The sequence below is a fragment of the Neofelis nebulosa genome, chromosome 14, assembly GCF_028018385.1.
Source record: "Neofelis nebulosa isolate mNeoNeb1 chromosome 14, mNeoNeb1.pri, whole genome shotgun sequence".
Classification (NCBI taxonomy): Eukaryota; Metazoa; Chordata; class Mammalia; order Carnivora; family Felidae; genus Neofelis; species Neofelis nebulosa.
This window is the reverse complement of record NC_080795.1, coordinates 43,083,708-44,216,641: the sequence shown is the minus strand read 5'-3', so window position 1 is coordinate 44,216,641 and position 1,132,934 is coordinate 43,083,708. Positions and strand designations below refer to the sequence as shown.

Below are 1,132,934 nucleotides of genomic sequence, written 5' to 3'. Positions count from 1 at the left end.
ACTCTTTTTTTGATACCTTGGCAAAGACACTGCTCTCTCCCCTCCAGAACATTAGAGACTGTCTACATGACCAGCAGCCATATTATTTAATGATATTTAAGTCCGTTTCCAGACAGGCTGCAAAAACTCACAGCTTTTTTTTTTTTTTTAAAAGGGAAATGTTTTCACAGTCTCATTAGTTTTCCTTTATCACAAAAGCTCAGTTTGCACAGCAGGATTTTTCCCCCCCTTGAATGATGAATATTTCAAAAACGACACATCCCTCTACAGGGACAACAACTTTAATGGTTACAGTCCATAAAGATGGTCTATTGAGATCATTACTAAGAAGTATTGCTGATTAACAAACTGAGAGTGAAGAGGAAAGACAAATGAAATGAGGTGTGGTTTGGGTGAGCAGTCAAACTAAAAATACTTAGGGCCAGAAAGACGAGTAATTAAAAAAGAAAAAATGGGTGGGGCAAAAAGGATGGGAGGGGTAAAGTTTCTTGCATTCTCAGGAGATAATAAGACAGGGTGGAGGGCAGGGACAAGGACACCAGATTTGGGGAGGAGATGCTGCGTACGATGTTTGTGTTGGAAGAAGGGACAGGAAGGGGTGGGCAAGTCTGTTGGGTCTTAAAACTCTTCCATATGGCTGGGCATTCTGGAAATCTGACCAGCTTGTTCAATGAAAGCTCAGTTTGTAGGGCTGACAGACCACATCTAAGCTGAAAGGTATTAAGCGCCCCATTCCCTCTAGCCCAGAAAACGGACTCAAAACTCTCTACATGGGCTGCCTCTTGGTGGGTCCATTTGCGCACTTGGTGCTGAGCTGAACATTCAAGACCTGGGAATAAAGATCCGGGGAGGGTGGTCGAGATGAAAAAGACGGAGGCGCTCTCATCAGTTTAGTGACTAAGAGGCGTACAGGCATGGGAACCACGGAGGTAATGACTGCAGACAGCAAAACAGAGGAGAAAGGGGGCAGATATTAACGCTGGATCTTTTTTTAATTTTTTTAAATGTTTATTTTTGAGAGTGAGAAAGCAAGGGGCAGAGAGAGGGAGAGAGAGAATCCTAGCCCGACGCAGGGCCCAAACTTATGAACCATGAGATCATGACCTGAGCCCAAGTCAGATGCTCAACCGACTGAGCCACCCAGGGACCCCAAAAGTTGGATTTAAAATACATTTAAGAAAGGTATTTAACTAGATTGGCGATAAGATAAAGACACAGTGAATTGCTGGGTCACGGAATCTGCTCTTTAGAGCCATTTTATTTTTATTTTTCCAAGTTTATTTTGAGAGAGAGAGAGAGTGCAGGGTAGGGGCAGAGAGAGGGAGACGGAGAATCCCAAACAGGCTCCAAGCTGTCAGTGCACAGCCCGACGCAGGGTTCAGTCTCACGAACCGTGAGATCATGACCTGAGCCAAAACCCATGAGTCAAATGCTTAACTGACTGAGCCACCCAGGCGCCCCTCTGTGGGGTCCAAACATCACAACCTCCCCACAGCGGAGTTGGGAGGACGATTCCTTACCCTGCAGAGGTATGGAGGCAGCTTTCGCACAGCCTGGGTGATGCTGTGAGGCAGCAAAGGCCGCATGGCCAGCCCCATCGTGGATGCTCAGAGCGAAGAGATACTCTATGGTGTGGACTGAGGGTCACGTGAACAAGATCCACTCTGAGGCTCCTACACAGACTCTCAAAATCAGCACTTCTCTCTGCCTGCCCATGTGTGCCATATTTCATACCACCACCATTAGACAAAGAGCTGGAAAATCACAGGGAGGAACACGCAAACCACCGTGACATGCCACGTGCCTTCGACGATCAGTGAAACTGCCAAGAGGCCTTTTTCCATTCCTAACACCTCTTAATATGATTAACTTAGTGTGAGTCTTCTGGGCACAAAGCTTCCAGGAACAGCATTTCTCAGGGTGAGTTTATAAAGAACACTCATGAGATAATACCAAGAGAAATCACCGAGGCTGATTCTCAGGGATAAAAATCTCCCCTCCCACCTCTCTCATTTAATCTCCCTTGGTATGGAGTAAAATCTGAACTGCTTATTAAAAGTACACCATGGACCTAAACAACCATACGCAAAACAGCCGAGCACGCGGAGCTCGGCAGAGGTGGGGTTTAGGAACGTTAGAAGCTCGGGTCAGTTTGGCTCCATTTCTCTTGGCCTAAGATACTCTGATTTTATCAGCACCGAAATATTAAAAAATACATATGTGTGAAACAAGCTGTAAAGCTGCCTCCTCAGGCCAAACTACGTGTGTCGGCATGGCCATATGTGGGTGGGAAGGGTCCCTAGGTACGATGACCACAGAGTCAAAAGGTTATTTTCTCAGATGTGGGCAAATGTCACTTTAATTGCAAAGCCTTCATTTACAGCACACTCAACAATGAACAAACAGGAGAACTGTGACTTCTGAATATATGAAATGTATAAAAGTCCCTTGAACTTCAGATAGTCAAGATACGAGCATTCCACAAGAAAAGCACCCTTCCTCATTTTTCTGAAGACCGTCTTATGTTTCAAAGATGACAAGGCATACTCAGAATCTCAAAACAGTAGGATGTTCCTTGCAGGGAGAGAAGAAGAAAACCTTGTTTCATACTATTAGGCAAATACTTAACGAGAAGGGTCCTGGGTAGGGATGGGAAGCCAGGAGGAAGGAAGCACCAGATACCATGTGAAACTAAACAAATCAGTTCCACCTCTGTAACACAGATGGGACATGCCACTCCACGACCCCCAACACGGGGTGTGCAAGAACAGCCATCGGAGAGCGGCTGCCGTCACTGGCTGGGATTGCTGAAGGGTGTCAATTTAGCCCATGGACAAAATCCTTGAACAGCAGATACAAACTGTCACTGACTTTAAGTCAAAAAGAATCTTAAGGAAATTCTTGTTTTATTTATATAGATATGGACTCCTATTTATCTAATTAGAGCAATGATTACACAGTTGACATTCCTGTTCCATAAGGGTTTGTTCAAACACTGGAATGGCTTAAGAAAAGCATCGTCTAATTTCGATTTTATTTTACACTTTGAAAAGAGACAGAGGGAAGACAGAGAAAAAGGATGACTAATTCCCCCCGACTCTGGGGCCCAGCAGGTACAGACTTCTCTGACTCCAGGTTCATCCACACTGCTGGGAAGTTTCAATGTCTAGGGAAAACCAGGGAAGACTAGGTAAGCCCGCTGCGCCCCACCCCTACACAAAGAATTCTACAGTGAGTCTATCACAGTGCTCTAGCTGAAGCGTGTCTTTAAAACTAAAGAGGGATTCAACTGAACATCTAAATTTTAAAACTGTAGCGTTTCAGCAACAAATAAGCTCAGAGAACTCAACCCAGAAGTGAAATGAAAGAACTATTGCTCTGACGTCTGAAAATCAAGCCGCTGCGCTCAGCTCTGCCCCACTTTCAGGTTTAGGCAGACACATAAGGGGGTGGTGGCTCCTTGGACGCGCCATTCACAGTGGCATCATCGTAAGGGGGTAACAGCACCTGAGAAGAAACAGAGAAGACGAGGGTTAGTGTGTAAAAGTGCACATACATTCCCCTGAGCTTTAAAGGAACTTCCATGCAATTAAACGTTTACCATAGCCGGTACCAAAGATCAACTTGCCAGCAAGTGGCTACCCTTCGATGAGAGACTTTTTCTTAAGGAAGAAAATGGGAAGAGACTTTTGGCCCTTCTGTAGGTTCTCCTAACCCTGTTCACATGTGCCTGGAGGGACACAGGACTGTCGCTAGGACTAGGAAGCAGGCGACTGTGGCTCTCCAGAGCACGAAAGGCTTCTGCGTGAGTTCCACATGTGCACACAATTGGGGCAGGCACCTAACTGACCACAGGAGCCACGCTCATGGTTGAGATCAGCCACAGTTTACCAGCACAGCCGTGGTAAGTTACTTAACCTACATTTCTGCAGCCATAACAGGCTAACATAATAGGCTAACCTAACACTGCTTGATGCACCCCTGAGAAGGTCGATATTATCTGTCAATGGGTGAAGAGAAATAAATAAGAATAAACACTCATGTTGATGGACAACCTTTCTGTTCACATTTCAGGTACAAAATCAAGCACTTCTAATTGTTCATGAGCTGTCAACATAAGAAAACACTGACTGATTTGGGGAGTAAAAAACAAACCAGGGAATAGCAACCCAATATAATTAGCCTTGATTCAATCAACTAACATTTATTATGCACCTACTGAATGACAGGCATTGTGGGTACAAGATAATTAAAATAAAAGACAGTCTGTGCCCTTAGGAATTGAGAGATGAGATGAACGAAAACCTTACCCACCTCAAGTGCTTTGTGGAAAGAGGAAGAATATTCATTCACAAATGGAACAGAACAAAACAAAATTATGGACATCACTTAAACTGAAAGTAGTAAATAAATGTAAAAGTCAATTTCCTGCCTTTTCATTTATTTATCCCTTTAGCTTCCATAGGGACATTAAAATTTTCTTTTTAAGTTTTTGTCACACCCCATTCCCCCAGTACCACATACAGGCACACTCTTCCCTCTCTTAACACACCTGATTGCTGATTTTTCTCTTCTTCCGGTCTGGGAGCTCCTCTTGAGGTGCAGCCCTGTCTCACTTAGCCCCAGAGATGGCCCCAGTCCCTATTCGCTAGTAGGAACTCAGATGTTTGTAGAATAAATGATGGAGGCATCCCCTGGGCAGGCCCTGGGAGAGTCTGTATGGTACATCAGAGGGAGAAGTGCAGCCGGGCATTCTAGGCAGAGGACATCTACGCTGGCTAGAGGCCAATTAGGAGACTGGAAACCACCCAGTCATTTGAACAGAGAAAATTTCATAAAGAGTCATTAACAGAGGACTGGAGGTGAAACAGGTAAAATCAGGAACGATCAATGCATGGGTGTGAACAGGATGTTAAAGAACGCACATGGAAAACTCCTTTAGGCCTCTCGGGAGGATACGTGGCATCAGGCCCAGAGCAAAGAGGAGGTGCTGCAGGTAGACAGGTAAGAGCACCGGCAAAGGGAGGAAACCTGAACATAGAGCACCTTCTGGGACCGGAAGGAAAGACGGACAAGGGTCAGAGCATGACCGGAGCCCTGTCTTTCACGAGCAGGCACTTTACCCGGTAACTGGCAGGAGCATCTTGACGAGGGATCCTAAAGGTCTCGGCCTGACGTGGGAGAAAAGTGTACTCTCTACAACAAAGACACAGCTCCGCTCCCTGTGTCTGCACATAGGTGTATAGGTGTGTGCGTGTGTGCGTGTGTGCACATTCGATGTGGCTACTTAGAACCGGTGGCAACAGCTGGGATCGACACTAAAAACATTTACATTTTCCACGACTGAGCTTCAGCATGATGCTCCTCGGCCTCATTAAATAACGAACTGGTTCCTATCTATCATTATCCTTGGAGAAATTATTCTAAAACACAGCAGGGCTACTAAAAAAGGACTGAAATCAAGCCATTGTATCCAATTTATTTTCTTTCCTGAGGAAAACACAACACTCAGATTCTCCAAAAATGTACACCAAAGATTAAACATGAAATTAAAAAAAATTTTTTAATGTTTATTTAATTTTGAGAGAGAGAGAGAGAGAGAGAGAGAGAGATAGCAGGAGACAGAGGGAGACACAGAATCTGAAGCAGGCTCCAGGTTCTGAGTAGTCAGCACCGAGCCCAATGCGGGGCTCGAACCCACGAACTACGAGATCATGACCTGAGTCAAAGTCACCACTTAACCAGTTGAGCCACCAGGGGGCCCCTGAAATTTTTTTAAAAAAAGAAAAAAGTACTGTAGCTTTGTAATTTTGTTTGTCAAAATATACCTACTTTCACATTAAGTTTGGCACTTTGTCACTATTTCTTGTGATTTGTCTTCAAACTTGTATTATTATTATATTTTTAAGTTTATTTATTTATTTTGAAAGGGACATAGAGAGTGCGAGTGGGGGGAGGGGCAGAGACAGAGGGAGAATCCCAAGCAGGCTCTGCAGGCTGTCAGTGTGCAGAACCTGATGCAGGGCTCGAACTCATGAACCGTGAGATCATGACCTGAGCCGAAATCAAGAATCTGACATTCGACCAACTGAGCCACCTGGGTGCCCCTTCAACCTTGTTTTACAGTTTCATTTTACAACAGTTATCTTCACATCCCAATATTGGCCTTTTGTCTCAAATATTCCTATTGCCTTGGACCCTTCATCCAAAGTCAAGAGGCCTGGTGACAAGTTTGCCCTTTCAGCGGGGCTCGTGACAGTCTCACCTATCCTCATGTCCCCACACAGTACCTCACGCTCTTTTCACTGAAAGTCATCCAAATGGAATCAGTTTTACATTCGGAAGGGATAGCGTCATTTTTTTTAATCGAAATGACGTTAATATCATTGACAATTTCAAGGAAGGGTTGGTGACATGGGACTGCCATACTGTTTCTATTACAGTCTGACAACGCTGACTAAAAACACCTCCTGTTGTCCTTTTCTTCTAAAGATCAATAAAGTACTTAGAAATCTGAAAAAACAACTGTAGATTAAGATGGAACATGCCAATTAAGATGCCACATAACAAAACTGGTTGAAATCCAATTACTTTGACATGTTTAGAAGTTGGCTTTTAGTTAAACTCAGTCTTTCATTTTTACAAATTTAGTCATTCACAATGAATGACTACAAAAATAATCTCTGAGGACTAAGAATATAGGTCATGTCCTACTTCAAACTAAAGGCACTGCCTGGAAAACGGCAGCTGCTCGACAAGTAGACAAACACAGAGACGTTCCAAATCTCAACCACAGAGGACTTTACTTCAAGCAATATTCAATCTAATGAAATTCTAATCCAAGTACAGTCCCTTGGAGTTTGTCTTAATAGGAGCTCAACCACAGGGTGACTGTGTGATCGTGTCACTTTCTTCCATGCAGAGGGGAAAATCCCTCTTGCCAGTGACCCCAGAAGGCAGCTGTTCACTAGGAAGATTAGAGTCTGTGTGTCCGTAGTGTCTCCTTCGTTGGGAGTTACCTTGCTAAGTGACACTGTGCTTGTGGGAAAGCAGCTCCCTGGTCATTGCAGTTCAACACAGCAAACACATCAATACATAAAACAGTTGGAGGGAGAAATAAATTAACACAAAAGGTCAAAAAATGTAACACGGAAGTGATTTCATAGAAGGATTCCATAAATCCACAAGTCATTAAAATTTGGGAAACGAACTCATTCCATCAAATACTAAGAGATGATAAAATGGTCGAGAGAAAAGAACTATTTATTGGTAAAAACAGGAGATGTTTGGGTACTATGGTTAGAATTGGACTTCAACCATAATAGTAGAGCTTAGGCATTAAAAGCTTACATGGAACTCTACAGTTGTCAGCTTTACACACCCCCCCCCACAAAGTATTATATGTAAGTTACATACATGTCTACAGACATTCACAAAATTACATGTCCAATTTTGTGTTTTGGGAAGAGTGTTCAGAGCTTTCATCATGTTCTCAGAGAATCTTCCCCGGAGATCTGGGGGTCAAGACCAGAGGTCAATATGAGGCACAAGGTAAAGTGCACCAGAAGGCTGCTTGCTGGCCCCTGCATCCTACCAAGGCAACGTAAATTAAACTGAAACCAGTGACCAGGACGATGGCTGTGTGGCACCTTGTCCACGCTGGGGCAGGGGGAGGAGAAACCCTAGGAAAAAAAGAGAACTGACAGATGACCTTACACAGTCAAAATACTTGGAAAATAGTATTAGTAGGTGGTTAACAGATCTAATAGCCACACAGAAAGGATGGGGGCTTAGGTAACAGGAAAAAAACATGGCAGCTGAAAAAACAAGGCAAATGTTTACTGGGAAAAAACAAAAACTATACAAGAAAATGTATACCACAGAGCTCTGCACTGAACAATATTCACGTATGTGCATCATCCGAAGTAAACACTGACTGATGGCAGCACCAGAAAAATCTGATATGACTGTACGAGGAGGACAAGGGAAGCAAGGAACATGAGGAGGAGAGTGAGAGTTAAATCCTATCCAACAACAATAAGTCAAAAGAGATCTTGAGCAGATGACCAAACAGCAAGGTAGACGCTATTTTAAAATACAGAGGTAAACACTAGAAGAAACAAGAAAAAGAGTCTGCAGCACTTACTGCTGGGGTAACAGGCAAGAGCTGGGCAGGATAAGTAAGAAAGCAATCTTTCTGTGCAGGATCTTCAGCTATGTATATGTAATACTATGTTAACAACACAAATAACATTTAAAAAATGAAAGAGTAATCATGGCAGCGTTGAAGTCGAAGTCCGTCATCAAGGGGCAACTTTCAACCTGAGGGTGGTGGGCAGGCTAAGGGCTGCGTCATTCCTGCTGGCTGGAGGCAAGTTGTGGATTTGACAGGAGCTTCTGCAGGGGGCCTGGAAGATGAGCCTGACTGGCCAGATCTGCAACTCTCAGAGCAGGGAAGGGTGGGAGGGCTTGGACCCCAGCAGTACAGACACTTAACAAAGCAACTGGGGAGCACTGTGCTGGCTGAAGTTATTACCTCAGGTGCAACATGCTCCCACAGAGAGGGTGATCAGGACCAGCCTCCACACCCACCTGAGACCCCCCTCCAGTCCTGTGAGTCCCAACCTCCACACCGGAACATAGTGCAGAGCACCCCACACTCCAAAGAAAACTAGAGAACTATGGTGCCCTGAGGTACCCCCAAGGAAACAAATGTGTGCAACAGGAAAACGAACAATTCCCTCATTTACCGTGTTCTTCCCGCTACTCATGCCCAGGTCAACAGCAGCCCCGTATCTGACCCCACCCTACCCTACCCCATCCCATCTATTCCCAGGATTCCTGGCATAGTGCACTCATTACCGATCTGACTCCTTCTTCTCGTGATTTTTCTCTCCTGGAACGCTCCTTTCCTGTCACTCCATACAAACCCAAACAACCCCAGGCTCATGTTAAATTCACTTCTAATATGGAGATCTGAAATGTTCCAGCCTTGGTTACACTCCTCTCCACTTAATTATGCTGTACAATCACAGTACAGTAAGTTCTTGAGATAAAAACACCACAATGATAGATTTTCATACTCTTTATAGATGATATGAAGTCGTAAGAACAACACTGGAAATGGCAGTAATTATAATACGACCCTCTGAACTCAAACCACAAAATCACTTTCCTGAAGCACTTATGTAAGTTATCAATTGTATATTATCTTGTACTATTAATAGTCTCATATACACTTACCTTTCTCCTCTCCAAAGAGTTCCTAAAAAGCAGGAGTCTCACACTTCTGTATCCCTCTCTCAGAGCTTGTTCTTAGACAAAGGGGTATTCAAATGTGAGTTCTATCACTTAGTTGATGTGTGGCCATGACCATATTCTAGAGGCAATATGGCGGTGGATAGCCATCAGGATCTGATATCAGACCCAGGTTCAAATTCTAGCTCTGTGATTTATGATCCTTGGGTTATGAAATCTACCTGAACTTCAGTCTGCAGATCTATACAACGAAGACCACGACAAGTTCCCTTTGAAAGGGTGTTATAAGGATTTAAGGCAGTTAACATAATGCTAATGTGCAGGACAGGATCAGTATTTGGATGCTCAATGAATGGCAGCGATTTTCCAACTACAGCCAGACAATTGAAACAGTATTATTTTATCTTAAACTAGCTCACCTACGCAGCACGCTCTCCTCAGGAAAGTGACACCAGTAAGCCCTCTACTCACATCGTTATTTCCTTGGGTTAGAAAAGGAGTTCTCTCTTCCTGCCCCAGCTCTGGTGGTTGCAGAGAGTGTTAGAGGCTAAAATTGAAGCTGCTCTGGGCCCTGCTTGTTGAGGCAAACAGATGACTGGATAAATACCCATGAGGGAAGGTCACTGAACCAATAACCTATCTGACATGGACCCTCTCTCAAGAATCCTGAAGATATTCCTGTTCTTGAATATGGAAGGATAGTGCTAAGGTTGTGCCGAGAAACTCCTTTGGAAACAAGCCAGCTCATGATTCCTTTTACCTCAAAAGCTAGGAGCAGACAGTATACTCATCTCCCCCTACTATAGGATTTGCCGTCCCCACACCTCCCACGTCCTCCTTTACCGAATCTAAACAAAAGTAACTGAATGATGAGAAAAGACACTATTTGTCCATGAAAAGTGGATGCCATTTTTACTGTAAGAGATGTGGGCATATAGTTATAATTCTAAAATCCACAGCAAGGTTTGGTTGGAAACACCATAGCCAGCACTCACGCCTTACCCACGTACATGGGGGCACCTATCAGAGGGCAGCTGGGCTGAAGGCAGAGATGATGATGGGCTGAAATGTGGAACAGGATGGCCTATGTCAACAGCAGGGGTCATCCCGGGAGGGGGGAAAAGTACACGCAAACTGCATGTCATAAAAGACCAAGGCACACCCAGGAAGGTTTAGGTAGTTTGCTGCCTGGAGACCTGGGTGTGTGAGGTGGGATTACAACGGATGAGTCTGGAGCCTCAGGCGGGACCCCAGCTGGTCTTGGAAGCAACGGCAGGGAAGTGGCACCTTCTTTCATAGAAACCAGCAGTCCTCGCCATATTGGGGAGGGGGGGTGGATACGGGTCTTTGGTAACTGAGGAGGCACAGATTGTTTTTACAAAATCAACCGCCCTCCTCTCCCCACAAAACATGAAAAAGCCAAGAAAATACCACTGTGAATTTAGACTTTTCTTGTTTTGGCTCCTCGGGGGAGGGAGGGGGTGGTTTTCGTGAAGGGGCCTGGTATTTGTGAAAGCACGACAGCTCACGAGAGCGAGAGCAGCCGCTGTTGACAACACATCAGTAACAGTCCCTCAAAGCTGCTTCACAAATAAGATGGAGTTGGCAGGACGAAGTTAGGATTCCGCTCCCTCCTCTAGTTTCAAGGAAATACTAGAATGCGTGCAGCTGAGACTGAGGTTATTGTAGGGGTAAATCCTGTATCTGTTCCTATTTATTAAGAGGGAAACAATACCAAACCACCCCACAAGTCACAAACAGCCATCACACAGCAAAGTGGAGTAACCCACAGTGGAGAAATGTTGCAGTAATAATAAGTGGCACAGAACCCCCTGAAGACTTAAAAAATTTTTTTTAATGTTTATTTTTGCGCACGCACGCGAGAGAGAGAGAGAGTGTGAGCAGAAGAGGAGCAGAGAGAGAGGGAGACACAGAATCCAAAGCAGGCTCCAGGCTCTGAGCTGTCAGCACAGAGCCCGATGCGGGGCTGGAACTCATGAACCAGGAGATCATGACCTGAACTGAAGGTGGACGTTCAACTGACAGAACCACCCAGGAGCCCCTGAAGACTTTTTTAATTTTTTGTTTTTGCTTTTAGAGAGAGTGTGTGAATGTGTGAGTAGGGGAGAAGGAGGGGGGGGAGGAGGAAGGGGAATAGAGAGGGAGAGAGGGAGAGAGAGAGGGGGAGAGAGAGAGGGAGGGAGAGAGGAAGAGAGGGAGAGAGGGGGGGAGAGAGAGAGAGAGAGAGAGAGAGAGAGAGAGAGAGAATATCTTAAGCAGACTCCATGTTCAGTGTGGAGACTGGTGCAAGGCTTGATTCCACGACCCTGGGTTCACAACCTGAGCTGAAACCAAGAGTCAGACACTCGTCCGACTGAGCCACTCAGGTGCCCCCTATGAAGACTTTTAAATAAAGGGTTGACAAATCAGTTTTATGATTTACATCAGTATGGCAGCAACAGAGAGAAGAAAACTGAAAAGTAGAGCTGAAAAGACTAAAGGACTAATTGTAACAAGTTTAAAGATGACTGGCCAAGGTGACAAGGTAGACATTGCTACCATTCACTGGAATGGAAGAAAAGCAGCAGATACGGAAGAAATAGTGTGAGCTCCGTAGTGTGCTCTTTTGTGGATGACAACTGGACGGTCGGGGGTATAGGCACGGAGCTGGTCTGGTTCACATCACCTAAGTGATTTCCACCAAATGAATAAAAAAGAGAGCAAGACAAATGATTTATTAAATGTTTTCCATTCATTTCATCAGTGAGTGTTGGTGCTGCTGTGTGCCAGGTACTGAGGATACCGCACTAACTGAACCATACAAGGCCTGAACCAGCAGACAGCTCATCTGCTAGCCGAGGGGGGCTGATGAACAGAATTTATTTTCCATGGGGAAGAGCTTCTCAACCAGTATCCATTCACAAGAGTGTGCCATACAAACACTGTTTCTTCCTGTTTGCCACCGTGTCGAGAAGCCTGAGGCCCACTGGGGTAGTGGCTAAGAGCATGGGCTGTGGGGCAGACCATCTGGGTCTACCAGTCCCAGCTCCGAGGCCTCGGGCCGGCCACGTACCTCTTAAAGCCCTACTTTTCTCCATCTATAAACAGGGGCCATAACAGATTTTCTCTCACAAGGTTAGTGAAATAAATAAACCTCAGCAATGTGCTTATTAGTACATGGAATGTACTAAGGCTCAACAAATCACTTTATCCCACACAGTTTTGAAAGGATGTTGTGGCTTGCAGTATTGGTCATACTGCAAAATAAGACAAACGAGTGTTGAAATGACCTAGAAATAAGACAAAATGGAAATTAATTGGGTCAAGAAGTTTTTTTTCCATATATGAATGGATAGATAGATAGATACAGAAAGAAAGGAAAAGAGAGGGAGGGAGAGAGAGGAAGGTGTGTTACTTTTTTCTCTTTTTTAAAAAATGTTTAATGTTTACTCTTTTTGAGAAGGAGAGAGAGAGTGTGAGCGTGTGCAAGCAGGGGAGGGCCAGAGAGAGAGGGGGACAGAGGATCCCAAGCAGGCTCTGCATTGACAGCAGAGAGCTCGACGTGGAGCTTGAACTCACAAACCATGAGATCACCACCCAAGCCGAAATTAAAGTCAGACGCTTAACCGACTCAGCCACCCGGGAGCCCCTACTTTTTTGTGATAGTAAACTACAACAAGACTTTATGGAGCCTGGGTGGCTCAGTTGGTTAAGCATCCAACTTCGGCTAAGATCATGATCTTGTGGTTCGTGAATTCGAGCCCCCATCAGGTTCTCTGGTGTTGGCACGGAGCCCTCTTCAGATCCTCTTTGGATCCTCTGTCTCCCTCCCTCTCTGCCTGCCTCTCTCTCTCTCTCTCAAAAATGAATAAACATTAAAAAAAAAAAAAAAGACTTTAGGGGCACCTGGGTGGCTCAGTCAGTTAAGTGTCCAACTTCGGCTTGGGTTGTGATCTCACAGTTCGTGGGTTCAAGCCCCGCGTTGGGCTCTGTGTGGAGTGTGGAGCCTGGAGCCTGCGTTGAGTTCTGTGTCTCCTCCTTTTGCTTCTCCCCAACCCCTGCTCACTCTCTCTTGCAAAAATAAACATTAAAAAAATTTTTTTAAAAACCTTATGGAATAAATCTTTATATAAAAGACAGTGGGTAATATATACTAACACATAATAGCTTTAGCTACTATTTTTCAAGGCTTTGTGACTATTTTGCAAGCAAATTATTCTTTTATTGATTTTCTACTAGAGTTTGTAGAAAATGTAAGCTTGATTTAACCTAAAGGCAAAACAACAAATAGGTGAGAATTAAAACTTTCTCAGGAAAAAGCTGTCCTTTACAAACGCCAAAGGGTTAGGTGCTGTTTGTGAACCCGCCTGCAGGAGAAAAAGCTCAACTCTGAGATCTACCAAGGCCAAAAGTTGGGATTCTTAAACTCCCCAGGATGGTTCCAACAGTTGTCCTACAAATGCCTAGAGAACTTGGCTTAAACTTCCACTAAAGCAGAGGTCTGTGAACTACGTGGGCCAAATCTGGCCTGCCACCTGTTTTTTGTGTGGCCTATAACCTATGAATGGTTTTTACATTTTTTAACGGTTTAAAAGAAAGAAATGCTTTGTGATCTGATCTGTGAGCATTACATAAAATTCAAATTTCAGCACCCATAAATGAGGTTTTATGGGAACACAGCCATACTTACTCATCTATGTATTATCTACAGCTGGCTTCACACTACGACAGCAGGGCTGAATAGTTATGACAGAGACCATCTGGCTCACAAAGCCTAAAGTATTTACTCTCTGGCTCTTTATAGAAAGTTTGCCTTTGCCCATACTCAGGAAAAGCATTACCCTGATTTCTGCCCTTGGAAGACAGAATAATGTCAGATATGAAATTACACGGCCTCAAAACAATCTCAGAATTTCGAGGCACTTAGGTCTTCCAAAGGTCCTTTTAAATTAATTCCAAGAAGTCAACATATTTTCTCTTCTTCACCATTTCTTACATCCCACATAGTCCACAATGTATCTACAGTTACAGTGTACCTTGTTTAAAACAGGCGGCGTGTCTCACATTGGCCACACCATATTGGCCTGTTTAGACAAGCTTTTCCTTACTCATGCCAAACAGGAAAGGGGAGACAGCTGGCTTATGAATCTTCACGATTAACAGAAATAACCATTTGGGCATTTGGGATAGGGTCACCACGGACATAAAGTCTGGGCTATCTTTAAGGAACCTAGATTAGCTATTTCCAAACTTTTTTAATATCCTCCCGTATGATATAAATAAGTAAACATACACATAATCACATTTTTTACCTCTAAGATACACATTTTCGTACATTTTAACCCCTGAATGGAGGCTTCACCTTGTAATCGACAGCACCTTACAATAAGCAGTACCTGAAATAATGGTGCAATTTACAACTGATGGCATCTTGTTTCCAACATGCCAGGAGGCGGAGAGAACACAAACAGACTTTTTGGGAGGTTCTTGTAAGAAATCCCCACTGAGCCCTGTCTGCCTACATAATAAGGAATCATTTCCAAAGGCAAGTAAAACAGAAGATGATTTTATCCTCAATTCACTGCAAAACTACTATAAGCTGCAATTACTTGATATTATAGGAGAAAGTCATTATTTCTCTTAATTCTCAATAGAGAAGCTACTCAGACTCTTTTACAGATTATATCCAGAATATAGAAAGAACTCATAATTCAAATATTTCAAATTGGGTCAAAAATTCTCACCAGTGAGTTATTTGGTCTGGAAATACCAAATTAACATAGCTACCCGAACTGAAAGTTAAAATGGTTTTGAGCACTTAAATATCTAATATTTAAATAACGCTATCTAAATGAATACACCTTTAAAAACCTGTACTTTTGTCTAAAATAAAAACACCTCATTTAACTACAGAGGAAGTGGAAGGGATGGCCGCCCTGCTATCATGCTGTCTATGAAAGGCATCCCAGCTACTTCCTCTCTGCGACCCCAGCCTGATGTGCTACGCCACCTACTGTGCCTCCTCCTTAATGATTCTACACCGCTCCTCCCAGAGGCGGCCAAGGCGGCAGGAAGAACGCTCAGTACCTCAGATCTCAGCTTCCCATTTTACCCAGCTCCCCCTTCCCTGTACACCTCCCTCCCTCCCTCGCGTCAGTGGAAAGGGAGAAATGTCTCCTGCTTTCATTTCCAGCATCCAATGAAGCAATGTTTAATTTTCTATTACAGTCTAATTTGTGCCTACAAGTGTCATTTTTTCATAGCTATAAGTGCACTACTAACTTCCATATTCTGCTTTTTAAAGCATCACAAGCCTTTCGTCTGTTGTTATGCTGTTCGTAATAATTTTCATGACAATAATGATATTTTGTCAAGTGGATATATCCTTATTTAACCAAACCAGTCTCTAATTATTAGAAAATGAGCTTAGGGGCGCCTGGGTGGCTCAGTCAGTTAGGTGTCCGACTTCGGCTCAGGTCATGATCTCACAATTCGTGGGTTCGAGCCCCCACATTAGGGTCTCTGCTGTCAGTGCAGAGCTTGCTTTGGATCCTCTCTCCCTCCCTTCTCTCTGTGCTCTCTCTCTCCCAAAAAATAAACAAATGTTAAAAAAAACATGAGCTTGGGGTACTTTTGCTGTTAAAAACAATGCTGCACAAACATACATTTTTTAAAATTGCTTCCTTAAAATACATACCCAGAAACTTTTCTTAAAATATGTTAAAAAATAAAATCCAAGGTCTCATTTGTTCCTAGAGCAAAAATCAATACACACTCTTTTTTGGACAAGGGTGATAACGTAAGTCCATTTCTGTGTTGTTTTAAAGTAAACTGCAATGAAAATTGAGGGTAACTTAATCCTCTGTTCACTGCAAAACTACTATTAATTGTTCTCACTTGCTATTATTACAGGAGGATTACAATTAAGCAATTGATTAATAGCCTCTTATCCAGGGTCACAAGGAAACTGGGTTTATTTGAAATGTTCTTCCAGAACTTTTAGGTTTCAAATATTTGTATGTTGACTGGACTGCTCCATGTCCTCATTGGATGAAATAACTGAAAAATTATACGGGTCAGAGATAATTTCTAGCAGACCAGGAGATTTTTTTTTTTAATGCTGTATTTTACAATGGAAGGAAAGAAACATGAACTGAGTTAACATCACACCCGGTCAGCTTGAACTGTAGAACATACATGAGAGCAGGTGAAAAGCTTTCAGGAGGAAATCTCGGGGGCAGCCAGTGCAATCTCATGCACAACCAGCCGTGTGAATGTGGGAGCAATCGGGAAGCTGTGTGGGGCTGAGTTACAGGAAGTAGGGCTGCTTAGCACAACTCTGAAGAAGGCAGCTGCCCTGCCGTTACAAAGCTTCCTTTTAACCTTTGCTTTTCTTCCCACTCTAAGTCACCTTCCCATCCCTTCCACTGTGCTAAAAAGCAAAAATAAGCAAGCAAAATAAAAAAAGTCCCACGGCTTCTTTTTTTAAATTAATTTTTAAAAAGACTTTATTTTTAAGTAATTTCTACACCCAACATGGGGTTCGAACCTACAACCCCGAGTCGTAAACTCCACCAACTGAGCCAGCCAGGTGCACTCCCCCCGCAAAGTACCGCTGCTTCTGAGGTTTGTAACTTGACTTGAGAAGAATCAGCTCAATGAACTGTGTAGCTGCTTCACTCCTCACCCCGCTCAGGCAGGTGCCAGGCACGGGAGGTGAGAACACATGGTCCTGGCTGCAGTCTGTCGACAGTCTAGGAGGAAGCTGATGCATAAGAACAGCACACCAAAAGGTAGTTGGACCAGGTACCTTCCAAGGTACTGTCCTACCCTCAGGCTAAGTGGTTTTATGTTTTATGTACAGTCACACACAAGAGATATCCCTGAGACTCAGCTTACTCCGTATCCCCTCGACTATCAACTTGCATTTCTACCACCTACAGCTCTCTCAAATCCTTCTCCTCTTCCTCTTTCCCTCCACCGTGGCCTTGGATCAGACCTTTATCGTCTCCATCGTCATAGTCACCTTGACTCTGGAGATAGTCTCCTAACTGCTCTCTCTGCTTATTGGAGAGTTTACCAAATCTCTATCAACCTCTCACATCTGCCTTGGCTTTTTAAAATTACAAGGGGAAAAAAAAGAAGCTTAGGGAGATCATATAAACTATTAAATTGCAAGGCCAAAGGACACCTACGATTGAGATGTTACAAGTAAGATCCCCCTTTTGTATTCCAGCAGGTAGCAGGCCAGAAGCTTCAGGGTCTAAAGTCGCAGGCTACAGTTTTAAACTCTCTAGCAGTCGTGTTCTTAGAGCACCTTTCTCTCCCCCCCACCCCTCACTGCTTCTGGACCCTCTGGTTCCTACAGGCAAATGACAGTGATGAAAGATGTGCGCTGTTTGTAAAGTATGTTTAATGAATCCGAGATGCCCAGGACTGGAAGAGATCTTGAGAGCCAGCCTAGTAACTTAGTTTTCTGGGGAAGCCCCCCTTACACCGTCTCAGAAAGTGATGAGTTTTCTCAAGAATCTGCAAGATGAGAACTGTACGTTCACCTGGCATCAGTCTAGCTTCTCAAGTATGAAGGACCTTCTTCTGAAGTATAACCAAAAATCTCTCTTTGGGGGCCTGGTGGGGGAGATAAAAGGACTCATGTTACTTAGTCGGGAACTTGTTTCTAACCATACCTAACCTATTCCTAGGAAGGAATGAACATCTGATTTTTAAAAGCAACAGGAGGAAAAAATAAGAAAGAAATAAAAGCAACAACAGGGGGGAAAAACAGGGGTATTTTTTATGCACAAATTTTAAAAGTCATTGAGACCACTACTAAATCCCACTCCACTCCACCCCCAGCAACCCCACCCCACCCCCCGCCCCAGCCAACGAAGAATTTGTTTTGGGGCTTTTCTGACAGTCCAAGGTCAGCCTTTCTTAATCTCAGGTCCCTCAGAGGGAAAGAGCTGCTGGGGAGATAATCTGGCTTTCATCAGGTCCCTGACTTTTTCTTAACTGTGTTTTTCAAGCAGTCAGACTCAAAACAGGGCCTCACACGGCAAAATACTTTCTGAAGTCAACACAGTAAGCCTGTATATAATGTTAATCTGGATTAGCACCCACAATGTGACATGGCATAGCAGGCTCTATGTTATGATGTTTAAAATTTTCCTGTTTATCCATAAATGGTTAGGAATTTTCCTACATTACTCAAAGTCTATGATTTTTTTATCTGGAATCAGAACTTCAGACATCATTTTGGCTAAATATTAATCTCACTGCTTTTAAAGTGCTCCAATTCCAAAGGAATCAGGTTCCCTACTCTGGGATTTAACTAAATACTGGGTATTACCATGACTCAAATCTTCACTGGTGTTAGCAAGACAAGACTGCATAGATTAAAATAGTTTTTAAAATCTCAATTTGCATACATTTTAATGTGAAGGAAATCTGTTTCTATAATCTCCATGTTTAGTATTTGACACATTTTTCTTCTTAAGGCCAAATTTTGATGGCAGTAGGGGAGAAAATGTGATATTATATAATATGTATCTGGAAAGTGATTTCTACAACAATGTCCTCAAAGGAACAGTGTGTCTCCTCAGGGAACCCAACAGCGTGACACAGGGACTCAGAGGGGACACTGTGGGATTTTTTTAAATTTCAAGGAAAACACAGCAACAACTGTTAGGTATTATACTCATTTCTTTTTCTTTTTTTCCAAGTTTATTTATTTATTTTGAGAGAGAGAGAGAGAGAGAGTGAGCAAGGGAGGGGCAGAGCTCAACATGGGGCTCTATCTCACAAACCACAAGATCATGACCTGAGCCGGGATGCCTGGGTGGCTCAGTCAGTTAAGTACCTGATTCCTGATTTCAGCTCAGGTCATGATCTTATCACTTATAAGTCCAAGCTCCGTGTTGGGCTATAAGCTGACAATGTGGAGCCTGCTTGGAATTCTCTCTCTCCCTCTCTCTTTGCCCCTTCCCCACTTGTGCTCCCTCTCTCTCAAAATAAACTTTAAACAAACAAAAAGATCATGACCTAAGTTGAAATCTAGAATCAACCCCTTAATTAAATAAGCCACCCAGACGCCCCTATTATCCTCACTTCTACTCTTAGATTCTCTGGACCTGACTACTTAATGCAATGGACAGTTAGGTATTCCTTTTGGCTTATGGGCACCATGAAAAAAAAAAATACCAAGACCCTAGAGCATTATGAACTAACAGTTTGTGACCACTCTGTCTTAATCATTTCTTTTAAAGGTTTTGCTGTAGTTTGGTTGGGAAACTGGAGGTTAGATTAACTCAGGGAATGAGTTCCAGTACCTGACAACTCCTCTGTCCTCCACCTAAGCAGTATTCGAAAGAGTACATATATGACTAATAATATGTGTACTATTTTAGAGAAGAAAAAAAATTTAAAAAGAGAACACATTTATTTTCTACCAACGAGAGCCCCCAGATGATGCTTCCACAGAGGTCACCCTGAGACTATTCAGCCTGGGAGAAAAGCCATCTGGTCTAATACTTGATAGGAAGTGAAAGGCAACATGCTATTATGTCAGTGTGGATTCCCAATAAAGACAGGGACAAAAGAGAAACGCATTATTACATGCTACGAGGATCTTAATATAGCTATGGAGTCCAGGGAAAATGACAGAACTAGATCACTCCAACCCCCACTCAGGTCTCAGAGTGAGGCTTCGGCATGTTGGGATTTTTAAAGTTGGAATGCTAACATTAACTCCTTTCGTTCTAGTCAAAACCATTCTTAAACATGCGGAGCCCTGCTTAAAGAGAAATATGTTGTCTTGGGGCGCGTGGGTGGCTCAGTCAGTTAAGCAACTGACTTCGACTCAGGTCATGATCTCACTGTTTGTGAGTTCGAGCCCCGCATCGAGCTCTGCATCTGTGCTGGCAGCTCGGAGCCTGGAGCCTGCTTCAGATTCTGTCTCCCTCTCTCTGCCCCTCCCCCCACTCATGCTCTGTCTCTCTCAAAAATAAATAAATGTTAAAGAAATTTTTTAAAAGAAATATGTTGTCCAAACCTAGAAATCCAGATTATGGTCTCCACCTAAAGAAAGCAGTGCTCCTTGGAGAAATGGCTGATTCTGAGTCTGGGACAGAAAACGGACGAGAGGAGCCTGGAGCATCTTGTCAACCAGACAGCAAGGAAGCCACACTTCTGTCAAAAGATCTGGGTGCCAACCTGAAGAGGCTCCAATTGGCCAAAAATGGCACAATTTGAACATTAATACAGATATAAACTATATAATATACGAGCTTTTTAGAGAAAGCTTTTATATATTTCCCTTAGAAAGTTCCAAAAAGGCATGGAATAACAGGTTAAAGTTTTATTTAGGTTTACTGACAAAATTTATCAAGACACTTTACTTTTCAACTGGACACCCCCAGACTCTTCTCATAACAGGCCTTTTTTTCCTGAGTTCATTTGTTCCATAAAAAACAAAATAAAACAAAACAAACAAAACCTTCACTGGTCACCACTAGAGAATGACAGACCAATGTATCATTTTGAAAACTGATAAATAACAAAAAGAAGTATATTTATCCAGGTCACAAGTACCTCTGGGTAACCCAATCGAACATGAGGGAAAGTTTCTCTTTACAGAAATATTCCAGCTAGTAGTGAACAAGGACTGACAGCCTGTCACCATCCTGCAACCCCTCATCAATCACCAAATCCAGGCATTAGGTATCACTGGTTGCTGACGTTCCAAAAAGGCAGAATCAGTCAGACATTATCTGCCTCTTGACGGAAGAACAAATGATCAATTATAAAGTCATGTTGCAAAAAAAAAGGTGGGGGTAATGAATATGGAAAATCCCTAGATCCAAGTACTAATCTACTGGGAATACAGAGGACTACATTACAGGCATACGGTCAGACAAATCTAGTCTGTAGGACAAACTAGTTTCTTTAACAACAAAATTAGAGTCTTAAAATACAGAGTGACCCATTGTTCCTGTTTCAACCCACTAGAAAAATTATGACATTTATGAGGCACTGGAAATCTGAGCACTTACTAGGTATTGTATGATATTAAAGCATTATTAATTTAGTATAGTAAGGACTCTTTTAAAAATAAGCACAATACCATTATCTTTTTTTAACAATGTGGGGTTTTTTTTTATTTTTAAAAAATATTTGAGAGAGAGAGACAGACAGAGCATAAGCAGGGGAGGGGCAGAGAGAGAAATGGAGACACAGAATCCAAAGCAAGCTCTAGGCTCTGAGCTGTCAGCACAAAGCCTGGTGTGAGGCTCGAACTCATGAACAATGAAATCATGACCTGAGCTGAAGTCGGATGCTTAACCGACTGAGCCACCCAGGCGAAGTCGGATGCTTAACCGACTGAGCCACCCAGGCGCCCCTAAAAAAATCTTTAAAAATATGGTCAGAAAGCTGAGACTCAGGTGATGATCTAACACTGTATTTTGGACTAGACTATCAATGCAATCCAGTTATGAGAAATGATAAATCTCCCTTCCCCAGAAATACTCTTCTTTAAACACACACAGAAAAAGAAAAGGTTCACTGGGAACTCTGAGAAAGTAGAAACATTATCAGCAACTCAGTGTCCCGTCTTAAAAACAGCAAGTCAGTACAGCACAGTCAAGAAGATAATGACCAATAACCACTACCAAGCAATCCCCCAACACCTTTGTCAAAACATCAGGAAACCATCGCAGTTGGCAGTTGTCCAAGGTCCCAAATCCTAGTTACTCCAAACCACTGCCAAGCTGGAAGCTTTTCTGAGGAAAGAGGTCTATTATTAGAGGAGCTGAAGATGTCCAGTTGAAAAGTACAACTATTTTCAGTTTATTTTCGCCTAAATAAAACCTACCTGCTATCCCATGTCTAATTCTGAATCTTTCAAAGGGAGAGAAAATAAAAGCTTTCTCTAAAAAAGCAAGTTGGCTGCATTTTAGGGACTTACTCATGGCTCTTAAATTCTCTAAGCATCCCAGTTTCTACAAATATCAGAATATCCTTGGATTTGAAGGTATATCTATACAACGTGCACCCTTTTAGTCCTTCCACCTTGCTTCTATTAAGAATACATACCACTCTTTGAAAGCACTGAAAAAACAACCAGCACTGACAGTGTATCGACACAAACACGTGCAGTACGGGCATTATCTTCTCTGAGATACTTCTCAAAGTTCTGTAAGTCCCATACATCATGATATTTAAGGATGAGGTTGCTTGTTTAGCAACTTTATTGGTTCTTCAAACTCAATAATCTCAAACTTTGTTTAGATTTTTCATTAGATCAGCAGGACAATAAACGTACTCTGGGATTTCTTCTTGAAGAAAGGGCAGGAAAAAAGAAACTTACAGGTAACTAAGAACTCAAAAACTCAGAGAAGGAAAAAATTCTTTAAGCCAGTCATTTTATCAAAATTATGATAATTACGAACAGCGATTTCTTTAAAGAGACTACTGACCCAAGAGGAATTCTTTAAAGGGTTGAGCAGAACATGTGTTTACTGTAATCAGGGCATAGGATTCTGCAGGACCCATCCCCACCTCACCCCCCACAAAAGGGCCTCTCAGCATCTGGTATGTTGGGCTTCGTGCACCTGACCATGGCCTCTTGTTAAACCACTGCTCACACACACGTGCGTCAACTCAACAAATGTTTGGTGAGCACTTAGGAAAACGATTCGTGTACAGCATGCTTTCTCTCAGAAATCCCACATAGTTCTCAGTGTATCAGCTTGTACCTATATATTTAATATAAAGCACGATACTGTTTTATTCCCATCTTATACACAGGGAGGTCGAGTCAGGGACAGGTTAAATCACTTCAGTAAGGTCACAAGGTGAGTAAGTCACCACAATTTAAAAACCAAAACAAAATATAAAACTCTGTTCTGGTTTAGACCTAACACGCCATTTGTATTTACCCTTCCATGTGTCCTGTCCATTCTGTCCCCTCCAATCCCATCTGTTACAAGCCATCCCACACATTCATGTCATCCATCACCAACCTTTGCATCAACTGCTCCTTGAGCACGCACTTGTCCCGAGCACTGCGTCAGGCACTGTGCCGAGTACAAATTCGATGGAGACATAGGCAGGTTCCTATCTAGAGGGCTTACACTTTTCCTATGAGCCAGGCAGTTTAAGATAATTTCCATAAAGTACAAAAGATTTTGAGGACTCTTCCAGTAAAATCATGTTTTCCACAATCCTATTAAATAGGTTTAAAAATTTTAAGTATGAACAACCAGAAGCAAAACAAGAGTTAAAAACATAGGACCCTCTGCCACCCTCATTTCTCTCTCTGTACAGTCATGTTTCTCTAGGTTTCAACTCACATTCTCAATTCTCTCTCAAGTGAGAGCACACAGTCATAGTAGGCAGAACTGATACCTAGAACTTTATACCATGGTTTAATAATTCAAGTTTAAGATACATAAATATGGGGAAGGCACATATATTATCCATCTGTAATATTTTTAAAAATAAGCCAGAAGTTGAGCCACCTAGGTTTTTTAATATCCTATAAGGAAAACAAAACACATTTCATTCAACTATGAATCTTTTGATGACTAAGCAGCTCATGAGTATGTGTCAACAACAGTAAGATCACAGCAAACACTAGAAACATCTAGCAGCTGTCACATAATATGGCAATCTCCACATTAAATGACTTTGCACCTACCGTAGTGTCATTGCTGGTAACATAAACCAGGACATCAGAGGAGTTCCTGCCATTGATGTATCGGTAGCAGTTCCAAACACAGCTAATCAAGTAACCCTGTAAGTGAGTAATAACTATTAGATCTTTCATTTTAACTTCAGACGATTTTAAATACCGCCCCCCCACCGGCTACAAAACTTTTATTTACATAACTAGTATGTGCACATAGTAACTCTACTAAACCAAAAAGTCTCTAAAATTACAAGTGTTGGGCAATTTTCTGCCAAAGGGTGCTGCTATAGCTTATTCTATCACACCACCCCGGAAGGCAGTGGGGGGCTGGGGAGGGGGGGGATAGGGAAGAGCGAGAGAATCTGTGAGAAAAGGTAGTTGGAAAGATCAATGGCCACAAACATTTACTGCCCCCAGTGTCACAGGTCAATTTATTAACCCATTTCTCATCACATTTTAATTCTCTGTCTTTGGGATCTTTATTTTACTTTTATTATACGTGATTAAACAAGTCATACACAAGTTAATTTTTTCAAAAACGTTCACAGCACATAAATTTGCTTCATGGTCAATAAAATTCACTAAAACATTTCCCATTTTCATAATGAAATATCCAAAGAAGATAATTAGAATTAATGTCTCGAATAAAGATATGAATAAATAATGTCAGGAGCCAGGAATAAAGCGTGAGCTCGTGGGAGGTGTTCTATGTAGACTATGAGCCGCTTGCATTCCGCTCCAATCACCTGGAACTGGATTAAAGGACTTCAAAATCCCTTTCTAGCTGTACAATTCTTTGATCAAAAAATGTAATGATGTGGAAAGACTGGAACCCTCATATGCTGCCGATGGGAATGTAAAATGGTCCAGCCGCTTTCGACAACAGTCTGGTGGTCCCCAAAAGGTTAAAGAAGGTACCATATGATCCAGCACTTTCACTCGTAGGTACATCCTTAAGAGAAATGAAAACATGTGTCTGCACAAAATCTTGTGCACAAATGTTCACAGCGGCATTATTTGTAATAGCCAGAAAGTGGAAACAACCCAAATATCCATCAACCGTCGAGGAGGTAGATGAAATGTGGTACATGCATATGATGGAACAGTGTTCAGCCATAGAAAGGAAAGGAATTCTGACATATGCTGCAACCCGAATGAACCTTGGAAAATATTACGCTGAGTCAAAAACGGTCAGTCACAGAGGACCACATGCTGTATGATTCTATTTACATGAAATGTCTAGAACAGGCAAATCTACAGAGACAGAAAGTAGGTTAGTAGTTGCCAGGGGGAGGGGGTGGTGAGTGATAAAAATGTTCTAAAGTTATGCTGCTTAACCACAGAGCTGTGTTCACACAACTCCATGAATATACTAAGATCCACCGAATTGTACCCTTTTGATAGGAGACTTTTACGACACATGAATTACACTGCAACAAAGTTGTTTGTTATAAAACAAAGTTGTTTGTATAAAACAAAGTTGTTTGTTATAAAAGAAGACATTTAAGGACGAAAGGGGTGCTTGTCAACATTTCTCGGAAGAGTGAGATAAAACACTCTGTCGTATACTCAGAATGCTGTCTTAAGCTGCATTCATACTTAATGGTGATTACTTCTTATATTTAAGTATCCTGTGAGGATGTTAGGATGAAAATGTATAATGCTGTTTTACAACATGTTCCTGGACAGCAATAATCTGAAACCAGATATCAACAATGAGAAAGAGAGGAAGGGCAGATTTCTTGAACAATGTACACAGTATGTTCAATTTACTCAAAGCTTCAGTTTACTCAGTAATGCCATTGTTTCTTTAGTGGGAAAAAAAAAAAAAAAGCCTTAGACTTTTTGGGAATTCCAATACAAATGAAGAAGAATGTTTGGACATATCAGTTACATGTTATGTAAGAAGACTACTCATCCATTTTTTTAGCAGTGAACTGTAGCTATTCTTTAAGACAACGTGAGGCCCCTGCAAAGACAAATCTGTAACAGAAAGGCTGAACAGCAGAGGGGAAGTGCCCGGGGACTGGGACTTCACAAGCTCAGGCGGCATTCTCGAGGGCCCCCTGCAACACCACGTGCATTCACTTACTCAACACTCCAACAGGGGGGAAAACCTCTGGCCTATTGTCACTAAAAACCCAATAACTGACTTCAGCGATCTTATTTCTTTCTTGACATTTCTGTAAGCTTATTCAACTTCAGGAGAATTAAATATCTAATATGTTTCCCAAATAACCTTGCATTGACAAATCATGTCCATCATGTATTTGCAGAGCTAGGTGGTAAGCACTGCTCCCTTTGTGGCCTTGGAACAGACTGAAACGGACTACGTGTCCTGGTTTGGGCTCCTAGGGAACCAGTGTGGTGATTAATCTTATTAAACAGTAACAGTGAAATCAGGTCGTGAGAGCCACTGATCAGGTAAACTGATATGTGAAGTCACAACATGTAGACTCATATTTATTTAATCATTACTGAGTCTCTACGTGCAAGGCATCAGCTTAGTGCTAAGCGGAATATAAACATGAAGGCATAGTCTACATTCCCAAGGAAATGCAGTCTAGTTAATAGATATGTATGTAACGAAATATTAGGAGAAGTACACATTTCCCACAGGTTGGAGGCAGATTTGTATTGTGCCTTTTATTAGATCATAATGATAACTAAGTGTTTTGCAATTTATAAAAGCACCCTCGGGCAGAAATTGTTCTTATTCACGACCAAATCCCAGTACCTAGAACACAGCCTGGCACACGGAATACCCTTAATAAATATTTATGGAGAAAATGAATGAATGACACATCTTCCCATCCATTAGGGCACTTAAACCTCACAGTCACTGTACAGAATGTTTTCTTCACCATTATTGCTAGTTATTAAATGAGGAAACCATGGCTCTGGCCACTCGGCGAGAAGCAGCAGTGACAGAAGCTAAATCAGACTCAACAACTCCAAGCATTTCCAATACAAATGAAAATGCCTACTAAGTAAAAATGCCTTCAAGAGCACTCGGAGGTCCCAGCCTCTGAGCTCCTGGTAATGGCAGAAAGCGGCTTGGTCAGACTAACCTTCCTTCAGGCAAAAATGATAAAATCTGGAGTAAGACATGTGCACAACTTGAAAGCATGGAGGGTAGGTGGGGGGACCGAGAGCAGGCAGAAACTAAAGAGTCCACCTGTGAAAGACAAACTGCCAGGAGTAGAGGATTCATAGTTGGTGACCTTTTGCCAGAGAGTGCTGCCAACTCTGCATGTGACAGGGGTGACCTGGGGTGGCAAAGGACAACGGGGCTAACTGCGCAGCCGGAAGGCTGGGATGAGAGGAGCAGAACCACACGGAGGGGTAAAGCCTCCAAATCCGTGTATAAAATTGGCCCAAACCTGAAGCACTGAACTACACGGGCAACATCAACATATTCAGAGTTTCGTGGGGAAAATGTAGACACAAATAATCCCCTACTCCTCTTCATCATATTACCTGCTTGAAGTGACTTTTCTCCCTAAATGAGGCTTCTTCAAGCTTACTCATGCTTGATTATTTAAAAAAAATTTTTTTTTAAGTTTATTTATTTATTTTGAGAGCAAGAGTGCACAAGTGGGAAAGGGGCAGAGAGAAGGAGTGACAGAATCCCAAGCAGGCTCCACACCGTCAACACAGAGCCCGAAGCGGGGCTCAAACTCCTCAACTGTGAGATCACGACCTGAGCGGAGACCCAGAATTGGACGCTCAGATGTTTAGCCGACTGTGCCACCCAAATGCCCCAAGGCTTGCTTTTTTAAGAACTGGGTAAATTTACACCAAAATAAACACAATGAGAGACGTTAAGGATTAAAAGTTCAAAGTCTAGTAACAATTTAGAAATTTTTACTTATTGGTAGCACACAAGCACAAATTATAGTGATGTTTTTATCATCAGGTTCACAGAAATGAAAAAGGAGAGCTGGTACTCAACTGTTGAGGTGGGGGAAACAGTGCTGACAGGGTGTCAGTCACCCAGTTTGGGGGGAGATCAATTTGACAACCTATCAAAAGCCCTCCAACTACGCATACCCTCTAAGTTTAAGAAATGTATCTTGAGGAAATAAATATATTGAAGATGAAGTAAAAATATTCATTGCAGGAGCGCCTGGGTGGCTCAGTCGATTAAGCATCCAGCTTCAGCTCAGGTCATGATCTCATGGTTTGTGAGTTCAAGCCCTGCATCAGGCCGTCTGCTGTCAGCACAGAGCCAGCTTCAGGTCCTCTGTCTCCCTCTCTCTGCCCCTCCTCCACTTGCTCTCTCTCTCTCTCTCTTGAAAATAAACATTTAAAAAAATATATTCACTGCAGCACTATTAACAAGTGAAAAAGTAGAAACTGTCTTGATGCCCAACAAAAAGTAATTTATTAAATAATGATAAATTCATACACCAGATGGTTAGAGAACACTGTTCAAAATATATTACATTTTAAAAACAAATTACAAAAGAAAGTGCACACAGACATTGTAATGGCTGTTGCAGTATATAATACATACAACCTAATGTATAACATTAATGTATTCCCATCCAAATGGATTTTGGAATAACCCTTGGTTGGCCTGTGGAAGTGTGGTTACTGTTACTCTCATATAAATAAGAGAAAGAACAGAATTGTTAGGAAATAAAACAGTTCAGAAATCTAAAGCAAGAAAAAAAACTGACATGTTTGCTTAATTCTTCAACATTCATGAATACATTTAATAATATTTAAGCCGTAAGTAAGATATTCACACTTACCTTAAAAGTCAAGATAATGCTGATAAGCAGAAGAATAATAAGGACCAAGCAGGTAGGATTCACGGACATGATATCATCTCTGTAGGGAAAATTAGGAGGCTGCAAATAAAAAGTGCCTCATTAGCAAATCTCATTAATTATTCAGGATTATACTCTTTAGGCATTCACCAGCTATGCTTATTAAAAAGCAATTAGTTAAAGCAGACAGTTATTATGTAAGACCCCTACAAACTTTCTAGCCTACCTCTACTAATTAAAGAGTAACAAACGGTTTGTGGGGAGAGGTCAGTGTACTCATAATTCAGGCAATAACTCGTGAAAAGAAAAATCAGAGGAAGGTTCATTAAATGAGACCTGAAAATGTAACACTGCCTCCTATGATCCAAAAAGTTAGAAGTCAGTAGTCTATATATACCTCTGACATTTAGATTTTATGCAAATTCTGGACCACTCTAAAGGGCTTGCACAGGGCAAGGAGGAAAAACTATTAAAATCCTCTTTTATTTATACAGAGTATTTTTGCTAATGCTGCTTCTCTTCAAAGAGCAAATCACTAGTAGGTATTTACAGCATTAAAAACCAAAGAGCAAGCCCTACCACCTGACCATACGGATGAAGTATCAGGTCAAAGAAGTCCCTTCAGGAGGACCCAAACCTGCCCCTATGATTGGGGGTGATGGGGCCCCACCATGAAGCCCCTGCTCCGCCTGGGGGGGAAGCCCTCCTCTAACCGGCCTGGGTCAGTGTGCGTGGAAGGCAGCTTGGGAAACCACGTCTCCTTTCCTCTCTTCTTCATCACCTAAGACCACAACTGTTTGGATTCCACATGAGCAGTATTCTGAGACATAACAAAGAGGTTCCAAATGTGAAGAAAGAATACAAAGAAAACCCATGACTCATGTGCCCGACTCCTCCTCCTCCCACCAGGAAACATCACCAACTGGTTTTCAGTCTCCTTTCGCTTTGGGCAAAATACCCAAGAAATAAAACCTGAATCATTCTTTGTGATCAGCTCATGAAACTGGTCCCTACCCTTGGAGACTGGAAGGGTTTTTGTAGTACTAATCTTAAAGGTAAGAATAAAACAACTTGGTGCTGGTTCACAAGAACAACATGAAATCATATTGTTTCTGTGTCTAATAAAAAAAAAAAAAAAAGGATTAAAGTGGAAGTTTGTGACTCCTTCCACAAACATCTCTACACTCTTTCCTCCAGAAAAGCGAGCGTGGTTTCCACGTCCAGTTAAGGCCTATAGGGCACAGCCACAACTTGTTTTAGCTGCACTTTACAAGACTCCACATGAACAGAACAGGCATTAGAATTAAGTGGGTGCCTTCCGCCAGCTTTCTCAGATAACGGTCCCCGCAGACTCCTGTATCTCAGCTTGTCAGCGGGGCCTTGCTGTCACTGGAGCTTTAACATCATCCTTAAGCATCGTGATAATCCATAAGCCTCACCACTTCAACTCAGACTGATCTTGAAGTAGAACAGACTGAAGACACTTGTATTATTTGGTTTGTAATTACAAATAAAAGTAGACGGTGATTTTTTTTTGCTGATACTATGATTACTGTCAGCAGTATCCCCGATATTATCATTTTACCACTGGCAGCTCTAAGGCTAGGTGACTGAACAATGTGGGGTAGAACAAAGTCAAGGTAGTATTCTGAGTGTTCTAAACGCCTGCCTGCACCTTATACACTTCTGCAATATATAGGACGGAGCACACAGGACACTCTTCAAGCAGTCACAGGGCTGCCACAGGGCTTGTCTGATAGTGTCTCCTAACTCAGCACCACCCCCTTTACCAGCCCCTCAAGGTGACAGGCTATGCTGAAATCATGCTTCCTGCACACTTCCAAGGTTGACTTTAGGAACCCAGCACTAGGTCCTCATTACAGAGTAAAAACACAAGTCCTTAAAGAAAAAGGTAATTCTACAACCTGCTCGTTATATAGAAACCCTCTCATGCAGAAATACTCAAGCTGTACCACAAGAGATAACGTATAATTAGGAAATACACGTGGAAAATACACAAAAAAACACATGTGGCAAATACACAAAATTTTTCTTGACACTACAGGCTACCGAAACATGGACATGCTGGGTTTTTTTTTAATTTTTTAAAAATGTTTTTATTTATTTTTGAGAAAGAGAGAGAGAGAGAGAGAGAGGGGGGCAGAGAGAGAGGGGGACAAAGAATCTAAAGCAGGCTCCAGGCTCTGAGCTGTCAGCACAGAGCCCGATGCGGGGCTCAAACTTATGAACTGCAAGATCATGGCCTGAGCCAAAGTCAGACACTTAACCAACTGAGCCACCTAGGAGCCCCTGGACCTGTTATCTAAACCAAGGATAAGTTATTACTAAAAAGAATGACAACCATAACAGTGACAACCTAATGCTTTTAAGGAGCAAAACGCTGGAGGCTTTTCATGCGAGGTCTGCTAAGTATTAGTTACGTGATCTGGGCACGACTGCCTTAAGATTGGAAACTTCTGAGGCCACATTTCCTTCCCTCCCTTCCTCCCCCTGCTCCATCTCTCTCTTTTCCACTGAACTTCCTCTTGGCCTCCCCTGTCACCTGAAATCCTCAGCTTTGTATCTCCCATCCCAGAAAAACCCTGCTCCTTCCCCAGAGCTCATAGAAAATGCAAACTTCCAAAGAGTGAACATTCTCCCCCTTTAAAACATTCTAAGATTTTGAAGAAATTAAATTTTAAGGCACATTCACAATTTTAAAAATGAAGGCTAAAAATGTAAAGGCACAGAAGTATTCTAATCTCACACCTTCCACAAGCTTCTGAACACCCAGCGACCCACCACATTTGCTCAGATGATCACAAAGGACATTTAACAGAAAACCAGTCCCAAAAAGATACTTGAGGAAGATAGGGGTTCTATGGTCAAATCAGTTTGGGAACCAGCATATAGTATAGTTCCACTTTTCCCATACAACAGCAGAGGCAAAATGCTATCCTTCGCTAATAACTGAGCAAACTACATCTTATAAAAATAATAATTAGTAACTAGCTTATTGATTTATGTAGGTGCATCTCATAGAGTCACTACAGCCCCTACTTACCTACCTCCAGAGGTTATGTTGTCCTGACAAGCATTCTAAGAAACCAAAAATCTCATCTTTAAGACAACACTCAAAAATTTCTAATCAGTAACTCAGAAGCAAGTGAAAGACACACAAAATCACAAGTGTGTGTATGCTGATGTCTTGATCCCTGACTTGCGGGTTTCCCTCATGAAGGAACCGTGGTGGGACGGCCACATACCAGCTGTCGTATGTATTCCTGAATGGAGTTCGGATACACAAGCACAGTGATGGCAACCAAGGTGTTGAGGGCGAAATCAAAGATCTGGTAACAGAAGAACGGGATGATCCAGGCAGCGCGTTGCTAAATAGGACAGAAAATACAATGTCAATGTGTTCCACGTGAGAAAATATGGTTTCTTCCCAATTCAGACAAAACCTTTCTTGATCTGAAGGGAAATGGAGGACAAGAAATTCAATAAACCAGGTCATGACAACTGACAAGCCAGACAGCGGTAGTCAAAAACAAGCCTCTGGACATTTCTGAGACTACAGCACTGGTTTTCCATCCACATCATATTAATGTGAGATTAACACTTCCAAAGATTCTTACAGGAAACTGAGACTCATCACTTCTTCCTTCTTACAAGTAGCTGCACAGGTTACAAGTGTAAGGAATCAAGGAAAAAGCCCAGCCCCTTATTTCAAGGCTGCCTACCTTGTATGCTCCGTAAGTAGCCATTGCACAAATCAGGATCATGAGAAGAGAAATTGCAATCGCAATGCACATGTCTGCCAAAAGAAAAAAAGAAAATCAGTACTAGATCCACTGTTTTAACATTTTTTTTATATTATTTATTTTGAGAGAGAAGGTGTAAGCAGGGGAGAGCCAGAGAGAGAAGGAGAGAGAGAATCCCAGGCAGGCTCCACACTGTCAGCACAGAGCCCAATGTAGGACTTGAACTCATAAGCCATGAGATCATAACCTGAGCCGAAATCAAGACTCAGACGCTTAACTGACTGAGCCACCCAGGCACCCCGTGTTTTAACATTTTTTTCATCTCTCGTCAAAGGCATTTTGTTTATAAACCAATTATAAGTGAGAACTTTATGCGAAGTAAACCACTTGGAGCTCTTTAGGAATTTGAGAAGATGTTAGTTAATGGACATAACGTGTCCAAAGAAGTTCTCCCTGAATCATAAAAATGTCTACAGATAACATACTGACTTACGCGTAAGTTTATTTTGAAAATGGGAAAGCGATCTTCGTTACAGATATTTTTTTTTTAAAAATTTGGTCATCTGGTCCACTGAATTAGATATACAATAAATTAGGCATTTTTTTAAGCATGAGTGCCTAACATGTATTTTATAAACTCATGTGTGTCTTATGCCCCCATTAAAACCCTCCACTGGCTTCTCATTTAAAATAAAATCTCAGTTTATCATAGCCTTTATGTCTGTAATTTCTTCTAGAGCATGCCTAATCTCTCTCTAATCTCCTCACACTTTCTCACGTACTACAATCCAGCCACACCACTCGGTTCATTAAGTACAGAGAGAACACCCCACTGTAGGGCCCTGGCACCTGTAGATCCCACTGACTGGGGCACCTTCACTCCCAGTACCATAGGACTAGCTCTGCCTTTGTATCATTCGCACCTCAGCTCAAACATCAACACCTCCAACAGCTCTTCCCTGAGTATTCATCCTACTTCCCGTTCCTCCCACACCAATGTCGTGTTTTCTTTACAGCACGTATCACTATGATCTTGTTTATACCTGTTGTGTATTATCAGTCTCTCTTTGCTAGAGGACTCTTCCTGAGGGCAAGAACTTTCTGTATCTTCTTTACTACTGCAACCCCAACATATAGAAGGGGACAGATGCCCTCCACAGGAGCCACTAGCCACATGTGGGCCCCGAGCACCTGTGACGTGCTCAGTCTGAAGTGAGATGTGCTGTAAGATTAAACTATACTCCAGAATTCAAGAACCTACCACCAAAAAAAAAAAAATAAAAAAGTAAAATATCTTGGGGTGCCTGGGTGCCTTAGTCAGTTGAGTGTCTGACTCTTAATTATGACTCAGATCACGATCTCACGGCTCATGAGATCAAGCCCCAGGTCAGACTCTGCACTGACAGCGTAGAGCCTGCTTGGGATTCTCTCTCCCTCTCCTCTCTCAAACCCTCCCCTGTTCGTACTCTCTCTCTCTCTCTCTCAAAATAAATAAACTTGAAAAAAAAAACAAGAATGTAAAATATCTCAATCATTTTTATACTGATTACATGCTAAAATATTCTGGATATACTGAGTTAAATAAGACAAACCAGTCGGTTGAGCATCCAACTTTAGCTCAGGTCATGATCTCATGGCTCATAAGTTCGAGCCCCGCATTGGGCTCTGTGCTGACAGCTCAGAGCCTGGACCCTGCTTCGGATTCTGTGTCTCCCTCTCTCTGCCCCTCCCCCACCCACAATCTGTCTCCGTTTCTTTCTCTTTCTTGTAAATATTAAAAAATTACAAAAATAAAGATTAAAAAAATAAACAAAAAGTAGTACAGTTAATTTCACCTGGGTCTACGTTTTTAAGTATGGCCTCCAGAAAATTTTAACTTACATATGTGCTTGCACTCTCTTTCTATTGAACAGTGCTGATCTAGAACACTGCCTATATCACAGCAGGGACTAAATGAACATTTATTCAAGAGGTCATGTTATTATGTCTTTAGATTCAGATTAATTTTTTTTTAATGTTTATTTATTTTTGAGAGAGAGAGAGAGAGAGAGAGAGAGAGAGAGAGAGAGAGAGACAGAAGAGCAGGGGAGGGGCAGAGAGACAGGAAGACACAGAATCTGAAACAGGCTCCAGGCTCTGAGCTGTCAGCACAGAGCCTGATGCAGGGTTCAAACCCACGAACTGTCAGATCATGACCTGAGTCAAAGTCGACGTTTAACTGAGTCACTGAGGAGTCCCACACCCCTAGAGATTCAGATTAGTACATATGACTGGGTTTCTTTCTTTCTTTCTTTCTTTCTTTCTTTCTTTCTTTCTTTCTTTCTTTCTTTCTTTCTTTCTTTCTTTCTTTCTTTCTTTCTTTCTTTCTTTCTTTCTTTCTTTTTTAAATTTTTTTTAATGTTTATTTTTGAGAGAGACAGAGACAGAATGCGAGTGGGTTAGGGGCAGAGAGAGGGAGACGCAGAATCTGAAGCGGGCTCCAGGCTCCGAGCTGTCAGCACAGAGCCCGACGCAGGGTTTGAACTCAAGAGCTGTGAGATCATGACCTGAGCCGAAGTCAGATGCTCAACCGACTGAGCCACCCAGGTGCCCCCCCCATATGACTGGGTTTCTAAAGCAGTTCTACTGTGGGATTCTCACTAGCTAAGACGGTGCAAAAACCCATGCAGTAAAGTATCTGTATGGTGCTGGCAGTTTCTGAGGCATTTCATGCATACCTCATTTAGTCCTCTTAACTCTGAGACGACATTGCTCCCACCAAGCAGACTGCAAAACGAGGCTTAGAAGTTATGAAACTCGCTGAGACAGTATTTGCACCAAAAGGCTGAACTGTGACTAGTCCTGCTCTTGGATTTCAAATCTCTGGTTCTGCTAAGACTGCTGCTTCCTCTTCAGCTTTCAATACTGACCAATGAACCAATGTGGCCGATTGCTTCCTACAGGTGATCCTCCAAAGGAAAACACCCCACTTCTAGAACCATCCTCTCCGCATCCTCAGCTTCAGAGAGGAGAGGACATTTTAGGCAGGAGGTTTACAAACAGAAGAATTGGATAAAAGTACATTCTAGGACAGCAACGCAGGTATATCAACAAAGACCATCTGCCATATTTAAAATTTTTTAAATGAAGGTTCCTGAGATTAATCTGTATGGATGTAGTGGAATAAATTCAACATTTCATTCTCAAAAAAGAAAAAAGATACGGTTATGAAAGCCTCAGAGGATGACCAGTACTAGCCAGTACTTAAAAATTTCTTTAAAGTATGCATACAGATTTTGTAGTTTATAATTTTAATGTTAAATTGGCTTACCTTTTCCCTCTTATGAGGGAAGAGATACCTACAAGGGAAGTTCATGTATGCCCTACGGTATTCTTGTAGGATCGTGAGGGGAATAAACTTGAATGCATTTTATATGCAAAACAAAAGCTGAGAGACTTAACTCCTTAACAGCAAAGGGAAAGTCTCTCACACACACACATATGTAAGTTCACGTGGATGCATTCTAGCATGCCATTTGCATATGAAGCATGAGGGTTATCAGGCTCTCCGTTCCTACATAAAGGTATGACCACCGTGCAACGTCCCTTGTCTGCTTTTACGGTCCCCACTTATACGTGTGCTTTCTTTCCGCAGTGAAGTAGGCGCTGTGTTATTATGTTAATCCTCAGGACAACCCTAAAAGGTTAGTACTATTAATAATTGCATTTTAGAAAAAGATGACTAGAAGAAGGCAAGTCACTTGCCCGAGGGTGCCCAGCTAGTAAGCGGTGGATGGGATATTCTCCCCAAGAAAGAGGAGTCTATACTCTTCGCTGGGATGTTACCCAGCTGGGGAGGAAAACCATGCAGCCTCCCTAAAAGGAGTTGGACGTCGGTATGTACTTGCTATGTGCAAAACCTATGAGAATTTATAGCAATCTCTGAAACCGGAACTCAGGCAGAAGTTTATTATTTTCTTCTTTGTCTACTGAGATGGTTTCCAAATTCTGTACAAGCATATTTTATAATGAGAAAAAAAATTAATGGAAGCCAGCCCATTTATAGGGTATTCTTTACTTCACAGATCTTAAAAGAGACTCTAGGTATACAAACTCAAGGTTGTATTCAAACATTTTAAATATTAATATAACCTAAAAAAAACTAATATAGCCTGCATATCCTATTCTGAAGTAAAAAGAAACTCCAGAACTAAATCTCATATAATTATAAAAAATGTTTAAATTTACCTCTTTCTCCAAGAAGAGAAATTAGGGGCACAGGGGCGCCTGGTGGCTCAGTCGGTTAAGTGCCCAACTCTTTATTTCAGTTCAGGTCATGATCTCACGGTTCGTGGGATCGAGACCTATGTAGGGCTCTGCACTGCCTGCTTGGGATTCTCTCTCCCTCTCTCTCTCTCTCTCTCTCTCTCTCTCTCTCTCTCTCTCAAAATAAATAAATAAAACCTTGTTAAAAAGATAGAGAAATTTAAAAAGCACAAAAGTAAGAGAAAAGTCATAGAATATCCTTTTACCATTCATAGTGAGATACTACTTACCATAAAAAAAAAAAAGGTAATTTGAGATGAGGAAATTTTCAAAATTCTGTTCGTACAAATGATTATACCAACCACACCGACCGGACTGAATATATGACAAGCATGTGAAATAGCTTAGGTAGAATCAAAGTGTAAATCAAATAAAAACACAGAGCAGAGAAGACAAAGCAGGCTAATATGCCTTCTATCTCCTAGCAATCTGGAGCACATGCTGGCTCCTCTGACAGAGTGTGTAGTGAGTGCACCCTGGTGGACGTGAGTAACTCTGAGGGATTAAAATTCATTCCTTTTAATGACGTCAGAAATAAGAGGAAACAGTTCCAACAACAACGTACAGATTTTCAAAATCAGTAACAGTACTGGTCGGTGACAGGGATGGATGCCCTTTACTTATTATTTTTTTTAAATATTTATTTTTGAAAGAGACAGAGAGAGAGAGAGAGAGAGAGAGAGCGTGCGTGAGCAAGTGAGGGGCAGAGAGTGAGACACAGAATCCAAAACAGGCTCCAGGCTCTGAGCTGCTAGCACAGAGCCCGACACGGGGCTCGAACTCACAAACCGTGAGATCAAGACCTGCACCCAAGTGGGATGCTCAATCAACTGAGCCACCGAGGTGCCCCACCCTTTACTTATTCTTGGCACATTATTTCCTAGTAGCAACCCAGTCAGACACACTGTCCTCACACTGTTCCCTAAATTAACATCCTGCCTCAATAATGCAGCTCTAATTTGAAAAGGATCCTAAGAAAAGCTATACCACAGGCCACAAATGGCATAATTAGATAATGTTTTCTGATAGTCAATCACTGAAATAAAAAAGGCATATAACGGAGTTCTATGAAATGCGTCTTGGGGCGCCTGGGTGGCTTGGTTGGTTAATCGTCCGGCTTCGGCTCAGGTCATGATCTTGCAGTCCGTGAGTTCGAGCCCCGCATCGGGCTCTGTGCTGACAGCTCAGAGCCTGGAGCCTGTTTCAGATTCTGTGTCTCCCTCTCTCTGTGACCCTCTCCCGTTCATGCTCTGTCTCTCTCTGTCTCAAAAATAAATAAACGTTAAAAAAAAAAATTAAAAAAAAAAAAGAAATGCGTCTCTATTTTTTTCTAATTATCTTTCTATTATTGGTGAGACTAATATTTTTCTTAATCACCCAAACCTCTTGCTTTTTTCCTATTTGAGTTGGTTTCAATCTCTTGTAACTGAAAGTGTTCTGCCTGACACAATTTGCAATATATTAAGAATATTACCTTTTTGTCTATCACAAATGTTGCAAACAACTTCCCCAATTTATTTCTCTTTCAACATTATTATGCTAGCCTATGATACAAAAAAGGTGTATGTAGGTGTGCGTGTATATGTGTGTTTTCATATAATGATTCAAATCATTTCTTTCATTTTTTTTTTAGTGGCCTTGATTTCATGAAATGTCTGTGTTTAAATATTCAATTTCTATGGGGCGCCTGGGTGGCTCATCAGTTAAGCATCCGACTTCGGCTCAGGTCATGATCTCATGGTTGGTGGGTTCGAGCCCGGCGTCAGGCTCTGTGCTGACAGCTTGGAGCCTGGAGCCTGCTTCGGACTCTGTCTCCCTCTCTCGGCCCCCTGCCCTGCTCATGCTCTGTGTCTCTCTCAAAAATAAACAAACATTATAAAAATATATTTTTAAATAAATATTCTAATTCCACTTTCCCTTATATTTCTTGGGTTTCTTTCCTTCCCATAAAACATGGAGCTAGCTAGATAACTACTTCATTCATGTACCCATCTTACTTCTTTAGTCATAAGTCACTGCCACGTCTCAAGTTTCTGTCATTTTGGCCACATTCCTGGCACCGCAATTTATGAAAACAGACACTCTGTGGAGTATATTCTCACCCCTTAGGTCTAGAGGAGAACTATTTTCAGATGGATTCACAGCAACAATATGACCTACTGAAAGCAAAATATAAAGCCCTAACCACCCAGGTTCAAGTCCCTACTATGGGGTCCCATGCTCTGAGGTTGAAAGTTTGGGGAAGAAGAAACAATAAGGCACTAGTTTTATTTCATTAAAACAGAAGGAAGGTTCTAACACACTTTTTATATAAATGTGTGACAACTGTTTGCAACTTTTTATTGAAGTACATTCAGACAGAAGAGTTTTTTGGCAACATGCTAATTTACAGCTTTATTCTTAAACTCAAAATTTATTTCATAAACACTCAATAGGTGTGTAATATGGGATAAACACTGTGAGGACACCATCAGGACATAACCTCTGTTCTGATGTTGAGCATCAGAACTGGGAAGGGAAGGAACAATCCAAGAGGAGTTCGTTGATGAAGAGCTAAGGGAGGTCAGAGGGGCAGGATTACTTTTAGACAAGGGGAAAAAAGAATTTTTTGGAGGAAATGGTTATTTGGGCTGGGTTGTTTTCATATATATGTGTGTGTGTGTGTGTGTGTGTGTGTGTGTGTGTGTATATATATATATTTTTTTTTTTTTTTTTAACTGAGCTATAATTCATAGAGCACTAGGGTGGCTCAGTCGGTTAAGCTTCTAACTCTTGATTTTCAGCTCAGGTCATGATCTCACAGTTTGTTAGTTCGAGCCCCGCGTTGGGCTCTGTGCTGACAGCGAGAAGCCTGCTTGGGATTCCCTCTCCCCCTCCCCTGTGCTCATGAGCTCTCCTCTCTCAAAGGAAATAAATACACTTTAAGATAATAATAATAAAATGAGCCATAAAAAAGTTAGGAAGGACTAATTAATTCAGTAAACTTACTTAAAATGTCAAGTTCACAGAATCTAAGATAAGGAAATTAGTTCCTGCCAGCTACATGCTTATATTGAGATGTATACTGATATAGTTAAGTCTCTATATTAAAACAGAAAAAGCAATAAACAGCATTTACATTTTTTTGTGTGATTAGTGATTATGTTCACTGGAGAACCAAGATGTCATGACTAGACTGTGAGAAGGAAATAAAAGAAATTTAATTAAAAACATGAATGATCTATAGATTTAATGCAATCCCTATCAAAATACCAACAGCATTTTTCACAGACCTAGAATGAATAATCCTAACATTTGTATGAAATTCTTATAAAATAAAGAAGTTTCTACACAGTGAAGGAAACAACAAAACTAAAAGGCAACCTACTGAATTGAAGATATTTGCAAATGACATATCCAATAAAGGATTAGTACCCAAAATACATAAGGAATTTATAAAACTCAACATCCAGGGGAGCTTGGGTGCCTCAGCTGGTTAAGCGTCTGACTCTTAATTTCGGCTCAGGTCATGATCTCACGGTTTGTGGGTTCAAGCCCCACATCAGGCCCCGCGCTGAAAAGTGCAAAGCCTGCTTGGGATTCTCCCTCTCCCCCTCTCTCTCTGCCCTACCCCACTCACTCTATCTCTCAAAATAAATGAATCAAGTTAAAAATTTTTATATATAAAAAAAAACCTTGGGGCACCTGGGTGACTCAGTTGGTTAAGCGTCCAACTCTTGGTGTTGGCTTGGGTCATGATCTCACACTTTGTGGGTTCAAGCCCCATACTGGGCTCTGTGCTGACAGTGTGGAGCCTGCTTGGGATTTTCTCTCTCTCCCTCTCTCTCTGCCCCTCCCCCACTCACTCTGTCTCTCTCAAAAATAAATAAGTAAACTTAAAAAAATTTTTTTAAAAACCCTCAACACCCAAAAAATGAATAATCCAATGTAAAAATGGGCAGAAGACATGAAAAGATGTCTCCAAACAAGACATACAAATGGCCAACAGACACATGAAAAGATGCTCTATATCACTCATCAGGGAAATGCAAATCAAAACTATGGTGAGATATCACCTCGCACCTGTCAGAATGGCTAAAATCAACAACACAAGAAACAAGTGTTGGTGAGGATGTGGAGAAAACGGAACCCTCGTATAGTGCTGGTGAGAGTGCAAACTGGTGCAGCCACTCTGGAAAACAGTATGAAGGTTCCTCAAAAAGTTAAAAATAGAACTACCCTATGATCCAGTAAGTACACTACAGGATATTTACCCCAAAAGTACAAAAACTAATTCAAAACCCTTATGTTTACTGGAGCGTTCAACACTCAAATTATGGAAGCAGCCCAACTGTCCATCAATAGATGAATGTATAATGAAGATGTGGTGTGTGTGTGTGTGTATACATATACATAAACTATTATTTGGCCATGAAAAAGAATAAGATTTGCAACAATATGGATGGAGTCAAAAGGCATAATGCGAAGCGAAATAAATCAGAGAAAGACAAATACCATACGATTTCACTCATATGTGGAAGCTAAGAAAACAAGCAAAGGAGATAAAAAAGACACAGAAACCAAGAAACAGACTCTTAACTCTAGAGAATAAGCTGATGGATACGGGGGAGTGGGGGTGGGGGGCGGGGGGGGTGGAGAGATGGGCGAAACAGGTGATAGGGATTAAGGAGTATGCTTGGGATGAGCACTGGGTGTTGTATGGAAGTGATGAATCACTATATTGTACCCCTGAAACTAATATAACACTGTATGTTAACTATACTGGAATTAAAAATTTTTAATAAAAAATAAAAACATGTATGATCTATATGGAAGATTTTTGGAAATATTACTGATGGATGCTGAAGAAGCTGTGTATTAACTGGAAAGTTGTAAGCCGTAATCAGACATTTAACAGACATTGCACACATCTCTGTAAATTCAAAAATCATTGACTTGTACATTTAAAATCGGTAAGTTTATGGTATATAAATTATACCTCAATAAAGCCATTTTTTAAACAGTTGTAACTAGACAAAATACAACATATAAGGTATCACTTCCCCCTAAACTAATCTGTAAGTTTAACATTTGTAATTAACAAATTCGCAACAGGATTGCTTGAGAACTGGACAACTGATGCGAAAAAATAAATAAGCAAAAATGGTCAGAAGATTTCTGAAAAAGAAGGACTGGGTCAGGTTCACCATATACTGAAGCATGTTTGCTGAGGACATGGGGAATTGGCACTGAGCGTTCATTCCCACCTAGTGTGTCTGCCTATTCTACAGAGGCTAGAAAGCTAAAAACCTGAATTTCCCAGACTCTCTTGCAACTGGGTGCTGCTAGCAGAAAGGTCTCCCCAGGTACATGTAGACACATAACAACGACTCTCTCCTCCAACCAAACACCTTGGGTCCTGCCCATGGCCCATTTAGTCTGGTTTTGGCAAGAATCCTACTGAGTCAGCTTACTAAAAACCCCTCTCCTCAGTATCTGATCACCCTGATAATCTGATCAAATTTCCTTATCCCCCAGCCTCTGTAATTTGCCATGCTGGTCTGCTTTCAGCAAGAATCCTGTTGAGTTGTCTAGAGTTGTCTAGCAAGAATCTCCCCAGCTTTGATGTTTCCTCTCAGTAATTTTCCATCCACTGACCCCCCACCTGCTCCTTGGTGACAATGCTCCACCTGTCCTTGCTGGAGAGGTAGTTGAGTCTGACCTCTTGCCTACTGCAAAACTCCTCTTGGGTAAAGTCTTCCTTACCATCTTTAACAAGTGTCCGAATACCTTTCTCATCAGCACAGTAAAACTGAAAAAACAAGTCTCAGAAGTAGGCATACTGCATGAATCTATTCTATAAAGCTTATTAGCATGAAAATTAAACAACAGATCAATTAGTGACACAAATCTATGTGGACATCTATAAAGAAACACAAAGGAATGATCAACCATTCAGCAGAAAGGCTAGTTCTGAGATCAGAGGAAAGAACATGCCATCAGGATGGGACACATAGTGCTCTTTCGAAAGTAAGCTAAAATTCAGTGTCTTAAATCGAGTGATGAGTACATAAGTACTTGTACCATTGTTTGGTATTTTGTAAATACTGTTTTATACCTATTCGCTATTTAGTAAGAGATAATTCTATAAAGAATGAAAAACTCCAAATTATTATTAAGAAAAAGGCAAGATGGGGCACCTGGGTGGCTCAGTGGGTCTGACTCTTGGTTTTGGCTCACGTCATGATCTCATGGTTTGTGGGTTCGAGCCCCACACTGGGCTCTGTGCTAACAGTGTGGAGCCTGCTTAGGATTCTCTCTCTCTCTCTCTCTGCCCCTCCTTCTCTCTCTTAAAATAAATAAACTTAAATAAAAAAAAGAAAAAGCAAGATGGATCTTCACTGTCCATAAAACTTCTCTGAAAGGTTTGAATTTTTTCAAAATAAAGATTTGGAGAAAAAACAAGATCTTCACACTAAATCCATGCTGCATGGTAAATCACATCCTGATTTCAAACACATTAAAATGCAAACAACAGCCAACAACAAAATGCGTCATCAGAGAAGTTACAGGTAAGAAAAGAACACAAAAGGAAGAACACTGGATGCTTGAGCTAACTTAGTTCCTACTCAGCCTCTGGCCAAGCTGGGACCTGAAATGAATCCAGGGAACCTATAGGCTTCACGTATCCAATTTTAAAAAAACACCTGGCAAAGTTCTTTATTATTGTAGGCAAAGGGGAGAAATGCGCACCCAGCAAAGTAGTTTGGTTAAGAGGAACATCCAGGTACGCAGGTGAATGACTCTACCAGAAGTCTTCCACTCGCCTTTCACCATCCAGTCCGTTCTCTGCCCCAGAAGGCAGACGTGCATGGTTCATCAACAGCCTTCCTTACCCTCTGGCTTTTGTGGAGTTCAGTCAACGAGAAGCCTAGACAGGAGATCAGAGGGAAGGTGACGTTGCCTTGGGTTGGCCGTGGGCCTAGACCTGAGGTCACTGTTCCTAATGAGGAGGTTAACCCTGTAGGAGTCTCTCATTCCCAACTCCAGTAACCACAGCCTCCTACCTACCCCTCCTTCAGGTTTAGGGATAACAATAGCTGGCCTTGATTTTCCACGTCCCTTCATTATCCCTAGTGGTCTTCTTACAACTACATCATTACAAAAGGTCTTCTTGAAAATATTCGTTGGAAGTAGCCTTAAAAAAAAAAAAAGCAAAAAAAAGCAAAAAAAAGCAAGGGGCGGACTCAATTGGTTAAGCGTCCAACTCTCGATTTTGGCTCAGGTTGTGATCTCATAGTTCGTGGGATCAAGCCCCATGTCCCCATGCTTGGGATTCTTTCTCCCTCTCTCTCTGCCCCTCCCCCACTCACGCAGGCTCTCCCTCTCTCAAAAACAAATAATAAACACTAAAAAAATAAGCGAGATATAGTCAAAGCATAGAATATGCAACCCTTTGAGTCATGTGATGTAAAAGATAAATACATAGATAAGAGACTGGGAAGGTGGATGGATGAAAATAAAGGGCTAGGATGGTTCCTATGGGCCGGCTTCCCCTGCTGTTGCACATGCAGGTCTATTTCCTCAAGACTGTTGGGATCTTTATGCACAAGTGGACAAGCTGTGTAGACTGACTGCCAAGCCTGTATTGGGGTATGTGAATAGACAGCAGGTAGGCAGCCTGGGGCCCTTTCCAAATGACAGGGCAAGGAGAGCTCTACACTGTGGTGCCAAGAGCCATATGGAAAGCCCTAGTTGATTGTTCTTTTTTTTTTTCCATTTCTTAGTTTTTTTTAATCAAAACTTTCAAACACCCAGAAAAGTATAGTGAATCCCCATCACTCCTTTTGCTTGTATTGTTTCATCTCTGATCACTCCGTTTCTGTCCATTCTACCATTGGCGGGAATCTGGACTGTTTCCAATTTTTGGCTATTATAAATAAAGCCACTATGACCATTTTTATAAATGGCTTATGATGGACACAAGCATTATTTTCTGCAAGGTACAGATCTAAGAATGGAACTATAGGGTCACAGAGTAGATAGATGTATGTTCAGCTTTAGTTTTCCCCAAGTGGTTGTATGATTTACACTCCCAGAAACATCCTGGGAGCTCCAATAGTCCCACATCCTGATGGACAGGTGGTATTATCAGTTCTGTTAATGTTGGCCATTTTGGAGGGGTGCAGTGATTCACTGCTGTGCTTGTAACTGGCATTTCCTTTACAACTGATAAAGCAGAGAGTATTTTCATATGCTTATTGGTCATATGGATATCTTCTTTCGTGAAGTACCCGTTTTCCCCTGATTGATTACACTCAGGACATTTATCAAAACGCTCATCCTTTCTCCAGTAAGTGCAGCGGTGTCTTTATCCTAAATCAGATGGCCATATGTGGTAACCATCCATTCTTGATTAGTTTTATGGCCATTTCCTTCCTTAGGCCAGGTGTGTCCATTTGGTAAATAAAACTAAGTTTCACTAGAAAGACCAATCTGCTGCAAAATTAATCAGAAATTAATTTGAATGATCTGTTGTTTGACACTCTGCACAGTCCTGACACTTCCAGTCACAGTTCTTTGCCAATCCACTAAAATTTCAGAAATAAAATGAAATGCTACAAAGCCTACTTCTACCCAAAATAAGTTATGAGTGTCTAATATAGTGTGCTACACATACATGCTTTTCAATCATTATCCTTCAGTCCTCTAAATCAATAGATTATAATCATTCTGAAATCATTTCAGACTTATAGGAAAGTTACAAGAACGGTAGAAAGTTCAGGGCTCCTGGGTGGCTTAGTCAGTTAAGCATCCGACTTTGACTCAGGTCATCATCTCACAATCTGTGGGTTCAAGGCCCGCACTGGCTTCTGTGCTAATGGCTCAGAGCCTGGAGCCTGCTTTGGATTCTGTGTCTCCCTCTTTCTCTGCCCCTCCTCTGCTCTCTCTCTCAAAAATAAACAAACTTTAAGAAAAAAAAAATTTTTTTTAAAACAAAACAGTAGAGTTCAAATATATCCTTCATCTTGCTTCCCCTAATAGTAACCATTTATCATCAAAAACAGAGTAATGATCAAAACCAGGAAATTGACACTCCTATAATGCTATAATAAACTACAAAACTTATGTGAATTTCACTTGTTTCCCCTATTACTGTCCTTTTTCTGTTCCAGAATCCCATACTACATTTAGCCGTATCTCCTTTGTTTCCTCTGATCAATGACAGTTCCTTACTCATTCTTAGTAGAGACAATTGAGGGGATGGGCGTGTCACATAAGAAATATACATTCATAAATTATAAATATGTATTATCACTAATACTTTTACATTATATAAAATATATATAAAAATACAAATGTTAAAGGGCCAGATTTTTTTTTTTAAGAGAAATCCTCATGTTTTCTTTCTTTATCCCAGTGGATTCTCCCATATGCCTCATTTTGATTTAAATAATACATCTTCTACCAGATCATTTTAGGAAAATATCATAAGGAAAAGTGAAACATTATTCCTGCTTTGTCCTTCTGGATAAAATCTTCAGATGGCCACCACCATTTCAAAAAGGTATCAACTTAAAATTGCTATATTCCATAATTTTGAAGCACAATTTAAAGCAATTGATTGTACCCATTTCCAGGACTATTTGTGAGTTAAATATACAAAGGCTTGTCAAACGCAGTGAACTTTTACTTACAAACTTATTTTCAAAAGGAGATCAAAACATGTGAAAAGGAAATGTAAGAGGAAAGAAGTTAAAAAAAGATTCACTCAAGTGAATATCCACTCTTCTCTACCTTTTTTATAACCATGAGATTTAAATGACTGATAGTCCTAAACGTAATTACAAACTCTTCATTCATTTTTTTCAAATATATGAAATATGAGCGAGACCTCAAATGCACTGGAACTAATATCCAGGACATTAGAGAACAATTACTATTTTAAAGTCTTAAGTACCAGCAAGCCTTTGAAGACAGCTAAATTAAGCCTATACGGTCAGAAACTCATTACCCAGCTTAGTCTCGAGCAATTAGAACAAGGCATATACTGTTACTGTTTAATTCAGAGAGAACAATAGCCATATCATTTAACACTTCTTTTTCTAACCTCAATTACCTTAGAAAAGGAAATCCCGCTACTGGCAATGGTAAAAGATCATTTGTTTTTAAATGTCAATCAAACATTGTATTTATAGCTTACATAGTCTTTTAGCTCAGGGGAAGGAAGGCAGAGATATTAATTTAATATTAATGGAACTCATTAGCCTTTCTGGGAGAATCCATAAGAGTAACAGGGTTATTCAAAATAGAGAGAAGGAGCAGGTCTCAGTCTGAGAAGGTTCCAAACCCCAGGAGAATATAATGTTCTGACATTTACTGTTGGGGCTCCTACAGGGCTCAATCCAGGACCACTTTACTTTTCTCTTTACTATGTCCTTAACATAAATACCATTTTTAGGCTGATGTCCTCAAATTTGTATCAGCCCAGACATCTGAGTTCTGGGTTATAGGGTCACATAACCAACCACCTTTTTAATCTCTGCACTTTAAGACAGCTCGTGTCTCAACTGTAATATACCTAAATAAGAATGGCTAGTAAAGCAGCAAAATATACTGAGCACTTATTATGGGCCAGACCCCATTCTAAGCATTTTTCATGCACTAATTGATTTAATCACTGCAATGATCCCGTGAGGCAACTATGATCACCACTTTTTCAGAAGGAGGAATGGAAGACACAGAAAGGTAGTAACTAGCCCATGATAACATTTAATACACGGCACGGTCAGCCTTCTGCTTCAGAGCCTAGACTCTTAATGACCCTGGTGAGTCACTTAAAGCAAAGTCAAGTCCCCTCCCCCAGGTGAGTCACTTAAAGCAAAGTCAAGTCCTCTCCCCCCAGGTGTGTTCTTATCTCCTGACCCCAGACTCTCTCTCACCCCAGTGAAGATCAGCTCTTTTACTCAAGGTGAAAAGCAGGGATCATCTTTGATTCCTCACTTTCCTTCTTCATTCATACCAGCAAGTTCTCTCAATCCTACCTCCAAACCCACCCTCTTCCTCATCCTCAGTACAGTCTGGATCACAGGGAACCCCCCCCACTCCCCTCGCCCCACTGCAAACCAATCTCCTAAATGCACCCTCCACTCAGTGACAAAAGGGATCTCCGTAAAACACACATCAGCACATAACTGCTGAATTACTAAAAACCACTGAAAAGCATTTTTATCACTCTGAGAACAGAACCCACAAGCCTCAACGTCTTCCGAATGTTCCTGGTCTATCCCTAAAACTGCATCTTGAGTCACTGTCTCCCCACCTTACTCATTGTGCCCCAGCATTTTTTTTTAATGCATTTAAAGTTCTCCAAAGCCAAAGAGAACTAAATTTGCATGATCTTTTGTTTGGGATTATGCACAGCACTGCCCCTTTCAGTTAGTGTGGACACAGTGTGACTGTAATTATAAAAGATGCCCATGAGCTTAGAACTGGGGTGCCTAGCCTCCTTCTGGCCTATCCCACACCCACATCCCTGTGTATGTTTCTATTTATTGGAGAAAGGCCTAAGTCCACTAAATAATGAGCAACACAGTTTCTGGAATGGAAAATGATCATCTCGAAGACAGGGAAATACAGAAAGTAATAGAAGATACAGTGAGGTACGCATGACCCTTTTGACCTTGTTTCCTGCCATTTACTCCCCATCCTCTAAAAAAGGCCAAAAGGCCCAGGGTAGAAAGACCAGGACAAAGCATTAATTTAAAAAACGAGAAAGTTAATGTAAAGAAGAAAAAAAAGAAAAAAACAAGAGACCTTATTTAGACTCTTACACCTAGAACAGAGGCAGAGCACATGTAGCACATAAATATTTGTTGATCTGATTTGTAACGATGGAAAGAAAGTGAAGTATCAGTTCAAATGGCCCACGAATCAATATTTGTAATTTAACAGGAAGAACTGGAAGCAGGATTCCCTGCCCTTGAAAGTACCAAAACATCTACAACTGCTATCTGATGTACTTACTGGCATCATCCATGAACTCAAAGTCACCTCCTAGCTCAGAACTTGAAAAGTGATACTGGTCTGGGTCAGCCAGGGCGCTCAACAGAATCAGCAGTACCACAGCGTTGATAATCTGCAATAAGAAAGAAAAAAATTTAAGTGCCCCAAGGATATGGTCCTTATAATAAGAACTTAAACTGACCATATGGAATTCAACTTCAACAGAGGCTCACAATATTGAAACAAACAATAGGTAGCCCCCCTGCGGGAGCAGGCTAACATTCCCAAGCCAGAAGCACCACCAGTCCATAGCCAAGGGCTCATGGCTTGGGCGTAGCAAACAGCCAGATTTCACCCCTTGCCCACCTTGGGGCTGGCATCCTAGAACAGTGAGCAACACACACAATCATACACAGCAGCCCTGATGCCCAGGGTTGGAAAAACACAAACTCTCCAGTTAGCCAAGTACACCGTGATAAGCAACCACAGGTCTTTCTAGGTGATCAAACATTTTCACAGGGTCAGACGATCTGAGCTTTGAGACCATGTAGGGAACAGAGAGAATGAATGCAAAGTCACAGTGGGAGAGGCATGATGGTTCCTCCTGTTGTAGCTCAGGTGAGCCCCTTTCCACCCCAGGCCCATATCTCTGCCTTCTGGATGCTGCAGAATACATAGCCCTCAGGTACTCCAAACTTAGCTTGTCTAAATGGAAATCACCATCTCCCATCTCTGCTCCTCTTTTTATGTTCTCTATCTTTAAAAACAGCATCACCATTAATAATTAAAGGGGAAAACATTCAGGCACTTTGCTAACTTCTTTATGTGGAGTCTCTCTCTTAAGCTGTCCAATAACCCTAGTGAAATAGGCGCTAAATTATCCCCATGTTATCGATGAGAAAACCGAGGCCTGTGAGTTAAGAACATTACTGAAGATCAGGCAGCTAACAACCTGCAGAAATGAGACCTGAATCCAGGAATTTTAATTCCAAAATGGAATCTCTTAGCCTCCTGTTTATATTTGAAACCTGATTATCTTTGAGCTTACCATCTACCTTACCCCCACATCTGACCAACTGGGAAATTCTGACCATTCTACTTGTACATCTGCACTTCCTTTATTCTTCCTGGCCATCCTTGCTGCATGCGACACATGTGTACCAACTGTGGTGGGGCTAGAGGGGCAGGTGTGCTAAGAGCTTGGGTGAGGCTTGAGATGAGACTGGGTTGTTATCTCCTTTTTGTGTGTATTACTCTTGTCCAAATGGGGAGGGAAAAAAATGAACAACCATGAAGATTACATAAAGGAAATTCTTTTACTAACAACAGTAAATAAAAGCATATCCTACTATAAAAGTCGTATTTGGAATACCTATTTACAGAAGAGGTTCAAAGGGAGGGTTAGGTTGTCTGCTCTATAAAACATCCACTCCAGAATCCATTTTTCTTTCTTTTTCTTTCTTTCTTTCTTTCTTTCTTTCTTTCTTTCTTTCTTTCTTTCTTTCTTTCTTTCTTTCTTTCTTTCTTTCTTTCTCTTTCTTTCTTTCCTTACTTATTTTTATTTATTTATGAGAGACAGAGTATGAGCAAGGGAGGGGCTGAGAGAGAGGGAGACTGAATCCACGAAGCAGGCTCCAGTCTCTAAGCTGCCAGCACAGAGCCCGACACGGGGCTCAAACCTGTGAACCATGAGATCATGACCTGAGCCGAAGTTGAATACTTAACCTACTGAGCCACCCAGGTGCCCCCAGAATTCATTTTTCAATGGCAATCCCAAGGTGGTTGTTTTAGGATTATTGTAGGATTTGGAATAATTCTTTTTCTTCCTCTTTGTTCCAAATCATCTCATATGGTCTGATTGTTTTTTGACAAGCACATGGTTAAAAAATTTTTAAGGCACAAAAGGGTATATAGTGAAAAGTCACTCTCAGTCCTATTGCTATCCAATTATCCTCCCCACAGTGGTTATTAGAACCACTTATTTCTCTTCAAAGATCCAAGAAACTTCTCAGCACATTTTAAGGAGAGTGTGTTTAGCCAAACTCTATTTGAACAAAGCTTTTCAGAACACATCTAAAGCTTAAAGGAAGGTATGAGTTTGTCCCACAACTGGCATGTGATGTTTGGCAAGGATGTTCCTTGATAAACTGTCAAGTTTTGCTGGCATTTCGTTCCCTCTATACTCTTGTCTTTGAAAAAGGCAGCCCAAAGATTATGGGCTGAAGTAAGATCAGATGAAACAACCTAAGAATGTAGTTTGAAAAAGCAAAGCACCACACGAAGACAGCATAGTCACTGTTACCGCAATGGGTCGGTTTTAAGGTTGAAAAGGGAACTCTGAGATTCATGGGCAAAGCTTTAACCTAATGGTAGAGTAGGGAGGGTAAGAGCAGACGATGGCAGAGTGAGAGGCAGTGCAGTGTCTGGTTAAGGTAATGCAGGCCACGTTCAGAGATTCCATGGGGCTTGTGTTAACAGAGTTTGGATTTTATTCTAAGCATAACAAGAAGCCCATGAAGAATATTAAGAAAGGGAAGACAGTGACCTGGCTGGGGTTCAAATAAGTAAATCATGTAAAACATCTAGAAGGGTGACTGGCATACAATGGCCACTCATGTTAGTTCACTTACCTCTTCGCACCTCCATGGGACCCACATAAAAGCTCCTGGCTAGCATGGAATATTGCCTGGCTGCCAGATCTGAACCAGTGCTACACCGTGGCTTCCCTGTCCTTATAGTTCCGACGCATCTGTCAATTCTCTGGGGTTTTTTTTTCTGATTTCAGATTTTATTACAAAATTCATACTAATCAAAACAGTGCAGCACTGGCATAAAACAGACACATGGACCAATGGAACAGAATTGAGAGCCCAGAAAAGACTCATGCATATATGGTCAACTGATGCTTGCCAAGGGAGCTAAGAATACTCAGTGGAGAAAACAACTGTCAGCTCTTAATCAGCTTGTTATTATCCCCATGCCTAGTTTACTTATCACAATACATTTACTAACTGCAGCAACAGGTAGGCACTGTGCTAAGTGCTTAGCAAGGATTCTCCAGGACTCCGAATACAGGGCTAAGTAAGTCATGTGCCCAAATAACACAAAGCATACAGCAGTAAGCATGCCAAGAGTTCAGAGAAAGACTAATGGAAGTTTGGAGAAAGGTATTACTGAAACTTGAGGCTGAGACTGAGGTCATGGGGAGGTACAGCAGAGATGGGAACACTTGGACAGGGGCTGGAAAGATGGGAAGATTTTGGAAACTGAGCGGTGTGGAAAAGAACACGTTCAAGTCTGAGTAGGGCCACTGGGATGGGGCCTGTACTGAATATAGCAAGTAGTTAGATGTGAATGAACACAGCACACGAAGGGTAAATATAAGGGAATGAGAAGAGAAATGCAGGTTGGGGCCGGATGGTGAAGAGTCCTCAGGGGCAGGACAGGAAGCTGGGGCTTCAAGCTAATAGCTAATGAATAGCTCATAAGCTGGGATGAGACATGATTAGAGCCATGTCATTAGGAAGATCAAGCTGGAAGAGGCAGGGAGGCTAGGCAGGAGGCAGGCTCCGGATCTGGACAGCAGTGCAAAGGTCTGCTGAGGGGAAACCAAGGTTTTCTCCACTTCCCTCTAATTCTCAAGACAGCGCTGAGACTCTGGTCTTACACGTTACTTTCAGAGGTTATGGGACCTTTCCTCAGGTCCTAGAGTGGAAGAGCCATGGTTGGAACCACAAGGCCTTGCCACGTGGAGGCAGCATCATCACTAGAGACAGGAAGTGACTAAATGCAAAGACAAAGGGACACAAACCAGATCGGAGATTTCAAGGCTGGGTGACGGGATGTATCTTGTTATTATCAGAAATAAGAGGGGAGATCACAGAGGGACTAAGATGAGGCTGATTTTAGAGACGTTGAACTGGAAAGAATTTCCAGGATGTCCAAAGAATCACGTTGTTAGCTTGTCCATCTGCCCCTCTCTTTTTATTCTACCTTTGGTGTTCAGGCCTGCCCTCAGTTTTGTTCTGACCGCCTGATGCCTAGTCTTACTGGTGCTCCTGCTCGCTCCGGCTCACGTCATTCCTGACAGCTGAGTTCTGGCTCCTGGTTCGGTGTTCTTCTTGCTCCACAGCAGGCCCTGGGTCCGATTCCTGGCTGTGCCTGCGGCTCCCTGCACACTGTCATCGTCTCCTCTGTACCGCCAGCCCTGTGGCTCTTCTCTCTGTTCCCCAGCCACAGACCACAGTCCTGGGGCCGAATGCCCTGCCAGCTGCCCTAGTTCTTCACGAGACAGTCCAGGGAGAAGGGACACAGATAAAACAAAAATGTGATGGGAAGGTCATTATGACCAGTCACCGTTGTGTTCTTTTCATCACATGGTGAAATTTTCATAACAAAAACGTGTGATGACACATATTTACTGTGTCCTAAAACCTCAACTGCCGACAGGAATGTGGCATGCCGTGGGTGGTATATATAGTGAATAGAGTAGGGTGACAGGGTGATCCGTGAGGACCGAGGTCTGTGCAAAGGGGCCGGGGAAGGACTAGCCATGATAGTTACTACACAGAATCAGCTGGAAAAGGCCGAATTAAGTCAAAGCCCTAAGAACACCTGATAAGAAGGACTTCCTCTAAGAGAGAAAATGGAAGTTATCCAATCGTCAGTTCTGACCAAGAATGAAATGTCACCAGAAATGAGAACCAAGAAGATGATAGGACTTTCCAGGAGCAGATGACGCAATGACCACAGCTGAGCTAAATGTAAAAGAAAGAGTGGGCATATTTGTGATCTTGTTCAGCTAATGCTCACCTCCTTTGGACTTCGTCTGTTTTGGTAGGTCATGTACAAACTGTTCCCATTCTATTGACAAAGTGTTCCTGGGGTATCACACATTTTTTCCTTGTTCTTGACAATGATGACTTCCATATGTTAATAAACTCAACTTCTGTCCAATTACTTAAGTAGTCAGGCCCTTGTATATTCTCCAGGGATCCAAAGTGCTTCTACCCTTAAATCATTTTTCAGATCCTAAGTGAACAGTGATAACTGTAGTTTGAATCACTGAAAATGTTAAATGTAATTATCAGCTCATTTTTTAAAAGCATCGATAAAAGCACCTTAATAACACGCCAGCCCACTGAGGTAATAATAATTACACAACCGCCAAAAATTTGCACAAAAAGGGGCGCTTGGGTGGTTCCGTCAGTTGAGCGACCGACTTCGGCTCAGGTCATGATCTCACAGCTCATGGGTTCGAGCCCCGCGTCAGGCTCTGTGCTGACAGCTCGGAGCCTGGAGCCTGCTTCGGATTCTGTGTCTCCCTCTCTCTCTGCCCCTCCCCTACTTGTGCTCTATCTCTCTCTCTCTGTCTCTCAAAAATAAATAAATGTAAAAAAATTTAAAAAAAAATTTGCACAAAAGTGGTGTCCAAAAATGACTGTTGTGCAGATTTATCTATAATGAAAACTTGAAACAGAAGTAGGAGAAGGGCGGGGCACCTGGGTGGCTCCGTGGGTCAAGCGTCCAACTTCAGCTCAGGTCACGATCTCATGATTCATGAGGTCAAGCCCTGCGTCGGGCTCCATGCTGACAGCTCGGGGCCTGGAGCCTGCTTCGGATTCTGTGCCTCCCTCTCTCTGCTCCTCCCCTGCTTGCACTCTGTCTCTGTCTCTTTCTCTGTCTCTCAAAAATAAAGAAACATTAAAAAAATAAAAAAATTTAAAAAAGAAATAGGAGAAGGGCTTAATAATATTACTACAAAATAACAGAATCCTAAGGATAAAAACCCGTATTTTGAAAAAAGTTAACAATAAGAAATGTTCATAGTATGTTAAATGAAAACTACAGTATAAAAATGTTATATGATTCCAATTCTATTATTTATATGTGTGATATGTTCACAAGTATAAATCACAGACCAAGAACGCAAAAGTGTACAATGTAACTTACACACAAACCAGGTAGTAGGTTTGTAGATGACGTGTACCTTTAATTTTCATTCTACTTTTTTTTATATTTTCCAGAGTGTCTAACATCAGCATATACTGCTTTTAGAGTTAGAGACAATTATTTAAAACTTCAAAAATATTTTTAATATAAACTATGTTACAAAATATTATTATTGAACTTGCTTCTCTAAAAAACAGTTAACGAAAGAAACTGACCAAAGACAAGTAAATCTGGCTGGGCATTCAAGTCAAATCTTGGAAATAGGTATTTTGGAGGAGAAATGTCATAGTGAAATAACAATAAATAAGGAATCTGCCACTTCCAATAATGGTGAACCAGGTAATACAAACCAATGTCCCTCTGAGGACAACTAGGAGGAAATCTGAACAAAATACCCACGTATGTGAGAAGGCGTGGCAGCTAATAAGGCAATGAGAATTACTGGCCCAAAATCCAGGAAAAGGCAGAAATACCCCAGGGGCATTTGTCGATTCTGGAAAAGACGGATAAGAGCTAAGAGCTGAAGCAGCACCCCTGACAGCCTTGCTGCACCAGGGCATCAAGAGGCTGCCGGGTGGGGGTGGGGGTGGGGGCAGATTCCCCAGGGCTTTGCCCTAAGACCCTGCAGGGTCACCACTGGAGGAAGGTACACCTGAAGAAGACGAGCCTTTAGAGGGACACAGCCCAGCTTTGCAGCATCTGAGTCTTGAAACTGGATAAAGGCAATCCCCAGTTGCTAGACCCCTAATAAAAGCTATTAAAATCCTGGAGGAGAAAGAGATCATCCTATGCCTTGAATTATTTTTTTAATTTTTCAAATGCAATGTCCAGAATACAGCAAACAGGAAAGACAAAACTCTCAGAATAGAAACCAGAAAATCCAATAAAATACCCACTTGTTTTACTAAAACAAACAACAGACAACAGAAACATAAGTACTCTTGATATAGAAGTTAATGAGCATGTGCTTTAAAGTGAACTATGATGAGACACCTGGTTGGTTCAGTCGGTTAAGCATCTGACCTCAGCTCAGGTCATGATCTCAGTTTGTGGGTTTGAGCCCCGCATGGGGCTCTGTGCTGACAGCTCAGAGCCTGGAGCCCGCTTCAGATTCTGTCTCTCTCTCCCTCTGCCCCTCCCCTGCTTGCACTCTGTGTGTCTGTCTCTCAAAAATAAATAAACATTTAAAAAAATTTGTTTTAAATAAAAAGAACTATGCTGGGGTGCCTGGGTGGCTCAGTCGGTTAAGTGTCCAACTGACTCAGGCTCAAGTCATGATCTCATGGTTCATGAGTTCAAGCCCTGCATCGGGCGCTGCACTCACTGTGCAGAGCCTGCTTGGGGTTCTCTCTCTCTCCCTCTCTTTCTGCCCCTCCCCAGCTCGTGCTCACTTTGTCTTTCAAAATAAATAAACTTTTTAAAAAAAAAATCAAAAAAATAAAAGTATCTTTTTAATAAATAAATAAATAAAGTGACTATGCTTATGAAAATCAAGGAGATAAAGAAACACAAGGAGAATTTTGGCAGAGAACTAGCATAAAAAGAAGCATATGACAGAGTTGAAAAGAATACAGGGGCTCTAGAGTGAGAAACTACAGTAGCCAAATCAAGAACACAGTGGATGAGTTTCATCCATTAGACAAAGTGCAAGAAAATTAATGAGTTGCTAAGACAGAAGAAAACGTTCAGATGGTTGGCTTTAATTTAAAAAAAAAAAAAAGAAGAAGAAGCCAGAAGACAATAGAGTTCCAACTTCAAAATGCTGGGGAGGAAATGCCAACCTACAGTTTTATATCAAGAAAAAAAATCCTTCAAGAATAAAAATGAAACAAAGAGACTCTTGGACAAAACGGAGGGAATTTGTCACCAGCAGCTCAGCAGTAAAGAAGCACTGAAGGGTATTCTTTGGGCAAAAGAAAACTGATGCCAGGTAAAAGGCTGAAGAGGTACAAAGAAACAAGAATAACAGAAATGATAATTATGTTGGCAACTGTGAATATCGATAACATAACAATAATGACTGCAAAATATAAATAGATTCAAAATAGACAATACCATGTAAGTCAAGAGCAGATCATTGGATCTTAAATCCTTGCATTGCCCAGGAAAAGAATGAAAGTACCAGTTAATGGGAGATTTTAAAGAGTCCAGGATGTTATGTTGTAATCTGTAGGGTAACCTTTAAGAGAATAGTCAGACTCGAGTGGTAGGTAGACACATGACTGCTTGTTCGGTAATAACCAAGCTGTTTATATTTTGTGCATTTCCCATATGTGTGCAATATTCACAGTAAAAATGGTTAAAAATAATTTAAAAAATAAATATAAATTATAATCAGATATGTGGTTTTCACATGGTTGGCTAATTTTTTTCAACTTTTTTTTTTTTTTTTAAGCAATCTCTATGCCCAATGCGGGGCTCAAACTCAGGACTCCAAGATCAAGCATCACATGCTCTACCAACTGAGCCAACTAGGTGCCTTTAGATGGCTAACTTTTATATTCCCACATTTGAAAAAAAAAAAAAATTAAGCTAATAATGGCAGCTGTGCCTTTCACTTGGGTCCAACATCAATGGGCAAATCAAAATGAAATGAAAGTTTAAACTTTTTACTTGAAATATTTTTAAATCAAATTTTAGAACTCTGATCCAAATGTGCTTCCTTATTCAATTCAAATAAGCCCCTGTCTAGAAGGTCCTGTTCTGATATTGAAATACGTTTCTGACATTTGCTATTTCAATTCAAACAATTGTGGTAAATATATTTTGGGAAAAAAACTGGATTTGTTGTAAAATCCTATTTGCCTAAGAAATTTTGTAAATGAGTTCACCTATTATGTTCCCAACATTCTTCTTTAAACTAGGTTATACAACGACAAATAACACACGGTCCTAGCCCCGAAGATTAGTATTTCAGTGGGGCAAACACGTCAACAGCCAAGTAAAATGCAGAATGCTAGAACATTCACTAAGCAATTCATTCAATTGTTCAGAAGTTCAGAAATTACCTATGAGGCAACAAACATATGCCAAGCACTATGCTAAGCATCACATCCATATTACAGCAAACACCACAAGGTAGCTTATTATCTAGTGGGGAAGACAGTCAAACAAACCGGATGTTCGTTCAGAGTGAAAAAGAATTCTGCCGTACTAGTGGTTCAGGGAGAAGCTGAAAGACTTTGCAGGGAGATGACACTGTTAACACCACAGAGAGTAACAGACTTCTGGAAATCTTGAGAGACAAAAGATTACAGCACAAATAATTTTAGGGTATCAGACTCAATGACTAAGAATTAAGTATTAACAGACAGTCCCAGGAAACAAACACATAAAAATGAGCCACTCTTCTCGGCCCTTTGTGTTGAATTAATATTCTAGGCTAATGTTTTAAACTCCCGAAGCTATAAACCAAGGGACTACGTCCAGGTTACACACAGTGAGGGAAAAAGGCTCAGCAGTGAAATCAAAGTTGTACCTTTCATGAGTGCCACGTTTCAATAGGCAAATTTTTTATTTTTTATTTTTAAAAATTTTTTTAACGTTTATTTATTTTTGAGACAGAGAGAGACAGAGCATGAACAGGGGAGGAGCAGAGAGAGAGGGAGACACAGAATCTGAAACAGGCTCCAGGCTCTGAGCTGTCAGCACAGAGCCCGACGCGGGGCTCGAACTCACGGACCGTGAGAGCATGACCCGAGCTGAAGTCGGACGCTTAACCGACCGAGCCACCCAGGCACCCCTAGGCAAATTTTTTTTAATGTAGAAATGTTTTCCCCAAATTCAGTGAGACCCTCCTGATTCACCTTGTAGCCCACAGTGCCGTCACGTTAACCTGTCCTCCTCAAGAAACCACCACCACCGGTCCCATTTTATACCACTGGAGCAGTCTTGCCTCCCCTGTGAAGAGTGACTATTATTGCATACTGCAAATGAGCACACTCAGACTGCCCAGGAAACCCCACACAAGGTCACGTAGTGCTCAGCTGAGACTCAATCACTGATCCTTTGATCACAAATGTCATATATGCTCTTTTTGGGGCGCCTGGGTGGCTCAGTTGGTTGAGCATCTGACTCCTGGTTTCAGCTCAGGTCATGATCCCATGGAACTGAGCCCCACATCAGGCTCTGCATTGACAGCGTGGAGCCTGCTTGGGATGGATTCTCTCCCTCTCTCTCTCTCTCTCTCTCTCTGCCCCTCCCCACGCACTTTCTCTCTCAAAATAAATAAATAAACATTTTTTTTAAATGCCACACATGCTCTTTCTAGTAAACAGGTTCCTCTCAAGAAGCCACCACACCCAGTTCACAGATCCCACGAACTCTGCTAACCAATCCCCTAGCACTTGTTCGGAATTCTTTTCAAGGGAGTGTTCCAGATAGCCACTCTCACTGTGACTGGAGCAAGCAAAATGAAGCTGATCTGCCACCCCAGCAGAAGCATTCCCATTTCTCCCAACGGACTTGGCTGGGTTCTGATTTTCACCCTCAGGCTGAAGCACCATTATATGCTCTCACAAATATAGAGCCCATGTAATTAATGAGAAAGCTGTCTGGACAGTGGCAGAGGATGGTCGCCTATAAGAAGCCAGCTAGGGGAATGCTGTCCAAAGAGCCTCTGGGAGAGTTGAGAGTGAGGGGTGTGGATGGGGAGGACAAGCATGTTCCCTTTTATGTCTTAAAGAATATTCTGGGTCTCTGAACATGAAAAGACAGGCCTAGCCTGCAGCCTAGTTTAGAATGGGCTATGGAGATCTAAACTCCATGCATAAGAAAAGTATCACATGCTACAGGGTTTGAAGACTGGCGTTTGGAAAAGACCAGAGAAAATATAAAGTGCAAAAATGGCTAAATTAACATTTTTATACAGCAAGCATGGTCTTTTTGTGTTCTGATACGCTGCTCTCTTCGTTAGGTCTATTAGTCCCTACCTATAGCCATCCTATTCCAACAAGGAGGATTACCATAAGATATGCTTTGAAAGACAGTTTGAAGTGATTATATTATTTTACTCTGTTTAGTTTTAATATATATAAGAACACTTTGTTCCTGTAGCTATTCGTCACGCAGAAGTGAAACTGATGAAACAGAATATCTTTACTAATGAAAGAGTCAATAACATATTTAACCACTAGAATACAAATTTTGTATCCAGTTCAAGAACAGTGTTGTTATATTTTCCTTTATCGTTAAAATTTTCTAACAAAATAGCAATACATTCAAAACATCCCCAAACAAAACCAAGTATCAGAAATTAAAGACAAGGGCACCTGGGTGGCTCAGTCGGTTAAGTGTCTGACTTCAGCTCAGGTCATGATCTTACAGTTTGTGAGTTCAAGCCCTGCATCGGACTCTGTGCTGACAGCTCAGAGCTTGGAGCCTGCTTCAGATTCTGTGTCTCCCTCTCTCTCTGCCCCTCCCCCACTCATGCTTTGTCACTTGCTCTCTCTCTCTCAAAAATAAACAAATTAAAAAAAAATTTTTTAAAGAAATTAAAGACAAAAGACATATACCTTCACAATTGAAACACAGCTTGGAAATCTAGAACAGGAGATGCGAAAGTATAACCTGAAAGCTAATTTTTAAACAGTCTTGTCAAATTAAAATCAAATGCAATGACATAACCTAACTATCTCTTAGATAATAAATGTTTTCTTGGGGCACCTGGGTGGCTCAGTCAGCTGAAGCATCTGACTTTGGCTCATGTCATGATCTTGTGGTTCATGAGTTTGAGTCCCGTGTCAGGCTCTGTGCTGACAGCTCAGAGCCTGAAGCCTGCTTCAGATTCTTTGTCTCCCTCTCTCTCTGCCCCTCGCCTGCTCACACTCTATCTCTCTCTCTCTCAAAAATAAATAAACCTTAAAAAAATTTTTTTTTAAAGAAATGTTTTCTTCTCTGAGTAAGGTAAGAAATAATGCTGAATTGTTTATATATGGAAAGGAGAAAGATTATAGTGTATGTCATAAATATTCATTACTATGAATCTAGGCAAGAGAACATTCTTGAAGGTGATGTCAATATCTGATAGTTACTTTTAGTTATAAAAGAGTATCAGATTACTTTGAAAGTAGATAGCCTCTGAAGATCATAATCCCTACCTATATTCTCAAAGTGAACAAATGAAAAGATTATCTAGTAAATTATTAACTACCTGTACTAACGTAAATACATAAATATCTTTAAGATTCCATTCTTATTTACATACTTTAGAATATGTACTAAGATTATCTGAGAAATTCCCATTTAATTTCTAAACTGCTAGTAAGGAAAAAAAACAGGCAAAGAAATATGCTCAGGTAAAAATAACAAAAGAATCTAAGAAAGTCTCTATTGTGATTTACTAACTTATTTTTTAATTAAAAAAATTTTTTGTTAACGTTTATTCATTATTGAGAGACAGAGACAGAGCATGAGCAGAGGACAGGCAGAGAGAGGGGGAGACACAGAATCCGAAGCAGGCTCCAGGCTCCGAGCTGTCAGCGCAGAGCCCGATGCGGGGCTCGAACTCACAAACCGTGAGATCATGACCTGAGCTGAAGTCAGATGCTCAACCAACTGAGCCACCCAGGCACCCTGAAAGGAAATTTTAAAATATACTCAGAAGAGTGAACCCACACAACAGGTCTGAGGTGTGGAAGCAAATGATCATGTACCATCTACAGTTTGGGTATTAAATATCCATTTTTAAAATAAAAACTATAGTGATTGCAGAAAAAAAGGAGAATAATGCACAAAGAGAGACACAGATATATAGGTAATTCTAAGCAAACACTTACAGATCAATGTTTAGGAGCTTTTAAAAAAGACATTAATGGGACACCTGGGTGGCTCACTCAGTGAAGCGTCCAACTCTTGATTTCAGCTCAGGTCATGATCTCACTGTTCATGGGTTCGAGCCCAGCACGGGCTTTGTGCTGACAGTGGGATTCTCAGTCTCCCTTCCTCCCTGCACCCAGCCTCGATCACGCACGTGCTCTCTCTCAAAAATAAACGAACATTAAAAAAAAGACACTAAAATTTTTTTTAAATGACTGGAGTTCAAGGACTTGTTCAAAAGAAAGGCAACGATATTATTAACTCTAAATTTTGATGAGTATACATGGTTACATTTCTTGAGTGAACAACCAGAATAACAGAAATGGAGTAAAACTTCCAGAATAGCAGACACAGGGGAAAACAGCGGAATAGAGGAAAAGAGGTAAGCAGCAACACAGTCCGCGTGAAAGGTGGCAGCAAAGGAGAAGGAAACAGAAACAGCGACCGGAATAAATCCAGATATGTTAACATTGTTAATGTCAGTGGACTAAGTTCCGCAGTTAAAGACCAAGACGGTCAGGCTCTCCAACGCTGCTGCTCCCATCCACAAGCCCTCGTCTATGCCTCACCACAGCGCCACACGATTGCGCAATTACGTACCAATATTTCTTTGTGTGATCATTAATTAACTTATATTAATTCTGATTAATATTTATTGCCTCTACTAGACCACAATTCGATGTTGGCAAGGACTGGGTCTATGTTGAATCACCACTGTATCCCCAGCACCCGGCACACTTCCTAACACACAGTTCTCAAAAAAACAAAAACTCTGTTAAAGGACGAGGGATGAGGAAAGGAGGGAGGGAAGACAGCATCACGGTACCTTCTAGGCTTCAATTTTCTACAACTATTTTCTTTGGAGATGGGAAGTCCTTAAACCATAAGCGCAGTGAACAGTTTTCTGATCCCTAAGTTAGCGGCATTTTATCTTATATAGATGATCGTATGTTTTCATGCTGAAAGTGCTATGCGTGTGGCTTTCATTTTATCCTTTTAAAATTTCTTAAGCAGCCAATAAAAACTCCACTAATGCAGGACACCTTGGGAAAAATGCATTCACATTGTATACCACTTATTTTTCAACGTTTTTTATTTATTTTTGGGACAGAGAGAGACAAAGCATGAACGGGGGAGGGGCAGAGAGAGAGGGAGACACAGAATCGGAAACAGGCTCCAGGCTCCAAGCCATCAGCCCAGCGCCTGACGCGGGGCTCGAACTCAAGGACCACGAGATCGTGACCTGGCTGAAGTCGGACGCTTAACCGACTGCGCCACCCAGGCGCCCCATACCACTTATTTTTATCCACAGTCATAACTATTTTTATGACTCATAATCATTATTTACAATTATTCATTTTTTGAATCATTAACTCCAATCTGGAAAGAGAAAATGAAGTCTTGAGAATCACCCAGTACTGCTTTGTAGACTAGAAATTAAAGCCTTCCACAGGTAGTACAGGTTGCCCGCTGGGCAACAGGATCTTAAAAATTGGGCCGCCTTTTGGGGACATGTCAGACTAGCAGATGTCCCCCAAATCTTCTCTCCCCTTCTTTCACAGTCATGGACTTATCTGGATACATAAATGCCCAGCGACAGATAACATCTCCCAGTGTCCCATGCAATTGGGTCACAGGTCTTATTTGGGGCTACTGATATATAAATGAAAGCAATGCGTGCAATTTCCATGTCACAACCTTAAAACACAAAGTTGCTTGTCCTCCATTTGTCCTTTTTCCCTTCCAGCAGGGATACTTGGGATAGCACAGCTGCTCCAGCAGAATAGGTTCCTGGGGGACCTCATAGAACAGTCTGCTACCCACCCGGGAGTGTTCTGAGACAGAAGGAAACCTTTATCTTGCATAAGTCCTGCAATTTGCACCTGTTATAAGACTTTACTTACACCGAAACAAATACAGAGGTTAAAGCTCATCTTAACACAAAAGAGAAAAGAACAGAAAACAGAGAATCCAACGCTACCTTTTTTTTAAAAAGGAAGAAGAGAAAAAGACCCCTAGACCAGAGGCACTAGATGGAAGTTGGGGTAATCAAAACAGACCTCAACAGGACCATCGAAAAGCAAACCCCTCTCTTTAAGCATAGTCAGAAGACCTCCAGACCCAGCCTAGAGACTTGATGTTTCTAGCCCTGAATGTACCTCTTCTGTGAAGCTGGACTCACCAGGTTGTCTTCATGAAAAGCAAGTCAATACTCAAATCATTCGATAATCATAATTTAGTGTCCTCTACAGAAAAAGGATACAAAGGCCTAGGGATAGGAGCATTCATGTCATCAACGATTCTATTATGAATATTAGCAAATTGGCATTCTGGTTTTATATGTCAATCTACTATCAGCTGGTGTGAATCAGTCATTCAACTTTAGGGTGTTGACGAGATCCAATCTCTGGTCCAGGGAGGTTGAGGGCTCACAAAGAATGGACATCCCACCTGGCCTTGCCTAGGTGACCTCCTAAGTGCTTCTTTCTTTCCAACTTGTAACACCTTCGTGTTTGCAACCCTCGAGCCCTCTGCTGTTAGCATGTACGTCAGTACCTGCTATCGTACCAAGTGTCACTGCTTCACCATCTTTGCACCATGGAATCAACTAGCCGTGTAATTTTAGCAGCTCAAGGTGAATGAATGAATGAATGAATGAATGAAATAAAGAGCTCAACCTTACTTTTACGAACAATTTGAAATTATATTTCTTTTAAGCATTTTTTGGTGTTAGTATTTTTCCCTGAGAAATAATTTTCCCTTGGAAGCTGCATCTGCAAAGATGCAACTCTAAACCTTTAAAAGTTTGTTAAAGGGGCACCTGGGTGGCTCAGTCCGTTGAGCTTATGACTTTGCTCAGGTCACGATATCCCGGTTCATGGGTTCAAGCGCCAAGTCGGGCTCTGTGCTGATAGCTCGCAGCCTGGAGCCTGCTTCTGATTCTGTGTCTCCCTCTCTCTCTGCCCCTCTCCCACTTGTGTGCTCTCTCTCTCTCTCTCTCTCTCAAAAATAAACATTAAAAAAAGGTTTTTTTAAATATTCATTTAATTCATTTTCTTAATTTACATCGAAGTTAGTTAGCATATAGTGCAACGATGATTCCAAGAGTAGATTCCTTAGTGCCCCTTACCCATTTAGCCCATCCCCCCTCCCATCCCCCCTCCAGCAACCCTGTTTGTTCTCCATATTTGAGTCTCTTATGTTTTTGTCCCCCTCCCTGTTTTTTATTATTTTTGCTTCCCTTCCCTTATGTTCATCTGTTTTGTATCTTAAAGTCCTCATATGAGTGAAGTCATATGATATTTGTCTTTCTTTAATTTCGCTTCGCATAATACCCTCTAGTTCCATCCACGTAGTTGCAAATGGCAAGATTTCATTCTTTTTTGATCTTCTTTTGAAATGAAGATAAAATCAATGAAAAAAAGACTTCATTCTTTTTTTCATCTTCATTATCCATTCATCCATCGATGGACATTTGGGCTCTTTCCATACTTTGGCTATTGTTGATAGTGCTGCTATAAACATGGGGGTGCATGTGCCCCTTTGAAACACCACACCTGGGGGCGCCTGGGTGGCTCAGTCGGTTAAGTGGCCGACTTCGGCTCAGGTCATGATCTCGCGGTCCGTGGGTTTGAGCCCCGCATCGGGCTCTGTGCTGACAGCTCAGAGCCTGGAGCCTGCTTCAGATTCTGTGTCTCCCTCTCTCAGACCCTCCCCCGTTCATGCTCTGTCTCTCTCTGTCTCAAAAATAAATAAACGTTAAAAAAAAAAAAAAAAAAAAAGAAACACCACACCTGTAGCCCTAGGATAAATAACCTAGTAGTGCAATTGTTGGGTCGTAGAGTAGTTCTATTTTTAATTTTTTGAGGAACCTCCATACTGTTCTCCAGAGTGGCTGCACCAGCTTGCATTCCCACCAGCAGTGCAAGAGATCCTCTTTCTCTGCATCCTCACCAATATCGGTTGTTGCCTGAATTGTTAATGTTAGCCATTCTGACAGGTGTGAGGTGGTATCTCATTTTGGTGTTGCTTTGTATTTCCCTGATGATGAGTGATGTTGAGCATTTTTTTTCATGTGTCTGTTGGCCATCTGAATGTCTTGTTTGGAGAAGTGTCTATTCATTTCTTTTGCCTGTTTCTTCACTGGATTATTTGTGTTTTGGGTGTTGACTTTGATAAGTTCTTTATAGACTTTGCATATTAACCCTTCATCTGATATGTTGTTTGCAAGTATCTTCTCCCATTTAGTCAGTTGCCTTTTAGTTTTGCTGATTGTTTCTTTTGCTGTGCAAAAGCTTTTTATTTTGATGAGGTCCCAATAGTTCGTTTTTGCTTTTGTTTCCCTTGCCTCCAGAGACGTGTTGAGTAAGAAGTTGCTGCAGCCAAGGTCACAGAGGTTTTTACCTGCTTTCCCTTCAAGGATTTTGATGGCTTCCTGTCTTACATTCAGGTCTTTCACCCATTTTGAGTTTATTTTTGTGTATGGGGTAAGAAAGTGGTCCAGGTTCATTTCTCTGCATGTCGCTGTCCAGTTTTCCCAGCACCACTTGCTGAAGAGAGACTGTCTTTATTCCACTGAATGTTCCTTCCTGCTTTGTCAAAGATTAGTTGGCCATACGTTTGTGGGTCCATTTCTGGATTCTCTAATCTGTTCCACTGATCTAAGTGTCTGTTCTTGTGCCGGTACCATGCTGTCTTGATAATTACAGCTTTGTAATACAGCTTGAAGTCCGAAAAAAAAATTTTTTTTAAGTTTGTTAAAACACTTGAAGAAGTGTGATCTTTACTTAAGTTTTCTTTTTCTTCAAGTAAAATGGGTTAACCAGTTTATAGCTCAAGAACTCTTAAGGCTCCAGAAACTCTACTAAGAGACAAGGGAGTTGGGAGAGAAGTAGAAAGTAGTAAATTATGCTGTTAGGGCTCACGTATTATTTCTGTTGGCATCCTTTCACGGTCAGTAAAGGATCTAACCCAAAGGGGAAGGAAAGGGAAAACTGAAGCCTCTTCCTTTATGGCAAAGATTCAAAGTAAGTTGACAAAATAAATATATTCTACATTTAAACATAATACACATCATAGTGTAAAACTCGTGTTGACTGCTTTAATACCTGACATTTTGTTAGTTAAGTTAAATATATTTAAAGTGAGTCCCAGAGAAGTTGATATTAATAAAACAGGTTTGATGCCAATCTTTATTTCACGGCCAGCCTATCTTTAAACGTCCTGATGAATGTCTATCATAATAGGCCACAAGCTAAAAGACATATTAAATATCACTGAATACAGAGAACTGACAGTTGCCATAGGGGAGGTAGGTGGGGGCACCCAAGGGAATTATCTTGATGAGAACTGAGAAATGTATAGAATTTCTGAATCATTACACTGTACACTTGAAACTAATATAACACTGTATGTTAATCGTATTTCAATTTTTAAAAATAAATAAATATCACTGAAATTTACCAGTCAAAATTTTATAGAGCTACCTTTGATCCTTTATATTAGGTTGGGGCAGAGGGTACCTGTGCTTTTTGAAAAGGGCTCAATGGAAGTGCCTAGGTGGCTCAGTCGGCTGAACATCCAATTCTTTTGATTTGGGCTCAGGTCATAATACCAGGGTTGTGGTATCGAGCTCCACATCTGATTCCATGCTGAGCGTGGAACCTGCCTGAGGTTCTCTCTCCCTCTGCCCTTCTCCCCTTCTCTCTCTCTAATAGAAAAAAAAATTTTTTAAGTAAAAAAAATTCAAAAGGGCTCAGTGGAGATCTCTCAAAAATAAGTATCCCTCACTACCCAAATCTATTTGATTTCTGAATTCAGATGGGGAAAGTCTAGATGTCAAGACAGACTTATATCACTAACTGCTAAAAATTCCCATCCGTATTATCCGCAGCCTTAGCCAATGAGAGACTGGTGCTAGAAAGAACCAGTATCTTCTATACCTCATATCTGGAGGACTGTAACACATCCTTTCTAGTTTTCCAGCTACCTAAAATGGCCTGCTATTTTAATATTCCTTAAAAACTGAATATTAAAAGCAACTAAAGGAAAGCACTTGGTTACATTCAAGGGAACCCCCCACAAGACTTTCAGCTTTTTCAGCAGAAACCTTGCAGGACAAAACGAGTGGCATAATATATTCAGAGTGCTGAAAGAAAAAACTTCCAACCAAGAACACTAGCAAAGAGTTCACTCAGAAGTGAAGGAGAGGTAAAGGGCTTTCCAGACAAGCAAAAACATAAAGAGTTCCTCACCACTACACCAGCCTTACAAGAAAGGTTAAAGGGAAAAGAAAGGGCACTACTTAGTAACAAGAAAACATGTGAAACAATAAACCTCACTGGAAAGATAAATATATAGTAAAGGTAACAGCTTAATTATTTATAAAGCTAGTAAAAATACCTTTGATTACAATAATAAGTTGAGGAGTATATGTGTCAAATGTGACATCAAAAAAAAAATAACATGGCAAAGAGGGTAAAAATGTTGAGCTTTAGAATGGGATCAAACTTAAGTTGTTATCAACTTAAAATAGACGGTTATATATAAAAGCTGTTATACGTAGGCCTTGTGGTAACCACAGAACAAGAACCTATAGTGAATACACATAGATAAAGGGAAAGGAATATATGTATACCACTAAAGAAAGAGAAAAAAGAAACAAAGGGAAACTACAAAAACAGTGAACAATTAAAAAAATGGCAATAAATACATACCTATCAATAATTACTTTAAATGCAAGTGGACTCAATTCTCTAATCAAGACAGAGGGGCTGAATGAGCCCCATCTATATGCTGCCTATAAGAAACTCACTTTATTTTTTTTAAGTTTATTTATTTTGAGAGAGTGAGAGAGAGAGAGAGAGAGAGAGAGAGAGCGAGCGAGCAGGGGAGGGGCAGAGATAAAGGGGGAGAGAGAATTCCAAGCATGCTTTGCATTGTCAGCACAGAGCCCAACTTGAGGCTCAATTCCCATGAACCATAAGATCATGACCTGAGCCGAGATCAAGAGTCAGATGCTTAAACAACTGAGCCACCCAGGTGCCCCAAGCAACTCACTTTAGATGGTAAAGGCACACACAGACTGAGAGTGAAGGGATGGAAAAAGAAACTCCATACAAATAATAAGTAAAGAAAGCTGGAGTAGCTATATTTACATCAGATAAAATAGACTTTGAAATAAAAACTGTAGTAAAAGACAAGGTTGCTACATGATAAAGTGGTAAATCCAACAAGAAAATATAATATTTGTAAGTATTTATGCATTTAACACAGGAATACCTAATATATAAAGCAAATATTTATAGATCTGAAGAGAAAAACAGACACCAATACAATAAGGGTAAGGGATTTTAATACCCTACTTTCATCAATGGATAGATCATCCAGACAGAAAATCAATAGGAAATACTGGCCTTAACACATTAGACCAGATGGACTAACAGATAATCACAGAACATTCCATCCAAAAGCAACAGAATACAAATTCTTCTCAAATGCACATGGAACATTTTCCAGGACAGATCATACATCAGGCCACAAAATAAGTCTTAACAAATTTAAAAGGATTAAAGTCATTATCAGGAATCTTTTCTGACCATCGAAGTATGAAACTAGAAATTGATTATATGAAAAAACCTGGAAAATTCACAAACACGTGGAGATCAAACAACATGCTACTGACCAACTAAATAGTCAAAGAGGAAATTAAAAAAAAATTTTTTTATCTTAAAATGAACACAAATGGAACTATAACACCAAAATTTGTGAGATGCAGCAAAAGCCTTCTAAGGGGAAAGTTCACAGTGATAAATGCCTACATCAAGAAAGAAGTCTCAAATAACCTAACTTTACACCTCAAAGAACTAGAAAAGGAACAAAGCCCAAAGCTAGTAAAAAGAAGAAAATAATATAGGGCAGAAATAAATAAAATAGACACTAAAAAGACAACAAAGATGATCAATGAAACTAAGATCTGGTTCTTTGAAAAGATAAACAAAAGTGATAAGACTTTAGCTAGACTCACGGGGGCCGGGGGGGGGGGGGGGGGGGGGTCGGGGGGGGGGGTGGTACTCCAAATCAGAAATGAAAGAAGAAATGTTAAAACTGATGCCGCATAAATACAAAGGATCACAGGAGGCTGCTATGAACAATTATTTGCCAACAAATTGGACAACTTACCAAAAAATGAATAAATTCCTAGAAACCTACAACCTACCAAGACTGAATCATGATGAAACAGAAAATCTGAACAGGCCGATCGCTAGTGAGGAGATTGAATCCTTAACCAAAAACCTCCCAACAAAGAAAAGGCCACGATCAGATGGTTTCACTGATAAATTCTATCCAACATTCAAGGAATTAATACCAATCCTTCCTAAACTCTTCCAAAAAATAGAAGAGCAAGAACTCCTACAAACTCATTTTATGAGGCCAGCAGTGCCCTGATACCAAAGCCAGACAAGTATACCACGAGAAAAGCAAATTACAGACCGATATTCCTGATGAACATAGATGCAAAAATCCTCAAGAAAATGTTAGCAAACCAAATTCAACAATATATTAAAAAGAATCATATAGCAAAATGAAGTGAGATTTTTTATCCCAGGGATGTTAAGGAGGGTTCAACATCCACAAATCAATGTGCTACTTTATATTAAAAAATGAAGGATAGGGGCGCCTGGGTGGCGCAGTCGGTTAAGCGTCCGACTTCAGCCAGGTCACGATCTCGCGGTCCGTGAGTTCGAGCCCCGCGTCGGGCTCTGGGCTGATGGCTCGGAGCCTGGAGCCTGTTTCCGATTCTGTGTCTCCCTCTCTCTCTGCCCCTCCCCGTTCATGCTCTGTCTCTCTCTGTCCCAAAAATAAATAAAAAACGTTGAAAAAAAAATTAAAAAAAAAAAAAAAAAAATGAAGGATAGACAGATACCATATGGTTGCACTCTTATGTGGATCCTGAGAAACGTAACAGAAATCCATGGGGGAGGGGAAGGGAAAAAAAAAAAAAAAAAAAGAGGTTAGAGTGGGAGAGAGCCAAAGCATAAAGCATAAGAGACTGTTAAAAACTGAGAACAAACTGAGGGTTGATGGGGGGTGGGAGGGAGGGCAGGGTGGGTGATGGGTATTGAGGAGGGCACCTTTTGGGATGAGCACTGGGTGTTGTATGGAAACCAATTTGACAGTAAATTTCATATATTAAAAAATAAATAAAAAAATAAATAAATAAAAATAAAAAAAAAATAAAAAATGAAGGATAAAAAATCATATGATCATCTCAATATATGAAGCAAAAGTAATTGACAAAATTCGACATCCATTGATGATAAAAACTCTCAACAGAATGGTTATAGAAGGAATATACCTCAACATAAAAAAGGCCACATATGACAAGCCCACAGCTAACATACTCAACAGTCAAAAACTAAAAGCACTGATCAGGAACAAAGCAAGGACATCTCAGTCTCACCACTTTTATTTAAGACAGTATTGGAAGTCCTAGCCACAACAATCAGGCAGGAAAAATAAATAAAAAGTAAAACTGTCACTATTTGCAGATGACATATATAAAAAACCCTAAAGACTCCATCAAAAAACTATTAGAATAAAGGAATTCAGTGAAGTTGGAGAATATAAAATCAATACTCAAAAATATGTTGCATTTTGGGGTACCTGGGTGGTTCAGTCAGCTGGGCGTCTGACTTCAGCTCAGGTCATGATCTCCTTGCTCATGAGTTTGAGCCCCACATCAGGCTCTCTGCTGTCAGCACAGCTGCTTCAGTTCCTGTCTCCCTCTCTCTCTGCCCCTCCCCCAGCTCATGCTTTCTCTGTCTCAAAAATAAATAAAAAACATAAAAAAAATTTAAAAAATATGTTGCATTTTTATTCACCAATCATGAGCCATCAGAGATAGAAATAAAAAACAATCCTATTTATAACTGCACCGAAAGGAATATAAAAACTAGGAATAAGTTTAACCACAGCGATAAAAGACCTGTATATTTAAAATTATTAAGGGACATTTGGGTGGCTCAGTCAGTTAAGTGTCCAACTTTGGCTTAGGTCATGATCTCACGGTTCGTGGGTTTGAGCCCCATACTGGGCTCTGTGCTGAGAGGTCAGAGCCTGGAGCCTGCCTCTGATTCTGTGTCTCCCTCTCTTCTCTCTGTCCCTCCCCTACTTATGATCTCTCTCTCTGCCTGTCAAAAATAAATAAACGTTAAAAAAATAATTAAAAAACTGAAAGAAAATAAATAAATAAAATTATTAAGACATTAATGAAAGAAATTGAAGACATAAATAAATGGAAAGATATTCTGCGCTCATGGATTAGAAAAATCAATACTGTAAAAATGTCCACACTACCCAAAGCAAGCTATAGATTCAATGCAATCTCTATCAAAATTCCAAATGTCATTTTTCAAAGAAATAGAATAATCCTAAAATTTGTATGGATCTCCAAAAAAACCTCAAATATTCAAAGCAATCTTGAATAAGACCAAAGCTGAAGGCATGACACTCCCTGATTTCAAACTGTATTATATAGCTACAGTAATTAAAACAATACGGTATTGGCATAAAAACAGACACGTATATCAATGGAACATAACAGAAACCCATGTATACATGGTTAATTAATTTACAACAAAGGAGCCAACAATACAGAGTAAGGAACAAAGTTTCTTCAACGAATGGTGTTCAGAAAACTGAAGAGCTAAGTGCAAAAGAATGAAATTTGACCACAATCTTATACCACACACAAAAATTAACTCAAAATGGAGTAATGACTTGAATGTAAACCATAAAACTCCTAGAGAAAAACACAGGCAGTAAACTCCTTCACAAGGTCTTAGTGATGATTTCTTAATCTGACACCAAAGAGAACAACAAAAAGTGGGACTACATCATACTAAATAGCTTCTGCACAGTAAAGAAAAACCTCAACAAAATGAAAAGGCAACATACTGAATAGGAGAAAATATTTGCAAATCATATATGTGATAAGGGACTAATAGCCAACATACATAAAGAACTCTTACAAGTTAATGGCAAAAATCAATCCAATTTAAAACTGGGAAGATCTGAATAGACATTTTTCCAAAGAAGACATATAGATAGTCAGCAGGTACACGAAAAGTTGCTCAACATCACTCGTCATCAGGGAAATGCAAGTCAAAACCACAATGAGATGCCATCTCACACCTGTTAGAATGGCTATTATCAAAAAGAAAAGAAATAACAAGTATTGATGAGCATATAGGGAAAAGGGAACACTTGTACATTGGTGGTGGGAATGTACTATGGAAAGCAGCCTGAAGGTTCCTCAAAAAGTTAAAAATAGAACTACCATATGATCTAACAATTCCACTTCTGAGTATTTATCTTAAAAAAAACAAAAACAAAAACACTGACTTGAAAAGATATCTGCACTCCCATGTTCACTGCAGCATTATTTACAATAGCCAAGCTACGGAAACAACCAAAGTGTCCATCAACAGATGAATGGATAAAGAAATGGCATGATATATATATTGAGGCTACACACACACACACACACACTGAATCATGAATGGACCTCAAGGGCATCACCCTAAGTGAAAGAAGTCAGATTGAGAAAGACAACACCACAGGATCTCTCTTACATGTAGAATCTAAAGAACAAACAAAAACAAGCTCAGAGAACAAGTGGTGGTTGCCAGAGGCAGGGGGTATGAGTTTAGAGAAATGGGTAAGGGGTGTCAAGGATAAAAAGAAAAAAATAAATACAGTGCATTACAGAGCAAAAAAAAAAGAGAGTCTTAACACAGGGCGGGTGGCTGCTTTCATTCTAACACCCTTGTTCGTAATTCTTTAATGCCTCCCCACTGCCTACAGAATAAAATCCAAGCTCTGTAACCTAGTATTTCAGTCTTTTACACTCTAGTATATAGGGAAAACACTAGGCAATGAGGATTATATAAGTTCTGGGTATCAGCCCAAATTTTGCCCTAGACTTATAGACTAAGTCATAGCATCTGACACCTAAAAAGAAACTATCAATCTTAAATGAGCATATCACCACCTATCCTATCTGACCCCAGGGCTGTTTCATGATCTAAATAAGAGTAAATGTGAAAGCCCACTAAAAACTATCCATCATTCTACAAACACAAGCTGTCGATTTTACTACCCAGTATTACCAACCAGACAAAAAAAAAATCAATATTTATCACACCAGAATTTCTTGGGCTACAAAAAGAACCCATCAGGCTTGAGTCCACAAGCATCCTGGGACTTTCAAAGTGAACTGGTTGGTCATTTGAAAGGTCAGGTCGTAAAGCTAATGAAATCAGTTTCTCTGACCTCTTTAATCCTTTATAATCTGATATACGGCCAACTACCCCATGAATGGGGTACAAAGAGGCATTCAGTATGTATTTGCTGAATGACTAAGTTCCTAAAATACACTTGGATGATGATGAAAAGGATGACACATACAAAGCGTTACTCCTCCCAGGTGTCAAGTTCAGATGCTTCCAACTACCAGTACCACCTTTCAAAACACTCTAAGAAAATCACATGGTAAAACAATGAAAGAAATTACAAAGGAAAAAGTATTGTTTAAGTATGTCAAGAGGAATTCAGGTTCTGATGGTAAAACATATTCTATACGAAATGGGGGCTGTAGCCTAAGGAGGGGAGCAAGTATTGTTACTGTCCTCTTTCTCCCAGTAACAGTCTCGGTTTCTCTGGGAAATTACTCATCCCTCTGTTCTCAAACGGGAGAGGGTTTTGAGCAACGTTAATCCTACTCCTGGCTCACATCCCTCTAATCAATAGTTCAAGAGCAGGAGAATATCCCAGAACTACATTTATCCGGATATTCTAGTCACAAAAACCTGGTCTGCTTGGTTTAGGGGTGGACAGGTAACTTACATTTATCAAATCAGAATGAATCTCAGGATTTAGGGCTTAAGCAATGGCTTGCAAAGGAGGGTAACCGGAAAAGGAAGGGGTGGGAAACAGGGGAAAGACGTGGCAGAAACCACTGTGCTGTTTAAGCCAACTGAAGTTGGCTTGCAACACACAGGTCATAAAATTCACAGACTTCCCTAGAATAGAGGACCAAAGTTCTTAGAAGTAGGCTAACAAGTTCATATTTATGTTTGAGAAAAATACTTCAGGGAACTGCATCTATAATAGACTGAAAAAAAATGGATTGTTGATGGCAAGGCTAGAAGCAAGGAGACCAGTTATTAGACTGTTATAATAGCCAGGTGATTGCTTACGAGAGCCTAAATGAGGAAAATGTTAGAAAGAAGAGAGACCAGAATAAGGAGGTAATCACAAAATCAATAGGACATGGCAACAGAATAAAGGAAGAAATTAAGGAAGGTGGCAGGAGAAAGGCATCTAGCCGAGGAGTCTAAATGGACGGTGAGAGACAGACTAGAGTATGGGCGAACGTGGGGAGGCAGTTAATGGATTCAGGTTTAGAACAGGAAGTTTTGATGAAGAAAGAATGGAAACCCCAGAAGACTACATAGCAATCAGCCTGCTTCAAGTACTCCTTTTAAATTACGAACCCTCTGGAAACCAGGACAAGTCAGCCTTCATTCTCTGTGAAGATGGATAATCATCTTATTTGTCTCTCTGAAAATGTCTGTAGTTATTAAAGGTTATGTAAAAATTCAACTTTTTTTCAGGGCAAGAGATGAAACTGCCTTTCAAAAGAAACAAATACAAACCTCCACCTCACACTGTAACACAAAAATTAATTAGAGGTGGATCACAGATGTAAATATAATAGCTAAGCCACAAAGTGTTGGAAGAAAATAGAAGAGAGTATCTTTACAATTTGGGAGTAGGCAACGATTTCTTAGAATACAGACAGTACTAACCATAAAAGAATAAACTGACAAATTGAACTTAAAATTTAAAACTTCTATTCACCAAAATATATCACTAAGAAAATGGGTAGATAGCCACACACTGGGAGAAAACAGTCACAAAATGCAGAATCCAAAATATAGAAAGCTATCTTACAAATCATTAAGAAAAAAAACAAAACCCTGGGGCACCTGGGTGGCTTAGTTGGTTAAGCGTCCAACTCTTGGTTTCAGCTTGGGTCATGATCTCACGGTTGGTAGGTTGGAGCCCCACATCAGGCTATGCGGAGCCTGCTTGGGATTCTCTCTCCCTTTCTCCGCTCCTCCCCTGCTCATGCTCCCTTGCTCTTGCTCTCTCACTCACAATAAATCAACTTAAAAAAAAAAGTCTTAAAAAAAAAAAAGACAAAACTCAAACAATGGGGTGCCTGGGTGGCTCAGTCGGTTGAGCGTCCGACGTTGGCTCAGGTCATGATCTTGCGGTTTGTGAGTTCAAGCCCCTCGTCGGGCTCTGTGCTAACAGCTCAGAGCCTGGAGTGTGCTTCAGATTCTGTGTCCCCCCACCCCTGCTTGTGCTCTGTCTCTTTCAAAAATGAATAAACATAAAAAAAATTTTGTTAATGGGCAATAAATACCACTTCACAAAAGATGATATATGAGTGCCAAATAAACAAAGATAAACTGTTCCACATCATTAGTCACAAGGGAAATGCAAATTAAAGCTACCATAAGCTGCAACTACATACCCACCAAAATGGCTACAGTTAAAGACTGACCACCCTAAATGTTGACAAGGACATGGAACAACTGGAACTCCATACATTGCTGGCAGAACCGCTTTGGAAAACTGCTCAGCAGTTTCTTATAAAGTTAAATATATTTCTACTCCATGACCAGCAATTCCACTGCTAGGCATTTATTCTAGAGAAATAACAACATATGTCTGCAAAAAGTCTTGTGCAAGAATGTCCAGATCAGCTTTATCTATAATGGCCCCAACCTGGAAACAACCCAAATGTCCATCATCTGGCAAATGGATAAATTGCTATTTATTCAGACAATAAAATAATACTCAGCAATACAAAGCAACAAACTATTGATATACTCCAATTAACATGAATGAATTTAAAAGATGTTGATGCTGGGGCGCCTGGGTGGCGCAGTCGGTTAAGCGTCCGACTTCAGCCAGGTCACGATCTCGCACTCCGTGAGTTCGAGCCCCGCGTCAGGCTCTGGGCTGATGGCTCGGAGCCTGGAGCCTGTTTCCGATTCTGTGTCTCCCTCTCTCTCTGCCCCTCCCCCGTTCATGCTCTGTCTCTCTCTGTCCCAAAAATAAATTAAAAAAAAAAAGATGTTGATGCTAAGTGAAAGAAACCAGATACAAAAGAATACATACAGTATAATTCCATTTACATGAATAGGTAAAACTCTAGGGTGGGGATGAGGCAGTGGGAGGGATTAACTGGGAAGAGGCACAAGGGAACTTTCTGGGGTTTTGGAAATGTTTTCTAGGTGTGTGGGTAACACAAGGTGTATGCATCTGTCAACTCAATGAACTGTACACTTCTGTGGATCTCACCCTATGTAAATTATGCCTTCATCAAAAGGAAAAAATAAAACAAAAAAATGATCTCTAATAGAAATACCTGAAATCAACATGCTTTATTACTGGACTGAAGGAAATCTTTGTTATTCCAAGGCAAAAACAAAACACACACCAACTTTAAAAAATTTTTTTAACGTTTATTTATTTTCGAGAGACAGAGCGTGAGCAGGGGAGGGGCAGAGAGAAAGGGACACACGGAATCCGAAGCAGGCTCCAGGCTCTGAGCTGTCAGCACAGCATCAGACACGGAGCCCGAACCCACAGAACGGTGAGATCATGACTTGAGCCAAAGTCGTTCACTTACCTGATTGAGCCACCCAGGTGCCCCAGAAAACACACACACAACTTTTAAAAGGTAAAAACAGGGGCACCTAGGTGGCTCGCCGGTTGAGCCGACGCACTTGATTTTGGCTCAGATCATGATCTCACCGTCTGTGGGCTGAGCCCAGTGACAGGCTGGCTCTGCCTCTGCGCTGAGAGTAGGGAGCCTGCTTGGGATTCTCTGTGTGCCTCTCTTTGCCCCTCCCCCAAGCACTCTCTCTCTCAAAAATAAATATAAAAAAACAAATAAAAGATAAAAACAAGTGGAAACAGGCAGACTAAAATATCACTCAGACCACAAACCAACCATGGAATTTTATGTAAATGACCTATGCTCTCTTGGCCTCTATTTTCTCATCTATAAAATGGGAGTAAGAAAATCTACCACACCAGGAATATGTAGACATCAAGATTATGCAAAGCATCTAGTATGTACCTGGCACACAAAGCCTTAGTAAGTGGTAGTGGTAGGAGCAGCAATTAGAAAATGCGTTAAAATGACCCACTTTACCCATCTGGTGTGAGAGTTCCACTGAACTCTTATTTGAATATCTATGCACAGCCCTATGCTTCTTTCATGACAACTCTTCTCCCGTCTGATAACTGACCCTATTCCACCCAGATGACAGGTGGGGTGAGAAGGGTAGGGGAAGGAGCGTGAGATGCCTTGCTCTTCAGTGACCCTGTTCCCTCATCTTAAAAAAATGTTCATGTAAGTCAAAGTTATGGAAACCAAATTATATTTAAAGGTATGAGAGAAACTCACTATTAAAAAAAAAGGTCTAAAACTGTTTCATGAAATGCAAGACTTTTTATGAAGATTACCAGTACTATAAAGTCAGGTTTCTCATTTATTAGGTTTACCTAATGTAGCACTCTTACATCTGCTAGAAAGCTTTCTAATTATTGTTCAAAAGGCCATGCCGTTTCCAAATGCTAACACATGCACAGCAATAGCTACTTTCCACAAAGAGCATGTTCAAACAGTACACAAAGCATGCAGAGTACTGTCCTTTTATCACACCAGTACTGTCTAGTTGGATTACAGCCAACAACAGGGCTCAAGTAGATTTATCTTTCCTGCAGATCATGTAGTACATTTGCCTAATGCAGTGCCCTAGATTTTACAAATTACATTTACTGATGTACTTGCAAGTCTGCAGACTTGAACATTTTCAAGGAGGACGCAAGACATTTATATAAAATAGTATGTCTTGATCATCAGTAAAAGCACTGTTTTGAGGCCACCTACTATCCTTTTGCTGGAATTTAAAATTTCCGTAAAGCATTTCTTGGCTTTTAGCAAAGTCAGGGTTGAGCCAAGACGCCGATGTTCTCTCTGCATTCAACTGCACAAAAAGAATCCACACATACCAAAGATCTGTTCGAAAGCTTTTAAGGCCAAAAATGTCTATTGTGTGGCCTGTGATAGGCACTGACTAAAGGAAACTTGAAACTATAAATAGGACACAGAACACCATATGCCTGGGGGAAAATATTTTGCTTAAAATGGCACAACGACACAATTCGACACGATGTTCATATTATGTCAAAAAAAGTGAGTATGAACGAACAAAAAAAACCCTCTGACGATTAAGAATTTATTCTCACGAAAAAGTTCAGTATGCCATCTTAATACCATTTTTAAGGGATTTCCTCATGATGCAGTGGTATTCACTGCAAAGTGGCTCGGGTCTAACTCTCCAACATGATGTCACAAAACCCGAAATGCAATGGAATCCGATTCAGTGTTGGCGCAGTCCGGGGGTGCCAACAATCAACCTGGAGGAGGCATACAGGGCCAGAAAGACTCCATCAGGTTTCCTCAGTGCCCCCTGATAATCAGTGCTCCCCATACAAACAAGTTCTTAAAAGCTCCAAATAAATAAATAAATAAATAAATAAATAAATAAATAAATAAATAAATAAATAAATAAGATTTGCCTGCAGCGTCTGCTAAGAAAGGTTCAGGGATCACCTGTCAATGGGCAGGAAAGTAAGTGGGTGTAAAATGGCTTCCCCGGGCACACTGAAACTGAAACGCAGTAAATCCCAGCAAATCCCTTCCTAGAGTAAGGGCTTCACACCAAACGTGTGGAGGGACGCATTCACGGAGCGTGCCAAGAACCCCCAACCATTCCTCCTCGGGACCCGAACGCGAGCTGAAGACCGGACAGCAACCCCGAGGCCGGGATGCGAGCTGGGAGAATGGGCAAGCCGGGGCTGCAAGCGCGACCACAGGGGTGGCAGAACGCGCCCCGTCACCCCACGACCCAGTCGCGGCGCGGCTAAACACAAAGCCCAACGGGTGGTGAGGAGAAAGAAAGGAATGGAAAACACGTGGTCCGCAGATCCGATCAGGGCTCTCCCGGCCACCAAGTGCACTTTTACCGGAAGCGAGGGAACCCACCGCAGCCCGCACGGCCCCGGACTCTGGGCCATGGCTGGACCCCCGCCACAGGTTGGCTGAGCCGAAGATCGCGGACAGGCTCGCGCACAGAATTAAGTTTCTAATAATACAACTTTAAGCGGATTAGCGCCGGCGTAGCCCAACGCCGAGGCCGCACTCGGGGGCGTGCAGAGTGCAGCGGGCGCGTGGGCCGGGGTCCCGGGGTCCCGGCGTCCCGGCGTCCCGGCGTCCCGTCCCGGGGGTGGGGGCTCGCGGCGCCGGCGCCTCCGCCCCGGCAGGTGCGCCCCCCTCGCGTCGCCTCGCTCACCAGGTACCAGACGCCCAGCAGGATGGTGCCGGTGCGGACATGGCAGCACAGGCAGCAGCTGTTGGAGTAGAACCGCGTCCAGGGCGCGACCATCTTCATCGCTCGGGCCGCGGGCGCCGTGGCGCGAGCGCGCGCCCAAGTTTGCAGGAGCGTCGGCCGCGTTGCTCGGGGCCCGCCGGGGGGCTGCTGCCGGCTCCCCCGCCGCTGCCGCTGCCGCTGCCTGCCCCGCTCCCCCGCTTGCCCGTGGCCCGAGCTCTGCGCTTCTGCCGAGAGCTCCGAGCGGCTGCGGCGGCCGGACCCTGCGCTCCGAAGGCTGCGGGAGGAGGAGGAGCGGGAGGAGGAGGAGCAGCGGGAGGAGGAGGAGCGGGAGGGGGCGGGGCGGGCCACGTGACTCGCGCTTGGGCTCGTGATGTCACCGCCGGCTCCAGCCAGCTGCGGGCGCCCCGGGCCGGGGGTAAATAAATCAATCATCCTGCGCCCTGGGCCGGTCCCGGAGTGGGCCCGCGGTGGAGTTGCGGGCCTCTCCTCTCTCCTGTGGTCATTTGTGTAACTCTGTCACGGGTTTGAGATTCTTTTACAGTCTAGCTGGTTGTGGTTTCTCCCCTTCCACTTCTATTTGGCAGATAATCTGTAGATGCAAATGCTATCACTGTTATCTGGCGAACTGGAAAGAGGGAAAACTGCAGGGTGTGATTCCGGTCAACTGCAGTACTTTGAACCGCTGCTGGAGTCGCCAGGAGCAATTTGTCTCCTCTTCCCAGCTCAATTACTGTGGTAGTAGTAACCTTTTCCCAGAAAATAGGATGTGTGTCAAGGACATCCTCGCTGTGCTTCGAGTAGCATTTTTAATCATGACTGCAGCTCTAAAGAAACAATCATAAAGCCAATTACTGCCACAAGGGCTCTGAAGGACACAACATAGAGCGTTAAGAGGTACTGAAAGAAAGGACTCCAGTTTGGAGTTATTTCTTCCCATCTGTTGTTTTTTCTCAAAGCGCCCTTGTCCTAGGTTAGCCTCTAATCACCGTCTAAGCCAAGCATCTCAGATGAGTTAGATCATTAGCGCATGTCAAAGTTTCATTTCATACTTGGAGCAAGAGAAAAATTGGTTGGATTTAAATTTCTTAAGGACAGGTTATATAGGAAGGAAGGAAGGAAGGAAGGAAGGGAGGGAGGGAGGGAGGGAGGGAGGAAGGAAGGAAGGAAGGAAGGAAGGAAGGAAGGAAGGAAGGAAGGAAGGAAGGTGTTAGATGAGGCTGTTTAAGTGCAGGACTAGTTAGTTTTACAAGGCTGTAAAGCTGTTACATTCTTAGTGTGTAGCTTAAACCTGGATCCAGAGGGACCAGAGAGGCATCACCAGAGATGTCAGGTGTGGGCCCTTAACTGGAAATTATAAGTAACATCATTGTGGGAGATAGTCAGAAATAAGGAAGAAGAAAGATCAGCTTTTGTTTTGTTTTCTCACTAAGAAGTTCTGTTTTCTCTCACACAAGAGAGAATTTTCTCTCTGGGGTCTTCCATTTAATGTGTAATTATAAGGGCATCTGGGTGGCTCAGTCAGTTAAGCATCTGACTTTGGCTCAGGTCATGATCTTAAGGTTCCTGAGTCTAATCCCCTGGATGGGCTCTGTGCTGACAGCTTGGAGCCTGAAGCTTGCCTTGGATTCTGTGTCTCCCTCTTTTTCCATCCCCCATTTGCATTCCATCTCTCTTTCTCTCTCTCAAAAATAAATAAAGATTTTAAAAAAATTTCAATGTGTAATTATAGCCATAACCATTTTTAAATTTTATATTTATTTATTTAGTTATTTATTTACTTATTTATTTTACTTTAGAGAGAGAGCATGAGCAGGGGAGAGGAAGAGAGGGAGAGAGAGAATTCTAAGCAGGCTCCACACTCAGCATGGAGACTAACGCAGGGCTCTATCCCATGGAATCAAGAGTCAGACACTCAACCGACTGAACCACCGAGGTCCCCCCAATTATACCCATAGCCTCTCTTAAACTTCTGTGGGACAAGCAGGAAGTGCACTGACCAGGAAAGGAAATCGTGAATCAGGATGGGGAGTGCTACTTTCCAAATTCAAACTGCCAGCATGTTCCTAGAGTTACCTCCAGCTTTGCCCTCCCCACCAGGATTTCAGATTCGTTAGGTAAATGATTCATTGACTAAAGGGAATTTCATATTTCACAGAGCTTGCTATTCAAGAGCTGAGTTTACAGACAGTTGCCAAAATGCTCTAGATAAGAAGAGAGACAGAGAGTAGAAAAAAACCTGGCTGGAGCAAGGAGATAAGGAGAGAAACAATACATCTGCAAGCAAAGTTTATGAAATAAAACTTGGAGTTATATTTATTTGGATGCAAGAGGATTGGGGAGATTGGCAAAAACAAACAAACAAAACCAAAGAAAAAAAAACAGAGGCTTCCCACAGAACTTAGTCACAGCTGGGTTACATCCTCAAACAGCAGCATATGGAAACTGGAATACGGATTGCAGGGGTACAGTTATGTAGACAGGTCACCTTGTTTTCATTCCCTAGGCACCTCAGCATCTGGGGTCACACTTGCTCTGTTTTCTGTAAGAGCAAAGAGCGACAGCCTGCGTGACCTTGGTCAGTCACTCACCCCTCCTCTCCCATTCTTCTGTCTCCACGGTACCTTCGTCACTGAGACAGGGAAACTGAAAGGTCTCCATTTTAGAAAGGCTCTATGCCGGATATTTCTCTGCTAGGCTCCATTTTCTCATACTCCATACTTCACCTTGCACCTGAGTGAATCAAAAAGGCTATGTTCCCACTCCACAGGGCGAAGCAAGAAAGTTAATCATTCTATGAGTTTCATCCTAGGCCCCTAAACACCTAATAACATCTCAAAAGAACCGAATCCCAAACATATTCCAGGACATTAGCTTCCAACAAACCTCCATCAACAGCATTGGCATCAATCCCCCCACCTTCAGTGATTTATGGAATAACATCGTTCATTTGCCTGACACTTGCCTTTGATGGGACCAAACCCTGGGTCCCTGGAGGAACACGTACCCTGGACCCCTTTCCAATATAAACTCCTAACCCCAAGTGACGGGGAGGCCCAAATCTCCTTTTCTGAGTCTCCCAGACGCACCACCAGCTATACTCTATCACTTACACTACTCAATAAACTCTGCTCTCGCTTCCTTCTGGCTCACGTTTGATTTCCATCCTTGGTGATGCCAAGGACCCTTTGGAGTGGTCCTACAGGGACCCTCTGGGTCCTCAGACTGGGCCTGCCTACAACATGACCAAATTTTATATATTTACTTTTTTAAGTTTATTTATTTATTTGGAGAGAGACAGAGACAGTGTGACCGGGGTGGGAAGGCAAAGAGAGAGGGAGAGAGAGAGAATCCCAAGCAGGCCTCGCACTGTCAGTGCAGAGCCTGATGCAGGGCTTCAACCCAGAAACAGTGAGATCATGGCCTGAGCAGAAACCAAGGGTTGAGCGCTCAACTGACTGAGCCACCCCGACGCCCCCATCATTACCAAATTAAAACCTTACCATTAGGACTTGAGGCCTTGCAACTTCTCTGTCACCCAGGTCCCTTCCCTTGCCTTCTTGTACTTCCCATTTTTCTCTCCCTGTATCCTCCCCGGGCCCCCTTCTTCCAAGGGCGGGTATTTTCCAATGAACTGACAGAAACTTTTTCTTTCCATCAGATAAAGCCACTCTTGTTCCTTTTTCAAATCTCTTTTTCTCTGGAACGAATTGTATTTCAGACTATCGGCTAGTGACCCAAAATGCCCAGGGTTAATTTGAGTGATGACTATTTGTAAGAAGTAAAGACACAAAGGCTGGAAGATGAGAACACTCTGCTCCTGATCCCAAAATTGACTGTGTAGTCTACAGCACAGGTCACCATGGCATTAGTCAGAATGTGTGCTGAGTATCCCTACAGATTACAACAATGCAGTGGGAAAGCCTAGAGCCATCAATTACATTAAAACGGGGGGAGTTAGCATTTCAATTGGGCCTTGTAGGGGTGAATAGAATGTAGACCAGGAGCACAGATATAGGGGATGGAAGAAACACTTGATCTTGATCCAGGACTTGCACAGGGCCAGACACTCTTTGGAAGTAGGAAAGGTCTCGCTGGAGCTTCCTCTATGACCTGGGCTAGGGTCTGTCCCAGGAGAGACCTCAGGAACCCCCTCAAAGGCTGAGAAATTCAAAGAGCTGCTACTATGTAGCTCTCCTGAAAAGGAGAAAGGGAGGCAGCGCCTTCCCTGGAGGAGTTGGAAAAGGAATCCACGTGCCTATGACAGAGGGTGTTCTTGAACGTCCTCTTCAATGATGTAAGTACTGCTCAGTCCTTGGTGGTTCAAAAGGAAACCTTATAGGTCTCCTCATGCACTCTCCAAATAAACCAGGGATCTGTTCATTCATGCAGTCATGAATCTGGTGAATGGAAACTTAGCAACTACCTCCTTGGAGCTGAGTGTGGCTTTCAGCTCAGAGAACATGAGACACTTTCTACCTAAAGGGAACTCACAACTTACAGAGGGAAATGGAGAAATAAACGGAAAATAACATGAAAGCAAGATGCCACTATATGTTTAGCACAGGGTGCTAGGAGAGCCCCATATCTCAGTTTTGGGGAGATCAGGGAAGGGACATCTAGGTTCACACCTGTGAAGTAAGTTGGTGTTGGCCGGGAGAGAGACAGACGGCAGCCCCAGACAGGATGGGAGCAGGATATGCAAATGTCCAGCATCTGGCGAGCTCACAAGTTTAGAAGCAGCAAGTACTATGGTAGCTGGGAGTTTACATTTGAAGGGAAGGAGGTCAGAGTAGAGGAGATGGGGCTAAGGAAGTTTTAGGGCTGTCAGTATGGGGGGGGGGCGGCTTTTCGTACCATGCTGCACTGAGAGGTCTGGAGCAAATCTCCTAAGGAAAGTGGGGAGCTTCTGAACTACTGAGAGTTTCATAAATATTAAACCCATATGCCTCTAAGCTCAATTAATGTCACAAGGTACATACAAACGAGACAGGGAGGACTGGCCAAATTATTTTTGGGGTCCAGTGCAACACTGGGAATGGGGGGCCTCTTGTTTACAAATATTAAGCATCTCAAGATGGCGACATTAAACCACGCGTGGGCTGTTCTAAGCAGGGGACCCTGTGCTATTGGCCCGGGTCACACGCCCATGAAGCTGGCCCTGAAGATAGGCCCCGTGTCTCTCTCTCAGATTAAAAACAAGACTCGACAACGACGAGAAAAGTGAAAGCCATCAGATAACAAAGAACTGTTTCATGGAAGCTGTGATAAACGCCAATTTTATAGGAGTGTGCGTAAGAAAATAAGTAGTATGTCGGATGATTCATCGAAGAGTCTGGATCTTGTCCCAGTCGGGGGTCAGGACTGTGAAGGTCAGAATGTGGAGCTGGCTCCGGGCCTGAACTGCAGCCAAGGTGGAAGTAAAAAAATAATGATTGATGTGCTCTCAGAGACCCACGTAATTAATCATATATTTATTAAAGCACACATTTGGGTTTGATTGGGTTCTGGTCTGGGGTTGTGAGAAGCAGGGCATAAGACACAATCCCTGCTTCTAAGAAACTCCTAAAATAGTGAGAGGGACAAAGATGGGCAGAGGGATTCATTAGAGGGAGATAGTGTGGCTAACGATAAAGCAACAGCATTCTGGTCCGCGGTGATACTAAGATGTTACTCTAGTTGTTTATCAGTGTGTAAAGATTTGGAATGCACTGGAATACATCGTATCAGTCAGAGTCCAGGCGGGGAAAACAGGGATCCTTCTAGATACTTCACACCGAGGGAAGGTAATACAGGGAATTGGTTGCTGCAATAAAGTATTTTCCGAGTGCCAATTTTGTAGCTACAGCTCAAAGCGATCAACTCCCCTTTGCGACAGTTTGCTGAGCCCCCACCCCAACTACTTCCCTTATCAGGCCCTAACACCCCTAGGTTACAACACACACTTACCCAAGGCCAGAGGCCCCAAATACCTAACCTCAGTGGCCCTTTCTTCCTCGGGTCTGCAGAGTTATTCAAAAGACCCAATCCCCAGTGAGCCCTCAAAACCTGGCTAACCTCACTGTGCTTGCCATACATAAGCCATCTCTTGCCGTTCCAACTTGCTGTTACCCTGTTCCCGGCACAACCCCCCAGGCCCCCCACCCCTGCCCCCCGCCTGGCTGTCTTCTTTCATTTGGAGCCATAAGTAACAAAGAATTCTGCCTTTCGTCTATCCTCACGTGTTACCGTATTGTGTCCCACCATCAAAAGAAAACTTAAATTTTATGGCAGAGTTGCACACAGATGAGAAAACAGAGGAGAGACAAAGAGGCAGTCGAGACACTGGCAAGAGGAGAAAGGAAGCCATGGCCTCCTGCGTGGCCGGGCAGAGACAACAGAAAGGACCACCAGCAGAGGTGGCTGAGCAGCCATCAGGGCCACTGTTGGGAACACCTCCCAAAACGGAGAGAAAGAGGAGGATGCTTTGGCCTCTCCCCTGCTCCTAACCTCCGGTCTTTCACCAGTACTTCCTGTTGGCTGAACTCCCAGACACCAGTTGATGAGGGGCCTGGGACACATACTTTCCCGTTTTATAAAACCAGCAGGGGGCACACCCACGTTCTGAGCAGCATTATTCACAAAAGACCGACGTCAACACAGGTGTCCGTCGGCAGAGGAACGGATAAGCAAACTGCAGCATATACATACGGTGGAATATTATTCAGCCTTAACAGAGGAGGGAATCATGTCACATGCTACCACAGGCATAAACCTTAAAGACATTATGCTAAGTGAAATAAGCTAGTCACAGAAAGACAAATACCGCCTGATCCATTCATCTCAGGGATCTAGCCTAGTCAAATTCGGAGAAAGTAGAATAGCGCTTGTCAGGGGCAGGGAAGGGGTAGGAAGGGAGGAGGAAATGGGAAGTTGTTGTTTCAATGGGTATAGAGTTTCAGATTTGCAAGATGAAAAAGTTCTGGACACCTGTTTCACAGCAATGTGAATATACTTAACACTATTGAAATGGACACTTAAAAATGGTTAAGATAGTAGATTTTATGTTACATGCAGTTTTTTTTTTACCATAATAAAACTTCTATTATTTTTTTTAATGTTTATATTTATTTTCGAGAGAGAGAGAGAGTGCAAGCAGAGGAGAGGCAGAGAGACAGGGAGACACAGAATCTGAAGCAGGCTCCAGGCTCTGAGCCGTCAGCACAGAGCCCAATGCAGGGCTCAAACCATGAACTGTGAGATCATGACCTGAGCCAAAGTTGGAGGATTAACAGACTGAGCCACCCAGGTGCCCCAGAAGATATTTGCAAACAATATATCTGATAAAGGGTTAGTATCCAAAATCTATAAAGAACCTATCAAATTCTACAGCCAAAAAACAAATAATCCAGTGGAGAAATGGGCAGAAGACATGAATAGACACTTCTCCAAGGAAGATATCCAGATGGCCAACAGACCCGTGAAAAGATGCTCAATATCACTCATCATCAGAGAAATACAAATCAAAAGCACAATGAGATACCATTTCACACCTGTCAGAATGACTAAAATTAACAACACAAGAAACACCAGGTATTGGTGAGGATGCAGAGAAAGGGGAACCCTCTTGCACTGTTGGTGGGAATGTAAACTGCAACGGTCACTCTGGAGAACAGTATGGCGGTTCCTCAAGAAACTGTAAACAGAACTCCCTATTATCCAGCAGTTGCATTATTAGGTACTTACCCAAAGGATACAAAAATATGTATTCAAAGGGGCACATGCACTCCAGTATTTATAGCAACATTATCAACAATACCCAAACTATGGAGAGAGCTCAAATGTCCATCAACTGATGAATGGATAAAGAAGTACACACACACACACACACACACACACACACACACACACGATGGAATATTACCCAGCCATCAAAAAGAATGAAATCTTGCCCTTTGCAATGACATGGACGGAGCTAGAATGTATTATGCTAAGTGAAATAAGTCAATCAGAGAAAGACAAATACCATATGATTTCACTCATATGTGGAATTTAAGAAACAAAACAGATGAACATATGGGAATGGTGGGAAGAGAAGAGGGAAACAAACCATAAGAGACTCTTAATGATAGAGAACAAGCTATGGGTTGATTGAGGGAGGTGAGTGAGAGACGGACTAGATGGGTGATGGGAACTAAGGAGGGCGCTTGTTGCGATGAGCACGTGAGAAAACAAAGCACACGTATAAAGCACTAAATAAAAGTGATGAATCACTGAATTCTACCCCGAAACCAATATTGCACTGTATGTTAAGTAAAATTTAAATTAAAAAAAAAAAGTGCCATCAGGGAGTGATGTCACCAAGATTACAACATAGTAATGATAAAATGCATACATGATGAAATGAAGTGAGGTGAATGAAGCATTGTGACGTGGCATTGGGCTACTATTGACCTTCTGAGTATAAGTCAGAAGCAGGATCCTCTGCTTCTCCACCGCAGTTGGCTGGGGGTAACTGAAATCATGGAAAATGAAACTGGCAATAGGCACAGGGAGGGCTACTATACAGGAAAGTTGTTAAGACAGTAAATCCTATGAGTTCTCAACAAGAACATTTTTCCTTTTTATCTTTCTTCTTCTTATTGTATCTATATGAGAAGATGGCTGTTAGCTGAACCTATTGGGGTAATCACTTTACAATACATGTAAACCACACCAACCCCCTGTACACCTTAAATTTATATAATGATGTATGTCAATTATTTTTCAATAAAACTGGAAAAAAATCGAATCGTGCTTAAAATGAAAACACTGTAGACTTTCTGTAAAAAAATGGGACTGCTAATGGTACTTTTATGGGTGTTGGGAGGTTATTACAGAGCAAACAAAGCATGTTAAATGCTTTGCACATAGAAAATGTAGTAAATGGCAGATTTAGGCAAAATTAACATTATGCAGCACCTCCTAGTGTTTTACGTTTGTTAGGTAAGGCTCACAACAAACCTGGGAGCTAGGTATTAAGCTTCCCATTTTTCCCAAGTTTCCCATTTTTCTCAGATGAGAAAACTGAGGCTCAAAGACTTTAAGTGTCTTGCTACGAGGCAGTGTGAGGACTAGGATTTGGATCCGGAATAGTCTCACAGAACTTAAGTGCATGCTGTTCTCCATGCTGCCACTTAGATCCTATCCTCAGAGATTTAGAATCTGAGAAAACGAAACACACGTATAAAGCACTAAATAAAAACATCACCCAGTACAGATTGCCCCTATACAATGTGTTCCCGAAAATACATATATGGAACAAGATTGTCCAAAATTTGGTGATATTCTTTTTGTTCCTAGAGAGTTAAAAATATTTCTGTTTCTACCCCAACTTTTTAAACAAGCTTTGGTGCCCTTGGTGGCTCAGGCGGTTAAGCATCTGACTTCAGCTCAGGTCATGATCTCACGGTTCATGAGTTCAAGCCCTGTATCGGGCTCTGTGCTGACAGATCAGAGCCTGGAGCCTGCTTCGGATTCTGTGTCTCCCTCTCTCTCTCTGACCCTCCCCTGCTCGCGCTCTGTCTCTCTCTCTCAAAAATAAACATTAAAAAAAATTTTAATAAAATAAAATAAAAACAAGCTTCAATGATATTGCTCTAGCTTTTTACAAGTTTCTTAATTTGTTTCCTTCACAAACGAGGAGGGTCAATTAGCTGAGATGGTGCGAGAGACCTCTGATTGGGGTATTCTCAGCTTCTGGCACACCTAAGGGGTCCTCTCGAGTGTTTTTAGTTTATGAGACCTAGGTTTCTTATGACTCATATCAGCACTTTAATTTTCCATTTTCCATCCACGGTTATAAATTAATAAGGGCTAAGATGCAATAAAATATTTAAATGCTCGTACAAAGAGTTCCTTAAGAGAGCAACACTACTGAAATTGGCAGCATCAGCAGGTGAGATCACAGGATGGGTTGTTTGTCAGCTGAGAGATGAAAGTCCAGAGTCCAAATCCAGCACAAGAAACGTTTCCTAAGAGAGTGTGTTAGATTGTGTCACTATCTATTCACCAAATCATCAGATTCCCTGTCCTTGGTACCCTTCCCACCAGGAAGATTAGACATCCCTGCCCTACTGAATTCAAGAGTCCCCATGTGACTTGATTTGTCCAACAACATGGTTAGAAGCCAGGTGGGCAGAAGTTCTAAGAATCAGACGTGGGTTACCAGGCTTTTCCTCCTCTACCTGGAAACAGTAAGTGTGACAGGTAAGACTACGTCATCCGCAGTCCCAGAGTGGAGACAGTGACATGGATCAGAGCCACAGCTAACCCATTTTGGGCAGAGAGTATGAGCAAGAGATGACTTTTGGGGTTGTTTGTTAGCGCAAGGTGACCTTGCCCCTCCTGATGATACTGGGTATGGGTGTGTGTGCAGGTAAATGTGGGTTGTTGCACCAGCTGAGTGTTAAATAAGGAGGGGATTGAGTGCCCCAAAGTGGCACCGATAGCAACGGCACCAGAGAAGTTGGCTGAAATTTTTTCATAGGAGATTGAGGCAAACAGAAAGGCTTCACAGAGGAGCTGGAACCTAGTGTGAACTATGAAGAACAAGGCCTTGGACAAGGGGTGCTACCTCTTCCCTATCCTATTTCAATGTCTGGCTATGCATTTCCAAATACCAGATAACTGAAAGGTCAACAAAAGGAAAGATAAGGATATAAGATGTTAAGGTTTTTTTTTTTAATTTTTATTTATTTTTTGAGAGAGAGACACACACACACATAGAGTGCAAGCAGGGGAGGGGCAGAGAAAGAGGGAGACACAGAACTGGAAACATGCTCCAGGCTCCACCCTGTCAGCACAGAGCCGGACGCAGGGCTCAAACCCATGAACAGTGAGATCATGACCTGAGCCAAAGATGGACGCTTAACCAACTGAGCCACCCAGTGCCTCTGTTAAGCTTTCATTCTTAGGAAAATGACTTGAGTAAAGTGAAAAATATTCACAAGAATATAACAAACCCTTGTTATAACCATCACTGAGATTTCATCACATCCTCAAATTTTGCCAACTTTGCTTCCTGTTTTTTCTAAAGAAATAAAATATTACAGACACAATAAGTTCAAGCTTTCTGCATACCCCTCCCTGATTTTATTCCTCTCCTTTAAAGAGTCCACATTTACAAAGTAGTCATTGAAAAAGGCTAGAAACCATCAAAATAAAAACCCCACTTTGAAAAAAATACATTTTTTGAAGGCAAAATTGAAAAGCATACTTCTTTTTCTAATGAAGTACAATTTATTAGATCCAGGTGTAAACACCACACAATCATCAGTCAGAGGAAGGAAATGAGAAAAAGATAAGACAATTTTTAATGACCACATTATTGTTTTCCAGTTATTCTCACATAGAATTGGGAAACAGTATTATTCTAGGTCTTAAGGGTTTAACAGGATCATAACATCTCAGAGTTGGAAAGCATTTGGAATCAACTTGAATCAGTGTCTTTATTTCACACTTGAGAAACTGAGGCCCAGAGAGACAAAGCAATTTGTCCAAGGTCACACAGGCAATTTGTGTCATAGTAGAGCTTTGTCCCCACTCAGCATTACCTTCCAAAACTGATAAGAGACTGAGAGGGGAAGGCCAGCTATCCGTCTGTGTGAAGTATGGGCAGCTGTAGGAGGTGCAAGGAGAAAATTCCCTAGGTGCTGAAGGTAATGAGTAAGGGTAAAGGGAGCAGGGCGCCTTTGTGGAGAAGACTGGTCTCCTTCCAGTGGAGCACGGGCACCTTAGCAAGTCAGGAAGTGCCCAGTGACTGTACCCCAAGACCATGGCCTGTAGTGGTTTTCTGAAGGCGAATGCTGCCTGTTGGGGTCCCCTGACAACAAGGAGCCTCCCTGGAAGCTCCCATGAACTGGCCTTAGGACTTGGTAAGACCTGGAGTGAAACGGAATTCTTGGGGCCTCAGGATCCTGAAGACTTCAGGCCGTGATGTCCCAGCCTCTCCTCCCTTTCTCTCTGACCAGATCATCCCTGGGCATGGCTGTCGGTGTGTTTTAGTTTTGTTTTTGTAGTCTGAGGGAGGTTTTCTGGCTTTTCCCCCCCCCTAATTGATGTGTTTCTTTTTGCCGTGGTTTAAATAATACTCAGAAACAAAGCATGCATTTCAATGTTGTTTCCTTCCTGAAATGGGGGATTTAGATTAAGCAAATACCCGGGAAGTTTTCACAAGGGTATTTTAATTCAGTGAGTCAACCATTTTAGATTACACGGAGCAATCCCTCTTTCCCTGTGCCAAGTCCCTTGCTGCAGAGAGGATTGAACGCATTCCGGGAGGAGTGCCGGAGAAAAGGCTGAGGGCGTTTTGTTTATGCAAATGTTTGGCAGCCTTTCCTTTTCTCCCCAAGGGGAAAAATTTGCATTTTGAAAAATGAACTGTGCTAATACCCCTGAGTCCATACTGAAGTAAATAAATGATTGAATAAATAAATAAGTGGGGAAGAAGAGATAAATCCCCTGGTGGAGGAAAATTCCAAATAATTTATGTAGCTACTTTGCCTGCAAGGAAAAGGAGCACCATTTCTCACTCCTTCGGTGTGGGCTGTGCATAGTGACTTTCTTCCAAAGAGCACCATACGGAGAGTGGGGCAAAGGGTGACTTGGAGAAACCTGACAAACACGACCTTGGCCAGGTGATCAAGGTCAACAGCAGCAGTGATTAAGTCCTGTTGATGGCAGTACCCTTGATAGGGTGTAATGAGAACTTTATCTCTCTGATCTTCTTCCCCAAGACCCATTACCCGGGTCTCATCATGAGAAAAATATTAACAAATCCCACTTGAGGGACATGCTACATATCTGAGAAGTACTCAATATTGCCAACGTCATCAAAAATGAGGAAAATGAGAAACTGTCACAGCCAAGAGGAGCCTAAGGAAATAGAAGTAAATGTGGTATCCTGGATAGGATCTTGGAAGAGAAAAAGGTCATTAGAGGAAAACTAACAACAGCTGAATAAAGTCTGTACTTTAGTTAATAAGAATGAAAAATAATAATAATAATAATAATAATAATAATAAAGAATGGGGTGCCTGGGTGGCTCAGTTGGTTTAGGTGTCCTACTTCAGCTAAGGTCATGATCTCACGGTTTATGAGTTCAAGCCCCACACGGGGCTCTGTGCTGACAGCTCAGAGCCTGGAGCCTGCTTAAGATTCTGTGTCTCCCCCCCTCTCTCTCTGCCCCTCCCCTGCTAGTGCTGTTTCTCTCTATCTCTCAAAAACCAATAAACACATTAAAAAAAAAAGAATGCATTAATATTGGTTCATTGTGACAAATGTACCACGCTAATGTTAAGGTGTTAATAATGGGGGAAAGTGAGTGTGGGGTATCTGGGAACTTCGGTATTCTAGTCGTCATTTTTCTGTGTATTTAAACTGTTCTAAAAAGTAAAGTTCATTTTAAAAAGATAGAAAAGTGAGGTGTGCAGTAATGAGGAGAGGGGGAAATTATTTTAAAATTGTGTTAGGGTGCCTGGCTGGCTCAATCAGCAGAGCGTGGGACTCTTGATCTCAGGGTGGTGAATGCAAGCCCCAAGCTGGGTGTAGAGATGACTAAAAACATAAAAATTAAAGAAAACAGTTTTAGACAAAATTTTTAAAGGCTCAGATAATTATGAAAACAGAAGTTTTTTTGCAAACTTTAAATTTGCTATGGCATCACTTATGCCAAGTAATTCAGCCTCAACTTGTTCCCTGTAGAGGGAGAAAACGATGTTTTGTGATTTAATGAAAATATGACAAACATTTAAATAAATTAAGTGAATCTATGATTTCCTCAAACTGCTTTTTGCTCATTGCTGTATACATGCCCCTTTTGGGATCCCTGGTAAATTTTAGTTAAAATTGTTTTTATTGGTTAAAGGATTTAAAGCAAAGGAATATGCCATTTTTGACTTAAAACGTTCATAAAGATTTAACTCATTTGACTCATTTAACTTTTCATTAAGCCTTTATTATTCTAATAAATATGGCCATTGTGTGACAGTTTTATTTTACAGTTCACCTAATTTTACAGTTTCATAAGAAAACCACATCAAGTTTGAAGCAGCTGGTAGCAATCTTTGTTGTTATTTGTTAGATGAGTAATGGAGAACACTTCATGTTCTTTTTAGGTCCAGTGACCACAGTGAAAGGAAGGGGGAAATTTCTCCCCCAGTATATAAAGATTAGGCGAAGACTTAATTTTTTTTAATTTTTAAAAAATGTTTATTTATATTTGAGAGAGAGAGAGAATGAGGGAGGGGCAGAGAGAGGGAGACACAGAATTGGAAGCAGGCTCCAGGCTCTGAGCTGTCAGCACACAGCCCGATGTGGGGCTCGAACTCACGAGCTGCAAGATCATGACCTGAGCTGAAGTTGGATGCCTAACTGACTGAGCCACCCAGGCACCCCAGGAAATTACTTCATTGAAAAAGTGGAGAGGCCCCTCAGCTCTAATGTGAAAAATGCCAATATGGCACCTTGGTTGGACAGCATGGCCTGGGGGGATGAAGCTGGCATTCAAAGTGTAACACTTGTCTGGGGACCTTCAACAAACACTGAGAATTTAGCACGTGCCAGGCACTCTTCTGGATGCAGATTGAATAAGAATTCATCAAACCCACTTCTCTTCCCTCTGCACGCATGTGTAGACCATATTTCCCAGGTTTCCTTGCAGTTAAGTGAGGCCATATGTCTGAGTTTGGGGCATGCAAAAGGGATCAAAGTGATGTGCCTTTTCCAGGATGTGCCCATAAATATCCCCTATACAAAGCCTCCACTTTCTCTCTTCTCTGACGCCCCCCCCCCAAAATTTAAGTTTTAAAATTCTTGCTGATGGAGCATAGTAGTCGGTTTTAGACAGATACTTAGTGGGTGATCTGTGTGTGTGTGATTCTATGATCTCAAAATGCTAACACCTGCAAGAAATCTATTGGGTAGCTGTTGCTGGGTTACTAAAACTGCATTAGCACTTTTCATACTTAATTCCCTCAAAAACACATGCATACAGTTTGGCCAACTGAGTGATGATTGAAGTAAAATTCCTAAATATCATTTATCTCCTATTAAGTCAACTGTCCCTTCCATTATCTGTTCCATTTCGAGCAACACAATTCCAATGCAGTTTATCTTGAAGTCTTAGCCCAATCTTGTTTCAAACATTTCTTCTGCACTATGAGTAATATGCTTAGTGAATTGATAATAAACCATTGTTATTCTTGTAAAACATTTTGTTGTGTAGCAAAACCTCTTAGATTCTGTGGCCTGCTGCCATTTTTTTCCCTGTGCTGTGATTCTCAGATCACTTATCGCTGTTATTTTTCTTTTAGATTTCAGGAAATGTATAAAACTTGCAATAAAAATAATAACAAGAACTGTTCATCTTGATACAGCTTTCCTCAAGAAGTCCAGACAACTCCAGAGAATGGTTGTAAGATATGAAACAAGAGCCAGACAAACAGCAGCTGAAGCCAGACAGAATTCTTAGGTGTTTGGAAGCAAGCTATCCACATCTGTCTTATTAAAAAGATGGCCCATCATTGCGGTATTAGATAGAACAAGAGGTCAGAATTCTCCTGTGCTTCATTCAGCACTCAGTGTCTCAGCCATGAACAGGTCAAATGAGGTCAATTGTCAAACAAGGATAATTGTAGCAAGAAGAATAATGGAGGCTTACAATGAGATTGTTTGCATCCAAAGCATAATGTTATTTTTAAAAAATTTTTAATGTTTATTTATTTTTGAAGGAGAGAGAGACAGAGCATGAGCGGGGGAGGGGCAGAGAGAGAGGGAGACAGAATCCAAAATGGGTCCCAGGCTCTGGGCTGTCAGCACAGAGCCCAACGCAGGGCTCAAACTCACAAACCGCGAGATCACGACCTGAGCTGAAGTCAATCACTTAACCGACTGAGCCACCCAGACGCCCCTGTTATTTTTTTGAAAAAAGAAATTTATGAGACCTTGTCTGTCATGATTTATCCCTCTCCTTGAATTCAGTGGCCCTGTAGTTCTGGCCAGCAGCCCTCTGCTCACAAAAGTTCCCCTGGTGTGATTTCTGAGTGAGGGAGCTCTGTCCAAGCAGAACAGACAAGTGGCGTTTGTATCACTGTAAAGTACCCTGGAGCCTTCTCTGCATCCTGTGTTCCCACCACCATCGCTCTCACCTGGAGTCCTGCGGCAGCCTTAGGATGACAGGGACTCGGGGTTGGAGCATAATGAAGCAGAACTTCCAGTGCTAACTAAGCTTGGCAGTCTTGGGCAAACTGGGGCGAGTCTGTCACCCCGAGCAGCCTATTACCTGTAGTCCTTGCCGTACCTCTTGTTTCTTCCTCGGATCCATTGCCCGCAGAACAGAACTTAAGACAAATCTGGTCATGTCACTCCCATGCCAGAATGTCTCTGATGGACTTCTTTTTTTTAATTTTTTTTTTTAACGTTTATTTATTTTTGAGACAGAGAGAGACAGAGCATGAACGGGGGAGGGTCAGAGAGAGGGAGACACAGAATCTGAAACAGGCTCCAGGCTCTGAGCTGTCAGCACAGAGCTCGACGCGGGGCTTGAACTCACTGACCGTGAGATCATGACCTGAGCCGAAGTCGGCCGCTTAACCGACTGAGCCACCCAGGCGCCCTTCTGATGGACTTCTAACATCTTTAAAGCTAAGCCACTTTTCAGGGCACACAAGGTCTTTATAATTTAGCCCCTACTGCCCCCCTGGCTTCATCACTCATTGACATCTTCCTCTTCGTACCTTCTGGACCCTTCCAGTGAGCGGCAGTGTGCACATGCTTTCTTTGGCCTGTGCATGAGGAGACCTTCTCGTCCTCAGGCCTTCTTCACTCACACTGGTCTCTCTGACCAAATATGCTCTCCACTTCTGTGATTTGTCTGCCCGGGTCTCCCCTTGCTGTTGCCTCCTCAGGCCAGTCTTCTCTGACTTACTAACTGTTTGAGTTAGGTGCCTGTATCCATTGGCATGATTTTGGCTCCCCATAACAGAAACACCATTACTGTGGCTTAACAGGGTAGAAATTCAATTTCTCCTCCATGTGGAATGGATGTGGAGATGGATGGCCCAGGGCAGTTTGGAAACTTTGCAGCCACTGGGAACCCAGGCTCCTTTCCTTCTGCACCCCAGTCCTAGCTTGGATCACCTCGTGGTCCAGGCTGACTCTTTCAGCCATCGTGTCAACCTCTCAGGCAGTGTTTTCGATTCTATACTTGTCTAATTGGTAGCTATTAATCCTAAGACTTTGGCCTCAAGGTTGTTTGCATCTCCCTGTGATCCAGGGCCCATTCTCTGAACCACCTCCCTTACATGACTCACACACCAGGCCGGCATTTTCCCTGCTCTAAATTGCCCCAGGGCCAGAGACCAGACAACTAGAGACAGCCCTTATGCCCCAAAGCCTGCTGGGATTATTCAAACGAGCCAATGCCAAGCTTGCCTCTCCCTCAGAAGGCGCAATCAAGGCCTATGCCGCCGTTTGCACCTGCTCCAGCATCCTGACCGAAACTGGTGCCTCCCCACGCGCCCCTTTTTCTTATTGCAAGTCCTAAATTCTTCTTCCCAAGACATCAGCCTCTCCATGCCATCACTCAGTCTCCTTTATGAATGAGGACCCAGACACAGATCACAAAGTGACTCCCATCCTTTCAGGAAGGCTTCCTTGGCCCACGGCACACACAGCGTTTGGCCCCGACCGGTGTCCTCCCATGACTTGCTCCCGAGGAGGCTGGGAGGGTGCAGTGTTGTCCCAAATACATCAGGGTTCTGTCGTGATGATCTTACTGTTTGCTCTCCTGGCACTGGATGCTTCTCTACATGCATTTATCCTCTTGTCCGCAATTACCTGCTCACTCGTTTGTCATCTAAGTTGGTAAGACAAGGAATGGATTTGTTATGTCGCCTTGATGACTGTTGTGTCTCTGCCCCTAACGCAGTGCCTTGAACACTGGAGGTGCTCAGTATTACGTAAGAAAAGCACAGCTTGGGGCGCCTGGGTGGCTCAGTCGGTTGGGCGGCCGACTTCGGCTCAGGTCATGATCTCGCGGTCCATGAGTTCGAGCCCCACGTCGGGCTCTGTGCTGACAGCTCAGAGCCTGGAGCCTGTTTCAGATTCTGTGTCTCCCTCTCTCTGACCCTCCCCCATTCATGCTCTGTCTCTCTGTCTCAAAAATAAATAAACGTTAAAAAAAAAATTAAAAAAAAAAAAGAAAGAAAGAAAAGCACAGCTTGTTGACTGTTAACCTAGGAACACGGGTGACGTGTCTGCATTGCTCGGTTAAGCATACCTTCTTTATAAAACGGGTAACGCATCTGACATCGATTCATCTATTCACGTGGTCATTGAACAAATATTTGTTTTGAGCAGCGAACTGGGGCTTGTTGTAGTTCTAGGTGCCAAATGAGCTAAACGGATTGTCTCTTATTCAGGACTGTGTTTAGAGCAAATTCCTGCCAGCGGATCTAAGCCTTGTTGGGCTCATCTTCCTCTTTCCTTCAGACACATTTAATTCTATGCTTTTCACAGTAAGTAGTCAATAAATCTCAACTGAGCTGCCGGTTGAAATAAGAAGGACAGAGTGAGAGATTTTAAATGTCCTCATTATCATCCCAATTTCCTCTTTAAAAATGTTACTTGGCCATTCTTCCCTTTTAAGTTTTATAGTCCTAAAGAAATGAACAATTGGATAATAAGGGCTGGATATAAATTCTAATTCCCTTTCCTGGAATGTGTCTTTGTAACACTCTGTACTGGTTTCCTTTGAACTTCAATATTGTAGAAATTTATGCAGAATAGGTTTTTGGAGGGAGCTGAGCCACACAGTGTCACATGATGTTATCTTCCCTAGTGCCAGGCTCTTAGACTTAAAGTCTGATGTGGCATGAAAGCCCCCAGCTACCATCAGCTCTCTGTACAGATTCTCTCTCTCTCTCTTTTTTTTTTTTTAATGTTTTTATTTATTTTTAAGAGAGGGAGAGACAGAGCACGAGCAGGAGAGGGGGGGCAGAGAGAGAGGGAGACACAGAAGCAGAAACAGGCGCCAGGCTCTGAGCTGTCAGCACAGAGCCCGACGCGGGGCTCGAACCCACGAACCGAACCATGAGATCATGACCTGAGCCAAAGTCAGACACTTAACCGACTGAGCCACCCAGGCGCCCCTGTATAGATTCTTAAAGATGTTTTTCCTAAGTCTGATATCTGAGAAAATAAGTTCACTTCCCATTAGTTATTCAAGCAACAATGATATTTTTCTGTTTAAAAAAAAATTTTTTTTAACATTTATTTTTGAGAGACAGAGAGAGACAGAGTGTGAGTGGGGGAGGGGCAGAGAGCAAAGGAGTCACAGATTCCAAAGCAGGCTGTAGGCTCTGAGCTGTCAGCATAGAGCCCAATGCGGACATTGAACTCACAAACCATGAGAACATGACCTGAACTAAAGTCGGATGCTTAACCGACAGAGTCACCCAGGCGCCCCTGTATTTTTCTATTTTTGATCATATATATGTGTGTGTGTATATATATATATATATATATGTATATATGTATGTGTGTGTATACATATATACATATATATATGAAACTTTTTCTCTGCTCACCTTTCTTATAGCAATGGTGATAGAAATGAATTAAAGAACTGTGTCCTAACTTGGCGGGGCGGGGGGGGGGGGGTCTGTCAAACAATAGATCACTAGTTTATTAGTGTCTGTGCAATGGGGCATATAACATGAAATGGGGTCTCCCAAACAAGATAATACCATTTTTTTTTAAGTTTATTTATTTATTTTGAGAGACAGAGTCAGAGAGAGAACTAGCTGGGGAGGGACAGAGAGAGAGGGAGAGAGAGAATCCCAAGCAGGCTCCACTCTGTCAGCTCAGAGCCCAATGCAGGGCTCAAACCCACAAACTGTGTGATCATGACCTGAGCCGAGATCAAGAGTCAGATGTCTAACCAACTGAGCCACCCGGGTGCCACGATAACACTATTTTAATTAATTAATGTTAGTGCAGTGGGGTCCAAACACAAAGTGGTTTCTTTTGTTTCATCCATGCCTTTTGTCATCCATTTTCTATTGAGTCCTCCTTTCCTGTCCTGTAGAGACATCCAGAAGATTCCATCCTTTCCCAGTTGTTTCTTATAATTAATGCTTAGTCTCCATATAGCTCATGTTTAAACTTCATCCCCTGTCCTCTTCCCCCTTCCTGCACTCAGCAGACAATAATGGCATAGGGATTTGGAGGTGAATGGAGCAAGTCTCTGCTTTCATTTCTTTCCCAATCTTGCCTGGGGCTTGTGATTGAGCCTGGGGCCTTCCCCCACCCCACCCCACCCCACACACCAATTTCTCCAATGTGTTAGGGTGGCCAGCTGGGAGAGAGACAAGGTCTGAGCCTTTTTCGACTGCTGACCTTCTTTTAGGGGTTGTGATGGTTAATTAAAATTAACCAGGTCCCCTCGTCTTGGCTATGGTGCCCAGTTGTTTGGTCAGACACAAGTCTAGATGTTGCTGTGAAGGTATTTTTTAGACATGATTAACATTTATATCAGTAGAGTTTGAGGAAAGGAGATTATTCTCCACAATGTGGATGGGCCTCATCTCATCAGTTGAAGGCCTCATGTGAGAAAAGCCCATATCCCCACAAGAGAAGGGCTTGTGCTTCTTAACTACCTTTGGACTCAAGACTGCAACATCAATTCCCGCTGGAATTTCCAGACGCTGGCTCGCCACGCAGATTTCAGACTTGCCACCTCCCACCATTGAACATTGCATGAGTCAGTTCCTAAAAATCAGTCTCTCTCTCTCTCTCTCTCTCTCTCTCTCTCTTTCTCTCCTCCTCTCTTAGAAATGAGCTATCAAGCCAGGAAATGATAAATGATGTGGAGGAACTTAAATGCACATTACGAAGTGCAAGAAACCAGTCCGAAAAGGCTACATACTGTAGGATTCCAACTACATGACATTCTGGAAAAGGCAAACCTATGGAGAGGGTAGAAGGATTGGTGGTTGCCAGGATTGGGGGTGAAGGGAGGGATGAATAGGTGGAGCACAGAGGATTTTTAGGGCTGTGAAAATAATCTGTATGACACCACAATGATAGACACATGTCATTATACATGTGTCCAAACACATACAAGGTACAACACCGGGGTGAACCCTAAGGTAAACTATGGACTTTGGGTGATAATCATGTGTCCCTTGTCCTCCCCCAGCAAAAGTACCTCTCTGGTAGGAGATGTTGATAATGGTGGAGTCTGGGCCTGTGTGGGGGCACAAGTATATGGGAAATTTCTGTAGCTTCTGCTCAATTTTGCTGTGAACCAAAAACTTCTCTAAAAATAAAGTCTTAATTTAAAAATCATTTTAAAATCTCATATATATGTACGTATTTCCTCATTGGATTAGGCCCACCCATGTTGAGTGTGTGTGTGTGCACGCATGTGTTTTAGTGGTTCCGTTTCCTGGGAGAACCCTTAGGGTTTTTCTCTGCGTCGCTGCCATCCCTGACTGGTCTGTGTCTATGGCCTCCATTGCAGGGCAGGTACCCAGATCTTCAGAAGCGCTTCTCTTGGAGAATGTCTTCACCTGCCCTGCCCGGGATGGTGGTGAAGAACACCTCCTCCTTTCACCTCACAGAGAGGGGAGGGAAAGCCACAGAACGCTGCCCTAAGCCAACAACACTCTACTCTCCTCACTCTCTTCCCTTCTCCCCTCCCCCGTATTTTTGGGTGGGCATTAAGTGATTACGGGGAGCAGAATGGTGCCCCAGCGATGGCAGTTGTCTTTAGGACATGGGGTTCTTTGTGCTCCTTAGTCCTCAGCTGTAGACCTTAGTGGTCAGTTCCAAGGCAGTGGGAAAACTTCAATAACTCCCAAAAGTGTTTCACAGAACACTGGATTCGGAAATACCCAGTAAGCGAGGCAGCTGAGACCTTGGCTCCCTCTTGCTCCTTCCCAACTGCACAGCCTCTCTGGGATTTGGGACTAATTACTTAACTTCCTGAGCTTTTGTGAGCATCTGAGGATAACATACACAAGGCACCTGCTACAGAATCAATGTTCCATGAATAATAACTATTACTGTGAATAAGATCTGACGTTCATGGGTATGGAATCAACTCATGACCCACCCTGCCATCAGTAAGTATATGTCACCACTGGCTGTTCTGTTGTAAGAACAATCAAATGTGTGATGTACTCTTAAGGTGCCTAAATTCTGAGCTGTGTTTTAAAAACGTTTCTTCTGTGAGGGCACCTGGTTGTCTCAGTCGGTTAAGCATCCAACTCTTGATTTCAGCTCAGGTCATGATCTCACGGTTTGTGGGTTCCAACCCCTTGTCAGGCTCCATGCTGACAGTGCAGAGCCTGCCTGGGATTCTCTCTTCCCCTCTCTCTGACCCTCCCCAGCTTGCACACAAAAGCGCATTCTCTCTCTCTCTCACAAAAATAAATAAATAAACAAAAACCCATTTGTGTTGTCATCACACTTTATTTTTCCCTGTTTTGAAATTGGTACATGGAAGAAATCTGATGCATTCTTCCTAAGAATGTCCAAGAAGGTCTGGACAGTTTGTATACTGGTCAAGTTAACATGAAAGAGATCACTGAAGTCACAGACAGTGGGTTAAATATTAGAAAACTCAATTTACTATTAGAAACATGGAATGAGGAAACACAATTTCCTACAACAAACAAACAAGTAAAACTGACATGATATGCCCTGAGATAAGAGGGATTGGGCTATAATTGGATTGTTTCTATCCTCTGCCCAGCCCCCCTTCTTTCAGGGAGGTTGAGAAGGAACTGCCTTGTGATGATCATTCAAAACTTCAGCCCAGGGTTTGGACAGATGTGATAAAGTCCCTTTTTCTTTACTTATGTGCTTTATGAGACAGTATAGATCGGCTGAAAACTAATGTTTTTGTTATTTTGTAAGAATACTACCACTTTGGGGCACCTGGGTGGCTCAGTCAGTTAAGCGTCCAACTTCAGCTCAGGTCACAATCTTGTGGTTTGTGAGTTCGAGCCCTGCATTGGGCTCTGCACTGAGAGCGTGGAGCCTGGAGCCTACTTCCGATTCTGTGTCTCCCTCTACTCTGTCCCTCCCCCACTCATGCTCTGCCCCCCCATATCAAAAATAAATAAACGTAAAAACAAAAGAAAAGAATACCACCACCTTATATTTTATGTGATTTACATGATTAAATATTTTGGAGTCCATACTTCCATTATGACTGTATTATACAGCATCGAAGTTAAAAGCTATATGATGTTTAGTCATTAAAGTTCTCAGAAAGAGAGATTCTTGTAAATAAAATATTTAATTTTTTTTTAAATTTTTTTTAACGTTTATTTATTTTTGAGACAGAGAGAGACAGAGCATGAACGGGGGAGGGTCAGAGAGAGAGGGAGACACAGAATCTGAAACAGGCTCCAGGCTCTGAGCATTCAGCACAGAGCCCGACGCGGGGCTCGAACTCACAGACCGCGAGATCATGACCTGAGCCAAAGTCGGACGCTTAACCGACTGAGCCACCCAGGCGCCCCAAATATTTAATTTTTTTAATGTTTATTCATTTTTTGAGAGAGAGAGACAGAGCGCAAGCAGGAGAGGGACAGAGAGAGGGAGTCATGGAATCCCAAGCAGGCTCCAGGCTCTGGTCTGTCAGCACAGAGCCCAACACAGGGCTCAAACTCAAGAACCAGGAGATCATGACCTGAGCCAAAGTCAGACACTCAACTGACTGAGCCACCCAGGTGCCCCCAAAATATTTAAATTTATGGTGACAATATACAGAGTACATATACATTTTCCATGAAGGACTCTTACCCCAAACTGACCGCTGTTCATATTGTTGATGTCTTCAAAGTATCTGACTTGTAATATCCTCCAGCCCCTTCTCCTCACCTGTATAAAAAAAGGCAAAAATTTAAAAAAAAAAAAAAAAAAAAAAAGGCGACAACCGGGGCAGTGCTTTCTCTTCCCCCAGTTTAACATCAGAGGTCAAAGACTCTCGATCTCTCAAGAATATTGCTGTCAGAATCTTGTGTCCTTGATTTTCATCAAAGCCGTCTTAAAAATGTATTTGTTATTATGGTAAGGACACATGAGATCTGCCCTGTTGACAAGACTTTTGTAAACATTTTATTTTTAAGTCATCTCTATGCCCAACGTGGGGCTTGAGCTCACCGCCCCACGACCAAGGGTCACATGCTTTACCTACTGAGCCAGCCAGGCACCCCTATTCTCTTACCAAATTTTTAAGTGCACAGTGGGTTGTTGTGGATTATAGACACAATGTTGTACAGCAAATCTCTAGAACTTATTTATGTTGCATAACTAAAACCTTGTACTCATTGAAGAACCATTTCTCCCTTCTCCCAGCCCCCCGCAACCACCTTTCTGCTCTCTGTTTCTATGAGTTTGACCCTTCTATATATTTTACGTAAGTGGGATCATGCAGTATTTGTCCTTCTGTGGTGGGCAGCATTAAATTCGACAGTACTTAACGTTTCACCCTGAAACCTATCTTTGTTATTTTTCTAATATATCTCCAATGACCAGCCCAGAACTCACTGGCCTTACCACATTTTTTATCAGCTACCCATAGGGTGTGTGAGGAGATGACTGTTCAGAACCTCACATTCACTTCAGTTATTCTGACATGATTGAGCTTGAGGTGATAACAAACCAAACCAACCGTCCTCTAGGGGATTTTACGGTCTGTTACGCAGCAGCAGAATCTAATGTGGAGACCAGAGCATACATTGGTCAAAAGCTTTATGTTGGTCTAATGTACTTTAATGAAACACCTGATTTTCAATAGATTTTAGAGTTATTTTCAAATTGGCCTTTATTTTGAAAGCTTGGCTTTTTGGAAATGTAAAATGGGTACATCCACTTTGGAAAGAATTTAGCCGTTTCTTAATAAAACTAAATTCCCAGGGGCACCTGGGTGGCTCAGTCGGGTAAGTGTCCGACTTCAGCTCAGGTCCAGATCTCACAGGTTCTTGAGTTTGAGTCCTGCATCACGTTCTGTCTTGGCAGCTCAGAGCCTGGAGCCTGCTTCAGATTCTGTCTCCTTCTCTCTTCGCCCTTCCTTCTCCTCTCTCTCTCTCTCTCAAAAATAAATAAACATTTAAAAAATATTTTTTAAACCACACCATGTAGCAATTTCCATCCCGGGTGTTTATCATCGATGAATGAAAACCTGTGTTCACTCAAAAACACGGACACAAATGTTCATTGAAGCTTTATTCATGATAGCCAGAATCTAGAAACAATCCAACTGTCCTTCAGTGGATGAACGGTTAAACAACCTTGGTACATATGTACCATAGAATGCTGGCAGCAACGATAGTGACAAGAAATGAACTGTTCTGTTTTTGTTGTTTTTTAAATGTTTATTTACATTTGAGAGACACACGAGAGAGACAGAGTGTGAGCAGGCGAGGGGCAGAGAGAGAGGGAGACACAGAATCCGAAGCAGGCTCCGGGTTCCGAGCTGTCAGCACAGAGCCCGACATGGGGCTTGAACTCACGAACCGCGAGATCATGACCTGAGCCAAGTCAGACGCTTAACCAACTAAGCCACCCAGGTGCCCCATAATGAACTGTTTTTGATACAATAATTCGGATTGCTCTCAAGGGAATAATGCCGAGCGAAAGAGGCCACTCCCCATAAGTACATACCATATGATTCCATTTAAACAGCGTTTTTGAAATGACAACATGATCAAGAACAGAGCACATGTTGCCGTGGTTTAGGGACAGGGGTGGTGCTGGGGAGAGCGTGGGTGGTTGTAAAAGGGCAGTGCAGGGGAGCCCTGTGGTTAAGGGCTGCTCTGGACCTTGACAGGCACCGACCACATGAATCTACGTGTGATAAAGTTGCGCAGTATTAAATTAAAAACACCCAGAGAAGGGCACCTAAAACTGAAGGAATCTGAATAAGATGATAGATGGTATCAATATCCGTACCAATATTGGGACGGATATGGTACAAATATGGCACCAATTTCCTGCTTGAAATATTGGACTATAGATTTGCAAGAAATTACCTCGGAGGGCAACTAGGTAAAGGATTCTGTCTTATTCCTTACAAGAGCACGTGAATCGACAATTATCTCCAAATAAAAAAGTTTAATTGAAAGAAAGGCTTTGCTTGTAGTTGAAGATATTGCAGGGAAAGCAATCCTTTACATCTGATAGACCATTACGGAGCAAAGGGAAGTTTTCATTAGTTTCTCCTGAGGAATAGCCTGCCTTGCAAAATAGAACTGTGGGCCTCAGGAAAGTTATAAATCACTTCTGTTACCGAGAAAGCAATTTGGTATCTTCTAGAAGTCAAGGCAAGGAGAAGAACAGCATGAGATGAGAGTAACCTCAAGAAATACTCAATGACTTCCAAAGATGAACTTTTTAATGGCCTTTCTTATTCTTCAAGCTCAGAGTTGGACTCTACTTATGCAGGTCCAGACCGCAAATATGCATATAGGCCAGTCTCTATGTTTGGACATTAACCATTATTCTTGTCACTTAAAAACATTCTATACAACAGGGGTGCCTGGGTGGCTCAGTCAGTTAAGTGTCTGACTTCAGCCCAGGTCATGACCTCAAGGTCTGTGAGTAGGAGCCCCACCTCGGGCTCTGGGCTGACAGCTTGGAGCCTGGAGCCTGCTTGGGATTCTGTGTCTCCCTCTCTCTCTGCCCCTCCCCAGCTCATGCTCTATCTCTCAATAATAAATAAGTGCTAAAAAAAATAAAAAATAATTCTATGCAACAAAGGGCTCTTCTATTCCTACTGTGTGGAAGGCACTGTGGGGTGCAGAAAGATGATACACAAGAAAATCTCCAAGAATTTACAGGAGTCCACTGAGGAAGACAGGGCAGCAGTAACACGGAGTGTAATGAGTACGCCTTTGGACAGGTGCAGACGCAGGCCAGGGCTGTGCAGAGGGGGAAGAGACCATGTGCGTGCGTGCGTGTGTGTGTGTGTGTGTGTGCGCGTACAGAGGGTTGGAGATGAGGACTAAGGAGAGAAGAGAAGGATTACAGGAGATGGTATCTGAACTGATCTTGAAGTGATCGCCTCTGTGGCTCTTTAAATTTAAATACAATACAATACAATACAATACAATACAATACAATACAACTGAATTAGAAATTTCGTTCCTCAGTTGTGGTGGCCACATTTTAATTGCTCAATAGTCCCATGTGGCTCAGTGGCTTCTGTGTGTGATACACACAGAATACGGATACAGGGCATTTCTATCACTGAGAAAGTTCTGTAGGGCTATGCTTGCCTAGCATTCGGCTGTGTGCAGGTGGGGAAGGGAACTCTAGGTAAGGGGGCAGCAGGAACAGTCAGGGGGGTGTGAGTACAAGGGAGCAGTGGGGAGATAAAGTGAAAGGTAAATTGGAATAGGTTTCTGAAGGACCTGACAGGAGGTTTAGGGATACCAAGGGCGGCACCTTTCTTTTCTCGTGTAACAAATAAATCCTGGTGATCATGAGATATCAGCAGATAGAGATTTTCCTTCTTCCTTTCTACAGCTGCATAGAACTCCATCATTGAACGGAACGTAATTTATTCGATGAGCACCTCTTGATGGGTATCTGGGCTGTTTCCAGTCTCTCACCGTTACAAGCAAATGCTTACGGTATAGGACACTTCCATTTTTGGCAACGTCCCCTTGAACTCAGTGCTTCTAGTGGTGGCCTTCTGGGGGCCACCCCAGAACCCACTTCTCTAGCTCTTCCTCTTTTGGAAAATAGCAGTCAGGGGATGGAGGGAGGGCTGAGAATGCCCTGTGTTCAAATCGCTGTCTCATGGTGGTTTCAGATTCCTCTGGAAGGAGGAATTCCTCGAGGTGAGCAGTGGTAGACAACCAGGGCTGGAGGGCTGGAGCTCAGTCTCAAGCACCTTCAGCAAAATTGCTTGGAGTCAAATGTGCCCTCAGGACCGGTCAGTGCCACGGTCTTCTTGCGCTGTTACATGGACTGTCATGTAACACCTGCCACTTAAGGTCTTAAAAAGACTGCACGGCTCTGGGTTTGCACTGAAGCCAGGCAAAAGGAGTGGGGTGGCCTATACTGGAGCTTAGAGTCCTGGCCAAGGTGAGTGAATCTTGGGCTTTCCTTTCTTCAGGTACCCTCAGTTTGATTGCCCTTTGCCTCCTGCCTCAAAAGGACACGTAAGAGGCCCCCCTTCTTCTAACAAGGTGAGGTGACTTTGTCTTGGTCCTATCTTGCAGTTCTCAGAACACTTTTTATACTTCATACCCCCCAAATCACACTTTTAGGTACTTTGAGTTGATGGATTTGCTCACGTGACGTTATCTGCAATTTACTTTAAAAGGCTTTAGGGTGGAGTGCATGATATAAATATGTGCGTCAGTTTGAGCTACACACGGGGGACGGGGGATGCTGGTTACTGTCATCCCGTGATCAGGGGGCACTGTATCAGAGAAGGGCCTGCTCCGGAGGGGGTTGCCGGACATCCTCCTGTTCTTCCCATCTTTGATCAGCCCTGGATGAGGCATTCGTCTTTCGACACTGCTTTAGAGCGCCTTTTGTGTTTTCCATGTCAATGTTTTTATTTTTATCTAGTTGAGTTTGAGCAACCTTTCTTCACTGCACCTGGATTTTGAGTCATAGTTAGAAAGCCTTTCCCTACATCCACATTATATAGGAAATCGTCCATGTTTTCTTTAGTACTTGAATAGCTTGGTTTCTTATAGTTGGATTGCTGATCCCCTGGAGTTTATTCTTAGGCACGGGGCGAGCAGTAGTTTGGCTTGTTCATTTGTGTGCCAGTACCACACTTAACGACAGGGTTTTAGCGTTTGTTACAGTACGGGGGTGGGGTGGGGTGGGGGGGCGACTTTCTCTTCCCACTCTTCTTTCTCAGTATTTTCTTAGTTATTCCCACATGTTTCTTTTTGCATGAAATTTAGAGTCCATTTGTCTAGCTTGTTATGGTTACTTTTAATTTTTAATTTTAAAAATAGCACCGGATTGCTCTCCCAAAGGGCTGTGACAATTTATGCTGCCACTCGCAGTGAATAACACTATTTTCTCTGTATCCCCATTAGCAGTTGGAGTTATGGCTCTTTTTGATTCTTGGCAGTCTGATAGTTATAAAGTGAGACGGTCATTCTTTAAATTTTCTTGGTGTGCCACTAAGTTTAAGCATTTTTGGAGATGTTTGATTACAATTTTGTATTTGCTTACTCGTGAATTACACACTTATTCCTCCCCTTTGGTTGTTTTCTCTTTTTTTTCTCCTTTGTCAATTATCTTTATGTATTATAGGTTTTAGCTTATTAATTTGTAAACTGTATTGCATATTTTTTTTAAAACTCTGACTACTCACTTTGTTATATGCTATCTTTTTGCTACACAAAAGTTGTAAATTTGTACATGGTTACCCACGGAAGTACAGCCATTAAGCTTTAATAAAGGTACAAAAGCAATTCAGTGGAAGGATAGTTTTTTCATTAAGTACTGCTGTAGCAATTGGAAATCCATAGACCAAAAAAAAAAAAAAAAAAAAAAAAAAAAAAAAGCACTGAGTAAATATATTAAGTGTTGAATCACTTCTTTTTACACCTGAAACTAATATAACATATTGACACTGGAATAAAAAAAAAAAATTCACACATTATACGATAATTAACTCAAAGTGGAAGTGGATTATAGATTTAAATGCAAAACATAGCACTATAAAATGTTTCCAAGAAAACAGAAGAAAGGCTAGATGAGGAGTTCTTAGACATGACCCCAGAGACATGCATGGCCCATAAAGAAAAAAATCAATAAATTGGACTAAATCAAAATTTAAAACTCTTGCTCTGTAAAAGACCCTGTTAGGAAAATGAAATGACAAGCTATAGATTGAGAAAGAATATTTGAGAACCACATATCTGACAAAGGATTTTTTTCTGGAAAATATGAGGGACTCTCGAAATCCAGTAGTCAAAAAACACCCTAATGAAGTTTTGGGGTGTGGTGGGGTTCAGAGCTGACGGCCAAGAAAGAATTCTTGAAGACGTCTTTGGTGCAAAAAGGTGATTTTATCAGAGCACGGGGACAGGACCCGTGGGCAGGAAGAGCTGCACTGGGGTTGTGGAGAGTGACACTTGTATACTATGGAGTTGGGGGAGGTAAAGTCAAAAGGGAGGCCTCCAGGAGGACTTTGATGTGAAGAGGATTCCTAAGATAACTGAGGCCTTGCTGTTGTCCAGCTCAGGCTGTTTTCCCCTAGTGAGGCATTAACATTAGGACTCTAGGGGGTTCCTGGAGAAACGTTATAGTCTGTATTTGCCTCAAGTATTTGCCAATGGGCTGCAGGTTATAAGGAAATTTAATTTCACCTGCCATTTCCTTCTCGCCTTTGTTCCCCACATCACTATGGAGGTGAGGGTGATGTTGGGGTTCCAGGAAACTGAGTCTATAGGTTTCTGGAGATTAGGCTATTGATAAGATTGTCTTTTTTTTTTTTTTTTTTTGTAATTTACTAAGATATTTGTAAACTGACGGATTCTCCTGTCCTGCAAGACTGTGATCGCTATCAGTTAACCACTTGTTTTCTTTCCTTTCCTTTGTTCTTGGGCAGCCAGGAGTGTCCAGAGAATATCACACACTTCCCACTTGGGTGAGGGGGTGTGGGTATGTGTACTTTGCCCTCAGCTTGCCTTATGCTCCCTTATCAAGACCAGTGGAGGCGCCTGGGTGGCTCAGTTGGTCAAACGTCTGACTCCAGCTCTGGTCATGATCTCATGGTTTGTCAATTGGAGCCCCACATCGGGCTCTGTGCTGACAGCTCAGAGCTTGGGGCCTGCTTTGGATTCTGTGCCTCCATCTCTCTCTGCCCTTCCCCTGCTCACGTTCTGTCTCTGTCTAAATGTTAAAAAATATCTTTAAAAAAAATCACCTTTTTGTGTCAAAGACATCTTTAAGAGTTCTTTCTTGGCTGTTGGCTCCAGACCCCACACATCCCACTATCACCCCCCAAACCTCATCACCATGAGTCTATAATTGTTTTAAAATAAAACATTTAAAATGTTTGAAAAAATTGTATACACTTAAATATGTACATCTTTTATAGTGTGTAGGCTTCCAGCCTTGGTTAAGAATATCATCTTCATATACAGTCAATTATTTCTCAGTAAAACTGGTAAATACCCCACTTTTCCTTCATTAAAAGGTAAGGGTATCTCTCCCACCTCTATGTTGTATATGTAGTTTTCTGTATTGTCTAAGATTTTTTTTTTAAGGTCTCATTCTTTAATCTATTTGGGATTTATTTTCCTGTAAGGTATGATGGGGTCCAGCTCTAACTTCTTCCAGTTAGAGAAGTTGCCCCCAAACCATCTAGTAAGTAAATCATCCCTTTACAAAGAACTAAAACATGACCTACACCGTATTCAAAATTCTCATGTATATAGGAATATATTTCTGGTTTCCCACTCTGTTCTCCCGACCTGTTGGACAATCCTTGTGTTGATAACAGATGACACTGGCGTGGACATTAATCAGGGTTTGGTTGCTTGACATTGACATTTTGAACATCCTTTATGTTTGGGGTTCTCTACATAGTCAAAATTCATTCTCCAGGTTCCCTTGCTGCTTGACAGACACAGATATGACCTCGAGTCTGCCAACCACTGACTAGGAAAGGGGTGAGGTGGGAAGAGGCTCGAGCAGAACCCAGTTGTGGACCCCCAGGGGGCGCCAAGAGGCTGCAGGGTGAAGGTCCGGGCACTCAGTCCTGAGCATCCTCACAGGAGCTGGTGAATGGATAATTTTTTGCTTGGGCAGCCTCTGAATGAGCATGTGGCAAGCTGTTATTCCTGGTGGGGTCAGGGCCTGGATCTCCGGTGCTCCCGGATTGCTTTTCACTTTAAACTCGCTGGAGGAATCCCGGGTTTTATAGTGAAGAACACTGATGGACACAAGCTTTTCTGTATTTTATCTGACATTGGTTACTGATAACGCTAGTCCCCTGCCCTGCCCCAACAGCTGCCTACTACTTTTTCTGACTTTTGTCTTTTTCAAATTAGTTGTTTCCACAATCTTTGAGGAACTTAAAAAAATCTGTTGTATTCTAATTAGAACTGAACTTAATTTATATATTAATTTTGGAAAGAGTGGCATTTTTGTTTTCCAAGTAATGATACAGCTTTCCATTTGTTATATTATTTTCTGTCCTTCTTGAAGACTTTTTTCATTTGGTCTTTTTCTTGAAAAATTTATTTCTTAATATGATAGTTCTGGGGGCCCCTGGGTGGCTCAGTTGGTTGGGCGACCGACCTTGACTCAGGTCGTGATCTCGCAGTTTGTGAGTTCCAGCCCCGCATCGGGCTCTGTGCTGACAGCTCAGAGCCTGGAGCCTGCTTCGGATTCTGTGTTTCCCCCTCTCTTTACCCCTCCCCTGCTCTAGCTCTGTGTCTCTCTGTCTCTCAATAACAAATAAATGTTAAAAAAAGAAAAATGACAGTTCTGGTTGCCATACTTGGATTTTTCCCATTTGCTTTTCTAGATGCTTATTCTAATACAGAAAATTCTAGACAATTTTGTGTATCTGCCATTTGAGTGTATTCTCTTCCTAGTGGTCACAGCTTGTTATTAAAACCTCTTGAGCTTTGTAGGTATATATATAATCAGGAAAAAATAATTTCACTTTTGATGTTATGCCAATTTTAAACTTTTATTATCTGTTAATGCTTCTCCAAGACAATCTGGGCTAACAGATAACCCTGTTTTGCTGATTTCAACTGAGGTGACGTTAGTATTTCCCCTATTTTAAGTTTTTAAAAAATCTACATTGGGCATGGCTATTGGATTTTGTAAAATACTTCTAAGTGTCATGCTTATAGGCTTTTTCTGCTTTAATTTTGTGATGAAATGAAATGTTAATACATTTCCTGTTATCAGCACACACTTGCATCTTTGATCAGTGTTTTATTCTGTTAATAAATTACTGGATGTTGTTTGCTGATAATAGAAATGTACCTAAGGCAGGTTTTCTTCCATCTCTCATTATTGTGATCATTTCAATATTGCTGAGAAATGGGAATACTTGCAACTTTTCTAGGTAATCCTGTATTTTAAAATTATGATAGTTTCAAGGAGAAAGAAATCATTCATAATTACACTATCTTAAATTACTCACAGCTTCTGCTGTTTTGCCATAAACCCCCTTGTGGTATTTGTCAGAAAGTCTGCAGCCCCTCAACAAATTTCACAAGGAATCTACACCCTCGACAACCCCCCCCCTTTTTTAAAGTTTTTAATTAATTAAATTTATTTATTTATTTAAAGAGAATCCCAAGCAGGCTCTGCACTGCCAGCACAGAGCCTGACACAGAGCTCGAACTCACGAACCTGAGCTGAAATCAAGAGTTGGATGCGTGGATGCCTGGGTGGCTCAGTCAGTTGGGCCTCTGACTTCAGCTCAGGTCATGATCTCACAGCTTGTGAGTTCAAGCCCCCCGTCAGGCTGTGTGCTGACAGCTCGAGACTGGATCCCGCTTCAGATTCTGTGTCTCCCTCTCTCTCTGCCCCCGCCCCCCACTCTGTCTCTCTCTCAACAATAAACAACAAAGAAGAGTTGGACGCTTAACCAACTGAACCACCCGGGGGCCCGAGGAATCTGCACCCTAAACAGGGGCACGTGCTGCCCTTCTGAATCCCCATATGGAGGATGGGGTAGTTCTTATACAGCCTTGTTACCCTCCTCCCTCAGGGAAAGGCTGTCATGTTCACTATACAACCTGGGGGGCACTATTCACATTCAGTCATTGTGCCTATTCGTAGTTGTTACAACTTCCCAACAGATGTCAGTGGAATACCTTGGCGAAGGGGCATCAGTGAGCCATGACTCCCTTCCAAGACCGGCTGAAGTTACTTGGGATCCTCAGCTAGTGTTGGCACGAAAAAGGACCTGTGCCATGTCGGGGTATTTGAGAGCAGCTATTTTCATCCGTGCCTTTGCCCCTTGATCCTGTTGCCAAACGACAAACGTCAAGCTCACTCCCAATATCCCCTCTACTGGTAAGGTTCTATTTCTTAAGCAGAATGGTGGTTTCAGAGGTGTTCGTTTTATTATTAATTTATGTACATGTTACATATATTCATTTTGAATGCTTTGATACAATAAATAAAAAAGGAAAGCATACATATACAAATAAGAATGCCATTACCATGGGGAAGACCTTGAATCTGCTTAAGTTTTTCTTCAATTAGCCTATTCGTAAATCTCAGTACTGTTAACTATTATTAGTTCGCAAACATGTCACAATGAACCTCCAGCCTTGATGCTCGGGTTATAAAGCATTCTTCCGTTAAAGCATTTAGAAAGAATAGTAATGCTTTATTTTTTTTAAAGATCGCTTTAGACACTAGGGCAATTTTTCTATTGAAACTTGCCACAATTTGTACTTGCGGGACAGGCGTGATGGCAGACTATTTCTTCAGCCTGTCTCTAGAATCTAAAACAGCCACTGGTTGGCAGGAGTTTCTTTCAGAAAGCTAGTACATAGACACTCGAACATAACTAGCTGCTCTTGGCGGTATCCAAGAGACTTCAAAATCTCCACTTAGTTGGAAAACTTAAAACCCGACCTTAAAAATGACGTTTGGGTGCAGGATCTCCTTGAGGTGTCAACCCCGTGACAGGGACTGCTGGCTGTGCTTGTGGTCGTCCCCCACGGCTTCCTCAGCAGCGAGTCCTGAATTGGCCTGTGGCAGCCAGAATAAAGCCTATTGTTTCCTATTCTCTTCGTGGCTAGTAGGATCAAGTGTCTTAAGTTTGCATTGATAAGCCTACGTGATGTAACTTTGTGAGAAGCATTGCTAAAGGAAGCGGGCAGAAATGCTGACAGAAGGTTTCTAGCGAGCAGCAGACAGGTTTCTAGCGAGCAGCTGTCTGCGACCAGGACGTGGAAGCCACATGTTGAGAACAGGGAGGACCAACGTAGAAGGGACCTGGATTCCGGACCCTGTAGTGTCACAGCAGCCCTGCATGGCCTTCCGGACTTTTACATGCACAAGAAAATAAACATCTCTCTTGTTTAAGTCACTATTGTTTCAGGACACAGCCACACTAATATATAATGCCAAATCTGAGTCTAACGTCCTTAACCTAAGAAGTGGACGCAGTGGCAAGTGACATCTACTGCTAAGATGACGGACGGTGGAAGCTGTTTCCTCACAGAGAACATCGTGTGTCACAAGCGGATATTTTACGAGGTGCTTAACTCCATAAATATTTGACTTCCTGACAGTAAAGCCTGCAAGTGCACCTATGGCTTTGGAAAGAAGCATCAAGAACATCAAAAAGTAACTGCCTTTAGACCAGCTTAGGATGCAAAATGACTGAAGTCCCTTCCCATAAGCGAACTATAACGAGCAATTTAAACAAAACAAAAATGGTATGTTTTATTTACAATACTCAATGCATTTTACAAAGAACATATTTGCATTCCCTAAGTCTTTTGGAAAGTAATTCCAGTTTGTGCAATGAGTTTACAGTAAAGTCTTAAGACATCTCTTAGACATCTTAAACCTAAATTCTCAATTTTGAGAGATATTTCACACTACGTTAATAGAGGACTGCTTTTAATTAAGAAAAACTAAACTCTGTAGTTAAATATTGCCCTTCAATTATTTTTAACCCAAATACAAACTGGACTAGCCTATGAAATAATACCATTAGATTTGGATAAATTATTTTCACTGTTCCCCTCCCCTCCCCAAATGCATGCACAAAGTAAACATGGTAAATTACATTAACAACATTTTATTTCAACACTTTTTTTGGACTCTCTCAACTATTGTTTTGCTCAAGGTGGGGTCGGATAGGTAGAATTCCAGTCTGGGGAAAATCCTAAACCCTGCTCCAGAACAGGAAAGGATTTGCAGTAAGTATGCGGACTCCAGCCAGGATTACAGAGATTTTTTGAGTAGGTTCTTTTGCTAATCAGAACAAGGTTCCACTTCAGGCCTGACAAAGCCTAAAGAGATCACTTATTTCCCTATTAACAGTTTGGGGAGCATCTAATCCAAGCCTCCAAAGGACAATAGGCTCCTCTCTCTCCTCTTCTCCCTGAATCACTACCTTCATTTTAGTGCCTTCTGAGGTTGATGATGGAGAACAGAGAACAGTTCCTATGTTCAGATTCCAGAAACTAACTGGATGCCATATAAAGATCTTCTGGAACAGGTAAAAAGCACTGAATGACACTGTAATTGTGCAAGAATTTTCATCTCATGCATATGGAAGAAAAGAAACGTATTAATTTATCACTCATAGCTGCCATCTCTTAAAACAGAAAATCCATGTACTGGCTCTTGAGCTAGAGAGAAGAGACAGAGGCATCTCCACGCTGGCCCCACCTGCTTAGCAATGTACTACAACTCTCCTCAAAAGTCAGGGTCTCAAACACCCACCGTGGGGGGTCATACAGAAGATACTAAGCTGGAGAAATAAAGTCCAACATTGGACATGGCTGACAAAATTCTAAGACAAAGAAATGGTGAGGTAGAGTTGAGAGAGTTCAACTGAGTTTTCTGAGCACAGATCTTTTGGCACATTCTAAAATTGTACAGACCCCTTCTCAAATTCTCTCTTGTGACACCTTTACAAAGTGCTGGCAACTTAGGAGTCCTTGGATCTATTGAGGAAACTTCTATGTAAAGCTAACAGAATAAAGTCATTTGAAGAAACGAACTCCTGGCAGTTTAGCTTACTTACCCCAGTGTTGAAGCAAATAAAAACAATGCTATCCATTTGCTGAATTTATTTAAACAAATCAATTTAGAAATATCATAGAATTAAACAAAACTTCTGACATGTAAACATACTGCCATATTCCTGAAACAGATGTTAACACCTGATAAAAGTTAATAACCGCTTGTTAGGAAAGCTGTCCATTAATAAGGCCAGTCTTCAGCAAAACTAAAACCATTTTGTTTCTTTAGCTTTCCCAGTATGACAATGCAATACTATCAAAGCACAATCAGATATAATAAAGACAAGATTGGATGGACAGATCGGTACCATTGGTTACGCTGTTAAACAGTTTCGTTCTTGGCGCCACATAAAAACGAGCCAATCACATCAAATAAATCATGGCTTTTTTTTTTTCTTTATCACAACTCACTAAGTGATGTTAATTATGGTCCTTGTCAAACACGTTTGGTAAAGGCTATTTACAGTGTACATGGCTGAGCATGCACTATTTATAGGTACAAAGATGCCTGCCAGTTTATTACAAGAGAATTACACAGTGCCTGAAAATGGTGAAGCATCTCACACGTCATTTAAATCAATAGTTTCAAGCAGAAAACGTTCCTTGTTTGACCACAATTGCAATAATTACATGAAAATTCTTATAAAAACACGAATCTCCCTCAAGAAATTGATGCATATTCTACGCACTATAGGTTAAGGCAGTAAAAAAATGTATTCCTGATAACTGGAGGTCTTGACAATGTCAATTAAAGCTGTCTGACTCTAGTTTTTCATTCTCCATCATATACTGAAAGTTCTGTCTGTATAACTAATTCGTGAAAGATTTCACTTCTAAAGTCGGAAATGGATTAGCAATGAAGAAGATCTGACGTTGGGAAAAAGTAACTGCTAAGGAAAGGGGAAAACGTTAAGTCGGACTTTGCCTAGAAGTTTTCAAATCCTAAACAAGAGCATTATTTGTGAGTCTGAGCCTTAAAAGTATAAAACAAATACATATAGTTTACCTTTCTTAATTTAAAATATACTGAACTTTGAACAATTCAAGTAATAATGTAAGACTATCAAAAATAACTTCATAAGCCATACAAGCATCAACTGCATGTTCAATGTTTTAATTAAGAACTTTTTAAAAATTGTAAACTAAACCATGAGTTTAGTTAACAAATGATAAATGACCTTTTATTTGCACTTGTGATTCCTTTAATACAAATTGCTACCAACATATATGTAAAGATATGGCAGATTATGCATTTGATCAAAGCACTTTGATTTAAGCATAAAACAGATTCAAATGGTTTTAAGTTCCGTGCATAAGATCCAAGAGGCCGCCTACCAATTTGTAGGCAACCCTCTTTCTAATCAGAATCCTTTATTCCTCAGCTGCAGATGAGACAGGGCACAATCTGTTGTAAACAGGGCACTGCTGTAAAACCAGGGTAATATTCTTAAATTAAGATCGTTCTTGTTCAATTGAAAAGACTTTCCCCAAGTGTCTTCCAGCACTGTAGTATATTCTGCTGACCTCTTAATTTCATAAATTAACTTTCCTTTGATTCCATTTTTATGGTGGTTGTTTTCACAGTTTTGTTTTAAAAATTGGTTTAAATTTATATAAAACTCTGTACATGTTCACAAATTATTGCATAAACAGCATAATCTTCCAGACAGTGTTTACAAACACATGTCCAATGCAGGAAAAATATATTCACGTTTCCCGTCTGGCTTTTTTCTTCTTTTTTATTTGTTTGGGAGATTCCCAGCTAGTTTCAGACTTGGCTAAGAGGAAAAAAAGGAAGAAAAAACAGGAGAAAATACTGTTATGTCTCAAAAATATCAAAGTACCATCAATGAAAACATGCTATGAAATCCACTAATGACTCTTCCACCTTTATGTGTAACTTCTCAAGTCCCAGTCACATGTTTTTAGGTTATTCTATGGCTACCTTCCCCTTTTCCTTTGAATGCCAATGTATTATTTTGTTTAATCACATGAAAAGTACTTCACCGGTTTTGATCTAGAAAACCCATCATTTAACATGGCATTACCCATCTACGTAATGAAAGTGAAAATGGGCAAAATGGATACTGAAGGTAGCTAAAGGGAGGAAAAGGGGACAGAAGGCACAGGACAATTCACAGCAGTCCCAAGAACATGTGCACAGAAAAAGGGAGGGACCAGATGGACAAGGGCATGTCTCAAGCCCTCCGCTGTCTATGTCCCTGGACACCCAGTCTCTCCTGGGGTGATTTCAGCCTCTTGACCCTCATAACTGACTGAGGTCCACAAGATGCCAAGGAATCTAGCCTGTGCAAAGGAAGGAAGGGCTGCTCTATTAATCTCTATCAGACTTCCAAGATTAGAAATCTAAATATTTCAGACTTCTAAGACATTAACTTTTATATAAACAGTACAGAAAACATACAAAAGAACTAAAAAGGAGAATTACTTACTCTGTGAAGGAGGCACACTATTTTGCTTAGTATTTGACTTGGATTTATCTGTTTCTTGTAGCATCGGTGGCACTTGGGAAGAGCTTTTGTCAGAATCACTTTTTGATAAAATAACAGATGGCTCGGTAGAAACAGCAGGTGGAAGAGTCTTGATAGGCTATTTTGGAATAAAATTACCTTAAATTCCTCTGTAAAAAGTTTCATATAAAATTAAATATCAAAGTAATACCAAGAGGCTGCTGAGGAGCAAGTAAATACTAAAATGATTTCCAAAGAATTTACTAGCAGAAGGGCTACAACTCGTGCGTGCCCTCTAGTGGCATAACCAAATAAACGTTTACCTACAACATCCATGAATAGAGGTGGAGATAAAAAGGGATGAAAAGCACAGAATTACCAGATGTTTACTGAATCTCAAGTAGGAGCGAATAATTCCATTTTCATGAACTTTTATATTTTCCTGTTCATTAGAAATAGGACGATTTGATGTTTCAGTGATTCAATGGTTTGTCCACTTCTCACCAACTCTCAACTCCTTGAAACTTTTTCATGTGAAAAACAAAGAAAACAGCTCCCTTCTGAACTCCCAGTAGGTGATACCACCCCCTTCTCTGCTTCTGGAGATGTAAGGGTTACTCAAACAGAGCAGCAACAGCTTGCTTCCCATGCAAGGGCAAAGACAGCCCATGCGGTCTATGCTAGCCTACAACACTAGCAGACTAGGACTACTAGTCCTTCTCCATGAAAGTAAGTAGTAAAACTCATGTTCAAATCTTCAGAGTTTTATCCATTCTGGCAGTGAAATCATAATGTTGAGGGCCTAGACTCTTACCGCCTTGCTTCTCCTCTCCAGCCTGGAAGCAGAAAGGAGGCAAATTAACTGATTTGCCTCAGTGAGGCCTAACTGTTAATGGACGGTCAGGAGAGGCAGTATTTGGAGCGCCTGGAGGCTGGAACAGACGAGCAGGAGGTCAAGTCACCCTTTAGTTTTGCTTACAAATCCTGATTCTGAATATCGGAACAAGGGTAAGAAACATCACTATGTTTCTCTCGCCTCTCATTCTTCCAGGCTCTCTGGGTGTAAGAAAGCTCAATGGAAAAGGAAACAAGAGGAAGCTGTGTGCATCCCAGAAATTACTAGGATCCCTTTCTTCTATTTTAGGTATCTGAAGCTGCATTTGTCTTGGTTGGTTCAGCTTTCTTAATGTTCTATTTACTTCATACCCAAAAGTTTTAGTACTTATTTCCAGTATTCTCCCCTCTATTCTCTCACTTAATCTATGTTAAGTCACAGAGGGACTCAAATAGTCTTTACAAGATGGCTTCTGAAAATGACTTTCTAACAACTACAACATCAAAATGTCAAATGACCTTCTGCAACCCTATTATTAAACCTACGCTGTACTGAGATTGCAGCCTTTCATCTCAAAAGGGAATTTTCCTCTTAGGGAATTAAAATCCAAACAGGAAGTATGGTTAAGATTTTATTTTAGTACAAGACTGTTACAAATTTCTTTTAGTGGTAACACAGGTTTTTTTTTTTTTTTTTTTTTTAAAGATTTTATGCTTAAGTAATCTCTATACCTACAACCTTGACATCAAGAGTCACATGCTCTACCAACTGAGCCAGCCAGGCATTCCTGTAACTCAGGTTGTCTAAAGCTGTTTCATTAAATATGTATGTTCCACAAAGGCTGAGATTGTTTTTTTGTTTTTTTTAAAAGTAGGCTCCATGCCCAATGTGGGGCTTGAACTCACGACCCTGAGAACAAGAGTTGGATGTTCTACTGACTGAGTCACCCAGGTGCCACAAAGGCAGAGATTTTTATGTTTTGTTCTTTGATATATCCTTTGAAATAGCGTGTGGCCCATAGTAGGTTCTCAACAAGTTTTTTGAATGTGTATATAAATGAACCGTGAAACTCTAGTATACGATTTCATATATTTGTATATAACTTACCTTATGAGAAATCAGATTAAAATTTTTCTTAAATGTTTGTTTAGTTTTGAGAGAGAGACAGAGCATGCATGAGCAGGGGAGGGGCAGAGGGAGACACAGAATCCAAAGCAGGCTCCAGGCTCCGAGCTGTCAGCCCAGAGCCCGATGTGGGGCTCGAACCCATGAACTGCAAGATCATGACCTGAACCGAAGTCGGACACTCAACCGACTAAGCCACCCAGGCACCCAGAGAAACAAGATTTTAAAAAGCTATAATCTTTATGTCACTGGCTTAGACCTTTTATAAAATGGTCCTTTCTGATACCTCAACATTTTCTACCAATAGCACATATTTCAAGAATCTGTCCCCAAAATGTACATAAATGTCCCATTTTGAGAGGTTGGATCACAGTCCTATTATATATTATGCACTGGCTTTTATGGAAATGCAACCAGCTGCATTTTCTCTAGCAATCTATCCCTTGTATGTCTAGATACTTAACAGGAGAAAATACAGTCCAGTGGTTCTGGTCTCACCACTGGTAGTTCTGCAACTTGGGACAAGTTATTTAACTTCTCCAACCTCATTTATATAATAGATCTCAGCTTTCTGGGAGGTTGTTTTAAGGGCTAAATTAGTGTCTTTAAAATGCTTAGCACTTTAAAATAGTGATTAGTAATGCTTAGCACTCAGTACTTCGATAAAATATGAGTTATGGCACAATTTTCAAGTCATCAAAATTTTACTCCTTAAATATTAAAAAACTTACCTGGCTATTTTTGATGAGTGCTTCAGCTGGATCACTAGTGCTTATGGTCTTCAAAGAAAAAGCTTTTTCCTGTTTTGGACGGACTTTAGAGGTATTCACTGGAAGCTCTTCTCTAATCTCTTTTTCTAATTCTTCCGTGTCCTACAGAGAAGAGTAGTCATTAGATGATATGAATCACTTTTTTACTAATTAAAAATCTACTTGGTTGGTGCTATTAATGTCCAAAAGATATTCCAAGAAAATAATTTCACATCAGTAACTGTCCAAATGGCTTAATAGAGCATATAAAAACAATCGTTCGGGGCGCTTGGGTGGCTCAGTCAGTTAAGCATCCCACTCCAGCTCAGATCATGACATCACGGTTCACAGGTTCGAGCCCTGAGTCGGGCTCTGTGCCGAGAGCTTGGAGCCTGGAGCCTGCTTTGGATTCTGTGTCTCCCTCTCTCAAAAATAAATAAACATTAAAACAATTTTTAAAACAATCATTCAAAGATTTAAAATACACAGGTACATTTGGAACAGTCATCATCCCTGCTTTCTCCAGGGACTTAAATCAACTGTGAATTAAAAAACAATACACTCCCATCTTCAAATGCAAACCATTCTAATTTACTAAACGAATTCAAACAAAATAAACTAGAAATTTTTTCTTTTAAAAAAGCACAGTTAATCAGGTGATACTTGAACTAAGTATACTTTAGAAATAACATTTCACTTAATGACTTCTTCAAGGAACAAAATATTTGTACCTCAGTGCATTCTGTAGGTAAGTTAGGCTTACCTAGTAGAAAGGACAGTTCAGTTCTGGCCTGCTGCAGTCTGCCTGCGCAGTGTCAAGGACAAATCATTTAGTTTCCCTTTAGCTTCCTCAACTATAAAATGAAATGTGCCTAGATAATTTCTAAGGTCCTACCTAAGCTTTAACATTTCTATTCTTAGGCCTTTGGACTTTAAAAAAGTTTCAAAAAATACTTCTACAGCACATTACATGCTTAGATATGTGAAATAAATATGAACTAGAATATGTTAAATAGGACCATCGTCGTTAATTGTATCGTTCTTTAGCAAACACATACATATAAACACCTGGCTAGGATGATCTTGAAAGTCTTCTTCCAATACTGATTATTTTATAAAACTTGTTCAGGATGGTAGTTGAGTTTAGACAATAATTCAAAATTTTACTGTGAATTTAAATTGAATGAGTAGCTTTGGGTATGTGTGTAAGATTTGCAATCTGTGCAAAATTAACGTGAAGACATCTCAGTTACTTCCATCCTAAGCTGCACTATAACTAACGGTAAAGAAGCCCGCCAACCACATACCCACAATTAAAAAGAACAAATTCCAAAATGTATTACGGATAGGATGCTATACACTATGTACCTGACACAGAATTTTATGGATAGCTCATTTAATTCTCAAAGCAGCTATGCAGTTAAGTCACGTGTGCAAAGTCAAACAAACAAAAACAAGCAGTAAGGCAAAACTGAAATGTGAGTACAGATCTGACTCAAAAGCCCGTATACTTACTTCTCACTGTATTTGAAAACAGATCAAACATTTGAAAAAGGAGTATCAGAATACCAAAATAATGTTCACAAGTTCATGACCTTTAACCAGTAAACTGAAATTTACAGATTACATCTATCCCACAAAACTTCTTTTAAAAGGAACTCACCTAATCCACAAAAGAGAAAATAACAGGCTAAGTAAAGGCTATCCTAGAAATCACAGAAATCTAAGAAAAGTTTGGCTAAATAGATTTCAGACAATATCACTAACAAAAGGTAACTGTCAATAACATTTCTCATCAACTAGCTCAGCTAAGAGAAGCACTCCTATTAGTTTTTCATATCCACTGATCTCAGTCACGTTAACTTTACTAGTGAGAAAAAACGAATACTGAAAACAGATTGGGGTCATTTATAACAGGTCACGTTTCCCTCAACAAAAATTACCAAACCCGTAATTGCTTAAAAACCCATGCAGCAACTTTTCCCAAAGAGAACAATAAACAGGAAAATTCTTTGTAGGCTATCTTCCAGAAACTCTGGCTATCTCCTACATTTAAAGGAATAAAAACAATTAGTCACATGGTTGTAAGTAAGGAACAAGATTTTCTAAGTTGTAAGGTAATGGTGATGGAACTTTTTCAAAGAGAAACCCATGCAGACTTCTAGTAACCTAGTGTGTTTGAAATTATAAGAACTTTGTTTTCATCTATATTATAATCTAAACATTTTACCCAAATAGGAAAGACCAATGAAGAAGGAAAATGTAGGGGTGACATAAATAGAAAGTTTCTGTTAGAAGCCAGACGAAAAGGGACTAAGTGAAACTGGGTGCAAACGCAGGGTAAGGTTCTGCCCAACTGTTCTAACTGTGCTAAAATTCCTTTTTAAAAAATTGTATATGCTTTTTTTTAAAAAAAGTTTACTTATTTCAAGAGAGAGAGAGAGAGCAGAAGCAGGGGAGAGGCAGAGAGAACGGGAGAGAGAATCCAAGCAGGCTCCGTGCTGTCAGTGCAGAGCCCGACACGGGGCTCGAACTCACAGACTTTGAGATCATGACCTGAGCGAAACCAAAAGCTGGATGCTCAACCAACCAAGCCACCCAGGCGCCCCATAACTGTGTTAAAATTCTAATTTGCTAAATCCCAGTTACTCAAAAGAAGTTTCTGTCTGTGAACAATACTGCATCTCCTTTTCCATTCCACCCTAATATAAACCAAAATGCATCTAATTTAATTTATTTACCTTGGGGTTTACACCTTTGGTATGATTTTTCCCCCCTTCAGTACGATTTTTTCAGAGCAATACAGTTTTATTACGGTAGGATATGTAAGATCTTTAAAAGATTCTGTGACTTTTCGAATACTTTTCGAAAAGCTCATATTGTGCCTTTTATCTCTACATATACCTTGGATCTGCATGTTCTTTTCACATTTCGGCAGTAGGTGCTTTATGAGTCACATCTGTTGTTTTGATGCCCTACCTGTGCAGGAGAGTTCTCGTCACCTTGCTTCTTCTTTTTCTTTTTTTTCTTTTTAGATTTCCCAGTTGGAAGAGCTCCCTCTCCCTTTTCCTTGTCATCATCTGAAACCTGATGTTAAAAGCAAAAGTATTAAAGTGAACCAATTGGTTAAGTTTTCATTATTCAGAAATTATGGCATAATCTCATTCATTAGGCTCAGTCTTTATCTCGTAAATTCTAAGCAAGAATTAGTAAGGAGTAATAAAATGGATCTAAAATTATGTATTAGAAAAGAACAAAGTAAAGAGAACTTCATTCTCCTATTGTCTACGATAGACCACTTTTTTTTTTTTTTTTTTTTTTTTTTTTTACATCTTTCATCACTCACTGCAAGACAAATTAGAGGGCTGTGCAAACCTTGGTTTTTAAAACTCACTGGATAGGTAATTCTGTTTTGTTTCAGAGTTTAAATGCAGCACTATGTGCAATAAAAATGAATTTGACTCTGCTAAGAGAAAGACAAGCTCCAGAGTAGGAGAAAATATTTGCAAACCACATATCCAACAAAGGATTTGTACCTAAGACTATATAAAGAAAATTCAATAGTAAATACTCCAATTAGAAAATGTGCAAAAAATATGAACAGACATTTCATGAAAGAGGACATACAGATGGCAAAGAAGCACATGGAAAGATGTTCAACATCATCAGCTATTAGGGAAATGCAAATTAAAGCCAAAATGAGTTCACTACATTCCTATCAGAATAGCTAAAATAAAAAACAGTGATGGCAGCAACCGCTGGCAAGGATGGAGAGAAATATGATCACGCATTCATTGTAGGCGGGAACGTAAAGTGATACAGGCACTCTGGAAAATAGTTCGGCAATCTCTTAATATATTAAATATGCAACTACCATACAACCCAGGATTATACTCCTGGAAATTTATCCTAGAAAAAGGAACACTTATGTTCACACAAAAGCCTGTACACGAATGCATAATAGCCGCTTTATTCACAACAGTGACAAGCGAAGAACAATCCTAATGTCCTTCAACAGGAAAACAGTTAAACAACCTGGGGCATATCCAGACTATGACTACTAAGAAGTAAAAGAACCAAGTAATGATATGTAACAATCTGGATGAGTCTTTAGAGAATTATGCTCGGTGAAAAAAACCCCAACAGTACAAAAAGGCTGCATGCTATATTATTCTATTCCTAGAACATTCTTGAAATGACAAAATTATAGAGATGGAAACAGATTACTGGTTGCCAGGGGTTACAAGGGGGTGGTGACAGGAAAACAGAAAGGGTGCCTATAAAAAAAGGGAAACATGAGGGATCCTTACAGAATGGAAATGTTCTGTATCTTAATTGCATTAATGCCAATATCCTAGTTGTGATACTGTATTATAGTTTTCCAAGATGTTATCACTGGGGGACACTGGGTAAAGAGTACAGAGGATTTCTCTGTATCATTTCTCACAAGTGCTTGTCACTCTACAGTTACCTCAAAATTAAAGGTTTAATTTAAAAAATTGATTTTGAGTGGTGCCTGGGTGGCTCAGTCAGTTACGTGTCAGACTTTGGCTCAGGTCATGATCTCCAGATTTGTGAGTTTGAGCCCTACGATGGGCTTTGCACTGATAGCGTGAAGCCTACTTTGGATTCTCTGCCGTCTTCTCTCTCTGCCCTTCCCCCACCAGCGTTCTCTCTCAAAAATGAACATTTACAAAAATTGAATCTGAGATGGAATGTCACTGAAAACAACATTCTGCATGATTAAAATAGTGAATTAGAACTGTTAAACTGGTATCCATAAGATCCTTTCAAACATACCACGAAGTTGACTTTTCTATGAAAAAGTGCTTTTTGTGTCTTCTGCACAGATGAAAGCCAAGATTCCTAGCCTACCCTTACAGGACGAGATGATGGGGTGACTACTATTTGTCTGCTCAGCAGCACAGTCATTAGGATGATTATGGAGGTCTCATGAACCACCAAATAGTTCACAGAAATTACTAGCAAATGGAAAAACAAAACCCTATACAAACTTAGCTAAGAGATTTTCAGTCCAAGTTGGTTGCCAGCTGCGGAGAAACCTCCACAGAAGTTTTCACCACAAGCTCACAGTGATTAAAACACCACGTGCAAAAATGCACCCTCTGAAGGATATTCAGGTCCCAAGGACTCTGGGCAGTCTGCTTCTTAGCCAATTAAAATCCAACCATAAAGGAAATATAGTTCCTCATGCCTAAACACTATTTTTGTTTATGGGGGAAAGGCTGAAACCAACTCCATACCATTTTTAACTCCTATGAAAGAACTTTTGACAAATTTATTTTAGACTAACTGAAAGTAAAAGAATTACTGATAAACTTAAAATTCCTTTACACGCCCTCTCCCGATCCCATTCCCACACTACCTCCCCTAGGGGTAAACCATTTACCATGAACTTCTCTCATGTCCATTCCATCAAGTTTTTTATAAATTCAGGTGTGTTTACACACATGCAAAATTTACACAAACGGTATCATATTGTATCTTTCTGTAAACCTGTCCTCCATCATTCAGCATGTTTTTTGAGATTTTATTCATGTTGACATTAATGTACCTTATTTCACTGATTTTTAACATCTAATATGCAACTGTACAGACCTATCACATTTTAGTTCTCCATTCCTCAACTGATGGGCATGTAGACGGTGTCCCATTTTTACCAAGAAATATGAAAGATGATCTCTGAATACACTCAAAAAAAGAACTGCTATGATATATGATAGTCTTCATTCCATTCAGTGGTTCTACTCTGTAATTCTGATGATAAGGCACAAGGAAGTTTCAGTTAGAGAAATATATATATATATTTTTTAATTTTTTTTTTAATGTTTATTTATTTTTGAGAGTGAGACAGAGTGTGAGTGGGGGAGGAGCAAAGAGAGGGAAACACAGAATCTGAAGCAGGCTCCAGGCTCTGAGCTGTCAGCACAGAGCCCGATGCAGGGCTCGAACTCACGAAACGTGAGATCATGACCTGAGCTGAAGTCAGACGCTTATTGACTGAGCCACCCAGGCGCCCCGAGAAATATATATATATATTTTATATATATATATATATATATATATTTTTTTTTTTAAACATTTATTTATTTTTGAGACAGAGAGAGACAGAGCATGAACGGGGGAGGGGCAGAGAGAGAGGGAGACACAGAATCGGAAGCAGGCTCCAGGCTCTGAGCCATCAGCCCAGAGCCTGACGTGGGGCTTGAACTCAGGGACCATGAGATCGACCGTGAAGTCGGACGCTTAACCGACTGAGCCACCCGGGCGCCCCCCGAGAAATATATTTTTGATTGTACATTCACTAAACATTCAACAAATATCAGAATGGTTACTATGTGTTAAGGTACTATTACCAGGAAGCTTTTTTCCCTAATAGACTTTATTTTTTACAGCAAGTTTAGGTTCACAGCAAAACTGAAGATAGAGATTTCCATATACTCCCCCACCTCACATGCACAGCCCCCCACTATCAATACTCCCCCTCCTCCCCACCCTCCAGAGTGGTACATCTGTTACAATAGAGGAGCCTACACTGCCTTATCATTATCACTCAAAGCCCCTACAGGTTACTTTCGGGTTCACTCTTGGTGTTACACATTCTACTGGTTTGGAAAAAATGTATTATGACATGAATTCACCATTACAGTGTCATACGGAGTAGTTTTACTGCCCTAAAAACCCTCTGTGCTCTGCCCATTCATCCCTTTCTCCCTCTAACCCCCTCAACTTTCATATTACCTGTTAACTGTCGCCCTCTACATTTATTTACACACTTAGTAATAAATCCCATTACTACCTCTTCCTTTCTCTGGTCTCTAAAGATCAGAGGTACTACCATCCTATCAGAGGCCAACCCACAATCCACTCATGCCTAAGGTTCCCCCACCTCTACTGCCAGGATCTTACTCTATTAGCCAAATCTCTCATTTATGTGTAACTTTTACTTTGTTCTAGACCCTTTCTCTTTGCATCTACAGTAAAGCAAGGGCTGACAAACCACAAATCTAGCCCAATGCCAGTTTTTGTAAATAAAGTTCATTTCCAAATTGTCTATGGTTGCTTCTGCACTGCTGTATGAACCTTTAATAAAAAGTTTACCAACCCCTGCACTAAAATCTCTCTTATCATGAAAACACAAACAACCTCCAACAAAACCCTTCCTGGTACTAGAGTTTCACTGTCATCCACTACCTCTCCTCCATTCCTATCCTTACTTACTTTTTAAAAAAACACATTAGGGGTGCCTGGGTGGCTCAGTCGGTTAAGCGTCCGACTTCGGCTCAGGTCACGATCTCGCGGTATGTGAGTTCGAGCCCTGCGTCGGGCTCTGTGCTGACTGCTCAGAGCCTGGAGCCTGTTTCAGATTCTGTGTCTCCCTCTCTCTCTGACCCTCCCCCGTTCATGCTCTGTCTCTCTCTGTCTCAAAAATAAATAAACGTTAAAAAGAAAAATTAAAAAAAAAACCCACACATTAAAAAAGCATACTGTTTTCCAACCCTCATTTACTCAACTTACTGCAATATGGTTACTATTCTAAGATTTCTAATGAAACTGGTCTTTTATTTTTAATGTTTATTTTTGACAGAGAGAGACACACACAGAGTGTGAGCTGGGGAGGGGGAGAGAGAGACAGAATCTGAAGCAGGCTCCAGGCTCTGAGCTGTCAGCATAGAGACTGGTGCGGGGCTTGAACCCACGAACTCTGTGATCGTGACATGAGCTGAAGTTGGATGCTCAACCAACTGAGGCCACCCAGGCGCTCCTCTAATGAAACTGCTCTTAATTACCAGACAGCAAATGCTTCAGCCTCTTGTGACCCAGAACTCTCTTCTCTCAGTCTCTTTCATGCGCTTTTGTTTCTTCTTAGAAGTTGGAGGAGTTTCCGTTTCCCAGATTCCTATTCATTCCACTGCGCTTTTCAGGTCTACAGATTTTTCCTAGATATTTCATGCACCCTCAAAATGTTTAACAACCATATGCTTATAGCTTCCAAACACAGACCTTCTCCCTAAGCTTTAACCTGGTATAAAACCAACTTCTCTTAGGCATTTCTACAAAACACTTCGTATTTAACATAGTCCAAATGGAACCAACCATCTTTTCCCCCAGTCAACTAGCTTTTGCTCCCATATCTTCTCTGTTGGGAACACTACTTCCACCTTCCTTCCCAGTTACCCAACCCCAAATCCTGGAAGTCTTTCGATGACTCTTTCTCCATTCAATTCTAATCACATGTCCTGTGGATTTTATTTCAATCAATCAGTTTATTTCTTTATTAAGTAGGCTCCATGCTCAGCGTGGAGCCCAATGTAGGGCTTGAACTCACAACCCTGAGATCATGACTTGAGCTGAGATCAAGAGTTAGATGCTTTTACTGACTGAACCACCCAGGCACCCCTATTTCAATTTATTATTTTAAGTCTGCCCTGTATTCTGTATGCCATTCTTTTTTTAAAGATTTTATTTTTTTAAGTAATCTCTATACCCAACATGGGGTCTGAACCTACAACCCCGAGATCAAGAGTCACAAGCTCCATTGACTGAGCCAATGGGACCCCTCTGTGTACCATTCTTACCATTACTGTCCCGGACTAACTAACCAACCTCTAACCTGGCCTTCCTACCTTTATTCACATATGCCTCTGCTCCTTTTTTTCTACATGGGCTGCCAGTAGAATCCTTCCATCTTAAAATCCCTCCATTATTTATAGCTTAAAATCTAAGTTTTTAAATGACGTTCAAGAACTTTTAGCATCTGGTCCATGCCTCTCTTCTCCAGTTTAATTTCTGACCACTCTTTGTTTCACATTCTGCTTTCACCTCTAGGATGCTTTTGCTACAACTTCCAAGTGCTTCTGTAATACCTGACACAAACTGTAACATTACGTTCACCAGCTGATATGCCTGTCTTCTTCCTCTCCTCCCTAACTAGACTGTAGGCTCTTTGAAGGCAGTAACTGTGTCTTATTTATCTTGTTCCTCCACTAGCACAATACCTGACTCGTGGCAGATGTTCAATTAGTAATTTGTTGAATGACCCTATTACCCTTCAGAGCCTCTGGACTTTCCAGCCTTATTCCTACAACCAACCAGTTGCAAAGTTTGATCAGTAGCTTTAGGACTTGTAAATTACTTCCATTTATTTTTCAAAGCTCTCAGTTTAGTTAATTATCTCCTACCCAATTCATGTAATTGCCTCTTTAACACTTACCCCAGAACAGTACAAAATAGCTTCCCAAGCTGCTTCTCTTTCTCCTGTATCCAGCCTAAGTTTCCTAACCCTAGTGATGGTTAGGTTATCCCTAGTTTAAAAGCTGTCAGTAGGTTCTAATCACTTACAGAATTTCATAAAAATGTGGCAAGGTATGTATCATTCATTTATTTACTGAGTGCCAAGCATGTTGCTAGAGCTACAAAAATAAAAACTTCACGGTTCCTTTCTTTAAGGAATATGGCCTACAAGGGGAAGATCCTGTCGTTAATGGATTCCACACACGTGTAATGTTTACCTCTCCACTAAACTGTTCACCTATCTTCCCTCCTTGACACCTTTTTCGTGGTGTTCTCGTCATGAGCCTCCCTTACTCTTTCACTGGCAACCGTTCTGTTCTTCTCTAAACACACTTAGTTGCTGTTATAATATATCAACTATTATAGTAATTCTGATAAGAGAAAAGAACTGTGTTTTCTTATCAGTGCCTAATAGTGCTTTCCACATATTAGAATCCTCAATAATTTGTGGAAAGAAAAAACAGTGATATAGAGAAGGCATGCAGGCACAATGATTAAAGCAAGTATGATCAGAATGGCTCAGAAGCAATTCTACCACTGGATGTGTTTATGATACAGAATGTACCCTCCAGTAATTCTAACATAGTTGGGTGCACAGAGAAATAGACATACCCGCCAATGCCTTTACTCACTTTTTGATCATCAGGAATTGGTTCCTGGGACTTTAGAAGTGAAGCTCTTTCTTCATCTACCCAATTTCCCCACTCTTCTGCTGGAGCATTCCAATCAGAGCTGGGATCAGCAGAAGACAGACCATCTAAAATTTAACAGTGCGAATTAGGTATCTATCATTTCTGCCAAAAACTAAAATGCAAAAACTAAAGTTCCTTATGTTGAACTAAGTTGTAACTATAAACTATTGTTCTTCCTTCTCCCAAGCATATTTTAAGAGCTAGAAGAGAACCCAGTAACATGATGGTAAAAACCTTTGTCAAACTCCTGCTAGGCACATCATATGGCTAATTAAATGGAATTTCTAAAAAATCCCAGAAAACTTAAGAATTACCTGTTTAATTTCACTCCCCCTAATTCCTTTGTTACCTATCTCCTAATTTTGCTCTCTTTTCACTGTTTAGGTCTAACTTGGTTTGGGACTTGGTCATTACAGTTTTGTAACTGATTTATTTTCTAGGGTACAGAAGTAACCAATCTTTAACAGCAGTGCCAAAATTATACTCCCACCTGTCCTTTTACATCATGTCTCCTGCCCTTTAGCAGCTTTTCAAGACTACATTCCTCTTGAAATTCACCAAGTCATGACAGAATAATGTCTTCTTTCCTCTTTTTTTAAAAAAAATAATTACTTCATTACTTTTAATGGCTACAACCTCTTCCTCCTTTAATACTTAATAACTTGTACCTTCTTACATTTTCCAGATCATTCAATGCTACTTTTATTATTTCAAAATAGGCCAAGTCACTTTCAGGGTTTCTATCGTCTATTCTTAAGAATAAATTTTTATTCTAGACTCCTAGATTCCTTTCTTTCACTCCAGAGAATTTTACTTCCTTGCTTATTCTAAAAAGGGAAAAACAATCTTTGGCTTTATCCTGGTTAAGTAGCTCTCAAAGTCAATTCTTGCCCCCTCCCTGGATTTCATAAACGCTTCCACATCTACTTCTGCAATGATTACTTATAGCCAGGTTTCATTCCCAGTGGTTTAAGATGATAGATATTAAGCTTTATTTCTAAATGGTTAACAAGTCATTCTATAATTGCTCCAATGAAAAATCCAATCTTTTCCCATTAATGTCAAATGCTACTTTTATTAACTAGTAAGTTTTTTCATACACTTCAGTCTGTTTCTAGAATTTCTACCCTATTTCACTGATATATTCCTGGAATGGTGCCATATATAATTCTGTAATACCTGTTAGTAACTAGAATGACAAATCTGCCTGCATCCTTATTTTCTCTGCTATTCTTATTTTTTCATGTGAACTCCATTATTTTTGTTTAAAGGGGAGGTATTATGATACCACATGAAGGCTTTAAAACCAATGTTTTAGAAGAATATAATAATCTGGGAAAATGCTCAAAGTAAAAAAAAAAAAAGACAAAACTGTAAGACAGGATACCAAATTTATATGAAGAAGAGATTAAAGAAAATAATACATTAACAACAGATATATCTTGTCACTGGAATTACAGGAATTTCACCTTATTAAGCACTTACTATGTACTAGAACTTGAGCTGGGCAGGTACTAGAGATAGAAAAATGAGAACAATATACTTCCTCCCCACATGGAGTTCCTGGTCTTATCTATTTAGAGGTGAAGATAGGTAAGTACAAGAGACAATTAAGTACAGAGAGAAAGATTCTATCATGGGGGTGTGGAGAGGGAGAAGAGGGCTCAAACAGTAGAGGATGGAGACTGAAAACATAGGAATTTATAGTCTAGCGGAAGAAAAACACGGAACAGTTGATTACAAGTGTGAAGTATATTACAATAAAGGAAGATCCTTCTTAAATTTACTACCAGGAGCAGGTATCCGGAGGCATTATTACATAGTAGTAACATAGGGGTTAAGAGCATGGACCTTAGAATCAAACAGATTCACATCTGAATATTGGTCTGCCCCTACCACTTAACAACTATGTGATTTGGGTCAGATTTCATAATCTTAATGGGCTATATACTAACTTCATAGGAGTGCTGAGAAGATTATAGTAGATACATTTAAAGTAGTACACAGCAATGCAGTAAATGCTCAATAAATGGTAGGTGTAGTGTTTATGTATCACTGATGACATAACAATAGAAAGTCAGTTTCTAAGCTATCGGGCATAGACAACTAAAAATGTATTTCTTACAATCCTGATAAATCTCTCAATAAGATACACTGGTATGTCTTAATGTGGAAATCATTTTTATAAATACAGATGTCGAACCAATTGCTCATCTTACATTAAGCATTCATTAGCAACACCGTTAAGAGATTTGAATGTCACAGATTTTGCTTAAACCTCACAAATAAGAAATGCAGATCTGGAAAATTTCTCTTCATAAGCTAGTCTCTAAGGCCTCTTGTCAGAAAGGAAACTTTATTTTCTTTTAAAAGAAAAAAAGTCTAGACACGTGAGTGGGCAACATACTAACATATAAACAAACTATTTTCTTAATAAATACGGTGGTGGGAGGAGATAAGGGGTAAAAATCTCGTAAAGTATTTAGTAACATTATTTTTTTAAAGGCTTATATAACCAGAAAGTCTGGGGAATGAATGTAGCCTATGATTTAACTTCTTAAAGAACATTAACAGCAGCACAAATCTCTACTGGCTTTATAAAGCTTTCTGTTGATTGTTCCAAGTTTACTGATTTTAGGTTAGTTTCTTTTTTGAATATTAACTGGAATAAATAAAACTACTTTATAAAACAACAGATAACCTAAACATAAAAGCTGTCACCAGAAGACTTCTCAACACATAATTCTTTTTTATTTTTTAATGTTAATTTATATTTGAGAGAGAGAGAGAGAGAGCATGAGCAGGGGAGGGGCAGAGAGAGCGAGTGGGAGACACAGAATCTTAAGCATGCTCCAGGCTCTGAGCTATAAGCACAGAGCACGACATGGGGCTCGAACTCACAAGCTGTGAGATCATGACCTGAGCTGACGCTGGACGCTCAACTGACTGAGCCACCCAGGCGCCCTCTCAACACATAATTCTTAAGAGTCATGAGCCCTAATATGCTAATAAAATTTCTTTCCCTTAAGGAAACGATGTAGTATGGTTTCATCCATTGTATAGTTTTTTCCATTTATAATAGAGTAACTTCTCATTTCTCAAAAGTCTCCCACAGTTTGCCAGTATCTTTTCAAAGGGCCATATTAGTGTCCTTTCAAAATGGTAAAGAATTTATCTATTTAATTTGTGTGAAAAATGTTTTAAGTTTAAGCATCTCATAACTAATCTCTATTTTACCTCAGTAAAAAAACAGCTGTCAGCTGTTTCTGACCAGAACTTACTTTAGTACTGACTTTAATAAAACAACTATGCTAGAAAGACGTTTTCTAGTGTTCAGACAATACTAACTAGCCCCACTGCATAGACTAATTTTGCCCCAAGAAGAGTATCAGCAGCACCATAGCACTTACTATTTACTGAATATTCAGGCAGTGTTCTCAATGCTATATATGTACTTTATCATTTAATTCTCTCAACTGTGGGAGAAGAGCTACTCTTTACAGATGAGGAAACCGAAGCACAGAATGACTATGCACCTGCATAAGAGCAAACCCAGGTAGTCTGTCCTTGAAGCTCATGCTCTTAACCCCTTTATATGCTGCAGCAAATTCATTCATACTCTGCTGTGAATTCATAATCTGACTTTTTACAGGGGTTATGATGATGGCTGTTCCTTTACGATCAATTACAAGACTATCAGTCTTTAAAAAAATGTTACCTTCTGTACTATAGCATCTTAACTTTATACTCAAGTGTTGCCTTCTTGTCAGATAATGAGGTCAATGCCTCAAACAAGAAGGTCAACATATTAATCACATCACATTGTTAAATGGAGAGCTAGTGTGTGTGTATACAAACACATATACACATACTTTGTGGATTAGTAATCTCAAATACTAAATCATGCATTTTATAAATTTAGAAGGAATACTTCAGTTCACTGAATACCAAAATCAGACACATTAAAGATAACAAAAAATAGAATTCAGAGAAAATGAGGTTGGTTAAACTCAAGTAACTCGGACTTAAAAGACTGATGGGGCGCCTGGGTGGCTCAGTCGGTTCAGGGCCCGACTTCGGCTCACGTCATGATCTCGCGGTCCGTGAGTTCGAGCCCCGTGTCAGGCTCTGTGCTGACAGCTCAGAGCCTGGAGCCTGTTTCAGATTCTGTGTCTCCCTCTCTCTCTGACCCTCCCCTGTTCATGCTCTGTCTCTGTCTCAAAAATAAATAAACGTTAGAAAAAAAAAAAAGAAATTAAAAAAAAAAAAAAAAAAAGACTGCCAACAGCCTAACAAATGAGACAGTGTGGAAAGATGGACGGTGTTGATACTTTTTACTTTCAACAGAGTTCCGTGGATACACACTTTTTTTCAGTCTTTTATTTTAGCAGTCTATGGTGTTTTTCACATTACAAGAATTCTAAAACAGATAAAAGTGGAGTCATTCTGTCCAAGTAGGGAAGCCCAGAACCCGGAAGGCTCAGTTTTCCTCAGCTTCAGCCCAGAGCTGCCCAGATTCTTCACTACTACTCTCTTACAATCATTCCTATAAACACTCTTCACTTCTATTCTGTACATAGCTGAGCATTCTTCTCCATAATTTACAAAAAGCTTTCACATGCATTTATTACCACATTAAAACCTCACAACAATCTACAGAAGTAGTATGCCACATTATTTGTTCCATTTTACAGTTCAATTAATCTAGATTCCAAGGTAAGTCTGAGCCACAGGAAGTATTACATTTTAAAGTGAGGACCAGAACTAGGAAATACCTTCTAAACTAGTATGCCAACCCCACATCCCTAGTCTTTAGCCAGGAGCTCAAGACTTTTCACTGCCTAACCTACCTTTCCAAACTCACTTCCCTTGATCTGTAAGAACTGTGCTTCAGCTCATCTACAAAGACTAAGTAATCCAGGGGCTAATTTTTGTATTGTGTTGCAAGTTTTTTAATTAAAATAAAAATTTTTTTTTAATGTTTATTTATTCTTTATTCTTGAAAGAGAGACATAGTGTGAGTGGGAGAGAGGCAGAGAGAAACAGAATCGGAAGCAGGCTCCGGGCTCTGGAGCTGTCAGCACAGAGCCTGCCGTGGGCTCGAACTCCTGAACCGGGATCATGACCTGAGCTGAAGTTGGATGCTTAACTGACAGAGCCACCCAAGCGTCCCACTATGTTGCAAATTTTACCTTAGAGATTACAACCATCCCTAAGGCTGTACCATATGGTGGGTAAGAGCTTGAACTCTGGAGCCAGACTACCACCTCCTGCACTTAATTGTGTGACCTAGGTTAGATAACTTTTCTTTGCCTCAGTTTCTTCATCTGGAAAGTGTGGGGGAAAAAAAGACCTACTTGGTAGAACTGTTATAAGCATTCAACAGAACATACAAAACTTACACGAGGGCCTGGCACATGGTCAAGGGTTTGCATTTCTTATCATCACTACTACTGAACACCTGCATGTAAAGCACTGCACTAAGTACTGAGGATGGAAGAGTAATTGAGAGTTCCCATTTCTAGTGGGTTTGTTTCATTTCATTCCTTCAACTCAAAGAAACCATAATGTCAAAAAAAATTTTTTCTTCTCACACTGGCCACATGGTGGAAAAGTCCACAAAGTAACATAAAAGTGCTAAATAAACAGTAGAAAAGGATGTGCTGTAAAATTTTTGAGAAAGAAGTACATTCTGAGGTTTGAGGTGCTGGGGGGAAAAAATCTCGGATTTTTTAAAAAGAAGGTGCTATAAGTTTTCTGAACATAAAAACTGTATTTTTTTCCCCTTCCTCTCTTTTTTTTTTTTTTCCCAGAACTCTTGCCTTTAACCTTCCACTGGGAATCAGGCTAAGAAAACAGTTTTCTAATATAAAATTTGCATACCTCACAAACTAAAAGCCATTCCTGCATATTATATTCACTCTATTATGCTAAAACTAAGAAATAGAACATTCATTTAAAACAAAAAATAGAAAAAACAGAAAAACTATAAAGCAACTATAAGAAAGTCATGTTTAAATACTGCCTCAATTACAGAAAGTGAATTTAAATTCTACAGTTATTGAGTAATTAGCTTATAAGTAGTACACATTTGGTATTATATTACTATGACCTAAGGGGTGAAAATTAGGATTAAAATTAAAACCTAAAAGCATGAATTTAGGGTGCTAGGAAGAAAATTCTAAAAAACAAAAACAAAAGCAAAAGCATAATTTTTAAAAGGACATACTTAACCCAGACCATTCATCATCGATATAGGGTTGATTACGGCTAGCATCCCACTGATAATCAGAAGTGGTAGAATGAGAAACTGGCTCAGCAGTAGACCCTTAAATGAAAACGAATGCAATAAAATTAAAAATGGAATTTTCTAGCGATGTTTCATAACAATAGTTCTATACTTTGCACACGGAGACTAAATTATTTTTTACTTCCCCTAAAAGGAAAAATTCAGACATTAGAAAGAGTTAAGATAAGGAAAAGTAGAATTGAGGGTAATTTCAGATTAAGCATGATAATCACTTGATCTAATTCACGGATTAGAACTACATTTTGTCCCTAGTTTTTGTCTTTATGATACGTATTTTGTCTTTTATAATACGTATTTCAAACTGAGTATCTACAAATTTCAAAAAAATCCAAAAAAAGTTCTTTTATTTTTGTTCTCAATGAAAAATAATAAAGCACAAAAGAAATCCTGAATGTTTCAAGGGTACACCTATATCCTGAGAGCCCCGAAGGAGAGAACTAGAAAATGTCTGGGTTCGCTAGAACCTTATGCCTAAGGAAAAGTTAAAGACCTAGATGATTACCTAGAGAGGTGAGGCAGAGAGAAGTCAGAGGCAGGAGAGTTGTGCTGATGGTCGAGAGACCATGGTAAGTTCAGGTGTGTTTAAAGAGAAGCGTCTACCTTCGTCTGAATTTCTTCTGTTTTCATTTTTTTGGGAGGAAGGAGAAAATGGGGTCACAGAGTCCTTACAATCTGATGAAAGCTCTGATGGACTACTGCCCGGAACATAACACAAAATTTTGCATATAATTTTGGGGGCTCAGAAACTCATGGATGCCAGGTGAAAAGCCCTTGTTCTATAGCCATAAATTCATTATCTATCAGGGATATCTATACCTCAGACTTTCTCAATCAGAATTTCCATATGTCCTGGAAAGCTTGGGAGACTCTGATACTCCCTTAGGACTCAGAGCCACTGACAGAAAGAAATGCGTAAGAAAACCTGTTAGTATAAAAGACTTACATACAACCATGTCCTCTTGTGAAAGTCCTTCCTAACTTACACATTTCACTTGGTTATAGATTATCTTAGCAGCCTTCCTCTAACTTACCAGCTCGTAACTCTTAATATAATGGCTTGATATATAGTCAAAGTTACATACTTTTTAATATAAATTTTGACAAGTAGAATAGCCCTATAAATCCATATATAATTAGCATATTAACTGCTTACTAAAGTAAGCACTAAATAACACTATTGCTATTTTTTTAGCCGCCAATGCTGCTTTCTCTGAATATATGAAGAGAATAGCATCTGCATTGCACCAAGTCATCAAATGAAAGAGGCAATTAATTTGTATCTGTAGAACTGAAATGCAGTCTATGAGACCAGGGGTTGGTAAACTATGACCCATGGGCCAAAGGTAAACTCACTTTTTTGTGTGGCCCATGAGCCAAAACCAGTTTTTATATTTACAAATGGTTGGGAAAAAAAATCAAAATAATAATATTTCAAAATCAGACAGTCATCTGTTTATGCATCCTCTCCGGCTGCCTTCCTGCTACAATGTCGAATTAAGTAGTTCCACAGAGACAGTATGGCCCACAAAGCCTAAAATATTATTGTGCCCTTTATGGAAAAAAATCTACGAACGGCTATTCTAGTGACTCCAGACACTGTGGAGCTACATAATTAGTACACTGGGTCCATGAAGTCTGACATGAACCAAATGTTACAAACTAAACACCTCCCATATTTATGTAGTATTTGTTAAGTACATATGACTTCTACATGATTAATAACAGGCATATTCACTTAAGTACTGCTGAATTGATAATAGTTTATTAGTAATACTGTATTTTCTACATCAACAGATACTCTAAGTAGAGTTCTTATGTGAGGTTCTACATAACCTGAAAGGCTCAGCTATAAACTCATGATGAACAAAATAGATAAAAGGGCAAACAGAAATAAAAGGCAAACTGCAAGTAGAAGCATGGCAGAAATACGCTAGTAACAGCAAAGTATCGTGACCCTAAAGGGAAGGAAGGCCTTCTATTTGCGTTCCTGTCCGTGTGCCAAGGCACTTTCAGTTATGTTAGGTCACAGAATCTTCCCATCTCCACTACAGAAAGGAACCACTTGCAGATAAAAATTTAGGTCTTTCTTTCTCCCCCTTTTGTTAAGGCCTCTGCTATTTTCTACATCTATTACTTATGTTGATAGCAGCACTTGACTCTGGGTTATTTTCCAAATAGCAAGAGCTAAAATGAATTTAAACAGAAATTTTTTTGTTAACTAAATGAAAGACTGTTTTCACATACCAGAAACAGCAGAGTTAAGTGTGAGAGATGCAAAAGAAGCAGAATTCTGTTCAGAGGTATTCATTCCCCTATCCACACTAGACCAAGCAGCTGTTAAAATAAAGAACGTCACTTGGAACCTTCAATTTGCAAAAGAGAAGTTGAAAGATATGTACAGATTTAAACTACGATAACAATCTTAAAGATAACCTTAGTAATTAGGACCACAATATAGCAATAGCTACCATTTACTAAATGTCTATTATATTTGCCAAACTTCGTATCAACCACTTCTAATCCTTAGGGTAACCCTGCTAGGCAAAATTTCAGAGTAGTTAAGTGGCTTGCTGATAGCCAGAAAACAGCTGAGCCATAAATGAAACTTAAGCTGATTTCCAAAGCCTATGTATGCCTTTCTCCACTTTAGCCAGCTACCTTATTATTTAACTTTGGGTCAGGCACTGAACTTGGTACTTGACATTCATTATAGCCAATCCTCACAACTACTTAAATATGAGATTCATACAAGTTAAAGAACTAACCTAATTTCCATAAAAATCAGTATGTGGGAGAATGGGATTCACACCAAATAGGTCTGTCTGAACTAGTCCACACTCATTCCACTATACTGTACTATTTCCTTAACATTTTCAAGATATTTCTTACCTATAAATGAGTATTTTAAGGCACATACACTTCCTTGAGGCCAGTCACACCAGTCTCTTCTCAGTAACTCACTACAAACCCAATTTAATATAGTTCCCTCTCAATTTCAACAAAGGTCCCAATCCATCTAGGTGGGAACTCTAATCTGCTGCTTAATTTTATCTGTAGCAACATTAAGTACCATCAAATTTATGTCCTAATTATGAAAATGCTACATAGCTTTTATAAGTAAATTGCAAATATCTGGTAAGGCCATAGTTTTTAACATTACTCAATAAAACTACCATCTTTTGCTAAATATGAAAGGATGCTTTACAGCATAGACATTTATGCTTTCTTCATTGTTGAAATGAGGCTGGGAATTTAGGGAATGACTTCTTCCAAACAAATTTTGATATTTCTACACAATTCCTGGACATCGTACAGGAGAAAGGAAGAATGAGCTTGAGAAAAATTATCAGTAAACGATCTAAAGTTTGTTTCTTGGGGACATTAGTCAACCGGAGTCTTTCTAGACTGATGGAAACTGATGGAAAAATAATATAGGAAGAAACACGTCTTTTTTCCTACTTAAACACTAAAAACTCTAGTGTCTACTGCTCTCCCAAATATAAGAAATAAAACTAACAAAAGTATCTGCAACAAGCACAACAGAAAAGAGTATGTTTAATGCACAAGGAATTACAACTTGATAAAAAACAAGAAACAAAAAACAATAAGAGGCCATTAGACAAATGGGCAAAGAACACAGACAATTCATAAAAGAAGTAGAAATGATCAAGAAAGTTGTAAAAAATATGCAACCTCATTAGTGATCTTAAAAAGTTAACCGAACAATTGATGTATTTTTTGTTTATCAAGTTAGAAAATATTTTTAAAAATAAGAATACCCAATCTTGGTCAGCACATAATAAATGGCACTCTTACCAACGCTGACAGTATAAACCAAAGCTACCCTCTTAGAAAATACTTTGATAATATGTCATAGAGCACTGTACACATACTCCCTTTAACCCAATAACATCACTCCCAAGAATCTATCCTAAAGAAATAACCCAAAAACAAATATATTCAATGCAATGTCATTTACATGGTTAAAAAAGGGAAAAACTTCTCTTGATAATATGGGAATAGAAAAATGATTTATATGCTATGCTTACATAATGTATTATAGGGACTTTAAATAAAAATGCTTACAAATAGGAAAATGTTTATATTACAATATTAAGTGTGTTTGTGGGGACATAAAAATGAATATCCAATTTGGATTATGTAAAATATTGTACACAGGAAAAAAAAAAGATCATTAAAGAAATATAAAAAAACAGTGGTTGCCATTGTGCGGTGTGGTAACAGTGGGTTTTTCCTTTTCTTTTTGCAGTTTTCCATATAAAACATGGATTTCTTTTCCATAACACACACACACACACACACACACACACACACACACACACACACACAGACACATTGGAATTACGCTGCTTTATATTTGATGACTTTCAACAAGAATAAGCTTCTCAACTACTAGTCTTTATCTTTAAAATCAAGGGGAAAAATTATAAATAGGCATTCTGCAGACTGTAAAATAGTATAAAAATGAATACTGTAAACTACTTCTATTTATCATTTTCATTTACACTCAATAGCAGAACTGTTGAAATTAATCAAAAAGTCTGCTCACACATCACACTTATCACTAAACATATATAATTACAGCCCTTAGCTACGCTGGCAATCAAATGTGATGAAAGCACATGAGAACACAAGGGAGAGAGCAAAAAATACATTTGCTATTAGTTACTTTTTAGTTCCCACTTTGCTCCATGTAAAAAGGATATGAGATGTGTTAATTATTACTATTGTTTCTGTATGGCTTTACAAATTTTTCTACTCATGGAATTTTTTTTTCCATTCCTGGAAAATTCAAAATGTACCAGAAATAAGCAATTTTAAATAAACTTAAAATGTTCTCACACTTCTTACCAATGCCAGAAAATATTGAACGGTCACTCCAACTCCTTCCCCAGTCTTTTCCATTTGCATTAGCATCTCCAGTGTCTTGACCCCACGCAGATGGCTCATTTTTCCTCTTGCCTGCAGAAGCAGGTGAAACAGAGTTCCACTTCTCCTCACCTGCACTGATCTGTGAGGAGAGTTTTACAGACTTCTCATTCCAGCCTCCTCCATTTACAGTGAGGTTTTCGTTCATTCCTGAAGAAACTTAAAGAAAAGAAAAGAAGATTAAAAACTGATATGTGACTCCTTATTAAAACTGGGATATTATTAAATTTCTGTGATTGCTTGGTTTATATTTATCACTCATTTTCTCCCCTACTGTCTTCTAAATAGCTTGAGCTTCAAAGATAAAAATGAAGACTTTTAAAGGGGACATGACCACCACGGATGACTTTTAGTTTAAAAACTAAGAGGAGGCTTGAACTTTATATATTAATAATGTTTTCAACAGCAGAATGACTTGCTCAAAGAAAGTATAAAAGAGCAAACGGGGAAACAACACATATTCTGGTATACTCAGTATACTCACCCACTAAACATATGAAGATTTCTCCTTAGTTATTATGTTCTTTCTTTAAATATTTACACACACACACACACACACACACACACACACACACACACACACACAATGTATAAGGCAGTGATTCTAAAACCTGGCTGCACATTAAAATCAATTGAAAATTTTCTTAAAAGTAGACAACGGAGCCTCAACCCAGACTAATTAAAATCAGAATCTCGAGGGGTGCGTGCCTGGTTGGCTCAGGTCAGTGAAAAATGTGACTCTTAATCTTGAGGTTGTAAGTTTGAGCCCCACATTTGGCATAGATTACTTAAGAAAATAAAAAAAATCAGGGGCGCCTGGGTGACTCAGTCAGTTGGGCATCCGACTTCGGCTCAGATCATGATCTCCTGGTTTGTGGGTTCGAGCCCTGCGTCAGGCTCTGTGCTGACAGCTCAGAGCCTGGAGCCTGCTTCGGGTTCTGTGTCTCCCTCTCTCTCTGCCCCTCCCTCACTCATGCTCTCACTCTCTCTCTCTCAATAATATAGTAAACATTAAAAAAAAATTTTTTTTAAAAAGAAAAAAAATAAAATCAAATCAGAAGCTCTATGGGTGAAGCCCAGGCATCAGTATGTATGTGTGTATATATGTACGCACGCACATGTTGTGCGTGTTTTTCTAAGCTTCCTAAATGACTGTAACGTGTAGCCAGGATTGAGAATCATGGGAATGAAGGAAGCTGACAGAGTTAAAACAAGCCTGAAATAAGGTGCTTTTTCATTTCTGAATTTATAGTATACTACAACACTTTTAGTTTTTAGGTAAGATATACTACTCTACTTAATTCAATCTTTATCACAAATGAGTACATAAAATATATTTTCTAATTGTGGAGCACTGGGTAACTTCAGACTGTAGTCCATTTGTTGTAAAATATTTAATATTGTTAAAGAAGCAGTTTAAACGATGATAGGTATTAAGGTTTTTTCCTTAATAAACAGGGGTAAAGTCTTTTATCCCATATATTAAAACCAAGTCCTCCCCCCCCCACTCAAAATCCTTCTTTTCTCTATTGACTTAGACAATGCAAACAAGAATAAAAACTGCATATAAGCTATTACTAAAAGATTGCTTTTACATATGGGGGAGAGGGAGAAACAACTAGAACATACCAAAGCCTGTTAGAAGTGGGAATGATTTTTCTTTTTATCCATTTTCCAAAATGTCTGGATTGTGATTATATTACTTTAGTAATTATAAATCATTTCTAAGCCTTTTTTTTCCTTCTGTATCATTCATGTGAGGAAAGAGACATGTATATAAGTTTCTATTTTGATGGGCCTTCAATTTAAGTTACATGTAATTTCTCTCACCCTGAAGTGTAGAATCTCCTTTTCCAGACTTAAAGTTGCTAACTTGAACATTTAGATGAGAATCACCTGGTTGAAATAGAAATAAAATTTATTTAATACTAAACAGGCCACTATGCACATTAAATTAGGAGTTAACACACAATTTAATTTTCACTTATTTTTAATAAATTGCTTCAAGTACTAAATTCTTACACTGGAAAAGAGTCAGTTTTACCCACAACATACATGACATGTCCTTAGGGAACTGAGTTCTTTAGTTAACATATTCTTAGTCAACTAAAATGGCAATATAGGACCTGGAAAATTGCTCAAATATATGGAAAGTCTGCTGTTCAATAATGGTTATCAAGATTCTTTTCAGCAGAACTGGAGAACTGGGCTCTGTAATTGGATTCAACTTTGCCACCTCTCAACAATACCAGCTGCCTTTTCAATAATCCTGGAAGCAAACACATCCAACTTAAAAACACTGCCAGTATTTGGGACCAGGACTTAGGAAATATGGCAAGAGGGGCGAATACATGTTACAACAAAGATACTATTTCTCGAACACTAAAAAGCAGAATGATCACAATGTATTAAAAAACTAGCATGACACAGGATTGTGCAGCAAGGAAGGCATGCACAAGACAGCGAAAAGGGGTCACCAACAGAAGTGCTAAAGCATGGCTAATATGGGATAGTGAAAATGCATAAATAGACATTGTTGCTACACCAAAGCGATAAATTCCAGCAGGTCATCAAGCAAAAAAGTAAAAGGCTGAGAAAGTGGTCTAGGGACAAATGTGGGGTAGGGAGGCAATTAATAAAAAGGTGAAGGAAGAAAAGTCAATGCCCAAGTTGAACAGTATCACTCTGCAGACTGATGTTTCCAGGGTAAAATGATGGCAATGTAAAGAGCTACTAAGAAGCCATCAATATTGGATAGTCTGAGCATTTGAAATACTTGGGAAGACCATTAGCTCCACAACCTCTGAAGTTCCAGTCCAGCTTTATCAAACACCAAAGCATTCTCAAAAAGTTGGGGTGATAAGAAGTCCAAGACAGAGCCTGCACTATCCAGAACATGCTAGTTTCATCTTGGAATGCAAGCATCCAACATGCAGAATGGTGACAAACAATTCCACTTAAATGTCTTGTCCACTATAAAAATGGAGATGTAAGAGAGCTGGGGCAAAGCATTGCACACAAGGAAAAAGGCAACATCATTTTCTCATGTGACTCAAGGCAGAAAGGCAATTTTAATTTAAAAAGCCATTCATTAGGCGGTATGTAATGAGTAACACTGCTGGTTATCAGGTAAACCGATACATGGTCCACAATGCTCTCACGAAGAAGGGTATATCAGCACAATGATGTAAGCTGTTCAAAATAGTCAAATTTTTGACGTAATGATATTTTGTACATCTGATTAAAAGGAGCTGGATTTGATGTATGACTCTTATGTTCCACTAATATACCTTTATTCTTCTTGGAACCAACAGGAAATGATGCGGTTGTAAGTTGCTCGGTGGTAACTGTGATGGTATTTTCTATCCCAGGGATAGTTGAATCCAATGAACCAGAATCAGTCTGCACCTTATCACGTTTACGCTGCTGTCGTTTCTCTCTGTGACTAATTTTAGTTTCCCAGGCTCCTGACATAGCCCCAGAGAAAAAAGTGTTATTCAGTAAAGGGGAAGAAAAAAGTTGCAGGTTTTTTTTTTTTTTTGGGGGGGGGGGGAGGGCACACAAAATATCATGATAGTAAACTAAAAACCAAGTGTACTGATGATATTAACTTATCCTAAGAATTTACTCTAATCTCAGTATGTTGTTTCAGGCAGCTAACTGCCATTATTATTTATTCTGCTAATTTTTATCAACTCTGTCCTCTATGATTTATAAAAAAATGATAAATATATGTTATCTTATATATATTTTTTATCCTGCCAGACAGAATGGATAGGAGAGTATTATAAATAAGTACTAATAAATGGATTTATTTGGTGATGACAATAAAGGGCTTACTCAAGAATTTTGTACACAACCTTTTAGGGATAGTGTATTTAAGAATAGGGAAAAAATTAAAACCATAGTTCTAAGAAACAAAGACAAAACAATCGCTCAACATATTGAGCTAGACCCTCAATTTGAAGATGGTTCCCTTCAGGAAACGCACTTAAATAAAAAAAAAAAGTGTTTTGTAACAATGTCACAAATCTGTACATAAAAATCTGTAGTTACTAAAAAGAAAAGCTAGATACAAGATTAAGCAACACAAATGCAGCTTTTATATAATCCACCTTGGTAAAAAAGGATTAAAAATGTTTCTATAGTCCTTTCACTTGCTCAAGTACCTTCATCAACTTCCTTTCCATCATGGCGTGAACTGTTTTGCACTGCTTTAGCATCTGACTTTGATTTCTTCTTATTTTTCTTTGACTGAAAGCAAAATAGAATGTTACTTAATATTTCATTGTTTTTGAAAAGGTAGGAGTCAGTAAAATACATAATGAAATGTATGATGCTGACAACCAAAAAAATTTAATGTTTGATAAAAGAAATTAACATTAAATGGCAATAATAATAGGAGGGTACAATTTATTGAGTGGTTACTACATGCTAAGTACTTTGCACTGATTTTCTTCTTTATTCCCTAAAAAAACTCATTAGGGAAGGTATTATTCCCATTTTAGAGATGAGGAAACGCAGACTTAGAGATGTTAAATATGAAATTGGCTATCTAGGGTCACATTAAGTTAGTAAGTGGTAGAGTCAAATTAGGAAACAGGTCTATCTGGCTTCAAAGTCTGTGCCCTTAAAAACATGCTATCCGGGGGGCGCCTGGGTGGCGCAGTCGGTTAAGCGTCCGACTTCAGCCAGGTCACGATCTCGCGGTCCGTGAGTTCGAGCCCCGCGTCAGGCTCTGGGCTGATGGCTCGGAGCCTGGAGCCTGTTTCCGATTCTGTGTCTCCCTCTCTCTCTGCCCCTCCCCTGTTCATGCTCTGTCTCTCTCTGTCCCAAAAATAAAATAAAAAACGTTGAAAAAAAAAAAATTAAAAAAAAACAAAAAAAAAAAAACATGCTATCCGGGGCGCCTGGGTGGCTCAGTCGGTTAAGCGTCCGACTTCAGCCAGGTCATGATCTCGCGGTCCGTGAGTTCGAGCCCCGCGTCAGGCTCTGGGTTGATGGCTCGGAGCCTGGAGCCTGTTTCCGATTCTCTCTCTCTCTCTCTCTCTCTCTCTCTCTCTGCCCCTCCCCCGTTCATGCTCTGTCTCTCTCTGTCTCAAAAATAAATAAAACGTTAAAAAAAAAAAAATTAAAAAAAAAAAAAAAAAGAAAGGCAGTGACATTTCTAAAAAAAAAAAAAAAACATGCTATCCTAACTTCCATCACAAATAAGGCAGTGTAATATGGTGTTTTCAGAGCAATAAAATTAAAAAAATATTGCTAGCGTTGAGAAAGAAAATGATGCACTGATTAGTGGCTTTTGGATTTTATAAAGCAGATTGCTGGAATACCCTGCTGTATAACAAATTAGAGAGTCAACCAGACAAAGCAGTTAATATTTTGTCAGTTTCAAAGCAATGCGAAAATACCTAGGATTTGCATATGGTAGGTATTTAGTAATTCATTAAAAAAAAAATACCTACACACATACAAGATGTGGGTTATTTTGAAACAGCCTTCCAATTCCATTCTGTTAATATTATTTTCTCCTCTCAGAAGCTGCTCATTAAAACTTGGTAAAGCCACGATTTCTATATTTAGATTAGTGCTTCCAAGAAAGTACTAATATTCATCAAATATTGATTTTACTTATAATCTATATTCACTCTTTTAACTGAGATTGGCTATGTATATCTTATTATCTTCAAGTTAAGTTTACCACCAGAAAAAAGATTATATCTTGATACTAAGTTTTTTTTTCTTTATGGGTAAAGCAGTAAATGATAGTTTGAGTAAGCAATAAATGACAGCTCTTAAGAGTGATTAAAAATTCTTTGACAACAAGAGTATATAAGCAACTATTCATAACAAACTTTTTATGTTCCCTGTAGTTGATCTGTACTTGTTTTTTTCCATGTTCTCATTAACATGTATCATGTTTCATGTACTGCTTTATGACATCTACCAAACCAGGTCATATCTACTTCACAAAAATTGAGGTATCATCTACATACCATAATATTTATCCTCTTTAAAGTGTACAGTTCGGTGGATTTTAGTAGATTCAAGGTCGTACAACTGTCACCATTTTCTAATTCCAGAACACTCTCATCATCCCAAAGAAGAAACGTGGTACCAATGACCAGTGTCCCTACCACCTTTTTCCCACTAGCATCTACTACCAATCTACTTTCTATCGACTGTCTGTCTCTCACACCCACTCAAGATAACACATTGAGCATTTTTCAGTTATAGCCTAAAGTAGAGGTCAGCTAACTTTTTCTATAAGGTATCAAGTAATAACTATTTTAGGCTTTCCAGGGCACATATAGTTCTATACATAGTGATCTTACAACCCTGCTGCTGTAGCATGAAAGTAGCCATATACAATATGTAACTGAATGGCTGTGACTGTGTTTCCACACGATTTTATTTACCAAAATAGGCCTCTGGCTGATCTGGGGAACCAGAGTTTGCCCATCCCTGGTCTACAGCAGCACTGTACAATAGAATATAATACAAGCCATGTTTGTAATTTAAAGTTTTCTAGCATACAGATGTCAAAAAGATGAAAGAAAGAGGTCACATTAATTTTAATATACGTTAACTCAACATACATCAAATACATTTCAAAAGGTAATGAATATAAAAAGTTATTAATAGTATGAGAAGGAACGCTAAGTAGCCATCAAGTAGCTACCACATTGGACCGTACAGACCTACAGGAACTAACTAAAGTTAAGTACCTCCATTTTACAGATAAGAAAACTGAGGCCATAAGAGATTATATAAATTGCTTAAGACAATAGGGTTATTAAGTGGTAAATCCAGAACTAAAATTCAGTTCTGACTCTAGATCCTGCCCTCACAAATACTCTGCTATCCTGTCACTCTACATTGAACTCTAAATACAAATTTAATTATGTATTACTTATGTGATTTTGGGCTAAGTGCCTCTAAATCCCTTTCCCCAACTGCCATTTGGGACAAAAATTCCTAACCTCATATGAGGTTCCTTTTTTTTTTTTAAATGTTTATTTATTTATTTTTGAAGGAGAGAGAGACAGAGCATGAGCACGTGAGGGGCAGAGAGAGAAGGAGACACAGAATCTGAAGCAGGCTCCAGGCTCTGAGATGTCAGCACAGAGCCCGATGCGGGGCGCAAACCCGATGCAGGGCGCAAACCCACGCACGTGCAGTAAGATCGTGACCTGAGCCAAAGTCAGCCGCCCAAACGAGAGCCACCCAGGTGCCCCCACATAAGGTTCTTTTAAAGATTAAAGAAGATGTGAAAGCAGACTAACTACAAAATAGTATACATAAGCATATATAAGACTTTAAAGGAGAGAAAGTATGAAAAAAGAAGAGAAGTTATATTCACACTGAAATATATGTGATTCGTCACTAAAATGAAATCTGCAGAAAAATAAGACAGACTACCTTGATTTAGGCTTAGGTCTTGTTTGATTTTAGTTAAGTAACTAACCAAAGAATAATGCTTACCCAGACAAGACTTAATAACGTATTTATAAAAAGCTTTAACACAAATATGCATTCATGCTACTATTTGCCTTAGCCGTCCTACTGACGTAAACATCTTGTGGGCAGCTCCACTACAGTGAACACTTTTGAAGGAAAATGCAAATACAAAGTGCCAGCTCCTCTGTTACCAAGTTCTTCCCTCCTATTCTTTGTCAGCCTCTACCATGGAGCTAGTTAACCTCTCCTAACGGCTGTCATGCAATCAAGATTTATTAAATCCCTACGATATGCTAGACATACACTCCCAAGATTGTTTCTTTGTAAATTTTATACACACCCTCCTGACAGTGTATATACATTTGTAAAACAACTATTTTTTAGTGACAGCAATATGACTGAACATGCTTCATTATTTTTGAATAAGCTTCTAAATTCATGTATTTTGATACTTTAATACTTTTAATAACTATCATACTTGACAAAAGTATAGAGATTCACTTAAACGAAGGCCATGCTTGTCAAAACATGACACTAATTTTTCAACCTCATCCTCTAAGTATGCAAAGGTTTTTGTGGAAATCTAACTAGTAAAAGTTAATCTTCCTCAACACCAGCGGTTCCTGCAATCGAATCTGATGGTTTTTTACTTTGGTATTTTTAACAAATGGATCCACTAAAAAGACTTTTAAAAAGTTTTTGTTTTAACTGGTTATATCACTATCACTTATATAGATCTTCCTAATTAACCCAGTCAGGTTTCAAAATAATTCTATGAGGCAGATGTTATTACTTCCACTTTACAGATGAGAAAAGAAGGCACAGAATGATTAACTAACCAACCCCAAGATCACCTAATTATTAAGTGTCAGAGCTGGGATTTGATAAGCATGCTCCAAAATCTGGGCTGCTATGCTTCTGTTAGGAAACTGCTCCCAAGCTGTTAAATTGTGCAGATATGAGAATTTTCACAAGTAACAGACAAATTATTTTATTTTAGAAACAGAGAGAGCATGAGCGAGGGAGAGGGGCACAGAGACAGGGAGAGTCTCAAGCAGGCTCCAGGCTCAGTGTGGAGCTCAACGTGGGGCTTCATCCCACAACCCTGGGATCTAACCTAAAGGTTGGAAATGGATGCTATGATACTTTTAGTCTGCAGGTAAGTGGCTAGTGTGTAAGATTTCCCCCTAACTCATGGCAGTGACTATTCTGTTTTCTGAGACTTTTGTTCTATTTCCATTGGGTCAAAATTTTTCTTTTTTGTGATGGTGACAGTGATTTTAAAAATGTACATACCCGACAAAATTAAAAGCGGTCAGTGAAGTTCATCATTTTGAAAACTAAGCAACTGCCGCTTGTAAAGTCTGAAAACTACTGCTTTAGGATCAATTTCATCCACCTTTTGCCTAAACAAATATGGTAAGTCCCTATTTTATACTGCTCCACATTCAGCACTATTTATTTTTCTCACTTGTCTCAAACATATAGATGAACAAGGCATAAATGGCAAAGGATGGATGATCCAAAGAACATATTATTTACATTTCTCTGAACTATCTATACCAACAGTTCTTAATCTTGGTAACTTGGTGACACGATGTAAGGATGAGATTAATTACAAAAAGTGTCACAAACCTTTTTAAAAGTAGGGAGAGTTCCAGCAGATTTTCCTGCTTTTCGGGGTGGTGGTGGTGGTATAATTTAAACTACAGCCAAGATTTTTCCACCCACTACTAGTCTGATACATTTCCCTGAATGCAAGGAAGGAGTAGGATTGTAGATGAAGGGAAGTACCCACAACCTGTACTTTACCTTTCTCCTTACCCTGGTTAGTTAGATTTTCTTTCACTGCACTTACCACCACCTACCATTAGAGAATATATTTGCTTTATTTTAGTCATCCCTTTTCCCATTTTATCCTGTTTTATCAATCGTTAATATTCCTAGTGCCTAGAATAATACACCTTGCAGACAGCAGTTATTTGGTTAATCAGTAAAAGAGCCTAAAAATAAATTGCATTATATATGGCCCTGTCTGCCCAACTCTCATTGCCCCCAAAATAAAACCTCTGAGCTACTCTATTTGTATACTTGAACACTCATGCGAGCCATTAAATTATTTAAATACACTTGGTGTGAGCTCACGAATTATGGTACACCACACAAGCGGCATGACAACCAACCCAGAATCTTAAAAAAAATTTACAAGAAACCTTTCTTAAGAACTTTATCTAGCCCCAAACTCTTTCCCAGACATGGTTCTCAAATTTCCAACAGCTTAATAAATTAATTCCACTTGGAGACTCCATTTATTACCTCAATCTTAGCATGTTTAAAACCAAATTCATTTTCTCACTCTATTTCAATCTCCTCTTGCCACTCCCACTTGCCTCATTCAACTACAGCATCATGGGAAAATGATGGGCTAGAGGAGAAGTCCTGGTTCTGGTCTCCTTTCTGCTATTTGTCAGGAGTTTAGATAGAAAAGTCTAGGGGGCAAAAATGAGGTTTCTCTCGTAAGATATTCCCTCTTTGATGGAAACTACTGTGTTTACCTTCAAAGGGGGCACTGAAACTACTAATTCTTGGATGGAACCCAAGAATCATGAAGCTATAGATTCTATGGCACAAGGAGCCCAAAAGGTCAAGAGTCCAAGACCTACACAATCAGATTCAAAGCATTCCAGATAATGAAATATTTTAATGAATCCAAAAGATTGTATTACAAGTTTAAAAGAGGGGTTCAGCAAAAAAAAAAAAAAAAAAAAGAGCCAGACAATAAATATTTTATGCTTTGCAGACTATAAGGTCTCTATTGCAACCACTCAACTTTGCTGTTGTAATATAAATGCAGCCACAGACAATAAATAAGTGTGGCTGCATTCCAATAAACTTTCAAAAAATAGGCAGAGAGCTAGATATGGCCAATGGTCATGGTTTGCCAATCCCCGATTTTAGACTATTGTTTCTAAGACGTTATTATGGAAGGTAAAACACAAATGCATGTAAATTCACTGGGCACGCAGTGTTCTCTGTTTTGCTAAGAGCTACTATACCTTACAGTTGTTTAAAATCTATGATGCCTTGGAATAAGTTTGTCTATGGTCTTCTAAACACTGATCACTCCTACTCCACAAACTTCTTGGTGATAGGATACTCTTAAAACAGACCAAAGATATCAAAAAGCCTTTGTTTACATGGGTTGTATCTACTGGTATCTAACATACTATAAATTTAAACTAAGATATTATTTAATATATTAATTTATTTCAAAATAATAGACTAATTACATACTGTATAATTATACCTATAGAAATAACTGTATTTTCCAAAACAAACAAATAAACATTTTAGTGAGCAGCATGGTTGGTATGTTCTACAGTTTGCAAATATCCTTAATATCTGGCTTCATAAAAGATAGCTGGATTCGCATACCTCCTTTTGCATTTAATTTTACTGTGATACGTTATTTAAAGCATGTGAAGAAAATCTGACTACATACACATAGATGTATAATTGGAAAAAGGATTTTTAAGACTTTTTAAGAATATTTACTAATTGTGGGAGAGTGCAAATGGGGAAGGAGCAGAGAGAGGGGACAGAGGATCTGAAGCCAGCTCCTCGCTGACAGGCTGACAGCAGTGAGCCTGATGTGGGGGTTCGAACTCACGAACCATGAGACCATGACCTGAGCTGAAGTTGGACACTCGAACCAACTGAGCCACCCAGGTGCCCTGGATTTTTTTTTTTTTTTTTTTTTTGAGAGACAGAGTGTGCATGAGAGCGGGGAGAGTGGCAGAGGGGTAGGTGGGGGGTGGGGGGGATGGGAAGGAGAGAGGGAGAGGGAGAGAGAGGGAGGAAGAGGAAGAGAGAGAGAGAATGAATCTCAAGCAGGCTCCACACCCAGCATGGATACCACGACCCTGGGATCATAACCTGAGCCGAAATCAAGAGTTGGATGATCAACTGACTCAGCCACCAAGGTGCCCCAGGTAAAAGGATTGATTTTTATTTTTTTAATGTTTATTTATTTTTGAGAGAGAGAGAGAGAGACAGAGCGAGACAGAGAGAGAGCGGGGGAGGGTCAGAGAGAGAGGGAGACACAGAATCTGAAACAGGCTCCAGGCTCTGAGCTTCCAGCACAGAGACCAACGCAGGGCTCGAACTCACAAACTGCGAGATCATGACCTGAGCCAAAGTCGGACACTTAACCGACTGAGCCAACTAGGCGCCCTTAAAAGGATCGTTTTAATAGTTTTGTTGTTGTTGTTTTTTGCTTTTTCAGCTAATTGTGATATCCTTTGACATTACACCAAAGGTTAGTGGTTGACAGGGGCTGGGACTAAGAAGAAACGGAGAAAATGGGGAGTTACTGGTAGTGGGCAGAGGAAAATGTTCAAAAACTAGACTATGGCGAGAGCCGTACAACTCTGCAATACAACTAAAATCATACACTTATATGAAATAAATTTTGTGGTATATCTCAAAATAAAGCTGCTTTACAAAAAAGAAAGAAAACCAATGAGTGTAGACTTAAAGAGGGTGAGGGGTAGGAACAGAGACCTGAATCACAGGCAGGACCTTTAGGTTATGTTCAAGGTTGTAGAGTAAGAGCAATGGGAAGTCACAAGGGACTTTAGGTAGAGGCAGGGGAAAGTATTATGCTAAAACTTGTCAAGTGGTAGTTTCTTAAAAATTGTTGCAACATGGAATCTGAAAGTGCATCAATGAACTTTCCACACTCTATTGGTCTACCCTGCGCATTTAATGAAACTTTCACAGTTGTCTGATTTTGTAACATGCAAGTACTGGTCACTTGGAAAATACTGGTTCAGTGAGTTACACACATCTTCTAAAATGTTAAAACATTCCATTGTATACAGTATTTATAATAATCCCATTTGTTAATATCACAACTGATCTCATCAGAAATTCTTTAAGCACAGGGATGCTGTCAAGCTAATGGTGGCAGATACAAATTTTCCAGATTTCTAATTTTCACTCAGAAACAAATCATTATATCATTTGCAACAAATACTAAGTATTCTTTTCCTTGAAGTGACAGGATCATTTTAATTATTTTTGAGAAAATGTCTGCAAATACCCAGGTCTAAATAACCACTGGTATCTATCAGCTGTTCTTTCACGTAAAAACAGTAACTAGTCTAGGTTGCAACTCAATTACACAAATGTTTTTCCTCGAGACAACCACTGTTCTTCAGTACACAGCATACTGTAGGTATACTTCCTATTTCATCATGCAAAATAATTAAAAAGCATGTGTTCAGAGGTCAAGATTTAATAAAATTAATAATGATCATTTTTATAGCTTCATTAAGAATACTCTTAAGTGAAACTAGCATTTTTTTTTTTTTTTTTTTTAACTATGAGTGGATTGCATAAAGAATACAGTTACTAGTAGTTTGGTGTCACTGTCACAATTTGTGCTCGGAAGCCAGCAGTTTTACTTGCTATTGCTTCTGCACCATTAGTGCAACTATCAACACGGTGAAGAAGGCAAATGTCCTAATTATTATAAAACAGTTTCATCTCCCAGGGCCCAACAAAAGGGTCCCTGGGACCCCATCCCAAGGGTCCACAAACTACACTTGGAGAACAGCTGCCTCCGTGAAATTGAGGGAGCATTATTTACTAGATATGTGATGCTGGGCAATCCACTAAACTCTTTTTAATGAGCTGTATTTAAAAAAAAAATGATAGTACCCCTCTCCTTCCTCAACCAAGACTTAGTCAACAGGGTCAAAAGAGGTGAAAATATTTTGTATTATGTGGCAACATAAAAATGTAAGAGCTTATTAATACTAAAAATGAATGATATTTCAGTAGGACACCATTGACTTCATTCTGAACATAAACATAAATTTGATTGTGACCAAATTTTATACATTTTGGTTTTTGTTGTTTCTCTAACAATCTTTACACTTCTATCTTAATTCAGATCCTCATAATCACTGATACAAGCCTGACCTGTTAATCATAAACGTTGCTGCCAGCTAAACATATCTATTTTTATCATACCCCACCCCCACCTTGACCAAACTTATCGAGAGCTTTCCATTAAGAATATCTTCTTTTGTTTCAGCTGAATAATGTCTGATTGTGTCCATTTGTTTCTCTCTCACTTGCCAAACCTGGCCTCCCCACTTCTACTTACTAAAATACCATCCCTAGCATTAAGAGTCCAATTGTCAATTCTTTCTGGCCACCCAAATTGGATAATCTTACTCCTCTGAATATCTGGCACTCAAAGTCTTGTTACCTGGTATCTTCTCCTGTGCTTGCCTTTCCTTAACTAGACTGCAGTCTTTCTGAGTAAGTACTTCTTCCATTCTTATTCTCTTCAGCATCCAATAGCACAATGCATTCAGCCAGCTAATGGCCCTAGGTCTACTCTACTAGAGACCAGTATCAATGAAGTATTGACCTTCACAGCCAAATAAAGACCTAGAAAACTATGGTAGTTTAACTTGCTTATAGACCCAAGATCTATAACTCTTGTCATACGTGGTTTTTAGACAATGTTTCACTTCTAAAGCTTATTACTCAAGTGACAGGGCAAGGTATTCAATATCACAGCTTAGAGTGCTTAGATGTGGCTCTGAGAGAAAAACAAACATACAATGATGCATATTAAGGTACATAAGTAGATCTAAGAGAAGCCTCTTTATTTATTTTTTTTTTTTTAATTTTTTTTTTTTTCAACGTTTTTTTATTTATTTTTGGGACAGAGAGAGACAGAGCATGAACAGGGGAGGGGCAGAGAGAGAGGGAGACACAGAATTGGAAACAGGCTCCAGGCTCCGAGCTGTCAGCACAGAGCCCGACGCGGGGCTCGAACTCACGGACCGCAAGATCGTGACCTGGCTGAAGTCGGCCGCTTAACCGACTGCGCCACCCAGGCGCCCCGAGAAGCCTCTTTAGAAAGAAAGTAATAAAAAGCCTTAAAACACATATTTACAACATGTAAAAACAGTGCAATAGCACAAAAAATGAACTGAAATAAAGTCTTTTGGGCTAAACCAAGTTAAAAAGCATAAATTCAAGATGCAGACAGCAAAAAGAAACACTAGCCATGAGCTGTAGCATTTACTATTATGCAAAAAGCCTAACCAAGTAGACAGCAAACCAAAGGCAGAAGTTTTGTTCTGAAAAAGCAACAGCAACTGAAAGGAGGCAGTACTGTCAAGTGATTGAAAAACGCATAGGCTTTGGCACCGGAATGAGCTGGATTCAAATCCTAGCTCAGAAACTGTGCACTGAGTAAAACTGCAAAATCCCTCCATGCTGACAGTCCTTATTTGTACAATGGGGCTGTTACTACCTGCCTGCTAGAGTTTATGAAAGGATCAGAAATAATACACAGCAGTAAAAAGCACAGACTTTGAAGTCAGATGGGTCTGGGTTAGAACTGACTACATCTAATAGCTTAGATAACTTATGCCTCAGGTTTCTTATTTGTAAGATAGGTATAATACCACCTCCTCTGTGCTCTTATGAGGATAAATAAAATAACATGGATAAATATTCTATAAAGTCTTAAAAGTACACCCGATACGTACTTTGTCCCTACAAGATATATGTACATACATTCATACATTATACACACACCCCACCTTGCATAGTGCCTGCCATTTTATAGATATTTAACAAATATCAATTATTGTAATTACTTCTTAACATAAGAAATTTCAGAATGATTATAAACTCTAAACTGTGGTTTTTTCATCTTCCTACACCCGATCTATATATGATTAACCAATCAGAGATGAATGGCAGTTCATCAATTATTCCAACTACAAATATTTCAGGATAATTCAGGGAGTGGAAAAAGGAACAAGCATAAAATGCTCACTAGTAGGAAGAAAATCCAGAAACAAGGAAATATTATAGGGAAGGAGTACAAATCCGTATCAGACATATAAACTATTCACACTTTAAATTTACAATCCTGAAACTGTATGCTTACTTGTTAATACAAGTTATTTCCTATTTATTTTTCTGCCAAAGGCAAAATCAGGCATAAATTTAACTTTTGCCCACAACTATCCTTCATTTTACGCCATCCTACCTGCAGCCATCTTGGCCCTAGACCAATTTTACTGGGTTACGGAGGAGAACTGATCTTGCCAATTCTTCAAAGACACTTTAAAAATTGTAAGCGTTAAGAAAGTGTAGCAACCATTTCATACTATTATTCTGTAGGACTGGAATTGTTGCATTCTGGTTTCTAGAAACCACTTATCTACCTTTCGTTATTTTTTGGTTTGTCTTTCTTTGTTAAAAAGGAGTTATGCATGCACAGGGTTTTAAAAAGGAAGTGGAAGAGCACAAGTATTAAATGTATCGAAAGGACTTAAATGAGAAGTTTCTCTCCCACAGCAGGACAACCCACTGTTAACAATTCCTTTTTACATTCTGCCTAAGTCAAATAAAAAATGGGTCAGTTCTAACACTGAAAACTGAATAAAACCCCAGGAATGTACCATTTATGGGGTATGACAGATTGTCTTATTTGAAAACTTAAGAGTGCACAGAATATTCTCTTTTGTTCAACAAACTCAAAATGTCTAATAAGTAGACAATTATGTCTCCATCAGAACAGAAATCTCTTTCAACACTTAATACCATCGAACAAGTTGGTAAGCTTTTTATGTCAGAAGTGTACTATTAACAAAGATAATACAATCCTGTTTTCAAATAAGAGGGTGTTACATACCTGCAACCTTACTCCTATAAAAGATACTCAAGTTATAAATAAAACTGTTTTGGTAAAGTGAATATTTAATACTGCCACAGCATGTTTAAAAATATTTGGTGATACATCCTTCCTTTTAAAAGTAAAAAAACAAAACAACTTACTTAAGCCTTTACCACCCATCTGCTATGATAAATTCATATTTTCAGTTGTCCTTAAATGGGGAAGTATACATACAATTTTGTGAAACAGAAAAACATCATTTTTATATGTCACTCTCTTTATTAAGAGACTTGCATGTAATTTCATATGTTCCCAAACTTACCTTTTCATTTTTTTTATCTGCCTCTAAGGGCTGCTTTGCTGTTATACTTCGAGGAGTTCGGACAACTTCCTCGTCAGCCACTTCAACCGTCCGTCCATTCGGCTGCACAGGTAACAAAAAGAATCTTGTTGTCAAACTGCTTGGAGGGTCAAATCAAAGATTTATACTCAAGAAACAGCATATACTACAATCAAATGCTACCCCCTGACCCAACTTTAATAGGTTTCTGTACAGCCATGTTGTAAGACTTGATGTGCTACTATCTCTAATAACTGTGTTTTGTAATATGATAATGAACCTATAAACAAAAGCCTGTACCACAAATAAATTTTCTGATCTCACCCAGGGTATCAGTTCCTCCAACAAAAACTCATGGAATGAAAGCAGGAATATGGGGAACTAAACTGTATTTGCACGCTCACCACCAATTAGTAGTGTAATCTCAAAACGTTTCACTCATTATCTTTTGAGTCTTATTTCCACATATATAAAATTATAGATCTGGTCTATTTAAAAGTCAGTAAACTTTTTCGATAAAGGGACAGGAAATATTCTAGGCTTTGTGGGCCATATCATCTCTGCTGCAACTACAAAACAGTGCAATTTTGTACAAAAGCAGCCACAGATGAATAAATTGAGTGTGGCTGTATTCCAATGAAACTTTATTTGCAAAACACTAGTAGAGGGCCAGATTTGGTCCCTGGTCCATAATCTGTTGGCCTCTATATTAGATTATCTCTAATGCCTCTCGTAATTCTATTATCTAATGGCTCTATTGTTCTGGGATTAAGAAATTTACCAAGCCAGTGCTACAGCTTAAAAAGGTGACCTCAGCTTCAACACTCCGAAAATAAAAAGATATGAGTAAAATTAAGTTTGTGAATTCCAAGTCTGGGTTTTAATTAGAATCACTAGTTTTGGGGGTTAATCCTCCCCCCTTCCCCCCCAAAAAAAACCACATTTCTATGTTCTATCACCAGAAATATATTTAGATTCAAGAGTTTGAAGAATGGAGTCCAGGTATCTGGTATTCTAACCTCTTCTCTCTGGGTCTTACTATTTCTTTTCACTTGCTTATTCTCATACTCCAATAATTCAATGAGTTAGTAAATCAATATACTAGTTTCAGTTGCCTTATTTCCAGTTCTTGCAGAACAGACTTCCACCAGATTACTCATTATAAGCAGAACCATACTCCAGAAAACAATAGGATGCTCAAGTTTCTATAATGTGACTTTGCCAGAGTTTGTTCGAAATTATCAGGGATATACAGTTAGAGAAACAGACCATTAATATTCTAAAACCCGATTTGTAGGCTTTTCAAAGATTTATGGCAGAAAAGCCAAAACAAAAGCTGTCTTTTAGCTGACGAAAATCCTAATTAACCCCAATTTAATCTGCTGGCTCTTAAGCAATCTGTTAAACTCAGATGCCAAAACCAGGCCTCCTTGCTCTTGATTTGGTTTTCTTTCTCCTGTGCTGTTGTGTCACTTTCATGCTGCTTCCTCTCACCAGCTTCCCTGTGTATGTACATGTTGGGGGGGGGGGGGGGGCGGGTGGTACACAAAGAAGGGTAAGAAAACCCTGAAAGGAATCTGGACTTAGAGCAATAACCACATCAGGAATATAAAACCGTTTAATTCTACTTCCAAGATCAGCATCTCAATTGTCAGTTCTCGTATGTTAGTTCTTATTATCCTCTTCAGCCAAACCTTTTCTGATTTCCTGTGGTCTGCTTCAGCTTCACCCTCTCTATACAAGCCTTATGCCCCCTGAATGATCTTGCAGCTTCAATTTCAGTTTTCAGTCTCTAACTGGAAGCTCACAGGCTTACATTTCTGAAACTTCACTTAACTAATCCCTTCAGGAAACTTTCCATCACAGTCACTACTATAGCACTTCCATTTTATTCATGTAAATGACTACATGGAGTCATCTTAATTTATTAACTGCTAAAAGGTGAGGAATTAATTGGTCAAAAACTACAAAAAATTCAATGCAATTCCTTTGAGGCCAAACGCAAACACTGGTGATACAGCCTCCCAAATGAAAGATGAAACAATCTCCTTTTGAACAAATATAAACTCTGAAGTCCTCAATCCCGTGAGCTACAGCAGGAACACTGTTTCCATTTCACAGACTCTGAAATGACCGGCAAGCCAGAGGTGGTCCCACACTCCAACCTGTGCCATTTTTACTTCCTTCTTCGTAAGATGAATTTATGCAATTACTGTAACTGTAGCTGTTCCTTCGGTCTATGCAGATTTCTCAATGTTCCACTAACATTTGGGAGTCAGCAACAACCCTTCCTCAAAATGCCAGATAACATGAAACAATACGCCTCCTATCCCAACAGAACTCTTGGGCCCAATGAATAAAGGATACACAATGGCAGCTGTGCCTTTCCTACCCACCAGCAACACTCATCTGTCCTGCCACTAGCTGGTCAAGAAGGCCTTGTCCTGGAAAATCATTAACCACATTTAAATCAGCAAATCCAGAAATGGAGGCATATTACGTAAATCTGCTCACATGAAAGTAACTAAATGTAAGTAAGTAAGTTAATTAATTAAATAAAGAGGTGCCTAAGTGGCTCAGTCGCTTGAGCCTCCGACTCTCGATTTCAGCTCAGGTCATGATCCCAGGGTTGTGAGACTGAGCCCCAAGTTGGGCTCCACGCTGAGCATGGAGCCTGCTTGGGACTGTCTCTCTCCTTCTCTCTCTCCCCGCTCCACCTCTCCCCAACTTGTGCTTCCACTGTCTAAAAAAAAAGGAAAAAGAGAAAAAGAGGAAGAGAAAAAGAAAAAGCAACTAACTGCAAACCAACACTTCAAATTCAACCTGACTGCCAACAGGGTTTTATCTTTTGTATCTTATACAAAAGGTATTATCTTTTCTCATCATGAAGCCTTAATATATACGTTTCCATAGATTAGCAATTATGTGGGCCTCTCATTGTAACCTAGTATAAAATTTTCTGGAAAACTTTGAGGTGTTTCCTTCCAGGGCCAACCAAAGTTAATTTCACATATAGAATATAAGCTATATTTTAAATTAGACAAGAACATCCTCCGAATTTGGTGAAAATCAACCAGAAACAGAAAAATGACATAATCATTTCTTAGATGGATGAACTCCTTATAGGCAATGCTATGTCTGCTTTATTATTATACATTCCCCAACTCCTACGCCACATCCTTTTAAAAACGTATTCATGGAAGAACATTGTGAGTGTGTGAGTGTGTGTGTGTGCGTGTGTGTGTGTGTGTGCGTGCGTGTGTGTGTTGGGAGGGGTGGTGATAAACCAAAATGAAGATACCTAGCTGACAATCAAGAAAATAAAATGCAAAAAGGAGACAAACAGCAGGGGAGCAGGGTCTCTTATTGAATAATACCTGATTTTCAGGAGCATCTGGGTGGCTCAGTCAGTTGAGCTTCTGACTCTTGGTTTCAGTTCAGGGCGTGATCACATTGTCCCTGGGTTCGAGACCCGCATCAAGCTCCACACTGCCAGTGTGGAGCCTGTTTAGGATTCTCTCCCTCTCTGACTCACCTCTCTCTCTCAAAATGAACAAACAAACTTTAAAAAATGCCTGATTTAAAGGAAATATAATTTTCATGTTAGTCAACCCTTAAATTATTAATTTCATAAATGTTGATTAAGTACTTCAGGCACTGGGCTAGGGACCTCAGGAACAAGGACAAATGAAAGGAATTTGCCCTTGAGGAGTTTTGAGGTTCAGAATAAGCAGATATGCTTAATAACGGACATCTACTCCAAAGGAATCTACGTCTAAGATAACCATATGTAAAGTTTAACATTTGACTTCTAAAACGAAACCATTTAGAATCCCATTTTCACTTAGTTATGTGAATTTTATTTCTAGATGGAAAATATAAAAACCATGACTTCAAATTACTTGGAAACACCTTAAGAAACTAGAAGGGCAGCCTACCAACTACCAAAAAAATGGAAGATGAAGAGACCATGGACACTGGAACTGGACAAACCTGGGATTAAGACTCGACTTCTATATTTAATCACTGTGATTATAAGCATTTTCCTTGACTTAACCCTTTATTTCATCATTTGTAAATATAAAGAAAATATGTACTCATACATGTTTCTTGTTAAAACGACAATAAATGAGAGAACATGGCTATAATGGCTCAAATCCTCATCTCCTTGTCCAGCTTTCAGGTCACAACTAGCAAGCCTACAACCAGCGTTAAGTCCTGGTGGTCAAGAGGGTCAACAGACACTACATGCATCCATCAGGCCCAGTGCTCCAGACACAAATTCTTTTGGGGAGTTAACAGAATACAAATGGTAAGTAAACACAGTCTCTCAGAGGCTAGAAATAGTCCAGGCTTGCTGTCAAAGACAGCAATGTAGTATCTTTCTTTTTTAAAAAACTGCTTATAGTTTCACCATTTTCTAAGAAAAGAAAATTACATCATACTCACTTATGTTCATTCACTTACTATCCAGTAAGTGAACATAAGAGTAATACGTAAAACCCTTAAAACCTTGAGACAAAAACAAGTGAGACACAATCCCTGCCTTCAAGAAGCTCAGAACCTAGCAAAGGAAGAAGACACATATACAACAGCATACGTTAAAATACACGACAAAAGGTATACTCTGCCCCTGTCTCCTAACCCCTCCAACCCTACTCGTAAAGGAAAAGAGTATGGGTTTTAAAGGCAAGCTGAAACCAGGGTTGAATTCCCCAATGTGTGTAATCCCGGGGAAGTTACTATTTCACCAGAGTTTCAATTTTCTTAGCTTAAAGTTATTCTGAACATACAGGAGGCATAAGTAGACATATTACACCCATCATAAAAAAAAATCAAGGGCAAAATGTTATGGAAATTCAAGGTGCATCATCTTTAGCTGACAAAGTGAAGACGGCCTGACACATAATTCCCAAGTATCTGCTGTGGGCCAAGCACCTTGCTAGATGCTTTACATGCATCATCTTATTTAGTGAACAAGACCTTGCCTTGGTCAGTATATTTTTAGTTTGAAGAGTTCTGATATAAATTCAAGATAGAACAATTTCTTGCCATTTATTTGAAAGTGTCTTTTTTCTGCCAAATGTGAATATGTCAAATATAAATATACTACAGCTTTAATTATAGTAATTTACTAACTTATTTTTAAATCCAACCCCAATTTTAAACTCTTAATAACTGAGAGTACAATCTTACAAATATGGCCTATGATTCAAATTTGCAAAATCATGCTATATATATCCTGAGCTATTTCCTTTAGTGTAAAGATCCTGTGCCTTCCAAGCAGCTAGCCAAAGGCTCAACTCTCTTCAGGGATTCCGAACTATCAACTTGTTAACTGCACCAGGAATCCTCATGCTGTCAGCATGGAGCCCACTTCGGATGCTCTGTGCCCCTCCCCCACTCACATGCTCACTCTCAGAAATAAACATTAAAAAAAATTAAAAAATAAAATTAAAAAAATACTCTCAAAGCTTTCATAACCTTGAGAAGTAGTACATTAACCAATAATGTCAAAGTGCAAAAGAAACCTCAAGTGTTAAGAGGGTTTACTGCTGCTCTTAATATCTAAGATAAGCATAATTATTAAAGGTCTTCTCTGTTAGGACTTTGGCAGAATACAACAACAAGATGAAAAAGTCCTGTCATTTAACCAAACAGAGCCAAATTTCTGGAGCTTTGGTAAGAGTCACTACAATTTTCAGCACAACCTTTTGATTCTATTTTTTTTAATGATTATTTACTTATTTTTGAGAGAGACAGGGAGACAGTGAGCAAGTGAGCGGGGGGGGGGGGGGGGGGGGGAGAATTCCAAGCAGGCTCCATGCTCCGCGCAGAGCCCAATGTGGGGCTTGAGCTCACAAACCGTGAGATCATGACCTGAGCCGAAATCAAGAGATGGACGCTCAACCGAATGAGCCACTTGGGTGCCCCCAAACTTTTGATTCTAAAAGTAAATTTTGAAAGAAATAAAGAGAGGGGCGCCTGGGTGGCTCAGTGGGTTAAGTGCCCATCAGCTAGTTCACGATCTCCTGGTTTGTGAGTTCGAGCCCCACGTGGGGCCCTGTGCTGACAGCTCAGAACCTGGAGCCTGCGTTGGATTGTGTGTCTCCCTCTCTCTCTGTCCCTCTCCTGCTCGTGCTCTCTTTCTCTCTCTCAAAAATAAATAAACCTTAAAGCAAATTAAAAAAAAAAAAGAGAGAGCTGTAACTTACTGGGAAAATTGGAATTGTTCTCTGAATGCAATGTAATAGCCTTGAACATGCTATGAAAACCAGAGAGGTACACGGACATAACAGCAGAATTCGTAGACTACAAATTATCATACCATTTAGCCTTTGAAACTCCTTTGCTCTATGACCTCAAATAAGTTATTATAATCTATAAATCTCAAGATTCCATTTCTGTAAAATCAGCAATGTTTATCTAGAACTCAGGAGTTTTTAATCAAATGATTTTTCTTTTTATACTTATAACATGGGGAATAGTGATTTAAAGGTAAAAAGAAAATCCTGTTTGTAGGTAGCAAGCGATATAATTTACCTTTACTAATACCTGGGATAATACAGCAAAATTACTACTTAGAATAAAAGACATACTTCTTTTTTAATTTTTTTTTTTTAACGCTTATTTATTTTTGAGACAGAGAGAGACAGAGCATGAATGGGGGAGGGTCGGAGAAAGAGGGAGACACAGAATCTGAAACAGGCTCCAGGCTCTGCACTGTCAGCATAGAGCCCGACGCGGGGCTCGAACTCACAGACGTGAGATCATGACCTGAGCCAAAGTCGGACGCTTAACCAACTGAGCCACCCAGGCACCCCTAAAAGACATACTTCTATTGGAATATCTTAACAGCTAAATTTACTTAGCCAAATAAATTATCCAATTAAACTATAAGGTATCATTATACTTTGTTCAGAACTGAGTTCGACAAATAATCATCAAAGGCACTTTACATGCCAGGCACTGTTTGCCATTGTATATATATCAAGACATACAACCTAGGGGCGCCTGGGTGGCTCAGTTGGTCAAGTGTCTGACTTCTGCTCAGGTCATGATCTGATGATTCATCAGTTCCAGCCCCATGATGGGCTTTGTGCTGAGAGCTCAGAGCCTGGAGCCTGCTTCGGATTCCGTGTCTCCCTCTCTCTCTGCCCCTCCCCTGCTCGCTAGTGCACATGTGCTCACACTCTCTTGCTCTCTCAAAAATAAACATAAAAAAAAAAAAAAGACAACCTAGTGGAGGGAAAAGGCCTCTGAAAAATAAATGGGTAAGTAATTTACAAACTGTGATAATTATAATAAATACATACAAAAAGTTGACGCAGAAGACAGAAGGGGATGCCTATTTCAACTAGGGTGATCAGTAAATAGTTTTCTAGGAAGATGAGGTTTTTTTTTTTTTTTTAATGTTTATTTATTTTTGACAGAGAGAGACAGACAGACAGAGCATGAGTGGGGAAGGGGCAGAGAGCGAGGGAGACAAAGAATCCAAAGCAGGCTCCAGGCTCTGACTGTCAGCACATAGCCTCGTGTGGGGCTCAAATTCATGAACACTAAGATCATGACGTGAGCCAAAGTGGGATGCTTAATTGATTGAGCCACCCAGGCATCCCTAGGAAGGTGAGTTTTAAGGTAAGACCTACAGGCTGATTTGAACAGTAGGCAAAAGATTATCCCAGAAGTGCTAATAATAGTTCATGCAAAGGAACTGGGTTGTAAAAGAGTGAAGAACTGAAAAGAGACCACTATAGTTGGAAGTAATAAAGAGAGGAAATGAACTCAAAATCAGCCTAGAAAGAAAAGCAGGTGCTGGGCCACACAGGAAAGAGTTTAGATTTTAAATGCAAAAGCTACTGAAGTGTTGGTTTTAGACAAGTGTTGGCTTTAGGACTGGGGGGCAACGTGCAGAGGTTACTATTCTGTAAGTGAGCTAAGGGGCCAGATAGACATTAGAGAGTAGTCAGACTGAATACACATCTTGGAGATAAAATTGATGGTACCTGCTGACGGATTAGATATGAGGTACGGAAGATACAAGGGGATGAGGAAAAAGGGAAGAATCAAGAAAGACTCAGATTTTTGGACTGAATAACCGAATGGGTGGCAGTCATTTACCATTTACAGAAATGGGGAAGACCAGGAGAGAAAAGGGAATCATGAATTGTTTTGGAGATGTTAAAATTTGAGACAAGTGTCAGATTTCCAATAGAAGAAATCAAGTATATACCTAGACATGAGGTTCTGGAGATGAGAGGAATGGTCCAGTTACAGTTACAGACTAATATGAAGTTGATCCCCATTATTCAGGGATTCCATATTGGCAAGTTCACCTGCTCACTAAAATTAATTTCTAATCCCAAAATTAATACCTGAGGTACTCTCCTCATCACTCACAGACATGCACAGGGCTGGGGAAAAAATCTGAATTGCCCTTCAGGTACCTTCCCAGGCAATGTTCAGTTTTGTTTCAGGTATCATAAAAAATATAAAATAAAAATATAAAAGAGAGAGACTAACCCTAGCTGCAGAACTAGGGAAGGCTTCAGAATAGAGACAGCACCATAGCTGGGCCTTGAAGGATAAGTAGAAATCATAGAGAGAAAGAAATAAAGGGCTTTTAATAGAACAAAATAGTTTGAATAAGAGACACTAAAGTCTAGCCAATGGTAATGTGTTTGGGATAATAGTTAAGAGATAAATCTAAGATGGGGGTTACATTATAAAGAGGTTTGAGTGCCATGTTGTAGACTGGGTTTTATTCAACATGTGATGAGAAAACTACTGACAAGACGCAAACATGAAAGTCATGGTCAGAGCTGGGCTTTAAAAGATTTAACTGGCATGAGTGGGTAGAAAGGATTGGCAACAAAGAGACTGGAAGCAGGAAAACCAGTTAGGATGGTATTAGTACAGTCTAAGCAAAAGGTAATAAAGTCCAAAAGTAGGGCAGTGGCAATGAAACTGGAACAGAAATTATGACTACGAAAAACGCTGCATACTATTAGAATGATTTATTGGCTATAGAATGACGGACCTTATATAATTTTAGCCAGAAGAGGCAAACACAGCCATCTTCCACTGTAAAAATAAAAAGGTGGCTCACATGGCTGTTTACCAGGCATGAAGAATGGGAATGAGTGGTATAAATACTTTGGTAGGGCATCTTACTACTTTATGCATTCAGTAATTTTTTACTGAATACTAAGCACTATGCAAGGTTATACAAGAGCAAACAAGACAAAAACACTACTTATTCAGTGAGCTTATAGATATCAACAATTGCATTATGGCAAATCTTTATGAGAAGTCCTACACTAATATAAAAATAACCTTTTCACTAATACAAATTTTCACTGAAGTTGACCCTGGTTATAGGTAGGCTTCTAGTTGAAATTCAAGGCAACAACTGTTAAACACCAGTTAGTTATATGATATCTCACATCCATCTAAATTATGGCTCAGATTAAGTCAAGTTAAAAAATATTTACTGAGTTCCTTTTTAATACTTACATTGTACTAGCTGTCATGGGAAAATACATGATTTCCAAAAATGCCAAGAAATAAGCCCATTGAAAAGTGCCACCCCCTTCACTTTTAGTAGGAAAACAAACTGCAATTCATACCCTGAAAGACCTTTGCCAAGAGTATTAGGGGATAAAAATCAAAATGATATAAAGATTTTAAAAAGTGCTAATGTGTTGGTTTAAAAAAGCTAAATAGCACCTACTCTATAGATAGAAATAAACTACTAGAAACAAATTTTAAAAATCTGAGTTGCAAAATTTGCAATGATTTAAGAGAGAACTAAAAATAATGGGATAAAAAGATGAAAACAAAACATTTAATATGTAATATCCCTTCACAAAACTAGTTAGTTGGATCAGAGTAAGTATATACTAAAATGTGTATCAGAATGATATAGTAATGAAGAGATAGATTGTAAGATTAAACATGACACCCCTTAGAAATCTCTCCTTTACTATGGATCTTATGGCTCTATGCCAGTGAGTGATTTTTAAACTAATAGCAAGGATTTACCAAGGGAGCTTGTTAAAAATGCAGATTTCCTGGACTCAGTTCCAGAGATTTTTGAATTCTGAATTTATAAGATCTGTGCTGGTGTTCAGGAATCTATAAATTTTAATAAGCATTCAAAGCAACTCCATTGCAAATAGTCAGAGATAACATTTTGAGGAATCCTCCAATGTTTTAACTCAACTAAAATCTTCAATTTATAAACAAGATAAGCTAAACAGAGCAAGGTTAAATGCCTTATTCAAGTTTAGTTCCTGCCAGGCTGACAGAGTTAAGTCTTCCTCCCCTGGGCCTTTCCTGTTTCTTCAGCCTTTTCCACTATCTTGCTCCTACCGACTTTCAAAGCCAGATTCCGTGATAAGGTCTTTCACAGCCTCCTGGGCCCACAATGGGTTTGCACTGTTAATTTTTTTTGGCGTATCCTTTTCCACAACTGGAATAAAATCTCCCTGGGGAGCAACTGAGCTTCTACTTTTGTATCCCCTTCACAATGAGACATATGAATACTGTATTCCTTTTTACTGCCTTCAAATTGCAAGCTGTATGCTGCCTTTCTCCAAGTAAATACTTAGCACAGTGCAAAGCACAGGAGTACTACATAAATGGGTGCTTCTATTTCTCAGTCTCATAAAGCAGTGTTTTTCTGTGGGTCATGCCTCCCAGTGAAATGTGAAACCAATTTGATGGGTCACAACTATCATTAAAGAAAAACAAACCGTATGGTTTGATATGTGTGTGTTCTCGATAAGGGGGTGGAAGTTGGGAGGTACTGTAATGGAAAATGTGTTTTTTTATTGTAAGTTGCAGTCAAAAAGCTAGAATGCCACAATTTTGTTAATGTAGATAAACTTCTCCAACACCTGTATACCATGAGGTAGGCAAAGATATTTTCTCACCCAATCAACACTGAACAATTTGATTAGTCATCCCATTCTTTACTCCCCAAAGCTTAATACTAAGATTTATTTACTCATTCACTGCCCCATTCCTCAACTAAGATGAAAAAGAAGAGTAAGTCCTAAGTCTGATGAGTATTTTTCACAGGAACCTGTTCCTTCTTCAGATAGGTCGTCTGAGTGTTATGATGCATTTCGGATGGACTCCTAGAGCACCTGTCTCTCGACTCAAGTCTATCTGAAATTCTAGATGTCCCAGACAGGGCTTTGAAATGTTCACAACCTGCTTCATCCACACAGGGTTTAGGGTTATTAATGTGCGTGGTTTTTTCAAGATCACTTCTTCGCTTATTTTGGAGCCAGTTTCTCTATATCCACCGTAACATTACTTTCCGGTAACCTCTGCTCAAAAAATGTAATTATATATATTCGAAATCAGTTCTATTTCCTCTTCTAACTTAAGGTAGAATTCATACTGACAAAGTCCTATCCTTTTCTAAGTTTTGTATGTTATCTTAATCAGCAGACTAAATGTGAACACTTACCTAGGCCTAATTATGCACCAACTGTGACCTGTCACTTCTCTAATACTGACTTATTCCAACAATACTCTCATTGCTTTAGTTTGAACTCAAATCCCACTTCCTCCAGGAACTTTCCTAAATTCCTTCAATGGAATTAGTCTCCCACCCACCAAGCCTCACCTGTCTGTGCTCTATTAGCATAATTGATGAATCTGTCTCCTACATTAGTCTCCATGACTGATTCTCACTCCTGTGTGTATACCTCCCACCGGGCAACACACATCAGAGTGCATTTCACATGCTACAACTGGGTTACATTTACTTTGTTGCACTGAAAGGTAAGGAGCTTAATTCAGTGTATATAAAAATAGCCTAGCTGTTTCTAATTCTACACACCCTCCACTTGTAAAGTATTATAAAAAAACTCTAAAAGATATAATGGGAGATCCACTGGTAATAAAGAATGTACAAATAAAACGGGAAAGCATGATAAAATGGATGTGATGCTCTCTGCATTTCCACACGTGGTCCGGTAAAACGGTGCCTAAATCTCTTTCAGACAGCACCATTCTGCTCTGTCATTCCCTTTCACTATTTCAAAACCTCGCACACCGCTTGACTTAGCTCTCCCTCAAGGAGCCATGTACCCCGAAGTATATTAGGCAACGACTCCCTCTTGCCTTGCTCCTGTTCAGGCCTCCATTGGCTGCATTCACAAGAGTAAGAGTGGGCAACCATTTCCTTTAAAGAGTTTAACTAAAATGGAAGCGCGTCTAGACCTGGGTACCTTTAATCCTCCGTAAACCCCAGATTTTTTAGGTCATCGTATTTCCTCCACCGGCTACCGTCTCAATGTAACTTGAAGTAGACATCTGCCTTCCAGGCGCAGTCTTTCCACAACTTCCCAGCACCACCGTAAGGTCCCATCACTCTCCACACACGCAGCCTACCCGGTAGGCCTCAAGAAGGGTTGGCATGTTATTCCGGCGGTCAAGGTTCCCGAAAATGGCCTGACCTCCCGGCGCTTTTATTTAAACGTACCCCACGCCGCCGTCTAACTTCCTTCCTCGAAACTAGTCTTCCCCACTCGTCCTACACTTCCCGAGTTTCCACGATTCCCCAAGTAACGTGTCCACCGATCACCTCCTCCACCTGGGGAGAGCTCAGTCCCAGCTCTCGACTAACCTCACTCTTTTCCCCTTCCATTCCCCGCTGGGCGGACTGGGACTCGGCCTTCCGCTCGCTCGAGGGTTTCCACGCCGGGCCCTGGCCCCTATTCTACCGCCGCTCCACCCCTACTCACTTTGGGCTTCTCGGGCAATTTCTTCCGGTTCTTCTTCTTCTGCTCCTCGCTCCTGAGATTCTTCAACAGGGCTACATCGTCGGTGGCCGGGGCCGGCAGGGCCGCCGCCTCCTCCCGCTTGCGGGGCGGGCTCCTCCGCTTTTTTCGGGCGCCGGCACAAGCCGCGGCCCAGCCGTAGCAGAGCAGGAGGAGCAGCAGCACTCCCAGCGCGCCGGTGCCCACCAGGATCACCCAGCCCGGGTACCGCTTCGGCTCCAGCCCCAGGTCGAGGCCCAGCTCGGTGCGCAGAAAGCCTAGGCCAACCGACAGCATTTCCCGCAGCCGAGCCGAGCCCTCCTCGGCCTGCTGGGCCAGGTCGTCCTGCCAGCTCTGTGCAGCCATCTTCCCTCCGTCAAAGAGACTCTCAGGGTGACGCTGGGGCGCACAAACGCCGTAGAAGAGTCAAGGGAGGCGAGGAAGGGACGGGCCGGACTGCCTCAAGCCGAGCGCATCGCGGCCGCCCCTCGCGCCGGAGCCGGGGATCGGCAGCTGCCGCCGCCAGGAGAGGGGGCTCCCAGTTCCCCCTAGTCAGCCTCACTCCGCCGCCGCCAGGAGGAGGGGGGCGGCGGGAGGGAGTGTCTCCAGTGGCGGCCGCTAAGCGGCGTCTCGGCGCCAGGGCCAGGCCCCGCTGTCGTCCCTTGGCGGAACAATGGCGGCTGCGGCCGCGATCCACGCCGCGCGCGCGGCGGGGGGGGGGGGGGGGGGGGGGGCGGGGGAGATGGCCGCGGATCACGTGGGCAACCTGGGCGGGACGTGGGTGTCACGTGGGCAGGGCGGGGCGGGGCGGGAGCCGTTGGGTCGAGGGCGTGGCTCTCGCGGTAGGTGGTGACCAGTCCTGGCCTAGTGGAGGCTCCGAGCCTGGGGATCGCTGACCTTGGACGGGAGTCTGGGAGGGGTTAACTGCAGGAAGCCTCCGCCGGGTGGCTGGTGCCCCGGAGCTAGGAGACGTGGCGCTTTGAATGGGTCTGGGGGAGGGGCTCTCGAGGAAGTCGGGGATGGGGTGGGGGTAGGGAGGAGTGAGTGAAGAGTGTGGAAGCGGGTAAGGGGGTCTAGGTCAAAGTCGCTCAAGTAGGGTGTAGGTTTTCTACATTCTTTTCCTGGGAGTGGTGTTGGGGTGGAACAAGCATTTTCTCCCTGGGTCACACGGCTAGATGCTTCCAGAGTAGGCTTAACTGAGTATGAAGCCGGCACTCCTCTTGCAAGGCCTAGGTTTCATTCACAAACTGGCTATTTCTCTTCAGGGCCAACTAACATACTGCGTGCCTATCATTCGCTAGCGTGGCTCATTCACTGTTGATCTGGGTGTTCCCCAGAAATCAAAACTTGGAAAGCCCGTGGGCGGCACTATTTTCCTAGTAATTTGTAGCTTTAATAAGAAATAACAAGAGAAGCACATTGAACTGTGTTTACGCGTAGAGGTAGCTCCCCCCCTTGTGTTTTATTTTAAGCTTTTATACAAGACCACAAAAGGAGTTTGAAAAAATTCTGTGTTTATAATCTGTGTTGACCATCTCTGGGTAGAGTTAGGAAGAAATGAATTGCCTTTTCAGATTTTAATTACAAAGATAATGTTTGCTGGATGCCTTCAGTTTTTTCCTTTTTGCTATATGGAAACTTTAATCATTAAATGATAGCAAACATTTAAGCAGGTGTCTTGACTGGACTAATTACAGTTGACCCTTGAACAACTCGGGGGTTAAGGGCACTGACTCCTGGGCAGTGGAGTATAACTTTTGCCTCCCCCAAAACTTGTAATAGCCTCCTGTTGACTGGAAGCCTTACCAGGAACAGGAACAGTCACCTAACGCATATTTTGTATGTTATATGTATTACATACTATCGTCTTAAATAAGTCTTAAAGTAAACTACAGAAAAAAAATGTTAAGAAAATCTTAAGGAAAATACATTTACAGTACTGTGCTGTTTATTTGTTGAAAGAAATGCATGTATAAGTAGACCCAAGCAGTTCAACTTCGTGTTTTTCAAGGGTCAACTGTGCAGACTTTCTCAAAGAATATAAATGGGATAAGATTAATAAGCACCTAATGCCAAAACTGTATTAAGGAGTATTTTGACCTACTTTGCAACAGTATTGTAAATGCATGTTGTGATTAATGGGTGGAAGGGAGTTTTGTAAATAATAATAAAAATAAACCACTCTTGCTAAGCTTTTATAGACTTATAATTAAAGACAGTGTAAATTATAAGGCCTAAAACTTTGAAGATATCATTGGGATCTGCTTTAACTCTACAAGGTTCCAAATTCCATTTATGTTTATGAAGTTAGATTTATAATCCCATTCTTAACATTTTGTTTCCAGAGACGGGAAATGTGATGAATTTCCTAAGAGGTTCCACTGCCCATTCTAGGTTAACACCTGTGGATTTAGGAATTGGGCAGATTATACAATAAGAGTAGCAGGATTTCCCTGTTCCTTGGGCAGCCTAGCAAGTATTGATTACGTAAAATCATTTCACCTTTCTTTTTTCTGTGACTGTCCCTAAAAATACCTTTAAAAAAAAAAACTTTAAAATAAATTTAAAATTTTACTTTGTTTAGTAATACAGATAACATCATTTTCATATATAACTTTATAGTCATTTTTCCAGGTTTTGTAATATATGTATATGTTACCTATGTATATATATGTATATATTATATATATATGTTTTACACATTTATTTTAAAGTTTATTTATTTGTTTTTGAGAAAGAAAGACAACATAAGTGGGGAAGGGGCAGAGAAAGAGAGGGGACAGAATCTGAAGCAGGCTCCAGGCTCTGAGCTGTCAGCACAAGATGTGGGGCTCGAACCCAAGAACAGTGAGATCAGGACCTGAGCTGAAGTCGGACGCTTAACCACCTGAGCCGCCCAGGTACCCTTCAAGTATTTATATTTTAAAAACATAAATAAGGTTGTACACTATTTACTGTTTTGCACTTAATGTGGTCATGAACATTCAGGTCAGTGGATAAAGCCTATCTAAAACCAGAAATACACCTGTAGTTCCACAAAGTTGGGCTTATTGTAGCAGAATGAAGTTTAGGTAAAGTTTAAATGAAGCAATGCTTTGAAAGACTCAAAGCAAAACTGGTTGTGTATAAAGGAGTTATCAGGCCTGACCCAAGTAGACTCAGAATCCTAATTCCTTGGAAATGGCAAAATTAAGATAAATGTGAAATGTTTCTGAAGCCTGAAACGTGGGTTGGAATTAAAACACTGCTTTATCCTTTTTTTTTTTTTTTTAAGTTTATTTTTGAAAGAGAGAGAGAGCGAGCTGGGAGGGGGAGAAAGAGGGAGAGAGAAAGAGAATCCCAACCAGGCCCAATGTCACCAGCGTGGAACCTGATGTGGGGCCCTGAGATCACGACCTGAACCAAAATCTAGAGTCAGTCGCTTAACTGACTGAGCCACCCAGGCACCGCCCCCCCCCCAAAAAAAAAAAACCCTGCATTTTCTAAGTGTCAAAGTGACTCATACAGTGGAATACCACTTGGGAGTAAAAAGGAATGAATTACAAATACGTGCAACGACATGGATGAATCTCCACATAATTATGCTGAGTGAAAGAAGCCAGGCAAAAAGAGTACATAGAACATGATTCCATTTATATAAAACTAGGAAATGCAAAGTATAGAGACAGAAAGCAGATAAAATAGTTACTTGCAGGGAGAGGTGGGAGCAAGAAGTAGGAGGGAGCGATTACAAAGGGGTACCAGAGGGGCGCCTGGGTGGCGCAGTCGGTTAAGCGTCCGACTTCAGCCAGGTCACGATCTCGCGGTCCGTGAGTTCGAGCCCCGCGTCAGGCTCTGGGCCGATGGCTCGGAGCCTGGAGCCTGTTTCCGCTTCTGTGTCTCCCTCTCTCTCTGCCCCTCCCCCGTTCATGCTCTGTCTCTCTCTGTCCCAAAAATAAATAAAAAATTAAAAAAACAAAAAAAACAAAAAAAACAAAGGGGTACCAGAAAACCAGGGAGTCATGGATATGTTCATTATCTTTATTGTTGTGATGGTTCTATGATGTTTACATACATACAGGTCAAAACTTATCAAGTTGTATACTTTAAATATTAGAGTTTATGTTGCTACACCTCAAAAAAAAAAAAACAAAAAAAAACAGTTCAAGGAAATTTTTAGAACGTGAACTGCATGGCTCAGGTCCTTACAACAGTGCGATGTCGTTCCAGTCTCACTGAGGGGATTTCTAACAAAATTTTTGCCAATCTACGACTTTAAAAAACAAGGCTTCTCAATACTATATCCTTGATGTTTCTTAACAAAAGCAGTTTTTATAGGCTTACACAATAAATATTCACTTATTCTACTGTCTGGCTCTACTGTAATTTAACGTACTTTATTGTTGGATAGTTAGATTACAGGGGTTTTTGTTTTTGTTTCTTGCCATTGAATGCAGTTCTGGCATGAACTAAATCTTTGTGACTGTCCATAATTACTTCTTAAAGATAGAATCCTAGCAGTGTAATTGCCTGAGTCATAGCCCACAAATGTAATCTAACCCTTTTAATTAGGAAGTTTTAAGGGACCTGAAGAAGTTCTACTTAAAGCCTCTCATTTCACTGAAGAAAAAAAAAGAGCTTCAAAGTGTCGTCATACCCTAGAGTCAGAGTAGAAGCCAGCCTTCTCCTTGCCTTTGACCCCTTGGCTGCTCCTCTTTTTCAGTATCCTGTGTGATCAGTTCTTGGGAATAGAGTGTGTATCTGTATGTTCAGGCTGCCATAATAAAATTCCCTAGACGGGGTAGCTAAAACAAAAGATTTATTTTCTCGTGGTTCTGGAAGCTGGAAATCCAGGATCAAGGTGTCAGTATGGTCAGTTTCTGGTAAGGGCTCTCTTCCTGGCTTGTAGATGGCCGTTTTCCTACTGTGTTCTCACAAGGTAGATAGAAGGCCAGTGAACTCTGGTGTCACATAAGGATACTAATCCTTTTTTTTATATATGTAAGTATCATTTTTTAAATTTTTAAATTTTAATTATTTATTATTTTTTAATATAATTTATTGTTGAATTGGTTTACATACAACACCCAGTGCTCATCCCAACAAGTGCCCTCCTCAATGCCCATCACCCACTTTCCCCTTTCCCTCATCCCCCCATCAATCCTCAGTTTGTTCCCTGTATTTAAGAGTCTCTTATGGTTTGCCTCCCTCCCTCTCTGTTACTATCTTTTTTTCCCCCTTTCCTTCCCACATGGTCTTCTGTTAAGTTTCTCAAGATCCACACAGGTGAGTGAAACCATATGATATCTGTCTTTCTCTGACTGACTTATTTCACTTAGCACGATACCCTCCAGTTCCATCCACGTTGCTGCAAATGGCATGATTTCATTCTTTCTCATTGAGAAGTAGTATGCCATTGTATATATAAACCACATCTTCCTTATCCATTCACCAGTTGATAGACATTTAGGCTGTTTCCATAATTTGGCTCTTATTGAAAGCACTACTATAAACATAGGGGTGCGAGTACCCCTATGCACCAGCACTCCTGTATTAAAGATACTGGTCCTTTCAGATCAAAGCCCTACCCTATGACTTCATTTAACCTTAATTATTTCCTTAAAGGCCCTATCTCCAAATACAGTCACACTGGGGGTTAGGGCTTGAACAGATGAATTTGGGGGGCAGGGGAACACAAACCTTCAGTCCATAACTGTGCAGGAAGCTTCCACTCAAGTAGCTTATCTCTGAGGGCTCATGGAAGGAAAATGTTGACTTGGGTCTTCAAAATGTAGTCTGCTGCCGTTGTAAACTCCTGGGCCACAGGATTATGCACCAAGAGAGTGATTTTACAGTAAAGCAGGAAACTACAGTTTGAGTGTGCCAAGACTTTGGAACTATGGTCAGGAAAGGGTTATCCTCAGAATAAATTAGTAAGAATTAATAAATAATGAAATTATCTGCAGAAATATCCTAAGCTGAAAGATAATTTATCTTTGCTGAAAGGGCCAGGATATTTCCCATTCTCTTTAAAAGATCAGAAGATATGCTAAGAAGCTGCATGGAAGTAAAAACTGGTTGGGGCATGAAGGTAGGGGCCAAGGGAAGAAGAGAAGACTGAATGTGATAATAAAAGCAAAAGTTACTGCAAATTCATTTGGTGGAATGCCATGCCACAATAAACCTAGCAAAGGAGATGTACATTCTGATATCATGTGTATAAAGTTTAAAAGACAGATTTATAAATAAAAATGCAAAACCATGCACGGGAATAATGAACACCAGATTGAGGATAGTGGTTATTTCTAGGGAGAGTGAGACAGAAATGAGACTGGAGTGAGTCCACAGGGGACTGCAAATGTATCTGTCATGTTTTATCTCAAACTGGGTTGTGGGTACAAGCGCCTTCTTATATTATCTCTACTTTTTATATGCCAGAAATACTTTATAATTAAAAATAAGCAACAAAAAGTAAACGACAAAAGCAATAGTTTGTACAGAGGCTAAACAAAATAATGGAGGCCCTCCTTGACTACTCAACTATTGTGTCACTATTATCTTGCGGTGGGGAAAAGGGTATCAGACCATCTTGGCTCAACAGGTGACTGCTAAGGTCATTTAACCCCCTTTGCACTGATTTCATGCTCAGCACACCACACCCATGTGGCATCTCATATAGACTCTACCACATAACAGAGAATGGGTTGAAGAGTTGGCTTAAGTACTCTGATTCTCTTAACAGTTACATTTATTGGCATAAATCATGCGTTCTTGATGAACCAATGTTGCTCCCATGGGGGTACAAATAACTGGTTCTTGGGGCAAAAAATACTTTAAGAAACGTATAACACACAAATAAAATATACTAGATGCAAAGATATGCAATATATCTGTGGCATTACTAGTTCACAGGGGGTAATTAGGGAAAAAATAACTAAAAAGGCACTTAGCGGGGTGATAATGAAAATATGGTTGAAAAATACTGGTGTAAAGGAAGAAATTGACATTTGGTTTCATCAATTAGGCTCCCATGTTTTTGGTTAATTAGTATCCTTGGGTCATTTAGTCATTTCTTCACTGTACTGTTATTAAATTGCAACTCTGATTTAAATGCATATTGTCCTCAGAAATCTCAGGACCTAGTGAGTATAATGGACCCTTTTAAAAATAGCCTTAATGCAAGATAGTATTGCTATAGTAAGTTGATTTGAACATGGGGATTATAGTGGATGCTGTGATGTGCTTCCCAGATGCCCCTTCAGTAATGAGGAACTTATCCCCAACTCTGGGAGTATTACTAGAAGGCATCCCTGAGGTAGGTGTCAGACTTTTGGGAAGATTACTGAGGAAAACCTCCTCAGCCAAAGTCATGTCTCCTTCCAGGAATAGCCCACATCGAGTCACCCAATAGCCTGGGAGTATAAAATCTTGGCCGCCTTGTCCTAACTTGGGACTTATTTTATTTTACTTCTTAAAGTTTTTTTTAAGTTTTAATTTTTATTTTGAGAGAAAGAGCATGTGCTCAGGGGAGGACCAGAGAGAGAGGGGGAGAGAGAATCCCAAGCAGGCTCTGTGCTGATGGCATGGAGCCTGACACAGGGCTCGATCTCACAAACTATGAGATCTTGAACTGAGCCCAAATGAAGAGTTGGACACTTAACTGACTGAGCCACCTAGGCGACCTTATCTTATTTTATTTGAGAAAGAAAGAGAGAGAGAGAGTACAAGCAGGGAAAAGGAACAGAGGGAGAGAGAGAGAGAATCCCAAGCAAACTCCACGCTCAGCCCAGAACACAACACAAGGTTCGATCCCATGACCCTCGGATCATTACCTGAGACAAAATCAAAAGTCTGAGGCTCAACTGTCTGAGCCACCCAGGCACCCCCCTAACACCCCCATAACCCCCCTGGGACAATTTTAAAAGACCATCCCAGCCCCAGAGCACTCCATGGGCTTGGCTGAGGATTGTTAGCACTGTATGATAGCTCAGTTTTCCCTCTGCCCAGTCCTACTTCCTTCCCTCCCTTCTACAGGCACTGTTTCTGAGAGCACTTCCTAATATGCTGATCTATCTCGAAGTCTGCTTCCCAGAGAACACAACCTGTAACAGGGATGATAAGATATATACAAAATATTTGGCATCACTAAGGTGGGAGAGATTATTTCCAGAATTCAGTGATTCATCACTTATATACAACTTCCAGTGCTTATCACAATAAGTGCCCTCCTTAGTTACCCATCACCTATCTATCCCATCTCCCACCCACCTCCCTCCATCAGCCCATAGTTTGTTCTCTATCATTAAGAGTCTCTTGTGGTTTGTTTCCCTCTCTTCTCTCCCCCACCTTCCCATATGTACATTTGTCTTGTTTCTTAAATTATACATATGAGTGAAATCATATGTTTTTTTTCTTTCTCTGATTGACTTATTTTGCTGAGTATAATATATTCTAGCTCCATCCATGTCATTATGAATACTTCATGCTTTTTGATGGCTGAGTAATATTCCATTATATATATATATATATATATATATATATATATATATATATATATAGGTATTAGGTATACCTATTATATATATAGGTATATATTAGGTATGTATTTTATATAATATATATACCACGTCTTCTTTAACCATTTATCAGTTGATGGACATTTGGGCTCTCTCCATAGTTTGGCCATTGTTGATAATGCTGCTATAAACATTGGGGTGCATGTACCCCTTCAAATCTGTATTTTTGTATCCTTTGGGTAAATACCTCATAGTGCAATTCTTGGATTGTAGGGTAGTTCTATTTGCATTTTATTGAGGAACCTCCATACTGTTCTTCAGAGTGGCTGCACCAGTTTGCATTCCCATCAACAGTGCAAGAGAGTTCCCGTTTCTCCTCATCCTCGCCAACACCTGTTGTTTCTTATGTTGTTAATTTTAGTCATTCTGACAGATGTGAGGTGGTATCTCACTGTGGTTTTGATTTGTAGTTCCCTGATGGTGAGTGATGTTGAGAATATTTTCATGTGTCTGTTGGCCATCTGGACATCTTCTTTGGAAAAGTGTCTATTCGTGCCTACTGCCCATTTCTTAACTGGGTTATTTGTTTTTTGGTGTTGAGTTTGATAAGTTCTTTATAAATGTTGGACACTAACCCTTTATCAGATATGTCATTTGCAAATATCTTCTCCCATTCTCTAGTCTGCCTTTAATTTTGTTGATTTTTTCCTTCTGTTTAGGTTAAGTCTTGAAGGATGAGTAGGATGTTGCCAAGAAGAGAAGGAAGGGGGTGGAGATTAATTCTAAGCATGGAGACCAGCAAAAGTAAAGGCGTGGGACATGAGAAAATTTGGTGTATCTGGATTGTGGTGAGCATTTCTGTAACTGGTGATAAAGTCCTTAAGATTTTGGCAAGGGATTGAGGACGATGAAATTTTCTTTTTTTTTTTTTTAAATTTTTTTTTAACATTTATTTATTTTTGAGACAGAGAGAGACAGAGCATGAACGGGGGAGGGTCAGAGAGAGGGAGACACAGAATCTGAAGCAGGCTCCAGGCTCTGAGCCGTCAGCACAGAGCCTGACGCGGGGCTCGAACCCACGGACCGCGAGATCGTGACCTGAGCCAAAGTCGGCCGCTTAACCGACTGAGCCACCCAGGCGCCCCTAGGACGATGAAATTTTCAAGAATGATTCCTATGCTTCTCACTTCCAGTTGCACAGATGGTGGTGCCATTCACTGAGATAGGGAATATTGGGAAAGAACTAAGTTTGGCAAGCCAAGATTAGTGGTATGGTTTTATATGCATTGATTTTGAGGAGTACAAAATATCCAGATGAAGATAGGCAGGTGAATACACAGGTGTAGACTCCAAAGCACAGATGAGAATCTGGAGGTGACTCTTGGTTTCTTTGCTCTAATCACATTTTTCATTCCTCAATCACTCAATGATTTCTGCTCTTATAAGCCCCTTGTATTTCTCTTCCTTGGGCTTTCCCTGGTTAATTCCTACTCATTCTTCATATCTCAAGTGAAACATCCTCCCACAGGCTGTGCTCAACCACCAGATCCAGTCACTTCCTCATATTACATATTTTCATAGCACCACAAATTTTCATAGTATTTGTCAAAATTGTAATTTCACATTTATTCACAGAATTATTTTTTCTCTCTCTCTGACTATAATTTCCATGAGAACAAGACCTGTGTATGGCTTTGTTCATCATTATACCCTGTACCTAACATAATGCCTAGCACATGTAAATGTTCAGGACATATTTAAAAGAATGGTTGATGTTCATGGGAATGTTAATGGGAATAAAAACCCAATGGCCATTTACACATGAAGATAGGTCCCTAACTGAAGGCACCAGTATTTTGTGGATGAAAGACTCTTAAGATGCCGCCCAGTTATCCTGACTCCTGGTATTCACATCCTTGTGTAATTTCCTCCCCTAGAGCATGGGAGAAACCCATGACTTATTTCTAACCATAGAATATGGCAAAGGGTGATTACATTACATAAGACTCTAGCTGCCGTCTTGCTGGAAAATCCTATTTTCTCGTCTCTTGCTTGTTTGGTAAAGTGAGCTTCCCTGAGGAGAGGCACATGGGGCAAGAAATTTGAGGGTGGCCTCCTACCAGCAGCCAGCAAGAAAGCAAGATGCTCAGTTGGATGATCCAGAAAGAACTAAATCCTGCCAACAACCACATGAATTTGGAAACGGAATCTTCCCTGATAAGACTCCAGTGCTGGCTAACGTCCTTCTGAGGGGCACCAAAGCAGAGCAGCCAGTTAAGCTGTATCCATATTCATGATTCACAGAAACTGTGAGATAATAAATAGGTACTGTTTTTCAGTTGGTAAATTTGTGGGAATATTGTTTTGTAGCAACAGATGACTAATTGTGGGATTTTGGTGCCTAATAGGGGGTGCTGTAATAAATACCTGAAAATGAGGGAGTGGGTTTGAAACCAAACAGTGGTCGTAGGCTGGAAAAATTTTGAGGAGCACAAAAAGGAAAGCCAAATTGTCTTGAACGGTTTGTGAGAAGAAATAATGGACTTTAAATACAGTGCCCAGGAGGCTTAAAAGGACATGAGGAACGTGTTTTTGAATATTTTTAATGTTTATTTGTATTTGAGAGAGAGAGAGAGAGAGACAGAGCACAAGTGGCTGAGGGACAGAGAGAGAGAGGGAGGCACAGAATCAGAAGCAGGCTCCAGGCTCCTAGCTGTTAGCAGAGAGCCACAGGCGGGGCTCGAACTCACGAACTGTGAGATCATGACCTGAGCTGAAGTCGGACGCTTAACCGAGTCACCAGGTGCCCCAGGAACATTTTTTTTTTTTTTGTAATAGCAGAAAATTTAGCCAGGTGTTTTCTGCAATTATGTGGAAAGCAAGACCTCTAAGTGATGAACGTAGACATGCAATCATGAAAATTTTCAAGCAAAAGTGTTGAAGGTGCCACTGGGTTTCTTCTTGATATTTATAGTAAAATGTAAGAGGAGAGAAATAAGAGAATAACTATTAAGGAAAAGAAGCCAGGACTTGATAATTCTGGAATTTTTTAGCCTCTTCAGATGGGAAAAGATGCTAAAATGGAGGACTGGCTTTTTTTTTTTTTTTTAATGTTTATTTATTTTTGAGAGAGAGGCAGACTGCAAGTGGGGGAGGGGCAGAGAGAGAGGGAGAGACAGAATCGGAAGCAGGCTCCCAGTTGTCAGCGCAGAGCCCAATGTGGGGCATGAACCCATAACAGTGAGATCATGGCCCAAGCCAAAGTCAGAAGCTTAACTGCCTGAGCAAGCCAGGCCCCCCCGGGGGACTGGCTTCTAAGCACTGACTGAGAAAGTAGCATGGAGAAAAAGCTGAGAGTGTGACTTAAGAACCTTTTGTTAAAACCTCAGAAAGATCGAAGGATCATACTATTCAGTCACATGAAGGATCTTGAGAGAGTTTAAGGGTATGCTTCAAGGAACCTCTCAATTAACCCATAGATCTTCTAGGAAGTTTAGGAGCGTTTTTTGTTTTTTTTTTTCTTAGCAAAATCAAGAGGGGCCCACAGTAGAGAAGGTCTTACCCAGAAGAGATTTTGGATTGGCTTTTGTGCAGTAGAGTGAACCCCAGTGAAATTCATAGTTGACCCACAAAGTTTATGAGAAAATTGCATCACCAAAACACTGCCACTTTGGACTGAATGGGACACAGACAGTACAAAAATGAAAAGAAGGTGTTGGGCTTCCCAAATTCTACTGGCAGGAGTCAGGCTGAGAAAACCACGTACACTGCCAACTTCTGCTACTCTCACGAAAAGGAACAGAGATTCAGAATATGGGACCAAGATTCTAGGGGGTGGAGTCAAGGACCACAGAGAACTATACGTAGACCTTGAAGGCTAACCAAAGAATGTCCAACATTTGCTGAGGAGTATTTCTGAGTTGCTCTGGATCACTGATGCTTTTGTATCTACCATTTTCCCCAATGTGATTGGCAATGACTTAGCTGTTTTCCTTTGCCTGTCACACCACTGTCTATTAGGTGTCTAGGAGGAAGAAAATCTATCTCTTTAGTTTCACAGTCCCCCTAAATTGAAAAGAACTGTGCTCCGGGAGATATACCTACCAAAACTACACCTAAGTAGCTTCCTTTGTAGCAGGACCTGATTTAGATGATGAGATTCTGAACTTTGAGCAGATGCTATAATGGGATGAAACCCCTGAGGGCCTTAGGAGAGGATGATGTGTTTTGCGTGTGGAAGTGATGTGAATCATTGAGGACCAGAGGGGGGATTTTGGGAGGCATTTTCCAACATGGACCCTAATGATCTCTTCTTCTGGTGTTTATGGCTTTGTATCATCCCATCTCCTTAAATAACTTGCTTCTAAGAAACAATAGACTACTTCAACATTGAGGGAATGTCATTTCTATGATTAGATTGCAAAAGATTCTGAGTTCCATCTGGCCAGCAGACTTACTTCCTTGATGGTTTTGATGAAGCAAGTTGCCGTGTTGGAGAGGCACACGTGGCAGGGAACTGAGGGACAGCCTCTGGCCAGTAGCCAGCTGCAAACTGAAGCCCTCAATCCAACAACCCAAAAGAAACTAAATCCTGCCAACAGCCATGTAAGTCAGCTTAGAAGCAAATCCTCCCTTAATTAAACCTTCAGATAAGTCCCAGGCCCCGGCTTATGGTTTGATTGCAGTGAAAATTTTGAGAGAATTTAGAGGGACCCAGTTCAACTGTGCCTGAATGCCTGATTCTCAGACCCCGTGAGATAATTAAATATGGTTTCAGTTGCTAAGTTTGTGGTAATTTGTTACACAGAAATAGAACTGATACACCTATTATATTGCCAAAGTTGGAAAAGATGGACAAACCTCAGTGTTTGCAAGGCTGCAGGGGAACAGACATTCTCATGTAGTTTTGGTGAGAGTACAAAATTTCTGAAGGCAATTTGGCAATATAAATTTAAGAAAATTCAGGAGCACCTGGGTAGCTCAGCCAGTTGACCGTCCAACTCTTGATTTCTGCTCAGGTTATGATCTCAGGGTTTGTGAGTTCAAGCCCCGTGTAGGGCTCTGTTCTGACATTGTGGAATCTGCTTGGGATTCTCTCTCTCGCCCTGTCTCTCTGCCACTCCCCCCACTTGCGCTGTATCTGTCTCTCTCTCAAAATAAAAATAAGAACTTTGGAAAAACAAAAGAAAATTCAAAAGCTCAAAGGTGGATATTTTTGATCCAGCAAAGTTCATTGCTAGGAAATTGTTCAAAAGAAATAATTGGACAAATGTACAAAAGTAAAATCACATAGTCATTACACTGTAGTTTATTCTCTCAAAAAATTATATGCAATCCAAAGTGGTGATTCTTTGAATACATTGTGACACATGCAGGGATAGGATATTATGCAGCCATTAAAGAATATGATGTGTATTTAGGTATGTCAGTTATTCACTGACCTGGAAAGCCACACTGCTAAGTGAAAAAACTTAGTTACAAAATAACATGTTTAGTAGTAACTCATTAATATTTTAGAATGTATTTTTATATATCCATGAATAGACATCTGGAAAGATATTCCCCCAAATCTATTTTTTTAAGTTTTCATTTATTTATTTTGAGAGCATGAACAGGGCAGGGGCAAGAGAGAAGGAGAGAGAGAATCCCAAGCAGGCTCCGTGCTGTCAGCACAGAGTCCAACAAGAGGCTTGAACTCATGAACCATGAGATCATGACCTGAGCCGAAATCAAGAGTCAGATGCCTAACCGACTGGGCCACCCAGGAGCCCCCCTCAAATCTTTATAATAATGTATAGCAGCCATATGTAGGAACTAGAGTTTTTCAATGGTTTTTATTGTTTCTATACAACTTTAGAACTGTTTGAATATTTTATATGAACATGTATTATCCTTTTAATCAGAATAAAATAAGGGTTCTTTTTGCCTTGCTGAAGCTTAACCTACAGAATAATTGTACACCACATCATATAAACAACCTTAAAAATCATAGAAAGAGAATGGCACAGCTATGTCTATATGCTCAGAGAAGCCATTGAGTTTTGGTGACATTTAAAATTTGAACAGTGGGGCGCCTGGGTGGCTCAGTTGGTTAAGCGTCTGACTTCGGCTCAGGTCATGATCTCGCGGTCCATGAGTTCGAGCCCCGCGTCGGGCTCTGTGCTGACGGCTCAGAGCCTGGAGCCTGTTTCGGATTCTGTGTCTCCCTCTCTCTCTGCCCCTCCCCTGTTCATGCTCTGTCTCTCTCTGTCTCAAAAATAAATAAACATTAAAAAAAAAAGATTTTAATAAAAAAAAATTTGAACAGTGACTAAGAAGAAAACAAACTCTGAATCATACAAAAATCATTCATTGTCTACCAGGTACAGCTAAAGCAGTGGGCACTGTTTTGTATGGTATGTGTTTCGGCCTCACACGTGAGCCGGGTCATGGAAGGAATCTGTTCAGAGAGGCTAACCTCTGTCTTCTGAACCATTCTTTTCTTCCTTCTTCCTAAAAGAATTTTTCATTCACCATTTAAAAATTGGAAAGAAGCTTATTATTGACCCATAGAAAAATTTCTCCCAAGAGGACCAAGAGGATAATCATTTTCTGGGTAATATATATTAGTTAGTATAATTTAGATTAAAATGCCTTCTTGGGAAATGCTTCCTAAGAGTTATAATATTTATTTAAGTATTGTGTTTCATTGAGGTTCACTTTGCTGAATCATGCCAGTACTAAATTTTGAGATATGCCAACCCATGTCATTTATTAATATAACCAGTGGCTTCTAAAGTTCCAGTTAAATTTTAAGATTTATTTCTTTGCCTGTGAAATGTTTATTTCCTCAAGGAAAACTTCTTTAGAAGGTGATAAGTAGCCTCTGCTGAAAGAGAGGGGAAAAAAATAATACCTCAAGCCTCATTGAGACCTCATGTCCATAAAGATGAGTAGCTCTTCTGGTGGCTGAGTAGAAAGGAAAGACACAGGTGCACTTGCTGGGAAAGACCAAAGTTTATGAAAATTAGTAACCTCAGATACTGAAAGAGAACCAATATTGTAATCTAAAAAAATAAACTAGGCAGTTAGTGAGTTTATTACTCCAATGTGGCCTTACTACATCTAATAAGTTCTAAATTTGATGAATTACTTGAAGTCAATTTGTGTGTGTGTGTGTGTGTGTGTGTGTGTGTGTGTTGTTAAAGCTTAGAGTATGGTACAAGTGAATTGCAAATATGAACTATGGTTGCTATTTGGAGAAATTCCTTTATCCATGCTGTGACCCTTAATCTTGATGAACCATGTTGTGAAGCTACGTGACAGCTTTAACCACGTCAGTACAAATTCGTTGTCTTCACCTTTCAAAAAGGAATATTTTTGATAAATAACATCTTTTTCAGATAAGTGTGTTACGACATTATTTTCTTGGAAAAATGGAAACAAAAAGTTGCAATGTGGAATACCTTATTACTTTAAAATACTGTTTGATAGTTGCATCTGGTTTGGCTGAGACGATTATCTTGGCCTGCGAGCATCTTCTTACTCTTCTGTGAGTGTCACATAAAATCTGTTTGTGAAAGGGATGTATACCCAAGCAGGCAATTACTTTGTGATTCTTGCCCTTAAGAGGTTCTTTAGTTCCCTACGTGCACTTTGTCTGCAATTAGAGTAAGAAAAACCCCATTAGTGCTTTAGTTATAGCCTCCTCTTCCAAATAGACTTCCATCACTGGCAGGAAGAACAAAGAGAGAGATTAACAAACTTTGCCCAAATTATACCTTAAGAAATAATGACGTTTCTCATTAAAACAGTGGGGTAGAGTGATGACGAGGAGTTACATGGACAAAGGTTTGGAATAGAGAGCTGGTGTGTCTTTGGAGAATTTCACTTAACTGGAGCTGCGGACTGGCATTTGAGAATAGTGCCTGTGTGGTGGTAACAAGAGTAGCAGGATGTCTTCGTCAGCTCAGGCTGCCATAAAGGAATATCACAGACTAATCCACAGACTGGGTAGATTAAACAAAAGACATTAATTTCCTTACAGTTCTGGTGACTGGAGGTCTATGATTAAGGTGCCATAATATTGAGGCCTTTCTCCTTGTCTTGAGGCCTTTCTCCTTGGCTTATAGATGGCTGCCTTCTTGTGTCTCCACATGACCTTTTGTTTGTGTGCGAGTGGAGGGAGAGAGAGCTCTGGTGTCTCTTCCTCTTTTTCTTTCTTCCTTCCTCCCTCCCTTTCTTTCTTTCTTCCTTCCTTCCTTCCTTCCTTCCTTCCTTCCTTCCTTCCTTCCTTCCTTTCTCCCTTTCTTTCTTTCTTTCTTTCTTTCTTTCTTTCTTTCTTTCTTTCTTTCTTTCTTTCTTTCTTTCTTTCTTTCTTTCCTGTAAGCTGTATGCCCAGTGTAGGGCTTGAGATCAAGGGTTGCATGCTCTACCGAGACAGCCAGGCACCCCTCTTCCTTTTATTAAAAGGACACCAGTTCTACAGGATTGTGGTCACCCTTATGATAGCATTTAACCTTGGTTACCTCCATAAAGGCCCTGTCTCCAAAGGCAGTCACACTGGGGGTTAGGGTTTCGATATGAATTTGGAGTTGGAAGGGTGGGGACACCAACATTCAGTTCATAACACAAGAGATCTGGGATTGTTCTATAGAGTCTTTGAGGACAAGATACCATAAAATTGACTTGCTATCATCCCTTGCTAGACCGTAAGTCCCTAGGGGACAGGAAGAGTGTCTGACTTGTGTACTATGGTACCCCTAGCACTTACTGCAGTGCGTGTTAGTACAAATATTTGTTCCACTGATGAATTAATGAATGTGGTGACTGGAGAGTAGGGTGGAAGGAAGGATGTTTTAGTGATCTGATAAGTGAAGTACCAAGTGCCTGAACTTAGTGGTGGTGGAAATAAAGTGAAAAGGTGACAATGAGTAAAAATAAGAAGATGGGATAAAAGGGAGTGGAGGGAAGAATCATAGATGTGATTAAGTGACATGATGATCACTATCCTATCAGATAGAGACATTGAGAGATTTTATTACGGTGAATCCTCATGTTGAAATGAGATGCCTCTTAGGACTTGCTCCACAGTTTGTGAAACTGAAAGTTCTCATAGCTTCTCCCAGATGTCCCCTAAGGTTTCCCTGAAGGCCGTGTGATTCCTTTCTCTTCAAGCAACATTTACGGCTTCTCTTTTCTGACTTAGCACTCTCACCCAATTTTGGTGTAGCCCAAAGAGAATCAGGAACACTGGAGACACACATTTCTCCTCCTCTTTTAATAATACTACTTCTAGCTTTACTGCCTTTTATTTATGGTAACCACCATAGAAATAGAAATTATAGTCATACTGGGCATCACAGTGAAATAAAATTTCTAATCATGAGTATTCTTTATTTTAAGATGGTTCCTCTTTTCCTGACTGCTTCCTTGTCTTCATAATTCTAAGAGCAATGACTCATAACTTTCTTTCTCACTTTGTTCTCTAGCTGAGTAATTTGTGAGTGGAAATTTGCATTGAATAGTAATCTACTTTCTGAAATTGCTGGTAGTTACAACAGCCTCAGCTTGTACCAGAAGCTTTTTGAACATCTCCATTACCTCTTCCGAACAAACTATTCTTAGCCAACTTTAAAACTGAAACTCAACAGGTTGTTAAATATAGAATTAAACTAATTTGTTTACATCTGCTAAGAGGATTTAGCAACAGGAAGTTAATTGTTTATCTCGAATAATTGAAACTCATTCTTCTAGCTTTTGCTCTAATTGCACCAAAAGTAAAATGTTTCCGTGTACTCCCTTAAAAGTTTATGTTCATTTTCTTTATGAGTCAACGGCATTGTGCATAACTTTTAGAATAGAGTTTGTTCACTGGATGTGGACTTTTATAATTAGCCAATAAAATGACCACTTTGTATATGTGCTGCCGAAGCGAGCACTAAAATGACCACTTTGAACTACTAGATGATGCAATGCCCATCAATTTTAGTGACCTTATCATCCTCTTTGTATAGACACTTGTACAATTCTTTGAACGTTTTATTGCTCCTTGACTTAAATACTCTGCAACATCTAGTGAACATGAAATAGCAATGAGTCACCAAAAGCAAACATGCGAAGTGTAATGAAACTGAGGAGCACCTGGGTGGCTCAGTTGGTTGAGCGTCCAACTTCGGCTCAGGTCATGATCTCGCAGTCTACTGTCTGTGGATTTGAGCCCCGCAACGGGCTCTGTGTTGACAGCTTGGAGACTGGAGCCTGCTTCGGATTCTTTGTCTCCCTCTTTCTGCCCCTCCCCCATTGGTGCTCACTCTCTCTGTCTCTCTCTCAAAGTAATAAACATTAAAAAAATTTAAAAAAATAAACATAATAAAATTGAAATTGTAAGGTGTTTCAATTAGGATCAAGATTAATCTGCTTTAACAAAGACAGAGGTTTAAACAATATATAATTTTATTTCTCACTTAACAGTCTGATTTATTTCTCACATAATGTTGAGACGTTGGCTCCTTCCATCCTGCAGTACCACACCATGTCCCTTAAATATTAGCCCTGTCTGCTCGTTCTTAGGTGGCTTGCCACCATGTCCAAGTTCTAGGGACCAGGATGGCAAAAGAAGAGATACATTTTCCATTCAAGGAGCACAACTCAGACATTGTCACTTCTGCTCACATTCTGTTGGTCAGAAATTAGTCATATAGCCACACGTAGACACAATGGAGGGTGGGACATATGCCCAGCTGGAACTTGGGATTCTATCCCTTAAGGGAATATAGAAAATGGATATGATATGCCAAAAGTTGTGACTCTTCAGTCTCTGATGAATGGTCATTGGATTAAGCCAGTTGGCTGTGGATTCAACCGTGAAGGAAAAAAACAGAGGCAAGAGCATGCACCATTAGCAAAGTGTTGAAAGTGTGTTGTCAAAAACCAAGTCTAAAAGATATAGTATAATTAACTATTTTACAAAACTTATGGGTCCCAGTAACTGAAGCTCTCCTTGTAACTTGCAAGTTTATGGTTTGATTTTCAAATATCTGGCCTTTGAATTTATTTAGAGTAACACGCTTTGTGTGAAAACAATGAACAACATATCTGCATGAAAATTTCTGGCTTGTCTTTTGTTTTGAAATTTTATGGCAGAATCAGTGTTACAGAGAAAGCTAGATGGTTTGAGTAGCCAAGTTTTCAGTGAAGAATATAATGTGGTGGGTGTCAGTACTTTCTAGACAAAGCTTCTCTACTGAACCTTAGAACATGCTTTTGAGTTTGTGTACAAGGAAGACTTGGTCATCAGTCATCATCAGTGTCCACTTTAACCAGAGCTGCTCTTGAGGGAAGCAGCATTTTCTAATATCCTGCTCTTGTGTGGCACTGTCAGTCTGCCTGGAGAAGGGAACAAGAGCACAGCCTGAGAGCAAGTGAAGTGTTAGGAAGCATGGAGTGCCAAAGCCCAGCCTGGGTTCCGGTAGACTGGAGAACAAGATGAGTGGATAAGTCCGAGATCTCACTTTAGAAGGGGGACGAGTCATGTGGTACTCTTCTGCTCTGGTCCATTTGAGCGCCTCAGAACCTCAGCAGCTGGTGAGGGAATGACTGGGGTGGCCATCTTGTTCAACACCAGAGCCACTATGGCTTGAAGTGTTTAATACCAGACCAGAACTAAATAGCCACATGCTTGGGGTTCTTTGAGGAGACCCCCCCAATTCTCCCCCCCCAGCCATTTTATATTTCATCTATTAGCCTACTACAGCCCTTAGGGACTCTAACAAATATGAGATGCAATAGCTTCCTTTGGCTCTAGTGGCATGAATTTTCTACCACTGAAAGCAGTCTTTCAGGTTAAGTAATAAAAGTGAAGACATTGTCTCTGAAAGCCACAGTCTGGCTTTGGGAGGGCAAGGGAGTGGGATGTTGTATCTCTAGTTTTCTTTAGCTCATAATCATTTATAACTGACATATTTATTTGATCAACTGTTTGCCACATTGGGAGTCAGAGAAGTGTGAATAAGTATGCCAGCAACTATACAGTCCGACTGAGCAGGGGCTGTTTTGCAGGGGATAAGCTAAGGAGGGCAGGGCCTGGGAATTACATTGTACAGAGGCAAGTTGTGAGTGTGGAGCAGAAAAGTAGGAGTGGCACATAAGCGTCATCCAGTGAAACATATTCTCCAAGGCTCCTCCTGCTCTGACTTCTTCTAGGCTTAGAACGTCTGGGTTGGAAGCAACGTTATTGTGATTGTCCAATTCACTGTGGTTCGGTAAATGGAATATTTTTTCATCTTAATTTTTTTCATAATATATTCATAATTTTTTTGCTACTCATACCACTGCATTTTCTTTTTTTTTCTTTTTTTTTTTTTTTAATTTTTTTTTCAACGTTTTTTATTTATTTTTGGGACAGAGAGAGACAGAGCATGAACGGGGGAGGGGCAGAGAGAGAGGGAGACACAGAATCGGAAACAGGCTCCAGGCTCCGAGCCATCAGCCCAGAGCCTGACGCGGGGCTCGAACTCACGGACCGCGAGATCGTGACCTGGCTGAAGTCGGACGCTTAACCGACTGCGCCACCCAGGCGCCCCAACCACTGCATTTTCAATACTTTGATCTTTAAATAGTTATATTATGATGAATTATGAATTTGGGTTAGAGCTTTTTTACTATAGCCTTTGATGAGATTAGCGTGTCTCTGTGAGAGGCCTGTATCTTATGAATAGTACAGATCTTTAATGATACGTCTCTTTATCTAACCCAAACAAGTTTGAAAAAATAACGACATTTCTTTATGTATAAATATTTTTATAAGTCTTTATGGGATTAAAGATAGTTCCTTTAATAATGGATGAGAAACTATCGATCAATGGAAAATGCACTGCACCTAGATTCAGAGGACCTAGGTTGTTGTCATGGGTCCTGCTGAAATGATTTTGTTGTATTTTTAATCAACTGGATACCTGGTTAAAAACTTACAATGAGAAATACACCTTCCCCATGATCAGAACAGTCATATCTATTGACTATGGGTCTAATCCCAGTATTAGGGTATTGGGAAATAGGTATAGTATTACTTCTGATGTAATTTCTCATGATCTTAATTCATATTTTATAATATTAGAGGTTTGGATAAGATAGCCTTTAAAGTTCCTTTCAATTCTAAAAATTCGTATTGCATGGTCTGCATCATGGGAAAGGGAAGCCCCGCACAGAACTTGGAATGTAGATGGGTTCAGTGCCAGGCACTGTGGTAAACTCTCACTGTGCATTATTTGTTTAATCTTCACAATTCATGAGGTAGGTATTGTTATCATCCCATTTTTACAGGTGAAGAAACTGAGAATTAAAGGTGTTAAGGAACTTGCTCAATATCCTACAGCTAGTGAGAGGTAGAGTTGAGATTTTGAACATATGTATGTGGGACTCCAGAGTTTTGGGGATGAAGACTGTGCTTTATTTTATTTTAATTTGTTTTAATGTTTATTTATTTTTGAGTGAGAGAGAGACAAAGCACGAGCAGGGAGAGGAGCAGAGAGAGAGGGGGAGACACAGAATCCGAACCAGGCTCCAGGCTCTGAGCTGTCAGCACAGAGCCTGACGCGGGGCTCGAACTCACAAGCTGTGAGATCATGACCTGAGCCAAAGTCGGACGCCTAACCTACTGAGCTACCCAGGGACCCCAGAAGACTACGCTTCTTAACTATTATTTAGTAGCAGTTTTGAGGAATGTTTAACTACCCAAGAGCAATAAACAGTCTGATCAACAAGTTTTTACTCTATAACAAGTGATGTAGCAGCAATATTTCTCTAGATATTTTCTATATGCCTATTATTATAAGTTTATAAGATTTGAAAACTGAAAGGGCAAAGTGACCTCTGATACAAATAGCAAAATAAAGTCGGATTAGATCATCTTCCTTCAAATCTAATGAAATGAACAGAAGTGGTGAAAAAAACAAGGCAACAATTCATGAACGAACAAAGGAGAACACCTTTACAGCATGAACTTCAGTGTAAACTTCAGAGTGACGGCTAAGGCAAGTGACGAGTTGTGCTGTGGCTCCTTTCTTCATACCCACTCACCAGGAGCAGTACTGAGAACTCTGAGCATTTTTATTAATGTCATCCACTGTGGACGGAAGCAGCCTGAGGGAGTAAGTAGGTAGCCCTGGATAAGTAAAGGGAAATGTCTCAAGTGTAGTTGACCCAACTTCTCTCGATGGGGCCTTGAGGTGGGTGGGGTGGGTGAGGTGGAGGGGGGCAAGAAGGGCCTCCATAGCTTCTGATCCTTCAGGCCCCCGAGGGTGGGTAGGATGAATGAGAGGCTTATCTCCACAGCTGGGTGGGGTGGGCACTGGTGCAAGATGTTTAACTGGCCTCCAAAGGAGAAATTAGAGGCTCCCCCCTACCTAGTATGGGTTTGACCTCACTCACATGCCTCTCCACATGCCCTCGGCTAAAGATAAGTGTATTGAAAGCAATTCCAATACAATGAATTAGCTTCCTATGGGGCAGACAGACTGGTCCTAAATAAAGTGGAAGCATTATATCAGACCAAATAAAAGTCACAACAGAGCTAGCTAATGAAAATGAAAAACCAAAAATGGCATGGCGATAAGTAAACACCTTAGAACAAGAAGATGAAAGAGAAGGAAAAGAAAAATGAGAAAAAAAAGGAAGAACATGGTACAAAAAGACATGCTTTAAGGGGGAGAATGGATTTTAACATAATAAAAGTACAGCTTTTTCAAATAAGATTCCCTCGAGAGAGCTTTAAGGTACAGAATTGCTTTATGACCCTATTATTCTATAAAACTAAGGCCTTAAAATAAGATAATAAAATAGCAGAATGAACTCAACAGGGACATTTCAGAGCTAAGAAAACTAGTTGCAACTCCAAAGAGCACCATGATAGATCTAAAAAATTATTTAGGAAGAGCGAGGAACAAGAGAGACAGTGGTTGAAAATAAAATTAGTGGAATGGAAGAAATGCATGACATAATCAGTGAATGCAGAGAAAAGGGACAAAGAAATTAAAATATGTAGAAGGCAGTCAGTATGGAGGACAGAGACCAGCCAATAGAGACACCAAAATGGAATAGGAAAGGTAGTTAGATATGTAATAAAAGAAACTTTCCCTGAAATTAACAAATGAAATCTTAAGCTAGAAGGTCACTCTGTATGCTAGAAAAAATTGATACAGCACAATAAACATGCAGACACCCTTTGGTTAAGTTACTGAAATTAAAGGATAAGAAAAGAAGTGTTTAGCTATTCAGAAAGAAAAAGTAAGTCACCTATAAGGAGGAAAATGAGGATTGCCTTAGACTTCTCAGCAATATTCAAAGCCAGAACATGATGCAATAATATTTACAAACTTCTGAGGACAAGAAAGTGGGACCCGGTCAAAAACTGTTTGGTTATAAAGTCAGCAAGCAGGCTGTCTCAAACATGGAAAAATACACAGAAAGTAGTGTTTAGAATCTGGTATGAAAGATACAGAATTTGAGAGACTTTCTTGGGAAAACAAAACAAAACAAAACAAAACAAAACACAATACATTTGACATTGAAATTCTGCCAAAGGAATGAAGATCAAGAATTTAGGACTGGTAAAAGAATCAGAAATGGACACTGGACCCATTTTTAAAAAGAACGAAGACAAAATAATGAGGAGTATTGCAGTTACAGCACACAATGTGATGGTTTATAACCTGGCCAAGTAAAAATATAAGCAATGAACAATAGAACAGGGAAAAATGTAGGTGGGAGGACTAACCAAAGTGTATCACTTCATCTTTCAGAGCACAGTCAATTCATGCTGTCTCAAATTAAACCACATAGTTTAAAAACAAACAAACAACGAAACAGCAGCAGCATTTCCAAAACTTTGATTTTTATAATCTCTGTGCTTAACCTAAGAGCCAGCAAGGCAAGGCAGCCTATGTGTGCCAGATTCACCTGCAGCTATGTTTTGGTTTTGTAAGGTCAGTTCAGCGTTTTTAACTATTTTAAAATATGAATGTTTTTAGGTGGGGGGTGAACTTGCCAGTTAACCCCAATTTCCATCGTATTTCACCCTTTTAGGGATCTGCCTGGCTTTGCCTGTGGGGGACTCTTTAGGAACTAAAATCTCTTGTGAAGAATTATGTATCTGAACTTCAATCATTCCTAGTGTAAGATGAAATAGTAATTGATCAATAGATATATTCCTCTCATTTGTTTTGTAAAACAAGGTATTTTTCTCTGGCACGACAAATGACATTTTCCCATATGTTAGAATGACATAAATCTGTCTCTTGGCAAATCACTGTTTCCTTAACTTGGCTGCCACCAGGCCTTGACTCCAGTGGCAATCAGAAGTGATACAGAGTAACTTTCCTGAAAGATTCCTTTTACCACATAGGAACACTCCTGGGAAGCTTCTCCTTAGGTGGTGTCTTTCTTACGCTATTTAAAGCCTTAGGGCTTAGCTGTTGTCACCTGCCAGCTATTTCTTTGTGTCAGTTTTAACTTTCAGCCCTTTAAATAGAGTACGGATTGGGACTGAAAAGGAGCCAGAAGGAACAGCTGATTGGCTGTGAAGGCCCCGTGGGGAGGATCTGACACCCGCCTTAGAGGCTGAGCTGGTCATTCTAAGAAAAACTACGTGGGTGGCCCCAGGGGCTACTCTGATGGCTTTAGAACTGGCATCTGATGGGCACTGGAAGGACTAGTCCTCCAGCAGGAGACTAGCGAGTGGGCACTGCAAAAAGAACTGCACAATTCTTAAGTTCTTTTCTTTTTTTTATGTTTATTTATTTTTGAGAAAGAGATAGAGTGCAAGCAGGGGAGGGGCAGAGAGCGAGGGAGACACACAATCCAAAGTAGGCTCCAGGCCAGAAACTGTCAGCACAGAGCCTGACGCGGGGTTCAAACTCACGAACTGAGTGATCATGACCTGAGCCGAAGTCGGACACTCCACGACTGAGCCACCCAGGCGCCCCTTAAGGTAGTATTTCCACATCCAGGTACTTCATCAGATCTTCAGCCATTTGCGATGGCAAAAGACACTACCTTAGAAAGGCGAAACTAGCCTTTTATTTAAATTAAATCCTGCACTAATCAAGAGAGAGATGCCTCTCACTCTTAGGTTTCTAATTTATAAATATTTCCATATTTGGAAGGTGTTCCGTAGGAAAGAATAAAGGCTGGACCGTTTAATGGTAGCAGTGAGAATGGGAGGGGGGGTTTCATACTGACCTGCTCCCCCACCCTATTCTCATGGCTGCCATCACACAGGCCACAGGAAAGGAAGACTCAGAGTTTGTTTTCTGACTGGATGTGGGAACAGAGAAGGAATCAAGCTTCGTAACTTGAACAACAGGTAACATGAACCATGGACAGGTTGAGGGTTTTATACACTTAACACAAAGCATTCTCACTTGCACACGTACTGCTTTGGTAGGGAATACCGTTGCTGGCAGAGCATCTCCTTTAGTGAGAAGACGTTTCTCTGTCTTAGCAGTGCTTACAATGACAATTCTCTTAGGATAACCTCTGAAAGCCCCGGACAGATTACCAAGTACAGACAGACCCCTTGTACATCGCATTTTTCTCATGGAAAAAGGTTCGTGAATGTGTGTAAAGCTGGTCACCATTAACCTATTGGTTGACTTCAAAGCTCAGCACTGAGAAAGGTAAATTGCTTGCTACTAAAATATTCAGGTATATAGAGCTGTCACCCTTTCACCAGACAGTGAATTTGTTGGTGACTTGATCTTGGACTTTCCAGTCTCCAGAACTGTGAGAAATACATTTCTGGGGGTGTCTGGGTGGCTCAGTCAGTTCAGCGTCTGACTCTTGATTTCAGCTCAGGTCATGATCTCGTGGTTTGTGGGACGGAGTCCCAAGTTGGTCTCTGTGCTTGGGGTTCTCTCTCTTCCTCTCTCTCTCCGCCCCTCCCCCACTCTCTTTCTTTGTCTCTCAAAATAAATAAATAAATAAATAAATAAATAAATAAATAAATAAATAAACAAACATTAAAAAAGTACGTTTCTGCTGTTTATAAGCTATCCAGTATATGATATTTTTGTGTCAGCAGCCTGAATGCACTAAGACAATACAGATTTCTTTTTTTGAAACATTTTTTTTTAACACTTACTCATTTTTGAGAGACAGAAAAAGATGGAGCATGAGTGGAGGAGGGGTAGAGAGAGGAGACATAAAATCTGAAGCAGGCTCCAGGCTCCAAACTGTCAGCACAGAACCTGATGCAGGGCTCGAACTCACTAACTGGGAGATCATGACCTGAGCTGAAATCAGATGCTTAACTGACTGAGCCACCCAGGTATCCCAGACAATACAGATTTCTTTTTTTTTTTTTTTTTTTCAACGTTTTTTATTTATTTTTGGGACAGAGAGAGACATAGCATGAACGGGGGAGGGGCAGAGAGAGAGGGAGACACAGAACCGGAAACAGGCTCCAGGCTCCGAGCCATCAGCCCAGAGCCTGACGCGGGGCTCGAACTCACGGACCGCGAGATCGTGACCTGGCTGAAGTCGGACGCTTAACCGACTGCGCCACCCAGGCGCCCCCAGATTTCTAAGTGTAGTATATCTTAAGTCTTTAAATACTCTTTATAAATGTAATTAAATTCAGTTACACATTCTAAAATAAGGGGAAACAGTGAAAATTTCAATAAATAATAGGGTTAATATCCAATTTCTATAATATGCCAGATTGTCTTCAACATTTTCAAACACCTTAAATTCAAACACACAAAGATTTTCTTGATATTTGTAAAGCTTACTCCCAAACTTAACACAAAAGAATGAATAATGGACTTGGTTACCTTACCATCCTTGTTCTTATTTCACTGTCTTCTTAGTGTTATAGAGTCATTTGTCCAATGAACAGATTTACCAACTCAGTTGGGTTGGGGTTACCGGTTCTTAACCCCCACCCTGCAACTGGGTTATGAATTAGATCAGTGGTTCTCAAACTTTTTGGTATCAGGATCCTTTTATACTTCTAAAAATTATTGAGAACCACAGAAAGCTTTTGCTTATGTGGTTATAACTGTTAATATTTACTATAACAGAAGTTAAACCTAAGAAATTTAAACAATATTTTTATTGATTCATTTAAAAAACCAATATTAGGGGCGCCTGGGTGGCTCAGTTGGTTAAGCTGCCGACTCCAGCTCAGGTCACGATCTCGCAGTCCGTGAGTTCGAGCCCCACGTCGGGCTCTGTGCTGACTGCTCAGAGCCTGGAGCCTACTTCAGATTCTGTGTCTCCCCCTTTCTCTATCCCTCCCCTGCTCACGCTCTGTGTCTCTCTGTCTCTCAATAATAAACAGTAAAAAAAAAAAAAATTAAAAATAAATAAATAAATAAAAAACCAATATTAAACACGTTACATTTTAACATAAACAATACATTAAAAAAATTTTTTTTGTTAATGTTTATTTATTTTTGAGACAGAGAGAGACAGAGCATGAACAGGGGAGGGTCAGAGAGAGAGGGAGACACAGAATCTGAAACAGGCTCCAGGCTCTGAGCAGTCAGCACAGAGCCCGACGTGGGGCTCGAACTCACGGACTGCGAGATCGTGACCTGAGCTGGAGTCGGCAGCTTAACCAACTGAGCCACCCAGGCGCCCCTAAACAATACATTTTTATGGGAAAAGACCCTGTTTTTTTCCAAAGCAAAAGAAATTAAAAGAAAATTAAAGTGGCATTACTTTACAATGTTGCAAATCTTTTCCTGGCAAATTCCACTGTATACTAGTGAGAGAATGAGAGAGAAAAAGGCCAATAATTTGTTAGTATTATTACGAAAATAAGTTGACCTACTGGAGCTGCTTGAAAGGGTCACTCTCAGGAGTCTCTGAACCACACTTTGAGAACCGTTATGTTAGATAATAATGAGTTAGATGACTCAGCCAGGACCTGAGTGTTACACACCAGGATAATTTCACCCAAAGCCACGGGTTAACTTGCTGAGGTTTCTCTCACAGTTGACTTGCCCTCTGTGTCAGTGGGGGGTGAGGGGCAAGTCTATGCCTTTCATCACGTGTCCCCTAGGCAACTTTTAGATTTCATCCTTACTTAATTTTTTTCAACTTTCAATCACCTGATCTAGGAAGATGGAAAGCTTTTTACTGAATGATTGGGACTTACTGAACTCTGCACTATTTCACCTAGATCTTAATAATCCCCTTTGTTTTCTAGTTAGACTGTACATTATTTTTTATATTTTTTTTTTCTGCCAGTTGACCGCAATTCTTTAGGCAATTGGTTACTAGGGCCCTGAGCCCAGTTTTCTTGCATGTAAATAGTCAAGCATCTGGACACCACTTAACGTTGTTTGTTTTCACAGAAGCTGGATGACCCCTTGTTGGAGAAATTGTCGAAGTGGCTCCTTCACTAGGCGGGAAATTGGGCTAGATCAATGATCTCAAAGTTCTTTCCATTTGAAGATTCTATGCTACTTTTGCTTTCTCCTTGCAACCCTGAAAAACGCGGGCTGCTCTGAGGAACACTGGAGGTCATGACCTCTGCTTGCTTTTTTCATGTTCAGTCTCTTCTTTGTCCTTCCTTGAAGAGACTCAGTTGTGTTAGAGCATTCCTGTGTCCAGTTAAAAAGACATAATTCTCTGGATTCTTTGCAACCAGGGATGGTCTTGTGACCTAGTTCAGGCCACTCCTAGTTGCAAATGATCCAAAGACTCCAGAATGGAATATACAAAATGAGATTTAAGCAAAAGGCGACATGATGGTGGTTCTCAGAGAGTGATTATTCCCCTTATAAAAAAGAAGCACACTTAGGAAATAAGTGTCTTTTTACTTCTGCCTGTCTGGAACATAGATGTAATACCTGGAGGTAGTGTTGGGGCAGAGGCTCTCTTATGCCCATAAAGAAGAAAACCACATGCTGAAGACTGATGAGCAGGAAGCCAAAGGAAGCTGAGGCCTTGAGAACTTTCTCGAGAAAATGTGTGAAGCCTGGTCTGCCTCCTTCTCGACTTCTTGATACAGGAGTAAAAGAATCCTTTTATAAGGCACTGTAATCGAGTTCCTGTTACATTTAACCTGCTACATTTAACCTCAGTTGTCCAATACATTCACTAGTTGTGGCAGCTAGTGCCTTAGTCTGTCATCTGACCACTTGAGCATTCTTGACAAGGTTAATACCATGGCACAGTGTAAAACAACAACAACAACAACAAAAAAAAAAACCCTGGCTTTGTATCACTAGCTATGTGACCTCGGGCAAGTTCCTTAATCTCTTTGAGCCTTAGTTTTCTCATCCATTGAATCGAGACTATGATTTAATATCTCCCGGTTATTGTGAGGATTAAAAGAGGTAACAGACAGGGACATGTGGGTGGCTCAGTCAGTTAAGTGTCCAATTCTTGATTTTGGCTCAGGTCATGATCTCAGGGTCGTGAGACAGAACCTTGCATAGGGCTCCATGCTGGGCATGGAGCCTGCTTAAGATTCTCTCTCTCTCTCTCTCTCTCTCTCTCTCTCTCTCTTTCTCTCAAAAAAAAAAAAAAAAAAGAAAAAAGAAAAAAGAAAAAAAAGAAAGAGGTAACAGACAAACCCCCTAGCACAATGCCATGTGGGTCAAAATATGTATTCAACAAATGCAGGCTCCATTTCCCTTTTCCTGTTACAGAAGAAAATTAGTTCTATTTGTTCTCAATGGCAAATATTCGAGACGTATCTCTCACTAGTTTGAAGCTGAAAATGAAAATGTAACAGGATTTTGGTAAGCTAATGCCTAGGCAGATATTTGTACAATAAGCCAGGTAGGGTAGGATTGCCGGTGACAACTGGCAGTCTGCACAGATGGGAAAGGTGGGATACTGATCATCTACAGAAGCACCGAATGGTGACCACTTTGAAGGGTAGGATAGTAATAAAGATGATGATGATGATAGAAGGTAGTGTTTCTTTTTTTTTAAACAGTTTTTAACATTTATTCATTTTTGAAAGAGAGAGACAGAGCATGAGCAGAGGAGGGGCAGAGAGAGGGGGAGACTCAGAATCTTAAGCAGGCTCCAGGCTCCCAGCTGTCAGCACAGAGCCTGATGCAGGGCTCGAACCCGTGAACAATGAGTTCATGACCTGAGCCAAGTTTGGACACAAACTACCATGCCACCCAGGCACCCCAGAACCTAATATTTCTTTTTTATTAAAAAAAATTTTTTTTAATGTTTTTCAATTTATTTTTTGAGACAGAGCATGAGCAGGGGAAGGGCATAGAGAGAAGGAGACACAGAATCTGAAGCAGGCTCCAGGCTCTGAGCTGTCAGCACAGAGCCTGACACGGGGCTTGAACTCATGGACTGTGAGATCATGAGCTGAGCTGAAGTTGGACACTTAACTGACTGAGCCACCCGGGAGCCCCTAGAACCTAATATTTCTTAAGTACCTACTATGTGCTAGTTGCTATGGTGAAGGCATTGCTTCATTTCCAACATTCAAGAACTGTAAAGTAGCTACTATTATCTCCAGTTTATGGATAAAGAAATGGAAGCTTAAAGAAATTAAATAAGTTGTCCAAAGTCACCCAGTGCTAGAGTTGGGGCTAGATTCCAACTCTGTCCAACTCCAAGGTCGTGCTGATGACGATAGCCTATTGATAAGATGTAAACTAATGGTAAACTGATTGTGAGAGCCTATTACATGCATCTCTTCTCAACTCTGAGCTCAGTGAAGTCACATAGGTAGCTTGAAATCAGCCCCAGTAGGAGTATTTACACCACAGAAATTGGCAATTGCTACACGTCACATCTGTCCCTCCATTTCCTGCTCTGAGAACTGGTTGTTAAACATTTACCAGCACACCACTAGATGGAATATAGCTGCTTTTGAAAGGCTATGGATCAGGAAACAGTGAATCTGGTGGATAGCAGATATTAAAGTATTGAGTAAATGAGGACAGGAAAGCTTCTTGAACATTTCTCTTGAGTCGTTTGCCAGGCGAGATGGATTCCTACGAACAAGAGAATAGAAAGATCCTTGGGGCTACAGAAAGGGGCATCAAGCCTGAGTGAGGGTCTGAGAAAGATACAATGTACATTTCCCTATTATCCCAAGGTTCTTCTTTCAAATGCCTTCTCTGTGTGGGTACTTCTACGTGTCACATAGAGAAACAAAATAGAATCTCTTGGTGACACACACACACATATACAAATAATTACAATGTAATGTGAGAAAAAGTAATAACAATCTGTGCACATACGTTTTTGGTGAAGTGGTGATTTGTCATAACTACTGTGAATAACCCGTTTGGTGCTTCACAGATCTTCTGAGGGGAAAACTCTTTTATTAGGATGGATTATGTTCATAAATCAAGGCTCATGTTGCACAACATTGTCATTGTGCTATCTCAAGCCGTGGTGTAAATGTGCACAGCTATGGAGACCAAGAGCACCCTAACAACATCTCTTTTTCCGGGTAGGTTGGTAAAGAAGGCCAGCGTTAGCTCTTTGAAGTTGACTTTCTGTCCCTCTTCAGTAGCCTTCATGTTCCTAAGTGTTCTCTGCAGGCCATCAAAGGAGAAAGGATCCAGTATGTCACTTAATGTTTATCACCATGCTGCGTGCTTATCCCTACTGTGGACTGTTTCCATCACTGTGTTACCTGAACACATTTTCAGTCTTTTCTTTTATGAGGTATAATTGACATAACATTATATTAGTTTCAGGTGACCACATAATGATTCCGTATTTGTATGTATTATGAAATGATCACCATAGTAAGTCTCCTTAACATCTGTCACCATACAGAGTCGTGATTTTTTTTCTTGTGATAAGAACTATTAAGATTTACTCTATTAGAAACTTTCAGGAGCATCTGGGTGGCTCAGTTGGTTAAGCATCCGACTTTGGCTCTGGCTCAGGTCATGATCTCACAGTTTGTGGGTCTGAGCCCCGCATTGGGTTCTGTGCTGATAGCTCAGAGCCTGGAGCCTCCTTCAGATTCTGTGTCTCCCTCTCTCTCTGCCCCTCCCCCACTCATGCTCTGTCTCTCTCCCTCTCTCAAAAATAAATAATAAACAACAAAAAAAGAAACTTTAAAATGTGCAATACAGTATTGTTAATTATAGTCTCCATTCTGTGTATTATATACCATGACTCATTCCTAAAAATGTTTTATTTATTTTAGAGAGAGAGAGGGAGAGAGAGAGAGAGGGAGCAAGCAGGGGAGGGGCAGAGAGAGGGAGACACAGAACCCAAAGCAGACTCTAGGCTCTGAGCTGTCAGCACAGAGCTTGACGCAGGGCTCAAACCCACGAACTGTGAGATCATGACCTGAGCTGGAGTCAGATGCTTAACCGACTGAGTCACTCAGGCACCCCAATGACTTATTCCTTTTATAAGTGGGTTTGTACCTTTTGACCCTCTTCGCCCATTTTGCTCAACAACACTGCCCACCTCTGACAACCACCAATCTGTTCTCTGTATCTATGAGTTTGGTTTTTTCCTTGAGCACTTCAACATCTATTATTCCTCTGATTGTGTACAAAATATTGACACATTTTCTTTAATGGAAAAAAAATGATTAAAATAGAAAATCTACTGCAATACTTTTTGATTTACTAATTTACTTATATTTATATTACTACATATTTTTTCAATTTCTCAACAATTTCATTATTCTTTCTTTTTATAATTCCCCTGAGCATCCATGTGGGTTTTTCCCCCTAAGGTTTTTTATTGTTTATGAGAGCATTTGCATTAAACAGTGATAGATACTGAATTTTCTGTACTCTCTCTCTCTCTCTCTTTTTTTAACCTCTTATTACCATGTGACGGGCTTGGAATTCGGTAACACTGTGATAAAACAACTCTGGTTGTTTATCTTTCAAGATGGGGAAAGGGCTATTGAAAATCTATTCCACACTCACTTCCCCCGTGAATCTGGTAAGATTTAAAACCCATCTTTTTTTATGATCAAGTATTTTATCTCTAGTGTCTGAAGGATCCTTGTGAATATTGTATCTTTGTTTCTCAGAAAAGAGTGAAGAATTAGGCTGGTCTCTTGCTGTATAAAAAGCGATTTCCTCCCAGAACAGAATGTTTAGGGGAGATAATGGTTTTCAACCTCAAAGCTATATATTCACGTCAGGGACTTAATGTCTGGGTTGTTAGATACAAGCAGAATGATAAAGATAGCTTCCCTGAGTTACATTCAGAGGAAAAGAGGATACTGGCCTTAAATTAGACCAGGGATGCTCTCCAGGCGAATTTTTAAAAACTTGGTAATAGGTCATTCTAAGTTTGACTCATTCCGTTGCTGGAAAGTCCCCTTTACTATCTCGATGAGACACTTTAATTTCTTTGAAGCTGTGGATGATTTTGGAGTTGCTATCACTCTTGTATAACTACCCCTCGTGGTTCCACAGGTACTGTAGAAATGAACAAACAAGCCAACGCTGGGGTCAGCCTGACCAGCGTGTGGCCAGCACTTCCCCGCCTTCCAGATGGTCTTACAGGTGGGCCAGCTGGCCACTTCTGGCATCTTCTGATGGCTACTGGAAATGGACCAAACTTCATCCATCAGGGGATCTAAGAAGCAGACTGATTTCCATTGTTTAAATTTTTACATTCAAATTCATATTCCCTTAAGGACCATTTGTCTTTTTGCCGGTTTATAAGTGTTATGCTGGCCTTTTCATTCCTTGAAAAGCTCAGTAAATACTTTTTTGGGGGGGTGGGGGGTGGGGAATAATGAGTTGGCTTAAATAGGCTTTTATTATGAATAGAAGAAGAGATGCATTTTTCCCTGGCATGGCTTGGACAAGCTGTTGTTATCCCTAATAATTTTTGTTATATATTTTGGAGATTTAACATTTTTTAAATGACTGAACCCCAGATGTCAACTGTCCCCCAGGACATCTTCTGTTTTCACTTCATGTAAACCTATACAGGGGATTCAGCACCATTATGAAGTCTTCACAAAACCCACTTGAAGGATGGTGGTTAATATAATGAATTTGAATCTTTGTTCTGGATGTGGAATCTTTACAATCTTCATTAACCTCTCTGCCTCAATTTCCTTATCTCTAAAATGGACATGATAAAATAATACCTACCTCACAGAGTTGTTGTCTGGGTCAAATAGAAAAATTCATATTAAGCGTTCAATAAATTGCAACTGTTATTAGTGGGCCATATAGATTTAAAAACTTTTTATTTTTTAGTTTTTTTTTAATGTTGTTATTTATTTTTGAGACAGAGAGAGACAGAGCATGAGCAGGGGAGGGGCAGAGAGAGAGGGAGACACAGAATCTGAAGCAGGCTCCAGGCTCTGAGCTGTCAGCTCAGAGCCTGACGTGGGGCTCGAACTCACAGACTTGAGATCATGACCTGAGCTGAAGTCAGACGCTTAACCGACTGAACCACCCGGGAGCCCCTTAAAAAACTTTTTATTAAGGAATATTTCAAACACGTGTAAAAGTAGAGAGGAAAGTACAATGAAACCCCCTGTACTCATTTCCTAGCTTCAGTGATGATAGCTTTATGGCCAGTCTGATTCATCTTATTTCTTACTCTTCTCCCCAAGATTCATTTGAAACAAATCTCAGATTTTGTGTCTTTTTACCTGTAAATATTTAAGTATAGATTTCTAAAAGATTAAGAAAAGCATCCTTTTTAAAAAATAACCATAATACCATTATCACGCATTAAACCTAAGAAAAATTCTTTAATATCAACTATCAAACCACTGTTTAATTTCCTAACTTTCTCATAAAGATAATAATTAAGAAAAAATCCGTTTACTTGTTTGAATCTGGATCCAATTAAGGTCCATACACTGCGATTCTCAATATGTCTTGAATCCTGTTTAATCCATAGTTTTTCTTACCCTACCTTTGTTTTTTCCCAATTGCAATTATGGAAAAAACCGGTCATCTGAATTTTGCTAATTGCTCACCTATAGTGTGTAGCTTTTTTCCTTTGTCTCCTATGGTTCTTGTGAACTGGTAGTTAGATCTCCAGGCTTTGTCAGATTCAGCTTTGAGTTTTCAGCAGGACCAGTTTTCATGGGTCATGTGATCCTTCCATCTGGCCGTGTCTCCTTGTAATGCCAGCAGCCATTGATGGTTCGTGCCCAGATCCTTTCATTCATTTGGGATTGCAGAATGGTGATGTTCTAATTCTGTTATTTATTCTTCATTTCTTAGCTGGAATACTATTTGGTTACACAGTGTATAGTTTATATAGGAAAGGCAGGATAAATGCTTGGTTATTTCCTTTTATCAGTTTTCGAAAAAATAAGCTGTCTCACTAGTATCCAACAGTGACCAATAGGTTTTAATTTGCTTTATTCTGTTTATAAACTAATGAAATAAATGTCTTTGATGTATTTAAATCCTTTGCTGTTAGAATTCATACTGATGCTCAGTGGTCTCACCTTTGGTCAGTGGGAGCCCCTTTTAAATTGTCTCCAGAGCCCTTTAGGCAGGACTCTGTAGTCTCTGACATTCTCCGTTGTCTGGAATGACTAGATGTTCCAAGCTCACCTTGCATTCCTCTGCCCCTAGAATTAGTTCTTTATAAGAAGCCCTCATTCCTTTTAGTGGAAAGAGTATTTCAAGGTCACAATTTGGGTACGAGGGTGCTCATTGCTACGTTTTTGGCCATTCCTTCCAGAACTTTTCAACAGACAAAGAGAAAATGCATCATTTTCAAATTCATGACTATAGGATTTTTACTCAACCTCTTTTATTAAATTTATTTTCTTCTTTTCATACCAAGAATCTCATTTCTCAATAATGTTGGAAATAAGAGAGTTGGGACATCACATAATAACTCATTTGCTTTATCCCAGGTTATATACATACAATCGCAGATACAAACAGTATAAACTTCAACACCTCCTTATTAATGTTTTTGTTTGTTTGTTTTACATAGCTCCTCTCATCCTTGGGCTATATCTCACAGAGGATGCCACTCAAATCACTTTGTTTTAAAATCACTTAGAATGGCTTCTTTCTGATGGTTATATCACCAACTAGATACACATTTGTTTCCTTTCACTTTTTGATTTTAAGGATTGCTTTTCCTTACGAATTATTTAAACATCTACATGATCCCCAAGTTAAATCTCTCAAACAAGACCCATCTTAAGAAGTCTAATTTCTGTTTGTTTCTTCTCTACCTTATTTCCTCTCTACTTTCCCAGATAGGTATTGTTGTTTTTACTTTATGGTTGTCTTTTGTTGTTTAAAAAATACAATCAGGGGCGCCTGGGTGGCGCAGTCGGTTAAGCGTCCGACTTCAGCCAGGTCACGATCTCGCGGTCCGTGAGTTCGAGCCCCGCGTCAGGCTCTGGGCTGATGGCTCGGAGCCTGGAGCCTGTCCGATTCTGTGTCTCCCTCTCTCTCTGCCCCTCCCCCGTTCATGCTCTGTCTCTCTCTGTCCCAAAAATAAATTAAAAACGTTGAAAAAAAAATTAAAAAAAAAATAAATAAAAAAAAAATAAAAAATATAATCATATATATTTACTAAATATAAGCGAATATATTTGTATGCTATGTTCTCATATGAGCTGTAGCATAGTATACAAATTACCTAAATCTTGCTTTCTTCACTTAACTATATATTCTGCAGCTTTTAATAGATTTTTATTAATGAGTTGATAGATGCAGGAAATGTAGACTTAAAGGCAGGCAGACAAGAGATTATTTCCCCAGTATTTCTCTTCTCCCTGGCCTTTTTCCCTACACCAAGTACACTGTAGCCTCCAGGCTCCCGACTTTCTAGCTTACTCTTTTTATTATGCAGATCTCTAGGACTCACCTCTTCCTGTTCCCTCCCCTGCCAACCCACACCCAGCAAAAACTCCAGGTACCAGGATCCTACTGTTGGAAGCCACTGGGATCATTTTGAAAAAAAAAACAAAAACAAAACAAAAACAAAAAAACCCACAACAGGCCCACAATGGAGTCATATATGTAAGCTCCATGTTACCAAACAGAGACTTAACTACAGTTTCGGCTCTCCCAGAAATGGAATCTTCAACCAGTCAATCAGGAATGGCTTCATCAGCACTAGTCAGGTAATCTGTCCGATGGATAAATCTCTGCCATCCCCTAAAGGAAAGTCATCTTGCAAGAACCAACTTCTCACCTGGTATAACTTCCTTATTTTTCTTCTTTCTAGCCATATAAGTCTTTTGTATAGCATTTCAGAGGTCCTTTCTATCTGCTAGATTTCATGCTGCCTGATTCATCAATCACTGATCTTTAAAATTTACTCAGTTGAATTTAGTTTTAACAGACTATATATAATACATATATATGTATATATGTGTGTATATATGTGTATATTTATATATATACATGTATTATATATATTAGCAGAAAAAGTTTTCAAGATGGACAAGAGAACTGAAAACTATTGGTGTGAGTGGATCCATTCTTAACTGGAAATGTTAACAAATTCTTAAAAATGTTAAGACATTTTTGATCTTTGGGATGTGTAACTGCAAAACACAATTTGGAATATCCATGTAAAAGAAGAGGTCTTATCGGTTGGGAAGTAGGAATATTGTTGTTTAAATGAATTCCGTAGACAGAAACCCACTGGATCCACTCACATCGGTGGTTTTCAGTTCTCTTGTCCATCTTGAAAATCTTTTTTCTGCCAAGCTCATCTGGTTTCCATCCTAAGCAGGAATTACTTGCTCATCTCTATTTCAGTGCCATGAACACGCACTTCCTACATTTGGAATGTCTTCTGTTTCTATCCACTGCTTCTGTCAGCAGTTGGCTAAAAACTCAGATTCTGTAGGAAGCTTATCTGACCAACTCCACTCTCTTAGGATCCTTTCTCTAGTCTACTTGCCTCAAGTTCAGTGTTGCCAGATTTAGCAAGCAATAATACAGGATGCCCAGTTACTTTGAATTTCAGATAAATAACAAATACCCGGTTCTCTTCTTTTTAGCACGAGACATGCTTATACTAAAAATTATTTGTTGTTTATGAAATTCAAATATTACTGGGGGTCTTGTATTTTATCTGGTGACTCAGGTTGTTACTGTCCAAACTTGTTACACTTTATTATGTTGCTTTCACATTTTTCCATGAGTTATTTTATGTGTATATTTTGCTTTCTAAGTAGATTATAAACTCCTCGAAAGTGGAAACTGTCTTTTGTTTTTGTAGCCTCCTCCTCCCCACCGTGCTCCCCACACAATGCTGATCATCAGTTTTGAGCTCATGTTTGATGAATGAATACATCCAGGGAGCTTTGTTTTGGGTTAAAGAGAAAACAACCTGCATCCTTGAGAGAAATCTTTTTTTTTTTTTTTTTTTTTTTAATTTTTTTTTTCAACATTTTTTATTTATTTTTGGGACAGAGAGAGACAGAGCATGAACGGGGGAGGGGCAGAGAGAGAGGGAGACACAGAATCGGAAACAGGCTCCAGGCTCCGAGCCATCGGCCCAGAGCCTGACGCGGGGCTCGAACTCACGGACCGCGAGATCGTGACCTGGCTGAAGTCGGACGCTTAACCGACTGCGCCACCCAGGCGCCCCGAGAAATCTTTGACTGAAACATAAAATACTGTAAAGCTGATGTAAAAATTATTTTTAGAACCAATCTAAATTTCTAAGGCTGATTAGAGTACAGTCAGAAGTTATTACCGTATTTTCTTCTCACAAAATTATACCATTATCTCATCTGTGATACACATTTTTATTACATTTTGTAGCTGCTTCTTGCTTCACTTAAAAAAAAATTGTAGCAGCAGTTGCTTTCCATGGCTTTAATCACTAAGCCACCGCAAACGACTGCCTTATACCAGATTCACTATCTGCCACGTCATAATCTGTGTTGGTAAAACCTGGGCCCTTTCGAATCAGCAGAGGGAGCCAACTTCAGTTTTGACTTCTCCCTGCGGTTTAAGAATTAGCTGACTTCTAAAAGTTCAAATGTAGAGGCGACTATTTGAAGGCCATTTATTCGTTTTTAGGATTGACAATGTGGGCCTAGAGGTAAGACGCTAACGAATTCAATAACCAGTATCAGGTTTTACGTTAACAATGGAGTGGGGCGCGATTAAAGCTAGTACCACGGATTGCGGTTATGAAAGCAGTTTAATTTGCTGTTAATTCTCTGCACAAAATGTTCTGGTGTACGTCAGGGTTTTGACATTTTAATCTTGGGTTTTGAAAGAACTGACAAGGTTGCAAAGAAAAAACAGAAGGAAGGGGCAATGGCTGAGGAGTGTTTCGTCCCTGGGACAGTCGCGAGAGGCAAACAGACAAAAAAAACCAAAAAAACAAAAAAAGGAAGGTGGTTTGAAGCGTGGGGTGGGCACAGGAGGAGGAGGAGGAGGAGGAGAAGGAGAAGGAGCTGTTCTTTTTATCTAAAAGGAACAAAAAGGGAAGTAGTGGTAAAAAGGGGGAGAAATGGTGTGTCTGGTGAACCTAATCAGAGGAATTCTCAAGCAAAGAGTAGTTTGGGGCCTGTGGTAGGAAGAAAGGAAGTAGGAACAGAGTAAGAGGAGCTCTTTTTAGCCCACTTGGAAGGCTGGAAGGGGCCCTGGAAGAGAAAGCAGCGGTAGCTGCTGCTTCTGAAGTCATTGTGAGCTAGAAAGGAGGGCCCTGACCAGGACAAGCTGGAATTAAGGGTGGGTATAAAGAAAACTGTCGAAAAAAGCTCTGGTAAGAGGAGAGATGGACTCAATTTGAAAAAAGAGAAAAAAGGGAAATTATTTTATTTAAAAATTTTTTTAAATGTTTATTCATTTTTTGAGAGAGAGAGAGAGTGAGAGAGAGAGCTAGTGAGCATGAGTGGGGGAGGGTCCGAGAGAGAGACACTGAATCTGAAGCAGGCTCCAGGCTCTGAGCTGTCAGCACAGAGCCTCATGTGGGGCTTGAACTCACAAACTGTGAGATCATGACCTGGCGGAAGTGGGATGCTTAACCAGCTGAGCCACCCAGGCGCCCCAAAAGGGAAATTATTAGAGAGTTACATTGTAGAATCTATTTTAATTTAATTTAATTTAATTTATTTCAGGGAGGAACATTTTTAATTACCATTTCAAATTCTTTAATGGTTGTTAATTTGTATTTTCTTCAGCCTATTTTGGCATTATATATGTATATATATATTTAATATTATTTTTAATTTAATTTTTTTTAATTTACATCCAAATTAGTTAGCATATAGTGAAACAATGATTTCAGGAGTAGATTCCTTAATGCCCCTTACCCATTTAGCCCATCCCCCCTCCCACAACCCCTCCAGCAACCCTCTGTTTGTTTTCCATATTTATGAGTCTCTTCTGTTTTGTCCCGCTCCCTGTTTTTATATTATTTTTGTTTCCCTTCCCTTATGTTCATGTGTTTTGTCTCTTAAAGTCCTCATATGAGTGAAGTCAGATGATTTTTGTCTTTCTCTGACTAATTTCACTTAGCATAATACCCTCCAGTTCCATCCATGTAGTTGCAAATGGCAAGATTTCACTCGTTTTGATTGCCGTGTAATACTCCATTGTATATATATGCCACATTTTCTTTATCCAATCATCCATCGATGGACATTTGGGCTCTTTCCATCTTTTGGCTATTGTTGGTTGATAGTGCTGCTCTAAACATGGGGGTGCATGTGTCCCTTTGAAACAGCACACCTGTATCCCGTGGATAAATGCCTAGTGGTGCAACGGCTGGGTCCTAGGGTAGTTCTATTTTTAGTTTTTTGAGGAACCTCCATACTGTTTTCCAGAGTGGCCGCACCAGCTTGCGTTGTAGAATCTATTTTAAGACAATTATTTTTTTGTTACTAAATTTAAAAATTTAAAAATCTTTTAGGTTTTTTAGAAATCTGTTATGGAAGGCTGTCATCTGAGGTCTCTTCTATTTGGGCGTATAGGGCCACCATCAAAAATTTTCCCCCAAGCGATAAAGAGCTTTAATTAAAATATCGCCTGTAAGTTCACCACCCAGATATAAGTAACATTTTGATACTTACCCTTCTGGAAAATGCATGTGTCCACCTACAGATAGAATGGATATGTAATCAGGCGGTGGGATCACACTGTATGTAATCATGGTAGCAAGCACTTGCCAGGAGCTTAGGATATGCTGGGCCCTGTTCTCAGGGCTTTCCCTGTAATACTGCATTGAATCCTCACAAAACCCCAGTAAGGTAGTACTTTCATTCCCACTTTAGAAATGAAGCCCAGAGAGGTTAAGAAACTTGCTCAAGATCACACAGCTAATAGTTGGGGTGTGATTCCAGACCATTTGATTCTGGATGTGTTTCTAACCCTTATAACCATCTTTCATGTTAGTGCTCTGCAGTCTGCTTTCTTTTCACTTAAAAATAATGTATAAGGGACATCTTTTCATGTCAATATAGATCTTCACCATTAATATCACATGTATGTACGCAATCCTCTTCTGATGGGCATGCGGGTTGTTTCACGTTTTTTTGCTACTGTGTACATACATCTTTGTTCATTTACTTTTTGAAATAATATACTTCTAAAAACGGGATTTTTTTTTTGTGGGGGAGGGCATTGTGAACTCATTGTGAACTCATTTTGAGAAAGATTCTCAATGAGCATTCTACCAGCAGCGGGCTCTGAAGGCTTGACAGCTAATCTTGGAGTTGGACTCCCAAGCCAGAGGTTCCCTAGTGCCACCTAGTGGTACTATCTCTAAATTGTAGTAGCAGCATTTTGAGATCATTCAAGAATGAACACTCCAGGAAGGATTTTGAGCAAAATGTTGTTCAGTTTTCACTATTGTAAATAATACTGTAATTATCCAAGTTACTCATATTTGAGATCACTGTTTTAGTGAATAGAGTCATTAACAATTATTTACATTGTCACAAGGTATAAACATATTTTTTTTTTGTCTATCATAGAATTTCACTTATATCTTGAATCAAAAAAAAAAAAAAAAACCAAACCCAAACAGAACAAAACAAAAACCCAGACTTACAGATACAGGGAATAGTGATTGCCAGAGAGTAGGGGAGTTTGGGGGGGTGCAAAATGGGTGAAGGGTATCAAGAAATATGAACTTCCGGTTTTAAAATAAGTCATGGGGGGGGTGCCTGGGTGGCTCAGTCAGTTAAGCGTCTGACTCTTGATTTCAGCTCGGGTCATGATCTCATGGTCATGGGATTGAGCTCCGAGTTGGGCTCTGTGTTGAGCCATTGAACTGAGCTTGGAGCCTGGTTCAGATTTTCTCTCTCTCCCTTTGTTTCTCTCTGGCTTGTGCTCTGTCTCTCTCAAAATAAATAAATAAGCATTAAAAAAAAAAAAAAAGAAAACTTACTGTAAGAGAGGAGAGAAGTAATCAGGCAGGTGATTCAGTGGGGCGAGCCAGGGGCTCCTGGCCAGAAAAACAAGGTTCAATCAATATATCCCTATGGTCATCCCCTAGCCAACCCTTTGGTTTCCTCGTGTAGAAAATATCAGGAGTGTCTCTAGGGGCTTTTGCAGCTCCAATCACCTGGGAGTTTGGAATCCTGATATCTCTATGGGGCAGGGCCAGGGTAAGTGTCATCTCGAACCACGAACCACGGAGAGGCAGATGTGTGAGAAAGGAGACACCAGCAGAGAAAGGGAGAGGCGGGGCTGGCTGAAGGGGACCCGTGAAGTGACAGGTGGCCCCAATGCACGCAGAAGGGCCAGAGCTTTGGTTAGTGTTCTGTTTTCACCGTCCTGAACATTTTCAATAAGCTTTGAACAAGGGTTCTCACATTTTCACTTTGCACTGGGTCCCACAAATTATTAGGTGGTCCTGGGTAGGGAACAGAATGGAGGTGGGAGGACAGCAGAGATGTGGCACGGATGGAAGAAAGTGCAGGGTATGCAGAGAAGGGGGCCCGGTCCCTCTCCTGCCCCATGCTGTTGGGCCCCCCAAGCCCACACCAAATGCTCCCCCCATTACCTGAATCCTGGGGTCCCCGTCAGCTTCCTTCGCATAGCCCACAGCCCCCAAGTAGACAAACTTTCTGGTGTTTACTGTTCACAGACAAGTATTGTGTCAGGAACCCTCTTTTAATTTTTTTTTTAATGTTTACTTATTTTTGAGAGAGAGAGAGAGAGAGACAGAGTGCGAGCAGGGGAGGGGCAGAGAGAGAGGGAGACACAGAATCTGAAGCAGGCTCCAGGCTCTGAGCTGTCAGCACACAGTCCGACACGGGGCTCGAATCCACGAGTCGTGAGATCATGACCTGAGCCGAAGTCAGATGCCCACCCGACTGAGCCACCCAGGTGCCCCAGGAGCCCTCTTTTAGACTAGTTTTTTTTTTCCCTGTGAATTTGGCAGAACTTTCACCTTAATACACAGTATTTTCAAGCGCTGGCTCGTGTTTGCAGAGGCCTGCAGAATAACAGGGTTAGAGAACATCTGTCCAGTGTGTGCACCGTGGGTGAGGGCCGTGAGTGGCCACCCTCACCCTGCTCAGGCATTCCTTTGTCTTCACAGGCACAAAACAGGCACAAAACAGCCACGAGAATCTAAAGACATTCTTTGAAGAGTTTGTGGCAGCTCATCCTTTGCAGAGGCCGCAGAGGTCAGGCAACAGGAGTCTAGAAGTGAAAGTTGGCCTAGAAAGAAATCCAACATAATCACTAAGTGTAAGCAGTTGTCTTTAACAGAATCCTGGACGATGAACTCACACAGCTGAGTTGACAGATTACCTGTTGGCATTAGACAGAATCGAGGGCTAAGTTACCAGGAGGGAATTTAATACATATTTATCCATCTTAAACAACATGCCAGGCGCTGTGATAGGCGCTTTAAATATATTATTTCATCTAATGTTCACAACACCCCAGGGTGGTTAAGCCCAGTTATTGGTCTCAGTTTGCAGACGAGGAAACTCAAATACATAGAATAAAAATACGTCTTAGGTCTCTGTAGTGGAATCAATAGGCAGAGAGGTTTGTGAGGGTGGTGAAGGCGGTCCTTAAGGGAATATGGGGATGACTGATGTCCCATGTAGTCATTCCTAGATGTAAACAAAATGACTTATTTGAGTCTTCAAGGTCCTCCTCTGTCCACTGAGTTTCCTCCAACACTAAATGTCTGGAGTTGGGGGCTTGGGGCTTAGACTTCTCAGTCTTCTTATCTTAGATTTCTTAGATTCCCCCCTTGCCCCCATCTTAGACTTCTCATCTCTAAAGGACCAGTCAGAGCGACATGGTCTATAACAGCAGAGTTGTTTATTACACCTTTGTTGTCACTAACCTCTAACTGAAATGTAGTATTTCCTTCAATTATGAACATAGGCAGTGAACCACAGTTTGCAGGATCCTTGTTTGCAGGATCTGAGACTTCCTTCTTTTTTTTTTTTTTTTAATGTTGTTATTTATTTTTGAGAGAGAGAGAGCGAGAAAAAAGAAAGAAAGAAAGAAACAGAAAAAGAGAGAGAGAATGAGCAGAAGAGGGGGAGAAAGAGAGGGAGATACAGAATCTGAAGCAGGCTCCAGGCTCTGAGCTGTCAGCACAGAGCCCAACGTGGGGCCCGAACTCACAGACCACAAGATCATGACCTGAACGGAAGTTGGATGCTTAACCGACTGAGCCACCCAGGCGCCCCAGGATCTGCGACTTTCTTGTCAGCAGAAATCACATATATTTTCATTTTACATTATGGGAGTTGTAGAGATTTCTGAATATCACTTACTCCCTTCACTGCTTTGAAATTATAGTAGTTATGAGACCCATGGCTAGATCTTGTTACTGAATGCATAGTACTACATCACAAACTTCTGAGCATTTTATTCTTGTGGTAAAGATAAATAGCACAGAAGTTGCCATTTGAACCATTTTGAAGTGTACAATTCAGTGGCATTAATTACATTGATGGTTGTACAACCATCCCCAGGTTTGAACTATATTTTGATAGCTGTATTTTAATGTAATGGGTTTCCCCTTGTTTATATTATATTAAAAGCATTAGTCTCAGAACGGGTTATATGCTTCATCAGACTTCTAAAGGGCTCTGGGACCCATAAAGATTAAGAAGTCCTTATTTATAAAGTCTTTCCAGTTTTAACATTCTGTGATTACATGATTCTAAACCAATCAAGCTTTCTTTTAACAAATGGGGATTATAATATTTCTCTGCTCGAGACCTAACCTTGCAGATGGCCACTTGACAAGCTTTGGGTTCAGTGTTGTGGAATACGGAAGGCAGGCGCTGAGTGTCCTTCAGCGCGGCATTGACGTTCTTGGCAAGACTTTGGCATGTCGAAGGCTCCCTGGAGACCCAGGACCTGGGATCACGCAGCACAGGCCCTCTCTCTGAGAGCCGCCTGTGAATGCCACGGTCAGGAAGGGGACAGTGCTTCACTCCTGGGGCTCAGAATCAGGCCAGGGACCCAGAGACCAGGAGGAGGTCTGCTCCCCCCCGGGGGCACGCTCAGGATGGACCCCCGTTAGCTGGCTGGTAGGACTCATCTACCAAGCGGTATCAGACATTTGGTATAGCTGGGAAAGTATCCATTCATTCGCTTTATTCATTTGTTTAGCCATGTAATACATTTTTACTGAGTGCCTACTCATGTGTCAGGATTACTTCAATGAAAAAAAAGGACAGAAGTTTTGCCCTCGTGGAGCTCACATTCTAAAGGAGGGAAGGCACAGGCAATAACCAACATTTAAAAGTGCATCAGGGGCAACTGGGTGGCTCAGTCGGTTGAACGTCCGACTTCGGCTCACATCAAGACCTCGCGGTTCATGAGTTTGAGCCCCCTTTCGGCTCGCTGCTGTCAGCCTGTCAGCACAGCATGGAGCCCGCTTTGGATCCTCTGCCCCCCTCTCCCTGCCCCTCCCCTGCTTGTGCTCTCCCCAAAATAAATAAACATAAAGAAATAAAATAGCATATAGTAATGATACATTTTGGGAAATGATACAGGGCTCTGGGAGGTGGGCTGTGTTGTAATAGCTGCTACGGTGTCCAGGGAGGGTGTTACTGAGAAGGTGACATTTGATTAAAGGCTTGAATGAGGTTGGGAGAGTGAGAGCGCAGACATTTGAGGCCAGATATACCAGGCAAAGGGAGCAGTGCAAAGGTCCTGAGGCAGGAGCACACAAGACATGTTTAAGAAACACCAAGGAGGCCAGTGTGGCTGGAGCTGAGACATGAGGTAGAGACGACAGACTGGTTATAGGAGTCAGCTCTAGAGGGTCCTTCAGAGCACTGGGTTTTTATCTTAGGAAAGATCAGAAGCTGTTGGAGGGTTTCGAGTAGCTAAGGAAAATATCTGCTTTCAGTTTTTGCAGGATCAGCAGGAGGACAAGGTCTGAAAGTGCAGAGACCAGTAGAAGGCTGTTGCACTCATTCAGGAGAGGTGATGGTAGCTCAGACCGGGATGGTGATGGTGGCAGGGGCAAGAAATGGTCAGATTCTGCATATGTTTGAAGGTCAAGCGGACGGGATTTGCTAATAGATGGGATGTGAGGTGTGCTAGGAAGACAGGAACCGAGGATGATGTCAAGGTTTTTGACTTGAGCAACGTGAAAGATGGGGGCAGTTATTTTGTGGGTGTCTACTTTATGGCCGGCCAGAGTTAAACCTCAGGGAGACAACAGTGAGTGGAGCACAGTCCCTGCCTTCAAGCAGCTGATAGTCCAGAGGGTGGGGTGAGGAAGGCGGAAAAACAGGCAGCCATCGTACACCTTCATAAGCTTTGTACCATCTCAACGGCTTCCAGGGTGTCCTTACGACTCTTGTCCTCATCTGTCTAAGTAGATAGTAATAGTCCTTATAATGGGTTTCTATACTGAATAAATAAAATAAAGCATGCAAAGCACTTAGCACAGCGCCTGGGACATAATAAATGCTAGCCAACATTCAGCACCATCACACATTAGCAATCTCTGGCATAGATTTTATTTGGTGCCTAAAGGGCAACTATATTTCCTAATTATAATTTTTTGGTTGGCATTTTATCGGTTGAACAGTTAAACCTCTTGCCCGTCGATGGATGTCTATATGGTAAAACAGGAGCAGCTTCTGAAATGAGAACTGATTTATGTTTGCATTGGGATTCAAGTAAATGTGTATGGAAGGGCAGTGGAAAAAACATGCAATTCATATTATCAGTTGAAAATGAATGCATGCCACACAGTATTCCTTTCATCTGTTGTGCTTTGAGCTTTCTGCTGGTATTATTTCGAAGGGTTCAAATTTCTGGATTTGATAGCTTAGGGAATTATCTGTTGATCTCTTTGGCAAAGAGGTGTGGGAGTTTATAAATATTAGTTTAGATAAATATAGCTTATGATGGACATTCGATTGTTCTATTACCATCTTTGAAAGACATAGTTGTGTACAGCCAGATACGATCTCCCCACAGCCTGGCTACTCTTCACAGGGCTAACGAGGAAATAAGGGAGGGGAAAGAGGAAGAATTTTTTTTTGCCAGAGGCCCAGAGCTGCAAAGCTCCTCATTTCTTACTTCTATAAACCAAAATATCAGCCAACAAATACAGCACCTGGCACGTTTTGTTTGCACATAGTCTGCACTTACTTACATGAGTGACTGAGTGAGTCTGAGGGCTGAGTCAGGCAGGGGCAGTTAGAAATACGCTCTACAGAAAAATAATGGCACTTATCGTTCAGCGCAGGATGCTTTTTTCCCCAAGTTCTATCACTGACATTACACCCTGCCATCCTGACACCTATGTAGTGAGCGGCCAGATGGGTGTCCTCAACTGCATTTTACAGAAGACACAGCTGAAACCCAATCACCTGCCCAAGGTCAAACTCTGAGAAGGTGGTGAGTTCCCGAATCCTCGTGGGATGTGCTGCCACCAGCATGAGCTGCTTTATGAAATCGACATACCGACACGCAGATTCTGAGGTTCCAACTCAAATGAGATGGGCTCACAAAGCACAAGATGGCCTCCCATATGAGATCAGGTGTGGCCCAAATCTCTTCCCACTAGAAGCCTCTGGTCCCTCTCACTCCAGGCGCAGGGTCTCAGCCTTTCTGCCTCGCCTAAGACCAGATGCCACTCTGGGAAGTAGGGATGAGGGCTCTCAGGGTCTGAGTTCCCGGCCTCATCATCAAGTCGCCGTGCTGTCGGCACTGCCCTCACCCTGGTGGCCCCATGTTTGAGGGCAGGTTTCTGTCCTAGGTAACCCAGTCTTGGGACATTGCGTTTTAGCAACTGGGTTCATCTCTCGTTAGTTACTCACCTTCTTTGTGGCTGGTCCGTGTTCCCGGTAGATCGATCTGTCTGGATTTCGGGGTTTTCTGTTTCTCAGGTCCTTGCCTTCACTGCAGCTGCTCAGAATCCCTTCTCCAGCATCTATGCATGCCTCACACCTGCTCCACAAAGGTAAAATGCCCTTGGTACTAACCATCATTCTGCCACCGCGCTGGACTTTGTGTCTCAGCCCCCTTCTTAGCACAGAGTTCCCATGGTCTTGGGAAATCCTCCCTGCCTGTCCTGGAGCAGGCCTGTTCTGTCTGGCCCTCCGATCACTCCTAGCACAGAGCAACCTGGGCTCAAGTAAGTGCAGCCGAGGTCAGTCTCCAGCTCCCTGCTGAGCCACATAAGGAGAAATGTGGGCCCCCATGTACACTTAGCCAATGACCTCCCATATTTTGAATAGTCCCCTAACATGGCTGTATATGAAGTCTTGTGTCATTCGATGGCCTGCCATTGTCAACTCTCATAAACTTGTCCCGTGGGAGACTTGACAGGGAGGGCCTGGGAACAGTGGGCTGATTGGAAATGACGATCATTATTGTACAACATGGAGCCATAAAACAGTCTGTCTTCATTAAAAAATTTGCTATTTTGCCCACCATGGATTTTTGACATTAATTTTGATTTTTAAAATTTTGCATTAAAGTTTTATTTATGTCGGTTAATGAGGGTTTTTTGGCACCCGTCTAAACTTTGTGTTTTAGGCAGGTGCCTGAGTTTCTTCGTCCTCCCCCCAGCCCTGTCCATCACTTGCAGCCGGTCCTCTCTTCCCTGTGGTCCTTTATCACCATAAAAGCCAAATGCACCTCCTCCCCTCCCTTCACACCTCTGCTGTCTTGTTTTCTCTGTCTTGCTCTGCACCTGCTCACCTCTGGGTCCTCCCACATTCGTCCTCCTTCCCGGTACACACACCACAGCATTTATTTCATCGTTTGCAAACTCCTCAACATCTCACATGTGTTCAGACTCACTTTTTTCAGTCCTGGTCCTCATGAGAATCTGACTCAATGCCCTGAGACGCCACGTCTGCAATCCTCACAGCCTCCCACCCCAGGAGCACTGCTGGAGGAGGGGCAGGAAGACTGCTGGCTTCTTTCCGGATCCCCTCTGCCATTCCTTGGTTGCCCATTCCCTGTTCTCACGTAAGAGGACATTTGCCGTCGAGGCTCACTCAGGTATCCACGAGGACCTCCCTCTCCTTCTCGGAGTCTCCCGCTGGTAAGCTGGAGCCTGCCCACCTCCCTCACTAAAGACTGAAGTGGAGCTGACTCTCCCCACTAAAGAAGAATCCTACCACAATCTAGGATATTCTGTTGTCTTGTAGCTTTCTTGTCCCAACCTTGGCCTTGCTCTTGAACTTCCCCTTGACTTTCACTTCTAGTCCTTTATAGTTACCTGCTTCATGGGCCACATCTTCAATTGTTTGTCACTGGAAACAACTAGCAGATGTAGCCTTAATTTGCGACCGGTTCACCCCAAACATTGGTCATTTTCTCTTTCCCACAGACTTTTTCTTGGACTCCTCCACCTCCTCTCCGCTTCTCTGATCCTGCTCACCTTCTTCCAGCCTTTCAACCCTTTAGGCTCTTCATCCCCTATTGGCCATTTCGTGCCTCTTCACCTGAACTGCTCTATCAACTCCTCTGCCCACAGACCCCTCCATCTCTCGGCCATATAATTCAAACCCTAACCTGATCTGTCTCCTGTCTTCCTAAAGACTTCTTGTTGGAAATTGTTGGAGAAAGACACAAAATGGTACCGCCTCTTGATCCAGCATCAGCTTGCTCCTCTGCTGGGACCCCCTCCCCATAGTATAATAATGGCCCCCTGTTGCAAGGGGGGGAGTATTCAAGTAGACTCAGAGGGTTGGTACATTGTACCTTTGCCACCATTTGCAAGCCTCATCCTCAGTGGTTCCAGTGGTGACTTTCTTTTCCTCTGGGTTCTCTATATTCTATGGTAACTAGCATCTAGAAAATTCCTCAGATGGATCTTGGGACCAAAACATCACTTTGAACCTCATAAATCTTAAGTCCAAGAAACCAAAAATTTCATAAATCTTAAGCCTCTCAGCTGGGAGTATACCTATGTAGACACCAATTAAAAAGGAGACTAGAGGGGCTCCTGGGTGGTTCAGTCAATTAAGTGTCTGACTTCAGCTCAAGTCACAATCTTACGGTTGTTCATGGGTTTGAGCCCTATATTGGGCTCTGTGCTGACAGCTCAGAGCCTGGATGGAGCCTGCTTTGGGTTCTGTGTCTACCTCTCTCTCTGCTCTTGCCCCACTCATGCTCTGTCTCTCTCTCTCTCTCTCTCTCTCAAAAATAAAATAAACATTAAATTTTTTTTTCAAGGAGACGAGAACACATCTTGGGCTAAAAGGGAATGTTAGACATCATTAAGGAGTGAATTACACCACAAAGCTACCATCCAAAGGAAAAACCAGGCCAACTTTGAAATAACTACTGATTGAGACCCATGTCCCCTGATCTGAGGGTCTGGTGTAAGTCCTACTATTTCCCACCAGGGTAGCCCCACCTTCACATTGTCTGCTAACCAGATAGCTAGGAGAGTTGCCCTAGGACCCCCCACAGCAAGAGGCCAGGGGACTCTCAGTCTTGGCTTGAGAAGCGTTTGGAAGATGGGGCAGAAACTCGGGAGATCTACAGGTGTTGGTTTGCAATCTCAGGAGCTTCTCAGGGGTAATCTGGAACCAACCCCTCTATGTGGAGTTCAGGGAGAGACTGAAGAAAGAGGCAGACCACACCAGATTGGTAGGTGGCAGATTTAATAAGCAAAAGAACTTATATACAAGGCTTGTCTCAGATGCCATACGGTGAGCACATCTGTGTATCTGCCTGCCAGAATCTTAAAGATTTATATAGAGGACTTAAATGGGTTCAGTCACATATACTGTACAGACGGTCTGAACAACAAGTCATTATCTCAAGGCTATGTCTTTAGGGCAGCTTCTAGGAGTGGAAGGGCAAGTGGAATGCACATTCCAAGGACAGGGGGAGGGGTGGGGAGCTCTGATCGCCAGGGTCCAGATCCTGGGTAAACTGGTGGTCACATCCTCTTGAAGACCTCCCCCAACAACAGGTGCCAGTGAAGGCAGAGGTGAGTCTGAAGCAGCCAGGGAGTCTCAGCCAGCTCTGACAGAGCAGAGAGCCAGCCTAGGGGTGAGTCTATTTGCAGAAGTAGGAATTAGCAATATGCTGGTAAACTAGTTCTCAGGAGGGAAAGAAAAAGCCCAATTCATAGTGTTTGCTGATTTCTGTGCTGTAAATACTCCTACTCTGGTTGATTGCAAGCTATCAACATGATGTTACTGAACATAGAGCTGAGAAAAGACATATATGGGGTGCCTGGGGTGGCTCAGTCGGTTGGGTGCCCGACTTTGGCTCAGGTCATGATCTTGTAGTTCATGGCTCTGAACTACAGCATTGGGCTCTGTGCTGACAGCTCAGAGCCTGGAGCCTGCTTTGGATTCTGTGTCTCCCTCTCTCCCTCTCTCTCTGCCCGCCACCCCCCCCCAGCTCATGCTCTGTCTCCCTCTCAAAAATGAATAAACACTAAAAAAATTTTTTTTAAACACTAAAAAAAAAAAAAAAAAAAAAAAGAAAAGCTACATATGCTCGGTTCTCGATAGCCATTATGAGCTGGCTCTAGAACACTGTTATCATTAGTGGAAGCAGTGACAAGAGGGACAAGGGACCATGACCCTGATCACCACAAAGGCTAGAGAGAATCCAGAACCAAGAAAAAGGATCCGGATGCTGTTTTCACACCCTCTTTCCCTGTCTCTGAAGTAACATTCTCCATAGAAGGCCTACATTTCTCTGCATATCTGAGTTAAACTAATAGTAGGTTTGGGGCCATCCAACATATGGCATAAAACCTAAGCTCACGTATGTGACATTTGGGGCTAACTGATCTGCTCCTGCCTGTTTCCAGACTCGTTTCTTATTTTTTGCTATATGTGCTTCTTCTTCTTTTTTTTTTTTTTTTTGTCTGTCTAACTTCTATGTATTTTTAAAGACTTAACTCAGACGTCAAAAAGCCTTCTCTGAATTCTTTAGAATTCAGTGCTGTCTAGTAGAATGTTGTACAACAGTGGAAGTATTCTGGATTTGCACTGTCTCACATGGTAGCCATTTGCCGCATATGGCTTTTGCCACTAAGGAACTGAATTTTAAATTTTAGTTAACTTTAATGAATTTAAATTTGAGTAGCCACATGTGGTTTAATGGCTACCATATTGGGTAGCACAGCTCTATATTGACGTGGGTGCCTCTTTTCATGTTCATAAAATACATTTTGTGTTGCTCTCACTTTGCATTTACCTTATTATGTCACATTTGTTGTTTTTCTTTGCTTGTCTCTCCTCACCAGATGTTGCCCTCATTGAGGGAAAGGAATGTGCTTACAACGCAGCAGACCCTCAATGTCGTTGAACGTGTGAATACTGCTGGATTTTTCCGACACCGGTATCTGCCTCTTAGACTTTTCCCTGTAGGCTCGGCTGCCTGAATGGACCTTTATCTGCAGGCCACCAACTAGACTTGACGTTCTTCTAGACTTACTTCATTCCACTTGAATTTCCACCCCTGTAATTGGCTTTCCTGGAAGAGCAGCTCACTTTTCACTTCTGTACTCTACCTAGATTAGCATCTAAGGCTTTACCTGGACCATGACTTAAGGTAGCCGTCTTTCCATCTCTGGACTGATATGTTGGTTTCCTTTTCTTCTGATTCATGCTTTTATATGCTGGCCCTTATAGTTATATCCCCTGACTTTATGTACATATAGCCATATTTTAACCTATATCAAAAGTGTACCTACATTTGGCCTGAGGCTTGCCCTCTCTCAATCATTTCCAGCCTGCCACTTCTGAAGAATTGGGTTTGCTTCACTGGTTTATGAGACATACACATTTTCTTTTATGATCATCATTACTCTCTCTATATATGCCCTTCCAAGAGGTTCCTCCAGGCCCTTTAAAACTTGATCCTATAATTACCGTAAGCCTCTCTTGTACCCTGGCCTATTTAAAATAGGCCAGGTAATTAGCTGAGTGGAAATTAATATGTATTGTTCACTCTTTGTTTTAAAAAAGTAAAAATGTCTAATAAATATCCAAACTGAATATTAAATAACATTTTATGTAAGTGGTCATATAATTTTCTTCTTTATCCTGTTCATGGGATGAATTACACTGATTTTCAAGTATAAATCAGTATTATATTCTTGGAATAAACCCAGCTTGGACATGATGGATCATCCTCTTATAGCTAAACTTGGTTGATAATATTTTGTTTTGGATTTTGGTATTTGTGTTCATAAGAGAGATTGGTCTGCACCTTTCCCTTCTGCTACTATCGTTGTGTATTTTTGGTGTTATGGTCATGAAGGTCTGATGAAGTACAATTGGAGTATAAATACTCCAGCTCTCTTGCAATTTGGGTGATAGACAGGAGGTATTGCAGATTTCCCCTGTGGACTCAGGCTTTGGATAATCCCAGTGGCAAAAAAAACCCCCACAAAAAACAAAAAATAAAAAACAAAAAAAACCACACACAACCAAAAACCAGCTCTTTTTTGTCTGCCTTCCCTTCCTTGTCTCACTTCCCCACTACCCTACCAATGTTTCCTCTAATCATCCCTTACACTCAAATCATTCTCTTGGAATCTGCTTCTGAGAGGAACATAAACTAAGGATTGTGGGCTCTCAATTCCCGACTGTTTTGGTAGCTTCTGAATGCCTTCAAAAAGATGTGTGGTGAATTCTATCCAACTTTTCTAGTTGTTCTTGGTGACAGAGTTGGTTGAGTATAATCTAGTCCATCGTGGCTGAAAACAGAAACACTTAATGATATTGTATTTACACATCATATATCTGTCATAAAAAAGAAAATGCCCTATGGGCATTTTGGTAACTTTCCTAATAGTAGAGTTCAGTCTTTGATATCTATGAGTTCTGATTTAAAGTAACCCTGGTAACATAGACACTTTTTTTTTTAAGTTTATTTATTTATTTTGAGAGAGAGAGAGAGAGAGAGAGAGAGAGAGAGAGAGAGAGAGAACGCACATGAGGGAGGGGCAGAGAGAGAGAGAGAGGGAAAAAGAATCCCAAGCTGGTTTGAGTCTCAATCTCATGAACTGTGAGATCATGACCTGAGCCGAAATCAAGAGTCAGATGTTTAACTGACTGAGCCGCCCAGGCGCCCCAACATAGCCACCCTTAATGTTTATTATTTACTCTGAAGGCTTATCTTGGAGTCAGATCCCTCCTGAGGAAGGTTCACGCTTCTGGGACTCAGGCCAGTTTGGGGTTCCTCTACTTCTCCATCACCTGTGTTCTCCTCTGTATGTGGCATTACCCTGGTAATTAAAGGTAAGCCTCAGTTTATCCTTCTAGCTTCCTTATTGCCTTGGAAATTCGCTGTGCCTCCTGATTCCCCTACATCTCTTCAAAGCAGAAAAAGACACAGTAGACAATGAACCTCATGTTCACTATGACAACAACATTTTGTTCTCCTGAACAACAAGAATTCAATTTCCACTTTACTTTCAAAGAGGGAAACATTTCTGTTCTCAGCCACTACTGCATCTTGAGCTTCTTACATACTGCTAAATTTCAGTATGAGAGCATTTCACTCATTGTTTGAGTTGTCCCCCCTAATCTACAACTTCTATAGGTAGCACTTCTTAAGAGGGACACATACCTTTTCCCAGAATACGTTTCTAAACAACTTTGAAACAATGTTTAGCATTTAAGAAGCAGAACGTTCTCCTATTGTTTTTCCTCATCTGTTTCCCATTCTTTTCCCTGTAGCTCAAAAGCCATTAGGTGGGGTTGAGCAGCTCAGTGATCTTGTTGGGAGCGGGGAGATGTCAGTGACCCAAGGCCGGGCGGGGGGTCAGAGCCCAAACAAGTTCAGGTGGATGCGCCTGCAGGGAGACAGGCCAGCTTGATTCACTTTTTTCCTCACAATTCGCAGTCAATCCAGTAGCGTTCTCACCTTCCCCTCTAAAATAGATTCTAAATCTGACCACCTTTCATGCTCTCCAATGTTGCAACCTTGGTCCAAGACCCCTAGACTATTGTAACAGCCTCTCCACTCCTTTTCTGGCCTTCACTCTTTGTCTACATAGCAGCCAGAACATAAGTTAGAAAATATCACTCATCTACTTCCCATCACAACCAGAACAAAACCTGTGCTCTGTTATGACCTACAAGGGCCCACAAAATTGGGCCCTTAACATGCTCTTGGGCCACACCTCTTCATTCCCTCTTGTTCACGTGGCCTATATTAGTGTTCTATTGCTGCCGTAACAAATTACCACAAGCTTTCGCGGCCCAAACCATACACATCTATTTTCCTACGGGTTTGGAGGTCAGAAGTCTTAAAGTCATGGTGTGGGCGGGGCTGTGTTCTTGGTGGAAGCTCCAGAAGAACAGTGTAGGTTAGAAATAGCAGTAGGAGGAACAGAAGATGGAGCCGTCTGTAGACATTGACTCTTGTGTCTGGCCCAGTGCTTTGCACATAGTAGGTGTTCAGTAAGATAAATTGGATCAAGGAATAGACACGTTAGAAAGACTCTTGGGTGACACTGAAGTGTCCGTTGAGGTTAAGATATTGAGTTAGATGGTGTTACGGGCAGGGAACAGTATCCTATCTGGTGACTGCTTATAGCTGCTAAATGCATGGTGTTTAGCCTACTTGCTGAGAGATGGCAGGGTAGTTTATCCTGAGGCACAGGCAGGGCAGAAGCTCCAATCATCTGGATGAGAACTTCTAGTCCATACTACAACCTGAATGCTCCTCTTTGACCACTATGGATGCCAAGAAGTTGAAGCCTGGCCACACCCGAACTCTAAGCATATTATAGAGCAAACAAGAATTGTTTAAGTCATGATATGATCTGAGAATAAATTCAACAATATGACCTCATTCCAAACAGGATCAGTTTTTATTTTTCATGTATTTATAGAATCAAGGTTCGGACTTCCAAGGGAATGTGAGAAAGGGATCGAGGTCAATAAAGGGGGTGAGAAAATAGCTCAAAATGAGCCCTGGGACATTCCATTTAAAAAGAAATGTGTTTGTGGCCAGCCAGAAAGTGATCATAATGGTTGTAAATAGGCAATAGTCATAAGAGAAAGATTTAAGTAACTTTTCATTACTTGGCAGTGTTTTAAATTTGGCTGTATCTGACACTAACAGGGGAGGGAGAAAAGCCAGCCCATCATCCTAAAACTAAATTAAAACTGCTCTTGAGGCATCTGTAGATTTCTATCTTGGTGAATAATTGGTTTTTGTTTCAGTTCATGCAAGTCAGCAGGCAGGGTGAGAAAAGCACTGACCTGCAACAAAGCATTAGCCTTCCAAGCAGCGGGCCTTGGTTTCAATAAGTGCAGTTTAGAAAAAAACCCTACAAACCTTCTGCATGTAAACTGAACGGTGTTTTACAACTTCGACGTACAGGAAACTCCACCCGTATACATTTGGCAGGTGTCCAAGGATACTGGCAGCTCAGGGTCTTGACTTACAGCGAAGGACAGCGTGATACTACCTCCTAAGAGAGCGATCTATAGGACACTAGTGCCTGTTATTTTCTTTAACTCTCATCTAATTTATCTCAATGTTTTTGGGCTCTGCCACTTATTTCAACATTAAATTATAGGTTTTTAAAACTAGACCATTATGCCTGGCCATCCAGCAGTTTCCTATTACTCACCTGCCACTGCTCGGGCAAGTCGTCTGAGGAAATGTAACAAGATCACCGGGGTGACCCCTTTCCAAGGCTAATTATTCCAGCACACTCTGTATCGCATTGTTATTTTTAACTTACTAACATTAGCTTTTGTCTTCCTAAGGAGACGAGTCCACTCGATTTCCTTAACTGTCAAAAACGCAGGTTGCAGTTGTATTTTTTTCTGATTTCCTGGGAAACTGTAACCCTCATGTCCAGCTCCATCTTCCCGCTTCTCTTTGATTTTCTCACGGAGCAGGGGTTAAATCTGATCACTGTAAGGTGGCATTGCAAGAGCAGGCTGGACACATTTTTAAGTGAAGGCTGTTGGGAAGAGGGGCTCGCATCCGGGAGGGCAGCAGCTCTTAACACGGCTGTTTTGCCCTGACCCCTCTCCAATCTGTTCTCAATCCAGTGGCCAGGCGATTCTGTTAAGACCTCAGTGGGTCACATCAGTCCTCCATCCCAAACCCTACCAGATCTATTTTCTCTTCCGGGAATGCTCTTTCCCCAGATATCCTTATCATTTGCTCTCTCACGTCCTTCATGTCTGTACTCGGTGAGGCCACCCTTAACCGTCCTATTTTAAATCACAAGCTCCTCCTCCAGTCCCCAACCGGAACTCCCTCTTCCCTGTTCCTGTGCTACTTTTCTCCATAGCACGCATCACCCTCTATCTTACTATGCGCATTTCTTGTTCATTTTTTCACGTCTGTTTTTCCCTACTAAACCTAAACTCCAAGATGGTAAGACACGTTGTGCATTTTGTTTATGGCTGTATTTGTACTACTTAGAAGAGTGCCTTGAATCAATTAGTAAGCATGTTGTCTAACTAGGGGCTCATTTCACGAAGCCTATTGATGTTTTCTTTTTTCTTTTCCTATTGATGTTTTCTAACGTCATCCCTTAATATTGCTTCCAGTCTCCCTTGTCCAATGGTGTGCTGGTGAAATCCTTCGGCAAATAGAAACCATAAATACCCATAACCACCGCAGAAAAGAAACACAGAAAGATGCAATGGGTTCCTAATGTATATTTCCATTTTCAAACATTTGAAAAATAGGTCATTCATGGTTCTTTCCCATATAATTAAGAACTCCATTAGCACCATTAGCAAGTTATTAGCAGTGAATTGGCATTAAGTATGTGTGTCATAATCTTTCCCTAAATAAAGAAAATAACTTTCATAGTTGTGAAAGATGTCTCGGATGGAATTGGCTCAACTTCATTTTATTTTTTGCAGAAGTGATTTCTCTGCACTGCAGAGCAAGTTTTTGACTTGTTCAATATTTGTTAAGCACCCTTTATATTCCAAGAAACCATAGCATGCACTGTGCTGTAGTTATTTCATTTATTAACTTCTATTAGCGGTCTTGAATTGGGGTGCTTGGTTTCCGCTGAGCAAGGCCATTTGGTAAACATGTTAATTGTGTTCCCTTTTAAGAATCCCCAGGAGGGTACACCACAGTTCAGTTTCCTGAGGGAACATCTGGTTCTTTGGTAAGTTCCAAACTTGGTCTCAAAAGTCTGTCTCACTTCCATCAAATTCCCAAAGCAAGCAGCAGCCAGGATTCCCAGAGCAGCTTTTGCTGTTCTATGCGAATCTCGGTTTTTGTGGGGAATTAACATATGGAGTGACAATACTCTTTCGTAGCAGTATATTCATTACTCTTTCAGGGACCGGTGGGTTCTGGTTGTGGTTTGCACTTCCTCCTTAAACATAATCAACATGTATCTTCTGATTTAACTTTCATTCATTCATTCATTCTTGTATAGTGGTTACGCCTGTGGATCTTGGTGTGCCGGATAAAAAGTTCAGTACATTAAAAACATAACTCTCATATAGAATGAACATGTGTCACACATTTAATTAACCCATGAATGAGGGAACTAGCAGGATGGTAAACCCGATTCAAAGGATTACAGTTGAGACTGAAGTATTCATAGTCACTGAAAGAAAGGATGCCAGAATAAGATTGCTGCTTTAGCTGGGAACTGGCTAAATGCCTAGACGACAATGGAGCTGTCACCTTTGGAGTTACCTTTTCTGCTAGAGAGAAACTCCCTCGCATTGCTGCAGGTCAAGGATCATTTGAGTCACTCTCAGCTTTGTACAAGTTAGCATACACCCTCACAAAGTTGTGGAAGAGCCTATTCAATAGTGAAGAGTGAGTCATTAAGGTAAACCCCCTGGAGGACAAGATAATTCTGGAGTGAGTCTGTATCGTTCCAGTATGACACTGGAAAGGCGGCCAGCCGTCTTTTCATCTGCTTCCAAGCTTTGGATATTTTTGTCTTAACACTTGTTAGGTTGCCTGGAGTCAAACTCTGTTTCCCGCACTTGCTAGCTGTGACCTTGGCCAAGGTATTTAACTTCTCCAAGCCTCGGTTTCCTCATCTGTAAGGTAGAGATAACAATAGTTTCCACCACATTGGATTATTATGAGGTGTCAAGGAGCTGACCTGTGTGAGGAGAATAGAATGGAATAGAATCTCCTGGCATACAGTAAGTGCTCCACAAGGCTTGGCGACTTTTATTTATGCTGGCATTAGGCTGAATGGTGGGTGATCAGGGGAAAGGCCGGTGTCCTCCATGTTCTGGCCCTGCCAGGGAGAGTGCTGAGACTCGAAGGCTACCACAGGTTGGGTTGTAGTGGTTAGAGAGAGCTCATGTCATTGAGGAGTCGTGGCAAGCTCTCACATCCAGCCTGTGGTCAGAGTAGCTATTGGCAATCCAGAGCAGAGCCTGGGTGGAGGCAGAGATGGGGACCCAGGTGCAAGAAACAGGGTGGAACAGAGAACGGGAAGGGAGAGCTGAGGGTCTGGTGTCACTCGCAGGTGGGGCTGCTGAGCCAGTAGACATTTGAGTCTTGCTTTCCCTCTTTCCTTTCTTCCTTTCTTTCCCCAACTGTTGGAGTCTGCATACAAGTACCAGGTACTCTTCTCGTATTTCTCTACTCTTCAAAGTTGAATATGATATAGTCCCTACACTTAGGGAGTTCACAGACTGGTGGAGGAACCAAGTGTGACCAATCAGTTTGGAGTGTGTACAAAGTGCGGTGTATCAGAGGAGAGATATGTCTGCAGAAGGAAGGCTTTTTGCTCCCTCAAGGTTTGTGCCGGCAGCTAACTGGTATGAGATGGACCACAGAAGGGTGACACTGGAGCTTATGAGCACATTAGGAGAGCAATAGTGACTAGTTATGGGTTGAATTGTGTAACCCGATATATATATATATATTGAAGTTCTAACCCTCAGAACCTCAGAATGACCTTATTTGGAAATAGGGTCATTGCAGATGTAATTAGTTAAGATGAGCTCATGCTGGAGTAGGGTGAGCCGGTGTCCTTATAAGAAGAGGGGAATTTGGACACGGACATGCATTCAGGGAAGCTGATGTGAAGACACACAGGAAGACGGGCATGTGAAGATGGAGGCAGAGATAGGAGTTATGGTGTCACAGGCCAATGAGTGCCAGGGGCTGCCAGAAGCTGGAGGAAGTGGGGAGGGATCATCCCCTGGAGGCTTTGGTGGGAACGTGGCCCTGCTGACACTTTGATTTCTAACTTCTAACCTCCAGAACTGTGAGAGAATACATTTCTGTTATTCTAGGCCAACCAGATTGTGGTACTTTGTGACATCAGCCCTAGGCAACTAGATAGCTTTTTTAGGAGGTGATGTTATTTATAGTTGTCTTACAATTTTGCATTAAAAAAATCATAGAAGAGGAAAACGTTGGTATAAGACTTATAAAGTACAGCTGACATGGCTCATTTCTGGAATGCTCTGGCCAAGAAGATGGTCCATCAGTCCAAAATGATGAAGAACATGGGGGTAACATTCACTGAAGGCTTGTGGTCACCCTTTGAACACCTTCTGTGAATTAGGTATTATTATTATCTCCATGTTACAGAGGGGGAAGCTGAGATATGGCCCAAAATCACAGTGAGTACTTTAGCAGGACTGGTATTGACAACAAGGAAGTCTGGCTCCAGAGCTTGTGTTCTTAACTGTGACAGTGCTGGAGTCCTCCCCTTGGACCTCAGGGGAGGGGAAGGGACATACAATGGCCAGCAGTTCCTCTCCTTTCTGCTGCCCTCATGCTCTCTTTTCTCAGCTACTGCCCTCAAACAATCACCCTGCAAATTGCTCCCTAGTGCTACCTTTTCTTTTCTGTTTTTAAAAACTGATGTAAAAAAAAGTTGGGATGAAATTCACAAAACATGAAATTAACCACTTTATTTTGTTTTTATCTTTTATTTGAGAGACAGAGAGAGAGAGAGAATTTTAAGCAGTCTCCATGCTCAGCATAGGGCCCAACTTGGGGATTGATCCCAAGACTCTGGGATTATGACCTGAGTCGAAATCAAGAATCTGATGCTCAACTGACTGAGCTACCCAGGTGCCCCCAAATTAACCATTTTAAAGTGAACAACTCAGTGGCACTTAATAAATTCATAATATTATGCAGCCACTACTTCTAGTTCCAAAACATATCGTTCTCCCAAAATAAAACTCTGCAGTCACCCCCTCTCCTCTCCCTCGACCCCAGGCAGCCACCAGTTGGCCACCAACTGGCAGCCACCAGTTGACCTACTCTGACATTTCACATCAATGGCATCCTACAATATGAGGCCTTTTGTGTCTGGTTTCTTTCAACGATAATGCTGTTTTCAAGGCTCATCCAGCATGTATCAGTTCTTTACGCCTTTCGATGGCTGAATAATATTCCATTGTATGTATATACTGTAATTTGTTTATCCATTTATCTGCTGATGGACTTTTTTTTTAAAACCTCTGGCTAATGTGAATAGAGCTGCTGTGAACACGAATGCACAAGTGCTCATTTGAGTATCTCTTTTCAGTTTTTTTGGGTATTCCTAGGTGTGGAATTTCTGGGTCATATATTACTTCTTTTTTCTTTCTGTCTTTTTTTTGGGGGAGGGGTCATATATTATTTCTGTGTTTAACTTTTTGACCTGGTGTCTCTTCTTTTTTTTTTTTATTTTATTTTTTATTTTTTAAAATTTACATCCAAATTATCATATAGTGCAACAATGATTTCAGGAGTAGATTCCTTAGTGCCCCTTACCCATTTAACCCATCCCCCCCCCCCCCACAACCCCTCCAGTAACCCTCAGTTTGTTCTCCATATTTATGAGTCTCTTCTGTTTTGTCCTGCTCCCTGTTTTTATATTATTTTTGTTTCCCTTCCCTTATGTTCATGTGTTTTGTCTCTTAAAGTCTTCATATGAGTGAGGTCAGATGATATTTGTCTTTCTCTGACTGACTAATTTCACTTAGCATAATACCCTCCAGTTCCATCTACGTAGTTGCAAATGGCAAGATTTCATTCTTTTTGATTGCCAAGTAATACTCCGTTGTGTGTGTGTGTGTGTGTGTGTGTGTGTGTGTATGTATGTATATATATATACCACATTTTCTTTATCCATTCGTCCATCGATGGACATTTGGGCTCTTTCCATCCTTTGGCTATTGTTGATAGTGCTGCTAGAAACGGGGGTGCGTGTGTCCCTTTGAAACAGCACATCTGTATCCCTTGGGTAAATGCCTAGTAGTGCAATTGGTGGGTCGTAGGGTAGTTCTAGTTTTAGTTTTTTGAGGAACCTCCATACTGTTTTCCAGAGTGGCTGCCCCAGCTTGCATTCCCATTCTGGTTACTGGAGGGGTTGTGGGAGGGGGGATGGGCTAAGTGGGTAAGGGGCATTAAGGAATCTACTCCTGAAATCATTGTTGCACTGTATGCTAACTAATTTGGATGTAAATTAAAAAAAAAATAAAAGAAAATAAAAGAAAAATAAAAGAATTGAAAAAGAAAAAAAAGAGAAAAAAGAAAATTGAATAGATGGAACTGCTAACAGATTGAAATGGGACTGAAATTACTTCGTTTTCTCCTAGATGTTAGACTATGAAATGCTTTATAGTCCATAAACTAAGTAGGTGGTGAGACTTACGTTCTTGAAGAGCGAGGTTGGCCCAGTTGGGCGGGGCTAAGTGTAACGGCTCCATTCTCCACTAGATGGCGCTGCTAGCCTACTGGGGTGGAGGGTTTGGCGTTTGTAGGTGCATATGCGCATGCACGGGGTTGGTGAAAATGGCGCCAAGCAACTACCCAGTGTGTTCTCCCCGGTCAGCAATCGCGCACCTGTCCTCTGTCTTCAGCTCTCGTCCACTCCCCGCTTTTTCACTCTCCGTGACCAGGCCCCAGGCAGTACCTCTCTCCCAGGTTTTGTCTCAGATGCGGCTGTTTTCCCCGGCCCCTTACTTCCAAAAGACTGCGGCTTTGACCCGTTCCACCCCTTTGCGGGAGGGTCTCACTGAGCAATGGCTGAATGCCGGCTGCACCCAGGAACGCTTGCTGGACCCTGCTGCTGCCGGTGCCCTGAGACTGCGGCCAGGTGCCAGCTGCGCCAGAAAAAGTTCACAAGATAGTGTAGCAGCAGCTTTTCAGGGATTATGGAAAATCACAACACACATCTGGCACCAGGCTTCACCCTTAAGGACCTTGCCCCAGCACCAGCAAATGTGGCCGCCTTCTGGGGTCTGCTGGGACCAGATGGATTCAACAGTTTCTACCAAACGTCCTTCCAGCAGTGGAACCGCTTTTCCCCGTGTGGCCCTAGAACCTCCCGGACCCCACTCTGCTCCTGGGGATTCGCCCTTCCTACCAGAGCACTGCCAGGTATGGAGCTGCAGAGTTGCAGACTTAGCGCTCCCCTTGTTTACAGTCTTAATGGAATTTAAACCCTCTCCTTTCTCCTTTCTCCCTTTTTAGTTTAGTCCCTGTGGCTGTTTCCAATATTCCACTTTCTCTCCAGCTGCTTTTGGAGAGGGGTGCTTTTCCCATATTCCCCCCCCCCGCTCCTCCATCCTCTGTCCACCTGCAAAAGCACCTCCATTCCCTGGGCTTCTTGCTCCCCAAGTTCACCTCTCCGCGTACCTAAGGAATTCTGTGGTTCAGGTTGTGCAGATTGTTGTGTTAATCCTCCAATCAATTTTCTAGGCATGTAGGATGGTTTAGTGTTGGTCTGGCTGTATTTCATGGATGTGAGACACACAAAAAACTTCCATGCTGTTCCGCCATCTGGGCTCCTCCCAACCTGGTGTCTCTTCTTGATTCTCATTCTTCAATGTTGATTCCTCTTCACCAAGCCCTGCTTGGGGTGTGGGGAAGCTGAAAAGTCTGAAATAGGCCAAGGAGTAGGGTCAGAATCAAGGAAAGCCTGGGACCATGCCCACTTTAATTATCATTTACTCTGTCACACTTACTATGTGGGACTATTCTCAAGTTTGGGAAAAAGAGATTAAAATTTGCTCCTTACCATTGAATTGTAGAACTTTCAAGATGGAAGAGACCATAGAGATTTTCCAATTTGGTGAATTCTCAAACTTTCCTTGGCTGACTTCTGTCGGGCCTTATAAGGAAGGCCTTGGGGTCCTCCCATGTCCTATCCATCCTTTAGTCATGTTGGCTCTAATTTTTATCTGTTTTACATTTTTGTGTTTTGGGGAAATATTTCACAGGAAGAGCAGAGGAATGATATTTTAAAATCTAACTTGTTTCATTTCTGGCATTTCCTTGCCTCCCTGGGTCCTTGACCCATTCAGTGAGCATGGGTTTCTGTGTCCATTACCTTAGGAGAAAGATGACTCAGAGAAGACAGAGGGACAAAAAAGAAAAGACATTCTTGGGCTGTAAATTTCAAAAACCTGGGTTTCTGCAAGGGCAGGTTTCTGTGTGTAGGACAGAGATTTGGGAAGTGAGGAAAGGCAAAGACTTCTGCCTTAGGAAAGACTCTCAGAGATGGGAGACAGGGAAAGATGGGGGGAAGTGAATAGGAAGGGAGGTCGGTGGGGTCTGAGTGGGGGACCAGATTCCAATATGTGCAGAGTCGGCATCTAGAGCCTGGCAGGCTCCCAAGCATCTAAGCCATCAATGAAAGGCTTACCTGTGTTGGATGTCAAAGAAAGCCAAGTTTCCGTTGGAGTGAGCACTGCATCCCCCACAAGGAGGAGCTTTGGCAATGGATTTCTTGGTGTCTGGTGAGGACTCCCTCTTAGAAAGCCATCTGCATATCATCTAATGACTAGCACGAGGACCTCCATCTGTGTCCCAATACTTTCTCATTCCTGTGGCATCTACAGCTAGTAGCCTACTCGATTTCCTCTCACTTGTTTCCCCTTACTATTATATCTCCAATTTGGTTCAGGGTGGCAACGTGTTCATCAAAAAATTCCTAGGTTTCCTTCAAGGTCATGTGGTCATGTGGACAGCTTCTAGGAAATTTATTGCTTTGCTAAAAGAAATGGAGGGACTCAGCTGGCATGAAACTTTGCCCTCTCCTTTCCCTTCCTTTTCTGCCTAAAATGGAGACATGATGCCTAGAGATGCCCCAGACACTTTGTGACCATTTGCTAAGGATGGAGGAGTTAGGGATGTAGGAGCCCCTGTCCTTGGGCAGCCACATTAAGGCTGGCTTACCTGGTACTCAGTTTCCTTGTTAAATGAAAGAAATAAATCCCTCACTTAATCTACTATTTAGCTTCTGAAACATGTAACCGAGCACACTTGGGATAGGTCCCGTGACTCCTACTCCATGTGGACAACTTGAATTGGAATGTTTGTCCCACGTGCAGGAGTCCCATCCCCATGATTGATGGGGGACCTGGAGAGGTGGTGCAGTGAGGAAGGGGAAACCTCCAACATTTGTGTGAGGCCAAATGGAATCCATTTACCATCTCTCTAGAGCCAGGACGTTGATAGACTATTCTTCCATTACAGAAGAATGGGTTCACTTAAAAATAAGTTTCTACTTACTTATTTTTGAGAGAGAAAGAGTGCAAACAGGGGAGGGGCAGAGAGAGAAGGGGACAGGGGGTTTGGAGCAGGCTCCAGGCTCTGAGCTGTCAGCACAGAGCTCAACACAGGGCTCAAACACAGGAACTGTGAGATCATGACCAGAGCCGAAGGCAGATGCTTAACTGACTGAGCCACCCAAGTGCTCTGAATTCGCTTAAAAATAAAAAGTTAAATCCTCTGTTGCAGTCCAGCCTCTGTCACTTTACAAAGGAAGGGAATGAAATTGAGGGACAGGAAGTTACTTGCCCAGGGTCCTGCAGGTAATGGGTGGCTGATGTGGACTGAAAGGGTAGGTCTCTTCCATCCTCCATGCTGTTTCCACCAACTTAGTGGTTCCAGTGCTAAGTTCTATCATATTTTGTTCTGTTTTCTGCTAAGGCAATAAGCTGAATATCTGGTGTGCTAAATTAGTGAAATTTGAGGGCTGTTAAGTGAAAGTAAACAAGGCTTAAACAAACCAGATAATTTAAAAGAAATCCAGATGGTAGTTAAAAGGATTAATCCTGGTGTTTCTAAATGACAAACCGTTCTCTTAATCTTAATTATTAATTGCTAAGTTAAATGTTACAGCCTCATATGTTCTCATATTGTTATGATTTATTCATCACCAGTGTACTTAAGAAAAGTGGAAACCATAAATTAAGCATATGTAAATTTCCATAGTCACAAGCAGATGCAAGAATAGGACCGCTCCCACTACTGCAGAAGGATTATAGCTGACATAGAACTCCAGTCTAAGGCAACACTGATCCTACGTGACTCTGCCTCTAGGAAATGGGGTACTGATCTCGAAATCTGGAGCTGAAGATACAGTACTTTTCCATGGAGCGCAGTTTATGGAGGATTGGTTGGGAAAACAGCCATGAGCGCTTTGTGACTTCAAAATCTGAGTGCTCCTCAGGGAGCTCATTGAGGTAGTTCCTCGGGATTTTGGTGGAGCACCGTCTGGTGGCTCAAAATTTTTCCTGCAGGTTTTTCTGCAAGAATATGGAACCTTACCTCTAGGAATGGAGTAATTTGGGAACCACTGTTTTTTGTGGTGATTTTGCACCTCCTTTAGGAAAGCATTCTCCTGCTTCACATATTTTATGTTCAACAAAATTTTACTAAGTCCCAACCTGCCTTGCCTTTGATGCTGCTTAAATTCTTGTTTTTTTCTTCAGCAGGTAGTGATGCTTCTCCTACCAACTGAAATACATACTTTCAAATCCCGCATTTAAAAACTAATATTTAGTGGGCCACTGAGAAGGAAGGAGCCAGCTTCTCCTAATTTCGTTCAGTGTAAAAGGGAAACTTGCTACCGCACCTGTGGTCATTTTGGGGATTAATTTCATTTTAAAATTATTTTGTAATATATGTGAGAGATTTGGAAAATTTTTAAGCCTAAGTATTATCTGCATCTCTGTCTATCTCAAGAGAATAGGAAACAGTCACCAAGCTCAGTTATAAAGGCAGAGAATCCTCAGCTAGAAGGTTGGAAGATCATTCTTTCATTCCCTCATCAAACATTTATTAAGCACCTGCAGCCAGCAAATACATAGAAGTTCTTAAAGAGCAGATAGTCTAGTGGGGGAGAGAAAAACAAATAGTTACAGTGTCTGAGCAAGTTTATAAGACTTCAATTCCATTTATATTCACAACAACACAAAACCACTTTAACCCATGGAATTTGAACATACTATCTAAAGACATCATTTGGTAGGAATTACACATTTTTTAAAATTTATTTTTGAGAGACAGGAGAGACAGAGCATGACCAGGGGAGGGGCAGAGAGAGAGAGGGAGACAAAGAATCCGAAGCAGGCTCCAGGTTCTGAGCTGTCAGCACAGACCCTGACATGGGGCTTGAACCCGTGAGCCATGAAATCATGGCCTGAGCTGAAGTCTGATGCTTAACAGACTGAGCCACCCAGGGGCCCCAAGAATTACACATTTATATCATGTAATAGAAAATAAACTCACTTCTATTAATCACGCAATAATTCACTGGCTTAGATGATACCTTAAAAGTTTCCTTCTATCCCACTGGTTTCTGAAACAAAAAAGTGCTGACATGTTAAAAAAAAAAAAAAAAAAAGCAAAGCAAAGGAAACCAGAAAGTTTTTGTGGCAAGCACAGTGTCTGGCACACAGTAGAGGCTCAGCAAATATTTGCGATATGAACAGATACATGAATAGCAAAAGAGGGAAGGGATTTTTCTATTTCTTATCCAAGCATTGTTTACAATGTCCATTTTGGAACTCAGTACTAGGCTCTTGCACCCTAGCTATGAACATGTTAGCATCTATATAACTTTCTATGATTTTGGTTTTGAAAAGAAGCTGGGTCTAATCTAAAGCAGTGGTTTCCTGCACAGGGCGATTTTGTTCCCTCTCTTTGCAGGAGGTTTGGGGGGCTTCTCAATGTCTGGAGATAATTTGGTTGTCACAACTTCCCGGGGGATGCTACTGGCATCTAGTGGGCAGAGGTGAGGGATGGTGCTAAGCATCCTGTAACCAAGAATTAAACAGTCTTGGGGCGCCCAGGTGGCTCAGTTGGTTGGTTAAATGTCTGACTTCGGCTTGTGAGTCCGAACCCCACATCAGGCTCTCCGATGTAAGCACAGAGCCGGCTTCAGATCCTCTCTCTCTCCTTCAAAAATAAACATAAGGGGGCGCCTGGGTGGCTCAGTCGGTTAAGCGTCCGACTTCAGCTCAGGTCACAATCTCGCAGTCCGTGAGTTCGAGCCCCGCGTCGGGCTCTGGGCTGATGGCTCGGAGCCTGTAGCCTGTTTCCGATTCTGTGTCTCCCTCTCTCTCTGCCCCTCCCCCATTCATGCTCTGTCTCTCTCTGTCTCAAAAATAAATAAACGTTAAAAAATTAAAAAAAAATAAACATAAGAAGAAAAGAATTAGAGAGTCTTGAAAGTTAATAGGGCTGAGGTTGAGAGTCTGTGGTTTGAAGTTATCACTCAGTTCAGCCAAATTCAGAAAAAACTGTTAGCAGCAGCCCTCTTGAGTTAGGAAACACCTCTGATTCTGTCAGGGCCTGTCACTTTGTGCACACCCCTTGCCCACCTGCTGGCACTTCACGGGGACTGCTCCCATCCGCTGCTCCCCATTCCCTGCAAACTGGACCAAACTGCCTTCCTGCCAACTAACTGGTTCCTCTGACTCGGGGACAAGGGGCTTTGGAGTCCGCCTGAGGTCAGGCTTAGCTACTGGCTCCAAAGGGGAGGTGAACAAGTAGATTTTTGTCTCTGATGAGGAAGCATGCTTAAATCAATTGAAAACCTGGCCAAGGCAGCAAGGTAAATGCCTCTGAGATATGAATGATGATTTTTACATATCTTCTCTCTCTCTCTCTCTCTCTCTTTAATTTGAGGTCATTTAACTTTTTTAAATTTTTTAAAATTTGAGGTCATTTTATTTATTTTATTTTTAGAAAGAGAGAGCGCATGAGCATGGGAGAGGGACGGGGGGTCGGGGAGAGAGAGTGAGAGAGAGAGAGAGAGAGAAACTTGAGCAGGCTCTACACTCGGGGCAGAGACTGTCAGGAGCCTGGATCTCACCACCCTAAAATCATGACCTGAGCCAAAATCAAGAGTTGGTGCTCATCCCTGAGCCACCCAGGTGCCCCTACATAGCTTGTCCCTTTATCACTTTGTCTTACAAAGAGGAGATAGGAAAACTCTTACCTTTGGTAACTTTTGAATCACCAGCAGAGGGCAGACATTGCTTACCTAAAGGAAAAACCCGAGTACAGCCTGCCAAACCTGTATCTGCAGAAACCGCCTGGTTGATCGACCACCTCTCCTGTCATTCTCTTCCTCCATGTCACAGCTGCATGATTGAAGTCATCTGGGTCAATTATAATGTTGTATCTGGAAATACTTGATTTCTTTTTTTTTTCTGTTGATGACTATTCAGGGTGATTTGAAAATCTTTCTTGAAAAAATATCTATTTTTTCCTAATTAAAAATAATGCATGAGCATTGAAGAAAATGAGAGAAATACAGAAAAGCAGAAAGGAAATTTTTGCCTCCCAGAGATGATCACTGGTAGTTAGCTCTTTGGTGCCTTTCCTTCTGATCTCTGTTCCATTAAAATTTCTGAATGTGCATGTAGCAATGACATGGGAGGGATCCTTGACACACAGGGAAATGTATATACAGCATGTGTTTTCTTGTCCCTGTCTTTGCTCACCCAACTCAACTGGAAATTCTTTTTCTAATCTTTGAAAATCCAAGTCCTAGATATTTTTCAAGGTCAAGCTCTTATGTCTTGCTTGATTCTCCCCAGGAGGAATTGATCTATTTTCTCTGTATTTTTTTTTTTAATTTTTTTTTAACGTTTATTTATTTTTGAGACAGAGAGAGACAGAGCATGAATGGGGGAGGGTCAGAGAGAGGGAGACACAGAATTGAAACAGGCTCCGGGCTCTGAGCTGTCAGCACAGGGGCCCGATGCGGGGCTCGAACTCACGGACCGCGAGATCGTGACCTGAGCCGAAGTTGGCGCTCAACCGACTGAGCCACCCAGGCACCCCTGTTTTCTCTGTATTTTTGTGTCACTGTGTCTATGACTTTGTTATGGCTATTACCACCTTCTGCCTTACATTACAATTTTTATGTACAGTTGAATCTTTCTGCATTCCAAATCTTCCAAATTTTTTGAATGTGGGGACCTCACTTTATCATTCTGTCTTCCATAGGACCAACATTGGGTTATCACATAATAAGTACTCATAAGTATTTATGAATAGTGAGGAAGGGAAGAGACAAAGGAAAGAAAGAGGAAGGAGAGAGGGAAGGGGACAAAAAAGGAAGGAGTGAAGGAAATAAGGGGGAAAGAAAGAAGAAAATTATTTCATTATAACTTACAGCAAGCTTTTCGAGGAAGGCAGGAATTATTCCAGTTTCACAGGGGAGGCCCAGCGAGTCTAAGTGCTGGCTCATGTTTATAATGCCACTTGGAGGAATTTTCTCAGATTAGAAGATTCAGTGTGTGCGTGTGTGTGTGTGTGTGTGTGTGTGTGTGTGTGTATGTGTTCTCTAAAATGATGTATTGAAGTCCTACCCCTGGTACCTGTGAATGTGACCTTATTTAGAAATAGGGTCTTTGCAGATGTAATCAAGTTAAGGTGAAGTCACATACTGGATTAGAATGGGTCCTAAATCTAATGACTGGTCCTTACAAGAAGAAGGAGGTTGGGACACAGAGATACACAGAGGGAGGATGACCATGTGAAGACCAGGCAGAAACTGGAGCGATGCAGCTACAAGCCAAGGAAAGCCAAGGATGGCTGACTACCACCAGCATCTAGAGAAGAAAGGAAGGATTCTTCCCTAGAGGCTTCAAAGAGAACTTGGCCCTACTGACACCTTCATTTTATACTCTAGTCTTTAAGACTTGAGAAAATAAATTTCTACTATTTTAATCCACCCAGTTTGGAGTAATTTATTACAATAGCCCAAGGGAAACAATGCTTCAGGTTGACAACTTTCTAGTGACAACAGGCCCACCTGGGTCATGAAAGGAAGTCCTATGGATACTTGGAAGGAAGTCAAGATGCGAAGGAGATATAGGGAGTCCTTGGTGAGGATCATACAGAAGGGAGTTGTTGGCTGGGTTCAGAGATAGCTTTCAGTTGTTTCTTTGCCAAAATTTTAGCACAAGCAAATCCTTCTTTTCCTTCATTTATCTTTCAAGGTATTAGGCCTTACCAAAGGTCTTTGGAAGATGTTGCAAAAGGTAACCATCTAATTTTTCTGGTGTCATCAACAGGCTATTTCTAAATGCATGGAACAGTGGTTGGCATCTTGTTAACTCCTAAGTAGTTTCTGTTGTATAATATAGTGATAAATTTGGAAAGATGATGTGAAAAGCTAAAAAATGGTAGCCACCCAGATCAAGTTTTGAGAATAAAAATGAGGATTTAATGCACTGCAGCCATTCATTTTTCCATTACCATCCTAAGGTTCTTATAGGATTCTGAGAATTAAATTGTAACTGGGAAAATATTGCCAAAGTAGGGGAATGGGGTTTCCTCTGCAAAATAAGCCCAAATGTCCCCCACTCTGACCCCTATGACTCAGGTAACTTAGGTACTGTGGCCCCAAAATAGAAAGATCAATTCTTTTTAATGTTTTTTTTTTTTTAATTTTTGAGAGAGATACAGAGTGTGACATACACAGAATCTGAAGCAGGCTCCAGGCTCCGAGCTGTCAGCACAGAGCCCGACATGGGGCTTGAACTCACAAGTGGTGAGATCATGACCTGAGCCGAAGTCAGATGCTCAATGGACTGAGCCACCCAGGAGCCCCAAAAGATGAATTTTTAGAATGAAACAACTTGCAGTGAGGTGTAGGTGAGACTGCTTAATAGATGTCATCATCTCTCCCTGTGGTGGGAAAAATAAGTCAGCAGACATAGAGGTGACTTTTCTTAGGTTCCCATGGTGGCCTTCTCCATCAATGTCTCCAACATTGCATGAATAATGATGAAGATGATGGAGATAGGGATAACAATAACCATTATCACTGGAACAAAAACAACAGCAAACACTATTCCAGAGAGGATTTTAGCTTAGCAGTGTCTTGCACATAGTATCCCCTCAGTGAAAGTTTTCTGAGGGAATAGAATACACAATTAAGTGAATGAATGACCTAGGGGAATTGGATCCTAGCAGTGCCCTTTATTGCTTTGTAACTGAGTTTCTTTCTGTAATTTCCCTGCAGGATGTCTAGGAATGAGAGAAGCTCTTTAAACTGACAATATATGGCCAAAGTCATGAATTTCAAGTAGTAGTGAGTTTTGGTTTTCCTATATCACCTTCTGTCTTTTCAGGGTTACTGGTTTCTGAGTGTATCAGTAGGCTGGGACTGGATACTAGACAACGATTTCAGGGATGCCTGATGCATTGTCTTCAAAACCAAAGGCAACTACATTGAGTGTAGCAATGGCCATGACATTTCTGCTTTCAGTTTATGCTAAGTCCCTGGATTAAGTTCCTATTTGGCTAAAAATGATATTGCCATTTGAGTATTTCTTGACCTTAGGATTCAAGCCTTACTGATTTATTAAACAAAGATTAAACATCTGGTATGTTCCAGCTTCTTCTTCTTTTTTTAAATTTTATTTAAATCCAAGTTAGTTAATATATAGTGTAGTAATGGTTTAAGGAGTAGGATTTAGTAATTCATCACCTACATATAACGCTCAGAGCTTATGACAACAAGTTCCCTCTTTAACACCTGCAACCCATTTAACCCATCCCCCCACCCAACACCCACCAGCAACCCTCAGTTTATTCTCTGTATTTAAGAGTCTCTTATGGTTTGCCTCCTTCTCTGCTTTTATCTTATTTTTCCTTCCCTTCCCCTCTGTTCATCCATTTTGTTTCTTAAATTCCATACATGCGTGAAATCATATGGTATTTATCTTTATTTGACTGACTTGTTTCACTTGGCATAATGCATTTCAGTTCCATCCACATTGTTGCAAATGGCAAGATTTCATTATTTTTGATTGCTGAGTAATATTCCATTGTGTGTGTGTGTGTGTGTGTGTGTGTGTGTGTGTGTGTATACACTACATTCTCTTTATCTATTTGTCAGTTGATGGGCATTTGGGCTTTTTCCATACTTTGGCTATTGTTGATACTACTGCTATAAACATTGGGGTACATTTTCCCATCTGAATCAGCATTTTTGTATCCTTTGGATAAATATCTAGTTGTGTAATTATTGGGTCAGAGTATAGTTCTATTTTAATTTTTTGAGGAACCTCCATATTATTTTTCAGAGTGGCTGCACCAATTTGCATTCCTACCAGCAGTACACAAGTGTTCCCCTTTGTCCACATCCTTGCCAACATCTGTTGTTTCCTGATTTGTTCATTTTAGCCATTCTGACAGGTGTGAGATGGTATCTCATTGTGGTTTTGATTTGCATTTCCCTCATGATGAGTGATGGTGAGTGTCTTTTCATGTGTCTGTTAGCCATCTGGATGTCTTCTTTGGAAAAGTGTCTGTTCATGCCTTTTGCCCATTTTTTTTTTTTTATTATTTTTTTTTAACGTTTATTTATTTTTGAGACAGAGAGAGAGCATGAACAGGGGAGGGGCAGAGAGAGAGACACACACAGAATATGAAACAGGCTCCAGGCTCTGAGCTGTCAGCACAGAGCCCGACATGGGGCTTGAACTCACGGACCGCGAGATCATGACCTGAGCCGAAGTCGGACGCTTAACCGACCAAGCCACCCAGGCGCCCCGCCTTTTGCCCATTTCTTAACTGGATTACTTGTTTTTTGGATGTTGGGTTTGCTAAGTTCTTTATAGATTTTAGATACTAACTCTTTATCTGATATGTCATTTGCAAATATCTTCTCCCATTCAATTGGTTGCCTTTTAGTTTTGTTGATGTTTGTGCCAGCTTCTTTTATTGAAGATTTTTAGTAAACAAAATGCATCCAAAGGCTTAAATCCCAGGGGGGAAAGAGTGACAATACACAAATAAAAGTGTGAAACAGTGTAAAGCATTGATCATGCTATGAATCAGAACAGCAGAATAAGGAGATGGAGAATGTTGGGGAGGCAGGGGTCTCTCTTACAGATAATGTGGCTTCTCTGAAGAGGTAATTTTTCAACAGAGACTCAAGTGAATGAAGGAGTGAATTGTGTGAAAACTTCTGGGAAAAATTCATTCCAAGATAAAAGTCTAAGACCTTTACCTCATGCCTCCAACAGGCAAAACAATTGTCCTTCACGAAAGTGTCTAGGAGTAGTGTACTTTAGAATAAGAGCACTGGCTAGAAGCTCACAGCCTGGTATCTGGTTCTTTCCATCTTTGTTTAGCCATCCTCAGCATTGGTCATACCTTCAGGCTGTCAGCAAAATGACTGCAACACAACCTTCTAAAAACAATAATCAGCAGAGTCTTTCATTGGCCCTTTGTTAAGAATTGCAGTTGACTAACTTCAATTAAGATAAAAAACAAAACAAAAGAGAATAGAGAGTGACCCTAGCTGACTTCTTGCATCTCATTAACTGTCACTGGCCAGTCACTCCAAAGGAGTGTCAGTGCCCTTAGCGGGAGTCACGTTCCCTGAGGCACTTGGCTGTGTTATATCTGAGCAAAATTGTGGTTCTAGTAGAGAAAAGAAGGGAGAATGGGTGTTTGGTAGGCAACCAACAGTGCCTGCTACACAAGACCAGCACAATTCAATGTGGTACAGATGATAGGTAGTTACTTTGGTGAAGTGTGGTAACACAAAGAATCACTAGTGTTAGTTACTGGATTGCCAGGATCGTTAAGGAAGCCACAGGGAGCAGGAAAGCACTATATATGCACTGAAGTTTCACAGTCAAGAACGCAGTTATATATAGGATTGCCATGTTGTTGTTCTGCTGATGAAGTCAGGCTTCCGCAGGGAAAACAGATGTTTAGAGCAAAGAGTTGGAAGGGAGAAGAAATGAATCCAAGTTCTGCTGCATAATATTCAGGTGTTTCATCAACTTAGCTGCTTGAGTCCCTGGAGACAAGGCAAGATACTCTGAGTCAGATGTTTACACGTAAGTAGTAGGTCAGAAATAAAATAGCCTTTTGCTACATCAGGCAGCCCGTGGTGGTGTTTAGTCACATCAGATTTCTTATTTATTCACGTTAACGGTAGCAACTAACAGGATGAGTATAATAGGTAGGACTGGATCCAGACCGTGTTCTCCTTCGGGAATAGTGGGAAGTTCTGCTGCAAATTCTTGATTATTCGCAGCAATGGATGGGAGCAAGAGCACAGCTAATCTAAATTGGCAGTCAAAAGGGTTTCTTTTTCACCAACTGTGACTTGCATACGAATATGACTGTTATCTGCTATTTTGTTACTGAAAAGCCTGTCTCCAGAATTAGAAATTTCTCCATTTCCCCACTTCTGTCCTCCTGCTGCTCTTTGGCCTTCTATTTCACTCATATGGAGTCAACTCCATGCCTTTGTACATGTTATTGCTTCTTAGAATGCCCTTTTCCTGCCTTGTTGCCCTGGCAGATTTGTGCTCTCTTTTCTAAACTCAAATCAAGGCTCTAGAAATTCTCCCTCAACTAATAACTCCACTAATAACTGCCACTGGAGTGATTGAAATGTTCTGTTGTCTTCAGAATGTTCCCAGCCTAAAGGGAAGTTCTTATTAGAAGGATGACAAATTGTCCCAGTTTGCCTGGGACTGGGTTGCAGGAAAAGAGTGTCAAGGGATGTGGGATCTTCGATGCTAAAACACAGAAGTCAAGGCAAAACTGGGGATGAGTTTTTTAAGAATAAGGAGGAAAGAGAGCCAATAGGGCTTGGGAGGCAAGACGCAGGAAGTGGAAAGTGAAACATTTATGGAATATTACTCAGCGATGAGAAAGAATGAAATCTTGCCATTTGCAACAATGTGGATGGAACTAGAGGGTATTATGCTAAATGAAATAAGTCAGTCAAAAAAGACAGATATATGATTTCACTCATGTGTGGAATTTGTGAAACACAACAGATGAACATAGGGAAAGAGGAGGAAAAATAAGATAGGACAGAGAGGGAGACAAACCATTAGAGACTCTTACAGAGAACAAACTGAGGGTTGCTGGAGTGAGGATGGGTTAAATGGGTGACGGGCATTAAGGAGGGCACTTGTTTGGATGAGCACTGGGTGTCATATGTAGAGATGAATCACTGGGTTGTACTCCTGAAGCCAAGACGACACTGTAAGGTAACTAACTTGAATTAAAAAAAAGAAGTAGAAAGTGAGGGACAGGGTGAAATGACAAAAGAGCTGTCATGGATCCCTCCCCCCTCACACTTTTCAAGCTCATCACACACTCCAGGGTATGAAAAACAATAAATGAGAATGGAGACAATTTACTTTTGGTCTTTTCCCTTTGAAGTTGGTCTTTTCTCTTTAAAATGTGTATATTAAAAGTATCACTCTTAAAATGGAAGCAATGACTATTGAGTTGTTATGATCATTTAGGCACTTATTGAGAGCTCCATCTCAAAAACTGCCCTTGCAACTTATTCCTCATTCATTCATTCATTCATTCATTCAACAGATATTCACCAAGTGGCCAGGCGCCATGTGGGTGCCATTAGCCTGGAAGGGTCCTGGTGAGGACCTTGTCTCTCCTAGGAGTTGTATATCAACTCCTCCCTGCATATCCTTTTGTTTGTGGCTGAGGGATTTACTGTGCAGGACATCTTGGTAGACTTCCAGAGCAGCCTTTGGAATAAAATGGCCAGTAGAATGTTGGCAAATTTGAATAGAGCTTGGGACACAAGTAGTCTGACGTATCCAGGAATGAAAATAGCCAACTACAATTCATCCTCAGCTTAAATGCAACTGTGAGATGGGGAAAGCAAGGCATGCTTCAGCTAATGAACCCCACAGCTTCATTTCTTTTGTCGTTCCATCCACCTACCCTGGTGAACTATTTGTGGCTCCTTGAACTTGCCTGCTTCTCTTTGACCTCTAGGGCCTCCCCGAGCTTGTTAAGTCTGCTTGCACCGTCCTTCCCAGTACAGCTCCTGCTCCTACCCCTGTTAAGTTGTCTTATGTAGACTTGCTCCCAGACCTTATCTTTGCCATCACCTCCTCCTATAGACCTGCCCAAGCCCTTTCCTCTGATTTTGCACAGCCCACTGTACCTGCCCCACTTCAGCATTTACTACCTGGTATTGAAATGATTTATTTAGTTATGTGTCTTCTGTCACTAGATTGTGAGCTTGCTGGGGGCAGGACTGTGCCTTGCTCAGCACAGAGCAGGTGCTTAATAAATATATATGTATTGAATAATTGAATAAATAATTGAATAAATAAATAAATATATATTGAATAATTGAAAACGAGATTACAGACATTTCACTGAAGCTATGGCAAAGGTAGGTTTCATGATTTTTGCAGTCAGCTGACACATTAGTTTGGTTCAAGAATACGATATTCAAAATATTTACTACTCTTGAACTAGATCATCAGTGGGAATGGGCCAAACCCAGTGGTGCTGAATGAAGGTGGTATGTTAGATGTTACCCCTTTAGTTGCTGGACCCTGGGGAGGTGTGGGGTCCCTAAGGAGGAGCCCAATGTCTGGGTGGGGTCCCTAAGGAGGAGCCCCACCTCTGGGTGGGGCACGGTGGAAACTTGGTTATTTACCAATTGATTGTTACCGAAGTATTTCAGTATTTTAACAACAACTGCTATGGTCATCCATGTGCATTCGGACCACATCCCAGCCCTGGTCAGTTCATCGTCTCATTAAAATGGATGCTTAGGGTTTGTAGCAGGAAGAGAAAGGCTGCATTTTAAATTGCCCCAGTTTCCCCTGGTGGGATGATCTGTGTAATCTTATCAGATATGTTTATGCATGGGGGAGACTCGTTATGCGGTTCCCATCACAGAGCAGAGAAATATCGATTTCATCTAGAACTCCCTTCCCTGAATGCCGGGCTGAGGGGGTTCACTGGGGTCCACCGTGGCTCGCTGTCTCTGATGTTGCATTTGGTGAGCCCGTGCTTTGACAGAAGGCAGGATGTGATGGGGAGGCTGTGGTGGGGAATGCTGGCAGCCATGTGGTACTGGGGGCTGCTATGCCCCTGGGAGCTGCCTGAAGGATGCTGGCCCTTAAATCAGAGTTTCATAGCAGATAAACAACCCCCAAACTGATTTTTTTCAGAGCCCGAGAGTGCCAAAATAAAATGTGAATCATTAAGACATGAAGACGCTAGGATATATTTGAAACCCTGGATATATTTGAAAGCTCTTTGTGTTTCCAAAGACTTTAAAATTTGGCTTCATTTAATTTAGCCATAGGGAGATGGCTGGTATAGGTCTGTGGGCCTGTTTTGCGCAAGCACTGAATATAGAAAGGTGTTTAACTACAACTTGGATGCTAATGAGTGCAAATTTCAGCAACTCTGCCACGTTCCCCAGTGAAACTCTGATCTAAAAGAATTGTACAAAGCCATACTTCCTCTCTAAGCATAAGGGATTTCCCATGGAAAGAGATAAAGTTCAGAAAGTACAGGTTTGTGTGATAAAGGCTGTTTTCTACCTATTTTAATATATGCTTTGAAAATGCAGGGGTATTAGAAGAAGAGGAGAATGTAAGATCCAAGTTATGTACTGAAAGATCCCGGGGAATAGCTTGCAAGGTATAATAGGATGTAAGATGTTGAGAGATTGCATCAGCTACCCGAGAGCACTGTTTCTGATTAAGAGCTCAAATCTAATGGCCAGGACACCTGAAACAGCTGAATGAAAATAGAATCCCCAGAAGAATCTTTGAAAATAAAATAGGACAGAAGCCCAGAGGCATATCCAGAAATTGCTAAAGGCACCAAGTAAAGAAAGGTCGCAAAGAATAAAAGAACATGGAATCGCTAAAGGAAGGGGGAGAACAAGAAGGGGTATCTTATTAAAATTTAGTGTGAAAAACCATACTATTGCTACTCCTTGTTACATATCTAGAGGAAATAAGCTGCTGTGCAGGCCATGATTTATGCTCGGAGATGTTCATCACAATGTTATTTATGATAACTCAACAGTGGAAACCATCTTAAAGGTCAACAGTAGAAGAACGATGAAGCCAAATACAGCGTGCCTGTGTAACACACGATTGTATGCAGCCATGAAAATAATGGTCTTTGGAAGGTTTTACTGAAATGAAAATACTTGTACCATACATACAGTTTAATCTCATCCCTGTAAACAACAACAAACATTTCTTTCTTTCTTTTTTTTTAATATGAAATTTATTGTCAAATTGGTTTCCATACAACACCCACTGCTCATCCCAACAGGTGCCCTCCTCAATACCCATCACCCACCCTCCCCTCCCTCCCACCCCCATCAACCCTCAGTTTGTTCTCAGTTTTTAAGCAACAAACATTTTCTTGTTGCAGGTTAATTTGTTGAAATAGTAATTCATGTTTTTCTTTCTATGTTTTTTTTTCTCCCCATTAAAAAAATGTTTATTTGTTTTTTTGAAAATTTTTTTTAATGTTTACTTATTTTTGAGAGAGACAGAGACAGAATGCGAGTGGGTTAGGGGCAGAGAGAGAGGGAGACACAGAATTGGAAGCAGGCTCCAGGTTCTGAGCTGTCAGTACACAGCCTGACGCGGGGCTTGAACTCATGCACGGTGAGATCATGACCTGAGCCGAAGTTGGACGCTCAACTGACTGAGCCACCCAGGCGCCCCTATTTATTTGTTTTGAGAGAGTGTGAACAGGGGAGGGGCAGAGAGAGAGGGAGAAAGAGAATCCCAAGCAGGCTCCGCACTGTCAGCGGAGAGCCATGATGCAGGACTGGAACACATGACCTGAGCTGAAATCAAGCGTCAGAAGCTCACCCAACTGAACCACCCAGGTGCCCCTTTTCTCCCCGTTTTTAAGCAGAAGGCAGGTTTTTGTCACTTTCTGTCTCAGAGATCTGATCAGTGAGCAGAGGCAGTCTGAAGTCAGCTACCTTTTGAAATATTACTTTTCTAATCAGAAAATGACAAAAAATGGCTTTTTAAAAAATGCTATTAAAACTCCCACTTTAAAGATCATGGAAAAAAAATCTTCCAACGCCATTTGGCAAAATGGTGCTGCCTACTCCAAAGTAGCAATGTCTGCTGTTGCCACTGAGTGTCCCGGCTCATCTGCTACGTTTACAGAGGACAGGAAGGCTGGCTGCGGCTTCTGGACCCAGGAGAAATTGTAAGGCTTCCTTGTCCTTCCAGACTGGTCTCTAGGCAGCACCTCAGGTTCCATTAAGAGCAATTGTGAGGGTTGGTTATGTGTACATATCATGTATTGGGAAAGCCAAGAATGGCAAGGGCCATTATCATCATTCCATTAACCAGAGGTTTTACTGACCACCACTTCCATAAGATCTTGCAGTACTTTCCAAATCACCCAAAGTGACTCAGTACAGGTAGTCTGAATCACAAGTTATTAACCAGAACAGTGGTGTTTAAACTTTCTTTTCAACAGAGCGACAGCCTGTTCTTCAAACCCCAGCTTGTATGAAGTTTAATGGGTCACCGAGATAAAAGGTGATTTGCTCTGGTAAGTGGTGGTAGAGAGCCTCCAGGACCCAGCTCAGCCCTACTTTTTTCCTGCAGGTTACCTTCTCCTCACCCTCAGGGGGACCCTCAGGCCCCCCCACCCCCCAGCGCTCTGTGAGCACAAATAAAAAACTGGAACTCCGGGGCGCCTGGGTGGCTCAGTCGGTTGAGCGTTGACTGCTGATTTCAGCTCAGGTCGTGATCTCACGGTTCATGGGATCGAGCCCCGTGTTGGGAGGACACAGAGGATCCTGCTTGGGATCCTCTCTCCCTCTCTCTCTGCCCCTCCCCCGCTCTCTCTCTCTCAAAATAAATACACATTAAAAAAATCAAAGTTTAAAAACATAAGAAAATAAACATTAAAAAAATGCAGAACCTCAACATTTTCAAGAGAACAAGTTTTGACCAAACAGAGAAAAAGAGCAGATGGTCTGAGCACATTGCACATTACATCTTGCTGTGGTTGGTGGGGAGGTAGAGGAGAGAGTAAAAGGGCGACAGGTTTGGAAAGCGACAGGTTTGAAAAGCGAGACAGGTTTGGAGATCCTCAGCCCCTCTCCCTTCTTGAAACATCATCATCAATACTTGTCTTTAGACTGGGAAAACTGGGAGTGAGATAAGGCTGCCCTGTGAAATTCCGTACAAAATTAAGTTAACCCCCTAATTTTAATATATTCCAGGGTCAACTGTATGTTTGGAATGTGAGGAAGAAACATGTTATAACAGTTTTCTGTTATAACAGAAAGCCTTTGAGTTTTCAGATCCATCTGGCATGAAGAATTTCTTCACCTTCTCTTTTTTTCCCAATTAAAATTGGAGTTTTCAGCATTCCTCCTGGCTCACTTATCAACTACTCGGTGGCTTCAGGGGAGGGTGAGATAGGGTCCGGGAGGACACTGCCCTTGGGTCTGCAGCTGAACAGAGCTGAGTCTAAATCTTGCCCCATTATTCAGTGACTGTGTCAGGGAGTGTGACAGGCAAGCTCCAGTGGCCTTCATTTCCTCTCTGCAAAGGGGGGTAGGGTAGTAAAAGTGCTTACATCACAGGGTGGTTGTGAGGAGTGAATGAGATGATACGTTTAAATACCTATCACAATGCCTGGTACGTTGTATCTATTTATTTTTATTATGAGTTTAGTTTGTGAGCCTCTACAACAGTGATTAGAAAAAAATCATGGCTACCAATTAGAATCACCAGGAGTGCTTTAAAAACTATAAATAGCTGATGGCACACACCAATTAAATCAAAGCTTTTGGGCCGGGGTGGGGGGGGGGGTTGCGGGCATTTGTAATTTAAAAAGCTACCTCAGTGATTCTAATGTGCAGCCAGGGTGATGGCTGTGGGACTGAATATGAAGCAGAGGGGTGGTGAGAATGTCCCACAGTGTGGGTGAGGGGTATGGCAGGTAGTCGGTCATCTTGTAGCTCATCTTGTTGGGGACGCTCAGAAGTGCTTGCGTCCCCTGTCATGGCCTCGTGGGGCTGGCTGCCAGGCAAGTGGAAGAGCAAAAACAGCGTCAGGGAGGAGGGGGGGTGGAGTGGGAAGGGGTTTCAGAGAGATGCCTGGAGGTGAAGGAATCAGTAACTGGACCTTGATTGTGCATGGCCCCATCCCATTTCCAAAGTGTTTCCCATAATTAACCAGTTCAGCCTTCTCAATAACCCCGTGAAATACAAGAGGCACACGTTATACCAAAGCAGAGAAGGGAGAATCGAGTCACGAACTCAAGTCATCTGCTTACCATCAGTCAGTATCTGGTGGGCAGGGTCATGACAAAACCCACATCTGCTGAGCCCACTTGTCTTTCTGGGATACCATCTATGTCTCTTGCTTAGCTCCTCTGCCTGGTGGCTGTTCCACACCCACTCTCAACCAGCAAGGGGAAGTTCTAGAGAACCTCCTGGTTTTGAATGCATGGACCCGGGAGTGTCTTTTTGCCTCTTCCACAAAAGACGGGAACAAAGTAAGAGAAGGTTCTAGTGGAGACAAACATTGTAATGTGACTCTCAGTTTTGCATTAGCTAGTGTCCCTCTCCAAGCTCTGAAGTACAGGCAAGCTGGCACAGCGGGAGGAATTCAGTTCTCAACGTTGTGTCAACAACACGCCTTAGTGCTGCTTTTGTGCTGAGCTCCCGGAAGTCGAATAATGTTTGTGAACATGATGGATTTCAAGCTACTTGTGTTGAATATTCCAGGAAAAGCTAACCTGAGAATACATGATGTCCTCAGTGTCCCACATAACTTCTTAGAAGAACCTGTTCCAAAGTAAACTGTCGTCTGGGTAACAGCGAAGTGCTTACACATAAGTGCCCACCCACCATCCCCAGGACAATGACCAAGAATTGGCTTTAGCTCTTAGGTACTCTGTGGCCCATGATTTCTTTGACACTCTAGCACTGTTCTGTTAGTTCGTGTAAACTATCTGGTTTCCCTATCCCTGGGGATCTGTTGTGACTTTAAATGTTGTAAGCAGATGATGGGTTTACGGGAATTGCCTAGCCAGCATTGCATCTTGATTTGTGGTCTCACAATTGGTTATGGAGTTGATCTGGATTCAAAGGAGCAAATGACCACAGCGTCAGGATGTGGGTTGGTCTTAAAAACAAGGGTGGATGTTCGTGTAGCTACAGCTGTCTGGGAACTAGCTAGTTTGTACCATGAAAGAGACTATCAAGGTGTTTTTCTTTCTTTCTTTTCTTTCTTTTTTTTTTAACTGAGGCTTGGGTTAGTAATTTATTCTGAGACTTCACACTACATCTGAAATCCCCTAGGACCTGAAGGAGTGAAGGGAAAGCTATTTTAATCATGTTTCAGTCATAGCTATGAAGAGAAATATTGTCCAGAAAACCCATGTTCCAACCTTAGGGATTTTTTCCCACGAGGAACTCAGAAACATAGAGAAACATCAGGTTCACATCTTGCTCTCTAGATTCTGATCAAGGTAATCATCACAATTCTGATAAGCTATCATCAGCACACAAGTGTAAGCCAAGAAGAAGTGAGACTATGGGATAATCAGTCACCCTGCCTTCTTGCTCTTCTTCCAGTATGCTACCCTCCTTCTGCCACAGGACCTTTGATCAGCCTTTCTCTCTGCCTCACTTGTCTTCTCCTAGTTAGCTCGTAACCATCTGCTATGCGTGAATTGTGTTCTCCAAAAAGGTATGTTGAGGTCCTGACCTCCAATACCTCAGAAAGTGATCTTATTTGGAAATAGGGTCATTGTAGATGTAATTAGTTGAGGTGAAGACATATTGAAATAGTGTGAGCCCTTAATCCAATATGACTGCTGTCCATATAAGAAGGCCATGAGAGACACACAGGGAGAATACCAGGTGACAGTTGAGGCAGATATTGGGGTGATGCAGCTGCAAGTCGAGGGATACTAGGGACTTATGGCCACCTAGAAGCCAGGAAGATGCAAGGAAGGGTTCTAGTCAGAGTCTCAGAGGGAACATGGCTCTGTTGGCACTTTAATTTTGGACTTGCGCCTTGCAGAACTGTGGGAGAATTGATTGCTGTCGTTTCAAGCTGCCCAATGTGTGGAGTTTTGTTATGGCAGCCCCTGGAAAAGAATACACCATGCTTCTTCTTTTTTTTTTTTTTAAATTTTTTTTTTCAACGTTTTTTATTTATTTTTGGGACAGAGAGAGACAGAGCATGAACGGGGGAGGGGCAGAGAGAGAGGGAGACACAGAATCGGAAACAGGCTCCAGGCTCCGAGCCATCAGCCCAGAGCCTGACGCGGGGCTCAAACTCACGGACCGCGAGATCGTGACCTGGCTGAAGTCGGACGCTTAACCGACTGCGCCACCCAGGCGCCCCACACCATGCTTCTGATCTGAACTGAAATGTCACATTTTGGGGAAGTCTTTCAGATCTTTCTGCAGCCCAGAGTACATCTTCCTACCATGCTGTCCCCTACCACCTCATCTTTTCCTTCATGACCCTCATCATGTTTAGCAATTATCACTCAGTTTGTCTTTTCTATTAGACTGCAAAGTCTCCGAGGGCAGAGATGACGTTTCCAGGACTCATCCCTGAGTTCCCAGCAACCAGGGTTGTAGCTGCCATTAGCATCCATTCTCTAGATGTTTGTTGAATGAATGAAAAAGGAGGAAATTCTATTTAAAAATGTTATTTCTAGCTTTTCAGAATCATCTGGAGGTTAGCACTTTATGAATGGAAATTTGCTCATTAAAACTCACTTTAGGGGCGCCTGGGTGGCTCAGTCGGTTAAGCGGCCGACTTCAGCCCAGGTCATGATCTCGCGGTCCGTGAGTTCGAGCCCCGCGTCGGGCTCTGTGCTGACGGCTCAGAGCCTGGAGCCTGTTTCGGATTCTGTGTCTCCCTCTCTCTCTGCTCCTCCCCTGTTCATGCTCTGTCTCTCTCTGTCTCAAAAATAAATAAACGTTAAAAAAAAATTAAAAAAAAAACTCACTTTATCTGAAAGAAGGGATTGTTTTTTGGGAGCTTGAAATCCAGCCTTTTTATATTTAGTCACAATATTTCTCTTCAAAGTACAAAAAAAAATATTTAGGCTTTCTTTTATATAAATAGTTTTCAAGATGAAAACAGTGTGAAAAAACCCTGCTTGAAGTGTTTGAAATCTCCCTCTCCTCCCTCCTCCATAAACTGTAATTTAGAATATATTTTGTATATCCTTTTCTTGATGGATTCACCACTTAAGGCAGTAACAGTGCCATTCACTGAATATGAAATGAGTCAACAAGTTGTTCAAAGTATTTTCCTTGCATTTTCCTCAATGCCCTCCACCTTTCTTTGAAGCTGCTGGTGTAGATTGTAAAGTATCTTTCTAAAGCTTTGTATTCCCTTTTGGCCATGTGTGATAGTTACAGGGAACACTATGGAAGAATGAAAATAGGAAGCTCGACTCTAAAGTAATACATGGATGCTAAGTATTTCCTCACCTTCGAGTATTTAATCCAAAATTGTTAAAAACATCATTCTGACTTTTATTCTGGAAGAGCTTCTAAAGTTTGCAAGAAGACCAGGCTTATTACTGTGTTGTCATGTCTGGTTTTGGAGGGAAAGAAAGTAAATCTTTATTTCCTTGGGTTATCTCCATATGATTCTTGGCCATTTGTCCGTGATGGAGAAGTTTGAAGGATGGGCCCTGAGAGAGGACAATAGAGTGTCAGCGTGGTGCTGAGGGAGGTGCTATGGGTGTGGGGTGGGCATGGCTGAGTTTGAGCTCCCATTGGTGATGTCAAGCTAGTCCTTAACTTTCTTGAGTCTTAGCTTCCTCACTTGTAAAATGAAAATAATATTTGTAATGTTGCAAAGAAGATGACTTTGGACAATACGTGTAAAGATGCTTGACCACATATTAAGTGCCGTGGATATGAATTGAGGGTGGAATGATTTAGATACAGTTATACTTTACACTCTCATAACACTTTACCACTTAACAAAATGCTTTGGGATGCATTCTATTGCTTGAGATTTAAAATAATCTGTTGAGTGAAATGGGCTAGGCAGTAAGCTACATAGATGAACAGGATATAGTTTCTGGTGGCAAGGAATTTATGGTCTAGGGGAAGAGACAGACAAAAACTAGATAATTTCAATAGTAAGTGCAGTGTACCTACTTTGCATTGTACTTTATATGTGCTATCCCATGAATCCTTATGACCAACTTATGAGGCCATAATAATTATCTAGGGGACTTGCCCACAATCACACAGCTGGTAAAGGACAAAGTTGGGACTGAAATCTTAGCATATCTCCAGAGTATAAAGCTTGACTACTGCACTTGGCAGAGATTTCATAGGTGTTCCAGTTTTACTGCTGCATATCATATCACCCCAATCTTAGTGGCATTAAACAACAGCCATTTTACTATGCTCATGGATTTTTGTGGGTCATGAATCCATAAAAGGGCACAGAAGCAACAGCTTATCTCTGTTCCATGGTCTGGGCCTCAGCTGGACAGACTGAAAGGCTGGGGTGACTCAGAAGTTGGGGTCTGGAAGGATAACTTAACCACATACCCTGTGGTTGATTCTGGCTTTTGTCTGGGACCTCAGCTGGGGCGTTTAGCCAAATACCTATATGTGGCTTCTCCATGTGACTACTTGAATTCCCTCACAGCATGGAGTCTGGGTTTCAAGAGCAAGCTACCCAAAGAGAACCAGCCTGCAGCTGCATAGCCTTTTATACCCTAGCTTTGGAAGTCACACAGTGTCATTTACAAGCCCTACTCCACTACAGGTTCGAGGAGAGAGAACATAAACCCCATTTTCAATGGGAGGAGTGTTACTGTCATATTGCAGAAACATGTGGGATTGGAAAATCCAATCTGCCACAGTCTACAATAATTCATATTCCTCCCATATGAATTACACTCATGCCCTCCAAGTCTCATCCCCATATGGCATCAGTTTGAAGTCCAAGATCTCATCATTAAATCTGATTCAGTGTGTATGCAGCTCCTTTTATGTGGTTCCTCTGAAGACCAGTGAATTAGAGGCAAGTTATCCATCTCCCTTCTTCTCCTTCCAATATGGATGTTTGTGGGACAAACATTAGATAACTGTGATAAAACTTTTATTTGAAAAGGAGAAAATGAGTAGCACACAGCAGTTACTGGTCCATAACAATTTTGAAATTGGTCTGGGCACATTTTATTTGTTCCTTGGTTAAGGCCCAGTCCTACTGCTTGGGAGTTGTTTTCTTGGCTCTTAGTTCCAACCTCTAAGCTATCCTCCTTTTCTATAAGAAACCACAGGTGTTTGCCACTGAGTGATTTTCTCAGCTGATTTCCTGCCCATAGAAATTCAAAGGTCAAAGGTCTCCTGTCTATGTCCTTTTAAGTCATGTGTGATCTAATTCTTTAGAAAACTATGGATGTTCTGTGTATCTATTAACTGCATTGGATAAAAGTCACACACTTGGAACCCTTTGAGATAAGCTCTCTCTCGGGCTTCCTTTGAGACTCTGGGGTAATGTCCTTATAGTTCTTAGAAGATCTATCCTTTAATAGAGATCTGTGAAGCATGCCCTTAAGTTCCTTAGTAGGCCTGTTGTCTATTTGAAAGATTCTATGAGATTTTAACAAAGGATCTTAGGACCCCACCTTGGATTTGATCTTTAGCTTGAGGTCCTTCATAATTTAAGAATTATTGCTGGCTGAAAACACTGGGAATGAGAAGCAGTTTTGTATTTGAACCTAGTAAGTTATGGCTCCTTTATATTTAACATTTCATTCATTAATTTCTTTCTACATTTTGTTTATTGGAAGCAAAAAGAATCCAGGTGCCATTTTCAATATTAGGACTAGAAATCTACGAACCCAGATCATTGAATTCATTAGGTATATTCCTATTTTCCATGTTACTGTGACAGTGTTGCTAAATTCTCTGCCCATAAATAATGGGTATCTCCTTTCTTTCAGCTTCCAATAACATTTTAAAATAAGGCTCCTTTAACTTCTAACCAACAGGCTCCCCAAAGCCTTATTGGTTTCCACCAACCAGTCCCGAAGTCAATGCTGTAATTTTTGGGTTTTATTATGACAGCACCCTACTTCCAGGTATCAAAATCTATTTCGGATACTATGGTTGCTCTACAAACCACCCCAAACTTAGTGGCATAAAACAGCAAACATTTTATTATGTGGGCCAGGAATTCTGAACAGGTATAAGTGTCTTGTTTCAATCATCATGTCTGGCTCTGACCAATGAGTATCAGTTGGGAAGACTTGAAGATTGTAGGTGAATTGATGGTTGAGGGCTAAAATCATCTGAAGGCTTCCTCAGTTACTTGTGTGGTAGTGGGTGCTGACTAATTAATGTCTGAGACCTTAGCTGGGATTGTTGACCAGACCACCTACACATGGCCTTTCCCTGTGGCTGCTTGGGCTTCACAGCTGGGCTCTAAGAGTGACTTCTAAAAAGAGTCAGGAAGAAACTGCAATTTTTAAGATATAGCTCTGCAAGTCAATAACATCTCTTCTGCTCTTAGTCATCAGCCTGCTCAGATTCAGGGAGAGGGAATATAGAGCCTCTCTTAATGGAAGAAATGTCAAAGTTATTGAATATGATGGGAGACGTGCGTGGGAGATGCTGTTGCAACCATCTTTGGAAAATATAATCTGCCACGATTAGAAACTATGGGATTACAGGGAATGAACACTTGAGGATTCCAAAAAGTCTGTCAGAGGGAGATCATCCCTGATTTGAGTCTTAAAGATGAGCTTGGCAAGAGTATCATCATTTTCCTGACTTCATGGCAAAGGAAACAAAGTTCTGAGTATAATCTCCTAAATGGTTATGGGTATAATCTCCTGAATTACTACTTTGAGATATATATCTATATATCTACTGTTTTGTATATCATATATATGTGATAAGGTATATATATGATATATATATAAAATATATGCACTGTGTTGTATATCATATATACAATGTATATATACTGTGTCATATATCATATATATGTATATATATACATACATATACATGTATATATATACTATGTTAGAAATGTTCACTTTATTTTATAGCCAAACTCAACACTGAAGAAACGTTTAATGATGATCTATAAATGGCAAAAAAAGTCACCACTTCAAGAGATATAATTCAAATGAATTGGTAACAAGGAGCTATAAATAGGCAGAAACTGATAATCATAGTTCAATGAAGAAAATTCAGGCAGGGGCACCTAGCAAAAAGAATTCTGTAGGAGGAAGAAAAAGAACTGAGAATCTGCCACAGCACAAGGCGAAGGGATTCAAGGCAGCAAATGAAATGGCTATACAATTTGGGGCTAAATATAGCCAGAACCAGTCAACATCTGCTAGTACAGAGGGATGACATCAATTTTCCCCTTAATAACTCTAGGCCACTGTCCCCGGAGCAGTGTTCTGGATGAGGTTGTCTATGCAATGCCTTTCCTTGTTCAAATAATAGTCTGGCAGTGAATGGAGGGCCATTTGGATCTCTATATGCCCCCTCCAAATTGCTGCCCTTGTAATGGAGCTTTGTAGATGGTTACACAAAACTCCTCAAAGTTTTATCTCACCTTTCTGTCTCATTTACAGCAATAGGGGCCTGGCCTAATATTTATTTCTTTATCTCTAAATTTAATGTTATGAACAGCTCTAACTTCACATCATTCAAAACACCAGAAGGTATCAATAGACAAGGCATGACATTCTCTCTGCCAGCTTTGTCTCCATTCCACTTTCTCATAGGTAGCCGCTGTCCTTAGCTTCCTGTGTGTTGTTCTAGAAGTTTTTCATGTATAGATAAAAAAATACCAACACGGATTTTTATTGTCTTCCTACCTTCACCTCTTGCCTATTTTTAAACTTCAAAGACAGTGTATTTTTTAAAGTTCTTACTGATTTATTTTGAGAGAGAGAGAGACAGTGTGAGCTGGGGAGGGGCAGAGAGAGAGGGACAGAGAGAATCCCAAGCAGGCTCTGCACCATCAGCATGGAGCCCCATGAGGGGCTCAAGCCTGAGCTGAAACCGGGAGTTGGTTGCTTACCCGACTGAGCCGCTCATATACCCCTCAAAGACAGTGTAATTATGTAATGTGTTTTGCAACTTGCTTTGTTCACTTACTACATTTCTTGGAAATTATTCCCCTCACTTCATTACATGGTGAATTTGTATGTATGTATGTATTACAGGTCTACGGCCATACCACCCTGAATGCTCCCGATCTCATCTGTGCGTATTACAGTCAGTAAGAGAATTCTCAAACCTCATCTCATGGGAGGTAGTGGATATAATACAGATATTGGGATTAGAGCCAAGATGAGTTTGAAATTCATCTTTTCCATTTAAAAACCATGCACGGCACCTAGGTGGCTCAGTCAGTTGAGGGTGTGACTTCAGCTCAGGTCATGATATCTCGCTTTGTGAGTTCAAGTCCCACATCAAGCTCGCTACTGTCAGCCTGTCAGTGCAGAACCCACTTTGGATCCTCTGTCCCCCTCTTACTGTCCCTCCATCACTTGCACTCTCCAAAAAATAAATAAATATTTTTAAAAAACCCATGTAATATTGGGCAATTTCCTTAATCTTTTAGAGCCAATGTCTTCCTATGAAAGTGGTAATAATGATACCTTGAAGGTTTATAATGAGGCCATCAATAAAAGACTACATATAAATGCCTAGAACATAGAAGATGCTCAACAAAAAATGCCTATCATTATTATTTCATCATCTGAGTTTGGAATGACACTGATTGCTCTTCAGGTGCCCCAATAATCATCCTGATATGGTTCTGGATCTAAGGCTTTCACCCTAAATAGTCTCCCTCTCCATTCTGCTAGCACTTCATAAATCAAGTTCTATTGAACTTGAAGCCCTTGCAATCTCTGGTGAACATTGCAGTGCTGCTAAAAATATCAGTTATGTCGATATTTTGTGGTACTTAAGGGAACAATAAGAAGTACGAGATCTTAGACTGAAGCTTGTGTGTTGGCTCAGATGCATTGGCCACTGTGGCAGACTGCATTTTAGTCTCGATTCGCCACCCTTTCCTGGATCCATGCCATTTGCCATGTGACTTGGTAGTTCCCCTGCTGAAAGGATCGAGTATATTTCCTGTCCCTTGGCTTTAGTCTGGGCCATGTAATTTGCTTTAGTCAGTAGAAAGAGGGGGAAGTGATAGTGTGTCAGTTCCCCATTTTTAAGAGGCCTTGTGGGTTTCTACTTCCTTTTTTCTGTTCTGCCATTGCTGTGAGGAGAACATGTCTGAGTTAGGCCTCTGATCCTAGGAGGAGGACAAGACATGTGGAGCAGAGCCATTCCAGCTGAACTATCCTAGTCCAACCATCCTTGCAGGGCCCGCCTTGATCAGCCGACTCCCAGACAACCCACAGATGTTCAAGCTAAATAATGGTTGCTGTTAGACACTAAGATATTATGGTTATTTGTTACACAGAATAGCAAGCCAACACAACTCACACCTTCCCAAATGGTTAAAAACTGTTGAAAAATAACAAGAAATTTCAGAAAGAACCACAACTACTTGCATACTGATTCATCATGTATATACATGGGCAGGATAGGTGACAGGGAGAGTAAGAGATGAAATGGTTAGGTATGTTTACAATGCAACCAAACAGGGATGAGGAGGGAATATATAAACTGTCCACAAGTATTTAAAGTACAACTATCCGGGGAGGGGGGGGCAGGTAAAGAGTTTATTGAGCTCTAAGAGGAAACATCTAGGAAAAAATGCATCATTGGTGAGCCAACAAAAATTTCTTAAATTGGAGGGGCGCCTGGGTGGCTCAGTCGGTTGAGCGTCCTACTTCAGCTCAAGTCATGATCTCGCGGTCTGTGAGTTTGAGCCCCGCGTCGGGCTCTGTGCTGACAGCTCACAGCCTGGAGCCTGTTTCAGATTCTGTGTCTCCCTCTCTCTCTGCCCCTCCCCTGCTCATGCTCTGTCTCTCTCTCTCTCTCTGTCAAAAATAAATAAACAAAAAATTAAAAAAAAATTTCTTAAATTGGAGCAAGAAAAAGTCTTCCTGATCAGATCTGCATCACTCTTGCTCCTGAGAAGCATTAGGGCCTCCTTGCTCTGATAGTTTTACATTTAACGAATAAGAGAATAGAAACATATTGTGGAAATAACCTCTGGCCAACTGGATGGGGGCTAGAATCAATAATCCAGCAAAGCTGAGCATCCAAATCTCATTAGACAGATGGGCATCTATCCTGTCCCCAGTGATCTTCCTGCTGTCTACAGCTGTTTGTGAATTTTAGACAATTTAAAAGAGGAAATATTGAAAATAATCTCTTGACCCAGAAAACTGTCTTTTAAAATTAGACATACGGCACAAACAGACCTGATAGAAAGTCTAGGTTAATGAGCTTCGGGTCAGAAAGGAATTGCAATAAAGTCAGGTTGGTCTTTATAAAGATGTTGCACAGCCTGAGACTATTGTAGAATCAGCGATGGCCAATCCAGGCAGAGGTCTCATTCCTGTCATTGCTAAATACTTGGGTAGGCTAGTAAGTACTGGGCTGAGAGTCTTTCTTCTTCTTTTCTTTTTTTAAAAAATATAACAGCAAGCCTGAACATTTTAGGGGAAAGTAATTCCAAGAGAAGTTCCTGTTCCTTTGGATAAACACAGGCTTTCAATGCTCCAAATGGCCATTCCAATTTCTTCTTCAGGAAACACATTTTATTCTAAAAGACTCATTTCAAAGTCTTTCTTGCAATTTGGAGAGTCGAATAGTCTGTTGGTTATACAGGAATGGGTTTTATGGGAGTGTTTCGGGGTTCTCTTGATGGGAAGGAATTCACAAGGGGACAGGGCAGCACAATGTACCTTCTTGCCATTAGCTAAGAAGGAAATGTTCTATCTTTGGTTTTTTTTTTATAAATTTTTTTTTTTTAACGTTTATTTATTTTTGAGACAGAGAGACAGAGCATGAACGGGGGAGGGGCAGAGAGAGGGAGACACAGAATCGGAAACAGGCTCCAGGCTCTGAGCCATCAGCCCAGAGCCCGACGCGGGGCTCGAACTCACGGACAGTGAGATCGTGACCTGAGCTGAAGTCAGACGCTTAACCGACTGAGCCACCCAGGCGCCCCATGTTCTATCTTTGGTTTTAACAGGGGCTGGGGTTGCGTGAATAACTTCTCCTGGTATTAGTAATAATAAACCTCAGAATGCTTTAAATATAATTTGGATTGGCTTTTGTTGGTTTCTCACAAATGAATTCCTTTCAGCATCTGGAAATCGATACTTGGGAGACTTGCCATAGTTGTCTTCCTAAGGTTGATTGAATTAAAACCATTGCTTTCTCCTTTTTTTTTTTTGGATCTTATTCTGCATTAATTATCTTGACTTTCATGGGTTAATACAAAGAATAGAAACTTGAAAAAGTGGGTAGAGAACTGTCATTCCTAGGCATTAAATATTTTAGTGACAGCAGGGTAAGACTCGATTCGAGGCCAAACTAGTCATGTTTCAGGCCAGTAGATTCACATATGTGTGAAAGCCTTTTCTATGTGCATGACAGAACACTCTCCTATATTTTTACATATAGGAAATACTTAAATCTTCCATTCTCATTTTCAATAAACAAATGGAGACATTCTCAACATCTTAAAAATGACTAATTCAAAGTCACATAGTAGGTGAAGGAAAAAAAATTCTTATCACAAATGGGATATGTTTTATGATAGAAATTTTAGAATCAGGTGACCAAAAAGAAGAAAACTTCCGTCATGTAGAATCTCCCTGACTGCAAGTAACAAAAGGTTCTAGGAGTCCATATGTGGCAGGTAAGCACTCCCCTCCCTGTGGTCTCCACCTCCATTGGCATGAGGGAGGTAGACTCCTCAGGACTCTGCAAACACCCCTTCCTTCCCTCCCCTGCAGCTCCCATGGCTTTCTCACCTCTCCCTGCCTTGAGATGGCAGGATGAACTATCCCAGAGCTACTTATCTCACTTGGTCTGGTCCTCCCTCTTGCCCCAAGGCTTGAATGCCCTAAAGGCTCTTGTGCCCAATGTCCCTGACCCTAACCCCCAAATTGTCAAGTCTTTTATATCTTATATATCTTATCAACCTTGAGCCTCCAGCCTTTTCTAAATCTTCTCTTCACCTTCTTGCTGTATCCCTCTCACACAGTGGCTGCTTTCTTTTCCACACCCTCCATACCACAGGGCACAGACAGGGGTTGGATGTCCTTCTTATTCTTCATTGCCACTTCCAGATCCTTCTGCTTGTCTTCTCCCTGAAAACCCTAGCTTTGAATCTCAGTCAGACTGGAAACCCTCTTTTTCCTATTGCAGACATCTTCCTACCCTACTTCCCCCCATTCCTCATTCTTTGAAGCATGTTCTACGTCATACTTTCCATAAGGACTATAACCATTCTTGCTATAAATCTTAGAGGTTTTCAGTATTTACATAAATAATGATTCTAGTTCACTCCCCTCTCATCTCCTTGACTTCCTCCCCTCCAGTGATATTGTTCTCTACTCTAGCTCACCCTTCTCTTCCTGGTCATGCGCCAGACCTCACCATTACCAATAACCATGGCATGTCCACATATTGGTTTGAAGCATACCCCTCTGATGTTCTCTGTTTGCAATTCACTCCCTCTAGTATCCCAATGACAAAATTTTTCCAGCATCACTGGCATGCATGGTCCACAGATCCTTCTTCTTTTCAAAGTCTTTGAACCCCCTCATGTTCTCACCTCCTTCTTTACCATACTTAGATCCTATGGTCCAAATTATATCACTCCCTTGCACATATTGTTAATTTCTTTTCTTTTTCTCCCTTTATCATATTCTCTTGGCAAAACCCTGCTTAAATCCAACTCTCTGCTGATTCTGTGTTTGTTTAACTGACCATGGCTAGAGAAAAGCTCATGATCATGCTGACTGGAGCCCCTTTCAATTCATGGCCATGAACCTCAAGTGGGCCTTTCTTGTCACCAAGGAATCTCATTACATTTTCCAAGCTCATTTATGCTCCTGCTCCTCAAGGGAACTATTTCACATATTTTTCTCTCTTTTCTAGTCTCTTCCACTATTCTTACTCTCAGCTTGCTGCCTATCACTAAGAAAATAGAGACAATTAGAAGAGGACACTTCCAGATGTTTCCATCACCATATCTACCCACCTAATTGCATCTCGTTTAATAAGCTCTGCCTGGTCTCCTCGGTGGATGAGTCACCTCTGCTCCATCTACAAATAATGCCTCCACTTTAGCACAAGTTCCCATGCTTTCACCTACTCAGGAAAGTTACAAAAAATTTTTTTTAGGGAGCCTCTGTCTATATAAAAAATTTTTAAGTTTATTTATTTATTTTGAGAGAGAGCGAGAGAGAGAGAGTGTGAGCACAAACAGGGGAAGGGCAGAGAGAGAGAGAGGGAGAGAGAATCCCAAGCAGGCTCCATGTTGTAGGTGCAGAGCCTGAATCAGGGCTCAATCTCCCGAACCATGAGATCATGACCTGTGCCCAAATCAAGAGTCAGACATTCAACTAACTGAGCCACCCAGGCACCCCTCTATAAAATTTTTGATTAAAAGATGTATTAGAAAATTCATGGGCCCATGTGAGGTATAGTGATTTGTTGATGAAGATTGAGGATAATGGGTAGAGAAGTTCTTTTTTTTTTTTTAATTTTTAACGTTTATTTATTTTTGAGACAGAGAGAGACAGAGCTTGAACAGGGGAGGGGCAGAGAGAGAGGGAGACACAGAATCTGAAACAGGCTCTGGGCTCTGAGCTGTCAGCACAGAGCCCGATACGAGGCTCGAACTCACGGACCGCGAGATCATGACCTGAGCTGAAGTTGGACACTTAACTGACTGAGCCACCCAGGTGCCCCGAGAAGTTCTGATGTATTTATTTTCCCAGCAGCAGAAGTGAAGAGTCTGCATAGTGCTCGGGCACCATTTGTCTTTCCATTCAGATCGAGGGACCATCCCTTTTGTTTCTGATTGTCAGTGTGATGCTTCTGGCTCCTTTCACATCTCCCATCTTAAGAAAAGGGAACAAGGCTGTAATTACTTTGTCATGGCTCTTCAGAACCATTTGTATCAAGGTAATATCGATCTTCTTGCCCCTGCATTTCCCTAATACCATTTATTTAATGCTGGTTATCTTATTACTCATAAAGCTGCATCATCCATTATGCGGCCTGTGAATGCTCACTTCCAAGGGCTCTCGTGAAGGTTGGTTCTGTGCTTCACTGTTGACCACCACAAATGCAAGTCTTACCCAGAGCATGGAGGGAAATCTGAACAATACTTTATGTTAAATTTACCACTCAGAAGTTTACTGAATGAATGTAGAACGTAGTCTTCTCTTAGCCTAACACGTTAGGCTGGACTCACTGCATTCCTAGGGTGTGCTCACTTTCATTGCTGACCCCACTCCTGCCTCGCACACACTGCCCCCCGGGAAGAAGAATAAGAGGGGCCCATGAGCAGAATGAGAAGAGTGGCTTCATTCACTCCAGACCTTTGTTCATTCCTCTGAACCAACGTGACTTACCATCAACTTGGGAGAGCATGACATTGCCACATTGATTGGAGACTAGAAAGGACGTCATGTGGAAGTGCCCCCTGGTGCTGTAGAGAGAGCAGCTGTCTCATAAAGCCCTTAGGAAAGATAGGCATGTCGCCTCTGAAGACTGCCTGGCACGGAGACTGCAGAGGGACAGGATGACTGACGTGGGTGTCAGTGGCAGGAGCATACAGAATAAAGGATGCCTGCCATCACTTCCCTGCTGTGAACTGGAGGTGGGGCCTGCGGTCGGAACACAGACTGATGTGTCACCCAGGCCTGTACATACCCAACAGTTGGTGGCAGACCTCTGAAGTCATCTTGTGTCCTATGTGAGTCATCCAAAATCAGCACATCAGCCCCATTCTAGTGCCCTAATCTTGCACAGTCTTGCAAAAGAAATAATGCTTTGGTGAGTGGGAGGAATCCATAGAACTGAGGCTGGATCCCCAGAATTCCACCATAGACATAGGCCCTGGAGCCCTTCGGGGCAGCTGATTGATTCCAAGGATGCCTGAAGGGTAATGGAGATATTAGAGATATCCCTGGATAATGGAGAATGTCCTGAAGGGAAAACACAGTCTATGCTCGCCCCTGTCCAGGCTTGGGGCTTTCCATCCAGATGGCAGTGCTGGCCCCGGCCAATGTACCAGGCATTGAAGGGAGACAGAGCACGTCAAGGAAGGCACTCCTGGTGGTTACTAGGGTTCGAAGGTCAGGTCTGGGGACACCCTGCCCAGATGGCCCTAGTGGTCCCTCACCAACTTGGCATCACAAATCAACTGTCATCATATCAGTGAAACTTAACCTGAACACTCTTCTTGAAACATCAAATGTCTCCCTCCAACAACTGATACTCCCGATCCCTTTCTTCCCTTGCTTATATTAGAGATAGCACTTATTTCCATCAGATATATATTTCCTTTTAAATTTCACTTATTGCCTGTATCCACCCACTAGAAGGTAAACTCAATGAGGGCAGTGATTTTTGTTTGTTTTGTTCACTTTTCTGTTTCTAGACCTGGCACAAGGTAGGTGCTGTATCTATTGAACGAATGACTAAACCACTTACTGTTGACTTTTTGTTCTTTCTCTTAGCACCACCTGGATTTACGTTTATAGTATTATTTAAAATTTTTTTTTATTGTTTATTTATTTTTGAGAGAGAGACAGTGAGAGCAGGGAGAGAGGGAGAAACAGAATCCGAAGCAGGATCTAGGCTCTGAGCTGTCAGCACAGAGCCCAACCTGGGGCTCGAACTCACCAACCGTGAGATCATGACCTGAGTTGAAGTCAGACGCTCAACCGACTGAGCCACCCAGGCACCCCCCATATATAGTATTATTTAAAAGTCAAGACTATGTTGCACATATTATTTACTAACTGGCTTTAACACTATTTCATGAATATTATGTTTCCATTCTTTAGTCTTCTGTAACATTTTAGTGACCGCATGTTTCAAAGTTTATTTATTTATTTTGAGAGAGAGAGAGAGAGAGAGAGAGAGAGAGAGAGAGAGAGACAGCATGAGTAGGGGAGGGGCAGAGAGAAGGAGAGGGGGAATCCCAAGCAGGCTCCATGCTATCAGTACAGAGCCTGACACGGGGCTTGATCTCACGAACCATGAGATCACGAGCTGAGGAGAAATTAAGAGTTGGACGCTTAAGTGACTGAGCCACCCAGGTGACCCATGACTGCATATTTCATTGTATAGATAAATCACATCTTATTTACCTAGTGCTCTAGTGATAGAAAGTTGCATTTTTCCAAGGACTAACAATTATACTGCAGTGATGATTTAGCCATTCCTGTGATTAATTCTTTAATAACAGTAATTATCATAATTTATTAGGTACTTCCTTTGTGGTAGGCTCTGGGCTCAGAACTTTATTTTTTATTTTTATTAAAAAATTTTTAATGTTTATTTATTTTTGAGAGAGACAGCACGAGTAGGGGAAGGGCAGAGAGAGAGGAAGACCCAGAATCCGAAGCAGGCTCCAGGCTCTAAGCTGTCGGCACAGAGCCTGACTTGGGGGTCAAACTCACAAGCCATGAGACCATGACCTGAGCCAAGGTCAGATGCTTAACCAACTGAACCAACCAGGCACCCCTGTGCTCGGAACTTTACATGCACTATCTTAATTAATCCTCTTAACAGGCCTATGAGGAAGTTATTTGAGGCAGGAATTAGTAGAAACTGAGGTTAAGTCACTTGCTCAGGGTCATGTAGGTAGAATTGGCAGAGCTAGGTTTTTTTTTTTTTTTTTTTAACGTTTATTTATTTTTGAGACAGAGAGAGACAGAGCATGAACAGGGGAGGGGCAGAGAGAGAGGGAGACACAGAATCTGAAACAGGCTCCAGGCTCTGAGCAGTCAGCACAGAGCCCGATGCGGGGCTCGAACTCACGGACCGCGAGATCATGACCTGAGCCGAAGTTGGCCGCTTAACCGACCGAGCCACCCAGGCGCCCCGGCAGAGCTAGGTTTTAAACCCAGGTATGACTCCACTGGCCACATGCCAAATTGAGATGCTCTGCCAATTTTGCAGGGTAATTTTCTAGAAATGGAATTTTTGCTTGATGCCCAATTCTTAAAAAGTCAGGTGTTTTGGAGAGATTTAATTCATTTATTGTTAGTTTAGGAGAAAGTGCTAGTTATAGCATTTCTTGTCATAGGGCCACAGAAAGAAGAAAACTTAAACATTTTTTTAATATTATTCATACTCTGAAAATAGTACACACATATGATAAAAATTCAAGTCATATCATGGTGTTTAGTGAAAAATGAATCTGCTTTCTACCTTACATTTTTCAATCCTACCAACTTAGAGGTGTCACCATTAATAGTAATTCATATCCTTCCAGAAATTAGAGAACTTAAAAAAAAATTAATTGTTTTTAGAGAGAGAGTGAGCACATGAGCAAGGGAGAGGGGCAGAAGAGAGAGAGAGAGAATCTTAGGTAGGCTCTATGCTTAGCATGGAGCCCAGTGTGGGGCTTGATCTCATGACCCTGGGATCATGACCTGAGCTGAATCAAGAGTCAGATGCTCAACCTACTGAGACACCCAGAATCCCCTAAAGGTTACTTAAAGAAAATTAAAAATTGGAAAGAGCTTTGGGAATCCCAAAAATAAAAATTAAGAGTTTTAAGGAGATAAGCAAGCATTATAATGAAGAAAGAGCAAGCAACCACCCAATTTTTCTCCTTTCCCTTCAGACCCTCATGTTGCTCAAGGTAGATGATGATTCTTGACAATTTTTTTCTTTTTAAAAGCTATTTTCATATTAATGAGGGCAGGAATCTTGTCTGCTTTATCAGATACAATTTTTAATTAAATTTTTCTTGTCTCTCCAATGCCTGGCACACACTCAGAACTCAATAAATTTCTAGTTGAATACATGAAATTATGCTAAGAACAATATTGCTTACTTGGCTTTTGGATGCTCCATTCTGAGGGAAATAAGAAGCCACTCTCAGCCCCACAGAGAACCATGGAGACACCTTGACCATCCTCTATGAAGCCAGTGAAGACGGTTTCCCTGGCCTTGACCGTGCAGGTGTCAGAAGAGAGGAGTCTAGACCTGGAGGCGGGGTTGGGGCAGAGGGAGGGTGGTCAAGAGAGGAGAGATATCTGGGAATCCAGTCAAAATGGATCTCATAGGGCCCCCCAAAATGTGACTCAATAGGAATAGTCAAGATGTGTGTTTTCTCATCCTCTAACTTCTAGGTGTGTATGTCCATGATTCCTATCAGTTTTGAAAAGTCCTCAGTGAGCCAGCTTTCGCAACACTGCCAGGAACTCTTGAAGGTGAATGTGCCACAGTTTGTTTATCCATTCACTAGTTGAAGGACATTATGTTTGCTTTCAATTTGGAGTTATTATGAATAAGGTCATTATAAATACTTGCAAATAGGTTTTTATGTAAACTTCAATTTTTCTTTGGTAAATACCTAGGAGTGGGATCCCTAAGTTTTATGGTAGGTATATACTTAACTTTATAAGACACTGCCTCTGTTTCCAAAATGATTACCATTTTGTATTCCCACCAGCAATGCATGAAAGGTCCAGTTTTCCCACATCCTCACTAGCACTTGGTATTGTTAGTTTTTTGATTTTAGCTATCCTAATAGGCGTGTATCTTATTGAGGTTTTAATTTACATTTCCTTAATGATTAATAATGTTGAACATCTTTTCATGAGTTTACTTTAGTGAGTGTTAAATATTTTACCCATAGTTTTCATTGGATTCTGTTTTTTCCCAGATAGCTTTATTATTTTTTTTAATATGAAATTTATTGTCAAATTGGTTTCCATACAACATCCAGTGCTTATCCCAACAGGTGCCCTCCTCAATGCCCATCACCCATTTTCCCCTCCCTCCCACCCCCCATCAACCCTCAGTTTACTCTCAGTTTTTAAGAGTCTCTTATGGTTTGGCTCCCTCCCTCTCTAACTTTTTGGATTCTGTTTTTAAAAAAACTTCTTATTTCGAAGATCTTATTAGATCCTATTAGAATTCTACCTTTTTTGGGGGCACCTGGGTGGCTCAGTCGGTTGAGCCTCCGACCTCAGCTCAGGTCATGGTCTCGCGGCTCGTGAGTTTGAGCCCCGTGTTGGGCTCTGTGCTGACAGCTCAGAGCCTGGAGCCTGCTTCTGCTTCTGTGTCTCCCTCTCTCTCTGCCCCTAACCCACTCGCGTTCTCTGTCTCTCTCAAAAATAAATAAACATTAAAAGAATTCCACTACCTTTTCTACTAATGCCTGTTTTCTGGTACAGGATTCTAGTTAGAATCCCACTTTGCATTTCGTGGGGGTGATTTTTTCTTCATCTGTTCTAAGCCATGACAGCTCCTCAGACTGTCCTTGTATTTCACAACCTTGACTCCTGGTCAGTTATTTTGTAGGGTGCTCCTTTGTTTGGCTTGCCTGATGATTTCTCACAATTAGAATGAGATTGTACATTCTTGTCAAAAGTACCGCAAAATGATACATTGTCCCCTGGGCTTCGTATTAAAGGGTTCGTGATGTCAATGAATCCTGCTACTGGTGATGCTAACCTTGACCACTTTAAGGTGGTGTCTGATGAGCTTTTTAACTCTAAAATGGTCTTTCCCTTTGCAGTTAATAAATGTCTTGGGTAGATATTTTGAGACTATGAAAATATCCCTGTTTCCTTCACATTTCACCCAGGAATTTTAGCATTTGTAAATGGATCATGGATGCATCAGTTTTTACTGTGTTTTTTTCTTACACCGAGTAGGAATGTTTTTCATTTCTCTCTTTTTGACTTTTACAGAATTCTATTTTATAGGGGAAGAAGGGTCCCTACTTCCCATTTATTTATTTATTTGATTATTTATATCAGCATGCACACACGGATATTTATTTTATTCTACTGATTAAAGTTTAACACTGTCATTGGTTGTTCAAACTATTCCATCTTTAGCTATTAGGGGCTCCTTTAGGCTACCTCTTGTGTTCTTTTGGCAAATCCCATGCTTTTCCGAGCAATTCCCATTTTTCTGCCACAAGATCTTATGTACTTTTCCTGACCAAGGCCTAGTATCACTTACTTATTGTTCTTTTTTTAAATTTTTTTAAGCTTTATTTATTTTTGAGGTAGAGAGAGAGAGAGAGAGAGACAGAGAGACAGGGTGTAAGTGGGGGAGGAGCAGAGAGAGGGAGACACAGAATCTGAAGCAGCTCCAGGCTCTGAGCTGTCAGCACAGAGCCCGACACGGGGCTCAAACTCGTGAACTGCGAGATCATGACCTGAGCCGAAGTCAGACGCCCAACCCACTGAGCCACCCACATGCCTCCACTTACTTATTCTTAACCAAGGAACCCTGGTTCCTTTGATTAGAAAATGGTAATTAGAAATAAAAATATGGGCACTAGGTGTGCTCCTTACTACTGAGCATCATTGCTTCTCGGCCCGCCCAGCAGACAGAGCTAGAAAATGCATGTCTGGATTGTAGCACACTCGTCCCCACACAGTTCTATTTCTGTCGCCATCCATATAGACATTAAAAACAGTGAGTTTATTCTGATACTTCTGATTCCAATCCAACACCAAAGTGTTCATTTTAGCCTTTCTCTTTGTAACTTCTTTCTCTCACAGCAAGAAATCTAGCTTTCTTGACCTATAGTTTATTTATTGTTCACTTCTAGTACGCGCATAAAGTGGCTCAGAACAGCTAACGCATACCTTTGTGAGAAATACACATAGCCAGATCACAGCATTTTGGTACCCGTGTTCTTCTCTTTGCCTTATGGCATCCAGTCAAGATGCTGTTTTCCAAAGTTACTTAGGTTAGTTCTCTTCTTCCCCGCCCCTTGCCGTGTGGTTATTTATTTGTAATATAGTGACATCCATTTTTCACTTTTCGTATTCTCTCTTGGATGTCCCCCCACATCTTACTTCATTTTAATTATTTCTTTAATTTGGCAAGGGGGCGGGTGGGAAATTTGTGAAATGTATGTGAAACCTTACTGCAGTTTGAACAGTCAGAGCTATAGGAAAGGTATGTTTGGAGAACAGTCAAGGCTAGTTTCATTTCTCTTCCTACTTCCTTACCTCCCTCCTCTGCCACTTGGTGGAGATCTGCAGAGAGGAGTCTGCCGGTGAGTGTGAACTTCTGTGGCTGCAGCTTCCAGGGAGTCTAGAGTCAGAGAAGCCCACATTTGGCCGTTAGCAACTTATTAAAGATTTTGCCACAATAAGTTCACCTCCATCGCCTCATATAGTTCCAAAAAAAACGTTTTTTCCCCTAGTGATGAGAACTTTTAGCGTCTACTCTCTTAGCAACTTACAGATATTTACATATATTGTAGTATATAGTCATTACGATATATACCTTAAACTTGTACAGTGAGGGTGGCAATTAGATCTCAACAAAACTGAAAGGAGGCAAAAACGACGTTAGCTGAATTCTTACCCATTTGTATGGAGCCTGGCATCTGCCATGCCGTGTGCTCCAGGAGAGCCTGCGCTCACATGCGGTCTTTTTGGATAGGCTCACTTCCTTCAGATTTCACGCTGTTGAGTTGCTCTGAGACCTCAGCTCTCTGATGGGTTCAAAAAAATACTATGTTTTTTCAGTTTATCCAGATGTTTTGTGTTGCTGGAGTAAGACTGATGCTCTGTCCAGCTTTTTATGTTTCAGGCACAGTGTAAACACGTGAGGGGCACTCCTGTGCATGCTGCTGTTTAAGGCATCTTATGTGAATGCTTGGTTGTTCCAAAGACTTTTTTCTCCCTTAGCTTATCAACTTGTGAACCTCTTCCATGTCTATCTAAGTGGGTCATAGGCCCACTGAGGGTCACAGAAGGAGAACTTGATTTTTCTTATTTCTCCTAAAGCGCTCAGTGCAGCGGGCTCCTTATGCTATTGGCTAAAAAGTTTCAATCATTCACACTCCAGTTTAAACCTATTTCTTTTCCTATCTTTAATTGGCAGAGCTGGGGAAAGCACCACTTTGCCCCTGTACTGGGTTGAATAATATCCTTCAAAAGTTCATGTCTGCCCAGAACTTGCGAATGTGACCTTATTTGGAAATGGGGTCTTTATAGATATAATCAATTTAAGATGAGGTCATACTGGAGTAGGGTCGGCCGTAAATCCAACATGACTGATGTCCTTATAAGAGGGAAATTGGACACAGAGACATAGGCACTCAGGGAAGAAGGCCACGTGGAGAGGGAGGCAGAGATTGGAGGGATGCTGCCAGAAGCCGAGGAACGCCAAGGATTTTCAGCAACGACTGGAAGCTAAGAAGAGTTGAGGAAGAATTCAACGTAGCGTCTCAGAGGGAGCATGGCCCTGCTGACATCTCGGTTTCAGACTTCTAGACTCCCCCACTCTTCAGGACTGTGGGATAATAAGTTTCTGTTGTTTGAAGCCCCAGGTCTGTGGTATTTTGTTATGGAGGTCACTGGAAGGAAACACACACCCAGTTTGTTACATCATGCGGTTCGCTTCTGCCTCTACGATACAGGTGCAAAACTCTTTAGGTTTTCCGGGCAATTCCTTCATCCTTTCTTCATAGTCTTTTTTTCATACTTGTTCAGCCTACGTATGAGCATACATTTTCTCTAGTCAAAAGGGCTCTTGAAGAAAAGCTTTAAGGGAAAGCATTCGATATACAATATGGGAGAGCTGTGGCCTGCACATGGAGAAATGTCTTAGGATTTCAGAACAGCAGCCCATTCAGAGTCAGTGGTGGATGTGGTTTCCAACAGAATTAATGTGATGCTAAGCTATGCTTGATTTTCACCCACCAGAGAGATCCCTAAGATCCATGCAAACAGCTTTGGTCTCTACAAAGTTTCCCCATGAAGAGCCATTTCAGTTTAATGTGGTCTGGCCCATTGGTCTTCAGGATGCATTTTTGTGGTGATAGAATAGTCACTGGGTTTCCTTAGAAGAGAGACGGAAATGGCTCCCTAGAAGCCTCCAAGTATTTCCCATCTACCCAGTTGATCAGACAGCCTTACCCTTTAAATCTCTACCTGCTGGGACTGGAATAAGGATGGCCTTTTAAAGTGGTCTGCCAAATAGGCAATGGTTTTTGTACTCTAAAGGATGAGCAGGAAACGCATTGGAGATTTGTCTCACTCCTTTCCCTGGTTTCATATCCCAACATATTTTTCCCCCTCACAAAAAATAAGTTTTACCACTGGCTAATTTCTCTTTCTTTTTCTGAATTCTTCCTTTTGACTTATTTCTTTACTTCCCTGCTCTTTGATTTCCTTTCTTTCTTCTTGCATTGCTTTCTGAATTTCTTAGGCCCTACATCCACAGAAGCTGCTGGATTGACTTGCCCCCACACATCTGTATTTGATCTTATGGGCTTGCTCTGGATAAGGAGGGTGTTTCTGGTGGGGACTATAATTCTCTCACCACCAACTGCAGAGATCTCAGCTCTGGATTTCACTTCCTCTTTGAGCGGCCTTGGATCAGAGGGGCCTTGTACGTGTTGGGGGAGCTGCTGAGTTGATCAAGAACTTTCAGGTTGGATCAGACCCCGATGTTCTGGACTTTCTGGCAGGAAGTAGCCTGGACTACACTTTCAGGCTTCTCGACCAAGAAATCTGAAGGATTCCAGGGGATGAAAAAATGAGCTTAAACTGACAAGATGACATTTAGCAGGGGTATATGTGAAGGGGATCAGAATATTCCATTCCAGGATATGCCACTTAGGCATAAAGATGATTTTGAGCTGAAAGCAATTAAGAAACATCAGACTCAAGAGGAACTCTCTGCCCTCCCCGTTTGTGTCTAAAAGCAGGGCATAAATTTCCTTTTTATAAAGGTAACATAAAATTACATTTGTAAAGATGTCCACCACTTCTGTACTAGGAAGAAGAGAATGATTCTTAATTATTCTAGAAAATTTTCAGCAAAGAAGGCACCAACTCAAGTCTGCATAACAAACCTTACTAAAAAACCTTTATCTATCGCTAGTTTCCCCATATATTTATTTACTTTTTCACAATTTACCACCCCTAGGAGCCCTTTATCTAGTCAAATTTCTGCAATTTATCACCCTTTGTTAAAATTTATGTGAGCTGAGCTTCTGAGTCTAATTGCTTTTGTGGGCTTTCACTTTTTTTCTATGAACACCTCCCCCCCCGCCTATGCGTGTAAAATAAAAAATATCAATGGTAAAAAGTAGGTATTCCTTTTCTTCTACTAATCTGACTTTTGTCAGTTTAATTTGCACCCCCCAGTTACTGAATCTAAGAGGATAGAGGAAAAAAGTTTGTTTTTCCTTCCCTATATGCAAGTATCTGAACTAAGAGTCAAAAAATCTGCTACATGAGTTCAGGTGGTTTAGCAGCTCTAGGAGCAAGGGAAAAAGAAACTAGTCAATAGTAACATCAGTGTTAGTCAAAACTTTTCCTTATGGCTTCCTTTGCATATTAATGTGCATCTTAGTGTAGACTAATAGAAATAGCATAGCACTAAGCAAGAGCCATATGAGCCACAGCTTATCGTAAAGACCAGGATAGAAAATTGCCCATGTGGTAGATTAGTTACAAAAATGTTCCCAATATCTTTCAACCTCCTCCCTGTTTCCACACATTTTGCAATTTGACCATGCAACTCCTCCCATCTAGAAGGGAAGTCTATTTCTCCATGCCTTGAATCAAGCCTTGTGATTTGCTTTGGCCTGTATAGAATGTTGCAGAAATGATGGTGAAACTTTTCTGAGCCTAAACTTTGTGAGCCCTTGGGCGTTTTCACACTTTTTTCTGGAACCATGCTTCTGTCATGTGAACAAACTCAGGCTAGTCTGCTGAATGCTGAGAAACCCATGGCCTAGTCATGTCTGTCATCCCACTTAAGACACAGCCAACCGCCACACCTGAGAGGAGACTATCAGACCAGTCAGCTCCCAGCTTACCGACACTTGGCTGCAAATATGTACATGAGCTCAGCTGAGATCGGCTAAGCCTAGCCCAGATAAGCACAGTGACCCAGCTGACCTGTGGTCTTGTGAGCTATAGTGAATGGCTGTTTCTTCAACCATTAACATTTGGTCTGTTACACAGCAATAGCTTACTGATACAGCTTTGAAAGCACATCTTATAACAGTTGCTATAAGCCTCCATTGTTAAAGCAATGGATGATATTGCCTTTGTAGAAGGGAAGACGGGGTGGCGTGGCAGCTCTGGAGACTGTGGGGTTCAGAGGTTGGTGCCGGACCCACAGAGTAAAACCTGAAGGCCAGCTGATCTGATGACAGAGCAAACAAAAGCAGCAACCCAGGGAGTGGCCTGCACTATCAGTTTGTGGGGGCAAAGGGCTTGTATTTCCAATGGATCCAGTATAGACCACAGCCTGGAGAGATTTTAGAGAGACTCTGCTTAAGAGGGTAGTCTGGAGGGGAGTCAGGATTCTAAATGACAGGCTCTTTGGAGTTGCCTGCCGAAGGGACTTAAGGGTTGTAATAAGTGGCTGGCTGGAGGGAGTATGGGATGCATTAAGGAGACTGAGAGATGACCAGGGAGGTCGCTGGTCACCCACGAATACACCATGTACACAAGAGTCCAAAACACACACTATATCTATTAGAATACTGGCCCTGACACATAACCACTTGTGTGACCTTGGGCGAATTTCCTAATTACTCTGAGCAAGTGTAAATCTGCCTTGTAGGGTTATTGTGAAGATTAAATGAACTATTCTGTGCAAAGTCCCTGGGGCGCTAGAGTATGCCCGCAGTTAAGTGGCAACTCTTGGAAACAGCTTTCACTACTGTTGGGTCAGTGGGTTTACGTTACCCCCAACTCAGCCAAGGTAGAGAGCAACGGAAAAGAATGATAGAAGAGGATAAAGGGAGGCAGAGGGCTGAGGGGAAGGGAGGGATGGAGAAAGGGAAAATGGAAGCAAAACAATGATAAAGGGAAAGGTTTTTTTTTTTTTTTTTGTTTTTTTGTTTTTTTTTAGTAGGAGAGGAATAGAGAAAAAGAAGAACATTGAGCTGGGGTCAAAATGTAAACACTATGACTCAGATACAGTCTCCTCTCCCCCAAAGAAGTTGATCTCCCATTGCTGGAAACAACTTCAGTTGACGTGGAAAAAACACTTTAAGTGTTTTCATGCTTTCTAGCATGAAATAATCCTTTGTGAGTAAATACACAGTTGACTTAAAGTACAAGCTTCACAGAGGGTTTCTTTCAGCTTTGCAAGGTGTTTCCTCTTCCTTTCTCTTCTAAGCTCTAATGTTCAGTAGGTTAGCTGTATTAAATGCATTTTTGACTTACAGTATTTTCTTTTTTTTAAAAGTTATTTATTTATGTATTTTTTAAAGTTATGTATTTTCTTTTTTAAAGTTATGTATGTATGTATGTATGTATAAATAAAGAGAGAGAGAGAGAGAACGAGCAGGAGAGGGACAGAGAGAGGGAGACAGAGGATCTGAAGCAGGTTCTGTACTGACGGCAGAGAGCCAGGCGTGTGGCTCAAACTCAAAAACAGTGAGATCATGACCTGAGCCAAAGTCAGATGCTTAACCCAACTGGGCCACCCAGGTGCCCCTTGACTTATAATATTTTCAGCTTACAATAGGCTTATTGGGGCGTAACTGTATTGCAAGTTGAGGAAGATCTGTATCTAGTTATTTTTACTGTATTAGAAATTAAAATAGAAATTTAAAATTTTTATTAATCCATTTAAAAATAAAAAGAAAGTAAATAGCTATTATAGACTAATATAAATAACATTTAAAAGTGGAAGATAACTAGATTTCTAAAAAAATTAGTAGGAAAGCTGGTTTTACATTTTTTTTTCAAATTCCTTCAATATCTGGCTTCATAGAAGATGCATGTATTTAAGCCTATATCTAATAGAAGATATATACTTTGGCATTCAAACTATTGTGGTAACATGCTGTGTAGACTCTGGAAAACTCCACTGTACCTTCTTGATAGGGTGAGAATGAAAAAGACAAACAATGTCTTAGCAGGAGCATGAAAATAGCTTTGATCTCATGGACCCCCTGGCAGGATCTTGGAAGGACCCACAGGAAGATCTGGATCATTTTGAGAATTGCTGCTCAAGAACTTTCTCCGTTCACTTCCAGAAAAGCTTTCCACATCCCTTTCCTGTCTGATGGGAATCCCTCCTGTGTCACACCTTCCTTCCACCCTGCTGGCATCCTCCTTTACCTTCCCTGGGCCAAGGACAGTATCTGGGCTGTAAGGAAAGATGTTGAATTTTCCAGGAAGGAAAACACCTACAGGGTTATTTCAAATATGTTATCCCCACCACTAAGAGGAAAGTAACTTGAAAGGAGAGGATGGTTCCCACCAACAGTGCAAGAGGGTTCCCGTTTCTCCACATTGTCGCCAGCATCTGTTGTTTCCTGATTTGTTACTTTTAGCCACTCTGACCGGTGTGAGGTGGTATCTCAGTGTGGTTTTGATTCGTGCTTCCCTGATGATAAGTGACGTTGAGCATCTTTTACTGTTGGTGGGAATACAAACTGGTGCAGCTGCTCTGGAAAATAGTGTGGAGGTTCCTCAAAATATTAAAAATAGAACTACCCTATGACCCACCAACAGCACTACTAGGAATTTATCCAAAGGATACAGGAGTGCTGATGCATAGGGGCACTTGTACCCCAATGTTTATAGCAGCACTTTCAACAATAGCCAAACTATGGAAAGAGCCTAAATGTCCATCAACTGATGAATGGATAAAGAAAATGTGGCTTATATGTACAATGGAATACTACTTGGCAGTGAGAAAGAATGAAATCATGCCATTTGCAGCAACGTGGATGGAACTGGAGGGTATTCTGCTGAGTGAAATCAGTCACAGAAAGACAGATATCATATGTTTTCACTCATACGTGGATCTTGAGAAACTTAACAGAAGACCATGGAAGAAGGGAAGGGGAAAAATAGTTACAAACAGAGAGGGAAGGAGGCAAACCACAAGAGACTCTTAAATCCACAGAACAATCTGAGCGTTGATGGTGGGGGGAGAGGGGAAAATGGGTGATGGGCATTGAGGAGGGCACTTGTTGGGATGAGCACTGGGTGTTGTATGCAAGTGATGAACCACGGGAATCCACCCCCAAAACCAAAAGCATACTTGACACACTGTATGTTGGCCAATTTGACAATAAATTATATTTTAAAAAAAGAAAGGAGAGGATGGTTGAAAGTGAAATGTGTTAGGGACAGGGAGTAGCAGAACTGTGCCCTCAGTGCCTGCTGGGTGGGGCATCGGAACGCTCTGCCTAGCCTGCCTAGCAAATGTTATGTTCTTTCAGCTGCATTTATCACCTGCCTCTTCAATTAATGAGACCAGCTCCCTTCTCTGATGGTCAATTCACTAGTTTCTTTCTTCCCCATTTTGCTTTGGGGACCAGAGTAGGAAAACATCTGCGTTTCCTTTTGCATAGGGATAGACAGATATCATATACTATTAGTGTCTCATAACCAAGATCTATAAACTCAGCCCAGGGTGATAAAGCTGGGTGATTTTTCCCCCCACTGTCTTTCATGTCAATCCTCCTTCACAACATCATCAATCAATCAAATTGCTCTTGGAGTTCCTTGTGTTACCATGGCAACGCCTCCCCGCAGAGTTAAAAATAAAACTTCTGTATTCCTACTGAAATTTGGAGAGAACAAGAACCTAATTGCCTGGCGGTCCTCATCATGGGAACACCGCTCCTTCGGCAAAGGCCACCCAGCCGCTTTGTCCTGGAGAGTGAAGATGCACTGTAAACCCCGAGTTCTGTGTCTGTCTCCCCAAGGGCAGCACCCGTGGGAAAGTGAGGCTGCCCCTTGCAGAGCTGGTTGGTGCTTTTCATCACAGACCCACTGGAGTCTTCCCTGTTTTTAGGCTGGGGGTCCTTTATAGATTCCTTCTCTGTGGTTTGGCAAATCCGCGGGGAAGAAGGAAAAGAAATCAATGCAGAAAGCGGGGTTGGAAGCTTTAATCACTCTCTTGGACACTTTAGATCGCTTAATAAGGAAAAGATTTTTGCAGAGATGTTGCTTCTTTTAGGTTCCCCCAGAGACAGACCTGAGACAAGGACTCAAGGGCAAGCAGTCGATTTGGGAGACACAGGGAACATCAGTGGGAACGGAGAGGGGAGGTGCCAAGGTAATACTGAGTAGAAAAGATAGCCAGTAAAGATGTTAGAAGCTCAGCCACCACTGTGGGCCATTGGGGCTTAATTCTGTAGGGAAACTCTGAGATGTGGGGGTAAACACTTGACTTTGAGTTATCCTATCCTATCTAAGTCATTTACACAATGACTCTCAAGGGTCTTTGGTTGAAGGCTGCTCCAAGAGTGTTTCTTCCTGGCATTTCTGCTCTGCCATGTGGAGCAGGGCAGTGCTTTGGCTCCATAGAATGCCTGCTGGCACAAAGATTTCGATACCTGCAGTCAGAAGTCTGTGGATAAGGGATTAGGATGGGTCATTGAAAGTGTCAGCTAGGAATGCTCGGACGGGGCCTTTATTTGGGAAGTTAAAGAAGTTCTATCTGAAGCAAGCTTACAGGAAACTAGACCCAGGAGTAGTCAGTATGAAAATAATAAAAAGTGCAGAAGGGTTTAAAAGTGGTTTTGTTATTGTTCTAGTTTGTATTTTTGAAGTAGGTATTTTCCTACAGTATGCCAGATATTTGAACGGACATTTGAATATTCACCAGCATAAAATGGCTTTTCATCCTCACCAACCTCTCAGAACTTTAGTTCTTCAAAACCATGCATTTAATCCACAAATACCCTCGTGTCAAAATGTCAATATCATCTGCCTTCCCTAAGTGTGCTTTGCCTTTTCATTCTGCTCCTTTGATGTTTCCCAAAGATGACTCCTGAGGGTCTGAGCATGAAGTGACCAGAATATCAGAAACAAGGCTCCCAGAGGAGGGATGGTGACATCTATGGAGCGTCCATGTGCCAGGCAGCGTGCTACGTGATCTCCGTGGATCATTTCATTTAAAACTCACAACCACTCCGTGAGGGAGATACTCTAATCACCCCGCTTTACAAATGAACAAGCAAAGGCACAGTGACTTGAAAGTTCCACATCTAACACATTTGGGAGCCAGGGTTCAAATCCGGGCTGTCTGTTCCCAGAAAATGTCTTTCATCGCTTTCATTGCCTTTATCTTTTTTTTTTTTTTGACTTCTGTTAGTTCTTCCAAATCAAAATTGCTGTTTTGTGTTGACAATTTTCCATATTCAGGTGGACTCTACCACAAAATGTCTAGGACCAACCCCTCTGTAGCTAACCATCCTCGCTGGCCCTGGCCTGGGACCAATGTTGCGTAAAGTCAGATGTGTATTCAAGGCAAGTGTGTTAGCATCCTCCTCCTCACCTCCCAACGAAGAACCCCGCTGACACTTGCTTTTAAAATATTTCTCTCAGGCCAAAGTTGTTTATTTTGTACTTCACGGTAAGAGCTCAAAGGCGTCAGTTGATTTCAGTTTGTCCAGATCCCCAGGAAGATGTTGCTTGAGGACAAGTTGCCTCTGGCTCAGTGAACTTCTCCTATGGACCTGCTGCATAGGCCTACATTTCTTTCCGTAGATGAAGCAACGTACTTTCATTTATCCTCTTGGGTGCAGACAGAGTGACTTAGAATATTACCTCCACTAGGGGCGCCTGGGTGGTGGTTCAGTCGGTTAAGTGGCCGGCTTTGGCTCAGGTCATGATCTTGGCGGTCTGTGAGTTCAAGCCCTGCATCAGGCTCTGTGCTGACAGCTCAGAGCCTGGAGCCTGGAGCCTGCTTCTGTTTCTGTGTCTCCCTCTCTCTCTGTCCCTCCCCCATTCGTGCTCTGTCTCTCTCTGCCTTTCAAAAATGAATAAATATTTTAAAAATTTGAAAAAAAAAAGAATATTACCTCCACTAATTCGCCATTTATTTTAAGGCTGCATGCATACAGGAAACCAAGAAAAACTGAAGAACTGGATGGAAAAGACAGAATCCATTGACCAGAGATAGGTGAGATGGTCTGAATGCTACAGTTTTGATATCGATGTGCCTCAGCCCCCACTGCAGATTTGCTTCTTGAACCTCTGTTCAGTTTTCTCATCTTTACCTCCATATGCAGTAAAATCTTGGTTTGTGAGCATAATTGGTGTTGGAAACATGCTCGTAATCCAAAACCCTTGTATATCAAAGTGAGTATCCCCATAAGAAATAATGGAAACTCAGATGATTCGTTCTACAACCCAAAAATATTCATATAAGAAATGATTACAATATTGTAATAGAATACAAAAGAATAAAGAAAATACAAAATAGAAGGGAAAATAAACAAATTAGCCTGAACTTACCTTTGAAAACCTTCGTGTCTGGGGGCGCCTGGGTGGCTCAGTCGGTTAAGTGGCCGACTTCGGCTCAGGTCATGATCTCGAGGTCAGTGAGTTCAAGCCCCTTGTCGGGTCTGTGCTGACAGCTCAGAGCCTGGAGCCTGTTTCAGATTCTGTGTCTCCCTCTCTCTGACCCTTCCCCGTTCATGCTCTGTCTCTCTCTGTCTCAAAAATAAATAAACGTTAAAAAAAAAAAATTAAAAAAAAAAAAAAAGAAAACCTTCGTGGCTGGTGTGAGGGAGACAGAGAGAGGAGGGTTATTGTGTAGGACGACTTTCATTATCACCAGTGGAATCACTGCTCTCTATTGGCTTAGTGGAATCTTTTTCTTTCTGTGCAAGTTTAACAAGGAACCTGTCCAGTGACACTTGCTTTTGCCTCTTTTTGAGGATTTCACGGAAATGTGACATTGCATTGTCCTTAAACAGATTCATCGCTTGCACTGCTACAGCCTTATTCAGGTGGTGCTTTTCTACAAAAATTTGCACTGTCTCCCGCATTAAAATTTTTTTTAAAAAGTGTTTATTTTTGAGAGAGAGAGAGTGAGCATGAGCAGGGGAGGGGCAGAGAGAGAGGGAGACAGAATCCCAAGCAGGCTCTAGGCTCTCAGCTGTCAGCACAGAGCCACCAGACTCAGGGCTTAAACTCATCAACCATGAAATCATGACCTGCACCGAAGTCAGTTGCTTAACCAACTGAGCTACCCAGACACCCTGCCCTGTTTCCCACATTTTACGCATCTCCCTAATCTCATTTGAAGTGAGGGATTCCTCCACCTTTTCTCCTCCTTTGCAGAGGAAGATGTAGACTTCTCATAAAATCTTACAATTTCAGCCACTTGCATACCTTGTTCATACTTCTCAATGATTTCCTTCTTGACTTCCACTGTAATCATCTCCCCCTTCTTACCACCCTTCTTTTCAACCTTTTTCTGCATGGGGGCCATTGTATACACTCGCAGGATGTTAACTACAGTACAGTATTAATAAACTCTTGACATATATTGTATCTGTGTAACTGGCAATAAGGCAGCAGAGGAAAGGGTCTATAACTGCACGCAGCCTGACCCAGAATGAAGCAAAGCATTTTTAAGCTTACTCTGGTATGGAAAAGCAAAGGACTGTCCATAGGTGCTTTGAAGTGACAAAAAATACACTAGAGCCAGTTATGGGCACCTTCTAGCATTTGAAAAATCACTGATTTCTGCCAAACACCACAGCCTGAGACCAAGCATCCAAGCATGGGAGATGATCACCCACAATCCCGCAGCAAGAGGGAGGGAAAGAGAGAGAGAGAAAACCATTGGCTCAGTTGTGATCATGTAACATTCAGCATCACGTACTACTCATAAGACATCGCTCATTTACCAAGTTAAAATTTATTAGAGACGTTTGCTTGTCTTGTGGAACACTCACAGAACAAGTTACTTATAACCAGGTTTTACTGTACTTGTACTTCTTTTCCTCATATCTACTGCTTCTCTTAGATTTCTCTTTTTTCTCCTTGTTTTACCCACAGAGCCAACATGAATCCTGGCTTCTATTTATATTATGTTCATTAAACTAGTGTTTCCACAGTTAACTACCCTAATGTCAGAATTTCTTGGCTTAAATGCTGAAGGGTGAGAATCAGAATGGACAAGTTCATCTGTCTGAGCCAAGCCATGTCATAAGCCTGTGCCTTCTTGGCCTTTAAGTCAAGTGACTGCCCCTGGTCCAGTTACCTTTGGCCAGGTACATGTGGTATCACCCCTTCAGCAAAGGTGCCTATGGGGGCTGTGGGCAGGGCCGGTACCGTGATAGAGATCCACTGTGCTGCTCTTTGAATTTCATAACCAAGTGGCATCTTGCTCCCTGCACTTCTGTTACTAGAAGCATATGGGTCTGATTTCTGGCATCAATAGAACTAGAGACACACTCAGGAGAGCTCAGTCTTGAATTGCCTCTCAAAAGCACAGCCATGGTATTTTATATTTGATGAAGGTAACCTAACAGAATTTCTAATCATCTAATGTTCTAGATTTTCCAGGCTTTATCTCCACATGAAATTACAGCATCACAAAATCACATACATGGACTATATTAGTTTACTTATTTGGAAACATGCCTGCGTAAAATTATGGTTTAATATGATACCCCTGAGGTTAAATATAAGAAATGTTCACATGAAGAATGTATTTGCATCTTTAAAATTGCTTGAAAAGTCGCTAATTATTATAGGTTCTTTATATAAGGATTCATGTAATAATTTTCTCTTAGATTTTAGTGCCAAGGAAAAAACTTTATTTCTGTTTTAATGAGTGAGAATTATATAATTCACCAAATTTCCTATTGGCCACTAGAAAATTCTGAAGCAAAATTTAGGACTCAATTGAAGTATCTCTCCCTAGCCTGGGTTTCTGGTAAACAACCTTTCTCCTATCAAGTATATGCTTTTGATATTTTTATTTGATTATCCTTATTTTAACAATTGAAAAGTATATGTGTCTGTTGTCTAAACCGCTTCAAATACTTTTGGAGGTAGCTAGAATGCAAGTGATAAATATGATTCGATACATATTACTAATATTACTGCTTAGTAGAGTATATGCTAATGAATTCAGGGAAATTTTTGGTGCTTTAGGGGGTCTCCAGGCTAGTGACTTTCTACGCTCAAACGTATTGTAAATGAGAGGTTAGTTCCCACTGTGCTTCTGATACTAAGAAAATGTCTGTGGGGCCCCTGGAGCAATCTCATGATGTATTTATGTTGTAGAAAATTTGAATTTAAGAGAGTTCACACAAAGATTTTTATTAAAAGGGGAAAGGCTGAGGTTGGAAGCAACTGGCAAAGAATTATTCATTTTCCGTAAAGGAATCAAAACTTGATTGGCCTTTTATAATCGATGTTTGAGGATGCTGGAGGCTTTTGTGAGTTCCTTTAAACTATTGTCCTGTTTCACATTTCTTATGTATTTTTTGGAGCGGTGACTTCATTCCAGATGTTTCAACAGTTGAAAATTTAGTGAATCCACAGTTTGAATACACATTATCAGTAATAGACTGATGAATTTCCCCCCCAACTAACACGATTAAACAGGCCCGTTGTTTTTAGCATTGGTAGGCACAACTTCAATTTTAGATAAGTACACACTTTCCAGAAAGGAAGCCTCTTTGGAAGGCAGCTAGCCATGTGGTTTACCAGGGTTACAAACCTGTTTTCCACTAAGTGTTTTCTGGGCTTTGCATTAAAAAAAAGAGAGAGAGAGATTTAGCAGTCACACAAACAAAACTTGCACCTCTGTGGAGTGGTATCTTCCAGGTCATTGGGCATTCTCTACTATTGGATTGAGTAGCATGTCATTGAATTTTTATTTTGGAAATGGCCAAGTCTTAAAATCTGCAGACGCTTTAGCCCCCATCCAGCACTCTAGTGAGCTTGGTTGGTGCTTGGTCAAACTCTGCTTCGTAGCAAGTTTGATTTGTTACTTTGGACCATTTTTCTATGGTTCTTTATTCTTTTGCTCTCACGTTGGAGGAGCCAAAGCAGTTGCTTTTGGCACCTGAATTTGTAACTTTTCCCGAACTTCTCCTTCACAGCCTCTTGTCAGAGACCCAAATCCCAAAGGCACATGCTAACGCAGCCCAGATGCCAGGAAGATCCATCCCCAGCTGGGCCATATGACCCTAATGAGCAAGCAGCCATATGTACAGTTAATTAAAACTCAAGTCAAAATAATAAAATGAGGTTTCTGGGTACACTCAGCAATGGCAAGGTTTCCTTTTGTAAAATCTGGAAACCACTTGTACAGCCACCAGGAAAAAGGAGCAAGCCACTCGCGTGAATTCCCTTTGCTTCAAAATCTCAGTGAATAGCTATAACGTATATGTATGTCACACACTGAGACGTCCATCGGAAGACATTACAAGACAGATACAGAAAAAAGAAAGCAGTCTGTGCTTATGGTCTAGTGGGGCATTGACACATTAAATTCTCTCCTTCAGTGGCTGAAGTTCATGATTTTTCTCTTCTGTTTCCCTTGACCCTCTGCAGGTAGAATCTGTCTCTTACTTTCGTGGTTCTGTGTTTCCGTTGCGCTCTGTGACCGCCTGTGCATGCTGATGGTTGACTTGTTGCCTCCCCTGCTCACCTGTGAGGTCGAGCGGTTGTGCTGGAGCCTGCTAGTTTCAACTGGGGAGAGCATACTGTTACAGAGTCAGTAGTGTTGAGGGCCACTTGTTCACCGTGGGTAGCTGGATATCGACTATAGAGACAATATTTGTATATATCATGGAACTTGCCAAATCAGGGCTATGGATTTTTGGAGTGTGGATTTACCAGCGCATGAAGTCCTTAAAGTCAGGATTGTGGCTTTCTTTTTGGATCTCCAGAGCCTGGCCTCTCCTGGATACTCAACACATATTTGGTGAATGAACGAAGGGATGCAAGTAGAATAAAACCAACCAACCGGTCTTGTATAAAATGAAGCAAGCAATCGCAACAATGCAGTGATTTGAGAGGCTGGTTGAAGGGTCCTCACCTCCCCACCAATAGGTATCCCCTTGCTGTTTTGCTGCAGCGCATGATCCACATATTGGTATTATTTTCAAAGTTAAGGCCACATTTTGGTTGGCTTTAGGGAGAAGTTTGCTGGGCGGAGCAAGAGAAGGGGAAGCAGATAGCAAGCAAGACGGTAGGAGCAAGCATATCAGCCACAAAACACAATGAAACGAGAGCTAGTTTATCCAGTTGTGATTCCACTACGGTCCATCACCACCAGAGCTGAGTAGGACTCTGAAATGGTGAGATTTATTCCTAATCCCTTCTAACTTTCTCTGTAAGCCACAGCCTTCGTATCACCCCTTGTTTGCCCAAGAAACATCTCTATTCCTTTTCTTTCTCTTTTAGTGTATTTATTTATTTTTGAGAGAAGGGGGGTGGGAGGGGCAGAGAGAGAGGGAGACACAGAATCTGAAACAGGCTCCAGGTTCTGAGCTGTCAGCACAGAGCCCGACGCGGGGCTCGAACTCACGGACCGTGAGATCATGACCTGAGCCGAGGTCGGACGCTTAACCGACCAAGCCACCCAGGCCCCCCTAGGTGGTATGCTTTAAATCACTCCATGTAAGTAATTGCCTCTACTGCCTTAGTGTAAGCTAGGGTCTGACGGATTTTCAACAAAAGAGAGCAGAGGCCTGTTGAGGTAGGAGTTGGCAGGGGTAAGTTTTGATAAAGGGAGGGAAGAGGCACAGGTCTAGGATCAGGGAGATGTTTCCTACCGTGCATCCTGGGCATTTGGAAGGGGTCAGGAATATGGAGTGTGGGCGTATGCTGGAGGCTGGAGTGTGATGCGGAAGCTTCTAGAAGGTATTGGCGGTAGGATGGCAGAAGAAGTCTCAGAGGCAAACATGGCCTGGAGCCAGCCTTGACTGCCATCTGTGTTTGGTGTTTTTCTACTCAAAGTTTACTAGCTTTGTAACTGCTGAACACTTGTAGTGAGGCAAACTTCTCAGATGAGATTTGAGGTTCTGTGCTGATGGCCTGTGTTTATTGGATTCACTTTTCTTGGAGAATGACCCCTCCTGTTCCCTGCTCCTCCAAGACTTCATGGAGAACTCAGGTCCACACTGCAAGGGAAGCTCAAAAAATCCTTGCTTACAGCCTATTAGAGGATTCTGGGAAATAATGTTGTTTATTTCAAAATGCAAGGGGCAACATCTTTTTCTGAAAATTTTTTTCATTTACTTAAGTGTGTGTCTTTATTCTTTAGACAAGCTGCGAGGAGCTGGCAGGTGGGGATAATCCAAATCCTCAAAAATGTTTTGCAGTATGTCTAAGGTTTAAATAAAGATTTCATCAAGACTTCAGAAAATTGTATCTGCCCCCTTGATGACAGCTCTCTGTCTGGGGAAGAGCATGAGCTAAAGTACAGTTGGAGAAAGTGACTTTACATTTCCCCCCACTGGGACTGGGACTAGTAAGTAGTGTCTTTTGAAGCAGTGTGACTAGGGGGTTGGTTCCACTGTGTGAGCGTCTTGCACCAAGGTTCTTGTGCCAGTGTGCTGGTTGTAACACATTGTCCAATGCTCACACGGAAGCTGCTTTCTCTTTAAAGGTGTCAGATGACAATAATAATAAAAGTAAATGCACACAAACGCATTGAGTACTCACTGTGTGTTGGGTCCTGTGAACTAAGTGCTTCCCAGGATTATCCCACTTAGTCTTGTAAGAACCCTCTGAGGCAGCCACTGTTATAATTATCCCCAGTTTATAGGTGAGGAAGCTGAGAGAGCAGTTAAACAACTTGCCAGTGGTCAGCAGCAGAGATGGGATTATGTATCCAGGCCTTAGCTGTGCTGCTAACCACTACACTACCTCGTCTCCTGGCAGTAGAAGGCAGGGCACAAACCGCAACAGCAGCATTTAACAAGCACCTACTATATGCCAGGAACTGCACTAAGTCTCTTCCATGCCTTATTCACTTTTTTTCTTAACCGCACTACGAGGTGGGTACTTTCTCTTCACGTTTTACAGAAAAGGAAACCGAGGCATAGGTCACAGTTAGGGTAATGGAGCCGGGATAGTGGTGGTGATGAAGCATCAGCTGGGCTTGGCTACTACGGGTGGCCGTCAGAGTGACTGAAAACACTAGCAAGGGGCATAGACCCGTTTTCATAAAGGCTAATCTAGGGTCTCACATAACTGGTTCTGAGCATGTTGACACCACGTGAAAATGTGCGATTTCTCCCACTCACTGAGGCTGTGATCTGCCTCCCACCACAGCCACTTTCCACGCCACACCTGTCTCTTGCTCACTGCCTGAAGCCAGAGCCCTCTGGTGCTATGAATGGAAAGGCTTTGGGTGCTGCCTGTGGGTAAAGGGGTGTGGACAGACAGTGTCTTCGGTTTGCCTGATTGTTGTAATAAGTAAACAAGAAATAGAAGGAGGGAATCTCAGGTTCTTCTACATCCCTCGGTTCCAGTTACCAATACCAGTCTCCATCTTTTTCAGGCAAGTAAAGTGGATAAGCAACTGAGGGAATGTAAAAGTTGCTAAAGGCAGCATTTCGAGACAATGGAGATGCTCACACCTTGGACCTGTTTGTCTAGGTTCAGGGACAGAAGTTTATTGAATGTGTCTTTAGCTTAGCAAGATAGAACAAGGGCTGATTTCTATCGTTTACCCCTTATTGGACTTCACTTGAACTTACAGCGCTCCCCAGTGATGCTACAGATATTAAACTGATGGTTCCTGCTTCCTTCCTCTGATTTCTTTTATCCCCACACAATACTTAATTTTTATGGGGATTGGCCATCTTAGCGGCTTATGAAATGAGAGATGGCTTTGACCAGAAGGTGTAAACAAGGCTTACTGTTTGAAGCTTCGCTATTTGTATTTGAGTTATTTTCCTGGTCACAGACACAGACTTGCAGTGATTCATCATTCATTCATTGCCCTGAGCCCCCAGCCCCTCGAAGGAATGTAATCCAAATTTCCTCAAGCTGCTGACTTTCCACAGATAGGGGGACTCAAGTGCCCCTGCTCAGGCCACTAGCTGTGTAATGAATGACTTCCATTTTCGCTCAGACTTCCACCAAGCTATTGCTAGGAGCCTCTGGGGCTGCCGTATGAGATCATGAGCGCTGTTTCCACTTTGGACTGTCTTGTCAGCACCTGGGATTTGAGGGCAGACCTCACTGCTTCCATTATATAGCGTCCGATGCACCCCAGATCATAAACCCTGTGGTGCCTGTGGCCCCTGGCCCATCTGCATTTCTTTCTGCACCTAAACCTAAACCACCCATGATCTACACAGAGGTGAAGCTATGCGTGATGTGATGGCACAGGCCCTTCTCCCCCGCAGGGGTCTCTGAGCCTCCCGGGGTCCCTGCTGCATACAGCATCTTGACTCTTATCTGCAGCCTTCTCCCGATGCCTCAGATATGAACCCACAGGGTTGGCTGTGGTCAGCATCAGACGTGGACTCTCCAGCAGCCCATACGACATGCCCAGACCATCGTGAATCCCGTGAGTGGGTGCAAGTTAGTGCGAAATTGGGACCCCAGCCTCTCATGTAATTTTCAGATGATTTTCAGACAGATCCAGCTCAAGGCTTAAAGTGAAGTGATGTTTACATTCAGTGGAACGCACTGCTTTTGGCTCTCTATTCTGGCTACCAGAAGGGCTGTCCCTGACCCAAAGCGTCTGTGCCTCTGGGAGCTTGTTAGAAATGCCCAGTCTCAGGCTCCAGCCCAGACATACTAAATGCAAACCTAAATTTTAACCAGATCCCCAGGTGATTTACATGCACACTGAAGTCTGAGAAGCACTGCTGTATATCATAACTGACAGATCAGACCGTACTTAGGAAATGGTGCTAAAGTGATTTTCCAGATCTGGGAAGCCCCGCAGCATAGAACGTTGCAAGTAAATCCAGTGATTGCTTGCTATTAAATACCTATAGAGCGTTTTTTCTGTCTTTACCTACTCTTTCATTTGAATGCAGATTTTATTTTGGGATTTTTGATATTCATGTTAGTCAATAATGGAGTTTGATATTGTGTATTAACTTGAATTCTCCCTCCCTTCCATTCTTCTTGGGTTAAGAACTCTGATAATAGAAGGGAACTATAGACCTGACATTCAAGGAAAATCCAGAAATGAATTCTTTTTTATCTTCAGGCAGAGCAGCTCCAATGAATAGAGAAGTGTAATAAAGCCTTTTTATATGCCTGTCATAGAAAGACAAACCTTTTCCAAAGGAAATGGATTTGAGTATTTGCGAGGTATGATAAACAGCCTGACAAAAACGAGCCTGAATTTCCCTTTTAAATGTTCAGCAGGGGGAGGTTTTAACTTCTCCTGTCAGGTAAAAAAAGAATTCATTATGAAAGCCATTCTAGCTGAAACTCAAAAATGAAAACGAGGCCCGATCAGAGTGGAAAGCAATGATTTAGAAATGTGTTAAAGGGAGTAGTTTAATGAATAAAGTGTCAACTTTCCATAGGAGCAAAAATAAATCACGCAAAGGCTTAACCAGTTTTGTCGCTGTGAATTAGCTGGGCGTAGTTGGGACCAGCACACCCTGTAAGGAAACATTAAAATCTAATTCTCGCTGAGATTTGTGTACGTGCATTGTTGATAATGATGTTAATAACGGCATTGTATGCTTTTTACGACTTCTCTTTCCAGTGATTGCCAACAGCCGGAAGAAAATGAGGCGCAGTTGAACGAAAATGGCCCCAATTCTCAGTTTTTCCACTCAGCGGAAAGCCTTGAGGCCTTGAATCCATCTGCCCATGAATGACCTGATGTCCCGCTGCAGAATAGTCTAGACACTCGGTGTTGCTGTCCTTGGTCTTGGTTCCCAGGTATCTTCCTTTCCTAGGGCTGCCCTGCCAGAGTACCGCAGACCAGGTGCCTTCAGCAGAACTTCATCGTCTCACGGTTCCGGAAGCTGGAAGTCCGCGTCAAAGTGTGGGCAGGGTGGTTTCCTGCGGGGGTCTGGGTGGGAGAACAGATGCCAGCTTCTGGTGGTTTGCTGCCAACCCTTGGCTTTAGATGGACCTCCTTGATCTCTGTTTTCATCTTCATGTGATGTTCTCCCTGTGTACAGGTCTGTATCCAAATTCTCACTCCCCCCACTTTTTAAAGTTTATTTATTTACTTGAGAGAGAGAAAGAGAGGGAGAGAGAGAGAGCATGAGCTTGGAAGGGACAGAGAGAGGGGGAGAGAGAATCCCAGCAGGCTCAGTGCAGCTCCATTCCACTAATGGTGAGGTCATGACCTGAGCCAAAATCAAGAGTCAGACGCTTAACCGATTGAGCCACCCAGGTGCCCCCTAAATTCCCCCTTTGTTAGTCAAACTAAATTAGGGCCCACTGGATGATCTTCTCTTAACGAATTACATTTTCAAAGATTCTGTTTCTAAATAAAGTCACCTTCTGAGTTACTGGGGATTAAAACTCCAGTGTATCTTTTTCTGAGACACACAATTCATGCAACTCACCAGGTGGGACTGCTTTGTAACAAAGTTGTTTGATTTGTTAATAACTAAACTCGCAAGTTTGTAGCACAATCCCTGGGCGAGTGATCAGAGTGCAGCAAATCACCATGGAATAAATAAAGGAATTCCTAACCTAGGCATACATACTTACGAAGCACCGTTAGGTATCTTTGAGGCATGGGTTGTGTAATACTTATTTTACTAGTAACGAAATGGATGCAATAAGAGGTTAACAGAGTATGCTTCTCACATTCTATAGTTATCTGGTTTATTTTCTTATTATTCTTTGTCGAACTAAAAATGAGGGCAAGGACCTTGGTTAGTTGCTTAATACAATGTTGACCAACTGAGCTTGGTACTTGTGAGATGGTCAGATTCACGTAATTAGTGCTGCCTCTTAAGTACAGTGTGAAGCAACAGCACAAACAGAGTGAAAGTACAAATTTGTGAGAACGAGAAGACTGGAGCTTTAATGGAGAACTCATCGGATCTAAGGTATCACGAGAAATCGTTCAACTTAATGCTCACACACATTGGTGGGTCTCCTCAGCAGACAGCGAGGGAAGACGATCATCATATGCAAGTACTCCTTGCATGCCAAGGACAGAGGAGCAGATTGTGCACGTGTAAAGCAATGCTTACATTTCCTTCCTCCTTCTCCTTTTCCTCTTGGATGTGTCGAGTCCCCACTGGTACCCACTAACATGCTGTTGCTTGAGATTTGCTCTTTACTAAGTAAGGAAAACCAAATGATTGCATTTTAGCTCGTTTTCTTTTTTTCCTGCTGTTCATCGAATGGCAACCTTACAATAACAGGTAAGGGAAGCAGGAACAGAAAGGAAGGGGAAAAAGCAGAGCCCTGCATAATTTGTGCATGGAGGTTCTTTTACAAAATCGTTTAGAAATGACTAGAGATTTATATAAAGTTTTCTCTTGTAAGACGGTAATTTTCTTGGGGTAAATTCATTTTTCCATCTTCACCATTGGATGGAAGTATTGCAGAGTGGGAAGGGGCCTTAAAATCTGTTAAGTTCAATTCTCATTTTATAGGAGGACATTGAAGCCCAGAGATGATAAGGTACTTGTCCAGGGTCACAGAAATTAGTTTTTACCAGAGCCTGTACTGGTTACTATGCTTTCTTCGTGCCCAAGTCTATTTTTTCTTTTCTTTTCTTTTTTTTTTTTAGTATACTATATATTCCTTCTCAGAACTGAGAGGGTTTTTTTTCCCCTCCCCTCCCTCCCACCTCTTTCCTTTTCTTCTTTCTTTTCCCTTCCTTTGCTTTTACATGCTGCTGACAGCTGTGTTCCCTGCGGGAGAAATTGCTTACCTGGATGCCTCACTCTGGACACTGGAGTCTCCACTGTGTGAGTCTAGTGGGCACATCCTGGTGAGGTATCGGTTTCTAGGAGTCCCTGGAGGGGCATTTTGCTGTACCAGACTAGGTAAGGGTCATGCACGGGATAGGTAGGCAATGACTGTGGGGTCAGATCACATGTAGATTTCTCTAGGGGTAACCTACACTCCATCCTATGAAACAATCATGAATACCACCCAGTGGCATTGTGAGATTCATTTCCACTCCCTCCTGGGGAAACCCTTAGCAAAGTGTGAGCAGGAACCGTCCCATCTTTCCTTACACATTCTGCCCTTTCTCAGCTGGCCTGTGCTGTTCTGGTCTTAACCACTCCATGGGACTGCTTGATTGCTTCTATTTGGCCCTTGTTAGGGAACTCTGTTCCCTTCTGCCCTTGCTCCAAGTTCATTTGCAGCTTGGGTCTACCTTAATGGTATTTAAAGGAGGCAGATGTCCCTCAGAATGCTCAGCAAAAACATCATCTTCCTGTTGACCACGCCTGCAGAGAGTCTCTCTTTCCCAGACTCTGGGACCTGTCCTCTTCTCTGTTCTGAGCAGCTAGGCTCTGCTCCACTGCCTCTGAGTCCTACTACTGTGTTTTCTGCTACACTGTGACATGGGGAAAGGGCTTTCCCCTTGGCTTGATTTGGTAAAAAGAATAACTTCTGCACTGGAGCCAAGCGGAAGATGAATTTTCCTTGGCTTTAACCACAGAGACCATTATCTTTCTCAGCTGTGGGGCTCCACCAAGCTTTTTTCTTGGCTGCTAAGTTTCTCCATTTTACTTTTCACATTTTCGTATCTTCACTCTCAGTGTGGGCTAGGCAGGTGGACTGGAGGCACCTACTATCCCCCCGAAACAATGCTGGTGGCTTGGTGGGGAGAGGAAATGGTCATATATAGCCCTACAATATGATCTGGAGGGGAGAATGACCCCAGCGTTTGTATCTTCTGAATGTTGCCTTTAGAAATGGTGACTTGAGCAGTGAGGTTCTGCTTTTGGAGAACCACAAAAGCAAAGCCAAAACCCAAAACAAAACTCTGGTCCCAAGAGGGAGGCAGGGAGTCCAGGATGGAGAAGAAGATGACAGGGGGTGGAGCTTGTATTCCCAGGTGAGCAGTGGCACCAAATGTAGCTGGAGGGCTGCATGACATCGACCTTTGAACTGTCACGGTTCTACTGTTGTCTCTTTCCTTCTAACCCTCAGCTTGTTTGTCTTTTTCTCCTACTTCTACGTAACCCCTCTTATATCCCCACCACCCTACTGAGACAGTCAAGCTAACCACCAACAATGTGTCCCCTCTCCTCCCGGATGTGGGAATGTTGCAGGGAGGAAGCAAGCTGGGTAGGCCTTGCATTTCCCAGCCCTCCTTGCCTACACATGTGGCAGTGCAGCAAGTTTGCAGGGATGGAACATGGGCAGAGGAATGTCTGTCATTTCAGGCTGCACTTTGGAGAGAGAGTGTGCCTTCACCACCACCTCGTTACCCTTCCACCAGCTCACCATGGAGGATTCCGGAGCCCTGAAAACACGGTGAAGTGTTTTCAACCTTGTCGTTCGTTGGAACCATCTGGAAAGCTTTAAAAACTCTCGCTGCCCAAACCCCTACCCCAGAGATGCTAATTAAATTGGTCTGAGGTGTGGCGGGAGCAGCAGGAGTTTTAAAAGGTGTTCTAGAGGCTAACCAAGGCAGAGAACTGGTGCTCTGGAGGGGTGTGGAGCCCCAAGAAGGAAATTGTCATGGAGAAGAAAGCTAGCTACCCACTCGCCAGGAACACCCACGTTGGAATGTTACTTAAAAGAGAAAGAAACCTTTATTCCGTTAAGTCCCTGGGAATTTGAGGTTTATTTCTTAGATCAGCTCAGTTGTCCCAATTAATGCATCTTTTTTAACGAACACAGAGAATGCCTCCTCAGCATGCCAAGATTTTCTCCCGACATCTTTCGGTTGCTGGGTTCTATTGGATTCAACTGTCCCATAAGTGGGCGACAGGGGTGCTGGTGGGGTGCAGAGCCACCCCACTGCTCCGGCATTTGAGGTGCTACTCCTGCAACTGTGAGAACTTTCAATCTGGTACAGTGTCCCTGTCAGAGATAAGCCCACACAGAGGTAATCATTGTTTTATTTGAAAGATGGTGATTTCCTCAGGTTTGCATTTATCCTGTGATTCTATTAGTCTGTGTGATTCTGCTTACTGATATTCGGTGCTCAGGATGTTGTCTTCTACTCTGTGGTTGGTGATAGGATACCATATTTAATTTTTCCAAGTTTTCTGATACCACTCAGTGAGAAAAATAATGGTTAGTGTTCAATTGCGGAATGTTTCTCAAGTAATTGTCTCAAAACCGCAGGGCATGTATTTGATTTCTTTGATTGATCTGTTTTGTGTATATATTTTTCCAACATCTTGAATAATTTAGGAGCAATCTTGGTTTGTGGCTAATTTGGTGTCCAACAATTATGCATCCTTCTGAAGCTGCTATTCACTCAAGTGTCTGAAAGCAGGAGAGAACAGCCTTATAACAAGACTCATTGTTATGTGAACTTGGGCATAGCATGTGGCCACTCAGGTTCCTGGAAACCTGGTGCTTATTCAGGTCAAGGTGTGTTCTAAAAGGTGGGCGTTGGTCCTGTCTCCTCACATCAGCGTTGATGGGTGGATAAGCTTTCTGTTTGCTTTAAGCTTTTTCCCTTGCATTAGTTGAAAGCAACAGTGAAAGGGAAAATAATGCCTGCTGGAGGTCCTGAACCGACCTTGCAAACTTAACCCTAGGGAGGAAGTAGGGCCACTTCTAGAGTGAAAGTGGGCTGTGGTGGGGGAGTAAGCGTAGTAATATGGATGCTCTAGAATTGTTCTGGGACATGTAGAGAGCTTTCCAGCTGGGTGGTAATGCACCCTCAAACAGACAAAGGGACTCATCTATACCAAAATGTGCACCTTGCTCTCTGATGCACTTGTAGCTGAACAAGTTGGGCTGGTTATTGTAATGAGGGAGGCACACGCTGTGGGGAACTGTGGGGAGACTCAGTCAAAGGAAGAACCTCTTGGAGGATTTGAGCTTGTGTCTGATGGTTTTTAGGAGGGTTTAAGAAACTGGGATTGGATACTTTTAGGAAGTGGGGGTCATCCTACGGTTGGGTATCTTAACTAGCTTCTCCAAAAGGTGGGATGAATGAATCGAAGCAGGAATTTTAACTGGTAAAGAGTTACACTCATTTGCAGGATAGGGGGATATTGGGTGATTTTTGTGCTTTGGACAGCGTTCATATTTTTTGTGTGTACTCAGATGTGATTATGGGCTGGTCTTGTTTTTGCTCTGATCCCTCACATGCATGGTGGCCTTGTCTGATTATCGGTGTTCTGTGAAATTGTTTATGTTCAGTAAGGCCTTGCTCTGGGTGCTAGTGCCAGCCGCTAGCAGCAGCAAGGCCTGGCTGATTGAACGAGGCCAGTTCCCAGAGCTCAAGCTGGTATACTCTCATATAGCCATATTGGTTATTAAAAGATTGAAATAGTTCTCAATTGCTAATGAAATAGTCATTAACCATTGCTGTGAGTCTTCTTCTTCTTCTTTTTTTTTTTTGAATCTTATTTATTTTTGAGAGAGAGAGGATGCATGAGCTCTAGCTGGGGAGGGGCAGAGAGAGATGGAGCGAGAGAATCCCAAGCAGGTTCCACGCTGTCATCGCAGAGCCCGACCTGGGGCTCTGCCTCACAAACTGTGAGATCGTGACCCGAGCCAAAATCAAGCGTCCCAACACTTAACCAGCTGAGCCACCAACACGCCCCACCATGAGTCTTCTGAGAAGTATCTCAGGACAGTTCCCCGTTGTCTTCTTCCCCACAACCCACTGGTTAGTAGCAAAGTAGGGAACCCTCTGGATTGTGCCCCAGGTAGCAGGAAAGGGTGAAAAGACATTAAGAAAATGAAGCAGAAATGAGGTCCAAACAGTGACCTTAACAAAGGCTAAAAAAACTGGAAAAAGCTGAGATGGAGGGAGGAACAGAGGAAGGGAATAGAGAACAAGAGGAAAATTCAGGCCAAGGCGCCCACCCTCAGGGTCTTTTGTCATACTGCCGTTCAGTTATATTGAATATGTCTCCAAATGAGTTTGCCGTCGGCTGGAGCTCAGAAAACAATCGTTTCGTTACAAAGAAGTTTGGGTTGGAATTGGATCAGATCTGGCAGGGTTCAACCTGTAAAGAAAAGAAGGAAATGGAGCTCTCCGGCTTCATGGCCACTTGTGGCACAGCGTTAGGGAAGCTGGTTATAATTCGCGGCTTGGCGCCTTCGCTGATGCTCCTTTGAATCACAACTTGCACAGGGTCCTGTGCAGGTACGAAAAACCTCACTGTCTTTGAGTTAGAATGAAAACCAGCATGCGTTTCCCTGCCAAGTCTCCGCGAGAAGGTAGCGCGAACAGATGGTGGAGGAAGCTGCACAGAAAACCTTGATTAACACCCAGTGATGTGTGTGGGGCACCACTCTGGAAGGCCTTTCCTCTCCCACTTGTAAAGAACTTCTACAAACAGCCAGTGGGAACACAGGAGGGGGGTGGGGGCACCTGCAATCTCATTCTTCTGAAGTCCTACTTCTTTGAATTGGCAGCATAAGCACTGTTCCAGGGAACACACAGGGACTTTTGAAAGAATCAATGAAAAGGAAAGAGAAGGTAAGCGTGAAAAAGAGGAAACAGCGCCTTGGCAGATGGAGGCTGGGTCCTGGGAGCTGGGAGGGGCCTGGAAGTTCACTCCATCCTGAGTTATCTCCGCAGCTCTGTGTGTCATCGGACTCTGGGGCATCTCTGGCAGCCAGACTCTTTCTGGTCACTCCAGTGCCTGGCTCTGTGAAGTAGAAGCAGGCAATTGTGAAACTCAGACCAGGGCTAAAGTAGGTAAGATACTCACAAGGATGACTTTTCTATTAGATCTCTCTTCAGAGATTGTTTTCCTTAGAGAAATGAGTGTCCCATTTCACAAACACATTCAGAAAAGCCCCTACCAGCTCTGGGTCTGTGTGTGTGTGTGTGTGTGTGTGTGTGTGTGTGTGTGTGTGTTGTGTTGTGTTCGGTCTTAGGGAAATAATTATTGGAGAAGTTGTTCTTTACAGGGGCTTCCTTTGTCTGGGCACTGGAATATATAATTTGTCTACATTTCTTTATTTTACTTTTTGGCTGGGTGACTATTCCTGGAAAGTTGGATTTCCTTTCTGGTCATGGAAGGATAGGTCATTTTTACTGCAGAAAGTTCCCTTGAGTCTCAAATATTTTAGATCTACCTTCATTGTTGACAAGTGTTTATTGGATGAAGCTACACTTTATGCAGCATTCTCAAACCTGATCATGTCCTTTTTTTTCTAATCTCTTAAAGGGAGCTCCATAATCTCAGGATGAGAACCCCAGTTCCTTGCTATGGTTGGCCCTGAGTATCTGGTCCTCTCTCACTTCTCCTGCCTCACGTCTCACCTACATCCCTTCCCATGAGAATCCTGGAAGTCTTTCTGGATAAGTTGTGCTCATTCTAGCCTTTCTGCCGATCCATGGGCTGGTCCATGAGAAAGCACTTGGGGAACGTGCCATCCAGCTGACCAGAAAGCACATGTCTCTATGATGTTGGACTCGTTCTGGTTGCAAGGAAGAGACGTGCTCAGAACGTTCTGGGATTTATTTCAAGGACACTCAGGGAATGGAGAAAAGCAGAAAACTGTCTTAATCCCTGCACTGCTGGACTCACAAAAACCGGGCACGATATTTGGGATGTAGATCGTGGTTCGGGATATAACATGGTTTATCTCATTGTTGCCTACCTTGGCTGGTGTTTCTTGTTACGGCGTTTCATCTATTTCTGCCTAAGCTTTCGCTGTCTGGTGTTGCTGACTCACTCTGCTCTCTACCTCGTAGGTTTGGTTTATTCATGGCTGCTCTGTATTGCTTTTTTCAAAGTGAGTTTTTCTGTTTCCTTTGCCTCTGTTTTCCTCTCTGTGTGTTTGGCATTTGGACTTGCTAAGAGAAGGACTGCAGGCAGTCAGCAAACTGGATGGGATGGCGCCACCAAACTTTGGTTCTGGGCCCTGCCCTGAGGCATTGGTCAATGAAGAGGTAATCGCCTTTAGGACAGATGCTAAGCCTTGGTCCAATCAGCTGTAGCCAAGGTGGCAAGGTTGCTTGGCAGAAAATGTATCAACCTAGGATAAGAAGCATCAAACAGGGGTGGGTCAGCATGGTAAATGAGAAAAATGTCTGAGAAGCATTTCTTCTCAGAAATGCTTATGTGGGCTGCTTGGTACTTGGAGATAATATAAGACAGCAAATAAGTGTTGTATTAGTGAAATATGCAATCAGTGTGCTAGACCCAGGTGAGAAGGGGCTGAGATCATTATGGTCTGGGGTGGGCACGCCTCTGCTTACAATCTTGAGAATAAACTTCTCAGGATGGCATAAGGTCTTTATGATATGAAGCTTCTGCTTACCTTTCCAGCTGCATTTCCAGCTCACAGGATCTCCCTGCGGTCGCTGGATGATTGTATCATATTTATTGAGATGCCGCAAGGAAGAACTGCTATACTTCTTTAACTTTGAGATGAAGCATTGTCTTTGCCAAAACCTTGACGTATACCCAATACCTAATACCTTTCCCGTAGCCCTCTGGACCTGCCTCTTTTCTGGCGGTCAGAGCTCACGATTGTGAATCCTGGCTGACATATCCACCTTGCTCACTGGACTGTGAGGAAAGGCGCTGACTGTGATTTATTCATTTCTGTATCCCAGCAACAAACCCAGGGCTTGGTACCTATTAATACTGTCAGGGCTCCTGTTTATTGAGTTATTACTCTGTTCCATGTACTGTTCCAAGTGTTTTATATGTATTAACTAATTTAATTCTCTCAATCATCTTCTAAATAGGAGCCATTAAGATCCTCATTCTATGTTTTGGGAAGCTGAAGCAGAGACAAGTTGAGAAACTCGCCCAAGGTCACATAAGCTAATAATTGGTGGAGTCAGGATTCAAGTCAGGTAACTTGTTCCAGTCTGTGCTTTGTCCACTGAGCTATACTGCCTCTTGGCAATGAATCTTCTAGAGGAAGTAGTAGGTATTCAATTAGTGTCGAGGAAATAAAGGAATCAATGCAGGTATTTTAAGGGAGAGGAAAAGGCAGGGGCAGGCACTGTAGGAGAGGGAAATCAGCCATGCCAAAACATATCCACAGAACAGCCAAGTATCAGCCTTGGGGGACAAGGCTGGATATGTTGGTTGGACCAGATGGTGGACACAGTCAAATGACAAGGGGTCGGGCTTTTGAGGAGGGGAGTGATATGATTCAAAGCAAGTTTTAAGATTAATCTGGCTTCAGAGTACAGGATGATTTGAAATGGAAAGAGAACAGGCACAGAGGGTCCAAGTAGGAAGCCACTGAAATAGTCTTGGGAAGCAGTGTAATGAGAAGATCAGAGGACCTGGAGTTGGACAAATGTGGAGTTTGAGTCTTGAGTCTGTTGCTTGCTAGCTGTGTGACCTCTCTCAATCTTTGAGCCCCTAATCCTTCGTATATATGACAGGCATTATTACTCACCTCACAGTTTGTTATAAGGATTCAATGCAAATGCATGTGTGCCAAGGGCTTAGCACAGAACCTGATCCTGTTCTTCTTTTGTTTTGGGTCAGGTGATTAGGGCTTGTGCCCGTGATATAGCACTGGCAAGGGAAAGAACAGGAAAATGAGACTCAGTAGAATTTGCTGATTGACAGGTGCTGGGAAGTCGGGGCAAGAAAGGGTCAGTGAATGGTCAATGTGGGTAGTAACGTCAAGAAGCCTAGGTTCCGGGTCTCGTTTTGTCACTAACTACTTTGGACATATCACTCATCCACATGGCTAGATCTCTGTTCCTTCCCTGGAATGTAAAAATGTTGGACAATTGCTCATTTTTCTTCCAGCTCTGAATGCTACAGCACTTTAGCCAGGAGGTTTGGATTCTGGACAACGGGGAGAATATAAACAATGGCCAAGCTTTGCCTTCCCCTTCAAAGAGATTTTCCCACCCCCTCTAGTTTTATAATCCCACCCTTTCTTCTCCCTCTGAAATGCCAAGATCTTTGTATTCTTTTGTTTTGGGCAAACAATCCCAAAATCTAGGCCACTGATGGAGGGTTTTACGACCAGAACAGAAGGTGAATCAGAGATGACTTTTTTGCTGGAGTCCGCTGGTTGCCCTATCTGACCTGAGCCTCCCCATTTCTCTGAGAGGCAGAAGCAGGTGGCTTCTCAAACAATTTAGTGTTTTTTCTACTCCCTGCAGGCACGGCCCGTGTTCTCCTTGGTCAGTCGTCACAGCTGGTTTGTGGTGATGCTCCTCAGATGTCTTCCTCCCTGGGCTCTCCAGCTGGGCGTCCTCAGAGAGAAAGACAGCGGAGCCCATACCTGGCAAGATGCATGTGCAGTCCCCTGCTAATAAGTGTTTTTATATTGTGAATACTGCTTTGCCTGGATTCTATTGTGCTGTGGGTAAAAGGAAATGTCTGAGCAGTTGCTGAAGCCTCCAGTGGTTGGGTTTCCATGGCAGCTCTCAGAGGGTTGAATCCCTCCCCAGAAAAGAGTAGTTGAGTTTTCATCTACAAAGGACAAAAAGGTCTTTACTGTGATTTTGCTTTGGAAACTTCAGATAAATCTCCCTAGCCTTCCAGGTGCCACATGGAGCTGGGAGGAGGGTCGTTGACTTCTGTAACAGTACAACACCCTAGACACAGGATGGTGGTGATATGCAGCAACAAAAGAATGCTGGCTCTTAATCAAAAAGGGAAAAATTATCAAATTGACCTACTAGGCATTCATCAAGCACCTACTGATAATTCCACCTGCCAGAGATGGCAAATTTCCACTCTTTCAGGGTTCTGGGTTGAATGTCAAGACTGCTTGTCTACTTAATAGGAAAATGAACAGCGGCATTCTTTGAGCTGCTAAGCAAAGATATGGGTCCAATCAACCACCACGTTAAACATTTCAAGAATCACAGCTTCTATAAGGAAATAGAGGTAATGATTATCCAACATGCTTTGTAAGAACAGCCCAACCCGTGGAAAGTTACCATAATGCAACTGAAAGAATGGGAAACAATTTTGCCCTAAAATCTTGGAAAATATGATTCCACTTGACCCAGAAAGATGTCCAAAATTTCTTTCCGTTCACTAATTTTTTCTTCTGATGTGTCCAATATGCAGTCAAATACAACGATTGAGTTATTATATTTTTCATTCTTGTGTTTCTTTTATTTTGGGAGTTCCTTTCTTTTTTCCAAATGTGCATATCACTTTGGATGGTGCCGTATTCCATGCACATATTTTCATGTTTGACATTTGTTAAAAACAAGTTTGGGTCCGATAATTCCATTACCTGAAATCTGTATGGGTCTGTTTCTATGGTGATTTTTTTATGGTTCCTATTTATGTTGAGGTTGTCTTGTTTTCTTGTATGTCTGGTAATCCTTGACTGTTTGGTGGTCACTGGTCTTATAAAATTATTCGTGAGTGTTCTCTGAGGCCTAGTAGATGTGCCTCCTCCTGAGATGAGCTATTAGTCAAAACACCTCAGAACAAGTTCAAGTTTTGAGAGCCACTTGGTCACAATCCAGACTCCATAGAATGAGATACACATTTGTAAGATGTCTGGCAAGGGCCAGACCACAAATACCCAAGAATAGATGCTTTTCCTCTTTTTTTCCTTTTTTCTCTCCTTTTGTTTATCACCAAAACAGGCTTTTGTGGTATTTCCAGAGGTTCTGGGGAGAGGGGCAGGATGAGATCTGATTGCTCTTCACATTGAGAGTATGGCCCTTTTAGGCCTTAGCTCCATGTGGGAAATGTCTCCTAAGACCTGCCCCCTGCCCCGCCCCACCCCTCAGTGGGCCTGAGCCCGACTGCTATCTCTCTAGGTCTGCTGCTGGTGACCTGAGTATAGACACTCATCTACACATTTTACTGACAAATGCTCTCAAATCATAAGTGGTTTTGTTAGTCTCATTTTTGACTTAGCCTTCTGGTTGCAGGATTTCATGCAGAAATTAGCCAGGAAGTTCCTCATGTCTTTTCAGGTCTTGGGTGCTTTTAAGTTTTTATTTTTACAATTTTGTCCATCATTTTTCTTTGATTTTAGCTGGAAGGTTGATCTGAGTAAGCCAGACTGCTTTTTCTAGATACTGGAAGATGGTCTTTCAAAATGCAAGTCTATGTGCGTTCTTCTTATGACCTATTATGGACATTCTCAAAATACCTTACTTGTTAAAAGTTATTCACTTCTAGTTGGGCCCTCAGCTGCACTTTGGGAAACTTTCAGGATAAAGTTCAAGCTGCTTAGCATGGAGTACAAAGCTGCTCCCTACCTCCCCAGACCTACTACCTTATACTCCCCTCTTCACACTCCCACATTGTGCTCCAACGAGATGAACATGCCAAGGTGTATCTGAACGCACTGTACCTTTTCACACCATTGCGCCTTTGCACGTGCACTTCCTGTGGAATGGCGTACCCTTTTCTCTCTGTCCCCGAGGCAGCTGCTTATCCGTCTTTCAAAAGCCAGCTTAGAGGTCTCCTCCTTTATGAAATATTCTTGGACTGCCCTCTCCCCACAGGTTATAATTGATCTTCCCTTTTATGGTATACATTGTACACGAGTTCATGAATCATTATCATACAATTATAATTTCCTTTTATACTAGATTTCAGGCTCCTGGAAGGCAGGGATTATAATAAATTCATCTATGTTTTACTCAGCCCCCAGTTCAGTGCCTGGCACATAGTTGATGCTCAAGCTATTTTTGTTAATTGGGTCAATGAATGCAGCATATAATCAGGTAACTCAGATTCCAGCCCAAGCAGGAAGAGTACCTACTGTGACTTCTGATACTAACTTCCCCCAGATCTCAACTTTATAGGTTAAAGTCCCAGTCCTCCATTTTGGGTACCAGCTGCAAGTCTGGGGGTCCCTACACCACCCTCACTTCTGATCAACTGGGGTTCACACTATCTCCCTAGGTTTGAAAATTTACTAGAGCTACTTAGAGAACTCAAGAAATGCTACACTTATGACCATGGTTTTATTATGGCAAATTAGAACAAGTCAAAAGAAGAGACACTAGAACACAATCTGGGAGGGTTCCAAACACAAAGCTTCCATGCCCTCTCCCCGTGGAGTCAGAATGCATCGCCCTCCCAGAACGTCAGTGTGTGAAATACATAGTAGAGCATTGTCCACCAGGGAAGCTCACCTGAGATTTGGTGTCTGGAGTTTTTGCCAGGGTTTCATCATGTAGGCATAATTGATCGAATCATTGGCCATATGATTGAAACCAATTTTCTGCTCCCCTCCTTTTCCAGAGGCCAGGCTGATATCACGTAGCTCAAAGCATCAAACCTCTAATCACACTGTTGGTCTTTCTGGCATGGCTAGTTCCAGTCCAGAGTCACCCTGTTAGCACAAGTATTCGGTGGCCCGCCGAGTCACTTCGCTAACATAAACTGTTAAAGCTTACCATGAATAACAAAGACACTCCTATCACTTGGGAAGTTTTAAGGATTTAGAGGCTAACTTCCAGGCCATTCCTATTCTTTGTTGCACAAGAAATGCTTTCAGCTCTAATTTGGATGTGGTTGGTGCCTAGGAATTCAATCTGGTGAGCAGGGGCCATAGCAGGAAGTCCAAATGGGAACTTGATACCTGAGACACAGGTGAATGGCATATAATCACTGGCATTTTGCAATAACTGCCCTTAAATTATAGGTGAGAATCACCCAATGCGTGACACATAGTGGGTATTTAATAAATACTTGTTAACTAGTGAAATGAAGTGAGCGTGAATTGGACCTTGGCGTATGGGGAAGCCTGGACAGATGAAGAAGAGGTTAAGAGGGCATTCCAAGTACAACCCTGTCAAGGGCACAGAGCAGGGATGCATGTGTCAAGTTCAGGGGAGGGTTTGTAGGCTCATGTAGGGCTAGAGGGGGAAATAGGATGACTATGAGTAGAATTCATAGATCCTTATGTGCCAGTATTGGCATATTGGTTCGGCCACTTTAACAGAAACCAAGGTAGAAGATTTAGTTCTAAATCATGTAAATGTGTGAGCTGGTGGTTGGCCCAGAGAAGTGATTGGCTCTACTCCCTGTTGTCTGCTGGGTTGAATCTAGTTCACCTCCCACCACATCTCCGTTCTTGTGCAAGGGAAGGAAGAAAGAAGAGGTAAAAGGGCAAGCAGTTTTCTTTGAAGGAGGTGATCCAGATGTTGTCCGCATTGTACTTCCTCATCTCCTACCGGCCAGGGAGTAGCCATATGGGCAGTTGGGAAATAGATTCTTTAGCTGAGCAGTCTTTTACCCAGTTAAAATTTGGTGAAGGGTTAGGAGGGTGAGGGTTGTATAAGAAAAGTATGAAGGAGAAAATGAATATTGGGAAAAATAGCAGATTATGTCATACCAGCCTGAAGTGTTTAGACTTCATCTCCCAGGACATTGAGGCCTGGTGAGAGTTTGGGGAAGAAATGACCAAGCTCAGTTCTGAATGCCTTCTAGTGCCTCCTGAGTGGTTTCTGAGATTGATGATACACTCTTTCTTGATTTATGATAATAATGAGGTGGTATGAAAGGAGCACTAGTCTTACCACAGGAGGAGGCAACTGTCCCAAAACTTCCACAAACATCTCCTCCACCGATGCTTAAAATTCTGCCTTTACTGTCATTCTTTTGGGAGGGAGATTCGTAGTCAACCTTGCTGAGCCTCTTCCTGCAGGGGCACCGTGGGCGGGAACACATATTCTCCACTCTTGATAGTTCCTTCTGTGTGGAGGGTCCTTCCTTACAGGAACACCCTGCTCCCTCCACTCTTCTGTCACTCTTCCCCGGAAGAGAAGGAGGGTCATACATGATTGATAAGCCTTTAAATAGGGATGGTGTCTCATTTGTTCTTGGTTATAAGGAAGGTCCTGCAGGGCTGGTCTCCCACGAGGAGTCTGTCACTTTCCAGCTGCACCTGTCACTGGTAGATGACAGTGCCACCAGACCTAAGCCATACCCTCCAACAGAACTTTTCATGTTATTGAAGGTGATATTTCCATCCTCATCTGCTGGATTCCTGTGCTTACCTCTGAGCTATTTCCGAACTCCAGCGGGGGGCAGGATGCTATTTATCAGCCCCTCGAAAGCCAACAGGTGTGCATGAGGCTGCTCCTAGTAGCCGAAGGAGTCCTGCTCACCGCCCCCTGCCACTGAGCAGCAGAGAGTCTGACACAACAGGAGAGAATGAGATTGGCTCATCAGCAAACGCTTCAGTAACACATCAGGTGCATAAACCAAGGCTCTCCCAAAAAACTGAAACCAATGCAAGTGAGCAGGAAGGAAGGAAGAAAGCAAGAGAAAATGAGGGCTCAGAAAGAGGGGAGTTGGATTAGTGAATCAGTTTATTGGGATCACTGAGTGTATGGCACAGGCTCGACATTATTTTTCTTTAACGATTTTTCCTTGCCTGACAAAGCCCAATTTTATGTATTCCCTGTCCTGTGAGCACAGAATTTTCCACAACATACCAGTCAATTTCATAAACTTTTTAAAAAGGGATAACCTCTGAGTATAATTTTCCATTCTGCTTTCCAGTGCACTTGGCTCCCTTAGGAGGGGTGGCTGGCTATGGAGGTCTCCAGCTGCTGGGACTCCCTCGTCTCTGATGGCCAGGGATGACTCACTTCCCTCTGCCTGCCTTGCGGGGCTGCTGAATCCACTCCTGGGTCAGGCTCCTGCCCCATAGCCCTTCTCTCTGAATTCTGAAAGGAAGAAATTCTCTGCTGTTGACCCAGAATTCAATCCCAGCTGTTAGGTGGAGAGCCCCTACATTTCCGATCCTGCAGGAGTGGGAGACTTTCTGGGTAGTCATCCAGCTCCGAAGACTTGAAGGAGGGATGGGAACAAAGCTATGAGTGAAAGAGGCAGGGATGTGCAGGCAGGGCAAGGACCCCAGGGGCTGTGTTCATTACACTGAGAACATCAGGACTTGGGATAAGGAATGCTCAAAAGTCAAGACTGAATCAGTTTTCTGTGGCCCTCAGACAAGACTGATTATAATTTGAGAGACAAAATAGGATGGTTCCTAATCCTGGATGCATATAGTAGAGATCTCCGCTTGGGTGTCTTTTAGGTACCCCCCAATTAAAACATTCAAAATAGAACTTCCGATCTTACCTCCTCCCACCAAACTTGCTCTTTGCCACCTCCCCTCTTGATTTAGTGACACCACCGTTTACTATGCATGCAGCCTCAGTTATCATCTTCTGAACACACCATGTCCATGAACTACGTTTCATCAAGCCTGGGATTCTCCCAATTCTACCCCCGCTTACCATCTCCATGGTTTCTACTGGGACAATTTACCTCCATCCATCATCTGATCTATCGTGATATCTCCTCACTCAGCTTCCTGTTTCTACTCCTGCACCATTAAGGATGAATCATGCCAAATATAACCTCTTATTGCAAGACTCACTTCCGCTGGCTTAATTGCAGTCAGAATAAAACTCCAAACTTCTTAAGGTGGCTTGTAAGACCCTAAATACACTAGTCCTCCAGCCATACCCCCCTTCTCTCTATTTCTTAAAATTCCAAACTCATTCCCACCTTGGGAATGAGGTCGTCTCTGCTTGGAAGTCTCCCCTAGATATTTGCATGGCCAGCTCACTAGCATCATTCTGGAGTCAGCAAAAATGTCACTTCCTTAGAGAGACCTTCCTTGAGCAGCATCCTTCCAACCGTCCAGTATTCTCTGTCCCATTTAATTTATTCTAGTTTCTTAATTGCTCTATTTGAAATTGTGTTCTTTGTTTCTGTGCTTATTTTATACCTCCTCTTGCTATAATGAAGGGAAAATATTTTGTTTCTCATTTTTACTACACGGTGCCTAGAACAGTGGACCTGGGCATAGTAGATGCTCATTAAATTGTTATTGCACGGATGACTAAATATCAGCTGCTGTTTAACAAGCACCTATTGTGTATCTAGCATTGAACTAGGAGTGCATCTTGTTTGTTCTCTCATCCTTGGCCAAGGATTTGGGGATCCAGACCCATCTAATGGTCTCCCCAGCAAATGGGTCCCCTGTGTGAACAAGATGTTTGAATTCAGCACGAGGCGAGTATCCATTTGGAAGCACTTTGGGGAAAAAAAATTCTAATTTCTAAAATTGTAACACAGCTTCCTCAGCTGTTGATGACACCCTATTATTGATAGAACAAAAGTACACTCCTCCCCTACGTGTTGACATCACTCTGCAGACCGGCCATGGTCTCACCTTTAATCACTCCTTCCATGCCTCTACCCACCGTCCAGCCACACTGGACTCCCCTTGGCTCCACTCATGCTGTTCCCCTGGCCTCAATTTCCCGTCTCCATTCTGTACCTCATGAGGCCATATTCATCCTTTAAGAGCTAGCTCAAATGCTACTTCCTTTAGAGAGCCTCTCTTGCTTTCTTCCCTCCCTAATCGGAATTCATTACTTCCTATTCTGTGCTACTCCGCCATTTTGTTCATCCTGCTATTATGACATTGTATTATAACCAATTGTGTGTATATGTGTGTATACACACACACACACACACACACACACACACACACACACACACACACATTTTGCATCTCTTCTTTTAGATCTCCTAAAGTGCCTAGCAGAGAACTTAGCACAGGAGGATTGTATTTGTTTGCTAGGGCTGCAGTAACAAAGTATCACCAACTGGAAATTCCTATCTTACCGTTCTGGAGGTTCGAAGTCTGAGATCAAGGTGTTGGTGGGGCTGGCTCCTTCTGGGGGCCTAATGGGAGAATCTGTTCCATGCCTCTCTTTCACCTTCTAGTGGTTTGCTGCTTTGACATTCCTTGGCTTTTAGAAGTATCACCCTGATCCCTGTCTTCATTTTCATATGGTACTTTCCCTGTGTATCTTTCTCTGTGTCCAAATTTCTCCTTTTTTAAAAAAAATTTTTTTTAGTGTTTATTCATTTTTTGAGAGAGACAGAGCGTGAGTGCGGGAGGGGCAGAGAGAGTGGGAGACACAGAATCCGAAGCAGGCTCCAGGCTCTGAGCTGTCAGCACAGAGCCGGACGCGGGGCTCAAACTCACAAACCGTGAGATCATGACCTGAGCCGAAGTCGGACGCCCAACCGACTGAGCCACCCACGTGCCCCACATTTCTCCTTTTTCATAAGGACACCAATCGTATTGGATTAGGGCTCACCCTAATGACTTCATTTTAACTTGGTTCTATCTTATTATATATCCTATATCCGAATAAGGTCATATTCTGAGGTACTGGGGGTTAGGCCTCCAACATATCTTTTATTTTATTTTTTTGTGGGGGGGACATGATTCAACCTGTAACAACTATTTACTCATTAATGATTGGACTTGAACTGGAGTCCTCTTCTGGAAAAAAGGAAAAAGCACCCATCTACCGTCCATCTTCTTTCCTAGGTTGAGTTTCTTGAGGGCCAGGCCTGTGTCAGATTTATTTTTCTATCCCCAGTACGGAGCTCTGGGTGTGGCACATGGTAGTTGCTCAATAAGTGAATGATTAACTGTAAATACTTATTCAGATACCACTTTCTTCAAAGAAACCTGGCATATCAGGAAGCTCCAAAGGCTCTAAAGGGATGGAATCGCACAGAATGGTTAGTGGGTTCGTGCAAATCAGCCTAACATTTAGTGTGGCATTTTTCAGTCTAGCAACAATGAGATACATGATGTTTTGTACCCCATACAATACCTACCTACATGAGTCAGGTATGGGGACCAGGCGAAGATAGTATAAGTCACTTACATTCTCTCATTTACCACTCGCAGTGGTGTTCTGAGGTAGGTACAGGTATTGGTCCCATTTTGCAGAAGAAGAAGCAAGACAGATGTCAGGTGGTCCGGGGTCATGCAGCTGGTCGATGGCAGAGCCAGAATTCCACCCCAGTTCTGAGACCAAAACCAGTGTTGTGAGCCACCGCGAAACTCTGCTTCTCTGCTTGTCTTTTAGGCTATGTTTGTGAGACACAGCTTCATGAGTTGGAAGGGGCTTTGAAGATCATTTTAATCAACACCACCCTCAGTGCAGGGGCCCACACTCCAACCTCCAAGAACCAGTGGTATGTTTGTAGTATTTCCAGGCTTAAAGTTTGTTTTCCGTAAAATGAGAAAGTTGGGCTCTGTAGTCCCTACCAACTCAATGATTCTGGGATCATTTGAACATACCCAGAGAATGCTTTATTCTGAGGGGTGTGACTGGAGGCTGAAACTAAAAAAGAAAGTCCATAATGAGTCGATGGCTAACCCCTGCGGCTCTCCCTTCTTTGTCTTGTTTGGCCTCTCTGAAGCAACAGAAAAATAATCTATTCCTTTTTTCACATGGTAGCTCCTTATAGATAGCTTTTCTTCGTTGACACCACCTTCAAGGACTTTACCACGTTGGTTTTCCCCTTCCTGGTGAGTGCCATGTTGTCAGAGAAATCTATCTTAAAATGCATGAATCGGAAGGAAGGAAGGTCTGAGGAAATTGAGTAGCTTAGTGGCTGCTATGTGCAAAACTTTCTTCAAAGCACTGACTCAACTCTGTTGCCCTTTTGGATGCCATTGTTTCTGCAGAGCACCTCAGCAGGAAATGAGGCTGGCCAGTTCCTCTGGGGTCTCGTTAAGACTATGAGGCAGCCACAGCCCCGGGGCCTGCTGGAACCCACCAGAACTCTTCAAACACACCCACCTCTTAACTCTTCCACTTCCTGCATTGATTCGGGCTGTTCTTAGGTCCGTCTTTATCTTGTCCGTAGTCTAGTCAAGTCTCAATTATTGTATTTTTTTGGAATATCTCCTGGGGGCGATATTTACCTTCTCTTCCTATTGCCTCTTCCCTTGGCCAGACCCTGAGACACTGGTGCCTGGCTTCCCACCATAGGCTCCCTCCATTCCTGCTCTCACCTATCCCATTTACTGTTGTCAGAGTAACTCTCCTACAACTCAGCCTCATCCCAGAACTCCTTAACCCCCTGCCACACCCCTTCTCTGCCCGCCAGTCTGTGGCCAGTGCCCCCTATGTAACTGACCCACCTTCCCATCATCCTCCAGATGTGCAGGTCTCACAGCAGTGTCTGTCAGGGTGAGAATGAGGCCTCTTTCTTAGTTTTCATCCAGAGAACAGAGTGCACAGTATGTAGTCCGCAAAACAAAACAAAACAAAACAAAAAAAACCCAAAAAACAACAACAAAAAACCTTGTTAATAAATTGATCTGAACTGGAGTGCTTTGTGAAGAACAGACACCCATCTGTTTTCTGAAAATGAAGAAAAGACTTATTTATGTTCTTCTCAGGGCGACAAAAGGACCAAGTCTGGCTGAAGCACTTTGATTTTGCACACAATTCCCTTGTTTATTACAAATTCTGAGATGTTGGGTCTATAATTAAGGAAAACAGCTCTCCCCACATTAGTTTTAGTCCCCCCAAATGCATCCAATTTTACCAACTCAGAGGAAGGTATTAAGGATCCTAATATTTCTCAGGTGCCAAATCCAGGTGGTGAGGATGGAAGTTATTTTCAAAAGCCCGATCACGAAGTGCACGAGTGGAGGACACGGTGGCTTTGGGTTTCTGTCCGCGTCCTCTCCAGGAGGGTAAGGATCGGCTCGATTTGCAGAGCAGTGTGAGGCACCCCCAGGAACGGCCCCGAAGGTTCCCACTTATCTGCAGGTCAGTTCCAGGAGAAAGATGTTAGGTTCACTTCTCTTTCCAACAGCAGATGCTTTTTTAAATCTTTGGGATCTGTTCCTTCTCTCCTCACTGACAGCCCAGTCCCACATTGATATCCAGGTCTCCCAGGAGTTCTGGAAATCAGAACGCCCTACAGCAAACTCCCTGCATTACTTCCGGCCACCCGAAGCCATTCCCAAGACGCAGGCTCTGGGCCTCTCTCTCCGGGCCCAGCTTAGGAGAGTGCGGGCTTACAGCTGGGGACCATGGACAACTCAGTCCACAAAGTCGAGGGAAGTGAGAGTGTAGGTTTGTTCTTCTCAGCACATCATTTGGCACGGTCTCTGCTTTCCTTCCATGTGTGACACACATTCCCATGTCTTGCAAAAACTCTGGCAAGCCCTTGGGGGAGGAGGGGAGATTAGCGCGGATGGATGACATATGGAAGCTGCTACAGGAAGTACACGCTATCTAATCTGGATGGTATTTGGGGCTTGAACAAAGTAGAATTGTTAGGACTTGTAATTACCGAAACAAATTCTTAAATATAGATGCTGAGTAAGTGAGATCATAGCATCATGCAAGGGCTATTACAGTATGTGATTTCATTGGGCCATTTTACTTTTTTAAATTTAAGTTCAAGTTAGATAGCATACAATGTAGTCTGGTTTCAGGAGTAGAACCCAGGGATTCATTTGTTACATATGACACCCATTGCTCGCCCCGAAAAGTGCCCTCCTTAATGCCCATCACCTATTTAGCCCATCCCCACTAGCAGCAACCCTCAGTTTGTTCTCCCTATTTCAAAGTCTCTTATGGTTTGCCTCCCTCTCTGTTTTAATCTTATTTTTCCTTCCCTTCCCCTATGCTCATCTGTTGAGTTTCTCAAATTCCATATATGAGTGAAATCATATGATATCTGTCTTTCTCTGACTCAGTGAAATTTATAACTCATTGATTTATTTGATAAACATTTATTAAGACTTGTTTGTGCCAGGCATGTAGCTAACTGCTGGAAATATATCTAGCAAGTGGGAGGAATTACTGAATTGTGCACATGCACGTGCACACACACACACACACACACACACACCATTCACATTCACATAATCTCCTTTTGACACCTGGGACTGTTGGCCTCAAGCACCAGCTGTGGTTGCTTGTTTTTGCTTCGGCTACCTGATTTCCTTATTTACTTTTTCCCCCTGATTTAATTTGATGTCGCCACTATGTAAGAGAGGCTTTAGCTGTTGTGAGAGAGGTGGAAAGAGAAATGTGTATTTAGTGTAAGACATTTGTGTGCACATCTGAGCTGTTGATTTAATGAGATGACATCCAGGTCTGCAAACTGAATGAAAAGGAAGAGAGAAGGGATTTACAAGCTGGTTGGATAATTACAGATTTGTTTAACTGTTACTAAGATCCCATCTCACGGTTTTGTTTTTATAATTAAAGTTATTTCAGCACTGGGTTAAAACCTTATATCTTAAATGTCACCCAGAAGCATATTTTTTGTGATTGAGTTGTTCTAGAAAGCCTTTGAAACACAAGGTTTACCAAGGAAATAATAAAATACAGGCATAATAAATACAGAGGGGCAAAGTCAAGGTGGTTGATTAACGTGTAAAGATTATTGAAGTGTGCAGTGAAATATGGGGTAATCTAGTGGACATGGTTTATTGGTGGAAATTTTAAAACACAGGGTGTTTTAAAATAAATAAGGCTCAACTTTGATTAGTGTGTGTACTTTCAGTAACAGAATACATAATCTTGAAAAAATATTGGAGTCCCCTTTGAGGTACAAGGGTTTAGCACAGATTTTTCATTTGGAATTAGTGTTTACTCTCAGCCAGAGAAAAATCCCAGATGTTTTTTCCATTAGGCTGTGTATTTAACTAGAAGCCATAATTACAGAGCACTTTGTAATGTGTGATGTGCTACCTCATGCTCATACATGAAGCTTGTACTAATATTAATAACTGCCATTCATTAAGGGTTTGTCTTGGGCTTCGCCCTGTATTCAGCACTCCACAAACTCGTTTAATCCTGAGGAAAACTCTGTGGGTATTTTTGTGTGCATTTTTACAAATTAGGAGGCTGCTACCAAGTGAAGTTAAGAAGTACCCTGCCCAAAGTCATGGAGAGGCAGAGCTGGATCCTGGTCCCATCTGCCCGACTCCAGAGCCTGTGCCCTCAATCACTGCACCTAGCCCAGGTCCTGAGTGGGCAGGCGTTTGTACGGGGATCCATCAGCCTTGCCTTCCACGCTAGTAAGATGTGGTGTGGTGGGAAAAAACATGTGGTCACTCCTCCTCACTAGCAACCGGCACCTTGGTTTCATGCTCTGTAAAATGGGAATTATAATTCCTATTACTCACAGAGTTCTTGTGAATCTGGAGTGAGACAATGCATAAGAAAAGTTTAGGAACCATAAAGAGGCATACAACTGTAAATATCAATTGTATTAATTTCATTATGATAATACTATTAATCTATCAGTCCTCACAAACTTGTGTACGTGGTTAATATTCCCATTTCCCAAGGAGGCAGAATGTTTGGCTGGCTCTTTAATATTTAAAGAACAGGAATGTGTTTAGCGGTAAGATCCTTTGCCTACTCTCCCTTCCTTTCCCTGCAGCTCAAATCAGAAGGACCACAGCTCCCTGGAGGTGCAGAGTTCTGTTTCACTGGAAAACAACTTGGCGTCTCGAAAGCATTGTTTCTTATGCCATAACCATTTTAAAAGCTCTGCTGTCATTGAAAGAACTTTCTTTCAGTGTCTACCACTGAACCCCAACTGCCCCCCTTCTTTTTCTTTTTTCCCCAAGAAACCTAAAGTTTTTAGAAAGGGACTTTAGCACTTTTTTCCCCCTAAAAGGGATATTTGCTTAGTTCTGAAATGTCAAATGACTCACTGTGGCTGGAAGAGGGCCATTTGAGATACTAGACTGCTATTTAAATACATAAATAATAGGTAGCATGGCTAGAGTGATTTTTCTGATCATGTTGATGCCTAAGAAGAGCCTCCACTCAAAGAGTCTGAGCGAGTTGTGAAGGCTCTGATGGCTTAGAGAAGCAGGAGATACAGTGTAAAGTATTTTCTCGTGGGGCCAACACACTGAATGAAAGCACCATCTGGAGAAGCTTCTGGGAATTCATATCTATTCAATAAGTATTTGCTGAGGACCAATCACCGGTGAAGCACCATGTTAGAGACTAAAAAGATGCAGAGACAGAGTAAGACACTGGGCTTGTCTGCAAGATGCCTTGATGCTATTGGGAGGATGAGACTGGTCTATAAGTATAAAATAAGGTAGGACACAACATGTGTTGTAGCAAAGATACAGTGTGTGGGATTAAGGGGCGCCTGGGTGGCTTGGTCGGTTAAGCGTCCGACTTCGGCTCAGGTCACGATCTCACGGTCCGTGAGTTCGAGCCCCACGTCGGGCTCTGTGCTGACAGCTCAGAGCCTGGAGCCTGTTTCAGATTCTGTGTCTCCCTCTCTCTCTGCCCCTCCCCTGTTCATGCTCTGTCTCTCTCTGTCTCAAAAATAAATAAACGTTAAAAAAAATTAAAAAAAAAAAACCAATGTGTGGGATTAAGAGGAGACTTAAATCCCATTCCATTGGGGGAAATGAAGAAGTTGGGACACTGGGAACAAAATGGTCCAGCTTGGCTAGAAGGTTGAGTTGCTGCAGGGAAGGAATAAGAAACAAGATGGAAAGGTCAACAGCTCAGGTGACATTTTAGAGGGTGGTCAACAATATTGTGCCCAAGAGGAAGACTGACAGGGGACCTGGTCCTTGGACCTGGTCTCATTTTCCACATCTGTTTCAGGTCCTCAGGTAGAGTTATATTAAACCAACATCTTTTGTGGGGTGCTTTGAGTGGATTCCTGTATGCAAAGACCATGACCAAAGCTAGCCTTTTGTTATTTCCCCCCCCTCTGTTTAATGTATCTACCCTCTCCCCAGGGCTCAACATCAGAGCTGTGGTCGTGGGATAATTGGCTACAACTGTAGAAGCAGAGGCACTCCTCGCTCAGCCCATTTGAAGTCACTTAATCTTGGTTGCACAATCCCGCAATGAATGGAACAGATCTGGGCTCACTTCAAAACACAGGGAGGGGGTTCCTTAGATTATTGGTTCTCAAGCCCGACTACACATTAGAGTCACTCAGGGCAGCTTAAAACTTTCCCATCCTTTGGCCCTACCTCAAGATAACTGAATTAGAATCCCTGGATTTGGCACTAAACATTGGGACTTTAGAAATTTCCTCTGGTGATTCCAATGTACAGTGAGAGTTAGGAATCACTGCTTTAGATCATTTCTGGCAGGAAACACAAATCCAGCAGTCAAGAAACCCAATATTTCCCCTTTTGATACTTTTTGCCCCTGACTTCAGGGTGAAATTCAAAAATGTAATCCCTCAAAGTCCCATCCCAGTATTCTCTAGAAGTAACAGCCAGCTGCCTTACCACAGGGAATGACAGAGCACATTTGCCCAGCAGAGGGACCTTGGCAGGCTAATATCAGGATTGTGACTTTTGACAAATTGACCACTGCCTTTTGTTCCTAGATGTTCTGTTACCACACAGTGTCTTCAGGATCCTCAACGTTAACCTGTGCTTCCTTCTCCTGACACATAATGTCACCCCGGCAATTAGGGGAGCTGCACCCAGCTACTTGAAATAGATGTCTCTACCCAAAGAAAGACTTTTACTTAGCATTTCTCAACATATCAGACTCCTCACATAGAGACGGTCCTTGTAGTTCAAGGCCCCCAATGCAAGAAGTCTTGTTTCCTAGAACTTGATGTATTTTTTTTCCCTTGAATTATCTGGGTAATTACTTTGTGCACTCCATTCTGTATACAGACTTTTGTTTGGACCAAGAAATCCAGATCTAGAAATATGGGGCATCAAATTTATGCCCATCCTTGGAGTTATAGAATGAGAGGAGTAACTGTTCCTAAACACCAGCCTATGGGAAGGATCTTCCTAAACACCAGCCTAATTTAAAGTCATAAACTGTTTTGGATTCATAGTTGTCATGTGGGAAGTTATGTTGATGTAATGATAGCCTTCAAGTACATCATCAGGTGAGCGATCCCAGATGAAAGCCCAGAAGACTACTTGTCAGACTCCCTTGCAGCCAGGTGTAGCCACATCGCTAGGTTCTGGCCTATGAGAGATCAGCCAAAGTGATACATAACATTTCCAGGTCATAAACCTCGGAAGGAAGGAGTGTCCTCTCTCCCTCTTTCTGCCAGCTGCAATGAGGACTTCGTGTAGTCACTGGGAACAGTGCTTGAGAACAACTTCCGTGTGAGAGAGGAATATATTTCTATCTTGTTTATTATTATTAGTTTTTAGTGTTTATTTATTTTTGAGCTGGAGAGAAGCAGAGAGTGAGCAGGGGAGGGGCAGAGAGAGAGGGAGACACAGAATCTGAAACAGGCTCCAGGCTCTGAGCTTTCAGCACAGATCCTGATGCAGGGCTCAAACCCACAAACTGTGAGATCATGACCTGAGCTGAAGTCAAACGCTTAACCGACTGAGCCACCCAGGTGCCCCGATTTCTGTCTTGTTTAAACCAGCGTATTTCTGGGTCTCTACCACACACAGCTAAACTCATATCCTGATACATAGTTCCCCAGAATCTTAAGCACCACCGCAAAAATCTTTCATAGGTACTTGGCTCCAGGAAGGGGGACTGGGCAGAAAACTTGACTTGCAACATAATGATTTAAGTTAACTTCTGTGTTAAAAGTAGTCTGATTTGAGTTGCTACATACTAAGAAATGGAACACAAGGAAACCGAATGGTACAGAGGGGTCACTGTATCATAGGTGCACTATGTGAGCCCCACCCTTGGTCATGCTGGGAACCTCAACTAGGTGTGAGACACAAATGCATCGGAAACAAACTCTGTCCTACTGGGAATGAAATGACAGTCACACTCTACATAATGCAGGATTCTAAAATGGAGATAGTCCCCATGCTTCATGCATAATTCACTGGGAATAATTTATTCAAAATAAGACATTAGTTATATCTACATGTTCAGTGTGTCTCTCAGAAAAAAAAAAATGTTGGATTTCTGAATTACGGGCATCAGTTGCTTTACTAATGTCATAAATTCAACAGAAAGAGAGAAATGTGGAAGGTGTTGAAATCCAGGGAGCACTTCTAGCCCAAACAGTGAGTCCCAGACCATTTCTTCCTGAGTCTGGCCACCATTTGTCTCTGTATGAGCTCCCTGAGCAATGATCCTTTGGAATATCTCTGGAGAGGAGTGGCTCAACTCTGTATTTCATACGGTTCGCTTTATTTTTCCTTGGCTCCAGAGAAGGCAGTCTAGCACTTTGCATGTTTAGGAGAGAAAGTAATGAGCTGTCAGGAAGGGCAGATTAGAAGCAATTTACTGACTAGTCAGGATCCTCAGCCATGTTCTTGTCAGGTAGGTGAGCTTTCATGCCTCTCAGTTCCTCCTAGGAATTGTGTGTCAATTCCTAGGAATTGGTGACCCAAACGGCCGAGCTGCTTGCATCATCCACTGCACTCACACTGGCTCTGGTTTACGAGACATGTATGAACCGAAGATGTATCTGATGTACGTACATAGTTCTTCCTCCTGAGCCATGTTTCTTGCCTCAATTCCAGTGCAAACTCAGACATTTCAAGAGCACGAGGTTTAACAAAACATACGATACCAAGTTACATGAAATGTGGTGTTTAATTCCACCCAGGACTCTATTTGGTGATACAGTGTGAAGTTTTAAAATAATATTTTAGCACAAAGTAATGTATCTGTTCCTGCAAATGTCACATCTTTCCCAAGTGCTTTGGGTGATTCATTGTTTAAATGAAAAGCCTTAATTATATTTCTGCTACTCATTAACAGCTACAGTGTGGGGATATTCACTCTCAGAACTTTCTGAGTGCTGATTTGATAAGATCGCTCACAGATAGCAGGGGAAAAACATGTCCCACAAGGAGATGGGGTGATGGACTTTCTGACTTATTTGGCTCTAAAACCAATCTTCAGGGAAGGATGTGGAACTTCTTAGGAAACGAATTGCCAACCTCAAAGTGTTCCATTTTTACAGGTCACTGAAGTGCTCTCAAATCTACCAGGACTTCTCGCAGGGTCCTGACACCAGCCTCTCCCCAGACTGCCAACCTTCATCCAGGATGTACCGTTATGGTTCTCTCCTCTGCAGCCCCCTAAAGAAAGAGTGAGGTGCAGCTTCTGAGAGACAAGATGGGGACAAGTTGGCTGTTGAAGGCAAGGAGGACAGGGTCTGGAGTGGGGGACAAAGGAAGAATGAATCAAGAGAAAAGAAAATTTAACATGTGGGACACAATAGGCTGGGGTCTGATAGAGATTTATAGCTCAACAGCTAGGCAAACCACTCCAAGCCAATTGTGGATACCAGGATCTACCAGAAGAGGGTCCTACTGGGCAGGGGCAGAAAAACTGAGTTTTATCCATTTAGCTAATTGAGTCCTCTTGGGATGGCCCACTTAGAGTGGATAGAGAGAAGTGGCCCAAAAAGCTAATATAGATTGCGTTTATACTGATTACTCTGATGGCTATATATGCCTTGCCTCATTCAATCCTCACAAAGTTTTTCAAGGTAGTGATGATTATCTCTACTTTTCCAAGGGAAACTGGGTAGTTAAGTATCTTGATTGAAGTTAGTCAGGAAGCGATAGATGTAGGTTAATTTGTTGATTCATTTCATTCACTCATACATTTATTCATTCATTCATCCTGTAGCTGGGGTCTACAATTTTATGTAATTACTTATACGTACAGAGAAACATATAGGTTCTTTCCTTGGGATGTGAGACTTCTCACTGATGTTCTGTGCACAGGAGTGAGTTGTAGGGGGTGCGTGGATGTTGAAACTGTCCACACTCAGGGCAGCAGGACAGGATGGGAGCCCACTGGCCAGTCGCCCTGTTTGCTTTTCTCAATGTTCCACACCAGCGTCATCATTTTCTGTGTGCCTGGAGGTGAAAAAGATTGGGAGGCCCTGCTGTAAACTGACCTTGCTCTTGAGACCATGCTGCCTGGTGAAAGGGGCGAGAGTGTGGGTAAGGAGTACTTATGCCTCCCAATTTATGGTGTAATCATATCTCAGTCTCTTCCAGTGTAACCTGCCTCTTTCAAGCCAGCTCAATGCCTTCCATGTGTCTTCTTTTCGACCCAAATGCTTGGGTATTCAGCATTTTCCTCTTTCCCCCTTCACTCCAAAATGGCTCGCAGCATATGGGTGTGTGGTTTGGTGGCTCACGTTTTCCAAATCTTTGCTGGCTTTGGTTGAAGAACCGTGGCCTGATTGTCTCTGTTATCAGCTTCTGTCCTCACTGAACCCCCTACTGGTGTCACTGCTCCTGCCTGTTTTGGGGTCACATACTGGTATCAGTGGCCAGCTTCTGCCTCCAGTCTCAAGGTCCCTGCCCTTGGGAGTCTTACCAGTCCTTCTGACTTCTCTTCACCTCTCTGCCCAACAACCAGGACACATGGGAACTTCTGGAATGCCTGCAAATTATGCAGCAGCCATGGAAAACCACCAGTTCTTTCTCAGGTCATCTATCCAGACTTCTTCTGGTGTTGTCCTGAGGCCCATCTCAGGGAGGGTAATGTTCTGGCTGCACTCCTTCCCACCAGCAAGGAATCCATGGATCCAGGAGGATGTACTCTGTCTAGTATCTGCTTTGAGTACCCAAGACACTGAAATTCCTTGTGCAAATTCCTGGGGTTCCTTCTAGGTCCTTGCATGGCCTGGGTCCTGGCCTTTTCCCAGGTGCCCAGTGTGTACATACCTGGGCCCAAGGATGGCCTCAAAAATTTGCTTTTGATAGGTAAAGGAAGTTGTATGGAATCTTACTTTCTCCAAAATATCACACCAAACAGTGCTACTTTAGCAATTTGACATTGCTACACTATCTAAGTGTATGATCAGTGCATTTGTTTCATAGACTGTACACTAGAATAGACTAGTTTGGTTGTCCTCAAGTTCATGTGTTATGTTGCCTGCAGATACTCATCATATGGACCATGTATGGATATGGAATGATAAAAAAAAGTACAATAAACAAAACAAAAACCACTGGTCCTTTGCCAGAGATTGAGAAACACTGATCTAAAGGTCCAACACTTGGAGTCAAAAAGCTTCTCAAAGACTCCCGTTTTCTAGGTGATCTCTACCATCCCCCTGGAGGGGTAGATGCACTGCTGTCCCAAGGCCACTGAGTTCATAGGATGCAAAAGTATTTTCATGTATCAAGCAACTCAACAACCATTGCAGTACACCAGCTGTGTTCCAATTACTTCTGGGTACTTGAACTTGGATCTGTGTTATTCTGAAGACCACATTCATTTCCCTCAACTATGTCACCTCTGCATGGGGGTTGCTGCAATGCCCACCTTTCTCTTACAACTTCATGCTGTAAAGTGATCTCCTTCTAGTCACCTCTTTTTCTAATACATTCCTTCATGGATTGCCTTATCCGTCCTTGATATGACTACTGGTTTGTTCTCAGGTTTGGCCATAGCTTTTAGGGCCCAGGGGTCCCTGGATCTAAGAAGACCTGTTACACCCAGGAGTTGTCTGCAAGTCCCATCATAGCACAACCAGCATTGGACTTTGACCTTTCTTAAAGGCCAGTAAACCATGTGTTCACATATTTCAAGTGATTCTGATAATCAGTGACTCCTAAGCCTACAATTCTAGCCCAGATCATTCACCTGAGCACCAGACTCAGAGGCCAAATCCCTCCCCACCCTTTAGGACCTTGTGCAAGTGATAGCCTCTAGGAAATATTCCTTAGTCTCTGGCTAATTTCAGTGCGCTTATCTGTGCCCCCATGGTGCTCGGTGGGGTTGTAGCAGTGTAGAAATATCCGAAGTACAAACTATCTGCTCCAGTGGCATTCTGTGCCTGCCCATACCACAGTAGAGAGGTGGCTGTGACTGTGGTTTTTAGACCAACATCGTCACCACCATGTAGAAGCTGGTTGGAAATGCAAATTCTCAGTCCCCAGGCTTGTTGAATACTAAAAGATAAGGTTGGGCTAGCAATCTGTGTTTTTAATTAATTAATTAATTACTTTTTTCAGGTTTATTTATTTATTTTGAGAGAGAGAGGGAAAGTGGGGGAAGGGCAGAGAGACAGGGAGAGAGAGAGAGTCCCAGGCAGGTTCCATGCTGTCAGCACAGAGACGGAGATGGGACTCCATTCCATGCACTGTGAGATCATGACCTGAGCCCAAATCAAGAGTCTGACGCTTAACCAACTGAGCCACCCAGGCACCCCAGCAATCCATGTGTTAACAAGCACTCCAGGGGATTCTGATTCTTGCTAAAGTTAGAGAACCACCCTGTAGAGAAATAATGTTACCTGTTAGACTATAAGCTCCTCAAAGGCAGAGATAAGCCTCTTTCATCTTTGTGCCCCCAGAGTCAAGAAGAGTTCCCAGGTGCCTGGCCTGTGGTGGACAAAGCTGTGGGTTTGCTGCTTTTTTGATGATTTTGTGACCCAGACCCAGGAATGCCTGACTCGGGCCTCCAATAGCAGCCCCTGCCCTGGGCGCCCAAGGAGTTTCAGAGAGAACAACAGATAAATGAGGAAAAAGAACTGCTTTAGTAATAAGTATGCCAGCTGAAACCCAGGAGGAAGCTTGGCAAGGTCTGGGTGAGATCCTGCTGTTTGGACTTGGGGCCTCTGTGCTATTTCGTATTTACACCCACATTCAGACCTTGGTGGCCGCATGGAGCAGGGCATTTAGGGGAGAGAGGGGCCACGGGTGGCCGGAGCTCTGGCCCTGGTTTCCCTGTCATCAGCGGCGTGAGGGTGAGAGGGAGAGGGGGGGAAGGCAGCTCTTAGGAGCCCTGAGCCATCTTTCCTACCCAGCCATGCGAGGCAAAGAGGATCGTGAACGCTCCCAGGGCCCACAGGAGCTAACATTTATGGAATACTCACTGTGTGCCAGGCACTGTTCCAAATAAGGTGGAGACAATGGTTCAACTGCCAGTTTTGCAGAGAGGAAACCGAGGCACGCAGGGAATGTATTGCCAAGGTCGTGAAAGTGGTATATGGCAGAGCCAGGCAGTCTGGGTCTAAACCCAATGTTGTAAATATTCTGCTAAACTGTTTCCCCACAGACAGAAAGTTGCTGTTTGGGGGCAAGTAGCAGGGAGTTTGTTAGGGGTAGAGGAGAAGGGGAGCATGGGGCACATCCATGTACACACACACGCATACACACACAATGAGAGAGTGATTCCAGGGTCTCCTTATCTACCCAGGCTCCTGGCCTAGAAGAGAGGGAAGATGGCTCATGTGCTCCGAGAGGCCAGCCTGTGCCCAGGTCCGTGGGCACACAGAGGCCAGAAGGGGGGCCTATGGGAGAGGGAACGAACAAGGGTGAGGGATCTTGCCTATAAGGCACAGCAAAAGTTCCCCACCTTCTGGTCCCCAACGAGTACACACGGCCCAGTGGATGTCTTCTGGTCAGACTACCTAGGTGGGAAATTCTCCTCACAGCCTTGGGCCCAAGGAGGGCAGGTGGGTGGGAGGCAGGCAGAGGCAGGCTTGGCCTGATGGGGTCATGCAGTCTGTCCTTCCTTAAGCACAGAGGGGTGGAGGTGTGGGCGGGGCTCTCTAGAGGAGGGGCGACCGGCAGCAGGGTGTGGTGGGCAGCGAGGCCAATGCCTGAGTAAAGTGGGAAGAAGGCGAAACAGGTGGAGAAGTGGTTCTTTACCCGACTCACATTTGGGTAGTGTCGAACTTCCCTTAATGAGGGAGATGACAGTGGGTAGAGATTTTAAGTGAATACACAAGAAAGCTGATGCCTTTGTGGCTGTTTTCCTGCAAAGGTGTTTTGATATCGTGAAAATATTTTTTCTTCTTTTCAGTAGAACTGCCAGCTTCGGTATTTCTCTTTACATTAAAGGTGCATTAGTTTTCCTCAGAGTGGTTAGTTTGAAAGAGACTTAATTTAGCTCACTTAGTGGGGCCCTGCAGGAAATGTGGTGGGTTACAGAAAACAGAGTTGGCTTATGACATGTATCTTCTCCCCAAGTGTCTCAAAGCACAGGTTCGGGACCAAGATTTTTCTCCCCGCATTACAAATGAGGACACCGAACCAAGGAGGTTCAAGCGGGTGATCAGTCTGCTGTCAGAGGCAGGGGTTGGTTTCAATTCTCTTCTGGTTCTGGCCAGTGGGTCTGCTCTTGGGGATTCATGCAGCACCGTCTTTGTTTCTGAGGCAAGTGACCTATTTCTGAGAAGACTCATCACAGAGAGGCCCTTACTGGATTTACCTCACTTTTAAAGGGAGGAGCTCGTTTCTTCTCCTCCCAAGATACACATATGATGGATGAGATTATTCTCCCATCACCTGCATTCTCTGTCTTTTCACATTGGAGTGGGGGGTTTTAGCTGCACCTGCTTCTTTGGAAAAGATTCATCACAGTGGCGGAGACCTCCCGCTGTGCCCTGGAGGGGGTGTGGTGGAGCCATCGAGTGGCCTTCGGTAGGGGCCACTTTCCATTTCTTGTAGCTCTGGGACCCCAGGCTGTCCATCCATAGAAATACCACATAGGTACGGGCAACTGCATTGGTTCAGGGAGCTAGGTTTTCTTCACCTCCTTCCTCACAACCTGTAGGAAGCACAGAGAAGACCGTTTGGGATTTCAGACTGAATGATGGTCAAGACAAGGTAATTCCAGATTAATTAGCATTCATCTGAGGGGAGAGAAAGTGCGGGAAGAACTTCTACTTACTAGTGAAGGGAATGATGAGAAATTGGTAGCAGTCCTCGTGTTACATGAACAGAACTTGGCCTGGAGGCAGAACTGGAGTTAGGAGTTATTGGCTGGGAAGCTACCCAGGTGCCGATCTATAAATGAGAACATCCTGGCAACACAGTGAAGGGTAACTCGGGTTTCCATGTGACGCCTTCCATAACTGGCCACAGTAAATTGATTCTGCTGCCACAAAATAGGCAGGCTCTAAAACAGAAATTGAAGACCCATGCCTCACTGCCATCTTGGGTATCTTTGCAACATGCACGTGCAAGTTGTGTCTGCACCGTCAACCTTGAGGCTAGCTCCTGTGGACAGTTGTGGGACATTCGTAGTGACTGGATATTTTCAAACTGAGTGATACATGATATGGTGCTGTTTATTGGAAAGAAGTAATTTATTTTACAGTGATTCTATATATTGTCTACAGCTTTATATGGTTCAGTTTGCTTGGGAGGAGTTTTCTTGTTCTGAGGGTCACAATGGCTAATCTCTCATTTTTGAACACAGAAAAGTATACAACTTTTAGCAATGGAAAATTAGTTTCTTTTTACTCCTATTAAACAAATGTTCAATAAATATTTAAAGAGTATTGGCTTGAGGGATCATCAAATTATTGACTGCTCAGGCCTCTCACATGTCCAGGTAGGTATAGGTCTGCCTACCTTCTCAACTGGAGGTAGGATTGAATTTGGAAGCAAGGACAGATTTTTGTTAATGTCACAGAGAAAGAAGGGACAAAAGTTAGTGACAGATAAAACTGAGGGGGGACCATGCAAAGTCCTACGACACTGATTTGCATTTGGTTGAACTGAACTGAACTGCCTGAGAGATGTGGCCTTTTAGGGTAAGTGGGAAAACTGACACTTAGAGATCTCTTTGCTCTCAGGACCCTAAGAGGGTCAGAATCAGACCCAACAATGGAGTCTCTGGATTGTTGGCAGTTTCAAAGTGAGTGTCTGAATTCAGCCAAAGATTATTCTGGAGTTTTCTCTGAGAGTAATGAGAACCAGTACCTATCTGTTACATGAAAGAAAGAAGCAATTTGGAGAAAAGCTAGTAAAGAAATGTCATCTTTGCCATATTTGGCTGAAACTGGGACCTAACAGGAGATGTGAGAAAAATAGGAAAAGAGAAGAGCGAGTGAAGAGTCAGGGGGTGGGGATGTGTAAGCAGACAGAGAAATCTCCCTTCCTCCTGTGTTTGTTCAAGATCTAACTTAGAGAGGGACTATGTATTCAAACGCAATTCTGTCCATTGGTGTAGAAGCATGCGGCCTCCTTGGGGGAAAGAATCTAGATAAACACAAAGCCTAATGATTACCGATACGTCATTATTTCCCCATGTTGAACATGGGAATTATTATTTGTAGTAGATTTCAGCATTTTTCTTTTGCCCTTTACAGATCATTAGATGCATTTTCAAATCAAGAAAACTCTCGAAGGCCTTCACGAGCTAGACCGTTTATAGAGCAAAAACTCAGCTCCCAACAAATATTTACAACTTAATGATACGTTTGTATAAAGCCCAGAATTTTTGTATAAAACAGGTGTCAGTTCAGTATGTGTTGCCCTGCTCCGTTAAACATCCAGCTTTCCCTTGAAATTACTCCCCATCTTATATGGTGCAAATACATTGAACTGGTCATTTATTTTAAATTAACTCAGTGCGGGGCTGAAAAACACAGTTCCCCGATGATGGCAAAATTATTCCAACGAGGTTGCCTTTGGGACTGTGCACCATAAAGTGATCTTTATAGGTCAGTGTTTTTCATTCCAATGTGCTGTTGAAAGGTAAATGTCTGGCACCAGGCAAAGGGGTTGTTTGACCAACGGGGCTTTATGGCCTGTACTTCTTAAAATTCCATTTTCTTTTTTCTTTTCGCCTTTACTCACTGTTGGGACATGTGGAAAACAGACGCTTTGAGCAGAGAAGACATTCAAAGGTCTCCCTGTTCTCGCGGCAAAATATAAACAAACATGCTGGTCATCAGTTTCCAGATTTTTCCCATTTATTGCTTTCATTGCAGCTGCCTGTCCTCACTACAAGAATCGGCTTTCTCTCCCATTTGGAGACTCTCTTTAGCAGAGGAAAGGAGTGGATGGTTAGAATCCTCTCTGTCTTTAAGGATTTCTGACCCTATTGGATCCAAATATTGCCTTTTTCTGGAGCTTAGTCCCCAAGTGCTATAACCCAGCGCCTTGGCTTCCTGCCAGAATGTCCCAAAAAAGAGTGGAAGGGGGTTGCCCCTCTGAACTGCAGTGTGGCTTTTGTGGCTTTTAGCTCATTATTGCTGGCTTTGTTTATCAGCCTTTCTCCCAGTGTTCCCTACCTCCTGGTTCCTAACTCTGAGTTTGGCCAAAGAGTGGGCACGGATAGCCAAGGACAAGGGGATAAAGAGCATGTCCTCATTCGCAACCTGCAAGATGGATGATGTTTCCCGAGAGTCTGGTGCTTGACATTGGGTGCACCTAGAGCCACTCACTCACTGGTGGAGGCTTTAAAACTCCTGCCCAGGCTGCCCTCAAGACCAATTACATCAGAACCTCTGGTGTGGGACCTAAGCATCAATATTTTGTAAAGCTTCTCAGGTAATTCTTAAGTGCAGCCAAAGTGGAGAACCACTGTCTTAAGTGTATTTGAGTGATTTTGACACTTTCTTGGTGTACCCTAGTGGGGCGGTATTGACTGTTTCTGTTTTTATTGCCTTAAAATAAATCAAACCTGAAAAAGACTGGGTCTGACGTTACCACCTGAGGTGTCCCTGAAACTCAGACGTTAGCATTTCTGCTTTCAACTTCTGCCATAGAAGGGCTTCAGACTTTTAAAGTGAGAAAGTCAACAGTTTTTCGTCACTCAATTAAGAACTGAAAGCCATAGTTATAAGTTATGGGGCATTATGGGGTATGGCTTAGAAATTGCTTCAGAAAGTACCATTAATTTTATTTTTTTAAGTTTATTTATTTTGAGAGAGTGCAAGCAGAGGAGGAGCAGAGAGAGAGGGAGAGAGAAGATGCCAAGTAGGCTCCACTCTGTCAGCACAGAGCCCACCATGGGGCTCGAACTCATGAACTGTGAGATCATGACCTGAGCTGAAATCAAGGGTTGGATGCTTAACCGACTGAGCCACTTAGCTGCCCTAGAAAGTACCACTTATTAATTAATTCGCATGTATGAAATTATATTGTTTATTAGAATTTGTTGTTATGGGCATACTTTCTTCATATTTATACCATGGGAACAATGAAAGACAACGTATCATGCCGAAACAGAAGGTAAAACCTTTTCTTTATTCATGTGCTTAGCTACAAAATCATTTACACTCCATACCCCTCCTCTCCAAAAACAAAATAAACAAAGCAAAAAATTAAGAAATGATGTTTCAAGCTTAGAAAGTTCAAATATACTTAGATGCAATCCTGTTGTTAATGATCAGTTTTCTATTGTGATTAGATTAGATTTTCTGCCATTTTGATAGCCAATTTCTGTATTAATCACCTCCAAGAGGCTTATACTGGAGTTGGTTTATTAAGACGATCACAGTGAATGTTCGAGCCCCCAGTTCCAGAAGATGGAACACAATTTATTGTCCAAGTGTCTGGATAAGCACAGGCTGGTTACCCTAATGTGAGTTAAGTCATCAGTATTATCACTACAACCTGTGTGGGCATCAGCCAGGAAATGAGAAGAAATAGCTCCAGGTCATGTCAAATAGTTCATAAGTTAACTTGTGAACTCCATGGTCATTTTTCACATCTCAGTCCTAGAGGAAGTCTCCGAGTTAGAGAATTTTAGAGATGGGACCTAAGACTTACCTGATGCCAGATGGCAGAAAGATCTCATCCCTTGTGCCAACTTTGAACTATTGGTCGTGGTTGTGTGGGATGTTGCACTGATAGACTGAGACAACATCTGGGCTCAGCAGGAGCAGCGCTGTCAGCAATGATGTCTGTGAAGGGTGTACGAGAGGAGGGCAGTGGCAGAAGATGGTTGGTATTTGTTGTGCCTTCTTTCGTCCAACCCTTTCCTCCTGTGACAACACCTGGTTGTTGTTTCCTCCTGGTTCTCAACATCACTGCATCCTGCAAACGTTTCAGGGGACTACAAAACATCCCAGTATCTATGACATACCCAGACCAATTAAATCGGAACATCCGGCTATAGGACCGTGGTGATTCCCATATGCCTCTCATGTTGAGAGTCACTTTCTTGTGGACACAGGACATAAGGGCCTTGAGTGATAATGTGACTTGCCCAATGCCATATAGATGTAGGTAGGACCTCTTTACCAGGTCTATAATTCTACCCACTCTTCTCTTCACCATACCCTATTGTCTTCATCAAAAATATTTAGAGAGGGGAGCCTGGGTGGCTCAGTCAGTTTAGCACCCAATTTTGGGTCAGGTCATGATCTCGTAGTTTGTGAGTTCCAGCCCCGCGTCGGGCTCTGTGCTGACAGCTCAGAGCCTGGAACCTGCTTTGGATTCTGTGTTTCCCTGTCTCTCTGCCCCTCCCTGCCCCTCCCTACTCATGCTCGCTCACTCTCTCTCTTACTCTCTCTCTCTCTCTCAAAGATAAATAAACATTAAGAAAATCTTTAAGGAAACACATGAATAACAGCACATGGATTATTTTGTCTGCTCACTTTTAGAACAGTGGTTCTCAACTTATGAGTAACAAGCACAGACTTTCTAGACTAAATGGATTATAAGCAGTCATAGTTTAAAATTACTGCTTTGAAAAATATATGAATAATTCATTTTATCGAGTAAAATACAAATATATTTAGAAGCATCGCTGAGTTTAGGGTAGCTTTTGGACCTTTCATGTTTTCTCAGTATATAATACCCTCTCGGTTACCACCACGCTAGGGTTGGGCACCACTGACCCAGACCTGAGAGGTTCATGAAACAGTGCAGCTATGAAGAGCCCAGAGTTTCACCTGGACTAATTACAGGCTCCATGATTACCTGCAGACTAACTCTGACATCAGTGTTGCTGGCCTGTCGACTACTGTTGATGTACATGAGAATGAGAAGGTCTTTTCAGGACACATGTGGCTCAAAATATTCTGACTCTTGGGTACCTGAAAATGACATCCTTGAGACTGAGTCAGGGAGGATGCCCGTGATGCTTCAGCCTGGAGGCATTTAGAGGCTCTTTCAGATCAGCAGCTGCTATCCAATTGCAGAATGTGATGGAGTTCATGATCATGTGGTTTGCCGTCGTGTTTCTTGTGTTTGTATGAATATTCATGTACACAACTTCATTTCATTCTAGCTGGAAAACCTTGTGTAAATCACTTTTCCTCCCTAGGATCCAATTTTCTAATCTCGCAGAAAGAAGGATTAGTCCCTTCCATTTTAAGAAACTGTTTCCTATGGACCCATAGCCGAAAGGTTATTATTCTACAGATGAGGATCTTGGGGCCTAGAGGTGTACAAAGCAACTTTCCTAAGACCATACTTCATTATTAGAAAATACTGGACTCAAAATGAGATCCCTTAACTCAAAAATCTATTTTCTTTCTACTAACAAGGCTAAATAAAGATGTTGGGCTATACCAAAATTTTTAAGGCATCCTTGTAATTTACCACACCTTCTTCATTCTCTGTTCCAGCACTTCTGGAGGGTTCTCTGAGCCCAGAAGCCTACACATGTTTGGCAATCCCAGATGCACATTTTTCCTGTCACCTGTGAACTGGGTAAGAGGCCCACCTAAAAGATGGAATCGTTTCTTCCTTAGGGCCAGCTCTGGAACAGGAGCTGGGAAATGAGACATTTAATTCTGTAAAATATATGTTTCTTGAACTCTGACTTATTTACTGGGAGCATTGGAGACATGCTCCAATGAGTGAGAAGGGGTTTCTGCCTTTGCCTTGTTTGAGAGGGAGACTGACACATGAATAAACAGTGACCAATAAGACAGATTGATAAGTTAGCTGGTTGTAGCAGATGTGACCGATTGGCCAATTTTACACCCATTTCCAGACCCCTTGCCTGTACCCCCACAGAAAAAGCTAAATAGTTGCTTTTCTAGCTCCTGTGAAGAAAGGTAGTTATATGAATAGTCTTGCCAATATTCTCAATGACACACGCCTTATAAGATGACAACTAAGATAGGTCCTGTGAAGGAGAGAGGCATGATCTTGGGGTGGGGGTGGGGGGGCAGGAAAGCATTTCCTGAGGACATGATGCTCCAGCAGAGAGTTGAGGGATGACAGGAGTTAACTGGGCCACGAGGGCCACAAAGAACATTCCAGCAGGAGAACACCATGTTCAAAGGGCCTGTGGTGAGGGGGGCGGGAGAGAGGTGTGTGTCAGGACCTGAAAGGAGATAAGCTGGCTGGGGTGGGGAAGTGAGCGAGGGCTGTGTGAAGCAGGCTCTTACTCACCTCTCCTGATGGTTCCTGCCACGTGGACGGAACTTCATTCGTTGTGGCCTTCTGGGCCTGCTTCTACCCCTCACTCAGTTACCTTCCTTGGGGTGGAGTGGGAATGACCTCTGGAGCGGGCAGGGGCAGCTCAAGAGTCTTCCTTTGTTCTAGGGAGGGAGCTGCCTGCAGTGAGCCTGAGGGTCCTCTGGTCCTCCAGGGAGAGACTCTGCCCATGGGTGGCCTGCGATCAGTACTGCCTCCTCCAGGGCAGGGAAGTCTGCCTACTTTGGGGGCTCAGGGTGTGGAAGCATACCCACACACAGGTTCTGGCCACAGCCTCCAAACTGCTTTTATCATGAACGTGGTTGCTGTCGTGGCCCCTAGCAACTTACACCTTTGTCCTCTCTGTTGTCCGGAACTTAGGTGGGAAAAAGGATTTCTATTTACGGCGCCCTCAAAAACCCCAAGAGGCATGGTTGCAAATACAGAGACGATCGGGCTTCAAACCACACAGAGCTTCATGGTCTTCGTCGAAAGGTTTAGATTCCATCCAGTACGCAGTCAAGGTCTTTGCAGAGGTTTATTAGCAGGAGAGGGACCTGATCAGATTGGCATTTTGAGAAGTTCCTTCTGGCTGCTTCACAGAGAATGGAATGGGAAATTCTTAAGCGTGGATGGACGTCTTCCTCTGGGTCCCGACAGAGTGGTGGGGGGCAGGGGAGAGTCAGAAACAGCTCTTTGTCCCCCAGCCTCAGCTCTGGCTGAAGGGGGCAGGTGTGGCTCTCTCTGACCCATCCTCACAACCTCCATGGTAGGCTAGATATAGACTGAGAAATGCAGGGCTTGCTTTGAACGGTAGTGATGGATGACCCAATTTTGTTGTTTTCCAGTTGTTTGGGCTAAAGAAGAAAAGTTAAAACGCACTCTCAGGTTAAAAGAAATGCTGTTTGAGTGATGGAAGATGGATTGACAATGCTTCTTTTCATATCCAGATGGTGTCTATCTCTGGGTCCATGGGTGAGATAGAAGGAGCTGTGGCATGCAGGGGGAAAGCTGCAGCTCAGCTGCGTGGGCGTCGGGAGGAGGCAGCGTGCGCTGGTGGTCAGTTGTGATCAGAGCTTGGAGGAGACACAGGGGACTAGGAAGGAATAACGAGGAGGATGTACTGTAAATAAGGGGCCAGGGAAGCCTCTCTGAGGGAGTGATTTATAAGCAGAAACCTGAAGGGTGAGAAGATGTGAGCCCTAGGGCAGGGTGGTGAGGAGTGGGGAGCAGGAGGTGAGGGATTATTAGGTCAGGATGAGGCGGGGGGTGGGGGGGTGGAGGTGGGGGTGGGGGTGGGAAGATCCGGACCAGTGCAGCATGAGTTGGAGACACAGAGGGGCCCATTATCCCATTATACCAAGTCACAAAGTCTCGTGGGAAGGAGGAAGCAACTGAGCCAAGGAATGAGAGGCTGACCTAGGAGGGCTTCTTAGAGGAGGTGGCATTTGAACTGGGTTTTGAAGCCTGAATAGGAATTTTCAGGCAGAAAAGGCCAAGAAGCACATTTTAGGGGGCAAAATAGCTTGGTGAAGGCAGAGAGACATGAAAAGACATGATCTGGGAGACCCATTTTTTTTTTTTTTTTAATTCTTCAGAAAAAAAAAGCTGATTAATACGATGGCCTCTGGCTCCAGTTATGTTTCCCCATTTCGTGTTTTCTTTCCCATGTGTTTGTGTACTGCCGAGGGGCATCTGGGTGTTTTCACTGAAAATAAATCTCAGGTATTTTATTTACTGTTCATGCTATGAAAAGCCCTTAGTGTTGGGCAAGGTTAGGCAGAATGCAACCACAACTGTCCCCAGTATGTTTGTTTCCACAGCCTGCTTATTCAAGGCGGATTGGAGGAGGTGTGTTTCATTGCAGAGATGAACTCAAGTTTGAATGTTGATCTGAGAAGCTGAACGCTCAGAGGCTCACAGTGGCTTTACTAGGCCAGGGAGTCAGGACCCTGTCGGCAAAGAGAAATTGAGAATAAAGAAACCTCCTGAATAATTCAAGTCAGAAATGGAAAACTTTGGTTTCAACTGTGCTTCTGGAGAGATCCTTACTTCGTTCTCTCAATGCTCCCCAGCTCAGCACTCAGAGGCCAGCTCCTAAAGAGGCAGCAATTAGAGATCACTGTCCGTTAGGACTTGCTTATCGCGCCTTCCCCACAGCACGGCCCCTTTACCTTGGAAGCCACGAGAAGCTAAGCATTCTGCCTCCCTCTTCCTCTGGTCTCCTTTACAGGCCCTCATCTGAATCTAGCTTGGGCCCTCCCCAGCCCTCCAGATCCTTCCACTACGCCTTCCTGTCTCATGGTCTGTCATCAGCAAAATCCCCAGACCCTCCCATTATTTTCTGGACATTTGCCGCCACTTCCTGCAGCCCCAGATGAAATCCCCGTAGCCCTGTCAGAAGATGTTTTCTTTCTTTTTTCTCTCCTGCCTTCTCATACCCTGGGCATGGAGGCTGGCGAGATCTCCCCTGCTGCTTCCAGTCTGCTGTTCTTCCCGCTGTCTAAAGTATCCAGGGCGTCTGAGACACCCCCCTGGGGCTCTACGTGGTCCTGCCCCCCTTTTGTGTCATCTGCCTTCCTCCTCCTCTCACCCCCTCATTTACTGACAATTCAGTAAATGTTCAGCCTGTTCCCTCACCACAGGCCTCAACTGCATTCAGTGCTCCCCGACCACCACCTGCTTCCCTTCCAGCCCGTTTCCCCAGCAGCCCAACTCAGGGGCTTCTGTGGCCTCCCTCAGACCTCTGATCCGTCCTATTCCTTTGGTGTGCTATCTCTTCCCTCCTCAGTCAGCTGAGATCTCACGGGCCATCTTGCACACATTTTCTTGCACGCCGCTCAACTCCTTTGTTTGTCTCCCCCTGCTTCGCACTTGCCGGTGACCCTCCAAGCCCGGTTAAATCCTGCTCTCTTGACTGTCACGCGTCTGCACCAAGCAGCTGAGTATGGCTTGCAAAGAGCACAGAACCTTGCGATGGGCTATATTTTACTTTACTTTACTTTACTTTACTTTATTTTTAACTTAATTTAATTTATTTCAAATTCAAGTTAGTTAACATACAGCGTAGTCTTGGTTTCAGGAGTAGAACCCGGTGACGACGGGCTGTATTTTAAACTCAGGGCTATGGACCCAAGAAGCCTCTCCGCCCTGCCTGGCGGTGCTGCTGCTTCGTGTATCTCGTGTATCTCGTCAACTCCTTCCCCCTCCTCCCAGAGGAGTGTTTCACTCCTCTCCTCTCTGGCCTCAGACCACCAAGGCTCTCCTCCCGCCACTCAGGGCCTCGCTTCTTCGCTGAGAAAATGAATGCAATTGAAAGAGGACTCTGATGGGCTCTGACCCCCCGAACTCTGGTTCCAAGTGCTTCGGTGCCACGGGCTCTCCCTTCCTCTGTCACCCGAGCATGAGTCGTCACTCCTGCCTAAGGCTGGCTCTCACCTGCACTCTGGACCCCATCCCTGCACTGGCAGGACACTGGTCCTGCCATTGCCTGGCCCCTTCTGCATCGTCCATCGTTCTGTTGGAGCATTTAAACATAATGCAGTACCTCATAGCCTAACCCGCATCCTGTTCGGGCTGCAGCTTCATTTTGTGCTCCCCCTTTTTATATTTTATTTTATTTTATTTATTTTATTTTATTTCATTTTATTTTATTTATTTCGTGTCATGTCGTGTCGTGTCGTGTCATGTCATGTCATGTCATTTCATTTTTTAGAGAGAAAGAGAGAGAGAACACGAGTGGGGGAGAGGAGCAAAGCCTTAAGCAAAGGCTTAAGTAGGCTCCACACTCAGTGCAGAGCCTGACGTGGGGCTCGATCCTATCCTGGGGTCGTGACCTGAGCTAAAATCAAGAGTTGGGCGCTCAACCGACTGAGCCACCAGGCCCCCCTTATGCACCCCTTTATACCAAAACTCCTTCAAAGAGCTGTCTATTTGCTGTCTCCATTTCTTCACTTGTTCTCTCTTTAATCTACTCCCGTCGGGTTTTGTTCCTCATTGCTCCACCACACTCTGTGTCTACACCGACCGATCCAGTGGAGAATTCACACTCCTCAATTCAGGAGCATCATTTGACATGCCACTTCCTCCTTCACGAGGCACCCTTCACTTGACTTCTAAGTACTGCAACGTCCTGGTTTCCCTCCTACACCACTGCTCATCCCTTCCCACTTTCACTTGCTGGATCCTTCTCTTCTGGACCTCCAGGAATTGGACCACATCAGGACTCTGCCTTGAACTTCTTCTCTTCTTTAGCCACACACTCACTTCCTGGTCATCTCTTCCAGGCCCTTGGCTTTCAAAGCCATCTGTAGGCTGATGACTCTCACACTGATAGCTCTTGCTTGGAGCTCTCCCTGATCTTATTTCCTGCCCAGGAGCACACTTGCAGTTGTGCAAATTAGGCTTCACACAACTCCAGGAAGTAGCATTGGTATGGGTAATAATCACAGATTTGGGTATTTATTAAATGAGTTTTCTGGCATTTGGTAATAAAGTGACAGGGGAGTGTTTTCTTGGTTTGGACCAAGTCATCTTGTGGACTAGTGGGCAGGGCTGTTACAGCTTTACCCTCCACTGGGCTGAGCAACAACCATCCTCCCTCGTGACTCTTCTTTAGGCAAGCCAAGCATACACCTGCCTGTGCCAGAGCACTGCTCTCCCCTGGCCTCGATCCTGCCATCCAGGTCGAGGCTTCCCTGCCTGCTCACGTCATTCCAGGCATTCCTTAAATATTACCGCCCTAGATCAAGTAACAGCCCTCACTTCTCTCCTACTTGACTGTTTTTTACATATTTTTACTAGTTATTTTTTAAATGAAGTTTTTAGAAGTTTTAATTCCAGTGTAGTTAACATACAATGTTATATGGGTTTCCGGTACACAATATAGTGATTCAACAATTCCATACATTACTCAGTGCTCATCAGACAAAGTGTACTCTTTAATCCTCACCCCTGCTTTACTATTTTTAATAGTACTTATCTCTCTTTTGTATTGTATTGTAAATACAGTTTCTTACCTGTTTTTTTGTCATCTCCACCACGCTTTGAAACCCAGGAGGGCAGGGGCTTTGTTTTGTTCGTTGTTGAATTCCCAGAACCTAGAACAGTGTCTGTCATGGGACAGGTGCTCAATAAAAACTACTTGCTGAGTAGGGGAATGAATGAGTGGGTAGCATGGCTATACTTCCTCATGTCACTAGCTTATGTCCTCGTACCCCATACGTAGTCGGTATTATGGACTGAATGTTCGTGTTCCCCCCCAAATTCATATGTCGAAGCCCTAAGCTCCATTGTGATGGTATTTGTTGGTATTTGAGGAAGTAATCAGGTTTAGATGAGGTCATAAGGATAAGGCCCCGTGATGGGATTAGTGCCCTTATGAGAAGACGTGCCAGACAGGTTGCTTCCTCTCTCTTTCCACCATGTGGAGCCACAGCAAGAAGGAGGCAGGCTCCAAGCCAGGAAGAGAATGTTCACCAAGAACCAAATCTGTTGGCACCTTGACCTTGGATTTCCCAGACTCCAGATTGTGATAAATAAATGTCTGTTGTTTAAGCCGCCCAGTCTATGGAATTCTGTTATAACAGGCTGAGCTCACTAAGACTGGGTGCTCATTAAATGGGAATGATAATAATGCTAAACTCCTGGGGATGTTGCAAGTCTTAAACCACATAAGGCATGTACATGTGAGCTGTATACAGACTCTTACTGTTGCTTTTATTGCTAAGAAATTAACTGGTAGGGACAGGAATTCGAATTTCATTTATCCATTTATTGCACAATTATTTCTGAGTCCCTCATATGTGCTACATTCAGGATTCAAGGTTCTGGGGATACAATGGTGAATAAACAAAATCTTTGTCTTCCTGGAGCTCAAGAACTTTCAGATTAGATTTCTTTCTTTCTTTCTTTCTTTTTTAGGCTTTGCCCCAATTTCACTTGGGTGTGGTCTTAGCGCAAGGTGCAATCTGTAACGCAGAGGAAGGGTGAGTGAGCATGGAAGTCAGGGAGGGCAGTGATATTTTCAGATGCCAGCTGTTGTCAGTAAAGCTGCATGGATGGGAAAGTTACTCTGTCTCTGTAAACCTCATTTGTCTCTTCAGTAAAACTCAGGAACTAATGAAATCTACCTTGCTGGGCTGTTGTGAGGGTAATTTATGTAACGAATGTGGCATCCGGTGAGAGTTAAGTGCGCCAGGAGTGTGACTTGTGGAGCCATTTTTAGGGGAGGTCAAGGAGGGAACAGCTCCCAAGGGAGAAACTTTCAGATCTCAGCAGAAGAAGGAAGATTTCTCACAGTGGTCCTGGCTGTAGGCAAATTCGTTTATAAGGGATTGACGATTACAAAAAGACATTATAGCAGGGCCTGGTGGGGAGGGAGAGAGGGAAGCAAGGCTGGGACGAGAAAGATGAGCCAAGCAGACCTGAGAAATAATGAAAAGTGGTCTCAGGAAGATTTGTTGGAGGAGATCATTTCCGAATCCCAGGGATGAAGGAAGGTGGGATGGGCTAATGGGTTTGGAGCCTGAGAATGTAAAGGAGAGAGATCCGCTAGAGGAAAGTAGGCCTATGTTTACTTAGCTGAGAACCTGAGTGGCTTTGGATTCTCTAGTGGGGTGGGAAGTTGCTGAGGAGAGCTGGAGAGGGCCTTTACTGGAGTGAAATGCATTTGGAGTCTCTGGGTGCCCTTGGGGAGGTCGGTGGGGGAGATGGTGAGGGAAGGGATGGCAAAGGGAGGAGAGGAACAGCACAGAGCAGGAGACTGTGGTGGCTAGAATGACTTAAGAACAAGCATGATTAAGTTGCAATTTCAAGCTGATAGCTGCATGTTGTGGCCACGTGACCTTTCCCCATGCTAAGCAGAGCCCCAGCCTTTTTTGACGTTGGCAACATTCTTGTTTTGGTGGATGGTTTCCAGTAGGGTTGAGGGGATTGACTAAAGTAACCTTTCTGGTAGGCATTTTCATTCAACCCAGTACTTCACACGCATGTATGTGCATGCATGTGCACACGTACACACACACACACACACACACACACACACACATAGTGACATACATTATTCCACGAAATAAGACTTATCCTTACTTTGTGTGATAAAGTAACAGCATAAAGTTAAACGTCACATGTGGTATTATTAACTCTTAAAGGCAACATAGAAATGATTTTAAATAATAGAACATATTTATAATTTCAAATAAAGATGATATGATGAGATAGTTGTGTTTGCCCAGGGTCATAAATTCATCCCAAGACGCACGGGGACAAGACTCCAATCGTATCTTGTGGGCTGCTGATTGCAAGTGTTCTGCTTTGAAATGCGGTCAAGGGTGAAAATTTAGTTCACCCGGCTGGGTTACTGTGAATGATAATATCTGCAATATGCTTTTAATAATTAAGGCATTCTTATTCAATCTGAATCCAAAATGATGAACGTAAACACTAAGTCTGCTCATCATTCTTCAGGGTGAATGAGTAAGTTGTAATAATTTATTCTCTGGACAACGCCAAGTTAAGCTCAATTATCGAGTTGGGGCTTGGGAAAGAAAATGGATTTGTAATCCAAGTATTTTTCTTTAATGTTCCAATTTCCCTTTTGGGAATTTGAAAATGAAAAGTTTGGGGCAGAAGGGAGTGGTGACAATATCTCCACTTCTATTTCATTTGGGCTGATTTCATGAGTAATGTTCTCCTTGCTGTGTCATAACAACAGTGGGAATATTTAGTAGATAGGGCCATTACTTATGTCTTGCTTCCTAGGCAAATAAGATCTTTTGAAACCCCCAGGTATGTGGAGTACCTTGTTGATTTTCCTCTATGGTTTCAAATTTAGTTTGTGAAGAATACTGAAAATATCAGTGAAATATGCGAATTTTATTAACAAACATCATCTTTGATAAAATTGCCAAATGAAACTGCTTCTCAATTAGAACACTGAATCTCATTCCAGAGTTCACATACCCCGCTTAACACTTTCCTCTGTAACACTTAGGATGACTCAGTAAGTGGATATGATTAGCTCTAATCCCCGAAAAACCCAAAAGTCAGCCATTTAGTGAGGTTCCTTCAATAAAATTAACAATTTAGCCTACATTTTCCAACTCGTCCATGAGATTTGGCATAATATCTGTGAGATGTCCAGACCTCAAGACACATAAGCCAGATTTCAAACAGCACTGTTCTTAGTAGCTAATAACTTAGTAGCTAATAACGTTTTCTAATAACTGGACTGTGTTTTCTAGCTTTGTTTACTGTCCTGTGCCTTTTAAGCTCTTGATAATGCTTTTGTTTAATTCACATTGATCAACAATGTCTATTTCGAGATTCAGTTGAAACCATATAACAAATTCTCCAGGAATTGTGTCCCTACACCTGCTGACACACATGAAGCAGATTGCTTCTCTTACAATATCAGTGCCTCCTCTCATTGGGTCTCAGAATCTTTACTAGTAATTGTGTTCCGTACAACGATAGTGTGTTTTCATTAAGAGAAAGAGCTTTCATTTTATCTGCTGATTTCTTATTAAACGTTACATACACTGTATCCACGTGTGCTGAAAGAATAATATTTTTAAGAGCTTCATTTTCCATTTCTCTTTTGCCACTTAAGATGCCATTATATATGAGATTAGGTTTTTCTTGTTAACTGTTGCAGAATGACTAAGAATACCAAAAGCACACACTTACATAGGACTCCCTGTGGGCAGACTCTTTTCTGTGGGCCTTTACATGGGTTATCTTTATAATAGCACCATAGACTAAGAACTGTTATAATTTTTATTTTGCAGTTGAAGAAATGAGGCACAGAGGGGGCAAAGTAACTTGCCCAAGGTATTACAACCAGTAAGAGGAGGATCTGGAATTCAAACCCAGCAACTCACTCCAGAATTTGGTTCATAATCAATACATTGAGCTACCTCTCGAATTGGAAATTGTGTCAATAATGTATATCCTTCCCCTCCCCATACTTGAAAAGACGTGAGAGATTTATTGAAAATATATAATGACCAAAAAAAATACATTGGGTTCTCTCATTTTCAAAGGATTCTGCGTGTTAGATAAAGCCTGAATTTTAAGTAATCTTCATTGTAAAATCTCACAGTTGCTCTTAACCTTTTAGAATGAAGTTCAAATTAAGTCCCAGTGTATTGACTAGAGTCAGCATTTTGCTCAATATTGTTAGTCTTTAATTTCCAAACTCAGGACTTGAACTTGCACACATGCCTCTAGATTTTTTTACCTCATCATTCCTTGATCTTCATCCATTTTAAGGACCATTTATTATATTTCAACAAAAAGGTGATAATTGTTGAGAAACTAAAAAAATATCTGGTAGCATCCTTTCTGAAAAAGAACTTCTAAATTTGTAACCTGTTGGGACTTTGTGAATTAAGCCTTACTAAGCAGAGCCCCAGGGTGTTTGATGGTGAGCCATAGTTTAGTTTAACAAAAGACCACAAGGAAATTGAAATAGAGCAGTTGATTGCTCCCAAGTCCTGGAGGAGGGTGGAGAGAAATGACCCTGCTGGGAGGTCAAGGCGGGATGCAGGCAGGGAGAATGGAAGGACCTGGGGTGCAAGCTTCCGATAGGGTTCATGGGTGTCATGATTTAGGGTTTCTGGGCTAAGGTCTAGATTGGCCAATTCAAATAAAAAAGAGCAGGGTTTTGATAGGCTCTTTAAGGATTTTATCTAAGGGGCACACAGGGGGAAGGCCCTGGGAGGCAGGGCAGACTGTTGCTCAAAAGGGCTGCTGGGGAGATCAGAGGAGGAACTTCCATTTCCCTGTGACTCTGTGGACTGCTATCTAGGGCATGCGCTCATTGGAGGAACTGGTTTCAGTTTAAGGCCTCTGCAGGCCACTTGGCCACACAGAATGACCGCTGAGGCAGCAATATTATCGAGTAATTTAGCTAATCTCTCAACAAACCAGCACTCAGTTGAATGGCTACTATTTTGCTGACAAGGGAAATACAAATTGTCATAATATAAAATAAAAGGATACCAAATTAACCCTCCCATTATGGTAATGGTCAAATTGACCATCATAAGCTGAGAAATAGAATGAGACGTCAACGAGAGAAGGAGCAAATGACCCATTCCCAGCCACCATGTGCATTCATCATGTGCCCACCACGAAGTCTCTCCAGCGGTGGGAGCAGCTGAGCACGGTATTAGCTGCAGTGTTTACACTGCCAGGATTCCTCCTACAAACTCTGATATTTTCCAGTTAATTAAAAAGATGCAGGTTGTAACCTACCACAGTAATTTGACGATCCTCCGGTGAAAGAGACCTACAATTTGAAAACCCTCAGTGAAAGAGAGGGAGTTTCCCCATTGCTTCTATGTCAAGGTGGAGAGAAATGAATGTCCACAAGATGTGGAGTCAAGAATGGGAATTATGGCAAGTTTAGTGGAGCAATAATACAGTTAGTCCCAGAAGTGACCATGAGAGCTTCGAACCTTTGTGAAGTCTCAGGAACTTGGGAAGGGCATTGGGATTTCCCTGGGGTATAGATGGAAGTGTGAGCCAGTCGTAAGGTGGCCCCCGATGCCATTTGTTTGACCACAGTAGCAGTGGAATGACGTGGTCAAGTGTCATAGGCTTTGGGGCATGGCTGCTGAGTCTGAATCCTGGTTCTGCTACTTAGCAAGCAGCTGTATGCAGGTTACTTAACCTATACTGTGGCTCAGTTTTCTCATTTGTAAAATGGGGATAGTAATAGTATTAAATTTAGAGGATTATGATGAAGATTAAATGAGTTACTATATACCATGCATGAAAAATATTTAGAACAGTGTTTGGAATGTGATATGAATCCACTGAAAGTTAGCTTTTTTTTTTTTTTTAAGTTTATTTATTTACCTTGAGAGAGTGTGCACAAGAGTGAGAACATGGGGGAAAGGCAGAGAAAGAGAGGCAGAGAGAGAGAGAATCCCAAGCAGGCTCTGCACCAGCAGCGTGAGCCCGATGCACGGCTTGAACACATGAACCATGAAATCATGACCTGAGCTGAAATCAAGAGTGGGACGCTTAACCGACTGAGCCACCCAGGTACGCCTCCATCCTTTTTTTTTTTTAATTATCAAGGGGACTCGTGTTCAGGCAAACTATAGGAATTGAAGGAGTTTTCAGCGTTGCTGTAAACCACCATCTGAAGGTGGCCTCTCTGGGTGAATGGCTTTTCCTGACATTAGGTGACTTTGAAACACTGTAATCCCCCATCAGACCCACCCAAGAGTCTGTCCCCTGCTGTAGGACTCTGTGTTCAGAGACTTCACATCCATGTCCAGTAGCTGGAAATGGGTCAAACAAGACAATGTCAATCGACACTTGTCCATGAGAAGCATGACAGAGTTTAAGATGTAGGAGGAGAGGCAGCTATGGTCTGGGGCAGGGTGTGCTCACGGAGTGGACGTGTAAAATGGAGCAGAGGTGGAGGCAGTTGATATTGAGGTAATTCAGAAATGTGATGTATGGAAGTTGGATATATCATTGCAGGTAGCTTAGACCACTGAGAAAGAGGACAGGCTGTGGACAGAGAGTAGACTGTAAATCAGAGGTCAGAGCAAGTAAGTGTGGGGTCACGGAAAGGGCAAGAGTGGCAGGGGGGACAGAGAGTGCTGTGAGATTCAAGAAGACAGTTTTCTGCAGTGGGGTAGGGGGGTGGAATCAAAGACATCTAGAGGCAACATAGGGATACTGATGCTGCCTCCTGGCCTGGAGTGTCCTGGGTCGGGGAGGGGAGAGCAGTCCAATTTGAGAGGTCAGATAGAGAAATGCTGTCCTTTGGAGTGTGGGCATGGCTGAGGGCATTCTGAAGGGATCAGACTGTTAGGGTAGAAAGCAGGTTCTAAAGAAGGGGAAGAGCAGATGGAGGGACGTGGTGGAAAGCCACATGGGATGGTGAAATGTAGTGCCCGGTGATGACAAGGGCCATAACCTAGGGGGTGCCAAGAATACAGAAACTGGGGACGTGAGCTGATGTGACCTGAGGAAGGCAGCTCTGGGAGGGGCAGGCCTGCCACAGCTTCCCCTGCTGTGTAGGCTTTAAATAAGCCTTCTTCCCTCCTTCCTTCTCTCCTTCCCTTTCACCCAGCCTCATTCCTACACCACAAACTGACAAAAGAGACTGATTTTTGTACATTACTCATAAACGTGGAAATGGGCCCACACCTTTCAAGATCCCTCATTTGTGATCTCCTGGAGATGGACCCCACAGGATCTTTAATTCTAGGCATTGGAACCTGTTGAAGTATGTGGTTGGAGGTGGTGCTCCCCACTGGCTTTACCACCCGGCCCAGGTGCTGGGCTTTTGCTTACGTACCACTGTGGCTCCTCCAGGGCTAAGCCCACCTTCTGTTTTAGGGACATTAGAGCATTTAGGGGACTGGATAAGGGAGGGACTATATGGGGCAGTTCTGATGGGGACTCAGCAATTCTGGTAGTTCAGGCTGCCAGATGAGCCAGGGGACGGGCTGTCGAAGGAAGACCCTGGTCTCACAGTGATGGGTAGGCATGGCCTCAACATGGCAGCTGCTCCCTTGAAGGATTGGGATGGTCTACAGATACTCGGTTGTCTCGTTATCGGCTCTGATGCCTCTGAACACAGTAGACCTCCCTCTCTGGGAGTAATTCCTGTACCCCACACCAGTTCTTTCGTCTCTGGCCACAGAGCCCCCCAGGGTCATGGCCCCACCATGCGAGTCCTCTCTCCCAGTCCTGATGACCTTCACCTTGTCTCCTGCGGAGGGAAGTTTGCCCCTTCCTCCATGCATTGTTTTCTAGTCTTTATTATAACATAAACTCGTGTCCATGTTCTCTTCCATGCAAGGATTTCTTTTTTGATTTTCAAGAGTTTGGCTTATAAGTAAAAGAGTCTGAATAGTAACTGTCTTCTTTTCTGTGTCCCTGTAGCTCAAGGACCTTTAGATGCCTGTGCCGCACTGGCGGATGGGGCTCTCTAATCTTTGTTACAGTACAGATTTGAAGTTCTGTTTCTCCCCGGGCCTTCTGTTCCCTTCAAGGTCAGCAAGTGAAGGAAGAAAGAAAAAGCCCAAAGATTAATATTGCAGGATCTTATCTCAGCACACGCACTATTGTTCAGGAACAGACCTCAAAGGGCTGCTCCCGGATAGGCTCTCTGTCATGGGCACTGCATGTGAAGGGATCTGCCTAGCAAGCTGCTATCTTAATCAGGATTCTTCCGGAGGCGACTGTCAAAAGCTTCTTGGAAAATATTTTGTAAATGGATACCCAAGTATCTCTCTGTACTCAGAGGCAGGGGAGTAGCTGCTCAGATAGTGCCTGGTCCACACAACTGGAAGATTCTTCTTATTGTGTGTCCTTCTTTGTTTATGTAGTCTGATTTTTATTTCCTCTGATCACTTGGTAGAATATGGCCACCCAAGGCTCTCAAGCTTATGTGATATGGGTTGGCCATTTGGATGCTGCCTGCAACTGTCCTTCCTCAAGCTCAGAATCCCAGGATGGGGCATCTGATGTCTTTGCTCAGATCAGGCATTTGTTCCTGTTATGGTCATCTGGTGTAGGGGTAGGTAGGGGTAGCAAGGGCCATGAGAGGGCTCAGACCATAGAGAATGGTTACAGATGGACACACAGAGCACCAGCTGAGGCAGCTCCTCCCTTGCCCCTGAATACAGACAGACACCCTGGTACCCTTTTACAAGGTATTTCCCAGGAAGCTTTGACACTTGTTACCAGAAGAGTCTGGATTAAGATAGCAGCTGGCCGGCAGGTCCCTTCACAAACAGGGCCTGTGACAGAGAGCCTGTCCCACACAGACCTGTGAGGTCTGCTCCTGAATAGTAGTGTGAGTGCTGTCTCTGAGAGTAGAGAGGTAGGGGCAGACCATTCTCAAAAGGTGAGGGAATTGGGGTGCCTGGGTGGCTCAGTTGGTTAAGTGTCCGATTCTGGCTCAAGTCGTGATCTCACGGTTCACGAGTTCAAGCCCTGCATCAGTGCAGAGCTCGCTTCAGATCCTCTGTCACCCTCTCTCTCTGCCCCTCCCCAGGTCGTTCTCTGTCTCTGTCTCTCTATCTCTCTGTCTCTCCCCCCCTCCCAAAGTAAATACACTTTAAAAAAAAAGGTGAGGGAATCAGTGTGTGCAGGGCACGTCTACTGTACCTTGTTCGGCTGCACTTCTGGTGCTTGGGGCATCCATGACCACACTCTGCCATGTGGTGACCCAGCCTGTGAGAACCCCTCCAACGAGGGGGAGTCCCCGTCCCTCCCACTTTTATCAGAGCTGACGGACTACTGAGCTGGAGGCTGTCTCCCTGTAACGTCCACCTTCTAGTGTTAAATCCGACCCCTGAGTCGTGGGAAATAAATCCGAGTTCTCTTTCCACTAACAAGACCTTCTGGTATTTGAAAAAGTATCTTCTTCAGGAAACTGTGGCCAACTCCTTTAACTTTTCCTCATGGGGTGTTTCAGGCTCCTTTGCCATTCTGACTACTTGCCTCTGAATGAACTCCTGACTTGATCGTCTTTACTTAAAAATTTATTTATTTATTTATTTATTTATTTATTTTTGAGAGAGAGAGAGAGAGAGAGAGAGCGCGAGGGAGGGGCAGAGAGAGAGAGGGAGACACAGAATTCAAAGCAGGCTCCAGGCTCCGAGCTGTCAGCACAGAGCCCGACGTGGCTCAAACTCACCTACTGCAAGATTATGACCTGAGCTGAACCGACTGAGCCACCCGGGTGCCCCCTAGATCATCTTTACTTTTATTAAACCATGGTCTCCTAGACTGGATTCATTAATACTCTGTGTGTGGCCTGGTGTGGGATGCACTTCCCTCATTCTAGAAACTACAGTGGACATAGTCTACAGTTGTACCAGGTTATTTCATGATCTCCTGTAAAGTTTAGAGGATGCTAGAGCAGAATTTAAAATCAGGTAGCATGGGTTCTGATCCTAGCTCCACCACTTACTGGTGAGGGGATTGTGGGAAATCAGTGCAAGACCTTTTGGAGCCTCAGTTTCTCCTGTAAGCTGGGAATACTAATGGCCCTACCCTGATAAAATTTATATGTTTGTTTTATATGGGGGTTAAATTAGCTAATATAAGAAAGCACAGTGCTGGTATTTGGTACATATTTTAAAAATTTTTTTAATGTCTATTCATTTTAGAAAGAGAGGGACAGAGCATATGCAGAGATGGGTCAGAGAGAGAGGGGGGACACAGAATCCGAAGCAGGCTCCAGGTTCTGAGCTGTCAGCACAGAGCCCGACACGGGGCTCAACCTCATGAACTGTGAGATCATGACCTGAGCTGAAGTTGGACGCTTAACCGGCTGAGCCACCCAGGTACCCCAATCTAGCACATACATATATTTTTAAAGTTAGCTAATAGTACCATAATTATTTGTATTGTTTCAAGTGCCAGTGTTGACATTGGTGTTTCTCACATGATGTTCTTCTGGTTGCCTGGATTCACCCGCGTAGTGTTTCGTACTCCTATGGAGGGCTCTGTTCTTGGGAAATCCCATCGTGTTAGATTCTGCCCATCTTCTAACCCTATCCTGCTAATTTTGCTCTCTGGCTCAGTAAGTCAGTCTATTCTATGTCTCTCCCAAATTTCTGCCTTGGTCAAAATGTAAGGAACCTCAATACCAATAGGAGGTTAGCTTTTGTTTTCCCTCTACCTCTCTTGAGGGTTAAGGAATGGAGTAGGGATGTGAATAAACATGGAACTCATTGAACTCAGAAGGATAGAGCGGCGGCTACAAGCTTCAGGACTAGAATCGGCACCCCTGGGCTCCAGCCCCTACTTGCTGGTGACACAATATTCCACTGGCTAATGGAATGTGCTAAGCCTCAGTTTCCTCATCTCTAGCATGTGAATACTATGGGACCTACCTCCTAGGGTTGTGGTGAGGACTCCGGGAGCAATCCATGCTGGGCACACATGTAGTAGGTACTCAGTGATGCAAGGTGTTTTATTTACATCGCCGTGGCAGTTCTCTGTGGTTCTGGAAGAGGCACTCGTGTCTGGGGTAACACCAAAGCCGTCCCTGGGAGGAAAGAGAAGGTTATCCCCTTCTTGCCTCCCACGTGGGAGCCCGAGGATCTGATGGCCAGGGGAACGAGCTAACAGTAACAGCAGCAAACATGCAGTTCTACTAATATAAGCCACCTTTTGTTCGGCCCTCTGCTGGCATCTTCTCCAACACTGAGGCTATTATAACTCAGGCCTCCTGAACAGCACACACCATCCTCACTGCCAAGGTTGGGTGTCTGGGGCCGACCTTCCCCAGCTGTGGTCTGGCCACCGCCCAGCTCATGTGGGTTGGGTGCTCAGCAGAGGGAGGGTTAGAGGCCCAGGCTTTGGGGAATTAGGGAGGTTGGATCTTGGTATGGCAGCCAAAGAAATGTGAAAAAGGCACTTGTTTTTAAAGGCTCCCGCCTTAAAGTTTGGAGTCAGGGTCCCCAGAGAGTGTGGTAATAAAACGATGGTGGTAAATTACAAAGGTAGGGGCCACGTGGGCTTCTGAAAAGCATTTTTGCTTCATGGAAATGAATAGCTTTTATGCATATTGAAAATTAATCAAATGATTCAGATCTTTATGTAATTAAAGTCCTTTGTAGGATCAAAGAAGCTTCTTCTGGGGAGGCTTTGAAGACACGGAGCAGAGGCTCTTGGCATACACATTCTGGAGATCCTGGAGATAACTAAATGAGGTTCATTTTGTCCAGACTTAACAACAATGAAGTTAAAGAAAAAGCAGAACGAATCAGACCAGGTTGTTCGTGTCTGTCTGGTGCCAGCGTATCCCAGTGTGGCCGGATGGCGTGTGGCTGGGTACCTCCAGGGAGAACTTCCCTCAGCCCTCCGGTTTGCTCTGATGTGGCTCTGGAGGGACGGGTGGTGAGCCCGCAAGTCCCCAACCGTGCCTCAGGTTTATTCTGCTGCTTCAGGGCTGGTCCAGGTGCTCTGCCCAGAGAGCAGGAGTCTGCCAGCCCAACTGAGGCCTCCGGGATGGATGGGAAGCCTTATTCCCAGGACACAGCACCAGAGGTCCTCTGGGTAATAAAGAAAAAATGAAAAGTAGGTCACTTGGGTTGTTGTGCTGCTGGGCTCCAGGACCACTTTGTAACTTCCCTGAGGTTTCACTTTGCTCTCTGGTGACGTCTCTTTTCCAGCCTGTTCCAGAAACCAGGTTTCTTCATGGCTGCTGGTTCCTGGCACTGCCTCTCTTGTTCCTGGGTGGTCAGGCTGCACCTGGACAGGGTTTCCATTAGTCTGGTCTTTTATAAAATCCTTCAATGTATATATCTTTTCCTTTTTTTTTAAGCTTTATTCATATTTTTTTTCTGAGCATTTCCTGTCACTTTTCCCCCTCAATATTTTATTTGCTGCTATAGTGAATGAAATCCCCTCCTTGGGAAATTTTTGAATTGATTAATTCTGGAAAAGGATTGATTTGTGTGCTGGGTAGCACTTGGCATTAAATTCATCCGAGCCTATTGTTATTTTCAGGATAAAACTTTGACAATGAAAAAAATTATTGGGGCGCCTGGGTGGCTCAGTCAGTTAAGTGTCCACCTTTGGCTCAGGTCATGATCTCATGGTTCGTGGGTTCGAGCCCCATGTCGGGCTCTGTGCTGACAGCTCAGAGCCTGGAGCCTGCTTTGGATTCTGTGTCTCCCTCAAATTCAAGTTAGTTAACATACAGTGTAGTATTGGTTTCAGGAGCAGAACCCAGTGATTCATCACTTACATATGACACCCAGTTCTCATCCCAACAAGTCCCCTCCTTAATGCCCATCCCCCATTTAGCCCATTCCCCCCCCTCCCCTCCAGCAACCCTCCGTTTGTTCTTTGTAGTTAAGAGTCTGTTACGGTTTGCCTCCCTCTCTGTTTTCATCTTATTCTTACTTCCCTTCCCTTATGTTCATTTGTTTTGTTTTTTAAATTCCACACATAGTGACATCATGTGATATTTGTCTTGTTCAGATTTGCCAAAGTTTATTTTATTAATCTTTCCAAAGAACAAACTTTTAGCTTTAGAGTTTAAGTCTGTTATTTTTTATTTTGTATCCTAATGCATTAATGTTTATCTTTTGGTTATTAGTTATTTCTCTTTATTTAGGTTTATTCTTCTGTTTTTTATCTGGATTTTAGAATTGAACACTAAATTTGCTTTTAATTTTTTTCTAATGAATACCTATGAGGTTATTCATTTTTCTTTTTACTTCTGTAGTCAAATCTCTTAGCCTCCAATATGTAATATACTCATTCCTTTCTAGTTTGTAATTATTCTTTTAATTAAATACTTATTTTGAATACATTTAAATTTCCAAGTAAATTTGTGTGTGTGTGTGTGTGTGTGTGTGTGTGTGTGTGTGTGTGTAGAGAGAGAGAGAGAGATAGAGAGGTGGCTTTAGTTTCCTATTGATGCTGTAATGAATTATCACAAACTTAGTGACTTAAAACAATACATTTTTTTTCTCCTACATTTCTGGAGGTCAGAAGTATGGAATCTATTTCACTGGGCTGAAGTCAAAGTGTTGACATGGCTGTTTCCTTCTGGAGGCTCTGAGGGGAGAATCTTTTTCTTCCTTCCTTCCTTCCTTCCTTCCTTCCTTCCTTCCTTCCTTCCTTCCTTCCTTCCTTCTCTCCTTCCCTCCCTCCCTGCTTTTCTTTCTTTCTTTCTTTCTTTCTTTCTTTCTTTCTTTCTTTCTTTCTTTCTTTCTTTCACCCTCTAGTGCAGCTTATATTCTTTGGTTTATATTCCTTTATCTTCAAAGCACATCACTCTAGTCTGCTTTTGTCATCAGATTACCTTCTCTTTCATAGTGGCATTTGCCTGTTTCCTTCTTCTTCTTATTTTTTTTAATATATGAAATTTATTGTCAAATTGGTTTCCATACAACACCCAGTGCTCATCCCAAAAGGTGCCCTCCTCAATACCCATCACCCACCCTCCCCTCCCTCCCACCCCCCATCAACCCTCAGTTTGTTCTCAGTTTTTAACAGTCTCTTATGCTTTGGCTCTCTCCCACTCTAACCTCTTTTTTTTTTTTTTTTTTCCTTTCCCTCCCCCATGGGTTTCTGTTACGTTTCTCAGGATCCACATAAGAGTGAAACCATATGGTATCTGTCTTTCTCTGTATGGCTTATTTCACTTAGCATCACACTCTCCAGTTCCATCCACGTTGCTACAAAAGGCCATATTTCATTCTTTCTCATTGCCACGTAGTATTCCATTGTGTATATAAACCACAATTTCTTTATCCATTCATCAGTTGATGGACATTTAGGCTCTTTCCATAATTTGGCTATTGTTGAGAGTGCTGCTATAAACATTGGGGTACAAGTGCCCCTATGCATCAGTACTCCTGTATCCCTTGGGTAAATTCCTAGCAGTGCTATTGCTGGGTCATAGGGTAGGTCTATTTTTAATTTTCTGAGGAACCTCCACACTGCTTTCCAGAGTGGCTGCACCAATTTGCATTCCCACCAACAGTGCAAGAGGGTTCCCGTTTTTCCACATCCTCTCCAGCATCTATAGTCTCCTGATTTGTTCATTTTGGCTACTCTGACTGGCGTGAGGTGATATCTGAGTGTGGTTTTGATTTGTATTTCCCTGATAAGGAGCGACGTTGAACATCTTTTCATGTGCCTGTTGGCCATCCGGATGTCTTCTTTAGAGAAGTGTCTATTCATGTTTTCTGCCCATTTCTTCACTGGGTTATTTGTTTTTCGGGTGTGGAGTTTGGTGAGCTCTTTATAGATTTTGGATACTAGCCCTTTGTCCGATGTGTCATTTGCAAATATCTTTTCCCGTTCCATTGGTTGCCTTTTAGTTTTGTTGGTTGTTTCCTTTGCTGTGCAGAAGCTTTTTATCTTCATAAGGTCCCAGTAATTCACTTTTGCTTTTAATTCCCTTGCCTTTGGGGATGTGTTGAGTAAGAGATTGCTACGGCTGAGGTCAGAGAGGTCTTTTCCCGCTTTCTCTTCTAGGGTTTTGATGGTTTCCCGTCTCACATTCAGGTCCTTTATCCATTTTGAGTTTAGTTTTGTGAATGGTGTGAGAAAGTGGTCTAGTTTCAACCTTCTGCATGTTGCTGTCCAGTTCTCCCAGCACCATTTGTTAAAGAGACTGTCTTGGGGCACCTGGGTGGCGCAGTCGGTTAAGCGTCCGACTTCAGCCAGGTCACGATCTCGCGGTCCGTGAGTTTGAGCCCCGCGTCAGGCTCTGGGCTGATGGCTCGGAGCCTGGAGCCTGTTTCCGATTCTGTGTCTCCCTCTCTCTCTCTGCCCCTCCCCCGTTCATGCTCTGTCTCTCTCTGTCCCAAAAATAAATAAAAAAAAAAAAAACGTTGAAAAAAAAAGAAAAAAAAATTTATAAAAGAGACTGTCTTTTTTCCATTGGATGTTCTTTCCTGCTTTGTCAAAGATGAGTTGGCCATACGTTTGTGGGTCTAGTCCTGGGGTTTCTAGTCTATTCCATTGGTCTATATGTCTGTTTTTGTGCCAATACCATGCTGTCTTGATGATTACAGCTTTGTAGTAGAGGCTAAAGTCTGGGATTGTGATGCCTCCTGCTTTAGTCTTCTTCTTCAAAATTACTTTGGCTATTCGGGGCCTTTTGTGGTTCCATATGAATTTTAGGATTGCTTGTTCTAGTTTCGAGAAGAATGCTGGTGCAATTTTGATTGGGATTGCATTGAATGTGTAGATAGCTTTGGGTAGTATTGACATTTTGACAATATTTATTCTTCCAATCCATGAGCAGGGAATGTCTTTCCATTTCTTTATATCTTCTTCAATTTCCTTCATAAGCTTTCTATAGTTTTCAGCATACAGATCTTTTACATCTTTGGTTAGATTTATTCCTAGGTATTTTATGCTTCTTGGTGCAATTGTGAATGGTATCAGTTTCTTTATTTGTCTTTCTGTTGCTTCATTGTTAGTGTATAAGAATGCAACTGATTTTGCCTGTTTCCTTCTTAGAAGGATGCCTGTGATCACATCACTGGGCCTACCTGGATGATCTAGGGAATCTCTCCATGTCAGGATTATTCACTTCATCACGTTTGCAAAGTCCTTTGAACCACATAAAGTAACACATTTACAGATCCTGGAGATTAAGATGTAGCTAATTTAAGGCACTATTATTCATCCTATCTCAGAGATGCTTTTCTCTAATTGTGAATTTCTAATAGGCTTTATTTCAGTTTTAGTGAATTTGTTGTTTCATGGAAAATTAAGATTTTTTTTAAGTTTTGAAGAATATTTTAATTTAAACACCTGGTGACACTATATAGTAAGAATGTATTAAAACTGGTAGGAATATATTTTATGGGGAAGACGTGAGAAAAGCTGTCATCTTAGAAAAAAATATAACCTGGAAATGTTTATATAAAATCATAAGGTTTTGAAATTGTCACAAGAAAAGACAATAAGAGTTAAATTGAAACATCAGCATGAGTTTACCACTTTAAGAAAGCTCCTACTGTGTCACGAAGGTAGCTTAGGTAGCTTTGGTGTAACTGCCTGCAGTCAATAATAAAACTAGATGATAAAAATATATAAATGTATAATATATATATATATATAAATATATATAAATTTATATAAATGTAAATATATATAAATAATATATATATAAAAAAAGACTAGACAGAGGATGCAAATTGTGACCATTGGTTTTCAGCAGGATGGGCCACAGGCTTTCTGCCTTATCTTGCAATGTCTTTGAAAAGGATGAGAAAATATTTGCAAGGCCCAGCTTGAAGCCTTCTTTTGGGACTCCTGATTGCTTGCTCTTTTGTCACATGCCTTTGTATCAGAAGAAAGTCGTAAGGGATTTTGCCATGGCCAGAGTGCATCATGGATGTTCCCACGGGTGGCGGTTTTAAGTAAATTTCACCTTAGCTCTATAATTGGCTGGCTGGAATTATAACCTGGAGACTCCCTACAGGGCTTGGCATTAAGCTCTTCCTTGCACACACCACCCTTAAGCACTGTTCAAGCAATCCCAGATCTGGGTTCTGGCACTGTTTGCAAAATTAGTGTTTCCATTGTTTGATCAGAGGGCTGAAATCAATGTGGGCAGTATTTAAATATCATCTAAGCATTACATATGATAGTGAATAAATGGCTGTGAAACCCTTCGACCAGCCTATCAGTTGGTGTTCTGAAATTCTCTTGATTCAAAGAATCAAAGTATAATTTATCCCAGAGACAGCAAAATTCGGAAATTTGGTCAACCATAAGGTGTGTACCAACTCATTTATATTTAACTACAAGTTCTCTTGGTTTCTTTGCTTACTAGTTGTGGTAGAATGAACTACTTGGCTTTGTTTAGATCAGACCTGTCAGAAGCAACTTGACTTTCTAGAGTTGTGGGAGGCCAATCGAAATATTGGCTCAGACTTTGTCACAGACAATTCATTTAGAGAAGTGGAAATCTTTATGCATGTATACCTGAAAAATATCATTTTACCTTCTCACATTAAGTTAGTGTGACTAAGCATATGATTCTAATTTAAAATAATTTCCTATTAAAAAGTTAATATGTTTCTTCTCTGTCTTTAGGCATCCAGTGTTAGCAATGAGAAATTTTATTAGGATGTGCTTGGGCATGGGTCGTTTTCTTTTTCTTTTTTTAAGTAAGCTCTACACTCTACGTGGGGCTTGAACTCACCACCCTGAGATCAAGAGTTGCATGGGGCATGGGTCTTTTTCATCAATAGTCTTGGGTACTTGGAAGTTCTTTTATGGAACTTTGGGATATTTTGTCTTATTAAAAAAAATTCCTTCTCACTCTTACCTTTTAATTTTAATTTAAAAAATTTTTAAAGTGTATTTATTTTTTTTTGAGAGAGAGAGAGAGAGAGAGAGAGAGAGAGAGAGAGAGAGAGAGAGAATCCCAGGCAGGCTCCACACTGTCAGAGCCTGACATGAGGCTTGAACTCACAAAATGTGAGATCATGACCTGAGCCTAGATTAAGAGTCAGATGCTTAACCAACTGAGTCACCCAAGTGCCCCTTAATTTTTATTTTTAAAAAATTTATGGGGCGCCTGGGTGGCGCAGTCGGTTAAGCGTCCGACTTCAGCCAGGTCACGATCTCGCGGTCCGTGAGTTCGAGCCCCGCGTCAGGCTCTGGGCCGATGGCTCGGAGCCTGGAGCCTGTTTCCGATTCTGTGTCTCCCTCTCTCTCTGCCCCTCCCCCGTTCATGCTCTGTCTCTCTCTGTCCCAAAAATAAATTAAAAAAATGTTGAAAAAAAAAAATTTATTGAAGTGTAATTGATATTCAAGAAATTCATATATTTAATGCATATACTTTGATAAGTTTGAATATATGCATATACTCATGACATCATAACCACAGTCAAGGTATAAACATCCATCACCTCCAAAATTTCCTTGTGTTCTTCCACTTTTTTTGTTTTTTGCTTTGGATTTTTGGTGATAAGAATACTCAATATGGGATCTGTCCTCATAATGTATTTTAAAGTGTATTGTTGGGGTGCCTGGGTGGCTCAGTCGGTTAATCATCTGACTTGGGCTCAGGTCATGATATCATGGCTCGTGGGTTAGAGCCCCACGTTGGGCTCTGTGCTGACAACTCAGAGCCTGAAGCCTGCTTTGGATTCTGTGTCTCCCTCTCTCTCTCTGCCCCTCCCCTGCTCATGCTCGCTCTCTCTCTCTCTCAAAAAATAAACATTAAAAAAATTTAAAGTGTATTGTAAACTATAGATACTATATTGTACAGCAGATCTATAGAACTTAATCATCTTTTATAACTGAAATTTATACCCATTAAGCAACAATTCTCCATTCCCCCCACCCCCCAGCCCCTAGTAATCACTGTTCTACTCTCTGCTTCTATGAGTTTGACTATTTTAGATTCCTCATATAAGTAGAATCCTGCAGTATTTGTTTTTAGCATAATGTCCTCTAGGTTCATCGATGTTGTAGCAAGTAGTAGGACTTCTTTCTTTACAAGGCTGAATAGCATTCCATTGTAAGTACATACCACGTTTTCTTTATCCATACCTATTCCCTTCTTCTCAAAAGTCATAGGTGATATTGACCTTATGAAATGGTCCTTCATGTCTCTTATATTTTTCCTTGCATTTTTCTACTTGTTTAGCTTTTACCCTAGTTATGGATGATTTCCTTGACCCCCATCTTTCAGAATGATAAGCTGGTCTCCAGTCCTATCCATTTTATTATATTCTGTTCACAGACGGAGAATTTGTCAGAAGTGATCTTTGAGTACAGCTAAGAGAATGGACTGGGGAGCACCACTGCAGACGAGGAGGTGAGTAAGGGGCTCTTGAGGTAGCATGGATGAGAGACAGTGGGGACTTGTCCTGGGAAATGGAAGCAAGTAGATGGATTAGGGAAAACTAGCAGTTGGAATAGATAGGACTTGGGGCTAGGATTTAGCATTGAAAAAGAGGGAAGAGACAAGGATGAAGAAAAGGTTTAGACTTTGGTAGCTGGATGATCGTGACACTATTCCTTATAGGGGGCCTCAGAAGTAGAAGCAGGTATAGGGGCATAAAGTGAGCCTCTATTTGGACATGTTTGTTTCAGAAGCATCCAAGACATAGGAATGGAGATATCTAGCAGATAGCTGAATCTATGGGTTTAGAACACAGCAAAGATATCTGACATAGAGTTATGGCTTAAGGATTTAGTAGGATATGGATGGACATTGAAGCCTTGGAACCAATAATATTACTCAGGGAGAGTGAGAATAGGAATCATTGTTTAAGAGACATGTCGAAGAAGAGAGGTCCACAAAGAGGCAGAGAAGGAGCGGTTTGAGAGTGTATTAGTTTTCTACCACTGCTGTACAAATTGCCACAAATTTATCATCTTAAAAGAACACCCATTTATTATCTCACAGTTCCTGTAGGTCAGTAGTCTGGGCTCAGCATGGCTCAGCTGCTTCTTTGCTTAGAGTCTCACAAGTGTGAGCTCCAGTTTCCTTGCTGGAAGCTCTAGGGAAGAATCTATTTCTAGGCTCATTTGGGTTGTTGGCAGATTCCTTGCTGGCTGGGCGTCATTCTCAGATTCTGGAGGCTACTCACATTCCTTGGTTCACGGACCCCTATGAAGCTAGCAATGGTAGCCTATATCTTTCTCACTCTTCGAATCTCTCTGACTTTCCCTTCAGCCCCACCTCTCCTGCCCCATCTCTCTGACTCCTCTGCTTTGAGGGGCAGAAGTGATTACACTGGTTCCACCTGGATAATCCAGGCTACTCTCCCAATCTTAAAGTCAACTGATCACTTACCTTAATTCTACCTGAGGTCTCTTCACAGTAGTACTTACATTAGTGTTTGATTGAATGATGGGGTCATGGGGATTTTGGAGAGGCCATCTTTAGAATTCTTCCAACTGCAGAGAGAAAAGAAAGACCAAAAGAGAGGAGTTTGGGCCCAGGGAGCTAAAACCCAAGGAGGCGTGGGGATGAGAATGGATGTGAAGATGGTGTCCATAAGAACTTATATTTAGTGATAATAGCAGGCAAGAAGTCATGGCAGGGTCAGCTAGCTGAGGAGCCTCACAAAGAATTATTTTTGCTGGACCTCAGTGAATGGTGGGGATGTGGTCATCTTAGAAATATCCATCATCCGTCTGGGGTGATGGAGCTTTCAAAGAAGTGCCAGTTTGTGGTGGTGAGGGGGTTTCTAGGGGTGAGGAGATACTGATTTCCCTGGAAAGTGGAAGTGAAAGTCTTGGGCACGCTTAAGACTGGAGAGGAATTGGGTGCCGAGCCCACGCCCCCCAACTTTATTTCTATCATTAGCTCCTGTCTCCTTTCCCCAAAGTTCTCAATAAGTGTCTTAATTTCCTGTGGCTGTTATAACATATTACCACAAATGTGGTGGCTTAAACCAACTGAAATTTATTCTCTCACACTTCTGAAGGCCAGGAGTCTGAACTCAGTATCCCTGGGCTGAAGTCAAGGTATGTGCAGAGATGTGTTTCCTCCAGACACTCTAGGGGAGAATTTACCCCATGCCTCTTCTGGCTGGTGGTGCTGGTGGGGTGCGTGCCAATGTGAAGGAGAATTGGGTGTGGGTGGAGAGCCTCAGCAGGGACAAGGCTGGGGAGATGGGCTGGGGCTGGGCCACGGAACCCCTACATGAAGTGCCGGGAAATGGTCCAGAGAAGGCCTACCTAGCTCCTTACTGTATGATGGTAGCCTCCAAAGAGGAGGATGGAGGTCTCCAAAGAGGATATAATAGGGGATGAGGAGAAAATCGTAGAACTTCCAGAGAACTTCGGTCATATTTTTTTGATATCATATCCCTCTCAATGTCTGTTGTAATGAATGTTTTGCACTGCTTTTGTAAAACATTAGTACAGTAATCCATACATATAATCCTCAGGAGTTGATAACAATCTAGTACGGTAAATGACACACATAATATGCTATATTTATATGTACGCAAAATATTTACATATATTTAAAATAGTTTACTGATTGGATGTAGGACCAAAATAGTTCAAAGACCACATAGTACTTTAAAGCACAGTAGCATAGCCTGCCCAACAATCTCACTGAGCACATAGGTAGACCCCTGGTTGGGTCCAGGAATGGTGTCCTGTCAAGTGGCAAAGTTGGCTCTAAGACCCTAGGATACCAAGCTTGGATTCTGGAAGCTTCTTTCAAAACAGGTGGGAAAACAGTTGTTCCAGAAGCTGTGGTTGAATCTCATTGACCATATCTTAAATATCTTCCAACATCTAACTAACTTGTCCTAACAACCCTCTCAACAAATTGGTGTATTCAGTTACTGCTTTATGTTGGAGAGTTTGTCAGGAAGTGACATTGCTTAAAGTTAGGTATTCAGGATCCATTATAATTGGTGTATTTATTGTTTTATTTTTTTTTTAATGACTGTGCCTAGAGTTTGGAAACAGCTGATTAATTTTTTTCTGGGCTGAAATGATCATAGCCAGGCTGTGTGGAGTAAGGTTTTAGGTGCTTGGTCGCCCACATTACCCTGACACGCCCAGAATCATTTTCTGAGGGAATCCGAGCCCTGCTATGAGGGTTCTCCTGTGTCTGGCTCTGCAGAGAGGTGAGGTGGGGCACATGTACCTTCTGGATCTTCATGGAAGTGTGATAATACGCAGACACCCAGTCGAAGGACATAGGCCTGCCTTTGGCTGGTGCCATGGAATGCCTGAACCCTTAGTGTTAGGACTGTGTTTATGAAGCTTTGCCTCCTGGGATTCAGCCGGGCCACTGGAAAACTGTAACATCTGGATTTGGATCTTATCACCTGAGGTTTGGTGCGAAGCCATTTCACTGCGCTGAGATGTGTCGTAAATGGATCCACAACACGGCCTCCCAGAACCATGGCCACATTTGCTGCAGGGATGCTGTTGAGGGCGACGGTCTGTCGATCATTACATCACACAGCCCCTTTTAAGAGCCTCAAGTGAGACATTTTCTGTAAGTCTCAGTACCAGGATAGAGGTTTTTTTTTCCCTGAGTTTGTTTTTCATTTTATGAATACTGTAAAGCATGTAAATGAACACATTTCCCTCTTTGATGGAGAAACACAGAGCTACATTTGCTGCTTTCTTCTCTAAAGTACTCAGGACTCTGTGGGTATATATTTTGTATGCTAATTCCAGCTTCATCTTATTTGTTTCTACCTTAAATTTTCTCTTTATCTCTTTACTTCACTGATTTGCTATCGTGTGTACAGAATGTGTTTCCTAAGTCACCTCAGATATTTCTGAAATGAAGAGAATTGAGGAGGGCGCAGAGGTTTAAAATGTGAGTTCTTATGGTAGGATGATCCAAGGTTGGATTCCTGCCCTGCCACTTAGGACATGTGTGACCTTGGATAACGTATCTGACTTTGATCGAGCTCCGGATCCTCAACTGTACAATGGGATGGCAAGAGCACCAGTTTTTTTTTAAGGCTGCTGTAGGTGGTAAATAGAAAGCATTTAATACAGTGCCTGGCATATGGTCAGTGATAAATCAGTGTTACATAATTAATGCTATTGTTAATATTAAAACTAGTGAGAGGAAAATTAAAATGTGAATAAATTAATTTATCTACTTTTTATCGACTGGAGGAGAAAAGGGCCAGTCTCATCCTGCCAGGGCATTTCCTCAATTCCTGTGGGTTGGGGCAGCCTGGCGAATTAATTGTACAAACTCCAATGATGATGGCTTAAAATCCTGTAGAAGTTCACCTAGGCCTCTGAGAAAGATTTTTATTTATTTTTTTATTTAAAATTTTTTTTTAATGGTTTATTTATTTTTGAGACTGAGAGAGCAGAACATGAACAGGGGAGGGTCAGAGAGAGAGGGAGACACAGAATCCGAAGAAGGCTCCCGGCTCTCAGCTGTCAGCACAGAGCCCAACGTGGGGCTCGAACTCACACACTGTGAGATCATGACCTGAGCCAAAGTCGGAGGTTCAACCGACTGAGCCACCCAGGCACCCCAGAAAGATTTTTATTTTTTATGTTTTAACTAGAAGGGTATGGAGAAAGGGTCATAACATGTTAAAGTATATTACTGACTGCATTATTGACCTGTATTACGTTTTAACAGTAACTCCAAAAATTATTACCATCTGAAAAACAATTCCAAACAATAATGTTGTGGCTTCTCTGTATATGCTGTCATCAACTCAGAGGGGGTATTGCTAGCTACTAGCCACATACTCTGAAACTTAAACAGTAAAATGAAATGGAACAGTAGATGATTATAATATTCTAGAATAGGCTGGTATTGTTACAGTGGCTAAATTGATGTATTCGAGAAAGAATAGTAATACCAAGGTGGTGTCTTTATTAAGATGCTTTATAAACATGAACCTATTATTCCCCCAAGGAGCTCTTTCAAATAGCATAAGCTCCACACACCAGACAAAGAACTCATTTTAGTCTGGACTTTTATGTGCTTAACTCATCTTTGATTCTGTTCCAGCATCCAGCACATGCCTGGCACAAATGTTTCTTGACAGAGTAAATGAATGAGTAGGTTGCTCCACATCGTGAGAAGCCCACCAAGAACTGGACGATCTCTCCAGAGGCATCAGGACCAAAAAAAGCTTGGTGACCTGTGGGTTGATGAACAAGCACCTGGAAGTCTTTAAACAATTTTTTAAATGTTTAGTTTTGAGAGAGAGATAGTGTGAGCAGGGGAGAAGCAGACAGAGACACAGAATCTGAAGCAGGCTCCGGGCTCTGAGCTGTCAGCAGAGCCTGATGCGGGACTCGAACTCATGAATCATGAGATCATGACCTGAGCTGAAGTCGGACGCTTAATCGACTGAGCTACACAGGTGCCCCTTCTACTGGAAGTCTTTAGCGCTGGGAACATGGGAGAAGGGGTTGCATTCATTCATTCATTCACTCATTCAACAAATTTTTGTTTTAAGTCACTATTATGGTCCTGATGCTATGCTGGCCATAGAGGACATAGAAGACAAGGAAAATAGAAGACAAGGCTCTGTCCTCCTGGCACTGAACACACAATAACAAAGACATGTGACAGGCACAAGGCATTCTATGGCATGACAAAGAAGGATACCAAATCCACCCCTGGACACACACACGGAAAGTTTATGAAGAGTGGGCATACAAGGGTTGAGTTGGATGTCTTGACCAGGTAAAGGGGGTGGGGGCAGGATAGCTAGAAAATGAGAGAGCACATGATACACAAGAGCCCCTGGCCATGCTGAGTCAGTGCGGCTGGGGTAGAAAGAATACAAGAGACTGCTCACGGCTCAGACTGGTGAAGAAAGGAGAGGGGCCTGCTCGGCAGAGCCTTGCCTTCTAGGATAAGGAATATCACTTTACGCTGAAAGCAATGGACATCGATTGAAAGTTTGAAGCAGGAGAGTTTCCCGATCAGATCTGAGTTTAGAAAGCTCACTCTGGATGCCATGGAGAGTGGATTTCAGGGTGGAGACTAGAGACAGGGAAACCACTGAATAAGGAGGCTGGGATGTTGACCAGGCAACAGAGGGTGGACCTGAAAGATCGTTGGGTGTCCTAAGTGATTGGATGTGACTGGGGACTGAAGAGGAAGAGCCAAAGCTATCTTCAAAGGAATGAAAAAAGTAAGATCGATGTTGCCTTTGAGTACTGGATGGACATTTTCCCACTTCTAACTCTTTCCAAAGCCACCTTGTGACACATGGGCAGGACTGTGAGATGTGCATCCGGCAATGTGAGAGGCCGTCCCAAAGTTGTGGGAGCTCCTCTTTGCCTCATTTCCAATGTCACTATCATGGTGGCATGGCAGCTGCAATCAGGGAAGCTGTGGGAGCCTGAGGACCCCTCTGATGGGAGTTAGGAGGCTTTAAGATCTTTGGACACTGCCTTGTGCAGATGAATGTGGGTCAGGACGTGCCTATGAAGACCCTGTCTTCTATTTTCCTTGTCTTCTATGTCCCCTATGGCCAGCAGAGCATCAGAACCATAATAGTGACTTAAAACAAAATAGAAAACAGGTGGAAATCAATGAATCAGATAATCATGGCATTGGGCTTCTTGGGATTTGGAAGCAGAAAACCTGCATCCAGGCTCCATTTGGGGTAAGCTGGGGAAAATCATTTAAGCTCCAACTAAAATGTCATTAAACGTCAACACTAAAAACTCTAATGACTTACACAAATCCAGGAGTCGCTTATACTCTATGAATTTTAGTTTTCTTCTTTATAAAATGAGAATTTAAATGTCTGCCTATACATATCTTGAATGAAATAAATCACATGTGTACTCATGCTTTGAAACCGGTAATATGGTTAACTATGTATGTGTTGGAAACCTGTGAGGGTTGCCAGGTGATGTATTGAGCATGGATTTGACAAGTCAGACATTTAGGTTCTGGATATGTCACAAGCCAGCTCTTGGCAAGTAGAGTAGGTTGCTCCCCAAATGGCGTCCAGTAATCACCACCTCCTGATATCTAGTCCCTTGTGTAACCCCCACTTTGTGTGTGTGTGTGTGTGTGTGTGTGTGTGTTTGTGTGTGTGTTGGAACTAGTGTTGACTGAGTAGAATATGGTGAAATTCATGGGATGTCACCTTGGAGATTAGGTTGTAAAAGATTGTGATATCTGTTTGGTTCTCTCTCTTTCTCTGCCTCTGATGAAGCAAACTGCCATGAAGAGGCTCATGTGACTGAAGGCAACCTCCAGCCAAGTGGTGTGGAACTGGAGCCCTCGGCCCAGTAGTCCATGAGGAACTGAATCCTCCAGTAACCATGTGAGTGAGCTTGAAATCAGATTCTTCCCCAGTGGAGCCTTGACATGAATGTGGTTCCTGCTAATACCTCAACTGTAGCTTCGCGAGAGACCCTAAGCCAGAGGACCTAGCTAAGCCATGCTGTGATTCTTGACTCACAGAAACTGTGAGATAGTAAATGTTGTTTTAAGCCACTAAGTTTGGGGAGATTTTTTTTACATGGCGATATGTAACGACTATCAAGTTACTCAATCTCTCTGAGTTCCAGGGTCTTCCTCTATGAAATGGTATCCTAAGCCTACATGCAGAAGTTATAGCAAGAATTCAATGAGACAATGGATCTAAGCCAAATACTGTGCCTGGCACCTAGTAGACAGTAAATGGTTGTTAACGTTATCGAAAAGGCAGCAGAGCCCCAGGACAGTTGAACGGTACATACTACGGGGCACTGAGTTTAGGGTAGCACCTTCATGTCTACCCTGTGATAGAAAACCACACTCTACTGTTAATGTTTGTTCAGTTGTGTGTCTTCTGCAGTTGACTTTGAACTGGATGAGGATGAAGGTATGTATTTTGTGTCCCCACCCTATTCCTTGTGCCTAGTAACATTCAGTGAAGGTTTGTTAAATGAGTGAATAAATAATTGAATTAATGAGAGGGCTGAGAGATTGCTTGCCCCTTTGGGACGTCAGGGACTTCAAGCAGCTGGCGCTTGTCCCAGGAGATAATGTGTGTGTTGGGGGGGGGGGCGGTGGGAAGGACGTCGGAGCTGAAGTGTCAGGGCCAATTCTCACGCTCCTTAGCAGATACTCCCCCCGCAGCGCTTGCTGAACTCAGGCAGCACATCGCTACGTCTGCAAAGCTCAGTTTCCTCATGCACCAAAAGGGAGTCATCATTGTCCTAACCTCCTAATAGGATCGCTTTGAGGATTAAGCGAGGCCACCAGTAGAAAAGCATTTTGCAAACGGCCAACAGGGCACAAATATTAGTTGCTAGAAATGCTGGCGGAAACCCGCCCCACGTGGTCATTCTTCTCAGGTGGCCTATTACTCAGTCAGGCATATTTGGACACAACTCAGATTTGGAAAATATGTTTGGATTGTGGACAAAATTAATGGACTAATTTAATATGAAGAGCAATATTCTGACAAAGTTTTACTTTTTTATTATCTGGAATGTATTCTTGTTTTCAAAGGAGTAAAATGTCTTATTTCCTTTGAAGTATTTTCTTTTCTTTTTTTTTTTTTTAAGTTTTATTTATTTATTTTGAGAGAGAGAAGGAGAGCATGTATGAGTGGGGGAGAGGCAGAGAGAGACACAGAGAAAAAGAATCCCAGGCAGTCTCCATAGGGTCAGTGCACAGCCACGACTGTGAGATAATGACCTGAGCCAAACCAAGAGTCGGGCCTATAACCGACTGAGCCATCCAGGTGCCCTTCCTTTGAACTATTTTCATTCACCTTTGTGATTGGCATGTTTGGATTGGTAAATGGGAAATGTGTCTTTTACAGATGACTCCTTTAGCAGTAGGGTCACAGTAGTTTTTGCAACGTGTCGTTGATAAGTTTTGGCTCCAAATATTTGTTTTGTGACCATGGACATGTGGGTCAGCACTCTTACCAGCTAAGGAAAACAAAGGCTTTTGTGAGATGTCCTTCATTTGTATTCAGGCTGGGTTACATCCCAAGCAACCAGCTCTGCCTCACGTGAAACACACCAGCAGGCCCTAACCAGACAGCTATTTCTGCTTCAGAGAAACCCAAATGTAGCCAAGAAGACTCAGTTTCCTTGAACAAGTAATATCCAGGCCCCTTTCCATCACACCTGACCTCTCATTCCAAACACATCTTCCTCTGCAAAATAAATGCCTTTCCCCAGCATTTTACAAATTGTGGTAAGGGAGGGATTTACCAGTTTACCATGAGTGAAGGCACCATGTGACATGAACATGAGTTAGGGAAACATAGCATACTATACCTCCCTCTTGGGGAGCAATGCCCCCTTTTTCACTGCCCCCCAACCCCCCGCGTTAGGCAACTAACTTTAACATGACTTAGGTGAAAATAAACATCATCAAGTCAGACTTAATTGCTTTCTTTGTTCTTTCTTATATCTCTTTACTAACAAGGATAACCTTCTTCCTTGCCTTTTAGTTATTTTTCCATTTGCCTGTCTCCCTGGTTACTCTAATATCTCTGTGAGTACAGACTAGATTTTTCACTCTGCATTTCTGTGTTTTTTCACTCTGCATTCCTTTGTTTTTTCACCCTGCATTTCTGCTGGGCCCAACCCAGTGCTATAAATGGCATAGGTGCTCAATAAATGTCTTTGGAACATACCGATAGAATAATGAATATTGAATCACCTAGAGTGGGCCAAATAAGCAGACCTTAGAGGAAGAGGGCACTGACAGGCAAAAAGGGTCATGTTTTAACTAACTAATTAATTAATTATTTTAATTTTAATTTTAATTTTTTAAACTTTACATCCAAATTAGTTAGCATATAGTGCAACAATGCTTTCAGTAGTAGATTCCTTAATGCCCCTTACCCATTTACCCCATCCCCCTCCCACAACCGTTCCAGCAACCCTCAGTTTGTTCTCCATATTTTTGAGTCTCTTCTGTTTTGTCCACTTCCTGGTATTTATATTATTTTTGTTTCCCTTTCCTTACGTTCATGTGTTTTGACTCTTAAAGTCCTCATATGAGTGAAATCAGATGATTTTTGTCTTTCTCTGACTGACTAACTTCACTTCGCATAATACCCTCCAGTTCCATCCACGTAGTTGCAAATGACAAGATTTCATTCTTTTTGATTGCCGAGTAATACTCCATTGTGTGTGTGTGTGTGTGTGTGTGTGTGTGTGTGTGTGTGTGTATACACGACATTGTCTTTATCCATTCATCCATCAATGGACATTTGGGCTCTTTCCATCCTTTGGCTATTGTTGATAGTGCTGCTATAAACATGGGGGTGCATGTGTCCCTTCGAAACAGCACACCTGTATCCCATGGGTAAATGCCTAGTCGTGCAATTGCTGGGTTGTAGGGTAGTTCTATTTTTAGTTTTTTGAGGAACCTCCATACTATTTTCCAGAGTGGCTGCACCATCTTGCATTGCCACTAACAATGCAAAAGAGATCCTCTTTCTCTGCATCCTCACCAACATCTGTTGTTGCCTGAGTTGTTAATGTTAGCCATTCTGACAGGTGTAAGGTGGTATCTCATTGTGGTTTTGATTTGTATTTCCCTGATGATGAGAGCGATGTTGAGCATTTTTTCATGTGTTAGTTGGCCATCTGGATGTCTTCTTTGGAGAAGTGTCTATTCATGTCTTTTGCCCATTTCTTCACTGGATTATTTGCTTTTTGGGTGTTGAGTTTGATAAGTTCTTTATAGATTTTGGATACTAGTCCTTTATCTGATATGTCATTTGCAAATATCTTCTCCCATTCTGTAGGTTGCCTTTTAGTTTTGCTGATTGTTTCCTTCCTGTGCAGAAGCTTTTTATTTTGATGAGGTTCCAGTAGCTCATTTTTGCTTTTGTTTCCCTTGCCTCCGGAGACGTGTTGAGTAAGAAGTTGCTGCGGGCAAGATCAAAGAGATTTTTGCCTGCTTTCTCCTCGAGGATTTTGGTGGCTTCCTGTCTTACATTTAGGTCTTTCATCCATTTTGAGTTTCTTTTGTGAATGGTATAAGAAAGTGGTCCAGGCTCATTCTTCATGTCGCTGTCCAGTTTTCCCAACACCACTTGCTGAAGAGACTGTCTTTATTCCATTGGATATTCTTTCCTGCTTTGTCAAAGATTAGTTGGCTATATTTCTGGCTATATTTCTCTATTCGGTTCCATTGATCTGAGTGCCTGTGCTTGTGCCAGTACCATACTGTCTTGATGATTACAGCTTTGTAGTATAGCTTGAAGTCTGGTAAGAGTGCTGACCCACATGTCCATGGACACAAAACAAATATTTGGAGCCAAAACTTATCAACAACACGTTGCAAAAACTACTGTGACCCTACCCTTGAAGTTCTCTTTCTGTCACTTCATTGTTGGTATATAGGAATGCAACCTATTTCTGTGCATTGATTTTATATCCTGACACTTTGCTGAATTCATGAATCAATTATAGCAGTTTTTTGGTGGAATTTTTTTGGTTTTCCATATAGAGTATCATGTCATCTGCAAAGAATGAAAGTTTGACCTCCTCCTGCCCAATTTGGATGCCTTTTATTTCTTTGTGTTGTCTGATTGCTGAGGCTAAGACTTCCAATACTATGTTGAATAACAGTGGTGAGAGTGGAAATCCCTGTCTTGTTCCTGACCTTAGGGGGAAAGCTCTCAGCTTTTCCCCATTGAGGATGATATTAGCATTGGGTCGTTCATATATGGCTTTTATGGTCTAGCGGTATGCTCCTTCTATCTCTACTTTCTTGAGGGTCTTTATCAAGAAAGGATGCTATATTTTGTCAAATGCTTTCTCTGCATCTATTGAGAGGATCATATGGTTCTTGTCCTTTCTTTTATTGATGTGATGAATCATGTTAATTGTTTTGCAGATATTGAACCAGCCCTGCATCCCAGTTATAAATCCCATTTGGTCGTGGTGAATAATTTTTTTAATGTATTTTTGGATCCAGTTGGCTAATATCTTGTTGAGGATTTTTGAATCCATGTTCCTCAGGGAAATTGGTCTATAGTTCTCCTTTTTAGTGTGGTCTCTGTCTGGTTTTGGAATCAAGGTAATGCTGGCTTTCTAGAAAGAGTTTGGAAGTCTTCCTTCCATTTCTATTTTTTGGAATAACTTCAAGAGAATAAATAGGTGTTAACTCTTCCTTAAATGCTTGGTAGAATTCCCCTGGAAATCCATCTGGCCTTGGACTCTTGTTTTTTGGGAGATTTTTGATTACTAATTTGATTTCCTTACTGGTGATGGGTCTGTTCAAATTTTCTATTTCCTCCTGTTTCAGTTTTGGTAGTGTATATGTTTCTAGGAATTTGTCCATTTCTTCCAGATCGCCCATTTTATTGGCATATAATTGCTCTTAATATTATCTTATTAGTGTTTTTATTTCTGCTGTGTTGGTTGTGATCTCTCCTCTTTCATTCTTGATTTTCTTTATTTGGGTCTTTTCCTTTTTCTTTTTGATCAAACTGGCTAGTGGTTTATCAATTTTGTTAATTCTTTCAAAGAACCAGCTTCTGGTTTCATTGTTCTGTTCTACTGGTTTTTTTGGTTTCAATAACATTAACTTCTGCTCTAATCTTTATTATTTCCTGTCTTCTGCTGGTTTGGGGTTTTATTTGCTGTTCTTTTTCCAGCTCCTTAAGGCGTAAAGTTAGGTTGTGTATCTGAGATCTTTCTTCCTTCTTTAGAAAGGCTTGGATTGCTATATACTTTCCTCTTATGACCGCCTTTGCTGCGTCCCAGAGGTTTTGGGTTATGGTGTTATCATTTCCATTGGTTTCCAGGAACTTTTTAATTTCCTTTTTTTTTTTTTTTTTATTCATTTTTTGGGACAGAGAGAGACAGAGCATGAACGGGGGAGGGGCAGAGAGAGAGGGAGACACAGAATCGGAAACAGGCTCCAGGCTCCGAGCCATCAGCCCAGAGCCCGACGCGGGGCTCGAACTCACGGACCGCGAGATCGTGACCTGGCTGAAGTCGGACGCTTAACTGACTGCGCCACCCAGGCGCCCCTAATTTCCTTTTTAACTTCTTGGTTAGCCCGTTCATTTTTTAGTAGGACGTTCTTCAGTCTCCAAGTATTTGTTACCTTTCCAAATTTTTTCTTGTGGTTGATTTCAAGTTTCATAGCATTGTGGTCTGAAAATATGCACAGTATGATCTCGATCTTTTTGTATTTACTTAGGGCTGATTTGTGTCCCAGTATATGGTCTATACTGGAGATCATTCCATGTGCACTGGAGAAGAATGTATATTCTGCTGCTTTAGGATGAAATGTTCTGAATATATCTGTTAAGTCCATCTGGTCCAGTGTGTCATTCAAAGCCATTGTTTCGTAGTTGATTTTTTGATTAGATGATCTGTCCATTGCTGTGAGTGGGATGTTGAAGTCTCCTACTATTATGGTATTACTGTCGATGAGTTTCTTTATGTTTGTGATTAATTGACTTTTATATTTTGGTGCTCTCACATTTGGTGCATAAATGTGTACAATTGTTAGGTCTTCTTGGTGGATAGACCCCTTGATTATGCTATAATGCCCTTCTGCATCTCTTGATACAGTCTACCTTAAAGTCTAGATTGTCTGATATAAGTAGGGCTACTCCAGCTTTCTTTTGTTGACCATTAGCATGAGAGATGGTTCTCCATCCCCTTACTGTCAATCTGAAGGTGTACTTAGGTCTAAAGTGGGTCTCTTGTAAACACCATACAGATGGATCTTGTTTTCTTATCCATTCTGTTACCCTATGTCTTTTGATTGGAGCATTGAGTCCATTGACAATTAGAGTGAGTACTGAAAGATATGAATTTATTGTCATTATGTTTCTTGTAGAGTTGGAATTTCTGGTGGTGTTCTCTGGTCCTTTTTAATCCTTTGTTGCTTTTGTTATATATATATATATATATATATATATATATATATATATATATATATATACATATTTTTTTTCCCCCCATCTTTTCTCCCCTCAGAAAGTCCCCCTTAAAATTTGCAGGGCTGGTTTAGTGGTCACAAACTCCTTTAATTTTTGTTTGTCTGGGAACCTTTTAATCTCTCCTTCTATTTTGAATGACAGCCTTGCTGGATAAAGAATTCTTGGCTGCATAGTTTTCTGATTCAGCACACTGAATATATCCCGCCACTCCTTTCTGGCCTGCCAAGTTTCTGTGGATAGGTCTGCTACAAACCTGATCTGTCTTCCCTTGTAGGTTAGGGACTTTTTTTCCCTTGCTGCTTTCGTGATTCTCTCCTTGCCTAAGTATGTTGTGAATTTGACTATGATATGCCTTGTTGATGGTCAGTTTTTGTTGAATCTAATGGGGGTCCTCTGCTTCCTGGATTTTGATGTCTGTGTCTTTCCCCAGGTTAGGAAAGTTTTCTGCTATGATTTGCTCACATAACCCTTCAACCCCTATTTCTCTCTCTTCCTCCTCTGGGACCCCTATGATTCTGATATTGTTTCTTTTTAATGAGTAACTGATTTCTCTCATTCTTAAATCGTGCTCTTTTGCCTTAATCTCCCTCTTTTTTTTCTGCTTCGTTATTCTCTGTAAGTTTGTTCTCTATATCGCTGATTCTCTGTTCTGCCTCGTCCATCCTTGCCGCCACTGCATCCATCCGGGATTGCAGCTCTGTTATGGCATTTTTAATTTCCTTCTGGCTACTTTTTACTTCTTTTATCTCTGCAGAAAGGGATTCTAATCTATTTTTGACTCCAGCTAATATTCTTCTAATTGTGATTCTAAATTCTGGTTCAGACATCTTGCTTGTATCTGTGTTGGTTAAATCCCTGGCTGTCGTTTCTTCATGCTCATTCTTTTGGGATGAATTCCTTTGTTTTGTCACTTTGAAGGGAGAAAAGGAATTAATGAGGTAGAAAAATTGAAATTAAAAAAAATTAAAATAAAAAAATATTAAAATTAAAAATACACACACATAAAAATCGAATAGATGATGCTAGATCCTAGGTGTGTTTTGCTCTGGGTGTTGAAAGTGATTTGACAGATTAGAGAAAAAAAGAAGTGGGCGGGAAGGAAATCATTTGAGAATTTGAAAAAATGAATACACTGAAGTAGACTAAAATGATATGATGGGGGTAAAGTAGAATTTGAAAAAATATACACAAAAGTAAAGAATATAGTAGAAAAAATTAAAGAGAAATATTTTTAATAAAAATTAAAAATAAACATGAAGTTTTTTGTTTTCTGTATTTAAGAAAAAAGAAAAGAAATGAAAAAGAAAAAGATAAAAAAAGAAATCGTTTGAAAATTTGAAAAAGTGAATACACTATAGTAGACTAAAATAAAATGATGGAAGTAAAATAGAATTTGAAAAAGTTTACAAAAAGCAAAATATATAGTAATAAAAATTAAATGAAAATATTTTTTTTTTTTTAATTTTTTTTTTCAACGTTTATTTATTTATTTTTGGGACAGAGAGAGACAGAGCATGAACGGGGGAGGGACAGAGAGAGAGGGAGACACAGAATCGGAAACAGGCTCCAGGCTCCGAGCCATCAGCCCAGAGCCTGACGCGGGGCTCGAACTCACGGACCGCGAGATCGTGACCTGGCTGAAGTCGGACGCTTAACCGACTGCGCCACCCAGGCGCCCCAATGAAAATATTTTTAATAGAAATTGAAAGTAAAGATGAAGTTTTTCCCTTTCTGCGTTCAAGAAAAATAAAAGAAACAAAAAAGAGAAAAAAGAAAAAGAAATTAAAAAAAGGAAATTGTTTGAAAATTTGAAAAGGTGAATACACTGAAGTAGACTAAAATAAAATGATGGAACTAAAGTAGAATTTGAACAAATTGACACAAAAGTAAAAAATATAGTAATAAAAATTCAAGAAAGACATTTTTAATAAAAATTGAAAATAAAAATGAATTTTTTTCTCTTTCTGTATTCAAGAAAAAGAAAAGAATTGTAAAAGAAAAAAAGACAAAAGAGAAAAAAGATAGAAAATTGAATAGATGAACCGGCTAACAGATTGAAGTCGGACTGAAATTGCTTAGTTTTCCCCTAGAAGTCAGTCTATGTAGCTCTTTATGGTCCATAAACTAAGCTGGCGGTGAGACTTGTTTTCTTGAAGAAGTGAAGTTGGCTCAGTTGGGCGGGGCTCAGTGTAATAGCTCTGCTCTCCACTAGATGGCGCTGCTAGCCTACTGGGGTGGATTGTTGCAGCGCTGGTAGGTGAGTATGCGCATTTGCATGAGCAGTGAAAATGGCGCCACCCAGTTACCCACTCTGTTCTCCCAGATCAACAATTGTGCACCTCTCCTCTGTCTTCAGCTCTTGTCCACTCCCCGCTTTTTCACTCTCCGTGACGAGGACCCAGGCAGTACCTCTCACCCGAGTTTTGTGTCGGATGCGGCTATTTTCCCCAGCCCCTTACTTCTGAAGGACTGTGGCTTTGACCCATTCTGCCCCTCTGCAGGAGGGTCTCACCAAGCAATGTCCGAATGAGCAATGGCCGAATATTGGCTGCACCCAGGAATGTCCACTGGACCCTGTTGTTGCCGGTGCCCCAAGACTACAGCCAGGTGCCTGCCCATCCCAGAAAATGTTCGCAAGACAGTGTAGCAGCAGCTTTTCAGGGATTATGGAAAATCACAACACACATCTGGCACCAGGCTTCACCCTTAACAACCTTGCCTCAGCACCAGCAAATGTGGCCGCCTTCTGGGGTCTGCTGGGACCAGGTGGATTCAACAGTTCCTACCAAATGTCCTTCCAGCAGTGGAACCGCTTTTCCCCGTGTGGCCCGAGAACCTCCTGGACCCCACTTTGTTCCTGGGGATTCGCCCTTCCTACCAGAGCACCGCTAGGTATGGAGCTGCGGAGTTGCAGGCTTTGTGCTTCCCTTGTTTACAGTCTTAATGGAATTTAAACCCTCTCCTTTCTCCTTTCTCCCTTTTTAGTTTAGTCCCTGTGGCTGTTTCCAATATTCCCCTTTCTCTCCGGCTGCTTTTGGGGAGGGGTGCTTTTCCCGTATTCTCCCCCGGCTCCCCAGTCTCCATCCTCTCTTCGCCTGCAAAAGTGGTTCCCTACCTTTTGCAGCTTCTCGCTCCCCAAGTTCAGCTCTCCATGCCGCGTACCTGCTGAATTCTGTGATTCAGGTTGTGCAGATTGTTGTCTTAATCCTGCGATCAGTTTTCTAGGTGTGTAGGATGGTTTAATGCTGGTCTGGCTGTATTTCATGGACGTGAGACACACAAAATCTTCCATGTTCTTCCGCCATGTTGGCTCCTCCCCAAAAGGGTCATGTTTTTAACGGACCAGAATCAGACAGTGAGGGGGTAAAAAATTCCACTTCCGTTGGCTCCTTCAGGCAGAGTCTGACATCAGTAGATTCTGTTAAGTCATTGTTCCCAATGGTTTGGCCCTTTTCAAGCCATTTATTCAGTGTCGTATAAGCATGGTCTTCCTGTATTTTCCTGCCTGGGGACATTTCTTCATCCACACAAATCCTCTTTAATTTTTTTCCTAGAGACACAATGTTTGTTTATTAGGGGAAAGTAATTTAGAAACTGCTCATCTTGATTTGGAGTGAATGGAACCAAACACACTGCCAATCTTAAGTTACCAACAGGATGATCATCTCACAAGAACACTGAGAGTCTTTGGCCAGATGCCAATCTTGGAAACGCTTTTAACATCTGTGTCACCAGCCACCTTTTCTCATGCTGTGGGTAGCAAGCACTCCTTGGAGGCTTTGAATATACTCTCATGTTCTCCATTACTTGTCAGGTTTCATGTCATTTTACAAACACAAACAAGTGGAAAGACAGACTTTGACTCAGAGGTGGCTCAGGACTCAGAATAAAGCGTGTGGGTGCCAGGTGCTAATTCTCTGTAACGTTTGTCAGTGCGGATTCTCTCCCTCCCTGTTAGCTCAGCCATGTGCATCTGGGGGCCTGAGTGTGGGAGAAAGAGATGGCCTTTCAGACAATAACGCTGGCTCCCGGAAACATGGCCACTGCCAGAGGAAGAGGAGGCCAGACTGCGTTGGATTGTTTCATGGTTAGCGAGGCAAACTTCAGTCAGCTCGAGCTGAGGTCTGATTGTGTAGTGCCGACCCCGGTGGTAAGTGGAAATAGTGGGGAGATCTGTCACAGTTTGGCCATGACACGAACAGCTTCAGGACACACTGGGGTCTATTTCTTGAGACCCAAGTGTCATTCATCGCTGAGTGAGGCAAACAAGCTGAGCAGACATGACAAGAGGAATCGCGTGTACTTAGCAAGAACCATTCAGGGAACCCAGCTGGGGGAAGCAGAATTGGTGAAGATGATCTTTAGTAAAAGTGACACCTGTTAAATTGCTAGTTATTGACAGGGACTCACGAAGCATGCCAAAGACAGAATAAGACTTTCTTTTTATTATCACTGGTCTTTTTGGGCTCCAAGAGGTGGGAGTAGCACGTGGAGCAGGAACATGGACAGTGCTGGAGGCCAGGAAGGAGGGCTCGAAAATACTAAAGGTCAGAGAAGAAGAGCGGGAAACGTGGTAAGGACAAAGAGAGGTCTCAGTGAGCTACATAGATAAATGGGCAGGGAATTCCTTTGGCAAACAAGTGAAGCATGAATCATTTAATGCTGAAATGGTGGTTGGAGTTACTGAAAGGAGTCTAGGAGGCGAGGTAGAAAATCGTTAGCAGAAATTAATCATCCACTGCTTTCAACACTAAAAATTATTCTGACCTACGCAAACCAAAAAGACCATAGAAGAAGCCAGAGGGACCGCTCCGGGGCCTGAGGTAACGGCGGCTGCCATCCTGGCAGGCAGAGGAGAGTGGCAACGGGGAGCAGGGCTGGGTCCGATGCTCTGGAGGAGATAATACTATCACAGATCTCTGTATAGTTAAGAGAGGGGAGGTTCCTGCCGATAAACAGAAAGGGAAGGTCAGTACTGAATGAGGCCCAGCACCCTTGGTGAAGAAAGTCACTGTGATGGGCTCAGCTCCTGGTGAGGAGATCTGTTTGGTTTGGACCTGAGAGTCCCCCTGCAGAACCTCACGGGTAGAGAAAAGGCATGCACTGTGCTGTCCAGGGGTCAGGCTGACCATACCAGAGGGCACCATAACCCCAGGAGCTGGACAGGATACGACCACACTGTTTCCACTGTTGAGAGCCAGAGGCCAACTTACTCCCTCCGGTGCAGACATCCCCAGGTTTCTGGACTGTAGCTTTCCTGACTGGTGTCTAGGCAGCACCCCACCGTATCACAAGGAATCATCTCACAAAATCTTTTCCTCTTCCAGGCACTGGGGATGGTAGGTAGGAGCTTCTTGGACTCCTGGCTTCCTGGGCATGGTGATGTTGGGATCACAACTGGCACTAGGACAGCACGAAGGAGGTCCCTAGGGTGCATACGTAAGGAGGTACTCTCAGTGCCATTGGGAGAGTGCGTGGTCAGCACCCCCTTGTACTTTGCACCTCGCTTCTCCCACCCTAGTACTGGCTGTGGTTGGCCTCAAGTATTTTGCTCCGTATTTGGCAGTCTAGAGCCCACATTTCCGTCTGGTGTCTGGAGAAGCTGTGGCCAAATCTGGAATGCATCAGGATGGGAGGGGGGTGCTTTGTTCTCTGCAGCTGCCAGATTCCCAGGGGCTGTCCGGGCCCCACTGCTATGGGTGCTGCAGCCTATGAAGCTGTTCCTCCTCTGGACAGGAAGGGTGGGAAATAGGAAGAGAGCTTTCACCAATGTGACCTAAAGGTAACCCCCAAAGGACACTGATAAGCTTTGAGAAATAACTTCTCTATTATTTTCTGTTTAGAAAAACAAATGCATGGTCATTTTACATGGAGTTAAAAAAGAAAAAGCAACTATAATTCCAAGCCCCAAAGTGATCCACTATTCCCACTGGCAGTCCCTTTTAGAGTTTCATCTTTCATCACAGGGCCCTAGTGATGGCAACGATGAAGATGAGAACGATGACCATCACAACAAATGTGTATCATTTCTCCACGTCAAACCCTAGGCTAATTGCTTTACATGCGTTTTCCAACATGAGCTAATCTATTGCTCATAACAACCCCACTGGGCCAGCAATTGTATCCTTATTTTGCAGGTAAAGACAAGAAGCGTGAGATGTGAAGTGACCTGCCAGGGTGACACAGCTGGGAAGGGGATTCAAACCCAAGCACACCTGTCCCCATGGTCTGAGTGCAAGAAGGTGGATTAGGAAAGGTCTCCTCCTTCTGGGCTCCCCCCTCTGGTTCCTTCCCTGTCCGTTTACAAAGAAAGCATTGAGTGAACATCAAACAACAGATCCTGTTTTGGAAGATTTTCCACCTCTTGGGTAGAAGAGACTCGCCAAACAAGAAGCGAATATCAGTCCCTCCATCCATCCCACTCCAGGTTCTGCACGGTGTTTATTGAGCTTGCTCACACCGTATAATTTACAAGTTTGAAGGAAAAACTTCTTGTATCCTTTCTGGGTTTGCATTTTGATGTTCTAGATTGTTTTGACCCTTTCTGGTGCTTCATGAAGTTGCGAGCTCCGTTGGAGAGAATTGTGCCCCCCCTCAGACCCAACGCTTGTTCACATCAGACATTCCCCCTGGGTTTTTGAAGTCAGACACACTGGGTTACACTCTGCCGTCATAAGAAGAAACCGCCCTGTGTCCACACGTTTTAGGATTATGTAAAACAGAGCATGTGCGGATTCAAGATGGTTGCACATTCTTTGACGGTTCTTCTCTTTGCGGAAGTTGATTTCTCCTCCTCTTGAATCTGGGGGTGGCCTGTGACTGCTTGGACCAGTAGACTATGAAGAGACTAGCTTTTATGGTTCTGAGATTAGCTTTTATGGGAACTGGCAGCCCCTGCATTGGTCCCTTAGAGCACTCTGTCCCAGGGTCCTGAGCTACGTAAGGGTGTTTCAATGACCCTGAAGTCACTGTGCTGTGCAGAAGTCCAGGTTGGCAACATGGAGAAAGGTCATCTCTCACACATTCCTGCCCCAGCCATTCAAGTGTCCCCAGATGAGACCATGGACACTGTGAGGCAGAAATGAGCTGTCCTTCTGTGTCTTTTCTGAATTCTGATCAGTAGAGTCTTGAGATAAAATACTAAGTTGTCTTAAGCCATTAAGTTTTTGCAGCAACAGATAACTGCAACATAACCACCTGCAAAATTTACAAAGCCACTGAAGATATTTTCATCCAGACAAGCCCAGGAAAGCAAAGGGGTGGTGTCTTGATTTCCTAGGGTTATCATCATGATACCACAAACTGGGTGGTTTAAAAAAGAACTCATTGTCACATAGTTCTGGAGGCCAGAAGTCTACATCAAGGTGTCAGTAGGGCCTTGCTCCCTCTGAGACTCTGGGGAGAATCCTTCCTTGCCTCTTCTGGCTCTTGGTGGTGGCCACCAATCCTTGGGGTCCCTTGGCTTGAAGCAGCCTCACTCCCCTATCTTTTCTGTTGTCACATGGCATTCACCCTACGTGTGCCTCTCTTCTTCGTGAAAAGATAGATTGTATTGGATTAAGGGCCCACCCTAAACCAGCGCGGCTTTATCTCACTTAAACTGATTATATCTATGAGGACTCTATTTCCAAATAAGGCCGCATTTTCAGGCACTAGGGGTCAGGACTTCTACATATTTTGGGATGGGGGTGGGGGGACACAATTCAACCCGTAACAGGAACTTTGGACAAGTGACAGGTCAGTTAGCTGCCAAATGGCTGTTCTCTTGGAGAACACGTTTCCCTCCAGTAGAGCTAAGTAGTTTGTTGTGTTCTATTCCAGTTTTAGTGTTTACTCTGGTTTGAAATTCAGGCATTCAACATTCTAGTGAGACATTTATTTACAACTTTAATTGGAAATGTTTCATGCATAGCCTTTAGGCATATTTATATTGGTAAGTTTAGGGGAAAAACCAGTCTGTGTTTTTACCTGTAACAGCATCTGATCTTACAAAAAACCAAGCAACCAGATGAGAATAGGGGGACTCCCTCCAATTTTCTTTCTCTTCCGGTCTCTCCTAATCTCTGTCTCTCTCTCTGTCTCTGTCTCTGTCTCTCTCTCTCTCTGACACACACACACACACACACACACACACACACACACACACACACTCAGTCACAGAGCTCAGAGAGAAATAAAGACAAACAAGAAATAAGGGCCAATCACAAAACTTTCGCTTTGATGGGGACAGGTAGGAACAGCATGGCAGTCTAGGCATGAGGATAAGCAGGTACCAGAGAGCGTGGGACTGAGAGCCAGGTGGATGCCATTCATTCTGTTACTCATGCATTCACTCAACACCCCTGTATCAAGCTGTAGCGACAGCATGACGACTGTTAATCGAGTGCTACTCTGTGCACCCGGAACCATCAGAAGATAACTCCGGTCACTATCAGTAAGGGATTTTCAGTGGCCAGGAACATACAGGGAGGTGGGAGGTGAAGTGCAGAATGGTCTAGAGCAGAGATTCCATCAGAACAGTGAACTTGAGTCTCGGAGGAGATGGTGGCGAGTGGAGGGTGCGGATGGGGAAACAGACGGACTCATTGTCACTGTTGACAGTTTGTTTTACATGTTGGGATGGGTCTGTGCTGACTTCACACTTTAGTGGTCACGTTTACTGGTCCAGCAGTACTTAACCATTGGTGCCCAGCCACCTGAGTTTGAACCCCACCTTGGCCCCTTATTTGCTCTCTTAGTTTGCTGGGGCTGCCATAATAAAATGCCACAGACCGGGTGGCTTAAACAACAGAAATTAATTTTCTCACAACTTTGACCTCTTTTTGTGTCTAAATTTCCTCTTCTTATACAGACACCAGTCAGATTGCATTAGGGCCCATCTTTACAGCCTTGTTTTAACTTAATTATCTCTTTAAAAGGCCCTCTCTCCAAATTCAGTCACATTCTGAGGTACTGGGAGTTAGGGCTCCAGCATATAAACTGTCGGGGGGCACAATTCAGCACATAACACCTGCTGTCCAGTATTGGCAGGTTACTTTCTAAGACTTACCTTCTGTACAACTGGAAAGCTGTTAGTAACTAACATGTATGAAATGCTTTCTGTGTGTTTTAAAAACATTTTTTTTTTGATGTTTTGATTTTTTTTTTTTTTTTTTTTTTTGAGACAGAGAGAAAGCACGAGCTTGGGAGGGGCAGGGAGAGAGGGAGACAGGAACCGAAGCGGGCTCTGCGCTGAGAGCTGCGAGCCCAACGTGGGGCTTGAACTCATGAGCGATGAGATCATGACCTGAGCTGAAGTCAGATGCTTAGCTGAGTGAGCCACTAGGGCACCCTGCTTTCTGTGTTTTAAAAACTTTATATTTATCATCACATTTAGTCCTCACAATAGCCATAAAGTTGGTATTGTTAGAATACCAAATAAAAATACAGGATGCCCAGGTGAATCAGATACAAAAATGAATACTTTTTATTTTGTAGTGTGTATGTGTCCTATGCAGTATCTGAGACATACTTACATTAAAAGTTGTCATTTATTTGAAATATAAATTTAGTCAAATGTCCTGTAATTTATCTGGCAACCTTAGCTCCTGGAGCCAGAATAGTAAGAAGGGTCAGGACGGTTGCCTTGGGAGAAGGCCCAATTGTCCTCTCTCCTCTCACATTTGGAAACTCCCTTCTTATTGCGGCACCAAACTCAGGCTTCCTGGGAAGGCAGCCTAGACCAGTGTGGTTCTCGATTTTGGAAGGAATTTGTTTTCTGCCTCTCTCTTTAGTTTCTTCTTCTCTGTCACCGGCTGGTGTGGCCTGAATAAGCTTTTCCTTGCATTGCGATAAGACCAAAGATTCAGATAGGAGCTTGGGGAAAAATGGCCAAGTGCTTGCTTTCCTGGTTCGATGCTACTGAGACCTACCTAGCATAGGAAAAAAGACTCCTCCATATGACCTAGCTGTGTTCATCTAAGTCCTTCACTCAGTTTTGAACGCAAATCTTCAGCCAAGAGCAAAGTGCTATTTGCCTTGCTTTGCTTTTCTTCATCTGGAGGCTTAGCTCTCCCTTGGGGACCTTGGGTGGAGGGTTAAGAAAAATTATTCAAAACTTAGCAATAAGCAAAAGGGTTATTACATGACCTTTTAATGTCGTCTAAGGCTGTGCTACTTAAAATGTGGTTTGCTGACTAGCACTGTCACCTGGGAACTTGCTAAAATGTGAAATTTCAGGCGAAGCCCAAGACCTACTGAACCAGAATTTCTGAGGGCAGGGCCCAGAAGTCTGTATTTGTATATAGTCTGGGAAGCACTGATCCAGAGAAGCTGGCCTGAGGGTCCTCTCACTCTCTCTGGGAATGCAACATAGATTATACCACTGATTTGGGCTCAGACCTGGTGCAGTGCTAGTCAGATGGTGCTGATTTTATTTTCTGCCCAAGTGGACAGGACACTTGGGTGTGAACCAGTTTTGTATCTGGATGTTTAATCTTACTCTGCACTCCTGTTTTCTCACACTCTCTTCTGATCCAGCATCGTCATCCTCCCGGCTCCCTCAGTCACGGACTAAATAAAACCTTGACTTGCTCTTTCTTATCTACATGAAAATTAGGTTTTTAATATTTTGGGAATTATACTCTGACAGAAGGATAACTGAGAGAAGACAGGGCTCATGTCTTCTTCAGACTCCTGGCTGAATACTGTCATCACGCTGTCTCCATCAGGGTCTGTTTATTACAAACAACAAAAGCCAATCCGAATTAGCACAGATAAGAAGGAATTCACTGGAAGCCTATCAGAGTCACAGGACTCAGTTACAGGAAAGACAGCCAGGCCTCCAGGGGACCGGAACACTGTCAGTCCCTTACGTTCTCTCACCCCAAATGCTCTCTGGTGTCTGAGTTTCTCTAGAAATGAGCACCACTCTCTGGCTTCATTAGAGATTGCTTTCCCTGTTTACTTATCAGCCTGAAGATGGCTAGAAATGGATCTGAATGATCTTCCAGCACCAGAATCTGATTGGTCCCTGACAAACCAATGAATCGACTAGATTTCAGCACCATGCCCAAGTAGCTGGGGGAGGGGAAGGATCACACCTTCAGCTGCTCACTCACCAGAAGCTAAGGTTAGAGTAGATGTTCTACGAAGCGCCAATGGGCAGGGTGGCAGATTTAATTCTGATACTCTGCCCCTTAATAAGACTGTTTTAGAGACTCAGAGACAGAGAGAAGATGAAAGATGTGTTCTTCCCAGGATTTCCTGCCTCAGACCTGAGAGTGATCTTAGGACCAATTTGGCTCAACCCATCCCTGAGGCCTAACAAATAGGAAAGCCTCTCGGCTTCTTAAATGGGCAGAGTGAGGGCTGAAAAGAGAGAGGATGATTTTTAATTAAAACTCTTTGAAATGGAACCTAATAAAAACATCATTTTTAGGGGTTATACACTTAAGTTAACTGATCATTGAGAAAATTGCATCATATTGGCACGCATTTTCAGCCCAAATACTTACACTACAGTAACAATAGCTACTGTAACAAATAAATCTCTACATTTCATTGCCTTAGCACAATAAAGGTTTATTGTCCACAGCAGTATAAATATAAAGCAGGTATCCCTGATCAGTGGGTAGGAATCCTATGATTTGCTTAGGTCTTTAACAATTTCTGTCAGTAATGCTTTGTACATATTTTGTTAAATTTATAGATACTGGATGGTTTTGACACTACTTTAAGAATTATCTTTCTTAAAATAATTTGTTTCCCAATATTTGTTGCCAGCATTTGGAAAGATAATTTCTTTTCTTAGACTGATCTTGGCATATTTATCTAGCAATCTGGCTAAATCCACTTAGTTACTTTAATAATTTATAGGTACATTCTTTTATATTTTCTATGTATATGAATATATTGTCAAAAATACCTTTACGTCTAATTCTTATGCCCTTAGAATCTAAAAAACAGTCAGATAAGAATTATGGCAGAATATTAATGGACTAAATATTCTTCTTAGGATATTAGAAAAGGGCAGTGAAGTAAACTCAAAGAAAGTAGAAGGAAGCGGGGAGTCTGGGTGGCTCAGTCGGTTCTCTGTGCTGACGGTGTGGAGCCTGCTTGGGATTCTCTCTCTCCCTCTCTCTCTGCCACTCCCCTGCTTGTTCTCAGTCTCTAAAAATAAATAAATGAACTTGAAAAAAAAGTAGAAGGAAGGAAACAACAAAGATTAAAGCAGATAATGAACACAAAATAAAGAATATCCACAAAACCAAAGATTTTTCAAAAGGCTAAAAAAATTAACACTCTCTGCAAAATTAATGAAAGAGAGAGAAAGAGGAGGCACAAGTTAACAATAGTAATTGACTTTCTGATGTAAATGTGAAGATTGTGTAATGTAAAAATGTAAAAAATAGCTGCGTATATTAAAATTTTTTTAACGTTTATTTATTTTTGAGACAGAGAAAGACAGAGCATGAATGGGGGAGGGTCAGAAGGAGAGGGAGACACAGAATCCGAAACAGGCTCCAGGCTCTGAGCTGTCAGCACAGAGCCCGACACAGGACTCGAACCCACGGACCGCGAGATCATGACCTGAGCCGAAGTCAGACGCTTAACCAACTGAGCCACCCAGGAGCCCTGCTGCATATATTAAATGTAAAAAACATGATTACATATAATAAAAAGAAAATAGTCTTTTGAACAAATTAATGCCAACACACTGAAAAATTTAGATAAAATTGACAAACCTTAGAAAAATCACCAAAAGTGATTCAAAAGGAAATAGAAAATATGAATAGCTCTATAATAAATAAAAATACTCAAGCAATAGTATGAAATATCCCCACAAAAAGTTATCCAGCTCCAGGCAGTTTTGCTAGATGATATCAAACATTCAAGGAACAAATAATGTCATTTTTATAAAAATTATTCCAGAATGTATGAGTGTTAGCCCAATCTTAACAGCAAACTTGGCAATGATGGCACAAGAAATGCAAACGAAATCCAATGTCATATGCCTGTGTTTATGAACATAGGCACATTCTACACAAAAATATTAGCAAACTGAATTCAGCAACGTAGCAATGTAATAATACATCATGAGTGAGCTGGAATTATCCCCAAAATGTAAACTTAGTTTTAACATTAGAAAGTCAATTACTATGATTCAATACATTAATAAATTAAAGGGAAGAAAATGATACAATTATCTCAACAGTTACAGAAAAATGTACTGTTAAAATTCAACATGTGTTCATGATATAAACTCTTAGCAACTAGGAAGAATTTTCAAAAGGAAGTAACTTCATTAACTTCAGAAAATCTGTAAAAGCACTCCAACAGCAAACAAACATCATAACTAATGGAGAAGTATTGAAAATATTCTCTTTAATATCAGGAATAAGACTAGAGGGCTTACCATTCTTCCTTCACTTCTGTTTCATGTTGTAGTAGTGTCCTGACTAGGTCAGTAAGGGGAAGGAAGAAGATCAGAGTGAAAGAGTCCTAAAAGTCGTAACAGAATTTAAAATAGTCTGCAGAGAAAACCCAAAGGCATCGGCAGATAAATTATTAGACTCAATACAAAAGTTTAGCCAAGTGGCTGGATGAACAACTGACAAAAACAAGAAGAAGGACAACAAAAACAATTGAATGTATATCTATCGGGAAATACATTTAAAAAATGAAATTTAGAAAATCTATCTAAGAGTATCCCAAAATAAGAGGTACTTAGTAATAACCCCTTCCCACCATAGACAAAACTTTTGTGGAAAATATAATAAAAATGTACTCAAAGATACTTAGAGGCCCTAAAAACGGATGTGGCTGTGGATATGAATATGCACACACACATACACCAACTTGGGTCTGGTTCATCCTGGCAGTGGGAGGGGCGGCAGGATATTCAAGCATGGCCATTGCAAATGTTACAAGTTTGCAAATAATGCTGAAGACTGGCTGGAAGGACCGGCAAGCTCTTGACGTTCTTCCAGGGAGAGACTTGGACTCAGTGACCTTTGGGGGGAAGCCTCAAGAAGTTAAACACCTCATTTATACTGTGTTGTTTCAGGCTCTGAACTGTTCAAAGACCTTATGGAATATTAGGCAGCATCTAGGCTTTAAATTTGGCTGGAGGAAAGTGGCTTTCTTCTTTCTAATAGAGAAAGAAATGCTTAGTCTTGGACAAATACAAAATGATTTTGCAAGGGACGCTTTATGGTAATAACAGACCCTCAGCTTTATGGTGTGCTATAACAAGGCTGAATTACTCACAGCAAGATTCAAAACTTGAAGGCTTAGTCTTTACCTTTAATTACTGTCAGATGAGGCTTCATCAAACTTCAATCGCTTTACTTCAAGCCATCCATTGAAAAGAAATGATACTGCAGAAACAAAAAGGGGGCTGGCACAATTACTAATTTAGTGAAATGTGACCATTGTCATGGGCAAACATAAGTCTGGTTAAGGTGCGCGTGAAAGTCCTCTGTGTCCTTGCATCCCTTTCCTGTGTAGAATTTATCAGCGTGTTATTATTGCCCATTGAAAATCAATGGGAAAGAAGCCAGGAGCCCAAAGCCCATTCAGACTAATCATCTCAGTGTGTTTAATCACAGGACTGTCAGCCTTAGTGTAGTCACAGTCAGTACAGGTGGTAAATGACATTTCAAAATGTTACTGTCAAGTCCTGCCTTCCCCCATCCTCTGTGGCTTGCTTCTGTCCACCGTTGAGATGATTTACCCCCCACCAGCAGGTTCAGCCCCACAGTAGTTTCTAGGAAAAGGATTGCAAATATGCCTACCATCACTTACTTCCCTTCCCAAGACAGACATCATTAATGGATCACTACCTTCATTTCTGTGAAGCCCAGATAGCTGCCGCCTTAGAATCCTTTTCAACTCAGGATTCCTGCAGCTATCCCCAACAGTCTGAAATGCAGGCAGGAATGCATTTGGCTTCTCTACTCTTGGACCAATTAGATGGAGAAGACCCTAAAGACAGCCAGCCTAGGACTGGCTCCACATGGAGTCACCCAGGCTGCTTTAGTCTGTCCTTGACTTTGTGTTCCTTTTCTTCTAACTGGGCTTTGCTGCATCCATCCATCCATCCATCCATCTATCCATCCATCCAACAAATATTGAGTGAGTGCCTCCTACAGATCAGATACTATTCTAAGCTCCAAAGAAACAGTATTTATATTATAATGGAACTTTTATTCTAGTGGTGGAGACAGATTATAAACAAGCAAATGAAACGGATAGTAATAAATGCCAAGAAGAAAATTAGAGCAGGACAAGAGGATATACATATGTCAAAACGATTAAATTCACAGTTTGGATATGTGCAGTTTACTCTATTTCAATTATAGCTCAATAAACTTGAGGTGGGAGGTAAATTTAGAAGAAAAACAATGGTGGGTGACATGAAAAGGAGTGATATTTCAGACAGAATGGCCATGGCACTCCCCTCTCGAGCAGCAGTACACGAGCAGAGTCTGTGTGAAGTAAAGGAACAGCACAGGAAGATATCTGGGAAGGAGCATTCCGGGTTGTTCAGGATGATAGAAAATCATTTGATTAGTATTTCTTCTCAGTTTTAAGGTAAGTTTCAGAGAGGTTATAGGACTTGTCTGACTTGTAATGGTTAAAGTAACAGATAACCCCCCAAATCTCAGGGCTTTAACATGATAGAAACCCATGTTTTGCTCACTGGAAATCCAGAGCAAGTGTTCCTGACTGGCCTGGCCTTTCCTCCAAGCAGTGATTCAGAGGTCAAGCCCTAGCCTCTTAGAGTTCTACCTCTCGTTACCAAGGTCAATTCAAAGGCATGGCAGAATGGGGGACCGGGTGTGGGGAATTCTAATGTACCAGTTGAGATCCACTTCCACTCTATAGGACATTGGCAAGAATACGCACATGTGTGCACACATGTGACCCATAATTAAAAGAATCAAGATTCTTTTTTTTCTTCGTTTTTCTTTAAAAAAATTTTTTTTTAATGTTTATTTTTGAGACAGAGAGAGACAGAGCATGAGCAGGGGAGGGGCAGAGAGAGAGAGAACGAGACACAGAATCTGAAGCAGGCTGCAGGCTCTGAGCTGTCATCACAGAGCCCAACGCAGGGCTTGAACCCACAAGCCGTGAGATCATGACCTGAGCCGAAGTCAGACGCTGAACCGACTGAGCCACCCAGGTGCCCCTGTTTTCCTTTTCTTTATATTTTCTTACCTTTCTTTGCTTTTCTGCTCTTTTTCTTTCTTTTCTCAGGTCTATTCCTTTGCGGGGCATTGTCTAAAAGACCTTGTGTGAAGAGAGTATCTTCCCAGACACTAGTGTGAGTGTGAAGGGTCAGGCTCCCCAAAGCCCATAAGGTGGGAGGACCTCAGAGGGTGGGCTGGGTCCCCGACCCCACCTCTAGGATTGCTTAACATTTACACCTTAGTAATCATACAGTCCCACATGTACATAACAAAAGCAGATTAACTCTGTTATAAGGTTTATTAAATTGTGATGATAAATTATCTTCCCAAATCCCCCATCTTCATGTTTGTTGCTCATAAATTCATCTACTCACACACACCAAGAATTGGGAAACCTTGTTTTCTGTCCTGCCTTCCATCTATTCATACATCCATAAGTTATTTTTCATTTAGCAAATATGTATTAAGAAACTGCTATGTGCTCTGTTAGGATTATGAAAATAAAACCATAATATAAAATGAGATAAAACGTGGGTTTAGAACAAGATGCATTGAACTTCTGAATCCTCTATGAGTGTGTCATGTGTTAACGTGTCTTCTCTTTTATACGCAAAGATGAGACCCCAGCCTTCCATCAGTGATAGATGTACTTGAGCTGCCTTCTGGGCATGGCATGGGTGTTCTAAACCATCCATTCCAAATTCCAGGCTCTTTGTGGTCCTAGATACATGCAGGGACTGTACGCTGAGACTCCATTCACTCACATACTCCAGGCTTGAGTCTCCACATAGAGGTTCTGGTGACTTTCAATGTATTTAAATGTTAGGGTTGTCTTTTTTTTATTCTCTGAAAAGTACCTGAAGTAACTTTCTTTTAACTATTATGGTCAACTGCTTGTGCATTGATTTTCCAACTAGTGTCTGCATTGAACACTGAAAATAGCCCCTTAATTGCCACAAAGCCAAGCTATATTGGGAGAAGCCTGTCCATTGGGGTGCAGCAGATGCTGGGCAGAAGGACCCCGGGCGCAGGTCCAGTGTGGCAGGCAGACCCTCGGCACATGGAGGACTAAGCTCAGACAATGGGGGAAGCAGCACACTTGGTGCATGATCCAAACATGCACCAAGGAAGTCTGGGAGCAGAGAACACCCGGAAACAGGCAGGTGGTACGGCAGGCAGAGGCCAAGCTGAGCTGCCAGGGCAGGAAGCAGGCTTTCAGATGATGGCAAAAGAACAGCTCACATCGGGAGACAGATGAGGGCAAGGATAACAAGCGTTGACTCTGGAGGTCCAGAGCCCTAAGTTCAAATCTTGATCTAGTCATTAGGTAACTGTGGAGGACACTGCTGGCTGAATCCATGCTGATTCTCTTCTTGCTGCACACTCGTCCTTTGTGGTTCGTTGTGGCACAGGACTGTGTTCTTGCCAAAGTACCGTGAGCGGAAGTGGATCCCAACTGGTACGTTAAAATTCCCCACAATGCCGTGCCTCTGAATTGACCTTGGTAACGAGAGGTAAAACTCTAAGAGGCTAGGGCTTGACCTCTGAATCACTGCTTGGAGGAAAGGCCAGGCCAGTCAGGAACACTTGCTCTGGATTTCCAGTGAGCAAAACATGGGTTCTATCACATTAAAGCCCTGAGATTTGGGGGGTTATCTGTTACTTTAACCATTACAAGTCAGACAAGTCCTATAACCTCTCTGAAACTTACCTTAAAACTGAGAAGAAATACTAATCAAATGATTTTCTATCATCCTGAACAACCCGGAATGCTCCTTCCCAGATATTTTCCTGTGCCGTTCCTTTACTTCACACAGACTCTGCTCGTGTATTGCTGCTCGAGAGGGAAGGCCATGTCCACTAAGCACACGCGCACTGGCCTGTGGCTGGTGAACTGTGGCAGCTCCTCCCTCTCTGTGCCCCAGTCCCCACAGCTTGCACGTGCATCTGGAGGGGCTGTTGAGGAGAATAAAGAAGATGTGGGCCTGTGCATCTCCAGAAGGGTCTCAGTGAGACCATCCCACTTGCCATCTCTGTCCAGCCCACCCTCCACGCTGCCGCCGAAGCAATTTTCTTGGAACGCAAACCCAGTTGATCATTTTCCTCTTAGTGCCCTGCCTCTCCCCCTCTGTACGGTAAAGGCCAGACTCCTTATCATGGTTTATAAAGCCTTCATGGCCTGGCTCCTCCTACTTTCCAAGTCTAATCTGCCATTCTGTCAAATACAGCTTTGCTTCCAACCATTCAAAATTACACAAAACTCTCCCTGAAAGCGTGGTTTCACATTAACCCAGGCCTCTTTATGCACTATCGCTCTTGCCTGGAATTTCTTCCCCTCTATTGTCCATTCAGTGAACATCTAGGCATTCTTAAAGACTAGGTTCAAATAGACTGGCATTGTGCAGAACTTCTCAAACCCTCATGCTCACAGGCTGTCTCCACAGCAGGCCTATCTCACTGTGCACATGGGCCTCCATATAGCAACAGCCACCCTGTGTGTCATTCGTTGACTTGTCTCTCTCCCAGGCTGGTTGCTCCCTGAGAGTGGCTACCTGATCAGACTCCTCTGGAAACCCCAGCACACGCTCAGTGCCACTGTTTGCTGAATAAGTCTGAGTTGCTTAGAATTGCACAGTGCCGGGTTGATGCATAGTGAGTTCAGTATTGTTTCCGTTCTGTTATGGCCTGTGTTCCCCAGAGAAGATATGTTGAAGTCCTAGCTCCCAGTACTTCAGAATGTAATTTTATTTGGAAATAAGGCTGTTGCAGAGGTAATGAGTTAAGATGAAGTCATCCTGGATGAGGGTGGGCCCCTAATCCAGTATGATTGGTCTCCTTTAAGAAGAGGAGAAAAGACACAGAGACGGACACGCACAGGGCCATTCAGCTCTGCACAGGAGGCAGAGCCTGGAGTGATGTATCAGCAGGCGAAGCACAGCAAGGATTCCTGGGAACGGCAGAAGCTGGAAGAGGCAAAGAAGGATTCTTCTCTAGAGCCACTGGGGAGAACGTGGTCCTGCTAACACCTTGATTACAGACTTCTAGCCTCAGAACTGTAAGGCAAATTTCTGTTATTTTAAGATACTTCATTTGTGATACTCTTAGGGCAGCCCTGCAGGACAAATACACTTTCCATCAGGCCATATGATCACTCCCGGTCCTCACATTTCAAGATGACTGCTGATTGTTTCCCTGTCTTTGCAAAGGATGATACCAAGGTCAGTATGCAGAGGGCATTAAGGACCGTGAAACTCATAAAGCTTCAAGGGCCCCTCATTGATGAGGCCCATTCCAAAGGCATAGGAGGGTCTCCAGCTTTGTGTTCACATGAGTATAAGTTTTTGTAAAGATTTGAAAATAGTATTTTAACCACAATCTGTTAAGGCACTGTCTTTTTCCTCTCCCCTTGGGTCAGGTGACTTTAACATGGCTGTGAACTGTTTGGGATCCTGCAAAGGGGATGTAAACTTGGAGATAACTGAGTTTGGCTTAGTGGGATATATTTATGACTTCACGCCTGCACGTGGAGTCAAGTTAGTGTTAGCTCTCCCGCTGTAGAAGGCTTTCCAAAATTCTCCTCCCACTCACTGCGGCGACTCAGTAAAGTGACACTGGGTGCAGGGCCAGAGGCTGTGCCCCATTATGTATGTGCCCCTCAGCACCCACTCTGGAACTAGAGGGAAGTGAAAAGACACAAGGTTCCAAGTGCATCCAGATGCAAGTCTGTGAAACATTCTTTGAACCACCAGATGTGTCAAACCGTAATTGGAGAATTTTGTGCTCATCAACTCTGTCAGAATGGAAGCTCCCTTCTGTCAGAAATATATTTTAGTAATGTAGCATGTACACTGATAAACACTCCTTACATTCTCTTATATCATGAGGGGAAGTCTCATAAAATAGAATTTCATCTGAATCCTTGTGTTTATAGGGCACACACCTGTAACAGTAGTACAAACACTAAGCTCATTCTGAATTCAAAGCTTTATGTTTTCTGCATGCATAACAGATCACGTTTTTGTGAATCTGATATACCTTGTTTCGATGAAGGCTGGTGGATGCAGACAAAGCAGCGTGCAAGCAACAGCCTGATGAAACAAGTGTTTCCCTGAACAAAAGTCCTATATGTATTCATCTTGGAATCATTGTGTAGCGTCAGAGTAATTTATTGTATTATGGGACTCAATGCAATAGAATAACTTATGAAGCTGAAAGTAACTTTCCTAACCATTAATGAATAATGCAAAACAATTTTTTTTTATAAAAGAAAGACTGAATTTTGTTTTCTCTTTAGAAAAATTATACAATTGTTATTGCATGAAGAGTTAATCAGAGCATATGGAGCCAAAAACTCTGTGGGAAGAATGTATTATAGAGATGTGTCAGGCAATTATTTAATAAGAATGTGATATTTATGAGTTCTGTGATCCTGGTAGGATTAGTCAACTTTGTTATATTTGAAATTTGTTGTATGTTCTTCTCAGTCTAAAGAAATATTCACTTCTGTATCAAATTTTATATTCCTCCTTTTGTATTTTTTTTCTTAAAGAAGACCCTCCTCCCCTCCCCCCAGATTATATGTGTTAAGCCCTATATAATCAGAAACTGGCCGTGTTAACACATAATGATGATCGACATGACTTGTTCATTGTTTTTTTGAAAGCCAACTGCAGGCAGGGCAACGTGGTAGGGACTATAATTATGGTATAAAGTGGGAAGAGCCCTTGGTTGGAGTTAAGGGTCCAGAAAGAGAAAGAGAGAGGGAGAGAGAGAGAGAGAGAGGAAGAGAGAGACAGCCATATGAGATTAGGCAAAAACCTTCCCCTCTTTAAAACTTGATTTCATCTTTAGTGAAATAAGGAATTTGGATTAAATAAGTCCTAAAGTTCACCTTCACTTGATAATTTTATGAACGTGCATTTCAGAGTCAGCCCAAGCCTTGATATTATTTATAAATAATATTATCACTACCTAGTTGTTTCTGCTCTCCAGGAGTTTATGATCCAGTGAGCCAAGACTGGCCTTTGGTTTGCTGTGACAGGCAATGTTTTCTGGGAGTTCTTTTCCTTTGTGTCACAGGTTGATTTACATCTTGGGCCAAATGAACTCCAATTCTGATTGCTGAAGTTTTGAAGCTGTGCCTGGGCATGTTCTCATGAGGATGCTGTTCCTATTTCGGCAGGAGTTACCATATCTAATAGCTGAGTTACTCTCTTGGTCTCATTGATCCTCTGACAAGACCTGTGAGGGCATGTACTCCTGCCTGGCAGTTTGGGGCATGATTCCATGACTTTGTTTTCTTGGACCCTAACATCTAATAGAACATTCTGTTTGATGTTTTGACTGTTCTGAGGGCATCCTCTAGGTTGTTGGGAATGATTTCTGCTACAGGGGTAATGCTTATTGTCACATGGGATACTGACATGACATTGCTCTGTAGTTCTTTTTGCTAAGGAACCACTGTCCATATAAATGTCAAAAACGAAATTTCCATCAACCAGCTACTGTTCATTCTATATTAGAAAAAGAGCAGTGTGTGCTTCAGGTGACACTTCTGTTTTTATTCCCATGCCTAAGTTAACCATGGCTGTTTTTATTCATTATTCATCTATGGATTTGATTTATATCCCTTCTTTTTCCAACATAAGGATTTGAATTAGATTTCTGAATTCAATAGGGAATTCTGGCCATATCAAGATGCCATTTTTGAACATGGCAAGCTCATAATTGTATTTGGGTTTGAGTTTGATTTCCAAAGATAGCTTTAAAAGGTGTCAACAGCTCTTAATAAGGTCACTTACATAAGCAGGTAATTAGTTTAAGAACAGAATGTCAACATTGATAAAAGCTGCTAATTTGGTTATTTTTAAAGATGTTTCTGCTGTGGAAGAATACCTTTTAAGTAAGAACTCTTGTTTGCTATGACTGTTTTTGAAGATTACATGCAAGTCAGTTAAATGATTCATTCACTAATTCCCTCAATAAATATTTGCTAAGGCACTGGATGAGAAGCTGCTGACCACTCGCAGAGATGATGCAGCTCCACAGACTGAGAGTTAGTATGAAGAAGATGGAAGTTACAGGTCAACTTGACCCAGAAAAGGAAATCCTGCCTTTGAAGTTCCACCCAAAGATGGGACATTGATAGATGGTGTTGATCTATGCTGGCTTGGCAGACAGAGGGGGAAAAAAAGGCTCAACACCAGCATGGTCCTTTGGGGGAACCAGAGACATTGGCTCTATTTAATAAAGAAAGTGGTCATTTGGTTGCTGCTAGAGACAAAAAGCCAACCATAGGATAAGTCACAAAAGCAATAAAAACAGAAGTTGCATGGAGCAAATAGCACAAACAATGTGGTCATATATCAGTCTCTTTAGATGGGTAATAATCACTATATAGATGGGTCAAATAATTAGCATTAATGCAACCACAGTTCTAGACTATGTGGAAAGTGTCTTGAACATTTCACTAATTAATTCAATCAGTCATTCAAACAATGAATTTTTATTGAGGCTATGCGCTAGGCCTCTGCTAGTAGGTGATGGAGAATCAGAGATGAATAAACTGTATGGAGTGCAGTGTAAGGAGACAGATAAGTAAACCAACACTATGATATAGTTTGAAAAGTGCAATGACAGAGTACTTGAAAAGCACCCAATTTACTCGTGAAGGAGTGGTGAGCGAGGGACGCTAGGAGAGAAAGCATGGCCAAAACCATTGGTAGGTTACGCAACTACCATTTCCCCCATTCATCCTTGCCAATAGAACCTTTTGCTCTATATAAGGCAGAATGCATTCAAAGAAGAGGGCTTTCCGCCTGGTCACAGGGAAACCACAGCAACCCTTTTCCCTTTGCCAGTGATTGCTCTAGGGTAAGTTGGTAACCTAGACCTACTGGTCCCAATGGTAATGGGACCAGTAGGAAAGTCTGCTGGGAAATATTTTCTTCTCTGATAAAAAAGATGTCCCAGGGGAAGCCCTCATTTCTTTCTGCCTTTAGATGTGGTTTTTTGTGGATCTGAGGTTTGGAGTCAAGGCATGCATTTTGAGACCATCTGGGGAAAGCCAAGACAAAGAGAAGGCAGCCTGCAGCTCAGATATCATCAGGCTGCTCAATTAGCTAGCTCTGGAATTGCCTGCTGTGCACTTCTTTCTAGGGAGGTAATAAACCTCTATATAATGCTGTATTACATTTCCAGTTTGATGTTTTGTTAGTTGAAGCTGGAAACATCTCAATTGATACAAGAGTCTTCCTGAAGGAAGTTCTGAGCTGAGTCTTGAAGAATGTGTAAGACTTAATCAGACAAAGAACCGAGTGAGGCAGGTACAAAAGGCACTGAGCCAGACAGACACATCTGGGGAACCACAGTACTTCAGTACGGCTATGGCAAAAGGTGGGGCTGGAGAGAAATGTGTGTGTGCCATGAGAAGAACCTTAAATGTATCCTGAAATAACCCCAGAGGCACTGCACTGAAGATGTCTCTTAGATTTGCATTTCATAGAGATGATTCTGGTGGCCATAAAGGGGACGGAATAGGGGGCTTGGGATGAGACAGACAGCAGGTAGGCTAATCCTGATGAGAAACGAAAAGGGTGGTGAAGTGGGGAGATGTTAGGAAGGCAGGCTCCACAGGACTTGAAGCCTGACTGAATGTGGGGGAAGACACAGTGAGGTGGGAAGGCCAATTCCTGAATTTCCGGTGGGTGTCTAGGCAGGTAGAAGTTTTTGCAACTGAGCTAGGAAATGAATAAGGTGGTTCTGAGGCTGGGGGAAACAGTTGGTATGTGTGTGATGGGTTGAAGGGGCATGGGGATAATAAGTTCAACTTGAACACATCCATTTGAGAATTCTGAAGGACAAGCAGGTGGGGATTTCTAGTGGGCAGTTTTATATGTAGGACTAAAGCCAAGGGCTCGGAGAAGAGGTCTTGCCTGGAGAGATCTGAGGATCCTCTGCACAAAGATGCTGTTGAAACCTTGTGAATGGGTGTACAACACGTAGACTGAGATGAGAAGTTTCTCTGGAAATGCCCACACTTGAGAAGCAAGAAAGAGGAAAAAGGTAAGAAAAAGTGGGACAAAGGAGGCAAAGAAGCATCAACCAGAGAAACAGGAGAAAATGGTACAATGGAAGCAAAGGAAAGGTTATTTCCAGAAAAGAGAAGGGGCAATATTGTCAGATTCCAGAGAAATGTCAACTCAGATGGACTCTGAGAATCCAGGTGTTTTACAGAAGGGAACTCATAACCAGAGGAATGGTGGGGATAGGAATGGGTTTGTGCTATGGTAGGAGAAGCAAAGGAAGGTAAGGAAATGGAGACAGATGTATACATCATGGGTTCTTAAACTTCACAGCACATTGGAATTTGCTGGAACTCAGCCCCAGGGAGCATAATTTAATTGGTTTGGGGGAGTCCCCTAACCATGAGGGGCACCAAAATTCCCCCAGGTAATTCTACTACGCATCAAATTAGAGAAGTCCTGCCCCCAACTACACTGTGGGAAACTCAGCTGAGTGGGAGGAGGGCTCACTGCCCAGAGAGGCAGGCTAGAGGATGGTAACTCCTCAGAGAGACAGAAGAGGCTGAGATGGAGACACAAAGCACTGAACTTTTGCTGGGGGAACGCAGCAGGTCTTCCATGAGGAAGAAGATGCTATAAAGATGTGAAGGGGGTGTGTACCGTCCGGGAGAAGAAGTCGAGGGAGACACCTGTATGCTGGTTTCTCTTGTTGGAGTTCCTCACGGGCCACGGAGTTCATTTGTATGACGGATTTACCGTTGGTTGTTTTCTTGTGTATGCCTATCCTTCCTGCTATACTGCAAGCTCATCTGTTTGGCTCACCATTGGATCTCCAGCAGCAGATCTATTGCCTGGACTCTAGTAGGTGCTCATTAGATATTTGTTGAATGAATGAGTGGCTTATTTATCTCCCTTGGTGTGCTCAGCAGTGATCACTAGGATGCTCAGAAATATGTCAAAAGAAGTGAGAAGCCAGAGGCCTGCCACGGACATCACATGACACCCAACTTCTAATTTGATTCATCAACACCACAGAGCCTAGAAACTGAAAATTAAGACCAGTGACCAATGTGCGGCCCAAACCCCATTACTGCCTGTGGACTGACCTTGGGCAGGATGGTCACCTGGGCAACCTTACTGGAGAAACAAAGGAGAGGTGGAGTGGGAAGGAGTTGTTTGGGAATGTGAAAGAAGCAAGGAGAATTTCGAATGTATGCCTCACAGAGGCATTTGCAAACAGGTCTTCCTTTTTTTTCTTTTTGTTTGCTGAACTGACCGGCTGGCTCATATTATCCTACAAGAAGCAGAAAGAAGTGAATTAACAAAATTCAGTGTCTCTGTTCCCTTGCTAGCATGTGCCTTTTAGTGGGTTGTTTGAAGTTGCTGATCTGTCTCTTACCAATAGGTTTCATGAGGGCAAATAATTTTGTCTGGCTTATTCTCTGATGTATCCACAGCCCTTAAATCAGCATCAGCCCACAGTAACTATTTACTGAATGAATGAATGGACATTCACATTGTGCCCTGGCTTTTATTTCAGGCCTGCGGGTTCACTGCTTTGAAATCGTGCACTGCTCCACCTCCCAGTCTAGAACTTAACCATCACCCACTCCATCATGAAACTAACTAGGACTCCGTAAGGAAGGGATTTTGTTTAATCATCCTTGGTACCTATCACTGTCCTGAGCCCGTAAGAGAATTCGTTCATTCAAAAAATATTGGCTACTTGTCTTGCTAATTCCAGGTACTGAGGTAGGCCCCATTGATACCATGTTAAACAAGATCCAGTTTCTCACCTCAAGGGCTTACCATCCTGGGAGGAGGAAAACCTACAGGCAAATAAACCAGTGAGCAGTGCTACAGTGGGGTCTGTACAAAGAGCAAGAGGAGGGCACACAATGGAGAACTTCCATCTTCCTGGGGCTAGGGTACGGATGGTTTGCAAGGTTGGTCAGGTAAGGCTCCTCAGAGTGGCTTCTGGCTGAGTATGGACATGGGAGGGTATGTAGGTTGGTAGGCATGGATATAGAGTGAAAGAGGGAAGGTGGTGGTCATGGGAGAAGTGCGTTAGGCTGAGAGAAGAGTGTGACCATGAAAACAAGGAGACGAGGGGCACCAGGTGGCTTGGCTGGTTAAACGTCCGACTCTTGATTTCAGCTCAGATCATGATCTCATGGTTTGTGAGATCGAGCCCCACATTGGGCTCCGTGTTAATGGCTTGGAGCCTGCTTGGGATTCTCTCTCTCCCTTTCTCTTTGCCTTTCCCCTGCTTGTTCTTTTTCCCTCTCTCAATAAATAAATAAACATTTACAAGAAAAAGAAAACAAGGAGACATGAGAAAGTGGAGAGGGGTGTGGCTCAGGGCTAGGGTTGTCTATCAAGACATGGAAAATAAATCAACGATTTATTATAATCAGAACCTGGGTCTCAGACTTAGCTAGAACGGCTGAAGGCAGACAAAGTAGTCTTTTCTGTTTGTGGATGGAGGGACCCCAGTCCCAGTGCCCAGATCCCAATGAGTAAGATCTCTGCTGAAGCCTGGGCTTTGCTTTCTTTGTTTGCAATTGATTACTGTGGTTGTGAAGATCTCATTTTTCTCCACTCCAAATCCTGCATCTCTTGTCTGAGACTGATCTATGTGATTACACCCTTCTTTTCATATTGATCTGGTTTTATGGCACGAGATACTTTCAAATGATAAAACTTGTCTTCTTTGAGATAAAAAGGGTAGGAAAAGAAATTGACTATAGTGTTTGTAGAAGGATAAAGGAAATAAACATTTTTGGATAAACATGGACATTTTAAGCCCCAAACTGTGATCTATTATGGACATTTATATCCAAAAGGCAACCCTGTACACAGCAGTGAACAGAAAATGTTCAGGCTGCAAATACAAGGAAAACATTCTTCTTTTAAAATAAATCCAAAACAAAGATAATTGAAACGAAACCCCATCCCTAATTTGTACTAAAAACCATGTGGCCAAAGTGTACAATTTATAAATGAAATTATCCTTGGCTTCTTGAACTGTCATGATTGGCTTCATCAATGAAAGGAGGAAATAGAAGGAAGGACCTTTATCTTAGGATGTATTTCCTCTCTGAATGGGGCTCCTGTTTAATTGGTTTTTCTCTGTTTTTTTTTTCCCCCTGTGGGCAGAAATAGAGAAGAGGTTGAAGGATGGACCAGTCAAGGCAGATACCCCAGACTCCTCTCTTTAAACCAAAGAAAAAAAGTAGAAGGTATATTGACATTTTGTTTTAAATTTTCTAACTTGGCTCAAGTCATTTAACTTTCTTCACAGTGCTATCTATACCAGAGAAACGTATATCCTGTATTTCTTGTCGGGAAAGAGAAAACAATTCTTCAAATGCTTAATAATGTGGTGGGCAAGAAGTACATGGACATAATGTGGTATGAACTGAAAGGCTCCATGAAACTTCCTCTATGACCATAATACAAACAGTTTCCATTATTCTGCCATTGTACCTAGAATTCCTATTTGATTCATTCCTTTAGGGAAAGATATGGCAACAATTCAGATTATTCTGATCAGATGGTGATACCCAGCTAGATTGTCCACTGCTGGATGGCAGACCTATCTTCTGATTCCAAGTATGTCCACTTGGCCTAAATATGTCTATATCCATGGTAGGTGTTTAGTAAGTGTATGTGGAGAGCCAAAACTGAGCATTTTCAACCATTAGCACCATACTAGGATGGTTCACTTATAAAATAATTGTCCAACTAAGAACACTGAAATTTATACTTATTCAGAAGAAGGAAACTTAGGTTGATTTGGGTGTTTTAGCAGACCAGGAGCAGGAGAAGGTGCAGTGAGATGCCTGGGACCCAGGGCACTAGACCTGTATTAGAAACATAATGTGACCACATATGTAATTAAGAAATTTCTAGTAGCTGCATTGAAAAAGGTAAAAGAAACAGGTAAAATTAATTTAATATATTAAAAATTATCATTTAAACATGTAACCAAAATAAAAATTATTAGTGAGGTATTTTACATTTTAGTTTCATACTAAGTCTTCAAAATCCAGTGCGTATTTTAATCTTACAGTAAATCTCAATTCAGAGAAGCTGCGTTTCAAGTGTCCAAGAGCCACATGTGGCTACCATGTTGGACAGCCCAGAACTGGAAGGCCAGTTGGCACACAGGGAGGGAAACAGAGAGGGAAAGAACAAGGGGGGAGCCTTAGGGAGTCTTAGGGAGGAGGCTTAGGGAGCCAGGTGCCAGAAGAAAGTGGCTGGGAACAGGGAGGGGAGTTGGAAAGCAGGAAGGCATTGAGACAGAATATGTTTTGTAAGTCTGATGGGGCCTTTTAGTACAATGGCTGGAGCTGCACTGCTCAGGTACATTTGCTCAGGCTGGGTTGGAAGGATTTTTCAGGGCTGCTATAGGTGCGGTTCCTTCAAGTGCTGTTCCTTTGGTGTCCTTGATTAACTCATCCAACTCAAAGTCTCTGAATTTAATAAATTCAAGGAATTATTAGAACACCAAAATTATCACCTAATTTCTTCTAGAGAAAATGACCATCTTCTAGAAGAACATATTCAAATTACCATCTTGAAGCACAGGTATCCCTGGCCAGATGATATCTCCATGACTCTATATTTAATGTCACAGAGATTGTAGTAGAGACTGTGAGAAACAGGGTAGACAGAGAAACTTTCAGTCACTTTTACCAGCATGCCATCCAGTCTATCCAGGGCACTTTTCCATGATCTACAACCCATGAACTTAAACTCAGTTTGGAGGCATCTTCCATGAAGACATTATGGATGTATGGCACTACTTTACCATAATTGGGATGGGTGGGTGGGAGGGAAACCCACACCTAAATGCCATTTGCTTCATTAGAGACTGGATGTTGAAATGTTCTTTCTTGTTAAATTTAGAAATTTACAACAGTGGCAGCCCCAGTCACCCCACTTAATTCAAGCTGTATTTCTCTCCTAGGAAACAAATTAAAACTTAAAATTTTTAGGATTCTTTTTCTATTATACCCCATTAGATTTTGTCTCAGAAATTCCACATGCTGAGAGCTGAGAAATAAAAGATTTCAGGATCTTTCCAGCACACACTATTCAGAAAGAAAATTTCCATCTTCACTCCCATGAGTGCAATAATCCAACCTAGGAGGTGTAGTTCCATTAAGACCAATAACCTGAGGCCTGCACCTGATCTTTTTTTTTTTGTCCTGCTTTCCTTATTTTTTTAAAAATTTTTAAAAATTTATTATTATTATTTTGAGAGAGAGAGAGAGAGAGAGAACACAAACAGGGGAGGGACAGAGAGAGAGGGAGACACAGAATCGCAAGCAGGTTCCAGGCTCTGAGCTGTCAGCACAGAGCCCTATGTGGGGCTCAAACTCATGAACTGTGAGATCATGACCCAATCCAAAGTCGATGCTTAACCGACTGAGCCACCCAGGCACCCCCTGCTTTCCTTATTTTTAAAAGGCATTCTCTTGATTGTGCCTTTCCATGGATTTCTTGGGCATGTTCTTTTCCAATCACAGGTATTATCTGTATCTTTGCTTACAATAATGGTTCCACCCAGAAACTTGCCTAGTAATTGAGTATTTTGGATGGGTCTTCCCCTCTCAAATCTGTCCAAAATTTCTGTAACTACCTGGCAGATTGGCCAGTCTCCTGCTTGTGGTTTCTTCAGTTACTCTTATCAGGGACTCTTCCTAGAGCTGCAAAAGGATGGCTGTCAATGCTTTCAAACTTGACATTCCTTAACCAGTGTGGGGAGAGGAGGGGTCATTACAGCTGGATCTTCCTCCTAATCTTTTCTTTGGGATCAGCTAGATCTGGGTGTGTCTTTTCATTCCCTTTATATCCATCTACCTTGTCTCTAAAACCCCAATTGTTTTCCTAAGGAAAGCCTTCTTTTCCTCCTACTTAAGCAGCCCATCTGCTTTCATTTGTCTTTCATTCTCTCTCTGCTCCTATTTAGATAGTAGGACAGAAGCATATTTTGACAACCAACCCATTTCCTCCTCGAATTTCTGAGCAAACCTGCTTTTAGATATACTGTTTCAAGTTTAGGCCTCCTAACTTGCCTTCTTAACTTTTCGGGCGATAATAATTTCACTGAGCATTTTTTTGAGGGGGGATGTTTTATTTGTTTTCTTTATCTAAACTCAGGAAGATGGATTATTCTTATAAAACAATGGCTTCTATTCCTTTCAATACATCCATTAGTGAAATCTACCACCCTTTGGGAGTGTCTCCAATGTTAGCAACCCTGAAATGTAAAGCGAGGGCCAGAATTTATGCAATCAACAAACTAAGGGCAAATTTGAGGCTGAGAGTTTTACTTCCATTATTTCATTCAATTTCCACAATAGCCATTGAGGTGTGTATTCATAACATTCAATTTATAGAGAAGCAAAGTAAAAATTGGAAAGATTAAGCAACTAATCCATGTTATAACAAGTAATAGGAGATAGAACTAGGATTAAAATCCAGATCTGATTCTAAAGGCAGCACTCTCAGCCTGGGTACTGTATCATTTGCCTGTTAAAAGGTGGGTCACTGTCCATCCCTGCCCTTTCATTTAAATCCATATTCCGGGGCGCCTGGGTGGCGCAGTCGGTTAAGCGTCCGACTTCAGCCAGGTCACGATCTCGCGGTCTGTGAGTTCGAGCCCCGCGTCAGGCTCTGGGCTGATGGCTCGGAGCCTGGAGCCTGTTTCCAATTCTGTGTGTCTCCCTCTCTCTCTGCCCCTTCCCCGTTCATGCTCTGTCTCTCTCTGTCCCAAAAATAAATAAAAAAAACATTGAAAAAAAATTTGAAAAAAAAAAAAAAATAAATCCATATTCCTTGGACGTGAATCTCGGGAAATTGTTGGCTTCCCTCTCTCGTTATGCTTCCAGAATGCGTTTCCTTGCAGATGATGGAGTGGAGATGGGTAAGAATGAGAGGATGAACAGGAAGCTCCAGATGCAGGTGGGGCATGCTGAAATGATAGGTTGTGTACATAAATCAGTGGATGTGCATGGCTCTTGGTGACAGACACCCATTTGCCCTACAGCCAAACTGTCTGCTTTGGCTTTGCTGAGCTGTAGTGGGAGCCAAACTGTCTACTACTGAATCAGTGACCCAACAAGAGGGGCTGAAATTATTAAATCAAGCCAAATAAAAATCAAACCCTGTGCATTGCTGCAGTGGAAGAAGAAGAGATGTCACATGCCGTTTCTGAGTATTTCAGAGATTTTTGTTGCCTGGGAATGGAATTCCAATGACTGGAAAGGCAGAGGGATGATTGCCTTAATGCATTGCCCGTTAATCCTGTTCATCCTTTTGCCAAGGAGGTAATGAAGCTGAGGCGGAAGGAATTGTTATTAAACAACCCAACTTAAATCTACTATTGAAGCTAAAAGTAAAGCAGAACAGGAAGGTCCCCAAAGTCATAAAGGATAATAGTTTAAGCTAGAGAGGGAAATCTAAGGCAGGTTGCTGTAAACCTTGATTTTCAACCCTGTTACTGATGCAGATGGGCCTGTGGATCTTTTGAAATTTATTACTTTTTCATGCAAATTTGAGCCAAGCAAATTCGAAATTGTGTAATATGAAAATAGTAATAAAGCCTCCCTTTAGGTATGACATTTAGGATAATATAAATTCCCCTTATTTGTCATGTTCCCAGCAGGAAATAGATGGCACACTTAAATTGGATGAAAGGACTATTTACAAAGGTGTGGGCAGGGTGCAGGGAAACTGCCAGAAGTAGTACAAACACTGGCTCCAGACCCACAGGGACCAGGGGAGGGAGCAGTTATTGAACCCTCAGCAGGCCAGCTGTATGGGGAGGGCCACCTGATGGGAACCTGGGTCTTTAGTAGAGGGACACAGCCGGTCTGTGGTGGCCCAGCAGAGTAGGACTCCTAGAAATTGATACCCTAACCTCTGTCCTCCGTCTCCCTGATTTCTTGCAGGTGCTGTGCATTGGCAGAATCTGGCTGGAAGCCAGAGGGCAAGGAGACTTGTTGATGTTGCATATATAGATCAAGTTCCTATGGCGAGCAGGGTGAAGGATCCGGAGGATCCCCAAGCTAAACCAAAAACCGAGCCAAGAATCATATAATTTCAAACTAACAGTAGGGCAAATTGTAAGGGATGCTATTGTTCCATGGCAATGCCCTTTCAGCTGGTAAACAGCACTCACACCCCGACTTCCCCCAAGCTATCTATCCATGGTCAGGATTGCACTTGAATTGTATCGATTTTGAATTACGAGCAGCTTTGAGGAAACATGCGTTCCATTGAATTCAACCTCCCCAATTCACCTTCTCCCAAATACCATGTTGGTTTGGGGTCTTCCTATAGGAGCTTTTAAGCTGCAAATTAATTACTGGGCTACAGAAAGAATTCTGGCTCACCTTTACGCAGCTTCTGTGTTCTTGAAATGCCAGAAAATTAAGATTTTTCTAAATACAATTCTATTTTTATTTTGAGGCATGGGATGTTTTAGGTGCAGTGCAGCCCTTCTTGCCTCTTACCCTAGAACTGATTGGTACTCCAAGAAATTAATTTTAAATGGAATTAACAGTGATGTTTTCCTTGTCACAATGGATTGCAGAAGTCCTGGCTGCTAGACTGTAAGTTCCCTGAGGGCAGGGGTTTTGTCTCATTCAACAACGGATCCTCAGCTTCTGGCATAATGCATGGTTCTTAGAAAGTACTCAATAAATACTTTTTGAATAAATGGACAAAGCTTTTAAAATTATGCATAGATCCACACTGAATCATACCTATTTTTAACCATATTCCCTAAGTATGTATTAAAGATTTCAGAATCACTATAAATTGTGAAGGTTGAATGGCTCCCACCTCCACTGGAATGCTGGGAACACACAAACTAAGAATTAATATCCAAGATTATTAATCCTTGTGTATGATTCAATCTTTTTAAGGATTCTATGAACTGCAATTACTGCCAATTAAATTTTTTCCCTAAGACTCAAAGAAAGTCATTGATCCTTTCAGATCCCTGTGGGTGCGGAAAACTTGGAATCTCGACCAAACCAAGTGTAAGAGTTGCCATGGGGCCCATTTTGTTCAGTCATCTGCTTTACTTTAAAAATAACAAGGCTGTATATTAAAGCCATCAAGGTTCAGTTCCAAGTGGGTTGAAAGGAGCTTTGATTCTCTCTAGGTAGCAGGATTCACCTCTATCACCTGCCGCAAGGCAAGGACCAGCTGGGAGGGGCGAGAAGGATTGAGAAAAGCTTTGCCCTGTGATACTGTTCTTTGCTTAGAAAGCCTGCATTCTGGCATCTCTTAATGATGGCTTAATTTGGGGTATTTTTAATCCAGGAGATTAAACCAAGCCATCCATTAAGAAGTTAATCCATGCATTTGATTTCCATTAAGAGGGAGAAGAACAGATTTTTTTCCTCTCTCTTTTGTCCTAATTTCCCCTTTACTTAAACTTCTTCTCTGCTCAGTGATGTCATTGTAGCTTTTAGTCTTTGGCCTGAGGGTGTGGGTGTTAGCAGGTCTCTCTGTAGCCACTGCTGATTCATCTTGGTGAATCATCTGCCTGGGCTTCTGGGCTAGGAAAGAGTGATGTCACTGTATGTCCTCTTCCTCCTCCTCCACCCCGGCCTCTCCTTTAATACTCTGCATGTTCGCAACAGGCGTGTTCAGCTGAGACTTCCCAGGAGCCTGGGAACTCACTAAACTTCCCAAATGCCGGGTGATCCCAAGCAGGGAGCCTGGAGTTCTCACCAGTGCAGGGCTGAACTTCTTCACCTTGCTCACCACGAGGACATTCATGACTCAAACAGCGAGGAGGTGACCAAACTGACACATCCGAGGCAGCCAGACATCCAGCAGTCAAGCTTCCCAGCCCTGCTCAGCCTCTCTGCTTTGAGGTCAATTATTATAAACTATCATTTTTGTAGGAGGCTCTTAGTTAAATGGTTGTATAAACCATGGCTCTGTTTCTCAGCAGTTATAATTCAGAGCCTCTGGTACAACAGTAATCCTTGGTTTAATCTTTTCTCTCTCTCTCTCTTTCCATTTCTTTTTTTCTCTCTTCTTCAACTGCTTCTCCACCTCACTCCTAACTCAACAGTTTCCAGCTGTGTATCGCTTGGCTCTGCTTCCACCCCAGATTTTTCTATAACATTCAGTTGAACTCCTTCCAGCTCCCAGATGTGCTATTTATTTATGCTGAAGCATCTGGGCCTCAACACAGCCCTGTCACTGCAACATGGAAAACTGCAAAAAATTCAACTGGCAGCTAGCTGGCAGGCGGCACCATCCTGACAAACCAGGGAGGCATTTCAAAGGCGTATGGGTGAGGTCAAAGTGAGGGGCATGAGGGGTGATGGCAACCCAGGTGAAGCCAGAAGCTCACACTCTCCCATGCTGTGGCTTTTAGATGAGTCTAGTAACACTGGAAGATGAGGGTCTGATTTATTTCAAAGCAGGATAGTGCCCAAATAACTCATTCTCCTCTGTAACTGACCTGGAAGTAAGGTTACCCAATGGGGTTGTCATCCCAAAGTGATGGGGCTCTGAGCACCAAGGAAGACAGTCCAGAACTTGGGATTGTGGGGGCCACTGGGGAGGGACGCTGGACTGGGAGCCAGAGTCCTGGTTCTGGTTCAAATTTTCTCCCGCCCCACCTCCCTTTTTAAAAAAAAATATTTATTTATGGGAGAGCACAAGTGGGGGAGGAGCAGAAAAAGGGGAACAGAGGATCTGAAGTGGGCTCTGAGCTGACAGGCAGACAGCAGCGAGCCCAATGTGGGGCTCAAACTCACAAATTGTGAGATCATGACCTGAGCTGAAGCCGGATGCCCCGACTGAGCCACCCGGGTGCTCCTCTCCTGCTTCTTTTCATGACCCTAAGAAAGCCTCTTCATCTGGGATTCTATACCCTTTCGCACAAAATTAGAAGATTGGGTTAAATGGTGAGATTTCAAGCTTTTTCTTAAAAAAAAAATCAACCTAAATCTTAAGTGGAAGTCTTTTATGTGACTTTAATACTATGGTGCAAGGAAGTGCTAATAACAATGTTTTGTTAAACAGCATTGCTGGCAGCCATTCCAGGGCACACTGGATCCCACAGAATTCAAAGGCAGGTGGGGTGTCAGAAGTGTGCCTTCCCAACATTCAAGCATCCTCACCTTGAGAGTCATGGGGCTTGGCCACATGGCTACCCTTCTCGATGGCAGAGAGAACAAGCCCCTCAATTGGCACTCTCTCTTCCTTTTTCCTTCCTTGGGCCAGTCTAACTTCCTCCACCCCCTCCTCCTTTCTATTACCCTCTTATCCTTAGTTTCCTGCTGATATGGCTAGTCATTCAGTTCCATCCTCTCTGAATAGGCCAGGTAGAGCAGGCATGGGACAGAACCATTTATAACGTCAGGTGAAACAAATGCTTGGCACATGGATCTTCCGGACTACTAAATGGAGCCTCTCTTGGCAGATTTTCTGTGTATTGTATCAAAAGAAACTATTCACTCTCTTTTTCCACCTTGAGTCTTGTTACTGAAAGCCCCGCTTATCCTAGTCCTAGCTTGTGTGGCAAGCCCCAGGAATAAGGGTAGGGGCGAGGATGGGTCTGTTCCCCTCTGTCTAGCCATTTCTGAGATAACTTTATTGAAACTTGAGGGTTCCTTAAAGCATACTTTGAGGACCACTGCACAAAATATAATCATCACTCCCAATCCTTGGGTCCTAAAAACTCAGAGAAGAGTAGTCTTCACTTAGAATCCTAGGAAGTTTTTGGACTAGGGGACTTTTGGAAATTCCCCCATCCTTTCTTAGCTGCTGTTTTGAGGGAAGTCTACACGAATCCAGAGTCTTACCGGTTGAAGGAAATTCCCCTTGAGGAACAATTCAGAACTCCTAGCACAATATAGCTATCCTCAGGTGACACAACTTTCTCTCCAATGGTGGAGTGTGAGATACTCTAAGCACATTTCAGTTTTGGAGAATATCGCTCCATACAGGTGACTTCTTATTCACAGACCCAGGAGTCCAGGTGGCCTAGAGGTGAGGGCTGTGCCACCGAAGGAGATCCCAAATCATCTCGGCTCTGTGGACAAATCATTACTTTCCCTCTGATCCTCAGTGAATGGTATAGCACCATACTTAAAGCTGTTATACATTGTATTATGTTCTCCAAATATTTGCTGCCCTACTTAGTGATGGATTAAGATCTCCTGGATACATGAATGTTGAGCGTAGTCACTGATTTGCTTTGGCCAATGAAATGTGAGAAGTGATGCATATCACTTCCAAGATAACACTCTCAAAGCTCATGTGAAATTCTACCATCTTTCTTTTCTCTCTTTTAACAAAGGGCAATATATGAAAAGGGCAATATCCCAAATAGTGGTTGCATCATCAGCCTGGGTCTCAGAAAGATGAGGATGTGAAGAGGCAGCAGACCCAAGACAGACATGTGATAAATATGGAGCATGAAAGAAATACACCTTTGCTTTTGTAAGCCTCATTCTAGCTCAACTGTTTCTCATGGATTAGGGGCCAGACACACCTAGCTCAGAATTTCAGCTGTAGAACCTCAGACAAATCGCTTAACCTCTTGAAGCTTCCATTTTCTCATTCATGAAATGGGGATGATAATGGCACTCATCTCACTGGGTTGTTGAGAGACTTAAATACAAAAATGCAAGTAAACTGCTCAGCACAGTGCCCGATACTTAGAAAACACTTGATACATGTTACCTACTATTATTGTAAAACATATTTAGGGCACAGGAATAAAAACATGGGCGTATATGAAAGAGATGAACAATTATGAAGCAGAATAATTGGTCATAAATCTTCTTTTAACACTTAATTTTTTAAAATAATACTCAGTGGGGCACTTGGGTGGCTTAGCCAGTTGAACGTCTGACTCTCAATATTGGCTCAGGTTGTGATCTCACGGTTTGTGAGACTGAGCCCTGTGTCAGGCTCTGTGCTGGCAGCATGGAGCCTGCTTAGGATTCTCTCTCTCTCCTTCCCTCTCTCAAAATAAATAAATAAATATTTAAAAAATATAAGTCAGTATTTATGACTCCATGCAGTAAGAATAATGGCTCCCAAAGATGTCCGAATCTCAATCCCCAGAACCTGTCAGTATGTCACCTTATATAGCAAAAGGGACTTTGCAAATGTGATTAAGTGAAGGATTTTAGAGATGGCAGTTTATGCTGGATAATCCAGGTAGGACTGATGCAATACAAAGGGTTTTATAAGCGAAAGAGGGAGGCTGGACAGTCAGCAAGAGAAGGAAATGTGAGGATGGCAGCAGAATTAGGGGCGATCCAGTTGCTGGCTGGAAGAGTCAAGGAATGCAGGAAGCCTCCAGAAGGTGGAGAGCCATTAGCATGGATGCTCTGCTATGGCCTCCACTAGGACACAGAGCTGCCACCACCTGGATTTTAGTCCAGTGTGACCATTTGGACTTTTGACCTCCAGAACCATAAAATAATGTAATATAATATGCCACTAAATGTGTGGTAACTTGTTACAGCATCAATAAGAAACTAATTCAGGCCCAATCCTTTTTCTGTCATTTCAGCTTTGCTTCTTGTCAACAGGTAGTCTCATTTTCCTCAGTCCAAAATCAGAAAGGTTTGGGTAGGCCTTTTTTAGATCCCAAAGCATGCTGACTCATCAATTGGGCCCCTGCCTGTGGCCACCCTTTCCTGCCAACTCCCTCCTCCATCCCACATGATCCCACCCTATCAATCTCACATAGTTTCAAATCATAAAAGGAATTTTCTATTTTAATTTTAAAATGACATGTTATACTTTGCTCACTGCATGTATTTTCCAGTCACTATTGAATGATAAAATTAAGGCCAGAAGGCTAGGCTCTTAGATAAACCTGAATTATGCCTGCATGTTTCTTATCATGACTTTTTCCAGAATTCTCTTCTAGCAAATGAATTCTTCCATCATCAAGAGAATGTCACATAAATTCTCTTGATGATAAATGAATTCATTTACTAGAGTAATATAGGAGGCATATGGTAGCAATTTAAAAAAAATATCATTGGTTGCTGAAATTTTGTTTGATTATAAATAGGGAGAAGTGATTGTTGTTGTTTGCTTCTTTTAGGGACTTTTATTTTACTTCATAAATTTTTTTTTTTATTCCAGGATAGTTAACATACAGCATTATATTAGTTTCAGGTATACAATTTAGTAATTCAACAATTCTATACACTACTCTGTGCTCATCATGATAAGTGTATTCTTCAATCCCCATCACCTATTCCACCCATCCCCCTACTCACCCTCCCTCTGTAACTACCAGTTTGTTCTCTACAGTTGAGAGTCTGTTTCTTGGTTTCTGTTTTTTTCCCTTTGTTCATTTGTTTCTTAAATTCCACATATGAGTGAAATCATATCGTATTTGTCTTTCTCTACTTGACTTATTTTGCTTAGCATAATATTCTATAGCTCCATCCATGTTGTTGCAAATGGCAAGATTTCATTCTTTTTTATGGCTGAATAACATTCCAGTGTATGTATGTGTGTGTGTGTGTGTATATATATATATATATACCACATCTTTTTTATCCATTCATCTATCAATGGACACTTGGGCTTCTTCCATATCTTGGCTATTGTAAATAATGCTGTAATAAACATAGGGGTGCATATATACTTTTGAACTGGTGTTTTTGTATTACTTGAGTAAATACCCAATAGTGCGATTACTCGATCATAGGGTGGTTCTATTATTAATTTCTTGAGGGATCTCCATCCTGTTTTCCTTTTTATTGGTTTTGGTGATGGCAGACAAGAGACAAGAGGAGTATTTGTCATCTCTTTCGCACAGGCACTTTTCAAACTTTTCAGCTCACCTGTCTGTAGTATGTAGGCTGTGCAGGTGCTTCAGGGGTCTCCCTTATGCTGGCAAACCTGGAAAGAAGCCTGCTCAATGTACTACCATTTCCAGGACTATCTCTGCCTCAGGGGTTCTTGGTTCCTTCACTGCTCATGCTTGGAGTTAAGAGAATGAGTCACATGGGGAGGTGTAAATTTCCTGACCCTTCCAACTATAGTTCATAGAGTTAGCCATAAAACTTGTAAATATTCTCTTTGCGTTCTAAATTAAGATAGTAATTTTGTGCTCAGACGGCTACTTTTTTTTTTTTTTTTTTTTTTTTGCTTCCCATTGACTCCCAACTCACAGAGCCCAGGCTGAGAGTAAGCAACTTTCCAGAATCTCCTCAACCATAAAATGCTGGTTAGTTTTTGTTATTTTCCCTATTAAAATAGGGTTGCAGTATGGGAGGGGTACCCTCTACCAGTCCTGGTGCCAGAAAATAAACCTTTTATCTGTCTTTATACCTGGCCTTTTCTTTCTTTTTTTAAAAAGTTTAATTTTGAGAGAGAGAGAGAGAGAGAGAGAGAGAGAATGAGAATGAGGAGGGAGGGGCAGAGAGAGAGGGAGAGAACGAATCCCAAGCAGGCTCTGTACTGCCAGTGCAGAGCCCAATTTGGGCTTGTTCTCACAAACCGTGAGATCATGATCTGAGCCGAAATCAAGAGTCGGATGCTTAACTGATTGAGCTGCCCAGGCACCTGGTTGACCTTTTATTTCTAAGTGTCCCCCCATTACTTTAGAGGTCGGGGCTGTGAGCAACACCCCCCCCTCCCCCCAACTCGAAACTCCTCTTCTTTCTGATATCCAGTCCTCGGGAAGGGTGGTCTGGCTACTCTCCAGTGACCAGCATCTCCCTCTCGGAGTGTAGTGTAAAATCTTAATACGTACAGTATACTCACCATCCTCATGCTAGATTTTTACTATTACATTTCAGCCTGGATTCTGCAGTGGAAAACTTAGTGCAACATAACTTACTTTCATTCAATATTTTTATCTAAATATGGTTACACCCATTTTTAGCTAGATATTGTAGGAACTGGTATCTGAACCATACCAAAGAGCAGATGGAGTTGGCTTTTTCTGAGGAAGACAAAGCATTAGGTTTTCTTGTCTTAGTTATGAAAATGCCAGCTTGAGCAATTAACTGGCTGGTGTCCTAATTGTCTTAATGTGTGAATCACAGGGGCCATATGGCCCACCTGATCAATTGTGTGGGTATGAAGAAGGGGAGGGAAAAAAGGAATCCAAAGGGGCATAGTTAGTCACTCAAGTCTACCATTTATGTCAGAAGTGTGTTGGTTGCCAGTAAAGATTTGTAGATGTAGCTGCTGGGAGAAGCGAGCAGCATGGCGTGTCTCTGAGCTGGTCTTGCCTTCATATTATAGGGAGATGAAAATATTTTTTGGAGTCTAAATTACATGTGTGAAGAAACAGGAGGTAGCAATGGGGTTCTATGTATGAAGAAATAAAGCCAATTAAAAATAATTATCATCATCTTTGAAGTTCTAAAAAAAAAAATCTTGTCAAGAATATAACCCCTCACTTGTGCCCATCTTGAGTAACAGCTGTCTCCCAGTTGCCATCAATTCCTCACTTGCCTTAATGGCAAAGGGTAGAGTCCTACCTTGGATCATATTACTGCTCTTTATTTTCAAAGGCTTCTCTTGAGTGGCAGCCACAAAAATCTCTCTTCTTTGGAAGAATTCAAATAATTTCCAGACATTCATTCATGATTTCACTTATAAACTTAGTTTTAAAAAAATAAGGGTGTAGAACAGGGATTTAAAAGTGGAGTCTACAAGCAGAATTGTTCTGTTTGGTTCTCACAGGATTTTTAAGAAATTTCACTTTAAAAAAATGCAGATTTCTCCACGGCTGTAATTAGCTGGAGTTAAGTGGCAATCGCTAGCCTGAGAAAGGGCATAACCCAATCTTCAATTCCCTACAGACGTGCACTGGGCTGGCTTCATTCACTTATACCACCTGCCCGGTCCTATAACTGAACCCTGGCCTGAATAACCACCTCTGACACTATTGGGAAACTGAGGTACAGAGTTACTCTGTGAGGCAAACACAGCGTAAGTCCGCAAGGACTCAGCTTTGTGTGTGAATGGAAGAGGACCTGAAGTGGGGAAAAGTTTTTAAAAGCAACCGGAATGGTTTCTCTATAAACACACAGTGTGGGGGAAGCAAAGAAAGGAAAGTGATGGAGACAGAGAAATCGATGAGGAAATGGGGGAGGAGGGCATGGTTCTCAGGAGAGCTTTGTGCCCATTTGGTAGCAGGGGACAGAATGAAATCCACCAGTCTGTTCCTCATGTGATATTATCTCCCGCAGACAATGCCCAGGTTCCAGACACAGTGTCAACTGGAGATGGCCACATTTGCAGAGGCTGACTTCAAGACATATGTTCACTTTCTCCTCTAAATTCTATAAACTCTGTGTCCTTGGATGAAGCCACTATAGCTTGGGACCTGAACCACCACAGAACTGCTTTCATAAAGTGGCTCTCTGTCCCGCTCGCCAGCCTTTGTGGCTGGTGCTATAGGAGATGCCCATGGTGCTGGATTCAGCATCAGGATGGTACCGGGGCTTTCAATTCTGATATTCCTTTCTGGGTTCAGTATTGAGAATACATGTGTTTTCTCTGAGAACATGTTTTTTCGTTTTGTTGCTGTTGTGTGTATGTGTGCGTGTGTTTTTAACATTGCAAACATTATAAAGGTTATACCACATCTCCTTGCACTGGTAGGTGAAAGGCCAGATTTCTCTCCTTGCACTGCTGGGTTAAAGGCCAGAATCTGTGGCCAGCCTCCAGTAAGTACAGCAGACATAGTGGAATGGGACACATTTGGGTACTTCATTCTGGGTTTTTTTTTTTTTTAATTTCCCAGCCCTTAATTTTCCTTTTCTTTTTTCTTGACTATAACTTTTTAAGTGCTTTTTAAAATGTCCTATTGTTATCAGATATTATACAAATACAGAATGAATAACCAAAATGGGCATTCCAGAAAGCAAGGAGTATCTGCAGTTAAATTAGCTCGAGTAAAAGGAAATGGAACCCCATGCTTATGGATACTAAGTTGATTGCAACACGTAATTGAACATTTTAACCACAAAATACTTTCCCATTAATTTAGAATTCAATTTAATTTTGGCTTTATTTTCCCAGGGTCTTTGATGTAAATTCCTAGCTTCATGAAGATCTATGACTTGTTTGATATAAAGTGTGTGTGTGGATCTTCTAATTGGTTTCTCTCACACCATAGTTAGCTGGCTGGAGTCTGAGATGTGCTGGGTGATATGAGAGGATTCTTTCCCCCACCTCCATCCCAGGGACCTTAACTCCGTGCCGGTTCTGGTCATCCTCCATGAAGATCCTGGCCTTCCTCAATCTCAGAAGCTAGTGTAAACCATGCAGGATCTTAGATTATATAAAGTGAAGGTGATTCCAATTTCTGTTTTTCATGTTGCCCTTTGTCAATGGCTTTTTCTGGGATTTGCCAAGACTCACATCCAAGTCTTGCTGGGATATTTTCCTCCCAATTTAGCTCCCAAGTGAAAATCTACCAACCTCACTTCCTTTTCTAGAGCATTTCTGTACTATTATTGTGTTGTTGGGAAAGAAGAAGGAGTAAGGATGTTAAGAGTGTGTCAGGGAACAATTGAGATTAAAAAAAATATATGGGTATGATATGAACAAGACATTCCTGAATGCATAAAAAGAGATGTAGGAAGAGAGAGACCTTGCATCCTAGTGTTCTCTGAACTAGACAACATGTGGTGGTGTTGACTGAGGACAGCTTGTTTTGGTATAGAAATTGAGGGTTGTTTGGTACAGGAATGGCTGTGGGGTAATTCAAGGAGAAGGCACTGTGCAGCTTATATATAAGGCAAATTTGGTGTTTGTAACTCAGGGAGCTTCTTTTCTGGTTGGAGAGAAAGGCTTGCATATGTAACCCAACTAGGAAAAACTCAAGTGTATGATAAATTACTGAATAACATTATTAAAAGTAATAACTGCAATAAATGGGGTGCACCCACAGTTCTAAATTCAACCCATAACCAATTTATGAGAGACTTTCTTAGAGAGCACTTAATTTGGCTTTAGGTTCTCTCCCTAAATTGTAGTGAAAATTTTCATATTTGGTGATTGGAGTTTAATGGATTTCTTGATGTTTATAATCACAACTATGTCTTAAGAGGCCTTCTTTTAATACCTTCTATTATTTTCTAAAACTATCAATGTCACTTATCTTCTAAGAAGTTTTAAAGTCCCATCTCTTAAGTTTCTCCAGCTTTGGTGCTGCAGGACTAAACCCATTAGATATTGGGCCTGGACTACTTAATACTATTGTAGTGAATATGAATTTTCATAGTTGCAGCAACTTATAAAATTCATGTAACTTAAACAGGGCAATTCAAGTTACTTGGTAACTTAACACTTAAAACTTCTGGTTTCTTTCATGCAGATACTTAATCACATAAGATGCCCTGTTCCTTTTCTCATTTCTCCAGGGCTAAGGATTTTCCATCTTGTCATTGATGGAGGAGGTCTGGCATGAATATCATCTTCGGTCTTTGCTGGTATCTGCTGAGGCTTAGCTGGACCTGCCTGGTCTTTGAAATCTGTCTCTACTCCCATTGTGTCCACTGATGAAGCGTGCTCCCCATGGTTTCTAGTCATCAAATCCTTTACTCTGCATCTTCTTTGCCAACAATACAAGGCCCATTTAAATTCCCCATATGCTCTTAGCCAACCTCCACCTCTCTTTACTAAACATGGAAAAATATATGGCTGCTCTTGCACTCTGTTCTGGGGCTGTGGGAGATTGAGAGTAGGGTGGCTGGAGGGTAGGACAGGCCATTTCAGAAATCCCTTTGGCAGCTTTGTGAAAATCAGTAAAAGGAAACCTTGTTTAAAATAAAGTCACGGGGCACCTGGGTGACTCAGTCAGTTGAGCGTTTTACTCTTGATTTTGGCTCAGGTCATGATCCCAGGGTTGTGGAATCAAGTCTGAGTTAGGCTTTGTGCTGAGTGTGGAGCCTGCTTAAGATTTTCTCTTTCCCTTTGTCCCTTTTCCCTGCTTGCGCTCTCTCTCTCTCTCTCTTTCTGAAATATAAACAAACAAATAATAAAGTCAGGAAGCTGGAAGGGGAGCTCTTGTGCCTACCACTTGTTGACAACTGCAGACACAACAGGAAGAGACACACTTTGCAAGCCCATACTACTTTAGCTGCTTTACTACCCCAGCAGGAGGAAGGTTTTCTTCTTGCCCAGCAACAGTGCAGCCAATGAGAAACAGACACAACTCAGCCAATGAAAAGTGACCATACTTCAAACCCCCAGTCTACTCCAATGGGCGTTTGTTTCTAACAGTCCCTCCCAATTCCCCTTTCTTCTATAAAAGAGACTTCCTCTCTGTTTTCTGAACTTGCCTATGGTTTTGCTATAGCTTTCATGTTCTGAATTACAATTCTCTGCTATTCCTGAATAAACTTTTTCTTTTCTTTTCTTTCTTTCTTTCTTTCTTTCTTTCTTTCTTTCTTTCTTTCTTTCTTTCTTTCTTTCTTTCTTTCTTTCTTCTTTCTTTTTTTGTGTGTGTGCTTGTAAAATAACTGACTTATTTTTAAAGTACACTTGTACATACCTTTCTACTCTCCTGGCTGTCCTGTGATGAAAGAAGCCCTTGGAGGATTTCTTGTCAGGGTTCCAGTGTTCAAGTTGGGAGCTAGTCCTCCCCACTCTTAGATGGCTGTCTTTTCCAGGATGGTCTCTACCAACTCCCCAAGGGTTTTGATCCCTGGAGGGGTAACTGTGAGAATCTTTTTCTCAAGATCCTGCACCAGCTATATACTCTCTAAATTTTCTCTAAGTTCCTCAAACCCATCTCAGAAAAAGTTCTTATTGCCTCTTTGTGTGGTGGAGATAATGGCTTATACATCATCACGTTTTTCCTCCTTATGTTTTATGTTATAAACTCTATGCACTTAGTGCTCCAGGATTTGCCTCTGAAGAGCTAAATTTTTTTTTCAATGCTATTGTATCTTCTCCTCTCAAGAGGCTATTTTGAAATTCAAAGCAAAGCATTTGACTTGCTGAATTCAGCTCTTGCTAGGTTCTTCCGTACTTTCTCCTCTTTAGGATAAAAGCGTTAGCCTAAAGATCTAATTTTAATGGTGAAAATGTTGTAGGGTAAAAAGGAAATGCCAAGAAGTAAGAATATATCTGTGAATATTTTAAAATATTTTACAGCCATTTATATGATATGAACTGAATAACTTAGGTGGTCTACTATAAAATTTTGCTCTTTGGGGAGGAATTGGAAAGAAGCTAGGCACATTTCTCAAGATATTAAGCTTAAATAGTTTGTGAAATTTACCATAAGAGGCAGATTTTTCTCTGGCTTTGAAAATATTCCCTGTATCACCCCCTTCTTTTCCATGATCTTCCATAACCTGGGAGGGTTAGTTGGCAAAATTCCACACAGTAAGCAAGACGTACTGCCATTTAAGAGGCTCAAACTATCTCCTTGGGGAAAAACAAAAACCCTGTGGCTAAAAATGCCAGGTCTGGGATCTTAAAGTTCTATTGGAGAAACTGGGGGGGGGGGGGGGGGAATGTTATTTTCTTGGTGGGAGACTAGGTTGGATCACTGGAATGTCTTTTTCCCAGCTTGTTAATTTATATGATTTGAGGAAAATAGACCTTAAAAGTAGTATACAAAGCACAATTTTTTGGAGAACAAAAGTGAGCACCAGTTACATCAGTATTTTGAGAAATGTTTTTATGAATTTTTAATACAATTTGCAAATGATGAAATATCACATTTAAAAGAATCAATTGAATGCTTAAATAGGGACTTAAGCCCCTAATTATTGGGAAAAGGTAAAAATTCCCAGATTTCTGAGTTCATGATAGTAAACTTGTATTTCTTTCATAATATTCACATAATGCTCATGACAAATATAGTTCAAATGGAGATGTTTTATTCCCAACATGGATTGTTCAAATGAAACTCACTTATGTTGAGTATCACCATGCCAGGGATATAGACCATAGAAAAATTATTCCTGGGGTTCTTGGGTGACTCAGTCAGTTAAGCATCTGACTCTTGGTTTGGCTCAGGTCATGATCTCACGGCTCTGTGGGTTCAAGCCCCAAATCAGGCTCTGCACTGGTAGTGTGGAGCCTGCTTGGGATTCTCTCTCCCTCTCTCGGCCCCTCCCCACTCACACTGTTTCTGTCTCTCTCAAAATAAATGAATTAAAAAAAAGAAAAAGTATTCCTGACTGATGTATGTATTGTTCATGTGTGTAAAAATGTGTATGTATGTGCATATATAATTTTATACGTTCATAAAATTTTTGAACATTGAAAAGAATTTTTACCCACTAGAGAGAGTTTGCTATTTCAATCTCTCACACCATAATTTTACATCATGGAGTAGTGGTTAAGAGCATGGGTGCTGGATCTGATTGCCTGGGCTAAAACCATTAATTTGCTGTGTGACCTTGGGCAAGGTACTGGACCTTTTTGTATAGCAGTAACCTCATCTCTAAGAAGAGGGCAATAGCTATACCTGACCCATGAAGTGGCTGTGGGGATTAAGTGAATTAGAACATGGCATCGTATAAAGTACAAAATAAATGTGAACTTTACTCAGTAACATTACTAGTAAGTGCAAGGCCCATGCTAGCTGCCTTGGAAGATAAAAGAGACACAGTCTTAACCCTTACATGGCTTACAGTCTAATTGAAAACTCAAGCTATAGTCTCATATAAAAGTTAAATATTAATGCCTGAGAAGAAAATCAGCAGTTCAGTTCAGCTGCATAGACCATCCTCTTAAATACAGAAGCCATATAGGCTGGGTGACCTGGAGTATCTTTATATAAAGTGGTAGTCTCACATTTGTTTCTCTTCACCTGACACTTATCTCTTTGACATGATGAAAACAGGCTGGAGGCAGATTGTGTAATAAACACCATTTGCAGTGGCCCAGCCTACATTAACCTTGCAGTGGTTTTGCCATGGATGAGCAGTAAATGACGCAGATGCCGATGCTGGATTAAGGCTCTTGACAACAGAGGTTGGTTGAGCTGTGAGTGCTCTGAGAAGTGGGCCAGCCCATCAATTTCTGCAATTTTTAGAGGGGCAGTGACTGTTTCAGCTAATTTTTAAGTTTTTCTGAGATTTACAGACAATTTCAGACAGTGGTTATCCAGTTTTAAGTGGTAATTTTGTACAAGGACTGGCACAAAACTGCATGTCTAATTGCCTGACAAATATTACAGTTAACTTCTCTGTGAGATTGAGGACAGGACTACTTACGATGGTCTGGGATGTTCATGGAAGGCCTTGGGAAGAAGTAGTTATGAAAGAGCCTTCAACAAGAATTTAAGGTAATCCTTGGACTAATCCTTTTTAAATCAAATATTAATTGCCCTTATTATTTTTTTTAATAAAGAGGAATGCCTTTATTTATTTATTTTTAAAATTTTAAGTAGGCTCCAAGCCTGATGTGGGGCTTGTACTCACGACCCTGAGATCAAGAGTCACATGTTCTACCAACTGAGCCAGCCAGGCACATCATCCCTTAACTCAATTTTTAAATTAATCGCTCTGGATTTTCACCTACACACTGTCCCTGAATGGTGCTCATTTCAAAAGATAATTTTGTGTCTAAGTTATGAGTTTAATACATTTTCATTATGTTGATAGGAGTATATAACCTTTATCTATAAAACTGCTTCTGTGGGGAAAACAGGGGTATTCTGAATTTCAGATCAATTTAGAAACCCATTTTTTAAAAACTCTACTTTGGTTGGTTCTTTCACTCAACAATTATTGCTTTTCATTAGTATCAGACACTGTTGTAGCCCCACGTGAACAAAAGAAAGACACCTGACCTCATGGAGTTAAAACATTCTGGAGAGGAAAGACAGTTAAACAATATACCGAAGAAATAACCGTGTAGTGCGTTGGAAGGCAATAAATCCCAAGGAATAAAGAAAAAACAGTGCAGGGTATGAGGGATGGGGATGCGTGGCAATTTTAAACAGGATGGTTACGGAGAAGATTACACTTAAGCAAAGTGTGAAGGGAGCCAGCCAAGATGACCACTTAAAGTGAGGGAAGAGTATATAAGGCAGAAGAGCCAGTGCAAAGTTGCAGCAGGAGCTGACCCAGTGAATCTGAAGAATAGCAAGGAGGCCAGTACAGTTGGAAAGGAGTTGGGGGTGGGGGGGGGGACAAGAAGATGAGGTCAGAGAGGTAAGCTGGGTAGTGGCAGGAGGGAACTTGCTAGATCACATACAGCCTTGCAGGATTGCAGAGCCTTTGAGAAAGTCAGCGGTCACTTGCACTGGGCTGGCTTAAAGTAAGGCCTGCTTGTATCAAAAGAATTTCTCTTCTTCCCTGTCTCCTATACTTCAACTTTAATGTGGATACAAATAAACTGAGATCCTGTTAAAATTCAAATTCTGATTTCATCATTCTGGGGCAAGGCCTGAAATTCTCCATTTTTAACAAGTTTCCAGGTGATGCCAGGCTGCCAGCCTACAAGGACACATTGACAAATAAGAGGAGGGAGGGGTTGAGTTCCCAGGGGCTTTGGAACTTACTTCTCCATTAACTGGGTGCAAGGGACTTCTTGTTCCCCGTGAGCCTGAAAAGATAACCTCAGAAGGTTTTTGTTCGTTGTCTTTTTGGTCATGGTCTCGGCACGTGCTACACTATTTCAAGGTCCTATCACTTGGCTAGTAACAACAGGGTCTAGAACTTGCTCCAGGAACAAGAGCTAAGTTGTCCGGCTTTTTCCATGCAGTGTCTAAGAAGTTTCTAGGGCCTCCTCACTGCTACTATGGAGGCTCTGATTCTTAACTTCAACTTGGGAAACGCTGCTGCACTCCCTGAATAATTAAATTCTCTGACCACATTCCTGTCTCACTCCAGTTGCAGAAGTTCTGTACAGGTCCTATACCTTCAGTGAAAGCCCAGCTGTGTAAACGAGGCCTGAGGCAGCTAGAGGATTTGGGGTAGGCCACCAAGCAGAAGAGAGAATACCCTGCCAATGCCTATTTTACAAGCAAGGCTGGCCTTCTTAAGAGCCAGTGCAGTAATTTGCAGGCGGAGCAGCCCTGGAAGGACTGGACGCTTGCAAATATAAAGCACAGGGTAGGAGTCAGATGGGCTTGGGTTTGAATTGTGCATCTACCCCTTACTGTGTAATATCAGGAATATTCCTTGGTGTCCCAGAGCCACAGTTTTCTCATCTGGAAAATGGGAATGACAACAACGCTTCCCTCATTTATTGAGATAATGCACATAAAGCATGCAGTGCGTAACCTGGTTCATAATGATGCTCATAAAATACTAGTAATTATTTTTATAATTATTAGTAACATCCCACCTATCAAATCGCTTTGTGGCCTGGCACTACGGTACCTACCTTTACATTCTCTGGAGTTAAGGCACCATGGCAAATCCCTCAGCAAAGGCTTTCAAAGAGAAAAACACAGGGACCAATAGCAGTTTCATCTTGGCAAATGTCACACGAGGTAATAGGAGGCACTGAAGATGTTTAGTTTAGAAAGTAGATGATGGGGGGACACACGTGGTAATAGTTGTCGCCATGCTGTCTTGTATGAGAGGAATTAGACATGCTCTATGAGACCCAGAGGGTACAACTGACACCAACGGGAAGAAAGTGGAGGACGGGACACGCATCCTTTAACAGACAAAGCGAGGAAGGGGGCGATGGAGGAGGGGGGCGTCCGTGAGGGTCGGCTCGTGCGCAGCTGCGGCGGCGGAGCCAATCACCGCGCGCAGCCCGTCCTCGCGCGAGGGTACAGTCGTACAGCCGTGACGTCGGCGGTTGCCATGGAGAGGCCCGCTCAGTTGCGACCGCGAGCTGGCGCCAGGGGCCGCGGGGTCAGAGCGTGGCTTTGAAGCTGCTTCCGCTACCACCATGAGCGGCCGAAGTAGGGGTAGAAAGTCCTCCCGCGCCAAAAACCGGGGCAAAGGCCGAGGCAAAGCCCGAGTTCGCGCTGCTCCTGACGACGCCCCCCGCGACCCGGACCCAACACAGTGCCAGAGGCTCGGGGAGGAAACCCAGGCGGCACAGGTGCAGGCTGGCGCGGGTTGGGGTGGCCTGGAAACCGCTGCGCCCGCGCCGCCCCGTCGGCCCGGGGAGGAGGCTGCCTGCCGGCTCCCCCTGGATTGTGGCCTCGCGCTCCGGGCCCGAGCTGCGGGGGGTCGCGGGCAGGCTGCGACCAGGCCCGGCCTGGGGAAGGCCACATCCCTCTCGGAGCGCCTAGCGACAGACACGGTCTTCGTGGGAACCGTGGGAACCGTGGGAAGGCCAAAAAATGGCCCCCGCGTTGGAAATCGGCGTGGTGCTGCTGGGAAGAAGGCCTCAGAAACCTGTAGCGCAGCGGGGAGAGTACCTCAGGCCCTAGCTGGTGGGAAGCTGAAGAAAGGGGCCACTGGGGAGAGCGTCTCCGCCCCTGTGGGAGAAGAAACGAAGGTGGAGAAGGATGCAGGGTCAGGGCCCCTGGCGACAGATGGCAGCATGGATACGCTGGAGACCGTCCAGCTGAAGCTGGAGACCATGAACGCCCAGGCGGACAGGGCCTACCTTCGGCTCTCGCGCAAGTTCGGGCAGTTGCGACTGCATCACTTAGAGCGCAGGAACCTCCTCATCCAGAGTATCCCAGGTTTCTGGGGGCAGGCTTTTCAGAACCACCCCCAGCTCTCATCCTTTCTGAACAACCAAGATAAAGAGGTTCTCAGCTACTTGAACAGCCTGGAGGTGGAAGAGCTTGGCCTCGCGAGATTGGGCTACAAAATCAAGTTCTACTTCGGGCGCAACCCCTATTTCCAAAATAAGGTGCTCATCAAGGAATACGGGTGTGGGCCTTCGGGTCAGGTGGTGTCTCGTTCTACTCCAATCCAGTGGCTCCCAGGCCATGATCTCCAGTCGTTAAGCCAGGGCAACCCAGACAACAGCCGTAGCTTCTTTGGGTGGTTTTCAAACCACAGCTCCATTGAGTCTGACAAGATTGTGGAGATCATCAACGAGGAACTGTGGCCCAATCCCCTGCAGTACTACCTTATGAGTGAAGGGGCCCGTGCAGAGAAAGGAAAGGAGGGCAGGCAAGGTCCAGCAAGGCAGCCAGTGGAGACCCCTGAGCCTGGGGCAAACAAGTCCAACTGATCCTGCACTAGTCTCCCTACTACCTCCTGTTGGACCTGTGCCTAGCTAACCACGTGTGTTTGGCCGTCTGCCTTCTCTTCATGTTGGCCTCTGTGCACTGTATTCCCTTTGGACTTCAGTTACAAGAATATGGTATTTATGATCATGTTCTTTGGCCCCCTCGTGGCCTTGCTTTTTTCACATTAGTGTTACATGTTAAATGATCTCACCCCTACTGTTTATACGTTAAGCACACATGCTTCAAGTGTGTGCTGCCTTTGTCTACATTGCCTGGACCGTGTTCTTGGCTCTGGCCTTTCCCAGCTGTCTTTAACATGGACACTCATGAGTCATCTTCCACAAGGACCAGTGCATCCTCGAGCTCTGCTGCTCCAGGGCCAGTGACTTGCTGAGCTTTGTGTTCATGCTGGCCATGCGTGCTATCTGTGGCAAAGTCTTCTGTTGCCACTGCAGAATGAAGCTAGCACACATGGTATTGGCCATCAGCCAAAACTGATTGTTCCAAGGCCCTGGGGCCACCAGCCAAGGTTCTACCACCTACTGGGTCTCTGGCTTTGGCTAGGGGCCTATGCTGCCCTGCTGGATATGTGGAATAGCACTTGACTGCTGGGCATGGATGAGGTTAAGGGTGAGAAGCATAATGCCATGTGTTCTATACCATTATGCGTCTCTTCCTGCCTCTGGGTCCTTATGATGAACCTTCGTCAAGGTCAACACCGTACCCCATCACTGTCAGGCCACTGAGATTTGTCTAGGTTGCTATTGGCCCCACTTGGCTTCCCAGTCAATGAGGACCTCAAGAACTGCCTGTGGACCAAGGCCCCCTGCCAGTGCATGAGACACACACCTACCTTCCCCAGCCTTCTAGGAACCCTACTGCTTGCCAGACTGATGGGCGGGTATGTGACATGTGCTCACTGTCATCGTGCTGCGGCTCCAGGTGAGAGTGAGGACTGGACCCACATACAATCTAGGTACCTTTGTCAACTCTTCTCATCCCTTGCTAGCATATGACCAGAGTGCTATAGTGGGGTTGTGGGGAAGAGGGATTTTTGATCTATGGGCCTGTGTCTACTTTATCTCACACCTCAATACCTCCTTACTTGCCCTTCCTTCACTTCTCTTCCTTCTTCCCTCCCTTCCTTTCCTGTCCTCCTTTCTTACTCCTCTACTCCCTTCCTTCCTTCCTTTTTTGTTTCAATATTACTACAGCTCAGAAAGTGAAAACAACTGAAAAGCCAAGGTTGTCTGCATACAGCTAGTGAGAGAGCTAGGACTTGCTGTGCACACTCACACATTGGGCTGACAGAGGGCAGAGGAAACCAGAAGGCCAAGGTCTGTAGCCGGACCTTGGTCCCGACTCCTGGATGCACTCTATAATTCTGAAGTTGAAAATTCTTTTCATGGCTAACATGCTAGAATTATAAGTCCCAAGGCAGCAGTGTTGTGGACTTAGTGTTTACTCCTGTTCCAACTTTTTTGTGTGTGCCCCATAAAACCCAGTTGTCTCATATTGTTTCTTCCTCTGTGGTAGCCTCTGGCCATCTGGCCCTCGTTCCCCAGCTTTCTACCCTCAACAGTCCTTTGCTGTCTTTACTTCTACCTTCAGATACCCTTAGGAGTAGGCTTTCGTCTTGGGGCATGGGGTCAGGGTGGGCGGAATCTGTTCTGGATCACCAAGGCTCATTCCCAGAGGGTGTAAAAGCTGAGCTAGGCCCTTTTTCTCCTTCACATCCCTAAGGGTGACGCATTAAGACTGTAACTCCCATTCCTTGTGGGAGACCTTGTTCTGAGTTCCCCAGGGGCTGGGGTGGCCTTGACTCAAAATTGTATACAGGATGTGCCAGGCAAGGCAGTGGTAGCAAAAACAGAGTAGGAATGAACCTGATGTGGAGATGGGCCTGGAGAGGCAGATAGAAACGGGTGAAGAAACCTCAGGGAGAGTATGCCTATTTCTCAGTGATGGGGGGGACAGGGAGGGACCTTTTCCAGAGTGAGGAGAGGAGAGTTAAAGGGATCATGGGACAATCACAATGCCTAGATGTAGGTTTGCCCCAAGTTTTGTTCAGTCATTAACTCATCAATAGTGGATTTTATAAATCACAGAAACAAACCCAAAACAGAATAATGTTACTTTGGATGCTTTCTCTTTTCTAGGTGTGGCCTTGCGTATGTGGAAGATTGATGCTATATGCTGCTTATTTTTGCCATAAGTAAAATCTTAACCACTAATAGGAATATGTAGCAGAGTAGGTCTGCTTTTTTTTTTTTTTTTTTTTTTTTTTTTAATGTTTTTCTCTTTATTGTGGACATTTTCAGACATGCACAGAAGTGGAGAGGATGGTCCCTGGACCCTGAGTACCCATCACCTAGCTACATCAATTATGATCAACCTGGTTTCTTCCTCTCCCCACCTATATTGTTGATGGAAAGTCCAACACTGTGCCAATTTAAACTTGACTACTGTGGGAGATCAGGACTCTCTTTTGGTGGTGATAGTGGTGGGGTGCACTATCATGATCACATCAGGTCTGTTTTTTGCTTTGAATGTTAACTGATGAAGTTCTAGAAATGGGCCTTAGAAGTGAAACTCTTCAAGATTAACAGGGAGTACTCAAAAAGAGATGAAAATGTGCTCTCTTTCCCCTGCATCACAACAGGAGAGAGACTGTTGTGTTGTAAATCTTTCAAAGACTGATATAAGGTGCTTACTTGAGACCCTTCACCAGAATATCAGTCTTTTTTGCCTGTAAAAGATGGAGACTTGTGTGACTGTTAGAAATACCATCAGCTTGTCCTGGTCTCGTGATATAACTGTGGTCTTGAAAGTATAATTTGGTAATTGTTGCTGTGTTCTGTAAAAATAATCTCCCAAAAGTAATCAGTAACTGGTTGTCTTACTTGCTAATTTGACATCCTGGTAATAATGCAATTATTCCTTTGTTCCTAAGTATAAGTAGTTGTAAGCCTGCATGCATTATGGAAAAATAAAAATCTGTATCTCTGTTATATTTTTTATTTTTAAAAAAGAATTGGAAGGTTAAGCTGAAGCTGGGTAGTTGAGGGGATGTGTACATTGGCCTCGAGTGATTCCTAGGTCTCAGGCCCTTGTGTGACTAGCTATATCACAATACACAAAATTCAGATTCCCAAGCCCTTAGCAGATAATGAGATTCTGTGGTTCTGGGAGGAAGCCAGGGAGTTCTTGTTCTTAACAAGTTTTCCAGGTGATTGTAGTGTAAATTCAGTGCTTCTCAAATTTTAGAGTACATCTGAATTGTGTGAGGAAACTATTAAAATACGAATTCTGATTCAGTAGTTCAGGGTGGAAACAGAGATGCTGCATTTCTTTTTTTTTATTTAATTTTTTTTAGTGTTTTGTTCTTAGAGAGAGACAGAGCACGAGCAGGGGAGGGGCAGAGTGAGAGAGGTACACAGAATCGGAAGCAGGCTCCAAGTTCTGAGCTGTCAGCACAGAGCCTGATGCAGGGCTCGAACTCACAAGCTGTGAGATCATGACCTGAGCCGAAGTCGGACGCTTTACTGACTGAGCCACCCAGGCACCCTGGAGATGCTGCATTTCTAACAAAATTCCAGGTGATTTCAGTGCTGGTGGTTTGTGAACTACTTTGAGTGCCTAAGGAGGTGATGTTCAAGTCCCATTCAAACGGGAGTAACAGTGTTCAGCCTTGGCTGCACACTAGAATTATCTGGGACACTTAAATATGCTGCCAGAGCTTTGTACAAATGCCAGGTAAATCAGAATGTGGGAAGGGGTTGATCCAGATACAGGTATTTTAGAAACATCTTAGGTGATTCTTTTGTCTATCTAGAGTTGAGAACTAGGGTTCCTGATGCTGTTCTAACACATCTATAAAAAGGTTAATTCTAGTAATCAAGAGAAGCATCAGCAGACAACAGAATGCCACATAGCTGCCCAGCAGAAAATAGTTGGAAAAAATTAGAAGTGGGTTGTTAAATGACAAGATAATAAAATTAGTTTACATGAGAAAGGGCTTGAATCAGTAAGTGTGCAGTGTTCAGAGCATAGTAGGTATTAAGATATTGAATGAATGAATGAATTTAAAACAGTTTATAGAAAAATGCCTCTGGGCTAGTCTGATAATTAAATTAGTAAAGTAGATGAAATTTGTTTATAAGGATGTATTAGTTTGTTGGGGCTTCCATAACAGAGTACCATGGACTGGTGGCTTAAACACCAGAAATTTACTTCCTCAGTTTTGGAGGCTAGAAGTCTCAGATTGAGGTGTTGGTAGGGTTAATCTCGGAAGACCTCTCTCCTTGGTCGTAGATGGTCGTCTTCTGTCTTCACACTGTCTTCCCTCTGGGTGAGCCTGGGAGTAGTGGACGGTTGTGGAAGTTGTGTGTGGCTGTTCTGCAGGCCTAGATTGTTTCCCTGGGGGCATTGTGGGCCTCGTGTTGCTACATCTTCAAAGGGGAGTGGGAAGAATCAGGATTTTTATGTAGAATCTCCCAATTTTGAATGCTATCAACTAAAAAAAAATTTTTTAAACCCCTAAAGCCTCACTACTAGTGATACGGGGAATGCAAATCGGTTTGGAGAGCAGCCTCTTTTTCAGGCTCAAGCCTCTTCTTGGGATTCATGCTGACTCCTCTGGAGTTAGGAATTTGGGGAGGCTTTCTGCCCAGTTCAGCTCACACACTTGCTTTTTCATGGGTGTGAAGCCTCCACTTACCAGGCCTCCCTTTCACAGCCCTCCACTTGGGTTCCATCTGATCTGGGATTCACTACCTTCCCATGGGCTCATTCATTTATTGAATGTGCCAGTCTTGGTGTAGACATTAGAAATATAGCTGTGAACAAATAGAACTTTGAATTCTGCCCCCCTCCTAGGTTTCAACCTCTTCTCAGATTTTGCCTGGGATTATCTGTCAGTCTATTTCTTTTTTCCCTTTTCCTGCATAGGGCTTCTGAATGTTTTAGACCAATATGGGAACTAAAAGAAAGTCTCTTTTTCACCCTCTGACCTCCTAGATCAGAGTTCACAGAGCAAATAGGCTTTTAATAACCTGAAAAGTGAGGGCTTCTTGGAGTAATTCTCATTAGGCGGGGAGTCCCTGGCCCTTTTCTCAACTTTGAATTTTATTATAAAAGGACTTTTGATTTCTAAACTCATTACTGGCTGGGCTTTTTTGGAAGTGTGCTGGGTTTGACTATGCCATGGGTGAGGGAGGAGAACAAAACAGACTTGCTACGCATAGCTTACTGGAAGTTTTATCAGCTTCTGTCTCTCCTTACACTTGGGGCTTTCTGCCTCTGGTCTGCTCCACTGGTTTGCAACAAGGCAGAGAGGCATACTGCTCTGGGGTGGCCTCCCAGAGGGAGGAGACTTTGCCCTCAGTTGCCCCTTTCAAGATTTTGGAAAGCCCTTATGCCTTCTCAGCCCTTGAGATCCTGGGCCTTGGTGAGCCACTGTTACTGATGTTACATATCCCTCAGCTGTTGGGGCAGCAAACAAACAGAACAAAACAAAACAAGAGAACCCAGGCTATTCAGCCTATGGTTTTTATCTGTCTTTGTCCTTAGCATCTTCACTTCTGCTTTTGGCATCTTCTTCAACTGTATTTCACCATTCCAGATGATAACTCACTTGTGCTGGTTCGTTTTTATCTGGAACTCTGACTTTGTGCTTCGGTACCCCAAATCAGCATTCTCTGGTTACCTACTCTCCAAGGCTCAAATCTTGAGTTCCTCCTCTCCCTGCCTCCTGTCAACCTGGTTCTCAGCTGAGGTTTGACAAATATGACAAAATAGCCACCATCCACGTGACACTTCATGCTTCCCAAACCACATTCACTTACATTATCTCAGTTATAACAACTGTCCCCTGAGATGGCTCAAAGAGGTTAAATGACTTGACCCAAACTACACAAGTGGTACGCGGTAGATCCAGAACTCAACTCAGGTCTGCCGGTTCCAAACTCCATCCATACTTGTGATGGTAAACACGAGGCTCAAGCAGATATCTGGTACTGTGAATCTAGGCACTTCTTTCCACAGAACCTGGATTGATGCCTTCACGGAGTGCATCAGACCCCTCAGCATGGCACATTAGTCAGTCACAACCAATCAGAGTTGGCATGAGTGGGAACCTTCTTGGTGATCCCAAACTACAGCCTGCTGTCGGAGCTCAGTTAGGAGCTGGACTAGCTAGGGTTGGGTGGCTCAGAACGGTGGCTGAGGCTTCTTTTAACTGCTTTGTTCTAAGGTCAGGATCGGCTCAAAGTTTTAATACCTGAATCTGAATGATTCGGGGAAAAGGAGGTAACTCTTCTATAACACGGAGTCTGGTGATAGGAAGTTGCAGGCTTGCTTCCATGGCTCCATGATAGTAGGACTCTGGTCCACACCACTGCTTCCTCTTCTCTTGGCTTTTTTTTCTCATGGTGCCCCAGCTGCACGTAAGGGCAGGCAGGAAGGAGGGAAAGGATGTCTTCTCATATGTCTCTGTCTTTATCAAGGAAGGAAATCTTTGCCAGCAGTCCCTTCTGGATCTCAGGAGAACTGAGTCAGGTTCCTTGGGCCAGAAATGGGTCACACTCCCACACTCTATTTTAGGGAAGCAGCACTTCTCAGCATCTCTCGTGGGTGTAGGGGTCTGCCATCAAAGAATAAGGAGAGCTCAAGAGGTGAGAATGGACAGGAGATTTTAGTCGCCTGTGGGCTCATCCTTCCTGGAGTGATGTGGCTGTGCTGCTGACACGGACACCACATACTAGGCAGAAGCACTGTGCGTCTGCACTTCCCGCCTCTCAGCTCTCCTGGGCACCTCTTTTGCCAAGAAAGCTCTACCAGTGCTTGGTGTTCTGTGTTTCATCTCTGTTACATGGCTAGTGCTCTTCCAGCCAGGCAGCGCCTTTTCGGTTTTCCTCTCTCCCACAACACCTCACTCAGGGCTCACTCAACATTTGATGTATATGTTCAGTAAATGCTACTTGGGTGGCTGTGATAAATCAGGAATATTTCTAAAATGAAACTTTTGAACAAGTCAATCACCAATCAGAACTTTCAGGAGTAAGGTCCAATCCTAAGAAGCTCGTACCAGGCCCTTTGTTATATGACTACATTAAATTTTTTTTTTTTTTAATTTTAGAAAGGGAGAGAGAGCACAAGTGGAGAAGAGGGGCAGAGGGAGACAATCTTATGCAGGCTCCATGCTAAGCATGGATTGATGCGGGGCTCAATCCCATGATCCTGGGATCATGACCTGAGTCGAAAATTAGAGTTGGTCAGTCAACTGACTGAGCCATCTGGGTGCCCCTGACCCTACATATATTTTACTTCAAACACTTTTATTATGAAAAGTTTTAATATACATAAAAGTTGACAAAGCACAATGGTTACCCATATATGATTTTTAACTTTGTGCCATATTTATTTTGTCTCTATATGTTTTGCTGAACAGTTTGGAAAAAAGTTGCTTGACCACTGAATCCTAAATACTCAGCTTGCATCTCATAAAAAAGGATTTTCTGGGGTGCCTGGGTGGCTCAGTCGGTTAAGCGTCCAACATCAGCTCAGGTCATGATCTCACAGCTCATGAGGTCAAGCCCCGTGTCGGGCTCTGTACTGACAGCTCAGAGCCTGGAGCCTGTTTTGTCTTCTGCGTCTCCTTCTCTCTCTACCCCTCCCCACTTGTGCTCTGTTTCTTTCACAAAAGTAAATAAACATTAAAAAAAAAAAAAGGATTTTCTGCTGCATAAACATAAGACCATTATCAGGCTACAGAATACAGTTCCCAAATACCATCTAGTATTGAGTCCATTTTAGTCCATATTTGGACTTCTCCATTGTTCCCAAGATTATTTTATAGTATTAGTTTTAAAATCAAGATTAAATAATGCTCATTCATCTAGCTATCTCTTCAGTCTTTTTAAAACAAAAATAATCGCCTCACTCCCCCCCCCCCCCAAATGATATTGACTGTCTGAAGATGTTAGGCCAGTTGTCTTCTAGGATGTCCCAAATTCTGGATTTGTCTGATGGCTTCTTCCTGGTGTAATTTAACTTTTCCCTCTGTCTCCTGTATTTCTTGTAAAGTGAGGGATGCAGATGAAATGCCTTTGGCAAGAATACTACGTAGACAAAGTGGTGTACCTCATAATACATCACTTCCAAAGGCACAGTGACAGGTGTCCCACTGTTGTGCTGTTGGTTTGATCTATCAGTTAAGATGGTGATCACAATTAGTAGGTAATTTCTGAGATTACTGTGAGGATATTGTTTCATCCCAAGGTTTTATCAGCCATTGATGACATTTGGCCAAATCCGTTATTTCACTGTGGGATACAAAACAGTGGCTTTCTGAACTTGGCATTTCCTTTACATATGCTATCTGGTATTTTCCTAAGGAACACCCAGCCCTTATCATCTAGTGGTGAACTATACTTCCTTGTGAAAGGCAGTATAAATGTCTAATTTGTTCCTTGTATTGCCTATTTTTGGAATCAGAAGTAAGTGTAAATAATTGCTTCTAATGGCCTCAAATAAGGGTGTGTTATTCTTTTCTCTTTACTATCACTGTGGACTTGTGGGTTTTTATTTATTTCATGTTTTATGATCAATTGCAGCCATTTTTCTTTTGGCTACTCAGTTGATCTTCATTTCATTTTGCTCCTAACTTAAAAAAAAATTTTTTTTTCTAATTGAGAGAGAGAGAGACAGAGACAGAGACAGAGTGCAAGCAGGGGAGGGGCAGAGAGAGAGGAGACACCGAATCCAAAGCAGGCTCCAGGCGCCAAGCTGTCTGCATAGAGCCTTATGTGGGGCTTGAACTCACGAACTGTGAGATCATGACCTGAGCTGAAGTCAGACACTTAACCAACTGAGCCACCCAGGTGCCCCACTCCTAACTTCTTACCAGACTCCTCCTTGACCCTGATTTTCTCCCATTGCCCCCATGTGGTATGCTGCAGCCAGTGTGACTCACTTCTCTGGATGCCCACTGGGTTCTCTGGATGCCCACTGTGCTCTTTCACACCCTGAACATTTGCATGAGCTGTTAGCATAGGAAGAAAGCCCTTGCAGCCCTTCTCAAATATGGCTCAGATACTGTTGTACGGGGGCCATACTTTTTGATCTGAATTTTTCCCTCCCTTCTCTTTATTTCCACAATATTTTGTCCACACTTCAATTTATAGAACCTAACTAACATAGTGACATGTTCTTGTCTGTTTACCAGAGACCGTGAGATTCTTGAGGCCACAGAATAATAATAACAAACAATATGTCTTAATCATTTTTTTATTCTCATAGCTCAGGGGCTTACACATAGTAGGTTCTCATTAAGCAACTGAACAAATGAATGATCCCTAAAGATTCCTTAAGGCATCAGTGACAAACTACAGAGAGGCTAGAAGTGCCCAGAAACAGAGGTTGGGAATAGTTTCAAGTGAAGGAGAAGCATGAAGTGAATACAAATGGGTTAAAGGATAATGGGGGAAGGAAGCTATCATTGGTACAACCTCAGGCAAAAAACTTAGTAGTACCAAATCACTGTTGCAGCATATTGGAAATCAAGTAGGGAAACGAAAGTGACCTGGAAAGCAAAAGAATAATGTTGGAAATGTACCCTGCATGGTGTGCTGTAGTAATACTCCACGCGAATATATAATCAAAAACAAGAAAAAGCTGATATGATTCTCCCAATGACTTTTTTCTCTCTTTATATATGGATATGTATACATAGTGTGAGCTCTCTCCTAAGAGGTCCCTTGAATTTAAAGGACTTCAAAAAATTGGCTTAGAACAAGATTTAGAAAAATCTCTAAAAGAGTGGTATCACCAAAAATCACCAAGCTAGACAAGTTAAGCCTGCAGAATGGAGCCCAGTGAGGTATCTAGCAGAAGGTTAGCTTAAGCCTCAATAGGAAATAGCCTAAATTCCAGGATTGTTGGGAAAAAGTGGTCATCAAAGCCCACTGCTGCTCTGCCTGGTGCTGTGGGACCAGACACTTTATAAGAAAATTCAGAACACTTAGGGGGAGAAAGGTACAAGACAAGACCTTTGAAACCCAGGAACGTTCTGGACGTTGTGATCGTGAAACAGACTGTTCCCCAGGAACTGAGGTTGTAGGACCTTGATGTGCCATCAAGAGAGCGCTTCATCTCCTGCCCGGAGGATCCATCTTTCTGTCAGTGCCACTCTGGCTGGGAGAGCATTTATTCACGCAACTAGCATTGATGTGAGGGACACTGAGCTCTTACATGTTTACACGTCATTCTCTCAGCAAGAGGTCTTATCTGATTCCCTGATAAAATGGCATTCCCATGCCCACTGCTCACTCTGTATTCATTCTCAGTTCCCTCTCCTTCATAGAATTTATCACAAGTTGTGACTATGGTTTTGTCTTTGAATTTGTTTCTATTGGCTCTTAAGTATCTTCATTCATTGTTGAATCCCTTAAATCCCAAGTGCATGCACACTGACAAATATTTTGGTCTGGTGGAAGTGTTAGTCTTATGAGCCATGACCTATTGAAATGGCAGACTGAATGGGCCATATCTTGGAGTTGTCCCATGGCAGGAGAAGCTTTCTCTTCCTAAGCGTGCTTTGAGATTTGGAGAATCCATTTTGTTGAGCACATGCCACATGCTGGGCACAGTGCTAAGCACATTTAAACACATCATTGTAACAATTCTATTATTATCCTTATTTTCCAGATGAGATAAAAGAGCCCAAGAGAGTTTAGGTAGCTCATTCAATGTTTCATAAATTGTAATTCCTGGAGCTGGGAGTGGAAAGTCTTAATCACTATTCTGTCCTGCCTCTCAGTCTAGGGTATGCAGTTTGAATTGTTGAGTTAGACTAACATTGTCCCCTGCCTTCAGAAGGGAGGGAGGAGGGAGTGTGGCTGAAGATAGGCTTCTAGCTCTTCAGAGGATAGCTATCACTGTGCTCACTCACCAGGAAGTGGGAATGCGTGTGCATGTTTGTGTGTGTGCATGTGTATGTGTGTATGGGGGCGGGGGCACATCTTGATATGTGCCCAGAGAGGGAATGAGAATGGCCAACAAGCCAGCTTTGGAATACAGCCTACAGACCTGTAGACTGCATGCTACTTGTCCACAGGCCCACAGTGCCTGGAGGCTGCCAGGGCATGTGTGCCCACTCGGATCACTGCCCACTGAGCAGTTGAGTCCATATTTTAAAGACTCCCAGCTGTGGGTAGCTTGTGGGCAACAGACTCCCATGGCCTGAAGCAGCTCAGAAGGAGTAGGCCTCTGTTGAGGCCCTGAGCAGATGGTGTGACAGAGAGGCTGAATCACAGAAGGCACCAGGCTCAACAAAAGGCCATCGCAACTACTAAATGAGGGGATTTGTTTGTGTAGAGGCAACTTAGATAGGCCTGTGGGTCAGAAGCTATTCTTTGAGCTTCAGCCTCCCACACAGACAGCTGTCCCTATCTCTGCTCTTGTCTCCAAATAAGAAAGATGGTGAAAAATCATTCTTTCTTGACATTCCATAGGGACATTTCCCTATTCCCCCCAAACTCACTGAACATTCTGCTCCACACAGGGAGCATGTGGAGGGAAAGAAAGCAAAGCAGTTGACATTTGTTGAGCACCTCCTCCATGCTAGACTGTGACACGTGAAATTTTCACCATCTTTTGTTTAGGTTTGTTTTCTTAATAATGAGCTTATGAAGCCTCCATTGTTATCTACGTTTTCCAGTTAATAATACTGACACTTTACTCTGCAAGTTAAGAAACTTGCTCAGGGTTTCTCAGCCAGAATTCTGACTGATGGAGTGCCTTTGGCTCCAAAACTTTCCATTTTACCATAGTTTTCCCTCCTAGAAGAAGAAGGGAGACACAGCTACTCCAAATTTTAATGAGAGTGATATGGATTAATTAGAATGCTTTCAGCTGTAACAGAAACCCTATCTAATGGGGACTGAGAATAAGGGCAGTTATTATTGCCATAATAAGGAATTTGGAAGCAAGTGGTCCCATGGTTGGTTTAGCTGTCCGGTTATTAAGTCTCCAAACTCTTTCCATCTCTCTAGCCCTTTTAACATCCATGGCATACACTTAGCAAGGACTTTGGGTCTTCAAATCTGTCTCTTGGTGCCAAGATGGCTGCTTCAGTGCCAGGCATCACATTCTCAGAGACAGTGTCCAACATAGCAAAGTAACAAAGTGGGCAAAGAGGGGCTTCTCCTGCACAACACTCTCTTTTACCAGGGGACAAAATATTTCCTTTACATCTTATTGACCAGACATGAGTCATATATATGTGTATGCCAAGACATTACTGCCATGAGTTGCTCACATTAACCAGGACTAGTTCCCCAAGTCTGGGCCACGTTACCTGAAAGGAAGAAGGGAGCATGGCCGTGGGATATGCCCTTGCCACGTGATAGTAAAGTCACGGCTCCTCGGGCTGTCTAACTGCCAGAGGCAGAGCAGAGTACTTGGGAGAACTGAAGACATTCACTATTTGTTCATGGATTTAGACTGCTTGTTTTGTTCCCTTTCTGATCTCAGGCATTTGTTAGGCGCCACAGTGGGTTGAAAGAACTATAGGATATAGGCTTGCATGTACTTTATGGGGGAGGAGTTAAATAAGGGGAACAGTTAAATGGAAGCATGAAACAAAAATTTCACAAAGCCAGCATATGATCGAATGGTCTCTGGGTCAAAGGGCAATTGAGCAGATTCCTCTTGAAAGTATTTTGTGAGTTTCTTTGTTATACTCATGATTGGATGGAAGCATTTCAACTCTTTTCAACCAGAGGGAATTGTTTTTGTATCCTCTGCTGGTTTTTGTTATTTCCTTCCAAAGAAAATGCATAAAATTTTCAATGATTTGAGGATATTCTGGGCCAAGGAAATTATTTTTAGGTGTTAAATACAATATTGCTGACCACTCAGAGAAAATATTTGGTGCTTCGGCAAGAGATCTGAACCATCCATAAACTTATGTATGAGTACTGGTAGCTTTACGACGTATGGGTGACATTTTATGATTTTTTTTTTCTTTTGCGGTGGGGCGGGAGTGTTCCCTGTGGAGCTAAGCAGTATTCAAATTAAGCATGAACATTCATTTCAACTGTTACATTAGAGGCATTTGAATAATGCTTAGCAAAATGGCACAGCAGCCAAAACTTTAATTTGGCCTCTGATTAAGGGCAATCTTCTCAATCTGGCCTCAGTTCCTAGAGTAATCCTTTGAACAGATTAAACACAAACACATACTTTGCTGATAATTGTGTGTTGATTCTATAATAAATTGGTTAGGAGTAGTTGTTATCATTTGAAACCCCAGATCCCCAAATGGTAACTCAGAATATGAGTTCTCATTCCTCCAGAGCTTCAGCTGGACAACTTTCTTCATGGCCCAGGCACTTTGCTAAGGTCACCATTTGGGAGACACCACCCCCCCTGCCTTTTTTATTTTTGGACTTTTGTTTTATGATCTACCTCGAGAAGCTTACCTTGATTTTTCTAGCCTCTCCTTGGTTGGGGTTTGGGAGAGAGAAGGGAGGATCATGCCCAGCATGGCATTTTGCAGGCTCCCTTTTCTGGGACTGTCCTAATGAGTATGGGCTATAAGTGTGTTGCTACCTCACCCCACCCAGTTGGGTATTTTAAATGCTCCTCTGCCCTAGTTGAGCTGAAGCCATGGTGATCCACGCCAATCTAAAAAGAGACGGTTTTGCCAAACAGTCATCTATGGGTACTTCTCTGCCTCTGAGCACCCCAGAAGCTTCTGGGCCAATGAGCAATCACAGAAAATGTCGTGGCTAAAAAACAAAACAAACAAAAGACAAGATGCAGATTGCAGAACATGCTTACCTCATAGCTGCCTTCGGGTCTACATTTGAAGCCACGGCCTTCAAAACAAAACTGGAGCTCTAGTGGAACCAAGAAAGAAGAGTAGGTATGGGCTATGGTCTAACCAAGGCTGGAGTGAGTCACTGGCTTTGGGTTCTTGGTGACGATGTCAAATGTTTCAGAATGGTTAACTGGTAAATGTTGACCAAAGTTAGGTGTGGGACCTGGAGAGTTGGGAGAAAGATATGGAATGGGAGGTTGGAGGGTAGAGTAGTTAAGACTTGGATTCAGGCGTATGTGGGCTCATACCCAAACTCTGACAGTCGGTAGTTAGGGTGTGCCAACTTGGCAGGGTGTTTAGCTCCTTTAAGCTCCAGCTTTTCTTTTTTTAATCTATAAAATAGAGACAAACGTTCTGAGTTAGGTGGTGGTCATAATAAATAAGAATTTAAAAAATGTTAACAGAATTAACAGAATTAAAATTAACAGAATTTTAAAAATGTTTTAGCGTGTACAACTGAAAAGTCCAGGGGCAGTCTGGGTTTCAGGTAGGGCTTGATCCAGGGACTCAAACAATGTCTTTCTTCACCTCTCAGCTTTTCTTTCCTCTGTACTAACTTCATTCTCAGGCAGGTTTTTCCCTCTGAGTGGCAAGCTGGCTGCTTGATTCTCTAGATCCACAAATATCGCCCTTTCAGCAGCAACCCTAATGAAGAGAAAAGGTATTTCTTCCCTTTCAGTTCTCCCCTCCTCCTCCTCCTCCTTTTCCTCAAAAAACAAAACAAAACAAAAAAAAAGGCCTGAGATTGCCTCTTCTGGTTCATTTAGGTCATCATATACACTTGAACCACTTCCTACAAACTGGGCTACTGCCCAGCCCTGGAGCCTGGAATGGGGTCAGTCCCACCCAAACTACAAGGGCTGACAATAAGGAACAGATGACTTTTTTTTCCAGATGCAAATAAATTGTGGTGCCAGAACCAGAGAAAGGGGGATGGATGCTGGGCAGGCAAAACCAGTAGATCCCCGCTGAATGGCAGTCCATTCCCAGGTCATCCTTGTTAATAAGGAAGTGGGAAGGGCAGAAATAAAAGACCTTATTTATGAGGATCAAGTGCCAACCACTCCCCACCTTGCCTTTCTTCACAGTGTCATAGTCTTTATACTATAGAAATTTGGTCACAGCTTGATTGTGACTTATGACCCACATTGCTTTAAGCTCTCAAGGCAGTAAGCCTTGTTACTATTCTCTCAGGGTTTTGGTAGTTCTCCTCTGTATTTTCTGATGTGTCTCTTGGCTACGGATAATCCAGAGAGTGATTGCTGACCGTGGGCATGTGAGGCTTGGAAGTCTAAAGAAGTGAGGCCAGCAGCTAAGACTGACATACAAAGAGGGCTCCTTCAGGGAACAGAAGTAGGGGACCTTCACCTGAGGCCGTTGGAAGCCAGGTGACACTGGCTAGTATGTCAGAGAATTGAGGGGTGGGATTATGGGATTTCCTGGGAACCCCTTGACTTTCCATATACCTCAGAGTGGTTTGGGAGTTTTTACTCCTCCTTCCTAGGCTAGGGGTCTGCCCTTCATTCCTCCTCTTGGCTCCTATTCCAGGGCTTACATTTCTGTAACTCCCTCTTCTCTACATAGTGGTCTGTTCCATTGGGGATGAGCCACACAGGTGACCCCTTGTTAATGTGGGTGGCAGAGGGACACACAGGCGGGTGGGTGTCTTCCAACACCAGACGGTGCCAGTTAAGGGATGCATGTAAGACTGGTCACACAGGCAAAGCTCCTGAGGCTCACACAGATGGCAGGATTTACTCTGGGACAAAGAGCATAACAGAGTTAGAATGAACTTATAACAACATGGAAAAGAGTGTTCACGAGAAATGTTGTGCACAAACTTACTACGAGAACGTCAGTCAGAGAAAGAGATGAGCTCTACTCAGTGGCACTAATGGATTCCGCGTACTTCCCTTTGGGCCGGGCTGTGGTGAGAGGATGAAGAGAATTTTATTTTATTTATTTTTTAATGTTTACTTATTTTTGAGAGAGAGAACACGCGTGCGCATTCGAGCAGGGGAGGGGTGGTTGTGGGGGAACAGAGGATCCAAATCAGACTCTGCACTCATAGCAGAGAGCCACTCATAGCTGAGCTGAAGTCAGATGCCTAACAGACTGTGTTAGGCACAGACACCCAATTTTTAGATGAATTGCTCAAAATGTGAAACTAAGAGAAAAGGAGGCAGGACGTAGAAGGGGTAGAGGCTAATTAGGTGGTGGTAGGTGAATGTCTAGATTATTTTGCCCAGGAGTTGGTGGAGTTAGGCCCGGGAGCCAAGTGAGGGAGACACTTCCTCCTTTAGCAATCAGGAGGGGAGTGGAGGAGATGCTCAGTCTTGGGCCAGAGTGAGAAGCAGGAAGCAGGCAAGCTTTGTTCTGAGGATGAGGGTTTGGGGTAGAGGGAGCAGAGACCACCCAGAAAGGGGAGGCTTTCCTGTCCCAAGGCAGGGGACTCAGGAGGCTGCATGGATATCTCGGACCTTCCAACGCCTGTTTCTTTCATCTGTGCTTGAACTTCACTCTGTACTTGAGCCAGCTGTATGAGGACAGGCGTGGGAAGACAGGGCGATGAAGTGATAGAGAGGATGTGGGGCCAGCGAGGGAAGCCCGGGCCTCAGGATTGGCCTTCAGCAGAGCAAGCTCTTCCTCCTTATGCTGGGGAGGTGGTTGCTAGGTGTGGATTGGAGAACAATTAACCCTATCACAGGAGGAGCCCTGGAGGTCCCTGTAGCCCTCTGGGGAGGGGTGGGGGGGGGGGGCAGATGCTCAGCCTGCCTGCAGCTAGGGAAGGGTTTGTGTCCTGTTTTCCTGCCCTGCATGAGGGCCAATGTGAGGTCACCCCCCACCCTCCGCCTCTGCCCATACACACGGTTCTAAATCTTGAGGCGCGCCAGGTTCCAGCCCAGCCTAAAGGAACTATTTGTTCTCTTGAGCTGTATTCTGATCTCCATAGCACAGAAGAAAAAAAGTCCAAAATAAAATGTAAACCTATTTTCAACAATTAGGGGTTTTGTTTTGGTTATTTTTGGAAGGGTATGTGCTGGGGGGGAAGGTGGGAAGGAGGAATTCTTTCTTCATCCCTGCAGAATCTAAATCAATGAAAATTAAAAACTGGCTCCCAAGATGACACTGAAAAGTCTTAGCCCAGGATAAACTCTGAAAGCTACATTTTCAGCCCGAAAAATGAGGACTTTCTAACGGAAATGTTGGCAGCTCCGAGCTCTGCAGCCTGGCCCTGGGCAGTCTTGGGACGGTGTTTATTTGAAGAGAGGACGCAGCCAGAGCGGCCCCTCTTGGAGACTGTGGTCCTGGCAGTTGCAGGGCCGTCCCTGTCTCCTGTGTGTGAGCCCCTGCGTCCCATGGAGCCCTCACTCTCAGCTCCACTGCTAGAGGGCTCTCACTGCACATGGATCAGTCCTGGGCATCTGCCATGACCTCCCTTTGCCTTTGAAAGAACGTGCTGCCGCTTTCCACCTGCCTCCTTTAGGGGGACTTTCTTTCTGCCTGCATCAGGAGGGCGCGCAGCTGTGGGCAGGAAGGGCCAGGGGCCCACTGGAGGTTGCAATGAAAGGTGAAGCCAGAGGACGCACCATGGGACCTGTCTGCTGGACCCCACGCCTCCTACGCCAGCCGCGGTCTTCTGCAGGCTGGCGTCTGGCTCAGCCCCTCAGTTGTGCGTGGATCTGGAGGGAAAGCCATGCTTGGCTGTGTGAGAGTGGCAGAGCGTGTGTGGGACGAGGCAGGGTGGTAGTGGGGAGTGGGGACGGGGACAGGGACAGTAGGGGTACTGCCTGGGAGCACTGGCTTTGCAACTAGACAGAAGTGGATTTGAACCTTGGTACCAAGACTTACTGGCTGTGTGACAGCAGCCTGACTTCTCTGAGGTCCAGTTTCTTGATGTTTAATACAGCGATAATAATGTTTATGGTAGATAAAGTCTCAGGACCCCCCCCCCCCAAATCCCACACAGTGATTTTGAAATTGATGCCTTAGACCCAGACCATAGACCATGGTTTGTGAAAATCTAAGTCCTCCTCCAGAAGCCGGCTTATTATGATCTGTGGACTCCTCTGCCCCAGCTTCGGGCCAGGACCACAGCCTCTTTGCCTCTGTATCAGCCCACACTTAAAACGCAGGGGCTTTCAGCACTTCCCACAAAAATCCACTCTTAGCAAGCACTCTGCAAGTCTGGTATACTTTATAGTTGATCTGGGGACACTGAACAGGCAGCTTCTGGTCTTCTTTCTAGTTCTTTCTCTTCACGTCTCCACTCTTGTCCTCCAAGATTGCCCAGAGTTCGAAATTCTTCTCCCTCTATTTTCAGACTTGTCTGTGCCCACTCCCTGCTCCCCATATTGCAAACCCAAACTTTAAGATTATTCAACAGATTTCGCCAGATCTCAATGTCTTTGAAAGCAGTGGAGTAGCAAATAACAAATCTACCCTGAGAGACTGCCTATTTCATAGCATTTTCATGAGTTCTAAATAAGGTGAGGTAAAACTACTACCACAGTGACTAGCACTTAGTTATCTTTATCTGTACCTTTTTGGGAGAAAGTTGGGGGTGAGCGTACCTGAGAATCCAAGAAAGGATCCTCACACATTGGTGAAACAAAGAGCAAATGTTGAGGTCCACATATCCTGCTTTGTTTTCACAGAGATTTCCCCTTCTTCATCTCCTTCTCCGTCTTCTCCTTCTCCTCCTTCTTCTTTCTTCTTCTTCTTTTTAATGTTTATTTATTTTGAGTGAGACGGGGACAGCACAAAGACAGAGGGAGAGAGAGAGAATCCCAAGCAGGCTCCACACTGCTAGTGCAGAGCCTGATGTGGGTGTTGAACCCAAGAGTCAGATGTGCAACCGACTGAGCCACCCAGGTGTCCCTGTTTTCACAGGTATTTCTATGTCTCATTGACACTCAAGGAACTCTGTGGGGAGGCAGGACAGCCTTTACCACACCCTTTACACAGAAAGACAGAGTGACTTCCCCACATTCACTAACTGGGAAGTGACTCTTGTAGAACTGAAACCCCACAGGGGTTGGGACTGCTGGTGTTGCCCCAATATCTCTTTTCCTTGTTTGCCAAAATTGCCCCTTCAGTCGTTAGCTAGAGAATGTGGTCCCAGAAGAAAAGCACCACTTCCCTACATCCCTTGCAGATAGATGTGATCGTGTGACGCAAGTTGTTCCTCGGGACCCAGAAACCTTCCTTAAAGTCAGTCAGTGCCTCCTCTTTACCCCCTTTGTCCTTACCCCTTCCTCCATCCTGCCTTCTGTCACATGGATGTGGCCTGTGTCCCAGGGATGATGGAGCTGTGAGCTGGAAGGAGCCTGGGCTCCCCAAGAGCCTGTGGAGTCCCCATACTACCGGTCCTGGACTGGTTTCCTCAGCATTTTTATGTGTGAAAAGACGCTGTTTAAGCCACCAGTACTTTGGGTCCCTGTTTCTCACAGCTGAACCCTCTCCTGTCTGAGGCAGTAGATTTCCCGGCTCCAGGCACAGCACTGGGCCATGGGTTTCCTGGGAAGATGGTGGGAGGGGTGGGGGGCAGTGTGCGCTGGTGAGAGGATGCTGAAGCAAGGACTCCAAGCATTCTGGGAAGCATTCTGGCTGTGCTGTGCTCTGCCCTTTGCCTGGCTTCCAGAGTTTGTGAGGAAGTTTATGAGGAAGCAGACAGCCTGTCATCTCCAGGAAGCGCTGGCTCCTGGGCCAGAGTGTGAGGTTTGTCTTGAGTGCCCCCTGTCCGCCATCTCTTCTGGCCCTCTTTCCCCCGCCTCCGCACACTGTGGTGCTGGTCTGGCACCCCCCCCCCCCAAAAAAAGAAAAAAAGCTCCCTGTCTCCTTGCTTCTATCAAAACCTGCTCTCAGGAAAGGGTCTCCATGCCTGTCATTCCCACAGTGGTCAGAACCACAGCCTGTGAACCCTATGAAAGAGATGTCACGCTTCTGCGGGATACAGAGGTATTCCAGGACAACTTTCCTGCTGTGTCTACACCACTTACCATACAGAGAGTGAATCACACACCCTGCAGTGACATGGGCCTCCTGCCCAGAGGGGTAGAGATTACAAGGCAGTAGGACTCGGTGCAGGGAGCCTGGGCTTTGGCACCCGCTTTGGTGGTCCTGAGTTTTTAGGTTCTGGATGTTGGGGGCCGAGAAGCCTCAGGTTCTTTGCAGCAGGTGGAGTTTCTGGAAGCAGACATGGAGATGGAGTTTGGGCTCCAAAATGTTTATTGGGGATCAACACGTGTGACATGGAAGGGGAGGGAATAGAATTGGCCAGGGGAGAAGGTGATCTGCACCCCTTCCCTGGGGAGTTTAGAGGAAATGCAGTATACGCAGCCGGTCAGAGCTGTCCTATCATGGGTTGAAGGGCCTGGACCTTTGTGTCCCTGCCACTATCAGCTGCACGTGGGCTGCCCGGAAAGGAAAGAGCATGCCCTTGGGTGAAGCAACCCTCTACAGCAAGGCACACCCGGAAGGGGCTGGCAGCTGGAGGCAACAAGTCCATCCCAGAGCAGGGTCTGGGCAGTCATCTCGTGCTCCACCGCATTCTCCGAGATGGAGATGATGAGTACCAACCTCGCAGGGGTTAAGTTAGATAACGTGCATGCAGATCCTTTGTAAACTGACAGAGGCTATCTCTATGGGCATGAGGGTAAGTCGTCAGGTTGACCTGGCCCTTTAGGATGGACTCCCTGGGCAGTTCAGGACTGGAAATCCAGAGCCCTCCAAGTTGAACACTGTGAAGCCCATCCTTTCATTGAGGGTCCGCTGCTCCTGCACTCAGCTGTTCCACATTAAGTGGCAGTTTGGGTTCAGAGATGAAGAAAGTGGAGTTTCATTCCACGTGGTGATCTCTGAATACATTTAAGGCTTGCTCCTCCCCCGTTCTAAAGCCATGCATAAAAAGGCCCAACTTTTCTGAGTCTGAGTCTGAGTCAGTCAGGGTCTAAGAGACATTTCAGGCCCGAGTCTACCAGAGTTGGGGGTCCAAGATTAGAAGGAAGCCTGTGGGAGGATGGTCTCGGTGTGACCCTCAAGGAACCCGGTGCTGGCTTGCTCACATAGTCCCCTCCCACATTGGCTCTGGGCCCGGCCCTGGGGCTTGTTTTGGCAAATGGGACATCAGCAGATGTAAAGCGGGCAAGAGGCTGGGTAACTGCTTGAGCCCCGGGAGTTGCTGAGGTTTGGACTGTACTCCTTGAGGAAGAAAGCCCGGTTGGAAGGAGAGGCCCCGCCCTCCCAGGCAGCCCTCCTACTGAGCAGAGCCCAGGTGAAGCCAGCGGAGCCCCCCCAGCTGTCCCACAGAATCATGAGAAATCATAAATTGCTATTATTATACATTTTTCGAATTGACGTTAAAGGCACTGAACATAAAATTAACCATTTTAAAGCGAACAATTCCGTGGCATTTAGTGTATTCACAATGTTGTGCAACTGCCACCCCTTTCTAGTTCCGATTTTCATCACCCCCAAAAGCAAACCCTGTACCATTAAGCAGGTCGTCGCCCCCCACCCTCACCCCCGCTGTGCCTCTAGCTCCTGGCAACCACCAATCTGCTTTATGTCTCTATGGAGACAGACCTTTTGTGGCTGGCTTCTTTCATTATCATAATGCATTCATCTGTGGTGTGGCAGGTATCAGTTCTTCATTTCATTTTGTACTCAAACTGTTGTAAGTGAATGTTCACAGCAGCACTATTCGCAATAGACCAAAGGTGAAAACAGCCCAAATGTCTATCAGCAAATGAATGGATAAAGTGCGGTGTATACATACAACAGAATAGAATTCAGCCAGAGTTACCGTTATTTTAAGCCTTTAGGTTTGGTTATAGTAATAGATAACTGATAGAATTTTTAAGGTGATTGGGGTAATGACAAGAGCCATCAGTTCTTACTAGGCTCTAGTGCCTTGCATTACGTGAAGCAATTTGCATGCATTATGCCCTGATTTTCACGGGGACCCTTGGCTCAGGTACTACTATCGACCCCATTTCACAAATGGGAAACCACCAATGGGAAACTAACCCCCTGGGAAAACTGAGAGTTGAAATGATTTGCCCAGTTTAACCCAGATGATTTGATTCCAGAGCTCATGTTTTATCCACTCATTGTACACAATCCAGCCCTAAACCATAGGCCTCCTCTGCTAGAGGGAGGGGCATGAGCCCCCAACAGACTGTGGCTTTGCTAGGAGAGTAGTACCACTCTCTGTTTTCTATACAGTTCCTAAGGAATATCACTGGGAGAAATGATCGACAGAAATTAAAGCAGATAGTGTTGCGGCGCCTGGGTGACTCAGTCGGTTAAGCGTCTGACTTCGGCTCAGGTCATGATCTCGTGGTCTGTGAGTTCGAGCCCTGCGTCGGGCTCTGTGCTGACGGCTCAGAGCCTGGAGCCTGTTTCAGATACTGTGTCTCCCTCTCTCTGACCCTCCCCCGTTCATGCTCTGTCTCTCTCTGTCTCAAAAATGAATAAACGTTAAAAAAAATTTTTTAAAAAATAAAGCAGATAGTGTTTAAAATCTGTACAATGTAAAATTCTAATCTGTGGAGCCTGATTTAGGAACAATTGAACTTTGTAGAAAAATGTCTATACAGTCAATGTTCCGGGGCAGAAGTTACAATCTTCGTATTTGATATAAACAAAGCACACTGGTCAATAGTCAAAGTTGTATTGTACAATTTGCATGGGAAAGAATTAAACCCAGTGAAAATAACTTCCATGAAATACAATACCAATAAAAGTGGAAAGAATTGTAAAGGATTTAACTGGGCTGTTTAAAAAGATTGATCAAGAAATTAAAGGAATTAATGGAATTTGTTTAAAAAACTACTTTCAGTACAAAAATGTATCCGTGATGATATAACTGTGGCTTAAATGGTAGTGCTCTTAGGAGTCGAAATATTCTCTGGACAGAACACTTTTCTGAGTCAAAACATCTTATTATCATTCTATTTTTGAGTATAGTTGGCACACAATGTTAAAACATTTTTTACCTTTCTTAATGGTTCTTTGAAGAGTGTAAAATGCTGTCAAGGTGTGAACGTAGGTCACTCTGGAATGCCAAGACAGATTTCTAGGGCCCTTTGGAAAATAAGTGCATTGGGATTTATTCAGGCCCCCAGAAAGAAAAGAAAAAGCCGCAACTCTCTGTGGTGTGGTCATCTCAGGTAATCATGGAACCTAGCACCGCAGAAATATGAATCCAACAGCAATTCCCACCTAGTAGCCACAATCTAGGAGCAGGAGTTACTTGGGTTCACTAGAAAGAGATTTGGGGCTGGCTGGGGTAATGTGGGGATGTGGGGAAGACGTATAGGAGTTCCTATATCTAGGCCTACAAGCTTTTCAGGTTTTGTGAAAATTTTTATCAGCTGTAGATTACAAGTAATCTTGCAGCCATTCAGAGGGCATTGGTGGGAATTTGAGTAAAAAGTCTTCATCCTCCTGAAAGTTAAAATTATTAAATGAAGAAATGTATGCAAAATATAACATTAGGTCATCTAATAATGGGTTACGCATAGTATAGTTCTCATATAGTTATAATAAGTAGGATGTTTGGATCATAAACATAATTTATTCTTCACACATTCAAATTTATGAAAATTAAACACCCTTTCAAAAATGTATAGCAAAATGATATATTATAAATAACAATATTATATATGTAGACAATATATGTGACTCACTTTCTCCCCCTCTCTCTTTATCTATCTGTCCTTGAAAGCTGTGGGTATGTTTTAATATATTTCATGTGATGTAGGGGTAGCCTAGGGCTTACAAAGGTCTTCATACACATGAGAGGGGTGGGGCATGACTTGAAGGTGAGGTAAGGGTTGTTAGCCTGTTAACAAAGTTGAGTGCGGTTTGGAGCCAGTGACCTTGTAAATTAGGCCAAGAGCTCGATTTTTCTTGACGCTGCTGTGGCCTAGGAAACAAGAATTGTATACAGTATTATTAGAATCTGAGCAGAAAAAATACTGAGTACACAGGTAACAAATAGATCTAGGTTTTAAGACTAAAAATGCAGGCTGTGGGTCAGTGATTTACTAGGTGCCAAGTGGGGTTAAAAATAAAACCCCCAAAGCACTGCCTGGGGCCGTGATGTGAATGGAACCCTTTAGAGTTATACAATATGGCAGCCCTGACACATCCCTTGGATTCACAGAAACATGGAGAGCAGGTTTGAACCATAGAGATTGTTCATCCTGCATTCCATTCAATGGGATCCTAGTCAAGAGATAATGGATGAGTAGTCATCACAAGGAAAAAGAGAAAGATGTTCTTTGGAACGAGGAAAGCCCCAGGCTGAGCCCTAAATAACCCACCACCTGTAATTCCTTCCTTGCAGGACTGGGGTCTAGAGCCTTGGGGATGACATAGCGCTCTCTCTCTCTCTCTCTCTCTCTCTTTGTTCCTAGAGAAGCTGAACAGGTCTGGGCAGCTGGCCATAGGCTAAGCAGACAGATTGAAGTGCAGGGATCACTAATTTGTTAGGAATCCCTGAAGTCCCTACTGTCACTGGCCATTACTTATGTCCTAGAATCTTTCTTTACAGGGGACCTCTCATTCACGAACACATCCATAACCTTAATGCCTTTGTTTTTTAAGGGGAGACAACATAAGTCAAGGGCTATTGCAGTAGATCCTTGCTCTGTGAGCACCACACATCATCACCGTTCATCCTGCCAAATGCCGGCAGGGTGGCCTCCATGGAGAAAACAGTTAATGAGTGCAACCTTACTTTTGGAGAGAACTTGAAAGCTCTCCTGATTCCCAGCCTTAGTGCCGATTCCTTGACACAGGAATCTCTCCTTTTGATGCTTTAGAAATCAAATGGATAATGGAAACACTTTCTGGTGGATGTTGAGAAATGGATCCTTCACAAACACTGCCTATCCCAGGTTGAAGGGAAGCTTGGATGCAGTGCATTTGGCCAGTATGTTCTTATAAGTAATCTTGCAGCCATTCATAGAACATTGATGGGAATTTGAATAAAACGTCTTCATCATCTTTATTTTTGGACGAGGTGACCATTCCTGCTCAATCTAACCTTTCCCACCCTTCTGCCTCTGTTCCTCCTGATTTAGAAACCTACAATATCAGGTCTGATAAGAACATAAAATTGACTTATCTTACCCCTTATTTATTTTTCCCCTGGGAGAATAAGGCCCAGAAGGACGAACAAAATCGCCAATAGTTGTTCAGCTTAGCATCAAGCTGTAGCAAAGCTGGGTCCCTTGAAGGCAGGGGCATTCCCAAAAGGGCTTAGGATTTGTGTCCCTTATTTTTCACCTAATGGAACTGGACGAAGACCCTTTGATGACACACCCCGATGAACCCCAGACTCCTATGTGGAAATGTGGGAATGAGCTCTATACTATCCTCATGGATACAGACTGACTAGGACCAAGCTCCAGCAGACACATATGCCTTGCTTTGTGGACCAAACATGATGCTGAAATTTGTATATAACAATTTTGGGGTTAACAACTACATTTTATGAGCACAAAGACAGCTGGCAGGTTTAAGGAAATATAAAGGGATCCCTTTGTAAAGTAAGTTAGTGTCTCTTTCCTTTTTTTTTTTTTTAAGTTAGTGTTTCTTAACTTGCCTTTATGATACATCTAGATTTTCACAGTGCATAAGAATCCCTGCATTAATATTGTCGGAGATCTGAATCAAGTAACCTCTCTGTGTCTTTGTTCTTTCACCAGTAACATAATACTGATGTTCCTCAGCACCCCTGACAGGACAACTTTTAACTTGCTAGGGTCTCAAGGAGATATTGGTCATATTGCCGAGTCCCAATATTGCCAGCAGTTTCCATTCTGCCCACAGCCTTGTGCTGAGGCTGACTGGAATGCTCCTATTGTGAAGCAGTGAGGCTGGATTAGAGTGTGTGAGAGGGCCTGGCTAGTAATTCTCATGTTAGAGAAACTACTCAAGTTAAAAGAAGCCCAAACAGAGGATGTGACAATCCAATTCAACTCAATTTGTGTAGCGAGCACCTACTGTATACCAGGGCTATACTGTGCTCAGGGAATGGAGAACCCAATGGCCAGTCCTTGCCCTCACGTGGTGGGGATGGGGGAGCAAGGGCCCCTCAGGGAGGGTCCCTGTTAGAGCCCTGCCTGGAACCCATAAAGAGGAACTCTCCACCTTCTGACTCAGTTTGGTCCATTGAGGGCAGAACCATTTTCCACCAATGTATTTTTGTTGCGTTGAGGCGGTCCCAGCAGAGTTAGTCAAACATACCTCGAAGAGTGGGGAGGAAAGAGACACAGAGAAGAGAGGCGTGGGGAGTCACAGTGACTTGAAGCTGGAATTTTGTCACACTGACATCAACATCCTTCCTTGAGGAGTTCTGATCAAACTTTCACTTTGCAGAGAAACTTCTCCCCAGCTTTCCTCCAGCACTTGAAGCTGCAAGTTCTGAAGGTGAGCTCGGGCCCTCACACCCCTCCCTCAGGCTCCCACAATGCCAGTAACCATGATGAATTGTACCTGGCCATGGCAACAGTCTAAGTTTTTAGAAAAGCCAGTCTGGAACACTCACCATGCTTAATAAGGAGCACTGACAGATAAGCAGCCTTCAGGATGCCATTTCCAAAAATCCATCTCTAACGAGGCATAGCTAACAAAATGTGTATGGTGATTATTTATTCCAGCAGCCTGTCCCAAGGTGCTGGAATCAGTTGCATGTGAAATTTGCTTTGACAAACCATCCCTGATTTTGTAAGCCTTCCACTGGGCCCCAGACTGAGGAGCTTCCACTATTGACTGAAGCTTCTGGTAAACTCTTCCTGCAAATGGCAGAATATAGATTGAAGCCATTGTCAGGTCATCAGTCACACACCATTTCCTGGGACTGAGATCAGAGAAACAAAGCATTGAAAAGTGAGAAGTCTAGGGGCTGGGAGATACAGGGCCAAATACTGTTGCTTCCCTAGGAAGAAGCCAGTTGCTGCTTCTATGGGAGACCAAGAAAGGGCGATATGTGGGGAGGTGTAGAAATCCAGGAGGTAGTGGGTGTGATTCCAGGGTTTCAGAGAACCCTGTCAGATCAGGGCTTTATCTCCCAGCACGTGACCCGGTTTCCCCAGTTTCAACATGTAGGAAATCATACCTGCCCTGGAAATTCTGAAATCTCAGGCTGCTTGCAATTTATCTGACTTTATCTGTTGTGTTTAGAAAACCACATGTTGGTTGGGACTTAATGGGCTCAGGTTCATAGCATGTCAAAAAATCTGACACAAAGTGCATGGCACAAAAATGTGTCAACATTTTTCCAGGAAAGAGGGCCTGGGACAAGTGAGTAGTTCACTTTAATTCAGGATAGTAAATTTTTTCTTAAAAGATCTCATAACTATCATATAATCTGTATCTGTTAGGATTAGGGCCAGCTGCTAGAAACAGACAACAGAAATGAAAGTAACTTCAGTAACATAGAAGTTTATTTTCTCTCATATAAAATAAGTCCAGATACCTAGAATAAGTTCAGAGCTCAACTATAGGCCTCCAGCTCCATGGCCCAAGATGGCTTCTGGAGCACCAGCCATCATGTCTGTGTTCTAAGTAGGAGAAGAAGGAAGGGGGAAGGGAAAAAAGAATGTTTCCTGATGGGACCCATTTTATTTAAAGGAGCCCCACACAATGACTTAATTTACTTCTATTGGCCATCCTTAGTTGGGAGGGGAATTGAACGATTATGTTAGCTGGGCACATTGCTGCTTAGAATATATTGAACAGGCAACAGGTAGGCTCTGAAGCTTAGGTGAAAAGAATATTGCCTTATCACCTAGGCATAACCACATTTGAATGCTGGCTCCATTGCCTTTTAGCTGTGTGACAATGAGTAATTCATTTTGATTTTCTGGATCTGTTTCTTTAGCCCTACAAATGAAGATACTAATCCTACCAGATGGGTCTGTTATAAGAAGTGGATGAGATAGATCATATAAAGTGCTCAGCACCGTGCCTGACATTTGAACAGTAGGAGTTCGATAAATGTTAGTGCCCTTTTTCTTTCTTGTACGTTGAATGTAACATTTACCTGCATAGAGGCTTTGACCACCAGCTCCTCGGCTTGGGCCCATAGAGCAGATTCCCTGGCAGAATGCCTAAGAGGGTGGCAATCGTATTTTTATTATGAGAACCATGGTGGCAACAGCAACAGTAAGAGTGGGCGTGCATCCCTAGCCTTCTCTGCACCAGGCACTGGGCCAGATGTTTTACAAAAATCATATCGTGTAACCCCCACTGTGTCAGACCCCCCTTTGTCCTCTGCCGAGATCTTTGGGTCTCTTACCAGAGCGATACTGCCCACGGTTTGCACCTGGGACTCTCATCAGACGTTGTCTGAGGGCTCCTGGGGACACTTCGCTCACAGTGCAGAGTGCCCAAGTGCCTAGAATTTACCTTCCTTCGTGACCCTCAGCCCCTGGGCGACCAGTGCAGGTACGTGAAAGCCCAGCTTCCTTGTGAGCAGGACAAACTGATGTACAACATCCTCCCAAGTGCCTGGGAGGATCAGGCTGGGAAACCATCTCTGGCTTCGACTTTCCTTTGTCCCTGTCTGCTTCTACTCTCTTAAGTGGGAACGTGTCCTAAATAAGTCACCTGTACATGAAGCCTCCTCTCAGTTTCCGCTTCTGGGGAGTCTGACTGAAGATCCACCCCAAACCCCATGAGGCAGACCTATTAGTGAACCCTTTCCCATTTTACAGAAGGGAAAATCGATGTTTAGACGGGTCAAGGAATTTGCCTGAGGTCACACAACCAGTAAGGTGGTAGAATTGTGATTTGAACCCAGGTCTTCCCAGCAGCACCCTGACATCTTACCTTCCAGCTGCATATCTTCTCCACACGGTGACCCAGAACCTGCAGGGACAGAGTACCAAGGATTCGGGCACGTTGAATGCCTCAGCCAACTTGCTGGTAAGGTGGGGGGTTATTTCCAAAGGATTTTGAAGACAACAGCTAAGTTAAATTCTCGGTGAAGGGTCATCGAGGGTGTCCTGAAACCCCAACTCTTCTGATTGAGGTTTGACCCTCTTCAGCTAGGGGAGGGAGCAGTGGAGCTCCTGGAGAGGACGCGGTTTGCATCCGCCTGGCCAGCCAGAGTAGCCGCATCCAGCCTGGCCGTCTGCGGGGTGCAGAGGCCGTGGCATTCGTGCCTCTCAGCCAGTCCTTGTCACATCCTCTCTCAGGGAAAATAGCTTGGCATGCTAGCATCAACTCTGCCCAGAAAATTGGGCTCACTTCTCACTGTATTGTTTCCAAGCCATTTTGGCTTTATCGCTGAAAGAGCGACACCCTGAGCCTTCCCATTTCCAAAGGGCTTACAAAGTCATTCCTCTCTCTCCCTTTGGCTGAAAAAGCCTGACCACACCATTTCTACTGAGGGAGACTGGGAAATAATTAAATTAGCAATAATAACTCAATAATTATAAAAAGTCCTCCTTAGCCGAGAATGGTTGGTGAAAGGGGGCCAAACATACAAACAAAACCACACACACAACAAAATCCCGGTTTGTGATTTTGCCTGGAAAATTACATTTGTTATAAAAGCTTTTATAAAAGTAAGTTAGACTCTAATAATACCAATTATCAGCTAACTCTTAAAGAATAAATAAAACAAACTCTTTCCATGGGAAAATTTCCCAACAAAATGAACCTGATGGCTAATACTAACTTCTTCACACCTAACTTTGGTAGCACGCTCCCCAGAAGAGTAATTTTTACAAAATACTTGAGTGTTCTATCATTTTCTCCAAGGGCCGCTGTAAAATCTTTCCCATTTAAGTTGTTTCCTTTGAAGCAACACTGACTTTGCTCTTCTCTCTTAATTTGGGAATTGGCTACCTCTGCCTTAACTTCTTGGTCAGTGCTTTGCTGACTGAATCGAGCATTCTCCAACATCACTTTCACTGACCTCATGAAATCTTTCTGCAGGATTTGCAATTTTATTGTGCCATCCATTTGCATTGTGTTTGCAAATATGGTCAGACATTGTAGCGGTCAGGCCATCAGGAAGGGGCAGGCTTCCGTTTTTGGCAGGAAAGCATATTAATTAATTGTAAGGAGGTCTAGGGTGGAGCCCAATATCATACGTACTCTACTTGAGCAGTGGATATTTTGGTGCTATGAAACCTTTGCTTTCTGGTACCAGTCCATAGTTTGGGCACTCATATATGAATATTCCAGTAACAGGGCCCTCCCTCTGTATCTGTACAGTGTCTCAAAATTTATGAAGCACTTTAACATTTAATTTGACCTTCATAGCTGCCAGGTGAGGAACCATCATTTTCTGGATGACCTTTCTGAGAGTCATAAAGGTTAAGTGACTTGCCCAAGGTCCCATGGGGACTTGAGAGGCAGAGTCAGGGCTGGACCCCAGGGCTGTATTTTTTGGTGCTTTTTTCTGGAAGTTCTTCATCTAAGCACCGAGCAGAACAACCGTAGACCCTGAATGGAGGCCTAGAATACACAGACCCCTGAATGGGCCCCCTAATTCTGTCTTGGTGCATTCTGCTTAGCCAGGAGGCCTGTGGGAGGCAGAATCTGATGCACGCTACTCCCAGACCTAGCTCCGTATCAAGGTTAAAAAGCCCCATTAGCGAAGCTCATTTCTAAGCTTCGCCAAAACCAAAGTGAGCTCCTCTGCTTGCAGAAGAGTCGCCCTGGGCATGAAACTCTCTCTCTGGTCCAGAACTGCCATTCGGCTCACCTTGGCAACATCATCTCAATTAGGGTCAACAACCCTCTTAATTATGCACGATTCCTTAAGCAACGAGGTAATGCTTCATTCATCAGAATTTTATCTCCTAGTTATACCACTAAGAGTCCCTTTGGTCTACTCCACTCAAATTATCAACAAGAATAAATCCGAGAGTTCAATATTACTGCAGGGCCATCCATTCATTAGGGCTCGTTTTATTAGTCTCCTGCCGTTTGGAGCTGCCAGGACGTGGGCAGTCTGCTGGCAGTGAAGGCTGAAATGTTACAATTAGCCACGCAGGCACGGTGGCCAGGTGGGCTCTGAGGCATGCCAGGGAGGGGCAGGGTGGCCCTCGGGAGTGTCCCGTCTCTTTTTCTCTAATCGCTTCTAGCAGGCAAAACACACTCCCTCCCATTTCATTCCAAGGATGCGAACCGGAGAGGTCAAGGACTCCCAAGAATCATCCAGTTTATTTCTCTTCCTCTAAATATTTCTTTAAAAAAATTTTTTTTTAGCATTTATTTATTTTTGAGAGACAGAGAGAGACAGAGCACCAGCAGGGGAGGGGCAGAAAAAGAGGGAGATACAGAATCCGAAGCAGGCTCCAGCCCTGAGCTGTCAACACAGAGCCTGGCACAGGGCTCGAACCCATGAACGTGAGATCATGACCTGGGCTGAAGTTGGATGCTTCACCGACTGAGCCACCCAGGTGCCCCTGTTTCTCTTCCTCTAAAGCACTGGCTCCCACGTCCTGGCCTGGGACCCGGGAGGACAGAGGGGTTACTGCATCAGTTTGGACAGCCGTGAGTGTGTCCAGCACCGTATGCACCACAAGTTTTTTAAATATTTCCAGATGCCTCTAGGATGAATATAATAAACATTCATTTAAGAGCTATGGGATTTACAGTAGTTGCATCAACAGCCATTTGGGGGCATCTTCTCAGCCTCCAATGACTCTTTTTTTTTTTCTGAGAACTATGTTCCTTCTCCCAGTAGAAACTGGCTCCTGGCCCGTGTTTATATCACCTGAGCCCTCTTCTTCCCCGTCACGGCTAACTGGACCTGATGCCAGTGGCTTGACTATGCTTACCGGACCAGAGTCCCCCTTTTAGAACTTGGAACTGGGATTCATAGATAGCCTTTGGGTGCAGGTGACTGGCCGGAGGTGATGTGTACCTGGTTGCTGTGGGACGACAGCACCTTCCTGGGTTAGGTGTGGAAAGCAGGCATGGGTGCAGGGTGGGGTGGGGGGGTGGGTGGTGCGAACAAACAGAGAGAAGCAGGAATCCAGGCAGCCACAGTAGGGTCCTGGCCACTCTCCAGCTCCAGCTGTTTTCCTCCCAGAGGTGTGGCTATCCTGGCAATCCTTCCAGGACATTAAAGCTGATTAAGGTGACTTCAACCAAAGAAACTATGACAAAATAGTGACTGCTAGATAATCTATGGATACTAAATATATAGATACTAAATAAAACTTCCGATGTGGGAATTTTTACCTATTTTTATTTTTACCTATTATAAAGTTTCCTTAATTTCTTTTTCCTTAAATAATTTTTTAAGTTTATTTATTTACTTTGAGAGAGCCAGAGAAAGAGAGAGAGGGAGAGAAAGAATCCTAAGTGGGCTCTGCAGGGTCAGCAGGGAGCCCAACACGGGGCTCGAACTCACGAAACTGTGAGATCAAGGGTCAGGCACTTAGCTGACTGAGCCACTCAGGCGCCCCTCCTTGACATCTTAATAAGAATGTTTTAGAAAGATGATGTCCTCTGCTTTGCCTGAAAATGTTCTACAGACGGAGATGCATATCTTACAGGAGAACACCCATGCAAAGCGCTCAGCTTGGCATTCTCTGCAGAGTTCGTGCTCAACAAAGGTTAGCGACCGTTTTCTTCACCACCCAGAGACTTCTGACCAATCCTCACAATGCCCAGGTCCGGAAGCAACTTTCTCAAGTCTATTCTGCATTAAGAATGCATAGAACTTGAGCATATCCCCCTCACCTTAAAGATCTTTGCAGCCCCTGTGTAGTCCCCTGCTTGTAGGGTCAGGAAGATGATGTGCTGGGATGGATTGTGGGTGTGAGGTGGTCTCACAAGAATGACGTGGAGAACAAACTGAGTTAAAAATTCCCCGGCTCCCTCCCAGACCCACAACTAGAAGCTCCGGGGAGGAATGTGAGCGGCTGCATCCTTAACAACGCCCCCAGGTGATTCCCATCATCAGGGAAGTGTGGAAAACACTGATCTGTCGGGGTTATAAATCCGTCTCTAAGTGGACGAACCACAGGTCTGAGGAGATGTTTTAGGTCCAGAAAATCATATCATATTAAAACATATGGGTTAAAACATCTTGGGGTTTTTTTGTTTTTGTTTTTTTTTTTTGTGTGTGTGTGTTTTTTTCCCCACAATTACCCAGCATCCAACTGCCCACCTCCTTTCTCTCTAACAGGGCCGAGATTTTCATAGCATTTTCTTCTTCCCCACAAAGCCCCAGTACTTCTGGGAAGCTGACCCCATGCCCAGGTCCAGGGACAAATCAGTACATTCCATTTCCTGGTTCAAGTGTGGGCACATGACCCAAGGTGGCCTCATCAAGGGGAATTTCAGGATCGTTGCTTGGAAGGGATGGCATACTCTAAGGATGCAAGGCCTGGAACCACAGTGGCTATTTTGCCACCACGAGGGAGATAGCTTTCAGATGGCTCTGATCCCCTGGAAAGCAGAGTAGAAAACAGAGAAGAACTCAAGTCCTTACTGGCATTATTAAGGTGCCAAAGCTCAACTTATCTCTGCCCTCTCTGTTTGTGGGGCCAAAGATCCATCTGCTTCACTCTCCCAGTGCTTTGATCATGCTTCTAACGTCCTGCTCTCCTACTTAGTTGTTTGTGGGACTCCGTTCCTAGACTCTGCATCCTCTGTCAGAGGATCTTTATTGTTTTCGTTACTTTGTTGGGCATTTGGAACTTGCAACAAAGAGTGCTACCAGATATACTTCACAAGAGCTTTGAAAAGTGGTTAAGTTTATTTCATGTGTTGACGCATATTGGTCAAGGCATGAAATGCTCAGGTGATCCCTAAGCAAGAGGGAGTGGATCTGAATTTCAGCAAGAGGGATTTACGTTACAGACAAGGAAAACTTTTCGTCTCATGAACGTTGTGAGGTATTTAAAGGGATCGTCCAGGGAGGTTTTAAGACTTTCCTATTTTGCAGATTAAGAACAAAAAAAGCGAATTTTGTAGGATAACTTCAGTGTTGTCCTGCAGAGCAGTGGAGGGACAGATCAATTATCCTCACTTAGGATCTCTTCTCCGTGATTTCATAAAGCCGTCCAAACTTTGTTCTGGACGAGTTTCCTGATTTCGGTTATGAAATCCATCATCCCGCCTCTCCCGGAGCCGCTCAAATGACACTTCGCAAACATTCCCAGGGGCAGACCCACCCAGATGCCTCTTTTGGGCTGCTGAGGGATGAAAGGGTTCGTTCTCTCCCTGGTTGTGACCGACCAGATGTGTCACTTGGCCAGCCAGGAATATTTTTATTGCAAGTATGCCGTTTCCATTGACGGCAATCCCAAAACTGTTAAGACAAAAACAGAAGAGAAGATCATATTCTGGTTTGTTTGATTTTCTGATGTGGACTTGATGAGACAGGCATTATTTCAGGGCCTTAAATCTCTCCCACTAAACCGTCCTACAGCGTCCAAAGCCCGCTCATTTATACAATGAATACAGCAGTGGTGCAGTGGAGGTGACTTTGCAAGGAAAGAGATTTCTTTTCTTCTTTTTTCGTTTTTTTCTTTTTTCTTTTCTTTTCTTTTCGTTTTTCTTTTCTTTCCGTTTTTCTTTTCTTTCCTCTTTTCTTTTTTCTTTTCTTTCCTCTTTTCTTTTTTTTCTGTACAGGCTGCAACAAGGACCAGAGTGCTGTTAGCATGTTGGTGAGGCAGCCCCCAGGGCCTGGCCCAAGAATGTTCACTCATCTGTTATTGGTCGCTGACCACACTCGGCACAGGGCAGTCGGAGTTGAACCAGACACTGTCCCTGCCACCAACAAACTCGCGGCCTCGGAATGGAGTCCTCGAAACAGCCCATGAGGCCGTGAGAATGTGAACAGAGCGCCGGGGGTGTGGCGAGGCCAGCCCAGGGTCTGCCAGGGCCAGGCTCCTGAGGCCAGCCTGCTTGGCTCTTAGCGGACACCATCAGCCAGAGAAGATGGAAAACAACTCTTGTGTGGGAGTTAAAGCTATGGCCTCGTAGGCCCGACTCTGCTGTTTTTTACCTTAAGCCAGTCACTAAATTTTCCTGAGGTTGTTGCCTTAACAGTCAAGCAGAGCTTATCAAGCTTCCCCACAGAGTGCGTGAAAGCGCTTTATAAACCAGGACGTGTGTCCGCAGTTGAGCCACCCAGAGAGGCTGGCAGGCAACAGAATCAAGACGTGTCACCATGAAGAGAATGTGGGCTGAGGGGACGCACAGAGTGAGGCGCTGAACTCAGGGAGAGATCAAGCGCGTCTCTATGACCCTGAGGGCCACTCTTCAGGGATATAGACTGTTGCGGGTTTCTCTTTTCAGCTTAAGTTGGCAGAAAAGCGCAGGCTCTCCCGGATGCTGGGGTCAACCATCTCTGGGGATGGGAGTCAGCAGTCAAAATTCCAATCCCACATCCCGGTCTAAAGAAAAGACTCAATTCGTCTGCTTGGTGGTGATTTTTTCCACTCTCCGAAAGCTCAGTAATATTTGACAAACCAGGCTGCATCACCATGGAGACGTGAACCGGCTGGCGCTTTCTCGGGTGGCACCACATAGGTGTGGAGGATGCCTGACTCCGTGGGCCAATTTCAGACACCGTGAAGGCCTTGATTTCTTACTTCTTCCCTCGCTTGCTTGCTTCACATTTTCGGGGCAGGGGCCCTGCTCATTAGCATACACAATTCCTTTAATGAGGATAATATCTTTCATTCCCTAATTTGCTCTAATGGCTAAGATTCCCCTGTCCCGGGGGGGGGGGGGGGGAGAAAAGGGTCACTTTTGCAGAGATCTAAATGCATGTGACATCTTTCGAGAAGGATTTTGGTGGCTGGAAGGGTGTGAGAAGAGGGCCCCAAAGTTCTCAGTGCTTGGAAACACAGGGCAGGGCCCCTCCACCTCAGTCCCACTCCCCCCACCCCCAGAACAAGAAGGGAGCAGAATGGCTGCTGTGAACACGTTGGTCTCTTCATAGCTTTCCCCAGGGCTGGTGCCTTTAATGGTGCCTGAAATTTGTGGCAGCCACGTGTCTTCGGTCAGAAGATTCCAGTGGTGGGGCTAGTATCTTGGTTTTCAAAATGGGGAAAAAATGTAAATTTTGGGGAATTCCTGGGTTTACTGATCATCATCACCTATATTCTAGAATAGATTATTTGGTAGAGATTTGTGAGCCCCTTTCAAAAGAAAGTCGTGCTCATGACTTACGAGCCAAGGCTCAGTTAGGAATTTATAGCCTGTAACTCATCTCCTTCTGGACAAGTGCTGTGTGCAAGGGAAGCAGTGAACACACATTTGTTAAGTAAATGAAGGCAGATGTGAGGGGGTCTATAGTAATAAAAATATATCCTAATGGATAATTGGACATAAGAAAGAAAAAAATATTGGAGGAATAGAAAAAAATGTAGATTAAGAAGGAAGAGAAAACAAATGAATATTTTAGTCTCTAGACGATTGAAAGACTGTAAATGAGCCTGAGGTGTAGCTCCAAGGGTCCTGAAAACTAAAAGCATTAGAGTAATTGTTAGACATCTTATTCTCTCAATGTTTGGAAAAAAGTAGAAAGAAAGAAAGAAGGAAAGAAAGAAGGAGAGAAAGGAAGAAAGAAAAGAAAAGCAAAACGAAACATAGACTCACACCCAAATAGATGTTTTTAACTTTTTTCCCTGGCATTAAATTCTACATGACATTTATTGCATGAAAATTGTATTTTACAAAGAACCACAAGCAATGCAATATGTTTCAAAAGATATAGAAACGTTCTTCAAATAGACCCTCTAATAATGATTCTCTATAAAAGCTGAAGGCTTCACATTGAATCAGAACTCAGTTAAGATATTTTTGCAGGGAACTATTAAAATATAGACCAAATAAATTTGTTTAGAGACACTAAAGAAAATCCATAAATAAAGTGTCCTTTCGTGCCATTCTCTCAAGTCTTCGATATAAGGATGGAGGTCTACATTATATAACACTAACAGATACCAGACATGCCCATATTCTGTGCCTGTGATGAGGGAGGGAGAGCTAAATCCTTTAGATACCAGACATACGGAAGCAAATTGAATATCATGTTCAAAAATCTTAGGAATTTGATAAAAATTCTCACCCAGAGAGGCAATGTGGTATCGAAAATAAGAGCCCAGGATACAGTGCAGATAGATTGGGGTTTCAAAACTTGGCTCAAAATCACTATGTGACCACCTTGGCTGAGCTACTTAACTTTTCCTCAGCCTCAGGATTCTATTTGCCAAAATGTGGATAATATGCCTTACTTTGAAGATTGAGTGAAAATTAGATGACATAGTGCATTAGTTTCTATTAGTTTCAGCTGCAAGTAGCAAAAACCCACAAACAGCAATGGCTTAAATAAGATAGATATTTATTTCTTGCTTGTGTTCTAGACCAGGGACCGGGCTCCTTAGAGCTTGCTGCTCTACCACAAGTGCCTCCCGTTCCTCAGATAACCTCATAGTCCAAAATGGCTGCTGGAGCTCCAGCATCACTTTTGCATTCCAGCCAGCAGGCAGGAAGAAGAAAGAGAGTGGGGCACACCACTTCCTTTAAAAAAAACATTTTAATTTATATCTCTCTGGCCAGAATTTTATCACATGGCCTTACCTAAGGTCAAGGGAAACTGAGAAATACCATCTTTAGAATTTTTTTTTAATGTCTATTTATTTTTTGAGACAGAGAGAGACAGAGCATGAATAGGGGAAGGGCAGAGAGAGAGGGAGACACAGAATCTGAAGCAGGTGCAGGCTCCGAGCTGTTAGCACAGAGCCCAACACGGGGCTCGAACTCACGGACCGTGAGATCATGACCTGAGCCGGAGTTGGACGCTTAACCGACTGAGCCACCCAGGTGCCCTGATAAATGCCATATTAACTTAGGGCAGGCCGGTGTCAGATTTAACCTCCAAAATATAGGACACCCAATTGAATTTGCATTTGGGATAAATAATGACTACTTTTTTTTAGCATGAGTATGTCTTAGGCAATATCTGAGACATATGGTTTTAATAAGAAAATTTTCATTGTTTATCCAGAATTCAAATTTAACAGAGTTCTATATTTCATCTGGCACTCTAGCCCAGTTAAAAATCAAAGGTCTCATTACTGAGGTGGGGGTGAAGAATGACAGCTGGGAACAGCCAGCAGTCTCTGCCACAAGCATGTGTGAAAGTATGTTTCACAGAGTGGGTCTCCAGTAAATGTCTGTTCTTTCTCCTTTCCCTGTGAGGCAAGGCCAGAGGACAGTCTCAAGGGTGACTTCGAGTAGAGCCAAATTTGTTTCTGAGGCTAGTTTAAGCATGTGTACCTGGTTTCGACCTGAGAGATCTGTGCCCTATGCACGAGGGAGACAATTCTGGCCTGAAAATTAACAAAGCATCGTTCTTTTTAGTCACGAGAACTCTTGGTCTCATCTCTGCAGAAAGTCCATTTCTGAGCACATCTGTAAGTTGGTGGACCGACCGACTGAGGTGGCTGCGAGGAGGGAAGGAGAGGCCTGCGGGGGAGGGTGGGGTGGGGGAGGCATCGGTCCGTGGCTTACCTGCCTGCCTGCCCTTCACTGCACACGTTTTCACTTCAGCGTGGCTGATGTGAGATTGCTCTCTCTGACTGTAGTCACCCAAACATTTCAGCTTCTTCTCAAGGCCACCTTGAATCCCTGATCACAAAGCTGTGTCATCAGTGTAATGAAGGAAGTCTCCCAATGCTGTGGCAGAGAAAGCATGAGCTCATTTCAGTTAATAACGGAAGTAAATTATTTGGGTTTCAGGTAAAATCAAGTGGAGATAGGACATAGTTTTGCTTTGCAGCACTGAGAATTAGAATCTACTTTGTCTAAAGACCGTTCTTGCCAGAAGTATTGTGTTGTGGCCTTTGATGACGGGTTTTGTGCCCGTGCCCTCACTTTGAGAATGGCGGATTTGCTCCGAACTCAGGTTTTTGGGTTGGCACTAGCCTCTCAACTGGTCCTCTTGGGCCACTCTCCTTGCCCTCTACCTGTGTATCCATTCTTCACAGAGTAGCGAGTAATCATTCTAGATCATACCTCGGTGCAAACCCTACCTGAGATCTCCGGTGGCTTCTTGTTGCTAGACTAAGTTTCTGGCCAAGCGGAAAAGGCCCTATCCAGCCTGACTTTCTTTTGATTCTCTGGACACACTGTAGTGGGTTGAAAGGTGGCCCCTAAAATGTATGTCCACGTGCTCATCCCGGGAATGTGTGACTATTACTCTATGTGGTAAAATATGTGATTAAGAATCTTGACAGGAGAAACATCTCCTGCACTACCCAGGTGGGCCCCAAATGCAATCACTTGTATTCTTACAGGACAGACACACAGAGAACGGGAGGAGGCAATGTGACCACAGAGGTAAAGACGGAAGTATGTACACACAAGCCAAGGAGCACTGGAGCTACCAGAAGCTGGAAGAGGCAGTGGATGGATTTTCCCTTAGATAAAGTATGGCCCTACCACCTTGAGTTTGGACTTCTGGCTTCCAGAACTGTGAGAGAATACATTTCTGTTGCCTCAAGCCCCCACATTTAAGGTCATTTGTTACAGTAGCCACTGGAAACGAAGGCACCTGCCATGATGATTACAAATCTACTGGTTCTTCCTGTCATTCAAGGCTCGGCTTAAATGCCACCTCCTCAGATGTACCTCCCCTGATTGCCTATCTCAGGATGGCTCTGTTGACTCCTCATTTATTCTTTGGGTTTTCCCAGAAGGAGGGAGTGGGCAAGCAGTTGCATACTACTACAAGGAGAAGAAAGATAATTATTGAGAGCTGAGGATATGAGGGGAGCAGGGACTAAATCCAGGCCATTGGACTGCAGGGCTTGTGTCCTCTCTCACCAAGCTGTACTGCCCCTCGACAGTGTGAAACAATACTGCTAAATGGCTGTGTGACAACATAGGATATATTCTTTTGTCCCCCAATATACTTGCAGAATTGCAGACTCTTGCTGCATTTTACCCCCTTACCTTCCTCGACAGTCTCATCCCTCCTGTTGAGCTTGTACACAGGGGCAGAGGAAGCAGAAGTGGGAAATGATTGCTCACTTTCACCCACATGACATAGGCATTCTGAAGGATGAAGAGAGCGAGACAGGGCCGATGGCTGTTAAACAATCAAAACCGATGGTCCACAAGGTGCACAATTGGACACGGACTTATACCTCGGTGTGCTATTTAGGAGTGGCGATTAAATGCGTGTTATCAACGTGTTTGATCTGTGTATTTTCCTCTTTGCTTCAGCAGCTCACCCCAATTATTCCTGGAGAAACAATATTCCTGATCTGGGTTCCTCATAGATGACTGACACAGCCATTGTTTCAATATTGGCATTGATATGTCAGAGTTAACAGATGTTTTGCAGATATCAAGCTCAGAAGAATGGCAAATTGGGTCCATCTATTTTGTAAGATAAGGGGCAACAAGACAGCCTTGGGAGTCATCTCAGGGATAACTACTCAGTTAGAAGTTATGAGTTATAGGTATGCCGAGATGACCCATCATTTTCATAGACTGGTACTTGTAATGAGAGGACACAGATCTCAGTGATTAGAAACTTTGTGGCAAATTAAATATGGCCACAAATCCTTTGACTCTCTTTCCATTGAGAGATGAGATCCAATTTCTCTCTCTTTGAATCTGAGCTGGCCATAGTGTCTTGCTTAACTGATAAAATCCAATGAAAGTGATGTTCTGAGATTTTTTTTTTTTTTTTTGAGTAGGCTTAATGCCCAGTGTGCAGCCCAATGCAGGGCTTGAACTCACAACCCTGAGATCAAGACCTCGAGCTAAGATCAAGAGTCAGAGGCTTAACAGACCAAGCGACCCAGGTGCCCCGATGCTTTGAGATTTCTGAGGTTAGGTCATAATAAGTGTTGTAGTTTCTGCCTAGGGGTCTTGGAACGCTCCCTCTCAGGATGTTCCCTCTTGGAAGCAGGTTCCGTGCTGCCAGAAACCCAGACTATATATAGGTGCTCGAATCAAGCTTGCAGGCCACAGACAGATCAGCTGCCAGCTGTTGGGTGAGCCATCTTGAACATCCACACAGTCAAGTCATCAGAAAATTACATCCCAGCTGACATCTGGCTGAAATTGTATGAGAAACCCCGACTGAGAACCACCCAGCTGAGCTCAGTCAACCCATAAAGCCATGGGAATTAATAAATTGTGGTTTGAAGCCACTAAATTTTGGGTGACTTTCTACGCAGCCATAGATAATTAGAGCAGAATTTGGTCCCTGGAAGAGGTAATGCCATGCTAAACACTGAAATCATGGGACACTGGCTTTGGGACCAAGCAGGAAGTTGTTACTGGAGGCTGGAAGAAGGCATCCCTTGTTTTGTTATGATGGATAATTTGGTACACTGTTGCTTGTGGTAATGTGAAAAACAGGAATACACCCATGAAATAGCAAATTTGGCTAGGGAGACATCCAAGAAGAATGTTCAAAATGCCTACTGGTTTCTTTCAGGCTGGTATGATAAGGTATGGGTATAGAGAGATGAGCCCTAGTTGAAAGGCACAGAAGCAGACTTGCTGAGTTTAGGAGTCAAGCTGTTTCTCATCCCCAGCCTCTCTAGTTGAGAAAAGTAAGACACGGTGTGAAGGTATTGATCATCTCAAAGGTATGGCCATAAGATACTTGTTTAACTTTAGAAAGTTTTAAGACTATGGCTCATAGACCCACTCAACTGGACAGAAGAATTTTGAAGAAATTTGGGGGTACTGTTCCATACACCGGACTCTCAGCCCAAGGCAGAAAGCAGCCTGTCTCTGAGACAGAAAGATCTAAAGGAACCTCACACTGATGTTCAAAGCATCATCATATGGATGTGTTCAGCAGAGTTTTATTATTCATCTATTCATATTGGCATTTGCTCATTCAACAACTATTTATTGCATAATCCTGTGTCCTAGACTCTTTGCTATGCTCTGGAGACCCAGGTTGCTTAAGAGAGAGTCTCTTCCCTGGGGGCTCATAATCTAGTGGAGGAGACAGACCAGAAACAGGAAGTATAACCCGAGGATGCATCCCACAGTAGAGGTGATGTGGGAGTGCAGAGGAAGGGCCCCAATCCTGGCATCAAATCTGCTCCACCTCATGACAAAGTTCATGCGTGAGCTGTGTGAGCTGTGTTCTGGAAAAAAGGACAGGCTCAGGACTGACAAAATGTGAGCTGCAGGCAGAGGCCACAAACAGACCAGAGAACGGGAGGACAAGCCCCCCACTGACCTCCTGGAGGCCATCGACTGGCTCTAAGCTCAGCTCCCGGAATCTGGTGGGTCTATTCCAAGCCTCCCGTGGGACCTACAGAGAGGGAGCATCTCTCACGGGCATGGATGTAAAGTCAAACATCTCAACTATGCTTTGGTTTTGGCTCCAAAGACGACTTCTGTGTGGCCGAATCTTTTTCTTCATGCATTTTATTATATATATATATATATATATATATATATAGTCCATGCTCTAAAACATTAAAAAATAAGAAGCTAAAATGAATTTCCAGAGTTCAAAATGGCAGACTGTGATCAGAGCCAATGTCCTTTTCCTTCCAATGTTGGCTTGTCTGCAAAGTGATTTCATACATACTTGGTGAAGTTATGCTGCCCCCACCCCCGTCTTTTCCTTCTTCCACCTCCCCCAGTTCCCACCCATTGAGGTTGTCATCAACTTCAGCTGTGGTCAAAGGCTAAGACCTGGGCTGAAGTCTACCCTGGACACCCTTTGGGGCTTGGCTGAGGGACTTAATTTCATCCCTATTTGGAAGGACTCAAGATGACATTTTTGTCAGTGATGGTATAGAACTCTCTCCTTCCTTACCCACCTGGTTGTCTAGCCTGAGTCAGGAACTGACTTTTCCCTGGAGTAATAACACAGTGTAGGCCATCAGCCATGGCCAAGTACAATCTGGGTGTCAGGTTCATCAGCACCAGTTGGTGAGAGCTCCTGGAGGGCAGGAACCAGACCCTCTTTCCCCATTTTCCAGCACCTAGCCAGCTCTCTGGCATCTGGAAGGGGCTCAGTAGTGTTTGGAGAATTCACCCTGGGTATTACCCAGGCAGACAACAGCCCTCAGGTTCACCATAGGATGAGGGGGATTCTTCTACAGCTAAAGAATAAAGATGATAGTGGTAATAAAAGAGACGAATACCATTTATTGAGCCCTAATGCTTTGTCAGGACAAGCAGTTTACAGGCATTACCTCATTGGAACTCAGAACCTCTGGTGTAAATATCATCGCCCTCATTCTACAGACGAATAAATGGAATCTCAGCCTTGAGGAATCTTGCGACAGCTTGCTTGATGGGGCTTGGACCTAGGACGATCAATTTTGGACTTTGACTCTTATCCATGACATCTTGTTTTGCTACCTGAGCTAAGACTACTAGAAAGCAGTATCCCTCCTACTGCAGAGCATCCCAGCTTCCATGGGACAAACTGATGCAGGACTGGAGGATCCTGTCAGGAGTCCCTTTTATCTGGGCTATACCCCCAACTCTCTCCCCATCAAGGCATGGGAAGCACAAGCCAGGTTTTACTCAGTGGGAGTTTGGGTTTGGGTGACCAAGCAGCAAAGAGATAAATGCCATCCAAATTCGCACTTAAAATAAGCAAAACAGCCCCAGGGCTCACATGACCAAAGCCAAGGGCTGAGGGATTTGGTAGGTCTGTTTATTTCAGTCTGTATTTGACCTTGCACCACACTCACCAAGCAACTCCCAGTGAATGCAGAAACCTTTCCCCGCCGCGGGAACATCTCCATACAAAACAGAAACACTGCACAGATGAGAAAAATTAAGACGTACTCTCCGGCCCGCCTTGCCGTATTATTTAAAACAATTACTGTATGATTTTGCTTTCACATAGCCATGGAAACCCTGCTGAAAGGATTTAATACAATTTATTGTGTGAAGCTTAAGAAGAAATCTGTTTCTCCAGTGCTGGAAAACAAAGCCTGCCAATTCCTCCCCCACCTCCCTACAAGGTGTGATGGATGCAAATTGCCGGCCGGTGGGTGACCTCACACAGCAGGCGACTGAGCTTTCTGGGAAAGCGTTCTGGAGAGCCCCGGACCTGCTTCCTTTAGATGTATCAGAAAACAAAGCCAGTGCCAGAGGAATGCTAATCTCCTTTGATGTGCCCAGAGCTGATTTACCATTTCGGAAAGGGAAGCACAGTTCTGGGCGGCAGGACCACAAGGTTTTGCAGTACACACAACAGAGAAATTTCCCCTGCCAGGTGACCCCGGGAACCTCTCCATTCACAGGCTCTTCTTACAGGTATTTCAGGCCTTGGTGATGGGATCCGCGAGGAAGCGGAGCCGGACACGCGGGTCTGGGGACAGGGCGGGCTCGCTATGGCGCTTGATACCTACGACCTAGTTTTGCAGCCCTTGTGGACCCTGGTTGCATATGACAAACCTGGCTGTGTTTTAGGGGCTTGGAGATGGACTGAGGCTCTAAGTCCTGGGTCTTTTTGATTACATTAGAAACCTTGAAGCTGAAGGAGGCCCGGTAATTTTTATTTTATTTTTATTTTTAAATATTTTTTTAATTTTTAAAATATCTTTAATTATTTGTATTTATTTTTTGATTTCTTAAAATATAACTTATTGTCAAGTTAGCTAACGTGCAGTGTGCTCTGGGCTTCCGGAGGAGATTCCCATGATTCATCGCTTACATACAACACCCAGTGCTCATCCTGGTATTTTTTACAAGGGCACCAGGTGATTGGAATGCGTGGCCAGGGTTTCCAACCACTGCCCCAGGGCTTGGGCTTCCTTAGGCCGAATTCTTTATGCTGGCTTTCTGGTTCCCAGTAAGAGGCATCGTGCCTGATGATCTCTAAGCCTGAAAGCCTTGCTTTATTATTTTTTTAATGTTTACTTATTTTTGAGAGAGAGAGAGAGAGTGAGCAGGGGAGGGGCAGAAAGAGAGGGAGAGAGAGAATCCCAAGCCGGCTCCATGCTGTCAGCACAGAGCCTGACGTGGGGCTGGAACCCAGGAGCCTGAGCAGAAGTCGGGCGCTTAACCGACTGAACCACCCAGGTGCCCCACTCAACTCTTGCCTCTGCAGTTCAGTTCTTTATCCCTAGTTTCAGTGAGTGGTGGGGAGAACGTCAAATTGCGGCTCAATTTGGGGAAACTGGGTGAAGGGCTCTCCTGTACTATTTTTGCAACTTCCTGTGTATCCACAATAATTTCAAAACAAACAGTTGAACAAAGTTGGAGCTAACAGCTTGGGTTCAAATTCTGGATTTGTTTCTTAATATGAGGTTTGGGACTTAGGGAAATAGCGTACCCTCTTGGGCTTTTTCCTGTGGAAGATGAGGATAATTATATCTATTTATTACACAATCAAAGGAGATCATAAAAGCATAAAGCCTGGGTGTTAGCTGGAGTCTTAAGGGCTAGATGAGATTGTTCCAACCCTCAACCTACAGATCTGGACTGACTACTTTCTCAAGCCAACTTACAGCCTTGTGGTCACCTCAGACTGTGACCTCTTGCTGCCACCAAATTAGTCAGCTTGGACACTGTCTCAACACAAATGTGTTCAACCCAAATGTGCAACTCAGCCATTTCTCTTGCCAAACAAACCTCTCATGGAGGCAGTTCTGAGTGCAGGGGACTTCACTGGAGGTTTGTGAAATGAAAGGAATTACATGGGCGCTTCAGAAATGACTCATGACACAGCGTCATACAATCCTGCTTCTGAAGGTTTTTGGCCACCGCCATATTGGTTGGTCCTCACCTCTTCTGCTCTCGTCGTCCCTCCTGTCTTTTTCCTTTGCCCCCAGTTTCTGTGCCTTTCTAATGTGGAACATTTAGCCATCTTGTTGATTTCTTTAGCTCTCATCTTTTCTCCAGAGATCTTATTAAAATATTTTCCTGACACGTCCAGCCTCTCCAAAGCTACACAGAGCATCGGGAGGTCAACAAAAAGTCAGCCCCCAACTCTAACCCGTTGTGATGGCAACAGCAGGACTGTGCTTTCAGCTCAAGCTCACAGTCCGCAGCCCCCTTCCTCCACCCTGTCTGACTCACAGTGGCCTGACAAGAAGGCCTCTCTGAGAATCATCTCTTTAGTCAGGCAGAGTTCACCAGCCTCCACGCCATGCTGCCAAGAAATGCTGTTTATGCTTTCATTAGAACAGACTTCCCTTCCGCTTGCATGCTGGGTCCTCCCGTCCCCCTACCCCTTGCACAAGCTGGTGATGTCTTCAAAGACAGGAGACACGTCTTTCCCATCACATGGTATAGTCCTGGTGCACAGAAGGCATTTGGTAAATGTTTGCTCAAAGTAGCAATGAATGAATAATGGTTCACCAAACAACAGCGCTGAGTTTGCTAGGGTTATTTATTTTAATGTCATGCAAAACACAGAGTGGACATTATCTCCTGTTTCTGAGTCTTTTGTGATTGGTTAACCAACAAGTTAGGACTAAAGTAGCTGCAGCGTAAGAGCCAGTGAGAGGAAGCCATGGTGGTTGCATTCTCGGGGGGTTTATGCTCGACTGTAAAAATAATGCTACGTCATGTTGTTGGAGCCGTTCTGTAGAGCTTATAAAGTGCTTTGTTTAATTTAAAAGTATCCTAGCAAGGATGAAGAAGGATAGCACACTTTACAATCCCTTGTCGGTAATTACCAGTCAACCTGTGATCAGACAGGATTAAAATTCGGATCTTTAGGACTTCTGACTCTGCTCTCACATACCTTGCCTGGGGATAATCCATTTCTGGAGAGAACAGCTAAATACTTCTAGTGGGCAGGGATGTGTCTGTCTCTTAGCAGCAGAAGGCAGAGCTCAGTTCCCAGCAGCTCCGTTGTCCTTCTTCCTCTGGCCTGTATCATATTTGGACTTCTTAGCTTCCAGGTCAACGCAGGTCGCAGGGATGGAGGTGAGCATCGGGTGGCTGCAGAGATACCTGTCAAACCTCAATGCCTAGGTTTATTCAGTGATGCTGGATTGAGACAGCATGACGTGTACTCATCTGTGCTTCATAGCAACTCAGTCCATGCACATTTACTGAGTACCTTCTATGTGCAGGCACTTTTGTAGGTGCTGCAGATTCTCAGGTGAACAGGAGAGTCGCAGTCCCTATCCTGACCGTCTAGTGGAGAAGACGGACATTTAACAAATAAAGGATCATAAACGTGCACAGTGCTGTGAAGGAAGTACTGTGTGAGTCAAGGGAGTAATGGGAGTAGTGGTGAAAGCTGAGGACAGGGTCACAGCGCGGTTGTGCAACTGTGGTCTTTGTGAATGGCGTCCCTTGAGGTAGGGTATTGTACAAACCGTCTGGTCAGTATGGCAGTGGGCCTGAGAGGGAGGCAGTAACATGTAAACTGAAAAGGATGAAAAGGACTTTCCAGGTGAAGAAAGGAGGACTGGCATGTGCAAAGGCCCTGAGACTGAAAGGAGCTATGCATGGCCAAAGGATTGAAGGAAAAGTAGTGTGACTAAAGCAGAGTGAGAGGGCGGTGTGGTGGGCCCTGAGCCTGGAGAGGAAAGAGGAGCCAGGTCAGGCAAGGCCTGAAAGGCCTCGGAGAGGAGTCTGAACATTATTCTGGCTGCAGTGGGGGAATGTTTTGAAGCTGGGAATGGTATGATCTGTGTCAATTTGGTCTCCACTGGGGGATAAATCGCGGTGGGGACAGCAAGACCGGAGGTGCAGATAGCACTCAGGTGTAGACGGCCCTGCCAGATTCAGTTTGCACAATACACCTTGACCTCCTTTTCCTTCTCATGCTTACAATTGTGACAGACTTTGCAATTTTCAAAACATTTTTAATTTGATCCTAGGAGGTGAGGTGGGTATGATCACCCCACTCCATACTTGAGGTAACTGAGGTTTAGAAGGGAAAAAGTGGCTTTCCCAAGATCCAACAGCCAGTGACTCCTGGCACTGGTTCTCCAGTCAAATCAAGGAACCTGACTAATCCCCATTCTATCATATTATGCAATGCCCAAGCTAAATTATATAATTACTTACTTTTTTAAACCCTAAGACGTAATCTGAAATTTCCGAGTCATGATTACCAAGCAGAAAAAGAAAGAAAAATACCCAGGAAAGACTGACGTTTTCCCTAGGAACAGCCAAGGTCACCCAAATTTCAGACGAATTGGGTTAAGAGCACTGTATTTCATCGGCGTCACAGTGGCTCTCTCTTCTCATCTTTATTTACCCGAGTGTGGCCTACTGAAAAGGATCCAGTGTGCTCCAAGTCTCAGAAGATGTCTTTTTGCTCATTAATCACCAGAGGTTAAGACATAAACAAATCAACATTATTTAGAACGAATGAGGCAAGCATTCGTTTCAAAGACTTTTGTTTCCTCTGGGAACATGAGCTACCTGAGCCATAGCCACAAAAATATGTGTTTTCTATCCCTTTTAAGGAAATGCCACCTCATTGCCAAACCTTAAGCACAACATCCCAAGTGGAAGGAGAGGTTTCAAGTATAGCAGGGAGGAAACTCAGATTCAAAAACCCCACAGTTCTCTTCCACTGGGGACTCCATCTGAAACTGTCTGTGGATAGTGTTTAATGTTCTGCAAATCTCCTATTGAACAGGAATTCTTGTTACAATTACAGTATAGTGTTTTCCCCAAGATCCCTCCTTGTCTAGGAGCCAACCGCTCAAACCTTGAACAGATCGTTCCCAGACTGAATTTCCAATGCCCTCATTAAGGAGCAGGCATGAGGAGGAAATCATGTTTATCCTCCCCTTGTCCTTGACCCTGGGGCACACCAGATAAGTCATGAGTTTGGGGATCGAGGATTATAGCATGTAGTTGGCCCTCTTCGCTTTTTTCTGGCTAGAGTTTTGTCAGAATTAATTCACTTGGATTTGTTATTTTGCTGGAATCTCTATGGAAATTACTAATCCAGAACATTACAAGCATAGTCCCATGAAGCATAAAACTTAAAAGAAAAAAAAGCAGAAGGGGGGCGCGTCTGGGTGGCTCAGTCAGTTGAGTATCCGACTTTGGCTCAGGTCACGGTCTCGCAGCTTGTGAGTTCAAGCCCTGCATCGGGCTCTGTGCTGACAGCTCAGAGCCTGGAGCCTGCTTCGGATTCTGTGTCTCCCTCTCTCTCTGCCCCACCCCCACTTGTGCCATCTCTCTCTGTGTCTCAAAAATAAATAAAAACATTGAAAAAACACTTAGATGTGGGCAAATAGGGCCCTGTGGGAAATGGAAAATGGAACACCTGAAAAGGGCAGTTTTTCAGCAAGTTGGGGTGGGGGTAGGGGTGGCAGGGACTAGAACCCAAAGCTGCCATGATCCCAAGGCATGTTCAGTGGAAAGTTTGGGTTTGTAAGGATGCCAAAACCTACCAAACACACCCTGCTTGGCGTGGCTTTTCTGTAAACACCACCCTACCCCTTTTTCTGAGGGCACCCATTCAGAGGTGGACGGAAAAGGTGGCAGCAGCTTCTGTGTGGCTGCATCTAATGAGGTTCATGTCATTGTTGTATCTCAGTTCTGGGGAGGAAGGTCAGGGGGGAGAGCTGGCTGGGCTTGTCACATAGAAGCAGCATTGGAAACAATTGCAGGCTCCCCAGATCTCCACCCCTGCTGTCCTCACCTCCCCCAGTACACATTTCCCCCCTCCCAGTGGCATTTGGTCCTACCTTTAGCATGTACCACACCCGCTGCTGATAATCTGTGCACAACTCTGTATCCTGTAGGGTTCTGTGACTGCAGGTGACAGAAAGTGACTCTGATTAGTTGGGGAGAGGAATTTTATCAGGAGGTCGATCAGGCACACGTAGAATCAACAACACTGTTTCAATAGTTTAGGAAACAGACAGGAGGCGAGACTCAGCAATGGGGGAAAGCATCTATTTATGAGCTTAGTCCTGCCTGGCCCCTGTGACACTGGACCACTGGGGGAGGTGCTGGGGGAAAGGAACTTCTAGTTTCTCTATTCTGGGGTGCAGGTGCATGGATTTACCATCTTGCTAAACCAAAGCCAGGAGTAAATCAGGGTGCTGAGCGAGGGGTGGAGGAAAACAGGGTTCACTGTACTTTTTCAATCTCTCCCAAGGGTCTGTGAACCATTCCAGGCAAAGGACAGGGTGATATATTTCTCCTCTTTGTATCCCCCAGGGTAGAGTCCCCTGTTTAATGCAAATATCCCCAAACAGGGCAGACCTGAGGGGCCTCAGACAGGAAGCTTGGGTTGGCCTATTGTTGCAGGTTCAATTCTGGGAAGAGGGAGGCTCTCTGAGGGGGCGGGGGGCAGCGAGAGGTGTCCACACGCTCCTCCTTCTGGGTGGCTGCTGACTGTGAACACTCCTTCCTGCAGGAGCTTAGAAAACTGGGGTCACAGGCCTCCAGGGAACTGGGAAGAGTCTCTCCCTAGTCCCTGGCGGTTGCCAATCCCTGCTATTCAGACAAATCTCCAGGAGCAAGCGGAAGGCCTGAGAGAGTGTGGCCGAGAACCTGAAGAGAGACAGAACGCCTGCTTTGTCCCTCCCTATGGATCCCCTGTTATCCTCATGGCAAATGATGGCTTCCTGCGTGCCCTCTCCTCTCCCCTCCCTAGGCTAGGACTCCAGGGCTGCATAGATTCATTTCTGAAGCAATTAGAAAAAACAGCACCTTATAACTCTTGGAGGTTGAGTTACAATTTTAACCCCAGCTGAGACTTACATTTTAATGAGAAAAGCATGAGCTCTGTGATGTTGGGGAAGCCACGTCATCCCCCTGGGCTCCCGTTTCCTCTTTTCCAAGGCGGTGGGGGCAGAGGGGTGAGTTCTAAGTGTCTCAGTTCTCAACAGCCCACCATGCTAAATGAGCAGCCCCACTGCTTAGCTAGGACACGTATGAGCCTCATTTATTTGGGGCTGCGCTCAGAATCTAGAGGCACGGTTGGTCTCCTAGGTGACTGCCTTGCAACCCCACGGTAATCTCTTTCCTGCGCCTGTTTTCTCCTGTAAAGGGCTCTGGTAAGAGATTCCAGAGGCGCTGCAGAGCAGGGAGAAGCCAGGATTTTAATATACATGCAGTGACATTTAGGGCCATGTCAGCATCTCCAGGCCAAGCTGGCACAGACTTATAGCTCACAAGATGATGCCTTTGGCTCATACCTTGCTTAAAAACAAAACAGAAATCCACTAGGAACACAAAATATTCTTTAGCAGAAAAGGAGGGACGCTTGGGACAAGTCAGGTGTCAGGTGGGCTGGAAGGCAGAGGTTCCCGCTAACACTCGTCTTTCGGGGGTCACATGAAAAGGTTTAACTTTGTATAACGTAGCCCTCCCCAAACTTCTTTGAACATGAAATATTTTCTTTTCGTGGACTACTCATCAATTGCTGGCAACTTTGCATGATCTGTCTGCACATACGCTTTTGTACAGGGAACTTCCCATGCGCACTGACCCCAGGGCCTCTCCAGCCTCTCCATATATTTGGGACATGCAGACAGCTTGTAAAGGAATGACACATTCAGTAAGGTTGGTGAATACCCTTTGAGCACTAACCGTGGATCAGACATTGTGTTGAGTATCAGATAAATTTGTAAAAAATACATGGTTTCTTTCCTCAAGGAGCTGGTAGTCTGGTCGGAAGGGGACACGTGAAGAATGGCATCACCTTGCCTTCAGTATTGCTATGCATGGAATTGTGTCCCCTGTTCTGGACTGAATGTTTGTGTCCTTTCCCCTCAAATTCATACATTGAAACCCCACCTGCCAATGTGACGGTATTAGGAGGCGGGGCCTTTGGGAGGTGAGTAGAATTAGATGGGGTTGTGAGGATGGAGCCCCAGTGAATGAGATTAGTGCCCTTGTAAGAGTCCCTGGCTTCTTTCCACTCTCTGGGGTGGACACAACCTGGGACACAACCCGGAAGAGGGCCCTCCCAGAACTCCCCCCACCCCCCCCCCCCACCCCCCCACCGATGATATCGTGGTCTTGTACTCCCAGCGTCATGAGCCATGAGAAGACAAACGTCTGTTGTTTATAAGCTGTCCAGTCTGGGCACTTCATTATAGCAGCCTCGACTGACAAAGACACCCCAAACTCATATGTTGAAGCCCTGACCCCAATGTGACTGCTTTTGGAGATTTGGAGATAGAACCTATAAGCAGGTAACTGAGACGAAATGAAGGCCGGGCCCTATTTTGATAAGAACCGTTGCCTCACAAAAGAAGGAAAAGAGGGATTGTTCTCTCTGCACAGGCCGAGGAAAGGCCAGATGAGGACACAGGGACAAGGCAGGCACCGGCAAATCAGGAAGAAAGATCCCACCAACAAACTGAGCTCTGCTGGAACCTTGATCTTGGCCTTTGCAGCCTCCAGAGTTTTGATAAAAGAAATTTCTGTTGTTTAAGCCACCTAGTCTATGGTATTTTTAAATAGCCCAAACTACATGCGTGGGCATGCGCAGAGGATCCAAAGTCAAAAGCGGGCAGCCACAGAAGTGTCAGGAGCCATCGCCCGGGGGAACCGTGGCTGTTCGTGCACTGTGCTATCCTTACCTGTGGAGCTTATCATGGGCTCTCTGCGGACTTTGGGAAGCCAAGTCACGAGTCTGCGTCCCAGCCTCCTCATCTGATAGGTACAGTCGGCTTTAATGTTCTGTAATTATTTGGCCCTTGTATTCATTTCCTAGGATTGCCATTAACAAATTACCACAAACTTGGTGACTTAAGACAACAGAAGTTTATTGTCTCATGGTTCCGGAAATCAAGGGGCCACAGGCCATGCTGCCTCTGAGCCTCTGGGTAGAATCCTTTCTCGCGTTTCCTGGCACCTGGTGGTTGCAGGCAGTCCTTGGAGTTCCTTGGCTTATAGCTGCATCACCCCAACCTCTTCAAGTGGCTTTGTTCTCTGTGTGTGTATCCATGGGTCTTCAAATCTCCCTGTCCTTACAAGGACTGCACTCATTGAATTTATGGCCAACGCTAATCCTGATGACCTTACCTAGATTACATCTGCAAAGACCCTATTTCCAAAGACCAAAGGTCCCATTCGCAGTTCTGCCAGTTAGAACTTCAACGTATCTCTTTAGATGACGTGATTCAACCCACTACAGCCTTACCATAGATCGAGACAATCAACCTGCCCAAGGCTTGTTGAATCACCTTGTAGACCGTGTCATAAGCCAAAAAAGATGGATCATAATTGGCTGTGTTCACAAACGACGTGAAAACTGGAAACATGACATTCAGCTCCTGACTGGTCTCCTGTTAACAGGTCTCACACTCTTCTACCTATTCTGTTCTGTGCTCCGAGAACAATGGCAATAAAATACAAATCTAATCATGCCGTGTCCTTGTCCAAAATTCTTTGTGGCTTCATCTTGCCTAAAGCATAAACACTCTACTCCATTGTGGAACATGCCAGCCCTTCATGATTCGGTCCCTGTCCAGTCCAGCTTGGGTTCCTGTCCAACTCATCAGAGCATTGGGATGTCAAAAGACACAGTCAGGTGGAGAGAAGACAATGGTCAACAGTTGGGCCTGCAGAGGATAAATGGGATGGGGGCCGCGGATTGATGGAGGCTGCCCCAGAACGGGACAAAGAAGGACGCAGCAAGGGTTCTGTCAGAAGAATCATGAAAGTGACTAGTTGGTACCTAAGGTGTTATGAGGGATGAAAGGCTCGGCAGTGGCATTAGTGTGGCAGGCGTCCCACCATTGCCAAGTTTAGAACGTGGCTGGATTGGGGTGACAACTCTTGACATAGGACAACGACTTCACCACGGGCATTCGGAGAAGGAGGTGACTTGCCCCTCCCTCCTCCCGATGCTGGAAGGTGAGTGTCAGAGGGAGGGAGGCGTGGAACCTGTCCTGACCCACCCCTGCCCTAGCCCCAAACCGCAGTACCTATAGATCCAGTCAGTCAGCACTGGGGGGCTGGCAGGAGAGGAACTGGCACCCGTAAAAGAGCATCAAGTCCAACCACAGGAAACAAATAATGTAATGGCTAAAAGTGACAGAGCGTGGTTGCTCACAGTCACTAAAGAAACAAAACTGTGTCGTGTTTACGTCTGGCAAGTTAAGCCTCTTCGACAGTCTTTTTGATGGGGAAACCGAGGCAAAAAGATGTTAAGTAGATCTCATCTTCAGTTCTGAGGAAAATTAAATTGTGCATGGATCTGTGCATATTACCAAGGGCTCTGCAGATCTTAGCTCTTATTATTTCAAATGGAGAGAAAGACGTGTACAAAAAACCCTGGCATCAAAAGGAGGCTCTGCTCAACCTCGTGTTGCCTCCATTTTGGCAACTGTCAGCGTTGTGATCGTTGCTCTGCGTGTCTGCCTGCTTGACCCTGGGGACTGTGCCAGGCGCACCAGTGATGAATGACCGAACGAATCATGAACGAGTGAAGTTGATAAAGTGAATAGCCTTCCTATTGCAAACTGTAGGGGTTAAGCGGAGGCTTGGAGGGTAGGTGTAGCTAAAATCGTTAAGATGCTGAATAAAGGTGGTGATAAACCCAGGCTTTGGAGCATTTTCTTTGAGATGTGGGTTGTAATACACTTGGGTTTGTGAGAGAAGGTGACAAAAGTGGTCTGACACCTTTAATGCAAGTTTGACTGGGGGTGCAGGGTATGGACAGGGGTTGTCTCTGGTTCCCAGGGGGCCCTGGGCAGCCTGGATTCGATGGTGACCAGCGACAACAGAATGCACAGCTCTCCGTTTGCTGTTTTCCTATGACAAGCAGGTGGGCATTAGATTTGGTCTTTTCAAGAGATGAACGTTACACAGAAGAACGTGTTCACGTGAGCCAGTTCTGCTGCGATAATAAAAAAGAACCAGCGGGAACCCAGCTTCGTCAGGCAAAATCCTAACTGAAAAGGCAGTGCTGGCCCTATTCGCTGAAATTCAGCAAAGCTCTATGCTTATGTAGAGTTTTAGAGGGACATTCTCTCGATCCCAGAAGAAGCCATTATTCCCAAGCAGTTACTCTTGGAAGAGAAGCACTGCTGTTCTGCGAGAGCCTGTTTCCCGGGCTTTGCCAAATAAAGAGGGAAGGTGAGCTGTTGTGTGCCTGGCACTTCCAAGTCTGACACACAGTTGCTCGATGACAATGTGGGTACAATGGGATTGAATCTAGGGTCCCAAGGGAGAGAGTAGCTCACTTGTCCAGGGTGCAGCTTGTGGGAGCTCACGGGGCCAGGTCCTTAAATGGCTAAACAAGCGGTGGTGGATTGAGACCACAACCGTGCCGAGCTGAGAGAGTGTAGCCCATGCCACAGGAGATGCAGTCCATGGGCCTCAAGCTCAGCTTGGTTTCAGAGGATGTTAACCATCAATTCTGTCTTAAGGTGAAGGCTTCCTCCAGCCATCTCCTCTCTGGCCCTTTGATTTTAAAAGAGCTGAGTGCATTTCTGTAACGCCTCTGCCGTGCCACGTTCGGTGGTCGTTGTTAGACAGGACGCGGTTCCCATGCTTGCTGGGTGTGCTTGCTAGTGTGGGACACAGATACGTGAGCAAAAACAGGGCAATAGAGGATGCACAGAGAAGTGTGGCTGTTTTCATCGCCATCATCCAGGGTGGCGATCCTTGGCCACTCAGAATGCTGACAGCTTCACCGCAGCAATGCTCCCTCCATCCCACCTTAACAGATGCTCTGTGGCCACGCTGCTGTGGAGGGCACCATAAAAACCACTGCACAGTAGCCGAAATCGTTTCACGTATCTCACTAGGACCACTGCTTTGTTTACTCTGGTAACCCCAACAACCCTTGACTCCATGAGGACTCAACTCACGGACCCGGCCAATTTTTCAGTGACACCAACATCTTGGTGTTCTCAGAAGCTTTCCTATCCAGCTTGGAGTCTGTGGGGACAGCCCGTTCCCCTTCCTCCTTCTCCCTCTGTGGTACTGCCTGGTGAAACCTTGGCCTTGGTCATTTCTCACTCTCCTCCTCCTCTGTGCCTGCACCAAATAGCTCAGCCTGCCAGGACAGGATTCAAGGCTAACCCAAGGCTTTTGGTCTGAGCGCTGGAAGAATGGAGTTGCCATTTTTGGAGATGAGAGAAAGACTCTGGAAGGAATAGGTCTTTGGGGGAGAAAGTCTGAGTCCAGCTCTGGATCTGTGAGGTTTGACATGGCCACTGAAGAGCATGGATTTATGAATTTGCGGTTAAAGGAAGAGAGGTCCAGGCAGGAGATAGAAATTTGGAAGTCAGCAGCATATGGACATTTAAAACATGGAGATTGATTGAAATCATCCAGGGAGAGACTGTAGTTGAGAGAGGAGAAAAGGTCTGGTGACTGAAGCCTGGGACACAAACAGAATTCAGGGAGACGGTGAGGAAGCAGCAAACAAGGCAAAGAAGGAGTAGCTCGTGAGGGAAAGAAAGCCAGGGAGTGTGGTGTTCCAGAAGTCAGGTAAAGAAAGTGTGGAAGAGGGGGCATGATGATAGGGGGTAGGGGGGAGATACTATAGAGATACTATAGATACTATAGGGTCAGGCCAGGTGAGGGCTGAATAGGGGCTGAGTTAGAGACTTACGTGTCATCTGGAGACAGTTTCTGTGGGATGGTGGGACAGCGGTTATGACTGAGTGCATTGAGGAATAAATGAGAAGGGGGGAGTTGAAGACCTCAGGAAGCTTTGAACTACCTTGCTATAAAAGACAGAGTAGAGCAATGGGGCAGTAGACAAGGATGTGGGGTAAAGGGAGTTTTTTTATGGGAGAAATTCTATCTGTGTGCTAGTGGGAAAGTTCTAGGGAAGAGTTAAAAATGGACGATGCAGGAGAGAGGGATCAGCTGCTAGAAGGAGTGGCCTTGATGGACGAGAAGAGGCGCTCAGGAGGGGCAGTGTGGAGGGCAGCCACAGGAAGGCTCACTGGGCTGGGCGCAGGGAGGGGCAGGAGGTCTGCACCCCATGTGGTGGGGACATGCACGGAGGGCAAGATGTGACCCTGCTTTCTGGATCGGGTCCCTGTTCTCAGAGGATGGGGAAGCCGTGAGTGAGGATAGAAAGAGGTGTTTGAGGAGGTGTGTAGAAGGTTCATCTGTGAGATGAACGGTATGAGTGTCCAGGGAAGTGACCCTGCCCTGGCCTCGGGAAGGTTCTGACAAAGTATCAAGGCCAGAGAAGGAGGGAGGAGGAGCCCTGGAGGAGGGCAAGTGGAGCCTGCATCCCTGCCCCCCACTCCAGGTCTGGTTGTACTCCTAGGGGTGCAGGAGGGACACATGGCCCGAATCGAGAGCCCTCCGAGGGTGCCGTGCCCTGGGGACACGACCTTCAGGGAGAGCAGGGGGAGGCGGTTTGCTGCCCACGCACGAATGTAGCGGCCACCTGCCCCTCCATCCATCACCCTCTTCCACGCTCCACACTCTGTGCGGCTTCCTGAAACCACTGTCCATCAACTCGCCTGCCCTCCCACGGGAAGGGTCTTGTCCATCGCTCTGTTCCTGGAGCCCTGGGCACCGCCTGGTGCAGACTGGCCCAATGGTTCTCAACCTGTTTATTCTCAGGACTCTTCCACACTCTTAAACTTTGCTTTTTATGGGCTATGTCTTGTCAATACTTACCATCTTGAAAATTAAAGTACAACATTTTTAATACTGCCTTTAAAAAATGTATTAGTTCTTTAAAAAATATAATGAACCCGGGGTACCTGGGTGGCTCTGTCAGTTAAGCACCTGACTCTTGGTTTCGGCTCAGGTCGTGATCTGACTCTTGGTTTCGGCTCAGGTCGTGATCTCGTGGCTTTGTGAGTTCGAGCCCCACATCGGACTCTGCATTGACAGTGGAGAGCCTGCTTGGGACTCTCTCTCCCTCTCTCTGGCCCTGCCCTGCTAACGCTGTCTCTGTCTCTCTCAAAAATGAATTTAAAAAAAATTTAAAAAAAAAGAACCCATTGCATATTAACATAGAGAAGTTATTATTATGAAAACATGACTTGTATTTTCCCAAACCAAAAACTAAACTTTAGTGGGGAGGATGTCCTTGTTTTACCATTTTGCAAATCTCTTCCCATCTGACTTAATGAAAAGTGGAGGGGTTCCCATATCTGCTCAGGCCTTCAGTCTGCCATATGTAGACTCTGAAACCTCCACAGGTTATTTGCGGGGGAACGAATGTGAAGGAGATAAATGAGGTCTTGGTAGTATGCGGAAAATAGTTCTGACAACTTGCGTACCCCTGAAAGGGTCCTGGGGACCTTAGGTCCCACTCTGAACACTACTGCGAATATTTGCTGATTGACTGTCTGACCGACTGAATGAGTGAATGAACGAACAAATGAGTGAATGACTCTGTCAGTGCGACGTGCTGTCAGTTTTCTCCCTGGGCTTCCTGCCACCACCCAGGGCTCCCTTTCTAGGTCGCCTTCTGGATTGTTGCAGAGTCACCTTGCCATTGCACTGTCTGTCGCTTCAGGGTCAAGTGCAGTTCGATAGCATGGCACCTGTGGTCACCAGGGCCGGTCCCTGCCCACTTCTCGGGGCTCTTTTTATTCTCCCCACCCCAGCCTCCTGCCATACATGACCACTTCTCCCTTAATTCATGCTGTTCCCACCACCCAGAACATCTTTTCCTGCGTCCTCCTCTCTCCCCCACCCCCCACACTGTCTGGCAAGCTAATCCTATTAAAGATCAGCTCTCTGAAGCCTTGCCTGACTACTTGCCACTGAAGCCACTGATAGACCAAGAGGCGCTTCACCCAGACCTCACTACACAGAGCACTGAGACCTTCATAGTCATGGCCGATGACCTAAGTGGGTGCACACACCTTACCTGCCGTACGCCTTTCATCCTCACACAGGCTCTGGGAGTCAGCCACTGCAGCTGCCATGTGGCCACACTGGGATGGAAACCACACCCCTTTAGGTGGAGGCTCTGCAGTCAAGCAGCTCTGAACCGGATCCCGAGAAACCTAGTCTGAAATGCCCAGCTGTAACTTGCCTGGGCAAGTAACTGAATATTGCTAAGCCTTAGTACCTTCATCTGTGAAATGGGATGCTAACCGGACCTATCCCAAAGGGTTTGGTAAATCTTAAACACATTAGTACGTGACAATGGTTTAGTACAGACAGCCACTGGCACATAGTAAGTGTTCAGTAAGTACCAGTTCTTATTAGTTATTGTCACGTGTTCCTGCATTTTTCCACGTTCTAAGTGTAGGTAGATATTTATGCCACTGTCCTCTATTTGATGTTGAAGTCATGAAAGCAGGAACTATGTCCTGTAAATCTGTGTCTACCACACAAAACCCACCACCGTTCGTGGCACTTAGTAGCACCGTTCGTGCTACTAAGTTTGTGGCACTTAGTAGTAGTAGATAAATATCCCATGAATGAAGGAATGAATGAGTGGCCACGCTACAGGCTAAATCAAGTCCCTGTTTACTGGACTCTGTCCTGGGTAACTTACATCTGTCATGTCTGCTGAGCTGCACACTCAAGTCTGCATCTTGGGACGGGCCACAGGAATTTCCCCAGACGTCCTTGCCTCAGGGAACCTGCAAGGAGGCGTGACTGGAGGGAGAATGTTTGGTGAAGGCAGACGCTGAAACTGTCTTTGAGGCGTGCGCTTAGAGAGCATACACAGGTTCAAATGCCAAAGCAAAGCCATGGCACCCGCCGCGTGGCTTCCGGGGGCCGACCCTCTGGAAGTTGTGCTCCCAGCTGATGCAACCGTGCGTGTGCCCCTCTGTGGTGGACTCCGCTGACAGTGCTCTCCGACCGTGCTCTGTGGGAAGGAAGGCTGGGAGGTGGAGGCCCTGGCTGTCACATGGCTCTCACTTCTGAGCCTCTCCGAACTCCTCTTTGGGGAATTGCTGGGCTGGGTCTGACCTGGAGGAGGGACAGCAGCATTCTAGGCCCTCTGCTTGCTCACTGCCTGGCTTTGCATGCACGTTGTTGTCATTGTTGGGGGCGATGTCACTGAGAGCCCATCTCTGCTCAGCAAGCAAACAGCCTCTAGTGTGGGGTCATGCTTCTCATGCCGGAAGGCTGTAAATCGTAACGGTCAAGGGCACGAGTCTTGGGGGGCAAACAACTAGATACAAGCCCCAGTTTACATCTTTCCCCTGCGTGAGATTTCATGTAATCCCCTCAACCTCAGCTTCCTCGTCTGTGAAACGTGGATAAAGACAGTTCCCTCCTAGTGCAGGTGTGAGATTTAAGGGAATTAGGGCAGATAAAGCTCTAGGATGTTCCTCAGTACTTAGTAAATGCTCCAGAAATTCTACCTGTTATTAGGAGATAAGGCCACAGGATGAACCAGGTATATATATATATATATATATATATATATATATATATATATATTTTTTTTTTTTTTTTTTTTTTTTTTTTTTCCTGGAAAATCAGTTTTTCTCAGAGAGTTAGGGAGAGGTTTTGAATTTTGATTATGTCAACAGAGCAAGCACATGATATAAATATTTTATGAATTTTTAGATAAAATAGAACCTTTGGAGAAAATAAAATTGTGCTTTCAATGTTTGTTTTGCCCTTTCTGACCCTGGCTCCAGAGCCCCAGGCCTGGGGCCGGAAGAGCACCCTCTCCTGGTGTGGGGGTACATCGGGTCTACATAGAAGGCCCCCCTCCGCAGAGCTTTAACAAGCATAGTTCCGGACCTGACCTCACTCAGAGGGATTGCACCCAGGAAGGCTGTCCCCTTAGGCTAGGGCAAGGGGTGGGTTTGCCCTCTCTCTTGGGGACCCCTGAAGTGTCACAGATGAGTCAGCAACTGATCTGCCGCCTGAAGCCGGAGCAGAGCTGATCTAACAGAGAAGATAGAGAGAGTGGGGCAGGTTTATTCATTTCTCTACTCTGAAGTCCTGCAATACCATGAAATCTTTGTATCCCCAGAACCCTTGCTCTAATCATTTCCTCTGTGTTTGAACTCACTTCAGGGCTTTGCTCAGGATGTCTGGAAAGGTGGACGGGACCGTTAAGAATGTGGCAATTACCTCACCTGCCCCTTGGCTTTCAGCTTGCACTGGCGGTAAGGCCTGAATGTATGGTTTTCAGTGGCTCCTTCAGGGTAACTAGATCCTGAAAGACAACTAAAACATACAGATGCAGGCTGGGTAGCTGCTCCATTACATGTCTCTGCAGGGCTGTGCCACGGCTCGTGGCTTTAATACGTCGGGCACACGACTGCGTGAGGTCTCCACCTCCCTGGGTCATCGGAGGTCTATTTAAGGTCAATTACGACAAGTTCTGAACAAAGGATTAATAGAAATCTGACAAATCTGGTTGGGAAATGTACTTACTTTGTCAGATTTCTCGAGTTGTAGCGTTGCTCCGTTCAGGCTGAATGATGGCATTCAACGTGCCTCCTTACTCATCCTGACAGCTAACAAGATAAACCTGTCAGCATGTGATTTGCCGAGAAGTTCAGATAGAAGTTGCCAGTGGTGCACGCTTTGGAAAAGGGATGCGCGTCGCATTCAAGGCGGTGACTGTAAAACAAATCTGTTTCTGCCTGCTGTGCCCAGACGATTGCCTCCAATGGCCAGGCCAGCCGTGCCCGTGCTCAGGTGGTGAACTCAGCATAAAGCATCGTGGTATTGGAGGACCACTGGCAGAGAGCTGAGAGCCCGGTCAGGGGTGCCCTGCAGGTACAGGCCAAAGGCACAGCCGATTTGCATTATTTGGGCACTTGCTTCGTCTATGGCTCGTGCACAGCCACAGGTGTGCCAGGAGCTGTGGCACGGCCAAACTGCCTGAAGGGGTAAAAGGTTCCCTGGGAGGACCTCGTGGTCTCAGAAGGAAACTGATGGGTGTCTGGGGCTGGCCACACAGCAGACGGGGGGTTCCAATGTGGGATCCCTTGAGTTGCTCACCAGGGGTTGGCTGGTCAGGGACCACTGCATCAATCTCTCCGTTTCCCCCAGGGCCACACCGGCAAGACAGGGCAATTCTGGATTAATGCGGCCTCTTGTCCTCACTTCCGTTCCTGTTGATGGGTGCCAATGGACAACAGGATGCTCCCAAGTTCAAGGCACCGTGGATCTGAATTTGAAGACATGCTTTCACAAGAGGGTCATGCCAGTGCCACAGAAGCCTCACGCTCCCCAACCGTCTGGGTCAAGTTTACTTCTGGAACCAACATGATCTGACCTGGTCAAGATGGTTGAGCCTCAGCCCACCGGCCATGGCTCTGGACTTAGTCTTGGAGCTGAAGGCCTGGTGTTTAGGAGTGATGACCAGAGGTATGTCGTTACCAATGGGCTGGGACTACTGGTTCACCTTTTCCCCTTTAGGGCTGAATCCTGTCCCCAAGATTGAAGATGGGGCCCGACTCACTAAACTGTTCCATCTCCTCTCTGGGGTGGGAGGTGGTGGCTACTAGGTCTTGTCCTGCACAGGAGAGGAGTGGACCGATGGTCCAGTACCATAGAGTGCCACTTCTGAGTGTCACCCACCACCTGAATTCATGCCATTTTGTTTTCTTGAGTCAGGGCCAGGGGCAGGTCACCATACCTTTGAACAGCATAATAGCTCTGCATTGAGTCCAGACCAGGGGCTAGGCACACTCTGAGCTATAGACCTATCTCACAACAATCCTATGACAAAGGTTATATTATTCCCATTCATTCAACAAAACCATAAACTCATGTTGTGCTGGATTCTATCCACAGGTAGGGAAGCCTTCAAAGCTCAGAGAGGCTAAGTAATCTGCTGGCTGAAAGATCTAGTAAATGGCCAAGCAAGTAAGAACTCAAGCAGTTGGACTCAGGCACCTGGTGCTGAATGACCCACTGTGTCTGATCACCTTCTATGCTAGGCCATAGGCAGGGCTATGTGGGCAGCCCCAGAGCCCTTTCAATGCTTATAACTAACTCCCAGGCCTGCTGTCCTGCCCCCCTGGATTTAGCTGGAGTTACTCAGAGTTCCGAGGGTGGGGAAGGGGCTGGGGCCCCACACACCCCTTTGGTCTCGGTTATTTTCAGCCTCCTTTCCTAGACCACACTGGCCATACTTGATAGCGACCACAATTAGTTATTTTCAGTTAACACATTTTTTCTTTTTTTTTCAACGTTTTTTTTTATTTTTTTTTTTATTTTTTTTATTTTTTTATTTTTGGGACAGAGAGAGACAGAGCATGAACGGGGGAGGGGCAGAGAGAGAGGGAGGCACAGAAGCGGAAACAGGCTCCAGGCTCTGAGCCATCAGCCCAGAGCCTGACGCGGGGCTCGAACTCACGGACCGCGAGATCGTGACCTGGCTGAAGTCGGACGCTTAACCGACTGCGCCACCCAGGCGCCCCCACATTTTTTCTTAAAGTAGAATTTAATAAATATTTCTTTTTATGGAGGTAATTTTTATGGCTAATGGTTCTATCTTTTTATTTAAAAAATTTTTTGACGTTTATTTATTTTTGAGACAGAGGGAGACAGAGCATGAACGGGGGAGGGTCAGAGAGAGGGGGACACAGAATCTGAAACAGGCTCCAGGCTCGGAGCTGTCAGCACAGAGCCCAACGCGGGGCTCGAACTCACGGACCGCGAGATCATGACCTGAGCCGAAGTCAGCCGCTCAACCGACTGAGCCACCCAGGCGCCCCGATGTTTTTTAATTTTTAAAAATTTTTTTGTTTTTTAGTTAAAAAAAATTTTTTTAATGTTTATTTTTGAGACAGAGAGAGACAGAGCGTGAACAGGGGGAGGGTCAGAGAGAGAGGGAGACACAGAATCTGAAACAGGCTCCAGGTTCGGAGCTGTCAGCACAGAGCCCGACGCGGGGCTCGAACTCACAGACCGTGAGATCATGACCTGAGCCGAAGTCAGCCGCTTAACCGACTGAGCCACCCAGGCACCCCATAATGGTTCTATCTTTACAGTATTGATATAAAATTTGCTTTGTAAGTAAATGGATTTAAGCTTTTATTATTTTTTTGCATATACACAATGGAATACTACTTGGCAATGAGAAAGAATGAAATATGGCCTTTTGTAGCAACGTGGATGGAACTGGAGAGTGTTATGCTAAGTGAAATAAGTCATACAGAGAAAGACAGATACCATATGTCTTCACTCTTATGTGGATCCTGAAGAAACTTATAACAGAAGACCATGGGGGAGGGGAAGGGAAAAAAAAGTTAGAGAGGGAGGGAGCCAAAACATAAGAGACTCTTAAAAACTGAGAATAAACTGAGGGTTGATGGGGGGGTGGGAGGGAGGGGAAAGGGGGTGATGGGCACGGAGGAGGGCACCCATTGGGATGAGCACTGGGTGTTGTATGGAAACCAATTTGACAATAAATTTCATATTAAAAATAAGTAAATAAATAAATAGCATTTTGCCTTGGGAAAAAAATAAAATATTGTGGTAAAATACACATAACATAAAATGTGCCATCTTAACCCTTTTTAAGTGTACAGTTCAGGAGTGTTAAGTACATTCACATGTTCTGCTACCAATCTCCCAAACTCTGTAAAAATCTTGCAAAATTGAAACTCTGTACCCATTAGACAGCTCCCCATGCCTCCTTCCCTGAATTTCCTGGCAGCCACCGTTCTGACTTCTTTCTCTATGGATTTGCCTACTCTGGGTGCCTTCTCTAAGTGAAACAAGACAGTATTTGTCCTGTGACTGGATTATTTCACTTAGCATAATGTCCTTATGATTCAGTGATGTAGGATGTTTCAGAATTTCCTTCAAGGCTGAATAATATTCCATTGTATGGACATACCACATTTTGTTTATCCATTGATTCGTGGATGTTAATGGACACTTGGGTTGTTTCCATCTTTTGGTCACTGTGAATAAGGTTCCTATAAACATGGATGCACAATTATCTTTTTGAGACCCTGCTTCATTTTTTTTTTTACATAGATACCTAGAAGTGGAATTGCGGATCATATGATATTCTATTTTTAATTCTTTTCAGAAACACCATATTGTTTTTCACAGGGGCTGTGCCATTTTGCATTCTCGCTGGCAATGCACAAAGGTCTAATTTTTCCACATAGTCACCAACATTTGTTATTTTATGCTTTTTGATGGTAGCTATCCTAATGAGTGTGAGGTGGTAACTCACTGTGGCTTTGATTTGCATTTCCCCAATGATTAGTGGTGCTGAGCAGGTTTTCGTATGCTTGTTGACGATTTGCATACCTTCTTTGGAAAAATGTCTATTCATCAAGGGGCCCGTTTTTCAATAAGGTCATGAAGTTAATAAGTTTTTGAATCACAAATGCTTCTGGGAGAGGCAACAGACTTCATCAGTTTCACTGGTTCAACTGACAGAATTCATTAGTGTTTGCCTCAGAAGGAGGCTGTGCTGAGGACACTGAGAACATGTGGATTGGATGGTGTAGGTGGACAGGAAGATTATGGGGAAGTAGAGGTGGGTAAGATGGCAGGAGGCACTGGGCAGAGAAAGGTGCCCTGTGGGATCTAGGAGAGAAGCAACAAATGGGAAGCAGGAGGGAACCCAAAATAAATCTCACTGCCTTCTCAATTTTGTCAATGACTGATCAGGCTCTCGGGGATGCCCAGAGAGAAGTAGGGATGAGAGTCCTCTGGGTTATACATATATTCAGTCCCTTGTTAGATTTCAGGACAGACACAAAGAGGCCTCTAATGAATGAGAATTTTCCTGATTCGGCTCCCACCACCACCTGGAGGCCCCATCTATGGATGTGTGGGTCATGTGGCAGGAGGGGAGACTCAGAGCTGGGCTCCCAGATGAAGCATTCTGACTCTCTGGGTCTCTGTCAGGTAGTTTTCAAGAGGGCCATGTGGGGGTGTTGGAAATGTGTGGAGTGGTTTGAGCTGGAGAATGCTACCTACTTGGGATGTGGGTCAGAATGCTAATGGGTGGGCAGTACGATTAAGAGCAAATTGTTGTGCCTGAGTCGCAACAACGTCCCCATTGAGAAATGCTGCTCCATTCCTTGAAGGGACAGCAGATAGGGCAGAAAGGGCACAGTCTGCCCTAGTGACTGACAACCTGCATCGAAATCCCCACTGTGATACTTACATGCTAGGCTGCTTTGTGCTCATTCCTTAACCTCTCTGAGCTGTGTGCTACAATCTTCCCCAGGCGAACATGGGCTTGGCTGCTGCTTTGAACAAGGCTGATGGTTCCCCATCATTTGGTAGTGAAGAGGTGACCCTCCAGCTGTGTCTGAATGCTGCTATCTTCTGCTGGGAAGCGGGGCTGGCCTGCCAGGCCTTGGACGTGCGTGTGTCGGTGAGTTGCTTCCCAGCCGCAGTGGTGGGAAGGGAGCTGGCAGCCAGAAGGGCCACGTCAACAAAAGCAGGCAGTGCCCACCCACTTGTGTAGCACTCTGGCATCAGTTCCCTTGGCAGTGGCTTCCCTTTGCCCTGGAACAACCCCGCCTGGGTCGGATCAGCTGGTAATCACAGCCCTTTACCACCGCCCCCCCCCTCCCCCCGCCCCCCCCCCCCCCCCCCGACGAAGCTCTGTTTCCAGTGGGCCCAAGGCCCTGCGGATTCCACCTGTGCCTTTCCGGCTCAGAGAGAAGATTTTGGTGCTTTTGTTTGATGAGCTGCTGGCAGCACCCCTGGTGGCACTCAATTATAGCCCAGCTCAGCCGAACGCTTTTGGTCTCGGGTTATGAAACGAATACCTGCTGAGCCCTGGACACCCGAGCTCCGAGGCTGTTCAGATTTCACAACATCACTCTTGAAAAAAGCTCCTGTCTTACGCGGATCCTGTCACTCCCCTGTGTCATTGCATTCTTGCCTCCAGTTATGATTTTTGAATATTTCCTCACACCTTCCCCCACCTCCCAGCCACCTGTATGTTCTCCCCACACAACAGCACATGCAGCTGCACACCTCGGGGGTAAGAACACAGGCAGGAGCTGCAGCTTGGGGCAACGTGTGTCACGGGGTGCTGGCTGTACCCAGGATTTTAGTGGCGGGACATTTGTGTCTTTCTTCCTATGTAAAGGCCCATTTATCTACATTTCAGGCACCTGTGAATAAAGTTCTGTGATCTTGTTCATCTTACGGAGGCTCAGTTGAGTCAGGTTCAACTCTCCAGGGTGTTGGGGTAACCCCCTCTCTCTTTGCAGACACAGAAGAGGAGGCTGTGCCCTCTGAGGATATTGTCACTTGGTGGCTGTGCTCTCTACTCATTGGAAATATGTTGCAAGTTCGCTACAAATAGAAATCCCAAATTTTGGGAAAGGTGCATCGTTTTGTGACACTGATAAAAACATTGTTGGAGACTTGCTGGAATCCCATACAAAGCTATCGACAAATGTTGTTTGGTAGGGTCAGGTCAGTTAACGATGAAAGAAGGGAAACTTAGCAAGAGGAGGTTATGGGAGGTGGTTTAAAACGTAGAATATTAAAGGATAAAAAAGGCCTTTGGGGAAAATGACGATGACCTCAAATGTCTATGCCATGCTTTGCAAAAGCTCCATTATGATTGTGCTATAATTCAGAGGAGAATGCTTTTGTGCTGTGCTGTCACGTTGGGCACCTCTGACCGCCAGACTCACGTGCTCCTGGCCTCACCTTGACCACAGCCAGGGCTTCAGGATGGAGCTTCCACATTGATGGCTCCCATCCCTGCCTTCCTTCCTGGGCTTCTCTGATGCCGTAGACCCAGTGCTGATCTTCCAATGGACACAAGTAGCCCAGAGCGCTGGGAGCAACCCAGGAACAACCCACAAGCCAAGGGGAGCAAGGAGCTGACAGAGAAGTAGTCCTCACGGTCGGTGCCCGGAGCCACTCTGAGATGCCTTCTCTGCCATCCTCAGAAGGTTGCCGAGGTGGGTGAGATTATGTCCCAGTTGCCCTCGGGAGTGACTTTGACAATGCACCCTATATTGCATCCCTACCTTGCCTTTCTCTTTGCGGTCGCTCAGCCATGTTTCCCTGATGTTTCTCTGAAACAGGGAGCAGCACAGGGGTCCTTGACTCTGTCTCTGCCTGGGGGGGGGGACTCAAGTCGCCAGCGTGTAATTTGTCAGAAAGAATATATCCAACCCTCCTTTCAGTCTGGGTTCCAAGAATTCGCTCAAAATTTTAGTTATAACCTATATAGTGTTAAATACAAGAGAAAATAAAATTTTATACCTTTTGGCTTAACTTTTCAGATACAACTCTAATCGATTCTTTTCTTGCTATTCATTTCATAACACTTGTTTATGATCTAAGTGGATTCACTTTAAGTGGCCTTTTCCCATCAGATAATGGGAACCTTATATATATATTTCCCCCCAGAAAACTGTAACTGATCTTTTCCCCACTTATGTTGTATGTCTTTTTCCCTTTATCAAATACTCTTCTAAAACATAACATTTGACCATATGGCGGTTACCACCATTTATATACTCAATCCACTAGCACTATATTTTGAAGTTATTTCCATTTTTTACAGTATCATAAACAAAGGTGAGGAGAATAATCTCAATGTATGAACCCTGGGCAGTTTTCAACTCCTGTGCTTCAGTTTCCTTATCTGTCATAGGGGGACAAGAACAGCACCTACCTCAGAGAGCTGTCCTGAGGATTAAATGTATTATGACTTGTAAAGTGCTCAGAACAGTGCCTTCCCCACACTCAGTGATCTATGAAGGTTAGTGATGGTGATAAAGGTGATGACTGTTGTTCTCGTGAAGGCCATGGTCTGCCCAGTTATTCAGTCCAATCAATTCCCGAGACTTGTGAATTCTGACTGTTACTTGGTTTAATTACACAACCCTGTTGCTACCACACCCAGGTCACTCTCCCCTCTGCCTGGTGTCCTGTCCTCAAGTGGTCTCCTTGCTTTGAGTTTGCTCCTTCCAATCCATTCTGACTCCCACGGTCAAAGTGCTCTTTCCCAAAGACAAAACTCTGAAGAGGTGAACCAATTTATATTCCTTCTAGCACTGTGTGAGAGTACCTATTTCCCAAACCTTCACTAACCTTGTCTATAATTATTGAAAAAACATTTTTTGAAAAATGGTATCATTTTATATTTCATTTCCTTGCCATGGTTGAACTTTAAAAAACACATGCCTGCCATTTTTATTACTCCCATTCTATAATGCCTGTTCATGTCATTTGTTCTAAAAGGCCTTTGATATTATGACACAGTAAATGCTATCTGTGTTCAGAGGCTCAATTTTGGAGCCTGGCAACATTTGCCCTGGCCAGCCTTGGCTCTGGGCCTGGGGCCATCCAGAAAAGCCCCTTTTATAGTTGCTTCTGATGGTATAGTGTCACGTGCCCATCTGTTTTAACTTGGCCCAGCCCATGAGTGCTGGAGAACAGGACCCCTTGAAGCACACTATAATCGTTTACTCAAAGTGGCCTGTTCCTCGGCCCTGGATCACTTTTACATCAAGCTCCTTCTGGATGGCCATTTTTAGCTCAGATGACCACACCGTTTTGAAGCCTGCTGCTTTGGGGGGCTAAATATAATTTCTCTGGGAAAGGGGCCAACCGCGGCAGCTTATTTCCGTTTGGCCTGTGTCTTGAGGCAAGACTGAATATGAGAGGAAATGTGGAGCCAGCACGAAGAAACAGCGTGGCAGCAACCATCACTGCACACAGACCTTCCGGTGGCAAAGGCGGAGCCAATGGACAGGTGAGTGCACCCACTTTTGAGCCCCCTGAGGGTACTGGCAGCTCAGTCATGACATTCTTTTGTTCTGGAATGACAGGGGTGTTTGGATGTGTGCCTACTCAAACCTTACTGGAAGGTTCTGCCTGAATTCCATTTCTCATTCTGGTAGTTCATACTACTTGGGATAGCACAGAAAGCCTTCCGTGACTTAATCCCTAACTTCTCACTCTTGACACTCTCCAAATCCCAATGACCACACTCACCTCTCCAGCCATATTTAAAAAAATTTTTTTTTCTTAATGTTTGTTTATTTGTGTGAGAGAGACAGAGAGAGAGATAGAGACAGAGAGACAGAGTGTGAGCAGGGGAGGGGCAGAGAGAGAGAGGGAGACACAGAATCCGAAGCAGGCTCCAGGCTCTGGGCTGTCAGCACAGAGCCTGATGTGGGGCTCGAACTCACGAACCGTGAGATCATGATCTGAGCCAACGTCAGACGCTCAACCGACTGAGCCATCCAGGCGTCTGGACGTCTCCAGCCATATTGAACAACTACAGTTCCCCAAGCGCATCATCCCATTTTACACCTCTATACTTTCGCACATATTATTTTCTCTGCTTGGGTTACGACTGGAAAACCTTTACTCATTTTTTCAGATTCAAACCCAATGCCCCTTGACCCACTCAAGTAGAAGTAATCAGTCACTCCTTTGGTTCAGTATGGTTCCCAGTTTGTACCTTCATTGTAGCACTACTTTTTCCATGCTTATGTCTCCTCCATTGGAGTGTGAAAACATTGAAAGCGGGACTTCATTCATTCATTTATTAATTCATCCATCCATCCATCCATCCATCCAACAGACATTTGCTGAGCACCTGCAAACACAACGTGGCACTCTTCCTTATCTTTGCACAGCTTCTGCAGAGCATGGCTTTGGAACATACCTGCTCAGGAATGGGTGGTAAGTAGTATGAGTTATTGAGAATGGCTACATAACTCATTCCTGGCATTGGAGAATTGCCTTCAGGTGCAGCATATTTAATCATCCTGAGCTTTGTGATCTAATTGTGTGGGGGGAGATGCATCATTCCAGCACTCCACCCCACACTAGGACTCCTCATCACGTCCTGGCTGCCCAGTCTTCTTCTGTGTCCAGAGCCGCCAGATACATTCAGGAGCATCATCTGGGCTTACAACTTCTTCTCCCACCACTGACTTGCTTTCCCAGTGGAAATTATGTGTCATCTTGCACCCAGAAGAGCCAAAGTGTACCCTCATCATGGCCCAACTATGGCTCAAATAGTTGGAGCTGTGCTAGGACAGCATGATACCAATGCATAGCAGATAGCAGGAAGTGGGTGTTGGCAATAATCGCCATGTTTTTTAAAAAATTACTTAATTAATTAGAGACAAATGGTTTGAGTGACTCAAGTCCATATAGAATTTGAAAAGGCCTATAATGGAGTGATGTTGGGGGGAAGAGAGTGAGTGCGCATGTGGGACAAATAAATGAACGCCCATAAACCATTTATAGGAGTGTGGGCCGTGCTTTGTTTTTTGGATGCACCTGCCATTTGTGCCCTCCTATTTTTCTTCTTGGTTTCCCAGGTTCTGGACTCCCTGGATCCTCCCTCCTTTGAGTCTCTCTGCCCTCTGTCAGCCTGGTCTCAGCTATAAAAAAGCCTCACTAAAGGAAACTGTTTATCCTCAACCTGGTCTGTGATAGAACCTCACACTGACTGTAAGGCATAGACCAGCAACCTCTAACTATTCACTATAGTTAATTATTTGTTCTGTAGGGTTTTTTGTGTGTTTGTTTTGGGGGTCTTTTTTGATATTTGTGTTTGAAATATATTTTATGCTAATTCTTTTTAAAATAGATTAAACCCTCCCCTAATATCTAGTTCTAGACTTCATTTTTTTAAACGTTTGATGAGTTTTATAACATTAAAATATGCTGTTCATATTTTTACACAGAGCTTTCAGATGTATTTTTTGGAGTGTTTGTACTAAAAGATGACTTTCGGCGCTTCCAGACAGAATTCTTATCGGGATGTCCTAAGGACTCGGACTCTTGCTTTAAGTTGTTATCCAAAAACAACAATTTTCTTTTTAAAGCCCAGTATCTCATTTTGGATTCTTTGTAGGAATGTTGGAAAGATCCCTCTGTCCCCTCCTCTTGGCCCACCCATCCCCTATAATAGACAAGCTTCCTAAGTTCTCAGGCCGGCGGCGCAGGGGTCTGACCAAGCGGACAGCCAGGTCAGCATAGCTTGTTGGCAGGGTGATTGTCTGTAACAGGCCCTCTCACCCAACCTGAAGTTGCTACATGGCAGTCCGGGCTTGGTGATGCTTTTCCCTGTGTGGTGGTATCTCTAGGGCAAAAGTCACATCACAGTCCAATTTGGAGGGTCATTGAGCCACTCACTATTAGGTGTAAGTTTCCAAATCCCAAGTGTTGAGAAGTTAGTCCCTGGACATCCTGGGACATGTGGTGCACACTGGCAGATGTGAAATAGAGATCCAGTCAAGTAATTTACCGTCAGGTGTGATTACCCAACCGCACTAAAGACCCCACAACCACAGCATTGCATCCCGCTCCAAACACTTGGTTAAGTGAAAAACAGATGAGAGCTCAGACTTTACCTTAAAATATATATGCTTTTCTCTTCCATTTCTTAGAATGAAATTCATATGTGAGGTAGCAAAGTGTATTGGATAGGACCAAGGGCTCTTGAAGCCAGAAAAAAAACCCTAACTTAAAGCCTTCCCTCTATACTTCTTAGCTGGTGACCCTGGGCATATTGTTTATCTCTCTCGGTCTCAGTTACTCACCCGTAAGATAGGGATAATGATACTGAAACTCACAGAGCTATTGAGAAGATTCAAAGAGACCAATGTATTTAAGTGGCAGCTGGGGGATAGCACTCGATAAACAATGCAGAGGTAAAGAAATGAAAATGGACCAGGCTTTTGAAAGATCTGGAATATCAAAGACACATTTTTCTAATCTAATTTAGGTCTTGAGATCTCTTTTCTTACTTGGTGCCTCTTCACATTGCTGTCCTTAAGTCAATGGCGGGATTGGCCACAGCATGTGGAACTGGGGATTGGGCACCAGTGCAGGGTAGAAGGTTGAGTTATGCCAGCATCTTGCTTTATGATTGGCCCAGCTAATAGACTCTCATTAATGCTGAGATAACTTGAAGATGTTCTTGAAATAAAATGTTGATCTAGATCGGGGGTTAGAAAACTTTTTCTATAGAGGGTCAAATAGAAAACATTTTAGACTTTGTGGCCCATACGGTCTCTGCTGAGGTGACCCTTTGCAGTGTGAAAGCAGTCAAACACAGACAAACATGTAAGTGAATGCGGATGGCTGAGTTCTAATAAAACTTTGCTTATGGACATTGAAATTTGAATTTCATGCAATTTTAATGTGCGAAAAATATTCTTTTTTTCATTTTTTAAGTAATACGTTTTTTTAATGTAAAAAACGGCCCATATAAAAATGGGTATCAGGCTACATTTGTTCCATAGACCCCTGCTTTAGAATATTTTGTTACAGATGAAATTTGGATGTCTACTGGCATGCTTTAGCTTCCTTCCTATTAAGTGTGTGTGGTTATAAACTCTTGACTCCATGCCTATACTGTGTTAGGTTCTCTACGTGCGTTATCAGAACTTCAAGAAGGAATCATCAAATCCACCATGATAGTCAAAGTTTCAATACTCTTCTCCACAGACGACCCATAAATAAAACATGCATTACCTCTTTTAATCTTTACTCCACACTGCAAAGTAGATTTTATCATTTCTACTTTATACTTAAGGAAACCGAGGTTCAGAGTAGCTACTTGCGTAGGATCACAGGCTGCAGAAAAGATAGGACCGAGATATAAACCAGGATTGTGTGATTTTAAAGCCCAGGCACTGAGCACTGCCTTTCGTGGCTTCCCTCACCCACCAACCTTGTAATCATTTAGAAATTCGTGACAGAACAGAAGACCAGGGACTGTGTTAAACACTGACCTCACTTTTTAGAACCCAGGTCAAGGGGTTTTTTTCTGGGAATTTGGGTTCTATCGGGGTAACACTGAGGAAGTTGGATTAAGTGCCCAACAGCTGAAATACCTTTTTTATATTTGGTTTTGTTTTTTAATCACATGAGCAAGCATTACTATTAGCCAGGAGTCAATGGCCACACATGGGGAGAGACACCCAGCAGTGGAACAATAATTACTGAGGTCATAGATAACTTTGGGGTGAAGTTGACACAGGGTTCTTGTCACTGATGGAAGCAATGGCATGCAAGTCAATGAGGCCGAGCCACCCCGGATACAGTTCAAAAGGTTGTCTGCATTAAAATGATGTCAATTAAGTGGAAGGAATTCAGAGACCAAACAAGTAAATAATAACAGCTTTGGAAAGGGCTGATTCAGGAAGCCCAGTTTGATTTGACAGTGGTGTTGTGGTGGCGAGTGATGATAAATGGTTCCCTGGGAGAGCCATTTGGCTGTATTTGACTTGAGTGTAGAGCAAGGAGGTCAAGTGATCAACTTGAATTGTTCTAGGGGCCATTAACCAGTCTTAGAAGAAAAGGAGAAAGGGTTGGGGAGAGAATGGGGGAGGGAGGGAGAGAAACAGAAGGACAGAAGGGGGCAGAGAGAGAAATGGGTAAAAAATGAGAAACAAGCAAAATTGTCCAGAGGCAATTAGCTAGTCTTTTCTAAGGAGAGACAGAGAGAGAGAGAGAGAGAGAGAGAGAGAGAGAGGTAAAAAAAAAAAAAAAAAAAAAAAGAGAGAGAGAGAGAGAGAAACAAGCAAAATAGCAAGAAAAACTTGAGGTTTACTATAAGCCAGCCCTGGACTAGCTTCTGAAAGGAAGCATGTATGTGTTTGTTGTGGGAGAAGCTAAACTAGGGTGCAAAAGTGAGATAATAAGCAAGCAGGAGGGAATGGCCGTGTCTGATGAGAACAGTAAGGACACGTGGGTGACATCCGTTTTCTCACCCAGTGACCAAAGAGACAAGATTTCAGGGTGTGAACCTGTAATAGCGGATAGGAAAGTTACTCCTCCAAGGCATCACGCCTGAGGGCGTGTGGGGAACACAGGCGGCCCAAATAGATGACAGGAGGATATCCTGGCTTGGGTTTCTCCCAGAAGCAGACTCTGAGACAAGTATTTGAGTGCAAATAGTATCTTTGGGAGGTGATTACAGGAAGCAATCAGGGCGTGGGGAAGTGAGACAGAGATGGGAAGGCAGCCAGATAAAGGTTCATTATCAAGTAAGTACCACTGTGGACAAACAGAGTGGAATCCCACCAGGATCGCTGGGGCCTAGTGTAGAACATGGACCTTGGAGTTACCCTGCCCGAGGAGAGAGGAGCTGAGGCCCCAGCAGCTGGTCAAGGGCCTTTTCCCCCACAGTGTGTGACCATTGACTCCTGGTGGGCTCCAGGGGGCTTTGGCAGTCAGAGACAGCCGTTGGGCCAAGTGTGCCAGGGCTCGCTGGCAGTTGGAGTTGGGCTGGCGTTTATGGCAAAGGCGACTGCCAAGAGGCTATGGCCGGGATGCTGGCCGCATCTGCAGCGGGCACCCTCCAAAGAGCCATCTTGGAAGTGAGGCTCTGAGGGTTATGGTTTTTACATGTGTACACGCCTCCTGCTACACAAAAGGGGTGGGTGGGAGAAGAGAGAGAGAAGAGAGAGAGAGAAAGAGAGAGAGAGAGAGAGAGAGCAATAGAGAAGGAAGCAAGTCCACGAGGGACCAAAGGTGTCTGCGTGAGGACCAGAGCAAAGAGAGTGCAAGTCTGGACTGTTCTTGCCTGCCGCCCATTCCCGCGAGAAAGGAAAACTGGATATCAGGCTCAATAATTCAAGGACTCCATGTTCTCATGCTGAGTATCATGCTGGCGGATGTGAAGATGGGTGGTCTTCTCCTTCTTGAGAGAGGGGCTGGACATGGGAGAACAAGTTTGCCGTGGCAGAAAACTTAAGCCGCTTTCATTGGCATGGAAAACACCACAGATGAGGGAAAAAAGATCCTCTGAGTCTTCCTTTTAAGTGGTCTGGTAGTGAGACTGTTTTTCCCAGATGATTTCCTGGGCCAGTATAAACTTCTGCTGGGGCCGACTCTGACATTTCTCTCTCCACCCATTCCCCCTAAAGCATGAGCCCAGCCAAGGCTCTTTCCATACAAGCTCAGCTTTTGGAAGGTGTTCAAGCAGTCAGTCTTGTGCAGGGCTAGGGTGTCTCCATTACAGCAAACATGCCCATTCACCACCCACCCCACCCCGGTCTCAGAGTGGGCTCCCTCAGGTGTCCACGGGACAACCTCTCCCCTGATCAGTGGGGCTTTGGTTTTTGCTGTTACCCAGAGGATGATGGAACTCCTTTGAACTCAGGGCATCAGGGGAACTGAGCTGTGGGAAGCTGAAGAGTGCCCCCCCCCACAATACATCAGGGCCTGATTCCTAAAATGTGTGAATGTTACATGATTTGGAAAAAAGAGCTTTTGCAGCTGTCAATTAAGGATCTGGAGATGAGGAGATTATCCTGGGTTATGCAGACTTTAAATGCCATCACAGGTGTCCTTAGAGGAGAAAGGCAGAGGAGGATTTCACATACACAGAGAAGGGGATGCAAAGGTGGAGCAGAGATTGGAGTGGTGGGGTGTGGCCACTGGCCCAGGAATGCTGGGAGTCACCAGAACCTGGAGGCAGGAAATGGATTGTCCCCTAGATCCTCTGGAGGGAGCACCTGGAGTGCCCTGCTAACACTTGGATTCTGGACTTCCGACCTCCAGAACTGTGAGAACAAATTTGTGTGTGTGTGTGTGTGTGTGTGTGTGTGTGTGTTTAATTTGAAGGGCAGAGCGGGGGGCCTTTTTTCTTTCTTTCTTTGTTTCTTTGTTTCTTTCTTTGTTTCTTTCTTTTTTAATTTTATAAATTTGTGTTGTTTTAAACCAAGTTTGTGGTAATTTTCTGTAACAGCCACAGGAAACTCATTACACGAGTCCATAAAATTTCGGGTCACAAGCGGATCTGGTTACAGATGACCTGTGGATTGAGTTCGGTAATAACCTGAACAGCCCTTTCTTCTGGGTTTAGGTGAAGGCAGGGAGAGAAAAAGGGAGGCAGATGTTTGTTTCCAGCGGTAGCCTCCCGAGGGTTGTAAACTTGCTTCCAGAGACCTTGGGGAGACTGAGATCCTTGCTTTTTGTCTTCCAAGTGGCCAGGATGCTATCCAAGGGTGGGGTGACTCAATGAAAGAACGCGAGTGGTGTGGATCTGGGTCTGGGGTCCAGTTCCAGCTTTGCCAGGTCCTCAGCATGCAATGAGGTGACTGGCTTGGGTAGCACTGGGATTTGTACCGAGGTCTCCTGAATGCACCACACATTGCACAAGGACAGGAACACTTCCATCTGCCACCGGGCTGTGAGGAGGCTGATGATGTCGGATCCTGTTCATTGGGGAAACCAAGGTTCTCTTAGGGGTGACACTGAACACTTCTAGTGAACCTGGTACTCTCCTGAGGACCTCACAATATCTTTGTAAAGTAGAAATCCTTATTCCCTATCATACTTAGGGTTCCCCAGTGAAACAGAACCAAAAGGAGGTGTGTGGTGTGAGTGTGTGTGTGTGTGTATAGAGAGAAGGTGAGTGGGAGAGAGGAAGGGAGAGAGAGAGAGGGAGGAAGCGAGAGAGAGGAGGAGGGAGAGGGAGAAGAGAAGGATTTAATTCAAGAAATTGCCTCACATGATGGTGGAGCCTTGGTAAATCTAACATCTATTGGGTAGGCCTGCAGGCTGCAGACCCCAGGAATCGTTGATGTTGCAGCTCAAGTCTGGAAGCAGTTTGCTAACAGAATTCCTTCTTCCTTAGAGGAGGTCAGTCTTTTTATTCTTAAGGCCTTCAACTGATTGGATGAGGCCCACCTACATTATGAAGGATAATCAGCTTTACTCAAAGTCTACTAATACACAAAGTCTACCGATTTAAATATTAATCTCAAATAAACAATACCTTTACAGCAACATCCAGATGTGTTTGACCAAATATCTGGGTACCGTGGCCTAGCCAAATTGACACAAAAAATTAAACATCACTCCCTCTCCCAGCTCCAAGTCTTTTAACAGAAGAGGAAACTGAGGCTTAGGGAAGTAGAACAACCCACTCAAAGTCATGCACCTAGGGCATGGCTTGACTCAAAAGTCAAGGTTTCACTGCCAGGTTTAGATGTTTCAGCTGGCATTAGGCTGAAATCGGCCACGCAGCCACACCCAGTTCCTTGACTGGGTAGATCATGCCCAGTCTAGGCAACAAGCCAAGGTGACCTTAATCAGTTCAAGTTCTTTCTCTTCCTTACTACTCACCTTTGACCTTCTGACTCTCTCCTTCGGCCCTCATTCACTCTTCTCGGTTCCCTAGCTAAGTTTCCTTCAGCACATGCTTTTGCGATTTGTGTTTGATTTTTTTTAAGTTACTTCTAACATTTCATGCAGATTTCAGGTACCATATATCTACCATGAGAAAGCTCTCAGTCTCCAGCAACAAGTCAGCTTCTTGTTGGACACATGTAGTTGGGGCTAGTGAGGGGGTTTCTCTTCCTGGACCTCTCACTCACAGGGCAGTGAGGAGAGGAGACCTGAGTGTCCTTGCTCTTGAAGGGCAAGGGCTAGTCCTCAACTGACCTTGAAGATGGGGCCAACTCTTAGCCATCTTTGAACCCTGTGTCTGTCAGTGTCCAATCAGGAAAACTGAAATATACCGGAGATTTGAAGTGGAGAGAATTCCATTTGGGGAACTGATTGGAAAACCTGAATAGCAAAAAGGGAAGGATAAGGGAAACCAAGGATTCATAGTGACAGGGAGCTGCTCCCATTCCTCAGACTGGCCAGGGGAGGGGGAGGCACAAGGGAAAATGGCTCTTCCAGAGAGTTCCCTGGGTGAACTCTTGCAGCTTCTAGAAGCTAGGACACATGGCTTATCCTGGATTTGGGGATTGCTTTTTTAGGCAGATGCCTGAAGTTGATGCGGAGGAGTGAAGCTAAGGGTGTAGCTATGGTTACAAAGCTCTGTGGATATGTGTAGATTGGTGGGAACGTGTGATCTTTCACTACTTATTACCCAGGTTAGGTTGGGCCCCCATTTCATGCTAGCTACCATAGCCCACTGTCTTCCCTCACAGCATTTGGTACATAACAACTATTCCATTTATCATTAAACATTTTTTAAATGTTTATCTATTTTTGAGAGAGACAGAGAGACAGAGTATAAGCAGGGGGTGGGGCAGAGAGAGAGGGAGACACAGAATCTGAAGCAGGCTCCAGGCTCTGAGCTGTCAGCACAGCTGATCAACCGTGAGATCGTGCCCTGAGCCGAAGTCGGACACCCAACCGACTGAGCCACCCAGGTGCCCCTCCATTTACAATTTTATCTATCTGAACCAGCTTCCCAGCCAGGTTGTTAGTTCCATGAACTAAGGACCGCGCCCTCCTTGTTTTCTCTCGTATCTCCTTTGTGTCTGGGGCTCAGTGGCCACCGGTGCTCGTGTGTTAACTGAACACCTACTGGGACTTCAAGAGATACCCTTTTTTATTCTCATCGAGAACATTCAGGGAGAATCAAAGGGCCTCATGGGAGTGCTGTAGAAGAAAGCTGTATTTGAGGCAGTTTTCATTCAGCCGTGGCCCTATCGTTCAACTTCTCACAGAGAAAAGGCGGCAAGAACAAGGAGGCAAAGGGCAGTCCAGGTAGAGTAGGGGCGGGTACGCCCTCCCTCCCAGAGAGGCGCCTCTGAGCGGAGATTTGGTGGTTACTGGAGCAGGCGGATCCGGAGGTCCATAAGCCCGCCCGTCTACTGTCTCCTCACCCCCTCCTCCCTCAGCCATCATTTACAGCTGGCTGCCGTGATCCCACACGCTCATCTCTACTCCCTAAGGAAAAAGAAGGGAGATAGATTGATAGGATGCTTTCATCTGTAGGAGAATCTGTGTGTTTGCCCCTAAGCCCTGTGGGAGTCAGCATTCTGAGAGCAGCTATATTCTCCCCGCGAGGTGTCCCCATGGTCTGGGCGTGGACTCCCCCTGAGAAGTTGCTCTTTCTCTCCCCTGGCTGAAAGCCAGGATGCTGACTTCTATCCTTAGAGGTGTTCAAGCTCTAATACCGAGAGTTTATGAATGTGACAGTCAGACCTGACCGATGACCACAGCTTGGCTACCTCAGATGCATTTTAACCTTGTCCCAGGTAAATGCATTTAGCAGGCCTGGCACGAGTCCGAGAGGCTTCCGCCCGTCCACCATTTGACCACTACAGTACATCCTCGAGATGCCTGTAAGGTATACATATGTTTAAATATATATGGTGTATACATTTAAATGCCTTATACCTATAAATATATAAGGTATTTATATGTATAGGTGTGTGTGTGTGTGTGTGTGTGTGTGTGTGTGTGTACATTTTTTTTTTAAGACCCAAGAATTCTTCGCGGGGAGGGATAAAAAATGCATTCTATCTTGCATGTCCACTCTGATCATTTATTGGTGGCCACCTGGGGCATGTGTTGAGAAGGATTCTGAAGTGCTGTGATCGCTAAGTTATGGGCACCAGAAGACTTATGAGACCCTTCTATAAGAAATATGTTAAAACCCAAAAGGCTCCATAATTGCATTTCTAAGCTTCCTTGGGAGGAATTCTGCGGCTTTTCTTGAGTGCTGAAATATCTAAGGCCATTCCTCTCTTTCTTCTTTTTGTTAATAGCAAAATTTCCCTTCCTGTCACACGTGCCTATCACCACACATGATGTATTTCATGGTATCATCGAATGTTAGAGCTGGATGATTCTTTAGAGAGCATTTAGTCTAAGTGTCTTGTTTTACCGAGGGTGAAAATGAGGCATAGGAGTCTGATTTTCAAAAGGTCAAACAGCTAGTTAACACAGGTCCTCTGCCTCCCATTTGTCTTCTTTGGACCCTCTGCTTCCAAGGCAAAAATATCTGTCATCACCTTGACTCTCTGCAAGTAAAAATGCAGGGTTGCTTAGGATTGTGCCAGCTGCATATCTTGAACCAGAGAGATCATCTTTGAGCTGTATGGTCTGGCTCTCTCACTTGCTAGTTGAATAAAAAGTAACTAGTAAATGGCTTAATCTTGCTAAGCCTCAGTTCCTTCATCAGTGAACTGGAGGTGAGGAGTGCGTGGATAAAATGAAGTGATGAACACAAAGTGTGTAGCACTGGGTCTGGCTCAATAAATGCTGACTGTTTTTATCATCTGTACAATGATCTGGTTGGACTCAATGATTCCTTGTTGTTCTGAAGGCCTGTGATTCAGAACATCAGCTGATAACCCACGAGATTGCCTCTGAACTACCTGTGGTGGACTTCATGTTTCTATCGGGACTGCTCTATTCAAGTAAGATGATACGTGGCAAGTGAGTTGTTTGCTAACTAGCAAGCATTATTCATTGTTTATTTCAGCTAACATACTTATCATCATCTTTATAACTACTAGTACTAACTACTTTCAAGTAATATTCTAGGAAAATGGCTCCAATTCCGATGGCAAGTTTTAAATCCACAAAGGATTCTGTTAAATTCTCACCCCCGCCCCCGCCAAATACAACCTGGTTTTGCCAACCTTTATATTCTGACTTGTGTCTTTAAACTGACTATTCTCCACAAGGTGGTGTTTTAGGTTGATCTTTATATCCTGCTACAGTTTTAATTAGTATCATTTTATATTTGCTTTTTACTGATACCTTATTCCTGGGCTTGCATCCATAGTCATTTCCTAAAGGGCATGGTTTTTAAAAACCTAATAAATAAATTACAAGTGTGTGTGTGTGTGTGTGTGTGTGTGTGTGCGCGCACACATGTGTATGCATGTGTGTGTCTAGGCTGAAGCCAGCACCAGCATCTGAAGAGTGACCATTAGGTGTTTGTGAAGGGGAATGTTGTCTTGATGCAGAATTCTCTCTTGTGTCTCCGGATGTTGTCTGGTCACAAGTCCCAAAATATATCATTCCTCTGCTAAACTCCACAGTGACAGCATGGGCTCCATCCTGATCCTGTAGTCTGGATCCACACCATGTGTTCCAGGAATCATCTGGGAAGATGCTGTTGACATGAATTCAACTGCTGGCCCGTCATCGGGCATCTTAAAGCTCCAGCAAGCATCCCAGGCCTGAGCACCAACTTCCTGGACATGGGCTCCACGTACAAAATCCACGAGTGGGGCGTGGCAACATTCTGACAAGGCCTAGGGAATCTGAAGTGTCCTTTATGGCTGGAGTTCAAGGCTCTATCAGGAAAAACTCACTGAACTGTGGGCCTATTATTTTTCCACAAAAAGAAGGCATGAAGACTGTGATCGGAGTGCCTGGGTTGGAATCCTGGTTGGGCCCTGCCGTGGTGTTGGCTGACTCCAGGGCTATATCTTAATCTTTTCAAGGGTCAGTTTCCCATCCATGAAGTGGAGGAGGATTTACTTCCACTGCTGATTTATGGGTTGTTGAGAGGATCATAGGAGATAATAGATACAGAAGGACTTGTAAATTCTGAAGTCACTTTCAAGAGAAAATTCTTACAATAATCATAAAAGTATAATGATGGAAGGAAAGCCCTGCCCTGCATTAAAGTCCCAAGAGCAGACAGTAGGATCTATCAGGAGAGGTAGAGAAAGAATAGAGGACATAATCCCTGCTCTTAAAAGCTGAAGCCCAGAAACACCAGTGAAGCCTGGAGGCAAGGGACTGCTCAGGCAGGTCTCCTCCAGCCATGAGGGGCAGAGATCCACATCGGCATGGCTTCAACACACAGGAATTTATTGTCTCTGGTCGTGGACAAGACCGCAGGACTCGGTTGCCCTCACTCCATCTCTTGGTTCCACTTTTCCTCTTTGTTAGTTTTATTTTCAAGCAAAATCACCCTACTCCCATCAAGAAAAGGAACTTCTCATTCCCAACGAAAGCCCCAGAACTTGAATCAGGTCTCACACTGAATGGCTAGTGTCATGTTAGTCATGTTTCCTAAACCAGGCACCCATCAGCAAGGGCGTGTGATATACTGATTCATTCATTTATTTGACACATATTTATTTAGCATCTAAATTCCTATGACTTTCCTGGGGGCTGAAGATAGAGAAGTGAAGAACAACAACAACAACAACAAAGAAAATGCATACATAAAAAGATAATTTTAGACACAGATTCAAAGTCAGACATTCTGGGTGGGAAGCCAGGACTCAGTATGTAACAAGGTCCCTAGTGAGTCTGATGTCAGTGGTCTGTGTTCCACATTTTATTGGATGGTTGAAACACAGAATAAAGAATATGCTCCAAAGGCAGGGGAGCAGTGTTTAGCTGTAAGTCCCCCTTCCTTAGGTCAGGGAAGTTCTTAGAAGTGAACAGAGTAGACAACGAGATATCAATGATAATAGCTTCAGGATGGGCAGGAAAGCAGTCTGCTTGCTTGTAGAGCAAGAATGGCGCTATAATTGTTCAAGGCATCATTTCTGACCCTTGAAGGCCCTCTCATTACTTCCCAAGCCAAGATTCAGATACTTCTCACAAATATAAAAATTAAGAGTTGTTTGCTTCCTTTCTTCCCAGCTTAAATATCTGTAAAGATTCAGTCTCTGTGGGAACTAATAATCTTGTGCTCGAGATGTAGGTCTATCTGTTTAGAGTCCAGTATTTTTATTTTGGTTGATTATCATTCCACTAGCTGTCCCTCCTTCCTCCCTCTCTGCTTTCCTTCAGAATAGCCTGTTCTATCTCGTTTCCTTCCCTTTCCCCAGAAAGTAAATTCTTGCCAAAAATGGCTCTATGTGTGGAGGTCTAGAGACTTGTTTCTTGGAGGCAAATAGGGAGAGATGCTTTGAAATCTGGTTTTATAAGCTGTTTTACCAGTTTTACCAGAGGTGAGAAACCAAAGCTGAGGCAGAGCAATGCCAGATAGCACTTCCAGAACTTTTTCATGGCAAGCCATCCTCAGGTTATTTCTGGGAGCATCTCTTACTCCTTTCCTTATTCCTCCTGTTTGCTTCCTGGGGAAAAAAAAATCCTTATGCCATGTGACTTCCTTTTCCTCTGAAATTATCTTGCATTCCAGCCTTTGGTCACTATCTTACTGCTGCCTGAAGGTCAGAAATCAGGTCCTTCCCTTTCCGTGTTTGTGGAAGTGCTCAGTGGAAGTTTATCAAGCAGATGAATGATTGTCACAGTAAGGTGTGGGAAGGGGAAGGCAATTATAATGAAACAAAAGGAAGGCAGGGAGTGGTACCCAACAGAAGGAATAGGCAAGTAGGTGAATCCTTGATGGATGCATTAAGTATCATATGTAGAAGAGGCATCTGTTAGAATACCACTTCTGGATAACAAGGTGGGAGAAGGTTAGAACCATTCCTTTAGAACCCTCCTTCTTGACTGTTCACAGATCATCACTTCAATAGAAACATGGATTACAACTGCAGGCTTAGAACTATAAGAAGGCAGAGTGGAAATGCCAGAACTTACCCTGTCTGGGTTCATTGTATAGAAGAGGGAAGTGAGGCCAGCAAAGGTGGGTGACGTGACCATGGTCAGCCAGGATCTTTCAATAACAAAGCATTGCAAGTCATAGGCAGAAGCCAGGGAGGCCACTCACTGGGTGGCTGAGATTCACCCAGGAGCACAATTCTTAAAAAGTCTATCAAGTTATATAATGAAGAAAAACCTGCTATCATTTAGTCATTTTTGGATAAAGGAATGATGAGTCAAATTTTGACTTTTCTCACAAATTCTTCTCTTCGTAGTGAGATGCTTGGTAAAGTGTGGACAGCTCCATTTGTAGAGAAGAATAGCTGGAAATCTAATGGCAGCTCCTGATTTTCCTCTGCAACTGAAAAGCCTCCTGACTGATGATATCTGGTTCTTCTGGGTCTGGCAATTTCCTCTCTTTTTAAAGAGCAGATTGAGTAGAATTTGAATCTTAATTTAAAAAATAATAATAATAAAATAAAAAGATGAGAACACATTCAAATCACATGTCACTTCCTGCTTCCAACTCTCCTATCCAAACTTCTTAGCAAAGATTTAGTCCTTTACCAGGCTTCCCTGCCCATCCTTTCACTTTGTCACAAGTCTGAGCTCCTGGCTTTATTATTTCTAAGACTAAGTTATGTGTCAAGTCTGGGAAAGTGAGCTATCTGTTTCGGTATGTGTGAAATTATCTCCTTTTAAAAAATTTATTTTAAATAGTCAGATGAATTGTCAGTATTAATGCCTGGACTTTGAGAATTGAATCTAAATGACATGGCGTGTGTTTGTGTGTCAGGGGGGGAAGAAATACAACCATGCATTCACTTTAAAAACGTTAGTTTAACCTTATATACTAAGATGAATGGGGGAAGAATTTCCTGAAGTCAAGTTCAGATGTGACATCCTTTCTAAAAGATGCCCAATTAAGATCACATATCAAGTCACCCCCCAGATTTGGATGTGAAAAGGCACAGGTATGGGGGCAGCAGTCTGTTTGCACTGCAAATTATAAGGAGATTTTTCTTCCTCTGTCATCAAGACATCATTTCAGCCATTTCTGTATAATTTTTGTGGGCTGGAAAATCCTTGTTGCCATTAATTATCTGTGTTCAAAACTGGAACGTGTGGAGAAAGGTTGGTAATAAAATAGGATGAAGCAGAAAATCATGCCAAATACCTCGTCAGCCGATAGTGTTGGGACAAGCAGGTTCAGAACTATCTGTGAGAGAATTCAGCCCACCACAGGACAGGAGATAGAGGTTGTCTGTCAGATACACCTGTCCCTGTGTCCTCTCCTCTTCCTCCTACATGGCAGGCTCATCAGAGTCAGCTTCATAGCACTGAGAGCCATGCCCCAACCCCCACTATCTACCTGTTTTCTTGGTTCACTTGGGCTCACAACACACTCAGGTTGGGCCATTGGTCTGGGTGGCCCAGATTCATTTCTGGGGGGGTTTGCTTTGTTTTTTATCTTTCCCCATTCTGATGGATGGCCATAGTGAAAACTTGTGGCAACTTAACTGCATTTGAGAAAGCATAAACACTTCAGGGAAGCTGTTGCTTTTTCTTCATTGTGTTTGGTTCAGCCCAGAGCCCTTAGACCTGAAAAGCATGCTGGATGGAGGAGGCCTGACTTCTGGGTTCATTACGTCCACTGGCCAAATGCCTCAACCTGGCTGGGCTCGGGTTCCTCTTAGATTAAATTAGGAGGGTGGGCTGAGTCTCCATTTCCTCCCAGTCTCCTGGAGGTGACACTGTGACTCCTGTGGCACTTCTGTTCCTTTGCCTCTGGGTATAGTTACAAAACTAGCCCTCTCATTTTGTGCCTCATTTAACCCAATTTGTAAAAGAGACCTCACTTTTCTCTCAGATTTCAGTTTTGATATACCTTTATGTTGGTGAATCATATTTTATAACCAAAACATTTTCTTACATTCCGCCCTAATTGGTTTGAGATGGCATCATAAGGCCTAGTGCAGGAGGAAAGGGTCAGGATGTTAGGTCCCACGTGTCAAGGAAACTGTTCCCTATTAGAGCTGAATGGATGAAGCATCATAACTGAGAAAACACATTGGACTTGAGCTCTCTAGCCTGGCAGCCCTCATGCCCTGGACACTTAGAAACTTCTGGGTTGAAAAAGAAACTTCAATCTCTTAGAGGCAAAAAACTTTCCACAAAATCCTGGTTTAAACACAAAAGACGTAAATGTCTACTTAACCGTAGAAGATTAGAGTTGTCACATAAGAGCAGCCATATGAGCTAGAGGGCCAAATTTTGGTGCAGGTGAATCAGAAATATGCAGGTGACATTTTTTTCTGAAATGGAGCACATGGTGAAAAAGTAAGGGTTTTGGGCTGAAATATGCTGAGCACTCACTGAACCGCAGCTGTGCAAAAAAAGCAGTTCAAGGTGCTTATGTATGGGAGTGTGTACGTGGTTCTCTTTTTTCTTTCCTGAACCCACTGCTGGAATCTATCGTCCTGTCCTCTTTCATAACCTTCTCTGCAGAGTAGACACACTCTCCCAACTGGGGCTCCATTTGCCCTGCCAAATCCCATTCTGAAAATCAACTCTTGAAATGGCAGCTTTAAGGGAACACAAATGGGGTAACTAGGGAGCAGCCAAAAGGAATGGCTTGAAATCAGAAGTTAAAGAGGATCGAGAAGCCCTGTGGAGCGAACTTATATTTCCTAAGGATCCTGCTGTCTTGTGCCATTTGAGGTGACCAGTGTCTCCAGATGGGATGTGCAACTTTGTGCGCTGGGCTGTAACTGCCTGTGATGATTGCAGTCTTCTCACTGCACCAAGAAAAAGAGCTACACCAACAAAAGCGCCAACCAGAAACCCACACTGTTTGAGGCAGATGTCCTATTAAAACTGTAATTGTCTCCATTACAGAAATTCCTCCCCATGTTCTCATTCTTTGTTTCATGTACCTATTTTTCAGTAGTCTTCCTCCAACCGCTTCCCTCAAATCTCCCAGTGTCTCTTTTGTGAGAGAGAACGAAAAGAATTGCTAACTTTGACTTTCTTTCACTGTTAGGATGGATATATAAGAATGTATTTTTCTTGTAAGTTTCTCATAGCGCTTCCTGCCTTGGGCATTGATTTTTGTATCCATCCATCTATCCATCCATCTACCCACCCCATAGTCATGCATTTACTGAACCTTGTGAGAATGTTGTTTGTTTTGGCCTGCCCAGAACTGTTCTCTCTTCCTCTTGGCAACAACTCTATTTTCCTTTGGGAAAATGCCTTCATTCATTTTCCTTTTTTGGTTTTTTAAATTTTTTTAAGCTTATTTATTTTGAGGGACAAAGAGAGTGGAAGAGGGGCAGAGAGAGAGGGAGAGAGAGAATCCCAGGCAGGTTCTGTGCTGTCAGCATGTCACTCACCTGGGGCTCGAAGTCACGAACCATAAGATCATGACCTGAGCCAAAACCAAGAGTCAGATGCTTAACTGACTAAGCCACCCAGGTGCGCTGCCTTCATTCATTTTTAATCCACTTCATTTTTGGCCACTGCCCTGCCTCAGCGACTGGATTAATTGGGCAAGTCAGAGTCAGTCTGACTCCTTGGTCTGTGACTGGAACTCTTGGGAAAGACAATCTCTTGTTCAGCTAGATTGCCAAGCCATAGGAATGTCAATGTGGAGTTCCCAATAGCTATGAGGGAAGGAAGAGTGAGGCCAGCAGAGAAGAAACAGAAACAGAGATGGTGAGTGAATGAGCAGCCACGTCCTGATAGCCCAGTGAAGCCCCTCGATCCGACTGCTGCAGTTCTGTTCCCTGAAGTTTTCAGTTTTGTGCATGAATAAGTATCCATTTTGCTTAGGTCATTTTGAGTTGGGTTTCTGTCACTTGCAAATGAAGAGTTCTATCTATTCTGTGCCAGGTCCTGAGACCAAGACAAACCCATTTCAGAACCCAAGCAGCCTAGCGGAGTGCTTAAGGGTGTGAACTCTGTCATCTGCGTATGAATTCTGGCTTCGCTACTGACAAAGTACGTGACTTCACACAAGTTCCTTTGTGCCTCGGTTTACTCATCTAGAAAATGGTGAAGGTAAACAGAGTACCTATCTCACAGGCTATTGTGAGGATAAGCTAATTCATCTAGAGTGTTTAGTATGGTGTCTGATCTGTAGTGAGCATTCGATAAGTATGAGCTAGAGGCAAATTGTGGTCAGCGGTGGCTAGACCCAATCAACAAGGTAACAGCCATACCAATATTCTCACGAATCTCCTTTGTTACCTTGTTCCTCCTCTCTATCCCACCTGTATAGATTGCATTATTGTTCCTAATTCATAACACCATGGTTGTTGTAAGCACTGGTGTTGTTTGCTCCTGTAGTATATCTGCAGCAGCTGGCTGACCCATCACCTGTCCACCCGCCCCAACAAATGATGAAGCGAGGACATGCCATGTGGGAAATTGTCTCCAAGTAAAACAGTTGCCTCTAAATACACTATTGAACAAGTTGTTCCAGAAAGACTCACAGAACAAATTAAAATACTTAAATCACAAGGCTTATTAAATATATTTAAAACACACAACAGTAAGCAAGGGGGGAAAGATGGGGTCAGTTCATACACTTGGGATAGGGAGCAATTGGAGGACTCCACTACGTGAATCCTGGGGTACACAATGTCCATATGCCCCATTTCTCTCTGCCACTTCAGCTCTCCCTGCTCATAGTGTGGTTACTAGGACTAGAGTTGAGGTTTGTGCAAGAGGACTGTATAGGAAAGAATTAGCTTAGCAGGCTTAGGGTGCTCAAACTCTGTACATTCCAAAGAAAGGATGGTCCTTTCTATGACTACCTCTTGGGAGATAATCCTTGAGCCCTTGAAATAGATGGTCTGATAAGAGTATCTTTGTTTACCAGGGGCCTTGGGCCCTGCCAGATAGTTTATGCTAACAATGTGATTTATGGTAAGAGACTTGGGCCACATGTTATCAGTTGGACCTCTAGGGAACTGGGTCTGAGTAGTTAAGGTCAGTCACATAGGCATTCCAATAAAAATTCTGGACACTAAGGCTTGTTTGAACTTCCTGCTTGGCAATGCTTTGCAAGTGGTGTCATGCATCCTTGCTGGGAGAATTAAGTGTCATCCATATAATTCTACTTGGAGAGGACAACTAAGAGCCTATACCTAGTCTCTCCTAAACTCTGTGATATGCACCTTTTTCTTTTGCTGATTTCTATCTGTATCCTTTCGCTGTAATAAATTGTAACCATGAATTTAACTGCTTTTCTGAGTTCTGTGATTCTTAGCAAATCATTGAAACTGAGGGTGATCTTGGGTATCCCTGACACAGGACCCCCAGATGGAAGGTGCCCTAGGCCAACATCACATACATGTGCTACTACAGAGATGTAGGAACAAGTATGCTCTAGCTTGCTGATTAGATAGCTGAGCACCTATGAGTTCTATTTGAGTTACTTGGGCACAGCACACGTGGGCCCTGAAGGATATAACCAACTGGTTGCCCAATTAGGAGATCATGAATATCAAATGCTCACATATATTTAATGCTTCTTGATATTTAGCCTTACATATATTTAGTACACTCTGAATATTTGGTGCTCAGATGCATCATAAATATCAGGTATTTCTTGGTCCTTTCATCCTTCTCTCCATGCGATTAACATGCACATGTTCCACTCGCCAACTACTTATCTTATATTTATACTTAACATATCCCATAGGTTCTGCCTATGATAACCACACTTTTTGCTTACTAGCTACTCATTTAGACTTACACACCTTCAGATAGTTTGCCTATGTTTGTAAACCACAAGCTTACTCACTTACTAGAATTGAGTATTCTCAAAACCATGCACATCACAGGACACAACCTGCTTGCTAAGTGAGTTAGGAGAGGAGAGTCACAAGCATATCACTGAATCTTTAGTCCTTCAAGTATTTCTTATGGAATAATGATAATAGTGATGACAGTGGAACTCATATATTCAGAGCTACTACTATGTTCCAGGCATTTTTCTAAGTACTTTATATAAAATAATGCTTCATAGGAACCCTATGAGGTAGAGGACATTCTAATCTCATTTTCACAGAAGAGAACATAAGACACAGGCGAGTGAAGAGATTTGCTCAAAATCAATGGCAGAAGTGATGGTGGAGCCAGGAGTCACAGGAGAGCTGGCTCCAGAAACCATGCTCCCAGACACCGCATTCCGCTCACTTCCAGAACAGTGCCCCGGCTGAGCTCAAGTTCAGGCCTTGTAAACATTGCCGAATGTAAAATATTTGAAAATGCTTAGGCTGAATGTTCATAAGAAATTAGAGTGAGTGAAGGTGGAGGCACATTAATTTATATTAACCTGTGACAAGACCATCTTTCAGAAGGAGCTCTTAGAACTTCCTTCTTCGAAAGATGACCGCGACGAACAGAAGTTCAATGTGGTAAAATTTCGCCCAGGGCTGGCACAGGGAAGTAGATATTCATAAGAGAGAATTCGACTTGGAAGTGTTATGGGAAAAGAAATTACTTACCTATATACATATTGAAAATGTATCATAAAAATGGAAAATCAACATCCACACCCACTTCAGATCTACCGGGTATTTGTCACAAAGTTCACCTGCCTACTTGCATACTCCAGAGTTGGGAAGGCTAACAAAAAAGGGGGTCCAGAAGCATACACAGGGTGGGTGAGATCAGAGGGTGTCACACTCAGGAGCAGACATTTTAACATTTCTTCCTTTAAGCTACATACTTTTGAGTGGTTATGACAAGGGTTACAAACAGTAACTGTTTGGGTTATTTTGTGGAGGCAGGGCTAAAGAGTGGAAAATGACAGCAGTCTGTCAAAGGATTTGAATACTGATGCTTGCTCTGCTCTCTTTGTGTGGCCCTTGGTGGACCTGTGAGCCTAATTCTTGGTGTGTGCATTTGCAGAACTAGTGACCACACACCTGTGCTGGGGAGTCACATATTCTGTGGTATAGTGAAACAAGGCAAGAAAAATGTACTGTTGGTGCCTGGCATACAGTAGGTACTCAGTTAACGACAGCAAGGTCTGAAGCATGTATACATTTTGTCAAAATATCCCTTTCGGAGATGAGCTCCGAAATTTTGCCCAGCCTGGATTTCTATTTGTCCTCAGAATGTTGGCAGGGGCCAGACTGGGAATTGGATTCCTCACTTGAAATAAAATTTTCATGACAAAACACAACATTTTATCTTTGAGTCCTTCTAAAAGGAAAAAAAAAATTCATGCGGTTTCTTGGAAACCAAGTGCTTCTTTACATGAGCATGTCTTAAGGCATAGTGGGAAGCCGAATCTTCTAGAATGGATGAGAGTAAGGAGTAGGATTACTAAACCTGACAAAGTCTTTTTGAAGTTTCACAAGATCCTAATTTTATAGAATGAGAAATTTTGCTAAGTCTCCCCACTCCTCTTGCTCCTTCCCCCTTCTCCTCCCATAGGCAGGAGATCACATAGGCAATAACCCCCACAGCTAATGAACCCAACACAAACTGGCCCAAGCATTGCTCCTGGTATCAGCCTCCAGATTCAGCCTTTGTCCAGGAGAGGGCGTTGCCATCAAACGTGGCCTCCTGATCAGCCCCCTCCCTGCAAGTCACTATAACTCCCTCAGCTTCGGCCACACAGTTCTCCTCATAATTAACCTCTCTTTTTATAGCTAATGGTTCTTACAGCGAGGCCTCTAATGTAGAGCAGCCAGTAATTCACCCTGAGGGTTTATTTCCCTGTATGAAACCAAAGCATTTTAAAAAAGAGTCTTTCTATGCACAGCAGCCGTCTAAAAGTTGCTTAGAAAGCTAATAGGAAAGGCCTTCATCATTCTGAGGGTAGCCCCACCGGACCTGTGTTTGATTTCCTTGTTCTTCTTCCCCTTCACTTTTTTTTTTTTCAACAAAGAAGATCAAATTCATTCCCATTTAGGCATGTTCTGTGATTATAAATGGTGCCCCCTGGTATTCCTGGGAATATCTGACTATGGGTTGCTGCTAGCTGGCACTTCAGAGAACTTCTAATCTGAGAATGATATTGTCCTTAGGAAGCCTTCAAAGATAGACAAGCTGTACTGCACACCTGTGAGTTCAAGGGCACATTTGTTGAGGTTAAAAAGACTAGGACCTTCTATCAGATAACCTGCTAACAAATAGTTCCCACCAGAATACCAAGTAAATAAATAAAGCCAAAAAACAAATATACAGATGCAGAAACAAAAACTCCAAGATCCTGAAACAGGAAAGAAAACGAGTGGCATCTTCCGACTCTATTTGTAAGTAAGAGTAATCAGTTGCATGGTGGTCATTCTAAGGAAAGCTAACATTTATGACTGATTGAGGTCATTCCAGACACTGTTCTAAGCACTTGGTAATTGTTCCCTCACATAATCCTTGGGACAATCGTATAGGGTAGATGGTATTAGTCCTATTGTACAGACGAGGTCACTGAGGCGAACACACAGGAGGCCAGAAAGTGTTGGCACATGGCCATGAGCTGGCTCTTAGCCATGCTCTGGCCAAGTTCATAAAGCTGCCTATGTAAGGATGTCCTCTGGGAGCTGCTCTTGGGTGACCTGCTGGCCTTCCTGGCTGTATGTAGCAGCTGACACTATATTTTCTATTGCCCAGCATTATAGCTCCAGGAAAGTTCTCCCTTCTAAAGCCACATCTCCAGGCTACTCTATCTGAGCCTCTTCTCAACCCAGTTCATTTCTAGATACCAATACTGCAGCCATGTCAAACCACAGAGTGAGTAAGAGAGAGCAACATCCAATGAACCTGCATTGGGTTCTTGCAACGTGTGAGGTTCTGAGACACAGAGATGGAAAAGCCAAGGGTTTCATAATCTGGTGGTGGAATAGACAAGTAAATAGACCATTCTGATACATGCAACAAATATTACAGTAGTTATAATAGCACTTCATTTGTATCAGGCACTGTTCTTAGCACATTTCATAGATTTTTCTCATTTAATCTTCACAATAATCCCATGGGTAGCTGTGGCTAACATTTTGCATATGAGGAAGAGGAGGTACCTACAGGCTATATGACTTAGCTATAAATGGAAGAGATGGGATTCTGAGTCCAGGCAGTGTGGCCCCAATCCTGTACTTTAAACCAAGGTGCTCTATGGCCTCTGTCCTGATGGAAGCAAGCTCAGAGGAAAGTGCAAGCACAGAGGAGGAACACTCCCCCAGGCAGAGGGGTCTTCCCAGATGAGGGGATCCCAAGTTGAGTGGGGTGGTCTATACAACCCAGTAGTACATGACTGGTACAAGACATGGGTTGAGTGGTGCAGGCATACCCTAGAGTATATGCTGTGGTCAGAAGCAATGGGCTAGCAACATGGCAACGTGGATATATCTTATGAACGTAAGACTGAGTGGCAAAAGGGAGACAAGAATGGGGCTTGTAGCACCATGTCATATATGTTACTTAAAAATGCATACACATGAAACAACAATATATGTATATAAGAACATATATAGGTAAAATGATTCCTATCAAACAAAGTAGAATGGTGGCCTTTTGGGATTGAGATGGAATTCTAGTGTGGAGAGGAATAAGATTAAATAAAGAGAAGCATCGTGATTGTAGTGTACTATGAAAGGAGAAGAATATATCAGTTAACCCTGGGTCCCTGAGAGAAGAGGAGGGTGGGGAGGAAGAGGATCCTTATTAGTGTTGGTCAAACATTTCTTTGCCAGGATTTGCCCCCTTTCCCTCCTTCCACAGGGTGTAGCATGAGGACCAAGTTGCTTTCTCTAGTGTGATCCCACCCCCTTCTCATCATCGATTGGTCCTCAGATGGGTACCTGACTCAAACCTGGTCAATCAGTTCACTTCCTTTTAAGAAAGCTTTAGTGTCTGATAGAGACAGTATAACTGAGGGTTAATGCCAAACTAGATTCAGGGCCAAAGTAGATTTAAACCCTGCCTGCACCATGAGCCATGTGACCTTGAGTATATAGCTTAGACTCCAAATACTTGGGTTTTCTTATATGTAAAAGAGGAAAATATAATACCTAACTTGTGTGAAGATTTAATGAGTGAATAAAATGCATGTGTAATGCTTAGAGCAGTGTCTGCCATACAACAGGGGCTCAAGAAATGTTGGCCATGATTGTTTCCTAAGAACTTGGGAAGTGGGAGACTAAAGAAAGGTCTTTATCTGGGTGGCTGATCAGTATGCCAAGGAGTAAGTCGCTTTTGATTTCACGAAGCAGCCTCATTATTTTATCCCCATGGGCCATGAAAATATCATCATTTTATGTAATATTTGTGAGGTGAAAGAGTTTGGGAAGGACTGTTAATCAGGAATCAGTCTCTGGTTTAATTTCTAAAGCCTGGAAATACCCAAGTGGAGTTCACAGGATACTTCAGTATTTTTCCATTCTATCTCTCTCTCATTTTTTCTGCAGTTAGTTTACATGTATTCTTGTGACTTCCCTTTAGAATCCTAATTGAGGTCATAATGATAGTGAAGACGCCACTGCTCAGCCCCTTAGCTCATCTCCATACATGGCAACTTCCATGCTGTCTTCCTCACAGGGAGGGTCACCCTCAGGTGCTGATTACTGAGTTGGAAATTGTTGAGAAACAAGTACAAAATCATGTATCTCTTCTACTGCCATGATCAAGCCCCAGTTCACACAAATGATAACGCAATAAACTGGAGCACACTGGATTTTATGTGGAATCTTCTGGTGTAATAACACGTTTCTGATTTCATGAGGTTTAAATATGTTGGTAAAAGAATCAGTTCTGGGGGCGCCTGGGTGGCGCAGTCGGTTAAGCGTCCGACTTCAGCTCAGGTCACGATCTCGCGGTCCGCGAGTTCGAGCCCCGCGTCAGGCTCTGGGCTGATGGCTCGGAGCCTGGAGCCTGTTTCCGATTCTGTGTCTCCCTCTCTCTCTGCCCCTCCCCCGTTCATGCTCTGTCTCTCTCTCTGTCCCAAAAATAAATAAATTAAAAAAAAAAAAAAAGAATCAGTTCTGCACTTACTCATTTACCTCCATGCTGGTAAGTTCTATTTACCATTTCCTAATAGGATGTTTATACAACTATTTCAAAAATAGCCATTTTTGGTCCTCAGAAAAGTTGGCCAAGTCTTTATTGGAAATTCAAAGTTGCATAAAAAACAAATAAATGATTGACTTAATTTTTTTTTAGAACCAAAGTACTTACAAGAGAATGTGAAAGTGAATCAGAAGGGACGAACACACACAGAAAACCTTCCCTGACCTTTGGAAGTCAGAGAATAGTCAACAAACTGATTTAAGCAATTTCACTGCTTTGAAGGTTTCAAAGAAGACTGATTTCTGTTTGTTCAGCCACCATTTGGAAGTGCAAAGATCAAGGACATCAAAAGTGTTATCTGAACTTTTGAATGTGTTTGTGAAATTGCTAATATGTCATGGAGGCATTTTTCACAGATCTGCATTGTGGCACTCTTTATCTGTGTCAGTTTGGCAGGTGCCATCTGATCAAGTGAGTGGCCCTTCCAGCACACCAAATGCCTTCCAAACTCCTTCCAAAGGCATACAAGAGAGAAAAGAAAACCAGTCATTTCCTGTGATTGGGAGTTAGAGTCAACCAAAGGGCCTATGATGACTTCCTGAGGATGTTTAGTTGGTCACTACCGTGGCTGACAGCTGGTGCATGAAGCTTGTAGTCTACACTTCACAAGCAGCAGTATTAAGTCTTCAAAATCATAAAGAAGTGCAGTTACGCTTTGCAGGAAGAACTACTTCAATAAAGTTTATCTGAGGGAGTCAGTCCAGGGCGATATGGTACTCCCCATCATCAGGGACCCATACTCCTTCCTGTTTGCTTCTCTGCTGTGTGTGACTTGCATTCTCAAGTTCACTTCATGGTCCAAGTTGGCTGTTGATGCTTCAACCTTCTGAAAGGAAAGAGGATGGAAGGAGAAGAGCATGCCCATCTCCCTTGCTCCCTTTAAGGAGACTTACTGGAAGTTTCTTGGGCCACTTCCAGTTATAACCCATTAGCCAGAACTTAGTCTCATGGTTACACCTAATTATAAAGCAAGGTAGAGACTACAACCTAGCTAAAATTTAGGGGGTCTGTTACCATAAAAAAAGTAGAATGCATTCTTAGGGACAATTAGCTAGTTCTGCCCCATCATCCTTCAGGACTCAGCTCAAATGTCCCCTTTTTAGAGACCATCAGAGCCCATCCTGTCAATAGCAGGCCTTCCATACTTATTATTCACCACATAATCAGCTCAGTTCCATAGAAGTGATCTTTGTTTATTTGCTTACTTCTACATTTTATGTTCTTGCTCCTCCACTATGACAAAGTTCTTTAAGTGTAGGGACCTTTTTTTGTCTTGCTGCTCACCTCCATACCCCAGTACTTTACAGTGCCTGCCACATGGTAGAAACTTGATAAACATGTGGAATAAATGAACAAATCATGAATGAGGGCCCTTAACAGAGAAAATCAATGAGGTATTAGGACTAAATACATAAGCTCTGGGATTAGATAACCTTGATTAAAATCTTGACTCCACCTCTTATTAGTAATGTGACCAGGGGCAGTGACTTAAGCTGTCTAAATCTTGACTTCTTCATTTGTAAAAATGGAGAGGAGGGCTTTTGGGAGAATGACATGAGTGAATACATGTGAAATGCTTATCTCATTGCCTACCGGATAGGTAAAAACAAATGTTAATCTTTATACATGACCATAAAAATAATTATAGTTTTTGTTATTATTGGGATCTCTCTAGTCCCAAGATTTAAAGGAGGCATGCCAGAGGAAGAGACCTTAGAGATGAGCCCAGGAGATAGGCAGGAGTTGAACAGACAAAGAAAAAGGGTAAGGGGAGAACATTCTAGGAAGAAACCACATGTGCACAGGTCTTGGGGGCAGGAAGTGATGTTAGAACTAGAAAAAAAGTCAATGTGGGCAGAGTGAAGACAGGAAGAGTGGCATGTAAACTGAGGCCAGAAAGGAAGACAAGGTTAGAACATTCAGGACTTTGTATTATGAACTTTATCCCAAGTGCAAAGAGAAGCTACTGAAGGGCTCCAAGCAGGAGTGCATAATCAGATTTGTAATGTAAATTATGGGATTATTGCTCTTTAAAAAGTGGAAGAGACATGAGCTCTCCAATGAACACACACTAACAAAAAATCATGTGCATGCACACAGTGAAGGTGATTGTATACAAGTCAGGAAGAGGGTCTTCACTAAGAACTTAATCTGTGAGCACCTTGATCTTGGACTTTCCAGCATCCAAAACTGTGAGAAATAAATGTCTGTTGTGTAAGATATCAGTCTATGGTATTTTGTTAGAGTAGCCTGAGCTAAAACAACATCCCTTACTTGTGGATTAGAAGACTTAATGCTGTTAGGATATCGATGTTACCCAAAGTGATCTATAGATTCAGTGCAATTCCCATCAAAATTTCAATAGTGTTTTTTTTTTATGGAAATAAAAAATCCATCTTAAAGTTCACATAGAATCACAAGGGGCCCCAAATTGTCAAAACAATTTTGAAAAAGAACAAAGTTTGAGGTCTTACACTTACTGTTTTCAAAATGTATAAAGTTACAGTAAATAAAACAGTGTGGTACTAGCATAAAGACAAACACTTAGAACACCGGAATAGAATAAAGAATCCAGAAACAAACCTTCTGTTAGAGATGGTTGAATGATTTTTGACCAGGGTGCCCAGACCATTCAATGAAGAAAAGATGGTCTATTCAACAATTGTTGTTGGGAAAACTGGATATTCATACTCAAAAGAATAAAGTTGGACCCTTACATTATGCTATATATAAAAGAATAAAGTTGAACCTTTATATTATACCATATATAAAATTGACCCCAAATGGATCAAAGACCTAAATGTGAAAGCTAACACTATAAAACTTTTTTTGAAAAAAACCATAGGGGAAAAGCTTTATGACAACACATGTGGCAATGGTTTCTTGGAGAAGACATCAAAGGAACAGGCAACAAAAGAAAATAATAAAGTGGACTATATCAAAATTTAAAAATTCTCTGCATCAACTGATAACAATCATCAGAGTGAAAAGGTAACCCCCAGACTGAGAGAAAATATTTGCAAATCATCTCTCTGATAAGGTTATACACAGAATATATAAAGAACTCTTACAACTCTATTACAACAACAACAACAATAAACCCAAACACCTTGATTAAAAATTGGGCAAAAGACTTAAACAGATATTTCTTCAAAGACATATGCAAATGACCAATAAGCACATAAAAAGATGCTCAGCATTACCAATCATTAAGGAACTGAACTCAAAACTACAATAAGATACCATCTCACACCCATTAGAATGGCTACAAAACAAAAACAAACACAAAACAGAAAAACAAAAGCATGGGGAAAGAAAAGGGAAAATAACAAGTGTTGGTGAGGATGTGGAGAAATCAGAGCCCTTGTGCACTGTTGCTGGGAATGTAAGATGGTGCAGCCACTGTGGAAAACAGTATCGTGGTTCCTCAAAAAATTAGAAATGGAATTACAATGTGATCCAGCAATTCCACTGCTGGGGTTAAGCAGGATCTAGAAGAGATATTTATATACTAGTGTTCATGGCAGCATTACTCACAATGGTCCCAAGGTGTAAAAAACCCAAGTCAATATTGACGAATAAACACAATGTGCTTTAAGCATACAATGTAGTATTATTCAGTTTTAGAAAGGGAGGAAATTCTGATACATCCTACAACATCGATGAACCTTGAGGATGTTACATTAAGTGAAATGCCAGTCACTGGAAAACTATGGTATGATTTCACTTATATAAGGTACTTGGAGTAGTCAGATTCACAGAGACAGAAAGTAGACAGGTGGTTGCGAGAGGCTGGGGACCCTGGGGACAATGGGGTGTTCTTGTTTAATTGGGACAGGGTTTCAGTTTTGTAAGAGGAAAAGGATTCTGGAGATAGATGGTGCTGATGGTTGCACAAAAATGTGGGTGTACTTAATGCCACTGAACTGTATTCTTAAAAATGGTTAACATGGTAAATTTTAGCTTATGTGTGTTTTTTTTTTTTTTTTAATTTTTTTTTCAACGTTTTTTATTTATTTTTGGGACAGAGAGAGACAGAGCATGAACAGGGGAGGTGCAGAGAGAGGGAGACACAGAATCGGAAACAGGCTCCAGGCTCCGAGCCATCAGCCCAGAGCCTGACGCGGGGCTCAAACTCACGGACCGCGAGATCGTGACCTGGCTGAAGTCGGACGCTTAACCGACTGCGCCACCCAGGCGCCCCAGCTTATGTGTGTTTTACAATTAGAAATAATAAACAACTATTGAATTAAAAAGAAACACAAATTGGGAGGAGCCAAGATGGCAGAACAGCATGGAAGTTTTTTGTGTGTCTCGCGTCCATGATACAGAGCCAGACCAACACTAAACCCTCCTACACACCTAGAAAACTGATTGGGGGATTAACACAACAATCTGCACAACCTGATTCACAGAATTCAGCAGGTACACGGCACAAAGAGCTGACATGGGGAGCGAGAAGCTGCAGCAGGCAGGGAGGTGCTTTTGCGGGTGGAGAGAGGATGGAGACGGGGGAAGGAGGGAGAATACGGGAGAAGCACCCCTCCCCAAAAGGAGCTGGAGAGAAAGTGGAAAATTGGAAACAGCTACAGGGACTAAACTAAAAAGGGAGAAAGGAGAAAGGAGAGGGTTTAAATTCCATTAAGACTGTAAACAAGGGGAGCGCTAAGTCTGCAACTCCACAGCTCCATACCTGGTGGTGCTCTGGTGGGAAGGGCGAATCCCCAGGAGCAGAGTGGGGTCCGGGAGGTTCTTGGGCCACACAGGGAAAAGTGGTTCCACTGCTGGAAGGACATTTGGTAGAGACTGTTGAAGCCACCTGGTCCCAGCAGACCCCAGAGAATGGCCACATTTGCTGGTGCTGGGGCAAGGTCATTAAGGGTGAAGCCTGGTGCCAGATGTGTGTTGTGATTTTTCATAATCCCTGAAAAGCTGCTACTACACTATTTCACGACATTTTTCTGGGGTGGGCTGGCACCTGGCTGCAGTCTCGGGACACCAGCAGCAGCAGGGTCCAACAGAAAGCGTTCCTGGGTGCAGCCAACATTCGGCCGTTGCTCATTTGGCCATTGCTCATTTGGCCATTGCTTGGTGAGACCCTCCCGCAGAAGGGCGGAGTGGGTCAAAGCTGCAGTCCTTCGGAAGTAAGGAGCCAGGGAAAACAGCTGTATTTGAGACAAAACTCGGGAGAGAGGTACTGCCTGGGGCCTGGTCACAGACAGTGAAAAAGCAGGGAGTGGACGAGAGCTGAAGACAGAGGATGGGTGCGTGATTGCTGATCGGGGAGAACAGAGTTCTGATACTAGAGACTGGGTAGCTGGGCGACGCCATTTTCACTGCTCCTGCGCATGCGCATGCGCATACACACCTAGAGTGCCACGATACTCCACCCCAGTAGGCTAGCAGTGCCATCTAGGGGAGAACGGAACCATTACACTGAGCCCCGTCCAACTGGACCAACCTCGCTCTTCAAGAACACAAGTCTCACTACCTGCTTAGTTGATGGACTATAAAGCACTTCATAGTATGACTTCTAAGAAAAAATGAAGTAATTTCAGTCCTATTTCAATCTGTTAGCAGGTCCATCTATTCAATTTTCTTTCTTTTCTTTCTCTTTTTCACTTCTTTTCTTTTTCTTGAATACAGAAAGAGAAAAAACTCATTTTTATTTTCAATTTTTATTAAAAATATTTTTCTTTATATTTTTTACTATATTTTTTACTTTTGTGTAACTTTTTTCAAATTCTATTTTACTTTCATCATTTTATTTTAGCCTACTTCAGTGTATTCACTTTTTCAAATTTTCAAATGATTTCTTTTTAAAAATATTTTTTTAAACTTTTTCATTTCTTTTCTTTTTCTTGAATGCAAAAAGAGAAAAACTTCATTTTTACTTTAAATTTCTATTAAAATATTTTTAATTTTTTTACTATTTTTTTACATTTATGTAAATTTTTTCAAATTCTATTTTACTTCCATCATTTTATTCCAGTCTACTACAGTGTATTCACTTTCTCAAATTTTCAAAAAATTTCCTTTTTTTCTTCTCTTTTTTCTCTTTTTTGTTTCTTTTCTTATTCTTGAAAACAGAAAGAGAAAAAAATCATTTTTATTTTTAATTTTTATTAATAATATTTCTCTTTAATTTTTTTCTACTATATTCTTTACTTTTGTGTAAATTTTTTCAAATTCTATGTTACTCCCATCATCTCATTTTAGTCTACTTCAGTGTATTCATTTTTTCAAATTCTCGAACAATTTCCTTCCCCCCCCCTCTTTTTTTCTCTAATCTGGCAAACCACTTTCAACACTCAGACCAAAACACAACTAGGATCGAGCATCATTTATTCACTTTTTGTATGTGTGTGTACTTTTAATTTTTTAATTTTAATATTTTTTAATTTTAGTTTTTTAATTTTAATTTTTCTACCTCAGTAATTCCTTTTCTCCCTTCAAAATGACAAAAGGAAGGAATTCACCCCAAAAGAATGAGCATGAAGAAATGACAGCCAGGGATGTAACCAACACATACAAGCAAGATGTCTGAACTAGAATTTAGAATCACAATAAGAAGAATACTAACTGGAGTCAAAAATAGACTAGAATCCTTTTCTGCAGAGATAAAAGAAGTAAAAAATAGCCAGAATGAAATTAAAAATGCCATAACTGAGCTGCAATCACGGATGGATGCAGTGGCGGCAAGGATGGACGAGGCAGAACAGAGAATCAGCGATATAGAGAACAAACTTATAGAGAATAACAAAGCAGAAAAAAAAGAGGGAGATTAAGGCAAAAGAGCACGATTTAAGAATGAGAGAAATCAGTTACTCATTAAAAAGAAACAATATCAGAATCATAGGGGTCCCAGAGGAGGAAGAGAGAGAAATAGGGGTAGAAGGGTTATGTGAGCAAATCATAGCAGAAAACTTTCCTAACCTGGGGAAAGACACAGACATCAAAATCCAGGAAGCACAGAGGACCCCCATTAGATTCAACAAAAACCGACCATCAACAAGCCGTATCATAGTCAAATTCACAACATACTTAGGCAAGGAGAGAATCATGAAAGCAGCAAGGGAAAAAAAGTCCCTAACCTACAAGGGAAGACAGATCAGGTTTGCAGCAGACCTATCCACAGAAACTTGGCAGGCCAGAAAGGAGTGGCGGGATATATTCAGTGTGCTGAATCAGAAAACTATGCAGCCAAGAATTCTTTATCCAGCAAGGCTGTCATTCAAAATAGAAGGAGAGATTAAAAGGTTCCAAGACAAATAAAAATTAAAGGAGTTTGTAAGCACTCAACCAGCCCTGCAAGAAATTTTAAGAGGGACTTTCTGAGGGAAGAAAAGATGAAAAAAAAAATATATATATATATAAATACCAAAAGCAACAAAGGATTAAAAAGGACCAGAGAACACCACCAGAAACTCCAACTCTACAAGAAACATAATGACAATAAATTCATATCTTTCAGTACTCACTCTAAACATCAGTGGACTCAATGCTCCAATCAAAAGACATAGGGTAACAGAATGGATAAGAAAACAAGATCCTGTTTACAAGAGACCTGCTTTAGACCTAAAGACACCTTCAGATTGACAGTAAGGGGATGGAGAACCATCTCTCATGCTAATGGTCAACAAAAGAAAGCCAGAGTAGCCGTACTTATATCAGAAAATCTAGACTTTAAGGTAGACTGTATCAAGAGATGCAGAAGGGCATTATAGCATAATCAAGGGGTCTATCCACCAAGAAGACCTAACAATTGTACACATTTATGCACCAAAATGTGAGAGCACCAAAATATATAAATCAATTAATCACAAACATAAAGTAACTCATTGACAGTAATACTATAATAGTAGGAGACTTCAACATCCCACTCACAGCAATGGACAGATCATCTAATCAAAAATCAACAAGGAAACAATGGCTTTGAATGACACACTGGACCAGATGGACTTAACAGATATATTCAGAACATTTCATCCTAAAGCAGCAGGATACACATTCTTCTCCAGTGCACATGGAACGTTCTCCAGTATAGACCATATACTGGGACACAAATCAGCCTTAAGTAAATAGAAAAAGATTGAGATCATACTGTGCATATTTTCAGACCACAATGCTATGAAACTTGAAATCAACCACAAGAAAAAATTTGGAAAGGTAACAAATACTTGGAGACTGAAGAACATCCTACTAAAGAATGAATGGGCTAACCAAGAAGTTAAAGAGGAAATTAAAAAATTCATGGAAGCCAATGAAAATGATAACACCAAAACCCAAAACCTCTAGGACGCAGCAAAGGGGGTCATAAGAGGAAAGTATATAGCAATCCAAGCCTTTCTAAAGAAGGAAGAAAGATCTCAGATACATAACCTAACCTTATGCCTTAAGGAGCTGGAAAAAGAACAGCAAATATAACCCAAAACCAGCAGAAGACAGGAAATAATAAAGATTAGAGCAGAAATAATGCTATTGAAAAAAACAAACAAACAAAAAAACCCAGTAGAACAGATCAATGAAACCAGAAGCTGGTTCTTTGAAAGAATTAACAAAATTGATAAGCCACTAGCCAGTTTGATCAAAAAGAAAAAGGAAAAGACTCAAATAAAAAAAAATCAAGAATTAAAGAGGAGAGATCACAACCAATACAGCAGAAATAAAAACACTAATAAGATAATATTAAGAGCAATTATATGCCAATAAAATGGGCAATCTGGAAGAAATGGACAAATTCCTAGAAACATATACACTACCAAAACTGAAACAGGAGGAAATAGAAAATTTGAACAGACCTATCACCAGTAAGGAAATCAAATTAGTAATCAAAAATCTCCCAAAAAACAAGAATCCAGGGCCAGATGGATTTCCAGGGGAATTCTACCAAGCATTTAAGGAAGAGTTAACACCTATTTATTCTCTTGAAGGTATTCCAAAAAATAGAAATGGAAGGAAGACTTCCAAACTCTTTCTAGGAAGCCAGCATTACCTTGATTCCAAAACCAGACAGAGACCACACTAAAAAGAACTATAGACCAATTTCCCTGATGAACATGGATACAAAAATCCTCAACAAGGTATTAGCCAACCGGATCCAACAATACATTAAAAAAATTATTCACCATGACCAAGCGGGATTTATACCTGGGATGCAGGGCTGGTTCAATATCCGCAAAACAATTAACATGATTCATCACATCAATAAAAGAAAGGACAAGAACCATATGATCCTCTCAATAGATGCAGAGAGAGCACTTGACAAAAATACAGCATCCTTTCTTGATAAAGACCCTCAAGAAAATAGGGATAGAAGGAGCATACCTTGAGATCATAAACGCTGTATATGAATAACACAACGCTAATATCATCCTCAATGGGGAAAAACTGACAGCTTTCCTCCTAAGGTCAGGAACAATACAGGGATGTCCACTCTTGCCACTGCTATTCAACATAGTATTGGAAGTCTTAGCCTCAGCAATCAGACAACACCAAGAAATAAAAGGCATCTAAATTGGCCAGGAGGAGGTCAAACTTTCATTCTTCACAGATGACATGATACTCTATATGGAAAACCCAAAAAGATCTACCAAAAAACTGCTAGAATTGATTCATGAATTCAGTAAAGTTGCAGGATATAAAATCAACGCACAGAAATCAGTTGCATTCCTATACACCAACGATGAAGTGACAGAAAGAGAAATCAAGGAATTGATCCCATTTACAGTTTCACCAAAACCCATAAAATATCTAGGAATAAAACTAACTAAAGAGGTGAAAAATCTATACACTGAAAACTATAGAAAGCTTATGAAAGAAATTGAAGAAGACACACACACACACACACACACACACACACACACAAACGGAAAAAGATTCCATGCTCCTGGATAGGAAGAACAAATATTATTAAAATGTTGATACTACCCAAAGCCATCTACATATTCAATGAAATCCCTATCAAAATAACACCAGCATTCTTCACAGAGCTAGAACAAATAATCCTAAAATTTGTATGGAACCACAAAAACCCTGAAAAGCCAAAGCAATCTTGAAAAAGAAAACCAAAGCAGGAGGCATCACAATACCAGACTTCAAGCTATACTACAAAGTTGTAATCATCAAGACAGTATGGTACTGGCACAAGAACAGGCACTCAGATCAATGGAACAGAATAGAGAAATATAGCCAGAAATATAGCCAACTAATCTTTGACAAAGCAGGAAAGAATATCCAATGGAATAAAGACAGTCTCTTTAGCAAGTGGTGCTGGGAAAACTGAACAGCGACATGAAGAATGAGCCTGGACCACTTTCTTACACCATTCACAAAAGAAACTGAAAATGGATGAAAGACCTAAATGTAAGACAGGAAGCCACCAAAATCCTCGAGGAGAAAGCAGGCAAAAATCTCTTTGATCTTGTCTGCAGCAACTTCTTACTCAACACGTCTCCGGAGGCCAGGGAAACAAAAGCAAAAATGAACTACTGGGACCTCATCAAAATAAAAAGCTTCTGCACAGCGAAGGAAACAATCAACAAAACTAAAAGGCAAGTGACAGAATGGGAGAAGATATTTGCAAATGACATTATCAGATAAAGGGCTAGTATCCAAAATCTATAAAGAACTTATCAAACTCAACATCCAAAAAACAAATTATCCAGTGAAGAAATGGGCAAAAGACATGAATAGACACTTCTCCAAAGAAGACATCCAGATGGCCAACTGACACATGAAAAAATGCTCAACATTGCTTATCATCAGGGAAATACAAATCAAAACCACAATGAGATACCACCTTACATCTGTCAGAATGGCTTGCATTAACAACTCAGGCAACAACAGATGTTGGCGAGGATGCGGAGAAAGAGGATCTCTTTTACATTGTTGGTGGCAATGCAAGATGGTGCAGCCACTCTGGAAAACAGTATGGAGGTTCCTCAAAAAACTAAAAATAGAACTACCCTACGACCCAGCAATTGCACTACTAGGCATTTATCCACGGGATACAGGTGTGTTGTTTCGAAGGGACACATGCACCACCATGTTTATAGCAGCACCAAAAACAATAGCCAAAGTATGGAAAGAGCCCAAATGTTCATCGATGGATGAACAGGTAAAGAAGATGTGGCATATATATATACACAATGGAGTTTTACTCGGCAATCAAAAAGAATGAAATCTTGCCATTTGCAACTGCATGGATGGAACTGGAGGGTATTATGCGAAGCGAAATTAGTCAGAGAAAGACAAAAATCATATGACCTCACTCATTTGAGGACTTCAAGAGACAAAACAGATGAACAGAAGGGAAAGGAGACAAAAATAATATAAAAACATGGAGGGGGACAAAACAGAAGAGACTCAGAAATATGGAGAACAAACTGAAGGTTACTGGAGGGGTTGTGGGAGGGGGGATGGGCTAAATGGGTAAGGGGCATTAAGGAATCTACTCCTGATATCATTGTTGCACTATATGCTAACTAATTTGGATGTAAATTTAACAAAAATTAATAAAAGAAACACAAATTATAATTAATGAATAAATTTTTAAATAAAAATATTTAAATAAAGTGAACTTAAAATTTAAATTTAAAAATGTTAAATATTTTTACAAAAATAAAACAATTTGCATTTAACATTGAGTGTCCATCTAGTCGCCAATTTAAATTATGGATATTAGATTTCAAAAGTGTTATGCCTAAATAAATAGTTACTCAAATTTATGAGGAATACGTATTATTTAATATCGCAGATATAAAATAATGTAGCGTGTCACCATGTACAACTCTTGCAAATGCCATGCTTTATTCACAGGTACGTTCAGGGCCACAAACTGGGACACGATGAGAATCAAGAAAAAATGCTCAACACTTCTGGGGAATAATAGCTCATTAATGCAAGAATCTATTGCATTCTTGATCTCTGAGAGGAAAGATTTGACAAGTTAATGAATTTGTCTTTTTTTCTTGAGTACTTCTGTTCCTCAAGTCTTCATGCTCTTAGGTAGTGTCTATGTTCACAACATTCAGATACAGTCTTCTCTCAAAGGCAAGACCTGAGGAGCAGTGCATCCTTGGAGCCTGGGAGTGGAGGCTTAGAGTCATCGGTCACGCTGTGCAAGCCCGAGCACCAGATCCCTGGTGACAGAAGCAACCATATATCCCTCACGAAATTTGCTGTTGGTGTGTGTTTGTGATATGTGTAGCCCTCTAAAAGCACAAGGCCCCTCTTTCTCGGGCCAAAGCATGGCACTGTTGAAGCCCCACCTGCTATTCGTTGAAATGAAAATGCGCCAGTTAGACTCAATCCATCCACACGGTGAAAGCTAGAAAGGTTTGCTGTTCAGAGAATTTGTTTGTCTGGGGTAATATTTGGCTTGAATTTTCTAGATTTCAGCTACATTTTATCAGCTCCATGATCTTGAAAAAGTGATTTATGAGTTGTATACCCAGGTTTTCTCATCTCTAAAATGGGGGTTAAAATAGGACTAGCATCGATGCATCAAGTGAAGATTAAATGAGAAGATGCATATAAAGTTCTTAGCAGTATAACTGGCCCAGGGTGGGTGTTAGTGATAATGGTGATGATGATCTGGATGGCAAGTCAGAGCTTGGTGGAAATTCACGTTCCATTACAATTTCTGGGATAGACTGGCTGGTACTTAGAGTTAAGAGAACTAATTAGACTAGGGTGTGACTTTTATATCATGAAGATGTAAGGCACAGCTAATGTTCTTTCAATCTGGAAAATAGAACAAGGCTCTCTGAGGTACCGTCCAACCCAGAGATACTGCTTGAGGAGACCCAGAATAACCACCAGTGATATTAAGAATGTCAGGTTCTCTGAAGAGCTTGAGTGCTCTTAGGATATGCTGCAAATATATGAGTGGTTACCTGCCAAGTTTCAGGATCGCAGGGAGGCCTTAATATCCAGGGAAAAGGTCTTTGCCTGATTTGAGTAACTGATTGATTGGAAGACCTGCTTTGAGGAGAACTGAGTTGACTTATCTCATTTCGTGTACAAAACTCCATTAACAATTGCTTTCCACCATTCCTTTGCTGAACTATGGACCATTTAAGGGAGAGAGAAGAAAAAAACTTCAAAGGTAATTTCTTTCAGCTCCAAAAATGGTCTTGGGTTTTCTGGTTTAACACAGAATTGAGAAGTAAGCATGCATCATTTATTTCTATGCAAAAAACATTCTTCACTTCAAACGGCAATTAGTGATAACATTTCTATCTGGTGTCGTGATGAGATTTTTATGCTAATCATCACATAGCAGTAAATTAATCATTTGGGCACAGTTAGAGAGAATGTATATTTCATGAGACAGATATAGATATCAAGATCTGTTTGATATTTACTCAAGGTAAATGGGAAGCATCTCGAATTATTATGAAGGAAGCATACTGAGCAAATAGAACTGCGTGGCAATGAAATGGATGTGGTGTAGAAGCATGAGGATTTTCAAAACACTCTTGGTGTCATTAGTGTAATTATTGTGAGGAAGGTGGAACACTCTGGGGAACCTAAACTCCAAATCATTCGCAGACACATCAGAACCCTCAAAGCCACATCTTAACGAAGTCAAGGGCAAAATCAGCAATCGACCTCCTTTCCCTGAATCCCCTCCTTTTTCTTTTTTTTTTTTATTTTTTTTTTATTTTTTTTTTATTATTTTTTTTTATTTTTGGGACAGAGAGAGACAGAGCATGAACGGGGGAGGGGCAGAGAGAGAGGGAGACACAGAATCGGAAACAGGCTCCAGGCTCCGAGCCATCAGCCCAGAGCCTGATGCGGGGCTCGAACTCATGGACCGCGAGATCGTGACCTGGCTGAAGTCGGATGCTTAACCGACTGCGCCACCCAGGCGCCCCTCCCCTCCTTTTTCTGTTGCAGAATTCACCTTCTTCACATTATACAGTATTTAAATGGTTTCTCTTCTCAATTTGCACTTAAGTCTACTCAACCAAATGAATCAGAAAAGCAACTTGACCCTGAAGTCAAATTGGAAAGCTGCTGTATGCAGAGGAAATAGGCCACCACTCAAATGATACACCATTTCTTAGCAGATGAACAGTTCCTTTTACAACAATTTATGGAAAATAAGAGAATTCTACCTAAAAATGTCTATAGCTATAGTTATTCAATAGCATGTGCCAGGCCCCACAACTATCTAGTAGACCTAAGCAGTTAGGATGTGCATGTTCTTGTGAGTTTTTTTTTCATATTCCTTCTTCCACCCTTCTATTTTTCCAACTCCCATGTACTTCTCCATATCTCCTATATTACTAGTGCTACTGATAACCACATTCACCAACACACTCCCCTGCCCACAATATTCACAATGTCCCCCAACCTAGCTCCTCTAATACTTCTCCAGTAAAGCAGCAGTAAGGGGGTCAGTTAGGAAATGGGCCAATTCCGCTATCGTTTGGTCCTGTATAATTCTTTCCCCCGCCCCCAGGGAAATATACAGCTCTCTGGGGAAAGGCAAAGAGATGAAATAAGATCTATTTCCTAAGAGCCATTTCCAGGATATAGGCAATGGGTTCTGATAATTCATAGATGCTGCTTATTTTTAATCTCAGTCTTTGGGCAGTTCATGAAATCCCTGAGATCCACATTCCCAAATTAGAATCAAGTAGTGAGAAAGGAATGAACCAAAATGTACAAAACATAAAATGAATATGGTTGTATACACTGGACAAAAATTAGTGATTTGACACTCACTTCTGGCCAAACAGAAGTAAAAAGGACCAAACTTGTCTTTCAATATTAAACAAAAATCCAAATAAAATGTATGAAACAAGACAGTGGACATCAGGAAATGAAGGACATAGGTGCCCAAGAGACAGAAACAAATAGGGTGAGCTCTATGCTGGCCCTAGATTACTGCCTTGAGAGTTGCAGTTGCAGTTCAGAGAAGGAAAACCCAAACAGAGAGCAGCCAACCGAGTTAAGGAGAGGGATCTGAGTGTTCACAGAGGAGGCCAAGGCAGCTAGAGTTCATAAGATACACTCTCAGAGAGGGGAGAGTTTCACAGAGTGAGAATGTTAGAGACCTGCAGAGGGTCTCCTCACCCCTCCCCTAAATCTGAGTTCTGAAAGTTTTGATATGGAGGTGGTTGTGTGTGTGTGTGTGTGTGCGTGTGTGCATGTGTGCGTGTGTGTTATTATTCAGTTGTGGAAGTGTTTTAATTTCAATTATGATTTCTTCTGTGGCACATGGGTCACTTCTTCATTTCATTAAGTCACTTATTTTCCAAACATATTTTTTTAGTTGATTAGTCCATTGCGGTAGTAAATTTATTGAGTTTTTTCTTCTTATTCCATTTTTGGAGATGTTGTTCTGTTGTTTTACACTCTACCTCTATTTTTTTTGTGGTTACCCTAGAAAATTTAACATTTACATTTAACTTGGTAAAGCCTAAGTTTAGACAGTACCTCTATTATCTTCTAGAGCAAGACAAGGACCTTAGGACACCAATTCCTGTAACTTCTCTTTTCATTTATATGCTATTCTAGCCAATTATCTTCTTTCTTTTCAAATTATAGATATTATTTTATTTAGTTCATGTTTGTTTAAAATATTTACCAACTTCTTTGCTCTTAATTTCTAGTGAGCTGCCAGACTGAGGTGATCAATTAGGACAAGGAACCAAAATGAAATTAACAATCATGCTTTTATTACTTATGCAGATAACATATGCAAGATGTAAGAATAGGCACCAGTTCCCCAATGTTCCATTTTCCTTGCACCAGGCAAGGGTCAGGTGAATCAGCACAGATGGAGAGGAATCTTACTGCCAAAGAGTTCTGAACAAAAGACTCCTGCCATTTTATGGATTGGGATGGGGCTAGGAAGAAGGGAGGGGAAATGGCTAGAAGTGAAAAGAACCAAGTCAGAGTAGACAAAAGTGTCTTAGTCAAGATCCCCAATAGGGAGGCCTCTGAATGGAGTTGTTGGGCTTGAAATGCAGATTATGTATGAGTCTGGCTGGCCAGTAGGTCCTAAGTCCTTGACTGCAACTCTCTTCAGAAAAATATAAGGTACCAGTTGTGTACTAAGTCTTGTGTGAGGATAGCTTTCCTCCATGAGGCCTGCTGGGCTGGTCTGCCCTGCCCCCTTGTAATTGCCTGTAGATGAGTCTAAATGATCACACATAGATTTTTGGTGTGGAGCCAGACTTTTCACTTCTTGTCTATTAGTCTTCACTCTAGGGCCATTTAATTTTTCCAGGAGTAGACATTTTCATATTTCCTTTATCAAAGGTCTGTTGCTGGTAAACTCTCTCAATTTCTGTTTACCTGAAAACATCCTTATTTTGTTCTCGTTCTTGTATGCTATTTTTGCTGAGCATAGAATTTTTAGGTTGGTAATTGTCTCCTAGCATGTTGAAGGTATCTTTCCAGTGTCTTCTGGCTTGCATTGTTGTTGTTATTAAGAAGTTAGCTATTATTGATTTTTGCTCCTTTTAAAATAATCCCTTCTCTCTTGTTTCAAAGATCTTTTCTGTGGTCTGTAGTTTCTCTATAACATGTCCTAGTGTAGATTTCTTTGCATTTATTCTGTTTGGGATTCACTGGGCTTCTTGACTGTGTGAACTGATATATTTCATTATTTCTGGAAGTTTTTCATTTATTATTTCTTCTTATTCTTGTAGTCTTATTTCTTTTATTATTGTTTGTCTTATTTTCTCTTTTATGCAACCCTGATTAAATATGTATTAGATGATAACTCTATCCTTCATATTTCTTAACCTCTCATTCATATTTTCTGTGTTTTTTCTTTCTGTGCTAAATTCTCATTAATTTTTTCACTATTCTTTCAGTTCATGAATTCTCCTATCTGCAATTAAACTGGTCCCCTAAGTTTAAATTTTTACTTATAATTGTTTACATTTCTTTAAGTTCTATTTTTTTTTTTTTTACAATATGCCTGGTCACTTGTACTCTCATATTGAATTTTCAATCTCTTCTTTTGCTTCTTTAAACACAATAGATATAGTTTAGAAAATTCTCAGTCTAATAATTCCAATATCAGAAGACATTGTGGTTTAATTATGTTTTGTATTCTTAGTTTGTTCTTGCTCAGAATGCTACGGTTCTGTATTTGCTTTTGTTTTTTAAATTTTTTTGCATTTGACTGTGGGTTAATATTTATTGTAACTTTATCGATGGGAATTTCTTTGGGCCTTCTACTCAGCACTTATTCAATAATGGTAATTTTCCTTGCAGTATTGAAATTTATTTTTAGTTCACTATTGTATTGAGGTATAATCCTTTGAGATCTCAGTTTTATTGGGGGTTCTCTAGTATCCCTAATATGTCTTTGAGATTTGTCTACAGTTCCCTGAGCCCTGAAAAGCAGTGAAATGGAATTGAAGTTTACCACCTTCTGCAAATTTTCTCATAGAGAAAGCTGATTTAATGTGCTATGTATCTCTTTTGGTTCATGCCTTCACTTAGTTTTTTGTTTAATATTTTTTTTTTTAATTTTTTTTTTTTTCAACGTTTTTTATTTATTTTTGGGACAGAGAGAGACAGAGCATGAACGGGGGAGGGGCAGAGAGAGAGGGAGACACAGAATCGGAAACAGGCTCCAGGCTCCGAGCCATCAGCCCAGAGCCCGACGCGGGGCTCGAACTCACGGACCGCGAGATCGTGACCTGGCTGAAGTCGGACGCTTAACCGACTGCGCCACCCAGGCGCCCCTTGTTTAATATTTTTTTAACTTTTAACCAGTATTTATATATTTAAGAGAGTGTTTCTCAGGTGGTATCCAGAATTTTTAGTGTAAGGGTCAAAGTATCACTTTGCTGCCTTGCCAGAAATGAAAGACCTACTCTATCCATCAATCTTTTTAATTATTACCATTAATAAAACTGTTACTTTGTCTTTTCCTTCTGGAAATTCAATTACATGTATGTTAGACCATTTGCTATCCAATTACATGTATATTAAATCACATATGTATTAGATTACAACTCGTGGAAGATCATTTTGGTGTTTGTTTGTTTTCCTTCACTATTTCTTTCCTTAGTGTTTCAGTTTGGGTACTTTTTATTGGCCTAATTTCAAGTTCATTCTTTCCTCAGCCTTGTTCAGTCTGCTGAGGTACCGAATTCTTCATCTCTGATATTATATTTTTTATTTTAGCATTGGCATTTGACTCTGTTTTATAGTTTTCATCTCTCTGTTAAAATTCTCCTTCTGTTCATGTATGTAGTCCTAGATCTTTAATGTATCCACCAAAGTTATGTCAGATCCCTCTCTGATAGTTCCAGCATCTAGGTTATCTTTTAGTCTGGCTCTCTCATTTGCTTTAACTCTTGACAATGAGTTTACTTTTTCTTGCAGTTTTAAAAATTATTAAAAAATTTTTTAAAATAATTTTTAAAGTTTATTTATTTTGTAAGAGAGAGAGTGACAGAGCAAGCAAGGGACGGGTAGAGAGAGAGAATCTCAAGCAGGCCCTGTACTGCTAGCACGGAGCGCAGTGTGGAGCTCAAACCCATGAACCATGAGATCATGACCTGAGCTGAAACCAAGAGTTGGTTGCTTAACCAACTGAGCATCCAGGAGCTCCATTAAATTATTTTTTTAAATTGAATACTGGACATTGTGTGTAGAAGAACAGTAGATATTGTTCCCAGAGTGGATGAGGATCAATGATTTTCTCTGTTAGAGCCTATGAGTATTATTTGGCCTTGCTGAGTCTCAACCTTGTCAACAGCAAAATGGGAATATGCCCCAACTTCATAGAAATCTTTTGTGAAATATATAAAACATAAACAGTATATTTATATTATTGTTTACCTGGTGATAGACCTTATTTTGTATCTTGAGTAAGGCAACTAGATTATACATACTTAGTTTTTATCTCCAAATGGTGACATTTTTTTCTTTTAGTTAAAAAATCATATTTCATTAAAAAATTCTAATGACAGGGGCGCCTGGGTGGCTTGGTCGGTTAAGCGTCTGACTTCGGCTCAGGTCATGATCTCACGGTCCGTGAGTTTGAGCCCCGCGTCGGGCTCTGTGCTGACAGCTCAGAGCCTGGAGCCTGTTTCAGTTTCTGTGTCTCCCTCTCTCTCTGCTCCTCCCCTGTTCATGCTCTGTCTCTCTCTGTCTCAAAAATAAAAAAACGTTAAAAAAAATTAAAAAAAAATTCTAATGACATAAAAATGTAGAAATTAGAAAGCCAAATGTCTCCATACATTCAATGAAGATGATATTACAATTGTGTATTCCTCTACTCCTTCGATAAATAGCATAAAAAACTGGTGTCATTGTATTTGACTTAATGTTCATCAATACACACATGAAAACCAGAGATCTTCCAAATATTTATCCAGTATTTACTTTCAAAATAGAAACAATATTTTTTACAGGTGGTATAATGAAATGTCCCAACTGTGCTCTCTACCATATGCGGATTCTATGTTGGGTGGGGGTCATTTATTCCTCTAGAAACAGAATTTGGAAAGTATCAAGAGAGACGGTAATAGAAAGTATGAAAAAGTACTGTGCTTTGAAAATGGACTAGGTCAGATGAAACTGTTAGTTGAAGAAGGACTTCCTGGAGCTGCAGACTCAGGATTCCTGGCCAGAAAGGACAAGCATGCTTTCTTTCTTGCTCTTGCTAAGACCTGGGCAGCATTTCCTCCATGTCTGCAATGACGTAAGAGACAACAGCCCAAACAGCGGCAGCAACATTCATCTGCTTTGGATCCATGATAGTCATGGTGTCTCCACGGGAGTGATGGAAGGAGAAATATTTATATAGGTCATCAAGTAGACTGGCTCCTGGGGAGAAAAGAGGAAGAATTCTTAGTGAAATATTTTGACAGAGATTTCTGATTAGCTGTTCAGAAACCATTGCTACTCACTCTTCCTGCTCCTACGATGCAGGCCACAGTGGCAAAATCATTGCTTTCCCAGCTTCTCTTGCAGTAAGAAATGGCCATGTGGCACCATTCTTACTACTAGGATGAGTGGCAGGCTATGGAGAGTTCTAGGAAAGCCTTTACTTTGCTGACAAGAGTCAGGAAAATGCCCTAGTGCTGCATTAAAGAAGATGAAAAGTTTGGAGCTGAATGGGGCAAAAAGCCCACACACTAAAAATGTCAGAGTTGAAAGAGAAAAGGAGCTAGGAGTTAGAAAATACTGGTAGCCCGTTGAACATTGCCTACTTCTGGACTATCTGCTACATCAAAATAAATAAATAAATAAATAAATAAATAAATAAATAAATAAATAAATAAATAAACAAACCTTCACTTGTTTAAGTAACTGATACAAATGTCCTATTTATTTATGAAAAGATAATATCTTCTTCTGTATCTTCAAGCGTGAAAATTATGTACCTTCCTAGATGCAAAGAAAGCCCACACTTTTTTTCTCAAGTTTTTCTTCTCCAATGATTCATATACTTCCCATGAGATTTCCCAGCAACCTCCAAGGGCACCAGCAGGCATCTCTACCCAGTTAAGAGCTTTCTTCTCTCTCTAGAGAGGCTTTTGTCTGGCTTCAGCCATGAACCACAGCTTTGGTGAGGCTTCACTGTCCCTTTGTCATCCTTCAGAAGATCTTGGACCCAGTTTGTAGATTCCAACTGCAGTTTTTTAGCCTCTGGTCTTATGTGTGTATGTATGTATGTATGTTTGTATGTATGTAATTATTGTTAACTATACATACATAAGATTTCAAAGAACAGAAATGCATATCATGATGGATGACAATATAAAAAGTAGGAATATGTTCACAATCCAATGCAAGAAAGACATTACAAGTACCTTTGAAGCCCATTTTATGAGCTCCCTGCCCCTTGTAGATCCTTTTCTCCCTCCGGGGGTACCCACTTTCCTGTTCTGCTTGTATGTGAATCACTCTTTGCTTTTTTTAAAAAACAGTTTTACCATATACTTATATGGCATTACAAATGAATGAATGAATGAATGAATGAAGTATTTATTGTTTAACACTGTCTGCCTTTGAAACATATACACCAGATATGTTTCTGTGACTTGTTTTTTCTGCTCATTGTGTATAGCTGCAGTATTTTCATTTTTTATTGCTGTACATTGCATTTATTGCATTGCATTTATTTATCCATTTTCCTGATGATGGACATTTAGGTTGTTTCCAGTTTTTATTATTAAATGTTGCCATCAACATTCTCTAGTGTCTAAATAGAGGAATGAAATTGCTGGGCTATAGAGCAGATGTGTGTTTAACTGTATTGTGTAATTCCAAAATGTTGCCTTTTTCAATGTGCACTGCCACTGTCAGTATATGAGTCTTCCTCTTGTTTCATATCCTCTCTAGCATTTGGTAATATTAAACTAACATTGCTAATCTGGTGGGTATGAAATATTATCTCATTATGATTTTAACTTTATTTTTTAAAATTATTAATGAGACTAAGCAAGTTTTCATATATTTTTTTATTTATGTTTTCTCTTTTGTGAAATGCTTGTTCATGCCTTTTGCCCATTATAAATTGATTTGTGTTTTCCTATTGATTTGTAGGAATTCTTGAAATATTGTAGATACTAATATTTTCTTGGTAGAAGTTTATACAAATCATTTCCCAGCTTGTGACTCTTTTCACTCTGTTTATCATGTACTTTGCTGAATAGATTTTTGTATTTCTTCTTGATTTAACTTTGGAAATTATATTTTTATGTGTGAATTTTGCCCAAATATTCAAAATAATCTGCATACAGCTATCAGTTTTATCCTGTTTTTATCTCTGTTTATGTCTGCATGTATAGGAATGCACTTCTTTTCATTCTTCATATTAGTTATTTAATAACTTCTCTCTCTTTTGTTCATCAGTCTTGCCAGCAGTTTATCAGTTGTATTAGTCTTTTGGGAAAAAAAGAGACATTTTTTTTAATATATGAAATTTATTGTCAAATTGGTTTCCATACAACACCCAGTGCTCATCCCAAAAGATGCCCTCTTCAATGCCCATCACCCACCCTCCCCTCCCTCCCACCCCCCATCAACCCTCAGTTTGTTCTCAGTTTTTAAGAGTCTCTTATGCTTTGGCTCTCTTCCACTCTAACCTCTTTTTTTTTTTTTCCTTCCCCTCCCCCATGGGTTTCTGTTAAGTTTCTCAGGATCCACATAAGAGTGAACACACATGGTATCTGTCTTTCTCTGTATGGCTTATTTCACTTAGCATCACACTCTCCAGTTGCATCCACATTGCTACAAAGGACCATATTTCATTCTTTCTCATTGCCACGTAGTACTCCATTGTGTATATAAACCACAATTTCTTTATCCATTCATCAGTTGATGGACGTTTAGGCTTTTCCCACAATTTGGCTATTGTTGAGAGTGCTGCTATAAACACTGGGGTACAAGTGCCCCTATGCATCAGCACTCCTGTATCCCTGGGGTAAACTCCTAGCAGTGCTACTGCTGGGTCATAGGGTAGGTCTATTTTTAATTTTCTGAGGAACCTCCACACTGTTTTCCAGAGCGGCTGTACCAATTTGCATTCCCACCAACAGTGCAAGAGGGTTCCCGTTTCTCCACATCCTCTCCAGCATCTATAGAAGAGACATTTCTTTTTAACACTCTCTACCATATAGTGGTTTTTCTTCCATTGATTTCTATTTCTATTTATTATTTTCCTCCTTCCTTCTTTGGCTTTATTCGCTTTTCTTTTTCTAACATCTTGAGTTGAGTGTTATGTTCATTGCTTCGCTGCTTTCTCTGTCTCCAGCACATACAGTAAGGTTACCATCCTTCCTATTGTTGCCTTGGCGATCTATATCCCACCAGTTCTGATGAGTATTTTCACCATCGCTCAGTTCTAAATATTTACCAATTTTTAGTTTGAGTTTTCTCTTTGACTCATGAGTTAGAATGTGTTTTGTAATTATTAAAAGTATGCGGATTTCCCTAGTTATTTTTTCATTATTGATTTCTAATCCAGCTTATAGAGAATGCAGGCTGTATGATACAGATTCTTGTAATTCTATTGAGATTTTCTCTGTAGTCTAATGTATGATCCATTTTTATAAATGTTCCATGTGTGGAAAAGAATGTGCTTCCAGTGTGTGCTATATATGCATGAGATCAAGCTTGTTAGTTGTGTTCTTTAAATCTTTTAACACCTAACTGATTTATTATCTATTCAGTCTATCAATTTTGAGAGGTTTATGTGGAAATGTCCCTCTGTGATTTTAGATGTTTTTTTTTCTTGTAGTTCTAGCAATTTCTTTGTTATATATTTCAAACTTATACTATTAGGGGCATGCAAATTTAGAATTACAGCTTGCTGATAAATTGAACATCTTTATTAATGTCATCCTCTTTATTTTTAGTAATGCTTTTTGTCTTGAAGTTAGTTTTTCTTAATATTTAATATAGCCATATCTTCTTTATTTTCCCTCATATGTCTTCTTTCATCATTTTACTTGCATTCTTCCTCGCTCCTTGTTTTTAGAGGTTTCTCTTATAAAGACTTTAAAGTTGAATTAAAAATTTTTTTTTAACGTTTATTTTTGAGACAGAGAGAGACAGAGCATGAATGGGGGAGGGTCAGAGAGAGAGGGAGACACAGAATCCGAAACAGGCTCCAGGCTCTGAGTGGTCATCACAGAGCCCGACGCGGGGCTCGAACTCAAGGACCGCAAGATCATGACCTGAGCTGAAGTCGGACGCTTAACCGACTGAGCCACCCAGGCGTCCCTAAAGTTGAATTTTAAAAATGTAGTCTAACAATCTGAATTTTAACTGGACAGTATAACTCACTTGTGTAGATTGTGAATATTGTTAAATTGAATTCATTTATACCATCTTAGTTTTTTTTATTTTTTTAATGTTTATTTATTTTTGAGAGAGAGAGAAAAAGAGAACAGGGGAGGGGCAGAGGGAGAGGGAGACACAAAATCTGAAGCAGGCTCCAGGCTCTGAGCTGTCAGCACAGAGCCTAACGCTGGGCTTGAATCTACAAACTGAAATCATGACCTGAGCCAAAGTTGGACACTTAACTGACTGAGCCACCCAGGTGCCCTTATATCATCTTAGTTTTTGCTTTCTATCTGTTAATTTTGTTTTCTACGTTTGTTCCCCCCCCCCCCCCGCCTTTCTTTCTTGCCTTCCTTTGTGTTGATTTTTTTCCCTTTTATCATTCCTTTTATCCCTTCCACTCTACTAGTTTGGAGATTACACACTTTATTTCAATTCTGTCAGTGGAGACCTTAGAAATCATAGCTCACATATTTAATTAAAGTCAATCAATATCTTATAAGAGGACACTAGGGCCTCTTTTGTCTCCTGTCCCAGATGTACCCACTGCTCATTAAAAATCATGATTCAAAAAAACAGACATTGCCAGATACCCTCAAACAAATGCCAGGCTCCAGAGGTTTTTTTCTATAGATTCTCGTTTATAATTTTTCTCCTCTGAGAAATTCCCTTACTTTGCCTTACTAAGCCATGCATTATAGAAAGACAATTATTGTTGTACCCAACAATTATTTTTGGGGGGAAGAAATCTGTCTACAAACTTCTGATCTACATGTTGGCAGAGTTGTCTTCCCCCAGTCCTCTACTTCCTACCCTGTGAACTGGACCCTGTTCTTGTTCCTGAGAACTTTCTGGTCTCAGGTTGCTGTTTAGATTTTCTCTATCCCAACCCAAGTTTTAAAAGCTTTGTCCTGAGGAGCGCCTGGGTGGCTTAGTTGGTTCAGCCTCTGACTCTTGATTTTGACTCAGGTCATGATCTCAAGGCTCATTCAGAAGATTGAGCTCCATGTCAGGTTCTATGCCGACAGCTTAGGGTCTGCTTGGGATTCTCTCTCCCACTCTTTCTGCTCCTATCCTGCTTGTACACTCTCTCTCGCTCTCTCTCTCAAAATAAATAAACATTAAAACTTTGTGCCAAGGTTTTCCTCTACCTATCTCCCCTAACTCCTTGCTCTGAAGTAGGCTGTGGATTTATCTCCATGCATATTTCACTTTGAGTTTAGCTATGATGCTATTAAACATAACACAAGCCAGTTAGGGAAAAAATAAGTATAAAAGAAAACTCAGCTCTCACCTTTGATGACTCACCAACTAATGACTCCAGTGCCTGCCAGGAAATATCCAAAACAGGGTGTATTAAGTTGACAATTCCTCTAAAACCCTTCACCTGAGTTGGGGAGGCGTTCTTCCAATACAGTGATTTTTCTTTCTAAAACTAGTAAATCATGTTTTCTATTAGCCCAGTGGCTCTGAAAAAGTGGAATCTCACCATCATCCAGCCTAATAATGTAAAACCTTCAGTGGGTGGGCTGGAGTGGGGGTCCATAAATATTCAGAAGGCTCAATCCAATTCAATTAGATGAATACTTGAGTTCCTACTATATTCTAGGCAGTGGTCTAAGGACTAAGACAGAAATAAAGGTGAAAAAGACAGCCTCTACTCTCAAAAGACAGCTTTTGAGGCAGAGTTCCACAAGGAAAGGACAAAGAAATAGTGGATGGCTCATATAGCTGAATGACCTTTTTTGACCCCTAGACTTGGTCCCCTGGTTGTGTGAACTCCATACTTCCATTATCATTATCTCCACTTTCTTTTGTCATAATTGCTTGTTTCACATCTAATTTCCCACTATTTTGTAAGCTCTCTGAAGGCAAGTCCTCTGTTTTGTTCTCTACTCTGTCACCAATACCTGTAACATAGCATCAAATAGAAGATGAATGTATATTTGTTGAGTGATTCAATGAAATTGGTGAATTTTATGACTGAACTGGGCCTTGAGGACGCTGTACCAGTCAGAGTCCCCATAGGAAACAGATGGGATGCTCTAAGAAGGTAGTTTGGAGAATTTGGTGAAAGGATTATTTACAGAGAGTGGTCAGGGTTAAATAAAACCCATAAGGGATGCTGACCTAGGACTGGCAACAAAGAGAGCCATTACCACTCCTAGGCCTAAAAGGCAAAGAAGAAAGCAGCTATAGCTGCCGGAAAGGGTCACTGGAAGAGCTGTGGCTATTTGTGGAAGCCAGGGAATCAGCTTCTTGCTGGTGCCTCTCATATCCTATTGGGCCTCCCTATGGCCAAACCCAATCATAGGCTAGAGGGAAGGTGTGATTTGTTAATGTAGTCCATAACAGCCTTCAGGGCCACAGTATAGGGTAGAGAAAGGTGAAGATTTATGTGGACTGGTAAAAGAGAATTTTAATGTAAGTACTCAAGATGTCAACAGGCAGAGATGCAGTGCAGACATTCCAGGTGAAAGAGGATGTGAGCACTCCAGTTTGGGTGGCGTGTGTGTGTGTGTGTGTGTGTGTGTGTGTGTATGTGTGTAACTTAAGTTAATTATTGGCAGATAAAGTTGGCAACCAACTGGGGAAGGTCCTAAATATAAGGACGAAAAGAGACTGAATGTAGTTCATAAATGGGGATGCCTTGGGAACCAATGGGCAGGAAAGCAGGGAGACTGGAGTTGCGCCTTAGGGAGATGCTCCAGAAAAATGTAGAGGTGGACTTGTATAAAAACCACTGTGGTGAAGAGAAGGCTGGGGAAGAGGTGTAGTCCCGGGGACAGGTGACAAAGATCATGGCCACATGATGATATCCCAGTCTCTGAAATTCTCTGGAAAGCATATGGTGGATGAAGACAAGCAAAATTCCCAGTGAAAAGGCCAGAGGTCCATTTTAAAACCAGAAGATTCTTTATGTCATGATCTCACAGCACACCCAGGGGAGACAAATCTGTGTGTTTACTTTGGTAGGAGCGAGAAGCATGTTAACAGAAACCATGACATTTTAGAACCAGCTGAAGCTGGTGAGGAGCACATGCTCTGAGAGCATCAGGTGGATGTCAAACTCATGGATTAAGGACAAAATCAAGGAGTTGAAAGAATTAAAGTCACCAATGGTGGATGGAAGATGAATTAGAGTTGTGTACATTAAGAAACAGGAAAGGACATTTAGTTCCAGCAGACAGAGTATGGCTCACTTGGGGCTGTTTTCCTCAAATCCAGGGCTTCTTAAAGACACTACATGATGCCTGACAGGAAAGATTCCAAATTCCACATTGCAAAAATAGAAGCAAGATATACTTATGGATGCCCTCTCCAGGCCTCCAAAATTCCCTCTCAGTCTCAGACTAAAAGAACTTGCCTGCCAGATGGGTGGGAATTTGGCTGCCTCCTCTTAGAGCTACAGCATTAGGGAAGGCATTTCCTCAGAGGTCATCGAAGTTCCCACGAACATTTTACAAAACTAAAACAGCTCCAGAAAATCCGATATTACCAATAAGAATGCTGATAACCACAAGGAGATATGAGGTGGGCCTGTTGGCTGCCTTGCAGCTTTGTCTCTGCAATTCCAAGGAGACATTTTATCAGTGACAGCTACTAATCTAAAAGACCAGCACTGAGGGAGAGCCTGGATTTCAATTTCTGAGAGCACCTGACATACTCTCATGGGTGGAGGGAATGTTAACTATCCCCAGGGATAAATTGCAGTCTCTTTTGACAGGTGTATGAGCTCTGAACAGGGAATCATCAAATGCTTTTTAGAAATAGAAAGCTGGTAGGAAGGAGCCTGCTCTGAAGGCCAACATTCACCCCCTGGAAATAAACTACAGCATTATTAGGCCAGTTCACTGTTAGGAAATTATTTCTAAGGGAGGTTTGGAATTTAAGGATGCGAAGACACATCCTGGAGTATGCCAGCCAAGCAATTGGACCTATGTAGGGAGATACAGCCGAGAACATAGGGATTAGGGTCAGATAGGCCTGGGTTCAAATTCAAACTCTTCTGCTTAACAAATGGGTGACTTTGGGTGAATCACATAAGGCTTTTCAGCCTTAGTTTTCTCACTCATGAAATGGGGCTACTGAGATATGACTTTCAAAATTCTGGTGAAAATTAGTAAGCATTCAATTAATACTTTATTATAGATGTTATATACCCATCATAAAGATGACCCAATATATACACAGCAGTTTGATCAATTAAATGCAACTTGGAGCGATTAAAATTCTAATTTAATAAAGTTCTGGCAATTGTTCTTAAAGATGAAATTGCTGGACTCTGATGTCTATTCTATATGACCCTACCTTAACTTGGTTTGGATTATTTTTCCTTCTCCTCCCTCCTATCCCCTTCTTTCTACTCCTCTCTGAATCTTTTCTATAAACATTCATCTCAGAAAATATTTTCCAGCTGTGTGACTGGGTGAAGATGGTCCAATGAATATTGTAAGAAATACCCAACCTGCCCCATACTGTTCCCAGCAGATTCCAATCTTCACAGAGAGATCTCAGTAATGACTGTGGTCTGTGCAGGATATTGGAACAAGATTGAATACCTGCTAATTCCTGAAAAGATGGGTGGGCAAATACACACAGATTCTCAAAGCCCCCTCTTATTTTAGGTTGACTCTCATTCATATGTAATCAGTGGATTTTCATGTACACAAATTAAGCAATTCATGTAATGGGAAGTTTTTAAAAGACATTTGAAAGCTTTGGAAGTTCAAGTCTGTTATTTCAGTGACTACGCTGGCTGCCGCAATGTTGCATGAAGGATGCACTAACAGGCAAGCAGCTGTGGAAAATCCATTCCTCCTTTATAAACAGATCTTGAACAGTCTGGGGTATGCAATTTAATTGCAATGGAATGTATTACAGACATTCCTCTGATCATAATTGTGGGGTTAGAAAAGAATGTTATGGTCTTAAACTTATTCCCTGCAAGAAAATGGTCTCCCTAGAATCTATAAAATCTAAAAATAGATTTAAAATTTAATTAAAATTATTTCTTTGAGCAACATTATTAATAAAAAAACATTATTGCCAAACAATTAAAAAATCAGTTCATGGAATTTGCAGACATTTAATTTTTGTTTTCAAAAGGGGCAGCTTTATCTCTACCGTATTAAATCTCATTGAAAATTAGGGTGAGAAGCAGCTAATTAATAGCTTCCTAACTCATAGCTCTCCAGAAGAGAAAGCAACTTATAAACAGGAAAGGAAAAAAAAAAACAGTAAAAGAAAGGAAAGGACTGAGCAAGGCAAGAAAGAGAAGGGAAAAACGTCTCCAATCAAAACCCCATCAAAAGTATTATAATTTTAGTTTCTACATTCTTAATTTATCCAAGAATCGCCAAGTCTGTGCTAAAAAATTACAGGTATAAGCCTGCACCTTCCATCTCTTTGTAAAACTTGGACTGGCTGCTGGAACAACTTTGACCACATAGCTTAAGTCAATACCAACAGACCTGGTGAACCTCCAGTTCACATATAGCTAAACTCTGTGATAACGATTCATCTTTCCATCAAGTTGAAGAACTATATAGCAATAGCAAGACTAATTAATCACTGCTGCATTAAGCTGATACTACAGGCTTTCCCAAAGTGGGAATAATAAGGATACCATTTTGTTGAGTGCTTCCTGTGTGCCTTAGGCTTTATGGAGATTATTTCATTTAATTCTCCCAGTGACCCCAGGAGGGAATGATCATCATATGTCATTAGAGTCAGGATTCAAATCCGGGTGTCTCTGTTCTAAAACCCATGCTCCTAACCAGTTTTCTGTACCTTCTCTCACTGCCCTATCCCAGGTATCTGTAACTACTTTCTCCCCAGTGAGAAACTACTTGCACAATTTACTCCATTCACTGCTCTGGTCCCCCCAGTACTCATTTCTACCTCATGACATGGAGATAGAAATTCAAACTGGAGGTATCCTTGACCATGAAACAGAGTGAAGACTTGAATTATGTTAATACAGTGGCAGCGACTATCTACCAGAAGATGAACAGCAGAGCCCCATCTGTTACCAAGTCCCCTGCTGTATCTGGACGATACTCTCACAGCTGGCCAATCCTCCTGAGAGTTCCCCGACCATTCTGCCTAAAACTCACACCTTCCCTCTGATCACTCATTATCCTCCTTTCTATTATCTGAAAGTATATTATTCTTATAATGGTTTTATTATTTGCTGCCTGTCTTTTCCATTGGAATATAAGTTCCCCAAGAGCAGGACCTTTGTCTTTTTGTTCCAATTCCCAATGCCTGGCATATAGTAGATGCTCATTAAATATTTGTTGACTCACTAGGGGCGCCTGGGTGGCGCAGTCGGTTAAGCGTCCGACTTCAGCCAGGTCACGATCTCGCGGTCTGTGAGTTCGAGCCCCGCGTCAGGCTCTGGGCTGATGGCTCGGAGCCTGGAGCCTGTTTCCGATTCTGTGTCTCCCTCTCTCTCTGCCCCTCCCCCGTTCATGCTCTGTCTCTCTCTGTCCCAAAAATAAATAAAAAACGTTGAAAAAAAAATTAAAAAAAATATTTGTTAACTCACTAAATGGATAAATGAAAGAATTATTAAATATCAAATTGGACAAAAGCTGAGATGAATACCGGCTTCACCCTCCTTTTCTACAGCAACTTTTGGTAAGGCAATCCTACTTTCTGGGGATTCTACTATCAGCTCTTTCCAAGCAGGTTCTCATTGTCAAAGACATATGATATTTCATACACAGGCTGAGATCTAAATGTCCTATTATGGATTACACAATATGCTCCTATACCTTTCACCACTGTTACAGAAATTAACCACAACTTGAAAAAAGGCAAAAAGATGGGCAGCACATCTTTTCAATGTCATTCAGGAGCAAAGTCCACCTAAGAACTGTCTAGGAAAATGTTCTTAGTTTGACTCACTGTTTACTATTGATTAAAGGTCACAGACTTAAGTGAGTTTATATTTTAAATTGTAGATTTTGTCTAGTAGAGATGAAAATGATTTCTGTCCCAAAGAATAGATAATCCCAAACATTACAATTTATTGGCCACTAGGATATTAACCGGTTTTAAAAATCTAACCTAGCAATCTTATCCTAATATTTCTTTATTAAATTGCACACATTTAGTTTCTCATATGCTCTGTAAATTGGTATTAATATCTTACTGATTTCCTCATTAACTAATTGAATCAAATCTTTGACATGTGTTTATTTTGTATTTGCATGAAAATTATAATTTTTACCTTTTAGAAAATTATAGCTTAATACCACCCATCTATAAATCTTAAAAGAACAATTGCATCGTCATGTCTCAAAGGATAAGTTTCTCACAAAGTCATCATCTGTAATTTTATCCATGAGTACTTTAATATGCAAGAGCATTGAGCAAAGTGGTTACCAACACAAGACCTGGCCTTCTGTCTTCTCCCCGTGTGGTAGCAGATGGTCTCCGGGTATGAGCAGATCATGGGGAGAATAAGTATAAATCTTACACACATAAACACACAAACATACATATAAATGTAGGTGTATATATAGATGTATACATATATAAAATATACAGAGAGTCTATATCTATATCTATATCTGTATCTATATCTATATCTGTATCTGTATCTATATCTATCTATATCTACGTATCTGTGTGTACAATATTGGGCTTGTCCTTAACACCTCCTGACCCCTTAATATCCTTATTTCTTGCTTGAACTGCCTTCCAACTTTCACATGACAGTCACGATTTTACCATTTAGAAAATTATAATTTAATACCATCTACCTAAAAACCTTCAAAGAACAATCACATTCACATGTGATAAGGTCCTTATCTTTGAGTTTATGATTTTAGGTGTGTGCATGTGTATTTATATCTTCATATATAGCTATAAAGAAAAACCCACACCACCGTCCTTCTATCTGGTTTTGGAACACAAAATGACATTGACACTTCTTTGGAGAGGGGTAATTTTGAATCTTACTCATTTTTACATATTGGTCCCAATTTATTATTCTCCCTTTGTCCATACAGAACTTATCGTCCACTCTTCTTTCATGGCCTGATGTCAGTAAAATTCCCACCTATTTGAGCTAATGTGACTCCGTGTAATTGCTCTTCTGCAGTTCTCTCCACACTTGGGGAATGATGCTCACTAAGAAAACATCAGTAAAAATTGTTTCTGACAGAGCACACTGTGAGAACATTCAATGTATATGGGTCTTTGACTTGAAAAGACTCTGAAGATTGTTTCCAGTGTGGTGTTTATAATGAAGGTCTTAAAATCATCACAGGTTTTCTATGTGCTCAAATGAACAGATTATGATTTGTGGCTACAGAAACAAAGAGGTTACAAATCCACTGTGCAGTAGAAGGCAGGTGTTGAGATATACACCTGTGTTTCTGCTCATCACCTCCCATTCTGTTGGCAAACAGAGGAAAAGGAATGAGACAAATTGGAAGTATTACATGGACATGCTGTTGTAGACCTACTTCCCTTACTGAATATTGATAATTCTGTAAGGCTGGTTGACAGGAGTACTGCAGGAATGCCTGGGTGACATGAGGGAGCTAGAACCACAATTCTGTCACCCACTATTCAATGATCATGATATTGAAAGCCAACTGGTTGATAAAAATATGTCCATTCATGAGAAAGATCATAAGGAAGACTCTATGAACCTCTGACCAATGATTCTCACTTCTGCATGGCCAGGATAACGCATTTATAAAATCCAAGGTTTATTATTAAGGACTTAAACACATAGTTGATAGGTTGAAAAAGAAATGATGACTTTTGTAAGAGGAAGCCTTGGCCTGTTTTTACAATCTTTACAATCTTTAAAAAGGTACCAAAAAAAAAGTTGTAAGCAAAGGAAAAGGAGGTATTTTACCTATTCAAAGAACCTTTGATTAAACTATGCTACAACCAAAAAGGTTGAGTTGCTGTAGAATTGAAGGCAATGTTTTGCTGTGCATAGAGAACTAACTGGCCATGAGACAAACACCAGAAGCAACAGGTATTTCTATACAAGGAAGCCCACCTGAGAATTGGTATCATTATTTGGAATTGGAATCAGTCTTGAAAACCTGCAAAGACCCTTCCAGCTACGCTGTGGATCTCCATTATCTACCCCTCCTCCCAATAAGGAGGACAGTCTAAAATTGTCCCTTTTAGGTTACCTAATATAAATTCACAGCTGATTAAGCCATACTGATATACAGAAATCAGACTACTTGAGAGGGTATACCTATTAATTTTAGGTCATGTCAGGGTGGGCAGCCAAGGCCTCCACAAAATTCCTCTGGGGGCCTTTGTCAGAAGCAGAATTATGGGCTGGATGGACCAAGAGTCTACACTGAGATGGGCTCTTTCCATTTCCAGATAACCATAGTGTCAAAGTCACAAGAAGCTATGCGATGGAAAATAGGAAATAAATACATAAAAGAAAGTGTTACTACTAAAAGCAATCCCATCTGAAAACAGGCTATATTAAAAACATAATAAAATTTAGTACTAATGAATAACATGCATCATGTCCAGAAACCAGGGGGCAGGTTTGGAGGTAGCTTAGGCCAATGAAGAAAATTGATCTGGGAATGAGAGTCTTTTGGTTTCTTTCTATTCTTCATATTCATTTATACATCAGACAGCACAAATTTATCCAAAATAGGTGTGTCCATGATTTTGTGTAAGGCAGGTGGTTACAAAAAGACGACAAACTACTTGGCTAACGCTGCAAAATATCAGTGAAACTTCTTCCACCTTAGCTTCTGAGGGAAGGACAAGGAGAACAGGCATATGGTGAATAATTCTGGCCTTAAGCCATAATCCTTGAAAACAGAGCAAAATTAGATGTTGGTAAAAATTTTGGTGAATATTGGCTCAGTTATTGAGCTTTTATTTTATTTATGCAAATAGGCTTTTTCATTCTTGGTCACCTGAGAGGTTCACATTTGGCAGCTAAATGCAGTCCCTTTAGTTGACTATCTGCTAAAAGGACGAATTTTTTTTTACATAAAACCTTCTAAAATATAACCTTCTAAAAATTATTATTCAGTGAATAAGAAAAAATAGGCCAAACATGAAAAGCTTTCTGAATTCCAAAACAAAAGAAACAAATGTTTAAGAAGGAGTCTGGAAATGAATATGCTTTTAATGCAAACACATTTCACTTAAAGTAAAACATCAGTTCAAGGCACATCCATTAAATGCCAACACTCATGATAAGATTCTGGCCCATGGCAATCCACTAATAGGGAATCTACAAGGCTGAGGTACAAATTTTACATTTAAATGTAGCTAAATTTCCAATGCTATTATGGTTGACCCTCATTAATGTAATTTTTAGGACAATCCTCATAATGAAGAAATAGTGATTATTCTCAGTAGCCACCCAAAATATAATTACAGCACATTTGATTAAATGCTTCTGTGGTGAGATAAACTGCAATTTACACATTTCTGTGTTCTTTAAAAAAAAAAAAGGCTGATGATGATAAAGGAAGCTAATGCTACTTTGTGGGGTAACATGTTATTAGCTGTTCCATCATTCATACTCAAACTCCAGAATTATCGGGTAAGGTAAATGGTGCTTGAGATTTGCTGCTACAGACCCTGAAACAGTTCCCAGCACAAACTTTATAAATAACACCAGGAGTCCTGCTGTTTCATCTCCTGAGTCATTTTTCCGAAAGCAGCTAGAATTCTTGACAAAGGTGTAAGTATGCTGTCCTTTACTAACTAATTGAACTGGTAAGAAGACGGATTCTGAAGGCTATGGAACATGAAGCATGAATTTTTTCTTGCTTAATTTCATACAGAAGATGTAACGATCGTCCAGTTATTGTAACTAGTGGAGTGACTACTCGAGGTGATCACAACATTTACAGTGCACTCAGCGCTGCAGAGCAAGGCAGACACTAGGGATTCTGCCAAACATGACTTGGATATAAGGTTTTGAAAAGGAGATCATATTCACTCATCTGGTATCTACTGAGCTCCTACTGAGGTCCAAGTACCTTGCTAAGCCCCGGGCAAACGATGTCGGGCATAACTTAAATGTGTCTGCTCTCATGGAATTTCATGGAACCTTCAATCTAGGAGAGTACATCTGCAGAAATGAGAATAACGAACATAAGATTATATCCCAAACTGCTTGGGATTCCACAGATGAAGCTTAAAAAGGAAAAAGCCTCATTCTCCCCAAGTTACTGATTTTAATGTGGTAAAGACTATTTAGAAGCATGTTGGAGGGTGACAGAGGCTCTTTCACTACGGGCATGGTGCAGACTGGGAAATGGTATTCTTCCTTACTGTCTCTGGGATTTTGGTTCTTTACAATGACATATCATTTAATGATGAAAAAGGTAAAAAAAAAATCATAACCATAATTGTAGCCAGGATTTACTAAGTGCCATGGCCTTAACTAAACATTTGACATTCATTATCTTATCAAATCATCGTAATGCTTCTGTAATTATTATTATCCTCATTTTATAGATGAAAAAACTTGGGCTTAAAGGTTATGATGATGATTAGAAGTGTAAGAGTCTGGTGAAAGGATCTGTAGACTTTTGTACCTTGTGCTGAATTCATCCCTTCATCTTAAAGATGAAGACCACAGGTCGGGGAGTCTTGGCTGCATGGAGTGATGTGATAGGGCAAGTCTATGAATCTGCCTCCCTCAGAGTATCCATGCCCACATGACCACCCATCTTTTTTCCCCAGGGAACGTCTACTATGAACATGTGTTTTTTGAAATTCCTTCTATTAGATTCAATAATAGAATGTCTGACGCGTACATCTCTAAAATTATATCCTTCCCTTGCTTCTAATTCAACCTTGCATGTGTGGTAACAGACCTCTAATCCCATTTTACTTATTTAGGGTGCAACCCACTCTGTCTGTGGTCAGTGGATTGTCAGTGGAATAGCTACTGTTCATCCCTCTTAGCTTTTAAGATCACTTCTGTCTGTGGAGAAATACCTCATCTCATTGAAAGCTTTCTTTTCACATAAATCAGGGCTGGGATGGAACTTCTCTAGTCCAACAGTCAAATGAGCCACATACCCAACAAGTTTGCCCCATTTTGGCTGACTGGAATTAAAAATTTCCCCAGCCCTGTGGGCTCTGGGAATTGTTCAACCTCCAGCTCCCTGATAGCTGTTCTTTGCTGAGTGTTATAGAATTTTACCCTATACATGCTCAGCTCAGTATGTAATAAAAGACTCAAAGAGAACCTCATGAAGATTTCTGGATCTTTTTTCTGTTTATCTCCCTCTTCTCTGGTACTCCATCCCGTAAACATAGCTGCCTCAGACTCCCCGAACTCTAGTCTCTGCCTTTGCAATTTAGCAAGACTACTGTGTTATGCTTGGGTTTCCTCTCCCTGCTCCATGGCCTGAAATGTGTCTCCAGTCAGAAAACTGGGGCAATCATAGGAGTCATCTTTTGTTTTCTTTACCTCAGGGATCATAGACCTCATTTTCCTTTGTCCAATGTCTGAAATTAGCTGTTTAATATATCGTGCACAGTTTTCTAGTTTGTTTGTTTTTTTTAACAGCAAAGGACAAGTCTAATACCAGTTTCTCTCTAATGGACTGAGGCATCTATTAGCTTCTTTTCAAAAATTAAACACAAGTCATTTATTTTTTGTTTTTTAAATTGAGATATAATTGGCATACTTACCAGCTTCTTGAAGGTAGAAAATATGTCAGGTACTGCTGTTGCTCCTACATTTCAGCACCCGATAGTTGCTTTACTTCTCAATATAGCAGACAAGTATTATATATGGCAGGCAAGTTAGTAGCACAAATTATAGAGCCAACTGCACTAAGTTTGAATCCTGATCTTGCATGTATCAGCTTGTAGTATATGGAAGGATATTTTACCTCTCTGTGCTTTGATATACCCATCTGTAATATAGGAATAATAATAATCGTAACTATCTTTTTGGCTTGTTTGAGCTTCAATGAGCTAATGAGGTAGAATGCTGCTTGGCATATGGTAACGCTCAGTACAGTTGCTATTATTAATATTACTATGAGTCATTGCCAAAAGGCCAGTTAGCATATTCCTGTATGACTGATCCTTTGTTGCTTTGAAATTTCATGCAGATAATCAGAGTGAGTTAGTCAACGAAATCACATGATATTGTTTCATTGTTATAATAAGGAATTATGCACCCCATTCTTCCCAGCCAATCGTAAGTAAGTAACATTAAGTTCCTAGGCTGAGAACAAAAGATGTTCACAAAAGCCACATTTTAGGATACAAGGGGATTATAAATGCACGTTGCTTTTCATCTTTCCATCCAGATTAGCAATGAAAAGGCATATGTGTTCTGCATTTCTAACAATTAGATTTTACTGGAGCTGCACTAGTGGCAATAGATCAGTAAAAGAACATGGCAGTGAATTGGATTGTAAAGTGAAGTCTCCTTTTATAGAGCAAATGATGGCCCACTGATTTATCTATGCCATAAATCTGGAGTTTCGGATGTAGGGTCTGTAAAAGGGCTGTACCTTGGTCAGCGTTACTTTCAAACATCAGGCTTGGCCTCTTTAGACAGCTGCTTTCAGACACATTAAGAGCTATTCCTTTGGGGAGATTCTCCCTGGAGCTTTGATGGGGTTCTTAGGAAAGAGGAGGTCCCAGTATTTACACTTGCTAGGCAAAGATTTGAAAATCACTTGTGTGTATGCTTAACTAGCCTGGATATCAGTCATGCGTCCAAGAATCAAATACAAATTAAAGTTTTAACATAAACAAATATCCTTGGTATTTGCTCTGCAAACCAGTCCATGTGCTACCACCATGACTGTTCTTCTGCCTTGGGAATAGTCCTTCCTTATGTGCCTGAAGGCCCCCCCCCCCCCCCCATCTTGGTCCTGGATTAAAATGGCCAGTTGTCAGGTGACCTCAGCAGAGATGTTGGCATCATCTGAAGTTCATGTCTTATAAATATTTAATGGTAGTGTTCAGAGGATAAAGGGATAAAGAAGCAATTAAAACTCACACTCCTGACTGGATACTGTGATTAAATTCAATTCTGGTGCATTATTTTAGTTTGATGTAGTACCATGGTGCAGGGGTCTGTATGCTATCACTGATCTAAATAATCTCCCACTGATGTACATGAGAGATCTAATATCAGAGAATAACAACACATCAGTCATCATTTCTGAATTATCTAACAGCATACACCTTATGAATAATACTTTGAATTTAAATAATCTTCCTTTCATAAAAGATCAAAGCCTTTGTTTTCTTATCTCTCTTAACAGCATTTCTGTGAGGAAAGAAGGGGATGGATTTGTATTCCCCTGTTTTTAGAGTATGAGAAACAGAGAACCAGACAGAGTAAATCATGTGCTCGGGATCATATACTAATACAGAACTTAAGAGAAGCCTTAGATATTGGAGTACCAATCTGTAACCTTTCTGCGGGATCAGGGTTGGTAAAGTATTTTTGTAAGGGGCTAGAGACTAAGCATTGTAGATTTGGCAGGTCATATAGTCTCTGTTGCAACTTAACTATTCAACTCTGCTGTTGTAGCATAAAAGCAATCATAGACAGTGTGTAAATGTAAATGAATGAGCATGACTGGTTATGATGACTTTGTGTGTGTGTGTTATGTGTCTGTGTGTGTGTGTATTTTACAAAAGTAGGTGGTGGGGCAGATTTAGGTATAGGCCATAGTTTATTAACACCGATACTAAATCATGGCCCATGTTAAATACTGTCTCAAGCTTAGGGGCCACTGTATACGACAGCAGAAAGTGACATTTGTACATGCTTCCTCCAGTATCTTCACAAGATGAATCTTGATCGTCACAAGATGCATGCTCTACAGGCTGTAAACAACTCTCCATTTTATATACGAGGAAACTGAGAGGCTAACTCATTTATCCGAGGCTGCATGGTTGTAAATGAAGCATGAAGACTATAGCATGAGTCTCCTGACTTCCAATCTTTCTCTTCTGCTAGCTGTCCCATGGGAAATTCTTGCTTCTACCTGCATTTTCAGGTGAGGAAATTCTAGGATCTGGGAGGTTGAATGACTTGTCTGGGGTCTGTTAGTAACTGCCAAGACTGGACACACCATCTGTTGGCTTCCAGACTAGTCTTCATTTGTGAACATTTACATTATTTTGAACATTATTGTGAACATTTTCCAGGAAAAAAAGGTTTAACTAGAGAGAATGATGGTATGTCCATTGTATTTTATTTTTTTAAACTTCCTGAAATGAAACTATTTTATAAACAATTTCTTTGATGTACCAAATAGCATCCAGACACTGAATAATATTTTTTGATTCACTTTATGTTTTTGACTATTTTTTAATGCTTATTTATCTTATTTTGAGAAATATATATATATATTTGGAGAGATATATATATATCTCTCCATATATGAGAGATATATATATATATATGGAGAGAGAGAGAGAGAGACAGCGCAGAGCCTGTTTGGGATTTTCTCTTTCCCTTGACAAAAATAAATCAGTCTGGATTATTATTTCTACTCATTAGTGACAATAGTGTAATCTATCAATTAACCTAAGACACATATGAGTAAAGAGGGCTTTTAGCTTCCAGTGTAACAGAAGGCATCTGTTCAACACAGAAAAGTATCCACAAGCTACCAGTGATCATCAGTTCCTAGACTCAACAGAGCATCCAGTTGCCAGCAGGGGATCCAAGCCTGGGAGGTACTGCCATGTTTCCAGACTCTGGATCTGGACCATAGGCCAAATGACACCTTCCCGAGATTTCTTAAGCCTCCTGCCATTTCTACCTTCCTCTGACAACTCTGGTTTTGCAAATTTGTGCTGACTGAGAAGACCTGCTCTGGATTTCCCAGCTTTGGGGGGAAGGAGTTTCTGGTGGTCCCATTAAGAATCCAAGTCCCTCAAAGGTTCTTTTGTTATCGATAGAATTAACATTCCTGCCAGGGGCTTCGCTTACATCACAGGTGTCAGCCACTCTCCCTGCCCTGCGGAATGTTAAAAAGTAAATACTAGAAGGATTCACATAGTCCAGCAATGGAACAGTTGCTAACACACTAGCCAGGGCTAAAAACCGCAAATGACTAAAAACTTTGGAAAAAGCAACATGAAGGGTTTTCAGACTTTTCCTACAGGAACACTCACGACTGAAAGCCTTATTCTAATTTTCAGTTACATCTGGTGACTGTTTATTTAAGACCTTGGTTAGAAAATTCAGTTTAAATATGCATCAGTGAATTCTGTTGCCATTACAGGCTGGCAAAACCCAGTAATGAGTCTGGCTGGCTTTTATTTTAAAGTCTGAATTAGCATATGCAGGGGACAGTTTCCCTAATTGTCAGATCATCCTAAGGAATTCAACACCCAACTTCCTTAGGGATAGATCTACCCCTGTCTACACTCCCCTAGGTCACCAATAATCTGCAATTCTGGAGACGTTGATGTCTCTCTTTTTCTCCATAATTCTTACTCTGGCCTTCACTTATTCTATTTCCTTGGTTGAGTCCATTACTCAAGTACATGTCATTGCTTTTCCTGTCTCCTTTCTTCCTTTCTGCTTCTTCCTTGACCCTTTCTCCCTTTCCAATTTATCTCCTGTCAACCTCACCCACTTTTCTTTGTTATTCTCCTTTTAATTGCCCTTGTCTTAATTGCCTAATTTCTTTTCCTCTTTTGCAACTTGTTTCCTTTTTTCCACTTGGAACTTCTTTAAGCATTTTAAAAACCAATTATCACCATGTTGCTTCATTTTTAATAAACTTGATTTTTAAAGTGGAAACTCCATTTCCTTAGTGTGCTATGGCAGAGAGGTAGACATAAATTAATTAGAGCTGGCTGAGATGGGGAACAGAAAGCCAGTCTGAGTTCTGTGCCAGAATGAATATGAAGCAGGTAGCAAGGAGTATGAACACATACCTATATCCAGTTTAGCACACACTATACTCACCAAATATATACAGCCTGTCTGTGCCCAGAGAAAAATAAGTTTCTTTTCATTGAATGCCAAATGAAGGCTGTTAAGTCAGGTCCTGGTGAACCGTTTTTCTAAAATTTTTTTATTGAGGTCTAATTGACATATAACATTATACTGGTTTCATGTTTACAACATAATGCTTCAATATTTGTATACATTGCAAAATGATCACTGCAATAAGTCTAGTTACCATCTGTCACCATATGAAGTTAACTTTTAGGATTTACTCTCCTGGCAACTTTGAAGTCTGCTCTACAGTATTATTGATTATAGCTACAATGCTGTATACTACATGCCCATGACTTATTTATTTTATAACTGGAAGTCTGTACCTCTTGACCCCTTTACCCATTCACCTACTCCCCAAACCTCCTTCCCTCTGGCAACCACCATTCTGTTCTCTCTATCTATGAGTTTTGTCTTGTCTTGTTTCTTTGCTTTGTTTTTTAGATTCCACATATAAGTGAAACCATATGGTACTTGTCTTTCCCTGTCTGACTTGTTTTGCTTAGTATAAGTCCCTCAAGGTTCATCTATGTTGTCACAAATGGTGGTATTTCATTCTTTTTTATGGCTGAGTAGTATTCATTACATATAAATATATGTATATATATATATATATATATATATCTCACATATTTTATATAAATATATATGTATCTCATATCTTCTGTATCCATTCGTCCTTAAGTGGACAATTAGGTTGTTTTCATATTGGCTGTTGAAAATAATGCTACAATGAACATAAGGGTACATATATCTTTTAAAATTAGTGTTTTCATTTTCTTCAGATAAATATCAGAAGTGGAATTGCTAGATTACATGGTAGTTCTATTTTAAAATTTTTGAGGAACCTCGATACTGTCTTCCATAATGAATGCACCAATTTATACTCCCAGCAACAAGGCATGAGGGTCCTCTTTTTTCCACATCCTCACCAACACTTGTTATTTCTTGTCTTTTTGATAACAGCCATTCTAACAGGTAGTGAGGTGATATCTCACGGTTTTGATTTGCATTTCCCTGACGATTAGTGGTATAGAGCATGTTTTCACGTGCCTGTTGGCCATCTACCTGTATGTCTTCTTTGGAAAAGTGTCTATTCAGATCCTCTTCTCATTTTAAAAGTCAGATTGTTTTTTTTAAAATGAGTTCTTTCTATAAAAACATAGAAACCCTTATTAACCCCTTATTGGATGTGTGATTTGCAAATATTTTCTCCCATTCAAGGGTGTCTTTTCATTTTGTTAATGGTTTCCTTTGCTGTGCGGTTTTCTCAGTTTGATGTAGTCCCACTTATTTATTTTTTGCTTTTGTTGCCTTTGCTTTTGGAGTCAGATCCAAAAATTTATCACCATGACCAATATTAAGTAGCTTGCTGCCCATGTTTTCTTCTAGAAATGTTATGGTTCAGGTCTTACATTCAAGTCTTTAATCTATTTATGAGTTAATTTTTGTGTATGGCATAAGATAGTGGTCTAATTTCATTCTTTTGCATGTGGCTATGTGGTTTTCTTAACACTGTTACCTCTTTTTTCATAAGTTAATTGACCATATATGCAAGGATTTATCTTTCGGTTCTCTATTCTGTGTTACTGACGTATGTCTATTTTTATGCCAAATCATACTGTTTTGATTACTACAGCTTTGCAATATAGTTTAAAATCAGGGGGCATCTGCTTCCAGCTTTGTTCTTTCTTAAGATCTGATAAACTATTTAAAGAGAACAAATTCAAAAATGGTACAGAGCTTTTTGCAATTGCTATGAAGTCCTGTTTCAGAAATATGAGTAGTTAAGTCAGCTGAAGATAGTCCTACAGGGACAGTGATGTCTGTGCATTGGCTGAAGTACTCAGGTATATTCTCTAGATACCCAAACATTCTGCTAATATAAAATCTGAGTAACACAGACCCACTAGCTAAAACAAAATTTAGTTTCCCTAAATTTTGGGCCTTCAATAGCCTCCCTGAGTTTTCAGAAGGCTTGGAGTCACATCTGCTAATATAGCTTTTGATTACAAAACACAACAGTTGGGCAGTGCAGGTAACAATAATTATCTCAGTAATTATATTCTGTTATGCATCGTATACCCAGGGCCTTGGGCTTTTGTGGAAACACAAGAGGCACCCAGAGTATCTTTAGAGCACGTGCTCTCTTCCAGTGAGCAGGTTGATAATAAGCTCTACCTGAAACAATGAGAAGGCAGATTGCTTCCCCTTTCATACCTTCTTCCTCCCCTTTCTGGCTCAGCAAATTTCAGTTGTGTTGCAGAGTGGAAAAGAAGGGAGAAAGCTGTACGTGAGGAGGGAGGATGGAAACTGTTCAGGAAGAAATCCAATTTCTGTCTTGTGCTCTGTGTATTTCAAAATGGAAATGATACACTTATTAAAGTGCCCATTAAGCCAACAATACAGGGAAGCATAATGGGGTTTAGGAGCCCGGGAAGGAGAAGAGGCAGGTCAGAGAGAGGAAACAAGATGAGGGCAGTATTTTTAAGGGAGACTGCAAAATGTTCAACCAGGGAAAACAAAATGCCTACACACACTTCATTGAAGAGTGAAGAAGTACATCATCTCATACTGGCAACTGGCAATAATATCTCTCTTGCAGCCACAGAAAGATCTATTGGTGTCTAATAAGACAGTGGAGAATCTAGGTAGTGGTGTGAATTCCACAAAATGAGTTTAATGCATCAGGGTAAGGTTTATTAAATACTTGATATATTGACTTGATGTGAAGAATTATATCAGATTTGTGAGAGCAAATATGGTTACCTACTAGTCAAAACAGGGACACAGAGAAGGGAGGAGAAAAAACACAGAATCCCAACTGTGTGCTAGATGTTTCCATATATGTTGTCTCATTTAATCCCCCAAAGATACTGGTACAGTGGGTATTATCAGGCTTCATTTACAGATGAGGAAAAAAGGCTCAAGAAGGTATGTAAATAACCTAAGTTCATACAGCTGGTCAACGGTAGAGCCAAAATTTGAGGGCAAATCCCATATGGCTTCCACCCTGTCATGCTGCCTTATGAGAACAAATCTTAGTACCTTCCAGAAAGGAAACAAACCTTAGGGATCACCAACCATGTGCTAGCTACTTTGGAACATACTTGCACATTCTTCATCTCCTATAATTTCAGCTCTACCGACATGCAGACGATTTGACAGACAAACAGTGTGCAGCCTCTTCAAAAGATCATTCAAGTCTCCACCACTGCAATTACATAAATCTGGTGCCTACAGTTGGGAATATTATGAAATCCCCAGCATTTGGCACCCCTCCTGAACAGGGAAATCTCATTTGAAAGCCAGAAGAAAGGCTTTGGAAAGAAACAGGGTAGGAACGCACAAGAGATTTCTCAACTGTGCATGCACTGCCTTGGTGATGGATGCTTCTGCTGTCCCTACTGGGGCCAAGCAACACAAACATTAAGTGTTTCTGCAGACAAAATGGGCCTGGCTCTGGAGGACAGGTCTGACTTTCAACAATTGAGAAAACAATGGCACAAGGACATGTTTTTTAGTCGTTAGCAGCCTGGGTGAGAAGCCACTGGATAAATTCTTTTCCCAGGAATTTGGGCATCAGCAGATGATTGTAGCTAGTATTTATTGAGTACTTGCCTAGGGTGTACCAGGCGCTGTTCTAAGCACCGTTCTACTACTTTAGGTGGAGATATTAGAAAACTTTCCCAAGGCCACTCGCAGCTGGGAATGGACCACAGACAGGGGTTTGCTCCAAGATCTGCCCACTTTGCTACTTCTACCACACGGAACTGGTAGAATTTTGTCATTATCAAGAGAAGACACTGCTGATATTCTCCCATCTGTTATTTGCTTTATATTCTACAACTGCTTCTCACTACAGATTTCATTCATTCATCTTCCTGTCTCCCTCTAAAAGTATATTAAAGTCCTGTTTATGTTTCTCCCACTGAAAAACAACAACAGCAATGTTCTTTTACCCCATACCCTCTCTAGCTACTGCTTTTTCTATCTCCTCCCTTTATGGCTAAACCTCTTGGGAGAGTTTCCTTTCTTGCCATCTGTATTCCCTCATCTCCCACTCCCTTCCCAATCTATTTCACCCTCACTATTCCCCTGAAGTTTCACTTGCCAACCCCACCCTTCTGGTTGTTAAATCCAATGGGTATAAAAGTGTTTTTCTAGGACATTGGACCTGATTGACCATCTGTTCTTCTTGAGACTCTTCCCTTGGCTTCTGTCAGGGGGACACCTTCTCTTGGTTTGCCCCATCCCTGGATGTCTCTTTTCAGTTTTCTCTATACATTTCTCTTCCTCTGCCCATTCTTTAGTGTTCTCAGCCCTCCTCTTTGCCCGGACTGTCCACCCTACTCCCGTAGCAGCATGACCATTGAGTACTAATGACTTACTTCCCCACTGACCCAGCCCTTTCCTGAGACCCAGACACATATCAAACTATGTAAAGGACATCCTGCCCCCACCTTCTAACCTAAAGCTCTTTGCTCCCTGCTTCTGTAAATGCACCACCGTTCTCCAAGCCTAAAACCTGGCCTCATCCTTTACCTTTTCTTCTCCTTCACCTCTCATATCATATCACCAGGCCACAGCATTGCCAGTCCACCCACCTTCTCCATCCACTCTACCACTGCTCTTGCTGGGGACATCAGCACCCTTTGTCTGGTCTTCTTACCTGTCCCAACTTTGTCCCCATGATCCACGCTATCAAAACTATTGCCAGAGTGACCTTTCCAAATACAAAGCTCTCCTACTCTTTACTTGAGCTCCCCTTTGCTATGAGAGGTCCCTACTCATCAGAACTTACATGAAAGGTGTGTTGTGATAATGCCCCTGCTTATCTTTTCATTTTCAGTTTTCACCACTCTCTTGCCTCCTAATTCTCAAACACACCAAACTTCTTTCAATTCCTTACTGTGCCAGGCTCCTGGTTTCTGGGTGTTCCCACATACATCCTTTATACGAACCACCCACCCCTCACCATCATGTCTTTCAGCTGACTGCTGGGTAACTCCCACTAGCTCAAATGTCACTTCTTCTTTGAAGCCTTCCCAGACCTCCAGAGCCTGGACTTGGTGCTCCTTACATGTGTTCCTACAGTCCCCTGTACTTCTAATAAGATGGCAGTCAGGACACTGTTTGGTGGTTGTCTCTTTGTGTACCTATATCTTCTAGTAAACATAGGCTCCGGAAGTAAGCACTGACTCTATCTTGACTATAGTTGGACTTCTAATTCCTACCATAGTGTCTAGTGAATAAATTTAAAAAAATAATTTATAAAATACATATAAAAAGAAATATAAAAGGTGTTAAATATTTTTGAATTAATATCTTCTAGGGGCTAGGAAGTGAGGAGAAAGTGGAGTAGCATAACCAGGTGAAGGGATGACCAGAAGGCAAAATAAAGAAGCATGGGATGGTAACATTCCTAGGTACTCTAGCTCACATTTTCCAGTATTGTAGATGAAGGATTCTTCTGGAGTCCAATGAAGGCAATGAAAATTGAAAGAGAAGACTCTGCTTTCCAGGATGTCTTTCAGGAAGACACCCGGGATAATTGCCCAGAGTATATGATGAAACAGACAAGATGTTGGTTTGTTTTGATACAGAGCAAGAGAAAACAGAGTGAAGGAAACCTATAGGGTTGTTAGTCCCCCCCTTTTTGTCTTGTTCAAGATATTTGTCAAATTTAAGCTGACCGTTTCTTTGTCTCCCATGGAAAATGAGCAGGCTGTACTGATGGCATGAGGGAGAGCCATGTTTCTCAGTGCTTTCCCACACACCCAGAGGACTGAATACTTTAACATGGGCTCTTGAATGCAGCTCAAGCTCTCAACTGACTGGTGAGTGGTGAAACATGGTCTGAAGCAATTTATTGCTTCAAGATGATGGCAGGAGGTAGATCTGGTTAGAAGTAGCGTGGCTCATTTTGAACAAGGGATGTCAAAACAGAGGCTCTGCACAGCAGCTGGCCCTTTGGAACATGGCCACAGACATCTGAGGATACACTTGCCATTTAGGGGCTCTCTTCTGCCCTGGGATACCCCTATTAATCTAGAAGGCCTGGAAACTAGGATGGGGGCCATTACTCTATTCTAGGAAGGTTATAATAATTCATAGGAGAGAATAGGTACTGAAGGATGAAGCAGTTGGGAAAGCTTCATAGAGATATTGGCATTTGTGCCAGGCCTTGAAGTTCTAGCTTCTAGGAGGGAAAAAGGGGAGACATTCCAAGTAAGAATTTTCCACATACTGTAGGGGAAAGGCATAGAGGAGGATTTGAACAGGGTATGCCCAGGGAATAAGGATTAGACAAGCTTGGCTGGAGGGGCAGGCTCTGGTCATAGAATATTGGAAGTTGAGACAGAACAAAAATACCCTGCAGTGTTCTACAGGTAAGATCAATGGGGCTCATTTACCCAGCTTCAAAAGGCTGCAAATAACTATTTTTTATGTTGAAAAAGAAATCCAATAATTTGTATCACTTGCTGCTATGAATCTGATAAAAAGCTTTTCCTGATGACTGTAACAAATGGCCACAGGAGCCCTGTATTCAGCTGTAATATTATAATACACCCCAGGAGAGTCAGGTCATATTGATTTCATTGGGCCACTAGGCTGTCTGTACAGTATTCCCAGAGCTCAAGCACCTTCACTGGGTTCCATTTTATTGTTCTATGTAGATTTAGAGAGAGCCAGATCTAGGGAAGGCTAGACTATGGGTGTGCAGAGAAGATGGAAGCACAACTACAGTCTTTAAGAAGTTCATATGGAGGAGGAGATAAAATAAGATGCTCCAATAATGTAGGGCAACATGTCAAAGAAAAGCATGAATGAGGACACAAAAGTAAGAGATAGATACGGAGCAACTGGAACTCTCATACTCTGCTGGGTGGGAATGTAGACAGTGAAAAACGGTAAAGCCACTTTGGAAAATAGTTTGGCAGTTCTTTAAAAGTTAAACATACCTCTACCCTATAACCCAGCAATTCTACTCCTAGATATTTTCCCAAGAGAAAAAAATCCACAAAAACTTGTATCAGAAAGTACACAGTAGCTTTAGACATAAATATGAAAAAAAAACCCAAAAATAAGCTAAATGAGTATTTAATAGGAAAATGACTAAACGAATCATGGTATATTCACATAATGGAAAATACCCAGCAATAGAAAAGAAGGAACTGATAAGGGAGACAACATTGATGAATCTCAAAGAGAGGATGTAGTACTAAAGAAATATGATATCCTGTGTTTTATTCCATTTACATAAAAGTTCAAGCACAGAGGCAAAACTAACCTCTGGTGATAGAAATCAGAATGGTGGATGTCTCCGGAGATGGGGGTGAGTTTGGGAGTTGACTGGAAAGAAGAATAAGGAAACTGGGATGATGGAAATATTATATCTTCATGTGGGTGGTGGTTACACAGGTGTAAATGATTACCAAAACTTACCAAACTGGGTGGCAATTCATTGTATGTCAATTCTATCTCAGTAAAACCATGAAAAAAATATAGGAGTTGGGTAAAGAACAGCTTCAGGGAAATGCTGCCTTGAGCAGGCTTCATAGAGAGGCTAGGGGAAAGGTGATTCAGGTGGATAAAACAGATAAAAGGTCAGGAGGTGGGAAAGTGTATTGTGAGTCTCAGAAAGGGCTATGTTGGCCATGAAAGGTAGGCTGAGGTCGTTACAGTGAGTGGGGAGGTAGGAGCAGAAAACACTGGTTATATATTCTATAAGATTCACCAAGAAAGAGAAGGCAGGAAGAATAATAACTTGAAGGGATTAAAATGCCTAAGGAATTTTTTTTTTAATTTGTTCGTAGCTTGTTTGTAGGCCAAAGGGCAGAATCACTGAGGAGGAAACATTGAAAAGAGGAGATAATTTATAGAGCAAGGTTCTGATAGACATGGATGGTTCACACTTAGAAAGATGGAGGAACCTGTGGACTCTCTGTCAGGAGGGAAGGTGAAGGACTGAGTAAAACTCTGAAGGGCTGGGGAGAAGCAAATCATGAGAGCTCACAATGTTGCCCTCTATTGTCTTAATATGGTGGGAGGAGAGATCTTCACTGGAAGTGACAGAGGTATGGCTGGAGCTTGGGGAGCTTAGGGTGCTATAGAGAATATTCCTGGGATGAATGGAAAATTCTGAGAATTATACAGCATGGATTGATAACGGAGATAACTGCCCAGGCTTGGGACTGGAAAGCATGGAGAATGAAAGCATATGGTGGCTACTGAGAACATGCTTGAAATGGGTCATGGCTAGAAGTGTAGGTTAGATAGGGCAGGACCCATGGGGATTACAAAAAGGTCAAGGGTCTGGAAGTCAGGAAGAAGAGGAAAAGGTTCAGGAGGCATAAGAACTTTGGTAAGTTTAAGGTAGTGTTCATCAGTGAAGGTTGTTTCACTACTCAAGATGTTTGAAGGAGAGCAGTTCCCAACGATAATGAGTTCCAAGGTATGCTGATGGATGGGTTGAATGGTGATGACATTCAGCAATGGAAGTTGGATTCACTATAGATGATGGCAGAAGACGTGTAGAAAGGGACTGAGGAAAAGGCTGAAGTCCTTGAGAAAATGTGGCAGAGTGTCCCCACTAACACATTTCTCTTTCTCCCTAGGTGAACAGGAAGTTGATCTGAACTTTTGTTACAAAGTACTATTTTAAATACTATATTATTTACTGTATTTAACTTCTTTTATTCTATGAAGGTAAAAATGCTTGAGGTGTATTTTAAAGTTGATCTTAATCAAATCTTTATGAGTAACACATAAGTGGTTTCATCTTCATTTTACAAACAAGGAACTTTACATCAGTGCCCTCCCACAGCCTTCCTTCCAATTGGGGTAGGATTTGGTGCACAAAAGTAATTGCTGAAATCACTTGACTATTCAGAAAATGATTGCATTAGACAGAGGGCACAACATGTTATAAGTTTCAATATCTGAAAAGAAGGTGCACATTTTGACACTTAAAAAATAAAATTTAGAAGTGCCTGGGTGGCTCAGTCAGTTAAATGTCCAACTCTTGATTTTGGCTCAGGTCATGATCTCACAGTAGTGAGATCAAGCCCTGTGTGGGGCTCTGTTTGGCATGGGGTCTGCTTAAGATTCTCTCTTTCCCTCTCCCTCTGCCCACCCCCACTCCCCTAAAAAAACAAAAAACAAAAAACAAAAAAACTTCAATTTATGAGAAGAAAGGAAGTTTTTGTTCTTATTCATCTTTTTACTTCTTTCATTGATTTTTTTTTATTGGAATAATTTCTTCAAGATTTTAAAAATCAAAATTCTTATTTTAGGACTCCCAGATTCCTATATCAAAAAATATATTCAAAAGGCCAGGGGAGCATTTTGGTGTATCATGAATCAGAAGGAAATGTCAGCAGAACTGTTTCTACCACTTATTGATTGTGTGTCTCTTGGCAAAATACTGCCTATCTGTGCCTCGATTTCCTCATGAAAAAGAAATTATGCAAGCGAAGAGCTATGCAATGTGGAATGTAAGTACTTAATGTACTAAAAAAACAGTGAATTGCTAGCAAGATTTTAAATAGAAATTAAATTAACAGAGGTGGCTGGGTGGCTCAATTGGTTAAGTGTCTGACTCTTGGCTTCAGCTCAGGTCATGATCTCACAGTTTGTGAGTTCAAGCCCTGAATTGGGCTCTGTGCTGCTGCTGCAGAGCCTGCTTAGGATTCTCTCTTTCCCTCTCTCTTTGTCCCTCTCCCCACTCGTGCTCTCTCTTTCAAAATTAATTAATTAATTAAACTTAAAAAAATTTAAATTAACAAAAGAAAGTCAACTTTGACCTGAAATAGCATGCTGGCAAGGTATTCCTAATCAGGCATCTTCTAGAAATGAGTACTGATCAATGAGATGAGAACTTCCACACCTTCCCACCACATCTAACTTCTTCATCAGCATCCACATACGCTGCCTTCCTAACTATGACCATAGAAGAACTTTTCAAGCTTATCCCAAAGCCTATTTCCATACTTGTGCATTAGATCCTTTCCCCTTTTGCCTACTGGGAGAATTGCTTTGGTCATTCTTTTCTCTTCCACATCATCAATTTTTCCCCTCTTCACTGGACTGTTCTCACAAGCAAATAAACACATTATTTCTCTATCTGAAAAATCTTTTTCTCTACTCCATTTCTCCACAAGATCAGAGAGCCAGTGAGAGGATCCTTGTCCTTGGCTCTGTGCCTTCAAAGGCCACATTCTAGTCATTCTCCAGCCATGAAGTTTCCTATGGGGTAAGGCGTCCATTGGGACAAGAAGTGCTTACCCAGAGCTGATGGTCCCTGCATTGTAGACCATTCTCTGGATACCTCATACCCCAGAGTTCTCTGTCCACCTGGCCCTTAGACCCTTACAGGGTGCTCACAGTCCTCTGAACTGGGTCTGTTTTCCCTAGAGTGGACCATGTTGCTAATTTACTCACTCCTAGGCTTGACTGATATTCAAGGGACGGCCACTTATGGGTGTGTGGCCAGAGCTTGGACATGAAGGCTGAGGTGTCTCCACCCAAGCAGACAAAGCCCCTCATAGTATGGGATGGAGCTGGGAAGGGAAGGGGTTTAGACCACAGTCCCTTTCCTTGTGCCACCAAGTTATGACATGAACTCCAAAGCCCACGAATTCTATATCTGAACTTGATTTTCCAGGTCCTTATGAAAGTATATTTGTCAGTGTAATGGAAGGAACACATTTTATTTAATAGTTTTTTTAGCTTAATTTATCCATTTTACATGCTGAAAATATTGAATTACATCTCCATTTATTCTTTTCCCCCATAAATATTAAGGGTGCACCCTAATAACCAAGAAAGGATTACTTAAAAAAATGTTTCCCTTTGTGGCAAAATTCCACTAAAGAATGGTCTATAGTCAAGAGCTCAATTTCTCTCCTCCTGTTCTCTCTTAAACACATTTGTGTCATCACTATCTATTGCACCATGTATTTGCTTTCACCATCTAATAAAACTGCTCTTGTCAAGGTCACCAATACTTCACCTTGTTAAATCTACCAATTGGTTCTCAATCCTCTTACTTGGTGTTCCAGCAGCATGTGACATAGGGATCATTCCCTCCTCCTCCTCAACATACTTTCTTTCATTGTATTCAAAGATTCCACTCTCTCTGGTTAAATCTCAATGTCTTCTTTTTCACCTCTTTGCTGATTCCTCCTTTTATCTTATCACCAACCTCCTAATGCTAGAACTGCCAGGGCTCAGTCCTTATGATCCATCCAATGCATGGCTATGTTGCTGATGATTTCCAAATGATTTCTCCAGCCTGTACCTCTTTAGCTTCGTACTCTCTACCTGACATTTCCACTTGGATGTCTAGTAGGTATCTCAGATTTCACATGTCCCCAGAGGAACTCCTTCTTTTCCAAAGCTGCTCTAATCACAGGCTTCCACATCCCAGTTTATGTCAACTCCAACTCCCAACTGCTTAAACCAAAAAACTTGAAAGTTCATTGGAATGATCTTTTATTCTTGTAACTTATCAAGAAATCATATTGGCTCTACATTCAAAATATATCCTAAACATGACCGTTACTCACTACTTCCATTGCTAGTGCACCCTGGTCCAAGCTCCAATCACCTCTTGCCTGGACTACTCCAATAGCCTTCTCATGGCTCTCGCTTTTGGACTATTCTCAATACCAGTGTGACACCATTCAAATATGACAGACCAGGGGCTCCTGGGTGGCTCAGTCGGTTAAGCGTCCGACTTCAGCTCAGGTCACGATCTCGCCGTCCGTGAGTTCGAGCCCCGTGTCGGGCTCTGGGCTGATGGCTCAGAGCCTGGAGCCTGCTTCCAATTCTGTGTCTCCCTCTCTCTCTGCCCCTCCCCGATTCATGCTCTGTCTCTCTCTGTCTCAAAAATAAATAAACGTTAAAAAAAAATTAAAAAAAAATATGACAGACCATGTCATTCTGCTCAAGACTCTGCAGTGGTTTCCCTATTTCACTCAGAGTCAAAGCCAAAGTCATATCTAGCCCTATATTCTCTAGTCCTTGATCTTACTCACATTCTCTCCCATGCTCCCTCAGCTCCAGCCACACTGGTCTCCTTGTAGTACCTGGAATATGTCAAGCATGTTCCTGAGTTGGCACGTTGTGCTGACTGTTCAATCCACTAGAATGCTCCTCTCCTAGTTATATGTTTAACTAATATCCCGACTTCTTTCAAATCTGTTTAAATCTCATCTTCTTAGAAATACTTATCCTGACAACCCTGTTTAATACCACAGCCTATCTCTAACTACCTCTGGCACTCCTAATTCCCCTTACTCTTCTCTACTTTTCTCTTTTCCATAGCACTTGCCACCTTCTAATATTTTATAGTTTGCTTATTTATTATTTGTCCTTCCCCTATCATCATCCAATAGAACTTTCCTCAATGATGGGAATGTTCTATATCTACATTGTCTAATATAGTAGCACTTGATCTGTTGAGCAATTTAAATGTGGCTAGTGCACACTTGTTGGGATGAGCACTGGGTGTTGTACGTAAGTGATGAATCATGGGAATCTACTCCCAAAGCCAAGAGCACCTTGTACACACTGCATGTTAGCTAATTTGACAATAAAGTATAAGAAAAAAATGTGGCTAGTGAAACTAAAGAACTGAATTTTTAATTTTAATTAATTTTAATTTATATTTTAATTTAAATAACCACATGCAGCTAGTGGCTATCATATCAAGAACAGCTCTAGAATCTGAGTGCCATGAGAGCAGGGAACTTTGTCTCATTCACCAAGATCTCCTAAACACCAGGCAGAGTGCCTGATGTACAGGTGCTCAATATAAATATGTTAATGAATGCATGATCAAAAGTCCAAGGCCAACTTTTCCAAGGCCTTGAAGTTTATCACTGGAAGAGATAGGGGCAGAACCCAGGAACTCATCACTTAGGAAAACCACCTCTTTCCCAGCATACCAAGGAAAGATCCAGAAGTCTGGACAGGTGCCTTCTGGCAGGTGTACCCTGTAAAGAAGCACAATGCCTAATCCTTGGCATCCTTGATTTTATAAACGCATATACACATGCATATAAATTGGGGAAATAAGCAATCTCTCCTGCATAAAATCTAAACCTCCAGTCCCTGCTGATACGTAACCAACTCAGTTCATTTGTGGCTACCATCAGAATTCAGGACAGACACTCTCCACCCTCATGGTCTCGCAGAAGAAGGCTAATGAAATATAAACTATTTCACTGTTCCAATGGTGAGGAAGATGAGGGAATGTTTTATCATTCACAGATGAAAAGGTTGAGGTCACAAAATATAAGGTTTTATGCAACTGCATCCTGGAAACCGAACAAAATTACCGAATAGCTGTGGAAATTCATGTGGTTTTGGCAGAATAAAAGTACAATATAGGAAATTAAATAACCATAGAGTGAATGATATTTTAAAAGCTATTTTGGAAATGAAATATAAAATCAGTCTTATGATACCAAATCAGGAGTTTCAAAGTGTTTTCTTCCAAAATCTTATTTTGAAGATTCATAAAACCAATGTTTTCTGTTGTACTAGGGTAGTGAAGAAGTTACAAGTGCTTTACTAAACTGCAATAAAACTAAGGATTAGCCAATACTCTGCTCATGTTATATGCTTAATTTCTTAGGTTCCTGACAAAAGTAGCAGATTGTTATGTCTGTACTTTCCTTTAAAATACTTCAGAATAGGTTTGTCCATCAATGTTCATAGCAGCATTATTCATAATAGCCAAAAGGTGGAACCAACTCAAATGTCCATTGAGGGATAAATAGATAAACAAAGTGTGGTATATACATACAATGGAGTATTATTCAGCCTTCAAAAGAAATGAAAGTCTTACACATACTACAAGATACATGAAGCTTGAAGACATTATGCCAAGTAAAATAAGGCAGACACAAAAAGAAAAACATTACATGACTCCACTTACATGAAGGACCTGGAGTAGTCAACTTCACAGAGAAAATAGAATGGGGAGTTATTGTTATTCTTTTATGGGTACCTAGTTTGGGAAGATGTAAACGTTGTGGAGATGGATGGTGGTGATGGATAACAACATAAATTCTAAAGAATAGCACACTTAAAAATGGTTAAAAAGGTAAGTTTTACATTATGTATATTTTACTACAATAAAAGAATAGGTCAATATGTGCAGTGTGATCCTATGTGTCTGTTACTTAGGTTAGGCTATAACCAGGTACTGGGTTCATTCTAATCAAGAAAGCACAACATACGGGTGGTCTTTCCAGTTAGCTACACAGGTTTGTCTTTTTATTTCAATCCATAAGCAATGCTTTGCTAATTAACATAACTGGAAGTCACTAATGGGTTTTTTCATTGATGAAATTAATAGTCTGTCATGTAGCTTGGTGAATGTTAGAAATGGGCTCTCATTAGTGAAATTGAAACTCTTCATTTTATTTATATGTGGATTGGCAGAAATATTTTAGGGACACTCCCCACACTTGCTCCACAAAGGCATAAGAATTCATTTATGCCTGTGGCCTTTAGCCTGAGGGATGATGGTCCTGGCTAAATCTCTCAATAGTCTTATGCCCAGCAACGAGCACCGGAAGATCCTGGATTTCTGATGATACTGGCCACAAGGGTGTCCAGATCCTGCCCCTGGAATCTTCATGATGGCCTCAGTGAATAATCTGTGCAAATTTGGGGTCAGAACACCAAAACTATAGAGTGCTAGAACAGACTCAAGTCTATAGAAATGGTCACATGAACTCTGTGTGTGGGTTTATTTGTTAATAAGTGTTTACTGAGTAGATGTTTTATATGTGTTTATATATTTGCCTGAGATTTCTGTTCGTTGTGACCTAGTAGTGAAGTTATCAGCTAAGTAGGAAACCCTTACCTCAAAACTTCTTCAGAGGCTACCAAGATTTACCAAGAAGAAACTGAGGGTCATCCATGACCAAATCAGTCCAGGTCAGTTGACAATCACAAACACAGAGGCCAGAGGGAAATTCTAGTGTCAAAGGACAAGGAAAACCAAACCAGAATCAGATTACTAATCCTGGGAATATGCAATGGATGGTAAACTATAACATTTACCTTCCTCTCTGATTTTAGAGATAAAAATCTGAGGCTCAGAAGTCATTGAGGGATCTTTCCAAGTGCAAATGAATTTTATAAGCAGAAACTAAAGGGAAACCTTTGTTATTATCATTATTTAAGAGTTACCAGTTGTTGAGCCATTATCATGTGTGACACACTACTAGGTACTTTAACGCAGGATTGCTAATTTTCACAGAATCCTTGCAGTCAGTAGCATTGTCCCTAGTTTTCAGAGCAGGGACTAAAGTTCAGAGAAGTCATGTCAGCAGATGTGGTCAGTGCCCCATTTGTGGCCCCATGACACTCAGCATTCTTCACTAGGTGTCGGCATCCTACTACAAACAATCTCTCAGGGAGTGGAGCAGGCTAGAAGTCCTGGAGATGATGGCCCTTGGATCAGCCCTTGGCTAATGATGAAAGCTTCGTCCTCCAAACTGGCTACCTCTGAGGCATGTTCTACTGTCTCCCAGATCCCAGAGTTCACTCAGAGGCTTACAGGAGTCGCCTGCTCAATAACATACTGTTTATTAGCTTCCTTCCATTTTCTGACTCATTTCCTCAGTCCCCATCAGCGCTTCTTGGAATCACCTTTCAAATAAACTACCTATCTCAAATCCTTGTCTCAGAGAATATTTTGGGGGAATGTACCCCAAGGTAACCCAGCCAGCTACCAGGTTGTGGAATTAGACAAATGAACCCAGGTATATCTGCATTTGAGGATCGTACTGTTCTCCTACTTTACATATTTGAATTGCATCTTCCTTTTTTCCTAAGTAGAAAGAAAAGGAGAGAGTGGATATTACAGAAAAAACTCTTAAGTTTTCTAAACAGTTTGTTTGGTTAATATCTCAAGCTCTCATGTCCTCAAGAGTTTATACTCACGACTCTGCACCATAGCAATATGAAACAAATTATCCCAATGATGTTTAGTAATCTGATTAGTCAATGTGGCAGGTTGCAAAACAGCCCTCAAAGATGTCTACATTCTAGTCTCCAGAACCTATGAATGTTACTCTATATGGCAAAAGGGAATTTTGCAGATGTGATGAAGTTAAGAATCTTGAGATTGGGAGATTATACTGGATTATCTGGGTGGATCTAATGTAAGCACAAAGGTCCTTATAAGAAGGATATAGGAGTCAGGGAAGAAGGTGATATAATGGGAGGGCGGAGATTATACTGATGCGATTTGCAGATGGAGGAAGGGTCACGAGGTAATAGGAGCCACAAAAGGTAAGGAAATGTGTTTTCTCCTCAGATCCCCCCCAGAAGGAAACATCCCTGCTAATGCCTTAATTTTATCCCAGTGAAAACTGATTTCTGATATGTAATGTATACAACTGTAAGAGAAGAAATCTGTGTTGTTTTAAGCCACTAAATTTGTGGTAATATGTTACAGAGGGGACAGGAAACAGTCAGCTAAGCAGTACTGGTGATAATAATAGTATGTAAATTAGGTAATATTCATTCAGCCCTTACGATGTCTAAGCATGGTGCTGGGAATTCTATCGGATCTTCTAGCCTAATCCTCCCCAGAAGTCCTTTTGAGGGACTATTTTTAAATTATTTTTTAAATGTTCATTTTTGAGAGAGAGAGAGAGAGAGGGAGTGAGTAGGGAAGGGACAGAGAGAGAGGGAGATACAAAATCCAAAGCAGGCTCCAGGCTCTGAGCTGTCAGCACAGAGCCCAACGGGGGGTCAAACCCATGAGCTCTGAGATCATGACTCAAGTTGAAATTGGATACTTCACTGACTGAGCCACCCAGGTGCCCCTTAAGGGACTATTTTTAATCTACTCATTTTCTGGACAAGGAAGCTGAGATTTAGAGAGGTTTAGAACTTCAAATCATAGCTAATACCTGAACTCGGGTACTTCTGGGCCTGAAATCAGGTTCTGACTAAAAACACCAGAGTCTTAATTCTTGGGATGGTGAGTGGAAGGAGGTAAGTGAAAGGACATGTGTCACCAGTGTCGCAGAGCAGCTGTCCCTCAATTATATGTTGAACAGAGGGGAACAGCCACACGCAGGATACTGAGGTTGAACCTTGGCCTCACCCACTTTTCCTATCACAGAACCTCTTCCCTCTTCCCCTCTGTGCTTCTGGAAAAGGGCAACTTAACTCAAACAGGACTGCTGGTTGGACGAGGATAATTTAGGAATTAGGTGTTTCACTTTTAAGGTCTTCTTAGCTTCTAACTTCTATCAGAATTGAGACAACAAGAAATTCCTCCAGCAGCTTTCTTGAAATTGGGAGTGGCTTTGAAAACCCAGAAAGAAACACATCCTTCTTAGTTTTTTTCAGTTTGAGTGCAGTTTAATTTTCAAAACAAACAAAAAGCTCAAATGGTCACACTGATTCTAAAACAGAACAGGATTTAAGGGGCGCCTGCGTGGCTCAGTCGCTTAAGCGACCGACTTCAGCTCAGGTCATGATCTCGCAGTTCATGAGTTTGAGCCCTGCGTTGGGCTCTGTGCTGACAGCTCGGAGCCTGGAGCCTGTTTCTGATTCTGTGTCTCCCTGTCTCTCTGCCCCTCCCCCGATTGTGCGTGGTCTCTCTCTCTCCCTCCCTCTCTCTCTCTCTCTCAAAAATAAATAAAAACACTAAAGAAAGTAAAAAAATAAATAAATAAAAGGGAACAGGATTTGACTGATTCACACAGCTAGATGAGAAAAGCAGGAAGTAGGTTTATATACCTTTCCCCCTGTTTAACATCCAATATCTGAGAGAGAGAGAGACAGAGAGAGAGAGAGAGAGAGAGAGAGAGAGAGAGAGAGAGAGAGAATCACCAGTCAAATGAATAAATAGGGCCACATAAATGAAGAAAGCAATATGTGGGAAGGAAGGCTAAGACAGTACTTTCATCTAAGGCTTGCATCTGTGTATTTTAATCACGTGCACTAATACCCACTTACATACTTGCAGGCCATTAGCAGTGATAAGGGGGCTTCTTTCTTTGAAACTTTGTAAAGCCAACCTTTACTCCAGGATAGTAAGTTTTCATTTTGCCTGTGCCAACTTTGACCTCCTGGAACTGACTTCTAGAACCCTAGATGGCAGAGAATTAATGGCCAAATCAAGACTCAGCTGGAAAGAATGTGTGATTGATTAAGTGATGTCAGCTTTGGACTCAGAATAGGGGAGTTGCAGGAGTGCTGTGCATTTGCTGAAAACTTCAAAACAATTAGCTGTGGGAAGAGCACACTGCCCAGATTGAAGACCATGCCATCATCTCTGAAACTATATGCTATGAATATGCAGTTTTCACTTCTGCTTCTTCCATAGTTTTCCTAACTGACAACCAGCAAATCTTACTTTTTGCTTCTAAGCATACTGAAAAACAATGACTTTAAGAATGTATTTGACAAGAAGTTCAAATCAAATGTCCATCAAGTTCTCTGAAGATAAGGAATATTATATGCACCAAGAATCATTAAAGACAATAAAGCTCTAACATTCCTTAACACAAGTGTTGTTGGGTATTACTCTAATAAAGTTCTTTGTCAGCTCAGTGAATGAATGGACCTTTACTTCCCACATAATAATTCTGTGAAATGAATGCATACAATTCATAATAATTTAAATCAATTACAAATTTAACTTTAAAATCACCTCTAAAACTTACTTAGGAATGTTAAAAGAATTTTCTCACTTGTTTTGAAAGTATCCAATAGGCAATCACTAGGTTTTATCTTTTTACCTATTCTTCCCAGTCACATATGGTGGTGTCATTCTATCAATCAAGTTTCCCATTATAAGAAAACCAGCAGAATCAAAAGGCTACCCAGAATATTGTTTTCATCAATAATAATAATAATAATAATAATAATACCATCTTTTACATAGCTCAAGTTTGCAACTGTTTAATCTATCATATCTACTTGATTTCTTAAAATGTTTATTTACTTTGAGAGAGAGAAAAAGCGTGAATGAGCAGGGGATGGGCAGAGAGAGAGAGACAGAGGGAGAGAGAACCCCAAGTAGACTCCATGCTGTCAGTACAGAGCCCAACAGGGGGCTTGAGCTTATGAATCATGAGATCATAACCTGGGCCAAAATCAAGAGTCAGATGCTTAATGGACTGGGCCACCCAGGCACCCCTACTTGACTTAAAATAATTTTTTAAATTCTCTTATTTGAGAGAGAGAGAGAGAGAGAGAGAGAGAGAGAGAGAGCACAATTGGGGGAGGGGAAGAGAGGGAGGGATAAAGAGAGAATCCTAAGCAGGGTCCATGCCCAGGGCACAGCCCCACATGGAGCTCAGTCTCACAACAGCAAGATCGTGACCTGAGCCAAAGTCAAGAATAGGACGCTTACCCGACTAAGCCACCCAAGTGCCCCTTGATTTTTATTTAATATATGTTCTACAGCATTATTCCCAAATTATAGATATTAAGTGAGGTTACTGAATAAATGGCAGAGCTAGGACACAAACCCCAAACACTGTGACTAAGTCCATACTCCCATGCCTGATCTGCCTGGTTTCTATTACATCACCATGTGATTCTCTGGCCTGAGATAAACCCATTTCCCTACTGCCCCATGAGAATTCCCCCCCTCTGCTACTTCTCTCTTCTTTTTTCCTAGCTCAGACTGCCTCCCCTTCACCTCCACCTATTTGAGGTCTACAACTCCTCATGGCTCTCCTCATCTCTGCCATCTTTATACATTTTTGCTATTCTTGCTGAACTCCTTCCAAGCTTACGTTTTCAATACTTATTGATATATTCCTCCATGCTGTTTGATGTCCATTCATTAAACAACTAATTCTTGAAGGTCTACAATATGCCAAGTACTACCTAGGCACTAGAGATTCCTCAGTGAATAAGGCTTCTTCTTGTGGAGTTTATGTTACAGCTGGGGTTCCTGCTTTTAGTATTTACATCTAGATTTTTAAGATCCTTTGCAATGGTAACTCCACTTGTGATTTCTCTGTCTATGGAGGAGCAATGTAATTTCAATGTTGTGTAGCTTATCACTAAATTAATGAATGGTGCCCTGGTGGTGTAAGTATATAGGTAGCTAATATCAGGTGACTAGACAGGTAAACTTACTTGAGATACCAACTCACTCCATTCTCCTCTAATTTTTTTAACACTGGGAAATCTACATTACCATTGAGTAAGGTACTTTTGGAATTCTCTAAGCGAGAACTTGTAAAGGAATTGTAAGGGGGAAATGCCTGGGGATTGGTTTCCTGTATATGCTAAAATCAAGATCCAAAATATCCATTTCTCAGAGATATGCCCGGAAAGACCCACTACACATGGGAACAACATTTTAAGAGGTTTTGAATTATTGTGCTCATTAATATGTTTTTTCCTTCCTTTGATCTTTTCCTTGAGGACAACTGGAGCTGTACTTACAACATTTCAAGGGTGGTGAGAATTTAGAACTAGGAAAAATCACTTGCTCAGAAAAACATATTTTAAGACTTTTTATTATAACCAAAATGAACAAGGGTGGAGTTGAACTCACCAAAACAAAACACCTTTCCCTTCCAAGTCGGATAGGAAGTGATCAGAGAACGAGCTTTAGGACTTCTTCCAGAGAATTCATCATAGGAAATTTAGTGTCTCGGGTGTTTTAAAAACTTGGTTTAAAAAATACTTGGTTTCTGTGTTAAATTAAACTTATATATTTAATGTGCCTAAGGCAGTTTCCTCCATAAAGTTTCTCCTTGAATTTTGCAAACACACACACACACACACACACACACACACACCTCATGTTATTATAGAGTTAGTTTGCATGTCTCCCTTGAAGAATCATGAGATACCAATGGCTGTTTTAGGACCTGATTTGCATAAATATCCCTTTTCCCTATTTGAGGACAGGTGAAGGGACTCTTGCCAACTCTTCTAGCTACTTAAGATCAAACTTCCTCCAGAGGACAGCCAGATGCACTCAGATAGTATAGGAGCTCACCTTGTGCCAAGGAACACAGTGAATTTGTGTCATGCCTTAGGACACAATCTAAAGAGAATCTTAGTACTAAGCAGGGGTATAACACTGGGTAATGCTATCTAGACTTATCTCTCAAAATTAATTCTAGAGATGTTTCTCAAAGATCTTTAAAAACATAATGACCCTGGAGGAACAAGAAAAATTTTCTATAGAGAGCTAATGTCTAGAGCTGGTGTGGAGAGGGAAATACACCTTCTCTCTCAAGAACCCAGAAGCAGTCTGGGAGGGAAAAAGGCATTGGAGAAGGCCTCTTAAAATTGATGTTATGACTGGCCCCACTACACTAAGCTTCTTGAGAGCACAGACTGTCTTGTCCATGACTGACTCCCTAGGACCTAGGACAGTGATTGCCTCATTAATGTTTTATAGCCGAATTGAATGGAAAGCAGCTGCAGAAAATGATAAAATAAAAAAGTGGGCAGTGCAAAGTTGGGAAGACTGTATTATTTGTGTATTCCAAGTTCTCTCCACCAATCTATTATGAGGCCCCAGTGATATCTGAGAGAGAAGAGTAGAGAAACTTTAAAAATACAATAACTGGAATAATGAAGAGGATAAAGGCTGTGATAGAGTCAATGCTATGTGTTCACCAAACCATTTTTCTCCTGGAGACACAAGAAGCCTCCATTTCCTAGCTTCCTTACACCTAGACAGGGCTATGCAACTAGTCCTGGACAATGGCTTTTGGGAAGGGGTCACATGTGCTACTTCAAAGCCTGGCTGTAAAAACCTCTCTTATAATCTTCCAAGTTCTCTCCTTCTCTCCCTCCTTCCCTCCCTCCCTCCCTCCTTCTCTCTCTCTCTCCCCCTTCATTGTTTGACCAAATACAGAGGTACAGAGGTGTCATTTGAAGACTTTAAGTGTCTAAGGTCTTAGGGCACATCAAGGCCAGTAGATGGAAAAAGTCTGATTACCTGAATAACTGTGTAGTATACAACATCCCCTCCCAAACACTGATCCCCACTGGCCTGTGTCATGAGCGAGAACTAATGTTTATTTGTTAAGTCATTGTGATGGGGCTGTTTGTTATAGCTGCCAACATTACATATGCTAACTAATACAGAAACCATTGGATTCTGTGTTAGTTATAGGGACATTGAACCCTCTGATTCCTGAAGGAGAGCAGGACTGGAAAATGGGGATTGCTAGAAAATGTGGGTGCACATTTGTATATGTATATACTAAATCAAATGCAATTTATGAAGCATTTCCACATGCAAGATATCAAATAAATAGCAAGTTATTTTCGATTTCCATAGCACTTGTCAGTTTTATCATTTATCATATTTTGTCTACTTATTTTTTTAATATGAAATTTATTATCAAATTTGTTTCCATACAACACCCAGTGCTCATCCCAAAAGGTGCCCTCCTCAATACCCATCACCCACCTTGTCTACTTATTAAGGTATGTTCATACCTTATTTCCCTTTCTAGGTGGTAAACTTAAAGGAAGGGCTATATTTTATTCAAAGGCCTAATTCAATCACAAAGTCCAGTTCACTCTTGAACAATGAGGGGTGGGGGTTTGGGGTTCCAAACCCCCTGCAGCTGAAAATCTGCATACAACTTTTGCTGCCTCAAAAATTTTACCACTAATAACCTACTATTGACTGGAAGCCTTGCCAATAATGTAAATGGTCAACTAACACATAATTTGTATGTTATTCAGATTATGTACAGTATTCTTACAATAAAGTAAGCTAGAAAAAAGAAAATGATATTAAGAAAATCATAAGGAAAATATATTTATGGTGTTTTATAATCTACTGTATTTATGGGAAGAAACTCATGTATAAATGGATCCACACAGCTCAAACATGTGTGGTTCAAGGATCAATTGGAGATATATAATAAGTATTTTGAATTGATTTCCCAGGCTTTCTCTCTCAAAGAGTAATAAATGGAATAAGGTTGATGAAGTACGTGGAAAGTATTTACCCTGCCTTTTTTGTACTCTAGGCTAGTACTCCATGTGTTCAAATCCTGACTCCAATACTTATACGCTATATGACTTGGCTAAGGTAATTACCTCTCTCATTATCAGTTTCCTCATCCATTAAATGAGATTAAAGTAAGATAATATATGTGAAACATTTAGAAAGTGCCTACCATATAGTAAGTATTCAATAAATATAATCATCATCACTACAACCCCCACCATAATTTCACTAGAAAATTGTTGATAATATTTGTTATTTTAAACAGGTATAGTAAACCCAAATGCCTTTAGGGTCCAGGTTGGTAATGTAAGTGAGATAAAGTAAAAGCAAAATGGCTGGAGTTCAGAACTAGGTGGTAAGAAAACTAAGAGGCCTATTACTATATATTACTATATATATATAGGAATATATACACACACAGTAATATATAGTAATATATATGGTGTATATATAATATATATAGTATATATATATGGTGTATATAGCAATATATAGGAATATGTATGGTGTATATATATTCCTAAATATATAGTAATATGTTATATTACTATATATATTCCTAAATATATAGTAATATGTTATATTACTATATATATTCCTAAATATATAGTAATATGTTATATTACTATATATATAGTAATATATAGTAAATATTTAGTAGTATATTTATGAATATATATGTATATATATCATATATACAGATAGTATGATTAACACTATGTTAAAGGTTTGCTAGGAGAATATAAAGAATGGGTGCCAATCAGCCATAATGATTACTAACATTTCCTGAATGAGCACGTTAAGATGTTAGTATATGAACTAAGCTTTAAAAGATAAGAAGTCAGTCACAAGGATTAGAAAGAAGTAATGTTAGAAGCAGAGGGAACAGCATATGAAAGGAAGAATTGTGAGATAATTTGGTGTTTTGAAGGAACTTCTGGTAGGGTGTTATGCTGGAGTAAACGTCCACATGGAAATCTGGTCGGAGAGCAGGCTGCAGAGTTTGGCAGGTGGCAGGTTATGAAGGACATTATATGCCATGCTCAGAAGTTTGCCTAGAAAGCAATGGGAAGCCACATTTTAAGAAGATAACTAGAAGCAATGTACTAATGAGAAAGTTTTAGTGCCTTAACTAAAGTAATAGCACAATGAATAGAGAAAAGGCTACATTCTGAAAGTAGAATTAGCATATCTTGGGAATCAATTGAGTGGAAAGGGCTGAATGAGGAAGAAAGGTCTAAGTCAATGCAAAGCTTTTAGGTTTGTGTGACTAGGATGATAATTTTCTTTCTTTTTTTTTTTTTTTTTAAATTTTTTAACGTTTATTTTATTTTTGAGACAGAGAGAGACAGAGCATGAACGGGGGAGGGTCAGAGAGAGAGGGAGACACAGAATCTGAAACAGGCTCCGGGCTCTGAGCTGTCAGCACAGAGCCCGACGCGGGGCTCGAACTCACAGACTGCGAGATCATGACCCGAGCTGAAGTCGGACACTCAACCGACTAAGCCACCCAGGCGCCCCTAGGATGATAATTTTCTATTCCTAGAGGTGGACTGGAACAAGAACGGGATCAAAGTTCAGCTCTGGTCATGTTGAGTTTAAGTACCTACTGACCATCCACATGGTAATGTTGACTACATGGATTTTAACACGCAGAGATATAGACTTGGGAACTTCCAGAGCTATCTTTTAGGGACACTGAGTTCAATAAGAAGAGAAGAATCCAAGCATGATACCCTATCACATACTAACACTTAAGAGACCAGCACACAGAGAGGAACCTGAAAAGGAAAGGGAAGAAGGCGGTGCAAAATCAGGGAACAGAAGTGCATCAAAGCTAAAGAAGTAAAGAGTTTTAAAATGTGCATGGGGCTCACCTGTGTCAATGCTTCAGGAAAATCAAGTAAGGAAAGGACCCATTTGATTTGGCCAAAAACCAAATGAGTCCTTGGATGGGTAGTCTTGGTGGACTGCTTCAGGTGCAATTCAGACTGCAGTTGAGAAAAGGAGTCAGTGGTTGGTGACATGCTTGGCTGCAAAGAAAAAGACCTGGAGGGCCATGGAGTTATGTGAAGGTGCTCACATTTTTTTTAAATGGAAAAGACTTGAGAATATTCTATATTCTAAAGGGAAAATATTAGTGAAGAGAATTGAAACTATAGAAAAGAAATAATTGCCAGTTTGAGGGGCTTGAGAGTGTAGAAGTTAGAGGACCCAGAACATAATCCTGGAGAAGAAAAGGAATATAGATCCTATTGTACCCAAAAGGGAGAGTGGGAATGGATGGATAATGGACTGCCTTTTGCTGAGCAAGGAAGGAAATGGAGGGTGGCAGAGAGTTTAGTGGTGGTAGTTTGGGAGAGGAACTGACTGAGGACATACAGAAGGGGGCCTTACTGAGGTCCCAGCTAAGGTTGGAGGCCATGAATTTGCACCAAGTTAGTGGTGTATGTGACTTTTTCAAGCAGCCTTGTTTTCGAGTATAGATGAGGCAAAGAAGGCAGATGAATGATTTGATCCAAGATGTCCGGACATCAGAGGAAAAAGCTTATGCTCAGGAGCTGTTTAGTGATTTCCTCAGCCTGAGATTTCATTATGAGTCTGAACAATTTGCAAAACTGCAAATCATCTGAGATTTTCCCAAAGCCATGTTGAATACTAATTCATCTAGATAGACAGTGTAACCTGCAAGGGAATTGGAGCCTTTAAACTCAATTCTCTCTTGACACTTGAGAAATGAATGGAGAATTATGTGTCCAATTCTTAATCCTTGGAGGGCCAAGCACAAAAGTGTTTTATAAGAGTTATCAGAGAAGAGTTTTGTTCTCAGAATGCTCATTCTGAAAAAAAGTAGAAATTAAAAAAAAAAAAGGAGCAAGGAGGCTTTCACATACTTCTAAGAGGAAAAGGAGGGGGCATTCCCTACCTTTATGAAGCCTCATACCTTATGGAACTCTAGGTACTGGCTATGACAAGCCTTTACATTTAAAGTAGAAGGCAAAGAAAAAGCAGACAAATGGCTTCCCTTAAAGATTTCATATTCTATTTTTTTAAGTTATTTTCCTTTTCTTGTTCCACTGAAGGATTATGTACAAATCTATACCCAGTAGAAGCAAAGTGGGTTTTTTTTAATGTCTTATTTTATTTTTGAGAGAGAGAGAGTGAGAGAATGAGCAGGGGAGGGGCAGAGAGAGAGGGGGGAGACAGAGGATCTGAAGTGGGCTCTGTGCTGACAGCAGACAGCCCGATGCAGGGCTCGAACACATGAATAGCGAGATCATGATCTGAGCTGAAGCTGGATGTTTAACCAACTGAGCCACCCAGGTGCCTCTAAAGATTTCATATTCTAACTGGTGGCTTAACCTCTCAGGAAGCTTAGTCCTTACAAAGAATACAGATAGGAGTCCCTCCTCTTATCTCTGCCCAGGGTAATAAGCATCGAGTGTAAGTTCAATCTCCATAGTTGTCTATGCCACTCATGGGGCACAACTGGATTCCTTCCCACACCTCTTGAGGAAGGATCCCTCTCTACTATTTCTGCAGAAGCACCTGTTGGACAGGAATTCCCCCCACCATACCCTGACACCATTTCATGTTTATGTGAAAATGAACATTTCATAGGCTTTAAAAACCTTATGATTCTGAGGATAGCCACAGCTGACAAGAGATTTCTGACAGATTTAAAAGGTAATGGGTTTTCTACTAGTTTCAGCCTGCCTATATTCCCTTTTGTTATGAATGAATAAAACTTTCTGGACCATTAACTGCCTTTCTTCATAATTTTAGCAGCCCATAATTTCAATATTATGTGTCAATATAGGTGTAATACATACATAAACAAATCATAAAATGGTAGGAATCATGTGTTTTGTTGATTTTGGTTCCAGAGGTATTCAGGATAACTGCAGATTATCTGGGAAGGTAGTAAGTTCAGATGGGCCTGATATTTTATATCCATCCATCTATCCATCCATCCATGCATTCCACCCATTTCTCACTTGAGTAGACTTTGGAAAACCATTTCATTCCCCTTGCTCTTCCTTATAATTCCCCTACTGACCCACTGCTTCATGGAGAGGAATCTCTACTCACCCTTCTCACTGTTTCTAAATCCCTACTTCCCAAGTTCATAAATGATAGGGGCATGCAACTCGAGATCAGAGGAACTAATCATAAACAAACAATGGCAAAGCAGAAAATTAATCTTAAAAAAAAAAAACACAGCACCTACAAAGAGAACCTGAAATGTTCATGGCAAAAAACCATACTCTTCCTGGTTTGCCCTTCCTGCATATAAGATTAAGATATCCAGCCACAGAATTGTACCTCTTCCTGAGAACACCCAATCTAGAGCAAATCCTTGGTTCCTTGGACCCCACCTCAAACTCTGTCCTAATGCAAACCCAAATGTCTCAAGTCCTTTTTAACATCTTTGACTGAGAAGCCCCATGATTTCTCATGGTGTATGTCCTCTCCCACTGCAATGAGTAATAAACCTGCCTTGTTCAACTGCATACGCCTTCTGGTCTTTGACAAAGCAGAAGTTATAGGGACTCTTGGGGCACTCTGGTCTGATGTGAAGTGTACACAGTGTTTGAAAAGAATGAGGTGGGTAAAGAAATGAAAGAGGTGACTCTAGTGAGGGTGGACAAGGATGTTTCCTTTCAAAAATCCTAATTCCAAAGAATCTCTTGAGAACTTTCCCGCACTCAGCTCCTTTCTCTTGCATGAAGTCTAATATGGAGGCACCCACACACTGACTCATGATTGGGAAGGCTTTTGTGGTTAAACCTTTTTATCCCATACATTATTCTAGGCCAGCTCAGCAGCTGTTTGTTATTTTCAGTGAGTCAAATATGGTTGACCTTCTAGGTTCTGAGTGTGGGAAATGTAAGATCTCCAAGGGTACCAGTTAGAGGGTGGTTTAGAAATGTGACATGTAATATAGCATCTCAATATCTTTATAGAAATGAATTGAGACGGGATGAAGGTAAAGTAGAAAGTTAAGGAGAAAGTCTCTGAGGAGATGGTTTTACAAACCATCATTTAAAACCAAGGGAAATTATTAGAAAACATAAGGAAAATGCTGGGTTTTCTATGGGTGTTTGGTTTCTGGAAATCTGTTACTTATATAACTACAGGACCATGTAGAAATTAGTTTATTTTTACAAGTTGTGCCTCTGTATTTGTCAGAGTCTTGGTATTATGGGGGTAGAAGGCAAAGATGATTATCTCTACTCATACACTAGAAAACTGAGTCATGGTAATAAGTCTCTCAACACTGCAAAAGCTTCATCAACAGGGCTCTGGAACTCACCCAGATCTTCCCACTCTAGAGTGCTCTCAGCATCACCAAACTGCTATTCATCCCAAGTAGCCCAGTTGTTATTCCTTTGGTTCTGAATCTGATAACATTATTAAATCTGGGAAAACACTGACTAGATCATGCAATTCTTAGGTAGTTACAGTAAGTCGATGCTGTTTGAACACATGAGCAAGGACCCAGAACCCCTGCCTTTCCTCAAAGGATGGTTCCTGGACACCCTACATCTTAGTCATAAGGGGACTTATGGGGAACTTAAGAAAAATGAAGATTCTGGGTCCCAACCCAGATTTACTACATTAGTGTTTCTTAGTATGGGACTCAGGAATCTGTACTTTTAACAGGCTTTACAAGAGATTCTTAATTATATTATTTGAATACCATTGGTCCAGGGTAAGTAAGTGTTTGCAAAAGGCCAAAGTTAAAGAAAGGATCAACACCCCCAAACCCTACTGATGTTGAGTTCAATACACATAAGGGTTAGGGTAGTGTTGAGAAGGAAAAAAGTGGCAAATGTTTCATTCAGGAATCATCATGCAAAAATTTGAGAAGGAGCCCTCTTAGCTTTTAATGACTACAAAATAAATACATCTACAGCAGTAAGGGATTCATTGTGGTTTTTTTTCCAGATCTTGTAACAAAACTGCTATTCTTATGCTCATGGGGGATGAGGGGATACCCCTGTACTAACAGCAAATGAAAAGGATCTAGTAGACCATTCTGATGTTAGAATCAATGGCTTTAGGTCTGGTCTTGTTTAAGGGGAAAACTAAGGATTATATCATGGATCATTAAAATTGCTTCTAGGACTGTGGTTTTAGGAAAGAAGCAGACATACAGCAAGTGTAGACAGAATCAATGTGATTCTCTTAATAGCAATGGCTGTCTACGTATCTTGGGGGTGGTAATATTACAAATTATTATCTTTAAAATTTTTTAATGTTTATTTATTTTTGAGAGAGAGAGAGAAGACAGACAGAGAGAGAGGGGGGCAGAAGATCCGAAGCCAGCTTTGTCAGCACAGAGCCCAATGTGGGGCTCAAACTCATGAACCTTGAGATCATGACCCAAGCTGAAGTCAGACATTCAACCCACTGAGCTGCCTAGACACCTCATACTATCTTTTTCCATAGAAGGGTTACCTTTAAAAGTTATTTCACGCATAGCTTGGACTTTATATTTTATGGCTAAGCTACATGCAATATATTCCTTTTCTAATAGTTTTAATCAAGCTGTTCTTTTAAGTGATCTATGGCTAAAATTAATCAAGTTGGATGAAAATAATGCTAAAAACCAGTCTGTTACTCAAAGTAGTATTGTTTTAAAGATTTTTTTTTGTTTTTTTTTTTTGTTTTTAGCAATCTCTACACCCAATGTGGGGCTAGAACTGAAGATCAAGAGTCGCTTGCTTTACTGACTAAGCCAACCAGGCACCCCCGCAACCCCAAGGAGCATTTTTAAAACTAGGTCTTATGTTCTGAACGCAAAAATCTCTTGCAAACTAATAAATGCAACACAAGGGAGTGAAGGGCTCCTGTGGTAACAGAGTTAAGAGAACCATCAGCCTCTAGCGCTTGATCTCAATTATTCTAATTTTCACTGTTGGAACCGATGTTTAAGTTCTTCAACAGTTACATAACATTTGAAAAGTCAGTAAAATCACATGCTGGCTTGTAAAAAGCCATCCTAGGTTATTCACTCTATAATAAGTAAGCAAACTGCATACAATTTCTCTTTACAAAATCTCATTTGGGACTTGAATGCAGTACAGAGAACCAGACAACAGGTATTAAGTGAAGCCAGCGAACCTTTTGCTTCCTTTTCCCAAATGGTCGTCTTAGACACAGATGTTTAAAATGTGCTACAGATGTGTAAATCAAGGTAGATGGCTATTTATAAAATTAAAATGCCACTGACCAAAAATGAAATATGTACCATTTTTACCCCACTACCAGCTTGGCAACTAGTTTGGTGAAAATTAACTAGACTTGCGTGAAATTTATTACCACTGTGTTCATTAGTACCATTTCTTTTTTACCACTAGTATTTTTACCACAAATACACAGTAATGAGATATTGTCAAAGGAGTAAATACTTTCTTTTCTGAAATCATATTTTGAAAAGAATGGATGGGGGTGGAGCTCATTTTCTCTTTCTTTTTCTTTGTTTTTAACTTCTGTTTGGATGTAAAATGTTTAATAAATGGAAATCAAATACCCTTTGATGACAAAGAAATTTCCAATATGATCTTATAAACTGTGCTTACGTATCACCAGGACAAAATAATAACTATAGGTATTTCAATTTAAAATTTGATCAAGTGCTCTAAATGTATCACTTCTTTTTAAACCAGGTACTGCAAAGGGGCACTTTTTAAAACCAGGTACAGACTATGAATATAAAATATCCCACGTTAGCAATAAACTTTTGTATTTTTTAGTGAGATCTTTTCAAATTAATCTTTCAACACTCATACTGAGAAATCCCAGTTCTTGTCAGTTCTCAAATTTAATGACAGCCTTTTGCATTTGTGATGTTGAGGATTAGACTAAGGTAATGAATTCACACACTCAGCTAATTCAGTTTACCTTCAGTCCACAAAATTAATGCAACTGGATTCCTAGTGGGAAAGCCTTTTAAATTTAAAATTCTGTTTTGGATTTCTTAATTTACTACTCAAGGTGTAATGCTAATTACCATTACAACAAAGAGAAAAGACTGCTCAACTCTTCCTCCGGGTGGTGAGGACTGTGGTTAAGCAGGGGTGAACACCCTAGCCCTCAGCTGTAAGGCAGGGTTGAAAGGCAGCAACCTCAGTGAACAGCGCCTGGGAAAGGTGTTCTCAGCCAGGCAGCTGACTACTGCAGCTAGGAGCCACAGGCTGTCTTGATTTCCCTTCGTTTTTTCACAGTGCAAGACCATTCCTTCTGTCCCATGTAATTTGCAGCCATTATCATAGATATTAGATGTGGAAAGACTTGGCAGGTCACCTAATTCCCCAGCCCTTCGCACAGAATGCCCCTGTTGAATATTTATGAGGCAGTTGTTAGCTGGTGGAAACCAGCCTATTAGCAATCATGGTCATTTACCACTACCTGGGGGCAAACAACATCAAAAGAGCCTTTAAACAAAACCATAAGTGGAAAAAAATAATGAAGGAATGTCATATTCTAGGCATTTGACTAATGGTCAGATAATGAGATTTATTAAAAACTTCCAGAGAAGCTAGATTCCTCTTACGTTTGGGGATCAGTTGAAAAGGCTCTCAACAATACCTGATGGTGGCTCTTTACTTTTGTGTAGGAAAATCTTAAAATAGGCTCTTCCCATGCCAGAGACAGAGCATGCTTCAAAAGCCAACCCGAAGGATTCTTGATTTAGGTACCATAAATTTAATTAATACGAGACAGTACAGTGTATACTTGATTAACATAAGACAACATTCTTAGTATTGCTCTGAACAGTGGGAGTTTTGAGACATTTTAAGCTGGCTACCAGGCAGAAATTGGAGAGAGTATCTAGCATTATTTGATATATGGGATAATTTAGACACAAATCCAGATAAATCAGGCCCCAAGTGGATTTGTGTGTATGAAGCTGGGTGTGTGTCTTCGATGAATCAGGCTGCACTGATTGCAAAGCCTACGTGAATTAAGAAGCTGCCACTCTTCACTGTTTTCAGCATCACCCCAGGGATGTAAAGACAGCTGAGAAGGAAAACAGGCTTGCAGTCAAACAGAGCTGGGGCGGGTCTGCACTGCACTTCATACAAGTTAGGTAGGGGCTCCTAGTGGGTCTTAGCCTCAGTTTCCTCCTCTGTAAAATAGAAATAGCAGCATCTACTCATATGGATATTAAGAAGAGAGGATAAAATAGTGAATGTAATGCATTTAGTACCATGCAGGTCATCAATAAATACTGGCCTCCCTTTCCCTTCTGAGCATTCTATAGTTGCATTTATATGTTCATTTCTAGAAGACAGATTATTTAGGCATACACCAGAAATTTATTACAGGTAAATTTGCATGGCTGTAAATGCAATCAAATTTTCAAAATATTTCTAACCCACTGAACAGTAGAACAGGTTTTTAAAGTGCCAAGCAATTAAAATTGCTTCCTTCACATACCCTTGAGTTTAATAGCAAACCAACTCAAAATTTAATGTTGGAGAAGAGGCACGCTCATGCATCCTGTTTTCTTCATTTGAAGGAAATGGGAGCCTAGGATCTAACAACTTCCTCTCTCCTGTAGAATTCTCCAAGCTCCTCAAGCTGCTCCTTCCTCTTCCAGAAACACTAAAGAATTTGTAGGTCACTTCCTCTTTTCTTCAATATGGTGGTGATTCATTTAGATATTAAGGATAATTAAGCATTACAACACACTTGATATTTAAATATTAAGAAACACCATTAACCACCATGGATGAAACTACCATTGACTTTAACCTCGTTCTCAACTTCTTTCTCTCTTAGTTCTTCTTTTAGCCATTAAGTAACTCCCTTAAGGTAGCTCTTCTAGAATTCATTTGATTATTCATAATATTAATAAAATATGCTCACAATGTCCAAAAGCAGTACCCCTCTCTTATTTTATTTTTTAAAATGTTTATTTATAATTTTGAGAGAAAGAGAGAGATGCAGAGAGAGAAGGAGAGAGAGAGAGAAAAATTCCAAGCAGGCTCCACACTGTCAGCGCGGAGCCCGAGGAGGGGCTCAATCCTACAAACCACGAGATCACAATCTGAGTCAAAATCAAGAGTCAGATGCTCAACCAACTGAGCCACCCAGGCATTCCAGTACCTCTCTTTTAAATGAAAAACAAAAAACAAAACCCAACCAAACAAACAAAAAACACCCTCAAACTATGTTACTATGATCATGCATACCCAATATTAAATACTTAAGTAAAAACAGGAGAAAATGTCAACATTTTGGATATTGCCAACTATTCCAGGAGATAAAATACCTGGGTAGATGACTTATAGATTCAGCTTTTTGAGGTTCTAAATACTTCCTTAGAAATATGGATTATAGAATGAAACATGCTTATAGGTCAGGAAGAGACCCAAAAGAAAGAGGGCATAACTTCAGAGAGGGTCCCAGTGACTTGTAATTGCAGACATATATTGAAAAAATCTGATCCAAATCTTGACCAAGAACATGAGGAAATAAAACCAGAATTAAGTAGTATTAAAAAAAAACATACAAAATCCAAGAGAAGCCAAGAAATATGGTACTAACAAAAGAATGAATAAAAATCCAAAGCAGCAATTTACAAGGAAGGTTGGTGGGTATGTAAAAGAAAGTCTTTGTGCTTATTACCTGGCATGGTTTTTCTTTGGTGTGGGTGCGCACGTACACACACACACACACACACACACACACACACACACACACACAAACACACACACACCCCGCGTAGTAAGGAAAAGCAAAAAAGAATGACTAGTTCCTTTACAAGGTGCATAAACACATTCTCAGGCAAAATTAAACTCTTTAGTTCCAGGACAGTGAAAAAGCACACACTTTGTAAATGTCCCTGAGGGCCTGTGACCCAAGGCACAGGGAAGCACATACCACGATATGAATGGCGTCGTACGCACCTCTGTAATTGTCAACAGATGTGGCATGCCAACAGACTAGAAACAGTTGCCACTTAACACATGCTTTTTGGTGACTGATAGGATGGAAGTCTTAGAAAAATGAAGGTTTGATGAATGAGGCATCCTGCTTAATTGTGCTAAGCTGTTTAGTTCAAATTTTCATAAATAGATTCAACAGAGAAGAAACAGAAAACCTTTTCCTGATTCTCTCAAGAAATAAATAGGGGAGGGCTAGGAAGGAAATGAAAGAGAGAAACACAAGATCACGTTGCTATGGGATACTTAAACTGTATAAATCAGGCATTTGTGTGGTTATATTAACAAAAATTGAAATAAAATTAGTATGAAGACCAGATGTTTAAAAAAATTGAGAAAATATATTCTTTCTCTTCCAAGATATTCTCATCAATTTGCTCCCTACATTTTAGTGATGTTGAATTACCAATCTTTTGAACAATTTAAAATTCATAGCTGACCTTTATTCATGTTTGTTTGATATAGGCAATTCTGTGCTTACCTAAAAGGTAAAGGTTCATGAGTAGACTGCTCCTTTGTTCAAAACACCACTGTTTTACACTGAAAGCAATTTTAACTTATGGAAATATATGGGATTTTGATTATGGAGTATTGACACTATAGAAGGCTTAGACAGGTAATTCCTCCATTTTCAGGTCAGAAAAGGTGCATACTAAATATATATTTTTGATGCGTACTATTTTAATATCACTGTCTGGAATGAGGTTCCTTGCCAATAGAGAATACATAGCTGGTCCATAGCATATAATCTGGAACTTGATTTTGCCCATAAGAGTCAGAGTGCCATCTGTGTCCTTGGCCATGAGCCAGTTGGCTTTTACACCTTCATTCCTATAATCCTCTCACCAACTCTCATCAACCCATAATCAATTTACTTTGGCTGAATAGGAACTATAAAGAAGCCTCAAAATCCCCAGAAGCATCATTTGACATCGAAGAGCTAGTACTGCTATTAATAGTTGGCTTTTTTCTTCTTTACTTCCTTATCTAAAGTGTTATTCTATGTTAACAGTGAAGTGAGTGGGTGCTTTTCTAAATAATGCCCTTGAACCAGTAAAGTAGCAAGGTGACTTACAGTGAATGCCAGCAGCTCCATCACTCATTTATGTAACCACAAAGTAAGTGTGCTAAGACCCAAAGGTCAGTGAATATCAATAATACTTGTGCATCTTTTGCAGTGTTTCCTAGGATATTCAAGTATATGCCCAGCCATTCTCTCTACTGGGTCTAAATACATGAGAGCATGTTCATAGCAAGGCCTCTTCAGTTAATTTTGTAAATATAAAGCTATTCCCCAAACCCTGAAACCACTTATTGGAGATCCAATATCTAGAGTGTAATTGACTTTCAAAGACCTTATTGCTTAGCAAATATATTCAACTCTTACAACAGTCCTGTGAAATATTATTGCCCTTATTTTACAAATTAGGAAACTGAAGCTCTGAGAAGTTAAATAACCTGTCCAAAGCACACTTGCTATAAAGCGATGAATCTTGTTCCTCTGTCATGACACTTGCTCCTTCACCACCACAAGGGGTAGATAAGTGGCTAGAACAAGTTAAATGTTAAAGGGGGTCTTTGGGTCTTTGTGATTGTTCTTGCACAGTGTCTTATTCTTGGGTAACATGCACAGTAAAGTAGCTGTAGAGTGTGTTCCTAATAACTGCTAAATTTCCCCACTCCCATAGGTAAGGAGAGACTGTCGGGTGGGGATGGGAGGGGAGAGCACTCAGGTATTAGACAATGCAGATGTGACTAGGTGTTTTATTTTTATTTTTTAAATGTTTGCTCATTTTTGAGAGAGAGACAGACAGACAGACAGAGCACGAGTGGGGGAGGAGCAGAGAGAGACGGGGACACAGAATCCGAAGCAGGCTTTAGGCTCTGGCTGTCAGCACAGTGCCCGATGTGGGGCTCGAACCCACAAACCATTAGATCATGAACCTGAGCAGAAGTTGGATGCTTAACTGACTGGGCCACACAGGTGGCCAGAGACTAGGTGTTTTAAACTGGGGGTACTTTGTGACTGCTTCTGGGACCTTACTGCTGCTCTTCCTTAGATCCTACGATGGCAGAGGTTTTGTGCATTTTATATTATTTGAATTCAATTATTTGAATAGTGGAAATGAAGGTGGTTACTGTGTTCATTTGCACATTATCCTTCTCTCCATTTTAAGGACTATACATCTTGACCATGGGGGTGGATATAAGAGCCAGCCCGGGTCACTGTGATCTTCTCAACTGAGTTGAATATAATTAGTTACTCTTCTGTGCATAAGAAGCTATAGAGATATAAAAGGCTTGAGTTGCCTATGGTCATAGGCTAGCCTCTCCAGGGACAGCTGGCTTCAGAGAATGAAGGCACCATGAAAGAAATTGGAATAAGCACAAGAGAGAATATGTGTCCTAACAGCATTCAAATGCTGGAACCCAACAGCCCAAATCCAACCCTACCCTTCTTGTGGCTTGCTTGAATTTCCCATATTTTGCTTCAGGTTGTCCACATTTGATTTCTGTCAGTACTGAAGAAGTCTAGAATAATACAGAAATTTTACTTTAATAACTGAAATAAAAATAGTGGATTCTTGAGAATGAACTTTGTGCCAAGCATTTCACTTAGACTGTATTTTTTTTTCAGTATAATCACACGAAGCAGGTATTATTTTTTTTTAATCTTTTTAACGTTTATTTATTTTTGAGAGAGAGAGACAGAGACAGAGACAGAGCATGAGTGGGGGAGGGGCAGAGAGAGAGGGAGACACAGAATCTGAAGCAGGCTCCAGGCTCCGAGCTGTCAGCACAGAGCCCGACGTGGGGCTCGCACCCACAAACTGTGTGATCATGGGCTGAGCTGAAGTCCAACGCTCAACTGACTGAGCCACCCAGAAGCCCTGAGGCAGGTATTATTCTTCTCATTTTGTTTATGAAGAAATTGAGGCTCCACTAGGTTAAATGACTTTCCTAAGGTTCCACAGCTAAAGAATGGTAGAGCAAGATTTGAATCCATTTCTACTTGGCTCCTAAATACATGCTGTTATTGTCTCGTGCTATTTTATACCTTTCCATGGTTCTCAGTTCTGGCTGCCTTGTGGAATCACCTGGGGAGCTTCTAAAAACAGGTGTGCTCATGCCCCCTCTTTAGGCTTCCAAGTTTGTACAAGGACAGCAGGTACCATTCACACAGAACACAGTGGACTTGTGCTCCGGGAAGTTCGGGGGCCCTGGGGATGAATATGTTCTCAATAAATGATGCTTCCTGGACTTGTGCAACTGATGTGGTACTGCAGCCAGACCAATTAAATCTGAATCTTTGGGAGTGGGGTCCCAGGTTGATATGATTTTAAAAGCCCTCCAGGTGATTTTAAAGTGCAGTCAAGGGTGTGAAGCACAACCGTAACCTAAACACAGATCTTGGATTTATATTGGCTATGACTACACTAGCACAAAATGAAAACTTAAAGCTTATGGTGGGGCAATTAAAACTAATATGCCATGTGACTACAATTATCGGGATATCTCAGATAAAATCTTCTGCCAGGAATAGTGAGTGTGAAATCACTGGACAACAGATCTATTTATGTATTGAACTCTGCAGTACAGTGCTGACTAAAAATATTAAAACGGTATCTATAAATATCTTCATTCTTAAATATGACATCAACAAAAATTAATAGACTACATCTTCAAAAATGTAGATTTTGTAAAAATGGGTCCAGCAAACATTTTCATGTGGGTTTATATTTTCCATAACCGGATAGTTTTGGGTATTGATGAAGGCCATGCCCTTTCTCTACATAAGATTCTTTTCTCTCACCTGCCAGGAGACTATCTCAATTATTATGACAAGAAGGAAGGAAGGAAGGAAGGAAGGAAGGAAGGAAGGAAGGAAAGAAAGAAAGAAAGAAAGAAAGAAAGAAAGAAAGAAAGAAAGAAAGAAAGAAAGAAAGAAAGAAAGAAAAAGGGAGGGAGAGAGAGAGAGAGAAAGAAAAAGAAAGAGAAAGACAGAAAGAATGAAAGAAAAGAAGGAAGGGGGAATACTAAGGACATTTTTCATAACTTGTCCTAAATAGGCAATAGCTCACTCAGATCTCAAAAGATCCATAACTAATAGATTTTACAGAGCTCAACTTTATTTGATTTATGCATTATGAACTGGAAGGACAATTAAGATAGCAAATGTCATATGGTAAAAGAAAGTTTAGTTACCATGAATTATGCAATCTCACACTTTGTTATAAAAACAGGATGATGGGGAGACTTAATTCACTGTTAGAAATCCCCATGAGGGGAATGTATGAGAATATTAGGTTAAGTGGTTGTTGTGTTTTGTTTTTTTTTAACTTTAATACTGAGCAAAGGAAGGATCTTAAGCCAAAGTTACCTGAACTAAAGAGTCTACTATATATATCATTGAAATATAACTCATTTCTAGAGTAAAAAGTCTTTATCCAAATCCGAACTCAATTTTATCCAAATCTCTCTCTCTTTCTTTTTTAATTTTAGAGAGTGAGAGAGAGAGAGAGAGTGAGAGAGCATGTGCACGAGAGTGAGGGAGGGGCAGAGGGAGAGAGAATCCTAAGCAGGCTCCGTGCTCATTATGAGGTTGGACACAGAGCTCAATCCCATGACCCTGGAGTCAAGAGTTGAAATCAAGAGTTGGAGGCTCAACTGACAGCCACCAAGGTGTCCCATTACCCAAATCTCTTGCATTATGATATTTTTTCTGTTGCTTCCATAATCCCATACTTATTAAAGTAATCAAATTGATAAATACACTTTAGCAGATTTTTTATAAGAAATTGATGAGCTATCACAGTACTCTAAGGCTTATTTGACTCCAAATATATCCAATTACAGTCAGACTTCATTGTTGACACTGAGAATTCCAGTGCAACCAGTGTCGACCACTGTGCAATGTTTCATGGGACTACTCTATGTCTAACTAGAAGGTTTAATTTGGCAAAACTTCAAGCAGCAAAACATAAAAAATAATTTCAGCTTTAGCAAGAAACTGCTAGAAGACAGGCAGACCAATCTGTTAGGTGTGTGATCTATAAAGCTAGGTTTTGCCTTGAGTCTCCGAAAGGAGGAAGATGTGGGTTAGATGGAACCTACCCAATGGCTGGGATTGAGCTCTATCATGCCTCACTTCTGGCTGTCCTAAGTCCTCAGACTGGCATTCAGGTCCCAGCTGGGGTCCTAGGCACCTTTTCAGCTTTAGTTTATTTCCCTATATTAAAATAAACTCCAGCCAAACCAGACTATTCATCCTTTCAAGAACCCATTGCGTGTTTTAACCTATGCAATTTTGTTATTTCCATCATTTCATATGGAATGCACTCCTTCTCTATCCAACAAAACTCTGTTTTTTCTTGAGATTCAGGCAAATTGTCACCTCTTCTGTGATGCCCCTCACAATTTAATTCTTCTTTTGCCTGAACTTCTATTGTACTTTGTTCTTCCTGTGTCTAAACCCTCCAGTAACTCCTTGAGGATAGGGAGTGTACCTTATATATGACATTGGAATAAAATGGACCGATATATTAATTCTGGTTTTTCCACTTAACAGCTCTGTTACTTTGGACAAAGGAAGCCCCTTGAGCCCCAACTGTCTCATCTGAAAATTGGTTACAGAATAATAATGTATACTTCAAAAGATTCTTATAAAATTTTGAGATAATGTATGTAAAACAGCTAGAATAACACTTGAGACATAGCAGACACTCAATACATGTTAAATTCCCTCTTTATTCCTCTTGTCTGAATGTCATATAATATTTATTAGGTATCTCTTGAATGAATGAATGAACGAATGAATGAATGAAATTGTGAAACTGTCTGAGTCAGGTCTAAGAAGAAAGAGTACGCAGTAGTATATCCTGAGAATTCAATGATGACACTCAAGGTAATTATTTTAATAAGTCTCATAATCATTCCTATCTGTAACCTCTTTTTTGATTTATAAAGAAAAATTATAAATAGGCATTTAAACATTTTGAAAATTAGTAGTTTTGGGTTTTAAGACAAAAATATGAAAAACGGCAATGATATCACATTAAGGGTAATTTGTATTGTAGGTTAACAGAAATTTGTATATCTCTAGAGGAATATACATACTAAAGACAAATAATCCTATAATAAACAAACTGCTTTCAATAATCATGCTGTTACTGGTTGTGTGGTATTGTTATTCTGAAACTACTATGTGTGTGTTGTGGGATAAGGCAAATGAGTGGCTATGTTGTTGCATTACGAACCAGGAATTTTGGCAAGGGAAAAGGAAATGCAGATATAACATCAGTGAGGTAAGGTACAACTTTGTAATCCTGAGATTTAATTGGAAATATACTTCATAATATACTTTTCCTTTGAGAAAAAATATACATATTTCCTAGTTCTATCCACTGAAATGACCTAGAAACATTGACCAAGTCACTAGCAATAAGCACACTTAATGTTCAGACTGTGGCCTCTAAATACCATGACATTCTAGAAGAAACTGGGCTCTTTGGAGAAATAGCTAATTCCAGATCTGGGGAAGGAAATATACAAGATGGTCTGGAACATTTTGTCACATCACAAAGCTAGAATACTATCAATAACTACAAGAGTCATGTCAAAAGGACTCAGGGACCAGCTTTAAAAGGCTCTCACTGGCCAGAGATAGGATAATTTGAGCATAAAATAAACATACTGCAACAGAATGAAGCACATGTATATTTTTAAATCTAATAGTAAACAGCAATAGCAAAAAATAATCCAATTAGTTATTTTTGGAGGATACTAAGGAACCAACTAGTACATTTTAAAATAGGTAAGTAAAGGGAAAGAATGAAATATTTATCTTACCTTTATTAAATGAAAGTACCTAAGGGTGATCAGACAGTCAATAAGGGGAAAGCTCTTTTTTATAGAATTGTTTCAACTAATAATCAAAATTATCATTTGCAACCCCAATGAAATAACCTTCAATGACTGTTAACATCAAAAAAAGAGAGGCAAGTATATACTACTCCTGATGGAAGTAAAAAGCAGCACCTAAGAAGTATTCTTGCCAAAAAAAAAAAAAAAGTAAAGAAAAATCAAACTTGCATCAGATGAAGCCTCTAGCTTCAACCACCAATTCACAGGAAATATATGGGAGAGTGAAAACATGTTAAATGGTTCCATGGGAATGGAATTAGCTAAATCCAGACTATAAAGAAATCCCAAGGGACAAATTACTTGGTTTCTGTAACAAACAAGCAGCAAGAAAGAAGAAAGATGAAGGTAAAACCTATGGATTAAAAAAGACTTAAGAGATACCAACCACATCAACTGATTACATTGTTTAAACCTTATTCGAATCCTGGTTTTTTTTGTTTTTGTTTTTTTTTTTAATTTTTTTTAACGTTTATTTATTTTTGAGACAGAGAGAGACAGAGCATGAACGGGGGAGGGGCAGAGAGAGAGGGAGACACAGAATCGGAAGCAGGCTCCAGGCTCTGAGCCATCAGCCCAGAGCCCGACGCAGGGCTCGAACTCACAGACCGCGAGATCGTGACCTGAGCTGAAGTCGGACGCTTAACCGACTGAGCCACCCAGGCGCCCCCGAATCCTGGTTTAACAAAGAAAACTGTGGAGGGGGGAAACAGTTTGCACACAATTGAAAACATTTGAAATCTGGCCCTATATTTGGTATGATATTAAGAAATGATTGTAAAATATTTTTAGGAGGAATAATAGATTGTAGTTACACACATACACACATACACACACACACACACACACACACACACACACACGAGTCCTTACCTTTTAGAGATACAAATTAAAATATTTACAAATGAAATAATATAAAGGTGGGCATTTGCTTCAAAATAATCTCTGTGTAGGAGAGTGATTAAGGTATGGATGAAATATAATTGCCCACGAATGAAGAATTCCTGAAGTGATGAATACATGGGGATTCATTAATTATTCTACTTTTGTATCCACTTGAAATTTTCTGTAATAAATTTTTAAATTCATAATTTAAAATAATCTTGTATGCCAGGCCATTCTGAATTTTACAATCTAACACTTAAAGTAGGGATATACAAAGTTTATGTAGCTGGCAAGGAGGATACATATTTTGAGGTCCTACTTCCTTCGACTCTACTGGCCTTCATATAATTTTAAGGGTTTTTTCCTCAGAAACTTTCAATGTAGCTTTATTTAGTTTTCCATGATGAAGTCTTCCTCCTTATTTTTGTGATTATTAAGTAAACTAACTCACAGTCAGTCTTTGCTGGTGAACTCCTAGAGAAAAGGGGTCTCCTCTTATTTTTGTATCCTCCATAATTTATTTATAATATAGCTACCTGTTGAATGAAGTGTTACATAAGAAGTTAATTTGAGTATCTGTAAAGTATTAGGCGAAACTGACAGAAATTCAAATGCATAGGATGGGGAATCCAGAAGAACTAACCTTGAGACCCTGATAGGGGCAATTAGAGAAATGAAATTTTTCTAGGCTACATCGTTGGAAGGCATGGAAAACAGCTGAGAGAGAAATTTAAGTCATAGTGTTTTGAGAGTCATTATAACACAGAAAGTGGAGGAATAATTTCATGTTTTCCTCTGATTTTCTACAGCAATTGTCTTTGCAATTCCTCAATCTGCCTTCTCACTCCCAGTCCTCTCACTGAGTCTCCTGCCTGACTGTGATGGGGTATCCACTGGTATGAACTTTATGGACTCCCTTCTAAAACACTGTTCTCGTCAAGTCCCTCTTCTGCTGAAGATTTCTGGTGACTCTGCATCAGCTACAAGAGTTTTCCACCCGAAATTTATGCCTCTTCTTCATCTGGCCCAGAGATACTCAACTGTTCTTACCACCCACTGCTCTCCAAGATGAATCCTCTGCTCAGTGACGTTATTCCCCTAACCATTCCCAGTGGGGACACCTGCTTTTTGTTCATCCTATTTCTGTCACCAGAACTGCCCTTCTCTACCCTTTCTGTCCATTCTGATACTAGTCTTCAATAGCCAACGTAAGCTCTCCTTTTCCAGGTCTTTCCTGTCTCCCATCTTATGAGCTCCTACAGTTATTCTGCATGTAGTATTTATCTTGGTGCTATACCAAAAGCTTCCTTTTACTGTGATGTAGCTTTTCTTGTGTTCCTCTTCAAATCGATACATCTAATCAGCAACCATTTGCTGTATATCTATCATGTGCCAGGTAATAGTGAGTATCGTGGGTATATAAGTATGAATGAAATACTCTCTTGCTCCTTGATTCAGTTAAGAAGATAAAATACAAAGTATATTAACTTTAAAGTGAAAATATGTGCTTTAAAAACAGTTCCAGGTAACAACAGAAGAGACTTCATAAAGCAGTGTGTGACTAACTGCCCAATAGTGTAAAAAATGCCTTCTTCTGGCCCTACGCTGTAGTCAGTCATACCAGAGGCATGAGCCAGGTCTGCTTTGGTCAAAATACTCAATGGCTTCTGTGGAGTTGAAGCAGGTCGACTGCAAGGGGGAAAACTATTATTAGTTATTTTGATGAGCAATTTCCAATAGTGTACTATTGATGTGGATGGTATACATATCTATCTAGCATATAGCAGTCATGGAATATTAAAGCAAGAGCTCTGACTCACTTGAGCTGGAGATAAGAGGCAGCCACCTGCTATAATTTCCTGTGTTACCCTTCTCTCTTTCTAATATTTCTTCTCATTCTTGATTTCTTTGTTGTAGTCTGCCTCTTCTCCTTCCTCTTTCCCTCTCCCACCCCCTACAATGTAAACTCTACAAGAGCAGAGACATACTAAATCTTTTTCATGTCTGTCCTACGTGTCTAGAGCACCTGGTTTACACTTGAGACATGCTTGAGGATGGAATGAAACTGCCCACCTGTTTAAATGAAGGCTAGAGTCACAAACCAGAGATTGCTCTTTTCATGTACCCAGTGGGGCGAGGTCTGCTCACCAACCAGGAATGATCTCTCTAGACATTATTGGCAGAGAGCGTTTCCACCACAAAGGAGGAATCTCTTAATCAGGAACAGAAAGGGGCATAGAGATGCAGTGTTGGATTACTCCATCTGGGGACTAGGAGACGTACGAGTCCTGGGTTCAGAGGTTGGACCTTCAATTTATTTTACATTACCATTCCTGCTTGTGTCCTGACCTTCTCCTTTCTTGGAACATATTAGAAGAGAGGCCTTTGGAAATGTAGAAATGGAAAGTTTTGTTTAGTTCTGTTTAATGTCATATGAGGTATTAGAAACAAACAAGATGGAAAATATGTGAAATTCTGAGTATTCTGCATATTTGGTACTTCAATATGGAGTCTGAACTTTTTAATCATAAAATGATGAAAGAAATTGTGATTTTAAAAACAATACAATATGTGAAGAAAGAGGACAGCTCAATGAAGCAAAGCTGTCCCTAAAGTAATCACAGCTTATAGTTATGGCATTAGAGTTTATAAACCTCTTTCACATTATCCTACTCTTTCTACAAACCTAAACCCTACCTACTCAGCATTTGATTCATGGACACTTTGTCGAGGGCCAGGCACTTCTCAGGTACTTGGAACTCTGAGGAATTCACAATCAATCACCTCACAGTGAAAAGAGTAAACACCGCAAGGAGAGGGCATTATGGGGGCATACCCAAGGTACGCTTGTCCAGATCAGTAGGAGTAAAGAAGGCTTGTGAGAGGAGAACAAGTTGCTGAACCATAGATGAATAGGAGTTAGCTGCTGAAGAAAACAAAACCAACTGGGTCCAATGGCAAGGAAATGGGAGAGCACAGGTGTACCAGGAACTTCGGGGAATGAGATTTGTACAGGAGATTAACAGAAAGGGGTGGGGAGCCATGACACCAGACATGGCTGGTGTGGTGGCCGCACACCAGAGAGTGGAACAAGAAACACTTTGAATTCCATGCTAGGTAAAGATTATACTCTGAAGACAACGGGGAGATGTTGAAAGATTTTAAGCAAGAAGCAGAGACAAACAGATATTGCAGCTTTTCTTAGTTGCTTACCAGAGGAAATCCTCATCTTCTTCCTAAGGAATCCCAATTTTTCTTGTATATCAGGAGGCTACATTTTCAGTGGTGACTGGGCCCCACTCTAGGCCCAGAAAGTAAAATTTGATCAAAATAAACCAGTGTTGGTAATTCCACTCCATCGCCTCTGCCTAATTTAGCCACAGGCATGTTTTACAATTTTGGCCAATGAGACTAGGGAAAAAATCTGGTTTGCGGCTTCTGGGTGAGATTGCCTCACGATTAAAAAGAGATATCCATTATGGACATTCTCTCTTCCACTGTTGCACAGTGTGTGAGAATTTGTTGCTTAGAACAACTGCTGCTATCTTTGGAACATGGTGTGGGGTGGGGGGACTAGTCTGAAGACAAAAGTCAACATGCTGAGGATGGCAAAATGGAAAGATGTAAAGAACCAAGGTCCTTGATGTGGTAGTGGACTAAATCAAGTGTTGTATAACCTCTCATTCCTGAGCTCTTTTTAAGTGAATTTAAAATTCTCTTTTCTTCTGTTTTATTTTTCAAGGAAAAGCAACCCAACTAATAGATTGATTTTCAATTTAGAATGTTCATTTTGGAAGCAGTGAGCCAATTAGATGGAAGGGGTCTAAGAACGCAGGCTGGGGTGTTAGTAGGAAGCTGCCATAGGAAACTCAGTGAATACTGATGAGACAGGTCTGTGTGGTGGAGAGAAGTGAACAGGTTTAAGAAATAAATGAAATTCAGAGTAAGTGGGACTTGGAGACCATTCTGTTGTATGTAATGGATGATGACTCTGTGGTTTCTGGATGGTGGTGCCAGTCAGTGAGATAGGGGACAGAGGAGGAGGAGTACATATTGTGGCTTGGTGGTTACCATACTTGTTTTGCATATAAGATAACCAAGTCTCACTCAATAGAATGTATAGTTTGTGAGAGCACAGATCTTATCTATCTTCTTGACTACTGATTCCCTAGTGCCATACAGTAGATAACTAGTAAGAATGCTTAATAATAAATGAGTACAGACATACAGATGGCCAACGGATACAAAAAGATGCTCAGCATCACTAATCATCAGGGAAAAGCACATCAAAACCACAATGAGACATCACCTTACACCTTTCAGAATGGCAAGTATTAAAAGGACAAAAAATAACAAGTGTTGAGGAGGATATGGGGGAAAAAGTGTGGATGAGGATGTGCACTTTTGGTGAGAATGTAAATTGGTGCAACCACTGTGGAAAACAGTACGGAGTTTTCTCTAAAAAGTAAAAATAGAAATACCACATGATCCAGTAACTCTGTTTCTGGGTGTTTACCCAAAGAAAACTAAAACATGAATTCAAAAAGATATATGTACCCTTATGTTTATTGCAGCATTATTTATAATAGTCAAGATATGGATGCAACCTAAGTGCCCATCAATAGATGAATGGAATAGGAAGATGTGATATATGTACGTGTGTACGTGTATATATCTATATGTGTATGTGTATATGTGTATATATATGTGTGTATATATGTATGTGTGTGTATATATATGTATATATGTATATATGTATATACATGAATGTAATATTATCCAGCCACAAAAAAGAATGAGATATTGCCATTCATAACAACATGTATGAACCTAGAGGGTATTATGCTAAATGAAATAAATCAGATAAAGAAAGACAAATATCATATGGTTTCATTTATATGTGAAATCTAGAAAACAAAGCAAATGAAGAAACAAAGCAGAAACAGACCTATAAATACAGAGAACAAATGTAGTTGCCAGAGGGAAGGGCGCTGGAGGGATGAGCAAAATGAGTGAAGGGGAGTGGGAGGAACAGGCTTCCAGTTATGGAATGAGTAAATCATGGAGATGAAAGGCAAAGCATAGGAAATATAGTCAATGGTATTATAATAGGATTGTATGGTGACAGATTGTGGTGGTAGCTACATTGTGGTGAGTACAGCATAACATATAGACTTGTTAAATCATTATGTTGTGCACCTAAAACCAATGCAACATGTGTCAGCTATACTTCAATTTAAAAAATACAAAGAAAAAAATGAGCGTGGCTGAGAAAAATGACATCATTTGCCTAAGACAGCCCATGCAGTTAGACACTATAAAGCCAGAAAACACACTCTAATTCTTTCCAGCGCACTGTCTACCACATGCCAACAATATTAGAAAAAGGTTGACTCAGAGTTTGAAGCAGAGGAAACTCTTATTGGTAGGTATGGAATAGGGTAGGCTCACTCCCTCAGGTCACATTAAGAGAGTATCTAATTTTTTCATTAATGTATATTTCATAGAAGAGTTTCTAAAGAAAGAAGATGTCTGAGAAGGATGCATGCAAGGACACTTGGAAAACGTGGATTATATCTCATTACTGACATATTCCGAATGAAATAGACTCCTCTTGTTCTAACCTGGAGCTTGTAATTAGAGAATCAGGTAAAAAAAAAATTAAGATGGAAAGTCTCTCTGCTCTCTAGAGTTTTTGAATAGAGACTAACCAAAATCTCTCTTAGACCACTCTAAGCCATGCTCTTGTGTTGTGTTTGAAAGAGTCAGAGAACTATTTACCATTAATGTATGAGAATCATTAAAAGACTAGAAGATATTATTCTGCATTTCCTTTCAGTCTTTATTCCTTTAAGGGAAATAATCCTAACTGTTGTAGCCTCCCTAATTTATGCCAATCTTCTACTATTTTTTCTACCTTTATATCTCTTTTCTCAGCACCCTTCATTTTCTCCACAGTCTTAAGATGAGGGACCCGAAGCGTGTTGAGAAAATAATTGTTTCTGTGGTTTTGTTTTCTCCTCTCATGTCAGATTTATAAGAGTTTAAATGTTTCCCAAAATTAAGCTAAGAACTACAGAAGAAGAAAAGTAGAAACCATTGACTCTAACTTCAAAGAATTGATCACTGGGTACTCCTAGTAATCCAAGAACAATATTAGTGTGTAATTCAAATGCCAGATTGTGGGACACAAAAGTATTTTGGAAATTTAGAAAAGCAATAGAGTGCCATGGGCTGTTGTGGAAGGATTCATGGATACTGATGAAAACAGAGTGAACCTTAAAGAGCATCTAGGATTTGGAAGGGAAGAATAGGAAGGAGTATAGAAGGAAGTAGCAATGGGAGTAGGTTGGAGTGTAAAAATATCTAGAATAGTCAGTTTATGTGGAAAACACATCTAAGATACTTTAAAAAAACAAACTTCCTCCCTCCAAAGCCTTATCTTTATGTTGATAGTTATTATGTCCATTATGGATATCATATAGATGGATGAAGGACAGCATCTCTCTTCTCCAAAGATGAACCTTTCTTTCATCAATCAATCTACTTGGCTTCTATAATTAATGAAAATCATGTTGAATTTTAATTCTATCTGTGTTCTTAATTAGTATTTCACTATTGAGTACACAAGGAACATGAAAAAAAATGGGGCCCGCCATCAGACTACAGAAATTTGATAGGCATAGGACATGGTAGGGGCTCAATAAATACTTATTGAGTCAGTGGAGCAAAGAAAAGAAAAAGAGAAAGAAGAAAGATGGTGTTTGGGATATTATTTCTCATTAATTTTTCAAAAGTTAGGTGAGCAGTTATTTAAATCATAATTAATATTTCGAATGCCATCTTTAGGTTTAAGTTACTGCAACTTGCCAGGTTTTCATGAATAGAGGGTATACATACAGCTGGCATATTTTTATTTCTTTTTCTGATTAACTATGGTTCTTCATCTTTTTCTAAAATTCCAGAATTTTCAGTAGGTAAAAAGAGACACAATATAAGCAGTTCCATCATTTCTTCCAGAAATAGACCAAATTTGAAATATCAAAAGATAGCTTAATGGTAATAGGGGAAGACAGAAATAATTTGGTTCCATCTTACAGTATTCTGAAGGAAATTAAAAAGAATTCCAGGAAACATTAGCTGCAGTCTAAATGAACCACTGACGTTTTATAAGCCTTCCTGATCCACCGAGGTAGAGAGGGGAGTGGAACAAAGAATGTTAGAAGAAATAAGTAGTTATTTACAATAACAAACTCCTTTCCCCAGGGGTAAAATTTTCTAGAGCAGGAATGAACTGAAATCCTTTGCATAAGTAAGAGCTGAGTAAGACAAACATTTCAGACACTGCCATAGATTTGGAAGGCCATCTCAGCATTCCAGACTCCCCTGTGTTGCTGCACATTGTGGGAAAAGGGCCACCAGCCTTGAAAACAAAGTGGCCTGGTCTCAGGATAACTTTTGCCCTTAAGAGCAGGATAGCCTTGGCTAAGTTATTTAGTCCCTCTGAATCTGATTCTTTAATTGCAAAATAGGGATGACTGTACCTTCCCCTTAGCATGGTTGTATGGATAAAAAAGAGTGTCTACAAAAGCTTCATAGAGTGCCTGGTCAGTAACAAGAGCTCAAGAAATTGTAACTTGTATTAATTCTCAAGAAACCATAATGGAGCTCAAATTCCCCACTCCACTCCATTAGTTGGTGATCAAATCTGACCTCAGGTTGGCAAGAGGAAAAGGCCTCCTTACCTTTGTGAAGACAATCAAACCAACCTGTTAATTGCAAACAGAACCATTCTTATGAACATCTACATGGAAGGAATAAAGCTAGAGCAAATTCTCAATTATCCAGTGCAACGAAAGCAAGCGACCCTGGGAGCAGAGATTTTACAAGTTTCTTTGTTCTACTTCTGGTTTTGGTTTCAGCTCCTCCCCTGCCCTCCACACACCCCCGGTCTCCACTTCAATTCACCCACAGTCTGTCAGTCTTTTCCTCACATTTACCACCCCACAAACTTACTCAGGCTTTCTCAATTTTTGAGAACATCCCTATGAAAAAAGTTCAGCCTTGGGAAAAATCTAAAATTCAAACAAATTATTCCATATAGCTTAAAAGGGCAAATTGCCTTCCCTTAGACCTTGATCATAATTAGAACTGACAGAAATGTGAGGAGTCTCAGATCTGTCCAGATGATGCACAGCCCCATCAATGCAAATGATATTTCAAAATATGGTTAAAATGTACACATGCCATGAAACAGAATCTAGGTCCTCGTATTAGAATAAAGGAAAGCTCCTTCTATTTTTAGTTATGAAAGATTATTATAAACCTTCAAACTTAAAATATGCTTTAAAAATATACAATATCTTAAGGATAAGCTTTTAAAAAATCTTAAATCCATGCAGCATGCTATTGGTGAAGTCTATTTTGCACCTATGAATGCTCTGTAGCAACAGAAATAGTTCTGGAAACAGTAACATTAAAACTACTGAATGGCATAATATAAATAGATCCTTTAACAATGTTTTTGATTATGGATATAAGGAGGGAACAACTTCAGTTCATAGATGCTTAATATCATCAATAACCCTTTCCGATGGCCAGTCTAGGGCAAATTTGAGAAGCAGTATACAAAGACTGTTTCACGTTCTAGTTCTGTGACCTCTTGAGGCCAACTCCTATTTTGTAAGTTTATCCTTCCCCAGGACTTGTCTTAAAAATATCAACCTGATAAATCACTGATCATGTGAGATTAGTTTATGTCCAAGAGTTTTCATTAAGAAAAAAAGATGAGTAGGAAGTACCTTACCCTCAAAAAATAAAGCTCTACTGGTAAAATTTCAGATTCCATGGTATTTGGGTAGGGAATTATTTGGGTCAGAAAAGATTTCCTAGCACAGAGCTAGAACTAGAAGCATATTAATAGTAATAATTGCTTTGTACTCGATTTCTCAAATTTTGGTCATGAGATCACCATTTAGATACCTGTTTTAAAAAATAACCAAAAAAAAAAAAAAAACGTATTTGTAGGTGCAATCCAGGAATCAGTAAAGCAGAATTTCTGGGAGTGAGGAACTTATAATTTAGAAAAAAAATACAAATGAGTATTATTATTCCAAGTCTGGAAGTCATCAGATTATGGACAAAGCTTAGAGTTTCCGTGTATTAACTGGCCTATCAGTATCCTCTGTGGCATGTTTGAATAGCAATTTTATTTTAAATCAGTAGCAGAACCTAAGGAACACCAACTTCATCGTTTGGTCTTACCAGGCACTCCAGCTTGGATCCAGAAGTTAATGTCTGTCCCTTCTCCAGCCCTAAAGACCTGTGTGATGTTGACAGGCTGCAGCAGGCTCATGACCTCCTCCACGATGGTCCTGGCCTTTTCGCTCCCAGTGAATTGGAGCCCAGAGGGTAAGAAGGTTCCCAGATCAGACTCCATCACCAGGCTGTAGTTGGAAATATTTGCCTAAACAGAAGAGAAAAGTGTTTGGTTCGTTATCTGTTGCCTCTGTGCTTTCTCCTTAGGAACTATCAAACAATAATAATCAAATGCTTTATCTCCTCGGCAGTTCTTACCAAAACACACGCTTCTCTGCCTGACCTCCGGTCTGGTCTGCATGTTAGTTAAGTGCTCTGAGATGTACAATTACTCATTTTGGGATTTGCCAAACACAAGTTGACTTGGAAGGATTAAAAAATATAATGAAAGGAAATATAAGGCTTAATATTGAAGTTACTCAATTATTTCTGCTAGCAATAATAGTCTTTCCACCAATTTTCTTAAATGCCTAGTGTGTACCAGGATACGATTCCTCCTACATGGTAGGTACCTCCAGATAGTGTGAGTCATGCTCAGACGAAAGAAGGTATGCCCTGCGGACCTATTTCTCCATTTTTCTTTCCTCTAAATGAATATTTGATCTTATTTTAATTGTGAGTTCTGCTGAAGCTTAAAGGCATCAAACCGACAGGTCTGTCTTGGATTTCTGATGTTGTTGTTCCATTTGTTGAATCCCCAGGGAGGGAGCTAATAGGACAACACATGAAGCACTGCTCTCTCTGGTGTACAACCAGAGCACTTGAAACCCTGGCAACTGTGTCAGGCCACTAGTTTGTAAGCTCTTTCCAAATAAAGTCTGCTAAGAAAGCCCACAGTGGTTTCATGCAGGCTGTATTGTCACTGCAAGGGCTTAGAATATAAGACGCTGTCGCCAGGTTGCACAACTAAATTGCCACACAGCCCTAAGACTCACAAGTTTAAGGACCTAAAAACTAGCCTGACCTTCTGTTTCTCAGGAGCCATTCACTTCTCCAAGACTGGTCTACTACCAACAACTACCTGGTTGAGTTATTCCCACGCTATCCTTGGATGGCACCGCTAACCATTCCTTAATACTCACCCAGTAAAAGTCAATTAATAACATTTGCACAGGGCTTCCAGAGAGGTTTCACATTTGCAATCTCCTTTTATCTGCTTCTATGACCCATAAAGTAGACGAAGCAGCTTTCTAAGGTTGCTGCTGTTTTACAGAAAAGGAAACGAGGATTATAGAGGTCAAGTGATTTGCTCAACGTCACACAGTTGCAAATGGTAGAGCTGAGTCTGGAGTCCTACACTTGCCAGGACTCCACACTGCCATCACTAGCATAGGATGGAGGGATAAGTAAGGCTTGTTCTGAATTAGAATGCTTTCTCACTTACATAACAGTCTGAGGGCTGCATGTTTTTTTGTCTAGAACAGATTCCTTTTTACGATGATCTCCTAACTTGCCATGGAAGCGTACTATTGTTACAAGGGCAAGAACAGGAACGGTGGATTCTAAAGGAGGGTCTTGCAGGCAATTATAGGACTGAATGGGGTGGCCCGTGGGATTAGCAACATGCTTTGTTGCTAATGATTGATAAAGTTAACAAAGCAGAAGTCTTCTCACATTTCCACCCTCGTTTCTAGGAGGTTTCTGTCTTCATGGTGATTTTCAGAGAAGGACCTGAGGCACTCATAATCAAATGTGTCATCTCAGCTTTCAGCTGTGGCTACTGCACAACAGCAGCATCATTAGAGTTAATAATATGCACAATATTTGCATTAATGTCTCACATTCAGGGCTTGTTTAGCTAGCACACTGATGCTAGGTCAGCAAGTTGACATGTTATTTGGCAGTCCTAACCTTCTCCCCTCATATGTCCTGCTACTTCTTACCCCAAACTCTACCCTCTGTAAAAAAGAGAATAGAAACATCACAATAATCTGTAAATGAAAACATAATCGGATAATCTTATATGTGAGGGTTCCCACACTACAGGCAGATCCCATCCTTCCAACAAGAAAATTAGACAGAGTGCTCCTAGTGTCGCACTATTTAGGTTAAAGTGGGGCTAGGCAGCAGTTTGGCTGTGAGACCCAACACTATGGAGCAGCCTGGTGAGGCGACACAGCCCTGGACCCACGCTATTCTATTCCATGCTGGACTACCAAGGGGGTCACTGGCTTTCTCTCTCTGTCCCCAAGTCTTGTCATCTTGGCTTCTGGCTTCTCCATCGGTAGGGTGGGAGAAATGCTCTTTTTCAAAGCTTGAATAATGAGCCAGTGCACGTGGAGCTTTGAGCACCTTCAAAGGTAAGACCTTCGTGGATCACAGTGAGAGTGGCTGCGTGAGTTGAACTTGCCAGAGCTCTTCACAAAATGTGCATTAAGAACTTCTTGGCCCTCTGATTCGGCTGCAAATGAACAGACGTCCTAGGGACAGGGACTCCACAGTTTGTGAATGCCCCTGTACAATGTCACAGGATGTTGCTAGGAACATAAAGAAATAATGTATATAATGAAGTTTTTAACGGTATGTGTGGCAGCCAGTTTAGCAGAGAGATAAAAGAGTATGGGCTTTGGAATTACTCAGACTGGGTTCAATTCTCAGATGAATCAGTCATTGGCTGTGTGACTTCATGCCGTCTATGTAACCTCTCAGTTTCTTCCTCTGTGAAATGGGCATGACAATGGCAGCCAGTTCACGGAGTTGTAAGGAAGAGTTCATGGTGAAGCCTGGTGCAGAATTTGCACTTAATAAGGTTGTCCTCACTGGTCTTACTACTGAGCATCTATACTTCTCAAACTTCCAAGGATGGTCTCCCCATAAACCATTCAGTTAGCTGTTACAAAGATGACAGGTGGCATTTTTCAGGGCTGCCTATTACCAGATATTGTAGGAAATGCTTTCCAGCTTATGCCAGGTAATTCTCACAACCACTCTGTGAGACAAGCGGTACTGTAGTTCTCATTTCACAGAGGAAGCAATGGAGGTTTAGTAACATTACCTAACTTTTCCAAGGTTACCCTGTCAGTCAGTGGAGCAGCCAGAATTCAGATGCAGAGGTCTGCTTTCCAAAGCTCTCCACCCTCCACCACCCTGTCTGCTGAAGCTTTCTCCCAAGTGTCAGGCCACAAGTCCTCGGTTTTAATTTAAAAATACGGGGACTGTAGTTAAACAAATGCATAGAGTTTAAAGTTATTTTTCATGATCATAATAAAAGGTCTGCTTGGGCAGAATTTATCATCCCTGCTAATAAAGTAATTTGATTAAGCAAAGGAAAGAGTAAACAAAACAAAAACTAAACTAAACAAAACAAAAATCCCCAAAAAGCAAACAAGTCTTGCCCCACAATTTCCTCCCAACTAGAAATAAAAAGCCTAAAATAATAAAACATCTTTTCAAGCTGAATTACACAGGATATTCAGATGTCAGTAAACCAGAATTCTGGCGTAGGTAGAGACATGTTTAATTTCTATTCATGTAGAATTTTATTAGCTGCTGCTAACATGATGGCAGCATTCTATTGTTTTCTATTTATATATAAACATCTCCATATGTTTTTAATAAAGAACTAAGAAAACACATCACCCACCATCCATGGCATTCATTTATGGAGTCACTGTCTAATTGTTAGCACATGGCGAAGGACTCGGGAAAATAAAAGGTCTCTGCACAAAGAAACTGGAATGAGTAAGCTAGGTCACTAGGCTGTTAGAACTGCTGCTTCGTGGGAATGCGTCATTACAAACATCCGTGTTCCTCACTACGCCACGAGTTGCTGGGAATGCACTCCATGTAGATTTGAAAAGCTGATCACAGTTAGTGACAGGCCAGGAGTCATGCTCGTTCCACTCAACCATCTTAGTGCACATAACAAGATCTTTGTCCTTCTGTTTTCAGGCTGTAGGAAGAAATCTGTTTCTAGAGACTGAAAACTTTATTCCTGAGATAACCAGCACCAGTTGAGAGAAGCTGTGGCACGTAGATGAGGAGGCTGAGCAGCTCAAAGATAAGCTCAGATATTATCTGTAAGCCCCCACTTTGCTCTCGTAATAAAGAGAAAAGTCTCATTATTAGGAGCCATGGAAACTGTTGTTCATTGCTGTGTAATGTACATAACGCAATGAGGGGAGATGCTCCTGGGTAACTTAGTTTGGCATCATTGGATTAGGTAATATCTGCTCAGGGTTGAGGACCCATAATTTTGTCTTGTGCTACAATCACATCCTATCACACTTCCTTTCTTTTTTCTTTTCTGAGAGGACCAGGTTACTCTGCCAAAGAACAATTTGGTAACTATTAGCATTCTTTAGGTGCAATGAAAGATTAAAAAGAAAAAAATGTTTAAAATACATACTGCACGCTTTAAAATGCTTACTCCCTAATATAAACACAAAGATGATGTTTGTGTTCTTTGCTTTTATAAAATTCCAGGCGATTCTTCTTCAGAAATATAGATTCAAGTTCAACAACATCTCCTCTCCCCTCAAATTTGGCTTTCTTCTTTCTTTGTTTTTTAATTTTATTTTTTTAATATAATTTATTGTCCAGTTAGCTAACACACAGTGTATACAGTGTGCTCTTGGGAGTAGATTCCCATGATTCATTGCTTACATACAACACCCAATGCTCACCCCAACAAGTGACGTCCTCAATGCCCATCACCCATTTTCCCTTCTCCCCGGCATCCCCCACCAACCCTGTTTGTTCTCTGTATTTAAAAGTCTCTTATGGTTTGTCTCCCTCTCTGTTTGAAACTATTTTTTCCCCTTCCCTTTCCCCCTGGTCTTCTGTTAAGTTTCTCAAATTCCACATATGAGTGAAAACATATGATTTCTGTTTTTGACTGACTTATTTCACTTAGCATAATACCCTCCAGTTCCATCCACATTGTTGCAAATGGCAAGATTTCATTCTTTCTCATTGCCAAGTAGTATTCCATTGTATATATAAACCACATCTTCTTTATCCATTCATCAGTTGATAGACATTTGGGCTCTTACCATAATTTGGCTTTTGTTGAAAGCGCTGCTGTAAACATTGGGGTACATGTGCCCCTATGAATCAGCACTTTTATATCCGTTGGATAAATTCCTAGTAGTGCTATTGCTGGGTTGTAGGGTAATTCTACTTTTAATTTTTTGAGGAACCTCCACACTGTTTTCCAGAGTGGCTGCACCAGTTTGCATTCCCATCAACAATGCCAGAGGGTTCCCGTTTCTCCACATCCTTGCCAATGGAAAAACATTCCATGCTCATGGATTGGAAGAACAAATATTGTTAAAATGTCAATACTAACCAAAGCAATCTATGCTTAAATTACATTCCAATTAAAATTACTCCAGCATTCTTCTCAGAGCTAGAACAAATAATCCTAAAATTTGTATGGAACCACAAAAGACCCTGAATAGCCAAAGTAATGTTGAAAAAGAAAACCAAAGCAGGAGGCATCACAATATTTGACTTTAGCTTCTACTACAAAGCTGTAACCATCAAGACAGTATGGTATTGGCACAAAAACAGAGACATAGACCAATGGAATAGAATAGAGAACCCAGAATTGGACCCACAAATGTATGGCCAACTAATCTTTGACAAAGCAGGAAAGAATATCTAATGGAAAAAAGACAGTCTCTTTAGCAAATGGTACTGGGAGAACTGGACAGCAACATGTAGAAGAATGAAACGGACCATTTTCTTACACCATACACAAAAATAAACTCAAAATGGATGAAAGACCTAAATGTGAGACAAGAAACCATCAAAACCCTAGAGGAGAAAACAGGCAACAATCTCTTCGACGTCAGCCACAGCAACTTCTTACTCGACATGTCTCCAAAGGCAAGGGAAATAAAAGCAAAAATGAACTATTGGGACCTTATGAAGATAAAAAGCTTCTGCACAGCAAAAGCAACAATCAACAAAACTAAAAGGCAACTGACAGAATGGGAGAAGATATTTGCAAATGACATATCAGATAAAGGGTTAGTATCCAAAATCTATAAAGAACTTACCAAACTCCACACCCAAAAAGCAAATAATCCAGTGAAGAAATGGGCAGAAGACATGAACAGACACTTTTCCAAAGAAGACATCCAGATGGCCAACAGACACATGAAAGGATGCTCAACATCACTCATCATTAGGGAAATACAAATCAAAACCACACTGAGGTACCACCTCACACCAGTCAGAGTGGCTTCTTCTTTGTTTAAAAGCTTTTATTTTCTCATGATGTAGGTGACATATCTTTGGTTTTTACCTAAAGTGGCACTGCAATCCCAAGATCAAATGAAGAAGTAAAGAGACTCCTCTAATTATTCAAATTAATCATGTAGCCTCTCCAATTCAATCTTCAAAGAAGTAAACTTCACCCTGGCACAGACCAGTATGTCTCAGTATCACTTTCCTGCACCATAAATGTTAGTATTTTATAAATGATGGTGGTGATGCTGTTTGGTCAGTGGAAGGCCCAAAACAAGTTCTCAGAAGCACATCGTCTTATGATACCGTGGGCTGAGTTGATGCAATCATCTTTTCCAGCCATGCCAGTGACCTTGGAATTCCCAGTTCACGGAGTGGAGCAGTGGTTTCTTCACAGAGCTCCAGCTCAAACAGCTGTCATGACTGAATAATAGGTAAAGCAGTTTCTCCCTGCTGTGCAAAGCCAAGAATAGGTTTTACTTTCTGGTCAGGTCTACCCTGAAGTTCAGCCTTTTATGTCTGTGGTCACCAGTATTCAGTTTTGAACATCCTTGAGTACCCAAGGGAGAGCCAGGAAAGGGATGATGACAAAGTGGAAGGCCATAGGTTATTTCTATTTGACAGATAAACTGGCTGGGGGAATGGGCAGTCTAGGGTAAGTTACGTTACTACTAAAAGTGCAGACACCTATTGTGGTTCAGTTGCCATTCTGCCTGGAGACGGTACAGAATAAATGGCTTCTGAGGATCCCTTTCCAGCCCTATCATTCTCTATGTATGCACAGAAGGCTTCTGTTGTGAGACAAACCCGTGTTTTCAGGCAATCCAATTTTTACAATGTCATCCAAAGCACTCTAGATCTCAGTGAATTCTCCTCTTGAGGTGGTTAAGGTCCATAGATAGCCTTTAAACTTACTGAAAACACATGATCCCTCCATAAATGTCACTATGGTAACAATAGTGAGCAGAGAAGGCTGAAAATATGGCATAAACGTAGGCTAAAAGAAATAGGAATTTTATTTATATCATAAGAGGAAATGTAACTGACTATATTCACATTTCCTTTAGGAACAAAAAGAATACGTTATCTAGAGTATGTGGTAGACTTAAAAAAAAAGTTTACATGGCAAGCTAATGTCAATCTCAGTTTTAAATTTTATTCCTGCATGTCAAAGCAACATAATCAATACTCAGAATCGGTGGGACTCGAGATCTCCACCATTTTGATTCTTTTAAAACAATACATCGCTCAGGTGTGTCGTGCTACCAGTTGCATATACACTTCAATATGCAGGTGCAGAAGAGAAGTCTCCAATACAGCCAGGTCTGTGAAAGCAGCCTTCTCCACCTTCTCTCTATCCTTCTCAACCCCTGCTTCTCATGGCGTCTCCCCATCAGCGTTTCCTCTTGTACCCATCACACTCCCCCTCTTCCCCAGGCCCAAACAGAATAACTGAACTGCCTAAATGAGGTAGCCATCCTTCAGCTGACCTTCCTTACTCAACACTGTTACCTGCTAAATAAACATAAAGACATGTTTCTTGTTTTTGATGACGGGGTTTTACCAGCCAAAACGGTGCCTTCCTGTTGACTTCTAATCCCTTTCTCCTGACTGGGAAGACTACAGCGGCTTCTTTTTTTTTTTTTTTTTTTTTTTTTTTAACGTTTATTTATTTTTGAGACAGAGAGAGACAGAGCATGAATGGGGGAGGGTCAGAGAGAGAGGGAGACACAGAATCGGAAGCAGGCTCCAGGCTCTGAGCCGTCAGCACAGAGCCCGACGTGGGGCTCGAACTCACGGACCGTGAGATCATGACCTGAGCCGAAGTCGGACGCTTAACCGACTGAGCCACCCAGGCGCCCCTACAGCGGCTTCTTTAAGCCTTCCTCTAAGACCAACAGCCGACTTCACCTTCTATAAGTGGACAGGTTATTTGTTTTAAAAAATATAGTACTTATTTTCTTGTCCTGCAAACACAGACTACTCTATATTCTAGAACTCAAATATTCATTCAATGCTGGGGGATATCATATTAAAACACAATAGTTAAGTCTACTTTCTCTACAGCCTGTAGACAAGCACAGTATTTTTGGATTATGACAATACTCTCATATGCTTTCTTTGATCAAGCAGTCTTTACTAATGTTAGTAAAGATGCTAAATACAGTTTTAGAAGTAATTTTGTTTTTGTAAGCATGCCGTTTTTTTTTCCTCAAAAGCAAAATATTGGGTCTGAAACCTCACCCCCCCTGCTCCCCCCCCCCCAACAAACCCACAATAATATGCAAATATGAGCTTTAGGGCTCTTGGTCTACTCAAGTGACTTCATGCTCTACCTCTCCTCTTGCCTTCCCTGCCTAAAACGCCACACTCCCATCTAATATGCTGGGTTACTGATCTTGATTTGATTTGTATTTTTATACCTACCTTCTCCAGAAAGGATTCAAGACTTCTTATAAGAAAAGGGCCTAATGCCATATTTTTAAAAAGTATCCAAACTCTCAAGAACCAAGAAAATGCCATGAAAGCAAATATCAAATCTGTGTGGATCTCTGTTATATTTCCAACTTACATAACAGAGCTCAGCACATAGTGGGTGCTCAATAAATGTCAGAGGAAAAAGAAAGTCACAACCAGGAAACCTGACATGATACCCTAACCGCAATTTGAGGATACAATTTAGCCCTAGCTTAAGCTGCCAGGGTAAGAGGGAAGATTGATGTATTACAGAGCTCTCATTATCTAGGAAAAGAAAGCATACCACCATCTCCTTGAAAAAAGCAACAATTTTTCCACCGTTCAGTTCTAAGAGTTATTATTATGTGTCTCTTTATATGAGGAACATTGAAGAAAATAACAGAGTCTCCAATAACAGTTTTACAAAAGAGGCAGAAACACTTTTCCGAACATCATTTCCTATATATTGATCCTCAATTAAAGCAAAAAGGAAAATATTAAGTCATATTTCAGTAAAGGTGTTTATTCAACAGTTACTGAGATAGTAACAGAGCATAGGGTGACCATACATCCATGTTTGCCCTTGGCAGTCACAGATTATATCCTTTGTCTTGGCATGATTATTAACAGTGCCCCCTTTATCTCACAAATGTTTCCCAGATTTAGTAATAGACCATATTGCCAATCTATTTATTTGTATATACAAATACAATTTATTTGTATATAAAGATGACAAAATAGGCTTGCTTCCTTGTAAGAGGGCAGAGTTTCCCAGCAGAGGCAATAACTGGCTGTGATATTAAAAATGTGTTGAGTTTTAGGAAAGAGACATGCACAAATAAGGGAGAGTAACTACTGGAAAACATTGGGGAGAGCCTGGGAGAGGAGGTGATGTTTGGCCTGAGCAAAGCCCCTCAGCTGAAGTGCTCCTGTTAGAACAGGGATCTTGTTAGTTCATTACTGCACCTCCAGGGCCTGCCAAGTGGCATTTGATGATACTCGTCAAATGAGTAAATGAAGAAATGATACTGTTGTAAGTATCCAAATAATGTTGTCCAGACATGTAGCTTTCTTTGTTTTTAATTTTATTTATTTATTTTATTTATTTTTTATTTTTTAAAATTTACATCCAAATTATTTAGCATATAGTGCAACAATGATTTCAGGAGTAGATTCCCTAGTGCCCCTTCCCCATTTAGCCCATTCCCCCCTGCCACCACCCCTCCAGCAACCCTCTGTTTGTTCTCTAAGAGTCTCTTATGTCTTGTCCCCCTCCCTATTTTTATATTATTTTTGTTTCCCTTCCCTTATGTTCATCTGTTTTGTTTCTTAAAGTCCTCAAATGAGTGAAGTCATATGATTTTTTGTCTTTTTTGTATGGAAAGAGCCCCAATGTCCATCGATGGATGAATGGATAAAGAAGATGTGGTGTATATATACATTGGAGTATTACTCGGCAATCAAAAAGAATGAAATCTTGCCATTTGCAACTACGTGGATGGAACTGGCGGGTATTATGCTAAGTGAAACTAGTCACTCAGACATGTAGCTTTCTAAGAGAGAAGTGGAGAGAAGACAGAAGTAGAACTTAGGCAATCTCTAAAAGAATAAATATAAACATATCCACATAGCTTGGTTCTTTGTCTTCTTCAGATCTTTACTCAAACGTGACCATCTTGATGAAGACTTCCTGGCTCTCCCGCAACACAAACTCAGACTACTTCCTCCCCACATACCCTGTCTCTGTTCCTTATCTTAGTTTACTCCTCAGCTGTCCCCTTCATCTAACATACAACTTTACCTCTTTATCCAGTTTGTTATCAGTCCTGATGCCTGGAATGGAGGCAAGATGAGGGCAGAGTTCAAAGTGGTACCCGGAATTTAGAAGGTTCTCAGTCAACATGTGCTGAGTGAATGACTAAATATATGTATTTATGTGTTTAAAAACGCACACGTGTGTATATATATGTACCTGCAAACTCTGCAAACCCATAACTAGATGCTATTATGGGTGACAGTGGTGGTGGTGAAGATGATGATGATGATGTGGCTGCTAGTGTTGGTGATAAGGCAACAGCAGTTTTTCAGATTCTGTTCTTTTCTTTTTTTAACCTTCACAAGCAAGCACAGGTTCAACAACTAAAGTTGTAAGCTGAATCTGTAGTGACTATTTTATAAAGCTCTTAAAAATATACAAATTTTTTACAAGATTCATTATAAATGCCACAAATAAATACATCTAGGAAGGCTATCTAGAGCGACAGCAATATAAAATGGCATTAAATACGAGTGAAACTTCTCAGGCTCCTTCAATAATGGAATAATAAGCTACTCTTACCCTGGAAGCCATGCAGCAAAAGCTGTTTCCTTCTCAAGTGAAAAAGGGCTGAATACATCTCTAGCAGACCCTACGTCATCATCATTTGACCACCAAAGATGAGAACCCTCAACACTCAAGACTCACTAGAATAAAATGGCCATCATTCATAGCAGGAGCAGAGGATGAGGAAAAACAACTGAATCACCAAGTGGGTATTTAAATAGCATTCTTCAAATGCGAAATAATTTTTATTGACTTTTAAATGTTTATTTATTTATTAATTTTTTTTTTTAATTTTTTTTTTTAATTTTTTTTTAAATTTTTTTTTCAACGTTTTTTATTTATTTTTGGGACAGAGAGAGACAGAGCATGAACGGGGGAGGGGCAGAGAGAGAGGGAGACACAGAATCGGAAACAGGCTCCAGGCTCCGAGCCATCAGCCCAGAGCCTGACGCGGGGCTCGAACTCACGGAGTGCGAGATCGTGACCTGGCTGAAGTCGGACACTTAACCGACTGCGCCACCCAGGCGCCCCTATTTATTTATTTTGAGAGAGAGAGAAAGAGGAAGAGAGAGAGTGCAACAGGGGAGGGACAGAGAGAGGGGGAGAGAGAGAATCCCAAGCAGGCTCCACACTGTCAGCACAGAGCCTGATGCAGGGTTTGATTTCATGAACTGCGAGATCATGGCCTGAGCCAAAATCAAGGGTCGGATGTTTAACCAACTGAGCCACCCACGTGCCCCTCAAATATTAAATATTTTTTAAAGGAATCCTTAAGGTTTGGTATGCTTTAGTACAACATAAGGATAATAACAGACGGTGTAATCAGTAAGACTCAATTATAGAAACTAATAAATGCATCCTGGGACTACTTAGAGCTTTAACAATTGCTTTGCATACTTTGTAAGTTTTTAAGTATTCAGACAAAATGAAGGAAAATCATAAACAGATGAGGCAATTTAGCTTTGAGAAGAGTTAAGAAAATTTAATAGGTATAGTTTAGATAAAAGGAGGCTAAGGAATTATAGTGATTACAGAAAAGTATCCAAATAGGTACCTGTATTGAGCTAAGGGAGGTATAGAAAAACAATTTTCCTCATGTGAGAATAGTAATAAGCATCCCCAGTAATCACCTAAAGGTAGAAGAGGAAAATAGCTACGGTAGAAATAGCACCAAATATGTTGGAAATAATTATCATTCTGGGAAGCCACCTGAGGACCACGTTGGGAAGACTGAGCATGAGAAAAGGCAAGTTGAATGAAACCAGTCAGGTGCACAGCCCTCACCTCAAATTTCTCTTTGGATATCTGCAATCTTGATCAGGGTATCACTGGTTTTTGAAGGAGATACATGTGATCGGGATAACAGTCCTGCGGGTGTTGTCAGTCTCAAAGTGGGATGGATACTATAATCCCCACTTCAATGGTGGTTGCCACTGGGGAACTGGAGGAGGTGAATACAGACACTAAAATGTCACTTGACACATTTCCTGGTTGTTAGGTGAGAGATCTTAGGCAAACCATTTAATTACTCTCGGCTTCAGAGTAGTCATTTGTAAAACAGGGGTGATAACAGCTATTTTGCAGGTTTATTCTAAGGTAGGAGTTCATAATCTGGCAAATTTGGCGGGTTCATAAATTTGGAGGTGGTCTATGAACTTAAATGGGAAAAAATTGCATCTTTAGTTTTATTAACCTCCAACTGAAATTTAGAATTTCCTGCAATTATGAATGAAAGTAACAAACCACACTAGTTAGCAGAAACTGTCACCTTGTTGCCAATAGAAATCACAGGTACTTTCATATCACATTAGACTTGTAGAAATCTCAAAATAATCTTTATGTTCATCACTACTTTGGGATTACAGTAATAATTAGATAATACTGTAAGATCTTATTTTATACATTTTTAAAAAACATGGCCATATCATATTTAGTTTTAACTTTTTGATAACTGTGCTGATAAAATTCATATCTTTATAATATTATACATTTCATTTATGCACTAAAAAATATTTGAGAAGATGTCCATAGGCTTCACCAGACTGCCAAAGTGCTCCATGGAACAAACAGTTGTCACCAACCTCTGTTGGATAAATGGTAGCTTTATGATTAAGGTGATGATGATGATGATGATGATGATGATGGTGATTCCTATTGCTATTATTATGATTATTAAGCTCACTAGAATTTATTTGCCCTGGACATCTGCACTGCAGTCCTGGTACTCTCACATACTAGCTGTATGTTCTTGGCAGGCCATTTAATCTCAGTGAGTTTCATATCCTCTTCAACAAAGGAAAGACCTCTCTAATAGGGCTTTTCTGAACATTACATGAATTTATTACATGCATTCTAAGATATACTATATATCAAACTTTCAATTCTCTTGAGACTTATTACTGTTATTGTCACCAACAACAGTGTCCTATAAGTAGAATAGCCGTATAAATTATCACTCAAGCCAGGATGCCTTTGCGATGAAAGATCAATAATGATGGCAGGACAATGGGTGGAAACTGGACTATCTCAGGTAGATCAGAAGCCAGTAAGCTATTTCAATACTACTTTTCTGATGTTTTTGTGTCTCCAATTCAGCACTATAAAATCCAATAGATAAATGCTGATTTCCCCCATTGTAATGATCACATTTTTCTCCTATTTTAACATTTTTTGGAAATGAGAAGGCATCTTGCTATTGACACATTCCATAAGATACTTCCCAAATACCAAGCAAACAACAAATCGTGCCATATATTAATTAGTTATCATTGCTTGTCCACATGCAAACTTCATCATACATCACCAGAAAGGGCTCTGGTAATTCATTTTACACCGTAGCCAAGTTATTTGCATTGCTATCAACACGGATCACTAAATTTTAAATATGCATCCCTAATTATGGCTTAAAATTCTTCATAAAGTTTTGATGTATGCAAAAGATTGATTTTTCACATGAGGCAAAACAAAGGCAGTAGAAATCACCAAATTTTCAGATTAGATCCTAGAATGTTCAAGGTTAGCAAAGACTGGTGTAACCAAACATGCATCCGGAGGCCTCCAAGCAGGTCCTGAACAATTTGTGAAAAGCTTCCTTAGACTTTCAGGAAAAGCTGTATGCTTTTAAAAATATTAAGTTGGAAGTAAAATGGAAAACAAAGTAGCCAGATTGGAAATACAGAGAAAAGCCTGTATTCAATATACTTCTTAATCAGGTGGTCAACTCTAAAGGCACATCTTTAGCAGATCCTTGTCAAAATGATGAGCAAAACTTACACAAAGTGGCCTCTCACCCTGACTTGGAGACCTCACTGCTGATGACCAAAAGGTATTTAATCCAATGCCATCTTTAGACTTGGACAGACTTTGACTATAACTACAAAAGTGTAAGTTATTGTATGCTACCATCAGTGTAAAAATGCACACTTAATGTAGTTTTATTTTTCCTTTAAAGTTTTATAAATCCTAACTGCACCCCCTATGACTGATAAGCCTTAAATCAAAGAAGTAGAGATTGCATTTCTTGCAACCAATCTCAGAGTCACTCTTGAGTTCCTTCTCCCCTCCCTCAGGCTCCACCATGATTTCCTAGTTTAAATTTGAAAATATAATATTTGGAATTCTGTTGTTCTAGTTGAAGAGGTGTAAGTGATTGTGTTTTTTAAAAATTAAAGGAAGTTTCCTTCATTATGATTCACGCATGTACTGCTTGAGCCATGTTTAAGAAAAGAGGCATAGTTTTTCGGGTGGGGAGTTTAGTGAGTTCTTTATAGATTTTGGATACTAGCCCTTTATTCGATATGTCATTTGCAAATATCTTTTCCCATTCCATCAGTTGCCTTTTAGTTTTGTTGATTGCTTCATTTGCAGTGCAGAAGCTTTTTATCTTGAGGATGTCCCAATAGTTCGTTTTTGCTTTTAATTCCCTTGCCTTTGGAGATGTGTCGAGTAAGAAATTGCTGCAGCTGAGGTCAGAGAGGTTTTTTCCTGCTTTCTCCTCTAGGGTTTTGATGGTTTCCTGTCTCACATTCAGGTCCTTCATCCATTTTGAGTTTATTTTTGTGAATGGTGTAAGAAAGTGGTCTAGTTTCATCCTTCTGCATGTTGCTGTCCAGTTCTCCCAGCACCATTTGTTAAAGACACTGTCTTTTTTTCTATTGGATATTCTTTCCTGCTTTGTCAAAGATTAGATGGCCATACATTTGTGGGTCCAATTCTGGAGTCTGTAGATGCTGAAGAGGATGTAGAGAAACGGGAACCCTCTTGCACTGTTGGTGGGAATGCAAACTGGTGCAACCGCTTTGGAAAACAGTGTGGAGGTTCCTCAAAAAATTAAAAACAGATCTACTCTATGACTCAGCAATAGCACTGCTAGGAATTTACCCAAGAGATACCCAAGGAGTGATGATGCATAGGGGCACTTGTACGCCAATGTTTATAGCAGCACTTTCAACAATAGCCGAATTATGGAAAGAGCCTAAATGTCCATCAACTGACTAATGGATAAAGAAGATGTGGTTTATATATACAATGGAGTACTACTTGGCAATGAGAAAGAATGAAATCTGGCCATTTGTAGCAACGTGGATGGAACTGGAGAGTATTATGCTAAGTGATATAAGTCAGGCAGAGAAAGACAGATACCATATGTTTTCACTCATATGTGGATCCTGAGAAACTTAACAGAAGACCATGGGGAAGGGGAAGGGGGGGGAAAAGTTAGAGAGGGAAGGAGGCAAACCATAAGAGACTCTTAAGTACTGAGAAGAAACTGAGGGTTGATGGGGGGTAGGGGAGAGGGGAAAGTGGGTGATGGGCATTGAGGACGTCATTTGTTGGGATAAGCACCGGGTGTCATATGGAAACCTTTTGACAATAAATTAGATTTAATATAAAAAAAATTTTTTAAATTAAAAAAATAAAGAAAAGAGGCATAGTCTAGACTGTTGTAGCTGCTGGTAGCCATCCCCTTGACATCTCTTGGGTTTCTCTGTCAGTAATAATTTACTCACATGCATCTCACTACCCTACATCAGTGGCAAAGATCTGCTAAAAGAAGGTGGTATTTTACTCATAAATATAGAAAGCATTTTTCATTTAATCAGAATAGTCATGAGAGAAGTGTACTTCATCCCACTTGAAAATTTAAATATGAAAGTCCACAATTACTGGCTCTTATGAAGACAATGTTAATTTATTACTCCACACATGTCACTTCCATATAATGCAATAATTAGCTGGGAAATTATATTTGCATTCTCAATATTTTTGTACAGTAGGAGTGTCAGTATAATTAGGCATTAACTACAGTGTCAGAGAACTGAAGAAAGAAGCTTTGTGTACAAGTGAATATTTTTTCCATCTTTATTTGCTCCATTCTTGACTTGGTGATTCAGAAAAAGTCGTTTAAATAGAGACTATCAATGGAAGCCATCACCATAGTATGCCCTATTAAGGAAATTGCCTAAAAGACGAAAAGATAATAATCACATGGGTGGTCAAAGCCTTTCTGGCAGACTCTTGTGGAAGCCAACAGGCTTAGTGCCTTAGGATCCAACTCTTTGTTACACTCTTGAATCTGTCTTTCATTTCTATTCTCCTTTCCATTTCTGTTGTACTAGACTCTGGCAGGCTGAACTTGCCACAACGGGCAGCTCTTGATCATAGCCACCTTACACTGAAGAAGAGCAAACACCAATCCATTTTGGCAGGTACAGTTTTCCAACCCACTCAGCAAACAGTTGGCCGATTAAAGTACCAACAAACTGGGCTCTCAGTTATGAAGAAAAGAACATGCTAAAAGGTTATTTTATCTCCTAATCAAGGAAAGAATAAGTTAGAGTCTACTTTCTTAAAGACAAAACAAACAAACAAACAAAAACCTGGAACAAATGTTGAATCATTTGTTCTTTGAGTTTAGTTTGCAGATAATATTTAAATGTCTCTTTTGCAATTCACAATTCATCTCTTGCCCCCAACTCACCTATCTCTCCTCAGTGCGCTCACACTGAAACCTCTAAGGCAGATAGGATTAAGGGACACCACCTTTTGGAGACCTCACAGCTACTTTCTTTTATAATTGCTCCTGCAGTATCCTCAGTACCCTAAGCTGCATCCTTAAATTAAGACACTGCTAAGTGGACGTGGCCTGGAATATCCTTATTATCTAATAAAGTTAAAAAATACTGACATTAGTGAAAGCCTGTCCTTGGAAATCTTTAAAACTAGCACTAGCAGGGACCCACCCTAGTGTCTTTGGTGTATCAGGCACAGTACCTGGAAGTAGAAAGCTGAAATTGATATGTGGAGGGCCCTGATATATTTTTCTAGGTGTCTAAGCTATACACATGTAGAGAATATGTAAACAGATAAATATATCCGCTATTTCCATCTCTCAAGGATTAGAATTTTTCTCTCATTTTTCTCTTCTTTTAAGATTAGAGGCACTGGGAAATGTCCTGAGGTGGTATCCTGGGGTGCCTCTGATCTGAAGACACTCTTTCAAATAGTGGAATGATCTTAACATTATTAGCTTGAGAAGGTGTTTCATATCACTGAAAGTTCTCTTTGGATGGTTTTTGATTTTATCTATTGTCCAGCTAAAACTTTACTTAGAAAATGCCCCAAGCTAAGAGAATATTACAGCAAAGATTAAAAAGTTTTTTAATCATTGTAGCAAGATGTAGAGAGTTAACTTCAGGAACAAATAAATATATTTATTTTTATACTCTCCAGAGCAAGTACCAATATAAAACATTGAGAATTACTGGTGTAGCTGATGTCTGCATGATTATATAGTGTTATTTAGCCTTATCCCCTAAAATGTTGTAGAATATTATTCTGTGCTATATGTATTTTAAACTAAGCATTTTGAAGTGCCTTCTCCATTCATCCATTCATATGTTACTTAACCACCATGCCTGATTTTATTAGTGTGTATGTACTTCAGCCTATGAGAAGTGGAGATATATATATATATATATATATATATATATATATATATATATCCTACATATATATATGTATCTCCTATATTTAAGATGGGTGGCAGAGAAGTACATGGTCATAGAAGTTATTATGGCTGAAATCTTGAGATAGAAAAGCTAGGTTCAAGTTCACATTCTATACCTCATGGTTGTGCTGTGCAGCTTGGGGAGCAACATTCCTTACTTCTCCGGGCTTCTTCATTTTCATGTATGAAATAAGGAAAACAGTACATTGAATGGCAACTACCAGAGTTATTACTATTATCAAAGTCTATGAAAGAGTACTCTTATTTATAAATGATCACACTGGTGCAAGAGATTATTACAATATCTTATAAATAGTAACAACTTGCTACATATTTATTTGGGAAATGGGATCTTTTAAAATTCTTGATGGTTTCTTTTCTCTCTGTGTCTATCCAAAAAAAGTCTCTACTACTGGATTTTCAGATCTATTAAAAGGAACAAATTACTTTCCCTTACATGGAAAAAAATGGACAATTTTCACAAAGAACTTTTCCCTCCATCTACTATTACATTCTCCTCCCTTTGACCTTTCCTAATTCAAATGACAAAACAGCTTGATTGCTTCCCATTTGGCTCTGCAGGGTACAATAAAGTATTTTCCAGAGCTTTGGAGGGGGAAAAAGCCATCCAGTTATGCCAGTGAGGGGGAAAGGATGCATGCCATACATTCTCCCAGCCCTCAGTTAATGCCAGGAGACTTTTTTCTGAAAGTTTTTTTCTGAAACATATTTACAAGTATTTACTATAGCATTGCCTGTGATTTCATGGGGTGGTGCATCTCATTGGATGAGTTTTATTAAATGAAACTATAGAAATCAATAAAAGCAAATTATACTCCTGTTTTAACTAGTAATGGAAATTCTGTCTAATCTCAAAGTAACTCATGCTATGAAACCATTTTAAACCTTTGTTGAAAGACCTTGTTAAGCTGTTAAAATCTGAACTGTTGTATATATATGTTTTGCTGTGTGGCATATAAAAGGCCTTTAGAAATTGATCCTGAGAACTCTCCTTTAAGAGAACTCTGCAACCAAACCAAAACTCTGAAACTGCTGGTTGCTAGGGTAACCTCAGGTTATAGAATGAATAATTGCCAATGCAGGACAAGCACTTGATAAGAGTATGCAAGAATGAGGTTTTCTGAAAGAAAAAAAAAAGGAATAAAAGCCCTAATCTTTTGGTTAGGAAAAAAAAAATTATTCCAAGATCAACTCTATCAGGGGACAAGTGGCACATTTAAGATACTACCGGACTTGGGTTACTACTTATAGGATGGCCCATTAGAATGAGTTCCATAGAGAAGGATAAAGGACTATAGAAAGTACTCAGGTTGTAGTCACAATGGTATCCCATGATTCTGCTTCTCAATTCCCTGTTTGATCTTCAGTCCTGAAAGTAACATAGTTTTAGTCCTGATTGTGGCTTCTGGACACTATTTCTCAGAGAACAAAGTGAACTCACCACCCAGTAGCTGCTTTCTAGCATTGACCTTGATGCCAGTTTTATTCTGCCCATTCGTTCCTCAAGCCATCTTTGACAGACCATTCTTTAATGGCTATACATTTATTACTCTAGCAGAAGTACACAAAAACCACAGCAGCCAGAAGTAGGGGACAAACTTCCAGAGGGGCTACTGATTATCAAAGGATATGATGTTCTGGGCATCTCCTGGGAAGAACCTCTCTCCTAGACAATAAATCATGTTTAAAAATGAAATACTGTAGGCAAATCTGTGGATAAAACTAGGATGTGGTTATAAAACATGAATGACAACTGTTAGGGATTAGGAAGAAAGTTGCTAGGTGTATTGGGGTGTTCATTTCTTGAAAAGACCCTTCTATATGTATAGACTTTTTAAAAAATATGCCCTTTAAAATATATTTTTGAACACTATTGTATTTAGTTATCTTAATAAAGGGTTCTGTTCTTGTAGTGGGAAAGTATGCTTACCCCTTCCTCTAGCCAGGTTCCCTTGCCTGTTGTGTGGTTCCTTGGCTGGCTATCACTAAGACAATAGACTGACCTGGTGATGATGTGTTTTGTTAGCAAAATACCTAAGGGGAAACAATTGTCACCTCTTGAGAGCTGAGCTTACAAACAGTCCTACTAAAGCCCACCAAGACACAACTAAATGTTAGATACAAGATACCCTAAATGCTAGAATTTCACTATGTACTACAAGCCTCTTCCACCAAAAGGTAAGACTGTGAGACTGGAAAAGGCTTCAGAAGAAAGTTTCCTAAACTTGTTCCAAATAAGGGTATAAAACAGGAGTCAACAAAAGTAACCAGCACGCCAAATCTGACCTGCTGCTTATTGGTGGTGTTTTTTAAAAAAGGTTTTATTGAAAGGCAGCCATGCTCATTGTCTAGTATTGTCTATGACTGCTTTTGCACTACAATATCAGAGTTAAGTAGAGAGACGGTAGGGCTTGAAAGCCTAAAATATTTACTACTTGGACCTTTAAGAACAAGTTGGCCAGTCTTTGTTTAGAAGACGAAGAGAAGAAGACAGCCCCGGGCAAATTAACATAGTGCCGGTGATTCAAAAGTGGTTTGCTGATTCTGTACCTTAGTACATCTGCAGCACATGTAAGGGGATAATTTAGTTCAAAGGCTCTGACCCATAGGTCACTTGGGAGCCTAAGGCATGATACTTCAGATTTGTGTGTCCTGATGTGCCAACCTGATTTCCTTAGAAAGTTCATGCACCAAATATGCTATGGGTCCTTACGGGTCAGATCATGACCCAGCTGGCAATAGGGAGGCACTGAGGCAGAAACTATTTGTACCTCGTTGGCAACCTCTAGTAAGCTGGTAAAATAGTCTGGATGCAAACTGAAGTCCTTCACAGTTTCAGGAATGCAGAATAAATGAGATAAGATGCCAGCCATGAGAAGTCACAATAGACCTCAGTGTTTTGGCATAATGTTCTCCGAACAACCTTAAAAGTGTAGTTGCCTTATTTGGGTTACCAATGGTAGTGAATAAGTCAGAATACTGTTCTTTACATGTATAGAGCTACAACCAATACTCAAGCCAAACTTCACTGTGATCCGAAACCATAAGGTGTTATATGGTAAATATTGCCCCACAACTGTAGGCAAAGTCCTGCCGTCCAAAGAATATGGGGAGAGTCAGTCCTAGTTGGCACAGCCAGTCTTTCTACTTTAAACTATTCCTTTTCTTTCCTTTCCTTTAATAAAAACCAGCTAAGAAGGATCCTTTCTAAAGAAATAAAGGAAAGAGGTGAGTCAAAGCCTACTCATGTTCATTCACAAGGTGACATAATGAGATTCCCTAATATCAAAGGGAATATTTTGATATTTCTGCCTAGGCTGACATACATCTATATATAAATACTACACATAGTATTCAGAGGATTCTGAAACCCCATAGTCATAATGGAATCTACACAGGAGAGAGCAAACAAATATAAAAGACAGCCCTTTCACTTTACTAAAAAAAAATGATTCATAAATTCTAGTAAGACCCCAAAGAGCTCCCAGGTGTGCTGTAGAAATTATGTGAATGTTGGAACTATGAGGGGCTCCAGACCAACAACACACTGAGATAAATGAAATTTAAACCAATTTTGTGGTGTGCTTGACTGACTAATGCAAACACATAGGCACTGGAAGAAAAACACAGGATGCATAAAAGCCCAGCAGTAACGATTGAGACAATAACCTGTGATTAGTACGTCTATACTGCATGGAACATTAACGATGTAAGGAAGGCCGCGCTGGAGACACGGTCCAGACACAATTATGCTGAGTGGGTATATAAAGTCTATTATTTTTATAACCAGACCTGCAGATGAGCACAAAACTGTTCCCACTCTGGCAGTGTCACCCAAGCTATATTCACATTAAATAGAGGTGATAGGGTTGGTGAAATAAAATTGCCTAAGTAAACCCATTTGCACAGCTACCATAAAGAAGTCTCACAAGCATTTCTACCATATCCCTTTACTTTAGAATGAAACATGAATCTAATTAGGGTTGAGAAGTTGGCAAGAACTCCATGACTACAAGAAGCTAGGATTTTTGTATTTTTACATAGGAGGAAATTTTGTTCCTTGGCATTGGCAACACAAGAAATTCTGACAAAATACCATACACATTCATTCCAAATTTTTCTGCTTTAGAGTTGGCGAGAGTCAGGGTAAAATGCTGTATTTAGAATGATCATACATCCCCTCCCTCATTTAATAAAGCCTACTTAAAATATAGCCCTAATTAATGACTACCAGAACACAGCAGTGTTCATAATCCCTATAATTCAATTGCCAGTAGTTTGTGCAATAAATCAGGAAAAGGTTAAAATATTTTTTATGCCAGAATAGAACATATCAATCTATTTTATTTGATTACCTTGTGTAATGAGGCTTTTTCAAGGCTAGATTACCTTACTCATTATAATTATGACAGATATTTTTGCTTAAAATGGAAAAGATTAAAAAATGCCAGAAATCTAGTTGAAACTATTCTAGGATGTTTTTTTTTCCTCTTTTGTACGTTTCAGGACATGAGAAGTGACATTATGCTCTCCTTCTAAGAGTAGAGAAGAAAGTAACATGGTTCCCATGAAAGGCAGATTAGGCAAATGGCATCGGGACAACACTCATTTTATTCACTGATTTGAAGGTTAAATAAAATCATCTATAATATTTTCTAATTCCAAAGTTGATCGGAAAGGGAAGCTTCCTAAGGTAATGGGAATGCTCTATATCCATCTGGGTGATGGTTACACAGGGGTATACATTTGCTAAATATATTGTGTTATGTACTTAAGATCTGTGCATTTTATTACTGAATGCTAATTTTACCTCAGTAAAACACTGTTAGCATGAAAAACATGTTAGTTTCAAAAATCAATTACAGGGGCGCCTGGGTGGCGCAGTCGGTTAAGCGTCCGACTTCAGCCAGGTCACGATCTCGCGGTCCGTGAGTTCGAGCCCCGCGTCAGGCTCTGGGCTGATGGCTAGGAGCCTGGAGCCTGTTTCCGATTCTGTGTCTCCCTCTCTCTCTGCCCCTCCCCCGTTCATGCTCTGTCTTTCTCTGTCCCAAAAATAAATAAAAAACGTTGAAAAAAAAATAAAAAAAAAATAAAATAAAAATAAAAAAAATTTAAAAAAATCAATTACATAAAGCACAAGCAATATGCATATAAATAATCCTCATGTTCCTTTACTAATGTGAAGAAAGAAAGTGGAAGAAACATTAGATCTGGAAGAGAACATTTTACAACTTATCAAAATATGTGAAGTAGCATTTTTTTAATAAGAGAAGAATATGTAGATGTCCTTTATAGGACTTTCTGCTATGAATTGTTATGGGCATGCTGGATGAACCCTCAGGATTATTTCTATTCTAGATGACTCCAAAATATAGTAAAAAATTCATTTCCTGGTTGAAGTACTTTAGTTACCTCCTCCAAAATGCTTATAGACCTTTTTGAGCCAAAGTTTTTCTTGAGTGTTTTAGACATTGTAATAGAGTTGCACATGAATTTCAAAATCTATACACGAACCACAAATAGCCTCACATATTTCACAGCAATTTAGTAACGTTAGCAATTATTACAATTTAGCTAATATTTCATAAGAAAGTAAACTATGAAGTAAAGGTAACTATTAATCTGATTAAAATTTTGAAAATTAGTTTGGCAATAAGTTTCACCATATAATTTTAAATCACTTTAATTTTATATTTTCTATGAGTATATGATAAAAGTACATTGTAAACCAAGATGTATTTCCTAAGAAAAGGATAGTTAATATTAATTTTACTTTCATTGTACAAAAGTTTAGCTACATGTGTCCATTAAAACAGCTTTTATAGGGGCGCCTGGGTGGCTCAGTCAGTTAAGTGTCTGACTTGGTCTTAGGTCATGATCTCATGGTTCATGAGCCCCATGTAGGGCTCAGTGCTGACAGCTCAGAGCCTGAAGCCTGCCTTGGATTCTGTCTCCCTTTCTCTCTCTCTTCCCCTCCCCTGCTTGTGCTCTGTCTCTCTGTCTCTCTCTATCTCAAAAATAAATAAACATTTAAAAAAAGAGCCTTTGGGGCGCCTGGGTGGCGCAGTCGGTTAAGCGTCCGACTTCAGCCAGGTCACGATCTCGCGGCCTGTGAGTTCGAGCCCCGCGTCAGGCTCTGTGCTGACAGCTCAGAGCCTGGAACCTGTTTCCGATTCCGTGTCTCCCTCTCTCTCTGCCCCTCCCCCGTTCATGCTCTGTCTCTCTCTGTCCCAAAAATAAATAAAAAACGTTGGAAAAAAAATTTTTTTAAAAAATAGCCTTTATAGAACTTTCACTGTTAAAAAGATTATATGAAGAGGAAGAAGGAATTCTTCTGAGTAACAAAAAGAAGGAAAAATAATTTTCTGCATTCTATTTTTATCCATAAGTGATGCTACATAGCCAACTTTACTATCAAATAAATACCTAAAAAGAGTGCATAGAACAAAGGACAGAACCTGTAAATTTATAGTATTATAATAATGTCTTCTTGAAGAATACTTAATTGTTTCCAAGTAAAATTAATAAAATTATCTTTTAGGTCATAAAAAGCCATACATAAATTGTTGTTTGGAAATAATAATATAAAATCTTTTATATTTTTTATCATATAGATTAAGGGTCAGCAAACTTTTTCTGTAAAGGGTTAGAAATTTAATATTTTAGGTTTTACAGGCCATGTATAGTCTCTGTCACGTAGTCGGCTAATGGGGTAAAAAACAGTCTGAGGTCTGTACATAAACAGGTGGCGGGCTGGATTTGGCCTGCAGCCACAGATTTTTGGTCCCTTACTGATAATGATCACTAATAACCATAACTACACCATAAAAGGAAAATTATTTTAGAAGTTCAAATCTTTTATTTTGCAATTACCAAAATAGGTCCTCCCCAAATAAACGCTCCACTCCTCTTTGATATCACCTACACTGGAGCCAAAGACATGCCTTGGGTCTTAGTCGTCACCAATATAAAGGAGAGTAGGGTTCCAATTTTCCTCTTCCTGATTACTCACTCAAACCCACATATTCCTCAAGGAGCCTTCTTCATGACCAACAAGTCATAGCCATTTCTCCCTTTTCTTAACTCCTTTCCATCCATCCAAGTGCTAAGCCTTTATAGCACTCAGCACCCTGTCAGGGATAGAATTCTTTGTAAAAGCAAGATACTTTTAGTACATAAATTAGAACCTCATTATATATTGTTTGTTATACTAAATTTTTTATGTGTGAGTTTAAAATTAATATTTAAGTAGAATGCAAGGCCCTTATGGCCAAAGACTCTGACTTCTTTTGTTTTTTACCTCCCTTTCTTGCATTTTTCTCTCCCTCCCTCCCTCCCTCCCTGCTTCCTTCCTTCCTTCCTTCCTTCCTTCCTTCCTTCCTTCCTTCCTTCCTTCCTTCCTTCTTTCCTGTAGATTAGAAATTATTCCACATTCTTAGAAATGTCTAGGTCAGGTGTTATATTTATTTCAAGGATAGAAAGATTATATTCAATCAGGGGTTGAAGAGTTAGTCAGAAAATGCTCTTTTTTTAATTAATTTTTTTTTTTACCATTTGTTTATTTTTGAAAGAGAGAGAGAGACAGAGTGCAAGTGGGATAGGGGCAGAGACAGAGGGAGACACAGAATCCGAAGTTGGCTTAGGCTCTCAGCTGTCAGCACAGAGCCCAGTGCAGGGCTAGAACCCACAAACTGTAAGATCATGACCCGAGTCGAAGTTGGACGCTCAGCTGACTGAGCCACACAGGCGCTCCATTTAATTTTTTAAATTTATTTTTATTTTTTGAGAGCGAGAGAGCGTGCACACATGTGTGAGCACAAGTGGGGGAGGGGCAGAGAGAGAGGGAGGGAGAGAATGCCAAGCAGGCTCCATGTGGGGCAGGGCTCGATCTCAGGGTCATGAGATCATGCCCTGAGCAAAATCAAGAGTCAAAGCTTAACTGACTGAGCCACCCAGGCGCCCCTAGGCAGAGAATGTGCTGTGGGAAAGAGGGCCTTTGAGTTCATCCTTGTAAAACATGTAAGAGATGGGAGGAAGAGAATTAAAGGCAGAAAAACTGTATGATTACTGATATGAAGAAAGGCCAGTGTGGGATGTGTAAGGAACCACTCCTTTTTGTCAGACTAGAGGACACTGGAGAAGACTGGTGGGAAACCATGGCATGGAGAACCACAAAGACCAAAAAGCTAAACAATTTAGGCTAGATTCTTTTTTTTTTAATGTTTTAATGTTTATTTATTTTTGAGAAATAGACAGACTCGACCAAGGGAGGAGCAGAGAGAGGGAGACACAGAATCTGAAGCAGGCTCCAGGCTGTGAACTGTCAGCACAGAGTCCAATGTGGGGCTCAAACCCACAAACTATGAGATCACGACCTGAGCCGAAGTCGATGCTTAACCAACTAAGACTCAGGAGCCCCAATTTGGGCTAGATTCTATTAGTGCTGGGGAACAACTGAAGGTTTGGAGACAGAGGGTTTGTCTCAATTGAGCTGGGCTTCTGGAAGATTATCTTGGTTTGGCGGGTATCATGGAAAGCCTGAACTAGAGAAAAGGCAGGGGGCATAGAAATGAGGGATTCATCAAAAGTGACAAAATGTAGGATGAATGGGGCTTTACTGTTTATTAGATATGGACCACAAGGAAGAGGAAGGAAGGAAAGGTGTCAGTGACATTTTGATACTTGGCAGTGGGGAGGATGACACTGTCATTAATAGAAACAATAATGAAGGAGGAACAAGTGTGACAGGGATGATGGTTAAACTTCCTTCAGGCTAGAGTGTCTGTTGTAGGATAAATTTTCAATAATAGAAGTTTACTGATCTCCAACTGTGCTGCTGAAGGTAACACTGCCTTTGTTTTCTCACAGACAATAACACTAGATCTTATAAGGGCATGCCTAATTGTACATTTTAATTGTAAATAATACTTTGTTCTCAATAGAGCAAAGCATAATTATGATACGAGAGCCTCTCTACATTGTGAGGGTTGAGAAGGGAAGATAAACTTCAACAAGTTGAGTTGAGGAAACTGAGTCTCCGAGAGGCTAAAGGACTCATTATTCAGGTCTCATGTTCAGTTAGTGGCAGAACAAAGACTAGAAGCAGTTCTCCTGAAGGCCAGTAGTGGATTGAGTTTCTTATTGGAAGGGAGAAGGCAAGAACAAGGCCTCAGAAAGTTGAGCTGTGGTGACCATTCTATGCTCATACTTCCAGTGTTTTGGTGGGTTTAATGTGGGAGGAAGAAGGCTATGTTCCCTTGTCTGCCAGTTGTGGTTTATAGGATATAGCATTCTCTTTAATATAAAACAGAAACTTTTGTCAAGTAATTGTTTACTGATATCCTTGTTCTTTTACTTGTTTTCTTTCATTATTTTTACTTCACAAGAATTAAAGCAACACAGTTATATAACTTACTATATCCAACTAGTCCTAGCTTTCTCTTAGACAGAACCATGTTAAGTGGAGGATAAAGATCTTTTCAGACTTCAGTTAAGCAAACATAAACTCTCTGCTTTTCCACATCCATTTTCAGAACTGTCCTATAAAACCTATCCACTCTCCGTCTGACTGCCAGCTGGATATATATTGATGCTCAAGGCAATATTGAGAGCCATGTTGTTGAAGAGTCTCTGAGCCTGGATCCTTGAATGACTACGTGAAGAGGAACCCTCCTGTAGATTGGATGTTAAATGAGCAAGAAATAAATCTTCATTATGTTAAGGCACTGAAATTATAGGGCTTATTTATTTCAGCAGCTATCATAACCTTAGTTAGAACAGAGGATCTCTCTGTTACAGCTGGAGTGAATCGGACATTGTTTGACTATTTTCTGGTATTAAAAAATGCCATAGAAAAGTTTAAAGACAATGTCATTTGTCCTCTCTGATTTGTGACTTCCTTATTCTATTTATTTAAAGTTAAACTCAGCCACCCCAGAAATGATAATGCTGTTGGCAACGCCTCATTCAATATGTTAATCATGAGAATACAGAATAAGTCCTTTGAAATTGGCTGTATCATATAAACATGCAGAATGTTTTTTAAAGGTGAGATAAAGAGATATCTATAAATAAAACACCTATGTCTCCCTTTCTGGAATTTCTTTTCATCCCTGAAAATGCAAAGCAGACCAGCCACCAATATATAGACTTTTGTAGAGAGGCAACATGGATACTGTCAAGATAAACCAGTTCTGTTAATGTGATTTCATACCCTCTGGAAAAAAAATGTGTGTGTGTATATATATATATATATATATATATATATATATATATATATATATATGTGTGTGTGTGTATATGTATATATATATATATATTTTATTGCCAACCTCCTAAAAGCTTATTTTTTTTTTTTTTTTTTCAACGTTTTTAATTTATTTTTGGGACAGAGAGAGACAGAGCATGAACAGGGGAGGGGCAGAGAGAGAGGGAGACACAGAATCGGAAGCAGGCTCCAGGCTCCGAGCCATCAGCCCAGAGCCCGACGCGGGGCTCGAACTCACGGACCGCGAGATCGTGACCTGGCTGAAGTCGGATGCTTAACCGACTGCGCCACCCAGGCGCCCCCCTCCTAAAAGCTTAGAATCAAGTCATTTCTGATTTTATCCATGTATTTTAGTAGGCTACAGTGAAACTCAAAACCTTACAGAGAAATAAACCTTATTTCAGATTGAAGGAATTTCAGCGGTTGAGGAAAGTTCAAGCCAGATCCACTGCAGTTTAAATCCAATTTTTTTTCCTTTGAGTAGAATATATTATCGAGAATAAATGTGCTTCAAACCAGTTCTTAGGTATTATGTTGCTTATAGAGTCCAAGGCGTATAGAAGGTGTATAGAAGCTAAAAGCTCCTCCTTAAAAATAATTCAGTTACTCTTGTCGCCTCAAGGTAATCATTGTCGCACTATATGCTAACTAATTTGGATGTAAATTAAAAAAATAAAATTGAAAAACAAAGATAAAGTGCGAACTTGTAAACATGATGTATACGTCCTTCTTGTTCAGGCCCCTGTTTCCCTCTCTACTGTGTGCTCTGACCACTGCAGCTTCCATTCCGTGCACCAGCCACTCTGAGTCCCTTCCCCTTCTTCAGTGTGCATGTGGTGCTGTCTTTGCCTCCAGCCTCGGCACATACGGTTCCCACTGCCAAGTACCCACCTCACCCCTACCAACTCCTTTTCCTTAGCTTACTTGTATTCAGTCCTGAAGTCTCTGGTTAGATGTCATTTCTGCCCTGTAGCCTATCCTGAATGCTCTCCGTGGGCAGGTTAGGTGAGCTTCCTGTCTCTGCCATCAGTACTTTATCAGAACGCTCCACACATGATTGTATGACTGAAGTTCAGTGGTTGGTGTCCTTTATACTGCAGTCTCGGTAAGTTTCGGGTGGCTTGTTTAATGACATGAAACCTAGTGCCTAATCTAATGCATGAAGCATAGTAGGCGGGACGCTATATTAAATGAATGTTGCTGAATCTAGAATAGCTCTCATCTGGAGTTCTAGTCAACCACAACACATAGAAGATGATGCTACTGGCCCACCAACCAAAGGACACTTATCTGGAATAACCTGATTCTCCAGGATCACTCGAGGCCAAAAGAACTGAAGTGGTAAAAGCGTTAAGCATAAAGCATGGTTTTCCTTTGTACGGTAAATAACTATCTTCAGTGGCCAAATTCATGCCCCTTAGCTCATTATTCTTTAGCTCTAACTGAAGTAGGGTTATAGAGACTGACTCTGTAAATGATCCCAAAGGGTATAAACAAAATTCAAAAAACAAACCTTTCTCTGATTTTGATCGTTTAAGCTTGCAAATCTGTTCCTTGTAATCTGGAAATGCAGGAAAAACAACCCAGCAGCAGCAGACCAGACCCTGCTCCTCTGCCCATCACTGTTCAGCAGCTCACCCACTGATTTGGAAATTCCTCTTTGAACTAACATTTGATTTGCTCCAGAGTATCTCTGAGCTCGTACACTTTGCCCTCTCTCAACGGTTGTTCTTGACATTAATCTCCCTGCCCCCCATCTTCACCACGGTCTTGTATTTCTAATCATCATCTTCCACTATCACCTTCTTGCCTCAAGCTTCACTTTTGCCTTATTAAAGTCAGTGTCAAACCAAGCTGTCTTCCACATAGCCTGGTCTGAGGTGCTGCCAGTCCCACTGCCATTATCGATGCTCGTGGCTGGCTCTAGGCCCCCGCGTTTGGTTCTAAATCCAGGAGGATTTAGAGCATACGAGTACGGGAGAGGGCTCAGTGGGGAGAGGAAGTGCTTACCTATTACTGTTTCTCTGGCACACAAGAAATAGCTGAACCAGAGAGGCTTTAAGAAAATGGCAGCGTGGCAGGTGGGATTCCTCTAAGGTCACAGACTGATGCAGAAACAGAGAAGCCCTCAGGTCTACAACATAGCACCCTCGGTTCACCAGTGCATTCTCTGCCGTAGGAATGGATGAAGGCTTTTGCAAGGGGTGTTTGCTGGGGTCAGCCTACCACAAAGAATTGTTGAGAGTCTTCCGGACAATAGAGGGAATTTTTCAACCAAAAGCGCAGATGCTTCCGGTTTATTTACACTAATGTTAAACACGCAAATGCCCAGCAACCCGTGGCTACTTCCTTACCTTGTGTAACTGATAATACTGGAAGGCACCGATTCCACCTTGCTCCTCTGCAGTCCAGAGCACCAAACGCAGAGTCCTCTTGGGTCGCAACCCTGGGAAAAATAATAAAATAAAACAAGTGATCCTTCAGGTGATTTAAATTTTTTTAAAAATGGCAAGGCCCCTCATCTGCATTCTGGAGACAGGAGGAACTCAGAGGCACGCGTAGTCATCTCTTGCTGATGTGGCTGCCTGATTCAGAGTGTGGCTGACACAGCAAAGAAGCGCCCTCAGGGCTGATCTCCAGGGCAGGCTAATGGAGAAAGGGGTTGTACAAATGCTGCCTGCAGGCCAGAAGTGAGAGCCTCTAATCATATCCTGAATGGACAACCTGCCCAGCAGGACCCAGTGGAAGGCCAAGGTCAGTGGAATGTTAGATTGCATAGAGAAGATGGAGTCAGCAGGACTCTAGGCAGATCAGGGAGTCTTCCAATGACTAACTGAAACCCAATCATTTGGCTCTGCTGCAAGATCAGGTGTGAAGGGGGTTGCTCCTTAGTCTAAATCCACAAGCTGTCTGTGCTATCCTCAGTGACATGATGGCTGCAGAGCAGATACTGCGTTAATGGTTACCCACGGTCATTTTCCTTTACTATTTGGAAATACAAGGTCATTCGCTTCAGGTCAATGAAAATGAATTGCATGCAGATGACATTTTATTTACCTTATTGCTTCACAAACAGCTCGGTGACAATTTCATCGACTTGGGAAATACAAATTTCTGTCTTGGAGTTATTAAAGATCTGGCACATCTAGGACCATTTTTCAGTGACAGTGCTCAGTAAAAGTTAACTACAAGGATATCTGTTTTCCAAACTTGAAAAAATGGGAACGCAATATGCTAAAAGTCTCATTTTGTGACCAAGAATTAAAACCTGTTCCGATTTGGACCTTCTAATATCATTTGAGAGAAATAACCGTGACAGAACAACAAGAAGCTGGGCTTGACTCTTATTAAGAGGATCTATGCGCCTGCCTCACCACAGGGGAGCCACAGGGAAGGACTTTGAGGGGCACTGAGACGGGCATGCTACAAATCTCCAGTGTAACCACACAAGTGCTGCCACCCAGGCATGCGGCCTTCGAGGGAACAGCCTGGCCAGCTGCAGCCAGGATGATAAATGCTCCTGGGGAAGGGAGACGGGACCTGCCTCCTGGCCCCAACAAGTATTCTCCTTTCATAAGCCTAGTGCTAAGGAGCTGAATGGGCGCTACATTTTCCACTAAATTGAATATTGTTGTGAAGCCACTTTACACTTGAGCATTTTAACATAATAAAAAGAATACAGGCTTAGCATGTAGGCTGACCTGAGTTCCCATTAAAGCCTGGGCAAGCAGTGTCTATATTCAATTGCTCAGAAAATGCCACTGCTGCGTTCTTCTAAGTCCATCGAGAGCCCAGCTTCTCACCTCTGCTAGCGTGGTGGTCAGAGCCCCACCTCCTTCTGCCCAAGCTACTCCTCCTGCAGCCAGACGGCCCCTGTAAAACTGAAACTGGGTCATGTCATTTCTCTGCTCAAAACCTCCAACAGCCAGAATGTAAGCTTCTGGAAGACAAGGTTAAGCTTGTTGATTCACTGTGATGCCCTCAGTGCCCAACCTGCTTGGCACACCTTGGGTACCCAATAAATCGGTAAGGAACGGATAAATGAATCCAAACCTTGGGGTGTCACTTAGAATAAAATTCAAAGCCTTCCACTGCTTTCTCAGCCTCATCTCCTAAAACTCTCCAGCTAGCTCACTCTCAGGCAAGCTGTTACAGTTGAAAACGGCAGGCAGAGCTGGTGAACCCTGCTATCATTAGGCACTAGCTGTGCAACCACTGGGAAATCGATCTACCTGAACTTCAGCCACCTTATCTGAAAAGTGGAGAGAATACTATATGCCTATCCCATAACTCTTTCATGGGATGGTTGTGAGGATGAAATGAAATGTGATAATGTATGGAAGACAATTCTGTGCTTGGCATGTGGCAGACATTTAATAAATGAACTATGAAACTTCATAATGGGTATCTAGGCACAGAATGCGCACTTGTACCCTTAGAGAGAAGGGGCATCTAAATACTCAGACAGCAAGTTCTTTCAAAGGCATTCAGGTGCCTGCTGACAAGGAATCCTGAAGTGCCCACTGCCTGCTCCAGAGTCAAACTAGCCTCTCACATTCAAAGCACAAACGTCAACCATTGAGGGAAGAAGTCTAACTGGTATATCTAAAGATCACAACCTTTGGTTTTGCTAAAAGAAATGTGCTTAATGTCACTTTAAATCAAATGACACTTTGCTTGCAACATAGAAAAAATAGGAGAGGATAAAGTACTACAAGTAAAAATTCTGAACATTTGTTAATCCATAAAAAGGAAAAAAAAATTTTCTTTTCACATTATCTCTGCACCTACCAGCAAAACAGTACCAAATTACTAAAATGATGGAATTCTCTAAATAAGGATAAAAGGACAGTTAGCACAGGTTAGAAAAAAATCATTTTTTTAAAAGCAAATGCCTTGAATATCCCTATAGATTTGGCGTTCCACCTGAAAATCATTATTGTACGGTATTAGTCTCCTTCCCATTTCAAATCGGCCAGATGACCAATGATATTATATTAAGATAATAAAGAAGTAATCAGTCGAAATGAGGAATGGTAGGGCCTCCAAACAACAGGAGCATAGCTGTTGATGTAAAGCTGGCTCTAAAAAGACACACGGAGCCTCATTCAAGCCCCTGAGAAAGCAGCTCAGTTCCCGGCAGCACGGAACACCAGGGCTTGCCCCACGTTCAAAGTGAAGGGCCAGACAGAAGAGGTTAGGAAAGCAGTGGTAAGCACATGGCCTGACTGAGCTCCAAAGTCTCTACTCTGATATTCTGGCTGTCTCTAAACCTAAGACAAATGCGTGACTTCATTCAATGACTGGACTCTGCTCCTAGTGTGGGGTTTGGACCCCCAAGCCACCCGAGTCCACAGACAGGGAATGCGGGGCCTGGAAAGAGGCTGGCCATGAATCTGAGTAAGTATTGTTTGAGTCCCTGCCCTGCTACTTCCGTCTCCGTGACTTCAGACTAGTTACCTGATCTCTCTGGGCCTCATCTGATGTTTCTTCATCTGTACAGTAAGGAAAATGGACATTGCCTCATAGGATTGTTAAGAAAATTAAAATGAGACGAGGAAAATATGTATCAAGCATGGTCCCTGGCACATAGTAGGTTTTCAAGAATTGTTAGTTAGCTTCTTTCTGTATGATTGCCCACAACTTATTAGTCTGGGCCAGTAATCTCCAGGGAGATCTTGTGGGAAAGCCAGGAAAGAGGCACAGTCCTCATTCCTCATCCTTAGGAACCGGAGAATATCTCTGTTTATTCAGAGTGTGTACTCAGCCAGTGGAAAAACTTCATCTAACTTGTAGAAAAATGCATACCCTCTTTCAGTGTGGAATGCTTCCTCAACACAACATAGAGCATATCCAAATCTAAGTAAAGACAGGAATGGGTTCCTCACTTCTTAAAAGTAAGGGTTAACTGGAATTGTTAGTTTCTGAATAAAGTCAAAGAACTGGAAAAATATGAAAACTGAATAAAGCTGATATAAGAATATCTGTTTATCATTTTTCTTTTTTTTTTAAATTAATTTTTATTTTTTTTTTTAATTTAAATTTAAGTTAATTAACATACAGTGTAGTCTTGGCTTCAGGAGTAGAACCCAGTGTTTCATCTCTTACATAAGACACTCAGTGCTCATCCAACAGGTGCCCTCCTTAATGCCCGTCACCCATTTAACCCATCCCCCTCACCCACCTCCCTTCCAGCAGCCCTCAGTTTGTTCTCTGAATTTAAGAGTCTCTTATGGTGTGCCTCCCTCTCTGTTTTTTATCTTACTTTTCCTTCCTTGTGCATCTCAAATCCAAACTAGATTTAAAAGCTAAGAAAGAATTCTAAGTATATAAAATAACCACAACAACAATAAAGCAAGATCACCCATAGCAAGACAACATAGTGATATGAACTGGTATGTAGGGGTATGATTTTGTAGAGATGGGGTAAACAAATAGCTCAATATCATCCTGACTCACAACCCTGGCCCTGGCACAGCACTGGCCCCAGGTAAGCACAGGAAAGAAAGTCTTACAAATGGAGGTGAGTGGTAGGACTCTGGTCTCAGCGGTCTAGGAGTCAGGTGTCATTGAGGTTTTGTCAGAAGACAGGCAACTCATTCCCCTTTGGATGTACAGAAACTTCTCAGAGATTTCTCACCCTCCTGGAATTTCTGTTAAGAACTCCAGATAGCATAGCACACATTTTACAGCATATGGTTTCCCTCTTAAAAAAACATAAAGTGCTGATATTGTGTCAGAATGTTGTCTTGTTTATGAAATACGATATACATGCATTTTCACTTTCATTTTTACTGAGGAAAATTATAATGCAAATGGGAAAATAGTACCTAGGAGAAAAGGTAAAAACCATTTGGTGGAGTTTGTTTTTCATTCTTATCAAACCTGGAGATGAGAAGGCTGAGAGGTGACTTTCATTAAACTGATCAGTTGAAAGGTCAGTTGACTGTCCTACACTTGCACCAAGTGGGGCAAAGCAAAATCAACTCACATTAATCCAACCTTGTAGATAGCTTTCCCATATCAGGAGTTCTAAAGAATGCTACTTGTTAACAATATGTGTCGACTCAAATGTTCACTTACTGCTCAGTTTCAATCCCTCCGAAACTATGGGTGAGTACTGTTCTCCCTTCTTTGACCTAACTTTGCAGAGAAAACACAACTTTCTCTTAGAGTAAATGCTGTATACCTATCTTCCATATAAATGCACTAGTTCATAAATAGACTTGTTGCCCAGCTCTCTTTTATCAATAGTTCAGGAGAGTGCTTACATTTAGAGATTTCTACCCCTGCAATAAACTTAATTAACATAATATCTGAGTTATAAGATAAATGGCACATTAGCATCTAAATTGAATGAGAAGAGGCTGTAAGCATAGTGGTTAAACAGATGGATTTGGTGGTCAAGACCTATTTCCACCTTATGCAAGTTACATAATTTGTCATATGGTATATAAGCACATTATCATTGTTTTGTTTTGTTTTTTTAATAGGGTCATTGTTGAACACTGATTATTTTAGTGAAATAAACTATAGCTACTTCTCTTTATAGGCAGGAACAGAAAATCACTTTGAAGATCTTTTGTTCTTGGAAAAATCATTTGGTGTCTTAGTTATGTAAATATGAAGCAATTAGGCACTTTTGGGGGGTTCTTGGGGCAGGGCAATAACCTGTTTTTTTTTTAAGTTTTTTTTTGTTTTAATGTTTATTTATTCTTGAGAGAGAGAGCGCGCTAGTAGGCTGAAGCAGAGTCCAGGCTCCAAGCTGTCAGCACAGAGCCCAGTGTGGGGCTAGAACCCATAAACCGTGAGATGATGACCTGAGCTAAAGTCAGAGGCTTAACCAACTAAGCCACTCAGGCACCCCCTAACCTGATTTTTATATTCCATCTTGTATATTCCATCTACCTCTGAGTCATCTAGAGGAAATGGACACTGGGCAGGAGGCAAATCAGTGTGTAAAAGGAGCCTAGGGCCTTCTGGGAGGAAAGCCCCAGTGTCCTCACCTACCTCCTTGGATTGGGGGTTGGGGACGAGAGACCTGTTGGGTCAGGGTGACAATGACTAAGGTCTTGGGACACAGAAAGTCCTGGAAACAACTGAAATGAAGTGACCTGATGAAGGGAGAAGTCTGGGCTGGTGACTCAACACAGTCACCCAGGGTTCTAGGGGAAGGGCTGATTCCAGCCTAGCATGTGGCCAACTCCGGATCCTCCAGATCCAGCCACCCTGGCACAGAGGTTATGGTTTAGGGAGTAATAGCTGAAGATGAGAATGTAAACAAAGAGTTGCAATCTTGTTGCCCAAAATGAGCACCGCTGTGACTCAGGGGTACAAACAATGCCACGCACAGCAGTCACAGGTGGCTCCAGCTGCAGGTTTTGGAGGGGAGACTGGCCTATTCGGCCCAAGTAAAGTCCTGGGATTAATGGACAATCTGGAGGTGGCGGGAGGGACCTCAAAAGGAGATAATAGACTTCATGCTAATAAGGACTGTGGAGGCTTGAATGATTAACTGTAAAGGCGATTAAAGAGATGTGATCATATTTATAACCTGTGTTTGTGGAACGGGTCATAACAGTTATAATTTCCATAATTCAAAAGGAACAGTCCTACCTCATTATAATGATTAGGATTCTATTAGCCAGGAAAATCACAATTAATCATTGCTGAAGCAAAAGCACAGTGACTACCAGTGCGTGAAGGCCATTTCTGGCCCTAACCCAGTTTCCCACCCTCATCTCCTGCTTCTGCCTCTCCTCCTAAGCTCCAGCCACATCACATTTCCTATCCGTCCCTGAACATGCTATGCTGGCTCAGATATTTGGTTCTTTGTATATCTTCTTCCTATCTAGAATGCCACTGCACTTTTTCCATCTGGCAAACTCCTATTCACTCAACAAAGCCCATCTCTAATTTTACTTTCTTTGGGAAAGCTCCCCTAACTCTAGGGCAAAGTTGGCTACTCCTTTCTCAATGTTCCTCTAGAACTTCATCCGTACCTCTCTTTTCACTTTCAACCACATTTAAAGGACATTAATTTTCTGAGACTGACACATTTCTGTTTTTCATAATCCTGGTCCAGATTTAACAAGTGCTGAATAAATGCTTATTGGCTGACTGACTGAATGAATGAATGCCTACTTACATTTATATAAATATAAATAAAAGCTACTGTCTTTTCATTTAATCTAAAGCATATTAGTGCCTCCTGGCTTCACAGAAAGTTGGTAAGATATGCTCTTTTTTTGAAACCAAAGCCCAAATAACACGGGTAAAACCACCCCAGTTGTCCAGATAATCAGATGTGCTTCAACTTCAACAGGAGCCTCAGTTGCGATTGCATTTACTTATTTTTGCAGCACAGGTGGGTCTAGTCAAAATTTAGTACAACAGCTTTTGTCGAAGAAGTCATTAAATCAATGCATTATGGTCAACAGAAATCTTTCCAGCAGCTAACTGTATTAAATTATAGGTATTTGCATTTTGAACTCCGACAGTTCTCTTTAATTTTTTACCAGATATTTGTTCTGATTATAAAGACAATATATATCCTTTTAAAAACTGAACTAAGAAAAACAATGAACAAGTGGAAACAAATAACCTCTAAGCATATTGCTATATTTCCTTATAAATTTTGTATGCAAGTATGTGTACATGCAAACTGTGATATTTTATATATAGTTTTATACTACTTTTTCCACTCAAAATCATGGCATACATGGCCTTTATCTTCTATAATTAATAATCAAAGAAATTATTCTTAATTGTTTTAGCTATTCCCTTATTATTGGATGCTTAAGATATTTATCCTTAGGACAAGTTATTAAAAGTAGAAATACCAAATCTAAATAATATAAACATTTTTAAGGAGCTTGAGACATGTCACTAGTGTCCTAAAGAAATGTTACCAATTTATATTCCCACCAGCAGTGTGTAGGAATATTCACTTCTACTTAGTGTGGAATTTTTAATCCTATCTCCTTTGTTTTGATACATTCTATTCATTTTCAGCCCTAATAATCACACAAACACACACTGAAACTGTAGTGTTTTTTTTTTAACTTTATCGAGACAAATGTTAAGTTTATTTCTGATGCTTGACTTGAGTTAAAATATGTGAATTGATTTTTCTTATTTAAATCGCCTGATAGTAGGGCTTTTTCATCAGTATATTTCCACGATTATGTTAGCATCATGTAGGGATCACAAGTCTGATCTAGTTGGCATCTTTAAACATACTATTTCTTTTTCCCTATCATTATTTCGAGTGTTCTTATCTGCAAGGAGAAATTGAGAAGCCTGGTTAATGATAGATTTGAACTCTGAATCACATTTGTGTTAAGAGCTCTACCTTGCAAAAACATCCAAATGGGGAAGAGTTAAACACAAAGTACGATGTCTGAAAAAATGATGGTAAATCAAGTACAAGTACTGAGACTTCTCTTACAAATTCACAGTCAGCAATATAGCTCTTTAAATTTTATTTCTTGCAGGGGCGCCTGGGTGGCGCAGTCGGTTAAGCGTCCGACTTCAGCTCAGGTCACGATCTCGCCGTCCGTGAGTTCGAGCCCCGCGTCGGGCTCTGGGGCCTGTTTCCGATTCTGTGTCTCCCTCTCTCTCTGCCCCTCCCCCGTTCATGCTCTGTCTCTCTCTGTCCCAAAAATAAATTAAAAACGTTGAAAAGAAAAAAATTTAGATTTTAGTTCTTGTGAAGATGGCGCTGTGTGAGAAGAACGAAACTGTTTATGCTTGAATCAGGGGTTATCAGAAAGTAATACATCTGCAACAAGCAACAGAGAGGAGGAAATTTCCAGGCTCCCCCTTCCAGACGAAGCAGCAGACATGAAGCACAAGTTGTTTATACGCAAGGGCGTCATGAAGCTGCTTCTGGGAACTCTTGCAAGTGCTCCTCTCTAGGGTTATGGTCAGGGGGTTTTCTCGTCAGTTCTTTGTGTATAAAATTAGTTATGAGGTCGCCCAAATTTGTTTTTGACCAATAATTAACCACGCTTTTTGTTCTTGGTTTCATCTAAGTTTGGGTTTTCAGGCCGGAACACATTCGGTAGGGTCAACACATTGTTTGAAATCAGTTTTGAGCAACAACAAAACCCCCATCCTTCTCGAGCACTGCTCCGTTCCTGGCTCCCAAAGCGATCACTCAGTGTTCCTGCTGAGGACAAACCTCATCATTGGAAGCACAGGATCATCAAAATGTCCCCTCCTTTCCATTCCCACTGCAGATACCATACTTTAAGCCCTCTGAATCACTGCAATCACAAACTGTTGCCTCCAATCCACTCTGTAAAGCTGCCGCAGATTCATCTTTTTAAAATAGTGCTTTGAACATGTCACTGGCTGCATGAAAATCTGTAATCAGTCCTTACTATCTGCAGCAGCAGTCTGCCTCCAAACTTTTTTGAATATGCATCTCTGTCAGCGATGCAATTTTGAGCACGCATTAACACATGTGTATGTTTACGCGTAAATGACACATATGCACTATTGTCAAACACTTAATATATTAATGAATATTTCTTTTTTTACTTTTTTTTTTTTTTTTAATTTTTTTTTTCAACGTTTTTTATTTATTTTTGGGACAGAGAGAGACAGAGCATGAACGGGGAGGGGCAAAGAGAGAGGGAGGCACAGAATCGGAAACAGGCTCCAGGCTCCGAGCCATCAGCCCAGAGCCTGACGCGGGGCTCGAACTCACGGACCGCGAGATCGTGACCTGGCTGAAGTCGGACGCTTAACCGACTACGCCACCCAGGCGCCCCAGTATTTCTTTTTTTAGATAAGGAATAAATATTTTCCCATACCCAAATGATGATCCTACATAGTTCCTGGCTTCAGAGACCACTGGTCTATAACGTAGAGCCCATGGGCATTAGAATGGCATTTGAGGCTTTATACAGACTAGTTCCAATCTGCCTCTAGACTTATCTCCAACTACTCTAGTTTCCAAAGCTTCAATTCCAGAGAAATCGGTCTCTTCATTTTCTTCCCATCTCTGTGCTTTTCCTCATAACCCTTATCCTACCCCATCTGCCCCTCCTTTTTTTCTTGACTTAACCAATGTCCCAAACATCTTATAAGACCCAGCTCCAATTCCTCCTGCTCCACTCTCTCCTTCCTCTGAACTGCAAAACTGTTATTTTCTGCTCTACGCATTTGGCAAGTGGTCACAATTAGTGTACTTTCTCCTTTGGGTTTCCACATGCAGCTCCTGGTAAATCAAAGAGCTCTATATGTTGAATGGATTAACACACTTAATAGAAATGGTCGTAAGTTACAATGAGATGGATAGAGATTAGATCTATCAAAAGAACTTTTGGACAGAGTATTTTTAAACATTAAATCAGTTATCAGTTCCATTTGCCTAAGGGAAAGTAAAACTTGGAAATAAGGCGGGGAACGTGGAAGGAGGCTGGAATCTCTGAACCTCTGTTAGAGCTAGAATATTATAGTTGATGCCTCTGCAGATACTGAACCCATCCACAGGGACATGGGACTGGCATTTTCTCAAGAGAAGTGCTTGGCCTTCCAAGAGATGTGCTGTTTATCTCAAACATTTTCATTGCTCAGTTAGGGAAAGCGTGAGACACATTTGTATTCTCCAGATAAAAGAAACCTCAGAGCAAACTCAGGGGTGTTTACATGAAATTTCAATGCATCAAAATTTATGAACCTTACACTGCCAAGGAAATAGACTATCTGACCCTTATGGAGCTTTTGCTTTTCCAGGTCATTGTACCACATCTTATGTATAACCACTATTAGGGTAAGAAAGAAATTTTATATAGTCTGTTCAAAGTATTTATAGGAGCTTGGAAAAATTTACTTTAGCTCTCAGGGGAATGCCATCTTAGAAAGACTCCCCAGGTTTATCTGCTGCCCTCCTAGGGCTGAGCTTACAGGGGTATGCTTGGTGTCTGTGAACACTCCACTTCTGAAATGAAACCAAACCCATGCAGTTATGTGCTTAGTGTGGGAAGGAATGCGATGCCTCCATTCTTAGAACTTTTCCCAGGACCCCTGTCCTCAAACCTTAAAATCAAACTACTAGATTTTTTTCCCACTGTGTAGACACTAATATTTCAAGAACATTATTTCCTGTCATTTCCACATTTTACACTTGTTAAAACATGTCATTGCTGTCCATCTTTCGATACATGAGCATACATTTAAGAATTCTAGTCCATAAAGGAAGAAACCAAAATTCTGTCACAGGAGAAGACATACAAATCAATAAATACTTGGACTAACTGTGCAGAAATCAAAAAGCTTAAATGGCATAATCAAAGCTACTCAAAATATCAGACTCACTCATTCAACAACTATTCCTGGCCCAGGAACTGAGGGATTTAGGGCTGAAGAGGACAGTCATGCTCTCTGGAGTCATGGAACCTAAACTTACAATCTAGAAGACAAAGAGAGTAAGAAACTCCTACATTATTCTTATCACTACTGCCATCACTATCATTGTTGTAGGCACTTGTAATTCATCTAAAAAATTAACTTATCATTGCTCTGCATGGAGAATGAGGTTACTCCAGAGAGAGAGACTTGCACTGGCTTCACAAATTGGAACTGGGACATAGGGCAGAAAGGTAATGAAGGAAAGAATTAGATGAGAGCAACCATATAGTGGTACAGCATTTACAGCATCCTTCATATGATTTTAGAGATGGTCAGCACTCAGTGCAAGCTGGGAGAGACAGGACCAAGGTTTACTGGGCACTCAGTACTGTCCCAGACACTATGCTGTTTCCAGATAATATCTCATATAATTTTAGAAACATTGCCCCATTTAATTCTGCAAAGCAAGTAATACTGCCTTCCCCTTTTACAAATAATGAAAGTGATAGGTATAGAAATTAAGTCACTTGCCAAGACTACATAGCTAATAAATGGCAGAGCTGGGATTCTAACTGGGACTGCCAGATGCCCAACCTATGCTTTTTTTTTTTTTAATTTTTTTTTTAAGTTTTTATTTATTTTTGAGACAGAGAGAGACAGAGCATGAACGGGGGAGGGGCAGAGAGAGAGGGAGACACAGAATCGGAAGCAGGCTCCAGGCTCTGAGCCATCAGCCCAGAGCCCGACGTGGGGCTCGAACTCATGGACCGAGAGATCGTGACCTGAGCTGAAGTCGGACGCTCAACCGACTGAGCCATCCAGGCGCCCCCAACCTATGCTTTTAACTACATCAGATCTCTGCCTTCCCAAGCACTAAGTTGCATGGGAAGATCTGACCAGTCATGTACCTTCTTCTGTCTTTTTTTTTTAGGTATAACTCTAGCTTCTTCTGTCTGTTTTTAGGTGAAACTCTCACATTAGAGAGTATAATCTCATGAAGCTACTGTTTCCCTTCCCATTACTCAAAGGTCTGTATTAGCACCTTCAAATTCCATATAAAACTGCCCAATTTCAAAGAGACAAAGTGGCAAGAATATAGCCTGTAGACCATAGACTGGTCAGTAGGGGTGAGAGCTGGGACCAGTGCAAAGAAAGAAATGTTCTAGGCAGATGGAGATAAGCAAGCAGACCCTATGACCTTCAAAAGTTGAACCACACTGGAATTTCATATTTATCAACAGGAATGACAAAAGTCTTGAACTGCTGGGTCTGAAAATCATCACTAACTTGAAATAAGTAGGAAACAGAGAAGGAAAATAACATTTTCTATATAGGTTGCTGAAGACTCATTGGTATTTTGGGAACCTGAGCTCCAGAAATAATCAAATTGAATCTAAAAAAATTATAAGCCTAGCATCCATTTAGACAAATCAACAAAACGCATTTTCTGCACAAAAAAAAATCACAGGTCTGAAAAATCAGGAAAATATTACTGTCAAGATTATTGTAGAAAAGAAGCTCCAAATGCAAATATATTAATTTTTATGTCAACAATAAATCCATTAGGAAAACATAACTCATAAGGACATAGCAGGGGTTTTAAGTTCTCCTATGGAAAAATGATTTTTTAAACATCAGGTTTTCACTGCTCTCTGCAGAGGGAGATTATACCAGAGGGACAGTCATAATTGAGTTTAGGAATAGATCTGGAGGAGGGCAGAAAGGTGATCAAAGCACAGATTGGTGGAGAGCAATTACATAACAGTGAAAGTATTTACAGTTCCACTGATGCTGTATCAGAGACAGCTGGCCAACTGGTGGGGAGGTGAGGCTGGGGAGAGAAGGGAGCAGGATTTATTGGGTACTTACCACTATGCCAGACACTGTGGTAAGTTCTTTCCAGACGTTATCTCACTTAACTTTCACAACAATCCTTTAATACCTGGAGTATTACAATAACTGGGGGTATTATCCCCAAGTTACAGATAAGGAAACAAAGACTAAAAGAATGTTAAGTGATTTGCACAACTTCACAGAGCTAGTAGGTGCTATAGGCTGAGTATGAATCCAGATTTTCTTCTACCCTAGTGTCTATGCCTTTTCAATCAGAGACCACCCTGATTCAGGTCCCTATACATCGAGAACATTCTTGGACATACAAAAGACAAAAATAAGGCAAATACTAAAGACATTACCACAGAGGCCGAACTTCAATAACAATGTGAAAGTAACTGAGCTGCTTTCTAATGAACGTCTCACCACGCTGACCATGTCCTGAATCATCAATGTTAAGTCGCAAGGTGTCACTACAGAGGACAGCACTTGTTTTCAAGTCTTCCTATTCATTTCCACCAGGACCCCACCTTCTAACCTCTCCTCAAGTTTTTAGTGCAATCTTAGCCAGGAAAATAAGGATTGAGATAAACACCATGTTAGGGAAGGAAAAGAAGCAGAATGAAGATAGACACAAAGCACGACACAGAAAATCAACTACCGCTAGCCTGTGACTTGTAGAAATCACAGAAATCACACAAATCCCACTGTGGGCTGCTGGCCTTGAGGCACTGCCATCGTTGTTCTCCCACACAGCACTCTGCTCAAAGTCATCCCCTTCTATGAGAATTTAGCAGGGCTTACTCTCTCACTGGCTTGACCAGGGCATGAGTGAAAGAAGGAAAGAAAGGAAGGAAGGAAAATGAATGAGAAATTAAGAAGATCCAGAGAGAAAAATGACTAGGACATTGAAGACATAGCTATGATGTAAGTGATGAAACCTGTTTCTGTTTAAAGAATAAACAGAATAAGGAACATTTTCCCCCCAATAGATAAGTAACTCCTTAAATAGAAACTGGTGACCATAAACAGCACTGACACAAACTCAAGAAAAGATGTGGACACCTTACTCTGTCTCTTCCTATACCTCTTGCCAACAGCCCCTTGGTTGGGGAAGTGGTCAGCAAACCATACTTGCTCCTTAGGCCCCGCATCTACCCTCTTCAATAAGGAAAAACCAGAGGTGGCATGGGGGAGATGAAGTGGAGAGTATCTGAGACCAAGTAGAAAGAATGCTGGAACATATCCAACACAGAATCCAAAAATCCAAGGAGGAAGGTGCCCATCTGGCCTGGCTCTCTGAGGCATCAGAAGGAGCACTGTGGTTTCTAGACACTAGCACAGTGCACGTGTAGATGGAGGGCAAGAGCTCAGGGACTGATCTGCTGGGGCCAAGTGACTGGCCGTGTAGAGGCTGCCAAGGCACAGTGACTGAGCGGGTTCTACCTTGTGTGGTAAAGAGGCATTGTGCATAGGACCAGATGGTCTCCAAGGCCAAGGGACATGGGAAGGACAGTGCATGGCCCAGACTTCAGACCCAACCAAGTCATCATGTGAAGAAGCAGTCATGAGAGAAATACAAACCAGAAAGACTTCCATGGTGTCATGCCGATCCTGACATGGATAGGAGAACACTAACTACATAATAGAGATGTTTGCTAATGAGGTTCAGTAAAAGGAAAGCTAGCATTTTTATTGAGTGCCTATTATATGCATTAGTTCCTTTGATTCTTCTCAATAGATTTTCACCATAACACAATGATGCCAGTATTATTATTTTTCCATTTCAACAGATTAGAAACGGAGGCTGAAGGAGGTGAAGCAACTCACTCCTGGTCACTTACAGTCATCACCCCTTGTCCACAGGGGATACGGTCCAAGACCCCTGGTGGATGCCTGAAACCACAGATAGCACTGAATCCTATATGTACTGTTTTTTTCCTATATGTATATACCTATGATAAAGTTTAATTCATAAATTAGGTGCAGTAAGAGATTTAGCAACAATAACTAATAGTAAAATAGAAAAATAAAGCAATACACAGTAACGAAAGTTATGTGAATGTGGTCTCTCAAAATATCTCGTTGTACTGTGTTCATCCTTCTTGTGATGATGTGTGATGACAAGATGCCTACGTGATGAGATGAAGTGAGGTGAATGAGGTAGGCCCTGTGACTGCAGCGTTGGGCTAATACTAGCCTTCTGACAATACTCTGCTTCTGGACTGTGGTTGATGGTGGGTAACTGAAACCGTGGAAAGTGAGATGTCCGACAAGGCGGGGGACGACTTGTGTATAATAATGGTAGAAGCAGAACTTGAACCCTTTTGATCCTGAATGCCACAGTTTAAGCCTATACTCCTGTACATGGGTCCCCACGGTAAGCCCTGCGGGCCGGGGCTGACTCACTTGAGGACTGAAGACGATAACAGATGATATCATCATATCCCCACTCACAAGGCACTGATAAGAAAAGTACTCTCTCGGCCAGTCACAGAACTGAAAAGTTGAGGAGGTCCTATTCTCTCAGCACTGGATTCACCCTGGCCACAAAGTTTGTGGCATATTTGAATAAACAGCTTAAAATGTCCAAGCATAAATCTACACGTTATTACAGAGTCTACTGGGCTATAGATTCCAGTTTCCTGGCTCTCCTTGGTTTGACTCACCAACACGTTGCTTAAATCTATTTCTGTATACTTAGGGGATCAATAGCATAAAGCATCAAATTGCTCCGAGCAAATAATTTTGTCTTCAGATTCTTCAAATGACAATAGGCATTAAAGAGGTTTTTTTTTTTTTTTTTTTTTTTTTTTTAAAAAAAAAAAACAAAGATGTCAGGTCATTTCCTCAAGGCTTGGGCTTTCCAAGGACCTAAAGAGGAAGGAGGGTTCACTACCCAACCACATTAGCCATATACATGTTCAAGTCCTCTGTAAGGCAACAGTGTTGACTTACTCATTTTTGAGCCTTGAACCTGGAGTACTTTGAGTCAACTGCCTCATCTAATCCTAGCCAGACTATTTTACTGTTCCAGCATTAAATAACAGCACCAGTGTGAGTCTCCTCGCGCCTAACAGACCATGGGCATTAAGTGTTAAATAAACAGGACTTATCCCAGTGTTTCACAGCCTGCTTCTTTACAGTATTAAAACTGTTGCTTCATCCCCTTGAGGTTCCCAAGTAAGAAAAACAGCCTGTTTTTTATTATAAGCAATAACAATTTCCCATCCCATCTAGAAAATGCATGCCATTGCCCAGAATAAAGTTTATTTCAAGAATTAGATCACCTTAGACTGTAAAGCATAACTGTGTTCTGGCTGCCTGTGTTTTTTTTTTGGGGGGGGGGAGGGAGAAATCGCAATCCACTTTGAAAATTTACACACATTTGTCATTTTAGAAATAGTTCTTTGCTTTGGCTTTTGCGTGAGTAAAGGATTTTTCTAAGGACAGTGTCAAATAGCCCCATGATTACTCCCATTTTGCTATGCTAATCATTATCTTCCATTACTAGGCTACAGGCTCTGTCAGTTTTGAAAACAGCCTCTTTATGGAAAATAAAATATGAGTCAGGAGGCAAGCAAGTTCTCGGTGGCATTTGCGTGTGTCATTTTATTCTAGGCAGTACCTGTGGCATTTCTGCAGGGTGGGCCTGCTTTCATCAGCTGTAAAGGCATCGTGAGAAGACACCAGCACTCAAAGATCTGGCTGGAAAAACGCCACACGGCTTCTGTTAAAACAGTTGGATGCCAAAAATTAAGGCACATAGAAATCTGTAAAACTCCAAATGAAATGGAAGGTTGTTTCTCTCTTCCTAGATGCCCCTCTCATTCCAGAGGTAGCTGATAAAGACATCGGTTTGGAGTTTGACAGAAAACAAAACAAAACAAAACAAAACTCTTCAAACAAACAAAACTTTTAGAGGACGGGGATGGGAGGGGGCAGGATTGAGAGCAGAACTGTGCTATTTAATGACTGAGGCTGAATATGCTTTCTACTGGTTTTCTTTCATGTTTCTTCATAAAGCATTTTTCATGCTTTCCTGCTATTTTGTAGCAGCTTTTTTTTTTCTAATATACTTAGGTTGCCAAACTAAAAAAGAATCCCTGCCCCCATGTACTCTATTTAGTTGAAAGACGAGTTTCAACTGTTCCATGCAGGAGAGTGAGCAGGCAACCTGTCACAGAAGTCAGGCAACAAAGGGCTCCCTTCAGAGCCTGTCCGTTTCCAGGTCCTGCCACTCTGTGCCCAGAGAAGTCAGTCCCCTGTGCACCTGCGTCCTCCTGGGCTGCCAGCAGGGTTGTTGGCACCACACATCAGGGATCCAGCCACTGTATTTACATTTTAATAAGAATTTTTGCTTTTATTCCTTTTTCTTGTTTGCTCCCAGGGGTTCTAATAAAGGGAGAAACAAAGTAATAACCAATTCACATAAGGAAGAATCAGCTGCATTTGGCTGAACGGACAATTTGGACTAAGAAATCAGAACTGGAATTTTTCAAATAGGACAGATATTTAGAAAGCAACAAATGTGCTTTGGGTAAGTTTTATTTCTCTTGCACTTCTTTGTACAGAGAGCAATGCCCTGCCATCCTATTTACTGACTATAACAGGTGTAGTTGGAGTCACAGACCCCTGTGACAGTGTCTGTTGGATTCAAGCTTCTGACACCTTTTTCAGGTCAGGTGTGGGCAAATCTAAGGAACAGCAGGACAAGTACATGGGAAGAGAGTCAAAAAAAGCAACTCAATTCTTAGATGCTTTCACTCCCATTCAATCTCACTTCTATCCCTTATGCAAATTGTAAGTCTTCTTGGTGCCAAAACTGCCACCTTGCTTTTATAGAACTTCTATGAGCCTTCTTTTTTTATTTTTTTTTTATTTTTTTTTTAAAAATTTTTTTTTTCAACGTTTTTTATTTATTTTTGGACAGAGAGAGACAGAGCATGAACGGGGGAGGGGCAGAGAGAGAGGGAGACACAGAATCGGAAACAGGCTCCAGGCTCCGAGCCATCAGCCCAGAGCCTGACGCGGGGCTCGAACTCACGGACCGCGAGATCGTGACCTGGCTGAAGTCGGACGCTTAACCGACTGCGCCACCCAGGCGCCCCCTATGAGCCTTCTTTTGACAACTGCAATAAACTCTCAAAATACCGTAAGTACAAGGATTTCAGACCAGTTGACTGACTCAGCTGCCAAGGCCCCTCTGTTAGGCATGGCCAGGCTTATTTAGACTTTGCGTCCCTCGCCATACATTCTTGGGGAAAGTATCCTGGATTCTAAACTGCAGAGGGCACCTGGGATTGATGTTATTGTCAGCACATTTCATGGAGCATATGAAATAGGCAATAACATTTTTAAGTTCCCCATTGCTCAGTGCAGCAATGTGTGCACAAAAGGGGAATATATACCTCTGGAGGTGGGGAGAGGAGCCCAGAAGGACTACAAATTGAGATTTAATGTCCAGAACAACAACAAAACAAAACAAAACAAAACAAAACAAAACTCCCCCAAAACAAAGCACAACTCTGTATACTCACATTCACACATTTAGATTTCACTTCATTAAACTTATAACCTCTTCAATGAAGAGACAATGTTCATTTATAATTAGTAACATTTATATGCAGTTAACATGTCAAAGCCCATCAACAAGTTCCTTAGCATAGTTCAGGATTTAAGCTATGATAAAACTTTTCTTGCCATCTTCTTCACACTTCAGTGTTAGCTTAGGAGAAGTTGTCTTTGCTGGCTATTCAAAACAGATTTTATATCAATCCATATGAAATGATCATAAATACTCGGTTGCTAAACAAAAAAAAAAATCATAAACCTTTCATTCAAGCCACATTTGTGAAGACCCTTTCCCCAATCTCATAGGAAATTACTTTGATTGTATTTTTCTTTTTTTTAATGTTTATTTTTTTGGGGGAGGAGGGGAGAGAGAGAGAGGCAGAGAGAGAGAGAGAGAGAGAGAGAGAGAGAGAGAGAGAGAGAGGGAGACACAGAATCTGAAGCAGGCTCCAGGCGCCAAGCTGTCAGCACAGAGCCCAACGTGGGGCTCGAACTCAGGAATTGTGAAATCATGACCTGAGCCGAAGTTGGATGCTTAACTGACCTAGCCACCCAGGCACCCCTTGATTGCATTTTTCAAAAAATAAATTTTCTTTTTCTCTTAGGAGATATCACGTTAATCATGGAAATTTTGGAAAATACAGGGAAAAGAAGGCATAACCCTATTAACGATAAATAATCTTTGCTAACATTTTGGTATTTTCCTTCAATTCTTTTTTGACATGCTTTTAAATATCTCTAAGTTGATCCATTATATGTACACATGTGTGCGTGCATGTGTGTGTGTGTGTGGGGGGGTGTATCTATATATATATACACATATAGGATCCATTACACATATATTTTTTCATTTTGCATTACAAACTACTAATTTATCTGTTATTTCACAGCCTTCCTATAATTCTATTTATATTTGGCTGAAAAATATTCCATTAGAAGGATAAAGCATGATTTAACAGTTCTTCAGTTGCTATACTTTCCCTTTACTTCTAAGTTTAATAATACAAACAACATTGCAATCACTGGGTTCAAACATAAAGCTTTTTCAGATATTTGAATATTTTTGAGGATAGATTATGAGAAATAGAATTAGTCAAAGGATAATTTTAAGGCTCTTGATATATAATGCCAAATTGCTTTCTAAATAGTTGGTATCAAATTATATTCCCATAAATAGTATATGAAAATGCCTTTTTGCTGTGCTCTTACCAGTATTGTTTTTATTTATTTTTTATTAAAATGGAACAGAGGTAACTCCACAGTGGGAATCTAGTCATAGGGTATCAAAGTGCAGCAAAGCTGGTTACAGGTGAGGTGGCCAAGGCTCTCAGGTTTCAAGAGAAATACCTAAGTGTGTATACATATATAGTGTGTAGAGTCCTAGGAAGGAGCCAAAGAATTGCAGACCAACTGTATTCATCTAAAACAAAAACTTCAGTTTAATAATGACTAAACCGTACAAAAGATTTTAACATTAATTTTCTCAAACTTCCCAAGAAACCAGTGTTTATGATTACATTAGTTTTATCAATGCAGTAGCTAAGATAAGAGAATTTCATTGAGGTGCCCACAATCCTAGAGCTTTTAACTTGTAGGGCAGGGGATCAAGATCAGACCTATAGACTACAAGACTAGTCGATTTTGTGACCTCATCAATAATTCTTAGGCTTGCTATACTCCTTGCTCTCTGGCTGAATTATTGGCTTTCAGTTTCTCAAGAAATTCTGCCATATCTAAAACCTTGATTCATATAGAGTTAATAGAAGACTACCTTTTCCCATAAGTTCTCAGTGGAAATTTTGGAACAAATTGCTTCTTTGGTGGATATGTTTCCTTATTCTATCCTTCAGTATGACCTCAGCCATTTCTCCTGATGTACGAAAACTTCCAGGGAGAACTGGAATTGGGCAGCTATAATCGAGAAAGCTCATCCATTATCTGAAGGGCTTGCCTGAAGACCAAGGAAGCCTGGCCCTCTGTGGATGCGTCTTCTGCAACCTCACTGGAAAGCTCAACCTGTCCTCTCATCCCACCATTTTAAAGTTCAAATGTAGAACCAGAATCTGCTTTCAAGGGGAAGACATGAGAGTAGAGAGGAAATGCTGCCCTGCAGCTTGGGAAGGCCTTCAATTTCTGGCAACAGAAAATTCTTAGGGCTTTATAAATGGTGAGCAAGTTCTATGCCTCAGGAGCGTAAAGGGTTTTTGGTTTCCCAGAAACACATCATAGGGGTAACCACACTGGCTGAGAAAGTACTTATAATGCAGCCTGGATGATGTTGGCCATATGTGGATCTGAAAAAGTAAAAAAACGTCTAGAAAACAACCAATCACTGTGTAAGGATCAGAATTCCATTAAGGTCAATGTTCTAGAATACAACCTCACAGGAGAAAGGATGCTGAGAAAGACCTCTGGAAATCTCAGTAGCTTTCTTAAAGGCTTCTCTTTCTCATAAAACAAGGTATCATAGAATAGTCATTAAGAATCTGGGCTCCGAATTTGACTGACTTAAAATTTAGGATGCACCACTGACCATACTAGGTAAAGCTGCATGACCTTGGGGTGATTTCAGCTTCTCCACCTAAGCCTCAGGGTCTTTATCTGGAAAATGGGGATGATACAGTAGTATTAGCCTCATGGGGAGATTGTGAAGATTAAATGAAAAAAACCTTATAAGTTAGTAGATACAAAACATCCTATAAAAATATAAGCTATTATTATTATATTATTATTATGTGCTGCTTTAAAGCCAATCCCTTGTCCTATAGACAATTCTTATTTGTTATTTATAAAAGTTTCTTAAAAAATAGTTTTGGGGGGTGCCTGGGTGGCTCAGTCAGTTAAGTGTCCAACTTTAGCTCAGGTCATGATCTCATAGTTCACGAGTTTGAGCCTTGCATTGGGCTCTGTACTGATAGGTCAGAGCCTGGACCCTGATTCAGACTCTGTGTCTCCCTTTCTCTCTGCCCTACCCTGCTCACGCTCTCTCTCTCAAAAATAAATGAAATATTTATTTTTCATTTCAAATATATATATTAATTTGAATATTCATTCAATATGAATATGAATGAATTTTGAATATTCATTCTATATATATATATGTATATAGTTTTGGGGTTGTTCAGTAAATAGCAAAAAAACAGCAGCAAACTAAACTGGGCTGGAGGGCAGAACAATGATTGCATGAGAAGTGATAGCAGGCATATAACTAAATGAAGAAGAAAGCTTTCTTACAATAGACTGCAAGACTAAACCTCTGGTAATTAAGGGAAGCAAAAGTGTTATTTCATATCTTCCCATTCAAAAAAGCAAACATTTTGTTCTTGATATTCTTTAGCTTCATCTAAATATAAACATAAGATAAAGTTTTTAAAACGTAATCTTGTTTGGCATTCTTTGAGCTTTTCTGAATATGAATACTCATGTCTTGGCTTAATTCTAGAAAATATTCGGCAACTTTCTCTCTCTTCTCTCCTACTGGAAATATTTACTGATGTATAATAAAACTTCTTGTGTTTCAAAATCATCAATATCTTCAATTCTTTTTTCCTCTTTTACACAGTTTTCTAATTTACATATTCCAAATCATAAAGTCTGTTTTTGATAGCATTCTCTCTTTGACTATCTATTCCTTCTGCTGAAACTTTTTAAAAAATCCAAACGACTAGGCATTTGGATTTCTAATAATTTTAATTGGTTTTCTTTTGTATCTGCACATTCTAATTTCATTATCACTTAGTTGTTATTTCAGAAACTCCTTTGTTTAAAGGTATGCTACTTGGGGCGCCTGGGTGGCGCAGTCGGTTAAGCGTCCGACTTCAGCCAGGTCACGATCTCGCGGTCCGTGAGTTTGAGCCCCGCGTCAGGCTCTGGGCTGATGGCTCGGAGCCTGGGGCCTGTTTACGATTCTGTGTCTCCCTCTCTCTGCCCCTCCCCCGTTCATGCTCTGTCTCTCTCTGTCCCAAAAATAAATAAAAAACGTTGAAAAAAAAAAATTAAAAAAAAAAAAAAAAAAAGGTATGCTACTCATTCTTTTCGTTTTTAAAGATTCTAAACATACTTGTTTCTTATTTCCAAGTCTTTGCCACCATCCTCATGCCACCCTGTGATGACATGGGAAGCATGGCATGCTATATAATAGATATAAACTCAGTTGCTGCTAAGTATAAGAGACTGTTAAGGGGCGCCTGGGTGGCTCAGTCGGTTAAGCGGCCGACTTCGGCTCAGGTCACGATCTCGCGGTCCGCGGGTTCGAGCCCCGCGTCGGGCTCTGGGCTGGTGGCTCAGAGCCTGGAGCCTGCTTTCGATTCTGTGTCTCCCTCTCTCTCTGACCCTCCCCCGTTCATGCTGTGTCTCTCTCTGTCTGAAAAATAAATAAACGTTAAAAAAAAAAATTTAAGAAAGAGACTGTTAAGATCGAAGGGAGAGTACAAGCAGAAGAATGGAGGCTGTGGAGATTATATGAGAAAGCCACCATATAACTTCCATTTTACTCAAGTTAGATTTTAAAATATTGAGAGAAAAATATTGAGTTCTTTGAAGAAATGCTAGATTAAGATATATGATAAATGGCTTGCTTTACGAATTCAAAATGCTAACTATTCCCAGGTAGTTTCCATTGCCCATTGCTTAGCAAGAGTTTAAGACTTAATACTGTTCTCATTATCTGAGTTGAATGGATGAATGAAGAATAAATGGAGGAATATTAAGTAATGATGAATTCCACAAATGGAAAAGCTCATTCAAGTGAAAGGATCGTTAATATCATATTTCCTCAATTCTAAGAGTATATTTGTTTTACAGCCGGTGTTTCTAAAATTAGAACAGCCTTATGATCAATATATACATTCATTGAAAAGGTTCTTTTTCCTTTTAAAAATCTTATCTTATATGAAAGATGTATCTTTCAAATAATGTTATTTGGAATTAAAGAACTAGAATATTTTAACATCATAATTATGAAAAGACTTCACACACATGCCCAAAAACAAAGTGATAGCAATGATTTGGAAATTTCTAATTAAACGGGAACAACAGAAACAAAACTCTAACTGAAATGGATAGGCTATGTTATACTATAAAGTCAGCAAAAAATCTGAGCTTGGTCAAAACCAGAGGAAAATTAAATTATAGGTTTTGAACTCTTTGGAGGAAAATAACCTTTTCCTAGCTCCCTAGGGTCTGCCCATATAAGCAACTTTGACTCTTCTAGCTAAAGTGAGTGTTCTAATAAACCAGTGGAAACATGTTTATGAGTTTATTCTGCCCAGCTAAGAGGACCATAATTGGTAACGAAAAAACTAGAAGGCGATTTGTGAATGCTTTTGATCAAAACTGAGGTGTCTCTGAGAGAAACTTTTCCCTTGAGGCCAAGAAAACATTTGAAGAGACTTTCCAAACAGATCTCAGATAAAAGGCTGTAGTCCAGAATTATATGCAGTCATCAATCCTGATTCTCCTATGCGCTAGAAAGACTGGAGGTGAGTGATGGGAGACCTGGGACCTTTAGAAAACAAGGCCATTGGCTCCTCCTGGTAGAACATTTCCAGATGCTTAGCCTATGTTATTTCATTAGTAGCAAACCAACTGCTTTGCTCTAGTCAATAAACCAACCAAGGCTCTGGGGGGAAATGTTAGTCTTTAAAAAAATTGCCATTCAGTAAACCTCATCCAATGTTATGACCTAATAATTTAATAATCATTCTTTGGGAAAAGCTGGAAACACAGGCATGAAAAAAAAACAGTCATAAAGACAAACTGTATATAAGCATAAGCATAACTGGCTGAAAAGAGGAATCAATTAAAGAATTGTAAAAGAACGGAATGAATTCAATACTAAGAAAGTAAGAACTCTATTTATAAATGCACTATGTATGGATATATGTTTTGAACTTTAAGATATATTTCCCTCAAGACTCATAAGATCAAATTAAATTCTAACTTAAATTTGTTGGGATAAGGTAGATTTTATGCCATATCTGCAGGTATCACCCTGTGAAAATAAAAGCTGAACCTGGGAACTTATCAAGTAGAGGATCATGGAATAATAAATACTTTGAGATGGAAAGGGCTTTGAAGATCATGTAATCTAAAACCTTGCCTGGTCTGCAAATCCCTTGTGCTACTCTGGGACCAGATGATCCTATAGGCTCTGCTTTTGCAGAGCCTCCAGTCACCAGCTGACCCTTTCCTTTCCTTCATAGTCAAGTGCCTTGAAGAAAAGATTCATGTTTCATTACCTCCACACCCTCTTCTCTTTCTCACCTCAACTCTCTGTGACCAGCTTTCACTCTCCCTGCTCTACTGAATCTCTTCTCATTGAAATCACCCATAGCCGCCCCCCGCCCCGCACCGTGCTGAATCTATGAAATCATTTCTGTTCTTATCTTGATTTGTGTTTGGCACTTTCCACTGTTATCCATCCTGTTCCTCCTTCACATCCTTTGCTGGTTCTTTACTACTTCTCCGGCTATTCCTTCTTGCCTTTTTTAAGGGCTTCTTTTCTTCTGCTCTTTAAGTACCACCCTACCTTAGGTACATGGTAATGGAACTTTATTATCTCACTCTGATAATCTAATTGATCTCCTACATTTTCCTTGGTTCCAACCACCATCTAGATCCTAAGGACTCAAAATCTAAATTTCAGCTCTGAACTCTATTTGAGCCCCAGACTTAGACATTCAGATGTCTATTAGAAAATGTCATTTGGATACCTTACAGGTGCCTGAAACTCAACATAATTAAACAGAATGCATTATTTCCCTCCACTTAAATTGGCTTCTCCTGTATTTACTCTTTTAGTCATACATTCAAACTGTATGCATATTTCTGTCACATAAATTGTCTTCCCTTGCATTTATTATTTTACACAATCATCCCTCAAGACAGCCAAATCAGAAATCTGAGAGTTTTCTTAAATACTTCTTTCATATTCAGCCATTACAAAAAAATCCTCCTCTCCTCTCCTCTGTTTCCCCTCTTTTTTTCTTCCCTTTCTCTTTCTTTTTCCCATCCTCATCCTCCTTACTTTTTATTATTGTGATCATAACAAATATTTATTAAGTGCTTGTTATGTTACTCTTACAAGCTTTATAATTTTTTACCTCATTCAATTTTTACAATTGTGAAAATTGTGAATTGAATAATTTTTTATTATCCCTATTTTACAGGTAAAGCAATTGAGGCAGAGATAAGTTGGTAACTTTCCAAGTTAAGTGAGCTAACAAGTGGGAGAGTTGGTACTCAAACCCACATGGTATGGCTCAAGAGCCTAAGGGTCATAGCCATTATGCTTATTAATTACCAATACCTGCACAGGTTAATTCTTCAACCTCTTTCAAATATGTCTTCTCTGCTCCATCCTTATATAGCTATTGCCATGTTTAGGTCCTTATCATTCATTAACCAGACACTGAAGTTCCATGAAGGCCACAGAACCATGTGTGTCTTTGTTTATCAATGTCTCTAGTGCTTAGCAGGATGATTAGCACTTACTATATCCTTAGCAAGTGTCTGCTGAGGAAACAAAGTATTTTTATCGTATTAATAATTGGTAGATGATGATACACGTTAGTATCCAAACAACTTTTAAGATTGCAACAGGGCACTATCAATAATTACTCTGGGTCAACAGGAATTGGGAGTGCTCCAGACAAACTGAGACATATCATCACCCTAATAATTAGAGTACCTATGTATGCCAGATGGGTTTTTGGCAACTCAACACCATTTTCTCCTTCCATACTCTCCCTGGTAGTATAGGAATTGGAAGCCTGGGAACTACATTTCCTGGAATCTATGCCAGTAGGATTATGGTGTTATATGAAAACAATTAGCCTCATTCATATGAGATTTCAAAGACAAAAGATAAATAGAAACCATCCTTACTCCTTTGAGTGGGTAGTCACATGGGTCTTAGTAGACAGCATATGTGAGCTTTTGCCAATAGCTTCCAAGTATCTTCCTAAAAATCACTCAGTTTAGTGCTGGGGGCAGCTGAAATCATTGGTGACAGTTTCCTGTAGTTCCTATACTTTGAAATTTTCTGAATACTAGTAACTGCATCACTGATCTTCTCTATCCCATGCCTTCCAAAATTTTATAGGTCTCTTTATTTATAAGGTAATTAATCCTAGTGGTCTCAACAGATAAAAGTGTCAGTCTTTGTGTCTCAGTCCATTAAAAGTTAATTTTTTCTTATGAGAAGCCCAGTGCAGGCTGGTAAGAGCTCTCTTTCATCTGGTGACTAAGACAACCAGGATTCTTCCATCTTTTTATTTCCATCTTTTTATATAGCTTCCAGAGCAAGTGAAGATTAGAAGAGGCATACAAACTCAACCATTTTGACCCTGGAAAATTATTTTTTTCACTCCCCTTCACAATCTTTTGGCCAAGACCATCATAAGGTCCCAACCTAATAGCAGGAGAGGGTGACAGAACAATACAATTTTTGGTAAATATTAACTGTTTTTGCCATAGGCTCTAATCCACTAAATTAAATCCCTTCCTATTTGAAAAATCTAGAGTGGTTTCTGTTTCTACTGATACACTATGAAATAACACATAATTGGAGAACCTAAATATATTAACTTTATAAAGAGGCACTAATCATTTGTTTCCATACCTACAGGTGTAAATACTGGTTATACTGTGTATCCCTAAAGCATATTATCTTATGCAAAGTTTTACATATATGCTTATTGTTTAGCTCATCTAGCTACTGATTAGATATTATTTAAATTAATAGACTCAATAGTAAAGATTAAGTTAGGATTAATGTCTTAAATGAAGAGAACAAGGGCACCTGGGTGGCTCAGCTGGTTAGGCTTCCGACCCTTGATTTCAGCTCAGGTCATGATTTCACGGTTTGTAAGATCAAGCCCCATGTTGGACTCTGCACTGACAACATCGAGCCTGCTTGGAATTCTCTCTCTCTCCCTCTCTCTCTGCCCCTCCCCTCCTCATGCTCGCTCTCTCTCTCTCTCTCTCTCTCTCTCTCTCTCTCAAAGTAAATACAAAAACATTTAAAAAATAAATAAATGAAGAGAACAAAACAAAAATTTGTTGGTATTAACCTATTAATACATACCTATCATTCCTTTGAAATAAAATGATCTATATTTTTTAGTGAGTGATAATGCTTTTGAAATTTATAAAGATATATGACTGCTATCCATTGGACCTATAAAGACCAGGGTGAACATCATCATTTTCTTATACCAACATGCCTGATGATGCATAGGGTTGTACTAAAGTGAGTAAGAGTGGATGTGAAACAGGACATTGATTCTTGAATTTGGTAATCATCACATTTGCATATAAAACTATTAGCTTCAATTCAGCTCTTATTCCAAAAAAAAGATAATACATACACAAACCTACTCATGCAACACATTATCTTAAAACATTTATATTCATGTGATTATAGATGTAGATGCAACATATGTACTAGATCACCATCCTTTCCATTTGAAGGTAATGTTCAGTGAACAGGCACTTGTTTCCATCTCAGTGGTTACAGTGAAGGTGGGTTAATTTCCAGGGATGACGGATAGTCAATGCGGGTGGCAGAGCTAGCCCACTCCACAGACAACATTCAACTCCTGCCTGAACTGAGACATTCATCACTGTGTTCTGCCTATTCATGGCTCTGTCAACAAATGAAGGTCATGTGACTCTCTCCAATTTGTGCTAACAGGAAATGTGGGTACAACAAGAAATCTGAAGGAGGACTATGAATTGAGAGGAAGTATTTCCTGTGAGCCTTTATAGGACTGAAGTCTAATTCAGCCATTTTTCATTCAGGTTAATTTATGGAAAAGAGACTGAAGAGAAAGAAAGTGAGTGGAAATTCACCTTTATTTAATACTTACACTGGGCCAGATTCTGTGCTCAATAATTTCACATATTTCCTTACTTTTCCTTATGTTTATCATAACATCCCTTGAAAAAAGGCATTATTGTTATCCTTATCGTATAATAAGGAGGCCTGACTGTGTCACTTATTGTCTCAAAAACTTTGAGCAAAGCTTCTTGCCTTTCTCAGCCTCAGTCTTTTTCACCTGCTAAATAAGAATAATAATCCCTGCCCTACATATAGGCATTCTTCACATATATAATGATTTCTTTAACATTTTCCTTCCCTGCTAGACTACCAGGTACACTAAGCTTTTAAAAGCAGAATTGCCAAAGGCCCTCTTTTCTCCAGGTCTCAGAGCCTGCCTGTAGAAGGGGCTTTACAATAGAGCTCACTTGGACAATCTAGATCCTCCTCAGACACATGCTCATCCCCAGGCAGAAGCCACATTTAGTATAGTACCATTAGAAGCTTACATGTGTCACTAAAATTATTCATACATCAAAGACCAAAGAAGAGAACTGCAGAAGAAAAGCAGCCAGTGATGATAAGCAGAGAAGGTCACCTTGCTGTTGATGATTGCTGGCACACACACATCAAGAGACATAGAACAAGCCTGAGTAAAGGTCAAACCCATCCACTTTGTGTGCCAGATACTAAGGCTAGGGAAGAATTTACAAAGAAATGCCATGAACTTTCAAAGTTACTCACTTAACGCCCAAGGGTCAGTGGTTGGTCTCTGTTGATTCACTGTGGGTCTTTTGCCTCAGCTCCTTCTCAGTCACGGCAGTGGAAAATGCAAACACAAACTAAAAACTGCCACCTTCTAGGGAGCCAAAACAACATCCAAAGATAGCAAGAATCATAATAACAGCTTATAACTCCTTCAAACTTCCCCCTGTTATTTGGCCAATCAAGCAATGAATATAGTACATACCCTACTATGGGCCAAGTTCTGGAGATTTAGTGACAAGACAAAAAGAGACCCTGCCTTTGTGTGGCTGACAATTTAGAAGTGAAGGAAATGTTACAGAAATCATTATATGTGTGAAGGTTGTCTAGATGTAGGGCAGGAATTATTATCCACATTTAAGAGATGAGAATCCTGAGGCTGAGATTGGTAAGAGGCTTTGCACAGAGTTATTGAAACAGTAAGGGGCATAGTTAGGCCTCAAACCTGGGTCTTTATACTTCTAGTCCAGGGCTCTTTCTATATTGCTACACTGCTTGGCTGCCTGCCTGTCTCTAAGGACCCCTTTCTACCAAGGCATTCTTTTTAAGTCTACTGAGATTTGAACATGGTTAATACAAACAAGGATGGGAAGTGCTTAAATAGATTACACTTGTTTCTGGAGATGACCTTGAAGTCCTTCACTTTTTTTGGCTTTAAACAATGGGGCTGTTATTTTAGGAGGGATTTTAAAAGGAGAAAATATGTCTATGGACTGCACTATGATTCATGCAAGCTCTTTGCTTAGGATAACTATGGTCTTTATTAGTTTTCATTAACAAATCTTTCTACCATCAGTATACATGTGAGTTTCTTAGGGCTCATCTGTCACCTATGTCTATGTTGAGTATCAATCATAATACCCAACCTGTGCATTCCATTCTTCCAAAAAGGGGAGCTTTAGATGAAACTGTGAATCTCAAAACTATAAAATTGATAAGACCTTTGGGACACTTCTATCTCAACAGTGATAGGAACTACTTCTTGCTTGAATAGTCTCTGGAGGTAGGGATAAATGAAAATGACTGTTGAGGCAGGTGCTGGAGATATTTGACTTCCAAGGAAGTCTTGAACATCTATGCACTGAGTTCTGTACGCCTGGGCCTCTCTCTTACTTCTTCTAGCTGCCCAACAGAAGACTTTTCAACATGCCTGTCAACAAGCTGGGAGTCACTATGGTCCTAGCCTGGCAGTAGGTGCCAGGAGGACCATAGTGCAGAAGACAAAAACTTGGACATCAGAGACAATAATCTGTTTAGGAAATTGAGACCCAACATGAAACAGAATAAAAATAAACCTGAAGAAGTCCAGAGAGAGAAGAGGTTAATTTGGGCTAGAAGAACTACAGAGCCTTCACACTGGAAATGGGCTGGGCTGGGCATTGTGCGATGTGATAGGTTTGAGTAGAAGCACTGGAAGAGAAAAGCACGCTGAGCGGGCACATGGCATCAGCAAGGGCACAGAAGTGGGAGTGAGGAGGGTCTATGGAGGACACAGGGAGAAGACCCATCTGGTGAAGCAGAAGACGTGTCTTGGAGAGAAATGAGATTCAGCTGGTGTGGTACACTACAGAGTGTCCTGGGCCACAAGTCAGAATACCTGGGTTCTGATACACACTGTGGTCTGTGTCCTTGCACAAGCCACATTCTCTCTGGGTCTCACTTTGTTCATGTGAACAATCAGATTGTTCCACTAGACAATCCTTGTGATCTCCCTGCAGCTGTAGCAACTAAGATCCCTTGATCCTCAAAACTGTTGCGGAAAAAAAACATACATATCCACTTGTGGCTAAAAGTCCGGGAGGAAACAGGGAACCAATGCCACAATGAACAAAGGGAAAAATGTCCTATTGTTTTTAGCACAGTTGAGACCCTCTGGAATTCCTCCTTCCTGAAGGAGGAAGTCTGGGTGGTATAATGTTAGGTGCTGAGGCTCGCTATTATTTTCTCCCTAGGACTCACTATCTAAGGTTGGTGGAGTTTGAAAAAAAATCCAGCTCAATGTTCATTTCTTTTCTCTCCTGCTGCACACACTTTTGATAAGAAGACAAGCTTCAACAGTCATATCCTTATATAACAGGGCATGTACATTTCTTTCTTCAGAATCATTTCCCGTTGAAGATGCTTTCCCATAGTCGAGGTTCTCAGTAGTGGTCAATGCAGGGGGCCTGCCTTCTATAGGCAGTGCTCAGAATGATGGGAATCACCCCTGCTTCCCGGCCGATGAGTAGAATTGTTGTGCAGAAGGCATGTGAGAGCCTCCCTTTTGCAGACACAATTCACACAGCAGAAAATCTTGTCTAAGTCTCAATGCGGCCATGGCAAACATGACATCTTAAACAGACTTTTATACAGAGCAAGTATTTTGCAAAAAAAAAAAAAAAAAATCTACTTTTATCTAGATGTAGCTCCTTAAAGAGAATAAATACATAGGAAAATTCAGTTTTGAAGACCAAATGAAAATTAGCACATATACGCACACTCATCATGGAAAGCTTCTAGGATTTTGATTTCATTACTACTATGCAGCACCCTCAGCTCATCTTTAACTGAAAGGGAGGCACTTGTGTTTGATCATTTTTATCTCCTCCCCCTTCGGCAAGTGTCTGCCTTTTAAATTGTCAGCTGTTCTTAACAAGAAGCAGAACGACCAAAGTTTCCTCTTCCTGATGTTGTCTCATAAGGGTTTAACTGCTGATATTACTACTTCTACCATTGAATCATACCAGATTAATCTTCCTAAGTGTGTGAAGTCAACAACCAAGGTTTTGTCAAAGCTGGAAAACAGCATCTGCGCTTGGATGTTTCTCACGGTTTCAAGCAATAAATCACCGGGAGAGAGGAATAAAAAAGGCATTTATTGAAATTAAATCATCTGCTTACAAACAGTACATTTTTTCCCAGTCTGGAAGATTTGAAAAGAAAACAAAACTCTGGATGTGTACGTGGTAGACAGGGGAAAATGCTGATCAGTCTTAAGTAATTAATACATGTATCGAAATTTTAAGAAATAAGACTTGTGTAGAGCAGGAGGGATATGATTTATTTAAAAATTTAATGAAATGAGAAAAAATAAGACTATTTTTCTTCTCTAGCCATCTTTCAGTAGGTAAAGGAGGGGGAAAGGGTATGTAAAACTGCATCTGAATATAAAATTTCAGGACAGCTAACATAATAAAACTACCCCCAAACTGAACTAGCGAACAGCAGTCAGATCCAAAAGAAACAACAACAAAAATGTTTGAATCTCTTGGATGTAGATCAACTCATCTCGCACATGTTTGAATCCAAAACAAACCCTACATAGTTGCTGACAGACAGTGTGGAACGAAGTGTCACTTCAAAGATGATCATAGCGATTCACAATGACAGGACAGCTCCCATCATGGGAATTCACTGCATGCCATGAAGTTACTTTTTACAGCAATTGGAGAATTATGAAAAATCTGCCACTGTGACCACAACTAATCTCTCCACTTGAAAAAATTATTAAAGAAAATCTGTCTTCTTCCAAAAGAGGAAATAACTGTTGCTTTAAGGATGAGTATATCAAAAAGAACTAGAAGTAGCTTACCTGGGAGACTGCCTAGGTTAAAGGAAGTTCTCTGAGTTAAATAGTGATGTGATGTCTAAGATGGAGCAAAGAAGGAGAAAAGAAAAATGATTAAATGATGCAATTAAGGCTGAATGATTGACAAAAGGATAAAAGCCAGAGACAGTGCAATGACAGTGACCAGATCAAATAGATGGAGATGTGTGGACCATCCGACTTTATGACATGCATCCCAGATGTCACTTCTCCAGCTGACTGTTCTTCCCTGAGACAGGGTCCACTTCTACCTGGCTGTGCCTTTTTACCTTCTTTCTCCTTCTTCTTTCCTTTCCCTTTAGTCCTTACCTTCCTATGTTTCTATAAGAAATCAAAGTCCTCCATGAATGGATTCCTCTACTCCCCAGAGTGAAGCTTCCCTCTGGCCCTCTCACTTTCCTAGCCCAGAGGATTTGTGCAGGGTCAGTTCTGCTAAATGTGACAGACACTATTGGTATTACCTTGTATTGGGTGCTGACAGTGAAAACAATGAGTACACATAATATACGGAGACATGGTGAATGAGGAGAGGTGAAATAGCAGGGCATATGTAGGGATTTGCAAGTAGGCATAATACAAAATATCCCTGAGATATACAGAGTAGGTGCTGCCCCTGCGGAAGGATCTGGATGATGTGCATGTGCCCATTTCCCATATGACCCCTACATGTGCTCCCTCAGGGACCTACCTCCACTCCTTCTGGGCCCCTGACTAATGCTGACCAACATCATTTTCCTATTCCAATCTTGTTATCTATATTCCCCAGACTTAAATGCAGTAACCTTAAATGTACTCACTCCCTCACTTAATGACCTTTATTCATTACAATAAAAGAATGTACATGGGGGTAAGTCTGGAAAGTTATAAGGCTACAAGCATAATTCACAAGCCTAGACTATAGGCTTGCATGTTTAGCCTTCTAGCAAAGCCCATTCTAAAAATATGCTCTCTTCAACTACATAAAGCAACAGAGATGGCTACTCCTCCTGATGGCTTCCTATTCACCTTCCCACTGTCACCCCAGGCTCTCTCGGTGACCAGTGCTTTGCCTGCTTTCCTTCAATGACAGGCTGGCTTCAGAGTAAGCCCAGGTGTGAGTGTCATGAGGGACTGAGATTTGGTATTAAGGATTTGTTTCTTTTTCAGTGCTGGGTGTTGGGGTTGAGAAATGGGGAATGGAGAAAATCTGCTTAACAACTGCCAAGAAGAATCAGTATACATTTTTCCAAGGCACTATTCTGAAAGAATAAACAAAAACCCCATCTTTAAGTGAGAGCTGATTACATAAGTTGCATTTAGCAAAGCTGGGCAGAATCACTGATAAGAACACATTTGCTTTGATGGCCCAGGGTTTTCTAATCTGATATGAAAATTGGGACCATTTGTCAAGAGTGGCAACAAGACGATTCTATGTGATAATCTCCCTGGCTAGTCCAAATAACATCTCTGTAAGCTAATAAATACCTGCACCAAGACCACTCGGGAACTGCGTTGCCAACCTCTGCAGAACGTGTGACTTATGTCGAGAAGGGGGTTAGCAGTGGCTGAAGATACAGTTTCTGGACAAGCTAGCAAGAGCTAAACCTTGACAGAGAGAGGAGGTAGGCAAGAATGACTTCTTTCTAGGGCGCTAATCAGTACCTTTATGTCAGAGTTTCCAAACCTAAGATCATGAAACGGACTCTCTAGGCCAATTTCAAATATTGTGAAAAACATAGAAAAAAATATACCTTTATAAGTGAAATGGTTCCTTGAGTAAACCTGAATTGGTAAATTTAATTTCTTTGCTCTTGGTTGGAAGAAGATCAAGTTGGTACAGTAACATTGATCATCTCATAAAAACTTATGTTCTAAAATTGTGTGATTAACAAAATCTGAAAATAAATCATCATATTTGTTAACAAATTATTTTTTTCAAAATCTTGCAAAGCACACAGGTGAAGATAAAAATACTAGGGAAACTCGATGGCATAATGATTGGGGCCACTGCCCTTGGCCATTCATGCTTTTCACAGTTCTTCTCTGTCTCCCTTCCTGTTATTCCATGACAATGGGTGTCACAGACAGAACCCTACTCTCATTTCCCAGTTCTTGTCTTCTCCAGATGTCAAGCATCAAGCTGAATGGAAGGTGTTTTGCTTCCTTGGATAAGAAGTAGGACTTCTGGTTGCTCAAGCTGATGTGGAAGGGACCTTTTTTCTCATAAAATTTACGGAAATGCTTAGAAAGTATGCATTTCCCCCATCATGTAAATTTTATTAACTGTATGATATTTTTTCTAGCTCTATTGAGAAATAGTTGACATACATCACTGTATAAGTTTAAGGTGAGCAACGTGATAGTTTTATTCACATATATTGTGACATGACAAAGACAGGCTCAGCTAACATCCAGCCTCTCATGTAGATACAATACAAGGAAAAGAAAGAAGAATACAGGAGAAAAAAAATTCTCCCTGTGATGGATTTATTCCTTTAACAACTTTCCTATATATCATACAGTGAATTCTACAAACTATCATTTAATACATAGCATAACTCAAGAAAGAGAAAGGAAGGGAAGAAGAGAGAGAGAGGGAGAGGAAGGAAGGAAGAGACAAGAAAAAGGAATAAAGAGAAAGGGACAGAAATCCCCAGATTTCAGAAACAAAAAGGGAATTTAAGATAGAGCAGAAAGTAAAAGCTGCTGCTACAGTAACCCAGGGGATTTTGAAAACCCCAGTAACTGTAAGGCTGGTCTAAGATCTCAGAAACCCAGAGAGATCAAGCCAAAGCAAGTGTAGATTTGCTGTGCAGGCGCTTGCATGCTTCACTCTGTCAGGAAAAAGAAAAAGGACTCAATGAAGATAAGACTATGGTAAAAAGAAAAACCACACACCCAAACTTTACATAATGATATATGGCCTAAACCATATGCAGTTTACGTTAACAGCCAATGCAAGAGACGGAAAGTAGAATTGTGGCTGCGAGGAATTGAGGGGAGAGGGGAATGGGGAGACAGTGTTTAATGGGTAGCAAGTTTCAGTTTTGCAAGATGAAAAGTTCTGGAGCCGAATGGTGGTGACGGTAGCACAACAATGTGAATGTACTTAATGTTGCTGAACTGTAGGCCTGAACTTTCTGTTATGTATATTTTACCACAATACGAAAACATTACAAAAACGTGTGGTTAAATAGAAGTAAAGAATGCCTGTATAAAATAATAAAATTAACTTATTGTGGTGTTTTATATGTAAAAATATGTAAATGGACAGTGTCACTTTCCTGACTTCCTTCTAAAGAGTACTGAATGGAAGTGAGAGGAAGAGTTGCAGTAGAGAAACCTGATAAACACACTCAGCCAAGTGATCAATGTCAACACCATCAGTGATAAGTCATGTTGAGGGCACATACCCTTGATAAGATGCGATAAGAACAGCACTTTACCTCCGTGATCTTTCTTCACAAAACCTATAACCTCAGTCTAACCCTAGAAAAACATCCAACAAATTGCAATCAATGGGCATCTACAAAATAACTGAGTTCCTCAAAACTGTCAAGATCAACAAAAACAAGGAAAGTCTGGGAAACAGTCACAGCTAGGAGGAACCTAAAAAGACATGATGGCTAAAATTCACTGAGCAGTTGTTTTGTGCCAGAAACAGAACTAGCTCATTTAATTACCATAATAAATCTATAGGTAGATATGATTATAATCTCCATTATATATATGAGGAAACTGAGGCATGGCACCTTTACACAACTTGAAAGGTAGCACACCTAGTAAGTGGCAAAGCCAAAATATAATAACCAAATAATAATAAACCTGGAGAAGGTTTAGAAGTAAGGCATAACTAAAACGGTAGTCAACAATAATATACATGATCAAAGGGGATATGTTGGAGCAATTTATCATTGCTGTATTATTTAATTCAGACATACATACATGTAACATTTTAATAATAACCACCAAAAGAATAGAAAACATGCAAGTTGCCAAATACTGGAAGGAAAGACAGGGAGAGAGTGAAAGAAAAAACAATGAATCTAATAAAAAGCAAAAAAACAAAAAACAAAAGTAACAACCTTAATAGAAAAAAGGGGGGAAATTGGTAAAATATAAGTAATCATGATAAATGCAACAAACATCCTTGCTAAATGATATTGCAAGATTCAATATTTAAAAATCTAACTATAGGGGCGCCTGGGTGGCTCAGTCCGTTAAGTGTCCGACTTCGGCTCATGATCTCACAGTTCCTGAGTTCAAGCCCCGTGTTGGGCTCTGTGCTGAGAGTCTAGAGCCTCCTTCAGAGCCTAGAGCCTGCTTTGGATTCTATGTCTCCCTTTCTCTCTGCCTCTCTCTCTCTCTCTCTCCGTCAAAAATAAATAAATATTAAAAAAAATTTTTTTAAGGGAAAAAAATCTAACTTTAAACTGTTTACAGCAGAATCAACTAAAACACATGACTTAGATAAAGAAAGGAATAGAAAGAGTAACCAAAAGAAAGTTGGTTCAATGATATTAATATAAGATAAAATAGACTTGCATGGAAAAATCATTATTAAAGATAAAGGTCTTAGGGCTCAACTATATAAAGCAACAAAACCTGAAATTATATAAGCCAAGCTGATAGAAATTCAAGGAGAAATCCTAGTGGAAACTTTTAAAATACTTTTCTCAAAAACATCAAACAGATAAAAAAACTAGTAATGATACATTAGTTTTGAAGAGTATGATTAATAAGATTGCTCTAATGATCATATGTGCAACCTTATTCCTGGGGAAAGGAGTCTGTATATTCTTTTCAAGTCAACACAATACATTTTTTTAAAGGGGGAGGGTAAGGGGGAAAAAAAGTTACAGAGAGGGAGGGAGACAAACCATAAGAGACTCTTAAGGACTGAGAACAAACTAAGGGTAGATGGGGGTGGAGGAAAGGGGAAAGTGGGTGATGGGCATTGAGGAGGGCACTTGTCGGGATGAGCACTGGGTGTTGTATGGAAACCAATGTGACAATAAATTATATTAAGAAAAACTGACCATGTAATAAACCAACATTCTGTTTCAATGAATTTCAAATAACTGGTATTCTGTAAACCATGTTTAACAATCACTATGTAACAAAATTGGAACTGAATAACTCCATAATAACTTCAAACTTTGGGAAACTTAAAGAAAGCTGTAATGATTTAAAGGCTCAAAGAAGAATTCATAATGAAAATTCCAACGTATTTAACTGGATGGCCATGAAGGCATTATTTCAAAACTGTGGAAAGTAGTTACATAAGTGCTTAGAGAGAAATGCATGTTAGAAAATTATATTGGCAGTTAATGACTGACAGTTAATAAACATTCACTTCAAGAAGAAAGAAGAAATAAATAAAATTGAGTAAACCCAAATACAGAAGAAAAAAACAGCATTTAGGTAAATTCAAAATCACAAAAACTATATGATATTGTTTTTGGATATACACACTTACAGGATAATGTTAATAATCAGAACACTTGTTAAAACCATAAAGAGAGAAGGGGATGGACCATGGAGAGGTACAAAACAGGTTTCAACTGTATTGATGATTTTTTATTTCTTTTAAATTAAGGATCTGAAAGAAATATTTGAAATTGTTAACATTTATGAAATCTGAGCGGAGGATATGTCAGTGTTTATTTTCTATGTTGTTTTCCAAATATTTGAAGTCTTTTTCAGTTAAAAAAAAAAGTGGGCAAAGAAAAAATTTAAAGAGAAACATTAAGAAAAAGAAATGAGGGGCACCTGGGTGGCTCAGTCGGTTAAGCGTCTAACTTCAGCTCAGGTCATGATCTCACAGTCCATGAGTTCGAGCCCTGCGTCCGGCTCTGTGCTGACTGCTCAGAGCCTGGAGCCTGTTTCAGATTCTGTGTCTCCCTCTCTCTCTGATCCTCCCCCGTTCATGCTCTGTCTCTCTCTGTCTCAAAAATAAATAAACATTAAAAAAAATTACAAAAGAAAAAGAAATGAGATTTTCTACTTTTGTGAGTTGTAAGTAACATCAGCCTTAGGCCCTTCATCTGTAGAAGGGATAATAGTAATTCCTGCCTTCTAGACTCAGTGAGAACTATATATACAGCACTGAGCTCAGAGCTTGGTATAGCAGGCTCTGTACCTACTTTACATCCTAAAGCAAGGGTACTCCTTGTTACTGTCAATTCTTAAAAAAACAAAAAATACCCCCCCCCCCGAAATGTTATATATATTTGTAATTAGCAAACAGATATTACTGATATGGAACATAGGATACTACTGAAGTATTTTCTTACGGCAGCCACTTTAAGGTTACCTTGTCTGCCTATATCCAAAATCACTTCTTCCCCAAAGTGCTCTATTTGAATTCCAAGATGACGAATTTCATGAGATGGTCATCATCAGTAGCAACATTGCCACTAACATTTTCTTCAACATTACATGCCATGGATTTTTCATTGTTGCAATTTTGATAGATAGGTGTTTGTTTGTATTATGTTTGATTCATACAACAGCCCTGCAAGCATATTGTCATTTATTTTCCTAATAAGGAACTAAGGCCCAAATAGGCCCAGTGATCTGCCAGAGATGATAAAGACATACCTTGGAGGGCTGTTTTCAGGACTTAAAAAGGTCATATAATGTAACAGATACATTGGAGATATTCCATAAATACTGGTTCTCTCCTCCTTTCTCTCAAATATTCAAGTAGTGTTTGTTGCTATATTGTTCAATTAATGTGTTTATTATATGAAAATATAGGGCACAGGGTTCTTTTGGCATATATTTTGCATTTTTATCAAAAATCCCTGCTTCATAAATTGAGCCACTGTTTTTTGCAATAAATATAATAAAGTTCCAAAAAGGCAATCGATTTAAAAATTCCTCTAACTCTTTATTTGTGGCCAAAATGGCCTTCAAATTATTTTATCTAAAATTATTCAACTATAAAAGATGAATTCACACTTTCCTCTTTCAGAAAAGGAGTAATTCGAGAATGAAGCACTTCATAAAATATTTCTTTGTTCTAACATGCTGCCTGAAACAAGTGAATTTGGGATAGCTAATGGATATATGGTCTATGGTGACGAGAAGAGAAATATAGCCTTTGAAACACTTCTTAATTATATTTTCCCACACATTAACCAAAGCAATAAGTCAGAATAGTTTTAAATACATTTTAAATATATTCCTTTTAAAAGATGCCACTCAGAAAGAATGATCATACAGGCATCAGTGGTCATCATCCACAGTTTTCTATGCATGAGGATCTTCTGAGAATGCGTGGAGATTTTAGGGTTTTGATTATATTAAAAATAGAAAGATTTCTTGAGAACTCAGCCACCAGGGTAAATTGTAAACAGTAAACACTAGATTTGATTCTTTGTTTTTTCCGCCTTGATTTTTTCCCTACATTTCAAACCACTTACTTTGTAGCAAATTATGTTGCCCTCAACAGCCATTTCCTGCTTTTACCATTTTTTTCTTCAGGTTTATTATAAAACTTTGTATATACAGTGTTCCTAGGTTAGAGACATTAGCAGTGAGAACAAAGGGGACAGGAAAAGGTAAAGATCTTTCCATTCCCATGTCCTGTGAGTGTTATTTTAATTCTGCATCACATTTATGAAGAATCTATTAAGTGACCTTCTCTGTAACAGTGAGAAGAGAATCAGTCCTGTATACACGTGGATGGTGGCTATACTGGGATGATGGTTTCAGTTTGGCTCATCGGAATCTGCTATTCTTTTATTATGAGGGCTTCTCTGCTCTGGGGACGTCATGACCCGAGGCAAAATCAAAAGTCAGATGCTTAACCAACTGAGCTACCCAGGCGCCTTAACAGTCAACTTCTTTCAATACTTTATTTAGCCTGTCGTTGCTATCACACACTTGGTAGAAATTTTCCATTCCTAGAGCTTGATTTTGAGAATGTCCACAGGATTGGAAGAGCCTAAGTTTAAATTAAATTAACCTTTGTCTGCCAGGAACATTGAAAAAATCCATTTAACCATAAAGGTCCAATCAGATGTTTATAGCATATTTTCTTGTTTGTTTGCAGATTTCTTTTTCTGGGCAAGTTTACTGGAACAGAATTCATTCTAAGCTGGGAAAACCACAGTTTTTTGCAAAATGCAGCATTAGCATGATGCAGAGAAGTGTGTAGGCGAAGAACACAACATCTCTGGAAACCCCATCACTTCCTCTTTGGTATATTTAGCATAGAGAGGTAGAAACTGGCTTGTTAGCCCCATAGCAAACAAAATTGTAATTCCGAAGTTGTGGTTTTCCAGACTCTGTATAGCTGGGATCTCCCCAGTCCATCTTCCTGTGTCTCCATTCTGTTCACCGTACTTCTTTATAAGTTGAAGGATAACATCTACCTGATATCTTTATTTTAGAAAGAAGTCCTGTCATGTCAATCCCATGCTTAAAATGCTCAATGGCTCCCTTGGCCTTAGCAAACTTTAGCTTTGCATCTAGTGTCCCTGACAAACTGACCCTTACCTTTCATTTGACTCATTTCCAGTCACTCTTCACTCATCTATTGCTCTAGACTTATAGAAACAGCCTCCACTCCTCAAACTATGTACTTCTGTGAGCTCTAATTTTGTCCTTTATTCTCCTACCTCCCACCCTTTCAAGGCTCAGCTCAAATGTCTCAAATAGCATGTGATGCTATTGCTGCCTGACGAGGAGTTCCTTCATGGAAGGACTTGTGGTCTATCCATTTTATTTGGCTGGCATGAAATAGATGTTCAATATTTATTACTGAAATAGGAGATCTCCTTGTGAGCCAATTTGTGCAATACTGTGATGATACTGTTTTAATGAAGTAGCCTACATTTCCCAGACAGTCCCACCCTGGACTTCTACAGATCCCATTCTTGGGTGGGAGGAAATCCACTGGGGCACTAAGCATACCATCATTAAGTCTTCCCATAGTCCTTCTTCTCCAGGATAAATAATACCAAAGCTTCCGATTCCTCTAACAACACTACATTTCTTAACTTTCTAAGGCATGTGGGCCAAATCAAAGCAGATGTGGGGGAGGAAGCTGAGCACGCTGTGGAGAAAGGGGTCCCATGAGACCTTCATCTCACAGTGTTCATCGGCTATCCTTCCAGACTCTGTCAGACAGGAAGGACTGCTCACAATTTGTAAGCCACTGGGCCTGGGTTTTGTCTACTTTTACATAGAAATGGTATATTCTAACTAACGGATAAAATAATAACAGCAGTATTCATGCAGCCTAAGGTTCTAAAATGACTACTGAATCTCCCATATCACATCCAAACTAACAGGCAGAAGAAATTCTAAGTGATTCATTTCACTTTATCTCATGGAAACATTTTGAAGATCAATCTACATACAGCTTGTCATTTTACACATGTCAGTGGAAATGTCTGTGTTAGCTAATGAGATGTAAAGATGCTAAGTATTTTAGTGAAACTTACAAACGTGATTAAAACTCAGGAAAAGTTCTCAGCAATTCTCAGCTAAAAAAAAAAAAATACGTATCTGCTACAGGTCTTACGGTAAAGCCAGACACTATATAACTTGTCACTAGAGGAAATAACATACCTAAATAAAAAAAATGAGAAGATCATCCTCAAAAAAACCATGAGAAGAGGCTATGGATGCCCATGACAGTAAAGCTACTTCTAGAAGTAAAATTTTAAAAAAGGAAAAAGAGCAAGCAAATTCTTAGAGTCTAATTCTTATACTGTTCTAGGTATTTGTCTTGTTAAATACAGTTATAAAAAGTCAAGACCAAAATTTGTTCAGAAGAAAGCAAACCACCATCTAGACATTAAAATTTAAATTAATAAAAATTAAATTTAATGTTGGGAGGGAAAGTTTTTTTTTTTTCTAAGACTTAAGCTTATTTTTTAGACAGTTCCGCAGCAGATGTATCATTCCCCAAAGGTTTTGAGGATCAGTGATTTTAAGAGGATGCTTATCCCAGAGGATACCTACCAGTCACCCTTCTCGTGTTCACAAAAATAATTACAGAGGAAGAGCATCCGAAGTGAGAGGACAGAGAGTTTGTGGCATGTTTGAAGACAAAAATTCCTTCTAGGAAAGAAAAATGCTACGAAATTCTGATTCCTCTGGAGCCACAGAAAAACCTGGAAGGGAGAGCCCTTAGCACATGTCAAACATTTCTGATAATACCATATTCATTTAAATAAAATAGGCTCAGAGAGCATGGAGAAGAAGTTAGTTGTTGCATAGAGTTTGCACATGGGTACAAATGCTCTTCAAGAAGAAATACAAGAACAGTCTCTACTATGCCAATTAGGGAAGCATTGAATAGTTCTATCTTGTCAATATTCAGGCAACCACAGATCCCAAATACAGCCTAGAAAATCTGGAATGAAAACCAATCCAAGGCTTTTTGTACTCAGTTCCATAAAGCGTACCTGAGTCTGCATTCTTGGATTCTTGGTCAGTTCTGTCAACACCAATAATGCCCCAGAGCAGTGTTTCCCAAAGCATACTCTATCCATGAATTTGAATACTCTCCCAACAAATGTTTTCAGATGAATGAAGAAATTATCCAGGGTGTTTCCTAAATTTATTTGACTATCAGACACTTTTTTTTTAACATAATGTCTCAATATCCTGAGGATGAGTGTTCCTAGAAATAGACTAGCCATGCTGTTCCAGTAAAACAGTATTACAAAGTACATACGAGTAAGGAGTCAGGCTGCCTGGATTGAACTTTTTTATGTGATAGCTCTGTGACCTTGAACAGGATACTTTTCTTTGCTTCAGTTTCCTCTTCTGTAAAATGGATATAACAAGTGTATCCACACCTTGGAGTTGTCCAGAAGAAAAGAGAGCGTGTGCATAGTGGAGTACTTAACACGATGTCCACAACACAGTAATATTCCGTAGATGTTAGCTTTTAGAACAGTTATTATACTCAGAGGTATGGCTAAGCCCAGGGCAGGGAGGAGGTCCTTTCCAAGTGGGATTGCCTTTTTAGTCTGGGCAGGTGTCAAGTTGGCTTCAGGGCTCTAGCCGTCTCTAGCTCTACCTTTTAGGTTTCCATCTCATTGGAAGCTGTTCATTTCCCTTGCTTGGTTATTCTGGATTGGACCGCCTGGGAATTTTTCAAGGGAGGTTTGACAGGAGAGAAAGAAATCCTCTCACTGGATGTATGCATCCCTCTAAGAGAGAACCCACTGCACTCGAAATGGGTACTTAAAGCTCTGACTACTCCAAAGCCTTGGCATGCATGTGCCTGTGTGCCCTTGTGTACTTCTGGGCCAGGAGGGCTTGACGGCTCCTGCATAACTCTTCCTACTTCCTACTTCTGCTCTGTTGTTCCTGTTAAAACAATGTTTATGAAAATGTCAATGCCAAGAATCTTTCCTTTGGCTTTTGAGGGTTTTTTTTTTCCTTGATAACTAAAATCACAACTTCTTACTATACAAAAATATAATGTTATTAAAAATATTAAATAAAAAGTGAACATTTCCTGCAATTTTGCAAATCCTCTCTTCCCTTACGATCCCAACACTGCTACTGTCAACAATTTCTTCCTCATTTTTAATGATGTGCAGGCCTGGAGGCTCTGTGCTCTCCTGGGAATTCTTCATTGTGCCCCTTTTGCTTCAGGAATTTCTATTTATCTTTATAAAAGAAAGCTTAACTATCACCTTTGTGAAGGTGCTCTGACCCAGCTAAGCCATACCAATCCCTCCCGCTCCTAGGTGCCCAAAGCAGTTTGTACATCCTTCAATTAAAGAACTTAAAACAGTTTCATGGCAATTTTTGAATTCAATGTCTCTCTCACTTCAAGGCCTTCAAGGACCACGTCTCATTCCTCTTTGGTACAAGGCATCTGGCACTCACTGACGTGCAGGCCAGAGCACCGTGAGTATTTGTTGAGTGAATCAGTGAAGGAATTTACAAATAAAATATTTTCCTAACACATAGACTCTCAAGCTCTGTAATAATCACAATCAGGATGCTCACGTTGAAATTTCTCTAGAAAGATGTTTCACACATATTCCTCATTTCAACAACCCAGTAGTGCTATTACTTCTGATCTTTTCCCTTTGTTTGGGCCTAAACACTCAAAATTCTAACTTCACAGAAAATGGTAAATTTGGAAGAATTTGGGGATGGATGGTGGTTTATTTTTCAAGTGCCAAATGAACATTCTGAAGCATAGGATCCTTTGCCATAGGCTTTGTTCACTGACACCAGAACATTCCAGGAAATGACATTTCAAATAAACAGTTTCAAGTCCAGTAAACCACAAACACAAAGAAGTATTCAATAGCATTTCATAGCAAATAGCCTTCTGTTGACAGTTACACAGGAATGACTGATTATATTTGGAAAGCACAAATATCTCTTCTGTTAGATTAATTGAATATAGTTTTAGCTGAGGGCCTGGGCAAAAGAGTGAACCTATAATAATAGTAAAAGAAGAGAACAAAGGAAAAGAGATAAGGAGGGAAGGATGGACCTTAGAACTATATTCCTAAATATCAGAAATCCCTGCTTGACCAACATTCAAATTCACAAGCCCCACTGTAGGACTTTGACATACACGCGTGCTGCATGACATATCGTCCAAGGAACAGCAGCCAAAAGAAGTTACTTTCCTTGGAAAAAGAGACTGCCAGAGAGTTTTCATACTTTACCACTTAAATAGTTTGGGCTTAATATAGTTAAGTAATATAATTATGAACCCATTTCCCAAAGTCCTATTTCTTGTTCATGTGTACCAGTTATTTTCAACTAGAACTCATATGTCACATGTTGGACCCAGCTCTTTGTATTAAAGCACATAGGCTATCTACAAATAGAAATTCACAATCTAATTTTAACTTTAAAGAGTAAGACTCAGTGGGCACAATCACAGGAAGTGAGGTACAGAGATGGCACTGGGCATTTGACCTAAGCAGGAAGTGACAAGGAGAAATTCAGATGCCTGAAAATGTAGTATGAAAGTAGAAAAAAGTGAAGGAGTCACTGGGTTTCCATCATATAAGAGATAGCAGCTTAAATAGTAAAGAGAAAGCATATTTAGGTATACCATAGCAGCTGGACCTAGAGTTACATGAGTTTAACTAACATATTAAGTGAAGAAGCAATATATTTACTAATGGGGGTAAGGGTAAGAAAAATTATCATTCTCCTTTACATAAAAAAATATAGTACTGTCAGAGTTACGCTTATTAAATAATAAAAGTTAACATTTATTGAGTACTCGGTTGGATCAGACACTATTCTAAGTACATTATGTGAGTAGACTATTTAGTTTTCAAAGCAACTGTATGAGTTAGGAACATTATTATCCCAATTTCACAGATGAGAAAACTGAGGCACAGAAAGGCAAAAGCCACACACTTTGTAAATGCAGAGCCAGGATATGAACTCAGGCAGTCTGGCTCCATAGTCCTATGCTTTTTAACAGTATGTCATGCTACCTCTTAACACCTATTCAAAAGAAATATTACTCTTTATTTTAGAGTTTGTTTTCATATGTTTCCATGAATAAACATAGGTTTCTTCATAGGTTTTCAGAAACCTATAGGAGAGTTAAGCCTTGAATTGAAGGAGGCTATTTACTAGCTATCAAAAGCAACTGAAGTCAGTGTTGAAAAAAAATACTTAATCCACCTTTGCATGATGTTACATTCATCCATGCAACTGAATCCAACTCAATTAATGGTGATTTAGGATTCCATGCTGAATACTAAAAATGTTAGATTCAAAGCCTAGAGAAGACATTTTTATTCCCATCTAAAGCAGATAAAATATTCTGGAAGCTTACAGTTAAAAGAGATAAAGAAAATTAAGACCAGAGAGTTCAAATGACCTGCCTGAGGCCAAAAAAGCAGTTTGAGGCACAGAGTGACGTAAACTCTGATTCAGATGGGTCTGGTTCTCTCTTTGCTATACCACTTTGTTTCTAATCAAGCTGGCTGAACACATCAAAAGAAAATCAACTTCCCAAATGCATATCTGGGCCCTATAAAGAGGGAAATGTTTGATATCTGCCTGCCTCATGTCTAGAACCCACTTCATTCCGGAGTGAAGGTAAGGACAGAGAGAACAGACCACCAAGGGAATATTTTTAAGGGAAGGAGGAGAGGATTCACACATAGAGTACCCCAGATCTTCTCTGAAGGAATGTATGTTTTTGGGTTTTGTTTGCTGGACAATTCATCTCTCTCAAACCTTACACAATTCTAAAAGCAGGCCTTGAAATTATGTCTATACTGGCACCTATATGTGTAGGTGTTTGTGTATGTTCCAATTCTATTCTAAGCGTTCTTAAGAACAGAGGACATGTTTTAAACCTTTCTGTATGTCCAGATTTTACCGAGTGCTTTCATACAGTAGGTGTTCAGTATGGAAGTGTTGAAAGTGTAAGTGCATAGAATGTAAGGTTTCCAATGAGTTCATTTTCTCTCTCTAAAAAAAAAAAAAAATGTCCTGTATTCAGGTCTCTTAGTGATTTTTTTTTATTAGTTTATTTTAGTGGAGAAATTTTATGCATTCCTCCACCACCACCCCTGACCTGCCAAGGGATATTTGGCAATGTCTGGAGACCTTTTTGGTTGTTAAAACTTGAGGGGGATGGTGCTTATTGGTATCTCGTAGATAGAGTCCAGGGATGCTGCTAAACATCCTACATGCATGAGACAGACCCACAATAAAGAATCATGTAGCCCCAAACGTCAGTAGTATCAAGGCTAAGGGACACAGGACTGTTTAGAAGTACAAAACGCACAACCACCTCTCCATTTCCCCATTTTTAAAACACAAGTAAGACATAAACCAAAATGGCACACCAAAGATATGCCTAAGCAAGACCATTTCAGCAATCTATTGTTAATATGGCCAATTATTTAATAGGCTTATTTATAGGATTATAAGGGTTATTAAACACTGGAAGAAATGTATGAATTTAAACATATATGTATATATATATGGAAAGCCTTCACCAAAAAGGATGCTCTGATCTTTACTGTATATGAAGCTGAGGCTACTTCACAGTTATGACAAAACATTCTGCTGATGAGGCATGTTAAAGCCACCCCTGCCCTAACTCAGATGGGCACTCTTCAAATTGTTTCATTATTTCTATTTTTCTAAGTTTATTTATTTATTTTGAGAGGGAAAGAGTGGGGGGGAGGGGTACAGAGAGAGAGAGAGAGAGAGAGAGAGAGAGAGAGTGCCTCAAGCAGGCACTGCACTCAGTGCAGAGTTCCACCTGGGGCTCAGTCTCATAACTGCAAGATCATGACTTGAGCCAAAACCAAGAGTTGGACACATAACCAACTGAGCCACCCAGGTGCCCCCAGACTGTTTCATTATTTCTAACCTCACTCAAAATCCACCTTTTTGACCAGCACACAAAGAGGAAATATATGTTTTTTGTGTGTGCAAATAGGGTCATCAAAAACTGCTTTACTATTAGCTTATCCTTTGTATGCCTGTCCATCTTCTTCATTTCGAGGTTCACCTGGAAGTTCCTGTTTTCCAGCCTAGATTCCTTATTGCGGGTCCTTATTGAAGGATCATTCCTTCAGTTCTGCATTGCTCTCTTTGATTTCTGCCATGGAAAGATAGCTGCAGTAAAGCTATCCTAACAGCCTAATAATGTCTTTAAGATGAACAAGGAAAAGGAGGCAGGGGGAGCTGCTGACTTTTCTTTGGACTTGGTCATGGTTTCCTTACATAGTCTCCAGCTGATGTGGTTATATTCGCTACAGTTTTATTTGCTTGTTCTTTTTCCCTAGTGCCTCATATTTGATACTTTGGATATCTGGCATACACTTGAATAAAAATTTCTTTCTTTAAGGGGACAAATTCATTCTTTTCTGAGAATAAACTAACGAACACATAGATCTCAGGAGGATCTCTGAACATACTACAGTCACTAATCTGTTCAGTATTTTGTGTGTTGAGTTAAACATGTCACTACTGAGATCCTCATACAGTGGTTAATGACTTTCTAAATATTTACCAAGATCTTTAATAAGCGAGAGTGCTTCCCATGATATAAAGGCTCCACCACCATCATCCATGGCACCCTGCCCCACGTCCCAGCTGTCCAGATGTCCACTGACCAGTACGACCTAGAAAAAATAATAAAAAGAGAAAAAAAAATAAAACTAAGCAGAAATGACATCAAAGAGGAAGCATTCATAGTCATTCCAAATATAGAAATGAAACTTTTATATTTTCTTTTCTATTTTTACATCTTAAAAGATCTATGTCATTACTAGTGGAAAACCTGGTATAACGCTCTATATAAAGGGTGTAAGGTCATCCTAACAGTAATAAAAATTCTCACCTTGTACTTCTCTTCACTAATATAAGTTTGAATACTAAAGTGAAATGGTTTATTACTGACCGATGTTTTATAACTTTATTATATGGCTTAAAAGCTAAATGACATAAATGGAGCTCAAAACTTCAACTATATTCTCAACTGTCCCAAATTCTAGCAGACATATAATAAACATGTGTTGAACTGAATTCAAATGAAAAAGTGAGAACGATAATTTTTTATTTTTTATTATTTTTATTATTTTTTTAGCATTTTTAATTTTTTATTATGAAATTTATTGTCAAATTGGTTTCCATACAACACCCAGTGCTCATCCCAACAGGTGCCCATCACCCACCCACCCCACCCTCCCCCCCCCCCCCCATAAACCCTCAGTTTATGATCTGTGTACTATAAATCACTCTGGGCTTAGTAAATAAATATACTGGGGTTACAAACTACAGTCTAGTTAGACAAAGAACTTTTAAAAAAAATTAAATTTACACTAGTGTTAAATAAGTCTACAGATTATATTACAAATTTTAAATCACCAAAGTTTTAAATTATTTTCAAGAATCATTAGTAGTTATCTCCAGGAAAATAGAAACCATATTTTAATAAAACTAAATTTCATTAAAACATTTTAAACAAAGCAAGTTAAGTGATGCTTATCCATACGGAAAAATTGTACCTTGACCTCTATTTCACACAATATATGAATGTCAAATCAGATAGATTACAAATCTAAATAAAGATTTTAGAGGAAAGCATAGAACAGTTTTGTCAACTTGGAGTAGGCAAAGAGCACACACCATAAAAGAAAAAGTAACAACTGAACTTTTAAAAAATAAGGAGTATCTGTTCATCAAAAGACCCCATTACAAGAGTGAAAAGGCAACCCACAGAGGAAGAGAAGATATTTACAATACATATACACAGCAAAGGAACCATATCCAGACTATATAAAAAATTCCTACCAAACAGAAATAAAGAGGGAGTCAACTTATAAAAACATGGGCAAAAGACTTGAATTGACAACTCATAAAAATAGGCATACAAATACTAATAAGCAAGCGAAAAGGTGCTTGGGTTCACTATCATCAAGGAAATACAAATTAAACCACATTCAATACATTTCCACCAAAATGACTAAAATAAAAAAGATAGAAAATGTCAAATATTGGTGAGGAGAAAGAGTGATTGGAACTCTCACACACTGTTGGTGTGAGTGTAAGTGCTTATAACCACTCTGGAAAACTGATTTATCTACTGAGTCTGAACATACACACACCCTGTGTGTGCCCCAACACTTCCACTTCTACATATATCCAACAGGAATGTATGTGTGTATGTATACCTTCACCAAAAGAGATGTACTAGAATGCTCAGAATGTTCATAATGGCCCCTGTCCCCCCCTCCACCAAAGGAAACTACTTTAATGCCTGTTAACAGAGAAATGAATAAACTGTGTTGTACTGATCAATGGAACACTGCATAGCAGTAATAATGAATGAACACAATACATGATCAATGGAGATAAATCTCATAAACATTATGAAATGAAAGAAGCCAGACACAAAATAATATATATCATGTATAATTCCATGTATATAAAATATAAAAACAATCAAAACAAAGGAGAATGGTTACCCAAGGTGAGAAGGGTTAGTGACATGAAGGAGAGCTTCTGGGGTGCTGGGCACATTCTGTTTCCTGATCTGGGTACAGTTACACAGGTGTGCTCAGTTTGTAAAAGCTTATCTTGTTACACACTTAGGATCTGTACAGTTTCTCTGAGAACATTACATACCAATAAAAAGTTTTCGAAAGTTCAACAGATTGATGTCTATATACAGCATGTAGTAAGCAAACCAAAGTTGAACGAATCTTCTCGATGAATGAAACAAAAATGCCCCATGACTTTGGGAAAGCAGGATTTGGGTTCTGAAATATCAGGGTGACCCCTTGCACTGCCTGATTCCCCAGGCAGCTGTAGGATCCTCCATTGACTCTGCATACACACACAGCCAGACCCAGCCGGCATGACTTCATTGTAGTCACAAACAAGTACAATGCCTTGTAACTAACGAGACTAACAAATGGCCATGTAATGAACCCAAATGGATTGTTTCTAAGGAAAGAGGAAAAAAATGAAGAAGAAAACATGCTGCAATAGCAGGAAATTCTGACTCAGACGTTGGTGTAATCCCATGTGGGATGGACAAGCCAATTAGTCAACATTCTCACCATCCTCGGACCCATTTTCTCAATGAAATTGGAGTTCCCGTGGATTAAAAGTGTCAAAATGTGTTTTAACGAACTTTTTCCCAGTTAACACATAAGAGTAACTAAATCAAGGCAGCTGTTATTTCATCTTTCAGAATAATTGAGGTTATTTTACAATCATACTTCTTTATGTTTTCTAAAATGCCTCCATTATCCAACCCAGAATTATTACTTAAATAAATAATTAAAAGATGGGAGAAATGGTTTTGAATGATAGGAAACTAAATGTTATCCCATAAAATAAGGTCTTTGGCACAGTGCTAAAGAAGATTGACTACAAACCATGTAGATTTTAAGAGCTTATTTTAATATGTTTTTTAAAATCAGAAAATATATTGGGGGCCACTGTGAGACAGCAACTGTAATTTTGATATAAAAAGTAGGTAATGACAATTCAGTAGCATTTTTAACGAACTTGAGTTTTCCTAATCATAAGAGCTCTACTGCCCTTAGAAAACTGATGCACAAGGTCTCATTCAACACGGTATCTGCATTATCGTGCTCTAATGCAGTCCCACAAAGGATAAACCAGTACAACATACAAACTCACCATGCCTTGTGTCAGGGTCAGGCAGAAACGAACATTACTTATAATACATTTGGATCCGATTTAAGCAAACATACTAAAAACAGAATACCAAGAGACACAGTAAGCTCTAGTTTCTTGAAAAAGAATCACCTGATAAAAGACAGGAAAATACACAGTCCCTTCACTGCCTCTGTTGCCAGATGTGGAGCCCTTAGTGCAATAGGATGGCCTAGAACTAACAGAAAAGTGGGACACCCACCTATTTACTCCTCTTGTGTGCTGCTCCCTGAGGCAGGTAGAGCACTGACCAATTCCCCACCCACCACTTTCCTTTTAACCACCATCTCTTCCAAGCACAGAGTAAAAGTTTACTTAGCAAAGAGTAAAAGCTATTAAAACAACAACAGCAGCAATAGCAGGCACACCAAAACAATAAGGAAGGCAGAAGCAGAACTGTGATGATCTGAAATGCAGCTTCTTATTTGTGAGGAACACATTAGCCTTGACCACCAAAGACTCAGGCCTTGAGGTCGGGTGGGGCGGTAGGAGAGAGAACCTACCACAGAAGGGCAGAAACACACCGGATGGGAACCTGCTAAGATGAACAAAGACCAGCCGTGGCACACAACCCTCTACAGGCCAGCTGTGGGCCTGAGAGCAGAGATAAACTAAATCAAGGGTAGACAGACAGCAGCCTCAAGGACAAGCCCCTTACGTCTTCATTACTGGTACATCCGGAGACACTAGTGCAAACAGATTTGCCTGATTAAATGATGAGTAAGAACATAATCAAAATGGGACATATGAAAAATATGGCAGAACAAGGAGAGAAAACAGCCTCAGTGGAAGTACATTCTTATGAAAGCAAGCTAATTCAAGGTATTGGAGAAAATGCCATGATCTTTGGCATTCACTGCATTCATTTATTCAACAATTTGTATTGAGTTCCTATTATGGGCCAGAAATACAGAAATGAAAAAATAAATAAATATTCTATCTTAATGGGATTATCGTTCTGGTAAGGGAAACAGACAATAAACAAATATGATATGATGGTAGTTTTAAGTGCTATAAAGAAATACTGGGCAAAGAAAGAAAATAGAGTGGTGGTAGCATGGAGAGGAAAGATCAGTGTGCTTCCTCCTAAAAGGTGGATAGCCACAGGAGTGTTCTGTGCCTGCCCTAACAATGAGAGAAATCTGGATGATCTATAAAAGCATAACTTTTTAAGGCCCATCAGAGATTTCAGATTGTGATTCAGTCAGAGGCGCTGAATTCCAGAGGACAACAAGCTCAAGGAGAGATGGGACACATGAGTTGCTTGGCCTTTTGCAGAGACAGGAGGGACAGGTGCCAGCAACAGACAGAGGTGGCAGACAAAAGCAGGAATGAGGAAGACAACTAAAAGGTTAACAAATTCTGAAAAGGCGAATGTGGGTTGATATGAGAGTTTAGAATACCTGGAAACCTCTCATGTAAGGCACTAGGTACCCAAATTTCCAGATCTTTTCCATAGGCCTCCATCAGGTACTCCCAAGAAATACTGGGGAGCAGGGCAGAAGCCCTGAGAGAGCTTGCCTCAGTGATGCAGGAGTGCAGATGATGACCAGATACTATTGGGAGGTAGGCGCCAAACATAACCTGCTTCTGGGCCCTTCTCTCATAGGAAGAAGTCACCTGCCCCTCCGGGAGAGGGAGAGTGCTGTCTTGCAGGGCAGTCTTGGGCAAAGGTCAGTGGCTACAAGGAAAGGGGTAGAAAATTGCACTCCCACACTGTACTGACACTAGGAAAAGCATGGATGCCTCTTGGGGAGGGCAGGAAACCTGCTCATACCTAGAATCCTGCATTGACTTAAAGCAGAGTCCTGCTGCCTTGGGGTGAGGGCTCGGAGTGGAGTGGGATACTCATTCCCATGACTACAGCAGAGTTTGGCTTCCACAGGGGCTTGTGAAGAGTAGAAATGTTGGGAAAGCCCCACTCTTGTCCTCAGGCACACAGAGCCTGGCTGAGACCTAGGGGCAGGAGAACCAAGAAACTACCCTGTCCCCACCAGGAGTCCCCAGTGAGTAACAAGCACAGCATTAACAGCTTATAGCCGAGGGAAGGGCAGGAGCACAGAGAGAAACACCCGCTGTGGTGCCAACATACAGAGTCTGCTGAAAGCTGAGGATAAAGCACAATAATGAGAAAAGTCCTCCAAGCAACCCAATCCCTACACTAAAAACAGAGTAGCAGCAACCCACTGCTAGAGAAATTTGAAACATGTGAGCACCAAAGGTAAGAATAGAGACAATAAAATCCAAACCTAGCTCAGCAATGAAAGATAGACTCATCCACTCTCAGACTAATGGCTAGACAGAAGAGGAGTAAGCACCTTTGCACTCACATACTGTTCACCTCAGGCTCCACTGTTCCGGCACATACGACATCTAGCATGCAATCAAAATTATGACGTATAAAATAGGCAAGAAATAAAACAATCCATTCTCAGGAAATACAGTATTCAACACAATACTGTCGACCCAATGTAGCCCATATATTCAAAATATCAGACAAGGAGTTTAAAATAATTATGATTAATATGTTAAAAATCTAGTGGAAAAGATGGGAAATTTCATCAGAGAGATGGAAACTATAGTTACAAAGTCAAATGGAAATGAAAAATATAGTTATTTAAGGGACTAAATACTTAAGTGAAGTCAAAACTTAAAACTTTTGTAAGAAAAAGAAAAATATTTTCATGTCTTTAGGGGAGGAGGAAGTGTTCTTCAACAAGATACAAAAAATGCAAAGCATCAAGAAAAGATGCACAAATTCAACTATAAGAAAATGAAGACTTCCTGTTTATCAAGAGAATAACAGAATGAGAGGAGTTGCTACAAGTTGGGAGAAGATATTTATAATAAATATAACCAAAAAGTGGTTTATATTCAAAATACAGTAAAACGTTGGATTGTGATTAATTTGTTCAGTGAGTGTTCCACAGGACAAGCAAATATTTCTAATGAATTTTAACTTGATAAACGAGTGATGTCTTGCAATACAAGTAGTATGTGACACCAAACATCACATGATCACAACTGAGCCAATGGTTCTTCTCTCTCTGTGGGATTGTGGGTGATGAATGCAATGTCACATTTCTGTGAAATCCTCAAAAGGGGGCAAAAGCAAGTATCGTTGGATAGGTTCCTTGTTAAAGTTGCTCGAAAAGGAAAAGATTCCACTGAGCCAATAGATAGCAGTGATTCCATTAGTGATAGTGAAAGTCGTCCTACACAATAACCCTCCTGTCTCTTGTCTCCCTCACACGAAGGTTTTCAAAGGTACGTTCAGGTTAATTTGTTTATTTTTCTTTATAGCTTGTATTTTCTTTATTATTTTGTATTATATTACAGTATTGTAATCATTTTTATGTGAATATTTTTGGGTTGTGGAATGAATCATCTGAGTTTCCATTATTTCTTATGGGGAAATTGGCTTTGGTATGCAAGTACTTTGGACTACAAGCATGTTTCCAGAACGGATTATGCTCATAAACCAAGGTTTTAATGTATATAAGGAATTCCTACTCTTCAACTAGAAAAGATGAGCAATCCAACAGGAAAATAGAAAAAAGACATAAATAGGCATTTCACATAAAGAAATTATGAATGGATACAAAGCATTTGAAAAGATGACCAACCTCATCATTGATCAGGGAAATGCAAATTAAATCCTCAAAAAAATTCTATTCTGTACCTAACTGGAAAAAAAAATTTAAATCTAACAATATGAAGTCTTGGCAAGGATGCTGAGCAAAAGGAATTCTCATCCACTGCAGGAAGAAGCAGAAAATTATTAAAGCCATTTAGGAAAACCGTTAGGCACATCCTATTAAATTGAGCATATGTGCATCTCACAATCCAACAATTGCACTTTAGGTACATATATATGAGGAATTCTGGCACTTGAGTTCTGGGACACGTGTACCAAAACGGTCATATAGAGGCAATCATAAAGCCTCAGACTAAAACCAACCCAAATGTCCATCAACAGAATGGATAAATAAATTGCGGCATAGTCATACAGTGGAATATTATAAAATAGTGATAATGACCTACAGCTGCATCTATCAACATAACTGAATCTCAAAACAAAAATATAGGAGCAAAGCAAGAACAAAAAAGGAAGTCACAAAAGAAATAGAAGAGTATGATTCCATTATTTAATTTCAAAATCTGGTTGAACTAGAGAATATAATCTTTAGCAATGCATACAAAGATAGTAAAATTACGAAGAAAAGCAAAGTAATGGTAAACCAAAATCAGGATAGTTCTTATATCAGGTGGGGGGTTGGGGCAGAGAGGAGGAGCTGATCAGAGAGAGTCATATGCAGATGATTTGAGTGGGTTTCTAAGGCACTGATAGTGTTCTTTCTCTGAAACTGAGTGGTGAGAACGTGTGTGATCTTTTCATTATTGTTTTTTAGGCTATACACATATGTTAAATAAAGTCTTACAAATGTGTATGTTGAACAATAGCAAGAGTTATTAAAGACGTATCTTCAAAGTCATGGGGCTCAGAGAGATATATCTGATGTTACAGGTCAGATATATCTCATCCTAATCCAACTGTTACAAAGCAAAGAAACAAATATGGAAAATGTCTACATTTACTTACAATCATAAGATTGATACTAAAATCTGAAAAAGAAAGAATGCCCTGTAAAACCAGCTACAGATCAAAGATAAATGTAAAAATCAAAATTACTTCTATCCAGCAGCATATTGAAAGCCATCGTGATAATGGCGCAACGGTCTCCAAATGCCCATAGAAAATGGAAGTTATATAGATACTAGATATGCTAAGAAAGGGCCACTAAGAAATTAAGTCATACTTAATCTTCTTGGCATGCCTAGTTTTTAACATTCTGCATTTTAAATTATAAATTATATAGGTGTTTATCTAAACCTAACCAAGTTCGTATTGATTGATCCTCAAAAAACAAAATGCCCACTTAACTTTGAAGCATGCTTCATTTTACAAATGTCTTGTTCAATAAAAAAGAAAAAACACCCAGAAAGACAACTACTCAGTGTTTTTATTTGTTGCTTTTGTGACGTTTTTCTTTGCTTGCAGCTGCTTCATTCTCTCGGTCTCATTTTATTTGGTGTATTTTAAGAGGTAGCAAGAGGAGTATCAGGGTTGCAAAGTTCAATGCCTAGTGCAATTCCAGACACAGGAAATCCCCAATCCAATTTTCAACAACAAAAATCATTAGATAGTTGAAAAATATGACCTACAAAAAAAGGAGGAAAAAAGTTTTCTCATTATTTGGCCTTAGAGAAGAAGCCAAGAAGTGATCTAATAATGGGCTTCAGCCCTGACAGGCCCATCTGTGGAGGGTCTGAGCACCAAAAGAAAAGGCAAGGGAACCAGGTTTGGGCCATACCAGTGACTGTGAGGGTCACATAAATGATCAAGAATTTTCTGATGGAAGGCTTTTGTAGAAGTTAAAAAAGTGGCTAACTGGGGAAAGATTATGGAAAATTTCACTCCTGGGAGGGTTTCTAAAATAGGATGCATTCTTAGGTCTTACATGGAAAGCTAACAAAGGAGGGATAAATAAAATCTTTCAAGGTTCCATCTAATCCAATATTCCATGACAGTTCTTAAGAATTCTTCTTCTATTCTAACCACTTTAAAGGAGGAAATTGTCCTTTGAAAAGTCTCCATAACCTCAATAGACTTTTCCCTGAGCATCTCCTAGATACTCTGGCTGCCAAGATCTTCCCACAATTTAGGATCTAAATGCAGGTGGGCAGGCACTTCTCAAGAAATCCGTGTTTTCATAATCCCTGTCAGAGACAAAGCCTTGGTTTTCAGAGGACAGTTGCTGCATGTATTGTGCTATTGCCCAACACAGACAAAGGGGACTATGTTTGAACAAATATTGTCCTTCCCAATGAACAGAGTAGGTGGTCTACAGAATAAAGCTAGACTCCTAATACACAGGGTGTGTTCAAAGACAACAAACATCTGAGCTCCTTTTGAATTAATTTATATTCAAGCTTTGTTTAGTGAAACTGCTGGGTGTTGACTGCTTGCAGGATACAGACTTCTTTCCCAAGATAATGAACCACGTGTCCAAATGCTCACACATCACCACAGCTACTCCTGAAGGGAGCTGTTTCCCCTTCTTGAGTGTCCCCTCTTACATGTTCAGGGCACTCAAATTGGCTTCATGAAAGAAAGATCATTCCTGTTCCTGGTTGAATACTCTAAGCACATTGCTGGTATCTGAAGGTACAATAAGAAGGGCCTAATTTATCTGTGACTCAAGAAAAAATAAGCCTTAGGTAGACTGATGAATGTGAATTGCAGTGTACTTGGAAGAAATGGCTGAAATTGATTAAAGATTGACTTGCAGATGGGACATGGCAGAGAGTGTCTATGGAAGGAAATCATTCTGATTAAATGAAGGTGGCGGGTTTCATCCAGAAGTCATGACTGGTTGCAACTGGCAATGATAATCTTTTAAGTAAAAGAACTGTGTTCCTGAATCCCTTCTCCATTGGCCTAAGCAACCACAGGATAAGTTGTCTCACTTGAGAGGATGGAAAGAGTAGAAGAGTTGAATGACAACACTATATTTGAACTTCCTCAAAGGAGGAAAGGGAGATAGACTTTAAGCAATTTTGATCTCAATAGTGATCATCTTTCCCATGGTCAAATCCAACTATGGTACAGGGCACAGCTATAACTTCTCTATTCTCACAGCCATTCACTCATCACTATGTTCTAAGCATTTGTTAGCCATGGCACATAAGATTAAAAAACAAAAAATAGAAGCACTTGGTATTTTGGTATTCTACAGATTTTCATTATTCAATTTAGACAGGCTAACAGAGGTATCATCAATCTTTCATTATAGAAAACGGGGGCCAAGATGCTGCTTTCCAAAAAAGAAAAAGAAAAAAAAGAAAAAAGAAAACCAAAGAAAAAGAAAAAGACATTTTTTAACTTAATTTTTTTGCCATTTAGTTTTATAAACTAAAGGATTATTTTTGGCCCCTAATGTTTTATAAAATCCCAGAAGCCTATGCAGCTTAGGGTACTGTTTTTTGTTTGTTTGTCTATTGACTGTGGAAACTTTCTTAATTATTTAACCTTCTGTGATCTTCTGAATGTTCCTACAGAAGTCATTCTGCAAGATCAGCTGAAGGCTTCTGTCCACACAATATTCTGCAGCCTCCAGTTCTGTACCAATTTGATAAGCCATGAAAAGAAGCTAACAACAGACCAGGGTTTTCTATCCAAATGAATGCTGTCACTTTGAAAAGCACAGTAACTGGAAGGCTGTATAATAATTCCTCCCCTACCATCAGTTCCCACAGAGAGAAAGACGAATTGCTATGGATTAGTATACAGATCTACTTCTGTGGATTTTTTCCCTAGTAGAAAGAAATTTGGTTTGAGGATAGGGTATTTTTAGTTACTCTGTGAATGATTAGGAAAGGAAGGAAGGAAGGAAGGAAGGAAGGAAGGAAGGAAGGAAGGAAGGAAGGAAGGGAGGAAGGGAGGAACAGAGGAAGGAAGGAGAGATTGAAGCAAAATGTTGACTAGCACAAAAAGAGAAGATGAAGTAGAAGACAGATTAGAGGGCAAGAGGACTGCAAAGAAGCTTTGGCAAAGGCAGAGGAAGAAAAGAGAAAGTAAACCCAGGTCAAGATGTGAACCCAGACAGTGTCAGGTTGCTGAGGCTCACATGACAAAACTAAGAGAAACTGTCTCACCATATGCTTATGTGCACTAGTTTGATGTCACTATGGGCGTGGCTAAGACTAGGTAAGCTGAAAAGTGGGAAGGAGGCTTTAACTAACACTAACCTGTCAAGATAGCCAGTGTATTTTAAGTTACAGTTACCCAAATTACTTCTACCTCAAACATCCACATTATTCTGTTGGCTCCTGCCTGCCAAGTCCATGGACCACAACAGTAATGGGGAGTCAGAAGTCAACCATCCCAAGTCACAAGACTTGGGCAGTGAACTTTGGGGTAGCTTCATGGCTTCCTATGATGTCAACACTTGATGACAACTTTAATTTTGATGCATAAATTATAGCTTAAATAAAAGATAGTCAAATAACATTATAAATACCCCTAAGAGGACTTTTCAGTGATCTAATTTTTGTCTTCAGCACACGGTGTTAAGAAGCCACACTTACTTTGAAAGATTCTATGTCTCCATAGGAAGCAAGCTAATGGTTCGAACACAGTAGTTCTTGGTCTTTACTCCTCTCACCATATGTGAGCTCACATACTCTCAGCCAGGTCATTTTAGTTAATAATCTTTGCATTCAGACTCTAGGAATAAGCCAAATTTCCACTAGCATACTTTGTTTTAGGAAGGGGATGTTGCAAATATTAAACTTTTTATTTTCTTGTATCTTTGTGTAAAAGAATACTATTCTACCCATTAACCCTGATTCAGTCTTATTTTTTTATGGGAATTTTCTTCTCCTAGAAAGAAAAAGAATAGTTTTCTTAACCAATATTGTATCTAATATAAATGTTATGTAAGCATCAGAGAAAAGTGTGTATTGTGTTTATATACCCAAAATGAAAAATTCTTCCTTTCCATTTAGAATATAATAAATTGAAACTTAACTTCAATATTCACTGTCAAATAACACATCTACATTAAGAGAAGTGATCATTTTAGACTCACAAGAATCAAGTCTCTAAAGGCTAAAAAGCTGATTAACTTCATAATGTTTGTGTATCACAAATCAAAACAGTCTGAAAGCGATTTCCTCTAAGTCCAAACTAACTTGAAGCATGGTCACACTTTGCACAGCACAGAAAACCCATTTTCTTCCCTCTTAGAAGTGTACTTCAAGGATAAGGAGTAGAAGCAGCTTGAATGTCATAATATTTGGTAATGGCAGACCCACTAGATAGAAAGGGGTAAAAATTGATTCTAGGGCCTCAGAATCCATGAGGAATGACTATTTAAAAAAATACCTAATGATACAAGGTAATTTTAAGAACATTACAGAGACCACAAAGGATAATGAATAGTATAGTGTTCTTCTCTCCAAAATGCAATTAACTGAAATAAAAGATCATGATAAAAGAATGATTAACAGATATGGTGACATTATCACTGCAGACTCAGATTTTTTTAATGTCAACACTTATAAGGTTATCCATGTTCCCCTAAATATTTTGACTTGTCATGAGATTATAGTCTCATCAGTTACATGTTGATTGTGGCCATGTATTTTGAATAATTAACTGTATACCCTGGGAAAAGAAAGAAAGAAAGGAAGAAAGAAAGAACTAATGAACAAACTTTTCCATCAATTGTGCATTTTCTAAAGAAACAAAAATACTAATAAAAACAAATGTTTATTAATTTAACTTGTATTTTATCAGTGCAGTGTATTTTAAGAGATGAAAAGAAATACAAAGTACGGTTCTCATGAAATCATATTTGTTATAAGTGTTAGCATGTGTTTAACTGAAGTCACCCCTGGTACAATGTCAGACAGTGTTTCTGTCAATACCTCAGAGACACTTATAAACTTCAAGATGATAAACACATAAGATGAATCATTAATATGTTTAACCAAATAATCAAGGTTCTATAATATCACCCTGAAGCAGAAATGATAGCTTATAGCTAACAAGATAATTCAGCAGGGATAAATATCAAGGTGTACATTGCACTCTGAGATGCTGGGTTGATAGCAGTTCATCTGGGGACAATCAGAAAATTAGGTGGACCTAAACATATTGAGCAGTGTGTCCCAGCTATGGAAAATATTAATAAAATGTTAGGGTTTATTGATAGAAATAGAGGATACTGATTATGTAAAGTAATACTCCCATTTCAATTAATCAAACACTTTTCTCTCTCTCTCTCTCTCTCTCTCTCTCTCTCTCTCTCTCTCTCTCTCTTTTTTGCCCAGATACCTATAGAGACCTTCCAGAAAATAGACTGTGGTTGGAGAAGAGATGTCAGGATCTTACAGTGCCTGGAAATAATACTGTTTGAAGAGCAACTGTATATGTTACCCTGGAAAAGAGTATGCTTCAAAGGGCTAGATGCCTCATCTACAAGAGAATGAACTTGATCAGATGGTATAACCAGGCCAGCGAGCAGAGGGTGCATGCATAGATTGCAGCTCGCTAGAAGAATGAATCTGAGCAGTTCAGAAAGGGAACAGAGGAGTCCTCAGAGGAGTAAGCTGCAAAATCCTGGCAGTGTTCAAGCAGAAGTGGAAGGAACATCTGTCAGGTAAAGAATGGATACATGACCTGAGGTCCGAGTGGCAGGTTGGCACTGAGCCAGATAATGTCCAAAGGCACTGTCAGCTCTAAGATTCCATGATTCTAAAAGGAAGAATGGGCTTATCTTGGCCATTATTCAGTGAGAATTGTTAAAGATTTCCTGTGAATCCTGTGTTTTTTTCCTACTACAAATTTCTATTATCACATTTTTTCTTCAGTTGGACTCAGAATAAAAATTTTAACTTATGTTACTAGTAATATTTATTATTAAGAAAATAAGACATACTAAAAAGAACTTTTTATGACTTAAAATTTGCCTTCTTGAATTGGTGCCATGCTGCATCAACTTCCATTGGAACCTAGGGGCATACTGTGGGAGGCATAATAATTATAACCACTGTCAATATCAACCCCTAGCTCCTTTGGTAATTTTCTGAGACATTTTCTGAGACATTTTTTTTCTTTGCAGGATGAAGGTTGCTACACTCATTATAACAGTCTCATTATACCATCTTGATGGTTCCTTTTGAACTTTCTCCAATTCCATTGGATTTTGAAACTGTAGCAATCAAACCCATAATGCATAGATAATGTAACTTTTTTGTGTGCTATATAGAAACTATAACACCTCTCCTGATATTTCCCGGAATTTGCTTATTTTCTTTAATGGCATAGAATTACATAAATTAAGAAACCTACAATAACTCTGAATTCCTTCTCGGGATCCTACATTCACACTATTAAAGCTAGAATGACCTTAGGAGATTATGGTCAATGCTCTGCTTTTACACAGAGAAGTGCTTTGCCCAAGTGGCGGGGCCTGAAAATAGAACCCGTTGCTTCTGACACAGAGCTAAGGGCTATTTCCATTCTATCTTTCTGTCTGCTTCATAAAAAACAATGCAGTGACTACTTTTGATTGCTCTTCTCTAATGCATTACCTTTTACTTGACTGTGCTGAAAATTAATCTGCTACTTTTTGCCTATACACATAGTCTAATGAGTTCTTCCTACAATTTATCCCTATCAGCTGGACATGGGCAAGTTATTTAACCTCTCTAAGCCTTGTTTCTACATCTGTAAGGTGGGAATAATAACACAAACCCAACTTTAAAGTGTGTGGTGAGAATGAAATGAGATGACATAATACCTTCATCACTGTCTCAGTCACTGGGCACAAAGTATGGACTCTTACATGGTTGCCGTTATAGTGCTGATTACACCATAATTAGTGTACGGTCACCCCAAACACTGCAAACAATTCTTTCTAGGAAAAATGCACTTGGGGAGTTGGAAAGTAGAGTGGATTTCACACACACTGCTTCAGCAGGCACAGGTTTAGGGTACTATGTGCTGCTTGCTTGAATTAGAGGGAGCATCAATCACAAGCGTATGTTATTTAAAATATGACAAATATTCTAAAAATGTTGTTCGGCAAGTCTAATTTAAAACAGCATGAACTTATCCCATTTGAAAACATTCGTACACCATGAAATAGCTAAGTTACATTTTCATTTCAGTAATAGGTTGCAAAGGGGAAAAAGATGTTACAGCTCAAGCAATCACAAACACACAGCCCTCCCTAACTAACTCTGCAGTTACTAGGTAACCAGGTAGTGCTGTGTGAAAATGAATTCAGGTGTTTGAACTAGAGATTCCCATGCACCTGAGGTGAGTTTTGTCGTGGCAATGGCTAGTCTAATAAATGATTCCACTGTCAATTGCATTTCTAGAGTTAGCAAGACTGGTCCCACAAAGTCTCTCTGTAGGAGGGCCCAGAATATAGGGAGAGAGTCTCCAGAATAGAGTCTTAGAGAACACAACAAAGTCTGGCATATTTCATGTAAAAATGAGAAGCTTAAGCTTTTTTTAAAAAAAAACAAAAAAACAAAAAGCATATCTTGACATCCCATTTGAGCATAATCTCTGCAGAGAAGGTGCAAAGATCGCTAAGAATAGGGAGTAGATGATAAATGGCAGATATCAGTTTTATGCTATTGTAGACAAATTTAAGTGTAGCGTTGTTTAAAGATCAAAGAAAAAGCTAAATGGCCCATCACAGAGCTCTGTTTCATCTCTTTCAACTCTATACTCTTAACAATTGATGAATTTTCATCTCCATATGTTCCTTCAGTAAATTTCAGTAAGGTTGGACATGTTTCAACCTTTTGAACAGGGGAGAAGGGAGGAACATGCCTTCTATCCTCACCCCTCGGCTGAGAAATACCAAACTCTCTTCTAATGGCAGAGACCTTTTTATTTCCTTCACACATATTACTCATAAGACTTGAAATACAGTAGAAACTCAACAAACCAACTTTGATTTCTTTCTTTTTAATAACAAAATGTTATTCAGAATCAAGCTAGCTCAGTTCCTTAAAAAAAAATTGGGGGTGCCTGGGTGGCTCAGTTGGTTAGGTGTCCAACTTCAGCTCAGGTCAGGATCTTGCTGCTTGTGGGTTCAAGCCCCACATCAGGCTCTGTGCTGACAGCTCAGAGCCTGGAGCCTGCTTCAGATTCTGTGTTTCCGTCTCTCTCTGCCCTTTCCTGCTAACTGTCTTTCTCTCTCTCTCTCAAAAATAAACAAACATTAAAAAATTAAAAAAAAATATTAGTGTTTGTGATCAATGAGCAATTAAAACAAATTTATAATTAATTACTTTGACTTTTACAATTCTAATCACCTAAACCCATTAAAGAAGTTTACTGCAAGAACTCACGGATCTTGCAGTCCGTGAGTTCGAGCCCCGTGTTGGGCTCTGTGCTGACAGCTCAGAGCCTGGAGCCTACTTCAGATTCTGTGTCTCCGTCTCTCTCTGCTCCTCCCCCACTCACACTCTATCTCTCAAAAATAAACATTAAAAAAAAAAGATTAAGTTTAATGTGTGCTTCAAAGGTCAAGAACTATACAGAACTATAGACAAAAAATTCGGACCAAAAATAAAATAAAGCTTAAAAGTTAATTACGAGACTTCTGGTCAACAGGGTACAGCAAGTTCACACTCTCATGAGCCTCCTCTGTTCCAAACACGTGGCAATTAGAGATGAGTTATAACAAGTGAAAACCAAAAGGCTATAGTTTGGCTCTAAAAACCAGATAAACATCTCTGTGGACTAGAAATGGATTAGAATCACAAGGCAGTGAGTAGGTCTGAAGCCAGGGGATCTGCAGGGCTTCAGATCTAGAAGCCAGCACTGTCTTCTGGGCATCCTGTTCCTATAGGTACAGAGAATCTAAAGTAGCTTTGCTGGAGATAGGGGGACCTATGCCAGGTTAACTGCATAGAAGCAAGCAAGGTAGATGGGCTCATGAGAGGAAGCTGAAAACAAGAAAACATGCCAAGTGGTACAGCTTTATAAAGAGTTTTAGCCTCTAGAGGAGATATGGACAAAGATATGAATCAGAACCAGGCACTGAATCAAGCTACCTGCTGGCTTTGTAACAGAATATGTGATCCTCGTTATCACCATTGGCAAGGGTGGCTGATACAACATAATAAAACCCAGTTCTGGACAGGCAGTGTTGCAGTCCAGGTGAAAGTAATCACAAAACCTCCAGAGAGAGAATGGGGAGCCCAAAGGGAAAGAACACAATACAAAAAACAATACAAATTGAATCTTAAATCATCCTACTCAAAATGAGTCAGCAAACCCAAATTCCAAAACACATGAAGAAGTACAGTGTTAAAAATGTCAACAAAATCAACAACTGGAATAAAAATTCCATTCCAGATTAAATTAATTTTATGGAAAATCTACATAACATTTTTTAAAATTATGCTTAGGGTGATCAAAGGACTACTTTCCTAGAAAAAGAAAATTTACTAAAATTGACTCAAGGAGAAATAAGAAAACCTGAAAATATCAATAAACATTAAGAAATTCAATCAAGAATCAGAAAGTACGCTCTCTCTTCACACACACACACACACACACACACACACACACACTAAAGCCACCTGACTCAAGAGGTAAATTTTATGAAGGAATAGAAAATCTTCAAACTAAGCCAATTCATTTATCAAGATATTACCTTCAGACCAAAACAAGACAAGGGCACTACAATATAGACCAATCTTATTTATGAATGCAATGCTAAATGATTATTAATGCGGTATAAAACTTCCTCCACTTTTAACAGATAAAATTAGAAAACAGACAATAAAGGTAAAAAAAATGAGCTTATGATTTCAGTCAATCTATATAATATATTATCATAAGGTGAATTTGTCATTCTTGAAAAAGCAAACATAAAAACAAACAATATCCTATGTTTGGTCCAAATTGCAAAATATGTTAGTGATTCTTTATGAAAAAAATAAAATCCACAGCAACCCTATTTAATACACATGGAGGGTTCTGTGGATTTGTCCATGCAGACAGGGCATTTGGAATGATCAAATCCTGCTTGTTGCTTAAAGATTAAAGAATAATTTTGAGCAGAAAATAAGCACATGGATTCATTACTCCTGCTTCACTACCCATGTCTATAAAGCTTAATGACACTGTCCCTAGCACCAAAGTTTACTTATTTTTATTTTATATATGCACTATTGCACCATCAGTGAAATATTCAACAATCTAAAAAATCAAAACAGAGGCAATAAAACAGAAATATAGCTGTCTTCCATTTCCCCTTCTGTATCAGACAGGAGCCCTGAAGCAGTAAGTGCCTGCCCTGCCCACAGGCTTCTCCTTAGGAAAGTAGCCTCAGGAATTCTTTCTGCGCAAAGCTGTTAGGGCTCATGCCATGTATGTCAAGAGAAATGAGCTCTGCTTCCATGGGTACAAACAGTTATACTAAAATCAGCTCCTAAGTCAAACTAACATAGATAATCGGATATGAGAGAAATTTACCTTTGACCTGGCTTGGCTCCAAAACCCAACTCAAAAGGGGTGAGTTGCATTGGATGGCAAGAAGCCAATGACACATACAGAAGGGGACGGGGGGTGTTGAGGAGGAAAAATTTACTCTACCCTTCAAGGTTCTTCTGGCTGGTCTAAGGATTATATTGCATGAAACAGATTAAGATGGGGGAAAAATCAAATTTAATTTCATATGTTTGGGGAAACCACATAAACTTGAAAGATTCCAAAGATAGTTAGACAAAATGAGGTATAAATATTATCCTGAACTAAGGAGAAAGGGGTAGGGGTCTGGGACTTAAAAGGGAAGGAAAGCAATTCACAGGAAGATGAAAAAGTAGTTGTTTGGTAAACAAATGTGTGCTGGACACACATTGGGACATAGGAATTTTAATAAACAGACTGCTAAATTCCTCCCTGTCTATTACCCCCAGTTCATATTATAATATAGTTATTTATGGTGATAGCTCCTTTCCTGGAGCAGGCCCTGTAAATTCTTTTAGGCAGTTAGGAGTGTCTCCTTGAAACTTTTGGACCTTGATTGTTTTCAACTCAAAATAATCTGTATGCCAAGGTGGAACATCTTGAGGTGATTTGTTCTGAACCCCTACAGGGGTGAGGAGTCTCCTATACCCTCTGGAATTTACCTTGGTTCTTCTTTAATCCTAGTCTACAATAGTCTTAAAAGTATAGGGAACAGTACTATACAGCTAAAAAGCACATTATGTACCTGCCATCCACATGTCCTTGTACATAGTACATAGTAAATCACTATGCACTATCCATTCTATGTTCCCCCAAATATCTATCTATCATCTATCTATCTATCTATCTATCTATCTATCTATCCATCCATCCTTAGACAAATATATTTGGAAAATGCTAAACCAGTATATACTATTCTAGAGAAACCTGTTTAGCCTTATTTTACCCAGCATTTCCAAAATGTTGTATCCATGCCTTCAGCAAGCATTTATCAAACCACTATGTGCCAGATGCCATAATATATAATTTCTGGGGATAGAGCAAGAAACTTGACAAAGCTTCTGTTCTTGTGAACTTACATTCTAGCTGGAGGATAAGTGAAGACCAAGTAAACAAAGGTAACTCCAGACAGTGACATATGCTGTGAAAATATAAAATCAAATAATGTGTCAGAAAGTGGTAAGGGGATCAATGGCCAGTAAAAGGCCTCTCAAAGAAAATAATGTTTGTGTTGAAACCTGAATGTTAAGAGCTGGCCAGGTGAAGATGTGGGAAAGAGAACTCCAGCCAAAAAGAATAGCTGAGGCAAAGACCTCGTGGCAGAATGAGTTTGAGAGCTTAAGTCTTTCTTTATAACAACCTGTTAGCATTAAGCACAACAGCAAATCAAGAAGCTGCACTTAGGAAATACCTGAGGTACCAGAAATACTAGTTTCATTTGAATTTAGGAATTATGATGGCATGCTGATTTAGGAAACCAAAAATATTGCTGAATGCTCATACATAAACCCATCTGGAAATGATCATTCCCTTTCAAGTACAGAAATGCAACATATTAAATCAAGAAGTCCCAGGAAAGATTTAAGGTAGCAAACTAAAATGTGGCTTTCTAGAATTACTTTTCTAATTGTAGACAGTCATCGAGAATTTTTGTTTTAGATTTTTTTTTGACGTTTATTTATTTTTGAGACAGAGAGAGACAGAGCATGGACGCGGGAGGGGCAGAGAGAGAGACACACACACAGAATTGAAAGCAGGCTCCAGGCTCTGAGCCATCAGCCCAGAGCCCGACGCGGGGCTTGAACTCACGGACTGCAAGATCGTGACCTGAGCTGAAGTCGGATGCTTAACGGACTGAGCCACCCAGGCGCCCTGAGAATTTTTGTTTTAGAAATGAAAGTAATACAAATATATAATTGCCATAGAAGTCCTGTGGAAGAAAACCAAAAGGTAAGGATCATTTTTGTTTTTAATCTACCAGGGGAAATTGGGGAAGGGATGAACACTGAGGACAGGATCAAACAGAAGAGGAGTTGGATAGCCAGGGGATATAAGCAGAGATAAATCTTTTCACAGTCAATTGGAAAACTAACATCATGGAAAGAAGCCCTGAGGGGAGCAGTGTGGGGCACTGGTAGCAATAACTGGTCAGCATGCCCCCAGGGACTCTGCAGTGAGTGAAATGAGCAGCCACTGCCCAACGCAAGCCACCTGGAAGTTACCTGGGCTGACCATAATTCACACTGTCACAAGTGATGAGCTGAAAGCAAATGAACAGTGTGGAGACACCCCTCGAGAAGAGGACAGTTTAGGAGCACGTGGAAACCAGTTAAGGAAGAATTCACACAGGGCAATAGGACAAAATAGGGACAAGTAAACAAACAAGTTAATAAGGAGGGTTGTATTTTGTGTTTCAGTAAGAAATGGAATACTGTACCATTACAACAGATTATCTCACAGAAATGTATTGTAAGTTCCTCCAATTCCAAATCTTGAAAGATGTGCTAAATTGTATATAAGTGCAAAAAAACAAAAACAAAAACAAAAACAAAAACAAACCATGCTGCTGGGTATTCTTGCATCTTGAGGGAAAAAAAAAACACGTTCAATCAAATCATTTATGGAATAGAGTGTTCTGATTAAATCGATTTCCTGACTAGATAGATTATATTTTTTAAGTATAGTTGTCAATCTTTCTTAAGGACATCAGCCAAGATCAGTGGAACAGAACAGACAGTCCTAAAGCAGATCTATGTATGTGTGTATAAAATAATTAAGTGTATTATAAAAAAAATGTTTCACAACACCAACAGACTATGGGCTTTATGAAACATCCACAGCAACAGAAATTTAAAATGAGATAAGTCTAAGTTTTATATTTCTTCACAACATCCTCGTGGATCTCCCCCTACCTACTTTGAAGACTTCTGTGCTGTCTACCCACACTGACCCCTGAATGCAACCATGACCTCCAGGAGTGAAGGGCTCCTCACCTAACCCCTGCTACTTAAGAGTACTCTGCAAGTGTTCGTTCTCCCTTGAGCCCTTTCATTCCTCAGAGGGATGAGACAGTAGCTTCTCTACTGCTTTCAGTAATCGAATCTACAACCTCTCAGGGGCACTGAAGAGAACTTCTCTGCCCAGGGACAGAATAACAAGCACTGGTGTGTAAAGTGAGTCCCTTTGCTAAGGCTACCACTGGAAGTGAAGGAGAAGTTTTTATACCCTCTAGGAAATGCAAGCCTTTAAAAAGAGGAATTTGAGGTATTTCCCCACTACCCATGCCACTGGAAGAATTTTTAAAGTTAAAGAGTAAATATGTGAACACTGTAACCTTTTAGAAGTACAACTGTTTAAAAAGAATATACTGGCAAGAGGCTCAAATATTCTAAAACAATGAACAGCTTGACATTTTTCAAACAAATATTTTAAAACTCAGGTCCACATGTGCACTGGAAATTAATGCCATTTGTTCGACAGTAATAGACTTGATTCATATCCACTCTCACATGTTGGATTATATTTGCTGATTTTATTAAACCTTCAAAAGGTTACAGCTGGTTGACATATGAAAAACTCCACACCTCTAGAAGAAGGAATTGTATACCAGTCCTTTTTTTTAACAAAACCACGCCTCAGAAAAAAATGATGAGACATAGCATTCTGTTCCTTACTATCACTGATTATATACTTAAATGTTTATCATCTATGGATTACTAGGAAGGAAACAGAAACGGATGGTTGAGAACAAACTTGGACAAATACCCCTGGGAATTCCAAGAACTGCCTGGAGAGGATGTTGTTGGAAGGCCTGGAGACCTGGGCTCTTCAAGTATAGGGTCATAGGATGCAAAACTGGGCATAAACGGTTCATGAGACCACATTTACACTCTTTGCTGGTTGGGCCAAGGGACATTTGGATCACAGACAGGACTCTAGAATGCAGTACTTAGCAATGCCAATTGTATTCCTAGCTTTTCTTTCTGAAATGCTAAACAAAGTCTTTGAAAGGGCCATGTAACTCCAGAGGGACTGAAGCCATCCTTTAAATATGCTTTATAAAGCAACTTATATTAGAGAAAATTTCATGGCCATGCCAGAAACATGATCAATGTGGGTTAAATTGGGGCTTCCATAATCATGACAGTAATTTTGGCAATGAGATCTTTAACAGTGACTAATGTACAGAAACTTCCAGCCTCAAAGGTTTAGTGACACAAATAACTATTACATTGTCAAGTCCTGAGCAACAATTAAAGTCCTGGAATTAACCCCAATAGGTATTAAAGGCTGCAGCTACTGTGCCTTGATACATTTCTGAAAAACTAAAAAAAAAAAAGTTACTCTTCTCATAAATGGTTGTGTTGTGCCCTTATAATGCCCTTCATGTATTTATTTCCTTTCTCTTTTGAAAAAGAAGCTTTCTGTAGATTCCTCATTTCCTCAATTGTTTCATTTTAACTTATACAAACCAAGGGGGCAAGACTGCTATTTTCTAACTGTGCAAGTTACTTAATTTTCCTGTGCTTTGGTTTCTTTTTTTAAATTTTTTTTTCAACGTTTTTTATTTATTTTTGGGACAGAGAGAGACAAAGCATGAACGGGGGAGGGGCAGAGAGAGAGGGAGACACAGAATCGGAAACAGGCTCCAGGCTCCGAGCCATCAGCCCAGAGCCTGACGCGGGGCTCGAACTCACGGACCGCGAGATCGTGACCTGGCTGAAGTCGGAGGCTTAACCGACTGCGCCACCCAGGCGCCCCATCTGTGCTTTGGTTTCTTATCTACAAAAGGAAGATAATAATAATAAAGTCTTGGTCGTTATGAGGATTAGCTGCATCTATGTACATCACGTAGGGCAAGGCCTGGGCCATGGTAGTCAATTACAAATTATTTGTATTACTTTTACTATTTCAGTGATTTAAATAGATTTATGAAAATAGGCTCAATCATGATATAGAGGAAACTTTCAAGTTCCTCATAATTTACTTCCAGGTCATTTACCTCTCCTATCTAAAATCCCAGCCTAGGAATATCTCCTATTTTACAATGGAAAACTAAAAGGATCTCTGAAGGAAGAGAATTTGGTTAGGTCTGGAAGGCTAGCGGCCAACTCCAACTTTCAGTCATTCACAACAACGGACCTTACATGAGCCTGATGGGAGCCTTCTAAAAAGCCAGGTATGCCGTAAGTAAAGTGCCTAAAGTTCTCTCAGATAAAGTTCAACCAGTTTAGATTAAAGTACAACATAGGAATTCCTGCTTCCAAGTGATGACGTTACAAGAGTCAAATTCAAAATCACTTCCTGAAGCAGAGGTAAAGTGCCGAAGGGAAGAGATGACAAGAGGCACTAGGGATGGTGTTCCTCTGAGTGTGGTCCTCAGACCACCAGCATCAGAATCATCTGTGGGCATCTATACAAATACAGAATCCTGCGTCCCCCTCTAGATCTATTGGATCTGAATTAAGCATGGGTCCCAGCAATCTACATTTTAAAAAATTTTGTTTTAATATATGAAATTTATTGTCAAATTGGTTTCCATACAACACCCAGTGCTCATCCCAAAAGATGCCTTCTTCATTTTTATTAAGCACCGAGATGAATCCTCTGCATGCTGAATTTCAAGAACCACTCCAGGAAATTTGACTCAAGTTATGGGACTGAGCCACAAATCTGTGCTGTTGGTGATGGATCCTTTGTGTCAGTTAGAGGAACTGTGGGTTGGATGATCTCTGGCTTACCTGTCTTCTCCACCAAGGGTCCCTGTCATCTGCTTCATTCCTGCCCACTACCCCAGCCTCAATGAAAGAATTCAACTCTACAAATCATACAGGGACCAAAGGAGGGAACTGGGCAGAGCTGGCCACTGTGAGAACTTGGCTCCAAGAATATTGCCTCTGTAGGATTTCTTCCTTAATATGGCTCCTGGCAAGACTATCTAATTTCCATTTAAAAAACAGCCATAGAGGTTTATGCTAGACAGTAACGTTTGTAAAAGCAGCCCAGCCCCTGCCTCATAGGGATGAAAGAAGAGAATGGACTATAGGAAATGTACCAACTCGTTGCTTTTTGTGGTTTCCTTGTGAAATGAAGTTAGGCAGTCCTTGGGAAGACAATGCTATTTCAAATTCTGTTAACAAGAAATTGTTTCTCTAAATTATAAATTAGTATATACTCTCTCTCAGTTATTTAGATATTGCAAAATAATGTATCTTCTCTAGAGAAAAGAAAGAAGAGAAAGGGTAAGGATAATAAAGCATTCTAGCACATGTATCATCATTAAAGAAATTCAATATTTCAATAGTATCTTGAATGTCTAAACATCTTCTTCTTTCAATGTTACCTGTCTTATTCTCTCTAGCAGTTCAGTTTTCTTGCATTTCTATATTTAAAAAAATAGAAATGATTACATTTGATCCATAGGCATGAGCACAGGACATACTGATGCACAATTTATGTACAAAGATGTGAAACTGTGCTTACCTCACCACTGTGAGGGGCACAGAAGAGTATTACAAACTTTCACCTCAGTAGTTTTAGAATCAGGGTTCTCAGTTAGGCTCATGACATCCCTAGCAGGAAGAGAAACACATCACCTCTGGCAGGAGTGAAATAGGGGCCCTGGAGTGACTTGGCAAATTCTCCCAAGTCCCACAGCATGCTGGCTGGGGAAACCCTCAGCCCTGAGCCACCTCAATTGCGCCATCTACTCAACTACATACGGATGCTCAGTAACAACTCATTACTACTAATAGCAACCATATTGTCCACTGTTCAGATACACGGCCATGCTCTGGATAGGAGCCTACGACGGAAGAACTCTTTACAGAGTGTGAACTGGAGCAATATATGGGCAGCTGAAGTCTGAAGCTGCTTTACATGCAAGCCGACCAGGACAAAAGATTAAAGAAACTAGGGACCCAGGCAAATTCAGCTGAGCTGTGGAATGCAAATAAAGTTAATAAATGAGAAAGACATCAAGGTTCTAATAGTAAGAGTGCAAGGCCAGCGCAAGTTCAGCCAATCCCAGCAGCTTGTTAAAAGCAGTTCTCCCCTATCCCACTGAATGTGCTTCCGGATCTCCAAGTTACATAACCCTATCTGCAGCAGCCGCTCCGCACTCCATCCATTACCCACATTCCACCCGGCTAATTACCAAGCACCAGACATGCTTCTATGGGAGAGGGCTGAGAGCAATTTTGTAAGTCCCTGTGTTTCATTAATGTGAACTTCTCAGCTTTTCTAGGTCAGAGAAACACTGGGTGATTACAAGCTCTTACTTGTATGGAAGGGAAAGAAAGCATGCTGGCACATTAAAAGGAGCTAATAATGCCAGTTACCAAGATTAGGGGGAAGAAGATGGAGTGCTTTTTAAAAGAATGCAAAAAGGCATTTTTTTAAAGTAAAATAAAGTGATAGAAGGCTTTACATCTCCTGAAGGAATCAATCAAGAGATCTTATAAGGTACTCTGAGTATTAAATTATCAAAGAAGACTAACTCTAGAAATAAGAGGAGGACTAGCTGATGGGAATTCAACTCCATGTAGCTCTTCCTAAAATACAACGAGTAAAGGACTGAAAACTCGTTTCTTTCATTCATTCATTCATTCAAATACCTGGTAAAGCCTATCCCACCCCAGCGTCTCAGTTTGTTTCTTCCTCTGCATTCCAGAGCCATCTGTCCATTCCTCACTGTCCCATTTGCAAACTACATGGTAATATTCCTTTGTCCCCACAATTCCTTTCAAAAAGCATATAATCCAGTTTGTTGTGAAAATCACAGAGGTCAGAAGTTTGGTAGAAAGGGGCCATGGAGAACTGTTCATTTTCTCTTTCTTCTTTGCAAGCTAACTCCTCCAAATGGGAGCAGCCCTAACCATCAGCTGATGAACCACCGTTTTCATGTGCAGCCTTATCAGAATCACATTCGGTTTAGAGTTCGAAAGAATTTAAAGATCCAACTGGCATATTTGTTTTCAATGTATTAACTACCTTTAAATATATTTAGACTGTGTCACAATCAGGGAACAATGGGACAAATCAAACAGGGCGGAAAAGGGAAAACCATTTTTGCAGAGAAAGTAACATTCATTTTTTTAAAATTTTTTTTAACGTTTATTTATTTTTGAGACAGAGAGAGACAGAGCATGAATGGGGGAGGGTCAGAGAGAGAGGGAGACACAGACTCTGAAACAGGCTCCAGGCTCTGAGCTGTCAGCACAGAGCCCGACGCGGGGTTTGAACTCAACGGACGGCGAAATCATGACCTGAGCCGAAGTTGGACACTTAACCGACTGAGCCACCCAGGAGCCCCGTAACATTCATTTTTAAGATAGCCAGGTTGAACACATTTTTTTTTTTAATAAGAGAGACTTTCATTAAGCGTTTGCATGGCATCCCTGAAAAGAATATTACTGGTAAATATTAAGCACTTGAAAATACAAGCACTGGGGAGGACAGGGAACAACCAGAACTCTTACATACTTCTGGTGGGAATGTACATTGGCACAATCCCACTGCAAACAATTTGGCATTACCTAGCAAAGTCGGATATGTGTAAACCTCATGACCTAGAAATTCCATTCCTAGGTATATGCCCTAGAGCTACTCTTACATGTATGTGCCAAGAAACATGGACAAAAAATGTTCACAAGCAGCACTTCTTGAAACAGCAAAAATTGGAATCAACCCCAAAGTCCATCAACAATTGAATAGGGAGGTAAGCTATAGAATATTCACACGATGGAGTCTTATAAAATGTGAAAATAAATGAAGCACAGCGGCACACAGCAAAAGGGACACTGCGTTAAAAAAAAAAGCTAATTATAAAAGGCTATATACAATTAAAATAGTTTCATAAAGCTTTTTAAAGAGCAAAACTATATAATATATTGTTTAGAGATACATATATGGGAAAACTATTTTTAAAAACATAAAGGGGTTAACACGAAAAACTCAGACTGGTATTTTCAGGGTGAGGGGAAACAGAGAGATTGCCCAGGAATGGAGCCCAAGGTGGGGTCCATGGGATTAAGTGATCTTAGGTTGAGAGGTGAATTTACAGATGATAGTTTCATTATTAGGTTTCATAATTTACATAGGTGGTACATATTCTCTTTACATATATAAGTGTTTTAACAATCTGATATATGATGAAATATTGCATAGCCATTGAAATTCATTAGGTCCATATGTACTGATAGGGAAAGATCTCAAGACAAATTGTTTAGGTTAATAAAAAAAGAAAGAATACCAGAATACAGAAAAATACCATAGTACAATCCCATTTCTGTAACAAGTTAGCAAGAAACTAAAAGCTCATAAAACTAGATGATAAGTATTTGTTTGTACTGGATACCTCCTGTTTGCCCCTCTAATCCCGCCTCCACCCTGCTCTCCGGCCAAGGAGGCTGACCTAGATGGATTGTATCAATAAACTCTCATGCCCCCAGCTTCCTGATGGGTTCAGCCAATGGGGAGCTTCAGCAGGAGTGTGGAAAGAGGGAAAAGAGAAAGGTCAGTGTGCTTATTCCCAGCTATGTTCCTGTGGTCCCGGAGGACTGGCTCCTCCTTCCACCAAAGGTCTTACCACCATCAGAGGGTCCTTTCTACACCTCTGTGTCCACATTTCCATGGTCACTCTCCCTCTGTGCCCTCTCAGGTCTGGGGGTAATAAACATGATCCCTCATGGTTTCCTTCCATTCCCCCACACCTCATAAATAGTGCCTTTATTAAATTCAAATTATCTTAATTTAAAAGCACCATCTATTTATTGCTGGGACCCCAACTGATAAAATTATATGTGGATATAAAAGCACAGAAAGGACTAGAAATATACACAAGAAAGGTTATCAATGATTAACACAAGTGAAAGAAGCTAGAATGAGGGGAAAGAAAGAAACACTAATTTTTTGGCCTTTATATTTCTGTATTTTATAACTTATTTTTTTTTTTTTTTAATTTTTTTTAACGTTTATTTATTTTTGAGACCGAGAGAGACAGAGCATGAACGGGGGAGGGTCAGAGAGAGGGAGACACAGAATCCGAAACAAGCTCCAGGCTCTGAGCTGTCAGCACAGAGCCCGACGCGGGGCTCGAACCCACGGACCGTGAGATCATGACCTGAGCCGAAGTCGGCCGCTCAACCGACTGAGCCACCCAGGCGCCCCTTTATAACTTATTTTTAAGAGGCAAGTATTTATGTATTATTTAGGCAAAACAAATATTAAGGGTACTCAAAATATTATTTTTTAAAATGCAAAGCAGAGAGGGGCGCCTGTGTGGCTCAGTTGGTCGAGCATCCAACTCATGATTTCGGTTCAGGTGATGATCAGAGGGTCATGGGATCGAGCCCCCACATCATGCTGGGCATGGGGCCTGCTTGCGATTCTCTCTCTCTCTCCCCCTCTGCCCCTCTCCACACGTGCATGTGCACTCTCTCATGCTTTCTCTGCCTCTCAAAAACAACAAGAATAAAATAAAATAAAAAGTAAAATGCAAAGCTAACAAGTTGAAAGGAACAAAGCAGATCCTTTCATGTCTCTATCCCCAGTGCCCAGCACAGTGCCAGGCACACAGTAGATGCTAAAATGGAATGCTGGCACTGTAGTCCAGTGAACCTTAGGTTGAAAGGATTTCTCAGAAACAAGGTTAGCATCTATAAAGTTAAGTAATAAGAGAGGGAAAAACATAAGTACACACCTCCTAGAGTCAACAGAGGCTTCCCAGAGATACAGGTAGTGGTATACACTGTATACTACTGTTACGGGTGTGGGCAACAGCTGAGCTCAGCCTGGTTGCTGGCCTGTATGGTGTACCCATGGTGGAGGCCCCAGGCCCTCTGCAGGTGAGTTGTGCCGTGGTCTCTGAGCATAAGAACTGTACCTGACCGTGTTTATACAGGTGTCTCTCCTAAGATCTGACAGACTTCCAGTATTGCTATCTCCTTTTTTGGTACCCAGGGTCTAGATGTGTCTCTGGACTATAAACTCCATGGTCAAACATGGCTACTAGGCTATGACTACTGAACTGACTCTATCTGGGCACCTGAAGCTGGGGATGGCCAGCAACCCCTGCCTCACCCCGGTAAGTGGATTAAATCTAATCGTAGGCTCCCCCAATCTGGCCTACTCAGCCATGAAAAACCAGATCGGGCTAACTCATATTGTCCTTTAAAACTCAGAGTAGATCTCACTTCCTCTGAGAAGACTTTCCTGATTCCTTGAGTTTGGGTTAAGTTCTCAAGTTCTCTCTTTCTTAAATGTTAATACTATATTGAAATTTCCCATTTACTTGTATGTATCTCTCACTAAACTATAAGCTCTTTGAGGGCAGGAGCTAAGTTTTAGTCACTTCTGTATCATAAGGGACACTGACACAGCATAGGGGTTCATTAAATACTGGAAGGAAAACAGGAAGGAAGAAGGAAGAAGGGGATGAAGGATGCAGGGAAAGAAGAAGGAAGGAAAGGAGAGAGGGAGAGAAAAAAGAAACCACATGCTGCTGGACCCATGCATATGACAATACAAGATAGATCACCCTGTTTTGCCTGCTGTAATGACTCTTAAAGTCATAGATAACTCAAGAACCCATGTGAAGATGGAGACATAGATTCATCACATACTTGCTGAGAAACTCCTCTCCTCCAATCGCTGTGCTAGGTAGGGGCCAGTGATCTAATAGTGAGAGAAAAAATCCCTTCCCCATCCTCATGTTTATATGTGGGTATGTTTTGTTTTTCGAATTTCTAAATGTTTTGAAATGTTTTCCAAAGGTTTCTCTGATATCTTTGGAGTGTTTAGATCGTTCTTTATATTTCTAGTAATTGTTGTCAGGCAAGAGATTTTGTGAGTGAGTTAATTAGCATTAGGCACAGCTACCAGAGACTTGCACTGGTTCCTCTGTGCTGAATTATCTCAAGAATTCTTTGCCAAAGTAATGGAAATGAATGTTTAATGTTGGCCCCCTCTATCTCTCTGATTGCTTTACAGAATTCTGTGGTATTTGAAAAGTATCAGGGAAAGTAAATAAGGAAGGTTTGGTATTCTTTTTTAAACATAAATGAAACTATTAAGCAAATGAGTCAGAAATCATATAAGAAAACATTAGAAATTAAAACAGACTTGAAAATGATTTCTAAAAGACCTTAGGTAAAAATTCCACCCAATTCAGTCCAGAAAAATTGTATTAGTCCCACCACATTGAATGAGGCTACCTTCTGACCACCCCTTACCATTCTTGCCTCCTTCAAATATGTAGCCACTGTACTGCGTGGCCTCACTGCTTCAGGGTAAGAAACTGTAGCACTTCACAAACCCAGGGTTTTCTCCAAGCACATGAGAACTACACAAAAAGCCCATGAAAAGAAAAGAAAGAACACAGCCACTTTGCAAAATCACCACTTCCTATCTGATGTTCACTACTTAACTGGGGGTCATAGACATTGGTTATGCTCATGAGTGAAGTAAGCAAGTACTTGAAAAGAAAACAGGTAGAACAAATTGGGATGCACAGCTGGGAGGACAGTTAAATAGCATCAACTTTCAATTATCCACATGTAACGGTTAACCAGTGGAGACCTTTTCATCTCAGGTTGATTTCCTGGATCACCATCAAATTAAGATTTATAAGTGGGCAGAGTTGACAATTACTTTGTGCTATGATCTGGGAGAGCCTGAAAATTCCTCAAATCCAAAATCTCTACCTTCTCCACCCCCCCCTCACTGGCCTTTCCATGGTACACAAAATTCCCATGTAATACACGTTAAAACAATGAGAGTCCTTCACTAGAGGAAAATGCTATCAGGGATGTAATACTTTGGAACTGTTATCGGCTTGTGGTTGGTTGTGTGTGGGTGATGTGTGGTGGACATACACATACCAGCCCAATATCCCTTTCCCTCTCCTTTGAAAACAGAAACCTGCTTTACTCTTGTGAACCACCTCTTCCCCACTCTCAGTCCATGGTTTAGGTGAGACTGACCATGACTCATGGTTCTCGTAGTGGGCACCCTACCTGGTGCTGGACAATCACGGATCTATAACCCCACCACCACAATGAAAGTAGACAAATGACTCAAGTCAAACTAATCAAAGTCCTATCTAGAACTTTTGCCAGAAAAAATTTCTGTACTTCTCTTGGGATGCTAATATGGCAGGACATAAGCCTGGTGTGCTCTCCAGGCCTTTTGGACACTGTTTATAGGCTGTTTGCCTGGGAATGAATCATACAGAGAAAAGTTGAGCTTTGCGAAGGAGAGGCAAACACTTGACATCTTCTAAAAACCTGAATTCAGTCCTATCAAAATTCTTCAGTTACATGAGAGAAGACATTTCTCTCTTATTAAACCAGTTTCACTAAGTTTCTGAAACTTAAAACTCCAAAGGTCCTCATTAATACATAGGTATCGATGCCCTAATCTGAATGCACAGTAAAGGAAAATGCAGCCTGTGTAGCGGAAGGAAAAGAACACAACTGGGGATCACAGAGAACTGACTTTGTCCCTAAATGCTTAACCTTGGGCATGTCCCTTCTTAAAAAATAGTGTGTGTGTGTGTGTGGGGGGGAGTTCTAATAATGAACTCTAAAGCTCTCTTTAAAGTTGGACATACTATGATTATATATATTTAAGCTATATAAAGATTTTGAGAGTGTGGAGAAGAATCAGAAAAAGGCTGTGAAAAGAGGCATATTTTGCAGGTTGGCAGGGTGAGGTGCGAGTGGGGGGCTTGTTTAGCTGACTGACAGGAGGACACAGGCAAAGGAAGGTGGGTTGCTGACAGGAAAATGAATGATCATGCAGATGAACGTCAATGACTTGACAATTTTGCCAGAACCAGGCCTGACTACCACAGAAACAAACTTCTGAGCCAAAGTCAAGACCTCTGTATTACCCATTCTCCTCCAGGAGGAAGGCTGCCCCAGAGGTGAGGAAATGAAGGAAGCCTCTGACATAACTGATGTGTGACTTGGCCCTTTTTGCTCCATTGTGCCCCTGTCTGGAATGCCCTCTTCACTTAGCTCGTCTGGTCTAAAGCCTACCTGACCTACAGCACCTGGTCAAGGCCCTTCTCCACAAAGACTTCCCATGCCATTGCATCACACAGCAATTTCTCTGTTGTCCTTAATCCTAGGTCACTTGTCATGATTCCTCTCACTTAAAAATTACCTGATTCATGGACAGGCCTCTCTGCAATGATGGGGGAGGCCCAGAGGATACCAGAGAGCCCATGCCCAAGGGCACTGAGCTCCCCATGCATAGAAGCTGGCTTAGAACTTACGTCTCTGGTCTCCTCATTCAGAGTTCTTCCCTCCCTACCCACTAATGACACCTATGCTACTTTCTCTTCATGTTCCTGTTGCTTTTTTACTGAATTTTCATTTGAACAGTTCCCTCCTCCCTACCCCCCAACCAACTTCTTACTGAATCCTCCCATGTGCTAGGCACTGTGTGGGCTCCTTACCAACATATTCTGTAACCATCACAACCACCTTGGAGGTACACATCACTAGTCTCATTTTATAGATGAGGCTCAGTAAGGCTGTGTGACTTGCTCAAGATCACAGAGCTAAGAACAGGAAGAGCTAGGATTTGAAAATAGGGTATGTAGCTGTGAAGTCATTTTTGTCCTTCTCTGTCATCATCATTACCACCAACACCACATTACTGTCACTGCTACTGCTTAACAAGGAGTGGTCAATGAAAAGACATCACCCCAAATTCTCCCAACCTTATAATGTCAGTATTAATCTCATTTTCAGATGAGGTTACTTCCCCCAGGAAGCCTTTGTTGACCACCGCACCTCAGAGCAGGTTGGTGCCCCCCCACCAAGTGCTATTATACAACCCTGTGCTTTCTCTGCCTGTTTTCACATTTAGCTAATGGTTTGAAAACCCCAGCTTTCTGTGTCCTCCATTAAATTAGAAGCAACTTGAAGGCAGGGACAATGTCTTGTCAACTGCTTATTTGGTAAATAATTGTTGAAAAATAAGGTTGACAAAAGTTCACAAGAAGCTTTTGTTGATCTTATAGAACCACTTTCCATTCACCCTAGCCCCTTCAACCCTACTTTCCAGGAGAGTGCATCCACCTGCAAGCAGACCAAGAACAAAGTGGCCCAAGGCTGCCAATAGCAGCAAAGGAGGAAATTGTCTCCCTTCGACTGGGGCTCACACTGGCATTTCTCACGAAATCTGGTATTTGTGACTTACTGAGGCCAAGTCAAAGCTAAATCAAAGCTACATTCAAGAGACAGATGGCAAGAAAGTGTAGCATCTACCAGACCTTTCAAATCACCAATTCTCTGCGGCAAGAGGTTTTGGTGGCTCTTTGCAAACATCCAGTGGGCCTCACTGAGCCATGAAGGAGTCTACAATCTGAGAGCTGACAGAAATAATCTCTTTAACCTACTGTGGCAATTTTTGAGGAAAAAAACCAGTTGGCAAGAAACCAGTAGTTGTTGGAGAGTGGTGCAAATATTTTCAGAAAGATCTCAATACCCTCTTATATGCCTTCAGAATCACAGCATTTAGCCCTTATTCCATAAACATCTACTTACTTGTGAGTAGGCATTTGTCCAATGAGTATTATTGCTTATCTATTAAGAATCAGGTACTCTCCTAGATGCTGGGAAGATAATGGTTAACAAACCTCCATCTCAAATGACCTTACCTGGAAGAGGCTGCTTATGAGGCCATTTATACTCAGAGTGTCAAAGCACAGACAATTACTTTATCAGATAAGCTAATGGCTCTTTTGAAAAGCAGGACCACCAGGTAATTCATGAAAGGCAGACTGGAGCCAAGTTATGAAGAATAGGGAAAGAACATAATTAGCTTTGCATGATTAAGTGACTTTTAGAGCAACAATGACATTTAGTAAACTAATTAGTTTGCAAGTTAAAATCGATGAATGAAAGCTAGATATCTCAACATGAGTAAGTCTTTAAAAGTGTAATAATAATGTTGAATAAGGATATTCAAGTTGCAAAAGGATATACTTTTATGATATCACTTGTTTAAAAATTTAATACTAAAAATCGAGAACCTAATGTGGTATGAGAATGTGCATATGTAATAAAAAACAATCAAAATATGCACGGGAATGATATAGATAGACCATTAAGTAAATTCTACATGGAAGATACAAGGAAGATATGGGCAGAACTTTAACTATATATTATTTTGTTTGCTTCCTTCCTTCCTTCCTTCCTTCCTTCCTTCCTTCCTTCCTTCCTTCCTTCCTTTATTAAGGAGGAATCTGAAGCTAACTGTTAACATCTGTTCAATCTGGGGAGTGAATATATACAGTAAAACCTTGGTTGTGGACATAATTCATTCTGGAAACATGCTTGTAATCCAAAGCACTTGTATATCAAAGTGAATTTCCCCATAAGAAATAATGGGAAACTCAAGATGATTCATTCCACGACCCCAAAATATTCATATAAAAGTGATTAGGATATTGTAACAGAATACAAAATAATAAAGAAAATACAAAATATAAAGAAAATGAACAAATTAACTTGCACTTATCTCTGAAAACCTTCATGGCTGCTGTGAGGGAGACAAGAGAGAGGAGGGTTATTGTGTAGGGTGACTTTCACTATCACTAATGGAATCACTTTTGTCTATTTGGCTCAATGGAATCTTTTTCTATTCACACAACTTTAAGAAGGAGCCTATCCAATGACACTTGATTTTGCCTCCTTTTGAGGATTTTGTGGAAATGTGACACTGCATTGTCATTAAACAGATTTGTTGTTCACATTGCTACAGCCTTATTCAGATGGTGCTTTTCTACAAAATTTTGCACTGTTCCCCACATTTTACACATCTTTCTAATCTCATTTGAAGTGAGGGATTCCTCCACTTTTTTTCCCTCATCTGTAGATGAGATGCAGACGTAGACTTCATATAAGATCTTGCAATTTCAGCCACGTGCATACCTCATTCATACTTCTCGATGATTTCCTTCTTCACTTCCACTGTAATCATCTCCTTGCCACCTTTCTTCAACCTTTTTCTGCATGGGGCCATTGTATATGCTCAGATGGATGTTGACTACAGTACAGTATTAATAAACTTTTGTCAGCATAAGAGACTCTTAAAAATTGAGAACAAACTGAGGGTTGATGGGGGATGGGTGGGAAGGGAGGGTGGGTGATGGGTATTGAGGAGGGCACCTTTTGGGATGAGTACTGGGTGTTGTATGGAAACCAATTTGACAATAAATTTCGTATTAAAAAAACAAATTTTTGTCACATACTGTATTTAATGTAGCTGGCAATAAAGCAGCAGAGGAAAGGGTCTATATCCACAGGCAGCCTGACCTAGAATGAAGCAAAGCATTCCTAAGCTTACTTTTGTACGGAAAAGCAAAGGACTGTCCATAGGTGCTCTGCAGTGACAAAAAATACACTAGTGCCAGTTGTGGCACCTTCCAACATTCTGAAAAATCACTGATTTCTGCCAAACACCGTAGCCTGAGACCAAGCATCCAAACATGGGAGACGATCACCCACAATCCCACCATGTGCAAGAGAGAGAAAAACCATTGGCTCAGTTGTGATCATGTGATATTTGGCATCACGTACTACTCTTATTGCAAGACATCACTCATTTATCAAGTTAAAATTTATTAGAACAAGTTACTCATAACCCAAGGTTTTAATATACATGCTTGCATTTTCCTGATTTTTTTTTTTTTGGTTTTCTAGTATATTTGAGATATTTTAAAATTAAAAATAATTAAAAAAAAAAAAAAGAAACACTGAGACAAGTTAGGAATTGCTATATAGGAAATCCAGAATGAAAGATTTTGAGTTTCCCCCTGGGGAAGTTGGTGATTGGCTAGAGGGAAAGAGTCCACAGAGCTCCATAAATACCATTCAGGGCAAGAGAACTAAACTCATACCAGGAAGATCTTGGTTTACTAGACCAAGTCCTATGCAAATCTTTTACAATACCAAGAGGCAATTTGGTATGTCTTCTCCTTTCAACCCTGCCGAATGAGGCACCTTCTATTTGGAGGAATTTTTCTCACACAACTCTTTTTGGAGCCGGGAGAATTAGGGTATGTGGGGAAAATAGTAGTCCTAAAAGTTTAAGATACTCAGACCACTGCCTTGTTAGTTCCAGAGCTCAACGATACCAGACTAGGGGATAGCTGTAGGTGCTTAAGGTAGGGACTCCAGGCAAAGAAGGGCAGAACATACCAGAGCAAGCTAAGCCTATGGCAGCCTCATGTGTATTCCTCCTACTATGTTTATTCCTACTCTGAAGACCAAGTTAAACCTAGCTTAGGTGATCACAGGAGCTGTACAGGGCCCAGGAGATTTGGCTTTCCAAGTTGGTAAATAGAACAGGAGCAAAGGAAAGCGTAGGACTATAGTAAAAATGAACAAACAAGCAGAGGGGTTGTACAAACAGTCTGGCAATTTCTCCAGGGCTACCATAAAACTATGAGTGAGACTTCAGTGTTGCCAAAACTTCCTTAGATAAGAAGGAAACATACTTGTCCTTTGTGGTGCAATAGAAAAGTTAAAGAGAAAAAAAAAAAGAAAGGAAGCTAGAAATGAAACATTTTTACCTATTTCATGTTAGAACCGAGCATGGCTATAAGGCAAAAATGCCAGACCAGCATTGCTGAACGTTAGTGAATAGCCTTGGTCCCTGGAATACTCTAAACGCAAGCCAGTTGCCTCTGGTCCAATAACATGATCTTTGCTTCAAAAAATCTTTTGTGGGGAAGAGGCCAGAAGCCTGCATGCATGTCTGATGAAAGGTCAACGTGGCCTTTGGTGTGCACATAGCCACTGATAGAAGAAGGGTAGAACATTCTTGAGTTTCCTCTCATCCCTTTGCCTTGGATATTCAACACCTGCAAGGGGGCCACCTGCCAAGAGAGCTGATGCAAAGGAAGGTCATAAGACTCACCACACTGATATCCCTCTCTGCCCCATGAATATCTCTCTGTGGTACAAACATCTCCCTCCTCCCAGCAGTGTTGACAGACCCAAGTCCAAGGAGATATAAATCTGCCCGACATTCCAATAGCTCATCAGAATTCTTTCCTTATCTTGGAATCCAGCCAGCTATAACTATCTCCATTCCTACCTTTTGCCAGACAGTGAAATGACACATCTGTTGGTGCTCCTGTGAAGGGAGCTGGCATCGTCCTCTGCATTCTGCAGACCCGAAAAGTCATCATTGGGAGAACCAGGAGGGCAATGAAGGCTTTCCATCTAAACACTGGGAAATGGGGGTGTGCAAATTATGCCTTCAGTTAAAACAGACAGTTAAAACTAAAAATCTCCAGAGAATATCATCCTTGCTATCAGAGACAGAACTTTCTGGTAATACTGTTTGTGAGAATTTGATTTATTTAGAAATGGCGAGCCAAAGAATCAAATTTCTGAAACAGCAATTCTATGGACTTCATTCTATAGAGGAACTGGCAACTGAGATCAATTTTTTTACTCCAAACAAACTCTGCACAGATGAACAGGATTAACATTTCAGTATCTCCAAAAAAATCACTCTAGAACAAAAAGAAATATAACAGTTCTCTTAATTCCTCATCCATTGAAGATGTAAGGAGTTCTAGTTGCTAGCTGTTTGCTAGGCTAAAAGAAACAACAGGTCCTTCTTTGCTCTGTGACTTTCTATGTATTTGATTCCTTGATCTTGGGCTCATGTGAAGCTCAGGGATTTTAAGAAGAGAAGATGACACTATATTTTCCCTGTTTGTTCCTACTGTCATAAAAACACCTATAGTTTCTGAATACGACTCATGAAGCCTGCATCTCCTTCTTGATCTCCTAACAGCAAAGTTCAGAAAGGATAAACTTCTCCCCTCTTGGTTTCTGACTGTTCCAGCTGGGGGTGTTTCTTGATATACCACCTGACCTGAACACAGCCCCCCTCTCCCCCCTACCCCTGCCACACACTGAGTTCTCAGCACACAGAAAAGGCGGTTTTCATAGCATAGCAATTTATAAAGAAACTCACTTCTGGGACACAGTTCTACTGAATTCTTTACCTGTTTTTTTCAGTTCGAAGCAAGCACATGTAACTGTATTTGAATATAGTTGTCTTATATACACACTCCCGAAAGTCAGAGAATATAGTGAAAGTACATTTTCAACCCAAGCTCTACTGTGTAAGAACACTTAGAGGAAATATTAAGCATGTTTCAGAGACACAGAATTGGCAAGAGGCCATGCTCTGAACTAAACTGAAGGAAACTATAGGAGTATCCAACTGGATTTCTGAGATGAAGCCAGAGGAGTAACAAGAGAGCGGACAGCACTCTCACTCTCTGGAATTGAAACTGAGAAACTTGGTTTACTTGGGGAAGCATACGAGGAAACTTAGAAAGATGAGCATCTTTCTAACATTAACAAAGATGTTTAAGCTCCCAAAGCAGATCAAAAGATTCACGAGGATAACTTCTTTACAGTATAACATGACTAAACACCTTATCTCCCGACATTCCTCCTAACCAATATAATGGGTCTCATCTGCTCATCAAGACTGTAGTCTCAGGCCAAGAAAATGAATGTTACACATTTTATTTCTTTTCCCTTGAAACAATCTCTCCAGGAAGCTTTGGTCCCCTGTACCTCTCCAATAAATAGAAAGAAAGAAAGCACCTGGGATTTTAAACTATCACTCATTTACATCAGAACCATCTTCCATCATTCAAAAGCCTGCATAAGATCTTAATGTAAATGCTTGTTAATAGTTCATTAGGAAGTCAGGTGCAAAAACGAGTTTGGAAAGGGAGAACATCTTCTTATTGAGAGTAAATTACAATAAAAATACAGGTTTTAAATAATGTATAATTCCTTAAAAGCAACCTGGTTGGGGAGCTCAGGTTTTGTTTGTTTCAGACTCAGCAGAAAGCCTTCTGGCCCTGGTCTCCTCAAATTAAAATCAGACCCAAATCCAAACACATTGTTTCTTCTGATTAGCCACCCTCAGACTTGGAATATAATTTCCCTGCGTCAGGGTCTGAACTTTGGAAGCCCATCTTGCAAGCAGCTTTCGGTCCATGAACAAAGCTGAAGAGACCTCTGCTTTTCACTGGGAGAGTCAGTCATGTGGAGAATCTGGCGGCTCTTCAGAGCACAGCCAGGGTGGGTACAGTCTAAACACAAGGCTGTTTGCTTTCTTTTCTGGAGCCATTGAGCATGGAGGTAAACTGCTTACCCATGTTTTCCTGTTCAAAATACCATGGGCAGGAGAACTTGATTCAAAAGGCTGTACTCGGAAGAGGACAAACATCTGATAGACATGCATCACCCACAAATCCCAGGGCTGCCTCTGCTACTAAACACAAGGAGGGCAACTCTCTCTTGCGATCCTCCACGATACCAAGGCCCAAGTTTGGGCTTACTCTTAATTTTTTTTTTTTTTTTTTTTTACATTTATTCATTTTTGAGAGACAGAGAGAGACCCAGCACAGGTGGGGGAGGGGCAGAGAGAGAGGGAGACACAGAATCCGAAGCAGGCTCCAGGCTCCCAGCTAACAGCACAGAGCCTGACGCAGGGCTCAAACTCACAAACTGCGAGATCATGACCTGAGCCGAAGTCAGGTGCACAACCAACCGAGCCACTGGGCGCCCCAGGGCTTATTCTTACTTTAAAGTAGACAGATATAGGACAGCTCACAAGAAAGAAACGTTAACCCCTTAATACTGAATTTCCTGACGATTTATGCCACCATGCCAACGTTAACTCCATTTAATTTAATTGCTTTGGTTTACGTTCTCTTGAAAAGCACCAAGAAGTAAGGTTATTAGTGCATAAATGCCCTAGGGTCTGGAACTGAAGGAGCACTTTTCCCATACCCCTGTCTTATGATATTAGAAAACGCTTCCTGAGAGTAAGAGATGGGCACGGTCAATCCATAAAATGAACTGAGTAACTGGTTGGTTGTAAGACACCATGATGAACCTGACCTGTATAGGACTTGCTGGTCGGCCTGTGCATATTTGCAGTGAATGTGTCTGTTTTAAGGTTGATGCAACTGGGGGAGGGCACAACTACCTCCGGGCATAAGGTATACCATGGGATAAAGCATGGCAGGATAGAGAAATAAACCAGAATTAATCACCTGAGTGTAAATGTCACTGTGCTGATAAACAGAGATTAGAAGGAATTCAGATCATCTCAGGGCTGGGTTTACTTGAAGGAAAGGAGGACCTGGGGTCTAAACAGATAAGAAAGGATGGTGGAAACGTCTCAGCTAGCTTGGTTTCTGGACTTTAAATACCTCTCTGATGTGCTTCCAGGTTGAGGTAAATGGAACCATGTTCCAGGTCCCAGGAAAGAGTCCTTAGACCACCCCCCGCCCCCCACCGGCTTTCCCTCTGGTGGGAGAGCAGTGAGTTTTCCACACTTGCCCAGCACTAGTTCTTTTTTTTTTTAATATATGAAATTTATTGTCAAATTGGTTTCCATACAACACCCAGTGCTCATCCCAAAAGGTTCCCTCCTCAATACCCATCACCCACCCTCCACTCCCTCCTACCCCCCATCAACCCTCAGTTTGTTCTCAGTTTTTAAAAGTCTCTTATCCAGCACCAGTTCTTAAGGGGCTCCTCCCCACTGTGCCCTGGGGCCAAGGCCACTTCCTCACACTACTCCAGGGGGCGCCGTTCTCATAAGTCAGGAAGTGTAGGAATGCAACCCCTCAGCACACAGCAATGGGAACGGAGCCCCTGGAGCTCTGTGGCTTCCTGCTCCTTAAAGAAGCTTTGGAAAGCTATGTAAGGCCAGCGTGAGCCAGAACTGTCCTTGTGTGCTTTGTTTCCCAGCAAAACCTTTAGTTTTAGGGAACTCCCATGACCAAGCACTGCTGGACCAAGATTCTCCTGGGAGACCCCAGCTAGCTGTTGCATTGTGGGGAACAACAGGAGGGGAAGGAACCTTGTTTATCTTCCCTTCCCCAAAAGTTATCACGTATCTGATTCAGGTATCTGAATCAATCATTCACTCTCCCTTCCCCAGGGCTGCCTCATTTAGAGAGGTAGAATGACTCACAAGGAACTCTGAGAAGTAACCTAAGACACTGCCCTCTGCCCTCAAGGAAGTATGTAAATGAAGTCACATGAAAATATGCCATAGTTAAAGCCTGAAGGAAAGCTTGCACAACCTTATTCAGACAACTGGTCCCAAAGTTTTCTAGTCATAAGTCTGCTATATAAATTTATCTTGCTGTAGCTTAAGCCAATTTGGTCTTTTACTATTACAGCCTAGATAATCTTTTATGGAAGAAATGTGGCAGGTTTAAAAAAAAAAAGAATTTATTTATGGAAATGAAGATTGACTTTCACATCCTCTTAGGAACCTGTACTTTTATTTCCAATAAGGTAGCCCAGGGCTCAATACATGGTAGGCATTCTTTAAATGTTTACTGAATGAATGATTTATTCAAACACTTAAAAACTTTGGGAGGTTTTTTTCACCTTATAGTGGCAGAAACAGGAAAAATAGGTAGAAACTAGAAAGAGACAGACTTAGACATCAACTGTTTGAACTGCCCAAAGATGGACACTGGGGAATGGACTCCACGTCACTGGGGGTATTCAAGTGGACAACCAGAATGTTGTCAGAGGTATCTAGGAATTGGAAGGGTGGGTGGGCTGGTTGATTGGCAGAGCAACTTGAGCCAGAATACAAGGTCAGCTACAACAGTCTTGAAGAGGCATAATCAAGATTTTCTGGGTCTTCAGAGAAGGGAGCAATCACATCCAGGTAGGGTGGTAGTTCTCTGCCTTGGCTGCATATTGTAACCACCTGAGCTTTTAAAAATGAAGAGGCTTGAATCTCACCCCTAGAAACACTGATTTAAATGATCTGGGTGTAGGCTGGGCAAAAAGGTTTTTAACAGTTTCCCAACAGCATCTAGGTATAAGACGCACTGAACTGGAAGTAATAGGAGACACCTTATTAAAGAAGGAGAAATTATACCTAAACCTTAAAGGTTGGGCAAGATTTGAATAAATGGAGAGAAAGATAGAGGCATTCCTGTCATAACTTGGTTTATGGTTGATAAACACATATCATAGAGCATCCATAAAGGAATACAAAAAAGATTAATGTACTAATTTTTTGGTACAGTTAATGGGCTCTTGTTCTTACATATAAATTCCAAGTGGATTTCTTTCATGCATTCAATGAATATTTATTAATCACCCACAATTATTTTTGTCCTCAGCCCAGTATTATAGGATGTATAGTACAGAATTACCCAAAAGGGTGGGTGGCTATGTTAAACAAAAACAAAAATTAAAACGAAACAAGGTCAATTCAATTATAAAGGGCAAAAATCTTTTCAATGGAGCCCAAGTAGATGACATTCAAACTCTGACACCTGAAAGTACTAGTAGCCATAGAGTTTCCTTATTTTTAATTGGCTCAATAGTACCCAGTAAATTAAGCCCGCAAACCAAGCACTCAATAATCAATCATTGTATCTAGTCTGGTTTTATATCCCTCTCTTCTCTGAAATCGAATTTTCTCTCCCAACTTTCCATGAAGAGTGTCTGCTTACTAACATACATAATTAGGGAGTGAATGGGTGATAAAACAAACCGCATTCACCATTAGAAGAGTTATGCTACATGGATGTAATCATTCTTCTTAAAATAAAAAAAAAATCATTGCACAAGAGCTGCAAAGTATTCTTTTTAAATGATAGATAATAAATCAGATGAGCATGATTAATGTCAGTATGGGGAAATTTGCAGTGGTGCTTTTGGTTGCAATATTTTTCTTGTCTGTATAAATCTGCTGAAAAGAGGTTGTAGAGAAAAGGGAAGCTATATATATTCAGGAAATGAGTAAGTCCAATTCTAAACATAGTGCTGTGCTTCTGCACATGAAATAGAGTAAATTTTACTGGAAAATGGAAAACTCTCATGCATTTCCATTTAATGCCACAGAGGTTGAAGCAGATGCTATGGATACTCCATCCCACAGCCTGTGGGCCCACCTTTGGGTTCACCTGCCCTCTGTTTCCTGCCCAAGAGCATTCTCCAGCTAAATGCTTACAAGCAGGCAATCTGGAAAATGGGAGGGATTTAATGCTCCCAGGGTAACTTTCAACCAAGGGACACAGCAGTCAGTACCCTGTCAGTCAGGATAAACATCTCAGCTTTGTCTTTAGGAGGACAATTTTGAAACATGTTCTACAGGGTTTCTCAAAAAAAAAAAAAAAAATCCCCCACAGACTGAACCCAGTTGCCTATAGCATTTACCCTATGTCTTAATGCATCCTTTATTGGATTTTTCCCCCCTTTGTTTCCCTCTTTATCTCACTTTAGCTTCCTGGAACTACCTATCAAATAGACTATCTGCAAAAAATTCTTTATTATAAGGTCTGCTTTTGAAGAATCAAAATAAGAACAGGGCATCTAATCTTTCATTGTCTTCCTACTTTGGCCAGAGAAATAATGATCCTTTGAGAATATGCCTTGCATGCATGCAGTAGCTGCTCAACAGATGATGAATGGATGAATGGAAAGATGGGTACGTGGATGGATGGACAAACAAGAGTATGCTACTAGGGACAATGGGTAAAATAATAAGATTAACACTGGCCATGGTGGGGGGGATAACGTTTGAAGAAAGAGAGAGAAATAGGAGTTAAAGGAGATGAATTCTTCCCATTGGCTGGGTTCTAGGGTCTAGTTGAGTGATTCTGATGAAAGAGCTATGTCATTACAGAGATGAAAAGGAGGTGTTCCATGGGGGACATGCACATTAAAAATGTACTCTCTTTGAATACTCAGACTTTGTGTTTAACTGCAAGACCACTGATGATTCAAATTTGTATCTTACACTGCTTCCTGATACTTCTTTGCATCATAATCTTATCAATTTCAGTTTAATGCATTATGTTTAACTCCAGGGAGAACTTTGATTTCCAGAGATGATATTTACAAAAAATCAAGCAAGGATAATACAGAAGCCAAGGGAAGAAAGAGTAGTAGAAAGTCAAACTGGTTAACTGTGCCCCATGTCACTAACAGGTATGATATGATCTTGACTGGGAGGTCCTTATCACTGCAGCTGAGTCCTGGCTAAGATGGCTTCCATATCTGGTGGCAGTGGCTCCTGGAGACAGGGCTAAATTGCTCCTGGTAAATAGCCTACTACCTTCTACTTATTTCTGGCTCCAGGAAAGATGGAGCTGCCCTGGTTGAGGCAGCTCTTCCAACTCCCCTATCCCTACACAGAATTCATTCTCACTGAGACATGTAGAAACAGACTTAGGGGAGGGATCAATGTTAAGGAGTGGTCTCAATTGCATAGTCCTGCCACTACCTCAATTTTGAATGTCAGCTAATTACGGATACACTACCCAGTCAAGTACCAGAGGACTATTCTGACCTGGACACCCTGAGCCTTCTGTAAACCACGGTGGTCTAATCAAAACCAACCATGTATGCACTCATCTAAAGAAATCGGCTCTTCCAGCACATTATGAACCATTAAATATTCACTTAAGAGGAGTTTCTACATTGGCAATAGAGATAACTGTAAGGAATTTGTTTAAAATTGTTACCAGATAAATAACATCATTCTATTCAATCAGAAAAGGATGAAATATCTAAAAGCCTTTCAGGTTTGGAGAGACATTGTTTAAGGTTGTAATATAATTTTACTTCTTTTTAAATAAAACAAAACCTTATTACATAGGGTCATGAAGAACAGGAAAACAATGAATTATCTCTGCCTCATGTTTTAGCCACTAGTCAGTCAAATAGTTTCCAATCCCATTTGGCAGCTCAGGCTGAGTACATGGAATTCACAGCAGTCTATCCCCTTCCAAAGGAAAAAGAGAAACAAATTAGGGGGTTAATCCTTGCTGTCTGATCAACTCCCACTGTCCGAATCACATGCTGCTGAACAAACAGCTTTAAAGTCTCTGTTTGCAAAAAGCATTTTGATTATCATCCAAAGGTTTTTCCCCCCCGAACCCTCTACTTATGTCATCTTGTAAAACAGACAGTTGGGAAAGTATTAGGGGTTGAGCCTGGTTGGGAAGAATGGGTTGTCATAGTTACTGTTTTATAAATATGGGCTCTGGATCAATTCCAGTGCTGATCATACTTAGGAAACATCTTTCTAATTAGATGGCCAGAGAATTAAAGTTACATATTCTGTGTTGTCACACAAGAATAGCAAAGGTCTCTGAAATTGAAAATTTTAATTTAAGAAGATGAACTTTTACATTATTATTCCTCTTAGGGGAAAAAAATAGAAGCATTCTTCCTTTCTTGAAGTAAAATTTTTGGCGAGAAAAATATAATATACATAAATGTCTTTAAATTGCAGGCTAAAAATAACAGAGAAGAAATCCCAAATCAAAGCTGTTACTTCAATGTCCCCTCCCTGTCTATTCATACTTCCACATATGAGCAAACAGTTTTCACTTTAAATAAATGAATGACTGTGACAATAAAGTAAGATTATATAAGACCAGTAATACTGAATTGCTTACTATATTACTTTGAGGCCAGCTTTTGCAAATTGCTATAGACATTTTTCTGAGGATGAAGGGAGAACCTTGAAAGTTTAATTTGGGGATGGGGGAAGGTATATTTTCAATGTAACAAGAAATTACAGTGTAATCTCATGGAAAGGAAATGTTTTCCTGGATCAAGAGCCAACAATGATTTGTTCAGCCACATCTCTCTATGCTGAACACAAAAACTGATATCTAAACCTGGGGCTCATAACAGGTCCTCAATATATATTTTCAGAATGAATGAACAGCTAAAACATTGATTAACCACATGGAATAGCTTGAAAGCAAAAACAAACAAAACAACCACACACAATAACAACAACAACAAGAACAGTAGATCTATCAATATTCCATTCTTCAATTTCAAGTGGAACAATGAGAGAAACTGGAAAGGCATTAGATTCTGGAAGCTGAGTAATAAAGAAATATATTCTCTTTTCAAATTTGACAAGTTTGCTGTTTTCTTCATCCCAGCATTAGGTAGAAAGCCACAGTCACCTGTTACCTGTCACACATTACCTGTCAGTGGTAACGAGTCAACACTATCTTATAGCAAGTCAAGTATATAAACTACACTAAGAAGAAAAGGTGCATACTCTACACTCATAGTAATAGTGAGAGACACTTTGGTAAAGTGCAAAGAGAAGGATATTTAAATCAAATAGTCTGGCTTCAAATCCCGCCTGTCCCCTGAGCATCTATGTGTTTGTGTAGACTCTCTGAGCCCCCAACTGCATCATCTGTAAAATGAAGTTAATAATAACACTTACTTTATAGGAGTGGGTAAGATTCAAATGAAGTGTGTGAAAAGTGCTCTATAAACTACAAGGAATCAAATAAAATCAGAAGTTCCAGAGTAAATTTTACTTCTCAGTGTCAACTGTATTAGTTTGTTAGGACTGCCATAACAAAATGCCACAGACTAGGCGGCTTAAATAACAGAAATTTATTTTCTCCCATTCTGGAGGCTGCAAGTTTAAGATCAAGATGCCAGCAGATTTGGTTTCTCCTAAAGCCAATCTTTCTTGGCCCGCAGGTAGCTTCCTTCTATGTCCTTGCCTGGAGGTTCCTCTGTGTATATGCACCTCTGATGTCTCTCTGTGTACCCAAATTTCTTCTTCTTCAAATGACATCAGTCATAGTAGGTCAGGGCTCACTCTAAGGGCCTCACTTTAACTTACTCACATGTTTAAAGACGCGATTTCCAAACACAGTCACCTTCTGAGGTACTGGGCTTCACTGTATGAATTTGAGGGGAGCAGAATTCAGCCCATAACACCAACTAAATATTGGGGTTTTGTTTTTTTATTTGTTTATTTGTTTTGCTTTTGTTTTATGTTTGTTTTTGAGAGAGAGTGCATGTAAGTTGGGGGGGAGAGGGGCAGAGGGGGAGAGAGACAGAATCTTCAGCAGACTCCCACGCTCAGCATGGAGCCCAAAGCAGGGGCTCGAACTCACCACCCTTGGCTCGTGACCTGAGCCAAATCAAGAGTTGGAAGCTCCACAGACTGAGCCACCCAGGCACTGCCTAAATATAAGTTTTAATATAAAAATGTGGTGAGGGGATGAGATATTGAAACATCACTGAAGGCTGATCTGCTGACTAATTAGCAGAATGGCAGAGTTAAAGTACAGCCTTTGGAGAGAACAATATATCATAATTGTTAAGAAAACAAGTCCATTACCAAATAACACATTTATTTACACCGATGGCTTCACAACATTAACAGCTAAATGGAGTAGCTAATGGACTTTAGATCATAAGAAATGATTCGTATAGCTGCTCTTTACCTTGGCTGCTAGAGCACAATCTTTCAATGTAATAGGTCTTAGTGAAGAAAGCACCACTGCTTCCCCAGGTTGCTAAGTTTTCTATGCCCAATCCCAATCCCTACCCCCCAATTTTTTTCACTAAACTTTTTCAATTTATTTTAGACAATCATCAAATACTTGCATGGCATTATTTTAACTGTCAGATATAGGTAATATTTGTTGAAAGCTTACCACATACCAGGCACTATGCTAAGTATTTTACACAGATTATCTTGTTTTATTCTCAGACCGCACAATACTGTGTGTATTGTTATTATCCCAATTGTAGTGCATAAAAACTGAGGCTCTAGAAATTAATGACCTACCCATTTGGTCAGTGAAAGAGCTAAGATCCAAATTCAGCTCTAACTCCAGAGCCCAGATTCTTTTTTTTTTTTTTTAATTTTTTTTTTTTAACATTTATTTATTTTTGAGACAGAGACAGACAGAGCATGAACGGGGGAGGGTCAGAGAGAGAGGGAGACACAGAATCTGAAACAGGCTCCAGGCTCTGAGCAGTCAGCACAGAGCCCGACACGAGGCTTGAACTCACGGACCGTGAGATCGTGACCTGAGCCGAAGTCAGACGCTTAACCGACTGAGCCACCCAGGTGCCCCCAGAGCCCAGATTCTTAATTGTTACCTCATGTGTCTTTCTTAACCCTAACTAAACTTCCAAGTTAATTCCATCACTAAAGTAATTATTTCCAAAGTTTAGATTATCCCCCAAATCACAGAAAATCTGCACAGAAAAGATATTAAAGTATGAAAGTCGCCTCTAATTAGAAATACCCAGTTCTTTTGGAAATTTCCCAAATTACAGTGTTCTCAATTTCCTTCAATTCTTTCCTAGGTCATCCAAAAACACTTCCAAGAGGCAGTACAGTTCCAGGGCATAAAACTGGGTGAAAACTTGAAAATGTGAGGTTCCAGTGCAGCCCAACATTGTCACTTTACTTCTAAGATGGTACCTGAGCAACGACAATGTATCTCAGAGGTTTTAGTGTCTGTTCCGAGTGACTGTGGCAAACACGGCACTGTGCACTTATTCTTAGATTCTGTAAGCCTGTATGAAGGATGTCTAGCACAATCAGTCCAGTGCAATGCTCACGGTGCACACACATCAGGTAGATGCGGTCCCTGCCCTAGACAGGCTCATAATCTAGTGGGGAAAATGGACAGATGGATTACAATACAGTATGGCATGCACCCCGACAGAGGTACAGTCAGGATTCTGTGGAAGCCAAGAACAAAGTAACTTACTTTGTTTCGAGGATTCAGCAGTTCCTTTTCCAAAGAGGTAACATGAGCCAAGACCAGCACAGGTCATAGAAAATGCAGCCCAGGCACAAGACTTCTTGTTTAAGTCGGGACTCCCTTCTCTCTTCAAAATCACCCCCATCAAAGCAACCAACAGCCTAAGAAACATGAATACAAACTCCATCTTTGATGAAATAAATTTAAAGATATCTGTAACACTGAACCCCATTAAGTGAAGGTACAAAGCAAATACAGGAACTTTTGCTGACTTGGCAGAGTAATTCGGAAGCTATGAGCCTGCAGATGGTGTACCTAAGAGAAACAAGCCGCATTACTGCAGAGAACCTAAGGAAGGTACAGGAATGAGGGTACCAGGTGCCTGTGAAGCAGGGGTAAGACACAGGGTTGAAAGCAGGAAGTTTGCTGGAATGTATTTATGAAAAGTATGTACACCCCCAGGTTCCCTACTCCCTGCATGATCACACAAACCCTGGCAGCCCATATTCTCCCAAGGCCAGCAAACAGGCATGTACATCTCACAGAAGGGGATGCAGAAAGGCTTGGGACTCAGTGACTGGGCACAGTGGAAGAAAAGGTAACCCACCAGTTTGAGAACAGGAAGGTTAAGTGAAAGTCTGCCTATAAAACAACAAGACCCCTGGTCTCCTTTTCCACCCAATTTCCATGTATAAGCAGCCTTATTCCTGGCTCTGCATGATTATTCTCAACGAACTAGCCCAGGAAACAGTGGGTCTTGGGGGGTGAGGATGAGGAGTATGAAGAACTGAAAATTATCTTACAAGTTTGATCACATGAGAAAAAAACATGGGCTGGGTAAGAGCGATAAGTACATAGAATGAAGTAATTATTAATTCCAGGATTTAAAAAAATTAACAAAAAAGTAAATGAACACGGAGTATTGACTTAACTAAAAACCTGTGAAATAGCTGACTTAACTAAAAAACTGTGAAGAAACGGGTAAGAGCAAGGAGGTGAAATAAAGCTAATCCTCACCTAAAATAATAGGAAATCAATGGATAATGTTTAAAATTGAGAGCTTGAGAAATAGCTGTAAAGCACATTACTCAGATGCATGGCCATAAACAGCTAAGAGTTGGAAGTGTTGCTCTTGGGAAGCAGGTCAGGATGGAGTGGGAGTAGAAGGAGGGGACTGCGATTTTTATTATAAGCCCTTCAGCATGATTTCACATCTTCAGCTATGTATTTGTCCTTTGGATAAATAAAAAACATGCTTTAAAATATATAATGGTGTAAAACAACCCCACTGCAGAAGCAGGGGAATAAGGTGCTCATCTAGGTAACTTTAGAAATGGGTGATGTCCATAAAGCTAAAGGTAAAATGAACTGCACTATAAGCACTGGCCTCTAGGTGATAAAGTTGTTTCACATGGGGGTGCAAGTTAACACTGCTGAAACAACACTACACGTATACTGGAACTGAGAAATTTAATGAATGTAGGGAGGATGGTGAGAGCCAGTTTTCTCACTGCTGGGGATGGAGGTTACAGAAAAGCAAGAGGACAAGTTACAATGTGGTGAGGCATCAGAGTTGGAGGTAGTCGTATGAATTCACATTTAACCTAATACATAGAGGGTTACAATAGTGTTATTCATAGATACATGTACACAAGTGGGTTATTGTACAAACCCATACCTCCTTGCTCTGTCAGCTGAGAAGATCTACAAACAATGACACCCCAGTAATAATAAGCATACTTAGTGCCAGATCTTGGGTTTGAATGCCATTCTCCAATTAAAAAAACTAGGGCTCCTTGGAGAAATGGCTGATTCTAGAATGAGGGCGGGAAATATGCAAGATAAGCCTAGAGTACCTTCTAGTTCCAGAAAGCAAGAAAGTGCTTAAACGAAAACAAAAAACAAAAAATACCACAATGATGGGAGTATGTGAAAGGGACACAGGAGCCAATTTAAAGAGCTCCCAATGGCCAAAGTAGAACAATCTGAGCAACAAAGTAAAGTAGTATTGGATTATAACCCAAAATATAGAATAAATATCCATGCATCCATACTAATTTAAATAAATGACTCAGGGGCGCCTGGGTGGCGCAGTCGGTTAAGCGTCCGACTTCAGCCAGGTCACGATCTCGCGGTCCGTGAGTTCGAGCCCCGCGTCAGGCTCTGGGCTGATGGCTCGGAGCCTGGAGCCTGTTTCCGATTCTGTGTCTCCCTCTCTCTCTGCCCCTCCCCCGTTCATGCTCTGTCTCTGTCTGTCCCAAAAATAAAAATAAAAAACATAAAAAAAAAAAAATATCTTAAATAAATGACTGAATAAGTAATTAGGTAGGTAGGTAGATAGATAGACAGGGGAAAACAGTCAAATCTTCTGTGAAGAATAATGATAAATACTTTGAGATACTCTACCCTTAAGGAGATGGAGCATTGCTCACCAACTCTTTTTAAGTGTGGTTTTCACAGAGTGTATTCCAAAGAATACAGTACATAAGGAGTGAGGGGGAATTACAGTAAAGAAAACTGACAAACATGACCTCAGCCTGATTTTCAAGGTCAATATCAACAGTGTTAAGTCACACTGAAAGCATGCACCCTTGACGTGATGTGATAAGAAGGGCAATTTACCTCTCTGGTCTTCCTCCCAAAAATACATCATGCAGTCTAATCATTAGAAAAATATCAGACAAATTCCATTCTATACAATTGGTAATCCTCAAAACTATAAAGGCCATCGCAAACAAGGGAAGTTTGAGAAATCATCATACCACGAGTCCAAGAGATGAGACTTCTAAATGTTGTGCAGATTCCTAGACAGGGTCCTGGATAGGAATGGGACATTAGGGAAAAACTGAAGAAATGTGAATAAAGTTTGGGTCAACATCAATATTGGTTCGTCAATTATTACAAATGTACCACAGTCATTGTAAGATGTTAATAATAACTGGCTATGGGCTGTGGTAACTCTGCACTATTTTCACAATAATTCTGTAAATTCAAAACTGTTCTGAAATAAGTTTACTTAAAAAATATTGTAAATTTACACAATTTCTACTCTTACTCTCCATTTTAAACTCACAGATTTCTAAAACTCTCAGCAGAAATGAAGTGGTACATGGGAGAATATTATTTAATTTCATTCATATGTGTGATCCCACGGAATTCTAGAACTTTTGAAACTGTAGGCAACAACCTTTGCAATGCTTTCAAGCTGTTGTACCCCGTCATGACATATACATGGGCACTAGAAGATGGAGTCTGTATCAGGATAGTTTGTCAGCAAACAACAGTCAATTTTGGCAAATAGGGACAAAATGAAGGGATTTCTTGGCAAGATTTGAGGCAGCTCACAGAATGCAAGGTAATGCTACCCAAACAGTCTTCATAAAGAATGGGAAGCAGGCAGTTAGGGGTCTCCTGTCTTCTCTTCAGAGAACTCCAGTGAAAGGAATCAGCTCTAGTACTTTTCCATTCCGGAGAATTCTGCTCAAAGCCCAAATTCTCAGAACAGCAGGTAAAGCAGATAACCCAAGAAAACCAGCCTCCTATACCACAAAACTCTGTGTGGACTCATTTGAATCTTGTGACTACCTCCAGGTAGAAGAAACAGAAATATCTTAATTGGGATGCTACTTAGCCTGCATGCAAAGTGGAAAAGAGTAAGTTCTCCTAAGTAGTGTGTTATTTCCAGAAGAAGAGGAAGCAGGTGGTGGGGAGGCCAAAATATCAGCTGTCCCCCGCAGTTGTCCCTTCAGCGAACTTACAATCCAAAGGAAAGGTTGAGGTGAGCAGGATATTTCAACCCAAGCACAGGGGACAGAGGCAGCAAGTTATACAACAGAGAGATGGGATCCTCAAGAGATGAATTCTGAAGATCTGTCCTCAGTCCTGAGAGCACAATGATGGAGGACACAGAGTCAAACCACTGTGAGGTCTTCTGGGAAAGAAGCTTAAATGAGACAAGTATGGAGAAACTCAAATGACTTAGAATTCATCAATGAAGAGAGTAGCCCATTTGGTCTATGTGGGTGGGTGATGTGTTTTCTCTTATTTCCTCTTTTGCAAATCTTATTTTTAGAGTGATTTTTTTTAGAATATATACAAATCCATGAATGAAAAAGAAAAAAATACATCAGTCATAAGCGTGCTTACAATAATCAGCTATAGTTATTTTGGTGTTCAGCATTTCAACTGAAGACTTCAATAGATATAATGTGCATGATCCTATAGCAGGAAGTTAGACTCAGCGAGCTTGTCCATACCTCTCCCATGATGCAAAGACCCTTAGACACAAGAGACTGACTGAAAAAGAACATTCCTAGGGCCCCAACTTTTGTTTTGTTTTGTTTTTAATTCCAGTGTAGCTAACACCCAGTGTCATATTAGTTTCAGGTGTATAATACAATGATTCAACAATTCATATATCACCAGTGGTCATCAGGACAAGTGTACTCTTAAGGCCCCAAAGCTTTTTGGGGGGGGGGGCGGGTTATTTATTTTGAGAGAGAGAAAGAGACAAAGTAAGCAGGGAAGTGTCAGAGAGAGAGAGAGAGAGAGAGAGAGAGAGAGAGAGAGAGAGAGAGAGAGAGAATCCCAAGCAGACTCCATGCTCCCAGTGCAGAGCCTGATGTGGGGCTTGAACCCATGAACTGTGAGATCAGGACCTGAACCAAAACCAAGAGTTCGATGCTTAACCGACTGAGTCACCCAGGCACCCCTTAAAGCCCCAACTCTCAAAAAATCATAGGCCCCTGCAGTGGCAGAAGGAAAAGGGCATTTGCAGGCATCAGTTATCACTGGGCAAGTCAGTGCTAAGGATTGCTCAACAGTTCCCGGGCTCTGTAGTTCCTTTCCTCTTTTATGTCATGTGAGACAGGTAAAGCAGATAACCCGCAAAACCAGCATCCTGTTTCACAATCCATCTTTTCTGATAACTTAAAAGATTTCCTCTGATTATTCCATCAGTGATTTCAGTGCCAACGAACCAGCTGCAGTAAGTAATTTTTCCCATTTTTGACTGCACAATGGACCATAATTGGCAGAAATGCATCCCACAAGTCAGTCTCTAACCTACGATTTAGGCTTACATCAACAAATTCCTCCAAACTGCCAAGTGTTATTCCATCTGAGCAATTGCCTTATTCCTGGCATCTAAGCATGCCACTTCCTGCTCTATATGCTGGAGGTGGGGACCATTTATGGCTAGTTGGAGTCAGCAAACTTGGTTTGAAATTAGCCTGGTGGAATTCTGACCAAAAATCCCTTACTGTAATTTTAAAATAAATCATCCCAAAATGACAAAGCAGGACCAGGGCTGTAGTACCCTCACTAAAAACTAAGAAGTTTAATGGAAAGGAAAATGCCAAAGCTGCGGGGAAAATTACTATCACAAAAATTGTATTTCAGATTTCTGAGCACAAGTCAATTATATTTCCTAAACCTGTTCACAGGATAAATAAAATGCCAGCCCCCCTGATCGTACTTATATCTATTAATTTCCTACTACCCATACTTGCTGTAAGCACCACACACAGAAGCCTGAAGCAATGTCCAGGGACCTGTTCTGGTTTTTCCACAAGCTTGCTGCCATCGCTATCAATGGCTCTGTGATGGAGGCATTCCAGGAATGGATCAAGGCTACTTTTTTTCACATCTAGGCTACAGTGACTAACTACCACTGCCTTCTCCTAGCTATCAAGTCCTTGGGATGCTGCCTCCTTTTGCAAAATGAATCAAAACAAAAACAAATCAAAGACTCAAACCCAAAGAGAGACAAAGTTTCCTTATGACACGTTGAAGGTACTCAAATGTTTGTTAAATCAATTTACAAGTGAAAGTATAAGCAGCAGTAATATAATCTGTCTATTGAAAAACAGCTAGATTGTTTTGGCCATGTGCCCCAACGTACCCCACCACAGTCTCCTAACACACATGTGGCACAATTATGTAGAGAAGCTTGAACGCAATTATTTTCTTTAAAAGCCATTTAGAATCATTTTGTAAACTTAGCATGTGTTTAGGCAGCATTATTTTGCAATTTCTTTTCAGTGGTGTTCAAGGTAATCATGTGGGTTGGTAAACAGCAAAGTAATGACTGAGAAATAAATGAACATAAAATATCATTTGTGTGGGGGCACCTGGGTGGCTCAGTCGGTTGAGCGTCCGACTTCAGCTCAGGCCATGATCTCGCAGTTCGTGAGTTCAAGCCCCACATTGGGCTCACTGCTGTCAGCCTGTCGGCACAGAGCCCACTTTGGATCCTCTGCCCCTTCTCTGCCCCTCCCATGCTTGCACTCTCCCCCCAAAAATAAATAATTATTTGTAAAAAAAAAAAAGTATATATATCATTTGTGTGTGTGTTGGGGTGTGTGTGTGTGTGTGTGTGTGTGTGTGTGAAGTTTTCGGCAACCAGCAAGACTACAGACTGAGTAATAATTTATAACTAGCTAGACAACCAAAACAATTTCCCTTAAGTTGCCCTTTTGAAATTTTAGCTGATAAGAGATGGGAAGTAGGGCATTTACAAACAACAAACAATTTACTCTCCATCCTGAATCACAACGTGGAGCCTTGGCTAGAAAGGGGATTGGAAAGTATCATCCCCTACAGCTGGAAAGCTTATAATGAGTGAGGGCCCAAGACACTAAATTGAGACAGTCCAATCCATTTAATTTCCTCTGGTGACACCTCATGCTTGCCCCTCCTCCTTGCAAGAAGACAGCTGTGGCAGAGCTCCTTGCCCCTCACTGTCCTTTGGATTAGCTTATCCATGGCCCTGTGCTAGGGAAGCACATGGAGTTCACAACTTGAGAGCAGACAGAGATTTGCTCTTCTGGAAACAGCGTAAGGATGATGTGGTTGGATCAGCAAGACTTCAGAAGCCAGAGCAAAAAACAAGAGACCATATGTGTTATGACCATTTTAAAAAATACTGTCAGCCCCACCAGCAGTGCGGACAATGGCCCATATGTAAGATACATCTGGAGCTACATGTGGTTGCCGGATTGCCCTGCTCTGTGCTTCTGCGTATTCAGTAGAATCAAAGGGTTGCATACAGAGTTTTCTTCATAGCAGAGAGTGATGGTACCTTTTCCTAAAGAACACCATTTCTTAAGCTTTTCATTTTGAAGAGAAGAAGGGTGTACGCATATCGGTACGTGTGGTGGGGCGGGGGGCAGGGCGGGGGGGAGAGGAGCAAGGAGAAAGCAGGGGAGAGAACAGTCAGTCCTGGCCTTGCCAGGATTGAGGATGTCACGATCTGATGAGGCGTCTGTGTGTGGTGTCTTGCACATTCTCCTCATCAGAGAAGCTTCTGTTCCACCGCTTCTCCTCACACTGGGCTCAAAACAGCCCCATTTACAGACACAAAGAGGAAGTTTCAGAGGAGAGCATATGGAATCATTCTATGCAGCTAAGGCAGAGTTGACCTTCCAGACTATTTAAAGATTCTAAGCCTGAAGCAACATAACTGGGTTGTTGCTCTTACTACTCCTTTGAGGTAGGTCAGATTCTACTGTTTCCTTCAAAGAACTGGCAAAGGAATTCACATTCCTTTATTTTAGCATTAATTCTATAAAGCTTTAAAAAAAAAAACCTATATAAAGTCACGAATTTGGCAGGCACATGCCTGATTTAATGCAATTACAAAAATATAATAGCCTGTTTATATATGCCCCCGAGTCCTCAAAAATAGCCTTATCTCTTAATGTACTTTTTAATAAGCATTTCTAGTCATTATTAATATACTGGAACTTTGAGATTTGTTGACATAAAAAAGGCTGGATTAAAACAAACAATATACTCACAGAGATGTACTTGGCACATGGAGGGTATTTTCACATTCGTAGGCAAGATAACAGAAAGAATGCCTTTCTTGCTGGCTTGCTCATAGTGAGAGGATAAGAAATGAAAGTAACCCGAGGTGAAAACTTACTGATGTTATAAGACTTGACTTCTAAAGCAAGGTACAAAGTGTTAAAAATAATATTTTTTATTTCTTTCAATAAAATGGATGTGTCTCACATGTTAAAAGAATCCTGAATGACCTCTGTCTAGATAAAGCCTCCAAATGAGGAAAAAACATCACAAATGAAGTGCTCGTCTGGTTCTGGGGAGTGAGATCAGGCGAAATGCTGTCTTTGAATTACAGAACATCCCACGCGGTCGCTCATTTGATCCTCACAGCACCGGCGGTGGGTGGGTGCCATCACCGTCACTTAACAAATAGGGAAAGCGAGGCTCGGAGATCTTATGTGAGCTGACGTGCTTAAGCTGCAGAGCCAGGACTCCTCCCCAGCTCTGGCTGACTCTACAGCCCGTGATAGTACCTTCTGAATAATGCTGCTTTATAAACCTGGAGTCAGTAAAATGTCCCCAGAAATAGCAGCAATAATGGGAAAGGCACACTAAATCGGGTTACGTAGGAAAACCTCAGAATGTCAATATTTACATTTTTTAAATTTGCATGGCTTTCTACCCATGGTCAATAGAAGGTTTCTGAGATTAAAAGATTTAGTTTTACTGCCAGAAAGGACTGCTTTTCAGTAAGCCTGCTTATTATATAGTGGCCCCGGTGGCTCACTGACAGCATGACCAGAGGAGCATGGCATTACTCAAGGGAGACCGGATGTAAGTGAAATTCACTGTGCTGTCCTTATCTCCAAGTATCACTGACCGCAGAGAGACGGACAGACCAAACACATGGCCTAGAGGCTGGAAAAGTGTAAAGGGGACTCCCGGTATGGAGAGGGCACTGGGACAAAAGGGCCAGCACAAGGCCCAGAGGCTCTTCTCTTGCTCAGCCCTCAGATGCCCATTTGAGAGCATGCACCAGCTTGACCCTTACTGGCCTGAACCAAGACTTGGAAGGAACAAATGACTCAGATGGTCTCCTCATTTATGAGCTGCATTTTTGAAGCAGCAAACTACTCATTTGCATGTTGGAGCAAGGGCCTTTCCTGGTTGTTGCACGTATGCTTTATTTTGGTTTGGTTTTGCAACTCCTCTCAGGGGAAACCTGCTGTCTCTTGCTCTACTTCCTTCCTTACCCATTGAGATCCTTCTGGTGGCTAGAAAGCACGTGGGTCACTAAAATACTAATATAATTCAAGAAAACTGTTTTGCTTTTCTGGTAGCATCCTTCTCCTAAAACATCCCAACTGCAGCTACTGAACTATAGATTATAATGTTGACTGCTTTATGCTTCATCTCTCTGTCCTCTCTTACATGTGCTGGCATAACACTAAGACTCCACTTAGGACAGAGTGAAACCCACGCACTAGAGCCTCAAGACCTGGTGCTCACTCAGTCTTCAGCGCGACCTCAAAGAGATACTCGACCTTTCAGAGTATCGGTTTCCCCAACTGTAAAACAGAAATAATGACACAATTTTAATATGATTTCACCAACTGCACATTAAATGGGGATATACCTTTTAAAAAATTATTTTACACTTAAATAGTAGTATACAAATGATAATTACTAGGGTTATTATTGTGCAAAAGCTCAATGAGTACCAAGGAGAGAGAAAGGCAACAGGTCTAGATATGACCCAGTGAGGAAAAATCTTGGAATACGCTGGTCTTGGAAGACATTACTTCCAGTTCCAGGTCTACCATTAACTGGATGTACAACACTGGCCAAGGCATTTAACCTCTTTGACCAACACTTCATCTGTCATAAATGTGAGAGAAGGGAAGGGAAGGAAACCATGGGCCACAAGTAGGCTAGGATTTACATGTTTTCTCTCATTTAAGTCAAATGGTAGGCTTCACAAGAAGTGTTATGATGTCCACTGTCATCCAGGAAAAGAACCGAGACACTGGGAACTCAGGGAAAAGCATGCAAAGCACACACAGGTGGCTCACAATTCAAACCCTGTTCTGCTGAGTCCCCAGCTCCTACTCAACCTGGTCAAGTACCAGACAAAGGAAGAAGTGTGAGCATGGCTTTGATCTAGACAAGTCCTAGGGGTTTCTTTTAATTCTAAAATGATAGGAGTCTAAAATCATGTAACTTTTTCCACTTAATGAAAAACAAAAGCCTAAACAAGGCAGAATGAAATATTCCTTCAGTTTCTACATGACCTCCCTCCACAAACGTTCCCTTGTTATTCAGGGATAGGCACACTGGTTACTAGTGGGCTGATCACAATCACTTAGATGTCCACTCCCAGCTCTTCTCTGGGGGATGGACATGACTCATGTCATCGGGCTATTACCATTCATCTCTCTTCTCACAAAAACACATGCCAATAACAGCAGGACATTCACACCACTGGCTTCTAATACTGTGAGAAAGAGCTGCCCACACATCCTCAGCTCCATGGACAGAAAAACACAACTCGGTCTCTCACTAAAATTCTCTCACTAAAATAAAAGCTGAATTTATAGCATGATACTCTCATGGTAAGCACATCGAGCAGAGGAGAGAGAAAACCGCTGAGGAATTGTCCTCTCTGACCAGCCAATGCCTTTAACAGAAGAAAAGCATTAGAGGAAGCCTGCTTGGTGTCAAGTACAAGGCCTCTAATTCCATTTTATTTCCACCATTTCTGATGTCATTGAGAATTCCTGCTGCATTTATAATTAAGAAAGAAACAGATGGTAATGCTTAGGATTAAGCAATAAGGAGTGGCCATTAAAACAATCTAGAATGCCAGCAGTTGTATATGATATCAGAGGTTTAGTTTACCATAACAAAGTTTTATATCCATGGGAAAAGAGGAAGAGAAATTAAAGCCCTTTTTTACCTCACAAATCCATTCACATCACAGCTGTCCTCTCTCTGAAGGCACATCACACATCACAAGCAGAATCCTGGACACATGCGTTGCTGGACACAAAACAGGTCACATCTTGCTTTTATTATAAATTGCTATCACAACTGGCAAAACATAAAATCCAAGATGGAACAGTCACCAAGCTATGTTGGTAAGTCTCTAGAGAATCGCCAAAATCACTTGGGTGATGGGACAGGCTGAGGGTAGAGGGAAGAATTCCAGAATAATTTCAGAATACTGTGGGAACATGGCCAGCAGCCTAGATTTCCTGGAGAATATAAGAGGCTATTATATTAAATTGTGTTACAAAAATAAAACCAAACACCCCTCTGACAAAATATACGTGCATATGTGGTGTGTGCATGTGTAAAACTCAAAAGAGAAATGGCTGCATAATTCTTCTGGTAAGACACACTTTAATGACAATGTCAACTAGTTGTTAGAAAAAAGTAATCTAGGGGCGCCTGGGTGGCGCAGTCGGTTAAGCGTCCGACTTCAGCCAGGTCACGATCTCGCGGTCCGTGAGTTCGAGCCCCGCGTCGGGCTCTGGGCTGATGGCTCGGAGCCTGGAGCCTGTTTCCGATTCTGTGTCTCCCTCTCTCTCTGCCCCTCCCCCGTTCATGCTCTGTCTCTCTCTGTCCCAAAAATAAATAAACGTTGAAAAAAAAATTTAAAAAAAAAAAAAAAAAAAAAAAAAAAAAAAAGAAAAAAGTAATCTATCTCCCATTCCCCACTTATACACATGAGTGTTTCTACCTTTAGTAATCTGAACTTCCTGAACAATCTCAGCCCTCAACCTGCCTTCAGATTCTCTGAAGTAATTTCATCTCACTGGAGTCACATCACAGTCTCTCACAGGGACACAGTTCCCATGGCAGGGAGGTCATTCTAAAACCAACCATCCAGGCAGGAGCTCTTGTATCAATCTGTTTGCATCCCCTTTAAAAGTGTCTGTCATCTGTCAGCTTCCAGCCTAAGTCACTAATCTCACAAGATGCATGGCAGCAGAGTGGCTTCACCTTTAGAACATCCCAAGGCAGCTAATTATAAGATCTTCTTGTTTAAATAGTGCTACGTATCACAAAATAACAAACTTGCAAAATTCAGAAATGCATTGTCATGGTAGAATTTTCCCTCCCTGACTTTCCCCCATCCCCGAGAGAGAGGGAAAGAGAGAAGGAGGAGAGAGAGAAGAAGAGGGAGAGGGAGAAGGAGAGAGAGAAGAAGAGGGAGAGGGAGAGGGAGAGGGAGAGGGAGAGGGAGAGGGAGAGGGAGAGGCAGAGGGAGAGGGAGAGGGAGAGGGAGAGGCAGAGGGAGAGGCAGAGGGAGAGGGAGAGGGAGAGGGAGAGGGAGAGGCAGAGGGAGAGGCAGAGGGAGAGGGAGAGGGAGAGGGAGATCAAACAAAGAGTACAGAATAAAGACAGTGCAGGACCAGGTGGAGCCTTGAGAATTATCAGCAAAAATGCTGAAAATCTGTGAACTCATTTTCTGCCTGGATGATTCTTAAGAAAACATTCTTAATGTTCAGGACCTCTGATTATGTGACAATAGTCACACTTGAGATTCATTATATCACAACTGTCAGAACAGCAAATGGAAGACAATTCATACTGATACTTTGCCTATATATTTCAACCAATGGCACATTTATTAACTGTAGGCCAGGACTCAGTAAGTCTTTTCTCATGGCCTGCATAGGATACAGGAGGAAAACCCTACAATTAAGAAAAGGGAATGCCAACATTCACGATGCCCGGAATAACTCACAGGCTTAGGTGGATACTAGGAATGACATTTTAGACAGGCTGGGAACAGCACATCAAAGGAAATATAATACTCCACAGCATAGCAGCAGCTCTGGCTAATTAGTGAAGCTATGAAAGGTGATTGGCTCCACTTTCAAAGTTCCCTATACCTTTCCTGTGGCAGAGACTGCTAGTTAGTTACCAATTCTGTTCTCCTCTTGGTCTACAGCATTAATAATAGAGATGTAGCTGGGTTTATTGCTATTCAGCTAGGCTACATTTCCCGGCCTGCCCTTCACTTAGGCATGGTGGTGTTTTTTAAGCTCACCAATACCTTGTGAATGGAAGTGATATGTGCCACTTTCAGGTCTGAGCCTTAAGATGTTTCACATTCTCTTTCCCTTTCCCAGGTGACAATCCAGCTTCTGCAATGCAGTGATGACAATCCCCTAGGTGATAACAGAGCAACAAGATAGAAGGAAACTGGACCCTAAATGACCATGGCGGGGCTGAGCTACTCAAGAGATATATACCACTCATGTCTGCTACATGAGGAATAAATAAGTTTCTCTGTTATTTGAGCCACTATACTGTTGGATTCTTTGTTAATGCAGCTGGACTTTAATACATTCCTCAAATGGAAATAAAATATATGATAAACATAAAATATATTATGAATATAATTTATTGGTCAGTATTTGTTTTTCTATCTACTGAGTTCCTTCTATCAATCTGTCTTGGCAAATTCTCCTTCTACATTATTCTGGCAGCTCCTATTTTCTAATAGGCACAGAGACATAACTAATAACAGTGCTCTTATTTTGATATTCTAGATATCTTTCAAAGGCTCCTAAGCAAATGCAATACTGTATACTATACACTATATTATACTATACTACATATGCATAGAACCGTCTATAGTCATATTCCTGTACTAAGCATGGTAGGGAAGGGGTGGAAAGTAGGTTTATAGAAGCCCAGGACACGGACTTTAATTCATGTAGATTTCTATGGTAAGTAATTAACACCATCTCTTTTATTCACACAGTTTATTTTGAAAACTTTTTCTGAGGCGTGCAATTTTGGTAGGGGAAAGTAACACTATTCATATTACGTGAAGGGAATCTAACACTCAGAGGAGTTGATAAAATTCCCAAGGCATACAAAGCTCTAGTCTGGGACAGAGTTCACCATCCTTCCTCTCAGCACATAGGACAGCATTCTCAAAGTGTGGTTCCTAAATGCTCATGTGAAATGAGGAGCCCAGGTGTCCCCTCCATACCTATGGAATCAAAAATAGCTAGGGGCTTGGCAGGAGTCTTCATTTGTGACACATGCCTCCTGATTTTCATGCAAAATAAACAAAATATTGTTCTACACAATGAACATACTTCATTCAGGCCTGCTCAGTAGCCTCTTATTAGCTTATGAAAAAAAATTCACTTAGAACATTTGATCTAATCATGACTCCCTCCTAACAATCTTCCCCCAGAATTTAAACTTTTTTTTTTTTTTTGAGAGAGAGAGAGAATACATGTGTGGGGGACAGGAGCAGAAAGAGAGAGAGAGAGAGAGAGAGAGAGAGAGAGAGAGAGAGAGAGAGAGAGAGAGAGAATCCTAAGCAGTCTCCATTCCCAACTTGGGGGCTCAATCCCAAACCCGGGGGTCAAAATCAAGAGTCAGATGCTCAACCAACTGAGCCACTCAGGTGCCCCAGAATTTTAACCTTTTATCTGTCCTGAAGCCCTGGATTTTTATTTTAGTCTTTTATCAACACAACCTAGCTTCTGGTAGCTACTGTATAGTTCTATTCAGGCTTAGGTATAAACCATTTTTTTCCTTTTCTTTGATTTGGATTATTTTTTCAAAAGGAACTTCATAGCATATAAAGGGAAAACAAAGCCAAATAAACCCCCAAGGAGAGAAACCAGTTGGCAACTATAATATTGTCCTAGCTGGGGGAAAGCCTTGTTCCTCTTCTTTAATTCAACCCTGTCTGGGGAACTCTGATCCAAGGGCCCACTTTTTGGACCAAGCCGCTTGTGATTCCCCTACTTCCTCACAGACCTATTCTCAGATAGGTACCAGTAATGGGGAGACAATTTGATAGCCAGCTCAGCGTTGATTAGCTGTTCTTAAGCTGCTTCCACATTCCTATCCTTTAACTTTCCTATGCTTTAAACAAGCATCTGAGATGATTCTGATGATCAGCATGATTTGGGAATAAATGATCTCACCCAACTCTCCCATTTTGCAGTTGAATGAACTGAATCCCCAAAGGACTAGATGAAAGATCAAGGTCACACTCAGCTGTAAGCTACAGCTGCAGTCAGGTCCCAGAACTCATGACTTTCAACAAGGGCCTTTGTCTCCATCATTTAAGCAGCAAATAACAAAATCAAAGGAAAACTAAATAAAGACAACCACGAAAACATTACTGGTAGGGTAAAAAGTGGTATGAGACAGCTCAAAGTGAAATAAGAAAGGCAATTTGTATTCTCCTTTCATGGATCTCCTATACCATGGCTTCCTTCCATGGCAAATGTGGTCCTAATTATGCATGAACACAAAACTCTGGGAACGCAGCAAGGAGAGAAAGTTGGGAGATAAGAGCTTTAGATTCAAAGGAATAATTTTAAAGAAAAATTGGCTCCCCAAGGACACCTACCAAGGAAGGCATTGAGGAAGAAGTCTGCTGGCTGCTATGGGCTGGGTGATCTCTGTAAGATCATCATGTTCAGGGTTTGGCTCTGCCAGGTTGACTTAGGGGACTTATTCATGCCAATCCAATACATAAAAGCATGATGAAGGAGCCAGAGGGCCCTTTTACTGCTTTACAATGGAAGGCATTCTTGGCTTACAAGTATCAACAGTCTGCTACCCAGAAGTGGGCAAGGATGTAAGGACACTCCAAACACCAGCAGCTGGCTCCACCAGAAGTTGCTTTTGGAGTAAATTAGAACAAAGGGAATAAGATGCTCTCACGCCATATTTTCTCTCCATGTGGCACCTCCTTGCTCCAAATAACTTCCTTTTTTTTTAAATTTTTTTTTTCAACGTTTTTTATTTATTTTTGGGACAGAGAGAGACAGAGCATGAACGGGGGAGGGGCAGAGAGAGAGGGAGACACAGAATCGGAAACAGGCTCCAGGCTCCGAGCCATCAGCCCAGAGCCTGACGCGGGGCTCGAACTCACGGACCGCGAGATCGTGACCTGGCTGAAGTCGGCCGCTTAACCGACTGCGCCACCCAGGCGCCCCCAAATAACTTCCTTTGATAAAGAACTTGGTAGAAGATAGCAGAAGGCATCAGCTATGAGTGTAGTCCTCAGAGTTTCGCAGATCTGGGTTTGAACTCTGGATCTAGCACTCATTAGCTGTTTGATGGTCACTTCATCAAGCCTGTTTTCTACCTCAGGGGACTAAATGAGAAAGTACACACCATTTAGTGTGGTGTCCAGCATATACATAAGTGTTTAGGAAATGGTGGCTATTTTTGTTACTTGTAACAGGGAGAGAAGAAGGGGAAGGCATGATAGTCAGTAAAGCAAATGTGATCTCCAATCAGCTAATCAGGGAGAGAATACTCTGGCAATGTTCCTCACCCCTAAAATTACTTCCTCCTTTGTAAGTGTTCACATTGTGGTAAAATTAACTTCTTTTCAAGTATTGAAACTTACCCATTAGTCATAGTATCAACTTCCACTTTATTCTAAATGTGTTTTTCAAAGAATCAATGTCCTTTTGTCATTCAACAAAAGAAGTATCACTGAGACATTGCCTGCTACTCTATTTGTTTCTACTTTTTAGCCCAGGCCCACTTTCTTAGCTTAGCTTTAATGATTTTTCGGTGAGGGAGGTGGAGTAAACCCAGAGCAGCACAGGTTAGAAACAAGGAAAGGGAGATTATGAAGGATGTCAAGCAATGCAAAGTGAAGTGTGACCACAAGAAGGAAAGCCGGTGCCTCAAAGTCATTCACGAGGCAGGGAAAAGATGAAAGGATTTATGTGGCCATTTCCAGCCTGTCCCCTGCTTTCCTCTGTCAAATTTCATCCCACAGTAAAAGAGAGTTAACTCTCCTGCACTTCTGGAATGTATTATCCAGCTTCTTCCAATGCTCATGGTGCCTCATCCCAGATGCCATGATTGGGTATGTCATCCAAGTCCTGAAATGACAGGAAGGGCCAGAAACTCCAAGCAGGGGGCTGGCTGGCCAAGCAGCACAGTGACAGGCAAGGGATCTCCCCAGGCAGGTCCTCTGGGATGTTCTCTGGGCTGCAAATACAAGATGCAGGTGGCCCAGATGGATCTGAGGTAGCATATATGATAAACTCATCTCCCTCCCTCCCCAACATATTCTGAACGGATCTTGGCCTTCTGTCTAGGAGATGTATAATGTATAAGAAGCTTCTTCCTCAGAAGCGGGTATGTAAGCAATATGCAATATTCAGAAGAGCATGAACTTTGGTAGAAGACTGCCTGGTTTGAAGCCAGGCTCAACCACGTACAAGCTTTGTGACATTGGACAAGACATCTGAACCCTAGTGCCTCAGTTGCCTCAAGTGTTAAAGAGGTTTGATGATAATAATAGCATCTACCTCATAAGCTTAATGTGAGAATTAAATTGCTTACACACACACAATGATTAGAACAGCATCTGACATGTAATCGGTGACACATAATAAATATTTGCTATTCCCAGGCATCTGTTCCACAGTCTGACATTGACTTCCTAGGCACTCTGCTTGGGGCCCACCTCCTTCTTCCCACTCCAACTCCTTACCAGCCTCCTGATTCTCAGATGAATTTTAGGAACTTAGCCCCTTTTATCCCTCTTTGCCTTAACTGACCTTCCTCCTCCCATAGCTTGGACATCTGGTCTCATTGATGTGCACCTCTCACCAGGCCCCTCCTTTGTCACCAGCCTCTCAGTCCTGGTCTGCTCATTTCAGTTTCTGCCATTCCTGGGATGACAAGTATGAAATTTATGACATGTTTTTTTAGACAGTGCAAATACTACCAGGACCGTCTTAGGCAGGTGTCAGGACTCAAGCTCTCCCAAAGTAAATAAAAATGGTAATTGGCTATCTGACTACATTTCTCAAATCTCTTGCAGAAACCCCATAGCTCTGCCACTCGGCACCCCAAAGACGGGCTCATTAGGAAGCTGCCAATGAAAAACTGACCATAAAAGGATGGAGATTACTGGGACTGACCATTTCAGGGCAGAATCACTAGTGGCTAATCCACACCTACGAGACAGTAGTACCTATATAGGATATGACACTAAAACAGTGTTTTGGTCCATGCAATGAAAGATGATCTTTCATTTGGATTCCAAGCTACTTTCCAATTCCTTTACTCCTCACCCCAATTTAACAATAAACTGCTGCATGGCTTAACACCACAAGAGTCAAATCTCTGTGACATTCAAAATGCAGTGGGCACAGAGCAACTAATTCAAAGACGGCAAAGGAACTCTTAGGCAAACCATTGTCAAAATACTTGGCAATAAATGTCCGCTATTGGCAGAAAGGCACAAGGAATGTGTGGACCTTTTATAGAGGTTTCTGCAATTTCTCTCTGTGATATTTTACTGTTGATAAGTCTAGCTAGCCAAGATGAGTATTTTTTTTTTATTTTTTTAATGAAATTTATTGTCAAATTGGTTTCCATACAACACCCAGTGCTCATCCCAACAGGTGCCCTCCTCAATGCCCATCACCCACTTTCCCCTCCCTCCCACCCCCCATCAATGCTCAGTTTATTCTAAGTTTTTAAGAGTCTCTTATGATTTGGCTCCCTCCCTCTCTTTTTTTTCCTTCCCCTCCCCCATGGTCTTCTGTTAAGTTTCTCAGGATCCACATAAGAGTGAAAACATATGGTATCTGTCTTTCTCTGTATGACTTATTTCACTTAGCATGACACTCTCCAGTTCCATCCATGTTGCTACAAAAGGCCATATTTCATTCTTTCTCATTGCCAAGTAGTATTCCATTGTGTATATAAACCACAATTTCTTTATCCGTTCATCAGTTGATGGACATGTAGGCTCTTTCCATAATTTGGCTATTGTTGAAAGTGTTGCTATAAACATTGGGGTACACGTGCCCCTATGCATCAGCACTCCTGTATCCCTTGGGTAAATTCCTAGCAGTGCTATTGCTGGGTCATAGGGTAGATGTATTTTTAATTTTTTGAGGAACCTCCACACTGTTTTCCAGAGTGGCTGCCCCAGTTTGCATTCCCACCAATAGTGCAAGAGGGTTCACGTTTCTCCACATCCTCTCCAGCATCTATAGTCTCCTGATTTGTTCATTTTAGCCACTCTGACTGGTGTGAGGTGGTATCTGAATGTGGTTTTGATTTGTATTTCCCTGATGAGAAGCGATGTTGAGCATCTTTTCATGTGCCTGTTGGCCATCTGGATGTCTTCTTTAGAGAAGTGTCTGTACATGTCTTCTGCCCATTTCTTCACTGGATTATTTGTTTTTCGGGTGTGGAGTTTGGTGAGTTCTTTATAGATTTTGGATACTAGCCCTTTGTCTGATATGTCATTTGCAAATATCTTTTCCCATTCTGTTGGTTGCCTTTTAGTTATGTTGATTGTTTCCTTTGCAGTGCAGAAGCTTTTTATCTTGATGAGGTCCCAATAGTTCATTTTTGCTTTTAATTCCCTTGCCTTTGGAGATATGTCAAGTAAGAAATTGCTGTGGCTGAGGTCAGAGAGGTTTTTTCCTGCTTTCTCCTCTAGGGTTTTGAGGTTTCCTGTCTCACATTCAGGTCCTTTAACCATTTTGAGTTTATTTTTGTGAATGGTGTAAGAAAGTGGTCTACTTTCATTCTTCTGCATGTTGCTGTCCAGTTCTCCCAGCACCATTTGTTAAAGAGACTGTCTTTTTTTTCCATTGGATATTCTTTCCTGCTTTGTTAAAGATTAGTTGGCCATACTTTTGTGGGTCCAATTCTGCAGTCTCTATTCTATTCCATTGGTCTATGTGTCTGTTTTTGTGCCAATACCATGCTGTCTTGATGATTACAGCTTTGTAGTAGAGGCTAAAGTCTGGGATTGTGATGCCTCCCACTTTGGTCTTCTTCTTCAATATTACTTTGGCTATTTGGGGTCTTTTGTGGTTCCATACAAATTTTAGGATTGCTTGTTCTAGCTTTGAGAAGAATGCTGGAGCAATTTTGATTGGGATTGCACTGAATGTATAGATAACTTTGGGTAGTATTGACATTTTAACAATATTTATTCTTCCAATCCATGAGCACAGAATGTTTTTCCATTTCTTTATATCTTCTTCAATTTTCTTCATCAGCTGTCTATAGTTTTCAGCATACAGATCTTTTAGATAAGTATTTTATTGATAAGTGAGCATACCACTTCACTACTTCCAATGCATCGGGAAGTTTCTCTACCTCTATGATCAAAGAAGAGAAGGCTGGCAGTAGTTCTATGGACTTGTTAGGAGAAAATGCAGTCCAATGCACTCTGTCCTTTATAAAAGCCGTATACAAAGAAGGCCCCAGAAACACAATGTTGTTGCTTACAGCTATTGCCCTATATTGGTTCTTTCTTGTCCTGTCTTACACCTTCCCAGCCCAAGTTTTTAGGTCCACAATTGCCGCAGCAACCAGCTGTGAACAGGTGTAACCCAACAGCATTTTGCCTCAGATACATCTGGCATTTCTCACTTTCTGCCCAGGGCTTTCAGTGCCTGCTTCCTGGGAAAGTGACAGGTACTCACTCAGCTGTTTTGAGCCACGCACAAACCTAGAGAGGCAAGGGACTTACCACCTCATAATGCAAAACTTGACCAATAGGAATCAGGAACTAATGGGTAAATTCTCTCCTTTTTTATTATCTGGTAGACAGATCTACCTGGCTTCTCAGAGAGTCACACTGGGAGTGAATCCCAGTTGCTTACAGTGGTGAGTAGCTCAATAACAAACTCTTGGATTAGCTTTCCCTTGTTTGCTGTTTCCAGTCTTCCACATCTGTTCCTTGGAATATTTTCTCAAAAATAAACTACTCACATGTAATTTTTGTCTCAGGCTCTGCTTTTGAAGGGGAACCTAAACTAAGACACAACCACTGAAAAATTCTCTACTGTGTCAGGTTACACATTGGATTCCTAACAATGAAAATTAATTTAAAATATTCTTCAAGGCCAAATATATCATGATCATATAGAAGATTACCCCTTCTCATGAATGGCTCATGAGAAGACTTGCAGCCATGCATTACATATTGGTGTCCCAGAAATCAGACTGCACCAGAGTTTGGCATGCACAGTTGTATGCTTTTGGGGTGAACCCTAAGAAAGGGAGGGCAAGTATGCAAGAAGGAATAGAAAGAGAAGTCAAGTTGTAATGCAGTCCAACAATGGCCTCAGCTAACCCCACTGGCAGCTCTGAACTAAAATGGCTTATCAGAGTTGTCACATATTGGACTGCAATAACTGGGCTGTTATACCCCCTATGAATCAGTCATTGGACGTGGACCACACCAGGACAGGGTGTGACCTTGTATGAGTGGCTCTCTGCCAGTGAAACAATCCCTGAAGGAGAGGACAATGGAGGCCATCTGCTGAGTGCATTTCCAGAACCTGGGCCAATGAGTCCTTCCCCAGAAGGAACCACTGCAGAGATGGGAGGAGAAACTCAGCTCAGTAAAGAGAAAATCAGGAGATACACAGAGGCTATTTCCAAATGTGCAATGAGCTCTCACCTGGAAGAATTAATGAGATTTGTCTTCCATGGCTGAATCTAGGAACAACTGGGGAATATCTACATATAGGTAGGAATATTTTTGCCTCAAAAGTAATATCTTTCATATAGGGAATGCTATCTGAAGGACTGGGGTGTGTCAGTAAAGACTTCACGCAGGTGTAAAGCAATGTCTGAATATACAGCAAATCCAAGAGAGAATATTAAGTTCCCTTCCAACCTTGAGATTCAATGATTCCAAGAGTCACAGTAATGCTCATAACACAAAATTGTCACTTATGCATCATTCATAGGCAGAACTATCAGCCCTTAGGCACAAAAAAATAAATATGAAAGTTCTATTTGCCATAGCTTCATGAGGAAATAAAAGTTGCTAAAGCAATAGGAATACTGACTAGTGACTACAGACATTCCCCAACTTCCAAACACCCAACTCACCAATAAACTTTATCTATCTATCTATCTATCTATCTATCTATCTATCTATCTATCTATCTATCTTCTTACATACCTATCTAGGTATCTGTCTATGTAGCCACCTATATCTCCTCCACTATCCTGCAGCAAAATGAAACACTCCAGCTGTACCCATACCCACCTTTGGGCAACAAACCAGAATTTCTCCTGTGACCAGACATCAGGACACAGCTACCCCAAGGTAGCTCAAAATCAACATATCTAAAACTAAACTCAGCTTTCCTTTGCCTATTTCCCACTTCAACCCATATTCCTTGTATATTCCTTTACTTTGTTAATGGTGGCACCATTAACTCAGACATCCCAAGAAAAAAATGCCGGAGTTCATGAGTTTTAAAGCCAAACATATTTGATTATGAAACTGACTTTTCCTGTTTAGTTATTATATGGACATGAGCAAGTTACATAAACCTCTCTGAGCCTCATCTTTTTCAATTATATCATTGGGATAATAACTATATCATCAGTTTTTTTTTTTTGAAACAAGAGGTTCTGTTAGCAAGGAAAAGTACAAGGAACTTTAAAAGGAAAAAAGATAGGGTCACCAAAGACAACATTATCTTTTTTTTTTTTTTTTTTTGCTAAGAATTGGCCCAAAGTCCCTAGTCTCTGCATCCATCACCCTGTGTCCCTCACACTGACTTTCTCTTATCATCATACATTATTCTAGTATACCTAACACTGCAAGATAAACTCTCATTTTCAATCTCATGTCCATGTAGAAATGCATTCCAAATTCCAACCTACTTTTTGTACAACTGCTGATAAATTTGTGATTGTTCAAACTTGAAAAAAACATAACAAAAAGTCACATTTTAATTCATCATGTAGCTGTACCTACAGCTGCTAATACTCTCTCCAGACCCCATACAGAAGATCAAAGATACATGCTTGATCAAAACTCCCCCATAACTTCACATCAGTGTTCTACCAGCCAGCAGGATCCTTTCTTTTTCCACTACAGCACCCTAATTTTGCCCACAACCTTTAATCGACTAGAATATACAAAGTCTTGATCCTAAGTTTCCTAACACAGATGCCTCCTGGTCATCTCATTTATAATTCTCTATATTCTTATTATCAAATCCAATATGCACTGTTTCACTTTTGAAGTTCTCACCACCCATAGTGGAGCATTTATTAATATGCCGGAGCACTGCCATAACTCTATTCATTAAAGGAAGGATTTGGCCACTGGATGACTGGATGGCTACTCTTTTATAGACTATCATCCTTCTTACTCCCTCCACATCCCCCTTCAAATCCCTCACTCCCAAGAGGCTTGAGTTTCTTTCATACCATTGATTTTTTAAAGAACGAAGTATTGTGAGTTTTAATAGCAGTGTTATGATTAAGTAGCAGTGCATCATCCCACAGTTCACAATCACCCTGATCATCTTTTGCTAATTCATCATTCGAATGGCTGGGTATTCTTCTCAAGTACCATTAATAATTCTGCATGTTATGCCTCCATAGTAGAAAGAGTCTACTTTTGCCTTTTCTTCTTTAGGGGACAAATAATTGTCCTCAGAATCTTTAAGTGTGGTAGCTATCTTCCACTGAATAACAATTCCGTGCCAAAGCTTTCATGAACAACATCTCACTGAATCCTCAAACAACTCAGTGAGGCAAAATACAAACCTCATTTTTCAGAAGGTAAATCCGAAGCTCAGAGATCCTGAACTTGTGCAGGGCAACAAGACGATGACTCGGCCTCAACCTGCTCAGTCTGTGTGTTTCTGCTCAGGACTCCAGTTCTTAGTAGTGGGAGTTGGCAGTTTACCAAAGCACAAGTGCTAGAGAGGGGCTGTTCCCAAAGGAAGGGATCCTGGGCAGACAAAAACACCTTTCTCAAGTTCTGGTTCCTTCACTAGAGGCTCCTTACCTTTTCCTTGCTTCTCTGCCCTAAATATAAAAATAACGGAATTCAAAGTAACTCCAGATTTTAAAAGAATGATCAATCATCTCCAGAAGGAGAGTCACACCTATTCTGCTACAGAACAGTGCACAGATTAAAAGGGAACTTCTAATCACTCAAAATGGGACGATTTTTTTTAAGATTCTCCCTTTCTGTGGTTTCAATAGTTTCCTAAAAACAAAACAAAACAAATGAAAAAAAAAAGCCAGTCTAGCTCCCTAGAGCTAGTACAAGAACAACTATGTAAATGGAAATCATTCAAGGTAACTGAGAGGTTATGCAACGGACAGTGTCACTGTCACAGCCCACACATTTCCAACCTCATGGGTGGATAAAGAAGAGCACAGAGCTTGAACTCACAGGTTTACTCTACCCACCACCCACTTTTGTTATCCAGTGGGCATGAACAATTTGCCCGACTCTCTAAACTTCTAGTTCCCTAGCGTACGATGAGGAAAACAAAAGAACCTCATTCATAGAGTTGTTTGGGGGGATTAAATGACAAACTGGACAGCAAAATCCCTGACACATGGTAAACATGGGCCAATAGATATGATTATTGTTTTGACAGCTCATTTCTATTGGGAACTAATCAAAGTTCCTAGTTCTTATTGTTCAAAATAAATGGTTTTTCAAAAATTACTTAATCTGCTGCTTTTCTCACTACTCAAATTAATATACTTGTCTTTTTGAACACTAAAGTAGGTTATTGGCACTCTGAAAGTAGAATCTCTCTATTCCATATAGTCCTTAAAGTCTTATAACAAAAAGCAATGACAAAGTGTAATACGGCTATTAATATCTAGATAGTATAGAATGTGGTAGAATGCTGGTAAAAAAAAAAAAAAAAAACATCTGTAAATCAGAAGATGGGGATTCTATACATTCCCTTCTCTGTTAGAAATCATATCGAGGGTGTTTCATAGACTCAAAACCCAGAAAAATGTTAACTTTCTAGACCAGTTTAATCATTTTATTTTAATCATTAGCTTCCGTTGGTAGAGAAGGCAAAACTTTTCTTTTGATCATTAATTTATTCACGTATTCATTCATTCTTTTCTTGAAATTGGAGAGCATTTTGGAGGCGCCTGGGGGGCTCAGTTAGTTAAGTGTCCAACTTTTGATTTCAGCCCAGGTCATGACCTCGTGGTTCTTATGGTTTGTAGGATTGAGCCTGGCGTTGGGCTCTTCACCGACAGCATGGAGCATGGACCCTGCTTGGTATTCTCTCTCTCTCCCTCTCTTTATGCCCCTCCCCTACTCTCTCTTCCTCTCTCTCTCAAAATAAATAAACATTTTAAAGAATAGAAAAGCATTTTTGAGTGGCTACTATATACATGGCAATGAGGTATAGATTAGCAACAAAAGAGAAGTATACAAAAAGACCAGTGGAAGTTCCTAAAGAGAGAAACCATGCATATGGCTGAGGTGATCAGGAAAGGCTTCTTAGGGAAGATGGCATTTGAGCTTGCCCTTGAACAATGTCGGCATGCAACTAGAGCTCAGTAAATATTTATTAGATGAATTAATGTTATTGAATCATTCAATTAAACAGTGAACAGATGAACAAAGAGTAGGCCAGATTTCAACAGGTAGATACAGAAAAGGGCATCAGTATGGAGAAGGCAAAGAAATAGTGAAGCGACACAAAACATATAGAACAGAGAATCTTCTGTGCTTATAGCACATAGATTACCTGTGGGAAAAGGCATGACCCTTAAAATATCTTGTAGACGTAAGGCTTTAAGTGCCAGGTTTAAAGAGTGTTGGCTATTGTGTTAGCATAAGTGGAGAGACACTGCCTGTTTTAAGTAGAAGGTTGAGAGACGCATACTTCTGCTTTGAGGCATACTTAAGGAATATTGGTTGGGTGGTGGAATTCCAGACATATGGAGAGGAGAAAGACCGGAATAGAATATTAAGATGGTATCTCTGTCATCTACACAATGTCCCCTGAAGGCTGAAGAAGGAACAAGGTCCGGGTCTCTGATTGGCACTGAGTCTTGTGCGCTCATCTCCAGGACTACTTCTTAGAGGCTTATTATAAAAATACACAAGTGGTAGTTTATAGTATAAACTCAAAGGGCTTCTGATATAAACACTGGGGAAAAATGGGAGAAAGGCCTACTTAAATGTGGTCAGAATAAATTTGGAATGAAATATTGTAATTTTGCAAAGAGATGAGGCATGACTAAGGAAGAATATGCATTAACTGGCCATAATTGCTGCTAAAAATTCACATGACATTAAATTAAGTTAGTTTAACCTTAAATTAAGAGTCAAGAATGTGCACAGAATAATAACGTTCTCCATCCAATCATTCATGTTTAATTTAACTAACAGCATAACTATGACGGCACATTCGGCACATGGCCGCACAGTGTTCTTAGAATGTTCCAAAGGCAGTTCTTTTGGCAGGGAGAGAAACCATGTTAACCTCTTCCTAAGCTTCATGGGGATCATTATTTAAAAATACTCCATTTTAGCAAAGCCCATAAACAGTTCAAAGGACAACTTCAAAATCCCCTGGCCACATATTTATTTAGATGTAACATCATTTTTACTGAAAGATTCATGTACAATCAAAAAATCTAATAACAGGTTAAGCAAATTACCGAATATCTGTCAGAATAACTTACAGATACTAAAATTTCTATTCCAAGGGATAGTTTGCCTGATGTGAAACAAAAATCAGATCTGACACTATCTATAAAATACAACTATATAAAAATACTACAGGGAAGGAAAATACAGGGAAGGAAACGCAGCAAGATGTCAACAGCAATTGTCTGAGTTAATGTGTTTCTGAGTAAGAATTCTTTTTATTTTTCTCTTTTTCAAATAAGCAGGTATTAATTTTATATTAAAATCCAATGTAAACAATAAACCAGGAGCTGCTACTAACTTTAGAAAACAGTGGAGTTGGAACTGAGAGATTTCTGCAACACAAATATAAAGGTTTGGTTTATGGGCCTGTCACAGTGGGTAACTCATGGGTAGCACTCAATAAATAGTCAATGAATGAGATATGGCATAGAATAACAAGTCAATTTGGGCAATTCTCTTTTTTAAAAATTCAGTTGGTTAACAGGATGCCAAACAAAACACATAATTGGTTATAAAATGTTAATTTCTACCTGATTGTTGCAGCAGAACTGTAGAGTGAAAAATCCTGGGGAAAATCCAGGTGTTCTTCATTAGCTATTTCTTGGCCCTACTTTTAAGCTTAAAGTTTTCAAAACACAGACCCAGACAGTTCAGTGAAGTAACAACACAGGGAGGTGGCTATTTTGGATAACCTGGACTCCCCTTTCACTAAGGATTTATACAGTACATTTTTTGTTTTAATTTTGAAGTAAATATTTCAATGTTTTGATTGCTTTCCTATCTTCTTAAATCACCCAATTGGAACTTAATTTCTCGCAGATTCATCACTCTTAGGAACATTAGTTGCTACATTATCAGATAATAGAGTAAGTTCTTAGTGAGACCCTCACACCCCAAATGCTATGATTTTTGAGTTGTGAGTCTTTGTCTTGTCTTTTATTTGCAATTCCTAAATGTACCTTGCTGTGGCACACTTTTATACTTTTTTAGATGCGTTTTTTTTTTTCTTTGCCCAGACACGTCCCAATAAATTCCTTGACCATCTGTTAAACTCCTGCTTATCTGTCTTGTGTTCTTTGATTACTGTATTAGTTCACTCCAAAACCTAGTGGCTTAAAATAATAAATATTTATCACCTCACAGAGTTTTGTGGGTGTTCAGAATTTGAAGGAGAGAAGCTGGGTGGCTCATGTTTAAGGTTGTGTTTTACAGCATCCTTAAAGCATTTTTTCTATGCTATTTTAAACTGCAGGGCTCGAGGCAGTGACTACAGGAAGTTATAGAGGAATCAAACTTTGAATCTTAACTCCCGCTTATTAGATGTGTGTCTCAGCATGAATAATTGACTTTGAATCTCAGCTTCTTCATCTTTAAAGTGGAAACTGTAGGGGGGCCTGGGTGGTTCAGTCGGTTAAGTGTCCAACTCTTGATTTGGGCTCAGGTCATGATCTCACAGTTTCATGAGTTTGAGCCCCACATTGGGCTCTGTGCTGGCAGCGTGGAGCCTGCTTGAATTCTCTCTCTCCCTCTCTCTCTGCCCCTCCCCAACTTGTGCTATTCCTCTCTCTCTCTCTCTCCATCTAAATAAATAAATAAATAAACATTAAAAAGAAATTTCAAGTGGAAACTGTAACATCAGCCCTGTTGTCAGAATTAAATGAGATAATATAGGTGAGAGCACACAGCCAACTGTAAAATACTGTACAGTACGTTTGTACTGAGCCAGCCAGGACGCAACGCTGCAGGCCCTGAGTCAATCCTGTAGATTCTGATTTCCAGAATTCACTGCCTACTTTACTTAGCCACCACGCAAGGGTCCCTTTATTGTCTCTCCTCTTTGCTCAGAATATTTCCCAAATTTGTAACACAAGTTCTACACAGAATACGTATTCAACAAGCATTTGTTGCTGTTGATTATAATGTGGACAGTTATGCTGGTTTTCTTTCCATTTAGGGTAAAACACAAAACTCTTTAGATAGCAGTACCTCACAACCTAGAATAGAAAAAGACGAAGTCCAGGATGATGAGTCGTCAAAGAGTACAGGTTCCAGGATAGAATAAACTTGTGTTTACTCCTAGCTCTGCCACACAGGATAACAGCATTGCTTACTTGACAAGGTCATGGTGAAGACTAAAGGAGAAAATGCATGAGAAGCATCACATGGTAAGCACTCCATAAATGGGGATTACTATTCACCTTGTGATTATTATTAAATGGCTCCATCACTAATAAAAGAAAGGTGCTCAAACCCATGAAAGATGGCATCCTCCTACTTGCAAGTACCATTTTGGCCACTAGGATGACTTATTGAGTCCAGGAAAGAACACTCTCCAAGGTTTGCCTTGTCTACCTGGGTGGCTATGTATCTAAAACAGCCCGTCTGGCTTGAGCTATTTCCATTTGCTGTCTTTATGAGCCCAGAGGCATGCACAGCTCTGAGCACATTTCAGAAATTTGAAAAATAAACAATGAAATGCCTCATGCTTGCCACACATGTATTTTTCCTTCCATGATTTAGGTTGGCTGGTTCTATGCCATAAAAAGTTTATAATAAGTAAGAAAAAAAATAAAAAGAATGAAATTTGCCAGCTTCAAACTCTTTAACCCCACCCCCTAAAACTTTCCAACTCAAGGTTAAGATGTGAACAAATGTTCCACCCAATATGTTCATGAAAGATTTAATAATTACTTTGCTTATGAAAGTTTAAACAGCTGCTTAAGTTAGTAAAAAGGCTCCCACCCAGGCAAAATAACTTGCTGTACCCATTAAGAAGGTTTTACAAATCATCAGACTACGTATTCGGATGAAAGGCAAAATTGCATTTGCTACACAGCATCTAACTAGTCAATTCTGTAGGGCATGATTTTGTTCACCAGGTCAGTCAGGTTTTGTTTATTCCTTCAACAAGGGTCTTGACAGCATCAATGTTAAAGCTGTTTCCAAAGGGACTGCTGAGCTTTTCGATAATTTATGTTAAAAAACATACACATGAAATAGGCCATGTGTTTTCCTTTAGGTTCTTTTACAGCATAACCCCATGAACACAGGGTTCATTATCAGATGGATTTGGAAATTAAAGGGAGTCACATCACATTCCTTAAAAAAAAAAAAAAAAAGAAAAGAAAAGAAAAACGCTACTCTTTGGGCTTATATTCATACTACTCCTCTTCTGGAGCATTCCCCATCCCAGCACCCCAGCACCTTTAGCTTGGTTAACTCCTCATGGTAAACTACTTGTGTTGTAGGAATAAGTTGGACCTCTCCAGAAAGGCTTCCTTGACCAGGATGTTCACCACTGCAATGAGCCCTCACTGTACCATGTAGCTGCCATATTATAGCACTTATCTCCTTCTATAGTGGTTACCTGTTCACCGGCTTGTCTCTTCTGCCCCAAGTGCTGTGAGGGCCATGTGATACAGCCAGCACACAGCAGGAGCTCGATAAATTCTTGTAGAATTAATGAATGAATTCCCCTTAGTCACCCAAACTGCACATTCCCTTCTTTGTCTCTTCTATATCCAAACTTTAACAATCTCTGCCAATTTTATTTCCTAAGTATTCCCTGAATCCTTCTCCTCTTTCTCAACACTATGTCAACTGGCTCAGTTCCAGTCCCATTATCTTCTGCCTGAATTTCAGTATTTGCCCCTGCTAACGTATATAGCGGCCAGAGGGTACTAAAAGGCAAAGCTACTGCTAAAACCCTTCAGTGACTTCCTACTGCCAACAGGACAAAGCCATAGCCTTGCACATGACATGCCAGGGCTGTGCTCTGTCCCTCCAATTTGCCCTTCCTATTTCTCAGCCCCTTGCTTTTGCATAAGCTTTCCCCTCTCCAGGGAAGGCCAGGATTTATTGAGGGTCAGAGAGGCAAAACGACCGATCAAGAAAATAGAAGAGGTAGGATTTGAATTCTACTGGCCATGTTTCTAACTACAGTGCTATACTGCCCACCCCACACTCCTGCTACCACCCTCATGTCTGACGCATACCAGATACTCAATAAAGTTGTGTCGTATTAATGAACAAATAGTTTTTTAAAGTGAATATTAAAAAACATCAAAACATAAGCTCCCCAAGAGATCTTATGCCCCTATCCTACTGTTTCTCAAAAAGTTTAGGGAAGGGGCGCCTGGGTGGCGCAGTCGGTTAAGCGTCCGACTTCAGCCAGGTCACGATCTCGCGGTCCGTGAGTTCGAGCCCCGCGTCAGGCTCTGGGCTGATGGCTCGGAGCCTGGAGCCTGTTTCCGATTCTGTGTCTCCCTCTCTCTCTGCCCCTCCCCCGTTCATGCTCTGTCTCTCTGTGTCCCAAAAAAAAAAAAAAAAAAAATGTTGAAAAAAAAAAAAGTTTAGGGAATATTACAAAACTACCTCTTAAAAATTCCCAGAGTACACTAGCATAGTAAAGGTTTAAGAAGTGCCACACAAAAAAAGGAGTTTATTTAACTTTTTTTTAATAGAAGAGTTGCTAACTGTATTTGAACACAGAATATTAAACAAACAAAACACCTACCAACACTGTCAAATAATAAAAGGGCCCCATACACTGTGTACTATTAGTCTGATGATAATCTCCAAGTATTTTCTTTTTTAATAATGGAATTTTAGGGCTGGAAATGACCTTTGAGTTTTTCCAGATGAAGTTCCTCATTCTATAGCTGAAAGGACTGAGTGGGCCGAGGTCACTCAGCTTATTTGTGGCAGAAATAAAACCAGAACAAAGGCCTGGCAACACTCACGTAGTGTTCCTTCCATTACTCCACACCAATGATTCTCAATCTGGGGTGACTTCTGTCCTAGACATTTGGTAATGTCTGAAGACATTTTGACAGTCATGGTTATAGGGTGTGGGGGAGAGGCCAGGGATGCTGCTAAATATTCTACAACGCACAGGGTAGACCCCCACAACAAAGAATTATTTGGCCCAAAATGTCAATAGTGTAGATGTTGAGAAATCCTACTCCCCTACACATACACACAAAGAAAAAGTGAGCTCTCCAGCTAACAAACTAGAGCTTTCATCTCAATGTTTCCCACTAGCCTCCATAGTGCTGCATTATATTTGAAATAATACTTTATAGGAAAACTGAAATTGTTCTTTGAATCCATGAAAATAACTACTGTAGGAAAAAGGTATGTATAAAAAAACAATTTCACTCATCAAGGCTTTATCAAAATGGGTTTAGATATCATCAGCCAAAAAAAAAAAATCTGAAACATTTTTCTTTTCCACATAATTCCCTCAGAAGACTTCTGGAATATATTAACATTTTAAAATATTGCATTTACTAGGAAAAACCTCAAAATAAGGTCTAGGAAATCACTGAGGAGCAAAAGAAGTAGGCCAGCCTCCAGAGTCAACACAGGGCAATCTGTTATCACGGGAGAGTCTCTCCTACAGGTGCACTAAATCCCTCATTTCCGGTAACATGCCCTCTTATCAGGTCAGTTTGAGAACAACTCTCCTCCTGTGTTTGCTTGTTTGTTTGAGTGAGATACCCTGGAAGCATCACAAAGTAAGGGCGGGAAAGGACTATTTGGGCTGATATCAGAGGAGGGTCCCCCCTACACTGGGCACTACACAGAGGATGCCCACAGGGAAGCCCCTGCTTTACAAGAAAGCAACTTGCTCTCAAGAGTACAGTTTCCTCACTGGGTAAATGTACTATGGTTATGTAAAATGTTGTTATTGGGGAAGGTGGTCAAAGGGTACACCTGGGCTCTCAGCACTATTTTTGCAACTGCTTGTGAGTCTAAAATTATTACAAAATAAAAAGTTGTTGGGGCCACCCGGGTGGCTCAGTTGGCTGAGTGTCCAAGTCTGGATTTCGGCTCAGGTCATGATCTCACAATTCATGAGTTCAAGAAGCCCCATGTCGGGGCTTAAGATCCTCTCTCTCCCTCTCTCTTTGCCCCTCCTTCATTCATTCATTCTCTCTCTCTCTCTCTCTCTCTCAAAATAAATAATAAACCTAAAGAATGTTTTTTCAAAAGTTGTTAATTTTTTAAATGACGTGCCTGGTAGTAGACCTATGTTGGCTTTGTCTGTGGTCCTCTGTTAAAACAGAAACACCTTATTACCTGATTGGGGGGAGTAAAGGGATATGAACAGGGGCACAGGGGAACAGGGTGTCATAAAGAGTCATTAAGATGACAGAAGTGATTTCATCCATCAGATCCTGTTCCAAAGTGACAAGGAGCTAAAGAGGGATGAGACTCAAGCAAGACTTGCTTGAGAGATGATGCACAGAAGAACAGACATATCACTTGGTGGTTTTCCCAGGTGACAACCTTCATGAGAGTTCTCAGAAAACTCTGAGACAACTAGGGATGAGATTTATGAGAGCTCTTTGTATATAGGAAAGAGATGTCAGGAGAAAAGGCATGAAAGGAAGACAAAATCTCTCCTGTGTAATGACTCGGTAGGGACGGGACTGCCTGTGCAGATTCTATCCAGTTGAGGTAGGGCTAGGCACAATGGGATATCCTTAGGGCCGAAAGAAATGGGAGTCAGGAAATGTGGAGTCACATTCCAGGTGTGCTCCTATCACACATTTGTTGCGTCCACTGGGACAAGTCACTCTGGGATTTGATCTTCTCGTCTGAAAATCAGGGATTGGTATTAGATGCTAAGACCCCTACCTCTCCGTCTCTGTTTCTGTCCAAGACTACTTTAAGCGTTAGGATAACCTCTATTGATTTAATACAAAAATAAAACTTATTCATGGATGGCAACAAGTTTTCTATGAATCTTCCAATGCAAATTAGTTCCTTAATGAATGGGAAATAGACATAATATTGCTAATTTAGCACCTGGAAGGATCAGCTCAGAAGTCAAAATGCTCTTGTTCTCACTCTCGCATCCTCCTTCTCAACTATGGGTGGGGCTCAAAGGTACCATGGTTTCCTAGGAATAAAGCTGTCTGAGAGAAAGGAGTTCAGAGACCTAAGGTCAGAGCTTCTAGAAGACTGTTTTCTGCCCATGAAATGCACCTCCTCAGTGTGTTCAAGGTCTGCTGAATTCTCCACAATATGCCCTAACCATAGAAGAGCAGTTTCTGAGGAGGTTGAAGTGCAGAGAGAATTCTAGGCTTGGAGGAGCCAAAACATGCCACTGTGGGTTGTTTAGGAAGACGGTAGAAGTAATGTGTATAATAGCCCTACTCTGCCATTTTCATATATCGAAACCCAATAAACTATCTGTATTACTGGTGTTTTTAAAAGCCTGTGGTTGGTTAATTCAGTACAGGCTTATGGCCCTACTATGCAATAGGGTTTTGTAAAGTATTAATGCTTCATCAATCACATATGTGCTTTTCTAGAGCGGAAAGTCACCACACCTTGTCCATGGTTCTTGGGCCAGATCAGAAGGATTCTTTATGTGTTAATTGTTTTTCTTTCATTAAGGTGCTGTGAACAAAAAATGAGACTTAAAGGGCTGTGCTGGGTGTTCGCACTGAAGAGGCACTTCTTCAAGCCACCCAGGATGTCTGACTTCAAAGCAGAATAATGGCTGCAATAAACCCTCTCCTTTTTAGAGATAATTCCATGGCAACTAATTTGCTCAGCATGTGTCAGAGACACGTTAGTCAACCTAAACCAGCACCATCAACATTTATATCACTGTCGCCATTACAGCAATCCCCCCTCATCCATCGGGAACACATTCCAAGATTCCCAGTGGATGCCTGAAGCCACAGACAGCATCAAATCCTATATATACTATGTTTTTTCCTATACATACATACCTATGACAAAGTTTAACTTATAAATTAGGCACAGTAGGGTATTAACAACAGTAATAAATAGAGCAATTATAATAATATATTGTAATAAATGTTATGTGAATGTCTCTGTGTCCCTCTCAAAATATCTTATTGTACTATATTCACTCTTCTTGTGATGATGTACAATAATAAAATGCCTACGTGATGGGATGAAGTAAGGAGAATGACGCAGGCATGAGATGTAGCCCTAGGCTACTCGTGACCTTCTGATCATCTGCTTCTGACCTCGGCTGACCAAAGGTACCTGAAACTGTGGCCAGTGAAACTGCAGATAAGGTGGGGCTACTGTACTGATAATTAAATCACTGGCACTGAGTGATTTTAGGAAAGTTTGCCAGAGTTTAGGAGAGCTAGACTCCTTCACCAGTCAATGAAAAAAATAGGTCTTAGTTGGCATTTGAGTCTCCATTATAAATTTCCTTCCCCTCCTTCATTCTCATTTTCTGCTCATTTATGAACAGGACTACATAATTTCCTCTTACCTATAACTGCCTTCCTTTTAACCTGCCCAAATTCTTCCCTCTTTGTCTCTTTTCCTTTGTCTTCTGCTCACCTCTGATTACTCATAACTGAGTATTTATCTTTATCATAACCTTTATCTTATAGGAACAGGAGAGGGGGCCTGACAGCAGGGAAACACCATGTGGAGATCAGTGTTGTAAGATAGCTCTGAGCTACACTGCAAAAATACAGAAATAGAGGAGATATTAGAAGAAAAAAATCATGGGGGGAAGAGCAAGGGCCTAAATTAGGACAATCATTACAGTAAAGGCAAGACGAACAGATTTTTTTTTAATATGCAGAAAGTAGACTTAAAAGGATGTGGTACCTGGGGCGCCTGGATGGCGCAGTCGGTTAAGCGTCCGACTTCAGCCAGGTCACGATCTCGCGGTCCGTGAGTTCGAGCCCCGCGTCAGGCTCTGGGCTGATGGCTCGGAGCCTGGAGCCTGTTTCCGATTCTGTGTCTCCCTCTCTCTCTGCCCCTCCCCCGTTCATGCTCTGTCTCTCTCTGTCCCAAAAATAAATAAAAAACGTTGAAAAAAAATTAAAAAAAAAAAAAAAAAGGATGTGGTACCAGGCTGTAGATAAAGAGGAGACAATGAAAAATACTGTGACGTTCTCTAAACGGGCTGACAGGTAAATATGGTTCCTTTCACAGAGATGAGAAACTAAGGCAAGTGATCAGGCATGAGGGAGTTGAGTTGTTCAGGTTTGGACATACAGAGCTGCATTTAGGAGTGATGTCCAATATACCAATGGATAATCAGTGTTCTGAATGCGGCAGGAGAACTTCTAGATATTAAAGGATTAAGAAAATTCTCCAACCATTTTCTCCTTCATTTCCTCTTTTCATTTTACCGAAACAAAATATGTTTTCGAGAAGCTACTACATGCCAAGTCCTGAGATAGGCATTAGTGAAAAGCAAGGAAAAAAAAAAAAAAGTAAACATTGTGTCTGCTCAGGGCATTTGCAAGCTCTGGCGGGAAGATGACACCGTAACAATGACATCATAACAGCACACAGTGCCGGGATGAGGTGAAGGTTACCAAAGGAAGCTTCTTGGAAGAGATAGCATTTATCAGGGATAGACTGTGCTTACTCAGGTTCCTTAACTCACTGATGCCTGGCGGGGGGCGGGGAATGATACATGCTTGCTGCTTCCCTTCACAGCCTGGGCATCCCCTGCGGTTTTGGGCAGACTATAAGGCAGATTCCCACCCCCACCCCCCCAAAACAGTCACATGGACTTCACTACACTCATCCACATTCCTTCCGTGGAAGTAATAGCGTAACTTCTTTATGGAAGAGCTTCTGTTAATCTTCTACCTTGTATATCTTGGTAACAGTGTACTTATAACCCACTTCTCTGGAATCTACCCACCTAAAGAGTCTATTGCACAGAATTAAGAGATGGAGGCAACTTGATGGCGACCAGATTGCTTCATATTCAGGCTGGCCCAGCAATTCCACTCCTAGGCATTTACCCAAGGAGAAATGAAGACACGCGTACACGGAAAGACTACATAAGAATAGTCACATAAGTTTTACTCATAATAGTCAAAAACTAGAAACCACCCAAATGTGCAACAACTGCTGAATGGATAAACAAATTGTGGTATATCCATGCAATTATATATCACTCAGGAGCAATAGAAATGAATGGACAATTGGTAAAACAATGTGGATAATCTCAAAAGCAGTATGCTGACTGAAAGAAGCCACAGAGGAAAGACTACAGATTCTGTGATTCCACTCCTTGGAGATTCCAGAGAAGAAAAAACTATAGTTCTCAAAAGCAGATCGGTGGTTACCATGGGGCAGGGGAGAGGAGGAGGAGATGGACAGCAAAGGGGCACAAGGCAGTGTTTGGAGCGATGAAAATATTCTATATTATGATTATTGCAGTGGTTACATTACTGCATACATTTTTCAAAGCTCACTGAATTGTAACTTAAATTTGGTAAATTTATGTAATTTTACTTCCATAAAGCTGATTTAAAAAAAAAATCATGCCAGACTGAGGAGTAGCCAGACTGAGCATTCCCAGCTCAAAGATGCCCAGAAACTCTTCTACTTTAATGATTTAACTCAGACCTTGATACCTCCTGGCTGTTTCAGACTAAGGGTCCCCATAACTCACTCAACTTGCCACCCAGGCTAGGGGCCAGAGTAGCCTGCTCGCCCAGACAACTGATCACAGATAATCCTAAACCCCTCCTGCCCTGTACTAACAGCCTTAAAAATGGCAACACTTTTTCCAGTAGATCCTGGAACTACTGACTGGGGAAAACACCTGGTAAGGTTACACATTAAGGGGTCTGACTACTTAGTAGCTGGAATATAGACTGGATTCTTCTGTTGTTACCAGTTCCCTAAAGGGCAAGGGACTTGTTTGTTTGCTTTTTCAATGTTTGAAACTAGAGTTTCTCTACAGCTATTTGACTCCCTATGGTACCACCGAGATCTTGCTTTTCAATCATCCCTGTGGCTACAACCCCAAAGCTGATGCATGCCCGTGTCCTGGAAGTGATTTGGGAAGGAAGAAAAGGGTCCCAAACATAAAACCAACCTTTACTGCAGCAAAACCCTTAAGTCTGGGCGAGGTCCTGAGTTAAGACATGTATGGAAGATTTGTTTCTCTATCACTATTCACTTTTTCCTTCATCCCATTGATCTCCTTAAGCAAAAATAAGTCTGAAATTCTGGAATCACTTCCTTTAAGTGCTACTTTAGAATTTCAGTAGCTATTAATAGAGGAAATTTATACCAGACACCTTATCAAAACTGGTTTTGTTTTGTTTTGTTTTTTCTTTTTGTACATTTGATGCCATATGAGGTAAACTTACATTCAATGAGTGCCATATTGTGCCAAACACTGTGCTGGCTATTTGACATGCTAGGCTAATCGAGTTCTCATGATAATCCTGGTAAGTTACCTATACTATTCTGTCTTTGAGGGGAAGTTCTCTAAGACTCACAGAATAAGTAACTTGCCAAACTTATTTAACCTTCAGCTAGCATAGAGTATGGATCTGCCTCTAGTACTATTTGATTTTCAAATGTTGCAAGGAAAAATAAGTACTTTTGGAAATTACTGCGGTCTAAGACTTGGTTTAGAGGTGCCTGGGTGGCTCAGTCAGTTAAACGTCTGACTCTTGATTTTGGCTCACAGTTCCTGAGTTCAAGCCCCACATCGGGCTCTGCACTGACAGTATGGAGCCTACTTGGGATTCTCTCTCTCTCTCTCTCTCTCTCCTCCTCCTCCCCCACTCACGCTCTCTTTCTCTCTCAAAATAAACAAATAGACTTAAATTTTTTTTAAATAAAATAAAATAAAACCTGGTTTAACATTTATAAGGTCCTAGGTTTCAGTCCTTTCCCAGCCACTTACTAGCTGCGTGGACATTAGGCACCTGAGCTACCTTCTACATTAGTTTCCTCACCTATAAAATGATGAAAATAAATCCAACTTTACTAAATTTTGAAAGAATCAAATAACATAATCCATACATACAATAGGCACAGTAACTATTAGCTATCGGTATGATCTCAAATACTAACCTGGCTCTAGTTGGAATAAACACAACACATATATACAAGTAGTGCCCTCAGCTATTCAGAGGCTGAGTTTCCACACCATGGATCCTATTCCACCCTTCAATATGTTGTAGAACTTTTGGTTGGAAAAAATATATACAAAGATCCTGCCATTAATGAGTTTATAAGGACCATCTCTGCAGATTCAGGTTCTCTCTTTCCCCAACCATCTTTAAAAACTGACACTTGACCATGAAACCCTACTCCAAGACAGCCCACCCATTTCCTTGACTCACCTGCTCTGGGTACTTGCTGCCAATGATCTCTGCTACAGTGTTGAAGGAATCAGCATCTGGATAGTTCTTTGCCCCCATCTTCAGCTGAATAACAATTCTGTTCCCACGAGAAGCCATTCTTGACATCATTTCTGCATCTTCCACTGTAATACAGGCTGTTGGGATTTTTGGCACACCATCTTGGTATTCCTGAATACCTGTGTGAGGACTTGAGAAAAAGAAGGCACCAGGTCATCTTAAAAGTAAAAACAGACCAAAAGTATTTTTTTAAGTGTCTGTATTTGACATTTGATTCTCACTGATTTCCATTTGCATATGAGAAATATGATGGGTGGGCAATATTGGATTATTTGCTTTTGAATATAATTTTTCCTTTTGGTAAAAAAATAACTTAGAAACCTCAACTTTACAATCATCTCATTGAAAACATTACATGACATTTATTTTGATAATGTGATGATCCTTTAAAGTTGCAAGTTTCCTCAAATTCAAAAGAACATTAACAGTGCCTTCATGACCAAGAGGTGAGTGAATGCAAGTGTTCAAGGAGACCAAGAAAGCTCTCAAGTCCCTCAAGGCTGCAGACCAGAGGACCCACACATCTGGAGGAAAACTGCCCACACACATCCAGCTTTCTGGTCACTGACGGCTCTGGGCACGTTTTCTTCTCACTCATACACACAGAGACAGTAGGGCACCTTGCAAGAAAACTAGGACAATGGGACATGCTTGTGTGTCCATGAAGAAAAGTGCCGAATAAACCCTGCTCCCTGATGTTACTGCCACAAGAAAGAGACAACTATTACAATTTTGGCACTAAGAAAGAAATATTGCCCCTATGGTCAAGTTTTTCCTAATTTCCAGGTGCTTCTTAGATTACTAAAAACACTTGTAATTGATGTTTCTATTCATCTATTGTTGGTTCAACCTCTATACGTGCTAATTGAGTTTATCAAACTCACTTTCTAAAATTGTTCTTTCAAACTGACCCTTTCTGCTCGTGAGGCACAACTCTAAACCCTCCCAAACCACAGCTCCCTCAGGACCAAGCAGGCACAGCTCCAAAGTGTGCACCACACCCTATCAGTGCATTCCCATCTTCTGGTAAAGCACAAGCTAACGGCCTCCCTTTTAAAAGTAATTTTTCTTTCCTTATTTCCATGTTTGTCTCAGGTTGTCTCAGATTTGCAGAAAAAGCCTTTCTCCTCCTCTCAGCCACAACACATTTCTCTCCTACAGAAGTGATTCCAACCTCCACATGCATAAGCACAATGTTCCAGTCTTATCACTGCTTTCTTGGTGTGACTGCATTGTTGTGACAATGTCAGATGACTATTTACTTCCTTAGAGAAAATGCATAGCAAAATGATTAAGAACAGAGATTTTGGAGCAAGACCATCCAGGTTCAAACCTGGGCTATGGCACTTATTGCTAATTGACCCTGAGCAAGTTATATATATTTGTTTCAGTGGCTTCATCTATAAATAAAAGTGATAATAATAATACATCCTTAATTCATAGAGTTATTTTGCAGATTCAGTGAATTTATACAAGTGAGTCAACTTGCCATGCATGAAACACAGCACTCAATAAATGCTAAATATTTATTTTGTTAAGTTGTCTATTACATCATCCCTGTAGAGAGAGACTGTTTAATTTCAAATCCTTAGAACCATCTTAGCACTTCCTTTATGAACATTTCTTAAATGTTGACTGAAAATGTTAGTCTTCATCAAGAGAGGGACAAAAGACTTATAAACTCAAAAATTGTAATACAGAAATCCTGAATTGAATCCCTGCTCTGGAATATGCCTAATCTACCCTAACTCCTGGTTCAAGATGGCCTTTGGGGTCACATAACCTAGGTAAAATCCTGGGTCTACCATTTTCTACCCCCACGACATGAAGCAACTTAGATGACCTCTCTGTTTCTGAGTTTTCACATCTGTAAAGTGGAGAATAATATTAGTATTGACTCCATAAGATTGCTATGAAGACAAAAGATATAGTATATGTAAAGAACTTAAAACAGTGTTTGGCACATCGTAATTATTTAGTAAACATTAGCTATTATTATTTCTTCAGTGTTAATTTTTCCCATTGAGTTGACAGTGACTAATGACCAAAGGTACTTGGAAACACGTAGGAAGACAATCTAAATATTTATTGTTTGGATTACCTTACATGATGTCTGGGATTCAACAAACTTTCCTGTTCTCAGACTTTCTTATTTAAGAAGTATAATACTTCACAACAGTCTTTTTTTTAAAGTTTTTATTTAAATTCCAGTTAGTTAACATACAGTGTAATATTGGTTTTAGGTATACAATACAGTGATTCAACACTTCCATACAACACCCAGTGCTCATCACAATAAGTACTTTCCTTAATCCCCATCACCTATTTAATCCCTCCCTCCACCTACCTCTTCCAGTAACCATCAAACCAAAGTTTGTTCTCTAGAGTTAAGAGTCTATTTCTTGGTCCCCCCCGCTTCTCTCTCTCTCTCTCTCTCTCTCTCTCTCTCTCTCATCCTTGCTCATTTTTGTTTAAATTATATTTCTAAACAAATTTGTACCAGTAAGCTACAGGTAGGAGTTCTTAAAGTGGGGACAGTAAGTTAGGTATGTACCTAACATGACTCCACTGAAGAAAATAGCACTGAAAGGCATCTTCCAACTATGGTTCTGAATTCAAAATATAAAAGCTTTATAATTTGTTTCTGCAATTAAGAACGTCCCCCAGTGGTGCAGTATCCAGCACTGTAGTGTAGCAGAAGTAGGCAGAATAAAGACTCAACACTTTTATTTGGAGTACTGTACCTTTGCCATCAACTGTTCTATAGGGAAATGATCAGCATTAAACAATACCTTTCTGTCTCCATTTATAACCCTGCTTGCAATTTAACAATAGCAAAGGGTATACTATAAAGGAAGCCATAAAAACTCAAAACAATTACATTTAAAAATTAATACCAATTCTTTATAAACTATTCCAAAAACTATAAGATAAGGGAACATTTTTCAACTTGTTCTACAAGGTCACTATTACTGATATCAAAACCAGATAAAGGTATCAGAAGAAAAGAAAACTACAGACCAACATCTTTTATAAATATAAATGCAAAAAAAAAAAAAACCCAAAACTATCCAACAAAATGCAAACAAACTGACACCAGCAACAAATGAAAAGGATTATACATCATGGCCAAGAGAGATTTATCACAGAAATGCAAGGTTGGATTAACATCCAAAAATCAACGAATGTAATTTATCACATAATATAAAAGGACAACAACCACATGATCACCCCAACAGATGCTGAAAAAGCATTTGACAAAATCTAACACTCCTGCATGATTAAAAAAAAAAAAGAAACAACTATAGTAGCAAGAGAGTGTGGTACTGGTATAAGGATAGGTAGATCAATAGAATAGAATTTAAAGTCCAAAAATAAACCTTTAAAAGAATGGTCAATTCATTTTCAACAAAGGTGCCAAGACAATTCAGTGGATATAGAAAAATATTTTCAGAGAAACAGTGCTGGGGCCAACCAAATAACCACATGTAAGAGAATAAAGTTGTATTCACGTCTCACAACATATACAAAAATTAATTAAAAAATTAATCACAGACCTAAATGTAGGAGCTAAAACTATAAAACTTCATGACCTTGGGTAAGTAATTGTTTCTTAGATACAATACCCAAATCACAAGCAACAAAAGAAAAAAATAGATAAATTGAATTATCAGAATTGTAAACTTCTGGATTTCAAAAGACACTAGCAAAAAGAGAAAAGACAACATAAAGAATGGGAGAAAAACTTCGCAAATCATATACCTGATAAGGCACTTGTATCTAAAATATCTAAAGACCTCTTAAGATCTCAAAAATAAAATGGCTATCCAATTAAAAAATGGGTAGAATATTAATAGACATTCTTCAAGTAAAGTATACAAACAGATTATAAGCATGTAACAAGATGCTTAATATCATTAGACAGCAGGAAAATGCAAATTAGAACCACTATGAAAAAAACCACTATGAAATGTCACTTCATACCCACTAGGATGGCTATGATCAAAAAGATAAAAACAAGTATTGGCAAGGATGTAGAAAAATTTGAATGCTTGTACATTGCTGATGGGAATGTAAAATGGTATAGCCACTTTGAAAAACAATTTGGCAGTCCCTTAAAAAGTGAAACATGTACTACTAGGTCTATATTCAAGAGAATTTATAATATATGTTCACACAAAGACTTGCACACAAACGTTCATAGCAGCATTATTAATAATAGTCAAAGGTAAAAAACAACCTTATGTCCATTAGCTCATGAACGGACAAATTGTATGTCCACACAATGGAATCTTATTCAGTAATAAAAAATTATGTTTTATACATGATACAACATGGATGAAACTTGAAAACATTATCTTAAGTGAAAGAAGTAAAAAAAGACCACATACTATAAAATTCTACTTATATGAAGTGTCTAGAATAGGTAAATTGGTAGAGGTAAAAAGTAAAATTTAGGTTGCCTAGAGCTGGTCAGGAGAGAGGAAAATGGGCAGTGAATGCTAGTAGGTATGGGGTTTCCTTTTGGGATGATGACAATATTCTAAAATTGGATAGTGATAGATGATTGTATAACTTTGTGAATATAGCTTAACTGATTCAGCCAGCTTGCTGGCTATGGATCTTGTGACTTCACAGCCTCCATAATCATGTAAGCCAATTCCTCATAATAAAACTATATGTGTGTGTGTGTGTGTGTGTGTGTGTGTGTGTGTGTGTGTATCCTATTGGTTCTCTTTTTCTTAAAGAAGACTGACTAAAACAGCCACAATGAGTCAAATTTCTTTTTATTTGTGTCCAAATATATTCCCAACATTTGCAAGACCAAAATAAATGGTGCACTGCATATTTAAAAATTATAAATATTAATATTAAACCTTTCTTTTCAAAAATATACAGCTTCAAATCAAATAAATAAATCCAAAATTAAAGTTACTGGAAGAAGCCATTATAAAGGATTCTGGGAAGATAGTGAAGTAAACCTGCCCTGTAAAAATGCTCAAGGGAGTCCTAGAGGATGAAAGGACACTGGACAGTAACTTGAAGCCATATAAAGAAATAAAGATCTCAATAAAGAGAAATAAATGGGCAATTATAAAAGCTATTTTTAATTGTAACAACGGTTTGTAGCTTCATTTTTGTGTTTCCTAAATGATTTAAGAGACCAATACACTTAAAATAATCATTAGTTTAGGGGCACCTGGGTGGCGCAGTCGGTTAAGCGTCCGACTTCAGCCAGGTCACGATCTCGCGGTCCGTGAGTTCGAGCCCCGCGTCAGGCTCTGGGCTGATAGCTCGGAGCCTGGAGCCTGTTTCCGATTCTGTGTCTCCCTCTCTCTGACCCTCCCCCGTTCATGCTCTGTCTCTCTCTGTCCCAAAAATAAATAAAAAACGTTGGAAAAAAAAAAAATTTAAAAAGAAAATAATCATTAGTTTATGTTTTGGGACACATAACATATTAAGATGTAATTCTGTGATATCAATGACCAAAAAGCATGGGGGTAGAGCTGAAAAGGAGCAGAGTTTTTAGATGTTATTGAAGTTAAGCTGGCATAAATTCAAATTAGAGTACTATAACTTTAGGATATTCAATGTAATCCCCATGGTAACCACAAAGAAATAGCTCTAGAATATAAACAAAAGCAAATGAAAAAGAAATGTAAATATTCCACTACAAAAAATCAGCTAAACACAAAAAAAAGACAGTAATGCAGCAAATGAGGGACAAAAAAAGAGCTGAAAGGCATAAAGGGAGCAAATAGCAAAATGAAAGAAATAAGACCCTGCTTAGCAATAATTACTTTAAATGTAAATAGATTAAAATCTCTAATCAAAAGACAGAGATTGGCAAATGGATTTTTTAATGATCCAACTATATGCAATCTAAAAGAGACTCACTTTACAGCTAAAGGCAGAAATATTTTGAAAATGAAAGGATGAAAAAAGATATTCCATGCAAATATTAACTAAAAAACAATAGGGGTGGCTATACTGATACCAGACAAAATGGACTTTAAATCAAAAAGTTTATAAGAGACAAAGAAGAACATTATATATATTAATAAAAGTGTCAATACAGCAAGAAGATATTCACAATTATAAACATTTATGTACCTAATGATAGACCATCAATATATATGAACCAAAACTGACAGAATTGAATGTAGAAATAGATTGTTCTAGAACAACAATTTGACACTTCAATATTCAATTCTCAATAGTGGATAGAGAAACCTGTGGCACATACCTGTTCTTAAACATTCTTCTCTTGGATAGTCCCTCAGCATGTACTCTCAGACTCTAGGGCTATAAAAGCAGGTCCTAAGGGAGATGGAGTTACAGAGATCTGCTCGCCTTGTACCCACCTAAAACACACTTCTGTCCACGAGTCCCCTTAATAAACCATTTCTAATCAAGCTGGACTTCTTTATTTTTTTCTTCACTTTTATGTCTCCTTCAGCCTTTAGAAGTCATTTCGTATATACCTCCTTTTCACAGAACAGCCAGACAGAAGATAAGTAAGGAAACAGAGGACTTAACACAATAAACCCACTAGATCTCACGGACCACTCTATCCAACAACAGCATACACAGTCTTCTCAAGGACATGGAATAGTTTCCAGGATAGACCACCTTAGGCCACAAACTGTGTCTCTACAGATTTAAAAAGATATGTATTGGGGCACCTGGGTGGCGCAGTTAAGTGTCTGACTCTTGGTTTCAGCTGAGTTCCAGCCCCGCATCAGGCGCTCTGCTGTCAGCACAGACCCCGCTTTGGATCCTGTGTCCAGCCCCCCTCTCTGCCCCTCCTCTGCTTGTGCTCTCTCTGTCTGTCTCAAAATAAATAAATAAACTTTAAAATAATAATAAAATAGATCAATAAAAAGATATGTTTCATGCAAAGTATCTTCCCTGGTCACAACAGAATGAAGTTAGAGAAAGAAGGTAAATGAAAAGTCACAAATTTGTGGAAATTAAACTGCGCACTCCTAACCAGCCAATGGATCAAAGAAGAAATCATGAGGGAAATTATAAAATATTTAGAAATGAATGAAAACAAAACCACAACATACCAAAACATACAGAATGCAGCAAAGCACTGCTAAGAGAAGTTTATAGCAATAAATGCTTACATTAAAAAACAGGAAAGATCTCAAATCAATCAAACTTTACAACTTAAGTAACTAGAAATAGAAAAAGAAGAACAAACTAAACTCAAAGCTAGTGAAAGAAAGGAAACAAAGATTAGAGCAGAGATAAATGAAACAGAGAATAGAAAAGCAACAGAGAAAATCAATGAAGCCAAAAGTTGGTCCTTGGAAAAGATCGACAAAATTGAAAAACCTTTAGCTAGATGGACTAAAAAATAGAGAGAGAACAGTCACATTACTCAAGTCAGCAATAAAACTGGGGACATTCCTTACTGATTCCACAGAAATAAAGGATATAAGAGAGTATATGAAAAATTATATGCTAACAAACTGGAAAACCTAAATGAAATGGCCAAATTTCTAGGAACATGAAACCTATCAACTCTAAATCATAAAAAAATAGAAAATCTGAATACATCTTTAACTAGTAAGGAAACTGAATCAGTAATTAAAAATCTCCTAACAAGGAAAAGCCCTGGTCAGAGCTCAGCTTGTCGGGGAACAAAGGCGCTCGCCAGCGCCATCTCCCCCGCCCATCCCCCAGCCAAAATCCCAAAGAGAACCAGTTCCTGCCAGGGAACTTGCTCGCTCCGCGCAAACACCCAACTCTGTGCTTCTGCGGAGCCAAACCTCCGGCAGCGGATCTGACTCCCTCCCGCTGCCACAGGGCCCCTCCTGAAGTGGATCACCTAAGGAGAAGCGAGCTAAGCCTGCCCCTCCCGCCCCCGTGCACCTTGCCTACCCACCCCAGCTAATACGCCAGCTCCCCAGCACCACAAGCCTGGCAGTGTGCAAGTAGACCAGACGGGCCACACCACCCCACAGTGAATCCCGCCCCTAGGAGAGGGGAAGAGAAGGCACACACCAGTCTGACTGTGGCCCCAGCGGTGGGCTGGGGGCAGACATCAGGTCGGACTGCGGCCCCGCCCACCAACTCCAGTTATACACCACAGCACGGGGGAAGTGCCCTGCGGGTCCTCACCACTCCAGGGACTGTCCAAAATGACCAAACGGAAGAATTCCCCTCAGAAGAATCTCCAGGAAATAACAACAGCTAATGAACTGATCAAAAAGGATTTAAATAATATAACAGAAAGTGAATTTAGAATAATAGTCATAAAATTAATCGCTGGGCTTGAAAACAGTATACAGGACAGCAGAGAATCTCTTGCCACAGAGATCAAGGGACTAAGGAACAGTCACGAGGAGCTGAAAAACGCTTTAAACGAAATGCAAAACAAAATGGAAACCACGACGGCTCGGATTGAAGAGGCAGAGGAGAGAATAGGTGAACTAGAAGATAAAGTTATGGAGAAAGAGGAAGCTGAAAGAAAGAGAGATAAAAAAATCCAGGAGTATGAGGGGAAAATTAGAGAACTAAGTGATACACTAAAAAGAAATAATATACGCATAATTGGTATTCCAGAGGAGGAAGAGAGAGGGAAAGGTGCTGAAGGGGTACTTGAAGAAATTATAGCTGAGAACTTCCCTGAACTGGGGAAGGAAAAAGGCATTGAAATCCAAGAGGCACAGAGAACTCCCTTCAGACGTAACTTGAATCGATCTTCTGCACGACATATCATAGTGAAACTGGCAAAATACAAGGATAAAGAGAAAATTCTGAAAGCAGCAAGGGATAAACATGCCCTCACATATAAAGGGAGACCTATAAGACTCGTGACTGATCTCTCCTTTGAAACTTGGCAGGCCAGAAAGGCTTGGCACGATATCTTCAGTGTGCTAAACAGAAAAAATATGCAGCCGAGAATCCTTTATCCAGCAAGTCTGTCATTTAGAATAGAAGGAGAGATAAAGGTCTTCCCAAACAAACAAAAACTGAAGGAATTTGTCACTACGAAACCAGCCCTACAAGAGATCCTAAGGGGGATCCTGTGAGACAAAGTACCAGAGACATCACTACAAGCATAAAACATACAGACATCACAATGACTCTAAACCCGTATCTTTCTATAATAACACTGAATGTAAATGGATTAAATGCGCCAACCAAAAGACATAGGGTATCAGAATGGATAAAAAAACAAGACCCATCTATTTGCTGTCTACAAGAGACTCATTTGAGATCTGAGGACACCTTTAGATTGAGAGTGAGGGGATGGAGAACTATTTATCATGCTACTGGAAGCCAAAAGAAAGCTGGAGTAGCCATACTTATATCAGACAAACTAGACTTTAAATTAAAGGCTGTAACAAGAGATGAAGAAGGGCATTATATAATAATTACAGGGTCTATCCATCAGGAAGAGCTAACAATTATAAACGTCTATGCGCCAAATACCGAAGCCCCCAGATATATAAAACAGTTACTCATAAACATAAGCAACCTTATTGATAAGAATGTGGTCATTGCAGGGGACTTTAACACACCACTTACAGAAATGGATAGATCATCTAGACACACAGTCAATAAAGAAACAAGGGCCCTGAATGATACATTGGATCAGATGGACTTGACAGATATATTTAGAACTCTGCATCCCAAAGCAACAGAATATACTTTCTTCTCGAGTGCACATGGAACATTCTCCAAGATAGATCATATACTGGGTCACAAAACAGCCCTTCATAAGTTTACAAGAATTGAAATTATACCATGCATACTTTCAGACCACAATGCTATGAAGCTTGAAATCAACCACAGGAAAAAGTCTGGAAAACCTCCAAAAGCATGGAGGTTAAAGAACACCCTACTAACGAATGAGTGGGTCAACCAGGCAATTAGAGAAGAAATTAAAAAATATATGGAAACAAACGAAAATGAAAATACAACAATCCAAACGCTTTGGGACGCAGCGAAGGCAGTCCTGAGAGGAAAATACATTGCAATCCAGGCCTATCTCAAGAAACAAGAAAAATCCCAAATACAAAATCTAACAGCACACCTAAAGGAAATAGAGGCAGAACAGCAAAGGCAGCCTAAACCCAGCAGAAGAAGAGAAATCATAAAGATCAGAGCAGAAATAAACAATATAGAATCTAAAAAAACTGTAGAGCAGATCAACGAAACCAAGAGTTGGTTTTTTGAAAAAATAAACAAAATTGACAAACCTCTAGCCAGGCTTCTCAAAAAGAAAAGGGAGATGACCCAAATAGATAAGATCATGAATGAAAATGGAATTATTACAACCAATCCCTCAGAGATACAAACAATTATCAGGGAATACTATGAAAAATTATATGCCAACAAATTGGACAACCTGGAAGAAATGGACAAATTCCTAAACACCCACACTCTTCCAAAACTCAATCAGGAGGAAATAGAAAGCTTGAACAGACCCATAACCAGCGAAGAAATTGAATCGGTTATCAAAAATCTCCCAACAAATAAGAGTCCAGGACCAGATGGCTTCCCAGGGGAGTTCTACCAGACGTTTAAAGCAGAGATAATACCTATCCTTCTCAAGCTATTCCAAGAAATAGAAAGGGAAGGAAAACTTCCAGACTCATTCTATGAAGCCAGTATTACTTTGATTCCTAAACCAGACAGAGACCCAGTAAAAAAAGAGAACTACAGGCCAATATCCCTGATGAATATGGATGCAAAAATTCTCAATAAGATACTAGCAAATCGAATTCAACAGCATATAAAAAGAATTATTCACCATGATCAAGTGGGATTCATTCCTGGGATGCAGGGCTGGTTCAACATTCGCAAATCGATCAACGTGATACATCACATTAACAAAAAAAAAGAGAAGAACCATATGATCCTGTCAATCGATGCAGAAAAGGCCTTTGACAAAATCCAGCACCCTTTCTTAATAAAAACCCTTGAGAAAGTCGGGATAGAAGGAACATACTTAAAGATCATAAAAGCCATTTATGAAAAGCCCACAGCTAACATCATCCTCAATGGGGAAAAACTGAGAGCTTTTTCCCTGAGATCAGGAACACGACAGGGATGCCCACTCTCACCGCTGCTGTTTAATATAGTGCTGGAAGTTCTAGCATCAGCAATCAGACAACAAAAGGAAATCAAAGGCATCCAAATTGGCAAAGATGAAGTCAAGCTTTCGCTTTTTGCAGATGACATGATATTATACATGGAAAATCCGATAGACTCCACCAAAAGTCTGCTAGAACTGATACATGAATTCAGCAAAGTTGCCGGATACAAAATCAATGTACAGAAATCAGTTGCATTCTTATACACTAACAATGAAGCAACAGAAAGACAAATAAAGAAACTGATCCCATTCACAATTGCACCAAGAAGCATAAAATACCTAGGAATAAATCTAACCAAAGATGTAAAAGATCTGTATGCTGAAAACTATAGAAAGCTTATGCAGGTAATTGAAGAAGATATAAAGAAATGGAAAGACATTCCCTGCTCATGGATTGGAAGAATAAATATTGTCAAAATGTCAATACTACCCAAAGCTATCTACACATTCAATGCAATCCCAATCAAAATTGCACCAGCATTCTTCTCGAAACTAGAACAAGCAATCCTAAAATTCATATGGAACCACAAAAGGCCCCGAATAGCCAAAGTAATTTTGAAGAAGAAGACCAAAGCAGGAGGCATCACAATCCCAGACTTTAGCCTCTACTACAAAGCTGTCATCATCAAGACAGCATGGTATTGGCATAAAAACAGACACATAGACCAATGGAATCGAATAGAAACCCCAGAACTAGACCCACAAACGTATGGCCAACTCATTTTTGACAAAGCAGGAAAGAACATCCAATGGAAAAAAGACAGTCTCTTTAACAAATGGTGCTGGGAGAACTGGACAGCAACATGCAGAAGGTTGAAACTAGACCACTTTCTCACACCATTCACAAAAATAAACTCAAAATGGATAAAGGACCTGAATGTGAGACAGGAAACCATCAAAACCTTAGAGGAGAAAGCAGGAAAAGACCTCTCTGACCTCAGCCGTAGCAATCTCTTACTCGGCACATCCCCAAAGGCAAGGGAACTAAAAGCAAAAGTGAATTACTGGGACCTTATGAAGATAAAAAGCTTCTGCACAGCAAAGGAAACAACCAACAAAACTAAAAGGCAACCAACGGAATGGGAAAAGATATTTGCAAATGACACATCGGACAAAGGGCTAGTATCCAAAATCTATAAAGAGCTCATCAAACTCCACACCCGAAAAACAAATAACCCAGTGAAGAAATGGGCAGAAAACATGAATAGACACTTCTCTAAAGAAGACATCCAGATGGCCAACAGGCACATGAAAAGATGTTCAACGTCGCTCCTCATCAGGGAAATACAAATCAAAACCACACTCAGATACCACCTCACGCCAGTCAGAGTGGCCAAAATGAAGAAATCAGGAGACTATAGATGCTGGAGAGGATGTGGAGAGACGGGAACCCTCTTGCACTGTTGGTGGGAATGCAAATTGGTGCAGCCGCTCTGGAAAGCAGTGTGGAGGTTCCTCAAAAAATTAAAAATAGACCTACCCTATGACCCAGCAATAGCACTGCTAGGAATTTATCCAAGGGATACAGGAGTACTGATGCATAGGGGCACTTGTACCCCAATGTTTATAGCAGCACTCTCAACAATCGCCAAATTATGGAAAGAGCCTAAATGTCCATCAACTGATGAATGGATAAAGAAATTGTGGTTTATATACACAATGGAATACTACGTGGCAATGAGAAAGAATGAAATATGGCCTTTTGTAGCAACGTGGATGGAACTGGAGAGTGTGATGCTAAGTGAAATAAGCCATAGAGAGAAAGACAGATACCATATGGTTTCACTCTTATGTGGATCCTGAGAAACGTAACAGAAACACATGGGGGAGGGGAAGGGAAAAAAAAAAAAAAAGAGGTTAGAGTGGGAGAGAGCCAAAGCATAAGAGACTGTTAAAAACTGAGAACAAACTGAGGGTTGATGGGGGGTGGGAGGGAGGGCAGGGTGGGTGATGGGTATTGAGGAGGGCACCTTTTGGGATGAGCACTGGGTGTTGTATGGAAACCAATTTGACAGTAAATTTCATATATTAAAAAATAAAAAAAATAAAAAAAATAAAAAAAAAAAAAAAAAAAAAAAAAAAAAAAAAGGAAAAGCCCTGGACATGATGGACTTTATACTCAATGGTGAAAAACTGAAAGATTTTCCTCTAAAATCAGGAACAAGGCAAGGATGCTAACTTTTGCAACTTCTATTCAACACAGTACTGAAAGTTCTTGTCAGAGAAATCATGCAAGAAAAAGAAGGCATCTAAATTAGAAAAGGAAAAATAAAATTACATGTGTTCACAGATGATGTGATCTATATGTAGAAAACAGTAAAGATTCCACACAAAAACCTGTTAGGACTAATAAGTGATTTCACCAAAGTAACAAGATACAAAGCCAACACATAAAAATCAGATGCATTTCTATACATGAACAACAAACAGTCTGAAAAGGAAATTACAAAAACAATTCCATTTACAATAATATCAAAAGACTAAAATACTTAGGAATTAACTTAACCAAGAAGGTGAATGACTTATACAATGAAAACTACAAAACACTGCTGAAAGCAATTAAAGAAAATACAAATAAACAAAAACAAACACATGTTCATGGATTAGAAGACTTATATTGTTACTACACTTGATCTTAGCCAAAAGGCCGAGAAGCGATAGAAGACTTATACTGTTAAGATGTCAATACTCCCCAAAGCACTCAACAGCTTCAATGCAATCCTTATCAAAATACCAAATATGTGCTTTGCAGAAATAGAAAAACCCATCCTGAAATCTATATGGCACCTCAATAGATCCTTAATAGCCAAAGTAATCTTGAAAGAGAAGAACAAATCTGGAAGACTCACACTTCCTAATTCCAAAACTTACTACAAAGCTACCACAAGCAAAATAGTGTTATACTTGCATAAACACAGACATATAGACCAATGGTATAGAATAGAGAGCCCAGAAACAAACCCTCAAATATATGGGGTTTTGACAGGTGCAAAGACCTTTCAATGGGGCAGACTTTTCAACAAATGGTGCTGGGAAAACTGGATATCCACATGCAAAAGAATGAAGTAGGACTCTTATTTAACATCATACAGAAAAATTAACTCAAAATGGATCAAAGATTTAAATAAAAGATCTAGAACTATAAAACTCCTAGAAGAAAAATATAGGGCAAAAGCTTCATGACATTAGATTTGGCGTTGATTTCTTGGAAATGACATCAAAGGTAAAGGCAACAAAATAGACAAATTAGATTTCATGAATATTAGAAAATTTTGTGCATCAAAAGGCAATATCAACAGGTAAAAAGGCAATATACACAATGGGAGAAAATGCTTGCAAATCATAGCCCTGATAAGGAATTAACATTGAGAATAAATACAGAACTCCCAAAACTGAATGACAGAAACCAGACAACCCAATTCAACAGTGGAAAAGACTTCAATAGATATTTCAACAAAGAAAATATACAAGTGGTCAATAAGCCCATGAGAAGATGCTCAACATCACTAATCAGTAAGGAAATGCAAATCATAACTAATGAGATACCACCTCACACCTATTAGGAAAACAGAAAATAACAAGTGTTGGTGAGAAGGTAGAAAAATTAGAGCCCTAGTGTGCTATAATGGAGAATGTAAAATGCACACACTTAGGAAAATAGTATGGTGGTTCCTTAAAAAATAAAGAATAACCATATGATCTGGCAATTCCACTTCTGGACTTATACCCAAAATAATTAAAAGCATGGTCTCAAGGATGTATTTGTACACCCATGTTCATAACAGCATTATTCACAATAGCTGAAATGTGGAAGTTACCCCAGTGTTCATCAATAGACAAATGGATAAAAAAATGTGGTATATACATGCAATGGAATATTATTCAGCCTTAAAAAAGGAAGGAAATTCTCGGGGCGCCTGGGTGGCTTGGTTGGTTAAGCGTCCAACTTCGGCTCAGGTCATGATCTCACGGTCCGTGGGTTCGAGCCCCGCATTGGGCTCTGTGCTGACAGCTCAGAGCCTGGAGCCTGTTTCAGATTCTGTGTCTCCCTCTCTCTCTGCCCCTCCCCTGTTCATGCTCTGTCTCTGTCTCAAAGATAAATAAATGTTAGAAAAAAATTAAAAAAAAAAAAGGAAGGAAATTCTGACATATGCTACAACATGAAACATTGAGGGCATTATGCTAAGTGAAATAAGGCAGTCACAAAAGATAAATACCATATTCCATGCTGATGGTACTGTTAGTTTAATATTTCTAGAATGTGCTCTCCCAATATGTAGCAAGAACTATAAAAATTCTTACTTTGTTTCTTCTGCTTTGGAGAACAAACTCATTGGCAGTATTATAAAATAAGAAAAAAAAATTATATTAAGATGTTCCCTGCATCTCTGTGTATAAATGTGAAAATCTAGAAACAATCCATTAGAGGTAGCAAGAATATGAAAGACTGGTATGGAAAGTAAATGGCCAAAATCAGTATCTGGAAACATGTAGATGAAATAATGTTAAGTTAAAATAAAAGAACTGAAGACAGAATGCACATGATAAAAAAACTGAACATGAATCTGAGTGATATAAATTAAGTTAATATCCACTTGACTGAGAAACTACACTCATCCTGTTAGATTGTAATCGTGAACTGCAACATTACCAATAAACAGAATTAAATTCTTAAAAATGTATGCCACAGTCTGTAAAATAACCTGGAAGCAAAGCCTGAAGCTATCACAGTAGCATTTTGAATCCTTGACATACTAGGTCACAGGCATTTGAGCACCTGTGGCAAATTAACAGCAAAATATCTGTTGAAATTTTCTTTTCTTCCACCATCAATTACATGAAATGCTTGCAGCTGAATCCTTCTGCAGTGCTGGTCCATCAATGTGCCATCCAGGCAGAATTACAAAGCTAATATTTTCTTGATGTCAATCGTGTTTGTGTTCAAGGACTCTTCCTGTGCACCTGGTAGTGTTTTAACTGTTTATTCACATTTGCGTACATCTTCTCAGCCTCTGAGGCAATAGGTACCTTTTAGTCTTCTAATCTTCAGAAAAGTTGTATAAGCTCTCTTTCCCACAATGATATAGAGGGGCACAGAATTAATTCAGAAAACACTGCTGGCACAGATAGGAAATCAGCACTCAGTTACTTCAAAGGAAGAAAATCGTGTCTACAAACAGCATCTGTGCATCATTATCAGTAAATTTGCTTAAATAATACATTTCCATAAAGTAAAAATGGATGTCCTGCCCTTTGATTTAAAATTTTCTTCCCCTTGGCCTTTTTTAAGCTTTATTTTGGTATTATTCCCCCCCCCCCCTTATTTTTAGGCACCACAAAAAGGCTTTTACTTAAGTAGTGGAACCTTAATGCCTACAGAATTAAGGAATAGTGATATTTTTATTCCAAGGGCCCCTAAAACATAAACCTTTCCATCAAAATCACAACATACCATAGAGAGAAGTTAAACTCTCTGACAGAGAAGTCCATGGCACATTCCCCCTCCCCCCGCCCCCCGCTCCAAATTAATGATAATACCAGCCAGCACTTACTGAGCATACACTACAGGGCTGGTCATGTTCCGGGTGTTTGACATGCATTAATTCATTTACCAGTCACTACAACCCTATGAAGTAAGCACTCAAGGCCCCCACCTTAGAGTTAAGGAAATTGAAGTACAGAGAGGATAAGCCATGGTCTCATGGCTAGAGGCTGACAAAGCCAGAATTGAACTCTGGCAGTCTGTCTTCTTAACTCATATAGAATCTATATTATGTTGTCACTTACCACTCTAATAAAAATAATAACAATTTTGATGATATTGGTAGTGGTAATGTTGATGATTACTGTCAGCAGAAATAAAGACATTACTATCTATTGAATATTTAGGACATACTGAGCTAAGCAACTTCACACATTACCTTATTTAATCTGCAAATCAATTCTGAGATAGGTGCCCATATACCCATTTCTGAAGGGAACTGACAAACGCAGGGTTCATGAATGGCTCAAGTGCTCTGGGCAAGGAAGAGTGAATGTTGAGACTAAGATTTTCTTTCCAGATTCAAGGGAACCTATTCAAGCCACATAGAACCTCTTAATCTTTATATTCCTTCTAAGGGCCAGACTGAAAAAATGATATATTGTGATGGAAAGCACTGCACTGTGCCTGACAGATAACTTGTGGCTTATAAATGGTACTTATGATCATCACCACCCATATTTACATATGCTTCTATACTGAAGTATTACAGAGCATTGTATCTATTTATATATTTTAATCTATTACTCATCCTTTACCTATCCTAGACCACCAACTCTATGAAAACAAAGACATTATCTTTTTCTTTTGCTTTTACGTACCCAGTGTTATAGCACAATTTTTAGTCCAGAATATGTACTCCGAACACATTGAGTTTTATAACCTATGGCCTCTGACATCAACTTTCTCCCATCATACTATTATCTCCAGGAACTTTATTTCTAGTTTTTTCCAAACTTTACTATTTCTTGATCATGTATTATGTATCAGAATCACATGGAGGTTTTGATAAAGCACAGATCATTGTATCTAACATCCAGAATTTCTCATTCAGGAGTTGCAGAGTGGGGCCAAGTAATATGCATTTCTAACAAATTCCCAGGTGATGCGGATGTTGTTGGTCCCAGTGTTAGAGAGTTCAAGCCTTCACCAGAAGAGTTTATTCAAAAGTAGGTGCTTGCCAATGGAAAAAGTGTATTCTAGACAGATTATTCATTGCTAAAGACCTATGACAAATATATAACAGGTATGTACTATCTGTAAGGCATGAATACAGGTTCTGTGAAAGAATCACCCCTGCTCTCAAGGAAGCGAGATTATTTGGGATGATAGTCTTCTCATGAAGAGTTGACTACAGAGTTATGGACTTAATGAATATAGTAACAGACCTACCCAAATCCACATAACAAAAGGAGTGTTAGCTCTCCAAAGCTATCACTGCAGGAGGCTGCACAGTTATTGCAGTAATTGCCCATTGCTCTAAATATTTTTGGAACTTTTCCCTCTAAAATTGCCTTCAGAACATTTTGGCAGCCTTCCAAATGGTCAAAATGGAGGTAAAATTAGGTACTTTAAAATTAGAATTGATTTTTGGAGACAGCCAAAATATGAACAAAAGAACAAATGATGTAGAATCCAAAACCAAGATATAAAAGACTAAAATAACTTTTTAAAAATTTATTTATTTAAATTCAAGTTAAATAAATATGTAAGTAAACATACAGTGTAGTATTGGTTTCAGGGGTAGAACCCAGTGATTCATCACTTACATACAACAGCCAGTGCTCATCCCAACAAGTGCCCTCCTTACGCCCATCACCCATTTAGCCCATCCCTTGACCCACCTCCCTACCTCCCTTCCAGCAACCCTCAGTTTATTGTCTGTACTTAAGAGTCTCTTATGGTTTGCCTCCCTCTGTTTTTATCTTGGTTTTCCTTCCTTTCTCCTATGTCTGGCTGCTTTGTTTCTTAGATTCCACATAGGAGTGAAATCGTATGATATTTGTCTCTCTGACTTACTTATTTCACTTAGCATAATACACCCTAATTCCATACATATTGTTGCAAATGGCAAGATTTCATTCATTTTGATCACCGAGTAATATTCCATTGTATATAAATACCACGTCTTCTTTATCAATTCACATTTGGGCTCTTTCCGTAATTTGGCTATTGTTGATAGCGCTACTATGAACACTGGGGTGCATGTGCCCTTTTGAAACACCACACTAGTATCCTCTGAGTAAATACCTAGTTGTGCAATTGCTGGGTCATAGGGTAATTCTATTTATAATTTTTTGAGGAACCTCTATATTGTTCTCCAGAGTGGTTGCACCAGTTTCCATTCCCACCAGTAGGGCAAAAGGGTTCCCATTTCTTTGCATCCTCACCAACATCTGTTGTTTCCTGAGTTGTTAATTTTAGCCATTCTGACAGGTGTGAGGTGGTATCTCATTTTGGTTTTGATTTTTATTTCTCTGATGATGAGTAATGTTACCATCTTTTCATGTGTCTGTTAGCCATCTGGATGTCTTCTTTAGTAAAGTATCTATTCATGTCTTCTGCACATTTCTTCACTGGATTATTATTATTTGGGGGGTGGTGAGTTTGATAACCTCTTTATAGACTTTGGATAATAACCCGTTATTAGATATGTTATTTGCAAATATCTTCTCTCATTCCGTTGGTTGCTTTTTAGTTTTGTTGATTGTTTCCTTCACTGTATAGAAGCTTTTTTTCTTGACGAGGTCCCAAGAGTTCATTTTTGCTTTTATTTCCCTTGCCTTGGGAGACATGTCTAGTAAGAAATTGCTGTGGCCAAGGTCAAAGAGGTTACTGCCTGTTTTCTCCTCTAGGATTTTGATGGTTTCCTGTTTCATATTTAGGTCTTTCATTCATTTTGAATTTATTTTTGTGTATGGTGTAAGAAAGTGGTCTAGTTTCATTCTTCTTCATGTCACTGCCCAGTTTTCCCAGCACCGTTTGCTGAAGAGACTGTCTTTTTTCCACTGGATACTTTTTCCTGCTTTGTTGAAAACTAGTTGGCTGGGAAATGACTGTTAAATGTGTAGCTTTATCAATTGGCTTTAAAGACAATCTCAAAAAAGAAGTATCAGAGATGTTTACATCAATGACACCTGTGTTAGAATATGTGTTTAGACTTAGAAGGTACTTACACAGTAATGTTGATTAGATGTATGTGGTCTAGCATATTTGTTTAAAATGATTTATTCTAATAGTAACTCTTTTTAAAAATAGGAGCAGCCTAAAAGCTCAATAAGGAAATTGTGGAATAAATTATGTTCTTCAATTTCAGTGGAGTATTTGTAGCCATTAAAATGTTAATTATGAAATCTATAAAACAATATGAAATTTTTGACAATATAGAGAAAATGACAAATTCTTTGTAAACTATGACAAGCAATATAAAGTTATATGCACAAAGAAAAGAAAGAAATATGGGATCACAGAAATAAGTTTAGATGGCAGGAGAAATGACAGTATTTTTTCTCTTTTGAATTTTCTTCTCTTTATACAACTATAAAGTTTGGACTTTAAAAAGCCTTTATCTTAAAGATGCTATTGATATTTGTCAGAGCAACAGAAAAATATGGACAAGGCTAATCAATCATAAATATTGTGAGAATGAAGTATGAATGCTTATATTTGTATGTGATATGAGTTATCAAATATGCCTGAAGTCAGCTAAAGACACACTTTGAGAATAGATGGGTAGGGGGAAATATTCCCAATTGTTTGAGAATCTGAGGGTGCATATCATGATCTGGCACATAATTCATGAAAATGAAGGTGAGTGTGGGTCCACTTGATGACTACAAGGTCTAAGCCAGATTCCCCAGATTCATTTAAATATGATCAGTGCATCAGCCAAGATAGGTGAAATTATACTATGATAACAAACAGCCCCTATGATTCCATTCCTTAAATAACACGTTTTTTTATTTCAGCTTCTTTGAGATATAATTGACAAATGTGAAAGTATTCTCTTCATCTAGTTAATTAACACATCCATTCCCTCACATACTCATCATTTTTTTGTTTTGGTTTTGGTTGGTTTGGTGAGAACATTTAAATTCTTCTCTCTTCACAAATTCTAATTATACATTATTCCCTTATTGCCTGCAAAGATTCTGCTGAAAAGTCTGCTGATAGTCTTATTGGTGTTGCCTTATACATAACAAGCTGTTTTTTTCTTGACTTTAACTTTTGATATGTTAATTATAATGTATCCAATTGTGGGTCTCTTTGGATTCTTATTCTACAGAGCAACTCTCTGGGCTTCCTGGATCCAAATGTCCATTTCCTTCCTCTGGTTAGGGAATTTTCAGCCATTATTTCTTTGAATAAGCTTTATGCACCTTTCTCTCTTTCTTCTGCATCTGGGACCTCTATAATGAGAATACTGGTCCTCTTGATAGTATCCTATAAGTCCTTTAAGCCATCTTAAGTCTTTTTCATTCACTTTTTTTTTTTTTTGCATCTCTGACTGAATGAATTCCACTACCATGTCTTCAAGTTCCCTGACCCTTTTTTCTGCTTGACCTATCTGATATTAAACTTCTCTTTAAAATTTTCAGTGCAGTTATTCTACCTTCTGTATCTGTGACTTCTGTTTGGTATTTTCTTATATTCTCTATCTTTGTGTTGAAATTCTCACTTTGTTCATGCATTGTTCTCCAGACCTCACATAAGCATCTTAATGACCATTGTTTTCAATTCAGTATCAGGTAAATCATACATCAACATTTCATTAAGGTCTGTTTTATCTTGTTCTTTTGTTTGGAATATATTCTGTTTCTTCATTTTTCTTACCACTCTTCATAGGTTTCTGCACTTTAGATCAAAGAGCTACCTCTCCCAGTTTTGAGGGAGTGGTCTCATGTAGGAGGTGAATCTTATCATTTAGCCTGGGCTGAACTTTTGGTTGTCTCTCAAAACTTTGTGAATGTCCACGCTGCTATCTTTATTAAGAGTGGTTCACAGTAGTTGAGGATGTGCTAAGACTTGTCAATATTCCAAAAGGAGGATTCTCAGTTATCATCTATATGCAGGTTGATCGGAATTTAGGCTCTCAGACAGTAGCTTTTCAAATACTCAAATAGACTTACTCCTGGGAAAGACCAGTAGATAACTTTTTGTATCTGCTATCTATGTATTTAGCCCTGAGGAGATCACTGGGTAAGAACTGTTTCTTTGTTTGCCAAAGTTCTGTGGCAAAAGCAGGTCCTGCAAAAATAGAAGTTAAAAACAAACAACAGAACAGATCCAGAAACCAGGAGCTTTTCTTTGAAAAGATCAACAAAGTAGATAGACCTTTAGCCAGACTCATCAGGAAAAAAAATAGAAAGAAAGACAGAGGACTCAAATAAACAAAATCCTAAATGAAATAGGAGGGCACCTGGGTGGCTCAGTCAGTTGAATGTCCAACTCTTGATCTGGGCTCAGGTAATGATCTCAGTCATACGATCAAGCTCCATGGCAGACAGTGTGGAGCCTGCTTGAGATTCTCTTTTGACCTCTGTCTCTGCCTCTCACCTCTCTTTCAAAATAAATAAATAAACTTAAAATATATCTATATTTTATATAGATATAAACATATAGTTTTTTCTTTATTATATATATATATATATATATATATATATATATATATATATATATAAAGAAGATAAATAACAACCAACACCACAGAAATATAAAGGATTATGAGAAAATATGAAAATTTTATGTCAACAAATTGGACAATCTAGAAAAAATGAATAAATTCCTAGAAACATATAGCCTCCAAAAATTGAATCAAGAGGAACTAGAGGGGCACCTGGGTGTCTCAGTCAGTTGAGCGTCCAACTCTTGATCTGGGCTGAGGTCATAATCCCACAATTTGTGGGATTAAGCCCTGTGGCAGGCTCTGTGCTGACAGCAGGGTGCCTGCTTGGGATTCTCTCTCTCTCCCTCTCTGTCTCTCTCAGAATAAAGAAAAAAGAAGAAATAGAAAATTTGAACAGACGAATTACCAGCAATGAAATTGACTCAGAAATCAAAAACTCACAGCAAACGAAAGTCCAGGACCAGAAGACTTCACAGGTGAATTCAACCAAAAATTTAAAGAACAGTTAATATGTATTCTTCTCAAATTATTCCAAAAAATAGAAGAGGAAGGAAAGCTTCCAAATTCATTCTATGAGGCCAGCATTACCCTGATACCAAAACCAAATAAAGACACTACCAGAAAAAGAACTACATGCCAATATCTCTGATAAATATAGATGTGAAAATCCTCAATAAAATATTTGAAAATTGAAACCAACAATACATGAAAAAAATCATTTGCCATGATCAAGTGGGATTTATTCCTGGGATACAAAGGTGCGTGTGGTCAATATTTGCAAATCAATCAATGCGATACATCACAACACCAAAAGAAAGGGTTAAAACCATATAATTATTTCAACACATGCAGAAAAGCATTTGACAAAGTCAACATCATACTCAATGGTGAAAAACTGAGAGCTTTTCCCGAGGTCAGGAACAAGACAAGGATGTCCACTCTCACTATGTTCTTCTTAAACATAGTACCGGAAGTTTTAGCTACAGCAATTAGACAATAAAAAGAAATAAAAGGTAACCAAACTAGTAAAAAAGAAATGAAATTTGCACTATTTGCACATGACATGATCCTAGATATAGAAAACTCTAAAGACCCCACCAAAAAACTACTAGAGCTGATCAATGCATTCAGTAAGGTTGCAGGATGTAAAATTGATATACAGAAATTCATTGCATTTCTATACACTAATAATAAAGCAGAAGAAAGAAAGAGTAAGAAAACAATTCTATTTATAAACAGCACCAAAAATAATAAAATATCTAGGAATAAACTTAACCAAGGAGGTGAAAGGCCTATACTCTGAGCACTATAAAACACCAATGAAAGAAATTAAAGATGATACAAACAAATGGAAAAATATTACATGCAGGGCACCTGGGTGGCTCAGTGGGTTAAGTGTCCAAATTCTGCTCAGGTCATGATCTCACCGTTAGTGAGTTTGACTCCCACATCAGGCTCTGTGCTGACAGCTCAAAACCTAAAGTCTGCTTTGCATTCTGTGTCTCCCTCTCTCTTTTCCCCCTCCCTGCTCACACACACACACACACACACACACACACACACACACACAGTCTCTCTCAAAAATAAATAAACACTTAAAAAATTAAAAAAATAATTTCATGCTCATGGATTGAAAGAACAAATATTGTTGGGGCACCTGAGTGACTCAATCAGATGAGCATGTGACTTTGATTTAGGCTCAGGTCGTGATCCCAAGGTCATGGGATTGAGCCCACGTTGGACTCTGTGGGATTCTCTGTCTCTCTGTCTCTGACCCTCCCTGGCTCATGCATGCTGGCGCGCTCTCTCTCTCTCTCTCTCTCTCTCTCTCAAAATAAATAATGAACATTGTAAAAATAAAGAAAAAATATTGTTAAAATGTAAAAGCAGTTTCCAAATTTAATGCAATCCCTATCAATCACAGCCTATCACACAAACAGCATTTTTCACAGAACTAGAAGAAATAATCCTAAAGTCTGTATGGAACCACAAAAGACCCCAAATAGCCAAAGCAATCTTAAAAAGAAGAACAAAGCTGGAAGTATCACAATTCCAGATTTCAAGTTATATTGCAAAGGTGTAGTAATCAAAACAGTATGGTATTGGCACAAAAATAGATACATAGATCAATGGAACAGAACAGAATCCAGAAATAGATGCAAAATTAAATGGTCAATTAATCTTTGACAAACAATGCTAGAATATGCAATGGGAAAATGAATCTCTTCAACAAATGATATTGGGAAGACTAGACAGCTACATTCAAAAGAATGAAATTGGACTATTTTCTTACACCATGCACAAAAATAAATTCAAAATGGATTGAGGACCTAAATGTGAGACCTGAAATTATAAAAATCCTAGCAGAGAGCATAGACAGTAATATCTCTGACACTGGCCATAGCAACATTTTTCTAGATATGTCTCTTAAGGGAAATAAAAGCAAAAAAAAAAAAAAATGATTGGGATTACATCAAAATAAAAAGCTTCTCCACAGCAAAGGAAACAACAAAACCAAAAGACAACCTACTGAATGGGAGCAGATATTTGCAAATGACATATCCAATAAAGGGTAATATCCAAAACATATAAAGATTTTACACAACTCAACACCAAAAATACCCCAAATAATCCAAATAAAAAATGGGAGAGGACGTGAGAAGACACTTCTCCAAAGAAGACATACAGATGGCCAACAGACAAATGAAAAGATGCTTAACATCCCTAATCATCAGGGAAATGCAAATCAAAACCACAATGAGATATCACTTCACACCTATCAGAATGGCCAAAATCAAAAACACAAAAAAACAAGTCTTGGTAAGGATATAGAGAAAAAGAAACCCTTCTGCACTATTGGTGGGAATGTACTGGTAGAGCCACTGTGTAAAACAGTATGGAGTTTCCTCAAAAAATTAAGAAGAGAATTACCCTATGATCCAGTGTTCCAACTACTGGATTTTTTTTTTTTAATATTTATTTATTTTTGAGACAGAGCATGAACAGGGGAGGGTCAGAGAGAGAGGGAGACACAGAATCCGAAGCAGGCTCCAGGCTCTGAGCTGTCAGCACAGAGCCCGACGCGGGGCTTGAACTCACGGACTGTGAGATCATGACCTGAGCCGAAGTTGGACGCTTAACCGACTGAGCCACCCAGGCGCCCCTCAACTACTGGATTTTTAACCGAAGAATAAAAAGAAGAAAAAAACACTAATTCGGAAAAATATATGTACCCTTGTGTTTACTGCAAAATTATTTACAACAGCCAAATTGTGGAAGCAGCCCAAGTATTCATCAATAGATGAATGGATAAAGATGTGGTATATCTATACAACGGAATATTACTCAGCATAAAAAAGAATAAGATCTTGCCATCTGCAAAAATACAGATAGAGCTAGAGAGTACAATGGTAAGTGAAATAAGTCAGTTAGAAAAAGACACCATATGATTTCACTCATGTGAAATTTAAGAAGCAAAACAAATGGACCAAGAAAAAAAGGGACAAACCAAAAAACAGACTCTAATTATAGAGACTTAACAGATGGTTACCAGAGGGGAGGTAGGAAGGGTGTTAAGTGAAATAGGTGAAAGGGATTAAGAATACTCTTATCATGATGAGCACTGGGTAATGTGTAAACTTGTTGAATCACAATATTGTACACCTGAAGTTAATACATCATTGTATGTTAGCTGTACTGGGATTCATTTTTTTCTAATTAAAAAAAAAAATCAGGTCCTACTGGCCACTAGAGCCAGGCAATCCCAGGGTGTATCCTCTGGGTGGCAGCGACAAAAGCTGAGGTGCCAGATGTGTGCACATGCAGCTTCCAGGGAGACAACAGCGATGTGGAGTAGGCCAGAGGAAGAACACAAAGATGGTGTCTCCTGCTTCATCAGTCTCTGGGGAGGATTGCAGTCAACCCCTAGACATATATTTTAGAAGCCAGGATCAGGCAGGAGCTTTTAAAATATGCAAATAGGATTCTCAGGGAAATACTGAGATGTAAGTATTTCTATCTACTCCCGCTGTGCTGATGCTGAGGTGGATAGCCACAGTGAGTCCTCACAAGCCCTTTCAGAACTTTGTCTTTGCTTTTCTTTGTCTCCTGTACAGAAGTCATGTTGGCTTTCAGTGGCAGATGTTATGAGAGCCTGTCCCTCAGGTGGAAGTCTTAAAAGCTGGGTACAAAAGGTGTTGGGTACAAACACTTTGCTCCTCAGGAAAAAGCTGGGTGTTGTGAAATACCTTCCAACCATATATCACTCTACTAGAGTTGAGGTCTGTAGGCAGAGTGTGTTTTAGTCTTTCCTACCCATTTCAGTGAGGGTGTTTTCTTGTTTGTCTGATCTGTAGGAGTCACTAAGCTAGTTTTTGAATTTCTTTCAGAGGGAACTGCTCCATGAGTAGCTGCTGATTCGGTGGGTATGTGGAAGAAGATGAGTTTAGGAGCCTCCTTTTTGCCATCTTTGACTGGAACTCCCAAGATAAAGTTTTATTTTATGCTCACACTACCTATCCATCCCAGTTCTTCGGGTGCTCACCTCGGCCTCTCCCTCACTCTGGGATTCAGGCTCATGGAGTAGCCAGCTCTCCAGATGCTGCTGCTTACTGTGGCAGGGGGCAAAGCACTCTGGAAGATCTCTCGTCAATAATTAATGCTCTGCTTGCATCTCCTTGGCTAGAAAAAGTCACACGTCTCACCAAAACCCAATGGTGCCAGAAAGCGCAGTGCTCTTTTATGTGTAGAAAATGAAGAGCCAGAATTGTTTGGTGACCAGCACTAATTAATAATAGTGAGCCGAGAGGGGCTCAGTGAAGACCGAGGGTGGATGTGAATCACCGTGGGACTGAGATTAGGCACCATAGAAAAATAGGAAAGATCAAATAAAGGATGGTAAAGTCATCACGAATACCTCTGCAGCCATTAAGCACCATATTTTGAAGAATATGTAATGACACAGAAAATGGCTAAAACATGTCTCAAAATTGTGTATATACGCCAAGCCCAATAGTATATATGTAAATTTATGCGGCAAAACTACTCAAAAAATATATGAAAAAGTAAAAGAAGGTTTTTTTCCTTTTTACCTTCCCAACCTGAATATAAAATGTCAGCTTTAATATTGTTTCATTCTCCTCTTTTTTTTCCTATTTCTTTCTCCCATTATACCTTTCTAAGTCATCTTAAACTGATTAATAGTGATAAGTAAAGCAGACAGATTTTTCAAAGGATTAGATTCTGCTGCTGGGTTTTGAGGAATTAGTGGGTGTTCCTGCATTCATATTGAATAGTTTCAATTAATAATCTGGCTTTAAAAATTGAGAAATGAAACTTTTATTTCCAAGAGACAATACATTTGGGTGAAAGTAGAAAAGCTAGTAAAGAAATAAGAAACATTACCAAGGACTTAGTATTCACACAAAATTCCACAAAACAGGCTGAATTCCTGTCATATGTCATGGAGAAAATAGGTGATGATAGGGAATAAGTCCCTTTAAGGCAGAGGGAGTGAGGGTGAAGGGCTGTTGAACAGCTCGAGTATAATATTTAGTTGATGTAAAATAGTTTCATCTGGTACTTTGAAGTAGGCAAATGTATTTCTTTACCACAAAGTCAAAGTATAAACAGGACATTAGTAGAATGGCTTTTTATAAACATCTGGATAATGTATTCATAAGGCCTAGGCCTAAAGATTCAAGAATCACCTGGCAATAATTCCAAATCCATCACTGATTAGAACACTTTTCAAACATAAAACCTCTGGTACTTGGTGTGGTTTTAGATTGCACTGGAACATTCCCTAAGCTTTAACCCACTTCATAAACACTCTATTGAGGTATAGCCTTAAATTTAGAGTTTGAATTTTAAAAGGAAGGGGTAACTAAAATCATCAAAAAATAGGTAAGTCAAAACTCTAAAATATTTAGTAATCAAATGGAAACTATTATTTCCACTTTTAGAACTACGGTTTAACTTTTGGGAGAAATCAAAATCTACTACTCCTTTGAATTACAAAAAAAAATCATCAAATATCTACTCAATTCCCCACAATTTTTTTCCCTTTTCAGGTAATTTCTGCTTTTAAATAGCAAAATAGACATAATTTTAAAAATTATTTTCTTAGTTGCCTTGCAAGAATATTATAGAATCTAATAGGTATCATTTGCTGGGAATTTTTCCTAAGCAACCTGGTGTAATGCCTTAAAACTGCCAACAGATTTGCTGAGCTTGTCATGAACGTTCTGCTTTTATTAAAAATAAATCACTCATCAAACCTGTGACTAAGCACAATCATTAATTACCAAAATTTAAACATTTGGCTACCAGGTTGACTTTGGCAACCAAAATTTCCAGCTCACTAAAAGGGGCAAAAAGGACTTGAGGGTTGAATGAACTCATTCTGGCCACTTGATCATGTAGGTGGAAACATCAATAATACGTTATAATAATATAATATTTGAAATATTAAGTCAACTCACAAAACGTCTTGGGTTCTTAAGCCATTTTCTGTGCTAGATTCTGTGAAGATATGCTATATCTGTGAGCAAAACAAATGCAATTCCTGTCCTCTAAGGAAAAAAAAATTTCACACATTTGCAAAAGCTTGCTGAGCACGTATTTCCCCGACAAACCCGAATACCACCCTCAGGCTCTCCATGCTACTCTAGAACAAGCATTGTTCATATATTTATTTATCTCTATATGCCTAGCACTTTGTATGCACACTAATACATGGTAGGCTTTTAATAAATGTTTGACGGATGGATGAATAAGACATAAGTTATTATTTCAATAATGATGTCCATTACTAGTAGATGATGAGTTTAACACAGACAACTTAAGTTTAGGAAAAATTTAACCTCTCTTTCTCGTCTGTGCAGTAACTGTTCTCAAACTCCATGGATATATTTAAAATCGATATCATCTGAATTTCCAGCTAAGTCTGACAAAGAATCAGTCACACAGCAACTCCAGAGAAAGCCCAGATTAAGAGGCAAGGGCATGTTGCAGCTCCTCCAAAGTCAAATGAACTGAAGTTGAGTGGAATAGGAATTCAATAAATGGCCACCCTCCACAGGTAGCATATCGACCACAAACACCAGAAAAGGTCCCACTGGGCTCCTTTTGCATGCACTTGTCAAGGAAAGAGACACCTGGGTATCTCAGCACATCATCTATGTGCTGCTCAAAACTAAGTCAAAGCTAAGCAAAGCCTCCTCCTCTGTTCTCCCCCAAGACAGAGTCAGTTTATCACAGTGCCTTACTCTCCATACCTGCCTCTCTAGTCCAGGCTGACTCACAGGGTCTGAGTAGGAGGGCTGGCCTTTTGAAGTATTCAGCGTGACTCAGCTGTCATTCAAGGAAGTGTTGATTCTCTGTTGAATTCTGAAGAGGTATAGTCATCATATGAACTAGAGAAACCAGGGGTCAAATCCATTTTTGACAATAACAGTATGATCTATAGAGTAGCTTTCATAACCAGGCTCAGCCTCAGATTTCTCATTTGTAAATGGAGATAGTATCTAGCTCAGAGTGTTGGTGAGTCTGTAAAACAGCTTATACAGGATGCCTGGCACACTGTAATTTAAAATAGCAGCCATCATTATTATTCTACTGTTTGGAGCCACCCCTCTTCCTATACATCCAGAGGCCCAAAGCCCATATATTCCACATAAGCATTCCACTCGCGCCTTCCTCCACAGACCCCACTCCCTGGCACTGCTACAATTGTTATTACTATTGCTATTAGTATCAATAATAACGTCCAACATTTGCATTGTCACTTAGAATTTACTAAGAAGAGTCTCATAAAACTTCTTTACTTTTACAAAATCATAAAAGGTAGGCATTGTTACTCATATTTTAAAAATTAAGACACTTTTGGCTCAAATTTAAGTAATTTGCCCTATATCACACAATTAGCAATCAAAGGAACCAAAATCTGGGGCCCCTGGGTGGTTCAGTCCAGTTAAGCATCGAACTTTGGCTCAGGTCATGATCTCATGGTAACCATACTGGATCCCCTGCTGTTAGCACAGAGCCCACTTCTAATCCTCTCCCTCTTTCTGCCCCTTCCCTGCTCGCATGCATTCTTTCTTTCTCTCTCTCTCTCTCTCTCTCTCTCTCTCTCTCTCTCTCTCTCAAAAATAGGCATTAAAAAAAAGTATTAAAGGAACTGAAATGTGAACCAAGATTTTGCCAATACCTACAATGAATATTTTATGGAGAATACATGCTATCTCTCACTCCTCTCCCCAAGCTATGCCTCATCCCCCATCCCATTCCTCCAATTTGCTACTAGTGTTCCTTTCCTTATGTTTGAAAATACAGAGCATAGGTTACATTTAAGATGAAGTTTTACATATTACAGAAATAAGAATATTTACCCAAAATTCATCCAGCAAATATTTTAAGCACTCCTCTCGGTTTGGAAGATATGACAGTAAATGTTATTTTGTTATCATGGTTTGTGACTCTTTGGGGTTTCTTATGGTCCTACACTCTGCATTGTTTCATCTTTGAAAACATGGAAGACGTAACTGTTTTTGTATACTGCTGCTCAGGTCAACACCCTGTTCAAGATACCTGTATCCTTTATAAACAGAGACCTGTCCCTTTAAACTCCTGATGAGTGCGGATAACTATAATCACTGAAGGTCTGAAGCCTCCTCCTCTCCTGTTGGCGGGGAGCAGAAAAGTTTTGGGTTGGCCCATGCATAAAGTCTTGAAGACATCTCAGGAAATCAGGGAACCACAGATAGCGATATCTTTCATCTTTTCTAAATGAGAGAATACTGCTGGCAGATTTGCTGGCCCTGGAGGGTGAGGACTGGTGCTGGTTGACATCCTAGGTGCTCAACTGAGGGCAAGTCACTTTAGGCCTCCAGCTCTAGAATAAGCTAGTTAGGAAGCGGGAGAGGAAGGAACAGTGCCCTCCTCCTCCCCATCCTTCCTCTTAGCGCAAACCTTCCTTTCCCTCATATTTCTCATTATTCCCTCTTACAGCTATCCCCATAAATTTCTGGCATATGTTCAGGCAAAAGTAATACTGAGTATTACCACTTATGGCCCATTACTAGATGACCTGTTATCACCAAGTCCAAAGATAATTATGCATGCTATTATAACGTGTCAAATCTAATTTCTTATTAATTTTATTTGATGCTAATACCAAAACCATTCATGAGTTCTCAATCTTCATGGTCTGTTGTTTAAGCAGCATGATCATCTACTCACAGCTTTAAAACCATTAAGTGACTTTCTAACCAAGACCATCCATCCTCTGTGGAATTCTTCGGTAATTCTCTCATTGAGATACTTTGGTATGCACCTGCTCACCAAGAAGAGCCTAACCAAAGCTCTTAACAGCAGAAAATAACTCTATGGTCTGGAATCAAAGTCCTTCCTGAAAAATTCAATAAAATAACATTTTATCCATTAACGAACATGTATAATCCATACATTCTTAATTATGGGAAACCTGGAAATTCTTTTTCTTCTTGCACATTTCCTGCCAGGTGCAAAAGAAATAAGCTTCTCCAATTCAGTCTCAATCCTTCTTTCTTTGACCCTCACAATCGCCATGCATCTCCTCACCTCACTATCTCTCTTGCTTCTTCCTCCTCCATGCGTAGAGACCTCACCGAGGGTCAGGCTTCGGTTTTTTGCACTTATTTTTTCACACTCTTTCTACACTCTACTCCCTTGGAAATTTCATCCCCTCCAATAAGGTCAGTTATCAGAGCTATTTAGAGGCCTGTTTCCCACTCCAAGTCTATAATCCCCCACTCCGACCTCTCTTCCAGGCCCCTAACACTGGTTGCTAATCATCTAACATCTCTGCCTGGATTGGACCCCAAGCCAAAAGGATCATCTTCCTGCTTGCTTCCTTTATTGATATTGGCTTGAAATCCTAGAAACTAAGCTCCCGTTCATATTCCCATTCCTATCTCTGAGTTGGCTAGGATTAGATTCTACTGCAAGTAACAGTATCTCAAAGTCTCAGTGGCTTCAAGATAGTTTAATCCTCTCTCATGGAGAAGTTGGTGAAATTCAGTCTAGGGCTGTAATGACAATCCATGGATCCAAATGAGCAGCCAGAACCAGACCAAGACCAAGATAGCAGATTATCTAAGTGACATAAGAAAAGTGATGGAAGGAAAGGTTGTGTTCCAGCCAACTTCTAGGCATGTTGCATGATACTTCTGGCCAGAACACAGTCTCATAGCTACGCCTAGCCACAAGGAAAGTTGGGAAATACAGTTTTTACTCTAGATGGCCAAGTTTACAACTAAAAATCAGGGATTTTATTACTGTGAAGGAAGAAAGAACACATACTCGGGTGTGATTAGCAGTGTCTGACAGCATTCTCCATTATCTAATTGTTCTTTGATATTTTATTCTACAATGAATCTAGTATCAGCATTGCTATCAGTACAAAATTTTAAATTGTAAACTTAAATCACATCATTCCCTGGTCAAAAATTTTCCATGGCTCCCCTATCCCTACATATAAATTAAAGTCTGTATTTTTAAACTAGCTCCTTAAAGCCATCTAAAAGTTGATTATAGACTACTTTTCTTGTCTTATCTAATACCATTACCCCAAATTGAGACAACCTATTTGCCATAATATTTGCTATTTATTAAGAGCCAGAAAGCTTACATAGATTACAAACAATCTTCACCAAAAAAAATATCAAACCACACAAAAAAGCAAAATCAATATTATTATAATAATATTATCCTCATTTTAAAGATGGGGAGTCTGAGACTCAGAAAGGTCAGGTAGCATGGGTCTAGTCCATATTTATAAGAAGGGATATGAAGCTATACTGTGTGACCCCAGAGTACATTGCTCCTCTGCATCCTCCACCCCTACCCCTACCCCATTAAACACGGGTAGTCATCAGACAAGTTCTCCTTCTTTATGGCTTTGTTCCTGCTGTTTCCTCACCAGTAATGTCCACATCCTCCATCTCTGTTGATATTCATCAGTTGTTGACATTCAAATCTTCTCCCGTGATCAGTTAAAATACTCTTCCCTTCATGAAAACTTCTCTAATTTATTTGCCTCCCTCTACTCAATTCCCCAACAACCAGAAGTACTGTCCTATCTGAACATCCACAATATTTTGTTTGCATTTCTTTAAAGTCTTAATCATATACTATTTTACAACATGGTTGGGTATATCCCAGCTTGCCCATCCTCAAGGCTTCTCACGCCCAGAGTGCTGGACCAATGTGTTTGTCATGTGCATCCCCAGTGTAAGGACTACTGGGTACCAGGCATTCGGGATAATCATCTAATTTGTGTTAAGTAAATAAATTGGAATTTGAACATATCAAGTTTGCTTAAGAATAGGCACACCTGTTTAAGATGTATCTCCATACCCTGTTGAGCATATTCTCTGTGACAACTCTGATGCCAAAATTAGCAAAGGGAAGTGAGAATGGAAAGAATTTATCACACCCCAGTGATATCCTCATCATGTCTTTACATCCTCAGGGTCACAATGTACTGATTAGGAAATAGAAGATCTTGTAATCCTAGTGACCTAAACAACCTTCCTCAACCCTTGTTGCTTTTCCTCCTTCAGTTCAAATTTTGTCCTCTCAGCTCTGTCCCCATTCCATTAACTTCTTGCCCCTTTACTGTTCTTCCCAATTTTCTGCTTAGTCTTAGTCATAAGATTCTAAAATACTGGTAAAAAGAAGAGTACTTTTTCACACAACTGGTTATACAATTTTGCTCCTAACTGGAGTATTTTTGTTTGGTTTCTATTTTCTAAATTCTAAAAGGCTCATGCTGACTTAGAATTCAATCTAGACAATTTTTATGTCAGAGTACCAACAAAAATATCACAGCCTCATTCATTTCCTATCACCAGTCCAAAGCCCGAGATCTCATGCTTGGTAGGGATTTCATAACTGTTTAATGAAGAGTGAATAAATGAATGAGTCCTGAGGAGCCTGCTTTCCTTCTGACCCCTCCCTCACTATACTTCAAAGAATTAAACTGACATCATTATATCCAATATTATACTGGATATTTATTTATTTATATCTAATAAAATATCAAATATTTTAATTCAAAGTAAACACGTATTTATTACCAGAAAATGCACATTGATGATCCATTTATTAGAATGGAAAATAAGCATCACAGTTTTTTTTGTCTCAGTGCAAAAGAGAGTGTATGGATGTTGCCTAAAACTAAGCAACTGCAAAGGGGAAAAAGAGTAAGAAATTTTCTTTTAGAATTTCAGGTTTAGTGTCCAGAGGCCTGAGATTTATCCTACCTCCTACCTATTCAGCCAAGAGGTTAAATCTATCCTGGAGTGAAAGGAGACCCAAGATAACTCTCAGCAGATTTGCCCTATGAATAGGAGGAGCTCCTATGGGCTGAACACATTTGCGCACCCCAAGTTCACAGCACCAATCATTCCCACTGCTTGACACTAATAAGTGCCTAGAAAAGACTACCTTCCTACTACTACTCTCCATGCCCTACCAGGAAAAGAAATGGCTACTGGGCCAAAGAGCTTGAGAGGATCTCAAAAGGTATTCAAACATACTGAGCAAACAATCCAAAGGACTGATGTTATAGCATGCACATGGGAAAATCAGTCATACGAACAAAGAGCAGGTCCCACAGCTATGAAGCAGTGGCCGGTATTCTCTCAGAGCAATCATAGCTAAGCTTTTCAACTGGGAAATTGAGAGGAAGAGAGAGAGAGAGGGAGAGCGAGAGGGAGAGCGAGATCTCTTGTATTGAAAATATGCTATTCTTAGTGATTTGTTTTTTTCTACTGAATGTCTCCTCAGTGCTTACATCACTCCCTTGGTGTCTTAGAGAATTTTTTGAACTCTTATCCAGCACATGATCATCTAACACATTGTAAAAGTACCGAATGTATCCTCAGGAGAGCACTGGGGTCACAGTGGCAAGGGCAACATAGCAGGTAAACCCTCAGTGTGCTCAGCATCTCTAAAAGAGTTAATAGGCCTCTGCATGTTCCTAGGAAAACTATTTGGTACTAGGTTCAAGCTATTAGATCAGATACTGACCTAAAAAGCATTGGTCCAGTAGAGAGAGAGCCTCCACCCTGAGATTCAAATGTAACTCATTTTTGTAGAACAATTCAGCAATCTCTATTAAAACTAAAAATCCATATTTTTCAATCCAGAAATTCCAGATATTAGGAATTGCCATAAGTAAATAAGTGCACAAACATGCATGTACTTGAATTTTAATTGCAAGATTGTAAAAGTGAAAAATTAAAATACTCAGCATGTCCATAAACAGGGGAATGGCTAAATAAACTACAGAAGATAGTACATCATGCAATGAAATAATCTGCAGAAGCTAAAAACAATAAGAGAAAGTTCTACTTCTGGATATAGAGTTGTTCATGGCAGGCCAACATTCCCACTAAAACAATAAGAAAAGTCAAATAAACTACAAAAATAGTTACATTAAAAACATTAGAGTTACTAAAGCAAAGAGGACTATGAAAAAGTAAAATTCCAGAATGAAAAGATTTCAGAGGTGGCCAAAGTATATGCAGCTACCTATAGGGACCATTTGTCACTCCTGAGTTGGCTCACTCTAGAGGATCAGGGAGACAGAATCAGAATAGGCCTGGGCAGAGGGCAGCTGCTGGGACTGAGAAACTAGCAGATCCTCTGGCAACCATTTGAACTTCAGTGACAAAATTGGAAATGTGAGGGGCCCTGACCACAGAGTTGGTCTCCCCGGCAAGTTTTTTTGTCAAGTTCTGAAGCTGCCTGCAGAAAACTATAAGAACTAAGCTGAAATTTCTCAAAAGCAGACCAGAAATTCTGCGGTCTCTCAGTGCTAAGGATTCAAAGATCTACCAGGCTTTTGACCGAAAGCCCTGAAGGCCCATACTACAAAAATAGGGCAAAGTGAAAGTAGACTGAGTCTTAACCTATTCTGAAGCAACATAATATATGCTTGGATTAAGGTACTCAGTCCCTCAACTTAATCTGTGTAGCAGAGGAAAGGTAAACCTATGAACCTTCCACAGCTTTTGAAAACAATGTCTGGCATTCAAGCAAAAATTATAAGGCATAGAAAGAGTTAGAAAAACACATATCATATCAAGAGGGGAAAAAATGAAAAATAAAAGCAATGAATTAGCGCTACATGTACTGATGTAAAAAGATTTCTACACTGAGTTGATAGAAAAAACATAAAACTACACATTTACATAACATTTGTACACATACATGTCCATGCATGGAAAAGAAATCTGTAATTTCTTAAAAACTCACATCAGTGATTACATCTAAGAATACTGACTTGGATACAGTGGTTGGCAGTGGGGGAGGGGGAGTCAAGCAAAATATTTATGTGGATTGCTCAAAACTGCCTATTTTAAAAAGTAACTAATTCTCAAAACCAGTTAAATGTTTCAGTCACCTTGGAAGTAGAGAGATAGACACAGCTTTCTGCATCGCAGGAAAGGAGGCACTTGATTATAACAGCTGGGAAATTAGTGCACTAGCAACCTATTTGCCTTGATGGGAGAGAAGGAAAGAAGCTGGTAAGAGTAGAGGGAGTGGGAGGTTTCTTCTTTTGAACTACCCAGTAGTGGTGACTTTAGTCATATCCATTTTGCTCATACAATTTTGCATCAGTGATCTTCATTTGGGTAGGAAACAAAGGAGTAACTTTCCGAATATTTGACCCTGTTGTGCAAAGAACTCTGAAGTTAAGCAAGGAATTGGAAACAAAGGGTAAACTCAAAGTAGGTAGAAGATCATCTGATAAAAGCAAACACAGACACACATACCAGGCTTGATGAGGCCTGCCACAAGCTAGAGAAAACTAATAATCCAAGAGGAACGCTCAAAATTAGGAGCTGGGATAAAGTGTGTGGAAGGATCCCCAGCCAGGCCTGGATTCCTCCAAGAAGTATCTCCCTCCCCTGTGTTCCCACAAGACTTCGTATCTCTCTTACGAATCTTAGCATAGCCTTCCTTGACATGAAGTCTTCATGTACACATCTCTGCACTCAACACTGAGGCCCCCGAAGACTGGATGGATCTCAGTATCCTACCTCACTCCTAGCAGAGTGTCCTCCCGTGGTCAATGCTCTACACTTGTTTTGACCTAAGTCAAAATAAAGAGACTTCTGACTATGGTGCTTATCAACAAGGAAACAGTCAGACCTTCAAATTGCAGGGCATCATTTACTGAAACAATCCACTTTGAATTATGAATTCTCTACTGTCTCCTTAGCCTTATGCTAAGCTGTTTTTCACGGCATAAACATTTTCATGGCTCCTCTCTTCTTAGTCTGCTTTCTGATCAGCCTCACTTTCCTTTCCTCCTGAAGGTGCTAAATGGGTCAGCGATCTTGAGTTATGGGGAACATGCAGGCAAGAAAAGTAACACAAAGGCAAACCTTGAGGAACAGTTCCCAGTGGAGAACCACTATTCAGGAAGCATGTAATAAGTATTTATTGACTATCTGACAACCAAAAAGTCTGTTCTGGCTAAAACGCATCACAGTAGTGTGTAAAAGGACAACTGCACAATACTGTGCTACTGGAGCATTCCATGCTTACTCTAGTTCAGGAAGATTTTTCATTTTTCACTTTTCATTTTGATAGAGGACCAACCACCCAGGTAAAAATTTTCCCCTAATTGTGCCTAAGGGTAATTCCTTATCCCAGGAAAAGACTGCTTGAGGGCAGATAAAGCTCTTTTGAAAATTTTCTGTTCAAAGCAGATACTGTGGAAGAAATGACTTCATAAGAAAAGGTCTAAATATGTTTCTTAAGTAGAGGAGGAAGGGGTGGGACTTTTTTGTTTTGTTTTTTGATAAACATGCAGATGCTCCTCCGATCCCTTTGGCCACTGCTTTCTGGCACTCCCTCTTTATTGGCCTAAGTTTATTCCCCTACAGACTTAATTCTTCCCTAGTGGCCTTGAGGCGCTATCTGCTGACAAATTTGCGGCAAGGCCATGTGTGGCTTGGCAAATCCATAGGTGGGCTTCCCATGCTTATTAACAACCCAAAGCCAGGGGATCAGTTAAATTATAGGTCTGTCCAGACACAGGCCCATGGGTCTAGGTGTTGTTGACCTACAAGAAAAAGGAGGGAGTTAGCCAACTTCTCTAGCTGGTCACATCGCACAAACAACAAAAAAGGGAACTAAGGCCCACCAGGAACCAAGGACGGCTTCTGGGCATGACTATCCCAGGGCTTGTGGGTACATACTGTCTGCTTAGCACTATACAAAGAATATAGGACCTAGTCCTTGCTTTCACAGAAGTTACAATCTAATGAACATATGCAGAACATATGCAGAACATATGCAGAGAAACTAGAGATCTTTCCTGCACCACGCTATTGATCCTTTGTTCAATACAGCACTTACCAAAATCTGAAACAACTTAATTTACATCTTTATTGTCTGTCTCCTCCACCAGAATGCAGGCTACATGTCTGCAAAGGTTCTCTCTGTCTTGTTCTCCTCTGTAACTCAGTCTTAGGACAGGCCTATTCCATACAAACTGCTCAATCAGTATTTATATATGTATTCACTTAAGGCAATGGGTCCTGTTCTAGATACTAAGGATTAGGCAGTATCTGATAAGATAAGCAAGGTTGCTTCTCTCACTTGGAGGGGACAGAAAGCAAAGAAGTACACAATGAAATAAGATAATTTCCAACAAAAATAAGTGCCATTAAGAAAATACAATCTAGCGATCACCTCTGAATCCCTAATTTCCCTGTTCCCACATCCAATCAATCAGCCAGTCTCGAATTCTTTGCCTACAAAACAGCCAAATCTGACCACTGACCACCGTCTCCACTGCTACTACCACAGTCCAACTCTCATAATCTCTCAGCAAGTCACTGGCAACAGCCTTATAAATGCCTGGTCTTCTTACTTCTATTCCTGCTCCCCGCAATCTACGTCCCACCCAGAGGTCAGGGATTTCCTAAAGTATGAATCAGTCTGTATCACTCCTCTGCTTAAAACCCATTTCCATTAGGGTAAAATGCAATCTCCAAACCAAGGCCTAGATGACCTTCCATGAAAATGTGGTCCTGCCGACCATTTTGCCAGCCACTTCCTACCTCTCTAACCCTTGTTCCCTCTGTTCCAGTCACATCAGCTTCTGTCAATGCCTGGAACAAGCCAAGTGGTTCTCCCTGTTGAGTTGTTATCTCTGGCCCAAGGGGCTCTACACCCAGGTCTCTGAATGAATATGTCCTTCTCATCATTCAAATCTAAGCTGAATGTGATCTAGAAAGGTCTTTCTTTTCTGACCAGTGTAGCTAGTACAATCACTACTATGCCCAAGTCAACACTACCACATTACTCTATTTTATTTCTTATAGTATTTATCACTATCAGAAATTACATTCTTTTTTGTTGTTTTTTTTTTTAGCTTATATCTGCCCCCACTAGTGTGTAATATGTATGAAAGCAGGAATCATGTTTGTTATTCACAGTCATTGTTCAGTTTCCAGTGACTTTCAAGGGGTAGGCCCTCAATAATTTTTTTTAAATAAATGAGAGCAGCTTGAAGGACTACTTTAGACAGTGTCTAGGGACAGTCCCCCTGAGGAAGTAGTATGTGAGTTGAGACTAGAATGAAGCAAATGAATGGATGAATTCTTTACATAATTTAGAAGCTAATCTACCTATTTCCCAGAACCAGGCATTCTTCTATCAGGGCTTGATTTATTGTTTTTGCCCTGGATTCTTGGGCCTATGACAATACCACCAGCCTCCTTTTCCTGGCCCTTCTCAACAGCCACCTGCTGTCCAGAGATAGCAAGATATCTTAATATGACTGACTGGAAGGATGGCTGAAATGGTTAACTTTATGTGTCAACTTGACTGGGCCATGGGATGCCCAGATATTTGGTCAAACATCATTCTGGGTATTTCTATGAGGGTGTTTCTGGAGGAGATCAATGTGAGTGGGTCTCATCCAATCAGTTGAAGGTCTATATAAACAAAAAGATTTCTCTCTCAGAGTAAAAATCTCTCCTACCCAGCCTTCAGACGGGGTCATAGTTTTCCCTGCCTTCAAACTGAAACATTGGCTCCTCGCAGGTCTCGAACATACCAGATTTTTTTTTCATATGAACTCTTCATACTTTCTAGTTGTTAGACTTCTGTTTTTATGGGAAAGCATTTTCTCCATTCTTCTGAATTTTTAAACCTCAGCTTTATTGGTATTCCCACCATCAGAGCTAAAACTATCTAAGTAATGAACCTGTCCATCTCTTTTTCATTTCTATTCCATCAACAGTCAAAAAGTGACTCCCACTAGTACTAGTCTGTCCACATATGTGGGAGTGTATTTATTTTTAAGTATTTAACTTTCAATCCACCTGGAATTTTTCTGGAGAACACACCAGCTTTTGGATTGGGACCATATTATTGGCCTTACTGGCTCTCAGGCCTTCAGGCTCCTGGATCTCCAACTTACAGATCTTGGAACTTATCGCCCTGCATAATTTTATGAGCCAGTTCCTTATAATAAGTAAATTATACATACAACACTTTTACTGGGTCTTTAGCTCCCCACCTTGTTTCTTAAAAAGGAGATACAACACAACTTTTCTGGGGGACTCAATGTTACACTTATGAATTTCCACCATTGTAGAGTATGGCAATCCAGTTTGTGGCTACGCTTTAGTTTTCCTGTCTCTTCCTTCAGTGTCAAAATGTCCACTATCATTCCTATGTCTGCTGATATGTCCTTAAAAATCAGAAATCGAAACTTGTTAAAAATAATGTGCTAAGAATAACCAACACAATATTGAAGAAGAACAAAGCTGAAGGGCTGGCACTACCCAACTTTAAGACCTACCCTAAAACTACAGTAATCAAAACAGGATGGAGTGTTGGTGAAAGAATAGATAAACAGATCAATGGAATAGGATAGAGATTCCAAAAATAGACTCACATAAATACAGTCATCTGATCTTTGACAAAGAAGCAAAGGCAATACAATGGAGCATAGATAACTTGTTCAACAGAAGATGCTGCATATCCACATGCAAAAAAAATGAATCCAGACACAGACCTTACACCCTTCACAAAAAACTAACTCAAAATGGATCATGGATCTACATGTTTATATTCATAGATATAAGATTCCTAGAAGATAACATAAGGGAAAACCTAGATGACCTGGGTACAGTGATGCCTTCTTAGATACAATGTCAAAAACACAGCTCATGAAAGAACTGGTAAGCTTGACTTCGTTAAAATCAAACACTGCTCTGCCAAAGATAATATCAAGAAAACTGGAAGACAAGACAAAGACTTGGAGAAAAAGGCACATGTGATAAAGGACGTTTATCCTAAATATACAAAGAACTCTTAGAACTCAACAAGAAGAACAGCTTGATTTGAACATGAGCCAAATCAACAACTTGATTTAAAAATGAGCCAAAGCCCTTAACAGACACCTCACCAAAGAATACATACTGATAGCAAACAGATATATGAAAAGATGCTACACATCATATGTAAACTGGGAACAAGTACGAAACTCCATTAGAATGGCCAAAATCTAAAACACTGACAACACAAAATACTGGCCAGGATGTAAAGCAACAGAAACTCTATTTCATTGCTGGTGGTAATGCAAATTGGTACAGCCACTTTGAAAGGCAGTTTGGCAGTTTCTTACACACCTAAATATGCACCATCCAGTAATGGTGCTCCTTGGTATTTACCCAAAGGAGTTGAAAACTTATGTCCACGTAAAAACCTACACATGGATGTTTATAGCAGCTTTATTCATAATTTCCAAATGAATTCCAATTGATCACTTGGAAATGATCAAGATGTGCTTCATCAGGTAAATGGACAAACTGTGGTATGTCCAGACAATGGAATAGTACTCAGTGATAAAAAGAAATGAGCTACCAAGCTGTGAAAAGATACGGAAGAGCCTTAAATGTATATTACTAAGTAAAAGGAGCCAATCTGAAAAGGCTATCCATTGTATGATTCCAGGTTTATGACATTCTAGAAGAGACAAAATATGGAAATAATAAAAAAGATTGGTGGTTGCCAGGACTAGGGGCAGAGAAAGATGAGTAAGCAGAGCCCAGAGGATTTTCAGGGCAGAGAAAATAGTCTGAATGATACTGTAATGATGGATATATGTCATTATACACCTGTCCAAACCCATAGAATGTTACAACACCAAGAATGAACCCTAAAGTAAACTCTGGTGAAAAATTTTACCATTCTCTGGCACCTGGGTGGCTCACTAGGTTAGGTGTCCACTTCTTGATTTCACCTCAAGTCATGATTTCTAGGTTCCTGCAATCCAGCCCCAAATTTGGGCTCTGTGCTGACAGTGAGTAGCCTGCTTGGGATCCTCTCTCTGTCTCTGTCCCTTCACCACTTGCGCACATGCTCATGTGCCCTCTCTCTCTCTCACTCTCAAAATAAATAAACTTAAAAAAACATTTTCCATTCTGGTGAGTGATACTGATAATGGGGGAGGCTATGCACATATGGAGGCAGTGGGTACATGGAAAATCTCTGTACCTCCCTTTCAAGTTTGTTGTAAATGTACAAGTGCTCTAAAAACTAAGTCTTAAATAATAACAATAATATACGCTAAAGTCCCAAAAGTTCTTGGTGAGAAGAGCAGAGGTACTATCTCACTACATGGGGGTTGTGATAGCTATATGGAGGTGCTCAGAGGCTTCCTCTCTGATTTCTACCTGAACTTTTAATAAAATTTCCACCTTCATACAGGTATGGCATTGTTATCAACTGGTTTTGCCTCAACTAGGAGATTCCTAATACTAAGCACATGTATCATTTAGCACACAATTAAACAATAAAGAAAAGTATGTGTTGTTTACACTATTTGGTAGTTTATTTTTTCACTCACAATAAGCCTTTTCTGTGAATAAGTTTCATCACTGAATTATCAACAACATCGAACTTCCCAAAACATGTAAATTCAGAACCAAAGTCTAGAGGCTGGGAAACAATAAAGGTTCTCATGTGAAGCAAATATAGACCAAAAGACCCCTTATACCCAACACTAAAAACATTTGCTTTATTTGTGTACCTAAAACATCAACTTGAATTTGCTATTTCAGAAGGTCTATCAAGTGACCAGTAACAGTATAGAGCAAAGTTGAGGGAAAGAATTTCACTGTAAACATAAGTGAACAGCAAATGTCACATGATTTTACCAGTGTTCAGAGGCGAAATTCCGCCTGTGTCTATGAAGGTTGATCTCTCTCTTCCTGTTCTCAGAGTATGTTAAGAATATAATGATTCATAGATTAGAGCTCGCCACGGTGCCCTAGCCTTGAATTTTAGAATGTTTTACACGGACCAAAAAAAGTTTACCTTCCACTAAATACCTTCCCATGACATTTATGACCGTACGTTCCCTTTCAGGCAAGTAAGAACCCAAAATATCAGGCTGTGTGGCAAAAGGGGAAGAAGTTTGAGGACACTTCTGCTCATATCTTGGCAAGAACTGCCAAACTATAGCCATAGTGGGAGAGTGTCCAAAATGTCAAAATGTCTGCAGCTTAGGTAACAGACTTGTTTATTGAATAACTAACTAGCAGGGCTCAAAATTGATGCTCCTCCCCAAACAGGTCTGGGAATAATAAACATAAGTGATAGCAAGTAAGCAGTGGCTGTTCTTTTGGGGGGATGTGGACATCTCATGCTGAGTCGCTACCATCTCTTTTGCTTGGGAACTTAGAAGAACTTCATTCGTATTTCCAGGTTTCTGTTTGGGTCAACCATGAACACATAAGAATAGGAATGGGGGGGGGCGGTGAAAGAGAGAGAGACAGAGAGGCCACCTGGAACGTGAGCTGGGAGCCTGATCAGAGTTTCTCCAGTCATGCCATCTGGTGCGTCCTGGCACTTGTCATCCAAATTGCTGTTCTCCCGAACAAATTTCGTTTCTCCCAGACAGTTCAGCTTAAATGAGCTCATACTGTCTATCTGACACCTGTCAAAAGAAGAGTGAAAGATTTCTCTAAGCCCTGAACTCAAGGAGAGAGTGAGGTAGACAAAGAGAGAGAGAGGCAAGCAGGAGCAAGGAAGAGGGCAAGGAGGTGGGAGCTCTTCTTGGAGGGCTAGTGTATTTTTATCTTCACCCATCAATCTAATGCCAGAAGGTGGGAAAAGAAGGAAAAAGGGCCATTTCCAGTCATATTTGCTAAGAGAAATGTGATTGAATACATGAAATACGAAAACAGTACAAACTACCTTCGCTCTCACCTTGTGTCTTTTTTTTTTTTTTTTTTTGGTCTGTTCCTTTTGTGTCATGCTTTGTTTTGTTTTTAATTAAGAAAGGAAGAAATAGCAGTGGAGAAATCTGATCTGCTTTTGACAGCATGACCAATGCTCTTTTTCCATCCCATCTAGAGCAGGATTCAGTAACAGGCAAGGGCAAGTGGAGGAGTGATTTCATTAACTAAGTCTTGATTTTGAGGTTTGCATATCTGCAGATCTGTTTTTCCCTCACTAGGTCTTGGGGAACTGCCAAAATGGGCAAAAGAAGTGATGATAATGGATTGAAGCTGCCACAGGGCAAATCTCTGGAAGGGAAAGATATCATAAATAGTTGCCAGGAGGATACTGTCTGTGCCTTTGCCTTTCAAGTTGTAAGGTAACAGGGAATCTAATTTAGAAACTGTTATTTGCACAAGAAGGTACTGAAAAAAGAGAAGGAGGAAGGAGACAAGAGGGAAGCATAGGAAACAAATGTGCCTCACAGAAATACAACCAAGATGTCTTTCAAAATCCCCCTTCCAAAGCAGACGGTCGAAGCCTGTGGAGGCCTTGCTGACGCCATTACTGCCAGTGTTCGGATATTGGTTGGTAGTTCTCTGCCTTTTATTCTCTCAGCCTGGTCTCAAGTGGAACACACTGTTCTCTTTTGCAACCTTTAGTAACATGATCTTATGAAATCCTTAGCTACGTATTTTTTCTTTATTTCTAGTTCAATTATATCAGGACTGTTAGTTCTTAAATTGGAAAACAGAAAATCAAAAAACAAAAAACAAAAAACAAAAAACCTTTCTCAAAATGTCCTATGGTACAGTCTTAATCAAGTTACTCAAATGTAAAATGTGTCTAAATCTCCTGCCTCCCAAGGCTCTTGTTAAGTTTCAATTAAGATGATAAATAGCACACATACGTAAAAGCTGTTGGATATACGTTAGCTCTTTTCTCTTCCTCTCTCCTAATAAGAGATCCCTAGAATTTATAGCAGAAAATCCAGATCAGTAATGAGCAATATATAGGCATATGTCCATAAACTTAAGCTTCCTCAGGGAAATTATTCCAATTAAGATAAAAATCAGTATAATATCACAATGCCTCATTGGGGTATTTCTGAGCATCAGAATCCCTTTAAGAAAATATTCCAATGGAGAAGTATTTTAAATACACCATGGTGTTATGGATACAGCTGGTGCTAGGCAACGTGAACCATGTAAGCAGTGAAGATCTATTTCACAGCTTCTTTCCTTAGCAGGAGAAGGGATGACATTTTGTCGGCCTCGCCTCCCTGGAGATTAAAAACCAAGCACCAGAGGAAGGCCAGGCAGCTGACAAATAGGCTCTTCCCCTGCTGAGGAAAGGAAAACACAAGGCCCATGGAAAGCTTTCCTCTTCACAAGGTGAGTTTTCATTTCCTGTGAGAGTGTTCATGATACGGTTCCCTTTGCTAAAAGTCCTATCAAAATGGGCAAAGCAACACTATTATGTAGCATTTTAGAAGCACATTGGGTATCCTGACTCTTAAAAATATCAATTGGGGTGGGTGGGAGGAGGAACCCCACAAAGATTAAAAATCAATGCATGCCTAAATCAATGTACTGGTAATCCCTGGAGGCTGGGGGTACTCTGACAGAGATCTGCCTAGGAGACTTGAAAGAAAGGAAACATGGTATCAGGAGCTAAAGACATGTGTCCTGGAGTTTCTGCGTGGTTCAGTAGGTTAAGCATCCAATTCACTTTCAGCTCAGGTCATGATCTCACAGTTTGTGGGTTCGAGCCCTGTGTTGGGCTCCATGCTGACAATGTGGAGCCTGCTTGAGATTCTTTCTTTCCCTTTCTCTCTGTCCTTCCTCTGCTCCTGTTCTCTCTCTCTCTCTCTTGCAAAAATAAATAAACTAAAAAACAATTTTTTTAGGGGTGCCTGGGTGGCGCAGTCAGTTAAGGATCTGACTTCAGCTCAGGTCATGATCTCACACTCTGTGAGTTCAAGCCCCACATCAGGCTCTGTGCTGACAGCTCAGAGCCTGGAGCCTCCTTCCGATTCTGTGTGTCTCTCTCTCTGCCCCTCCCCTACTCACACACTCTGCCTCTCAAAAATGAATAAACGTTAAAAAAAATTTTTTTTAATTTTTCTAATGTTTTATTTATTTTTCAGAGAGAGACAGAGACAGAGTGAGAGCGGGGGAGGGCAGAGAGAGAGAGGAAGACACAGAATCCAAAGCAGGCTCCTGGGTCTGAGCTGTCAGCACAGAGCCCGACATAGGGCTCCAACTCACAAGCCATGGACTCATGACCTGAGCCAAAGTCGGACGCTGAGCCCCCCAGGCAAAAATAAATAAACTTTAAAAAAATAATAATAAAAGACAAGTGTCCTTATTTTGCCATTAACTAGCTAAGTGACCTCAGCCCCAAATTCCTCACCTGTAAAATGAAGGAGGGGAGCAGATGTTCTCTAAGGGCTCATCCAGCTCTAACATTTTTGAAATCTGTTTTCTAAAAGGAAAAGGAAGTAGAAATAGGAAGAAGCTGCTTATAAGAATTCCAAAACCACTAAAAACTGAAAAGTCCACTAAAATATGTATAGCAGCGAGGAGGAGGAAGAAGAGGAGGAGGCGGGGGAGGGAGAGGATGGTGTTAGCTTCATATGCGGACACCTGACTAGGAGCTCAGCACTGGTCTATGCACTTGACAGGTGTCAACCCTTGTAATCCACTCTGACTTCCTTTATGTCACACCTCCCATCACATGGACAACACTGGGATGAACACAGGCACTCTGAGGATCCAGCCAAGAGGAAGTTGATTTGGGGTTGTATTAGTTTGAGTTTATGGGGACGTATTTACCCAATTCACAGTTTCATTTCCATCCTGAAATGGCTCCTGGGACTACTGGTGTCATAATACAAAGGGGCAGGGCCAGAGGCCATCTTGTGCTAAGAATGTATCCTGCAACACCTGGCAATGAAAGTAGGGAGAGAGTGGTAGAGATCCAGATGCTAGTTGCTAGAAAAATTCTTCCAGTTTATCAAATTGTAAAACTGCAAATGAATGAGTCAATTCTCGTCTTTGCTTACTTAAAACGGAAGTACTCTCCTGTCAAGAAGAGAGTCAGTAATTCAGAGCATGTTATGAACACAACTTCTTTTTTTTTTTTTTTATGTTTTATTTGTTTTTGAGAGAGTGAGCGTGAGCAGGGTAGGGGCAGAGAGGGAGATAGTGATGGAGGACCCAAAGCAGGCTCTGTGCTGACAGTAGCAAGCCCAATAGGAACACAACTTCTAATTTTATATTTTATTTTTCCTTTTTAAGGAAGTCAGGTAAAATGGAATTTAGCAGAATTTCTGTTTGTAGGGGGCAAACCTGTAGTTATACTACAAACAGTGAGTGCAGTTATGTATGAGGTCACATGATTTATGTGTGCCAACCTACTGGATCTCATGTTAGGATATATAACATATTTGTCCTAACCAAGTCTGTCAATACCAGACATAAAACATACAAAAACCATGATTTATTGAGAGAAAGAGATGTACTTCGAGCATTCATGACAAATAGCCTCTTAGATTATTTAGGAATACAAATAGTGAAGAGTAAATCACCTTCAAAAAAGACTGAAATTTCTTATTGATTTGACACAAAATACTGACAAATGTAAAGATAACAAAAAGTTATGTCACTAAAGAGGAAATAGACAACAAACTCGTTCAAATGTTGTCAACTCATTGTCACTATACAAGAAAAGGAAGAATGTCCTGAAATCTTAATGCTCGTACATGGAAGAAACTTAATAGCAGCTTTCCAAAATTTGACAACAATCCTAAAAATGTATATGTTACCAATAAAAAGCTGTAAACCTGAAATAAATTTTACCAAACTATCAATAATAAAAACTACATTTTTATCAACCATGCTGGAGGAAAGACTGAATTCTCTTTTTATTCTCTCTTTGCAAAACATAACACAAAAGCATTGTCACATAAAAGCAATCAAAGAGTAGGCAAGCAAAAAACATAGGAAAAATATGGAAGCTTGACAGGTATTTAATAAAAACATGATATTTTACGGTATTTTGTAATGTTTGTAGTATTTGGCAGCTTTCTTAAATTTGTAATTTGTTATAATTTCTTTGTTATTCTAAGTAAATGTTGATTTATATCTAAATTTTTATTTGCAACTTTGTATTCTTATTCTTAAAGAGGCCCCAAAATTACATGAGAGCCTAGTCCTACAAAACTTAGGTCCTCCCCTGGCCTGGTATACAAAAGATGCTTAATAAATGCATATTGTGGGGTGCCTGGGTGGCTCAGTCATTTAAGTGTCCAACTTTGGTTCAGGTCTTGATCTCAAGGTTGGTGAGCTGGAACCTGCCTGAGAGCCTGCTTCCCATCCTCTGTCCCCTTCTCTCTCTGCCCCTCCCTGGCTCGCGGGCTTGCGTGCATGAGTGCTCTCTCTCTCAAAAATAAACAAACATTAAAAAAACGCTTATTGAATGAATGAAATTGGAAATGTTAAAAATTAAATTCTCCTAAATGTTAAATATGTAATTTATGGAGCAGTCAACCAGTGCAGCAACTAATTAAACTATTACCGTTGACCTGCTGGCCAAGGCTGGCTACCTTTTCCCAACCACTGATGACGTGGGGGGGTTGGAGTGGGTGCATAATTTACAGCTTTCTGTTCTCCACCACAGAAATTAGGTAAACTCCCCTCAAAGAAGCATCCTTGTAGGCTTCTGCAAACCCACACTGGGACACTTATTTCTCCTGGAAAGGGTTCTTTGAAAACACACTCCTCAACATCAGCTCTGCATGGCAAAAAAAGGAGAAAAAAAACATCTAGAGAAAATCAGGAGCAGTCGCTGGATTTAAGATTTTTGCTCATTTATTTTAACAATTAACAGCAATTATGTATGGGGTGAAGGATCTTCATTTGCATATGGTATATACTGGTAATGGTAAACTCTAAAAATAACTTCAGGAGTTCTTACTCCACAGCTCATGCTGTTAATGAGAAAGTTCAGAGGAAATGGTATTGATCATACCCCGCTAATCAGTTGACTTATCTGAGATAGTTTGGGTTCCTTTGGATATAAAAAAGTGAATTCCTTCCAATGCTTCAAATATTCAAGCTTATCGTAAAATATTAACTTTGACATTTATTAAGCACTTTGAAATTGTTGATGCTCTGTCAAAAAGAATAATGACTGTAATGAATTTTAATGCATACACTTTTAAAAATCCATGGAGTGATACTCAGAAACAATGAGAAGGGGAAAAAGGTTGAGGCTCCTCTTTACAAAAGCAGGGTTAATAAATGTGAGAGGAATAACTGAATTAGGAAAACATTTGCAACCAGCAGTGTAATGACTGATTCAGGCAAGAATCATTAACATATGCCAGGGACGCCTGGGTGTCTCCTTCCGTTAAGTGTCTGACTCTTGGTTTCAGCTCAGGTCAGGATCTCGCAGTTTGTGAATTCAAGCCCTGCATTGGACTCTGTGCTGACAGTGTACAACCTGCTTGGGATCCTCTCTCTCTCCCTCTCTCTCTGCCCCTCCCCTGCTCACTCTATCTCTCTCAAAATAAATAAATAAACTTTAAAAAATTTTAACAAAAACATACGCTAAATTTTCATTGGGTGAAATTTTATCAGGGAACTTAAGATTCACAAAGTCTCAAATCAACTCACCATGATTACAAGGTATTCCCTCTACAGATGTGAAAAGTACCTTTCCAGTGAAGAAATCCAGAGATACTGCCTTAGACAAGTGATCAACTTAGCCTCACTAATAAAGAAAACTGACATTATTTGCTTCCTTATGCAATGCAATACAAGGGATGCAACATTATCCATAGAGAATTGTTGCCAAAAATATTTAATCTGAATCTGATAATGAGTAAATAACAATCCCAAACTAGGGACATTGTGCAAAACAGCTGCCTGTATTCTTCAAAAATGCCAGTGTAATAAAGTATTATGAAGGCTAGGCAAGAGTTCCAGATTAAAGGAGACTAAAGATACATGACAACTAAATGTAAAGGATGTCCTTGATCGGATTCTGAGGTGGGGAGGGGGTGGGGGGAAGCAGAGACATTATTGAGAGTGAGGAACAATGGGCCAACATGCATTGTGTAACAATGGAGATTTCACAGGTATGATAATGTTGCTGCTGCATTATAAGAGAAGGTTCTTGTTCGTATGAAATACATGCTAATGTATTTCTGGGTAAGGTGTCTTCATGGCTGTACACACGTCACTTTCAAGTGATTCAGAAAAGGAGAAAGAGAGCAAATGTGGCAAAATATTAAATAATGAATGTTGAAGAAGGGTATGTGAGTGAACACAGAATGCAAATAAAAATGGATACATTAGAATTCATTAATTTCAAAACTTTTCCTCATCAAAAGACACTGTTAAGCCAAAGAACAAAGCAAAACAAAACCAACAACAATAAAAACAAAGAATAGGCAAGACATCAACTGGGAGAAAATATTTGCAAAACATATATCTGGCAATACACCTGTATCTAGAATAAGTGAAAAAGTCCTACTAGTCAACAATTTAAAAACAATCCAGTTATAAAAAGGGCAAAAGACTTGAACAAACTCTTCACAAAGGAGGATTCAGAAATGACCAATCAGCACGTGAAAGAGTGCTCAACATCATTAGTCATAAGGGAAATGAAAATCAACATTTCAATGAGCTACCAATACATGCCCACTAGAATGGCTAAAATTAAACAGACTGACAACACCAAATTTTGGTGAGAATGTGGAGCAGGCTGAAATTTTACACAGGGCTGGTGGGAATGCAAAATGGTACCACCTCTCTGGAAAAAGTTAGGCAATTTCTTATAAAGAGCTTATGAGTCATTTAATATTCTTTCAACTTTTACCATAAACTGATATTTTTCCAAAAAAAGAAAAAGTTGGGAAAAAAAGTATGTGATACTTTAGAATGTGGCTTCAGAAAACAGACATGATTCAGTGTGTATCTGATTCTGGTTGGTTCTCTATTTTTTGATCTTAGATGATTTTTTTAAATAGCTACTCACTCTACGAATATCTTGTGAGTACCTGCCATGTGCCAGGCAATCTCCTGTGTACTGAGAATACAATGGTGCAGAAGAAGGATATAGTCTATTTCTCAAGAAGACCATGGGGGAGGGGAAGGGGGGAAAAAAGAGTTACAGAGAGGCAGGGAGGCAGGCAAATGATAAGAGACTCTTAAATACTGAGAACAAACTGAGGGTTGATGGGGGGTGGTGGAGACGGGAAAGTGGGTGATGGGCACTGAGGAGAGCACTTGTTGGGATGAGCACTGGGTGTTTTATGGAAACCAATTTATAATAATAAATATACATTATAATAAATTATATATAATAAATTATATTATATTATATATAAAATATAATAAATTATATTAAAAAAGAGAAGAAGGATATAGTCTAGTCCTCATGGAGTTTATATTCTCATGGAGAGATACACAAGTAATAGGTAGTTATATGAAAGTCACCAAATGTTATCAAGATTCTGAGCATACAGAAGAGGTACTAGGTAAGAGAATTTGAGGGAAAATGCTACTCTACTTGGGACAGTCAGGAAAGCCCTTTCAGGAAACAAAACAAAACAAAACAAAACTCTCAGTTGAGGTCTGAAGGTTGAAAGAGAGTCAACCATATAAAAAGCTGGGGAAACAGAATTCCCTAGACAAAGGGGTCAATGAGTGCAAAGACCCTGAGGTGGAAAATAGCCTGGAAAGCATTTAAAATAGAAACTTAGTACATCTCCATTAGCTGGTCACTGATCACTGGTCTGAGTTACCACATCTTTAACACTTACACACAAAGAACTGTATCGAGTATTCAGTGTGAGGCCAGAGAAGAGAGAAAAGACAAACAGCAGAGTTTTAAGCCAAAGACTGAAGGAGACTACAAGAGTAGTTCCTGAAATCAGAAGATAATCAGAACCAAGGTCTCTGGAGCCCACAATGTGGAGAGTTCTGGAACCGTTGCTTTTTAAGATAAGTCAGTTCAGATCAAGCTACCTGCTCAGTCCTGTCATGACCTAATGATGTTAATGACGACAGTGACCATGATCAAAATAATATGTCAGTTATAATTCACTGATTGCTTCCCATGTGTCAGGTTCCATGTCTAGTGCTCAATCTCATTTCATTCTGTCAACAACGCTAGAGGTAAACAGTATTCTCCCCACGTTACAGAGGAGGAAACAGGCTCAGCGTGGTTAAGTATTAAACATAAGGCTGGGGGGTGACACCATCTCTAAGTGGCAGAATCTGCATTTGAATCCAGGCCTGTCAGACTCCAAATCCCAGTCTATATATTGTTATATTTGTTAGCCTTCAAAATTTCCCTAGTAGACCCTTCTGGTTGGCACTTTCTCCAGAAAGCTAAAGAAGCCAATGGAAGCAAGAGGATTTTAAGAGTTGACTTTAGCTTTCATGAGAGAAGAAGAGAACAAAGACACCTGCAATAGTAAAAGACTGACTTGAGGCTACTCGGGATTCTTTTGGTTCATATGCTACACTAGACATTTTTCAAAGGGCACTGCATAAGCAAACAACATTGTCATAATCCTGAAACCTGAATTCCAAATGCATTAATTTCTTTTTACCACTAGAGATTCAGAAAAACATGCCACGGTGGTATGATTCTTAAGCTTGTGCTTTCAATAATCAGAAAGCTGGAAGATAGAAGGTGAACATTTATATACATTTTAAAATTATGAATGCAAAATAGCAGCCGAGAACAAATTTTTATATCAAGGTTATGAGCAGACGAAAGATGACAGTCAGTACCAGGAATGCAAACAGACCATTAATTATAGCAGCCTCACAAAGCACCATAGTAATATGCAGTTTGCAATACTTTACCAAAATTTACATAACTATATAGTCTCCTCTCAGACGCCAGAGATTCTATTTTTGATAAGTGGCAATTCAAAAGGTTAGTCACCTCACCTATAGTATTATTCAACTTCTATCAATGTGAAATGGTGACACCTTGAATTTACGTGTTAGCGAACCAGATAGGCTAGGCTGCCTCTAACTCTTCATTCATTCATTCCAGCACTACTGTGTGCCAGGCATTGAGCCTGGCTCCGGGGACGCTGACATGAATAAGGCACACAGTACGTCCCCAGGAGAACTTCCAATTCAGAGAGAGAAGCAGACTAGCAAACACATAAGACAGAGTTTGGACAAACTAAACAGGTGGAGATCCAAGTGACAAGCTGGTGTTAGGGTTGCAGAGTGCTGCAGTGACAACAGTGATATGGGATCAACTACATTCTTTTTTTCTCCGCCCTCCTTTCTTTCTTCTTCTCTTTTCTTCCTCCTTCCCTCCGTCGCTCCACACTTCCCTCCTTTCCTTCCTCCTTTAGTCAATGAGTACATCCAGTCATCATTTAACAAGACTCTATAACAATAGCACTTTACATGTATGTAAAACTATGTGTCAGGCAATACTAATATCTCATTTAAAAGCTCACAAAACACCAGGAAGAAGGTATAATTAATTCCCCCACTTGACGGATGAAACTGAGGCACAGAGTGTATACACAGTTTGCCAAGGTCACACATGTGGCAAGTGGCTGAACAAAGACCCAGGCACCACGACTCCAGAAGTGGGGCTCCAGAGTCACTGCCTGATTCTATCCATTATGAGGTAGTACGCCTGTCACACTACCTGAAGCAATAAGAAGATTTCGGTGATTAAAGAACATTTTGGAATTTCTAACAAAGGCCTTCTGAAAAGAATCGGCCTTTCAAAAGCAGAGAGAGGGAAAAGAAAGGGATGATGAGAAGGAAAAAAAATGTTGTGTTCAGTGTGGGTCTTCTCTGGTTTCCCCCCTCGGGAGCACAGTGGCCCTCCACCTGCATAAATGATGAGAATTGGCATTCTGCTTGATTACTGTGCATCTGTTATGAGCCTCAGAGTGAATTAAGCAAAAACAATGTAAGGCAGGAAAAGAACCTACTAATGGAGGCTGGCCCAGTTGCACCGATTTGAGTCACGGTGGTATCCTCCTTATTTTGTAATCACCAGCAGGCACATATGCCCCCCGAAATTGCAATGATATTTCACAACAATTTAAATCAAGCTTGATAGCTAATTATGCTAAGGTCACGCCAAAGAACCAAACCACCAGGACATCAAAAATCCAAGATGGTCTAAGTGTGAAGTAGCAGCATTAATTTTCTCCCATTAAAAAAGCAATGGGTGGTGGGGTGGGGGACAAGCTTTTTTACTCCCTGGGAATAACTGGCTTTCAAAAATCATCCAAAACAGACCTCTTAAGACATTTCACCTCTGCTCTGAATGTTTTAAGCTGGCCCTCTGATTACAAAAATGTTCATGTTAAATCTCATCAAGATGCTTTAAGATGAAGAATGTTTTATAAATTGTAATGGCTTTAATCAGAGCCCTCTCTGCAGCTATTTAACTCTACGATGTAGCCCAACTGGAGCTTCAAATTATGTCATTTATCGACTCTGTATTAATTAAGTATCATTATAAGGAGTGATTTATAGACTTTTTCGCAGCTCTCTCACCAGATGGTATAACATTCTCCCTCTCTGATGCTCCAAACACATCACCTGGATTCACTCATCTCTCTCTCCAGCTGAATATTCAATCAGATCTCAGTCATCTTCACACTGGATTGCTGCTATTCCTCCTCCTCTTCACTTTTCTTATCAATATGGCACGCGAAGGCCAAGTGATATAAAACATAAACCAAGAGAATTCACAAAGCAAGTTCGATCAACAAGCCATTGCCGCCTCCATGAATTCTCACCCAGTGTAGTGATGCCATTTTCACAGGAGAGTGGAGGGAAAGCCTTTTGCTTCCTTAGCCGATTAAAACTTATAGTCTGTGTTCAATTATCTGGGGCAATGGAGAAAATAACGAGGAAAAAAATGTGCATTTGGCAATGGGAGTACAACAGACAATTTGGCCTCAGTAGAGTTACTTTCTGAATTGTATTTTACTCGGGCTAATATGAAACTCATTTTGCATTCTTGAGCTCTCATGTAGAGAAGGCAGGAGGCAGGAGTCCCCAGGTGTACTGCATTGCAAGGAAGCCAGCCTAGAATTTTAAATTGCCTTGGGTGATCCAAAAAGGAGATAATTGAGAAATGGAAATGCTTACCTGTTTTTTTTTTTCACAAAATATGAAAACCAGGTTAACGCAACTTCTCACAGTTGCCTCAAACTCATAATGTCTAAAACCCAAGCTGCTCATGTTGCCTCCAATCAGTTCCCTCTCCTCTCCTCCCTCTCCCTCTCCTCCAGTCGCCAGGCTGGGCGTAGGGAAACTGGGGAGCTATGAAAGACTGAAGAGGGTACATCCCATTAACTAAAAGGACTTGGTGGCTTATCCACTCAGCTGGTCTGCCTTATGGGAGATACTAGATGTTGCCAGATTCGGTTTTTCCCTAAAAACCACAAACTCCTATTTTTTATGTAAATCTCATGACTTTCAAATACTGTGCTGAACTGAACACAGATTCATCCCATGACTTTTGGTCCTTGCCTTACCGTAAACTTTGACCCTTCCTCCTGCCCCCTCCCCTTCAAATACAACCAAGTACTGATCATTTTTTCATGCTATCCCTCCTTGCTGTCTCTTGCTGTCCATTCCCACTGCCATCATCTCTGCCCTCATTATTTCACATCTGCATTATTAGAGCACTAACCTCTATTTCCTTTTCATAGCAGGCCATGTAGTCACCATTCTGAAACAGCAGCTCCCAAATTTTAACATGCATCAGAATCACCTGGAGAGCTAGTTAAACCATAAGCCCCACCCCTAAGCATTTTTAATTTAAGGGGTCTCAGGTGGGGCCTGATAATTTCATATCAACAAGCTCCCAGGTGAGACTGAGGTGTTCCAGAGACTAACTTTAGAGAAATATTGCTATAAAACATCGCCCCCCAACTCAACCACATTCGATGATTCTCCATTTCCTCTACATAAAACCTAAAACTCCCCAATCTGGTATTCTGGATTCTTCATAACCAGGTCTCTTCCACTCACCCCCTAATCACATTTCTCTAACCTCCAATGAAACCTCTGGCTCCAGCCACACTGGTCTACTTGTGTATTACCCAAGTTCATCAAGCATTCCCACCTCCTTGCCTTGATCATGTATAGAATGTCTTTCCACTTCCCTTTCTTATTTAAGTTCAACTTTATCGTTGAGTATACCCCAAATACACATCCTCAATGAAGCAGCCCTAATCAGACTTCTGCTACCTCTTTTAGACTCCAAAGCATTAGCTCTTTGAGTTGCTTGGTATAATTCAAAATGCATGGAATTCAGAGCCAGAGACTCTAAGTATGAATCCTTGTTCTTTCATTACCTGTGTAACTTGATTATTTAACCATTCTAAACCTGTTTCTCTTTCAATAAAAGAGACATACCAATTATCTGCCTCCATTGGGTTGCATAAAGAATTCATCGCAACAAACTATTTAAGTCTTCAGAGATGCACAAAGATATACAAAGTAGGTGCCAAATAAATGTTCATTTCTTTCTTTCATTCCTTTCCCCCAATCATTCATTTAGCACTAAATATAAAATAGATTACATTAGTCATTTATATTTTAAGCTTACCTTCTTCTCTTTTAGCCAGGTAGAATATTTCCGAGGGGCAACAAAAAACATGCCTAATTCATTTTAATAACCCTACTGCTTGGCAATTTCAGAGCAACTGTTAAGCTCTCGATAAATATTTACTAAGAAAATAATTAATTTGAAAAATAACGTAAGACAAATGGTTCCTCTGCAGAACTTAAATTAACAATTATACTTAGCCTTAAAATATCCTCCTATGACAAAGGTGAAAGGTATTTTACATACAAAAAAACTAATCAAGATCTAATGAGAGTCCCAGTTGATACTTAATGTGAACAAGAGTCATTATAAAGCATCAATAAAAAAAAATTCTTCTCCTTAAAGTAAATTTGAGCACAAGGATATTGACAATGGCAATGCAGAGAAATAACAACAATGAACCTGGAGATATTGAAGGCAACAAATAATGGACTTTTTACAGATGTCTCTTAAGGACATGTCATGTAACCATGTGAGTGTTGTACTTCCAAAATGGCTAACAAATATTGTTAACTGCACTGACAAATGTCAAATCAAACTGGTAAAACACATGTTCTGCATTTTAGGGGATTCTCTAATTTTGAAGTCAGGCAGAAACTAATTACAATTTCTATTCTGTTCTCTAGTATTGCTGAGCTCTACACCACTCCTAGACAGAATCCAGTATCACCACCCCCATAAAACTTAAGGGTGAAATATCTGTCAGAGAGAAGGGAGCTGTTTTATTCAACTAGCAACTCAAAACACCATTGTCCATGAAAGTTGTGGCAGAAAAAAAGATACAATCTGGCATGTTGGGTACCTGCATATTTTCCTTAAATGCAGAGCAAAGTGCCCTAAAAATTCAAGTTGTTTTGTATTTACTATCCAGAGGTTATACAGTTTTGTCAGAGAGCATTTGCAATCTGGTCACCTGGCTTGTTATGAAAGCCCTACCATGACTGACTATACAATCTTAAACAAGTTCATTCCCTCAACAGAACAGTTCCTGAGTGGCTATTATGTAACAAAAATACTAGATGATGGGGATTTGGAAATGTAAATACATATATACATATATACATATATATGTGTGTGTATATATATATTTACATGGAGAGAGAGAGAGAAAGATATCCCATGTCTTTCTGGAACGTACAGTGGAGTCAGGTAATCAGGATGGACTGGACAGTTTACGTGTCACTGAGGGCATAAAGACACACCACATCTCCCAGCCTCATGACTTTATTATGACCGGTGAAATGTGAACAGAAGTGAAGTAGGCCGTGTCCAGACCTGGCCATGGAAAACCTCCTGTTTGATTATCGACTTTCTCTCTCTATCTTCTTATTTGCCAGCTGGATGTAAAAGATCCTGCAGAAGGCTCTGAGATCTTAGAGTTGATGGAAAGGAGCAGAAGGCCACCTGCTAAACACTCTCTTAGAACTATTATGTGAGTATGAAATCAACTCCAATTGTGTTAAGTGACTGAGATTTGAAGTTGATACAATAGTTAGTGTACCCTACCAAAGCATGAATCACATCTACCTCCAAGACATTATGATATAGAGTATGCACAGAACGATGTGGAAATACTGGAAAGAGGCGGCTCTCCCTGGCTGGAGCTAGATATCAGAGAGGGCTCCCCAGAAAAAGAAACATTTAAGATGAATCTTAAAGGACAGTTTGAGACAATGAGGAAAGGGATAGAAGGTTACAGGGGAGAAGGCATATGCAAAGTCATGAAATCCTGAGGAAACCTGGTGCATTGGGAAGGTGTCAGTGACTCCTGACTACTGGAATGTGGAGTCATGTTGGGAAATGGGGCTACTCAATATGTATTTGTTGAAATGACTAATAAAGAACAGAGCCTAGAAGGCATAGTAACTGTCAGCAATGATGGATAAGGGAAGAGGAAAAAAGTTCTCAAGAACCATGTAAGTTAGAAGGCGGAATAGATGACATGCTCTTCCCTGAGGTAGAAAATGCAGGATAAAGAGGTAGAAAGGTGAGTTCAGTTTTGAAGAAAACTGAAGAGATAACTAAGGAACGTCCAAAAGAAGGATCAGGAGGTCGTCGGATGTATGGGCCCCGTGCTCAGACAACAGTATGGGAAGGAAAGGTGGGTTTGGAAAGTGTCACAGGCAGAGATGGTGGCTGAAGCCACAAACACGATGGGACTGCTCAGGTAGAATGTTCAGAGTGAGAAGTCAGGGAAACAGAAAAGGAAGAGGGTAAGTGGGAAAGAGAGAAAGAGTAAGAGCAAGAAAGAGAAAGAGAATATAAGAACAAAGTCACAGAAGCCAAACAGAAGAGGTATTTAGAAAGCAGTCAACAGTGACAAATGTTTCAGAGTGGTTAAGTAAGATGATGGCCTGAAAATGTCCATTATATTTGACAACTAGGCTGCTATTTGTGACCTTAACAAGTTCCATTTCAGTATTGGCAAAAGTCAGATTAAAATGGTCTGCAGAGTGAATGACAGGGGAAGAATTAGAGACAGGAACACAAAATACTCTTTAAGGAAAATTAGCTCTAAGAAACAATTAGCTATTAGTGGAAAAAGAGTTCGTTTCATTTTGTTTTTATTTTTCAGGATGTAATACTTAAACATGTTAATATGCCGAATTCTCTGAACTTTTGTTTCCCTATCTGTAAAATGGGTATAATAATGCCCCTTCTGCTTGGTCCACTGAGTTGTCATAATGAGTAACATGACATATGTGAAAGATTCTAAAGTACTAGGTAAAGGGCAATGTTATTATGTATTTTTAAATATCAAAAAGATGGAGTTACAAAAGTCAAGAGTCCATTGAAATACGGTTGGCTATAAAATCAATGAAAAGATTATAATCAGTCTAGAACTAAAAATATTAAGAAAAACATCTTTTTAATATACACTATAAGTTGTTCATCCCAAATATTAAAGGCTAACAATACATTTCAATGTCCTATGCCGGGCAAAATTTTTCTGGGGCTCCTAGGGTATAGCCTGGGTTTCCAGATGTCATTACACCAGAAAAAAAAATGTCAATTAACCCTAGTATACTGCAGTACACTAAGTCATCTTGGAGTTTATTAGTCTTATAAATAGTAGTTCTTAAATAAATATTTTTGGCAATCACCCAATAGCTCCATAATTTAGATCTCATGACCAGTGAAATCATAGTGAATGGCCACAGCTTGCCGAGGCCCTTGTTATTCTAAGGGGTGACTGAGGTATTCTGGGAAGTAAGCTAGCCATTTTAGGACTTCCCTCCTGGGAAGATTAACCATCCAAAAGAATGGGATCCAATGATTATTTCACTAGTCCCTAAACCTTTGCACCGTACAAAGAACATCATTTTTAGCACTATGACATGAGTGGAACTAGTTTTTCTCTCATAAAACATTTCACAAGTAGTTTTAACATGCCCCATCTTCCTCCCTGGGAAGATATCTTATCCCATTAAAGAAAAATGTCCCTTTTCTCTTTTCTCTGCACTTCTGGACAACTCTCTTTTGAGTTGGTTTCCTATTTGCTGATGTCTCATCAGTTATATTATTTTCAAGGGTGTAGGGTGCTAATTAAGATCAAGCAACTGTGTCTCCAGCTCCAAACAAAAATTGTGCAGAATAAATAAGCTTTCCCTTACAATAGATACTGATCTGATCTTGAAACCCAAATAAACCCGATTTGCAATTGTTTCCCTAAGCTTTGTTTTGTTTTTTATCTTTGGGAGACCAGGCTACAACACTAAAATGGTGCTTCTTTTATCCATGTTTATCCCATCAAATATTTCACCCTTAATGTGTGGCATGACCATATGTAACTATTAAACTAGGCCAAATGTCTGCAGGTCAAGTTTCAGAACTTTCATCCACTGAAAGGCTGAATTTTACCCTAAGACTGACGGTCTTGCAATTACCTCGATCAGAAATACAAAGAAAAAGGAAAACTTATGTTGTCCTTAAATACCATCAAACACTTATATAGACCTTTACAGATAATCAAGTATCTTTCATAAGTTTATCTCATTTATTCTAAAAGTAATATTGTAAATTTATTATTCTTCATCATCACTGATTAACAGAGGAGAATGCAAAGACCCACAGAGTTTAAGAATATTCCTAAGGCCACATACTTGTTTGGGGGCAGAGCGAGGTCTGTATCCAAGATCCTCTACTCCCTAGTCTCCTTCCACTACGCCACAGACAGCTCTCATCACATTATCCACTTTATTTTTATTTCACTTCTCTAGCAACAATGGGAAAAGGCCTAGCTTCCTCTGAAGTCACTAGGAATCTTTGATGAAACACAGACGTGAATTCAGTTCTCCCTCCAATGAAAATACATAACATATTGGTTATATAAGGAATGTTATGGGGTCATCACGGATGTGGAAAGGTTTTTAAAGGAATGTACAAACAATGCTTGGAATCCTGAAAAGGCCAAAGAAGACATTACAAACAAGTGACCAAATATGGAATGAGGGAAAATTCCGTAAACAAATCAGTATTTTCATTTGAATGGTTTGTTTTTATTTCATACGGGTTTCTCTTTCATGGGTTTTTCTCAATCTTCAGGTTTTTTTTAAAGGGTTTCAAATGAACATCGTGACCAACCTGTAGATGGAGAAGGAAGCCACTGATCGAATCAGGGATGCCACAGCCCCCACTTTGGCAGCTTCCACTGACCCCTGGACTCGGTACTGCACTGTCTTCGAGTAGTTGACATAAGGTTGATTATACACAACAATCTTCCCTCTTGCTTCTGGGGCCCTTCTCTGCAGTTCCTCGAACGAGGTCACCACGAGAACTTCTGCTGTAATGCCTAGAAAAAACATCATACAGGATTAACTTATGGTTTCCAATCAGCCCTGTTGAATTGGCACACAAAAGGTCATACACGCTCTACCTGCTACATCTGGCAAACTGGTTTGAGAAGATCAAAGTTTTAGAGCCATTTGCCATGGAAGAAAGACTGCAGAGGTTAGCTAGTTTCCCAAGAGAGAGAAAAGGCATTCAAAATAATAAGGCATACGACTCAGAAGCCTTTTCAACTCACTTGACCAGCTGGTACTAAATCACAAACTGCTTGAAAAGATAGATTTTTCCCCCTTCCCACCCTAAGAAGTCACGAGTTTCACAGAATGACACTAATTATTTATAAAGAAAGTGCATTTCAGAAGCTCCCCCTGGGATTAATGAAACACATATTTATCTTTTTATAAAGCTATTTTGTTATGTTGTTAAACAACCTTCATTGATATCATACAAAGAATGGCAGTTCATGAAGAATGTTCTTAGAAGCCAAGAATCTTCAAAAATCCAACTTTTGACAAATAGTTAATGTAACCTCTACCAAGAATTATAAAAAGTCAGCTTGTTTTCTTTCCTCCTTTATACAAAACACTCTCAAAGAATATGGAAATTTCCCATGCTTCTCAATTTACAGTACTGGTTCATCACCAAAACACATCACCGGTCTTCAGAGAAAAATTTTGAAGATGTTGTGCAATTGTCCTATTATCCTGTTGTGTCACTTAGAAGAGACGTGCCATCTTTCCTCATAACAGAAGACTTGCCCAGATCTTCCTGATTAGGGAACAGGGTTTCACAGCTTCCAAGAAGTCATTCAAAAACTGCCAGACCACTGAAGATCCAATTTGATGGAGCAGTTTGAGTGACAAGGAAAAAGTATTTAGCAACAAAGGACAGATGCAGTGACTAAATAAAACTGTGAAAAGAAAGTGGCAGGAGCCTACTGTTCTGTGGCTTTAGCCATGCAGTCATGAAATATGTCAGTAAAAACTGAAGTATCAACATGCATTTGGCGTGCTTCCTTAATCTTGCAAACTAGAGAACTAGGTTTTCCTGGAAGGTTAACAGATGCCATTAAAATATTAACTGTTACTTGGAAAATCCTTTTAAAATGCACTGCAGGTATGAGAGAATTCTTGCTTTCAACGTAGGCCCCATTATAATGGACCCTTTGGGCTGGCTCCACTCCTGCTTCTGGTTCTCCTATCTGGACTCAATTTGTGATTTTACTTTAAAGTGACTGACTACAGATCTCTAAGCATGTCTCCACCAACATTCAGAACTCTGAATTTAATTTATAATCTAAAAAAAAAAGCAATGTACAATTATAAAAAGGAAGCCACTAGCTCCTTCACATGATAAATAAATATGTGAAACATACAAGTAAGAGTTCAGCTAGACAGATTTTGAGATTCATAACTTTCTGAAACCTGGAAACTACCTTAATATTTGACTGGGGTTATTGTTGGCATAGTACAAGAATTTTGTTGATGGTTTTCAGTTGTTCCTAATGAATAACAGATTCAATGGTCCACCCAAGGACTGTCCCAGCAATAGGGTAATTTTGGCATCTGGACTGGATCCACTAGAAATGAAGCTGGATTTCTATAAATTTTCATAGGCCATTGCAGAATTAAAGTCATAGGAGGGTAGTACTTCACTACAGTCTAGGCTTCAAGTTTTTTAACAAATGAAAGAGTGGTAAGAGTCCTGAAGAACCAAAACCCAACCCAGACACCACAGTTGCCAATGCAAATCACTAGTAGAAGCTATAGGTCAAAACCATAAACATGGAAGAAGAGTTCAAATTAATTGTTTTCCTGAAAGCCTAGAGTCATCTCTGACTCCTCTCTCCTTCAGCCCTCATGTCTAATCTATCCTCGAATCCAGATATTATGGCTTCAATAGTGATTGAACCCAGGTCCTCTCCTCCACTCCATTACACTCTCACATCAGGCCCTCATTAGCGACCTTTTGGACTGCTACAACTCCCTCCTCTTCCACCCACCTGCCACCACGGGTGTCCCAGCCTCCAGCCCACCTCCCTCAAACTTCACCTCCACAGAGCTGCTCTAGTGAACTAACTGAACTGCAGAGAAGTCAGATCAGCCTACATCACCACTCCCACACTGCCCCTCCTCCAGCTCTGTTGAAAACCATCTTTTCAACATACCACCCAAAGCTTGTCCCTCTCTACAGACACAAGCTCCCTCTTCTTTGAAATTCCATCATTAATAAACTTAAAAGTCCCCACTCTCACCATGACAGTTCACTCCTCAGTGTCTTTCTTTGTTCATACTATCACATGTCATACAACATCATGTGTTGTTGACCTCATTCTCCCAGCTCTGTCATGTGACAAACACCTATTCATCCTCCAGGATGCCACTTAAGAATTTCTTCTTTAGGGAGCGTTCCCTGGCCTCCGACCTCCTGTCTCATCTCCCTTCCCACCACCTGGGGGAAGGCTGGCTTATGAACCACCTTCCTCTGGACTTTCAGAGTGTCCTGGGCATACCTGGGCACTGGACAATTGGAAACCCTGCCTATTTCTGACTCTCTCCACCACATCGACTGTGATCTCATGGAATGGGGCCATGTTCATTTTTGCTTGCATCTCCTCGACATAACACAGTGTTTAGCATATGTGTAGGCAGTCGGTCAATAAACACTCCTTGAAAAGCACTGCTCCAAATAAGGGACCATTGACAGGGTCTAAAGCATTTCCATAAAAGTGCAATTTTACCTTTAAAGTTTGATAGCATTTCTCCCATAATAACTCAGCAGTATGATTCTCTTACCACCCAGAGCACAGCTGCATAACAATAACCAAGCAAAAAAGGCCTTGGGGCAGTCAGAATAGAAATATACATTCTAAGTATGAAAACTCAAGGACCTGAACATAAGAATGCTCTTCTGTTCTCTGTTAGAGCCTCGTTGCCCTTACTTCACACAAAATTCTAAATCTAGTATTTAAACCTATAAACCATGAGAAACAACAAGTCAAAAGGAAGAGACAGAGTTGGAAGCTGCTAGTACCACAAAAAACAATGTCAGAGACAGGAATATGTAAAATAACAAATGTTAGCAATTTTCTGCAATGCTGGAAATGAGCACTTAAAATATGACTAATGTGACTAAGAAACTGAATTTTTAATATCATTTATTTAAATTAATTTATATTTAAATTTGAATAGGCATATCTGTGTAGTAGCTGCTATGTAGAACTGACAACCACTGCCGACTCAGTCATGATGTAGGCAAATAGCTGAAAGCATCTCTGTTGACCCTGAGGACCTTGCTTCATGACAGTTCAGTAACAGGCGTGAGGGTCACGGTGATGACCCCTGGCAGCAGTCACAGATCAGGTGGACTGTATTCAGTACCCATTTTTTGGAAAGGCAGAGTATGTAAAAAAAAGCATTTCAGGAAGATTTTTGCTCAAATTGAATAAAAGAAAACCAGCCCACCTGGAAGACTTTGCTTTTCTTTTTTTTTTTTTTTTTTTTTTTTAAATTTTTTTTTTTCAACGTTTTTTATTTATTTTTGGGACAGAGAGAGACAGAGCATGAACGGGGGAGGGGCAGAGAGAGAGGGAGACACATAATCGGAAACAGGCTCCAGGCTCCGAGCCATCAGCCCAGAGCCATCAGCCCAGAGCCATCAGCCCAGAGCCTGACGTGGGGCTCGAACTCACGGACTGCGAGATCGTGACCTGGCTGAAGTCGGACGCTTAACCGACTGCGCCACCCAGGCGCCCCAAGACTTTGCTTTTCTATATTAGTTTGTGTTTTGACACATGTTACACAAAGGAAATTCTCACGTTCTCCTATGAATCAGCAGACTCCTTTTCTGTGCTCTCATCTTCCTTCTCCATTCTCAAAGATAGTACATGAAATCCTCTAAGAACAAAAAAGCAGTGTCGTATTCACAGTAAAGCCTTCCCTCACCTCCCTATTTATAACTGCAACCCACTCCCAACTCCCTAGCCTCTTATCTTGTTTAATGTTTCCATAGAATTTATCAGCTTCCAGCCACACCTACTACAATCATGTAAGCCCCATGAGCAGGCAGAAATTTTTGTCTGTTTTATTCATTAATGTTATCAAAGTGTTTGAAATGGTACCCGATACACATTATATGAAATTCACACACACACACACACACACGCACAAATGCATACATGCATGCATATACTGAATGAATAAAAAGAAACAAAAAAAAGTATAATAATACCTCATCCCTGATCACTCTCCAAAAATGTATACTTCCAAGGAATATGTGTATTTCTGCAGGTCAGAAAAATTGACGATAATAATAATAGTTATATTTGAATATCTATTGCTCATACTAATGCTCAGAGAAACTGCAGAGTAGTTATTGGGAGGATACTGATAAGCAGGTAAATAAATCTGAACAACTACTAGGTGTCGACGCTGACATTTGAATCCAAGGGTCATGCTCCTCCTATTTACTGCACTGTTATCTTCTTTCGCAAATGTAAAAGAGATCAAAAGAAGAGCTCAGTATTTTCATTTTAAAAGGAATAAAGAGGAAAAATAAAGTATATAAAAAGTCTGCCTAAGTTATCAGTTATTTTTCTTAGTCTACCCAGGATCTAATAAATTAGAGTACTATGATCACATTAGGTCCCAATCTATTAACAGAAGAGTTGGGGGGGGGGGGAGGTTTCCCTCTAGGACAAGAGTCATCAGACTCTTAGAGTAATGAAAAGGATTATGATAGTTAATTCTGAAGAAAGTGTGTGACTGAAGCTAAGAATATTCACATTATAAAGCAACTCTCTTGGCTACAGCTGATTATATCACAAAAACAGTGTAAAAATCCTCAGGTTCCCTTTTATTCTCCACACCTAATTTTTTAAATTGATCAATTTATTTTTTAAGCAACCTACCCTGTGCATAATTACCACTGTGGTCTCCTTGCAGAGACGACAGATGCTGACTGCTGTGGTGTTGGCTCAGATCATTTTTTCTATGAAGAATGCGATGAAGAGACTCCAAACTTGGTATCTTCTGACTTGATTCCTCCCAAGAACAGTTAAGAATAGGAAGACAGTGAAGTGAGAATGTTTATAATGTCTTCTATTATTAAAAGGAAAGGAAAAGACTACAAACAGAAAAACATATCTCTGGGACTCAATTCAACGTGGTATGTTTTAGAAAATTGATTCTGATTTCAGAAGACTTGGCCTCCAAAAAGGAAATACTGGAGCCCCACCCAAAAGGAAGCCTAGCTTCTTACTCATATCACACAATCTTATATTGAGTACACGACACAAGATAAGTAGGTCCAGTGGAGCTGTTCTTGGAAACTCAAGTGTTTTGAACTGAAGTGGTAAGGAAATGGCAAATTCATGGCAAGACAGATAAAAGAACATCAGAGCACTTCTTTTTGAGTGTCCATTTGTTTATGGAGAATATTATAATTGGGCAATGTCCTTCTCATGAAAGAAAAAGTCTTTAAGATTTAAATTCATTCAACAAATTACAGCCCTCCTACTGAGTGGAACTTCGTACTGGGCATTGGGGACAGCATGAATTTGACTAAGTTCCAGTCCTATCCTTAAAAATTAGAAAATCTGGGAGGGAAAAGTAGGTAAAGAAGAACTTTAAAAACAGCACAGGCAGTCACAAGGTGAAATGAAAGTACAAAGGAAGATTTCACCAAATAATAAGTTAATTCTGACTGGGGGAAATCTAGGAAGTTTCCTATAAGATGAAACTTTAAGTGAGCCTTAGAAGATTTCCAATAGTCTGGAAATGAAGAAAAGGGCATTCCCTGGAAAAGAGCAAAGAAGGGAAGACAAAAACAGATGAAACATTTATTCACTTACAGTGAATAGGAGGCTTCCTGCCAGGGCCCCAAACAGACAAGGAGATACTCAAAAATCTTCTAATTTTTGACCAAGACATTTATGGACCCCTATTTTCATTCTATGAGTTCCAAGAAGGCAAGGAAAACAGTCTCCTTGAAACAATCTTCAGGAAAAAAATATTAAACTCAGCTATTAGTAGAGTGAGGGAAGAGCAAGAGGCAAATTGCACCCCGACCGATAGCTGCAGGTATGTGACTTACCCTCTCCACACTGTCTCCTGAGATGTGGCTCAAGTTAAATCTGGTCTGTCACCTTGAGAACAAGCCCAGACATGACTGCATCAAAATCCATGGGCACGGTAGATTATCATCATCTCTGGAGAGGGAGCTGTCTGCCCAATGGAGCAGTGTGCCACAAGCCGTCTTGCCATACTGACAGCTGAGGATGAGCCACAAGCAAAGCGACCTGTCTACCCTGACCTCTAAGATACTGAACGTACACATCTTGTTGTGTAATGGAGAGATGCCCACCATGGGCCCACCATGTTTAACAATCTGTAATGGAGCACACTCAAGGGGTATGAGGACCCAACTCTGCGACATGTGGTGGCAACAAGCATGGGGCACAGACCAACCCTTAGCAATCTGATCCCTTAGGTGCCAAACTGCCACCATCGGTAAGGCCACTGCATGAAAGGCAGTCAGAGTTTGGGGTGCTTTGATTAATTTTAGCAGTTATCACAGGAGCATTTATAGTCTAAAACATGAGGTGGACTGTGTTTGAAACACAGTTGCATTATCTTCAACGTGGTTGCTCTGAAACATGCTTGAACTTGGTTGCTTTCTCCTCAACCCCTGAGTATCTTCTTGTAATGGTGACTGGTGTGGGTGGGTGGGGACTTCCATAAAAAACATTATCATCTTATACATCTGTGAAAATGAAGGCTGAAATATCCTATGTATCTCAGTCAGCTTCCAGTGATATTTAAGCAGGAAAATCTACAGGACTTAGTGATGGCAGGGGTAGAGAGGTGAGTTTCTGGCTGCATTTCCGCTGACACAGGACTAGCTATTGTGGTCTGGGGCTCATGGCTGGCTCTGCTGAGAAGGTGGGACCTGAGAAGTGAGTGCTAACAGACTAGGGAGGAGAAGAGAGAACTGAGATTAAAGACACAGAGAGGGGGAGTGAATGGCACAAGACAAGGCTGGCAGTTTGTGGGCTGATATCACATGGGAGCCATGTAGCTGTATCAAAGAATCTGCGTGGGGAGAGAGAAGTCAGGCAAATTCAGATTTACACTTTGAAAATACCTCTAGTCTTGGTGTGAGGAAGGCCTGGAAGATGCAAGAAAAGGTATGGAGGGGTATTTAGAGGATGGCTGCCACATTCTGGTTGAGAGGCAATAGTGGTTGGATGAGGGCAAGGCAGTAGAGAGAAAGAAGAGAGTGGACCCCTTTGAGCAGCAGTATGGAGGGGACACCATTTACTGCAATGGGCAAAGTGGCTTCATAGAGTGTTGTATTCCATAACCATACTGCCCAATCTATTTAATGATTGCTTTCCTGGGGAAAGTTGTATATAAACTGAAATTTATTAATCAGATCACTCAAAATGAAGCTTTTATTTTTTTTAAATCTTAAGATGAATCCTATCCATGAAATAATCATCTTACTCTAAAACTTCCTTACAAAGTATTTACTATACTACATTATGCATTCTTCCAGATATGCTTAAAACAGGTTATTTCTTTCTCAGTAACAAAAAGTGCCCATTGGTATGTAACCTGGCTTGAATACTGGCTAGAAAGCTCATTAGCCTTTGATCTTGAATAGGCTGCTTAACTTTTCCCAGCCTGGAAATGGGAATCACAATAATATTGACCCCACCAGGATTCTTGTGAGCATGAGGATGAGTTGACTGAGGTAAAAATTGCTCTGTGTGCTATAAAGCATTATAAGACAAAAAGAGGAGTAAGGTATGTAAGGGCTTTGGACATATGTCAAATAGATATAAGCAGTAATTATCTGATTTATTTAGAATTTCACTTCAGGGGCACCTGGGTGGCTCAGTCGGTTAAGCGTCCGACTTCGGCTCAGGTCATGATCTTGCGGTCTGTGGGTTCGAGCCCCGCGTCAGGTTCTGTGCTGACAGCTCAGAGCCTGGAGCCTGTTTCAGATTCTGTGTCTCCCTCTTTCTCTGACCCTCCCCTGTTCATGCTCTCTCTCTGTCTCAAAAATAAATAAATGTTAAAAAATTTTTTTTAAAATAAAAAAATAAAAATAAATAAAATTTCACTTCAAAGTAATTACCAGGAATAAAACAAAAATAATGGATATATCTTCAGCAAATATGGAGCCTACCTGGATCAGAGCAGAGCTATTCTTTTTTTTTTTTTTTTAAGTTTATCTATTTATTTTGAGATAAAGAAAGAGCACAAGCAGGGGAAGGGCAGAGATAGAATCCCAAGCAGGCTCCACGCTGCCAGCATGAAGCCCAATGCGGGGCTGGATCCCACAAACCATAAGATCATGACCTAAGACAAATCAAGAGTCAGATGCTTAACCAACTGAGTGACCTAGGTGCCCCAGAGCAAAGCTATTCTTTATCACATCAGACAACTCCAGAGGCTGTGTCAGTGTTGACTAAAGCAATCATTTAAGCACTATGTTATAAAGACGCATTATCAGGTTGGGCAGAGAAGCTGGGGAGGTTTTATGGGTCTACCTGGCAACAGAGGGTATAGGAATGATGGAGGAATGGGTGAGAGGAGCAGGGAAGGGACTTTTAAGGGAAGTATCAGAGGAACAGGGCACGACAGAAAAAGATGCTAGCAGCCCTATCTAAAATTATATCAATGCTATATTCTATTATTTTCTCTCCCCTTTCCTGTAAGAGAATGACACATGCCAATCAATTGCCTTGTAAACTGCAGTGTCCTCCTGGAAGACACTGAGGCTGGGCTTGGCCACGAGATTTGCTGTGGCCAGTGGAATGCACATAGGGACGGAATATGGTCACAGCTGAGCAGGAACTTTATGAGCCACTGCGAGCTCTGATTGTCTCTTTCACCCACAAGAATGATGTGTCCCAGATGAAGACTTCTCCTTCCGCCTGGATCCTACAGTGAAAAAGATACTTGAGGCAGAAGCAAAGGCACTACCAACTTTATAAACTTATATTCAAAATGAACAAGAAATAAATCTTAGGGGGGCCCAAGCCACAGAAATTTGGGGGTTGTTTGTTACTGTAATACTGAGTGAGAGCTGACTGAAGTACGAGCCCTGAATTTAAAGCTTCTATCAGAGCATTTCACAATCTATATCTGATGACAGATAAGATATAGAATGAATATATTTAATACCTTAGGGAAGACTGTTCAGTGAAAATTAGATAACTACTTTCTTCCTCTTGTCATATATCAAAGTGATCAAATGATCAGCACCAAACAGTAGAAAACCAACAAATCTGAAGAAGAATTTAGCAGATGTCAGTGATTTAGCACATGCAGACTAAATGACAAAGAATTTTAAATAAGAGATAAACCCTAGAGATCATTAAAATACAGTCTTGGCAGCTTCAGTTAGCTAACCCACCTGATGTCACTTCTAAAAGAAACACGCAGTCCTGTTGTACTATTAAATAATTCTATACACTCTCAATAGATTTCAATATTTCATATCTAAATGCATTTTGCCTCTAAATTCCATCTCCAAAAACCAAGGGCAAAAATGATAAAAACTGGTGTGCTTATGTTTATATCAAGTACAAAATAATGTTATTATAGTGTTATATCAGAGAGATAAAATAACTCTATGACAGCCTGGCATTCCAAAATGGGCTTTTTTATTTAGCTATGTTTTGAAATGTTAACTTCTTATGCTTTTCTTAGAGAAGTAAAACTTGGAGAAAAAAATACCATAACAAAACAGAATTTTTGCCCTCAATAAGAAGAAACCTGACTCACTTTCATAATTCAGTTTGACATAGCAATTTGCCACTGGAAGATTCTAGACACATGATGGAAGAAACAGAACCACAGAACTTACATGAAAATTTCCTGGATGCTATTTATCAAAGTCCATGGGCTGGAAGGACGCAGATCCAACTATCAATGTCAGTCCTATTACAATTACAACTCAAAGCCATCACCATACAGTTTAAGCAGAAGAGATTTAAGCATAACAACATTAACCACATTTAATAGGTGAGAAGATAAGAAGTTTCAATTAGGTACAATAAGGTTCAAATGTCTTACCAAACTATCAAGTGGCAACACTTGGGTCTGAATCCAGGTCAGACTGACTCCAAATCCATGCTCCTGTCACTCATCCCATATAGCTTCCAGCCTAATTAACTTAAATCAGCATGTATTTGCATGTTGTCTAGGACCTTCTCCTCAGGCAGCCGAAAACCTTCAGAGGTGCCCCACACCTTGTTTTCCACAAATTCCTGGATTTAGGAAGTGGAAAGGAAGGGCAAAGGGGTTCTAAAGGCTCACAGATGAATAAGTATCATTTACTTAAACTTTCACATATTCACAGGCTTTGTGTGGCTCTCAGAATATCCAAAATTGGCTATTCCCAGCCAAATATTGATCTGATTCAGTAAACAGTTGAATCGAACTAGACCCAACTAAAATAACTGACATTAAAGCAGGGGGAGTGTATTTCCATCTTAAAAAAGATAATCACCTACATTTATTTATTTACTTTTTATTCATTCATTCATTCACTCATTCATTCATTCATTCAAGAAATGTATTTGAGCCCTTCTAATGTGCAAGGCCATTCCAAAGTGCTAAACATCTGGTTAATGATATAGTGATTTCGCTAATGAAGATTACATTCTAGTGGAAAGGACTAGCACCCATCAAAAACAGCAAACGTATTAATAGTTATACAATTTAATAAGTGAAATACAGGATGGTCTAAAATGGAAAGCCTTGAGACTTGTTCTGGTCTGACAAGGATCTTGGAAATCTTCTAAGAGAAAGACACATTGAGTTAAAAAACTGAAAGATGAGTACACGTTAACTAAGTGGAGAAGAGTAGAAGGGGAGAAACAAAATATTCCAGGCTGATTAGATAACATATGCAAAGCTCTGAAGTGAGATGAAGGGCAAGGAATTGAAAGAAGACCAGGATAGAGTGTAGAGTGATCTAAGATAAAGGTAAGAGAGGAAGGGAGGGAGGGACAAGGTTAGGCAGGATCTCCTAGGCCCCTTTAAGGAACCTGGGCATTTATCCAATAGGCAGCTGGAAATAACTGAACCATTTTAAGTGGGAGTAGTAATAATAATCTATCTTCTGGTTTTCAAGGTCATACCAGACTTCACCCAAGGTGGCAGTGGCATTGCAAGTTTATATTTTAAGTATTAGATCAGAACACAACAACAAAGAAGCTTGCTCACTATCACAACTTCTATTCAACAATATGCTGGAATTCCTACCAATGAAGTAAGGTAAGAAAAAGAAATCAAACACTTAAGCATTGAGAAAAAGAGATCAGATACATAGGGGCTGGAAAGAAAGACACAAATTGTCCTTATTTGAGAACGACATCTGTAGATAATCTGAGAAAATCTATAAAGAAATTTATAGAGAAACGAGTTTTGCTTTCATGCAATCAGTATAGAAAAATCCAAATATCCTATGTACAGAGAGACTCTGATTAGGAAATAAAATTATGTTATCATTAATGGCAACAGAAACTACAAGTTAACTTTAAAAAAAACTAAAAATATAGTAGAGGAAAAAAAACAAATTATTGTATTCATATTGAGAACAAAGACAAAAAATAGCCAGGAATATATCATCATCAACAACAACAGAACACAGGGAGTTTATTACCAGATAGTAAGACTTATTATAGAGCTTTAATAATGAAATAACTACTGTGATATTACTACCTGGAAATAAAAATAAATAAATAGAAAAGAATAGATTCCAGAAATAGATCCACCCACATGTGAAAATTTGGTATATGATATGATAGCATTCCAAATTGGCGGGAAAATGATAAATTGTTCAATGATGATCCTAGAAAAATATAAAACTAACCTTTACCTTCTACATATTGAAAAATAAATATAGAAATATCAAAGACATGAGAAAAAAATCTTTAATAGCTTTGGAAATTCACAATCCCTATCAAAATTCAGAATCCCAAGGTATCTGGGTGGCTCAGTCAGTTAAGTGTCTGACTCTTGGTTTCGGCTCAGGTCATGATCTGAACATTCGTGGATTCTAGTCTTGCATCCAGCTCCGCGCTGACAGTGTGAAGCCTGACTTGGAGTCTCCCCCTCTCCCTCTCTCTCTGTCCCCCTCTCAAAAATAAATAAACGTAAAAAAAACTTCAGAATTCCTATCAAAATCCCAACATTATTTTTTGCAGAAAATAGAAAAATTCTTCCTAAAATTCATTTGAAACCTCTAGGGACCCCAGATGAAAGAAAGAAAGAAAGAAAGAAAGAAAGAAAGAAAGAAAGAAAGAAAGAAAGAAAGAAAGAAAGAAAGAAAGAAAGAAAGAAAGAAAGAAAGAAAGAAAGAGAGAGAGACAGGAGAATTAACACTTCCTGATCTCAAAACATATTACAAAGCCACTGTAATCAAAATAGCATGGTACTGGCATAAAGCAGACAAATAGACTAATGGAATAGAACACAGCGCCCGCCCCCCAAAAAATTCTTGCTTGTACGGTTAAATGATCTTTGACAAAGGTGCTAAGACCACTTCAACAAATGGTATTGGGAAAACTAGATATCCATATGCACAAGAGAAACTGGACCTTTATCTTACCCCATATATGATCGTTAGATGCATTAAAGTCCTAAGTGCAAGCCCTGAAATGATAAAACTCCTAGGACACATAGGAGGAAAGTTCCATGACACTGGACTTGCTGATGATTTCTAGTATATGACACTAAAAGCACCGGTAACAGAAGCAAAAATAGACAAATGAGACTACATCAAACTTAAAAACTTCTATGCATCCAAGGGTACAATAAATAGAGTGAAAGGCAACCTACAGAATGGGAGAAAATTGTGCAAATCACCTATCTGATAAAGGGTTAATATCCAGAATATATAAAGGACTCCTACAACTCAACAACAACAAAAGCCAAATAATCTGATTTAAAAATAGGTAAGAGATTTGAATACACACACAAAAAACATAATACATATTACCTTACACCCATTATAATGGCTAGTCCCAAAAAGGAGAAGATAACAAACACTGGCGAGGATGTGGAAAAATTGGAACCCTTGTGCACTGTTGGTGGGAATGTAAAATGATGCAATGTAAAATGGAAAAAAAGTATGGTGATTCCTCAAAAAACTAAAATAGAACTATCATGGGGCACCTGAGTGGCTCAGTCAGTTAAGCATCTGACTTCAGCTCAGGTCATGATCTCATGGTTCGTGAGTTCAAGCCCCGTGTCAGGATCTGTGCTGACAGTTTGGAGCCTGGAGCTTGCTTCGGATTCTGTGTCTCCCTCTATCTCTGGCCCTCCCCTGATCACACTCTGTTTCTCTCTATCTTTCAAAAACAAGTAAATGTTAGGGGCACCTGGGTGGCTCAGTCGGTTAAGCATCTGACTTCAGCTCAGGTCATGATCTCACACTCCGTGAGTTCAAGCCCCGTGTGGGACTCTGTGCTGACAGCTCAGATCCTGGGGCCTGCTTTGGATTCTGTGCCCCCCCCCCTCTTTCTGGCCCTCCCTCATTCATGCTCTGTTTCTCTCTGTGTCAAAAATAAATAAACATTAAAAAAATTTTTTTTAATGAATAAACGTTAAAAAAAAAATAATAGAACTACCACCTGATCCAGAAATCCCATGTCTGGGTGTATATTCAAAAGAATTGAAAGCAGGGTCTCAAAGAGATACTTGTACACTCGTATTCATAACAACACTATTCACAATAGCTAAGAGGTGAAAGCAACCCAAATATCCATCAGCAGATGAACAGTGAACAAAATGTGATATATACATACAATGGAATAATAGCCTTAAAAAGGAAGGAAATCCTGTCACATGTTACATGGATGAACCTTGAGGACATTCTGCTAAGTGACATAAAGCCATCACAAAAAGAAAAACACTGTATGATTCTAATTATATGAGGTATTTAAAGCAGTCAAATTCACAGAAACAGAAATTAAAATGGTGGTTACCAGGGGCTGGGGGAAGGAGAAAAGGGAGAATTATTGTTTAATAGGTATAGTTTTTCAGATTTGCAAGATAAAAAGTTCTAGAGCTCTGCTTCCACAATAATGTATATACACTTACTTCCACTGAACTGTACACTTAAAAATAGTGCAGGTAGCAAATTTCATGTCACATGTTTCTCACCGCAATAAAAAAAAAGTTTTTGAAGAAACTATAGGAATAGATATTTATGACGTCAGACTAGGGAAGGAAATTCTTTTTAAAAACATACAAAATTCATATCACAATGAAAAGTCTCTTAAACTTGACTATAGTGAAAATTAATAATATAAAAACTTCTTCTTGAAAAACACCTAATAAACAAAGTTAAGTGACACAGACTGAGAGAAGGGATTTGCTCTTCATATAACTAATAAAGGCTTAGTTTCCAAATTATACAAGGAACTCGTGGAGATCTAGAAAAGACAAACAGATCAATAGGAAAATGGTCAACAAATATATGTAGGCTATGTATGGAAGTAGAAACCCAAAAGAAAATAAGCAAGAAGTGTTTAATATCTACTAATTCCACAGTGAGATAATATTTCACATCCATCAAATTAAGGAAAAATTTATAAATCTGACAATACCAAGGGTTGGCAAGGATTTGGGGACCACAAAATCCTCATACATTGATAATGGTAGTATAAACTGGTACAAACTCACTACAGAGAAATTTAGCAATTTCAGGTAAAGTTCAAGATGTCTTAATGCCCAACTGAAATGTGAACTTTAGAGATATTAGGGAAACTCTCACATGTGTGCCCTGTGGAAATGTACAAAGATATTTTAGCACTACTTTTAATTGAATACAAGTAAAAACAGCTTAATAAAAGTATAAACAATGAACGAACGTGTCCATCAATAGAAAAAGGACATGTAAATTCTTATACAGTCATTGAAAAGAATACAGTTGTTGAATGAACTAGATCCACATGTGTCAACAGATAAATCACAAAAAGAAGAGTTTTTTAAAAGAAGCATTGTTCAAAACAATTTGTTCCATTAATGGGGCATTTTAAAATACAGAATACAATCCTATATATACTTTGTGACACATATATCCAAAGTAATAGCATAGGGGCACCTGGGTGGCTTAGTCGGTTGATCTACCAACTTCAGCTCAGGTCCCAATGTCAAGGTTCGTGAGTTAAAGCCCCCTTCAGGCTCTCGGCTGTCAGCATAGAGCCTGCTTTGGATCCTTTGTCCCCCTCTCTCTCTGCCCTTCTCTTGCTCGCTCTCTCTCTCTCTCTCTCTCAAAAATACATAAACATTAAAAAAAACTAAAAAGTAAAAGTATAAATACATGCAAAGGAAATATAAATACCAATTTCAGAATAGTAACTACCCTGGGAAAGAAAGAAAAGAAAAACAGTTGGCGAGAAGTACAAAGGCAGCTTCAACTGCATTACAAACAAACAAACAGTTTCTTCACCTAAAAATTTTTATCAATGTGCTGACAGCTCAGAGCCTGGAGCCTGCTTCAGATTCTGTGTCTCCCTCTGTCTCTGCCCCTCCCCTGCTCATGCTCTGTCTCTCTCTGTCTCTCAAAAAACAAACAAAGAAAAAAATAAAATAAAATAAAATAAATAGTATATTTGAATATGTATGTGTCTTTTTATATGAAGCAAATATGTCCATAATTTAGCATTTGTTAGATCTGAGTGAAGGATACTTTCATGCAAATTTGAAATCTTTAAAAATGTACTCTATTCGAGGGAACTGAGGAGTGGGGATGGCACACTTCCCGTGTGTCCTATATCCTGTCCTTCTGTGATGAGGCACAAACCAATGCTACCACAAACCCAAACAACTTCTTTTGTAACTTAAAATATATAGGTTGTTCAACCAATATATCAACCCAATTTTTTAAAAAAGGCAAAAGATCTAAAAAGACACTTCATCAATGGCAAGTAAGCATATGAAAAAATGTTCATATCATATGTCATTAGGGAATTTCAAATGAAAATAATGAGATACCATCACGCATGTATTAGAATGACAAAAATCCAAAACACCAACACCAAATGTTGGCAAGGACAAGGAACATAAGAAATTCTCATTCATTGCTGGTGGGGATGCAAAATGGTATAGTCACTTTTGAAGGCAGTTGGGAAGTTTCTCACAAAATTAAACATACTCTTACCATACAATCCAGCAATGGCACCTGTTGGTTATTTACCCATAAGATTTGAAAACTTATGTCCAAAAACTGCACACGGATATTTATAGCAGCTCTATTCAAAGCTGCCAAAACTTGGAAGCCACCAAGATTTCCTTTGCTAGGTAAACAGATAAACTGTGATACTTATAGGCAATGGAGTATTATGCAGTGTTTAAAACAAATTAGCTATCAAGCTATGAAAAGACATGAAGGAAACTTAAATGCATATTACTCAGTGAAAGAAACCAATCTAAAAATATTACATGATTCCAACTATATGACATTCTGGCAAAGACAAAACTATGGTGTAAAAAGATTAGTGGCTGCTAGGAATTAGGGAGAGAGAGAAATGAATGGTCAGAGCACAGTGGATTTTTAGGGCAATGAAACTATTCTGTACAAGGCTACAATGGCAGACACATATCATTATACATTTGCCAAAACCCATACAATATACACACCAAGAGTGAACTCCAATGTAAACTATGGGTTTGAGTGATAATGTGTCAACACAGGTTCATTAATTATAACAAATGTACTACTGCAGTGTAGGATGTTGATAGTGGAAGAGATTATCTATGTGCAGGGGGAGTGAGTATATGGGAATTCTGGATACTTTCCCCTCAATTTTGCTGTGAACCTAAGCTGCCCTAAAAAATAAATTTTATTAATTAAAAAAAAATATATAAGTATATTCAAAAGACAGCTTATGGCCAGTAAAGCCTATAATCAGGAAGGCCCCAAAGGAGAAGGTCTCCTCTATGTGGGAAACACAGAACCTAGCATAGCACTGAGATCACATATTCAATCCACATATATTGAGAGTTTAATTATGTGCTAAGAATGGTCCTAGAAGACCCAATATTAAATAAGACAGATATGATCCCTTCTCTCAAGGTATTTCAATATACTTGCCATCGGTTAATTTTGTTTCCATAATAATTTTAGCCCCTATAACAAGTTTGCTTACATATATGAATCCGTATTCTAGAATAATTGTAATACTTGGGTTGCAGCTATCATGCATCTTTTTTCTAACTGCTGAGATCAAAGAACATACTTGCAAATGATAGGAAACCCCATTTGGCTTAAGGAAATTTCCACCTGGCTTAAGGAAACGTATTGGCTCATGTGACCCATAGAAACGCTGGCCTCAAATAGTTCCTGGCTCCTGGTACTGCCCCTTTCATCTTAAGCATCTGTGTGGTGCTTTGCCCTTCACAGCTCTAGGTTCTCCCAGACCTGATATTCTTATACTGCCCGAGGAAAGCGGGAGTGTCTTTTCCAGAAGTTCCCACGGGAAAAAAGCAAGCTTCAGTTTTCCAGAGCCCCAGGAAACAAGTCTGTTTAAAACCATGTGTTATATGCCCACTCTGAACCCAAAACTATGGTCTTGGGATGGGATGTGCTGACTACCTTAAGCCAAGGAAGGCCCACCTCTAGATTTGGGTAAGGAACCAATCCCACCCAAACCATATGGCTGGGAGTGGGTGAAGGCCACCTAGTCCCAGACAAAGGGAAAATGGATGCTGGGTAGCAAACAACAGATGGCCACCACAGGGGATATCTCTTGATATTGTCACAATATGTAGCATAATGCTTTTCCCATATTCTGAATTCAATATATATTTTCTGTGTTGAATTAAATTGACCATATTTTTCATGATCCACTTTGGCAGAGCAAAGAGGCTCTCAGGCCATTCATCTCCAACCATTTGAATTCAACAAAATGAATGGGAAGTTTTTGATGAGCTTCTAAGAGCTACCAATTAATGAAAAACAGGCATCCATTTAACACCATTGATAGTTTATTAATCCATACCAGAAACTTAAGCAGAAATGCTATGGTAATAGAAACATTAATGCAACAGAAGTCCATAGCTTGCATGGTTCCCCAAAGCCCATGTGGACCATTTATTACCCTTGAACCATATCTGAGAAGTCACTATTTCATACAACTTCTTAATGGGAAAGTAAAAATGCAAGCCTTTGCAGACTTCCTGCCAGATTGTAGGACAGGATTTTCAAATATTTAAAGAAAAAAAATCAAGTTTGTTTATACTCAATATAAATCCGAGAAGTGAAAAGTAATAATTCCTCAGTTCAAAAGACTTGTATGAAACTGATGATAACAGGAATAACTGTCATATGCATACTCTGGCCAGACACCATGGAAAGCTATTTACATGAATTATTTCATGTAATCTCTATGTCTTTATGTGGTAGGTATAATCCCTGTTTACTAAGATGAAAATTGAGATTTGACCTAGTTCACAGAGTTTGGTTAGCTGCAGACCTAAGATTCAAACCCAGATATAACTGATGGGAACTTCCTATCCCTAACATGGAGAAAGGGAGAGAGAGAGCAACAGTCCTTCTGGTAATTGAACCCAGTTAGTCATTCATATGTTTGTGTCTACAAGATGCCTAACTGCCAAACATATAAACTGTCTTAAGACCATCTCTACTAAGATTTTTGGCATATTATCTTAGCACAGCACAATGTATTTGTCAGCTGCTACACAGATTATAATCTGCAGACACAAAATAATCATTGATGAATGGCACTTAAATATATAACTTTATCCATTCTCTCTGCATTTAACGTACTTTGAGAGTATTCTATCTCTTCAAGCAGGCTTACTTGATGATCACTTCAAAAAGATTTAATTATAAGAAGAACACTGAGCAAACATTTATGTAGTTTTTATAGTATGTCGGACACTGTTCTAAATGTTTTACTTGTATTAAGTCTTGATTCTCTCGACAACTCTATGATATAGATGCTTTCATAACCCTCATTAAACACAGGGTATTTTATTTATTTATTCACAATTGCATTTTACTTATTTGTTTCCAACTTTATTGCCAAAAGAATTTGAGGAGATGTACAAAAATACATTGAAAAAATAAAAGTAAATGAAGAAAGTAGAGAATTCCAGTGTGGTAAAATAAAATAATGCCATGGTTAATATAGAAGAAAATACATGTCATAAGGTTTGTGCAGTTACTAGAGAGGATTGTAAGTTTAGTTGTAAACCACCTGGCAAACAAAGCAAAGAGTAAAACATAATCAGGCACAAACTAGAAATACAAATCACTTGTGCAGGAAAAGCACAAATTTTCTAAGAAGAAAGTTATTTTGTGAGTCATCATAAGGAAAATGCCATGTGATATAATAAGGGACAAGACTCCATTTCTACCACAAATATAACATATGGAGGCATTGTTCCTTTCCCCCATATCTACTTTCTCTCTTTCCTTCAGTAATAGAACCTTTCAATATTGATGGAAACATGACTACCTGACAAACAAACAACAACAACAACAACAACACCCTCATTTTTCATCTTCTCTGTAGCTAGGTATGACCATGTTACTAATTGGGGGTGGGGGGGGCATGTCTTTATCTTCCCCTTGACTCCTTCCTGGTCATTCAAATGCAGATGGAAGATGATGTCTTGCCATAAGGTAGAGCTGAAAAGGAACATTTGGATAGGAGTCCGGGTTCCTAACCCATGGAGCACAATTACCTAGAATTTTAAATGACAGAAAGAAACTTCTATCCTGCTTAAGCTACTACTATTATTTTGAGTTTCCTATCATTCCTATCTAACTGAAGAACGAATGGGTTTTTTTACATGTATATTACAAGAGGGCTCTTTGTGATGATAATTTTTCTAGGCAGGAGGACCTGCATAGAGGCAGATGATAGAATGCTCATATGAAGAATGTAGGTCTTGCAGGTATAGAGGAAAGAAGGCAGACACTTAAAGGGGTGACACCCATTGAAAGGAAAGACCTGGACAAAGATGATGGTGGTCTGGCCTAATTTCATAGAAGGAAAAAAGAAGTGAATAAATTTGCAATATATGTTAGAAATAGAATCAATAGGTTTTGCTGCATGATTTGATGTGCAGATACAAAGAGGGTATAATGGGAAAAAAAAAACAAAAAGAACAATTTGAGGAGAATTAAAAAACAAAGTGTTAAAGGATAGATTCCCTATCAAGAACCTGGAGTGAATGTGTATTCCACATTGTCAATTCAAAGCGGGACAATCCATATTGACAAGACAATCAATATCCCCTTAGAAAATTGTGACTAACAACAATACATGTCCGCATCCAAGACCACCATACGTCCACTGGTTGGTGGTCATTGAGCTCTGATTTTCTTCAGGATACAGTATTCAAGGCCTCACATGTACTGGAAAGGATCAGAAAGATATAGAAATTTCCTTGTCCTCAAGGAATTCAAAATATAAATACTTAGCTAGTCTACAAAAAAAAATACATTAATATATTAATACATTAGTCTACAAAAGCATAAAAGTAAACAGTGCTAAAAATGTGATTTGGACTATAAGAGTTTCTGGAATCTGAGAATTCTAAGTATCTCTATCTTTGTCTTGTCTTTGTTCCTACTCTCTAATCTCAGTAGGCATGCTCTGCTTTCCTAAAAAATGAGTTTAATTAATTACCCATTCTGCTTATTAAGCTGTACATTCTTTGGCAAGTCACTTAAGCTCTCCAACCTTCAGTCTCTTCATCTATATAATAAATTCACAACAATGGTGTGAAGATGAAATGAGAACCTCTACTTGATACTATCGTGTAAATTAGATAATCAATATAAAAATAAAACATATCCCGTTATTACCCTCCCATAAAATATGCCCTCATAGGAATATTTTATGGAAGACCTATCTACTCATTCCCTTACTCACTCATTCTCTCTCTCCCTCCCTTTCTCTTTAATAACAGCTTTATTGAGATTAAATCCATTTAACATACAATTCACCCACTTAAAGTGTACCATTTGGTAGTTTTTAGTATATTCGCAAAGGTATGCAACCTTCACCACAATAAATTTTAGAATATTTCATCATCCCAAGCCAGACCCCACACCATTAGCAGACACACCCCATCAACCCTCCCCCCCCCCCCCCCCCCACTAATCTACTAATCTACTCTCAATTTCTATGGATTTGCCTATTCTGGACATTTTATATAAATGGAATCATACAAAATGCAGTGATTAGCTTTTTCCACTTATCCTAATGTTTTTGAGGCTCATACATATTTTAGCATGCATCAATATTTCATTCCTTTTTATTGCCAAATAATATTCTATTGTATGAATATACTTTATTTTATCCAGGCAACAGTTGCTTTAGGACTCATCTTTGTATTCCCTGTAGTGAGTCATATGATGCCTGTGGAGGGTTATAAGCCACTGATATCAGCAACTGTGTATTACTCATTTCTATACCACCAGTATATGCATCCAGCTGGCATAAAGCAGGTGCTCAACAAAAGTCTATTCAAGAAAGGAAAGAATGATAAGGATTTAAAAATCATTTATTGAAATAATTTATATGTTGAAAGCAAGATCAATATAAATGCACACATGTAGATTCAGATTAGTATGTTTCATTCATTAACCCTTACATAGCCCTAACAACTAATTTTACAAAGCAAATTGACTGCTTCCTTCAAAGTAGCCTGAATTTCATAACTCAGAATAAAAACTCCCCAGGAGCATACATCCATCCAGAGTCCCATCACAAACCTTTGGCTTTCCATCTTTTAGTCTTTCTAATGAAAAATGTGTTGTTTCCAAAATAATCAGAATAATAAGGTGCTATTTGCCTTCACAGCACTTACAATCCAGTCTAAGCGATACAGAGTCCCTGTAGTTTTGTATTCCACTAACAGGGGAAGAAATAAAGCTTAAGGAAACCAACAGATTGATTGTATGGCCATTAAAAATAAACTTAAAGCTAACTCAAATGAACTTGGGTTTATTGTTTGGTCTCATCCTTGATTTAGGTAGTAGATAGAATAATGACCAAAAATGTAGTATTCATTCAAGAAGTGCTTGATACCTGGGTAAGACTTAAAGAAAATGAAAAATACATGTAAGACATTTCTTAGGTTGAAGCAACATAGTGATGAAATAACTGATTGCATACAATATATGGCTACCCAAATACCATAAGAGACGTTATAATGCCCGTAGGACCCAGAGCAGGTGGGTGTCAATCCCTGAAAGAAACTGCACTGTCCAGCTGTCAAAAGCCATTCATCTATAGGCTCTGCCTTACCCGGGGCCCTCGCAGTATGCCAGAGAAATGTCTGGAATGGTATGATGCATTTATCTGCTGTCTGAATGCCATGGGTGATAAAAGTCCTACGTGCCAGGGGCGCCTGGGTGTCTCAGTCGGTTAAGCATCCAACTTCAGCTCAGGTCATGATCTCACAGTTTGTGGGTTCGAGTACCATGTCAGGCTCTGTGCTGACAGCTCAGAGCCTGCAGCTTGCTTCGAATTCTGCGTCTCCCTCTCTCTCTGCCCCTCCCCTGCTTGTGCTGTCTCTCTCTCTCAAAAATAAGTAAATATTTTTTTAAAATTAAAAAAAAAATCCTAGGTGCCAATGTGAGTGGCCATCTTCTGAACCACTCCCAGCTTATCCCTCACCTACTGAGCCCAAACATTCCCCAGGCCCTGGTTTTCATGGTAATTTCCTGTAGGACTTAAGCCCAGCCCTGAATACCAGACTGACAGTCTGGTGTCCTGAGTTTTTCACCTAACTCCCACTTATCTTTTGGGATTGACTCCTTTTTCCAAAATCTAATACATCAGCTCACAGAGTATGTCCTAATTTGTAAGTAAAATGATAGACTGGAGTCAAGAAATGACACATTATCTGAACACAACCACCTAGACAAGCATTGTTCCTCACTTTAGAAAGGCACTGTGGAAATATTATCAGTGCGAACAGCACTACAGTTCTCCATGTCCCCCTGAACTTAGTGATCTGGATACTAATCTCTGTTACAAGCCCCAGGCCTCACCCCCTTCCAGCTTTAGTTTTTTCTCTCCTACCCACCAGAAATGCCTAGAATATCTCTTGACCAAATAGAATAATGGTTAGCCACACTGAGGTTCAAGTTGGAGAATGGTAAAGCTTATGCTTAGTTTGGAATCAAATTTTAGAGGGCCTCCACCTGCCACCTACATTAAAGTGTTTGGACTTTCTCCTATTGTCACTGTGGGAAAGGTGGGAGGGGCACTGGAGGTTTGAGTAGGAGAGAAACCAAATGAAATCACAGTTTATGTTAGAACCATGTCCTTCTGTCCTAACCCCATAGGACCAAAATCACAGGAAGAAGTCTCTCACTCTATTTGAATCAGAGCCCAAAGAACTGTCTAGCTTAATGACAAATATTTTAGCTTTCTTTAAAATGAATATGTTGTTTATTTTTTATGAAGAGAAGAAGTAACAGACACCAGCCTGGCTTGGGAGGAAAACCTTGTGGTGCACCTGGGTGGCTCAGTTGGTTGAGCATCTGACTCTTGATTTTGGCTCAGGCCATAATCCCAGGGTCATGAGATTGAGCCTCATGTCAGGCTGCACACCGAGCATAGAGCCTGCTTAAGATTCTCTCTTTCTCTCTCCTTCTCATCCTCTGCTCCTCTCTCCCACTCACGCATGTGCCCAAGTGTGCACCTTCTCTCTCTTTAAAGAAAAAAAAGAAAAGAAAAGAAAAGAAAAGAAAAGAAAAGAAAAGAAAAGAAAAGAAAAAAGAAAACCTTGAGAGGGACTCAGCATTTTCTAAGACCAACCTCAGATTTGTTTTTCTTTTGACTGTTCTGGTAGCAACACTGTCCTTTCCTCCCATGTGAATGGTGCTGCACCAGGCACTTAAGGACTTTACAGAAGATTGAGAAGACCCCATTCCTGGTCTCATGGACTTCATTATCTAAGGATCCCTTCTAGCCACTCTGTCCTTCCCTGACCTCACTACCCTTACCCAGTTTCATGTTTGCACTTGAGACCTTCAAAATAGTCTGCCCAAGAGCAAAGATACTACCTCCCAATCACACCAGCATTTCAATCCCTCAAGCAGTATTTTATGGCAATTACTTTCAAAAAGAGAAGTTTTTTATTATGCATGAGGCAAGAGACATAGACTAACCACATTTATTTCAATAAACAGTTATAAATTAATACATGCTGTTTAGTGAATAGACACAGTACTTTTTAAAGTGCTTTTAATCCTTTTAAATTTTAATGTAAGTTTAAATGTAATTAAAGATGAATGGCTGGGAAACATTTTTGCTATAGCATATAACCCAGTAAGATACCAAACCATTTTGAAAGCATATGAAGCTCTGAGAGGTTATGATGATTTTTTGGGGGGATGGGGAGGGAGGGGGGTACAGGATGTGAACAGAAAAATACCTGTGTTAAAAAAAGCTATACTGAAATAAAGTAGTACTCCTAAATGCAAATGCTGCATATTTCATACTGAATATTGAAAAGAACCCATTTGGTAAAAATGTAGTATCTCTCTTTGGGTATTCTAAAGAGAATTGCCTCATAAGAATGTATAATGGTATATGAAAATAAAAATCAACAAAGAAAAGGAATCATTGGGTTAATATCCCAACTATCAGAGTCACTGATGTGGATTTCTAAATAAAGCCCATAAACAAACATTTGGTTTCTATTCAAGTTCCTCTTTCTTTCCACTTATTCCCATTTACACCATCACTCATGGGAAAATGCGATTTATGTAAAGTAAATAAGCACAAGTACTGGATTTATTCCCCAAATATTTCCACGTCCTAACCAAAAACACATTTGGATAAATATCTATAAATGCTGCAAGAAGTTAGTGGCCCTTGACATATTTGAAAGGTTAAATCAACAAGGCAGCAAATGATTTTAAATTGCTCACCAAGATTAGAACATAGGTTTAAATCACCTTGAAGTAGAAATGCAGTTATTAATACTGATCATAATAAAGACTTTTTGCTTTCTATTAGAATTCTATCTCATAAATTTAAATATTTTCATAATATACCAGTAAAGTATTTCAGTATCTCTCACATTTTCTTGTCAATTTCATTTATTTTTATCCTGTGTCTGAAAAAAGTCATATTATCCCTAATATTATTTTTGATGAATTCTTAACGTACCTTAAAATTTATATACCTAATTAGGTTTATCCCATTTTTGTTGTAAGTAATAGCAATAAGGTTAGTTAAAATTAAAAATAATGTCGGCTAGCTAATTAGAGTGAATCAAGGGTGTAGTACCTATTCTGTCACCTAAAAATATGACATAGTCCCTTTTGTTCTATAATCAAGGTAAGATATTATTTTTTAAGATGAAAATGTCTATGAGATGCTATAAAGATTACCACTTTTAAGACTTGTGGAAAATGGATCCTAATACAGTGAAATTCTTTAGTCTTACAAAGTTCCAAACACATCAGTAGACCTCCTAAGATCCAGAACATTTTATTAGCTTAAACTTGGAAAGTTTCTGTGGTAAATTATTTGAGCAGACTCTAAAAATGAGATGCAATTACAATTTTATTTTGAAATGTAGCCTTCTTAAAAAAAAACTGGATAACATTTCTCTATCCTTCTGTGTTAAGCTCTCCTTGGTTTATTATTTTAACATTTTTGGGTGCTATACTTTCTATTAAGAACTTAGAGGACCCAAAGATAAATAAGACAGGAACCATGTCTTCAAAATTTTACAGACTGGTTGGGAATTGCTTCTCTGCAAAATAACACAAGAGTAACTGGATTTGACAAGTCTATAGATGTCTCTCACAAACAGAGGAAGCTCTAACTAGATGCCACAAGGAGCCATGTAAACGTATCAATGTTATGCTGAGGCTCCATGTAAACAATTGAAGGTGAATAGACTTTACCTCTTTGGTTTGGTTTGAATCACTATATCCTCAAGCTGAGAAACTGCTCTATTCCAATGATATAATAATCATTTATGTGTGCAAACTGTGTTATTCTGTACTTCACCATACATCATTTTATTCATGTCCCACAGCAATCCTATCCAGTGGACAGGACTATTCCCCTCACTTTTCATCAGAGAAAATGAAGGCTAACACATGAAACAACTTGTCCAAAGTCACTCTAACCACTGAGAGACTGGGATTCAACTAGATTTCCTTCTTTTCCATTATTTTCAATATCTTACTCTGCCTCACCACAATTCCATGAGACACGCCCATTCATTCATTCTCAAACACTCACTGGCCATCAGCAATTTGGGATAAAAAGTATGTAAGATATGGTGCCTTATCTCTAAAATATTACCATCTTTTTTTGAAGACAAATTCATAAAGAACTCATTATAGTGTAATCTGGTAAAAGCAATGATAAAGCTAACAGACGGGGATAGCTTTGTGCAAAGCGCAAAGATGTCCCAATGTGCAGAGGTGCGGAGATATCGAGGAAAGGCTCATAGAGAAGGTGCATTCCGAACTGAATCTCTCAGGTAGGCAGGAGTCAGCCAGTGAGGGAGAAAGGAGGTGGGAGTCCCACTGAAGGCAGGGGAGGAAGCTATCCAGGGAAGTGTTCAGCATAAATGAACAATAGCAAAGACAGAAACAACACAATGGATATGGAGGACTTCTTAGCAAATTCGGTCTTACCAGAGACTAAGGCTCAGTGCAGGAGACGAGGCTGAAAAATTTATTACTCAAAAGCTTAAATGGAAATATATATAAACTATACAGGGATTTAATTTGTAATAGAATATTCCTCCTTTCTCTTTCAACACTACATTTTCTACTTTTTCCTGAGCAAACTATTTTTCCCTACTTCAATTTTTTCATCAGGTTTTTATTGAAGTATAATTAACTTGCAAGAAAATTAATCAGCTTTCTATATTCAATTCTATGACAAATAGACATGACTATATTCTTTGGCAAATATAGTCATGTAACCAACCACCACCACAAACAAGCTACAGAATATTTCCATCATTTCAAAAAGTTCCCTCATGCCTCCCTCATGCAGTCAATCCTTTCTCCCATCCCTGGTCCCTGGCCACAAGTGATCTTTCCGTCACTAAACTTTTGCCTTTTGTAGAATTTCATATAAGTGGAATCATACAGTATACAATGTTTTCTATTTTCTTTCACTCAGCACAATTCTTTGGAGATTCAGCCAGGTCATGCTGTCTGTCGGTTCTCCATTCCTTTGTATCGCTAAACAGTATTCCACTGTATGGACGCACTACATTGTGCGTATCTGTTCATGTGATAAACATGTGAATCGCTGCTAGTTTTTAGCTATTATAAATAAAACTACAGTGAATATTCATACAAGCCTTTGTGTAAGCATATGTTTTCATTTCTCTTGGGTAAATATCTAGGAGTGGAATTGCTCGGTTGAATAGTAAGCATATATTCATAGGAAACTGCTTTCTAAATAAGTTAAAACTGTGGGCCAGTAATTGCTTACTTTCACTAAAGACACTTCTTTTTTGGTCGCACAGCCCAAAGCATGTCTCAACTGCCCTCCCCAATTCATGAATTTCGCATTCATAACACAGATTTGCATACCCTTCCCATTTTCAGAGCGTATTCACCCTTGCAGTTTTCAGAGTTTTCATGATCCTATTTTATCCTCCCTGCAACTCTGAAAAGATTGTCATGGTTGATATTCAGCTGGTCAGGGACAACCTGACCAGATGCATATGTTATCTGTTTGACTGGCCAATAGCCAAGCCAGACTGGCTGTCAGATATTTCAACTAGTACTTTTGAAGTAGGTAACATTGGCCCCATTTGAAGATGAGAAAACCGAAGCTCAAAAAAATTAAGAATCTTGGCCAACATGAGATCCTGGAAAGGCATAATGACAAAGGACTCCCACCTAGACTTTCTAAATTCCTGTCCTTTCCATGTCTTGTAAGCACCACAAAGGAGTAAACAGGTGGATGTTTGAAGTATAATTAGATTGATAAAGAAAGTACCTTTCTTCCCACAGGACTTGCATGGGGAGTTCATCCTATGATGTTCCCAAATTCAACTCTAGAAAATATTAGCAAAAAATACATTGGATTTCTCTCCCCAAGGAGCAACAGGAATAGAAAATATTATCAGAAATGCCAGAAGCCTCCATCTTTGAGGGGCGAGGGCTACAAGCCAAACTCTGTGATGACAAGGATCAGGGACTTTCCATGCCCTGTGTATCCAGGCTCATTGTGATCCCACCACAAACTCTGTCAGAGCCAGGACAGATACCTGGCGGCTACAGCTCAACTGTCAAGCCTCACTTCACTACTTTATAAATTTTATTTTCCTTTCTTTAGCTCAAAAAAAGATTCAGGTAATTTAAAAGGAGGTTTTTCTCCATTTTCATAAATAATAGCTATATTGCCACAATCTTACCAACCTTCCTGAAAATCACTAACAAACATTTAGTTTGATAAAACTGAATAGAATACAAATGAGGACAAAATTAACATTATCTGGATTCAACAGCAACCCGCAGAATAACCTGTAAAAGTAGAAACAGCACCGAACCCCCACTTTGCTAAAGGGCATGAAAAGTGCATTTTTTAGGGGTGTGAATCCCTCACATATGTTCACCCAGACATTGTCTCTGGTCTCAGGCTTAATATATTCAACTGTTTGACAACCTGAAATGGAAAAAGAGCTTTACAAATCTGAATATAAACATTATTTTGTTTTCAAGATTGATCTGGGTCTGAACACAATCTATCTTTACAATTTTGTATCTAAAATTGATCCTATGTATCCTAGATCAGTCATTCCAAAATTGTGCATTAAGGAAACTACAGCTGTACTTACCTTCATGAAGCAAAAGTTTCTTGAGACAAAATTGCCAGAAGTTCTTGGAGGAATGATCTCCAAGATACGTACAGTTTGGTGAAAAGAGCAAAGAGCATTAACAGTGCAAGTAGAAAAGGAATGGGTATACGATATGCTTCTCTAGCACAGACCATCATGGGAAGGATTCAAGGGCAACTGTTCAGAGTGGTTTTCTCTGGCAAAGAGAATAGGAGCCAGGGATCAGTGGTACAGTAAGTACTTACTTTCCCTTGCATTGCTAGAATATCTTTATTGTGGTCACATATTAACCCTCTCTGCCCCCCTTTCCCTATTTTAATGAATCATGAATATGTTAATTACATTAATAATAGAGATAACATAAACATATTTCAACCTCCTTACATCTCAATATTTTGTCAACTTTGCTTCAGTTCTTATTTTCTTTAAATAAATACCCATATATTACAACTTGTGTGATGCTTTGTCTCCCCCATCTCATTCTCTTCTTCCACCAGAGATAACACTTACTAACTGTGGTGTTCAAACTATGCATGTGTTTATACCTTCAATACATAGAAATGTATAAACATAGCATTACTTGTGTGTTCTTTAATTTCATATAAATTGTATCATATGTACCTATGCTTCCTCAACTCACTTTTTTAAATTCAGCATTGTTTGTTAAAGTAATTCAGGCTGATATATATAATATATGTCATTTTTGTTCATCCATTTTAACTGCTTGGTAGTATTCCACTGTTACAAATCTCCTCCAACTTATTATTTAAAAAAATTCTTTAATGTTTATTTATTTTTGAGAGAGAGAGAGAGAGAGAGAGAGAGCGAGCATGAATGGGGGAGGGGCAGAGAGAGAGGGGACACAGAATTTCATGCGAATTTCATTTTATTTTCCTACTTGTGCTTTTAGTTTTCAAATTTCTACATTTGAAAATAAATGTTCCTTTCATGACCAGGAAAATATTATTTTAAGAGACTGTATGGAATTTATACTTCCTGCTTGCACATCATTAGCGATTTAGTTTTTGTTCAGACCAGGTATATTACTCATAGCTCCCACAGATAAGTGCTTAACAAATGCTCTTCAAGATGAAAATGATGCATAAATGCAGTCTGAGGGCAAATGTCTTGTTCCATGAACTGAGAGAGAGAAAACCAAGAGCCTTCTCAGAAAACAAAACACTGAATGTTTTGTGGTAATGTCCCCCAGATTAAGTAGCGAAAATGCACTTGAAAGGTAAGGTTCCGGAACAGCACAATACAGCAGTCTGAGTTTCCAAAAAACAGAAACACATTTTGCAAATTAGTTCTGTCACTAAAAGCTGCATTAGCTTTAAAGTCATTTGGATCATAGTAAGACTGACAGGGACAGTTTACAAAATGGCAGCATTTTGTAAATGCTGGAGAGTAATATTAGTAGGAAATGAGGTTAACAGTTGCCTGTGAAGTTAAGATAGGCAATTATTTCATTGATCCCATGTGATTGAGAGAGTATGAACTGTTGTTTGGTTTATTTGGTTTTTAAAAACCAAAAATCTTACTCAAAAAATCTCATAAATCCCCCTATCAAATACAAGTGTCAATAACAATATTTATAAGTACCATAGAAACTGACCCCAGGTAGTTGAGAGAATTTTTATAACTTTGACGTGCTCGACAGTAGTTAGTAGCAAAGATTAAAACTCAAAACTCTTTACTCCTAGTTCTCTATGCTTCTACTAAGAGGTACAAAATGAGGTTACCATCTAATCCCCTACCCTTCTATCCTCACCCTAGAAATAATTTTTGTCCTAAGAAATGTAGGAATACACAAGACAGCCTAAGCAAGTTTTTTACAGTCTACCTTTTGTACCTTTCCAGGCCCATCACCATCCTCTTCCATCTTCTCACCAAGAATCTGCTCCTCCAGTCACTGGGCAAGTACATCTTATGCTTTCACACCTTCATCCCTTTGCTTGTCTTCTTTCCTGTCCCCTTTCTCCTTTCTTAACACCAATGAATCCTTCATTCTTCAATGTCATGTCCTTCTGAAGGGTTTGTTCAGCCCCCAGAGAGAACTACCCTGTCCTTCTCATTCCCACCTTACTTACAACAGCCCTTGTTTGATTCACCTGTGTATCATTGCCACCTCACCTTGTGCTGGGTGTACGATGGATGCCAATACAGTAAACAATTGTCGAGCATCAGTAAAGTGGCCAGTGCTGCCTGAGGAGTTGGGGAGACAGAGATTATAGGCATCCTGTGTCTGAATCAGGCCCACCATCCAGTGATTTGACAGAGAAATAAACAGGAATCATTGTTGTGGCAGCATCAACAGAGGATACAATAGTTTGTAGAACTTAACCGCAGAAAATAAGAAATGCTACATGGGTGGGCTCAGTGATCACTCTGCTCCACTATTACCACTTTGTGGCACTCAGGGATGTGGTATAAGAGAACATGACTGTTTTCTATGGAATCAACATCAAAAGGTCAGTGTATTCAAAACTAACCCTTTAGTCCACTGTCTTTAGTCAAGCTCCCTCCTCAGTCTTTCTCTCTGTGATACCACTATGGTTTTTCTAAGACCATACTTGAAAGCTTTGTAATCTTTTTTTTTAATATTTATTTCTGAGAGAGAGAGAGAGAGAGAGAGAGAGAGAGAGAGAGTATGTGTGTGTGTGTGAGTGGGGTAGGGCAAAGAGAGAGGAGTGAGAGGGAGAGAGAGAGAGAGAGAGAGAGAGAGAGAGAGAGAGAGAGAGAGAGAGAATCTCAAGCAAGCTTGTGCTGACAACTTAGAACCTAACGCAGGGTTCAATCCCCTGAACCATGAGATCATGACCTGAGCCAAAATCAAGAGTCAATCGCCCAACTGAATGAGCCACCCAGGAGCCCTGAAAACTTTGTAATCTTTGATTCTTCCCATTCCTCATCTTTCATATCTAAAATGTATTAATTGATCTTTATTTAATAATATTTGGTTCTCCATTTCTGAAGCCCTTACTCCAAATTATTAGTCCCTCAAATCTGAATTCTCTCTGGTCTTTCTCCTTTCTTGTCCATTTGTCACAGAGCCGAAAGAATGTGTTCTAAAAACTGTTTACTCCAAAATCCCCCTATTTATAAGTGTGCAATAGTTCCCACTGGCTATAAATCCATTCTGGCCCTATCCTAGGCTTCTACCACTATTCAGACATCATCTTCCTCCCAACAAGTCATCTATATGCATCTTTCAGAAATGCCCTACACATTACCTTGTCATGTATATCGTATGAAGTAAATAAGTAATGATCACCTACAAAATGTACTTCTCAAAATCTTCTTGAAAGAATTCCTACAGAATGTGGTCCCATGGAAAATCTGACAATTCTTAAGCCCAATAGCCACTAACAAAGATTAAATATAATTTAACCAAGTTTTGACAAGTTCCTTCAAAATCACTAGGTGGATGTCATCTGGTCCCAGTGGTTTAATGATCACCCACTTTGTCAATCAGGCCTTGAGTATCTAACACATTTACTGGTAGTTGATGGAAAATCTCTAAAACTATCTACTTCTAAAGAAGACAAAGTTTCTTAGCGTTTTCTTCAGAAAAATGGTTTCAATTTAATGACATAAAGCTCTGAAACTTCCTGGAAATTTCCCATGCAATTTTTTAACACAAAGAAAATCAAGACTGTAAGGAGTACCATAAGGCCTTGTCCTATTGAGCTCCCCTGGAGAAATCAAAGTACCTTCAGTTAATTGATATTATTGATGCATTTACCCAATGGCCATCAAAATGGCACTGATTCTTAGGAAACCACTTTCAATGAAATCCATCACAAAATTTTTGAGTACAAAATATGCACTCACCAGCTTGCTTCAGGGACTGTAATTCTAAGAATACAATTAGGCTGTCAAAGAGGACTTTCATGGACTAAGAAAAAGACAGAAGTTCCAATTAAATCTAGAGCAATAATCTGACATAACTGCAAATACATCAGCTCTGGACTACCCTGGTGATGAGTCTATGAACCAGAAACTAGAAGGCAGAGGACAAAAAGAGACAAAAACCAAGAGTCCAAACCAAAGAAAGAAACAGGAAGAAACGAGAGATGAAAAGAGGAACAGAAAGAAAGGCAGAGATGGTTAGTAGAGAGAAGTACAGATAAAGAGACAGACAAGCAGAGTAAATAACAAAGACACAAAGAAAAAGAGAAAAAGGAGAGACATAGAGAATCTCAGCTATCGAGAAGAAGTTTCCTAGTTCTACATGATTAAGTTCAATATTAAGTATAACCTTCTGATTACTGAACACATTTCTTAAATTCACTCACATCAGTTACCAAAAACTTATAGTTATTAACCAGTGATATTTTTTGTTAGGAAAAAGGAATTAGATTTGCTAAAGAGAAGGAAAGATGAAATACGAGCTGGATAAGGGTGTTTATTAAAAAGGATACCTGGGTACTATCAACCTACGTTATTTCATCAGTAAGTCTACAGAGCACATCATCCATACATTTACAATCTCAAAAGAAAATATTTTCCTGGAAGATTTTTCATAAAATTAAACATTGGGAATATAACTAATGCAATCTAAATGTCCAGCTACACTAAAGGCTCTACAAAGCAAATGGAAAGAAACTCCATCCCTGCCTCCAGAGAAGCTTTGAAACTAAGACAACAATAACAAAGATAAATATTGTATGACAACTAAAAACATGTAAGTAAAAAGTCAAGATTTCACATTATATAAGCATAAATCTAAGTGAATGTCATAAGATTACAGGAGAAGAGGGAACCAGATAATGTTTAAAAAGTAAAAGAGAAGCAGCTTTGTTTCCTCTTGGAGAAAATGACAAACTACCCAAATACCTTCCTTAACTTCATGCTTCAAGCAGCAAGTGAATTTTTGCTTTTAATATCAAAGGAAGAGTTTTGGGTTAATTATACTCTTTAATTCATAGTATACCATCATCACTGGCCTATTCAAGGCAAATCTCTTTGTTTTATTTGCTTGTTTTTAAAACTTATTTATTGTCTTTTAACCCCACTCCCACTCCTCATTCCCGCCTCCACCCCATGTCTTAAGTAGACAACTTAAGTTTTAAGTAGACAACTTTTTGTTTTATGTCTTCTTAGAAAATATGAAACATAATTCTATGTGCATGCAAAATTGTATTTATATATATGCAATTGTATTATGTATTTCTTTCTACTTTTTATTACTTTTATTCAGCCTTATGCATGTAAGATCCATCCATGTTGCTATACATATATTAGTCTGTTGCTTCTAACTTCTGTAAAACATTCCCTGGGAGGCATCCACCACATCTTACATGTCTACTCTCTCAGGGAGGGACCTCCAGATGGACCCTACCCCCCGCAAAAAAGGCTATAATAATTATCTTTGTATATATACCCATAGGTAACTGAATGGCAATTTCTTTGGGAAATATACCACGGAAGTGAAATACTAGGTCATTGAATATAAAAATATATTTAGGTTGGTTAAATACTACCAGTATGTTCTCCAAAATGGTGGCACCATGCTTCATGCTCACCCATCAGTGCATGAGGGTTCCTATGTCCTCACAGCCCCACCAACACATTTTACATCTTTGCTGTAAAATGATCTCATTTTTTTCAAAATTTGCATTGTTCTCATTACTAATGAGTTGAGATCTCTATACACATGTTAGCTTTTATGGTTCCTCTTCTTTAAATTGTTTATTCAGAACCTTTGTCCAGTTTGCTACTAGGGCTACTGCCTTTTTATTATTGATTTCCAATAGTTCATAGCCTACATATTAATCCCATAACAATTTTAGACAGTGTTAAGATCTTTTCCCATTTTGTCATCTAACAGCTTTTGTCATGGTGTCCTTCATGTTAGAAATTCTTAATTCTGATGCAATAAAATTCAGTAATGCTTTTGTTGTATGGTTTGTGCTTTTTAAGCTGTGTTTTTATGAGAGTGTACCACATAGGAGATAGATGTGGAAGTCCCATTCTTAAGGAAACAGCCAAAAGGAAAATATTAATACTTGAGAAATGTGGGCAGAAATGTCCACGAGGCAAGGTGAAGAAGGAAGCCTCTTAAGAAGGCATGAGTTGGGATAAGGCTCTGCCACATATTGGCTGCGTGACCTTGGACAAAGTGCTGAAATTCCCAGAGCCTGTTGCCTGTAAGATGTGAACAATACCTAGCCCAAAGGATACTGTAAGTAAAAGAATCGTGTGATGACTAGCGTATAAATGTCACTCAATAAATGTGAGTTCCTTTGTCCCTCCACCCCCTTCCTCCTCATCCCTACTCCTGCCTTGACGCAGAGAGAGAATTTGTAACCTCTGACACTTTGGAATTGGATCCTTCAGCTGATCCCATAACTGCAAATTCCAAGAATCACCTGTGGATACAGGCTCTTTAGAACACTTGTTCACACTGTGATGAGATATTAGACAAAGATAAATCCCTGTGTGGGGGGGGGAGGGGCGGGGGAACACTGAAAATGGGGGAACACTGAAAATGCTATTTCCCTGATGAGACCAAAGGAGGAGAAAAGGACAAGTTCAAATAACTGATTCTCTGATGACGGGGCCTTGTGCACAAAGTAGTTAGCACTTCACTAAGAAATGGATCAAAATTATAAGTAGTAGAATGTCTTTCTTTGGTAGATGTGCTAAGAGTATGCAGGAAGGCTATTTTAAGTTCCTCTGAGATGAACACAATAAGAGTTTGGAATATGCTTAAACTGCACCTTTCTAGACGTTCTGATCCATGCCGCTTAAATCTTCAGAAAGAATAGACTGTGGCAAACAACCCAATCATGATTTCATTGATGTTTATTTTCCCTTCTTTTTGTTATGTGCCTTTACTTTCGATGCACACCAAAACTCAATGCTATTTGGATATGACAGGGACATGAAAGACCTATGGAAATCACGTAGGGCTAAAGGAAGCTTGTTTGAGTAGGAATAAATTTTTAAATATCCCTTTTAAATGTATGATATTTCTCACAATCTAATCATCAGATCAATGGATATTTAATATGCATCTATTACCTACCAGGCACTGAGCCTATCGCTAAAGGAGATACAAAGATAAGATGTGGCTTTTACCCTGGAGGAGGTCACAGTTTCTCAGAAGAGAGAACCCTGTAAATAATCAACTTCAATAAATTGTGATCATTGCATAATATAGGCAAAGTGCTAAGAGAATAGAGATGAAAGAACAATTAAGTTTACTAGGTTTGGATTCAAGAAAGACTTTAAAGAAAAGATCCGTTTTAAATGAGTCTTTAAAAATGAGTAGGAATTCTCCAAGCAGGGAAGAGTTGAGTTAGGCTGAGTTAGGATTAGGTTTAGGGTTAGGGTGAAGGTTAAGTTAGCCAGAGGCCCAAGAAATAGCTTTCAAGGTAAAGAAGTGTGAACATGTTAAGGCAAGAGCATTTAGGCCCATGTAGCTTCAGCCTAAGGTGTGTGCCTAGAGAGGAACTAGACATAAACCTAGAAACAGAGCCTGGGGTCACCTTTTTAAAGGTTGTAAGAATTTAACTATACCCTGAACAATGAAAAATTTTAAGGGAATGGCATAATGAGATCCATATTTTACTAAGACAACTGAAGCAGCAGTATTGAAATTGATCAAACTGAGACTGGGGTCAGGAAGATCAATTAGGAGATGATTATAACACTAGTCAGGAGATGTTAGGTCCTGAACTCTGATGCTACAGTGAGATAGAAAAAAGGAATCACACATGACATTTAAGACTTGGTGACCAACTGAATGTTGGAGCAATATAAATGCAAAGACTTAATTCATTCGACTAATATTTCTTGAGGCTTTTTTGTGCATGAGATACCATGCTAAGGACTAGGACAAATTTTCTCAACTTCGACACTACTGGCACTTTGGAATGGATAATTATTTGTTGAGGAGGAAAAAGAACCTGTTCTGTACATTATGGGATGCTTATTAGTATTCCTGGCCTCTACCCACTAAACTCAAGCAGTACTGCCTCTCAGTCACAACTATCAAATTGTGTCCAGACATTGCTAAATTTCCCTTGGGGAGCACAACGGCCTGAAGGTGAGAACCACTGAAACTTGAATCTCTGACTCTAAGAGCCTTACTATCTAGTAGAGAAAGCATGTATAGGGCACAGAAAGGAGATGAGCAAACACAGAAAAGGTCTCCATAGAGGAGACATTTGAGCTGAATCCTTAAATATGGGCATTCCAGGCAGAGAATAAAAGCATGACAGCAAGACACCATCTCAGATATTAGATGCTCTAAGCATGGGTGCCTGGGTGTATGACAACATCATTAACAAATATGAGAAACAGAGGGGAGAAAGATGCTGAATTTGTGGGACTACTAGAACATCCAGTAGTTCTTGGAACTACAGAAAGAAGTCAGGCGCATATATATATATATATATATATATATATATATATATATATATACACACACACAATTAAAAGTTGTAAGTATATAGGTAGTACTTAAAGCCATGGAATTGGATCATATTACTTAAGGCAAATGTTTACAGGCAGAAACCTCTGAAAACACCAACATTTAAGACGAAGCCTAGGAAAGAGAAGCATCCAAAATAGATAAGGGGGAAACAGCAGAGAAGATGAAGGAGAAAACCTACTTTAATTTATGTGGCAAATTTCACAATCAGCCTAGAACATTTCTCTTCAATCCATCAGAACGTCCAGGGAGATATGCCCCCACTTCATTCCATGATTACTCTCCTCATATTCTTTTTAGTCTTTTTAGAGCCACTATAATTCATTTGTTACAGAGGGCCAAGTTGCTATTGGTGGTGTTACGTGTACTATATAACCAGTGGCTATCTTTTTTTACTTGTTTATTTATACAAAACAAAAACTTCATACCATATTGTTATCAAAGAGGCATAATGAAATGAGCATTGTGTTGGATGTGGACAATTGGCATTCAACATCCATTCTAAGCATTCTTCACAAAACTAGAACAAACAATCCTTAAATTTGTATGGAACCACAAAAGACCCCAAGTAGCAAAAGTAATGTTGAAAAAGGAAACCAAAGCTGGAGGCATCACAATCCTGGACTTTAGCTTGTATTACAAAGCTGTAATCATCAAGACAGCATGACATTGGCACAAAAACAGATACATAAACTGATGTAATAGAATAGAGAACCCAGAATTGGACCCATAAATGTATGGCCAACTAATCTTCAACAAAGTAGGAAAGAGTATCGAATGGAAAAAAGACAGTCTCTTTAGCACATGGTGCTGGGAGAACTGGACAGCAACACGAAGAAGAATAAAACTGGACACTTTCTTACATCACACACAAAAATAAATTCAAAAATGGATGAAAGACCTAAATGTGAGACAGGAAACCATCAAAATCCTACAGGAGAAAACAAGCATCAACCTCTTCAACCTCAGCTGCAGCAACTTCTTACTTGACATGTATCTGAAGGCAAGGGAAATAAAAGCAAAAATAAACTATTGGGACCTCGTCAAGATTAAAAGCTTCTGCACAGCAAAGGAAACAATCAACAAACCTAAAAGGCAATTGATGGAATGGGAAAAGATATTTGCAAATGAAATAGCAGATAAAGGGTTAGCATCAAAAAATCTATAGAGAACTCACCAAATTCAACACCCCCCAAAACAAATAATCCAGTGAAGAAATGGGTAGAAGACATGAATACACAGACACTTCTTCAAATAAGACATCCAGATGGCAAACAGACACATGAAAAGATGCTCAACATCACTCATCATCAGGGAAATACAAATCAAAACCACACTGAGATACCACCTCACACTGATCACAGTGGCTGAAAGTGACAACTCAGGAAACAACAGGTGTTGGCGAAGATGTGAAGAAAGGGGAATCCTTTTGTACTGTTGGTGGGGATGTAGCCATTCTGGAAAACAGTGTGGAGGTTCCTCAAAAAATTAAATATAGAATTACCCTACAACCCAGCAATACCACTACTGGGAATTTATCCAAATGATACAGGACTGCTGATTCATAGGGGCACATGTACCCCAATGTTTACAGCAGCACTATCAACAATAGTCAAATTATGGAAAGAGCCCAAATTTCCATCAACTGATGAATGGATAAAGAAGATGTGGTATATATATACAATGGAGTATTACTCGGCAATCAAAAAGAATGAAATCTTGCCATTTGCGACTACGTGGATGGAACTGGAGGGTATTATGCTAAGTGAAATTAGTCAGTCAGAGAAAGACAGATATCATATGATTTCACTCATACGTGGAATTTGAGAAACTTAACAGAAGACCATAGTGGAAGGGAAGGAAAAATAAGTTACAAACAGAGGGAGGCAAACCATAAGAGACTCTTAAACATAGAGCACAAACTGAGGGTTGATAGGGGTGGGGAGTGGAAGGGGTGGAGGAGGTAGGTGATGGGTATTGAGGAGGGCACTTGTGATGAGCACTGGGTGTTATACGTAAGTGATGAATCACAGGAATCTACTCCTGAAGCCAAGACTACACTGTATGTTAGCTAACTTGACAATAAATTTTAAAAAATAAAAATAAATAAATGTGTCTTTATTGTATATAAAGACTAAAAACCTACAAACTAAATTTCTTCCTACAGCTAGGGTTCTAGAAGTAATTGAAGTGTCACCAACTCTATGCACCTGAACAAGATCTGGAAAGCAGAACTGGGTGAAGACTTCTTTCTACTGCTTCTACTATTTCCAAGGCAAGCACAATTGTGGCACTGTCTGGATTTTCTACAGCAACTTTCTGATAAAAGCCATTGCTCAATCTAAGAAAAGCAATAGCAGTCTTGGTAGTTTGTTTCTACAGAATGGTTCTCAAATTCATTCCTGAAAAGTTCAAGTTAAAGTCTGCATTATGAGATTTCCCAATAATTAGCGGGAAAAAAAACCTTAAAATCCTAAAATATACCCATGTGTACTTTAAATTTAAACCAGGTAGAGTGGTTCCACAACTAAACATTAACTGTCAGTCAATTCTACACATTAAGCCCAGTTTAGTGCTATTTCTACCTCTCTTCCTCCCACTCCTAAATCATTTCTATGAAGAAAAGTCATGAGGTACACATAGTTTGACATGACCCAGCAGAAGTACCAATCAGGGCACTCAGCTCAAAATCTAAGGCCAGACAGACTGGATTCTTAAGTTTGTAAGTGCCATTTCTAGATCAAGTTCCCACCAATCTGCAAACCATGATGTTAATGTTCCAAAGGCTGTGTAAACTGAGCTAAAGAACTGTATCTTAGAGCACTATGATAGGACAGAGGGAGAATAAATTAGTCAACTTTGTTGCTTTACAATCTTTTAATGCACTCCAGGGCCAGCTAGCCCTCTTCATATATGAGAAATAAGTAAACTCTTAAGAAAACATGAAAAAGGAGATAATGAATCAATACAAACCATATCAATAGCTTAAAAAAATCAATTTGAATCAGGTGACAAAGAATTTAAATATTTACTATGTAAAGAGTTCCTATACATCAATTAGAAAATCACTGAAGTACCAATAGAAAGTGGGCAGGGGATATTCACAGATAATCTGAAGAAGAAAAATACAAGTAACAATAAGTATATTAAAATATTAGTCTCACCAATAAGCAAAGAAATGCAAAATAAAATAACAGTGAAATATCTTTGTAAGCCCATCACAATGGCAAAGATTAGAAAAAAAAAACCCAATGCATATGAATGCACAGGAATTAGAATATTAAGATACACTGCTGACAAGACAGTAGATGTGCATAATCCTTCTGGAAAACAATGTAACAAATATATCAAGAGCTTAAAATATCAATATTTATATTAACATTTTGAATAATTAAATAGACTATTTATACACTGTATTATAAATAATTTATATTATATATAATGTTATATAAATTCTATTATATTAACATTTCACATAATTTAAAATATTTGGACAAAAAAATGGTTTCTAAGAATTTTATTTGCATTTTTTGTATCTATAGGAGCAGTTTCAAAGCTATTTTTTGCCATCCTTTTAAGACTCCCTAGAATATCCCAATCATTCCTCTCTTTCTGATATTCATAAAAAATATAAAAATTTCTCCTTTAAAAATCTATCTGTATTAAAGGATTTGTATAGCTATGTTATATGAAACAGTAGAAAAAAAGGAAAAAGGAAATAACAGAGATTCCAATAACGGTTTTATTCATGTTAATTATTGTATATTTGTGTTTTATAACCATTAACATTTATTTCAAAGGATATTTATTAAATGTGGTAAATGTCTATGATATATGACATAAAAGGACACAAATATATATAGTTTCATCTCAAATTTATAAAACAAAAATATATATGCATATGGAAAAATTAGAGAGAAAAATAAAAACACTAGAAATACTTTGAGAGAAAAGATCACAGATGATTTTTATTATTTTTATATTTATGTACATGTTTTCTGTAATGAGCAAGATTGATTTTATAATCAGAAAACAATTACGAAGCAAATTACAATGGGTCAACAACATCAGTGAGTAGAAGGAAGCACTATTTTTTATTATTAAAAGTCACTAATAGTCTAAGGAAAGATCTACCTAAAATAATTCACTGTTCCTCAAACACTGAAAGAATAACGAATAAGCGCTGAGTACGGTGCTAGGTGCCGAGGATAGAGAGATGGACAAAATTCAGTCTGGTTTTTCAGGAGCTCCCAACACAATTTGCAACATATAGTATTCTGGGAAAGCCCAGTACCTCTACAGAGATGTCAGTCTCCATAGAGAACTAATAAGTACTAAATAATCTGCTATTTGGGGTTCAGAGACTATATAATGAGACCCACAGAATTATGTGTACTGAGGAGGGGCAACAACATTCTGCCCAAGTTCCGCTTTCTTGCCCATATATCAGCCTCTCTTGGATTTGGCTGCTGGTTCTCATTCTTTCACTCAGTCCATTTAAATCTGATGTCTGCTATGTTCTCTCAGGATTGATTTGAAATTATACTTTCTCCTGTCTCACTTCTAAGTTTCGCTCAGCATCTTGTCTTACTTGGCCTCCTTGCATATCTGTCTCCTTCCAACTCTCCACAGATAATTCACAGAGCCTTAGCCTGACACACAAATACATTAACACACACTGTCATACTCAACTCTAAGATTGAACAGTTAAAGAAAATCATCACTGGTTATGTAAGAAATCTGTTTCAGAGCATATGCCTGGGAGAACCCCTGCTCTCGTGAACTCCAGCTTCACTCATCCCTTGTGGATTCTCATAAAAATCACAATCTTTTCAATCTGGAAGAAACCTTACAGATTCAAATGTCAGACATCTCTCATTTTACAGATGATAAAATTAAGATCCAAAACGATCAAAAGACTGGACCAAAGTCACACAACTAGTAGGTGGCTGAACCAAGGACATAACATGGGTTTCCTAAGAGATGAGCTCTGTACTACACTACCTGCATACAGAGGTCCCTTTATGCTGACTTCACTCTATCTCCTGTGGGAATTTCTCCTTACCTGGTTCAGCCTAACTCTCCAGTGTCCTCAGAGCTGAAAATAGCCCAGTTGCCAGACAACTGTTTATCTACTTTGAGCCCCATGGAATAAGGAGTGGGGTGAAAGTGAGTCTTGGAACACCACAATAGATTCTAGTGAGTAAAACTCACTTCCCCTGGGTTTTGAAAGCCCCAGGAGCAATCAGTAACTTGGCTTAGTTTTCAATACCAGGCAGATAGCCAGGGAAGATCAGGCCCAGCTATAGAATGAGAAATGAGGATAGGAAAGAAACAGGAATGAGAAACATGTCCAAAAAGAAGGTGCAGACACCAATATATTCTGTCACAGTATGGGTATCAGCAACTTTTGAGACAGATCTGCTTCAGTCAGACGACTAAAAAGGGAAAACTTATAAATGAAGATAACATACAAGTATTTGTATATGAGGCGATATAGTCTAGTAACTAAAAGCACAGACTTTGGAGTTTGACAGTTGGCCTCTCACTAGTTGTGTAACCTTGGGCTAACTACCTCACCTCTGGTTTTCTCATCTGTAAAAAAGAAAAAAATAGCTATGTCTTTTAACGTAGTTTAGAAAACTTAAAAAGGAAAAAAAGTTATACAGACTATTTAGATAGATAGATAGATAGATAGATAGATAGATAGAAATAGATCTACATGCGTGTTGTGTTTGTGTGCATATATACACACATATATGTACATATATGCATGTGCATATACATATGTATATATATATATGTAAAGTCTGGTGCCTAATACAGATTAGTGTATAACAGAGGCAACTGAACAAAACACCTGGCTGACACCACAGAACCCAAGTTTAAGGGTTCCTTAATATCTCAGAAATCACCTATTCATGCAGTCTCAGAGAAATCAAAACAGACTATCCCAATGGTACTTCCAGAAAGGTGGAATGAGAAACTTGGCAGATCTGTCCTCTACAAAACTTAAATAGGAAAAATTATTTTTTTAAAAATCACTTAAAGTCTCTCAAAACTGTCTTAAGGGCATAAAGCAAATGGAGAAACATTCATTCAAGAAAAACTACTAAATCTGAGTTAGAATCATGAGAGTCTATAGAGTTTGGGCCATGACCTGCTTCCTTCTCCCACCCCCAGCTCTATTATGTTACAAAAACTTTATTATGAGCACTCCACTCCAAAAGGGCTGAGGCCCTATTCCTCTACCCAGCCCCAACTCACATGTTAGAAATCCTACCTTAAGCGTAGCCACCAAGAATACTTGGACCCTGATCATCACTGTCTGTCTCAGCTTATTCATAGGCTGAGGTCCCACACTGGGAGAGGCAAACTGAGAAGACCAGGAGCTACCACCCTCCCCTTCTAGCACCTGCTAAGGATATCAGTCTGGAAGAAGTAGGCCATTATTACTGTGCCTAACTCCTGTGCTACTTTAGCACAGAGGTTCTCTCAGAAAAGAGGCAAGCAAAGAAAAGGAAGAGCTTTGCAGTTCTTACCCAGGGTAGTGATTGTATTTGAAGCAGAACATAGAGAATTCCATGCCTAAGGGTGTTGTTCAAAACAATGGAGAGTTTGGTAGAAAACAATTAAAGGAGTGCTAGAAGCTTTATGATACTGCTGGTACCAAGCAAAATGGCAGAGCAATCAGAAGTTTAACAGAACCAGGAAAAGAAACAACCAAGAAAAGCCCTCCTGGGATCACACAGTAAACCCTGGTGACTGGAAAAGCTATGCACATGTTCCTACTCAGGAACAATGAAAACAGGACATGGGTCAGATTGAAAACATTCCCCAAGCTGCACACAGATCCATCAACAAAGGGCAGAAGCTTCACTGGCACAAGAGGCTTAAGCACACCCTCGGACCAAACACATGCTGAAAAACAAGCTATTCTGATACAGAGGAAAATATTATTAAGCAAGACTTAATAAAATTATATGCATCCTAGCAGACTGGAAGAGTATGTGCATGCCCAAGGCTGCCCTCTCAAGATTGATGGTAGAGGGAACTTCCAAGCTACTAGGCTATGGCTGAACTTAGGGCAAAAACATAAACTCCTTAAGTTTTAACAACAGCCCCCAAGCCATGTGTACACCCAACAATAAAGGGTAAAAATAAAACTAACTAATGAGATCTACACACAACATTTCACTAGTAAGTAGTTTATGTGGATCAAGGGCTGACTCCTAATGAGCCAGACTAAAAGTGAAAAAGGGGAAAATAAAAGCATTCTTCATAAGGGCATCAGAATTTGTACACTGTGGGAGAAATAGACTTCACATAGTACAATCAAATCATTAAACAAATAAATGGCAAAGAAAACAAGAAAACTAACATCAACCTCCAGTGGGCAGGAGAGGAGAAAGGAGAAGAATCAGTATTGAGAGTTACTAGAATACATTACTTCAAATGTTCAGTTTTTAACAACAACAACAACAACAACAACAACAACAACAACAAAATGATGAGACATTAAAAGAAATAGGAAAGTGTGGCCAATACACTGGATAAAAAGAAGGCAATAGATACTGCTTTTGAGGGGGCCCAGTTGTAGGACATACCAGAAAAAGACGTCAAAGCAGCTGAGTTTATAAATATGTTCAAGGACCTCAAGGAAACCATACTTAAAAGAATTAAAGGAAGTTATGATTACATTGTCTCAGCAAATAAGAATATCAATAAAGAGATAAAAATCACAGGAAAAAATTCTAGAGTTGAAAATTATGATAACTGAAAAGAAAAATTCAGTAAAGGGGCTCAACAATATATTTAAACTAGCAGAAGAAAGAATAAGTGAACTTGATGGTAGATTGTTATAGGTTATACAACCTAAAAAGAGAGGGGGAAAAAAGGGGAAGAAAAATGAGCAGAACCCCAGGAAATGTGGGACACCATTAAGTGTCCCACCACTTACTGACAGTGGAAGGACCAGAAGACCAAAAAAGGGGTAGAAAAATATTCATAGAAATAATAGCTGAAAACTTCTCAAATTGAAGAAAATCACTAACTGACACATTCATGAAGCTCAACAACCTCCAAGCAAGATAAAAGCAAAGAAATCCATACCTAGATACATCAGAATCAAAATGATGAAAACCACAAATGAAAACAAAATCAGTAAGAGCAAAATGGTTAATCACATATAAGGGAATCCCAATAACATTAACAACTGACTTCTCATCGGAAACAGCAGAGACCAAAGGACAATGGATGACAAATTCAAAGTACTGAAAGTAAAAAACTGTTAACCAAGAATCGTATATCCAGAAGAACTATGTTTCAAAAATTAAGATTCAATAAACAAATAAGAATAGATAAAGGGTTAGAGAATTTTCTGCTAGCAGACTTGCTTTGGGGGAAAAAAATTAAAAAACTAAAGGGAGTTATTCAGGCTGAAAACAAGTGACACCAAATAACAATTTAGATCCTTATCCTCACAAAATTAAAAATATTTATGCTAATACTTAAGGAAATACTACAAATAACTGCATGCCAACAAATTACATCATTTAGATAAAATAAACAAATTCCTAGAAACACACAAACTACTAAAACTGACTCAAGAACAGAAAATATGAATAGATCTATAACAAGGAATGATATTAAGTTAATAATTAATAATATTCCCACAAAGAAAATCCCAGGACCAGATGGCTTGTGAATTCTACCAAAAAACTTAAAGAATTAACATCAATCTTTCACAAACTCTTCCAGAGAACAAAAGACCAGGTGGTATTTTCTAATTAATTAATTGAGTCTAGAATTACCCTGATACCAAACCCGGTTAAGATATCACAAAAAACAATAATAACAATAAAACTGCAGACCAATATCCCTTGTGAGTATAGATGTAAAACTACCAGACATAATACTAGCAAACTGAATTCAGTAACATATGAAAAAGATTATATGCCATAACCAAGTGGGATTTATCCCAGGAATGGAAAGCTGGTTTAGTATCTGAATATCAATTAATGTAATACACACAATTCAATAAGGAAAGAATAGAAAGAATAGTCTTTTCAATAGATGATGCTGAGACAACTGAATGACCACATGCAAAAGAATAAAGTTGCACTCCTACCTGACACCATAGATAAAAATTTTCTATCACAGACCTAAATGTAATAGCTAAAACTATATAACTCTTAGAAGAAAATTTAGGAGTAAATCTTTGTGATCTTGGTTGGGGCAAAGCTTTCTTAGATATAACACCAAAAGCACAAGCAACAACAAAAAATTTAGATAGGTTGTGCTAAATAAAAATTAAATACTTTTCTGCAGTAATATTACCATCAAAAAAGTGAAAAGAGGGGCACCTGGGTGGCTCAGTTGGTTGAGCGTCTCCAACTTCAGTGCAGGTCATGATCTCACAGCTCACGGGTTCAAGCCCCACATCGGGCTCTGTGCTGACAGCTTGGAGCCTGGAGCCTGTTTCTGATTCTGTCTCCCTCTCTCTCTGCCCCTAACTCACTTGCATTCTGCCTCTGTCTATCTCAAAAATAAACATTAAAAAAAAAAGCAAAAAGAGAATCTATAAAATGGGAGAGGATGTTAGTAAATCAAACATCTGATAAGGGACTTGCATCCAGAATATATGAAGACCTTTTACAACTCAATAATAAAAATTCAAATAGTATAATTAAAAATTGGGCAAAGGATTTGAATACACATTTCTCCAAAGATACACAACTAGCCAATAAGAACATGGAAAGATGCTCAACATCATTAATCATTAGGGAAATGGAAATCATAACCCCAATGAGATATCTCTTTATACTCACTAGGATAGTCATAACCAAAAAGACAGATAATAACAAGTGTTGAGAAGTATGTGTGAAAATTAGAATACATTAATGGAAATGTAAAATGGTACAGTCACTTGGGAAAAGAGTATGGCAGTTCCTCAAAACGTTAAGCACAGAGTTACTATATGACCCAGCAATTCCACTCTTTGGCATATATCCAAGAGAAATGAAACTTATGTCCATACAAAAACTTATACATGAAGGTTTTTAGCAGAATTATTCATAATTGCCAAAAGATAAGACAAACAAATATCCACCAACTGATGAATTAACAGATAAAATGTGGTATATTCAAAAATGGAATATTATTCAACAACAAAAAATGAATTAAGTACTGATTCATGCTAAATGGATGAATTTGGAACACATGCTACATGAAAAAAAACAGCACAAAAGACTACATGGTGAATTATTATGTTCATGTGAAATATTCAGAATAGGCAAATCCATAAAGATAGAAAATTAGTGATTGCCTTGGGCTTAGGAGGGAGGTAAGGGAGGAAGGCAAAGAAACTGCTAATGAGTATGGAGTTTCTTTTCAGGGTGATGAAAATGTTCTACAATTAGACCACGCAGTAGTTGCACAATTCTGTGAATATACTAAAAACCACTGAATTGTAGATTTTAAATGGGTGAATATTATGTAGGTGAATTATACCTCAGAAAAGATGTTTGTTTGTTTTTTAACCTGACCATCTACTTCTATACTGGATCTTTCTTTCTTTTGGCATTAGAGAAAGTCAAAACTTTCTATAAACTTTTTAGAGAATGTTAACTAGTTTCTATAAAATAGTTCCTCTGCCATAGTTAAATAGTCCAAGAATACATGAATAGTCCACGAGCAGTCCACAGGAAAACAGTCCACGATTGGTCCAAGACTGACTGACAGCTCACTGGTGACTGGTTATATATCCCTGATCTAGTCACTTATACTGTCTGTTGGAGCTGAGCTAGGGCACTGATAAGTAAAGGCAGTACTTCCCCTGGATAATTCCTTCCATTAGAGTCCTCAGGTTCTGTAAAAATAATTAACTTAAATCAATTCCATATGTAAAAATCTGTTCCCTATCTCATTAATTCTTTTTTTTTATTTTTTAATTTTTAAACTTTTTAAAAAATGTTTTATCTTTGAGAAACAGAACATGAGCAGAGGAGGGGGAGAGAGAGACACACACACAGAATCTGAAGCAGGGTCCAGGCTCTGAGCTGGCAGGACAGAGCCCAACACAGGGCCCCACCCCACAAACTATGAGATCATGACCTGAGCCAAAGTCAGATGCTCAACAGACTGAGCCACCCAGGCACACCACTTTTTTAATTTTTAAAAACATTTTTAAGTTTATTTATCTTAAGAGAGAGAGAACGTAAGTGGGGAAGGGGCACAGAGAGAGGGTGAGAGAGAGAATCCCAAGGAGGTTCCACATCACCAGGGCAGAGCCCAATGTGGGGCTTGAACTCACAAACTGTGAGATCATGACCTGAGCTGAAGTCAGATGCTTAACTGCTTGAGCCACCCAGAAGCCCCCCTAATTCATTAATTCTAAAAATTTCTGCACATTGAGGTTGCTTGGAGAAAATTATAGTTTTTCTATCCTATGCACACTTATCTCCATGCTCTGGAGAATGAAACTAATATTGTACTAGCTATAAGTTGTTAAGCGATAGGGCTGATAGATATCGTGGACCAATAGTTGTAGATCTTCATTTAAAAGGCAACCCTACACAGTCAGCTTTCTTTCAGAAAGAAATAGAAGAAAGGGAAGAAAGGAAGAAGGAAGAACAACAAATAGAAGAGCAGAGAATTCATTAAGCCAGTAGAATGAGAAATGATTTTTATCTTCCTTCTTATCATCTAAATTGTAATACGAATCATGCATACTATAATCAACTAAATCACATGACGTTAGTTTTATAAAGTACACAGCAGATTGACTTGAAAAGACAAAGAATACCTTCTGGGGGAGTCCCAATGCTGCTTCCAAGACCCAAAATAGCCATCTTGTGAATCCTTGGCTCCAGCATCACAGCAGATTCTTCCCCCCTCTCCCAGTGGGGTATTTTGACCGGCTCCAAGTGGACATTCTCCAGCCCATCTTCCTGCAGGTTCTGGTACATGATTTGGATGGCTTTTTCTAAGCTCTTGGAGCCACTTGGTCTGGGTCCAACAGTATCCACCAGAAGTGCCAGTCGCTCATAGGATCTGTTCTGGGCTTTACCATAAACAGCAAGGTTGATGATTGCTTTAGCAACATCTCCATAGCTGGCTATTTCTTCTTTTATTTCTTGAAAAGTCCTCTGAGAGATGTCATTCTTATATATCGTTTTCCCAGAGCTCAGGGATAAAAGGTGAACAACACCAACAAATGTGAGGAGAAGGAACTTCATTGATTTTTCCAGATGGTTTTCTTCTTAAAATAATCTACGTAAGTTAAAAAAAAAAAAAAATGTTTTAGGGGGAAAGAATCTCACAGCTATCTGCTCATAACCCAGGAATTGCTTTTCTTTTCTTTATAATAGATTTTTTTAAGCTTTATTTCTTTATTTTGAGAGAGAGAGAGAGAGAGAGAGAGGGAGGGAGAGAGCATGAGCTGGGAAGGGGCAGAGAGAGAAGGAGAGAGAGAATCCCAAGCAGGCTCTGCACTGTCAGCACAGAGCCCAAAGTGGGGCTCAAACTCACTAACCGAACCATAAAATTATGACTTAAACCAAAATCAAAAGTGGGAAGCTTAACCAGCTGTCCCCCAGGGACTACTTTTCAAACAGGAGTCCCCTTCTCTTCTCAACCACTGCCCAACTTCCATCATCAAATGCAGACACCATAAGTCTCAGGAATGAAAAAGTACAGAGACAATGATTGGCTTAATATGCAGTATTTATTAAAACAACAGAATCACATGTTACCTAGTAATCCAGTTTAAAATATGCTAAAAGGTTGGGGTGCCTGGGTGGCTCAGTTGATTCAGCGTCTAACTCTTGATTTTGTCTCAGGTCATGATCTCAGGGTTCGTGAGTTCAATCTCTACAAGGGGCTCTGGGCTCTGTGCTGACACGGTGAAATCTGCTTGGGATCCTCACTCTCCTCTCTCTGTGCTCCTCTCCTCCCCGCACCCCTCCCCAACCTGCTCATGTGATCTCTCAAAATAAATAAATAAACATTTTTTAAAATATGCTAAGAGGTTAAAATAAAACAACTAGGAAAGAGAGGAAGAAACAGTGTTACCAGTGTGTAGCAGTCATAGGGCTCAGAAACTACTGTCTGCTGCTCCTCCCTCTTAAGAGAGTATGATCCAAATGGGTTTTAGAGTTCCCTGTACCTGATATGCTCTCTCCTATCTGCCTATTGAACTCGTCCATCAAGGCCGCTGCAGATATTATCTTTTCCTGGTGCTTTCTCTAACCCCATCACAACAACTCTATGAAATCATTTCTTTTTTTAAATATTTATTTACTTAAATAATCTCTACAACATGGGGCTTGAATTCACGACCCCAGGATCAAGAGTCACGTGCTCTTCTGACAGAACAAGCCAGGTGCCCCTCTATGAGATAATTTCTTAAAATTACTTTCATTTTATAAAAGAGGATCCTGGGGTAGTAAGAGATTAAGTGACTTGCCATAGACACACAAAGGCTTTCTCACTCTAGAGTCCATGCTCTAAATGCCTGAAAGTATGGTTTGAGGGCCAATGCCAGTCCACAGCTGTTTTTCACTAATCTACAATAAATACAGAGGTTAAGAGCAAACACATCCCGTGCTGTGCAGCAAAGTAACCAATAGCCTCATGTGATTATTTCAATTTAAACTGATTTAAATGAAATAAAATATTTAGCTTTTCAGTCATACTAGCTGCATTTCATATGCTCAATAGCCACATGTGGCTAGCAGCTACCATATTGGGCAACACAGATAAATATTTCCATCATCATAAAAGGTTCTATTGGATAGCACTGATTTAGACATCTTTATATACAATTGACTGAGTAATTGTACCTTTGTCTAACCTATGATTAAAAAGTGGTGCTTCTCTTTGTGTGTCTCTTCTATTTCATTTTTCAAATTCACTGCTATTGTATTTTGCAAAAGTCTAATAAATTTGACATTTTAAAAACTGGTCTTTCACCAGAGATAATTTGAGAATCGCAGTCATGAACTACTATATTATAGGGGTAAATTTCAAATTCAGCCAGCATACAAGGCCTTTCAAAATAAGGCTCCAACAACCACTTCAAACTCATCTACTTCCCCCTCTGGAGCACAAAAATGTCTTCCTTCTTTTTCTCATTCTCTCTTCCTCTCTTTCCTTCTTCCTTTTTTCCTCTTTCTTTCTCTCTCTCTCTATCAAACACACGCACACACACACACACACACACACACATCTTAGGGAAGCTTCTAGATATACTGAGCATTTGAAATGGGGGACTAATCCAAATTGAGATGTTTTTTAAGGTAAAATATATACCTGATTTAATCTTTAAAACCAAATACTTCATATTTAAGTATGAAAAACAACATAATTATTAGGTTAAATAAAATATTATTCACCTGTTTCTTTTATGTTTTAATATGAAATTAGAAATGCTTAACTTACATACTTATATTTATATGGGACAGTAATGCTCTAGCTGCATTGAACTTGACACTGTTCTTGCAACACCCAGGCCCCTTCATTACTCTAGATCTCTGCATATTTTCCTTCTCTTTGACCCCAAGGCCCTTCTCCTCACCCTACTCCTCTGCTCCTGGTAAAGGTCTCCAGAGACTCATTCTTTAATGAAAATGTTTTAAAAATCACCTCTTGTGCGGAGTCTCACCAAACACCACTGCAGAGTTAATTGCGCCATTTTTCATGCTTCTTCCCTAATTAACAATATTACCAACTAATATATTTGTTTATAGATTTGCCTCTCCTACTCTCAAAGTCAAGTAGGGTAAATTATTCATCACTGTACCTTCAATCATTGTACCCCTATGCAAGCATAGGGTACAGTACATTTTCATTTAGGGAATGAAGGAACCCTTAATCTCTCCAGGTCTTAGAGTCTTGTCTTTCCTCCTATACAAAGAAGCTGAGGGAATAAAAACTTGTGATCATATTTAAAATTTTTTGAAAAATTATGAAAACTATACATTGCTGTTGCTTTCCTTTTTATTAGAACTATTTATATGCATAGGTTCTTGGTTTCTATAGTCACTATTACTGATGCTTGTTTTTAAAAGCTAAATTTTATTAAACCATGAAAATATTTCACCAGATTGCAACTTATTCTTGAAGTACATTCTTTCAATGTGTTGTTGGTGCAAAAAAAAAGGAAAGGCTAATAACATATTTATCAATTAACACTAACCATAAGTATCTACTTCTCATTAAAAATTCTCTAAGCATCCCATAGACATTAACTGTTTCAGAATACATACATTCTAGTAATGGATTAGAATCATATAATGGCAATTTTGTGGAGATACAGGAGAGCTTAGGAATCCCTAGTCCATACGCTTGTTTTGTAGAAACGGCCTGTGCTGTGATTCCCAGATAGCAGATAAACCAACAAGTACAATCAACCAGGTAACTGGACCAACTAGTACAGACTTGCCAGAGGATTAAAAATTGTCTTCTTACAGGAAGCTGTATGCATTTACATATAATAGAAATTCAATGGACACTCAAGTGCAGTCTGAGAAGCAAATAACTCTAATATAACATATGTACTCAAATAGTCTCAACACCATAGCACTAGAACATAGAGAAGAACAAGAGAAATCATGAAAAGCCATGGAGAAGACATGACAACTCAAGAGAGACCCAAGGAAAGGCTCCACAGGAAGAGAAGGGAACCCTCCTGGAGGGACCACTGGGACATCATCCCTCAGTCACATTCTGTTCAGAAGATATGTTCATAAAATAAGTGCCTGAATCTTTTAGTTTTACATTTTTTGCATATACGTCAATTGAATTAATAGAAAACATGCCATTTTGATAATAAGACTTAACTGCTCTCTAATATGATTATTTAAATTAATTTTGACATGAAAACATGATGTAATTACTTTAAAACAGAAACTAGCATCTTTGAGTATTGTTCGTAATATCTTAACTATACTTTGTCTTTAAATCCTACAAATGTAATAAATGCTTATTTTTAAAAGTAATTTAATTTAAAAGACAATTATTTGTTACTTTCAATGGATCAGTTTGTTCCTTGACTGTAATATTAGTACTTTAGAAAATTTACAAGATTGAAGGCACAAAACAACAAACTACATGAGAAATCACCTAAGAACACTTGACATAAGTAAACACTAAATAGATATTAGTTGATCCTAAACCTGATTTTCCTTGGAACATAATCTGAAAATTACTGATGTAATTCTTGGCTAAAGAACATAATTATATACCTCTCCAACAGAGCACTGCAAGAATCTTTTATTATTGTTGTTTTTAGGAAGGCACATTAGCCCAACTGAGATATGTTTTTGTTAATAAATAGTAGAAAATAATAATTATTACTAACAGTATATAGTTGGAGAGGTAACAAAAATAGAAAAAGATATCACTATATCACATTCCATGCAAGAGAAACACTGTAAATAATATGTAATTTAAAAACAAATCATGCAGGGGTGCCTAGGTGGCTCAGTCAGTTAAGCATCTGACTTTTGATTTCAGATCAGGTCATGAGCTCATGGCTCACAGGATTGACCCCCACGTTGGAGCTTCCAGTGACTGTACGTTCATGATTTTATCAAATTTTCTGTTTTGTTGGGGGAACCTAAGCTGTCAGCATAAAGCCTGCTCAGGAATCTCTCTCTCCCTCTCTCTCTGCCCCACCCCTACTTGCACACTCTCTCTCAAATTAATAAATAAAACTTTAAAAACAAATAATGGAATCCAATACATAATTTGTACATTCCTAGCAAGAAATACAGATTCAAAATACAAATTAAAATAGTGAAACACAGAGGCTATATAAAGGCCAATGATCAAGAACACCTTGAGGAAATGCTCTCCTAATTCACACATTAACTGATACGTGATCACCACACCTCAAAAAATTTATTCCAGACCTAGAGTCAGTTCAAATGAAAATGATCAATGTAGGAGCGCCTGGGTGGCTCAGTTGGTTAAGATTCCGACTTCGGCTCAGGTCACACACGATCTCATGGTTCGTGAGTTCGAGCCCCATATCGGGCTCTGTGCTGACAGCTTGGAGCTTGGAGACTGCTTCGGATTCTGTGTCTCCCTCTGTCTCTGCTCCTCCCCCACCTGTGGGCTCTCTCTCTCTCTCTCTCTCTCTCTCTCTCTCTCTCTCTCTCTCTCATCAGCCCTCCTCAGTCTGAAAAGACATAGGCCAAAAGTAGAAATATTTTGGTGTATGAAATCAAGAAGGACTTTGATAACACAAATACATAGACCTACTCACCAAATCTTATATTAGTACCAGGGGATGGTCCGAGTAGCTCACAGGCAATTTGAGGAAAATCAAAATATACAATTTTTCACAATGAGTGATAAACTTATGAATAGTTTCTTCCAACAAAAGAGAGAATTTGATAAAATCGTGAATACCATCACTGGACGTCATTTTAATCTACCACAAAGCATTGGTTCGTCACTGACCCAAGTGAACCCTGTGGTATCACTAGGAGTATCTTGTTGATCTGAAAGGCTATTAGTCTGCCCTAGTTCAGAACTACAAATATCCCTACACAGTCATTTCAGTGAAATAAAATTAAGCAAGCTACCGTAGTATTCTTTTATAGTCTGCAAAGGGAGAAAATAATTCTATGGTGATCAACAAATACAAGTAGTACTACTCATCTCAAACATTGCCTCTTTATTAATTGCAAACCGTATTCTGTTTGGGGTCATAACTTCATCTCTCCATTCATTTAACAAAACTTTATTGATCACCTACTAAGCACTGGAGATGCAAATGCGTGAGAATATCCACATCCTCAAAGAGCTTCCAAGTATAAAGAGGAAGACAAAATGTACAAACTACTGTAACTGGGGTAGTGACAAGGTGCTGTGAGAACAGAGGGGAGGAGGGGATTAAGAGGACAATGCTTGACCTGAGGCTTAAAGGGTACTGATGCGCAGTGAAGAAGTTGGGAGTGGCACTGAAGAACAACCCAAGAAAAGACATAGAAAGGGCTTTGGACAAAAGGGGGGAAATGGTGGAAGATACAGCAGTGATAGGAAGGAATTATTCCTTAGGGTCTGACTGAGAAGGTCTACTGGTGAAGCTCCAACACACATGGAGCAAAATGCCCCAGGGTACTGTAACAGGGGACATGAAGAACTTTTCCCATTCCTCATGCAGTCAGGAAAAGGAAAGAAGCAAGGAAAGGAGGGAGGAAGGGAGGGAAGGAGGAAGGAGAAAAAAAGGAAGGGAAGTTTCTTTCTTATCTTCACAACCTCCTGTCTCCTCAGCACAGAGAATTCACCCAGATTCCACATCAGGGCAAGGAGAGCATTTGAGGTTCCTCAAAATCCTCAAATAAGCCACTACCTATTATCTTCTGGTTATTCCTTAGAATTTTCACTGAGGGAAAACTAACTCGTGCTTACAAGAGATGCATTAGTCAAGCAATTTGTTTACAAAAGCACTCAAGATTTTCTTCCGTTTAAAATTCCAGGGGCACCTGGGTGGCTCAGTGGGTTAAGTATCCAACCTTGGCTAGGGTCATGATCTCATGGTTCATGGTTTTGAGCCCCATGTGGGGCTCAGTGCTGATAGCTCAGAGCCGGGAACCTGCTTCAGATTCTGTGTCTCCCTCTCTCTCTGCCCTTCCTCCTCTCGCACTCTGTCTCTCTCTGTCTCTCAAAACTAAATAAATGCTAAAAAAAATTGTTTTAGAAAAAAATAAAATTCCTAAATACCAGTAATCTGACAAAAAAAAATCTCCTGCACTCTTGAACAATTACAGGACATTTGAAATGTCTAAACTTGAACTGTATGTTTTCTAACAATACTGTTTATTTTTATATACAAAAGGCTGACGTTATTGTTCCTTTACTTGAATTCAAACTGTAAAAATATTAAATATTATACCCTTCAAAATCTTAAACAACTATTTTTAAACCCATGCTGTATCATGACTTTGAATTCAGAAAGTTATATATTCAAAGGAAATTGGGAGCACTATTTGAAAATGACTTGCTTTTCATATATTGTCTTCATGATCCATAGTTACAGATTATCTTTTTCATAAAAAGAGATAAAATTCTTTATAATGTCATTTTCATTCTTTTCTACTTAAATCTGGAAGCAAACTAAAGCAAAACCAACTTTACTCCTACTGTGAATTATTTTCTCTCTAATAATAGGTTTATATTTTGGGGAAACAAAACAAAATCCTTTGCTTCGATTTCTAAATATTTTTCCTAGAATATTATTGTTTAAAAATGTCTCAGGCTATGATAGAAATAGCAGAATGAATAGATTAAGTGAAGCGGAAAGGAACACAATGAAAAGAAAGTGCAATGAAAGAAGAGTAAGATTTAGGGACTGAAACTCTCACTGATTTTTAACTGTATCACTTTTTCTTCTAAAGACTGAATATACTACTTACATGAAAACTTAAATATTTCCCCTAAATTTTCCATTGAAGAACAGGGTTCACTGATACAAATTTAACTCTTAGTCTTCATTCTAAAGCATGTAGCAGACATAAAGACCAGAAATTTTAAATCCTGGCACAGACATTTGCACGTCAAAGCTCACTTCCTCCTACTAACACGCCTAGATTTATGATGATTAGCCCTTTAGCCATCTTAAGGAAGATCATCCTTTCCTTTATTTAATTCACAATTCAAATAATGCTGGGCCTCCATTTTTCCATAGCTTATATTCCAATTGTTCATTCAACCATTCAAGAAAGCTTACTGAGAACCTACAACATGTCAGCAATTGTGCAAAAATTTGGAGAAGACACAAAAATTAAGTTCCTACTATTAGCAGGCACTATTAATTACCTATTCAATAGCCATTCCCCTTTTTTCTTGCCAACCTAACGTCAATTTTGTTCAGAATGCAAAGAGTCCAGCCCCATTAATCTAAGCAGTTGTTTTCAATATGGATGATGCTACCCCTAGGAGTCATTTTAAATACGTGTAGGAGGAGGAGCATGTCTGGCTGTCATGAGAGTATAGGGATCCTACTAGTAATTACTTGGCAGGGGCCAGGGATAGTAGACATACTGTGATGTGGGGTACAGTCATGTATACTAAGAACTCTCCAACATTCTACACAGATTTTTTAACATGAAAAACCTATTATCTGAACCTTAAACCTAACTTTATTGTATATATAAAAATAGTTTTTGTACAGCTTTAATGCAAGTGAACTTTTTCAAGAACTAATTATCAGGGGCAACTGGGTGGCTCCTTTGGTTATGCATCCAACTCTTGATTTCAGCTCAAGTCATGATCTCACAGTTTGTGAGTTCAAGAGCCACGTCAAGCTCTGCACTATGTCAGCATGGAGCTTGGAATTCTCTCTCCCTCTCTCTCTGCTTCTACTTCACTCATGCTCTCTCTCTCTCTCTCTCTCTCTCTCTCTCTCTCTCTGTCTCAAAATAAAGAAATAAACTTAAAAAGTTAAAAAAAAAAAAAGAAGCAATTACCATGTATATCAAGGGAGGACTATGCTGTCTTTGGTTCAGAACTTTACTGTGGGCTGTTCACTTCAGCAAAACACCAATGACTACACTGCTTCTGGTATTGGAATCACCACCACCACACCCCTGGGCCATCTACATCTGCTGCTGTCACATTCACTATGTAAGCACTGGACTACTTCATTATGTCATTTAGTGGGGTCATGCCTGCGTATGTATTTTGAAGTACTTTATTATAAATTACTTTCCTTTAATTTCTCCTTTACATTACAGTTAGGATAGCATACTGATTTAATTGAAAATATGCATAAGCAGATTATCTATGATGCTTCTTCAGAATAATAAAGCATGTACCCTAAAGCATTATTTTTGAAAAGGGGGCATTGCATCTAATAGGATGATGAACTTGTAATTTAAGTGAACTTGACAATTCTATTCCTCACTCTTCCAGCCTACCTTCCAGCCAGAGGAGGCCCCGTGACCCAGTTCTACTCAAAGAGACCCAAACAGAAGCAGCTGACAAGAAAGTGGCCACAATTCTAGGGCTGCATTTCCTACTTTGTAACCATGAGGGCAAATCCAAGAGAACTGGTCCTGACATCACTGAGCAGCTGAGCCAACACCAGCACCACCAACTTATTTGTTAGGTGAGAAAAAGAAACTCCATTTGTTTTAGCCGCTGTGAGTTGGATTCTCTGTTCATTGCAGTTGTGAATACATTTCCAACTGCTATACTACTTTAGGGGGCTTCTGGGGGATCCATAATTGAATATATTATTTATATTAATACCAGAAGCAAGGTCCAAGATCTGGCATATGGTCTACCTAGACTTCTCGTATGCATCTAGGTTCTCAATAGCCAACATCACACTCAGAATCTTCCCTTCCAAACCTCATCTTCCTTTGTTCCCTGCCCTAGTCAGTAAGTTAGAAACTGCAGTGTGCTATTGGATTCTTGCCTCTCTCTCAGGGAGAATAGGTGAACAGTTGGCAAGTCCTGCCTGCAATTCCACCTTCAAATTCTTTCTTGACTAATTTCCCTCCTCTCCAACTTATCATCACCTAGCTCAGAACCTCATTATCCTTCATTTGAAACACTTCCTCACTCATATCCCTGCCTTAAAGTCAGGTCCCTTCCCAACCTATGTTCCTTGCTGCCACTAGAGTTATTTTAAACCCAAATCGAATGACTCCTTGGCTTGTAACATCTGTTTCCCCACTGTTCATTGTTCAGTGTTATGGGTATGGCAGTCTTCATGATCACTCCCTGTTGTTCCCTCACCTCAATATCAAAGCCCCAACAGGCTGTGTACCAGTCCTGGAAATCACAGAACAGTCTTTATACCTCTCTGACTTTGCTCATGCTGTTTCCTCTGCTAAAATGCCCTTTCACGCTTTCTCCACTTGGAGAAGTTGCAGTCATAATGCAAGGTCTGGCTCCTCGGTCTCCAGCTCCCAGGCAGGATTATTTGCTGCCTTTTCAACAACGCACTGTATGCAGTGTGCTTTTGTGTCTGTCACCCCGCTGGACTATACATCACCTAATAGCGATAATATTTTACTTTTATAAAATTCACCAAGCATGTTCTCTGCAAGGAATGTGTTTTATTTATTTCATATACTAAGCAAATAGCAAAATACCTGTCAATAAATATTTATAGAACAAGTGAATAGATTCATCAAACAAGTAGTTATATTTCACAACAGAAGTATACGCCTCTGATTCATCACTTTCATGATTACCTTTCTTGCATCAGACATTAATTTGCTCCTTTAAACTGTAGCATATCCGTAAGTTCCTTTCATAAAGAGAGTCAAGAGACCTGGAACTTGGTCCTGGCTATCCCTCTCTAGATGCATGACTTTGGACAATTTATTGTAAGTCTCTATGTGTAAAATAAGGGGTTGCATTTCAGCTCTAACATTCTATTGTGGATTTTCTTAAATTTTTAATATGAGTCACGCTTTTCTTTACAGTCCATGTTAGCACTTGACTAAATCACCTTATACCAAACACTTACTTGGTTCATATACAAAAACCACTACTGAATCTACCATTCTGTCTCCTTCTACTAGTCAACTGAAATTGAACTCTCAAAGGTCATTGTGGATGCCCTTGCTCCTAAATCCAATGAAGACATTTCATTTCCTATCATATGTAACATCTGAAACATTTAACACTATGAGCAGCCTCTCCTTTTCCAAACACCCTTCTTCCAGTATTTCTGCTCTCCTTCTCACCTTTTTTTTGGTAGGGCCTCTTTTCTCCATTTCCCCTGTAAAGCTTATTTCCTAGGGCTCTGTCCTTGACCTTTTTCTCCTACTACACATTCTAACTGGGAAGGTCATTCACTTCAAGGCTTCATTACTATGCATGGCAAGAACTCACCTATAAGTTAATAAGTTCTCTTAGTTTGGATGCCCATAGGTACCTCTAACTCAACATATCTAAACCCTTCTCATGACTTTTCCCCCAAGTCAGTTCCTCTCCCTGAAGGCCCACTCTTGATGCCTGGCATTTATATCACCCATCGTCTGCACCATTTGGGACATCTCACCCTCTTTTAAACCCTTCAGCCACTTGATCATTAAGTGCTATCAAATTTAACTACTAAAAATCCCCCAAACCCATCTTTCCCCTTAAGTCTTCCTCAGCAGCTTAGCTTCTGGCCATATTACCTTAACCTGAACCACCATAGCAGTCTCCTAACTTATCTCCCTGTCTCCAGCCTCCTGTCCTCCGATGCATTCTTTTTGCTGCACTGATTATCATTCAAAATATTTATATTCAAAATGTGTATCTCTCCCACTAAACTGTGGACTCAATGTGGGCAGGGCCTGCATAGAAGACATCTTTGAGCCTCTAAGATCTAGCATTGATCTAGCATTTAGTAAGTACTCCATAAACATAGGTAGGAAATATAGGAGGTGATACCTGAATTAGTTTTGGAAAAGTCTAAGACCCAGTAGGTGTATGGGTTGGGGAGGAGTGAGTGTCCAGGCTGAAGAATAGCTCTCCTCTCTTTAGAATTCAAAGAAAAGTGCCGAATACATTTCATGTGCTTAGTCATTTGTACTGTCTTGAGCTGAACCTTTCTGTATAAGCAGATAACTCCCAGATATAAGACCATTTTTTCCTTATAAGCATTTGTGTCCTCCTTGGAACCTAACGTATTGCTTTTTAGAGTAAGCATTCAGACTGTATTTGTTGATGCAAGTTTTCTAGTATCTACTTTTCACATGATGGGAGACAGGAGGGCAAGATAGAAAGAAAGGAAGATACCAGAGAAGAACCTTTGCTCCCACTGCACCTTCAATTTTACTCACTAGAAAAACAATTCCATAGAGTTTGAAATCTTTTGAAAGTCCCTAATAAAAACTGGTGAAATGCGAATGAAGTTTATAGATTCTACCAGTGGCAATTTCCGGGTTTTGATATACTATAGTCATAGATGTTACCATTGTAGAAAGCTGGGTAAAGGATACAACAGGGTCTCTCTGTACTATTTTTGTGACATCCTGTAAGTCTATAATTATTTCAAAATAAGAAGCTTAAAAAAAAAGCCACCTACCTGACGCCTTTTTAAACATTTTTTTTTTTAAATCATAATACTTATCTGTACTTCTGGGAAAAACCATACAGGAGTGAACCAGAACCGGTCCAACTCTAAGACAGGGAGCAGAGTGTCCCAGGCCCACCTCTCCTACCAACTTAGACTAGGATTCACCCTGTATCCAATAGCTTCATCACTATTTTTCTAGGAGACATGGTTAAAGAGGCTTCATTTCCAATGTCTCTGTCATTGAACATGTCATCCTGAATAAGGCATGGGCATTCTAGAGACAAGGGAGGAGGACTGAAGAAAGAGGCAAATCCTGACAGCCAGGCAAAGAAGTCAGTACATGAAATTTCCTTTCTTCCCATTGGTTCTGGAAGTTAGTACAGAGACAGCTGGTTAGTGAGGTGATGAGAGCAGGGTAAGTGGCACACTGACTGGCAGTCCCCTTCTGGGAAGGAATCCGAGATGCTGTGGGGGTGACACCCTGCTGGGAAAGGTCTACCAGTAGACCCTTCTCCTCCCACTGGCCGCACCGGATCACTCATGCCCTGACTCTACAGATATCAAGCGACCTTCTCTCTCTTACCCCTCCTAATCCCATCAGCAGTGAGCCAGCAGGCTGACTCATTTTGTGTCCCTGACATTTTACTGTTTATCAGTGAGCAGTTTTTGAGTTTACCTTCTAAAAAAATTAATTGGGCTCACTCTACTAATCCTTTTTCTAGATTTCCTTATTCCTTCCAAGTTTCTTGAGTGTATAAAACAACGTAGCCTAAATTCCTACTGTTCTTTGTAGGCATCTTTGTTCATATAGCCAAATGTAACTGACTTTTGACCTACATCATGATGGGAGTAAGAGAAATAAATGTAAAGCTCCCTTACATGCTGCTTAAGTAAAACAATATGATTAACATTCCAATAAATGAAATCAACCATGAACCCTCAGACAAACTTTGTATCCTTGGCTTGCAAAATCTGTACTGAAATTCAAAGAGGCTATAAGACTGCTCTTGGTCCCTTTGTTAGCTAAAGATGCCAGGCTGACCGTGAGGGTAGATGCTTTTGAGAACAGGGGTCTCAGATCTGCGACTCAGCCACAAATGCGCATGCCCAGTCAGCAGCCATAACAAGCACATGTAATCAATAAAAACACAGATAAATCATGACGAATGCAGTTTATACCCCTTTGGAGCCAAATACAAAGTGGGTAACCCTAGACATTAGCAATTCTGAGGCCCTACGATCCAGAAGAACTGAAAAAAGGGATGAAAGGAAATAGGATTGTAGCCTCGTAAAGTTCTAGTTTTCTAGGACTTGGACCCCCAACATAAGAGTAATAGGAAGTGTTTTATTTCTGCCAATAAAACCAGCGAAGCATTTGTCTTCGATCTGGTGATATTAAAAAGCTATTACAAGGCACAGCAGCCTCTTCCAGAGGCAGGGGAGAGAATATGGCCTTCCTTGAATCAGACAAAGTGCAGAAATCTTCCAGAGAGTCAGCTGCAGAAAACTATAAAGCCAGAGATATATAGATTTAATTACCATTCACCAATATAGGGTTACAGTAAGCTGACTGTACTAATGTGTTTTTATTGCTAAACAGCGTGCTTCCCCCATGTATCTTTCCCTGAACTGGTTAATAACAGTTCCAAGGAACACTCTGGTAGAGATATTAGGAATTTCCTTTGGAACATACCTTTCAGTTTCCCTCGCTTTAGCCAGACTCCCCCATCCCATAAACACGAAAGCAGAAAGACCCTCAATGAATCTTGCTGCAAACGCAGTTCTTGTTACAGCCCAAGCCAGGGAGGCCTGTTCAGAAAGCCACTTACCGCAAAATTTGCTATTAAACCTGTCAAACGGACATATATGAAAATACTACTTCGCTAAACAGCTGTTAAGTTTCACGAGCTTAAAAAGAAAATACCATGCAGCTATCCACTGTTAACAGAGATTCACCAGTCCATTTTAAAATCTGATACGTCGGTCTGCCTTTCCCGAAATCCTAACATTTGCTCTCTGCTATGAGATGGCTGCCACATAGTACCATCAGCAAACACTGGCTGAGAGCACACACATTCTCACTTTACAACAGCACAAGCTCCCTCCTCCTGCATGGCAGCGCGCATCTGCTGCTTTGGGCTCTTGCACAGGAAAAAGAGCATTTCTCAACGGTGTCGAGGGGAAATTAATGCACTGATTCCTCTCTGTCCCAATGGGCAGACATTAATCAAAGGTGGCAAAAGAAAAGAGTTAAGCCAAATAGATTCACAGTAATGGAGCTGAAACAATTATTCAAAGTGCTTAATCAGTCAATGCAAAATAAAACCATTGTAGCACTGCATCAGTACACAGCAAGCAACATTATCCTGGGGAAAAGAGCACTCATAAAACAAGTTTTCTAGGAAGTGGGGAAAGCAAGGTGATACAGCAGATGTTTGACAGCAGGAAATTAAAAAGGTAACCTAAAGAAAAAAAAATAACGAATTAGGGAGACACTTAGCGAGAGATGAGCTTGGAGTGTGGGACAAAGGCCATGGGGGAAAATACATCCCAGTCCAGAGGTGAGGAGCGAGTTGAAAAGAGCTATACAGAAGCACAGGAACCAGCTGAGAGTGATTTTTCTTAATGGCCAATTTCTAAAATCCAAGAAGCAATTTTTAAAAAGAGAATCACATTCATCAGGAGATAAAATGTATGATTTAAAGGATTATGAAGACAGACTTAAAGAAAAAGATTCTTGGATCCCAGACGGAGACAGCAAAAGAAGTAGGGGGAAGAGAACTGGTTCCCTCTGGGGAGAGGCAGAGATGCTTAGGAGGAGGACAGAGAAATCAAAGGAACCACAGCTTATCTCAATTTTTGTGACTTACTTCCCAATCTCTCACTCGAAAGATGAAAAGCCCATAGTCAGGTCACCCAAGTCATTGTTATAGGAAATGAGGTGAGGAAACACTCAGTTTGGAATAATCACCCCATAATTGCCTAGAGGTCTACTAAATCTGTGAAGGATCGGCCTATTTCCTAAATGTAGTGCGTTTGATTTCCCTCCAGAGAATGCAGGAAATTGTACCCTTTGAAACAGATGAGAAGTTTTGGATAACATCAGATTCTATTGGAAAGCCCCCGGGTAATGAGTCGGCAACTCACAGCCTGCACCACAGTGTCTGATACATTTAGTAGCAGATGAGGGGAAGTTTGTTGTGACAGCTGTGCAGAAAAAAAAAGGCTGAAGGTTAGGTGGATTTGCAACATGAGAAGGTGATTTGGGCTTGGAAAAAGCAAAGTCATCTTCAGAAGGAAAGAGCGCACAGAAAAAAGAACAAAAGGAAGCACGGGGCAGGTGGGGGGAAACACAATAAGCCCAGATTGTTGGGAAGTTCTTTGCACTGTCTCCATGCGTTGGGAGTTCCTGCTGACCAGTCAGAGTGTCCCCCAAAAGCCGTTGCCTGATTTGCTTTTATAGTAGCTAGACGTGGCCAAGAGTAGGAACATTGTACCACTTGCAAGACACATAGATACAGAGCAACCTTGATTTCTTACTAAAAGATGATTTTCCTCTCCTCTCTGCACGAAAGGACTAGGACGATCTCTCAGATGGTGGCTGCTGCCTGCCCCTCCCTTACTCAAAGACCACACTGTTCTTCTGTCCCATACAGCCCCACGGTGCTGCGTTTGTTCCCCATCTTCTCTCTCCTCCAGCACTTGCTCAGAGGCTTGCCACTTCTCCTCATGAAGTGTCACAGGCAGGACATGCAACACCTTGTATTGTGCATGAGCACAGCCCAGACCGGCATGAGAGGGAAAAGATTCTAATGATTTGGAAGCAGGAAGATAAATACCAAGTGACAGAAAACCCTCCAGAAGTTGCCTCTGCATAGCCTGCTCTGGAAGTCACGTTCCTCACTTGACAGAGGCAGGAGGGAAGGAGAAAGGAAGAAAACCAACATCTCCCTTTGCCCTAGCAAGAGACTGTGCTATGTGCTTCCATATATACATGTATATCTCATCAGATAGATAGATAGATAGATAGATATCATCTGATTTAATCCTCATAAGCAACCATTGAGGGATATTATTACTACCAAAGCAGAGGCTCAGAGAACATGATTTGCTCATGGTCAATTGGGTAGTAAGAGGTAGAACCCTGTTTTTCACTTGACTCACCTTTTGAAAAGCCCTGTCTGACCCTCAAAGTTTGGGTTGGGGAACCCTTCATACTGCTGTATTCTCCACGGTACATAACATTCTCCATGGCACTTTCTCCATGGTACATAACATTCTGCATTGTAATTCCTATTAATTTCTGGGTCTCTGTCTCTAGACTGAGGGCTCACTGAAGGCAGAGGCTACGCCTTCAGTATGCCTCAGTGCTACGTACAATGCCTGGTCTATGTGTGTTGGAGGAACGCTGGGCCAGAGATAAGAACCCACCATCCCATGCCGTCTCTGAATAATACTGCTGGAATTTAAATTTCACCAAGCGCTTAGTGAAATGAAAAAGAGTAGTTATGAAAACTATACATGTCTTCCTCTCAAACTCTTCCTCCATGGTCTCCGTGGTACTAATGCTGCCTTGTGGAACATAGTTATGGACTTGTAAAATAGGGTGTTTAAATGCAAGTGACTATACAGCTCTGTAGTACTCGCTATTCCCTGGTTGAAAATGAATGTTGGGTTTTTTCCAGGTCCTTTTCTGTAAAGTAATGAGAAACACTGGTAAGCCCTGCTTTCACTCTCAGGGTCCCACAGACACCAATTATTCACACTCAATGTCACAACTTCAAAATGTTTAAGATGCTCTGAACTTTGGTGGGTTCTTTCTTTTAGAGATGAGAACAAAAAGAGAGCCAAATTACCTTAGCCCATGTTGTTGGAAGTCATTATGGTTTCTGCACCATAGAACCCATGCAATTGTTCCAGCAATCCTGTTCCAATGCCTGTTTCCAAAGTAGAAAATACATGACTTGACCACCAGGAATGTCTGTACTAAGTCCAAGTCCAGAGCAGGGTGGCTCTGCCTCAGCTGTGACCCCTGAAGCCCCATCAGTGAGCAAAGTCTAATCAACCCAGAAAACCAGCAAAAAGAAGCCAGCCTAACAACTGAGTCCAGACTGCAGTAAATCTGCTTCCAGTTATTGTTCACCCTTGTTCCAAACACATCTAGGTACAGACTTTAATAAAGGCATGCGCAAAAGCTAGTTTTACTGAATTCCATACCCAGTGGGGATAGCAAATTGTGGACTTGGAAAAAAAAGTAGCCTCTAGCAACTAGAACCACGCTGAACATGCATGTAATTCAAAGGTACTTAATTCTATAGAAAAAGCTCAACCTTTCTCAATTTGTCTTGGCATTTGTACGGTTCCATGCTGTATTTTAGGGCTACCAACACTGTGAGAGATCTCTTCTCAGTCTTCCGACTGACTGCACGGATTGGGTATTTCCTAAAGAATACAAGAAAAACAATCCCACCAATGCTGTTGAGATAGCGGACATTCAAATAGGCCTGAAAGCTGATGGCTAACCCTCCTGTATTTTTTCACCTTATTCTCTGATTCTTCACACCGTTTGTCCAACTGCTTTCAATAAATTTTTTAGCATCTTTACTGAGGTATAATTAACGTACAATAAACTACACATATATCAAATACACAATCTGATAAATTGATATAATACTGAAAGGATGATCCATAAAGGAAAAGTGGATAACTTGGACTTCAATCACCTTTTAAGCATTTTTCCCTTTAAAAACATTTATGCACAGCACCTACGTAGAGAACAGATCAAAGCAGAGCTCCTTTTGAAGGGGACAAGGATCCTGGGTCCTGTTTCCTTAGTCCCTCATCACCTTTCTTTGTGGTTTCTAAGATGTTTCTGTAAAAAAACACAGGGTCCTAAAGAATAAAAAGTAGAAGCCACTGGATTTTATTTAGAGGATGTTTGTATCTGCCCAAAATAACCACTAACTTTTATTGAGAGGCTATATATGCATTGCATAATGAGATAGGTATTTTGCAATATTTTTTTTCTCTTTTAATCCCATTAGATAGGTATTATTTGCATTCACACATGAGGAAATTAAGGCTCTCAGAGCTGGTACATACCAGAGCTGACATTTGAACCCAGCTCTGACCCACCTAAGACCATGCTTTTTTGGGTTCCAATGTTCAGGGCCCCCCGCCCCCCACACACTGCCTTGGGACCAAACATAAAAGATAAGAACTTGGAATTTCTGTGGACATAAACTACTTGTACAGAATAATTGTCAATTCTAAAACATGAAATTCTTATTTCCCTAGAAAAATGAACTCCAGCTAAAAATAACATATAATAAACATCCAGGATAGACTTCCTATAATGCCACACCAGCACGTGATAGTGTGATAACCCAGCTATTGAGCAAATAGTTTGGACAAGGCCCTTCTCCCAGGCATGCCCAGACCTTCCCTGCTATCAAGAACAAGTAGCACATGAGGGTCTGCAGCTAGCTGATAAATTCCATTTGTTTCAAGGCCTAAGTAAGCCAGTTAACTCTGCCGCATTCAGGAGAGGGCTGGAATAGCACGTTGGTTATGAATATATTGTCACACAAACAGTAAAGAGCCTGAGCCCTGACTAGCCCCAAGATTTGGTGCTATTAATGGAGGTTAACAATTATAATAATATCTAATCTTTATCAATTCCTAAGGACTTAATATCGTATTATCTCATTTAATCCTTACAACAACTCTGTGATAGATGGAAAAGAGGCTTAGAGAAGATAAATGATGAGGTCAAGGTCATATAGTAAATGAGGGACAGAATCATGATTTGCACCCAGATCAGGGACCACAGAGCCAGTTCTCTGTACTACTGCTGTGGTCTAGGCCACCTTTCTCAGAGCGAGGAAGGACAAAGAAAAGAAGAAACTCCAATCTCATCCTTCTAACCCTCCACTCAAGTGCCCTGGGGCAAGGCATTCACTCCCCTGCTCATCCCATAGAGCCTACAGAAGGGGCTCCCCACTGGAGAAGTCAGTTCAGGGCTGTAGGGGAGGAAACTGAGGGATGCTGCGTACAAGGTGCAGAAAGCCCAGCTCCTGGAGGTGGCGAGTCACACGTGTGAGGCTCTGTATGTTCATGGCAGCGTATGGGCTTCTGATCGGCATCACAGACTTCAGGTGGGCTTGTGGGTATCAGAGGCAGACACGCAGCTGTCTTCCCCTGAGCTGAAAACCCAGTCAAGCCAGTCTTCCTAGCTCAAAACCACCTCAGACCAGGAAGGCCTTAGAAAAAGCAGGAAAACACCTGTCACCCACAGCTTCTGCACTTTGGCAACAGGGAACTGAAGATTTGGAAGGGAGGGTTTTACTCAAAAGTCACTACCAGCTGCTTATTCCCTATGAAGTTTCAGGCAGAATGCTCAGCCACACAACAGTTTAATTGACACATATCCTAACTGAGACTTTTATAGCTTTAGTTTTTCTTGTTAGAAGATTTTGCCTCTCTCTGACATAATTACAAGTTCCATATTTTTGCCTGAAGCCTAAAATGTAAACCATTTCCTGGTATACCACAACTTCCTAGCATTGACTATATAAGGCAAGGCTGCACAGCATTTAAAATTAAAAACATCATTTTCCTAAATGTGTGTGTCATTATGATGTTTACCAGTGTTTTGCTGGTTAAATCACGGTTCCTACGTACTTCAGTCAAAGGCCTGCTGGCATTGTGATATAAGCCTAGCAATGCAGCCTAAAACACAGTTTTTCTTCTCTTTGGATTCTCTTATGAGTTCCTTCACAGAGTACTTTATGGAGCTCCAGAATATCAACTATAATGCCTTTTATGACCAGCAGGGGCTAAATTCATCTCTGTTGGTTAAAGTTCTCTTTAGGCCTCTGAGAAATATCTCTCATTCACTCTTAGAATATCATCACTGGTAGACTTGGGCAAAAGTCTTGACTCTTCTACTTACAAGTTTGCACAAATTCTCTGAATCCGTGTTTCCTCCTCCATTAAATGGGAATGATGATACCAGACTTATAGAGTTCTTATGAAACAGATTTCTAACAGCCACTGGGCATATGATAGTTGCTTAGCAGGTGTTTGTTCCCTTCACTTGCTCTACCCTTCTTCTCCATGCAGCTCCCATTCCTGCCCTTGACAGTAAGCCCCAGACCTGTAGGAGTCACAGGGAGGAGAATAGGGTTTGTAATCACAACTCAGGAAATCTCAAGAAACAAAACAGGCTTTTAAAAGCGATGCTGGCTTGACCAATAAAGTGAAGAGGAAGTCAAGTAGCTAGGAGGTTGGATTATGAAATCAAGGAAACTTGATTTCAAACTCTAGCTCCACCAGGACGAGCTGTGTGACCTTGACCAGGCTACCTAACCTCTTTAAATTGTAGTTTCCTTGTGCGTAATGGGGGGCTAATAGTAGTGGCCTGCTTTTCAGGGTTACCAAAGAGTATTAAATGACAAAATATATACAAAGTGCCTAACACAGCAGCTGGTGTATTGTAAATACTCAATGTTAGCAATCATTTCCTGTCACTAACAGGGATAAACAGCGTGCTCTCATCTTACTGGCTGAAGACATGGCCTCTCATCAGCATGCTGCCCTTAGATACCACATGACTTTGTACAAATGTTCTCCTCATTCACAAAATGGAATGAGAATAAACTCTCACCATCCTTCACAGCATTGTTGGAAGTATCAAATAAAATAACGGACAGAAAAGCACTCTGTGAAAGACACAGTGCAGAAATGGACGCTAATCATAATGTTCTTAAGTTCACCCAAAAAGCAAGTTGGTCTGAACAGGGCTTAACTGAGTGCAAAAAAAAAAAAAAAAATCAACCCAGAAGCATCCATTAGTCAGGAAATCACACTTCAAAGAAGGGTTTTAATGCTTCATACATATTTATGTGGTCTATTTCTGACTTTGGAATTCAACAGCCCATTTTCCTAATACTAAAATCTCTTCTTCTCGGGGCGCCTGGGTGGCGCAGTCGGTTAAGCGTCCGACTTCAGCCAGGTCGCGATCTCACGGTCCGTGAGTTCGAGCCCCGCGTCAGGCTCTGGGCTGATGGCTCGGAGCCTGGAGCCTGTTTCCGATTCTGTGTCTCCCTCTCTCTGCCCCTCCCCCATTCATGCTCTGTCTCTCTCTGTCCCAAAAATAAATAAAAAACGTTGAAAAAAAAATTTTTAAATCTCTTCTTCTCTCACTGGAGGTTTGGGCAAAAGGGAGGAAAGGAAACAAGAGAATAAGTTGAGGCCCCTGAAGGTGGCTTAAAGGTAGGACAGAGATGGAGCAAGGTGAAGGAGCCCATCCAGCGGGGCTCTGGAACAGCACACTCGCTGGCTTGGTCCCAGGAGACACGACTAGGTAGCACATTATTTCCCCCTGCAAAAGACTAGGAAGCAAGGGGATGAGGTCACCACAGGAGCTGTCTGGGTTCCAAATTCTCCTTAGGAAATACTGTTCAAACTCTGTCCTTTTCCAGGGTGTAGCTTGGGTGGAAGAATTGAGGAGTAGGAGCTCATTCTTATCCCCTGATGAAACTGACCAGCTGATCAGTACATACGTATTCAACATCTACCATATGGGGAATACAATGAGGTAAGACTGAGACCCCACCTTCAAGGAAGTGGCTCACAGTCTAATTGGTGATACAGTACCTGAAGTCATTATCAGTACAAGTGGGCAAATGGTAAACTAGGACATAGAAGCAGTAAGAAGACTCATAATGGACTTCTGGAGTAAAAAGGTTGGGAGAGGACAAAAAATGAGTTAAGTGAGAGAGGATTCAGCCCCTGAGGATGAATTAAAAAACAAAAATAAACATAAAATATGAAAAACAAAATAATAATAATAATCACAACAACAACAATAACAACAACTACATAGAAAACCAAAAACCACCTGAGATACCTCGCTCATCAAATTCAGTAACTGGGCTAATGGTTTAACATCTTAACATGGTAGCAGGCTAGATGTGCATGATAGGGCTTTTCCTTACTTCTCATGATAAAAATGACACATGCAACACATACACACACACACACACACACACACACACACACACACAACTGGCAAAATACAGAATGCCAAAGATCAGAAGGAAGAGCCATTTACTATGAGCATAAAATTTCCATTTAGTACAGCATCAGTGGGAGCGGGTTAAGAAGTACATTCTTAGACCATACATCATGTGTTTCATCCTACAACCAGATAGTAAGAATGGTCCCAAAGAATGTAGGAAAAGATTTTTATCACCCCCAGAGTCTACACCAAATTTCAGAACAAATTTCAGAACCTAGGGGGCTGCAGTGGTCAGAAAGATGGGGAGCAGCATCCACTTTTACAGGGACTCTCGTGCAGTCGTGCAGCCCCACCCCAACCGTCTTGTCCCGTCAGCTCTGCCTACACTCCTTTGGCCAAGAGACCTCAGCTCTCCCAGTTTAGCAAGATAATGAATAAAGGTGGAAGCTGAGTTTTTTTAGTAAAAGCTCTGTAAATATGAGCAAAAACAGAGAGAATTCACATTCTAGAGGACATGTGAAGGAATATTTAGTGTTGTGTGCTATTTAAGTAACTGGAAATTGTATGTAACCTTATAGTTTTAAAAAACACAAGAGTTTATTAGGAGGATATTAACTGTAATCCTAATTCCACTCCAATCCATGATAGATAAATGCCCGTTAGACATAAAAATAAAAAAGGAAACATCAAATTAAATTTTTAGGTTAAATCTGAGTAGAACAAGCAAGTAGAGTGAAAAATAATTCACCTATTCTCTTGGTTAATAAACACAAAACCTGACTAGATATCACAAGATCTCTCTCAAGAGTGAAAGCGTAGAAAAAGGGCCAACAATGGGTTTATGGGGAAAGAAAAGGAAAAAACGCCAGCCGAAGAGAAAATAGATAATAGTCTGAAGTCTCAAAGAAAGAGAAACTTCTAAAAACGGTTTTCTAAAACAGGTTGAAAATAAAACCATATCTTCTTGTCTTCATAGAGATATGAAAGCTCACTACCTCTATGAAACAAGATCAGAGCACAATAATTAGAGAACAAACTCGCAAAAGAACTGGCTAAAATATGAAAATATAAGGAAACCCAAAATATAATCAGGATTGATTTTAAAAACAGATTAACAACAATGAAGAACAGAGTGACATCGTAGAAAACAGAATTTGTGATAGAGCAGGGCTGCCCAAACTTCAAGCGGACGTGGATCACATAAGAATCTTGTTAAAATAGAAATTCTGATTCAGCAGTTCTGGAATGGAGCCAAATTCTGCATTTCTAACAAGTTCCTGGCGATGCTGAAACTGCGGGTCCTACAGACTATATGGACAGCAGAGATACAGAGAACAAGGTTGAAAGTTCTCATAGAACACAGAGAAACAGAAGCTATGGAAAGGAGATGGTGAGTAGGATGAATAGAGAATACATATCCAACCTACTATAGATATGCTGGAGTGAAAAAATAGGATTAAAAACAAAAATCAAATAAAACTTCTCAACGTAAGGAGAAGAGATAAAATGAAGAGACAGTGTTCCGGTTTGAGTGAAAATTATTGAAAGAATCATATCTAGATAAATTTCTGAATTTCAATGTGAAAACAATCACTCACAAACACATGGATCCGGGCCACAGAACGACTGCTACGAAGGGAAATACAGAGGGAAAGAGAGGAACTGAGCAAAAGGCTGGTCTCAGACTTCCCCCATACTAAACATCAGGAACCAATGGGTATCAATTTTTTTAAGTTTTGCTGTTTGTTTTGTTTTGGTTTTGAGAGAGACAGAGAGAGAGAGAGAGAGAGAGAGAGAGCGCACAGGCAGAGGAAGGGCAGAGAGAAGGAGAGACAGAATCCTAAGCAGTTTCTGCACCATCAGCACAGAGCTGGACACGGGGCTTGAACTCACAAACCGTGAGATCATGACCTGAGTTGAGATCAAGAGTTGGACGCTTAACTGTTTGCGCCACCCAGGTGCCCCAACAGGCATCAATTTATAAAGAGATTTTAGAGGCAAAAAAAATCTGTGCCCAAAGAATTTGACACCCAGTTAAGTTATAGTGCATGTCCCAAGGCATGAGAACAATATTTTCAGGTGTGAATGTGCTCAGCAAATATTATGACATATCTACACTTCCTAAGAATATTACTTAAAGACATTCTGACTGCAGGTCTAATCAAAATTATAAACTAATGAAGAGGAAAGTCACAGTATTAAGGGACTGGTAGTGAGCATTAAATCCAACTCAATGCTGTTTGCAAATGACAAACCTAAAAGAAAATGAGGTATAAACTAATACATTGAATCAAGCTATCCCAGGAAAAAGTATAAAAAAGGTAAAATGGCATTGTAAATACAAAACATAATTAAACAAAAATTAGATGCAAAAATTACATAAGATACAAAAATTATTAAATGGAAAAATATCATTTAATATTGAAAAAATTTATAATGCAGACATCCAGTTCAGGAAGCAGCCTGATTGCTTATATATCCTAAAAACCTAAAACCCATCTGAAATAACCCATCCTAAAACCCACTGAAATAATAGTAGAAAAAAGAAACAAATAAAAATAGAAAATAACTGAGGAAATAATAGAATAAAAATTTTCAAACCTGAAGAGGTATCAGTACTTAGGTTGAAAGTACCTAGAAATGGTCATCAGGATGAATATAAAAAAGCAATTCTTAGACACATTTGGGAAAATATGGAATACTGAAGTTAAAAAGAAAATCTTAGACTCTTCCAGAAGGAATAATTCAGTTTACCTAGAAAGTAAAGAGAATAAGCTTGGCATCAGACTTTTTACCAGAAAAAGTACATTTTAAAAGACAAAGGAGCAATGCCTTCAAATTGCTAAGAGGAAAACATTTTAAATCTAGAATTCTACACCTAGCAAAATATTAGTCAAGCATGAGGTCAAAATTGTAACACTTTCAGAAAAGCATGGACCCGGAAAGTTTACTGTCAACGTGCATCTTCTGGGGGAAAAATCACTTCAATAGGTACCACAGGGGTTAAGGAGATGAATAAAAAAAGAGAATATACAGGATGTGAGAAAGAATGGAACTAATCCAGAAGTGGCACGAAGAAAAATCCCAGGATGATAGCTCTAGACATACCAAGAAATAAATAGGTCAATACATACTAAAGCATTCAACAAATACTATGACTAACAGTTGCAAGATATTAGTAATTATGATGGAAAGGCATGTATTTCTTTTGTCAAGAAGAAAGGCAATTAGAAACTCCAGGAAAAAAAATTTTTTCTAAAAACAGTCCAAATATGAAACAAGTTAAATCATGGTGATAAGCCTGAGTAATAGATGGGATATTAAAAGAGAGAGAATCCATTTATCCTTGACCTTTGGATCATTCCCCCTTGAAGGGGCATAGGTGTGGAATTGCATTACCTTCTCAATATTCCAATATTCCTACCAAATATGTAGTGAATATTTACATCGCTATTATATAAAAATGCTGTCTATCAGCTTTTAACTTTCAGAGTCAACCTACTGACAAAGTATGGAAGATTTTTCATAACTAAAGAAGAGAATTCCCTAAACCTTGATCATATAAAAGTGGTAACAGAGCTAACAGAAGTTGGATGGTAGAAAAAGAGACATGCAAATGATGTTGACTGGGAAATTCATTTCCCGATGTTGAGTATCAAAGAGCCAAAAAGTGTTCTAAGTTGATGAAACAAGAAGTTGGAGTTTAAGTATTTTTTTAAATTGTAAAGGTTATGAAAAAAATAATGGGATGGATCTGAGAAGGAGACGTAAGGGTATAAGTAACTGAAACCGAGTTTTCATATTGAAAAGCATAGATAATATCCATAGTTAATAAATTAAGAATGAAAGATATAAATATATTAGAGTTATGAAAGTAAGTACCAGAAGAAATAAAAATAGTAAAATATATTCAAAAGTAACTACCGCTAAAGTGTGGAATACAGGTGGAGAGTCTGAAGAAAATTTTACTTTGCATTTGATGTCCTTCCATCCTCTTTGAATTCTTACTTCCTGGTATAGGTGTTACTTTCAGGATTTAAAAAAAATTTTTTTAAATGTTTATTTATTTTGAGAGAGATGGAGGGGAGGGAGGGGCAGAGAGAGAGAGGGAGAGAGAGAATCCCAAACAGGCTCTGCACTGTCAGCACAGAGTCAGATGTGGGGCTCGATCTCACCAACCGTGAGATCGTGACCCGAGACAAACTCAAGAGTCAGTTGCTTAACCAACTGAGCCACCCAGGTGCCCCAGGATTTTTTTTTAAAGAACGAAAGTTACTATCCAGAATACATATGAGAATCATCAAACTTACACTACAAATATTAGGGAATAAAATATAAAACACAAAAATTATCAGGAATGTAAATAAACATCGCAAAAGCTCAATTTGAGAGTGGGGAAGTAATTTATCACATTCTATAATAATAGATCAAGTAAGCCACAATAAATAAAACTTATTTTAAAATAATAATTATATACTTTGTGCCTTTAGAGATGATACATTTTTAAATATCTAAATATTTCTAAACATTGACCATGTAATTGCTCACATGGTAAATCTCAGGACTTTCAAACACTATAAATTCCAAACCGCATAAAATTAGAGACTACATTCTCTAATCACAATGCAATAAAAGTAGAAATGAATAACAAAATAATTTAATATCCTGTGAAAAAGAGTTTCAAAGCCACTCTCTTATTACTGTATCAAATGGGAAATTTAAATTAAAAGTAGAGCCTATTTAAACCTAATGAAAGTAATAACCAAGTAAAAATGGAAGCATTCCTGACAAAGCAATACTCAAAAGCCAAATCCACTTAGAGTAACTCTGGAAGGATGACCGGGGCTCTGGGAACAGGGGCTGCCTCTGGTGAGACCCTAGAACACTGGGGCAGGAGACGGAAGGAGACCTGCTTTTCTCTGTGAGCCCTTCTGTATTCTCTGAATGTTGCAGCACATGTACGAAGGACCACAAAATACAGAGGTATTTTTAAATCAAATTTATAGCTTAAATATTTTCATTACTAGCCAAGAATTTTGTTTTAAATGAACCCATCAACTCACAAAGCTAGAAGAGAAAGCAAAACAACAGCAAGCCAAGCAGGAAGAATAAAATGATAATCTAAGCAGAAAACTAATAAATCATGAAACGATAAATAGATGAGTAGATAAGGAGATAAGGAAACAAGTGGAACAGGTGGTAATTTGGGAAAAGAGTTTTTAAATGGACAAAGTTATGACAAATCTAAATGCAAAAGAAAGAAACAAAGTTAAAAAAGGGGGATTGGAAATAAGAGTTCACCCTTCACTAAGTGCCAGGCACTGTGTGTCAAACATTAGGCATAGATCGTCTCATTTCATTTTTTTTTTATCAACAGGTAAGTCAACATGCCTTAATAATTTAAGAGAATTGTACCCACAATTATATTTTAACAAACTGGGAATCTCAATAAAGTGAACAATTTGTAGAAATATTAAATAATAAGATTGATTCAGTGGGATAGGAAAGCTGAATATCCATGGAAGACAGTGCAAATGTTACCAAGGGACAATTTGCTACACTGATTCTTGGCCCAGACAATGCTATGGGCAAGGCCTTTCAAGTTTTCAAGAAACTGATTAATATCCACATTCTATAATCTACTCCAGAGCTTATAAAATTATGAAAAGCTACCCCAATTTACTCTGTGAACTTAACATAATTCTGATGCCAAAATATGACAATGACTAGTATATTTCAAAGAGGTTTCTGTGGAAATTAGCTTCACTTTCTGAGGGAGGGTGGTCTATTGTGGGTTAGTTTGGAAAACACTTTCAGAGATTCACAGCATATATTAGCATATTAAAGTCTATGAGAAGCCAGAAGCAAAGAAATTTGCTTAAATGTTTTAATTTGCCTTTCTCAAATGCATCTGACCATGGAACTACATTTTTCCTCATAATATTCTTTCTTACAAAACACTTCAAAAAATGGTACTCCAGAAAATATTCACTTATAGATACAATATGAAAATCCTAAATAAGGAGCCAGTGAAATTAAGTCAAAGTATATTAAAATAATAAGCCAGCACAATCAAGTAGGGATTACCTCAGGAATGCAAGGATTACTTAATATTAGAAAATATATTAATATAACACATCACATCACTAGGTCAAACAAGAAAGAGCACATAATTGTCAAAAAAGGACAAAAGATCGCCTAATAAAATCCAACATTTTTTTTTCTGAGTTTTAAGCCTCTCATAGTAAACTAGGAAGCAAAGTATATTTCCACATCTGTCTTAGACTAATTGCCAGTACCTCTTAGCAACAAATTACTAAAGCTGCTCTCATTAAAATCAGGAGGAAGGTAAGGATGTCCAAGATCCCAACTAACGTTCAAGAAAAGAAGCAAGATGTATAAATATTTGAAAAGAGAATAGAAATTATTGATTATTTGCACAAGATGATATAAGAGAACCAAAAAACTATTACAACTAAAATAACACGTTAACAGATTGCCTAATTATAAAACATAAATCCAAGATTACGTTTTCTATATACTAGAAATAATTAGAAAATGTAATGAGGAGAAGGTCCAATTCACAATAGCTATAACTTAAACTTAATAATAACAAAAAAACTATAAATTACTTAAGCAAAACACTGAAAGAAGAAAACCTAAGCAAATGGAAAGATAGAACATGCCCTCAGAAGGGTAGAAAAAAATAATAGAAAATGTCAAACATTCCGAAGAAAATCTACATTTTTAACATAATGCTAAGCATTGTATGTGTCAATCCTTGTGTGTGAAGATAGGTATTTTTTTAAGTAAAACCAGTGGAAATATACCCAAATTAGATGTCAAACTTGGGGCAACTGGGTGGCTCAGTTGGTTAAGCGTCTGACTTTGGCTCAGGGCATGATCTCGTGGTTCACAAGTTTGAGCCCCACATCAGGCTCTGTGCTGACAGCTTAGAGCCTGGAGCCTGCTTCATATTCTGTGTCTCCCTCTCTCTCTGCCTCTCCCCCACTCATGCTCTGTCTCTCTCTTAAAAATGAATAAAAGCATTGAAAAAATAGATGTTAAACTGTATTTTAATACTTTAATAGTCAAAACAGTATAATGCTGGTGTTAAGAACCAATATTTCAATGCAACAAAACAAACAGGACTATGTATCTATTTAACTTAATATATGACAAAGTACATATCACAAGCCAATATGGAAAAAAATGGATTACTCCATCAACGGTTTGTGTAAAACTGGCTAAGTATTTTGGGAGAAAAAAGTATGATCTCAACTCAATCACACAAAATAGATTTCAAATAAAATTTAGAATTAAATGGAAATATGTCTTTGAAACACAATAGGTAAGTATTTGCCGGATTTTATAGAGGAAGAATTTTCTAAACCTAATAGCACTGGAAGGACTACAGGATAAAATGATGGAATAATATGGGGTCATGAAAACTGACTCTCAAAACCTTTAATGAAATGAACAAATAGAATTAACAACCGGCCAGAAATATACCAGCAGCACTCAAAGAAAGGAGCACAGTCTCAACCAAGGAAGGGAGGTAACCTTATGCTGGCATCTGAAAACCAGGGAAGAAGGAAAGATCTCAGGAATCAAAGCAGCTATCCCATGGTAGCAGTTCTAGTGGAAAATGAATGAATAAAATTCAGTAGTATCTCCCTAAGAAGAACTACTACTACCAAGATGGGAGTAAAGTTGTTTGCCCACTCACTCAGTATTTAATATGCTAAAATGTATGTTACAATTACTCTTTTCCAACCACTATGCATTCAGTCTGGAAAATGCCAGTCTGAAGGAATTATCCTTTTTATATGTAATAATTTTGAAAAAAAAATATTATCCCTTTATAACTCAAGTATTATATGCTCTCTCTAGAAAATTTGAAACATCAAGATAAATAAAAAGAAAAAACTTCTCTGTATAACTCTCAGTAGTTGTTTGGTACCAATATATATATTATACATTATAAAAATTAATCATAATGGACCTGTGGTCTCATAGACAGCTTTTTAAAAAAGTCAGTCAGAGAAGGACAGATACCATGTTTTCACTCATATGTGGATCTTAAGAAACTTAACAGAAGACCATGGGAGAAGGGAAGGGGAAAAATAAGTTACAAACAGAAAGGGAGAAGGCAAACCACAAGAGACTCCTAAATACAGAGAAAAAATTGAGGGTGGGGGGGAGCGGGGGCGGGGGGTGGGGAGGGAAAATGGGTGATGGGCATTGAGGACGGCACCTGTTGGGATGAGCACTGAGTGTTGTATGTAAGCCAATCTGACAATAAATTATATTTTAAAAAATTGACAATACATTATGTACCTCTTTCCTTCTCCATAAATATATCTCTACATTATTTCAATCCTATATAAAATTCCCTTGTATAGATGAATCGATTTGTTTCATCATTCTCTATTTGGGGTCCTTTTAGACTGGATCCAAAAAAATATCCATGTACAAACATCGTGGTACACTTGTCTAATTATTTCATTAAGAAAAATTCTTAGAAGTAGAATTAGTAATACAAGACAGTATAACCTTTAAGCTTTTTAATACGCGTTGCAAAGCTGCATTCTAGAAAGGCTGTACCAATTTACACTTCTATCCTCACTAACAGTGAAAAGTGCCTGTTTCCTCAAACCCAGGCCAATCCCAGTACTAAAGTACTATCTTGACTACTGTGTCCTTGTACTTCCTTTCTTCTCAAGTTCTTCACCAGACCTAACTAAGCCTCTTACAGTCCAGGTTCCACACTGGCAGAAGAGTACCCCTTCCAAGCCGCAAGCCTCTTCCTCCCTCTTACATTCAATCCTAGGTCTTCATTGTTTATTGACAATTCATCCAAGCACTTTTCAGATCAGAATGAAGAATTACGTATTCCTGACTTCCAAACCTAGCTGATTGACATATCGGAGCACTGGCCCCAATCTAGATTTGCGAACAGACACAAGTCTATTAAAAAAAGGTAGTTTTCCAAGCTTTTCAAATAGCCATCACCACATCACTAGCAGTATATGAATTTTTCTTGACTGTTCTTTGACAGAGTTGAACTACTTCCCAGAGCAAGGGGAGAAGCCACATCACTTGGCCACTCTGTTATTGCCAAATGGGTACATATAAGAACCTGTGTTCTAGATACTACAAAATAAGGTAAGAAGGATAAGTTTCTTGAGGAACAAATACCTAAATCAAAATAAGGCTTTCATATAACATCAATTTTTGAACATCAACTTTTTATCAGACCCCATACAGGCATTTAGGTATAAAGCTGAATGAGATATAACCTAGAAAGCAACACAGAAACAACAAAAACATCATCATCATCACCATCATCAGTTCAACATCAATTACAAAGAAGTACAGACAAATATCCCAAGTAACATGGAAAATACAGAGGACAGAGCAGGTGATTTTATCTGTAGGGGTCAGAGGAGGCTTCACAGAGAAGGTGACAAATTCACTGCATCTTGAACAATGAGTAAAAGTTTTTCAAGAGAAGAAGCTTCAGACAGGCATTCCAGAAAGACAGAACCTCAAGGACATAGTCCCTGCTACTCAGCACTGTTCACAGAGAACAACGAATCAAGGTATTTCACTGTTTAAATCATAGCACGGAAAGCTGTTACAATCTTGCTGCAACAAATGTTTTTTCTAAAGTAATTATATAGACTAGACTTAATTTTGAGTTATTCCTGCACAAATATTTCTTTTATTTGTTTTCAGTTTTTCTAAAAGCAATAAATGGCAAACAGTAAAAATACACAAAAATATTAAATAAAAAACTCAAGGAGCCAAATTAAATCCGTGCTTGTTTTCTTTATTAAGAAATCCTTATGGGGGGGTGCCTGGGTGGCTCAGTCCGTTAAGCGTCCAACTTCAGCTCAGGTCATGATCTCATGGTCCGTGAGTTCGAGCCCCGCATCAGGCTCTGTGCTGACAGCTCAGAGCCTGGAGCCTGCTTTGGATTCTGTGTCTCCCTCTCTCTCTCTGACCCTCTCCCGTTCATGCTCTCTCTTTGTCTCAAAAATAAATAAACGTAAAAAAAATTTTTTTAAAGAAATCCTTATGGTTTAATGTTTTAGCATAGTTTCTGTGTATACGTTTGTCCCTGTATCCAACAACAGATTAAAATATAAAGCTATTTCATATTTAAAAACAAAACAAAACAAGATGACTCTAGGTAATCAGTTACCTACACTAGTTTGAGAATCAAAGGATTCCTGGATGAATGAGGGTGAAAATTGGGGAGCTAAAACTCCAATGGTAAGTTATGATGCAATACCTAAAAAGGTCTAGTAAGACATGCTAAGAAATTAAATGTTATTATAATACAAAGAAATTACATATCAATTCTGTGAGGGATTTCTTAGTGTTTGTTATTCATTAGATTTAAAAAAACTGATGGCAGCATAAAAGATGGACTTGAATGAGAAGAGACTGAAGGTTGCTCCAGCTATGCAGGAAAGAAACAGGATGAAAACAGATGAGCTGGGAGAAGCAGACATAAATAATGAAAATAGTATATTGTCATCACATGCTAATGAGTTGATTTCTGACAAATTTAAAACAACTAGAGTCTTTGACATTAAGAAGGGTAATCAATTATGACCATTAGGTACATGAAAAAGTGCTCAACACCACTAATCTGGGAAATGCAAATCAAAACCAAAATCAGGTATCATCTCTTACCTGTTAGAATGGCTATTATCAAAAAGGCAAAGATAACAAATGTTGGTAAGGATGTGTACTATTTGAGGGAATGTAAATTGGTGAAGCCATTATAGAAATTAGTATGAAGGTTAGTCAAAAAATTAAAATAGAATTATCATATGATCCAGCAATCCCACTCCTGGGTATATATCCAAAGGAATTGAAATCAGAATCTCGAAGAGATATCTGCATTCCCAGGTCAGTGCAGCATTATTCATAATAGCCAACACATGGAAGCAACCTAAATGTCCATAGAAAGATGAATGGATAAGGAAAATGTGGCAAATGTTATTTGCCACAACATGGATGAACCTGGAGAACATTATACTAAGTAAAATAAGCTAGACACGGAAGAAGGAATACAACATGATCCCACTTGTATAAGGAATCTAAAACAGTAAAACTCATAGAAGCAGAGAGAAGAAAGGTGGTTACTGGGGCGGGGGGGGGGGGGAACGGGAGGAGGAAGGGGGAATGAGGCAGTGTTGGTCAAAGTGTCAAAATTTCAGTTATGCATGATGAGTAAGTCCTAGAGATCTACTGTATTACATGATGCCTGTAGTTAACAATACTGTATTATATACTTAACAATTTGCTAATGCTAAGTGTTCTTATCACAAAATAAGAGGAAGGAACAGTGGGGGGGGGGAAAGGAAAAAGAAGAAAAGAAGTGGGGAAGGAGGGCAGAAAGAAAAAGAGCAAGCAAGCAAGAGGAATCTTTTGGAGGTGATGGATATGTTTATAGCACTGATTATGGTGATGGTCTCACAAGCATATACTTAGCTCCAAACTCATCAAATTGTATATATTAAAAACATACAGCTTTTAGTATGTCAAAAAAATATTTACACACACACACATGCGCGCGCGCGCGCGCGCGCGAAAAGTAAAGAAATTTCTGCCCAAATTAAATACATAATTGCTCTTTCTTTGTCTTTCTCACTCAGAGAATCATAGGATGTCAGGAGTAGAAGAAACCTGAGATTACCTTATCCAGCGGTGCTCCAACTTCAGGGCACATACATAGTTTGTTGAAAATTAAATAACTAAGTCCCACTCCCACAGGTTCCACTTCTGTAGGGCTGGGTGGAGTCCAGGAATTCAGACTTTTAACAAGCAGCCCTGATGATTCTGATACATGTGATCCTCCAAAGACCATATTCCAAGAATCACCAGTCTGGTGCAAGCCCCTCAACTGTCAGGCAAGAAAGCTGAGGCCAGGAAATAAAAGGGATGAATCTTATCTCCAGAAGTTCCAGGATTAGAACCCTGGGCACCCAATTCCAAGTAATCTTTATGCTACAAATGTCTGACGCCCAAAACAATCCACAGTCAATGTGGGCCAACTAGAGGAAATGAAAACAACCAATCTATAGTAACAAAGAGTCAAATTCTGAAAGCAAGAATTTTCTTGGGTGTTTTTTTGGTCTCATGCTGCGGTGACAGCACATTCACTTCAATAGTAGGCCCTTTTCAAAGTGTGTTCACATTTAGTAGGCTTTGAGTAGCACTTTGTTGGCCTATTTAAATAATGAGCTCAGCCCACTGCAAGTACACTAAACCCCGGGTATCAGCCATGCCACGTAAGTTAAACTCCAAGAATCAGAAACTCATGGGAAATATTTTGGAACATAACATTTGGCTGCTAGAGCTATAAAGCTGAAAGATGCTTCAACTCTGTCACTAACTACTTAGCAATTCACAGCTTCTGTATGCCTCAGTTTCCTCATGTGTCAGAAAGCTATAATGAGATCTTTCCTACCCACCCAGAGAGATGATACAGAAAGCAGTTGTGAAATTGCTTTTGCAAGGTTTAATAGGACTACTCAAAAGTCAAGAATGAATATATGAGAAATAAAATCCTTTCCCATATATTTCAGCTTCCACTTGGATAGTTGGAGAGGTACAGGTACAGGGAGAGGGGCACAGGTCATTAGAAGCATCTGGAAAAAATATGGTGTGGGCTGGACCTTAAAAGAAGGGGAAGTGGTTACTGATGGAATGGCAGTGAGGATGAAGAAAATAAGGTGGAGAGAAGCGGGGGGGGAGGGGGGAAGGGAGGGGGAACTTGATGAGATTACTGACAGAAATTAATTTTTTTATTCTCATAGGTTCTTGGTCTTCATAAGGCAGAATGTACCAAAAAAGCAAGAGACAAAGGAAATACGTTTTTCCCCCAATGTAAGCTAGCTAATTACTAAAAGCTATCTCTCAAATATTTCATTTTTTTAAATGTTCACATTTGAATTTAGGTATGGCTTTATTGTTAAGATTTTTATTTATTTTATTTTTTTTAACGTTTTATTTATTTTTGAGACAGGGAGAGACAGAGCATGAACAGGGGAGGGGCACAGAGAGGGAGACACAGAATCTGAAACAGGCTCCAGGCTCTGAGCTGTCAGCACAGAGCCCGACGCGGGGCTCGAACTCACAGACCATGAGATCATGACCTGAGCCGAAGTCGGACGCTTAACCGACTAAGCCACCCAGACGCCCCTGTTAAGATTTTTAGCATGAGGATGTGTGTTGATAGTAAAGTCTCTTAGCTTTTGCATTTCTTGGCTCCAGCATTTCAAATCAACGAACCTTATGCTGCACCTATACATTCACTCTGTAAAATGCACATGACTTATTTTTCTCCTATCTAAACAGGCCAAGTCAACTTTCATCAAGTCACCATCAAAGAGCATTTTATGAAGCCTCCACCTGTACACGTCATATAACACTGTAGTGAGTTGAGGAAGTTTAGTGAAGAAAGGACAAGTTCACATTGCAGCCACTTTCTAAAGGTAGGGGGAGTTTTGACAGGCATATACTTGTTAAGCTTTGGCACAGTTTCAACAAGGTGATGGAAACTGAAACAGACCTTAATGGTCATATAATCCAAGCAACTGTTCTAAAGTACAACTTCCCACTCAAAGTAAAATTCCCACTACAGTAGTCTTAATACATGCCCACCTCGCCTCTGAGTAGAAATGTCCAAAGATGTGATGCTCATTTCCCCTAATGATAATTCATTATATATTTATCAATTTTGATTAAAATAGAATTCTTCCTTTATTTGGTGTTTAACAGTTAACCTCCCTGTGATATAATTCAGTGAACAAAGCAAGAGTTATAGAATCATACAGAATGGTGTGCAATTCCCAATCCTGCCACTTACTAGTTTTTTGACCGTGAAGATCTTCTTTAAGGTCTCGGAGCCTCGGTTTCCTCACATATAAAATGAAGATAATAACCCTCCTATCTCAGTGGTTTGTGAACAGCACTTAGCAATTAACCTGGTACATAACAGTTGTTCAATGAATAAAAGTATTATTCCATTCGCTTGTTCTAGCTCTGTGGCTTGCTGCTAATGTTTTAATCCCCCTTTTATATGTATACAATAGTCCTTTAAATATATGCTGATGGTGAACTTTTTCTTCCTGACACTGTTCTTCACCCTGCTAACCATCTCCAGTTCCTGCATCATTTTATGGTACCATTTAAGCCCAAGTCACTGTGCTGTTGGGGCCAAAGGGACAGTCCATCATAATGGGCTGTGGATAGGTGATTGGGTGGTTCAGTGATTGGGACATCCTTCACCAAGGGATATGATAAATCCAGATCAACACTTCATAGTTACAAACCATTACAAGATGGAAGAAATGCATCCAAATATAACATTAATTACAATCAATATAAATGGATTTGATTATCCGGCTAAAAGACAGATGTTGTTAGACTGAATTAAAAAACAAAATATGACTCCAAGCTATTTGCAAAGGACATATATAAAGCTTAACACACAAAAATGTAATGTAAAGTTTAAGAAAAAGATATATCAAGAAAACACTAATCAAAAAACTGGTAGGGGTGTCTGGGTGGTTCAGTCAGTTGAGCGTCTGACTTCAGTTCAGGTCATGATCTCATGGTTCATGGGTTCGAGCCCCATGTCAGGCTCTTTGCTGACAGCTCAGAGCCTGGAGCCTGCTTCACGTTCTGTCTCCCTCTCTCTCTGCCCCTCCCCCACTCATACTCTGTCTCTCTCTGTCTCAAAAACAAACATTAAAAAATGTTTTAAAAAACTGGTAAAGTTATATTAATATCAGACAGAATAGATTTAAAGGCAAAACAATTACTGGATATAGAAAGAATCATTACATGAAAGACTCAATTCACTAGAAACACACAAGAATTCTACATATACTTGTACTTGATTACATGGATTCAAAAGTATCTATAGCAAAAATATGTTTGAACTACAGAGAAACAGAAAACCCACTGAATAGAAGGTTTTAATGCATCACAGTAACTGATATATCAAGCAACAACAAAAAAGTCAGCAATGTTATAAAAATCTGAGTACAAAAGACTTGATTTAATATGTGTATTTATGAAACAATGCATCCAACAACTTGAGAATACGTTCTATTCAAGCACACATGTTTTATCAAAATTAACTGCATTCAAGGCCATAAAATAGATCTCAACAGATTTTAGGTTATCTGTACTTCATGTACTACATTATCTAACAACAAATAGCTAAATTAAAAATCAGTAGCAAAAACAACTATAAAAGGACAGTTTATGTTTGAAATTCAAAACCACACCTCTAAATTACCCGTATGTTATAGAAGAATGAAAATTTAAAAATACTGAAAGATAACAAAAATACTACTACCAAACTTTGTGAAATGAAGCTAGACACAGATTCATAACATTGAAATAGTGAAGAATGTACTTAAATGAGATTTTAAAAGGAAAATCTCTAAAAGAAAAGATTTTACTATATTAAAACTGATAATCTTGATTCATAAAAAGCCTGAATCGACTGAAAAAAAAAAAAAAACTCCACAAATTGGGAGAATATATTAGCAATACAAATACTATCAAAGGAGATTAGAACCCACAATATACAAAAATCTCAAAGAACCAATGATGAAAAGACAAACAATCTATTGGAAAAATGGCAAAGTCACTTAACAGAGGAGAAACAGGAAGGGTGGATAAAAAAATTGAGAGGCTCACTTTCATTAGTAATCAGGAAATTACAATTTAAATTGTGAGATACCATACACACCATGATACTGGCAAAAACAAAGTCTGATAATAAGTATGGGAGAGAACAGGACACAAAAGAATGTCCACACTATTGGCAATAGTGTGAAGTGGCATAACCACTTTGGAAAACAAGTTCAGAATTACATGGCAAAGTTGAGTGTGCACATACCTGTGACCTAGCAGTGCTACAACCACATGAGCTGTATGAGGGGCAGGAGAAGTTAGTGGAAAGAATATGCTTATTTTACAAAGCTAAGCTGACAATACTGTGATCATCAACTCAGTGCCAGTGGAACTTCCCCAGGTTGATCAGCAGTCTGCCAAGGAAACGGCCTCTTAAAAGATACACTCTAAAATCTTCATGATGAAACAGAAGCTGGAACACTCCGTCATACCAATAAGAAGTTCTGCAACATTGAGACGCCTCTTAGAGCTACCAAGCTATTAAAAAACAGGCTGTGGGGCGCCTGGGTGGCGCAGTCGGTTAAGCGTCCGACTTCAGCCAGGTCACGATCTCGCGGTCCGTGAGTTCGAGCCCCGCATCAGGCTCTGGGCTGATGGCTCGGAGCCTGGAGCCTGTTTCTGATTCTGTGTCTCCTTCTCTCTCTGCCCCTCCCCCGTTCATGCTCTGTCTCTCTCCGTCCCAAAAATAAATAAAAAATGTTAAAAAAAAAATAAAAATAAAAATAAAGAAATAAAAATAAAAAACAGGCTGTGGGGCACCTGGGTGGCGCAGTCGGTTAAGCGTCCGACTTCAGCCAGGTCACGATCTCGCAGTCCGTGAGTTCGAGCCCCGCGTCAGGCTCTGGGCTGATGGCTCGGAGCCTGGAGCCTGTTTCCGATTCTGTGTCTCCTTCTCTCTCTGCCCCTCCCCCGTTCATGCTCTGTCTCTCTCTGTCCCAAAAATAAATAAAAAATGTTAAAAAAAATAAAAATAAAAATAAAAAACAGGCTGAGCACGTGCATTTACAGATTCAGCTGGAATTTACTGAAGGATCACTATATGCCAGGCCCTGAGTGAGTACTGCAGATACAAAGGTAATGAACAAAGGAGATACGATTCTCTTTTCTCATGAAGCTTACATTGGTGGAGACAGATAATATATTAAAACTACACAAATAATCGGGCACCTGGGTGGCTCAGTTGGTTGAGCGTCTGACTCTTGGTTTCAGCTCAGGTCATGATCCCATGGTTGGAGAGTTTGGCCCCGCATTGGGCTCTGCACTGACAGCGTGGAGCCTGCTTGGGATTCTCTGTCTCCCTCTCTCTCTCTGCCCCCTTCCCTGCTCAGCTCACTCCCTCAAAAATAAATAAATGTTAAAAACAAAAAACTACGCAAATAATCATGTAGATAAAATTGTGGTAAGTGCTATGAAGGAAACATAGTGAGATTATGAGAACCAGAATGGGCACCCAAGAGTCAAGGAAGTTAGAGAAGGTGTTCCTGAGGAAGTCATATTTCACCAAAATGACAAAAAGAGGTTAGCTAGGCAAAGACAGAGGGCAAACAAGTATTAAAAATAAAAATAAGAGATGTATGAGAATCCTGATACAGGAAGAGAGAGAAGCATAGCAAAAGGGAAGAAGTAGTAAACATATAGGAGCCAGATCACAAAGGGCCTCGGAGGCCACCATAGGATTCTGGACTGTTGTAACAGTATGGGAGGTTGTTAGAGGATTTTAAGTGGGAGAGTGGCTTGCTCAGACTTGCCTTTTATAACACAGGTTGCAGCGGGGTGAATGGAGTGGAGACCGTGCAGAGTGGATGTGGAGAGCCAGCTGGAGGCTACTGCAGTAATCCAGGTAGTAGCACCCTCTCTAAGGAGACGGCAGTAGAGACTGAAAGATGCGGTCTGCTTCTGGATGTACTTTGGAGGCAGAACCAACAGAACTTAGTGAAAGAATTGGAGAAGATGTAGGCTGAAGGAGATGAAGTGTCATGAATGACTCCCTTTCTGGTGTGAACAACTAGGTACTGACATAGCACTTCTGCGTACAGCCCTATGCATTGTAATTTGGACTTCGTAGAGTTGAGCAGTGGTCCCACCTGTACCATACACGGCAGGCCTGTCGGTGACAATTACTGACCTGTAGAACACTAAAGGACAAGATTTGGGAAGAAAAGTCATTTAGATTTAAACATTTTTCACAAAGAAGACAGCCCAATTAAAACTAAGCATACTCTCGCAATTCTGTTCTCTTCTTACTCAAAAGTTCTCTAAGCCTATGAATATGATAGTCACTAGCCACATTTAGCTCCTAAACATTTGAGATGTGGCCACTCCAAACTGCTATGTGCTGTGATTGTAAAATACAGCCTAGATTTCAAAGACTAAGTATAGAATAAAAAAGGAAATATGAGATATCTCCTTATTTATATTGATTACATGTTGAAATGATATTTTAAACACTGAATGAAATAAAATATATTATTAAAAATTTATTTCACCCATTTCTTTCCATTTTTTTTAATGTGGCTACTAGAAAATTTAAAATTAGGTATGGAATTCACATTATATTTCCACTGGGCAGGGCTGTTCTAAGATATAACTCAACCATTATTCATTATTATCCATGTCTTCATTAAGTAATGATGGATTGAAAAAGTTCATTGTTAAAACTGGTGAAAGGGAAATAAAGACAGGCCACAATAAATAAAGTCACTTGTTAAGTGAATGCAAAGTGAGAAACTGAAATCCCTACACTCCATAAATTTCACCTCTTCACCAATACTGAGAACAGTCACAAGCAGGCAGGAGCTAAGATGTCACTAATGTCTTCTGGTCTTTGGTAGGAACGAAGGGGACTTTTAAATGCCCTGGCAATGGGGGGGTATAACAGAAAGGGAGTTTAGTGATGTTAAGGTAAAACTTCATTAGGTCCTGTCTTCAAAACTGGTTTGAAAGAAAAAGCCTGCATTGAGATCTGAAGAGGGTCTGTATGGAAGACTGCACACCACTCTTCCCCAGCCATCAAATCTGTTCCTGAAATCCTGAAAACTGTCTCTGTTTACATATGCATTAATTGGGGTTTACAAGTGACTCCTTTTTTTTTTTAATGTGAAATTTATTGTCAAACTGGTTTCCATACAACACCCAGTGCTCATCCCAACAGGTGCCCTCCTCAATGCCCATCACCCACTTTCCCCTCCCTCCCACCCCCGATCAAACCTCAGTTTATTCTGTTTTTTTTTTTAATTTTTTTTTAACGTTTATTTATTTGTGATACAGAGAGAGACAAAGCATGAACAGCGGAGGGTCAGAGAGAGAGGGAGACAGAATCGGAAATAGGCTCCAGGGTCTGAGCCATCAGCCCAGAGCCTGACGTGGGGCTCGAACTCACGGACCGTGAGATCATGACCTGAGCCGAAGTCTGACGCTTAACCGACTGAGCCACCCAGGCGCCCCTATTCTCAGTTTTTAAGTCTCTTATGGTTTGCCTCCTTCCCTCTCTGTAACTTTTTCCCCCTCCCCCTCCCCCATGGTCTTCTGTTAAGTTTCTCAGGATCCACATAAGAGTGAAAACATATGGTATCTGTCTTTCTCTGTATGGCTTATTTCACTTAGCATGACACTCTCCAGTTCCATCCACGTTGCTACAAATGGCCAAATTTTATTCTTTCTCATTGCCAAGTAGTATTCCATTGTATATATAAACCACAACTTCTTTATCCATTCAGCAGTTGACGGGCATTTAGGCTCTTTCCATAATTTGGCTATTGTTGAGAGTCCTGCTATAAACATTGGGGTACAAGTGCCCCTATGCATCAGCACTCCTGTATCCCTTGGGTAAATTCCTAGCAATGCTATTGCTGAGTCATAGAGTAGATCTGTTTTTAATTTTTTGAGGAACCTCCACACTGTTTTCCAGAGCAGCTGCACCAGTTTGCATTCCCACCAACAGTGCAAGAGGGTTCCTGTTTCTCCACATCCTCTCCAGCATCTATAGTCTCCTAATTTGTTCATTTTAGCCACTCTGACTGGTGTGAGGTGACATCTCAGTGTGGTTTTGATTCGTATTTCCCTGACGAGGAGTGATGTTGAGCATCTTTTCATGTGCCTTTGGCCACCTGGATGTCTTCTTTAGAGAAATGTCTATTCATGTTTCCTGTCCATTTCTTCACTGGATTATTTGTTTTTTGGGTGTGGAGTTTGGTGAGCTCTTTATAGATTTTGGATACTAGCCCGTTGTCTGATATGTCATTTGCAAATATCTTTTCCCATTCCGTCCGTTGCCTTTTAGTTTTGTTGATTGTTTCCTTTGCAGTGCAGAAGGTTTTTATCTTGATGAGGTCCCAATAGTTCATTTTTTCTTTTAATTCCCTTGCCTTTGGAGATGTGTCAAGTAAGAAATTGCTGCGGTTGAGGTCAGAGAAGTTTTTTCTTGCTTTCTCTTCTAGGGTTTTGATGGTTTCCTGTCTCACATTCAGGTCCTTCATCCATTTTGAGTTTATTTTTGTGAATGGTGTAAGAAAGTGGTCTAGTTTCATTCTTCTGCATGTTGCTGTCCAGTTCTCCCAGCACCATTTGTTAAAGAGACTGTCTTTTTTCCATTGGATATTCTTTTCTGCTTTGTCAAAGATTAGTTGGTCATATATTTGTGGGTCCAATTCTGTTGTTTCTACTTTATTCCACTGGTCTATGTGTCTGTTTTTGTGCCAATACCATGCTGTCTTGATTACAGCTTTGTAGTAGAGGCTAAAGTCTGGGATTGTGATGCCTCCCGCTTTGGTCTTCTTCTTCAATATTACTTTGGCTATTCAGGGTCTTTGTGGTTCCATACAAATTTTAGGATTGCTTGTTCTGGCCTCAAGAAGAAGGCTGGTGCAATTTTGATTGGGATTGCATTGAATGTGTAGATTGCTTTGGGTAGTATTGACATTTTAACAATATTTATTCTTCCAATCCATGAGCATGGAATGTTTTTCCATTTCTTTGTATCTTCTTCAACTTCCTTCATAAGCTTTCTATAGTTTTCAGCATACAGATCTTAAACAAACCTAGGTTTATTCCTAGGTATTTTATGATTCTTGGTGCAATTGTGAATGGGATCAGTTTCTTTATTTGTCTTTCTGTTGCTTCATTATCAGTGTATAAGAATGCAACTGATTTCTGTACATTAATTTTGTATCCTGCAACTTTGCTGAATTCATGTATCAGTTCTAGCAGACTTTTGGTGGAATCTATCGGATTTTCCATGTATAATATCATGTCATCTGCAAAAAGTGAAAGCTTGACTTCATCTTTGCCAATTTTGATGCCTTTGATTTCCTTTTGTTGTCTGATTGCTGATGCTAGAACTGCCAACACTATGCTAAATAACAGTGGTGAGAGTGGACATCCCTGTCATGTTCCCGATCTCAGGCAGAAAGCTCTGTTTTTCCCCACTAAGGATGAGATTAGCTATGGGCTTTTCAAAATGGCTTTTATGATGTTTAAGTATGTTCCTTCTATCCCGACTTTCTTAAGGGTCTTTATTAAGAAAGGATGCTGAATTTTGTCAAATGCTTTTACTGCACCGATTGACAGGATCATACGGTTCTTATCTTTTCTTTTATTAATGTGATGTATCACATTGGTTGATTTTCGAATATTGAACCAGCCCTGCAGCCCAGGAGTGAATCCCACTTGATCATGGTAAATAATTCTTTTTATATGCTGTTGAATTCGATTTGCTAGTATCTTGTTGAAAATTTTTGCATCCATATTCATCAGGGACATTGGCCTGTAGTTCTCTTTTTTTGCTGGGTCTCTGTCTGGTTTGGGAATCAAAGTAATGCTGGTTTCATAGAATGAGTCTGGAAATTTTCCTTCCCTTCCTATTTTTTGGAACAGCTTGAGAAGGATAGGTATTATCTCTGCTTTAAAAGTCTGGTAGAATTCCCCAGGGAAGCCATCTGGTCCTTGACTCTTATTTGTTGGGAGATTTTTGAAACCCAATTCAATTTCTTCACTGGTTATGGGTCTGTTCAAATTTTCTATTTCTTCCTGTTTGAGTTTTGGAAGTTGTGGGTGCTTAGGAATTTGTCCATTTCTTCCCAGTTGTCCAGTTTGTTGGCATATAATTTTTCATAGTATTCCCTGATAATTGCTTGTATTTCTGAGGGATTGGTTGTAATAATTCCATTTTCATTCATAATTTTATCTATTTGGGTCCTCTCCCTCTTCTTTTTGAGAAGCCTAGATAGAGGTTTATCAATTTGGTTTATGTTTTTCAAAAAACCAACTCTTGCTTTCATTGATCTGCTCTACTGTGTTTTTCTTTTTTTTTAGATTCTATACTGTTTATTTCTGCTCTGGTCTTTATTACTTCTCTTCTTCTGCTGGGCTTGGGGTGTCTTTGCTGTTTTGCTTCTATTTCCTTTACGTGTGCTGTTAGATTTTGTATTTGGGATTTTTCTTGTTTCTTGAGATAGGCCTGGATTGCAATGTATTTTCCTCTCAGGACTGCCTTCGCTGCATCCCAAAGCATTTGGATTGTTGTATTTTCATTTTCATTTGTTTCCATATATTTTTAAATTTCTTCTCTAATTGCCTGGTTGACCCATTCATTCTTTAGTAGAGTGTTCTTTAACCTCCATGCTTTTGGAGGTTTTCCAGACTTTTTCCTGTGGTTGATTTCAAGTTTCATAGCATTGTGGTCTGAAAGTATGCATGGTATGATCTCAATTCTTTTATACTTATGAAGGTTATTTTATGACCCAGTATGTGACCTATCTTGGAGAATGTTCCATGTGAACTCGAGAAGAAAGTATATTCTGTTGCTTTGGGATACAAAGTTCTAAATATATCTGTCAAGTCCATCTGATCCAATATATCATTCAGGGCCCTTGTTTATTTATTCTCTGTCTAGATGTTCTATCTGTTGCTGTAAGTGGAGAATTAAAGTCCCCTGCAATTACCACATTCTTATCAATAAGGTTGCTTATGTTTGTAATTAATTGTTTTATATATTTGAGGGCTCCCGTATTCGGTGCACAGACATTTATAATTGTTAGCTCTTCCTGATGGATAGACCCTGTAATTATTATATAAGGCCCTTCTTCATCTCTTGTTACAGCCTTTAAAGTCTAGTTTGTCTGACATAAGTATAGCTACTCCAGCTTTCTTTTGACTTCCAGTAGCATGATAGACAGTTCTCCATCCCCTTACAAGCGACTGCTTTTGAAATGCATATACTCAAATCAGGATAAAACACTGAATCTTATCAGTGATTAATTCTCATATACCTTGATCTGAGCTATTCTAATCACATTCTTAACACAACTCACTACCATTGAGGCATTTTTTTAAAAAATAGAAATTTTCTTCAGAAGGGGAAATGCTAAAGGATGTAGACTTTCAGGGGCACTCTCAATGGGACACTGTGGACAAATGCATTCTCACAGGGGAGCCACACAGGGGTCCTGCGGAGCTGCTGGATGTGAGTAGAGGTGCCAGATAGCAGGAAGACACTATGAGAAAGAGGCTGCCATCGCGACAGATCATAGTTTTGCCAGAATTTGCCTTGGTCTCAATTTTAAGTTACAAAAAGAGATTTCATTGTCCCAAATAACCAGTTTTCACTTTTTACTTCATGAAAGTTTTTTTTAATTTTCATCTGTTTAGATGGAAGTTAAAAATGGAACAGAAATTAAAAATAAACCCACATGTTTTAGATAATATGTGGATAAGATAATGTAAAAAAATTTTCAACAGACTAAATATAATCCATACTTGAGTCTACCAAACATCCTACTGGTCCAAACACCTACACTCAGGTGGCACTCCTCTATTTATTAAGATACCAGAAAGAAAAGAAAGCTTATCTGGAAGGTTCTTCATTGTTTAAATACTCAGGAAACCAAAAAGCATTTTTCATTTTTGTGGAGGTCAGGGATGTGCAGATAACACGATGTGGAAATTGATGCCAGCTTTGTAAAAGATAAACAAGAAATACCACCTATTGCCACTTGACTCACTAGTTCAATGTCACTGAGACAACGCCAAACGCAAATGAATCTTTCCTTTACCAGATTTTAGACATCTCTGAGTTGTGCAGTCTACTCAACATTATTCAATTACAGATCATCTAACTTTGTAATTCCCCAAGCCTCTGACTTCTCTGGTCACTCCTCTGAGCACCTCTAGCCACTTCACTGCTTACTAATGTCTGGCAGAGTGGAGGGAGTAGAAGGAGGAGGAAGTTAAATTCTTCTCAGTCAATTTCACTTCTTAGCAACACTGTAAGATATTCATAAGGGGGAAAGTGAGGCTTTTATATTATCTAGAAGGTTTTTTGACCATATGAGAATATATCAAAATGGGAAAGAATATGTTTATGTTTTTTCATGCTTGCTTAAAATTCCATTGTTCTTTAAAAAAAATCAAAAATCAAAAAATCCTCAGTCACGAACCTGTATCTCTGGTCCACAGAAAACTCCTTCCCACCTCAACCCCCTAGCCCAAACACTACCACCATTACTATGGACACTCATACCACTTTTTTTATAGTCATCCACATGAAAATGGACTTGTGATTATTGCCTCTCCATCAATTATCATTGTCCATCTGAGTTACAGAGTATTTCCTGAGGCATTTCATGAACTCAGCAGTGAACAACTCCTCCCCAACCCCATCTGTTCTTATGATGCTACGTCAATCAAGAATTGTAAATCCATCATGGGTAGAGGGAATCTGAGTTCATCCTACAATACAGGTGCAATATAAAAGTAACTAAAGATTACAGATTAAACCAAACCATCAATCTCTTCCCAAAACAAATCTGAAAGCTTATCATGGCCTCACAGAAAGCCTGAACTATCCAAGGAGCTAACCTCTATTGAGAATACACTACCTTACATCCAACTTTGCTCATTACAACTTGTGAGACAGGCACTATCTCTAATTAAGAGATAAAGGAACCAAGGATCAGGGAGTTTAGGTATATTTGTCCAAAGTCACATAGTTAGGGGGCACCTGGGTAACTCCGTTGGTTGAGTTTCCAACTTCAGCTCAGGTCATGATCTTGAAGTTCATGAGTTTGAACCCCACATTGGGCTCTGTGCTGACAGCTCAGGGCCTGGTGCCTGCTTCAGATTGTGTGTCTCCCTCTCTCTGCCCCTTCCCCGCTCATGCTCTGTCCCTCTCTGTCTCCCAAAAATGAATAAACGTTAAAAAATTTTTTTTTCAAAGTCACATAGTTAGCTAACTGACAGAGCCAGTGTTCAAATCCAGGTCTAGATTGTTAAAATCTAGTATACTTAGCTACATGAAGATGCTGTTATAGGGAGGAAATGAGAGTTTTAAAGAAATGGGTAATGGGGATGCCAGATGGTACCCAGTGAGCAAGGTTTCAGCACTACCTTAACCAAAGAACCTCCACTTTTATCTCTTTTATGCATTGGGATTCCATAAGGTTTGATAGAGGAGGGGAGAGTTGAGTACATATTTCTTTTTTTTTTAAAGGTCAATGCATATGCAGTTTATTGCTCTAGGTAAGTTGGTCTCAAATGTAGATGCACACTGAATCACCTGGGGAATCTAGAAATCCTGTTGCCATGGGCACATCTGAGACAAATTACATCAGAATTTCTGAGGGTAGGACACAGACATCAGTAGTTTTTAAAGCTTCTCAGGTAATACCAATGTGCATTCAAGTCTCAGAACCCCTGTTCCAAGTTAAGAATGCTAAGAATTAAGTTAATATTCCAAATACACCTTTAAGATTGGAAAAGATTTTATGGGCCCACCGACAACCACCAGTCTTTTGAAGGAAAGGGGAAAAGAAATGAGCTGAACCCTCTCACCATGTGCCCCTCTGTACTAAGATTCCCTCTTTGGCTGTCTCCTTCCCAAGTCTAATCTCCTAATGTCTGTCATCAGCTTCTCCCATGACACTTGGTCCTCTGCAGTTGTCTCTTTCAAATTTAGGTTCTCTCCACCCCTAAGAGAGATGAGCAGACTTCAAGAAAGGAGAACAAATTCAAGCTGTCAGGCTACTGGGAATTATCTGTGACCTTCTCGTAGCTTTAGTTTCCTTTTGTTTTTATGTCTCTTGGTTTTAACTTGTTTTATTCAGGATACACTATTCAAAATACACACCCAATAGGATCATTATATCCTCCAGCTCTGTGCTATAGCCTAGCAAGAGAAAAAAAAATGCCTGATTGTTTCTAAAAATGTTGTGAGTCTGTATCTGTCAGCTCTGGCAGGGAGCAAGACATGGGAATATGGAACACTCCTTCTGCCTTTGTGTTTACCTCCCTCATTATCAAAGGCCCTCTGTGTATGGGGTCTCCCAACTGTTACCAATTTCCAGACCCAAGGCCACTTTCAACATCAAATGCAAAACATCAAAACTTATCCTTGCAAGTCAAACAAATCCTGAAGATGAGACATAGTACAGGCCAACTGGTTTATCTCTTCAACAAGTCAACATCACATGTTCACAAACACACACACACACACACACACACACACACACACACACACAGAAGCAGGGGTGAGGAAGGATTGTTCTAAGCTAAAAAGAAACTTAAGAGACACAACCATATGAAATGCACTGACTTTGATTAGATACTAAACTGACCAAAAGACAAAAGACACTTTGAAGACAACTGGGAAATGTGAATATGGACCAAGTAGTAGATGATATTAAAGAATTACAGCCAATTTTAATAGGAGTGATAATAGTAGGTGGTAATGCAAGAAAACAGTCATACTTTAAGAGAAATATATAGGAATGACCTAACATTAGCCAAAAAAAAATTAGAAAGTGAGTATGGCAAAGTGTTGACAATTATTAAATCCAGATGATGTGCATATGGATATTCATTATTATATTCTCACTACCTTGAGATTTTCCATAATATAATTAATTTTAAAAGTTCTTACCCTTGGAAAATAGGTACAGCTCAAACTGTCCTTCCTATAATGAAGATTTCCATAGGAAAACACTCAAGAAATGTGAAAACAGGGTGTGCAAATACACAGAATGTGTAAGACAGCCATAGGACAAGTGTGTGCAATCCTAGGCTCACATACAAGTCTCCCTGCCCTTTTACTCATCCTGCATGAGAAGAGAAAGTTGTCTTAGCATGTATGTGCATGCTTCACACCTAAAAAGGAATCTCCTAAGAGCTCTTTAGCATAGTCACAGAGTTCCAACTTGACCACAGAGGTTCATCCCAGCTTCATTAGCTATAAGATTCCCCTTCACTTTCCAGATATCTGAGAAGCCATTAGTTTCTGTTGGTTATTTAAAACCTGTGTGCACAGAATGTTGGAATATTTTATGTGATGCACAAGTTCTCCCTACATGTAGGTAATATAGGTGCTGAATCCACTCACAGATGATAGCACTTATCACATCCAGCAGGACATGTGCTTTGGGTTATTTTTCCCCTGGTGGTGAGGGATTTGCTCACTCTCTAATCTAATCCTCCTTGGTCTGCAACCATATAGTTATTTTCCAGACTGGCTGAACCAGAAATCCCTCTTTGGGCTAAGCCAATAGACCTGTATGGGGATCAAACACATGACCTCGTGCTCATTAGCACCTCGCTCTAATGAAGACCACTAGCTCAGTCTCAGAGACTGCACCCATAATCACACCTGGCAGACCAGCAGGGTTGGCTCTGAAAATATCTGTGTCTGATATTGATTCAAGAACAGAGAAAATAATGATTTATGAAATGCTTTTCTTGGTTTCCCAACTTGATACTGACCACATCCACCTTCAGAATGTGCCAAATAATCCCAAAGAAAGCAAAGGCTTTCCATTTCAAGAAGACTATGCTCAAAATGCTCCTGCCTAAAATCCATGAATCAAAAGGTAGTGAAAACTTCTAAGATGGTAGAAGGTTAAAGGCTTCCTTTTCTTATTTAAAAAAAAAAAACAAACAAACTTCTCTTTAGCCCACCAGTCTATTAGAATAAGGGAGGAGGAGAAATCCAGCTTCGAATTAAATTCTGATTAATATTAGATCAAGATCAAACATAGAAATCCTAAAGTACAAAAACAAAACAAAACAAAACAAAACAGGTTTGAGAGTCAGGGAATCACAAAATGCTGGCTTCTTGTCATACTTACTTCTTCAACAGTTAAAAAAAAATCCTTCCATATAACATTTCTCTTCTACTAAAATTATCAAAACAAATCCGGCCTCTCAAGCACCAGCATTTGGCAGAAGCACTTAAGGCAAGCAGTGATGCAAAGTCTAAGTAATCAGACATTGTCCTCCCTGCTCTCAATATCAGATCACTTCCAACTCAAGGTTAACCCGAAGGTTAGTCCCTTCAATGAAGTGTCACCCCAGGGAGTGGGTGACACCTTGGCAGGAACAGCCAGAAGGGGGCTGAGAGCAGGTAATAGCCAAAGCAAAAGGCAGGTCAGCCAAAGTTTGAGGCAAAGGTCACAGAAGAGTGATCTGTGTGCTGCAACCAGGTCAGATATAGTTTGGCCTGCACAGTGTTTTCCCAAATATAAAATCAACTGGTGACATTAAAAGGTCAGGAGATTTCATATAGAAATTTGAATATCTATCTTTTTTTTCTGGAAAACTCAGAAGATCTGGGAGCAGCCTCATTAGAAGAGGCTACCCCATGATCAGATCACCATAATCCCACTTCTCCAAATGTGGGAAAAGATCAGAAGTCTGGAAGTCAATGAGTCCCAAGAGTTACCTTTCCACAACATTCAGCTGCAAGCTAGGCTTCTTGAGCCAGCAAGCTAGCTGAGAGGTAAGAGAACTGTCAGGACTCAAGCAGTTGGGAAAATAAAGATGGCAGCACCACAGACCACAGCAGTGAGACTAAACCTAAAGTGACAGTGAGGAAGCATTTATACCTTATGTCAGGGCCAGGAGCTGCTAACCAGACTAATTCAAAGTCCTTTCCTGTAGATGCCTTACACAGTGGTTTTCACTCCTTGAGGACACTACGAAGGTGCCCCTATAGACATGGGGTAATGAAAGAGGGACTGAGAAAAGGGAATCCAAAGCTTCAACTACAGCAGCAACCTTTATATGTTTTACAAATTGGTCTTCTTTCTAAGATTTCATTTGCTGAAAGGATTCCATTCCTTAAAACAAATAACATAAAGGGAAGGGAGCTTAAAAATCACCACTCTAAATAAGAAAACTCCATTAATAGGATTCAGTTTTCAATCTATGTGTAAGGTTCATAAAAGGATGCCCTGTCTCAGGCACATCGTTCAGGCCATTTAAAACATTGCTGTATTTCATTTAATTTGCATGATTGAGATATTCTTGAAAAACGGTGTCAACTGAATATTGAAAATGAAACCAATTTTTAAAAACTAGTAGACCCTAATTTTAAAATAAAGTGGCTCTGAATTTTTTTTAAGAAAAAGCCATAGACAATATGTAAAAAAATGGGCATGGCTATGTATCAATAATCTTTATTTATAAAAAACAGCAAGCTGGATCTAGCTGTACTTTGTCAAACCCTACTACAGACATTTAAACCTTTCCTTTATGATCTCTGGAAATGTAGCCCAGAGAAGTAAAGACTAAGGAACAACAATTGCTATCCTGTATATTTGAAGAGCAGTCATATTAAAAAAGGAATAAACACAATCTCCATTCATTCATTCATTCATTCAATAAATATTAATTGGATACCTATATATGCACCAGGCTTTATGAGCACTGTGGATATAGCACTAAACAAGGCAGATAAAATCCCTGCCTTTACTGAGCTTATTTCCTATGGGAGAAAGGAAAAGAAACATGAGAATTGTTAAGTAATGACACTGTGGTGGTGTATGGAGCATAAAGTAAGGGGTTTCATCTGTTATAGGCCTTCAAAAAAAAGTTAAGTCTCTGGTGCAACCTAAAGGAAGAGCAAGTGTTCACCAAGTAAGATGGGAGTCAGAGAATGGGGACTCCAGCCATAGGAAAGTAAATGTGCAAAGGCAGGGAGGCAAGTAACACCACTGCACATTTGACAAAGTGTAAAAGATCAGTATGACGTGCACAACTGTTCAAGACAGAATGCAACAAGCCACAGCTAAAGAGGGAGATAGGACGCAAATCATAAAGGGAGACATGTGAATCACTTTAAAGAGCTCTAACTTTATCCTGAGGGTAAAAGAATGCCTACAAAGGGTTTCAAACAGTGAAATGGCAAAAAGAAATGGGTGATTTAACAAGTTCACTCTGGACGTTGTGTGGAGGTTGAAAGTAAGGAGACCCATTAAAAGGCTGATGATGTAATCCTAATGGGCTGATTATCACCTATACTAGCTATGGACAGGGACTGCAAAAAGTAGAAGGAGGACTTCTGCTTCCAAGAGAGTTCAGAAAGAATGCAGTTAGTGGTACAGGACTAACCCTCGCACCATAAATGGCCATAGAACTATAAACCTGGACAAAAATAGACAACTATTTTCAGGCATTGAGAAAGAGACAGTATAAGACAGCAATCTCTGAGAGAAGAAAAATTCACAAGGTAACACCAAATGCCCAGCTCTTTGCTCAGGGACAAATTCCCAACTACAGTGAAGTGACCTAGAATTCATGCAGGGTACAACAGGCTCACTGAACTGAGAAGTCAGAGACCTGAGGTTGAAGAGTTGGAATCTGCGAGGCAGGGCACCAGAGAGGAGGAAGCTGTACAATGAGGAATTGCAAAAGTCCATGTGGGTGCCCTGCAAATCCTTGGCTAAGGGCTGTGCTGTACACACACAGACTGAAACTACTTTAAGATTCCCAGAGAGTGGCTGCTAAGGGGTTGAAAGAAGAGCAGGAATACTAGGGTTTGAACAGTGGTGGAGGATATCTGCATTCTGGCACAGCCAGAAAGAGGGAAGAAGTCTCATTAACAACTCCTATTTAATCCCCTGGGCATCCAGCAAAACATCAGAAAGGCTTCACCTTAGGAATAGGGACCACCTCTAGAATAGCCTTTCTCAATAGAAGTGACATCATCAAAAAAAATCCTTATAAATTATACAGTACACAAACAGATATATAGTTACATCTGTGGTATTGAAACTTCACAGAAGAATTAAGGTTGGGGGAATTAATGATTGGAGGGTGGGATGCCTAAAAAGTCTCCTGGGAGAATAATCATGGAAAAAAAGATTGAGAAATACTGGCCTAGAGTACAAAGAACTCTGGACCTGATGCAGAAACACCTAAACCTAAGCCTTGACAAGAACTTTAGAGGAAGCAGAACTTGCAACTTAAATCTCACTAAGGTAGAAGGGCTTTGGTAACACCTAGAGGTTCCACAGAACCATTTCAGCAAAGGATAACCCAAGTTTATCCAAGTTCAGGGTGATCAACTGCCTTCTTAAAAAAAAATAAGTCTTCAGATATGTTAAGAGATAAGATATGTTCAGAGAATTAAAGGAAAATATTGTCCAAATACACAAATGAGAATCTCAAAAGAGAGACAGAAACTATTAAAAAGAACCAAATTTAAATTCTATAAATGAAAAGTACAATAACTAAAATGAAACAAGTGGACAGATCTAAGAGACATTTTGGGAGTTACGTATTTAACATATTCAATAGTGGTGAATGAATACAGGGAATAAAATAAACAGGACTCACAAAATTTTTGCTCAGACAATGGTGTGGGGGTAGTGGTGCTATTTCCTGAGAAAGGTAACAGCAAAAGAAGAGCAGGTTTACATGGCTCCAGAAATCAAAAACAGAGGGTGACTGTGTGCAAATGATAATCTGGATGATAGAATGACAGAGCAGAACGACTAGAGCTATACAACAGTGCAACGGATTTTGTTGCTAAGTAGGGAGTGCCCTTCATAGGAAACTCCTGGCAGAAATCAAATGAATTATAGATGCCACAGAAGAAAATACTACTGTGTGGGATAGAATATTGGACTATGTATCATATAAGTTTCCTTTCAGAGTTAAATTTCTATTGTGCTTGAATCATTGTGAGACCTCTGCACTGCAGTGCATGAAATACAGATGCAGGCTCAGCAAATAATGTGAAAAAGATGCATAGGGCTTAGTCCACCCTTTCACTAAATGGTTCCATATTTAGAAGATGATGTGGTAGGCAGAATAATGCCTCCCTTAAAGATGTCCAACTCTTAATTCTTGAATCTATGAAAATGCCAGGTTACATGACAAAGGAGGATTAAGATTACTATCCAACTGACTTTAAATTAGGGAGACTATCCTGAATTATTCAGCTGGGCCCAGAAGAATCAAAAGGGTCCTTGAAAAAGGAAGAAAGAGGCCGAAGAGGACAGTCAGAGGAAGATGGGACTATGGAAGAAGGGGACAAAGAGGTGTAACATTGTATGAAAATGGAGAAAAGGGGCCATGAACGAAGGAATGTGAGCAGCTGCTAAAAGTTAAAAAAGGTCAAGGAGGGGCGCCTGGGTGGCGCAGTCGGTTAAGCGTCCGACTTCAGCCAGGTCACGATCTCGCGGTCCGTGAGTTCGAGCCCCGCGTCGGGCTCTGGGCTGATGGCTCGGAGCCTGGAGCCTGTTTCTGATTCTGTGTCTCCCTCTCTCTCTGCCCCTCGCCTGTTCATGCTCTGTCTCTCTCTGTCCCAAAAATAAAATTAAAAATGTTGAAAAAAAAAAAAAAAGGTCAAGGAAATAGATTCTCCCCTAGAGCCTCCAGAAAAGAAAGTAGCCCTGCTGGCACCTTAATTTTAGCTCAAAGACACTTGTGCCAGACTTCTAACCTACAGAACTATAAGATAATAAAACTATGTTGTCTAAGCCCCTAACTTTATGGGTTTTTTTATAGTCACAATAGAAAGCTAATACAACTATCTAGAACTATGCTGTCTACTATAGTAGTCACTATCCACATGTGATTATTTAATTAAAATGAAATAAAAAATGAAATTCAGTTCCTCAGTCACAATAGCCACATTTCCAGCACCTAATGGCCTCTTGTGTCTAGTGGTCACCGTCCTGGACAGGGCAGACAAACACTTGTCTTGCTGCAGAAATTTCTAATGGACAGCACTGTTCTCTTCAATGTCTCTCTTCAATTATGCTTTAAGGACTGTAACTTTGTGAAAAGCTATTTCTAAATCTATCAGCTTCCTTTCGTTTCCTAGATTAAAAGTAAAAACTATATGTTTCCAGGAGGAAATAAAGAAAATGCCATAGATCATAACTAAATCAAATAAGTTCTGAGCCTACTATAGGAAAAGAAATGCCATTCTGGCCTTACTGAGTCAAGCCATGGGCTTTGTAGAAAGTATTTTTTTTAATGTTTATTTATTTTTTGTGTGTGACAGAGAGCCAGAGTGTGATCAGGGGAGGGGCAGAGAGGGAGGGAGACACAGGCTCTGAAGCAGGTTCCAAGCTCTGATCTGTCAACACAGAGCCTGACACTGGACTCGAACCCACGAATCGTGAGATCGTGACCTGAGCCAGTCGGACACTTAATCGACTGAGCCACCCAGGCACCCCTGTAGAAAGTATTTTCATTGACTTCAAAGGCTTTTTACTTAGTTTTTTCCTACATTTGTGGCTATTCCAGAAAGTTATGGTTGTAAGAAATTGGAAACTTGAATAGCAAGATTATTATTGCAATTTAAAAGCTGCAAAACTGTAAAAGGATATAAGTAATGACTATTGAATAAAAAAAAAGTCAAAATCATTTCCTCCTCTATAACTTTTCTGGGTTTTATTCACAGTACTAATATGATAAGACCCGAAGATGTAAAGCAGTTAGTGTCAATGAATAAGGTCATGTTATTCAAAATTATACTACTGCTTATGAATCATAACTTCCCATTTTAACGTTAAGCTGTCATTTTGAAAGTATGCCTTCAAATGTTTTAAAAATTGGTCTTCACTCATGTAGACAGAACTTCGTATTCACCTTGATTTGAAATCAGTGAAATTTATTTTGTTGAAAGTCTGTCTCTCTGTCTCCAGCTTAGCCCCCACCTTATGTAGGCTTTCCACCCGAATACCCTCCATGCACTCACCCCAACCCTCAAGAGCTAGGTCTCACTCTTCTCCAGCCACATGCTTTCCCTAAAACTAACAAAATGTCCAGTCATCCAAGTCACTTGGAGATGAGAAATATAACAGGCAACACAAAAGATAACAGACACAGTCTGAAAAACACATACCTGGCTTAAAAGAACAGAGTCATTGGTTCAAAACCGAAGACTTAAGAAAAATTCCACAGGTCAAGTAGGCATAAAGTTCCACAGGTCAAGAACAAACAATAAGTCTTGAGGAAAGAAAATTCTGGCAGCCAAGATCATGAACTAAAGGAGAGTCCAGGCAACAAGGACTAGATCAATATTATAGCTGTTTGCTTCAGCCCAGGAAGAAGAACCGATTCTCAAACACAGAGATGGAAGGCTAAGCAAGCACAGGCACCAGGCAGGAATGAGGCATGGCGGGAGGAGAGGAAAACCCATTGGTCTTCACACACTGGTCACATTACTATTAGACCTGTTATCAAAGAGAATACAGAAACCTCATTACCAGAGGTAAAAATAATATGAGATGGAATAATGTATTTCAGAATGGAAAATGGAGAGGAGAGTTGTTAATAACACACACACAAAATTTTAAGTTTATTTATTTATTTTGAGAGGGAAGGGATAGGGGCAGAGAGAGGAGAGAGAGAATCCCAAGCGGGCTCAGGGCAGAGGCTGAGGCAGGGCTCGATCTCACGAACTGCAAGATCAGTGAAACCAATGAAGTGAAACCAATGGGCAGACTTTTAACCAACTGAGCCACCCAGGCACCCTAATACAAAAATATTATTAATTTCTGAGTAAAATCATGCCTGAAATTACAGAACATACCCCTGGGGTTCTCTGGGCAAAGGAAAAAGAGGGATTGCGCTAAAGTCAGGGAAGTGGTGGTAGGCAGTCAAGGAGGAGAGAGAAAAGAGGGAAACAATTTACTGGTAGACATGAGCAAGCCAAACTCCAAATTGGTGAGGTGGACAGCAAATTCTCTGCTGCAGTAGCTTCTGGGAATAATTTCTAGCAGCCCCAGGTCTCGAGAATGGGAGCAAATCCACGCAAAGGCACTAAATGAAGAATTTAGATTCCTGTGCCTCTCTGAAAGTTTCCCATCTGCTTGCTGATACCCGAAGTCACCATTTCACAGGTATTGACAAAATGCTTAAAAGAAAGAGCCTACGGTCTCACACACAGGTAAGCTATGTGAGAGAAAGCTGCTTTCTGTTCTTGCTCATCTTCCCTAAACAGGATCTTTACTCCCACTCAAACAGACATATTCATGCCAACAAAGCAGTCAGTCAGTATGCTAGGTGCTAGGGTTTCAAGCATGATTTTCAAAGACAAAGCCTCTGACCCCAAACATAATAAAAGAAATAGACAAGAAAATTTGTGATTAAAACATACGAAATTGAGTTCTAATAGAGAGATATGCTCAAGGTGTATAAAATTATCTTTCGGCAACTGATGACAAAACTGTTTAGAGACGCCACAGAAATAAGCATACATAATTTAGCCTACTCTGCTTTTAATTAAGATTCTCTCCTATTCATCATCAAGTCTTTAAACGCCGAAGTTCCTCAAAGCTCAGATTGAATAAAATCCCCTTTTTTTTCTTAACTTTACACTCTCTCCTTAGACAATTTCATCAATGCCCTGGATTTCAAATACTGTCTACTGTGCTGTCACTCAAATGCGTATATTCATCTCCGACCCCAAAAATGAATATATGCAATTGTCTACCTGACATCTTCAAGCGGACCCTTTAACTTTGAATTCAACATTTCCAGAACTAAATACCTGATCTTCAAGACCATGAATGGTGACACAGTTCACACACTCAGTTGTCCCCCTCCCCTGAGTAGAGCAGCGAGATTGACTTCCTTAGTTGCTTCTCACTGCTCTTAGGATGAAATTCCAAATCCACATACAGCCTCCTTATCCCTGAGTGTCCTATCCTCCTCTACTCCTGTAGGTTCACCTCATGCGCTCTCCTTCTCCTTGATTCCAGATACACTGACTTTCTCTCACACATGCCAACATGCCGTGTTTTATCCTGATCTCTCTTCCTGGAATATATCCTCTTTACCAGCTTTAGTTAATTCTTACTTCTTTACAGTTTGACTCAATCAGTATTTCCTCAAAGATGCATTCCATTCTTGATTCCCCACAGTAAGTCAAAATCTCTGAGGATTTTCATAGCATAGCATCATGATAGTTATAATTAAATAAGAACAAACATTTACTAAGATATACTATTGGACCGAACATTACAGGTGATGGAGATCCCGCAAGAGGAAAGACAGACAAAGTTTCTACTCTCTTGGAGCTACATACTTGTCATGAGGAGAGACAGACAATAGGTAAATAGACAAAAAAGCAAGATAATTTCAGATAGTAGGGAATATGAGAATAATAAAACAGGTGATGTGAGAGCCAGTGCTCAGCAGACAGCAGATAATCAAACAGAAGACAACTTGGGAAAACTTGCTTGCTATAAAAGTTTTATGGCTTACTTAAAAAGAAACAAAATATTGATTTCCAGGCCCATTCATGTATTTCTTAAGATTCAGAACATTAGACTATTCAAACCTTGTAGGTTTGAAGCATTCATTTACTCATTCATTTATTCACTCATTCTGTCAGTGAGCATTCACTCAGTGCCAACGACTTGCCAGGCACCTTGTAAGATACTCTGTGTTGGATTTTATGAACTGAGGAAAGAAAATCTGTGTGGCGACAGTGCTTAGCAAAATGACCACACTGCTTGGAAAGATAACTGCACATCTAGCCAAACTTAGGTGTCAGGGATACTTGTTAACATCTTTGGTAGAAAAAGATAGACAACTGAGTCTCACTATTCATGGCAGCTATATTCTATAAAGTCACCACGAACAATGAATCAGAGAAAACTGAACCATGGCTTTTAGGGAAATATAGGGTTAGGTTCCTGCGAGCCTCTTATCATAACCTTTTTGTCAACATATCAATATATAACCTTGCTAAAGCAAGGTTATGGGTGTTTCTTTTAAAGACACCACATTTAATTCTTCTGATTCATTAACATCGAACTCACAGCCAGCAGCACTTTAATTCTGGCCTGAACCAAGTCTGTCTAACACAGGTACTCTCCATATAAGGCACATCACAGCCTTCTTGCATTTAGGAATACCAGACAGTGCTTCAGCGTGTTAAACAGTAATCACCTCAAAAGGCACAAAAATGTGTAAGTAAACCGTGAAAAGGATACTTGTCTACAGTATGAGAGAAGAGAGAAGGAAGAAAAGAGAAAAAATATATAATTCTTGGGACTGAAACCTGGTTCTACCATGTACTAGCTGTGTGATCTAAGGAAAATTACTTTATGGATCCATGCCTCAGCTTCCCCTTCCCTGAAATGAAGATAATATTACCTACCCCGGGGGTCTGTAGTGAAGATTAAAAAAGTTAATACAAATAAGGTATTTGGTGCAGTGCCTGGCACATAGTGAGCATTATCTAAGTGTCGGCTATCAAAATAAATAAGCCTAAAACACTAGGAGATTGTCTTAACCTTTCAGCAAAAGTACGTGAGGAGTATAGAACAGGTATTCAATACCTGCAGCTATCATTCATCTTTCTCCTTTTTCCTCTCCCTCTCCCTCCCCAAATCTCTTCTTCCTCACTGAATCCTTCTTGCCTGCCTCAGACTCCCTGGAGGCCCACATAGGATATTGGAAAGTCCTCCTCCCTCAAAGAGTTTGCTGACCTACAGGCAAACAGCTCTCATTCCGGAATTAGGATGACACTTCCTTCAGGTGCAGATTCATCAGCTTCTGGAATGAACACCTCTCCCTGCTGGACACCTGAAGGCTGCTGCCCAGGACAAACCAACCATCTGCAGGCAGAAGGAGCCTTCGTGTTAACCCCACAGCGCTGCAACGAATGCCCCTTTCCATGCCAGCAAGGGACTACACAGTCACCATCTTGCCAGCACAACTCTGGTTTTCAGTGGGTCACCAAACAAATGAGCCTCCAGATGAAGTAAACAGAGATGAGGAGCCAGATGAGAAACTGGCAATGCCAAAGTGGGAGCTTCTCAAAGCAAACTTCCCACTCTCTGCCCCTCCCCCGTTCATGCTCTGTCTCTCTCTGTCCCAAAAATAAATAAAAAACGTTGAAAAAAAAATTTTTTAAAAGGGGCGCCTGGGTGGCGCAGTCGGTTAAGCGTCCGACTTCAGCCAGGTCACGATCTCGCGGTCCGTGAGTTCGAGCCCCGCGTCAGGCTCTGGGCTGATGGCTCGGAGCCTGGAGCCTGTTTCCGATTCTGTGTCTCCCTCTCTCTCTGCCCCTCCCCCGTTCATGCTCTGTCTCTCTCTGTCCCAAAAATAAATAAAAAACGTTGAAAAAAAAGCAAACTTCCCATGTGCCTATCCCAGCTGGAGACTGTGGAGAGGAAGTCTGGGCCAGAGCCAACGAGTAGAAGGGAAGAGATACAATGGCCACTGCACAAACAAAAGCTCCTTGGGTCGGAGATGGAGAAGGGGCCGGGAGCAGAAACACCCAAGCTAGCCCCGAGTGCCAGGGCTTTAGCTGGCAACATGAAAGTCCCTCCTGCCAAGGTTGCCAAGGAACGCTCTCAGAAGGCCAAGAGTATGTTTTTCAGGGCATCTTCTCAGTGAAATGCGTGTGGCACATTTTGAAGCTGGCAGAATCTCTGCCTCAGATCTCCTCTTTGGAGCTTCCTCATCTTTCTGATCAAGACAAGAGGCCCTTTTTCATGGTTTTCAAAGTATTAGCTTCCAGTTAGATACTTTTAAACTTCCAAATTAAGCAGAATAATGTTTCGAAAATATATTGCCTTCATCGAGAAAGATAGTTTGGGATTTAGAAAATGTCAAATACTTATCAGATTCAACACCTCTATCTACTGCAAACTACACTTGATAGCTGCATTGGCCATTAGTCCTTAGTTTATCAGAGCTGTCTCCAGTTTATAATGATAATCACTCCCCCTTTCAAGGATCTACGCTGCAAGCATCACACTAGACACTTCCTAAAATTTATGTCATTTACTCCTCCCCCAAATCCCTGAGAGGTTGATGTTACAACCCACCCCATCTCACAGTTAAGGAAACTATGTGAAAAGTAATTTGCCAAAAATCATGTCGAAAGTTAAGTGACTGAGCAAGACCCAAACCCAAGTCTGTCTGACTTTAATATCTATACTCATACTTTTTCTACTATATTGTATATAACCAGGTAATTGTACACTCTGCACTCAATGGAATACAAACTTGAAATGGTTGTATTTTCCCCAGTCCCTGCTGCCACAATGAATCATACTTTACTGTCCCTTTAATAACATCTGGGCAGATTCAACAACTTTCCAATCATTTTCAGTTATTAGAAGAGTGCCATTTCAGTATTTAAGACTCAGACCTATTTATTTTTTAAATTCCAGTTCTGCACCCAGTTTAAAGCTCTTTTCCTTCCATCGCCCAGCTTTGGGTCAGAGCACTTCTCCTCTTGCCACCCTTTGAGTAGAGAGGAGATGTGCTTAGTGTCTCCCCCGTCCATCTTCCAGGCTAAAGTCCACCACTGTGTGGAGGCTGAAAGCTGAGAGGGAGCAGGGGTTGACATATCATACTGGCTGCCTGCGAGATGTGGACAGCTATTGGAGTTTCCTCTCTAGCTGGATCTGGTTCTCTCTGCTGCTGGTGGTCCTCACTAACCCAGAAGGCAGATGTGGTTTTCCTGGAGGGATGTTGTGCTTCACTCCATCTCTGTCCATGACTGAGAATGCCCTCAGACAGGGGGCAACTATGTTTCCATGTTGTTTCTGCCAGGATCCATGCCCTCAACCATCTTGCCACATGGGACATCCCCTAACTAGATGTCACCTGATCAGCCCCAAAACCCATGCATTCTTTACTTCTCCTGTGGAGCCACATTCTGCATTCTCTGCTTCTCCTGTGGCGGCACAGGAACCATGAAAATCCTCCTCTAGCCCTTCCATGTGGGGTGGGGAGTATTTCCTCTGTCTTCTCAGATACCTTACCCTTGCAGTCCCTTCTCTATCAGCTTTGGCAAACCACCACAGCCAGGCAAAAAGCAGGCACCTGTTTCACATTCACATGTGCCCTGACAGCAAACCATGTCAACCTCTCTCCTTCCTTCACCACATTTAGCTCCACACCATGCCAATGAGAACACCAAGAAGGGCCTCTGCTGCTTCATCTCGCCCAACATCTAGCCAAGAGAAAGAAGCCATCTCCAGTGATGTCTCCAGGTTCTTGTCCAGGAGTCCACCTCTCATGGGACTTTGAGGTAGGCAGGAAGCCCCCGTGGGGAAGAAAGGGGAACACTGTAACATTTGGCCATTTGGCCAGCATCTCACAACTATAACAATGTCTTCTTTCTCCTCTCTACCTCATGTCTTCTTTCATCGGTTGGGAAGGGAGAGGGAAGGCATGGAGTGACTGTAGATAGAATTGTTTGGCCAGCTCTTACTGCGCCCTGGGGAAGCGTCTGACCCCAGTTATTTGCAGCTCAATTAAATAAGAGAAACAGTTTTGCACTGTTGGTGGGAATGCAAATTGGTACAGCCACTCTGAAGAACAGTGTGGAGGTTCCTCCAAAAATTAAAAATAGAACTATTTTTTATGACCCAGCAATGACACTACTAGGTATTTATCCAAAGGATACAAAGATACTGATTAGAAGGGGCACATGCACCCCAATGTTTATAGCAGCACTATCGACAATAGCCAAATTATGGAAAGAGCCCAAATGTCCATCGACTGGTGAATGGATGAAGATGTGGTATGTGTGTGTGTGCGTGTATGTGTATATATATATATATATATATATATATATATATATATATATCACCTTTTGGTGATCGAAAAAGGAATGAAATCTTGCCATTTGCAGCAATGTGGATGGAACTACAGGATATTATGCTACGTGAAATAAGTCAGTCAGAGAAAAACAAATATCATGATTTCACTCATATGTGGAAATTAAGAAACAGAACAGATGAACATAGGGGAAGAGAAGGAAAAAATAAGATAAAAGCAGGGAGGGAGGCAAACCATAAGAGACTCTTAAATACAGAGAACAAACAGGGTGCTAGAGGGGAGGGGGTGGGGAGGTGGGCTAAATGGGTGGTGGGCATTAAGGAGGGCACTTGTTGGGTGTTATATGTAAGTGATGAATCACTGGGTTTTACTCCTGAAACCAATACTACTGTATGCTAACTAACTTGAATTTAAATAAATTAATTAAAATAAATAAAATAAAACAAGGGGTGATTGATACCTCTTTGTCAATGCCTGCCCAGGCTGAAGGGGGAAGCCACTACTCAGCTGCTGCAGCTGTCAACACATGGGGATGTGGCCAGTGTTGCCCATCATCCATTTTCCAAGTGAAGTGGGAAATCTGTTCATCACTGGCCCCTTAGATATTTGTTTGTTATTGCCATCATGGCACTTCTCCTTTGCTTGCTCCCTCTGCAAATGCTGGTTTTTTGTTTTGTTTTGTTTTTTACTCAATGATTCTTGCATCAAAACTTTAATAATCAAATAAATCCAACCCGTATTTTCCCTTAATATCTTCCTCGGCCTCTATTCTCTGCCAGAATTCATATCTCCCCAAAGATTCAGCCTCTCTTATATATCAGAGCACAGAAGACCCTGACTCCACACTTTCCTGGTTTTCAGAAGTCAAGGCTCTGCTCTCCCCTTCTCTGGCATTCTCCCTCAGAACCACCTACTGAAGGAGAGATCCAGAGAGAAAATCTCTGCCAAGTAAACTCAGTCCAACTGGTACCCTTGGCCCTGGCCCTATCCCCTTCTCCAGTATCTCAGCCTTCTTCCCCTTTGCACCCCTGTCCCAAAACTGCTTCCTCCCACTGTGTCAGCCAGTGGGTACAAAACTTTCCCCTGCCTGCCTGCCTACCAGCAGAGTTACCTGCCTGGATCACCTGTGGGCTTACTATTCATTAGCTTCCTTCCATTCACTACTACACTTTTCAATAGGCTCCACGTCCTCACCACACTCCTCCTCCTTAATTCTCTGCACTGTGACTTTTAATGCTCTCCAACCAATTACACATCCACGGTGCTAAGATTGTTAACAAAAATTAGCAACTCCAAGTTCACCTCTCTGAGCTATGTGGTTCCACAGCTGAAGCCACGCTCCTCAAAATTTTCTCCTATTTTAGCCCTAAGTGACACCAATCTATCATAGGTCTCCCACCTCTGGTGGCTTCTTCTCTGTGTTCTTAACTAGCTTTTCTCTATCTCTTTTATTCCCTCAGTCTGCTTTTTTTTTTTTTCTAACACTGTTAAGCCCAAATTTCACTACAAAATGAATGGTGGCCCCAGCTGTGGAGTATGGTAAAAACTCATAGGCTAGGGGGCACCTGGATGGCTCAGTCGGTTAAGTGTCTGACTCTTGATTTCGGCTCAGGTCATGATCTCATGGTTCATGAAATCAAGTCCCGCCATCGGGCTCTGTGCTGACAGCATGGAGCCTGCTTGGGACTCTCTCCCTCCCTTTCCCTCTGTCCCCACCCCCGCTCATTCATTTTCTCTCTCTTCTCTCTCTCTCCTTCTCTCTCTGAAAATAATAAACATTAAAAAAAAAAAAAAAAAAACCTCACAGGCTAAGGTATGGAAGGCTCACTCCTTACTTAGAACTGCAGCTTTATTCAGGAAAGTCCTATTTTTCACTCACAAACAAATTTGCAATCCTGAACTTCTACTGAAAGCCTGAAGCAGTCCAGCCAGACCAGATCATTCACCTGGTGTTTCGAGCTTGTCTAGGTACATTCCTGCCTTTACCAATGCCATTTCCACTGCTGAAATTCCTTCTTTCTCAATCACATTGCACCTAGCCTGTGAGATTCAGTTCAAGATCCATTTTCTAGAGACAACTCCACCCACAGAAACCTTACCCTTCTCCAAAACTGTAAGATTCATTAATAGCATCACTGTCTTGCATTTAATCATACACAATTGTGTGTTTTAATAAAACCCAATCGAAAACAGTGTGGAGGTTCCTCAAAAAATTAAAAATAGACCTATCCTATGACTCAGCAAGAGCACTGCTAGGAATTTACCCAAGGGATACAGGAGTACTGATGCATAGGGGCACTTGTACCCCAATGTTTATAGCAGCACTCTCAACAATAGCCAAACTATGGAAAGAGCCTAAATGTCCATCAACTGATGAATGGATAAAAAAATTGTGGTTTATATACACAATGGAGTACTACGTGGCAATGAGAAAGAATGAAATATGGCCCTTTGTAGCAACATGGATGGAACTGGAGAGTGTGATGCTAAGTGAAATAAGCCATACAGAGAAAGACAGATACCATATGGTTTCACTCTTATGTGGATCCTGAGAAATGTAACAGAAACCCATGGGGGAGGGGAAGGGGAAAAAAAAGGAGGTTAGAGTGGAAGAGAGCCAAAGCATAAGAGACTCTTAAAATCTGAGAACAAACTGAGGGTTAATGGGGGTGGGAGGGAGGGGAGGGTGGGTGATGGGTATTGAGGAGGGCACCTTTTGGGATGAGCACTGGGTGTTGTATGGAAACCAATTTGACAATAAACTTCATATATTGAAAAAAAAACCCAATCCTTTTGCTGGTTCCAAAGGAAATCCATTCAACAAATTTTCATTGTGACTTCTATGGCTTTACTGATATTTGTAGAGTAATGAGGAAGGGTTACATTGCATGGCACACAGCATTTCACATCATAAGTCCCCATTTGACTTGTCTCTCTCTAAAAGCCAACTCTCATGCCACCATCAATGACCTTCTTGACCCTCCTGTCCTTAAGATACATCCTTCTTTCAGAAACCTGAGGACCAAGCCAGGCCTTGAAGATTAACTTCTACCCAAGCTTATCAAAGCATCATCTCAAGAAAGACATTGTTCCCAGCAAAAGAATTCTCATACCAGTTACCAGGATAACTCTACTTTGTTTTTTGGTTTAATATATACTACTGTTCATATATAGTTCCTGAGCCCTCAATTAAATTTTAAGTATTTTGAGAAATACTAGTAATACTAATAATACTAATAATAGTAGTCAATACTCTGACACCTCTAGAACAGTGTTATTCACAAATGCTGTGCTTGTGTATATCTGTTGAATAAATGAAGACAGATGACACAAAAATACCGGTAAAGTGAGTTTGAATAGTAGTCCCTAAAAAATTATGTATGTATCCAAACCCCCAGAACCTATGCATAGGACCTAACTTGGAGAAAGAGTCTTTGCAGATATAATTAAGGATCTTGAGATGAGATCATTTAGATTAGCTGGTGGGCACTAAATTTAATGACAAGTGTCCTTAGAAGAGACAGAATAGGAGAAGACACAGAACACACAGGACAAGGCCATGTGAAGACAGACATAGAGACTAAGAGTTATTCAACCACAAGCCAAGGAACACCTGGAACGACCAAAAGTTGCAAGAGGCAGGATGACTCCTCCCTAGAGCCTCCAAATGGAGCAAAGCCCTACCAACACCTTACTTTCAACATCTGCCCTCCAGAACTATGAAGGAATAAATTTCTGTTATTGTAAGTCACCAACTTTGTAGTAATTTATTACAGAAGCTCTAGGAACCTAATATAAGCCACTTCTGTATATTTATTCTTCCATTAGGAAAATATTCCCCCAGAGGCTGTAATATACAAAATAGACACTGTGCTAGGCATTGTAGATAAAGACACCATTTATATGGATCTTGCTTTAGAGAAATATATATTCCTAAAGCAAATCTGGTTACTTCCTGGATTTAGGGTGCCAGTTGCTAGGAGGACATTTTATATTGTTTCATAAAAGACCACAGATGCAGTCATACCTTTATGTCATGAGAACAGAAAGTCATAACATGGCTGTAGAAACAGGTGGAGAGAGGACTCTTGGCCAGCCTTTCCTAATTCCTGCTATTATCAGGAGAAACTGTAAGAGTCTGAACAAGTCAACAACTACAGCATCCGAAAGAACAAGGTATATATCATTTCCCCTGCAATTGACATGTAAACTTTGTGTCACAGCTCAAACAGGGTTGCAGGAAGATATCAAAAGAGAGCACCTATGGCTATGGATCTGAGACAAAACCAGCAGAGGACCATTCACCAAAGTGTGACACCCTCATAGGAAATACTATCTATCCCTTTTTTTGGAATAATGCTTCTAGGTGCATGAGCTGACAGCAGGAGAGATGTTTTGGACAAAGCTTGGCACAAAAGAAAGCAGGTAGCTGGGAATGAATAACAAATCACAAGTGAATGCCATGTTGTCAGAAATCTGAAGACAAAGGAGTGAGAAGGAAAGTAAAAACTAAAAAACACACTCACACATAAACCTCATGTCATAAAGACAATTGTTATTTAGTCTGGAATGGAGCATTGATCCTTGTCCCCTATACGTCTTGTACAAACGTAGCTGATCCAGAAAAAGCATGCCTCATTTAAGGTAACTCTTAAAAAGGGGGAAAAATTATATACAAGCCATAAAAAGAGGGGAAAAAAAGAACAGGAAGAAAGGGGAGGCATACAAAAAATATTGCCACAGAACAGATGAAAATTGTAGCCAAATAAAATGCCATGAAATAAAAAATAAACAAATGCCTCTATGAAACAAAAATTTAATGTAAATATACAAGCGCTCAAATAAAATTAAGTGAGGCAATAGAAAGAGATGACTTATGCATCAGCAAGGTCGTTAAACGGATGAGAAAAATAAAACCATCAGAAGAATGAAGATCAACACGAAAGACAGCCCAAAGAGACTAAATATTGCTGAAAACAAAGTAAGGATCACAAATGACACAAATAAGAAAAAAAAAATAAAGTCAGAATAAAATGTAAACAACTGAGTTAAAAGAGATCATAGCAAAAATAAATTTTTTCAAATAATTATAGCAAAATGATGTGCATGAACATTATAAAATGTAAATCAAACATATACATAACTGTTTGGATATCATAATCAAGACAATGGAATAGGATTAAATCCATAAATTTTTCCCTGTGTAGGGAAAAATTCTCAAAGAAATACTTTACGACCAAGTATTTTATATCTAATAAAAGAGGTGTTTGAGTATAATGACAGCTGACAAACATCTTTGAGCATTCAAGAACCCAAAGAATTTGATTCCCTGCCTCCCCTTTAACCTGGAAGAAACCAGCACATTAGCTTCAGCCAATCAAGAAGTGAATGAAAAAACTCTAGCTAAAATAACTAATAGTAGTACTAAATTCACAGTACAGTGAATTCTAAGACCAAAACAAATATAGATAGTATGGTTACAGGAGGATGGAATGGACATGTTATATATACCACATCTTTTTTATCCATTCATCTGTAGATAGACACTTGGGTTGCTTCCATAATTTGGCTATTGCAAATAATGCTGCAATAAACATAGGACTGCATAAAATCCTTTCAAATTAGCATTTTAATATTTTTGGGTAAATACCAAGTAGTGTGATTACTGGATCGTGTGATAGTTCTATCTTTAATTTACTGAGGAAACTCCCTACTGTTTCTGACAGTGGCTGCACCAGTTTGCATTTCCATCAACAGCACAAGAGGGCTCCTTTTTCTCCACATCCCCACCAACATTTGTTACTTCTTGTGTTTTTTATTTTAGCCATGCTGACAGGTATGAGATAATATCTCATTGTAGTTTTGATTTCTGTTTCCCTGACAATAAGTAATGCTGAGCATCTTTTCATGTGTCTATTGTGGTATATAATATACAATGGAATATTATTCAGCCATAGAAAAATTGAAATCTTGCCATTTGCAACAGCATAGATAGATCGAGAGAGCATAATGCTAAGCAAAATAAGTCAGTCAGAGAAAGACAAACACCGTATGGTTCACTCAGGTAGAATTTAAGAAACAAAACAAATGAACAAACAAACAAAAAAGGGAAACAAACCAAAAAACAGACTCTTAACTACAGAGAAAAAAACTGGTTTTTACCAAAAGGGAGGTGGATGGGGGATGGGTGAAACAGATGAAGGGGATTAAGAGTACACTTATCTTGATGAGCACTGAGTAATATATAGAATTGTTGAATCACCATATTGTACATCTTAAACTAATGTAACAATGTATGCTAACTATACCGAAATAAAAATAATAAATACATAAATAAATACCTCTTGAAAAAAAGAATTGGATATGTTATAAGCCCTAACACTTAGCAATGTATAATTAACAAAAGTTGAGAGAGCAAGGGGACAAGAAAGTTGGTAGCAGTATACTTCTGCTGATTTCCTCATCTCATAGAGGCAGGGGCAACAGATACCAATGGTGACCTACGTAAATCTTTCCCTGATTTTTTTGTTGGTCGAGCTAGGAGGCTTTCCCCAACTCTAGGGAATGATCCTTGATCAGTCTAAGCCAGTCTTGGTAAATCGATTTCCCACAAAGTAAATGGTTTTAGCATGAACATGTGATTCAACTCTGGCCAGTGAGACATGAGAGGATATTTGTTTCCTTCCTCTTACGAAGAAACCTAAGAATGTGTTCTGGGTGCCTAGCTGTGCAAGTCACATCTTACTGTCAGGATTCTTTCTCACTGTCTGAGACTTGATCATCCTCCCAGGAGTTTTAGTTGCAAAATATGAGTGCACAAGTAAGATCAAGATCTAGAAGAAGGGGAGATGAAAAAGAATCTTCTAAGCTGGATGAACTCCTGTTGCTCAGCAACAAGGTGAAAAAAAAACATCACAACAAGAGGAACCAACACTGAGAATTCAGATTTTGAGCCTGGACAAGAGAGAGAAGAAGGAGCACCAAGAACCTGAACTGGAAAGTGAAAGTCAGAAAATGGGTCTGGGAAAGACCGGATGAGCATGGAGATGGCCCTGATGTGAAAGGGAAGACTCCACCCTAACCCAGCACTTGCTAAAATTCCAGAAGCAGGTGATGGACAGTCGTCAATTAAAAAGAAGACAAAGCTGAAGCCACATGTGTTTTATTATATTGACAATTTGGCTTAAATCCTCTCAATAAAGCTACACAGTTTGCTGAGAAAAAAATATATGTATAAGAAAACAAAACAGCACTTATGTAGCTCTTGCCACAACAATATAGCAAATTTATCCCTATAAATGCAACCAAGAAGAGATAAGTATGAAGATAAAAGCCTACCTTCTGAGGATTGCAAAGTGAAAGGGACATAAAAAGCTGGGCCCTGATGACACTGTTGAGACACTAGGACTATCCTACTTCTTGAGTTCTTATTACTGAGATATCATATGTCTTCATTGGTTAAGCAGCCACCAGATGAGTTTGTAGTGACTTCCTGATGAAAATATTCTATTCCTGATATATTTGAGGTCAAAGGTACCACTTAAATCAAGTGTTAGAGTTATATGTATATTCAAATGTAAAGAGATATTAATGAAGAATACAATATCATCAAGTTTGGGGTGGGAGTAGTAGGAAGAAGTGGAAGTTTCCAAGTTCCCCAGTGCTACACTGTTCTATGTAAAGATACAGCTATAAGGATAACTGCTAAAACAAAAATACAAATCTCCCAAATTACCAAAAAATACACATACCACACAAAGCAGAAATACAGTTCATGTTGTGAATTTAACAACAACAAAGGTATGATGACAAAACTAAAACCAACCACTCATTCCATAAATACACATGGTCTAAACATACCTATTAAAAGGCTCTTAGGGGGCGCCTGGGTGGCGCAGTCGGTTAAGCGTCCGACTTCAGCCAGGTCACGATCTCGCGGTCCGTGAGTTCGAGCCCCGCGTCAGGCTCTGGGCTGATGGCTCGGAGCCTGGAGCCTGTTTCGGATTCCGTGTCTCCCTCTCTCTCTGCCCCTCCCCCGTTCATGCTCTGTCTCTCTCTGTCCCAAAAATAAATTAAAAACGTTGAGAAAAAAAAAATAAATAAAAAAAAATAAAAGGCTCTTAGACTGAATCTCAAAAGCAAAATCCAACTATCTGCTGTAATCCAACATCTTAGATTCAGTAACTCAGGGAGGCTGGAAATAAAAGGAAGCGCAAAGGCGAAAATAGGAAACACAAACAACAACAAAAGGGTCATGATATTAATATCAGATGAGTTTGAATGCAGAGTAAAATTCATTAAATGAAAAAGGACCGGAGTACCTGAGTGGCTCCTCTGACTCTGGCTCAGGTCAAGATCTCACAGTTGATAAGTTTGAACCCTGCAGCACGCTCTTGGCTGTCAGCACAGAGCCCGCTTCAGATGCTTTGTCCCCCTCTCTCTCTGCCCCTCTCCCACTCGTTTTCATTCTCAAATAAATAAAACTTAAAAAAAAAAAGACTGCTTATGATATTAAAGGGTACAAGCCAAAATGGTGATTAGTTGTTATGAATATCTAAGTACCCAAAAACATAGCATCACTATCCATTAAAAAAACCTACAGAAAATACAAGTTTTAATCTTGAAAATAAAATCTCAGCAATGTGAAACTTTAATTCATTTTTTCCAGTATATAGCAAAAACAATCACACATAACAAACATACAAAATATACAAAGTATAAATATACAGAATATACAAAATATAAATAAAACAAGGTATTCCTAAGTAATACACTCTGAAAATAGAGAATATACCTTCTTTCCAAGATTCACTGGTAAATTCACTGACTATTTGGGAACAAAGAATACTTCAGCAAGTTCCAAAACTGGAGAAGGAATATATACATCTGTGATCATAACACAATAAAACTTAAAAATAACAAAACTAGGAAACAAAAAATCTCTACCATCAGGATATTTTTAAAGTTCTGTTAACTTTTGCATCAAAGAAGAAAGAAATCAAAACTGAAAATGCAGGATATCTAAAAGATAATGATAAAGAAAAGCAATATATAGATTTAACTATACAGAAAGACAAGATGACTATTATGTAGGGGATATGGCTAAAAATACCAACAAACAAGGAAGAATGAAAGATATGATTTAAGCACTCGATTCAAGTTTAAAAAAAAAGAAATGGATGACAAAAGGAAGAAATTAATAATGGTGCTGGGAAAACTGGGACAGCCCACATGCAAAAAATTAAACTGGACTACTTTCTTACACCATACACAAAAATAAACTCAAAATGGATTAAAGACCTAGATATGAGACCTGAAACTATAACATTCCTAGAAAAAAACATAGGCAGTAAATTTTTTGACATTGGCTATAGAAACATTTTTCTAGATATGTCTCCTCTGACAAGGGAAACAGAAGCAAAATTGAACTATTGGCCCACAGGGGCACCTGGGTGGTGCAGTCGGGTAAGCATCCAACTCTTGACCTCAGCTCAGGTCATGGTCTCACAGTTTGAGTTCAAGCCCTGCATCGGGCTCTTTACTGATGTTGCAGAGCCTGCTTGGGATTCTCTCTCTACTTCTCTTTGACCCTCCCCTACTTGTGTTCTCTCTCTCTCTCTCAAAATAAATAAACTTAAAACAATAATAAAAAATAAAAAAAAATAATAAATAAAAAAACTGTCGGCCCACAGCAAAATAAAAAGCTTTTGCACAGTGAAGGAAACCATGTGCAAAACAAACTCAACATAAAAAACAAATAATCCAATTAAAAATGGGCAGAAGACCTGAATAGACATTTTTGCAAAGAAGACACACAGGTGGCCCACAGACACATGACAAAATGCTCAACATCGTTCATCATCAGGGAAATGCAAATTAAAACCACAACAGAGATCACTTTGTACCTGTCACAATGGCTAAAATCAAAAACACAAGAAATACCAAGTCCTGGTGAGGATGTGGGAAAAAAGGAACTCTTGTGCACTACTGGTGGAAATGCAAATTGGCATAGCCACTGTGGAAAACAGTACAGAGGTTCCTCAAAAAATTAAAAATAAAATTACCGTATGATCCACTAATTCCACTACTGGCTACTCACCCAAAGGGAACAAAAACACTAAGTTGAAAAGATATATGCACCCCTATGTTTATTGCAGCATTATTTACAATAGCCAAGATATGGAAGCAATCCAAGTGTCCACCAATCAATGAATGGATAAGGAAGATGTGGTATATATTTGCAATGAAATATTACTCAGCCATAGAAAAGAATGAAATGTTGCCATTTGCAACAACATGGACATACCTAGAAGGTATAATGCTAATTGAAGTCAGAGAAAGACAAACTAAATACCAAGACAAAGACATATATCATAAAATACCAACACCATATGATTCACTCATATATGGAATTCAAAAAAAACAAAACAAAAAAAGAGACAAAAAATCAAACTCTTAAATACAAAAAACAAACTGATCACTGCCAGTGGTAGGGGGTGGAGGGGTTAAATAGATAAAGGGGGTTAAGAGCACACTTATTTTGATCAACACCAAGAAATGTATGGCATTTTTTTTTATGTTTATTTTTAAAAGACAGAGAGAGACAGTGGGTGAACAGGGGAAGGGCAGAGAAAGAGGGAGACACAGAATCTGAAGCAGTCTCCAGGCTCCGAGCTGTCAGCACAGAGCCTGATGTAGGGCTCAAACCCACAAACCGTGAGTGAGACCATGACCCAAGCAGAAGCTGGATGCTTAACTGACTTAATCAGGTGCCCCAAATGTTGCTGAACACTATATTATACACTTGAAAATAATATAACAGAGTGATAATTACACTTGAATAAAAATATTAAATTAAAAAATAAAATAGAAATTAATAGATTTGAAATTAATGAGTTAGAAAAACAGAACATACAAGAACTAAGAAGTAAATCAAAGGGCTATTTCTTAGATGGAAAGAGAAGAGAAATAGAAAAGAAAACCTTAAGCTTGCCTAATTTCTTTTTTTTTTTTAAACGTTTATTCATTTTTGAGACAGAGACAGAGCATGAACGGGGGAGGGGCAGAGAGAGAGGGAGACACAGAATCGGAAGTAGGCTCAAGACTCTGAGCCATCAGCCCAGAGCCCGACGCGGGGCTCGAACTCACGGACCCCGAGATGGTGACCTGAGCTGAAGTCGGACGCTCAACCTACTGAGCCATCCAGGCGCCCCTTGCCTAATTTCTTTAGAAGGAAAGAAATAAAGGGGGAGAAAATCACAGAAAAAGAAGAAATTAGAAGAATCCTAAAACACCCTTTTGCACATTCATTGTTAGTAAATTTCTGAACTATGATGAAATGGATTATTTTCTAAGAAATCTCACCCCCGATGAAATCGAAAATTTAACAGATCAATGTCCACAGAAAAAGTAGGACAAATTGTCAAACATTTATTCCCACCAAGATAGTTCAGCACTCAGTTGGTTTCACAAGGGAAATCTTGCCAAATCCTTCAAAAACAGATAACCCCACTGCCAGTGTTTTAGAGCATAGGAAAAAAGAAAGCCTCAAAATAACCTTTATGAAGATATAAACCCCAATATAGATAGACAGCACACAGAAACATGCAACCAAGAAAATTAAATGACCATCTCCACAGATTATGAAATAAAACTTTTGATAACATTCAACATCTTTTTGACAAAATTTTTTTACCATATACTATACTAAGAATAAATGCATTCTCTCTTAGCATAAAACATCCTTCTTGTATCTCAAAAACCATCATATTTTACTTAATAAAAACACTATTAGTATTCCTATTAAAGTCAAGTTGAAGGATGTCCACTATGACCACCATGAATTCTCTGGTAATATTAGACAATAAAAACAGGGGTAAAATTTAAAAGGATATGATAAAATTATCATTATTTTCAGACAATATGATTATTTACCTGGACAACACAAGAGAATCCGCTGAGAAACTATAATCAATAAGAGAATACATTAAAGTAGATGAATATAAACACAGTGACGTTGCTACTGTATATGAATACAAACAACACTCCTAGTGGATATAAAGGATTAGTAGATTACATTTAAAATGGCACACAAGGGGCACCTGGATGGCTCAGTCAGTTGAACATCTGACTTCGGTTCAGTAATGATCTCATGGTTTGTGAGTTCGATACCCACGTCAAGCTCTCTTCTGTCAGCATGGGGCTCTGCTTTGGATTCTCTGTTCCCCCCCCACCCCCGCCACTCTCTCTGCCCCTCCCATGCTCAGGTGCATGCCCTCTCTTTTTCTCTCTCTCTCAAAAATAAATAAACATTAAAAAAATAGCAACCAAAGGTTATAAAATAGCTAAAAAATGTATAACAAGAAATATGTATAGTTATATATGAAGAAAACTCTTAAGTGTTACTGAAGGACACACAAGAATTTAACAAATGAGAAGATGAAACATGTTCAAAAATAAGAAAATTATGCATATTAAATGTCAGTTCTCCCTAAATTTTTATCTATGAACTTAACATGATCACACACACACACACACACACACACACACACACACACACACACTTGCACTGTCTCAAACTGGACAAATTGATTCTGAAGTTCACAAGAAAAATAAGCAAGAATAATCAGGAATATTCTGAAAAAGAATACAAATGACCAAGGATTAGCATTGCAAAATATTAAAACATGTTGCAAAGCTGTAATATTTAATATGATGAGTTACTGATTTGTGAACAGACAAAAAGATCAATGATAAACAGAGTAGAGGGTCCATAAACAGATTCAAATACAGTTAGAAATTTTAAATGTGATAAGTGAATTTGAATCCCATGGGGATAAAATGAACTATTCAACAAGTGGTATGAAAACAATAAACTTCATAGCTAAGTGGGAAAAAAAATAAGTTGGATCTCTATATCATACCTTACACCAAAATAAATCCCAGATAGATCAAATATTTAAATGTGAAAACTCTTAAAATATTATAATAAAATTAGAAGATTTTTAAAAATATTTTCATAGTGGTGACAGATTTTCTGGTTATATCACAGAACTCAATCCATAGAAGACTGATAAATTTGACTCATATAAATAGAAATAAAAAATTCTTCATAGCAAAAAACCAAAAAAATGTCAAAAGACAAATTACTAAGAAACTAAGAAAAATATTTAGAAATAATAAAATATTGGGCTAACTTCATAAATGCATTAAGAACTCTCACAAATCAGTAAGAAAGGACCAATAATGCTTTAAAAAGAGAGATAAAAGATATCAACAGACATTTCATAGAAAATACAAATGACTCTTAAGCTTAGGAAAAGATGCTCTCAACATCACTCATGATAGAAATGCAAATTAAAACAGGGCACTATTTCTGTCCATCAGACTGCTAAAGATCATAAGGTTCGGTACACACTGTGGTGACAAAGGAAAGGGGAAGTAGATATCGCTGCTGGGAGCCTACAGTTTCTATGGAGAGCAGTCTATAGACATGCATGTTCTTTTTAATACAAAAATTCATCTTCTAGAAATTTTCCTACATGTATAATCAGACAAATTGATCTACATACAAAGATTTTCACTATTACATTGTTTGTAACAGCAAACGTGTGAAAAAGCCTAAATGCCCTCTGTAGCCTATGGTAGACTACGTAATTTATGGTACAGCCGTAAGGTAAAACACGAAGCTATTAAAAATGAAGTGCTCTCTATGAACAACTATTGAACAGCCTCCAAGATGAAATGCCAGAAGAACAAAATAAGTTGCAGAACAAAATGTATAGTAACCTACCTTTTTTTTTTATTATTTTGACCATCATTTATTTATTTTTTAATATGAAATTTATTGTCAAATTGGTTTCCATACAACACCCAGTGCTCATCCCAACAGGTGCCCTCCTCAATGCCCATTACCCATCCTCCCCTCCCTCCAACCCTCATCAACCCTCAGTTTATTCTCAGTTTTTAAGAGTCTATTAGGGTTTGGCTCTCTCCCTCTCTTTTTGTTTTTCCTTCCCCTCCCCCATGGTCTTCTGTTAAGTTTCTCAGGATCCACATAAGAGTGAAAACATATGGTATCTGTCTTTCTCTGTATGACTTATTTCACTCAGCATAACACTCTCCAGCTCCATCCACGTTGCTACAAAGAGCCATATTTCATTCTTTCTCATTGCCATGTAGTACTCCATTGTGTATATAAACCACAATTTCTTTATCCGTTCATCAGTTGATGGACATTTAGGCTCTTTCCATAGTTTGGCTATTGTTGAAAGTGCTGCTATAAACATTGGGGTACAAGGGCCCCTATGCATCAGCACTCCTGTATCCCTTGGGTAAATTCCTACTACACACACAAAAAGAATATGCTCTCTCTTGAAGAATATATAAGACACTGACAACAGGAGATGCCTCTGAGAACAGGAGGTGCCTCGGTGGAGAGAGAAATCCAGCGACTTAGTTCAAGAAGGAAGAGGGAAAATTACATTTTACTATATACCCTTTTTGAGTGATATCTCACTTGCACATATGACCTCAAAATTATAAAGATTGTAAAAGCTTTTTGATACACTTTCTTTTATCTGACTCATGTATCTTCTCAAATTCTCAACAAATATGCATGCCCTTAGTGTTTATTCTTCCAAAGAGGGTGTCGCCTTTGTGGGTATTCTTGTTTTGTTCCAGGGGACAGGCTAGATAAATTGCACCTTTAAAGGCATCAGTGTTTCAATTTTCAGTGTGATTATGATCTCCAAAAGAAAAAAAAAATAGACAACACTGGCTCTTTTTTAAAAGTCCTTTAAATCATTTCTGTTCTTAAGCAAATCTGTTGCCAAACATCAAAAGGGTTTTTTTCCTACCTTTACATCCAAAGATAAACTGTTTTTCAAAAGCACTTATTGTGTTTCTAAAAACAAACCAAAAATCAAGATTCCCAAAGTTTTGTGGGATACAGCTGTATCAGGATACGAAGGGAATGTCTCCTTCAAACAAAAGAAAAGAAAGATTTTATTCACATTTTACTTGAATCTCTTTCTTCTTGAGAACTGCTATGCCAAGTTTCAACCTGAAAATATGTGCCTGTAATGAACGTGCTGACAGACCCTTTACCTAGAGAAATGTGAATCTAATGCAATAATTCTTAGCCAGGTGTGTTATTTTATTCATTATTTTAAAGTCTACACAAGCATTTCTTAAGGAAATTTATACCCTTAGTAATACCAATTCAGAGTGATATAAAAGTGTACTCAGGTCATGAGGTCTTAGACATTACAGGCTACAAAACTACGCTATTCAGCTAGGTAGATCTGACTTTATTAAGATGTAAAGAGGTGTATTTATTAAAGTCTCAATAAACCCACAGAAGTATTTAAAGCACATCATCAAGGAAAGGACAAAAAGTTCAGAAAAGTTCACGTATTTCAGTCCTGTCTACTTCTCAGACTCCCTTCCTCTTAGGAACATTTTCTGTTTCCAGCTGTTTTTTCCAGTGGGAGGAACCCAAGCTGCAATCCCAGCTTTGGCTATTTTGTGATGCTCAAAATTTTAAGATACCATGCTAACGGTAGATATAGTGCATCACCTACTAACATAGACGTCCTGTGATGGGTTTCATTGTTTTTGTCCAACAATTATTTTAGAAATAAGACTTTTGTATTACAAGACTAGATCTTCTGTGCCACTACCTCCACTTTCTTAAAAATAATAGAAAGGTCTTGTCAAGGTGGGGTGCCTGGGTGGCTCAATCAGTTCAGTGCCCAACCTTGGCTCAGGTCTTGATCTCAGGGTCATGAGTTCAAGACCCACGTTCATCTGGGTATGGAGCCTACTTTAGAAAACAAAGAAAGAAAGAAAAGAAAGAAATGCCTTGTCAAGGTGTTGTGGGTTTTTCACTCTAACCACCCTTTCCCCCAACCGCAACCCTAACTTAGCATTTTATCGGAATTGCTTCAATATGGTATTTGAGCTGCTTCCTAACTAGCAAGGCACTGTAGGGCTCATACCAAAGCTATCTGCTCAGATTATGTTGTTCCCTGCTTAGAGCCCTCAAAGTGTTTCCCATCTTGCTCAGAGTAAGAGCTTCCATCCACAGGGTGGCCCACAAGGCCCCTGCTGCATACAGACCTCATCGCCACTATTCCCTCCCTCTGCTCCAGTCACTCTGGCCTCCATGCTGACAACCAATGTTCCCACCTCAAAACCTCTGTACTAACTATTCCCTCTGCCTGTACACTCTCACCTGGAGGGAACAGAGTGCATCCAAGGCTTTGCTCAAAATTCACTTCTCCATGAATCTTTCTTTGACAACTCTATTCAAACTTGCAATGACCTCCCCCCTAATTCTAGCAGTCCTTTTCCTCCTTCCTTGCTTTATTTTTCTGCATAGAACATGTCACTTCCAAACATAATATAAAATTCACTTATCCATTTAGCTTATTGTGCATATTTCTGCCTTGAATGAAAACTCCATGAGGGTGGGAGTTGCCATGCGTTTTGTTCACTGCTGCTTCCTGTGTCCCTAGAGCACTGATAACACGTAGTGGCCACGGCTGCTGCGTCCAACCAGGCTGCGTACCACATGACCCCTGAAGCCACTAGTCTGATAGTCTTGGCGGGGTGCAGTGGTGCCTTGCCTGTGGAGGCACTTGGCATTTGCTAACTACCTGCTCTGTGATCTGTAATACAGCAGCTTCACAAATGGTCTCAGACTTCCACGAAGCTTTACTTTTGCCTTGTTGCTTTCATGGTTTCATTTTTATTACACAGCAAACTGGTGTTGGATACTGCATAGAAAGACAACTACCTGACTCCATAAAGACAGAAATCTTCATCTATTTCACCTAAATCTGTAAGAATTCCTTTAAACCATGAGATCTGATAGGATCTATTTTTCTGCCAGACCCCTGAAAAACATATTCATGAATTGTTATTCTAGTTAAAATTTAGTTGTGAAAATAGTTCTTCAAAGAGATTCTACAGGCAAATGAAATGATAATTAGGAAAGAATTTTAAATGCTAAACATTCATATATTACATAAATACGGACCAAGGAAAAGTTGGCAAGAATTTTCTTTTTTTTCCCAATTTTTGGAGATGAGTTGCAGATTGTTCACATGATTCTTCATTCATCCCAAGCACTAGAATTACTTGGAAGAATGTTCTTTTAAATATAATCCATTACAACAAACCTCAAATTGATAGGTTCCTTATTGCAGCTGCCAAACCTTAGCTAGGCCATTTGTTTTTCTTTTGTTTTGCATAATTCAGATGGATTTGACAATACAATGGTTAGTACTGTAGTGAACCTACATATCCTCAGAAAGGATTTCTTCTTGGTGAGTTAAGAGCTGAATAGGATTACAAGTACCACTTTATTCTATAGCTCTTACAATTTACAATGGAACATAAGAAATATTTAAAGAGAGTTATGTCTACCCCTTAGATATATTTGCACATGCTTTTCACACGCACAGACACACACACACACACACACACACACACACACACTTTAGTTTGTATGTACTGTAAATCATATGCTTCTATACTCCTAATAATATAATATCCTGTACTCCTAATAGTTCCAGCCACCAAAATGCTGAATGTAATGCAGAAATTCAGAATAAGTATTTGTTGACCAGTGTATCATCGGTTGACAAAAAGATTTAAGATTATCAACAACAGGTAAGGGAACTACACTAAAGTATATTAAGTTTTTAAAATTATACTTTTTAGTTTGAGATAACTGTAGATTCACTTGCAGTTGCAAGAAAGATACAGAGAGATCCCATGTACCCTTTACCCATTTCCTCCCAATGTAACATCTTACAAAACTATGGTACGATGTCAGAACCAGAATACTGCCACTGATACAGTTAAGATACAGAACATTTCTATCAACACAAGCAACCCTCTTGTTGCTCTTTTACAGCTATATCCGCAGCCTCACCACTACCACCTCTTCCTTTAATCCTAACAACTACTACTATCGTCCCCATTTCTATTGTCATTTTAAGAATGCTATATAAATAAAATAGCACATATGTAACTTTAGGGATGCTTTTTTTCATCTAGGTCATTGCCTGTATTAATGGTCTGTTCCTTTTTATTGTTGAGTAGTATTCCACTGCATGGATACACCACAATTTGTTCGACCATTCACCCCTTAGAAGATAGCTCGGTTGTTTCCAGTTTGGGGCTATTACATGTACAAGTGCTATGAACATTAGTGTGCAGGCTTTTGTATGAACATAAATCTTCATTTCTCTGGGATATATACCCAGGAATGCAATGCTAGATTGCCTGGTAGTTGCATGTTTAGTTTTTTAAATAAATTATCAAACTCTTTTCCAGAATGGCTGTAGCATTTTACATTCTCACCAACAATGTATGGGTGATCCAGTTTCTCTACATCCTTGCCAGCAGTTACTGTGGTAATTATTTATTGTAGCCATTATGATAGGGGTAAAGTGCTGTCCCATTGTGGTTTTGGTTTGCATTTCCCTAATGGACAATGATGCACGTCTTTCCAGGTGCTTATTTTCTATCTGTATATCCTATCCAGTAAAATGTTTCTTCTTGCCTTTTATCCAAGTTCAAACTGTACTGCTTCCTTTCTAACTGTTAAGTTTTGAGAGTTTATATATTCTAGAGACTAGTCCTTTGTCAACTAGGTGATTTGCAAACATTTTCTCTCAATCTGTATTTTGTCTTTTTATCCACTTAACAGGGTCTTCCACGGAGCAAAAATTTTAAAGTTTGATTTAGTCCAATTTGTCACTTTTCCTTCTTAAGGATCATGCTCTTAGTGTCAAGTCTAAGAACTCTTTGCCTAGACCTAGATGCTGAAGACTTTCCTTGTCTTTTTCTAAAAGTTTTATAGTTTGACACTTTACATTTAAGCCAATGATCCATTTTGAGTTAATTTTCACATAATGTGTGAGACTTAAGTCAAGATTCATATGTTACTGATGGTGTCCAAATACTCTAGCACCATTTGTTGGAAAGGCTATCTTTCCTTCATTGGATCACTTTGGTACCTTTGTGGAAAATTAGTTGGACACATTTACATGGATCTATTTCTAAGACTGCTCTGCTTGACTGATCTATGTATCTATCCCTCCATCAATACCACAGAGTCTTGATTACTCTACAATAAAGCATGAAATCAAATAGACGAATTCTTCACACTTTATTCTGATCCTTGGGAAAAAATATTCAGTTTTTCACCATTAAATAAAATGTAAGGTGTAGGTTTCTTGTGGATGTTCTTTATCAAACTGAGTAAGCCCCCTTCTATTCCTATCATCCTGAGAGTTTTAATCATGAATGAGTACTGAATTTTCTCAAATGCTTTTACTGCATCAATTGATAGAATCATATGATTTTTCTTAGTCTGTTAATACAGTGGATTGCATTGATTTTCAAATATTGAATCAGACTTGCAGCCCTGGAATAAACACCCCTTGGTCATTAAGTATAGTTCATTTTCTACATTGCTAAATTCTATTTCCTCATATTTTGTTAAGAATTTTTATGTCTATATTCATGAGGGACATTGGTCTGTAGTTCTCATTTTTGTTCTGTTTTTGCCATTTGGCATCCTAGCTTCATAAAGTGAACTGGAAATGTTCCCCTCCTTTCTGTTTTCTGGTTTAGATTATATAGAATTGGTGCTAATTCTTTAAATGTTTTGTAGAATTCTCTAGTGAAACCATCTGGAGCTAGAGATTTCTTTCTTGGCAGTTTTTAAATTATAAAGTCAATATCTTTAATCATTATAAGGCTATTGAAATCATTTATTTCACGTTGAGTAAGTTGTGGTAGTTGTGTTTCTCAAGGAATTGGTCTGTTTCCTCTACAATGTCAAATTTATGTATGTAGAGTTGCTTGCAGTAATCCCTTATTAGGCTCTTGGTGTGTGAAGTTGGTGATTTCCTGCTTCATTCTTGATATTGGTATTTGAGTCCTCCTTTTTTTCTCTGTCAGACTTGCTAGAGTATTGTCAATTTTATTAATTTTTTCAAAGAATCAACTCTTTGTTTCCTTAAGTTTCTCTACTGTCTTACTGCTTTCAATTTCATTGATTTCTGCTCTTTATTATTTCCTTCCTTCTGCTTGCTTTGGGTTTATTTTTTTTTCCTAGGTTTTTGATATTGGAATGTATATTGATATTAAACTTTTCCTCTTTCCTAATATGCTCATTTAGTACTATAAATCTTCCTCTTAGCACTGCTTTAGGTGTGTACCATGAATTTTGATCTATTTTCATTTTTATTCTCTTCAATGTCTTTTTAAATTTCTTTTGAGACTTCTTCTTTGACCTATGCATTATTTAGAAATGTGTTGTTCAGTTTCCAAATGTTTGTAGGTTTTCCTGTTATTTTTCTGCTATTCATTTCCACTTTTATGTCATTATGGTCAAAAGACACATTCTGTAGAAGTTCAGTTATTTTAAACTTGTTACGGTTTGTTTTATGGCCAACATATGGCCTATCTTAATATAATGCTCCATGGGCACTTAAAAAGAACAGTTTTCTGCTGTTGTTGGGTGATGTGTTCTATAAATATTTATTAGATCTTTTTGGTTGGTGGTATTGCTGAATTTTGCTATAATCTTCTGATTTTATGCCTAGCTGTTCTATCATGTGTTGAGAAAGGGTTATTGAAGTCTCCAACTACAACTTCGAATTTGTCTATTTCTCCTTTAACTTATACCAATTTTTGCTATGCAGGTTTTATAGCTGGTGTGTGTGTGTGTGTGTGTGTGTGTGTGTGTGTGTACCTACACATTTAGAATTGCTATGTATTCTTAATGGATTAACTCTTTTATCCTATAATGTTCTCTCTGTATCTGATAATTTTCTTTGCCCTGAAGTTTACTTTACCTGATATTAATATAGCTATTTCTGCTTTTTTTTTTTGGTTAATCTTTATAATGATCTAGTCGGTTCTCATTATTTATGTATTCAATATTTGCTAATTTACGCACTCAGTAAAATTTATTTGTAACCCAAAAATCATACTTTCAGTATTTTTGCAGTCACTCATGGACATGCACAGAGCAGCAAAAAAGTGAGTTGCCTGACATACATATTCCCAGCTAAAGTCCAACAAGTCAATACTCTGCCTTCTTATTTCAACTCTCGAGCTATAAACAAATATGCACTTCACAATCTACTTAGTACCACATTTTTCCCATTTTTGTGCTTTTTGTCAGTGATCTCCTGCTTAAAGTGGCCTCAAGAATAGTGCTAAAGTACTGGTTTCAATTCCTAAGATCAAGAAGGTTATGTCTTACAGAGAAAATGTGTGCTAGAATCAGGACTCACAGTGCTGTTGGCAGTGAGTTCAAAGTTAATGGATCAACAATATATATGCAGTAGTGTGTCTTTACACATAAAACAAGAATATGTATTGACCAGTCGACAAAAATGTGAACAGAGGCTCACAGGAACCTAACTCTGTATTTCCCCTAAGAGCAGCAATTTGTATTCCCCAATTCAGTGTTCACAGTGACTTAACTAGCTACCACAAATACAGAGAACCAACTGTTTGTGTTTCCCATCCTTTCATTTTTAACTTGCATATACTATTATATTTGAAATGAATTTCTTATAAATGGCATATAGTTGGGTATGTTCTTAATCCACTCTGCCAATCTGTTTTTCAATTGGGTATTTATAGCATTTACTTAATGTAATTATTGATATGTTAGAGCTTAAGTCTTCTATTTTATTTTTTGTTTTCTAGTTTTCCTCTGTTATTTGTTTCTCTGGGTGTTTTTTCCTGCTTGCCTGTGGGTTACTTGAACATTTTTTAGAATTCCATTTTGATTTGTTTTTGAGTATATCTCTTTACATAGCTTTTTTAGTGGCTTCTCTATGGATCACATTACATATATAAAACATCTTAGTCTACTAGTGTCATCCTTTTACCAGTTTGAGTAACATATTGTAAACTTACCTACTATTACATCCCTTTACCTTTCCATGTTTATAGTATAAGTTGCTTAAATATTTTATCCACCTACATTCAGAATCACATTTAGAGAGTATTACAATTTTCACCTCAATCATCAAACATATTCAGAAAACTCAGGAAAAAAAAAAAGAAAGCAAACTTTCTTTGTATATTTGCTTACCATGTTCTTTCCTTCCTAAAGTTCCAAAGCTCCTTCTTTTATCATTTCTTTTTTGCTGAAACAAATTCTTTTAGTCATTTTTAGGGTCTGTCTGCTTAAGATAGTTTTCTTTTACCTGAGAATGTCTTGATTTCCCCTTTGTTCCTGAAGTACATGTTCGCTGGGGATAAGATTCCAGGCTCACAGTTATTTTCTTTTGATACCTGAAAAACACTGTGCCACAATCTTTCAGCCTTCATGGATTCTGAGGAGAAAGCCACTGTCATTCTAATTGTTTTTCCCTTATAGTTAAGATGTCATTTTTCTCTGGCTGCTTTCAAGATTTTTTTGTCTTTAGTTTTCAGAAGTTTGATTATGCTGTGTGTTGGCAGAGATCTCTTTGGGCTTCTCCTATTGGGATTTTGCTCAGCTTCCTGAATATCAAGGTTTATGTCTTTATCAAAGTTAGGAAGTTTTCAGCCATTATTTCTTTGGGGGTTATTTTTCAATCCTGATTTCTTCCTCCTTTCCTTCTGAGACTCTGATGATATGGATGCTATATCTTTACTTATAGTACCATAGCTCCCTGTGGGTCTGTTTATTTTTTTTTTTTTTTGCCACCTATTTCTTCTGCTGGTCAGATTGCTCTATCATCCAGTTTACTGGTTTTTTTCTTTTGCCCCTCCATTTTACTATTGAGCACATTCACTGAGATCCTTATTTTGCTTACAGTATTTTTCAGATATAGAATTTCCATTTGATTCTTCTTTATGTTTACTGTGCTTTGCTGAGATTTTCTATTTCTTTTCTGAGGCTTTTTATTTCTTCATTTGTTTCAAGCTGTTTATAATTTCTCATTAAAGCATTTTTATTTGGCTATTTTAAAGTCATTGTCAGATAATTCTAAAATTTCTGTCATCTTGCTGTTGGTATCTATTGATTTTCTTTTTTCATTCAGTTTGAGATCTCCCTGGCTCTTTTTGTTATAAGTGATTTTCAACTGAAACACAGGAATTTCCATATTATAAGATCATGGGTGTAATTTAAACCTTCTATTTTAGCTAGTTTTCTCTGACACCATTGCAGTAGGAGAAGGGGTGGGGTGCTGCTGCCTTAACACTGCCATTACAGGTGGGTCTGAGTTCCCCACTTGGCTTCCACTGACATTCAAAGAGGGAATCTTCTTATAAATTCTGAGTGAGGATGGGAGTTCCAGATACCCCACAGGGTCTCCACTGACAATGCAGTGGGATGGTCTCATTGCTGCTGCCAACGGTGACAGTCCTGGCTTTCCACTGGGTCTAAGACTGTGCCATCAGGGAAGAGGAGGGGTGCATTACAAGCCCAAGCTCCCCACATGGTCTCTAATTACTCCACTGGTGGGGCTTGGGGTGGGGAGGCTCATTAATGGGTGGTAGGTATGAAACTCCTGGCTCCCTGCTGGGTCTTCCCTCACACCACCCTGGCAGGAGTGTTGGAATACCCTGTAACAGCCTTGTGAGGACAGAAACCTACGCTACCCACTCTGTTTTTGTTGGTATGGGTCACACCAGAGCTATGGTTTTTCTGTAGTGTCTCACTGGAGTAGAATGGTTACTTTCTAAGTTTTTTGTCTTGAGAGACTATCCCTTTCCTGGTCCTTTGGCTACAGAGAACAGGCTTTTGTTAGGGCTTTTCCTTTCCCTTTTTTTTTTTTTTTTTGTCTGTACTCACTGGCATTTCCAAGTTGCTAGCTTTTTCAGCTCCAAGTCTGAGGTATATGATGCAAAAAGAAAACCCAAGGAACTCAGGTCCCAAGGTCCCTAGCTAGTCTGCCTTCTTTCCACCTTTCAGTCTTCTTATGTTTTATATATACATTTTTCCCCGAGAGTTCTTAGTTGTTTTTATCCCACTTAGCAGGATAAATAGGAAAAAGTACATCTACTCCATCTTTTCAGAAATGGAAACTTTCCGGCATGTTAATTTTTAATGACACGTTGTGTAAAGTACAAAATTTTCACAAAGCAAACATGAGTGTCAGTGCTACCTCCCCACATGCTTCATTTTTTCCCTGAACATTATCTCCTCTGTGAATCCTTTCTAGTACTATCCAAGTCAGAATTAATTACTTCTTTCTTTGTGTGTCCACAGCATGTCATTTACTTTTCTGCAAAGCCTTATAATCATCCAATGGTGCCATCTTTGGTCATGTAAGTAAAGCAAACTCAAAATGAAGACCATGTCATATTCATGTTTATATTCTCAATGTCTGAATGTCTAAGAGTATACATGTATTCCAGTAATTCACACAGTGTGGGAAAAATGGTGGAGACCCAATAAATATCGGTTGACTGGATAAGTGAACAAATGAACGTTTATTCAGCACTTGCCCATATGTTCCAGAACTCAAGAAGCGTTTGTTAAATTGGACTAAATTGTTTCAGCATCTGCCAGTCTAATCAATCCACAATTATTTCTTCCCACGGGGAAAAGAGAAGTTCACAAAGTATATCCAAAGTGGAATTATTGCAGATTAGTACTTTTTCCCAATTAACAATTAATTAATTAGCAACTATTTATTTAAAAACTACACGAGAAGAACTATGCATGGTACAAAAGAAGTGAAAGTCAGGATTCCTGCCCTCAGAAGTATAAAATATACTATGGAGGGGCACCTGGGTGGCTCAGTCAGTTGAGCTTCTGACTTCAGCTCAGGTTGTGATCTCACAGTTCTTGGGTTCAAGCCTGCATTGGGCTCCCTGCTGTTAGCACAGAGCCTGCTTTGGATACTCTGTCCCCCTCCCTTGGCCTCTTCCCCACTCATACTCTGTCTCTAAAAAATAAACTTAAAAAACATTTAAAAAATAAAAAATAAAGTATACTGTGAAGACAAAAAGATAAATAAGAATTAAAGAGTAAATAAATCAGTGAAAATGAACTGTAAGAAAAAAAAAGAACATGGGTGACCTGAATAATTTTTTAAAAGTTCATAAAAGAAGCAGACCTTCTATCAGCCTTTAAAAGATAATTAAGATTTAGTTGACTGAAAGGAAAGCAAAGAGAAGGGCATCTCAGGTCTGAGAACAGTAGAAAGATACAAAGATAGAAACAGACTCAGTCCAAGTGTAGAACAGAGAGGAATTCACTTAAAGGAGATAAGGCTGAAAATCGGAGTTTAAAAATGACTCAGAATTCACACAGTATAGAAAAAGAAACAAAGAAATCACCATCACCTGAGCTGCATTACAGTTTATAAAGATTTTTCAAACACGCATTTTCTCATTTAAGCCACCAAATACCTTTGATGAAATGCCAAATGAAACATGGAGTGACTTGAATTTAGATCTTCAGACATTGCCATGTACCCACCATTGTGTGTAATGTTCAAATAACTGGAGGATTTTGGAGGTGCTGTTTCCCCAGTAAAATAAATCTGCTGATATTTTAAAAGATAGATTTAAGAGAAGAGACTAGAAAGGTGATGAAGATCCTAACTAGAAAGGCAGTAGCAAACATGGGTAAGAAAGGACTAAATTGAGTAGAGATTTCAGAAGATAGAGGATTTTACAGAAGGGGAAAGAAGAGAGTAAAAAAAAAATAAAACCAAGGTAAGGGTTCTGTTGCAGGCACTGAGGAACATACTGGTACCTAGTCAAGGGGATCAGAAAACATAAATGATGAGTTTATGTTTAGACACTAAATTTCAGGAACTCTATAGGTTTGTAGAAAAGCAGGAAAAAAGGAAGACATCAAGCCAGGGAGCAGTGCATGTTGTGCAGTAAGAGCTGTTAAACAAAACTAATCTGTCTGGAATCTAGAAGCCCAGAGTTACATTTGAACTGGTCATCTCAACCAAGATGGCTAGAGGCACATCATAGTAGACTCTGGTAGCTATAGGTTTTGGCTTCTCATCATACTTCCCCATTTTCTGTTTTCTTTTTCTTTAAGGTCATCCTCCCTGATTCCCACACTCTGGTCCAGGGTGGCTGTCGATCACAGTACCATTTCTCATCCCACACCCAAACTACAGAGACAAAATGGCCCAAGTAAGGTCAATCAGAATTTTCACCAACATTGAAATATAGCATATTAACTACATTTTTTTTTTTTAATTTTCTGTATCGTTGATGCTCTGGCATCTTGGGCCTCACTGATTGCCCCTCCAAGAGTTAGCTGATTCTTAGACTCCCCTGTGAACACTCCTTTCATACATAAACCAACCAATCTAAAACCAATACCCTCCAAAGATTTCTTGTAACTCTCACATGCTTAGCCAATATTCCTCTGTCCTAACCAACCCCAGGCCAGGGACCAGACAACCTGAGATAGTCCCTATAACTGAGAACCCACTAAAATTATTCCAAATGGCCAATCCTAAGCCTGTTTATTTTGTGTCACCCATTCTTTCTCACCAAAACTGCAATAAAGTCTTCCGTACATGCTTTCCCCTCACTCCTTCTGCCTCCTACCTGGCCCTACCTGGTGCTTCCCTGTGTGGCCCTGCATGGCATGCCATGCCCCTCCTCTCAGAAACTGTGAGTAACAAAATATCTTTTCCATGGCAGTCATTTCCTGATCTGTCAGCTCTTCACACCTGAGTAATAATAAAATATATTTTTAAACATATGGATGTTGCAAATAAAAGTTGTTTCAACACAATACTGGAAGTCCTGGCCAGAGCAATTAGGCAAGAAAAAGAAATAAAAGTCATCCAAACTGGAAAGGAGGAAGTAAATCTGTCCCTATTTGCAGATGACATGATATTATATATAGAAAACTCTAAAGACTCCATCAAAAACTGTCAGAATAAATGATTTCACTAAAGTTGCAGGATACAAAATCAGTACACAAAACTCTGTTGTATTTGTATACAGAAATAACAAAATATCATAAAGGGAAATTAAGAAAACAGCCCCTTTTATGATTGCATCAGAAAAACAAAATAACTAGGAATAAATTTAACCAAGGAGGTGAAAGATCTATATATGGAAACTTCAAGGCATTAAGGAAAGAAATAGAAAAAGACACAAATAAGTGGAAATATATTTCATGCCAATGGATTGGAAGAATATTGTTAAAATGTTCATACTACTTAAAGCAATATACAGATTCAATGCAATTCTTATCAAATTCCAGTGGCATTTTTCATAGAAATAGAACAAACAATCCTAAAATTTATATGGAATCACAAAAGACTCCAAATAGACAAAGCAATCTTGAAAAAGAAGGAAAAACTGGAAGCATCATATTCCCTGATTGCAAACTGCATTACAAAGCTAATTAAAAGAGTATGTCACTGACATGAAAATAGACACACAAATCAACGGAACAGAAGACAGAGACCAGAAATAAACTCACACCTATATGGTCAACTAATTTACAACGAAGAAGCTAAAAATATGCAATGGGGAAAGGATAGTCTCTTCAACACATGCTGTTTGGAAAACTGGATAGCCACATGCAAAAGAATGAAACTGCACCCCTATTTTACACTACACACAAAAAAATACCTCAAAATGTATTAAAAACTTGAGCATAAGACCTGAAATCCTAAGACTCCTAGAAGAAAACAGGCAGTAAGCTCCTTGACATAAGTCTTGACAATGAGTTTTTTGAACCTAACGTGAAAAGCAAAAGCAACAAAAACAAAAATAAACAAGTGCGACTACATCAAACTAAAAAATGCACAGCAAAGAAAACCATCAACAAAATGAAAAGGCAACCTACTGAATAGGAGAAAATATTTGCAAATCATGTATCTAATAAGGGGCTAATATCCAAAATATATATAAACTCACATAATTCAATACCAGAAAAACAAACAATTAAAAATTAATTAATTAAAAATGAGCAGAAGATCTGAGTAGACACTTTTCCAAAGAAGACATACAGATGAAAAGATGCACTACATCATTAATCATCAAGGAAATACAACTCAAAACCACAATGAGATATCACCTAACACCTGTTAGAAGGGCTACTATCAAAAAGACAAGAAATAACAAGTGTTGTTGAGGATGTGGGGATAAGGGAACTCTTGTACACTGGTGGTGAGAATGCAAACTGGTGCAAACACAATGGAAAACAGTACAGAGGTTTCTCAAAAAATTAAAAATAAAACTACCATATGATCTAGCAATTCCTCTTCTGAGTAGTTATCCAAACAAAACTAACTCAAAAAGATATATGCACCCTCATGTTCACTGCAGCATTATTTATAATAGCCAAGATGTGTAGACAACCTAAGTGCCTACTGATGGACGAATGGATGAAGAAATTAAGGTGTGTATATATATATATATAATATATATATTATATATATTATATATATATAATATATTATATATATAAATATATATAATATATATAATATATATAATATATATAATGTAATATTATCCAGCCATTTAAAAAAAAAGAATGAAATCTTCCATTTGCAACAGCATGGATAGACATCAAGGGTATTGTGCCAAGTGAAATAAGTCAGACAGACAAAAACAAATACTATATGATCTCTCTTATATGTAGAATTAATCAATCAATAAAGTCAAGCTCATAGACACAGAGAACAAATTAGTGGTTGCCAGAGGCAGGAGTAGAAGAGTAGGGAAAGAAATGTGTGAACTCTTTAGGTTTTGTTTGTTTAAATAAATGCAAATCAATGAATAAATTTAATTACATTTTTAAAACAGAATCTCTCCTTGCTAAAGGATGTGAGCTCAGATGTGCTTCTAGCATGGGATTTATTTTCTAAATGTTCCTTTTAAGCTTACATAAGATGCCTCTAAGATCTACCTGAGTGGATTTTGTTGTTGTTGTTGTTATTCTACTATCCAATTGCTTTTCTTGCCCAACTTAATCATATTCCATGTCTCTTGGCACCTAATCCTAAACCCTGTTTTTGTCTCCTAGAACCAGACCTACATTCTCAAATGCCTGCTAGGTACCTCTCTCTGTGGATCCTTTCAAAGCCTAACTAAATTCATAATCTTCTCTCCCCAAAGTCTTTCCTTCAAGATTCCCTATTTCTGCCAGAACTTACTATCCTTCCATATACAAATGCTCAAAACTTGGTGGGCAGCCTTGATTCTCCTTCTTCCTCCTCCTCCCAAATCCTGCTGACCTGCCACTGCACTGTTTCTGCCCTGAGGGACGCCCTTGAGGCCTCCCTTCAAGAAAGCAGGAACATTTTCTTCCTGAAGACCGCTGCAGTTTTTCTGAATTTTATGTTTGCATTTTTGTCTCTGACAGATCATGACTGCTTTGAAAGGAGCTTTAAATATCTGTGTATTCTGATTTCCTCCATATTTCAGCATTTGTAACAAAAAATGATGCTGAATAAATGCTGGTTGAATTATTTGTATTAGTTGCACTAATTACAGTAAATGCAATGGCAAATGAAGACAATGCAAATGCAATTTTAAAAAGGATTTTCTTAAATCTTCTAATCAGTAAAAAGTAACAGAAAAATCCAATGAGTGGGGTGGTGATTAAAATGGTATAAATAGGGGCGCCTGGGTGGCGCAGTCGGTTAAGCGTCCGACTTCAGCCAGGTCACGATCTCGCGGTCCGTGAGTTCGAGCCCCGCGTCAGGCTCTGGGCTGATGGCTCGGAGCCTGGAGCCTGTTTCCGATTCTGTGTCTCCCTCTCTCTCTGCCCCTCCCCCGTTCATGCTCTGTCTCTCTCTGTCCCAAAAATAAATAAAAAATGTTGAAAAAAAAAATTTAAAAAAAAAAAAAAAAAAAAAAAATAAAATGGTATAAATATATGACGGAATAAAAATTTGAGAAACTCAGTAGAAAGATGTTTAAAAGAATAGTGAGAGCTTTCCAAATTCATGAAAATAAAATCAATTTGGAAAATATACATACTCTTAACTTCAAATTATTAGAAGACAATTATAGTATTTCTGTCCCTCAACCAGACTACATTGAAGATTGCACATTTGCAATAACTTATGGTTTTATTTATTTATTTTTTGAGAGAGAGAGAGCATGAGTAGAGAAGGGGCACAGGAGAGAGAGAGAGAGACAGAGAGAGAGTAAAACTTAAGCAGGCTCCACACTGGGCATGGAGCCTTACATAGGGCTGGGTCTCACAACCCCGAGATCATGATGTGAGCTGAAATCAAGACTTAATCAGTCACCTCACCGACTGGGCCCCCCAGGCGCCCCTGTAATAACTTATGTTTTCAAAATTATATTTAAGACAGGTAAAATAAATTGTTCATGTAGGGGTTGGGGGGGGAAGAAGTTGTTTCCACTGAGATTGCTAGGACCTCTAGGCACCCATTTTGCCTACTGTATACTGAAAGCCTATCTGCAGTAGGTCAAGTTAAACTGAACTACAGAGAGTAGGGATAGACATGGGCCTATATTACATCATTTGTGTCCTGGATCTAGCCATGCCTAACGCCAGCTATATCTCTGAACTTTCCAGTTATGAAAGCTACAGATGCCCTCTTCAGGTTTAATTCTCATTTTTGTTGGATTGCTTTCACTTACAACCAAATGTTCTGATTCAACATCACCAAACTTATCAACTTCCCCCAAATCTTCTCTAACTTAGAAAGAGGATTTCCCTCTTTCTGCTAATGAAATCATAATTGTCCTATCATTCAGGTTCAAAAGTACAAAATCAAGGTACCTGAGTGGCTCAGTCGGTTAAACATGTGACTCTGGCTCGATCTGACTTTGGCTGACTGAGGTCACGATCTCATGGTTTGTGGATTCAAGCCCCATGTCAGGCTCTGTGCTGACAGCTCAGAGCTTGGAGCCCACTTTGGATTCTGTGTCTCCCTCTCACACTGCCCTTTCCCACTTGTTCTCTCTCTCAACCTCTCTGTCTCAAAAATAAATAAATAAATAAACATTTAAAAAATATGAGGTACAAAATCATCTATTCATTCTCCCACATACTCAGTCAGCCACTAAATCTCATCACTCCATCCTCTTACATCTCTTCCTTCTGTCCCTACGGATAAAATGTTCACCGCTTTAATTCGGGTCTTCTTTTTTTCTGTCACTTAGCAATAGTGTTATACATAACTCATCTCAATTACCACCTTCTCTTTGAAACCTTTTCTTATCTGCCCTGGCCACATCAATCCCCTTGCTCTGCTCTGTCCTCTCCCTTTCTGTCATTCTTCACCCCCACTATCCTATCTTGAGCCAGCTGAGACACACTTTTCCAGGATGCTTCCTGACTCGGCTCCTCTTCTCACAGGTTGCGTGATATCTCAGCACCCTCTTCTTAACTCCTTCAAAGTTTACCACACTTTAAATTGAAATTATCCAAATTATGTCACTAGCCTTAAAGATTTTCAAGGGAAAGATTGATGTCAAATAGATTATCTACCCAATATATACTAGAAGCTCAATAAATGTTTTGAGCTTTTAAAGTGAATTGTGTTTCCTTCAACCTTATAGCTCCATCACTCAGCACATATGCAGCACAGAGTAGCAGCTAGATTGTTGTTGGCTGTCTAAGTGAAGAGTCTTCTTGAAATTCATATGTTGAAATCCTAACCCTAATGTGATGGTGCTGGGAGGTGGGGCATTTGCAAAGTAATTAGGGCATGAGAGTAGAGCCCTCATTAATGGGATTACTGCCTTTATAAAAGTGAGACTGGAAAGCCCCTGAACCCTCTTTTTTGCTATATTGAGGATACAATGAGAAATTGGCAGTCTACAACCCAGAAGAGAGCCCTCAGCAGAACCCATCATGCTTGTACCCTGATCTCAGACTTCTGGCCTCCAGAACTGTGACAAACAAATTTCTATTATTTATAAGCCACCCAATCTATGGAACTTTGTTACAGCAGCCTGAACTAAGACACCTCTTCATCTCCAGTCTGACTATATATCTATCCACCCAACTCACCATTAAAGATTAATCTCGGTTCACAACCAAGTTCACAATTGGTGGTTAACAATTCCAAAATGCTTTCATTAGCACCCTAGAACGCCTCTGCCTTTCCTCCTCACCTACTTGCCTATTCTTTAAAACTAATTTCGAATTTTCTCTGTGCTTGCTTGCTCCATGATACCACCATCAACATTTACCTAATCATACCAAATGTCTCCACTATAAACTACGGCTGTCTGATCTCAGCCGGGTCCTCTGCATTGCTCGGCCCCTCATATTTATCTTCAACTGACCCCTATCAGATTCCCCGTAGCAGCTGCTACGAAGTTTTTCCACTCGCCTTAAGCCCCAAATTCCATCCTACTCCCCTCATGCTCAGCAAAAGCTCTCCTCTTCTACATAACTCAGGATACGATATTATAACCATGAGATGCCTTGGCTTTTTCCATCCTCAAGTCAAAACTTTTCTATCCCTTTATACAGTCTTTCCCAGCTCATGCTCCAGTGAGGGATGTGCCCACCCTCTTTTCTAAAGCCAAATTCTCTATTCATACGGTACCAATCGTTTAATTTTTCTCCCTCTCCTGGCTCCTTCCCTTCACCACACAGGAATGCTTAAACCTCCTCTGTCCAAAAGGTTAGTATTTCATTATTAGCTAACATTTGTTGAGCATTTACAATGTAGAAAGTGCCACTATAAGCAGTTGACATCAATCATTATATTTAATTTTGACGACCTTCGACGTTTTTGATAATATATCCCCTATTTTAGAGATTAATAAACTGAGGCCAGTATTGGGAAATTTGCTTAGGCCACACGGCTTTCTACTTCCTTGTACACTCAAACTTTTCTAACAAATGATCTAAATTTGATTCTCCTTTATTTCCTTCCTCTCTTCCCCTATGTTTCTATATCATATGTCCAAAGTCTTCGTTGCTATACCACAGTGACTTCTGGCTGAATATTTCTGTGTCTGTCAACAAGGATAGGGACATACCTACACCGCACGCACATACACACACAACACCGCTGTTAACACTTGTTCAAAATATATGTGTTGAAAGGTTGAGCAAATGAATCCAGCCCTTAGGAGAATTATATTTAAGTAAAAAAAGAACACACTACATATCAGCACTGCCCTTTTCACTTTTTCTCAGCTGCTACCACTTTTATAAATTTTCAAGCGCAAAATGTTTAGAACCATGCAAAAGAAACTAAAGCACCGAGGAGGTTTTCCTGCGTTTCAGAAGCACTCACCGCCTCAATATTTTTCTTTAGTCACCTAACCTAATCCCATGGTCCATAGCTTGGCACAGTCTCCATGGCTTTCAGGAAGAATTCTGTCTGAACAAGAGGGACAAGATCAGGTTCAGAAAGGAAGGGCATACAACAGTATCAGCTGAAACGCTTCTCCATCAGAAAGGCCAGGCTGACACCAGGTTGGCTGAAGAAACAAACATTTCTCCCATTGACAAGTATTTAATTGGACATTTTGAAAATCTAATGTCATGTATGCAGATGCAAATGTCTGAAGAGTTGTTTACAGTGTGGTTGGTGCCAGACAGGCTCCAATGCCAAGCCAGCACACAGCCTCCCATTATTCTGCAGAGCTCGGCCTCTAAAGATGTTTCAGGGCTCTCTGAGCCTTGTAAATTTCCACATCCAAAGGCTTATCTGTGTTTTCAAAGCAAAGTCCTTCTTCCCCCATGAGTAGACATCAGTCCTTCCCCTGCCAATCTCTGCAACTGCCTGCCCTGGTTCAGAAAAGGCTTTCGAGAAATGATTTCAGAGGTGATTACTCCATCTCTAGAAAGTATAGTGTTGAAGTTTTAGTAGTTTTTGAAAACTAACAAAAAGAAAATGCCAGACTCTAGATCCCTGCCCAGAAACCAGGTCTTCGCTGACACAATTATTTCAAGAATTATTTCTATCATTCATTGACCCAGGAAAACACAGCGTATTAGCTCAGCTAACAAACAAGTTTACCTTAACATGCCAGCTACAAGGAAGCAGTTCTCAGTTGGAAGGATAAACAAGGATATTCTACATATGGACACTGGGGAATCCTTTCATGTTTAAGAACTGAACCATCCACAGTCTGCTTGGGAAAATGCAATGCAAAAAAAGCTGCCATTATCAAAAATTGTTATGATGCTTTCACTGCATCCTCCCGATTCAAATACCTTCTTCAAGAAAACATTGTTCATGTATCATGTAAGAATATTTAATTCAAAAATAAAAATCCTCGTCGGGCTCTGTGCTGACAGCTCAGAGCCTGGAGCCTGCTTCAGATTCTGTGTCTCCCTCTCTCTCTGCCCCTCCCATGCTCGTGCTCTGTCTCTGTCTCAAAACAAAAAACAAAAAAAAAAAAAACCAAAAAAAACACATCAAAAATAAAAATCCTGCTACTCATTTCATATTCAATAAGCTTATTTCCTTACCCAGTGGTCTCCACTGTATAAAAAGCCATAAAACTTTTGATCATTTATTAATGAGTTCATTCACTTATTCATACTACAAATATTGACTGATTACCTACTATGTTCAGAGCAACGGTAAATATTTCAGATATACAGAAATAAGGAATATGCCATCCTTGGCCTGGAAGCTAGTGAAAGAGGAAGGCAGATGACTATCATATAAAAGGAAATAAATTCTCATGTACTCACAATAAAGTAATGATTAAAGCGGTACAGGATTGTCACAGGAGAAAATAAGGAAGAAATAACAGAGAAGATGGTATTTCAGTTCGACCTTGCAGGATAGATTAATTTTCATAGCTGTATAGTGAGCAGGGTATTTTTAATTTTTTTTTTTAACGTTTATTTATTTTTGAGACAGAAAGAGACAGAGCATGAACGGGGGAGGGGCAGAGAGAGAGGGAGACAGAATCGGAAGCAGGCTCCAGGCTCTAAGCCATCAGCCCAGAGCCCGACACAGGGCTCGAACTCATGGACCATGAGATCGTGACCTGGGCTGAAGTCGGACGCTCAACCGACTGAGCCACCCAGGCGCCCCGAGCAGGGTATTTTTAGTTAAAGAACAACCATGAGCAAAAGTCTGAACATTTGTAATATGTTCTCCAGAAAGGATAAAGAGCCTGGGGAAGCTGGGGTGTTACAAATCAATAGGGAAAAACTTAAATACACTCATATGCACACAACAAATGTATTCCCAGGCCCCTTTCACACTTACTGATTCAGGACCTACAGTTAGGTTGGCCTAGGAATCACTATTTTTTTTTTTTTTTTTTTTTTTTTTTTTTTTAAATTTTTTTTTTTTTTTTAACGTTTATTTATCCTTGAGACAGAGAGAGACAGAGCATGAACGGGGGAGGGTCAGAGAGAGGGAGACACAGAATCCGAAACAGGCTCCAGGCTCCGAGCTGTCAGCACAGAGCCCGACGCGGGGCTCGAACTCACGGACCGCGAGATCATGACCTGAGCCGAAGTCGGACGCTCAACCGACTGAGCCACCCAGGCGCCCCAGAATCACTATTTTTAAAATCCTCCCAGGTCATGACATGCACTCATGATGTGACTTGATACACACATAGAATGCAAGGAGGAATATGGAAGGTGTTATGGGCTGAACCGTGCCCCCCCCCCCAAAACACACACACCAAAATAGATATGCTAAAGTCCTATCCTAATTCAGTAGCTCAGAAAATGCCTATATTTGGAGATAAGGCCTCTAAAGAGGTCATTAAGTTAAAACGAGGGCATTAGGGTGGGCCCTGGTACAATCTGAACAGGGTCTTTATAACAAGTGGAAATTTGGACACAGAGAGAGACCAGGGATATGTGTGAACAGAAAGAAGACTGTGTGAGGAAACAGTGAGAAGATGACCGTCTGCAAGCCAAGGAGAGGGGGCTGGGAAGAAACCAAACCTGCTGGCACCATAATCTCAGACTTCCAACCTCCTGAACTGTGAAAAAATAATCTTCTACTGTTTAAGTCCCCAGTTTGGTAGTTTGTGGTGGTGGTGCTGGTGAACTAATACAGTAAGTGAAAAAAACATGAATGCACCCAGAAATACATTTTTTTTTAAAGTTTATTTACTTTGAGAGACAGAGAGAGCACATGCACACGAGCCAAAAGGGGCAGAGAAAGGGAGAGGGGGAGAGAGAGAGAGAGAGAGAGAGAGAGAGAGAATCCTAAGCAGGCTCTGCACTGTCAGTGCAGAGCCAGATGGCAGGGCTCAAACTCACGAACCATGAGATCATGAGCTGAGTTGAAACTAAGAGTCAGACCTTAACTGACCGAGCCACCCAGATGTGCTACCCAGAAATATATTTTAATGCCAGATTTCTAAGAACCTTACATGCCATATTAGGCATTCAGACTTTATTCCACAGACAGTTTCTCAAAATGTAGGCCTTTTGAGTAAGGAAATAGTATGAGCCAGCCTGCGATCCAACTCTTAAGTCAGTGTGGAGGGCAAAGTGGTTTCAAAGATTCTGCCCAGCCAAGGCAAGAGACGGTAAGGGGTATGACTAGTGCAACAACAGAAAAGGATGGTAGGAGGGGGAGACGGAAAAATTCAGGAGCTATAACAGGTAGACATAAACTGCATTTGCTGACTTCTTAATTTTGGAGGACGAGGAAAAGGGGAGAGTTAAGGATAACCTCCCCCATTTTGAGGCTGTTTTGTACCCTGTATTTCAGACACATCACATTACCTACAGTCCTATAGAATGAGGTGCCATTGACCACAACAGGAAACACAGAAACAGCATATCTGGGAATGAAACTAAATGAGTTAAAAACCAGAGAAGAGAAATCAGAGAGAATTCAGGTGTAGAGATGAAGATCTCTTGAGTACAGAGGAGCTTCTTCAAGCGACGGGGTAATGAGAGCATGGCCCTCGCTTCTAGTTTCGGCCCCAACACGGAAGAGCTGGGAAGTCATCACTCGGGTCCTTACAACAACAAATAACACAGAACAAACTGAAAACCAGCCACCTTCCTTCGACCTAGCAGGGTACTAAGGACGCAGCGCAAACCACCACCCTAAAATCTGAAGCGACAGGTAAAGTCCCAATCTGCTTAGCTGGAACAGAAGCCACTGGAGCCATAAACTGGTAAAAATACCTATGTGGTAATTCTGACAGACTGCAGGACACTGAGTATGGACTGCCATGAGAGTGAGAAACACCTCAGGCCAGTGTTGGTCAGGTTGAGGGCACAGGGGATTCCAACAATTTTAGATAATCATAAGACAACTCTGACAATGGAGCAAAGACAAGGGAAACTAAACTACAAATGAATAATAATAATGGTGGCTGATAATGACAGCACTTACCATGTGGCAGGCCTGTCCTAGATGTTTATTTACATTTCTTAATCCTACAACAAATTTACAGGATAATGCATTATTTTTCGATTGCTGCTCTAACAGATTACCACAAACCTGGAGGCTTAAACAACATAAATTTATTAACCTACAGTTCTGTAGGTCAGAAGTCCAACACAAGACTCACCAAGTAAAAATCAAAGTGCTGGCACGGCTGCATTCCTTTTGGTGGCTCTAGAAGAGAATATCTGTCTTTTTCCAGCTCTGTGTGGCCACCCACATTCCTGGTCTCAAGGCCCCCTTCCCCCATCTTCAAAGCAGACAGCATTGCATCTCTTTGGCCCCTTCTCCACAGTCAAATCTCCCTAACTCTCTGACTCCTCTTCTGCCCTTTCCACTGTTAATTGGGCCACCGAGACAATCCAAGATGGTCTTCCTAGTTTAAACTTAGATGATTAGCAATCTTAATTCCATCTGCACATCTCCTTTGCCACATAACCTATAATAGTCACAGGTTCCAGGGAATAGGGCTGGGACACAGTTTAATTATTACCTTTGTGTTACAAATGAAGAAGATGAGTCAGAGAGAGTATATGTAATTGGTCCAAGGTCACACAGGTGTTGGTGGCAGAGCTGAGATTTGAACACAGGAAAATTGGCCCATATTCTTAAACATTCTATGTTCTAGAGAACATGGGTGCCAGTGAGTGATTTGTTTAAATGGCAAACCCTAAAATTTGGACTGAGTAGGTAGTGAAATGTCAGAATAGTCCACAGTTCCATGTTTTGCCTTCAAAGGACCTAACTGGTATTGGTGATCCTCCATACGTTCTCTACTCTTCCTATGGCCACTAGTTTTCTATAAACGTCAGTTCAGAACAACTAATGAAGAGAAAAACCCTATAAAAGTAGAGCCAGATATCTGAGATGGACAATTTTGCAATATAATACACATGGAATTAATGATTGAGAACACTTAATCAAATGTAACAAACGCATTTAGTTTGGATAGCATAGATCCCATGTCTTTTGATAATGGTAATAGAATATCAACATGATGTTCTGGGCACAAAAAGAACAATGTGTATGAAGGTGGAAGATGAATACATGAGTGCCTTAACAGCATCATGAAAGAAAGATGTTTACTTTTTGTCATTTCGACCTATTACAAAACTAAGAACATGGACTAAACCAGAGGACTGAGGCACTAGGCCAATAAGCCTTTAGAATTCACTGAAATCTTCATTTGGCTTTTTTTTTTTTTTTTTTTTTTTTACAATCTTTCACAAATGTTCCAAGGAAGAAATGAATTTTCTGCAAATGAGATATATAGAGAGAGACATTCTATGTTCTAGATAACATGGATGTTGGTGAGTAATTTAAGTGGTAAACCCTGAAATTTGGACTAAGTAGGGAGTGAAATGTCAGAATAGTGCAGACTTCCATGTTCTGCCCTCAAAGAACATATATATATCACATATATACACACACATATACAATAAAAATAAGATTTATGTATGTGTACCTATATATATCACACCCATATATATCCATACATAATATAAATAATTGTATTATTTTATTAATATTAGATACGTCATATTACTGGAACTTCCTGCATTCCTGTTCATCTTTATGAATTATATTCTTCAACTTCATTAGTTACATTATTCAATCCTACCATTTGTCTTTTGTCTACTTGATTTGTCATGTAAAAAAAGATCTTAAGGTACTCCTTAAGTTTTGGCCATATTCTTGCACTCCTGACCATTTCCTTTATATGTTTTGAGAATAAATATTTTTAAATGCTTGGCCCACAAAAAAGTCACAACTATTCTGTCACCCTTACAGATTTTATCTTTCATCAACATAAAACTCTGGGTCTAGTATAATAATCTTTCTTTTAAATTATACTTGATTTCATTTTAATGATGTGGAATTCAAGGCCCATAGAGTTTTTGGTTTCCCTACTCTGGCCCAGTCTGTTTACGTTTACATTCATGACTGTCTCTTGTGGTTCCCACCATCAGACCAGAGCACTGCCAGTCCTGGGCTTCACCCCAACCAATGTCCTACTTGTCCGTGCTTTGTAAGCAGTGAAGGTAGCTAGATGGATTTAACTGCAAATCATTACGCGCAATATGTTTTCACTGGTCTCTAATCATTAAGGGATCCAGGTCCAGATCCCCATTTCCATATTTGATATCCAAGTTAGAAAAGTCTTCAACATATCATATAATCAAAATAGATGTAGCTTTTTGCAGATGTGTCTTGCTTTAAGCAAACCCCATATTTGACAGTCGGGATTTATCTAGACAAGACAGTAAGGAGTGATTAATTGTTCACTTTATAAAGGGGTTATTGGGGCGCCTGGGTGGCGCAGTCGGTTAAGCGTCCGACTTCAGCCAGGTCACGATCTCCCAGTCCGTGAGTTCGAGCCCCGCGTCAGGCTCTGGGCTGATGGCTCGGAGCCTGGAGCCTGTTTCCGATTCTGTGTCTCCCTCTCTCTCTGCCCCTCCCCCGTTCATGCTCTGTCTCTCTCTGTCCCAAAAATAAATAAAAAACGTTGAAAAAAAAAATTTATAAAGGGGTTATTTGCCTCATGGAAGATTTAATCAGAAGATATATTGGAGACTCTCCTATTGTATTGAAAGTATCATTAGATTTGCACAGATACTCTCTATACACAACCATCCATGACCATCCCTATAGTATACAGCAGAATTGTGCTAAGGATACTTTCTATCACTGCCTCTCTCCTGAGAAATCTTGCCTTTGCTGGCCTTCAAATAACATCTGCTTTACTGTTACATGATGTGACATGGTAGAGGAGAGGGGACACACTGTAAAAGGCCAGGGTTCCAAGGCAAAGCAAGGCTCTAATACAATGGACAGAGCAGTGGACTGGACATCAAAGGCTTGGAGCTCTTGCCAGCTGTGGGATCTGAGGCAAACTACAGCCTGCTTAATACCCAGATTTTTACTTTATAAAAGAAAGATAATAGTGCCTGGCTGCACCTAGTTTTAAGGGTTCATGTAACAATCAAATGTAAAAATTCCACTTAAATATAAAATGCCATGCTAATATATCCTTTTTTCTAAGCAGGTCTAATGCCACAACACTAAGAGAATGCTATATCAATCTACCTTTTCCTTTGTTAGCGACTATTTGTCATAGAATTAGTTAAATGTTCTGAAAATACCTCCTAATCATTATCCTTTTCGTTTTATCTTATTCTACCTCTTTTATTCTTCCCTTAGTTCAAAGTCTCCCAACACTTTCTCTGCAAAGATCAAACCCTCTGCCCAGCAATTCTGTACAATCTCCTACTTGTCTCTTCCTGACAAGCTGAGTAAGAGGAGAAAACAAAGCCTGTGGTATTCTTACCATTAAAGAAGTATAGTTATTTGGAAGAGCCAGCTCAAATCTCTGTATTCCAAACCTGCCTACACCTGTGTCTACAGACATCCGTCCTCTCTGCTACACTCCGGCCATTTGCTTACCTTTGTTCCTTTGAACCACTTCCGTCTATATTGCTCTATTTTAGTTTCTCTTGGTGGCTTATGGTAACTTCTCATTGTCTGAGTGTCCAACTTTTTTTCCTTCACTGGAACTTACGTACGATTTGGAGTTCCAACAAATTCACAGGAAATATGATGCAATGTTCCTTAACCAAGTCCAGTGCGGTTTTTTCCTTCTTTTCAAGTGATTTATTGAATTGATTTTTCTTTTCAGACTAAGCACCTGTTGAAACGTTTGGCAGGTCTCGACGGTATGATGTTGCAGTACAGCTACAGTCAAAGCTGTGTAGTGGAGCCTCCCCTAGATGTTCCACAGTTGCCTCCACTGTCTTTCCCCTAAAACATCTTCCTCGTCTTGTATTTATTAGCCTCTTTAGTAGCATCTCCATTCACCCAGCCAAGCAAACCGCGAACCTTATTTCCCATTTCCAGCTGGTCATTAAACCCTGCCCTCTCTATTTTCCGAATATCTTTGAAACCTGTGTCAACTTAGACCCTTATCCTCTTTCATTTGTGCTACAGAAGCAGCATCCTCCTTTTCTTCTAGCTTTTCCATCTCCAGTGCCTTCAGAGCATTAATGCTGGAGCTATTTTGTAAAGAAAATACAATCATAGAACTCTAACTAAAAATTCAGCTTAAAAAAAAATACACTCTAAAAAAGATAATCCACGCTGTGAAAAAAGTTTAAATAACACGGCCCCACCCTCACAAGACCTCTCTACTGTAGCCACACTGAACCCCTCTCTCTCCCCCGGAGTGGGAGTGCTCATACCCTCATACTCCTTGTCCTTGCCAATGTAGTTCTTCCTGCCTAGAATGCCGTCTTCCCTCCTCTTGGCCTTCAAGCTTCAAACTCCAGTTCAGAATTCACCTGCTCTCTGAAGTCTTTCCCAGCTCTAACCATAGCTCTTTGCTAGTGGAATGAATGGCCCCACTTTCACACCACCCTATGATTCAATTATTTGTGGAATGGTCACTTTCCTACTTAAACTCAGTATCTCACACATCTTAATCTGGCTCACAGGATACACTCAATAAATGGTCACTGAAATTAACATGCAGAAACAAAATAATAGCTAAAGAAAAATTCCAGAGACCTAGAAGCATACCAGTCCAACTTCTTCGCTGCATTAAAGAAACAGGACCCAGGAATAAAGAGAAAGGGCTAATAATCTGACTGAGGCAAACGCATGAATGGGTTGTTTGTTTTTAAAAGCTAAGTGGTTTAGGGAGGGTAGGGGGAGAAGAAAGTACATTTTAAAGCTCTAGCTCCAGGGCAAGTAATAAAAATTGTTGCTTTAATGCTTTTTTCATAACATTGTGAGCAATGGGAAGGCCTATTCTATCATACCAGCCTTCAGGGCGGAAAGTTTCGGCCTCCTGAGCTAAAACAAACTGGCATCTGCTCCCAGTTTTTCAAGTGGCCACTGATAGGTCTCAGAAGCTAAACGTGACTGACAAAGAAGAAAAAAAATAATTTTCCATTTATTTTATGGGCCTCTCTCTTCCTCTTTTGCTCTCGTCAATTAATTATAAAGGTACTGGAAACCCATCCTGCATTCTTGTCCCTGGATTACAGGGATATAGTCTCAGTTGTACTTTTTCTGCAATAGGAGTTGTCATTCTTATAAAGGAGGTTGGGAGGCAATGCCTTAACAAGGACCCAAAGCTAGCCTAAGAAATAATAATGCTCTGTACTCAAAGTTCAAAGCTCTTAAGCTTATGATAGCTCTTGATGTCACCCATTTTACACTCCCTAAATTAGGTTAAAGTCTGAATATGTTTAAAATTAGGATGTATGTGCATTTAGGGAAAGTATCAGAGTCTACCAGAGTCCCAATGGAATTCAATAATTTTCAAAATGAAATAACCAATTCTCTACAATCCAGTCTTAATCATTCCACCCCTAAGCCCCCACCCTAAATTCATCTACTCACAATGCCCCAGAGTTCATATATACATATCCTATACATATCCTAGAGACCCCATCCTCTAACATCACACAGACTCTCCTAGCAGGGATTGCCTACATTTCCGGGAAAAACGCTGCCTCCGCCTATATTGTGAGTACTTGACTTTCCCATTTCCAAGCGGTTTCTATTTCGGAAGGTTGAATGGGGATTTCAACAGTACCTAGCTCTTAGGTTTATAGTAGGATTAAATGGGGCAATATAAGTAAAAAGATTAAATATAACAGCACTTGCTACACGGTCAGTGCCCCATAAATATCAACTTTTGTTACATGCCATGCCTGAACAACTCATGACCCCATAACTGGCTCTTTGGGAAAAGAGTTCCAGAAAGTTGGTCTTTTTCACCAACTACCACTTTTGGCTCCACGTCTCCCAACAGACTTGAAAGAATCGAAGTAGGTAACATTAATTTTCTTTTACTTAACACATTTGGGACTTTGAGTTTGTTAAATGTAGCATGCAAAAAATATTTTAATCTGTTTGTAAAATGACTTTTTAAGTGCCATTAAAAAATCTCCAAGGCCCTTCCAGCTCCAAAATGTTGTGATCTATAATAACTAATTTCAAATGCATGCAAATTAATACTGATACAATTCCCCAGATGCACTGGAGATATATGACATTGTCAGGCTGGGTTGCACTGGAAACAAGTTAGACCCAGGCCCAGGAGCCTCTGGCAATGCAGAGTAAAATTTTGCCTCTCTTTCTCGCCTCCACCCCGGAGTCTATTATTCTCATCTTGAGCTCCCAGGCCCTTTGGTAACAGATGTGGAGGAGAATAAGGAATGAGCTGCAATTTGCAGAGAAGAAAGTAGGGCCAAGATGCTACAGAATCCCAAACAGATTGGCTGAAGTGAGCAGAATTCCATGAAGTCACCTACAATCTCACCTTTAACACCTAACGAAAGAGAATCCTAGAAGTCTAACTCAGAAAGGGGTCCCACCAACCGCCCTTCATCCTGGAGGTTAAAAAACTGAGACCTAAAAAAGATCAAATGACAAGTCCAAAGTCATCTGGCTTTTCTGGAACTCAAGTCTGGAAACCTATAGAGCTGATGCAGTCACCAATTGCATTAAAGCAGTCAACCACTTGTAGCTTGCAAAGCATCTGCACACATGTCTCTCATTTTTCCTCTCTGGGCTACATTCAGTCTCCTTTAGTCACTCACAAATCCGCTAGTACTTGTCTCAGGAAAACTAACAAGATTCTTCACAAACATGAATTCGAGAGAAATGTCTGATTTGACAAACAAGTTACTGAAAGCAGAGTCATGTGTTTCTACGTTTAGATTCACCCTGATCTTTCAGAAATACAGTGAATAATATTATAGTGACAATGATTCTTCAAAAGTCCACACCAGATAGCAAAACGCAAGCAAGAAAAAGCCTGAGCAACATTCACACAACTTTTTGGAAAACGATCCGCTAGAAGATGCGCGGTGAGTCTGTCTCCACTGCCTCCACTTAGCATTTACATCCACTCGTGCATTCCTTCACTGAGCTCTACTTCACAGGCAGGCACGCAAGCACTTACTCAGGTGTTAACGCACCAGTTCTAGTTCAAAGGCCCTGGCTCATTCCTTCAATTACTTAAGGAGTACCACCGAGCCCGCCCGCCGGTAACAAGCCACACAGGCCCTGCCCTCCTGGAACCTGGAGTCTGAGTGGAGCCTAGACGTGCACACCAAAAGCGAAAGCACAAGGTAAAAGGCGAAAAACTCCTCAAAGGAGCTGGGCTAAAGCGCCATGGAGGCCCAGGGGAACCGGGAGTGCAATCCAGACGGTGGGGGGTGGGGGGAGGGCAGCCCCGCAGCCTGGGCCGGCCCGGAGGGGCTGGAGGGGCCGCGCTCGCCACAGCTCCGCAGCATCCTCCTCCTCCCTGACGCCGGCGCTCGGCTTCCCGTTTCTGGGCCCGGACTTCCCTCGTCACGGAAGCCGCACGACCTGCCCGTCTCCCGTGGCCTCCCAGCCCCGTCCGTCAGTCGCTCCCACGAATGAGCGACTTAAAAAGCCATCCCCGGGGCCCGCACCCCCTCAGCCCGCCCGCGGGAAGCGCCGGGGCCTCGTCCCGGGCCCCCGCGGGCACAGCGGGCCTGGGGCGAACGCACCTGGCGGGCCGCTCTGGGGCTGCGGCGGCGGCGGCGGCGCTGGCGGCGGCGGTGCCGGGGGCCAGGCTCGCGGCCCAGCTTTCAGGTGGCGGCGGCCACACCCCTGACACGCCCGTGGGCCCTTAGTGCCTTGCCGTCGGGTGACTGCGGCCCTGCCCCTCCGCGCCGCGGGCGGAAAGGCGAAGAGGGGAGGACGTGGGGGATGGGGGGCAAGGAAGGGAGGGGACAAGGGGGTGGGTAGTGCAAGGGGCGGGAGGCGTGGAGCGGGGGCCGGAATGCCACCTCCAGAACGCTTTGGAGCCTCACCTAAGTTCTGGCTCCCGTTGGAAAATCGAGAGCCACACGCTGGGTTTTAGGCCCCTAGCCCTTGCTTCTTTATACATGGCCAATGGGGGCTCAGGAGTCGCCCTCAGACCCAGATGGGTCCCGGAGGCCTGGTTTCTGGGCCACAGTGTGTTTGCCAAGGTGCAGCCTCAGGTAGGACATAAGACGTGGCAGACGTGGCGTGTGCCGGGCAGGTAGGTTAGGATGGACGGGGCTGTGAAGCCAAACAGAAAACATGACCTGTTTCTGTCTGTCTCTGAGCCTGGCTAAAGGAGTCTGGAAACCCCATGCTTAGTGAGCTGTCAGATGCTGATTATTAAACTGTGATTCTCCGGGTCCAGCCGGGGAAGGACTACTGGACAAGTGGTGAGGATGATAGCAGGGGAGGTGACCCAAGCAGGGAGATCTGGAAGAGTCGATAATCTTCAGTTTATGCATTATTTGTATGAGGGCGCCCAAGAAGAAAGGAGACTCATCTGATCACCTGGTGTAGCTTATCTCAACAAGTCACAGGCATTCCTGGTCACAAAGTGTGTGCTCACGTGTTTTCAAGGTTTTCTGTTTTGATAAATTTGAAATTCTTGGGGCGCCTGGGTGGCTCAGTCGGTTAAGCGTCCGACTTCGGCTCAGGTCATGATCTCGCGGTTCGTGAGTTCAAGCCCCGCGTCGGGCTCTGTGCTGACAGCTCGGAGCCTGGAGCCTGTTTCGGATTCTGTGTCTCCCTCTCTCTCTCTGGCCCTCCCCCATTCATGCTCTGTTTCTCTCTGTCTCAAAAATAAAAAAAAAAATTAAAAAAAAAAAAGTTAAAAAAAAAATTGAAATTCTTTGTTTAACTGCACTCTTATCAAATACAAACTGTCACCTATGTGAAACACGGAGCAGTTCCGGTCTCTCGTCTTAACAATTCAGTCTCTCCTCTTAACCAGAAAATAAAAATAATCTTTTAATTAAAAAGAAAAAAGAGGGAGGGGCGCCTGGGTGGCTCAGTTGGTTGGGCGGTGGACTTCGGCTCAGGTCATGATCTCGCAGTTTGTGAGTTGGAGCCCCGCGTCTGGCTCTGTGCTGACAGCTCAGAGCCTGGAGCCTACTTTGGATTCTGTGTCTCCCTTTCTCTCTATCCCTCCCCTGCACAGACTCTGTGTCTCTCAATAATAAACTTAATTTTTTTTTTTTTTTTTTTTTTTTTTAAAGAGAGGGAGAAAACCACATGCTCACGGGGGGGGGGGGTGTGCAAAACATGTAATACCTATATATGTGTAACCCTCAATTAACAGTCTCTTTAAACTTTTAATAACCCTGTTGCCTACGTATAACGTATGAACTCTGAGACATTCAAGGTTCCTTGAAGTTCCTCACAATGTGATCTTGGCCCTACTCTTCCAGGTTCATCTCTTTGGTGCTCTATCCAGCTTCACTGAGTTACTTTTTTCTCAAACTATCTGGGGCAAAGGACAAGATTTTATTGTAACAGTCATGGACTGTAATTTTTGTAAGATACAATTAAAAACTTGCTAGAAAAAGTAAAAACAAGACATAAAAACTACACGCCCCAGTTTTCATTATGAGTATACAAGTATAAAGTTACTCTTTCCATTTGTCTTTGTTTTCTTCTAACTTCTAAATGTTTACTCTTGATTTCTGTATTTATCTCATCATGGACCAGTAAAAACAGTTCACAGATTGGCAGTGATGACCATACTTGAAGTGGCACTGTCTTGCTGTTCTTTAAATGTGCCAGATGATTTTAAACTTCTGGGCCTTTTCTCATGTTCTTCCTTTAGTGCTGATCAAAGTTCTTGTCACTCAAGGTTCAACTCATAATGTAATAGTAATAATATCTTAATATTTATCGAGTGCTCTATGCTAAGACTTTTATGCCTTCACTATGAATTCTTATGAGCTAGGTAGTAGTATTATTTCTACTTTACAGAGGAGAACACTAAGGATCAGAGAAGTCAAATCACACAACCAGTGAGGCACAAAGTTACCATTCTAAATTGAGCAGGCCTGATTCCAGAGCCCATGCAGTCAACCATGATGCTTGGCCCTCCTCCATAAAACCTCCCATTTACTTTGGAATTAAAGCTAATCACTCCTTACTTACACTTCTACCATATACTTTTCCCCGTTGGTTTTCATTCACATCTGTTTCCTACACTAGGCTTTCAGCTTCTGAGTACAGTGACGTTTGCGTATCTCCATGGCTGTTAGTGTTGCTTTCTCCAACTGGAACATCCTTTATGCCCTCAATTCTGCTCATCATAGCCACTGGAAAGCAAGCCCTTCCTCGTCTTTGTATTACCATATATTTTGTGCTTAGTTCATGCTGTAGTTATTTGTTTATGTCTGCATCCCCTATTAGACCACAGGCTACCCAGGACATTCAGTTATCTTATCAAAATGGTTTTATTTATTTAATGGAACAAGAACTTCCATAGCACTTATGACGTGCCAAGTGCTATTCTCAGAGCTTTACAATCACCTAAACAGCCCTGTAGGGTATGTATTATTTTATCACCACTTAACCCGTGAGGAAACTGAGGCACAGAAAAATTAGTAGGATACTAGTAGGTGGCAGAGTCAGCATTCCAAGCCAGGCAACCTGGCTCCAGAGTTGATTTCTCAACCATCATGTTGTACTGGTTTTCCACCAGACCATGTGGTCTTCCTGCTGAAAACACTTCAGTGGCTTTCTACTCCTCTTAGGATAAAAGTGAAACTCCTTGGTAGGGCCTTCAAAACTCTGTGTGGTCTTAGCTCTGCACTTGCCTCTCCCACCAAGCTTCCTGGCTGCCTTCTAGCCACACTTGTCTTCTTTCCCTTACTCCTGAGGTTCATGCTGTCTCTGACCTCAGCACACGTTGTTCCTTGGGCCTAGAATGCTGTTCCTTCACCTTGTTCCTTCCTCAGCCCAAAATTATCCTTCAGATTTTAGCTCAGGAAAATCTTCTTAGACTAGGTCAAATATCCTAGTATACATTTTTAAAGCATTTTTTGTTTTTAACAGAGTTATCATTTTATATTTTATATGTGAATATTTGACTAAGGTCCGTCTTCCCCGTTCAGCACTGTAAGCTCCATGACGACCGGAACTATCTGATTGGCCAACCTTTATATTCTCAGCAACTACTGGTATCTGACACAGAGTAGGCAGTGAGTAAATATTCAGTGAATAAATGAAGAAATAAATAGTATTCAGAGTGTTATGAAAACTTAGAAGAGTCACAGTATTGTGCTGGTAAATGTTTACCAACCAGAGAGACCTGATTTGTACCATTTGCCAACTTCTATGGTATAAATACTCTCTCCATGGCCAATTTCAAAATGCCAATATGACCTTACACAATGCTGGAGTTGGGAGGTGACGTGAGCACTTGGCTTTGAGAGGCTGTACCAGTTGGCTCCAGTACACCATTGGATGGACACCAAGGTGGTGTGGCAGAGAGTGGTGCACAAAGCCCAGGCAAGCTGCTTAGGGAACTGAGGTGAGATCTGAAATATGAATAGAACACAGGCTTGGGAGGTGGACACGTGTGTGGGACAAACAATTGACAAGGCAGGTGGGGGTTGGAGAAGGAACAAGAAAGGTCAGTGGGGCTGACATGTACATTTGAAAAGAGTGTTGTAAATCTGGGTAAGGTTCAGTCTTTATCCTTATGGGAAGCACCAAACTTGCGTAAGCAGGTGAAGTTAGCATTTTGAAGAGATATCTCTGACTGCCTTTGCCCAATGCGCTGGGCATAGTATGTAGCTACCCAGAGAAGAGATGCTGGTGAACAGAATCAGGACAGAGATGAAGAGAAAGTGAAGGCAGCTGTGAAAGGGAGCCTGGGTGGAGGTGTTTTGCATGGAAATATGGCCCAAACGGTAGTCTCTTGGTGAATAGACCTAAACTACAGTTTCAGGGAGGTGGGACTTCAGGCGCCTGTGAAGGGAACCAACAACACAAGGCAGTGTTCCTTGTGCTGGAGACCCAGGGACTAGCCTTGATCATAAGCATAGACTTTAAAGACTAGGAGACCAGGACTTGGGGTCTGGTGTAGCCACTTTCTGGCTGTGACTGGTCATTTAAACTCTTTGGGATTTCAGCTTTCTTTTCTGTAAAGAAAAAGAAAACAAAAAAGAGAGTACTATAAAAACACCTCACATGGCAATTCTGGTGATAAAATGAGATTATAAATCAGGCACCCCTTGGTTTATAAGAGTCGTCTTTAAATGTGAATATGTGTTCCTTTAGGAAACCAGAAGGGGTACTTGAGGGGGTGACCAATGAGATCATTCAGACTGAGATACTTAGAGAGTGACAGGGGGTGCTCTTAATAATTCCATCAGCACGAAGGCATAAACTGGAGTGTGGTCATCTTAGTGCTCAAGGACTCCCCAAGAGGCATGGAGAGTTCTTTTTTTTTTTTTTTTTTTAATTTTTTTTTTCAACGTTTTTTATTTATTTTTGGGACAGAGAGAGACAGCATGAACGGGGGAGGGGCAGAGAGAGAGGGAGACACAGAATCGGAAACAGGCTCCAGGCTCCGAGCCGTCAGCCCAGAGCCCGACGCGGGGCTCGAACTCACGGACCGTGAGATCGTGACCTGGCTGAAGTCGGACGCTTAACCGACTGCGCCACCCAGGCGCCCCGAGGCATGGAGAGTTCTAAAGCACCAGTTTCAAGATCCAGAATCCCAAAGGTCATATTGTCTCCTTCCAAAAGTTGGTTTGCTTGAAAGGTGCCTTTTATAATTGCCTTTCTCCCACTTTCCAAAAGAAAAAATTCCGCTCACATACCCGATGCCTCTCCAAAATGCATTGCCCTGAGAGGAAAGATGGCCCAGAAGCCAAGCTACAGGACACTTTGGTATTTCCTTTAAACAAAGTTCCAAAAACACCTGTGACTCCCATGTATCTCATGAAAATTCAGTTCCAATATCTTACATCTATGTTCAATAATTATTAAATGTATGGGGTGCCTGGGTGGCTCAGTCGGTTAAGCGTCCGACTTCAGCTCAGGTCACGATCTCGCGGTCTGTGAGTTCGAGCCCCGCGTCGGGCTCTGGGCTGACGGCTCAGAGCCTGGAGCCTGTTTCCGATTCTGTGTCTCCCTCTCTCTCTGCCCCTCCCCTGTTCATGCTCTGTCTCTCTCTGTCTCAAAAATAAACGTTAAAAAAAATTTTTTTTAAATAATTATTAAATGTATAATCTATTTATATTTTAATAAATTATGTACTACTAGTAATTATAATAATACAATTCAGAGAAAAAAAATTGTAACACCGGAAATTTTTTAAAAGTTGTTATTTAAATTTCAGTTAGTTAAAATACAGTATAATATTAGTTTCAGGTGTACAATTTAGTGATTCAACACGTCCGTACAACACCTGGTACTCATCACAACACATGCATTCCTTAATCCCTATCACCTATTTCAGCCATCTTCCACTCACCTCCCCTCTGGTAACCATGTTTGTTCTCTGTGGTTAAGAATCTGTTTCTTAGTTTGCCTCGCTCTTTTTTTTCCACTATGCTCATTTGTTTTATTTCTTAAATTCTACATTTGAGTGAAATCATAAGGTATTTGTCTTTGACTTATTTCACTTAGCATAATACTCTCTGGCTCCATCCATATCATTGCAATTGGCAAGATTTCATTCTTTTGGATGGCTGCACAATATTCCATTTTATATATATATATATATATATATATATATATATATATATACCCTTTATGTATATAAAATATGTATGTATGTGTGTATATATATGTGTGTGTGTATATATATATGTATATATATACATATATGTATATATATATATATATGTATATATATATATATAAAACCTTTATGTATATACTTTAGCCCTTCAACTGTCCATGGACACCTGGGCTGTTTACAGAGTTTGGCTATTGTGGATAATGCTGCTATAAACACCAGGGTGCATGTATTCCTTTGAATTAGTATTTTTTTTATTCTTTGGGTAAACACCTAGTAGTGCAATTGCTAGATCATGGGGTAGTTGTATTTTTAACTTTTTGAGGAACCTCCATACTGTTTTTCTGAGTGGCTGTACCAGTTTGCATTCCCACTAACAGTGTAAGAAGGTTCCCCTTCCCCACATCCTGGCCAACACCTGCTGTTTCTTGTGTTGTTGATCTTAGCCATTCTGACATGTGTGAGGTGATACTCATTGTAGTTTTGACTTATATTTCCCTGATGATCAGTTATGTTGAACATCTTTTATGTGTCTATTGGCCATCTGTATATCTTCTTTGGAAAAATGTCTGCTCATGTCTTCCCATTTTAAATTGGATTATTTGTTTTTTGGACGTTAAGTTTTATAAATTCTTTATATATTTTGGATACTAACTCTTTATCAGGTATAAAATTTGCAAATATCTTTTCCCATTCTGTAGGTTGCCTTTTAGTTTTGTTGATTATTGATTGATTGTTTCCTGTACAGGTATTTTTTGTGTGTTTTTTTGTGTTTTTTTTGTTTTTTGTTTTTTGTTTTTTTTGATGAAGTCCCAGTAGTTTAGTTTTGCTTTTGTTTCTCTTGCCTCAGGAGACATACCCAGTAAGAAGTTGCTAAGGCCAATATTAAAGAGGTCACTGTCTCTGGGATTTTAATGGTTTCAGGTCTTACACTTAGGTGTTTGATCCATTTTGGATTTATTTTTGTTTTTGGTATAAGAAAGTGGTCCAGCTTTATTCTTTTGCATATTGCTATCCAGTTTTCCGAACACCATTTGTTGAAGAGACATTCTTTTTCTCATTGGATATTCTTTCCTACTTTCTTCAAAGATTAATTGACCATATAATTATGAGTTCATTTCTGGATTTTTTATTCTGATCCATTGATCAATGTGTCTATTTTTGTGTTAATGCCATATTGTCTTGATCACTACAGCTTTGTAATGTAACTTGAAATCTGGAATTGTGATGCCTCCAGCTTTGCTTTTCTTATTCAAAGTTGCTTTGGCTCATTGGGGTCTTCTGTGGTTCCATACAGTTTTTAGGATTATTTGTTCTAATTCTGTAACATAGAAAAAAATTTTAAATTATACTTACATGTGTATTTTTATTGTGGAGAAAAAATATGATCGAGCAATCAACAAAATATTTTGAAACATAAAAACCAGGGGGATAAAATTCTGGATAAGGGGCATTAGGATGGAAAAACAACTTCATGGAAAGAAAGGAACAGTGTAAATTTTTTTTTTTACTATTACAAAGAGTTTTTCAAGAATTTTTTTTTAACAGATGATGGTAAGGAACCAACCATTGTAGAATTTAAATACGATTGGATACATTTAGAAGAGTAATATAACAGTTTTGTATTGAAACATCAATATTTACAACCTGCTGGAAACATTATTCTTTGCAACTATTAAACTTACAATAAAATTACAGAAGTAAATGTTTTTTTTAAAAATGTGCCAGGGAGTATGTTAGCAAAAACATTTGAAGGCCATGGGTTTACATGACCTACAAGTTAAAGTCTACCTCTGCCATTAATTAGCTGTGTAGCCAGGGGCTAGTCATTTAACCTAAGCGTTTATTTCCTTATCTATAAAATGGGAAATAATAAAACCGACTTTGCAGATTAGATTGAATAAACTTTGTAAAAATTCCTAGCAAGCCTAGCACTCAAGCTTGGTACTCAATAAATGTTACTCAGTGGTACTCAATATTAATAATAGCTAATATTTCTTGATACTCTATGATAAACACTGAACTAATGTAATTTAATTCTCACATTCTATGAGGTAAATTTCTATGAATCACAGATGAGTAAACAGAGGCACAGAGCAGTGTCTTTTTGTCTTTCAAGTATTTTACAAAAAACAGTTGGATAGTGATAGAGCCATCATTCAAAATCAAGTAGTTTGACTCTAGAGCCTTCCTTTGATACCTAACTTTTCTTTCCTAGAGGCCCCTCTTGTACATCCTACTAACCTGGGTTACTATCAGAATTGAGGAGTAATTCTCTATTTATAAGTGGAACTGTTTGCTGTGTTGGGTCCCTTCTTACCATTTTTTCTCATTATTGACTTTCTAACCATTTGCATATCATGGCAAAGAAGATGATACCTTTAAGGCATGCTGGGATGAAGGATTGAGGCATTTCATTGCAGGACATGGCCAGCTCAAGTAGTTTGTTTCCCCAAGCCTAGCTTGACCATCTTGAGGGCTGAGTAGAATCTGTGCCTCCACATACTTGCAAATCATTCCTGGTACTCAATATGCCAAGGCACACAGTGTGGGGAGCTCTAATATAGATATATTGAAGAGAAGTCTTTACTTTCTTTTTCCTTTGACATGGGTTTACAGGAATAATTGATGGGTCTCTATTTTGGCAGCTATCCTGATTAGCTTGGCATTATATAAAAATGTTTCTTTGTCAAAGTTGACATTACCAGAATATTACAGTTAAGGAAAGTATTCTAGTCAGATGCCATCCCTCAACTAACAAAAGTCAACATTACCTTTGTTAACAAGAAAACCAACAGGCCCAAGATAGAGTCATGTATGCTGGGCTAAGTCACCAAACCAGGGCTTCATACATAACCTAACTGCAGTTTCAACCTCCCCTGGAAATGTAGTCTTGACAAGTCAGTCAGGAATTTTCTGGTCAGCACCAATGAGGTGATCTGTCACACAGGCCCTCTTTATCTCACCCCTCAAAAGGAAGATGAATTCATCAGCATGATAAGACCTCCTGCCTTCCCCTTAAGGAAAGGTCACCTTGCTTGAAATTGTCTTTTTTTTTTTTTTTCTTTTCTAATAACTTCCTTACCCTATCCTCTTTCCTGTAAGACACCTTCCATTTTATACAACTCCTCAGGACCATCTTTCTACTTGCTAGATGGGATACTGCCTGATTCATGAATCACTTAATAAAGTCAATTAGATCTTCAAATTTACTCAGTTGGATTCTTTTTTGTTCAACACCCCAATCCTTCAAAGAATGCAATATGAAGCATTGCTTATTCTCTTTCATCCACTCGTTCCTAACTACTTTGACAGGTGTGTAAAGAAAGAAGTACCCTTGAATGTGAATGTCTGAAACTTATATCGAAACTCTTATCATCTTGCCTAAGTTTGAATCCAATAGGGGAAAACACACACACACGTCATAATAATTAAAAGCAATACAGGATCAATGGATTTTTTGTAATCATAGTTCTCTATTCCTATGCAACCGTTTTTCATTAAGATTATATAAAATACTATAGAAGCACTTGGCTGGTTCAGTCAGTAGAGCATGTAACTCTTGATTTGGGGGTTGTGAGTTTGAATCCCACATTGGGGGTAGAGTTTACTTTTAAAAAAAGATTATATTAAATAGTATCAAGATTCTGAAGTAAGTGAATACTAAATACCTGTGCGTAACTCAGTGAATTTTACTTATGAATGCCCCTGTATAATCAGCACACCAATCAAAAAACAATATTACCAGTACCACCAAAAGCCCTTCACATATTCCCTTCGAGCCACCCACCCCCATAAGGATATTCCCTTAGACTGACTTCTAACACTATAGATTAGATTTAATCATTTTTGAATTTTATATAAATGGAATCATACAGTTCATATTATTTTGTGCCTGGTTTCTTTCATTTAAAAATATGTTTGATGGAATAAAGATAGATGTATAGACCAATAAACTATAATAGCCAAGTAAGCCCTCGCATAAATGGCTAAATTATCTTTGACAAGGGGCCAAGACCACTTAATGAGGAAGGACAGTGGCTTTAACAAAAGATGATGGGAAAGCTGGACATCTACATGCAAAAGAATAAAATTGGACCCTTACCCTATATCATATACAAAAAATCAACCCAAATGAATTAAAAACCTAAATGTTAAGACCTAAAACTATAAAAATACTACAAGAAACTATAGAGAAAAAGCTTCAGGACATTAGGTTTGGCAATTATTTCTTGGGTCTGACACCAAAAGCACACAAAACAAAAACAAAAATAGATAAGTTGGACTTCATCAAAATTAAATACTTCTGTACAGCAAGAGACACAATCAACAGAGTAAAAATCTCTGCGTACAGAATGGGAGAAGGAGCACCTGAGTGTCTCAGTCAGTTTAGCATCCAACTCTTAGTTTCAGCTTGGGTCATGATCCCAGGATCATGGGATCAAGCCCTGCATCAGGCTCTGCACTGACAGCATGGAGCTTGCTCAAGATTCTCTCTCTCCCTGTCTCTGTCTGCCCCTTCCCTGCTCACACATGTGCACTCCCTCTCTCTTTCAATATAAATAAATAAATTAAAAAAAAAAAAGGAATAGAAGAAAATACTTGCAAATCATATATCTGGTAAAGGGCTAATACCCAGAATATATAAAGAAATACAACTTAACAAAAAACAACTGGGTTGAAAAATGGGCAAAGGACTTGAACAGACATTTCTCCAAAGATAATTAATAATCAAATGGCCAATAAGCATATGAAAAGATGTTCAACATCACTAATTGTTAGAGACCTACAAATCAAAATCACAATGAGATACCACCTCACACCCATTAGGATGGCTACTATTTAAAAAAAAGACAACAAGAAATGTTGACAAGGATATGGAAGAATTGGAACTTTTATGTACTGTTAGTGGGAATGCAAACTGCTGCAACCACTATAGAAAACAGTATGGTGGTTCCTCAAAAAGGTAAAAATAGAATGCATAGGAGCCAGATATCCACTTCTGGGTATATATCCAAAAGAATTGAAGGCAGAATCTTGAGAAGATTATTTGCACATCCATGTTCACAGAGGCATTACTCATAAGAGCCAAGGGTCTATCAGTGGAAGGATAAACAGAATGTGGCATATACACATAAAGGATATTATTCTGCCTTAAAAAGGAAGAAGATCCTGTCACATGCTACATTGTGGGTGGACCTTGAGGGCATTATGCTAAGTGAAATAAGTCACGCAAAAAATGCTGTATGGTTCCACTTATATGAAGTATCTAAAGTAGTCAAACTCCTAGAAACAAAGTAGAATGGTGTCTGCCTGGGGCTAGCTGAAGGGGGAAATGGGGAATTGTGTTTAATGGGTATAGTTTTTCAGTTTTGCATGATGAAAAAGGTGTGGAGATCTGTTGAATTACAAGGTGAATATTTACCACTACTGAACAGTACTTAAAAATGTACACTTAATAAACTTTATATTACATTCCTTTACTACAATTGAACATCTAAAAATTTTTAAACGTTTGAGAGACTTAATATTGTGCATAACTATGATTCATTCATTCTCATTGCTATATATATTCCATTAGGTGCATATGCCACAATATATTTGTCCATTCTACTGTTGATGGACATTTGGGAAGTATGTAGTTTGTGGCTATTGTAATTAGTGCCATACATAGCATTTGAAAATGAGGCAAATACAAATCTATCAGAATTTTAGAGCTTCGAAGGCACTCACAGAGCGCTCATAATGTATTTTAAATATGTTAAAATATTCTCCATCCTTGCTCTCAGCTTGTATAGCCAACTGCTACCTTAACTTCTCCCTGTGGATATCTAATAGACATTTCAAACCTATCATGCCCAAATATGCTTTACCTGCAATCTTCTTCACATCCGTTGGCATCTCTATCCTTCTAGTTGCCCAGAACAAACTTTGTTAACATCTTGACTTCTTTCTTTCACACTCACATCCAAGGCATCAGTAAATAATGATGGCTCTACCTTCAGAGTAAATCCAGAATCTGACTACTTTATATTATCTCTACTGTTACCATGTCACAACACCATCATCTCTTCTTGGGTTATTGCAATTACCCGCTTAGACAGACTGCACTTAGCCCATGCCCCTTCCCATCTTTTCCTTCACCACCCAATCTATTCTCATTACAGCAGCTAGAGGGACCCTGAGGCATTTTATATTTTCCAATAGCAGCCAGAAGAATAACTCTCATCCCATGTACTCTTCTGCAACGTGACCTTGCCACCTCCCAACTAGAAGTGGAATCTAAATCACCTCTTATGAATCCGGGCTAACATCTGAGACTTGCTTGAACAATAGAATGAGGCAAAATGGCTAGTTCATAAGAAGCCTTGCAGCATCCACTTAAGACCTCATAGAATGCTCGCCTTTGCAATGCTGCCCCTGGGAACCCAATTTCCATATTTGAGAAGCCCAAGTTATATGAGGGTGTTCCAGTCAATGCCTGAACTGAGGACCCAACCTACAGCCAGCATCACCTGCCATCTGACGGGAGATCTCAAGGAAGAGCTGCCCAACTGTGCCCAGCCAATTCACAGAACCATGAGAAATAATAAACTGTTTTAGGTCACTAAGATTTGTGGTGGTTTGTTGCACAGCAATAGGTAATAGGAATATAACTTTTCACAGTGAAAGTCAGATAATGTCATTGATCTGTTCAAAATCCTCCAGTGGCTTCCCATTGTGCCCAGAGTAAGAGCCAAAGTGCTTATAATGGCTTGCAAGATACTGCATGATGTAGCCTACATCCCTTCCTCACTTCTCCATGGTTACTTGCTCCAGCTTTACTGCCATCTTTCTTGCTACTCCCTGAACACTCCTGCATTAGGGACTTTGCACTGGCTACTCATCTTCCCTAGACATCTAGTTGACCATCTCTCCTCATTCACTTTCTTGAAGAGTTTTCTCACATCTCCATGAGGCCAACCCTGACCACCAATTTAATACAATTTAATCCAGTCCCTCCCCACCCCAGAACTCCCAATTACCCTTGCCCTGCTCTAGTTTTTTTTCCACAGCATTTACTATTTGCTAACATAGTATGTAATAGTATTTATTTATTATGCTATTGTATACTTTCTGGAAGTCCCTCAAGGACGGGGAGTTTTGCTTTATTCCTTTACCTACTGTGTTCTCATCATGTAAGACCGTATCTGACACATAGTAGGACTCAATAAATGTTTGTATTGTATGTCCTAATAATAGCTGAGACTTAGTTAACCAAGATAGCCATGAGGGTAAGGTAAAGGTGACTAGCAGAGCCATGTAAGAAGAGAGAGGTAAAAATAAGTACAGGGGAATGGGTTATATTTCTAGAATCCTAGTCACTGCCCATTCCCCCACTCCTAGCTTTCCATGCAAGGTGAAAAATATAGGGTGGAGACCAAGTTTGGAAGAAAACATTCAGCTCATGTAAGAAACCCAAGATGGTTACATATCATGTAAGTCAAAGCCAATGCATGAGTTGAGCTAAACTCCATTATAATACTGTTCCTAATTACAGTGATTGCAGCCAAATCACACTTCCCAAAACCAAATAAATATACAATATACCAGGTGGTAGCCCTGTTTCAAACCATAGTTTCAAAGGAATTGCTTGGTATTTGTTTTGAACATGCTGTTCTGCATTTATCTGATTAACAATCCAGTTTTCCCAGAATTGCAGAACCAAATTCATTTTTTTCTTGATCTTATTGGTCATGAGATATTACTATACCTTTAAAATATAGTTAGCTCTAAATTATTAGCCAAAACAAGTAAACCTGACCCTTCAGGTCAATAGAATATTAATTTTGAGTTGTGTGTAAACATGTAGATTAGAACAATAAAAGTCATCACAGAAAGAGATGTATTTGAGTGCTTTAAAAAAATTATACAGCCTCCATATTTGAAAAAAATGTCATGAAATACAAATGACTAATAAACAAAAATATTCAATTTCACTGGTAATCAAAAAAGGCAAAGTTAATGATAAACCTTTCTATGCAAGGTGCCAAATATATTTTTAATGCTGACAACGATGTGGGCTTTCTCATACATTGCAGATGAGAATATGTAATAGCTGTACATTTCTAGATCAGTTTAAAAGTAAGTACAAAAAATAACCCAATATACAAAGATATTTTAAAATGTGTATTTTTTTAGCCATGGTAACAATTTGAGACATTGTCCCAAAAATGTAGTATAATGGCTCAAACAAAATAGAGTATTTCTTGTTCATAGGATATTCCTAAATTATTTCAGGTCTCGTGTGTGTGTGTGTGTGTGTGTGTGTGCGCGCGCGTGTGTGTGTGTGTAAAAGAGAAAGAACAGCAGAGAGATATGCAGGGACAGAGGAAGGGAGAGGGAAAGAGAGATGCTCTATACGACCTTGCAATCATTCAAGAATCTGGAAATTAATGGATCCTTGGCCCGATTCAATGGAGATGTCCAGGGGTCATTCTGCAGAAGTAGAAAAAGTATAGAGAAGTGTGCATGTAATGTTTTCTGGGGATGCCTGGAAGTAACTCCCATTCCTCTGGATAGAACTCAGCTATGTGGGCACATTTCACTGTGAGGGGACTGGGAAATGTGGTCTAGTTGTGTGCCCAGAAAGAAGAAACAATGAATGGGTTTGCTGAAAAGTTAGCACTCTTTGTCACATTCTTTTACCTAATAATGTACTTCTAGAAGTCTATTCTAATTCTAAGGACATCGAAATATGTAACAGATTAGTTTGGTATAGCAAAACACCAACAATACATCATATGACTAATAATACCAACTAGCTCGCAAGTTTCAGTACATTCAAGGAGTGAAATATACAGCAATTTAAAATTAGGCCTATAAATAATTTTTCTTAACATGGAAAATATCAGCATTAATTTTAAATTAAAAGCCTTAATAAAGGCCTTATTTGTAGCACTGTATATGTGTGTGTATATGATATATATCATATATATCATATATATCATATATATCGTATATCTTCCCCTAAATAAGGATATGATTAAGTAGGTAATACATTCCTTCCTGTGTAATGTTCTACTTATGTTCTGCTTACAAGGATTACAATGGAAAAATGCTTCTTTTATAATGTTAAAGTCTAAAGCAAGAAAAATGCTTTATATGATTATAACTATGTAAAAAATAATCATGAAAAACATAGGATAAACTGTACCAAAATGCAACAATGGTTTGTCTTTGTGTGATGAGATGAATGCATTTATTTCTTTTTTTTCTGTATATGAAATTTCCATTTTTTTCTAGAAATAACTCTTATTACTTTATATTGGAAAAATTTACCTTCTCAAACAGGCTAATAAGTTGAGTGAATCCTTTAATAAAGTTGAATCTCTGCTATAAAGTAGGTGGTGACAATCCTAGAAATGGAAGTTAGAGCTTCCTTGAGTTCTCTGCCCCTTAGGAGAGAGGTGATGAAGGGAGGAATCGGTAGTCATTGGCATTGTTCTTGTCTCCCCAAAGGCTGACTGGTACAGGAACCCTTGAACATAGCAGTATGGGAGAGGAGAGGACACCAAGGAGCATCAGTGACTGGTACTGAGAGATCCCCAAAATGTTGGCATAAAGCCCCAGCTTTACGTATTCTTCCAGGGCCCCTATTCTATACTTCTCTATCCTGTTCTTGTGACAAGAGGTGGTAGTAATTGAGAAGCAAAAAGGCAGAAGCACATGGCTTTTCCCTAGTGTGAGCAAGAAATCTAGCTGCTTTATCTGACTTCACAAAGATTGCTTGTTACAGTAGAATAACAACTAGACTAACTCTCAGAAGACATACACTACTAAGTATGTGATTCCAGCTCTAACTCCAATTCTAGACTGCTTATAGTCCTCCACCGTGCCAGGGTGCCTCATGCCTCTATGCCTTCCTTCACTTCTGGAGTACTGCTGGCAGACATCCAGCCTGCAGCTATTAGCCCTCTTCCAGAATTTCCTTTGTTGCAAGTTGTCTTATTCATTGAGTACTTCTTTATTTTTTAGCACACACACAAAAAAAAGGTGGTGATGCATGACCGAAAGATGGAAGAAATTGTAAGAACAGTGGAATTGAGTGACTGTGCTCAGGCAAGAGACAGTGGTTGAGAGTGATTAATGTATAATCAAAAGCTGAATGTGGGAGCCAGAGCACTCCTGTGGTAGCATATAAAGAGGCTTTCATCGCCTATACAGGAGAGAAGAAAAAGCTGATGAACCTCCTTAATCATTATAGGATAACTTCAAAGAAAGTAAAATTCTCTATGTAGGCAGGACTGCTATACAAAGATTAGGATTCTGGATGGCCAGTGCTGGACTTTGTACTAGAATAGGGGATTGTAACCCAAAGTTGATGCAGGATCTGGCTAATATATACCAGCAGGAGTTCAGGAAATATAGGACTGACCTCAAAGGTGGAGGGATCCAGAAGAGTAAAACATAGAGATGAATAAGGAAGAATTTGTCAATTCTGGTAGCACTTTCCACTGACACAGGATTTAATACCAGGCAATGACCTCAGAAGATGAATCTAATATGTGGCTAACTTAGCTTTTCAGGAATCTTAGAAAAAGTGATGGACCACACTAAAGGAAATACAAATGCCAGAGCTGCCAATGCAGATGGTGGAAGAATGGATCAAAAGTCCAGACAGATTACCAAATAGATCCCAGAGATTACCAGATAGATACATAAGTTACCAAAAGCAAGAAAGCCCACCAGTCAACCATTTACCAAAGCAATAAGGATGCATTGATGAGAGGGGCACTCTCTCATGACAAGCTCAGTAGTAGCTACTGTCTGTGGGCCAGGTAGGAGGTGCTGTTAGGGCATTGATCTCCTAAGAGGGGTGATAGAAACAAACCCAAGGTAACAGCGTCCAGGCAGTGGCGATTACATATCGGAAGAAGGTGGGTACAGTTATTATAATGTAGAAACTGTGGCACAATGCGAGGCACAGAACAAACTACACAGGAAATGGATACTAGAGAATTATTAGAATTGGGCAGAGAAGGAGACATTCTTGGAAGAGGGAACTGAGTACACAAAGACAGGGAGGTGTGAAACAGCATGACCCATGTGGGGATTCAATGTAATGAGTGTGTAGAGGAGGAGATGCTATAGACAGTCAGGAGAGGATCAGATCCAAGACTGTTTAGAGGTCAGAGTGTGGACCTAATCATAAAAGCTACAGGGAGCCATTAAAATATTATATAAGCAAAATAATGGTACCTCTAATCCCAGTTTCAGGACAATGCAATCATGTTTCCACAGTAGCTAAAGAAGTGTTCTAAAAGATCATCTCAGTCAGCTGTTGATATATATATAACAAACCATCTCAATGTTATAACACCATATTCATTTATTCTTACATGTCTGCGGGTTGGCCAGGGCTATCCAGGCGGAGCTTGGCTGATTGCTCTGCCTCAATCTGCAAATCTAACTGGGATCAATTCCTTGCTGTAAGGGGCTCAGATTTGCTCCATGTTTGTTCATTCTGGGGCCTGAAGGGGGCTTCTTCTCATCCTCCTTGGTGTAGTTGACTATCCAGGGCATCTCCTTCCCATGGCAATGGCAGAAGCCACTGAGGGCAGGCAGGAAATGTGATGTCTCTTAAGGCTGAGGCTCAGAACAGGCCCAAGGTGCTATCCACCCCCATTGCATTGGCCAAAGCAGTTTAGATGGCTAAGTCCAAAGTTAAGAGACCAGGAAGTACATTATGGCCCTAGTGAAAGGAACTACAAACTCACTTTTAAAGAGTGTAGATGCAGGGAGAGGTGAAAAATTGGGGTCAATTATTCAATCTACCTCAGAGGTCATTTTTACTCAATACTTAGAAGCTACATGGTATAATAAAAAGCATATCAATTGTGGAGCCAGACAAGCACTTAATAGCTCCATAGCTTTCCATGAGTTATTTAAAATTCTTCAGACATGAGTTTTCTCATCTACAGAATCTAGATTGATACCTCCTTCATCTTCTAAGTGATTACAAGTATTACATGTGATATTGTCCATGGGTGTGCACTTTGGGCACCAGTACTAATTAGGTGCCCAGTTATATCTAGTGTGCCGTGATATCTCTGACTAGCAGTTATATCTAGTGTGCCGTGACTCTATTAATAAAAACTATGGGGAGGGAGATCAACAGTTGGACTTTGGTGCTGAAAAGTTACCATATTGAAGAGAAACAAAAATCCAGCAGAACCCAGAATGCATGTCCCAAGATGCCTATTAACACCCTCTCTGTGGGCAACGACAGCCATTTGTCTTTGAGGAAAGATGTATCTCCCAAAAGAAAGGCCAGCCATTTGCTAATATGTGTTTGGTCTGATCGGCCTTTTACACATCCACTCTCTTCTTTGGCACCTTCAATTTTTGGTTCATGAAAAAGAGGGGTATTTACCCCCAGAGGGATCTAGGACAAAACTGGGCAGGAAGGACACAAATGGTAAAAGCTCCTCCTGACATTGCTTTTGAGTTGTTTTCCCTGAATCTGCTGCTCCTGCCCTGTCCAGATGGCCTCCCTTAGCCAAAGGATTGTGCCAAAGATAATACCCAAAGTGCCCTTATTTATCTTCTCAGATTGAGACCGACTGGCCCAACATCACATCGCTTTTTGAACTCAAACCTCTTGAGTCCCACAACAATGCTCTTTCTCCTGTTGGTATAAATTAGATAGGCAAAAGGCTAAGCTGTTATATAAAAGACCACCAAATATAGTGGCTCCAATAGTACTGAATAGCCCAGAGATGGGCCAGCAGTCTAGAATGGGTTAGAGGCCGTGATCCTTGTGGACTTCCAGGAGTCCAGGTTCCTTCTGTCTTTTTACTCCAATATCCTTTAGAAGCCCTTCCCAATGGAGTTTTCAGAAGAGAATTAAGTTTTAATGCTTTAAAGCATCCACTGTGTTAATGAATTAACTTTTCTCCTAGGTATCTAGAGTAGTATAGCTTTGTACCATCCTTGGAATAATGGAGATAAGAGTTACTTAACTCATTTTCTGTAAGGCTTAATTCTCTTACAGAAACCAGTTGAGATAGGCTGCTAGAGTATGGTTCTTATCCTATAGTTGAAGACAGACCCCAGCACCATATCTGTACATTCCAATCTATAGGAAGGGAAACCAGAGAAATGGGAGAAAGGAGATTCTTTAAACAGTGTAACTGGGAAGTTGTATACATTACTTTTGCTCACACCTGATTGGCCAAAATATAATTTCATGGCCAAATCTAATCACAAAGGTGCTAGGGAAAGTAGTTTCTAGCTTGGCAGCCATATGCACAGTTAAAACTTTTGGGGACTCTATTACTAATAGGAAGGAGGATGGAATAAACATAGAGATAGTTATCAACCTCTGCCACATGTGACTATTATTCTCTAGACAGTAAGTTTCATGAAAACAGGAACTGTGTCTCATTCACTAAGGACAAATAAGTATATTTTTCAGCATAGTATCTAGAACATAGAAGACCTTTAATGACTTTGATTGGAATTCCATTTACTTATATCACGTTGAGGTAATTCAGAGGAGTGTCTTAAGGTATGATTTTCAAAAGACCCAGGGACTAAATACTTCAGTGAAAACTTATTTAACATTTTCTTTTTGTATGTGTGGAGGATGAGGGTAACCTTGACTTGTTCTGAGCTAAGTTTCTCTTTGTTATTTTAAATTTTGATTTACTTTGACTTTCCAAATCTTCAGGATCAACTTTGTGGACTTTCATAAGCCTGAGGAAGAAAACATCTCTCCTCCACTGGGACACAAAGGGTACTGTTAGTATATAACAATTATGTGGAACAAAGGAGCTGATATTTGTAAAAAGCATATTAGAATGGTGCCTGGCACATAATGAGTGTTGTATAAGTGTCATAGATGATAGAAGATAGTCGGAGAAATGGAAGGTAGGAAGGAAGGCGGAAGAAAGGGATGGGATATGCCAAAAAACAAGCCAGCGTTTTCCCCGTATTTTGGAATAGCTTATAACATTTTCTCCTAAAAGCAGAAACGGTCCCTAGGCCTCTATGGCAGGAGACATCTCACCAGACACCTGAAGATTCATTTCCCTGCTTGGCTAAACTTGGACGTACTTTGCCTACTATATGTGCTATGGTCAAACTAACTGCTTACTAGTCTCTTAGGGGAACACTAAAATGACAAGTGAAAGTGGGACAAAGTAGACACTGGTTTAACAGGGCCTGACTCAGAAGGAGGCCAGTGCCACAGCAAGAAACTCTAGGATGTCTTATAGAAGCCTCAGACCTAGTCTTCTAGGGTCATTCTCCCACATATTAGGGGTAATCTAGCACACAGAATATTCCAGGATAGAAGCTATCTTGGGCATGTAAAATGTGTCCATTCCCTGGTTTTGGTATAGGTGATTATGATGGATGCATGGTTTTGCCCACCATGCATCCATTCTCTGTTTTTTTGGTAATAGCACTTTGCTGCCCTTCTAGGGATCCTCAGTTCTCCCTTTCTACATGATTCTGATACAGTTGTGCCTAGCCCCTACCAGAACCAGAATAACCACTCAGAGCATGCCATCTTTCTGACTATGTGATTGATTTATGAATGGGTATATGATTCAAACTGTTCTAGAGTCATCCTTAAAATTTAGGATAGACAATGGAAGAAAGAGGGGAGATTCTTCTGGAGAGATGAAGGAAAGTAGAAGTTGCTCTACTTGAAAACATTTCTCCTAGCCCTAGCCAAATCAAAGGGGAAGGCAGAGGTAAGAACACATCAGATGGGAAGTAATGATACTATTTGAACCCCAAGATCCAGTTGTGCCTGAAGCTAGATTTTCCCCTTTCAGCTACATGCACCAATGCATTCCCATTTTTAATTAAGCTTATTTGAGTTAGAATGTCTGTCATTTGCTTCCAAGAAAGTTCTAATTTACAAAGTGCCTGACTTGATTTGGTTACCCTAATAGCTCCTACAGTTCTAGGATGGCCAGGCAGCTAAGGGCCTATAAACAGCTCCTACAGTAATGTCCCAGTGCTTCAGAAAACTGCTCCATGTTCCACATTGTACTTTCTACTCTTAACCCTCTTTGTCTAGCTCCTTATTTCTACTCCTGTCCTGTGGTCTAGTACCTGGATCTCCTTGGATTGATACTTCATGGTACATTGAGCCTGACCTTCTATTTCAGTCTTACCCTGAATGTAGTTCCTCCCCAAATCCTGGAGTGTGCCCTTTTTATCCAATGGGACAGTGTTTCCAACCTCTGCACCCAGCCCAGGGCCCCTGAGCCAGACATCTGTCCCAGAGCAAGAGCCACTGACTCATTTTGTTTCCTTCAGTGGGCCCTGCGGCCAATCTTCCAGGTCCCCTTAGTACATGTTCACTTTCTTTTTGATGTTCCTGCCCTTGGCTTCAACTTGCTATTCAGGAAACCCAGAGATCAAAACCTCCTCCCTAGCCCACCAAAATATTCATACTACTTTCCTCAGATTTGGTAGTAGGGATTTTTGCTGGGAAATGATAAGAAAGAATAAACTTTTTAAAGAGGTTAGTCATTCAAATAAAGAAGCCCTAAAAATCTACATTGCATAAGACACTCTGACCACAAAAAGAAGAATGTAAGGCCTTATGAGAATATGTCCCTATAATGGGCTCAATTATGTCCCCTCAAGAATTCATATGTTGAAGTCTTAACCCCCAGGGCCTCAGAGTGTGACTATATTTGGAGATAAAAATCTTTAAAGAGGTAATTAAGTTAAAATGAGATCATTAGGGTGGGCCCCCATCCAGTATGACTGATGCTCTTACTGAAAGAAGAGAGTAGGACACAGATACACAGAGGGAAGATGGTATGAAGACACAGAGAGAAGACAGCCAGCCATCTGTAAGCCAAAGAAAGGGTTTCAGATGAAACCAGCCCCGTGGACACCTTGATCTTGAACTCGTAGCCTCCAGAACTGTAAGAAAATACATTTTCATTGGTTAAGCCCCTCAGTCTGTGTACTTTGTTATGGTATCCCTTGCAAACTAATACAGTTCCCTACTAATTATTAGTGACCTGGCATCTCTCCTCATCAAATCCTTTGGGAAAGAACAACAGGAATCTTTTCCTGATTCTCTCAAAAAGATAATTCATATATTTGTGCAATTACCACTAACCACTTATAACTTAGCTAGTAACTAAGGAATACATCTGGGGTCTCAGTCACTTGTGGGAGAGGAAACTAAAGTGCCAGCCTTCTTTTCCTCCAGAATCAAATATGGTCCCTCTTCCTCTTCTTCTTTCCCTTCTTCTCTTCTTGAATAATCTGTGCAAAAGCCATTGGATGGAACTGAGCAAGCAAAGTGCTAGTGTTGGGGGTTAGGGGGATAATAAGATGTGGTGGCCCAGAGCAGGGCGCAAGAGCCTGAGTGGGAGGAGTAGGATATCCATATAAGGGCTAAGCCTAGCACAGGGTAGCCTGACCAAGAAGAGAAGAGCATTTATGTCCTAGTGTGAAGAGTTGAAACTGAACAGAGTAAGGTGAGGCTCCATGTGGGAGGGTGACCCCATGTGGGGTGTCATAGCCAAAGCAAGGTGAGGAGGGTGTCCCTTCCCCACAGGGATGCAACCCAGTGTAAGCAATGAAGTCTGAGCAGAGTGAGGAAGGTATCCATTTAGCAAGGTGGCTCAGCCTGGTGTCAGAGGACTAGAAGGATGAGGAAAGCATTCACATGGGATAGGAGTGGGGGGGCACTGGTATGGTATGTTGGAGCACCAATGGGGTGAGGAGGATGCCCACAAAGAAGGGTGGGCTGGTATGAAGTGGCAGGACTTAAGCTGCATACATGGGGCATCAATGTGGTAGGTCAACCCAGTGTGGGGTGTTGCAACCCAAGCAGTACAGAAGGCAGATAGGAGGTTGGTTACATAGAGTTGGATTGATTAAATAAATAAATATAGTAAGAGCAATGAGAGCTATGTGTCTCACTATTGGAGAAGCAAATTACAAATATGGCAAGAGAAAATCAGAACCCTGTGCTGGTGATGTGAACACAGGGGTTTAAGATGTGAGAGAGAGAGAGAGAGATGGATAGAGATTATAGATAGATGGCTAGACAGTTAGATTTTTTTATATGTCAAAGTGTACATGCACACATCTGCACATTCCCCAGCTTTGTGCACTGAGAGGATCTGGGAGCAGTGACACTCCAATAGCAATGAGCATACTGAGGGCATAGATTTGGGTTTCTAAACACTATTCTCCACTAAAGAACATAAAAGAATCTTGGATAAATGGCTGATTCCAGAGCTGGGCTAAGGAAAGCACCAGATAAGCCTGAAACCTCTTTTGTACCAAAAAGTTCAAAAGTAATCAAAGAATTTAGAAACACGTCACACCCAAAGTATACAGAAGCCAGCCTGAAGGGACTCCCCCTAGCCAAATATGGAACAATATTAGCATGAAAATAAAGACGGTAACTGATTATAACCCATTAAATAAAATAGAAATCTGTGAGTCCATACTGATATAAATAAATTGCAAATAACAATAACAGATATGATGGAGCATCAATCCCATCAGCAACTTTCTCTCACATGCTTCAGAAAAGAAAAGAAAATTATTTTTACTGCAAATTTTCTGCAAACTTGGGATCTTTTCCAAATTAAAAAAAAAAAAAAGTTCAAGAATGCAGGACAACTGGCCCAGTCTCTTCAATAAATTTGTGTCATGAAAAAAGGGGTAGATTAAAAGAGGCTTGTGGGACATAAGCAGATGCAAACATGGTCCTGGATGAGATTCAGGTTTGGATAAACAGTGATAAGGCACATTTTGGAGACAATCGGGCAATGTAAATACAGTTTATTATTAGATGAGATGAAATGTGCTGAAATGGAAAAGTGGAGATCATTGATCAGAAAAGGAAAAAAAAACAGGCAATAAAATAGAACAGTAGTATCTATCATGATCTCGTTTTATAGAAAAGAGAGAAATATAAATAAAGTTCTGGAAGGATAAATACTAACCTTAGCACTTGTACTTACTGAGGGGTGGGAATACTTTTGTTCTGTGATTTTTGCTTGTCCTTATTTTCTGATGTATGACAATGGACAGGCTCTGATTTTGTAGTAGTAAAAGATAATCTTTAAAAATAAAATTTAAATAACAGAATTAAATATTCACATTTGTATCAGCTGGGACATGTTGATGTTCCAGAAGACATATGGGCAAAGGTCTGAAGCAACTTATCTGTAGCATAGGGTCCCTAACTCTGCTATATGTGTCTGAGAGGTGCCAAAGGGGTGTGTATGGCTGTACCAGACCATTAAAATTTTTTATTGTTTATTTGTTTGGGGGGAGAGAGAGAGAGAGAGAGAGAGAGAGAGAGAGAGAGAGAGAGAGAGAACACAAGCAGGGTAGGGGCAGAGAAAGAGAGGGAGAGAGAATCCCAAACAGGCTCCTTGCTGTCAGCGCAGAGCCCAATGTAGGGCTCAAACTCACAAACTGTGAGATCATGACCTAAGCTGGAATCAAGAGCCAGACGTGTAACTAAGCCACCCAGGCACCCCTGTACCAGTCCGTTTTAAATACCATATAGAAATGCCTCAGTTATCTTGCCTGCAAAATGGGTACTAATACCCTGCCTCAGGAGGAGATTATCGGGAGTATTATATGAGTTAATATATTTGTAAAGTGCTGAATAAATTATTAATAGATACCAATAGCACCTCATTTATACAAGTACAAAATTTGTGATCATCTGTTTTTTGTTTTATAAAGAAAATGAAAAAAAAACCAAGCAGATATAGCTTCCCAGACAGTAGTTCCCCCTGATATGTACCCCCCCCCGCCCACAAGATGCCTGAAACCACAGATGATACTGAACCCTATATTTTATGTTTTTTATACAAACATACATATGATAAGGTTTAATTTATAAGTTAGGCACAGTACAAAATTAATAACTATAACAAATAGAAAAATAGAATAATTACAATATACTATAATAAAAGTTATGTGAATGTGGTCTCACTCTCGAAATATCTTACTGTACTCACCCTTCTTCTTGTGATGATGTGAGATGATGTAATGTGTTCTGATGAAATGAAGAAAGCTGAATGTCCTAGACATTGTGACATAGCATTAGGCTATTGTTAACCTTCTGATAACACGTCAGAGGAGGATCACCTCCTTCCCAGACCAGGGATGACCATGGGTAACTGAAACCACAAAAAGTAAAACCATGAATAAAAGGAAACTACTATATTTATTTTATGAATTCTTACAGTGTACCTTCTGTATGCTACACACTATTCTAAATGCTCTACAAATGATAAATTTTTAATCATCATAATCATCATCATAATCATAATAATCCTAGGAGGAGGGTAAGCCTGTCCCTCCCCCATAGTATAGATGAAGGAATTGAGCCACAGGGTTAATTAACTTATGGAAAGTCACACAGCCAGTAAGAGCCATGGACAGAATTAGAACTAGGCAGTCCAAACTCTCAGTCTCAACCGAGGGTGTTACTCTTACCAGCACATAACCAAGTACAGGAGAGAACTTTAATTCATATACCAATTGCTTTCTAAAAGTTCACTTGTAAGCCAATGTTTCAAGTTCTAATCAATTTTCCACCAAAACAATATTGTAAATTAGGTTTAGTTCCTAAGCCAACCTATTTATATAGACCAAACATATTTAATTCACAACATGGCTGATTCAGAACAACCATGGCCTCAAGGTCAGTGTCCCTCTGGGTAGAGGATGGGGAATAGGTTTCATCTTCTGACCTGGTTGCAATCAATTACTTGTGGCTACAGGGAGTGCTGTCTGGAGAAGAATTCTGAAGTTGGCCTTAGCAGGAGAGCATACTGGGATCAATTAATGATGTCACCATGAATGGAGAAGTAGGAAGAGAGGCCCAAAGCTGGGCACTGGCCATTTGCACTCCAGACCCTTTTAAACACTGACACTAAGCTGGAAGCTAAGGTTTGCAATTTGAAGTCTGGACACTTCTCAGTCTTGAGCCCTGAGGAGTCCAGGGAATGGGGAAAAAAGGGATGGGGCAGGGACAGCTAAGGGGGAGGCAGAGACGGCCTGGGGCTTTGGGGATAATGTGGGAGGGCCTGGTGAAACCAGTGGCTAGAGCTCCTCTAATGGGGTGACAACCGCAGAATTATGGGTAACTCCTAAGTTGAATATTCCTGTGTTGGCCCCTGTCCTTCCTCACATTGCAGGCATCACCCCAGTGATCCACACAGCAGCAAGCATGAGCAAGGTTTCGACATTGTCTACTCTTGTGGCATTTCAAAAAGTTGTCAGAATGGTTAAATGACCCATTCCAGGTCACACAGCGAGGTCAGAACATCTGTCATGAGCTATATATAAAAGCAATGTCAGAGTAGAATGAAAATGAGTACATACAACCCAGTAAGTTGATCCCACAAACCACCAATTTACGTACTGGACTATTTAAGGTTTGGGGTGGGTGGATCCTCGCACACTCTGCGGAGGTTTTCAGAGAGGGACATTAGAAAGTGAAATAGATTTTGAGTGTGGTTTGCTGAGGATGTATTACTCCAGATAAACTAGAAAAAATAATAACATAGAGCTAAAAGTGAGTCCCAAGCTCAGTTGCATTTGAGAGAGGACAGCAGCCCCGCAGGCCCACAAAATGTCACGTCAGCTTTCGAAGGCACTTCACAGTTGCTGCAACAGCACTATTGGAAGAATGCCAAGGAGCTTTAGAAGCAGCCCAGTCCCTTAGACATAGATGACACTGCCAAGAGCAAAATAAAAAAGGGCCATTGCCTAGCTTGGCATCTGGGTCCTGCAGCTGCCAAATCATATCCAATAACCGTGCCAAAGTAATCCGCAGAGAAATTCCCAATGAGAGGCCCAGTGGCCCAGCAAGCTAGAAAATTGCCTATGATCTAGGCGAGCAATGGGTTCCAGTTCTCCAGTGTCTGCTGTGATTGCCAGGCAACTTGAAGCAAGTCAGTAGGAAGATGTCCATTCCTGTCTTCTTGTTCATAAAATGAGCACTTCACTCGTGAGTGTGTGTGTGTGTGTGTGTGTGTGTGTGTGTGTGAGAGAGAGAGAGAGAGAGAGAGAGAGAGAGAGAGAGAGAGAGAGAGAGACACCAAAGAGAGGCATTGGGAGGTGATGATAAAATGAACATTAAAGTTTTTTTTCCCAAATTATCTAGAAGATAGGGTCATATATGATTCAGTGAACTGAAAAGAAGGGTGGGGAATAAAAAAAGACTCTAGCCACTTCCTAACCCCTTCTACCAGCAGAATAGAAAACTGCAACAACACAAAGACTAAAATCCCACCCTGTAGCAAGAAAAGCCATGCGTGCTCTGCTAGGGAGAAAAAAGGAAGCAAAGCAAACACTCAGAAAAGTTGGCCAAGCCAGGCAGAAACTCGTCTCCCACCTGCACATCTGCCTTGGGCTTTTCTTCTTTTCAGATTGTTGCAAGAAAACAGATGGCTGCAGAAGCCTGAATTTTAAATTTATGAATGGAAATTTGAACAGATGTTAGCAATCAAGATGGCATATAAGAATTTTTTTCATACCATGTTTACAGCCCAGGCTCTTTCACAGAAATGGGAGAGAGGGTCATAAAAAGGGTAGTTTTTGATCTTAGGACAGACTGGATCCAGCATGGTGATTATGTGGCACAATAACGGAAATGTTGAAAGAACAAAGAAAGAAAACGCTAATCAGCACCCTGTATAAATGCTAAATATTTATCTACAAAATGATAAAATGTATCTGCAAGAAAACCATTAACCCATCAGAGCACTTTCTGTGTTTTAAGTAGGTGAAGTTCAAGCCCAAGGTTTTAACAAATATCTGTGAATGCCTACTTATTTAAATTCTGTTTAGACTTTTGACATGATATGGATTGTTTCATTTTGTTTTGTTTGGCTGAAAGTCCCAGGCATATGAGACCTTACTGGATTTCAGAGAGGAATTGAGTAAAAGGCTAATAAGAGAGATCTGGCTATGTGCGCATGCTGCTTTCATCCAGTGCTAGGAACTTGGGTTAGGTACTAAGGGCAGGTGGGGAATAGCAAAATGAGTCAAACCTGATCTGGGTCCTCAACACACTTAGAACTGAAGGTAAAAGCAGGTGTGTATAACACAAAGCTGGAACAAGTTATATGTTGAAGGTGGTTGGAGTGAAGAGATAGGAGTGGGATTGATAGGGGACTGAATAATGACTGGCTTCTGATATCCTATGGGAAGAGTCTGGAGCTTGGGGCCATCTGGAAGAAGAGTGTCACACAGGGTTTGCTAGCAATTCCTATTGGCTGCACTGTCAAAGTATAGGGTGGCCATAAAGTTTAGAAACATGGATCATATTGTTATCAGGCATTATACTACAATGTCAATAAGTCATTTATTATGTATTCACCTGGGTTTCCAGACTTTGTGGCCACCTTGACTCTCCAGAATCCCGTCACTTCTTGCCATTTCCATCCACAATGATGGTCTCTCCTCGAGTACCAAATCTTCCTGCTCTCGTGTTTGCCCACATCCATCGCCCATAAGCAATCAACCCTCAACCCAATAATCAAAGCAATCCCTTTGACGCAGTTGTCTTCAAAGTGGGGTCCCTGGATTAGCAGTAGCAGCTGTACATGGGGAAAGTCGATGGATGCAGGTTTTCAGAATCAGAAATTCTGGAGGCAGAGCCCAGAAAGCTATGTTTTAATAAGAGCTCCTGGTGATTCTGATGCCTGCTAAGGTTTGAGAATGAATTGTAAGTCTAGCTCAGATAATATCACCTTTGGCTCAAAATCCTGTAACAGCTAAGGTCATCACAATGGCTACAAGGTCATACATACCCCATCTGGCCCACAGATCTTTCACTGGCCCAGCACTCTCGTCCCTGGCTCACTTGCTCCTCTGCCACACTCAAGGCCTTGGCAGTTGTTCCTTCTGCTAGGAACACTACCCAGCACCCCAGACCTCCCTCCCCTAGCTACCATGGCTCAATCCCTCACCACCTTCAAGCCTCTGCTCAAATGACTTTTTGTTAACACGTTACACATTTGTTGTCTGCCTCTTCCCACTAGAATGTAAGTTCCTTGAGAGCCGGGAATTTGTGCTGTCGGTTCCTGTATTCTCAGAGCCTGGAACGATTCCTGGTACACAGTGAGTGCCCAGGAAACACTTTGTGGAGGAATGAATAAATAGTCCCGTATTGAGGTGCTACCAGATGCCAGATAACACGCTAAGCTACCTCACTGAATGTGCCTCCCTGAATTCCCACAATAAGCCAGTGCACTGGATGTTGTTATCTTTATTTTATACCTGCGGAAAAGAGGTAACATACTAAAAAAAGAAAGGACTGAGATACAGGTTATCAGAAAAGGGAACTTCACAGTCCCCAAATTCTGGGTCTGACATGGAACCAAGTACATCTACATTTTGTATCCTCTTTACTGCTTTTCCTTGCAATTGGTCCGGACAGAGGAAATGGGAGCTTACCCTGGTATTTACCTAAGCAGAAAGTAATTAAGGAGGCAAAAATCCTGCTTTCAGTGATCCCAGGACAAGGCTACAAGTGGGAAAATGACTGTGTTGTTTGCTGATGTTTTCCTATTGTAAACACAAATAATAGATCTCCTGAACATGCAAATAATTCTACTCCTCTGCCCAATTAACTTATTTTCTTTTAAAAACAGTTCATATGGTATGTTATTAAGAACCTGGTAGAAGTGGATACTTCATTATGCTTATTAATTTGCTCAAAAATGAGCTATGATGCATGATGGGGATTCCCCTCCCCCCCCCCCCCCCTGCAATGAAAGATTGTTTTTCCCTGCTAAGCATCTGTGAAAATGTAAACCCAATTCTGTGACTGGTACTAAAGAGTGAATCTGGTAGTGGTTCCTCTAAAAAGACAGACTGTGCCAGAAGGCAGACCCAGCGTCATCCTCCTTCTTTATCTTTTACCTCTCCAAATGATCTCATCTAGACCCATGGTTTTAATACTATCTATATACTGTTCATTCCTGTCATCAGTCAGGGTAGAGGAAGGAAAACAGAACCCATGCTGGGCAATGCAATAGAAGGAATTCAATCCAGGGACTTAGTTACAAAGATGTTGGAAAAGTTGTAAGAGCAAACTGGGGATGGCAAAATAACCCAGGCAAGATAGCAACAGCAGGAAGCTGCTACCCTCCCTAAGACTGGAGAGACCAAGAGGGAAGATGGGGTTCATGAGAGTTTAGGAACAAACTAAACTAGTGGGAATTCAAACCATTGAACAGATACATTAATGCCAGAGATGCTGCCCAAAGCTGGGACAGGGAAAAGTACTCTGACTTTTCCCTTCCTCCTGACCTGTAGTCTTCTGCCAGTAACCTTCCATTGGCCAAACTTTCCTAGAAGCCAGTTGGCAAGGAAGCTTGGGAAACGTGGTTTGCATGGGTCATCCCTCTCCCTGCCCTCCAGCTTCCACACAGAGTAGAGCAGGGAAAATAAGGAAATGGGAGTGCCAACAGGCAAGTGATTGACAGTATTCCCATATTAATATCTCTAGCTCAGACCTCTTTGAGCTCCAGATTCTTACATTCAGTTGTTCACCTGACACCTCCACTTGGGTGTCTAATAGTTCCTTTTAACTTAATTTGACCCAAAAGGAACTCTTATCAGCCAACTCCCCAATATTCCCCTTCTCAGAATGTGACTCACTCAGCTTAGCCAAAAATATGGATGTCATCTTTGATTGCTTTCTTTCCTTACTCCCTACTTCTTCCAACCTTTTAGCAAGATCCACTTGATTCTTCCTCCCCAAACAATTCCTCTCCACTCTTCTCCATCTCCACCATTACCACCTTAGGCTCAGCCACTGCCATTTCTCCTCTAGGTAACAATAATGATCCCCTAAGTGGCCATGTTACCCCTCCCCCACTGTGTCTCCTTGTAATGGATTATCCAGGGGTTGGGTCCTGACGATCTCGAGGGCAGGTGTAAGAAGTCAGGACTGTATTCTAAGTGCTATAGGAGCCATTGCAGAGAGTGGCATAAATAATTTTCATCATAAAGCAATCAGGCTAGCTTCATTGTGGGGAATACAATTAAGGGAACAAAAGTGGGGGAAGGAAGACCAGTAAGGAGGCAATTACACTTCTCAGCCTTCTTACCCCACCTTTTGTACCATGGTCTACTACCAAGGTCAGATATTGGCCTTTTTACTGTTCTTCCAACATGCCAAGCTCCTTCCCTGCTTAGAGCTTCTCACAGCCTGGGATGAATGTCCTGATTTTACCACCGCTGGCCACACATCTTTCAGGCCTCACCCTCTCAGAGATCTTTCCTAACCAGGCTGTAATAATCATAGCCCCATCTCTCTCCTTTGGGGTAAAAGTAGGATTGCACTTCTCTGCACCCTGGAAGTTAGTTGTGGCCACATGACTTGCTTTGGCAAATGAAGTGTGGGTGGAAAGTAACATATGTCACTGCTAGGTAGAAGCCTTAAGAGCCACTGTGTGCTTACCATGATTTTCCTTCTACCACAGTGACCAGCAGCATTCCAGATAATATGCACTCCATTGACCGGAGATTGGGGCTGAGGGTGACAATTATTCATAGCAGAACTCTGCCAATCCACAGACATGTGGCATAAGCAAGACATAAATCTTTGCTGTTGCAAGTTACTGAGACTTTGAGATTGTTACCGCAGCATACCTAGCCTAGCTGGCTAATACAGTCCTTCGGTCCCTTACGTCAGTCTGCATTGTATCCACTGTGGAAATTACCACCTAATGGCAATTCTTGCTAGTTTTGTTTCCTCCACATACTCCTCTCCAAACCCCATGAGAGTACGGTCTCTATCTAACTCACCATTAAACACCAGCTTCCAGAAGAGTGCCCAGGGCATACTCAGTAGGCAAATATCTGATTAAACCTCTGATGACTTGCACAAGCATTTGTTATTTGAATGCTACTTTGACAAGGCAACTGGAATGAATGAATCTTGCATTTGTGCCATCAGAAACACCAAAGCCTAAAGCTTTCACTTCGTTTGTACATTAGAACTGTTGCTTGGGTCACATACATCCTTCCAGCTCATTCACAGGAAACCAAGTTGCCCCCAAAGCCACCATGGTTCCTTGGTCAGAAAAAGCTTTGCTAAAAACCATATGCAATGGATAAACAAAAAGAAATGAAATCTTAGAACCATAAATCCTAAGAGTGAAGTCACCCAGAATTAGGAAACAGCATGGGACAAAATTCATTTTGATACTGTTTTTACCACTAACTGGCACACAGTTTTTCTATTCTTTTTTAAAGTTTCCCATGCCTGCTAAAGCTGACTTCCCAGAAATAGCAAAATCTCAACTTTCACTATTGTAATAGAATATCAGCACTAAAAACACCTCCATGGTTACTCAATTCAGCCTACACTTATCATCTGGCTTGGTTAATTTTAATTGAAAACCACTTAGGGTCTCACTAATGTCTGCCAGAGGCTTAGAACCTAGAAATTCAGGTTAAGAGATTATGTTGCTTAAAATCATTGCCTTTTAGGGGCGCCTGGGTGCTTCAGTTAGTTAAGTGCCCAACTTCAGCTCAGGCCATGATCTCCCAGTTCATGGATTCAAGCCCTGCGTCAGGCTCTGTGCTGACAACTCAGAGCCTGGAGCCTGCTTTGGATTCTATGTCTCCCTCTTTGCTCCTCCCCCTCTCACGCTCTCTTTCTCTCAAAAATAAACATTAAAAAAATTTTTTTAAGAAGTCATTGTCTTTTAAAAATCATATTAAAAAATATTTTCAACCACCCCATTATAGAATTCTAATAAAGCTGTAAAGACAATTGTCATAAAATTCACCCTGCAATATTTTTAGGCTTTATATTTTTGTTCCTCACTTAAAAATTTACCACATGCTTTTACCATAAGCAATTTCACTATGCTTATAAGTTTTCAAAATGTCTAAGGCACTGAAGAAGTAAGCTCCTAAAAACCAGGAAGTTGCTATTTATTGTCCCTGTTCTTGAAGGACCCAGCATCCTTTGCAGGACATTCACATTCCTTCAGGCAACCAGAATTAGGTAATTGTGTTCTACTAATTTAGGTTAATCTCCTAGACCCTACAAAATCAGACTATATTCTCAATAAGCAAGGGTCTTTTGTCTAATTTGCAAAAATGAATCACCAAAATTCCACTAAACATTCAATCTGAAGCTATCAACTTCCAATGTGAATAGATGACAATTTTATTAACCAGGTCCTAATTCTGAAGTTCAGGTACTATGTACCTGCAGCTGTAACTTAAAAAAACAATGCAAAACAAAAACACACAACATCAGCTCATCCCACTTTCCCCATCCACCGAAAATGGGGCAATTTCAATATTGCAAGCCTTTTATACAAAAAGCCATATTCACACAAAGGAAATCACTTACATGTGGTTAAGGAAACAGGAAGTTTTCATATTGGCTTTAATGTTTATAATTTTACCAAAATTTTCCTGAACTTGGTAATCGTTACTAACATTTCTTGTAGTACTAGTCGCTGCATCTTAAAAATAAAAAATAAAAACTAGGCAGAAAACATACAGTTGAATAAAACTGGATGTCAGTCTATACAATGATTTTTTTTTTACTTTCAGCATGACAGACTTTATTTTGGCACTTTAACAAATATTTTGCTTTACAGCAGTGACAAAATATTTGCCAGAAACTTTCTTTTCTTGGCACGGATATTCCAAGCAGTTGTTATTCTACAAACTCAATTTCACTATGCTTTTGCACAGTTAGAGGTATACCCACTACATTCTTAACCTCTGTAATCGAGGGATATTGTGCAACTTTAGAAGGTGCTAGAACTTCCTTTTAATCACTCCAAAGTGGATTGACTCTGTAAGTGATGGGACAGGAATTTGAGAATTAAGGCCATTAAGAATTTAAGTAAACACTGTTCCGAGTGCTGTTTAAAAAAATTTTTAATGAGTTATGTGGTAATTCCAGGAAACGGTCTCTAAATGAAGCAGTATTCATACTTTATTAAAAGTACATTATGTATTGAAAGGGTTGCTGTTTTTGCGGTGTTCTTCCTACTTGGGCGGCTCACACGTTAAAACAAAATTTATGGTTAAAACAGAAAAGGAAATGTTCAGTTCGAAGGAAATACCCAGCCGGGTACCCTCATACTTCCATCTCCTCCTCAGGAACCCCTGCTTTGCAGCTATTTCAGTGTCCAGCAGTGAGGCCCTCCTTTTAATGCACAGAGCCTCCCTGCCCTTCTTCCCTTCCCTATGGTGTGAACTATGGCATTCCGTCTATTGGTTCTTCCGTTAAGCTTCAGGAGAGATTTGGAGCACAGTTTCCAAGGTAAATCAGTCTTCAGTCTATAGGACAAAACCTTAGATACTGACATCAGGAGAGTCCCCTTCGGTTCTTTGGAATTTAACTCCTAAAAATTATTTGCAAAAGCAGGCATCCCTCTCAACATTGCCGTCAGCTATCCTACAAAGGCTGCCAACTTCACTATTCCTTCCCTGGCAGTCTTCCAATATCTACACCCGAACACACACAGGATACATTCAGATTTCCTCTGGCCAATTCAGAAGTGAATCTGGTAATAAACAGCCTCATCGATGAGCTCTTTGGTTTTGATTTACAGACACTCTATGGAACACTCAGAAATCAAACCCACATCATCCTTGAGAGCAGATGGTCATTTGCAAAGGGGAGATGTACATTTGATCGAAAATGTACAAAATTTATAACAGTGACATTTTCAATATTAGGCCACATGATTTATTCAGTAGTTTTTATGTTCCCAAATTACAATTGATGTCTATTCGTAAGACTACAAAAGTTACCATTAGAATTGTCTGTGCTTATAAAATACCAACTTTTTTTTAAACTGTTATATATACTCATTAACACCAGTCTGCAACGAGTTACATAGAATCATAGGCACTTCAAAGGCTTAAAAAGACGTTTACAACTTAAATGCATTTTTAAGAACAAAAACTGATTTTTCCTTAAACCCCTACTCGTACCTTCAAATTGCAAGAAATTAACAAATACAGTGGCCAAAGGAATCTGCAGCAACTTCTCAAAATACTGTTAGCATCTTTGGGTTTGCTGAGGCTCGTCAGTAACTCACATCAAATCCTCCCAAAAGAAGATCTGATTAGATAGCTATGACTGAACAGTTTTGTGGTAATAATCCAATTTTACACATTAATTTGCTGTTGCAAATCTGCCTGAAGCTACAGGTAATGAAAAACAAAGCAAGTGTAAAATGGATAGTCTGACACTTAAAAATTTATACAAAGTGGAGGTTAAAGTTTACATATCTGAAAATCACATATACACTAAATTACCATTATCTGAATTATCCAAAGACAAATTGCACCGTAACAGCTACAAAAGGCATAGAGTTTTGTTTTGTTTTCAAGGGGACAAGAGGGAAAGTGCAGAGGAGAGGGGAACAGATAAATTAACAAAGTAAGACCACTTGGTAAGGTCAATCAGAGACACGCGGACACAAATTAAACAGCTTTCATCTTCGAACCGTAGGATAAAAACGATCATTTTGTATTTGCGCATAAAAGTTTAAACCGATTCCATGAACATAGAGGGTTTTCATAACATAATATTTTGCCACTGCTATTCACAGAACACTGCAGATGTTAAGTTTTAATTTTATGTTGTTCTAAAGAAATACATGAAAAGTTTTAAATACAATGGGATTTTTATCATTAAAGTGCCAGAATGGCTCTTTAATGAGAAAAACAAAAAACAAAGATCTTCATTATTCTATGCAAAAGCTTTATTTTTAAAAGTTCAGTGATCTCATAAATAGAGACACTAAGTGGGAGTTTCACGCGTAAAACTCCTTAGTAGGTGCCTTCTGATAAGCAGCACTGGATGGTTTACGTTCTCCAAGGTCGTAACTTCCTTCATCCTTCTTCCTCATGCGATACACCAACAGCAGGATAAGGAAAATTGCAAAGAGAAAGCCGATAACTCCACCAGCAATGACAGCTGAAACACGCCAAAAAGGAAGATTAGTTTTAGGACGGATTCAAAGGTTGCAGAAATTAACTCTGTCAGGCCCAATCTGTTTACACTTTTATAAAAGGCTCCATTTGAAAAGCCCCAAAACATTTAGAAACGAGATTCAATGAAACAACCGGGTCATTACACCAATCTGACATTCCCAAGGAAGGTACAATACTTTCTTTGATTAGTATTAATATCATTCAAAAGCCTCAGCAGGAAAAAATCTGGCTGGGGCCTCAACTGACTCCATACTCTAAAATTCCTTAGTGTTCTCAGTACTCACATTTCATAGTCTAATCTTCTAATTGCTTTTTCACCGAAGACACATAACAGGATATAACTGACTTAAGTTTTGGAAGGGTAAATATGAAAAAAAGCGAGCAAATTTCCTTTCTAGTCTTGGCTTTGGGACTATCCTTTCGAGGACTAAGTGTTCTTAAATCTTGCAAATCTTCCCCTTTAAAATCAAATAATACTTCCATCAGGTAAGCTCTGATTCGAGATAGCATTCTTGATGCCTTGGGCATTATCTGTGTCAACTGCCCTCCCCATAAAGAACTTTTCCTTCTCTTGAATTTATTTTGGCATCAGGATGACTTGGAGCAGGACTGATAGAGCTGCAATCCCACCACCCCCCACACCCGGTTGTTCTGGACCAATTCAGTTCTGAACTTTCCTCTTCTTGCATCAGGCGGTAGGATGAAGGAGCTGACAGAAAATAAAGACAACATTTGCCTAACTCCTGTCTCTTAAGACTGCTCTCAGCAGGAAGGTGACATTCAGCAAGCTTGGCCTACACCTCTGAATATCACTTAGCCAAACAGGCCTATTTAAGGACCTTCCCACCAGGCCCCCACTGGGTTACTCACCTGCCAGGACTTCTGTTCGTTTAAACAGATTGTCTGAGTGTTTCTCAGTATACACATTTGTATCGTCTTCAGCTGGGTCCATCTTCCTTTCTGAGTCAGACAGGTGAACTTTTTCCTTATCAATTTCTTCAGGTGACTGATATTGGAAAAAGGAAAAGATTAAAAAAAAATCTGTATAATGTGCTGGAAAGAAGATACAATAGATATATTCCAAGGTTTATTTTTTTTTTCAAACAATGAATGTGGGAAATAATTGGAATAAACACCAATGGGCAAGTTTTATGATGGACCCACGCTGTTCATGGTTTCATATAACACCCATCACAGGTATAGGCAAAGACACTCACTCATAAGATCTGTTTTCTTACCACTCTTCAGGCTACAACTCTCTCTCTCTCTCTCTCTCTCTCTCTCTCTCTCTCTCTACACCAACCCAAGAGCATGGCCCCAAGCCTCCTTATTCCTTCATCTCTTTGCCACATGGGGCTCTGTGATGACAGCTTCCTCCCAGGCTTTCTCTCCAGGTGTTCTCCAAGGCTCTCCCTACTACCACTCTGCAGACTAGCTCCCCAGGCTTACTCCGTAATGCTCCCCTCTACCTATTCACTCTTACACTTTCAGCAAACCCTGAACTAGAACTTCAGGAGTCTGGGTTCTATAAGCAGCTCCCGTGTGATCCACACCAAGTCATACCACTTTCTCGCACCTTGGTGTCCGTGGCCGTTCAGTGACGTGCACTCCCAGCTTCTTGGGTATCCCACAATTCTAAAGCTCAAATCCAAGATGGTAACTCTCAGAAGCTCATCTCCAGCCAGCATTAATCCCAACCCCCCAGCAGCCTGCAGGACACTAACTAACCCCTGGCTGTAGCACTGAATAACACTGATCTTCTTTTCTATGTCTATTAATGGTACCAGCTATTCTTTTGGGGCCCCCAAAGTTATTTGAGCACATTTCAAATCCTATGTTTTGCCACGTCACAGTCCTGCCAACTTGCCTTTCACCATTCTCTCATATTAAGTGTCTTCCTCGGCTCCCCATTTCCACAGCCCTGTTCAGGTGTTTATCACATCACACCCACGTTCTTGCAGCAAACTCTTGAAGTTCTACTTGACCGACACTACTGATGAAAACACTGTCAACTGCATTGGCTATTATTATAGACAATAATCCTTATCAGCTCTACTAGTCTGCCTACAAACAGCCAAGTCCATGTTCATTAGGACTCTCAGCTATGGTCCAGTTAAGTGACTGATTGCTTTCTGAAGGCCAGAGTTCATCCAAAATGGGAGCCAGCTACTCGTCTACTCAAGTCTAAATATAAAAAGGAAAGACCTCACCTTTTTGGGGTGGCTTAAGGTCACTGGTATATCCAGGAAGGACCACTAACCAGACCAGGTAGATCCATCTGAACTCCAGAGTATGTGAGGTCATGGGTCCCTGCCTCAGTGAACTGAACACTAGGCTTCCAAAGAAACTAACCTGGGGCCGCCATCTTCTTACAAGGACAGTCCATCAGTGCACAAACTTCCAGGTGTTCTGGATGGAACATTTATCCTTTAAATTGAAATGTTTTATTGTATAGAAGGAGGGGTTTGATTCAGAAGGATTATTTCTACAGGATGGAACTAATCTGAAATACCTTAACTCTTGTGGATATGTGCAAAATGAAATTACAAAAAGGCAACACAGATGATTAAATGAAGTCAAAGATCTGTTGCATCCACGTCTGGTTGTTGGGATGCCTTGGAAATGTATCCGAAGTAAAAGATGATGAGTAATGCTCTGCTTCAACAAACACCTGGGTTCTTTTCATTGCTGTCACATAAATTTATAACAAACTAGATAGGATATCTGTAACAGTGACGCTGACGCCACTGTCAGACCCATTCAAAAGTTGACATTAATGGTATCCTAGAGGCAATGCTTAACTAAGCCGTACCATGGAACTATAAGAAAATTAAATCATTAATTATCAATAGTATCATTATCAGTACCTAGGATGAGGAGTAGCATGCCATAAATCTCTCATGAAGCAATGAATAATCACTCCATTGAACATAAATGATACTAGGAATATACATATATTAAAATGTTTGGAGATTCTTAATTTCTGAGCTCATCTGCCAAACATCTATCTATCTTCTTTATCTAGACCTGACACAATTAATTCCTTAAGGCCAATTTTTAAAAATTGAAATCAATTTTAAATTCGTTCTTGTCAACTGACCAGAACTCGATTGTCACATTAGATTTTGTTTAGGGTACAATTTTTATCACTGAAAGCCAAAACTGGGTTTCTTGCCTCAAGCTAGTGGGTCCTAATGGTCACAAGAGATTCAGCCATGACAAGCGGTCAAATAAAACCGCGGAACGCCAAATGCATCTTTCAACAGTCACACTGGAGAACTGTGCCACCCACACTGAGGGCCCCCTCCCCATTCTCCCATCAATGGCAACAGTTACCCTGCATTCCTCCCCTTCTTCCTTCTTCTCTCATTCGTTCAACTCCATGCACTGACAGAGCAGCTCCCGCACATGGAGCCAGCACACGCTAGTATGTCTGCCCGTGTTCAGGGACCTTCTTTTTTCCTCTCGCCTGGCCTGTGAAGTCAGTCTGCTACTGACAGTATTTGGTTCTTCTTAATCCTACAGAGCATCCTCCAGTGTGAGGAGGGTTGGCCACGGCCCCTCCACATCTGCAGCAACGCATCCAGCTCTGTCACTCACTGTCCTATTCCCATGCAGCGGGGACACAGAGGGAGGGACATGAAAGTGTGGGAAGCTGTCATGCGTTCCTGCCTGTAGAGGGGCACTTCTTACTCCAGACGAGACGTGTCACTACCTTCAGGGGACAGTCCTCTACATCTTGTCTCCTACTAAAGCTTGGCAGCAGCTCGTTTCTGACCAACAGATGGAGGAGCTCTCAAAGGGGACACTTGTGTTTCTAAGTTTTCATAAGCAGTCTGCGAGCCCTGGGCCATCTACAAAGCCTCCTACTGCAGTTATAAGGCTTATCTGGTGATTGCTCTAACCAAATTCAGTCAAGGCTTACAGAATGCTTCCCGGGTCTCAGGGGCCATACTATAGGCACCCACCCACATTTAATCTTCTCACGGACCCATGAGGAATGGCTCAGAGAAGCTAAGAAATTTGACCAGATCCAGGATTTAAAGCCTAGGCCTTCTTCAGACTTTCATATGCATTTTCCAACTTAAATAGCTTACCCACTAGTAGGTGGTCGGCTAATTACAATATAATGATAATAAGGCCAAAATCACCAGTCTCCTAGTTTTCAACAACTAGTACTTTGGCTCTAAATCCAAAGACCTTATTTCTTAATAACTCAGCCCTCAAAATGAATATATTGAGATGCAACCACGTTCATCATTATCCCTGAAAGAGGTCAAGTCTGTATTCTGCCGATGACAGGCCTGAGGAGACTTTAAGAAGTAACTGAATGAGGGGCGCCTGGGTGGCGCAGTCGGTTAAGCGTCCGACTTCAGCCAGGTCACGATCTCGCGGTCCGTGAGTTCGAGCCCCGCGTCGGGCTCCGGGCTGATGGCTCGGAGCCTGGAGCCTGTTTCCGATTCTGTGTCTCCCTCTCTCTCTGCCCTTCCCCCGTTCATGCTCTGTCTCTCTCTGTCCCAAAAATAAAAAAAAATTAAAAAAAAAAAATGTTAAAAAAAAAAAAAAAAAAAGTAACTGAATGAGACAGCAACCTGGAGTTTCCTTATTCCAGAACCTGTTTCATCATGTGTTAAGTTCACAATGGTTTTAACTCAGAAAAAAATTCTTCATGAACTGAAAACAAATTTTCTTGGCTTAAGCCCAAATAAACAGAAAAAAATTTTTTTTTTTTTTTTTTTTTTCAACGTTTTTTTGTTTTTTTTTTTATTTATTTTTGGGACAGAGAGAGACAGAGCATGAACGGGGGAGGGGCAGAGAGAGAGGGAGACACAGAATCGGAAACAGGCTCCAGGCTCCGAGCCATCGGCCCAGAGCCCGACGCGGGGCTCGAACTCACGGAGCGGGAGATCGTGACCTGGCTGAAGTCGGACGCTCAACCGACTGCGCCACCCAGGCGCCCCAAAAATTTTGTTTCTTAACTGGGTTTTGAGACCCTTAGCACCCTATAAAAAATATCCATATAGAAGCTAGGCCGGGGCGATAAAAGTAGTAGGTAGCTGAGTGAGCTACTGAGCTATGAAGAGACGCGGAGGAACCTTAAATGCATATTGCTAAGCGAAAGAAGCCTATTTCAAAAGGCTATATACTGTATGGTGATAACTCTATTACATTCTGGAAAAACCCAACCATGAAGACAGTAAAAAGATCAGTACTTTCTGGGGGTGGGGGGGGGGGCAGGAGAGATAAAGAGGCAGCACAAGGTACATCTGTCAGAACCCACAGAAGGTACAACACCATGAGCGAATCCTAAGGTTAACTATGGACTCTGGGTAAAAATAATGTATCAATTAGGTTCATCAATTGTAATAAATGTACCACTCTGGGGGGTAGGTGGTGTCTGTGTGAGGGCAGGGGGCACATGGGAACTTTCCACTCAATTTTGCCATGAACCTATAACTGCTCTGAAGAAAAACGTTTATTTAAACAACAATGAAGGAGTCGGTGGGTAAACGTCAAAACGATCATAAAGAGTAAGAAAGAGCCATTTACAGCAAGATGATGAAAGACCATTTGTCCTCACATAATTTTAAGTGGGGCTTCTCAAAAGGAACATTGTGTGCAATTTTTAAACTGAAACACTTACAACAACCCGGGAATGCAATGCAAAACAAACACACCTTCGTCTGAGCAGGTATCTTGTTCTGGATCTCCCATGTCGTGGTTTCCACTTTGGGAACAGCACTAGTGAACCCTATCTTTGGAAGTGGTCGGGATGTGGTTGTCTCCGGGCTCTCTACGTCCTCATCAGCTCCTGGAAAAAAAACAAGCAAAGAGGAGCTGAGCACATGAATCACAACACAGATTTCTATATCATCAGATGGTACTGTTCAGGATGGACACTGACAGGGCCATGTGTTTTCAAAATACCTGCTCCTCAGGAATTTGGCATTTAAGGGATGCCAGGTGGCTCAGTCGGTTGAGCCTCTGACTCTTGATTTTGGCTCAGGTCACGATCTCATGGTTCGTGAGTTCAAGCCCCTGCATTGGGCTCCATGCTGACAGCACGGAGCCTGCTTGGGATTCTCTCTCCCTTTTTGTGCCCCTCCCCTGCTTGTGCTCTCTCTCTCCCCAAATAAACTTAAAAAACGAATTCCACACTTAACTTTCCTGCAGTTTTCACTGCGATGAAGTGATTTCCAAGGGATCCATGGACAGCCTGGCATTTTTTGTAATATTATCCTGAACACTCTCAAGGATCTCCTCTTTTACTTGAATGTTCAAACTCTTCTGTGCATGAGATTTCTTCCTTTCCTATGTTGAAACATGCTACATTTTCCATTTCATTTTATTTATTTAAAATTTTTTTTTAACATTTATTTTTGAGAGAGAAAGAGAGACAGAACACCAGCAGGGGAGGGGCAGAGAGAGAGAGGGAGACACAGAATCCGAAACAGGCTCCAGGCTCCGAGCTGTCAGCACAGAGCCTGATGTGGGGCTTGAACTCACAAACTGCGAGATCGTGACCTGAGCTGAAGTCATACATTTAACCGACTGAGCCACCACCCAGGCACCCCTACATTCTCCATTTTAAAACACAACAAAACAACAGAAAGAGAAGACTCTCCCACAGTAGGCCCTTTATTCTCTGAAGGGAACTGCTGCTCTTTCTCTGTTTTTACAGCCAAGACTTTTCCAGTGGTGCTGTGGGTCCTCATCAGCATCCCTGCTCACCAGCTATCTGTACCCCCTCTAGTCAGACCTCCCCTGTCATCACGCTCTCAGTGCTGCTTGTTAATCAGGTCACCAATGTCCTCCACGCTGCCATATCCAAAGGCATCTTCCAGAGTGGTCCTCATATAATTGAGCCTCCTAGCACCACTGGACACTGGTCAGCTATCGTCTCCTTCTTGATATACTATCTTTGGGCTTCTAGGACTTGACTTCCCGGCTTTCCCCCTCACCTCTTGGGCTATTTCTAAGTCTCCTCTGCGGGCTCAGGCTTTTTTGACCTAGAGTTTAAATATCAGAGTTCCTTGAGCATCAGCCCCAGGCTGCTTCTTACTCTACACTTTCTGCCTCACCTACAGCCACGGCTTCAATTACCATCTAAATACAAACAAAACCTAAGTTTATATCATTAGCTTAACTGCTCCTCTGAAATTCAGACCTACACATCCACTGGCCTACTTGACATTTTCACTCCAGTGACTCGAAGGTGCCATCCACCTCTAACGTGTTCAAGACAGAGCTCACAATCTCCCTCTGCCCCTACAGACGTGGCGGTCATCTGGTGTTAACGGGCAGCAAACAGAACCCCCCGTTCCTGGAAGTCACCACTCTGCCTTCCTCTTCCTTACCCCACACTGAATCCATCCCCTAGTTCTACCAATTTTAGTTTCTTAATATGTCTTCACTCTAACAGCTTTTCACAGTCCCAGGGCCACCACTCTCATCCAATGCCACCATAAACTGTCCACAAGCCACCGTACCTGCCTTCTTTCTGAGAGCCCCCTTTTCAGTCCACTGCCCACAAAGTGGCTGTCACCCCATCATCCTCCTGTTTAATATAATGCCATTATAATGGCACTCCACTGCTCGAGATGTATAGGAAATGCCTCAGCCCAGCCTTGCAGGGTCCAGCCCTGGCCCACTTTTCCAGCCTCCTTGAGCCTCATTTTCCCCTGTTGTCCCTGATGTCTTGGCAGAAGCCCTCACCTGGCTAGTTCCTAATTCACCTCCAGACATTAGCACCAAGGTCATTCCCCATGTTATCCTCCCTCTCTTCCATATTACCTCAGTGTCCTCTGTTAAATGGTTTTTAGTACCACTTTTCTTACCGTAATTTAATTGCATTTATCACAAATTTGTAATCCTGCATTTATTTACACAACTATTGATTGAAATCTCCACTAGTAGACTAGAAGCTCTGTAAGGCCAAGAATTGCAACTGTTTGCTCTCCGATTGCCTAATAGAATCCCCAACAGCCACAGGCTCCAATCCAGTATTTGTTCAATGAGTGAGTAACCGCCAACTGCCTGCGACCTGGACACTATTTTTATTTTTATTTTTGCCTTTTACCAGAATCGCATTTAAGAATTTCTGACATTCAAATACAATATTCTTTTTTAAGGTGATCATCTGTCAAATGTGTAACAAACTCAAACTCAACACTGCAACTCTAACCTGCTTCCTCAGACAGGAGCGAAAGACAAATACCTCTAAATTCCTCACAGGATCCTGGTAAAATGAAATAAGTAGTTCGGAAGAGGTGCTGTGTTGGAAACATGGCAAGAGGCTAGGACGCTTTTGTTTTTGTTTTTCAATTTCGCATTTTAAAATATTTTATTCTATCAACTATCTCCTTCAACTTTAGCACGTACACTCATCATACAGAGAAGAAATGGTAGAGTATATCTGAAATACATATGGGATTTGGCATTGAAAACAAATCTAGGACTGGTTCTGGCATCTTTAGCTTTGACCTTTGGCAAGGAATGCTGGCGTCAGTGTCTTCGTGTGTGAAGTGGGGACAGGAACGAACTCTCAGAGGTCTGAATGGGATATATTTTGGAAGCACCGTACATATAAAATGGTATGTAAATGTGTCATTAATAATGATGGTTCTAGAAACACACTTCTCGTTTCTAACAGCCTACCTGATTTTCTGTCAAAGTTTGACACATAATATGCTTGATTTGCTCCTACAATGAATCATTTCCTTGCAAAAAAAATGTTTTTCAATGCCAAATGAAAAATTTTCCATTAACGGCTTTCAAGACCCCCCTTTGTTCACAGCAGTTACAAATATGACTCACTGAATTAGGAGAATCTGTTTTGAGAAGAGAGGAGATTGTGTAAAGTAGAAAACTCCCTCAAGCTAACACTTCTTACGTTAGAGACAGAGGAGTGAACTGCCTCGGGTGGTTCTTCTACTGTATTTATTATCTTTATTAAAGTACATTGACGCTCTTGCCCGAACCAGAGACCCGGGAGCCCCCTTGATCACATCTCTGTCATCCCTGACTTTCAAACTCTCACTGTTCTCTCTGGCCTGAGACATCCCAGCCCAGAGCCCGTTTCCACCTGGGAAACTACTGCTCACACTGTCTTTCTCAGAATCAACATCATCCCCTCTCTCCATTACAAGACCATCTGCTTTCCAGCTTTCAAAACATCATGGCTATTGTCTCCTCTACTGTTTTATGTGTCCTTGTGAGTTAGGACCAATTCCTTTATTGATGGTTTAGTTGGACATTGGATGGTATGTGTGTTCCCTTGTTTTTTGTTGTTGTTTTTTAGTTTTTTGGGGTGTTTTTGTTTTTTGAGGGAGGGAGGGAGGGAGGCAGGCACGCAGGCAGAGGGGGAGAGAGAGAATCTTAAGCAGGCTCCAACCCAGGGCTCAATCTCACCACTCTGAAATCATGACCTGAGCTGAAATCGAGAGTCAGACACTTAACTGACCGAGCTGCCCAGGTGCCCCAAGGTACGTATGTTCCATAGCACCAGAATACTATGTTTACCTCTCAAATTTTTGTTGTACAGCATTTTCCTATATTATATCACTCCTGACATGGTGTTATAATTGTTTTTTTCTCATTTTTACATTTCTCTCAGGCGCTTGGTCCCCTGAAGACAGGGACCAAGTCTTCCTCATCTGTGTCCCAAGAACAAGGCACTATGTCTGGCATACAGTGAATGCCTATGAAATATTTAAGTGAATGGTCGGAGTGTTCATATTCATTAATGCCCATTCTTGAGTCCACACATATAGCATGGCCCCATCTCTTCATCCAGGAAGTACCCTTTAGGCCTCCAGCCATTTCCTCCAGTCCATTTGCTTTGCCATTAGATAGTTAAGATAGGAGTGAGGACAGAAGGAACAATAGCCAAAACCCTGGAGAGGATCCCAGTTTCCAGCTGGGATTGGGCATCAGCTAGGCAGGGTGGCCTAATTCTAGAGTGGGGTATTATGACACAAGAAGGCAGGACAACAAAAGAGCAAAAAAGAACACACTCTCAAGCCCAACTCCCCAGTCCCTACCCCAGCTCCATTACTCTGACAGTGCGATCTGAGGCAAGTTACTCAATCCTTCTGTGCCTCAGGCTTTCCCATGTGAAAAGTGGAGACAATAACAATCTGCCCTTACGTAGATGTTGTAAGTATAGGAACAGCACCTGACACACAGGAAGTGCTTTATAAATTTTGGTTACAACTTCTACCACCTTTAAGCTGCAAATCAATACACCTTTAAGCAGCATAAGGAGGTTTCCAAAGTCCAGAATGATGCACTTCTTTGCAGCAGTGATCTGCCCGGGGCTGGAGCCGAGGTGGAAGCAAGCCTTAGCTCGATCCATCTGATTAATGTATTCAGGATTTCAAATGACCCACTCCAGACCCCTTTCATCTGCAAGGGTGGCAGAGAAGCAGGACTATGTACCTGCTTTCTTTACATTAAACTTCAGCACAATCTTGGCAGAAGTCAGCAAAGTGATTGAACAATAGCTACAAATCTAACAACTCTTGGGTTCTAAGATCTGTGAAATGGGGGCAAAAAGGGGTCCATAGTTATTATTTCCTGGGATACTCTGATGATGACAGTTACAAAGCACTTTTGAGGTGCTAGAGGAAAAAAAGAGGTGCCATGAGTGAAAGATATTAATAGTGTTGTGGGCCATGGAGAACAACTCTTTCCACACTCATTCTGCTAGTGTGATATATATCACTTCCCCAAGAATAACGAGGGCTATTTTTACATTCAGATTGCATTGTAAGCTCATTGTTACTAGGTCAGCCACCACCTCTCTTGTCTCTCTCAGATTTGCTTTTTTCCAACTTAAAACACTCACTCCTATATAGGTAGATCTCTACCAAAGATACAATTGATTTTAGTTTGTTCTTGGTCATTCTGAAGCCCAGGCTAATCTGATTACAGACATCCACATTCAGGGTAACTTTTGCCATCTGTTGAATCTACAGTGAAAACTCAAAACAAGAAGGGTCTTGGAGAAGACTTTTCTAGCATACTGCTGACCACAATTTCCTGACTTGATTGTTAGTTGATATATGCACAAGCTCTTCCTCCTTCCCAGCTTCTTGGAGGGGGGTGCATTCCTGGTACAGGTGAAACATTTATCACTACGGTAGATTGCAAAAATGGCCAGAATCCTTTACTACCCACCCCCCCACCCCATATCCACATCCTCTGCAATGTGACTTTGTACATCCTTTCATTAAGCGTTGGAGTCTGGCCTGGACCTATGACTTACTTTGACCAATAAAACGTGGTAGTGATGCTGTGCCAATTCTAAGCTTAGTGTGCAAGAGGCTTTGCACACTTGTACTTGCCCTCTTGGGATCTCTGCTTCCTCCTCTGAACAAATGGCTGGCCCACTGGAGGATGAGAGACTGTGTAGACCAGAGCCAAGTCTGCCCCAAAGACATGTTAGAGCCCAGTGCAGATCAGCAAAGCTGCATACCCAACCTACAGTTGGCCACTGACACATGAGGGAACCCAGTTAGCCCAGCCTAAATTGCCATCTACAGAATAATAAGCTAAATAAATGATTGTTGTTTTTAGCCACTACACTTCGGGGTGGTTTGTTATGCAGCATTACTGAGCTACTAGATAACTGATACACCAGAGGAGTAAGGATATCACTGTATCATGATTTTATTTGGCTGCCACGTTCTCCCTCCCACTTTTGAGTAAGAAGGCATAACTCTTCTTGGTCCCGCCCATAATCTATAACACAGGATTGGTAGTTTCATGAAACTAGCATTTGAGGGATTTAAGGGTAGATTCCACTTTTATCACTCTGAAAGCCTTCATAATAAAATCAAAACTAATGTTAACAGGACACTGACTACTTGCCAAGCACCAAACTCCTAGAGCTGTAGATATGTTAACCCCGTTAATCCTCACAACCTACGTGATAGAGACTATTACTACCTCCCATTTTATGAATGAGGAAACGGAGGCTCGGCTAAGTCAAATACGTTCCCAAGATCTCACAGCTTAAGTGGCAGAGAGCTAGAATATGCTGCCAGGCATTTTGACTTTTTAACCACCCTGCATCCTGCCTGCCTCCTTGAAATGAGTTCCAGTAGAATGTGTGTGTATGCGCGCGCACGCACACGTGTGCACCTATGCATGTGCATGGGTGTGGGTGCACGTGCAAGCACAAAGAATGGAGGTGGGCATGGAAGTAGCCAGCCTTACCTGAGCCTGATGCAGAAGCATAGTCATCATCATCAATAGGATACACTCCTGAAGCTTCTTCAACAGAGCTGTTGTCGAGGTACATGTCTTTATCAGATGTCGGCTCTGCTCTCTGAGAGAAGAATGAGAAGGGATTCAGGATGGTGAGAGATCAAGAAACATGCTCATTTATCTTACTTGTTCAGGTTTACACCACAGTGACTATCTCTCTCTCCTCCATTCCTCTGAACCCGCATTTCCACCCTCCCCTTCCTCAGGACATCCTGATAAGTCACAGGCTAACCACAGGCAAAAGCCCCCCAAGGAAGCAAGCCTATGTAGCCTAAAATCCAGGAGAACCAAACAGCTCAGAGACGTAAGCACCTATCAGGGGCTTATTTCATTATATTCCACTAAAGCTGCCTGAGTTTGGTGGTCCCAGGGCTAGTTATAAGCCAGCTCAGGCATTCTCTTTGTTACAGGGTCACCAGCTCAGGCATTCTCTTTGTCACAGGGTCACTGTGAGGCTTCCTTACTGGGAAACTTACCAACCATTCAAATTATTTAAGACTTTCTTGGGGATGAATACAATAGTATTACCACACTTCTGCCAAATCATGACCCAAGGATCCATCAAGGCCCTGCAAATATTCGCAGGCTTGGCCACACTCAGACCTTTATCACTACACCCAAGAGCTTCCCAGTTGTCCAGGCAGCCCAGATCCATGCCGACGCCAGGCAGGACACCCTGTGAGCAGCAGTGCCTGTGGGGTTCATCTGACAAGGGCAAAAGCCGCCACAAGCCTGCTTCTAGGGCTCACTGGCTTAGCAGAGCCTTAATGACAAATGCAGATAAACCCACACGAGCACATTCTTTTTATATTACTGGCACTTGGAAACAGCAAATCACACACTTCATATGGAGAGGGATCGTTCGCTAAGTATACCAGCTCCCCAGCTTCTTAGCTCTTCGGTAAGAGTTTTAGTATTAAAATTCACCCTAATCTTGCCAGAAGAGTACTCGCATGAATTGGAGGCAGAGTAGACGTATAATTTTTTTTTAAATGGTTTCAGTAAACTGATATTTTACCACCAGTATCTCATGCAAACCGAGAAACAAAGCAGACTGTCAGATTCTAAACAACATTTGTGTTTAGAAACGGGCAACACTCGTTATTGTCCTATTTTTAAATATAAATTGAATGTTTGTTCCTAACAGGAATTATAAAAAAAAAAAAAAATGTTTCCCTTACTACACTGGCTTTCATTAGATTTCCTCTTAAAATAAAACTTTGTGTTCCAGCGGTCGCCGTGACTGGAACCTTCCTAAGAGGGCAGATGGGTCCAGCCCTCCGTAACAGGACCAACTTTATTCTCTCGGGTTTCAGCGGCTGCTTCAAGAAGCTGAAGCATTTTAAACCTGAGCCCATGTTCTCCACCAGGCTTCAGTGCCAACTGATGGAAAAGTATGGGAACTCGTTTTGTGTGAGCCACAACACCGGCACATCGAGAACTAAAACCTTAGGGACTGGTTTTCCAGTGAGTTGGCTTGTAGGCATCGAGTGACCACCCTGAGCCAAGAGCGTGCTGGAATTTTTCTGGTAGAATGGTCAGAGCTGAACTCTGCAATCTGAGGCCATCCTGCATCCTACTGGCTTCCAAGGCCATCATCACCCTTCCAGGCAGTCATTCCCAAAGCTTGTGAAGCGTGTCAGGAGGCCCACATTCCTCAGCTCTACAATCCACCCAACTGACCCCTATCAGACTCTCGGCGGCTTTGAGGCAAGGGCAGTGCCACAGTCCTCTTTAATCCACCCCGGCTCCCTGCAATCACAGCTCCTGGCATACACTAGGTGCTCAGCAAATGTTGCTTAGGCTGTTTGTGCTCACACCGAAGAACAGTTTTCAGTCCTGCTTATGTTAAACTCTGTCCTGTGAACATCGTCTGGAGGACCCTCTCATTCTTTCTTTCAAATCCTGTCTATGAAAAAGGTTCTGACTTCCCCTTCCCTGAACGGCATCTAGCTAGAAGCTGCTAGAGGATTTTATAGGGTATGAACAGTTTAAGCCCTAAACTCTTACTGCCATTTCTCACTGTTTCATGTACACTTTCTCTTGTGCCTCAGCTGGGTCCAACTTGCTGAAGGCAGGTCTTCAATGACCCAGCATGCTCCCTGCCTCTCTCAAAGTACATGGGCACTCAATAAATATTTGTCCATTGAGATTACCTAAAACAAATTGGCCTTTGACTCAGGTTTCAGAGTTTACACATGTCACAAGACCTCCAGGATTCCTAAGGTTAAAAATCTCTCGATTCTAAGCCTGGGCGATCATCTGCCCCCAAACTTCCCATACATGTTGCACTGCATCTACTTAAGTAGCCCAGAGTCTAAAAAGTAAGTAAAAGTATCTTTTCACATCTTAGAGACCTGTCTTTTGTTCATACTGATTTCATTTTCCTCTTGGCTCTGTCAAAGAAGTTTGATGGGGCATGGGTCACACTAAGATATTTAACCCCTATGGGTAAACTGCATTTCTATTCATTAGGTGCGTGCGCGGTGGCTGTCCGGACTAATACATCTGTCACAACGAACAGACAGTTGGGCCAAAAACGTCTCCAGGGGATTCTGGCCACCTCACAGTTCAGCCACACTGGGTACCCTGACGAGCAACAGACTTCCCCAGGACAACCCTTACCAGGAAGTTATCAGGCCCGAGTTGCCACAGGACTTGGGGTAGAAGTCTGGGCGCATTTGGAGAAGCTGGCTTGCCCTCAGCCAATCGGGGTCTGTGGGGCTCCAGCATGGTCGTGGGGCCAATGGGATGTTTAATGTGCTCGAGGGCAGCTACGTGTATGTTCTCCTCCATCCTCCAGTGCGGTGCCCGTAATTATGACAACAAACTAAAAGTTATCACCTGCTCTGATGTCAGGGGCGCCAAGCGCATAGGAGGAATTATCAAAATCCTTCCACAAAGTCCACTGAACAATAAGCAGGGCCCTTTTCACACTGCAGCAGATGATGCTCAAAGAATACCTCCACTGTCTTTCCTTTAAATAAAAAACACCTTCCCAAACATGACAAATGTCTTTTGTGAAGACTCTACACTGCAGAAGACTTCCGCAGTCAACATGCCTGGGGAGAGAAATGGATTACGCACCACCACTCCCCTGGGGCAAGAAGATGTGCATCTCTCGAAAGCCAGAGAAAGGGGTGACTCAAGAGGACTTCTTTTTACACCTAGCCAAATGTGGTCTGCCTCACTAAGCAGAAAACCCCAGGACATACTCTGAATACTTTCTTGCTCAACGAGACAGAGCCACTGGACAAAAGGAATGGGGAGAGAATGTACGTAGACACAGCCCGGCAGCTCGGAGCAGCCGGCCAACTGGAGGATTTCATAACGAGGCTGTTTAATTTGGGACTGACCATTTCTGTGAGGCTGTGCCAATGATGTTGGCTAAGAGGGCTCAGAGTACGAGCTGCAAGAAAAATAGAGCTGGTCTTTCAGACCTTTTCCCCCTCGGCTGATGCAAGATGTGAACACAGGAGAGCAAAGGGAAGTTGTGGAAAGCCGCCTGGTATACTGACGGGGGGCGGGGAGTCTACTGCAAACCGAGATAGAGGTTGATACTTTACGCCACCTTCAGCCACCGAACCTGGAGCACCGAACTGCCTGCAGAGAGGAGGCAGTTCTTCCCAGAGGAGAATGCGCATCGGACTCGGTTTTGTATCCCCAAAATGCCTCAGGGAAGGCAAGATACATACCTGCCTCCACCCTAACTCCATCCCTCCCCTGGCCCCCACATCACAGCAACCTCATCATACCAGGCCTGGACCATTAACTACTAAGGCCTCCTTACTTGGTTACTGCTTACGTCTTTGTGTTTGGATCCATTCTCTGCAGAGGGACCACCCTTAAATGTGACTGTGTCACTCCCAGCTGAAAACGTTTTATTGGCTCCCTGTCACCTACAGGATGAAATAAAAACTCCTTAGCCTTGAAAGAAGTGCTTTCACCATATGGCCTCACCTGCACTTCAGTATCAGCTGCTGCCACTTCCTCTACCCAACCCCAGGCTCCACGACATACTCAAGAGATGCGGTCACACCGATTTCCTTTAGGTAACGCCTCTAAGAGGAAATAAACTCCTTTCAGGATGGCAAATCGAGGAAAGCAATGGTGACCTAGGTCTTACATGCCTGAGGATGATGAAAACCAGTATTTTGAGAACACGATTCAGCCCAAACTTGTAACTGTATCTAGAATATAAATGAACAGAGAAATGTTAATTCAACACATAAAAGACCATCCAGTGGACCAGTCTTGGTTTTAGTAATATCACCAACCTGTCTACTTTCTCAGCAAAGAAAATTTGTGACATAGCAACTGAACAAATCTACGCACTGGATTTTCTCACGTAGATAAAGCCTACTTTGAACAAATACTACGTTTCAAACTGCCAGTGTGGAAATCAGTTATTTAGAAATCTGAGGTCTTCCTTGAAAGATACACTGCCTTATCTACTAGATGAATGTTCTCTAAGTACCTTAAACTAGTGCAAGCGATAAACAGGGGTCAAGATAATTAGAGCTCAAAGCAGCAGGTGTTAAATTCACTTTACGGTTTAAACTTAGGTTAATACCAAAGCCAGAAAGTAGAAAACCTAACTATTCATGGATACCAAACATCCCAGAACTGACCTTCAGAAAAGTAGCCTTCGGATATAAAAATAAAATATTCATGTGGCCTAATATTGCATTCTGTATCATACCATAGAAACAAACACTTAGATGATACTCTTAGTTTTAGGATAAAGGCACATTTGTCCCAATTTAGACTCAAATGTATATTAATTTTTATGGTGACTATAAAGTGCCAAACTGGCTGTTAACTTTAGCTTATCTTTCCAGAGATGACTCAATAAACTATTTTATTAATAGCTAACCAACACCGTAAATGAAATCATAATTAAAATTTTCTCCCATACAGTCACTCAGAGATGGTATACTTGTCCTTAAGGTGAACTTGCCAATTCTGGCTTAGGTAAAGCCCAAAGGGACATTAATCTTAGAGCATGACTGGACACTATAGGCATCAAGATCATCTATTTGCTTCAAAAGTGAAGAAACAGAGTACCACAGTGGCAAAGTAGCTGAAAATCGTTCAGTCTAGTTGGTGGCCAAAGATAAATCCAAGACTTCAGACACCTAATTCTAGGTTCTTTCTATTACACTGTAATTCCCCAGAACATGAAGATATCAGACCCATTCAGCCTGGAGTTCAAAAGGATTAGCTGTAGGTGACTGTTATGTGTTTATTATGTGCCAGGCATTTTGTGCTAAGTTTTTTTATAAGCATTGGCACATTTAATCATCTCAACAATCTCCACTGCAGACCAAGGACCCGAGGCTTGCCCAAAGACCTACAGCTCAGAGGTGGGGAGCAGGCTTCATATCCGAGTCTGGACTTCAAATTGTATCCTCACTGAGAGTGCTGGCCATGCTGTGCCTAACGTCTCACCTGCTTTTCTTGTGATTCACACCTAATCATAATAAAGGTCACGAGAAGAACTCCAATAGAGTCACGTTGAACCCTGCTTGATCCAGCACTTACAAACCTTAGCCATGGAAATCCTCCCTCCAGGGTATCTATTTAACATCTTTCAGAACTAGTATTCTTGGCATCATAGATAGGGAGAAAATTTTTTTTTTTTTTTAATTTATTTTTGGGACAGAGAGAGACAGAGCATGAACGGGGGAGGGGCAGAGAGAGAGGGAGACACAGAATCGGAAACAGGCTCCAGGCTCCGAGCCATCAGCCCAGAGCCCGACGCGGGGCTCGAACTCACGGACCGCGAGATCGTGACCTGGCTGAAGTCGGACGCTTAACCGACTGCGCCACCCAGGCGCCCCTAGATAGGGAGAAAATTCTATGTTAAGAGTTAGAGTTCGAGCTTAACAGTTTCTTCTCTGCCTAATGTCCTGTAAGTTTCCCATATGAAGGATCCCTGGAGTCGTGACCATCAATTGCCATTATTTTCAGTAATACCTTCATCTTCCTCAAGTGTCCCATCCAAACCAAAGATGTAATAGAAGGAAAGAGCCCTATGTTTATTGTTGGAAAAAGATACTGCTGTCCTTGAGTATGTGACATTTGCTTGTTACATAAGCTTACAAGCAAATACTGTTGTATTTACAAGCACTTATTTTAAGGGTTTGTTTACAGACAACTAACTACCTGGTACCCAATCATGTCCCATGCTTACTCTACAATCCTGTATATAATTCATACAAAAGCCAAGGTCAAAGGTGAGGTCATACATGAAAGAAAATTTGTAAATCCCCTACTTAAGAAATCCTTAAGAAAGGTCTTTAGTTTAGAACTGCTTCAAACACCTATACCAGTCCTTAATTACTTACCCAGAAAGCTAATGCCTTTAAGAAAAACCTTAGGGTACCTTCCATAAAGTGAGGAATGGATTCACAGACATACCTCAGAAATATTGTAGGTCTGGTTCCAGACCACCGCAATAAAGCAAATATCACAATAAAGAGAGTCAAATGAATTTTTTGGTTTCCCAGTGCATATAAAAGTTAGGTTTACACTAGAGTCTAGTAAGTGTGCAGTAACATTATGTCTAAAACAATGTACATATCTTAATTACAAAGTACTTGATTGCTAAAAAATGCTAACCATCATCTGAGCTTTCAATGAATTCTAATCACTGATCACAGATCACCATAATAATAATGAAAAGTGTGAAATATTGTAAGAATTACCAAAATGTGACAGGGACAAAAAGTGAGCAAATGCTGTTAGAAAAGTGGTGATGATAAATTTGCTCAATGCAGAGGTGCCACAAACTTCGATTCATAAAAAAACAAAAACAAAAAACCCCGTAATACCTGCAAAGCATAATAAAACAAGTTATGCCTATAAATTATTTACTTGTGCCTATTAGGAAAATAAACCCAAATTCTGAAAAAAAATCACTAGCTTTTATGAAGGAAGAATCACATGAAGGTATGAAGTGTGAGGCAGGATGTTGCTCATAAAAATGGCAAATTTAAAACAAATTAACGTAAAATCATAGGCAACTATGGAGAAATCCAACTTGTTCCATGAACCTTCTGAAACAAACCAAGCCATAGCATATGACAGAATTCCTACAGTATCTATTTACAGTTCTTCAAGTTCCAACCACTCATTTGGAATTACCACTCTGGTTGAGATTTTCCTGTTGGATGCCTCACAGAGTGGGAATCTGATCTCACTCCTTAGAACGTACATTCCTTGAAGCGGTCTGAGAATCGGGACCCGGTCTGCTGTTTTCTGCATCCTCTACCAGACCTATCATTGTGCTCCAAGAGACAACACGTGATAAAGGCTCAACAGAGGAAGATGTCACATTTTTCAGAAAGGCTGAACCCAAGCTTACAGCCACTTGGGGAAAGGAAATAACCACGCTTTTGAATGACATTACCTGGTTACCTCACATCTGGGAAAACTAGATCAACATTCTCTTACCTGGTCTCTTTAAAAAGGGCAATCTGCACTTCTGCCTTATACTGTGAGAAGAGCCATAAAGGTTAGTATGACCTTAGAAGAAACCACCAACTCATTAGGGATGCCTCCAATAAGCCAGAGACAGTGTTGATCTGTGGAGAACATTTAAAATGGCTGAAGAGCATTTAAAAAGTAACACTGAGTGGGGCACCTGGGTGGCTCAGTTGGTTAAGCTCCAACTTCGGCTCAGGTCACAATCTCACAGTTTGTGGGTTCAAACCCCACTTCGGGTTCTGTGCTGACAGCTTGGAGCCTGCTTCAGATTCTGAGTCTCCCTCTCTCTCTCTCTCTCTGCCCCTCCCCCGCTCATGCTGTCTCTCTCAAAAATAAACATTTAAAAAAAATGTTTTTACGGTAACACTGAGTTCGTGTACTTAATGGTAGAAATTTTCTTCTTAAAAAAAAAAACAAACTGAAAGTGGTTCAAAGCAGTTAGATTTTCTAGCTTTTGAATTCTGAAACACTGGAATTACAAAAATTCAATCAATATGTCTTTAAAAAATACTCTTCCGGAAATTGGTTTTTTGCTAATGCTAAACAAAAACCAGTCTTCCTCTTAGGCAACAAGGAAGTGAAGGGGGGCACAGCAGAGGAGGGGAGGGAAGTCGGACACACCGACAATTTTTTTTTAAGTTTTTATTTTAATTTACACACCAACAATTCTTCCTTCTGTTTGTGGTAAAGGGTTCATATTCCTAATCCAGAGAGAGAAGGGAAGAAGCTTTGTCCTGAATTAAATCTGTTGGCAACAAAAATAGGGCTCTACGAAGCAATGTATATTAAAGCAATGCTGGGATTTTGAGTGGGATTATGTTGAATATGCATGATACACAAAAGGAAAATGTTCATTACTTACAGATGTGTTCCAAGTTGTGCTTTCTTCCTTTTTTGGAATATCAAACAGAGGAAAGCAAGAGGTTTGTAGCCATGTTATTATAAGCATTGCCGCCTCTCCCCCTCTAAACTAGAATATTCCAGTATTTATTTTGTTATCCATATGACCACAGTTTAGACTAGAGTAAAAATAGAAGCCGTGTGATCCTAACCTGAAAAGTCCCAACTGCTGGAGAGGGTCAGTATTAATATATTCTAACTGAAATAACGAGATTCTGTTTCCTGGTGGAGTTTGGCAAGAGAGGGGGGAAAAAAAGATTTGGAATTTATTTCTTACTCAGAGTGTTTTGTAAAAACTACCATAACGAAACAGACTCCCAGTCAAGCACAAGAAGCCAACAGGCTCTGGTTTAGATTTAATAATTCACTCTAAGGGTTTTCAACTGTTAACAATTTTAGGTCCCAAGGCACAAACACATATATTCTCCACCCTACACGGGGGCTGACAGAATGCCACAGGAAGCCTATGGGACAGGAAATTGGGAAAGACCTTTTGTCCAGAGGGTAGACCACACCCTCCCAGGCTCCAGCGGATGCCCAGGACCAACCTGCATTGAGGCTAGCTAGCAACAGCTGATGGATGGAATTTCCAGCTCAGCCTGTACTTCAGAGGGCTCACCTAGCCCTGAGTTTGAATGTTACTAGGAATACGGGACACTTGAGTACTGGCCTGTAAAGAGACACTTTGACGATTTAAAAGATGCCAACTAACAGGGGTGTCTAGGTGGCTTAGTCGGTTGAGCGGCCAACTTTGGCTCAGGTCATGATCTCACGGTTCCATAAGTTCGAGCCCCGTGTCAGGCTCTGTGCTGACAGCTCAGAGCTTGGAGCCTGTTTTGGATTCTGGGTCTCCCTCGCTCTCTGCCCCTCCCCCACTCACATTCTGTCTTCCTCTCTCTCTCTCTCTCTCTCAAAAATAAACATTTAAAAAATTAAAAGATGCCAACTAACAGAAATTGGCACAGGCCTTTTGGGAAGCACACAGGTAATGTGTTTTAAGAAGATAGAAAATCTTGGGGTGCCTGGATGACTCAGTTGGTTAAGCATCCAACTCTTGGTTTTGGTTCAGGTCATGACCTCATGGTTTGTGAGTTCGAGCCCCATATTCGGGCTCTCTGCTGTCAGAGCAGAACCTGCTTGGGTTCCTCTGTCCTCTTCTCACTCTGCCCCTCGATTGTGCATGTGTGCGTGTGCACACACACACACACACACACACACTCTCTCTCTCTCTCTCTCTCTCAAAAATAAACATTAAAAAAAAGATACAAAATCTAGATATTTCTCCTCTCAGGCATTATCCTAAGGAAATATCCTAAGAAGAAAAAAAGTTAGGGTGTTTACTACTGCATTAAAGGTAAAATCACTGAGACAACCTAAAGGCCAACTGTAGCAGGGGAGCTCTGTAAATTACGTGTGCTAGATTAACTTTCTCAGCATAGCCATTAAAAATCATATACCACAGAGCAACAAAGAAAAATGTTTAGACAACACATTAAATTTCGAAAGCACATATTATTTTAATTTTTCCTAATATTACAACTCCGTTAAAGTTTCATATCATTTGGCCAAACACTGGCAGGGGAATGGAAAATGAAGAGAGTTCATTGGTGAGGGTATGGTGGTGGCTTATGAGTGATTTCTTTCCTAAATGATATTATTGTGCATTTTTACATATATACGTATGGTGCTAAGTGCTCAGAAAGCACAAAACCAGTGAGTCACAGTCACAAATAACCAGGATCTAGTTTCTAAACATCAATACTACAAATGAACTTCTGAAAACAAACTTATTACTTAACAGTTCACGCATTCAAACATTGACAAGTGCATACGCATGTGTGTGCATATATATCTGTGTATCTATATTTAGAATCTAAAGAAAGAAACATGGAATTATATAGGTGTATAAGTGACAAGCATTAAAAACAAAACTTCACACTTCAGAAAAGTGCCACAGAATGACACAACAGTGCTTTGTCTACACCCGATCCATTTCATCAGGGGTCACAATAGCAAAAGGTCTAGCACAATGGATATTCAATTACAAGATTCCAGGTTCTAAAGTTTCCTGGGTTTAATTACCCATCTCATTAGCTACTCTTGGCTCCTAGGTTAAAGCAAGGAAGCCACTCCATGTCAAAGTGAGGTTGCCCAGCTTCCCAGTGCACAAGCTTCCATTCCAGCTTAGGCCCAGCCTATGGAGGACAAAACCTGAACTTGGAACACTGAGCCCTGACATGCCTACAGGGCCGACAGGCCAAGTGCACCCCTGAATATTCCACATCGCTCCTGGTTTTCAGAGTCTGTTCTACCACACTTGTCTGTCTGTCTGTAAGGGAAGCCTTGCATTCTGCTTCTCCTGCTAATTCCAGAAAGCCTTTGGGTTGACACAATGATTGCCTGATCTAGGAGGACTTTTTCAATAACGATGACATTTGTTGCTGGTTTCTTATCTTGGAAGACTGAAAGTGTGTCCACACTTCTCTAAATAAAAGTAACAAAACAAGAAAGAAGGGGATAAATCCAAAGGCGGTAAGACCACCGATTTCACTCTAGAGCCAAGCTGTTCTGAATAGCTGGCTTTTAAGACCCAGGGCCAAGTTCAAAGCAGCAGCTGTACTGTATGCCCAAGGGATTATTCACATTCCTGATACCTGCTGGAAAAAAACACCCTGATTCTGCCCAAGACTCGTAGCCCCAGGCCCCATATTTCTTTTTATTATATAAAGGAATTGTTCTTGACCAAACTTTTTAACCAAGTGGCGGGGGGGGGGAAGGCGAGGGCCAAGCAGCTTTTAAAGAAATGGTTTCCTTGACAGAGAAACCAGGATAAGATTTAAAGATATTGGGGCGCCTGGGTGGTTCAGACAGTTAAGCGTCCGATTTCAGCTCAGGTCATGACCTTGCGGTTCGTGAGTTCAAACCCAGCCTGAAGCCTGCTTCGGATTCTGTGTCTCGCTCTTTCTCTGCTCCTCCGCTGCTCGCTCACTCTCTCAAAAATAAATAAATGTTAAAGTAAATTTAAAAAAAAGATTTAAGAATATCATTAGAGTCTATTATGAAATCCGTCATAGACCCTGCATGAAATTTTCCAAGAAATGGAGCCTCCCCAGGCTATACCATAGCACTTGAGGCAGGAGCATGAGCTCCTGGACACAAGCATGTGCCTCACGGAGTGCGTTTATGTGTGTCACATGACCTGCACCACCTCTAAGCAAACACATTTTAGAAAGTGCTCCTGTTGGTATGCTGAAGTGTTGTATTTGAGTCATTTACGTGAAGATGACATTTGCGGACTTGCCAAATGACGAGGAAGAAAGAGTCCTATTCTTTCCCCACCAACAATAAACACTTTATTGGCTTTGTAAACGGACATCTGACCAAAGCCCCCCAAATTCCAAAAGGTAACCTAGAGCCACCTTCTGTCTTTCTGATCTACGTCTATCAGAATCTAGATGGGAAAAGACATTCTGACATTTTGCTGATGGAACTGTGCACTACTGTTAGGAGGGGTGTGGAAGATGAGGCAGAAGACAGCCTGCAGGACGGTTAAATTACCTGCTCAATTAAAAAATATTTAAGAAGGGCTTTTGTATCTATTTAAAAAGAGCATACCGTTATTATTTTTTGCCCCCACAGGAGGCTGATTCACTAGTGATCATTAAAAGTCTCAGCTGGAACACACATTCATAAGCACCATTTCATAAGAGACATAGCACTTAGTTTTCTAAAAATATGGTAGATAAAGAAGAAATAGTTATGGGTTAAAATACATCAGACCATCTCAAGGAAATCTGTTTTTTCTCCAAGTGAATCCAGTAAGAAAAGCAGCCCACCAGCTGATTCCATCATTCCAAAGCAAGCCATACCAAAGGCCTCTGTGGTGATTTAGCACCCAAGAATGCCAAATAAAACTTGATGATGCTACACCTAACACTAGTTTCTAAGAATTCCCATATTCCCCAGGATCTTCAAGTCTCCCCAAATTAGTGGACCACCCCATTCCCACAAATGCCCCTGTAAAACAACCAATGACAAAGTCTATATAAAACGTCTGTCCCACTCCTTTCAGGATGCAAGCCACCAGGGCTATCTGTACCTCTTCATTTCCTAGAGAGTGCAGTCTCACGGACAATGAAAAACACCGGGGGCCGGGTCCACATTAATGGTCTCTCACTTGGGTTCCATCACAAGCCTTTTGAGATGGGACCAATTTCTAATAGATTGGACTGTTCCAGGCACCCTGCCTCCAGACCCTGCCTCTGCCCGCAGAGTGTTTATTATTTAATTGGTAGGAGATCCGTGTGCAGTCCTGGAATAACTCAGTCATGGCACATATGTATAGATGCCCAATGAAGACATGTCCATGGGCCTCAGGGAAACAGCTGGGGATATGGAGTGCTGTGGAGATCTCGGTTTCTATGATTCCCAACTTCAGCTGGACATACCTGCCTTTGGCCAGTGCTCTGGAATAAAAGCAGACCTGCTGATTCTCTTTTTCTGATGCTTAACCTTACACACCACTTGTCGAAAAATTACTCACTTCTTGCCCCTCCTGCATTGGAGGCTGCAGAATCCGGGCCTGAATGACTGCAGCTGCCGGGGCAACCTCTTTGGCATGCATGCCAGCAACTCCTCACCTAATAGCCTTCCTCTGCCTCGCTGCCCTGGCCCGCCGGGGACGGCCACAATCCCTTCAAGCAGTCACATTGCAGCACAGCCCCCATGGAAACCCATTTGGAACTGTGCAAGGTCGTACCAAAGATGATGTTTTTAATACAGATTGTTCTTTTTAAATCTCTTACAAAAGCAGCTGTAATCAATCGTGCTGCGGGGGGGGGGGGGGGGGAGGGGGGGTGCTCTGTAAAAAGCTGCCACTCAGAAAGCCCTAATATTGATTCCTTCCCCTTTCACGGCTTTTAAGAAAACAATCCTGTGCTAAGAAACCATAATCAATTTCTCTAGACTTGGCTAACATGAAACAGTATCTAAATTACAATATATTTTTTCAAATTAAATAAAAACCATAGCAGATATAAGAAACCCATCTGTTATCCTGCCTTTCATTCTAGGGCAAACATTTTTTTTTTTTTTTTTTTTTTGTAAAGGAAAGTCAGTTGAACGAATTTGATAATTATTAAATACTGATTAAACATCAGGAACTAAGAGTCTTTTAGCAGGTGACACTAACTTAAAGATTAAAGGGAAATCTGTCTTCATTTGAGTTCTAGCATTTCCCAATTCTTTATTTGCAAGACAATATATGCTGTTTTCCCTATGCCTATTCTTAGAGAAAACTATCAATTTTAAGCCTGTGTTTATAGACAGTCATGATTCCAAAGCGGTCACATCGTGACTGAACTTCCAAATACCAGAATATTTCAAGTCTTTTCCCAGGAATTATGGTAGATCTATTATTCTGTCAAATCTGCCTTTCCACATTAGGCCTCTTAGAAACTCAAATATTCCAAAAAATGAAAAGTCAATGTTTAAAACTATAATGTGCAGATAGGACAACTTGGCATTTCATTTAAAAATTATATTAAAAATTCTCAACAGCCCATTTCTAGATTAGACATTAAGGAAAAGCACAGTTTAATGTAACATCCTGTTATCTGTACTTCTGTTTAGAAGGAAAAAAAAACCCCAGACTTTATTAAAACGCCTTACATAAAATGAATACAGAACTGGAATCCAAGCAGACAGCCCGTAACACTGTGTCAGCGTGGCACTTACCACGTGAATGAAATGAGATCTGGTCAAATCCAAATAGCTGGCAATAAAGCCAAAAAAACAAGAAAACTTAGCTGCCCTTTGCTTTGCTCCCAAGGAAGTATAATTTTAATTTCAAGGGAGTGAACCATGATTCTGTGGTAAGTATCTGATCTTCATTCAGGTTTCCTGTTCCCAGCATCCAACGACCACAGGGGTTTACTGAAGGGATGGGTATACGCTTTGCAAATTTATTAGTTGAGAAGTTTACCTCCCTCTCCACACCCACCCCAACCCTTCAAATTAGAGAGGGCCCCCGCTTTTTCACCAAACTAAATAAGCAAGAGCTGAGGGTTCTGTAAAACTCCTTAACACTGGCTGATCAAGGGCCTAAACCTTTGTCAAGCCATACCTCCCAGGCCTTCCACACAAGGAGGGTCTCACAGCTTCACTGGCCTGGGCAGCCTTTTTATCCCCAGTCTGTTATTTAGAGCAACTTTCCTCCAGCAAACAAATCTCTGGCCTTCCTCTCCTCCATTGTAAAACCGTTGCAGCACAAAACACTCAGGCATTAAATAGAAACCAGAATTAGAGTCAGTCTCCTGGGTCAGCTAATGCCAATCCCATCCTTTTATTTGGATGCCCTAGATTAGGGCTATCTGATGAAATTTACTACGGTTAACAGAAATGTTCTATACATGCCTGGTCCGAAATGGTAGCCACTAGCCACACATGGCTATCAGGCAGTGGAAACATGGCTAGTGCAACGGAGGCACTGAGTGTTTTATTTTATTTACTTTTAATCGATTTAAATTCAAATAGCCACATGCGGCTAATGGCTACCATATTGGAGAGTGCAGTTCTAGACAGAATTTTTAAACTGCTGTTGGAAGCCATCTACTGCTGCCAGGCTAAGCCACTGAGGGACAAGTGCTCTCCTTAAATAATCACTGCACATTAGGAGAAACCAGGGCCCTAACAACATAATTGCCTTTTCCATCACGACTCTCCCTGGGCACTATACACCTGTCAGAAGAATTAAGGATTCGCTCTAACTAGGTCATTTAATGACTATTTATCAAATACCTACTATGCACTGAAATGTGTTACCATTTGTTTAAAAATAGAACATCAAGGCTTGTGAATGGATAAACAAAATATGGTCCAGGCCAACAATGAAATGAGCTCTGAAGCCACTAAAAGACATGGAGGAAACTTCCATGCATATTACTAAGGGAAAGAAGCCAATGTGAAAGGGCTACATACTACAAGATTTCAACTATAGGACATTCCGGAAAAGGCAAAACTATGGAAACGGTAAAATGATCAGGAGTTGCCAGAGAAGGAGGGAGGAAACACAGGGGATTTTTAGGGCAGTGAACCTATCCTGTATAAATGTAGATACATGATGCCCTTATGTATTTGTCAAAACCCACAGAACTATAAGACATAAAGTGTGAACTTTAGCATAAACTGTGGACTATAGCTAACAATAACATACCAACACCAGCTCCATGATGACTGCATACACAAAGGTACCCAATAATAAGGTAAAAGGGAAGGCTGGAGGAGTCTGTGCACCAAAATTATTCTACAAATTTTAAAGAGTCCTCCCCTGCCCCCTCCCCCTAAATAAGAAAGTCTATTTATTATCATGAAGTCCCTATCCCTGGAGAACTCCTAAAGCCTGCCCAAATATTCTGCCCGGAGCTAAGCCTCCTGCTAGAGTGACAACAGGTTTTTGGCAAACCAGCACACAAGAGATGGCTCCTAGTTGCTAACAATGTGTGTACCTGGCTGCCTCACCCCCATGGCATCAAACTCAATTAGCTTCACCAAACAAATGAGACATTCCCAGATTTCTAGAAGTTATAAGGCCCATTCACAGTAGTGACAGTGTTATGAATTCATTCCCATTCGTCCATTCTTGCCATCAAGCAAGGAAGCAAACTGCCAAGAACAGGCGGCCAAGTGCAGTCCTCTCCTGGGAGGATGGCTTGTTTGTGTTCATGTATTAAGTAATGAGCTGCACCATTTCGCCCCTGCCCAACTTCGTGGTCAAAATCATTGGGGTATTCTCTGATGCATTAATAAATTGCAGGGGATAAAAACTCCAATGCATTCTGGTTTAAAAGCAAGAACTGAAAGAGACATACTTAGGGCAACTGGGGAAATCTGAATCCAGACTGGCTATTAGAAAATAGCCTAGACTCATCATTAACTTTCCTAGAGAAGATACTGTCCTTAAAGGGGCTGAATGCTGAAGTATGCAGGGGTGAAGTATCCAGATGACTAACATTTGCTATCAACAGCACAACTCAGAAAAATCTCTATATAAAAGAGAGTTTAGCAAGTACGGTAAAATACTACCAATTATTGAATGTAGGTGGAAGAGACTGTCCTACTCTTTCAAGTCTTCTGTGTGTTTTAGAATTTTCATAATGAAAAAGTTGGGGAGGAGAGGGAATGCTAATTGAAAAAACTTCCAGGGGACACTAAGGCTGATCACGAGACACACAGTTCTTCACTAATGGGACAAGAAAACGTGCTTTTCATGCCAGACGGAAGAGTGAGCTAAACTTCACTGAAAATTAAACCAGCCTGTTTTTAGGTGGTTTAAACTACCTGGATCCACAAAAGACTGCACGGGAAGGGAGACAGGTGATCAGACGGTCTTCTAGAAGAAAAGGCAGCTACGAACTTGAAAGATAAACTACAGTTCCAAAGGGAAAGGGTTTCCACCTTTGAAGATATACGAGTAAGGGGAGAAAACAAAACCAATCAAGGCAAGGGACTTACCAGAACAGCATGTACAGCTAGACTCTTAGGTGATCCTTCACTGGACAAATAAGCATCTGACACACAGAGATGGGAACAGGCCATTTTTACGTGTAAGGATTTAATGGAATTCATTCAACAAACAGGATTGGAGGTAAAAATTACAGGCTGTGAGTAACTCAGATATTACCACCAGGAAAACAAAATTCTGCCTCTTGAGCATGTGTATAACAGGAAAGTCGCTGAACAGTTGTGTCAGAAGAACAGAATCCAGAACTTCCTTCCTATCTCCATTCTCATCAGCCCCTTATTAATCAAACAAGAAATTGGTGGTAGCACCAAACACTAAGTGATTAATGTATTACATACTTATATATTAAAAGGGCTCCTTGAAAATTCAAGCCATACACTCCTGATTTGTGTACTTTTCTGATTATGTTCTACTTCAGTAGATACTACATAAAGGGAGCAACAAACATAAAGGGAGCAACCAGAGTCTTACAAAACCCTTTTCCCTGGTTTGCAGGTACGTACATTTACAAGACACAAAGCCAAGGTCACGTGGCTTTTTTTCAGGCACACCTATAGTCTGAGCACTAAAGTCAGATACGTCAACACCCACCCAGGAAACATATTTAGCAGGCTTTGCATCTTATGGGAGCAAAGCAAATCCCCCAGGTTTGGATTTCAAGTTGTTTAGAACATACATGTAATGCAATAATTTTCCCATGGTTCTTGAGTTTCCCCAAGAAGTAAAGCGTAACATAGAGATGGGAGGTGTTAAATGTCCTTCTCACAGAACAACAGTAAGACCAGACTAGTGCCTCAAAACCTTCCACAGAAAGCTGTCAGATGACTAGAGACAGGTGTGGTTCCTAGCACAACAGGATAGGACCCTACAGCCTGTGTGGACAGTAGGTCAGGCTTTGCTACTTTTCAGCTATCAGAGCTTTTGTATTGGGTAACCACAGATAACCACTCTTAGCTGGATGTTGCTTGGGGGGAAAGACGATTGCTTTTGCATGAGGTATTTAGGGGCCATTATGGTTTAAATTTTGAATAGCCACATGGCAACTCTGGATAAATCCCTGATGGGACAGTTGCTGCTGATAAGGCAAAATGTGGTGACAGTGATCTCGTTTCTCTTCACCTCAAGTTCCTGAGTGCACACTCCACATCTCCTGGTGGCTCAGCCACCAACCCAGAGTCTTCCCCTGAAGACCCAGACTGTGTCTACCCTAGCCAACCCTCCAGAGAGGCTACAGACTTGAGACGCGGGGCACATGAGGCTAAAGATGCTGCCCACTCTGTATCTACTTAAGCCAAGAGTTAACTCATTCACTTACTGAACACCTGCTACGTGCAGGGTGCTGTGCCGGGTGCTGAGACCACAGAGCTAAAGGCGAGTTGGTCTAGCTAGGCAAAAGGGAGGAGATGCGGAGGGAATGAGGAAGACAGGAGAAACAGGCACAGAAAACACTGGCATTTAAGAGTCCAAGACAGGATGGAGAACCCAGGGGAGTCCCAGGCCTGCACCATGGAGGGGAGAGTATGTGTGCTGGAACAGAAATGATAGTGTGAGAAGAGGCTGTAGAAAGGGTTGATCATGGAGGGCCTTTGGGGAGCAACTAGGGGATTTCTATTTATTCTGTAAAGGAAATGAGGGACTTCAAGGAGAAGTTTAAATCTGTGCTTTTGGAAAGATCTGCCTGGTGTATTGTAGACAATGCACTGGAGGGCCTGGATTGCAGTCAGGGTGATGAGTTCGATTATGGCAATAATTAGGGAAGAGATCTAAGGCAGACGGACTGCAAAGGAGAGGACGAAGTCAACAGTATTAATGTGGATAAAATCTACAGGGTCTCCAAACTGGCAGAATAAGGGGTAAGTGAGGGGACGTAAGGTTGGTTTTTTTTTCTTTTTATGACAACAATAGCTTCTGTCCTTATAGAGTATTTGTGTGTTGATAAGACCCCAAAATAATCTCTATACCCAGCAAGGCAGGACAATCATATTATCCCCATTTCTCAGCTCCCTGAGCCTTGGGGATCACATGGTTTGCCCACCATCACCCACATAAGTAAGTCTGAGAAGAACACCCAGGTTTCTGATTTGGGCCCCCAAGTAAGGGTAGGTCCTTCATGGACTCAGGAATGTAGGAAGAGGCAGGGGTGTGGTCAGACGTTAAGTTGTGTTTGAGACATGAGACATTTGGAGAATGAGCAAGGAGGATGTGCCAGTAGGGGTTACTAAAGTAAGAACTGGAAAGGATACTTGAGAGATGATAGTTTTCTCCTCTTTTGTTGAATGACTGGGTTCATGTAGCCCTTTGGCCATGTGCCGGAAAGTTCGGCAACGTGGTAGCAGCGGGGAGGTGGAAGAGAATCCATGTGGACTGAAACTCTGAAGACAAGTCTCCTTGTGGGTAAAAGGAGAAAATAATCAAGCCACCAGTGCCGGGGTTTCACGGGAAGACCAAGGAGATGCACTGTGAAACGGCCAGTGTAAGCTGACAAAAACCCAACACAAATGATTATTTATGTTTGTGTAGACGCATTCGCTCTTTTGGGAAGGTCAGGTGCCGTGTTAAAAAAGCCACTGACTGGGGCGCCTGGGTGGCGCAGTCGGTTAGGCGGCCGACTTCGGCCGGGTCACGATCTCGCGGTCCGTGAGTTCGAGCCCCGCGTCGGGCTCTGTGCTGACAGCTCGGAGCCTGGAGCCTGTTTCCAATTCTGTGTCTCCCTCTCTCTGCCCCTCCCCCGTTCATGCTCTGTCTCTCTCTGTCCCAAAAATAAATAAAAAACGTTGAAAAAAAAAAAATTAAAAAAAAATAAATAAATAAATAAACATTACAAAAAAATTTAAAAAAAAAAAAAAAAAAAAAAAAAAGCCACTGACTGCTCCCCAAACACAAGCCACCTGCAGGAAGGTCACACAGCTTTGTTAGTCAGTGTCACAGCTAAGCCAGTGGTCACAACGATCCGGCAAACCTTCGCTAGAGCAAAACCAAACAAAAACAAACGAAGCTGATCAGGGCTGAGAAATAAATGAAGAAAGGATTTGTAGGCTTTGTAATTAAGTCTTAACCTCACTCCACCTCCATAAAAACCTCTCGGAATAAGGAGTTCTTCAGGAGATTAGGAAGTGTTGAATTAATTAATGACTTCTGTTAATTGACCTTTTGATGGTAAACAGATAACAGTAATCCAACAGAAATGGAACACAATATACACAGAGCTGAAAAATCCAGAGAGATTTCTGGTTTGTGGCCCAGATATCAATAATTACACAATAAAGGGACAGAACACACCTCTACTAGTTTTAGAAAATCAGCCCACATGGCACCTAGGCTCTCGGGAAATGAGAGGTCTAGTCATCTCAGGGGAGCACAAAGTATCCAGTCAACTTTTAAACTCCAAACAGCCTTGGGAAGCCACAGTCATGACCTCTCCTCCTCATGCGACCTGAGATGCCCAGAGCCACTAGGACCATTTCACTGAGGAGTTCAAATAGGACACAGAACTCCTCCACCAAAGAACAGAGCACAAGGTGATAAATCATCATCACTGGCTGGACTCACTCCCCAGCAGGTGGCCAGAGATGTTTCAAAGCCCAGAAAATGTTTCCATGAAAGATTTTAGGCATTAACCACCTTCCCCTTTAATATGAACAAACATTTTCCACCAGGGGCTCTGGAGTCAAGGACTATTAAGGAAAAGATTCATTCTGCAGCACTTCCAATGGGGTCACCTCTCATTGTTTCAGGCCCCCTGCTCGGGCAAAGGCAGTAATAACACACAATGAGGCTGGCAAGCTGGACCCGGGAAACAGAACACGGCCTCAAGACTACCTGAGCCAGCACCGATGGCCTTTAATGCAAGGACAACCCCCAACTTACCTTCCTAACGACCCTCCCCCTACTGAGAATGCCAACACTTCCATTTGTCCTGAGCCAAAACCTTTCCAGAAGAAAAAGTCTACCTGTGCAATAATAATAAATGCTGCCGTGACCTGACAGAGACAAGATCCAAACGTGCTAACAACACTATTATCTCTCCCTCTGGGTTCCAAATAACCACCAAGCTGACAAAGAGGGAGGTTTATGAGATAGGAAATGTTCAAGGTACTACAAGATTTTTTATTATTTTTGACAGTTTTAGTTTGTGGTCAGCTAGGTTTTCTTCTGTTTCAACACAGATTTGTTGCCAGGCATGGTGATCCACAAGCCAATGGGGTGGGGGTAGGGGGTGCTGTCTTCTGAGATGCCTAGCAATGCAAAAATTATTAGAAAACAATAAAGTGTGTTCTTTGCTAGCAGACCAGGCATATAAAAGATCAAATCTCCAAACTACAAATACAGTATCAGGTTTAATCAGATGAAATTGCCATTTTGTAGGTCAAAAACATCAGCAATTCTGTATGATTTAGTTTATACAGAATTTATGGGGTTTTTTTTTATTGCTTTGTTCTCAAGTTGAGCTGAAGTAGTATCTTAACTCTTCACCATGGCCTGTTAGACTGCATTATCTAGAACTCCCCACTTTCCATCCTTTTATCACCCTATCTCCCCAAACATACAAACTTGTTCCCACCCCAGGGCCTTTGCAGCAGCTCTTCATCTACCTAAAACTTCCCTCAAGCTTCTGTCTGCTCAATTCCTTCTCAGTTCAGATGACTCATTTCTCTTTTTGAGGATATCCTCAAAAAAGCCTTTCCTGACCATCTTACCCATCCCTCTTTCCCAGCACAGTCTCATAAAAGTAGAACACAAGCCACATCTGGAATTTTGAGTTTTCTAGTAGTCCAATTTTAAGTTAAATTCATTTTTTGTTTTTAAGAATTGTGGTAACGCATACATGAATTTTACCATTTTCACGTTCACAATTCAGTAGCATTAAGTACATCCATATTGTTGGGTAACCATAACCACCATCCATCTCCGGGACCTTTTTCATCATCCCACACTGAAACTCTACCCATCAAACCATAACCCCCGGGCACCTGAGAACCACCATTCTACTGCCTGTCTCTAGCAATCTGACGATTCCTCCCATAAGTGAAATCATACAGTATTTGTCTCCTAGCTTACTTCACTTAGTTCTTGTAAGTTTTATTTAATCTGATATATAAAAATTTAATTTAACACAATGTAAGAACCGAGAGATTTATAATTTTCTTTTCATACTAAGTCTTTGAATTCCAGTGTACTTTTTACACTTACAAAAGGCTTCAATATGGACTGGCCAAATTTCCAGTGTTCAATGGACACGTGTGGCAGGCAAGTGGCTACCGTAGTGGATAGCACTACGTAACAGGATATGTACCTACCGGGTTACTTTGTCTTTTTCACTTATCTTTCTCCATATGAAAAAAAAAATTTTTTTATATGTCTGTTTTCCTATGTCCCCTTAGCAGAATAGAAGTTCCTCAAGGGCAAGACCAGTGTCTGTGTGTATGTGTATGTTTTCCTTCTAAACCAACCATAGATTAAATAGAATATAATCACATATATATTTCTAGACAAAGATCTGTGGAGCAGATTCTTCTGGAAATGGAAAGATCGGTCTCCAAAATATCACTGAGATCCTGTACTATCTGTGATGGAAACATCACCAGCGACTATTTAGTAATCATTCCCTTTAACAAGACGACTCAGTGGCAGCATGAGAGAAACTGGGTAAGAGCCTGGAACCAGACTTGCCTGGCCCTGCCACCTCACCCACCAGCTGTGGGGCGTCTCTGAACCTCAGGTTCCTCCTCTACAAAAGGGAAATGATAGTAACCGTGCCCACCTCAGAGTTTAATATTTGCAAAGTCCTTGGAACAGTGTCTGATGCATAGTAAGTGCTCTGTTAGGTCAATAAATCACACTAATATGTCTTGCTGTTGCCATTTTAGGAGTGACTTCACTGCTCCAGGTATCTCTCTTCTTCGAACAGTTCATCTACACAGCAATACCATGATTACTTTACCACAGGGGGCATGGGCTCACACACTCTCCTGCTTACAGCAGTAACAGCCCCAAGGCCTCCAGAAGCCGGTCTAAATTCCCCCGCAGGGCAAGCCAGAGACCGACAGGAAGCCAGAAAGAGCCAGATTCCAGATCCAAATGGTAAGGGTTGAGCCAGGCCCTGCACTTACAAGCTGAGTGACCTTGAGAACACATTCAACTTTCTGTGCCTCAGGTTCTTCATCCATAAAATGGAATGACAACACTTATTTTCCAGTTTGTTAAAAAATTAAATGAGTTAATACCTGCCAAGCACTTTTTACAGTGCCTGGCACATAGTAAAGTATCAATAAATATCTATTATTACAGGGCCCTCCCTATAATAACAACTAAACTTCACCCTTAAGAGCTTCATTTCATTTAGCCAATATTTTAAGCACCTATTAAGTGCTGGGCGCTGTGTCAACATGGTTCTTCCACTCATGGGAACTTAGTCAGGTAGGAGCCAGTTATAATCGAGGGGGTAGATGACGTGCCAAGGGTGACCCACTGTATGTTCTGACCCACAACAGGAGAACCTACCCCAGTCTTGGGGCAGAGGTCAGGGAAAGGGCTTCATGGAGGAAAGACTATCTAGGCTGAGACTACAAGAAGGGGGAATGGGCATGAAAGAACATTCTACCACTCTTACCCAAGCACCAGCCACATGAAACTTCTCACCCTTTCGTGCTTGCATAATGACTTTTCCCATTTCTCTTTATGCCTCTTACTTGTATTACCCTGTGACTTTTATCTGCCTACCCCAAAGAGATGAATGCTTCCCCATGCCACCTGTTTCTCTACTGAGCACAGAAAATGTTCAATAATTGTCTACTGAATGAATTTGCTTTTCTCCTCCTTTCCCTTGTGACTAAAGACCCACATTTTCAAAATGGTGACTTGAGCTATGGTGCTAGACCAGGGCTGTACGAACCAGCTCCTGGCTCCCGCAGACCCAGGCTCAACTCATAGCATCTGATCAGTTCACATTCTACAAACTTGCAGATACAAGAAAAGAGGGCTCCAATTCAGTCCCTGTGGAATTCACTTCCCATCTATGAACCGGGAACCGCAAGCACCAGTCCCACCTCCAGGTTTTCCCTTACGCAAGTCATTGAACTTTCTGACCCACATGTATTACCCACCCCTCCGGCCACCTTACCTGCCTAGCTAACACAGGCGGAGCTTCAGGGCTCTAACGCCAAGTACTAATCCAACCATTTCAGCAACTGGACAATTGTTTAGGATCTCCAAGAGGTTCTGGTTATGTTTTAAAGGCCCATTATGAAAAACAAATTCATTTGCGCTGCTCCGCCTTTTGTTTAAAAACCAACTCTTTGGGCTGGCCAACAAGTTTATTCATTACAGTTAACATTTCATTTTCCACCCCCACAAGATGTATTCTTTCACCACAAGATGTGCCAGGATTAATTAAGAACTTCTGAGGAAGAGAGGAAAAACCCACATGCTTCGCTGCAGACAGAGGGTTTACCTGGCTCCTATCTCGATAACTCTGTAAGACAAAGCAAAGAAAACAGAGGCAACCCTAAGTTTAGAATAAGCTCCACTGGCATGTTAGATAAGAGTCAGTAATTATGCCTCTATAAGGAAGCAGTGGGAAAAACATGGACTTTCCAACGTGCAGCAGACTTAGGTTCGAACAACTATACCACCTTATAGGAGTTCCTTCTTCTAAAAAGTGAAGATTAGACCACCCATCCAGGAAATAATGGTGCCTAGCACACAGTAGGTGTTCAATAGATGTTATTCCCACTCCACTTCTCAGAATACAGTTGGGTAATGAGGCTTTTTGGTAAAAATAAGTTATCTATGACAACTAAATTATTCTTGTGAATACTCTTAAAGATGACAGAGAACATGCCAAAACTTAAGACTTTCATAAGACTCCATTTTTTCTTCAAAGTGCAACTGAGAAATAAGAATTCTTCCCGATCTTCTTGCTACCAGAATTCTGGGAAGTCAGACTTTGATGACATTCGATACAACGTGTTATAGTCATGAGATCTTACTGAAACATTTTCAGTTGTGTAAACTTTAGAAAATAAATAAAGACACACTTACACACACACACACACACAGCCCTCCCAAAATATAAATGCTCACAATGGGATTAAAGTATAAAAATTATGAACATGCTTCTCATATTGCAAGGTCAGAATGACTTAAGAAAAAAAAAAAATAGAGACCACCAATCTCAGGGAAACTAAGCACAACCAGCTAAAACACTTTTTGGTATCATATATATACTTGTTAGTTGTACCTCATATAAAAGTAGTGAGTACAATAGTTATTATAGGAACTTCTTTAGACAGGTAAAACATGCCCAATTAGAACCTGTTACGGGGGCACCTGGGTGGCTCAGCCGGTTGAGAGCGTTTGACTCCTGATTTTGGCTTAGGTCATGATCCCAGGGTCGTGGGATCTAGCCCCACGCTCAAAGTGGAGCCTGCTTGAGATTCTCTCTCCCCCTCCCTCCCCTGCTGGCTCTCTCTCAACAGAAAAAAAAAAAAAAAAAAAAACAATCTGTTATTATTCACATTTCATTATTTTCCCAGAAATACTGTGAATAGATTTCTTGAAAACACTTTCACACGAATCCTTACCATTCTAACAAATTAGCTGCAGCCTTTGCTTCTGGAGCTACAATACCATTAACAGTTTCCTAACTCTACAGCATTAGGACAAATTAAACTCCCTTAAATAGTCAGGAAATATTTAAAGGCCATGAGAGAGTTTAAGTGTTTAAGTTCATTTACCAAAGTCAACTCCAATGTTCTTGCATGAAATGTGTTTTTAAAGTAAAATTCCATATATTTTTTAAGAGAAGAATCTAAGAAACCCACAATAAAAATTAGTCAATATAACAGTCAAAATAATATAACCATGATAATCATGATAAAACACCAGACATCTCCTTTTGCTGCTTTATGTCTGTGACACATGTTTATGTCATCCGGGGAAAGTGGGTGCTCACTGCACCCAGGTAAGGTAGACCAGGTAGTCAACATTATCAATGTCAAAAAGGATGTGAGTCGAGGGTCCTACTCAAGATGACACAGCTACTAAGTGGCATAAGGGGCATAAAAGAAGACTGAGGCTTAGTTCTTGTGGTTGGGATGCCCACTGCATTTTCACTAACAGTATGACTCTTTTGTGGGGTAGCAACTCAGGCATTTCAACCGGTTGCAGAATTTCAACTCCAAAACTTCCAACTCATCGATTCCTCAATTATCCATCCCTAGGCCCCTCCTTCCCACCTGCAGGGGAAACACCATTACGTTTCAAATGTCTACAATTTCTTCATAGCAGTTGGCCGTGTGTCCTTTCCAATCAGTTATTTCTAGCCCTTGTTGAAGAAAATGCAGTATTTCCCAATCTATGTGTGATGTAGGTATTACTGGGGTCAGGGAAAATTGAGACACAGCCACGAGGCACCACTCAACACTGTAGTCACAGAAGAGGCTGCTGCCGGGGTCACAGATGTTCAATTCTCTACCCTCGCCACCCTATTTCCCACTTTGTCTCTATCCTCATAGACAAGACCACATATGCATACACTTGTTGAGATTTATATATGTTATATTTTTACATATGTATATCTATCCAAAACTTACTAAGACTTAACATAAATTCACTTCTTCAGCACAGAAAAACAATGAAGATTCGATATTCCCACAAGACCCCAAGATCTCCTCTAAATCAAAACCTAAGTCAGATTCAAGGTGGTTTTGGGGGTCGGTATGATTTATCAGGACCTCACTGCTCTCACCTGTAAAACAAGAGATTGGATTGGGACATCTCTAATAAAACTTTCATCTCTAGAAAAAAATGAAAACATTTTTAAAAAATTGATAATTCACAAATGGCAAATATCGACTCACTTAACCAGACCAATATTAAATGGGCATCTCCTTCCTAAAACAAACTTCAGAAAAGAGGGCTTAGTGTATTCATGCATAATATTCATATAATTTGCTCATATGGTATCTGTTCATAATGAACTACAACTAAAATACCTGATACATCTCATACCTTTAGTGCACATGCTTAATGCATTACAATTTTCCTAAAAATTCCTTTGCTCAATGCATGACTTTAAAAGAATAAATAAATATGCCTGGGCAGAAAAGGATATCTTATTGTTAACTTATCGAAGTGTATGATGCAGAGTGAAGAAGGTACAGAGAATGAATTCAGATATGGCAGCAGACAAGTCAGTGTTCCAAAAGACCACAAAATTTAACTCCAAAAACGAGGGGTGAGGTACTTTTCCCAAAGTGCTGGCGGGGCTAATTTCATCACTTAACTGCCAGCAATAGTAAAACTTGTAAGATGAACCACAGGGGGAAAAAAATGAAGAATCTCAAGGTATTCCCTTGGGAAGTTTTATTTCACTTAGATATCAAAAGTCCAGATATATAAGGGAAATACCTTAGGTACGTTCACCAATCAGAAAGCACTCTTCCAGCTCTCACTTCAGAATCCTTCACGAAAGAAGCCCTGTTAAGTTACAGGTCCTTTCCCTCTCTATCTGAGACTAGGCCATAGGCAACCAACACACGGAGTTCTGTGTGCAAGGGGCTGTAGTTGAGGCCAGGAGAATGCAACCCGAATGAGCACAGAAGCGAAAGCTCTTCTATGAGGTACTGATTACCTTCTAAGGAGTCCCAAATGCCCTACTCAAATCACATTGATGCTTGAACATGCCCTTGCAAAGTTAAAAAACACAAAAGTGCCTCTAATAGCCTATAGGCCTAGGCAGGAGCCACGGACCTATGGCCACAGTGCCCTCCCGGCCCTCCTCTCCTAGCCCCACTGGGGGGTACAGGTGGCTTACATTTCCATTTTGAATAAGACAGGGAAATGCCGCCTACATTTAACAATAAAACTACAACGTAAGCCTTCTCACCAGGACAACTGGGGACACCTGAGTCTTTAAAAAAAAAAAGGTCATAATTACCAAGTCATCAAGCTACAACATGCTACAAGACTATGCCTAGGCTGGTCACAGAAGGAACCACCAAGATGCTGGCACAGGTTGGCTAAACCGCTTTTGAAACACAGGCCTGTAGTTTGGTAATTGGCAGTTGACTGGCTGTACGGCCCATTGGTCTGTAATGACAGAGTGTGGTCATCGGTGGCTCACGGATAAATATGGCAAGTATCCTCATCCAATATGTAGAGAGGAAACACAAGTATAACCCTTAATTTAACAATGCTTTTACAGGCAAAGGGCCTGTCAGCTGGCACAGATTAAGAGCTTAAAGTATATATATTTTTTTGAGCTCAAAAACATAATTTTAGCACTTTTGTACATAAACTCCAATGCACAGATCTGAATAACTAATGGCCTCCTTAGGAATTAAATTTATCCCTTAGCCTAAATGTATTAAGTATGAACTATCGTACTTCTACATCCAGCTTTGCAAAACTGCTTAGAACAGCGGTTCTCAAGATGCAAGGTAGGGTTACTGGACCACCAACATCAGCATCACACAGACACCTATCAGGACTTAATTCTCAGACCCCACCCTAGACCTGCTGAATCAAAATCTGGGGATGGGGCCCAGCCATCTGTGTGGTCATAAGCCTTCCATGTGGGCCCAATGCACACTAAAGTTTGAGGACCACTAGCTTAGAAGTCTGAGAACAAAGATAGAAGAGTGAAAACACAGAAGATATTTACAGGAAATGGAAGGACTAAGAGAACACGAAGAGAACTTGGCTTAGTTAGGAAGCCAAGAGCATGAGGGCGGAGGGCGGGGGGGCACTAGAAAAGATGAAGGTTGCTGAAAGCCAGGAGACTGAGTGCCAGCCTGGGAAGCCCAAACTTTAACTGGAAATTTTGAGCTCTTGAAAATTTGGGGAGCAAGAAAGAGACCCTAGAAGGTTGGGTTTGGCAGGCCAGATGGAAGACTGTCAAGAAGGCTAATCTAGAGCAAGGCAACAGAATATGGCCAAGGGAGAGATTTATAAAATGTCAGCAGTGGAAACTCCAATACGACTTGGCAACAGAGACCTCTTGCTGATACCATTTACAGACACAGCAATGGAAATTAAGTTTGCGAGAAGACGGGCAGATTTTTGCATTTGGTATTTGAGGTACCCACAGGGTGTCCAAGGGAAAATGTCCATCAGGTGGCTGGAATGGTGCAAGAGAAAAGAACACAGAGCCAGAAAAACAAATTGGGGTGACAGGTGTGAAAACGATGGTCTGAAGCCACAAAGTTAAGTGTTATTACCGGGGAGAAATATAAAGAAAGAAAGGAATGGAACTCTACTGTGAACATGTCCCCTCTCCCAGTCACTAACACATCACTAAATTAACCTTGGCCTCTACAGGAGAACTATCCAAGTCCCCCACTGGGAAAGAGGGAATTTAGGTTAGCCTACAGCTAAGGAAAGAGAAATGGGGTAATTTAAGCACAAAAGCTCTGCTTGAAAACATCCCTAACTTTATTGTAGGTTTCACTAGAAGGAAGAATTGAAGGTGAGGATTACCAATTATATTTGTTTCAATGGAATCCCTGGTTCCAGTGGTTACGCAAAATTTTGCTCTAATTATCTTATCAGTTAGAATGAGTGTTTTAGGGCCAAGGAACCTGCAGAAGAGGAGGAGGTGAGGACTGGACTCACCGTTATTCCAGTAATGCAGACCCTCTCCCTTTCACTCTGAAAACAAGGACTCCTTTTCTCAAACTTGCAGAGCTACTGACACCCACAGGGAGTGCCCTCCATGCCAGCCCCCTACCGTCCAGGCTCCCCAGGCAGACCATCACCTTCAGAAACCCTGCCAAGGGCAAGCGAGGCAGCAGCCCCATTGGAGATGCCACCTCTGTCCAGTTGGTAATCTTTACATCACGAAAAGGCTGCGGCCCAGGCATGAACCCACATAAACACAGTCAACCAATCTTTGAGAAAGGACTAAAGGCAATATAATGGAGAAAAAAGTAGTCTTTTTGACAAATGGTGCTGGAACAGCTGGACACCCACTTGCAAAAAAAAAACAAAAACAAAACAAAAAACCCCAAAACAAAAAAAACACCAACAAAACAAGTCCAGATAGACTTTACACCCTTTATAAAAATTAACTCAAAATGGATCAAAGACCTAGGGGCACCTGAGTGGCTCAGTTAAATGCCTGACTCTGGATTTCAGTTCAGGTTATGATCTCAGAGTTCGTGAGTTCAAGCCCCCCAAGTCGGGCTCTTAGCTGACAGCGTGGAGCCTGCTTGAGATTCTCTGTCTCCCTCTCTCTGTCCCTTCCCTGCTCGCACCCTATCTCTCACTCTCAAAAATAAATAAACATTAAAAAAAATGGATCGGGGTGCCTACGTGCCTCAGTCGGTTAAACTTCCAACTCTTGATTTTGGCTCAGGTCATGATCTCAAAGTCATGAGATCAAGTTCCACATCAGGCTCTGTGCTCGTTCTCTCTTTCTCTCAATAAATAAGTAAACTTTTTTTTTTTTTTTAACGGATCACAGACCTAAATGTAAAACACAAAACTATAAAACTCCTAGAAAATAACATTGGACAATATCTAAATGACCTTGGGTATGACAATGACATCTTATTTTTAATGTTATTTAAGCATAGTAGACACACAATTTATATCAGTTTTAGGTGTACAACATAGTGATTTGACACATCTATAATGTTATGCCATGCTCACCTCAAGTGTAGCTACTGTCTGTCACCATGCAATGCCATGACAATATCACGGACGGTAGTCCCTATGCTGTGGTTTATTCCTGTGACTCAGTCATCCCACAGCTGAAAGCTTCAGCCTCTCCCCTTCACCCATTTTGCCCAACCCTTCATCCCCCTTCCTTCTGACAACCATCAGTTTGTTCTCTGTACTTATAGGTCTGATTCTGTTTTTTGTTTATTCATTTGTTTTGTTTTTTTTTAGATTCCACACAAGAACTCATATGGTCTAGGACGATGACTTTTTAGATACAACACTAAAAGCAGGATCCACTGCTTAGGAATAACTGATAAGATAGACTTCATTAAAATTAAAAACTTCTGCTCTGCAAAAGACACTGCCAGGAAAATAAGAAAACAAACCACATACTGAAAGAAAATATTTGCAGAAGACAGATCTGATAAAGGACTGTTCTCTCAAGGCTGTGCAGCATGTGGGATCTTCCTTCTTATTTGACAGGGGCCACCTGGCCACTCTTCGTTTGGCTTTCACCCCACCTTTTCTTCCTGTCCCAAACCTCTGAGATCTGTTCTTAGTTTGATCCTTTTACCACGGGTGCCCAAACAACTTCCCATAACAGTGCATTTCAAATTAAGGAAAGTAAGCAGGAAACCAGAACTGGTAAGGAATAAATCTGCTTTGTAGACACGGTAAGAACTTCTCTATTAAATCTATTGAGAAGGGGTGCCTGGGTGGCTCAGTCAGTTGAGCATCTGACTTTGGCTCAGGTCATGATCTCACAGTTGGTCAGTTTGAGCCCCACATCGGGCTCTGTGCTGACAGCTCAGAGCATGAAGCCTGCTTCAGATTCAAGGTCTCCCCCTCTCTCTGCCCTCCCTCCGCTTGTGCTCGGTCTCTCTGCCTCTCAAAAATGAATAAATGTTAAAAAAAAAAAAAAACTTAAAAAAAGAATCCATTGAGGGATGCTGCACCATCGGGCCATTTAACAGGTATGAGATAAACAGCAGTGTTATCGAGTGGCCTGTGAGTAACAGCTATCTGGAGAATCAACTCAATCAAGGCCATCCCACTCACCTTGTAAGTGAGGCTGTTGTGAATTCCCACTTCCCACTGGTCCTTTCGGAATGTGATGCTAATTTATACAAGGGTTCTAAAATGTGCAGGCTGGAGGGGCATTACTTGCAATATGAAAAGATACTCTGGTTGCTTGTTCTTCCTCTTGCCAGCTCTTCCAGAGATTACTTCTCGATGTGAGATGTAGGTGCATTTCTGTGCCTCGATCAGTATCCACCTTGCTTGGCCAAACACATGTACGCTTTTACATGGATGTTATGAACCGGACAGTAAACAAACACACTTCTGGCTGATGGCTGTGTTTTCCTGTCAATGTGCCGGACTGCTCGCTCCAGCTCTAAAGCGTCATTTTATCTCTCTTTTAAAAGACCAAGGGCCCTTAACCTGGTAGGTAGGGAGTGTAGGGATGGTTTTAAGGGATCCACGAACCTCCTGATTTTTTAAAAATAAAATCAAGTGTGCGTGCATAGGCTTCATCAGATTCTCCAAGGGGCTTGTGATCCAAAAATAGTTTAAGTACTACCATCCTGGGTTATACCTGGAAACACAAATACGTCTTCCATCCTGAAAGTCAAACCCTGAAGTCACAGGAACAACAACAAAAAATCTACCCCATCACATCCAAACATTTGTTATGCATTCTATTATGTCCCACCAACTATTTTAAAGGATTAATATTTGATACCCTTTAATAATTCAGTGGAACAATTAACTGTGGACAATTAACTCCTGTAGCACTTCACAAAACACACCTACATAAATATCCTTTAGTCTTCACCAATTGGGAAGTAGATATTATCCACATTTTAAAGAGATGCAAGCAGACTTCGCAAAGTTAAATTTTCTCAAGGTCACGGTACTAGTAAACTGGGGTTTGAACCTAGGTTGCCTGATGCCAAAGTCCGTGGTAACATTTGGTATACTGGTTAAAAAAAAAAAAAAAATCAAGTGGACTATAGAAACAGAAATTTTATTAGTGGTTGCCCAGAGCTAGAGGGGTGGAGGGAAAGGAGGTGAAAACTGCAGGGCGGGGTGTGGGGGGCAGCGACTGCTAATGGATACAGGGATTTGGGAGGGGTGGGGAGGGGAACTTTGATGGAAAAATTCTAGAATTAGATTGTGGTAATGGCTGCATAGCTCTGAATATATTAAAAACCACTGAGTTGTATACTTTTTGAATGGCGAGATTGTATGGTATGTGAATTATATCTCAAAGAGGCTGTTAAACCAACTGAAAATTGAGGGGGGGGAATGAGTGATACTTTGTCATCTTTAAGATCAAAACTAATACCAACTCAAAAACTCGCATTTGGTCCTATGTGAAGCTATAAAGGCTTCATATAAGTCCAGGTGCTTTGTTTCCCCAAGTATTTGATTCATTTCACACTGGAAAGTTTGGTAATAACTGGAAGAGAAAAGTTGGCTTAGTAATCCTGGACTAGAGCCAACGTGGTGAGAATTCAGCTGAAGAACTCTCGAGTTTCACAATCTCCCTTCCTATAAAACAGGGATGATTGCACTGCTTATTTGCACTCTAACTTAGAGAAGTATGAACCATGGTTTCATTCTCCACTTCTCTCTTCAGAGATCTTCAATAGCCTCTTATTACTTATCTTATTAAATCCCAAACCCCCTCCCTGGCCCCATACTCCACCTCATTTCCCACCTTCTACCAACAACTCCACAAGGTGGTCACCCACGCTCACTGTCCACACTCAACTGCATCTCCAAGTGAACAGAGATTCTCCACCAGTCCCTTCCTTTCTCCCGTCTAGCTGTCAAAATCCTAGATCCCTTAAGCCCCACCTCAGATTTCCCCTCCTCCTTGGCCATTCAGCCTTGACTCCCCTCTCCTGTCATCATATCCCACCTGGTCCCCACTGGCTCTTGTGTCAAACGATGCAACCTTGTTTCCACTGTTATTCCTTGGGGAGACCCCACATAGCAGCAGTTACCCCCAGACTGAGCATAAAGTAGATAACTTTAGCCATTAGACTACCATGAGGAGGTTTAACTCCACAGCTCCAAGAAGTCATGGAGAAACAGTCTAAAAAATAAACCAGTTCCTCCACTAGCAATTCATAAAATACTCTGGACGTTGCCTTTATATGGGACTTTGAAGATAACGAATGCACTGATTTCAGAGTTTTCCACTGAACTGCTTGACTAATTTATATCACTTAGTTATTCACACAGTAAGAAGTTTCATTAGATTTGTGGAAATGCTTCAAAAATGGGTATTTGGTTTACATGGACTTATCCCATTGAAAAATTAAATTCAGTCATTCAGTCACTAAATATTTCAGAGCACCCACTAAGTGTCAGGAACGTTCATCAACAAACCCTAAGCCCATCTCAGGAGATAAAATCCAGAAATTCTTTGTCATGTTTACTTTGAAAAGAACTCTTCCACACACATCAAGGGTGTAGGTGAAGACCACGGCCAACACAAGCATTCACAGAGGCAACGATACCTACCCACTGAAGGCCCGTCAGTTGTCTGCCACAAGACCATCAGCCATCTCTTTAGCCTAAGCATTGTTCCTACTTACCCAACTCTTGAGCTGGAATTGCAGATTCCCTTCTCCCTTCCCAAGAACCAGGGCCAATCTAGTTATTTTCCTCTCAACCCCATCTCCACCCACCAGAAAAGCAGCATGTCTGAACCCTAGCAAACCATTTCTAAATGACACACAGCTCTACACTACACTTATAATCTCTTCAACCGCCAAAAACAGAATGGTCCCTTCTCTCAGACGGGTTTCAAGCAATTAGAACAGCTCTAACTACTCACGCATACCAATTACGGGCTTTATTTACAAAGTACACTGAGTGTAGAAAAAGTTTAGACATGCCCTGACATCTATCCTCAGGATCAGTTTAATGTACTTGTATTCTTCCTGTACTTATGTATCTTCTTTAAAAAAAAAAAAAAAAAAATCCAGCCTGGCATTTCAGGACCTTCCTACTACACAACACAGGTATCACGTTCTTGGGTTTGGGGCAAGTATCAAACAGATAAAAATACCATGCAGCAAGAAACAGCACCGTTCTTCTATGAAGACACCAACTGACCAGACACATGGCAAAACCGATACTAAAATAATCCTAAAATTGCTTAAAAGTGTGTGTGCACGGGGGGTGGGGGGGATTGCATAACCAAACAGGAAGGAGCATTTTTCTTTTAAACATAATAAAATGTCTTACCACAGCTGGTTTATATATAGTTAACTTCTCAAATCAGCCCCAAAGAAGAGAACGTAATGGCGAGAAATCGGAAATAACATTACAAAAATAACTCACATCATAAGCTTTCTAGTTCAAGTTGGATGTCCACGCATGTCACCTAATCACATTTGAATATATGTGTATGATAGTCTGAGAATTCACTCCAAACAAACTATATTTTAACAAGCAAGCCCAGGAGGAAGTTGAGAGGTCTAGCTTTTACTAGGTTTGACGATTTATTATAGCTCAACCTGGAAATATACTATTCTTAGACCAAGAGAAAATTTATACTATCTCAAACCTTTCTTTGCAGCAAAGAAGTATGCGGATTTGTACAGATGCCTCCACTTGTAGGGTCAATAAAGGGAGTTTGAAAGATGAACAAAGGAAGGTGACTGGTGCAGAAAATGCTATTAAATCTGAAGAGTAAGTTTTGTCCAGAGTAACTGAGAAGTGGCCTCATTCTTGAAAATTTCTAAGACTGGAAAGCATTATACACCAAAGAGAACAACTTTAAATCTAGCCCACTTTATTAAATTCCACCAGTGACACACATTCACGTTTCGATGTTTATGCAGCTGCCCTAAATAAATACTAATATTTGTTATCTGTGTGCTTTTTCCTGGGGGCTTCCAGTAACTAAATAAATCATCCTCGTTGCTCTGTAAACATGAAGCAATGCTAAGATGGAGAACCAAGAGCCACAGCACTTCACGCCCTGTCCCCCACTCAATAAATATCGGTTAAGTGATTGGTATCAGGACTAAGCAAAATAAAGGAGTTCTACTTTGGTCAAATCTGAGTGTTCTACCAGTTCCTCTTAATGGACATTAACGGAAGCTCACAGGCTCCCCATTATTCTAATGGCTTAAGAAAGGAGACAAAGTCTCTATCATTCATTCATCGGTCCATTCATCCAGACACGTGAGCCCTCTTATGTGCCAAGTACCGTGCCAGGGTTGAGAACAGAATAGGAGTGCACTGTAGATTTTTAAAACTAGAGTTTTGTTTTCCCCATGCTTCTGCATCCCTACAAATAGGATGCCGGTATCCTGGCTCAGGCATCCAGTGAAGAGTGTGATGAGGCTGGTCCCTGCCACAAGTTCTCCTTCTTGCATTCCACTCTGACCCAGTGACATCCAAATGCACCAGTGAAATCTCCTCAAGCCTTTGCTTGTACGCTCCATCCTGAGTCCAATGAAGGTGCTTGCCCAGGGACCTCATTCTCTCCAGCTCCCCACCTGCTTGGCTGAGCTTGCTTCCTGGGCACTCACATGGCCCTCTGCATGGCACGTCTTGCCACCCCTTTCTAGCACCTGTGAGTGTAACAACTCCTTTAATTGCATCTGTGTCTCCGAGTATAATTTCTGTAGTCACGTTGGAATGAATTCCATTTACAACACAGGGTGCAGAACTGGACAAAGTCCCCATGCTTCTCAAGCTTGCTCTAATCAGGGAGGCAACCAAATGCCAGAAAAATAGCCCACAGAGGTAACTGCTTTCATGGAGAGAGGCGTGGAGTTAAGACCATGCAGAGTGGGGGTGGGGGGCTGGAGGGTTGGTCAAAAAAACATTTGCAGAGGCCTGAAGGACAACCAGCCTTCAGTGGGGGAGGAAGGAAAGGGAGAAGGACGCGCAAGGAGAGAGAAGAGAGCTACAGGTAGACAGAGCCACTTATGCAAACCACCCTTTGCCCCCTTCCCCTGCCCCACTGGAGGAAGTGGAATCTGCAGGAGAAGCTCAGGAAAGCTGTCAGGCTGCCGCTGGCTACTGAATGGCGGGAGGGCAGGGTACACATGGGGTGGGGAGACAGGGACCAGTAGTGCCTTGAGGATATGTCTTTATCTTAGCATTAAAAAGAGGAAAATCAAAACCACAGAGCTTTGCAGGGCACATTAGAAAGTGGCCTGGATCCCAAATCAACCCAAGGCCCAAGTTTCAGTTCAAAAACAGGCTGGTGGCATTCAACCTGGCCTCTGTCCCACTCAGAGTTCGTGAAAACACGAACACCCATATCCGAGCACCCCTGTGAGGAATGAACTAGGTAAAAGTATGTGAAACTGCTTTGTAAAGTATCTGGAAAATTAACAGCATTGTAAGATTAAAGATTATTTTTAATTAAGGGCTGGAACATAAACCACGATCTGCACAAAGTCTACTTTTTTCCTTTTAATTAGGAAACATGTGCCCAAAGATGATATCATTTTAAGAGTAATGCTCTCATATTTGTGCTTCAATGAAGGGAATGATATTCACAGAACTCAAGACTTCAATAAAGTTTGGATTTTAATCTGCATGATGACCCTTTACAAATGGAGGGCAGGCTGCTCAGATACTCCTATATATTATATTTCAATACACCAGAATCTTGTATCTTAAATAATCACCACATAAAGCTCCTTAGGAAAAATATCCTGGGTAAAAATCCAGAATTGTGGGTAATCAATCAATTACCTCATTATATAGAGAGCTTGGAGCCAAACCAGACAGATTATGAATCTTTATATAAAATTAAACGCAAATAAGTTGAAAATACAAGTAGCTGTCATGGTCTGAAGGCAATATTCTGAAGTAGAGCAATAAAGCATAAAGAGAAGAATAGATTTGTGACTCTTTAGGATGGACAAACGGCTGTATTATCTACTCTGTTATTGGTGTGTGCAGTTCTTGCTTCCAAAAAAATACCAAGGGGAAAAAAAAGAGGAAGGTGCTTTAAAACTGATGTTGGTAGAAGTGTAGCTTATCTCTACAACTTCCTACTACCCTGATCTCTTCTGAAAAGGAAGTTACTAAAGCAATCAAACTTGGCAAGAGTAATGACTCAAAACACAAACAAAAAACAAAAACAAAAGCAAGAACTAGGCTACTTATATATTAAAACATATACCTTCCAGTCATTTATAGTTACAACTGCTGGAGGTCTCTTCAATTTTAAAAATTTTTTTAATTTTAAATTTTAAATTTTAAAAATTTAAAAATTTTAAAAATCAAAATAACCAAACCGTATACAATTTTATAAAAATGCATTCTCCTATACAACCTATATGGATACATATAGATTACTTATATCAAAATCAAATGCCTGTGATATTTTCTGAAATTCATCCTGGTTTATAGGGCTTGAGTCTATTTTCTTTTTTTTTTTTTTTTTTTTTTTTTTTTTAATTTTTTTTAACGTTTATTTATTTTTGAGACAGAGAGAGACAGAGCATGAGCGGGGGAGGGTCAGAGAGAGAGGGAGACACAGAATCAGAAGCAGGCTCCAGACTCTGAGCTGTCAGCACAGAGCCCGATGCGGGGCTCGAACTCACGGACTGTGAGATCATGACCTGAGCTGAAGTCGGACGCTTAACCGACTGAGCCACCCAGGCGCCCCTTGAGTCTATTTTCAAAGGATGCCTCACAAAACACATTTTTCTCCCAAATATTCATCAAATGAAACTTATTTTTATGTTTTTTGGCAAATTCCCCCCTCAGTGTAAAAGCATTTTATAAAATCAGGCTGTCAGATGTCTGCATCATTTTAAAATCTGAAACTTGTAGTTTATACAACCCCCCCCCCAAGATGAGAACTGGTTTCTCTTCATCAGTCTGATTATAAAAATAGCTAATCAAGAATTCCTGAAATACCTACAATTCCTTTTCATTCAATACCAGAAAACTCTTATAAGCTTAATGACTACAGAAGCATTACTCCGTAACAAAGGCAAGATGCTTCAAGACTCCACAGGAATTTCATCATTCCAATTCTCTGAACACGGCAGGAAGGGGATACCATGCTCTATGAAAAGTTAACCAAATATACTAGACACCTGTAAAGTGTCTCTTCTAAAGAACAACAGAACCAAGAAAAAAAAATGGAGAGGGTTCAAAAACAGTAGAACACTATTTTTAATCCCATTAGAATTCAGTGACAAAAACCTAAAACCTCCTTTGTCCTTTTCAGTCTTGAATGAAGAGGAAGACAGTCTGTAAGTGTAACTACTAGAAAAGTCTGTTCAAGAAAAACTTACGACTTGACAATGATACTGAATCAGAATAAACAGACATGGTGCACACCAAATGGATTGAATGAATCAATCAATTTTTTAAAAAGGCAAAGCACAAACTGATTTTATGTCAAAAGACTGGCTTGATAGGATTCCTTCCTTGGAGACGTTGGATAGAATTCAAACAAATGTACAGTAACAACAAAGCACCATTTACTTCTCTCTCAATTTCAAAACCCACACTTGCCAAGATCAATAATGTGGAATATAATTCAAGAACTTTAATATATCAAAACAAAAGAGGGAAAGAAGTTTCTCGGGGCTTCTGGAGAGAATATAATCCCAAGACGGAGCTCAGAGTAAAAACAAGCCAGAGTTACATATTAGATAGTAGAATCTGTATCTCATTCCTCATTTCACCTAGAGCCTCAAACATTAACTGGAACAGGGTCTGGCTAAAGCAGGGGTTTGGGCCACACCTAGCGGGAGAAGCAAGCCAAAAGTACATACCAATGTGGCCCAGCTTCTTTGATTTTGATATAAACGGCCCAGATTCTGAAGTAGGTAATTTGTTACTTTCCCCCAAACCAGAAGACATCCAAGCCCTCCAGGGAGGCAGCAAGAACTGGCATCTCTTCCCACCAATCAAGTCCTGACTCATGGGGCAGATATCCTGCACCCTAAGAATGAACACAGGCTGATCTTGTTCAAGAAAAAGGAAAGAGGAAAAGAAGATTTGAAGGAAGATGAAGATATCTGAGAACATCTATTCCAAGAAAAAGGAAATGGTCACAAGAGGGCTTGGCATCTGAGCTCACAGCATTGGATTCAGAGGGCAAGAAGAGAAAGTCCCAGAGCACTGGGGTCTGCCAAATGCCCTGTGTAAGTCACATCTTTTTCTTTGGCAGCTCTCCTCCGAAGATTCAGAAATGACCTTCCTATCTCATAAATGATGAAATTCAATCACCTGAAAAGCCCATCAGAATCCAAAATTAAGCACCCTGAAACTAGCCTACACTTGCTAATGAGAAGTACAGTAGGTAAAGGGCCAGACTTTGGAGCCCTTTTTAGATGGGTTAATTTCTGGTTCCACCAGACCTGGGCGAGTTACTTAACCACTCCGTGTCTCTCTGGTTAATTCACCTATAAACTGGGGCTAAAAATAGTATACCTGCCTTCTAAGATGGCCAGGAGAACTCCATGAACTAACAAACACAGATTGCTTAGAATAGCAGTTTGGCACAAAGTAAGCAATACATCGTGTTAGTTATTAGTAATTACTTACTGAGGAAATGGTCTGTTTTAAACTGTTTTATACTGTCCCATGAAGAAGAGATGGGTTTAATTAGGAAAATTATAACCACGGGCAGATTTGCTCACTTAATCTCAATTAGTGGGTGAGATGTGAATTTCTGGGGGCTTATAGAAAGAAGGTGATGCAGACCAGAGCAAGGGGATGACAAGGCTCTTCTGCATGTACACCACCTGCCTAGGCTAGGAATAGGCCAAAGAAACACCCCCTGGGAGAAGGGCCTGAATGAAGTAGAAGCTCCCCACGGACAGTTAGCCACCGTTCCAACAGCCCTGCTCACCAGCAGGACTTGGGTGAGCACGGTAATCCCCGGCTGAGCAAGTTCCAAGTCTTCCTCAACAGGGACTTGTGAGCTGTGTACACCTGGGGGCCTTGTCAGACACAGGATCATGGACACTGTGGGTAGGAACCAAGAGCTGACTTGTCAAACCAGGACTAGAAAAAAGATCAGGACACCCATCAACAGGAAGCAATTGGACTCTTCTCACCCATCAGTGAAAGCTACACACGAGGCTTCTGGGGGCTCTAGAGACTGAAGAGGAATAATCACAGAGGGCACTAGATGGTCACAATTGGGCAGTTTAAGAATCACGGCGGCATACTTCAATCGAACATTTTTTGTTTTCTAATAAAATGTGCCTAGAAAAGGGAGGTCAGGGGCCTTGTTTCAGGCTGTCTTACTAAATTATTTCCCCAGGACCTGTGTGTTGGGTGGGAATCAGCCCAAGTCAACAGACATGTGATACACACGTAAAGGAGGAGTATTGAAACTCCTTTTTCATGAGCATTTTTGACACAAGTGCTGTGTCAGTAACGATGAACTGTCAGCCATTAAACTTTCATTGTCAGTGGAATTTCTCTCTCTCTGGGAATGATGGTCAGCATTCTCCATACATCAACTGTTTGAATTAAACTATCTTCTATCCAAAATCCTAGACTCAGACTGGGACAGCCATCCAATCTTCCACTTTTATTTCAACTTTTACATCATACGGCATATTTACTCATCAATATTGGTCTTTGCCGAACTTTTTAGGTTCCCATTTTCATATAAACAGAGAGGTCCCCACACTGTGCTGCCTGTATCTGAAAGTACCACACTGGGGAGACCCAGAAAGCCCGAGTGTAAGTTTCAAACCTAAAAGAGAAAACCATCTCCAAAGGGGAACCGGATTTCAAAACTGATGAATTTGAAAAGTTATTCTATTTTCACCTGAAAGGATAGTATACGTGTCACTACATTTACAAAGGTTTCTAGGCTCTGGTTCCACATAAAGAAATAGATCTTGTTTTTAACAATGCTCATTAAATTTCGAGAAATCAAATTCAATGGTAAACACTTCTTGAATCCCTACACAAAGGCATTTCAGGGTGTGCAGACATGTGACTGATTGTTCCAGCTCTCAGAAGAGAGACTGACAGGATTTTTAAAGCCCTATTTTCCTGGACGGGAGGCACAAAGATCAGCCCAATAAGATCCTCTAAACAAGGAGAACCAAAGGGCCAATAATAAACATCCCCCCAAATTACTGGCTTCAAAGACCTACTAGGTGAAGAATAACTGGTTCTATCTGCCAGCTATAGTAGTTATATACCTATAATTGGTTCTATTTCATACCTAGAACTGGTTCTGCATACCAGCTATATTAAGCTAGATTAGTGCTTCTCAGTGTTCCTGTTACTAGGAAGGAACTTCCTCTCTCTCAGTAGCTGATAGGCCACTCATTTCTCTAAAAGCTGCTCAGTTCCTGGCAGCTGCTGGACAGTTCTCCGAGATCAAGGCTTCAGTCCCATATTCAGAGTTAACAGGTACGATTTTTGTTATTCACATCAACCTCTCCCATATCCTGCAAGACACCCTCAAAGTCCGAGTCTTCAGAGCTTCTCAGGGGGCTTGTAATTCAAGAACAGGAAACACAGGCAAACCTAAGGGAAAAAAGGTTTTGTCTGTTCTCCCCCAACTTCCCCCCCCCCCCACCCCGCCCATCACACACACACACCCCTATGTCAAGTCCTCTGGTTGGAGGAGAGTGAGCAATGCAAAGAAGGAAAATAGGGGGAAAGTTTGGAAATTCCCCAAATTGTTTATAAAGAACACCTTTTCCTAAAATTTGCTTAAGAAACTAAGTGTCTCGATTTCAGTATCAGGGTGTTCTGTTAAACACTCAGTTTTAGATTCATATACTTGGACTACCAAAGAAATGTTTCTGACAGATGTAATTTGCTATATGTGAGATAAAAGATACATAGGCACATTTGATTTCTATTTGCCAGAACGGTGATAAGAGAAAATTTTATACAAACACAATCTGCTGCAAAAACTCATTAAATAGAATGCTTGCTTCACATGTGCACTGTTTTCTAGGACATTCTAGGAAGTTATGTCTCCCACGCAGAGTTGGGGTCAGAGCTCTTTTACTGCCACGGTCCTACTTACCAACCAAAATGGACACCAAGACAGTGAAGTGCGCAGCCTTCAAAGTCTGCAAATTCCTTGTTTTGTGTTCACTGCAAAGCAGATTCTCAATGCTAAAACTGGCAGTCTATTAAAGAGAAGGCTCAGACCAGGAATTTCATTCCTCCATTTCTAGTCCTAGCTACTTCCAGTAGGTCCTTAATATTCAGGAAATATCCCTGCCACTTCAAGAACTAAAAAAGGAAGCCCTAACATGAGGGGCTAAAACAGAGGTTAAAGCAGGTGGAAGGTGACACCAGGCTAACTCCAGTGTGAAGACTGCCTTGAGGTGAGAAGAATTCCCTCTGTCAGGATGAATCACATCAGAAATCTGCAACAAAAAGCACTTGGGACTCTTGGAACTTTCTTCCTCCTTGACCTTTCATGTTTGGGGAAACACAAATACTTCATATCTCAACTATCTTTATTACCACTATTAGTAATAAACATCTATAAAAGCTGCATTAAAACTTTGCATAGAAATTCAAACCAGGACCCACACCAAATCCACTCAGATATTAAGAAAAGAAGGCATCTTTTAAGCCCAGACGCCACACTTTTACGTAACAGTCACCCTGATATCCTGAATCAGCAGGCAAGAACCATACTCTACCCAGATACATCTGACACGGTTTATCACCATCTGCAAGTCTTAAGAAGAGCCCAGATTGGCTGCAGGACTGATTAGCATGGTGAGGCAAATGAATCCAGATCCTGTTGTCCGGGCTGACACCTAACAATTGCTGTTGGCTTCTTCCATAAATAGCACAGTGGAGCGCGTTGGCGGGGAGGTGGTCCCCAAGTGTATGGGTGAGCTTGAGTCATCATTAGGCATTCTAGATCCATACATACTGACTGACTCACACTGTGTAAGTGACTGTAGAAGTCTTTTAGAGGTAAGCTAATGAACCAGATTTTTACATGTCTAACCAAGGCATAAGATGCCAGTAGACCTCTACTGCCACTGAAACATGGTCAAATCAAACTTTTAAGACACAATAATAAATTGAAAATAGCCTGCATTTCCCCCTCAACTCAGATATGAGACCATTCAATCTGACACAAAAAGGTTTTGCAAATCAAAAGGCCATTTCGAAATGGCCCATTTTCATTCTGCACTGTGGCTTTTTAAAAATGGTCACACCCAATATAGCAGCCTACAGGCTGTGTGGAAAGTGCCAGTTCAGGAAAAGCGTTGCTCTTTGTGATGGTTACCATCATCAGCAGAGGGAATTCACAGCAGGATACTTTGCTGGGCCCATTAATCAATATATGGAAATTCAAACAAAAGGCTTGTTTAGTCCTTCTTCCCAAAAGCATTTCTTAATTCCACAAAGGAATCAGAAGGAAGAAGAAACTCTAGGATGGTTAGAGGGCTAACCATTCCGACGAATCTTTAATGAAACACTTGAGAAATCCATTCACACGTAGCTCTGTTTCACACACCAGCTTTTTTCCTCAGCTCCAAACTTGATAGTAATAACCGGTAATTCGCCTCCTTGCTGTTAAAATAGCCCTTTCTTTGTACTTCGGCGGAGACCACCGAAATTGCTCCATGAGGAACAGAAAAATTCATCACACATTCTACAGAAAGCTCCCTGTTCCTTTCTTCCTCTGATTTATTATTAATGATGGCATGCCCACCCACACAAAAACAAATGGAAGGGCTTCTGTAGGTAAATCTAGGGCTCCACTATCGCTCCATCCAACAGACTTGAGCCTTCTTTGTTCTTCTGGCTAATCTTTTCCACTACCAGGAATTGGTTTTAGATTTTTAAAAAGAGACAGGAGAGAGAAAGCAAGCCAACCCATCAGCCAAATATTAAATTATCTTACCCAAGATCCCAGTAAGGGCTCCTTTGAGATTGTGACCAAGACTATAGATCCTCTCCCCAGAAAATGTGTGTCCACACAAAACACTGCAGTTTCTGGGAGTTGATATGTGAAGTCCTTGGGGCCATTCAGGGTTCATGGATTCCAAGTCAAACCCCAAGACTCTACCAGTCTTTGGGCTATTTTGGATGACTATGTGGAACCTCCTAGAGGGGTAGATTAAAAAGGCTAACTTACTAAAAAATTTCAACAGATTATTTAAATGGAAATTTTCTCTACAATCTCTTAGCGGTTTACAAAAGAGGAAACTCCTTTTAAAGCTGTCTGCACCTTCTTGTGAGAAAAGTTCTACCCTTTAATTCCTGATCCTCCCTTCTCCCAGTCCCCTCAGGCATGTGTCACCACACCAGGGGCATCGGTGACCAGCAGCCTTGGACAGACGTTCCAGCTGGAGCTCTAGTCTCCCCACCATAAATCCAAAAATGGAAGGACCGCCTAAACGTAGTCCCCACCACCCTGCCAGCTTATCCTCTTTTACTCCATGAAGCAAGGGTTCCATCCCTCCGGGGTGTTCAAGATCAGTGGGATGTTTAGAAATGCAGATGCACAGGCCACACCCTAATCCTCAGAACACCCCAAATTGACAGAATTTCAGGGTGGGGTAGAATGCAGGAATGTGAACATTTCAGAAGTTCACTGGACACTTATGTACCCACAGTTTGAGAACCATTGCTCTCAAGCAGTCTTCCATGGAAGCCTGGTTAGGATCCTCCTTGCCCACCCTCACTAACAGGACACACTCATTCTCACCCTAGACTTTGTTCTATTTCTTACCTGTACATGGAAATACCCACCTCTCCACCTACCTAAATCTTACACATTTTAAAAGGTCTATCTCAATACTCTGTCCCCGACACTGATCAATTCTGGTATCTCCCAAGGAGAATTCTTCTCTGACCTCAGATCAGAATTGCCTGGTTTTTAAAAACACCAGTTATTAGACCAATCCAACTTCTACTGAATTAGAAGAATGTGGAATGAAATGCAAACATGTAAACGTTAAAAAAAGAAAAAAAAAAGTCTACATAAAACAGCGGAAACTCCCAAAACCACCCAAAGGCTGTCCACTGAATTTTCCAAAAGTCCTCCAAAATACTTCTGATCTGAGGCCAGGCAGAGGAGAATTAAAGTCTTCAAACTTGTTCTCTCAGCCAGTGCAGTGAACGCAAGCTATAAAAGAAAAGCTGGTCAGGCGGGGACAGCTGTGCCCCGGCTTAGCCTAACAGGATATGCAGCAGCTTGAGCAGCCAGCTCACCCAGCTTCTGCAAAGGACCTCAACTCTACATGTCCTCTCTCCCTTCACAGCAGCATTCTGAAAAACACCTAAGCAATGTAATGAAATAATAGGCCCATAAAAACTAGGGCAGACTTAAAACTGTACGTGATAACCTACTGCATAAAAACACGCAATTACTTTTTCAAATTATGCACAAACTAGGTGATAATTATACCGATAATAAGGCTCCACGTAATATCCATGTGTTTTAAATTTCTGCAATCCTCAAATCTTATCACAGTGGGCATAACCATCTCTAAAACTCTCCTTTATCCAAAACAAAACAAAACAAAACAAAAAAACAAACCTAAGTGCTAAGTGCTACGGGGACACCAAGATAAATAAGAAATGGTCATTGCCCTTGAGGAGCTCAGCCCAAGCTTGAGTGAGGAATGTAATAAAGACAGATAGCTAGAGTGCAAAACTGTGTGTGTGTGGGGGGGGGGGGGGGTAAGCGTCACAAGAGAAAGTCAAGACGCTCCAATAGGAGCTCAAGAGAGGGATTACTAGAATAGAGAAAATAGCATTGAGGCAGTAGCATTTCACCGGGTTCATGTGGAACGAGTCTGTGAGGTAAGAATGGACAGGACAGTCCAGCAGGAAGGGCAAGAGCTAAAGGACACAGATGAAAAAAAAAATCCCTATTTCCATTCTTGGAAATGCAATGGCAATGGAAACAGAGCCATCAAGAGGATATTTGAACTGAGGCCCCTAGCCCCTCTCAGGTATGCCCACAGGATGGAGATAATTTTGCATTAATACCGTGATTTTGCTGATGGGGAGACCACATCCAATCAGCCCAAAGGCAGCCAGGTTATTTCTTTTCTAAAAAGGAACAGTGTGGCACAACCTTAAACTAGGCCTGAATGGAAAGCCAACTGGAAAAAAAAAAATCTTTCTGAAATAAACTGGGCGAGAAGAAGTCAGAGGGAACATCATGGCTAGAGCAATGGACATAAAGTCAGAAGACCTGGGTTGAAGTCCAAGTTCCTCCTGCCAGCTGTAACACCTTGATTAAGTCACTCACACTTTCCTTTCTTCACATGCAAAATACAAATGGTAATTCTTCCATGAGTAAGACTTTTTGTTGATCCAACAAGACGGATGTGAAGATCCTTGGTAAAATTGCAAAAAGCTCTTTTCAAAATATAAGGGAATATTACTGGGTCTGCTGAAAATTAAAAAAAAAAAAAATAAGTACACACAGTCATTATTAAATAAAATTCAATACGATGACTGCCCACAATGAAAGGAGTGCTAGGTTCAGGCTGAAGCAGATGCCAAAGATGCCAGAGCAGAGAAAGGAAATAAACAGAAAAGTGCTAAGGCAGTTGGGCTACTGGATCAACAACCCTGAATGCACCTTGCAGCTAGACTTTCCATTTACTTAAACAGGTACATCTCCTTAAAGAAAATTAGCCCAAACCTCTTTAAACTGAAACCTGCAACAAAAAATTGCCTAAATGATACTTGCTTAAAAAACACTTATTTTGAGGGCCCTTGGGTGGCTCAGCTGGTTAAGCATCTGACTCTGGATTTCAGCTCAGGTTGTGATCTCACGGTTCGTGGGTTCGAGCCCCACATCGGGCTCTGCGCTGGCAGTGCTGAACCTGCTTGGAATTCTCTCTCCCCCAACCCCTGTCCTTCCCCTGCTCGCTTATCTTCTCACTCTCTCAAAATATATAAAAAAACATTAAAAACTTACTTTGTTCAGTTTACACGGTATTCCCTTAACAAATATAAAGATATTAATATGGTCCTACCTAATTTCCTTCATGACCAGCTTGGCTTTTCTTAATAGCTAAGGTCATTCAATATTGACTATCCACTATACAATTATCTTAGTTAAATACATACACATAGAAAACAGAATTTCAGCAGACTGGAATTCATTTTCATAGTTAGGGAAATGAATGTAAGGTATATACTCACATTTGTACATAGCAGTGAACTCTTCTGCCATCAGCCATAAAAATGTTTAAAGCTCTAAGTAAACACATTAACCTGTTAACCTGCACTAAAGGATTCTATAGTATGACTAATTAAAATAAATCCTTTGATCCCATGCTGCCCTCAGACTTTCAAATTCTAACATATTACACTAGCATGCATATAATTTAAAAGCCAAATAATTTTTCCCATCCAAAGAATATCCAACATGCGAGACTACACAGCTCTTTCTTAAATTCCTCACCTCTTGAGCGTCTGGTAAGCCCAAGTTACTTCTCCCCACCTTCCCCTAATAACTGATTCTTCCTACATATCCCTTCTTAGAGTGGTAATATGAATTATCCAAACCAGGGCATTTTTGAGAATGAGAGGGGGGAGGTATTCATAATTAAAGCAGGAACTGGGACATATGGTGACCCTACTTACAACTATTATTCTGGGGAGAAAGAAAAGCCTATTCACTGAGAAAGAGAAAGAAAATCTTGTATTTAATGAGCTGAACTAGAACATAAATATTCAGACCTACCCCAGCCCTGAGTTCCCATCCTTGAACCCTGCACAAGAAATAGAAGCTGTCCCACTGCCCCATCACCCCTCTCTGGGATGGGGAGTCCAAGCCAGCATGTACTGGGGTAATACCTGACTGTTAATTCTTTGGGACCACTGGAAAAAGCTTGGAGGGCTCATTTGTTCCCTGCTGGAAACAGAACTATCCTTCACTGCTAAAGAGGCATTAATAACCTTCAATTAAATAGGCATTAGCAATGTCAGCTTCCAACTTCAGGGGTTCATCCTCGTCCAAAACATTCATTAAGTATGGTTTACTGTGCTCGGTGCTGCAAAGGTCAAAGTACACAGCCCACGTCCTCTCTGAATTCATAGTTCAAGAAAGAAAACGATGCGGGCTGTAAATGGGAGATACATGCACATCAAATAGGGGATTTAAAAGCACAGGCCAGTGAGGAAGAGCCAAGCTGGATTGAGAAGCAGAGCAGAAAGCAATCCAGTTAAAGCAGAAGCTGGTTAAAGGACCCAAGGTCCTGGTTTAGGGATACAGCATAGGGGGCTATGTGTTGTGAAGAAAAGGTGGGTAGAAAAGGGAATTCCAAAGAGAACCATTTCATGTCCTTTTTCATGGCTTGGGTCAGGGTCACCCGACTTTAGGACCAAAGCATCCTTAACCGTGACATGACCTTGGATTCCCCATCCCAGCAGCTTTGCACCCTCACCTCTCATTGACCTGTGAGCCCCCTCAAGGCTGGGGGCTTTTGGGTCAGTCACAAGTATAATCAACTCCCCAAACCCCAAAATCAGGTGCTCATAAATACCTTTTAAAAACTGTAGTTAAGATCTACAGAAAATTTACCATCTCAGCCATTTTTACACGTATAGGTCAGTAGTGTTAGATACATTCACAGAGGACTACAAGGATCAACACCATCCATCTCCAGAACATTTTTCATCTTGGAAAACTGAAGCTCTGAGCCCATGAAACAGCTTCCCTTTTTTCCCCCCTCCCTCAGCCACCGGCAACTGCCCTTCTACTTTCTGTCTCTATGACTTTGCCTATTCTAGGTACCTCAAATTAGTAGTCATGCAATACTTCTCTTTTGAGACTGGTTATTTCACTTGGCATAATGCCCTCAAGGTTCATCCAACATGGTAACGTGTGTCAGAATTTCATTCTTTTTAAAGACTGTAATATTCCACTGTATGGATATACCACGTGTTGTTTTTCCATAGTATTTTTTTTTTAATCAATGAACTAACTATACTTCAGAGACTAGGACACAGTCTCTTCAAACTTGAGAGAACTTCAAGTCTCTTGTTCGGGCTAGAATATTTAAAATGTCTTAAGAAAAACAGACGAATTGGCAATTTAAAAAAAAAAAAATCTGGTAAGACAACACTTCCCAAGGCTCTCTTCTACTTTCTACCATGCCAGGAGAATGCATAACTTGGTAACTCACTTGATGATCTGGGATTTTTCCCCCTAAACTATCTTGCTTTTATCAGCTTTTATTTTAACACTACAGGTTCAATGCATGAGTAAAATCTATTTTCATAAAGGCGAGGAAGATAGCCTCTTTTTCTGGAAAGAGAAAGTCACTACAGAATGAACAAACACTGCTAAACCTTTTCAAATCCTGGCTTCCAAAGCCACAGAAGTTTAAAAAAGAAGGGGGAAAGGCCTCTGGGCAGCAACTGTCACCACAAGGTGACCTCCCAAGATGGGCTGGTGGGCACAGGAGGCCCCACTGAAAACCACCACTGTGTACAATTCTGATAGTCTTCAAGACATTACTGCTGTAGTTGGCAGAAGCTTCCATTTTCTTTCCTCCCGCCATCTTGAGATTCTGAACGAACATCAGAAATTCATAAGCATGCATGATTTTCATAATAAAAACTGTACTCTATCTTCTTACTCCCTAAAACTTCTTAGGGGCTTAATCTAATTATCTCAATAAGGTTGAATATAATGACTTGTTTTAAAAGCATGTCTTCTGTCAACTCTTGCTGTCAACATGGCCCCATTTTCCCAACCACATTAACCTGTTAGAACTGCTTCTGTTAATTTCTATCATAGGATGTCCCAAGGGTAGGAAAGGGTTAAATTATACCTTGATCCACATATGACACCGTAGAAAATTGGAAAACTTGGGCAATGACCCATTAGACTACGAATTCCAGAAATGTTATGCAAAGTAGGAAAACTGAATGAGTGAAAAGAATGTGAATAGAATGCATTTTAGTGAAAATCTAATTTATGTACTATTGCTTTTTAATCACTAATAACTGGCCAGGAAATCAGACCAGGCAAATAAAGGGAGCAGGGATCATTCCTCATATTTCCTTTTGATCCCTGTGGTATATAATGCTAGGTAAATATCTATTATACTTAACACATATTGATTTATAGATTGAGGTTTACCTGACAATGAGCAATAAAGCAAGATTGTTGTTTCTCTTCCTTTCTTAAGCTAACTCAGTAATTTTTTAAATACAAATTCAATCAGAGTCAACAGAGCATGAATCCACAAATATATACTCTACCAGGTATGCAACCCTATAGAGTACAAAATCTAGTTGAGGTCAGTAAGCAAAAAAAGCCAGTGCCCCAAAATGTTTGAAGAAAACACTTTCATACTCTGTCATTCACGTTTAGATGCATTTCATCTTTGAAAAGATGCGAGATAAAAGATCTTCCTTTAATGTCTTTTCGGCAGGAACTCCAACAGCTCATGTAGACATAGACACATGCTATTCTATGGTCGGTACTGGTTATTATGAGATAATGCCAGGCACCACCTTGTCCTCTTGTTTAAAAGAAAAACCAGAAAGTGGTCTTTTAGTCAAAATTTGTATTTTGCATTCTTTCTTAAGACACAAACACATACAGATTAAAGGAGAACATCTTAATGATGTTTGGGGAGCAAATTCCAAAGACAGCTCAACTTGCAACTGCCTTTCATGAGAGCCACACAGGGATAAGCAAAATGGATGGCAATCAGGCCCACGAAGGACTACATCCAAACTCAATGCTTTGGTCAGTGGACTGGCAAGGCTGACTCTCAGCTGGGGACGGTACAGACCCAGATGTCTGATCTAACTATACTTACGGCAAATCAATTGCTTCAGCAACTGCTCTTTGCATCTTGAAGACTTGATTGAATTCTTAATATTTCATTCAGAGCTCAGCTAAGAAGATCCTTCTGAAATATCAGAGCATGGGTGGCTGAAGAAGTTGCCATGGCAACTGTCCCTCCTTCAACTTTTAGTAATTAAGAAACTTAGTTGCATTTCTACACTTTTCATGCACAACACAATTTGAGGCAGATAACCCTATTATGTGACAAAATTTAAAGATCCTTGAAGCAATGGAAAAATACCTACATTTGCTCTAGGGAGATTTAAACATTGGACTCTAACAAGCTTCAGTCAATTCAGCCTAAACAGAAAAAAATTCCCCCAAAGTAGCATTTACAGAATGTTTTATGATCTTCAGTATCTTTGGCATGAAATATTTAATGAATATTTGTTTTAAAAAAAAGTACATTTGTATATTTTCATATGTATTTTTATATCACAAAACAAACTTCCAGGAATGGAAGCCCAATATAAAGCATAAGCTTTACATTTAACACAGCCTACAGGAAATAAGAGTTTGTGTTATGGCCATGCCTCAAGACTAAACGTTCAGGAACCAATTAGGCCTGAAGTCAGTGGTTGCTTTAAATAAAAAGAGTTTAAAGACGAAGCTGACAGATATTTTTAAGTGCGTTAGCCCTCAAGGAATGAAAGAATGGACTTTTTTCCCCTAACTTATCCTTAAAATTCATGGCTATAGGTTATATAGCCCCACTACAAAGTACTGGACTCATTAAAATAGCATTTGAAACCAGAAAAAATAACCAACATGTCCCAAAGAAAAATCTTTAAGTCAGTAATGTTTTTTTAACATCCCTGAACGTAAAGGCACTGATTTCTATGCAGTCTTTTTGACAGGACACCGTATGACTGCCTGATTTGTTATGTCCCCCAACAGAGAACCCTGCTAGCCCTAAAGGGTACCCCCACTGCATGCATTTGCTCCTTAAGTATATTCTTTTCAGAATTTCCTGAGAATTGTGTGTCAGCTCTGAGATACCTAGACACCGTGACATTAGCCATAATGACATAAACCTTAGGCTGGGGATCCCGAGCAACCCAAGAAGTTTCTAGGACACAGGCAAGATTTCAAATTCCAAGGGGGTTAAGATCAGATTTATTTTTTCTTCTTAATCTTAAAAAAAAAAAAATATAGAATTGCCAGACCACTAGTCCTCTTTCTTATTCTGTACCATTTATAAATTATTTTGATAAGGAGGAAAATTCTTACTGTCACAGACAATCTTTTCAGCCCCCTAAAATTTTAACAGTGTCCCCAGAATTAATCACGTTGTATTATTTTTCATAATAGAGCCCCACAAAGGTACTGATGACATATACCTTCATTATTTCATAAAGCATTATATTTGATTAACTAGCTCTTTTATTACAGACTGCCACGGTCAGCTTGGACTGGCTACTGAAGATTCTGGTATAAAATTCCTCAGTGAGGAAGACGGAGGTCTTAAGAGCTTTTCAAAAACACAACACACAGTCAGGTTTCCAGTATTCTGACCGACATCAGACTCTTTGTCTAATCACCACAGAGGGAAAGCTCATAGGTAATCAATCTTAAAGCAAGCTCCCAGAGGCCAGGAATCCCTCCTGACTTGGTACATCTTCATATTTCTCAGAGTATCCACAGAGATTGAGCACAAGCTCCATGAAGCCAGGACTGTACCTATGTCACTGCTGCATCCACATCATCTAAAGCCCTGCCACGCATACACTAGGCACTTAAATATGATGGTGTCCCCCATCCAGCAGATACTCAAGAAATAGCACTGAGCCATTAATGCAACCTCTAGCTGGGAGCATCCATGTTTCAGAGTGCAGTGAAGAATTATCCTTCACTTGATCATTCCTATCCATAGCTGTGGCAGACCTAGTTCTGCCTCTGAGAGAGGGAAATTAAATGAAGAAACAAAATGAGAAAGCTGGAATAAGCCATTCTATTTTCAAATTTCTCACCCATAAATTAAATTTCTCAAGAGGCAAGTCCATATCATCAGATTACTGCAGTACTCCTCATGGACATTTCCACAAATGCTCCTGGTTGACAAACACAAATCATTCCTGTTTGCGTTTTGCCATTCGACATCATGCCTTTAAGCTGCATGAAAAAGCCATTCCTAGGTTTCATAAAGCTGCCTAAATGTAATACTTAACTGGTAGAGTTTGTAGTTCAGTCAAGGAACCGAAGGCAAGATGCCATGTTCCAGTATGCATCCCTCTCTCAGAACTAGGTCTGCCACAGCTATGGATAGGAATGAACAAGTGAAGGATAACACATGTATGTATGTAAGACTGAACCAGGCTACCATTACGTAGAACCGGTAAATCATATCATGGGGTAGATAGAGAACTTACCAGAACTCAATGATAAAACCATGCCAGACAACCAGTTTCCTAGTGTTCTTAAGGAGTTTAAACAGTGAGTTTGAAAAGCAAGACAATTCCCAAGCGTACAGGTTTTATACCTTGAGCACATTCTTGATTTGTGTAAATATTTGGTTGTTTTTTTACATACACTAGGCTGTTTTTAGTTTCATGACCTTAGTTTTGTTGTTGTTGAAAAACAACCTTTTAGTCTTCAGGTTGTGCGAAAGAAATATATAATTTTCGACTCTTAATCATATACGTCTCTGTATAAAACATGCCAAAGAGATAAACCTTCTGGGAAAATATGCCCCATAAAATGTTTTTATGGTTCTTAATGTCCTGGAAGAAGACCACAATGAGGCATCCGATGTAAAAGAAAGTCCTACTGAGACACAAGTTTCTGAAATGCTCAAATTCTAACTACTCTAACATCGCTAATTCATTATGTAACCTTGAACGAGCTACTTTATCTCTCTGGATCTCCCGTGTAAACACAGAGGTGTCTCACTTATAAATCGGGAGGGTTAGATTAGGTTACAGTTTCCCAGCTGCACCAAGATTCTGACGGCCCTAGGCCCTCAAGGCAGCTGGGCAGAGCCCCCAATGGAGGCCCAGATCCATCACCTTCAGCCAAAAGAGGTCATTTGTTTTCCCCACAGTTAGCTATGCAAACCTTTTCAAGGTACACCATGATGGGAAAATGGCTGGGAAGCACTAGATGAGAGGGACACAAGGTCCATGCTAATTTAGACATTCTGTAACTCTGTAATTTTAAGTCGGAGCTACTGCCTGGGCCAACTAGGTGATTCTATCATCTACACTGCAGAGCATACTTTATAATTAGGAGGCACTCAACAAATTTGTCACAATGGCTCAAACTGCCCTGGCACCACTATAAGAAATCAACATTACTATAAAAATTAAATCTATAATTACAATGTCGTTTACTAGCATTCTACCAATTACAAATTTCTATTACTTAATAACTTAGTTAATATCTATATTCAGAATGTCAAGGCACACTACAAGATCCTAAGGTATTATATAAAAGAAAGTTATCTGTATTCAGCATAGTTTTAATACAAACACCAGAGTATATTCTAACTTTTATAAATAAGGACCATACATCATTATTTATGCTGGCCTCACTATTAATCACTCTAAAATTTTGCTAAAGAATTATAATGGCACTTCTAATTCCCCATGTGTCCACTACCTCCACCATCTACACAAAACAATCATAGGTTTTAGACACTTAAAATGTTTACAGTCAATGAAAAGTACCGGTTTGAGAAGCCAGAAAAAAATAGGGTTTAAACACCTTTACTGTGTATAGTGTTTATCCACAGAGTAAAGCAAAACCAACAAAAGGGAGGAAAAAAACCTACACTCCCTGCCCTCACCACTGCGCCCCCCCCTTCCCCTTACAAGTCTGAAAGTTGTAGGCAACTCATTACCAGAAAGATGCAAATAAGCAAGAGGAACCTGGAAGAGGAAAAAACAATACTGGAAATAGAAGGGTGGTACGTAAGGGACAAATTAAAAACAGAATCTCCGTCGCTTAGCTAAGAGGGCACAAGGGACATCTAACTCTATACACCCTGGGGATCAAGGAGAACAAAGAAAGAAGGATTATTCCCTGATTGGAGGGATCACTGGGAAGGGGAAAAGAGGGAAGAAAGCATTTGGGAAGAAAACCTGGGAGGAAGACAACTTTGGAGATAAGGTATCCTGAGTAAAGAGAAGGCTTCTAACACACTCTACAGATAGGCTTTCTGCTCAAAGGTTACTGCTGATCTTAAAGCAGCCTTGAAAATAAGCACTGGGCAAGAAACCAGGGTATGAAAGTGCCCCAGGGTATTTACATGAGAAGTAAGTCCAGGTTTGGCATTTTATTTTTGTTAGAATCTTAACACTGACAGCCACAGTGGTCACTCATGGAGTTCTGAATATGGCTACAAGTGAGGTTTTCAATTACAAGTCTTATTTTAAACTTAACCCACTCTTGACCTAGTAAATCTGAAAGATATAGGATATTATAAATAAGAAAATAAAAATTACCCATAAGCCCACCAGGTTAGTGATTACTGTAATTACTGATTTTTTTTTTTTTTTTTAAGAGAGAGAGAAAGAGTATGTGAGCAGGGGAGAGGGAAAGAATCTTAAGCAGGCTCCATACTCAGCACAGAGCCTGCTAGGGTCATGACCTGAGCCAGACTCATCAGTCCAATGCTCAATCCACTGAGCCACACAGGCACCCCTTACTGATAACATTTTGATGTATTTTCTTCTATTCATTTTTTAATATGGCTATTGAATATTGAGTGGGAAAGATGAGAGGTCCATTATATTTTAAATTATCTCCTTTTCCACCTAGTTTTCACCTCTTGAATTTAAAGCAACTCACCTCACACAGGCTTCAAACATTAAGTGTGATTTGTGGTACTATTTGCACAACTCCCTGGGGGAAACAAATGGCTGTTCTTGGCCAGAGGTGATAGATCTGTGGCCTCCTCCCCATGCTCTCACCAGCTACCCCTAGGCTCCATCCAGCTACCCTAAGGGCCAAGGAGCATCTGAATCTTGGCACAGTGTGCAAGGGCATCCCAGTGAGTAAACTGATCTAACCCAACTCTCTCCTTTTACAGATGAGGACATCAAGGCCCAGAGAGTATCTTGTTCAAAGTCACATTGTGAATTATAATTTGAGCATTTCAGAAGCTGGAGTCTAACACAGCTTGTCTCTTACACAGGATACCTCATATGGTCTAGGATATTAAGGATCATAAATCCCCTTGATAAGGCATGCTTTCCCCAATGGTTTATCTCTTTGCCATTACTGTATACGGAGACACGTATAATTAAGAGTAGTAAATTATAGGGATGACTGGATGGCTTAGTCGGTTAAGTGTGTGACTTCGGCTCAGGTCATGACCTCCTAGTCCATGGGTTCAAGTCCCACATAGGGCTCTGTGCTGACAGCTCAGAGCCTGGAGCCTGCTTCAGATTCTGTGTGTGTCTCTCTCTGCCCCTCCTCCACTCATGCTCGCTCACGCTCTCTCTCTCTCTCAAAAATAAATAAATGTTAAAAAGGAAAATATAATAAAAATAAAAATAAAACATATTTAACTCCAATTCACATGACTGATATTTTGGCATATGACCTGAGGCAAGATTTTTTTTTTTATGGTATTCAATTTTACAACCTTCTTTACCAAATAATCTGTACCTTTCCCCCAATGACTTATCACTTATTATTCTATACACTGAGGATTTGAGACGTGCTATTTTGTCTGATTGCATATTTTTTACACTCCCATCATCTTTTATTATTATGGCTTTATAATATGTTTTAATCTCCAGTGGTACACATCTTTGCCTCATTCTTTCTCCAAATTAAAATGTGTGTGTGTGTATATACATATACACACATATGTGTGTGTGTATGAACCTATACACACACGTGTTCTTCCAGATGAACTATAGAATCAGTTGAAAAACAAACTTTTTATTAAACTGATTTTTGAAGGCTTACATGCAAAGATCTCTTAACATCTCAATTTTCCCTGGTTACTTAACATGAATTATTCCACTCCTGTTCCAAACATTCAATGCAAGTTCTAAAATCCCCTGGTTTTAAAACCCCAGGACTCTAACTCCACCTAGTAGATTAGAGCCCCCACTTGACCAGCCGGCAGGGCTGCACACACTACATGCAGTGTGCAGAGAGACTTTGGGGTTTGATGCTGCAGAAGCATGCAGGACCTGACCACACGGGGCCCCGTGTGACCCACTAACAAAGTATGGATTTTATCGGAAGCAACAGGGAGCCACGGCAGGACATTTAAGTAGGAGAGTGCCCTGATCAGATTTCTGTCTTAGGAGGATAAAGACAACGATGAGAGCTGGACAGCTGGATTAGTGTTAAAGCACTGACAGAGGCAGAGAGAACAGTTAGGACTCTCCTGTGGTAGACAAGCAGTGACAGGGATGACAGTAATGGAAACAGAATGATTCTAGTGGTATTTATGCTATTAGAGTCTTGCCTCTATTGCTGTAGAGGGTGGGTTCCAACACATCAGAAGCAGAAATAGTAAAACTCGTGAACCTATCCCCAAGCATGGTCATTCTCCCCACATGTCACCAGGCCTCCCTCTCTACCCCTGGAGGTTACATTCAGTCAACCAATATTTACTGAGCATCTACCGTAGGTCAGGCATCATACTAACTGCCGAGATAAATCGTGGATGGGTCGATGCCAATAATCAGCAGCAGTCACCAAAAATGAAGAATAGGACTCTGACATCCAAAACAGGCCCAAGTATTAGAACTGCAGTCACCCAACCTTCAGGAAAAGACTGTTGTATGGAGCCACCACCTTCTCAAAGGATACCTGTCTCTCCCCTTCAGGCCAGAGGCCAGTCCCACAACTCCCCCAGCAGATTCAGAAGGCTTAGGAGTAACCTCGGATTAAAAAAAGAAAAAACAAGGGGGAGAAAAAAAAAGGATCTGGGGATCCAGTAGGGTATGGTCTTAGACATGTCCTCTAAAGCTCATATGGAAATCTAGGTGGCCTGTTAAATAATGGTCAAAGTCTTGTCTCACTCAAATTCTGGTTCCATAAAAGAACAATAATTGTTAGAAAGTTCTCAAACATCACATCGTTGCAAGATTGAGCAGTAAACCACACAAAAATAAGAACCACCCACTGAAGTGCAGAAATGACACTACATTAGGTCCCATTTGATAGCCCAATGGAGTCTGCAGTATTTATGAGGTGTAACCACAGCAGTGCTCTGACTTCTATGGGAAAGGGGGAAGATGGAAGAGGAAAGATTTTTAAGTATCACTCAAGCGTGTTGATAACAAGCTTTGTGGCACTGGTTCATTATTCCCAGCCACCCTGCAATCATTAACCCGGGGCAGCAGTGGGGCAAGCTAAGACAAAGAAACCCAGTTCCCTGTCCAAGGAGACTTCCTGCCTTCAACCATGACTTTTAAGGAAGCTATAACTTCTGCATCTGAAACCAAAAGAGCTAATACCCTAAGCTGGAATATCTAACTGAAATTACTTCTGACTGGTTTTCATTAAATCTTTTTAGTCAGTTGTCAGTGTGCTTCAGAGGGGGGAAAATTTACACACACACACACACACACACACACACACACACACACACACACACATTATTTCACATGTTCAACAGATGTGGGCCAGAATCAAAGCCGAGCTGAGTGGAGCTGCACAGTGAACAGCAGCTCCCCCAAACAAAAGGTCAGCCATTCATAATGACATCCCCAGAGTGATATATGTGCACATTAGAAAGTTAGATTTCATGAAAAGAATGTCCAATAAAGCCATCAATTTTATTTTTGGTTCATCTGGCTGCAATTTCTGCCTACAGTCATTTTGCTCCAGGAAAACAGCACCATGCAGGCACCTGGATTCACTTCAGGGTCCCTGGTCCATGAACTATGACATTCCACACATAGTTTCCCAACACAAGTACTGAATGCCTGCTCCCTACTTCTTAGCTCACTGTCTGTAGAACATTCCCCGCCCTTTGATGTCAAAGAAAAATACTCCACTTTATAACATGACCCTGCACTGGGCTTTTTTTCTGAAAGAGGCTAAAACACCACCACCATTGTGGCCACCCTGAGTGGAGCGACAACTGTAGAATGACGGTCTTAATGTTACAAACACTTCAAGTGAGTTTACTTCCCCTAAATCCTGTTACTATTTTAAGAGAAATCACTAGAATTCCCCCACAATTATCCTTGAAAAAAGCCCACCTCTTTGTGGGGATAGATTCTTGTCCCAAATAGTTAAGAACTCCTCTTACCTTCTTACGCGGTAATTTGTTACTGAGTGCACGTTTAAACCACGTTTATAATGTTGCTGGTGTTCTCTCAATGAGTCTCCTCCCCTTCCTACCAGGCATTTTGGACTATAATAGCCATCCCACAGTCACCTCCTACTGGATAATTATAACACTGGGCCAATTAAACTAATCACCTTTCCACATATTTTTATCCGGCTTACAGATGTAAATCTCCCCCAGAATGCCAAGAATGAAAGACTCCTCTCTCAAAGCACCTTGGAGTCCAAACACTCCCCCTGGAAGAGGCCCAGCCCACCAGGGCAAGCTTAACTCACAAGGCACATTCATAAATAACATTTTCAAATATGTGATATTCATGTATATTCACCAGATATTCATCTTTCTTCTTCAAGAGAATCTAAAGGGTCTTCCGGTTATTAATCCTGAACCACTTCTACACTTCAAAAGCCTAAAACTTCATGTTAACGTAGTTGAGCTCAAGCAGCAAAACACCACCAAATCTTCTAAAAAGAGATTATAGAGAATGACAGTGCTATACAATGTGGGATTTTTAGCTGCTCAGAAATGCATTGTATGCTTTCTTTCTTTTCTTTTTTTTGAAGGAAAAAAGATATTTAGAAGAGATTTCAAATTCAGAGGTTTATCACTGTAGTGTGAGCCCTATACTATGGAGAAGCTGAATTAATAACTCCACGGAGAAATTTTTCCTGATGAATTAACCAGAATCTTCTGGCTCTGAAAGGAAGGACATATTTCCATTCAAACGCCAAGTGACAAGCAGTGAAAAGGAAAAATTCCAATCCCAGGCAAGAACAGCAGGAGAGAACTTCATTTGTGTAAAACTAATCCAGAAACAAACCTATAGATCCTCTGCCTAGAGAAAGCTACCACCTGAAGACTGTTACTTCTGGTCAAGGTGAGGATTTGGAAGCAGTACACACAGAGAGGATTTATCTTACACCCTATATCCTGAGACGGCCCATTTTGCTAAACATCCAATTGTACACCTTCATAACTATGTAATAAACACAGATCACAGGTCCTTAATCTATTTGCCCAGCCACAGCCGTCCCAAGGGCTCTCCAAAAAGTTTTATAATAGGTCATATAAATTGGAATAACTTCTTACAGAGAAAAATCACTTTAGTTACTTCTTTTGACATCATTATAACATTCTAACAGCATTGACACAGTGTTTCTCAATGGGGGCAAAGAGCCACTGCTATCCTCCATTAAGGGAAACAAAGGAGGAAAGGATTAACCAACCACCTTTTGATACCTTCACCAAAGGTATCCAAAAAGTTGGTCTTTGGTGAAGAACAAAAACAACAGTAGCTTTCCCTTCTGCCCAAACTCGTCTCCCGCCAGAGGAGAGGGTAAAAGTATCTGGTCAACACTTGAAAGGCTCAGGCCAACAGGACTTCGAAAAGCTCAGTCACTAAGCAGACATGGGTATATCCTAATTAGGCCACTGAATAAAAAATATTACCCGAAGCACAGCTCTGAAAGAACTCTTACAACTGCCTGTTTGAGAGGTCTCCTCCTTCTGTGCGCTCCAGACCTCTCTTTTCCCCTTTATTTACAGCTAGAGGTCACCAAAATCTTAGAAGAGGAATAAATGCAGACAAAGACATTCACCATATCTCAAAAGAGTATCCAAAATGTAACATTTTCTTTTAAGCTTCGTAGAAAGAATGGGGGACACAGAAGGATACTCAGCTCACACTCACCTTTGAAGATGAATAAAGCAATTAAAAACACTGCTATTAAGAAAAAAAAATCCCACTGTTAAAACATGTAACAACAGATTCCAGATTCACTTGGAATTTGAATGAGTAAGAGCATCATGATTTTTCTCTCTTGCTTAATCAATACCTTTTAGGTCAGCAATGGTAAATAGTTCCATTATATCAAGCAAAGCTCAACTGGCAAGAGCGCTTCCCCCATTTGGGTGATATCCTTGGACGTAACGTATTCTTTTCCAAGAGAAATTATCTTCCCAACCTTTAAAAGGAAGAAAACTGGGGATCCTGCTGACCACAAAGCAGGGAAAATTTTCAATTCCCGACACAGACGTGGAATAAACAGCAACACATTACTCTCAAAGAATGCAAGATGGCCATCTTCTTTGACAAAGCCTTCTGTTACCTGGACAAAGCCTTCTGTTACCTGGACAACCTTAGGCTCAAAGACCCCACACAGGCTCCTCAACACAGATAATGTGAGCCCACCTACCTTCTCCAGACTGGAGGCCATAAATCTTCAGAGGCTGCAGCCCTGCTCCAGACCGCCATAGTTGAACAAAAGATTCATTACACCAACATCCTTCCTAGTTTCCAGAGCCGTCTTCCCATTTCCAGTTTTCCCTCCCAACACCTCTCTCCAATATGCTTGTTCTGCCTCCCAACACCTCCCAACATGATTTAAGAATCATGCACAGAATTTACTGGAATAATGTATTTGCTGCTCACCTAAGACTTACACAATGATAAAACACTACTGCTTGGAAGGAAAACCTGAATATGTCTGGACAGTCTATAAAAGGTGGTTAATACAGAATTCCAAAATGCTTTTTTTAAAGTTTCTTCCCTTTCGTCCTCAGTTTTCGAAAGGGTAGGGTTTGTATTGACATGAGAATTGGGTCATCAAGAATGTGGTAGGATGTAGAACAGCTCTAACCAGAGAATGAGGAGTCCTGAATTTTGGTTCTGACTGGTTCTCTTTGGGCAAAGTCACTCAGCTTCACCTTTGCTTCCCCATCAGTAAAATTAAAGGGTCTTACTTAAAAGGCACTTGCAAGCCCGAAATTCTACAGCCTTCTTCCTAGATTGTTCTCTCAAATTCAATCTTCAAAAGCTCCACCTTCTTTTAACCTCCACACTGTTTTGGCTTTTGCCCTTGGGTGTCCAGGGGAAGAGTCTTTTGTTGAAAAGACAGCCCTGATGTTCCCCAGGGGCCCCGAGGGTTAATGCAGGTCTCCCAGAGCAGGATGTGCATAATCAAACTCAGACAGCAGCTGCTGAGTTGGAGATAATCCTAAAAGGACTGCTTCAGACCTCCTCTTTCTCTCACAGTGAAATTGCCTGGCACCAGGCCTGTTCCGGCTGTTTGGACCTTATGTTTTCGGCACATTGCAAACAACATCTTCTGCGGATTCAACTCTCAAAACGCCAATGGATTTTTCTGTTTTGCTTTTTCAAGCTGGCTCTCCAGAAGCAAATACTTAAAACATAAGCATGCACGGTGTCCACATGCTGATCATATATAAACAGTCTGGGATGGGAAAGGAGGCTCTTTGAGGGGCAGGGATAGAGAACTCCTTATTAGTGGAATTATTACTGCTCCTCTGTTCACTCTGACAAACAAGATTTCATGAAATTGCAAAAGTGAGGAAAGCAGCAAAAACCACCCGTTTGGAAACTGCTGAATTTATAGATATCACACTAATTTCTAACACTGATTAGTGTTTCCATGAAGTCACAGCCTCTCTTCACTGAAGGGCCATGGCCCTAAAGTAAAAATAATTCTATCTTGTTTTCCTGGAAATATAAGGTGACTTAAACAGGTTAACCTCGTAAAATGGGTTCCACTTGTGATTCAAGAGAGCTTTTTACAAGGTGTGCTTCCAAGTGTAAAAAGGTTGTCACTGCAAAGTCTCCCTGGCAGGATTCTTCTATCAACTATACCTGACAAAAGTCATCTTGTTCCAGGAAGTCAGGGGAGAAAGGTAAAGATGATGTATTGGGAGAATCACTTAGTTTCAGTTAATAACTATTTACTAACAGCCAAATTAGTGGCCAGCATTAGTTAGGAAAAGTACCAATTTGTTCACACAAATAAGGTTATATGACTACTTCTAAAATAATGTAAAGTTAACTGCGATCAAAAATTTGACATAAGAAATAATAAAGTTGAGCTTTTTCTTCTCCCCAAGTAGCCAAGGTAATAATTTGATACAATTACATGTTCTCATAAGACATCTATTTTGTTGGGGCACCTGGGTGGCTCAGTCAGTTAAGCGTCTGACTTTGGCTCAGGTCATGATCTTGTGGTTCGTGAGTTTGAGCCCCGTGTCAGGCTCTGTGCTGACAACTCAGAGCTTGGAGCCTGCTTTAAATTCTGTGTCTCCCCCTCTCCGCCTCTCCCCTGCTTGCTCTCTCTCTCTCTCTCTCTCTCTCAAAATAAGTAAACATTAAAAAGAAAACATCTATTGTGCTGTTTAAAAATTTCTCAGAATACAACTTCAATCCAAATCATTCTTCAAGAACACATGCTATTTTTTATACTTACTCTCTAATAAATATTGATCATTTTGAAACATGTCTCTGATGAAACATTAAGAAACCATGGGAAGTAAACTCTTCCAATAAACTGTATTAATACTTTGGAATTTGAGGATTTTATAAGAAAGGGGGTTGTAAATATCTTGTTTTATCAGCTTTATGATTTTTAAGACTACTATCAGAATTGAAAGAGTTCTTCTTATCCCAAGGAAGTTGTGAGGGCAGCACCTGGTTCAGCCTCCATTCACAAGAGCCTTTAAAGCGAAGGCTCTCTCCCCTAACAAGCCCAAGTTCCTCCAGCAGAAATGGTCCTGCTGCGGAGGACCACATCAGAAGCTACAAGTGACCCATATACTTTGATGCAGGCTGATGGTACTTCTTTCTGGTTTCCACCTAACAGGGGTCTGCAGCGAGGCTGTCCAGATAAATTCTGTTAAGTGTGGGTTAGCTTTGTGTGACGTGTGCTTTTCGTTGGAAGGCATGAAAATCAAACCATCAAAACCCTTGTAACAAATTAGCAAGACAAGGCAGATTTGCATACTTCCTGACCAAAACCTAGGATGGACCTCCTCCAAATATTCCACTTGAAGACTCTGCCAGACTTCAAGACTTTGCCAGACTTCAAGACTTCAGATCAAAAAAATTTAGGGGATTAAAACTAACAGCTTAAGAGGTGAGCCATTTTATTCCTAATTATTATTACCACTCTATTCATGCACCAGCTGTGAATAATTAAAAGCCTATATTTCTAAATTCCCAGGAACCCAAGAATAAAATTAAGACATTTCTGAAGTAAGTTTCACTCTTTATCTGTAGTTAACTGCTCTCAAGGTAAGGCAGTCTCTCCAACTATATCCATAAGGCAGAAGCATACTGCATACAGCAAAATCTTGTGTTTTCCTTTCGCCATGTCATGCATTTCATCTTTAAACATAAAGATAACCAAGAAACATTAAGAGCACATAACTAGCCTTTTTATACCATTACACTAAATAACAGGAGGGCTAGTCACTCATTCCCACTATTTGTTTGTTTCCCAGCCTCTTCCCACCAGAATCAGCAGGAAAATAGGAGTAAAAGTAATAAGGGGTCTTTATTCCTTTGGTTTTATGTACAGAGGACAATGATGAGATGTACCACTTTTTAGGGGCTGGCCAGGCACACAAATCACAGAATTTCAAGTTGATTGGGGTATTGGGGGAGAAGCATTAGAATCTAGTCAAGCTCTTTCATTTTACAGCCAAAGGCTTCAGGCCCAAGAATCCATATGCAGGGTGAAGGAGATTCAGATCTCCTGACGATCACTTAACCAAGTCCTGATTGGCAAGGCTAAGCCAAGACCAGAGATCTAAAATGTGCCCCACTCCAAAACATTCCACAACATATTCCACTTCAGGAGGAAGGGGGAGAAAGGAATAAAAAGACAAGCATACCAACCACCCAGCTACCTACTCTCTGTATCCCTGGCAAGTGGACTCAACTTGCCTGAGGGACCTCATGGCCAAGTCTCCTTATGTAGTTAATGTCTGAAATTCCTACTTTTTAAATTTTGTTCCATTTCCTATCCGCCTAAATTGAAGCCAAAGGAAAGACAGCATTCACAACCAAGTTTAACATGCCCTTGTGTTTGTGTACATACACACACACACACACACACACACACACACGTAAATAAATAAGCGGAATAAAATTGAGACTCCAGAAATAAATCCTTACATTTATGGTCAAATCCTTACATTTATGATTTTCACCAAGGGTGCCAAGGCCATATAATCGGGGCAAAGAACAGCGTTTGTAACGAAACGTGTTGGGACAACTAAATAACACATGCAAAAAAAAAAAAAAAAAAAAGAATGAACGTTCATTCCACAACATATGCAAAAATTCAAACTGAATCATAAACCTAAATGTAATAGCTAAAAACCACAAAACTCTTCGAAGAACACACAGGAATAACACTTTGCAACCTTCAGTTAGGCAATAGTTTCTTACATATAACACCAAAAACAACAGAAGAAAAAAAATTGATAAATAGGACTTGATAGGAATTGAAAACTTCTGTGCTTCAAAGAACACTATCAAAAGAATGAAAACACAACCCACAGAATGGGAGAAAATATCAATGAATTGTCTGATAAGGGACTTATATTAAGAGCATATAAAGAACTCTTAAAATTCAGTGAGAAGATAAATAACCCAATTTTAAAACAAAGGATTTAAAAAGACCTTTCTCCAAAGAGGAAACACAAATGGGTAATAGGAACACAAAAAGATGCTCAACATCATTAGTCATTAGGTAAGTGCAAAACCACAATGAGATACCGCTTCACATCCACCAGAATGACTATAAGCAAAAGGACAGACAGTAACAAGCACGAGCAAGGATGTGGAGAGACTGGAAGCCTTGTGCACTGTGGCGGGAACATAAAATGTTACAGACACTTTGGAAAAGTTTGGCAGCTCTTCAAAATGTTCCACATGGAGTTACCACATGACCTAAGGGAAACGAAAACATACATCCACACAAAAAACTTGTACGTGAATGATCAAAGCAGCATTACTCCTAATAGCCAAAATGTTGAAACCACCAAAATGTCCACCACCTGACAAATGGGTAAACAAAATTTGGCATATCCATACAACGGGGTGTGGTTTAGCAATAAAGAGCAATGCAGTCCTGACACACGCTCAGACGTGGATGAACCTTGAAAACGTCATGCTAAGTGAAGAGAGTTGGTCACGAAGACCAACCATCGGAGGATTCCGTTCACACGGAAGGTCTACAGAAACAGAAGGTAGGTGGGTAGCTGCCTAGGACTTGCTGGGGACTGGAATGAGAAGTGGCTGCTAACGAATACAGGGTTTCTTTTGGGGATGATGAAAATGCTGTAAAATTAGACTGTGGTGACCGATGCCTCTGTGATAATACTAAAATCCACTCAACAGTACACTTTATTTAAGTGGGTGACTTTTTGTAGCATGGGAGTTAAATCTCAAGAGAGCTGTTAAATATTAGGTACATTAGCTGCAAGTAGCATAAAAGATACTGTTTGACATTCAGCCTATTGCATGACCAGATAAACTGCACTTTTTTGAAATGACCGCTTTCCCAATAATGTAGGTCTTGATCCGGAGCTCAGTGGCAAATCTTGCATTTTGTAGAGGACCTCAGAGCTGGAACTAAAAGCACCAAAAGAGGAGCATAGAAGTGGGGTCCACAGAAACTTAGTCCAAGCTTTCTGGTCACTCAGCCAGAGCAGTTATTCTGTAACTTCGGTACATTTTGACCACATTCAAATACAGGGACTAAGGTCAGAACCAAGAATGTGCCTTTTTAACAAATCCATCCCACTGCCACCCAGAAAATTCAAATCCAGGCAGGGTGAGGACAGCACTTTGTACTAGGCCCATCAGCCTGGAAAGGCTCCTTTCCTCTGGCAGCCTGGGGCTAATGAGCTGGAAACTGGGAGTTTTGGTAAGGGGGGGAGGGGGGGTTAGATCACAGGTCATGATCACATTTTTCACCTGCTTCATAATAACTCTTCCCATCAATTTTATAGGCATTTGGGAAATTTTCTTTTAATGTTTATTTTCAGAAGAGAGAGAGAGCATGTGTGTGCATAGGAGGGGTGGGGGAGGGGGAGAGAGAGAGAAAGAGAATCCCAAGCAGGCTCTGTGCTGCCAGTGCAGAGCCGGACTAGGGGCTAGATCCCTGGAACCAAGAGATCATGACCTAAGCTGAAATCGAGAGTCAGAGAGGAAGGCCAGCTGCAAGAATCCAAGTTTTTTGGCTACCTGTCTGCTATTCCCTTGCTTCACCCAGGATAAAGAAGGAAACACACAGTGCATGCTATTTGGGCAAAAGAGGTAAAGAAATGGCTCCTAACCCACAGTCCCTGTGCACCATTTGTTTCAGTCTTGTTTTTTCACAATGGCTGCTTGAGCCTCACGAGGAAAGCTTTGTGCTAGGAACCATGGGTCATGTGTGATCATGGCATGACATGACTGCCCTCGACCAGTCAGTCTGTGTGGTGTGGCAAACCAGTGGAAGAATGAATGCTTAGCAGGCCAAAGGTACCTCCCAAACCTCTGCCAGTGGCCCCTTTCCCTGTGACCTTAGAGACCCTCTGCCTCTCCACCTCTAGAGGCTCTCTTCCTACCCCCTCAAGGCCACCCACTGCAACTTTATCTCCCAGGTACACATCTCTCTGGCTCACATCAGTCAAGCTGGCTATTCCACCTGATTAAGTACCTGTCAGGGCCACTTGAAGTTTGGAGAACATCAAATTTCAATAATTACACCGTCCCCTGAATTGGGCAAAGAGAGGTTTTGTGGTTAGTTTACAGAAAGTTTGTCCCAGAATGCCATACTCCTTCAACCAAGGGCCAAACCTGATGTCTAGTTTCAGTCAGGCCAAGTTATCAGGACAGGAAACAAAATATATTTTAAGTGGCTCAGCCTTCAACTTTAACATACAGTAAGAATGACAGAATCTAAGGTTAGTAGGAAGCTGTAAACATCAGCTAACCTCCCAGCTAGCTGAGGTTTTGAAGATGTCAAACAGCCAAACACACGCTTGCTTATTACCTCTAGGTGTGGGGCCTCGCTACTTCTGAAGTGGTCTATTCCCTCTGTGACCACTTTTTAGAAAGGTCTTCCTTCCATTCAATCAAAATCTGACCCTTTAAAAGCCTCCACACCTTTCATTCCTGATTGTCCAAAAGAAGGAAGATCCAGGAAGACAAAAGGGTCAAATGTAAGTCATTACATTATATCTTCCTGGTGTTTCGTTGATGATGATGCTTTCCAGAAAGTTTTGTTTTTTTTTTTTTTGTTTTGTTTTTGTTTTTTTTTTGAGAAAGAAAGAATGAGCAGGGAAGGGGCAGAGAGAAGAGGGGGACAAGGATCTGAAGCAGGCTCCGCGCTGACAGCAGGGAGCCCAATGCGGGGCTTAAACTCAGGAACCATGAGATCATGACCTGAGCCGAAGCCAGATGCTCAACCAACTAAGCCACCCAGGCACCCCCAGAAAATCTTTTTACTCCTGTTTTTGAAATTTCCAGTAAAATAAAAACTGAACCTCTTGCACTTCTAGAGTACTAAAAGAAAGTAATTTTATATTAAATAGACTAATTCTCCTGAATGAATACTAAACACATCTGCAAATAGTTTATGGTATGGAATTTGTTTGAATCTTCCGGGTTCTCTGCCTCTATTTATACCTCAAGGCACAAAACAACAAAAATAGCCTGGTAAAGACTCACAAGAGTAGTTAATGCCCAAGGAGAGAAACAGCAAACACCAGGAGGCAACTCACAAATGTTCTCTTAATATTTATTAAACCAACAATAGTGTTTTGGGTAAATCATATTAACGTAATACACAAAGTTCTGGGCAAATGAAATTTTTAATTCATTTACATCAAATGTGCCTGCAGTACACATTTTTATTAAAAGGACAATAAGCATTCAGTTGAGAAGCTTGGAAATAGCATGTTATTTTGAATATCATGTATTATTTTTCTGTCATTTAAGACTGTTAAAACTTTTTTCGAAAAACATTACACGGTAAGCTTTTAGAAAGCTCTGGTTGCAGGAGTATAATTCAACCATTTATATAATTTCTTCTAAAGGTTGTGGAAAAGGTATGCAGTCATGGAAATCACCTCAAATCCTCTCTGTAATGAGTAAGATACAAATATATATATAGCATATATATGTATATAACATATACACACACACATATATTTTTGAAGGAAACAAAATCTTGCAAATGAGAGGGTAAACACAGCAATTCATCCTTTGTGTAGCACTCACCATTGTTTGATGTGTTAAGGCCTCTATTTATACAATCTTTAGCAGTTAAAGATGCAAACCATTTCACTGAAAACATTTTAAAAGAAAAGCACTTACCAATCTGCCAAAGATAAACAGATTTATCTTTTCCTTTATTCACATTCCTGGACTTCCCCCATTACCTGAGCCACAATGTTCCTTTTGATTTCTTCATGCCAATCTGCGTTGGGATTTTTGCTGCTAGCACCTGCAAGTGTCTTAACTGCCATCACTCCCTTGATGACGGCTTACGGGCTGTTGTTACACCCGAGGGTCCCAGGTCCTTTTAGCAATAGCTACCACGCCAACTGTCTCCCCCGGATCGATGCCAGCTTCCCTGAGTCAACACCAGGCAGAAGCCAAACAAAGCTGCTGTGCTGCCTACCTCACAAAACTTGTAAATGAAGGGCATTCTAGAACCGGCTTCTAGGAAGAAAACTATTTCTATATTGTTTTCACCAACTTTAATGTGCTTATGAGTCGCCGGAAGCCTTGTTAAAATGCAAATTACAGTTCAGTAGTCTCAGGTGGGGTTGAGATTCTGTATTTCTAACAAGCTCCCAGGTGATGTTCATGCTGGTCCGGCGTCCACATTTTGAGTAGCGAGGCCCTAATGCAGCGGCCCGCAAGCATGGCTGCACATTAGAATCACCAAGGCAGCTCAGAAAAAAAAGACAAAAACAAAACGCTGATATCCGGGCCCCACAAGCAGGGGCTCTCATTCAATAGTGTCTGGGACAGCAGGGGTGGGAACCACTCTCAGTAGCTCTCAATCTCTAGTAGCATGCAACAGAATCACCCGGTGGGCTTTTTAAAGCAGAGTCCTACTCTCAGATTTCTGACTCAGTCGGTCTGGAGTCAGGCCCTGAAGCTGCATTTCTAACAAGTTCCTAGGTGATGCAGATACTGCTGACCTGTCCACACTTAGAGAACTGACCTAATGCCTGGGTTAATGACTCTCCCGATAGACTCCAAGTTCCACTGAGGACAAACACTTCTTTAATTTTTTTTAATGTCTATTTTATTTGTGAGAGAGACAGAGAAAGAGAGAGAAAAGCGTGAGCTGGGGAGGGCCAGAGAGAGAGGGAGACCCAGAATCTGAAGCAGACTCCAGGCTCTGAACTGTCAGCACAGAACTGCACGCGGGGCTCGAACCCACAAACCATGAGCTCATAACCTGAGCTTAACTGACTAAGCCACCCAGGCGCCCCATGAGAACAAACACTTCTATGTACAAATTGTATTATATCAGCGCTCTGCAACATCTATGTGTCAGGGACACATTAAGGTTGGAGGGGGTAGAATTCACATTTACACTCCCTTAAGTTCTAAGATTAGTCTACATGTATGCTTCATACTTTGGAAAGACATTTACACCTATTGTCCGCCCCCCCCCCAAAAAAAAAAAACAGCAATGTTGAATTTCATTCTAGATATTACAGACTTACTAGGTTTAAAAGCATATGAATCCTAGCAAATGGTTTATTTTAACAGCTTGCTCAGAATAATCCTCCTTCCAACTCCATTGTGGGACAGATACATGTTGAGTGGCAGTTTCTAAAGGGTGAGCACTTTAATGTTATCCTGCAGAGCAATTTTTAAAAGCTTTGAAAACTCTAGAATTCTTAAACAAGGTTTTTTTTTTTTTCCTGAGTCAATTAAAGATAGCCCCCTTTATTCAAGGGATGGAAAATTGTGTTTCAGAATTGAGTGAGGGCAAACATGTTCCCAAATTAGATATCTGAACAAAGTAAACTATGAATAGATTAGATAATGGGCTGCTGCTTTTTTACTGAAGCAAGAACTAAAGACAACTCAGACGTCTTATTCACAGGATAGCCAAAAGCACTCGCTCTTCCCTACTTCAACCCCGGAAACAGTAGAGTTCCATGGAACTAATTCAACTTGAACGAGGTCCAAGTAGCTGAGCTGAAGTAATAAAGTATAAACTGAAGAAAAGGACCATCATTAAGACACGTGTGTGGGGCTTATACATGATCAGTAACTTCAGACAAGTTCTAGGACACATTCCCAATCAGGAAAACACAATCTCTCTGTTCAAAGCATGAACTCAGGCAAATCTAATAAGCTGACCAAACATGCTTTTCTGCAACCAGGCCAGGAGGACAAGCATCCTTTGTTCCACTAAGGAAAGTTTTTGAAAGGAAAGGGAAATGTTTCCTTTTTTTAAAGACATCCTCAGAAAGACTTAATTTATACGTATATAATCTTCTGTGTAAAGAGCATGTATCATAAGGTACCAACATAAACTATCAGAAAAGTATGAGCCAACAGAAAAAGATGTTGAAGAGAAGAGTAGAAAAGGAAGAATCCCAAAGGGAGCAAGCATATCCTCTTGTATACAGCTTTGGACTGTGACGGGCAACAGGGCAGTCCTGGAAAGCCACTGCAATCCATGGGGCTTGGTCACAAGCAACAGGAAACATGGTTTAAGAGGACAAAACCTTGGGGTGCCTGGGTGGCTCAGTTGGTGAAGCATCTGAACTCGGCTCAGGGCATGATCTCACAGTTCGTGGGTTGGAACCCCACATCAGGCTCTGAGCTAACAGCAAGGAGCCTGCTTGGGATTCTCTCTCTCCCTCTCTCTCTCTCTGCCCTGCCCCCACTCATGCTTTCCTTCTCTCTGTCTCGCTCTCTCTCAAAATAAATAAACCTAAGAAGAAGAAGACAAAATCTTACCTGCTAGACTTGCCTCTAAGCTGGAGGAGTCCATGAAGGCACCCAGAGCAGTAGTTCTCAAACCTTCTGGAAGCTAGAATCACCTGGCGAGCTTTTACAGCCAGCTGGGCCCCACCCCCCACGGAGTCTGATGTCCCAGGTGGGGCCCAGGCACACAGAGCTTTTCAGAGTTCCTCAGATGAGTTTAATGAGCAGGAAGGGGTGAGAGTCAGTGATCTAGAATATGCCCCTCGCTCTCCAGAGCTAAGAGCTGGAGAGGCTAAAATACCTTTTCTTTTCACCAAAACACAATAGCCACATTGAGAAAAGAAAAAAGAAGAAAGAAATCAGCCTATCCTTTCTTTCCCATCTGGTCCATGGCACCATCATTTTTCTCAGTCTCAGGTTCAAAACCTCCGAAGAGGATCCTCTCTTCTTTGATCAGCACATCTAATCAGCCGTCCATTTCAATCAGCATCAACAGAGACCAGTGCTGACTCCACAGCGGGCACGCTTCTAAATGCTTGACATGCAAGAACTCCCTAATCCTCACAGCATCACCATGAGGTGGCTACTGTGACTAATCTCCTTTTTACAGATGAGAAAACTGAGGCAGAGAGAGACTAAGTAATCTACCCAAGGTCACACAGCCAGACACTGGCAGAGCTGAGAATTTAAAGAGACCCTGTGAATTCTACTCCTTAGTTCCCCCATCACAAGACACAAGCTTATGGAGAGAAGCCATCAAAGCAATAGGCTCCACGTTGGTAAAGAAATCAGAATATGGGTGGGGCACCTGGGTGGCTCAGTCAGTTAAGTGTTCAACTGGTGGTTTCAGCTCATGTCACGATCTCACCGTTTGTGGGTTTGATGGGTTCGAGCCCCACGTGGGGCTCAGTGCTACTGGTATAGAGCCTGCTTGGGATTCTCTCTCTGCCCCTCCCCTGGTGACTCTCTCAAAATAAATAAATAAACTTAAAAAAAAAAAAAGGAATATGGGTGATCTAGGGTATTTGGACAACCAATGCAAATGAAGTGTGACACTTCATTTTTCTGAGCTACACCTGTTAGACCGTATTAAAAACTGGTTATACATTTAAATACTTTCACTGCTCTCTTGAAAGATAACAGTATCATGTCAGGGCTATTTAAAGCTAAAAAAAAAAAAAAAAAAAAGCCCCCAAAACAGGAGGATCTAACTTCTGCTAGGCCACATAAAATGCAGTCGTGGCAAACGCCGCCTGGCAGTTGTGAGACAATTACAGACAAGAATGGAAAGTGCCTATCATGGCTCTAAGTACATAGTAGGACGTCTGTGTAGTAATTTTCAATGTTAGTGTCCTTTAATAAAATTCATTTCTTAAAAATATCACCCCACAGACTTATTTTCTGAAAAACTATGAGGCAAATGTATTTATGTTATTACGCTAAGATTTACCAAAAATGTTTTCAAGAGAAAAACGTTGGGAGAAAAGATAACCCTACACCCAACACCAGCCAAAGGAACTGAGCAAAAAAGCACTTCTACCTGGATCAGAAGTGCCTCAGCCTCTCTTTTCCAGGAAAGCACTGACATATTTTTAGTATAAAAATCTAAGGAACGCTCTTCTTCCCTCAACCTACCATAGCAGCTTTTTTTAATCCCATAAAATGTGATATTAATTCATGAGGACTTTGCTTCTAGTTTTGATTCTTATCTCCAAGAACCTTTCATCTCCTTTTCTGTCTACAAGTCTCCACAATCTTCCTAGGATTTACGTCAGCCCCTGGTATCTCCAAATCCTAGTGCTTTCTGTTCTCCTCCCTGAATTAGCCAAAATGTTTGTGGATAATAATCGAGTCCACCAGAGCACAAGTTTTGCTGCAAGTTAAAAAATTATCTAAACATCATTTTAAACTATTCATTTTGCACAGAACACATTAACCACACTGATTCAGAGCATATAACATATAATGTATGTTCCATTTGATATTGCATTTACGTACCAACCATGGGCCAGAAGTAAGTGTATTAGGTGCTAATCATTAATGTGCACAATGAAGGAGAAGAAGGAGCCAGAAAGGGAATGTTTTATGGTAAAAAAAAAAAAAAAAAAAAAAATTACTAACAAATCGGATGGCCTAGGTCCAATATATAGCTCTACCACTAACTATATGATATTGGACAAATACTGATGGGTTTCCCTTTACAAGTCAATTCCAGCTCTAAATCCATTGTTACATAATGAAAAGGCAGAGTCCAAAAGAATAAAATAAAAATCATCCGACACTTTTATACCTCTTTCATTCATCAGTTAAGACTATTTGATCTTAGCCAAACATATAAGGTCCAGTTCTCACCTGTCAGAGCCCCAAGTTTATAGAGTATGGAAAATTAGACTATATGAAACATAAGGTTTCTTTCCCCTCGGATACAAACACCAAGAAATTATTCAGGTTCTAAACAATTTCTTAATCTTTGTGTCTTTCATACATCTTAATACCCAGATGTCTTTCCTCAGAGAACAGATGGAGAAAGAGAAAAAAAATTGAACATCAAATATCTTCAGGTCATGAATAGAATTATTTTTCTCCAACACATCATGCCACTTCAAAGAAGGTTTTGTTTTTGCTTTTCTGGGAAAGCAGTGACTTCTCTTCTACAAGGGGTTCTTCTTATCCCTCTCAATGGTAGATATAGTTCTTTGGCAGTTTTGATTGCTAGGTATGTCTAACTAGATTCAGACTGATACATACAATGCACGTGTTATCTATGGGCCCAATACATCTTCAATTCCCCTAAATAATCAAAAGGTAGGTGATAGTTGCTTAAAGGTAGGTATCACGTCGTAATTTCTTTTTTTACCTTGCAAGACCAGCAAAGAGCTTTGCTCTTGGTCGATGTGCCAAGATGATTTAAGTCTTAACTGATTGACTTACCAAACATAAAACTTGATTCAATAACCAATCAGAACCATTACACAATCTAATCAAATCTAATACAGTTTCCTCCCACTATCCGAAAGCAGAGAGTTCCCATGAAACCTTTCGTAAGCCAAAGTGGCAGAAAGCGAAGAAGCAATTACCAGTAATTTATAAAGGAAAACCTTTGAGCATTCCCAGACCCAAAAAATAACCTCCCTTAGGCTTTTCTGGTATCTTAGGACACATCTTGCTAATGGATACACAAAATGAATCAAGATAAAGCACAGATGTTCACACAGTTCAAAGCTGCAGTGGTTTGATGCGAAGATGCTGTGTGTAGTTCCATAGGAAGGAGACTGGCGGCGCCCTTCTTGATGCTTAGGGTACATGCCACCTCCATAATGGCTCACCACAAAACAAACGCTCAACGTATTTTCACTTCTTGCCTTGTTTCGTAAAAGCGAGAATTCTCTTCAGATTTCTTTCGGTTAGTGAAAACAGGTACTAAGATAGGTCTTACATAAAAATGCAATAGCCTAATGTGAACTTCCAAAGAGCAGGGGGATGCCCAAACTATGAAATAAAAATACTCACCACTCTTATCTAAATGAGTTCAAAGCGGGGCAGAAATAAAATTAAGATTTTAATTCATTAGCAAACCTAACAGATAAATCAGGGTTTACAGGATAAGATTCCAATACTGACCTTCTGTAAGCATTTACAACGGTAATCCCAAGTACTATGTCAGGTTTTATGAAGCTTTCATGAGGTCTTAACTACATTTTCAACTTGTATGCAAGTCTCTTTTGAGCTTTAGCTGAATGTAACTGAGGAAACAGATGATGGCAGAAAGAGAGTATAATTCGGCATCACACCCTGCCTGGTAAAAAATAAACTGGTCATAAATTTGTGAAAATACGTGGCCCTTGGTGTCAGGGGTCAAAATGCAAGTGAGAAACAAAAAAAAATACGCATACATATTTATGCACGTAGAATGTATTCCAGAATCACAAAATTTAAAGCTAGAAGGAAAGAGAATCAAAGGTGCTTAAAGCACCTATTATGGGTCAGGTTTACGTTAGAAGTTTTCGGTCATTATTGAAGCTAATCTTCAAAATAACCAAAAAGCAAAATATTATAATTCTCGGTCTTACACTGAAAACACAAGGTCAGAAATGATAAGACATTTCCTCGAGGTCACGTGGATTTCAAGTGGTAATACCGAAAACCAAACCCCAATACACTGGATTCCAAAACCCTGAAGACCATCTCCTGTGTCATCTTAATTTGGGAGAGCACAAAACTGAAACTTGGCAAAGCCAGAACTACAAGTTCATGTGGATTAGAATCTACGTATGTTATGACCCCGCACTTTATTGCACTGTCACACACCTGTCACCCAGGCAACTAGACACTGTTGCCTCACGACTCGGTAAACAGTGATCTTTTGGTTGCTAAACACGTCAAGTGAATCGAGCCATCAGCACAGATGTACTAACCCTAAAGAGTAAACCTTCAGTTAACCAGAAATTAGAGACCCTTGTATTAACATTTTTACAATCTTTTCTCAGATGTTTCCTGCATCTATTGAGATGATTATATTGTTATCTCCCTTAAACTGTTGACTGCATTGCTTTTCTGATGTTGAAGCATTCCTTGGATAAACTCTATCTGGCTCCATCATTAGTTTTTTAGTAAGCTGCCATTTTCAGTTTGATAATGTTATACGTAAATTTTTGGCATCATAAGTGAAGCTGGCCTGTAGATTTGTTTCCTATGCCCTCCCTGTCTGATTTTGACATACAGTAATGCTAACCTGATAAAATGAAGAACAGCCTCTATCATTCTGGAAGCTCTATAACAACAATTATTATCTACTCCTTCAAGGATCGGCAGGACGTACTTGTAAAACTCTCTGCATCTGGCGCCATTTTTTTAAATTGATTTTTTTGTTGAGATAATTACAGGTTCACATGCAGTTGTAAGAAATAATACAAAGAAATCTCTTCTACTCTTTATCCAGTTTCTGCCAATGGTAACATTTTATAAAACTATCATGACTAGCACAAGGATATTGACATTGACACAATCCACTAATCTTAATCAGAGTTCCTAAATTTTACTTGTACTCGTTTGTATCTGTGTGGATGCATATATTTAGTTCTGTGCATTTTATCACATGTACAGATCTATGCATACACATATAAATTTATTTAATATAACCTTAGTGTCACTATATATAGCTTTTTATCAGACTTTTTGTCTATTATAAACAGTTTCCAAGTTATAAACATTCTTCAAACATATTTTTAATGGCTGTATGATATTTAATGTATAATTTAGAATCTTTTATTTAACTGATCTATTATTATACACTCAAGTTGTTTCCATTTTTTAACTATTATTAATAAATCTTCAATAAACACATTTTACCCAGCTATGACTATTTCCTTTGGATAGATTTGAAAAGGTAAAACTACTGGAAAAAATGGGCATTCACATCTTAACACTCACAGCTTCATCTAGTTCCTGCAAAGACCCTTTCAGAAATAACTAATGACATATCCTCTCACATCACCCATGTTTAGAGAAAAACTGAATCCAAACATATCTCCAATGTCTCAACATAGAGCTAGGCCTCCTCAAATCAGCAAAGAGAACGCCAGCTATGAAAGAGCAGGCTCGGGGCACCTAGATGGCTCAATCGGTTGATCATCCGACTTCAGCTCAGGTCACGATCTCACGGTTCATGCTTATAGCTCAGAGCCTGGAGCCCGCTTTGGATTCTGTGTCTCCCTGTCTCTCAGCCCCTCTACCACTCGCACACTGTCTCTCTTTCTCAAAAATAAATAAACATTAAAAAAAAAAGAAAAGAAAAAAAAAAGAGCAGGCTCAATCGTTCATCTCCTGGGCCAGTCTCTGGGCTGGAGCTGATCAGATAAGCCCATGTAGTGTATAAAGCCCCCACTCTTTAAGGAGGCAGAAAACCATGAATCAGAATAATAGTAACTAACACATGACATAAAGCATGAACATGTGTTAAAAGCTCCTACATATTCTGTCTCGCATAATCCTAAAAATCTTGTTTAGAATATTCCATTTTATAGAGGAGAAAACTGAGCACAGAGTGGTTAAGAAAATTGTCTCCAGTTACACAGTGAAGGGGATTCAAACCCAGGCAAGTCTGACCTCCAATGACCAGTCTCTGAGCCGGTCTACCATACTGCCTGCTCATTTAGATTCTTGTTTGTGGTGACCACAGCACTTAACACTGGGTTCCAGTGCTACAGAGAGGAGCTGAGGGGAAGGCACCAGTTAAAGTCCCCTCTCTAGAAATGGGCATCTAGGCCAGAAACCAGATGAGAAGCCTGAGACCCGTCAGTGACTTATGCCTTAAAAAGCCCTCTAACGGGCGCCTGGGTGGCTCACTAGGTTGAGCGTCCAACTTTGGCTCAGGTCATGATCTCATGGTTCATGGGTTCAAGCCCTGCACTGGGCTCTGTGCTGACAGCTCAGAGCCTGGTGCCTGCTTCAGATTCTGTGTCTCTTTCTCTCTCTGCCCCTCCCCTGCTCATGCTCTCTCTCACAAAAATAAACATTAAAAAAATTTTTTTAAAAAAGCCCTCTAAATTAGGGGCGCCTGGGTGTGTCAGTTGGGGTGCTTGGGTGGCTCAACTGGCTAAGTGTCAACTGTGGATTTTGGCTCAAGTCATGATCTCATGGTTCATGAGTTCGAGCCCCATGTCGGGAGGCTTTGGAATATCTGTCTCTCTACCCCTCCCCCACTCACAGGCTCTTGTTCTCTCTCAAAATAAATAAATAAACTTAAAAGAAAAAAAGCTCCCTAAATTATATCAACAAGTTATGTTTTCTTCTGTCAAGACTGAAAGTGAATTCCATCACATCAACTTCATGCTACACTGGCTTATATCAGAAAATATATGAGAAAACACTAGATTATGAACATTCAGAGCAACGTATATAATCCCAGTACATGATGAACACTCCATTCAAGTTAACTGATCACCATCAGCTCTTGGAAATGACTTACCTTTCAGTAATGTGAATGAATTCCTTGTTTCACTAATAAAATAGTAAGTATTTGGCAGGAGCTTAATAATTACTTATTGATTAAGTTAATCTTAACATTTCTCCAATCTTACCCGGAAGCATATAGAAAAACTAAATGTTAAAGAGAGAAAATTCTTCTAGTTCACTCCATCATTTTATACACAGGGAAGCTGAGGTCCCACAGGGATTAAGATAATGAACTGCATGTATGCAAAACCTCACTTTTGCCCTAAATATTGTACATTTATTTCTGCTGTCTTTATATTTAATAATATACCACACAAAACTAATATTTGACTTTTACTCTTTCTTGGTAAGAACTAGAAAAAAAGAATCTTCCCTTAAGATTAAGAGTATCTCATTCCATGTGTCATCTTATCATGAGACTAAACTCTATTAACTGCACATACTCCTTAAATAGCAGTACTATTTGTATTTAATATACCTGTATAATCATCAAAGAAAATAAACATCCAAATGCTTTGTAAAGGGCACACTTTCTGCATCTTTGTGACATTTTCGACAAAACGAATTGAACAGCAGAGGAAAAAAACGTAAAAACATGTCTTGTCTTTAACAACATTTTCCATAGCTTGAAGTCCAAGACCAGGAGCTGGCTCTCACATCACTGAGTGCATACGAGTTGGCCTCTCTCTGCTGATATGAAATGCAAATAGGAAATCTCCAAAGACTTCAAGGTTTCTCCCCTTCCCCCAGTCCTACCAATTCTTTGAGATAATCAAGAAAAACATTCACAATTCTATTTCAACAGCGTTCTTTGCTACTCAGAGGCAGTCACCCCTCCAGCCTTGTTGCTAAAACTAATGCGGCCCCAGAAACAGACTTGTCAAAACACAGTGAGATTTTTTAATAGTAGGAACCGAAACTCAAATTGCTAAAAGGAGAAATTTCATGCATTTCTACTCTCAAAAAATACTCTCTTTCTCCACTCCCCCCACCCCCACTGCCCAACATTCCCTCACCAGCCCTGCTACCTCCTTTCAGATGACCAGCTTCACTCCAGCATGCAATACAGACATGACTCTCTCCTTCCAGTCTGCTAGAATCTCAATGGAACCAAACAGGAGGAAGCATGGATGTACACCAATGACTGCAGGACTTGACCTCGTCTTGTTTACTCTTCACGCCAACACTGCAATGTTGATGAAACTGAGGTCTAGTGAGTCAAAACTGGCAAACTAGCCCAGGTACACCCAGGGGTTGGTGGATTCAGTTGATCCCAGACACACTGCTTTCAGTGGCCAGGGCAAAGCTGAGCTTCAGCAGAAATGATGGATCCCGACTGCCCTTGCCACAGGCACCTGCATTTAAGTATGGATCATTAACAGTTATTTACCAAGCTCAGCACTGAGCAGGGGTGAAATGTGTGAAAAGAGGGCCCTCCCCTTATATGGCATCAATCTCAATGGAAGAGAAAATTCACCTCTTAGAATGTCAGAGGGCTTAAGAACATCTTATACAGCTCCCACATTTCATAGACAAGAAAACAGAGGCCAAGAAAGGAAGAAAAAAACCACTTAGTACTTTCTGTGCCTCAACCACCATTCCTATGCACCCTCATTTTATGCCCACAATAATCATGTCATAAAGGCATTCAGGTCCAAATTATACACATGTACATATGTATTTTTTCAAGTGACTTGGAGTTGTAGCATCTTGTCCAAGTACTATAGTAAGTGGCAGAGTACCAGCATGTGAACCCAGCTTGTCCGCCTCCCATGCCAAAGCCCTTCGTGTTTACAGTGGTTCCCAAGGTCACACAGCTATATACTGCCAGGAGCTCACCAACCAACACAGAATGGCATATAAGAAGGGGAAAAGTATGTGACCCAGACCAGTGGTTCCCAAATGTGGCTGATTCATTAAAATCATCTGAGATGCTTCATAAAAATACCCCACCCCCTTTCAGGCTACTGTTCATGTAAGTCCTAGATGAAGCCCTGAAATCTGTATTTTTACACGCTTCCAACGATTCTCATCATTAGTCTGCTGTATCGTTTACAGAAAGATAAAAACAAGGGCCCAGGGGCGCCTGGGTGGCTCAGTCGGCTAAGCGTCCGACTTCAGCTCAGGTCACGATCTCACAGTTCGTGGGTTCGAGCCCTGCGTCGGGCTCTGTGCTGACAGCTCAGAGCCTGGAGCCTGTTTCAGATTCTGTGTCTCCCTCTCTCTCTGACCCTCCCCCGTTCATGCTCTATGTCTCTCTGTCTTAAAAATAAATAAACGTTAAAAAAATTTTTTTTTTAAAAAAACAAGGGCCCAGTCAAACATGAAAGGCCATCTGGGGCTTGGGTCTGAATCAACAGAATGTTAAAGGAGAAACACTAAAGAGGTGGCTGTATCCCAAGAGTGTTCATGACAGTGAGGCCAGCGGGCAGGTGCTGGGAGACATGATGGGAGTGATCAAGGGGGAAGAAATAGGAAAGAGCAATATTATGAGCATCTGCTAAACTTTGCAGAGATATTTAGTTAGATTCCATGCCATGATAACAAAGAAACACGGAGGTTTGAGGACCATGGGAACACCATCAGAATGGTACAGGATAAATCAAACAGCAGGTGAACATCTGGGCAGGAAGGACAGCTAAAAAGCTGCTGACATAAAGGCACAGGTCCCAAGAAAGACAAAACTGAAGAGGAAGCTACCTGGATCACTAGAACGTGAGCTCCAAGAACACAGAGGAGTTTGCCTGGTTTGTTCAATGCTTTCTCTCGGGCATTCAGTAGGTGCTGAACAGTGTTTGTGGAATGACCACATAGGTGGATTTAACGTCCAACTGGACATGGACGTCAACAAAGTGGAATGAGTCAAGGATGTCTTCAAAATTCAAATCCAAAAGCCTAGAAGGAAGATGATGGTACTGGCACAACTAAAAAAAAGTAAATAAGACTAGCTTATTTTCATCAAAGCCTCTTCCTCATTCCTTCCTGCTTTTTGGGTTTTTTTTTTTTTTTCCTCTAAAAGTTTATTTTGGCTTCTGGGCCATGAAAGAATTAGGTGATTTTGAGATACTGGAGTGTACTGTTGATGGTGGCAGAAATGGCAGGTCTTCTTCCATGGTAAGAACGAAATGATGAGGGGTGCCTGGGTGGCTCAATCAGTTAAGTCTCTGACTTTGGCTCAGGTCACGATCTCACCGTTTGCTGAGTTCGAGCCCCGCGTTGGGCTCTGTGCTGACAGCTCAGAGCCTGGAGCCCGCTTCGGATTCTATGTCTCTCTCTCTCTCTCTGCCCCTCCCCTGCTCACACTCTGTCTCTGTCTCTGTCTCTCTCTCTCAAAAATAAATAAACATTAAACAAATTTTAATATAAAAAAAAAGAAGGAAATGATGAGCGCGATCATTTAGTTTGATTTTTGGCAGTGTTGAAAAGGGACTGTGTTGTGAGAATCTAAACCCAGATGACATTCCTTATACCACCTATTGGATCACTGCCAGCTGACAGGCCAAATAGCACAGTGGCTTGACCAGACTCCTTATAAACCTTAATGACAGAGCTGTCGGGATTCTGGGTGGCTGGATCAGCCTCAGGGCTTTGCCAACCTGAGGAGACTCCAGGCCACCTGTGGCTGACCAGGCAGGTCTCCCAGGGCTTCTGGAGACTTGAGAATTAGTCCTGCCCAGAAAAAAAACTAGGTAATCTTTTGAAATCCTCTCCAAACTAATGATTATTCAAGGTGCTATGTGAGTAATCATGTTACACAGCCCTTCAAAACTAGATGTACCAGGCCCCAGGAACAGGAATTGGAGAGCAAACTCTAATTCCTTTTAGGACAACCATCTTTCACAAGCCTGATCTTACAAGATCTTTCTCCAATGATGTCTACCTACTGCTAACACCCAACTAAAAGAGAAACAGAAATTCTATAAAATTCCCCAGCAAAAGTAATTTGTTTCATTACTAGAGCAGCCAAAATATATTTTTTTAAAGAACTGAAAAAGGTTATACGGTTCTAATTCTATTTTTCTCTCTAATGCAAACTTTCCAAAGCCTGCCTTTTATAATGCACTGAGAGGTAACGCACGGGTCCAAATGACTTGACAGTTTCTTTTAATTTACACACACTGAAACATGTGTATAAAACTCCACTAGTTCAAAACACTTCCTCTTCTTAAACATATTTCTAGTTCCAATTATGTGTTTATAGCAGTCTGCAATATATTATTTCTAAAGATAAACAGTCACATTAAAAAAAGAAATGGATAGAAAAACAGCAGCATATCACTACCGCCACACTCAGTCAGTCTTTCCCCTCACATGGTGTTCCCGCAGCGAAAGCCCTAACCTGCTGGTGCAAAGTAGGAATGCATCACCACTGCTGTCTCCAGCATCCAGAAAGGAAGGGCCACAGTTTCTTCTCACAGATAGCTTTGAGCCTTCATTGCTAAGAACCTCTTCGCCCTCACCTTGCCTTGTGCTTAGTATAAAACTCAAGAATTCAATAACTGCAGACATTTTTCCTTTCCTCTTTACAAAGACAGACTTAAAGCTCGGAAGACCTCTACTTCTAATTCCCAGGAAACTGCTGCAGTTTTCAAATTAAAACACGAGGTACTGGAAATAACGTGCTGTAATAGCTAATTGTTAAAAAAATTAAGTCTATCAACTTCACCTACGTTGATGCCGCTATACATGAAACAGAAACTAAAAAGTAATTGATATGGACTAGTGGCCATCCTGGGCTTTGAAACAGCCTAACAAAGACTCTCTGCTAGAGTCTCCAAGTTGACATGTTAAAAATATCTAATCACCCTTCTGGATGGTAGTCCAATTACTGAAAAGAATATCAACCACAGTGAAGGAGCTCACTGCGAAAGCATCTAATCCTGGTAGGAAATGAAAAATATTAGATCCACAAAGAGAGTTCAGGGGAAAGGTGTCACCAGGTAGGAAAACAGTTCAGCCACAAAGCTTCCTTAAGGAGCAATATCAGATTTATGCAAAAATCCAGAGAACCAGAAAATAGAGACATTCTTTCTGGAGAATCCCCAAACAGTAACACTTCCTGGCAAATCCTGAACAGGATTTGACCAAAAGAAGGACTTCCTTACCCCTGTACAGCCTTTTAGGCAGGCTTCTCTTGAAAACCTTTAGCAGGAGTTCTCCCTTTGCCCTGTTTTGCAACGAGATGAGCAATAACGTTTTTTGTTGGTTTTTTTTTTTTTTCCCTGAAATAAACAGAGAATCTCTTCCTTTTTGTTTACAATGAGTCAAAGTTCATAACTGGCTGGGAGATTACCAGTCCCAACGGATTAGCCCATCATTTGCCAAAGAGAAATACTGATAAGGCTCGCAGTTCTGTTTTACAGCCCAAGCACCCAAATACCCATCTCTTCTGTGTACAGTGTACAATTCTACCTGCTTTTCAATCTCAAGTAACGTTTGGGGACCTGCTGGCACACACAGCGGCTCCCACACTGATGGAAAACGCCCATCTGCTGCTCAGTGCCCAAGAGGTTTTCAACTCTTGAACTGCTGCTTCAACTCCCAAAAAGAGGGAGAAGGAAGAGGGAAGTAACACTCCAAAGGCGAGGAGGAAAAATTCACAAAACCATCCCTGGACAAGTTACTAGGTGGCAAAAGGAGGAGGTATGGAGAGCTAAAAAAGGTCAGAAACAGCTGCACTCCGTCACCGAAGCCCCGGAACGCACTGAGGCTGCAGACAGTATCTGGGTGCTCAGGCTTCCACCTTAGCCTGGCAAAGCTCGGGGCGCCCAGGTAGGGGCCGCCACCGACCAGAAAAGCCCAGGAGGCAGATCCCTTTAGAGGGCGCTCATCGGGCGACGTAGGAAACAAACTCCAGCCCCAGAAACTCGACCCAAAGGAGGAGAATCCAAGTTCCCATTGCCGCGGCCGGAGGGAGGCTGGGTGCCCGCAGCCGACCCGGGCAGGAGAAGAAACTCCACCGGCCCTCGGAAGCACCCCTTCCAGAGCACGCGAGGACAAGCGTGGCAGGCTGAAAGCCTCGGTCCCCGATGGCCAGGCGACCCGAGGCCGAGCTTGGTGTCACCCGCACCCGGCCAGGTCCGGCAAGCTGCACTCCAGGGTAATCCGTATTAAAATGTCCTCCTGCCCCTAAGGGCCCGCGGGGCCGCCCTCCGCCCCTCAAGGAGGAGGGGTCGCCGCAGGACTGGGATTCCAGAGCCCCGGGCCCCAGCATTTTCCGGCGCGTTCCGCGCACCTCGCGGGACCCGGGACTGGGCCTCAGCGGGGGGGTAGCCTTCCCACGAAGTGTCTGCTACCTGGCCCCAGCCACAGAGAACATCAAACAAAAGAACTTCTGCAACTTTCCTCCCCGGACACTCTCGGGTTTCTTAAATCGGAACCCCACCTCCCCAGAACTTGCATTCAACTGAGTAGGAAAGCTAAGTTAGCGTGGGGGGTGATGTGTGGAGGAGAGGACCCCAAAGTTTCCAGGTTGTCCCTGGGTCTCGCCCAGCGCGCGGAGGGGACGGGTTCCCTCGCCGGCCCTCCGACTGTTCTGCCCCCGCCCCCCCCCCCCCCACCTTCCCTAGGTCCTTCTCGGGCCAGGCAGCAAGACCCCGCGAGGGCGAAGTTGCGAGCGACTCCACGGGCCTCTGCGGTTAGACAAAACTGCGATTCTCGCACCCTCATCCCCGGGGACCTCGCGGCAACTCCGGCGAGCAGCGCTTTTCTGCGGGAAGGGAAGGCAAGGGGGAAAGTGGTGGAGGAGCGAGCGCATTTGTCCCGGTAGATCCCCGGGGACCAAGCGCCAGGTCCGGGTGGGGAGCGGGGGTAGGGATCCCCCAGGAGGCGCTGCCCGATTGCCCGCGGGCGCTGCGGACTCCCCGCGGCCCCGAGCACCCGAAACGGCGCGCGCTTCCCCCTCCTGGCCCACTCACCGACTCCGCCGACACGCAGGCCACCAAGCCCAAGGTGAGCAGGATCCAAGCGCGCCGCATATTCCCCGGGGACCGGCTGCTCCCAGCCGCCGCTTGCAACGAGGGCGAAACGAAGCCTACTGCCTAGCGCCCGGCGCAGCCGGTACAGAAAGATCCGGGGCAGAGCAGCCGCAACGACCGCGGCTTGGGCTCGGGGACTGGGGCTCCCGGCTCAGGGGCGCTAGCTGGCTCCTCCTGCGCCTGCTCTCGCCGCCCGCGGCTGCGCCCCGGGAATGCGGCGCTTTTCTCACTTGTTGGTTTCTACACTCCCGAAGGCGAGTTGTTGCTCCTGGGAGGCTGTTCTCTAGAGCTCTTCTTGCTCTGCTGCTGTTTTACTCCTCCGCGGACTCCTTCCCAGTGTCGCGGCTCAGTTGCTGGTTTTGAGGAATAAATTAGATGGCTTGGAATGTAGCTGCAGCTGAAGTTTGGGGGCAGAGCGGTCAGGGCGGGCGGTCCGCGCGGCTGGAGCTCCGGGAGTATCTGGAGAGAAGCGCGTCCGAGCGGGGCTAGTGGCTCAGCGGCTGCGCCCCTCCTCCTCTCCCGCCGCCGCCTCCCTCCCCCGATCCTCCTCCTCCTCCTCCACCTCCTCCTCCTCCTCCTCCACCTCCTCCTCCTCCTTCGTTCCTCCTCCTCCCGCTCCCTCCCTCCCTCCCTCCCTTGCCTGCTTCTCCCAGCTCCTCCGGGCGTCAGGGGGAGAGGAGGCGGCAATGTGACTCCCAGCTAAACCCGGGAGAAATTCCTACAGGATTACGCCTCGATTGGCAGCTTTGGGGACCAGTGGGCGCCGGTGGCTCCGCGCTGTGGCCGCTCTGGATCTGCTGGTCCGCAA

The 1,132,934-nt window shown here is 40.9% G+C and overlaps 5 protein-coding genes, 5 long non-coding RNA genes and 2 pseudogenes across 33 annotated transcripts; 5 read left to right on the top strand and 7 right to left on the bottom strand.

Annotated features, from left to right (window-relative positions):
* Positions 1-2,328: 2,328 nt before the first annotated feature.
* On the bottom strand, positions 2,329-80,377 carry LAPTM4B (lysosomal protein transmembrane 4 beta). Its single transcript, XM_058698676.1, has 7 exons — positions 80,054-80,377; positions 48,801-48,912; positions 32,469-32,542; positions 31,992-32,114; positions 28,708-28,806; positions 23,957-24,052; positions 2,329-3,507 (listed from the first exon to the last, which is right to left on the bottom strand). The coding sequence occupies exons 1-7, from the start codon at positions 80,150-80,152 to the stop codon at positions 3,430-3,432; spliced, it is 681 nt and encodes a 226-aa protein (XP_058554659.1). The 5' UTR covers positions 80,153-80,377; the 3' UTR covers positions 2,329-3,429.
* Positions 80,378-115,517: 35,140 nt separating this feature from the next.
* Positions 115,518-173,306, bottom strand: MTDH (metadherin). 5 transcript variants are annotated; one of them, XM_058698664.1, is made up of 13 exons: positions 172,588-173,306; positions 159,806-159,907; positions 147,473-147,557; positions 146,594-146,770; positions 145,134-145,199; positions 143,226-143,462; positions 140,598-140,687; positions 138,273-138,371; positions 131,984-132,108; positions 125,016-125,123; positions 122,019-122,159; positions 119,310-119,466; positions 115,518-118,634 (listed from the first exon to the last, which is right to left on the bottom strand). In XM_058698664.1, exons 1-13 carry the CDS (start codon positions 172,966-172,968, stop codon positions 118,564-118,566), a joined length of 1,839 nt encoding a protein of 612 aa, XP_058554647.1. In that variant the 5' UTR covers positions 172,969-173,306; the 3' UTR covers positions 115,518-118,563. The 5 variants fall into 5 exon arrangements, with proteins under 5 accessions (XP_058554647.1, XP_058554649.1, XP_058554652.1 ...); XM_058698666.1 differs by having other exon boundaries at positions 143,376-143,462; XM_058698669.1 differs by lacking the exon at positions 140,598-140,687 and having other exon boundaries at positions 143,376-143,462; positions 172,588-173,305.
* Positions 173,307-211,676: 38,370 nt separating this feature from the next.
* On the top strand, positions 211,677-226,323 carry LOC131494348 (uncharacterized). Of its 2 annotated transcripts, none has more exons than XR_009253338.1 (3): positions 211,677-212,075; positions 220,748-220,980; positions 225,672-226,323. It is a non-coding gene; the product is annotated as an uncharacterized LOC131494348 (long non-coding RNA). The 2 variants fall into 2 exon arrangements; XR_009253337.1 differs by lacking the exon at positions 220,748-220,980 and adding an exon at positions 216,545-216,685 and having other exon boundaries at positions 211,681-212,075.
* A 159,338-nt stretch (positions 226,324-385,661) lies between these two features.
* On the bottom strand, positions 385,662-388,675 carry LOC131494347 (uncharacterized). Its single transcript, XR_009253336.1, has 3 exons — positions 388,328-388,675; positions 387,440-387,482; positions 385,662-386,193 (listed from the first exon to the last, which is right to left on the bottom strand). It is a non-coding gene; the product is annotated as an uncharacterized LOC131494347 (long non-coding RNA).
* A 35,327-nt stretch (positions 388,676-424,002) lies between these two features.
* On the top strand, positions 424,003-465,446 carry TSPYL5 (TSPY like 5). 9 transcript variants are annotated; one of them, XM_058698659.1, is made up of 3 exons: positions 424,003-426,333; positions 459,871-460,773; positions 464,550-465,446. In XM_058698659.1, exon 1 carries the CDS (start codon positions 424,112-424,114, stop codon positions 425,357-425,359), a length of 1,248 nt encoding a protein of 415 aa, XP_058554642.1. In that variant the 5' UTR covers positions 424,003-424,111; the 3' UTR covers positions 425,360-426,333; positions 459,871-460,773; positions 464,550-465,446. The 9 variants fall into 9 exon arrangements, with proteins under 9 accessions (XP_058554642.1, XP_058554639.1, XP_058554640.1 ...); XM_058698656.1 differs by lacking the exons at positions 459,871-460,773; positions 464,550-465,446 and adding exons at positions 427,517-427,572; positions 427,679-428,368 and having other exon boundaries at positions 424,003-426,299; XM_058698657.1 differs by lacking the exons at positions 459,871-460,773; positions 464,550-465,446 and adding exons at positions 427,517-427,572; positions 427,679-428,368.
* On the bottom strand, positions 439,287-997,679 carry CPQ (carboxypeptidase Q). 9 transcript variants are annotated; one of them, XM_058698653.1, is made up of 9 exons: positions 997,488-997,678; positions 889,819-890,285; positions 840,513-840,720; positions 778,623-778,830; positions 691,376-691,487; positions 642,802-642,893; positions 612,122-612,323; positions 545,399-545,431; positions 540,004-540,138 (listed from the first exon to the last, which is right to left on the bottom strand). In XM_058698653.1, exons 2-8 carry the CDS (start codon positions 890,249-890,251, stop codon positions 545,409-545,411), a joined length of 1,278 nt encoding a protein of 425 aa, XP_058554636.1. In that variant the 5' UTR covers positions 890,252-890,285; positions 997,488-997,678; the 3' UTR covers positions 540,004-540,138; positions 545,399-545,408. The 9 variants fall into 9 exon arrangements, with proteins under 9 accessions (XP_058554630.1, XP_058554632.1, XP_058554635.1 ...); XM_058698647.1 differs by lacking the exons at positions 540,004-540,138; positions 545,399-545,431 and adding an exon at positions 439,287-439,405 and having other exon boundaries at positions 997,488-997,679; XM_058698649.1 differs by lacking the exons at positions 540,004-540,138; positions 545,399-545,431 and adding an exon at positions 474,874-474,945.
* On the top strand, positions 520,223-522,540 carry LOC131494346 (uncharacterized). Its single transcript, XR_009253335.1, has 2 exons — positions 520,223-520,263; positions 520,414-522,540. It is a non-coding gene; the product is annotated as an uncharacterized LOC131494346 (long non-coding RNA).
* LOC131495176 (U2 spliceosomal RNA) lies at positions 792,374-792,478 on the bottom strand (annotated as a pseudogene).
* On the top strand, positions 824,519-840,597 carry LOC131494345 (uncharacterized). The gene is made up of 3 exons (XR_009253334.1): positions 824,519-824,686; positions 837,266-837,360; positions 840,487-840,597. It is a non-coding gene; the product is annotated as an uncharacterized LOC131494345 (long non-coding RNA).
* Positions 959,433-959,811, top strand: LOC131494528 (P antigen family member 4-like; annotated as a pseudogene).
* A 6,950-nt stretch (positions 997,680-1,004,629) lies between the features above and the next one.
* Positions 1,004,630-1,023,368, bottom strand: LOC131494341 (uncharacterized). Of its 2 annotated transcripts, XR_009253332.1 has the most exons (6): positions 1,023,274-1,023,368; positions 1,022,536-1,022,697; positions 1,021,504-1,021,620; positions 1,012,838-1,013,036; positions 1,005,896-1,006,074; positions 1,004,630-1,004,837 (listed from the first exon to the last, which is right to left on the bottom strand). It is a non-coding gene; the product is annotated as an uncharacterized LOC131494341 (long non-coding RNA). The 2 variants fall into 2 exon arrangements; XR_009253331.1 differs by lacking the exon at positions 1,005,896-1,006,074 and having other exon boundaries at positions 1,023,274-1,023,367.
* A 7,551-nt stretch (positions 1,023,369-1,030,919) lies between these two features.
* SDC2 (syndecan 2) lies at positions 1,030,920-1,132,635 on the bottom strand. 2 transcript variants are annotated; one of them, XM_058698644.1, is made up of 5 exons: positions 1,132,067-1,132,635; positions 1,045,748-1,045,859; positions 1,039,204-1,039,337; positions 1,034,396-1,034,531; positions 1,030,920-1,033,508 (listed from the first exon to the last, which is right to left on the bottom strand). In XM_058698644.1, exons 1-5 carry the CDS (start codon positions 1,132,124-1,132,126, stop codon positions 1,033,345-1,033,347), a joined length of 606 nt encoding a protein of 201 aa, XP_058554627.1. In that variant the 5' UTR covers positions 1,132,127-1,132,635; the 3' UTR covers positions 1,030,920-1,033,344. The 2 variants fall into 2 exon arrangements, with proteins under 2 accessions (XP_058554627.1, XP_058554626.1); XM_058698643.1 differs by lacking the exon at positions 1,132,067-1,132,635 and adding an exon at positions 1,107,415-1,107,681.
* Between the last annotated feature and the right edge of the window lie 299 nt (positions 1,132,636-1,132,934).

What these genes read in the sequence shown, in the direction of transcription:
- LAPTM4B (XM_058698676.1), bottom strand. Translation starts at nt 80,152, where the DNA reads ATGAAGATGGTCGCGCCCTGGACGCGGTTCTACTCCAACAGCTGCTGC. An exon ending in TGAGTTCATGGATGATGCCA is followed by an intron (nt 32,543 to 48,800) that starts GTAAGTACATCA and finishes TTCTTTTGGCAG; the next exon opens with ACATGTGCATTGCGATTGCA. An exon ending in CTACTTACGGAGCATACAAG is followed by an intron (nt 32,115 to 32,468) that starts GTAGGCAGCCTT and finishes TGTCCTATTTAG; the next exon opens with CAACGCGCTGCCTGGATCAT.
- MTDH (XM_058698664.1), bottom strand. Translation starts at nt 172,968, where the DNA reads ATGGCTGCACAGAGCTGGCAGGACGACCTGGCCCAGCAGGCCGAGGAG. An exon ending in CAGATAAAAAAAATGAAAAG is followed by an intron (nt 147,558 to 159,805) that starts GTAAGTTTGGGA and finishes TTTTGCTTTCAG; the next exon opens with TCAAAGAAAAATAAGAAGAA. An exon ending in TGATGAATGGTCTGGGTTAA is followed by an intron (nt 132,109 to 138,272) that starts GTATGTCCTTTT and finishes GTTAAATTTTAG; the next exon opens with ATGGTCTGTCTTCTGCTGAT.
- TSPYL5 (XM_058698662.1), top strand. Translation starts at nt 424,112, where the DNA reads ATGAGCGGCCGAAGTAGGGGTAGAAAGTCCTCCCGCGCCAAAAACCGG.
- CPQ (XM_058698645.1), bottom strand. Translation starts at nt 890,251, where the DNA reads ATGAAGTTCCTTCTCCTCACATTTGTTGGTGTTGTTCACCTTTTATCC. An exon ending in CATTGGGACTCCCCCAGAAG is followed by an intron (nt 840,721 to 889,818) that starts GTATTCTTTGTC and finishes TGTTTTTTCTAG; the next exon opens with GCATTACAGCAGAAGTTCTC. An exon ending in CTCGCTTATTAAAGATCTTG is followed by an intron (nt 642,894 to 691,375) that starts GTAAATATTTAG and finishes TATTTTTCCCAG; the next exon opens with GGTTGCGACCCAAGAGGACT.
- SDC2 (XM_058698643.1), bottom strand. Translation starts at nt 1,107,666, where the DNA reads ATGGCCTCCAGTCTGGAGAAGGTAGGTGGGCTCACATTATCTGTGTTG. An exon ending in CAGTTTTCTTCCTTTTAAAG is followed by an intron (nt 1,045,860 to 1,107,414) that starts GTTGGGAAGATA and finishes TTCTTCTCTCAG; the next exon opens with AGAGCAGAGCCGACATCTGA. An exon ending in AGATACCTGCTCAGACGAAG is followed by an intron (nt 1,034,532 to 1,039,203) that starts GTGTGTTTGTTT and finishes TTCCAATATCAG; the next exon opens with TCACCTGAAGAAATTGATAA.